The 1,017,678-nt window shown below is 41.3% G+C and overlaps 6 protein-coding genes and 5 long non-coding RNA genes across 83 annotated transcripts; 7 read left to right on the forward strand and 4 right to left on the reverse strand.

Annotated features, from left to right (window-relative positions):
- The first annotated feature begins 667 nt into the window (after positions 1 to 667).
- On the forward strand, positions 668 to 27,423 carry PKM (pyruvate kinase M1/2). Of its 5 annotated transcripts, none has more exons than XM_023641094.2 (12): positions 3,227 to 3,366; positions 8,786 to 8,905; positions 11,118 to 11,299; positions 11,894 to 11,985; positions 16,287 to 16,418; positions 16,899 to 17,085; positions 17,662 to 17,932; positions 19,245 to 19,395; positions 19,659 to 19,811; positions 23,232 to 23,398; positions 25,796 to 25,977; positions 26,693 to 27,423. In XM_023641094.2, exons 1-12 carry the CDS (start codon positions 3,317 to 3,319, stop codon positions 26,797 to 26,799), a joined length of 1,794 nt encoding a protein of 597 aa, XP_023496862.2. In that variant the 5' UTR covers positions 3,227 to 3,316; the 3' UTR covers positions 26,800 to 27,423. The 5 variants fall into 5 exon arrangements, 4 of the variants coding, with proteins under 4 accessions (NP_001153162.1, NP_001137266.1, XP_023496862.2 ...); XR_011439945.1 differs by having other exon boundaries at positions 3,243 to 3,366; positions 23,232 to 23,968; XM_023641126.2 differs by lacking the exon at positions 23,232 to 23,398 and adding an exon at positions 23,802 to 23,968 and having other exon boundaries at positions 3,243 to 3,366.
- Positions 27,424 to 28,545: 1,122 nt separating this feature from the next.
- GRAMD2A (GRAM domain containing 2A) lies at positions 28,546 to 72,192 on the forward strand. Of its 19 annotated transcripts, XM_070234493.1 has the most exons (13): positions 28,552 to 28,658; positions 56,494 to 56,624; positions 56,737 to 56,826; positions 57,656 to 57,713; positions 58,073 to 58,148; positions 58,759 to 58,862; positions 59,483 to 59,581; positions 59,713 to 59,784; positions 60,318 to 60,380; positions 61,378 to 61,522; positions 61,761 to 61,860; positions 62,735 to 62,839; positions 63,103 to 65,361. In XM_070234493.1, exons 3-13 carry the CDS (start codon positions 56,744 to 56,746, stop codon positions 63,104 to 63,106), a joined length of 909 nt encoding a protein of 302 aa, XP_070090594.1. In that variant the 5' UTR covers positions 28,552 to 28,658; positions 56,494 to 56,624; positions 56,737 to 56,743; the 3' UTR covers positions 63,107 to 65,361. The 19 variants fall into 19 exon arrangements, 14 of the variants coding, with proteins under 14 accessions (XP_070090567.1, XP_070090594.1, XP_070090542.1 ...); XM_070234466.1 differs by lacking the exon at positions 56,494 to 56,624 and having other exon boundaries at positions 28,546 to 28,658; positions 56,734 to 56,826; XR_011425646.1 differs by lacking the exon at positions 56,494 to 56,624 and having other exon boundaries at positions 28,556 to 28,658; positions 56,734 to 56,826; positions 61,657 to 61,860.
- LOC138917504 (uncharacterized) lies at positions 41,476 to 44,680 on the reverse strand. Its single transcript, XR_011425681.1, has 3 exons — positions 44,571 to 44,680; positions 41,689 to 41,930; positions 41,476 to 41,600 (listed from the first exon to the last, which is right to left on the reverse strand). It is a non-coding gene; the product is annotated as an uncharacterized lncRNA (long non-coding RNA).
- A 7,098-nt stretch (positions 72,193 to 79,290) lies between the features above and the next one.
- SENP8 (SUMO peptidase family member, NEDD8 specific) lies at positions 79,291 to 101,565 on the reverse strand. 2 transcript variants are annotated; one of them, XM_005602956.4, is made up of 2 exons: positions 101,426 to 101,565; positions 79,291 to 81,041 (listed from the first exon to the last, which is right to left on the reverse strand). In XM_005602956.4, the coding sequence occupies exon 2, from the start codon at positions 81,003 to 81,005 to the stop codon at positions 80,367 to 80,369; it is 639 nt and encodes a 212-aa protein (XP_005603013.1). In that variant the 5' UTR covers positions 81,006 to 81,041; positions 101,426 to 101,565; the 3' UTR covers positions 79,291 to 80,366. The 2 variants fall into 2 exon arrangements, with proteins under 2 accessions (XP_005603013.1, XP_023510228.1); XM_023654460.2 differs by lacking the exon at positions 101,426 to 101,565 and adding an exon at positions 100,054 to 100,189.
- MYO9A (myosin IXA) lies at positions 100,287 to 390,234 on the forward strand. 45 transcript variants are annotated; one of them, XM_070234194.1, is made up of 47 exons: positions 100,319 to 100,815; positions 102,353 to 102,412; positions 114,851 to 115,008; positions 117,580 to 117,879; positions 147,798 to 148,708; positions 170,379 to 170,473; positions 175,080 to 175,142; positions 181,287 to 181,386; positions 183,022 to 183,078; positions 189,714 to 189,811; positions 193,953 to 194,079; positions 200,014 to 200,103; positions 206,661 to 206,777; positions 209,844 to 209,978; positions 219,408 to 219,529; positions 225,408 to 225,549; positions 230,875 to 231,070; positions 242,284 to 242,403; positions 255,169 to 255,244; positions 276,986 to 277,129; positions 278,796 to 278,835; positions 285,194 to 285,316; positions 292,476 to 292,556; positions 294,634 to 294,744; positions 295,603 to 295,725; positions 297,309 to 297,458; positions 298,524 to 298,843; positions 299,451 to 301,055; positions 304,165 to 304,264; positions 304,771 to 304,986; positions 313,518 to 313,630; positions 317,229 to 317,371; positions 319,964 to 320,187; positions 320,635 to 320,751; positions 322,333 to 322,521; positions 323,747 to 323,794; positions 338,055 to 338,166; positions 346,497 to 346,558; positions 354,573 to 354,765; positions 356,304 to 356,432; positions 357,252 to 357,357; positions 358,132 to 358,263; positions 359,004 to 359,127; positions 360,881 to 360,934; positions 382,158 to 382,360; positions 384,708 to 384,850; positions 385,530 to 390,234. In XM_070234194.1, exons 5-47 carry the CDS (start codon positions 147,869 to 147,871, stop codon positions 385,991 to 385,993), a joined length of 7,947 nt encoding a protein of 2,648 aa, XP_070090295.1. In that variant the 5' UTR covers positions 100,319 to 100,815; positions 102,353 to 102,412; positions 114,851 to 115,008; positions 117,580 to 117,879; positions 147,798 to 147,868; the 3' UTR covers positions 385,994 to 390,234. The 45 variants fall into 45 exon arrangements, 43 of the variants coding, with proteins under 43 accessions (XP_070090307.1, XP_070090324.1, XP_070090468.1 ...); XM_070234218.1 differs by having other exon boundaries at positions 304,774 to 304,986; XM_070234206.1 differs by lacking the exon at positions 102,353 to 102,412 and having other exon boundaries at positions 100,287 to 100,815.
- A 2,895-nt stretch (positions 390,235 to 393,129) lies between these two features.
- Positions 393,130 to 400,681, reverse strand: NR2E3 (nuclear receptor subfamily 2 group E member 3). Its single transcript, XM_005603320.3, has 8 exons — positions 400,375 to 400,681; positions 399,683 to 399,809; positions 399,397 to 399,500; positions 399,059 to 399,307; positions 398,744 to 398,919; positions 397,599 to 397,845; positions 397,246 to 397,351; positions 393,130 to 394,559 (listed from the first exon to the last, which is right to left on the reverse strand). Exons 1-8 carry the CDS (start codon positions 400,466 to 400,468, stop codon positions 394,427 to 394,429), a joined length of 1,236 nt encoding a protein of 411 aa, XP_005603377.1. The 5' UTR covers positions 400,469 to 400,681; the 3' UTR covers positions 393,130 to 394,426.
- A 3,927-nt stretch (positions 400,682 to 404,608) lies between these two features.
- On the forward strand, positions 404,609 to 407,134 carry LOC138917505 (uncharacterized). The gene is made up of 2 exons (XR_011425686.1): positions 404,609 to 404,824; positions 405,232 to 407,134. It is a non-coding gene; the product is annotated as an uncharacterized lncRNA (long non-coding RNA).
- An 11,548-nt stretch (positions 407,135 to 418,682) lies between these two features.
- Positions 418,683 to 419,283, forward strand: LOC111775978 (uncharacterized). The gene is made up of 2 exons (XR_002811968.2): positions 418,683 to 418,819; positions 418,980 to 419,283. It is a non-coding gene; the product is annotated as an uncharacterized lncRNA (long non-coding RNA).
- On the reverse strand, positions 419,221 to 970,256 carry THSD4 (thrombospondin type 1 domain containing 4). Of its 5 annotated transcripts, none has more exons than XM_023654473.2 (18): positions 970,118 to 970,256; positions 943,620 to 943,730; positions 931,923 to 931,992; positions 883,252 to 883,616; positions 857,228 to 857,675; positions 845,003 to 845,105; positions 720,716 to 720,852; positions 512,355 to 512,559; positions 459,003 to 459,178; positions 456,588 to 456,684; positions 451,998 to 452,273; positions 445,531 to 445,660; positions 444,655 to 444,859; positions 443,891 to 444,064; positions 436,651 to 436,824; positions 429,502 to 429,681; positions 425,759 to 425,903; positions 422,177 to 425,304 (listed from the first exon to the last, which is right to left on the reverse strand). In XM_023654473.2, the coding sequence occupies exons 2-18, from the start codon at positions 943,649 to 943,651 to the stop codon at positions 425,162 to 425,164; spliced, it is 3,060 nt and encodes a 1,019-aa protein (XP_023510241.1). In that variant the 5' UTR covers positions 943,652 to 943,730; positions 970,118 to 970,256; the 3' UTR covers positions 422,177 to 425,161. The 5 variants fall into 5 exon arrangements, with proteins under 5 accessions (XP_023510266.1, XP_023510241.1, XP_070090658.1 ...); XM_070234557.1 differs by lacking the exon at positions 970,118 to 970,256 and adding an exon at positions 964,177 to 964,244; XM_023654479.2 differs by lacking the exon at positions 970,118 to 970,256 and adding an exon at positions 960,820 to 960,839.
- LOC138917511 (uncharacterized) lies at positions 502,721 to 506,276 on the forward strand. Its single transcript, XR_011425695.1, has 2 exons — positions 502,721 to 503,240; positions 504,214 to 506,276. It is a non-coding gene; the product is annotated as an uncharacterized lncRNA (long non-coding RNA).
- LOC138917507 (uncharacterized) lies at positions 607,957 to 627,670 on the forward strand. Of its 2 annotated transcripts, none has more exons than XR_011425688.1 (3): positions 607,957 to 608,122; positions 610,254 to 610,499; positions 627,286 to 627,670. It is a non-coding gene; the product is annotated as an uncharacterized lncRNA (long non-coding RNA). The 2 variants fall into 2 exon arrangements; XR_011425691.1 differs by lacking the exon at positions 607,957 to 608,122 and adding an exon at positions 609,300 to 609,467.
- Positions 970,257 to 1,017,678: the final 47,422 nt, after the last annotated feature.

The following is a 1,017,678-nucleotide window of genomic DNA, read 5'->3' on the forward strand; positions in this document are numbered from 1 at the left end:
GTCCTTCCTTGTATTAGCCTAAGAACTAAAGGCCTCACGCTCCCGCTCCATTGCACGCTCCGCCCTCCCTACTTCTCCCTACTCCCGCTACCAGTGCCAGGGCCCCTCCGAAGGGGGTCCGGACCTCAAGCCATCCCACGAGTTTCCATCTCTCCCCACCTTTTCATCCCATCCCGGCCTCCCCAACCTCCAGTCCGGCTCAGTCTCCGAGATGTGCCCTGGGGCGGGACCCCGGAGGGGTGGGGAGTCGCAGGGCAGGGCTGGGGGAATGCTGCCCAGGGACCCGTAAGTCTGGGCACCGCCGGGGTAGGCCAGGGCAGCTGGGCGGCCTGGGCCGAGGGTCAAGAAAAGAACCGTCGTCCAACATTCTAAGTTGGCGGCAACAGGTGGGCCCGGGCTCCCCTGGGTCTGGGAGGGAGGTCTCCGGAGCTCCGGGGGCGGGCCCTGCTGCCTCGCCGCTTCCCCATTGGCTCCATTGGATCATCAATGCTGCGATTTTTATGCTGTGTTCTTCCGCCACGGAATGTAGTCCCCCCCAAAAGGGCAACCTGACTGCCCGTTCCGCCTGCGCGCAGTTCCTGCTGAAGGTGACTGCGCCCCGCGAGGACGCAGAGGGGCGGGGCCCGCGAGCCGGGGGCCGGGATTGGGTGGGGGGCGGGGCGGCGGAGGGATTGCGGCGGCTCTGCAGCGGGATAACCTTGAGGCTGAGGCGGCGGCTCTCCGCACTCGAGCGCAGCGCCGCTAGACGTCCGACGTGTTTGCAGGAGCCGCGCAGCCAGAGCCGGACCACGCCGGAGGTGAGCAAGGGAGAGGCTGGGCCCACCGTCCCCGCCGAGGCCCTGTCCACCCGGCTAGTGCGGAATCCCGTCCGCCTGCTCACTCCTCAGGACGCCCATCCCTGGGCGGCGCCGAGTCCTGGGCATCTGGGACCGGGTTGAGGTTGGGAGAGAGGAGAAGGGGTGCCCGCGCCTAGGGCCTGCTACTCCAAGCCCCCAGCTCCCCTTTCTTCCCAGGTCAGATGGGTCGGCCATCCCCTTTCCTCTCCCGATCCGTCCCTCCATTCTGGTCCCACCCTCGCCTCCTTCTCCCTCCCTCATCTGGTTCCATCCTCGTCCTCCTTCCCGTATTTCCTCCTAATGCGATTCCTTCCTCTCTTCCCTCTTTTCCCTCCTCCTTCTGCTCCCATGCTCGTCTCCTCCCCTTACCCCTTAATACTGTTCCATTCGCTCCCTCGTCTTCAGCCTGTCGGTGTCCCCCTCATTCTGATGCTTTCTTTGTAATTTCTTCTTGAAACTCCTTCTCTAGCTCCCCTCACCAGTCCCTCCACGTTCAGGTACCGTCCACTCTTCCCGCGTCCCTGTCCCCTCCTCGTGCTCACCCCTTCCCCCATTCGTGCCTGGGTTCCCCCCTCCCCCTCTCGCTCCATCTGGTCACGTCCGCGCCTCCGCATCCCTCTCCTCTGCTCCCGCGTTCGCGCGGTTCTGGTCACGTCCGCCTGCTCCCCCCGCCCCCTCCTCCTCGTCTCTCATCTCAGTCCAACCCTCGCACTCCGTCACGGCCTCCTAGTCTTTGCTATCCTAGAGTCCCGGGGTCACCACCCGAATTGCAGTGGTCTGCAGACGGGCAGCGCAGGCTCCTGTGCGGCCTGGGTGCTGCTGGAGGGTTACGTAACCCTTGCCCTTCCCCTTCCCCGCTTCAGGGAAGAAAGCGTGGCTGCTCCTGCAGCGCCTTCCGCTTTTGTGCCGCCCCGGATTCGGTGGGGTGGCCGCGGCGCCGCGCTCGTTCCCAGGGGCTCACCGGGGCTCCATCCCGCCCCGGCGGGGATGCACGTAGCAGTCAGCGCCTGGGACCCGCCTCGCCCCACCCAGTCCCACCCCGCCGGACGACTGGCCTAGCGGCCGGTTGCGGGACAAGCTTCACCTCCCGCCCGACAAGCCAGCGCATGTGGCACCGAGCCTCCTTCGGGGCGCTCCCCGGCTCCTCGCCTCTGTTTCACATTGCTTAACAGATGCGCCCCGACTGTAGAACGCGGAGGCCATGGGGCGGGGAGGGAGCGGGTTGTGGGGAGAGAAGAAATATGTCGACGGCTTGGCGCCCCCGCATTCTCATTTACTCAATAAAGATTCTGTGTGTGCGAAGAGCTGTTTGGGGAAGGGGGGTGGAGACCCGGATGACTAGAATGTGACGGAGCTCACAGTCTAAGCAACGGACTCAAAAGTTATTACTGGTAAGTGCTGTGAGGAAGGTACGTGCTTCCTCCCGGGGAACGAGGGCTTGGGGTGAGGGGGACAGGAGGCTGCCACCAGTCTTGAAAGTTATTTAAGAGCCCAGTCGTGGAAAGGCATCCCCTTTGGCATCTTACCTATATTCTTCAAACCCAGCACATTGGTCCTCTCCAGTGCAAGTGAGCCTAATTAAGATCCACGCATTGGCAAGCGGTAAACAGGCTTTCAGAATTAGGTTTGACTCATTAACATGCTGACGCGAGTGATGGAGGGAATTCAGCCTCAGGACCTCAGTTTACCGTGTGTAAACTGGGAGGAACGTTCTCCTCCTGATTGTTGAAAGGATTGGTCACTATACACACCTACATGTATATATGTTAAACGCTCAGTGCAGTGTCTAATCTCTAGTGAGATGTCCAGAAGAAATGCCTCCAAATATATTCTTTTGGCCGCCAAGCACAATTACTTAACCCCTAATTGAGCCTGAGGGCTCATCTTCTACAGGCCATCCCCAAACACATACTTGTAGTTAATCTTTGGGAGTCAGGATCTCTAAATACCAGACATCTCCTGGAGACCAGTCCCTTCAGGGATCTTGGTACAGTGTTTACAAAGTAACTAATACTGTTACTTTGCAACTCTCCACTTGCAACAGGGGCTCTTTGGTCTTCTGAGAATGGGACCTCTAGACAAAGGAAGGCAAGGAGGGGGGTGATTTCAGCCTTTGATGTTTGGCTCTAAGAGTGGAAACAAACTTGCTACCCGAACTCTTCACATTCCATTCCCATCTGTTCAGGTGGGTTTCTAGGATTTTCTCAGCCAGCTGGTAAATGAGGTTAGGATTGGAGGCAGGCACAGTAGCCCCGTGTAGGCTATACTGAGGGTGTGGTCTCTTCCTAGGGTACAGAGGAGGGCCTAGGTCAGGCTCCACCCCCACCCCCACCCTGCAGCATTGTTAGCAAATAATTTGATCTCTGGTTGCCTGAGGATGCTGTTGGGAATACAGTGGGATGTTCTGAGGGGGAAAGGTATGTAAGCTATCACCAGGTGGGTGGGGGTAGGGGAGGAGGCAGGGAAGCTCCGTGGAGAGGATGACTCAACCTTTGAATTTATTGGCTTTTCAGAAAATTCTCTTAGTTGGGTGAGTGGAAACCTGCATTGTGGTCTATGAAGGTTTAAAAAGTCCCCTTTCCCCTTTCAGTGAGTCAGATAATGAAGCATGCAGTTCCCCCAGTTAAAAAATGTGTCAACTAAGTGAAAAACGGTTGATCCAGGTCCCCAGGCTCTCTCTACTGCCCTAGGAGCTGAGGTGCAGCATGGCAGGGCCGCAGGCCAGGGTGAGCCTTCTGCAGTGGTCATGGCAGGCCTGGTGGGATGGGGGCCGTATGTACATGAATAATGATGACTTAAAATAATGTCCTTGAGCTAATTTCTGGGTTACTGGGCTTGAGCCAGACTGTGTGGACATCAGTCTCTTCCTGTCTAGTACAGCTACTCTCATTTTAAGCACTGTGTTAGAAGTAAATAATTTTAGTGTTGAATTTATAGTTCAACAAAGAGGATTATTGGGTCTTTAAGAAATGCACTCATAGTGACTTGGCACATTTGGTAGCTGTGACACTAAACAGAGTTAGCACCCTATGGCAGTTTCTTCTGTGCCTTGAATGTTGTGACATTAATATGAGGGGCACAGGAAAAGGCATTTTATTTCTTCAAGCTATTCATTTCTTAATATTGAGGCAATGGAAGAAATGAGGAAATAACTGAACAGGAAGGTAGAAAAAATGCAACTCTTGCAGTATAAGCTCACACTACATGGGTTTCTATTTATTTTGCTTCAGCTTTTATGAAGGCACCTCAGGGTGTGTTATTTTGGCCAAGAGTTAAGACTGAGATCAAGGTAGGAGGAAATGACTCATTTGACATTCTCTTTATTTCTGAATCCTTCCAAATATCCACAGTCAGATCCCAGTTGACTGGTACACTGCAAGAGAGAGTTGTCCGGGTGAGCAGTTTTCTTCCCACCTTGTTGAGGATCTTATGAAATGAATAAGTGATTTACTTGGTAAAAGGTCTTATAGGACCTTGAGTCATCACTTTAGGGATCATTTCTGGCACAGATAGGAATAGAGCAAAATGAAGACCTTTCTTAATACCATCATACTTTGTCCTGGTATGACTGCTCAGCCCAAGAGGGGAGGTTGGCTGGGCCACCAAGCAGTGCAACCCCACCCCTGCAGTGATCGGTATGTGCCAGTCTGCACGTAGGAGGGAGAGCCAGGCTGCAGTACCTCTGGTGGCCTCTGAGACTTTCCTCACGCACTTATGTCATAGGCAAAGCTCCTGGGCAGCTCTAAGCCTCCCTTTCCTGATGCTAGCTCACTGTTTTGGAAGTCAGGTAGGGGCTGTGTTAGAGGAGATGCCAAGACCAGCTATGATAGGGCACTGAACTTGCTGGTCATAGTATTTTGGAGTATGGACCACCTTAGCTGATGCAGTCAAAAAATTCTCCAAAGGAGCACCATCTGTTTAAACACCTTTTAACCTACAAATAATACTTATTTAACTGTAGACAGCTGGTGTCTCCCCTGTCTCTGGTGATGAGTGCCAAAGAATTAGTCAGCTGAGTCTCTCGTGGTATTTGAGACATAACCATGTACATTTTGGAGGAGTCCTAGGGTTTTGATCTGGTTAAGAGGTAGGGAAGTGGAGACTTTGAAAACAAGGCTATCCTGATATCCCTCTTTTATTACATTACAGAGCAGATTAACAAATGTCACGCATCAGATGGGCAAACATTTTAAAAGTCTGATAGTATCAAGTATTGACAAAGGTGTGGGAAGGCAAGAACTCACATTACTGATTGGTGTAAATGGATATAACCATTTTGGGGAGTATATCAGCAGTATTTAGTAAAATAGAAAATAAACATACCCTGTGACCCAGGAATTCCATTTTTGAATATGCAGAAGCTCACACCTGCACAAGGAGACATGTACAGGGAGGGTTGTTATAGAATTGATTAATAGGGAAAAAATCGGTTTAGTGGAGGGCAGAGGGCCATCCAGCAAGGGAATACATAAATAAGTAGTCTAGTCCTACAGTGGATTAGTATAGGAGTTCACGTGAATTAAGTAGATCCATATACCAACTGGATGGATCTTAAATGTGTTGCGTGAAAAAGCCAGTTGTTCGACGATGTTTGTAGAGTATACTACCTAGGGCATTTTAAAAAAACAATGTCATGAGGTTCCGTATATAGACGCTTAAATAGAAGGATGCAATTCATGATGGTGGGTGGGTATCAAAGTTCATGACAGGGTGTAGAAGGGTTGGAGGGACCTGGGGATGGAGGAAAAATGAACTGTATGAATTGTAATTGTTTAAGTCTAAAGAAAATCTGGCTAAATACTAATGAGCTCTGGGTGGTGGAAATACAGATGTTAATATTTCTTTTCTTTAAGTTCAAAACAAAACAAAATAGAGACAAACCTGTAAAGGTCACTGTAGGAAGACTAGTCCATGCTAATTGGACCTAGTTAGTGTTTCCCTTCCTCTCCGTCCTGCATCATAGCCTTAAATGCTGAGCCAACGCCTCATTTTGCTGAGGCCATAAACCAGGGTCCGAGTCCTTGCTGCTTCCAGAGTATGCATATCACGTCCTGAAGCACTGCCCCATGTTTTTAAGCCTCGTAAGGAGTGACACAGAGGAAGAAAAGGTTCATCCAAACTTCCTCGTTCAGGCTGAAACCAGTTCTCTGCTCTGAGCATCTGTCATCAAACCAGGAAATCCTTGGTATCTGAGGACATGGAGGTTTCTCTGACTTGGGACTCCCTTTTGGGGGTAAACCCAAGTATCAGCTTTTGTGCCCTGTTCCACTCTAGTTTGAAATAGGACCTTAGGCTCCTGCTTATAAAGTAAAGTCACTAGTTCTAGCCCTGAATAAATAGAAGAGCAAGGGAATTTTACCTGAACCTTTAAGTGAGCTCCTTTTGTTTGTGTGGATCAGGATCTACTCCAGACCTTCCTAGGTTCTGTGGCTGTTCCAGCACCCATTTTGGTCTTGTCGCTCTCATAGATGAGGGCCAGTATTGAGAATTATATTTCACTGCTCCATCATGTAGGAAGAGAGCTAGAAAGCAGGCTGGACCGAATGCAGGGTCAGGGTCCAGCGTATTGTGACGCACACTTTCTACTGGATGCTGGAATTCTGAAGATTTGGGGAATTGAAAAGCCTTCATGCTGGCTTAGAGACTTGGAGGTGTGTGTAGCAAATTGATGTCAGAGCGAGGAACACAGTCGTTGGCATCAGAGCAAAATTGGTGCAGAGAGGCCTGGCTGGTTAAAAATAGGCTTATGTAGATGCAGCCTCATAGGCCAGGCTGGTTTACTAGGGCAGAATGATTTGGGCCTTTGTGCAAGATGGAATTGGTGAAGCATGAATCTTTCCCAGCATAACCTGCCAAGAGTATTGGCTCTGAGTGGCATGTTGAGTATTTTTATATATAATTTTCAGCCCCTGGTTCCTGAAAACTGGCAAAGAATTGTGTTTGGCACAAACAAAACTATAGTTTTAGAGAACCAGGAGCTGCTTGAGATGAAAGGAAAGGTGGGAATAGGGTGCCTGGAGCTGAGTGTGGCTGCCTGTTCCAGCCCGTCAGCCTGCACTAGGGCGTCTGATGGTATCTCATTTCTCACAGAGGAGAAATGGCCCTGGGGAAGATCCTACTGCAGGGGCTCAGGCTCCAGAATAAGGCTCCTGTACCTGGGCACTGCGTTTGGCACCGTCAGTGGATCCACCGGGCTTCCACTGCTGGCAGGAGGTTGGCTTTGCATGTCTGCCTCCCGGAGAGGAGGGTGCAGGAGTGAGTCAGACTGGCACGGGTTGGGCCGCATGTCCAGGCAGGCACTGTCCAGGCGGCCAGTGCAAGGGAGGGGAGCTCTTCCCAGAGGCCTGCTCTGAGAAACCGGGGCTGAGGCTGCTCTTCTGGGGCCGGGAGAGGGAGAGTCCAGACAGTGATTAAGTCAGAACTGTAGGTAGGTGGTTGGTGGGATGGGCAGCTTGTGCTCAGAAAAGAGGCAGGAGCGTCCTCTGACCCCAGGGCAGAGCCTGAGGGGAGAGAGACCAGTTGGTGGCCCCCGGATGAGACAGGTCTCTGGTTTGGTGGAGGGCTTTAAGGACATGATGAGATCTTCTTGGACTCTGGGCGGACTTGCTGACAAGCAAACTTTTTGATTGCTGGTGTGTAAATCCACTCAAATGCCAAACAAATTTTCATTTATTTTTGTACTTAATAGCCTGGGTGAGCAAAAGATCAGAGCTTGTAGACTTCAGATTTAATTCAAGATGGTGAAATGGGGTTTGTGTTTGAGCCCAATGTAATTATATCTTCTAATGGCGTCTCCTGATCCCAGAGGCAGCCCTTCTGGACTAGAACATCTTTGTCACAAAGATTTTGCTTTGAAGCTTGAGGGCAGACTAAACAGGGAAGAAAATTTGCTGGATTTGGGCACGTAACTAACAGGTTTTGGGCATAGCATTGTCCTAAGGACTGTGTTAACTTTTTTCTTTTTTTACTTTGAGGTTCTGAATGGATCAAGGTTGACCTTAAGCCAGTGAAACTATCCTGCAATATATTTGTGACCTAGGGCCTGAGATGGCATATTTTGCATCTGCCACATTTAAGCATGTATTCCAGAAGTGCATAGAGCAGCAGTTGACTAATGGAACTGGGAGCTTCACATTTGTTTTAATTCCAACAGTCTTATCAGGGTGCTTGTAAATATATCATTTTTAGAAGAGAGACACTTGTAATTTTTCTTATTATAAAGTATTTCATATCAGTCCATTCATTAATAAAGAGAAGAAAAACTTTTGGGGCCAGCCCCTTGGCCAAGTGGTTAAGTTCATGGGCTCTGCTTCGGCAGCCCAGGGTTTCGCTGGTTCGGATCCTGGTTGCAGACGTGGCACCACTCATCAAGCCACATTGAGGCGGCATCCCACATGCCACAACTAGAAGGACCCACAACTAAAAATACACAACTATGTACGGGGGGCTTTGGGGAGAAAAATAAAATCTTAAAAAAAAATTTTTTTTTTTTAAAGCAGGTAAACACAGTTTAAAAAAAATTTTTGCTGTAATCCTACCACCTGGATGACATGCTGTTAATACTTGGTAGATATCCTTCCAGTCCTTTTATGTATGTCTATTTAGTGTCACTTCCCCCCAAAAAAGGCGAGGGACCAAGTTCTTTTATAGAATAAATAGTGAAATGTTAGTAAATCACAGGTTTAGAGAGACTTGAGAGAGAAGGCAGTCTTTGGGTACAGTGGGAGGGGATAAACCAGTGCAGAGAAGCCAGTAAGAACTCACTTTCACCTGTGAGTTTTCTATTATCAGTTTCTTGGTATTTTCTTGGGAGGCTTCTCTGGGGTTTTTTGGTAACATAGCTGAATCTCTAGGAGCAGTACCACCTGGATTCCTGGTTATTAAAGTAATTTCTCCGTTACCTCAAAGAGCTTTAGTTACACTCAGCTTTTACCTTAATCCTTGTACAGTTCTACAGGGCAAACCTTGCTCAGCTCCGACCGGTCTTTGCAAGTGGGGCCAAGGAGCGACCCTGAGCCAAAAAAAGAGCATAATGTCATCACCGGAAGCCCAAGCCCAGAGAGCACAAGGTATGACCTGATAATCAGTGGCTCCAGCCAGGTCTTTGCAAGGAGACCCTAATGTCTCAGGTCTAGAGAAGAACCGGCTGATGATTTTTAAAAAGAGTGGGGTTAGTTACTCCCACGCCCTTAGTCAGGTCTTTTGTCTATGACACAGTCCTCAGACTGGATGACTCTCTACTTGGAGGCCACAGCAAGGCCCACGTGTTCCAGTTGGCTTGGTGTGCCACTTGCTACCATCTCTTGAGTAATGTTCCCTTAACAGCCAAACTTACCTAAGTCCAACTGGGTGCTCTGAAGCCCTGCCTCCATGATGAGTGTGAGTAAAGGGACCCTGGCTGCCCAGGCCGTCCTGTCAGTAATTCAGAAGTTCCTCAGATTTGGGGAGGTAGGGGGAGCAGAGGTATAACTTTCATTTTGATGAAGAGGCATTAAGATCCACTGAAAGTTCATTGAACAAACACTGGAATACCTCCAGGTAGTGGGTGCTAAGAGATACAAAACTACATAGGTCATGGAGGAGAGGGTTGACATTTTCATTTTGCTATCTGGTATGCATTGGGTAGGGAGTTGGGACATGCACATTGAAAGGAACAGTGCATTTCCCATGTGGAATAGTTAGCTGGTATCTTATTTCCCTTTTTTAAAAAGTTTTAGAGTCTATACTTAAGGACTCATAGCCATCAGTTTTCAATAGCTGACAGAAGCTTTGCTCACAACTGGTCACAGAGCTTCTTGGCCTTTTACCGGAGTTCTTGAAGATTGCAGAGATGGGTAGATGCACGCTCTACTTGAGCCACCCAGAGGGGCCACAGAGTCAAGGATGGAGGAGGAGAAAGAGTAAGGGTTATATGTATGGGGTACCTGGATTTGAAGCCCTGAGATTTAGGAGGAAGTGGGGCAGGGCTAGAGAGGGGCTTGTTCCTGAGGCTGGGCTGAAGCGTCTAGGCTCAAGGGTTTTAGGAGGAGTAGCCTTTGCTATGAGAACTTGAGGAAGGAACTTCCTTGAAGCCTTCTGATGAGGAGTGTCAAGCTTCTGGCTCACATCCTTCACCTGATGGTTTTTCAAACACTGTGTAGAAACTTCTCAAGTCTTTGTCTCTAATCACCTAACTAGCCGGCTGAGTGAGTTTAGTTGTTAGTAATGAAGTTAAGCAAATAAGTCAGTAATGAAGACAAGCAAGGGTCAGGGCAGTTGTCAGGATTGTGACCTGGGCTGGTTAATTACCTGGAACAAATGATCTTTGTTGCTAGAGGTAGTGTACTTGTCAGACTTAGAAAGGGAATCAGGATGGTCCATCAGACAATCCTTTGGGGAAAAGATTTGACGAGCAAGACTTCCTCATGTTGCAAGTGTCCTGTTAATGTAGTTATAAGAATTTTAGAACTAGACCAGTGCGTTTGTGGTTATCCTTGGTTGTATGCACATTGCTTTGCACGTCCTAAAGTCCTCCTGACCAAAAGTAAATGTGGTTTTTAGTTAGACTCCTGGGGTGAAAGATTTTGCATTCAGGGTTCTGGCTGGACTTTGCTTCCTGTCCAGGGACTGGTTTTTATTGCCTGTCAGTGGGCTGGGACCTACTCTTGGGCCTAAAGTAAGTTGAGAAATGAATTTCTGTGGTGTTCTGGGTTAGTGAAAACCTCGGACTTGGGAGCTTGGAGGATTGGAGCTAGGAGCTTGGATGGTGGTTGTCTCTAGAGCCAGGATAAGCACTTTGGGTGTGGGTGGGGATTCTTAAGAAGTGGTGTTCAGTGCCCCAGCCCGTATGAGAGGTTTGTAGCTTTGAGACAACTTTCCATGCAAAGATCTAGATTTTCCAAGGTAAAAAACTTGCATCACTGGAAGATTGGTTACAGCTGCCTTTTGAGGGAACTCCTTCAGTTCATGTAAAATGATGTTATCTATAGGATTAGTGGGAAAGCTGTCAAGGTCGTTATTAGCTCGGTGTGAGGGAGGTCTGCTTACACTGGACACCTGGGAAGTACATGCATTTGGTACAAGGTTTTAACTTGTTCTCTGAGGTCCTTTCCACTTGCTCACAGTCGTGTGAGCCCTTTGCCCGACTTGAGGAGCACCCACATAGCCAGCGCATGGTGGGGCTCCCTGTGGCTTGTGCACAAAGCGTGCTTATTGAGTTAATGTGTAAGGAGGAAACAGCCTCCTGTGCCAAGCGGTGTATTAACCACCCCAGGCTTCTCAGACTGATCACTCTCTCTTCAGTTCCCCTGGACCCAGGACCTCAGAAGCCATGTCGAAGCCTCATAGTGATGCCGGTACTGCCTTCATTCAGACCCAGCAGCTGCATGCCGCCATGGCTGACACATTCCTGGAGCACATGTGCCGCCTGGACATTGATTCTCCACCCATCACGGCCCGGAACACTGGCATCATTTGTACTATCGGTGAGTAGGTGTGCCAGGCCCCCCTCTCCCCCCCTCCCCCAAACAAGGGCTTCACAGTGATCTTTTCTCTCCTGAAAAGACTAAATGTAGCAAACCTGGGTGCTAAGCGAGATGCTACAGATTCTTGTGGGAATTCAAGTCATAGGAAATTGCAATAAAGAATTAGTATGCTTTATGTTTTCTGGTAAAGGCAAAATTTAGAGGATGTCTTCCTTAGCAGATTTTTGTAGAAACATCTGAGAGAGGAAAGAACCTTTTGACATGCTCTGTGCAACCAGGGTTCTGTGTTTGGACATCTGTCTGGGCTTCAGGGAGAGCAAAGAGGGCTGGCCAAGTCTTACCTAGGCTTTCCTAATTAGATGGAAGCCTGTAGAATTTGAAGGAAATAGAAGAAGTGTCCTCCTCAATCAAGAAAGTGGGCTAGCACAATAATAGCCATATATATGCTTTTGAAAGAATTTTGAGCAATTTGGCAGGAAGAATTTAGGGAAAAAAATAAAATATCAAGAGTTCTTTCAACTTAAAGTGTTATTCCTACTTTGAATAATTAACACTTACGGCCTTAAAACTTTTTTTTTTTTTTTTTTTTGCTAGGCCCAGCTTCCCGATCGGTGGAAACATTGAAGGAGATGATTAAGTCTGGAATGAATGTGGCTCGTCTGAACTTCTCTCATGGAACTCACGAGGTGAGCCTCAGCTGGAGAGTTTGGCTACTGGGATGGCTTATAGGAAACGGTGGGAATGCAGTATTCGTGTAGCCACAGTGGACCAGGGAAGAAGGAGTCTGGGGTTTACAGCCAATGGGAAGATTGTTTTCACTGGCCCACCCCTACTCTCCTTTCCCCCTGTCCTGCCATCTCAACTGGCCAAGTCTTCCTAATTCCTAAGCAAAGAAGACCTACTTTATCATTGGCCATGGTTCTCCCACACACCTGTGCTACTGTTGGCCTCACAAAGGAAAGGAAAGTGTGGAAGCATTCTACTCTAATCCGTTAGGTATCCTGGCCATAGGGCTTGACACTCCAGCCCAGGGTTTCTGTAATAGCTCATATTGCAGTGATGAACCAAAAGGTCACCCTGCAGACTGATTCTGGCCTAGTTTAGACCCAAGATAACTAGGCAGGTCCAGGAGAGGGGTTTCCACTCTTGCAAGTTAAGGACTGAGTCTAATGCCTTAACACCATCTGGCATAATATCCCACTTCATGAACTTTGTGTTCCCAGACTATCTCTTCCTAAGGGGTCTGGTCTATTAAAATAAAGTCAGCACACTTCCCCAGGAGGGAGCCTTGTAGGAATGTATTAGTACTGGGGCTGTTTATGAGCTGACTTCACCTGTGGAGAGCCTTACCCAGGGACCAGGTGACAGCTATTGAGAACTGCTACACTCCTACTTCTGTTCCCAAGGTGAGAACAAACTTATTTTGAGGTGTGTGGGGCTCCATGCGGAACAGTGCTTTTCAAAAACCTTCAGGCTCAACCATAGGCCATTCATCCCTACAGGGGTTTCATATTAGCATTGATAGAGGAGTAATGGGTGAGGCAGACTTCCCCAACTCTTGACTTATGTATTTCCTGTTCAGAATAAGGAAAACGCTACCCTGTAAGGTCAAGTAGTTGAGGGGTTGCCCTCTGGCATTTGGAAGTTAGTGTGAAGTTTAGACTAAAAATAAAAGCTCAGGAAGTGCAATCTAAGAGGTGAATTTCTCCTTTCTGGAAACTTGAGACTCTTCATCAGAGGTTCCTTAACCCATGTTCCATAAACAGCCTATGGCCTGGCAGGCAGCAGGCCTCCAAATGTCATGGGGGCCTGACCAAGCTCAGAGGAACTGTGCTCAGCAGGCATCTCTGGCAGATTAAGACACACATCTGTGAGGACATTCTGTAATTTTCCAAAGGGTCCTCAGCAGGAGTCACCAGGGATTACTGCAAGTGTTAGCTTAGCCCAAAGAGAGCTGAAGACCTCAGAGAAGATCGGTTCAGTATTGGTGCCTACTACTAGAGAGTGCCAGGGTCTTCTGTGTGCAGGCAAAGGAGCAGAAATAGATTTTAAGAAATTGACCTTTAACTACGCTTTACCGCTTCTTCCATCCAGTAAAGTAACACCACACAGCCCTGAAATGGCAAGGGGATCTGCTGCACCTGCTGGAGGGGGGCTGGCTCAGGGATTTTTTTTTTTTTTTTTTAACTACAAGAAGCATTTGGAGATTATCTATGCTTTAACTCTTATTCCAAGATTAGAATTGAGATTAAAAAAAACAATTCTCTTTTATGGGTTTCTTTTGAGGCTTTTGACCATGTGAAGTTGTCTTGTCCCTGGGATCGGGGTTTTGGACACTGGTCTGAGATTGTCCTAGTATTATATAATGTACACAGCTTTAGTTTGACTGCGTCTCAGGGCCCTCACTTCATATGCACCTTTGACTAGCAGCTGGGACATGGTTTTTTGATCTTGACAATTCTAAATAATCTTGTAAGCAGAGCGTTGGAATTGTCTTCTCCCTCCCTCTGACAGAGAGACATCCACTGTTTGCATCTGATCTTGCGACAGCTTTGCCACAGTGTCTCCAGTCCCCACTCTTGGCAGTTCACGTAGGCAAGAGGTGTTTTTATTGAATGGGCGGTCACATAATGCCATGTTGGCCAGAAATACTGACTTTTAACCAACCTAAATTTAGAACCTTCCACAAGGACAGCATTGGTTGATAGAATTCTTTACCACCTGGTAACATCCAACAAAACCACAGCTATAGTGAAAGACTTCAGTGCACCTCCCAGAGATATACCAGAAGATGATAATATAGAAGAATTGGATAAAATAATACCTAATAATCTAATTGGCTTATGTATAATATAACATCTCCAAGACCAAAAATGCATGTTTTATTTAAAATGCTCATATAGTTGGCCGCTCAGAAACCCTCAAGTTCCGTAAAGTAGAAATTATATAGACTGCATTCTCTGACCTTTTTTTGTGAAAATTAAGAAGAAAGTCTAACCTAGTAATGAGAAAATTTATAGACTTAAATGCACTTCTCAGGAAGCAGAAGTCTGAAAGTAAATGAAATAAATATTTAACTCAAAACACTAGGGGGAAATACTAAACCTTAAAAGGGTGGAGGAAAGAAATTGATTTAAAAACATAGCATAATGTGGTAGAAAGTAAATTTGACAAATTAAGCCAAGAGCTGGTTCTTTGGGAGTAAAAAAACAACACCACCACAGTAAAACAAACTGGAAGGCCTGGTCAAGAATTAAGGATGCACAAAAAACACTATAAATAGGAAAGGAAATATTTCCTATACATTAGAAGAGAGTTTAAAAGTTATAAAAAGACTTATACCTTCAGCCCTATAAGTTGAGATGAAATTGACTATTTTCCAAGAAGTAGAAAATGTAAATAGGCTATCAGCCTTAAGAAATTGAAAAATGATTGTAAGATCTAGCTCTGCTCAGAATACCAGACCCAAATGATTTTGATGGCTGAATTATGTCTCCCCATCAAGGAATACTTAAATCCTTTGTTATGCTGGTCCAGAGCCTAGAGAAGTATAGAAACCTTCCCAGTATGTTCTTTGAAACCAACATACCCTGATGCTAACATGAGACAAGGATAGTATCCAAACCAGACAGGTTAGTACTAAGTTAGTACACTAGACCAGTGTCACTTAGAAACCATGAATAAAATTTAACAGTCCAGATCCAGGAGTGTATTAAAGGAATTTCATGACCCATGACCAAGTAAATTTTATTCTAGGAACACAAAGTTCACACTGGGATTAAATAGAGTGGTCAGTCTAATAGAAGATGATCATAATAGGTAACATTTATTAAATAATTATGTGCTCATCTGTGTTCTAAGCATTTCATGTATTTTTACTCCTCACATCAAATCTGAGGAAGAGGCATTTGACAATATTCAACACCCATTCCTTCAAATTATTTCTGTATTCAGTACTATTTTTACTGCAAATCAGCAATAGAAAGAAATTCTCATAACTGACGGTAAGGACCTCTACCTCAACGGAACGAGCCAGCGGTCCTCATTGTAGAGTATTCCTAGAATTGGAAGCTGAAGATCTTTAGGTAATGCCATGCTTGGAGATTAACCTCTGATGCTAGCTCCCCACCAGCCTCCTCCTTGCAGGTGCTGTTCTCGTGGACAGTGATAGTTAAAGGACAAGGCCCACAAGTGCTGAATTGGCTGTCCATTATCAGCAAAGTCATACTGGTTACACTGTCTAAGAACTTTAGACATCTTGGCTTTGAGTCAAATGGCAATGGCAAATGGAAAAAGAGAAAGGGATTTAGAGAGACGATTGAAGCCAGGATTTATTGCAAGTGAGAAATAGCAAAGGGCAATTAGTTCAGAGAAAGGCATATTCCCACCTCTCTCTACCCCACTTCCGTGTCTAATCAGACTCTAGAAAGTGATTGGGAAAACCATGTCTGTGTGACCTTAGCAGTGGGTTATTCAACTCGGCCACTTTTAGCTTAAGTTAATAACTTTGAGTTTGAATTGTAGTTGGAAACAATAGAGGAAAAATGCAGAATTACCAAATCTATCAGAAGCTGACACTGATTGCCAGACCAATATTATCCAGACATGAGCCTGGGTGTTCTACTCCAGTTGCCTGCTTTATTTGCTGAGAGTGTTTGATGAATCTTAGGGAAAAGAGAACAGCCGGAGGGACACATGCTTCTTTTATGTTGAGACATGTTTACACCGACACATTTAATGGGTTTTGGTGGCAGTATTATGAAAAGTCTCATAGATTTGCCCTTAGAGTGAGTTAGTGCTGTGGCAGAAGAGGGCGGAAGCTGAGGAGGTTGAAATAAGCTGGTAGAGGGTGCTCAGTGAACAGACGGTGCTGAGACTAGACGGAGGTGGGGGTCTAGAACATCACAGGTCTTTCCTGAGTGATTAGCTTCAGCACTAGATCCTAGCGTGTGGGAGGTTGCTCATCACCTTCCCTCCTTTCCCCTAGTACCATGCAGAGACCATCAAGAACGTGCGCACAGCCACAGAAAGCTTTGCTTCTGACCCCATTCTCTACCGGCCGGTTGCTGTGGCCCTGGACACTAAAGGACCTGAAATTCGAACTGGGCTTATCAAGGGCGTGAGTATCCTGGGGGAGAAGCTAGAGGGAGGGCACAGGAAGCAGGGTGCCGCAGAGACAACCTCAGCAGTCTCTGCCCTTTGAAAGCTGTGTTCCTCAGTGTTTAGGTCTATAAATGAGAGTTTCCTTCCTCTCTGTAAAAACTGTTGATTTGATCTATTTTGCTAAGAACTACTGTCAGAAATAATCTTTGTTTCTCTAAAAACCCACTTCCAGGTCTCTAACTTTGGGGAGCAATTTCTTTATGTCTTTTCTCCTCTCAGTAAGCAGCATAACTAAAACATTGTAGGTTTTTCTTAGGTTATTTCCTTGAAATATACCAAGTTAGATGCTATGATCATTTATTTCCAAAGGAAAAGCTTTAGTGTTACTTCGACCTGAGGTTTGAGCATTGTTCCCTGGAGGGAAGGAGCTTTTCTGTTCTTGCCAGGAGGGCCTGGCCTCTGCATTTCCACTCGCGGCTTTCTCTCTTCACTGTAGAGCGGCACTGCAGAGGTGGAGCTGAAGAAAGGAGCCACTCTGAAGATCACTCTAGATAACGCCTACATGGAAAAGTGTGACGAGAAGGTCCTGTGGCTGGACTACAAGAATATTTGCAAGGTGGTGGATGTGGGCAGCAAGATCTACGTGGATGATGGACTTATTTCTCTGCAGGTGAAGGAGAAAGGTATGTTACAGGAGTCAGGGTCTAGTTGTCTAAAGCTGTCTCCCATCTCTACATTTCTTCAACATAAGGAAGATAGGAAGCATCTTTAGCTGGCAGCAATATTGAGTCTTTATATGCTCAGGAATTCCTTTTATAACTCCTTATTCTTAAAAGCAGACTTCATTCCAGCTTGATTGTGCTCTTGGGGAGCATCTCCACTGCTTTTCGCTTTCTGCTTCCTTCTTCCATCCCTCAGAATGATATGTACAGGCCTCCAGCGTGCATGGGATTGAGAGCTAATATTTAAGTGCCAGGCACTATTCTAAGCATTTTACATGATAATTTGTTTAAACTTTAAAACAACCTGATGAGTACTTATTATCCCTATTTAACAGGTGAGGAAACTGAGGCCCAGAGAAGTTAATTGACTTGCTCAAGGTTACATAGTTAGTGGGATTGTGATTTGAATTTGGGCAGTATGGCTCCAGAGCCCATCATCTGCTACTTCCCTGTTCACTGTGCTGGAGAGAGCCTACTTCCTGTTCAGGGCACATGCCCTCATTGCTCCATCTCTCCTACCTGCTCCATTTCGCACAGGTCCTGACTTCCTAGTGACCGAGGTGGAGAACGGTGGCTCCTTGGGCAGCAAGAAGGGTGTGAACCTCCCTGGGGCTGCTGTGGACCTGCCTGCTGTGTCAGAAAAGGACATCCAGGATCTGAAGTTTGGGGTAGAGCAGGATGTAGATATGGTGTTTGCGTCTTTCATCCGCAAGGCATCTGATGTCCATGCAGTCAGGAAGGTCCTGGGAGATAAAGGAAAGAACATCAAGATAATCAGCAAAATTGAGAATCATGAGGGAGTTCGGAGGTAAGTCCCCTGCCTGTCTCCCACCTCTTTCAGCCCCAACCCATCTCTCTGAAGAGCAAGATGCATCCTATGAATATCTAGTTCCAAACCTGGCTGCCTGCCCTTTAGGATACAGACGCTAGTGTTTATTCCCGACCCACTGAATTATAGTATCTTAAGAAGGGGAGTGGAAGGCATTGGTATTTAAAAATAAACCAAAGATTCCTAGGTGATTGGGATGCCAGCATCTTGACATCGTTCCGTAGGCCCAGGGACCAGATTAGAGAGAACAGGGTCACTGCTCACAGGATCAGGAGCCCTTGTGCTATGTTGCCTGGCATGGGGGAACCACCAAGAGGGAAGACAGCAGGCTTTTAGGAAAGGGCCCCCTCACTTGGGAGCCATGTGGAAGCTCAGGGCCTAGTGTTGAGACTGAAGCTTATGGCCTCTTGGTCTTCACTAAGAAAGCAGCTGGCTTGACGATTGGGCTAGCTTGGGCATGGTATCAGCTTCCCAGAGGAAAGCATGCAGTTCTCCCTAGGTCCAGATTGTCCCAGCTCAGCTTCACCACCTCCCCAGAGCTCACCAGGTAGAGCCAAATGAGTATAGCCAGGTTGATGACATCTGTTCCTCTTTGGCTCCCTACTGGAAACAGAACTCAGTGCTGCCGAAACTCCAGAACTACTCATGTGGTTTAGGTGTGTGCGTGGGGAGGGTGGGAGGAGCAGCACTACTCAGTGTCATAACCTTGCCATCCTTAGCTTCATTTAGATGTCCTTTGTACCAGGCAATTTGGGGTCCTCCCTCTACCATCCTGATAAGCCATGGGTGCTAGCTGACCTAAGCCCCAGGCTAGGCAAAGCCATGTGTCCTCTTGCCTTCAGCAAGTTAGAAGCAACCACCTGAAGGAGCAGCTCTCAAGTGTCCTTGGCTGGAAGAAGCCATGGACCTTCATGTCAGGAGCAATTAGCAGGCCTTGGGTTTTCTTTCTGCCTTGGAAGTGCTGACAGGAGTGGAAATGGTAGACACCTTAAGAGGGGCGTCATACAATATAGATTGAGAGGAAATGAGCCCATGGGAATTTGGGGGGACCTTGCCCTTTCACCCCAATGAAGTATCCATACTGGTGCTGAGAGCCCAGCAAGCAGAACTGTTGTCCCACTTTAGGGGGCTGGTACACCCCACCACCTCCATGTACCCGTGATGACCTCATAGATGGCTGTCCTGGTGCAAGGACAGCTAAGTTAGAGAATCTCAGCAAAACTTCCTTTGCATCACCATACTTGTGGTCCCTGTTCCTTATAAATAGCTCTCTTTCCACTTTCTCTGTCAGGTTTGATGAGATCCTGGAAGCCAGCGATGGGATCATGGTGGCTCGTGGTGATCTAGGCATTGAGATTCCTGCAGAGAAGGTCTTCCTTGCTCAGAAGATGATGATTGGGCGATGCAACCGAGCTGGGAAGCCTGTCATCTGCGCCACACAGGCATGTGCCTCTCCCTGAGTATGTGTGCTTTCATGGGAAACTTTTGTGGGCTAAAAGTTTAGACCACAAACTGGTCTCTTCCTGTGGACTCTGCTCCACGTCATACACACACATACGCACGTACATATATCCCCTTCCCCCACCCCATGCACCCACACAAAGCTATACTCTCTGCACACACACTATCTGGGGAGTCAGCTTGCAGTCCTTCATCTATGAAGATAGCCCAGGCCATGTCTCACTAATGCTCTGTCCCCTCCCAGATGCTGGAGAGCATGATCAAGAAGCCCCGTCCCACCCGGGCCGAGGGCAGTGATGTGGCCAATGCAGTCTTGGACGGAGCCGACTGCATCATGCTGTCTGGAGAGACCGCCAAAGGGGACTACCCTCTGGAGGCTGTTCGCATGCAGCACCTGGTGAGTTCTCAGGGCCTGCGCATCTCCCCGGGCTCAGGCTGGGGCTGGGATGGAGGCACGCTCTGGTACAGAGCAACGCCATTTAGGTTTCTGCACACGCAGTCTCCAAGTGACAACAAGAAGAGTGAGGAGGGGTGTGCTGGGCAAGGGGTGTCTTGTTTTTTCTGTTCTACCTTCCCTGCCCACACCACGTCCCCTGTTTCCTTCTGTTCTGGAGGCGTCCTCCTTCATCACACGATAGCCCTGTTCACTTATAGCTTCAGGGTTGTGAGTCCTTCCCTTGGCTTAAGTACTGGGATACTTGTGTCTCTTCCTCTGGACAGCCCAGAGGACCTGAGTAGCTCTCCCCTATTCTGGAAAAGGTCAAGGGCTCCTGATCCCAGCTGTCCTCTTTGTTTGGCTTTCTGTCTGTTTTGTTTTTTTTTTTAAAGATAGGCACCTGAGCTAACAGCTGTTGCCAATCTTTTTTTTTTTCTCCCCAAATCCCTCCAGTGCAGAGTTCTTTATTTTTTTTAGTTGTGGGTCCTTCTAGTTGTGGCATGTGGGATGCCACCTCAGCATGTCCTGATGAGCAATGCCATGTCCGCACCCAGTATCGGAACCAGTGAAACCCTTGGCCACGGAAGCTGAGCGTGGGAACTTAACCACTCAGCCACAGGACCGGCCCCCGGCTTTCATTTTGATTCCCCACCTGTCCCAAAGACAGGTGCTTCCCCCACAGGGGCCTCTGGGCCTGCGCTGGAGGCTGTTGCCTGCGCTCAGTGGACCATGAGCTGGTCTTGCATGGGGCCTGCAGTGGGACCTGCTTTGCTGAGCTGTTGCACGCTCCCCAGACTAAAAAGTGGGGTGTAAGTGATGGCGACAGGTCCACAAATAGAGATAGGTGGGAAGATGGCTGATCCTGGCTGGCCCTGGAGTGAGAGCATCTGGAGGTGACTTTTCTCTCCTGCAGGGAGCTAGCTTTTCAAGGCTCTTCTGTTCGGCTGTGTCCTACCACCTGGCTGCCTCTCAGGGCTTGAGGCTTGGTCCCTCTGCCCTATCTGCTTCTGTTCTAGAGCTTACTAAAGAGTTAATGGAGGCATCAGTTATGAGGGTTTCTTATCCCTGGGAAAATGAGTGCTGCAGATGAACTTTCCCACAGTCGTCCTGGCTCACTGTTTGTCACGTACAGCTCAGTGAGCTTGCCTCTTGCTCTGAAGTAGTTTTTCTTCAACCTTCCTCTTCCCTTTCCAGCCAACACAGGACCCCCTGTCCTTTGTGTGACGCCCCTGCATTCCACCAAATTTAAAACAACCCCCCAAAAGGGACCTCTGCACTAGGTTTTCTTTCTTTCCTCCTTCCCTTTCTATGTGTCCAATTATTAGACTTAAATGGCTTCCGGAGAAGACGTGTCATTTGTAACTAAACACTTTGTCAGTGGTGAACAGAGACACCTTAACTACCGATGTCTTCCGGGCTGTCCTCAGCATCCTTGGTGGACTACCCCATAAGGAAATGGTAGAGACCGCTCCCTATCCCCAGGATGGCTGAGTACCCTGGCCTGGCTGATAGGCCAGCTTCTCTGCAACGTGATTGCTCTTCGGATGCTCAGGACCTCTGGGCTTGTTCTCATGACTGCCCCAGTGCAGAAAAGTGTCTTTTCTCTCCCAGGAGACAGTGGACCTTGACCCCGCCACTTCTAGAGTGGCGGCTGTTGTTTATGAGTGTCTCCACACATCCCCCCTCTGATTTTCTTAGTTGTGTGGCCTAATGGCTTCAGAGGTGGGATAGTGACCTTGACCTGATTTACTAAACGATAAAACCACGTAGACTTAGGGACTTTATGTATCTTTTGGCAAATCAGTTCAGCTTTCAAGGCCTTATCTGTAAAATGAATTAGATGGGATATGTTTAATTGTAGCCTTAGCATTAACTATTCACTGCTGTTATTAAGTGTCTGGTAAGTCCCTCTGTAGATTGATGTAAGCTTCATAACCTCTGTGAGATAGATGTCACCCCAATTTATAGATGAGGGTTACATGATACTAAAGCCTGAATTTGAACCCAGATCTCCTGACTCCTAAGTCACTGTTCTCTCCTGCAATGTAGTGCTTTGTCTAGCAAGAGATAGGCCCACAGATCCATGTGGAGCCCTCACTGGGGTCAGAGACTGAGAATCAGGCTCTAGGCTCTCAATTCCATGTCCATTTTTCCATACCCTGATCTTTCCTGTGAAGAAACACGTCTTAGAACTGCAAGGCTTGGATTGCATGGTGGTGCTCAGAAGATAAGTTATGGGGTCTGGGCCAGGTGGTGCTGGCCTCTCCTTTCCGCATCCCTAGACCACAACAGCCTCTCCTCTTAACTGCTTTCCCCTGTGTCTAATTGATGCAGTTAATGACCCATGACTAGGGCCAGGCAGTACCAGGTATGGTTCTGTTCCTGTTCATGTCCCCTCTCCTTTGGGCTGCATGCATTCTATTCTTACAGAAAGAAAACCTTTAACCTAGTAAATCCTGCCACACATCTGCTTATTACTGTCAAATTAATGAGATGCTGTTACTTATTCCCTCACCCATCATTCTCTAAGTTGCTGATAATTGCATTATAATCCTTAATAATAATAAGCTTAAATTTTCTTTCTAATTCTTGCTGTTGGTCTGAGTAGTTGGTCTGTAAATAACTCGGTGCCTTTCTTATGACTGTTTTAATCATTAGATTTTAATCAGATGTCTTGTTAAACTTGCCTGCGTGCTTCCACAGGCATCTGTCTCATCACATGGCTGGTCAGTCTACCCCTCATTAGGCTGCCAGTTTCCCACCATCCTGCTTAGAATGCGGTAAAGCCACATGGTTTTGGCTTTGTCTGACCCCAGCTTTCCAGCGCTGCTCCATGCATTTCCGTGGCAGGCCACGGGAAAGGCTCATAGCATCCTCGCTTGAAGCTAAGGCAGCACTCCATGTGTGCATGGAAGCTGGGCAGGGAGGCCTGGGGTAACTAGACAGCCATGTGAGGAGAGAGGGCCTGTTCCTTCCTCTAAGCTGTGTCATGAGGCAGTGTGGCCAAGTCCTGCCAGGGAGTGGCGTGGGCCCAGCCTGGACATGTTTCTGAGTCAGGATACTCGAGCCTGCTGCCATATTGTCTCCCCCCACCTCCACCCCTACGATCCCCCATCAAAAAATCCTTCCAGAATGGAGGATCCAATTTTCCCTCTATTGGAGGGGAAGCAGCAGCATTTGGTGCTGAAAATTCTCCACATGGTCCTAAATAGTTAAGCTTTCATCACCCTGCCTCATTGCATCTGCCTGAAGGACAGATTTAGCCAATTAACCCAAGGTTACCTTCCTCTCTGATTAATTCCACATTCTGTCTTTCCATGTGTTGTCTCTCGTTTTTTTCCCTTCTTTTTCCTTGCCTCCCGTCTCTCCTAAACCTTGCAGATAGCTCGTGAGGCTGAGGCAGCCATGTTCCACCGCAAGCTGTTTGAAGAACTTGTGCGAGCCTCAAGTCACTCCACAGACCTCATGGAAGCCATGGCCATGGGCAGCGTGCAGGCTTCTTATCACTGTTTAGCGGCAGCTTTGATAGTTCTGACGGAGTCTGGCAGGTAGGGCCCTGAGGGCAGGTAACTCTAGGATAACCAGCTTCTTGCTCCAGCTGCTCTAGAAGACAGCCAGGGCCCAGCCCTGCACCTGGGACCTGGACTCAGGGCCTCTTGTCTCATCTGCAGGGAGCCAGCCAGGGAGGTTAAGGCAGGGCAGGACCAAAGGTCCTTCGGCGTGGTAGGCACAGCAGGTGTCACAGGCACTTGGTGAAGGACTGGTTCCTGTGAGTCTTGATCTTACTCAGCTCAGGACCTCCAGTAATTGGTCTCCTCTTGGCCTTTGCATCCGGGGACATGTTCCTCACCAGCTGTCTGTGCGACTCTTCCCTTCCCTCTCCCGTTGTGACACAGCTCTGACAAAGCTCTGTCCCCCTCTCGTCCCTCTGGACGGATGTTGCTCCCCTAGATTGCCCGTGAGGCAGAGGCCGCCATCTACCACTTGCAATTATTTGAGGAGCTCCGCCGCTTGGCGCCCATTACCAGTGACCCTACAGAAGCCGCCGCCGTGGGCGCCGTGGAGGCCTCCTTCAAGTGCTGCAGTGGGGCCATAATCGTCCTCACCAAGTCTGGCAGGTAGGAGGTGGCAGTGGCTCCCTGGGAATGCCCTGCTCAGTAGCACCTTTCCTTGGGGGTCCTGGGAGCAGTGCATTGAACGGCGCTCAGTGGCGCTGAGCCAAGGTAAGACCCCTCTGCCTGCCACCTGGACCCTACAGGGAAGGAGCTCCCCCAAGCCAGGATCCAGGAGTGAGCAGAGCCCCTTCCCTGGGCCTGAAGGACAGGACTCCAGGCAGCTGTCATAAGGCGTGTTGGGCCATTTGGATCCAAAGCAAGTTTATACCCTCATGACAAACTGGAGACTTAACTGTGTAACTACAGATAGACTGACTACAAATGTTTATTTGATATTTAAAAGCAGGTCTTCTAAAAAAGTAAAAGACAACTAGTTTTGCTTATTCCAGTAACTATGGGCTCTTTTAAAAGTTCAGTTTTGAAAATTAGTGCTGTTCGCTGACATGCTGTTTCGTTGATGCACCCGTCCTCTTCTGTCTTTGAGCCCCAATGATGAGTGGGTTCTGGCTCAGGAAAGGTCACCGTGTTGTCTTGCTGACACTCTGGGGTGCCATGCAGCCAAGCTGAGGACTTGGGACCCCTTCCTAGCCTGGGATAGTCTGCATTATCCCCAAGTCTGGGGGTATGCTGCTCATCCCTGCCCACAGGGTGGCTAGGGTTCCTGGCAGAGGAGGGTGGGAGAGGAGCACACGGGCAGCCCTCATGCACTGAGAGCAGCAGGTGTGGCTGCCTGGGGAAGCGGGACACGAGACCTGTGCAGATTCTCAGCAGAAAGGTCAGGATAAACAGCTCCAACGTTAGGATTGACCTTTGTGAGAAGGTCTGGCCTTTGCTTTCTGGCTATTCTTAGCTCCAGTCTTCTGGGATTTCAGTCTCAGCTGGTCCTGATTTCAGCAGTTGCTACTCTCTGAAAGCCTTGTATGGAGGCCAGGCCTTAAGCGGGGCATTCTCTGCTGTGACATGGCTTAAGTTCCCTGACACCTGTTGAGTGTCCTCATGGCTTGCCTTCTGGGCCCAGTTCCTCCTGCAAGCCCCTCCCCAGCTCCTGAGACACATGTGCGACTACAAGTGTAGTGTCAGTGTTCAAAGCAGCACCTGGCATCCGGCCTTCTGGGGCTCCCCAGCCCTCCAGGGGAGCCTTCACAGGCAGAGCCTCCCACACGGACACTCCAGACTCATGCTCTGGCCTCCTGGGTAGCACCCAGATTTCCAAGCCTCACTTAGCTACTCAGGTTTGACTCTAGGGCTCTAGAGCCTAGTTGCTGGGCCTGTTTCCAGGGGCTGGGAGCCATGTGGGGTGGGGAGAGGGCACAAGAGTGAGGAAGGTTTGGATCACAGATTCCCAGGGGGGCTGTGGGGCTCTGCTCCTCTTCTTTACAGATGTCGAAAGTCAGGTGCTATTCACATGCTGCCTGGCTTGTAGCTGTTGCTGACAGCGAGAGGAATGGGTGCTGGTGAGGTTGGACAGGGCTTCCTCCTCATGCCAGAACAGAAAAGTTTAGAGGAGGTGGGAGGGTTCTGCCAACAATGGTCTGTGTGGGGTAAGTGGGTGAGACTGACCATGCTGGGCCGCTATGAGCCTGGGGCCCTGCCTGTGGGGAGGGCTAGAGGACAAATGGATAGCATAGCTGTGAGGAGGAGTTATATGCTGGGACGATAACAGGATTAGGGGCTGCCCCAGCCTTGGGAGCAGATGTGGAAATGGCCAGAGCCTGAGGCTGGCATAGTGAGTTGGATTAGAGTGAGCTGTTACTGAAGGCCCTAAAGGGCTTCTTGGGAGGCTCCTGGGACACTAATGGTCTTTTCTGCCTATTCCCCATCCCATCTCAGGTCTGCTCACCAGGTGGCCAGATACCGCCCCCGGGCCCCCATCATTGCTGTGACCCGGAATCACCAGACAGCTCGCCAGGCCCACCTGTACCGTGGCATCTTCCCTGTGGTGTGTAAGGACCCAGTGCAGGAGGCCTGGGCTGAGGACGTGGACCTCCGGGTGAACTTGGCCATGAATGTTGGTGCGTGGCTGGGGGCAAGGGCTAGAGCCTAGAGGGATGGGAGGGTGCTTGAGCACTGGCCTCTTTGGGACCCTATAGAAAGGGGAACATGCAGACCTTAGAGTGCAAGAGCCCCAGCTGCCCTCACTGGGACTGTTCTCTCTGGATCATCCATCCCCATGCTCTGAAGTCCTGGGCTGAGCCCAGGAGGGAAGAGGAGCCTTGGGGTTGTGGAGTTGAGTAACCTAGTTCCTCTCCTCAGTCATCCAGTCTGGGGCCCAAAACAAAAGATCTTGGATCGTCAGGGCTGTTCTTTCTCTTACATTTGCTCATTACTGAGGATGTTTATAAAATTAGCCGAGAGCTCCTACACTGTGGGGCCGCACACACACAGACTATGTACTCATATGACCTTTGTCCCTGTGTAAGAGCAGGATGTCATGGGATGAGAGCAAGCAGCTAGCTCTGACCTCGGGCAAGGCTCTCCACCATCTAGAGTATAAAATGAATGATGTCCTAAGGTCCCTGCCAACTCTACCATCTGAGTGATAAGGAAATCTCAGGGCCTCTCCACATCCCCTTCGCCTGGGATGTGAGGCTGGCGCCACCTTGTGGTGTAAGGAAGTAATGGTCAGCCAGCCCTGCTTGCAACCTCTGGCTGTGGGGCAGTCTCCCAGGTGCCTACCTGCCTGGCGTGGCTTTTACTCACCACCTCTCTTCTCTTCTCTTCCTCCAGGCAAGGCCCGAGGCTTCTTCAAGAAGGGAGATGTGGTCATTGTACTGACTGGGTGGCGCCCTGGCTCTGGCTTCACCAACACCATGCGTGTAGTGCCTGTGCCATGATGGGCCCCAGAGCCCCTCCTCCAGCCCCTGTCCCATCCCCTTCCCCCAACCCATCCATTAGGCCAGCAATGCTTGTAATGCTCACTTGGGGCTGTAGCGTGGCACTGGTAGGCTGGGACACCAGGGAAGAAGATGAATGCCTCTGTGAAACATGGCTGTTTTTAAGACCCTGCTTGGATAAGGTAGCCTAGAGTTGGGCTGCCCATCCTGTGGCCCACCCAAGCAGGGGATGAAGGAAGTGTGTGGGACTGGAGGCCCCAGAGCTTAACACAGAGGGCGGCAGCTCCTGCTTCTCTTCCTTTGTATACTCTATTCAGTTCCTTCGAAAATGGATACCCAGAGAACTCCCAGCCCGGCCTGGGGTCAGGAGATGGCCAGCAAGAGTAGGGACCGTAGGGCATGGGCACTGGCTCCAGTTTAAGCAGACGGGCCCTGGCCCTTACTTCTCCAACCCCCTCAGCCTCCCCGATTTGCACCTTGTGCACTTGTGTCTCTGCTCCACTCAGCTGTCGCTGCAGATAAACACTCCAGCCTCCATCTTCCATTTTCCCCACTCCTGCAGCCGCCTCCGGGCCTGTTGCTATAGAGCCTACCTGTATGTCAATAAACAACAGCTGAAGCACCTGTTTCCTGTCTTTTCTGATGGGGGTGTGGGTGGTTGAACCCTGCCCTCTGAGTAGGGTGAAAATGGCAAGAGGCTCGTGGCTCCTGGTGGGTACTCTTGTGTTAACAACTCAGGCCACCTGTTCTGTCCTCCAGGGTGCAGAGGTGCTGGGAAAGCAGTAGCTGACGAGCAAGGATAACAGGTTACCCCCTTCAGCACACTGGGGAGGTGTGGTAGCTGTGTCTCTAAAAGCTCCTGCAGCTGGAGTAATTTTAGTGGCTTATTTGGACCAAAGCTAGGAGAGGGCAGTAAACCAGGAGTGAGGTGCTCTTGCCCTGCCCCTCCTCTTAGGTCTTCCTGCAGTAAAGGCCTCTGATGCAGGGAGCTGTAGGATAAGACCGGGTTCTGCTCCCAGTTTCCAAAATAGTTGTGGACCCCTGGTCTCCCTTTGTGCCACTATTGCTTGCCAAGTGCTCTCACCATGATAAAGCAGGGCCAAGGAGGTGGGAGGGTTGGAAATGCAACTGAATCTGGCTTGCACCTTCCCTCCCTCCTGACCACTCCCTAGGACCAATCCCTACCTGGTGGGGATAGGAGGGAAGGGGCCCACAGGTTGGCTGGGGGACCAGGACGGGTCCCATTCTATTCTTATACACACGTCTGATCTCGTCCTCCTGTGCTCCAAGAGTGGAAATCATCCACTCTTGATTCGTGGCTATCTTCAGTACAAAAGCTTTTTGCCTGGGAAGTTCTCAACTCTAGGCCAATTGCACTAAGGCATTCTAGCTCCAGGGCTATCACATTCAAAATCCCCTCTGGTGGCCCCTGCTGGGTCCTCACTTCTCTGGTGTGGAGAGAAGTTGAAACCTAGCCTGGAGCCCAGTGTTGGAAGCGTTGGGAGAAGGGTGGGAATGGTTGCTGCAGAGAGCTACAGACTAAAGGTCTGGAGCGGACCCAAGCCCTCGCTGTGAGGACGGGAGTACGGACCCAGGCCCTGGGCTCTGGGACTTTCCAGCCTAGAGGACGGAGCTGTAGGATCTGCGCGGCGCCTGGGGCTCCATCCGCGTCTGGAGAGGGGGCAGGACGGCCAATGGGCTGGCGCGTCCCGCTCGAGCAGCCAATGGGCGGGCGGAGGTGGGTACTCCTGGGGAGGGCGGGGTCGGGCCGCGCTGGTCCCCGGCGGGCGGTCCCCGGTGCTCGCTGGAGGCGCTGCGATGACCGCTCTGCGCCGGGGCGAGGCCGCCGAAGGGGGCAGGTAAGGGGCGCAGCCCCGGGACCGCAGCGAGGGGAGGCTGCCGGCGGGGCGGGGGGCGGGCGGCCGCGGGGCCCGCGGAGACTCGGCACGTTCTGCCCGCGGGGCAGACACTCCCTGGCGCCGGCATGAGGGCTCCGTGCCAGAGCTGCCGGCCCGGGAACCTCCGGGGTTGCGGGTGTTCGCGCGGGGGCAGAACGCCGGGGCAGTCTGCCCTTCCTGCGGGGGTCTGAAGTTGCGGGATGAGGGACGTCTGGGCGGCGTCAGGGTGGTGGAGGGCATCTTCCTTGGTCCACCGCCACCCGCTTCCGCCAGCATCGCTGCTCATTCATTCATTCCTCAGCCACGTCGACCCCCAGTCCTGACTGCCGCGGCCCAAAGGCTGGAACTGCCCTGCTGGCCCCCGGAGGGAACAGCCTCTCTCCTCTCCTAGCCGGGTGTGCAATTGTAGCGGCCCGCGGCTGCCCGGGAGGCAGGCAGTGTGGGTGGAGGCATCCTGGCACGACTCAGCCGCGCCGGTGCACCAGGCTCAGCCCGGGCGGGCGGGCCGGGGCCGGTCTCTCAGTCTAGAGATCTGATCCAAAGTTGTCCTCCGAGAAAGGAAAGTTCTTGTAGCTGGGGAAAGGGGAAGGAGGCAGGGCAGGCGGTAGTTGGCGTTTCAGGTGACATCAAGAATTGTGGCCTCTGCCCACCTTGAGGTCCTGGGGCCCTAGGAGTGAGATTATTTGGGGAAGATAGAGCCAGTGAATGAAGATATAAATTCCTGCCCTTACCCAGGTCCCAAGCCCCAAATCTGAGCTCTGTAGGACAACCTGGCACCCCTAGACAGCCAGCCCTGGGGCAGGTAGTGTGAATGCGTGAGCCCTGTGCCCACTCCACACAGGTATGTGGAGCTGGCAGAATGCTTAGGGGCTCCCTCTCTCCTGTCGTCAAGAGGCTGGTGAGACTCTACCCAGCTGTCATTTACCCTTGCTTGCCGCACTTCCCCCACTCCCACCCCCACCACTGCGTGATGTTTAGGGGTGCCCATCCTTGAAGGGATTGGGCTCCAAGGGAATGAAAGCGAGTCCCCTGACAATCTAGGATGTCTTTGCCGCATGTACACGTCTAGCTGGCTCTGAAGTCTAGCTCCTTTCAGAGCAAAGATTTATGGGGTTGCAGGGAGAGGCAGCGTAGAGGGTGTCCCTCCCAGTCTGCAGTGAAGGGGGCAGTATGCCCCCTCCACAGTCCTCTGATCACGCTTGCTGGAGTCCAGTCAAGTCCATGCTGGCAGACCCTCTCAGGTTTGAGGTTACAATTTGATGGGGCCGGTTAAGCAGTGAGCAGCTCTGGGGCAAATGGGCAGGTCTAGAGGGCAAAGCTGGCAGGGGTTGCCACCGACCTTCTGGGAGAGTTTCTGCTGGGGCCAAAGTGGAGTTCTCCTTCTTGACTTGCCTTTGGGAGAATTTTCTGAATAGCGTAGAGGGGACAGTCCGGGCCCTATCCATGCTTTGATGTTCCTTGTAGCTTTCAAATGTCTGAGCTTAGGGGAGTCCTCAAAGCCTTAGTGCAGACCAGACGGGTCTGTGTGCCAATTCATCCACCTAGGATGACCCCCTAGGGTTGAAGTCGGCAGTACTCAAGATGAGCTTATACCCCCCAGCTTCCCTGAAGCTCTTGCACATGCCTGCGCGGCTCCGCCCAGTCCTTAACCTCGTTAAGTCTTTGCTTTGGCTCTTGAATGCCACATACCATATTTATCAGACTCTTGTGAAGAGCTTTCCTCTGGGAGTCAGAAGTGAGTTAGCCTCACGCTGTTCCTACTTTGCTGAGGCTTGAGACAAGTCAGGTCCCCTCTCTAGACCTGCTTTGCCATCACAAGGTAAGGAGATTGGATGGTAGGCTCCCTAGAGGCCTCTTCCATGTAGCCTTTCAGTGATTCTGCTAACTAGCCTGTCACCCTCAGTTTCTAAAGGTATTTTATTTCTTTACATAATTTCTTCTTTGCTGTGTCTACCTTTGGAAAGCCGACGAAGTCGAGCACAGTGCAGCATTCCACTTTGGTGTCCAGGGCCTGAGTCTGGGCACCAGAAAATAATTTTGTTTTCTCCCCTCCTGAGAAGAGAAAATAATTGCCCCTAATCCTGCAGCCATCCCTGATGCAAATGTAACTTTGTCATGAAGTCGGCCTTGGCCCTGCCCTGCGATGCTGTTCACCTGGGCTGCAGGGCGTGACCTGTCCTCATGTGTTATCACCGACCTTTGAAGCTTCGATTAATTTCCCAGCTGTTTATTACTGTAGGCGAGGAAGGTGGAGGGGCAGGGCAGAAGCCCCTGGGAATGGAGCTTCCGGTGTGATTAAGAACTGCAACTGCCTCCCCAAGGAGCACCTGTCTGCTACAGCACAGATTCCAGAAGGAGGGCATTGTTCCCAAGAATAAATGCCTGTACAGAGCAAACTGGTTCCTCCCTTCTCCCACCATCAACTACAAATTTTTATTAGTTTAGAAATGCTTGGTCGTGATGTAGGACTGGAATGTTTTAATAACCTGTGGATTCCGAACCAGTCTTTAAGTCCTTGTCCTAAATTAGTGTTTCCTCAGATGATATTTAAAATCCACCAGAAAATCCCATTGTTAATTTTTCAAATGGACATCAGTTGTCTGGCACTATTTTTTTAAAAAATATGAAATAAAAAGCATACAAAGAATTAGTTTAAATCAAACATAAATTGCGGGGCTGGCCCGGTGGTGCATCAGTTAAACGCGTGTGTTCCGCTTTGGCGGCCCAGGGTTCGCCGGTTTGAATCCTGGGTGCGGACATGGCACCACTTGGCAAGCCATGCTGTGGTAGGCGTCCCACATATAAAGCAGAGGAAGATGGGCTCGGATCTTAGCTCAGGGCCAGTCTTCCTCAGCAAAAAGAGGAGGATTGGCAGCAGTTAGCTCAGGGCTAATCTTCCTCAAAAAAAAAAATAAAAAGCCTGCATAGGTTAAAAAAAAAAAACATGAATTGCTTTCCTCCTAATGTGTTGATGTGGCACTTAAATGGTATGTTAAATAATTGTCAAAATTTTACTGGTATTTCACTTCATCAGTGTCCCTTTTTTCTCTGACTTAGGGTCAGAGCAGCAGCTGGGGTGCTATGCCTGAGGAAACAATAGTGACTGGTTAGGAGATTGGTTCTCTCTTTCTCTTTTCTACAGAAAAAGAAATTACATATTTCTTTTTTTTTTTCCTTCTAAAGATTGGCACCTGAGCTAACATCTCTTGCCAATCTTCTTTTCTTTTTTTTTTTTTCTTTCTTCTCCCCAAAGCCTCCAAGTACATAGTTGTATATTCTGGTTGCAGGTCCTTCTGGCTCTGCTATGTGGGATGCCTCAGCATGGCCTGATGAGTGGTGCTAGGTCCGCACCTAGGAGCTGAACCAGTGAAACCCTGGGCCACTGAAGCAGAGTGCGCGAACTTAACCACTCGGCCACGAGGCCAGCCCCTGATGAGGAAACTTTAAATGCTGACTAGCTATCTGATGATTTTAAGGAGTTACTGTTATGTTTGAGGTGTGAAAATGGTATTGTAGTTCTATTTTTTAAAAAACCTTATCTTTTATAGATGCACACTGAAATAGTTGTGGATGAAATAATGTATCTTTGATTTGCTTCAAAACAATCCAGGAGGGGCTAGCCCCGTGGCCAAGTGGTTAAGTTCGTGCAATCCGCTGCAGGCGGTGCAGTGTTTTGTCAGTTCGAATCCTGGGTGCGGACATGGCACTGCTCATCCAACCACGCCGAGGCAGCGTCCCACATGCCACAACTAGAAGGACCCACAACTTGGAATATACAACTATCTACCGGGGGGCTTTGGGGAGAAAAAGGAAAAAAAATAAAAATTAAAAATCTGAAAAAAAAAAAAACCCCAACAATCCAGGAGGAGCTGGCCCGGTGGCACAGCGGTTAAGTTCGCACATTCCAATTCGGCGGCCTGGGGTTCACTGGTTCCGATCCTGGGCTCAGAGATGGCACCACTCATCGGGCCATGCTGAGGCAGCATCGCACATGCCACAGCTGGAAGGACCCACAACTAAAATATACAACTATATACTGGGGGGATTTGGGAGAAAAAAGGAAAAAAATAAAATCTTTAAAATTTCCCCATCATCTCATAAACTTTTTTTTTTTTTTGAGGAAGATTAGCCCTGAGCTAACATCTGCCACCAATCTTCCTCCTTTTGCTGAGGAAGACTGGCCCTGAGCTAACATCCATGCCCATCTTCCTCTACTTTATATGTGGGATGCCTGCCACAGCACAGCCTGCCAAGCGGTGTGTAGGTCTGTACCCGGGATCTGAACTGGCAAACCCCAGGCCACTGAAGAGGAATGTGCGAACTTAACCATTGTGCCACTGGGCTGGCCCCCTCATAAACGTTTTTGTACCTTTTTAAAAAAATTTTAATAAGGATCCCAGTGAGTTTTATACAATTGGTTGACACATGGAATCTATATATCTATACCTCTACAATCTCATGTAATCTATAGTTCCCCTTCCCATTCCCTTTCTTCTTTTTTTCCCTTGCAATTACTTTTTGAAGAAACCGGGTTATTTACACTGTACTATTTCCCAGTTTGTTGATGTTGTTTAAAATGTTCCTCTGGGGGCCAGCTGGTAGCGTACTGGGTAAGTTTGCACGCTCCACTTCGGTGGCGCAGGGTTTGCAGGATCAGATCCCAGGTATGGCCCTACACACCACTCATCAAGCAATGCTGTGGTGGTGTTCCCACATACAAAATAGAGGAAGATTGGCACCGATGTTGGCTCAGGGCCAATCTTCCTCACCCTGCCCCCCCCCCCCCCCCCCCGCCAAAAAAAAATTGTTCCTCTGCCTCCTGTATTTCCTATACGTTGGGAGTTGGATCTAGAGGTTGCTCAGATTCAGGAGATATTGAACACTTGAGGAAGCACGTAAGGTCTGGTTATGTCTCTTTGAGGGATGTTAGCAGCCATTGGTGATTATTTTGTTTAGACCCACTATTTCATTAGGGATTTGAAAATGGTATTACTCTAATTCTATCACTCTTTCATCATTTATTAGCTTGAATCTTTCTATAAAGAGAAATGTCCATTCTTCATCTATTTGGTTACACTGACGTATAGCTAGTCCTAGAAAGGCAGAATAAATGCTTAACTCTTTCCTTTTATTTACAAGTTTTCAAAATAATGAGATGGGTCCTTAGTATCCACCTAAGGTGACCAATGAGTCATTTTTGTATTATTATGATCTCATGGATTTAAACAGATTTGATGTGTTTCAGGCCATTGTAGACATCATGCTTATTGATGCCCAGATTGTCCCATCTTTGTCCTATCTTCAAGTTGGCTCCCGAGTCCTTGTGCCATGACCTCAGTCTTTGATGGCTTCCTTGCTTTCTGGTGTGATTAGATATTTTAGGCTCATTTGTTCATTTCCTGCCCCAAATCTGGAATCAGTCGTTTCTCCAAGGAGCATCAGTTCCTTTCAGTTGGGCATGGCATTTAGAGACAACCATCTAAGCACCAGGGATGCTCATTGCTAGCTGAGTGTTTATTTTTTAAAGTAATCAGTTTTGGAGTTTATATTTTAAACCCATCTTGTTGCTCATCAAATTAAAGTTGTATTTCCTGTCATTTGGGGAGTCATAGGCTACATTAAAAATCTAATAAAAGTGCAGTAGCATTTCTATACACTAACAATGAACTAACAGAAAAAGAACTCAAGAACTCAATCCCATTCACAATCGCAACGAAAAGAATAAAATACCTTGGGATAAACTTAACCAAGGAAGTGAAGGATCTATACAATGAAAACTACAAGACTTTCTTGAAAGAAATTGACAACGACATAAAGAGATGGAAAGACATTCCATGCACATGGATTGGAAGAATAAACATAGTTAAAATGTCCATACTACCTAAAGCAATCTACAGATTCAATGCTATCCCAATCAGAATCCCAAGAACACTCTTCACAGAAATTGAACAAAGAATCCTAAAATTCATAGGGGGCAACAAAAGACCGCGAATTGCTAAAGCAATCCTGAGCAAGAAAAACAAAGCCGGCGGAATCACAATCCCTGATTTCAAAACATACTACAAAGCTACAGTGATCAAAACAGCATGGTACTGGTACAAAAACAGGTCCACAGATCAATGGAACAGAATTGAAAGCCCAGAGATAAAACCACACATCTATGGACAGCTAATCTTCGACAAAGGAGCGGAGGGCCTACAATGGAGAAAAGAAAGTCTCTTCAACAAATGGTGCTGGGAAAACTGGACAGCCACATGCAAAAGATTGAAAATTGACCATTCTTTTTCACCACACACCAAAATAAACTCAAAATGGGTCAAAGACCTAAAGATTAGGCCTGAAACAATAAGTCTTCTGGAAGAGAATATAGGCAGTATACTCTTTGACATCAGTTTCAAAAGAATCTTTTCGGACACTGTAACTCCTCAGTTGAGGGAAACAATAGAAAGAATAAACAAATGGGACTTCATCAGACTAAAGAGCTTCTTTAAGGCAAGGGAAAACAGGATTGAAACAAAAAACAGCTCACTAATTGGGAAAAAATATTTACAAGCCACTTATCCAACAAAGGGTTAATCTCCATAATATACAAAGAACTCACACGGCTTAACAACAAAAATACAAACAACCCAATCAAAATATGGGCAGAGGACATGAACAGACATTTCTCAAAAGAAGATATGAATATGGCCAATAGACACATGAAAAGATGTTCAGCATCGCTAATCATCAGGGAAATGCAAATCAAAACTACACTAAGATATCACCTTACACCCGTTAGATTGGCAAAAACATCCAAAACCAAGAGCGACAAATGTTGGAGAGGTTGTGGAGAAAAAGGAACCCTCATACACTGTTGGTGGGAATGCAGACTGGTACAGCCACTATGGAAAACAGTATGGAGATTTCTCAAAAAGTTAAAAATAGAAATACCCTATGACCCAGCCATCCCATTACTGGGTATCTATCCTAAGAACCTGAAATCAGAAATCCCAAGAGTCCCTTGCACCCCTCTGTTCATCGAAGCATTATTTACAATAGCCAAGACGTGGAACCAACCTACATGCCCAGATACTGATGACTGGATAAAGAAGATGTGGTATATATACACAATGGAATACTATTCAGCCATAAAAAAAGACAAAATTGGCCCATTCGCAGCAACATGGATGGACCTCGAGGGTATTATGTTAAGTGAAATAAGCCAGTCAGAGAAAGACGAACTCTATATGACTCCACTCATAGGTGGAAGTTAACATATTGACAAGGAGAACTGATCGGTTGTTACCAGGGAAAAGGGGGGGTGGGGGGAGGGCATAAAGGGGGAAGTGGTGTACCCACAACATGACTAACAATAATGTACAACTGAAATCTCACAAGGTTGTAATCTATCATAACATTAATAAAAAAAAAAATCTAATAAAAGTGAAATGCTCTCTTTCCAGAAACATGATCCTTTGTTCAGACACAACAATTTGCCTCAAATTCCAAGAGTTCACAGACCCGCCCTGCAACCCTTGCCTGGCCTCCAGAGCTCATTAGACTGTCAACCAGGGTTTGTAATGATGGAGGAAGACCTGAGAGGACTGGAAATAACCAATTGGCCCCATGTAAAAGCAGCGGGTGGGAGAGCTAATGGGTCTTGCAATATCAGACCCAGGAGAAGAGAGAGCAGTAATGCTCACGGCCCAGACTCTGCACTGGTCACACTAACGACGGAGATCTAGCTTTATCAAGGAAGGAACGTAATGACAGTTTCGTTCCTTGGTGAAGGATCACTACATAGGACAAGGTCCATTCAGGTGTGGAAAAAACTCTAATAATCAGGGCTTCAGTGACATATCTGATGGATGATATTCACATGTAGGCACACATTTTGAAATTCTTTGTGCCTAAGTGCAACTCCACTTTTTTTTCACCCACTCAAATAGTTTCCTTACACCAAGTTCTTTGATATGGATAACACTGAATAAGTGTTTTTTTCTTTTAAGTCTTTCTCAGATACGTAGTCACTATCATATAATAGGAAGAGCCTGAGCTTTCACAAAGACCTGGATTCAAATCCTTGCTCCACAAGTTACGCCTGAGTTACTACTAGCTCTGAGGCTCCCTTTCTTCATCTATAAAACAGAGTCACGTCTGACCCACTTCAAAGATCCTCAGGTTGTGAAATGGCCTGGTACAGGAGGTGCTCACCAAAAGTTAGTTTCCCTGCATTGCCTCCAGCTTGGAGAATCTGAGACCATGCCTCTCTGGTGATCCAGCTCCAGCTCTAAGAAAAGCTTGGTCTGTTTTCTTTTCAAGAACCCAACCACTGGGCCACACAGCCGGCCCCCAAAGTTCATTTTTTAAATGTAAACTTTTGGGGCCGGCCCTGTGGCCAAGTGGTTAAGTTCGCGCTCTGCTTCGGTGGCCCAGGGTTTCGTTGGTTCGGATCCTGGGCGTGGACATGGCACCACTCATCAGGCCATGCTGAGGCAGCATCCCACAGGCCACAACTAGAAGGACCTACAACTAGAATATACAACTATGTACTGGTGGCCTTGTGGAGAAAAAGGAAAAATAAAATCTTTAAAAAAATAAAAATAAACTTTTGGGGCCGGCCCGGAGGCGCAGCAGTTAAGTGCGCACATTCTGCTTTGGCAGCTGGGGTTTGCTTGTTTGGATCCCGGGTGCAGACATGGCACCGCTTGGCACGCCATGCTGTGGTAGGCGTCCCACGTATAATGTAGAGGAAGATGGGCATGGATGTTAACTCAGGGCCAGGCTTCCTCAGCAAAAGGAGCAGGATTGGGAGCAGATGTTAGCTCAGGGCTCATCTTCTTCAAAAATAAATAAATAAACTTTTATTTTGAGATAATTGTAGATTCACATGCAATGCAATTATATGAAATAATATAGAGATCTTGTGTGTCTTTCACCCAATTTCTCCCAGTGGTAACATCCTGCATAACAAAAACACAACAGCACAAGCAGAAAATTGACATTGATATAATCCATCGTTATTTAGATTTCACCAGTTTTAAATGCACTCACTTGTGTGTGTGTTTTTAGTTTTGTGTAGTTTTATCATGTGGGGATTTGGCAAAGTTCATTTTTAAAATCAAAGTTTCTTTTTCTGTTGGATTCTGAGGGTTTCCCTGCAAGAAGAATGAGGTTTTAGGATTTTGGAATTTCAGAGGTATCTATTAGTTAACATATTGTGCCCTTGAACAAATTTTTTTCTTGTCGTATCCTTCTCCTTTCTCCTTTTTATTCTTTTCACCTAATGAAAACAGTTAGTTTATTGTGACAATAAAATTTAGGCAAAGTATACAGAAAAGTATAAAGAAGAAAATAAAAAATACCTAAAATCCCAAGTGATGGAGAAAAATGTTGTTAGAATTTTGTTGATCATCCTCCCGACATATATTTTATCATGCATGCTGTTCTATATAATGCTTTTTCCAAGTTGTATAATGCTATCCTTCCATGTTCATAGAGACTTTTTCTTTTTCCCTGAGGAAGATTCTCCCTGAGCCAACATCTGTGCCGATCTTCCTCTGTTTTGTATATGGGTTGCCACCACAGGATGGCTACTGATGAGTGGTGTAAGTTCATGTCCGAGAACTGAACGCAGGTCACCGAAGCAGAATGTACTGAACTTAACCACTAGGCCATGGGCCAGCCCCGATAGAGACTTATTTTTAAGAAATAAGTTTTAATAAATAATTTGATATCATTTTAATAGTTACATAGCCTTCCATTCTATGAATAAACCATAATTTGTTCATGCCCTATTGTTTTTTCTCTTCTAACTACACTTCAGTGAACATTCTTATACATTTAAATTTGTGTCCAATTATTTCCTAAGAATAAACTGTTAGAAGTGGAATTTATGAGTCTGACAATTATCTACACATAAAATGTATATATCTTTTTCACACTGCACTACCACACAGTAGTGTGTGAGACTGGCTGTTCACCATGTTGATCAACAGTAGATACTATTCAACTTTTAAGCCTTTGAAATTTAATAAGAAAAAATATCATTTCTGCCTTTTGTTTTTAAGTATCTTTATTGCTTTTGCTGATTTTAAAAGTATTACATGCCTGTTATGATAAGTTCAAACAAAACACAAATTATAGAGTGAAAATCCTCCCATATTTCTCCCCAAGATACAATCACTATTGTTTGATATATATCCTTAAGTATAGATTTTTTAATTTTAAAAATGGATTATATCTTACTAATCTGTACCTACTTTTCAGTAAACAACACATTTTGGACTTTTCCATTTTAACACTATACTCTGTCCTTTTTTTTTTTTTTTTTGAGGAAGATTAGCCCTGAGCTAACATCTGCCAATCCTCCTCTTTTTGCTGAGGAAGACTGGCCCTGAGCTCACATCCGTGCCCCTCTTCCTCTACTTTATATGTGGGACACCTACCACAGCACGGCTTGCCAAGTGGTGCCATGTCCCCACCTGGGATCCTGGCCAGTGAACCCTGGGCCGCCGAAGCAGAACGTGTGCACTTAACCGCTGCGACCCTGGGCCAGCCCTATACTCCGTTCTTTTAGTTAATTACATAGCAATCTATTGATAAAATACTATTTTGAAAAAAATACTGTTTTCATGTTTCCACTTTCCCCCCATAATTGTTAACCGTATGAATATAAATTTTGCCTATTTGTCCATTTATTTCCTTATACCAAGTTCCGTGAAATGGAGTTGTTAGATCAAAGGATTTGCATTTCTTTTTTTCTTTTTTTTTTTTTTATTGGAAGGTGCTGGAAATGTATATCTTGATTGTAGTGGTCGTTTTGTTTTTGAGGATTGGCCCTGAGCTAACATCTGTTGTCAATCTTCCATTTTTCCTTCTTTTTTTCTCCCCAAAGCCCCAGTATATGTTGTATATCCTAGTTGTAAGTCATTCCAGTTCTTCTATGTGGGATGCTGCACAGCATGGCTTGATGAGTGGTGTGTAGGTCCATGCCCAGGATCCCAACCTGCGAACCCCAGGCTGCCAAAGTGAAGGGTGTGAACTTGACCATTACGCTACTGGGCCAGCCCCTTTACCTTTTTCTTATTGGCTTGGATGAGCTTATTACATGTTAAAAATACCAATCCTTTGTCAGTTTAAATTTTGATGTACAAAGATTTTTAATTTTTATGCAATTAAATCTTTTATGTGTTCTGGGTTTTATATCTTGCTTAGAAGAACCTTTCCTGATAGTTTAATATTCTCCTCTATTTTACTTTAGTTCTTTATTGATTAGAAAATATTCAGATGTTTAGTCTGCCAGGAATTTATTTTTGTGAATGGTGTGAGGTACCCCGTCACCCCAATACCATTTATTGGACAATCCATTCTTCTCTTATTTGAAACTCTTTATTACATACTAAACTCTCAGATGCCCATAGATTATGTTCTGGACTGCCTCTTGTGTTCTATTGATCCATTAATCTTTCCTAAGCCAGTAAAGACCGTGCTATTTTAATTGCTCTTTCTTTGTAGTTCTGACATCTGGTAGGGCAAAGCCCTTGCATTAAATTTGGGATAAATTTGCCTCTTTAAAACTTTGAATCTTCCCATTCAAGAACAGAGTTTGTCTCTCCATTTATTCAAGTTTTCTTTTACGTCATTTTAAAAATGCTTGTAGTTTTCTTCTCCTAGATTTTCTATGTTTTAAAAGTTTATTGTTGGATATCTTATATGTGTTGTTGCCATATGAATGAAATCATTTTCCTGAATATATTTTATAACTTTATTGCAGGCCTACAGGGAAACTATTGACTTTTATGTTGCTCTTCTAACCACTAGACTAATAATTAAGTCCATAAGAGTTCATCGTGTCTATCCCCGTCACAGCTCTGTCTAGTCCAGTGCCCAAATATAAGAATATCTGGGCCACTTTCTTATGGTTTTTCAGTTGATTGTGTGTGTCCCCTAGGTAATCTTCCTATCTTTCAAATAATAATCATCTCTTTTCAATGTATAAACCTTTTATTTCTCTTTCTTGCCTTTGTGCAGTGGCTAGAACCCCTAGAATAATGTTGAATAATAGTGGTGAGAGCCAGCATTCCTAGGGGTTTTCCACCAGTTAGACAATCTGGAGTTCTCCCTGGAGGAGGAGGTCCCAGGCCCCAGCAAGCTCCTTAAGACTAGGTCATTGCTTAGGAATCTGAACCCTTAGCCGAACCACAGCTTGGGGGAGCAGAGTTGGCTGGAGCCTGTGGCAGGGCTCAGAGCCTGACTCTGCTTGGGGAGTCCCACATCCAGGCCAGCTACCGGGTTTGGTGCTGGGCACCAATCCAAGCGGGCTCGTTTGGGGGACGGCTCTCTTTTCAGGGAGGCCGGGATGTGCGGGCGCGGCGTCTCTCCCAACAGCGCTCCCTGTCTGCGCAAGCTTTTGCTCTGACGTCTCAGGACCCACCAGCCCCCACCAAAGGGTGGGCCGGGGCCAGGCAGGCGGGCTCTCTGGCGCCGGGCCGCCGCCTCCGGGAGCTGGCGATGAGTGCCGTGCTGGAATTCTGGGTGTGGCTGGTGACCCCGGGCTTCCCAGCCCTTCCTGGAGGCAGGCGCAGAAAATGGACTTGGGATTTGCGGGCTGCGGCAGACACGCACCAAGGGTAAAGGAGAGGCAGGTGAGGATGGCTGGGCCAGGGTGAGGCTGCGAGCAAGGACAGCACCCCTGCCCCTCCCCGACGGCAAACAGCCTCCTCAGGGCACCAGGAGAGGAATGTACAGTCCCTTCTCCTTCCCATCCTCCGCGGTCTTTCACTGCGAGGGAGGCAGGATCCGAGGTTGGTGTGGCGCTGAGCTGGCCAGTGACCTGGGTTTCCGGCTGTGCTCAACAGCATCCTCGCTTGTGCTCAGAGGCCTGTCCCCACTGTCCATCCCTGGGATGAAGTCTCCAGGCTGGGAGAGAGGTAGGAGAAGGCCGTTAGCACCCGAGTCTGGATTCAGATTCCCACGAGCGCACCAAAGTTGTCGCGGCTAAAGTTACCGATCCTCTCCGTGGTGCTCAAGTCCAGACTGCCTCTCAGTCTTCCTTCCACTCTGCCTCTCAGCAACTTCACTGCTTTCCCATTCCTCCTTTTTGAAAACTCCTTTGGCTTCCACGACAGCCTCTACACCTGGTATTCTCCCTCTTGAGGCACACTCTCTCCTCATCTCCTTGGGGGAACTCCTCTCCTTCCTCCACACAATCTTTTAATGTTGTGGTTCTTCAAGTCCCAGACTTCTTTCCTTCAAGATATAATTCATACACCATAAAGTTCACCCTTTTAAAATGTGCGATTCAGTGGCTTTTAGCGTATTCCCAAAGTTGTGCAACCATAACCCAGAACAGTTTCATCACCCCAAAAAGAAACCTTATCTGCATTAGTCACTTCCCATTTCCCCCTCCTGGCAGCCCCGGCAACTACTAATCTACTTTCTGTCTCTATGAATTTGCCCATTCTGGACATTTCCTCTACATAGAATCATACAATATGTGGTCTTCTGTGACTGGCTTCTTCCACTTAGCGTAATGTTTTTAAGATTCATTCATGTTGTAGTATGTATCAGTACTTCATTCCTTTCTATGGCTGAATTATATTCCACTGTATGGCTATATCCCATTTTGTTTATTCATCAGTTGATGAGTATTTGGGTTGTTTTCACTTTTTGGCTATAATGAATAATGCTGCTATGAGTATTCTTGTACAAGATTTTGTGTGGACATATGTTTTCAGTTCTCTTGGGTATATACCTAGGAGTAGAATTGCTAGATCATATAGTAACTCTATGTTTAACCATTTGAGGAACCACTAAACAGTTTTGCAGAGCAATGGCACCATTTTACATTCCCACCAGCAATGTATGAGGGTTCCAACTTTGCCACATCCTCACCAACACTTGTTATTGATTATAGTCTCCTAGTGGGTGTGAAGTGGTAACTTATTGTGGTTTTGGTTTGCATTTCCCTGATAACTAATGATGTGAGCATCTTTTTATGTACTTATTGGTCATTTGATATCTTTCTTGGAAAAATGTTTATTCAAACATTTGCCTTTTTTTTTTTTTTGGGCTGAAGATTTGCTCTGAACTAACATCTGTTGCCAATCCTCCTCTTTTTGCTGAGGAAGACTGGCCCTGAGCTAACATTTGTGCCCATCTTCCTCTACTTTACATGTCGGACGCCTGCCACAGCATGGCCTGATAAGCAGTGCCAGGTCCACACCCGGGATCCGAACCAGCAAACCCTGGGCTGCTGAAGCAGAGTGCACAAACTTAACCCAATGCCGTCGGCCAGCCCACATTTGCCTTTTTTTAATTGGATTGTTTGTCTTTTTAATGTTTGGTTGTAACAATTTAAAAAAATTTTTTAATTATGGTGGAAAAAACCCACATAAAATTTAACATTTTAATCATTTCCTAGTTAATTTTTACAGTTCAGTAGTGTTGTGTATTCGTATCGTTGTGCAGCCAATCTCCAGAACTTTTTCATCTTGTACAACTGAAACCATGTACCCATTAAATGACTCTCCATTTCCCCCTCCCTCCAGCTCCTGGCAGTCACCACCCTACTTTTGTTTCTTTGACTTTGACTGCTCTAGATGTGTCATATAAGTGGAATCATATAGTATTTGTCTTATTGTGACTGGCTTATTTCACTTAGTATAATATTTTCAAAGTTGTGAGAGTTCTTCATATATTCTGAATACTAGTTCCTTATCAGATATATGATTTGCAAATATTTTCTCCCATTCTGTGGGTTGTCTTTTCACTTTCTTGATGTTATCATTGGCGGCACAAAAGTTTCTAATTTTGATGAAGTTCAATTTATTTTTTTTCTGTTTCTTGTGCTTTTGGTCTCATCTTATGAGACCATTGCCTAATCCAAGGTCACAAAGATATACATCTATGTTTTCTTCTAAGAGTTTTATAGTTTTAGCTCTGACATTTTTTAGTTAATTTTTGTATATGGTGTGAGATAGGGGTCCAAATTAATTCTTATGATGTGGATATCAGCTGTCCCAGCGCCATTTGTTGAAAAAACTATTCTTTCCCCCGTTGAATTGGTCTTGGCACTCTTGTTGATAGCTTCTCTTCTTTACGGACCCATTTTCCCTGGGGGATCTTCCTAGCTCCTCTACCCATTCATGGACCAATAACTCAGAAATTTATCCCTCTTGCCTGGACCTTTCTTCTGAGCTCCTTACTCATATATAGCTTGACAGCTCTACTTAAATGTTGCTCACACATGTTCAAGACTGAATTCATAAATGTTTCCTCCAAATATGCTCTTTTTCTAATACATTTTTCTCTATTTTGCCTCGCAAAACAGCAGTATCTTACTTGCTTAAGCCAGAAATCTGAGTCATATTTGACACTTTCTCCTTTATGCCCCATGTCCAGTTGATCACCAGGTGAGGCTCTCTTTAGAAATATATACCCTAAATCGACCCCTGGCCCTTCATCACCAGTGCCACCAAGTCTGAGATGTCATCTCTCTGTTGGAACACAGTCTTCTAACTGATCTGTCTCCGTGGAAAATGAGGAGATATTTACATATACAAAAGAGGAGAGAGTTGTAGGGCGGACCCCCATGTATACATCACCTGGCTACAATAAGCCTCAACATAAGACTGTCCCTATTTCATCAGGACTCACCCTCTATTCCCCCAGTCCCCCTCCACTGGATTCCTTTGAAGCAAATCTATGTATCAGAGTGATTTCTTTAACACACAAAGTTGATAGTGCATTTCCCTGTTTAAATCCCTTCATTGGCTCCGCATTGCTTTTAAGATAAAGACCAGAAACCCTTACTGGGGTTCACAGGGCCCTCCATGATCTAGCCCTGCCACCCTCTCCAGCCTCATTGCTCACCACTTCACTACTTACCTCTACCATCCAGACATAAAGGCTCTGTTTATGTCCCTCATATACACCACATACTTCTGGCCTCAGAGCCTTTGCACATGATAATCCCTCTACAATGACCCCTCTCTAACTGCCTCCAACTGCCACCCCCCGCCCCCGCCCCGATATGATTAGCATCCATTGGCTATCAGCTCAAATGCTGCTGCTTCTTCAGGGAAGTCTTCCCTGCTCTCCCTGATAGAGGTCCTTCTAGGACGCTGTGCTTTTACTTCATAGCATATATTACACAGTTATAATGATGTGTTAATTTTTATAAATATTTGTTTCATGTCTGCCTCTCCCAACAGGCATTTTGGGGATAGTAGCTTGCCTCATCCCTCTTGGTATACACAGCATTAAATGCAGTGGAGCGAATAACAGGCATTCAGTTGGTGTTTGTAGGAAGGAGGCAGAGAGGCCGGCAGCCCTTTGAGGACTGTGCTCCTGCCAGCCTCTGCTGGGATAGGGTCCCTCTGACCACAGAGGGCCAGTGGCCAACTGCTGTTCACCCAGATCCTGGCTCTGCTTTGTTTTTCCCTCAGACAACATTTGTTTTCCCTCAGGGCTGAGACTGTCTTGCCCCTTTGCAGAGGAGTAGCTGAGGTCCACAAAGAGAGAGTGGCTTCCCGGAAGCCCCTCTGCAGTGAGAGGTACTTCCAGGCCTGCCTTCCTGTCTTCCTGCCCCCATGCCCAGGCTCTTTAAGGACCCTGAGCCCCTGAAACCTGCCTGTGCCCTGAGAAGAGCCTTGTGGGTCCACAAAGCCAGAGTGATTCTGAGGTGGGTGTCGCAGGGTGGCTGGAGTGAAGTGTGTTGGATAGTATCCACAGATGGACAGAGCTGACTTGTCCCAAGTGTAGCCACACCCCCTGGCAGCCTGGAGTGGCGGCGTCTGAGCGGCTGAAGCTGTCTGTGGGCCCTCCCATCAGCAGGCCTGGCAGAGGGTGGCCACCAAGAGCACAGGGGTGCTCTGTTTCTTAATGAATGCAAGTCTGTTTTTAGACCTGAATGACCAGCTTCTTGTCTGGAAACAGCCAGGCCCCAAGTGGCCTGCCAAGAAAAAGTGGTCTATGACCAGGTCCAGGGCTGCCAGCTCAAACAGATGCTGCTACAGCAGTGGGCACTACGGGATGAGGCTAGCATCAGGCAGGCCACTCTGCAGAACCAGCCGCTGCTCTATGGTGTGGTCTGGGCCTCATAGGAAATCCTGGATATGCCCCGGAGCAAAACTTCCCGGTTTCAGCTGTTTGTCCCGTCTGTCTCCCTAGTGACTATTCTCACTCTGCAGACCTTTGAGCTCTGGCCAGGGAGGGGGCAGCAATTGCAGGCCTCAAACTCCTCATGGAGGGAGGAAAAGAGAGGGTGGGATCCTGAGCGTGGCTGGGCCTGAGCTGTGGGAGTACCTCTGTGCCCAAGAGGGGTGGGAGGTAGCCACTGGGTGTGGCCCAGGTGTAAGAGGGCCCTGCTTGCAGCCCTCTCTGGCTGTAGTCCCGGGAAAGATTCAGTCATGCAGGACATGTATGAAGTTTTGTGGGTGCAGTTTGGGGCCCGGTAGAACCGCCATCCCTGCTTCCCTTCGGGAACTACACCTCTAGTCATCCTGCAAAGGACATGATGGGATGTGGGCCCAACTCAGCTCTCAATGGTGCTGGCAGGGGGAGTGAGGCTCAGTGGGCAAGGCTGTGAGGGCCGGCCCCCTCCCCAGGGCTGGGCTGTGACCTCTCAGAGCCTCACAGGTCTTCAGGGCAAGGAGGGGATTTCCCCCATTTCATAGAGGAGCAAACTCAGTGAGAGGTGACTGGGGGCTACTCAGAGGGTCAGGGGGGCCAGAAGCAAACTTGAATGAGTTGCTCCCACTCCAGGTCTTGTGTCTGTGTCCCAAGGCCCCAGTGCTGCTGAGCAACCTACACAGAGGAGCTTTTCAGCTGGGAGCATTTGTTTATTCAATGTATAGTTATTGAGGGGCTGGCCAGTGGTACAGCCGTTAAGCGCGCACATTCTGCTTCGGTGGCCTGGGGTTTGCCAGTTTGGATCCTGGGTGCGGACATGGCATCGCTTGGCAAGCCATGCTGTGGTAGGCGTCTCACATATAAAGCAGAGGAAGATGGGCATGGATATTAGCTCAGGACTAGTCTTCCTTAGCAAAAAGAGGAGGATTGGCAGCAGTTAGCTCAGGGCCAATCTTCCTCAAAAAAAAAAAAAAAAAATATATATATATATATATATATATATATATATAGTTATTGAGCACTTGCTGTATGCTTAAACCTGTTCAAGGCACTGGGGTAAGAGAGGAATAAGTCAGTCTAGTGGGGAGACAGCCACATAAACAGGCAGTGCAGCAACAGAAGATATCTGAGCAGACTGTGCGTGGACACAGGGAGGGAGGGGTCTGCTTACCCTGGAGGCGCAGGTTGGCCAGGCTTCAGGGAGGACAGGGACTGGGGGATGAGAACAAGGGGGGCGCCATCTTGGGCAGGAGCAGGTTAGCTAAGCAATGTCCCGGCAGAGCTGGGACAGGCAGCTCGTTAGCACGCCTCCCCAGTGCAGGAGAGGAGTGAGCCTGAGCATTTGCTCCTTTCCATGCCCATGCGGAGCCGGGCCTTTCTGATGTGCTGAGAGAGCCCAGGCCTGGATGGAAGGTCAGGAAACAGGGAAAACGAGGACTCGGGACTTTTAACGAGGGCTGGTCCAGTCAACCAAGCAGCTAAGTGCTTGGCTGACTAGTTCTGGGCTCCACTGAGCCACCTGGGCAGTGGGGAGTGTCTTGACTGCTGAGAGTGGGAGATGGGGCCAGCCTTGCTCTTGGCCCTCCCTGCTCCCACTGGATGGGAGGACCCAGGGGTTTCTGAGATCCCTGTAGGTGGGAGTTCTTGTTAGCACCAAAGCTCAAAGGGGTCCTTGTTCAGGCCGGATCCAGCCACCCCCAGAGGGCTGGGCCAGCCCACATCTCCTCCTGAGCAACTAGCTCTCCCAGTTTGTTTGGTTCTTTGAGTAGAGGAGATAAAGGCTTGTGGGGTCGGGGTCTGAGCTAGGGAACCCAGAAGTGTCCTTGCATGGTCATCTCAGCCTGAGAGACCTCTCTTTCCCTTCTCCAGTTCTCATCTACTAGGGCCTTTGGAGAGAGCTGGGGCCTGGCCCTGCCACCAGGGAAAGCTACATGAGAGGGCAGAATTCCAGGGCCCTCAAGCCCTCCAGGCAGTGTGCCACAATAGAAAGAGTGCACATTTTCAGCCAGACTGGAGTTTGAATTTGAGCTCCGCTACTTTGCAGTTCAGTGGTCAGGAGCAAGGTGATTTACATCCCTGGGCCTCAGTTTCCTCATCTGTATAATGGGGATGGTGCCATCTCCCTTGCAGAACTTGAGCTGAACTGAGGAAGGATCAGAGGAGATCACGAGCCAGATTTGTTTAACTTCCTCCTCCCCAGGGGCTCCCTCAGCTAATAGGGCTTGACTTGGTTTGAACAAGTCCTCTTCCTTTCCTGGTCCTGAAGGCTCATTGAGGGTATGATATGACCCAGGCTTATGTGTCAGGCAGACCTCCGGATTCCTGGCCCTGCCAATGACTGTGTGGGCAAGTCACTGAACCCAGCTGAGCCTCCCTTCTCCACCCATGAAATGCAAGTAGTGTCACCTGCCCCACACTAATGGCCTAGATGACATCACATGTGTTCCCTGGTTTGCAGTGTTTGGGCAAACCAGGTATGGGTCAGGCTTGGGGTTGGGGCGGGGTGGGGGGACGCAGTTCTTGTCTTGCTGCAGGTGCTGGGGCACTGGGAGCAGAATGGGAAGTTAATGGGCAGCCAAAGGGAGCAAACTCTCTCTGCTGTCCCAGACCAGCTTGACCCATGGCCCCTGCTTCTCTCTGTACCCTGTGCCCTCTGCCTTCGCTCTAGCCCCAGTACCTGGTGCACACACAGATTCTGCTCCAGCATACCTGCAGCTGTGTCCTTCCTGTTCACTGCATTGGGCTGCACACCTCCATGTCTCGTATTTCCTAGTTAGGATTCATTAGAAAGGGAATCTGATGGGCCAGCTCATCTTTTCACTCCGAAGACGCTGCTGGTGGCTCACGGATGGCTTTGCTTGGGTCTGGAGCATACCTGTGGCTCTGTCAGTTGTGGCCAAGATCATTTGGTACAAACTGTGACGTCTTGGGCAGCAGGGCCTCTGGCCCTTCAGATCCCTCTTCATTTCAAAGGTGCCGCAGGTGGTAAAGGGACACTAAGCACATTCCTGGCCCAGGTGTTTTCAGAGCAGCTCCTGGGAAGTAGGGTTTGTGACTATACTGAGCGCCTGCCCCTCCCTGAGTCCTTTTCCAGGGTGGCTGAGTGAGACAGCTGGATTGGAGCCCAGCATGTGACCCCCCCCCCCCCAACTCAAGGAGCCCCACTCCCTTACACTCAGTTTGGAATTCAATCATGAGATTTTTCTCCCCTTTCTAGCCAAGAGAAAGGGCAAAGCAGTTGTCCTAGCTATGGAATATTAGCTTAGAAAATAAAAAGTGAGGTGCAGCTTCTGTGTAAGAAACACTAGAATTATTTTTTGCAAAAGAAGATAACCTTTTATCTTCAAGTTTCAGCATATTGATGATGAGCCTGACTATCCACATTATTCCAGTTTCCCTTTGAGAGAGGTCTTGTCAGTCAGCTTCTGGGCTGTGTGTTGGGACTGTGTTCCCAAGAGAAACTAGGGAGGCTCTTGGGAAGGACATGGTGTGGTTCAGAGCCAGCCTCTGCCACATGGAAAAGCTGGCCTTCTTACTTCCTTGGAACGACCTAGTGAATGTGCTCTGTGTCCCTAACAGATGAAGGAAATCTCTATTAACAATGTGATTCCTCGTCTTGCCAAGGATGTTCCTGGAACTCCACAGGGGCCGGGTGAAGGCACAGGAGGGTCAGGGCCCTAGACTCAGAGCCCAGGAGGGAGGATTGGCCTTGGAGACCAAGAGGTATGCTTCTATCTCTGAGCCACAAAGAGAGGATGGGTGCGGGCAGGGTTCACCCAGTGAATTCTTAATGCTGGCTGTGGGTTTCAAGTCACCTGAGAGCCTTTAAAAGCCTGAAGCTGAATATACGCCTACCTTATGGCCCAACAATTCCAATCCTAAGTGTTTACCCATAGAAATGAATACTTGTGTCCACAAGACAGGCACTGGAATGTTCATAGCAGCACTTTCATAACAAGCAAAAGCTGGAAACTGCCTAGATGCCCATCAATAGTAAAATGAATGAATCAAGTGTATTATGTTCATATAATGGAATTCCAAATACTAGTGAAAATGCACAGTTTACACTACGTGCAACACTGGATGAATCTCACAAATGCATTGCTGAGTAAAACACATAAAAGAGCATGTACGGTGTGATGCCATTCATAGGAAGTCCCCAATGAGGCAACGGCAGTCTGTGCTTTTGGAAATCAGGGTGATGGTTGTCCTTGAGGGTGGGGTGGGAGGGGGCAGTGAGACTGGGACGAGCAGGAGGAGCTTCTGAGGGGTGGTTTCCAGGGATGTTCTGTTTGTGAAATGCATTGAATTATACATTTATTTTACATGCACTTTTCTATGTGTAAATTATACTTCAATAACATTTAAAATATGTAGTTACCCCCAGAGATTCTGATTTAATTGGTCTGAGACGGGACTTGGGCATCATTTGGTTATTTAAAAAGCTCTGCAGGTGTTTCTAATGTGTACCCAGCAGGCTACACATTAGTGTTAACAAGTGGGTCTCTTCTCTGAAGTAAATGGTGAGCTGTGTGCTGAGTGAGAGGTGGGGTGAGGTGAGGCAGGGGGAAGCTGGGGGAATTTGGAGCAGCACCAAGTCCAGGCCGCTGAGCCCCAGTGGCTGATGTTCCTTCCAGGACAGATGTCCATTCAGCTTTGACTCTAGATGGCTACTCCCATGGTTTCTGGGTTTGTACTCTCGGGCCTGGTGCTAAGACACAGCTCACTGTGCTGCGGCCCAGTGTCCTGGCTGACTGTAGGAGAGGGTGGAGCTTCCCTGGTCCTGGCCTTGAAAAGAGCTGGCAGGACCCACAGAATGCTCTAGTATCTCAGATGTCCATGAGGAGTCAACTTGGGAGAGAGTGGGTGCCTCCCTGGGGGAGGAGACATCCATGGGGACCCACCTGTGACCATGAAGGCCCAGTTGGCTCAGGCTGCTAGGCTTGGCCAAGCTTTCTGTTGCATCATCAGCCACGGCACTCCTACTGCCAGAGGCTTGGAGGAGCCCTGGAGGGAGGTTGGCCCTGGGGTTAAGAAGGGTCTGGTGTGGGGAAAGGGGCTGGGTAAGCTGGAGGAGTGTTGCTTGGGCATGTGGCAGCTCAGGGGGAGTGTGGCCGAATGAACACTTCAGTGGAGGCAGGAGGGGCCCAGCCTGTGCTTTCATCCAAATACCCCAACCATCCAGTCTGGGCCACTGTATCCTCTTCTATATGTCTCTCCCTCCCACCTGAGCCACCCCTTTGGTCAGTCAACCACACGAATTGAGTACCTTGTGGTGCTGGGCCAGGGTTGTCTGCCTACCAGCCCCCTTCCAGCTAGGGCTCCTGGAGGGCAGGGCCATCTGTGGATGACTCCCATCAGCTCCTGTTCCCAGGCCCTCCCCTTCCTGCTGGGCATCAGGTGTTCTCTGTGCCCCTTTATTTCCACTGCCTTGCTTCTGTTCTTCCCTCCTCCCTCTGGGAGTGCCATCATCTCTCTCTCTCTGTCTCCCTCACTCATTCATTTAGCAAACACTGGGTGTCTGCTGTATGCTGGGGATACAGAGATGTGTAAGACACGTGCCTGGTGGAGCTCAGAGTCAACTGGGGGAGGCAGATGTGTAAACAGACAGACGTAGTCTTGTGTGGTAAGTGCTGGGGCAGCAGCGTGAAAGAAGGGACAAGGGACCACAGAGGAGGGACTGACCAGCTCTGTAGGGGAGAAACCGGGCAAGGCTTCACAGAGGAAGTGACCTTTGAACTGGAGCTTGAAAGACAACCAGAATTCCCCCTGGTACATAAAGCATGGGAAGGAATTCCAGGTGGAGCAGACATGCAGGGATGAAGGGTGAGGAAGCAGAGGGGTGAGGAAGCAGAGGGGCTCGGCTGAGCAGCATGGGTGAGGCTGGAACAGGAAGCAGGAAGCCCAGCTGAGGATGTCAGAGGGAACTAAAGAAGGAGAGTCAGCAGGAGTGGAGCAGGATCAGATCTGGGCCCCAGATGGCTCTGTTGGTGGTGTGGATGCGGGAGTGGGCCAGGTGTGTAAGGGCAAGGCTGGGGCAGGGTTAGTTAGGCTGTTGGTAGCATGCAGGAAAAAGACAATGGTGGTCTGCGCTGGCACGTGCAGCAGGAATGGAGAAAGTAAACAGTACATTGGTGAGGTTCTCAGGGCCTTGGGGACTGATTGGTTGTGGCGGTGGGGAGTAGCATGAGTCAAGGATTTAGGTAACTGGAGGATGGCGCCTTTCAGGGATGTTGGGTGCCCAGAAGGAAGCAGGTTTGGGCAATGATGCTGAGCTCACTTTGATGGATTCGTCTATGGGGCAAGGACGAGGTGTCAAGGTTAGAGATGTAGATTTGGGAGTGTCTGCCTGTGGGAGTATTTTGAGCCTGGGGGAGGCATCCAGAGCAGAGTGTACGTCAGGTGTCCTGCGGGGCCTAGTCCATGAGGTCTACAGGAGGCAGCTTGACTCTTGCATCTCTGGCTTCCCTGCTTACTGCCTCTTTCTCCCTCTCCTCTCTGCCTCTCCTTTCTTGATGGGCCTGGCTCTTCTCCTGACATCTCCTGGTGCTAGCTGCCTATCCCTGCCCTTTCAGCAGCCCCCCAGGCTGGGCAGGCCCCATACCGGGCTCATAGTGTGATAAGCTGAGTAAGTATTTGTGGAAGGAATGAAGGAATGGCAGGTGGCCTGAGTTCCCTCACCAGCCAGTGAGGCTTGAGGACAGAGCAGGCACCTGCTGTGTCCTCTGGCTAGCCATTCCTGCTTCAGACCAGGCTCAGCAAGGTGAAAGCACCTCATCTGAGTTTTCCAACCTCTACCCCCTTTAATGTCAAAGATACTGGGTGTCCCCTACCCCATCCCTCTCATGACAATAATAATATTTTTTGTGGCTTTTATTGAAAAAAACAGATATTGGGGGGCTGGCCCCATGGCTGAGTGGTTAAGTTGGTGTTGTGTGCTTTGGCGGACCTGGGTTTCACCAGTTCAGATCCTGGGTACAGACCTAGCATGGCTCATCAGGCCATGCTGAGGTGGCATCCCACAAAGCAGAACCAGAAGGACCTACAACTAGAATGTACAACTAGTTACTGGGGGCTGTGGGGAGAAGAAGGAAAAAAAAGATTGGCAACAGATGTTAGCTCAGGTGCCAATCTTTAAAAAGAAAAAAAAGAAAAAGAAAAAATAGATATGGATTTGAGGACCTCTTGATGTTAACTCCACAGTCTGTACGTGGATGTGGGATAGGAATGGACGGGCAGGGTGTGTAGTTCACAACTCACAGAGGAAGAGCAGCTAGCTCGAGGAACTCTATGTGGGAATGGACAGAGGCTGCCAGCAGGGTCGGGGGGCCCAGGCTGAGCCGTCCTGGTTCCCCACTTTCCAGTTCCCTGCTCATGAAGCCTCCTTCCTGGCTCTCTGGATGGGGTCCAGCTGGTCCTCGGGTACCCCTACCACCACCCCGCCTGAGAGGTTCCTTTGGTGAATGCTTGATGACCACTTCACCCTAGACCTTTTTATCTGGCATTGCTCCCATTTCTTTATTTTCACTCATCTAAACAAATGCAAACACTATAGGGGGGGAAGACTAATTATAGCAGAAAGTCTGAATTGAAGATAACTTTGAAAGCAGTGCATTTTGGCCACAGGGAGGGTCTCTGTACCAACAGCATTATCAGGACAGCCAGGAGGGACTGGCTCCAATGGATGGACATGAAAGAATGGCTTATAACCATCCTGTTGATCACAAGTAAAGGGATTGCTTTTAGTTTAAAAATATTTGCAAGTCCTGTGTTCCCAACTGACTCCCGTTTATTGTTTATTGTTTTCTTCACAGATATGCTGTGGGCAGTGGCCACAGCCTTTTGTTATTCTCATGGTCTGTCTCTCCTGCAGCCTCTGTTCTTTATCTCACTTACACTGTCTTCACACAGTCCTTCCTCAGACATGCCGAGTGCCTGCTGCATGATGGCATTGCACCGGGCTCAGGGGGTTCAGGGATGGAGGAGGCAGTCCCTGATGTCCTGGAGCCCCTGGAGATGGACAGTTAGAGCACACCACACAGCGTGACAGTGCCATCAGGGTGCCATGAGTGCCTGCAGCAGGGTCCCCTCAGTAGGCTGGGGGAGGGCCGAGGGAGGGCTCCCCTCCCCGAGAAAGTCACATTTGGACCCAAGGATGAGTTTGGTTTGGAATGCATGCAGAGGCATGATTATGGGAGCCATGCAAGATCAGAGTCCTATGCAGTCAGTAAGGCTCAGCTTCCTTTTCTCCAGGAGCCCTTCTGTGACTCTTTTACTCCATGGGATCTGTGTGTCCTCTGAGCTCCTGCAGCCCTGACAACATGAATCATACTCTCCAGTGCCTGAGTGACAGGCTCCCTGCCTCTGAAACCACAGGACAAGCTCCTTCTCCTTGGGGTCCTGTTTTATTTCTGGTCCTCCAGACCGGAGTGTGTCCCTCAGCGGAGCCCACGCCCTTCTCGTTCCTGGTGGCCCAGTGGGCTCAGGGGCTGCAGGGCTCTGAGGTTTGACTTGGACCTCCTCCACCTTAAGGGCCTCTCTTATCAAAGCACTTACATTAAGTAAGGAGCAGAGAGAAGGAAGATAAAAATAAACACAAGTACAGCAACAATACCAAACAAAACTAAAAGACAAATGACAAACTGGGGAAAATATTTGCAAAAAATGATAAAGCAAGGATTAAATATTCTCAATAAAGAATTTATACAAATCAAGAAGAAAAACATGAGGATCCTTACAGACAATTCACAGATGAAATTCCAATGGTTAATATATATTTGGAAAAAATTGCTCAACCTACCAGTAAGCAGAAATAGAAATGAAACCAATTTATTTTCACCTATCAAATTTTCAAAGGTGAGAAAAAGACAATACCAGTCTAGGGCTTGGATGTAGCGAACGGGCACCCTCATATCATGCTGATGGACGTGTTAACTGGTATAGCATTTGGAAAGCATTCTGGAAGTGAGTCTAAAGAGTCTGAGAAAGGTTCATTCTCAATCCACTGATTTCACTTCTGAGATTCTATCGTGGGAATGGACAGTGACATGGGGAATTTCTCATGAAATCATGTTAAACAACAAAAGTAGGGCGTACAAACTGTGTGATATATAATCCTACTCACATAAAGTATATATTTATGCATAAATATTTTCTTTGGGTGATTTTTGTGGGCTTTTTTCCTTATGGGTGATTTTGATCGTCATATTTTATATGTTTCTCATATTTTCTATAATGAGCACAAAAAAAATGAAGAGGGAATGAAAAAAAAATCTGTGTGAAATGTGAAACAATGGAACCAAATAAACCCAGAAATTAATTTTGGGAGTCAAAGGATCAAATCACTGGCATAACTTGTCACTTTGCAAGATTCAGGAAATATATATTGATGTGTATACCAAAACCCTCCATTAGGTTGAGGGCAGAGGTCCCCAGGCCACGTGACTATAGCTGGGCTGATTTAATGGGTGAGAGTACCTGGCTCTGGGTGACACTGGGTATAGCCTGTCTCTTGGTAGGTCTCAGTTTCCTAATCTGTACAGTGGTACAGTGAGAGGGGGTCAGACTAAACAATTTCTGAGGACCCTGGCAGATCTTGGCTGAGTCAGAAACTCTGTTCTTGAAAAAGAGAACTTCGACTTGCCCCCGTCACACAGCTGAGAGGGACCAAGTGCTGGGATTTGCAGGCTCCTGGTTCCAGCTCCTTATCTGCTGAGAAACCACTGCACAGGACATTGTTACCTATTTGGGACCACTGCACTGCCTTGTCTTGGCTCTGCTCCTTGGCCAACCTCTCATCCTGTCACAGCCGCTGGGCCCACTCACTTGGGGGCTAGTTTGACTGCTCAGGCTTTATTGATTCCTAGTCTGCCTGCCCTGGAGGGACAGGAAATGGGAACCCCATGCTTTGGAGCTGTCTAGTGGAGGCATGAATTCAAGCCCATTTGGGATCCCCACTTGCCCAGGGAGAGGGTGCCTCAGGGCCCTCTCTCTGGGACATTAAAAAAAAAAAAATATATATATATATATATACATTTTTTGTTGTTGTTGAGGAAGATTGACCCTGAGCTAACATCCATTGCCATCTCCCTCTTTCTGTTTGAGGAAGATTGGCCCTGAGCTAACATCTGTGCCAATCTTCCTCTATTTTTTGTACATGAGATGCCACCACAGCATGGCTTGGTGAGTGCTGTATAGGTCCATGCCTGGGATCCAAACCTGCAAACCCTGGACCACCAAAACAGAGTGCATGCACTTAATCACTATGCCATGAGGCCAGCCCTTCTTTGGGACATTTTTGAGATGGTTTGGCTCTCAGGGCCAAGCTGCCCTGACTGTCCAAAGGTGATCGAAGCCACTTCCTGATGTGGAACAGCCCCTCCCCTCCCGGCCCACAATCACCTGTGGGCTGACTGGAGTCCACTCCCACAGCATCAACTGCATCAGCTCTCAGCTTTGATAAGGACTCCTGTGTTCAGTGACCTTTCCCAGAACCTGACAGTTTATGGTAATACTGCCTGGGCACCTCAGAAACTTCTTTTGCTTTCAGCTGTGAGCAAGTCTCAGAGTCCTCCCTCCCATGTACCTTCTCAAGGGTGGGGCTGGAGGCCTAACTCCGCCTGGCCTAACAGCTGCCTGGCGCTGGGGATGAGGTAGATTGATTTTCCTTCCTGCTCAGGTGTAAACTGAGCATCAGGCTTCCAGGAAAGACGGTGTGTAAGACTACTGCCTCCATCAGCTGCCCCAGGACCCCTGCCTGAGCTGCTGCCTCTGGACTGTGACATCTTCAGCCTTACCCTGCATAGCAAGGCCAGTCCTGGGTGGGGGCAGAGGCAGCTGCCCTGGGGCATGGTGGAGATGATAGGGAAAGGTGTCCTCAGGAAACCTCTCTTCCTAATGTGGGCCTGTTTCTCTTTAGCAGCAAACAGATGCATGGAAAGACGGCTTCTCTGAAGAGTCCCGAGTCCTGCACAGAGCAACTAGACAGAGTTCAGGCACCCCTGGACTCCAGGTGAGGCCACCCTCCCAGTCACCTGTACATACAGATTGTAAGTAGGAAGGCCTCAGGAGGTGACCTGTTAGAAAGGGGACCTTGAGGCTGAGCTAGGGTGTTAGGTCTGGCACAGGCTGCCCAGGTCCTCTTCCTCCCACTCCCAGGCCCGTCCCAGCGCACTGGGACCTAGCAGAGTCCAAGCTTCTCGGGTTACCAGCCTCCTCCCTGCCCACCTGTCCTCAGGCCAACCTGGCCGGGGCAAATGTTTGTGTTTCAGCACCACCCCTTCTCCCCCAACCTTGGTAGCATCCATCAGGTCAGGGGAATCTGCCAAGCTCCTCACTGCAGAGCTCGGCAGGGAGGAGGCTGCAAGGAGGGCAGTCCTGCCGGGATCATGGCCCATGACCAGGCCCCGGAGCTGTGAGTCTGACACCTCCATCTCACCCACTCCTCAAACAAGTCCCCATCCCTGTGCTTTCTGCTCATTTATTCTTGGGTCTGTTCTTCTGCTCGTCCCCTGGCCAGAGAAATGGGAGAGTTTTTGACATCCAGGGTGGGTGGCTCCTAAGCATTTTTTGGAGATTGAGGCTCAGGTTGGGCAGCCGCTGATCACACGTGTTCAGGGAGGGCTCTCAGCGACCCCTCCTTGCATCCAGGAATGCCCTTCCCCAGAGTTGAGCTATGTGCTTACTGTGCTTATCACTTTGCTGTGGCCCCTGGAGAAGGGCCCCAGGCTCCAACCTCTGCCCTAAGCTTCTGGCTTGAAGCCAGGGCAGAACTGGCACTGAGGATACATGGGTAGGCCTTGAGGGTTCCTTGTTCCTGGAATGGAATGTCTCCTTTGCAGTCTGCACTGGCCCAAAGGCTCGAAGGGTGAAGAGATAAAGAAGTGCAGCCGAGAAGGGGTAAGTGTGTGGAGGCTGACTTCTCACTGCCCACCAAGGGAGGGGTCCTGGGCTGCCTGAACTCAGTGACTATTGGCTCCTTAGCCAAGGCCTGTCACCAGGAAACCTGAGTGAGTGTCCCCTCCTGGGTGGGAGTGGTGTGTTCCCCTCCAGTCATAGGCTGCCTATCAGGACCCAGCGTCACCAGGAGACAAGGTGTGCTTGGAACTCAGCCCTCCACGCCCATTGACTGCTTACTGGCTGCTTCATGCTAAGTCCCCGGGGGGGGCCTCTGTGGCATTATTTCCTGGTGGCTGGAGCAGAGCCCCTTGGCGGTCTGATCTCCAAGGACTTCTCAGACCCAGCCCATGTGTTTGCAGACATCACTGAGTAAATACAACCAGCAATACCACAAGCTGTTTAAGGACATCCCCTTGGAGGAGGTGGTTCTCAAAGGTGAGCTGTCTCCCTGGTGTGGCTGGACAGGCGCCTCTAGCGCCCGAGGCCCAGTTCCTCTCCTCTGGAACCTCCAAAGCACGGTTTAGATATGGGAACTGGCTGCCCTTTGGATGTGGTTTGTCTTGTTTCTTCAAAAGTATGAGAAGGCTGGGCTGGTTTGGGATATGAAGTTGAATTTGTGAAGGGTCTCTTGACAAAATGTCAGGGCTTCCAAATCTAATTTCTGTTCTGCTCTTATCAGTGACTGTTCTCAGGTCTCTCACTGAGCATGTGGGAGCATTTGCACAATCAAGGCCCTCTCTCAAGGGCAGGGCAGAGCAAGGGGTTCTGCCTAAGGGAGTGAGAATCCAGGCTTAGGTGACCCCTTGGGGCATGGTCGGAGGAAGAGGAAATATTAGCAGTTTGGTAGGGTAGGTGGGGGCAGTCAACATTCTGAGGAAGGGACTCTTGGGATGCTGGGGGAATGAGTTGTTTGGAGCCTGGGATTGGGAAGGGGGATTCTGAGGAAGACCGTCCTTGAGCCTGGACTCGGGATTCCTGAGTGTGAGGACCCTGAGGCTTCCTGCTGACCTTGCTCATGGTGGTCTTCTTTCCTGCGACTTCCTAGTGTGCTCCTGTGCCCTCCAGAGGGACCTCCTTCTCCAGGGCCGGCTCTACATCTCCCCCAACTGGCTCTGCTTCCATGCCAGCCTTTTTGGCAAGGATATCAAGGTAGTAATGAGTGGTAAGGGCTGCCATAGCCCAGTGAAGCCCTAGCCCCCTGCCCTGCAGGCACACCTCAGGTCATGCCTGTCCTTCTGCAAGCTGGTGAAGCCTCTCACTGGTTGGATGAGCAGCTGTGAGGTGTCCCAACTGGTGTCCAGGGGAGTAACCCTCCCCCTTCCAAAACCGGGACCCTAATCTAGACTCTGCTTCTTGCCTGAACAGTTCACAGCCAGATTATCCTGCCTATGGGTGTCTCTGAAATGCCTTCAGAATCAGAGTGGCATGTCATTTAGGGGGGACCATAAGTGTGGCCAGGAGTTACATCAGGGAACTCCTTTACTGGAATATGGGATTCACCAGAGCAACCACCCTTGGCCTCCTGGATAACAGGGTGAGAGCCTGGAGTGGTGTGTGCTGCCAAGGCTGGGGTTGGGTGCTGGGGATAACTGGAAGGGAAGCCTACATAAGAAGGTGGAATGTTCAGATACTCTCCCACATGGGGCCAGGCTTCTCCATGGTGTTCATGCTTGGCTCACTGCCAGCTGTGGCTGGGGCCCTATGCAGGAAGCAAAGGGACCATGTCCTTGGGAGTGAGTCCTGAGAGAAGCATGCCTCTCCCCACTCAGGTGGTCATTCCCGTGGTGTCTGTGCAAATGATCAAAAAACACAAGATGGCACGGCTCCTTCCTAATGGTCTGGCCATCACCACCAACACCAGCCAGAAGGTCAGTGAGTCTCTGGGCCAGCGCTCCCTTGTCAGTCTCCCCATCCCAGTCCCAGAAACCCATAGCCTGACTGTGGCACACTCTCAAGTCGTTATTACCCCACCCTCTTCTGTTTTCTTTCCATGTCCTAGTATGTCTTTGTGTCACTGCTGTCCCGGGACAGTGTATATGACATGCTGAGGAGGGTCTGCAAGCACCTACAGGTATGGAGTTCAGGGGCAGGAGTTGGGCTAGGGAGGCTGCTCAGGCCTGGAGTGGGGTCTTGAGACAAGTCTGTTGGGGGAGGTCGGCCCATCTCCAGCACAGGGAGAGGGGAGTACGGGCTTAGGCTCAGTGGATCAGAGGCAGTCCTTGGACTATGTGTCTACGCTTGTGAGCATGTCTCTTTCAGGCCAGTGGGACCTTGTGTGTCCCCACGTATATGCTCTCACATGTGCTTCCTCAGCATATGGATAGGCAGGAGCACGTGGCTGCTTCCCAATATGCCTACAACTCTCTCCGGCTCCTGGTGAGGAAGGTGGGAGGGGCAGCAGCATTGGGGAGTATATTGCCTTGGATTTGTCCTCTACTCCAGAATTAACTAAGGGGTTCCTTGGAAACTCTGGGAGCTATTCTCCATCTGACCCAAAGTGGCTTAGTTGGAGGCAAAGCTCTCTTGGAGAGTGCTAGCACCTCCCCATGCCTGACCTTAGCTGTTCCAGATAGACAAGTGACCCCTGTTCCCTTTTCTCCTCAGCCTTCCAGCAAGAAGAGTCTGAGTGTAAGAGAATTTCCAGAGGAACCTAAGTGCCAGTCTCTGGTGAGAGCTAAGGCTGAGAGCAAAAGCTGCTTCCCTGAGATCACCAGTGGCTCTGTGGTTTCAGGGCTTCTCAGGCAGGGGCCCACAATGCAGAACTGGGGCCCCAGGTTCAAGAGCCAATGGCCACACTATGCCAGGGGGGCCCTAGCCCGCCACACTCCATACCAAGCAGAGCTACTAGGTCCTGGGCAGATTTGCTGACTCTGAGCAGAACAGATGTCCAGCCCCCAAGAATACTGCCCAGGTTGGATTCCACACCTGTATGGACTCAGAGCAGTGACCATCCTCTTTCCTCTAGCGGAGTCAGGATGCCTTCAAGGGGATAGAGATGTCCTTGGGGAAGAACTCCAAAGGCTATCACTGTGGAACCCAGACAGACTTAGTTTAGATTTGCTGAGGTCCCAGCAGTTTGCTTAGCTGTGGGGGTTCTGGGTAAGCAGAGCTGAGTTTCTAGAGCAGAGATGGGGGGTGGAAATGACCCCAGGGTGCTTGAAGCCTCCTTCAGTAACTATTAAGTGTTTAGCCAAGCATGCAGCATGACGCAGTGGATAGAAGGTGATGTTCCCATTTTTGTTGATGGGCACCCTGAGTACCCCTGCCAAGGTCAGTGATGTGCTTAGCATTAGAGCCCAGATTTGAAGGAGTCATGACTTATCCCACCTAAGATATTTTGTGCTGAGCTTTCTTGGACTCAGTTGATCTGAGCATGTACCTGGGTTGCCTCACGTCTTAGATCCCAAGTGGTTCTACACTAGAAGTCTTCAAAGACATCACATGTTAACTGGCAGAGTATCTGGTCACTGCAAGGGAGCAGATAGGAGAGACGTGTGGATGCTATGGCAATGATTTCCCCTTTCCTGGATACCTGCTTTCATGCCTTGCTGGGTATCCATACTGGTAATATCTGGAAAAGCTTTGATGAACCTAGTGTGGGCCCCTTAGGGCAAGCAAGATCCCAAGGGCCATGGTGAGACAGCTTCTCCTGCCTTCTCTGCAGGAAGTCCTCATCCCCGAGATGAAATGGAGAAAAGTATGCCCTGCATCTGGGTCTCTGTCCCTCCCAGCCAACATCCCTTGTGTCCCTCGGGCATCCATGGACTCCTCGGACAGCTTCTTTCCCTCCAGGAAGCCTCCAGGGTCTGGTGAGTTCAAGGGGCTTGACAACAGCAACTGTGTGCAAAGACTAGGCTTTCCCTCCTCCTACTTTTGCAAACAGAGATCATCACAGCCCGCAGGGCTTCTGAGAGCTGTTTCTTTCTTTCTCCAAACCGATAAGGGCAAGCCAAGCAGCTTCGGAGAATATGGGGAGGTGGGCATGCCCTGTGTTGGACTGGGGTCCTGCCTGCCCCGGGAAGATGCCCAACTGCTCTCCTATTGCAGAGAAGGCTGTCTGTGAGGAGGAGAAGCTGGAGGAAGAGCCCAGGAGTGAAGGGGAACTGAGGCTCTGGGATTACCTGCTCCTCAAGATCATCTTTGTGCTGTAGGTGACTATATTATGGGAGGGGAGCAAACTGATCCGGGTATCTGGGTGTTTGGAGCAGGGGCCTTGGTGTGTGGGGAGGTCACTGTCCAGAGCCAGGGGAAGGTTCTGAGTCAACTGCAAGCTGCTGGCTGGTGTCTGGAGGCCACATGGCAGACCTTCTATAGCAAGACAAAGTATCTCCAGTTTTTATTGTTACAAACCAGCAATTTAGGGTTAAGGCTGTGTGGTGGGGAGGGGCAGGGTATGAAACTGTTGAGAAAAGGAAAAGTTGCACAGGACTGGGGAGAGGGAGGGCTGGCAAAATTGGATAGGGCCATCAGATAGACTAGGGAAGAGCCATGGCCTTACCACTGCTACCCACCATTAGGACAGTTTCTGGAACCCCAGACTTGTCTGTAATTCTGCCTAAGGACCAGTAGGGTAGTGAGCATGGTGGGACGTTTTATGAACAGCCAGTCCCTGGCTTCCCTTCACCTAAGCTCATCACCTTCCTCTGGCTCTGCTGGCTGGGTTTTGACTGTTAACCTCAGCACTTGCTGGAGAAAGGGGCCTACTTAGTGGTTAATCTTAGTGGCCTCCCAGAAGAGGCACAGGACCAAGGTGGCTGGTCAAAGGGAAGGTGGGCTCAGCTGAAGAACCCAGAACTCCTGCTGGGCTTCGAGGACACTTCCATGGGAATGAGTCTCAGGACCTTCATGAGGCCTCTGGGAAGAAAGATGCCCAGGCCTGAATATAGCTGCAGGGCAAAGGATTCTTTAATTCTTCCAACTGCAGGAGTAGCTTAGTCATTACTCCTATTTTTGGTGAGCCTCGAAAAAGGTCCTTTTACTAGAAGAGAGATTCAACCCTTTCTTGCCCCCTCTTTCTCCAGGATCTGCTTCTTGGTCATGTCCTCATCCTATCTGGCATTCCGCATCTCCCGGCTGGAACAGCAGTTATGCTCCCTGAATTGGGATGGCCCAGTCCCTGGGCACAGGTGATCCCCTTTCTCTTCCCTAATGCCTCTGGGATTGAGGGTTAAGGACAAGAGCCAAAACCTACGGCCAGGCTGCTTGTTACTCTGGCTGGACTTGGCCCTGCCCTTAAGCTGGCGTGATGGCCCTGAGCAAGGCTGGGCAGAGTGTGCAGGTTACACAGATCCCACCCTGACTCACTCTTACTGGGGGAGAAAGGCTTCACTGACCTACCTGCCTGCCTTCTACGCCCTGTCTCTGATCTGGGCGTGTCTCCCATGTGCAGGTAACAGCCAGCTGGCCTTTGTTCCGGCTCCTCCAAGAAGAATGCTCTAGGTGCTGAGGTTCTCCCTACGATCCCCTCGGTTTATGCTGCTGCTGTGCTGAGACTGAGTATGAAGGAAAATATTCCAGATCCCTCCTCCTCCCCACAGCTCTTCTCCCTCCTTTAATGAGTGATCTGAAGTACCTGTTTACAAAGCTCCTACAATTTTGGGACTCAGACAAAAAGCCAGATTTTTGGAAACAGCTGAGGAATTCTGTATACTAAGCTTCGGCAACCACTTAAATGAAAAAAAATTGTTTCTTGGAAACAGTTCTGGCACACAGGCAGAGCACGAAGGGCCACCCCAAGAGAGGGCCATGATTTGATACCTGGAATGTGGCTCTCTGTCACATGGCTCACTCCAGTGGTAGGACAGGGGCCAGAACCCATACCACCAGTGTGGACTCTGCTCTCTCCCAACATACTGTGCCCTCAACTTGGGCCCCTGAGAGTCCCTGTTCTGGGGCCCAAAGGCTTCTCTTCAGGGAGCCAGGCCCCTATCAGGCCTGGAGGGACGTAGGGGCAGGCTATGTATAAGGAGAGGAAGGCTTGTGGCCAGGATTCCAGTAAGAATGGAATGTTCATGATCTGTGCTGAGGCTCTGTTCTGGCCCCTCACAAGGAGGCTGGCTGAATCTAGAGGACACTACCCACAGCAGGAGACAGTGGCAGGGGCTGTAAAGGAGAACAGAGGTCCAGCATTCTGTGTCCTCAGCTGCCACTTCCTGGTGAGATAGGTGGATCACTGTGGTCACAGACCTGATACTGGATCTTCTCTTGGTGTGCTCAGACATTTCCAACGTGCCCTAGGCGGGAAGGAGGGGTTGGAAAGGGTGGTGGCTCTGATTTGAGGTCTTGCTCTGTACTCCCTGCCTGACTGCCTGGATTTCAGGCAGGGCCAACTGCAGCCTGTTGGGGAGGCTTGGCTAGGCAGCTGGGCATGATGGTGTTGGGCCACCACGGGGCAGAGCTCACTCATGTCACCTGCAGTCAGTGTGTGGCAGACCACGAACGAGGGTCCTCCACTCCATGGGCTCTGTTCTCTATAAATAAAGTGGAGGTGTCCAAAGCGGGCCTAGTCTAGTGCAGGGACCAGGCCAAGGAGGTCTGTCTGATACCTTTGGGGATGAGAGCGGTAGGGGATGGAAAGAGTGGACATGGTGGTGGCTTTGCCTTAAGAGATCCTTCTCTTAGCCTTCTCTGTCAAGGCCTTCTCTATTCCAAAAAGCGTCTCTGTGCCTTAGAACTCTGGCCTGCTCTCTCTGGGACTCATCTTCTAAGACAGTCCCCTTGGAGGTTCTGGAAGGGCCTTAGTGAGGAGGCCAGATATCAGGGAAAGTCTCTGGTGATGGGGTGGGTGGTGTCAGAAATAGCCACTGTTTTTCCCTCTTCAGACACCTGAGAAGCTAACTGGGGAAACATCCAGGGGAAATGATTGATTGTGGAGTTGCGATTGTCTGTCCTGTTTATGACAAAGCCAAATGAGGATTGGAAGGACTGAGAGTGGGTGATAACTCCCTACGCTCAGACTGGAGGTCTCTTCATCCTGTCCTCATCCCAGATTCTAGGATTAAGCTTAGAGCCTGGCCTTGTGGGTTGCTTGCACCGAATCTGTATGTCTCAGGTGAAACTCGCTGTTCCATTCTCCCTACAGTGCCACACTGGATGAATGCCCCTCCTTTTTTTGGGAACAAGTCCCCTTCATCACTCCTTTCCATAATATTTTCAGGGAAATAATCCTACTTGCCCCAGCGGCTCCCCTCCCTGGTCCTTGCTGAAAGGCAGGGAGAACAGATCCATTCTCTGAGCCTTGCTAGGTTGAGCCAGAGGCCATAAGAGGTGCCAAGTCGTGGGTGGCTGTGCCAAGATGCTGGTGAACCCAGTCTCCAGCCATGCCCGAGACTCAGAAAGGGGAAGAGGAATGCTGTAGGGTATATATGGAGGCCCTCTTAGGGTCCAGGGCTTTGAGTGGTATGAGTGTGCCTGTCCCTCTGGAGGGTCCTCTTTCTGTTTCTCCCTTTTGTCCCCCAGCCTAGTCCTCTGCGGCCAGTGTACCTTCTGTTGTGCTCATTTATAAACTATGTGTATTTATACAGACCTGCTTGCATTGGCTGATGCTCCTTTAATTCCCTCAGAGTCTGGTTCAACTATCCTTGGGTTGTTTCACTATGGCATTGGCCTTTGAAAATATTTTTAAATAAAAAATTTGATTTTTCTAGTGTCCTGTGGTATGGAAAGTTCATTTTTATCTTTTGACCACTCATTAAAGGTACTGTTATGTATTTGGCACCAAGGAGACTGATGGAGCCCAAGTCATTCTCAGAATCCCAAGTACTCTGCAAATCTTCATGAACTTCAGCTGAGCTAACTCATACTTCAGGCATATGGGGAAGGATAAGGATGGCCACAGCAAACCACCACAGTCTTCTGCCTTTGTTGGGCGGACACTGAGAATGCTTTCTCCATTTCTCCTTTTCTCCTGGGCAACTCCAAAGCAACGTCCCTGGTTTAAATAGTACTGTGCTTCTGGTTCAAGAATTAAAGTCTGGAGGTTAGAGCCAGAAAACTCCTGTGTCCTTTTCTATGACACTGAGCTTAGATTAGGGAGGTTAAATTCCAGTTTGGGCAACATCACCTTTCTTTTCCCTAGGATGCCCCCTCTAGTAGTGATTCATTCATTCAGTAAATATTGAGCCCAGACTATGAGCCAGCTACTATGCTGGGCATTGGGGATATAGCAGTGAACATGTCACGCAATATCTCTGCGTCTCCATGGCACTTAAGTTCCATGTAAACATAAGTTCCAAGTAAATATGTAAACAAGGTGATTGCAGATTGCAGTCAAGTTCTATGAAAGAAAGAAAGAAACAGTAATATGAGATAAACAGAGAGATGGCTTTAAATCGGTGGGCCAGAAAGTTTCTCTGAAGTGACATTTAAGCTCGTGCTTAAAGGATGAGGAGCCAGTTTTGGGAGGAGCTGGGAAAAGAGCATTCCTGGAAAGTGGATCAGCAGCTGTAAAGGTAGGAAAGAGGGCCTGTGTCTCTGAGGAACAGAGAGCCGGTCTGCACGACTCTGGATACTAATCAAGTGGGAGAGTGACATGAGAAGAGGCTGGAGAGGTCAACTCAACAACAACAAAACAAACAACCTATTTAAAAATGGGCAGAGGACTTGAATAGACATTTCTCCAAAGAAGATACACAAATGGCCAACAAGTACATGAAAAGATGCTCAACATCCCTAGCCATTAGGGAAATGAAAATCAAAACCACAATCAGATCCCACTTCGTTCCCACTAAGATGGGTACTATCAAAGAAACAGAAAACAACAAGTGTCGATGAGGATGTGGAGAAATTGGAACCCTTATGTATAGTTGATGGGAATGTAAAATGGTGCAGCCACTGTGGAAAACAATAAGGCAATTCTTTAAAAAATTAAAAATAATTACTATATGATCTAGTAATTCGTTTTGGGTAAATACCCAAAAGAACTGAAAGCAGGGTCTCAAAGAGCTACATGTACACCCGTGTTGATAGAAGCATTATTCATAATAGCCAAAAGGTGGAAGCAACCCAAGTGTCTATTGGCAGATGAATGGATAAACAAAATGTGGTATATTCGTACAATGGAATATTACTCAACCTTAAAAAGGAAGAAAATTCTGACACATGCTACAACAGATGAACCTTGAGGACATTATGCTAAGTGAAATAACACAAAAAGACATACTGTAAAATTCCACTTATGAGGTACTTAGGGTAGTCAAATTCATAGAAATAGAAAGTATAACGGTGGTTGCCAGGGGCTGGGGGGAAGGGAAATGAGAGTTACTGTTTGGTGGGTATAGAGTTTCAGGTTTGCAAGATGAAAAGAGTTCTGGAGATGGTGATGACGCTTGTACAACAATATGAACTACATACTATGGAACTATATGCTTAAAAATGATTAAGATGATAAATTTTCTGTGTATTTTACCACAATTAAAAACAAAGAAAGGCTGGAGAAGCAGGTAGAAGGGAGTTTGGATTTTATACAATCCCTGGGTACTGCAGCTCAGATCTGAACGTTTGGAGCTGGTAGGATCAGTGGTTGCTGAAACCAAGTGCTTTCCTTTGCTGGAAGAAATAAACATGGGGATGTAATATGGTCTATAATCTACATATGCTAATATACCACCTTTTCACTATTCCCAAGGACCCGTTCATAGCAGTAGCATCAGAGAGGGTATATAATCTTAGACATATTTATATTTTTAGTGGAAATGAGCTAACTTTATAAGGGAGAAACAACTGCCTTAAATTTGGGGGAATGAAGGGAAATATATATATACAATGCAGGAGCCTCAGTTTTGCAACGTGGGCCTTAGCCAGATGAGAAAGGGTAATGGGAGGGGGAGGAGTTCTAGTGAGAAGGCCATTCAGGAATGAAGGGAGCTCCATGAGAACTGCATCCCGTTGGAGACATCCTGGGAGTAAGGAACTGCCCCGACCCTCACTCCCAGGTGCCCAGCCAGCCACCCAGCCTTGGCCCTCCTACCTGATGGCCATGACATTAGGACCACCCATGGAACTGGGTGAGATCCTAAATCTGAGATGCTCCTCTCCTAGCTGCTGGGCCACAGGATCAGGGCATCCAAGGGCAGAGGAACTTCTCAGAGAAGGCTCTCCTATTTGCCTCAGGCCTGGAACTGAGGCCAGATCTCTAGGCTGGTTATCTCTTTGAGGGGGAAGAGATGCCAACTGGGCCACTAGGTGGCAGCAAAGTCCAGCAGGAACTAGAGCCGAGGAAGTGAGCAACACAATTTATTCTTTCTCAAAGGTCCCCCTGTCCCCTTGCAGGTCAAAAAAGGGCCCAGCCCTCATCCAAGTCCAGTGTACGGCCTATCCAATCACAGAAGGCACTCTCTGGCAGGCTCACATGGCCATTTCTCCTGTCTCCTTTGGTCCTTTCTCTTCTCCCTTTCCCTCTTCTTTCATACCCGGGGGAAAGGTCTGAGCTGATTCTGAAAGGAGAGCATTCCCAAGGGATCTCCAGACCTTCGGAAGGTCAGGCCAGTAGGAAGGCAGAACTGGCAGGTGTGAAGAACAAGTGGGGGGCAGGGAGGAGTCACAGGGGAAGCTCGGCCTCACTTCCAACAAGGGCGCAGAAATCCCAGGCTTTCCCCATGATCTGCCCTCGTCAGTAGCATCTTCTCTTACTCAGGACACAAAATTACAGAAACCTGGCTCCTGCAAAGTGTGATTTCAGGAGGCAACAACACTCTTTCCCCTCCTACCTTCCTCTAAAGTGCAGCAGGTGGATCCTAGAGCAGGGAGGATTAAAATTTAATGGTTATACATGTTTTGGCCACTGAAAGTGAGAGGGAGGGGGGTATTTAAGCCTCTGAAATGCTAATCCAGAGAAACCTGAGTTCATCCATCTGCATGCTTGACCTCCACAGAGCCAAGGAGCACCTGGCGCCCAGCAGGCACTGCTCGCTGGGCTTCCTTCGTGTTGGCAGGGCTCCTTGCCTTTCTGGAATGTGTGTGTTCCTTCTTGTTTGCCACTCAGTGCCTGGCCCAAAGCCAAACCTGAGCTGCTCGGAATACCATGCCCCACTCACTTCTCCTCTCACAGGATCGGAGACAAGGCTCTCTTCCGCCTGAGAAAAGGCCAGGCCCTTGCTGCAGCCTCATCCCATTGGTGCTGACTTCTCTACAGACATCAGACCCTCCAGTGGCTAAGAGCAGAAGCACTTTGGGAGGACGCAGCTAGGACCCCAGCAAAGCAGACTGTGGCATATTGACGTCTTATCCTATTGGCAGCCTTCTAAATTGGGCCAGAGTGGGCAAAGTGTTACTCATAAGCTGTTCATTAACTTGCTAAATGCAGAAAGGGTGGCTTAGGCACCACTTTGGGAAAATGTACACCCACTGCTCCTGGATTCACTGTAGCATGAAGGTGTGTTATCTGGTGTAGGATTTCTGATGGAAGTTTTTTCTCTATTGTTAGTTCCAAATACCAGGCTAGTCTTAATGGTATGCTCTCGCCAGTACATGACTACATTTAAAAGATTTATTAAGCACTTTGTATGGGTTCCTGGATGTACACGTATATAGATACTAGAATACTATAATTTTCTGAGCACTTAGCTGGGTACCAAGCCCCAAACAAGGTGCTTTTTATACTCATTTGACTCTCAATACAACAATACAGTTTTCACACTTTACACTGTGGAAACTGAAACTAATAGGCCAGAAATTCAATACAGACCTCTTCAGGGAGTTTACTGAGGAGACAAAATAGAGGGAATAGCTATATAACTGTCTAGACATGTGAGCCCAGGACAAATACAAAAGGGAGTGCAACAGATGGACTCACTGGCAGAGGGGTGTGCAGCATGTGTGGGCTTCAAAGAATGAGTAAGATTTGGATCAGAGCAAAGATGTGGGGATGATCCTCACAAAATGTGTGTTCGGAGGGTAACATTGGTAAAAGGATAGAAGAAGAGGTGCAGATGAAATCTTGGGAGAAGCAGAATTCCTTCTGAGGAATGGATACATAAGTGGGCAGAATCCTTCAGGATCTCAGTGCCAGGAAAGGAGGGAGACTTGGTATTTCAGGCAATGAGGAGCCACTGGAGCTATCAAAGCTTAGGAGCAATGGATAAATTTAATTGTGTAGGAATATTGGTTTGGCAATGGAGAACAAGGTAGATTAAAAGTCCAGGGGAATAGTCTAGATCATGGTTTCTCAACCTCAGGCACTACTGACATTTTTGGCTGCATAAGTCTTTGTTATGGGGGTTGTCCTGTGTATTGTAGGATGTTTAGCCACATCCTGGGCCTCTGCCCACCTGATGCCAGTAGCACCCCCACCCTTGGTTGTGACAACCAAAAATGTCTCCAGACATTGCCAAATGTCTCCCGGGGGTCAAAACTGCCCCTGATTGAGAATCACTGTTCTAGATGGCAGGAGATTAGGGCTTGGACCTCAGAATATTGGCAGGTACTTTCCTAAGCAACTGCATCAGTCTATCGACTTTTAGAACAGCTGACAAAAAGAAAAATGGTTTCCTTGCCACAGGAAATTCATCATGCCAAGGAGCTTAATGGCCTAGAGAAAAAGGCTTCAGAATTAGATCATTCTGCATATTAGAAATCTCTAGAGGGTACTCCAAAGCTATAGATAATGTGCTCTAGACTCATTAGCAAGAAAGTGGCTGATATCAGGATTTCTCTCTCTCCTCCCCACCCCCACCCAAGTCAATAGTCCCCTTTGAGTAAGGAATGTCCAATTTGTCAGGCAGACAAGGTCCTGATCTGTAATTTTGCTGGGTTTACATGTACCTTTCTAAAATTTTGTTTTTGGCAATTGGTAGAGTGGATGGATAGAGCCTGATCTGCCAATGAAGAGCTATGATTTACCAAGATGTATTTTTGTCTAAAGTGAAGTACAGCCTGCTTGCCAGCTACTTATTTTTGTAAATAGTTTTCTTGGAATACAGCCATGCCCATTTGTTTATGTATGGTCTCTGGCTGCTCTGGAGCTCCAAAGGCAGAGTTGAGTACATAGTTACAACAGTAATCATATGACCTATAAACCTATAATATTTACTATCTGGTCCTTTAAGCAAAAGTTTGCTGGCCCCTGATCTGAAGGAAATGCCTGTGTTGTACAAAATTGTAGACTCGGAAGCTCATTCTCATCCCAGAATGAGATTCTGGAGATGACGGACTTTATTTTTTCATTCAAATAATTATCATTGAGTGCTTACTATGGGCTAAGCACTGTGCTAAGTACTTGGGATATATTAGTGTACAAAGCAGATAAAGATCTTTGCCTTCATGGAGCTTATATATTCTGGCAGGGGGAGGAGGAAGATTAGCAATAAGCAATAAAAATAATAAATTATATATTATGTTAGAAGGTGATAAGTGCTAAGGGAAAAAGAAAAAAATGTAGAGCAACAAAAGAGGGATTAGAAATCCTGACGGGGAATTCCAACTAATAGAGGGTGGTCAGGGAAGGTCTGCTTAAGAAGTTGATATTTACACAGATTTAAAAGAAGTGAGAGAATAAGCTTTGTGGGGCATTCCAGGCAGAGTGAATAACCAAAGCAGAAGGTCTAAGGTGAGAGGGTGCCTGGCTTGTTCAGGAATAGCAAGAATGCAGGTAGAGTTGAAGAGAGAGAACAAGGGGGCTCTGGACCAGGAAACGAAGTCAGAGGTGATGCTGGGGTGGTGCTAGGTTGCGGGGGACCTGGAGATCATATAAGACCACTGTAAAAAATCTGGCTCTTATTCAAAATGAAACGGAAGCAGAGGAGTGAATAATAAGCTTTTGTTTTACACATGTTAAAAGGACCACCCTTGGCCGCTAGGGAGAGAAAGGTGGGAGCAGGGAGATCAGTTAGGAGGCTCTGTGGCGAGCCAGGAGATATGATGGTGGCTCTGACTAGCATGGCCGAAGTAGAGATGGTAAAATGGGCTGATTCTGAATATATTCTGAAAGTAAAAACAGCAGAATTTCCTATCAAATTAGAGATGGAGTAGAACAGAAAAGGAGTCATAAAGGATGATTCCATGTTTTTTGGCTTGAAAGGATGAATAGAATTGCCATCGACTGAGAATGGAGAAAGCTGTGAGTGGTGGAGTTTTTGGAAGGAAGATCAGAAATGTAATATTGGACATAAGTTTGAGATGAGTTTTAGACATCCAAGTGAGTATGTCAAGTGGGCAATAGGCTATTTGGGTCTGGAGTTCAGGAGAGAAGTCTGGGAGATATAAATTCAGGAACTGTCAATATATGGATGGTATTTAAAAGCACGAGACTGGATGAGATCACCAAGGGACTGAGTGTCGACAGCGGAGAGGATGGAGGACTGAGCCCTGTGGCACATGGTCAGTGCCACAGAGATCAGGAAGAAATGGAGGAACCAGCAAAGGAAACCGATGAGTGCCTGATGAGGTAGGAGAAAAACCAGAAGAGTTTGGTGTTCTGGAAGCTAATTACCACATACCAAGGAGGAGACTGAAAAATGCTGCTAATAAATCAAATTTCTCTTACTGTGGCTCAACAAAATTTTTTTCTTGCTTGAATGTAACCCAGAAGTTTCCAACCTGGACAACTCCAAGCAATTTAATGTTTAGGAGTCATTCTTTCAATACAAAAATGGCCTAAGCCCCATTTTCAACCATTGTAGGAAGTCCTGAGACCTCAGTTTGTCCAAGGGTTTCCCAGGTTGCTTCTCTCTCTCCTGGGTCAGACCATGATGCAGCCTGCTTGCCTACTGCTTTTCCTTTGGCTATTGCCCTCTTGCCCATGATGTGCCACTTCTCATCCTTCATTCCTCCAAATGATCCACCACTAAGACGGCTGGTGTATCCAAATTGCACAAAAGGTTTAGAGTTAATGGAAGGCACAAAGAAGAAAACAGCTTCAAATTAAATGCATACATGACTGCTTATAGAAATTTAACAGCCATTCTCTACTCTCTCAGGAAACTTATCATTGCATGTCCTCCAGTAGGCCCCTGCCTCCTGCCATTTTTCTGGTATGCATCCCATCTCAGTTCTTTTCATCAACCTCCCTCCACTTCTTTCTTTCCTAGGCCTCATTCTCTTTTTCTAGGACATTCAGTGAAAATTCAGATTGCTTTCATTTTATTATTTGGAGTAACTGATCTCTCTTTGTATCCTCCGGGCCCACCCAGGCTAAACCCAGGAAGTTGACCTTTCTCAACCAAAAAGGTCCTTCTAGATAGTTACTTCAACAAAACAAGCTCCCTAGCAATAAATTATGCCACACTCCTGAAATCGGAAAGGCTACATTCAGTTTTTGTTTTTAATAGCAATTTTTCCTTTACGGTAAATAAAACAGAAAAAAACACATTACCATTAACAAACAATCAGGAGACAGTATATTATGGTGGTGAAGAGTACAGGTTCTGGAATCAGTATGCCTACATTTAAATCTCAACAATTGGGGCCGGCCAAGTAGCGCAGCGGTTAAGTTCGCACATTCCGCTTCTCTGCGGCCCGGGGTTTGCTGGTTTGGATCCTGGGTGTGGACATGGCACCACTTGGCAAAAGCCATGCTGTGGGAGGCGTCTCACATATAAAGTAGAGGAAGATGGGCATGGATGTTAGCTCAGGGCCAGTCTTCCTCAGCAAAAAGAGGAGGATTGGCAGCAGATGTTAGCTCAGGGCTAATCTTCCTCAAAATAAATAAATAAATAAATAAATAAATAAATAAATAAACCTCATCAATTTACTTCTTAACTTGGGCAACTCTAAGCTTCAGTTTTCTCATCTCTAACAGGGGGACAATAATAGTATCCAATAATAGTATCTACCCTACGGATATATGGTGATTATTAAATGGGAAAATTCACATCAAATCCTTAGAAGTCCCTGGCACATAGAGAGCTCAATAATTGTGAGTTATTATCTATTAAACTTCAAGAAATAAATTTAAACAAGTATAAAACCCAACGTTGGTAGAGCTACATGGAAGTATACATAGGTTTATATTGTACATTTTTAATAGTACTATACCTTGATTCTTTCTTTTGAGAACTCTCTGGCTATCTATACGAAGGGATATAAATTGCTTATATAGTTTGATAACTCAATTCCAGTTTTGTATTCCTCAAGGAGATAACTGGAAATGAAAAAGTTATTTATGAAGAGGGTTTGCAGCACTGCTATTCATAACATTACAACTAACCAAAAAACCTAATCAAGGGGAAATGGTTACGAACATCATGATCTATTAACTTGATGTAACCCCATGTTACCTTTAACCGTAACAAGTGAACAATGATTAAGGAGGGAAATTTGTAAAAAGCAGAATTAAAATAGTGCTTACACATGGATTACAACTATGTGAAATGTGAAAATCTTTAAGAAATCAGCAGATAAGTTGAAGGGATGTCCATGGTTAGAGTTATGTTTAGTGAGTTCCTTATTTTCCATCAGGTTGCTTGAGTTCATCAACCCCGTATCCCATAATAGCTTGCTCTTATGCAAACATGACAAGTTATGCTGATTAACCTGGCATTTTGATTTCTGCTGCAATGCCATGGAAGGATGATGGGCTGTTTTTTGATAAATTGTTTCTATATTTGCATTTATTCATTCAACAAATAACCACCAGCGTCTATGTGCCAGGCACTATTTTAAGCAGCAGGGATTGAATGGTGAGCAAATCAGACATGGTCCCTGGCCTCCTTACAGTTTAGCAGGAAGAGATACACCACCAAAAATTATATGTGATTTGGGCATACTGAAAGCGTTCATGACTCTGGAGAATTTTTAACAGGGAAAGCAAACCAGTCTGGTGCATTAGGGAAGACTTCCTTGAGGAAGATATTACATAGGAGTTTCCCGAATGAAGAGTGTGGGAGTCAGAGGGGGAGAGAAAAGCAAGTGAGAGTGCTTTAAGGGGAGGAAAGAAGGTGTTGTGTTGGAGGAACTAAAAGGTGTGCAGAGTTGGAGTACAGTAAACTGGGCAAGCAAGAGAGGTCTAGCTCGTAAGGAGGTAGGAGAAGCAGGAAGGGGCCAGATTATGCAGAGCTTTATTAAAGATATTAGCAGAATATAAAATGGACTGGGGGGTGGAAAGCATGCGTGAATACTAGCAGACCGCGTTAGAAGCTATTGTGGCAGACCAGATGAGAGACGACGGTTGTTTGGACGAGAGTGGTGGTATTGGCGAAAGAAATAGATGGATTTAAAGGATATTTAAGATGTAGAATCAACATGACTAGATTGAAGTATGTGAAGTGTGTGAGAGAGAAAGTCAAGGATGACTCCTAGGTGTCTAGCTAGAAGTGGGTGGGGAATTTCCAGTGGGACTACTGATAGAGCAGGTGTGATGGGGAAGATGAGATGAGCTTTGGGATTTGTTGGGTTTGAGTTGCTTATGAAATATCCAAGGGAATATGTCTAGTAGGCTGGTAAATGGATATACAGGTAGAAATTTGGAAGAGTTCAGGAGAGAAGTACAGGTCTGAAGTGCTCAAATCTATTGCTGGCCTGGGGAATGGGAAGAGGGAGCCTAGGAAGTGTGTACAGAATGAGGAGAATAGAGCTTTTGGGACAAAACTCTGAGAATCTACAGCAAGTAGAGAAGAAACTGGCAAATAAGAAAGACTGGTCAGAGAAGTATGAGGACAACTAAGTATGGCATCAGTTAAACAAGAGTGGTTTGAAAAGAAGGGTTTAATGTTACTAGGAGGACTAATAAAATAAGAACCATTAGGGGCTGGCCCCGTGGCCGAGTGGTTAAGTTCACGCGTTCTGCTGTAGGCGGCCCAGTGTTTCATCGGTTCGAATCCTGGGCGCGGACATGGCACTGCTCATCAAACCACGCTGAGGCAGCATCCCACATGCCACAACTAGAAGGACCCACAACAAAGAATATACAACTATGTACCACAACTAGAAGGACCCACAACAGAGAATATACAACTATGTACCCAGGAGCTTTGGGGAGAAAAAGGGAAAAAATAAAATCTTTAAAAAAAAAAAAAAGAACCATTAGCGATCTTATTGAGAATTTTTTCTAGAGTGGTGGGAGAAGAATCTAGATTAAAGTAGGTTGAGAAGTGGGAGGGAGGTGAAGAATTGTGACACTTTAGATCTGGCTGGAGGAGGAGGAAAACAAAAGGTCAATATCTAAGAGGGAGATATGAGGTCATGCTTTTATTTTTAAAGATGGGGAGACTTAAGACATCTATACGTCTAAGCGCTGATGGAAAAGAGCCAATAGAGAGAGGATGATGACGACGATGACGATGATGTGTATGTGAAGGAATTGTCTGCATAAGATCCCTGTGCCCAGGTGAAGGGATTAGCTTTAGCCAAGAGGGTCATCGCAATAGAAGTGAGGAATGCTCAAAGATGGGTACAGATACACTTAGGTTTGCAGATTTGGTGTCAGGAAAGTTGAAGCTCATGGTAGTAACTATATTCTCTATGAAGTCAGAGAGTGCGGGAGGAAGTCAGGGCTTTGAGGTTTGAGGAATGAAGACTGAGGTGGCAGCAGTAGAGAGCTGCAGTGTGAGCTGGCTAGGAGGCACAGCCTAGTACAGAAAACCTTGTCTCAGCTTGTGTCATGGGTAAAAGGTTTTCTTCCAAGTACAGGTTGCTGCATTTGGTTACAGGGAGGGAAAAGAGCCAGGAAGTAATTCTTCTCGTCCTTTAACACAAACTGCAGGATCTAAAATTAATTTTTTCCATAGTAATGACCACTCTTCCCTACTACTGACAGTGAAGTTGCCTACCACTTCCTTTGACACTCTGACATGTTTTTCCCTACATAAGAAAACTTAATTTAAATGCATTTTGCACTTGATTTTTCCTTAGTGGAATTTCATTTGCCTCATTTTGGAACTTGGTGACCACTCCTCCCATCTTGTACTGAGTGCTCCATCTTTGCTTAGTTGCATTTACTTGACACAGTTCCTCTAAGCTCTCTCTTGTTTATGAGGCTCCCGAGGCCGCTGCTCTTGTTCTTCTCATCTTTCACATGTACAGAATCTGAAAGGAAATACAACGGAGGGTTTTAAAATGCCTTAGAGCAGTAGATCGATGTCAGGAGCCGATCCAAATATGACCTAATATACAAAACAAAGCCAGTAATTATACAAAGTTTTGCAGTTAATTGAGATAATTTTTCACTATTGGTTTCTGTAATATACCAGCTGAATTTATGAAATTTATAAAGTGAGGCGAGATTACATTTAAAATGTTTAAGCAAGGAGTTTTTGCCACCATTTTCTGAGACAGGGAGAAAGGCATACGCGGAAAGAGTGTAAGAAGAGATGGAGGCCGTGCATTTGAGTCTTGGCCCTGTCTCTTTCAATCATGTGACTGAGCTTCTCTGAGTTTGTCTATCTATAAAATTAGAATAATAATACTGAACAAACATGACAAATGAGACTACATAGTTCTATATAAAATAACTTGTACATTATAGAGTGATACACAGATTAGTTGTTGTCAGGGCCAGCCCGGTGGTGCAGCGGTTAAGTATGCACGTTCCGCTTCTCAGCGGCCTGGGGTTTGCCGGTTTGGATCCCGGGTGCGGACATGGCACCGCTTGGCAAAAGCCATGCTGTGGTAGGCGTCCCACGTATAAAGTAGAGGAAGATGGGCATGGATGTTAGCTCAGGGCCAGTCTTCCTCGGCAAAAAGAGGAGGATTGGCACTAGTTACCTCAGGGCTAAGATTCCTCAAAAAAAAATAATAAATAAAAGATTAGTTGTTGTCATTTACCATCCTTGAATAAGTTTTCTCTTTTGTACATAATAGTACTTATCAGGCCATTTTTTTGCAGCTCTTTAGCTGCAATATAAAACAAAGTTTTCAGACTTGCTGCTAGTCTGAAAATGGAACTGGGTAGTAGGACAGAAGGGGAGTAGGTTTATTTTAGTGTCTATTATATGCTTTACATATGATATTTAACCCCTATAGGACCTGCTTGAACAGACCACTAGCTTCATTCTGCAGATGAGGCTACTTAATCTCACACTTGCCTGAGGCTGTAAGTTTATAACTGACAAGGCTTGGATTCTATTAAAACATCCATGCCCTTTCCCACACCACAGCATGGAAATTTCTGTAAATATTTTCCCCTTTTTTATTTTAAGTGACAGAGGAAAAAACTTTCAATATCAGTAAATAGCCATGTGACTGAGAAATTCTACTTTGCCATTTCAATGGAATACCTATTATTAAAACATATGGTCAGTATGGACATAGTAAAAGTAGTATAGTAAAAATCATAAGGTATATATTAGAAATATAATCCACTTGTGATTTTTTAAATTATTCTGGTCCAATTAGGATTAGTGCTTAGGAATTTCAACAACTATCTAGCCAAAGGGCAGAAATATTTATGATTTGGACAGTATTAAATAGAAAACCCACTGATACTTATTTTTATTTTTGACCACCATCTACAGCTGGGTTTCTAAATTCCACATGAGACACAGGTTAGACAAGTGTCAGTATACTTATGGATCAATACACCAGGATATTCAAAAGCAGGGTAGTTCACTGTAGCAATTGCTTAACTGAATTTTGAATAACCTGCTTTCCTTTTGAATATTTTGAAGCTGAATTTTGCACCCTGGATCCTTTTGACTCTAAGAGACAGGGAACACAATACCAACAAAAGATCTGTCTCCTATTTTGTATCATGTAACATCAATGGATGGTCAAGCCGTGTATAACTATGGGCTGTTATAGTAGCATCTAGTGAAATATTACAAGTAAACTCTTAGATTCTCCTGTCATTTATAATGCTAAAACAAATATCATACTCAAAGTTTCATAGGAGACTAACCTATGGCACAGTTCAATAACAGAATGTATTTGGAAAAGGAGACCTCAGATTTTATCTCTTTTTAAAAGACTTTACTAGTTTAGTTAAAAAAATTATTTCTGGGACAAATCTTAGGGAGTTAGCCAAGACTGCTCTCATACGTATTAACTCTTAAGATGGAGACAATCTGACATGTACACAGACACACTTTGTATTATCAGAAGGACAACTTTTCCAAGAGAGGATATGACTCTTTCAGAGTCTAGACTAGATGCCTAGGTCAACAGTTGTTGAAATAAATATTATTTCTTATCGTTATCTACACTCTTGGCCTCAGCAACCTGTCACTCCCCTTGTTGTCCCTCCCTCCCTATTTCACCTCTATGACTGATTGCCAGGTCCCAATCTTTTTTTTCTGACACCGATTTCCATTAGGTCTCCTCTTTTTATTCAAAACATACTGACTTGAAATGTAAACTTTTTTGTAGCCCTTCTCTTTGACTTTTAGTTTCAACTTCTGTTCACTTGGGCCTGCTACGTAACCTGTACTTATTTACACTTACTGTGTTTCCTCCGTCCCTGACCAAAAGGAACTGAGTTACTGCCTCTGTGGTCACTGAGTGGTGAGGTTATTCTGGGCTATGAATGCTGGGGGCAGGATTAGGCTGGGGAGGTAGTTGAAGTAAGTTTCATGGCTGAAGGTAATCTTTGGTTTTCAAATCTCATAAGCATTGCAATCTAATTCTCATTAGGAATGGAATTAATGTGTGTACCCAACATGTCATCTGATTGTTAATTATTTGAAGCAACTCTGAAAAAAGACATCAATGATTTAGGAGGGTTACATTTTTTTACTCTTGGTTCCACATTTAAAAAGTTACATAGTCTGCATTTTGAATTAAGCAAAAGGGTTGACAAAGGCCACTTTTTCTCATTTATATCTCAAAAACAAACCAACTTTTACCCTGTGAGTTTCAGATAGAATAATCATTCTGAAATCACCATGACATAACTGAAAACAATTCTGCCAGATTAAGGATAGAGAGGAGAGGAAAAACTGACTGTCAGAAAGCAGAAATATTTACCTGAAATAACAGGTAACCTTGGAAAGTTATCAGCCATGAGTTTTAAAACCAGAGAAATTTGGACATAAGGAAGGAGTGTGCCATGGCTAATAGACATGGTGACGGAAAGCTGTTATCAATCCAGAGTAGCAAGTTGACCCCATTCACTGAGCAAACTAAGAGGGCTACAATAGCCATTTATTTTAATGAAATTACTTAAAGTTCCCCCTTACTTAAAGCATTCAAGAATCAGATGGAGGAAGATGGGATAACATCACCTCTATCAAATATTTGCAAAAGTTACGCAGACAGGCAGAAAAGACTTTGCATGGTGAATGGAAGAGAGATCACAGAACTGAGTAAATGATTTTCATAGCATTTAATCTTGAATTAGGTTAGGTCTTGATCTGCTTCTAGCCAGTTGATCTCTTTAAATATGTAGGCTGTGCAATAAGTTTTTGGTTCTTCAATAGTTTTCTTCTTGCATTCCTCTAGATTTCACATATTCTTAATTTATTTTACAGATTACTGCCTTTCCTTGGGAATAAGCCAATATGGATAAGGGATACCAAAAGGGAATTAATAAATCTTAAAATCGCTTGGTCTTAAGGTTTTGGTGCATAACTTCAAGACATTTTCACAGAACATATTGCTCTCAAGCTAGGGTTAAAGTGAAACTTTCATTAGGATAATGCAGAGGATGACATTCTTTCAAGAGAAAGTAAAAATCCTAAGCTTCCCTCTACCAGGCATCTTCCCTCAGGCACTGAGATTGCAGCCATCCAATAAATGGGGATGGGCAGAGAGAGGAGGCTTCAAAAGTCACAAAATACACTTCAACAGCTAATTTTTAGCAAGTCTGGCAATGAGATCTTTCCATTCTCCCCTCTTCTTTGTGATGTACGTAGGAGTGAGCAGCTGTAATAGTGATTCTGGCTGTTGCCTAAAGAAGTTCTGACACAAGGCCTCAGTGTTACAAATCACGTACATCCCACAGTCATAGCTGTTTTGTTGAGCAGGGGCTTTCTCTTCCACAAAGGCCAGTTTGTCTCCTTTTCTGCCTATGAAAGCCTCCAGTTTCTCTGCTACCTGCTTTGCATGGACTGAGTTGCTTCTGCTATGGGAATCATAATGAAAAAAGGTTTTTTTCTCTTGGAGATAAACCAACAAACTCCAATGGCTTCCCCCAGCTGCCTGGTTGGAATTATCATTGATGGCTAAAAATACAACTCTCTTGTGGGGGAGATCCAGGGGTTCAAGGAACATGGCGATCTCTGTTGGGTTGCTAGTGCACTTGATGAACTGGGTGACTTCGGGGCTGATGAAGCAGACGTACTCAGAGCAGTCATGAAACTGACTGTTGGCAAAGTACTCAAAGGCAAACCCAATAATATGGTCATTGAGCCAGCTTGGAGGATCCAATAGTGAGACATCTGATTGCCGCAGTAGACTGTCCATGTAACTCAAGACTACAGGGTCCATCTTGTACTGACCAGGGCTGCTCAGAAATTCCAGAAGCTGAAGGAGAGGCAGAAGACAATATTTACTGTTGAATACAATACTTGGCTGTAAAACAGGGATCATAAATAGTAGCTACTCTTACAAGTTTTTGTGAAGTTAAATACTATTATAAAGAACAACGATGCCTGGCTAAAAGTAAACATTCAAGAAACTCTAGCTTATGTTCTTTATGTTAATAATTCGTTAGAATGAAAACTTTGGAAATTTTCCATGCTAAAACAGTAACCATGGATTTTTAATTTCCTCTTTAAATGCAGAGACTGGTTAAAATTATAACTAATGTTTCACCAAACTATATAGCATTAACCATATATTTGGCTCTTTAATGAATATGCATGATAACAATGGCAAATTTATTATTATTATCATTTCTTTTGCTGAGGAAGATTTTCCCTGAGCTAACATCTGTTGCCAATCTTCCTCTTTTTGCTTGAGGAATATTTACCCTGAGCTAACATCTGTGCTAATGTTCTTCTATTTTGTGTGTGGGTCACCACCACAGCATGGCTGCCGATGAGTGGTGTAGGTCTGTGCCCAGGAACTGAACCTGGGCTGCAGGAAGTGGTGCACACCTAACTTAACCATTAGGCCACAGGGCTGGACCCCAATGGCAAATTATTTTTATATTAAAGATAAATTTTCAAAAAGTCTACAGAAAAATGTTACTAATTACCAAGGGAAATAGTTTCCATTTCAACATTAATTTTCAAGAGATAAGATAAAATATTGCTTCTTCATTCCATAATGGAAAGTGACAGTGATTAGAGCTGTAGTTAAAAGTAACTATAATTTCAAGAACAGAAAATCATGAGAGTAATTCATTCCTGATTCTGCCTAGCTAAGAGCATGAGTGATATAATATGTCTTGCCCATTTCCCATCTTTAACCTCAAGGGGTAAGATAAAGACTTTGTTCATAATGTAAGTTAGAAATTCTTTTGGCATTGAAAGGTAGTGGGCACAGGAATCAAGACCTTGGTCGAGCCCTAGTTCTACCACTGATTTGCTGGTATCACCTTGAGCAAGTCATTTAAATGATCTTGTCCTTGTTTTTGTCATCTGTAAAAAGGGCATATATCTGCTTTACATGTCTAAGAGTATTGTGGAAAAGGTCAAATAAATTTACTCGGAGGTATTAAAAGAGTATAAGCTGTTGTACAAATAATATTTATGTTATTATTGGATGATATTAGTAAGATGATCAGACAATCTAGATAGAGCTCCAAACCAATCAAAGCAAATGAGGTTTGGAAACAAATATCCATTCATATTTTGTCCAAACAAAAGCAGGACTCACTAACAGTAGGAACAAGACAAGTGGTATGATAAGATGAATATGCTCATGATCACCTGAGGGAAGGTGCTAACAAAGACAAAAACTCTGGTAATGGTGGTAAAACAATATTTGAACCTAACAGACTGAGTTCACTGCTATTCACTGATTGGTCAGCATAACACTATTTTTAAAAATCACAAAGCAATCAACTATCACATGCAGACTGAGAGTACAAAGCAAAGCATATTATAAGAAATAACAACACTGGACTAGAATTATGACATCAATTTAATCAATTCTGACCATTACACCAGTTATGTTACCACTTGGTTATGCTACTAAAAACAAACAAACAAACAAAAAGACCCAGCATGGTACAGACAAAAAAACAGACACACAGATCAGTGGAACAGAATCGAGAGCCCAGACATAAACTCACACACCTATGGACAGCTAATTTTCGACAGGGAGCCAAGAACATACAATGGAGAAAGGAAAGTTTCTCCAATGAATGGTGCTGGGAAAACCGGACAGCCACATGCAAAAGAGTCAAAGTAGACCATCATTTTATACCACACAGAAAAATTAACTCAAAATGGATTAAAGACTTGAATGTAAGATCTGAAACCAAGAAACTTCTAGAAGAAAGACAATACGCTTTTTTTTAAATCATCCTTTTTTTTTTTTAAAGTTTTTTTTTTTTCTTTTTCTCCCCAAAGTCCCCTGGTACATAGTTGTGTATTTTTAGATGTGGGTGCTTCTAGTTGGGGCATGTGGGATGCTGCCTCAGCATGGCTTGATGAGCGGTGCCATGTCGGTGCCCAGGATCCGAAATGGCGAAACACTGGGCTGCCAAAGCAGAGCGGGCAAACTTAACCACTCGCCACGGGGCTGGACCCACAACACACTCCTTGATATCAGTCTTTTTTTTTTTTTTCCTTTTTCTCCCCAAAGCCCCCCGGGTACATAGTTGTATATTCTTAGTTGTGGGTCCTTCTAGTTGTGGCACATGGGATGCTGCCTCAGCATGACTTGATGAGCAGAGCCATGTCCGCGCCCAGGATTTAAACCAATGAAACACTGGGCCGCCTGCAGCGGAGTGCGCGAACTTAACCACTCGGCCACGGGGCTGGCCCACTTGATATCAGTCTTAGCAGCAAATTTTCAAGTACGATGTCTGACCAGGCAAGGGAAACAACAGAAAAAATAAACAAATGGGACTACATCAAACTAAACAGGTTTTGCACAGTAAAGGAAACAATCAACACAACAAAAAGACAACCTAACAACTGGGAGAAGATATTTGCAAACCATATAGCTGATAAAGAATTAATATCTAAAAAATATAAATAAAGAACTTGCACAACTCAACAACAAAAAAACTAACAACCCAATTAAAAAATGGCCAAAATATCTGAACAGACATTTCTCCAAAGAAGATATACAGATGGCTAAGAGGCACATGAAAAGATGTTCAACATCACTAATTATTAGGGAAATGCAAATCAAAACTACAATGAGATAGCAACTCATGCCCATCAGTATGGCTATAATTAACAAGACAAGAAATAACAAGTGTTGGCAAGGGGCCGCCCGGTGGCGCAGCAGTTAAGTGTGCATCTTCTGCTTTAGTGGACCAGGGTTCGCTAGTTCGGATCCTGGGTGCGAACATGGCACTGCTTGGCAAGCCATGCTGTGGTAGGCATCCCACATACAAAGTAGAGGAAGATGGGCATGGATGTTAGCTCAGGGCCAGTCTTCCTCAGCAAAAAGAGGATTGGCAGCAGATGTTAGCTCAGGGCTAATCTTTCTCAAAAAAAAAACAAGTGTTGGAGAGGATGTGTAGAAAAAGGAACTCTCATACATTGCTGGTGGGAGTGCAAACTGGTGCAGCCACTATGGAAAACAGTATGGAGATTCCTCAAAAAATTAAGAATAGAACTACTGTATGATCCAGCTATTCCACTGCTGGGTATTTATCCAAAGAATATGAAAACATGAATGCGTAAAGACAGATGCACCTCTATGTTCACTGCAGCATTATTCATAATAGCCAAGACTTCGAAGCAACCTAGCTGCCCATGAAGGGACAAATGGATAAAGAAGATGTGGTATATATACACAATGGAATACTACTCAGCCATAAAAAGGATGAATGCTTGCCATTTATGACAACATGAATAGACCTTAAGGGTATTATGCTAAGTGAAATAAGTCAGAGCAAGAAAGTCAAATACCATATGATCTCACTCATAAGTAGAACAACAACAAACAAAACACACAGAGACAGAGATTGGATTGGTGGTTACCAGAGGGGAAGGAGGGAGGGAGAAAGGTGAAAGGGGTGATTAGGCACGTGTGTGGTGATGGATTGTAATTAGTCTTTGGGTGGTGAACATGATGTAATCTACACAGAAATCAAAATATAATGATGTACACCCGAAATTTATATAATGTTATAAACCAATGTTCCAATAATAAATAAATAAAATTTTGCGGCACAACCATTTTCATGTAATCAAAACCCTGCAAAAACCTATAGAGAAAAATAAATATACCCCTCAAGAAAAAAAGCTAAGTAAATGAGGTAGCTAAGACGCACCAAAGGTGGTTTTATGAGCAGTGTATCATAATACGAACTATTTCAGAAACAACATAAGGCTGTTTGTGAGTGTCTGTCTGTCTATCTATTATCTATCTAAAATAAGATGGCGTGAACTAAGATTTTCTTAAGAAAAAGTAACTTGAGCAGAGATATAAACTGGAGCCAGGAACAAAGTCAACGAGGCATAGAGCACATTTGTTATGGGTGGGCCACAAATTTGGCTCTAAGCTTTTTGGGAGCTAACCAGAGTGCATTAAGTTAAATATTCACAATGTCCATAGGTAAAAACAAAGCATTTGTTCAGGAAAGGTAAAAGCATTCTTTGTATTAAAGTCAGACCATTTTCTCTCAAGAAATTTTCATAGAAGTCATGGTCTATCATAATGAATAATGTCCCACAATATCCTTACAATAGATGAAACAGTTTCAGAGGATTGTTTCTTCTAATGATCCTGATGGCAATTGAGCAAACAGTGATCAAGTAAAAGCAGTTTTGTGGAGACTAGGTGCTCAGCTTGCTGCTGATGTGCCTTGATTTAAGAGTATACGAATATGAAAAGGGAATAACTGTACATGCATCAAGCATGGCTCCCTGAATCTCTCCCCCATGCCTTCAGTGAACACTACGTAGTGGTGAGTGCCAGACTGTACTGCCTGGCAACGACATGGAGACCTGCTCTCTACACTGCCAGCTGAAATCAGACCCACATCTTATCAGCCAACCCAACCAGGGATAGGAGCCTACAAGAAGAAGAATGCCTGAAGAGACAGGCATCTCACCTTGGAGGGAGTGTCCACAGGCAGGGACAAAATTTTCTTCAAAAAGTAGTTTTTGTGTTTTGTCTGTTTGAATTTGAAAATGTCCAACATACAGACAATGGGTAATCAAGGACTTAATTCTATTTCATACAGCATGATTGCCATAGTTTAACCCCGACAATTCTAAAGCAAATGGAATCAAACTAATATTAGCCAAAACACCCTTGGCCAAGAAAAAGAACTCTAAACTTCACATCTGAAGACTTGAATTTTAGACTCAGTTCTGTTACTCATGGCTGTGTGATCATAAATAAATTACTTAATTTTTTTAAGCCTCAGTTTCCTCTTCTGTAAAGTGAGAAGATTAATACACGACCTTTATCATAGGGTGTTTGTCAATATAAAGTGAAGAAACATAGGTAACTAAGATTTTAAAAAACATAACAAAGTGGCATTTCCAGGTATCTATTATGTCATTAGGAAATTTACATCCCAGTAACTGATAACTGTAATGTATTTCATTTAACAAATGTTTATTGAGTGTTTCCTATGTGCTAGGGGCTGGAAAATCAGAATGGGAATGAAATAATCATAGTTCCTACCCTGACTGAGTTTAAGCCTATTATGTTATAATGAATACATAATGAATACATATACCTCTTTTAGTCAAAAAACACCTACTGAGTATCTAATATTAGGTGTTGTGGGAGACACAAAGATGTATAAGGTGGCTTACACTCAATGAGAGAAGAAACCCATGAGGCACAAATAAAACGTATGGAAATTAAGAAGAGGGAATAATCACTTCTGGCTAAGGGGGTGAAAGGGAAGGAGAGCTCAGATCAGGAAGACTTGAAGGAGAAAGTGGCATAAAAGTGGGCTCTTGAAAGGCAGGTGAAGTTGGAAGCAAGGAAAAGGGCATTAAGAAGGAAGAGGGGCAAGGAAAGTACCTTTAAGGGTGTGGTCCAGTCTGGCTGGATTGAAGTGGCAGTAGGAGTGTAGGGAGGGTTAGAGGAAGATTATTAGAAGCTAAGTGGTGTTAGACTGAATTCCAAGTGAAAGAGTTTGGAATTTATATGAGGAAACGAGGAGCCATTAACGGCCATGTCAAGCTTTAGGAAGACTAATGATTCAGCCATAGTATATAGGATTAATTGGTAGGGAGAGAAACTGAGGTGGAGATTAGATTTTATTGAAAATAAAGGTAGGAGGACATGATCTAAAACAGGGAAGATGGTAGTAGGAATGGAGAGGCAAGGAGGAAAAGATAGTGTAGACAGAGAATCAGTAAGTGATCAGAGGAGGTTGGATGAGAAAGGAAAGAATTAAGAAATGGTCTAGGGGCTTTAGCTGGTGTGACCAGGAGGGCGATGATCCCACTATTAAGGGTGTGTGGGGGAAAAGGAGATGAAAGGGACCTCGCAAAAGAACCAAGAGCCATCTAGCACCATCCTGGGATACTTCCTTGCTATCGAGTGAGCCCTGTGCTTGGCATATCTGAGGTACAACGAATATTTGCCAGATGAATGAAACATTTTATAAAGGGAGTTGGAAAATACAGATTAGAGAAATAAGTCTTCTTAGGATTTTTGTATTGTCTGTAACATCCTCATTTGCTTTGGTTTTGTGTTTTTTTTTTTTTAAAGATTTAATTTTTTTCCTTTTTCTCCCTAAAGCCCCCCGGTACATAGTTATATATTCTTTGTTGTGGGTTCTTCTAGTTGTGGCATGTGGGACGCTGCCTCAGCGTGGTTTGACGAGCAGTGCCATGTCCGCGCCCAGGATTCAAACCAATGAAACACCGGGCCGCCTGCAGCAGAGCGCGTGAACTTAACCACTCGGCCACAGAGCCAGCCCCATGGTTTTGTGTTTTGTCTGTTTTCCTCTGTTGATTAGTATTAAATTCCTTCAGAATTAAGACCTATGTACTTGGTTTTGGTGGATGGTAAAAATATTGGGCAGTGAACTGGGAGGCAATGACCTCCTCATGGTTCTATCTGTAAAATCCTACAAATATATTATAGTTCTATGTTTTGGGGCTAGGTGGCTTTGGGTCCAGGCTCTAACTTTGCTACTTGTTATCTACGTGACCCTGAGCAAGTTACTCCTCCTCTTTCCGGGCCTTGTTTTCCTCATCTGTAAAATGAGGTAACAATAAAACCTGCTTCACAGGGTTGTTACACAAATTAAAAACATGAGTGAAAACACTCAGCACATTGTCTGGTATACAGCAGCCTCTCAAAATAGGGTAGTTTCCTTCTCTGTTCCCTATATTTGGGATGGGAACAATGGACCTTAAAGATTTCTTGAAAATAAAACATTTGTCTCTTTATAAAAAGTCACAAAGTCATCAAGGATAGATCTAGCCAGGGCATGACTCTGTGCTTTTGTGCTTTACCTTTGGCAGAAGAAGAGTGAATGCTAATCCCGGAGAAAATTGTTCTCTCAACCCTAGAGTGAGGCAAAGACGTTAACGTGTTGTCAGTATACACAAACCCTGCAATTACAGGGTTTAGTTTATTATATCTTCCAACTTCTGTAGCTAAATGAAGCTAATATTGAACTCACAGTATAGAACACTTCCTAAACAAAGGTTTAATTTTAACAAGAGGAAGAGACTATTTTTTCATATTAGTCTTAAAATCCTTAAAATGCATACTACTTGAATATCTGTTATAAAAAAAAGCAGTAAAAACTAACTTGCGGGAAAATTTACAATCCAAAAGGAGCCATTCTTTACCTGCTGATATAAGTAAGGGAAGAAGCTGCTGGTTCAGTAGAAAAAACACTAGGCTGGGAGTCAGAAGACCTGGGATTCAGTTCAGATCTACAATTAACCAGTTTGACTCTGGAGAAGTCATTAAACCTCTGGGTCTCAGCTTCATATCTATAAACTGAGTTATGGATCAGATAAATAGTGGTTCTGGCCAGGGGTGCACATCAGAATCATCTATAGGGATTTTAAAGAGCATACAGGATTTATCTCTAGGGAATAGGGTCTGGGCACCCGTACTTTTCTTTTGCTTTTGTTTTTTTCCTAGTTTTTTATTATGAACAATTTCAAACACACAAAGGTAGAAGGAAAAGTATACTAAACCACCATTATCCATCATCTGGCTTCAACAATTATCAATATATTGCCAAACTTGTTTTGTTTATACCTCTTTGTTTTTTAATATAATTCATTTGATTTTAAGTTAAAATAATTAAAAAAATTTTTTTATTGTGGTCTAAATAGTTTATAATATTATGAAATTTTAGTTGTACATTAATATTTGTCAGACACCATATAAATGTGGGCACCTGTATTTTTGACATTTGCAAGTGATCCTATGATTTCCAAAAGTCTCCTCTAGCTCTAGGATTCTATAATTCTAAGTCTAAGCTTTCACCTTTGCCAACTTTAAAAACTTGTCATCCTATTTAAAAAATCCTAAAAAAATCCTAGTTTTCTAGTCCCAGCGTCAATAAACTACAGCCCACAGACCAAATTTGGCCCACTGCCTGTTTTTGTAAATAAAGTTTTATTAGAACAAAATCATGCTCATTTGTTTACATATTGCCTATGACTGCTTTTGAGCTATAAGAGCTGAGTAGCCTGCAAAGCCTAAAATATTTACTATTTGGCCTCTTAGAGAAAAACTGCTGATCCCTGTTCTAGACCACAATTATGTAACCTATTGTAAATTTCTAGGTTGAATTAATTTTAAGAGCTTTTAAAGGTCTAATAAAACATTGGGGCTATTTATTAAACTATCTTAAAGGCAGTTTCCAGGTAGATTATTAACCTTTAACTAGAGGTGCTACTGCTGTTTCAATCTGGATTTTTGATGAGGAAATCCCTAAAAATACTAATTACAGTGGATATAAATAAGTATTGTCTACTTTATAGATGCATTAACAAATATTTTATAAGATTAAAAATATACATGAGGATCTTAATGACCAAGCATTTCAAAAGGTATGCAGCAATCCTCATAACTTCTGGGAAAATATGCCTGTGGCTGTTAAATGAAGTAGCGATCCAGATAAGCTTGTTTTACGGTAAAGCCCAAGAGAAAATATACTATCTCAGAATCGTGACCTTTACTCATTTTTCCCCTAATTATTTAGTCAGTGTTCCTTAAAAAAAAAAAAAAGGAACAGCCTTATTTGGTTATGTTTTTAAAAACATTAAAAGTGCAAAGTACACCTGTCCTACTAATTTTAAATGAAGATTATAAATTAGTAGTTTCTAAATGCAGTTCCCCTCCTAACTCCCCTTGGCTTTTGTTTCAAATTGCATCAAACTGCAAATTCTCAGAACTGGTCTGTGCTTCTCTACCTGGATACATGGCTACGGCCAGCAGGTTATCAACAATCAAACACACATCAAAAATCAAACACAGGCTAATCACAGCACATCTTCCTAGAGCTTCAACTTCAGTAGCTTTGGGGGAAAAGAGCTAATCAATTTAATCTTAAAATATTTCAATAAAATATTTCAGTAACTTAAAATATCTTAATTATTAACATAAACATGGACATACCGTATCATAAAATACAAAATCAGCATGGACTTTTAAAATAAGAGATCCCCAGAGAACTTTTGCACCTGTGGCAGGCAATTTTCTCTGCTTCATTCACTCTACTGTGCTGGTTTGGACACTTCGGTGGAACAGTCTAATTACTGTTCATAGTTGATGTGCATGTAACATAAGCCCCTAATTCTTAGGAATCAGATTCCCTAATAATTAACAAAGGTATGAGCACAAGTTATGCTTTAGTAGCTTAAATCTGTATAAGAGCAAGACATTTATTAAAGCAAGTTTATTTATTTGGTTAAAATATATTTACTGGTGTTTTCTGTGTGCCAATTTTGCCTGTAATAATTAGACCAGAAATTGAATCCAGTACTGTATAATGAAACACAGACATCATCCTAGAGTATTCTATTTTCTTCATATCTCACATCCAATCGATAATGTCTTGTTGATTCTCCAGCCAAAATGTTTTGAATCTGTTCAATACTTTCCACCTCCACTACTACCACCTTAGTCAAATCCATCATCATTTCTTACCTTGACCCAGCCTAACTGGTCTCCTGATAGAAGTCATCATTGACCCTTTCAGTAAATTCTCCATATAGCTGTCAGAGTAATTGTTTAAAATTTTAAGTCAGGTCATGTCTGCCCCCTGTCTAAAACCCTCCAGGAACACACTATCATACTTAGAAAGAAATACAAACTCCCTACCCTAGCTTACAAAACCCTGCATGATCACATGGCCCCAGCTACCTCTCCAACCTCATCTCCTATTACTCTCCCCCTTGCCCACTAAGTTCCAGCCACACCAACCTTCTTTCTATTCCTCAGACATGCCATGCTCTTTCCCTCCTGAGGGCTGATGTACTAGCTGTGCCTGGACCTTCTAGTGGTTGGCTCCTTCTGTGGGGCAGATTTCAGTTTAAACACCACTTATTCACAGAGCTCTCCTGTGACCACCCAAAATAAGAGGCCACCAATCACTCTCATCACTCTAATTTCAATTCATTGCATAGCACTGATGGCTATCTGACAGTCTTCCTTTTTTGTTTGTTTGTTTCTTGGTTAATTCCCCCTCGCCCCCACCCAAAAAAACAAGACTGTAAGCTCCATGAGAGTAAGAGAACAAGGGACGTTGTCTGCTTAAACTTGTTTACTTATTATAGCCCCCGGACCTAAAACAGACCTTGTCAGGCAGATACTCAAGAAATAATTGTAGCATAAATGACTGAATAATGTAGTATAGATCCCAACATGATATAAGTTCTGCAGAGAAATGTTTACATTTCCAGAGTCTTATAAGTGTAAGGACTTTATCCCTTCTAGTCTAACTTCCTACTCCATGCAAGAACTCTTCACTTCTGCTCTCAGGGAAAAAGGTGCAGGAGCTTGACTCACAACCTCCTGTGTGGTACGGGAACAGAAATAGATAAATCAATGGAAGAGCACAAAAACAAATGCTTGCATTTTTAGAAATTTTAAATATGATGATGAAAACATTCCAAATTAATGGAAGAAATTATGAATTACTCCATGTTTTCAATGAACACTATGTTCTATAGCAGTGCTGTCCAGTAGGACTTTCTGTGGTGATGGAAATATTTTTTATATGCAATATCCAATACAGTAGCCACTGGCCACATGTGGCTATTGAGCACCTGAAATGTGGCTAACGTGACTGAGGAACTAAATATTTAATTTTAAATAATTTAAACAAATTTAAATAACCACATGTGGGTAGCGGCTACTATTTTGGAAACCACAATTGCAGAGGATTTCATAAGTATTTCTGGAAAGAAAAAATTAAGATTATATGGTTAAATAAGTTAGGCAAATGCTGCACCCTAAAACTCCTGATTGAAGATTCATAATGCCACAAGCACATTAGAGGCTAGAAGTTGTTCCCCAATAAAGAAATTTAACTTTTCTTGGTCTGAATATTTCCCAAGCTCATTTGACCATGAAGCATTTTTTGCTTTGTTTTGTTGGTTTTGTAGAATATCTATTAACTCCTTATTGTCTGTGTAATGACGTTTGGGATATACTCACTGGGTTATTTAACAAATGGCACTGGGACAACTCGTTAATCATTTGATTAAAAAATGAAGTTGGATCCCTACCTCCTACTGTATATCAAATTATATTTTGGATGAAGTAAAATTTAAATGTTAAAAAGTGAAACAAAAATATTAGAAGAAAATAGAGCTTAATACACTTATACGACTGGCCAATAAACACATGAAAAGATACTCAACACCTTACTGGTAATCAAAGAAATGTAAGTTAAAGCAAGATTTCATTTTTCACCTATCAAATTAGCAAACATGGGGAAAACTGATAATAACCAGCATTGCCGAGAGACTATGGAAAAACGGGCATTATCGTTGCTGACAGGAGTGTAAACAAACGCAAGCTTTTTGAAAGGTAATTTGCCATTATATTTTAATTCTTAAGAAATGTCTATTTGTAGCTATTACACTTTCAGAAATTTATTCTAAGGGAAACATTAAGGATGTATGCAAAAATTTAACAAGGATGTTTACTATAGCAATATTTATAACAGAAAAATTGGAAACAATCTGAAAGTTCAAAACAGGACTGGTAAATTTAAATAACAGGGTTTGCATACAATGAAATATTTTTCAGCCATTAAAAAATAAAGTTGTAGGGTCTGGCTCCGTGGCCAAGTGGTTAAGTTCGCGCGCTCCGCTGCAGGCGGCCCAGTGTTTCATTGGTTCGAATCCTGGGCGTGGACATGGCACTGCTCATCAGGCCACGCTGAGGCAGCGTCCCACATGCCACAACTAGAAGGACCCACAATGAAGAATATACAACTATGTACTGGGGGGCTTTGGGGAGAAAAAGGAAAAAAAATAAAATCTTAAAAAAAAAATAAAGTTTTAGATATGACTTTATTGACATAGAAAGATGTTCATGATATGCTATGAAAAGGTTATATAAAAATTTGTAGCAGAAAAACACATAAAAATAATCAAGAATGATAGCCATCAAAAATTTTAATATAGTTTTCTTTAAGAAAAGGATTATTAGTACTTTTTAACTTTTTACCTTCTACTTTTTGATACTGTTTGCTTTATTTTCTTCCCTTTTCTTTTTATAATGAGCACATAACCAGTAAATTTAGCTATTTCCACTCAAGGGAAAAAAAACGATGTACCACTTCCCACTCCTACAATGACCTAAAATATGTCTGTTTCTTCAACTCACTGGTCTCACTTCCGTCCTCTGGAAAAGACAGTGTAGGTCTAATCTCTCTTCTACAAACCTTCAAACACAAAGATTTAAAAATAATCTGATGTTTACTAAAATTAGTTTATGCTCAACTTTTAATGGATGATTCCATTTGCAATTTCACAAAAAGAATCACATCCAAGACCATATGTGCTTTTCATGGCAGCATAAGCAAAAAATTTTCAGGAAGGAAGTTCAAGGCTACGTTTTTTTGTTTCATTTTCCCCTAATTAAACGTTTCCTTTTAATGCTAGCCTAAACCATCCAGAGATTTGTACAAAGTGGCATGTAAAAATTACTATCAAGATTTATATATCCTTCTTGAGGGCAGAGATTAGATTTCACTCATTCCTGTTATCTTCAGTGGTTGACAAACTGGAGAAGTTTTAATAAATGAATGCTTTTCCTGAACAAAATACAGAAGTGAAATATATTTTGAAAAACTCCTAATAACATAAAAGTTATAAACATAGGAAGATTTCTCAATTTTATAAATTTATTTATAAATGTGGATAATATTCCTCTAACATCAATATTTTACAAATAGAAGAATTCAGCTCTCAAAGTAGAAAAACCACTCGGTATGATGATGATGCCTGGTAACTCTAATGCCATAAATTTCATTTGGTCCTGCCTTGGGCCAGAGAGATAAATTAGTTGACCTTTTATGATTCCTTCTAGCACCAAGGTTTTCCATTTACTGCTCTGTTACTAGGCATGGCTGTCAACAGCTAAGGTGTCATTGACAATGAAAAGAATTTTATTCTCAGTCAACCATTTCTATCTCAAGGATTCCATCTATAATTGTATTACAATTATTTTTCCTTATTATAAACTTGGTGTAAACACCAGCCTTTTCTTTTTCTTATTTATTTATTTATTAGGAAGACTGGCCCTGAGCTAACATCTGTTGCCAACCTTCATTTTTTTCTTCTCCCCAAAGCTCTAGTACATACTTGTATATCCTCGTTGTAACTCCTTACAACTAGTTCCTCTATGTGGGATGCTGCCACAGCATGACTTGATGATTGGTGTGTAGGTCCATGCCCAGGATCCGAACCAGCGAACCACCGGCTGCTGAAGTGGAGCACGTGAACTTAACCACTATGCCACCTGGCTGGTCCCAACACCAGCCTTTTCTTAAACTTTGTTTTGCTTAAAATTTTCTGAGAAATGACTTTACACAACTGCAAAATGTAAAACGACTGGGGTTGAAAAGATAGTGTGTGGGGAGGCCATTAGATTTAAGATTTTATTTTTCCGTTTTCTCCCCAAAACCCCCTGGTACATAGTTGTATATATTTTAGTTGTGGGTCCCTCTAGTTGCGGCATGTGGGATGCCGCCTCAGTATGGCCTGATGAGCAGTGCCATGTCCGCGCCCAGGATCCGAAGAGCTGAAACCCTGGGCCGCTGAAGCAGAGCGCGCAAACTTAACCACTTGGCCATGGGGCCAGCCCCCGAGGCCATTAGATTTAATGAGAGGTCTGAGTAAGATAATATTTTATAAAAGGAGTGGACAGACTTTTAGTTTAGTATATAGCTGATATATTTAGCTGATAAACTTTGCTCAAACTAAAGTTATAATATGCTTGATTTCATAAATAATCACTGTGTTCAGCACATAGTAGCTATGTGCAAAGAGAGTGTTTGAAAGAGTATGAAAAAGCCATCATCTTTTAATCTTGTTTGTTCTGTATATTTCAAAGCCTGGTAAGTTATTTTTTTCATAGATAGTTAAGAAGTAAATTGTTATTAGAAACTCAATTAACGGGTTTCAAAAATGTGCTTGGCACATACTAGGGGTTCAATAAATATTCAATGAATGAATGAAATAATGAACTTCTGTCAGTACTACGCTGACAGGAAAACAGAGTCTGATAGGACATAATGATATATAGAATTTTCTGTCTTAGCCATTTGCCTTTAAATGTTAATTAACACAAATACTTGTGGGCTATCTGACCAAGTTTGAATTAGATTACATATTACTAAGTAGGGCTAAACATTACCAGCAACTATTTATTTTAATGTAAAGTGCCAAGTTGCTGCTGTGAGAAAATTAAGAGCCAACAAAGGCCAGAAGTTCCCAAGCTATTGTTTTGAAGGACTTTAATTTGTCACAATGCTCTGAGAGAGTATTTATTCATTCGTTGGCTATCAGGGAAGGCAGGCTTAAGGTTTTTAAACCTGTAATACAGATGCTCAAAAATAATAACTGTAATCAGGACAATTTTTTTCAGTATCAGGATTGATACTGCTTCCATAACACAGGAATATGCGAAGGGACAGCCATTTAATTAGAAGCCTGAGAAAGGAATTTTCAGAGATTTTCTACAAGTAATAAAAGTTTTTTTTTTTTTTTTTTTAAGATTTCATTTTTTCCTTTTTCTCCCCAAAGCCCCCCAGTACATAGTTGTATATTTCTCGTTGTGGGTTCTTCTAGTTGTGGTATGTGGGACGCTGCCTCAGCGTGGTCTGACGAGCAGTGCCATGTCCGCGCCCAGGATTCGAACCAATGAAACACTGGGCCGCCTGCAGCGGAGCGCGCAAACTTAACCACTTGGCCACGGGGCCAGCCCCAAGTAATAAAAGTTTTTAAAAAGCTTCATAAATTTCAAGTATTGTCTCTGCTTTAAGATAGAGCTGTTCCCTCTTCCCTCCAAAAAGGGAACAGATAGATAAATCTCAGACTCTACATAAACTTGATTTTCAGTCTGTATTGAACCTTATCACTACCCAAATGGTCTCCAGTAGTTAGATGGACAAAGTCAATATAGGTAAGTCATGCTGAAGAAGGTAGTCTCTCAGAGAATCTGGTTCAGAAAGTTAAGTAACTTTACATTTACTCATTTTGATTACTAATATTTGGACCATCAAAACAATTTTTTGAACAATATGTTTAGAAAAGCACACAATTTGGAGACTAGCTGGTATTTGGGCAGTAAGTTTTAGATAGTCTGATATGGATCAGTTTCCAAAGAGATGGGCCTTGAAGACTTCCTTTTTGTTTGCTAACGCATTTTATTCATCCAAGAGGTTTAAGGGATTGGCAAAGAGAGAGGAGTTTTGACCTTAAAAAGTTAGAAATGTAGGATTTACAGGTGTAGAAGAAATTTAACCAACGAAGGCCTTAGCAACTTCTGGGAACCTGTCTATGTGGTAAAGCCATTGTTTATCAGAAGTATTAATATTATTATTTATAACACAAAAGAATGGGCTAGCCTCTTGACTATGTAAAATGCTAACTGACCTCCACACTAGTGTGCACATCCTTCTTGAAAGGTATGTAATTTATTCCAATCTATGTTTCTTTAGATTGGTCAGTTACACCGGGGAAATAAAGTATCTTAGCGGATTCTTGAGAGATCACTTTATGATAAAATTTAGTTAAAAAAATTCATTTAATTCTTTATTGGTCTAGTCTCTTTGTTCCTATCCTCTCTTACTACACATTACTGCTAGATTAATTTTTCAAACAGAACTCTAATTGTATTATTCTACTCCAAATATTTTAACATCTCTCCACTGTCTACCAAATTAAGTACAAATTACAGCCTGGCATTCAATGATTTCCACAAAAAATAGCCCCAACCTATCTTTCCCAACTTATTTCCTAGTACTGCTCCTACATACACAGCCACAAGCTCAGTCCTCCTGCAGGCCCAAACTGTTAGGCAACACTGGATTAGTACTGGTTGCTGCCCCCAAGGTATAGGAGGAGCAGAATAAAACAGCCAGTGCCCCAGTCCTACTCCAGCAAAGAGGCTGGGAAGCAAACACTGCTCTAGCAAATGTGATCTGTTATGCTCTTGCTTAAAACCATTACAGTGAGGTTTTTTTGAGGAAGATTAGCCCTGAACTAACTACTGCCAATCCTCCTCTTTTTGCTGAGGAAGACTGGCCCTGAGCCAACATCCATGCCCATCTTCCTCTACTTTATATGTGGGACGCCTGCCACAGCATGGCTTTTGCTAAGTGGTGCCATGTCTGCACCTGGGATCCGAACGGGCGAACCCCAGGCCACTGAGAAGTGGGACGTGCGAACTTAACTGCTGTGCCACTGGGCTGGCCCTACAGTGAGATTTTTATAAATCTAGGATCCATGGGCCAGGATGTGGCCAGAATTTAAGAGTTCCAGGAACTTGGATTGGGAAAAAAATTGCATCTTTATTTTCAATAATCTCTAGCTAAAATTTAGTATTTTCTTCAGTAAGTGTAGGCAATAATCCACAGTAGTATTAGCAGTCCCTATGTCTTTGTCATCAATAGAAAAACGATATTTTCACATCACATTAAAGTAGTTACAAGTATCTCAAAATATAATTTATACTCATTATTTTGAAATTACATAATTAGACCTGCTGCCAGATGTTATTTAATGCATAAAGAAGCACATATATAACTACACCACACACTTGTTTTAGTATTTTTAAAACTTTCAATAAAATTGATTTCACTTATGTTTCTATGTATTTTATTTTATACATTTAAAAACCTCATTCTGAGATAGGGTCCACAGGCCAGGCTGACAGAGATTCATGGTGTAAACAAGTTATTTTATTTTTACCTTTGTTATTTATACCTATTAATTGCTTACAGTATATAATCTAAATGCTTTGGCATGGAATTCAAGACTCCTCATAATTTGTTCACACCCATTTTATCATCTTTATCTCTGCCCCACCTCTATTCTCCATATTAAACTCCAGTCACAGCAGACAACAGTAAGTCTCTTATCTGGAGGCAGATAGACAGGTTTTTGGATTAACCCTAGTTAACAGACAGTAACCATGCAGTGGCTTGGGCTTTGCTTTATAAAGACCTCTGCTTGCCAAGTGAATTCCTCTTTTAAAGGTTTGTTTTCCCTGGGGCCAGCCCGGTGACGCAGCAGTTAAGTTTGCACGCTCCACTTCAGTGGCTGGGGGTTTGCCTGTTGATCTTGGGTCATCTGTTTGGATCTCGGGTTACCGCTTAGCAAGGCGTGGTGTGGCAGGCGTCCCACATATAAAGTAGAGGAAGATGGGCACGGATGTTAGCTCAGAGCCAATCTTCCTCAGCAAAAAAAAAAGAGGAGGATTGGCAGCAGATATTAGCTCAGGGCTAATGTTCCCCCCCCCCAAAAAGTTTGTTTTCCCTAATACTATGAGGCCCTAATAGAGTTGTATCTTAAATATCTTTATATATCATTTCTAATTTAAATGACTAATGAAATAAATAATAGAAGACAGATTCTAAATTGGCAAGGCACTGTGTGTAGTAATTTCTAGGGGAGTGATGTTAGCCTTTGAATCTCATAAATTGGCTTAGCTCTGATTTTTTTGGGGATAGAAATGAGGATGCACTTGAGCTCTAAATTTGGATCCCCAGCTGACAAATCCTGGATGGAAGGGAAAAGGAGAGGAAAGACAGCTGTAACCAAGACAGGCCTGATTAAGACTGAGGGATGGAACGTGCTGAAGGGAAAGGCAGGACTCTTTCTCCCACTTCCCAGAGCAGTTATTCAAAACTTTCATCACCCTGTTCAAGCTTCTCATTCTATCCCCAGCTCTCTCATCAATGACTCCCATCTTAACGTTACAGAGCCCATCAACTTCCTGCCTTTCTCTACTTTTCATCCTTTCTTTTTCTCTAGTTCAGTGGTTCTCAACCCTCAGCATTAGAGCCACCTCAGGAACTTTAAAAAAATATTGATGCCAGAGTTTGTTTAATTGGTCTCGGGTAGAGCAACAGCATTGATTTTTACTTTTTAAAAAAGATTCCCAGATGATTCTAATGTAATGTGCATACAAGGTTGAATTCCTCTAGTGCTCCTGATCCCATAAATCAGCCACCCTCACCCATGAATTGTCCACTTCTCGCTTCCATGGTACACTTTTATGCCTGAGTCTGCCATCTTTAAAGAAAACACTCTTGCGGCCCACATACTCACCCCTCATCGCTCTCAGCCTTTACAGCGATGCTTCTTTAAAGGGTAACCTACACAAGTAAGGTTTCCATCAGCTATATTCTATTCCTCTAACTTTTTACGTTTCCAGCCAATACTGTCAGATGCTTTTGTACCCGTTATTCTTTTTGCTTCTATCTCACCACGTACTTCTTTGACCAGCTACCGTTCATGTCTTTTAACATAGTTAAGAGTGACCCATAGGTCACCTTGGAGGGGGTTTCCTCGTGTCCTTCTACACAATCAGGGGCCCCTCTTCTATGCTCAGAGAGTATCATGTGCTTTTTTTCCTATTATGATTTTACTATACTACCACCGCAGATTCTCTCATTGTCTTCCACAAAACACAGCACTTCAGAAAGCTGAAGACTATTTCATTCGCTTCTGACTTTACGGAGTCTAAAGCACGGAAACGACTCAGAGAAGTCTGAGGAATGAATGGAAAGGACGACTAGAAAAAGGAGGGCGGGGAAATGCGGGGGGAGGGGGCGTGTGCGTGGAAAGGGGCGGGGGCGAAGAGGGGCGGCGCTGAGAACCCTGCGCCAAAATTGGGGATGGGGCACGGATACACTAGGTCTGCGTGCGCAGCAAAGCAGTCTCCGGCTGGGACACACTGACCGACAAACCGAAGTGGGCAGGCGGCTTCTTACCTGCCTCGGGCCTCACCACCCCAACCAGCATTCAGGAACCTCAGTGTTGGCCGGAAAGCGAGACCTACTGTCGCAAACTCAGAGTTTTTCTACCCCAACCTTGCGACACTCCTCTCTCCTAGAGGGAAAATCTAAGCAGCGTTCTGCCGTAAGGTGAGGAAGAAAAGTTTGGGCGGGGCCGCCTGAGGCGGACGCGATGAGGCGTGCCCGCGCAAGCGCAAACTGTACTCGCTGGCGGCGTCACGTGCGGGGGCGGGGCGGGGCTGGGCGGGCCAGCTCCGGCGGGCGGTAGGGGGCGTGGGAGTTAAGTGCGCGCGCGCCTGCTCGCCTGCAGCCGAGGAGTCGCGCGGGGCGGGGTCGCATGCGCGGGGTCGGGGGCGCGCGGGCCGAAGCGGACTAGGGACGCGGCGGCGGTTGGCGTTGGCTTCTGAGAGTCCAACCAGGACCGTGAGAGGCGACGGAGGAGGCACCGCGGCACCGGCAGAGGCGGCGACAGCGGTTGAGGCGGCGGTCCAACGCGTGCTCTCTGGGCGGGGTGCGGCGGGCGATGTGTCTGCCCAGGCCGGGCGGAGTCTCTCTGACAGGGCGGGGGATGCACGGCGGCCGCTCGCCCGGACCCTGAGGCGTCTGGGCCCACCCTCCCGGAACCGTCCGACTCTTGGGGGCCTCCGCCTCTGCTGTCTCCTCCGGTCTGACCCTGGGGCCGAGGCTGAGGCGGCTTCCGCCGAAGAGGAGGGGGCTGCCACCGCGGCGAAGCCCGAGGTAAGACCCGCCCAAGCCGCCCAGCGGCCCTGCCGCCGGCCCGGCCCACGTCTCAGTCTCGCTCTTTGGCTCTGGCGGGGCCACCCCGCCCAGCCCCAACGGAGACGCCCCGCGCGGGTCGGCCCCGGAGCCTCCCAGACACCCGATCGCTGCCCGGGGGCTCCAGGAGACCCCACCCATCGTATCTTCCATTGGCCGGCACCATTCCGGCCCTCCAGCCTCCCCGGCGGTTCTCTCCCGGGCCCCCACCCCGAGCACACCCGGTTAGAGCACCCCTCGGACTCTCTTAGCACTCGTATTTAGTGGAGCCTCCGGGCTCCCTTACATCCTTCTATGAGCTGACCGGATCACAGTTCCCAGTCACGGCCGCCCCCTAACCCACTGCGACCCCCAGCTCCCAGGCCTGTCTGTCGCTGCCCACCCCTCTCCCCAGCGGAACCCCTCTCCCAGCTCGCTCCGCACACAGCCGACGAGCTCTTCCCCGACCCAACTCGGCTTTCAGAGTCTGTGTCGTGATGCTCTAACCTCCCGGTAGATCTGGTGTCAGCCGCTCTAGACGCCAGCAGACCGCGGCCTCTCCCCCACCCCTGCTGTAGCCTCTCCCACAGACCTTCTCTTCTCAGGCAGTCCTTATCTTTCTTTCTTTCAAAGAAAGGTCTTGATCCTTTTTTTGGTTGAAGGGCTTTGCTGTGAAATCCTGAAGGCATGTTTGCTCAGCCTAGTATTCCTCCCAGTGGGGCTTAAGCGGACCAAGTGACACCTATGTTTGCAGGGTTTACTCTGGTGGCTAAAGAGAGGGAGAGGGAGGAGTGTGAAGCCCAGGGCAGGGGATGGGTGCGCTCTTATAAGGTCACGCAGCCAGCTTCTCATCTTGTCTCTTCTGCAGAACGTGTGAGGTAGTCCAGATATGACATTTTAGGGACCTCTATAAGGATTAAATCACATTACACTAATGGATATAACTGTGTCCGTGTAGTATCATTTGCCTCACTTTCTTGTAGATTTTTGCAGATCTTTTGCAGTTTTTGAAGGATACCAGGGGACTTTTTTTTGGTTTGCTGGTTTTGAATTTCCTGGAAAAGTAGGATTTGTAGCTTTACTTAATCCCTGAAAATTTTAATATCAGTTAAACTTAAGTTTTTACTCCCTGGTGCTGCTGTGTTGCTTTTCCAAGGAGCAAGTACGATTATCATGCAGTGTTCACTGACGTTATCAACAGCCTTCCCAGCAGTAGTAAAATATTGAATAAAATGTTGTTTGTTGAAGTTGAACTCCTGAGCTGTCAAGAAGGTAATGTAATGTTACCCCAAATGATCAGTGCATAATTTTAACGTTGGTACAGGGATGAAGTATAGAGAGATTTTTGTAGTCAGTACTTTTAAAATTTTTATTTTGTGTGTGTGGAACTGAGGAGGGAGAAAATCGTAAGGATAGGTAATAACTGAACATAGTATAAAAGTCAAAAGGTTCAAAAGAGTATGCAGTAAAAAATTTCTCTTCCCTCTCTTACCTCCAACCATCCATTTTCCCTCTTTAGAGGCAACCACTGTTTCCATCTTCGTGTGTGACCTTCCTGTGATACTTCTAGTGTATACAGGTCTGTACATTTATATTTTTAAAACACACCACAGACAAATGCTTACATACTGTACACTCTGTATATAGTTTGTTTTTAAAAAATTTCATTTAATAATAGATCCTAGAGGTTATTGAACAATAGTACATATGGAAGTGCCTCATTTACTGGCTGGATAGTATTCCATTTTGGGTCTTGAGGTTATTTTTCAGTCTTTGCTTTTACAAATAGTGCTGCATGCTTTTCTTTTAAATGTATCAGCTGTTAAAATTTCCTGATGATTCTTTTGTGTTGAACCTACAAAAAAGGGTATAACTAAAGTAAATTTCTCTTTGAACCTCTGAGCTTCCGTGGAGTGACTAGTTTTGATGGTGATTATATTTATCAAATAAGTTATTGAAGGATTTGGTGTAGGGGACTGAAATGATCAGATTTGCATTTTTAAAAGGTCACTCTGGCTGCAGTGTGGAGTGTTGTATTGAAGGGTAGACTAATGCTAAAGGCAGGAATATTGGGAGGGTAGTCCAGGCAAATGGTGGCAGTGGGTATGGATTTGAGTATTGGGAATAGATAAGTCTTGGTGATTTCATTCAATTTGGGATTAGGGAGAGGGTTCATAGAGAATAATATCTAGGTTTCTAGCTTCTGCCTTTCACTGAGGTGGTGAGCCATAGGAGGGAGGAGTGGGATTTTTATTTTTTGTCAAGAAAGAGGAATTCAATTTCTGACATTTGGGTGATTATACTTCTGTCCGATGTAGATGGCCAGTAGGCAGCTGGATTTGTGGCTTAAGCTTATTATCAAGTTCTGGGTTGGTAGTAATAGATTCTGGAGCAAAGGGTATAGATGAGAGGAGAACAGATTGTAGGACAGAAACCCAACATTTACAGTATAGGAAGAGTTGAATGTTAAGCTGTAAATTATGTGATTAACTTAAAAAAAATCTTGTTATTATAGTTTAAGCATCAGTAGCGAGGTTCACTGTCTAACATGACTTTTTAACAGTTTTTTCCCTTAGTTAACATTAGTGGTATATAATTCATGAGGGAAATGGAGTAAACTTAGGTTTTTTTTAAAAGAGTAAAGCCTCAGTAAACATTAGTAGTATAAATCACATCTTTCCTAATCATTTGGATTACACTATTGTTGAAGCTTGTTCAATCTTCAGTGTTTGCAGAGAAGTGCAGAGGGTTGACAGTGTGGTTTGCCAAGAATAAGTTTTTTGATTTACCTGATTTTTAATTATGTTAATTTAGTTTAAAATAAATATTAGCTGAAGAATTTTCAGTCATGTTTTAAAACTATGACGTTAATGTATTTCTTCCTAAGTCTGGAGCTACTGTGTAGAGCTTTTGCTGTACTCTAGACCCCTATAAATCACTGCTAATGGACATCTCCACTTGGATTCACGTTTCACAAGCACTTCAAACATGTACAGAATAAAACTATTCTCTACCTCTCTTCCCTCAAAAAAGGTGGGGGAGAGGGAGACAAACTGAAACAAAATTTTTCTTTTGATTTCCTGTCTTGATGAATGGCACTGCTGTCTCCTCATGAAGGCTTCATGGACCTGGGAATCATCTTCCTTTTCACTCTGTACCTTACTACCAAGATCACTAAGTCTACTTATTCTCCCTCATGATATTTCAGATCATTCCTTATTGCTATTTTTATTGTCTCTATTTTAACCCCAAATGTCGTGCTTCTGTAATGCTTTCTAAGTGGTCTTCTAGCCTGCTCTCTTCTGTCTCTTGTTTTGCCATACCCTTCAGTTCATTCTCTGAACTGCCGCCAGAGTAAGTGTTCTAAAATGCTCTTTTAGTTAGCCTCTTTCAGTTGCAAGCAAGAGACTCAAGTTACCTTAGGTAGTGGAGTGCTTATTGAAAGGTAACAGGCACAAGGGAACCCTGAAAAAGTTAAACACCTTGGTCTCAAGAAGAACAGGAGCTTAATAAATAAAACTAGAACTAGAAGTAGGAAAAGACAGATTTCACTCTAGTGCTTTACTGTTAACTTGTTTTAGCTACTCTATTTCTCTGTGGCTTATTTTTTTCTCTCTACTCCAATTTTTCCCCCTCTGTTTCATAGCTTCCATTTATTCCTAATTTCTGTCTCTTTATAACTATTGTGTCACTCCCATGCCAAAATCTTGCCTCCTGGCTGCTATCTTATAAACTTGAGCTCCTGTTGCTAACTTCTTCCTTCTCACTAGGATTTTCTGGATTGAGTTCCTGAGAAGCAATCTCTTTGGCTCAGCTCTTTTTCTCATGGGCTGCTAGCAAGCCTGGGTACTTGGGTCATGTGACCACTCCTGGCCATTTAGTGTTGGCCATGTGTTTATTTGTGCATGTGGGTGTGGGGCAGGATCATAATGTGAAAAGCATGGGCCAGTGTGCAAGCTGGTTTCTCACAAAATGGGCTTGCAGGTATGGCAGGCACCATAAATGACATTTACAGCACAAATTCAAATCTAATCATGATTTTTCCTGTTGAAAGATCTTCAGTGCTTTCTTCTTGCTTTCAGGATAAACTTTAAACTGTAGCATGGAATGTATATGAGATTCTTCATGATCTGACTCTTCTCTAGGCTTTCCTCCTTGCTCTCTTCCATAAATTATTTGATACAGTCTTATTCAAATTAGGCTTCCTTTCAGATAAAGTGCTTTTCCTCTTGTCTTTGCACTCTCTGTTCCCTTTCCAATCTTCCCCTTCCGCCTTGCTTCATTTGGCTGAGTCCTTTCCTTCAGCGCTCAGTTCAGATGTATCTTCAGGAAACTTTCTTTTACATCTTCCAGGATAAGTTAGGTGCAACTCTTATGTGCTCCTGTGGTACATAGTGCTTACTTCTGTCATAGCTCTCTAATGAAATTCCTGATTACTTGTTTATTTTCTTCACTGGGCTTTAACATCTTTGATATCAATGTAATATAGTAAGGCAGGTTTTTAGATTGAGAATTTTTAAAATATAAGCTTTTTATAAATTATAAAGTACACAAAAAAGTACAGAGATCATAAATGTACAGCTCAGTGAATTTTTACCAAGTGACCACACCAGTGTAACCAACATCCACATCAAGATACGGAATATTACTACAACTCCACAAGCTCCCTCATGCCCTCTTCTAGTCACTAATCCAGTTCAGGAGGATTTAATTTTAAATAGGAAAACTCTTTAACATATAGATTTCTCTGCATATTTTGTGTGTGTCTTTAGACGTACAAGAGACATAGGCATTGGAATTTTGAACCTATAGAAAGAAACTGCATAATTTATATTATAGAAATGTAATTTTGGCATCCTTTTATGTCATAGACAAATTCAAGATCATGTAATACTAATATTCTAATATTCAGTTGTGGGATGTTTGTATTTAGGTAGATTTTCTTGTTTATAAGTTTAATATAATTTTAGAGTGGCAGAAAAAGATAAGATAGATCAAAGAATATTTGCTGAAAATAGCCTGTTAGTTTTGAGTGGTGAACATGTTGAGATGGGTATAGTATACATGTACAGCACTTTCCAAATGCTGTTTGGCCTCTGGGTTTTAATGTGAATTATGTTGCTAGCATATTTGGCAGTGGGGTCATCCAGCGGGCAACTGGAGTATAATTTTACATGTACAGAGAGGAAAGTACTAGCTGTCCTGTGTCATAGACAGCTGGCTTGCTAAGAATTGGTTCTTTTTTACAACTAACAATAATTTTAGAGTATACTTTTTCTTTTTTCTCAGTTTTAATCTTTCTTAAACTTTAAGATTATGTAGCTCTTTGAATATGATGATATTCTTTTAAACTTAATTTCCTTAGGTGGACTTTTCTTTGTATAAATATTAAATCCATTAAGGCCAGTTAAGTGGAGAGAATATGGACTTTCAAACCTGGATTTCTAACAGACCTTAATTCAGTTTCCAGCCTCATCACTTATGAGCTCTTATTTATGAGCTAGTTACTTAACATTTCTGAGCTTAAAGATGTTCATCTCTTAAACGGGAATATTTACCTCATAAGGTTATCATTAAACACTTTATGTAAAGCACCAAGCGTATAGTTGATAATCAACAAGTCTTCCTTTTCCCACTTGAGTATATCTGTTTCTTTCTTTCTTTTTTTTTTTTGTGGGGAAAATTGGCCGAGAGCTAACATCTATTGTCAGTCTTCTTTTTTCTTGTTTTTTCTTTTTTTTCCCCTCCCCAAAGCCCCAGTACGTAGATGTATATCCTAGTCGTAAGTCCTTCCTAGTTCTTCTGTGTGGGATGCTGCCACAGCATGGCTTGATGAGCAGTGTTTAGGTCTGTGCTCAGGATCCACATTGGCAAACTCTGGGCCACTGAAGCAGAACACATGAACTTAACCACTTGGCCAAGGGGCTGGCCCCTCTATTTTTTGTTGTGTTTAAATACAAGATAAGAATTTAAAGAATTTCGTTTTGTGGCATTTAGAATAAATGGCTAATAAAAGTTTGTTGGAAATAGAAGTAAATCTTAGGAGGATAGTCGGCTAGCTGTCTTTCAAATGTGATCATATTTTTCAATTCAAAAAATTTCAAAGAAGTGCTTCTCTTGATGTCTTAGTATGTCAGATTAAGGGATGTAAGAATGTGTTTTGATTCAGTGGTAGGTATCATAACAAAATGTTCTGTTTGCCAATGGCAAACATTCCTCAAATCGTTGACAGGTTATAGTACTATTGCTGTTTATAGTGTGTAAGTATTTGTTTGAAATCTGTTTACTTATATTGATCAGATGATAGTGGGCTGAGTAATCTCTTTTTTTATGTAAGGGAGAAGGTTCTTCAGGTGACTGTGTAGATGTGTATTCATAAATGATTTTGAGATCATGTTTTTTCTTTACTTTTCAACTACCTTCTTTTAGTTTTCTTCCTATTTCCCCCCTACTTTTTTATAATAAAAAACTTTGAAAATATTGAAAGCTTGAAAGAATAGAACAAAGAACATTGGTATATCTGCCACCTGGATTCAGAAGTTACCGATATGCCATCCATATTTGCTTTATTGTTCTCTATGTGTATGTGTGTATATACTTTTACTGAACCTTTTGAAAGTTGCGAATATTGACATTTACTTCAAAATATTTTAGCATGTATCTCCTGAGGAAATAGATATGCTCTACGTCACCACAGTGCCATTGCCAACCCCTAAGAAAAATAACAGAAATTTCCTAATAACATTTAATATTCAGTCTATATTTAAATTTTACCAATTGTCCCAGAAAATGATTTTTTCAAATCAGAATTCAATCAAGATTTTTGCATTGCATTTGATTATCTTTTTCGTCTCTTTTCATCTAGAAAGCTTCTTTCCTTCACTCTCCTTTCTTATGGTATTGAAATTTCTTTGACAAGACCAGATCATTATCTTGTAGAATGGCCTGTTTTCTAGAGTTACCTGATTGTTTCTTTGTGCTTTTGTTTAACTTAAATTTCCTCTGTTCCCTGTGTATCCTGTAAACTGTAAGTTCTATTTTAAAGGCTTGATTAGATACATGTTAAAAAGTTTTGGCAAGAATACTTCATAGGTGATGTTGTATTTCATATGCCTACTATGGGAGCTACATAATGTCACTATTAGCGATCTAAGTTTTATGAGATTTAAGGTGGGGTTTGCTATCTCTCTTCATTGTAAGAGTTATTTTTTTCCTCCTATGATCATCAAGTACAATAATCTGTAGGGGTGATACTTTGGTACCATAAAAATATTGCATTCTTCAAAATTCTTTACCTAATAATTTTAGCATCCTTTCTTGAGCCTTAGGCAAATAAGTTATTTAATTGGAGGTTGAAAAATGGTACTTTTGGGGCTGGCCCGTTGGTGTAGTGGTTGTTTGTGCACTCTGCTTTGGCCGCCTGGGGTTTGCAGGTTCAGATCCTGGGTGCAGACCTAGCACTGCTCGTCAAGCCACACTGTGGTGGCATCCCACATAAAATTGAGGAAGATTGGCACAGATGTTAGCTCAGCAAAAGTCTTCCTCAGCAAAAAGATTTTCTAATTCTGTAATTGTTTTACGTGTATTAGCTGTCGTTCTTCAAGCTAGCAAGAGCGTTATGACCTTCATCAACTGGGAGTGAACTACAGTTCCTCCTAAAAGGGCAGAGTAAATACACACTTAATTCTTTCCCCTCTAGTTTTCAGAGTGCGGAGTTGGTCTAATAGTCATCTATGGTGGTGACAAATGAGTTTTTTAATGGTCTCTTGGATTTTTATTTGTTGTATACAATTAGTTACAGACATTTCCTTTTGGATGTTTAAATTGTCTCAAATAAGGACATTGGGAGTTCCTTCAAGTAGACTCCTGAGTTCTTTTTGCATGAACCCATTATTCGTCTTTGAGTGATTCTTTACTTTTGGGTACAAGGTATCTTGGCTGACCAGGGACTTTTCTTGCTTGGGCTGGAATCAGCAATTTCTCCAAGGAGCTCTGTCTCTTTAGAGTGGAGGCTCATATTTATAAACCAATATCTGGATGCTAAGTATGCTTCTTGTTATGGGGCTGTCATTGTTTTTAGGCCTTGTCAGGAGGGAAGAAAAACCAGGAGGTCATATTGATAATTCTAGTTCAAATTTGACATTGTAGGTTTCTTTCTTCATCTGTTTTTAAAAATTACTTTTAATCTCTTTTACATTGAAGATCTTAGTTTTTGTTAATATTGATGTAATTGTTTTTTTTCTAAGTATGCCTAAAGTAGTTTCAAAATAAATAAAACTACTCAGTGAAGTTTAAGATTTCTTTGCATTTCATTTTGTCCTCAGAACGTATCCCATTAAGGGTATACTTATTGTTAGTACTGTATTCAAAAGTCACTTGAAATTACTATTTTCTCAGTGTGATTGCTACTAATTTGATATGTAGTTAGATCCATTTGTTTTTCATTTTAGGGTTTGCTTCCTCTGTTTTTTGATTTAATATTACCCTTGGAGTGTGTAAAACACATAGTTCAAAAGGAGAAACCACATGAAAAGGAATATGTATCTCCATCCCTTCTACTCTGTTTCCTCCTTGCTCCCCTATAGATAACCATTTTTGTAGATTTCTGATCAATCATTACAGTATTTTTTTCTTCTAAAAATAAGATATCTGTGCATGTGTGTATTCTCCCTTCATACATCGAAGGTAAGATACTATATATATTGTTTTGTACCTCTTTTTTTTTCTCACTTAATATATTCTGGAGAGCATCCCATATTGGTATATACAGATCTTTCTCATTCTTTTTTACGGAGGCATAATATTCTGTTGCGTTGATATACCATAATTTTATTAACAAGTCTGGATCTGATGGGTATTTGTGTTTAATCTTTTGAACTATGGATAAGTAATACATATTGAATAAATTATTTAAGAAGTAAAGTTTGTTCCCTAGGTAATTGAGAAGGAGTTGATTTGTTCCACAGAGTCTTATAATCCAAGAGGGCTTTGTTGTTGTGTGTTTTGTTGTTGTTGTTAAGAGAATTTCAAGAAATGTAGATATATTTTGGGACATAGGTACACTTTCTTTCCCCTAGTAGGTGATCGATATGAATGTTAATCTGCTTTAATTGTTTTATGGTACCTGAGTCAGAGGGACAACAGATGATTTACCTGCTTTGTCACCCTATGCTTCTTGGCTCCTTGAAGCTGTGGAATTAAAACCTGATGTCCTGGGTATTTTCATGTAAGGATAACTCAAGTTCTGTGTTTGCTGTTTTTTTCCCACAGTTTCCCCTTTCCTTAACTTTAGCCTTTCTTCTTCCTCTTTTCTGCTTTAAATTTCTCAGATTATAGGATTCCAAGCATTTAATGAACAGCTACTTAACAGTCTAGTAAGGCAGGTAAGATGTGTATTATGAGTTTAAAGATTAAGAGATCAGGGATGCTAAAGGGAGAGGAAAGGGTACCTGTTAGGATACAAGGAATTCAAGCTCTAGGGCTTTTGAAATAGAAATTAGAAGTTAGAGAACCTATCCATTCTGATCTAAATTGTCTTTTAGTGCAGTGATTGAAAGGGATTTGTTTCATTTATTGAACAAAATATTTGAGCATCTACCATGAGTAACTTGTTGTGGTGGGCACTTTACAGGATACAAAAAATTGTATAGTTATAGTAGCTTATTTTTTTTTAATGCACACTAGGTACTGGACTTACATAGGTTGCTTTATTTATTAAATTACCATAGCAAACATATTCCTTTTTATTGATATATACAAGAGAATGATAAAATGTGCAATTTAAAGAAAATTATGAAGTGAATATTTGTGTTTTCATCGCCCAGGTCAACAAATCAGAATTGCCTCCCCCTTACCTCACCCTCCTCTTACCCTTGTCAACATATTCCCCTCTGTGGAGGTTGCTGTTATCCTGACCTTTGTGATAATCATTTTCTTACTTTATAGTTTTAAACACCATGTTGTATATCCTTAAATAATATAGTTTAGTTTTCTTGTATAGTTTAATATTTTAATGTAGTTTAGTTACCTATAATGTAGTTTAGTTTTTGTACATGTGATTATTTTATGTGATTTTAAAAGCTTAGTTCAGCATTTGGGAAATTAATTCCAAGTTGTTATAGTTAGCCATAATTCATTAGATTTTGTTTTGCTAAAGTATTCCATTGTATGATTATACTACAATATATTCTTACTAGTGTTTTTTTTATTGAGTTAATGATAGGTTACAATCTTGTGAAATTTCAGTTGTACATTATGTCTGTCAGTCGTGTTGTAGGTGCACCCCTTCACCCTTTGTGCCCACCCCCCACCCCACCTTTCCCCTGGTAGCCACTAATCTGTTCTCTCTGTCCACATGTTTAAATTCCTCATATGAGTGGAGTCATACAGAGATTGTACTTCTCTATCTGGCTTATTTCACTTAACATAATTCCCTCAAGGTCCATCCACGTTGTTGCAAATGGGATGGTTTTGTTCTTTTTTATGGCTGAGTAGTATTCCATTGTGTATATATACCACATCTTCTTTATCCAGTCATCTGTTGATGGGCACTTAGGTTGCTTTCACGTCTTGGCTATTGTAAATAATGCTGCAGTGAACATAGAGGTGCATGAGACTTTTGGAATTGCTGATTTCAGGTTCTTTGGATAGATACCCAGTAGTGGGATAGCTGGATCGTATGGTATTTCTATTTTTAATTTTTTGAGGAATCTCCATACTGTTTTCCATAGTGACTGCACCAGTTTGCATTCCCACCAGCAGTGTATGAGGGTTCCTTTTTCTCCACAACCTCTCCAACATTTGTTACTATTAGTTTTAGATATTTTTGTCATTCTAATGGGTGGAACGTGATATCTTGGTGTAGTTTTGATTTGCAGTTCCCTGATGCACAGTGATGATGAACATCTTTTCGTGTGCCTATTGGCCATCTGTATATCTTCTTTGGAGGAATGTCTGTTCATTTCTCCTGCCCATTTTTTGATCGGGTTGTTTGATTTTTTGTTGTTGAATTGTGTGAGTTCTTTATATATCATGGTATAATGGTATATATGGTATATTATGGTATATAACCCTTTGTCAGATGTATGACTTGCAATATTTTTTCCCAGTTAGTGGGTTGTTTGTTTGTTTCAATCCTATGTTCCTTTGCCTTGAAGAAGCTCTTTAGTCTGATGAAGTCCCATTTGTTTATTCTTTCTGTTGTTTCCCTTGTCTGAGAAGACGTGATGTCCGAAAAGATCCTTTTAATACTGATGTCAAAGAGTGTACTGCCTACGTTTTCTTCTAGAAGCCTTATGGTTTCAGGTCTCACCTTTAGGTCTTTGATCCATTTTGAGTTTATTTTGGTGAATGGTGAAAAAGAATGATCAATTTTCATTCTTTTACATGTGGCTTTCCAGTTTTCCCAGCACCATTTGTTGAAAAGACTTTCTCTTCTCCATTGTATGCCCTCAGCTCCTTTGTCGAAGGTAAGCTGTCCATAGATGTGTGGTTTTATTTCTGGGTGTTCAATTCTGTTCCATTGATCTGTGCACCTGTTTTTGTACCAGTACCATGCTGTTTTGATTACTGTAGCTTTGTGGTATGTTTTGAAGTCAGGGATTGTGATGCCTCCAGCTGTGTTCTTCTTTCTCAGGATTGCTTCAGCAATTTGGGGTCTTTTGTTGCCCCATATGAATTTTAGGATTCTTTGTTCTATTTCTGTAAAGAATGTCCTTGGGATTCTGATTGGGATGGCGTTGAATCCGTAGAGTGCTTTAGGTAGAATGGACATTTTAACTCTGTTTATTCTTCCAATCCATGTACGTGGAATGTCTTTCCATCTCTTTATGTCGTCATCCATTTCTTTCAGAGAAGCCTTGTAATTTTCGTTGTATAAGTCTTTCACTTCCTTAGTTAAATTCACCCCGAGTTATTTTGTTCCTTTTGTTGCGATTGTGAATGGTGTTGTGTTCTTGAGTTCTTTTCTGTTAGTTCCTTATTAGAGTATAGAAATGCTACTGATTTGTGTAAATTGATTTTATACCCTGCAACTTTGCTGTAGTTGTTGATTACTTCTAAAAATTTTCTTATGGATTCTTTGGGGTTTTCTATATATAAGATCATGTCGTCTGCAAACAGTGAGAGTTTCACTTCTTCACTCACTATTTGGATTCCTTTTATAACTTTTCTTGCCTAATTGCTCTGGCCAAAACCTCCAGTACTATGTTAAATATGAGTGGTGATAGAGGGCATCCTTGTCTCATTCCTGTTTTCAGGGGGATTGCGCTCAGTTTTTGCCCATTGAGTATGATGTTGGCTGTGGGTTTGTCATATATGGCCTTTACTACGTTGAGGTAGTTCCCTTCTATCCCCATTTTGTTCAGAGTTTTTATCATAAATGGCTGTTGGATCTTGTGAAATGCTTTCTCTGCATCTATTGAGATGATCATGTGGTTTTTATTCCTCAGTTTGTTGATGTGGTGTATCATGTTGATTGATTTGCAGATGTTGAACCATCCCTGTGTCCCTGGTATGACTCCCACTTGATCATGATGTGTGGTCCTTTTGATGAATTCCTGAATTTGGGTTGCCAAAATTTTGTTGAGGATTTTTGCATCTATGTTCATCAGCGATATTGGCCTGTGGTTCTCTTTTTTCGTGCTGTCCTTGTCAGGCTTTGGTGTCAGCGTGATGTTGGTCTTGTAGAATATGTTAGGAAGTGTTCCATTCTCCCTAATTTTTTGGAATAGCTTGAAAAGGATAGGTATTAAATCCTCTCTGAAAGTTTGGTAGAACTCCCCAGGAAAGCCATCTGGTCCTGGGGTTTTATTCTTTGGATGCTTTTGATTGCTGTTTCAATCTCTTTCCTTGTGATTGGTCTGTTCAAATTGTCTGCTTCTTCTTGACTAAGCTTTGGGAGATTGTAGGAGTCCAAGAATTTATCCATTTCCTCTAGGTTCTCCATTTTTTTGGCATATAGTTTTTTGTAGTATTCTCTTATAATCCGTTGTATTTCTGCAGAATCTGTTGTTATTTCTCCTCTTTCATTTCTGATTTTGTTTATTTGAAGTTTCTGTCTTTTTTTCTTTGTAAGTCTGGCTAGGACTTTGTCAGTTTTATTTATCTTCTCAAAGAACCAGCCCTTTGTTTCATTGATCCTTTCTACTGCCTTTTTTGTTTCAATGGTATTTATTTCTGCCCTGATTTTTGTTATTTCTCTCCTTCTGCTGGCTTTGGGCTTTGTTTGTTCTTTCTCTAATTCAGTTAGGTGTAGTTTAAGATTGCTTATTTGGGATTTTTCTTGTTTGTTACTATGTGCCTGTATTGTGTTGAATTTTCCTCTTAATACAGCTTTTGCTGTATTTCATATGAGTTGGTATGGCATGTTATCATTTTCATTTGTCTCCGGGTATTTTTTGATTTCTTCTTTAATTTCTTCAGTGATCCATTGCTTATTCAATAGCATATTGTTTAGTCTCCACATCCTTCGCCTTCCTCAGCTTTTTTCTTGTAATTAATTTCTAGCTTTATAGCATTATGATCGGAGAAGATGCTTGTTATTATTTCAATTTTTTAAAAATTTATAGAGGTTTGCCTTGTTTCCCAACATATGGTGTAACCTTGAGAATGTTCCATGCGCGCTTGAGAGGAATGGGTATTCTGCTGTTTTTGGATGGAGTGTTCTATATATATATGTTAAGTCCAACTGTTTTAGCCTTTCATTAAGCTCGACTGTTTCTCTGTTGATTTTCTGTCTGGATGATCTGTCCATTGATGTGAGTGGGGTGTGGAGGTCCCCCACTATTAATTGTGCTATTTTTGAATTTTTATTTTAGGTTTGTTAATAGTTGCTGTATGAACTTTGGTGCTCCTGTGTTGGGTGCATAGATATTTATAAGCGTTATTTCTTCTTGATGAAGTGTCCCTTTGATCATTATATATTGGCCCTCTATGTCTCTCTTTAGCTGCCTTATCTTGAAGTCTGTTTTGTCTGATATAAGTATTGTGACACCTGCTTTCTTTTGTTTGTTATTAGCTTGGAGTATTGTCTTCCACCCCTTCACTCTTAGCCTGTGTTTGTCCTTGGAGCTGAGATGTGTTTCCTGGAGGCAACAAATTGTTGGATCTTCTTCTTTAATCCGTCTCACCACTCTGTGTCAGTTTATTGGAGAGTTCAATCTATTTACATTGAGGGTGAGTATTGATGCATGAGGGCTTAATGCTGTCATTCTGTTGCTCGTTTTCCGGTTTTCCTGTGTTTCCTTTGTTTCTCGTCCTGTGTGTTTTAGCCTACCCATTGACTTCTGCAATTTCTTATGCTTGGTTTCTTAGATTTTTCCTTATTTATGTTTAGTGTCTCTGTTCTGCTTTTTAGTTTAGTGGCTACCCTGAAGTTTGTATTCAGAATCTCGTGTATAACGTAGTCCATTTTCTGGTGGTCTCTTACTTCCTAAGCCTAGACTGTTTCAGTCCCTTTCCTCCTCCTGTACTTAATTATTATTTTCATCTCTTATTTCAACTTGTGAGTTTGTGGTTAGAGTGATAAGATTGTCTTTGCTTTGGTGATTTCCTTCCTTTTATCCTAATGCTGTAGTTGAATATTTGCTATCCTATTCCGATTCTATCTGTCTCCCTACTCTGTGTTTTGTGACCCCTTTCTCCCTTTTTTTCTTTTTTCAGGTATGAGAGCCTTCTTGAGGATTTCTTGTAGTGGATGTCTTGTGACTACAAAATTCCTTAGCTTTTGTTTGTTTGGAAAAGATTTAATTTCTCCCTTATATCTGAAGGATATTTTTGCTGGATGGAGTATTCTTGGCTGAAGATTTTTATCCTTTAAAATTTTGAATATGTCACTCCAATCTCTCCTAGTTTGTAAGGTTTCTGTAGAGAAATCCGCTGAAAGTCTGATAGGGGTTCATTTGTAGGTTATTTTCTTCTGTGTTGCTGCCCTGGGTATTCTTTCTTTGTCATTCATTTTTGCCGTTTTTACTACTGTGTGCCTTGCAGTAGATCTTTGTACATTGACAAATCTAGGACATCTGAAAGCTTCCTCCACACACATTCCTCTGTCAATCCCTAGATTTGGGAAGTTCTCTTCTATTATTTCATTGAGCTCACTTTCTGCTCCGTTTTCGTTTTCCATGCTCTCAGGAATTCCGATTATTCTTAAGTTGCATTTTCTCATTGAGTCAGCTATTTCTTGGAGATTTTCTTCAGTTTTTTTAATTCTTAGTTCTCTTTCTTCCTCTGTCTGGAGCCATTCAGCCTGTCTATCTTCGATTATGCTAATTTGTTCCTCTCTGGTGTCTACACGGGTATTCAGGGAATCTGTATTCTGTTTTATCTGATCCATTGTATTTTTCATCTCTAGTATTTCTGTTTGATTGTTCTTTATGGTTTCAATCTCTTTTGTGAAGTAACTCCAGAAGTCGTTGAGTTGTTTCTCCATATTTCCCTTTACCTCATTGAGTATTTTGATGATAGCTATTTTTGAACTCATCTTCACTTAGTTTACCTATTTCCAAGTCCTCAGGACATACTTCTGCATTTTTACTGTTTTTCTTTTGGACTGGAGCTTTTATAAATTGCTGGATGGTAGAGGAGCGGTTTTTGTGCACGATGGTATTATTCAGTTGCAGTTACAGCCTGTCGCCACTAGATGGGGGTTGAGAGCCGTGCATTCTGAGCCCTTGGCCTTTAGCTGCGATGGCGGCCCGCAGCCGGGTTGGGGGAGAAGGGGCACTTTCTCTTGCATGCTGACCTGGATTCGTGTCAGCTCTCGCTCTCTAGTCTCCTGGGGCCCTGGCTTGCTGGGGTCCCCACATGCCAAAGCTTTCCCCCCTTAGAGGGTTTCCACTGCATGGGCGTAGGAGTCCTGGACCATCCCTGGATGCGTGGCCCCTCCCCTGCTCCTTCCCTCACCCGTGGCAGCAGTCCCAGTCTCTGGGGGAGGGAGTGAAGTTCTCTCCTACCCTGTGCCACCTCCTCCGAGGGCGGCTCCACCCTCTCCCCCTTCCATCGTTTGACTGCTGTGGGTCTCTGACGATTTCTGTTCTTGGGATTTTTTTTTTTGGTTGGAAAGCAGATGCTCTTTTTGGTTCTAATTTGGAGGAGGGAGAGTCCCGGGTGAGCTCATGCCACCATGTTGCTGACGTCACTTCTACAGTCTCTATTCTTTCTAGTTTTGATGGGCATTTGAGTTGATTTCAGTTTCTTGCTGTTATACAGACAATTCGGTGGTGAGTCGTCTTTTACCTGTTTCATGTTTGCAAGTGCACAAATGTTTCTGTAGAATTTCTAAGAATGGAATTGCTAGGTTGTGAGGTATGCACATATGGCAAAGTATTTTTCAAAATTTTTTCAGTTTATGCTTCCACTAACACAATTTGTGAGAATCCCCGTTGCTCTACATTTTCAACACTTGGTATTGTCAGACTTTAATTTTTGCTAATCTGAAGGATGTGATGGTATCTCATGATTTTAGTTTGCATTTCCATGACTACTAATGAACACTTTCCCTAGTGTTTTATGTCTTCTTATGTGAGTTTTCTTCTTATGTGATGTGCCTGTTCCAGTTGTTTGCCCAATTTTTTTCTATTAGATCGTCTGTGCTTTTCTTACTGATTTTTAGAAATTCTGTATGTGTTTTGGTTATTGGTTCTTCAGTTATACCTGTTACAAGTTTCTTCTGTTTTTGGCTTGTTATTTCACTCTCTGTGGTGCCTGTTGATCAACAGAATTGCTCAGTTTTTTTTTTTTTTGCAGTCTTTTTTTTTTTGAGGAAGATTAGCCCTGAGCTAACATCTGCTGAGGAAGACTGGCCCTGAGCTAACATCCGTGCCCATCTTTCTCTACTGTATATGTGGGACGTCTGCCACAGCATGGCGTGCCAAGCAGTGCCATGTCTGCACCCAGGATCCGAACCGGCAAACCCTGGGTTGCTGGAGCAGAACATGTGCACTTAACCGCTGCACCACTGGGCTGGCCCTCTCAGTTTTGATATAGTTGAATTTATCAACTTTGGCTAGTGCTTTTTGAATCCTTTTAAAGAAACTCTTTCCTGAGGTAAGATGTTCTCCTATATTATCTTCTAAGAGTTTTTAAGTTGTAACCTTTCGCAAATTTGGTCTTCACCTTGAGTAGATTTTGTGGATAGTATGAAGTCCAGTTTCATCTACCCTCACCCTAAATGGATACTTGATTGTCCCAGCATCGATTTTGAAAAGTTCATCTTTCCTCCACTGATCTGCAATGCCACATCTGACATATATCAAGTGTCCATTTTTGTGTAGTTCTGTTTCTGGTCTTGTTTTTCTGTTCTACTGATCTATTTGTCTATTTCTATACTAGTGACATACTCTCTTAACTACTTATAACTTTATAAGATTTTTTTTTTTTGGAAGATTAGCCCTGAGCTAACATCTGCCACCAATCCTCCTCTTTTTTCCTGAGGAAGACCGGCCCTGAGCTAACATCTGTGCCCATTTTCCTCTACATTATATGTGGGATGCCTTCCACAGCATGGCCTGACAGGCGGTGCCTAGGTCCGCACCCGGGATCAAAACCAGCAAACCCTGGCCACCGAAGTAGAACATGTGAACCTAACCGCTGCACCACCGGGCCAGCCCCATAACTTTATAAGTTTTGATACCTGGTAAAGCATGTCTTCCCACTTTGCTGTTGGTCTTCTAGAGAGTCTTGGCTGTTTTTGGCCCACTTTCATATATATTTTAAAATCACTGTGTCAAATTCCACACACACAAAAAACCCAACAAATAATCCAACATAAAAACAACATTTGGGGTTTTTATTGAGATTGAATTGACTCTATAGGTTAATTTAGGGCAAACCTACATTTTTCCAATATTGAGTCTTAACAATCTATGAACATGGATATCTGTCTGTTTCTGTAATGATTCATAATAGTCTCATTTTTTTCAGTAGAGGTTTTGTACATTATTTGTTAGATTTATTCCTGAGCGTTTCATATTTTCTGATCCAATTTTAAGTAGTGATATCTTTAAAAGATTATTTTCTAATTGTTTCCTGCTGGTATATAGAAATATAAAACATATCAAATTGTGTCTGTTAAATTATAGAATTAATAAGAGATTATCTGTAGATTCTTCTGGCTTTTCTTTATAGTTTTTTCAAAGACACAACTTCTGGCTTTGTTGTCCCTTTCTATTGTATATTTTCTTTTTATTTCTCATTTCTGTTATTTTCTTTTACTTGTCCTAGGTTTATTTTGCTACTCTTTTTCTGTCTTGTTGAATAGACTGTTTCCTAATTTTTGTTTTTTTCTGTTGTACTTGTTTAGGGTTATAAATTTTCCTGTAAAGTATTGCTTTAGCTGCTTCTCTCAAGTTTTGAAATGTAGTATTTTTGTTATCGTTTAGTTCAAAATATTTTTTATTTACTTGTCACATGGATTATTTAGGACTATATATTTATTCTATTGAGGTCACATTGGTTTATAACATTGTATAAATTTCAAGTGTACAGCATTATATTTATACTTTGATATAGACTGCATTGTGTTCACCACCAAAACAGGACTATATTTTTAAATTTACAGTTAGATATTTCCTAGTATGTTAGTTATCTGTTGTGCCGTAACAAGTTAAGCCCAAAACTTAGTGGCTTATTATTGTTTTTGTTGGTCAGAAATTCAGGAGCGGTTCAGCTTGGCAGTTCTGCCTCAATTGCTTGCCATGTAGATTTTTTGATGGAACTTTTTAATATTGTTGTGGTCTGATTGCTCGAATTTCTGAGGGAGATAGTGCCAGGTAGAAGCCACGTTGTTGTTTCTGACCTAGCCTTGGAAGTCACTCAGCCTCACTTCAATGCGTTCTGTTGGTCCAGACAGATAGAAAGATCCATCCAAGTTCAAGGGGGAAAGAACACAGGGAAAAATGTCAGCGTCACATTGCAAAAGGGTATGTGGGATGGGATATATATTGGTGTGAAAGATACTATTTGTTATTCCTAGTCATCTTTTTGTTACTAATTTCTCTTTGTTTTCAAAGAACACCATGTTACTATTTCAGTGCTTTTCTTTTTCTGGATATCCAACTTACATATATTAGAATTTCTCTCTTTCCTACATGTTTCTTAACCTTGTTTTTTAATTTTTTTTCTTTCACTGTAATTTCTTCCGATATGTCTTTTAGTTCACCAATTTTTCTTCAATTATTCCATTTTATTTTTAATTTCAATTGTTGTGCTTTACAATTTTAAAGTTCTTTTTAGTTCTTTTTCAAATCTTCCAAGTCATTTTTTATGGGTTTTGTCTCCTTCAGATATTTTTCAGGCTTGTTTATTGCTTTTGACATTAGTAAGCAGTTATATTTTGTGTATGATCATGTCCAGTATCTGAAAATTTTTGCAGATCTGTTTCTATCTTTTGTTTACTTACTCTCATTCATGGTGCTTTGTTTCCTTCTTTTTTGGTCTAAATAATGCCTTTTTTTGGGACATTGTTTGTGACATTTGTACATGCATATTCTAGATGTCTATAACCTTGGTTTTTTTTTTTGTATGTCACCCAGGTGATGTGAATTAGGACCACAAATGTGTGTGTGTGTATGTGTATTGTGTGGGTAGGGTAGTGGTAGCTGAGGTGGTGCTGTGTGTCTTGTGGTTAAGGCGAACTGTGGCCTGTGCCACCTATTTTTATAAGGTCGCAAGCTAAGAATGGCTTTTACATTTTTACATGATTGGTAAAAAAGCATAATATTTTGTGACGTGAAAATTATATAAACTCAAATTTCAGTGCCCCTAAAGTTTTATTGGAACAAAGCCATACTCATTTGTTTCTATATTGCCTATGGCTGTTTTCATGCTACAGAGACAGAGCTGAGTGGTTGCAGCAGATACCACATGGCCTCCAAAGCCTAAAGTATTTATATCTGGCCCTTTCCAGAGAAAGTTATAACTTGTCAGCATCTCTTCTTTCCCCTTTTCCTTTACAGCTCAGTGCCAGAGCCAGAGCAACTTTCCTTGCAGTTCTTAGGGGATAGGTTAGCATGGGACAGGTTTACTTTTGTTCATTTTATGAGTTCCAGTCTTGTGGTATAGGGTCTCCTGTCATACTCACTACCCAGAGTGGGCCCTGGGCTTGGCTTCTATCTTTGTGAGACTGTGAAAACCAAAGCTCAAATTGGCTTTGGTCAGGGGCTAACTTGGCTTCAGTACTCTGCCCACCTTTCTTAATTCCTGCCCTTTCTTATGTTTTGGCCTTAGTTCCTTACTGTATTGTCAGCTCTTGGATCCTTTTAAGGATGTATATTTTCTATCTTATTTAGTTAAAAAAATTTCAGTGAGTGTTTTGTTCTAAGTAATTGGCCATATTATTGGAGATTAATATTCTTTTTTTTTGTTGTTAAAAGATTGGCACCCTCACTAACAACTGCTACCAATCTTCCTTTTTTTTCTTTTCTGCTTTTTCTCCCCAAATCTCCCCAATACATAGTTGTATATTTTAGTTGTGGCTCCTTCTAGTTTTGGCATGTTGGATGCCGCCTCAATGTGGCCTGACGAGCGGTGCCATTTCCTCGCCCAGGATCCAAACCAGTGAAACCCTGGGCTGCTGAAGTGGTGTACATGCACTCAACCTCTTGGCCACGGGGCCGGTCCCTGATATTCTTTTTTGAATATGAAGAAGTTAAGGTTTAGAGAGATAGAGTAGCTTGTCCCAAAGTTGTTACTAGTAAGTAGCAGATAAGACTTTGTCTTTAGGAAGCTTATTTATGATGTAGGAATGTGAGCAGTTAGGATTGCACATTCTTTCCCATATTCCCAGTACAATCTTGAGGATTTCTGCTGCCTGGACCATGCAGGAGAAGTGTCTCAGTTACAGAGGACAAGAAAGACATAAAATACTCAAAAGCTATTTTGGCAGGGAAGTATAACAACATATATACATACTTGAGAACAAAAAAATGTTGGAAAAGAAATGGAAAATTTGTTGACTCTGTAAAATACAGTAGAATTTAGTAAATTTGCCGTGGTAACTATATGAATCAAAGATGAAAGTTGGCCTTTTAATTTTGTACCTACTTTGTAGTAATCAGTGTTTTTTATGTACATTATCACATTTAATTTCCTAGCAGCTGTGAGTTAGGTGATGACGGTGATGTCTTTTAACAAGTATCCAAACATTTAGGGAAGATGGTTTATTATTTACCCAGGATTACACACCTAGTAATTCCTAAAAGTAGGATCTGAACCCTTGTGTGACTATAAAGGTCATGTTTTTCCCACAAAATTACATTGCAAACAAAAAATCTCTAAATGCTTAATGGAGATTTTATGAAAATATATGGTTAACATTTCTGTACTTATATGAGAGTCCCTCAGGGTTTCATTTAGAGGTTAGACTTATTTTAGATAATTCAAATCAGTATTGGTTTCTAAGGTCACGTGGATTAGAAGCAGCAATGAAAACAGAGGGACATTTATAGGTCGTCATGCTGACTGCATGAAAAGCTTTTCTGTAAACTAAAAGTAAGCCAATCTGGCGATATTCAGGTTAGGGCCAGTCAACTTTGCACATCTATGTTAGTAGTTTCTGTGAATATCACTGTATCATAAAAATTGACATTTATTACAAGATTCCAATTCTTAAGAAATGAGTAAATTATATTCAATATGCTCTGCTTAAAAGGATATAAATGTAGAAATATATTGTAGGAATAATTTTATCCAGAGTATTTGAAAACAACAACATCTAATGCTTAAAGAGCTGAAATTCTGATTTGTTGAAAGACTTAGATTTCTGGAATGACTTCTCTAAATGTTCAGCATAGCTAAAATTTTACTGATGTGCTGATAAGTAATTTGTGGTTTGTTATCTGATTCTAATTACTATGCAGTAAGATAATGATTAACTTGCACTTTTATTTTGCATAAAACTAGTAACTTCATGAGTACTCAGTCTCCATAAGTTATTTAGCATTATCTCACAGCTTAACAAAATAGAGGTGAGCTTTCTAGAATCCCACTTGAAGCCATTGTCACTATATAGTTTTTGACAGATGGTGAATGATGACCTTTTTAAAAGTACCAAAACCCAAGGAAACACTCAAGATTGAATTTTTCTGTAAGCGATCGGGCACCATTGCTATTGATAAGGTGAAGATCTTGAAGGAATAAAAATGATCCATTTTTCTGTAATGTTTTGACTCTTGAGTCAGTAAGGCAATATTTTGAGTATTTTGAAGTGTTAACTTAGTTGTTCAGTGTAGCATTCAAATGAGAACAAAATTTTAGGCTTAATTCCTGAGTAATTTGGTAAGGAATACTCTGTTCTTTGATCATACTCTGACCTTTGGGAGGCTATTCTTTGCAAATATGTACATTGTTGGTGAGGGAAGGGAGACTGGATGACTGGATAAATGAGCACAGACATAACCAGTGTAAGTAGAAAAATCAACTTTTAGCACATGCTTTGTTGATGTAAAAGCTGGACTCTCTTTAGATAGTATTTGAAGAGCAGTGTTTTTTCATTTTAATAAGCTATACAGAATTAGCATTTGAATTTTCCCAACTCAAGGAAGAGCTCCAACAGTCAGAAAAAAATTGCCTACTGGTGTGAGCAATAAGATAAATAATAGAAACCAGCATATTATTGCTTTGTTCATTGACTAGAAGTGCTCTCATTGTCTCATGTCAACAATGCAAGGCTAAGAGGTATACATGAAGCAGCTGGTAAAGGAGTGAGTGAGGGAGAAAAAGATGTCAGAGTGGGAAGTAGCAAATATGTCTCATTACACTTTTGGTAGTGTGTTGGAGAATAGACCTCTGACAGTGGTAAATAATAAGAGCAGAAATCAGACAGATGGCCTAGCCCTGTGGCCGAGTGGTTAAGTTCATGCACTTTGCTTCAGCAGCCTGCGGTATGCTGGTTCAGATCCTGGGTGCGGACCTGCACACTGCTCATCAAGCCATGCTGTGGTAGCATCCCGCATAGTAGACTTACAACTAGGATATACAACTATGTGTTGGGGCTTTGGGGAGGAAAAAAAGAAATCAGACAGAGATGATCACTGTTGAGGGGATGGAAGAGAAGGGAACTTGAGTGTAATATTTGAAGCTCTGTTGGGAAAAGAAAGCCATACATATATGACAACCAGGCACAAAGAGGATTGTACTTCTTAGGCCATGGTAGAAAACTAGAGTTAGTATCCTATAGAGTTCATTATAATACAGTGCCAAGTTATGATGTATTAATAATTGTGTACCAAAGACTGCTGTATAGTTGTATTAGTTTGCTAGGGCTGCCATAACAAGATGCCACAGACTGAGTGACTTAAACAACAGAAATTTATCTTCTCATAGTTCTGGAAGCTGAAAGTCCAAGATCAAGGTGTTGGCAGCTTTGATTTCTCCTGAGGCCTCTCCTTTGCTTGCAGATGGCCACCTTTTGCTGCATCTTCACATGGCCTTTTCTCTATGCACATCCATCCTTGACAAGTCTTCTTTTTATAAGGATGCTAGTCCTATTGGATTAGGGTCCCAACCTGATGACCTCGTTTAACCAAAATTAGCTCTTTAAAGATCCTGTCTCCAAATACAGTCATATTAGGGGTTAGGGCTTCAACATACGAATTTTGGGGAAACACAATTCAGCCTAGAACAGCAGTAGTGAAAACCCAAACAGCAGAACAGAGGGTAAATTTTGTCTAGAGAAAGGCATAGTGGAAAAGACTGTAAGAAAGAAAAGACAATCATGGGATAGTTTTGATGATCTGGTACATTATTAGTTTAACTATGTCACAATAGCATATCTCAGATCAATTTTTTGCATATTCTGAAATAATGGATGCTGTAGAATGTTGTATTACAATTTTACTAGTGTGATGTTCACCAGAGTGCCATACGCTACACCAGGTTTTTTTTTTTTGATGGGGGGAAGGGCCTAGGAGTCAGCTAAGTTATGAAAGAAGAGGGTACAATGGAAATACCATAATCATTGTAGGGATGGAATTATTGATAAACTAGGAATCAGCAAATAGTACTTGTTCTTGTCTGGTCAATCACAATTGAGTGATTTAAAATTCCTTGTAAGTGTGGAAATATTTACAGATAAAAACCTATATCCAGTGTTAATTTATGCCAAGGCTGTTTATTCTTTTTTTTTTTTTTTGAGGAAGATTAGCCCTGAGCTAACCACTGCCAATCCTCCTCTTTTTGCTGAGGAAGATTGGCCTTGAGCTAACATCCATGCCCATCTTCCTCTATTTTATATGTGGGACGCCTGCCATGGCATGGTTTGATAAATGGTGCATAGGTCCGCACTCGGGATCTGAACAGCAACCCTGGGCTGCCAAAGCGGAAAATGCAAACTTAACTGCTGTGCCACCAGGCTGACCCCTATGCCAAGGCTGTTTATTTTTAAAAGTTTAGAAAACATTTTGAAATTTTTCTTCAAGTTCTGAAGCCTGTTCTTAAAACCTAGAAATAGCCAACTTAAAAAATTAATGTAGATTCTCCTAACAAAGATTAAGACATACAGATCAGGCATACCCAACCCACTCCCATCCTTCCATCCTGTTCCCTTCCCAGTGGTTTTGCCATACTGTTACCTTCCTAGAGCTGCTCTTTTCAGTTTGTTATATATCTTTTCACATAGTTGTCTATGCATTTACTTATATACATATATATGCACTTGTAGAACATACATCATCTTGTTTTAAAAAACATAAATGTATCATTATGACCTTTGTTCTATATCCATTTTTAAATGAAAGATCTAAAGAACCGTTCAGTATTTCATTTTTGAAAATTAAGGTATAATTTACATATAGAAAAATGCCTAAATCTTAGAGTGTACGAGTTGATGATTTTATAAAAATTTGTTAAAAATTTATTTTTGATTAATAGACTTTTTTCTTTTTAAAAAAGCAGTTTTAGGGGCCGGCCTGGTGGTATAGCAGTTAACTTCGCACATTCTGCTTCCGCGGCCTGGGGTTCGCCGGTTCGGATCCCGGGTGTGGACATGGCACCGCTTGGCACGCCGTGCTGTCTTAGGCATCCCACATATAAAGTAAAGGAAGATGGGCACAGATGTTAGTTCACGGCCAGTCTTCCTCAGCAAAAAGAGGAAGATTGGCAGTAGTTAGCTCAGGGCTAATCATCCTCAAAAAAAAAAAAAAGGCAGTTTTAGGTTTACAGAAAAATTAAGCAGAAAGTACGGAGAGTTCCCATATACCTCTTCACCCCATCCCTCCAGTTTCCCGTATTAGTAACATCTTGCATTAGTATGGTCTGTTTGCCATGATTTATGAACCAATACTAATTAAAGTCCATAGTTTACATTGGGGTTCACTCTTTGTGTTGTACATCCTCTGGGTTTTGAAAAATATATAAAGACATGTGTCCACCATTATTGTATCATATCAGATAGTTTCATTGTCCTAAAAATCGCCTGTGCTTCACCTATTCATCCCTCCATCCTTCTTCCCAAACCCTGGCAACCACTGATCTTTTTTACTGTCGTCATATTTTTGCCTTTTTCAGAATGTCGTATAATTGGAATCATATAGTATGAAGCCCTTTCAGATTGGGTTCTTTCACTTAGTCATATACACTTAAGGTTCCTCCCTGTATTTTCATGGCTGGATAGCTCATTTCTCTTTATCATTGACTGTTACATTGTATAGATACCATAGTTTATCCATTCACCTTTTGAAGAACATCTTGGTTGCTTCCAAGTTTGGGCAGTTATGAATAAAGCTGCTGTGAGCATTAGTGTACAGATTTTTGTGTGGACATTAGTTTTCACTTCTTTTGGGTAAACACCAAGGAGTGTGATTGCTGGGTTGTATGTTAAGAGTATGTTTAGTTGGTAAGAAGCTGCAAAACTCTTTTCCGAAGCAGCTGTGCTATTTTGCATTCCTACCAGCAGTAAATGGGAATTCCTCTTGCTTTACATCCTCACCAGCATTTGGCCTTGACGTTGTTTTGGATTTTTGCCATTCTGTTAGGTGTGTAGTACTATCTCATTGTTTTAATTTTAAATTCTCTAATGAGATATGATGTTAATCATCTTTTCATATGCTTCTTTGCCATCTGTATATCTTTGGTGAGAAATCCAGATCTTTTTCCCATTTTAATTAGATTGCTTGTTTTTTTTATTATTAAGTTTTAAGAGTTCTTTGTATGGTTTGAATACCAGTCCTTTATCAGATATTTGTTTTGCAAAGATTTTCTCCCAGTCTGTGGCTTGTCCTTTCATTCTCTTAGTAGTATCTTTTTTGTTTTTTTAAAGATTTTATTTTTCCTTTTTCTCCTAAAGTCCCCCAGTACATAGTTGTGTATTTTTAGTTGTGGGTCCTTCTAGTTGTGGCATGTGGGACACCACCTCGGCATGGCCTGATGAGTGGTGCCATGTCCGCACCCAGGATTCGAACTGGTGAAACCCTGGGCCGCTGCAGCAGAGTGCACGAACCTAACCACTCAGCCACAAGGCCGGCTCTCTTAGTAGTATCTTTTGCAGAGCAGAATTTGATTTTAATAAAGTCTGATTTATCAGTTTTTTCTTTTTATGGCTTTTACTTTTGGTGTTGTATTTAAAAAGTCGTTTCCAGGGGCCAGCCCGCTGACCTCATGGTTAAGTTTGGCATGCTCCACTTTGGAGGCCTGGGTTCGTGGGTTTGGATCCCAGGTCCAGACCTACACACTCATCAGCCATGCTGTGGCAGCAACCCACATATAAAGTAGAGAAAGATTGGCACAGATGTCAGCTCAGGGCTAATCTTCCTCAGCAAAAAAAAAAAAAAAAAAAAAAGGAGTCATTACCAAACCCATGGTTATTTAGATTTTTTCCCCTGTGCTATCTTCTAAGAGTTTTATAGTTTTTGTTTTACATTTAGGTCTGTGATCCATTTTGAGTTAAGTTTTCTGAAAGATGTAAGGTTTATATCTATATAAAATATTTTTTTGTGTGTGTAGACATCCACTTGTTCCAGCATTTGTTGAGAAGATTATCCTTTCTCCATTGAATTGCCTTTGCTCCTTTGTCAACAATCTGTTGACTACATTTGTGTAGGTCTGTTTCTGGGCTCTCTTTTCTGTTCCAGTAATCCGTTTGTTTTTTCCTTTGGCAATATCAACTGTATTGATTACTGTAGCTTAGAAAAGATAAGTCTTGAAGTCTTGTCATTTGCTTCTCCAACCTTGTTTTTCTCCTTCAATATTATCATGGCTATTCTGGGTCTTTTGCCTTCCCATATAAACTTTATAATCAGTATATATTCACAAAATAACTTTCTGGGATTTTGATTGGGGATTGTGTTGAATCTGTAGATCAATTTGGGGAACGTTTGCATCTTAATAGTATCGAGTCTGTGTATTCTTGAGTATGGTATATCTATATATTGAGGTTCTCTTCAGTTTCTTTCAGCAGAGTTTCGTAATTTTCAGGTTAGAAGTCTTTCACATCTTTTTGCTAACTTTATTGTTAAATGTTTTTGATTCTATTATAAATGGTATTGTTTTTTAAATTTCATTTTTCCAATTGTCTTGTTGTTACTTGATTTGTGTATATTGTACTTGTGTTATTTGAACTTGATAAGTTGTTAGTTTTAGTAGTTTGACTATTCCTCTGGATCCTCTGTGTATAAGATTGTGTTCTCTGAGAATAAAGATAGTTTTAATTCTTCTTTGTGCCTTTAGTGCTTCCTGGCACTGGCTGTTATCTCTAATACAGTATTGAATAGAAGTGGTGAGAATCGACATACCCTTCTTGTTCCCAGCATTTTTCTTTCTTTCCTGCAGATCCAGACTTATATTCGAGATTATTCTCTTTCAGTCAGAAGACATTCCTTTAGTATTTCTTGTTTGTCTACTGGTGATGAGTTCTCTCAGCTTTTGTTTGTCTGAAAATATCTTTGTTTTAATCTTTGTATTTAAAGGATATTTTTGCAAGGTTTAGAATTCTAGGTTGTCAGTTTTTTTCTTTCAGCAATTAAAACATACTGTCAATTGTGGTCTAGCTTCTATTTTTGAGAGCAAATCAGCTGTCATTCTTGTTACCCTGAATGTAATCTGTCCTTTTTCTTTGGATACTTTTAAGATTTTCTCTTTATTTTTAATTTTAAACAGTTTTATTAGATGTACCTGGGTGTAATTTTCTGTTTGTTTATTTAGTTTGTTGTGTTTTTTGGGTCTGTGGGTTTATTTTTACATCAATTTTGGAAAAAATTCTGCCGTTTTCTCCTCAAATATTTCTTCTGTACCATTCTCTTTTTCATCTCTTTCTAGACTGTTTGATATTGCCTCAGAGATCTCTGACTGTCTAATCCTAAACCTTTTTGTTTAATTCTTTTTTGTCTATACTTTAGTTTGGGTAATTCTATTGATCTCTTGAACTCAGTGATCTTTTCTGTGTCTTATCTATTGTTAAGCCTATTCAGCATACTTTCTATTTCAGATATTGTATTCCTTTTTTTTTAAGGAAGGTTAGCCCTGAGCTAACATATGCTGCCAATCCTCCTCTTTTTGCTGAGGAAGACTGGCCCTGAGCTAACATCCGTGCCCATCTTTCTCTACTTTTTTATATGTGGGATGCCTGCCACAGCATGGCTTGCCAAGCAGTGCCATGTCCTCACCCGGGATCCGAGCTGGTGAACCCTGGGCTGCCGAAGCGGAACGAGTGAACTTAACCACTGCACCACCGGGCCGGCCCCCAGATATTGTATTTCTTAATTTGAGAATTTCCATTTGGCTCTTTTATAGAGTTCCCATTTCTCTGCCAAAATATATTAAATCCATATTTTTCTCAAACATATCTTTATAACATTTATTTTAAACTCTGCTAATTCCCACATCTGGGTCATGTATGGGTTTTTTTGACTTTTTTCTCTTGCCTGTGCATCACATTTTCGTAATTTTTTGAACATCTTGTAATTTTTATTGTATGTGAATATTATATATAAAAAGAACTGTGAGAATGAAGTTTATAACTTTGCTTTTTCATTTCCATGATATAAACTATAGGGAGAATGATTAATTTTTTATTATTATCACACAGGAATACCTACTCAAATCTAACTTTCCATCAGTTAAATTTTTTTCTGGATTTCAGCTTTTATGAGTAAAAGCCAGGTGATGTGAGGACAAGTTTTTGTTTATGGCTGTCTTCTCACCACAAAGGCAGAGTTGAGTACAGTAGTTGGGAGGAGACCATATGACCTATGAAGTTTGATGTATTTACTGTCTGGCCCTTTACAGGAAAACTTGCACTAGACCTGCGCTAGACCATAATTAAATGCCGGTAAATAATATTGTAAGTTAAATAGCTTTCCCAGGTCACACAGCTACTTTTCTTTTCAGAATTTTGTGTAGAGTCTTTAATTTCAGCAGACTGTGATACCAGATTTACATATTACCTGTCATTGTTGGCATTTCCTGTTGGTTGCTTTCTGTTAGACACCTCAGTTCCATCTGTAAAAGTTGTCCAAACAGAGGAAGATTACTGTATTATCAGTGTTCCTTTTTTTTTTTGCCTCCCTATGGGCTTTTGCTATAAAATCGTTGCCATGATGAACCATTGCTAAACAGCTAATCTGAGCTATAGTTTACGTATTTGTTTGTTTGAAAATGTGGCTCTTCCTGATTTCTTCTTTCAGTTCTTGAGACTGTCATTGATGTTTTAATTTAGATTCCCTTGAGATGTGAAGAGGAGTGATGTGTTGGCTCTATGGAATAAATTTACTAGATCAGGGGGTATACCTAGATCTGAGGATTGTTGCCCAGTGCATTACTTGGTTATGATTTTTTGATGTTCCATGGACCCTGGTAATTGTGGTGGTAATTGGTTGAGATAGGTACACTTAGTGACTTTTCTTAGTTATAGGAGCCACTAAAATGATTTTTAAATAACTAAGGCAAATGTTGCAAGTTGTTGATCTTGGTATAGATCTTATGATCTTTACAGGTAAATACTAATTTAATGGAGGGTCACACTTGAAGAGTAGTTAGCAGTGGCTTAACTTTAGCTTCTGGGAACAGATGATTTACTATATCTCCACAGTGTCTTAATAGAGTAGTAACATTGATTACATAGTGATCTATGTAAAAGTAGATTACTAACCATGAATAATTTATAATAGGAAAGATAAGATGTCTTCTCATAGGTAGGTAGGTAATGGAATATTCAATAATAATAATAATAATAATAATAATAATAATAATGGTGCCTGCCGACACTTATATGCTGTTTACTATGTGCCAGATATTGTTTTAAGTTCTTTTTATATGTTAACTTATCTCTCAGACTAACCCCATTAGGAAATTGAAGTACATGTCCAGACTTAACTAGCTACAACACAAACAGAACACAGAAATGGTCACATTTTATTTCTGTGATTTCAAATAGATAGATCCTTTATCTAATCTTATTTGACTTCATTTGCTGCTTGAAATACTTCTCTTTATGACCCTTCCTTTGCCTGGCGGTTTTCCTCTGCTTAGATGTCTCATCTAGAGCAGGCTGTTTATCCTTTGTTCTTCAGTTTCTTCATTTGAAAATCGTGATAATAGTGCTTACCTCCACAAAGTTGTTCTTAGATTTAATGACTCAAATGAATAGTTTGGCAGATAATAAGTATTCTAAGGGTTAACCATTATTACTATTATTACTATGACTACTGTTACTACTATGTGTTTTTAAGTCATTAGCTGCTCTATTTTTGACTTCCCTTCTTTCTCTGCTGGTCCACTAAACATTGGCAACCACATGGCTTGGTCATAGTTCCTTTTCTCTGTCTACAGTTTCTTTGTATGTGAGTTCATCTAGTCTGATGGCTTAAAATACCATCCATATGATGATTATTACCAGATGTGTATTATCTCTAGCCCTTTCCTCATTTGTTTTCCAGATTTGTATATCCGGTTGCTTGCATAATATTTCTACTTGGATATCCTATAGGTATTTTAGACTTAATGTGGCCAAAGGCATACTAAGCCATATTTGCCCCTCCCTTCCAAACAGCAACAAAAATAACACCAACAAATGAACATAAACAAACTTGTTCTTCCTCCTCTTCCTCATTTTAGTAAATAGAACCACTATTTACCAAGTTCTTTTCAGCCAGATAAACCTAGGTGTTATGTTTCTTTTCACGTCTAATCCATCAGTGAGTCCAGAATACATACCCAATCTGTCTACTTCTTTATGTCTCCACTGTTACTACTCTTTCCAACAGCCATTATCTTTTGCCTGGACTACTACAACAACCTCCTAACTAGTCTCCCTGCTTCTGCTTCTTCCTCCCTCCCTTTTCTAATCTATTCTTTTTTTTTTTTCTTTTTTTTGAGGAAGATTAGCCCTGAGCTAACATATGCTGCCAATCCTCCTCTTTTTGCTGAGGAAGACTGGTCCTAAGTTAACACCCGTGCCCATCCTCCTCTACTTTATATGTGGGACGTCTACCACAGCATGGCTTGCCAAGTGGTGCCATGTCTGCACCTGGGATCCGAACCAGCGAACTCCAGGCCACCGAAGTGGAATGTGCGCACTTAACTGCTGTTCCACTGGGCCGGTCCCTAATCTATTCTATTTCAAGCAATTGGAGTCATCTTTTAAAAACATAAATTATGTCATATCATTCCCCGTATATGAAAAAACAAAACAATACTCAGAGGCTTTCTATTCCATTTAGAGTAAAATCACATACTGCAAGCTACTACACAATCCAACCCCTTCCTACCTCTGACCTCATCTCTCACCGTTTTCCTTTCTGTATACTTTCTTCAGCCACACTAACCTCCTCTCTGTTTCTCAGTCATACCAAGTTTATTTCTGCTTTAGACATTTTGCACTACCTGTTCCTTTGAACCTGGAGTATTTCTTCCATATGTTAGCACAGTTGGTACCTTCGTGTCATATAGGCTTCTCTTCACTTCCCAGAAGCTTCACTGAGTGCTACTGATAACTAAAATAGCATACCTAAGCCCTCTACTATAATGACAGAGAAACTACTGCCCACGGGCCAAATCCGGCAGGTGGCCTATTTTTGTACTGTCTGAGAGCTAAAAATGGTTTTTACATTTTTAAACATTTAAAAGAGTAGAACAAAACACACAAAAAACTCAAATATGTGACGGAGTTTATGTGACCCACAAGTGTAAAATATTAACTGTCTGGCCTTTTACAGAAAAAGAACCCATTGCTATCTAAAATTACTTTGTTCATTTGCTTCCTTAGTATTTTTTTGTTTGTTTGTTTTTGAGGAAGATTAGCCCTGAGCTAACATCTGCTGCCAATCCTCCTATTTTTGCTGAGGAAGACTGGCCCTGAGCTAATATCCGTGCCTATCTTCCTCTATTTTATATGTGGGATGACTACCACAGCATGGCTTGCCAAGTGATGCCATCTCCGCACCTGGGATCTGAACTGGCAAACCCCGGGGCCAACGAATCAGAACGTGTGCACTTAACCCCTGCGCCACTGGGCCGGCCCTGTTTCCCTAGTATTTTTTGAGCTTAGGATGCTTAATTGTTGAAGAGTTTTGAAACGTCAGTTAAGTTGTCTGGACTGAAGGAATTAAGCAACAGTAGTTAATAAAAGAAATATTAGAGTCATTGTTAAAAGGATAGAAAAGCAAGACAGATAAAAAATATAGTAGAGACAAAGACTAAACAGTCTGAGACTGCTCCCAAAGTGGATGCGAAGAGATGATCTGTTAAAAGGGTTTATTGCTCGTGTGACTCTGAAAGCCCCTTAGAATCATTCGTACAGAGGATTCATATTTGAGTTTAAAGTATACCTGTGAAACTATTCAAATCATTAGAAGTATGCACATCTGAAAAACCACTGAGTACCTGAAAGATGTCATATTATGGAAGCATGTGTTCCATAGACAAAGTAGTAGAGTTGAAAGATATTCTTAGGCTAAGTTTCTAAATAAGTGCTGAACTCTTGTTGCAGAAGCTTAAGAATTGGAAAGTGATGCTGAGTCTCTGCATTTTGGTGTCCATTTTATAGTCATTGAGTATATGTATCTTGTCAACAAGATTGCCAAAATATACAGACATTTATGGAGCTCATAAGTGGATCAACCCATAAATAAACTCCCCTAGTCTCTGATTCTTAATGAAAGTCAAAGGAAGGGGTGCTCAAAAGGAAGGATGTCTTAAAAGAAACTGAAGGAATGAAAATTTATGAATACGTGAATTAAGAAAAAGGAGAAGTCTCTCTGTTTTGTTTTGCTTTTGCTCCCTTATTTTCTGGTGAGTATAAGCAATATATGTTTCTAGTGTCTAACACTGTACTCCTCTACTCTCCTATTTCAGCAGCCTGATAAGTAGTTTACCACAAATTATATAATTGCTTATGAAATCCTTTTATATTTTTGATTCTGTTGATAGTGGGGATTGTGAGCTATGACCCTTTATAATAGAGTTTCACATATTTATTCAAAAAAGATTTTTTGAAATAAAAACACTGCCCTCAACAAGCCTATAGATTAGTAGGGGATACCACCAGATATGCACTAAGCAATTAGATATACAATTTTGGAGTTCAGTGGCAAGGCAAGCTCAAACATCACTACTGCAAAGAAGCCTTCCTTAGGACCTCAGTGTGTCTCTTAGTTTCCCCTTATTTACCAGTCTCTATGTTAGAGAAAATGTGATGCTGAGGTGTAGTAGGGTCAGAAGACTTGACTTCTGCGCTCTAAGAGCTTATGATTTCATGGAGGAGATAAGACATGTACCTTATCAACTATAACAGAAGGCAATTTATGAAAGGCAAAGTAACATAGCAGTTAAGAACTGAAATTCTCGGGGGCCGGCTCCGTGGCCAAGTGGTTAAGTTCGCGTGCTCTGCTGCAGTGGCCCAGGGTTGGGATCCTGGGCGCAGACATGGCACTGCTCGTCAGGCCACGTTGAAGTGGCGTTCCACATCCCACAACTAGAAGGACCTGCAACTAAAAATATACAATTATGTACGGGGGGGTATGGGAAGATAAAACAGAAAAGAAAAAAAAGATTGGAAATAGTTGTTAGCTCAGATGCCAATCTTTAAAAAAAAGAAAAAGAACCTAAATTCTAGGGCTAGACCACTGAAGTCCAAATCTTGCCTCTGCCATTCACTGGCCTGTAACCTTGGATAAATGGCAGCCTCCATGTGCTTCAATTTCTTGATCTGTAAAATGGGGATAATAATAGGACACATTTAATTAGTATTGTTATGAAGATTAAATGATTTAAGCATGTAGTAAATGCTATATGAATGTTTCTTACCGTTATTATTAATTATCATCATGTTTCTTATTTGTTCTAAGTGTAGCTTATTGGTTAAGCAACTGGGACCTGGTTTCTAATCCCAGATCGCCCACATACTAGTTATATTATCTTGGGAACATCACATAACCTCTCTGGAATTGGTTTCTTCATCTGTAAATGAGGGTAATAGGACACATTTCTTATTAAGTGAGGTAGTACATAGAAGGCACATAACACAATGTCTAGCTGTATATGTTCAATAAAGAGGAGATTTTTTTTTTAAAGCTGTGAATGAAATAAGGTGTTACAGTATTTCAGAGAAGTAAAGTACTGCTGAGATACAGCTCATTCCTGAGCTCATAGGAGTCACTAAATGCATGTTCACTTAATATGTTTATGTAGAGAATGAGAGCCTAGGGAGGAAAGCTGTTTGAAGAAGTTTTCTTTCCATGAGGACTGTGGAAGGGTGATTTGATAGTCTTGTAGGCAGATATCATTGAACTAGTAAAAGGAAACCTCAGAATAAATAACCTAGAAAAGAAAATCATTTATAATTTTCTTTTCTTTTCCAATTGCAAATAGACTTTTTGTATTTTCTTTAAGAATTCTGAAGAACTGTAGGATTCTTAGTCTGTCAAACTGTGCATTGTATTGTAATTATGAGTATCTATGCATTTTATGTAATTAAACTTGAGGGGGTTGCTACAGAATAGAAAATTTGCCGAGTAAAACTATACAAAATTTCTTTTATAGCCTTAAAAGACTTTTATTAGAATAAGTAAATATTTTGAAGCTCTGCAATTTTATTACCTAAATTGATAAAAGCACAGAAGCTTCATAAGTAGTCCATCCATATTATATTGGTGTATTAGGGAAAAATCTCATTTTACAAACAATGGAAATATATCTTGTAGAGGGAGAGATTTTAAGTTGTTTAAGATTCATGTTTTTGTTACAGTCTGATCTCCACATGGTGTCTTAGTAGAATGGCAAAAGATCGGTTTGTTTTGAAACTGTTAAAATAAGGTCATGTTTTAACTATTTGGACTGGTATTTTAAATTAGATGCTAAGTTTTGTACTTTCCCTGGGATTTAGTGATTATAGTATGGTGTAATTTTGAGACATTCTTAACTTATACGGTAATAGCAATATTAGACTGATAAGCAACATTTATTACATGAATACCATTTTAACTTCAAATAACCAGTCTCATTAGTTAGGCTAAAGTTTTTCCTTCCTTTTTTTATTGAGATATGACATAGAGTAAAGTGCATGAGTCTTCAGGTTCACAGTTTAAAAATTATGTGTATATACCTAGTCATCCACCATCCAGATCAAGATATAGAATGTTTATAAAACTATATAAGGCTTCCTTTTGTGCCCTACCTCCATAACTCCCCCTCCCCTAAAGGTAGCCATGCTTCTGAAGTTTGTAACCATAGATTTATTTTGCCTGTTTGTGAACTTCATATAAATGGGATAATTTAGTATGTATCTTTTTGTATCTGGCTTTTTTCACTTAACTTTATGTCTCTGAGATTCATGTTGTGTGTGTCAGCAATTTGTCCTTTTTTAATATTGGAATAATGGAATATATTGTATTCCGTTTATTTTATTATTGATGGATATTTTGATTGTTTTCATTTTTTGGCTATTATTTTATGAATGAAGCTGCAATGAATGTTCTTGTACATATCTTTTCATGGGCATAAACCATTTTGGTGGAGGTTTGGTAGCATCCCATTGTGATTTTGATTTGCATTTCTCTGATGACTAATGATGTTGTGTTAGTTAACTATTACTGCTTAAGAAACAACCTGATAATGACCAGTGGTGTACAGCGGTAAGTATTTATTTCTCCGTCATGATTTTGTGGGTCAGCTGGGACAGCTCTGCTCTGTGTATCTCATCTTCCTACCGGGACTGGTAGGGCTAGATGAGGCATGTTCTCATGGTGGTGGCACAAGTACAAGAAGGCATAGCTAGCTGGCCAAACATATTTCAAGACCTTGTTTGTGTCATGTCTGCTGACCTCCTATTCTTCAAACTAAGTCATGTGGCTTAGCCCAAATTTAAGGGATGGGGAGATACACTTCTCCAATAGACATGAGGGTAGGTGGTGAATATTTTTGAACAATAATCTAATCTGTCACAGATGTTGAGTTGTTTTTCATGTCTTTATTGGCCATTTGGATATCCTCTTTTCTTAAGAGCCACTCTTCCATATATATTGTGAGATATACTTACTGTATCAGCAGCATTGATTACCTCCTTAGGAAAGGACTTTGAATTACTTGCTCACCTTTAAAGCCAGACATTGTCAAATTATTGTTGAAAATAGCTCTTACAGGAAGTCAAGTAAAGTGGGATATATACTGAAAATAGATGAGAAAGTTAGTGGAAAAAAAGCTATGGAGAAGTTTAATAAAATGACTGTCTTAAGCAATAAAAATGATTGCTAAAATACATGAATTAATGTGTATGTGAATTTGTTTATTCCTTTACCAAGTGTCTTTTTGAGCTGTGGATACCTGTGATGAAAAAGATGAAGTCTTTTATTGTTCAGTGGGCAAGTCAGACAATAAACAAAAAAACAAACAAATACTAATATAATTCCAGGTAGTGTATCAAGTTTCTGATTAAATATAAGTCGAGATAAGGAGAATAGAGTGGGGATAGAGGGTTATTTTAAAGAGGGTAGTAAAGAAGCCTGTTTGAGAAGTTGGCATTTGAGCAGAGACCTCAATGATAAGAAAGAAGGTCCAGGCAGAGGGAGCAGGAAGGAAGTGTAAAGGTCCTGAAGCAGGAATAAGCTTAACACAGAAAAAAGACCAGTGAGGCTCTAGTGGAGTAGAGTGAGGGAAAGATGAAGTTAGGTCACAGTGAGAGGTTTCAATTTTATTTGTTTTGTGGAGAGCCATTGAAAGTTTTGAATAGAAGAGTGGCGTGATCTGATTTACCTTTAAAAAGGATGACTCTGCCTGTTGTTTGTAAAACAGACGGTAGTGGAACAATGATAGAAGCAAGATTTATCATACTCCTTCACTAACTCAGATGATAGAATGACAGTGGGCTTGAACTAAGTGCTAGAGATAGGAATGGTAAAAAAAAATGGTTAGATTCACAATGTATTTTAAAGGCAGACCAATAGTACTTATTGATGGATTGAATATAAGAGAAATCTCCTTACAGGGGAGGGGTTGGAAAACTTTGTGGTAATGCATTAGTCAGGGAAGGCTAACTGCTGTAACTAGACACACCCTGAATATCAGTGGCTCTACACGATAAAAGTTTGTTTCTTATTTATATCACAGTAAAATGTAGGTACATGGGGATGGAGTGTTGGTGGGTGCTCTTCTCTATGTGGTCTTTTGGGACCCAGGGTCCTTCCATCTAGCGGCTCTATATCCCTTTGGATCTTGGAGCTTTTCCCTGGATCCTCTCCATTCTTGCAGCAGACAAGGAAAGGCTCACCCTTTTTTTAGGGGCCCTTATTTGGCTCAGCCTGAAGGAGATGTGTATCATCCTTGCCCACATACCATTGGCTTAGGACGTGGTCAGATGACCACATGTAACTAACTGTAAGAAAGGTTGGGAAATATAGTCTAGTTGTATGCCTGGGAAGAGGAGGCAATGGTTTGAAAAAAGAGTATCTGGGGACTTTGGGGGAAAAAAAATCATTACAAAACACATAGTTTGCAAAGTTTAAAAATACGAATATTTATAAATCTAAGTAAGTTATATATATGTTTATAAATGTGGTTGTACATTAGTATGGTAATAACTATATTGATTTTTAGAACATTTTAATTGTAAGTACCAAAAAATGAAGAAACATGAATATTAGGTCTTGAACACCACTTTCCCAGAGTTATTTTTCTAAAATAAGTTTGAAATAGTAGCTCTCTCCCCATGAAATTTACAGCTGTACACAAATCAGTATTGTTTTCTCGAATGGATCCTGCCTTGACAGTAGAATGTTCTCTTTTTTTTTTTTTGAGGAAGATTAGCCCTGAGCTAACAGCCGCCACCAGTCCTCCTCTTTTTGCTGAGGAAGATTGGCACTGAGCTAACATCTTTGCCCATCTTCCTCTATTTTATATGTGGGATGCCTGGCACCACATGGCTTGATGAGCTGTGCTGGGTCTGTACCTGGGATTCAAACTGGTGACCCTGGGCTGCCACAGCAGTGTGTGCAAACTTAACCGGTATGCCACCAGGCTGGCCCCAGACAGTAGAATGTTCTCTTCTTAATATGTACTGGTGAGGCCTTTGCTTTGAGTTATTTTATTCTTCAGTGAAGCTAGATTTTATTTTTTAGACATGCATTTGCCTGATTCTATTCTTCCACTCCTCTTGTTACTGAATGATAATTAATGATCCTGCTTACTAACATTCATCAGTAGATCCCTATGATAAAGCAAGTATAAAGAGAGAGGATACTTTTTTTTTCTTCTTGGAAAATAACCTTGAGAACTTGATAAAAAAGTAAAAACAACAATCTAGAATCTTTGAAAATTAAATTTTGTTAGCACACAGACACAAAACTGCATTAAAAATCTTTGGTCATTTCTTTTTATCTTTTTAACTGAACTTCCAATTTAAAGGAAACTCTGTATTCCCTGACTGTTTTCTGTCTTTGCCACAGTTTTCCTCTGTAATTAGTCCCTTCTAACTCAGTCCAGTGAATAACATCATAAGCTGGCCTATTCGGAACCACACCCTACTGACCACAGCAACTGTCTCACCACATTGTTTCCCTCTGTTAGCATATACTTTTGAAGTAACTACCTTGGGATAGGGAATAAAAAGTGTTAAATAATTTTCTTCATAAAAGATATAGCAATGTCTGATTGCTATATAAGTGCCAGTAATGTGCTTAATTCTTTATATGTGTAGTTTTATTCTCACAGTCAGTCATTTATCCTCACGTCATCATTGAGTAATCTCCTTTTTCCCTGCTGATTTGAAATGCTATCTTTATCATAAAGTGTTTTCATAGATTTTTTTGCTTTTTAAGCCTTAATTTTCTGATTTGAAAGGTAATTGTTATTCCCCGTCTCAGGAAAGTGCTGTTCAACTCGAATGAGGTAATGCATGTCGAACTTAGTTTTTGATGAAAACTATAAAGGAAAATTTTGAAGATGTCCCCAAAGGCTATTTTTTTGGTACATTTTTAATATATGTGCACCTTTACATACAATTATATATTGTATGTTTTTTTATTTGACATTATATTGTACATTCCTTTCCATATTTGTGCATGGCTGACATTGTAAATATCTTTCACTATCCAAATCTGTTTAATTCTTCAGTTTGGATAGTGAAATTTGGATGTCAGGGGGTACTGCCTTGGAATCTATTTGGTTACCCAAGTTTGGGTAGCAAATAGCATGATAGTGAAGGAACAATCTAAAAGTTTATTCAAATATATCTGGTTCCTAAATTTAGATTGTGAGGTTTTTCGATGTCAGGAATTTGGATAACAAGGGATACCTATATTTTCAAAGGGAATTGCACTGAAATGCTACCTGTTGTAGTGGGCTCTTTTGATTGTAGAGAACAGAAAACCAACTCAGAGTGATGCAGGGAATAAAAGAGGATTGATGGGCACACTTAACAAGGAAGTTCAGTGATTGAGTTTATTTGAAGCACAGCTGGATTCAGTGGCCCAAACAATATTGATAAGGCTTTGCTGTGTGTGTTAGTTCATTTTCTTTTACTGCAGAGAGGCTTATTCTGTGTATTCAGGGAAGATGCCTGCCCATAGCTCTAGGTTTACATTGTTCTAGATTAGCAACCATAGTAGGAAAAAAATGCTTCTTTCCTAATAGTTACAGCAGTGTTCCAGTGTAGAATGTCAGTGAGCAGGGGGAATGCAGTGTAGAATGTACTGTTCCTAGGGGGAATGGAATAAACTGATTGACTGGCCTGGGTCACAGCTAATACCAGCTTCCCCCGTGACTAGGGGATGAGGTCAGTCCATTCAAACTGTGTCAAATCACAGGAGAGGAGAAGTAATTCTTCAAAGGAAAACACAGCACTTTCATCAGAAGAAGGTGTAGATTACCTACCAAAGCAGATATTAGGGCAGACTAAACTGATAGCTGTCCATGTCCCAGTGCTACAGTGTGTCATCTGATACCTCATTTCTTCCATTACCTTTTCTTCAATTGATATACTACAAAATATTTCTTCTTTCAGCACCCAGTTTGGCTTTTACCAGGCATTGACTTACTGTAGGTAAAAGTGGGCTCCTACATCCTGTCTAGTGATGAAGATCAGCTGACATGCACTCTTGTCATGTCTTATGTAAAGCTGTTTCTCAGCCCATCAGCCCATCTTCTTTTTTTTTTTTAATTCTTTCAAAAAAGAGATATAGTGTCTTTTTTTCTTTCTGGGAGAGGTCCCTGTCCACTTTTGACCTACATCTCATTTAGTCTTGTTTACCAAAGAACTTTAGCTCATCACTTAGACCTTTCCTTTTTTACTTCTCTGCTTGCTTCTATTTATAACTGAAAGATGTGCTCCCAAGCCCTCTAGTTAATAAAAATTTCATTCACACTCCTTTTCTTTCTTGCAGATTTGATTAACTGCCTAGTCTGCTTACTTGCCAAACTATCACTTCCTCCTTAACTTCTTATAGTTCTTTCAGATTCCTGCTTTTCAGGGTCACCAGTGGTATCCAGAGACCTTTGTTTCAGGCCTAAACCTACAACTGTAGTATGTAAGAGCTAAAAGGGTCCTAAGAGGTATTTAACCTAACTTTCTTTTTCTATTTTGCTTGATATTATTTTGATTATACCAACTTTATTTTTGTTAGAATTTACATGAGATATCTTCTATTTTTTTACTTTCAGATTTTGTACCCTTATACTGTAGGTATGTGTCTATTGAAGACAGCATGTAGTTGGATTTTAAAAATCTGGTCTGACGATCTTTGTTTTTTAACTGGAGCATTTACACTTAATACAGTTGCTGATTTATTTAGTTTGCTTTCCGTTTGTCCCATCTGTTCTCACCCCCAACCCCATTTCTTGCCTTCTTTTGAATTGACTGTTTTTTATCGTTCCACTTTTTTACTATGCTAGTTGGGAAGGTATATTTTTTTCCTATTTTTTAGTAATTAGCCTAGAATAGAGGTTGACCAACTTTTTCTTTTAAGGGCCACATATGTTTGTGGATCATATGGTTTCTGCCACAGGTGCTCAGTTCTGCCACTGTAGTGCAGAAGCATCCATGGATAATAGATAATGGCATGAATTATAGGTAGAGGACTAGGTAAAATCATTCAGATAAAAAAGCGCTGGGTTGAGACTGGAAACTGGGGGAATATTTTTATTTTTAAGTTGAGGTAGTGGAAAAAGAGCTGTAAGAGTGAATAAAAAAAAAGATCGAGCCTATCAGGAAGATTGTAAGAAAAATAATTCTTTTGTGAGGGCAGTTTCAAGATTGAGAAGATGGCCACCTTAATCAAATGCTGTAGTATGGGATGTTAAGATGAAGATTGAGAGAAGAGGGCTTTGGATTTGGCAACTTTATGCTAACTGGTGACATTTTCCGAGCACATTGGCAGTAGCTCACTATGTGGGACGAGTGGTGAGGGAGTGGAGAGTGGAAATACAGACCACTGATTCCCAAATACTATTCTGTAGACCAGCAACAAGAGAATTGCCTATGTTTCCCAACCTCAGAACCATTATTGGGCCTAGAAATGTATATTTTTAAAAACGTTTTCCAGAAGATTGTGATAAATGCTCATGGCTTGCTGTCAAGATGGATTTGTGAGTGCTATTTTGAGGCAATCCATTTTTTCCAAACATAAAGCAATGATTGATAAAGTAAGGAAAATAGAAAACCAAACTGACATAAATGGGGCTCAAAAAAGATAAACATTTACGTATCTCAGGTAATAGAACACAAAGCAATGAGTGGGGCTATGGCTGCAAACCTGCATGTAAAGCAGCTGAGGTTTTGGCTTCCTTGAGCTAATGAGGAGGTGTCATTGGAATTGGGCTCCTTGTTGGAAACCACGGGTCAGGATAGGTAGTGTTTCCTCTGTTGAAAAACATATTTCTGAGATTAGTTCTAGGGCTGCCATATTGTACATCTTTAGAGATCAGACTGTAGTTAGGCAGTGTGTCTCTTGCAGTAGTGCAGGGCAGAGCCTGCTTGACTGTAAGGAGTAGTTTTGCTGCTGACTGCTGCCGTAGGCCACAGTATATGAAACCTATACCTAAGGATTCAGGAGGACACAAACATGGCTTTACAACTAGGAACCTGCCAGCTCAGAGCATATCTTCACTGTTACTGCATGACAGATCTCCTGATTTGAATGGATCAACTGTAAGAAAAATATTTATAAGATAATTGGGGAAATTGGACACTGACCAGTAATACTAAAAATTCTTAGTTTTTCAAGATGCAATTAATGGTATTGCAATTATTTTACAAAAAAGTAGGAAATAGTAGGTTCTTGATAAATGTATGAAAAACAAAAAAATATCTTCCATCAAAAAGTGCACCTGGGTGCCAGCCCAGTGGCATAGTGGTTAAGTTCATGTTCTCGGCTTCTGCAGCCTGGGGTTTATGAGTTCGGATCCCAGGATTGGACTGACACACTGCTTGTCAAGCCATGCGGTGGTGGCATCTTACATATAAAATAGAGGAAGATTGGCACAGATGTTAGCTCAGGACAGTCTTCCTCAAGCAAAAAGAGGAAGACTGGCAACGGGTGTTAGCTCAGGGCCAATCTTCCTCACCAAAAAAAAAAAAAAGTGCACCTGTAAATGTAAATTCTGAAACAAATTAGGCCATCTAATTCTGAGAAAGATATGAAAGCAATCAGAAGAGCAGTTCACTCTGGATGACATCATAATGTTAGTCTGAAAAATATCAAATTATATATTTAGGATTTTCAAGGAGATAAGTGAAGGAGTAGTATCCCTTAAATTAAAACAATTATGAAATTTAAATCGGTAGAAAAAAGAACTGGTGGATATGAAAATGACAAAACTTAGAAGTGAAAAATAGTGTAATTTAAAAACAACAACAACGTGGAATTCACAAATGGGGAGTCAATAGGATGTCAGATTTTTCCAGTATTAATCTTTCAAATCAATGCAGTGTCTATCAAAATGCCGAAAGGTTTTTTCATGAGAATTGACGTGCTGATCATAAGATTCTCGTAGTAGAGTAAATGGCTAGAGTAACATTAAAGAAACAAATTGAGATTCAAAAATTATAGAGCTATAATAATTAAGACAGGCTCAGGGATAGACAGACAGATTAGTGGAACAGAATACAGAGCCCAGAACAGATTGATATTTATATGGAATTTGCCACATGATGAATATAGCATTATAAATCAGTTGGGAAAGATTAGGTTCTTCATTGTGGTGCTGGTTCAATTACTGATCTGAATTGATGTGAAAATAGTTGAGAGCCATGTCTCACAGCATACATGAAAATAAATTTTATATTTATTAAAAAGATGTAAATGAGAAAAGCAAAACTTAGGCCTTTTAGAAGAAAATGTAGGATAATAACTTTATGTCCTCAAGATAAGGAAGGATTTTTAAAAACTGTACCAGGAGGTAATACTTACAGAGCCATTAGAACCAGATTGCCTACTTCAAATCAAAACTTTCTCACATTCTAGTTATGACTTTGGGCAAGTTACATAATCTTTTTGTGTTTTCTCATTTGTAAAATGAGGAGGAGGATGATAAAAACAGCCTGTAAGAAGGAATTGTGAGGATTAAATTAAATAATCCATGTGAAATGCTTAGAAAAATGACAGTACAAATAAACACACAATAAGAGTTAACTCCACTTGTTGTTAATGTTGTTTATTAAAAAAGAAATAATTTATAACCTTTAAAGGATTGATAAATTTGACTACTAGAAATAAAATCTTCGAAAGCTGACCCCGTGGCTGAGTGGTTAAGTTCGAGTGCTCCACTTCGGCGGCCCAGGGTTTCGCCAGTTCGGATCCTGGGCGTGGACATGGCACCGCTCATCAAGCCATGCTGTGGTGGCATCCCACATGCCACAACTAGAAAGACCCACAACTGAAAATATATAACTGTGTACTGGGGGCACTTTGGGGAGAAAAAAAAATCTAAAAGAAAAAAAAAAAACCCTTAAAAAAAAAAAAGAGAAAAACTTCTCTATAACAAAGGGCAATGTAAACAAAATAGAAAGATAAGCCACTGATTGGTAGGTGATGTTTGTCACACATTCAACTGAAAATTGATGAATATCCAGGATATATGAAAAACTCATTCAAACCAATTAGGAAAAGACAACTCAAAAAGGGAAAATGAATAAGCAACTTAGCCCAAATGGCAAATAAGAGTTGCTTATCCTCACTAGTAATCAGGTAAATGCAAATTAAAGTAATAAGATAGCTTTTTACACTTATAGAGGCAGAAAATCAAGTCTGACAATACTAACTTTTGGTAAGGAGGCAGAGAAATGTGAGCTCTTGTTATACTGACTGAAATAATCAGTTGGTACACCTATTTTGGAGGACATTTTGTTAATGTCTAGTAAATTTTTTTTTTTTTTGCTTTTTCTCCCCAAATCCTCCCAGTACATAGTTGTATATTTTTTAGTTGTGGGTTCTTCTAGTTGTGGCACGTGGGACTGACTCAGTGTGGCCTGACGAGTGGTACCATGCCTGTGCCCAGGATCTGAACCAGTGAAACCCTGGGTCGCTGAATTGGAGTGCGTGAACTTAACTACTTGGCCACAGGGCCAGCTCGGCCCCATCTAGTAAATTTGAAGAGGCTTAAAGCCCAGCAATTCCCCTCCTAGGTGTAAAGCTCAGAGAAATTCTAGCAAAGGCACCTGAAGAGACATGTGTTAGAATTACGGCATTGTTTTAATAGTGTTCTATTGGAAACATTCTAGGTGTTCAGTAGAAGGACAGTAGATTGATAAATTGTGGTATAATCATACAAAGGGATTTAAAAAATAAATCCTGTATTTTTTAGAGCATTTTTAGGTTCACAGCAAAATTGAGTGGAAGGTACAGAGACTTGCCATATACTCCCTGCCGGCCCCCACCACATGCATAGCCACCCCTGTTATCAACATCCCCCACCAGAGTGGTGCATTTGTTACGATTAATGAATCTACATACAATGACATATTATAAGTTAATGAACTTTCCATACATCACCATTTATACATAGAAAAGACAATATTAAGTTAAAGTGAGATGCAGACTATTAAATATAGTATGATACCATTTTTTTTAAAGCTTACAAAACTGAAACTGTACTATATATAGTTTAGGGAGACCCACATATATAATAAAAATATAAAAACATGTATGGGAATAATACCAGCCTCAGGATAGTGATTACCTCTGCAGAGCAATGGAAGAAGCTTTAACTATATCTCTGATATTTTTTATTTGATTTTAAAATGATCTGGGGGAATTATAGCAGTTTTCAAACTTGTTGAATTTGGATGATAGATATATGGCTGCTTTTTATATGTTCTGTAATATTCTCTGTGTTTAAAACGTCATCTAGGAAAAAGATGAAAAACAAAGTTTCTTCATTAGAGGACTTTGACAAATATGTAATAGTATGAGAGAGAAGTAAATGAAGGTATTTTTCTTTTTTTTTTAATAACAGCATCTTTGTATGTTAAAGGATGAAATTAGTAAAAAGGGAAAGATTGCTAACTCATGACGGTGGTTTTTCGATGGGGCAGGTTACTGATGGAGATGATAAGAAATGGGTTTTATTAGCCCTGGAAAGGATGTGGGACATATTTTCTCTCTTGACAGGAATGGAAGAACAGAGATGAGATGAAAATAGGAATACATTTTGAGTTGGAGAAGTCATTTAAAGGAAGTTACTATTTTCTCAGTGAGGTATAAAAGTTGAAATCATTCTTCTAGATGTGTGGTATGTGAGGTTTGAGAAGATTCGAAGAATATGCAGAATACTGTAAGGAATGAAATAAGGTTAGATAAAAAGGTGGGATTGAAGGACAAGGGAAGGTTGAATAAAATTTATAATGGTGCCTAGTTTATGATTTTGTCAGCTTTGTTCAGCAAGCCGGGGGCAGGATCTTTTTGTTGCCTCCCTTACCTCTTCACCTTGGGGAAAGTGGAGAGTGAGAGCCAGAAGTCCTTGAAAATATGTCTGTTCTTTGGCAGGTTTCTCTCATTGTTATCTTAGTTATAACTTCAACTAGTTTAATTTCTGTTTATCTGATCTCATCTTCTTACTGTTTTTAATTTCACAAAATTTTTACTCCATTGGTGGCATTCTTTCTTGATTTTTTTAAGTATGAGAGCTTTTGGGTCCAGGGTGATTAGATTTGTGTGTTTATTCTGTCCATCTTAATCCAGTCTTCACTGAGGCTCTTTAAATATAAAAAAAGAACTTGATTATGATCCCAAGTACTTTTAGAAACATTTGAGATAGTAGGGGGCAAAATAAATTCTTTGTACTCTTTGGATTTTGAATTGTTAATAAAACATTGAAAAAATTTTTTGGTAAGTTGCTATTTTAGAAGGTTTTCAGATCTGCACAATAAAATGTAATGCTACGTGGTCTCAATGAGACTGTTTTCAAGACTGTTCCTATACTGAGAGAAGAGTTAGGATTTTGTGTTCTAAAAGATGTAATCAACATGATTGTTAAGCCTGCCTTTCTTGAGCATCGGAAAGCAATGATTGTCTAATATGACTTCTAAATGTTTCACATCTTTTATATTACAGTTCTTTTGCCACGAAAATGGTTTGCACAGTCTTGAACACGTACTATCCATGCTGATGGGACAGGATCCAATATGAATATAAATGATGGAGGAAGACGACGCTTTGAGGATAATGAACATACATTACGTATATATCCTGGGACAATTTCAGAAGGGACAATCTACTGTCCAATTCCTGCCAGAAAAAACTCCACAGCTGCTGAGGTGATTGAATCTCTCATAAACAGGCTTAATCTTGACAAAACAAAATGTTACGTACTAGCAGAAGTAAAGGAATTTGGTGGAGAAGAATGGATACTCAATCCAACAGACTGTCCAGTTCAGCGAATGATGTTGTGGCCCCGAATGGCTCTGGAAAATCGCCTGAGTGGAGAGGACTACCGCTTTCTTCTGAGAGAAAAAAACCTTGATGGATCAATCCATTATGGTAGTCTTCAGTCATGGCTCCGGGTAACAGAAGAACGTCGCAGGATGATGGAACGGGGTTTTCTTCCACAGCCTCAACAGAAAGACTTTGATGATTTATGTAGTTTACCTGATTTGAATGAGAAAACTCTCTTAGAAAATCTACGAAATCGCTTTAAGCATGAAAAAATTTATACGTATGTTGGCAGTATTCTAATAGTTATTAACCCATTCAAGTTTCTTCCTATTTATAACCCCAAATATGTCAAAATGTATGATAACCACCAACTGGGAAAACTTGAGCCGCACATTTATGCTGTGGCTGATGTAGCTTATCATGCTATGCTTCAGCGCAAAAAGAATCAGTGTATTGTGATTTCTGGAGAGAGTGGTTCCGGGAAGACTCAAAGCACAAACTTTCTTATTCATCACCTTACTGCTCTCAGTCAGAAAGGATTTGCCAGTGGTGTAGAACAGATTATTCTTGGAGCTGGACCAGTACTTGAGGTAAGTGTGTAGAAATAGTTTTCTTACTCTTAAACATATCTTAAAAAATTAAAATTTGGTAGATGTGAGAAAATGAAACTCAACAGAGGTATAGGCATCATTTTTAGTTATCAAGGAAAACCAGAAGATGGGAAAGCAGAAAAGGCAATGTGGAAGATTGAGTGTGACAGTGGCAATATTTTTTTCAAAGGATGTCTTTGGGTCATAGTGATGCAAAAGAAAGATCATTGGAGTCATATGTATACCCTTGTAAAGGGGGATATACCAGGGGCAAGACTCCCAGTAACCGGGTTGTGGAAGTAGGTGGTTGGGGAAAATATTCTTGTCAGTATGTTTCTGTCTTTGCAAACTTAACATTTGTGTCTAGCGTAGAAATTCCAAGGGTTCACTTTTGAAAATGTGTAAAATATGGGAAAAATTTTTAGTTTTGTAATGTTTTAGAAGTAGTACTATCAAGGGTAACAAGGAAAGAGAATGTATTATTTTTGTTTTAGAGCTGAAAGAGAAAGGTAATATTTCTTAGTATTTTGTTTGAGAGATTTTTGTGAGGTATAATTGAGCTATAGTAAATTGCACATATTTAAAGTGTATAATTTGATAAATTTTGACCTTTATAAATACTCATTATAAACCACTACCAAAGTCGAGATACTGAACATATCTTTTATTCCAGAAGTTTCCTCATATCTCTTTGTAATCCCTCTCTCACACGCCTTCCAGCCCACTCATCTACAAGAAACCACTTAAGTGTTTTCTGTCACTATAGATTAGTTTTTTTCCCTACAATTTTGTATAAATGGAATCATATAGTATATACTCTTTTATGTTTGACTTCTCTCACTCAGTATAATTATTTTGAGATTCATCCATGTTGTGTGTGTCAATAATTCATTCCTTTTGCTAAGATAGTATCCATTGTATGGGTATACCACTCTTTGTCCATTCACCTGTTGATGGACATTTGGGTTGTTCCAGTTTGGGGCTGTTACACTTAAAGCTGTATGTAAGTCTTTGTGTAGATGTACACTTTCTTTTTTCTTGGGTAAATACCTAGCAGTGGAATTTTTTCCTAGGTGAAAAGTGTATGTTTAACTTTTTAAGAAACTCCCAAACTTTCCAAAGTGATCGTACATGCCATTTTATATTTCCACCAAGCAGTGTATAACAGTTCCATTTACTCCATATCCTTGCTAACCCTCAGTATAGTCACTCTTTTTAATTTTAGCCTTTCTAATAAGTATATGGTGGTATCTCATTGTGGTTTTAATTCTATAGTGACTAATGACGTGAACACCTTTTCACGTGTTTATTTGTCGTCATTATATCTGCTTTGGCTAAGTGTCTGTCAGAATCTGTTGCTAAACTTGTTACTGGGTTTTCTTATTGTTGCATTTTGAGAGTTCTTTGTGTATGCTGGGTGCAAATCCTTTATCACATACATATTTTGCACACATTTTCTCCCAGATTTAACCCTCTCTTAGTAATACCTTTTGAAGAGCAGAATTAAAAAATTTTCTCGAGATATAATTGATGTATAACATTGTATTAGTTTAAGGCATACAACATAATGGTTTAATATATGTTTATATTGTGAAATGATTACCACAATAAGTTTATTCAACATCCATCACTTGATAGAATTACAAATTTTTTTTCTTGAGATGAGAACTTTTAAGATTTACTGTCTCAGTAACTTTCAAATATATAATACAGTACTTTTTTTTTTTTTAAAGATTGGCACCTGAGCTGACATCTCTTGCCAGTCTTCTTTTTTTCTTCTTCTCCCCAAAGCCCCTAGTACATAGTTGTTTATTCTAGTTGTAGGTCCTTCTGGTTGTGCTATGTGGGATGCCGCCTCAGCATGGCTTACTGGGTGATGCCATGTGTGCACCCAGGATCCAAACTGGCGAAACCCTGGGCCTCCGAAGCAGAGCATGTGAACTTAACCACTTGGCCACGGAGCCGGCCCCCTATAATATAGTACTGTAGTCATCATACTGCACGTTACATCCCCAGAACTTATTTATCTTATTAACTGAAAGTTTATACCTTTTGATCACCTTCACCTGTTCCCCCCTCCTGCAACCACCAATCTTCTCTCTGTTTCTGTGAGTTCAATTTTTTTAGATTCCACATATAAGTGAGATTGTATAGTATTTATCTTTCTCTGTCTGACTTATCTCACTTAGCATAATGCCCTCAAGGTCTATCCATGTTGTCTCAAATGGCAAGATTTCCATCTTTTTTATGACTGAATAATATTCCATTTTAGATACATACCACATCGTTTTCATTTCTTCATCTGTCAACGGACACTTAGGTCTCCATATCTTAGCTATTATGAATAATGCTGCAGTGAACATGGGAGGTGCAGAAATCTCTTTGAGATAGTGATTTCATTTCCTTCAGATAGATATTCAGAGTGGAACTGCTGGATTGTATGATCTGTTTTTTAATTTTTTGAGGAACCTCCATTCTGTTTTTCATAGTGGCTGTGCCGATTTACATTCCCACCAACAGTGCACAAGCGTTCCCTTTTTTTTACATCCTTGCTAACAATTTTTTTTTTTGTCTTTTGGATGAAAGCCATTCTAGCAGGTGCGAGGTTATATCTCACTGTGGTTTTAATTTGCATCTCCCTGATGATTAGTGATGTTGAGTACCTTTCCATGCACCTCTTGGCCATCTGTAGGTCTTTTATGGAAAAATGTCTATTCAGTTCCTCTGCCCATTTTGTAATCAGGTTGTTTGTTTTTTTGCTATTGACTTGTATGAATTCTTTATATATTTTGGATGTTAACCCCTTATGAGTTATATGATTTGTAAATATTTTTTCTCATTTGTTAGGTTGCCTTTTCATTTTATTGATGATTCCTTTGCTGTGCAGAAGCTTTTTAGGTTGATGTAGTGCCACTTGTTTATTTTGCTTTTGTTGCCATTGCTTTTGGTGTCAAATCTGAAAAATCCAAGACTGATATCGTACCCCCTGAGTTTTCTTCTAGGAGTTTTATGGTTTCAGATCTTACATTCAAGACTTTAATCCATTTGAGTTGATTTTTTTTGTGTGTGGTGTAAGATAGAAGTCCAGTTTCCATCTTTTGCCTGTGACTGCCCAGTTTTCCCAGCACCATTTATTGAAAAGACTGTCCTTTCCCCATTGTGTATTCTTGGCTCCTTTGCGTCAAATAATTGACCATATATGCATGGGTTTATTTCTGGGTGCTCCATTTTTTTTCATTGATTATATGTATGTTTTCATGCTAATACCATACTGTTTTGATTACTGTTGATTTTTATTATAGTTTGAAATCAGAAGTGTGATGCCTCCAGCTTTGTTCATCTTTCTCAAGATTGCTTTGGCTATTTGGGGTCTTTTGTGGCTCCATACAAATTTTAGGATTGTTTTTTCTGTTTCTGTGAAAAATGCCATTTTGATAGGAATTGCATTAAATCTGTAGATTCCTTTGGATAGTATGGAGATTTTAACAATATTAATTCTTGCAATCCTTGAGGACAGAATATCTTTCCATATATTTGTCTTGTTCAGTTTCTTTCATTAATGTCTTATAGTTTTCACTGTATATCTTTCATCTTTTACTTCTTGGTGAAATTTCTCCCAGATTTAACCCTCTGTTAAAAGTACCTTTTGAAGGGCAGAATTTAATTTTTTTTTCTTTTTTTGTGAGGAAGATTTTTCTTCTTTTTGCTTGAGGAAGATTGCCGCTAAGCTTTACCAGTCTTTACATCTTTACCAGTCTTTCTCTGTTTTGTATGTGAGATGCCACCACAGCATGGCTTGATGACCGATGTGTATGTCCACGCCTGGGATCTGAACCTGTGAACTTTGGGCCTCTGAAGCCAAGCACATGAACTTAACCACTATGCCACTGGGCCTGCCCCAGAATTTTAAATTTTGATGAAGTTCATTTTAGCCATTTTTTTCTTTTATGAATTGTGCTTTTGGTGTCATATTTAAGAAAATTTGCCTAACCCATCGTTGCAAAGATTTTCTCCTATGTTTTTTTCCATTGCTTTTATTATTTCAGATTTTGCATTTAGGTCTGTGATACATTTTGAGTTCGTTTTTGTATATGGTGGGAGGTATAGATCAAATGTTTACCTATAAATATCCACTTTTTACAGCACCTTTTGTTGAAAGACTGTACTGTCTTCACCTTGTTGCCTTGATGTCTTTGTTAAAAAATCATCAAAAAATTATTTGTCCATATATATGTGGGCTCATTTCTGGATTCTGTCTTCTGTTTAATTGATCTGTTTGTCTGTCTTTATGGCAATGCCACATTATTTTCATTATGTAGCTTTATAATTTTGAAGTTAGGTAGTATTGACCCTCCAGTTTTGTTCTTCTTTTGCAGAGTTGTTTGGGTATTCTAAGTTCTTGGCATCTCCGTATGAATTTTAGAACTAGATTGTCAGTTTTCTTATAAAAGCTTTTTGGGACTTTGATTGGGACAGTGTTGAATCTGTAGTTCAATTTGGGGAGAATTGACGTGGTAACAATATTAAGTCATCTGACCCATAACCAAATTTATTTCTTCATTTATTAAGATCTTTAATTTCTCTCAGCAGTATTTTTTTGTTTTTAATGTACAGATCTTTCACATCTTTGGTAAGATGTATCTCAGTATTTTTTTGATTCCTTTATAAGTGGTGGTTAAAAATTTTCGTTTGTTCCTAGAGTATAAAAACAGTTGATATTGGTATATTGATTTTGTATTTTACAACCTGGCTAGATGCAAATATTAGTTCTGATAGTTTTTTTTGTGGTTTCCATTGGCTTTTCCATATAGGAAATTATGTTTGTGAATAAAAAGACAGTTTTATTTCCTTCTTTCCAATATGGAATTCTTTTTTTCCTTGCAGGTTTCACTGGCTACTCCAGTATAATGTTGAATAGAAGTGGTGAAAGCAACATCCTTGTACTGGGGGAAAGCATTCAGTCTTTAAACATTAAGTGTGATGGTAGCTGTTGGTTTTGCGTAGATACTCTTTATTAGATAGAGGCCATATCCTTTTATTCCTACCTTGTTTAGAGTTTTTGTGAGAAATGGATGTTGGATTTTGTCAGATGCTTTTTCTGTGTCTTTTGAGATGGTCATATGGTTTAAAAAATATAGTTTGTTAATATGGTAAATTATATTGATGGATTTTGGAATGGTAAACCAGCCCAGCATTCCTGGGATGAACACTGCTTGGGTCATGATGTATTATCCTTTAATGTATTGCTGGGTTTGGTTTGCTAAAGTTTTTTTTAGAATTTTTGCATCTGTGGTCATGAGAAATATTGTTTTCTTTAATATCTTTTTTTTGTTGTTGTATCAGGATAATTCTGGCCTCTTGAGAGTGAGTTGGGAAGTCTTCTCTTATATTTTTGGAAGAGTTGTGTAGAACGGGTAGTTTTTTTCTACTATCAATATTAGAATTTATTAATGAAGCAATCTGGGCCTGGTGTTTTCTTTGCAGGAAGATTTTAAACAAAGTTTCAATTTTTAGAGTAGATACAGTTATTCATGTTACCTATTTCTTCTTGAGTAAGTTATGGTACTTTTAGTGTCTTTCTAGGAAGTTGCTTAATCTAAGTTCTAAAATTTATTGGAATAGTGTTTTATTATACAAGCACCAGCTTTTGGTTTCATGGATTTTGTTGTTGTTATTTTGGTCTTTCATATTTCATTAATTTCAGCTTTGATCTTTATTATTTTTTGGCTTATATTACATTTAATTTGTTCTTTTTTTTAATTTTGTTTTAATTTCTTTTTTAAGATTTTTTTTCTCCTAATATTTTTTTTTATTGAGTTATTGATAGGTTACAATCTTGTGAAATTTCAATTGTACATTAATGTTTGTCAGTCATGTTGTAGGTGCACCACTTCACCCTTTGTGCCCACCCCCCACCCCACCTTTCCGCTGGTATCCACTAAACTGTTCTTGGTCCATAGTTTTAAATTCCTCATATGAGTGGAGTCATACACAGATTATCTTTCTCTTGCTGGCTTATTTCACTTAACATAATTCTCTCAAGGTCCATCCATGTTATTGCAAATGGAATGATTTTGTTCTGTTTTGCAGCTGAGTAGTATTCCATTGTATATATGTACCACATCTTCTTTATCCATTCGTCTGTTGATGGGCACTTAGGTTGCTTCCACGTCTTGGCTATTATAAACAGTGCTGCAATAAACATTGGGGTGCACAGGACTTTTGGGATTGCTGACTTCAGGCTCTTTGGATAAATACCCAGTAGTGGGATGGCTGGATCGTATGGTAGTTTTATTTTTAGTTTTTTGAGGAATCTCCATACTGTTTTCCATAGTGGCTGCACCAGTTTGCATTCCCACCAGCAGTGTATGAGGGTTCCTTTTTCTCCACAACCTCTCCAACATTTGTTGCTATTAGTTTTAGATATTTTTGTCATTCTAACGGGTGTAAGGTGATATCTTAGTGTAGTTTTGATTTGCATTTCCCTGATGATCAGCGATGATGAGCATCTTTTCATGTGCCTATTGGCCATCAGTATATCTTCTTTGGAGAAATGTCTGTTCATGTCTCCAGCCCATTTTTTGATTGGGTTGTTTGATGTTTTGTGATTGAGTTCCAAGAGTTCTTTATATATTAAGGATATTAAGCCTTTGTCAGATATATGACTTGCAAATATTTTTTCCCAGGTAGTGGGTTGTTTTTTTGTTTCAATCCTGTTTTCATTTGCCTTGAAAAAACTCTTTAATCTGATGAAGTCCCGTTTGTTTATTCTTTCTATTGTTTCCTTTCTCTGAGAAGGCATGGTGTCCGAAAAGATCCTTTTAATACTGATGTCAAAGAGTGTACTGCCTACGTTTTCTTCCAGAAGCCTTATGGTTTCAGGTCTCACCTTTAGGTCTTTAATCCATTTTGAGTTTATTTTGGTGAATGGTGAAAAAGAATGGTCAATTTTCATTCTTTTACATGTGGCTTTCCAGTTTTCCCAGCACCGTTTGTTGAAAAGACTTTCTTTTCTCCATTGTATGCCCTCAACTCCTTTGTCAAAGATAAGCTGTCCATAGATGTGTGGTTTTATTTCTGGGCTTTCAATTCTGTTCCATTGATCTGTGCACCTGTTTTTGTACCAGTACCATGCTGTTTTGATTACTGTAGCTTTGTAGTATGTTTTGAAGTCAGGGATTGTGATGCCTCCCGTTTTGTTCTTTTTTCTCAGGATTGCTTTAGCAATTCGGGGTCTTTTGTTGCCCCATATGAATTTTAGGATTCTTTGTTCTAATTCTGTAAAGAATGTCATTGGGATTCTGATTGGGATGGCGTTGAATCTGTAGATTGCTTTAGGTAGAATGGACATTTTAACTCTGTTTATTCTTCCAATCCATGTACATGGAATGTCTTTCCATCTCCTTATGTCGTCATCCAATTCTCTCAGAAAGACCTTGTAATTTTCATTATATAGGTCCTTCACTTCCTTGGTTAAATTTACCCCAAGGTATTTTATTCTTTTTGTTGCGATTGTGAATGGTATTGTATTCTTGAGTTCTTTTTCTGTTGGTTCCTTACTGGAGTATAGAAATGCTACTGATTTATGCAAATTGATTTTATACCCTGCAACTTTGCCGTAGTTGTTGATTACTTCTAACAGTTTTCCAATGGATTCTTTGTGGTTTTCTGTATATAAGATCATGTCGTCTGCAAACAGCGAGAGTTTCACTTCTTGCCTCCCTATTTGGATTCCTTTTATTCCTTTTTCTTGCCTGATTGCTCTGGCCAGGACCTCCAGTACTATGTTAAATAAGAGTGGTGATAGAGGGCATCCTTGTCTTGTTCCTGTTTTCAGGGGGATGGGCTTCAGTTTTTGCCCATTGAGTATGATGTTGGCTATGGGTTTGTCGTATATGGCCTTTATTATGTTGAGGTAGTTTCCTTCTATGCCCATTTTGTTCAGAGTTTTTATCATAAATGGCTGTTGGATCTTGTCAAATGCCTTCTCTGAATCTATTGAGATGATCATGTGGTTTTTATTCCTCAGTTTGTTGATGTGGTGTATCACGTTGATTGATTTGCAGATGTTGAACCATCCCTGTGTCCCTGGTACGAATCCCACCTGATCCTGATGTATGATTCTTTTGATGAATTGCTGAATTCTGGTTGCCAAAATTTTGTTTAGAATTTTTGCATCTATGTTCATCAGTGATATTGGCCTGTAGTCCTCTTTTTTCGTGGTGTCCTTGTCAGGTTTTGGTATCAGCGTGATGTTGGCCTCATAGAATGTGTTAGGAAGTGTTCCATCCTCCCTAATTTTTTGGAATAGCTTGAAAAGGATAGGTATTAAATCCTCTCTGAAAGTTGGGTAGAATTCCCCAGGAAAGCCGTCTTGTCCTGGGGTTTTATTCTTTGGGATGTTTTTGATTGCTGTTTCAATCTCTTTCCTTGTGATTGGTCTGTTCAAATTGTCAGCCTCTTTTTGAGTGAGCTTTGGGAGATTGTAGGAGTCCAGGAATTTATCCATTTCCTCTAGGTTATCCATTCTGTTGGCATATAGTTTTTTGTAGTATTCTCTTATAATCTGTTGTATCTGCAGAGTCTGTTGTTATTTCTCCTCGCTCATTTCTGATTTTGTTTATTTAAGCTTTCTCCCTTTTTTTCTTTGTAAGCCTGGCTAGTGGTTTGTCAATTTTATTTATCTTCTCAAAAAACCAGCTCTTTGTCTCATTGATCCCTTCTACTGACTTTTTCGTTTCAATAGTATTTATTTCTGCTCTGATTTTTGTTATTTCTCTCCTTCTGCTGACTTTGGGCTTCATTTGTTCTTTTTTCTCTAGTTCAGTTAGTTGTGCTTTAAAGTTGCTTATTTGGGATTTTTCTTGTTTGTTAAGATGTGCCTGTATTGCGATGAATTTTCCTCTTAATACAGCTTTTGCTGTATCCCATATGAGTTGGTATGGCATGCTATCATTTTCATTTGTTTCCAGGTATTTTTTTATTTCTTCTTTAATTTCTTCAATGATCCATTGCTTGTTCAGTAGTGTGTTGTTTAGTCTCCACATCTTTGTGCCTTTCTCAGCTTTTTTCTTGTAATTAATTTCTAGCCTTATAGCACTATGATCTGAGAAGATGCTTGTTATTATTTCAATTTTTTTAAATTTGTAGAGGCTTGTCTTGTTTCCCAACATATGGTCTATCCTAGAGAATGTTCCATGTGCACTTGAGAAGAATGTGTATTCAGCTCCTTCAGGGTGGAGTGATCTATATATGTCTATTAAGTCCAATTGTTGTAGTTGTTCATTCAGCTCCACTATCTCCTTGTTGATTTTCTGTCTGGATGATCTGTCCATTGATGTGAGTGGGGTGTTGAGGTCCCCTACTATTATTGTGTTGTTTTTAACATCTTCCTTTAGGTCTGTTAATAGTTGCTTTATGAATCTTGGTGCTCCTGTGTTGGGTGCATAGATATTTATAAGCGTTATTTCTTCTTGATGAAGTGTCCCTTTGATCATTATATATTGTCCCTCTGTGTGTCTCTTTACCTGTCTTATTTTGAAATCCACTTGGTCTGATATGAGAATTGCAACACCTGCCTTTTTTTCCTTGCTACTTGCTTGAAGTATTGTCCTCCACCCCTTCACCCTGAGTCTGTGTTTGTCCTTGGGGCTGAGGTGTGTTTCCTGGAGGCAACTAATTGTTGGATCTTGTTCTTTAATCCATTTTGCCACTCTGTCTTTTTATTGGAGAGTTCAATCCGTTCACATTGAGAGTGATTATTGATGCATGTGGACTTAATCCTGTCAATCTGTCACTCATTATCTTGTTTCCTGTGTTTCTTTTCCTGTGTGCTTTAGACTACCCATTTAATAGTGCAATTTCTTATGCTGGGTTTCTTAGATTTTTCCTTATCTATGATTTGTGACTCTGTTCTGTCCTTTATTTTAGTGTCTACCTTGAAGTTTGTATTTAGAATCTCGTGTATAATATAGTCTATTCTCTGGTGGTCTCTTACTTACTCGACCAATACTACTTTAGACCCTTTGCTCTTCCCCTCCTAAATAATTATTTTCATTTTTTATTCCAACTCGTCTTATTAATTTGTAGTTAGAGTGCTAAGATCGTCCTTGTTTTGGTAGTTTCCTTATTTTTACCCTAATGCTATAGTTGAATATTTGCTATCCTGTTCTGTTTCTATCCATCGGTCTCCCTAGTCTGTGGATTGTGTCCCCTTTCTCCCTTTTTTCTTTTTTCAAGTATGAGAGCCTTCTTGAGGATTTCTTGTAATGGAGGGCTTTTAGTTACAAATTCCTTTAACTTTTGTCTGTCTGGAAAAGATTTAATTTCTCCCTCATATCTGAAGGAAATTCTTGCTGGATAGAGTATTCTTGGCTGAAGGTTTTTATCCTTTAAAGCTTTGAATATATCACTCCATTCTCTCCTAGCTTGTAGGGTTTCTGTAGAGAAATCCACTGATAGTCTGATAGGGGCTCCTTTATAGGTTATTCTCTTTTTTTTTCTTACTTCCCTGAGTATTCTTTCCTTATCATTCCTATGTGCCAACTTTACTATTATGTGCCTTGCCGTGGGTCTTTTTACATTGACAAATCTAGGAGATCTAAAACCCTCCTCTACACACATTTCTCCGTTGATCCCTAGATTTGGGAAGTTCTCTTCAATAATTTCGTTAAGCACACTTTCTGCTCCATTTTCCTTTTCCATATTCTTGGGAATTCCTATGATCCTTATGTTCTTACTCCTCATTGAATCCATTATCTTTCGGAGATTTTCCTCATTTTTTTAAATTCTTAGTTCTCTTTCTTCCTCTGTCTGGCGCCATTCAGCCTGTCTGTCCTCGATTATGCTGATTTGCTCCTCTAGGTTGTCTACACGGGCATTCAGGGAATCCGTATTCTGTTTTATCTGGTCCATTGTGTTTTTCATCTCAAGTAATTCTGTTTGATTCTTCTTTATGATTTCAGTCTCTTTTGTGAAGTAACTCCAGAACTCGGCTTGTTTCTCTATCTTTCTCTCTACCTCATTGAGTTTTTTGATTATAGCTGCTCTGAATTCATTATCACTTAGTTTACCTAATTCCAAGTCCTCAGGACTTAATTCTGTGTTTTTATTGTTTTCCTTCTGGTCTGGGGCTTTTATAAATTGCTGGATGGTAGAGGAGCGATTTTTTCTCATGGTGGTAGAATTCAGTTGCAGTTACAGCCTGTCGCCACTAGATGGGGGTCGAGAGCGGCGTGTTAGCTCTCTGCCTTCCGGGCAAGATGGCTGCGCCCACTGGCTTTGTTAGGGGGGAGGGGCTGTTATTCACACGCGCCTGTCTGGGTTCAGATCAGTTCTGTTCTCTGGTCTCCCAAGGCCCTTGATCTATAGGGTCCCCGCGGACAGAAGCTTTCCCCCCGTCAGTGGGTCTCCACTGAATCAGCGGCAGGAGTCCTGGATGATCCCCTGGTCGCGTGACCCCTCACCCGCTCCTTCCTGACCCGCGCTGCAGACATCGCAGACTCTAGGGGAGGGAGTGATGTTCTCTCCTACTGTTCCGGTGCCTCCGAAGGTGTAAGCAAGGTTATGATCTCTGCCTTCTTGGTATTGTAGGTCTCTGACGAGCTGGCATTATGTTTATTCTCTGAAATTCAGTTCTTCCAATCTTTTGTTGTATTTTGGAGGGGAGAGAATCCCGGGTCAGCTCACCCCGCCATTTTGCTCCGCCCACCTCCTTTTTTTTTAAGATTTTATTTTTTCCCCTTTTTCTCCCCAAAGCCCCCAGGTACATAGCATAGTTGTGTATTCTTCGTTGTGGGTCCTTCTAGTTGTGGCATGTGGGACGCTGCCTCAGCGTGGTTTGATGAACAGTGCCATGTCCGCGCCCAGGGTTCGAACCAACGAAACACTGGGCCACCTGCAGTGGAGCGGCGGACTTAACCACTCGGCCACGGGACCAGCCCCAAATTTGTTCTTTTTTAGTTTCTTAGTGTGGTATCTGTGGTCATTGATTTGAGACCTTTCTTCTTTTCTGATAAAGTCATTTAGTGCTATAAATTCTCCCCTAAGTACTGCTTTAGTGACATCTCACAAATTCTGATATGTTGTGTTTTCATTTTCGCCTAGTTCAAAATGTTTGTTGATTTCTCTCTTGATTCATTCTTTGATCTGAATTGAATGGAGTGAATTCATGAATTCTTTGAACATGGGTTCAAAGAAGATTCAAAGAAACTTAGATTTCTGTTATTTAGTTTACAAATATTTAGATCCTATCTGTTATTGATTTGTAATTTAATTATCTTGTGGTTGGATAATATTACATTTGTGACTGGAATCCTTTTGAATATATTGAATATGGTCTTTCCTGGTAAGTATTCTCATATGCACTTAAGAAAATGTGTATTCAGCTCTTATTGGGTGGAATGTTTTATATGCATCAATCTCGTTAATTTGGGTGATAGTGGTGTTGAAGTCCAGTACGTCCTTTACGATTTTCTGTCCACTTATTCTCTCAATTCTTGAGAGAGAGAGAGGTCTTGATAACCTTCAGCTATACTTGTAGATTTGTCCATTACTCCTTTAAGTTCTGTTAGGTTTTGCATCTTGTGTGTGAACTTCTCTTGTTGGTGCATACACATTTATGATTATAGGTGCTTGCTTTTGATTAATTGGCTCTTTTTTCATTATGAAATAGCCCTCTCTTTCTTTCTTTTTTTTTGTCTTTTCCTAACTTTTTTTTTGAATTTTTTATTGAGTTCATAATAGCTTACATCAATGTGAGATTTCAGTTGTACATTATTTCTCGACTTTGACCACATAAATGCTCCCCTTCACCCCCTGTGTTGATCCCCCATCCCCTGGTAACCACTGAACTGTTTTCTTTGTCGCAGTACTTGTTTGTATTCCACATATGAGTTAAAGCATCTGGTGTTTGTCTTTCTCAGACTGGCTTATTTCACTTAGCATAATTCCCTCTAGGTCCTTCCATGTTATTGCAAATGGGGTGAATTTGTCTTTTTTACTGGCTGAGTAGTATTCCATTGTATATATATACCATACCTTCTTTATCCAAACATTGGATTGTGATACCTCCAGCTTTGTTCATTTTTCTCAGGATTGCCATAGCAATTTGGGGTCTTTGATAGCCCTGTATGAATTTTAATATTCTTTGCTCTATTTCTGTGAAGAATGTCATTGGGATTCTGATAGGGATTGCATTGAATCTGTAGATTGCGTTGGGTAGTGTGGACATTTTAGCTATGTTTATTCTTCTGATGCATGAGCAAGGAATCTCTTTATATCTCTTTAAGTCCTTATCAGTTTCTCTCAGTAATGTCTTATAGTTTTCATTGTATAAGTCCTTCACCTCCTTGGTTAAATTTATTCCTTGGTACTTTATTCTTTAAGTCGTGATTGCAAATAGAACCATATTCTTGAGTTCTCTTTCTGTAAGTTCATTATGGGAGTATAGAAAAGCAAGTGATTTTTCTAAGTTGACTGTGTACCCTGCAACTTTACTGTAGCTGTAATTATTTCTATTGCTTTTTCAATGGATTTTTTGGAGTTTTCTATGTGTAAGATCATGTCGTCACCAAACAGCGAAAGTTTCACTTCTTCCCTCCCTATTTGGATTCCTTTTATTCCTTTCTCTTGCCTAATTGCTCTGGCCAAAACCTCCAGTACTGTGTTGAATAAGGGTGGTGATAGGGGGCATCCTTGTCTTGTTCCTATTCTCAGGGGGATGGCACTAAGTGTTTGCCCATTGAGTATGATGTTGGCTGTGGGTTTGTCATATGTGGCCTTTATTATGTTGAGGTAATTTCCTTCTATCCCCATTTTGTTAATAGTTTTTATCATAAATGTCTGTTGGATCTTGTCAGATGCTTTCTCTGCATCTATTGAGATGATCAGGTGGTTTTTATTTCTCAGTTTGTTGATGTGGTGTATCACATTGATTGATTTGCAGATGTTGAACCATCCCTGTGTCCCTGGTATGAATCCCACTTGATCGGGACGTATGATCCTTTTGATGTATTGCTGAATTCGTGGTGCCAAAATTTTGTTGAGATTTTTTGCATCTATGTTCATCAGTGATATTGGCCTGTAGTTCTCCTTTTTTGTGCTGTCCTTGTCGGGTTTTGGTATCAGAGTCATGTTGGCCTTGTAGAATGTGTTAGGAAGCGTTCCATCTTCCCTAATTTTTTGGAATACCTTGAGAAGGATAGGTATTAAGTCCGCTCTGAAAGTTTGGTAGAATTCCCCAGGAAAGCCATCTGGTCCTGGGGTTTTATTCTTTGGGATGCTTTTGATTGCTGTTTCAATCTCTTTGCTTGTCATTGGTCTATTCAGATTGTCTGTTTCTTCTTGACTCAGCTGTGGGAGGTTATAAGAGTCTAAGAATTTATCCATTTCCTCTAGGTTATCCGTTATGTTGGCATATAGTTTTTCTTAGTATTCTCCTACATTCCATTGTATTTTTGTGGAGTCTGTTATTATTTCTGCTCTTTCATTTCTGATTTTATGTGAGCTTTCTCTCTTTTTTTCTTTGTAATCTGGCTATGGATTTGTCGGTTTTATTTATCTTCACAAAGAACCAGCTCTTTGTTTCATTGATCCTTTCTACTGCCTTTTTTGTTTCAATAGCATTTATTTCTGTTCTGATTTTTATTATTTCTCTCCTCCTGTTGACTTTGGGCTTTGTTCTTCTTTTTCCAATTCAGTTAGATGTGATTTGAGATTGCCTATTTGGGATTTTTCTTGTTTCTTAAGGTGAGCCTGTATTGCAATGAATTTCCCTCGTAATATGCCTTTTGCTGCATCCCCTATGAGTTGGTGTGGTATATTATCATTTTCATTTGTCTCCAGATATTGTTTGATTTCTCCTTTAATTCCTTCAGTGATTTATTACTTGTTCAATAGCATGTTGTTTAGTCTCCACATCTTTGTCCTCTTCTCAGCTTTTTTCTTGTAATTAACTTCTAGCTTTATAGCATTATGATCAGAGAAGATGCTTATTATTTCAATTTTTAAAAATTTATAGAGGGTTGCCTTGTTTCCCAACATATGGTCTATCCTTCAGAATGTTCCCTGTGCACTTGAGAAGAATGTGTGTTCTGCAGTGTTTGGAAGGAATGTTCTATATATGTCTGTCAAGTCCAACTGGGTAAGCTTTTCATTTAATTCCACTGTTTCCTTGTCGATTTTCTGTCTGGATAATCTATCCATTGATGTGAGTGGGGTGTGGAGGTCCTCTAGTATTATTGTGTTATTTTTAATATCTTGTTTTAGGTTTGTTAATAGTTGCTTTATGAACTTTGGTGCTCCTGTGTTTGGTGCTCCTGTGTTGGGTGCATAGATATTTATAAGCGTTATTTCTTCCTGATGGAGTGTCCCTTTGATCACTATATATTGTCCCTCTTTGTCTCTCTTTACCTGCCTTATCTTGAAGTCTACTTTGTCAGATATAAGTATTGCGACACCTGCTTTCTTTTGTTTGCCATTAGCTTGGAGTATCGTCTTCCACCCCTTCACTCTGAGCCTCTGTTTGTCATTGGAGCTGAGGTGTCTTTCCTGGAGGCAGTTAATTGTTGGATCTTTTTGTTTAATCCATCTCACCACTCTGTGCCTGTTTATTGGAGAGTTCAGTCTGTTTACATTGAGGGTGATTATTGATGTATGAGGTCTTAATGCTGTCATTATATCACTCATTTTCTGCATTTCCTTTGTTTCTTGCCCTGTGTGTTTTGGTCTACCCATTGAATTATGTAGTTTTTTATGATGTGTTTCTTTGTTTTTTCCTTATTTATTTTTTGTATCTCTGTTCTGCTTTTTTGTTTAGTGGCTACCTTGAAGTTTGTGTTCAGAATCTCGTTTATAAGAGTCTGTTTTCTGTTGGCCTCTTATTTCCATAGTCTAAACCGATTCATAGTCTAAACCGACTATTTGCTATCCTATTCTGGTTCTACTGTCTGTTTCTCTCCCTACTCTGTGTTTTGTGACCCCTTTCTCCCTTTTTTTCTTTTTTCAGGTATGAGGGCCTTCTTGAGGATTTCTTGTAGGGTGTGTCTCGTGGCTATGAGGTCCCTTCGCTTTTGTTTGTATGGGAAAGATTTAATTTCTCCCTCATATTTGAAGGATATTTTTGCTGGATAGAGTATTCTTGGGTGAAGATCCTTGTCTTTTAAAGTTTCGAATATATTGTTTCCTTTTCTCCTAGCTTGTAAGGTTTCTTTGTTTTTTTTTTTTTTTTGAGGAAAATTATCCCTAAGCTAACTTCTGCCAATCGTTCTCTTTTTACTGAGGAAGACTGGCCCTGAGCTTACATCCCTGCCCATCTTCCTCCACTTTATATGTGGGCCACCTACCACACCATGGCGTGCCCAGTGGTGCTATGTCTACACCTGGGATCCGAATTGGCGAACCCTGGGCCACTGAGAAGTGGAACATGCGAACTTAACCGCTGTGCCACCAGGCTGGCCCCTGCTTGTAGGTTTCCTGCAGAGAAATCTGCTGAAAGCCTGATAGGGGTTCCTTTGTAGGTTATTTTCTTCTGCCTTGCTGCCCTCCGTCTTCTTTCTTTGTCATTTCTTTTTGCCAGTTTTACTACTATGTGCCTTGCAGTAGGTCTTTTTCCATTGATAAATCTAGGAGATCTGGGAGCTTCCTCCACACACAGTTCCCTCTCTTTCCCTAGATTTGGGAATTTCTCTGCTGTTATGTCTTTGAGCACACTTTCTTCTCCATTCTCCTTCTCTTCATCTCCTGCAATGCCTATAATTCTTATGTTGCATTTCCTCATTGAGTTGGATATTTCTTGGAGACTTTCTTCATTTCTTTTTAGTCTTAGTTCTGTCTCCTCTGGAGCATTTCAGCATGTCTATCTTCAGTTACGCTGATTCGCTACTCTTTGGTATCCACAGGAGCACTCAGGGAATCCGTATTTTGTTTTATCTCTTCCATCATGTCTTTCATCTCTAGTATTTCTGATTGATTCTTCTTTATAGTTGCAATCTCTTTTGTAAAGTAGCTCCTAAAGTCGTTGAATTTTCTCTATATTCTCTTTTACCTTACTGAGTTTTTTGATGATTGCTATTTTGAATTTATTGTCGTTTAGCTTACATATTTCTGTGTCCTCAGGACTGAGTTCTGGGTGCTTGTCGTTTTCTCTCTGGTTTGGAGATTTGATGTAGTGCCTGATGTTGGAAGGTTGGCTTTTTCTCATTCTGATATTATTCGGTTGCAGTTACAGCCTATGGCCACTTGGTTGGGGTCTAGAGCCTGGTATTCTTAGCCCTTTGCCTACAGCCAAGATGGTGCAGTCAGGTCAGGGGAGGGGCACTTTCTCCTGTGTGCACTCTGGGCCTTTTCATTCAGCTCTCACTATCTGGTCTCCTGGGGTCTTGGCTTGATGATGTCATGCCTCCTGAAAGCTTTTTCTCCCTTCGAGGGCTTCACTGTAGCCTGCAAGGACCCTAGGGAATCCTGGGTGTTCCCACAAATGAGCAACCCCTCCCCCTCTCCTTCCTTCATGGATTCTCCCCTGGCAGTGATTGCAGCCTTTAGGAGAGGGAGTGAAATTGTCTCTTACCCTGTTCCAGCTCCTCTGAGGGGAGGATCTGGCCTCTCCTCACTCCATTGTGTGGCTGCATGTCTCTCTGAGGTTTTTTGTTGTTAGGATATCTTTTGTTGCAGTATGGTTTTTCCCTTTTTGTTGTATGTTGGAGGGGAGAGTATCCCGGGCAAGTTCACTCGGCCATTATACTGATGTCTTTCCCTCCCTCTTTTTCTTGATAATATTCTTTACTCCAAAATCTACATCGTCTGATATTAATGTAGCCACTCTTTCTTGTGTCTAGTATTAGCAAGATATCTTTTTCCATCATTTTACTTTTAGCTTTTTTCTTTATATTTAAAGAAGTACATGTGGACAGTTTCTGGTTGAGTCTTGATTTTTTTATGTAATATCACCATGTTTAACCTTTAATTGGGATGCTTGTACCATTTACATTTCATGAGATTCCTGATATGGCTTAGTATAAGTGTATCTTCTTGTAATATTTCCTATTAATCCCACATGTTCCTTATTTCCTTTATGTTTTTCTGCCTTCTTTTTCTTCCTTTTTTACAATATTTTTTTGAGGTGAAATTCACATAACATAAAAGTAACTTTTTAAAGTTTATAGTTAAGTGGCATTTAGAACATTCACAATGTTATGCAACTACCTCTGTCTACTTTCAAAACATTTTCATGTTTTCATTCCAAAAGACAACCTCATAACCATTTAGCAACCACTTCTCATTCTCCCCTCCCCCTAGCCCCTGGCAACCGCCAATCTGCTTTTTGTATATATGGAATTATGTATTCCATGTATTTCATATAAATGGAATTATACCCTCTGTATTCTTTTGTGTCTGACTTCTTTCACCTAGTTCTTTCAAGGTTCATCCTTTTTGCAGCATGTATCAGTACTCCATACATTTTTATGGGTGAGTCATAGTCCATCGTATAGACATAACACATTTTGTTTATCCATTCGTATGTTGATAGACATTTGTGTTGTTTCTATTTTTTGGCTATATGAATAATGTTATGAGTATTTATATACAAGATTTTCTGAGGACATATGTTTTCACTTCTCTTTGGTGTATACCTAGGAGTTGAGTTGCTGTGTCATATGGTCACTGTGTTTAACTGGTTGAGGAACTGCCAAACTCCTATTATATACATATGTTATGTGTTTGGTGATGTCCTACAGGTCTCTCCAGCTCTGTTCCTTTTTCTTCATTTCTTTTCCTGTTTCTTAGATTGGATCATCTCAATTGATCAATCTTCAAATTTCTGATTTTTCTACTTGCTCATGGCTTCACTTGAGCCCCTGTAAGGAGTTTTCCGTTTTAGTCAATATATTTTTCAACATTGAAATTTTAATAGTTTTTACAATTTCTACCTCTTTACTGATATTCTCCATTGTTAAGGCATCTTTTTTATACTTTCTTTTAATTGTTTGAAAATATTTAAAATAGCTGAGAAAAAGTCTTTGCCTAGTAAGTCCAACATCTGGGCTTCACCAGGGACAATTTTTATTTATTGCTGTTTTTTATTTTCCCATGTCCATCCTTTGTTACTTCTTTGTATGTCTCATAATCTTTTGGTGATACCTCAGCATTTTTATTAATACAGTGTGGCAGTTTTGGAAATGAGATTTTCCCTTCTCCAAGGGTTCGTGGTTGTCATTTTGTCATTGCTGTTTGGTTGTCCCATGACTTCTTAGAAATAATTCTGCAAAGTCTGTTTTTTTTTTGGTGTGTGTGTATGAGACCATCAAATTCTGTACTCAGTTAGCTTAGTGGTCAGATAATGATTGAACAGGTGTTTCTTTAAATATCCCAAAGCAATAAGGCTCCCACTCTTTTCTACAAGGTTCTGTGTGCTTATTGGGATTAACCCTCAGCACTCAAGCATGAAATTGTAAACTTTGCCATACCTTTTACTTCCTGTTCCCTAGAGCCTGAATGTCCACCAGAGGTCTCAGATCTTTGCTGAGCATGTACACATTCCTGGGTTGTCACACTCCTACACATGCACCAAACCTTCTGCATTCCTAAGAACATTTCAGATATTTTCAAAGTCCCTTTAATACATGTCATTCACCAACTTTTCCTTTTAAGTTGCTTGATTACCTTGTTTTTTGTCCCATCCTTGTATTGCCATCTTAGGCAGTTGCCGTGTTTGAACAATTGCCTCTGATTGTTTTAACAAACACTCTTCGGGGACAAGCTGTTTTCAGTGAGTGATCTCCAAGTCAGGTCAACCATTTGAGTGAGGTTTTCCAGGGAATGCCATTTAGGTCAAATTGTGACAGTTATCTGTGGAACAGTGCTTTGGCTGTAACTCGGGTCTAATACTTCCAATGGCTTCTAGTCTACTTTTAAAAAAAAAACTATAATTGTAGGGTTTTGGTTTTCTCTTCATCCTGGAGCTAGGGAGAGGGAGATGGTAATAGGGTAAGTTGAAATGCCACAATGTCTGTTTTTCTTACTGAAATTCAGTATTTTCCTTGATTAAATGTTCCCCTACAAAGGATTATTCCAAGCCTTTGGTTACTTTCCAGAGTTGTCGAAAAGTTGATTTGAGAATTTTTGTTAGTGTTCTTATTTCTTTTATGAAGGGGAGAGGATATTCAGATATCTTTACCATTTTCTCTGACCTCACTCTCAATGATCTCTTCAAGATATTTAAGCAATAAAAAATGTTTTATATATTTACTCACGTGGTTACCATTTTTGCTGTTCTCCATTGCCTACATTGATCCATATTTGAATATATCATTTTACTTCTGTGTGAAGGACTTCCTTTGTGTTTGTTATAATGTGAGTTGGCTTTTGCTGAATATTTTCAGATTCGTATATCTGAAATTGCCCTTTTTTGCCTGCACTTTTTACTAATTTACTTTTTTAGGAGATATTAAAATTAAAAGGAATAATACTAATAAAATTCTATAAATTTTAAAACAGATATTAACTTGTATAGCCAACTATATATAATCTGGATACAGAATTGTTCCTCTACCCCATAAAACCACCTCATGCTATTCCTTATCTTCATACCCTCCGCCCTCCCATACTCTCATAACTCGTGGGAACTACTTGTCTATTCTCCATTGCTGTTATTCTTATTTTCAAAATGTCATATTAATGGAATCATATAATATGTACAGTTTTGAGACTGGCTACTCTCATTTAGCATTATCTCTTGGAGATTAATTCAAGTTGTTGAATATGTCAGTTCAGCTGTGGATTCTTTTCTTTTAAATTTCAATTTTAATCACTTTCATTGAGCTGTAACTTACAATAAAATATAGTAATTTAAAATGTACAGTTTAGTGATTTTTGATAAATGTATACACCTGTGTAATGACCATTATACAATCAAACTATAGAATATTTCCATTATTCATTGTGCCCCTTTGTAGACATTTCTCAACCTCACCCTCATTCCCAGAAAAGTGATATAGTTCCTGTTACTTTTGTTTTGCCTTTTCTAGAATGTTATATTCCAGTATATACTCTTGTGTCTGGATTATTCCACTTGGCATAATGTTTGGTATTCATCAATGTTGATGTCTGTACTAGTAGTTCACTTTTATTGCTGCGTAATATTCCATTGTATGGTGTATACTTTAGGTCACAATTTAGGAAGCTTATATGTTTGTTATTCTTCTAAAATTTGTACTGTAGCTTTGTTTCACGTAAGTGTAATAAAGTCTATGTTATGTAATGAAACTTCATTTCATTTGTACTATTCTAAAATTGTAATTATTTTGATGTAACTATTTTTTCCTAGCTCATTATTTCAGTTTAGCAAGATTTGTATATATGTGTATATATGTATATGAATTATTAAGAAAATTTGCTGGCTCTGGATTGTGAACGTGAAATCTGAATTTTAATAAGCATTAAGTTTTTAAAATTGGTTTATTTTGCTGAATTGAATAGTATAAAATACTACCTACTGGGTTTTATTTCAGTTATTAGTTGCTTTCTTTTACTTTACCTGAACTATAGGTCTGAAGGTATAAGTGAATTGCTTCTCTACTATCTCTTTAGCATTTTTGTCTCCTTCAGCGGACCTAAGGAGGATTTTCCATTTTTTTAAACAAATGAAATTAATGAGAACTGTTTATTTTGACAGGCCTTTGGAAATGCAAAGACAGCTCATAATAACAATTCAAGCCGTTTTGGCAAGTTTATTCAAGTAAATTACCAAGAAACAGGCACTGTACTTGGGTAAGTAGCAGTAATAGGCTTTGGAGCATGGTTATATTTTCACCATTGCATCGTCATGACCATAGATTGTTCATTTACTCTTTCATGAGAATAATGATGTTGGTGTCTTCACTAAATTTTTTCCTTGCATCTTTTTTTCCTTTTGGAAAAGTTTAAACCTGAGAAAAATTCTAAGAATAGTGTAACACCCATACATTCTTAACTTAGATTTATTAATTATTAAGCATTTGCTTTCTCTCTCTATATTATGCAAACATTCATTTTTTTAAATTGTTTTTGAATGTCGGACATAGAACTTGACCCTCTAATTACTGTATTTCGTAAAGCAACCACAATTACATTTTCCTACCTAATACTATTATTATCCTCAAGAAATTTAATTTTGTTACCATATTTCTTATTACACAGTCTATGATCAGAGTCCTCTGGTTGTAACAGCAATATTCTTTATAACTTTTTTTTAAATTAATAGACTTTATTTTTAGAGCAGTTTTAGGTTCGTAGCAAAAATGAGTAGAAAGTGCAGAGAGTTCCCATTTACCTCTTCACCCTATCCTCCAGTTTCTCTTATTAATAGCATCTTGCATTAGTTTGTACCATTTGTGTTGTACATTCTGTGAGCTTTGACAAATATATAAAGACATGTATTCACTATTACAGTATCATACGGAATAGTTTCACTGCCCTAAAAATCCTCTGTGCCCCACTTAGTCATCACTTCCCATCCACTAACCTTTGGCAACCACTGATCATTTTACTGTCTCCATAGTTTTGCCTTTTCTAGAATGTCATATAGTTGGAATCACGTAGTACATAGTCTTAATAGATTGGATTCTTTCCCATAGCGATATGTGTTGAGGATTCCTCCATGTCTTTCCTGTCTTGATTTTATTGGACTAATGTATATATTAATTTAAGTATAACTGACATTTTTGTGCTTTGTAGAAATGTTTTTAACTTTTTTGTATTTCTTGTTGGGTTTATTCCTAAGTATTTTATTTTATTTTAATGTTCTGCTGTTATTATAAGTGTGATTTTTCTTTACACTGTGTCTTCAAATTGTGTATTGTTTGTGTATATATGAAGGGTATTGATTTTTATATTAATTTTATATATTAATTATTTTGTTATCTTTATTAATTTTCCTATTGTTTCTCTTACCTTTTCTAGATGTATCTATTACTGATACTTTTACTTTTTTTCCTGTTATATCTCTGATTATTTTCTATCTTGTCTGGTTTCATACCTCCTATACTGTGATAATAATTGTTTCAGACTATGTGAATGCCTTTACTTTTCTCGACTAAGTAAAATACCGGCTTTAGGACATTTTTTCATGTTAATGAATTAAGCCTCGGTTTTAATTTTCTTTGAGTGTTTTTGTTAGTGATGGGTATTGCATTTTATGAAAGGCTTTTTTGGCATCTAAGGAGATTGGCATGATTTTCATTCTGAGATCTATTCATATCATTATTTTTCTAACACTGAATCATTTTGCATTCCTGGGAAAAGAATTCCATGTGGTCAATACAAAGACACACACACTCCTACATACATACACAGACATATTTATACACAAACATATATAAATTGGCTGCTGTGTTTTTTGCCAGTTTTTATTTATGACTTTTGCGTCCATATTAATAAGTGAGATTGATCTGTATTTTTCTTTTTTATGCTATCTTAATTATGCTTGTCTTATTTTATTTCTGCTGAATTTTAAAATTTTGACCAAAACTGTGTTCTTTCCCCCAAAAGTCAAAAATAAAAACAAGAAGGCTAAATCCTTCTTCAATGGTAAGTTTCATAGCTTCTTTCTTTCCTGGTTAGAGGAATCATCAGTTTCCAAAGGTACAGTTGGAACTTTTACTCATAAAAGTGAGATGCAGTCAAGTTGTCAGGCTGCTCTCTTAGTATTTATGATTTTGCTGCAGGAGAGGTTGATAATGGATAAAATTTTGTATATTGCTTTCTAAGTTACAAATGTCGATATATATATGTTCATTGATTCTTTAGACAATTTCATGAGTTAGGAATGGCAGATGTTTATTTTCCCACTTTATGAATTAAATTTAAGCTCTTATATTTTAAGTGACTACCTAAAAAATTTAAACTTTCCCTTACATCAATGATGAGCAAAAATCTTCATGTTGATTAGTAAGTCAACAAATACATATTGAACATTTTTAACTTTAACATTGAATCAACAAATATATATTGAATATTTATCTTCATTTTATCATTTATTAAGCAAACATTTATGGAGTTCATTTTGAGTACCAGGCCCTGTACTAAATGTTGAGCATATGAAAAGATGTAGATATGTTGTCTCCCATTAAAGTTCTCATAGTCTCTTTGGGAAGATGGATGTTTATATAAGATGATTACAGTAAATGAGATAAGTGCAATGATTGAACTATGTGTCTGAGGGACTTCACAAAAAAGGGTGATTTTTATCTTGGGTGTTGAAAATATGCCAAACAGAAAAAGTGGGAAATCACATTATCGTTTGATGAACTTGCCTTAGCAAGTGAATGGAATCATGGCTATAGCTTGGTATACTTGAGGACGTAAATTCAGTAGCTAAGGATTATGGGCACAGTGGTCAGTTGGTTTCAGATTGTGAATAAAGCTCTTATGATTATAGTTTATCCTCTTGACACTGGGAAGCAGATTTTAAAAGTTTTATTATGAAAAATGGCCAAACATACACAAAAGTAAAGAGAATAGTACGCAAAACTCCCACTCAGATTCAGTGGTTTTCATACTTTGCCATATTTGCTTCATCTAACTCCTTTTTCTTTTTCTATGCTGATGTATTTTAAAAACAAGCCCAGATGGGCATAACATCAGTTCACCGTAACATACACTTTAGTATGGGGATCAAGTGAAAGTAGAGGAACAACATGATTGTGATCTTATTTTATAGGTAGATACTCTTGTAGCAGTGTAACTCATGGATTGAAAGAGAGGGAAGAGAGATGTCCAGAAGTATATTGGTATAGTTCAAAGAGAGAGCCTTTGTAGTTAAAATATACCTGTGTTCAAGAGATGGTTCTGCCGTTTATTAGCTGCATTATGTTAATATCTTTGAGCATCAGTTTCTCCATTTGTAAAATAGAGGCAGTGATATTTGCATGCAGGGTGAGTATAAGAATTTAACACACTAAGTTTTGTTAGTTCGCTTTCTCCCATTTTGGAGAGATAAGATCCTGTTTCAGTAGTTTAGACGAGGTGATAATGGTAATTCAGAAGAAGTGATCAGTTTTAATTATTGGTGATGGTACTGGCTATAGATTTGCACAGAAGGCACATTTGAGCTTCAATTTAATGAATGAATGGAATCTACTGGACAGAGTGGGAATAGACTGGAGAATTAGAAGTGGAAGGAAGAGCATGAACAATACAGTCAGGAGTGAATGGCAAGCTTGAGGGAATAACCTGTATTTGGGAGTGACTGAAATAGAGAGCATACAGTAGGAGGGAACTGAGGGTAATAAAAGCTTGGTCAAATTTTGACCCTAGAGAGATTTGTGCTAAGTAATTTGGATTCAGGAGTCTAGTGCTTTTAATTTTCAGACTGTAGAACCTCTTTTTCCAGTGAGATCTTAACTGATTGCTCCAATTTGGGTAAGACATATTGGAGATTTGAAGGGTTCAGGCTAAATAAAGAGAATAATATATCAGAAATACAAGTAGTGTTTCAGTTCCTCATTACTTTCAAGATAAATTCAATTCTTCCAGCCTATAGTATATTGGTCCTTCTTGATCTAGTCCATTTGCCAATCTCATTCTCTACCCATGTTAACTAATTGTCTTCCCTGAAACTGTCAGTACCCTCTTTCTTTTATGCCTTTAGGTAAAGTCACTTCTCCTTGCCTTCTTGTCAGATTTCAGAGTAATTTACTCAGTCACTCACCAGATATATTTACTGAATATTTACTGTGTGCTTTGTACTGACCCTTTATGAGAATTCTTCCTTACATCCTTTTTCCTTCTTGGATTGACTCTTATGTGTCTCTCTTTGTACATCCGTAATATCCTGGTTGTTGCTCTATAATAAACCTATCAACTCAGTATGATAGGTGCTAGTTTACCGATTTCTCTACTAGTTTGTAAGCCCCTTTAGAACAGGTAGCGTATTACTTATTTACATATTTGAATGGTGCCTATCACAGTGCCCAATTGATAAGTACTTATTGAGTAAATCATTAAATAATAAATTGATTCCAGCATGTGGCAATAGCATGAATATGTAAAGAAAGTACATCTTTGAGCCTTATTTAGTAAGGTCTGGCCAAAGTATAATGTCTGAAAGAATGGGTAGTGGTATATCAGCCTGGAAAGAAAGTAAACTTTATGTCATGGGAGGGTCTTATGTGCCACGTATTGACTTTATTTTGCTTTATTGGAAAAAAAAAGAGACTTATGTTTTGAATTTAACGTGAATAACACTAATGGTGTCCATAACACAGTTTTAATGGTAAATGTACTAAAATGATCTGGATAATAGTATTCTTTATGCTGTTGTGTCTTCTCTGAAAAAATGTTTGTCTAGCTTGTGTTAAGCTTTGTTATTTATATCAACCAATTTGTTTTCTTCTAGTGCCTATGTTGAAAAATATCTACTGGAGAAGTCCAGACTCGTTTATCAAGAGCATAATGAACGGTACATATTTTTATCTATATTATTAGATCAAGTTAACGTTTGTATATGCAGATTGACTTTTAGGATCTTTGTATATTATGACCCTTAATTCAGTTTATACCATACATAGCTTTACATGTAATGCTATTTATATCATGGGGCAGAACACAGCACTTTTTCAGAGGCTGCTAGAAGGAGGTTTTTTAATGAGTATGTAGAATTTTGTTGCCTTTTCCAAATTCTAGGCAAACTATCAGAAAGGAAAACACTGGTATCACAGGTGGTATCTTTTAGCTCTTTGTGAGCGTTTTTGCATTTTTCCATGTTTTAGTGTTCTTTCTCTAATTTGCGAGGTTTTTAATTAAGCTCATTTCATTATAATGTTTGAGGTATATGGGACTTCAGAGATGATATATATATCTTCCTATAGGTGAAGAAACCAAATATCAGAGAGGTAAATGATTGGCTTCATGTTACAGTGAGACAAAATAGTGTTAAGAGTCAGAGTTTGAAGTTAAACAGACCTGTATTCAAATTTTAGATGTGCCTTTGGCATCTCACTTAAACTCTCTGCTTCTTATTTATTCCTTTTTTACAGATGGAAAACTATGTTAGAATTGTTTAAAGGATTAAATGAAATACATTTATAAAATACTCAGTGTGGTCCTTATATATAATAAAAGTTCAATAATTAATAGCTAACATTATCATAATGAATTACCTGCAAGGTTAGGATTAGAACTCAGACTTTTCTATTAATTTTTTTGTGGCTAGCAGAAGAGGAAATCTGACTTAGAGTTGTTTCAAAATGAAGGGAAGACAGTTTCAGGAAGAGAATAGCTCCAAAAAGACTTGCAGAGCTAACAGGTACTGCTATTAGAAAGTTATTAGTAACTTTTTCTAATACATTTTAATGGAGTGGCAGGGATATAAGCTGATTTTCCTTGATGTGAAGAATCAATGGGAGATGAAGATCCAGAGCTTATAAACTGATTCTCTGTTATCTTGTTGGATTTTATTTGCAGATGTATATATAATCCTTATTATATGTTACTGGATTTGGCTTGCTAGTATTTTGTTGAGGACTTTCTGTGTCTCTATTCATAAGGGATATTGCTGTATGGGTTTTTTTCTCTTGATGTTGTTGCCTGGTTTTGGTATCTGGGTAATAGTGGCTCATAGAATGAGATAGGAAGAGTTTGTGAAGGATTGGGTTAGTTATTTAAATGTTTGGTAGAATTCACCAATGAAGCCATCTGGTTCTGGGTTTTTATTTTGGGGAAGCTTTGGTTATTAATTCAAATGCTTTAGTTGTTTTAGATCTCTTTAGATTTTCTATTTCTTCTTTAGTCAGATTTGGTAGTTTTTTTCTTTCTAGGAATTTGTGCATTTCATCTAGATTATCTAATTTGTTGGCCAAAAAAAAAAAAAAAATGTTTATAGTATTCCCTTATAATCTTGTTTATTTCTGTAAGGTTCATAGCAGTGTCCCCCCTTTCATTCCTGAGTTTGAGTCTCCGCCTCTTTCTTAGTTCTTTTGGGCTGCAAAATACCACAAACTGGGTAGCTCATAAAAGCACAAATTTATTTCTCACAGTTCTGGAGGTTGGGAAGTTCAAGATGAAGGCACTTGCAGTATGAGCGGCTATTCTAGTGAGAGCCCTCCTTCTGGTTCATAACCCTTGCCACCTTGATGGGTCCTCACCTGGTGGAAGGGAATAGGGAGCTCTATGTGATCTCTTTTGTAAGAGGACTAATCCCATTCATGAGGGCTCCACCCTCATGACCTAATCACCTCCCAAAGGCCCCACATCCTAATACTGTCACCTTTTGGGGTTAGGAGTTCAACATAGGAATTTGAGGGGTACACATTCAGACCATAGCAATCTCCCCCCTCTTTTTGATCAGTTTAAATAAAGATTTATCAATTTTGTTGATCTTTTCAAAGGAGCGAGTTTTGGTTTCATTGATTTTTCTCTATTCTCTGTTTTATTTCTGCTCTCATGCTTATTACTCCCTTCCTTCTGCACGCTTTGGGTTTAGTTTGCTCTTTTTTCTTCTAATTTTTTAAGGGGGAAGGTTGGGTTATAGATTTGAGATTTTTCTTCATTTAAAATACGGGTTTACAGGTATAAAGACCCACTGAGCACTGCTTCAGCTGTTTCCCATGTTTTGTTATATTGTGTTTTTGTTTTCATGCATCTTAATGTATTTCTAATTTCGTGTGTGATTCTTCTTTGATCTTATTTAGGAGTGTGTTGTTGAATTTTGACGTATTTGTGAAATTTGGAAATTTCTGTTATTAATTTCTAATTTCATTGTAAGGTGGTCAGAAAGTATACTTTGTATAATTTTACTCCCCTTAAATTTATTCATACTTGTTTTATAGTCTAACATTGTCTATCCTGGAGAATATTGCATGTGTGCTTGAGCAAATATGTATCCTGCTGTTCTTGGATGGAGTATTCTATAAATGTCTCTTAGGTCTAGTTGACATTTAGTATTTTTCAAATCCTCTTTTTCTTTGTTGATCTTTTGTCTAGTTGTGGTGTTCATTATTGAAAGTGAGTATTGAAATATTTCCAGTACTGTCTTTGAATTGTTTATTTCTTCCTTTAATTCTTTTAGCTTTTGCTTCATGTATTTTGGGGCTCTGTTTTTAAATGCATTTATGTTTAGAACTGTTATATCTTCTTGATGGATTGGCTCTTTTGTCATTATAAAATGTCCTTTGATTTAATAAGAATTTTTGTCTTAAAATCTGTTTTATCTGATATTAGTGTAGATAGTAAGCTTTCTTTTGGTTGCTGTTTGCATGTTATCTTTTTCCATCCTTTTTCTTTCAACCTGTTTGTGTCTTTGAATCTATAGTGTATCCTTTGTAGACAGCATGTAGTTAGATCATTTTTTCTTTTTAAATCTCTTCTGCCAGTTAACCACCTGTGGACTGGAGAGTTTCGTCCACTTATATTTAATGTAATTATGAAGGAGAATTTTTTAATATTATTTTTATTTGTTTTGTATATGTTTTATGATGTTTTTGTTCCTTTAGTCTCCTATTACTCCCTTATTTTGTATAAATAAATATTTTTTAGTGTACCATTTTAATCCCATTGGTGTTTCTTTTATATATTTCTTGGGTTATTTTCTTAATGGCTGCACTGGTGATTACAGTAAACATCTTAACAATCTGGTTTGGATTAATAAGTTAATTTTAATAGTATACAAATAACTTTGGTCCTATGTATCTCTCTTCATTTGCCCCTCCTTTGTGCTGTTATTGTCATACAGATTACATCTTTATAATAGTTCACCCAACATTACAGATTTATAATTATTGCTTTTTTGCAGGTATCTTTAAAATCTAATAGGAAAAAAAGTGTTACAAACAAAACATAATTTATACTCTTTTTTGTATTTATGTATGTAGTTACCTTTACTAGTGCTGTTTATTTCTTCATGTTTAACTGGATCTTGTTTAGTCTCCTTTTATTTCAGCCAGAAAAGCTCCCTTTAGCATTTCTTGTAGGGCCCCTCTGCTATATATGAAGTCTCTTATTTTTGTTTATCTGGGACTGTCCTAATTTCTCCTTTATTTTTCAAGGATAGTTTTGCTGGATATATAATTCTTAATTGATAATGTTTTTCTCTCAGTACTTTGAATATGTTATCCTTCTGCCATGGTTCCTGATGAGAAATTAGCTGGTTATCTTATATTAGGATCTCTTGATGAAGCATTTCTCTCATGGTGCTTTGAAAATTTTGTCTTTGTCTTTCAACAATTTTCTTTTGTCTAGGTGTGGATCTCTTTGAGTTTCTTTTCCCTGGAGTTTGTTGAGTTTGTTGAATGGGTAAATTGTTTTTCATCAAATTTGGGGAATTTTGGTCATTATTTTTTCAAATATTCTTTCTGCCCCTTTCTTTCCTCTCCTTTTGGGACTCCCATTGTGCATATGTTGGTCTCCCACATTATGCATGTGTTGGTGTCTGCTTAATGGTGTTCCACACATCTCTGAGACTCTGTTCATTTTTCTTCATTCATTTTTCTTTCTGTTCTTCAGACTGTTCTCAAGTGACTTGTCTTCAAGTTTGCTGATTCTTTTTTCTGCCCGCTCAAATCTGTCATTGAGCTCCTCTAGATACTTTGTGTGAGAGTGTGTGTGTGGAAGATTAGCCCTAAGCTAACTGCTGCCAATCCTTCTCTTTTTGCTGAGGAAGACTGGCCCTGAGCTAACAGCCATGCCCATCTTCCTCTACTTTATATGTGGGACACCTACCACAGCACGGTGTGCCAAGTGGTGCCATGTCCACACCCAGGATCTGAACTGGTGAACCCTGGGCCGCTGAAGCAGAACCTGCGCACTTAACTGCTGCGCCACCAGGCTGGCCCCTCCTCTAGATACTTTTTCATTTTAGTTATTATATTTTTCAACTCTAGAATTCCTTTTTGATTTTTTAAATAAGTTCTCTATATTTATCGATAGTCTTTATTTGATATGATAGACGTCATTTCATACTCTCCTTTAGTTCTTTAAACATGATTTCCTTTAGTTCTTTGAATGTATTTAAAACAACTGATTAAAAGTCTTATAAGTCTAATGTTTGGGCTTCTTCAAGAACAGTTAATATTAAAATCTTTAAAAAAAACGTGGGGCCGGCCCTGTGGCTGAGTGTTTAAGTTCACGCAGTCTGCTTTGGTGGCCCAGGGTTTCAACAGTTCAGATCCTGGGCATGGACATGGCACCACTCATCAAGCCATGCTGAGGCAGTGTCCGACATGCCACAATTAGAGGGACTCACAACTAAAAATACACAACTATGTACCAGGGGGCTTTGGGGAGAAAAAGGAAAAATAAAATCTTTAAATCCCCCTCCCCCCCAAAGACAGTTACTATTGATTGTTTTTTCTCTTTTGTATGCGCTATGCTTTCTTTGCATGCCTCTTAATGTTTTTGTTGAAAATTGGCCATTTTAAATAATCATGTGGCAGCTCTGGAAATGAGATTCTCCCACTCTCACGGTTTATGGTGATTGTTTTTGTTCCTGCTGTTTGTGTTAGAACTTTTCTGAGCTACTTTCATGAAGTCTCTTTTTTTGGAGTGTGGCCACTGGAGTATCTGCTTGGTTAGCTTGGTTGTCAGGTAATGATTAAACAGAGATTTCCTTAAATTCTTGATGTGGGGCTCCTTATATGTATTGGGCCATGCCTTAACACTCAGGTAGGTATTTTATAATTGTGACTTAGCCTTTACTTCCTGTTTGTACAGGTTAGCCAGAGGTGAGAGCTTTGTACTTCCTCTGGTCTTTGCTGAATGGACATGCTGCCCTGGACATGCACACAGGCTGATACATGCACATGGCCTTCTAGATTTCCAAGAATGTATTGGAGCTTTTCAACACCTGTGTGGAGATCTCAATTACTAGCTTTTCCCTTTAATTTTTTTGGTTAGTTTATTGTTTGCCCCAACATTTATCCACCACTTCAGGCAGCTGATGTTTTCAGTTGTCCGTAATTGTTTTCTGCATGCCCTGGGGGAAAAGATTTTCACACTGGGCTAACTCTGAGTCAGGTTAAATAAAGACAGTTTTGAATGTGGCTTCTTCCAGGTAACCACCAGACAGTACAAATAATGATATTTCTTAGGAATGATTCTCTGAACAAGCTCTAACTTTGGTCTGCCCTTTTTGGAGGCTACCAGCCTTCTGATGTTCATCATTATAAGCTGTTGGTTTGAAGGCTATCGTGGAGCTGGTGAGCAGGAGGTGGAATAAGGCAAGATAAAAGGCCACAAAGGTTGCCATTTTTACTGAGATTTAGCTATTTTTCTTGTGTAAAGACTCCCTGGATTGCTGTAAGCTTTTGGTTAACTTCCAGAGTTCTGAAAAAGCTGATTCTGACAAATTTGCCAGTTTTCTAATTGGTTTTATGGAGGAGAGAATTTTCGGAGGCCTTAACTTTGCCGCATCGCTGCCTTCATCCCCCTCTTTTGAACTCAGCATCCAAAACTATTTTGAAGGAGTACTTAAATATTGAATTTATCATCTTTGTATTAAAAAACTGAGGCAAGGCTGGAACATTTACTAATTAATGTTTGCTTTTTTTCTTGTTCAATGATAACCATAGATCATGTGCATTATAAAATCGTACTTCTTTATTTCCAACAGGAACTATCATGTATTCTATTACCTCCTGGCAGGAGCAAGTGAAGAAGAGAGATTAGCATTCCATCTTAAACAACCAGAAGAATATCATTATCTCAATCAGGTGAGAGTTCATGAAAAGCATTTTGAAATGTAGGGCATTATTAAATTTTACCTCTTGAGAGAAAGTTTATTGTAGCATTCTTTGTTTTCAAACCTGGTAATGGCTATTAACTAGCATTTTCTTTTCTTTTCTTTTTTTTTAAGATTGGCACCCAAGCTAACATCTGTTGCCAATCTTTTTCTTTCTTTCTTTTTCTACTTCTTCTCCCTAGAGCCCCCAGTTCATGGTTGTATATTCTAGTTGTAGGTCCTTTTGGTTGTTTAGCATTTTCATACATGCAGTCTAAAAATATATGTGATGTAATTGTCAAATTTCAAAATTACTTTTACTCTCATATGTGTTGTAAAAGAGTAGTTATTTGTGTGCCTTTTGCTTTTTGTGAGACACTTTAAGAGAGTAATAAGTTGTTTATACGTACCTCCATGTTAGAAAAATGCTTTTCTCATTCCAAAGTGGTTTACCTTTTGTAGACCACAGCATGTTAAATGTAACTAATGATTAATGTCCTTGCAAGGGATTACTTGAAACCTTATTTGCATGTTTTGAAGTCTAATACATGTACTTCTTTGCATGACATTATGATAAGGACTTAGAGTATGACTATTTTAATATTTTAGTGAGTGATCCCTTTAAACGTTCAATGTGAAATTCATCAAAAGAAATGATTTATTAGAGAATTTGTATCTTTCCTTGAAACTCAAAATTCACTTCCGTAATAATGAGCAATTCTCACTTTTCATTACATTGGTTTCTATAATTTTCTTATTCCTCATATTAACAAAAATTCTAGAATATTAATAGAATTGGTGTGACAGTAGATCACTTAAATAACAGATTGTCTCCCTTTATTTTTTAATCATTTGAGGCAAAATGTAATGTCTGGAAAAAAATTCACGTATGATAATTTGAAAAATCTGTACAAAGCTTTTATAAGCAAATTAGCACATTGATGATGACTCAAAGATTGTAGTCTGTACTTAAGGTTGTGAAAGTAACATCTTAGACCTCTCCCAAGATACACAGCATGCTGTATAAGTGATATTTCTTAATTTTGAAACTACATGTTTATATAAACTAACATAACTCTGTATTAATATATGGAGAACTTCAAAATTATTCAGAACATCATTTTCTGGTATAATTCTGGGTATTTTTACTGTATAGAATGAAGTAGGTTAGAAAAATAGTTGTTATAGTTTCTGAGTTTTTCCCCTTGCATGTTTATTTGCATTATATTTGGTTGATTAAATATTTTCCTTTTTAAAAAGTAGTAACTGCCCATAAATGAGCTGATAGTTGTTAGTATTAGAGAAATCTAGAGTTTATTATTGTTTTCCACATCTTTTTGTAATCAGTGGCCATACCATACATATTCTTGTCATAAGATCATTATTCATAGAATATGGGACCCAGCAGTTAATGTAAATCTCAGAGTCACTGGACAATAGCAGATATGATTGATTATAATGATCTCCCAGAATCTGAATGTTTACGTAATTCTTTCTTGTTTTATGCTGCTATACAAAACAACTTTCTTTGGATAACAGCAATCCTTCCTCAACACTTACATCTAAGAGGTGATTAGAAAAGTGTGATAACCATTACTTCTACCTAACTAATCTGCCTTACTTTCAGATAACAAAGAAACCCCTCAGACAGAGCTGGGATGATTATTGCTATGACTCTGAGCCGGTCAGTACAAGTACCTAACTATTCTGTGTTCCTGTTAAAGGATCCTCACCTTGCTTGTTTGCATCTATCTCATGACTTAGAAAGAAAATCAGCAGAAATACTAATAAAGAATCTAGGAAAGGAGAAATCAATATTTAATTTCTTCAAATTGATTTGTCTGTATGTCTATGGTTTGTTGGTTAAAAAGCAGTCAGTTTACTTTTTTGAATATTTTTTGTTGCTAAATGTTTAGTCTCTGTTCACTACGTACTTTGACAAACAAATTGATTGCATTCCTGATTTTTGAGCATTGATGTGGATCCTTATGAACTGTAGTTTTTTTCTTGACATTTATTTATTTATTTATTTATTTATTTATTTATTTTTAAAGATTTTATTTTTTCCTTTTTCTCCCCAAAGCCCCCCGGTACATAGTTGTATATTCTTCGTTGTGGGTCCTTCTAGTTGTGGCATGTGGGACGCTGCCTCAGCGTGGTCTGATGAGCAGTGCCATGTCCGCGCCCAGGATTCGAACCAACGAAACACTGGGCTGCCTGCAGCGGAGCGCGTGAACTTAACCACTCGGCCACGGGGCCAGCCCCTCTTGACATTTATTTTTTCAGTTAATTTTTAGTAGTTTCATTACCCACATATTATGAATAGTACTATTATTTTAGATTTAGATTTTTTTTTAAGATTTTTTTTTTTTTTAATTTTTCCTTTTTCTCCCCAAAGCCCCCCAGTACATAGTTGTATATTCTTCGTTGTGGGTCCTTCTAGTTGTGGCATGTGGGACACTGCCTCAGCGTGGTCTGATGAGCAGTGCCATGTCTGCGCCCAGAATTCAAACCAACGAAACACTGGGCCGCCTACAGCCGAGCGCGTGAACCTAACCACTCGGCCATGGGGCCAGCCCCTAGTACTATTATTTTAAAAAGTGATATGTATCAATTTAACAATCAATGTAACAGTCTTTTCACAAAATGAATACATGTATATTTTTTCTTTCATTTTTTTTTTTAACAGCAAGAGAGGCTATAGCCTTTATATAATTTTCCACAAATTAAGAATTGAAATTCCTATAAATAAGATTATATGTTTTAAATTGAATGATTTAAGGGCATATATGATGTAGTATAATTTGAGTAGGTAAATTTTGCTTTATTTCTTACATTTTATAAGGACAAATTTGTAATCATAGAAAGAGCACAAAAAATCTTTCACTTCAGTTTGCAATTAGGTCAGATGTAAAAAAAAAAGGCTGAAAACATGCACTTATCTATATCTATTAATTAACTAATGAACTAATTTATTAACTATTCCTCCTGGAAACGTATTGTGTCTTCGTCCTTTCTTTAAATAACCATTACTTTAATTTTTTACTGTATGTGATTACATACTTCATTAATTATAAAACTGGCCTATTTTAAAGTTGAGAAGGATCAGTAATTATGGATATTAATTTCTTCCTTCAGGCAAAGTTTAATTGCATGAACATTTCATAGTAAATCAAGTAATTTGTGGTTTCAGATTTTAGATTTTGGAACATAAATTTTAGACATTTCAATTTATAGATTTTGATAAATATTGGAGAAAAATTTTATACTGTTTTGCCACTTGAGAAGCTTCCATGTTTCACTTCCTATACCAAGTGACCGTGCCTCATTGGGAAGTAGGAAGGAGACAGGGAAACTTGTATGGCAAATATAAGATTTGGTTGCCTGTTTAGAGCTTAACATGAAACTGTGAACTCATCTGCTGTTGTTTAGAGGCAGTCTCTAAATTAATGCTTAAGCATTTGGGCTCTGACTTGAATTCTAGTTCATCCACTTACTAGTTTTGAGAACCTGAGCAGGTCACTTAATTCTTTTGTTTCCATCATCTGTTTAAGGGGACTAATGTCTTTAACTTTTGTGAGTATTAAATTAGACAATGCATATAAACAGCTTGATAGAGTACTTAATACTTAGTAAGTGCACAATAAATGTTCCTACCATTGCTGCTATCATTGAAATCATCATCATTCATCTTTTCCTTTTGGAAGAACTTTGTAGCCATACTCTGCTACTCTCTTAACATTACTTTCATCGCTTTCTTCCCATTTATTGTTTTCAAATCTATTATAGTTTGAACTTTGATTAATTTCTGCTTTTGTCTCAGGAGTTAATTAATGAAACAAGCAGTCACTCTGAAGATCTTCTGGTTTATTCTTTCCTCTTAACTCCTCATGGTAAATTTGGGGGCAAACTAAACTTTATTTCCCTCTGAGTTGTTAGAACTTATGTGACTAGCATTATAGGAAGAGAGGATTGTTAAGGTCTGTTTTGCCGTTTGTGCTGTATTACTTATCGTACATTTTATGTAATTGTGTAAATGATCCCAAGGGGCACTATAGTGAGAAAATTGCATTTAATAAGGGACCTGTTGTTGCCCACTATATGGTGACTTAATACCTTTTAAGGGTTGTTCTGTTAAATAAGATGAAGCAGCTAATGTTGCCTAGGACATAGCAGAGGATTTAGAATTGGTAGATTTTGGTTTGGCCATCCTTGTTATTTAGGCAAGTTATTTAACCTCTGTGTCTATTTTCTTCTCTAGAAATTTACGTATAATTATATATACATACATATAATTATCTTCTTGTGTTTTGGGGATTTAGTGAGATTATATGTGTCAGGTGACTTTCATAGTGTCTGATAAGTCGAAGATGTTTGGTACATACTGATTTCTCTTCTTATATGGTAATAATCTATTCAAATAATTTTACCTTAAAGCTAGTTCTCAATAACTTTTATGTAAAAGGTTAGTCTCACCTAATTTTTTTATTTATCTGAACCAAGGTTTGAATGGTTTAAGGGTCCATCTATCGGGCAGAGATTTAATGAGAATTATTACAATAAGTGATAGTCTCAGAACACTACCATGTCCACTATGCTGCAGAGGGATTAGAACTTATTATCCTGTTGAGACAAAGCTCCCACCCTGGTCATCACTACCTTTAGAGGAACCCAGCCATCTGTAGAGTACCTGGCAACCTGTTTTCCCATGAGGTAGACCTGCTGCAGTGCTTTCAGGGATCCTGATGCAACTTGGGTAGAATCCTCTGAATCTATAATGTTTCTATTCTCCTTATTTTAAGTATTTCTACAGCATAAAGACTCTTACCTCCATTCCCTTGTAGTCTGTTAAGTTCATGGTCATTCTCTCAAATACTGCTTTTGTGGCTTTAGTCCTCATCGTCTGTCAGTCCAATATGAGGTCTCTGCATGCAGCACAACTTACTTTGCATATGTTTTTCCATTTAAAAACCACTTTAACATCCATATTATATTTGATCATTATAAAACCACTGGTTGGAGTTAGTATGATTACCTTTCTCACAAGAAGCAGCAATGACTTAAAATTTAAGTGGCTTCCCCCATTGTGTTGAAGCAAGTTAGTAATGTTACTGGGATTCCAGTGAAGCCTCTGTTCTTTATATTCTTTTCCTTAAATGATCTCTGGCATCTTTACTAACTCTCAAAGTCAATTATTCTTATTTATGTCCTGTACTGTCAACTTGAAGTTATAAAAAAGTATGATTTTTCTAAATACCATTCTAGGAAATATAGACGAAAGAAATGTATAATTTGACTCTACCCTTTACTTTCTCTCCCTCATACCCATGTCAAATGGCTACTACCTGCCAGGCTTATCGTAGGCACTTGTAAATGAGAAAGGGTTCTCATCATTCCACACAAAGGGAAAAAAAGGCTCATAGCATGAAAGAACATTTTGGTGTGTTTGTTGGGAGTGTGCAGTGGCATGTTATCAAGCAAGACTACAGCTAGAGCTGAGTTGGGCAAGAGGAACCAGCTATCTTTTTCCGGTGGAAAGGTTTGTAACAGTTATTGGTTAGTTCCCTGCCTTATTCTTTGAACCTTACCATTTCATTGTTCTCTGAGTGACCTCCAACAGCCAGTATTTGCAGCTTGGTGTCTGAAGACTTTTCTTAGAACTCTGGAAGGCCTTTGTGCTCTAGCATGGCCCCCTGGAAGAGCATAGGAATTAACAACTCCCTCCCCCTATCTGTAGAAATCCTCAGCCAGTGATGGGAGATGACATACAAATGGTCCAGCTTTCTTATCTCTCTGTGTTTTACCCTATTTCCCAGAGATTACTTTGGGATTAAACTCTACTTACCCACTGTGGTAGGTACTTTAATAGTGAACCCTGTTTAGGCTACACTGCTTTCCCTATTTTCTTTTCCCATTCCCTTACTACTTATGCTGAATCCTGGTTTCAAGGTCTACTTCTGTGGGAACCCAAATTAACCCAAATTAAGGTAAGGATATTTCTGGTTTGGTAGATTAACCATCCCTAGCTTTTCTAATATTGTTATCATCAGGGAAACAGTTAAGGTCATCAGTACACGTTTTTGAAAATAAATTATGATTTTGGTGTTTGTTAAGACCACTTTGTATTTCTGAAGAACGTTCGATTGTGGATAACAGCAAATATAAATGTATATTTTAGTGCTTCTTTCAATTTACTTTCTCAGTATTTTATATACGTTGTTTTATTCATTTTGGGGGCAGATAAGAACACTGTCAGTTATGAGATTCATTGCTGTATTATTGAGTGGAAACATAGCTTTTTTCCCCCCTCACTTATTTGTTATAGAAAAATATTAACCAAATCATAGAGTGAATGAGTTGTTTGTGGTTTGTGGGAGAAGAGAATCAAGAGCCTTTTAAAAAGCTTTTCTATAGGGGTTGGCCCGGTGGCACAGCGGTTAAGTTTGCATGTTACGCTTTGGTGGCCTGGGGTTTGCTGTTTCGGATCCTGGGTGTGGGCATGGCACTGCTTGGCAAGCCGTGCTGTGGCAGGCGTCCCACATATAAAGTAGAGGAAGATGGACACGGCTGTTAGCTCAGGGCCAGTCTTCCTCAGCAAAAAGAGGGGGATTGGCAACAGATGTTAGCTCAGGGCTAATCTTCCTCAAAAAAAAACAAAAGCTTTGCTATAGATAAAAGAAAAATGTATTAACTTAAAATTTTTTAGTGAGTAGTAGGACATGGGCATGTCTGTAGAAATATGGTTTAAAATTGCTTAGTCCAAATTTTATAGGCAGAAAATTAAATGAATGGATTTTCAGACAGAACTTTTCTTGAAGTGAATTTGAAATTTTAAACTATGTGTGTGTACCTTTCTATATAGAGAATAAAAATATTTTTAACAGCGTTCTAAAATGTAGTATTTAATTGTAAACTTTATATTTAGATATATTCATTAACTCATTCTTACAGTGCCTGAGGGGGTAGTACATCGTAGATACTCGATAAATACTTTTAAAAAAAATGAATGAGCAGTTTCTTTATTTCTCAAAAAGGAATGTTTCATTTAATTCAGTAAGTTGATGATTGTGTGTTTACGTCAGTAATTATCCACTGTATTCTTGGCTCACTTACTCAGTGCTGGAGATCTGCAGTGAATAAGACAAATAACAGTTCGTGTGTTTACTAAGTACTTGATGCAACATTCCATAGGAAGATAGGCATTAAAAAAGTAAATATGTGTGAGGAGGTTTTTGAAAATGTAAGTGTAAGGGACTGTGAGAACATAGAGTAAAGAGACTTAAGGACTTATTTATTATTTTAAAGATTTAGATTATGTGTACAGATCGTGTTTTTTGGGAACTAAAATGCAAGGGTTACTCTAAAAATGAAATATTTGGGGCTGGCCTGGTGGCGCAGCGGTTAAGTGTGCACGTTCTGCTTCGGCGGCCCGGGGTTCGCCAGTTCAGATTCCAAGTGCAGACATGGCACCACTTGGCAAGCCATGCTGTGGTAGGCGTCCCACATATGAAGTAGAGGAAGATGGGCATGGATGTTAGCTCAGGGCCAGTCTTCCTCAGCAAAAAAGAGGAGAATTGGCAGCAGATGTTAGCTCAGGGCTAATCTTCCTTGAAAAAAAAAAAAAAACCATAATATTTTTTTATGGCTTTATCCACAGCTGTTTTTACTGACTCATGTGATGTCTGTTCTGTGCAGGTTTTTATACTTTCACATATACTTCTTTCTTTTGCAGAATGGTTACCATGTTGTTTATATTATTTCATTAGGAACTATTTATATTACATCTAATATCTATGTACCATAAACATCTCTATATTATACAAATCTAGGCTCCACTTCTCACCTAAATTACTGCCTCTTCTAAAATTTGTTTTTGTGTCCCAGGATCTAGTTCAGTGCCTTGCATGTGGGTAGGCATTCATTAAATATTTGTTGAGTAAATAACATTGGTTTGTGGTATTGAACCCTCTTAAATACTTTGGATCTCCAAAATTCTTCAGAACCACTCAGAATCAAACTTGGTATTAGAAGAGTTTATAAGTATTGCTAGCTCTTTATCTTAAGTTACTGTTGAGATCCTTGCCTTGGTGATTGTGTAAGGGAGAAAAAAGGTAACTTACTGGTATTTTGGTAGGTATGTGTTTAGTTTGCATATCGGTAGTAAGATAAGATGTCTAATGAATTTGATGATGTCTAAATATTCACCAACTGTGATTTTTACACATGGGTGTTCTCATCTAAAATTACTTTATTTCTCTAGTGGCTTATGTTACTTTTCAACGGGTAGTCTTGATTTTTCCCCCCTTTTTTCTTAAACAGGATTGCTTCACAGTGGAAGGGGAAGATTTGAGGCATGACTTTGAACGCTTACAACTGGCTATGGAAATGGTAGGATTTCTTCCCAAGACACGAAGACAGTGAGTTTATTTGTTGTATTCTTATACCCTTAGTGGAGAACAAGTCATGATGTATGTTTCAAAAAAATTCCTCTTCCTCGGTCCTTTTAAACAATTTTCTAACTGATGTTCCTGATCCAGTGCCTCCTCTATCTTAAGCATTGCTCGCAAAATTTATTTTTCTAAAAGAGTTGTTTTGAATTGCTTTTTTTTGGTCATAAATTCTTTGAGAATCTTTTGAAAACTAGAGCTCTTCTTCCTGTAAAATGTACATCCATAAACATTTGCATGTAATTGCAAGCGTTCATTGTACCCCTGAAGCCTATCCAGGGACCTTACTTAAAAACTGTTGCTTTATAACGCTATTTAAAGTGTTATAGGTCTTGTTTTTTTATGTCAGTGATCTCTGATCTTGTTAAGGCATGGATACCTCTCAGTAAAACCTAATTTTCCATGTATTTTCCCTGTAAATTTATGTCTGTACTATCGTATGAAACGTATTTTGTTCATTGTAAATATAAGTAAAAGAGAAATGAGATAAGGATGAAGTATATTATATTTAAAATATATTTAAAATAAAACAAAATATTTAAAATCTTGGCTGTCACCAGAAGAATGTAGTAACATATAACTTTTTTGAGGAGGGAATTAGTGTTGATAAATATTTCAGTTCTGATTATTTTCTCAACTTTTTTTTTTTTTAAAGATTGCCACCTGAGCTAACAACTGTTGCCAATCTTCTTCTTTGTTTTTTCTTTCTGCTTTTTCTTCCCAAATCCCCCCCAGTACCTAGTTGTATTATTTACAGCTAATTTAGTTGTGGGTCCTTCTAGTTGTGGCACATGGGACGCCGCCTCAGTGTGGCCTGATGAGTGGTGCCATGTCCCTGCCCAGGATCCAAACCACTGAAGCCCTGGGCCACTGCAGCGGAGCATGCGAACTTAACCACTCGGCCATGGGGCCGGCCCCTATATTGTCAACTTTTAATCTTGTACCAGGAGTAGGAGAATATTAGTCCTGCCGTTTTCTTGTTTGCTTGTGATTATATCATTGGTATGAATCTTCGATTGGCAGATTCTTTGCCCGGATCTTTTTATTAAAGATAAGTTAAAACCAAATAAGATAATATGTAAGTATGCAAACCAATTTAATTGGTGACAAACTACAATTCACTGGAAGTTACTAAATAAATGAGAGTACCTCTGTCAATTACTCCATGAGGTGTAATACCCACATTCTTCCTTCAGGATATCTCATTTACCTCGTGACACCTGCCTGACTGACATATAGACTGAAGTGCCAGTCTATGTATTAAGTAATAGTGAAACTTCATTTCACTTTTTTTAGGTAACATAAGTTGGAAATACAGTGTTTACTTATCGTGCACCTATCATGTGAAAGAGTCTTATGTGACTATATCTCATGTTGGAAACCACAGGAAACAATATGTTCCTAGTAGCCAGGTCTTCAATTAGACCCTTCTCTATCCCTTAGATATTATCTTCAGATATTCCCTAGCACAGGGTTTGTATTTTAACTAGATGGTGTTATCTAAAACATTATGTTGTATTCTGAACATTCATTATTTTCCCTATTCCATGAAGGAATGATTTTCATCTCCTTTCCACTCATTCAAATAACTTTCAATTTTTGGATAGAGAGCATATCATGTATACTACTGTTCCCCTCTCCTGTGACCACTATTGACTCTGCTAATAAATCACAATGTTATTTTCTACTGCACTTAGATCTAGCCCAGAATCTCTTTTAACACAACCTTGCAGGCAACCTAAAATTTGGCATGTGAATTGAAACCTTTTTGCTTTAGAGTACTGTTCATATCCTACCTTTTTAATGAAATTTTCCTTAACTGTGTTTGTTTCTATTTTCTGTATTTTAAGATATCCTGCCCTATAGTACAGTTATTTATTGTTATTTCCTTATGGAAGATTATAAGCTTTTGAGAACAGAGATTCTTACTCCTATTTATACTATTTATACTTTTTTTATACTATAGTATATTAAATTGTTTATGTGACATTTATTATTCCTGAAGACTTTGCATCACATATTTGTGTGTGAGAAAACAGTGATGTGCTGATTTTTGAACCCCAAATTTTGAAACAATGTAATTTAGAAACCATATAAACTACTACTAAAAGTAGTTTTTAAAAAATGGGCCGTGAGTTTGTGTTTTTATGTCTTTTGTTTTCCATTAGTTTTTTTCTTTTTTCCCTGAGAAAGATTTGCCTTGAGCTAATATCTGTTGCCAGTCTTCCTCTATTTTGTATGTGGATCACCACCACAGTGTGGCTGCAGTGGTGGTAGGTCCTTGCCTGGGAACTGATCCTTGGCTGCTGAAGTGGAGTGTGCCGAACTTAAGCACTAGGCCACCAGAGCTGGCCCCATTCCATTAGAGTTTATAATGTTTATTGATACTGAGTTTACTCTTTGATTTAACCCAGAATACTTTTATGAATTATTCCTTTATAATTTACTTGTATTTTTTTGAGTCATGTTAATGATTCAAACATTTAAAAATTTTAAATTATTTGAAAAACAAGACCTATAAATTAGATACTGTATATCTGAAAGTATATATATTAGCTTCGTAAGTCAATATTTTTTTTTTTAAGATTTTATTTTTTTCCTTTTTATCCCCAAAGCCCCCCAGTACATAGTTGTATATTTTTCATTGTGGCTCCTTCTAGTTGTGGCACGTGGGATGCTGCCTCAACGTGGTTTGATGAGCAGTGTCATGTCCACGCCCAGGATTCGAACCAACAAAACACTGGGCCGCCTGCAGCGGAATGCGCGAACTTAACGACTCCGCCATGGGGCCAGCCCCCTAAGTCAATATTTTTGTTTTATTTAGAATACTTATTAATTTTAGGAAAACACATAGTTAAAATTTCATGAGTAGAACAGATTTATCCTATGGAAGTAACTGGACAAGGCACAAAGATGTGTGTATACGTGGAGTTCCAGGAAGGGCTTTAGATGGAGTGTTCAGTTGTGTTAAAAATACCTCTGAGAGGGGGAAGTGGTGTACCCACAACATGACTAACAAAAATGTACAACTGAAATCTCACAAGCTTGTAATCTATCATAACATTAATAAAAAAAATATATAAATAAAAAAAAAATACCTCTGAGATGTGAGGTAAGTTAAAAACAATATATTTTTCTTAGTTACTTAGAGGTCTTTGGTAACCTCTGTGAGACACTTCAGTGGGTGGTAGATGCCAGAATCTGATAGTAAATAGGGAATAACAAAGTGACGACAGGAGTATAAGTTAACATTTCAATAAGCTTGTTTGTGAAAGGAAGGAGAAGATGTGGATCTAGGACAGATTGTTTAAAATAAGAGAGAAGTAAACGTGAGATTATTTTGATAGAAAGTTCTTATAGGTTCAGGTGAAAGACAGGAAGTAGGTATATTAATGTTCCTGAGTAAACTGGAGTTCCTGGGATGTAGAGCACAAGTGGAGGGATTAGTTTGTGCTTGGAGGAGGGGCACGTGTTCCTCTGAGACAGGAGGGGAGAACAGAAGGGAGGGTCCAGATGTAGATGTTTCACAGTAGAGGCCTAATATTAGATAATATTCCCTAATGGCCTTATACTGTTTTTTAAAAAGCACTTATCAGTATACTAAATATACAATATTTATCGATATTACACCATAATATGATGTAGGAGAACACTTCTTAAATATAACGAGTAATAAAAAAATCACCTAGTCTACTTGATTAAAAAATACAGATTCCAAGGCCTTTCCTTTAAAGATTCTGATTGAGTAGATCTGAAATAGACACTGTAGGGAAAGGGCATTCCAGGCAGGATGAAAAGCATTTAGAAAGGCATGAACTTTTCAAACTACAGCAGATTCAGACGAATAGCAAAAGTCCCCTTCAAACAGCTATGTCTGATACGTGATACAATACTGAAAGTAAAGTTATGTAAAGCACTTTGCACAGTGCCTGACAGAGGAAATGCTCAATAAATTTTAGTTATTATAGTTATTATTCCTGTGTTTCTTCTTTTTCTAAAGATTAAATACTTCATATTTGTACTGATTAATTTGCTTGATTAGAATTTTAGAATGAAATAAGCTTAGAGAATGCACAAAAGCAAGCCATAATTTGTGGTTTTATTTTCGCAGGATTTTCTCTCTTCTCTCAGCAATACTACATTTGGGTAATATCTGTTATAAAAAGAAGACATACCGGGATGACTCCATAGATATCTGTAATCCTGAAATTCTGCCTATTGTCTCAGAATTATTAGAAGTGAGTGATTACATCTAAGTTTTCATTTCAAATACTGCATGACTTCTCAGTTTTTATTTTGTATAACTATTTTGAGAGTGTAGATGGGTTAATGCTTTTTATTAATGGTGTTTCTCCAAAAGATGGGATTTTTTGCTACATAGTGTACCAGAATCTGTAGAAGATTTGGATTTTCTCTCCTGCCTTGCCTTTCCCCAGATATCCATAACCCCTGAATTTGCTGGATAGGGTGAATATTTCATTCTAGATTGTATAATGTTCTAGGCCTTTGCTTGTTTTTCCCCTTCTGTATTTGAGCTATCTTCTCATACTAAGATTTTGTTTAGATTATTTTATTTGAAGATGGGCTATCTGGACGGAGAGAAAGTGTGCTACTTTTTCTTTCTTTGTGGCCAAATCAGAACCAAAGGTCTTCATCTCTCATCATGCTTCTTCCCATATCAAGGTTTTTATTACCTTAATCTTTCTTCCTGGAGTGATGATTTCTCATATTTTCCCCACTAACTTCTTATCTTGCTAGATTCATATTAAAAGAGGTGTTGGTTTTTATAGGCCCTCCCATCTGACAGAGCAAGGAAATATATGTGTGTATACTAAGCTGTGTATATTCACATATCTACAAATATCTTTATGTAACCATCTATATGTATATAAAGATAAACATGAGGCTATAATGATGTTTCTAACTAATCCATTATCACACGTATCATTCTATGCTTTTCCCCTTGCTTATCTGTAAACTACCATTCTAACAATGAGGGACCTGTCTCCCACCATCTACTATTCATTTCCTTAATTATTCAATTCTAGTATTCGTGTTTAGTAGTAGTAGAATTGTTAACCCGTACCCAGGTGGGAAAAGACTTTATCAACTCGAGTACAGTGCTTATGTGCGGTTCCTTTTACCTTTAGTTTTACAGACTCCATTCCTTTACAAATCTAGGTCAGCACCTTTTCCTCCCACCCCCTTCAGTGAGGTTGTTTCATATATTTGTCATACAGTAAGATTCTCTTGTCGTTGTCTGCATTCTTTCCTAGGATCCCCCAGTGTCTTAAATAATTTTCTAAAAATTTGTATACATTGAAGTTCACTCTTTGTGCTGTATGGGTTGTAACAAATGCTAATGTCATATGTCCTCCATTACAGTATCATACAAAATTACACTGCCCTAAAAATCCCCTGTGGTTCACCTATTCAACCCTCTTCTCCAAAACCCCTGATCTTTTTACTAGCTTTGTAGATTTTCCTTTTCCAGAATATAACGTAATTGGAGTCATGCAGTATGTAGCCTTTTCAGACTGACTTGTTTCACTTAGCAGTATGCATTTAAGATTCGTCTGTGTCTTTTCGTGGCTTGGTAGCTCATTGCTCTTTATTACTGGGTAACATTCTGACAACAATATTCCATTGTATTGGTGTACCACAGTTTATCCATTTACCTATTGAAAGACAACTTGGTTCTTTCCAGTATTTTGCAATAATGAATAGGCTGCTTTTTTTCTATTCAAATATTACTCATCTTTCAAATCTTGGTTCATGTGCCACTTCATGGGATTTAACCTTATTAAATGGTCTAAACTGACTCCATCAGCATAGTACATTTGCTTCTATTTAGCGTAATTTAATTTTGGTTTTGTAGCAGAAAGTTAATTGTTTACTAGTTTGTGTCCATTATGAGGTTGCAGTGCTCTTTGAGAGCAAAGGATGCCTCTTCCTTATTTTTCTAACCTTACAGAGTTTGTTATTTTGCACATGCCTGGGTGTTGCTTATTAACTTTAATGGAATGAGTTAGCCTGGCAGAAGGAACAGGAGAAAGGGAGTACCTTGCATTGGAACGATACTCACTCATTGGAAAGAAGTTCTACCAGGAGTGTGGTATTTGAAAATTGTAAATGTTGGAGGTCATGAGGGTCAGAGAACAGATGGTATTTCTGTTAGGCATTTCAGGTGATATCTTAGTCAGACATTGGTATTATGGCAGTACATGGCATTGTGGCTAGTGGTCTTGTAAGTTCAAGCATTCAGCAAGTACTAAAGCTTTTGGTCCTTGTCCAGTATTCCTTCTTTGGTGAGAGACTGCTCAGAGCAAGTCAGGCAATTCAAAGAGAAACTCAGGTAGTGATAAAAAGGGGAAATCCAATTCTGAGAATTGGGCTTACCAGTGTGAAAGTTGGACTAACAGCAAATGTAATTTGATAGAAAATCTCACCTTTGAACCCAAGCTTCTTAAATTCTTTGTTAGGTGTAGTTTGGACAGGTTCTAGGAATGGAGGTTTGGTAATAAGTAGAAAGAAGATGTTTTCAGAGTTGAGGAGCTAGAGATCTGATAGGACCTATCATGGTATTGTGCCTATAGTTAGTTCTTAGAAATTATTTTTAAAAATGATCTCCTCTAATTGCTTAAAATTGATACTAATACTTGCAACCTTAAGGCTTTCGTTGAGATAAAACAAAGATAAGCACAGTAAGTGGCTTAATTAAAATGTAAACTCTTTAGTTAAGATTTAATTTAATGCCCCTCCTTCCGAAGTGATTGAATTCAATGATAAATAGAGACTTAGTTTCTAAGAACAAATGTTTCATAAATAATGGTTCGATTTTTTTCCCATTATTTTTTTGTAGTTACCTCAAGCAATGGTGAATGTTTGGAGTCTTTTGTTTACTAAATTCTATTTGGGATAGATAGTTGTGAAATTATTGAAAGATGGACAAGCTCCAATAGACTAATTTGGGTAATTGTGGAGCATGTTTTTGTTATGAGATATTAGAACCATCACTGTTAACAAAAACTGTTCAGTTTTTAGCAGATTTATGTATCTGAGTATATTTTAACATCTTTTGAAACAATATAAAGGAGGGATTTTTAACATATGTATCAGTTTCTCAATTAGGTGAATATGAGAAACTTTGTAGATTGGATATTGAGCCCATTGCTAATTATTTGTATTAATAAAGTTTATTTTTTAATTTTAAATGTCATATATGTGCAACTAAGAATATTTGGAAAATTATAGAGGTAGCTGATTAAAATATCATAAACTTATTAATATTTTCTTTAGGATGTTTATCAAATATAATAAACAGGACTAGACTATTTTGTATGATTTGTGTGTATGTGTGTGGCTCCGTGTACAATCATTGTCAGGTTTTAGTGCCAACATTAAGCTAATTTCTAAAAATGAGTTGGATAGTTTTTCATCCTTTTAAGTTTTTTCCTACGTTTAAGAGAAGAATCATTAGCAGAGAATAATATGTTCCTTAAAGATTTGAGAGATACCAACTCTGTGACCAACTGTGTTTGATGTCCTTTTGGTTTGTTTTGTGTTAACTAAGTTTTTAAGATTTTCAAATCTTGCTTTAGTTAATTTTGATAATTTGTATTTTTCTAGGAAATCATGTGTTGCTTAAATGTTTAAAATTTATTGTTTTTGTGTTCTTTGTAAAATATTCTGTTAATGTTTAAAACATTTTTCTGTGGTGTTAGCTTTCTGTTTCTGTTTCTTAATTTGTTCTTTTGATTTATGTGAGATTTGTCTTTCATTTCTTATTTTCAAATAATTGGGCTTTAGATTTATCAGTTCTACATCTTACTTGTTATGTATTAATTTCTGTTTTTAACATTTTCTTCATTTTTCTCTGTTAAATTATGAAATGTTTTCAACACACACTGTATATAGAAAACGATATAATAAACACCTGTGTACTCACAACTCCACCCAAGCAATAATACATTGCATATAATTGAATACCGTTATGTACTCTGCCCCCACCAGAAGTGCACACTATTATAAATTTGGTGGTTATCATTCCCATTCTTGTTTTTTATTTTCAGAATAGATAGATATTTCCATACAGAATATTTTGTTTTGTTCTGCATGTTTTCAGACTTATGTAAACATTATACTGTATGGATCATTCTAAAACATGACTTTTTCATTTCATATTATATTTTTGAGATTTTTCAATGCTGATTTATAGTCTAGATTCTTTTTTTTTAGCTGCTGTATATAATTGCATTGTATGAATAAAACATAATCTGTCTTTTTTAGTGGGCATTGAATTGTTTGTAATTTTCCATTTATAGATAGTGCTATGATAGGCATTCTTGTACGTCTCCTTGTTAAAATGTGTGAGAATTATTCTTGGATATAGTCCATGGAGTTGAACTTTTTGGATATGGTATATACACCTATTGAGCTTTACTGATACTGACAAATGATTCTCTGCAGTGATGTATCAATTTATACAAATGTCTGGAAGTGACTTTTGTTCCATGTTCTTGCCAGCTTACATTTGTTTGTTCCTTTAAAAAAATTTCTTGAGTCTGCTGCGTAGACCATTTATTTTTAAGTGTTCACTTTTAATAATAATTGCTTAAATGTAGAAATATATACCTCACAATATGACAGTGTTTTTTTTTTCACATATATTTTCCCTTAGTTTTGTCTTTTTTCTGTAATTAGTATTATTTTGTTTTTGTTCCTCAAAGTATTTTAAATATGTCTGAATGGTTGAGGTTTTATATTGAAACTTTGGCTGTTCACTTTTGGTTTTACTGCGTTTTGTAAAGGTAATATACCTCAAATTATTTCCATTTTTTAGAATTTGAGAATTTAGCAATGGATGCTCGAAAAGAAGGTGTACTTTCTTTATCATGTACTCATATTTCAAAAAATGATCTATCTATCATGAATTGCTAGTGGCAGGGTAATGCCTCACTCTATCATTTTGTAACTCAGTTTCTCCTTGTAATCTAATCTTTTTTGCTTGTTATGTTTTATATCATACTATCTACATAAAATTCTATGGAGGTTCTGTCTTTATTATATATGGATGCTTTTGTAAAATGCTCATGTTTTACTATTTCATGTCCATCAGCATGGCAAAAATCAAAACAAGAATCAAAAGTCTGATAATACTAGGTATAGTCAAGGTTCGAAGAAATAGGAACTCTCACATCTCTCAGTGCTGCTGCTGAGAGAGCAGATTGATGAAAACTGTGTACAGGAGTTTGGCAATATCCTGTAAAGTTGAAAATGTGTACACTACAACCTAGTAATTCCACTTTTAGGTATATACTTTAGGGAAACTCTTGAACTCATATGCAAGAATATTCACTGCAGTTTATTTTCTAATAGTGCAAAATTGTAAACAATGTAGTAATTGCCTACAAGTAGGAAAATGGATTACACACTGGTAATTTATATACTGGGATGCTATATAGACGTTAAAATGAATAAGCTTCATCTAAATTATCAACATAGTTAGATCGCAAAAACATATGAGCAATATGATACCATACAAATAGGAGTTAGATACACTTGACAATATAATATGGTGTTTATGAATACGTCTGATATATATGTGTGTGTGTGTATAAAAATGAACTGAAATGATACCAGTCAAATTCATGATAGTATTTGCCTCTAGAGAGAGTGTGAGAAGAAAGAAAGTATCAATTTTATCATTAGGTTTAACATCTGTAAATAAAAGTAAACATCCGAAACATAAATAAGTACCGATGGTAATGTTCCTGGAATTCAAGAAGTGTGGTCGCTTTTTAGTCCTGTCTCCAGGTTGTGGGATTATGGTTGATTGTCTTAAAATTGTTTTTGTACTGTTCTATATTTTCTATATCCTGTACAATGAAACATATTTCTCTATTATGATAAGAAAGAAAACTTTAATTTAAAAGACCCGTCTGTCTTCTTTACCCTTTGTTTTCTTTTTTGTGAGGGGAAGTGGAGTGATTGGGACACTTAAATTCCGCTTTGGCCAATATTTAAATTGCCCAGTGTATTTCTTTTTTGTTTTTTCTCTATTATATATTTGCTAATCTCATTAAATTTTTTGTCTCTATTTGGCTTTTCAGTAAATAATTCTACCCATTGTCATAAATCTTATATATTGAATTTACTTTTCTGCTGTGTAGGTTAAAGAAGAGATGCTATGTGAAGCATTAGTTACAAGGAAGACTGTGACAGTGGGAGAAAAGCTTATTTTACCATATAAGCTGGCAGAGGTATGAATAGGTTTTCTTTGATATCAAAGTGTGCTGAACTTTTTTAGAAGTTTGGGTTTGTGTTCTTTCTCTTAACAGAAGGAAAATAACGACAAAGAGCGTTGATTGAAGTATTTTCTGTGCCCTTGAAATTTGTGAGCTTCCATCAACTTGGAAACTTAAAGTGGAATGTGATTTTAAGGAATAAACTTACATTTTTTTCCCAAGGATCTTAATCTGTTCATCATTCTTAAGTTTCATATTAATATGAGGTGAATAGATGATAGGTAGAATTATAAATGAGCAGTGTTTGACTCAATTGATTATTCCTTTTTGACAGTTTCTTATCTTCTAGCACATCATACTCTTCTGTTTACTTTTTCAGTGTTGGCCACTGCTTTTCACTTCTTTTTGCCTTTTATTTTCTTCCTGACCTCTAAAAGATGGGGTGCCCTAGGACAGTCTTTGTTTTTTCTTCTCTATATTCTTTGTCCAGATTATCTCACCCAGTCCCATGGCTTTAAATATCATCTGTATAGTGAGCCTTCCAGGTGAGATTTATTGCTATAGTGAACCATTATTGTTATTGTAATCATCATTATTATTATTATACTCAGGTGTATAGGAGTAGGAAAATTATTGAAACACCTACTATTTTATAGTGTAATTTTCTGCAAGTGATGAGAAATCAAACTATGACAGTGTAAAAATAGGACGGGAAAAAAGCTGAAAAATAACCAAAAACAAATAGACAGGAAATTTCCTTTAACAACTAAAAAAAAAAGTTAAAAATAATGGGACAGGAATATGAGATTAGAAGACACAGAGATGGGGAAATAGTGATTGAACTGTAAAGAATGCTTACTAGGCTGACACTGATCAATTTATCCCACTTTTTGAGGTCCCTCCTAACCGTATGTACAAGTCTGCATTTCTTCATTATGTCAGGTATCTTATATTGTATTGTATAGTCTCCAACTTTGAGAGCTCCTTTCTAAACAACAGAAAAAGCCAAACCTTTTAAAGAATCTTGCCCTTCTTTTACATAAAAGTTTAGTACTTTTATATTTTGTTCACAACTTTTTTCATTATAAAATATTTCTTTATTTACATTTTCAAATTCAACTTTTTGTAGCCCCCGCTTTATTTTTGTTTACATTTGTTTGGTATATTTATTTATTTGTTTAGTAAATATTTGAAAACCGTCTTTATGCCCAGAAATGTGCTAGGCATTAGGGGTAAAATGAGGAGTAGTTCTTAAGGATTTTAATATTTATTTGAAGAGCAGTGGAAAGCTTTTCAAATGTTTTTAGTGAAAAAAGTGTGTTTGTTTTTTTTTTTTTTAAAGGAGCACTCTGGCAGCAGTGTGAAGAATCAGTTGGAGAGTTTATTTGTTTTCTATAGCTGTGTAACAAACTTAGTGACTTAATACAACACAGATTTATTATCTGGCAGTTTCCATGGATCATCAATCTGGACACTGGTTAGATAGACCCTCTGCTCAGGGTTTTACCAGGCTGAAGTCAAGATGTCCATCAAAGCTGTGATCTCATCTGAGACTCAACATCCTCTTCCAAGTTCACAGATTATCAATAGGAGTCCGTTGCTTACAGTTTTAGGACTGAGATCCTCAATTTCCCGTTGGCTGTCAGGGGCCATTCTCAGCAGCTAGAGTCTACTTGCCATTTTCTGCCGTATGTTCCTGTCCATACTATGGCAGTTTGCTTCTTCAAGGCCAGCAGGAGAATCTGATGAAAGGATTCAGTCCTTTTTAAGAGCTTTCTCTGATTAAGTCAGCTCTGCCCACAATAATCTCTGACTAAAAAAATTAGCTGATATTGGGCCATAATTATATCTTTAAAGTCCCTTCGCCTTTATCATATAACATTAGATAGTTACAGGAGTGAAATTCATCATATTTACAGTCCTGCCTACACTTAAGGAGAGGGGTTATACAGAACATGTACACCAGGGTTTGGGAACCTTGGGGCCATTATAGGATTTTGTCTAACACTGCAGGCAAGAGTGAATGTGGAAAGATGAGTTTGGGGCCTGTAGTAGTACTCCTGAGGAGAAAGGTGTTTGCTGCTTTGTCCAGAATGATGACATACTGATAGGGAGTAATGGATATATTTAAAAAGAAAGAAATTTAGATGGTAAAATCAACAGGACCTGGCAATGATTTGCTTAATGGGAAACGAGGAGGAAGAAGGAGATACAAGGATGAATCCTAATTTTCTGGCTTACACATCTATAAGAATATTGGTACCATTCAGTGAGATAGGAAACACTAAATGAGATCTTGTTTGGGTGGTGTCTGGTCGCATACCCAGTTGGGCAAGCTGTGCAGGATAGATTGCAGAGAAACCCAAAGAAGAGACCCTGAGATGGCATACAAGACTTAAGGGTTTATTGGGTCTTTCTGGCGGGGAGTGTTCAGTGGTGGCTGGCTGGACGAAGTTGTGCACCCACTCGGGTGTCCAGTGGCAGCCAGCTGGATGGAGTTACCGCTCTCACGAGCAGAGAGAGGGTTGCTTATACAGATGGGAGCAAAAGGCTATGTGCTTGCCAAGAGGAACTGTCCTTGGTACAACTAGTGTTCCCAGGAACAGTAGCTCACGTGGAATGGCTCTGTCTTCCTTCAAGATGTGATGTTCTTTGAATGAGATAAGTTAAGATTGGATTGGCCAGGCCCTGGATCATTACAAATCCCAGCTGGTTGGCATCCTGCCCAGAAGAGGGCCGGAAGGACACATGGTTGTAATATGGCGTGTGGGCTATGGCCCTATACTCTACCCTCCGTGTGTCCGAATGGCCCTTACAATTTTATCATGCCATCTTCTGCAGTTTCCCTTGGGCCAGAGACACACAGGAGCATTGCAACTATGTACCACAACAGCTGTAAAGAGCACAGCTAGAATATACAAGCAATACAAAAAGGCAAGAATGCCGAAGAACTCTTTCTGCCATGGTAACCCCATGGTTGAAGACAGAGAGACAGCTTGCTACATACCCAGCAATTGGAGTGATTTTGTAAGTCAGTAACGGTGTGTGCCCAGTCAGTGAAGAAGTTGGCAGACGTTGTCCTGAGGACAAAAAGTAAGGTGTTTAGAGAGAACTAAAACAGGGAGGTCATGACTGTCCAACAAGACACACACGGTTGTAGAGGTATAGGATAAGGGAGGAACGACACTCTAGAGGGAAAGGATGACACTGCCTTGGGGAATGAATCAGAGGCCCTGGATTAGTAAGTTTGGAGGTTTTCGGTGACCTTCCCACAATAAAGGGTGTTACTGTGATATTCTGTTCTAAGTCTGTCCCCTAGGGGCTAAGAGACCACACCAGTGGGGCTCCATCTGCCAGTCCCAGGGCCAAGTGACCATGTGGGTCCCAGTAGGGAGTACTTTTGGCAGAGGCAAAAGCAAGTTGTTCTGAGTGCTTATCTATGGTTGTAGCTTTTCTGCTTTGTGGGCTGTTGTCTGTAGATGTACTGTTGTATTGGGTCCTTGTGTGAACATCTGATATACACTAGGTCCAGTGTGTCTTTCATGTTCATTTAGTTGATCTATGGCTGTTGTTAGGCGTCTCATCCACTGGGCTAGGGTCCTATCTTCTGACCTTAATTATTTTTTCAGCAAGCCATTCATTTGTTCCACTAGTCTCGCGGCTGTGGGGTTGTATGACAGGTGACAATGCCCATGTATGTCCATTTGGTCAGTCCACATCTGTACCTTGTGGCCGGTAAAATGTGTACCTTGGTTACTGTCGATGTCAATGGGAGTACCGTACACAGTGCAGAGGTGTTCTAGGTCTCTAGGTGGTCTTTTCTGTAGCCTGTTTGCTAGAATATGCCTGCAGCAGTCCTGTATTCGTGTTCACACAGGTAAGGGTATATCGGCAGCCATCAGAAAGGGGCAAGGGCCTGATGTAGTCTACCTGCCAGCGTTGAGTGGGCTGATTGCCTCTGGTGATTTGGCCTGTGTCCTGGGGAGTGGCCCTGGGGTCTCAACAAGGAAGAAGAAGAGCACGCCTGGCAGATCTGTACTATGTCAGCATTGCATAGGGGGAGGCCCCAGGCCTTGGCATTGGCCCATGAGGTCCTTTGTGTCCAGTCTTCTTGTGTAGCCACTCTGCCACTCTTTCGGCTGGCACTTCTTCCAGGAGACAGATCTGAGCTAACTCGTCTGCTTATTGGTTCCCTGGTGGCGTTGTCGCCTGATGTGCAGACACATGGTACACTGTTACCCTCTTTCCATGGACTTGCTTCCTGGGCCTCTCAGTTCTTCTTCCCTGTATTTTTCATGCCCAGGACTCCCTCTAGGCCGTTGGACATTTTTGGGGTGTCCCCATACTCATGCAGTAGGCCCTATCTATCTAGAAGGGCTGTGACTGGCCCCCATATGAGGACACTGACCAACTTGGAATTTCCCCTGAAGATTTCCCCTTCCCATTGCCCCTAGTCTCGGTGCTCATGGGGGTTTCCTCGGTCTCCTGGCTGGTTTACCAATTGTCTAGCCACACGCCCAGTTGGGCAAGCAGTGTGGGATAGGCTGTGGAGAATCGGAAGAAAAGACCTGGAGACAGCATATGAGACATAAGGGTTTATTAAGTATTACTTGTGGAGAGTGTCCAGTGGAGGCCAGCTGGACAGAGTTACCACTACCACGAGTGGAGAGGGTGCTGCTTATATAGACAGGAGAACAAAAGTGCTTGCCAAGAGGGACTGTCCTTGGTGTGACCAGCCATCCCAGAACCGTAGCTCATGCAGAAGGGCTCTGTGTTCCTTCAAGACGTGATGTTCTTTGAGTGAGATAAGTTAAGATTCAGGTTGGCCAGGCCCTGGATTGTTATAAATCCCCGATGGTTGGCATCCTGCCCAGAAGAGGGCCAGAAGGACATGGTTGTAATACGGCATGTACTCTTTAGCCGTACGGGTGGGAAAATATTAATTGATATTTGGGTTTATTGAGATTAAGCCATGATAGGCAGGACTGCATTTCAGAGAAAAGAGGCTGAAAGTCTAATACTGGGAGTAATGGGGTAACTAGGCATTTTATTGGTGTATTTTGGTATATCTGGATTCCATCTGACTATGATATTTTATAAAAATAGTACTTAATATAAACCACAAATATGTAGGTTTTAGTTTTTAATTGAATATGAAGGTCTGCCTTTTAACTAAAAATATACATTATTTATATTTATTGTGATAACTATTATTTTTTTGTATTGTTTTTGTGTCTTATGCTTGTTTATTTAGTTTTAAAATATTTTACTTTTGCTGAATTTGATCTGATTGTCTTCATTCTTTTTTTCCCCCCTTTGGGGAAAAACAGAATGGTTATTCTGTCTATATATTCTACTATTGATATTTTAAAGATAATTTGTTGATAACTTGCTTGAGTATAGAATCCTAGGGCCACATTCCTTTTTCTCTTGGAATTTGTAAACATTTTCCTCTTTTCAAGTTTCTACTGTTGAAGACAGAGAATTTGATACCTGTCTTCTCTTTCCTATGTAGGTAATGGTTTAGGTCATTATTTTGTGGTCTAGAAACTTGAAGCTTACAATTTTTTTTCACTGAAATTAATCATCTGTGTGACAGTTTGTAGTATTATCTTAGTTTTACAAATGTGTACACTGTAACTTAAAAGTTTAAGTAACTTGACCAAGGTCACATAGCTAGAATAAGTAGAGAAACTGGAATTGGAAGATAATCCAACTCTTAATCATTACCTTGTACTTCCTCTAAACTTGTGAGCAGAGATATAAATGTGTGCCTGAATATACAAGCTTCAAAATAGGTCCCTAGACTATAAATTATTAGGATTTGTACTCTTCCAAGTGCTAAGATTCACTTCTCTAAGATATGTGCCCCCTTCTTTGTTTTAGATTGTAGTACTTCCTAATTATTGAACTTACTTTAACTAATAGACTTTACTTTTTAGAACTGTTTCAGATTTACGGAAAAATTGAGCAGACAGTAGTTTTCATAAACTGGGAAAAGCTTAAAGTGAGGGAAAAAGTAAATTACGTTGACTCGATAATGAAGGAATTGTTACTCTGTCTTGGGATGGAGAAATTCTAGAGGTTACTGTGGATGACAAGCTGATGACAACCAGGAATGTAATTGTGGTGGTATTATAATTAACTTTTAAGAGTCTGACTAGAATTCTACAGATAACTGATCCTTTTCGCTCACAGGTTTATTCCTCTGTCTGGAATACTCTTCCTGACTTTAGCTGGCAAGGTTCATTTGTTTGTAAACTTTCTATTTTACCTTCTTTAATGGGTTAAATATATACCCCAATTTTCAGTAAAATTTTTGAATTGTGTGACCTACATTTTGTTTTCCTTATCTTTCATGGCAGTTTTAGCCTAGATTCCCTGAGTTGAACTAAATTAATGAGTATATATAGAAAACTTCGATTACAGGCTATATATATTGAGAGAAAAATTACTTTCTAATTCAGGATAGTAAGATTTCTTTCTTTCATGAGAGCAAAGCACACTTTGTTATAATATCTTAGATTATTGCCAATTTCACTTGTATTCCTAACCCTTTTCTTTCTTTTCAGGCTGTGACAGTGAGGAACTCCATGGCTAAGTCCTTATATAGTGCCTTGTTTGACTGGATAGTTTTTCGGATTAATCATGCACTTTTGAATAGTAAAGATTTGGAGCAAAATATCAAGGTAGACGTACATTAGATTATTATATATTTTTCCTGGAAAACTGTTTTAGTAAAATAGTTAATACATGAAATTTAAAAACACAGAATTATATGGAATAATAAGTGAGAATCTCCTTTTATCTGTATTCCCTACTGTTTCCCTCCTTATTTCTGTTTTCATTACCGTATTCAGGGACACTGTTGTTCCCTGTGTCTTTCCAGACCTTCTTTCTTATCTGCTTACATTCCTGTAGATGTATATGTACAGAGTTGCTTTTAAACATAAAAATAGAATCATGCTATCTATATTGTTTCTAACTTGTGTTATTTTACCTAGTGTGTCTTGAAATATATCTAGACCTCATTATTTTTAATAATTTTCTAATATTGTATAGTATGCATGTGTACTATAAATTCTCCCATTAAAAATATATTAATTTGTCGTATTGTTATATACAATGATGTAACAAATATTCTTTGTGCACATTTCTTTAGGATAAAATCCTCAGAATGTAATTTATGTACATTTATATGTGTCTATATATAATTTATGTACATTTTAAAATTTTGGTAGCTATTGCTAAATTGCTTTTCAAAAAAGACTGCACTTCCACTATTATTGTATGAAAGTACCTATTTCCCTACACCTTTACTCACAGTGGATATTATCTATTTTCATCTGCGAATCTGATAAGGAAGACTATCCCATTTTATTGCCAGTCTTTTCAATGATAGATGAACGTCAAGTATCTTCTCATGTTTTATATCTTTTATTATATTGTTATATATTTTTTCTATTTTTAAGTTGTTCATTTTGTCTTTTTGTTATTTCTTTTTAGGAGTCATTGTGGATATTGCAGAGACTCATAGTTTGATATATATTGCAAATATTTTCTCTTGACTTTTAAGATTTGTTTATGTTGTCTTTTTGAGCTCATATGTTTTAAATTTTTTTGTGCAGTTAATTCTGTCATTCTTTTCCTTTATTGTTCTGGGTTTTATTTATGTTTCTTCCATGGAGAAGCCTCTTCCAGCCCAAGATTATAAAATATTTATTGGCATACTTTTAGAATTTAATTTTTTATGCTCAGGCCTTTTTTTCCAATTGGAATTTATTTTTTAATATGGCAGATTTTAGATATTTAACTTTAATAATTTCAAATCCATTTTTATTTCCCAACAGCTTTTATGGAATAGTCTACCTTTTCAGACTGATTAGGAATGTCATGTTTCTTACTTAATCCTATTGTCTTAAATGTAAAATTGCTTTTACATGAACTTTTCATGCTTTGAGTAAGACCACAGTTAGAAAATTAAGTTTAATTGCAATCTAATTTACCACATTGACTTATTTTTGAAGATAATAATTTTCACCGTTTTTCATAAAGGCTTAGCATTAGTCAACAGAATTAATCAAACAAAATACTCTTAATGGAGACTTTTAAAAATCTCTTAACTATTTATCGCTTATTACATTGATTTGCCCAGTGTCTCTCTTAGCACCAGCAGAGAAAAGTTGTTTTTATTTAACCAAAATTGTCATACAACTGTATTTTAAGAATGAGATGAAGTAGGGGGCCAGCCCGGTGGCGCAGCGGTTAAGTGCGCACGTTCTGCTTCTCAGTGGCCTGAGGTTCGCTGGTTCGGATCCTGGGTGCGGACATGGCACCGCTTGGCACGCCATGCTGTGGTAGGCGTCCCATATATAAAGTAGAGGAAGATGGGCACAGATGTTAGCTCAGGGCCAGGTTTCCTCAGCAAAAAGAGGAGAACTGGCAGTAGTTAGCTCAGGGGTAATCTGCCTCAAAAAAAAGAAAGAAAGAATGAGATGAGGTAGTGACAAGAATGTTGGTTTGGAGGTTTTAGAACTGAATACTCGTCAACCATAGTAAGAAGTTAGAAGATAAATTCTAGAAGTAAAATATCAAGAAATAGAAGAATAAATATTTGTGTGCTATACTATTTCATACCAAATAGCTAAAAGATTTGAGTGTTGTTGACTTTAGGGAGCCGAAACTGAGGATGAAGAAAGGATTGTTTTTTGTTATAATCCTTTTATAACTATTTAATGTGACAAACCTCGAACAATTTTTTTCTTTAAAAAATGTAATCCGTAAATTTTTTTTCTTTTTATTGAGTTCATAGTAGTTTACATTGATGTGAGATTTCAGTTGCACATTATTTCTTGTCTGTCACCATATAAGGGCTCCACTTCACCCCCTATGCCCGCCCCTGACCCCTCTTCCTCTGGTAACCACTGAACTGTTTTCTTTTGAACAATTTCTTTTTCGATAAATTTTTTTTTTTTTTTTTTTTGAAGATTAACCCTGAGCTAACATCTGCTGCCACTCCTCCTCTTTTTGCTTAGGAAGACTGGCCCTGAGCTAACATCCATGCCCATCTTCCTCTACTTTATGTGTGGGATGCCTGCCACAGCATGGCTTGCCATGCGGTGCCATGTCTGCACCCGGGATCCAAACTGGTGAACCCCAGGCTGCTGAAGCGGAACATATGCACTTAACTGCTGCGCCACCGTGCCCGGTCCCTGATAAAATGTTTAACTTCAAAAAACCACATATTCTGATATCTAGTTTCGTTCCTGTCTTGCACAAGGCAGATTAAACATACTTAGCTTAGTTCCTAAAGAAGAATTCTGTTAGGATATAAAAGTTAAAATAGGACAATTATAATGTCCTCTTGGCATAACCAGGCAGAGTTAGGAGTAGCCTAGCTTTACTTAAGTAACCTTTTGACTTCTCCATTCCCTTATCTCTTAGAGTTTAGGGATTTCTGAGACTGAGATAACAGGCCACTAACCTTGCTTTGCACATTTCTGTAGAGTAAGCAGTGGATTACATGTGTTAAAATTTTAGATGTATTTTTACAATTAGGATAAAAAGAAAGATGAAGATAAAGAGAACTGGAATGCTTTTTATTTGTGATGTATTTTGGTTGAACACCGGCCCTCCCAAAAATCTCCTCTGCACTGCTGTAGAACTTTGAGCATTTGTTGCGTATATTGTGGCTATTATTCATGAAATAAATTTGAGCATCTTTTTTTTAAACATAATTCTTTCCTGTTTTACAGACTTTGTCCATTGGTGTTCTTGATATTTTTGGATTTGAAGATTATGAAAATAACAGCTTTGAACAGTTCTGTATTAATTTTGCTAATGAACGTTTACAACACTACTTTAATCAGCATATCTTTAAATTGGAGCAAGTGAGTGCCTAAATGCATGTATGTTTGCCCCCTCCTACCCCTGCAGCCCCACTTCACACACAAGTTTTTGAGTCATAGTCATCATAAGCATTTTAAATCTTGTATTTCAATATGGATATTGTAGTCTTCGTATCAGTGTAAGCAAGTGACAAATCAGAGCGTAGTTGTTGAGCCGTATCATATAGAATTTCCTTTCTTATTTTTTTATTTGCCTTAAGTAGATTTAATAATATGTGTTTGTTTGAGTGGACCTTTGAATGAAAAGATGCATGGATTTGTTTTCAAGTTTCTGTGTTGGTGTTGTTTATTTTTAATTCCTGCGTTGGGCCTGGCCACTGTGTGTAATGCTAAGTATGCTTGTTTGATTGGTTTGGTCTGTTAGTTCCAGGATGGGATAGAGGAGCTTGTTGATAGAATCTTGAAGCAACTCAGAGTATGGATACAAGAAAACAGAACAATGTAGAGAGACCAAAATGGGTAACTAGATATTTCTTGTGAGAAGCTCAAATTGAGTTAGTGTAGAAAGAGTGAGACATCATTTTCCATGAGAATTCTTAGGGTAAATGCAAGGTTAGAGAAGATGTTGGTTCCTTTTCCAAGCCAAGTTGGAAGTCAGTAACGAGTTGAGATTGTAGCTCATAATTTCAGTTTGTATATGAGGACAGAAGCAGCAGCAGAGTTCACATTTGACTCATGGGAATTGATTGAGAAATGAAATGAAGAGAAAAACTACAACAGGTCTAGAACAGAAAGAAAAAAAGGATCTTCCTTATCACTGGGACTTGTTGGCCTCTATCCTAGCTTTAAGCACCTATGTTTTGCTTAAATGGTGGTAGAGACTGATTAACGGTAGCACAGACAGTGTTAGTCCTGGCCGTCTTGATGAATGCTTAAAGTTTTTAAATATATAACCTTTTAGCTAGACTCTCCAAAAGATGTTAAAAGATAGTATGTCTTGTTATAATGTTAGCTAACATTTATGTAGTGCTTGGTATTTATCAGGCAGGTACTGTTTTTATTCTGGCTTTATTACTCAAACCTTAATATTCTGGCTCCATAATTCTTGCTTTTAACCAAAAGCCGAGCTGGAATTGATCTCTTCACTCAGTCCAGTGTTCTTTTAACTAGATCATGCTAAGTTAGTATTTTTTAACTCTTGCAAATGGATATATGTGTTGGAGGAGTGGAGGAAGCATTTTGTTGACTTTGTTCTGTATTCTTTTTTTTTTTTATGCTTTTTTTGGTGAGGAAGATTGGCCCTCAGCTAACATCTGTTGCCAATCTGCCTCTTTTTTTTTTTGCCTCCCCAAAGCCCCAGTACATAGTTGTATATCATAGTTTTAAGTCATTCTAGCTCTTCTGTGTGAGATGCCGCCCACAGCATGGCCTCATGAGTGGTGTGTAGGTCTGTGCCCAGGATCTGAACCAGTGAACCTCAGGCCGTCGAAATGGAGTGTGCAAACTTAGCCACTTGGCCATGGGGCTGGCCCCTGTGATCTGTATTTTACAAAGTAAGGCATCAATTGCTCTGTGGATTGTTAAACAGAAGATTGGTTAAATTGCTTTTGAGGAAGAGAAATGTTCTCTTAATGTGAACTGAGATTGTTCTTACTTTTTCTAGAAGTCTAGATTAGACATGGAGGAGCCACAAGAAATAACTTGCCTAAAAACCATGTATAAAAATAAAACCTTATAGTTCTTGGAAAACATATTCAAAACTAGTAGGGGGTGGGTGATCCTTGCTTATTTGCAACCCTGAGTATCATAATTTTGGGCAATGTGGTGGAATTATGGATCAGAAGACTTAGATTGTAAGCTATATCTTTTCTTTTCTTTCAAGTCTCAGTATTCTTTTCTGTAATTTGTGATGTGATGGGTGTGTTTTTGATGTAATTTATGGAAAGTTTAGAGTTTACGGAAAATTTAGAGACCTTACACCTCTTCACCCATCCCATCTGTTTTTTTCTTCCTTTCTCTCTCTCTCCATGTTTTTCCATCTAAAATGGATTTGCTGGGAATAAAAGATTTTAAGGCAGTTTAAATATTAAGTGTTTTATTTATTTGTCTATCACTGGTACCTAGTGTGAGATGGGTACCCAGTGACTATTGGTTAAATTCAATTGAATAGAAAATCAGTTAAGTAGATAAAAATTTTTTTTAAAAAGACAATAGAAATAAAAAAAGTATCAAAGATACTTTGGGAGGAAACATCTTGAAAATCCCGATTACTCATGTTCACCTCTAACTTTTTTCCAAAAGTAATGCATAGCCATATAGGATGGGAGAGAGATATAATAATTGTGATTCAGGATAAGTACTATAATCAGATATAAGGTAATGTTGTGATATAAAAGAAAAGTTGATAAGAAGTTCCTGAACTTCTGCGAAGATTTCCCACGTGTGATTCTGGAATCTAGTTTTGAAGAGAAGGTGGAGCTTACCAAATTGTCAGTGCAGTAAAGATATTTTAAACAATGGTAACAATATCCTTAAAACTGTAAGGCATGAAACAGCATGGCACTTTTGATGAACTGAAAATAGTTAATATAGCTAAAATACCAGATATAAAGATGGAGACATGAAGGGAGATAAGTTTGATGAAATAGCCTAGGGTCAGATAGTTGTGGGCCTTATTTGTGGTGCAGAGAAGGTTAGAATTTTTCTTTTGGAGAACGAGGAGCTATTTGAAGCATATTTAGCAGAGGGCTTGAATTGGAACTGTGGAGGATGGACTGAAGAGAGGTGAAATGGAGGGAAGGACATGATCTATGAGCCACTTGAAGTAGTGTGGCTGAGTGATTCTGAGTCCTGAATCAATGTCTTAGTAGAGATAAGAGAATAAGAGATAGACTAAAAGAGATTTCTTTGATTTGAATATATATTTTCTATTATTTGTAACACTGCTGTCTTCTAATTTCCTTTACTTGCTCAGAATTATCCTTCAGGTCATTGATTCATCAGTAAATTGAATAACAGTTGTGTGTGAGGCACTGTGCTAGGCTTTGAAGATAGAAAATTTAGAGTGTAAAGATCTTATCGGAGGACTTCATAATCTAGTGATTCTTTCTTTTGTCTATCCCACTTCTGGAGATGTCAGACTGGGAAATTTTTACCAAACTTGCCTTGCAGAACAGTTAAAAAAACTGGACAAAATATATTTGAATGCACTAAAGTACCTTCAAATAAGTGAAGTTTTACAGGGCTTAGAGCTATAAGAAGTTAACCCAGGGAGATGAGCCCAACATTTGGGGACTGCTTTGTTTCTGGAGACATTTCTCTGTTCTGGTAGAGGGCTACTGATTTTGAAAGAGCCAGACTTTGAGAATCTGAGAACTGTAACAGGGTTTTCTCTAGAGTTAAGAATAAGGAGGTGCTCCCTGTTAACTTCCACAGGATTTAGGTAGAGGCCTCTAAAGGTTATATCTTAGGAGTAAAGGTAAAACAGAAATAGATCAGGCATCATAGGGGCTGAAGCCCAGTTTAAAATCATCTCAGTTTCTGATTGGGTTAAAATAGCATAGTATTTGTAGTGTTCTTAGCCACCTGTCAAGAGCAAATTTAATCTCCAGCAGAGGAAGAGATCATCCTAGTGCTGAAATTACCTCTGTAGTTTTTTCAAATAGAAGATCCAGCATTCAAATTTTTAACAGAATTTTTTTTTAAAGACATATAAGAAAGGAAACCAACATGAATGAAAACCAACAGAAAGGAGACAATAGACAGTATCATAGGGGATTCAGATAATGATGTTGTCAGACATGAACTTTAAAGTAACAATGGTTTTAAGAAATTTTTTTGGAAAGTGGTATTTTTATTAAAGAACTACAAACTGTTAAAAAAAAAAAAATCCTGGGGGCCATCCCCATGGCTGAGTGGTTAAGTTTGCGCACTCTGCTTTGGCCACCCAGTGCTTCACCAGTTCAGATCCTGGGTGCGGATGTGGCATGCTCATCAGGCTGTGCTGAGGCGGCGTCCTACATGGCACAACCAGAGGCACTCACAACTAGAATAGACAGCTATGTACTGGGGGGCTTTGGGGAGAAGAAGAAGAAGGAAAAAAAAATCCCAAATTTAGGAAAATCTAGAGCTAAAAAATAGAGTAAAATTAAGAACACAATGATAGTTTTAAATAGTTAGTTAGATAGAGCTTAAGAGAAAATTAGTGACTTGGAAGATAGGCCAGAAGAAAATACCCAGCCTGATGGATAAAGGTAAAAAAGGAGAATAAAGATAGTATAAAAGACATATGGGGGTATGATGAAAAGGTCTAACATATATGTAACAGGAATTCTGTAAAGATGTATATGAGATAAAGAAAGAGAACAAAATAGAAGCCATATTTGAAAAGGTGGTGGTTGAGAACTTCCCAAAACTTAAAACGCAAACCAAAAAAGTCCGACAAGCACACATTTGAGAAGCTCTAAGAATCTAAAGCATGAAGTACAAAGACAACCATATGGTAAACCAAAGCCAAGCAAAAAAAAAATCTGAGAAGCAGCCAGAGTGGGGGTGAAAACAGTACCCTTAAAGAAACAACAATAAGACTAGAAGTCAGTCTTTCGGGGGAAACAGTGGATGTCAGAAGACAGTGGGGTATTTTCCTTAAAACTGAAGTATGTTATTTGGACAGTTTCTAAATTATCCCCATTTTAGCTCAGAGAGTCAGGAATGAATGAAGAGTAATAAACATTGTAAAAAAGTAGGTGAATCTAAATTGAATATTAACTAAATAAGGCAAAGGTAAAATACCTTTTGTTGTTTAATGTTTATGTTAAACTAAAATACATGAGTATGATAGCATTCAAGTCAGGAAGGGAGTACATGGAATTTAAAGTATTCTAAGATCTTTGTATTAAATGCCAAGTGGTAGAAGATTTTTTTCTGATAGATATTGATAAGTTAAGGATGTATATTATGATTTTAGGATAACCACCAAATAGTAAAAGAATATAGAATTGTCAAGTTAATATAGGGAGTAAGTAGAGCAAAAACAACTCTAGTAATCCAAAAGAAAACGAGAAAGGAGAATAAAAGCAATACTAAGAAAGCAGGACAAATAGCAAATGGTAAGATGGTTGATTTAATCCCACAACTATCACTGATTGCGTTAAGTATAAATAGATTAATTGCTCCAGCTAGAAGCCAAAGGTTGTCAGACTGGATATAAGACAAAACTAAATTGCTGCTTATGAGAAAGACACTTTAAACATGAGCATACAGAAAGGTTAAAAGTAAAAGGATGGAAAAAGATTTAGCAAACAACAAAAAAAGAAGTGGTATAGCTGTATTAGTATCATATTTTAAGCACTGCTAGAAATAAAAAGGAATATTTGATAATGCTATAAGAATCAGTTCATCAGGAAGTATATAATTCAGAATTTATAGGTACCTAACATTGCCTCAAGGTATATAAAACACAAGTTAATGACTAAAAAAGAAACATATTTTTGCAATTTTGGTGGAATATTTTAACATACCTTCCTGAATATCTGATAGAATAAGCAGGCAAAAGAATTAGTAAGGATATAGCAGATTTAAAACACCCAGAGGTTGAGGGTGGGTAGGTTGAGGGTGGGTGCTTTTGTGGATACCTAATCCTGCCTGCCCTTCAGGTCAGAATGCCAGTTTCCCTGGGCCTATGGTCTGTATCAAATAAGGACATAGAAGAATTTTAAAGCAAAGACTTACTTGACATATGTAGATAATTGCAAAAACTTTATAAAATTTGTTCATATACTGGACCATAAAACAAGGGTCAACTTTCAAAGGATCAAAATCACACAGATTTTAATACCATAATGAAATTATGCCAGAAACCAAAAGAAAAAAAGATGACTGGAAAATATTTGTATGACTAAAAATTAAGAAATGTACTTCCAAGTACCCTAGAGGTTGAAAAATTAGAAAATGCATTGAACTTAATGAACGTTACATATTAAAACTTGTAGAATGTGTCTAAAGTTGTATTTAGAGGAAGACTTTATAGGTGTTAGAACGTTTTATGGTTGAACAGCAATGATCTAAGTATCCCTTGCAACAAATTGGAAAAAGATCAGCAAACTGAAGTGAAGGAAAGAAGAAAGAAGTAAATAATAAAGATAAAAGAGGAAGTTAAATAAAAGCAAAAACAAATATACCATGGGAGAGGATCAACAAAGTCAAAAGTCATACTTTGAAATGACTAATAACGTTGATAAACCCCTCAAGAAATTCATCTGAGTGAGAGACAGAGACAAAGACAAAGACAAAGACAGAGGGACATAACCAGACTTCCAATGATAAAGAGGACGTCATTGTGGATCCTACACATATTAAAAAGACAATAGGATACACTAAACAACTTTATGTCCATAAGTAGACTTGTCAAATGTTATGGGAAAAAACTTTGCAAAACTGACACAGAAGAAATACAAAATCTGATTCTATAACTATTAAAGAAATTTGATATCTGATTAAAAACCTTTGCATAAAGAACATTGTAAGCCAAGATGGCTCTATTGGTGAATTCTACCAAGATTGAAAGAAGAACTATCAGTTTGACATAAATTCTTATGTGGACTAGAATAAAAGGGGACGATTCTCAATGCTTTTTAGGGGGCCAGGATAACATTGATATCCAGATCTGTCAAGGATATTTTTAGAAGTGGAAATTAATGTCAGTTTCGCTCATAAACATAGATTCAAAACTTCTAAACACTTATATTAGCCAACTAAATCCAGCAAGATACGTAAAAAGATAATATGTGAGAACCAAGTGGAATTTTTTCCCCACTGTGTGTTACATCTAACCAGTAATCAATTTAATTTATCTATTAACAAAACGAAGAAAAAAAACTCATAGTGCTCTCAATAGAAGTATAAAAAGCATTCGACAAAATGACACATCCATTCATGTTAAAAGAAAAAAAAGCGTTGGTAAACTAGGTTTGGAGGGGACTTTCTGATAAAGGGCATTTACAAAAAACCTACAGTTAATGTTATACTTACTGGAAACAGACTGAATGCTTTCCCCCTAAGATTGGAACAAGGCAAGGATGTTTCTTAAGAGTTTTTTAATCATGAACATAGGCACATGAGGGCATCCAAATGGGTAGTAAACATAGGAGAGTTTTCACTTATTAGTCATTAGGGAAATTAAAATTAAAACCGCAGGGAGATACCCCTTGACATTCACCAGAATAACTAAAATGAAAAAGACCGAAAATACAAGTATAAGATACTATGCACAGGCAAGTCCCATACACTGATGGTAGGTGCATAAATTGGTACAGCCACTTTAGAAAGCTGTTTGGCAGTATCTGCTGAGGTTATACATGTGTAGTTTGTAAGCCTGTGTTTTCTCCACATGTGTATAAATACACGCCGGAAGTTTTGTGCAGAAATGTTCATAATGACATTATTTTTAATGGCCAAAAGTTGGGAATAATTGTAATGTCTGTTAATAGTACTATGGCTAAATAAATTGTATATAAATACTCTATAGCGTTGGTTCTCAAAGTGTTATTCTTCCCTTACCGTCCCTTTCTGGTAGCATCAGCATTACGTAGGAACTTGTTAGAAATGTAAATACCGGACCCCACTCTGTACCTACTTATTCAGAACTTCTGGGCATGGGTCCTAGCAGTCTGTGTTTTAACAAGCTCTCTGTAATTCTTTTGTACATTAAAGTTTGAGAACTGATGCCCTTTAGTAGATTTTGGCATGCTTTTTCTGTAAAGGACCAGATAAATAAGTCTTTTGGGTTGTCTAGGCCCTATGGTCTCAGCTTTGCTGTTATATTGAGAAAGCAGCCATAAATAATGCATAAATGAGGTATTCTGGTGTTCTACAACCCGTGTTCTACAGCAGTTAAAATCAATGAACTTTAGATGCATCCTACAAGATGGATGTGTCTCTGAAATATAATGTTGAATAAAAAGAAAAAAAGCCAGATGAAAAGAGTATGTATTGTATGATTCTATTTATATAATATTTATAGACAGGCAAATCTTTTCAGTGGTATTAGAAGTTGAGATAATAAACTTTGGGCAAGAATGTCTGAATTGTCATTGGGAAGAGGGAATGAGGAGAGATTTTGGATTGCTGATAATGTCTACAAACATCCATATGCCTGTACTGTCTAGTACGCTTTTGATCCATGCTACAAGAAAAAAGAAAGAGAAAAATAAATCTTGCCTACTGCCACTTGGGGTGACCTTTACATAGCAATTACTTACTTGTGAAATTGTTAATTAAAAGGAAAGAAATAAGCATTTACCTTTCCCAATTAGAGTAACTATAGTTTATACTAGGGCCCATTTTTCTTTATAGGATAATAATACTACTAAAAAATGATAAATTACAAAATCACGATTTTGCAAAACCACCATTTTGCAGAGAAGTGTGCGAGTGTTATCAGTGAATACTAAAACCATCAGGTGAACAGGATATTTACTTGGTGCCTAAATATCACTGCAGTGTAGAGAATTATCTCTTTTAGATTGTCAGAGGCATCTTTCTGAAAAACAGTTTAAAAGTACAAGCATCACAGGGATGAGTCAAAGAATATTTCCCAGGACAAAGAAAAAGTAAGAAATAATGGGGGCTTCGTAAAGGGTTTTGAGTAGTTACTTAAAGGCCTGAGCTTTGAGTTTTTTAATCTTGGAATTTGAAACCCCCACCTCCACCCCTTTTTGGGAAAATATGCTAAGGGTTTTATTTTGCCAAAATTAAGTATGTATGGATTCCATATGATTTATATCAGTGATTACTGGAGGTGATGGTTTTCCACTTTCCCCAGACATTGTTTCATTAAATTCATTGCTGATGATCTGACAAATAGTCCTTTTTGATGGCTTAGAGTCATGTGGGAGAGATTAGGCTTCTTCATATTATTTATTTTTATTTTTTTTGCTGAGAAAGATTCACCCTGAGTTAGCATCTTTTGCCAATCTTCCTCCTTTTGCTTGAGGAAGATTCACCCTGAGCTAACGTCTGTGCCAATCTTCCTCTACTTTGTGTATGGGTGCTGCCACAGCATGGCTGCTGACAAGTGATGTAGGTCCGTTCCTGGGAACTGAGCCCAGGCTGCTGAAACGGAGCATACCAAACTTAACCACTAAACCATGGGACCAGCCCCTCTTCGTTTTGTATTTTTTCTTAGTGCAGTCATCAGATAGTGTGGCTAAAACAAATCAGCCCTCAATTTTGATCTGAATGGTATCCCAAATAGGATTTGAATAAAAAATTTTGATTGCATGTTAAAGAAGACAGACATATATTCTATCAGGATTTTATACAACAAATTATACATTATTTTATTGTCTGGATTATTGATTGAAAAGAGAAAAGTTAGACTATTCTTTTAAGCCTGGTAAAAGCTTTGTAGCCTTTATCATCATATATCTGTTATTTTCTGCAAGATGAATAAGTTGTTAATTTATTTCCTAGGAGGAATATAGAACTGAAGGTATCAGCTGGCACAATATAGATTATATTGATAATACTTGTTGCATAAATCTTATTAGCAAGAAGCCAACAGGACTGCTCCATCTTTTAGATGAAGAAAGCAAGTGAGTATGATTCTTTTCAATTTTGTTATTGGCCATTTGGGCTTTTCATGTCTTCTGAAGTCCTAAACTTTCTTCTTACCTTATTAAATGAAGAGCCAAAGTTTCCCTTGTTTGCATTTTTTGCATGTGTTTTTGTGTTTCTAGGAAAATTGGGTAGACTTCACTTCTAAACTCATTTTTCCTTAAGTTTTTCCAGATTTCTTCTACAGAGTCACTTTGATGTTAAATTTGTTGCCATTTTGTTGTCGTTAAGTGTTCCTCTCTTCTTGAATTGAGTTTTAGATATGATATCTATTTGCAGTTTTCAAATTTAGCAGAAAAGAATATCATTACAGATTAGTGATGTCTGCCATGTCTGTGCAGGTGATAAGTGGCAATATATGCCAATTGTTTGCCATTTCTTGTCAACACTGTTCAATATATCAAACTTATATATAAGCTTTAGAAATAAAGATTCATATAGCATCCTCCAGAGTGTTCTCAGTGCTCTATAAAGTATTTATAGTTAAATTATCCTAAGAGATGGCAGATCTGGAATTGAAGAAATCAAAGTGATGGAGTATTAGTAGGTTTTCTGTGGCTCTTTAATAAAGTACTTAGAAATTGAATTAGGTCACCTGATTCCCAGCTTAATATTTACTCATTAAACTAGAATATAAAATACTGGGGATTTAATATCATAGGTAGGATGACCATACATCAGGTTTGCATGGGAGAATTTAAAGTTTATGCCTCTTGTCCAGTTTAGTTATCCTGGATTGTATGGTAAGTTATATGTCACATGATTAATATGCTGTAAATACTCATAATTGTTACATAGATATATAATATGGAGGAATGCCAAATATATTAGCAAGGAGACTGCTGACAGTTACATCTACCCACTCTATCACCAGTCTGTATTAATCTAAATGAGTAAAAATGTGGTTAACACAAAAAATATTTTAAGTTTGTGTCCGAAGTTGGGTAGAAGTTTCTTGTATTGCTGTATATGCCCTGAAACATATATATCTCTTATAAAATGATAAGGTTAGTGGTTCTTAACTTTGTGTGCATACCTTAGCTCAGGTGTATTTTATTTCTGGAAAGCTTCAAAGATCTTGATATTTGTTGTTGAGAATGGTTGTGGCTGATAATGAAATGATAAACAGTTCTTTTTTTTGAACTATTTTATGGTAACAAAAGAACAAAAAAGTTTAAGCAATTTGAGAAAAAGGTCATATAGGCAGTAAATGATGGACTAGAGATTCAAACCCTCCAGATATTTCTGACTAATAAACTTGTACTTTGAAGTATTATCCGACATTGCTTCTTCCATAATACTTAGGCTATATAGTCAGAAGTTCAGGATGTATCCCATCTCTATTAAGTACCCTCAGCAAATCTTTTAGTATCCTTGGTCCTCGGTTTTCTTGCTTGCAAAAAGAAAATGATGGTGATAAATGATAGTGCTCTCTGCTGTGTGTCTTAAGGAGGTTGTGAGCAGCAATTGAGATAGTGGATATATAATTAAAACTTTAATAGAGCAAAAGGATCTTGTTTGGCCTGTCATTCTTTAAGCAAAATTTCATTGAGTCTACATCTTATACAGAGACTGTATTTTTCTGGTCAGTTGCTACTTCACATAGATATAAATGTTGCCTTTTTATATCACATTTATATGATAAATATATGAAACGGATAGTATTTGAATGCACATAAATATGCCCATTTATATCACATAGATATAAGTGAAGAGAGTGTCATCTCTTTGTTGTTACCCAGAAGCTTCTGGGGTTAAGCCATGTGGCCAGAAATTACAGGGAGACAGATTTTGGCTCAGTATAAGGAAGAACTTTCTAATCATTAGAGCTGATTACAAGTTGCTTCATAAAGTAATGAAATTTCCCATTATACTAATTATTTTGCATCATCTGTCAGGATATTGTTGTAGGTTGGAGACTGGACTGAATAACCTCTTAATCATCCCTTCAATTATATTTCTATGTTCACTCTTCCATAAAAATTTTTAATAAATCATAATATTATTTTCATCACTTTATGAGTTAGTCCTATTGTTATTACCTCCCCTTGTAAATAGACCACTTTTATCTCTATGCTTTAACATCACAGAAGATGCAAAGGCATGAAATATTTTCCCTCTGCCATGTACCTTTATAAAGAGAAATTGAAAATAAATTAGTCATACTTAGGAAGAGCTATTTTGTGAATCACTTAAACTGAGTATTTTTTTCTCTAAAAAATATTTTGTTCTATAAAGAATATATAATATGAAATATATTCCTAGTGGTGTTCCTACTTCATTCAGTGTGTATATAGTGTATCAGATGGATGGGTTTGAAGTCAGAAGTCTTGTTTAATCTTGTCTCTGCTCTCTACTGGTTGTTTGACCTTGGGCAAGTTACTTAAGCTAGATTCTAAAGGATGCAGTGTGGAATTTAGAAAGGAGAAATAGTGTAAGCAAATTTAGGTATCAATAGGATGTTCATACCTATAGTACTTGAAGTGTAATATGCTGACAGTTCTGGCCGGACCTTGAAGCTTGTTAGAAATGCGTAATCTCAGAATTCCACCCCAAACGTTTGAATCAGAAGCTGTATTTTAACAAACTGAAGTTAAGATCAGGGCATTCATTTAGGACAGCATTTTGTCAGTCTTGCCTGCTCATAAGAATTCCCTGAGGAACTTGTAAATATTACTGACACGTCACTACCCTAGCATCAATTCACTAGAATCACTGGAGGTGGGGTCCAGGCATTGGTATTTTTGAAAGCTCCAGAGGTCCTTCTTATATGCATAGCAACACTAATCTAAGGCTACCCTTGCAGATAGCCTTTGGAGAACACTAGATGAAGAGCTTTGAAATGAGCAATAATGTCTGATTTCCCTCTGCCATGTACCTGTAAAGAGAGGTTGAAAATGTTCTAAAGTCTTGCTTGATAATGTAGTATGTATCTATAAATGTTTCTTGAATGCAGGACATGTGAGCTTTCTTTCCATCTTTCCTTGTTTGGAATAAAAACTGTTCTCACCACTCTGGAAAACAGTATGGAGGTTCCTCAAAAGTTAAGAACAGAACTACCATACGATCCAGCTATTCCACTGCTGGGTATTTATCCAAAGAACATGAAAACACGAATGTGTAGAGATACATGCACCCTATGTTCATTCCAGCATTATTCACGATAGCCGAGACTTGGAAACAACCTAGGTCCCCATCAAGGGACGAATGGGTAAAGAAGATGTGATATATATACCCAGTGGAATGCAACTCAGCCATAAGAAACGTTGAAATCCAGCCATTTATGACAACTTAGATGGACCTTGAGGGTATTATACTAAGTGAAATAAGTCAGAGACAGTCAAGTATCATGTGATCTCACTCACAAGTAGAAGAGAACAACAACAACAAACAAACACATAGAGACAGAGATTGGATTGGTGGTTACCAGAAGAGAATGGGGGAGGGAGGGGGCAAAAGCGGTGACTAGGCACGTGTGTGTGATGATGGACTGTAATTAGTCTTTGAGTGGAGAACATGATGTAATCTGCATAGGAATCGAAATACAATGATGTACACCTGAAATTTATCTAATGCTGTAAACCAGTGTTACCGCAATTTAAAAAAAAATCATAAAAATAAAAAAATAAAACTGTTCTCATGTCTGTCCTTCTTCCTTTGAAAATTTCCTGTCTCCATTTAAAAGTAAGAGAAAAATAAATCACAAATTTTTCAATTACTCTGAGGATTGGAAGGTAAATAAACCCTTATCTAGAGACAATGAGGTGAGCATCCTTCCTGAAGAGAAGCATTCTGCTGTAGAGTAGTGAGGCCTAAGTTTGCAGAGCTTGGGTTGGTCTATGCCTAGGAGCCTGGATTCCATCTCTTTGGGTGATCATAAATTTTCCTGAGTAGAGGAGGCACATGATTAAAGCACTATTGTGAGACAATTTATTTTGATACTTTGGTGACTTGAAACAGGGTTAGATTAGAATCACTGAGGCTGTAGAGGCTGTTGCTGTATTCTCTGTTTGAAATTGTAAGGGTTGTAATCCATTCTAGAATGGCTTTAGAGTTCTGGAATGGAGAGGAGGAGCTAGATGGTAGAGGTGTTTTAAAGAAGGGATAGTATTTGAATGCAAAAATAGGCCTAGGTGACTAGGAAAATGGCAGTTTGGGCAACATAAAAACGTAGATGTCAGTTAGTGTTAGATGTGTTTACTAGAGTTATTTAATTATAGTAGCACTGTGATACTGCCTTATATTCATTTTATGGGTTAGGAAACCAGTTGTTAAAGAAGGTTACCTAGTTTGCCCAAGGTCACAGATAGAACTGGTAATCTGAACTATGACTATCTGACACCAAAGGCTATCCTTCCTGATTCCAATACATACTATGGATTATTTTTGTTGTAATTTTGGAATCCTTTTTACCCCTTAGATCTTGTATTCAGCCTCTTTACAACCTCATGTCACATTATTTCTTAAAATTCCAGCTATTAAATGAAACTATTCTCTGAAAGATGACTTGCTCTCTCCTTTTTCTGTTAGTGATATTTCCTCTATTTGAAACTCCTCCCAACCTTTAATTCTAGCGCATAATTGCCTCCTATATCTTCTGTTAACCTTTTTGTTATTTCCAGCCCCTAGTGATTTTTTTCTCTTCTGTACTTTTATGTGTCTGCATTTGCTGTTATGTAATTATCTCAATAAATATTATTTGATTCTTGGACGTGAAATGCTCATCAGTGAGTACAAACCCGTTGATGTATATTTGAAATAATAATAGATAGAAAAATATATAGGAACTTGTATAGGTAAGAGACTTACTACTTAATTTATATATGAAGTAGTAGGAAAACAAAAAATGACTGGATTTAAAGGAACTGTCCAAATTGAGATATCATTCTCTTTTTGGAAGTTCTTGGCCCTGTTGACCTTAAACAGACAGCTAGTTATTTTTCCAGCAAAAGTGGGTTTATTGGGGATCAGCAGCAAAATGCAATTCAGAGTCTGCAACCATGGCAAACTATGTGAGAGTCCCCCTCAACAAGGAGAGGAGAAACTCTTATATAGGGGAAGAGGAAGTTGAGAGGTCTGTTATAAACAGAGTCCATTGGAGGAATTGAGAGCTCCATGTCTAGTAGCTTTTCATTGGCTGAGTTTGTGAGTCTTTCATGGCCTGAACCTGTTCCTGTTGGACTGTGCAGTCATCGATGTAGAATGTGAGAACTCCCCTTTTTGGCCTCCTGACTCCAGTTTAATGAGGTTTCTGTTTATTAATTTTCACAGCTCCAAAAACATGCGAGTTAGTTTTTATTATTTTACAGGTTTTACGGTAGTACAGCACCATGCAACCTAAGCCGACTGTCTAAAGACCTAAATTAGTTTCTGTTCTACTATTAGCAAAATGTGCATTTAGGCAAATCACAACTTTTGATCCCTCGTCTATAAAATAGGAACACCAATTCTTGTTATACTTGCTTTTAACCTTGTTATGACAGTCAGTTAATATAGGTGAAACTCTTTGTAATTTGCTAAATGTATTAGATGGCAATGTAATTATAATGTTAGTTTTTTTTTTTAAGGTTTTATTTTTTTCCTTTTTCTCCCCAAAGCCACCAGGTACATAGTTGTGTGTTCTTAGTTGTTGGTCCTTCTAGTTGTGGTATGGGACGCCGCCTCAGCATGGCTCGATGAGCGGTGCCATGTCCGCGCCCAGGATTCAAACTGACGAAACCCTGGGCCGCCTGCAGTGGAGCGCACGAACTTAACCACTCAGCCACGGGGCCGGCCCCCCTATAATGTATTTTTTTAAAAAGAGTGTATTAAGTGCTGCATCTTTCTTTACTGTTTTTGTTTTTGTTTTTAATTCAGCTTTCCACAGGCTACAAATCAAACACTGCTAGACAAATTTAAGCATCAACATGAGGAGAACTCTTACATTGAATTTCCAGCTGTGATGGAACCTGCTTTCATCATAAAGCATTATGCCGGGAAAGTAAAATATGGAGTAAAGGTCAGTAAATTTCTCGTTGGCTATGCATACAGGGCAGAGATGTGTTCTTGACTATATCACCATCCCAGTTACAATACCCTCTTTGTAGTTTGTGGAGGCTCTTGATCAGTAACAGTTGGAGACATTTTATAAGGCTATTACTAAAATTCAGGTTCTAACTTGCATTATATTACTGTCTTAGGTGATGTTTCTGTTGCTTTCCTCTTATAGATAAACCTGATGCTAGTCCATTCTAATGGCCTTTTTAGATCTTAAGGAATAAATTGCATCATTATGTCTTAAACTCACTAGTTCATCTAGATAGTTTGTTGAATTTTTCTCTTCTCTACATCCCTGAGACCTGACAGAGGCTTCATGTCTTCATGCACCATTAGGTGTTTGTGAACTCGTACTCCTAAAGAACATATTGAAACCCTTTAACTCCTGTGGAAGGGAATCTTCATAATTTTGTCCATTTCTTGTTTGTAATTCGTGAGCCCATTACCCTTCAACCTTTGATGTTTCAACTTGTCATTTAAGACAATTTCCCAGGCAAGGCAGTGATGATATGGGGAATAGTTGAGCAGTATGTTTTCTCCTGCGCCTTGAGATGAGAGTCAAAATTAAGATCACTTATTCATTTATTACTGATTCATTTATTCAGTAAGTGTTTATTAAACAAAGAGCATGTGTCAGACCCTGTGCTTGGTGTTTGGAATGATCTAGTGATAAAGTAGATAGATGTGTTCCTTGCTCTCCATATACACATATACATGTGCATGTGTGTATAATATAGATAAATGGAACTGTGTGCTATAAATAAATGAGTGGGTTCTATGAGGGAAATTAGCGAAATGTGGGTTTTGATTTTGGAGATCCCTGAACACCTCTCTGAGAAACTTAAATTTTGAGAGATGGCCTGAAATAACATTTACTTGGTGAGGAGTTGAGATGATGAATATTCTGGGCCATGAGATAGGAAAGAATTTAATATGTTAAAATAATTGAGAACAGGTTTGTGTAACTAGATTATAGTGAGCAGGTGGCATGAAATGAATTCAGAGAATGGATAGCAAATTAGTTCTTCAGGGCCTTTAGACCAGGTTAAAGGAGTTTGGGTTTTGTTGAAATTATAACAGGGAGCCATGAAAATATTTTAAGCAGAGGATGTAAAAAATTTGTGTTTTTAAAAGATTTTTTTGATTACTTTGAGGAGAAGGCATAGCAGAGGATGAGTGTGGAAGCCAGGAGATCAATTAGGTAGCTTTTCTTAATAGTTGAGGTGAAACGTTAAAGTAAAGTGAACTACAGGGGTGGCAGTAGAGATGGAGGAGGTCTGAATGATTATGAGATATATTTTGGAGGTATAATCAGTTGACCTTATTGATGGATTCTTAGTAAATAAGTGACTTCTGGCTATAGCTGATGGGTGAATTTGAGGTGCTGTTTCCTGAGATGAAAATGACAGGAAAAAACAGATTTTAGAACAAACATTAAGAATAACAGTGTGTAGAATGGTGGTTACCAGGGGCAAGAAGGTGGCGGAATTGAGGAGATGTTGGGCAAAGGATACAGATTTGCAGTTAGAAGATGTAGTAAGTTCTGAAGATTTAATGCACAGCATTGTGATTATAGTTAACATGATTATAGCATTGTCTTCAAAGTTGTTAAGAGACCAGATCTTAAATATTCTTGTCACAAAAAAGAAATGATAATTATATGACTTGATGGACGTGTTAGCTAGTGTTACAGTGGTAATCATATGCAATATATAAATCTATCAAATCAACATGTTGTATACCTTAAACAATGTTAATATGTCGATTTTATCTCAATTCTAAAAGAAGATTTAAAAAAATAGTTTAAAACAAAAACAAAAAACTTGAGCTCTAAAATCACATAGTGAGATGCATCCAGTACACAAATCTAAAGTATACAGATTTTGTTCATGCCTCTTCCCAGCTCATTCTCCCCAACCCAAAGGTAACCACTATCCTAATCGTCAAAAGTTATATCTACCTACTGACTTCAATTCAATATATATAAACCAAAAAGAGCAAAAGTAGAAATAGAAAAATCTATCCTCATCATTGTAGATTTTAATAATATCTCTCAGTAACTAACAGAATAAGCAGACACAAAATCAATTAAAACAGAAAAATTGAACAGCATTATTAAACAACTGACCCAATTGGCATATCATCAAGATAACTAGATAGTCTTTGAATATTTAGAAATTAAGCAAATTCTTCTATTGTAACCCATGAATCAAAAAAGAAATCACAATTAAAATGATAATATTTTGAATGGAACATTAATGAAAATACAACATATCACAATTTGTAGGGTGCATTTAAACAATGACTTATAACTTTAAATGCATATAATAGAAAGGAAGAATGGTTGAAAAGTAATTATCTAAACTTCCATGTCAAGAAACTAGGAAAAGAACAGCAAATTAAACCCCAGAAAATTAGAAGAAGGAAATAATAAAGAGAAGACAAAAAATGAATGCAATAGAAAGCAAACATATAATAGAGAAATTAACAAAGCCAAAAGTTAGTTCCTTAAAAGGATAACAGAAAATAATATGAGTAAAAGGTAATGGAAAGTAACTAATAATAGGAAAAAAGAGATTCACAAGTTATAAATATCAGAAATGACAAGGGGGGCTTAACTGCATACCCTACAGATATTAAAAGGATGTGAACATACTTTGCTAGTAAATTTGACAACATAAAGTGGAAAATTCCATGAAAAACACACATTACCAAAACTGACACCAGAAGATATATGAAAACCTGAAAATCCTATGTCTGTTAAATAATTTGAATCAATTTTAAAACTTTTCCATAAAGGAAATTCCAGGCCCACGTGGTTTCTCTGGTGAATGCTTCCAAACATTTAAGTAATACTAGTCTTACACATTCTCAAGCAAGTTTGAGATTCTTTTAAGATGTATAAATGGATCTCAGACATAACAAGAAAGATCTAATTTGGGCCTCATCATATAGATAGTGTTTAAAGCCATAATTATGGTTGAGATCACCTGATGTAAGATGATTGAGTGAAAAAAATAAGAGTACACAAGATAAAACCATAAGAATCTCCAGTATGGAACCAGCAGTGGGGATTAAGAAGGGGCAGCACATGAGGTAAGTAGTAAATCACAAAATGTGTTATAGAAATCAGGAGAAAAGAGTTTCAAGAAGAATAATGTGATTTGTTTATGACATGTACTTAAGAAATCTAGAAATGTGAAGACAGAGAGATGAGAGCATTACATTTGAAAAATGAAGGTCTCTGTCAACATTTGACAATCATCATGGAAAAGAATTTTAGAATAGGATGGGATGGTCTTTGGAGTAGGGCAGACCGGTGTTTCATTTCCTGCGTCAGTACTTTGGCAAGCTTCTTTACCTCTCTGTTTACTTATCAGTAAAGTATGATTTATAATTGATTCTACTTTATTTAGAATTGGGTAAATTGTGTATAGTGCTTAACTTAGTGCCTGCCATCTTGTCTGCCCTTGGAAGGTGTTAATTGATGATGATGGTGATGGTGGTGGTGGTGACAACGATTTGGATTTGAAAATTCTTACTCAGTTTTGTTAACTTTTATAATACATACTTTTGCTCAGAGGGTATTTAGGGACAAGCTAAAGACCAAGACTTCTGGCTTGTTTCCCCTTTTTCCCTATTCTCAGGAGAACAATGAAGAATTAGGAAAGGAAAGCCCTAAAGGTAATAGGATGAATCCAAGCTGTCTTCTGGACATGAGGGTAGATAATGTCATACAGTCACACTCCTCATAGAATTCTGAGTTAGAGTTGTTCTATGAAGCTACACCAACATGGAGTGATTTACTCGCCAAGTTTTAATCCTTCCATCTAGGTGTGGTTGTAATGCCTAAACAGTATGTATCAGTCTGGGACCTTCTTCCAGGAGTGTAAAATTCTTGCCCTCTCTTTCTGTGGGGTATTTTAAACCATTTTCTTGTGTTCTATACCTTTCAACTCGCATTGGCAGGTGTTTTTTACTGCCTATTTATAGTCCTTAGGTAATATTATCCAACTTAAAAAATCTGTATGCTGAGACATGCAGATGTATTTTTTGAATTCTCTATAGAACTCTCAACATGTATGTCCATCTGCCTGCTTGATGTCTGTATGCAGACATAGTTTGGTGGTTATGAATGGTTGTGTTTCAATATCTGTTCTTCCACTTACCGTGTGATAGGGGCCAAGATAGTTAACCTCTCTGTGTCTCAGTTTCCTCATCTATAAAATAGGAATAATATCTACATCAAGGAGTTGTTAGGAGGATGAAATGAGCTTAAATGAGACAATATAAAATATAAAATGCTTAAGAGTGCCACACACATATTAACCTCTCAATAAATGTTATTTGCTATTATCATTATCATTATCCTCATCATCTCAAACTTCACTTGGACAAAACTGATCTCTTGATCCTCATTTCCTATCTCCTTCTTTCTTTTCTAGTCTTCTCCACATCAGTATATAGCACCTCCATATACCTAGTTACTCAAACCCAAAATAGAGGCATTAACCTAATTCCCTCATTCTCTCACCATGCCGTAATCCACCAGCAAGTCCTCTGCCCTTACCTCTAAAACATATCCCAAATATGGTAACTATTTTCCCTTTCCGTATTACCACTGACATAGTCCAAGTCACTGTCAGCTCTTATCTGGAATATTGTAATAGCTGATCTCCCTTTCTCCATTCTTTGTAGAATTCTTTCCCTCTGCAGCAACTAGTGGTATTTATAAAACACCAGTTAGCTCATGTCATTACCCTTCTAGTGGTTTTCTTTTACCTTTGAATAAAATCCAAACTCCTAACTCCAGCTTACATAAAGGATAAAAGGATAGCTTATTTATTTGCCTCATCTTCTATTACTCTCACCCTTGCCCAGAATGCTCCAGCCCCTGGTTTTACTGCTTTTCTCCTAACTTGTCCAACTCATTACCACCTATAGTTAGTAGGTGTTCCCTTTTCTTGGAATGCTGTTCCTGGTCTTCTCAAATCTGGCTCGTTTTTGTTATTCACCTCTCTCATCATTTTATGTGATACTGCTTCAGAGAGGCTCTCCTTCAGCAGTGTTTAACTAGCTGCAAGAAAATTGTGGAATATTCGTTCTAATCTAAATGTATTATAGAATTCAGTAGTTTTAGGGTTGGATGGGACTTTATAGAAGATATCTGGTCTGGTTAGCTACCTAGAATAGAAATCACTTGTTGTAGTCCTTAGTCCTTGGTCACTCATTATCTTCTTGGTTTAATCATCTTTTCAACAATAACACTAGTACTTTTTTCATGTAGGATTTCCGGGAAAAAAATACAGATCATATGCGCCCTGACATTGTAGCTCTTCTGAGAAGTAGCAAGAATGCATTTATCTCTGGGATGATTGGAATTGATCCCGTAGCTGTTTTCCGATGGGCAGTTCTCCGAGCTTTTTTCAGAGCCGTGGTTGCTTTCAGGGAAGCTGGGAAAAGACACATTCAGAGAAAAACTGGTAAGCAGTAGATATTAGTATTCTACCATGCTGCTTCTTTTAGTTTTTTACCTGTCTAAGGAGTAGAGACATAATTTTATTCTGTTCTCTTTTCTTACCATACCCTAATATGTTTAAGACCTAATGAGTTCTAGTGAGTTTTATATGATTGAGTTAAGTGGATGTTGGTGTATGTGTGTATATATGTGTTGGTACATTTTTATTAATAAATACTGATAGGAATAATGAGTGTAAAGCACCTGGTATTTAGTAGGCAGTCAGTAAGACATTGATGTGATTTTTAAGCAAAAAGTGAAATTAGAATTATCATTTAATTATATAGAATTTATTATTGATACCTTTCTCTGTTTGCTTCTTATGCCATAGTTTTTTACTACAGATGAAACATAATTTAATGTGGAAGCATAAATCAGGAGACAGAAAAATTAGGATGGAGGTGTAGTATAAGGTAGTGGAGATAACCCACTTCAGTAATCAATCAAGTGTTATCTCTTCTCCTGACTGATTTTGTGACTATTAGCAATTTTTCTTGGAGTGTAAATACTACCTTCAAAATTATAGGGGTAAAATCAGATAATACATGTAAAGTATCTGTTTATGAAGTGTTAATTTATTTTTCCCTCTTACCCTTAACTCAGTTCATTGGATTTCACTTGGAAATTTAGAAATGGATAGAGCAGGTTCCTTTTTCTGTGTGCCTCCTCTTAAATTATAAAATATCCCATTTCACATTCTGTAGGAAAGTATCTTCCTAAGCAGTTGTTACCTACTGAAAACCACACTGTTGCTTGCTGTAACTCTAGCCTTAAATAGACCATTGCTGCCTAGTGAGGATTTTCTAATATATATATAGTCATTTAAAATAAAATTTTCTGCCCAGAGAAGCTTCAGTAGAAGTGAGCTAGGGCACACCTGTGCTTTCAGGACTCCCAGACTTACTTTTATGGCTTTTTGGCATGTGCACTAGCAGTAAAACTCTGAATTCAACTTGTATATATTTCAAATGAATAAGTATATTTGGAAGATTGTATTCCTAAAATTGAGTGGCAAAACTAATTGAACGTAGAAATATTTTTCAGCTTATGATATATGCAAACTGGCCTTTGTAGACAGAATTGTAGTTTTTTGGAAAATAAAAGAAATAGCTTAAACCTGCTTTGCCTTTTACAAAGTTATTTCTCAGAGGCTGTCTTTGCAATAAACATGAGGAAAAGTTTTTCTTTTAAGGTACATTCTTATTTATTACAGTGACCTATAAATTTTGAAAATTAAGTATCCTGCTAAGATTTTTGTATTTACTATTAAATATATTGTTTTCTGTAAAAGTTATTCACATTCTCTGTATGCTCCTTTGGCATGTAAAATATTATTTGTGAAAGTTGGTTGTTTGTATATTATTATCAATTTGGGCAAAGACATTCAATGTTATTGTAATCAGCAAACTGAACCTTTATTTAATCTCTACTTTGATAATTTCTAGATTCTTTTTGTTTTCTAATCTAGCTTTTCTTTCTGGCCAACATAGAGCTTCAATATAATAAACTTTTTGTGAAAACTCTTTTATTCTGGGATATAACGTGCATATAGAAAAGTGTGCAAAACAAAAAGATATAGCTTAGAGAATTATCACAAAATGAGACACCTCTGGAACTACCATCTAGGTTAAGAAATAGAATCTTATCAACACCCTAGAAATTCTCCTTGGACAAACTTTCTAAATTTCACTTTTTATCAAGGAAAATAAAAATCCTATGATTCATTTGCATTTTGAGGCAATGACTGAGCAAATTTCTTCCAGAGAATAATTGTTTGTATTACAGTATATTAGTATCAATGCCAGCATTTAGCCTTTTTGCTTCCTCTACACCACTTACCACCACCTATTTTCTGGTGGGTTTGCGATAAAAGGATAGCATAAAGTTAGAACATTGTAACATTGCAAAATGAAAACTAATGGAATTACTGTGAAAATTGATTTAAGTAGTAGATTCAGAACTTATATTGTGACCATAAATATAAATAATATACAAATATATCCAGGTGAAACAGGAATTGGAGATTATTTAAGCAGAAGCAGAATATATGGAAAGCAGAAGGTAACCAAGTTCAGATATTGAATGAGAATAAGAGGTCAAAGATAATACTTCTAGTGAAAAAAGAAGATGTAGACTGCAGAAGTACAGTATATTTTCACTTCCTTTGAGAGTATCTTTATAAAAAATTTCAGTGGACTCTTAGCTAATGGTCAACAAATATCCTGAGGGTGGACTAAAAAATCCTGGATATTCTCAGGGAATTCTCTGACATTCTTTTGCTTCATCAGGCCAACTGAACACAAATGAGAATATCATTGTAAAATCTACTTTTAACTGTTTAATTTTTTTTGTAGACTTCCAAATGAAGGGACATAATGCCATTTTAAGGCCTTTAAATAAAAATTAATTCAATTTAATTATTCTTTTTAAGAACAAATCTGTTACAGTTGTAGACTCTGTATTATGGTGATCAGGAAACCATAAAATGTTCTTAGTGGAGTCATATAAGTAGGCAGCCTGAGTGAAGCTACATGTTGGCCCTGCTGGGAGGTAGAATGAGAAATGGTAATGATTTGTCTGGTCAGCAGTGAAGTTTTGGAGAACAGAGATTTCAGTGGTATCATCCGCCTTACCTCTGATTTACTCCTCCTGAGTAGGAAAGAGCATGGATTAGAGAGCACAGGGGAGATCATAACTTGACCTTGAATTGTACAGTATGTAGAAGTAAGTGCAGTGATGTTTTGTTTGGTTCTTTTGGAGTTACATGAAAGTATAGCCAAAGAGGAATTTTAATCAGTCTAAAAAGACTAGGCAGAGACAGGGAATTCAGCTGTGGCATTGGAATAAGAAGCAAGAACAAAAGAGTTGAAAGTATCATTCAGTTTCTTCATCTACAGAGAGAGAGACTGAAGCCATTCAAATAGTGTCTGCAAATAGACAGCTTTAATGTCTATTAACTTTAGTTTCTATATAACCTGTTCCCCTTCCTACCCCGCTCAGTGGACTACATGACTAATGTGCTCCCAGTTGTTTCTGCAAGTGGAATAAGGGTTCCAGTGACCATCTCTTTTCAGAAATGGCCAGATACTAAAACTGATTGGATATGACCAAGAGTCTAGGATCTCTATACAGTACTCTGTCCACAGTGCTACTCAATACTTAAGACAATCACTTCTGTATCAGGCACTGTAGTGTGGTGGTTAAGAGTGAGGGTTTTAGATTGAACATCAGCGAAATGTTGGAGTAAGGACCTCTGAAAATTCTTTCTTCTGTAAAAGCAACAAGAACACTTACAAAAAGTGTCAGAATAACTTTGCCAGAACTCAGGAAATTTGTCAAAGTTTTGTAGTAATATGGGAATTGTTTATACAAGAAAAAAAGCTGAATATTAGTAAAGACAGTACGCTTTGTAGTGTTTTAGCTTGCACTATTTGCATCCCTCTCTCTCCAGCTCCATGGTAGCCTGGAAAACCAACATCCTAGGAGCACAATGAAAATCAGCAGTGTGGAAACCACTGGAGGAACTAGAAGGGGGTTGGAGCTCCTTCAAAGCCCCATTCCCAGAGAATTTTCATTATTTAGCCAATTGGGTAGTTCCCTGGAAGGCCCCTTTTATAAGCCTGTCTTTAACCTGATTTGGAGCTTGCCCTGCTTGAATAGCCTTTCCTTAGGGGTGTTGTCAAAAAATAATCAGAAGCAATTGTTGAACATTGCAACTCCCTGATGCAGTAGATACCAGCTGGGCAAAAACTAACCAGAACACTTTAAAGGAAAAGCTTGGGAATGAGGTCTCCATAATGTCTTTGAAAAGTTCCCACATATTCATGGGAATCTAGATAGCCATGCACATGCGTAGGGCTATGTACATGTCCAGGGGCTATATGCTTAATCAGGAAAGACCTGAGAAGATCCTGATCTCTCACCTCTGGATAACCTTCAGGCTCTGTGCTAGCAGGAAGTGAAGGATAAGACAGAATTGTAAACTGCCTAGCTGAGTGTTGGTGTGCCCCAGCAGACATACAGTGACCCTTGACAAAGACTGGGAGATTTATTGGTTTCAGGCATGTAAAGATATCTGCCTCCAGTCATTAGCTGACCGTTAAGCTAACTGAACAGAGATTTCTATGGTCACGTGTGACAAAGAATACAAACTTAATAGGATTAGTTCAGGAAAGTCCTAAACAAATAGCAACAACTCTCAGAAACAGCAACAAGAACAAAATCCTGGGGAGACGGGAGAATCTGATTTCCAGAGTTGCCATGTTATATTATTTAAAATGTCTGATGTTCTACACAAAATTACAAGACATGCAAAGAATATGACCTATACATGGGAAAAAAGAAATCAGTGGAAACTATCCCTCAGGAAAGCCAGACATTGAACTTACTAGACAAAGTCTTTACGCTATTTTAAGTATGTTCTAAGACCTAAAAGCAACCATATCTGAAGAACTAAAGGAAAGTATGAGAACAATGTCTCACCAAATAGAGAATATCAATTTTACATATATATATATATAAACTTTGAAATGGGAAAAATAAGTATAATAATTGAAATGAAAAATTCACTAGAAGAATTCAAAAGCAGATTTGAACAGGCAGAAGCCAGAATCCATGAACTTCAAGACAGATCAGATCAAGAATCCCAACAAACTACAAGGAGGGTGAATTCAAAGAGATCAAAACTTAGATACATCATAATTCAACTGTCCAGAGACAGAGGATATTGAAAGCAGCAAGAGAGAAGTGATTTATCATGTGCACAGTACCCTCAGTAAGATTAACAGTTGACTCATCATCAGAAACCGTTGAGGCTGGAGGGCAGTGGCTTGACATATTCAAAGTGCTGAAAGAAAAGTACTGTCAATTAAGAATTCTATATTCAGCAAAATCCTATCCTTCAAAATGATGGTGAAATGAAGACATTCCTAGATAAACAAATCTTGAGTGACTATTACTAGCAGATCTGCCCCACAAGAAATAACAAAGGAAGTACTTCTGGCCGAAATGCAAGGACACTAGACAACAACTTGAAGCACATGAAATAATAAAGAGCACCACTAAAGGCAACTACAGAGTTAAATATGAGACAGTATATATTGTTTTCTTAATCTTGTAACTTTTTCCGCTCTAATCTGATTCAAAAGACAACTGTACAAAGCCGTAATTATAAATCTGTGTTGATGGACATGTCATTTTAAAGATGTAATTTGTATGACAGTAACAGCATAAAAGAGGAGGAAGGGAATGGAACTATATAGGAGGAAAGTTTCTATATGCTATTTAAATTAAGTTGTTTTTAATCCAGACTAGATTGTTATAAATTAAGTTGCTAATTATAATTCCCTTGGCATTTGTTAAGAAAATAGCTAAAAAGTAATTTAGCAAAAGAAATGAGAAAAATACTAAAATAATATACTGTAAAATATGTTTAATTCAAAAGAGAGTAATAAAATAATAGAGGAACAAAACAATATGTCTAAAGACATATGTGGAAGCTAAACACACTTCTTAATAATCAATAGGTCAAAGAAGAAATCACAAGGGAAATTAGAAAATGATTTGAGATAAATGGAAGAAAATACGTACCAAAATTTATAGGATACCACTAACACAATGCTTAGAGGGAAATTTGTAATTTTAAAACTTTTATTAGAAAAAAAGAAAGATCTCAAATAAATAATCTAATGCTCTACCTTAAGATTCTAGAAAAAATGAGCAAACTAAACCCAAAGCAAGCAGTAGGAAGGACATAATAAAGAGTAGATTTGAAAAAGATAAAATAGAGAATAGAGAACAATAAAGAAAACAAAACCGAAAGTTGGTTCTTTGAAAAGGTAAACAAAGTTGACAAATCTTGAGGTAGACTCACCACAAAGAAGAGAAAGACTTAACTTACTAAATTTTAGAATGAAAGAGGGGTGTTGCTACCAAGTGATGGAAATAAAAGGCGTCACACTATGTACAGTTGTGTAGCAACAAATTATAACCTAGTTGAAATAGGCAAATTCCCAGAAAGATGCAAACAACCAATACTGACTCAAGAAGAAATAGAAAACCTGAATAGGCCTATAACAAGAAAAGAGATTGTATTGGTAACAAAAGAAACTTCCTACAAAGCAAAGCCAGTGAACAGTGAATTCACTGAATGATTTCTATCAAATAATTTAGAAGAATTACCATCAATCCTTTATAAACTCTTCCAAAAATAGAAGATAAGAGAATATTTTAATTCTCATTAAAACCACAAACTAATATCCTTCAACAAAATCCTAGCAAACCGAATCCAGCAATACGTAAAAAGTATTATATACCATCATCTAGTGAAATTTACCTGGGAATGCAAAGTTAGTTTAACTTACAAAAATCAAATCAATGTTGTAGAATGTTAATAGAATAAATGACAAAAATCACATCATTGCCTCAGTAGACACAGAAAAAGCACTTGACAAAAACCAACACCTTTCATGTTTTTCTTCATAAAAACACCGAAGAACTAAGAATAGAAGGGGACTTCCTCAACCTGATAAGGGGATCTATGAAAAACCCAAAGCTTACATCATACTTAATGGTGAATGACTGAATCCTTTTCCCCTAAGATCAGAAACAAGACAAGGATATCTGATTTCACCTCTTTATTCAGCATTGTCTTGGAGGTTCTGATAAGAGCAATTAGGCAAGAAAAAGAAATAAAAGACATCCAAATTGGAGAGGAAGAAACCATTTTGTTTGAAGACGACATATTGTAGATAGAATATCCTAAAGAATCCACAAAAAAAGCTATTAGCACTAATAAATGAGGTCATCAGGGTTGGAGGACACAAGATCAATATGCAAAATCAGTTGTATTTCTATACGCTAACAATGAACAACCTGAAAACAAAATTAAGTTGGTGCTCCAATTACAAGAGTGCCAACAAATACAATACTTACTAATAAATTTAGCAAAAGAATTGTAAGACTTGTTCATTGAAAACTACGAAACGTTGAAAAACCTTAATACCTAAGTAAATGGAAAGATATCCCAAGTTCATGCACTGGAAGGCTTAATATAGTTAAGATGGCAATACTTGATCTACAGATTTAACATAGTCCCTGTCAGAACCTCAGCTACCTTTACGCAGAAATTGACAAGCTAATCCTGAAATTGATATGTAAATAGACCCAGAAATGCAAGAAGAACCAAGTTGGAGGACTCACATTTCCCAATGTGGATTAGGCAATGGATTCTTGGATATGTCACCTAAAGCATAAGCAACTAAAGAAAAAATGGATAAATTAGACTTCATCAAAGTTAAAAACTTTTTTGCCTTAAAGGACACTTAAGAAAGTGAAATGACACCCCACAGAATGATAGATAATATTTCTAAATCATGTATCTGATAAAAAACTGGTATCTAGAATATATACAGAACTCTTACTACTCAATAATAGAAAACTAATAACCCAGTTAAAAAATGAGCAAAGGATCTGAAAAGACATTTCTCCAAAGAAGATATGCAAATAGTCAATAAACACATGAAAAGATGCTCAATATTATTTGTCATCAGGAAAATGCAAATTGAAGCCACAGTGAGATACTACTTCCCGTCTACTAGGATGGCTATAATAAAAAAGACAGGCAATAACAAATGTTGATAAGGATGTGGAGAAATTGGGATCCTCGTGTGCTACCGTTGGAAATGTAAAATGGTACAGCCACTTTGTAAAACAGACTGGTAGTTACAGTTACATTTTACCCAGCAATTTCGCTCTTAGGTAGATACCCAAAATAATTGAAAACAGGTGTTCAAACAAAAACTTGTACGTGATGTTCTTAGCAACATTATTCATAATGACCAAAAGGTCGAAACAACCCAAATGCCCATCAACTGATGAATGGATAAACAAAGTGTGGTAATCCATATACTGGAATGTTATTCTGCCATGTAAAAGAATGAAGTACTAGTACATGCTACAACATGGATGAACCTTGAAAGCATTTTGCTAAAGTGAAGGAAGTCAGACACAAGAGGCTGCATATTGTATGATTCCATTTACATGAAATGTCTAGAATAGGCAAATCTATAGAGACAGAAAGTAGATTAGTGTTTGCTTAGGGCTGGAGTGGGTAGGCTGGGAGATGATGAGGGGAGTAATGGTTAAAGAGTATAGAGTTTTTCTTCAGTATGATGAAGATATTCTAAACTTGATTGTGATGGTTAAACAGCTTTGTGAATTATACTAAAAGCCATTGAATTTTCATTTTAAATAGGTGAATTGTATGCTATATGAATTATATTTCAATGAAGCTATTATACACAAACACAAAGAATGTCCGTAGTGGCTTTATTCATAATAGCCCCCAGTTGGAAACACCCAAATGTCCATCAGTGAAAGAAATGGATAACCAAGTTGTAATACATTCCTATCATGAAACATTATTCGGCAATAAAAGGGAACAAACTACTGATACTCATAGCAAGTGAGTCACAAAGAATATTGAGCAAAAAAGCCAAACATGAAAGAGTACATACTGTATGATTTTATTTTATTTAAGAACAGGTAAAGTAATATACAGTGATAGAAATCATAACTTGATTGCCTCTGGGAGGGGCAAGGATGGTATTCACAGGAAGGAGATAAAATAACTTGCTGATGGAGGTGTTTTATATTTTGATTGAGGATTACATGGATGTAAACATTTAAGCTCATCAAACTGTATACTTGAGATCAGTGGATTTTACTGTGTATGAAATATACCTTTAGAAAACGGCCCTAAGGTTTGGGAGCTGGCATTACAGAAACTTATAGGATCAGAGACATGGCTTCAGGTTTGAATGATACAATGGTGTTGAGATTGAGCTCCTATTGTGTAGTTTAGGAGCTTCAAAGACCTTGAGTTTTTCTGTAACTGAAAAGATAATTGAAAAATTCTGTTTGTTGGCCTTGCCTAGAGAAACAGGAAGAAGCTTAGCAATCTGTTAGGCCTTAGATAAGGTTTTAAAAAAAGTTACCTTTAGAAAAAATCAGTGCCCTGTATCTTCACCATGCATGGATATGGAGTCTGAATTTATGCTGTGTGTTTGGTACATAATCTCAAGATAAGAAATTATCAAAACTAGACCAGGAGAAACTAGCATAAGCGGACATTAAATTAAACCTCTTTTAAGAGTTTCTGAGACTCCTCAGACAATAACCCCAATGAAAAAGTACTTATAAACCATCCTAGGAAACCAGACCCACGTTGACTGGGAGTTGGTACACACAACAAATGAGCAATATCACTTTAAGGTTTGGAAATAGTATTATAGTCTGTAAAATAATGTTTAAAATAGTTGAAGAGTTAAAAGGAGGCATAGAAAGCAGAATGAAAAAACAGAAGTTTGAAAAAGCTAATGTAGCTTTGATGGTGACAAAACAGTCACAGATAGAAAATGCCACAATTTATTAGATAAAATAAAAAATAGATTCCAGTGGCTGTAGTAATGTTGAGTGATTTCTTAAAACTACATAATAATTTAGTATATTTAGTATCTTGAATTTTTATATAAAATAGTTTAATACGATAATCATCTTAAATTATTTCTGACCAGCAGATTATCAAGTTAGCTACTGAAGGGCCTGAAAGTCTGGTGGTAACTTTTTAAAATTACAGTTTGGATTGAGTATGAGTAGAACTCACCAGGTGTTTTTTTATTAAGTGGTCCCCCTCAGCTCATATCCATACCCCCTCAACTAACCAAGTGCATGTTAGTCTGAACCTGAGTATTCTTCCTCCAAGTATCCCATTAAGGGGGAGATTATTGATAATAATGAGAATAAAATATTTTTACCGAGATCTCTTTTGACTTGTCTCTTTGAAACATTGAACGTTTGCAACTGTGGACTCTCCATATTGGATAAATGAGATAATGTTTTATATTAGCTTGCTTTTTAATTATTGGACATGAAAAAAAATTTTCAAATCCATTTTATTAAAAAAATCCTGCTTTTTATATTATTATCTGATGTTATGGTATCATAAGACTCTGTCTTCTTAGCTAAAATGTAATGTTTACTCTCTGGTTATAGAAATCAAGTTTAAGGAATCATAGTTAGATTAAACCATGCTGTACAAACCTCTTTGAATGACTCTGCCTCTGTTTAACTTTTAACATGATTCTGCCTTGAGAATTATTCATAGGTAGTATCTGATTTCTAATTATACAGTAAATATGCACTAATAGAATGTTACTTCATTGTTTGTGTTGCTTAATTTACCTCGATCTATTGTTAAACTATTCACGTTTGTGTTGTAAAGGCAAACGTACGTAAATTTGAACTTAATGTCCTACCTAATTACTGTTCTTAATTGTCCTAGAGATGTTCTCTGGGTAAATGAAACTCAGCTCCCCCCAAAACCTGGAAAACCTGTATTCTCTTTTAAATCCATTTATCGATAATGTTTATGGTACTGAAACTTTCCCCCTCTTTGTTGCTCAAGTGACTCACTATTTCAGTAGCACTAATCTGGGGCTTTGGTCCTTACTTGAACATGCTCTCTTCCCTTTCCTACCAGTAGTTGATTCTGTCTCACTTTTCTAAGAAGTGGTGGTGAGCTACAGATTTTCCAGGTTTATTTTCGGATTTGTAAATACAGAAGCGCTGCTGGGTTTTCCTGCTCTATGGTGCTTTTCTTCTACTCTTTCTACATTGACACACTTGTTGGAATTCTTTCAAGTGTCATTAATGGCAAGATTTATGAAAGAATTGTTTAACTCTTGGTAAATTGTTTTGGGTGTATTTCTCTTTGGGGTTCCATCAGTGTTCCTTGCATTGTTGCCAACTATATGCTAATTATATTTCAGACCTGATAAAAATGAGTCTACTAAAAAAAAAAATGACTAAACCATACAAATTGTTTTTGAAATTTCCCTAGTATTTTAAATTAGAAATTTTTAATATGGTCTCAAGTCACAACTGAGTACTGAAAGGAATACTTTGAATACCTAACAAGGACCTTTATTTTTTCCTAGTATTTTTGGTAATTTCCCTAAATTAATTGGAAAAATCATTCACATTTAATCCCTATTACTTGATACATTTTTATATACTCCTAAGATAGTTGGCAGCATTGTCCTTGATTCTCTCTTGGTTTGGGCTTATATAATGTCTTTTTCTTTTCTCCATTTTTTTGTTTTTCTTTTGCTTCCTAAGGACATGATGATACAACGCCATGTGCAATTTTGAAAAGTATGGATAGTTTTAGCTTTCTCCAACACCCAGTCCACCAGAGGAGCTTAGAGATTCTGCAGAGGTGCAAGGAAGAGAAGTACAGTAAGGCTGCAAATCCTGATAAACTCTGTGTTATCATGTAACCATTTGGAAATGGAAACCAGGAACATTCTACACCAGGGTGGGACATAAATTGCATAGGCAATGTGACCTCCATACTCCTTTGACCAGTCAGTCTTAGGATACTTCTATTGATACTTTAGTTCTTTCTATCAAAAAAATTGATATACCTGTTCTTTTAACTTGGATAACTGTTTGCCTATGATCCTTGAGTTCTTAATCATACTTGGTTACAGACTCTGAATTGGTTTCCATTTTTCTCTTTAAAGTAGCCAAATGTTGGGTAAAAATGAATAAGGATTTTTTTCCTGCTAATTAAAAAAAAAGCTTTATTGAACTCTAATTGAAGTAAAATAAATTGCATGCAAAAGTATACAGTTTGGTAAATTTTGACAGATATGTGCACCTGTGAAATTATCACCACAGTCAAGATAATTAACATATTCAGCACTGCCAAAAGTTTCCTTTGCCCCTAATTCTGACTGATTTTTATGCTTGCTTATGCTTGAATTTCAACATCAGCAGTGCTGCTTTTGTGTATCATTGGTAAATCCAGTTAGTTTGAGTGCAGTCCCATCGCACTTTCCTATGTCTGGTTTCGGGCATAGCCACCATGTTAATGTTTTGGCTTAGGAAAGAATGACAAAATCATAGTGGATGTCCTTGTTTCATTTGTTTTTACAAAATTGGTGTAAAAAGTTGCCCTTGGTCTCCATTTCCCCCTTTCTATTCGTTATATGCTCATTCTGCATGAAAGTGGTTTCTTTTGCCTGTTGTTGGATTACACTTATTTGGCTAATGCTATAGTGAGAATAAAGGGGTCCTTCAAAATACTCAAAACCTAACTCAGCAATTTGCATATAATGGACCTCATTACTTATATGTTCTGTTCTGTTCTGAGCTTTTTACAAGTCACCACAGTTTCACTTTGCTAATTTCACAGTTTTGTGATTGAAATTCTATGAAATTTTAGTATCCCGTTATCAGTGAAAGAAGAATGTAAGCAGAATTCCTAAAAGCAAATGTTGTGGGTTCTTTCTTCAGTTCTTACTTTTGCTGTCTTGGTGTAAAAAAATGTGTAATGCATTTTGAAAAGTATTTTCTCCTTTTAGAAAGAAGAAAGGTAAGTATTTCCTTTAAAAAGACATTCTTAAATGTTACTCTTAATTATTGCTGTTGTTTCTAAAAGATATACAACAAGTCATCATTTCTATTATCCATTTCCTTTTCCAAATCTTTTAATCCATGGGACATTATTTAAAACTGTCTAAATATTTTTTTGGAGCTTGAATTAATTCTTTTTAACTTTTAAATAATCAGCAAGTGGTTTATTTGCTTTGTTGATTTTCATTTTCTTAGTCTGACGACCCCAGGCCTGATTGTATGCCAGCTTAGTATATATATGGGTCTAGAATAGGAAGGCACCAATTTCACCTTAGGCTGCATGAGTAAATTGTGCATTTGTCTGTGTTCACCTATAAATTTATTTCTATATTTGTTGAAGTTGGAGCTTTTCCATTATTAGTTTATTCCATTTTCCATTCTAGTACTACCAATAATTAAAATTTTATATAAAATTATAAATTCAAGTTTGGGAGATTGTTTTTAAAAAGGATCAGGGGACTACCAGCCATGTGAAACCAGAGGACTACCAGATAATGGTGAATTGGTAAGATGAATGAACCCTCCCACAGGTAACAATAAGAAAACCTGGAAAAAATGTAAGAATAACAAACTATTTAAAAGCACTGGAAAAAGACTCAAAATACTAAAAGACCAAAAAGAAGCAGAAACCAGAGGAGACTTTATTCTATTAAGTAAGTGAATTTGTGGGTAAGAATTGTGAATTTGTGACCTTTTGCACAAGGTACTCTCCAACTTCCATAACTCCAGCAACAGAAAATCACGACTATACTGGGTTGAGGTGTCAGAGGACAAAGTTGAGGACTGGCAAAGCGGCTTCAAATTTAGGAGGATAATCCTGGAACTGAAAGAGCTGCCAAAGGGCTAAAACCCAAAGTTAGAGTATGAATTCTGGCAACCATACTTGGCTGACTGCTGTGAGTATGCAGGGAAGACTGTAGGAGCCCTGTCAAAAAAGCAGTGCAAACCAAATAGGAGATAACCTTTGAAAGACACAATTGCAATTGATGAGATTTGCAGGTTTGCTGCTTTTTTGACTGAGGGCTTTTTGTATTTGTGCATAGCTCCTGTGGGAGGGAAAGCCAAATTCTTCCTGCCTTAGTTGGAATCCCATAAGTAGAGGAGAGAGAGAAAAAGGCAGAAAAATACTTGAAGAAACAGTGACTGAAAACTTCTCACGTTTGGTTAAAAAAACTACCTTAGAGATCCAAGAAGATGAGTGACCTCCAAATAGAACAAATACAAAAGAAAACCACAACTAGGCACATTATAGGTTAACTGCTAAATGCTAGAGATAAAGAGAGAATCTTGAAAGCAGCCAGGAGAAAATATGACACATCAAATACAAGGGAATAATGATATGATTAACACCTGACTTCTTATTAAAAGCAATGGAGGGGCCAGCCCCAGGGCTGAGTGGTTAAGTTCATGTGCTTCAGCAGCCCAGGGATTCGCCAGTTCGGATCCTGGGCGTGGACTAGCACCACTCATCAAGCCATCCTGAGGCAGTATTCCACATGCCACAGCTAGAAGGACCCACAACTGAAATACACAACTATGTAGTGAGGGGCTTTGGGGAGAAGAAAGAAAAAAATTTTTAAAAAGCAATGGAGGCTGAAAAATATCCAAAAACATAATTAACCCCACCCCCCCCAAACTCCAAAAACACAAATAATTTCAGGCAGAATTTCTGTATTTGTAGTTTGGGTCCAGGCAAGTTAACTATCTGTTAGAAGAAAAATTGTCAGTCTTCAGAAGAACATAACAGAATTCAGTGTTGCTACAGTGTATTATCTACAATGTCAGTTAGCAAAAGTACCATTCAGAAGTGAAGGGAAATGACACTAGATGGTAACTTGGATGTATGGTAAGAAGGGTCAGATAGTAAATATTTTAGGCTCTGTAGGTCATATGGTCTCTGTTGAAACAACTCAGTTTTGCTCTGAAAGGAGCCATAGATAAACATAAATAAATAAGTATGGCTGTGTTTCAGTAAGACTTTGCTGTGGACACTGATATTTAAATTTCATATAATTTTCACATGTCACAAAAATATTCTTCCATTGAGTTTTTCCTCAACCATTTAAAAATGTAAAAACCATTCTTAGCTCGCAGGCCATGCAAAAATAGGTGGTGGGTTTGATTTGGCCCATGGACTCTAGTTTGCTGATCCATGAATTATTGGAAGGAATAAAGAAACCAGAAATAATAAATATGTTTAAAAATAAATGACTATGTATATTTTTTTCCCTTCTCTTAATCTTTTAACAAGATATATGACTGTTTAAGGTAAAAATTAGAATTGTTTTGGTGGTTTAAAATATGTACACAAATTCTTTGATACTTCTCCCTTCAAAAGGCATGTGCTGTACTTAGTGACTCCCTCTAACAAACGGAATGTGGCACAAGTGACAGGGTATGACCTTCAAGATTAAGACATAAAAGGTATTGTGGCTCTTCCTCCTCCTGTTCATTTCTAGTGATTCTACCTTCTCTCTGCAGTGCCTATTCTCTGAGATTTGGCAGGGAGGAAATTAGAGGAGTGGGGAGAAATTGGGATTCTTGGGAGCATGAGCTGTAGCGTCACTTCCGCAAAGGTCAGGAGCTCTGGAAAGGAGAAGGAATAAGATGGTAGGAGGAAGAGAGAGAGATGGTAGAATAGAATAATCGCACTTCAATTTGAACTTATACTTTTGACCTTCAATCTAGTCTAGGGACAATGGAGATTGTGATGTTTGTGAATAAGATGAAGGATTAGCAATTGTGAGAGAAGAGCTATGGGCTTGATAGGCTTCACTCCTTTCACCTTGCTGACAGTGCCTGCCTTAATGTCCCTAACCTCAGGCATCAGTATGATCACACAAATGATTGAAATTTTAAAATATTGTCTGATCAAAATGAAATTAAAATAGAAATCAGTAACAGAAAGATATCTGAGCAATCCTCAAATATTTGGAAAATAATATACATAAATAACTCAAGTAAAGAAAAATTCAAAATGGCAACTTGAAAGTACTTTGATGTCAATGATAATGGCAAACACAACATATTACAACTTAGTAATGCAACTAAAGAAGTGCTTAGAAAAAATTCATAGCTTTAAATCCTTATGTTAGGGAAAAAAAATAAAAAATCAATGATCTAAGCTTTTGCCTGATGATGCTACAACAAGAAGAGCATATTAGACCCAAAATAAGTAGAAGGAAGTAAATAATAAAGTTAAGAGCTAAAATCAGTGACTAGAAAGCAGACCAACAGTTGAGAAAATCAGTGGAGATCAAAAGCTGATTTTTCAACAAAAGCAATGAAATTGATAAAACTTGAGCCCAGCACTGTCCAATAGAACTTTCTCTGAAGATGGAAATGTTCTCCAAGTATGCTGTTCAAAATTGTAGCCATTAGCCACGTGTGGCTGTTAAGCATGTGAAAGTTTTGAAAAATTTAAAACCCAAAGTTTTAATTAAATTAAATTTGGATAGCCATATATGGCCAGTGGCTTCTGTATTGGACAGTGAAGTTCTAGCCATTCTGATCAAGAAATATGAGAGAAGACACAAATGCTATTATCTGGAATGAAAGAGTGGACACAGTTACATACGGTACAGACATCAAAAGGTTGAAGAGAGATTATGAACATTTATGCCAATACATTTGATAACTTAGATGAAATGGACAAATTCCTTGAATGTCATTAAGTTATCAAAACTGACCCAAGGAAAAATAGAAAATCTAATTATTCCTGTATCTATTAACAATATTGGATTCATAAGTAAAATCTTCCCACACACAAACACAAAAAGGTCCAGGCCCGGATAACTTCAATAGTGAATTTTATTTAAGAAACATTTAAGCAAGGATTAATACTAGTTCTCTTTAACTCTTTCAGAAAAGAAAGGTGCAAGGAACACTATAAAAATCATGTCATTAGGCCAGTAGTATCACTCTAATACCTAAACCAGACAAAACATCACAAGAAAATTACAGACCAACATACCTCACAATGATAGATATAAAAATCCTTGAGAAAATAAGAGCAAACTGAATTCAGCAATATATTAAAGCAATACATGAAGACCAAGTGGAATTTATCCCAGGCATGAAAGGTTGATTTGATAATAGAAAATCAATCAATATAACTCACCATACTAACCATCTAAAAAAGAAAAACCATATTATCGTCTTAGTAGATGGATAAAGAGTTTTTCATAATTCTACACTTACTCCTACTTAAACACTTTTAGTAGCCTAGGAATAGAAGGCAGCTTTCTCAACTCTATAATGAATATGCATGAAAATGCTACAGCAGACTTCATTGTTAGTGGTGAAAGATTGAATACTTCTTCCCTGACATTGAGAATAAGGCAGAGATGTCTGCTTTTGCCATTGAAATTTAACATTGTACAAAAGGTCATAGTGCAATAAGGCAATAAAAAGAAAGAAAAGGTACATAGATACGTGATCATCTATATAGAAAGTGATAAGGAGTTTAAAAAATGCTGTTTGATCTGAAAAATTAATTTAATGATCTCACAGGATACCAGGTAAATATATGAAATTGAACTGTAATATTGTAGCCATGAACACTTGGAAAATGAAACTTATAAATGCCATTTATATATCTGTGGCAACCAGCCTCCTACATATTTCTCGGTCATCCCCGTCTTCTGGTATTCACAATCTTATGTAGTCTTCTCCCACATTTTACCACTGTTGGTCTTTATGACCTATCGGACATGGCAGAAGTGATAGGATGTCATTTCCAAAATTAAGTTATAAAAGTATACAGTTTCCCTCTTAGGTAATTTCTGACTCGCTATCTCTCTTGGCATCACTGTTTCTGGGAGAAGCAAGCTGCCATTTGTGAATAGCCCTAGTCAACAGGCAGTGAGGAACTGAGGCTTGCCGTCAAATACATAAGTGACTTTAGAAGCGGATCCTTCAGTTCGCTTCCAGTTTTGAGGGGACTGCAGCCTCGGCCGACAACTTGAATACAACCTCATGAGAAACCCTGTCAGAACTACCCAGCTAAGCAACTCTTGAAACCTGTTCCTCTAGAAACTGTGTAATATGATCAACTGTTGTTTTAAAGTGCCAGGTTTGGGAATAATTGAATATGCAAGGGATAATACCGTAACATCAAAACATGAAATACTTAGGGATAAACTTAACAAAATATGTGTTAGACCTGTATACAACTGAGAGAAATTGAAAAATGCCTAAATACATGAAGAGAAATATGTTTTTGTATTTCTGAGATGTCAGTTCTTCCCTCAAGTGGATCTATAAATTGAATGCAATCCCAGAAGGTCACAGCAGATTTTTTGGGTGGAATTTCACAAGCTAATAACTAAAATTTATACAGAAGTGTAGAATACCTAGAATGACCAAAACAATTTTGAAAAGGAACAACAAAGCTGGAGAACTTACACTGTTTGATTTCAAGACTAAAATAATCATGACATTAGTCTCTTAGTGTAAGGATCAAGAGATCAGTAGAACCAAATAAAAAATCCAGAGATCTACACATATACTGTCAATTGATTTGCAACAAAGTCACTGAGATAATTTAGTGGGGTAGAGTATAGTCTTTTAAACAATGGCGCTGGAACAACTGGATTATCCATGTTCCAAGAGAACTTTGACCCTATATTATGCATAAAAATTAACTCAGAATGGGTCATACAGCTCTTTGTAAACAGTACAACTATTAAATTTGTAGAAGAAAACCTGAGAGAAAATTTTTGCGATCTTGGGACAGGCAAAGATTTCTTAGATGAGACATAAGAGCATGAACTATAAAAGGAAAAGAATAAAAAATTGGAGTTCACCAAAATTGAAAACTTCTGTTTTTAAAAAGATATTCTTAAGGAAACAAAAAGCATACCGCAGCCTGGGAAACAATATTTGAGATAATTTAGAATACTGATAACTGATAATGGACTTGAGAACAAAATGTTTAAAAAATTCATGCAATAATAGATAAACAGTTGAGTTAAAAATGAACAAAAGATTTGAACATACACTTCAAAAAAGAAGATATATGAATGGTCCATAGCCACATGAAAGATTATCAGCTTCATTAGTCCTTAGGGAAATGCAAATTATAATCACAATGAGGTCTCATTAACACCGTGTATCATGGCTAAAATTTAAGAAGTTGACAATACTAACTGATGATGAGGATGTGGAGCAGCTGAAACACTTAACACTCTATTGGCAATGTAAAATAGTACAATTATTTTGGAAGACAGTTTGTCAGTTTTTTATAAAGGTAAGCATATACTTTCCATATGTTCCATTAATTCTATTCCCAAATATTTACCTGAGAGAAATGAAAGTGTATGTTCACACAAAGACATTTATAGATCAATCTCTAAAATATATATGAAACATTAAAAAATGGTATATGATCACAATTCCTATTTGAAAATGATAAACGGAAACAAACACAAGATATTCTAGTATGTATTTGGTGAAGCCTGCAGGGAAGGCAGAGTGTGTTTCTCTTGAATTGATTGAATATAGATATTTATCAAATTTAGGAAATCAATGAGTAAATAATCATGAAGTATGCGTTACAGACAACAACAATAACAAAAATAGAATCTTTGTCTTTTAAAATAGCATAAGAAACCTTTATCTGTCAAATGAAAGCTGAGGGGAAAAATGAGCTTAAAGAGTGAAATAAATGGAAAGTATAAAATAAGATACAAGAAACAGGTCCTACTGTTTAAAATTAATGAAAATAGATTAACCTCACCAATTAAAATCTCAAAATGAATGTTTCAGAAAGTTTAATTATTAAATGATGGCTACAAGAGTCTTAAAACAGTGAAAATAAAAGGATGGACAAAGATATACCAGGCAAAGATGAACAATAGTGGTAAATAAAACTAGATAGTAATCTCAGCAGATCTGCACCAGTAGAACTTAGAATGAGATTTAGATGAGAAAGACAGAAGCTGAACTCACTAGAAACTTTGAGATCTGATAAGGAAATTGGTAAAAGTATGTGTAAATCTAAATAAGAAATTACTTTATAAAACTTAGTAGTAATGCCTAATTTGCTTGATTAACGAAGAAAACAAGGTGAATATAATTACTAGGTGACATCTGTTATGGGAAGGGGATGATGAGAATCAAAGCATTTGAAGGTTCTTGTACTCTTTAGGAAAAGAAAAAAAATTAACTTAGTTGAGAATTCATGAGTTTGTAAAAAACTGAAAGATAATCAAGGAGGAGAGTATATATAACTTCTAAAACAAAGGAAAGAAGTTGAATATAAAGAAAATATTCAGTAGAAATCTAGATAAAAGCATACCGTAATTAGGGTAGATAGAAAGCATAAAAGAAGGCAGAAAAAATATTGCAGATATATCAGTAATACCATTAAATTAAAATGAACCAAACCAGAAAGTTAAAGAACAGGTTATGCAACCAAGAAAAATAAAATTCATCTGTAAAATGTTTATAAGAGACAAACCTAAAACATATGAACACAAAAAGATTAAAAATAAAATAATGGAATGAAGTTGTGTCAGAAAACTTATTCTTGCTCTCTTGTACATTTTCTCATCTCCTTTAGGCAACTCCTGTTAAGATTTCTGTTACTATAAATTAGTTTTTCTTTTTCTAAAAATTGTACAGAAATGGAATCATACATTATATATTCTTTTGTGTTCTCATTCTGTTATGCAACATAATGGGTATATATATCATCTATGTTGTTCCATATAGCATTAATTTGTAGGCAAGTTGTATTCCACTATACGTATGTGTGTATAACTGTGTATACAACTTTGTGTTTATCATTTGTTTCTTGATGGATATGAGGGTTGTGTACTGTTTTGAGCTATTGTGAGAAACCCTGCTATAAATGTTCAAGTGATTTTGTGTAGTCTATTTTCATTCCTTGGGTAAGACTTGTGAGTGGAGTTTCTGTGTCATAAACTAGGCATATGTTTAACATCATTAGGAACTATCAAACTGGCGTTTAAAGATGTTCCATTTTCTTTTGTCCTCCATTATTTGTGGTGATAAACTCAGGTGTCATCCTTTTGTCATTCTTTCATATCTAATGTACCTTTGCTCCTCTGGCTGCTTTAAGGTTTTCTTTTTATTTTTTGGTTTTCAGCAATTTGACTTTGATGTCCATAGGTGTGATTTTATATTATCCTGTTTGGAATTTGCTGCACCTTTTGGACCTGTGCTTCATTGTTTTTCATCAAATTTAGGAAACTTTTGGCCAATATTTTTTCAAAAATGTACTCTGCTACAATTTCTCTTTTCCTTCTGAGACTTCAATTACATGTTCTTAGAATATTTGATATTGTCTCACAGATTCCTCATACTCTGGTTCCTTTTTATAGCCTCCATTTCTCTCCTGACATTTTCTATCTGTTAACTCAAAAGACCTATCTTCTACTTTAAGTCCTTGAACATTATATTATGATGGCTGTTTTAAATGCCTTTTGTGCTAATTCCAACAGGAGTGTGATGTTGGGATCTGATGCTGTTGGAATGGGATCAGGAAGAAAGGTGCACAGGACTTCATTCTCTAATCTGAGTGATCAGTTGCAAGTGTTCAGTGTATTATTCCTTATGCCTTTTTAATGTTTAAAATATTTAATGATATTAACAAATCATTACACAGAGGGAAATAAGGAAGTCAAATAAAATGCATAAAAGAACCACCCTAAAAGAAACACTCTGTGTCTTTGCAGGGAAGATACTCCAAGAGAGAGAAGAAAATTCCCTCTGAGCACTTTACAGTATAGAAGAATTTAAGAACATGAATCCAATAAATAAATAGCGCGAATTTAAAACTATAAAATATCAGAATGAGGGGGCCAGCCCTGTGCCTGAGTAGTTAAGTTCGTGCACTCTGCTTCAGGGGCCTGGGCTTTTGCTGGTTCGGATCCTGGGCACAGACATGGCACCGCTCATCAGGCCCTGCTGAGGCGGTGCCTCACACAGCACACCAGAAGGACCCACAACTAGAATATACAACTATGTATTGAGGGGTTGGGGAGAAGGAAAAACGAAAAGAAAATTGGCAACAGATGTCAGCTCAGGTGCCAATATTTTAAAAAAATGTATCAGAATGATATTGAAAATAGATATTGAACTACTGAAAACAAGCAGAGGAATAAAGCCAACAGAGGAAACATAGCTGAAAGTTGACTTAATAGTATTGAGGAAAGGTCTGAGATGCAAATATATGGAAGAAAAGAATGGATATGGTGAAAGAAAATGGTAATTTGTCATGGGGTAATTGATGTCTATGACTTAGGAGCTGAATAAGTAAAAAGAAAGTTTTTGTGTGGGTGTAGATATATATCTTTAGTTCTTTAGGGTATAGAATTAGGAGGGGAGTTGCTGGGTCGTATGGTAACTCTGTGTTTAATTTTTTGATCAGCTGCTAGACTGTTTTCCAAAGTGACTATCATTTCACCTTCAGCGCTGTATGAAAAGTTCCAATTTTTCCATGTCCTTGCCAACATTTGTTACCTGTATTTTTGGTGTCAGCCATCCTAGTGTGGTGTGAAGTGGTATCTCGTTGTAATTTTGATTTTCATTTCTCTGATGACTAATGATGTTGAGTATTCTCTCATGTGCTTATTAGCTGTTTGCATATCTTCTTTGCAGAAATACCTGTTCAGATCCTTTTTTTCATTTTTAAATTGGGTGGTCTTTTTATTATTCAGTTGCACGAGGTTTTTTTTTTATATTCTGGATTAAAGTTCCTTATCAGATATTTGATTTGGAAACATTTTCTACCATTCTGTGGGTTGTCTTTTCACTTTCTTCATGCAGTGTTCTTTGAAGCACAAAAGTTTTGTTTTGATGATGTCCAGTTTATCCATTTTTTTCTTTGCTTGTGCTTTTGGTGTCATATCTAAGTAACCATTGCCTAACCCAATGTCAGGAAGATCAATTCCTATGTTTTCTCTTAAGAGTTTTATACTTTTGGCATTTATATTTTGACCTTAGACCCAACCTCATTCTATTGCATGTGGATATCTAGTTTTCCCAGCACCATTTGTTGAAAGATTATTTTCCCATTGAATTGTCTTGGCACCTTTGTCAAAATTCAATTGATCATAAGTGTAAAGGTTTATTTCTGTACTCTCAGTTCCTTTCCATTGATCTATTTGTCTATCTTTATGCTGATACCATACCGTCTCAGTTTACTTTATCTTTGTAGTAAGTTTTGAATTTAGGAAGTGTGAGTCCTCCAACCATGTTTTTCTCTTTCGGCATTGTTTGACTATTCTGGGTTCCCTGCGTTTCCATGTTAATTTTAGGATCGGCTTACTCATTTCTGAAAAAAAAGACAGCTGGAATTTTAATAGAGATTGCATTAGTCTGTAGATCAATTTGGGGAGCATTGCCATCTTAACAATATTAAGTTTTCCAATTCGTGAGCATGGATGGCATTCCATTTATTTAGATTTTCTTCAATTTCTTTTAATGATATTTTGTAGTTTTTAGTTTAGACATTTTATGCTTTTTTGTTCATGTTACTCCTTTATATTATTTTGGTGTTATTATTAATGGAATTGTTTTCTTAATTTCATTTTCTGATTGTTTATTGCTATTGTATAGAAATAAAGTTGATTTTTGGATATTGATCTTATGTTTTTTAATTTTGCTGAACTCATTTATTAGTCTTAATAGCTTTTTGTGAGTTACTTAGGATTTTCTGCATACAAGATGATCTCAAATAGAGATGTTTACTTCTTCCTTTCCAATGTATCTTACCTACATTAAATTTTTTTGTGGGTGTGTATGTTATGAAAATTGATAGCTTTATGCTTATAGAGCTTCAGTGTTCATCATATGATTTGAAGAAAATTATAACTTAAAAAATAGTGGTAATCCAGGGGGCTGGCCTGGTGGCATAGTGATTAAGTTCTCCGTGTTCTACTTTGGCAGCCTGGGGTTTGTGCATTCAGGTCCCAAGTGCAAACCTGCACACCACTCATCAAAGCCATGCTGTGGTGGCATCCCACATACAAAATATAGGAAGATTGGCACAGGTGTTAGCTCAGCGACAGTCTTCCTCAAGTGAAGAGAGGAAGATTGACAAGAGATGTTAGCTCAAGGCCAATCTTCCTCACCACCCCCCCAAAAAAAAATTTGTTAGTCCTTAAGGAAGAAATTTATCGTCTTTGATTCTTAGTGTCTTTATATGTGAGGTTAATTGATCTCTAAAATCTATAGTCCGTGTCAGCAATATATTTATTGTTGAAAAGTTTTATTGTTGATGCCAAAGAATCATTAGGAATTTTTTGAATATTGAAATAAGAAATGAGCTTGTACACTTCTAGACCTTCAGCCCAGTTACCCTTTTATTTTCTGATAATATTTAAATGAGAGGAGAAATAAAAAAATTTATTATTAAATTTCCTAATTGACTTCATTGTTGGTTAAGTCAGATTTGCAAGTAATAGTCCTGAGCCTTGGTTCATGTTATTATTTAGATGTTTCTGACATGTTTAGCAAATACTATCGAAGTACGTTAATTTCATTTGTCCTTAGAAAAATTGTGTTTAGTTTCTTTTAGCATTGATTTGAAAATTTCTGCCTTTCATATGCTAGGTATAACCCGGAAAAATCCCAGAACACCTCTTTCTGATCTCCAGGGCATGAATACTCTAAATGAAAAAAACCAACAGTAAGTATCTTTGGTTTGTTTTCAAGGAATTATAGAAGAAATAACTAGAATTCTTGTTAATAATTTTGTGACTTTAAAAATATGAAGAAAATCATACCTCATTTGGTTTTTAGTTCTTGAAGCTTTTATAAATGGTATAGTAAGTTAATAAGGTTAGAGTTAACAAAACTATTAAGACTAAACTTGCCTCTGGTAGAATAATTGCACAATTAAAAGAAAGTTTCCCCAGAATAATTAAGAATGAGCACATGTGTTTTAATTCCTGAGACCCTTCTACATTTTATGTCTTGTGCAAAATTCAAGATTTTTTTCTGTTTTTTTCCCCATGAAGAAATCTTATTGGTAAGTAATAATTTTGTAGTTTAACTTACATCAAACCATCTAATACCTTTTCTTGATGAGTGTGATAACCAAAGCTTACCTTTAACATTTTCACTGAAGATTTGTTGAGTAAAATTTGAAAGTAAGAAATATAAATAATTTTCTGAGCTTCTAAATAAAGTTTCTTTGTTCTTTATACATAACTGTTTTATAAAGATTGTACTCTATACAAGCAAAACAGGAATGTTTAGTGTCTAGAGTCAGCTATCTGTGTTTAAACATCCTCAAGAGAATTGAGCTTCTTAGTGCTGTACAAATAAAGATGGTCGGTCATTAAAATTAAAGTGTAACTTCATTGAGTAATTTTTCCAGTTTGAGTTACTATGTCTTTCTAATGTATATTGTCATTTCTATGCTCAGTAACTATTTTATAACTCTTTATTGCTTGTTAAAAGAAGTCTTGGTTCATTAGTCTCACATGCAACAACTGTCACAGCCCAAGTATCCAACCTCAATTATATTCATCTTAAATGTCAGCAAATCAAACTGCTTGCTATCTTTATAGAGTATGCATTTTATTTTCTTAACAATGATGCTTGGCTAATGATGAAATTCACCACTGTATTTGCATGTTAAATTTTACCCAACAACAAATTAAATCATTAATCTGGTGACTTGTGTGCCTTCAATTCAGTCTATTGGCAGTATTCTCACCCTGATCATTAGAGATCCCTAACTTAAGGAACCCATTTTCTTGATTTGGATTAAAAAAAGAAACTGTTCTGCCTCATTTCCCAAAACAATTTAATGGTTATAACTCTCCTAATTGCTGGTTTGTATTTCTTTGTACTTTCAATTTTGGATTCCTGAAGTGAGCTGTATGGGCCTCTCGTTTTTATACATCAGTTTGGATGGTCTAATATTTTGATTTAAGATTGATTGGGTTGTTCTGGACTCAAGCTATTAACTGAATTTAGGCACTGATGGAATGATAAACTAATTTTATAAAGGTATTTGTGTAAGCTGATTTATGAGACCCTTCTTTACAGGGAACTTGACTACATCAGCTTGATTCTTTAACTTTGTAAAAAACATGTGGCATTGAAGTAGTATTATCAGGAAAAGGCCATCTAGCAGCTTTAACAAGAGATCCTTCCAGATTGTGTTCGTTGTATTTGTGAATTTATTTTAGAGAAAATTGGTGAGAAGAAGGAGAGGATAGGATAATAGATACTTATAAAATCAGATCAGCTGTGAAATCATTAGTAACTGATTTTATAAGTATCAGTCTTTTGGATCTTTGCTATAGAATTCTCCTGATAAGTAACTCTTAAGTGAAAGGGTGGAATGTCCAATTTGGTGGTGATCTAGGACCAAGAATTGATGTAGTCTATATAAAAACAAGGAAATGCAAATAGTAAAACTGTTTTTAGCCAGTGCAACTATTCCTCAAGTGAGAGATAAAACTTTCATTAAAGTTGAGAGGGCACTTGTTTTTTGGTGAGAGGATATAAACTGGAAACAAATGTCTTTATATCAAAATATGATTTGAGGAAAAATATAGAGCCTATGGTTCACATATCATGAAACCGATGTGGTAAATGCACTATAGAAGCTACTAAACTGACCCTTACTAAGAATAACTAAAAAGACTGTGTTAGTAGCCAAAGATACATTTATTCACAGGTAGAAAAAGCTCTTGTGAGTGAATAGTTGTAGAGCAGAATTTGTGAAGAATAAAATACATGAGACTATATTGGAAAAAAATGCCTTTGGAAATTTGTTGTCTAGGAGGAAACAGGAGTGTACATCATTACAATTTATTGTTGATAAGTAAATTATGAATTTTGTAAATTGTGGAAGTATATGGTAGGTTTTTAATTAAATAGCGTCTGTTGTACTGTCGTGCTAATCCCAGGGCATTAAGGAACAAGAATAAGTCTCATTAAAACTCTTGGGTTATGGCACCATTCTTTAGCACTTTCTACTATATTAATATCTGCATACTTGAGATAGACCTATCCTTGAAGAGTCGAATATGTAGCATGTTGTGGACACTGATTTCTATTCTTAATACAAGTAAAAACTCTCTGTCTACGGCATTGTTTTTGTTTAAATTCAACTTTTCCTCTTGATCTGGGGAAATGACTGCTTACCATCTAAGACATTGTATTATAAAATGCAACAATGAAAACAAAGTAAATACCTTTTTTTTGAGAATAAAAGGTAAAATAATTTATTACTAGGATTGATTTAGAAATGATCATATTTAGCATGATTTATAAAGATGAGTGGATTTCAAGGTTCTCTTGGAACCAATATGACTTGGTGTCACATGAAATAGCTTTGAGTGATTTCTGATTTGTTACAGCTAGGTAAATCTTATGGCATTCCTTCATGTCTTAGTATGTATTTTGTTTACTATATTGTCTAGGAAAAATAGAGACATTAGATATTAATGTAAGTAGGTGTATGTGATTAGCAATTCATATAATACTAGAAAATTGTAGGTATTATGAGATAATACTCATATTTAACTATAAATTTAAAGCATTAAGTATTATATACTCATTTCAACAGTCTCTTCCAAGTTTTTTCACTTTAAAATATAGTACGTCTTTTAGCCTAAATGATATTTTTGTGTTTTTACATAGTTTTGTCAAACTTTTGTTTTAAAAATTAATGGCTTTTTTACTTGGGCATTAATTGCATGTTATGTCTATTCCTGAAGGTCAGATTGTTCTTGAGAGAAAAATAAAAAGATAAATTAAAACAATTACAGCTTATAGTTCTGGCAGATCATTTGTTTATTTAACAAGTGCTTAGTGCATACTTAGCACTAAGTACTTAGGTCATGTGGTAGAAACTGGAGATTCCATACTTTGTAAGATAGTGACAAGTGATATGATTGAAAAAATATAGGACACTATGGAAATATATAGGAGGACTATTTAATTCTAATGTTGATCTATTTTTTTCATTGAGTTCCTAATAGTTTACATCAATGTGAGATTTCAGATGTACATTATTTCTTGACTGTCACCACATAAGTGCTCCCCTTCACCCGCTGTGCCCACCTCCAATCCCCCTTCCCCTGGTAACCACTGAACTGTTTTCTTTCTCTAAGTACTTGTTTATATTCCACATATGAGTGAAATCATCTGGTGTTTTTCTTTCTCAGACTGGCTTATTTCGCCTAGCATAATTCCCTCTAGGTCCTTCCATGTTGTTGCAAATGGGATGAATTGGTTTTTTTTCAGGCTGTGTAGTATTCCATTGAATATGTATATACCACATCTTCTTTATCCAGTCACTGGTTGGTGGACACTTGGGTTGCTTCCATGTCTTGGCTATTGTCAGTAGTGCTGCAATGAACATAGGGGTGCATGTGTTACTTTGGATTGTTGATTTCACATCGTTTGGGTAGATACCCAGTAGTGGGATAGCTGGGTCTTATGGTAGTTCTATTATTAGTTTTTTGAGGAATCTCCATACTGTTTTCCATACTGGTTGCACCAGTTTGCATTCCCACCAGCAGTGTATGAGGGTTCCCTTATCTCCACACCCTCTCCAACATTTGTTATTTTTAGTCTTAGTGATTATAGCTGTTTTAAAAGGCGTAAGGTGTTATCTTAGTGTGGTTTTGATTTGCATTTCCCTGATGATTAGTAATCTTGAACATCTTTGCATGTGTTTATTGGCCATCTATATATCTTTGAAAAAATATCTGTTCATCTCCTCTGCCCACTTTTTGATCGGGTTGTTTGCTTTCTTATTGTTCAGCTGTGTGAGTTCCTTATATGTTATGGAGATTAACCCCTTGTCAGATATATGATTTGCAAATATTTTCTCCCAACTGGAGGGTTGTTTCTTTGTTTTCATCCTAGTTTGTTTCATATTGCAGAAGCTCTTCAGTCTGATGAATTCCCACTTGTTTATTTTTTTCTTTTGTTTCCCTTGTCTGAGAGGACATGGTATTTGAAAAGATCCTATTAAGTTCGATGTCAAAGAGTGTACTACTAATATTATCTTCCAAGAGTTTTATAGTTTCAGGACGAATCTTCAAGTCTTTGATCCATTTTGAGTTTATTTTTGTGTATGGTGTGAGATAGTGGTCTACCTTCATTCTTTTGCATGTGGCTGTCCAATTTTCCCAACACCATTTATTGAAGAGCCTATCATTTCTTCACTGTATGTTCTTGACACCTTTGTTGAAGATTAGCTGTCCGTAGATATGTGGTTTTATTTCTGGGCTTTCAGTTCTGTTCCGTTGATCTGTGTGCCTGTTTTTGTGCTGGTACCATGCCGTTTTCGGACACTATTGCTTTGTAGTACATTTTGTAGTCAGGGATTGTGATACCTCCAGCTTTGTTCTTTTTTCTCAGGATTGCCTTAGCAATTTGGGGTCTTTGATGGCCCCATACGAATTTTAATATTCTGGGCTCTATTTCTGTGAAGAGTGTCATTGGGATTCTGATAGGGATTGCATTGAATCTGTAGATTGCTTTGGGAAGTATGGACATTTTAACTATGTTTATTCTTCTGTTGCATGAGAAAGGAATCTATTTACATCTCTTTAAGTCCTTATCAGTTTCTCTCAGTAATGTCTTATAGTTTTCATTGTATAAGTCCTTCACCTCCTTGGTTAAATTTATTCCTTGGTACTTTATTCTTTAAGTTGTGATTGCAAATATAATCATATTCTTGAGTTCTCTTTCTGTAAGTTCATTATTGGAGTGTAGAAAAGCAAGTGATTTTTCTAAGTTGACTCTGTACCCTGCAACTTTACTGTAGCTGTTAATTATTTCTATTAGTTTTCCAATGGATTTTTTGGGGTTCTCTATGTGTAAGATCATGTCGTCACCAAACAGCGAAAGTTTCACTTCTTCCCTCCCTATTTGGATTCCTTTTATTCCTTTCTCTTGCCTAATTGCTCTGGCCAAAACCTCCAGTACTATGTTGAATAAAAGTGGTGAGAGTGCACATCCTTGTCTTGTTGCTGTTCTCAGGGGAATGGCACTCAGTGTTGTCCATTGAGTATGATGTTGGCTGTGGGTTTGTCATATGTGGCCTTTATTATGTTGAGGTAATTTCCTTCTATCCCCATTTTGTTAATAGTTTTTATCTTAAATGGCTGTTGGATCTTGTCAAATGCTTTCTCTGCATCTATTGAGATGATCAAGTGGTTTTTATTCCTCAGTTTGTTGGTGTGGTGTATCACATTGATTGATTTGCGGATGTTGAACCATCCCTGTGTCCCTGGTATGAATCCCACTTGATCGTGATGTATGATCCTTTTGATGTATTGATGAATTCTGGTTGCCAAAGTTTTGTTGAGAATTTTTGCATCTATGTCCATCAGCGATACTGGCCTGTAGTTCTTTTTTGTGCTCTTTTGGGCTTTGGGATCAGAGTGGTGTTGGCCTCATAGAATGTGTTAGGAAGTGTTCCCATCTTCCCTAATTTTTTGGAATAGCTTGAAGAGGATAGTTATTAAATCCTCTGTGAAAGTTGGGTAGAATTCCCCAGGAAAGCCATCTGATCCTGGGGTTTTATTCTTTGGGGTGCCTTTGATTGCTCTTTCAGTCTCCTTGCTTGTGATTGGTCTATTCAGATTGTCTGTGTCTTCTTGACTCAGCTTTGGGAGGATGTAAGAGTCTAAGAATGTATCCATTTCCTCTAGGTTATCCATTTTGTCGGCATATAGTTTTTTGTAGTATTCTCTTATAACTTGTTGTATTTCTATGGAGTCTGTTGTTATTTCTCCTCTTTCATTTCTGATTTTGTTTATGTGAGCTTTCTCTCTTTTTTTCTTTGTAAGTCTGGCTAGGACTTTGTCAGTTTTATTTATCTTCTCAAAGAACCAGCAGTTTGTTTCATTGATCCTTTCTACTGCCTTTTTTGTTTCAATAGCATTTACTTCTGCTCTGATTTTTATTATTTCTCTCCTTCTGCTGACTTTGGGCTTTGTTTGTTCTTCTTTTTCTAAATCAGTTAGGTGTAGTTTGAGGTTGCTTATTTGGTATTTTTCTTGTTTGTTAAGGTGAGCGTGTATTGCAATGACTTTCCCTTTTAATACAGCTTTTGCTGCATCCCATATGAGGTGGTATGCCATATTATCATTTTCATTTGTCTCCACATATTTTTTGATTTCTCCTTTAATTCCTTCAATGATCCATTGCTTGTTCAATAGCATATTGTTTAGTCTTCACATCTTTGTCCCTTCCTCAGCCTTTTTCTTTTCTCTGTTTTGTTTTTTTCTTTGAGGAAGATTAGCCCTGAGCTAACATCTGCTGCCAATCCTGCTCTTTTTTGCTGAGGATGACTGGCCGTGAGCTAACATCTGTGCCCATCTTCCTCTACTTTATATGTGGGACACCTACCGCAGCATGGGTTGCTGAGGGTGCCATGTCCGCACCTGGGATCCGAACCAGCGAACCCCGGGCTGCCAAAGTGGAACATGCACACTTAACCGCTGCGCCACTGGGTCGGCACATCAGCTTTTTTCTTGAAATTGATTTCTAGCTTTATAGCATTATCATCGGAGAAGATGCTTGTTATTATTTCAGTTTCTTTAAATTTATGGAGGCTTGCCTTGTTTCCCAACATATGGTCTCTCTTTGAGAATGTTCTGTGCACACTTGAGAAGAATGTGTATTCTGCTGTTTTTGGATGGAGTGTTCTATAAATGTATATTAAGTCCAACTGGGTTAGCTTTTTGTTTAATTCCACTGTTTCCTTGTTGATTTTCTGTGTGGATGATCTGTTCAATGATGTGAGTGGGGTGTTGAGATCCCCTACTATTATTGTGTTATTTTTAATATCTTCTTTTACATTTGTTAATAGTTGCGTTATGAACTTTACTCCTCCTGTGTTGGGTACATAGATATTTATAAGCATTATTTCTTCTTGATGGAATGTCCCTTTGATCATTATATACTGCCCCTCTTTGTCTCTCTTTACCTGCCTTATCTTGAATTATACTTTGTCTGATGTAAGTATTGCAACACCTGCTTTCTTTTGTTTGCCATTCGCTTGGAGTATCGTCTTCCACCCCTTCACTCTGAGCCTCTGTTTGTCCCTGGAGCTGAGATGTGTTTCCTGGAGGCAACAAATTGTTGGATCTTCTTCTTTAATCCATCTTGCCACTCTGTGTTTTTTATTGGAGAGTTCGATCCGTTTACATTGAGGGTGATTATTGATGTATGAGGGCTTTATGCTGTCATTATATCACTCATTTTCCAGTTTTCCTGCATTTCCTTTGTTTCTTGTCCTGTGTGTTTTGGTCTACCCATTGAATTATGCAGTTTTTTATGATGTCTTTCTCTGTTTTGTCCTTATTTACTTTTTGTGTCTCTGTTCTGCTTTTAAGTTTAGTGGCTACCCTTAAGTTTGTATTCAGAATCTTGTATATAACATAGTCCAATCTCTGATGGCCTCTTATTCCCTTAGTCTAGACTGATTCAGTCCCGCTCCTCCTACCCTCCAAAGTCAGTGTTCTCATATCTGATTCCAAGTTGTGTTGTGAGTTTGTGGTTAAAGTGACAAGATTGTCTTTGTCTTTTGTGTTTTCCTACCCTTTGACCTAATGCTGTAGTTGAATATTTGCTATCCTATCCTGATTCTGCTATCTATTTGTCTCCTTACTCTGTGTTTTGTGACTCCTTTCTCCCTTTTTTTCTTTTTTCAGGTATGAGGGCCTTCTTGAGACTTTCTTAGGGGGTGGGGTCTCGTGGCTATGAAGTCCCACAGCTTTTGTTTTTCTGGGAAAGATTTCATTTCTCCCTCATATCTGAAGGATATTTTTGCTGGATAGAGTATTCTTGGCTGAAGATTTTTATCTTTTAAAGTTTTGAATATGTCATTCCATTCTCTCCTAGCTTGTAAGGTTTCTGCAGAGAAATCTGCCGAAAGCCTGATAGGGGTGCCTTTGTAGGTTATTTTCTTCTGCCTTGCTGCCCTGAGTCTTCTTTCTTTGTCAGTCCTTTTTGCCAGTTTTACTACTGTATGCCTTGCAGTAGGTCTTTCTACATTGACATATCTAGGAGATCTGGAAGCTTCATCCACACACGTTTCCCTCTCTTTCCCTAGATTTGGGAAGTTCTCTGCTATTATTGCTTTGAACATGCTTTCTGTTCCATTCTCCTTCTCTTCACTTTCTGCAATACCTACAATTCTTATGTTGCATTTCCTCATTGAGATGGATATTTCTCAGAGACTTTCTTCATTTCTTTGTAGTCATAGTTCTGTCTCCTCCTCTGTCTGGAACATTTCAACATGTTTGTCTTTGATTATGCTGATTTGCTCCTCTATGGTGTCCACACGAGCATTCAGGGAATCCATATTTTGTTATAGCTCTTCCATTGTGTCTTTGATCTCTAATATTCTGATTGATTCTTCTTCATAGTTTCAATCTGTTTTGTGAAGTAGCTCCTGAACTCGTTAAATTATTTCCCTTTATTGTCTTTTACTTCATTGAGTTTTTTGATGATAGCTATTTTGAATTCATTGTCGTTTAGTTTACTTATTTCTGTGTCCTCAGGACTGAGTTCTGGGTGCTCGTTGTTTTCTCTCTGGTGTGGAGATTTGATGTAATGCCTGATGTTGGAATGTCTGGTCTTTACCATTCTGATATTATTCGGTTGCAGGTACAGCCTGTCCCCACTGGGTGGGAGTCAAGAGCTGCATATTCTGAGCCCTCTGCTTTCAGCCAAGATGTCGTGGCGCAGGTCAGGGGATGAACGCTTTCTCCTGTATGCAGTCCTGGGTTTCCCGATCAGCTCTCAGTATCTTGCCTCCTGCTGTCTTGGCTTGATGAGGTTCACCTCACGCACAAGCTTTCGCTCCGCTAGAGGGCTCCCTCTAGCTGCAAGGGCCCTAGGGAGTCCTTGGTGATCCCTCAGACGCAGGACCCCTGCCCCACTCCTTCCCTCTTGGAGTCTCCTGCGGCAGCGACCCCAGTCTTTACGGAAGGGAGCGAAGTTCTCTCTTACCTGGTTCCAGCTCGTCCGTGGGCATCTCCAGCCTCTCTGCCCTCTGTCATGTGGCTGCATTCTTTCTGAGTTTTTTGTGCTGTTAGGCTATTTTCTCTTGGAATATGGTTGCTCTTTCCTGTTGTATGTTGGAGGGGAGAGATTCCTGGGTAAGTTCACTCTGCCATGGTGCTCATGTTGATACTAGTTTTAAAGAATTGAATATGGGACCAGATGCATCAGAAAGCTTTTTCATAAAAAGAATCTTTTAAAATGTTACATTCAGGAAAAGTGAGAGTGAGCCTTATGAAGAGGAGAGTGATGTATTCCAGCCAGGGGAGCAACCTGTATGAAAGTTCAGGAGCAAAAAGAGAGAGAGCTCTCGCTAGCGAGCATGGCACAAATAAAGAATTAGAAGAATATGAGTACGAAGAGAGAAGTGATGAGAGTTGACTTTAGGAAGAAAAATCGTCATGAGCTTGTTCCTGTAGTGCCATATTGTTAGCCATATTGGAGAAGTTGCGTTTCATTTTAAGGGTTCTGAGAAGTTATTTAATGCTTTTAAACAGGGGACTGACTGGCATTTCAGAAGAATCTCTCTTGTTGCTTTATGAGCATGATTTGGAGAGGCTCTTGATAGGATATAGGGAGACTAGTAGTTCTGGCAAGAAATGATAGCTTGGAATGGGATGGTACTGATGGTATGCATTGATGTGAACCTATATTAAGAAGGACAACTAAGGGAGAATGTATATGCCTCTCACCTTATTTTTTGAAGATTCAAACTTTATGAGAAATGTATATTGTATCTTCTCTACTTTGTGCGAATAATTTTCATATGTATGCAGTTAAGTCTGTGTCAGTGATCTAATATACAAGAAAGGTGTCCATATAGAGCACAAAACAAAGACATTGTATATGCCATCAATGTGCTAAGCTAAGGGAAACTCCTGGAAACTCTGAAACAGATAACCTATGTGAAGTCGTTTCATTGAAACAACCAACTGGTATAAAGATTTTTAAGTATACACAGAGCTTCTCTGTTCTCCCTAGCACCCCATTGATTGTCCTCTCTTTCTGTGGCACAGCCTATTATTGTTTTCTTTCACTTCCAATCTTCTACTTCACCATCAAGCCTGCCATTCTAATGCTGGGACTCTTCTTGTTAGTTAATGTGTTAAATACCAGTAAAATCTGTTTGTTTTGCATTAGCCCTTTCCATAGCATGTAGGAAGAAGAGCACTGGTTTGTCACCAAAAATTTGTTTTTGGCCCATCTTACCTTCTTGTTCTGTGATTGCAACTCTGGTATACCTTTGTTTCTAACAAAAAAAAGAGAGAGAGGGAGAGAAAGAGATGGAGAGAATCTATATGTCTATATAAAAATTATGGAATATATTGGATGAGGAGAGGGAGTAATTAAGGATGATTTCTAGATTGCTGGCTTAGTACTTGGATAGGGAATATAAGAAGAGCAATTGTATTGAGGGGGGAATGAAAGTTTTGGCTTGGACATGTTACCTTGAGGTTCCTGAGAGGCATTCATTGAGAGAGAATAAATCGTTGGATCCACTGGTACACTCAAGAGATACTAGGACTAGAGATATGTTTTGTAATTAATTGTAGACCTCACGATTTAGTTAGTGACTTCCAAATGTCCTATCTCTAGATTGTTTTTCTTGGGTCAGTTAGATTGTTTCTCTGCCTACAGGTTATAAATCTGGATACTAATGTTCTGGATGTGTTGCTGGGCTTCTTGTGATTCCATATGCATACTTCCATTTAATTCCTCCCATTTTCAGTGTGGTACTTTACTCCTACATTTAGCTTTGTTTAATGTCCCTAACTACTTCTGAGATTCTGTGTTTCCATTTTCTCTATAAAGTAAATTTCCCATCTTCTACAGGTATGAGCAAGGGAATGTTATTTCACGATGTAGGGTAAGGGTCTAGCTCATTTCAAAGAATTCCAACCTATTTTCCTATTTTTGACCTCCTTCAACAGCACCCCTTGCAGAGGTGCCATTTATCTCTAATACCTGAACGTTCCCAGAGTTCTGAATGAGAATCTACATGCATTTTGTTGTTTTAGTCTCTCTGCCACTCCTTACCCCATCTTCTACACACATACACACACACACTCGTATATATATATTCTCAATCACACGTACACATATATACTCTGCTTTTCTATGATTCTCACGTATATGTAAACTTAGATTTTTCAGCTTTTTCTTTACTACTGCATGTCCATCAACTTTTAAACTTTTGCCTCTCCTTGTCCCTTGCATAGTCTTCCTTCCTACTCTTTGTTCTTAGGAATTTATGACCTATTTGTCATCTTAGTGGTTTTTCAACTGGGTGCTGAAATAAGCAATTGAGTTCCATATGCCATAGAGGCTTATTTCCTCTAAGCAGAGGCCTAGTAGTTTATTAAAGAATGTAGCTTATTTAAGAATGTTACCCTAGGGGCCGGCCCAGTGGCTCAGCGGTTAAGTGTGCACGTTCCGCTTCTGCGGCCCGGGATTTGCTGGTTGAGATCCCAGGTGCGGACATGGCATCACTTGGCAAAAGCCATGCTGTGGTAGGCATCCCACATATAAAGTAGAGGAAGATGGGCACAGATGTTAGCGCTGGGCTAGTCTTCCTCAGCAAAAAGAGGTGGATTGGCAGCAGATGTTAGCTCAGGGCTAATCTTCCTCAAAAAAAAAAAAAAAAAAGAATGTTATCCTAGGATGCAGGAGTGGAGCTATGGGAATAAAAATAGGAAGGATGGAGAATCCATACAAGAATTCATTAATGAGTTGGCTACTGGTTGCTCAACCCTGTGGGACCAACTGAGAACCCTAATGAATCATATCTCAGGACCATCTATTTGCCTTGGGGAAGAAAGGAGGAAGGATTTTAAGAGTTATGCATGTGTAAGTGCAGAGCTGAAGCCATCAAACAAGAGGCAAATGTATGGAGTCTGAAACCGTGTGTTGTCAGTAGCGTCTACTTGAAATTAGACAAAATATGTGTGTCTAACTAGTCACAATACTGTTTGCAACAGCAATAGCTAGAATAAGAGATAAGACTGTGAGGATTTGAAATGGTACATAAGTTTTCAATACACATGTTTAATGGAAAGCTCCTATTCAGTCTTTAGATGTTAATGTAGCATTTGATGCAACAGAATATACAAAACACACGTACGTTAGGCAGCACACCAGCAAAATGAACCTACTCAAGTTCAGAACCAGAAGATTATTAATACTACTGCAGCCATCTTTATATTACTTTCTGATCATTCTCCTCCCTTCCTTCCCACAGGTGACTGCTATCTGTAATTTTATGTTTATCATTACTGTGCGCTGAAAAAGAAAGTTATATGATAAAAGTGTATGTTTTCTTAAGCAATAAATTGTTTGGCTTTGCTAGTTTTTGAGTTTTACAGAAATACTAAGATATAGCATAAGGTCTTCTGTGACTTCTTTTCCCCTCAATAATATGCATCTAAGATTCATCCATCTTGTTGCATGTAGTTTGTTCTTTTTAGTTGCTGTATAATATTATATGGTTTTGAGGGGAATGGGGAGTCATCGTTTAATGGGTACAAGGTTTCAGTTTGACTAAAAGTTCTGGAGATGCGTAGTGGTAATGGTTGCACAACAATAAATGTACCTAATGCCACTGAATTGTACTCTTAAAAATAGTTTAAATGATAAGATTTATTATGCTATGTGTATTTTACCACAAAAAAAGAGTATTAAAGAAACTGCATGGTATTGGGAGAATAGGGAGTTATTGTTTATTGGGTACAGAGTCTCAGTTTGGGATGATGAAAAAGTTCTGGAGATAGAAGGTGGTAATGGTTGTACAACAGTGTGAATGTACTCAATGCCACTGAATTGTACATTTAAAATTCTTAAAATAGAGAACAGATTGTGGTTGTCATAGGCAGGGGATCAGGGGTGGGTGAAATGGGTGAAGGTGGTCAAAAGGTACAAACTTCCAATTATAAAATAAATAAGTCCTGGGAATGTAATTTACAGCATGATGACTGTAGTTAATAATACCATATTGTATATTTGAAAGTCGCTAAGAGAGTAGATCTTAAAAGTTCTCATTACAGGAGAAAATACCTGTAACTATGAATGATGGTAGATATTAACTAGACTTATTGTGGTGATCATTTTGCAATATATACAAATAGTGAATCCTTATGTTGTGCACCTGAGACTAATATAATGTTATATGTCAATTGTATGTCAATAAAAAAAGAAAATTATTGAAATGGTAAATTTTGTTATATTTTACCACAATAAAAAATTACATGGTATTAATATACATAATTGATTTGTCCATTCTCCTGTTGGTGGGTATGTGGGTGGTTTTTTCTGTTATGAGTGGTGCTGCTTTAAATATGCTCATACCAGTCTTCTGGTTCACCTATTATTCAGTCTCTGGGATATGTACTTCGTTGTGGAACTGCTAGTTTAGTAGGATATGTGAATCCTAGATTTATAAAATAATCCCAAAATGTTTTCCAAGGTAGTTGTACCAATGTACATTAACAGTGGCAGCTGAAAATTCCTTTTGCTTCACTCTTGCCAGTACAACTTATTCTCAGACTTCTTAACTTGTGACAATCTAATTGTTATAAAATGATATCTTATTGTAATTATAATTTGCATTTCCCTGCTTATTAATTATGTTGAACATATTTTTATATATTTTATGGCCATTCATGTATCTTCTTGAAATGTCAGTTTTTTGTTTGCTCATATTTCTTTTTTTAAAAGTATTCTTTATAAATTTTATGTACTGGTCCCATTTCAATTATATGTTACATATATACTCCCAATTTGTAGCTTATATTTTTATTTTATTTAATGGTGGCTTTTGGTAAACAAAAATTCTTAAATTTAATGTAGTAGTTTTTTCTCTATGATTTGTCCTTTTTCTTCCCCCCAAAGATTGGCACCTGAGCTAACATCTGTTGCCAGTCTTCTCTTTTTCTTCTTCTTCTCCGCAAAGTCCCCCAGTACATAGTTGTATATTTTAGTTGTAGGTCCTTCTAGTTCTGCTATGTGGGATGCCGTCTCAGCATGGCTTGATGAGCAGTGCTAGGTCCGTGCCCAGGATGCAAACCAGCAAAACCCTTGGCCACCAAAGCAGAGTGCACGAGCTTAACCAGTCAGCTGTGGGGCCAGCCCCTGATTTATCCTTTTCATAACTTGAAAAAATTCTTCCCTAGTCACAAGTCATGTATTCAGCCAGATTTTCTTCTAAAATTTTCTATGCCTATCACCAGGTAAACCCCCAGCTCTTTTGACAGTTGTCTGAGTTTTCTCTGATCATATAGAGATACATGTTGAATTAATTTCATCTTCTTGTAGAAATCTCTCCTGGCATTGTTTTGATCTGTACCAACATGGAGGGTTTGTTTTCTAGATCTATCACATAGCTGTCACATTGATATCTTCTTTTACCTTTGTATTGAACCTTCTTTTTGTTATTCTTCTGTTTCGTATCAACTATTTTTTCTACCATTTCTTCCTCTTTTAAGTCTACTTTGAAAACTGTTATGGAACATATTCTGTAGTAGCTGCATGAGAAAGTATGTATAGGGAGAAAATGTTTTGGTTTCGCATAATTAAATATGTGTTTATTCTCTCCTCATGCTTGATTGGTAATTTGGCTGTATATAGAACTCTTGGTTGGAAATAGTTTTTCTTCAGAATTTTGGAGACATTCCTGCTTTGTGTTTAGGTTCCAGTATTGCTGATTTCTGAGCTGATTTCTTGTTTTAAACAGTTTTATTGAGATATAATTTACATACCACAAAATTTCACCCATTTAAAGCATAGAATTCAGTGGAGTTTGGTGTATTTAGGAGTTGGCCAACCATCTCAAAATCTAATCTAGAACATTTTAATCACTCCAGAAAGAAACTTCCTACTCGTTAGTTTCTCTCCATTCCCCATACTGTCACCAACTATAGGTAAATATGAATCCACTTCTTGTCTCTATAGATTTGTCTATTCTGGAAATTTCATATTAATGAAGTCTTAAAATATGTGGCCTCACAAGGCTTCTTTCATTTAATATGATATTTTCAGGGATAATCCATGTTGTAGCCTGTACCAGTCCTTCGTTCCTTTTTATGGCTGAATAACATTCCATTGTATGGATATTTCGTTTGGGTTGTTCTCACTTTGGCTGTTATGAATAATGCTGCTGTGAATATTTGTGTGCAAGTTTTTGCATGGGCATATGCTTTTGATTCTTTTGAGTATATACCCAGGAATGAAATTGCTAGGTCATATGGTAACTATATTTTGTTTAACATTTTTAGAAATTGCCAAACTGTTTTCCAGAGTGGCTGCTACATTTTACATTCCCACCAGTAATGGATAAAGGTTCCATTTTCTCCACATCCTTGCCAATATTTGTTATTGCCTGCCTTTTTTATTTTAGCTGTCTTAGTGAGTGTGAAGTAGTATCTCATTGTGGCTTTAATTGGTATTTCTCTAATGCCTAATGATGCTCAGCATTTTTTCATGTGCTTATTGGCGACTTATGTATCTTCTTACATTATGCAATAAAAAAAGTGTTTTTTGGTATATATTCTTCTTCTCAAGTGTATATCTGTAGTTGTCTTAAACAAAACTGTATTCCTGCAACAATTTTTAAATTTAATAACATATGCGAACATATTTTTATGCCATTAAATATTGTTCTACAATATGATTTTTAATGACCTCATAGGCTTCCATTGGGTGGTTGTAACATAATTTATTTCACCTATTTTCAATTGTTGGTTATTTAGCTTATTTCTAATTTTTTGGTATTGGTGAAAATTTTTATAGCTAAATTTTTGCATGTTTGATTATTTTTGCTCCTGCTTTTCTTACTAAAAAGCTTGACCAGAAGGACAGTACAAAGTTATTACAAAATTTTAAAGATACTGTCCTGGCTATCCAAAAAGTCTCAAGTTTAAATAAAGACCTAATGGGAAAGTAAATATTTTAAGGTTATATCCCATTTTTCAAAAGTAGGAAGTTTCAAAAATAGTACAAAGGAAAAAATAGTTCACTAAATATGATGCTTAGTTCACCAGGTTATAACATGTATCAATAGTTCATTCCTTTTTATTTCTGAGTAATCTTTGCCTATTTTTTTAAATTGGATTGTCTTATTATTATTGAGTTGTAATAGTTGTTTATATATTCTAGATACAGGTCCCTTGTTAGATATGATTTGAAAATATTTTCTCTGTCTGGGAGTTGTCCTTTTGCTTTTTTTCTGGTGTTGTTTGAAGTGCAAAAGTTTTTAATTTTGATGAAATCTGTTTTTTGCTGTACTTTCATTATCATATTTGAGAAATGATTGCCTAAGTCTGTGTCACAAAGGTTTATTCCCTATGTTTTCTTCTAAGTTTTTTATAGTTTTAGCTCTTAAATTTAGATTTATGATCCATTTTGAGTTTATTTTTTTATGTGGTGTACAATAAGGCTCCAACTTCCTTCTTTTACACGTGGATATCCAGTTATCCCAGCACTATTTGTTGAAAATACTGTTCTTTCCCCATTGAATTGTCTTAACAATTTGGTCCAAACTCAATTGACCATAAATGAAAGTGTTTGTTTCTGGATTCTCAGTTCTATTCCACTGACCTATGTGTCTTTCTTTATTGCAGTACCATATTGTCTTGATTACTGTAGCTTTGTAATATGTTTACAAATTGGGAACTGTAATTCCTCCAGGTTTGTTCTTTTTCAACATTGTTTTGGCCATTCTGGGTTCTTTGCATTTCCATATGCATTTTAGGATCAGCTTGACAATTTTGCAAAAAAGGCAGCTGGGGTTTTGATGGGGGTTGTGTTGAATTTATAGATCAGTTTGGGGAGTATTGTCATGAAATATCTTTCCGCTTATTTAGATCTTTAATTTCTTTTAACAATATTTTTTAGTTTTAGTCTACAAGTCTTATCCTTGTTTTGTTCAATTTATTCTTAGGTATATTATTTTTTATGCTGTGGTAAATAATGTTTTGCTTTCATTTTTGAATTGTTCATTGCTGTTGTGTAGAAATATAATTGAATTTTGTAATTTCACTGAACTCATCTGTTAGTTCTAATAGTTTTTTTAGTGGATTCCTTAATTACATGAGATCATGTCTTATGTGAATAAGTGTAATTTTACTTCTTCCTTTCCAATTTGGATGTCTTTTATTTCTTTTTCTTCTTAACTGACCTGGCTAGAAATTTCAGTACAATGTCAAATAGGAATGGCACAAGCTCATGGCCTTGTCTTGGTCCCAATCTTAGAAGGAAATCTTCCAGGTTTTTTTTTTTTATCATTAAGCATAATGTTGGCTGTAGGTTTTTAAATATATGCCCTTGATCTGATTCTTGAGCTTTTGTATGTGACATCTCTTCTCTGTCTCTAAGTCTCAGAATCTTGGAGGATCTATCTAGAAACTCTATTGTTTGGGTATTGAGTCTACTTGATTGATTTACAGTCTTGTGACACATAACAACTTCTCAGTTGACAGTGGACCACATGTACAATGGTAGAGCTGTAAGATTAGTACCATATAGCCTAGGTGTATAGAAAGCTATCCCATCTAGGTTTGTGTAAGTACACTCTATGATGTTCACACAGTGACAAATCACCTAAAGAAGCATTTCTCAGAAAGTATCTCTGTTGTTAAGTGATGCATGACTGTATTTTGTTTATGATTTTCCATCTTGTTTTGTTTTGCTTTATAAGGAATGATCTCTCCCAATTCCTTATCCCTAAATCTCCTGTTACTAGTAAAAGGTCTTGAAGTCATCTTTAATTCCCTCTTTCTCATACATTCCACATCCTATCTGTCAGCAAGTCATATTGACTTACCCTAAAATGATATCCAGAATTTCACCACTTCTCACTACTTCTACGTGAATTGCCCTGGCATGGAAGGCTGGCCCTGAGCTATCATCCATGCCCATCTTCATCTATTTTATATGTGGGACACCTACCACATGGCTTTTGCCAAGTGGTTCCATGTCCGCACCCGGGATCCGAACGGGCGAACCCCAGACCACCCAAGGGGAACGTGCGCACTTAATTGCTGCACCACTGGGCTGACCCCCATGATCTACCATTCTTACTTCCCCTACTTAATCCAGTTCAGCCTTGGTGACTTACTTCATATATCTCAGATTCATTAACAGCATTCCTGCCTCGTGAACTTTGTCTTTGCACTTCTCTCTGCATGGAATGCTCTTCCAGATAACTATTTGATTTGCTTTTTTTATCTTCTTCACATCTCTGTTTAAATGGAATCTTATCAATGAGGCCTCCCCTGACTATCTATTAAAAAGCCTAGCATACTGGCAATTTTTATCCTTCATCCCTGTTTAAAATTTTTCCTTAAGCCCTATTCTCTGAGATGTGATATAGTATTTTCTTTTGTGTTTTATTGTTTGTCTCCTTCCACCTGAATTTAAGCCTCATGAGGGTAGAGATTTTTGTTTGTTTTGTTGATTGGTATATGCCTAGTGCTAGAAAAATAATTGGCACTAGTTGATGCTCAATGAATATTTTTGAATGAGGGAATGGGTATATTCTTCTGCATTTCATTAGTGTTACATTTTTAATTTTCAGGAGCTTTTTGTTACTAATTTTGTTTCCTTGATGTTTATCTTTTATAGCATCTTGTTCTTATTTAATAGATGGAATATTTTCTCTTTTCTCTCTAAATGTATTAATGATAGCTTTTTTTGGTTGTTTTTTCTTCACTTTTTTTAAATTGAGTTCCTAATAGTTTACAACATGTGAAATTTCAGTTGTACATTATTTTTTGTCCTTCACAATGTAAGTGCTCTCCTTCACCTCCTGTGCCCACCCCCAGCCCCCTTCCCCCCTGGTAACCACTGAACCGTTTTCTTTGTCCATGTGTTTGTTTATCTTCCACATATGAGTGAAATCATATGGTATTTGTCTTTCTCTGTCTGCCTTATTTTGCTTAATACCCTCCAGGTCCATCCATGTTGAATGGGATGAGTTTGTCTTTTTTATGGCAGAACAGCATTCCATTGTGTATATATACCACATCTTCTTTATCCAATTAGTGGTCGATGGGCTCTTGGGTTGCTTCCATGTCTTGGCTATTGTGAATAATGCTGCAGTGAACCTAGGGGCGCATGGGTCTCTTTGAATGGCTGATTTCAAGTTCTTTGGATAGATACCCTGTAGTGGGATGGCTGGGTCATACGGTATTTCTGTTTTTAATTTTTTGAGAAATCTCCATACTGCTTTCCATAGTGTCTCCACCAATTTGCATTCCCACTTGCAGTGTGTGAGGGTTCCTTTTTCTCCACAACCTCTCCAACATTTGTTATTTTTTGTCTTGGTCATTATAGCCAGTCTAATGGGTGTAAGGTGATACTTAGTGTAGTTTTTGTGAGCATTTCCCTAATGATCAGTGATGATGAGCATCTTTTCATGGGCCTATTGGCTATCTGTATATCTTCTCTGGAGAAATATCTGTTTGTATCTCCTGCCCATTTTTTGATCGGGTGTTTTGAGATTTTATTGTTCAGTTGTGTGCATTCTTTATATATTATGGAGATTAACCCTTTGTCAGATATGTGATTTGCAAATATTTTTTCCCAGTTGGTAGGTTGTGTTTTTGTTTCAATCCTGTTTTCCCTTGCCTTGTAGAAGCTCTTTAGTCTGATGAAGTCCCATTTTTTAATTCTTTCTATTGTTTCCCTTGTCTGAGAAGACATGGTGTCTGAAAAGATCCTTCTAGGACACTGATGTTAGAGAATGTACTTCCAATATTTACTTCTAGAAGTCTCAGGGTTTCAGGTATTACCTTCAAGTCTTTGATCCATTTTGAGTTTATTTTTGTGAATGGTATAAGAAAACGCACTACTTTCCTTCTTTTACATGTGTCTGTCCAATTTTCCCTGCACCATTTGTTGAAGAGACTTTCCTTTCTCCATTGTATGTTCTCAGCTCCTTTGTTAAAGATTAGCTGTCCATAGATATGTGGTTTTATTTCTGGGCTTTCAATTTTGTTTCATTGATCTATGTGTCTGTTTTTGTACCAGTACCATGCTGTTTTGATTACAATAGCTTTGTAGTGTATTTTGAAGTCAGGGATTGTGATGCCTCCAGCCTTGTCCTTTTTCCTCAGGATTGCTTTAGCAATTCAGGGTCGTTTATTGCCCCATATGAATTTTAGGATTCTTGTTTTATTTCTGTAAAGAATGTCATGGGGTTTGTGATTGGGATTGCATTGAATCTGTAGATTGCTTTAGATAGCATGGACATTTTAACAATGTTTATTCTTCCAATCCATGCGCATGGAATGTCTTTCCATCCTTTATGTTGTCTCAATTTCTTTCAAGAAAGTCTAGTTTTCATTGTATAGGTATTTTACTTTTACTTTTATTCCAAGATAGTTTATTCTTTTTGTTGCAATTGTGAATGGGATTGTGTTCTTGAGTTCTCTTTCTAGCTGCTTCTTACCCCAACATTCAACTAGTAGTGTTCCTGTTTTAACCCTCCTTTCCCACCACTTCCCGAAATACTTGGTACCAGCAACTCTGAAGCCATTTGGGAGTTCTGCAGAGTAAATAGGAATGCTTCTCAACTCTCCCCACATCCGGTTTATTATTTCTTTCTCAGGCTTACTACTGAGAAAGCAATGTGCTTTCTATATTCATCTACTTTCCATATTTCAAAAATGTGTTACTGCTGTCTCTTAGTATTTCCCTTAATTCTTAAGTGTTTATTCTTTCAACAGTTATTTTAGTAGTGTTTTTTGGGTTTCTGGAGGAATCCAAATGTGTTTCCAGTTTGCTGTCTTTACCTAGAAAGCCCCCTAGTCTTTATATTGTAATCACTGGTAATTTTATCTGTTTTGTTCATTCCTGCACCTCCAGTGCCTAGAAGAGTACTCAGCCCATAAAAGGAGCTTTGTAACTTTAGTTGGTATGTGTGTAGTGAGTGAGTATGTAAATAAGACCTCCCAGAGGGAAATTAAACATTTAAGAGAATGGAATGGCCTGTTAGAATTGTAAATGCCTTCACTTGCATTTGGAAGTTCTAAAATCTAACAAAGACAAAAGCCATTACATTATAATACCTTATATTATTTACTGATTGTTAAATGGTTAATAATATGCTTAAAGATACTAGCTGCATGATATCCTCATCTACATTCACATTTGTGTGTGAATATGCCAGAATCCATAGAAATTTTTTGTTCTGAATAAATAAAATGTTAGTCCTAATTGATTGGTGATCTCTCTGATAAAACCATTTTCTGCTGGTTTAGCATTTTTTCTAAATTTCAACTTAAGTTTATAAAGTCTTATTTTACTTATTTAAACATTTTAGAGAGTGTTAATTAGAGGTGTCTCAGTTAACTAAAACAAATTGTACTATATTTAATTTTTACAGTGATACATTTGATTTTTCCTGGAACGGCAGAACTGGGATTCGCCAGAGCAGACTATCAAGTAGCACCTCCTTGCTTGATAAAGATGGGATATTCTCTAATTCAGCTAGCAGCAAACTCTTGGAGAGAGCCCATGGAATTCTCACGTTAGTATTGATTAGTAACTTGGATTGCTTTTCATGACTAGTTTAAAATTTCTGGCTGAAAAAATGAAGAGGGGTGATGGTGAAGCATTATTTTCGTGAGTAGAATTTTGAGTGAAACAAGACTCAAAAGTAGTCATTATTTAGAGCTATGAATTTCATGCATTATAAAGCCAGTGTTTTGTTTGTTTGTTTGTTTTCATTTCACCAAGAGAATAATGGTTGAATGTACTCACTATGTAGATGATTCTTTATTGCTCTTTGACAGACCCTACCTCCAGAGAGAGAAAAAACTTAGCTCTTTTTAGGATTCCTAGTCTTTAACTGCAATTGTTCTTTAATTCTGGTAGTCCTAGCAAATTAGTCAGGGAAATCCCCTCCATAATGTTGGATGGGATCGTATATAGTGATATATAACACTTATCTGAGCCTGGCATTCCTCATTATTTGATCATAGAACTGGTTTGAGGACATGGATATAACCATGCATGGTGGATTAGTAAAAAGTTCTCAGCTACCTATATCAGCATATTTCAGACATTTCCAAAGCATATTTTTTGACTACTAGCTAGAGGTCTGACCAGTAGCTAGAGGTCTGACTGAATTGGATTCCTTAATCCCTGTCTAAGTCATTGCTTAACAGTGTTAAGAGGTTCAATTTATGTAAGTCTTGCTGTACTCCAGAATTGTGAATTAGCCCATTTAATCCTCACAACAACTCTAAGAGGTTAGTGTATTACCATCCTCATTTTACGTTATTACATAATGAAACCAAGGCTTAAAGAAGTTAAAATCAGGGGCCGGCTCCGTGGCCGAGTGGTTAAGTTCGTGCGCTCCACTGTGGCGGCCCAGGGTTTGGATCCTGGGCGCAGACATGGCACTGCTCGTCAGGCCATGTTGAGGCGGCGTCCCACATCCCACAACTAGAAGGACATGCAACTAAGATATACAACTGTGTACGGGGGCGGGTTGGGGAGATAAAAGCAGAAAAAAAAAAAAAAGATTGGCAACAGTTGTTAGCCCAGGTGCCAATCTTAAAAAAAAAAAAAGAAAAAAGTTAAAATCATACCTTAGTAGGTGGTAGAGTTTAGATGCAAGCCCAGGTCTTTCTGACTTCCCAGCCCATGTTCATAAGCATTGGGCTTTATTCTCTTTTTTTCTGTAGCCATAAAACAACCTTCTTGATATAAGTATGATATTGAGTTATGAATAAGAAAAAAAAAGAGCAGAAGAGAATTTTTAATTTCCAAAAGTAGAGGATCATAAGTTTTAGTGAAAAGTACCTTTTAAAAATTTATGAAATAGAGCATCTATTTAAAATCTTAAAATGACAGAAACTGAGTTTCTGTAGGTATAAGAAGGCAGAGCCCTATTAACATCCAAAAGAAAATGCAACTTTAGCTTTGAATGTACAAAATTATGTTACTGATCATCAGGCTTAAATCCGTTTATGCCTAGCTATAGTACAGAGCTGTCGTCTCTTTTCTTGTTCTCTTTTTCCCTTGCTTATTCTTCTTTCCCTAAGGTGCTTGCTTAGTTGAATCAAACAGTGTTTTCATGTGGAGGACCTATATCTTGGAAATGAGTATAGAATCTGTTGTTTCAGTAGAGTCCTTGAAGTCATTCACCTCTACAGTAGTTTTTTCTAATGTTTGATTTGTTTCTATAGGAGAAACAAAAACTTCAAATCCAAACCTGGCCTTCCAAAGGTGAGTGTTATAAAAAAACTTTTTCCATTGGTGTCTTCCTTCATAATTATTTTTTTATTACTCATGCAAACAATCTTTTTGAATTAAAGACAAGAAATACCTTATTTATACCCCAAATAGGGATTAATTGTGTGCATTCAGTTGAATCCATTTCAGAAATAACACTGGATATTATGAAATGGCCAAGCTTAATTATTCTGATAAATATTTATTTGTGATATATTCCATTTTCTAGCATTTGTAAAGCTTCTGAATACGAATGAAATTTTTGTTGAGTAATGGCCTCTTTATGTAGATGTTTTCATTTCTCCTTGAGTCAGGTTAAGATCAAATTCTGAGTTTTACTTGATTGTAAAATAATTTCTGATTAGTGCTAGTTAGCCAGGTTTTTCTGAAAAGGTCCATGGAGGCTTGCAGGTCTCTCATCTCTGTTGTAACTACTTAGCTCTGCTGTTGTAGCACAAATGCAGTTATAGACGATACGTAATTGAGTGATTGTGACTGTATTCCAATAACAGTGAAATTTGAGTTTCATGTAATTTTTCCTGTGCCATTAATTTTTTTTTCTACCGTATAAAATGGTGTAAGAACAGATTTGGCCCACGGGCCGTAATTTGCCTCCTCTGATCTACATTCTTTATGCAGAGATGACATTCCAAAAATATTTATTGCATTTACTAAAGAAAGAAAAATCTTACTGTTTCTTTCTCTTGGACCCTTCCAAAGAAAGAATCCTGTCACTTGTAACTTTGTTGATGAACATAATTCCAAAATTTTAAAGGAGCTGTTTATTCTCATGATTCTCTAGTTCAAGAATAAGGAAATGACTCTGTCTTTATTTTTCTTCTGCTTAAGTCACCTTAGGCTTAATACACTGCTGATGTGGTGTCTGATAATGTAAATATTGTTTTAAACCACAGAGCACAAAGGAAATTAATTTACATGGTTTTCACTTATGTTCTTAGCATGAAAAGATTTTATGTAGAGACAGAGGAAAGGAGGCCAAATTTGTTATCAAACGTCTGTATCTGTTCATTTGTCCTTTTTTTTTTCTTCGTTCTATAGCCATTTAGTATTTTGCATGCTGCTTTTGGGCCTCGCTATTTGCACTGTTCTTTTCACTCTCCTCAAGTGGATAACTTCTTCAACTTCATATGATAGCCAGCGTGAATAGGTTGGATACATCTGAAGTAAATAATTCTATTGAATCATCAATCATAGGAATCCCATGTGTTTTTCTCTTTTTAAATTAAATGTGGCTATTTTTGTGTTTAGTGTGTCTCATAGATTCAAATACATATGTTTAATATTAGAGAGGCAAAATAGCCTATAAGAATATAGACTTTGGAGTCAGACTGATCTCCATTCAAATTCTAGATCCGTTACTTGCTCTGTGGTTTTTAGAGTAAGTTCTCTAACTTGTCTTAACCTGTGTCCCGTCATTTCTAATGCAGGGCATTATACGTTAGGATTAGATACATGCATGCTTAGCAGTCAATAAATAATAAGTATTTTTCTTCATATTTTCTACCAGAACATTTAGAGCTGAATTTGTGGCTTATCTGTACACATACATGTATGTATGATGTGTGGTTTGTTTAGTAACCTCACTCTTCATCGTATTTTTCCTCCTCTTTTTTAAATATGCCTCTCTTTCTAATTATGCTTAATGAATGTCTTGCTTATTTCTTTCAGTCCATTTCAGATCAAGTCAAAACAAGTATATGTTAATAAAAATTAAAATGGGAGACCCTATATCCTCACTGACCGTGGTCATTTGCTGAATATTTCTGTTGCATTGAGTTAGTTTTATATATAATGTGGAAAGAAGAAACAGAAGTGTAGATAACCTGAAATTGTTTTTTTTTCCTTCTTCTTTTGCTCTTTTGTGAAATCTGCACCCTCTTTCTTACCTTGCTATATGAAGCATTATTGCATTCATTGTACAACTTTTATAGCTGCTGGAAATAAGATTTAGTCTTCCCTCTTGTGGGCACTTCTAGTACGTCATTTTATGGATATAGATAAGATAAGATAAGATGCTTTATTTTTATTACAACCCTGAATAAACATAGGCAAATATTTAACAAATATATCCTTCAATAGCTCTTAGCCCTCTGTTAATATAGTTTTGATAGTACTTTCCCTTTTCTCTCTCAGAATTTGTTCCCTCTCATTCCTTGAAATGGTCACTTCTGTTAAATCTACTTTTCTAACATGACCTTTTAATTTCCAGTCTCTTTTACTCATAGTTGCCCTGCTGTACATTTCTACTTTGACACCCTGCTCATCTCTCAGACTTGATGCCCAAAGTGATTTTAGTGTGTTATTCTCCATTTTAGTCACTCAGGCTCAAAACTTGAAGTTAATTTTATCACCCATTTTAGTCCTCTTTAACAACATGAGCAATATTTTCTTTCTTTTTTTGGTGAAGGTAACATTGGTTTATAACATATAAATTTCAGGTGTACACCATTATTTTTTGACTTCTGTATAGACTACCTCATGCTCACCACCAAAAGTCCAGTTGTCATCTGTCACTGTCACGTGTGCCCCTTTACCCCTTTTGCCCTCCTCCAACCCCTGTTCTCCTCTGGTAACCACCAATCTATTCTCTGTATCTATGTATTTGTTTGTTTATCTTCCATGTGTGAGTGAAATCACACAGTATTTGTCTTTCTTCATCTGACTTATTTCACTTAGCATAATACCCTCAAGGTCTATCCATGTTGTCGCAAATGGCAAGATTTCATCTTTTTTTATGGCTGACTAGTATTCCATTGTGTGTGTGTGTGTGTGTGTGTGTGTACGTGTGTACACATACACATCATCTTTACCGTTCTTCTGTCAATGGGCACTTAGTTTGTTTCCAAGTTTTGGCTATTGTGAATAATGCTGCAGTGAACATAAGGGTGTATATATCTTTTTGAATTAGTATTTTGGTGTTTTTTGATTAAATACTCAGAAATGGAATAGCTAGATCATATGGTAGTTCTTTTTTAATTTTTTGAGTAATATCCATACTCCAAATTGGTGGCTACACCAGTTTACATTCCCACCAGCAGTGTACATGGGCTCCCTTTTCACCACATCCTCTCCAACACTTGTTATTTCTTGTCTTTTTAATAATAGCCATTCTGATGGGTGTGAGGCAATGGGTGTGGTTTTGATTTGCATTTCCCTAATAATTAGTGATGTTGAACATCTTTTCACGTGCCTGTTGGCCATCTGTATATTTTCTTTGGAATAACTTCTGTTCAGATCCTTTGCGCATTTTTTAATAGGGTTGTTGTTTTGTTGTTGTTGAGCTGTATGAGTTCTTTATATATTTTGGATATTAATCCCTTATTGGCTATATGATTTGCAAATATCTTCTCCCAATTGGTAGTTTGTCTTTTCGTTTTGAGATGGTTTCCTTTGCTGTATGAGCAATATATTCTTAATTTTTGTGTCTATAGTACCTTGCACAGCAAGTAGTAAATAATTGATTTAAAAAGAATGTACTGATTAATTAAGCTGAATAAACTAAACAGTGAAGATGGAATTAAGAAAGGAATAAAGTAGATAATGAACAGAAGACCTAAGAAGGGAATTAACTCTATATCCCTTTTCTGCTAGATCTCTCACCCACGTTCTAATTTTTGGTTTTTATCACCTTATGCTGAGCTTTTGCAGCCATCACTTAACTGGGTTCATCTCTCTGGGGTCCTTAGCCTCCTGCTCTCCATCTAGTTCTGTTCTGTCTTGTCTCCCTTTTCTCCCTTGCCCTATTTTATCTTCTTCATAAATCTTAAAAACTCTCAAATTATCATTTATTTTTTAATGTCCTTGTAGGCTGTTTCTGTATAGTTGAATGCAGTGTATTCCTAGCATTTAGAACAGAGCCTGATGTGTAGATTTGTTGATTGATTTGATCATGGTAAGTTTTATGGGTAGAAGTCTAGTCCCAGTTGCTGAGGAAACATTGCTCAAAAATCGTTAGTTGATAACCCTTTATGCCTTAATCTAAACTAATGTTTATTTAATTACCTACTCTGTACCAGACACTGTTTTTGGCATTGTGGTTATGGGGATAAACAGTCTAGTCAGAGTCCTTGCTCTCTCACAGTTTATCTTTTAGAGAAATAAAAAAAACAACATACAATTAAGCAAATAAATGAAAGGATAATTTACACCATATTATGTTCAAAGAGGAAAATGAAGTGACATATTCTTGACTTAGAAGTGGGCTACTTTTTGGGTATTTAAGCAAGATCTTTATAACGAAGTTTGTGTGTTAATCAATGCCAAGAAAAATCAAGCGATGTGAAGGTCTGCCTATAGGGTATCCCAAGCAGATGAAAAAATTGGAAAGACACTGAGGTGAGAATGAATGTGAGGTTTTGTTTTTGTTTTTGTTTTTTTACTTTTCAAATTAAATTCCTTCAAAGCGAGGACTTTTTTTTTATAGTTATTTGTTTTACACAGTCCATATGATGTTTTTTCACACAGTGACAAACATTTAGTAATGAATTTTACCATTGGTTTAGATACAGGTTTATAAAATGAAACCATTATTTCCATGGTCTTTTTCTGGAAAGTGTGTTGAATAGGGGGAAAAATCATTTTCATCTTTAGTGCTAGTTTGTTTTTACTTATGGATAAACTATAAAATTCTTCTAATTGAGTCTTCATCAGCGTGTAAAATTATTTTTTCTTAATATACAATGAATCTTCTTGTGAGAATTGAAAAATACTAATAAGAATAAAGCAAAAACCCTCCAAAATTCAACATACACATGACATTTTGAATATAAGTTATTGTTTTATGTGGCTTTTTTTGGTCAGTAGTATTTGCAAATATTTTTCCTTGTTAGTAAATACAGGTTTACAGTATCCTTATGAGCTGTATAGTATTCATTTGTGTGAATGAAGCATACTTTATGAAAAGAATTGCATATTATTGCAAATCTCTGTTCATAATTTTTCACTATGTTTTGAAGTACATTGTTAGAAATAACATTCAGATCTTGTTTGATAATCTCTTTAAATAAATATCTGGAAGTGAAATTGCTTATCAGGAAAGTTATACTGATTTGCATTCCTAAGAACAGTGCATAAAATGCCTATTTCTCCACATCCTCACGAATACTGGGTTTTGTCAGAATTTATTATGTTTGACAATCTGCAGAAAATCTCTTTAAAAGAAAATGTGTATTTCTGTGATTACAAGTGAGATTGATTGTCATTATGTTGTCATTTATACTTTATTTGAGAATTGCATATTCAGGTCTTCTACTCATTTATTATGGTGGGATATATTTTTAAAGGATTTTTACAGTTCTTATATACAGATGATAAGTCTTTGTCATTGTTGGAAATGTTTTTTCTTAGTTGTAATTGTTTAAGCATATATTGTACTTATTGCCACTTGAAAGTTTTTATTTTTTAATGTTTATATTGTCAAAGTTAATATTTTTTAGACTTTTAAAAGCTCCCAATCACTTTACTAATATCCTATTTTGTATTCTTTAGTTGCTTTATGCGTAACTCCTATCTTATTATTAAGGTTAATAATTAGCACATGAGGATGAAGGTTGATAGGGACTATGTTTTCTTTTTTTCTGTGTATATATTCTTGGCATACCTGGTATAACCCTGGGATTTAATTTAATTTATTGTCTCTATGAGTCAGGATTCAGTTGCAGATGACAGTAATCACTGTAGTTATTTTAAGTAGAAAGGGGCTTAATTCAGGGAGATGCTTAGACAATCATTAGAAGCCTTAGAGTTTCAGAGAATTAAAACAAAGAGGAGAACTGACCCCAGTTGTCGTCAGAAAGCTAGGAAATCTGGAAGCTGCCTTTGTAGCTGCTGCTTCCAGTCACACACCACCTGTAGTATAATCCAGGAATCAGGAAGAAGCTGCTACAACTATTGGCTCTAGGGCTAAGGTGTATTTACTAGAGTTGCAGTGACAGTACCAAAGTTCTGCACTCTGCCTCTCAGCACTCACAAAAGTAGTACCTGGACACTGGGACCACAGAAAACGAAAGCACTTTCATGTACATGCTTGCCAGCAGAAACAGAAGCTAGTAGCCAGAGGCTCTGCCTCAGTAATGCCTTCCTGGTTTCACATGTGGCAATTTAATTGATGAACTGCAATCACATCTGGGACCCAAGATGCAAGAGAGTTTGGGAAATATAGTTTTCTTTTTAGCTGGAAAGCTTTTGCAGGAAAGCAGAAGGAGTGCAGAATCTCCCATATCCACCTCAGTCATTATACATAAGAAATAATGAACAGTGGCTTACAATTTTGTTTTTCCTATTCTTAAATTAATTTATGTGAATAATTTGGTATTTTCCCCTTTGTTTTCAGCACTTACTAGAGGTAAATTCTTTAAAACACCTAACAAGACTGACCTTACAGGATCGAATTACCAAGTCTCTTCTTCATTTGCACAAGAAGAAGAAACCTCCCAGCATCAGTGCCCAGTTTCAGGTTATTTCCTATTTTACTTTATAAAAAAAATTTTACTTTTAACAAAAAGGAATATGTTTCTTTCAGATTGGCATTGAAAGGTCACAGTGATCTGCAGGATACCTGAGTGGGACATGACTCCTGTAACTAAAATGCCATGCTATAATGGTCATTTTGGAGAGAAGTACCAAAGATGGAAAAAAGTTAGCTGCCTTTCTTTCTCATCCTTGTATATCTGGATAGTGGATATCCCAAAGAGTGATTCATTATTTTTAATGTGAGGAGAAAGGCAGCAGAAAATTGATATTATAAACAAAATCTGCCTTAAAGCCTACTGCCTGGATATAGTCACTGTTAACATAACGATGTATGTTTTGTTCTCTATATATTTAAACCTCATGCTACTGTCATTAATATTTAAATGGGATTGTAGGATTTTTTTTTGTTTGCTTATTTTAGTTTTGTATATATAGAAATTCAGTTCCTTTTATTGTGACTGGGCGTTTAAGAGTAAGTATGATCATAATAAATTAACCAAATAACTTGAGAATAATTTTTCAAAATACATTTCTAATTACTTCTTCCTGTTCTTCTCAAGTCATCTCTCTCTACTGTTCTATTCATTTGCTAGTTTTTTATGAAAATGAGCTGAAAATCTGATGAGTAACAATGCTTTGCATAATTTTACTCTGCTTCATGCTTAAATCACAGAAGCAAAGTGCATTGTTAACTAAAAATTTCTTTTATCTGCTGGTAGCTGTATTTCTATATGTTATCACTTTTCTTAATCCTCCTTTTTAAGCCAGAATACTTGAATGTAAATTATCTACTAATATGTCACTGTATATGATCTTGTTTGATTTATAAGCACAGTTCTTCAAATTATGGGCTAGAAATGTCATTTTATTTTAGACACTTCTCACCAGATCTAGAGAAAAATTTGAATCTGTGAAGGCCATTTGGTCAAATGCTTTCTTTTAAAATAGAAAGAAAGAAACAGAAAAATCAAGATGAAAAGCCAAATAACTTACTATGTGCTAATAAGGTTAAAGGAAAGACAGTTGAATATAGTGGAAGATCTGCCATGAATTTAAAAAAATCTGTCTTAATTCATAATCCTATGAGTTAATGATATTTGATTATTAAAAAAAGAGAGATGTTTCTTGGCCAAGTGTATCCATACCTTGGTGCTGTCTTCACATTTCCAGAGTCTGGCTTTTTACTTGTAGATTTAGAAATGCAAAAGTGAGTGGGTTATAGGGAAAAAAATCATGCTAAGTGATAAACTATACACTGCTTTGTAAAACAGTATCAAAGTGTATTAATATACAATGAGAAACGGAATTATAAGCAGACTTGTTACAATTGTTAGTTCATTATCACATTTTCCCCTGATTAGCAAATCAACATGGGAAGCCTAATTCTGATCAAAAGGTAACTTCATGAGCTTCATATCTGAAAAGGAAGCATTAATCTCATAATTATGAAGAGTAGAATAAAGCTGTTAAGTGTCCTTTGTTTTGTTACCTTGGATCTTTTACAGGTGCCTGTATACCAAAGTCATTCTTTAATCTGAATAGTACATTATAGCTACTACAATAAAAACTTAGTTATAATTACAGTCCTCTTATGTCCCTTAAAATCCCCTGAAATTTAAGAATTTTGGAGAATTTATTCTCAAGTTGTACTTATGTGTTGTATGTAACTTTTGCAAAAAGGGCCATCTTTAGTGTTTCTAATATGTTAAATATTACAAAAGTAATTGAGTTGTTTTGATTATTTAGAAAATACAGGTGAACAAAAACAAGTGAAAATCATTTGCCATCCAGAGATGATGACCAATGTACCATATTTTCCAAATCCTTTACTAAATATTTATATATATGCATTATCTAATTTTTCATCCAATTCTATGAGATAAATACTGTTATTGTACAGGTGAAGAAATTATAAGTGGTGGAGATGGATGGCACCCAAGTGTCTTTGATTCCATGCCTTTCTTATGAATGAATGTCTATTTTCATGAAAATGAGATCATCGAACTCATGATGGGTTAACTGATACAGGAATTGCCCTTCTGCTCTAAGCAACTAGAAAACTGGACAAAAGATAAGAATCAAATGTTTTTAGATATTAGACAGTAAGCATTGCAGGACTGTGATCCCTGAGACAAGAGAAATAAATGAGGCAAGCCCCAGATTACTGCATAAAGGCAGTTTTCTATGGCTCAGGAAGAGGGGAGCCAAACAAATGCCAGAGATTTTGCTCTAGACTTGCCCTCAGAAAGCTTAAAAGGAAGTCTTAAAAGAATCAAAGTGATCCTACATAACAGCATGCCAGGAAAAATGTCTGTCACTCTTTAAAGCAATGTAACAAAATCCAACAGTGTAAAATCACAATGTCTAGCATCCGATATGAAATGACTAGGCATGCAAAGAGTCAAGGAAAATGAAACTTATAACAAGGGAGAAAAAACAATCATTAGAAACAGACCTAAACGTGACAGAGATGATGGAAATAGTAGATAAGGATCTCAAAATAGCTACTACAGATTGTATAAATATGTCTAAGGATATAACATAAAACATGAATATGATGAGAAAAAATTAGAAGATATGAAAAAGATTCAAATGGAACTTTTAGAGATTAAAAATGTAATATTTGAAAATAAGGTAGATGGGATTAACACCTATTAGTGCAGAAGTAATGAATTTGAAATTATATTTGCTTAAAAATAAAGCCCAGAGGGAAATAACAAAGATGGAGAAAAATGAAAAAAAGCATTAATAACTTGTAGGAAAATATCAGGTGGTTGAATAGAGGTGTAATTGCATCTCAGAAGGAGAGGTAAGAGAGGAGGGTACAGCAAAACATTTGAAGAAATCATGACCAAAATTTTCCCCAATTTTATGAATAATATAAGCCCAAATATCAAAGAATCTCAACAAACCTCAAGCAGAACAAACGGAAACACACCAAGGCATATCACATCAAAGTGCTAAAACCAGTTAAAAAGAGAAAATCTTAAAATACTCCCAGAGAAAAAAGAAGATATTATGTGCAAAGAAATGAAGATAAGAATAACAGTAGGTTTCTCATCAGAAACTATGAAAGCCGGAAGTCAAGAGTAATATCTTCAAAAGACTGAAAGGAAAAAAATTGTTACTCTAGAATTCTATGCACAGTGAATATATTTTGTAAAAATGAAGGTTAAAGGGGCTGGCCCCATGGCGTAGTGATTGAATTCAGTGTGCTACACTTCAGTGGCCCAGGTGTCCAGGTTTGGATCGTGGGCACAGACCTACACCACTCGTCAGCCATGGTGTGGTGGCAACCCACATAAAAATAGGGAAGGATTGGCACAGATGTTAGCTCAGGGCTAATCTTCCTCAAGTGAAAAAAAAAAAGAGAGAGAGAGGAAGATTGGTGACGGATCTTAGCTCAGGGCGAATCTTCCTCAGCCAAAACAAAAAGAAAAAAAATGAAGGTTAAATAGAAGGAAAAACTGAGAGAATTTATTGCCAGCAGTTCGTACAATATCAGAATGTTAAATGTGGGAGAAAAATGATGAGAAAACCACATGGAAATTTAGATCTTTGCAAAATATGAAGAGTGCCAGAATGACAGAATACTTTTTCTCTTCTTTTAATCTTTTAAAAAGACAATTGACTGTAGAAAACAAAAATAATATGAGGTAGAAATAAAACATATGACAAAAGTAGCATAAAAGAAAGGAGGGGCTAACATGTAAGTATACACTATTAATAAAGTTTTTACATTATACAGGAAATGGTGTGACATTATTTGAAGGTAGATTGTGATATGTTAACACTGTGAACCCTAGAGCAATTCCAAAAAAAAAAAGCTCATTATAGGTAATGAGCAAATAGCAGAACTAAAATGGAATCATAAAATATGCTGAATTTAAAAAAGACATGATAAAACAGCATATTAAATAAATAGAAGCAAATAGCAAGATGGTAGACCATATGTATATTTTTCTTGATCATTTCAACTGTTAGGTAAGTTCCCACCCTCACCCTACTCTGGATCATTCTCTTTTGAGATTTTGTCTCCTGCAAGCAAATGTTAGTATGAATCTATCCTTTTGGCCACCAAACTGTCAAATAAAGTACCTAAAGCCTTAAGTTATGGGCAGAATGATGCAACTTGATCATAAGGCAAAACTGCATTGTTTATGCATGGACCCCTATGTGAAAGCCTGGTCACTTCATAGGCACCATGTCTCTGCTCAATTAATTCCTTAAAAGGAGTTTTGTGGCTTTCTCCTAGGGTAATAGGTCATGCACATTCTGTTGCTATTATATCTGCTGAAACCTGCTAATAAAACCACTGCCCCTCTCCTGGCCTGACAAGGCATGCATGCCTAGCTGCTCAGAGACCCATGGATTGCTGGGAAATATATCCGCCACTACATCATTAGTCAACATAGTCCTATACTTAGAGCAGTTTTTCTCTTCCTTGGCCTAAGGGTCTTTTTTTTTTTTTTTGCAAAAATCTGAATAACCTTCTTTCAGTTCTGCCTCTGAAACTAAGGATTAAGTCATTACCCAAACTAAACCAAACTGATTTTTATTCTCTGAACATATATTTATGGATTAAGTTTTCTACAATAGCTATCTATATATTGGTTTTATAATTAGAGGAAAAGATGTCTAAAAAGGATTACTTTTTTCACAGATGGTTTATTTATAGCAGCAGGAAGCAGATAGGTGGTTGCCTGGGGCTGTGGGCAGAAGCAGTTATTGATGACAAATGGGCAGCAGGGAACTCTTTGGAATGATAGAAGATTTCTAGATCTGGATTGTAGTGATGGTTGCACAATTGTATAAATTTACTAAAAATCATCTGTATACTACAATGGTCATGTTTTTATAGTATGTAAATTGTATTTCAGTAAAACTTCTAAAAACAAAAGTCACTATTAACAGAATGAAAAGGCAGCCTACAGGGTATGAGAATATACTTGCAGTACAGCTGAAAAAGACCTTGTATGTGGAATATATGAAGAACCATAAATCAATTTTTAAAAAGACAGACAACCTAATAGAAATGCGCAAAAGTCTTGAATACGCAAAACTGTCTGATATCAAAAGATGTTCTCCAAAAGGCCAATAAGCCTATCAAATACCTGCTCAACATTATTCTTCATTAGGAAAATATAAATTAAAACTGTAAGGCAATAATACTACACACTTGGGGCTGACCCGGTAGCCTAGTGGTTAAGTTTGCATGCTCTGCTTTGGTGGCCTGGGGTTTGCAGGTTTGGATCCCAGGTGTGGACCTAGCACTGCTTGTCAAGCCATGCTGTGGTGGCTTCCCACATAAAATAGCAGAAGATTGGCACAGATGCTAGCTCAGGGCCAATCTTTCTCACCAAGATGATAATAATAATAATAATAATAATAATAACAACGATAATGCACACTTGCCAGCTTGGCTGAAATAAAAGACTGTGTGATATAAAGTGTTGGTCAGGATGTGGAGCAACCAGAACTTTTATACTCTGCTGTTAAAATATAAATTAATGGAGGCATTTTGGAAAACAGTTAAAAGACACGTAGAAGAACATTGATAGCAACTTTATTTGTAATAGCCCAAACTGGAACAACTAAATATCCATCCTAAATGGATAATTTAATTGTGGTATATTTTATAGCACTGAAAATGTACAAAATGCAAGTGTATGCAACAAAATGATACATGGTATGTCTTTCTTGTTATATGAAGTTTAATAGCAGCAAAACTAACTTACTGTCTTAGAAGTCAGGATAATGATTACCCTTGGTTGACGTGTGGAGGTCGGGGCAGGTAGCTTATGTACAGTGACCTTGCTAAATTCAGTGCACCAGGGCACAGAGGGGCTTCTGAAGTTCTGGTAATATTTTCTTTATTGATTTGTGCTCTGGTTATGAGAGTGTGTTCCCTTTGTGAAAATGCATCAAACTAAACTTAGGATTTAAGCATTTTATTATATATATCATACTACAATAACATTTACAAGGAGAAAAGCACCTAAAAATAAAAAATTTGTATGTTGATGCAATATATATGACAACAGTAGCAGGAGTCTATATGGTTGTAAGGCTTCTAAGTTTTACTTTGTTATAAAATATTGACTCTAAGTAGACTGTGACAAGTGGGTTTGTATATTCTAATCCCTAGAACAGCCAGTAAAAAACAGTACAAAGAGTATAGCTGGAAAGCCAATAGATAAATTAAATATAATACTAAAAACCAAAATATGTTTTCTGACCATAATGGGATTAAATCAGAAGTCAATGAAAGATAACCATCCCCAAATATTTGGCAAATAAAAAACAGACATCTAAATAATACATGAGTCAAAGAGGAAGGAAAATTTTGAAAATATTTTAAATGGAATGAAAATGAAATATCAAACTGTGTGCAATACAGCTAAAGCAGTGCTCCAAGATTAATTTATAATGTCAAATGCATTTATTAGAAAAGAAGAAAAATCAATAATCTATGCTTCTACCTTAAGAAACTAGGAAAAGAAAAACATATTAAACCCAAAGCAAGCGGAAGGAATGAAATGATAAAGATAAAAGCAGAAAGCAGTGAATTTGAAAGCAGAAAAATAATACAGAAAAATCAATGTTTAAAATGTTTAAAAACTGGTTCTTTGAAAAGATCAAAAACTTTATAAACCTCTAGCTAGACTAATTAGGAAAAAAGAGATTAAGTACAAACTATCACTATTAGGAAAGAAAGTGGCAACATCACTGCATACTCTACAAACATTAAAATTAAAGCAGGGGAACACCACCTTACTGGATACCCTGCTGGATGATTTTCAGAGTTGCTCTAGGAATGCATGAGTTTGAATAAAATTACTTCATGAAATGTGAAGAAAAGTGAGAAATTTATTCTTGACTTAGATTATTTTGAAATATATCTGCAATATTTACTATTGCCAAGCTATCAGCCTTAAGATTAAATTACCCTCCTTGTCCTTAATTATCCTTAATTTAATCAGTATGGGAATATACACAATTTTCTTTTCAGAAACAAACCTATTTCCATGAATACCATTTGTTTTTTGCATATTTTGCCAACACTCTTGTTTATATTTGTAAATCATTCTTTGTCAGTTTGTAGTGAGAGAAAATGCTAATTATATTGCTTTGTATTGCAGGCCTCATTAAGCAAGCTGATGGAGACACTTGGTCAAGCAGAACCTTATTTTGTAAAATGCATTCGCTCTAATGCTGAAAAGGTAAAATTGTCCTGTAAATAAGAGCTTCTAGCTCAGCTTTCTTCAAACCAAGCCTTAAATTCTTTCTAAAGAGACTAAATGGAGGGGAAAAACTATAATCTTTGTAAGGAAAACAATGTTCTATATTTTTTATGGATATCCTTCTAATTTCTGCACTTACCCGGCTGTAAGATATTTATATGAGCTTGATTTAGCATCTCCTAGAATTTGAGAAATAAATAGCTCTTGAAATTCCATCATAAAAAAGTGTTTTATGCAACTTTTGTTACCCTGAGATTAATCTCTCTTCTTTGGATATAAGCTATCACTCTTAAAGAAGCTGCTTGGCATTTTTCATGTTTAGAGATTCTTGTCTCTGTAAAATAAGGTACTGGGGACATTTTTGATTATTTCCTCTTTTCTATGACAGTTCTCCTAATTAGAGCTTTGCAAAATATATGTAATAAGTGTCAACATTTGTCGTCTTTCTTTATGTTCATCATAGGAAAACATAGTTCCCAGCCAGAACAGCTAAAATGTTATAGGAATTATGCTCAGCTTTTTAAATTCTTTTTTGTTTGTTTTTTGTTTTGTTTTTTGTTTTTGAGGAAGATTAACCCTGAGCTAACTGCTGCCAATCTTCCTTTTTTTGCTGAGGAAGACTGGCCCTGAGCTAACATCCGTGCCCATCTTCCTCTACTTTATATGTGGGACACCTACCACAGCATGGCTTGCCAAGCGGTGCCATGTCTGCACCCGGGATCCGAACTGGTGAACCCAGGGCCACCAAAGCGGAATGTGCGAACTTAACCACTGCGCCACTGGGCCGGCCCCATCAGCTTTTTTAATTCTTAAGAAGCAGTCTCCCACTCTATTTACAAGCTTTGTGACTTTAAATGAGTTACTTAAACCTTTCTGTGACTTATATATTTTCATCTGGGTAAGAATATACTATAATTATAGGACCAACCTCATAGTGTTTTGTGATTTTTTGAGTCAATACCTGTAAAGTACTTAGAATGTTCCTAGCCCGTCCTAAGTGTTTAGTAAATGTTAGCTATTCTTTTATAGTGACAAAAAAAGGAAACCATTCTATTTATAGTTAAGTGGAAGTTTGAGTCTCTATTATTAATTGAGATCTTGCTATGCAAAAAGTTCAATTAACGAAGTATTTCAGGGCACAGAATAATTACAAAATAAATGTTAACTGTTATGATTATTTAACATAAGTTTCCCACTTGACTTTTTTTCCTTGACAGCTGGGATTTTCCATCTCTCTGCAGGAAAATGTTTGTGATTACCGTAGACGGGGAACATTGAAAATAGTATTTAGAGAATAAGGAGAAATATAAGAAGCTCCAAATACATCCTTTTTTGAATGTCTAAAAACATGCCTACTGGGGCTGGCCCTGTGGCCAAGTGATTGGGTTAGCATGTCTGCTTTGGCAGCCCAGGGTTTCACCAGTTCGAATCCTGGGCACAGACCACTCGTCAGGCCATGCTGAGGCGGTGTTCCACATGCCACAACTAGAAGGACCCACAACTAAAATATGCAACTATGTACTGGGGGGATTTGGGGAGAAAAAGCAGAAAAAGAAAAATGCCTACTGAGATACCTAGGAGTGACAGGGTGTCATGACTGGTGATGAGTGAGTGCCTCCCATTAGTATCTTCCCTGTCTATGCCTGTACAATAAGGAGATCAATTCTTAAGGACTAATGGAATTTTTTGTTTTTCAATGTGTCATACTAGTATCATTAACAAAAATACAGACACTCTTGATTATGTTAAGTAGGTTAGTCTTGTTACAGATTTTATAGTGACTAGACAATGTGGCCTCCTTTGAAGGTCCTCTCCCTCTACAACTAGAGAAACCTGGAAGCTTGGTTTCTCTTTTTTCCCTAGAGTCAGGCAGTCAGAACTTTTCTGAAGCTATCAGCTGGGGAGGTAAGATTGTCCCATCACCTCTGCTATATCTTAACCAGACAACCTCTAGTCAATTTCTAGATCTTCAGAAGTTAACCATACTTATAAGACAGACATTAATTTGGAGATCTGTTCTTCTGGGTTAATATTTGTTCCATTTGCCTTGTTTTAGCTGCCGTTAAGGTTCAATGATGCCTTGGTACTTAGACAGCTTCGGTACACTGGGATGCTGGAGACAGTTCGGATTCGCCAGTCAGGATACAGCTGCAAATATTCTTTCCAGGTTATGCTTTTATAGTGATATTTAAATATATATGCACATCAAGTGAATTATTCCTTTGTCTTGCTTTTTGTTAATTTCAGGCTTACTTGTTTATTCCTCTTAATTCTTCCTTTTCATTCCATCATTTGTATGTAGAATTGAAGAGGGAGAGAGAGTACTCAGTTCCATTGAATGGCAACAATCTCAATAAGCTTGCGTTGTAATTGAATCCAACATGTGACTATTCTCATTTGATCTGAATGTTTGCTAATACTAAGTTTACTCATAACATAGCAATTCTTCACACTGATTGCTCCAGTAGTTGAAATAGTTCAATCAGAACTATCTGAAAAGATTCCATTTGCTTTTCTCTGAAGTTTTCTCAGCAGGATTGTCTTTTATAGGAAGCTGCCAGCAAGGCTTACAGCTATTCTTAACAGCTACTGCTGCTATGGGTGTAGAAATTGTATTGAAGCTTTTCAGCAGCTGAGCAAATCTTTGCTGTTACTGGGAGAGAAAGCTTCATTCTCACTTGTACCTTGTAATAGCTGCCACCTTTGCTTATTTTTCTGCTAAAAATTTCAGATGCTTGTTAAATAACTTTTTCTTTGGTCTTTAATACAGCTTTCTCAAAAGAGAGAATTAGTTTCTGCCCTTCTATTCTTCTTCCATTCCCCTTTGATAACAAAATATGTAGAACTGTCCCCCCCCCACATTTTACAAATTAACTTTTTGTGATATTTTAAATTAACAGGCAAATTCTTGGTTTCACCCTGTTTAAAAGAATGAGAAAAGGATCAATAAAAGGACAATTAGTTGAAGATGTTGTTTACATATAATTCTCTTGTGACTTTACAACATTTTCTTTTCATTTTTCAGGATTTTGTGAGCCACTTCCATGTACTTCTTCCCCGAAATATTATTCCGTCCAAATTTAACATTCAGGATTTCTTCAGGAAAATAAATCTTAATCCAGATAATTATCAAGTTGGAAAATCCATGGTAAATATAATATATACTGCTCTTGTCAAAATTGAGTGCATTTTTATAAATAATATTGGCAATCTTTGCCTATGAGAATGTTTTTTTAAAAATATCATAAGGAAATTGATCAGGCCAAGATTTTTACTTAATAATACAGTCAGTATTAATCAAAGAACTTCAGGCCAGTGCTCTGGTTCTGCTTATAATTTTAACTACCTAAAAACCTTCTCTCCCTAGGTATTCTACTGTTCTCTCCAACTCAACTTGCCCAAAGTGACCTTATTCAGATTCCCCTGCTGTCCTTAATTGATCATCTTCATACTGTCTTTCTCTGCCACCTTCCTTCTAGTTTCTTAGGCTAGAAACCGTAATCATATTTGGCTTACCCTTCACTTTCATCCTTTTACAAAGTTCTGTTTCTTCTTTTTCCTTACGAATGATTCTCACATCTTTCCCTGTTTCTCCATTCCTACTGCTTCCATTTTAGTTCTATTCCTTAGCTGTCACTTATATTTTTCTTACAGCAAACAGATCCCTCATCTGATTCCAGTCTATTTGTCGTTCCATTTAACTCCCTCGACCCATAGTATCAAGATCATCATTTTAGTGTACTTCTTTCTTTATATCAGCTTCCTGGGCCTAACCCTAACCCCAGATAACCTTCTCATTAAATTCAAACATCTTTCTCTTTTTCAAGAACCTACATATTGTGACTTCATATTGTTTAATATCTTCTTTATGAGAATTAATTGTTCCATTGTCCCCTATATGTGCCTTTATCATTATTTCCAACTCCTTGTTTTGCTCAGGTGTGGTCCTCTGTCTCATTCCCTTATTAGTTTACTGTTTTCCTCTTCGGGTATTTAATGTCTATCTGCTCTTTTTTTTAAATATTTTTTTATTTTTGACAAAAATGGGAGATGATGGATATGTTAATTAGGTAGATTGTGGTAATCATTTCACAATGTATACATAAATGAAAACGTCACATTGTACATCTTAAATATGTACAATTTTTAATATCTACCTGCTCTTAAAGGTGAAGCACAAATTCTATTTCCAAAGGAACTATGTCTAAGTTATCTTTGTACCCCCTAAATCCCTAAAGATTTATTAATGGAATGAAGGAATAAATAAATAAACTAATTAATAGTTTTGGGCAGCAAGAAGCCTTTGATGCATACTGGCTTTCAAAAAGACTGTTATTGGTTTATTCATGTTATGACCAAACTTCTAAAACTATGGTTCTCAACTTTTCCTGCTTTCCTAGCATCTTGAAAAAGATGATATATTACCAGTAATACGTTGGCTCATGATGGTGGTGAATTTCCTAAGCGAATAATGTATCACAGCCTCTGGCCCTGGGATTTTTGTACTCATGTTCACCTTTCCATTTCCCCTTCTGTATTCTAATGTCTCCTTTCCAATTTGAGAATGACCACTTTGGATAAATTGATAGAAATATTTACAAGTACTACTTTTACACATCTGCCACTGAATTTATTCTTCTCTAAAAAAGCTTACCACAGAAAGGATGATTCATGAAATAAATTTCTAATTTCTTCTTAAGCTGTGTTCCTTTTCTTTCTCCCTTGTGGTAGGTGTTCCTAAAGGAGCAGGAACGACAGCACCTGCAAGATCTGCTTCACCAAGAGGTGCTCCGTAGAATCATAGTGTTACAGCGATGGTTCAGGGCCTTGCTGTGTAGGCAGCGTTTTCTCCATCTGAGACAGGCCTCCATTATTATCCAGGTGGGAAGCAAAGGATTCCTTGCATGAGACTGGCTGGTTTATTTGGCCTTTGTTTTAGTAACTAGAGCTATTTTAAAGAAACGTTTAAAGATTTAAACATTTAAAGAAGAATGTGGGGGCCAGCCTGGTGGCGCAGCGGTTAAGTGCCTATGTTCTGCTTTGGCGGCCCTGGGTTCGCTGGTTTGGATCCTGGGTGCAGACATGGTATGGCGTGGCATGCCATGCTGTGGTAGGCATCCCACATATAAAGTAGAGGAAGATGGGCGTGGATGTTAGCTCAGGACCAGTCTTCCTCAGTGAAAAGAGGAAGATTCGCAGCAGTTAGCTCAGGGCTAATCTTCCTCAAAAAAAAAATAATAATAAAAATAAGAATGTAAACTTTTTCAGAGATAAGAATGTGTCCAACTCATCTTTGAAATGTTCATAGCGCTCAACAGATTATCTGGCATATAATAATAGGCTATTGATAAATATTGATGGAGTTGAATTTAAATTAAATTGAATTTATAGTTATAATGTCTTGTATGATATAATTAAGGACAAAGGAATTATGTGCCTTAATTTTTGTTGACGTAGTTATTTTTATTTAATAGTGTTCTGAGTGATATTTGAGAGTTATACATACATTGTTGTTGTTATGTACTCACCTTGGATGATGTTGTTTTCTATAGGACTTTTTCTCTTTTGTATAAGAAAATCTTTCATATCTTAATCTTTGAGATGTGTGCATATTGACCTTAAACCCATTAATATTGGCAAATTGTAGCATGAGAATATAATGTAATTTGTTAAAATTAATTTGTGGAGCATGAAAGCATCAACAATTCAAAATTATTTTAAGTTCTATAATTAACTTCATCAAGATTATATATTACCTAAAATAGTTGTTTTAGGCAAGCATATCTGGGAAAGAAAACATTTTCTTTTACTTTAATCACCCACAATTTAGCTGTCTAGCTACTTAACCTCTAATTATGACATTAGAAATTTATCCTTGTTTTCTTTTTCTGTGAAAATGTGGTATAAGATATGACAACACTTTCTATTATTTTGTCTTCCCCACAGCGATTCTGGAGAAATTACCTAAATCAGAAGCAAGTCAGAGATGCAGCTGTACAGAAGGATGCTGTAGTTATGGCTAGTGCAGCCACTCTTATCCAAGCTTCCTGGCGTGCTCACTTAGAGAGGCAGCGGTATTTGGAGCTACGGACTGCAGCTGTCATCATCCAGCAGAGATGGAGGGAGCTCTATAGGCGGAGGCACATGGCTGCCATCTGCATACAGGCAAGATGGAAAGGCTACAGGGAAAGTAAGAGGTATCAAGAACAAAGAAACAAAATTATCCTTTTGCAGTCAATATGTAGAGGATTCAGAGCAAGACAAAGGTAATCTTTGTTTCTATAATAATTACCCTCTCTCTTTCCAAGTACTTTGTTTATACCTCTGCTCTAATACTTGCCTAACTTGTATTCGAATTGGTTATGTACAATTTGCATTCTCCACTAGACTGTGATACTCCTAGCAATTTTAACCCACATCGTGTGGTCTATAATAGAAGGTAAATAAGTATTTATTAAATTAAATTGGATTGGAAAACTTGCATGGTCTGTGGTTATAACTGCTAAGAGTTAACTTTTCCCTTTAGGTTGAATCTTTAAAAATTGACAATATTAACTGTTTTTACCTTCAGAAACTTTCATTTCATTTTTAAGGTTTACCTTAAGAGAAGGATATTATTAAAATGAGAGCTTTACTTTTGAGTTAATTTGTGTTTTGACTAGAATGCCCAATTAGGAATAATATACTTAATAAAATATCATCTCACTCATGGAAATAGACCTGTGAAGTGTCTACCTGAGTTACTTTCAGAAATACTTAGGTATGAAAAAAAAATTTTGAGACTTTCCATTTTTTTCTTAAATTCTCTGTAAATGTTTTCTCTCCAGTGGTAACCAAGAGATATCTCTAACCCATTTTTTCTGTTTTATATAGATTTAAAGCTTTAAGAGAACGAAGACTAAAAGAAACAAGACTAGAACTTGGATCATCAAGTATTGAGCCATATGGAGCTCTGGAAATTCAGGGTTCAGACCCTTCAGAATGGGAAGATCGTTCCTTTGACAACAGAGTAAAAGCCATAGAGGAAGGTAAATCTGTGATAGAGAGTAATCGAATTAGCCATGAAAGTTCAATGGACTACTTGAAGGAGTCCCCAAACAAGCGACAGGAGAGAGCCAGAAGCCAAAGTGGTGTGGACTTGCAGGAAGATGTGATTGTAAGAGAGAGACCCAAGTCCTTGGAAGATCTCCACCAGAAAAAAGTAGGTCGAGCTAAAAGAGAAAGTCGGAGAATGAGAGAACTCGAGCAAGCTATATTTAGTTTAGAATTACTGAAAGTACGTTCTCTTGGTGGTATGTCTCCTTCAGAGGAACGAAGATGGTCTACAGAACTGATGCCTGAGGGCTTTCAGTCTCTACAGGGTACACCTGATAGTGGAAGCTCTCAAGGAAGCTTGGAACTTCTGAGCTGTGAAGAAAGCCAAAAGAGCAAACTAGAGCCCATAATTTTAGATGAAGGAGATTTTCAGATTCCATCACCTAAAAGATCTAGCAGTCCAAAATTTGAATCACAAGACAATGCCCTCAGTGCCTCAAGTGAGACTAACTATACGTTGATTCAAAAGGGGGCACCCTCTGACTCAGTGCATTTGAAGAATGGGACAGTCAAGGAAAAACTAGGTTGCGGTTCTGAACCTATTACCTGTAAGCCGCAACTGAGAGACTCCTTTATTTCAAATAGTCTGCCTACATTTTTTTATATTCCCCCACAAGACCCACTGAAAACAATTTCCCAACTAGACACAAGTATCCAGAGAAACAAACTATTGGAAAGTGAAGAAACACTTCCAGCTCTTACTTTGGATATCAGTAGGGAAGCCAGAAAGTACCACTTCTCAGAAGCAAACCAAGTTGTTGCTTATTTGAATACAGATTCTTCTAATACTGTGCTTAAGAAGTTAGAAAAGCTAAACACAGAGAAGGAAGAAAGGCAAAAGCAGTTGCAGCAGCAGAATGAAAAAGAAATGATGGAACAGATTCGCCAGCAAACAGATATTTTAGAGAAGGAGCGTAAAGCCTTCAAGACAATTGAAAAGCCAAGAATTGGAGAGTGTTCTCTGGCACCATCTTTCCATCAATCAAAGCGAAGAATAGAGAGGCCATCCTCTCTCCTCATCCTGAATACCCCAAATAAGGAAGAACCCAGTGTACTAGGGCCTCTATCAGTATCTGTGAAAGATGCAGCTCTTGCCCCAAAAGACAGTCCCTCTGCTCACTTACCCCTGAAGGACCCACATGTCACCCTGTTCTTTGAAAGAAAAGGAGGCCCATGCCAGTCTAGTACTGTCAAGGAGTTATCCAAGACAGACAGAATGTCCACCCAGCAAAATATAGCCTGTAAACTCTCTAATAATCGCATCTCAAAAAGAGAACACCTTAGGCCTACTCAGTATTATAGCCACAAATCTGATGACCCTTCTGGAGATGGAGCTACTAGGGCCATATTCTTCACGCCAAAGGACAATATGAGTATTTCCCTGTAAGTGAAATGTTTATTTATTTTTGTGTATAAATGAGAAACTTTTTGGAGAATTTCATTGAGGTGACTTAATCTGCCTCAACTGTTTGTATGGGTGCTACTCAAATTAGCCATTTTCTCTATGTAAAAAACATTCTCTAATTGTTGACTCCACCAGCCACATGAAATTGGATATAATTATACTCTAGGAATCTGTGACCAATCACAGATAGCAGAGTTTTTGGTTCCTCCCCATTAAGTGAGAAAACATTTGTGCAGGGTGATACAGTCCCTATTAAACATGGTAAGCATTCAGCAAATGCTAGTTGCACAAGAGCTGTTAGGTGTAGCAATCTAAGCTAGTGTCAGGCTTTAAAGTTAATATGCTTTGTCACATCTATTGGCCTATTTATGGTCTTCATTAATAAGTTCTTTATACCTTTTTTGTGGTAAAAAAACACATAACATAAAATTTACCATTTTAACCGTTTTTTAAGTATACAATACAGTAGTTAACTATGTGCACGTTGTTTGCAACAGATCTCTAGAACTTTTTCATCTTGCAAAACAAACTCTATCACTCATTGGACAACAACTCCCCTCTTTCACTTTCCCCAAGTCCCTTGCAACCACCAGTTCTACTTTCTGTTTCTAAGAGTTTGACTCCCTGAGGTGCCTCATATAAGTGGAAATTCTTTATACTTTTAAGTTTTCTTAACTAGTGGTAGCTGTGAGAACAGCATTTTTAAGTGGTACATAAAATCAATTTGATAAAATTTGAGATATTTGTATGAAGTCTTTGTATACAGTGGATTCTTTCAGTTCTTATGGGAAAATATCACGGTTTAAATTAAATGAGGGCTGTACCTTAGGGCTAAAAAAACTAAATTTCGCATTAACTAGAAAAATAACTTTCTTATTATAACCTGAGCTTTTAAATCTTTCATTCTTTAAAATTGCATGCAGATTTTATAGAAACATGGGCAAGAGATCATTGATACTTTATTTTTCTACTAAGGATTTCTGTACAGCATTATGAAACGCAGTTGGACTTAGTGACAATTTGAGGTTCTATTCCTGCCCATTAACTTATAGATTGCCCAAAAGTTCAAAGACTCTATGTAGCATATAAGCCCATCGGAGAGTGTTAAAAACATGTTATTGCGTATCATTCTGATTAAGTTTAGTGATATGAGACATGTATTTGTGTGTGTGTGTGTGTGTGTGTGTGCAGTTATTGGATCCATGAATCTGTTTTGTAGAAGGCTTCCTTGTAGATTTCAAAAACATTAATCATTCTTGTAAATTATTCCTTTTATCATTTTTCTGAGTTAATCTTAAGTCTACTTGATCTAGTTTGCTTTACCTCGTTAAAATCTACTTCCAAACGATTATATATTAGAATGCTTATGTGAAAGCTTAGGTAAAATTCATACTTCAAATCTTCTCTTGTTCTATAAGTAATACTAGAAACCTTAGCATTTTATAGAATCATAAATGTTGGTGTTTCTAAATTATCTAGTCCAGTTGCCACATATAGATGAGGTCAGTGGGGCCCAGAGAGGTGAAATGGCTTGTTCAGGTTCACGTATTTAGAGAAAGAGATGGGACTAGAACTTGCGTTTCATAATTAGGAATCAGCATTCGGTTTCATGATTAAGAAGTAACATTAGATTAATGGATTTTTTTATGCCATAGTGGTTATAAGTACCTAGTGGTATTCATCTGGTTAATGAGGGAGAACAAAAAAGAAATCATGGAGAAATCGAGAAAATGTTGCGAGTTTAAAAGTTAGGATGGTCAAGTCAAAGGTTTTGTTAATTGTTTCTCTCTTTGGAGAACAGATCAAAGACCAGTAGGCTCAACTGTGGCAAGAGAGATTTTAATAGCCAAAAGGGAATCTTTTAAGCCAACTCAGGATTGCTAGGCTTGATCATACACTGGTCAAAAAGGGAGATCTCTGAGAAGCCTTTAGCTAGGAAAGATTGCCATCTATTTAGATTTGTTTAGGGATTATTTCATAGAGCAGAGGATAAGATAACCTCTTATGGCCCCTAGGCCTTCATTTATAAAAATTAAATGAAAGATTTTGAATGGGAGATCAATTAGTCTGCCAATTTATATTACAGGTTAATGTCTACTTTAAACCCAGCACTGTAGTAGAAGGTAAGATGTGATTCTCAATGAGCTTACAGTCCTGCTAAGGAGAGATTAGCAATATGTTGTTGATAAATTTTAAGACTGATAGTGCTGAGTTAATACAGGTAATTGGGCCCAGGAAAGTGCAGATTCTCTTCATATTTTCATGAGGTGCTGGCATCCATTTCTACCAAAATTTAATGATAAAGCAGTCACATCATGTGGTTATTCATGCGAAACTAAATTTTCACAAGCTAACACTATACCATCTGTATGGTTTGGGGCATACTTCTTTTAGCTTGATAACAATTTCTTATCCTGCTATTATTGATTTTATTATGTCCAACTTCAAGTTTTAAAACTAAGACAGTAGATAGAAGCTATAAAGATTTCAGAAAGGAATTTGCTAACCAATAGGAACCGTCTCAGTATAAAACAAAGTATTGAGGTCCTCATCACTTGGTGGCTACTTATCAGGTGTTTTATAATGATTAGAGTAAAAGACCCCTTCTAAGACTGATTCTAAAAATTTGGAGATTTGGTATTTTCCCTTTCTTGTCATCAAATCCATTTCATTTCTTGAGCTAATTCTGCTGATACTATTAAACATGTGTATACTATTAAACATATGCTATAACTATATAATATTAAAAATATTATATAATATTTTAGCTATATAATAGTTTATAACTATTAAATATATGCTGATCCTGTTAAACATATAATCACAGTAGAATATACCGAGTGATTATCAGGGCAGCGCCTCTAGTAATTCAGTCATATATGTAAATTTCTGATAATATTGTTAATTTGGTAAGCAGAAAAAATTTGATGTATTGTTTTGTGAATTGAATAAGATCTGAAAGTATTTATGGGATTTGCTGGAATCTTTGACCTGGTTTTTTACACTATATTTTAAGCTATTCTTTAAGAATGCTGCCATGAGCTGTCTGCTGGGAATTGAAATGTAATCCTATTGTTTTATCATAAGTGTCGACAAGGAAGCCTTAAACAGTGGAAATCCTCAACTCCATAAACAAGATGAACCAGCTTGGAAACCTGTGAAGTTAACTGGGCCGGGCCAAAGAGAGGTAAGTGTTGAATTTTGTTTATCTTCTATGCAAAATGGACGCACGCTATTTTGGAAATTATTATTCTTGTAGGCAGAGCACCTCATCTACCCATTTACTCCCAAGTATTTATAGAGAAAAGAACCATGAGTTAAGTCTGTTATACCTAGAGAGGTCTACTTCAGGCAGGCAATGGTGCTTAAAAAACCCAGATTATATTTATTTTAAAAAAGTTGCTAAGAAGGCAATTTGTGCAAGTGACTTTGGTGACTTATGGCAGTGAAAGATGACTTCCTTGGCTATGGAGAAGAACACTGTAGATTTAGCTTCCATTCTTATCCTTTGTCCAGAGTAATATATTACGGATTGCTTTTGGTTATTCCTGTCACTTTTAGTGGAAGGGGCACCGTGGGGTGGAGGGATGTTTCAAGAAATTCTTGAGCTCTCTGATGTCTTTCATTGGCATCATCTCCAAAAAAAACCAAAACAAAACATTGTTGTGTTATTTGTTTTATCATTTGGTCAAGCAGGTTGCCAGACCGGCCCATAAAAAGAAAGCTCGAATGGCGCGGACGCGCTCCGATTTCTTGACTAGAGGTACTTTTGCCGATGGGGAGGGGGATACAGAGGAAGATGATTACGATGACATTATTGAGCCCCTTCTCTCCCTTGACCAAGCTTCTCACTCTGAGCTAGGGCCTACACCCAGCCTGGGTCAGGCCTCTCACAGTGACTCCGAAATGGTAATTTTACAACAATATAAGAAAAATAGGCAACAAGCAAATCTGATGGGAATAGTTTTTGCTAATCTAAAGCTAACCTTCACAGCTTCTTCCCCATATACTGGTTTATACATGGGAAACCTCAGTGAACACAGCAACTAAAGCTAAACCTTAATTTAATAGGACTCAGATAAAGGGCACTTAGTGTATGTCAAATCATAAATTAGGCAAAATTCAGGTTATTTAACTTATTGCTAATGTAGAAATTTTCTGTTATATCTTAAAAAGTCTCAAACAGGGATCCTCAATTTTTTTTATGTGGGTTATACAGTCTCTGTTGCAGCTCCTTAACTTTGCTCCTGTAAAGTGAAAACAGCCATAGACAGTAAGTAAACATAATGGGCATGGCTGTGTTCCAATAAAGCTATTTACAAAAACAGACAATCGGCTGTATTTGGTCTGCTGGCCATAGTTTGCTGATCCCTCCCTGATCTAGTGAATAGGGTATATTTTAAATAATCCAGTAGCTTTTAACTGAAATGGTATTCTCTTTTCTTTCTTTCTTTCTTTTCCCTTTAAACTGCCTTCCCCTCCCCCATTTTTTAGTAATAGAAAATAATCATGAATTTTTAAACATTTAATGAGCAATGCCAAAAATATCTCTCTGTACCAACGCAGCCAAGTAGAAGGTTATATGTAATGTGAATTTGTTTTAGTCACAAATATGACATTGGAGTCATGTTTGAATAAAGCTGCACTATTTTGACTAAGAATATAATTTTATCATCATATAGCAACCAAAATTAGGTATATATAGTTTGACAAGTATGAATGTGTTTATGGATATAAAGTATTTGATTTTGGAATTCTCCTGGGAAATATATGATGTAAGGACCCTGTATGTCCAATATGTCTAAAAGATTATCACTGATGAAGTGGAATGAATGCATTTTATTTCCTTGCATATCCTTAATTAAGTTGGATCTCTAATATTCTTTAACATCTGTTCATTATGGAAGGAAGATTTTGGGATAGTCTTCTTTTGACTCTAAGTATTTTCTCTTTGAATTGTTTTATTTTTTTGTTAAAGATTGGCACCTGAGCTAACAAATATTGCCAATCGTTTTTTTTTCCCCTGCTTTTCTCTCCCCAAATCCCCCCAGGACACAGTTGTACATTTTAGTTATGGGTCCCTCTAGTTGTGGCATGTGGGACACCACCTCAACATGGCCTAACGAGGAGTGCCATGTCCGCACTCAGAATCCGAACCCGGGGCCACCAAAGCAGAGCACCTGAACTTAACCACTTGGCCTTGGGGCCGGCCCTTGAATTGTTTTAAACTGTTTGATTGTACCACAGACCTAGTTAAAATTAAAATTTCCGCTAATTTCCAGAATACCTTTATTGTCTTTATTTTTTATTGGAGATAGACCCAGTTTTTAAATGATTATATTGATATTCTAAAAAATAAAAAACAAAAACAACAACCAAAACAGAAGCATGTGCATGACCAGTTCTCTAATTAGACAATCGAGTCATTACTCTGAGCCAAACTATAGGATTGTAGAAGTTGGAAATAATCTATATCCATTAATATACATAATTAGAGCCAAAGCCCTCTCTTCAGTGTGGGATAAAATAACTCTATTTTGGAGGTGCCCTATTTTTGAGTTATAAATAGTAAAACATACTGTATCATATGATTAGTAGTTAAATGTGAAATTATGCAATGGAACAAACTAATCTTAATGAAATAGTCTAACTAGGGAGCATACTTAAATTATTCTCTCAAGTGGACATAGATTTTTCGTTTTTGGAAGAACTTAGCATTTGTAATTGCTGTTTTGTTCCTGAGCGTTTCCTTTGTTACAAACCTTAGTCCTTTGGGTGGTAGAATTCTTTCTCACTGAGAACTCTTATTGAGAGGAGCCAGGAAGTTGGGCTTTCTGCTTGGAGGATTCAGCCCCTTTAAGGGTTCTAGCTGGTAGCCTCTGCCTGTGATTCTGTTCACCTGCTTGACGGTCACTGCATGCCAGTAGTTGTAGAGCACCCCTGCACAATGTGTTAGTCTCCTCTACAGCTTTCTCACTGTACTTCTGTTCCAGCACTGCCTATTTTAGGAACAGGTGGTGGTGTTTATTTCTGGTGGACACTTGCATGAAGAAGCTTTGCTTTCTAGAATATGCTGATACGTACTTATTGGGGTTGGGTTGGGAAAGGTGGGAACAGTTTTAAAATGTGTTTCTGTTGTTTATCTTAAAAATATGCCCTGTTCTAATGTTATCTGGTATTGTGAAGATGAAGACTAATTGTTTCTAAGTGGAATCTACTGAATTCTCAAAATCCAGATATCTTCAGGATTTTAATTGGGTTTGATTTTCTGGGCACGTGGATTTTTAAAAACTGGATAGTTGTGGTATTTTCTTCTGGACAAAGTGATCCCATCACTCTGACATTTGCTAAGAAGTGTGTCATTCAATCTTGGAGGAAGCCAGTTGTAAAATAACTGATCTAATAGGATAAGAACAGTTCTAAATGAATTACCTGAAGGGGATTTGATAAGCATTACCTCCTGAGTTGGTGAATTGAGGAGTGGAGGCCAGAGTAGTAGTTTCCCTTTTTATGATGCTGGTGTTTTTTTAACTTCCTACTTTTAACTCTGCCATTTGAATAACTGTTTAATCTCTGTATGCTGCTCTCACTCACTTCTTAGACCCACTATGTTGGCTTTTACCCAAGAATGACGTGTTCTGCTAAGCAGTACTTTAAGGTGACTTTCATATAGTCTTTTAGTCTCTCAATTTCTGCGTAGTAAGTGAGTTACTAAAATCATTTCTATCCCTTATTTGTAGGATTGGTATAGATTATAGTTTTCTCTGTATAGTTTTTTCTACCATTCCTCTGACTCACAGCCATCGTTTCTTTGGGTGTAACTCCCAAATGCTCTCCAGAATTGGTCTTGTCTCTAGTATGATAAAACTAAATTTCTCAATTTCCCCCAAAACTGCTGTTTACTTCTTATATTTCTGTTTGTTCTTCTCTAAGACACTCTCCAATCCTAACTGATGTTGAATTTTCCTTCTCTCCTCTGTCCACTCCACAAAAAACTGCCAGAAAAACCTGTTGATCAAGCAGGGCTAACTTTATTAGCTTATTTTACAGGCGGGAAAAAGCCAACTTGAGGAGGTCTTAGTAATTTCTCAGAAGGGGGAAGTCAGGAGAGGATATTTATAGGATTTTAAGGCCTAGGCTGGTGATTTTGAGGTGGCTCTTGCAAGTTGGGAGACTGATTGATATTGAACAAAGTTTATGATGTAAGAGGTTTGGATTGGTGGCCCCAGAACAGCAACCCTACTGTTGAATACACTTACTATTCATATGTGTATTTTATTTCCCCGAAAAAATCAGGAACAGTTTATAGCATTGTGATTCTCTACTCTTTGAAGATTTGGTAGAATTTCCCTGTGAAACCATCTGGGATTGGTACTTTTTTGTGGCATAATTGCTTGATAAGTTCCTCTTTTTTCCTTCTGAGGAAATTAATCTTTTAAGCTTTCTATCTAATGGGTTCACTTTTGGGTAAATAGTTTTTCTTATGAAATTATCCATTTCATCTAACTTTCAAGACCTCTAGTTGTACAGAGTTCTGGAAAGCAGTCTTATATGATGTTTAGAAGTTATCTGTTTCATTGGTTATTTCCCTTTTATCATCTCTTATTTTATAGATTTGTGCTTTTTCCTTTTTCTTTGTTAGCTAGTCATTTGTCTATTTTGTTACTTTTTTCCAAAATAACAGGATTTTGATTTATTATACCTACTTTTTTTTTTCTATTCTCCACTGATTTCTGCTTTTACCTTTATTATTTATTTCCTTGTGCCTTCTTGTGGTTTACTTTCTTATTTTTCTAGTTTTTGAGTAAGTCATTTATTTAATTTATTTTTATTGATACAGGTTTCTAAGGCAATGGATTTTTCTCTGTTCAGTACTTCAGATGTGTATTTCATTTACTCTAATGTGTAAAGTTTTTATTTTTTAGAAAATATGTAATTTCAGTTTATATTTCTTTTTTACTCTATTTGGGAAAAATTTTTAGTTTTCAGAAAAAGCTTTTTTGTTTTTTAATTTTTATTAATTTCTAGTTTTATTGTATCATGATCAAAGAGTATTTGTAATGTTTCTATTTGATAAAATTTACTCTTGTTTTCTTTCTTACTTAATATGTAATCAGTTTTTGTGAATATACCATGTGCATTTGATAAGAAGGTGTATTCTCTGTTCAGAATGTAAAATTACAATAGATATCCATAATCTCTCCCTTACTGATTATGTTGTTTGTCTTCTGTATCCTTAATTTTTCTTGTACACTTCATCTGTCTTACACAGAAAATGCTGTGTTAGAATCTCCTAGTATTCATTGTGAATTGTGGCTTTTAGTATTAAAGTGTCCTTTGTCACATTCAATGCTTTTTGTTTAAATTCTACTTAAATAATAATATTACAGCCTCTGTTTTCTTATTGTTTCCATTTGTCTAGAATACTTTTGCTCATTTCTTTATTTTTAGCCTTTCTGGATCCTTTTGTTTTAGATGTCTGTTTTCTGTGCAGTGTAGTTGGGTCTTGCTTTGTGAACCAAATGAAAATTTTTTTCCTTAATAGGTGACTTAAATCTATTCATATTTATTGAAATAACTGACAGATTCAGTCTAAGCTCTTTCTTATAATTTTATGTTATTATGTGTTATGTTAAATTTGATGTGTTTACTACATGGTTTTTTTTCCCCCTCTTTTATTTTTTTAAATTTCTTTTGATATGTAGGAAGGGTTTTGTTCTTGTTCTCTTGGTTATTAATTTTTGTATATGATTTTTAAAATGCCTTTAATTCACTTTTTTTTGTTGTTGAGGAAGATTAGCCCTGAGCTAACTGCTGCTAATCCTCCTCTTTTTTGCTGAGGAAGACTGGCCCTGAGCTAACGTCCATGCCCATCTTCCTCTACTTTATATGTGGGACGCCTACCACACAGCATGGCGTGCCAAGCGGTGCCATGTCCGCAGCCAGGATCCGAACTGGTGAACCCCGGGCTGCCGAAGCGGAACATGCACACTTAACCACTGTGCCACTGGGCCGGCCCCATAATTTACTTGTTTTATTTAAGCAGTTATTCTCTAATCATTTTTAAATGAATAATATTGTTTAATTCTCACCTGCTGTGACACAACTATCAATGACTTATTCTAATCTCTATTTTCTTCTCCCTTCTACGCCTGGGTTTTAGACTTTTATTTCTATTTTGGCAGAACATGTAATTTTACATATTATTCTTTACCCTAGTCCCCACCTTTGTTTTTGGCTTAGATCTACTATTAAATATATTAAATGATTGTATCAAGTATTTTGCTGAAGTTTCCCCACTTATCTGTTGGTTGGATGAATCTCTGTCCCTAGTAGATTACTCGTGAAGCATTCATAGATACAGAATTCCCTGAGTTCTGTCTATAGCCTTGGTATATGAAGGGATATCTTGGCTACATATAAAATCCTTATTTCATACTTTCTGTCCCTGAATTTTTTGAAAATGCTATTTTATTGTTATCTTGCTTTATTTGTTATTTTTGGTAAGTCTATTCCCAGTGTAATTCTCTTGCTCTTACAAGTTATTTGATCTTTTTAGTTGGAGGCCTTCAGAATTTTTTCTTTATATTTAAAGTTTAGGATGTGTCTTCAAGTTGATCGTTACAGACTAATTATCCCATATACCTGCAAGGCTCTGTCAGTCTGTAAATGCTGGTCTTGCCTTATTTTTTAAGTTTTCTTGCATTATAGTTTTAAATATTAGTTGTGTTCTATTGTTTTGTTTTTCTTTTTTAGGGTCTCCAACTATAAATATGTTTTTTCTTCATTTCCTGTCTTCCATTTCAATTACCTCCTCTCTTCCATTTCAACCACCTCCTCTCTGGCCCTTTTTACTTATTTCTTTGTATCACTTTATATTCTTTATTGTCTTCCTGCCTTTGTTCAGTCCCCTTTGTAAACTTCCATTTGTACTTTTTCTTCCTTAGGCATCTTGTAAGTTAGTTTTCATTTCCCTATCTTTCCTGAGTTCATTCAACTCTCTGGAATGAACATTTCTTCTTGTGTTTTGTCTTTTTGGTTCATTTCTATTTTTAATTTCTGAATTTCTGATTCAGGATGGTGTTTCATATGTATGAGGATATTTAATTCATTTTTGAGTTACAGTTTTTTGCTTCATGCTTGGTTTTTTTTTTTTTTGGTGAGAGGTGGGGTTAATCAGCTGAGTTGTTTTGGTTCTCATTTTCTTTGTTTTCTTATTGTAACTTCTCTAGATTTTGTATGTTTTAATTTATTCATTTTGTGCGTTTGGGGTAGTGTATAAGATAATAAGTTCAAGTACTTTCTCTTCTGTTAGTGAGCAAAGTATGTTTCTTTTGCAGACAGCCTGTTTTGGGTTGGTTGGTTTGTTTTGTGGTGGTAGAGGCAGCATTGTGTCCTCCATGTTTGCTTCTCTTTTGCCATGCTGGATTCTAAATTTTGTCCTTTTGCTTTTGTTACCCAATTTCTAAAGGACACGCTTTCCTTCCTTTTTACCTTCTTCTTCCTAAGAAGCAAAGTCTTTAAAAACTTGTCACCTTGAATCACATACAATTTAAATCCGTTCCCTTTAGTCAGTTCTCTAATCTACCAGTACTCTATAACATTTGTGTCAGTTTTGAGTCATTATAGATGGATTGTTTTTTCCCTCATTACTGGCCATATATTTGTATTTCTTTGCATGCCTAATTGTTTTGTATTGGATGCCTGACATTGTGAGTTTTGCCTTGTTGGATGCTGATACCTTTGTATTTGATTAATATTCTTGAGATTGTTATATTCCAGAGCTTTCTTCTGGAAGCAATTTGGTCCTTTTAGGTCTTCCTTTTGAGATTTCTTAGACTGAATGCATTGAATACCAGAAATTTGCTAAAAGAATAGATTTCAGGTAGTCTTATCACCAAAAAACAAAAAGAAATGTAGCTATGTGAGGATATGATATGTTAATTAGCTTGACTGCCATAATCATTTTACTCTTTATATGTAAATCAAATCATCATGTTATACACCTTAAATATGTACATTTTTAATAAATAAAGATTTGTTAAGTTCAAGCAGAGCAGTACTTAGTCTAGGGCTCATTATTCTTGACTATTGAGGCAAAATCCTTTGTGTACATTGCCTGGTACCCTGGGAATCATAAGGTTATGTACTCTGACTCATGGGCACAGACACTCATACTGACCTTTTGTGAGTGCTGGGCACTATTATCTTTAATCCTTTCTAGTGGTCCTTTCCCTCATCTTGGGTAGTTGTCTGACACAGAAGTGTTGATTAGTTGTCAGCTAAATACTCAATGGGGCCTCTCTGAAGATCTCTAAAGTTCCTTCTTTATGTATCTCTCCCCTCTCCAGTACTCTGTCTTTTGGTCTCTAGTCACTCTGGTTTCTCTGTACCTTCAGCTTCATGTGTTCAACTCAGAGAATCTGCCGAGGTTCACCTGGATTCCCCTTCTCTGTGTCACAGCCTGGAAACTGTCTCAAGGCACTAAACTGGGGCAGTTGTAGGACTCACTTCATTTGTTTCCCATCTCTCAGGGATAACTATCCATCATCTTCATAGCTGCTGTTTTGTATTATTTTGTCTGGGTGGTTGTTTGGTTTTGGTTTTGGTTTTGGTTCTTTTAGGCAGGACTGTAAAAAAAAGTCCCTGTTACTCCATCCTGGCCAGAAGCAGAAGTCTGTTCTTTAAATTTTGACAACTCAAAATGTTTTCTGTTTCTGTTGATAAGGCCATAGTCAAGCAGACCAAAAGGCTAAAGAGAAGAAATTATAACTATAGAAAAACAAAATATTAGGAAATGAGTTGAATAAGTAGTGAGAAATTCTCTCCTCCAAATGGGATTGTCTTTAAAGGGGCAGATTTTAAACAAATGGAACAAGAATTGACAATTGAAATTCAGGTCCCAGTTTGGTAGCCATGTAAGTTGTTTATAATTTAGACAATTAGTGGTGATAATATCTTTTATTCTTTGGTCCCTTGGTTTTTCTTATCTTCCTGTGTTCTGGCTTCTTTAAATCCTTGACTGGATACAGTAAGACTCTATAATTGAAAGTTAAGCCATAAAAGTAATCATCACCTTTTAGGGACAAATAAAAGGAGGTATGAACGACTATACTTAGCTTTCTAGATTTATCAGATCCTGGATCTTTTGTCTGTTTCTTTAGGTAGTTTTGACTTTTTTCTTACCTTTCTACTTGATATTCTTTGTTAAATTGTCCAAAAACATGATCTGGTAGATCCTATCAAGTCTCTTTACTTTAGGAAATTAATAGAGTTTTTAGTAGGTTCTTTTATTTCAGTGAATCTCTGAATAATGTGAATGTACTTTTGTATATTTTTAATAGGTGTAATTCTCAAATAATCTATAACCTGAGTTTTAATTACAGTGCTATGATGTAGTTACTTGGTTTTAAAGTTGTTCATGTATGTGATTATTACAGACATCACAGCGATTTTCTTCGGTTGATGAAGAAGCAAAGCTTCATAAGACTATGTCTCAAGGAGAGATTACAAAGTTGGCAGTGAGACAGAAGGCTTCAGATTTGGATATAAGGTATAAAATATACACTGAGAGTTAATAAGGGTAATATAATTTTGTTTACTACTAACTGTAGTTAAACACTGAACCTCTTTTTAAAAGCATAATTGATAGAATAGCTAGTTTTGAAATCTGTCTATTTTTCAACAAATATTAAGTACCTACTGTGTGACAGGCACATAATGGTTCAGAGATATAAATATATATAAAGAGCTGTATCTTTCTATATGTTTAGTAGTGTGATTTGGGCAGTCATTAAATCATTATATGACTTGTGATTTTTTTTGTTGTAAAAGAAAAGAGAACAGATGAGATTGAAAATATTTTCCAGTTTTGGACTTGGATTCTGTTCTAAACTAAGTGTTTTACAAATGGAATTGGAAAGGACTTTCAGGAAACAATTCTGTTCTCTTTAGAAGAGTATATGGAATTTTTACTAGTCAAGTAAATATCTTTGTCCCTTATGGTGTTATACAAGGCATTTGGGCCCTCACCGAACACCTGAAGATCACATTGAAATCTATATGGTTCATAACCCTATTAAAGACCACTTTCTCAATGACTGTAGAGGCATCATCCAAAGTAACCCAAATCCAGAGCAGATTATGCTGGAGATCAAATTTTGGGAAACAAGATATAACATAGTTGGAAGAACATACAGCTAGAGATAGCAGATTAAATATGTAAATTTAATTTCCACTCCCTTCACTAAAATTGCTCAAATTACAAAACCTATACAGGACAAACAACAACAAAAAAACAACAGGAGACAATAATAATAAAATTGTGGAATCCAAAAAGTAAGTAGACAAATTTTAAATGTCTTAATAGGCAGGAGAAAGCTGAATTGTAAATCAGCTGGGTAAAGCTAAGAAAGAACATCCAACTGACTGACCTTCCCCAGTGCTAGCAGAAAATAGGAGATTCATTCTCTGGAAAGGATAAAACAGAACGTCTCTGCACTTGAAGGATGTCAGATACAGTTGAGGACTAGGATACATATTTGCCACAGGAGGATTTAATGAATGTTTACATACTGAATGTTAAGATTCCTCAGCTTTTTTCCTCTACTCAACTTCCACATTTCACATGCCCTTTAAGCAGATGGTTCAAAGAGTCTTTGGGGCTTTTGTCCAACCCTCAAGGAAAGAGCTAGAGATATTGGCATCAGGGTCATCCCTAAAAAATGGACCAGCCAGATAACTGTACAAGGAAGACCATGGTTTGGAAGCCCCACCAACACACATTAGAGCTTCCAAATACCTTTCTTTTTAATCCTACTTTTTATCACATTTGAGGAAACATTTTATATGAAAGAAACTAAAAGTAATGGATAAAATACAACTTGGAAGAAATAAACTATGCAGAGGAAAGAAAACTTCAAGACAGTCAAATACACTATCAACAGACTTTTGCATAAATAAATATAACTGCATCTGTGAAACCAAACAGAATGCACGAAAGACAAACATTCATAAAGAGCTTTTGAAAATTAAAAATATGATAGCATAAAAAAACAACCAGGAGAGTTAGAAAGAAACTTGAAGACGTATCTCAGAAAGTTGAAGACAAAGACAAAAAGACAAAGAGATGGAAGAGACAAGAAAAGATAAGAAAATTAGAGGAGCAGTTCAAGAAATCCAGTGACCCGCTATAGGAGCTCTGGAAAGATAGAGAACAAAGTAAATGGAGAGGAGCAAATCATTAATAAAGTAATTCAAGTAAATTTCACAGAACTGAAGGACATGAGTTTCTAGATTGAAAGGGCCCACCGAGTGCCCAACATATGGATGAAAACAGACCCATACCAAAAGACATGTCATTATAACATAATAAAGACAAAAGCAATCTCCATTATGGTAAAAGTAGCTTTTCAAATGATAGTTGTACAGCAAACACTGAGAGAAACTATGCCAGATTGGAGCAGGTTGGAAGGTTCAGGGAGAGATTTCGTCAAGAACATGAAACTGATGGAGTACTACATTTGAACATGTTGAAAGGAAATATATACAAACGAGGAAACACTTGGAGGTGAATTGTATGTAGAAAAGTGAGCAAATGTAAAAACATTTATTAACTCTTGAAAAAAAATGGGTTATGCACATGCCTCAGTTGTGAATATTATTTACATAATAAAAATAATAATTACTAAAAGAAAATACTGTATATTGATCTAACTAAAGTTACTATATGATTCAATTGGGGACACGTCTCTGTTTGTGGACAGTGTAGAACAGGAGTGATAGAACATGCTTAATCATTAACTGTGGTCACAAGTATGATAGCAATATAAGGATGGTGAGTCTTAAAAGAATCATAAATCAATTCAAAAGAGTTGCCTCCAGGGAGCAGAAAAGGAATGAGAATGGCAGAAGGATGCTGTCATTTGTAATCAGGCTTGTAAAACAATTTCTCTTTACACTCTGGATGTGTAAGTTTAATAATAAGCTTTAGGAAAAAAAGGAACAAAGGAAAAAAGAACATGGGCTTCAAAACCAGATAGACCTGACTTTAACTGCTGGTTCCATCAGCCCTCTGAGCCTCAGTTTGCTCATATGTCAAGTAAGGATAATACCTCTTTATCATGGTAGTTGTGAAAATTAGGCATATCAAATGAGGCATAGTGCCTGGCTCCTAGTAGATGCTCAAAAATTTTTTTTGATTGCCTAAGTGAACATACAAAGGAACAAACAAATTAATGTATAAATAAGCCTCCTAGTATGGAGTTAGGATACATGCTATATGGTCAATGAATGTAAGCTGTTGTTAGTATCTCAAGGTATTTCCTTGATCTATGTGACGGGAGAGAGTTTATAAGCACTAAGAATGAGGTGATATACATAGTAAGCGTGATTCTCAACTTTGTCACTCACTGCTTATGTAACCTTGGGAAAGTTACCTAATGTTTATTTAAGCCTCCAGTTTTTCACCTGTAAAATGGTTATAGTAGTTTGAAAGTAAACTTCTCGTTGCAATTAAGTAAGGTAATCCTGTGTAAGCACTTGTGCCCGGAGCAAGATAACGCAACTAAGTGGTGGCTTTTGTTAATGTTGATAACTCGTGAAAATAAAATAGTGACATTAAGACCTTTCTTATACAATGGTAAGTGGAAAGGTTTAAAATTGTATCTGCATCATGATTGCAGTGGTGTAAAAATGGGCATGCTTATATGCATAACGATTGGAAGGAAATTACCAAAAAAAAAGTAAACTAATGTGTTTACAGTAATGGGATATCAGTGATTTCTTTGTAAGTATTTTCTTTGTTAAGTTGTCCATATACTAAATCCAAGCTGGAAGGAGGACAAGAATGAAAAGATATCAGATCAGAAATCAGAAAACCTAAGTTAGAATCCAGTTCCACTGCTTTGTAGCTGTTTTGTGTTAGGGAATTATTTAACGTCTCTGAGTCTTATTAGTTCTATGTTCAAGGTGAGGAAAGTAACCTGCCAGATGTTTAGATGTTAAATTGAAGATTAAATATGGTTAAACTTAAGTGTGAAGTTTAAATGAACTAATACAGATGAAAGATCTTTATATAGCTTAAAGTAATGTACAAATATTGTTACTGGGACATGCTGATTTACATTTTTACCTTTATTTTTTAAAAATAGACCTCAGAGAGCTAAGATGAGATTCTGGGCCAAAGGGAAACAAGGGGAGAAGAAGACTACTAGAGTGAAACCTGCCACCCAGTCGGAGGTTTTGGCACTCTTTGCTGGCTCAGAGATGATTCCAGCTCATCAGTTTCCAGAGGGTAAAAATGGACAGAGGGTGGAGATTGTCTTCGTAATTTCTGTTTACTTTTTCTGAATGTTTACTGTTCCTCTAGTATTCATAATGGTAGTCCTGTTGGCTAGATGTTCTAAGGAGATAAGACCAGGAGTGTTAAATTCTTCCTTAACTAAAAGATAATTATAAAATTACATTGTACCTATAAAAGAAGTTCCAAGGAAATGTGGCACAAAACAGTGAAACAACTTCAAGAATGGTTATGAATCTTCAGTTAGCCTCAGTTTTCTAAAGTGTAAAAATTTAGCCATCACTCATTCACTTAACAAATATGTATTATTAGTAGCAATTAATAAGATAACAGCAGCTAATACTTGGGTGCTTACTACATACAAGGCACTGTACTAAGCGTGTTGTATGTATTAACTCAGTTGATCCTCACAGCAATTTTTTGAGGTTGGTATGGTTATTATTCCCAATTTATAGATGAGAAAACTGAGGCACAGAGAAGTTATTTGCTTCTACATGTATAGTAATTGTCAGAGGTGACATTCAAATCCAGGCAGTCCAGCTCCAGAGTCCACATTATTAAGTACCTGCTATATGTCAATGTCTGGGACTTTATAATGGTAGCTGTTATTTTGACTTTTTGGGCATCAGTCATAACACATATGAAACACGTAACACATATCAGTCAACAGTCTGTTGAGAAAATTGGCCTTTCTAAATGCCAGAATCACTAACTTTCTAAAGATTCCAATAATCCCCGCATTAGAAGATTAGTTCCCAAGCCCTTTGCTAAAGTATGTAAGAGAGTTTTTACTTACTCTGTAATAATGCCAGTCATCTTCACCAGGGACATACATCAAAGGGGAGTATGTGGTAATGAGTGGGTGAAATACTAGTATTGCATAAAACAGAAAGAGGTCCAAGGAAGAAAGTTATTATCTCTTACCAAAAGATAGAACAGACCCAGTTAAAATAAGTAAACAAAACTTCTCATGTCTAAGATAAGATAGAGGGACAAGGAGGAAAGATCATCAAGCTTCATATAGAAATTGAGGAGTCAGAATGGAGGCACCTGTATGTCAGAGATAAAAATGGTAGAGATGTAGTTAGAGCCCTGTTTTTGTGTCTTGTAGCTTTGCTCCTATTAGTTGACAAATTGGTATGGATAAAAACAATAATAAATTAAATGAATACTACAAGTTTAGTTTGGAAAATTTGGAATTTCTTACCGTTACATTACTAAGAGGATCAATTTCTTGTATCTTACCTGGTTTACAGTAATAATTCTAAAATTTTCATTTTCCACTGCTAATTCCCAAGAAGGAAGTGTAAAGCTCTTTAGTTGAAGCATATATTATGACAGACTTCATTGTGTATTTGCTTCATAAGGATACATGTATAAAAATTAAGACTGTAGCTTTTTATTTATCTTTGGGTAGAAATCCATTAACGTAGCCTTTGTTTTTAATGGTGAAATAGGATTATAAACAGTTTCTTACTAACCATTATTTCTTTTAAGAAAGATATTGACTTTGCTAAATGAAATAATTACATACTTATATATCTAGGTTATATAATGGAATTAAAATCAGTTGATACCAATTTGAATTTACTTGTATCTTGTATCTTTATAATTTTTATTCTGGTACCGTTTCTGAGATTGAGTCTGTCTCACCTCCTGGGGTGGCATTTAGCGTGTAGGAGGCTACTTCATGATCGGCATTAGCTTTTAGATGGAGTGAGGATATACCATTGGACAGACGATAAGGTGAATGCATGTGGGGGAAACAAACAGATAAGTGAAACGAGAAGGGGCCAGCATTCTCATCAAGCCCCAGGTAGGGCTTTGGTAAATCCGGTGTAGTGCTGATTGTAATGGGCAATTTAAATCTAATTTCTCTGGTATAAACAATTGCAGAAAAAATTTGCTGTGCTTTCCAATATTGCATACAAAGCTAGTTCATTCCAGGAATTCTTTGAGAAATTCAGACAGTTATTTGGAAGATGTATAAGAAAATCCTGAATACTAAGGATACCCAAGCAGAAGTGAGCCAGTTGAGTTACCTGGCTCCCTAAACAGGTAACCAGATAACCAGATGTTATCTCTGAAGCATTTATGGCTTCAGATCCTAGTCAAGAAATAATAATAATCATCAAACTTCACTGGTTGTTGAACTTGTATATAGCTAGATGTTCTTTCAAACAGATATAATAAAGCTGTGACTGGATTAACAATCAGCACTTAACATGCTAGGGTGATTGTGTACTCTTCTTTCTTTTCTCTGGAACTGAGGTCTTTGGGATCCATGCTTCGGTTCTACAAGACTCTTCCATCTAGATTTTCAGTATCAGACCTCAGCTCCTTGGGAGACACGATAGCATTTCCTGTTGAAAAGTTGTAGTTCTTAAATATATTTTCTGTCCAAATGTGCAATCTGGAGTTACTGCCTAAATGCCTGACCTCAAACATTAGTGTTACTTTGCTTTTCAGATATTGATGTATGTTTCCTTCAGTGACTTTCTAAAGGAACTTAAACTTAAAAAGAAGAATGTGGAGATTTCAATATTTATACTAAATTTTTTTTTGATACTCTATCTTGAATTGTAGAATTAGCTCAGTATCACCCAACTCCTCCTTTGAGTCCAGAATTGCCTGGAAGTTGCCGGAAGGAGTTCAAAGAGAATAAAGAGCCTTCTCCAAAGGCAAAGCGCAAGCGAAGTGTGAAGATCAGCAGCGTGGCTTTGGAGTCTATGCAATGGCAAAATGACTCTGTTCAGATCATAGCAAGTGCCAGTGATTTAAAAAGCATGGATGAGTTTCTTCTGAAAAAGGTACACTTTGCGTGCTGAGTTAGGCCCCTGAGCAGCTTTGACTATGGAATACTGGTATATATCACGATATGTCCCCTGGAGATCAAAGTTTATAATATGCTTCAGTAAGTTAAATGGTCTGTTCTCTACCAGAAAGGTACAAATAATAGGATATGCATTAGTCAGACTGGGTAGACAGGATTTAAGGTTTTGGGCTTTACTGTTAACTTCCATTTTGCTATGATGGTAGCAGAACTATAGAATCTTAGAATGTTAGAAGAGACCTTAGAAATCATCTAGTAGTGATAAAACTTTGGCTATCTAGTTATGCTTTTACCTGGGTCCCATAATAGCAGTGGCTTGCACTTTTAGGACAGTCATTGTTGAAGAAACAATATGTGACCACTGTTACATTCACCTCTTTTTAATTAGTTGATTGTGTACAAAAATTCTTTCTATGGTCCCCAGATGAATGACCTAGATAATGAAGACAGCAAGAAAGACACACTAGTAGATGTTGTGTTTAAAAAAGCCCTAAAAGAATTTCGGCAGAATATCTTCAGCTTTTATTCATCTGCGTTGGCGGTAAGTTGGACTGTGTTAGGAGATATTCAGTAGTTCAACATATGAGAAATTTGGCAATGCCATAGAATATAATACAGAGGCCATGTGCAACTAGAGGTTTTTCTGGTTCCTTGTTTTTGTTTTAGGTAGGGAAAATCGTACTGACTGACCTCAGATTGATAACTTCCTTGAGTTTCCTTGAGTAGTTTTGTTTTCCCTCTCATGGATATATTTGCATCTTCGTAAGATATTGAATTCAAATTACTATGGGTATGATTCTGTTTCACCCAGTGGCTCTCTACTATTTTGACTCCTCATAATCCTTTTAGCTGTAGCTCTAGCTTCTAATTCTCACATGTGTGGAATTAGTATACATGTTTTCCCAGTGGAATTAGAACTGTTTATGTTCACTGATTTCTGTATATCAGTTTATATCACTTTCAGATTTACCTTATACTTTCATATGATATTGATTGTATTTTAGAAAATTTATTTTTGATGCTAAAGTATATAGTAATTAGTGCTTTGATCTATAGAATCTTTATTAGTATCTATGAATGGTCATATTCTATAAAATAATTTGTATTTAATTGGTTTTTCTTTGTTCAATCTATAATCCATTGTGAAAAGAGAAATCAGATGGATTTTCTTGTATATCCTCTATTTTTTCTTTCCCAGTATAAGATTTTTTGCGTTTTAAAAACAGGAACTACATAGTCTGAGAGAACAGGAATTTCAAGACCATAATAAAGTGGTAACCAGGCTATGACAAATGACTAGGTTTGAGGAGGGACAAGGTTGGCCATATTTGTCTAATCCTGCCCAATACTTATGCTCATCTCTTTCTCTACGTCATACTTGGATTTCCTGGCGTAGAGACTCAGGCTTGTTGGATGCTTCAGTACACTTTGAATCACGTAAGAGCCAGCAGTAAGAAACAGAGCTTAATAGTGGTTTTTTAACCCTGCATCAAAAAAGTTCAACTTCTAATTCTGAGAAGGTGAAAGAGATATAAACTCTAAATGTATATAACACTTTTTGGTCACTTAAAGACTTTTTTTTCTCTTATAAAGATTTCAGACCTTATTTGGATAAGTTAAAAGGAATTCCCTGTAGATTTCTTTGCAATTAATTAGGTGTCATTCTGGATCTGTCACTCTTCTTTGGAAAAATAAAATAAAGGTTGCCTAATGTGTCATTAGGCAAGGATTCAAGTATTGACTCTTTCAATTTTAGAGTGGAACTGTCTAAACAAGGTTCATTCCTGGGGAGATAGAGAAGAAGGATGCAAATAATCTTTATAGCTAAACATAGTTAAAAAACCAGACTTATGGGAGAAATTCCCAGGAGTTTCTTAAATTATCACATTGTTTAAACTGTTAAGTATTTTACTACAATTTAGCAGGTTTTATTCTTCAGATGTTCCACAGTAGAGTGGGAATTTACAAGTACCACATGACCTCATGGGCATGTCCATTAGAAAGTATATTAGGATCCTAATCTTTATTCTGAACTACCCAATCTTTTATATTTTGAATCAGTCTTCTATATTTAAAGAATTTCTTCATAAAAACCTTACATTTCTTCTCCTATTCTTACTAGATAGATGATGGGAAAAGCATACGGTATAAAGATCTCTACGCACTATTTGAACAGATTCTGGAAAAGACCATGAGGCTTGAGCAGCGTGATTGGAATGAATCTCCAGTCAGAGTTTGGGTCAACACTTTTAAAGTGTTTTTAGATGAATATATGAATGAATTCAAGACTTTGGATTGTATACCCACAAAGGTAAGTATGATATATTTTGACTTGTAAAAGGATTCAATTATGAATTCTTCTTAAGAATCTGGGACATCTGATATTTGAGAAAGATATTCGAGTAAACATGTCAACTTAGTACTATTTTAGATCCAACAAACTCCATTCTCTAAGTTCATCAGACCATGTTATCTAAACCTTCTGCAATTAATACATTTTTTACAGAGTTAAAATGTTGTGCCCTCAGCTTTGATAGAGGTCAATACATGAATTTCCTTTTGAAAAACAGTGGTTAAAGATGTGATTAATTGTATCATCTAGTGGCCTTTATGTAAGGACCCACAAATTATATTTCTCCTTGAATTAGGTTTTAGGAATATATGTGTTTCTGGAACTCTATATAACAGTAATAATAACCTTTATTCCTTGCGTGCCAGGAATTGTCCTAGGTGTTTGATATTTAATTCTTGCTTCAGCCCTATTATATAACTATTAGTATGAAACCTGTATTACGGAAGAGGTAGCAGGCTTATATAAAGTTGTTAATGGGTTTCCTTTCAGTACCCCAGCTGAAATAATTAGGTATCCAATTATTAGATAGCAGGAATACTATTAATCTTTTCTATTAATTATGTCCCATTTTATTGTCACTTATTCTAGTTTGTGTGTTTAGATTTACATACCATCTTAAATCATTTTTGAAGTAGTCAGAAATAAATAAACCCTTGAAAGTTCTTCTGTTCTAGATTTAAGTTAAACTCTTTGTTAGGCAGAAGAAGATTCTTACCACGTATATACTGCCTTTGTTTATAATTTTAAAAGGTTAGGTTTAGATTATTTTATACCATTGCTATCAGGAAATGTCATATGTAAAAGAGCTTTTCCGTGTCTGAAACGATACCTTTTTATATTTAGCTTTGGGATGGAGAGTTTTCTAGAGCCAAAATATGGAAAATGCAATCTTTAAAATTAATCATCTAATCAATGATTAAAATAGTCATTATGGTATGGCTTCTGGACAGAAGTGAGGCTTAAGAAGACAATAATCTCTAAAGTATCCTTCCATTCTGTTGCTTTTATGAGCACTGTGTTTTACTAAACTTTAAAGTTTTCTCACATTTGCCTTGCTAGCACTGTACATTTCCTCTTGCTGCTTACTCTATTATCTGTTGAGCAAAAATCTCAGCATTTGCCAAGAAGCAAGAAAGTATGGTAGTCTTTATTTCACGATTTCTGTATTTCTCTCTCCCACTAGGTGCCAAAAACAGAAAGAAAGAAAAGAAGGAAAAAAGAAACTGATTTAGTAAGTTACAGTCTGTTTTTTATATTATAAAAAAAAGTGATTTTTAGACAAGCAGTCTGAAGTGTATCATACAGTAGTTCTCTGGATATATTTAGGAATAAGTTTATCCAATGCCTAGGGGGTAATCATTTATGCCTTTACAAGAATTTAGAATGACAAATGTGTCTTCAATTCTGTGACTTGACTTGTTATCAATGGTGGCTTCCTAAAATGGCAGAAAACTGAAAATGTTTATTCATGAAAGTAGAGATATGATCCGTTTTTAGAAGTTGGGGTGGGGAAGGAGCTTTTTAGGAACTTTCCTTCCATTCTAAAGTAAATGAGGACTATTTAGGATTTTACAAACATAAGTACTTCTAATTCAAAAGACATTCCCAAGACATTTGAGCATATTTTACCATTGTTCATGTTCTTGTCTATAGTATTATATATCTCTGTTTCGAACTTTATGATAATCTTTATAATTACAAGGATGAATTAAGCCCTAGAGGAGTTCATAATCTACTAGTGAAGGCAGGCATTTAAAAAATCCTTACTGTCAGGTATGATAAATATTATAGTAGAGATAACACGAAGTGCTGTTGAAATACAGAAAGGGAGAATGAAGGAACGCTTTACAGATGAAAAGATATTTCTGTTAATTCTTGACAAGTGAATAGTAGTTTAGACAGGCAGTATCTAGTGAAGGGAAAAGAGTATATCCAAAGGCACATGAGTGAAAAACCTGGCATGTTGAGCCAGTAGCTTTGATTGGCTCAAGTATTGTATGTTTTTATGGGGGTGGCTAGAAAAGGAGGCAGGAGTCTAGTCAACACTACCTTCAAAACATATCTAATATCTGACCATTTCACACCACCTCTACTGCATTACAACAGTCCAGTACACTATGTGTAGTCTCATAATTGGTCTGCCTTCTTATACCTTTCTCTCCCCTTACAGTTCTCTACATAGTAGCCTACTAACCATTTAAAAACAAAAATCAGCTCATGTCCCCCTCCTCTACTCAGAACTCTCTGGTGATTTCCATTGTTACTCAGAATAAAACCCAGAATTCTTACCATGCCTACAAGACTCGACATGATCTTGATCTTGACTACCTCTCTAAGCTTCATTTCGTACCACTCTCTCTGTTCCCTCTGCTTATCAGCTTCATTTGCTGCCACCACTTCCTCCTCTCTCCCCTTTTCGTTTCCCCTCTTGTCTTCCTCACTTCCCCTGAAAATGTTAAGCTTTAGGGCCTACAGTCCTGGATTCACCCCTTCCAATGACAAATTCTAATTCAAGGGTATTTATTGTCAACCTTGCTAATAAATCAGGATTATAAATCTTCCCCTCTCACTTGGAAACCATATTCTGAAGTCTTTTAGATCATTGCTTGTAGCTTTTCACTGTCTGTGTTAAAAGCATGATCTGAGCCTTTTAACGTGATCTACCTTTTGAAAAGTTCTTCCTTTTCACAGGTACAGAATCCCGAAAGTAGTATATAGCTTGGCTTACTTTTGTTTTCCAAAGGAGAATTGAGAAACCTTAGACAACTTTATCTATGTGTCTCAGTGTCCTCGTGTGTAAAATAGGAATAATGCCACCCACCACTAAGAATTTTTATAAAGAGTAAATGAGATTGTATATGAAGGAAAGGGTAGGGAAGGTGGAGGGCCCGTTATTTACAGGTAGCGTTTAAGTACTTTATACACTTTAAGTCTTACAAGAGTAGTCTTTTTCATGTCTATATGCAAAAGAACCATACCTCAGGATAAAAATGAGCAAAGCAAATAACATTCAAAAAAAGACAATTCATTTATCCAACAACTGGTATATTTCAGGGACTGTGATAAAGTGCAGGTCATAGAAAGAAATGACAAGTGCATAAATAAATGTTTATAATTGTTAGGAGTCAAAAGAAAATGAAACAAATCGTGAATTTCTACTTTGTTCATAAAGGGACAAAGCTCAAAATAAATTAATTACCTAGTTTGGAAGGATATATAAATATGAATTTTTTCAGTATTGCAAATACAAGGGTAATTTGCATAACCTTCTTGGAGAAGATACTCTAACAATGGTGTATTAAAAGGCTTAAAAATATTAAAACAGGAGCCGGCCCCGTGGCCGAGTGGTTAAGTTCATGCTCTCTGCTTTGGTGGCCCAGGGTTTCGCTGGTTCAGATCCTGGGTGCTGACTTGGGACCACTCATCAGGCCATGATGTGGCTTCGTCCCACATACCACAACTAGAAGGACCCACAACTAAAATATACAACTATGTACTAGGGGAGGTTGGGGAGAAAAAGCAGAAAAAAAACACAAAACAATCTATGAGTCCACACTGATATAAACAAGTTCTTTTTAAAGAGTATTTCTTTTTCTAACAGAGAATAAGTCTATATCATTCAAACTTTTTTTTAAATGTGCAGGTACTGAGAAGTCTAACTGCCTTTTTCTTCCTCTAGTGATGCATATTTTTATTAGTTTCTTGTTTATCTTCCCAATGTTTCTTTATCCAGTATAAGAAATACGACAAATGCTTATTTTCTGTGCTTTCTCACACAAAATTTAGCATGTTATATAATAACGCCATAATACTCTTTTGTGCCTTTCTTTTATTGTTGAACAGTGTATTCAGGAGATCCCTCTATAACTCTGGTAGACAAAATCCTAAAGAAGTGCCCCTCCAGGTTCTTGTCCCTTGGTTATTCAGTCAACACTAATCTACGTACTGTTGTAAAGGGACTTTTCAGATGGAATTAAGGTTGCTAATCACCTCACTTTAACATAAGGAGTTTATCCTGGATTATGCAGAGGAGCCCAATATACTCATATAGGCTTTTAAAAGCAGAAGAGGAAGTCAGAAGTCAGAGAGATGTAGTTGAAGAAGATGCACAAGAAATTGGTAGAAGGAGAAAGAGAAATTTGAAGCATGAGAAGGACACAGTTTGTTACTGGCTCTGAAGGTGGAGAAAGGGGGACTGGTAGCCGTGGAATGTGAGTGGCCTTTAGAAACTGAGTACAACCACTAGCCAACAGCCAGATAGGAAACAAGACTTTGGTCCTACAACCGCATGTAACTGAATTCTGCCAATAACCTGAATGAGATTAGAAACAGGTTATTCCCCAAAGGTTCCAGAGAAGCAAATAGCTCTGACAATAACTGCATTTAGCCTTGTGAGACTTGAGTTTGACTTCTGGCCTACACAACTGTGAGGTAATAAACGGGTGTTATTGTAAGCTGCTAAGTTTATGGTAATTTGTTACAGCAGCAATAGAAAACTAATACGATAGATGTGCCTAGAAATCTGTTTTATAGCTGTCTCATATTCCTTGCTGGACCATTGGGTTGTTTCTAGTCTTCTGCTGTTACAAACAATAATGACACAATGAATTACCATGTTTGTGTGCATGTGTGTAAGAGAGTGGGGGGTGGTTATTCCTAGAATTCGAATTACTGGGTCTTAAGTAAAGTGCATTTGTTATTTTGATAAATATTGCCTCATTTCCCTGTAGAGGTAATCACAGTTGTCTTTTGACCTGTCTTTTAATGTTATTTGCTATATAGATTTTTACTTTTATAAAATTAAATTTACCGATCTTTTCTTCCATAACTTCTGAATTTTGAGTAATAGTTAGACTTTCCCTCACCTAAAGGTTATAAAGACATTCTCAACTTTTTTCTTCTAATACTTTAATGGTCACAGTTTTTATGTCTAAATTCTGATCTTTACGGAGTTTATCCTAGTCTATAGTATAAGACAGCAATCTAATTTTACCTCTTAGCAGTCCAACATCATTTATTTAAAAGTCCATCTTTACCCATCTACTTTGAGATGTCACCCTTTTTACATTCTAAATTTCCCTTTATGCTTGGATCTTTTTATCCTGTTCCATTAGTTGATCTTAACCACTTTAATTGTTGAGCTTTTATTATGCATAATAATTGGCAGGGCTAAGTCTTCCTTAATTACTTTTCTTTTTCAGAACTTGTCTGGCTATTCTTACTTATTTTTCCGTATGAACTTTGAGTTCAATTATCTACTTTGAGGGGGAAAAGTCTTATTAGTACTTTTACTTATCAGGTTACCTTATATTTCTAAATTAACAGAGAGAAGTGACGTATTTATGATTTTGAATTTTTTCATCTGTTCAGCAGTATTTTTCTGTCCTTCAAGAGGGTTTTAAAGTTTTTCATATGTAGGTTTTTATTATTTAATGTTGCATATATTACTGGGTATTTTATCTCACAAAGATAATCACTATAGTTAACAGCATGGTGTATTTCCTTCTATACTTTATCTGTACTTATATAAACTCTTTAATTTAGTGATTTTCAAAGTGTAATCTGCAGGGGTTTCTGGGATACTTTCAGGGATTTTGCAAGACCAAAACTATTTTCATAATAACAGTGACATTAGTTTCCTTTTTTACTGAGTTGACACAGAAGCAATCATAGGTAAAACTGCTGACAACTTAGCAGAAAGCAGTTGCTCCAGATGGGAATAGGAAGTATGCAGTAGCTGCATATGATGATTGACTCAAAAAAAATCACTTGTACAATTGAATTGTAAGCTGATCTAGCTGTTTTAAAAGCTGTGACAAAATTCATATAACATAAAATCAACCATTTAAAGTAAACAATTTAGTGGGTTTTAGTATGTTTATTATGTTGGGCAACTATCACCACTATATGATTCCAGAACATTTTCATCACCCCCCAAAAAGAGTCCATCCTCATTAAGGAGTCACTCCCCATTCTCCCGTCCCCCAGCCCTGACAACCACTAATCTACTTTCTGTCTCTATAGGTTTGCCTGTTATGGACACTGATTAAAAAAAAGTCATATGGGGGGGCCGGCCCGGTGGTGCAGTGGTTAAGTTCACGTGTTCTGCTTCAGCGGCCCAGGGTTCACTGGTTCAGATCCTGGATGTGGACCTACGCACCGCTTGGCAAGCCATGCTGTTGCAGGCATCCCACATATAAAGTAGAGGAAGATGGGCGTGGATATTAGCTCAGGACCAGTCTTCCTCAGCAAAAAAGAGGAGGATTGGTGGAAGGTGTTAGCTCAGGGCTAATCTTCCTCAAAAAAAAAAAACTTAAAAAGGAAAAACGTCATATGGGGCCAGCCCTGTGGCTGAGTGATTAACTTTGCATGCTCTGCTTTGGCAGTCCAGGGTTTCACTGCTTTGGATCCTGGGCACAAACCTGGCACCGTTTATCAAGCCATGCTGAGGTGGTGGCCCACATAGCAGAAGCTGAAGGACATACAATTAGAATATACAACTGTGAACTGGGGGGCTTTGGGGAGAAGGAGGAAAAAAAAGATTGGCAACAGATGTTAGCTCAGGTGCCAATCTTTAAAAAAAAAAAAAACAAAAGGCACCCCTTCCACTGCCTGGCCCTCCAGCCCTCTGATCCCCCAGAGCACCATGTGGAGAGAGAAGCAGCATTTGGGAAAGGTGCGCAGGTCTCTGAGATTCCCTAGAGTGCTGAGTGGGGAGAGGGGTGGGGGCTGGGAAAGGTGCACAGGTGTAAGAAGGTACCCCTTTCCCCACCCAGCACTCCAGCCCTGTGATCACCCAGAGCTCCACACAGAGAGAAAAGCAGAGGCTAGGGGAAGCACAAGTGAAAGAAAGCACCCCTCCCCCTGCCTGGCACCCCAGATCGGCTGTCAGTGAGAGCATTGCACACAGAGAAAAGAAGTCAGTGTCTGGAGATGGGGAGCCTCAGCTCATGCTGGGCCCAGAGTACACAGTGCCTGATCTCCACCTAGGGGAGGCAGGTGGAAGCTGCAACCAGATAATAACTATGGCGAGGCAAAAATCCACACCATTAAGCAGTAGGAAAAAGTACTTAAATCTCCAGACCAGAAGGAAAGTGACAAGTACCTGGAAACCAACCCTGAAGACACAGAAATTCATAACCTAAATGACAAAGAATTCAAAATAGCTGTTATAAAAAAACTCAATGAGCTACAAGAAAACACAGAAAGACAAATTAACAAATTCAGGGGCTTCTTCCCAAAAGAGATTGAAACTATAAAGAAGAAACAATCAGAATTGTTGGAGATGGAAAACATAATGGATGAGATTAAGAAAAATCTGGATTCCCTAAACAACAGAGCTGATAATATGAAGGACTGAATTAGCAATTTAGAAGATAGTAATATAGAAATGCTTCAGATGGAGGAAAAGAGAGAACTAAGACTAAAAAGAAATGAAGAAGCTCTCAGAGAAATGTCTGACTCAATTAGGAAATGCGACAAGGATTATAGGTATTCCAGAGGGGAAAGAGAAAGAGAATGGAGCAGAAAGCTTCTGCAAAGGAATAATAGCTGACAACTTCCCAAACCTAGGGAAAGAGCTGGAAATATAAGTGAATGAATCCAGTAGACCTCCTAATTTCATCAATGTAAAAAGACCTATTGCAAGGCATATAGTAGTAAAGCTGGCAAAAGTCAATGACAAAAAATATTAAGGGCAGCAAGACACAAGAAAATAACTTACAAAGGAACCCCTGTCGGGCTTTCAGAGGATTTCTCAGCAGAAACCTTACAGTCTAGGAGAGAGTGGATTGATATATTCAAAATTCTGAAAGACAAAAACTTTCAGCCAAGAATATTCTATCCAGGGAAAATATCCTTCAGATATGACAGAGAAATAAAAGCTTTCCCAGATAAACAAAAGCTAAGGAAGTTCATCACCACAAGAGCCCCCCACTACAAGAAATACTCAAGAAAGCCCTCTTACCTGAAAAAAAAAAAAATAGGAAAAGGGCTACAAAGCCCTGAGTAAGGACATGAATAGGAAGGCAATAACCAGAAAATGGCAGCTCTCTATCAGATCAGGTTAGTCAGCACTCTACTTTAACATTAAGGATAAAGAGAAGGAAAACAACCAAATAAAAGTAATCTCATCATTTTAACCACAAATTCACAGCACAAGATGGAATAAGATATGACATAAATAACTTAGAAGGGGAAGAGGAAAGGGACGGAATTGGCATAGTCTAAGGAAGTAAGAGTCTGTCAGAAAATGGACTATCTCATCTACAAGATTTTTTATACAACTATTGGTAACCACAAAACAAAACTTAGAACAGAGACATATATGATGAACAAGGAGAAAATGAAGAAAACCACCATAGAAATCTACCTAATCAAATTAGTAGTTCAAAAGACATGTTATGAGAAACAAAGGAAACGCAGGAGAACTGGAAAACGAGCAATAAGATGGCGGTATTAGGCCCTCGTATATCAATAATCACTCTAAATGTAAATGGACTGAATTCTTCAATCAAAAGACACACAGTAGCAGAATGGATTAAGGAACAAAACCCAAAAATATGCCTCCTCCAGGAACCACATCTCAGCTCCAAAGACAAACACAGGTTTAGAGTGAAGGGATGAAAGACGATACTCCAAGCTAATGCAAACAAAAGAAAGCAAGTGTTGCCATACTTACATCAGACAAAGTAGACTTCAAGACAAAACAAGTAAAGAGAGACAAAAAGGGGTAGTGTGTAATGATAAAAGGGATGCTCCACCAAGAAGATATAATATTTTAAACATATGCACCCAACACAGGAGCACCAAAGTACATAAAGCAACTATTAGCAAACCTAAAAGGAGATATCAGTGACAACACAATAATAGTAGGGGACCTCAATACCCCACTTACATCAATGGATGGATCATCCAGAAAAAAAGTCGACAAAGAAATAATGGAATTAAATGAAAAACCAGACCAGATGGACTTAATAGATATATACAGAACTCTCCATCCCCAAACAGCAGAATATACATTCTTCTCACGTGCACGTGGAACATTCTCAAGAATAGACCATATATTCGGAAACAGGGCAAACCTCAATAAACTTAAGAAGATTGAAATAACATCTAGTATGTTTTCTGACCATAAATCAATAACAAGAAAAAAGATGGGAAAGGAACAAAAATCTGGAGACTCAACAAGATGTTACTGAACAACCAATGGATCATCGAAGAAATAAAGGGAGAAATAAAAAAAAATCTGGAGACAAATGGGATCGAGAACACACCATACCCCTTCATATGGGATGCAGCAAAAGCAGTCCTATAGAGGGAAATTTATGGCAATACATGCTCACATTAACAAACAAGAAAAAGCTCAAATAAGCAATCTTAAACTACACCTAACAGAATTAGAAAAAGAAGAACAAACAATGTCCAAACTCAGCAGAAGGAGGGAAATAATAAAAATCAGAGCAGAAATAAATGCTATTGAAACAAAAAAGGCAGTAGAAAGGATCAATGAAACAAAGAGCTGGTTCTTTGAGAAGATAAATAAAATTGACAAACCCCTAGCCAGACTTACAAAGAAAAAAAGGGAGAAAGCTCAAATAAACAAAATCAGAAATGAAAGAGGAGAAATAACAACAGACTCCACAGAAATACAACGGATTATAAGAGAATACTACGAAAAACTCTGTGCCAACAAAATGGATAACCTACAGGAAATAGACAAATTCTTGGACTCCTACAGTCTCCCAAAGCTCACTCAAGAAGAAGCAGACAATTTGAACAGACCAATCACAAGGAAAGAGATTGAAACAGCAATCAAAAGCATCCCAAAGAATAAAACCCCAGGATCAGATGGCTTTCCTGGGGAATTCTACCAAACTTTCAGAGAGGATTTAATACCTATCCTTCTCAAGCTATTCCAAAAAATTAGGGAGGATGGAACACTTCCTAACACATTCTACGAGGCCAACGTCACGCTGATACCAACGTCTGACAAGGACAGCACGAGAAAAGAGAACTACAAGCCAATATCGCTGATGAACATAGATGCAAAAATCCTCGACAAAATTTTGGCAACCCAAATTCAGCAATTCCTCAAAAGGATCATACGTCATGATCAAGTGGGATTCATACCAGGGACACAGGGATGGTTCAACATCTGCAAATCAATCAACATGATACACCACATCAACAAACTGAGGAATAAAAACCACATGATCATCTCAATAGATGCAGAGAAAGCATTTCACAAGATCCAACAGTCATTTATGATAAAAACTCTGAACAAAATGGGGATAGAAGGGAACTACCTCAACGTAATAAAGGCCATATATGACAAACCCACAGCCAACATCATACTCAATGGGCAAAAACTGAGCACCATCCCCCTGAAAACAGGAACGAGACAAGGATGCCCTCTATCACCACTCTTATTTAACATAGTACTGGAGGTCCTGGCCAGAGCAATTAGGCAAGAGAAAGGAATAAAAGGAATCCAAATAGGGAGGGAAGAAGTGAAACTCTCGCTGTTTGCAGATGACATGACCTTATATATAGAAAACCCCAAAGAATCCATCGGAAAACTTTTAGAAGTAATCAACAACTACAGCAAAGTTGCAGGGTATAAAATCAATTTGCATAAATCAGTAGTATTTCTATACTCTAATAAAGAACTAACAGAAGAAGTCAAGTACACAATACCATTCACAGTAGCAACAAAAAGAATAAAATACTTTGGGGTGAATTTAACTAAGGAAGTGAAAGACCTATACAATGAAAATTACAAGGCTTTTCTGAAAGAAATAGATGACATAAAGAGATGGAAAGACACCCCATGTACATGGATTGGAGGAATAAACATAGTTAAGGTGTCCATTCTACCTAAAGCAATCTACAGATTTAACACTATCCCAATCAGAATCCGAAGGACATTCTTTACAGAATTAGAACAAAGAATCCTAAAATTCATATAGGGCAAGAAAAGACCCCAAATTGCTAAAGCAATCCTGAGAACAAAGAACAAAACGGGAGGCATCACAATCCCTTACTTCAAAACATACCATAAAGCTACAGTAATCAAAACAGCATGGTACTGGTACAAAAACAGGTGCACAGATCAATGGAACAGAATTGAAAGCCGAGAAATAAAACCACACATCTATGGACAGCTAATCTTGGACAAAGGAACTGAGGGCCTACAATGGAGAAAAGAAAGTGTCTTCAACAAATGGTGCTGGGAAAACTGGAAAGCCACATGGAAAAGAATGAAAATTGACCATTCTTTCTCACCGTTCACCAAAATAAACTCAAAATGGATCAAAGTCCTAAAGGTGAGACCTGAAACCATAAGGCTTCTAGAAGAAAATGTAGGCAGAACACTCTTTGACATCAGTATTAAAAGGATCTTTTTGGACACCATGTCTTCCCAAAGAAGGGAAACAATAGAAAGAATAAACAAATGGGACTTCATCAAGGCAAATGAAAACAGGATTGAAACAAAAAAACACCCCACTACCTGGGACAAAATATTTGCAAGTCATACATCCGGCAAAGGCTTAATATCCATAATGTATAAAGAACTCACACAACTCAACAACAAAAAATCAAACAACCCTATCAAAAAATGGGCAGGAGACATGAACAGACATTTCCCCAAAGAAGATATATGGATGGCCAATAGGTACATGAAAGATGTTCATCATCGCTGATCATCAGGGAAATGCAAATCAAAACTATGCTAAGATATCACCTTACACCCATTACAATGACAAAAATATGTAAAACTAATAGTAACAAACGTTGGAGAGGTTGTGGAGAAAAAGGAACCCTCTCACACTGCTGGTGGGAATGCAAACTGGTGCAGCCACTATGGAAAACAGTATGGAGACTTCTCAAAAAGTTAATAATAGAAAAACTATATGATTCAGCCATCCCATTTCTGGGTATTTATCCAAAGAACTTGAAATCAACAATACAAAGAGGCATTTCCCCCTCTGTTCATTGCAGCATTATTCATAATAACCAAGATGTGGAAGCAATCCAAGTGCCCATCGACCAATGACTGGTTAAAGAAGATCTGATGTATACATATACAGTGGAATACTACTCAGTCATAAAAAAGACAAAATCATCCCATTCGCGACCACATGGATGGACCTTGAAGGTATTACGTTAAGTGAAATAACCCAGACAGAGAAAGACAAAACACCCTATGATTTCACTTATTTGTGGAGCATAAACTTACCGACAAAGAGAGCAATTTAGTGATTACCAAGGGGAACAGGTGTGGGGGTAGGCACAAGGGATGTAGGGTCACATTTGTATGATGTCTGACAAATAATAATGTCATTATTATTATAAACTGAAATTTCACAATGTTACAAACTATAATGACCACAATAAAAAAATAAATTAAAAAAATTTCCTCCTTCCTTTAAAACAAAACAAAAAAATCATACAATATTGGCATTTTGTGTCTGTCTTCTTTTACTTAGTGTAATATTTTCAAGATTCATCCATGTCGTAGCATGTATGGTACTTAATTCCTGTTTATCGCCAAATAGTATTCAATTGTATAGATATACTGCATTTTATTTATCCGTTTATCAGTTTACAGACTTTTGGGTTTTTCTACTTTTTGACTATTATGAGTAATCTATGAACATTTATGTTCAAGGTTTTGTGTAAACGTGTTTCTAGCTAATTTTTTTTTTCTTTTGAGGAAGATGAGCCCTGAGCTAATTGCTGCCAGTCCTCCTCGTGTTGCTGAGGAAGCCTGGCCCTGAGCTAACATCCATGCCCATCTTCCTCCACTTTATATGTGGGACGCCTACCACAGCATGGTGTGCCAAGTGGTGCCATGTCTGCACCCAGTATCTGAACCTGTGAATCCTGGGCCACTGAAGTGCAACATGCGCACTTAACCACTGAGCCACTGGGCCAGCCCCTGCTCATTTTTTCTTTTTTATAGAACATCAATTTTACTTTATTAACAAGCTATACTTATTCAGACTTTGGCAGACATTTTCTGAAAATGAACAAAGTGACCCTGTCACTTCCGGGAAGACGCCTGACAAAGTCTTCCAAGTTATCAGTGGTAAAGTTTGAACTGTCAAGCAAAAATCAAAATTGTGGAAAACTTGTGAGCGTGACAATCCTTCTGTAAAGAGTTTTCTGGGGCCGGCCCAGTGGCGCAACAGTTAAGTTGCCGTCACTCTGCTTTGGCAGCCAGGGGTTTGCTGGTTCAGATCCCAGGCAGACCTACGCACTGCTTATCGAGCCACGCTGTGGCAGGCGTCCCACATATAAAAATAAAGGAAGATGGGCACAGATGTTACCTCAGGGCCAGTCTTCCTCAGCAAAAAAGAGGAGGTTTGGTAGCAGATATTAGCTTAGGGCTAATCTCCCTCAAAAAAAGGAAAAAAGTGAATGAAGAATAAACAAGCTGCTCAAAGTAAAAAAAATTTCTAATAAGATTGGTGGTAATATGAAGGAATGTGACTTTTTGATAGTGTATAATGAAATGTATCAACATTTGGAAGAACTACACAACTCAATGAACCAGTGTTTTCCAAATAACCCATACATAATACAGTAAAATTATGTATAGGTAAAATGTTCTTTTAAAGTTCAGGATAGACCAAAGGGTTTTTTTAAAAACAGCCTTATTAAGGTAAATTTACTTTTCATGTAATTTATCCCTTCTAAGTCTACAATTCAATGAGTTTTAGTAAATTTACACAGTTGTTACCATCACCTCAATCCAGTTTTAGAACATCTACATCACCCCTAATGGATTTTTTGTGCCAGTTTGCAATCATTGCCCTTTATTATCCTCACCCCCAGGCAACTACTAATTTACTTTCTGTTTCTACACTTTTGCATTTTCTGAACATTTTATATAAATGGAATCATACAATGTGTGGTCTTTTGCGTATGGCTTCTTAGCATAATGTTTTTGAGATTCATCCATGTTGTGTATATCAGTAGTTTGGTCTTTTTTGTAGTGCTGAAATACTAGTCCATTATATGGATATACCACATCAGATGATTTATCCTTTTATCATTTGATGAGTATTTGGGTTGTTTCCACTTTTTGGCTGTTATGAATAATGGTACTATGAACATTCGTCTGTAGGTTTTTGTGTAGACATATGTTTTCAGTGTTCTAGGGAATAAACCTAAGAGTGGAATTTCTGGGTCATATGGTAACTCTATCTTTAACATTTCAGAAACTGCCAAACAGTTTTCCAAGTGACTATGCCATTTTACAATCCCACCTGCAGTATCTAAGGATCCCAGTCCCTCCACATCCTCACCATCAGTTGTTATTTTCTTTTTAATTATAGCCATTCTAGTGAGTATGGAGTGATTATCTCATCATGGTTCCAATTTGTGTTTCCCTGATGACTAATGATTTTGAGCTTCTTTTCATGTGCCTGTTGGCCACTTGTACTTCTTTGTTGAACTGTCTATTCAATATTTTGCCTATATTTAAACTGACATCTTCCTGTTAATGAGTTGTAACAGTTATTCATATATTCTAGATTGAAGTCCTTTATGAGATACATGATTTGCAAATATTTTCTTCAAGTCTGTGGCTTAGTTTTTTATTTTTTTAGTGGTACTTTGAAGTAAAAGTTGTAAATTTTAATAAAGCCTAGAACAATGGATTAATGTCACAGAGCATGAAGAGTTCGTTGGTGTGGTTTTAGATTTCAATTAACCTTTAAGTTACCATTGGTAGAGTTTTAATATAGTATCATTATCTGAAAAGACAGTGAAATTATTCTTTCATTTTCCAATTTCGTATCTCTATGAAATTGGATTTTCTTCATCAGTTTCAAACTAAACTGCGTACTGCCAACAGATTGAATGCAGAAGTGGGTATGAGAATCCAGGTGTCTTTTATTAAGCCAGACATCAAAGAGATTTACAAAAATGTAAAACAATACCCCTCTTGTCACTACTTTTTTTATTTTAAAGATATAGTTTTTCATAAAAATATTATGTTAACATGTAATACATTTAAGGTTAATTTTAAGTGAATTGGATAAATACTTAAAACTTTTTTTCAGTTTTAATTTCTAATACAGTAAAAATCGATAGGTATAACTCATGAACAGAAGTTCTTTAAGTTCATCAATAATTTTCAAAAGTGTAAAAGGTTCTTGAGGTTAAAAATAAAAATTTGAGAACTGCTGCTTTTAATTTAACATGCCGATTCAGAGTCATATGAGACGGCTCTTTTATATTTGTACCATTGCTTTCTGATTTTCATATAAGTTGGTCTTCTCTTTCTACTAGATTGTTAGCTTTTTGAAAGCAGAGAGCATATATTTTACTTTTATTTCTTAGAAGATTATCATTCTCCTCCTAGAATAAGTATCCAGTGAAGACTTAATAAGGGATTGAAGGATTTCCTATTGGCTGATCACGTTAGAGCAGCATTACTGTGTTGGCTTTAACATAAATAGCTGTATTTTTTCATTCAGGTGGAAGAGCACAATGGTCACATCTTTAAGGCCACCCAATATAGCATCCCTACATACTGTGAGTACTGTTCTTCTTTGATATGGATAATGGACCGAGCCTCTGTTTGCAAATGTAAGTATGAGACATCTTTGAGGAATTGTTTTTAACCACTTGACATTTCTATTTCCCTGAGTTTTCTTATACATTCTTTAACATAAAGGTGTAATTCACACTCTAATTCTTTAACCTCATCTCTCACTATACTCTCACCTGCTCTCTGTAACCAAACCGTATATTTTGGTGTTCTCTGATCACTGTACTTGCATCTCACTCTATCTGGAATGCTGTTCTCCCAGATGTTAGTATGACTTACAATTTCAGTTAATTTGTGTCTCCACTCAAATGTTACCACTTAGAGTGCTCTTTCCTTACTCTCCTATCTAAAATGGCACCTTGTCCCCCATTCTCTGTCCCCTTACTCAGGTTTAATGGTCCTTATAGCACTTATCACTACCCCAAAATATATTAAGTATTCATTTGTTTTCTTGTTAGTCAGTCTGTCCCACTAGAATGTATGCTCTATAGGGTCAGGAAACTTACCTGTCTCTTTTGTATCACCAGTGCCTGGAACAGTTCTGGCACATTTTAAGTTTTAATAAATATTTGTTGGGTAGGTGGACCTATAGCTGGATGGATGAATTAATGAATGAACTCTTAAATTGTAACCAAAAAGGTACTTTTTTCTGCTGTAATCCTTTCGTCATAATATATAAATCCCAGAATGTGAGTAGAGATTTTTTGTAGGTCAACTGGATTCTGGCTTACAGAAAACCTTTAGCTTCCACTCATGTCATTCCATGTATCTAGTCTGGTCCTTTCAGTAATTCTGTGAGGCTTTGTTTACTAGTGGGCCAGAACTGAATGAATAAAATACTAGGAAGGACTGGGTCCGGTATGACAAGAAGAATGAAAGTCATGTTCGCCATAGTGAAATCACTATCATTGCTGGATATGTTCACTTGTTCAGTGGTTCAACGATGGTTTTCATTTTTTTTTATTACTAGAAGTCTAAAAAATTATAGTGAGAATGAAATAGGAAGTAGTTTGCCATGTACTTGACTGTTTAATGCTAGTCTGATTCCTGTAGATTTGGTGTAATTTTCTCTGGTTTGAAACTGAAAATGTGAAGAATCTGCTTTTTTATAACTTGGGTGGGCTTGGTTTGGTTTTTTAACAAAGTAAATAAATTTCTTTGTGATTATAGCAGTACAATGATTTGGCCTCCCCTCTTTGATCTTGGCTTGAAAACCCCACAGTTTATACTCTAGAGACTCAAGAAGGATGTTCAGGTGTTAATATACAAGAGCCAGAGATGGTGTAGCAAGATGACATAGGCCAAGTGTGTTCTCAGTATCCTCCTCTCAGTGTGCCTCTTCCCACCTACCTGGCTAGCTACCTTGTTAGCTCCTGCTCGAAGAAATTATTTCTGCTCTGAACCTTTTCTTTATCTCATCTTCCCAATCACAACTGATATTCTTAATGTTCTGGTTCCTCAGAGCTGTATTCTGGACCTTCTAAGATAATAAATAAGACCTTTCTTAGCTTTGTTTTTTTTTTTGAGTTCATAATAGTTTACATCAGTGTGAGATTTCAGTTGTACATTATTTCTTGACTGTCACCACATGAGTGCTCCCCTACACCCCCTTAGCCTCCCCCGACTCCCTTTCCCCTGTTAACCACTGAACTGTTTTCTTTCTCCCAGTACTTGTTTATATGCTACATGTGAGTGAAATCATATGGTGTTTGTCTTTCTCACTCTTGCTTATTTTGCATAGCATAATTCCCTCTAGCTCCTTCCATGTTATTGCAAATGGGATGAATTTGTCTTTTTTTCTGAGTAGTATTCCATTGTATATATATACACCACATCTTCTTTATCCAATCATCAGTCGATAGGCACTTGGGTTGCTTCCCTGTCTTGGCTGTTGTGAATAGTGCTGCAGTGAACACAGGGGTGCATATGTTACTTTGGATTGTTGATTTCAAATTGTTTGCATAGATACCCAATAGTGGGATAGCTGGGTCGTATGGTGGTTCTATTATTAGTTTTTTGAGGAATCTTCATACTGTTTTCCATAGTGGTTGCACCAGTTTGCATTCCCACCAGCAATGTGTGAGGGTTCTCTCCTCTCCACACCCACTCCAACATTTGTTATTTTTAATCTTAGTGATTATAGCCATTTTAACAGGTGGAAGGTGTTATCTTAGTGTAGTTTTGATTTGCGTTTCCCTGATGATTAGTGATGTTGAACATCTTTTCATGTGTTTATTGGCCATTTGTATATCTTCTTTGGAAAAATGTCTGTTCATCTCCTCTGCCCACTTTTTGATCGGGTTGTTTGCTTTCTTACTGTTCAGCTGTGTGAGTTCCTTATATATTGTGGAGATTAGCCCCTTGTCAGCTATGTGATTTGCAAATATTTTCTCCCAGTTGGTGGGTTGTCTCTTTGTTTTCATCCTAGTTTGTTTCATGTTGCAGAAGCTCTTCAGTCTGATGAATTCCCACTTGTTTATTTTTTTCTTTCGTTTCCCTTGCCTGAGAGGACATGGTATTTGAAAAGATTCTTTTAAGTTCGATGTCAAAGAGTATACTACCAATATTATCTTCCAGGAGTTTTATGGTTTCAGGACGTATCTTCAAGTCTGATCTATTTTGAGTTTATTTTTGTGTATGGCGTGAGATAGTGGTCTACCTTCATTCTTTTGCATGTGGCTGTCCAATTTTCCCAACACCATTTATTGAAGAGAGTGTGTTCTTGGCACCTTTGTCAAGGATGGGCAGTCAAGGATATGTGGTTTTATTTCTGGGCTTTCAGTTCTGTTCCATTGATCTGTGTGCCTGTTTTTGTACCAGTATCATGATGTTTTGGTCACTGTGGCTTTGTAGAACATTTTGAAGTCAGGAATTGTGATACCTCCAGCTTTGTTCTTTTTTCTCAGGATTGCCTTAGCAATTTGGGGTCTTTGATGGCTCCATATGAATTTTAGTATTCTTGGCTCTATTTCCGTGAAGAATGTCTTTGGGATTCTGATAGAGATTGCATTGAATCTGTAGATTGCTCTGGATAGTATGGACATTTTAACTATGTTTATTCTTCCAATCCATGTGCAAGGAGTCTCTTTTTTTTTTTTTTTTTTTTTGAGGAAAACTAGCCCTGAGCTAACATCTGCCAATCCTCGTCTTTTTGCTGAGGAAGACTGGCCCTGAGCTAACATCCATGCCCATCTTCCTCTATTTTGTATGTGGGATGCCTACCACAGCATGGCTTGCCAAGTGGTGCCGTGTCCGCACCTGGGATACAAACTGGTGAACCCCAGGCCACTGAAGCAGAATGTGTGCACTGTGCCACTGGGCCACCCCCAGGAAGCTCTTTACATGTCTTTAAGTCCTTATCAATTTCTCTCAGTAATGTCTTATAGTTTTCATTGTGTAAGTCCTTCACCTCCTTGGTTAAATTTATTCCTAGGTACTTTATTCTTTCAGTTGCGATTGCAAATGGAATTATATTCTTGAGTTCTCTTTCTGCACGTTCGTTATTGGAGTATAGAAAAGCAAGTGATTTTTCTAAGTTGACTCTGTACCCTGCAACTTTACTGTAGCTGTTAATTATTTCTATTAGTTTTCCAATGGATTTTTTGGGGTTTTCTATGTATAAGATCATGTCGTCACCAAACAACAAAAGTTTCACTTCTTCACTCCCTATTTGGATTCCTTTTATTCCTTTCTCTTGCCTAATTGCTCTGGCCAAAACCTCCAGTACTATGTTGAATGAGAGTGGTGATAGTGCACATCCTTGTCTCATTCCTGTTCTCAGGGGGATGGCACTCAGTGTTTGCCCGTTGATGTTGGCTGTGGGTTTGTCGTATGTGGCCTTTATTATGTTGAGGTAATTTCCTTCTATCCCCATTTTGTTAATAATTTTTATCTTAAATGGCTGTTGGATCTTGTCAAATGCTATCTCTGTATCTATTGAGATGATCATGTGGTTTTTATTCCTCAGTTTGTTGATGTGGTGTATCATGTTGATTGATTTGCGGATGTTGAACCATCCCTGTGTCCCTGGTATGAATCCCACTTGATCGTGATGTATGATCCTTTTGATGTATTGATGAATTCTGGTTGCGAAAATTTTGCATCTGTGTCCATCAGCGATACTGGCCTGTAGTTCTCCTTTTCTGTGCTGTCCTTGTCGGGCTTTGGGATCAGAGTGGTGTTGGCCTCGTAGAATGTGTTAGGAAGTGTTCCCATCTTCCCTAACTTTTTGGGGTAGCTTGAGAGGGATAGAAATTAAATCCTCTCTGAAAGTTTGGTAGAATTCCCCAGGAAAGCCATCTGATCCTGGGGTTTTATTCTCTGGGATGCCTTTGATTGCTGTTTCAATCTCTTTGCTTGTGATTGGTCTATTCGGATTGTCTGTGTCTTCTTGACTCAGCTTTGGGAGGATGTAAGAGTCTAAGAATGTATCCATTTCCTCTAGGTTATCCATTTTGTCGGCATATAGTTTTTTGTAGTATTCTCTTATAACTTGTTGTATTTCTATGGAGTCTGTTGTTATTTCTCCTCTTTCATTTCTGATTTTGTTTATGTGAGCTTTCTCTCTTTTTTCTTTGTAAGTCTGGCTATGGATTTTTCAATTTCACTTATTTTCTCAAAGTACCAGCTCTTTGTTTCATTGATCCTTTCTACTGCCTTTTTTGTTTCAATAGCATTTACTTCTGCTCTGATTTTTATTATTTCTCTCCTTCTGCTGACTTTGGGCTTTGTTTGTTCTTCTTTTTCTAAATCAGTTAGGTGTAGTTTGAGGTTGCTTATTTGGGATTTTTCTTGTTTGTTAAGGTGAGCGTGTGTTGCAATGACTTTCCCTCTTAATACAGCTTTTGCTGCATCCCATATGAGGTGGTATGCCATGTTATCATTTTCATTTGTTTCCACATAGTTTTTGATTTCTCCTTTAATTCCTTCAATGATCCATTGCTTGTTCAATAGCATATTGTTTAGTCTCCACATCTTTGTCCCTTCCTCAGCATTTTTCTTTTCTCTTTTTTTGAGGAAGATTAGCCCTGAGCTAACATCTGCTGCCAATCCTGGTCTTTTTTGCTGAGGAAGACTGGCCGTGAGCTAACATCTGTGCCCATCTTCCTCTACTTTGTATGTGGGACATCTACCACAGCATGGCTTGCTGAGGGTGCCATGTCCACACCTGGGATCCGAACCAGCGAACCCCGGGCCGCCAAAGTGGAACGTGCACACTTAACCACTGCGCCACCGGGTCGGCCCCTCAGCTTTGTTCTTGTAATTGATTTCTAGCTTTATAGCATTATAAGCGGAGAAGAAGCTTGTTATTATTTCAGTTTTTTAAATTTATAGAGGCTTTCCTTGTTTCCCAACATACGGTCTCTCTTTGAGAATGTTCCGTGCGCACTTGAGAAGAATGTGTATTCTTCTGTTTTTGGATGGAGTGTTCTGTATATGTCTATTAAGTCCAACGGGGTTAGCTTTTCATTTAATTTCACTGTTTCCTTGTTGATTTTCTGTCTGGATGATCTGTCCAATGATGTGAGTGGGGTGTTGAGATCCCCTACTATTATTGTGTTATTTTTAATATCTTATTTTAGGTTTGTTAATAGTTGCTTCATGTACTTTGGTGCTCCTGTGTTGGGTGCATAGATATTTATAAGCATTATTTCTTCTTGATGAAATGTCCCTTTGATCATTATATTCTGCCCCTCTTTGTCTCTCTTTACCTGCCTTGTCTTGAAGTCTACTTTGTCTGACATAAGTATTGCAACACCTGCTTTCTTTTGTTTGCCGTTAGCTTGGAGTATTGTCTTCCACCCCTTCACTCTGAGCCTGTGTTTGTCATTGGAGCTGAGGTATGTTTCCTGGAGGCAACAAATTGTTGGATCTTGTTCTTTAATCCATCTTGCCACTCTGTGTTTTTTATTGGAGAGTTCGATCCATTTACATTGAGGGTGATTATTGATGTATGACTGCTTAATGCTGTCATTATATCACTCATTTTCCAGTTTTCCTGCATTTCCTTTGTTTCTTGTCCTGTGTGTTTTGGTCTACCCATTGAATTATGCAGTTTTTTATGATGTGTCTCTTTGTTTTTTCCTTATTTACTTTTTGTGTCTCTGTTCTGCCTTTTAGTTTAGTGGCTACCCTGAAGTTTGTATTCAGAATCTTGTGTATAACATAGTCCATTCTCTGAGGGCCTCTTATTCCCCTGGTCTAGACTGATTCCAGTCCCTCTCATTCTCTCCTCCAGTCATTGTTCTCATATCTGATTCCAAGTTGTGTTGTGAGTTTGTGGTTAAAGTGGCAAGCTTGTCTTTGTCCTTGGTGTTCTCCTACCCTTTGGCCTAATGCTGTAGTTGAATATTTGCTATCATATTCTGATTCTACTATCTATTTGTCTCCTTACTCTGTGTTTTGTGACCCCTTTCTCCCTTTTGTTCTTTTTTCAGGTTTGAGGGCCTTCTTGAGGCTTTCTTAGGCAGGGGGGAGGGTGTCTTGTGTCTACGAAGTCCTTTAGCTTTTGTTTGTCTGGGAAAGATTTAATTTCTCCCTCATATCTGAAGGATATTTTTGCTGAATAGAGTATTCTTGGCTGAAGATTTTTATCTTTTAAAGTTTTGAATATGTCATTCCATTCTCTCCTAGCTTGTAAGGTTTCTGCAGAGAAATCTGCCGAAAGCCTGATAGGGGTGCCTTTGTAGGTTATTTTCTCCTGCCTTGCTGCCCTGAGTCTTCTTTCTTTGTCAGTCTTTTTTGCCAGTTTTGTTACTATGTGCCTTGCAGTACGTCTTTTTACATTGACAAATCTAGGAGATCTGGAAGCTTCCTCCACACACATTTCCCGCTCTTTCCCTAGATTTGGGAAGTTCTCTGCTATTATTGCTTTGAACATGCTTTCTGTTCCATTCTCCTTCTCTTCAATTTCTGTAATACCTATAATTCTTATGTTGCGTTTCCTCATTGAGACGGATATTTCTCACAGACTTTCTTCATTTATTTTTAGTCATAGTTCTGTCTCCTCTGTCTGGAGCATTTCAACATGTCTATCTTTGATTATGCTGATTTGCTCCTCTATGGTGTCGACACGAGCATTCAGGGAATCCGTATTTTGTTTTATCTCTTCCATTGTGTCTTTGATCTCTAATATTCTGATTGATTCTTCTTCATAGTTTCAATCTGTTTTGTGAAGTAGCTCCTGAACTCATTGAATTGTTTCTATATATTCTCTTTTACCTCATTGAGTTTTTTGATACCTGTTTTGAATTCATTGTCATTTAGTTTACTTATTTCTGTGTCCTCGGGACTGAGTTCTGGGTGCTCGTTGTTTTCTCTCTGGTCTGGAGATTTGATGAAGTGCCTGATGTTGGAAGGATGGGTCTTTCCCATTCTGATATTATTCGGTTCCAGTTACAGCCTATCCCCAGTGGATGGGTGTCAAGAGCCACGTATTCTGAGCCCTCTGCCTTCAGCCGAGATGTCGCAGTGCAGGTTGGGGGAGGGGCACTTTCTCTTGCATGCAGTCCAGACTTCCTGATCAGGTCTCGCCCTCTTGTCCATCCTGGGGTCTTGGCTTGATGAGGTCATCCCACGCACAAGCTTTCGCCCCATTAGAGCACTTCCCTCTAGGCTGCAGGGGCCCTAGGGATTCCTGGGTGATCCTGCGGACGTGCAACCCCTGCCCCACTCCTTCCCTCTTGGAGCGTCCCGCGGCAGCAACGACAGTCTTTAGAGGAGGGAGCAAAGCTCTCTCTTACCCTGTTCCAGCTCCTCCGAGGGTATCTCCAGCTTCTCCACTCTCCGTCGTGTGGCTTCTCTGACTCTCTGAGAATTTTTGTGCTGTTAGGGTCTTTTCTGTTGGAATATGCTTGCTCCTTTGTATTGTATGTTGGAGCGGAGAGAGTCCCAGGCAAGTTCACTGCACCATGACGCTGACATCACTCCCTTTCTTAGCTTTTAATGTACTAAAGTTTTTTTTTATTTCAGTAGAAGTCTTTGGCAGTAATGCCTTCCTAACCCATTGGAATGATTCTTAATAGATATTTCTGACATTTTAGAAGATTATGGATCAGATATGTAAGGGGAACATGAGTGCTATATTGTGAATCAAACCACAAAGTTATATAAATATTCTGTTTGGAAGAATAAAAAGCTTTTTCATAGACAGTAGTTAGAAATTTTAAGCATGTTTTTAGCTTCATTTTTCCAAATACAATGGCTTAAAATCCATTTTCATTATAATACCCTACAAACATATGTGTGATGTTATAGCGGTCTTGGACTTAAAGAAAAAATTTGTCCAGAATAAAGTTGTAAAATTGTTAAGTTCTTGTCATGAATTTACAGACTTCTAAAAATGCTGCATTCTTAACCTGTTTTTCAGTATGCAAGTATGCTTGCCATAAGAAGTGCTGTCTGAAAACCACAGCCAAGTGCTCTAAAAAGGTAGGATATTATCACCTATGAGTAATAAATAACAGATCTGTTGGTATTTTGTGCCTCCTTGAAAGAAATCAAGGCCTCTTTAATGATTTCATAGAGCAGTGGTTTTCAAACTTTTTGACCACAAATCACAGTAAGAAATACATTTTATGTCATGATCTAGCATACACATATAGTGAGATGTGTATATATATCTAAAATAATTTTCCTGGAACTATATCACATGGAAGCTACTAAACTGATTTCACAACCGACAATTTACTAAAACACTACTTTTAAGGGTTTCCCACTTTATTAAACACTCATAAGTTTTCCTCGGAATTGTCTTGAAAGTGATAGTTAAAGATTTTAACATGAACAGCAAAATTCCTCAGCATAGTTGATGTTTTTACATATTTATACTTGGATACACGGAGATCTAAAAGATAATGAACAATGTACTATGGTACTTTATGCTTCAAGGAAGCAACCATTTTTGAAACATTTCAGGCTTTTCTTGATGTGTAATCACATTTTCTTACTTATTAATCACATACCGACAATTATAACAGTACTATACAATTCTGAACTGTAATATAAATGTGTGTATGTGTTGTTTATAGCCCACATATAGAATTTGCATCTATTCCTAATTCGTTGACAAATTATGGCAGGAAACAAGGAGAAATTTGATTCAGGGCTTAAAGTACAGTGAAGGTGGGACATGTGCTTCTTGTTAAGATGGAGTAGCTTATGAAAGACTAATACTCATGTTGAGAACAACTGAAGAAAGTCTGTTGCCAAGCATCGAAGAGCTGCCCAGGCAAATTAGACTTTAAAGGTCTAGATCCTAGAGAGAAGAGAATTGCAGAGTGGTAAATCTGTATCTGTGAGATGTTTTTCTTGTACTTGGAATTTGTTAATTTTTATTGTAGGACAGGAAACCAAGAATCTGGGCACAGGGCCACATTTGAGAGTCAGAGGAGTCAGCACAGCTTTTAGGAATCTCATAGGGCTATAGAGACAAAAGTTGGAGTTTGGGATTGCCGGAACTTTAGGGACCATTATCCAGAGATATAGAGAAGTAAGCCTGAAACTCAGAGGTTTTCTTCTAAAGGCATTTTCTGAATTCTTAAGCTGCCTGGGGTAAAAGGCTAAGAATCTACACAGAAAAGCAGATTTCTGCAGTGTCACAGTGCTAAGGAGAGAAAAATTGGAATTGTATGATCCACCTTTGAAGAGAGACCCTGGTCAGTACCATAGACTTTCATTGAGACCTCTGAAGAGCTGTACTCTAGGGGGTGAACCATTGATAGACTGAGCTTTATAAAAACTGCAAACTAGCTTTGAGGCCATTCTTGATTAGATTAAGATGATCTGTTTCTTATTATAGCTACCCACCAGAGAGAATAGGTTCAACTCTCTTTAAAGAGAGAGAATATCATCCAGAGCCTTAACAGTTTGCTTGAATACAATATCAGACATTAAGAAATGAGAGTAAGGGGGCTGGCCTCGTGGTGTAGTGGTTAAGTTCAGACGCTGTGCTTCAGCAGCCCAGGTTTGTAGGTTCGGGTCCCAGGCTTGGACCTACACACCATTCATCAGGCCATGCCATGCCGCTGTCCCACATACAAAAAATAGAGGAAGATTGGCACAGATGTTAGTTCAGGCACAATCTTCCTCACCAAAAAAAAAGAGAAGCAAATGAGACTAAGAAAAGAGACAAATAGAGAATATCAACAGACCCATAGATGACCCAGTTACTGAATTAATCAGATATGTATTTAAAAAATTTTTTAATTCATGTATTCAAACGATAGATTAAAAGGTAGAAAATTTCTTTTCTATCAGAAAACTGAAATACACATAAAAAAAGAGTAGTCAAATGGAAATTCTGAAAATAAAAAGTGCACTGACATTATAAACTCAGAAGAATGATTTAACAGCATATTGGCCACAGGAGAAGAGAAGATTGGTGAATTGAAAGATAGGTCAGTAGAAATACCCAAGCATGGAGAGCAAAAAGAAAGGAGAAATACGTAAATTAACATGAGAGACATATGGGAAGGATGAAAGGTTCTTAAACATGTGAAAGGGGAATCCAGGAAGAAATAAGAGAGAACAAGGAAGAAGCAGCGTTTTAAGAGATAATGGCTAACACATCAAGTCACAGGTTCATTAACTACTTTTAACTTAAAGTGAGATAAATACAGAGAAAACCATCAGAAGCACAGTGCTCCAAATGAAAGAAAAAATTTCTTCAAAGCAGTCAGAGGGAAAAAAAATAAACACTACTAAAGAATCAGTGAAAAGACTGACAACTGACTTCTTAACAGGAATGATAGAAGCCAAAATACAGTGGCTTGGCATATTTTAAGTGTTATAAGAAAATAAAGCTAACCTAGAATTCTGTACCCAGTGACAATAGCCTTCAAAAGTGAAAATGATGTGAAGATGTTTCCAGACAAAGAAGAACTCAGAATTTATCACCAGTAGACCTACATTAAACGAAACACTAAAGGAGGTTCTCCAGGAAGAAGGAAAATGATCTTAGATAGAAACAGATGTGTAGGAAAGAATGAAGAGCAACAGAAAGAGTAAATAATGTGTAAATATAAATGAATATTGACTAAAAACACAATAATAAGGTCTTGTGGGGCTTAAAATATATGGAGAATTAAAATGCATGAGAACAGCAACACAAAAGGTGGTTGGGTAAATGGAGTTAAACTATTATAAGGTCTCTGGGTTATCTGGGAAGTGGTTAAAGTGCTAAAAATATATTAGACTTAAATGTGTTATGGATATTTGTTGTAGTCTTTAAAGTAACCACTAAAAGAACAGCAAATGAATATATGGCTTAAAGGCAAATAAAGATGGAAAAATGGAAAAACAAAAAATACTTGATTAATCTAAAAAAAGACAAGAAATGAGAGAAACAGAAACATAAATCAGGTTAGACCAAGAAAATAATTAGCAGATTGGTGAGTATAAGTCCAAATATATTGGTAATTACATTAAATGTTACTTCCAATTAATATGTTAAAACCAACTGAAAAATCTCAATGATATGCTGTTTACAGGAGACATAATTAAATATAAAGATACAGGAAGGTTGAAAGTGAAAGAGTAGATAGATATAGCATGCAAGAACCAACCAATAGAAAGGTGGTGTAGCTGTACTAATATTCAAGTGTACTTTAGGACAAAAAACAGTACTTTAGATAACGGTGTTTCATAATGATAAAATGGTGAACCCCTCAGGAAGATAGAGAAATTCTAACTTTAGAAGAGTCTAGTATTATAACTTCAGTACGTGGCAGACAGAAATTCAGTTAAGGATACAGTTGGTATGAAAATCAAGATTAAAAAACTTGGCCTAGTTGATATGTATTGAACCCTGCATTGTACAACTGCCTGAATAGAGAGTCATTTCAAGTGCCCATAGAACATTTGACAAAATTGATTGTATGTTGGACCCTAAATCAAGTCCCAATAAATTTTAAAGGATTGAAAATATTGAGATTATATTCTTTGACCAGAATGGAATTAAACTATAAATCAACATAAAGATAACTAGATAGTCCTCAGTTGTTTGGAAGTTAAGCACTATACTTGTAAATTAGAATAAAAATTGAAAAATATTTTGAACTAAATGAAAGTATGACATAGCAAAAGTGTGAGTAATTAGAGGAATATTTATAGCTTTAAATGTATACATTAGAGAGGATAGGAGACAAATAACCCTGGCAAATTAAACCCAAGACAATAGCAGGAAGATAATAAAGAGAAATAAATGAAATCAAAAGCATTTGTACAAGAGATAAAAATCTACAAAGCCAAACTTTAGCTCTTTGAGAAGATTAAAACAATGGATAAACTCTTGGGAAGAATGATCAATAAAAAGAATTTTTAAAAAACAGAAATTGTCATTCTGAGGAACAAAAATGCACATGTCACTGCAGATGTTGCATATATTAAAAGCAAAATAAGAGGCTATTACAGATAGATGGGTACTAATAAACTTGACAATTTAGATATAGGGCAAATTCACACAAAAACGTAACTTAGCTAACATAAGTCAAGAAAAAATAGAAAATCTGAAGAGTCATATCTGTTAAAATAGAATCTGTAATTGAAAATCTTTCCACAAAGAAATCTCCAGGCCCAGATGGTTTTTCCATTGAATACTTCCCAGTATTTAAGGAAGAAACAACACCAGTCTTTTACAAACTCTGCCAGAAAATGGTAAAAGAGTGAATGCTTCATAACTTTTTTCCCCAAATTGGCTTATGAAGATAGTGAAAACTTGAAGTCAAGCATGAAAAAGATAGTACAGGGGCCAGCCCTGTGGCCAAGTGGTTAAGTTCACGGAATGCTCCGCTTTGGTGGTTCAGGGTTTTGCCGGTTTGGATCCTGGGCATGGACATGGCACCACTCGTCAAACCATGCTGAGGCGGCATCCCACATAGCACAACCAGAAGGACATACAAGTAGAATATACCACTATGTACTGGGGGGCTTTGGGGAGAAGAAGGAAAAAAAAAAAGAAAAGAAGATTAGCAACAGATGTTAGCTCAGGTGCCAATCTTAAAAAAAAAAAAGATATTACAGTAAAGGAAAATTGCAGGTCAGTCTATATCATAAGCATTGATGTAAAAATCTTAAAATATTAATATATTAAATTTGTGCTAATGATAAAAAAATGTGAAAAAAATACCTTATGGTAAAGTTGTTTTTTATTCCATGAATGCAAAGTTGGTTTATCATTCAAAAGAATCAGTCGATATAATTCACCACGTTGAACAAATAAAGAAAAAAATGTAATTTCAATAAATCAGGAAAAGTATTAGATAAAATTCAAAACCCATGCATTATTCAAACAAGTAAACAAACAAAAAATAATCGACCACAGAGTGGAAGAAGATATATTTGCAATTCATCTGTCCATCTTGGATCTGCAGTATATCAAAAGCATCTACAAATTAGTAAGAAAGATGGTCAGCTCTATACAAAAATGAGCACATGACTTAAGCAAGCACTTCACAAACTACTCTTGACATTATTTGTCAGTATTTATCCAACCTGAACATAAGCATTTCTCATGACTCAGCAGTACCACTCCAAGTTATATACCCAATAGATCTGCATAGATATTTGTGCCAAGAGACGAATAAAGAACATTGATATCAGCACTATTTGAAATATCCCCCAGCTCGAAGAAACCTAAATGTTCATCAGCGGTAGGATGAATAAATAAATTTTGGTTTATTTGTATAATGGAATACTATATAATAATGAGATTAAACTATTGGTACTCACAAATATAATGTTGAATGAAAGAAGTCATAAGCAAAAGAGGGCATTCTGTATTATTCCATTTAAATAAAGTTCAAAAATAGATGAAACTAACTTATGGTATACATGTTATATGATATTACTAATATAATTTTCAAAAGCAACTAAAACTAATTTATGGTGATAGCTAGCAAGTAAAGATAATTTATAGTGATAGAAGTACTGGTTGGTTGTGAAGGTTGAAACACATAGTGGCTGGGAGGGCTTTGAGGAGAATTTTATACTACTGGTTATATTCTATTTCTTGATTTGGGTCCTGGTAACAAGTGTGCATTTACTTTGTCAAAGTCTGTCAGGCTTAAACGTACGATTTGTGCACTTTTCTGTATGCATGTTATACTTCAATAAAATTTTATTTAAAGTATACAAGGAAGTTAATTTGGAGGAAAAATAACTATAAAAACATTTTTTTACAAGGAAAACTCGAGTTAAATTTTTTTCAGTTGAAAATAGTAAAATTAATTTTTACCTTAATTTCAAGAAATAGACTTTTTTAGCAAGTGTGCTTTAGATTAGTTGGTTTCAAATCAGACTATTTTAAAATTTTTGTTTAATACTCTCAAGTACTTTTTTGCTTTCACAGATCTTAACTATTAACATTTCTAATGCCGTAGGGATAGCCATAACATTTAAATAAACAGATTATATGTGTGCATCTGTGTGTCACAGTAATAGCAAGAAGTTTGGCTAAAGTTTATTTTTGTTTTAATCATTGCAGCAAACATTATTCTATTTCTTTAACAATTTATTGAACATTTGCCATATACCAGATACTATGCTATGTATGTTCATCTGTTAATCTTTACAATAAGCCTCTCAGATAGAAAGGTAATACTCCTGTTGCAAATATAAATATAAAGTAACATAGCTATAACCTAGTTGTAAATATGAAGTAACCTAAATAGCCTAATTCATATAGTGATGATGCAAAATTTTAACTTGCATTCTCTAAATTTTTCAAGATTAATTGTCCTTCCAATTCAGACCTAGAAATACTTTTCAGAGATGTTGCTTTATAATAATTTAAGATAACTTAACATGCTTCAGAGTAGACATGCAGTTAATTCTCTTGAGAATTAAGTGCTGGAATTCAGAGTATATGTAGATGAATGACACATAATATAAAACTTAGGTCTGCTTCTACTTAAAATTCTCTGGTTGCTTCCTTATCTGTCAGGACACGACGCAAATTCTGTAACTTAGTACTCAAAGCCCTTTATAATCTCTCTGTCTACCTTTTCCTCATTTTAGTTCAGCCATATCAGATTACTTTTAGTTTATTTTGCCCAACTTTGTAGTTGTGTGTTTTCTGTGCCTAAAAGGTTCTTTTCTTGCCTTCTTTACTTATGTATTATTTGCTTTTCAGCAGTTAGGTTAAGTATCAAGTCTTCTCAAGGTCATTGGTTGTTACCCAGCCCAATCTATAATATCTAATAAATCTTTACCCATCTCTACACACTACACACTCTATACTACTAATACTAGTAGACTAGTATTAGTCTACTAATACTACTAGACTAATACTACTAGTCTACACACTAATACTACTACTATTACTCTTAGGATAAGGACTATCTCTGATTTGATTTTGTTTCCCTGTTACCTAGCACGTAAATGACAAATGTATTGTTAGACTGGAAAGAGAAATTAGGATCAATTAAAGTAATATCTTCAATATTAGACTCAGGAATGTTTGTACCTTATTTTGGTATATGCTAATTAGCCACTGAAGGTTTTTGAGGATAATAAAGTAGATTATATATACTATATAATATATTAAAAAGGGAGAAAATGGATGTGGGGAAATTCATCAAGAAGCTGCTGGAGTAGTCCAAGTGGTCAGTGACGTAAGTTTGAACTAGGGTGATGGCACTGAGAACAGAAAAGAAAAAACAGTGTACTGATTCAGTGAAAGAACTTGGTACTGATTGGATCCAGGTTGAAGGAGAGAGTAGAGTGTACAGTGATGGGTTAGAGAGGGAGAATGGTGCAAGAGAAGGAAAGGACAAAAAAGATTTACAAAAAAGGTTTTAGTCTCAAGTAATACCTGGCATTTTTCTTTTCTGTGAATTATTTCAAATAATCTTAAGGATAAGCTGTTCTTTTGCAGTCACATACACTATAGTTAGTAAGGTATGATATTAGGTACACTATTGAAGTAAATAAAAAAGAGCTAAAACACTCATCATGGGCCAGTCTGTGTGTCTCTGCCTTTAGCTATGACATCAGTGTTCAGTTAAACTTCTCTAAAGTTTTCATAAACATCGAAGCACTCTTATGCTTCAGAAATTACTGACATCTCTAATTCATATCAAATTAGTAGATTTTTCGAATGCTATCTGGTAAATGTTTAGGATACAAAGTCTATTCCGCTTCTCTCTTGCCCAAATCCCACTTTACGTGAAGGGACGTTTAGCAGGAAAGGAAACAGTAGCCTGTTGCCACTGCCTCCATTCTCCACCCCATAATTTTGGGGGGAGATTCCTACTGGGAGAGGATTGAAACTAACATCTCACTTACTTATACTCTCAGCATTTACTGTAATTCACTTTCCCCTCAATTCTCATAACCGTGTTTATAAAACCTCAGAGAAATAAAAAGTAGTTCCTCTTAAAAAATTGGTTAAACGTGTTTAAAGATGGTTGAATGTATTTGGAACAAAAAATTATCTTCCATTTAGTATGATCCAGAGCTATCATCTCGACAGTTTGGGGTTGAACTGTCTCGTTTGACCAGTGAAGACCGAACTGTTCCTTTAGTGGTGGAAAAGCTCATAAACTACATTGAAATGCATGGACTGTACACAGAAGGTATTTACCGAAAGTCTGGTTCAACTAATAAAATCAAGGAGCTTCGTCAAGGTCTAGATACAGGTGAGATAGTGCCCTCCAAATCAAAACCAAGTACTTTTATTTAAATAGGTCATTTCATGCTCTTAATGTTTTCATCACATGTTGGTCCTTTTCTTGCAGCCAGAAGAATGCAATCAGTTTCTGTGGTGCTTGTTTATCATTTTGTAGCTTTCTAAAGAGTCTTTGTTTTTATGTGGTCAATTCAGCAAACATTTATTGAATGTGTCATTTGTGCAAGACCTTATTGGGTACTTCAGACAGATTTCATTTAATCTTTTTAAGAATCCAGTAAGATCACAGTATCTGAAATTTACAGAGGAGAAAATTTAGGTTCAGGGAAATTAAATAACGAGCAGTTGAGGATGATGCAGGGCACTGTGCTAATGTTTTTATACTAATCTTCGCAACAGTCCTATGAATTAGAGAGTATTACTCCAGTTTACAGATAAAGAAACTGAGGCCTACAGAGGATCTTGCCCAAAGACTCTCCATCAATAAGTGAACAAGCTGGGCTTTAACCCTAGATTTTCTGAATCCATAAACTGAACTATTGCCTATTAGTCTTTGTTATTCTGACTCCAAGTGGTGCTCTTTCCAACACATCTTCTTGCCTTCCTACATTGATGACATAGCTATTTAAACTGGTAATTAGTAGGTTGAACATGTGTTTGTGTAGAGTTCTAGCCTCAGTCCTGGAGTGTACCCAGGGGTTTAACTTTGACTTTGGTTTCATTCTCAACTTCTACTCTTTACCGCTATTGGGAAAGAATAGGTCCTTTTTAATCACACTTAGGTACAAAACTTGTCTCTGTGTTCCTAAGAACCTACCCACATGCTTTTTCTTTGCAGTTTTTTTTTAATGAACAAATTAATGAGAAAAGAATCAGTATGGAAATAATAACAGAAAATGCCTAGTAAAACTCAAGCAGAAGGTTCTGCCCACCAGAGACTCAGTCTACTCCAATTTAAAGGCAAATTGCCAACTTGTCTCTTGTACCTTAGGTCAGCACAAATGAAAAATCATTCATCCTGTGTCCTCCCGATCATCTCATCTGTATAACCTTAGGGAGTTTTTAAATGAAACAGAATAATATGTTTTCTTTACAGTTCCTAAGCTCAATTATTGCTGTCCTTTCATCTCTAACAATGACTTAAAATCAGCCTTACTATTACAAAATGCTCTCTGGATCTTTTTTCCATTTGCCATCCAAAGCATTGCTACTCAAAGTGTGGTTCCCACACTAATCCACAAGATAAGTACAGAAATTGAGAGCAAGCATTTAGAAACATTTATAGCAGTTTAACAGTGCATTGACATGAAAAAACGTGATCTTTTATTTTACACATCTGTCAGTCCACAACAGATTTGGAAAACAAAGAAAAACAGTTCCTTTACCACAGTTAGAAGAACTGCTGCCAAGCATGAAATTAGATTGTAGAAGATCTAAGTTAGTTTAAGAACATGTAGGCTTCTTTTGGTGATGATAGTTTGTAAAGTGAATTATTTGAATCTTTTTTGCATGTTTTGGCCTTGTTGTCTAACTCTTGTCTCTAAATAGATGCTGAGAGCGTAAACCTAGATGACTATAACATACATGTCATTGCAAGTGTATTCAAACAATGGCTTCGGGATTTGCCCAATCCACTCATGACCTTTGAACTCTATGAGGAATTTCTTCGAGCTATGGGTAAGTACAGGCTTCCTGGTTTCAGGGGAGGCCTCACTTAGGAAAGGACTGCCATCTTCATTATAGATTATTTGGCCATCCTCTTGTGATTTAGTCTTTATAGATCCAAAACCAAAAGTAAGCTTCTGACAGTCAACACAAAACTGCCAGTGTATACTCACCTATTCAAATGTTGACTTTCTTTAGAGACTCATTAAAATGTCAGTGTCCTGAAAGATTTGTAAGTCACTTAGTTGCTTCTCACAAAGGGATTAAAAGACTAAGGTTATAAACAAATTAAAAGATGAAGAGATTTGAGGGTTGGCTTATGTTCATTTAAATTGTGAATCTAGGCAAGACCTCTATGTAAAGCTAGCTATTTTATGCCAGGCCTAACAGGTTGTGAATTTAGTTTTTCAGTGCTCCTGATGTGTAAGGTATTGATGAACGCCTCCCTTGAAGTGTTTAGGCCCTGAGGCATGACTCTTCAAATTCCCATAAGACTGATTTATAAAATCTATGGCAATTGATTAATTTTAATGGAGAATCAGTCTGCCACAAAATGCCTGAAAAACTACGACATCTCTTTCCCCTTGCTGTAATCAAGGACTACTGCAATATAGGTTAAAACTCAGGAGACTGTTTAGTGAATATAGAACTCAAGCAAAGGGAGGTTAGTGGTAATGGTGAGTTGCTCTTCTGCCATACAGGTACATCTGCCTCTCCTAAAACTGTAAGACTCTAGAGCCAGTCTCCCCGCTACCTGGTGTCTGTCCAGGAGGAAGATGTAGCATATGAGAGGGGGTATTCAGTCTTATTTGCTGCTCTTACTGTTTTTAGGCCTTCAGGAGAGGAAAGAGACAATCCGTGGTGTATACTCTGTGATTGACCAGCTCTCCCGAACTCATCTCAATACACTGGAACGCCTCATCTTTCATTTAGTCAGGTAACTTCAAGAAGCAAGGGAATGTTTTAAGAGTTTCTCTTGGATTCTTTTAAATAAATGAAGGGCTCCTCCATTTGGAAAACTGACAGATATATTTTTTTCTCTTGTTTATAAAGTCAAGCCTTAAACAGATGGTTACAGTTTCTTGGAGCAGAAAGCCTCAGCTGATTTAGACTACATGGCAGGTGCTTCTCTATTCTATTTGAGCCATGTATCAGCTTCAGCCTCGTGGTGGCACTCTATAGTCTTGCATGTTATCTAACCCCTAAACTAGAAAGGATGTATATCTGTTGACATAACCTAATTCATAGTAAGTGGGTTCAGATGGTGCTCAGGAATGGACTGACCAAAGAGACTTCAGGAATAGTCTCTCTTCACCTGAGTGTAAATATAAGCAGTAGTTGGGAAAGATTCCATCTTTCTTTTTGGATAAATACCTTATATGACCATCTGAAAATGCCTTAAAGTCTCTTCTCCATTCTTCAGATGTGTTCATCTAGTGATGGTGACCTTGGGCAGAGGGTCACAAATTTCCCTTGGTAAGCTATCTGCTGGTCTACATTGCTTCAAGGAAGGACCAGAGTGAAAGTGCATTTTCCAGAGGCAAAAGAACAGCTTTGGGAAAAGTCTACAGTGTTTCCCTTCAACTGATGTGACTCTCCTTCCACTACTATGCAGTTGATGTCATACATCTTTTTTCTCTCATCTTTTCTGCGTACCTCCCTACTATTTTTGCTTTTATTGTGGTTTCACTTGGGTTTTTTTGTACCTTAGGATTGCTCTACAGGAAGATAGTAATCGAATGTCTGCTAATGCTTTAGCCATTGTGTTTGCGCCCTGCATTCTCCGCTGCCCTGACACCATTGACCCGCTACAAAGTGTGCAGGACATCAGTAAGACTACCACGTAAGGCCAGTCACTATCACCTCTGCAAAACCCTGGGGACTTCTGAGTTGCTGTAGTCACTTTATCCAGATATAAAATTTAGTGAATGGTTTCATAAGTTCAGATGTTTTTAAGAAGGCAGCTAGACACCATTGGATTGTCTTATGCTGAAGATGAAAAATTTTTTTAGATTCTGTTCACCTGAGCATCATTTGTTTTGAAGGGTCTTATTTTTTAAATTTGACTTTTCTTTAAGAATGCTTATAGTTTCTAAACACATTTTAAAATTCCATTTTACCAAATTACATACACTTTGTATCGTCCTGTAATCTAGTCTAACTATGGTATTATGGCTCTGAATCCCTTTGGTCTTAATACTTCAATATTCTTGTATTTCACCTTGGCCTTTTTTCATGGGCCTCTGCTTTCCTTCTAGAGTGGTGGTTCTTAACCTTGACTGCAAAAAGAGCTTGGAAAAAAACTAGTGTTTGTGTCCTATCCCCAGAGAGTCTGATTTATTTGGTCTGGGGTATGGCCTGGGCACTGGGACTTATAACCACTTCTCAGATGAATACTAAAGTGCAGCCAATGTTGTAAATCGCCTTTCTAAACCCTATCTCTGAGCTCGTAAAATAAGGGATGTTGATTTTTCTTTTATCCTCCAACCATCTACCACACTTAGCTAAAAAACATTCTGGGGGTACTACACTTTCTTTGATTTACTTCAGCTCCTAAGGGTTTTCTCTTTCCTTCTGTTTCAGCTGTGTGGAGCTAATTGTTGTGGAACAAATGAATAAATATAAGGCTCGTCTCAAAGACATCAGTAGCCTGGAATTTGCTGAGAATAAGGCAAAGACCAGGCTATCACTGATTCGTAGATCAATGGTAAGATGCAAGACATATAATCATAGGGGAAAATGGGAGCCCTCATGGGATTTTAAGTGTGCATTTATGGTGTAGAGAGAAGTTATTCTTTGAATGTTTTTCACATGGAACAAGTGAAAAAAAAATCACCTCATCTCAGAGTACTATGGATGCCTCATGTTTGATCTTTTAGCTGTCTTTAATTATATGTATGGAATATACGCAGTTAAATGTGCAGAATTTTTTAAATCAAGTGTTCAGATTGGGGCCAGCCCCATGGCCGAGTGGTTAAGTTTGTGCGCTCCACTTCGGTGGCCCAGGGTTTCACCGGTTCGGATCCTAGGTACTACATGGCACCGCTCATCAGGCCATGCTGAGGTGGCATCCTACACAGCACAACCAGAGGCGCTCACAACTAGAATATACAACTCTGTACTGGGGGGCTTTGGGGAGAAGAAGAAAAGAAAATGTTTGGATAAAGTGGTGGTGGTTTAATAATCTGCCCTGTTTTCTTTTTCTGTCCTTTCTCTGAAAACTTAACGTGTTCTTACTTTTTTCGCTACTTCCTTCCGCCATCTGTTCCCATGCATAACCATGTCACTTTTGGTCCTGCCAATACTCCTGGGATATAGAGAACTTAATCATTTGCAAGAATGTGATTCATAAGGAAATGGGATTCCATCTATGAGTCTACTATTATCAAATAAAGATTTCTTTCAGTGTTTATTGTTAGGTTTTGAGAAAAGCCTTGCAAAAAATAATTTATCTCCTCCATTTGCCCCCTTTTCTGTTTAATATCTTCCTTTGTAACCAGTGACCTGTAAATAGATAACTGCAGTTCCCACTGCCCAATAATCAAGAGGGTCTGGGTAGCTGGAAAACTGCTACATTAAAGTTTAATTATTGCCCATTTGCTACTCTTACCCTCAATTGTAAAACAAAATTATAGTGATGAACGCCCACTCAGATCCCCAGAAAATCTCAAAAAAGAAGCAAGCTTCCCTGTCATCATGCCCATGCTATTCCAGGGGCCCAGCAATACTTCTTCCGTATCTTCATAGTTTATACTTAGATTATCATTAAAGTAACTGTCTTCCTTCACTGTTTAAACAGCCTGGCACATGCCAAGTGCTCAACAAATGTTTGCTGATTAAGTTAGTGAAGGGTCTTCTCTAAAAACAAATATAAACATAGACTTTTTCCAGGCAGTAAAGATTAAATAAATCTCATCATAGGATACCGTCTAAATCTTTTCCCCAGAAAATGGAAATAGAAACCACATTTAAAAGTGAATCTCGGAGGCCAGCCCCGTAGCCAAGTGGTTAAGTTCGCGCGCTCCGCTTTGGCAGCCCAGAGTTTCACCAGTTCAGATCCTGGGTGCAGATGTGGCACCCTCATCGGGCCATGCTGGGGCTCCATCCCACATGCCACAACTAGAAGGACCCACAACTCAAAATATACAACTATGTACTGGGGGGCTTCAGGGAGATAAAGGAAAAATAAAATCTTTAAACGTGAGTCTCTTTTTGTAGTGTGAATTCTCAGTTCTGAGAGGCCCCAATTTAGCAGTGCCCATCCAGGGAGGAAGGGAAGAGACCTTTTGCTTATATAAAGCTACTTTTCAAAGCAGCTAGACAAGCTGTGCTTTTTTTTGCTGATGCTGCAGAAGGTGGATACATTCAGTCCATTAACAGACTAAACCTTCTCTTTTAATGTGGCAATGACATGTAAATTCTAACCTTCTGCTTTCCTTTTCATGTCCTTCCTAATCCAGAAACCTGTACTAATTGCAGTTAGATTTATGAGCATTACCCGCAATTCAGTCTCGGTATGTATTAATATTGCAATGTGTCACAGCCACTTTTTGTTATTGTCTCTCATCCATCCAGGAGTTGTTCTGCTCTGTCTGTCATCCATGCCTGTCCACGCTTCATGTGCAGCCCCAATTCAGGTTCCGCTTCCTGACTGGCCTTCACTTGCGTTTCTCTTACTCTCTTTTTTTAGAAGCTTTATTTTCCTTCCTTTGTATCATGCAGTTGAATGATGTCCATTTACAATATACTGGTTTTTCCTCTGTCAGATAAGCCTCTTTGTGATTTCTTCTTTGGTTGGATCATTAAAAAGTGAACGTTGAAAGCATTGAGGTATCAAATTAATTTCTGCTCTATGAGCTTTGTTCCCATCAATTTCCTCCACTTTATTACTTAAAATATTTATTTCTGCTTTCAGCATCCTCCATTATTAGTAATGCTTGTTTGTCCATTCATATCTGTGACTTTGATAGTGTCTTCCCAGATGTGAAAGTGTGGCTCTTATCTGCTTAACATTTTTCAGGTAGAGTAGCAAATAGTAGTGAGCAAATTGACAGACTGGTTCTAAACTTAAAATCATAGTATAATAGAACTCATCCCAGGATTTCATTGATTATACAAAAAAGGAATAGAGAGATGGAAAGCTAACGCCAATATATATGGAAACTAATTTCAGAGACTATCCATCTATGTGTAACCAGTTCATTGAGGATGCCAGTTTGTTGGGTTATAAATACAAATCAGTTTTGCTTTTTTATCTGATAACTGCCTCCCAACTCTACCATGTCAAAGTCCCCTTGCCTACTGGCTGTCAACTACCTTAACAGCATCTTGTCACTATGCTGTAATTTTCAAATACTCTAGTCTCATTCCAGTGTTTAAGACTTAGTTCTTTTCACATTATAACTTCAGTCACAGGCTTGAGGCAGTACTCTTGTCGCTTTCTCCCAGGGTAGACTAGACTTTAATCTGAGGCTGAGAACTTTGGGGGTGAGTGAGTAGGTTCTTTTTGTCACACACTTCTGCTCTCCCTCTTTCTTGTGCTTTTTCTTTTTCTGGTGTTGAACCTGGGAGGAGTGATAGGAGTGGCAGAATTCTACATAATATCCCAGTGTTGAGGGCCAGTCCTTTTTCTTGATTGTTCAGTGTTATTATTCAAGCTCATTATCAATAGGCTAAATAAAGATGAGTGGTAGTTCCAGTTTATCCTGCCAACAGTGAGGTCAATCCTATCCCATTTCCAATCCTATCCTAGTTCCATAGGCATTGGCAACCCCTTGCAAGATTTGGTTATATCTTCTGGCCAAACCTGATTGATGGCATTCACACCATGTGACCCTGATATGTATATCTTTTTTTGCCTGAAGACTTTACCCAATCAGATCTACCGCCCATGGCCAATTCTAGGGCCTGCAGGCGCGTTAGGGGAAAAGGTTACATTTTTCATACCTCTTGGGAACCAAGAACTCAAGGTGGCAATAGTCTTAGCCTACTTTTCTACCTGACACTTCCCCACCACACTCTCTCCCCATTTCCCTTTCCCTGTGCATATAATAGAGAGGCAAATCAATAGGCCTTTTGCCTACACAAATAATCAAACAGGGAATGCAGTACCAGTCTGCATTTCTTTTAGATGGCCTCTAACTTTGATTCTTATCCTCTAGATTCAGATGTGACACTACTATTTTCCCCAGTCAGGGAAGGGAATATCCTCTTTTCATAAATTCTACGTTCCCTTCAAAGTCCAGTAGCCCCCTTTTTCTTTTCTGCCTTTTTAGATTTACATTGAAGGAAGGTGTTACAATATTGATGATAAGACTGGTTCAATAAACTGGTGCCTCTTGGTAAGCCCTGAGAGAAGAGGCTGGTACGAAGTTCTGTTGGCTCTTTGAAGCTAAAGGAAGGAGTACTTAATTATTCTCAGCTTTGGGTCTTAGCCACAACTTTGGGACAGGAAGAAAAATCCCACTTAACATCCTCTTGCATATACATTTAGCTGTACACCGAGTCTTAAGAACAAGACTATATCTAGGACCTATTCAGTATTCAGTAAGCATTTATGGAAGTAAATCTAAGAATTGAATCTAGGTAAGATAGCAGTGAGTTTTTAGGATATCCACTACAAATAGACTAATCAAAGTCAATAGTGTTCATGTATTCATAAATGAAAAAATTTCTCTTTCATAATTAAATATAATAGTGACTTTTTTGAAAAGAAGGATTAACTACATTTATGAAAAGTATATTGTACTGTTGCCAATGTGAAAAGTCATTTGAGTTGGATGTTGAAAGATGAGTAGTAATTTAACACATAGGGAGGGGAAAGACAATTCCAGAGGCAAGGAGGCATGAAACAGCAATCCAGGAATAATAGCTGCTTTGAGTAGCTAAAGCTAGGGCAGGCAGTGTGGAAATGGCAGAAGAATTTGGAAAGGTAGATTGGAACCAGATGTGCAAGATTAGGAATTTTGAATTTCCTGCTTTGAAGCATTAGGGAGCTATGGAAAGGTTTTTAAATAGGGGAATGTCACCAACAGTGTCTTTTAGAAGATAACTGGTAGCATTCTGAAGAATGGATTAGAGATGGGTAAGACTGGCAGCCATGTATCAATTAGGAGACTCTTGACTTGTAAATAATCATGTTTGTCATCGCTAAAATAAGTTGAATCCTGGTCATTTTATTTTGAAATGACTTTGAAAATCTCTGTTTCTACTACCATGTGAAAAGTGGTAATTAGATTTAGGGAGCATAATCTTTGACTAGGCTACTTCCAGACTAGGATTTCAGAACATGTTACGCTTACAGTCCATCCAGTTATGCCTTTTCTATAACAAATGGTTTTTGTTATTTATTTATGCTGTAATTCCAAACATAAATAGGGATTTAGCACTAATTAGCTAATATAATATGAAGAATATAATTTGAAATATGTTTTACTAATCTATAAAACCCTCATAAATAATCCTCTTTGAAAGATATTACACACGAAGGTTTCCACAGCCAAACAAAGTTTGGGATATAATGCGTAGCACTTTCAAAACTTTGACCATGGAGTGCTTTTCTTCATAATGTATTAAGTTGAACAGGGTTCTAAGCAAGGCATTTTTAAAACAACATTTTAATTTTTAATACTATTCAAATATCAGTTGCTACTTTATTTACTTAGTTGGAATTTTAAAATTACTCTAAGTCTTTTCATGGTTTTTCTGCTATGCTTATAGGGGTTGGCAGTACTTGGGAATTTTGTATCTTCTAGGCTTATTAAAGAACTTCCTTGCATGTCTCTGTTAGAAATTGGCATACGTGCAATTCTAAATTAATGTGGATAAGTAGATCTGTGGGGTTAAGCTTTGCAATTGACTACACCAAAAGAAGCAAGAAATGCCTCTCCAAAAGTTAAGAATTAATAGTTGGAAAGCCAAGAATCATTTGAAAAGTGACAGCTCTAAAGAGCTCCAAAGGAAAGAGATATTTCAAGTGTGGACTTATCTGACTCTAGCAAAGGGTACTGTCATTTCCTTACCTTTGTGCATGGTATCTAAATCTACTATTCACATTCAGGTGACTTGAGGTAATAAGAATCAGATTCAAAGAATGAAGATTCTCTCAGAATATAGAACCATTCTTACTGTTTCTGGTACTGACTAGCACGTATTTTTGTAGTGTTATCTTTCTTTTAAGATATAATTGACATACAGCATTGTGTTAGTTGTAGACGTACAACATAATGATTTGATACATGCATATATTGCAAAATGGTTACCACAATAAGTTTAGTTAACATCTATCACTACACGTAGTTACAATTTTTTGTGTGTGATGAGAACTCGTAGTGTTATCTTTGATGCCACCACTACCAGAAGACCCCCACACTTTCTATTTCTCCCTACCCCTCTTCCAGAGATCATTATGGGATGCAGGAGGCATTACTTGAAGATCTGCATGCAGGGCCCGTGGTGAGGAGGGTTAGGCACAGGACCTTTTTGGGAGAGTAGACAAAAGGAGAACAGTATTTGTGTTCTTTTTTGTGTATTTGTGAAAGAAGCATCTCTTTCAAAGCCTTGGAATCTTCTTATTCTCTCAGATGGGGACAAACAGGAAGAAAAATTATGTAGGGAATTCTTATAGATAGAATTCCATAGGAGTGTAATAACTACAGTATTATCTGGCAAGAGAACTTGACTCTTTTCAGGAGACCTGAAAAATTAGGTTTGGGGAGTGAAAGGCAGAAGTTAGGAAGTAAGAAAATATAAAGATGACTGTGGTTTGGAGACGATTGGATTATAAGTGAGAGAAGAAAAGGTGAAGAGTTTACAAACGGTAGAGTGATCCAGGCTGTTTGTATGTTTAGAGAATAAAAGGTACAGAATGCTAGAGAGGAATGAATGATGTTGGCTTCCTATGTAATTTTTGCTGCTAGAAGGAGTTTACCTACAGGTGTACCATTTATATTCTAAAAATTGATTGTTAAATAGTCTCAGTTTACTCTTGTATCTCCTTTTTTAAAAAAATTCAGATTTGAAGCTTCATACTAGCCCTTTTTGCATAATGTACTTAATACTTTTTAGAGAAACTTTTCTAATTTCTCACAGAACTTGAAATTGAAAGATAAACTATTATATATTTATTTTCAAATCATTGGAATTATTTCTTTACCTTATATACTGTCTTTTAAAATTAGCCATTTGATAAATCTAAGATCTTTTTCTACATTAAAGACACATTCACATAATTGTTTTATGTTAATTGTGGAAAATTTTGAACAGTAGGGTAAAGTGTAAAAAGCGTGAAGAAAATCATGATTGTCTATTAATATTTTAGAATATTTATAGTTGTCTTGAACTTTTTCCTTACGTGTATTTAATGAAGTTATGACAATACTATAGTATTCATAGTTTTATGTTTCTTTTATTATTTTTGGAAGGTTTTTGTAGAGATAAAATATTAGTTCAATTCAGAATCATAAATTCATTTAATATTTTTAAACTTTTACAATTTTACTAAGTAAAAATGAGACTGCTTTCAATATGTTTCTTTAGAGGTACTTCTCTTTGTAGACTACACCTTAGACACATCTTTTTTTCGTTCCCATTCTCTTCTGCAGATGAGACTTGTCCCCCTAACCCCACTTATTCATTCAGTTTCATTTATTCTCATTTATTTTTTTCAACAAAAATGTAATAGTTCTGCCATGTTTCAAACACCATGCTAGGTGCTGGAGGTATAGAAATGACAAGACCTCTGCCTTGAATAAATTAAGTCTATTAAACAACGATGTAAATAATTGCAGTTCAGTTTACTAAGTCTCATTTTGTCCGTGCAAAAAGCTATAGGAAGATAGAGAGCTGGATGACTAGTACCACCTGAGAAAGTTGAATAAACGTCAGTGGCTAGAATGCAAGATTTCTTGGTAAGAATGAAGGAAGGGAAGAGTGATAAGATATAATGAGTAAGTAAGGTTTTGGGTTCTTAAATTCCAGAATCAGTAGTTTCGATTTGATCCTTTTAGGCCTTCAGAGGCCATCAAAGGTTTTTAAGCCAGGGGATAATATTACCAAATGTTTATTACCAAAGACTTCCAAACCTTCTTAGGGAAAAGCAATAGGTTTACTCAAGTGTATCTTCGACTATTAGGTATACATGGGATAGCCTAAGGTCGTTAGCTGTTTTCATGATCCTACATAACAAAACATGCCAAAACTCATTGACTTAATACAACAAGCATGTATTTATCACTTACACATCTGTGAGGTGGCTGGGTTCAGCTGATTTACGGTAGGCTGCAGGTTGCTCTGTTCGACACATCTCTTATTATTCTTGAACCAGTAAACTATCTGGGATGTGTTTTTCTCGTGACAATGTCTGCATCACATGAATTGGTAAGATCAGCTGTGCATGTTTCTGCTCCCATAATGTCTGCTCCTATCCAGCTGGCCAGAGTAAATCAAGGAGTGGGGAATAGGCTTTACCTACCCTGAGGCTCTGGCAGGGTATAGATGTTTCTATTACAGAAGATTAAAGAATTAGAACCAGTATTTTAGTTTATCGTAGTCTTTGGTATTTCTCACAAGACCAGGAAGATAGCTCAGGAACATGTTTCTTTACAAAGAAAGCAGATTTTTTCCCTCAGACCTCCCCTAAAATAACTTAATCCTTCCTTCATTTGACATGTCTACTCAGCATCTGCTCATGATCCAAAGCTGAGTTTCCTTCTTCATAGAATGTTGGCCTTGTAGATGAAAAGGAGCCTGCCTCAGTTCTGCTTTCTAAAAGGGATAGCTCGTAGCTCTTATAAAAATGCCATTAAGAGATTCAAACTCATTTCTGTTGAAACGGGCTTAGGGAGCTGTGGTATCTGGAGTGAGGGAAGATTTCTCATCTGCTGTGGTCGATATACTTCTGATCTTGATTGCTCAGATAATTTTGAATACTCTTTGGTCCTACAGCCAAAATGAATAATTTTTAGTTTCTTACAGTTTAGTTGCAATATGGAATGTGAAGCCATATCAATTAACATTTCGTATTCTGTGACATTAAAATCTCTTGGTTATTTTGCACTTTGGAAAGATCTTTTACTCGTATAGGGCTTCATAATGTCATAAGTGGGTCATTTGGAAAATATTGGTTCACTGAGTTATGCAGGTATTTTAAATGTTGTTTCAGTATATAATACCAAAAATCACATTCATTAATATCGCCACCAGTCTCTTCAGAAAATCTTTAAGTATTGGGCAGCTGTCAAACTCACCGGGCAGTTCAAGTATTCTAAAATTCTGATATTTGTTTTTAAGCTTGAAGTTTTATCATTGACAACAAATATTGTCATATGTTGCACTTGAAATAGTGGGCTCCCTTCATACATTTTTAAAGAAAATGTCTGCCATTTACCCAAGTATGCTGGCTCACTGCATTGCACAGAAATATTTGGTGAGGATAATTTCTTTTCATGTGCAAGACGTAAATGCACACAAACACTTAACTGGCTGTGTTTAAAGTGCTTACTAATCCTCATTATCTGGTGAACCATAACAACAAGCATTGGGATTTTTGAACGAGCCGGCTTACCTAATTATAACATTATGCAAAACAGTCTCCTAGAAAACCTTCGATATAAGGACCTCTCCTTACCAGGAAAGCAGACTCCTTAGCAAGTGGTCTGATAGTTCAATTCCTTGCTTCCTATTTTTTTGACTTAACAAAAGACACTCAATAGTGATCTCCCATCTTGGCCCAATGTGCTATTTTGGAGTAAAATTTTTTCATTAAGATTCTGAGATCTGTGCTATAGCTAATTATATACAGTCCTATCTAGGTGGTATTCAGTTTCTCCTTCTTATATATTCAATTCATGGAGAAACCCCTGTTACCTATACTTTCCTTGGATCTTCATAAAGTATCATGACTCTCTGGTGATGTCTTTCCTTACTTAGTCATCAGATTTTTTAAGGGTAGTGCAATCCATTCCTTTATCACCACCACAAGTATCTCTCTAACTTCATCTATCTTCAGTTGTTTGGGCTTACTCTGACTCATAGTATTAAGCTTCTTTGTGCCCCGTTGATCATGCCTTGCCATTTCTTCCTGTAACCTTTCTCTGTCATGAGCCTCATAGCATTTTCAAGAGAAATCAAAACTCTCCTCATAAGCCTTATTCATTGTAACACTTTTGGTGTAATTCTACTCATATTGTTATCTCTTTAAGCCTTAGGAGAAAATGGAAGTGTTGGGCCCAACTGAGGATGACCTCAAAGAGGGTATCTTCACTTGGATCTTCCCCATTAAAGCATTTGGTTCCCAATATTTTGTTACAGTAGGGAAGCCTATTACAGACAAGTCTCACAGAATACTAGGGAAGCCCGTTATAGACTGATCTCACAGAATTCTGACCCAAAGCAGATAGTAAAGGATCTCTCTTTCAGAATATCATTCTTAGAAGAAGTAGACATAGAATCATTTATAGCCTTCCTCAGACAAAGGATGGCAAGTCTACATGACTAAATGACTGAATTTGTGGGTATTGGAAAAAATGTTCTAAAAGGAGGGAGGGAGGGATCAGACAGTACTGTGCACTGTGTGGTGAGAGTACTAAGGAAGAAGTACTTAATTCTGCCTGAGAGTACTGGGAAGGGCTGTAGAGGAAGTGACATGTGAGCTAGATCTTAAGGGGTGAGTCAGAACTAACCAGTTGGAGAAAGGCATGTTGATACAAAGAATGTGTATAAGGTTTAATTCTTGAAAAAGCTGTGTAATTAAGAACTGCTAGAAACTTGGATATGTAAGTGTGCAGAAGAGAGGCCTTACAAGTTAAAACCAAAATAGGCTTTGTTTTGAAGCATGCTGAGACATTAGCACTATGGGGCCATGAGGGTGAACCAGGACTTACAAAGTCTCATGGATAATTTAGCACTTAATGTAAGTTTGGTGCTTTATATCTTACTTTTATATTTATGATAGGGAATGGGAGCTAATGTTAGTTATTATTTTTCAGCCATAGTATTAAAATTTCCTCCTACATCTCCTTCAAAGTTCACAGTAAGTGTAGCTAAAGAGCATCCTAAGATTTCAGGGCAATCTGTCTATTGGGGTGGAATGTGAATTTTATTTTTAACCACAGAATGTCTTCATTTTTAGGGAATAATTGATACCAGAAAAAGATTGTTTAAAGTGAATATACTTAAATAACACAATTAATGATTGATCTAATGTGTGTATACATGTAATTCTGTACCCACAAAGAGAAAATGTATACTTTTTTTGGCTGCCCATTGAATATTTTCAAAATTAGGCTGCAACACTTCAGTGACATTGGTGATGTTGTAGTTCTTAATCTGGGCAGTGGCTGTACAGGTGTTTGTTTTATTATTTTTGAAACTGTAATTGTAAGTTTTATATTATCTTTAGTTATAAAATATATCATAATAAAAATTAATTAAATAATAAGAAGTCTGGGGGAAAAATCAAGCCACAAGAAAAACCTCAAAGGCAAAGAAGAAAACTAAACTGAAATCATTGAGTAATTTTAAAATTAGAATAAAAACGCTATATATCTGAGTCTATGGGATGTAAAGCTAAAGCAGTGTTCAGAGAAAATTTTATTGCCTTAAAAACTTAAAAACAAGAAAAATGAAAATAAACATCTAAATCCAGAAGTTAGAAATAGAACAATAAAATAAACTTAAGGAGAGCAGAAGAAAGGTAATAATGAAAGTAAAAGAAGGAAATAAATTAGAAAAAAATGGTGAAACTAATAAATTAAAAATTGATTCTTTGAAAAACAAATCATTAGCTAATCTAATTAAAGTGGAGTAGGTGCAAAGTCACAAATAAGAAATAAGGAAGGAATTATCGTGGATAACAGTGAAAATTAAGAGTCATGTAAAAAACTACTGTTGTGTTAGTTATCTATTGCTGTGTAACAAATTACTCTAAAACTTAATAACTTAAAACAACAATAAACATTTATTATCTCATACATATATTTTTGTGGGTCAGGAATTCAGGAGCAGCTTATCTGGGTGGTTCTGGCAGGGTCTCTCATGAGCTTGTAGTCAAAATGTCAGCCAGGGCTGCAGTTATTTGAAGGCTTGACTGGGGCTATAGGATTTGCTTTCAAGATATCTTATTCAAATTGCTAGCTTATTGGTGCTTACTGTTGGCAGGCCTCAGTTCTTCACCATGTAAACCTCTCCATAGGGCTACTTGAGTGTCCGAGTAACTTTTTCCAGAGCAAATGATCCAAGGGAGAGCTAAGTGGAAGCCCACAATGTCTTTTATACCCTAGCCTCAAAAGTTATACTCTGTCATCTCTACAGTAATCACACAGATCAGCCCTATTCGGTGTGGAAGGGACTCCACAAGGACGTGAATACCAAGAGATTAGAATGATCAGGAGTCATCTTGAAGGATAGCTACTGCATCTTCATTCAACTCTGAAATAAGTCTCAAAATGGAAAGTTTTCTAGGAAAATATACTTTACCAAAACTACCTCTAAAAAAAAGACTATCAACAGACCAATTACCAGAGATAGAGAAAGTTGTCTGAGAGTTTCCTCCTATAAAAACACCAGACATTTACAGTTTCACAGAGGAATTTTACCAACCTTTAAAGACAGTTGCAATACAATTTAAGCTGTTCCAGAGTGGAGAGGGAAAAGGTCTATTTTTTATGAAAAGAGTATAACACTGATACTCACCCCCACAAAAAAGAAAAACTGATAAAAAATGCACACAAAAGTATTAAAGGCAGCAGAGTACAGGATGGCCTCTGGACTAGACTTTTGCGTTCAAATCCAAGCACCCGTTTACTAGCTATTGTGACGTGAGCAAGTCATTTAATCTCCATGTCTCTGTTTTCTCATCTATAAATTGCAGTTAATAGTACCCAACTCACAGGATTATATGAGTTAATATTTCTAAAGCCATAAGAACAGCACTTGATACATTGAGAGAGGGAGATATACACACACACACATACACATATGTCAATAAAACACTTGATATATAAATTCAGAACTGCCTCATCTATGAATATTAATCCAAAAATCCAAAGTTAAAATATTAGCAAGCACAGTTCAGTAGGCCATAAACATAAACCTTGACCAAGTGAGATTTAACCTAGGAATGAAAGCATGATTCCATATTAGAGATCTGTTAAGATAATTCACCATGTTAATTGGTCTTTGGGGGAAAAAATCACATCCTCATTGATATTTAAAAGGCATTTGATATAATTACATAAGTATTATTTTTAAGAATTCTTATTAAAATAGGAATATATCTATAATTCCTTAGCATGATAAAGTATATCTGTCTCAACTCAAAAGCCAGCATCTTGCTAATGGGGAAACATTGGAAGTGTTCTGATTAAAATCATGAAAAGGTAAGGATGTCCTTTATCCCCATTACTATTTGACATTGATCTGGAGGTACTAGCTGATGCAATTAGATAATAAAAAGGAATCAGAGGTATAAAATGGAAAAGAAGAGGTAAAATTATCACTATTTCCATTATGGTTGTATATATGCAAAACTCAAGAAAATCAATTAAACAATTACAGATTATAAAAGAATTCAGTAGGCTGTCTGGGTGTAATTAATAGTTAATAACTTTGATATATATATACAACCAATTGGATGATATAATGGAAGAAAAATGCCCATTTGCATTAGCACACAATGAAAACAGCAACACAAAATACCAAGCAGTAAACTTAAAGAAATGTGGAAGATTTGTACAAAGAAAGCCTTAAAACTCCAAGAATTACAAAAGAAGACTTGAACAAATACATTTGGAAAGGAAGACTAAATTTTATAAAGGTGTAAGTTCTTCCCAAATTCCTCTATTCTTTTATTGTTCTACTGCCAACAGGATGGAGAGAGGATATCTTATTAGACTCAACTAAACTTTCAGGCTTGTAAGACTACCATGGGCTACACTTGGCATCAGAATCACTTAGAAAGATATGGGACAGGAAGCACAACATGCCAGCAAGTAGGATAAGTTCTTACTCTTCTGCCAGACTCCTTGTAGCAGCCCATGCTGCCACATAGCCATCAGGGAGTTAGTTATCTTTAGCCTCCCAAGTCACAGCTCAATTGCAAGGAAAAAGAGATCCACAACCAGTGAGTACAGATCCCTTCTGCCTTAGAAGTTTCATGCCTCCACAGGAGTCAGTATTGTTCATAAAATTCCCCAGACGTAGTTTCTGGGGAGCCTGCAAGGCGTATGTCTAATTGGAACAGACTCCTCCACACTCAGGGAAGTCCAAATATATGGCTTCCTACCAGATATTTATAATTTATCATTCCTTTTTCTCCAGATGCAGTTTTTACCAATCTGGGTAATTTTTGCCAGAGACAATGTTGTCTAGTAACATCATTTATGTGCTACCTTTATCAGGTTTTCAGGGGTCTTGAGCTAGAACATTGGCAAAAGACAAATTCTCATAGACTTGGAATTGGAAAAGAGTTTTGGAAACAGTTTTGTAAGCCTTTACCTAAAAATACAATCTCAATTAAAAAAAGCAAAATAATATTTGGGGGGAGACCTTGATAAGTTGATACTAAAATTAATAAGAAGAAAATAAAGAAGAAGAAAAACTAGGAAAATCCTTAAAAAAAGAAAAAGGCTTATAGAACAAAGTGAGTAGCATTTCAAAGGTATATTATGCAGTAAATGGTGAAGGAAAAACGAATAGCCATGTAGGGAAAAGACAAGAAAAATTAAAATGTTGATCCAATGAATCAAAGGCTGTGAAAAATACAAAATTAAAGTACCCAAGTATGGCTCAGACACTAGCTTTGCAGAGCCGCTCACTGCCCTGCATCCTGTAGGCGCTCCAGCATCCCACCTCTTCACCTTCACACTGCCACAGTGCCCAAGAGGTTCAGTTCAGCTGAGAGGGCAGCTATGGCAGAACCCAAGAAGAAATCAACAAAGCTGTCAGCTAGACCTTTTCCTACAAAAGTTAAAACCAAGCCATAAAAGGTGACAGAAAAGGATAAATCTTTAGGGGGGAAAAAAGCAAGGGAAAGGGAGCAAAAGGAAAACAGACTAAAGTGGCTAACCAAGAAACTAAAAACACTTCAAAAACAGAGAAACGAAAGCTGTGTGATTAAATTAATATCATTTATCAAGTCAGTGGTCCCTGTATTACAATCCTTGAATAATCTAGAAGAACTTTTTTTAGTCACTGTGTTGTAAATGTGACCTTTTTAGAGCTCTAAAAACTTTTTTTCTTTTTCCTCTGTTTTATTTAGATATTAAATTGTGTAAGTTTAAGGTGTACAGTGTGATGATTTGATATATGTATATATCATCAAGTGGTGAAATGATTACCACAAAAAGGTTAGTTAACACATCCGTCACCTCACATAGGTATCTTCTTTTTTTGGTGGTGAGAACATTTAAGATCTACTCTCTTAGCAACTTTCAAGTATACAATACAATATTGTTATCTACTTTTGCATGCTATACATTATATCCCTAGACTTTATTTACCTTATAACTGGAAATTTTTACCGTTTGAACACTATCACCCATTTTCCCCAGCCCCTGGCAACCACCAGTCTACTCTCTGTTTCTATGAGTTCAGTTAAGAACATGTTTTTTAGGAAGAAAGGAATCCTATTTCTTCCCATTTTGAAAGGGTGAAATCAAGTGCTAGTTTATTTTTCTGTACATACTGAAAATTGTTAACTCTCTGTAAGCTTGATAATGTGTTAAATTGCTCCCTGGTCTTGGCTCTGTGTCAGAATGGTGTTTTATCTGTGACGTCTTTAGTAGCAGTAGTCCAGCTTTTCCTAGTAACTTTGTTAATATCCTGTGAGGGATTGGAAATTTGAATATTGTGCGTGATATCAAATCATGGATTAGTAGGATTTTAGACCTAACACTTAAAACACTTGAAGATAATTGCAGTTGATATCCTGATTTTAGGAATAATTTGTCTCTAAAGATTAAGCTGGAAAGTCACTGGAATAACTATTCAGAAAGGATGACAATATGGCTTTACAGGTTTTACAATACTTAAATTAAGAATTGGGTACAAATTGTTCATAAAGTGTGTGATCAATCAAAACCAACAAAATTCCTATTATGATAGAAAAGTATACTGCCATATACTTCTCTTGGAGTAGAGTAGGCTTTTCTATTATATAAAGCCATTAAAAGAAAAGTGGATAGGTTCATCAGCACTGGTATCAAGTATTGCTACATGATAAGAATGACCATAAGCAAGGCAAAACAAAGATGATACACCATAAGAAAATATTTATAACTCTTGTCACAAAGTCTAATTTTCTCTAATTAATAAAAAGAAGCCCCTATAATAAAATAGGAGAAAGACAATAGCATTTTCCCATGCTTCTAAAACTTCTATGTAATCAACTTTAAGAATTTCTTTCTTTGACCTTGTAAGAGAACTCTGGGCTGTAGAGGTTTCAGCTTTTCCTTCATCTTGGTTTGATGCTGTCTTCAAAGAGACAGACCTGTAGAGCTTATTTGATTTTCTTCAGCTATTTTAAGTGATTCTTAGCTAACCCATGATACAGTACTCAGGCAGTTTAGTATGAACGCTAAACAAAGACAACTCTTACTGAATACTACGGAGTCTATACTAGGGATAAGCTCGATTTTTCCAGCTCCCTGAGGCTTTTATATCACATTTTTCTACGTATTTATTTGGCTTCATTGAAATAATCAAAATTAAATGGAATGGGAAGATGTCCTGGAATTTATAGTGTAATTCTCACTGGTCAATATGGACTTTAACACTATGTTGATAGTAACTCCAAACCCTGTTCTCTGCCTCCATTCCACAGCGCCATCTTCTCTGAGTCATCCTTTGTTAAATTTGCTGACTGATCTTCTGTTTTGAGGGCCTTTTTCTTAGAATATTTTTCTTAATATATTTTTTACTTTTTGATCTCAGAACTAAAGGTGAATAGCAATCTTGTAATCCTCCTGATTTTCATACTGTTGCGTGTTTTAGAAAGCACGAGTTTAAAAGAGCCTGAATGCCCTTAGAACTGTCCTCTACTTTCCCCTCACCACCTGGGCTAGATCAGCAGTTTCTATTTCTGAGACAGCATATCTTCCTTCTTTTTTCCCAAGATCAAGTCAGAAATCTGTCAGTTTATTGTCCCATGCTATTCAGAAGATATTAGTCTATTGCATAAATAGCTAACTTTGAAAAGGAGCTCTTAAAATATCTTTTTTATTGTGAAATACAACACATATGGAAGAGCACAGAAACATACATATACATCTTAATGAATTATAAAGTAAACATCCTCATACCACCCTCAGGTCAAGAAAGAGAACATTGCCAACACTCCAGAAACTCTCCTCTTTCTCTTTCCCATCACAATCCTTTCTCTCCCCACAAAGGTAAGCAGTAACCTGAGTTTTATGTTAATCACTTACCCTGTTTTCTTTGTTGTTTTCCCACTAAAGTATGTATCCCTGAGCGCTATAGTTTTGTTTTACCTGTTATTAAACCCTATGTAAATGGAATCATATAACATGTATTATTTTATATCTGACTTATTTCACTCAACCTTATGTAAGACTTACCCATATTGTTGTGTTTAGTTGTAGCTCATTTTTGTTACTGTATTGTATTCCAGTGTATGTGTCTCCCACAGTTTATCCATTCTAGTATTGATGACATTTGGCTTGTGTTTGGAAAACTATGAATAATGCTGCTGTGAACATACTGATACAGTATTTTTGGTGGACACATGCATTTATTTTTATTAGTGGCATATAGGACTAGAATTACTGGGTCACAGCATACATGTATCTTCAACTTTAGTGCATAATGCCAAATTTTTCCACAAAATTGTTGTACTATTCCAGCAGTGAATGAGTTCCCAATTGCTGCACCTCCTCCCCAGCAATTATATTGCCAGACTCCTTAATTTTAGCTGTTCTAATGAGAGTGTCATTGTGGTTTTAATTTATATTTTTGTGCTGTGACAGTAATGTATTTAAGCACCTTTTCATAGTGTCTTGGTCATTTGGATATCCTCTTTTGTGAAGAACGCTTTCAAAGCTCTTGCCCATTTTTCTAATGGAGTTGTCTGTCTTTTTCTGATCTGTAGTATTTCTTTATGAATTCTGGATGCAAGCCGTTTATTGGTTACTTCTGTTGAAAATGTCTTCTTCCACCCCTAAAGCTGTCTTTTGATGAACAGAGGTTCTTAATTTTAATGTAGTCTAATTTATCAGTCTTTTCCTTTAAGCTAGCACTTTTTGGGTCATGTTGAAGAACTTTTTTACCACCTGAGGTTATGAAGATAAGCTTTATTATCTTATAAAAGTTTTATTGTTTTGCCTTTATATTAACCTAGAGACAATTTTTGTATGTGGTATAATGTAGGGAGTGGTTTTTATATTTACACATGGATCATTCAGTTTTCCCAGCACCATTTATTAAAAAGCATCCTTTCCATACTGCCCTGAAGTTCCCCTTTTGTTATAAATCAGGAGTATGCATGGATCTGTTTCTAGGCCCTCTACTTTGACTATCTTTGTACCAACACCACTATTTTAATTACTATAGCTTCCTGAAAATATCTGCTAGAAAAGTCATCCTATCTTCTTCTTCAACCGTATTTTGATTCTTCTTGGCTCTTCACACTGCCGTAGAAATTATAGAATCAGCCTCACAAAAATTCTCTTGTGATTTTTATTGAGACTGCTTTGAATTTATAGATAATGCACTTTAGGGAGAATTGACATTTTTACAATTTTAATTGTTCCCATCTGTAAACATGATATGTATCTCTCTGTTCACTTAGATCATTAATTCCTCTCAAAAGTGTTTTATAAGTTTTGTGTGTAGCGATCTTGCACATCTTTAGTTTAGATTATTACTAGAATTTGAATATTTTTAATACAATTATGAATGTTATTTAAAGATTTTTGTATTCTATTTGTTGCTTGTTAAGTAAAAGTACAGTTGATTTTGGTATTTTTCACCTTATGTCTAGCAACCTTGCTGAACTCACTCTAATAATTTTTCTGTGGATTCTTTTGGATTTCCTACTTCTATAGTCATATTGTTCATGAATAACAATAGTTTAATTTGTTCTTTTATAGTCCTTATGCCTTTTATTTCTTTTTCTTATGTTTAGTGTTGAAAGGAAGGGGGGATAGGGATCATTCTTGGCATGTTCCCAACCTCCAAGGGGAAGCTTTCAACTTTTATCACTAAGTATGATGTTTGTTGTGAAATTTTTGTAGATGCTTTATGAGATTAAGTTTGTTCCCTTCTATTTCTGGTTTTCTAAGAATTGTTATTGTGATTTAATACTGAATTTTATGAAATGCCTTTCCTGCATGTATTGAGGTATTCATGAGACTTTTTAATTTTATTGATATGACATATTACACCAAAGGAATTTAGAAAGTTAAACCATCATTATACTACTGCAATCAATCCAACTTAGTCATGAGGTAATATCCTTCTTATATATTTCGTGATTCAGTTTATAATATATTGTTTAGAATTTTTGTACCTATGTTATGAGTAAAATTGTCCAATAATAGTCCTTTTAATATCCTTGTTATGTTTTGATACCAAGGTTATGCTAGCCTCTGAAAATGAGTTGGGGAATAGGCCTTTTTCAAAATTCTGTGGAAGAATTTGTGTGTTATTTCTTCTGCTTGTTTGCTAATGAAGTCATCTAGGCCTAGGGTTTTCTCTCTCAAAAGGTTTCATTTATAGAGTCAATTTATGAGATTATTCACATTTTTTGTTTCTTCTTTGACACTATTAATTACTTGGATTTTTGTAGAAATTTCTCCACTTTGCATAAAAATTCAGATTTATTGACATAAAGTTGTTCATAGTGGCCTCTTCTCCTTTTCATGTTTATAAGATTTGTGGTGATGTTCTGTTTTTCATTCCTGCCTTTGGTTATTTGTGAATTCTCTTTTTATCTTCATCAATTTGCCAGGGTTTTAAATCTTTTATTAGTCTTTTCAAAGAGCTACATTTTGTCTTTGGTCCTCTTTTTTGTGTGTGTGTGTGAGGGAGAATGGCCCTGAGCTAACATCTGTTGCCACTCTTCCTCTTTATGCTTGAGGAAGACTGTTGCTGAGCTAACATCTGTGCTAATCTTCCTCTATTTTATGTGGGATGCCACCATAGCGTGGCCCAATGAGTGTTGCCAGGTCCCTGCCTGGGATCCGCACCCACAAATGCTGAGCTGCTGAAGTGGAGCGCACGAACCCAACCACTACACCACCAGGCCAGCCTCGGTCCTCTATTTTTAAAGTTTATTTACTCTTGTCTTTATTTCTTTTTCTCTCCTTGGGTTTGTTTTGTTGTTCTTTACCTTCCTGAAATAGTTGAAATAGAGATAACTCTTTAATTTTTAACCTGTTTTTTCCCCTAATATGTACATATAAGGCTATTACTTTAAGGTAGGCAGAGTTAAACTGTATCCCACAGATTTTGATATTGTTGTTTAATTCAAAGTATTTTCTAATTTCTGTTGTGATTTTTCCTTTGCCCATGGGTGTTTTAGAATCTATTTCTTAATTGCTGAATATACAGGGATTTTTAGTTTTCTCTTTGTTATTGCCCTATCAGAAAACTTACTTTAAATTACTTTACCAGTCAGATAAATTATTTCAGCCCTTTAAAATTTATTGTCTTGCTGTATGTGCTTTACAAGAACGAGTGTTCTGTAGTTGTTAAATACTGAAATCTATATATGTCTATTATATCACTTGTTTATTAAGTTCAGTTTGATAGCTTTACTAATTTGTGTGTACACACTTGTTTGCTGATTATAGCTTTGTGTATTTCTTTGAGTATTTCTGTCAATATTTTACTTTAAGTCTTCGGAAGCCATTTCTTAGATACTTACAAATTTGGAAATGTTATATCTTCTTCATAATTTGAGCTTTTATCATTGTCTAATATCTCTGTTTATCAAAGGTCACACTTTTTACCTTAAAGTTTACTTTGTCTAGAATTAATATAGCTATACCAGTTTTCTTTTGGTTAGACATGGTATGTCTTAATCTATTTACATTTAATGTAATCGCTGTGTAGTTCTGTTTTTTTAATTTAAATCTGTTTTATTATGTGCTTTTTATTTTTCCTACCTGAAATATGTTCCTTTTCTTTTGTTTCTTGCCCTTTTTTTTGTTCTTTTTGCCTTTTTCTTTTGACTACTTTTTATTACTCCATTTTTTCTTTTGTTAGTTTACAAGTTTTACACTCTTTTTCTTTTAGTAGTTAACTTACAGATTACAACATAAATCTAAGACCTATCAAACTGTTAATTAGTACTTTTATCTTTTCACCAGATAATGCAAGGATTTTAATATGCTTTAGTTGTTATATGATATAGTTGCTATTGTTGTTGTGTTTTTAACCACCTGTATATTTTCAATCCAACATGTTGTTCTTATGTTTTACGCAGTCAATATTCATTTAGACTTAATCACGTATTTACCATTTTCATTGGCATTCACTTCTTCCTCCCTGACTTTTCTTCTTGGGTCATTTTCTATCTGCCCTTTAGTATTTCTTTAGAGTAGGTCTACTGGTGACAGATTTCTCTGTCTTGGTCTGTCTGAAAATGTGTTTATTTCAACTTCATTCTTGAAGGTAGTTTTTGCTATGTATAGAATTCTAGGTTGGCAGTTACTTTTTCCTTTCATCACTTTGAAAATACCATCTGTTGTTTCCTGCCTTTCATTGTTTCTGTTGAAAAGTAAACTTTGAATCTAGTAGTTGCTTCTTTGTTGCAGGTACATTTTTTTTCTGACTGCTTTTAAGATTTTCTCTTGCCTTTAATTTTTAGCAGTGTGTCTAGGTATGAACTTCTTTTTATTTGTTTTTCTTAGAGGTTGAAGGCTTTCTTTAGTCATTAGGTTAATATCTTTAATTGGTTTTGAAAAATACTCTACCATTATCTCTTCAATATATCTTCTACAGGGTCTCTCTCCTCTCCTGGTATTCTTTTACACATGGTAGATCTTTTTGTTATGTCTTTGTCTTTCACGTTCTTTTCTGAATTTTTTCCAAAAAAGTTTTTATTTTGTTTTGTTTTTTCTTCTTGATTTTTTATATTTTCTTCTGATGTAACTTTGGTCCACTAATTCAACTATGTCTTTCTGTCTCCTTCAGCATGATTAATTTAAGTCTGATAGCCACAATATCTGGAGGCATTGAGGGTTTCTGTTTTCTGTTGTTTTTACTGATTTTCATTTACATTGTTTGGTCTCCTTTTGTGCCTGGTTAGCTTTGATTGTGTGTCATACATAGTATTTGAAAAATTATTTGTAAAAATAATTTGAGGCCTGAGATGATATTACTTTCCTCCAAAGACTGTTTTCATTTTTTTCTGCCAGGTCCTAGGACACTAGCAATCTGGGATTACTTTAATCCACTTTTAGGGATTATAATTTTCTGGGCCATTCAAATGACTTAAAGATAGGCTGCAGTGTCTACAAGGACTATTATAATTTCAGTTTACCGTTATATCTAAGATGCAAACCTTGGGGACCCCAACATCAGGCATGGAGATTTTGCCAGGCAGTAGCCCACACCCTTGTGTGGGTCTGGGCTCCAACTTTTATTCTCTGCCCCAGGGATTGGCAAACTTGTTCTGTAATGGACCAGAGAGTAAATCTTTTAAGCTTTGTGGACCATACAGTCTCTATTGCAACAATTAATGGTGCCATTGTTCTCCAGAAGAGCCATAAACAATGTGTGAATTAATGAGCATGAATGTTATTTCAGTAAAACTTTATTTACAAAATCAGGCACAAAGCCAGATTTGGCTCACTGGCCATAGTTTGCTGGCCCCTGCTATAGTCTGTCAAAAGCTTTGCTCAGACTCTCAGCCACCTCTTCTTAAATTTAGATTAGCCCTAAATGCTAGGCTAGCCTCTCCTTAGTCTACCTTGTTAGCTCTCCAGTGCCTTCAAGAATATGTTGGGTGATTTATGTTTGGTCCAGTTGTTCTCAGCAGGAAGTTTTATCTGAAATCCCTAGTCTGCCATTATCACAAGCTAGAGTCATATATAAGGTAACCAATTTAAAAGCAATGAGATTTTTCTCCCCATCTGATCTCAAGAAAGAAGCTTCTTGAGTTATTCTCAGAGAATCTCTCTCACTAGCACCATGCAGTATATAAATGACATTTTTATTTTTAGTAAAACTGAGTTTCAGGACATGTTTCTATAGTTTTCCTAGAGAGATTGTGCATTCCAAGGTTAAAGTTATAGAGCAGTGTTGTCCATCAGAACTTTCTGCAGTGATGGAAATGTTCTATATCTGTACTGTTCAATATGGTAGCCGCTAACCACCTGTGGTTATTGAGCACCAGAAGTATAGCTAGTGTGAATGCAGAACTAAATTTTTACTTCTGTTTAATTTCAATTAATTTAAATTAAAATAGCCATGTACAGATATTTAGTTTGGCATGGATGCAGCTTTGATTAAAAGAAGAATCTCATCTCAGTACAAAATGTGTTCTTACGCTCCTACCCACCAAAGTATCCATTTTCCAGTGCTCTTACAAGATATACTCAACCTAAATGTGTTTGATGGATGGTATGTCAATAAATATCTTAGGCCTCACAGAATGTTTCCATTTATTCCTACCATTCACCTGTTGTGATGGAAGTACACTTGTTATTCTAAATGGGCCATGTAAAACCAATACAGTCACTCAATTTACTGTCTAATGTGTATTTTTCTTTGCAGGGAAAGGGGCGTCTTCATCGAGGAAACTATCCAAGTCCATCCTCTCCTGTTGTAGTCCGATTGCCCTCCATGTCTGATGTCCCAGAAGAGACCTTGACTAGTGAGGCAGTCTTGGAGACTGACATCACAGAGCAGCAGCAAGCGGCTATGCAGCAGGAAGAGAGAGTACTGACTGAGCAGATTGAGAACCTACAGAAAGAGAAGTGAGTTTCCGGGAAGAAAGGGAGCACTTGGTTATTATCTGCTTTCACTTCCTCCCTTCTAGCCTTTCTTTATTTTTCCTTATTTATTAAATATCTCCTATATGTCAAGCACTATCCGATGATACAGGGGATGTAAAGATGACAGAAGACACATTGCCTATACTCAGGTAACAGTGTGAAAGTTGTCATCTCAGGGAAGGAAGCTCCACGAGCAGGAAGACTTAAAGCTGCTACAGTGACGGTTCTGGGGAGGCTGACTGGGACGGGTGTGTCAGTCTTAGTCAAGATGCCTAACAGCTCAGAGACCAGCCTCAATGAACACATGTGTCTTAAAAATGGGAATAAGCGGGGCTGTCACCATGGTCTAGTGGTTAAGTTTGGCACACTCCCCTTCAGCAGCCTGGGTTCAGTTCCCGGGCACGGACCTACACCACTCGTTGGTGGCTGTGCTGTGGCACCGACCCACATACAAAATAGAGGAAGATTGGCACAGATGTTAGCTCAGGGCAAATTGTCCTCAAGCGAAAAGAGGAAGATTAACAACAGATGTTAGCTCAAGGTGAATCTTCCTCAGCAAAAAAAAAAAAAAAAAAAAAAGGCAGGGGGGTAATAAGGATTCCCAGGCTAAGACAAAGTCCCTTTTAAGAAGAGGCATTATTCAAAACTCCATGAAGGAAAGTTATTGTCTGATGATCAGTATAGCCGTGGGGCCAGCAACTAGATGGTCAGGGTAAGACAACTCTAGAGGATGTTAGGATACTGGGTAGGGAAATTGGTTGCAATTTAGGAGAGAAACAAATAAGCAGCTCTGTGATGTCCACCATCACTGGAGCAGGGGTGGGTTACAACTACATCTTGGGATACTGTGAATATCCCATGGGTTCTCCTTAAAGGTACTTTTTACTAGTTCTAGTTGACAATGATGACTCTTAAATTTTAAGGGGATTTTTGTTCCTGAGTTCCAGGATCCCAGGTCTGAGAGCTTGATGCATGAGGGAATATGAATCTTAAAGTACTTTTTGCCTGTCAGGATTGATTCTAGAACTTAGGCAAGCTAAAAAAGCATCTGGGGCTCAGCTGTGCAAAACATGGTAAGGCAAAAGTGGTGTACATTGACCAGGGCCTAGCTATTTGATATAAGAATGATCTGAAAAGAGGCCCTGACTCAGCTTTGATGAAGATGGTATTGCAGGTATTGAAGGATGAACAAGAATTTGCTAGGAGGGGGAAAGTCTTTCCAAAGAAAGGAAGAAGTATGTGTATAGTCTCAGAGGTGTGAATGCACATGGCTTATGACAATTGTAATTGCAGCAATGAGTTGCTGGTGAGACTATCCTTGAAAAGATTGTCCATGAATCTCAGGCTAAGTATTGGAGGTATTGAAGGATGACTAGTTCAAGTTAGGTAGAGTGGAAGTGAAGCTAAGATGGCTCTGAAAGGGAGGAGACTTGATGAAAAAGGGAGTAAGAATTGGAAGGATAAGGAGGTTGTGGACAGAGTGGAGTTTTGGGTTCACAGCTAGTATATTTTCAGGTGATGACAAACTCTAGGATCTGCCCATTGGAGGAAGTTGCCTGGATAAGGTGGAAGAAAGGTTATTAGAAGTTGCAGACATAAAGGAAGTTTGGTGTTAGGGTACTGACGTCAGATTTTACAAAGATACTGATTTAAATAGATTGGGGTGATGTCCGGCAATAGTGAGAAAGCAAGATTAGGAGCAAGGACCAAAGACTTCAGGGAATGTGGGAGGAGGCATGACTGAGAGGTAGTTGGGTGATTGATAAGAGGAGTAGAGAATACTATCCGTGGAGATGGCATAAGCTTCAAAGGACAGAAAAGATCAAGCAATGTTTTACTTCATCTAGAGGTCTCTCTGTGATCAAGGTAGAATGTATAGTCTGTAGCCAGTTGGTAAAGTTTCATGGAAAATAGTTAAGAGCTGGAGGGAATCTTAGAGATTATCTAGTTTAATCTCTTTGTTTTGTGGCTTAAGAAGCTGAGGTCCAGAGAGAGGAAAGTAATTTCCTGATGCATTATGAATGAGTTTAGAGTTTAGAACCCTGATCTCCTGATTATCAGCCCAGAGTTCATTTTACCAAAAGATCCTACGGCTGCAGCATCTTTACCCACCTCACCCTTAGCCCTGTTGTGGGTCCTAGGCTTTGCTGTCTTTAACCTTCACCATTGCTGTGGCTTACAGGTCCTTATCACCACCCTGGTGAGAAGAGTAAGAAATATGACTGTTTTTGCTTCTTAAATTTCTGACTTTCATGGGAGGTCTGTTTTCTTGTAGTCTTCCTTCCACTTCTTATCAAATGCTAATGGATTTCTTGGTTGTATCTTACAGAGAGGAGCTAACATTTGAAATGCTTGTACTGGAACCACGTGCCTCTGATGATGAAACCCTTGAGTCTGAGGCCTCTATTGGAACTGCCGATAGCTCAGAAAATTTGAATATTGAGTCTGAAGGTGCCATTTCTGAAAAATCAGGTAAATGAAAATGTTTGACCAAAGACTCCAGATTTGTTTTGCAAAAGAGGAATAAGGACTCCCAAGCTAAGACAAAGTCCGTTTCAAGAATGCCTTGACCTTACACGAAAAGGTGACAAAGTCCTAAGGAGTTGAAATATACTGATCTTTGTGAAGGTTCCATATAAATTGTTCATCAGACTAAGCCTTCAATGTAGTGTAGTTTTTTGGTATAATTTAATGTTTTCTCTTATATTTACCACAGAGAAAAAGCGAATAATCACAACACACGTTGTCTTACTGACCTATGGTCCATTTTCTAAGGGTGGGGTAACAGGAGTTGTGCCCTGCTGTGAGATGGGACTGTACCAAAGCGGGGGGTATTTAACTACCTGACATGTCTCAGGGAGACATAGAACTAACTATATATATTGGCAGTTTTTTAAATGATAGTGACAGTTATAGGCCTTTCCGAATGGCGTAGTCAATCTCTAGACTTCCTTGGGCTTGATCCTGAAATAATATATGTAAAAATAGATGATGAACTCTTCTCGAGTCGTGACTGTGCACAAAGGTCAGCCTGGACCCTCCAGGTCTTAGCCCACCCAGTTTCATGTGTGAACAGTGAGACCAATTCTTATATGATGATTTCCTTTAGAGAGAACTGTCATTTACAGCTTTGGTCTCTTTTTTGCATTAGAGAGAAGCTTAGCCCTTAGTTCTCTGAAGGCAGCTGGCAAGTCTGAACCTTCAGGCAAGTTGCGAAAACAGCTAAAAAAGCAGCAGGACTCTTTGGATTCAGTGGACTCTTCAGTCTCTTCTTTATGTTCGTCTAACACTGCATCCTCCCATGGGACCAGAAAACGATTTCAAATTTATTCCAAATCTCCATTCTACCGAGCTGCCTCAGCTGGTGAGGCCCCAGGAATGGAAGGGCTGTTGGGCCAGACCAAATCCCTGGAAGACAGGCCTCAATTCATCAGCAGAGGAACCTTCAACCCTGAAAAGGGCAAACAAAAATTAAAGAATGTGAAAAACTCACCTCAGAAAACCAAAGAGACCTCAGAGGGGACAGTCGTGTCTGGCCACAGGAGAACTGTGGACCCAGACTGCAGTTCCACCCAACAGCTAGCTCTCTTTGGAAATAATGAGTTTATGGTCTGAACTAGCAGGTGTGTGTCCCTGCATGGCTACAGAGTGGTAAACACATCTCGTCTTTGGGGCGTCTTCTCATCACCTCATCGCAGTAGTCCATCCTAATTGTGGTCCTGCCTCTTACCCAAGCATACAACCAAGACCATGTGTGCTGAATTCCTGGGCCTCCTGCAGAAGTGGACAGGCCTCTTTGAAGCCTGCTTGGGATGGCACCAGCTGTGCCTTGGCTGCTGTATTTGACTAGAGATTTCACTAAACAAAGCCACCTAGGACCTGGGGATCTGGGTCAGTTGTGGAGGTCTTTGTAGTCGCCTCTCCTCCATCCTCTTTTCCCTTCTTAGAGGTGGATGTTGAACTAGGGGGGACATTGTGGGCCTGCAGGACCCACTGATTTCTGGCATTTGAAGAAAACATGTAAATCTTTCTTAACCATGAAAGCAAAAGCCTTTGGGTTTATTTGGGGATAGTTAGGAACTGAGGTAGAATATAATTTTTTCCGAGGATTTATAAACAAAAAGCCTAAGCCCTCTATTTTAAGATTTTTGAAAAACACTCCGTATTATATTCTGGGGAAAGTAAAAAAGCAGTTGTTTCCCTTAAGCCATCAGAGCATGTCTCAGACATCTGGTTACTCAATGAAGAAGAGAGTACATATTTTGTTTTTTGATGATGTTTAATGTCATAATAATCAATGCTGGTTTAACTCCTGGTTAGTTCCTGCCAAATATATTGCATAGGCTGAAGTTTCAGTAGCCATTCTCTTCTCTTTTTCCCTGGTCCTAGGACCAGGTTCCTCTAAATTTTTTTAAATGTCCCAGAGACATGGTGATCCCTAAACATGAGGGTTTCATCCTAATCCATCCAGGCCTTTCTCTTGGTATAAATTAAACTGAAGATCACATATGAACCTGTTTATCTGCTGGTGGATTTTCACCATGAACTCAAACAAATAATGTGACCATTTAATCACTTCTCCCAAAACATTCACATACAACATTGCATAAGTGTTACAGAAACCTGCCAAAAAATAAAAAGAGAAAAGTTTTTAGTATGACGCATCTAACTTTTATCTTCTCCTCAGACTATCAGTATTAAATAGATGAAAAAAAAATCGAGGACTACTTGAAGCTATTTTTGTTAATATTCTGGTTCCTGAAGTTTACTGTAAATATTTATGTATAGTAGGCATATTTCTTTTTAACCTTATGCTTCCCTCCTCCCCATGGAATCTTTTCCCACAGATTAGGAGCTATTGGACAGGGTGGGTGAGAGCCACTCATTCCCTGATTTGGAGGAAAAGTCAGACCACCTTTTTCACCACTGGGTGTCTCCATACCCCTGAGTTAGAATAGCATTTTAAGCTTCTTAGCATTTGTGGGATTAGAAACCTGTTTTTGCTATTTATAATATATGGAAAATGAAACATGATACCCTTTATTGAGATAAGTATGTGAAGATGTTTATTTTTAATGTTACTAAATGCATCTTGTCTAACTACCACATGCACTGTTCTAAAAAAGAGCCTTTACCATCTGTAACCTGAATTTTGGTTATTCTTCCTTTTCATACTTATTTGATTTAAAGTTATGGAAATATTAAGACTTTTGTTAAGGCAGAATCTCTCCTGTTACACAACACTGAACCTCATGCCACTGCCTCAGTGGTTATTGTCGAGCCCCAGAGGTCAGACTTGGAACATCATTCTGAGTGGCAGCTAAACGTAGCAGGAGTCTTACCTCTCCCTGGTTTGGGTTCAGAAATGAGTTAGGGAAAGGAATCTTTTTAAATCTCCAGAATGATGATGGTTAGTGAGTAAATGTTAGATTTTATATCCTGCAAACATCTGCCACCTTGTTCATGCTGTGCTCAGGAGTAATAAATGTAAAGCCTTTAAAAATCTGAATTTCAGAGACTCTCCTAGAGGAAAGTCCAGCCGCTCAGCTTGGTTGTGTCAAAGTGGGATTGCTGGTGCTGCAGGGCCCCATGCTAGGCTGCACAGTCTGTTTCAGTATTCTTGGGAGAGTAGTCTTCTGCTAGGCGTTGACTACTACTCTCCACTTGCTCCAGAACATTGGTTAAATACTATACAAAAAAAGAAATTACCCTTGTTGAATAATTTTCTTTGGCTCAGAGGAATGGCGGAGAATACATCTTGACATATGTTCTCTCTTCTAAATCGTTGTTTGCTTTTTTGCAAATTAAGTTTTTGGCAGTCATGTAGGTCACCTTATAGGAAGTAGGTGATGGATGTTAAGAGACTTTAATTTTTCTCAGGGATCTGAAACCTGAATTTGGATAAAATTAAATAAAAAGTATTTGTTTTTCAGTTGCTAGATTTGTGGATTTCTGGTCATTTAACAAGCTGCCAGAATGGAAGGTGGTGGGGAGGAGAGATCCACTCAATTTTAAGAATGGAGAGCAAGTGTGGGACCCTCCCTTTGAAGGAAAGAAAGCTGCTGTTCTCATAGGATAACAGTCATTGTTGGCCTGATAAAGATATGAAGCCATAACTCTTAAAAACTGTCAGAACCAAGTGCTGTATCTCCTTCCACCTGAGCTTAACTGGTCCTCTCTGTGGTTAAAGTTATGTCACCACAAAGTAATGCTGTATTACAATCACTTATGATTAAGATATTTAACCTTAATATGTGTCAAGTTTGTGTTTCTTGTTGCTTCTCCTTTGCTTGTTTTCTTTGATCTCAAATGCCTCCAAGGAAATCCCTGCATGGCAGCGCTGGGACAGCCCCACGTGTGGTGCCTGTACTCCAAAATGCAGAACATTCTGTTCATATCACACATTCCTTGCCCCAAACAAAGCCTGGATTTTCACTTCCCCCCATTAAAGCCAAGGTGTCCCTTATCATGGAAAATTTAATGGAAGCAGAGAAGTGTAATTTTAGGTTCACACTGTATATCACAAAGTGAAACAGACTGCTTTAACAGCATAGGGAGGTGACATGCTTAGTTCATAATGCACTTTGTACTTCCTACCATTTTAATTTTTTTGTCTCTCTCGGCTTCTGAAAACACAAAGGGAGATACAGCCTTCCCTATGAGCCTTGCAAACACAGAGGGGCATGAGATCAGGAGATGGGATCCCAGAGCCCCCACCTTCTCATGCTTTGGAAACCAGCTATAGTTCTTACCCTGCTGGGAGGTTAGTGGAGATTTGTGTGTCCCATCACAATAGGGTTGTTTTCACTGTCAAAGACAGAGTCCCAGAAGCGTGCTGAAAAGGAAGTCCAGCAAGGTTCTGCAGGCCCACTTCAGTAACTGGGGGCCATGGTTTTTTGACTGTAACTAAGGAATGTGTACCTTACAGAGCACTTTGGTGAACTAGAGAGAAGAAAGTATTCTCAGGATGTGTTCAAAGCTAAGTGAGTTTTAATTTTGAAAAGAAACACAGTCCAGACGACCTTTCCTTTTCCTTCTCTCTCTCCTCTTTTTTTTCCTTTGGTGCAGAAGTGGACATGGGGCGTGCATCATTCTGTGTTGACAAATGTGTATGTCTACCCATATTTTTGTGACAACTCCTCAGCACTGTCCCCCAGTACTAGTCTTCCTAGTCTTCCTAGTAAAATTCCTTGGTACTTGTGGGAATCTTCTTTCTATGCCTCTAAAATACTTTTAACCACTTTTCTTTGGAACCACTTCCACATTTGATTTGGTGTTAAAGTGTAACAGCAAGATGATGATTGTGGACATGGATCTATTAGGTCTTGTTGGTCTCTTGGTTTAAATTGTTTTCAAAAAGCCTGCCAAGGGGCCTATCACCTTGCTGTCCATCCATACTTTATACCTATTTATCAGCCCTCTTAGGTCATATAAGAGTTGCACCTTTTGAACCAACTAATTGTATTTACTGGGGGAAAGGTGTGGACTACAGATTAGTATTATATTATTTTAATGGATTTAAAGTAATTTATAAGTATGCCAAGTGTAAATTTTTAAAAGACTATGTATTGTAAAAGGACATATCCTATGAAATATAAATATCATTTTACTGTTTAACAGAATAATTCTATAAGAAGGATGATTTATCTCACCCATAGAACTGATTACATTCCTGATGCAATCAGCAGGCACTTTGTAATTTCCTTTTGGGTCTTTTTTTTGGAGGGGGAGAGCAAAACATCATCTGTATAAAGTGCAGTTTGTATCACTCAAAATATGCACTGTGCAGCTACACAAAAGCAGCTTGATGAACAAATCACTCCATGGCTCATTAAAGAACAAAGCTTCCAGAAGCAGCAATACGTGTGGTTTATTTTCTGACCATTCTGGCTCCCACCCCAACTCGCTCCAACCCAGCCCCAAGGAACAGCAGTGAGTTTTGTTAGTTAAACTGATTTTTTTTTTTTAAGGAAATCACCGAGCTCAAAATTAACAAAGTGCAGAAGTGATAGTTATTGGAACTCAACTCAAGTGAAGGTGAGATTCAAGCTGTTAGTTTTCTGTAAGGGATGCTAACTGCTAGCTGTCAAGGCTTCATTTAATCAGTTTAGAGCTAGGTAGGAAGGGAAGGCAATAAATCTACATTTAGGGTCCTCACCAAAGAGGCCATGAACAAGTGGCAGTGTCTGCTGCTAGAGAGCCAAAGAATTCAAACCTTGATTTTCGTCTTTGTTCTGCCACTATACTGCAGGACTGGGAGTCATTTGTCCTCTTTGGGTGTTAATTTTTCCTATCTGAAATGAATTCTCTTCCCCAGGTTCTTCTCCAGATAACTTATACTAACTCTCAGGTCTCAGTGTAAAAGATAGTTGTACTTGGAAATTTCCTCTTCCTCCTTGAACTGGATTAGATGTCTTATGTTCTCAACAGCTCCCGGTATTTGTGGCATCAAAAAACTGATGTAAGCTTCCCAAGGCAAGAAATGTGCCTATCTTGCTGCCTCTTAGATCTCTAGTACCTAAAACAAGGTGCCCACACTTAGATATTTGATGAGAGGGGTGAATGAGATTGGGGTTCCCAAATGCCAAACCAGGTCTAAGGTGAAATGGAAAAAAATTAATGTAATGAATTTTTCCCTAATGCCAAATTTATTCAATTTTTTAAAATTCTGAGATCATCATTCCCATTTCTTTTTACATTAATTTTATATTTACATTTTTGCATTAAATTCACATTACATAAAAACAATAAAGATAGTGAATTTCTTAAAATTTTAATTGGCAGAAAAAACCACTAGAAATGCCATTTTTAAAACTTGCCCCTGGGATTACTGAATCTACAACAAACCTTTCCAATTATGAAGCCAAGAACAGAAAGGTGTAAGGAGATGCATGTTATAAAGAGACCAGTGCTTTTATATTTTAAAAATTCTTCTTTGTTCTAGAATGGGTAGCAGTACAGGGTCTTAGAGCCAGAGACATAACCATTTTAGTAGATAAGACACATATAATATCTGACTGTTGAATCTTGTAGGCATCTTGGACTCCTAGTCAAGGAGTGTGTCACTTCCTGGTTCTGTGTGGCCATCTATCCATTCATTCAATAAATATTTACTGAGCACCCACAGACACCGTCCTAGGTGCTTGGGGTACATGAGTGAACAGAACAAATCTCCCTGCCCCTGTGGAGCTGGCATTCTAGTGGGGCAACCCAATGATGGCCACCAGCTGGAGACCAGTCATCCACAATATCTGGGGTCCACTATCAGGTTATATTTATTCATTTGAATGGGTGCTTCTTGGCCTCTTTGAGTCTTTTCCTGCCCTTCCTACCTTTAAATACTCCCTTGAGGGTGAAAGAAGATAAGTGTCTCAGGAATCTGAAAACTGCAATTGAGAATGCCCACATAGGCCCACAGCGACTACCTCTGTGCTTCACAACCAAAGACATTTCTGGCATTAAGGGCAAAAAAGAGCTTTCATAATATCCTCTCTCCTAGCAAGGGCCCTACCTGCAATGAAACAGAGCTGTTACCCATCTTAATTTCAGTGGGGCCAATTTACGCAAAGGTTGAATAAATCCTGGGGTCAATGAGAGCTGTATTGTATTAGGAAAATAGAAGCCATTCAGTATATTTCAGGTAAGAAGGACTTAGTATAAGAATTAAGGGCTTAACCGTTGGAAGAACTGGGGAAACAAAGGTCAGAGAAGTTCCCACAGGAGGTCGAGAACGCCAACACAGATCTCAGCCAAAAGTTCCAGAGTTCTCAAGAGCTTGCCTGGAAGCTACTGCAATTCTAAAGAACATCGATGTGAAATCTCCATCTTCCCACTCATCTGGCTGCAACTGCCTACAGAGAATAATGTCTTCTCATTTACCTTCCAAATCTCATGTGAGTGCCTTTCTTCCATTAGCAAACCATAGGGGAAGGGGATCCTGGGAAATGTACTTCCTGGCATCTCTGCAATAAAGACAAGACCTTAGAAGACGAGATGGTATTGATGCAGGGTCGACAGCAGATAATCCAATTTATGTACCTCCTCTAATTCTCCAAGACTTCCTCTGGAGATCCCAAACTGTCTCTTTCCCAATGTAGAATTGCTATGCTCACGCACCCCAGACACCAGACTGTGTGCCTTTGCTGTCTTATGTTCTGTAGGATAAATATGCAGGACCTATCGTTATATTTCAACCATGTTTCTTGCTAAAGTGCTTTTGCTCAGGCTTTCTATATATAGGCCTTTAAACCTTATGGATAAAACTTTTGATAGGGAATTGGATAGTATAATGGACATTGAATGACTCAAATAACTGAGGCAAGCTTTTAAAAGATCAAGAGTCTCAAGTAGTTCCAATGCTTAAATGGGAGGGGCTTAAGCTGGGCAGTATTTGCCATACGCTTTCCTCTCTGGGTACCAGTTTAGCTATTGTCATTTCCAGAGCAGAGTGTCCTGAACCATCCTTCCTCCACCAAGGCAGGATGTCTGTCAGCTAGGAGAATTCATACACAGGCCAAAGAGGAGGGAACGCCTAGGATTTCACAGATTTCTCACATGATCTTTTCTTGCTTGACTTCAAGCATCTCTTCTTTGAAGACAGAAAATGCAACGGTGGGCCGGCCCAGTGGCACAGTGGTTAAGTTCGCACGTTCCACCTCTCAGTGGCCCAGAGTTCGCCGGTTCAAATCCCAGGTGTGGATGTGGCACTGCTTGGCACACCATGCTGTGGTAGGCATCCCACATATAAAGTAGAGGAAGATGGGCACGGATGTCAGCTCAGGGCCAGGCTTCCTCAGCAAAAAAAGAAGAGGACTGGCAGTAGTTAGCTCAGGGCTAACGTTCCTCAAAAAGAAAAAAAATGCAACAGAATTGTTTAGCTGATTCCAGAGGTGGAGGGGGCATGGGGTAGAGGCAGTGCCAGAGTTAAGTAGAGTCGCAACAAGGTTTGAGTCTTAGACAAGCCTCAGTTTTTTCATTTATAAATGGAGATGATTTGTCCCTCCCCCAGAGTTAATCAGGATTAAATAACAATGCGCATTCAGCACTCACTTCACTGCCTGGTATATAAGGTGCCTGATATATGTTAACTTTTTTGATTATTATTATATTCTAGGTCTTCTGGGTCTATCTTTGAAAAGGATGAGATTTCTGAGCTTCATCTTTCCGTAAGGAATTAAGAAGTGATGGAGATTCCCCTTCTCAAAAAGTGCCTGTAACTGCCCTGTGTTGAGTTGGCTGGTGCCCACGTTTGCTTATGGAGGGGTGAGGAAGGATAAGGAAGAGGAAAATTGAGAGAAGCTGTGGGATGGTGGGAGGTCATCTAGAGAGAAGCTGGGTTGTTGAATCCTGTGGGAGAGTTTTCACTGGGCTTGAATTCATTGCACATGAACTCTGACTCAGAGAGAAGCTGGATGGAACGTAAGACCCTGTGTTCATTCCTTTAATGTCCTCAGAGAGAGATCCTTGGCCACATTTGTTTTCCTGTTTGTGTTTTTTCACTTTTTCATTGAAGTCTAACAATACAGTAAAGTGCACAAATCTTAAATACACAGCTCAATTAATTTTTATGAATGTGTAAGTTTATGAAACCACCGTCTAGATCAAAATAAAGAATATTTCTAGCACACCAGAAGGCTCCTTTGGGCCTCTTCCCAATCACCCCACCTCCTACCCCAGAGGTAACTACTATTCCAACTTTGTCTTGCCTGTTCTTGAACTTTGTGTAAGCAGAACTTGTGTCTGGCTTCTTTTATTCAACTTTTATGTCTGTGAAATTTATCCATGTTGTCCCATGTATTAGTAGTTGATTCTTTTTCACTGCTGTTTTCCATTATATGACTACCACAATTAATCCATTCTACTGTCAATGTGCAGTTTGGGGCTATTATGAATAAAGCTGCTATGAATATTCTTATGATATCTTTTGATGTGCATTTCTGCTAGGTACGCATACCTACAAGTGAAATTGCTGGGTCACAGGGCGGGCAAACATTTAGCTTCAGGAGATTGTTTTCCAAAGTGGGTGTACCCATTTTCCTTCCACCTTCATTAGGTTTTGAACATATCACAAAGGAGCTTCTCCATGGGAGTGTTCCCTATGGTCTTGCGGAAAAAGAGGAGTTCAACACGTTCGGAAGTGATAAACCTCAAAGACGAGAGGAGAAGGAGCAATTTCCCAAACCTGAACAGGAGAGAGGACTCCATCAGTTTTATTATCAGCATCGAAGCATGAGCCCTGGGGGCAGTGTCGTCCCAAGAAAGGCAAAGGGGGGAGGATAGGAGAGATGAGAGGTACCCATGGCAAGTAAGGAGGAATTTCGAGGAAAGGCCCCATTCACTACCAGAGTTGCCACCACCCACCCCTGACTCCTTGTCGCCCACTCCAGTTTGTTTAGTTGAGGAGCACAGTGAAACGGGTGAATAAATATTATGCGTAAAGATTATAAAGTGAGAAGTTATATTATATATATGAATATATTATTAATCAATATATGATTATTATGATAGTTATATTATTAATACTATACATATTTGAAAAGGAATACAAATTCCCCTCTGTAAGAAACTTATGATACTACAGTAGCTGTTAGTGAAAATGTTGTGAAGTTGAAGCATAGTTTTTGTGGCTGAGATTATCATCCAGGATAAAAATAAATACAGTTTTAAATAAGAACCATTTGCCAAGGCAGGGGTCCCCACTGCAGAGAAGGTGGGTGGTGAAGGCCCAAGGGAGATAGATGGGGGCATGAGAACTTCCTTGGGTAGGAGACCTGACAGCTGGGGTCAATGCTCAACATCAATGAGGCCACTCCAAAGTGGGGCAGCTTCATGCTCAACTTCCAGCATAGAGGAATATGGGAAGCCTCCCCCACTCCCAACTATCTGCTGAACTCGCTCTGCCAACCCAAGGGCTTGCTTTCTCTTGTGAGCGCCATGTGAGTGGCACTGAGCATCGTACGCCGTCCCCTGTGTCTTCCCCTCTTCTGTTTTTCTGATCTAAGCAATGTCTGGAAGAAGTAACTATACAGTCAAGTAGAGAAATTGTTTGTCAAACCACAGGAATTGATCCACTAGTGAGTCTGAAATTCAATATAGTGGGTCACAACCAGGCTTTTTAAAAAAAACTAAAATAGAATTATCAGAGTAAATTATACAAAGTAAGGGCAAGTATTATTTGGTGGAACTTTGCTTTGGTGACTGTGTGTATTGGGTTATGATGGAAATTGTATTCCTTCTTGGTATTGCAGTTTTTAAAAACTGAAATACGCTGACTTGGAGAACCCCAAATCACTCTCTCAACACTCAGTTCTTCCTGTAGTTGGTATTGAACTGCTATAGAAATCTTAATCAGGATTTTGAAATTTGACACAAAACCAATATGCCCAAACATCCCTGGGAGCTGATCCCAACATAAACTTGGCCTAGGAGGGCTACTGGTGTCTGGTGTCCGTGATGACCATTTTTGGGATGCTGTGTCAAGCCTTAGGAACAGTTGTTCTCCCTAAGCTCATAAGGAGCAGAAATCTTTCTGTGAAACATGGTATATTCCTCCTATACTTTGGCTCTTCTTAAAGGGAAATTACCTCTTCTTATGTTCGTTTCTCAGATGAGAGATGATTCGAGGGTGCCCATGATAGCTTACTTCTCAGAGAGAACTGCTGAGAACCCCAAGAGAATTCAGATGGTATGTTCTAAAATAGCCAATAGATGCCTGGAGGCCAAGTGGCCCAATCTCGCTGAGGGTCCACTGTATCTGCTGGTGCTGGGCCAAGCTGAGCAGTCCCAGAGCACTGGCTCCTCTCCCCAGCCTCCCCCCAGCCACACTGTCCCTGTGGCTACTGTCCCCCAAACCCAGCCTGGGCTGGGCTATTGTCCACACACGGCTTATGCAAGTGCATCCCTGTGAGATGTCCCTCTGCCCCTCCAACAGACCTTGTTATGTTCCCTCAAAACTCTCTCTTCCTCCTGACTTTTCTTTTTATTTCTTCACTATCTCTTCTCCCAAATAGCTCCTTTTCCCTTGTTCCTTACATCCACCCAAGTGCCAAATGTGACCCATTTCAACTTCTGGAGGCTTTTGCATCTCTCCTCTCCTTTCCACTCCCTATAGCCACTCCCAGAGAGCAGAACTCCGTGGTCTCCCCTGGATGACAGGAGTATCTGCTTCCCTCCTGGGTTGTATACTCTGTGCTCACTGCCACGCCAGTCTGCATGAAGTCCAGCTCTATGTACAACACCCACCTGCTCAAAAAGCTGCAGTAGCTCTCCTCTTCCCAGCAAATCAGATATGGCCTTTGGCTGTCATTCAAAGTCCTAAACAGCCTGGTCCCAGAGGCCATTCTGTCTTAATCTCCCACCTTCTCACTGGCAGCAATCAGTTGCACCTTGCAAACCGGGCTCCTATCCTAAGAACACATCCAGATTTGCCTGTCTCTCTCTCTCTCCCCCGCTTTGTAAATGATGACTTCTCTTCTTTTAGAGCCTATCCTTCTTTCCAGGTCCAGCCCTGCCTCCACAAAGTCCCTTGCAGTTCTGCTTTACAGCCCCCACTTTACAGCCCCCAATGGGCCTCTGTCTCCTTCGGATACATGCAACCCTCAATATCTGACTAGGGTGGTTCTCATCTTCTGTGTGGTCACTGTGCCGGGCATCCCTGGAAGGCAACAAGTTTGTCTTACACACATTTTTGTCCCTACTCCTGCAGCCTGGCACTGTGCCTGGCACACAGTAGTTGTTGGCTATATGCCAGTTGAACTGAGTCCCTTGTGTCATGTAATCAGTGCAGTCCTGAGATGGTGTCAGAGAGGTGGGCAGGGGTGTGAAGAGGTGAAGGGATAGATGGGCAGGTAGACATGTGCTCAGGTTACCTCACAGGCTGGCTAGGGTGGTGGGCCTTGCTGTGCTGGCTCAGCATCACTTGGGACTGGTCCTGCAAGGCCTCCACGTGCTCAGGATCCTTCAGGCCCCGTGTTTCTGGAGAAAAGCAGCAGCAATGAGCTCCTCTCCCAGCCTGCCTTGCCCCCTCAGATAGCCAGGGCCCTCAGGAGGGGTGAACCCAGCCCTGTACCTCTCTCCTCCTGCCCCCCAGGGAAGACGACTGCAATCCTCTTGTTCTATATGGGGTGATGGAGGGAAAGTGAGAGGCAGAAGGAAGGCCCTGGAATTCCCATTCTTCATCCCCAGCCACTTTTCTCTAAGGCTTGGGCAAAGACTCAGGTACCTGGTTTGAAGAGGACAAGGGCCTTCATGCAGGCAAACTCTGTGGGGTCCACCGCCAATGCCCGGAACCGTGAGATGGTTTCCTGCAGGATACGAGTCTCTGCACTGGCCAGGGCCAGGCGGCCCTGGGAGCTGCCGGCAGCAGAGGCCTCCGGCGGGGCCAGCAGTGGGCAGCTATCCAGAGGCAGAGACCACTGTATGGCTCCAAGGAGGAAGAGTTCACTCCACGCCTCTTCCAGCAGGATCACCTGTGCCCAGAGAGTGGGTGAGTGTGATGACTGATATACAGTTCCTCTGGCTCAGCCTGGCAACTCTGCCCTCTCCTCGGGTACCCTAAGAAAGGAAGAGCTGGTCCTGGATGCCCAGAACATTCTCCTGACCTCTGCTTGACATCAGCTAGGGACCCAGAGCTCTGGGATTTGGCACCATCTGACCCAGCTGTCTAGGCTTCAAGACACTCTATGGGTTCCACCCAGAGCTGCAACTGGAACATTTAGGAAAGCCTAGAGCCCTGAGAAGTTGGGCAGCCTTGGGGACACTCCCCATGAGCATCCTAAGGTGAGTGTACTCAGCAGACTTGGCCTGACTTCTGAGCTGCTCCATCCAAACCACGGCTTAAGGGCTCAGACCCTCAGCCAGGCTCTTTTCCTGGGTTTATCATGACAGGTCTGCTTGCCCATGAGAAACCCAGAGGGGTGTCCTAGAGGTGAAGAGGTTGGACTGAAACTCAAGCCCTGAAGTCAGAGGCATTTGTGCTCCAAGGGAGCCCAGAGTCATCTGCTCATGCTGTTCAGGGTATGCAGCCACCCTGTCAGGTACAGAGCATCTGTAGGACCAGAAGGTTTGTTTAGAAGGAAAGAAGACCCAGGGAGCCATAGGCACTGACTTCAAATCCGTGGTCCCTGTGTGAACCTGGCTATCATCATTCCCAAGGTGCACACCCCGACCATCATCGCTGCCCAGAGATGTGAGCACCCTCAGTAATCACATCCCTGAGAGATGTACCCCTAACCATCACTGACTCAGAGACATGTGCGTCCCCAACCATCACCATCCCCAAGTGGCATGCACCTCCAATCATCACCTGCACAGGGCTGTATGTGCCCCTAATTCGGCTGACTCACATGGGCCACCTGACAGGTGTACCTGATCCCTGAAGGGCAGGTTGGAGAACACAGGCAGGTTCTTGGCCCACTTGACAGCCATGAAGAGGAGGCGAGCTGACGTCTCATGGATGCTGTCCAGGGCACAGGGGGAGGAAGAGGAGTAGGGGGACGAGGGGAACTCAGGGTCATTGCTGGTGACATCAATATTCTCATCAGCTGTTGGAGAAGAAGGTTGTGACTTCAGTCCCTACTCTGCAGCAGGTGGCAGGGAGTGCCCAGGGACTCAGGTGTGGGGATAAAGGCTGGGAGCTGTGGCCCCACCGTGACCTGGAAACTCAGCCGTCTTCCCACTTACCATCCTCTGGCTCCAGCTTAGCACAGGTTTCAGCTGTTATAAGGCTGGCCATGAAGTGGTGGTGCCCAGGAGGTGTGAGGGCCCCAGGCCCCAGGGCTCTGGCTGCAGAAACAGGCATGGGGCCCCGTGGGCTGGGCCCTGCCGGGGCTGGGGAAGCCACCAGAGGCTCCAGCCGGGGCCCGGTGTCTGACTCCATGCCATCCAGGCGGACCTGGGCCATGCTTCGTGGCTGGCGCTCATTCTGCACAGCTGGGGAGGCAGGAAGGGTAAAGAAACACCACCAGTCATGCAACCCCTTCTCTTCTGTCACCCCTCTCCAAGTTGGCTCCCTGACTCACCGTCCTGGTTCATGCCTGCCTGCAAGCACTTCTTCAGCCGGCAGGCCTGGCACTGGTTCCGGTGGGCCTTGTCCACCGGGCACATCCCTGCCCCCACCTGGCACCTGCAGGAGGAGGGGAGCCCCAGGTGTCAGTGTCCTGCCCAGGCCCTGGATCTGGGGTTTCGGACATGTTTGCCCTTGCTCCTTCTCCCCTGAACAACCTCCATCCCTCCCAGGGACCCGCAGGGGCAGCAGGCTGGGGGACTCTTCCAGTTGGGGGTCTCACCCACCCCCACCTTCCTCACCTGTAGATGAGCCGCCGCCTCACGCTCCTCTTGAAGAAGCCACTGCAGCCATTGCAGGCGTAGATGCCGTAGTGCTTCCCGCTGCTGCTGTCTCCACATACGCGGCATTGCAGGGAGGGGCCCAAGCCTAAGGGGCAGGGGCTGAGTGGAGGCTGGCCGGGCAGGGCCGCGTGCCCCTCCCACCTCCTCAGGGACCCCGTCCACCCCTCATTCCCTTTCCCCTGTCCTCAGGTTCCTGGCCAGCCGCATTTAAACAACCCATGCCTTTCTCATCTGGAAAAGTGTCTCCCTTCTGCATCTCCCAACACCCCACCCAGCTTCTGCCCCCTCGCCTCCCTCTATGGTCAATTTTCAACAAGACTAGACTCTGCTTTCACTTCCCCACCTCTCATTTCCCCCTCTGCAGGTGGCTTCAGGCTCCATCTTCCCACAAAAACATTCTTGGCAACACCACTAGGGACCTCTGCTGCCAAACCCTAAGGGTGCTTCTCTCTTCTTTCCTTCCCCGTCAGCTCAGCTGTCCTGACCCCCATGTTTCTAGGATTCTGGGTTTGCCAGAAGGTTCCCTCACACTTGCCCCCAGCCCTTGGGGCTGGGCCTGAGTTGCTCTGACTTCTTTCATGGTCCCTGCAAACCCCCAGCTCACAGTCTACTCCCCAAGGGCCCAGACCTTATCTCCAGGAAAGCCATACCTGTCGGCTCCTCCCCCACGCCCCATCTGCCTGGAGACTCCTTCCTGGAGGCAGCCACAGCCACTGGCACAGCTGCAGCCATGTTGGAGCTCATCCGTGCTGTTGGCCTAGTGCTGGCCTGTCCCGGGGCAGCCTTCGCCTTCCTGCCTGAGGGAGGCCTCCGGATCACTGAGCCAGGCCCAGCCTCTGCCTCCCTCTCTCTCTGTCTCTCTGTGCCCGTCTCTCTTCTGTCTCCGCTTCTTCCGCTCCCTGGCCCTGGCAGTCTCCCTCTGTCTTTGTCTCTTTCCTCCGTCTTTCCTCTCTGTCCTCCTGCCTCTGGTCCTCTCTGTCAGAACTCAGGGACTGCCCCAACTTCCCCTCACAGCAGCAGCTCTGGCTGGAGGAGATTTCTCCCAGGGCAGCGCTGAATACAGCTTATGATCCTCTTAATCTTTACTGTCTCCACAGGGGATCAACCAGCCACACCTGCAACATTACCAAGGTGCCCCCAGGAGCCGGTCAGTCCTGCTGCCTGCCAACCAGTCTCTGGCTGCTCAGTGAATGTCCCCAGGTCCCTTCTGCCGTGTGGTCTCAAGCTGTTTGCCGCTTAAGGCCAAATCTTGAAGGGAGGTATGGACTCCACTTTCCCCAGGACTTTAATCTTTCCAAGCTCCTAGGCATGCATCTGGGGACAAATGTGTGTGACTGAGGTGTGTGTGCATCTGTGTGTGGCTCTGCGCATGTGGTGCTCACTGAGGGTCCTGGGTAGGTAGGTCCAGCTCTCTGCCCCAGTGGTTCTTGCCCAATGCCTTGATAACGGACTACTTAGGGCCCAGAATTTGAGGGTTCTTGCTCCCTGGAAGGCTCGCAGTTCCCAGATGCCCAGCACAGAGGCAGCTCCCATCACATGTAGGAATGGGTCCAATGCAGGGTCTGAGGCTGGCCTGGAGGTGGTGAGGCCTGGGGCCCAATGTGAAGGGTCTCCTCCAGGCCTGTGAGGTGGCAGAAGAGGAGCTGGCAGGTGTTTTTCACCTACCTGGGGAGCTGGGCCTGTAGGGCGGGAGGGTTTGAGGACACAGCCCTGGAGTCTGGCTATGGGATCTCAGGCAGCCTCCCTCCTTTGCCTGACTTGACCTCACAGTCCTAGGCAGGACGGTCCCTCAGCAGTCCCCAGACTCAGTCTTCCCAGTGATGGTTCTGAAGGGAGGAGGCGGAAGGAAGAGTCTGTGCCTCCTTGGACCAAGACCCCGGCCCCAGAGGGAGGGTGGGGAGAGGCGAGACAGACCCAAGTTCAAACCCTTGCTCCCTCACAGGCCAGCCATGCATCCCTGAGCAAGTGATTTTACCTGTCTGAGCTCAGTTTCTTCGTCTGTAAAAGGGATGACCAAAGTCCCTGTCTTGTAGTGTAGTCAGGAAACTCAGTAAGATGATCACAAAGTCTGTTAGTGACTGGTACTCAGAGCAGAATAAACAATGGGCTGCTAGTCTTATTCCTTCCCAGGGTTACTGAGAAGATCACAGAGCAATCTGCAGTAGCCTCTCCTTTCCCTGCTCCTCTGCCCCCACAACCACTCCCACCCCGGGTGCACGATGAAGCAGAGAGCCCATGTTGGTCTGGAGGGGACCACCCATCCTCAGCAGACCTGGGTTCACCTCTGGAGTGAGCCTGGGGCAGGGCTTTGCTCTACCTTAGAGCCCAAGGGTGAGAGCGGACAGGGTGAAGCTTCTGGGAGGATCGTGGAGTTAAGGGGAGAGAGCCGGTAGGGCAGGGCCCTTATCTAAGCGGGGTTAACCCTCACTGTGACAGAGAAGCACTATTGAGGATTTGGAAAGTCAGCTTGAGGGGCTTTGCAGGCTAATCTGCTTTCTGGGGCCTCAGAAGATCGAGGCCACTGGGCTAAGACCCCTTACCCGACCTCGTCTGCCTCTGTCCTCACCCTCCGGAGAGGCAGCCCCTCAGGACCCTCCACTGCAGGGTCTCCAGCTCCTCCTAACCGTGGAATTTGATTGACTGGTCCCTCCTTCCCAAAGCTCGTCTCTCCCGCTTCTCCTGGAACTGTCTTGACCATCTTCCACCCCTCTCTTAACTTGTCATCCCTCAGGGTGCCCCGGAGGTCACCCCAGCAGACCCTCTCCTTGGACAGTCTTGCACACATTCACAGCTTCGGTGACCACTTCACACCAGGCTCCTGCCTGGGTCTCTGCCCCGAGCTTCCACCCATAGGTCCACCTGGAGTTCTGGTGTAGGGACCAACTCCACACACCCCGAACAACCCATCCCCAACTGGTCTGCACAGGATGGTCACTGAAGCCTAGGACTGAAGGATGGCCTGGAGCACGTGTGTGGGGAGGAAAGTCCCTAAAGCTGAGTTGAGAGCCTCTAATCCTGGAGGCCTGGGCCAAGGAAGAGCAGCTGGCAAAGGAGCTGAGAGGGACAGCTAGGATAGCGCGTGCCACGGGAGGGAGGGAAGGGCGGGATACAAGGAGGGAGGCATCAGCCAGGTCAAGTGTCTTATGAGGTCATTTGTAGCACCAAAAAGAGGAATGAGAAAGCAAACAAGAAGAGTGCTTACACCAATACTTTCAATATCATATCTGCACCTCACACTAACCCAGAGAGGAGCGGTCATTATTAGCCTTAACTCACAGATGAGGAAACTGAGTCTCAGAGAGGTTAAGCAATTTGCTTCAGGCCACAGAGCTACGGCATGGTGGGAGGAGGCTGGAAATGGAGACGGGGGTTTCAAACTTACATTTGATCCCCAAACTCCTGTTTCCCACCGTGGTGTTCTGCAAGAAGACTCGAGCAATCTCCTGGGCTTTAGCAGCAGGAGGCAGCTGGTGCCTTTGGCGAGAGTTGTTCCAAAGGAGAAGGGGAGCCAGCGGCCACGGCTAGGAGGGAGGCACGGGAAGCAGAGCGCTTGGCTGAGAAACGAAGGAGACAGCGCTAAGGGGTTTATAAAAAGGGTAACACTAAGGAAAGATTTTTTTCTTTTTTCTGTCAAGGTAGATACTTAAAGAAAAACACTTAAGAAACTTTCTTTTAAAATGGTAGATACAGAGGAGACAGAGCCAGGGGAGAGGGGGTAAAGTTGGAGGTGGTGTGTAAATTGAATATCTGATACTGAGCAAGCCAGAGGGGGTGGCAGAGCACAAGGAGAGGGACGGATTGGCCTGGAGAGGGGTCACCCTGAGGGAACGAGAGAACCTCGGGCTTAAGGGGCGGGCTCTGGGCAGGGCAATCCTCTTACATCCTGGTTTGATGTCTTCCTGGCTGTGTGAGCTTGGGCAAATTATTCCACCTCTCTGTGTTTCCATTTCATCATCTCTAAAATGGTAGACTAGTGCCCCCTCGGGGGCTGTGGTAGGGTTACAGGAGATGATACTAAAAGGGTTAGTGCAGTCCAAGATGAGAGGAGGAGGTCGGTGGAAGGGGGCCAGGAGTGAGAGGGCAGAGGTTGGGGGTGACTGCCTTGGAGAGGGTAGGGTCTGAAGCAGCCTTTGTGGGGAAGGGACTTCGGGGGGAAGCTCTGAGGTGCACTGAGGTTAAAGACAGTGACTTGACAGGAGGACAGTCTGGGCAGAGAGAGGATTTTCCCTGAAGCCCTTAGCAGGGCTGCGAACCCTGGGCGAAGTAGACACCAGGACTGCTCCCAGCAAGTGCACGGGAAGGACCTCAGAGAAGGAGATGAAGACACCGAGGAAGGAACCCTCAAGGTAAGAGCGAAGCAGGGAAGCGGACAAAGAGGGGACTCATTTGCCCCGGCTGCTTTTTCTCTGCTGTTCTCCATCTGAGCTGCCTGCCGCTCCTGCTCTATCTACCCAATCCTTCCCGTCTTTCCAGGCCTGTTCAAGGCTCACCTCCTCCAGGCTGTCTGCCTTGACTCCTCAGTCTACCTGCTGTCCTTCTAGAGGCACCTCCAGGGCCAGATCTTGTCCTTAATCTTGGACCTCATTCCAGGTCAACTTTCTCTCCTCAGTCAATGGAGGGCTCTGGGGACCAGGTTCAGAGTTTCAGGTCAGCTGGGCGTGTGGGTCACAAGGCACTTAATAGACAGACGTTCATTTTCAACTTGTCCTTATTGCCCTGATAGTCTATGGTGGGTCTGTATTACTTAGGATGGCAAAAAATAAATCCATTGGAATAAAAGACACCAGCAGTGTTTAACCTGCCTGTTCTTACGCTGTTTGTTTTGACTTGGTTATGTCGACTCCTCATATCATTTTGATCCCAGCCAAGCTCCTCTCTTACCAGGGCCCTCGGTTCTTTGGCAGGTCAGGCCCAGCCAGAGCCGTGACTGTGCTGGGGGAAAGGATGACAGCCCAGCAGGGCTGGGGGCAGGGGGTCTCGCCCGATCTGTGACCAGCTGCTGGGGCAGACGCCAAAGGATTACTCAGCCCAAAGCCTTGAATCTGCTGACGAAGCCAGAGGCCACCTTATCACTAATACAATTATTCCCCCAGGGGACAGGTCAGCAACTTCCTTCTGACTCTCTGGAGGTCTGGGGCGGGGTAGAGGGAGCCAGGGGATGGGGTGGGCGGGGATGAGGGTGCATGATAAAGGCTGCAGAACTGACTTCCCTGTGGACCCTAAGACCCTGGCAGGTAAAGCCCGCTGCCCCAGCCTGTCTAGGGCCTGTCATACCCTGTGTCACTAGGTCCCAGGCCTGAGAGATGACCTGGGTTCTCCCATAGGGAGGAGGGAGTGGCTCCTGGGATGACCCAGCTGCCAGTCAGGTTGGCTGGGCTGGATGGCCATGGCTCCCATTCCAGCAGCCACAGGCTTCCAGTTTTGGGCAAGCCTCGTTCACAGCATTTAGTCCCGGGAACATGTCTTCTGGGATTTCTTAAAAATTCTCTCTTTTTCCCCCACCCAAGGGTCTTCACTGTCTCTGAGCAAGCACAGCTAATGGTGAGCATGTGGGCTCTGGAGCTCAGGACCCAACAATTCCACTTCCGGGAAACTATCCCATGGAAAATTTCACGAAGATTTCATAATATGACTGTTCCCTGCAGCAATTTTAGTAAACCACCCATCTGTAGACAACTGGCTAAAAAAAGCATCCACCCCTACAGTGGAACACTATGCAGCTGCTGCAAATGGTGGTGTTCCCGAATTCATTTACATGGAGACGTGCCCACAGTGTTTCAACTTCCAAGCCAGCTACAAACCAGCCCACGCAGTCTGATTTTATGTGTCTCAGGGAAATTTCTCACCAAAGATCATGGGACCCCTTTCTCCTCGGCAGGACCTAAATGAATCAACAGTTTCTTTTTCTAGAGCAGTGAGTGGAAGGTTCAGGGCTCCAAGAGGCTGACAGCAGCAGGAAAGTTTCTCAACAAAGCCTCTTTATATTCTTTTCAAGATAACATTTAGAAGTCATCAGATGTGTTCCCTACACAGTTTTCCCAGCCCTTGACTACTGAAGTCTTTCTCCTAGAACCCTCTAAAGGTCTGAGCAGAACTGCAGAGGCTCCCACCCCCTCCTGGGACGGGCAGACACAAGGCAGTCTGTCCAGGACACATCCAATCTGCTGCTCCCCGTTTGGGGGCCCCTTTCTCCCTGTGTCAAGTCGACTGACAGGGAACCATCCCTGATGTGACTTCTTCTTTGTCCTGGTCCTGAGAGGGGCTTCTCCCCTCTCCAGCAGAGCGCTTCCAAGACACCATGGGCAGGCATTCTCACCACAAACAGAAAATTTTCTGTTTTGTTTGCATGTTTAATAATGAATATGCATCTCAATTATAATCAGGATAAAACAAAGCTCTTTTCATTTTTTAAAAAAGAGAACTGCTAATTTGAAACAAATATTACCAATAATAATACGAAATATTTATGAAGAAGTTGTTAAGTGTTTATGTGGGTGAGAAGGAAAAGCTTCTCCTGCTCAGGTTTCTCCCCCTCGTTACCCACGGGGAGGGCCCGAATCTCCAACAGCTGGTGAGCCCTGAGCCTGGCCAGTCACAACAGTTGCAGCCACAGGGGGGCCCTGCCTCGCTCTGCCAGGTGTAAAGCCTTCAGTGGGGGGCCTGCGGGAGCCCTGGAAGGTGGGGGAGGACCGGCAGTGAGGGCAGGACGGGGTGGGGAGCTATTGGGAAACCAGCACAGAAGTAGAAAAGTTTAACGACAGGACAACCCTACCAGTATATTCTAGCTGCCTGACTCTCCTGTTAATAATATTTATTACCTCTTAGAAATGAAATGACCTAAGGCAGGGTTTTTCAACTTGAGCACTATTGATATTTGGAGCCAGATAATTCTTTGTCATGGGGCTGTCCTGGGCACGTAGGATGTTTAACAGCATCTCTGGCCTCTACCCACTGGACGCCAGTGGCACCTTCCTCTCTCCAACTGTGACAATCAAAAATGTCTCCAGACATTGTCAAATGTTGCCCTGTGGGGCAAAATCGCCCTTGTATGAGAACCGTTGGCCTAAGCCATGTTATTTCCTGCTTCCCTGGGGACAGTTGACCGAGTGTTTTCACAGATGCAGGAAGCACTGTCCAGGACAAATGTCGGTGAGGAGCCCCAGGCCATCAGGCATGTAACATCATCTCCAGTTTCACGTGAATGCAGACTCAGGAACTATCTGGACAGATGCTCGAAGGGTCAACAGAGATTTCTCTGAAGGAGAATTTTACTATTTCATTGTCTTCTTTGTATTTTTCTGTGTTGTTTGAGTGTTTAATAATGAACTTGTATTATAATCAAGAAAAATATGGATTTTTCATATTTTTAAATCAGACTGGCTAATTTGAAATAAATATGACCTATAACAATCCTAGGAAATATTTATTAAGAAATTGTGTGCCAGACACAGGTCCCAGTGTTGCTCTGTGTGAGCTCATTTAACCCTCACAACCACACTATCAGGTAGGCGTGAGAGTTATTAAGCTTTTACAGATAAGACTGACAGGTTTAGCCACTTGCCTGATGTCACACAGGTAGCAGGTGACAGAGGAGGGATTCAAACCCAGGCAGACAAGAAAGTTATGTTAGGAGAATATATCTGCCCAAGGGTGAGGGAGAAAAAAATGGGAATATCATATTAAAAAAACCACCTCCATACATTTAATAAAGAAAATCTCTTGCAGACACATGCTGTCTCCAGGAAGGTTGAAATCAAGGGTAAAGCAGCTAATTCTGGGCCATGCAAAGTCACTTTGAACTGGCTTTTCTGTCCTCAGCTTTTCTACAAAAGGCAGATTCTTACATTCAAACTACATTAAACTTATAGAGAAAAGTGAAAGGGTTACTCTGTAGGAAACTTCTTTGATCGCTTTTAATGGAATGGCTCTGGGGCTGCACCAGATATGAGTGGGAACTACTTGTAGGTGTGCATGTGTGTCCGTGTGAGTGTGTGTGTGTACGTGTGAGTGTGTATGTGCACATGCGTGTGGAGGCATGAGTGTGTGTACGATGAGAATCTGACTGTCCCATGCCACGGGGGTCTAACTGAGATGTGTTGGCTCAAGCCCCCAGCCCTGCCTGTGTCTCTCGCAGTCTATTCTTGCGGTTCCAGACCACGTCATGACAGGCGCATGGACTTAGAGAAGTTGCCCAGATGGAACTGTTTAGATGAGCAGTGTTTAAATGTAATATTTGGCATATTTTCCTTCTTGACTTTTGATATTGAAGTAAATTTTGTTTTCTGACATTCTTTATTAGCTGCATTTATTAATTTGATGAAATCCTAAATTGAGGTAACGAATATCCAGTGCTTCTCCACAGAAATGAAGGATATGTCCTTTAGAATGACATTTTAGAAAACGCATCTGCTCAAAGCAATTTTCCCTAAGACATGATGGTTCTGGGGTGGGGGTGGGGGGTCCTGTGTGGACTGGCCGCACTCCTGCCCCTGCTCCACGCTCTGGCCGCAGACGTCTCGTGGACCCTGAACAAGGCGTGCTCCTTCCCCAAACGCAGCCTTCCAACATGCCGCTCCTGCTCCCTCTTCTCTCCAAAGGGGTTTGGAAGACGCGCTCTTTAATAGAATTTCTTACACGAGCCACACCATGATGTGCCAAGATGTTGTTTTCAGTCACCATGCATTGGAAAGAGTTGAGTGTATTTTCAAAATTGAATAAATTATGGCACATTTCCAAGATGGTTATTTTCCTGTCATTGAAATGGGTTAGATGGAAAAATGTTATGATTAAACAGCAAGGTACAAAATACTATAAATCCTATGACATTTGTATACAAAAACAAAAGTAGTTATGCTAAGTCAGAGGTGTTCTTGCTGATGTTAAATTAAATATATTTAAATTTATCATTATATTTACTATAATACAGTGTTTAATAGAAATTAGTGTTATTATTGTACTGGTCTTTTATGTTATACTGTTTTTTCAGCATAAGGAACAGTTTGTCATTTATTTATTTGGCAGTCTATTTTCAAAGATAACTTCTAACCAAATCTGTAACGTATTATTTTATTCCCAGACACAACCGTAAGGTAAGACTCTAGAATCAGACATTGAAACTTAAAATAACTTTCCTAGAAATCTGAAATTATTTCAAAAATAAAATGTTTAAACACACACAATTAGAATACATTAAAAAATTGTTTTTAATTATGTTTGTTATGACAAAGCTATTGTGGTTATATTTAAATAAACAAGAATCCTATCTGTTAGAGACATATTCTGAAGTAATTTACCAGAGAAGTGATTCAGTGTCTTGGATTTGCTTTTTAAAGGCTACAGAAAAAAAAAAGGAATGAATGGAAGGATGAGGTTTATGAAGCGAGAACAACGGAAGGTGATGGTTGTTGGTATGGGAGACGGGTACATGGCATTTCATTGAACTATTATCTCTAATTTTGTTTATGATTGAAATTTACATAATAAAAAGTTAATTTAAAATATATATACACACACAAGCAGATATCACGAAAAATGAAACCAAAAAGGCAGTTGATGACTCTGGATGCACTCTCTAGTTTGTCTTTTCTTTTTTCGCTTCGCTTCAGTGACTCCCACGCTAAGTGTGTCTTCACCGACCATTTTTCTCCTGCTGTGTAGTTTTTGAGGCGCTGAATGAAGGGGCTGGGTGCCTCAGAGAGGAAGATGCCGGGTTTCGGCATCGGATTGGGTTGGGGTTACACCATCAGCGCCCCCTCCCGGAAGGAGAAAGAGGCCAAGAGCCCGGCTGGAGGCTCCCTGGAGCTTTCTCTCAGAATCAGAGGGCCTGGCCCTGTCGCTCGCCTTCCTGTCCTTCCCTGCTGTTGGCTTGCCCGGAGTCCCTGCGCTCTTCCTCCAGCCAACTCTCTCACACTTCAGGGCCCAGCTAGATAGCTCTCCTCAGATCAGACACTCTATCATTCCTCCCCACATTTCAGTCACAATCAGAAACCATCTTATCTATTTGTTTAGTTCTTATGGCCTGTCTCCTCTGGCTAGAACGTAAGCTTTGTGAGACCAGAAATCTTGTCTATCTTGGTTAAGGGCTTGACACCTGCAAGGAGCCTGACAATTATTTGTTGAATGACTGACCAAGTAAGTAAATGGAAGCTCCCCCTAGTGCCCTGGCAGAGTTAGCTGCTGCTTCCTCCTCGCCTGCCCTCTGCTCTTGCCCCATCTCACTGCATCAGACCGATCTGCTCACACGCCGCAGCGAGGCTGGGGCCTGGCGTGGAGCAGGCCACCCCTCATCCCTGCCGCTGTCACACCCATGGCCCATGTTGTCATAGGAGGTTGAAAACATCTGACTTGCAATTGAAAACAAATCAACTTAGAGATTCTCTGGGGAGAGATGTAGAAATGAAGAGTTGCTGATAATCATGATAGAAAGCGAGTTACATTCTGATAAAGGGATTTGTCTGGTCAGAACAGAAACTGGTCAAATAATAAACTGCCTCAGAATGGAACGGTATTTTCCTAGGGATCTTTCCCAGGTTCCCACAGTGATGTTCCCATGGTGATTTACCAGGGAAGCAGCCCCTGGTACAAGACACGGTTGTTAAGGTGTGCTGGGTGAAGGCACTGGCGAGGGTGGCCCTTCGGTCACTTCAACCGCAACACCTCTGCTTTCGTCACTTTTATAATTGGGAGGATTTTGTTTAGGAAAGATTTCCTCTTCCTAAAAAGTGACAAGAGGGGGGCTGGCCTGGTGGCACAGTGGTTAAGTGCACACGTTCTGCTTCGGCGGCCTGGGGTTCCCCAGTTCGGATCCCGGGTACGGACATGGCAGGGCTTGTCAAGCCATGCTGTGGTAGGCGTCCCACATATAAAGTAGAGGAAGATGGGCATGCATGTTAGCTCAGGGCCAGCCTTCCTCAGCAAAAACAGGAGGATTGACAGCAGATGTTAGCTCAGGGCTCATCTTCCTCAAAAAAAAAAAAAGTGACAAGAGGGTTGCAGGAGCCTCAGATAAGATACTCTACTTAGCTGTGTGACCTTGGACGAGCCTCTTAACCTCTCTGGGCTGTTACAATGATGCAATAGGGGAAGGAATAAACCTTACCTTTATGAAGACAGGGGACGCAATTAGAGGACCCCTCAAGTTGTCTCCCAGCTCTAAGATCTATGATTGTACCAAGAGTCACAGGATTAGAGATAGCTTGATCTACTTGCAATATCCAGAAGGGCCACAAGATGTAGGTGTTACTCCATGAGAAAAGCTCTGCCTACTCCATGGAATGTTTTGCCCCCCAAATTCTAGCCCAAGAAAATTTGGGAATTTGTTCTTAGAAATTGCAGAAAAGAATTTTTAGTAATCACAACCACAGGCAGACTATGTAAACTCTTTTAGTGATGGATCCTGGCATGTTACCCAGTGTTTAATGCACAGCTTTGTTTTTTTAATCAAAGCACCAAAGAGGAGCTTCTGTGATGGAGCAACAAGACCATCGTCTGACACTGAGGCGGCAGCTTCGCCCTGTGAGAACATCTGCTGGGTTTGTTCTGATAACGTTGGTTCACGTGCGTCAGAGCTCCTGACATGTCATCAACATCCAGGAAATAGATGCTGAATTTGTTGAGCTGAATCATTGAACGGCAGGCACCTCAGTGTTAGAATATACGGTGTTCTATAAAGAGGACTTCCTACGTTCCCATAAGAACTGTTGAGATGATTTGTCAAAATGGTTAGAGCTGTCTCCAGTTTTTGGCTAGAATTCAGTTTTTCTGTATTTTAGAGGCGATTGTCTCACAGGCCAGATGAGCAAGGTTCGGGGCACACTGAGCAGGAAGGATATTTACTGAACTGAGACTTGGTCAGGAATCTTTGTCTTGTTAGACTATTGGGAGGAGGAGAAAGTAGGAAGCCACAGGACTGGGTAACCCAGCCTGGCGGGAGAGGACCTGTCTTCCTCGGCAGACGCTGGGAACGGAGGCGGGACCAGGCGGCGGAGGCTGGGTGCTGACTTCTTGCTGCATGAGAGAAGGGAAGCTGGAAGGCTGCTTGGAGGAGCTTGCACAGAAGACAATGACTGAGATCACCTGGCAGGAAGTCTGAGTGAGGATAGAAAGTGGATGCCTGGAGCCTGGGAGCCAGACAACTTTCTGGACACAGAATTGCCTGTTGTTTCCCCCAGAGTGTGGTCAGAATAAATGAACTGAACATTCCGGAATCCATGCCAGACCAACCTGTCAAGACCTGCTCGTGGAGGAGCCCTGGGGAACCTTCCTGAAGAGGCCTGGGCAGGTACAGAGGCTACCGCCTGCCATCCCACGCCCCTGCCGCAGCCAGGGGGCGCCAGCCCCTCCTGAGCGCTGATCAGGGAATCTGCACCAGAAAGGCTTTTCTGAACCATATGATGCTTCCAGCTACTAGTTATCCCAGTGTGGCTCACACTTGAGTAACCTTCAGACAACTTTTAAAGGAAAATAATTGTTTCACTAACCTCCAATGTCGAATTAAATAATTTAATGTTTAATTATAATGTTACAAAAATTAAGCTAATAGGATTATAACTCTTATAAAACTATATAATCAAAATGAAATTGCTAATTAGGTGAAAACACTATTTCAAAACAGAATCAAAAGCAACAGCATTGGTAAGATAGATAACGTTTGCTGAAACTCAGCTGCCACTCACAACATGGATACAGGAACCAACTGCATGGCGCAGAATCTTTTGGGTTTGGCAGATACTGACAAGAAACTTGCCCTCTTGTCTCCCCACACTGCTGCATATCCTGCCCCAAATAGTGAGTCTGTGACATAATTCAGCCTCTGCTTGGCATGAACAGACCTTTTAATGCTAAATTCAACTCCATTCTTCTTGTATGAGCTCATCTCATGACAACTTAAGTAACACTACGTGGTCCCAGTGCTGGAACCAATGGTCATGTTGGGCTACAAGGCAGCCAGCTAGACAATGGAGTATATGTTCATGCCTAATTTTAAAATATTTTTATGAATGTGAAAACACAAAATGAAAAAATTTATTATTGAAAACACTCCTGAAAAACACGTTTTATTAAGTTCTCTCCCCAGGATGAATTCCCAGGCACGGAATTATTCAGTGAAAGGGTATATTCAGCTTTATGGCTCTTGCTACAATGTGCTAAGTGGACTTTCATAAATCAACATTTTCCTGGAAATGGCATTTCTCAGCTTGCCTCCAATGCTAATGGTTTAACCCAGGAAAATAAGTGTTTGGGGCACAGTTAATACAAGTGCACGAATCCACAGCTGTCATGTCCCGCTTCTGGCCTTACTCAAATCCCGTCCCTCCTCTGCCCAAGTTCCTGACTGGCCTCTCCTGTCACTCACAGTGAAACCAGAGTCCTTCCCTGGCTCCCAAGGCGTCTGACCGCACCCCCTGCGCCCCCCGCCGTGTTCTGCAGTTCCTGAACTCTGTGCGTGCTCCAGCTGAGGCCGGGCGCCTACACATTCCTCTGCCTCCCACGCCCTCATCCAGATCTCCACATGGCCAGCTTGTTCTCGCGCCCCCTAACCATCTTATTTAAAACTGCAACTCCTGGCCCATCTCCACCTCTCCCTCCCTACCCATCTTCTCAGCCTTGCTGTCTTCCATGACACATATCACCACCTGACATACCACGCATAAATTACTTGTCTATGTCTTTATTTTCTCTCTCCCTCATTAGATGTAAGCTCTCTGAGGGCAGTCTTATTCCACTTGGTATCCTGCTACAGATTCAGTGCCTAGCAGAGTGTCGGGCTCAGAGTAGGTGCTCAATAAATATTTGTTGAACAAGTGAGTGAATGATTGTCATGACTAGGGACATGTCATAAAGGCAGGTGATATAAAGCAACTCCCAAGGGAGAATGCCTGAATTCTTTGGCAAAAAGAACTCAGAGGTCAGGAGCAGGCTGACAGGTCTACTTATTTCATTTCCCTCAAATCTGGGCGCGCCTATGATTACTCTTGACCAATAGCATGAGGCAGAAGTGATGCCTGGGACTTCTAAGCCAGGGCCTTAAGAGATCTGGCAGCTTTCTCTTCCTTTCTCTTGCATGCTCTTCCTCCTCTGTCTGACATATTTGAGAAGATCAAGCTATAAGGAGAGACCACATGAAGAGGCCGTGAGGGGAGGGCAAGGCCCTGAGACTACGTGGGGGAGAAGCGAGGAATCCGGCCAACAGTGAGAACTAAGGCCCCAGATACAGGGCCCTGAGCAAGCCATTCCAGCCGTCTCAGCTGAGGCATCACCTGGGAGTGAAGAAGCCATCTTGGATGGTCCAGCCTCAGTGGACAACACGTGGAGAAGAAACAAGCTGTCCCCAGTGTGCTATGACTGAATTCCTGACCCGTAGAATCATGAGAAACAATAAAATGGTGGTTGTTTTAAGCCACTAAGTTTTGGGCTAGTTTATTACACAGTAATAGATAAGACAAACTAGGTCATTACCTGAGAGCATGAATCGGGTGTGAGGGGCATGGGTCTGAGCTCAGATGAGCCTCAAGGCAAAGATGAGACTCAAAGTTAGACAGGCAGGACCATCCAGGGCTCAGGAGTGAGGAGCCAAGAATGCTGCTGTCTGGGGGAGAGACTAGAGGCTGACGTTGGTGTCAAGTTCAAGCACATTTGATCCTTTGAGTCCCACTGCTTCTGTCCCCCTCCTACCCTGGCCAGCCTCCAAAGAAGAGTGACTCTGGGCTAAGACGAACAAGTTTTTGGAATCCACCTGTAAAAGCAGGACATAGAAGTAGAGGTGGCTCCTTGAAGCATTTTCTCTGGAGGCAATAGTGTGTGTATGTGTGTGTGTGTGTGTGTGTGTGTGTGTAGATATCATCAAAGAATTTTCCCCCATTGTCCTTGGGCTCTCTATCTAGAGCCAAAGAATCTTTGTGAAGCCACAAACGTAACAACAACAACATCTGCTGTAATGTATAACCCATACTCAAGGAGTAAATTATGCTTTCAGTTTAGTTTTAAAGGGAGTTTTGTGTTGCACGTGGATTTGTGCAACTCTTTTGGAGGGGCAGCGCCATGCAGAGGGACAAGCACAAGCTTTGAAACTACATGGACGCGGGGTCAAGTTCCTCAACCACTTATGACCTGTGTGACCACGAGTAAGTCTCCTAATCTGGCTGAGCCTTGGTTTTCCCAGCTGTAAAATGGAGAGAATGGTCCCCAGCTGTCAAGGTGGTGACGAGCACTGCAGGGCTGTAGACAATGCTGCACAGAGGAGGCACTGCAAGTGTGGGCTCCCTGACTGCCTGGTCAGAAATAACATCCGTCCAGCACCACCATTCCAGCTAGTGGAAAATGGAGAGCCAAATACGATGTCCATTTACTTGCTGTTCATTTCAGAAGCCTGGCTGCATCCACTCTAACTGGTCCCTTTGTGGGTCTCCTTGTCTGCAAATGTTTTAGGTTGCACAGTATTTTGTACAGTCCACAGGACTTATGTATCCTCAATGCCCCCAACAGTGCCTGGCACATAGTGTGTGCTCAATAAATATTTGTTAAATAAAGGGAGCTATGCAGCCTAAGCCGATTTTAAGGAGTAGCTCCCCAACAGGCCACAGATGAGCAGACACTGCAGTGTTTGAACTTCCACTGCTGCCGTCTAGAACTTCGTGCTAAGGGTGCAATGATCAGACTTCACTGGTTATTTCATCCATGTTCTTCCTCTCCTCTGCTCTCAGAACCCCCCACTGCACCCAGCACAGCTGTGTGTCCAGCACCAGATGACGGATCCTGATTGGTCCAAGCTAATTATGACAATTCTGTTTCTGTTTGCCCAGATTCCTCTGCAGCTAGAAATGACCATGCCCTACTGTGGCCAATGAGATCTAAGTGGAAGTCTGCTGGCCAGGAGAGGTGGTTCTAGGAATATGTTTGCCTTCTTGGTAAATGGAGACAAATGCAGTTGCAGCTGTCCTTCCTCCTTCATCCCCTGAAGATGGACATGATAGCTGGAGCAGAAGCAGCTGTCTTGTGACCATGAGGAAGAAGCCAAGAGAACTGCAGAGAAGCTGGCCCTGAAACTGTTGAGTTGCTGAACCAATGCCAGAAACTGCCTTCCTCCAGAATTCTTGTATAACAAGAATAACAAGTCCCTAAGTCAGAGTAGTCAGATTTTCTTTTACACGTGGCCAAATTAATGCCTGAATGATAACACAGATTATCTAGTTAAAAAGTTAAGGGGGCTGACCTGGTGGTGTAGTGGTTACAGTCATGCGCTCCACTTCAGCGGCCTGGGGTTTGCAAGTTCAGATCCTGGGCGTGGACCTAGCACTGTTCATCAAGCCACCGCATCCCACATAAAATAGCAACAGATGTTAGCTCAGGGCCAATCTTCCTCACAGAAAAATAAACTAAAAAGATAAAATTACATGATGTATGACACATGAGTACAAAGATGTAAAAGAGTTTCAGAGTTGGTATGTTTCACTCATCAAAGGGGTAAACTGGTAGATTAAGTCCAAGAATCTAAACTTTACAGAAGACTGTTTCATAGGAATCTCAGGAGTCACTTGCTCAACTTCTCAATAAAAACCAGAAAACCTGCAACTTTCTTAAAGTGCTAAGTGCCTCATTTTCAAAGCACCAGTTCCACCTGGGGGCTCGTTAGACCTGCAGACTCTCAGGCCCCACCAAAGAGCCACCAAATCAGAATCTGACGCTCAACAAGAGCCCAGGTGATCCACAGACACGTTAGTGAGCTGCACCGTTCTCAGCGGTTCTCAGCCCCGGCTAGACTGTCCCGGTAGTACCCAAATACCCACGCCTGGTCTCCACCCCGAGCAACTAAAGACTGGAATGTGTGGGAGTGGGAGTCCCAACGTCACTTAAAAAAAGTTCCAGTTGATTTCATTACACAGTGAGGCTTAATGAAAACCCAGGACAGACCCTACCACTTAGCAGTGTGTCCTTGGCCAAGTTATCTATTCTCTCTGAATCTCGATTTATTTATCCATCAAATGGCCACAAAATGAAGTGCTTGCTACATAGGAGTTGTGAAGATTAAACTAAATCGGGTAAAGGCCCTAGAGGACACCTGGCACATACAGGTGCTCAATAAATTAGGGCTGCCTGGCCGTGATGATGCCAGGGCTCGCCTGGGGCACTGGCTAGCCGTGCAGCCCGCTGTGCTCTCCTCTTGGCAAGGCGCCACATGGGGGGGGGTGGGGGTGGGAGGTGGGGGGGGGGTGGGATGAGCAGTCCAGGTGATTTCTATCATTAGAAAAATTTGAAAAACACCACCAAAAACGTTAGCTCTCTTTCTCCCTGTCCTCTTTTTGTATTTTATTCCACCCTCAACTTTTTATTTTAGAAAATTTCAAACTTCAGAAAAGAATAGTTTGATGAACACCACATACTCTTTACTAATATTCACCAAAGTGTATTTTACCTATTTGCGTGTGTTCTCACTCTCCACCCACTCGCATGCACACGCAGGCTATTATTGACCCGTGATAAAGTAAATTGCAGACATCGCGACCTTCAGCCCTAGACACTGCAGCAGGCACATACTCCTGCTTGAGCATCGTATCCAAGAAGTCTTACCTGGATTCAACTGTGTCATCTTAAATACAGTCCATATTCAAATTTTCCCTCTGCCCACGTTCCTGATCACTCTTTTTTGAGGGTACCCCTGTCTCTTGAATATCTTTTCTCACTGGTAAGCCTCTCTATTATGGGGACATCTTATTTATTTTTTTGGTGAGGAACACTCTCGCTGGGCTGACATCTGTTGCCAATCTTCCTCTTTGTGCTTGCAGAAGATTGTCACTGAGCTGACATCTGTGCCAATCTTCCTTTATTTTGTATGTGGGATGCTGCCACAGTGTGGCTTGATCAGCGGTGTGTAGGTCCACACCTGAGATCAGAACCCGCGAACCCTGGGCAGCCAAAGTGGAGCACGTGAAGTCAGCCACTATGCCACCGGGCTGACCCCAGGGACATCTTATTTTGAACCAAGTCTGACTCCCTGTCCCTTGTCTTTGTTCATCTGCTGGAGGTATCCAGGTTCTTGTTGTCTGTCCCTAACGGTCCTTGAGATGTCTAAAGATGGCTGAAGAGAGTTTCCTCTTCAGATTTCCCACCCCCATCCCAGTCAACATCCTGGCATCATCCTCTGGGCTCTTTCCTGGTGGTCAATCAATTTGTATGACGTGTGATTCCTAGAACTGAAGACCTATGGTTCCAGCTGACCCCTAGAACAGAGCAGGCTTGCCACCTCTAGGTGGCAGTTGTATATCTTCAAATGCAGCCCATGACCATATCAGTCATAACGGCTAAGCAACTCATCCAGTCCTTGTGCAACTGATGTCCATTGACTGGGATTGATGTGGATAAAGGACTGGAACTAACATATGCTGGGACCATCTAACGTGCCAGGCCTGGGGAGATGGAGGTGGGAGAGACAGAGGCCTGCTCAGGGGGATACTGACTGTAGAATCCTAGTGCCACCAAGTGTTAGCTGGAGACTAAACCTCTCTGGGTCTCAATGTCCTAATTTCTGGAAGGGGATAATATTCCACCTTTCTAGGTCTGCTGTGCAGATGTAATAAGACAGTGTGTGTGGAAGCACTCAGCATGGTGTCTGGCATGTAGGAGACTTCTGATCTGGGTCTTGAAGAATGAATGGCATTTTGGGGTAATGAAAATGTTCTGGCAATTGTTGCACAACAGAGTGAATGCACTAAATACCACTGAAGTGGATACTTTAAAGTGGCTAAAATAGTGAATGTTATGTTAAGTGAATCTTACCACAATCAAAAAAAAAAAAAAAAAAAAAAAAAGAGAGAGAGAATAAATGGAGATTTTCCAGGCAGAAAAGGTGGACGAGAGAGCCGGGAAGCACATTTCAGGCATTATAGCAAGTTTCTGAGAGTGACTGCCCGAGCCCCGCAGGACAGAGCTTGTGGGCACTCCAGTGGAGGCTGTCTCTAGTCCAGGGTAACTTTCAATGGGTATTATGACCTAAGTCATATTTCACTTTATTAGGCACCAAGACGACCTGATTTTGTCGAACACTTTGCAAACTCACCACCAAGGTGAAGTCAGCTCGAGGGGAGTCGGAAGAAGTTTTAGGTAAGTTGAGAGATGGAGCCATGTTGAATTGGCACAGCGGGTCCCAACCTTTCCTGCCTCCTGGTGGGGTGGGGTGGGGGTGGGGGGGGGGAGGTTTAAAGAAACACTGTACCAGCGCAATCCCGAGGGCGGTGCACATTCCTGAATCTTCTATCTGAAGCTCCTCAGGTGACTCTCACATACAGCTGATGCTGAGGACCAGCCTAAACCAGCGGGTTGAAGTCCGCCGTGTCCAGGGCACTTCCTGTTCTGAGCGGCCCAGCGCCCCCGAAGCCCAGAGCCCACCCACCAAGCCGACTGCCCCCGGGAGCGCTCCATTCTTCTTGTCAGAGGGGGCTGTCTGAAGCAACATGAGTAGGAACGGAATAAGGCCCGAGAAAGCACAAATGGGTTAACAAAGCTGATCTTTTAACCAGTTTATTGTATTTTTACAGTAATAAAAATAAATTAGTCATACACAAAAATAGTTGTCATTTTGGCTGAAGAGAAAACAGACTGTATTTACTCACATAATTCACCTTCTATCCTCCTTAAACAATAATTTAACACCACAAGGGTGACATGGAGTCGCTGGAGCATCAGAGGGTTCCTTGCTCCGGGCTGTGCAGTTGCCAGGACAACTCAGAGCTCCGCCCCAGCAGTCCCATTGGGGACCCTGGAGGCGTGGGCAGAGCGGGAAACGCCTCCCCTCCCTTCCAGCCCCTCCCCGTCCCTTCCAGCCCCTCCCCACCCTTCCAGCCCCTCCCCGGCCCTGCCGCCGCCCTGCCTCCTCGGCAGCGCTCACCAAGCCGCGCCCTTACTGCTGCTGGGTCTAACCAATGAGGCCGCACACACAGAAGGGACGAGAAAGGCTCTCGTATTTCCTTTGCCAAATGTTCGGGGATGAGGAGAGGGCGGATTATATGAGCAAATATAATATTTAAGATGGAAAGGTGGCAATCCAGACAGACCTGTTTCAGGTACAATGCCAGGGTGAAAAACCCCTGAACGAGTCGAAAAGCAGAGTAATTTATATTCGATTTTAAAACCCAAGGAATTTGACTAATCAGTATACTAAATTCTAAGTATGGACTTAGAATAAGACATCGTGTAGCAACTTTCCAGGTAGCTGGGTTAGTAGGATCAAATGATTTTACACAAATGTGGATCGCATATGTAAATAAATACCTATAAGGTCCCTTTAAAATTAACATATTCTAAATAATAGAACTATTTTGGTGTAGTGACTCATTCTGCCAATAGAGTTCAGAATACACATTTCCTATAGACATCTTGTATTTACAAAGAACAAAATAATAAGTTATAACAAAGTATATCCTTCTGTCAAACTGAGCCTGGGGATCTGGGGATCAAGGCAGGTGGAAGTTAGTTATGTAACAGAATGGCTTTCCTCTCAGTGAGGCAAAGGGCTCAACGTCTGGAAGATGCTGGGAAAGCTGGCTGGAAGCTCCCCCCCTCCAGTGGTCACGTTTCCTCAGCACAATGGAAGTCTCCCACTGTCACACTGAATAGAACCAGGAGCGTGGGATGGTTCAGGGTGGAGACAATAACTTCGCTCCGGCAAAGGTGCAGGAAAGCAAGGCGAGTTGAGAGAGAGAGAGATGCTATTTGGAGGGTCCTAGTCTAGTCAAGGCTCTGCCCTGATCAAGATGTGTGACCCTGGGCAGGGAACTAGCCATCAGGACGTTTGGTTACAGATCTGTGAAGCAGGACCAGACAGGGCAGCTCTGAGCAATCTGCTAGTGGTTCTTTGAGGTGTGAGGCCACATTCAGCTCAGGGGAGGAGGGCCAGACTGGGTTCAAAACGGCAGAGAAATGGGAAATAACTTCTGCTGTGTACTTGCCATTCCAGGCCAGGCGGATCACTTAAAACTGTACTACTGAGAGAGTTACCAAAGCCCAGACTTGGAAAGGATCTTAAAAGCATGTGGCTCCAGTTGGGTGCTGGAATGCACTCTCCAGCATCTCTGACAGATGGCCATTCAGCCTCTGCTGAGACCTCCCAGTGACTGGTCAGTCACCGCTGACCACAGAGCCTTCTGAAGGCTCTTGGTTCTTCTGCAGAGCTATCTCAAGTCTCTTTTTCTCCAAGCTAAATACTCTCATGAAGTCCTTGTCACTGTTTTTAATAGTCTGCACCCCTCATCAGGATTGAGCATGCTCATCTGAATGCTAAACGTTATCAACATTCTTAAAGTTTCCGACAATAGCAAATATAATATGGTATGACTCTCACCAATGTTTTCTCCTTCTGTAGCCTAAATGTCTCATTTTTTCCCCCCTGTGTTTTCTTTGGGTGGTTCCATCCCACTTTCTTGACTCACAGTAAGCTTAGTCAACTGAAACTCTTACATCTTTCCCATCTTGAACTTGTATACTTTTTATTTATTTATTTTTCAATCCAAAGGGAGGACTTCATGTTGTTCCCTGGTGAATTTCTAAGATCCAGGTTTTGTTCTAGTCTCCTAGATCTTTTCGGATCCAGAACCTGTCACTCAAGCCATTAGCTCTCCAAATTCGTGCCATCCACCAATTTTATCAGTAAGGCGTCTAACTTCCCATCGAAGCTGTATTAAAAATGTTTCACATGGCAAAGATCCAATGTTGGCCTCCGCCTGCCAGGCTAATTTGGGCTCCCTCAGGTTTGGTTATTTAGCCTGTTTTAGGAGAAGTCACGTTTCTTTTTACCACTTATATTTATGTGTTCCACATTAGAAAACTGATATTCCAATTCTAAAATGATTCCATTAAAAAAAAACAGGGCGCCACTAGTTTAGAAAGGTACTAGTAACCTCTAGATTTCTCTCTCTGCCACACAACTTGATGAAAATAAATTAAGCTAGTGTCTCTCATTTTTCATCCCTCTGTAAGGCCAATCTTTGTAAAGGAAAAAGAGTGTTGAATGCTCAACACTTTGAAGATAAGTAAATGATGCATACTGAAGGAAATGAAGAAAAAACCAAACTCCAAGAACCCTGGACCGAGAAGTAAGGCAAAGGGACAGATCTGAGCGCTAGCATCACACTGTAGCTCCCCGAGGGCAAGCACAGGCCTTGCTCATCTCGGTTCCAGATTAGCTGGAAGGTAGTGGGCGCTCAACATGCCTTTAATGAACTGAACTGGCTCCCTCTAGTGGCCGGGTTTACAACATTTTTTTTTTTTTTTAGCGTCACCTCTTTTATACTATTCCTTTTCTATGGGGAGAAATGCAAGTCGACGTGAGGATGGGCAGGGCCCACTGCATTAAATGGCCTTCGCCTAGGCTGCAAGGGGGCACAATTTCTTTCTTAAGTAAGTGAAAGTAAAAAAGAAAACTATTTCTGTTTGGAGCTTTGTTGATTTTGTGAGAAAAACATGTAACAGCTTTAATTCATTTAATTTTAAAATTCAGAGCAGAGAATGCGGCAATCTAGTACATAGGGGGAAAAAAGCAGTATGAAAATGTAAATTTCAGTTCTGCATTATGGCCATTTAAGGGAACAGGGAGAGGATGGACAAGGAGATGGCAGATAACGGAGAGGAGAGGCTGAAGCAATGGGGGGCCAAGAAAGGGGGAGGAGGCATGCCCGGAGGGAGAGAGTCATCAGAAGGTCCCACCCAGGAAAGTTATCACTGGAAATACTAAAGGACTGGATCATATGTGTTGTGCTAAGGACAAAGGCATTTAGATATTGATATAAGAAACAAGGATAATTTCCTAGTAAAAATTGGATTTCTAAGACAAATAAGTTGATAAAACCCCTGTTCTAGTAATTTAGAACCTCTTCAGAGATGAGTGAATTCCAAGAATAGCTCAACTATTTGTTGGAAGATAAAAAAGACCCCTAATTAAGGTACTTTTTCCCCCTGAAGACATGAGATTGATCCACTTGCTCCCACCCAGTCCCACAACTACATGACGGCCACTCTCACAGGAGGATCGCTGCCCTTTTGGGTAGCGTGTGGCGGCCACAGGACAATGTTAGATGTCAAGGAGACAAAGCCATCATTGACCTAGCCCAGTTGTGAGAATCCCAAATTAAGGACCTGGGATGTTCACCTCCAGCCATATGGAGAACTCCCTTTTAGGATGGAGAGCTCACTCATGTATGGTGGTCCATGCCTCTCCTGGGCAGCTTCGATGGCTAGAAGCTTTTCCCTTAATTTGAGCTGACATCAGCTTTTCTGCTCTTCCACCCATTGATCTTGCTCTGCCCTTCAGCATGGAAGAAAGCATCTTTTAAGAAATCCTTCCAATGATTGGCTAGCTCAGCAAGATCTGAGAGCAGCCATACAAAGGAAAAACTCCCCTGAGACAGGAAGCAAAAGCAAGTGGTGAGAGGGAGAGAGTGGTCCCTGGGCGGGACACCACACGCTTGGCTTCTCTGGTCTCCTTTTGCTTGGTGGGCATGAGCTCCTGGGCCTCAGCCCAGTGGCTTATTGCACAAGTTCCATAAAATCAGGAGAGATGGGGGTGCTTCAGGGAAGTGATGGCTGGGGCTCTCTAGGAAGAGAAGGACACCCACAGAAAGGCCAGCTAGAGTTTCTGAAAACCCTAGGGTCGTGGGAAGCTGATGGAGTGCATCAGACCAGGCTGGCGTCTGCTTCCAAAAGCCCCAAATGATCATCAGATTAGCAGATTTTCAGGGGAAAGGGCTCACAGCAGAAACTCAAATGCTGAGAATCCAGGCGTGCTTTCAAAGGGAAACAGGCCAGGGAGCATGGTACTAAATAAGATAAATTTTCTACAAGCTTACAATTTGTTTAGCCTGATAGTTTTCTTAATGAGTGAGTGAAAGAATATATCTAAAATACATATATATATATATTTCTTCTTCTTAACTGGTTTTTCAGCTAGTTCACCTTTCCATATGTACTGTACCCGCCTTCCAGCCTGAGGCCTCTCGAACTACAGAGTTAGGGGAAGTGAAGCAGGGAAGACCCTGCCGCTGTGGCCATCACTGGAAGAGTTCACAGCCCCTTCTCCCAGGTTGGCTGTATTAACGTAGATCTTAATGCTGAAGTCTGGAAGGGGAGGATATGGGTTGTGAGTCATGGGAGAAAGGAGGGATGCAAAGTCACAGAGAGAAATCCATAAGTCAATCAAGAAAGAGCAAAGGGAGACTCTTTCTAATGGAAGTGCAGGGTTTGCTGGGATAGCTTGGTTGGGATTCCTGGGTGATGAGTGTGAACAGCCCAGGAGAGACGGCTAAGGAGGGGAGACAGCCTAGGGCAGAGCTGTCGGGAAACCTGGTCGGGGACCTGAAAGGCTCTGTGGCCAACGGGACCCTGATGTGTGATTCCATGGGAGGAACCTATCACTGGGGAACAGAATCAGTGTTTCAGGCAGTCACCTTGTTGCCCTCCAATGGCCTTCTCATCTCATGGGACAATTCCATTCCTGATGGGGTTTAACAAACCTGCAGAGTGCTGTAACCAGGATCCATGACTTCCTGGGGGAAGGCATAAATAGAAACAGACTTCTGAAACAACTGAGCGCAGGGGATGACGTCCTGACCTCTGGTCAGAGGAAAACTCAAAGGCCTGGGTTTCATGTGCTGAACCGGAAACTTCTCAGCCTCTCGGTCTGAAATGAAGCCACATCCCGCAGACCCAAGACTAAGGCCTCGGGGTGAGGGCTTTGTGGTCAGACGCTTGGGGTCGGGACTCAGCTCTGCCACTGAACGGGTGACCGTACCCGGCAGCTCAGTTACCTAAGTTGAGTCTCAGTTTCCTTGTCAGTAAAATGGGGATAATGATTCATTCCCTGCCTCCCATTCTGAGGCGCTGTGAGCCGCTATGAGCTAATATCTGTGAATACACCTGCAGAACAATAAAGCTCTATACTGACAGGAGATATCTGTGTCGTAAGGCAGGAAAACAGCCTAACGTCTTCGAGAATGAAAACAGGCACTGTGGGCTGAGGTAACAGGGAAGTGGGCGTCTCAGCAAGGCTTCTGGGGCTCTGGGGTGGGCACTGCCCCTCCGACTCCCCAAGGGCGCTGATATTGGAAAGGCCGGTAGCACCAGGGACAAGGCAGTGCCCAGTCAGGGCCCGACCGCTGACCTAGAAAGTGCAGGCTGGGAGTCTGGCTGAGAGCCACGCGCACTCCCCACTGCTTGGTTTTCAGGGAGCACAGTTGGCAGATGCCACGTTTCCCAAGGAGGGGATGATCAGTTTATGGCGATGCTCAAAGGACAACGTGGCTTTGCTCCTGGGAACCACGTGTACACCTTACACGGAGGTGATGACTCAGTTGGCTGGCAGCGCATCGGGCCAGGGAGCCCCTGGTGGAGCAGGAGCCAGCCAGTCCCACTGCTCACAGACTCCCTGTCCAGCCCTACTGACGGGGTGTGGGTGTGTTATCTGCTCCCCAGGAAGCCCAGCTGCCTGTTGGCCACGCGAGTGCAGGAGGCGCAGCAGGCCGTCTTGTAGTAGTTGTAGACGCAGAGCCGCGCCTGGACCACCACGTTGCAGTTGTAGTACCTGTCCTTGCAGTTTTCATCTGCAGCAGAAGAGAACAAAAAAGACTCACTGAACACAAGAGGCAGCCTGTACTTACGGAAAGAGAAACGCAGCTTTCAATCCTGGCCTTACTGTTTATCACATGAGAGGTGTGAGCGTGGGCTAAGAGCTTATGTTTTTTCCTTTAAACATAAAGCTGAAATCTCACTACTTCGACCTTAAGGATGACGGAGGCAAATCTCTGCATGCACTTCCATTTTAATCAGTTCACAGTTAAGTTGATCTTTTGGTGAGTGGCTTGGATGGCCATCTGCCACAAACAGCCACCTTAAACTGTGAAACTTATCATACTGAAAGGATTTTGACCCCTTGAACTCCGTGGCTAGGCACAAGGTCACAGAGACACCTAGATGGGCTTGGCATTGTCATACCAGAGAACTTGACGGAGCTGAAGAAAGACGAATCTTTACTCCAAGATAGGAATCCCTACTTACCAACTTCAGGGACACAGTCCTGAGGGTTACAAGATTCTTTCTCTTCTGGTTTCAACTGAGGGTCACAGAGATTACTTAGGGTCATATCATCTGACAGACAGCGCACTTCCCGGACCCGGAAACCGCCCTGGCAGCTCTTGGAGCACTGCATGGGGACAAAGGGAGAAAGGTAGATTCCTTGGCAGCCATCAGCTCAGCACAATGGAGAGGGCAGATACTGGAAAAGGTCTAACATCTCCCAAAGGAGACAGAATATTCACACAAGCTCCCGTGCGCCTCTCCACCGGCTTCACCCTCATCCACTGAGGCCCAGTCACGTCCCAGCCCTACCCCACCCACGTCCCCTCCTCACATTCTTTTGACAAAAATCTGGACATCATATAACTCCCTCCATAATATTTCAGTTTGTAGCTCTAAAAGACAAGGACTCTCAAAAAATTACCACAATCCCATTTTTACATCTAGAATTAACAATAGTTGTTTATTATTTTCAAATATATATATATTCAGTGTTCCTATTTCCATGTCCTGTGAATCTCAAAGATTTTTAATAGTTGTTATTTTTTTTCCTAATCAGAATCCACATCAGGTCTGCACATTGCCATCGGTTGACATGCCTTTTACAACTCTTTAATCCACAGGTTCCCTCCACTGTATTTTTTCCCTTTGCACTTTATTTGTTGGAGAAACCGAGTCCTTTGTCCGGCAGAGTTTTCCATAGCCAGGATTTCGCTGACTGCATCCCCACGGTACAGTTTAACGTGTTCTTCTGTGCTCTGTATTTGCTGTGTATTGGAAGTTGGATCTAGAAGAGGCCTTAACAGGTGCAGCTTTGATCCTTTTCTGTGGTGAGACTACTTCATAGGATGCGTGTGGTTGTCTCTCTTTTGGGGATGTCAGCAGCCATCGATGAGCAATGCCCAGATCCACTAGTTTAATTGGGGTTGGAAATGGTGCTAATATTCTACCACTCCTTCTTTCTCTAGCTGGGAATCTTTTCTAAAGAATCTCTCCTGCTGTCTCTGCCCCCGCCCCACACATTTTGTCTTTGGTTCCCCAGCGGTACAGCTTGTTTAGGAAAAACAGAGTAAATGCTCCATTATTCCCCTTTATTTATCAGTTTTCAGAATAACAGGTTAGTTCCTCTAACAACCTCTAATAGTGATTAGCTTATTATTATAAACTTGTTACAAATGGATGAATTTAAACATATATGATGTGTTTCATTCAATTTATGGTAGTTATTATTTTTCCTGATGCTCATAATGTCCCATCAATGACTAGCGTGAGCCCCTAAAAGTTGGTCCTGGGGTCTCTGGACATGAACTCGGTTGTCTTTGAGAATGTCCTTGCTGCCTGGTTTGAAAAGATAGTCCACCTAATTTATACGTACATGGTCCCAGATCTGGAATCAGCCATCTCTCTAAGAATTCTTGGTTCCTTTTAGTGGACAGTGGTATTTTGAAACCACATTCTGGCTGACAGGCAGGCCCTTTCCTACTGGACTGTCATTGTTTCTTGGCTGTTTCAGTGGATAATACTAGAAAAGAGTTTCTTTTTTTTTAAGATAAATTGATTAATGAGTTCATACTGACATTGCTAATTCGAATTCAGGACAATAGGATTTTCACTTAAACTTCTCCTATCTTTTATCTGTATCTTCTTTCTCCTAAGTTGAGGACCCTATTTCTCAAGGATATGGGGGATAATAGAGTTATACTCTCATATTTTCATATATACTATCATAGTACCATAAAGTATACTACTCATTTACTTTATTGCACATTATATCCCCAATCATCTCAGGATACATCCAACACTATCACTAAAAATGTGACTATTGCAAACAATGTAAACATTTTTCTGCAATTCTTCTTGTCCTTAGGGATGGACAAATTACTACGTTTTAAAACCACGTGCAATAGTGCTGATGCCCCCAGTAGGGTACATATTTAGCTTCATTTGTTTTATTGCATTTTCCATTTTTAGGGATTGCTTTTTAAAAAAATTCAACTTTGTTTTATAATTATATAAAATATTTACTTAATTTCACACTCAAATTTATAAAACAAGGCATGTTCCAACATTGAGCTTCCATCACTGTCTTTGCTATGATAGTAACCATTTATTTCATATTTGTTTCAGTCTATTTATTTCTTTTTAAATTTACAGACAGAAAAATTCACTTTTTGTGGTGAACAGTTCTATGAGTTTTGACAAATTCCTAGAGTCGTTTATTTCTCACTGCAAACAAGACCCAAAAGTTCCATCTCACACAGCAAATCCCCTCGCGTTTCCCTTTGTCGTGAGATTCACCCACCGCATCCTCCGGCAAAATCACTGACCTGTTCTCTGCCCCTACAGTTTTGCCTTTTACAGAATATTATGTAAACAGGATCACATTACATGTAGCTTTTGGGGTCTTTCTTTCACTTAGCAAAGTGCACTGAAGTTCACCCACGTTGTCGGAGGCCCCAGCAGTGCACTCGTTTTTGTTGCTGAGCAGTGTTCCGCGAGTGAACGTCCCATGGTTTGTTTATTCATCCACCTGTTGAGGGACATCTGAGTTGTTTCTGGCCAAGTGTTTTGGAATTTGTCTCTTTGATGTGGCCTGGTGAATTTGGCTCCTTTTAGACTCTCCGAACCGAGTGGCAAAATAAAACAGTGACCTGTTCTAACATTCTCAAGGGTCTTGGCCAACATCAAAATCATTAAATTCCATTTCCCAGAAGTTGACAAAACACTTCTGAAACACAACACCTCCTTTGTCCCCACTTGCCCCTGAGATGCGCTTGACCACACACTCGAACGGCCGTTACCACCGGAGTGGACACACACTGTTTGGAAATAGGACTGTCAGCTTTTATTTGCATATTTCATAAGCAAAATCCCTTTCCTCACCTCTAAGTGATTCTGACAAAGGCTCTGGCTTCTATTCCGGGCTCACCGACAGCCATTGCTTGAAGATCTTCAGTGACACAAAGCAGAATGACTCCCCACCCCCACCCCGCCACGTGTCCAAGCTGTGTTAGAAGGTTCCTGGCAATGATGCTAAGTAAGTTTTATGTTTCATGAAGTTTCTCGAAAATAAACTCTTCTACTTGGAAAAAAAAGAATTTTATCACGATTTCCATTCTTTCCCATTTCCTTCCTTAATAATTTATCTCTGTATTAACTGTCTGTCTCTGTCTCTCTTCATTTACGTACTACTCTCCCTCCTTACAAAAAAGATTTTGCGATGGCTTAAGAGATACTTAAAGGGCTACAAGGTAAAAAAAAAAAAAAGAAAAAGAAAAAAGTGAGGAAATTGGGGTAAAAAGAAGATAAAAGTAGGAAAAAGAAAGAGAAGCCAGGGAACTTTGGCACACAAAATCCACTTTGTAAGGTCTGATAAACTCTCTCTTAGAGATGGGCCACAATTTTGGCTCTGAGTTTCCTAGCAGCCAATTCAAAGAGAAAAACAGGATCAGTCCCATAATCCACAATCCATGTTGTCTGTAGGATTTTAAAAAGTGTACACAACACACACAAATCAAGATCATCCCAGGCTCCAGCTCCCCCACCAAGCAGGCTGAGCCCAGGGGTGCCCCAACAGCAACCGATGAGAGCAGATTGCAGTAGGGAATCTATTCGAGGGCTGAGTCCAGTGCCTGGCATCTAGTAGGTGGTCCAGGCGTATCTACGGGAAGAAAGCAGAAGAATGACGTACTCTTGAAATCTCTATCAAGAGCACCATGACTTACCATGCTCCATTCTGTGTTAAACCATTTGGCCCCACAAGGCTTGAGGTGGCAGGATTGCTGGCTGGGGGGTCTCTCCAGGAAGGAACATTCATAGGGGTCAAGCACTTCAAAAGTATCTGCATTCTTCCTAACACAAATCACCTCCCTCTGTTGGGTCCCGCTCCCACACTCGATGGAACACTAGAGAAAGAAGCAGAGAAGGACGGGTGTCACATGATGGAAAGAGGACGAGAACTACCGTCCACCAAGGGATGTTTATGAATGCTTTCCATCATCAATTCAGTGAGGGAGAGTGCATGGGCACCTGGGAAATGTTTCTGGAGGAGAATTGCATGTGGATTCCAATTTTCCTAACAATTCTGTGTCTAGAATGGAGACTTGGTGTCCTGAGTTACCACAGCTTGAGGATGCTGGTCCCTCCGATCCTGGTCCCTCAGTGCTGAGGGTGAAATGGTTTCCTATAGACTCCCCCATGGGAACACACCAGCTAGTCAGTTTGGTTGATTCTGTCCAGTAGACTCTGACCACTCTCACTGTGAAACTAGGAACTGACAGTCTGGTTTATCTGCTGGTCTCTTAGAGGGTGGATACTGGGAATGAATTAGTCTCCCAGAGTCTGCTCACCTGTGGATGAAGGGCTAGGTTAAGATTCACACAAAGCTGAGAAGACAATCTCAGACTTGGGACAATGTCACCTATGGTCAACCCTCCCCTCCCAAGAGGGTGGCCAGGCGGAAGCCTTTGACTCTGGGGTCCAATCCCCTTGCTACCTAACTTGGTGCTGAAGCTTGCTATAGTTGTGGCCACAAAGAGGCCAGTCAGACTCTTAGACCTGTTGGCGTGTTGTTAGTTTACGGAAATACAATGCATATAACTGCTCATAAATTTCTCTATTTAGTATCTATTCCTTTGTAAAATGGTTTTTGTTCATGTTTGATTTACTCTTAATACTTTTTGGTTACAAATTTTAAAAGCTGTGATCTATATACTTTTAGAGACTTTCAAGAATCTACTGCCTTTATGAAAAGCCTGTAACAACATCTACAGCTGAAACTCTTAATACTAGCCTTGCTTTTGTACGCAGACGCACAGTGAAATAAAAACAAGGGGAAAAAACTCCACACCTCTGCAGAAAAAAAACACAACCCAATCAACAGACTCTGAATTAGTCAAACAAAGCGCAATAAACATCACCATCAGCAATTTCTGTTTTGTGTCTTCTTTTCTGCCATTTCATAGACACAGACATCCAGAAAACTACAGGTCTTCTTAGTTTTCCTATTTTCTTCCATGTTAGTTAGTCAACTTGTCTGTTTGGTGCTGGAGGTTGAGTGCAATCCCAGCATCGCAGGCAGACGGTATTCTATCTCTGTGGTTTGTACGTGCGTGTCATGATCTGTCAGACCTGGGTTTTCCCTGGATGTGATCTTTCTCATCTGTGTAGAACAATGCATGTCGTAACATGTTAGTTCCTTATTGATTGGAGTGTATTCAGTATATTCATGTTTTGTCTTTTTCTTTCAAGGGTTGCAGACAATGAAAGAATCGGAGGCAGGAGAGAAGCAACAGGCTGCCAGGCAAAGGTAGGAGGAGGAGAGCCGGAGGAGTGAGGGTGTGTGTGAAAGGTCCGGGGCGGCAGGAGCAGGACGCTGGGCTGAAGTCAGGAGAGGCGGAAACTAGTCTAGACGTTGTCACGAATTGGTCTTGTGTCTTTGGCCAAGACATTCGCTTCCCCAGGGCTCCATTATCTCACCTGCAAAGAGCGGGGTTTGGAAACCTGACCTGAAAGACCTCTGACTCCTCTGAAGGTCTCTGTCTCTACTGAGTGTTTGGCAGAATAGCAGACTGTAAACCTTGACCAAAACCTGAAGTTATTTTATGCTGTTCGGAAAGTCCTTGAAGACGTTAGGTAGTTAAGGGAGAATGAGCACATATCTCCATGTTCTCTGACCCTAAATGCCCAGAAACAGCAGAATAGTAGTGTGTGGAAACAAGTGAATGGATGTGTGTGCATGAGACAGTATCTGAAAACAGGAAAGGGTACTCATCCTCAGTGGGCCAGAAATCCTGGGGAATCTTTGAGTGGTGAAAGGCAGATGAGAGTAAATTGAAGGAAAAAATCACAGTTCAAAATGCACACAGAGGAGGACTCCAAGCAAGGAGGGAGCAGCTCAAGTGCTTTAGGCGAGAACAGTGCGGACACGAGAATGTGAGGAACAAGAGGGAGGCTTGGATGAGGAAGGGTGATCAGCTAAGACAATGACCAGACGCCTGACTGTGCCAAGGAAGAAGTGAAGGCATTTACCCCTACTGGGAGCGTTCAAGTCCAAGGGCAAGGTGAAGACATTTTCAGATATTCCAGGGGTCAGAAAACTTAGGGCTTATGAGTCTTATTAGAAAGACTTTACTGGGTTATGGTCTCTAACAAAATTAAAAGAACCAGGAAGAAGACACAGGATACAAAAGTAGAAGTTGGCAAAGACATCAGTAAAAGCTATTGTTAATAATGGATATACAGTTTCTTTTTGGAGTGATAAAAATATTCTGGAATTAGATAGTGGTGATGGTTGCACAACTTCATAAATATACTAAAACCACTGAATTGTATACTTTAAAAGGATGCACTTTATGGTATATGAATTATATTTCAATTAAAAAATCTTTGGAGAGGAGGAAGTTATGTTAAAATCTAAATTAGTATTTTCTATAAAATTAATTACCATTAATGTGGAGTTAAATCCAGATGATGTCAACATCTTTTTGGAGGTCTTATAGATTGAGAGAGTGGAGGTAAATAAAAGGGGACTTAAGGCTTCTGTTTTCTTTTAGGAGAGGATGTGGTTATTGATAACTTGACACTGATTGAAACATAAAAGTTTAAAAGTCTGTGTTAGGGGCCGGCCCGGTGGTGCAGTGGTTAAGTTCGCATGTCCTGCTTTGGTGGCCTGGGGTTTGTTGGTTCAGATCCTGGGTACGGACCTACACACTGCTTGGCAAGCCATGCTGTGGCAGGCATCCCACATCTAAAGTAGAGGAAGATGGGCACGGATGTTAGCTCAGGGCCAGTCTTCCTCAGCAAAAAGAGGAGGATTAGTGGAAGATGTTAGCTCAGGGCTAATCTTCCTAAAAAAAAAAAAAAAAAGAAAAAAGAAAAGGAAAAAAAAGTCTGTGCTAAATCTTTTTTCTTCTGTTATCACTAGATGAAAAAAAAAATAACATTTATAACTTCCAAAGTGTAAGAGGGAAAAAACAGAATTAAGGAAACCTGCCCAATAAAACGTGTGGAAAGGAAAGAGGAAAAAAACCCAAGAAAGCACAGCAATAGAAAACTAAACAGAAAACACAAAATAAGACAACAGGGAAAAGTCCAAACATAGAAGTGATTACAATAAATGTAAATGGTTAAAATTTACTCTTAAAAAATAGACACTTGCATATTGAATAAAAATAAAAACAAAAATAGTTCTGCATACCAAAGACACTATTTAAAAATACACATGAAGTTGAGAAATGTATACCAGATGAAAATCAACAATGCAAAATAAGATATAGCAAATATCAGATAAAAATATGATTCATAGAGAAAGGCATAGAAGACAAAAAGTAATATTTACTAGGATAAATGCTTCCACTGAGAAGTGATAGCAATTATGCACGTTTCCACACCTGCAGCTGTACTTTGGTAGCTCACTGATCCAAGACCGCATGAGAATGGAGACGTCTGCTCAGATGTCAATGAGAAGAAATGTGATCCAGACACACAGGCAGATAAGAGGGCTGCTCCTGATGACTACACACTGTGAAAGACCCCTCAAAACTAAGACAATCTAAGGGTGAAGTAAGCCCAGAACTGACAGAGAAGAAAGGAAACAGCTGGGCATGAATAATAGACTTGGCAGCATACCTTATGAATAAGAGCTGGGCTATTTTGCCTCCAGAGTAAAAAAGACTCCCTAAACTGGACAGGTCTTACTCTGTCAGGCTGGCTTTCTCAAGCCTCAACACAGCAACTACTAGCACCTGTGCTTACAACTTTCCGGGAGGGGGGGGTCTCTTTTCTTAAATCCATAAAAGTCCCAGGGAAGGACTCTGTCTGGCTCGGCTTGGGTCACATGTCCATCCTGGACTGATCACTGTGACCAGGCTGGTGGGGTGTTCAAGATGCCGACCCTCATTCAAACCACGTGACAGGAAGGAACATTTATTTTTATATTCTGAAGTCAGTTAATGTTTAAGACTCACCTTTCAGTAAAGAAGAGCTCTATTTTATTTTCTCTAGGGATAATGCCAAATTCCCAGGGCAGGGAGGTGCCAGCAGGCTCCAACATCCTTACAAATTCAGAACCAAAACCTTTGTCCACATTCAATCATGTTCTGACCCTTATAGACAACAGGGCAATACATTCCATGTTTCTTATCTTGGCAGAAATAAATGCTGCTTCACCAGGATTTGCACCACTTTCAGTTCTCTGAGCTTAGGTCTAGAGTTAACAGGAGGCCCACAAACAAAGAAGACCCTGAATCCTGCTCCCCTCTCCCCTTCCAAGATTGCAGGCATGCCAGCTGAATCACACTGCTCATCCTCACTGTGCGTGAAGACCGTTATGATCTGATATTACAATTTCACGTAAGACTCTTCCCATCGCCTCAGTTTCCGTGGATATTTGGTGTAATTGGGGTCCCATATACATCCCGCTTCTGAACTATCTTTGGGGTTTAGATGCTAGGTGTGTTGCTACCAATAATGAGACAGAAACAGCCACCAGAAAAAATAATAAAGACTGGAGGAAAGAGAGCTAATATTTATTAAGCATTTCCCACGTCCCAAGCAATGGGTAACCCCCTTTATATATAGCATTTCATGAACACCCATTACAATTCTAGGAAGTTGGTATTATTATCCTCATATCGGGATATCTGGATGAGGAAACAGGCTCAGAGAGGTTAAACTTACCTGCCCCAAGTCAGAGAACTGAGGAGAGGCAGCGCTGGCATCAGTTATCAAGCATATCTAACTCTGCTGTCCTCTAGGGCAGCACTGGAATACTTGAATTCTCTTTCTTTCTGTTTTCCATATTTTACAGTTCGCATTATAAAAACATTAAAAGAGGGGCTGGCCCAGTGGCATAGTGGTTAAGTTAGTGCGCTCTGCTTTGGTGGCCCAGGGTCCACTGGTTTGGATCCCGGGTGTGGACATGGCACCGCTTGTCAAGCCATGCTGTGGCAGGTGTCCCACATATAAAGTAGAGGAAGATGGGCATGGATGTTAGCTCAGGGCCAGTCTTCCTCAGCAAAAAGAGGAGCATTGGCAGTGGACGTTAGCTCAGGGCCAATGTTCCTCAAAAAAAAAATAAATAAATAAATAAAGGAAACTTGAGAAGAAAACATTTGCCCATATTGTTTATATAAAATGCCATACTTTGAAGTGGTTGAGATAGGCTCCATATATCTTCATATTCTGTTTGTCACTTGCCATTATATCATATGCACTTTCCACATCTTCCTATCATTGTTAGTGTTACATAATATTTTAAAGAGTTACGATATACCATAATATCCCTAACTACCCTGCCGTCATGAACACCTCTGTTGAAAAAGCCTTTTTTCTTCGGTTAATTATTTCCTTAAAATGAATCCCCAGGAATGGGGTGACTGGGTTAAGGCAAATGAACACTTTTATGGTTCTTGACTTTTATTGCCAAATTGCTTTCCAAAGGGGTTGTATCAATTTACAAGGACAAGGCAGTCCATTTTTTCAGGGGCTGTTTTTAAAGCTACTTAAAAGAAATAAAATTCTATATGGAGCCAGAGGCCCTGATAATGTGTAAATCATGACCATCAGCCAAAAAGCCCTTGGAGAGCCAGCCAGCCCCGGGAGCCAAGTGCTCAGTGGCCCAAGAACTCACAATGTTGATGGAAATCTTCGCAGGGCAATGCGAGGGAAGGGTCGTCTCAAGTTTTCTTAGGGGGTTCATGTTCAATTTTGGAACCGTAAATCAACCGATTAACTGAGTTACTTTATTAAAGCATTCGGAATTATCTGTTCTTTACAATGAACAACCTCAACTTTTTCTTTCTGCTTCTATCTTTCTGTCAGCTTTATTTGGGTATAATTGACAAATAAAACTGTAATATATTTAAAGTGTACACATGATGATATACCTTGTGAAAGGGTTCTCACAATCAAGTGAATTAAAAACACACTCATCACCTCACATAGTTACCTTTTGTGTGTGTGAGAACGTAAGTTCTACTCTCTTAGCAAATTTCAACTATACAGCACAGTGTTATCAACTGTGGTTACCATGCTATGCATTAGATCCTCAGACCTTATTCATCCTATAACTGAAACTTGGTACCCTCTTACCAGCCTCTCCTCATTTCCCCCACTCCCTAGCCCCTTGCAATCACCATTCTATTCTCTGTTTCTCTGAGTTCGACATTTTTTTTTAGATTCCACAAATAAGTGATACCATGCAGTATCTGTCTTTCTGTGTCTGGCTTATTTCACCTAGTATAATGCCCTTTAGGTCCATTCACGTTGTCGCAAATGGCAGGATTTCTTTCTTTTTAAAGGCAAATAATATTCCATTGTATGTATATACCACATTTTCTGTATCCATTCATCAATCAACAAACACTTAGATTATTTCAATACCTCGACTGTTGTGAATAGCACTGCCATGAACACGGGAGTACAGACACCTCCTCGAGAGAATGATTTTGTTTCCTTTGGATATGTACCCAGAAGTGGGATTGCTGGATCATATCTATTTCTGCTTCTGACACTCAAATACAGACAAAACTGGCTTTGTTAACATTAATAATAATAATAGCAGCAACAGCTACGATTTATTGCGTGTTTATTGTATGTCAGGCACTGTGCTGACATTACTTTGTTTCTCCTAAAAATAACCTCATCAGCAGCTGTCATTACCAGCCCTTTTCGGACAAGGAAGCCATGCTGGGCCCCCGCTCCCCGGCGCAGGGACACTTGTCTCGCTCACTGAGCATCCTCGAGTGCTTAGAAGAGCATGTCGTAGGTGACTGGCCCAGGCTCCAAGCAGCACAGCGGGATCCAAACCAGGGATACCTGGGACTCCCAGACCCCTCCCCAGGGACGACAGACACTCCAATTCGGCCACTCACCTGACTCCAGCTCCCCGCAAACCACTCCACCTTGCCCGTGCAGGGCCCGTTGTCACACGGGGTGGCCTCCGCTGGCCGGTTGTTCCCACAGCCCTCCAGGGGCAGGCTGCTGACGTGGTTGGTCATGCACACCACCGAGCGTGTCCGCACTCCGACCCCACACTCTGCCGAGCACTGCGAGACAGGAGAGGGCGGTGAGAGGGGAGGCCGCCTGCAGGTCCCGGAGCCACTTTCAGACGACTCAAAGGAGGACCAAACACCTCGTTTCCAACCAACTCTTTCCCTGGAAATTGCTGGCCACCTCTCATGCCAGCCTACACCATGATGAGACAGCGGTACGGCAAACGCCCATGTTAGATTTTCTGGGACAGTCTTCATTCCAAATATCCTGTTCCGCTGCAGCGATTAACACCCTCAGCCGCACCGGGCTCTCTCTGCCAAGTTTTGCTTTCGAAACTATATACAGCAGCAGAAGAACGACAGCATAAAAACTCGGGCACATGTCCACCTGCGATTCCACTTTCTTCCTTTGTATTAGTTATTTGTGTCCTATTATCTTTTCTTTATAGAAGTAGGCTTGTTGTGGCCAGGGACCATGAAATCGTCTTTAATTCCCTCTCAGGGCATCTCACCCATGCGCAAATCCATGAATATCCACTGAATCGGGGAGTGGGCCCTCCCTCACTCATTCCTCTTCTCTGCCAGCACCTTGCCGGCCTGCAAGTGCCCCTTTAGATCATGACCAAAGCCCATTCTGAGGGTTTCTGCAGAGTCTTCTCTTAAAAACAGACCCAATGTTTGGTTTCTACCAACATTTCCATTTTTAAAAATAAACAAAAGCAATATAATTTTAAATAAAATTTGAGAAAAGGAAAAACAATACAACCTGGTTTCCTTATCAAGGTTTCTATTTTCATTTTTGGAACTTGCTGTCTAATCTTGTAAAATCGCAGCCCAGGGTGAGTAATCAAACATTTACACGACCACTGTTAAGGGGGCTGCACTTCCCGGAAAGGAAACTCTCTGGAACACAGAGCTTGAAGGCACCCAGAACATGCTGCTTTGGCATATTGATTATTTTGAGCTAAAGGCAATTGAGAAACAGCAGATGCAGAAAGAGGTCTCTGCCCTCCCCTTCTTGCCTAAAGCAGGGCATCAATTTCCTATGAGAATGGTGCCCTCCCAGTTCCAGGGAGAGAACATTCTCATCATCTGAGATGGGGAATCGATGCCAAGATGATGTCTTCACAAACAAACCTTACTAAAGTAACCCTTATCCTCTGGTAGTTCTCCCATATATCTCTTAGCCATTTTCCCACAATTTACGGCTTCTAGAAGTCCAAACATCTTTCCTTCGTCTATTCACTTCTTCATAATTTATCACCCTTTGTTAAGTGGTATATAAGCCCTCATGTCTAACTGCTTCTTTGGGATTTTCACTTCTTTCCTATGAAGATCCCTGAGCCGTGTAAAAAAACTAACATCAAATAAATTTTGTGTCTTTTTCTCCTGTTCATCTGGCTTTTGTCAGCTTAATTTGCATGCCTCTAGCAAAGAACCTAAGAGGGTATAGGAAAAGTTTTTTTTCCCTTACAGCCTCACAAACACTTTTCATGACTTATCCTTCATCTGCATTGTTATTAGAAATCGGAGACAATGAATCAGTCTCTTAGGTTACAAAAAACCTTTGCTATAGTAATTGGAATACTCCAGGCTAAAGAGTTTTTTGTCTCAGCCATGCATTATTTGGTCTCTTTCCTCACTTTCAAACCGAAGATATTTAAGTTCTCCTAAAGAATGCAAGGTAAATCAAAGCTAAGTTATCTTTGTGTCCCAAACTCTAAGAATATTTCTTTCCAGGTAATTTCCGTTTGACTCACTAGCTTCTGTTTTTCAAACCAAGTAATGTACACGCATCTGGAAGAGTTTCCTCATATCCCCATGTGATTAATTTAAAAGAAGAATGTTAAGGACCAAGCCAAGTGCCCAGTGACAGAACATTATAAGGATGAGCCCTGCAGAGGAATTTCACTTTATTCCACCAACTGCAGGGAAAAGACAACAAATCTAAATTTGAAAGGAGCCACCCACCCAGGCCCTGGCCTGGGAACCCTGTCAGTAGAAATGAGGGGAACGAGGGGGCCCTATGAGGCAGCAGAGAAACTGTCAGAGTAAGGCACCCAAACACACCCATTCGCAGTCCCTGAGGACGTCCTGAAAGAAGGCCCAAATCCGCTCTGACCGTTGGAAAAGGACCTGACTCCTTATTGAACTCGTGGGCTGATAAACAGAAACACATGAAATTCCTCAGCAGCCCTGTGGCAAGGACTGTCTTCTCAGTCCAGCCTCAGTTAAATGCTGAACTTGGCCCAATTGGCCCCTGAGGGACCATAAGGTTCTAACGAGTATTCCTGAACTTCAGTTTTATGCATCACTGTCTACAATTTAGATAACTCAATGTCTTTACTTATTTCTTCTCTTAGCAAACATTCTTAGAAATTAGGTGTTACAAAATTGCAGCTGGTGGACTTTCTGAAAGTTTTTTTTTTTTTTCCCCTGTGGGATTAAAAATTGCACATGTGTTTAAACCTGTCATTGATTTGCAGAACTAAAAAGTAAATGATGCCCACATCTGAGAAGGCCCACCCTCACGTAAAGGAGGCTGCAGGGATGTTTTCAAGTGAGGAATCAGTGAGAACTCTGTGGCCCCAGAGGTTTAAGAGAAGATTCAGACTGAGTTTACAACCTCAATTCATTTGGGTAGAGATTAATTAATTCTAAATCTGGCTACACTCTGGATCCTTGAGTGTTTGTAAACTTTAATCTCATTTTCTTTCGTCTCCCACTTGAGCTCATTAAACAGAGGCTGTGTCTCATTCATGCCTGGCATGTATTAGGCACTCAAGACATGGTGTGTCCCAGTGGCGAAAAATTGCGTAGTTCACAGTAAAGCTTAACAGAGTTGATTTTTTTTTGGTGGGAAAGTTTCGCCCTGAGCTAACATCTGTTGCCAGTCTTCCTCTTTCTCTCTCTTTTTCTTTTTCCTCCCCAAAGCCCCAGTAACATAGTTGTATATTCTAGTTCAAGTCCTTCTATATGAGCCACTGCCACAGCATGGCTACTGACAGATGAGGGGTGTGGTTCCACACCCAGGAACCAAACCAGGGCTGCCAAAGACGAGTGCACTGAACTTTTAACCACTAGGCCATCAAGGTTGGCTCCAGAGCTGATTTTTTACACAAAGCTGCTATTCAAATCTGGAAGACTGCCATCAGCTGGTCATCCCTGGAGGATGTACGTTTCAGAAAGCTAACTGGCGACTCAAAGGCCCACCCCATCGTGCCAACCTTGTCGAGGGCATGGTTCCGAATGTGTTATCCCTTAATGCCCACTCAGCAATGTTACAGATGAGGAGACTGAGTGTCAGAGAGTCAGCAGCTGCTCAAGGTCTAACAAGAAATAAGTCCTTGGGGGCCGGCCCTGTGGCCGGGTGGTTAAGGTTCCACGTGCTCCACTTCAGCAGCCCCAGGTTCATGGGTTTGGATCCCAGGTGCAGACCTACACCATTTGTTAAGCCATGCTGTGGCAGCAACCCACATACAAAATAGAGGAAGACTGGCACAGATGTTGGCTCAGGGCAAATCTTCCTCAGCAAAAAAAAAAAAAAAAAAAAGAAAGAAAAAGAAATAATTCCTTGGGGAAATGATGCCAAAGCCAATGTGCCTTCCTTAAACCCAATAGCACTCCTTCCCACTCAACTACTCTAAAATAAGCATGAACATTCAGGAATAATGGTCTATTCTGAGGGAGATAAAGCAAAATTACTTACATCACAGTACCAAACTTACATGGCTTAAAACATCTTTTCCAAAAAAGAATAAAAAAGTTCTCTAAACAGAAGAATAAAGTGCTCAACTTTTTCTCTGTTTAGAATTTTAAGACAAAGGTTAGAGCCAGCAAGTGCTTATGTTAAAATACAAAGCAAACTTACTCTATAGGGAAATTTATAAGTCTTTATTGGAGGAGAAATAAAGAATAGGGATTGGTTCAATTACAGACGTCATACAACAGCTTGTTCTAATTAGAAATCTTGCTTTAAAGGTTTTTTAATTCCATTAAAATGTTTATAATAAATACATAAGTGAAAAAGCAGGTTACCAAATTATACATATGTTATGATTTATATCCTTAAAATACACGAGTACAAAAAAGCTATGTATGTAAAGTATGTATAAGTAGAAAAAAGCTTGGCAGTTGGCTTAAAAATCTTAAGTTATTGGGGCCCAGCCCCGTGGCCTAGTGGTTAAGTGCACTCCACGTCAGCAGCCTGGGTTTGGTTCCCAGCCACGGGCCTCCACCACTTCTCGGCAGCCGTGCTGTAGCAGTGACCCACGCATAAAATAGAGGAAGATGGGCACAGATGTCAGCTCAGGGCGAATCTTCTTCAACAACAAAAAATTACACAAATAAATAAATAATCTTTTTAAAAACGTTAAGTTATGGGCCAGCCTGGTGGAGTAGTGGTTAAGTTTGCGTGCTCCACTTCGGTGGCCTGGGGTTTGCAGTGGACCTACACACCGCTTATCAAGCTATGCTGTGGCAGGCATCCCACACAGTGGAGGAAGATGGACATGGATGTTAGCTCAGGGCCAATCTTCCTCAGAAAAACAAACAAACGAAAAACCTTAAATTATCTTCTAGTGAAGAGATTATAGGTATGCTTTTCTGATTTTTTCATATTTTTTATAATAGTATATGTTACTTTATGACCAGAAAAATTAACATTATTTTAAAAAGACTCTTTCTAATGTAAAAATGAAAGCCCAGCATCATTCTTTTCATTCATTTGCTTACACGCTATATTCACCAAGTTTACTATGAACACAAATGAGTTCTGGGATGGCTAGAAATCCAGAAACACAAAAGAATTAGTTGAAGGGACAGCGAATTTTTAGCCTGGAGAAGAAGTGGAAGGGGTCCCTAAATATCTGTAGGGCTGTAATGTAAGGAGAGAGCACTCACATTTTCTAGGGGACCCAAGTGGCAGTTAGCAAAAACACTTTGGTTCAATGTAAAAGGAAACCTCTCAACACCATGGGCTGTACAAGAAATAGATGAAACCGCCTCGGCACCAAGTCAGTTTCTGACAGAGGAATCAGACCCGTGTCAGGGACGCTGCAGAGGACTCCTCATACTGGCAGGGAGGCTGGCCAACATGACTTCTGAACTGCCTCCCAGCACTGTTTCCACAATGCCAGGAGCTAATGTGAGAGCTGGGAGCCTTGGAAAGGGGGGGATATGCAAACAACTGGGGTGAGCTCTGCTGCCGTCAGCTCTAGGGGCAGAAGTCTGAGTCAATGGACACCTTTAGATCGGCATCTACTTTCCATCTGTTTCAACCTTCGGCTAGCGCCTTCCTGATGGTGCTAATTTGGTGCCTGTTACAATCATCTCCTTGGGCTGGAGGCACCGTTAGCTGCTCATCCTAAAATTTCAGTGTTCATACTCTAAGGGCTCTCTGTTTGGGGGCTAAGGGGCAGGGGCCGTATGCCATGAGGTGTCGGGAATCCACAAGAAGATAAGTCACTCGATGAGAATCTCCAGGATGATCTCTGAATGTGGAGTGAAGGCTGCGCTGGCAGGTTTGTTCTCCCTTTCTTTCTCAATAACAATCCCCACTGATGTGGATTATGACTGTGATGAGAGGGATGAAGTTAAGGGGCATCTTATGACAGGGAGGGAGTGGAAACCCATGTGAACACTGGTCCACGGTGGGTACTGACCAGTCAGAGTGGATGCTGGCCAATTGGAATCAACCAATGTGGCAGTATGGGCATGAATCTGCTGATGTGTGAAAGTTTATTCCTCTGAGCTTGAGATACAGAACATGAGGCTGTGGGGAGAGGGCTCACGAGCTCAGCAGTGTTTCCTAAGATTCTATGAACTCGGCTGCTCTCCCCAACCTCGGACCAGCGGCCTCAGTGCCACCCGGGACCCCATCAGAAATGTAGAATCTAGTCTATGCAGAAACTGATATATAATACTGTACCCCTGAAATTACACAATGTTATAAACCATTATGACCTCAATAAAATAATTTTTTTTTAAAGATTTAAAAAAAAAAGCAACGTGGACTCTCAGGTTCATCTCACAGTACGGACTCAGATTCTGCGCTCTCACGAGGTTCCCAGCTGATGTGTAGCTCGTTATGGTTGGGAAGCATCATGAGGAATTCTGATAAGGGAAATGGTGCAGACCTGGCCTAACTGAGAGGGAGGCGCTAACCAAGGACAGAGACAGCCACTCATGTCTACGTCCTGGTTAAACTTCCAAGGTCTTCTGGAGAATCCGGAAACCCAGAAACAGTCTGTTTGACGACTAGACCAGCTGCCCTGGGCAGAACCCTGGTCGGCCTCTCCTTCTGCAGCCCATCGGCAGCTTCCGCAGGAAAAGGAAGGCCAGGCTCAGCATCTCCTTCCCCTCTATTCCTTACTCGAAGCTATGCCCTTTAACGTTGATTCCCTAAACTCTTTTTTTTTATTGTGGTAAAATACGTATAACATAAAATCTACCATTTTGATAATTTTCAAGTGTACAACTCAGAGGCATTAAGTCCATCCACATTGTTGTGCAACCATCCCCGCCATCCATCTCCAGAGTCCCACTCTTTTCTTATATAAATCCTATTTTTGTCTGTGATAGATGGACTCAGTCTCTTATTGGTTTCCCTTGTACACAGGTACCTGGTGGGCTGATGATGAACTCTATGCCTTTGAGTTAATCTTTGACACCTGACGCCAGGGACCCCAAGGGAGGCCAGGCTAGTGGGGAGGGGACAGTGTGTGAAATGCTTTGAGTCAGTAAGAAGTAGGGAAGGGGCCTGCCATTTGCTGAGTGCCTACTCTATGCCAGGCACTCACAGAACTTATGAAAGGTGTGATGTAATAATTCACTTGATTTAGCATTTCATTATTTAATATTCATGTGCTAAGGAGAATTAAACTAATTATTTCACACCCACTCCTCAGTCTTGGAGCCCCTCAGTCTTCATATAAGAATAGAAAGCTTATAATAGTTCTCTGGGCCTTTTTCCCAAAGTCAGAAATTACCCTTGGGATTCTTGGTGAGTGGGTCATCTTTGTGTGGTTTGGAGACCTTGTGACGTGCAGCTCCTGCCCATTAGCCCAGCAGGCCTTGGCCCCAGCTCCAGAAAACACACTCTGCCCACCGCCACGCTCACCCTTTCACTCCACTCGGTGAGGAACCAGCTCTTCGCACAGGGTCCCATGTCGCAGTTCTCAATGTCATTCGGCCGGAGCCTCATGTTGCATTCCTCATCGTCAACCACGTCCCCAATGTTGCTCACACACTTCACGTCTCGGGTCCTCTGTCCCACTCCACAAGGCACTGAGCACTAAAACACAGCAAGCTTACGTCAGTGGAACAGGCAGCGTTAGCTCCGGGGGACTCTCCAGTTGTGGTGCCCTCATCCTTGTTACCTGCCACCTGAGCAGAGGACGGTGCTGAGACACCCTGTGTTGCTGGGTCCCCTGCAGTGTGACACTACCTGGGGGGGACCCCATCCCTGAAAACTTCACGACCCTTTTCTCTAAAACCTTCCTAGATGTCTTGCCTGCTTTGTTCCTCTGAGACTCAGTTCTGTCATCTATAAAATGGGAGAGTAAGATTGGAAGGAGTTGGCTCTACCAGCAGTTGCCAACCTTCACACCACTGTGACGCACGGGAGAGATGAGACCCATATGCACACGACTCTGATGGGCTCACTCTTAAAGTCGGCTGCGGATGATACACGGTAGCCTTAACTCTATCCAGCTATCGGTACCTGCTGCGGTTTGCAGAAACAGAAGTTCAGAACCCCACAGGATGGGTTCCCTCCTGGAGAACTCAGGGTCCTTCCAAGTCAGGTTTTGGTGGGGGCAGGTGGGAGGGTGGCGGTGGGTCTTGGAGGGGGAGCCCCAGAGCAGGCTGCCCCACCCTGCGTACCGAGGTCCAGTCCGTCCGGATCTGCCACTCGCTGCAGATCTTGAGCTGGCAGGTGCTGGTGGTCTCGGGCTTCTCCAGGTGCTGGCAGCGGTAGGGCTGCACCGTCAGGCTGCGGTTGGCGTACACCTGGCGGCACAGAACCTGGCGATGCTGCATGCCCAGGCCGCAGGTCTTGCTGCACTCGGACCACTCCCCGATGTCCCAGCTGGCTCAGGAACAAGACGGTGGGAGGGAGAGATCACGTCAGTCAACAGGAAGAGAACACGAGCCCGAGTCGACTTACACAGGACCATCAGAATCCTTCTGGGTGGTCCTCATCCTACAGCACTGCTTAACAGTCTGCCTAGGGGCCTGCTGACTCTGTAAAGGAATGAACTTTGTTCCACATGCTATTTGCAGGCGATTAGGGCCCAGATTCTACAAAATTAGAGAAAACTGAGAAGTTATAAATGATTTTTATCTAATAAAAAAAACAACTCCAAAGGTTAGTTTAATTACCCTGTAGAACATTAACCCACTTTGGAACTAAGAAATCTTATTCTAGCTTTCTCTCTCTGTGCACAGCTCACCTACGACACGGACCACACTGGATTGTAGTTCTATGCTTCCCTCTTTGTTTTACTTGCCAGGCTAAGCCCTAATGGCTCCGGCTCCCTGGGAGCGGGCTGACCTGTGAAAGGCCACGAGCTCCTGTGTTAATCCCGAAAGTCAGGTGCGCTTGCTAAATGGACTGAATTTCATGCATACAGCAAGTCATGTTTCTAAATGAGATGTAGAGAGATTTAAAAATTCGATTATATCTGCTACTAAGGCTCAATGTGCAAACGACTAGAAGCGACCTAATAAGAGGTAACCTCAATAGCGAGGCTGTCTTACAAGGCTGGGCAAGGGAAGATGTTGCAGGGCTCCTCCTCCGGGGTCGGCTTCATGCTGGAGTCACAGTAGCTCTCAGGGACCTCTTCGTGAGTGCTTCTGTGCACACAGCGAAAAATAGGGTACTGCGAGCCTGCAAGGACAAGGAGAACATGAGAAGGACAGTCCCGCACGCTTGACTGCTGGGCTGCGGGGGAGCTGCACAGAGATCCTGATGAAGAGAGGCCATAGAAACAGAACCACTCGCACACACACTCCTTCCTCGATGCATTTACACACAGCTCCCACACAAGGTCTGCCAGGCTCTGCGGGGCGCAAAGAAGCATAGGAACAGCTCCTGCCCTCGAAGAGCTTACAACCTATTTGTGCACACGGTTTCAAAGGCAGATAAAAACAGCTTTCATAACAGTCTAAGATGTCGCCAGGCAGGTGAATGATTATGAAATGAGCACAAATAATAACTTCTTGAAGATATTCTGGAGACATCAAAGAGAAAGGGGTCCTGGAGGGGCCAAGCTGCATCCTAGAGAAAGGGTGGGTTTGCGTAGCTGTGTGCACAGGTCCAGGTCACTGAACTGGAACAAAAGTGCCCAACACATGGCCTGCAAGTGCCAGGTACATGTAAGAGACAGTCAGTTTGAAGCAGAGAAGTAAGAAGACTCAAGAGCGGCTAGAAGAGCAGCTGGCTCCCCTCTCTGTAAATCATCTCATGCATTCCCCTAATAAAGCACCAATCCAATGGTATGCTAGTTATTTGAGTATTTGTCTGCCTCCTATGAGATGGCAAGCTTCTCAGGGACAGGACTAGCTCCTGTTCATCTCTGTAACCCCAGTACAGCAGAGTAGCAGGTGCTCAATAAAAGTTTGTTGAATGAATATTTATCAGAGGTCTGATATTTGTTTTTATTATTTTGCTATAAAAATTATACTAACCGCCTCAGGTTTTTTGTTTGTTTTAAGTCCACAAGCTGCTTTCGTTGGCTTAATAAGGATAAATCTATTTTGGATAAAAAGTCAGAATTTCTAGCTCAAAAGAAAGCTGATTCAATTCTGCCTTTCTCTCTCTGCTACCCCCTGGTGGCAGCACTGAAGTATTACTACCGGCTGTTTACAAAGTGAGAAATGGAACAGGCTGAATTTCAGTTCAACTGTCTGAAGAGTAAGATGTCTTTTCACAAGTAATTCCCTACGCCCACCCCAGCCCCAGTCTGCGGTGAACAATTCCTGCTGGGCAGAACACTGTCATTTATTCTACAGCTCTGTCTTAGCTCTGTTGCCAATTGGCCAGGCATTTAGAGTTTCTGAACTTCCAACTTGCTATAATTTTAATTGTAACTGCAGGGATAAATTTTAATGCAAGCGTCTCAACACTGCATCAGCTATGAAGTGTTTTAGTGCTTCTTGAAGCTGAGCTTGTGTGACCCACTGAGCCCGAGGACGGTTCTTGTAAGGAGCTTGACAGTTTGTAAGACAGTTTTGAATCTGAAACAATCATTTGTTTAAACGACTCTGGCAGTAAAAATTCACAATGTAGCTATAACTTGAGACCATTATTTAAAATAACATTCCAATTAAGCATAATTATTAGCTGAGTAAAAGCAGTACTGACTGTAAAATTAATGGAAGGCAAAAACTTTTGCGAAGTTAAATATTGTCCAGCGACATACCTGCTTCCATTAAGAAGAGATTTTTAATTAAATTCGACAAACATTAAGCACATTGTGCTGAGTTACAAAGATGAATAAGATTCAGTCCATGGCTTGCAGGGTACCCATCTGGGACCCAGCTATTAAAAGTTTAAGTAAAAATCTTATTATTTAGTCTATCCCTTTCCCTTCAGAGCATATGGGTTTCAGTTTTCTGCTTACAAGTTTGTGGATTGGAAAGCAAAAGTAACTACCCCAACCAGCCGGCACTCAAAAGAGGGGGAAATTTAGTATCTTTCGCTAAAAGGATATAGGTTACCATAGGAATGCTCTGTGCCCTGGAAAGATGGGTCCTGCTTGGGGCTGTTTGTACATGGCCACTGCCTGCCGTTCCCCACCCTTACTGCCTTTACACTACACTTGTCCATGGTCCAGCTCCAGTGTTTAGTCAAGGAAATAAATTCAGAAGCAGTCTCTCTTTCTGATGGCGAGAAAACACCAGAGCTATAATTCTTGACTCTAGTGACCACAACTGGTTCTTTCTTTGGGTCATTTTCTTTACTTCTGCTTTTTCTCCCCAAATCCCCCCAGTATATAGTTGTATATTTTAGTTGTGGGTCCTTCTAGTTGTGGCATGTGGGACTCTGCCTCAGTGTGGCCTGACGAGCGGTGCCATGTCCGCGCCCGGGATCCGAACCAGCAAAACCCTGGGCCACCACAGCAGAGCACGCAAACTTAACCACTTGGCCACGGGGCTGGCCCCTTTGGGTCAGTTTTGATTTCTGCAGAAAGGGAGACTGTCACTCAGAATGGCACCTGGCCATCTCTTCATTGTCCAAGCATGCCATTCAATTATTCCTCTAATTGCTAGCAAGCAAGAATGGGGGGTGGAGGAGACGGTGAGCTGAGATGCTGGCTGGGCTTCAGGCAGCAGGAAAAAATCTGGGGTCTGTTTGGTTGGGTTATATGTCTGGTATATTAATCAAAACAGAAATATGTTATACTGGAGGAGGGAACTGTACAGAGGTCAGTGAGGCATTATGGAGAGATGGACAAAATAAGGAGCAAGAAAAATTAGATAACTCTAGTCTTGGAACTATGGGAATCAACCGAGCCAAGCCAAGAGTTTGACCAGACTGACAGAGGTGTTGGCAAGGCCGGGACGGAGTGTGGGCCACTCTCGGATGCTGGCAGCAGGACCCCTCCCCGTGATGATGATAGCATGATGCTAAAAAGCATCTACAAAAACAGAGACGTAGAAATGTGTGGTCTGGTTAGCTCCCCCAGGAAGGACTGGAGGAGAGTTTGGGGGAGGGTTTGTGTGGGGACAACAATGACGTCACAAGGGGAATGGACTTGGGTTGTGCAGAAAAGAGTTAGCACCAGCAGGTGGGAATTTCCTGTCACGGCACACATGTCACTGCTGCTGATGACCGTGAGATGAGCTAAATGTCCTGTGGATCCACATCACCTCCTCTGCCCTGCACGTCGGGGACCAGTGCCAGCTGGGAGCAAATCTTAGAGGGAGCAAACAAGGGGCATCCATGGGCTGCTGCCATTTGTCACACAGAAAAAAGGGGGCTAGGAGTACAAGGGAAGGGAGAGGTAGGGGAGCAATACGTCTCTGATCTTCTTCTATTTCCAAGGCACCTTTCAGTATCTCTTTGGCCTGAGAACCAGCACTGTTTCTCAGGGTCAAAAGAGGATGGACATGTCATCTCGGGCATCTGAGTGGCAGATGCCAAGTGTGTGTACATGGTGTGTATCCACAATGCAATGGAGAAAGGCTATCTTAGAACATTAAACAAAATAATATGGAAATCTAGAGAAAAAGACTCTTCAGTTTTGAATATATCAATCAACATTCTTTATGCCACGATCTAATGAGGATGTAAAAACTACCCTCATACATAATAGCTGATGCGGACCCTATTTGAAATGTGGTGATGATATCCTCACTCACTCAAGAAAACTACTGTGTGCTTGGTATGATGCCAGGCGCACAGGCTGGAAAGTGTACACTCAAGGAGATAGCCAGGCCAAGCAGAGCTGGGACAGAACGGTGTCCCAAATCACCGTGAGGTCCCACAATTACTTATTCCGTGCCTACCTGTGTCTTGCAGAATCAGGAATCAGGAAGGACTTGACAGAGGAGGCAAGATCTTGGAGTGTAAGCAGGAGTTTGCTGGCCAGATACCAGAGAGCAGTAAGGGAGGGAGACTGTTTGCCTCAGGTGGATCCCACAGACTGGAGGGGTGGAGGTGGGAGCAAAATAACTGGACTCTTTGGATGGACGGGTCCCTCCATCATGTCTGGTACAGAGCAGATAGAGACCCACTGAATGACCACCTGGATGAGTAAGTGGCAACCGTCAGGGAACTGAGGACTGTGTGAGCAGCGTGGAGGGTGAGCCGGCAAATGCCACATGCTTTTGTCCTTATCCCATCAAGCTGGTAACAAAATGCCTTACGGTCTCTGGACAGGCTACATTCCACGCTACTGGAAAGGCTGGGCCAGGCTATCTTTAAAGGCATGAAATGGAAGAGAATCTTTCACACAAGGCACCCTTGATGTAAAACCACATGACAACAATTTTTATCCCTTTTATAACTTTACCTTCTTTTTACCTAGTTCTGAGTGTATCTGGTTCCTTTAATGGGCCTCACACGACTCCCTAACTGGGAGAATGTTTCAGTAATAAGACATTCTGATCCTGAGTTCCTCTGTCAATTATGTTTCATACTGTTTACCTCTATGGTATAGATGGACAGAGCCGCACTAAAATGATTTTGGCCTTAACGCATAATTATCTCTAGCTTTCTGCCTTTGTCAAGACATATCCTACAGGCATTCAATTTTCCCTCACAAAGCTTATAAAAGAAGTTGGTCCAGTGACTCTCCAGTGCCCATTCTTTGCACGTGTATTAAGTATAAACACAATAAAATTTGCATAATGACACCTCCACAAATCAGCACCCTGGTCATCAAGTCATTACGGAACTGGCAGAGGTTCCAGGCAGAAAGAGGTTCATCCCCAAGAAGAAACAAAGATCTAAATTCTATTGTCAAATCCACTCAATCAATGCCCTTAGGAAAAGGTAAAAGCTTTCGAGGCAGTTGAGAAAGATTCTTCCATTTGCTAATTATATCAAAGTTTCCAAATGTTGTACACTCAGATGTGTCTCTTGAAAAAAAAAGAAAAAAAAGCCCCAAACCAATAATCTGCGGGTATCACACAGTTTCTCAGCTGCAGAAACTCCTTGGGGATACAGCCTTTCTGTTTCTGTGGCAGCCTCCCCTCAAAGAACAGCTGTTTTAGCTCACAAATAGGACTTTACTACAAACAGGATGCTATTACCATTTATATGAAGCAAATTCTAACTTCACAGTTGGCAGATGTGTCCTTGCGCTGGGGAGCTGTGCCACCTTGAAACAGAGAAGCAGCATCAATTTCTAACCCAGCGCATAATGCTGTCAGATAAGGGGTTTCTAACAGCACATTCCACATCTATCTTAACTTTGGAGTTCTCAAGGAAACAGGACCCTGGGTCCACTTCACAGTTCAGACTGATAGTGATATTGACCCCTCTGCACACAGCCGCACTGTGCTGTGACCCTATCAAAACCTTGTTTTTTAAAAACACCTAACTCCACCCTTCTCCCAAATCCTATGGCTCTATCTTTTCTTTTGTTTGGAGAGACGCCCACACTTCTAGAGTGTGGTCTCCCTTGTTGCTAGGAGTCAGTAAACCTGACTCTGTTGGGCTACAGGTTTGCTCCTGGTGGTCTCAGCTGATGGGGTTAGGATAAAGGGATACATACAGGATTAAGATTTTACTGGGAGAGTAGGAAGGGAGCTGTAGGGTTGGTGAGTGTGAAAGCTGGGCAACTAACACCCCAAGCCCCAAAGCCTGTTTTTTCCTGAGATCCTTAGATTTGAGAAGGAGTTTCAACCGGCATTCGCGTTAAGTGTCCCACAACCTGGACTCGTACGTCAACTTTCAGATCTTGAACCACATGAGCGTGTTCTGTGATTATTAGTGAACATGTTGTGCAGGAAAGGGTTAACTCACCAGGCCTGGGCTGCTCAGTCCCTGCACATTCCAGAGAAAAGCTTGTCTTCCGAACAGGCCCTTCGCCAGGGCTGGAAATAACCTCTGAAACCTTGGGATATTCTGCTGGTGGGAATGTTTTCCTATGTCTTGGGTCACGCTGTGTCAGGTTGACAAGACAGTTTCTGCCAACACTGTGGTTTACGGTCAAGGCCTGTTTTTGTATGCCTGAGTCCTCGGGCCATATGGTTCTAGTTTAACCTCTGGGTGCTAAAGGCTGAGTAGCTAATGTCAGGTGTGTGGGAGCTGCATGCCCACACGATTGAATCCCAGTAAACCCCCTGGACACCAAAGCTCGAGTGAGCTTCTCTGGTTGGCAATACGAGACGTATGTTGTCATACGTCACTGCTGGGAGAATTAAGCGCATCTCTGTATGACTTTCCTGGGAGGGGACACCTGGAAGCTGGCGCCTGGTTTCTTCTGGACTTTGGGCCATGTGCCTTTTCCCCTGCTGATTCTAATCTGTATCTTTTCACTGTAATATTATAACCATGAGATAGCAGCTTTTCTGAATCTTGCAATCCCTTCTTGTGGATCATCAAACCTGATGGTGAGGCCTGAGGTGTTGGGGACCTCTGACCCAGCATCATACTAATGAGTCATCTCATGGTCAGGCTCAAGGTTGGCAGGGTCAGCCGTGTCCCTTAGGCCCACCGCACATTCCTTGCTTGGGGATCTGCAGAGATGCTCATATCCCATACACGAGCTCACCTTTCCCACAGGTCGTCGAGCATTCTGTTGTCCCGAGCTGTTTCCAGTTGTGATCCCGGCTTCGCCGTGGGGGCTGTGGTGCTGGTGGCACCAAATTGTCTGGATGGTGGGAAGAAAATCTGTCTGGATGCCTGACCGGGAAGGGCTGTGCTGCTTCTGAGGTGAATATTTCAGGTGCCGCACCGTGCAGGTCTTCCTTCTCCTCATTCCTCTCTTTCTCTTCTCCCTCCTCCGCGCTCCTTCCTTCTGTGACCAGCTGGCCATTGAAGGGCTCCCCTAGCAGAGGCAAGAGCACACACGCACAGAAGTAAGACCGGACATTGAGTAGCACAGAGGAAATTGCTTCAACACTAGAAATTAGGCAGCATGAGATCATTTCTAATTCATAGCACACATATTTAACATAAGCAGATACTAATTTCCCTAATATTCAAAACATTATTAAAAATGGATAAGAAAAAGATGAACATCCCAGTAGGAAAAGTAGGCAACAGCCAATGGAGAGGAAATTCACATAAAAAGAAATACAGGCAGCCAAAAGTCATTTAAAAACGCTCAACTTCACTCATAATTTAAAAATTACATGTGAAAACAAGAACAACAGTGACAGCTCTATCTACCTAAGAATAAAGATTAGAAACTTTGGAAACCCTTAAATCCCAAACCCCTTGTTGAGGGTGTAGGAAAACACCTCATACACTCTAGGTGAGCCTGCAAATAGACACAAATTTTGGGAGAGCAATTTGGCAATATCTATCCAAATTTTAAATGCACGTGCCTTTTGACCCAGTGATTCACTTTCTAGGATATTCGTTGTATAAATGTTCCCATTCTTTCATATAAAGCTGTATGCACAAGTAGGGTTACTAAAGCATTATTTGAAATAGCAAACAGTAGAATGGACTTAAATGGCCACTAATGGTGCTGGTTAAAATAAATTATGTTACAACCACGAATGAGATACTATGTTATTTTTTAAAAGAATGAAGCAAATACATGTTGTGACATGGAGACAGACTCTGATATGTTGTCTGCTGAAACAACAAAAGCATAGTAGAATCCAGTTTGTGTACACACACACTCACACACAGATGTGGCAGGACACCTTTCGAGAGATTCATTTGTGTTTTGTTCTTTATCTTTGTTCCTCCTCCTCCCCTAGTCCAAGCCGCCAAGCCCTTAGATTTTCTTGCCTGGGGTTTTTGCAGGAGAGAAAGCAAGAGCTGCTGGAAGTCAGCACTCTTCCTTCTCACAGCGGAGGCCTGAGCTTTCAGTGAGGATGACGGTTCCAGAGGCGCCAGCAAGGGGAAGGAGGGAGGAAGATGCAGGCGGGAAAAGTGGAAAGTGCTTTTTGAGAGATGGTTCCAAGGTGGAGAGAGGCAGGAGTCTGAGGTCTTGGGTTTCCGGAGCACCACAGATTCTTAGCAGCGCCAGGCAGGGATCTTTACTCATATCTGGAGTGTATGGGAGGAGCCCCCATATTGACTGAGGTTGAATTTTCTACCACTTTCAAAGAAGTTTCAGGTTGAGGTTAGATTTAAGTTGACTTATGGAAAAGAATGACATGTCATGTTCCTTGTACACTTAGATTGTAGACAAGGATTCAAATTGGTTGTGAGCATCTTTGTAAATGCATAGAAAAGGGCCAGCAGAATGCCACCAAATCGTTAAGAGAGATTCCCTCTGGGAAGAGGTGAAGGGGATGAAGTTGGGGGACACTGCTTTTTTTAAATTGACTTTATTATTTTTCTTAGAGCACTTTTAGGTTCACAGCAAAATTGAGTGGGGAGTATAGAGAGTTCCCACATCTCCCAGCCCCCGCCCCTGCCCCCGCTTCGCCCACTATCAATGTTCCCCACCGAGCGGTGCACTTCTTATAAACGATGAGCCTGCGCTGACACACCCTTATCACCCGGAGTCCATAGTTTACGTTAGGGTTCACTCTTGGTGATGTACGTTCTATCAGTTTTGAAAAATGTATAACCACAAGTGTCTACTGTTATTAAATCACACAGAATGGTCCACTGCCCTGTGCTCTGCCTGTTCATCCCTCCCTCGCTCCCGGCCCCTCACAACCACTGATCTTTTTGTTGTCTCCACAGTTTTGCCTTTTCCAGGATGTAATATGGTTGGAATCCTACAGTATGTAGCCTTGTCAGATGGGCTTCTTTCACCTAGTCATATGCATTTAAGGTTCCTCCATGTCTTTTTGTGGCTTGTTAGCTCATTTCTTTTTGGCACTGAATAACATTCCACTGTCTGGATGCACCCAGTGTATTCATCCATTCACCTACTGAAGGACATCTTGGCTGCTTCCACGTCTTGGCAATTACAGGCAAGTTGCTTTTTACTTTATCTATTTCTATTTTGATTGAAGAATGCTCAGGTATGTATCATTTTAATACACAATAAGGAGGAAAATTCTAGAGTTGCTGTAGAACACAATTAAAATGTAGGGCTTTCTCCACCCTTTCACCAGTGCTTTCCTATTTAGCTGGCTAATTATAATACATCATGGTTTAAAATATTATACGCAAATCAGGCCAACAGTATCAAGACCAGGCATACCAACATAAAGGAGACCGCCCAAGATGTTAGTAGGCAAAAACATTTTTAAATCTTTTGAATACCTTGTATGTATTGGGCACTGTGCTGGATGGACACCTAATTTATTCAATACCCTCCCCTTCCCAAATAAAACAATTGAGTGTAGGTTTTTTTCCTCTCTATTTTGTAGACTGAGAATGTGTTCAGACAAGTTACTGACTTGCCTGAGGATGCACAGCAAGAAAGTGGCAGAGTTGGATTCAAGCTCTGGCCTCTTGACTCTGTTGATATGGAGGATGAAGCCTGGTCCAGAATGCCCTTCCGCACGAACTTTTTACAAGTGATCCCTTCTGGGCCTGCCCCATCCCAGGCAGCCAATCCCAGAACTCCACGCTACCTGTTAGCTGAGACCCACTGGGCTCGTCATCAATCATCATCACTCTGTTTGATTTCAAATAATCTGCCTGGTTGCCCCTATAAATCAGCAACAGACTTCAGTAATCCCAATATTTTGCCATCTGAACTTAGTTTCTAATGTTGTGCATTGCTCTTGGAAATGGCTTAAAAATTCTTTCAGCCTGAGTGTGCTGACTTGGAGTGTGGCCAATACACACATTCCACGTGCTGGGCACACCCCAGGCTGTTGACTCCAGGCAGCCAACTGTCCCCAACCCATGACAATCAGATGACCTGGTTATCCAATCAACAGCCCAGAGAAGGATGGACAGGACTTGCATCTGTCCCCTCACTTCCTGGGACAGGCATTGGACCAAGTAGCCTCCAGGGAGTATAACAAGCACAGGGCCTAGTCACACAGGCTGGCCTGAGGTCACGGTGGGACCCGGGCAAGTAACTTAACCTCTCTAAGCTGCCATTTCCTTACTCTGAAAATGAGGCCAATATGAATACCTCCCTCAGAGCACTGCTGTGAGAATTCCATGAGTAAATTTATGAAAAGGACTCGGCAGTGTCTGGCACAAGCAAGGGCTCAGTGCGTGTGAGCGATTATCATTAATATTTCTGCAGACCTTCCTGATCGAAAGACGGAAAGACAGTCTGCATTTGGGTGGTGGGCTCCATCATCATTTGGTAAAGAAACGTCTGCAGAGCCAGAGTGCCGGGCCACCCCCAGCAGCAGCCGAGCGAGAGCTGCCTGCTCTGGGTACCAGCAGAGCCCACGGCGAAGAGGCAGGTTGTCAGGTGTGACTCTTTTCTTACAGGTCAAAGTAGTGTTAATAGGAGCAAAAGGGGAGCAAGAGAAAAGGCGAGTGGCAGACAGAATAATAGCCCCCTGAAGACGCCTGTGTCCAAACCCCTGGACCCTGCAACGTGTTCCCTTATATGGCAGAAGGGATTTTGCAGTTGTGATTAAGTTAAAGATTTTGAGATGGAGAGACTTTCCTGGATTATCTGGCTGGGCTCAATGTTATATAAGGGTCCTTGTAAGAAAGACGCAGGAGGGTGAGAGTCAGAGAAGATGTGATGACAGAAGAGGGTCAGAGTCAGAGAGAGACTTGCAGGTGTCACTCAGCTTGCTTTGAAGATGGAGGAAGGGGCCATGAACCAGGGCATGCAGGCGGCCTCTTGATGCTCAAAAAGGTCAGAAACAGCTTCTCTCCTAGAGCCTCTAGAGGAGCATGGCCCACCAATGCCTTGATTTTGGCCCAGCAAAACCCATTTTGGACTTCTGACCTCCAGAACTGTAAGACAGTAAATTTGAGTTGTTTTGTGCTACTAAATTTGCAGTAATTTGGTACAGCTGCAATAGGAGACTAATATAAGGCATTTCAAAATGATGAACTAGAAAGAGAGACCCAGGATGTTCACCTCATTTTTGAATCAAGTGAATGAAACACTCTTATCAGTGAAGGTCCAGACAGATGGTGAAGCATCCTCTGGTCTCCAGGCCCACTGACTCTAAAGTATGCGTCCATGGGTTTTCTCTGTGTTGACTGAGAGACAGAGGGGAGATGCACAAGAAGAGGGGAGAGGGGGCTTTAAAAGGAAATGACACGAGTACTTGGCAGCAAAAGAGGATTTTACCTGGTCTCCTGTGAGGTGGCACCTGTGGGCTGATGGCGTTGGTCCCCATGATAACGTACTCGTAGTGGACTCCTGGGTTAGGCTGCTGGTGTATCATCTGACAACACAAAGGTCACGGTCACTGCACTAGCACGCATGCACAGCTCTTTCCTGCTGGCTCTGGTTTCAATGGTATACATGGCACTATCTATAAATGAGTGGGTTTGACTCATGTCCTAATAGTAGTCCCGTGACAGATTAGATGAAAGCTATTTCTAGATGGCTTTTCCTTATTTGCTTTTGAAGAATGAGGAACTTAGCCTTTGAAAGACTCAGCAGACAACTAGTCTGGAAGTCAAGATTTCATATATTCCAAATAGGAAGATAAGAGCAGTGGTACCAGAACCTTTCTGTTGGTTCGCAACCATCCCCTCCCATGGCTTAGATTTTGCTCAGTGCTCTCAAAACGTCCCAGATTCCTGTTTACACTACTGAGAACCCGTCTGAACACTAGGTGGCGAGATAGAGTCATGCAGAACCAGCCCAGGATTCTTTAGGCTCCTCCCACCAGGCTGGCTCAGGGAAGGTGTGCCCTGGCCTGCCCCCTCCCTGACTCCCTGGGTCCCATCCCTCTCATCCATGGAAAGCTCCAGAACGACAAAGAGGTGGGGTGAGGAAAGTCGGTATAAGGGAAGTAAGTCTCCTTGGGTCCTACTCTCTCAGGGACCGATGACAAAAACTGCACAGCACTGTGCAAGCCAGCAAGTGAGCACTGGGACCTGAACACAAAATAAATCAGCCTGGTACAGCGGAGTAAGTCTCTCCCTCTTGGTTCTGGAGCACAAAATCCTTTGTTCCAGGGCTTTCATGGTGGGAAGTGGGGTGGTGGGCTAAATGGAGCAGCAGAATGAGAATCTGCAGTTAAATATGAGCCAGGCAAGGAGACACTGTCACGTTGCATATCTCTGTCTCTACTGCTTTATAAGGGGCTCTCCTGGTGGCTAGCTGTGTAACCTGGAGCAAGTCCCTTCATCTCACAGTTTTTGATTTCTTCATCTGGAGAAGGAGGAGGTTAGAATCACAGCTGATCTCTTAGGTCCTTTGGACTACAAGTGTCTCTGAGTCACTCCTGCACAGGTGGGTCCTGTTTGGTTCATGAGCGCGTCTATTCTTTCCACTGACACCATCATCTCTTACTCCCTCCCTGCTTGGGAAATGGGGCTTCCATTCTATAAATCACCTGATGGAACGCAGACATGAGAACCACTGGGCTCCTTACAGCCAGAACTGTCATGCCCTCAAGGGACGTGGTGGTGTGACCTCAGGGTCCCACTTTCTACCCCAACCCTCTCACTTCTCTTTTCACACAATCTGACAGTCGGTCTGAGGCTGGAAACCCTCTCTCCCTCTTCTGTGCCTCTTCTGCACAAGCATTCTGCCAGTGCAAACCTTGTCCAATTATTTATGAAATTATTGTTGGCCACCACATCCTAGACCACCCACGTGGGCCTTAACAACCTGGGTTTTTACTCCCGATGCCATTTGAAACTTACCCTGAGTCCAGCAACCAACTGGACAGTCTAAAAAAAATATTCAAAATTATAACAAGGCTTGCTTTATAGTTTTTAGTCCACGAGCCACAAGGCCCAAGAGGAATGAACAGTTAATATTTACAATATTTATAAAACTCTAACATAGCAAATATCATGTAGACTAGCGTGGCTTTGGAGATGGTAAGAGAATGTACATCTATGGCTGAGCTCATTCTTTTTATCAATACGTGATTTCGAGCTTTTATTTCTTGTCAACTTTTGTTTCCTGAACTTTTTAAGAAGACTGGATTCTAGTTGTTTCTTTTAAAAATAAGGACCATTTTTAACTCATGGGCAATTTAGTTTCTCGTCAAATAAATCAAAGTTCTGTCTTCTGTGAAGCAGGGAACTTCTAGTAAATCTCTGTATTGGTTCTGTGTCATCTGGAGTACTCTGGAGCTCTAGTTTCTTCATTTGCTTTAATAGAATTTGAAGAGAGCTGGGAACTGCAGTGGTCTTGTCTTGCTTTAGGCAGATGCTTTCTTTTGCCATAAAAAGAAAACATGCCAAATTAGCATTAGGAGGAAAGTGCTTGGAGGAGATCCAGTGCTCATGAAATAAAGGATATGTTTTGCCTCTGATTTGGTTCAACAAGTAAAATTGGTTTTACTGAGTCAATAAACTCTGAGTATAATAAGCATCTGGTAGAGTTTTCTATGAGCCAGGTACATTTGGAGGTGAATGGCAAAGACGAACACCAAGCATTTAAGGGCCCCTCAAAAGGCTCACTCAAATGGTTTTACTGAGGATGGGCAATGATGTGTCGCTTATTTGTTCTAAGTGTGGCCCTTAGAAGCAACAAGATAGAAAATCCAGAGAACAGTCCAGAAACATCCAAACTCACATAGACATCCAAGATCTCATTAGTGGGACCTTCGGCCAAAAAGGACTCTCCAGCAGTGCTCGAGATCTCATTTGGACGCTTGTAGGTGAACATCGTTCCTCCACCCTCATATTTTCCAGGCCGGTCAATTGCCCAGTTCCCGTTGATGATGGAGCGGCCAGAACGACTTCGCAAGGCTGTTGAGAAAAATGAGACAGTGGCTTGGGTAAGCCCTGAGTGTACACAAGAAATGGAACTGCTCCCCCCCCCCCCACCCCAGGTGCAGGCTTATTCATTCATCACATTTCTGGTTAGGATCCACTACGTGCCAGGGACTGGTCTACGCCCTGGGGCAGGACAAGGCATCTAGATCACATCTCTTTGAGCTTAATCACTTCTTCAACCCACTTCAATACCTTTCACCATTTGGGCTTAGTAGAGAAATGAAGGATGGGAGTGGTTAGGAGAGAAGAAAAGTGGAAAACCAGGGAGAAAGGAGAAAGTTGAGGAGGCAGATAAGAGGGAGAGGGAAGGGAAACTGTTGTGTTCCATTATCTAGGTGAGAGCTTGCATACTGGCAGTTCATGAGCTGGTTTTGGCCCACAGATGGGCTTAGTTTGGCCTTTGTAGTATTTTTTTAAAAAAATAATTGAACCTAAATTCAAGAATTGGGAATTTTCACAAAAAAATTTAGAGTTCTATCTTCTCTTGTAAAACAAGAAGACATGTTAACATTGGCTCCATTCCCTCAAGACAGCAATCAGTTGGAGCTGTTGGGGGAATGTCCCTTTTTAGATGCGGCCTGCAAGCCCTGTTTTGCCCTAATCCCCATCACTCCCTATTACCCCCCAACACTGAGGCTAAGTCTTTCTTTATTAGCCATTGATTGATGAATATGGATTATTTAGTTCATTTATGACCATGCTTGCACTGTTATTTTTCTTATGGAATAAATTTTTTCTTACAATTCTTCCTATGTGTATGTCTACTACAAGTGGCAAAGCTAAAGATAGGCCAAGAGCATCACATGATTTTCTCCTACCTGGTCACCTTCATTTATTTATATTACCTTCCTGATTTCTGTGGGCTTTTGAGGCTGTTATGTTAAATACTTCCACATACACTGTCAAAATTAGTCCTCACAACATTGCTAAGCAGATGCCTATTCCCATCTTTCAGAGAGTGGTTTAGGGGCCAGAGGGAGCTTGTTCAAGTTCATGAAGACGGTAAGTGACAGAACTATGATTTGGAGTCCACTCTCAGGAGCGAGGTAAGAAAGGAGGAGGGGCAAGGAGTCAGAGTTAATGAGAGAAGAAAGGACAGCATGTGAGAGATGATTTTCTTCCCTTAGACATGTGGCACTTTGAAACCCACAAGCCAATGGCAGGCTGGGTTTAAAGGAGATCCTGTTGTAAGCGCCATGTGCATAGTGGGCCTGTGATGATCACTGGCTCTTTGTGCTTTCACTTAAGAGAGTTTCTAAATTTAATTTTTTATAATGCATCATGGAAAAATGTATACATAAATAAGAGTAGTGATAACATTATAATAAACCTCTATGTACCCATCACCCAGCTTCAACAATTATCAACTCATGGCTTATCTTGTTTCACTGTGAAAATCCCAGGCCCTATTTAGCTTTACATTTTTCAGGAGATGTCTCTAAAACATAAGGACTTTTTGTTTCTTAAACCCATTTCCAGCATTGTTTCTACAATGGAGTCAGAAGCTGCTCGAAGGGGTAGAAGAGCCTTCAATTTCGAGGCTGGCCTCCCTGCAGACTCTATGCCTGCTTCGCTGGTTGCCATGGCTTCCACAGCTGGGAGACCACAGCTGTGGAAGAGTGACTACACAATTATAAAATCAATTCAAATTATTGAGTGGCAAAGATGGGTCAAGAGTAGAAGAACTGAGAAGAACAGGTTTGGGGCTGTTTTCTATCAAAAACCACACTTCTTGACAGTGGTCCCTACAGTGTCACCATTTCCTCACTTCTCCTTCATGTCTCAGCCATCTCCCATCTGACTCCTGCCCCTATCATTCCATTGAAACAATTCAAATTAATGTCACCAACACCTTCATGGTGCTAAATCCAATGGGCATTTCCCAGGCCTCCTCTTACTAGACGTCTCAGCAGCATTTGGCACTACTGACCACTCCATCTTATTTGAGACATTCCTTCACTGGTTTCTGGGACACCACACTCGGCTTGCTTCCTCCTGTTCTCGGGCTGCTCATCTGTTCTTTCTTTTCTGTCTCATCTTTCTCTATTTGGCCATTCAATATTAGTGTTCCTTAAGGATTAAGAGTAGACCCGCTTTGGGTGCTGTACTCCTTTCATAAGCAATTTGATCTATGACCATGACTTTAACTACTATATTCCAGTGACTTCCAAATTTATGTTTCCATTTCAGACTTTTCCTTTGGTCCCAGACTTTTATATCTAATTGCTTACTTGACAGCTTCACTCAGATATGTTGTCTAAGATTGAACTCATCCTTGACCTCTTCCAGTTTCTAATTTCAGCAAATGGCACCACCATCCATCTAATTAGAAACCTAGGAATCATCCTGGACACCTCCTCCCTTCCTTATCCCCTATATCTAATTTATCATCACATTTTATTTGACTTTCTCCATATTTCTTGAACCTACCTGCTTCTCTTCATGTCCACTGCCTTAATCCAGGGTCAAGCTACCAGCAAATCTCATCTGGATTCACTCAAAAACCCTACTATTGGTCTTCCTCTTTCCCTTTTCAGCCTGAGTTATCTTTTCAGATTTGATCACCAACTAGAGCTCAAAATCCTTCAATGGCTTTCTATGTCTCTAAGAGAAAAAACTCCACATCATTAGTGGGGCCAAGGCCCCAGGTGACATAATTCAGCCTCACCCTAAGTCACTGTCCTTCTCTCTGTGCTCTGTTCCTTGGCCTTCTTTTAGCTCATCTCATACATCGCAGTCCCTCCACCATGCTGTTCCTTTTTCCAGAAATGCTCCCCCAACCCCAAATCCTAATCGTTCTTTAGACAACAGCTCCTCGGGGCGGTCTTCTCCCACCCCCATTCCCGCCTGTCTCTTCCCTCACATGCTCTCAGAGATACAAGAGCCTCTCCTTCAAGGTACTAACTCTGTCTGTACACAGCCCCATTGGGAGCATGATCTGATTGAGGTGTGTCTCCCACTGCACCGGAGGCTCCCAAAGGGCAAAGACACTGGTGTTTCCTCACCCTTATGGCACAGGTGCCCAGCCTAGTGTTCACCACACAGTAGGAACTTAATGTTTGCTGAATGCAGAAATAGGTAGGAGAAATAGGCAAGCAGCTCAAAAGAAAGATAGGCAAAGAATGATAAACAGGCAATTCACAGACAACCAAGTATGAGTATTCTATAAGTCAATGAAAAGATACTCTACCTTACTTAGGATTTAAGAAATGCAAATCAAAACCACCATGGGATGTTCTTGACCCATTAGATTGTCAAACATTTAAAAAAATGTGATAACTGCCAGTATTGACAGATTTGTGAGAAAGCAAGCACCCATAACATTGTTGGTGGGAATGTAAACCAATTAAACCATATTGGAGAGCAATTTTGTTACATTGTTAAAACTTTAAGTGCCCATATACTTGACTCAAGAATTCTACTTTTAGGAAACTACTTGGAGGACATACTTCTCTACATATATAGAAGTGTTTGTAACAAGGACATTCTCTGGAGAACTTTTTTTAAATAGAGAAAAACTAAAAACAAACTAAATGGGGGCCAGCCCCATGAGGGAGTGGTTAAGTGCACGTGCTCAGCTTTGGCGGCCTAGGGTTTTGTTGGTTCAGATCCTGGGTGCTGAGGTGGCGTCGCACATAGCACAACCAGAAGGACTGACAACTAGAATATATAACTATGTACGGGGGGGGGGGGGTGGGGGGGAGGGGGGGCGCTTTGGGAGAAGAAGAAGAAGAAAAAGAAGAAGAAAAAAGGAAGATTGGCAACAGATGTTAGCTCAGGTGCCAATCTTTAAAAAAAAAAAGCAAACCACAACCTAAATGTCCATTAGTAGAGGATTGCTTAAGTGATTTTTCATACTGGATATCCATGCAATGGGGAAACCATGTGGCCTTAAAAACAATGGGATAGGACTGTGTGTGTGGGTATGGGAAGAACTCCATGATACATTTTTAAATGAAACAAAAATGCAGAACAGTAGTGTTTGGTATGATCTCATTTGTGCATACTTTTAAACAAAAGCATATACATAAAACATGTAGGCACGTGCAGAAAACTTTTTAGAGAAAGACAGCCATAAAACTGTTAACATTTGGGGACAAGAACTGGGGGTTTAGGTTGGGATGGGAGATGAGAAGGGAGATATTTATTTCCCATTTTATGTCTTTTTACCATGATTTAAAATTTGTTTTACCATATGCACAAATTACTTTCTTTAAAGTTTTAAAATTTTTAATTACTATAAATGTCATGGTACAAGCAGATATCCCTGAAGGATATATGTATTTTCCCCTTTCTATATCTTCTCCTAAAATCTCATTCAGAGCATCAAGAGCTCAGAATTGAGGTACGTTCTGGCTAAAGTTTTATTGCTCTTAATGGCAATTTTGTAGAAGAGATTATTATCTGGAAACCAAAAAGTCCATAAAAGAGCCCTTTGGAATACTGCATAGCAGAGAGCTGCAGGGGCCTCCCAGGAAATAGAACCTTGGGGCCCTGCCTCTTTTTACCATCCACTGCTGTTACCCACGCACCCCATCTAAAGGTTTGGGTGAATCTTTAACTGGATAATAGCAAAGCATAAAAAGAAGCCATATCAGATCTTTGGCAGACATGGTCCTTACTCCATGTGCCCATGAGTTAGCCTCTGAAACAGCTCTGAAACTAGCCCCCACCTGGCCTTGCATATCAAAAACAGTTGCATCTACAATTTATGTGCCTGTAAGCAATTCCACGGCTATTAATGGTGTCCAGAACTACCCCACAAAAAGGTGCAGGTGACTCATGGCTCTTGCTAGTGGGTGTGTTCACTGAACGTCAAGCTTGGGCAAAGCCTGTTTGCAAGGCAACCTCACTGCTGTGTCAATATGAGGAAATCTCTACTCTCATTTGACATCTGGGTTTTATTCCAGTTTTAGTTGTCAATACTGAACACATGTATTTGGCCTAAACTATCTGCACCAACGATGCCCTTCTCCAAGATTCATATAGGAAATGCTTACCTATCCAAGCCCTGCTTCTCATACACTTTACCCCACAATCTTAATTCCCGTTGTTGACGACCCAACCACTTTGCTCCCACAACCAAATAAAGAAGGCAGCTTCCTTAAAGCAAACAGATTCACTGTCATCTAGATGTCTGTTTCTTCCTTTGGAAAATGAAGGTTAAGTTCCTTCTACTAGCAAAATTCCAAGCTTCTTAATGTTTCCACAGTTCTCAGAAGCTTTCTTGGAAGTGTAGCACACAAACTCCAGGGCAAAGGGGTCAGACATCACTGGCCACCATAACAATGCTAGCTGGAGGCCTGCAGCCCTGCAGCCTATCTGTGAGCTCCCACGGATGCCCACATGTGGGCACAAACAAGTGAGACTCAGAATATGTGAGCTAATCTGCATACCCTGAAACTGGAACACAACTATTCACTTCATACTACCACCTTGGGGGGGCTGTCAGTTGCATGTCTATGCTAGCATTCCTTCCATTATTGATGTAGGCAACAACTCACAAGAGTGTTAGCAGGACAGCGCCTTTGTCGTCGACAGAAATCACATACATACTCATATGACATTACAGATGTCACAGATATTTTGAAATACTCTTTAAAAACTCATCACTATTTTGAAATTACAATGGTTATTAAACCCTCCATGACATCACCTATTTTAGTGTTAAAGAAGCACGTTACTATATTGCCACTTTGTTTTCTAAAAATATTTTGATAATTACATTTCAGTATAATTAGTTTCCTTTGTACTCTTCTGTATATTATTTTATGGATTTAAAAATGATGTTCTGAGAGGGTATCCACAGACGGCCAAAAGAGTCCATGGCACAAAAAGGTGAAGAATCTTGGTCTAACGCTTTATGGTTTTCAAAACACAAAGGAACTCACATAATATAAATACCAATCTTATAAGGCAAGTAGGAGACATATTACCTTTCTTATATAGATGAGGAAATAGGCTGAGAGAGATTAAGGTGCTTGCTCAAGGTCACAGACTATTCAAGTACAGGACTTGAACTTTGATGCTCTGATTCCATATTCTTTCCAGACACCAGCAGTTCTTAAAGTGTGGTCCTTGGACCAGCAGCATCTAAATCTGCTGGAATCTGGCTAGATGTGTAGGTTCAGCTGGCTGAATCAGAAACTCTGGGGTAGGGTCCAGCATTTGGGTTTAACAAGCTCTCCAGGTGGTTGTGGTGCATTTAAAGTTGGAGACCCACTGCAGGACACCTTCCCTCATCTTATTTTTGAGTCCTGATAGAAAGAGAAGCCTTCTCAATCACGGGAGGAACGGTTTCACTTCTCATGTTCTGGCGCTGCCTGGGCAACAGGGCAGACACTGAGAGCAGAGAGGCAAAAGGGCCAGTCTGGGGGTTGTGGCCTTCATTCCGCCCTACTACTGAAGCTCTCATAACACCCTCCTGCCCTGCCTGTGAGCAGTTAGGATTCCCAGAGCCCACTTTCCCATGGATTTCGAGTTATCAGCAATCAGTCCTAGAGGATGCCTATAACTGTGTGTCTTTATACGCAAAGCCTAAGCCATCAAGGGTTTAGACTGAGGCTAACCCCTGTGGGGGGAAGAATCTAATTCAACTCAACAGGAAATTATATCAAGACACCGAGTAAGCCCACACACTGTACCGTTAAATACTAGGATGCCTGGTTTTTCCCATTACTGACACTGGATGTGTCTTACAACAGAAAAGCAGTAGCTGCCAAGCACGTGATTACGTTCTGATGTGCAGTAGTTGTTATTTCCTGAGCACATGTGAAGTTGGCCTGATTAAGTCATTTCAGATGAGTTAATTGCACTGGCAGCCCAATCAGTAGCTGCATTAATTTTCTTTTTCTTTTTTTTAAACTAGGATGTAACGTATATAGTAAAGTATTGAAATCATAAGTTTATAGCTTGATGATTTTATATTTGTATTATACCTGTGTTACTACTACTTGAATAAAGATATAGACCATTCCAGCCCCCCAAAAGGCTCCTTCCTGCCCCCTCAAAGTCATTACCCTTGTCCCCACAAGCCTCAAGGATTACCACTACTGTGCTGTCTAGCACTATAGTTTTGATGCTTCTTAAATTTCATATAAATGGAATAATGCTGTATGTACTCTTTGTGTTGGATATCTTTTACTTAACTTTAGGTCCATAAGATTCATCCACATTGCTGCATTTATCAGTAATTCATTCTTTTTCATAGCAATTTAGTATTACATTATATGAATATACCATGATTTATTTACTTTTTCTTTTATTGATTGACTTTTTTTAAAAAGGTTGGCACCTGAGCTAACATCTGTTGCCAATCTTTTAATTTTTTTTCTTCTCTCTCCTTCCCCCCGAAGCTCCCCAGTACACAGTTGTATATTCTGGTTGTAGATCATTCTAGTTGAGCTTTATGGGACGCCCCCTCAGCGTGGCCTGACGAGCGGTGCTAGGTCTGTGCCCAGGATCCGAACCAGCGAAACCCCGGGCCACTGAAGAGGAGTGCGCGAACTTAACCACTCGGCCACTGGGCCAGCCCCTGATTGACTTTTGAGTTGTTTCCAGTTTGGGGCTCTTATGAGTAAAGCTGCCATATAAACATTCTCGTATGTTTTTGGTGGACGTAAGTCCTCATTTCTGTTGGGGATATACCCACAAGTTGCATTGTGGGGCTACAGGTATATCTATGTTCAGTTGTAGTAGGGGCTGCCAAACATTTTTCCAAAGTGGTTGAACCCTGGAGCTGATGTTGTTGGGAGCCAGGGATCTCACTGTGGAAAAGGAGATATACAAATATGGGATGGGGGAAGGCAAAACAGAACTCTGTGGGATGGACTTGAATTTGAGATAGTGTGAATTCATGATCTTGAAATTATGTATATGGATGTCTCTGTACATGTTTATATGAACATGTATATATGTATATTTATGGGAGTGTGCATATGCTTATGTATGTATACGCATATGTATATATATATGCATATGTTTCCTAGCTCTCTCTGTTAAGACGGCTAAGAAGCAAAAACACCCCCACTACCCATCAGCCTACCTAGCACCTTAGTCTCAAATACCATTTCACATTAAAAGGCACCATTTTCTGGAGAAGTGACTAGTTCCAGGGACAGGCCAGGGTAGGTACAAGATAAGCCTGGAAGCAAGGAAGTGTTCACAAAAACGACGGGGACATGTCACATATGCTTCCTACTCACCCAATCTGGGGCACTTTGAGCATCCAAAGAAGTACAGTAATGAATTATAAATGATTGGAAAAAAGAAAATTCATGAGTTCATACCAATAACAAGTATATAGATAAATACATGGGGGAGAAGGGAGAGTTCTTGCCAATGAGAGATTTCGAGGGCCCACTGATGAATATGGAGGGAGTGCTGGAGGTGAAAATCATTTTGCAATCATCATGGTAAAGACTGGATTGGGCAAGAATCAGCAATCGACACTAAACATTGGGGGAAATTTTGATGTGGGGCAGGATATTCCTTTGGTCTTATTGACTCTTCAGACTACTTATTAGTTGCAAATGAGAAAAAGAAAGAAAATTATCCAGGGAAGAAACTGGGCAACACTTTACCAGGTGATCAAAATTAACATCACCAGTGAGAAAAAGTGGACCTTGTATACCTCCTGATGTGGCGCCTTGAAAAGGACACACCATCACCTACGCAGTCTTCTGGCCAAAAGCACATAATTTCATCAATGAGGAATATTATATTTTTTAAAAAGGGGGGGACTCTATCCGTCAAAAATGTCAATATCATGAGAGACAACTGACAAAACTGGAATATGGACAGTAAATTAAATACTTTTAAGTATTGTATCAATGTAAATGTGTGAGCTTGCTAGCTATAATAAGAGAATATTCCTATTCTTAGGAAATACTCACTGAAACTGAGGGATTTATGGGTGAAGAACTATGATATACATAACTGACCCTCAAATGGTTGAAAGGAAAAAAAATATAGGTGACTCTGGATAAAGAGAATACAGGAGCTCTTGTATTATTTCTATTTCTGCAGCATTTTATGAATTTCAAATTATTTTCAAATAAAAAGCTTTTAAAAACACAAGTTGACTTCTTTTCCCTCAAATCCTCATGCCTGCATCCTACCTCCCCAGAGACCTGGATTTCGGTGGTTGGGGTGCAGCCTGGGCATTGAGTGGTTTCCAAGCTCCCAGGTAAGACGAACGTACAGTAAGGGCTGGACTAGATAACAGAATTTCCAAAGCTGGCAGAAGTTGCTGCCATGGATTCCCGCATCCTCAATCACCTCTCTTGTCGTTCCACATCTGTTTTTCAAGAGCTTCAAGCTTACGTTTAAGAGATAACTGCTGGAAATACATAATTTGACTAAACAACATGTATAATCAAACAAGAAATTCAGACAAAGCCCTAGTAGTCTTTAATATGCTTTGAACTTCTGTTGATATGTCTAAACACGCTAAAGGAAGGCCATGCACACAGACCACACAATACATCTTATCACTGGCATGGTCTATAAAACTGCCAAAGGCCTGAAGAGGTTCAGAATATGAAGAAGGCTTAGAGTCTAACTTTGATGGCGGTAGAAAGAAGTATCATCTGTACATAAATATGTGTATATTATGGCTGGATTCTGTTAAGTTTATTTCTCTATACTCTATTATATATTTATATACCGGCCTCCCTTGCTAGAAGGTGACTGCTTTAATGGCAGATACTGCGGCATACATTTTTGTCTTGCTACTTGGCTCTTGGTTGGCACTTAATAAATGCTTGTTGAATAGAAGTAAATTATGAGCTGTCTTGTTCTGACCTATCTTATTTTAACCTTGGACTTCAGATAAGAGATTTGTGGAGACTCCTTAAAGTCTTGCTGATATCTGGATACTACTGTTTAAGAATTCCAGTCTCAAAAATGTCGTTTGGTCATTCCTCCTGACCAAAATGGTAAACACATGTAGTGATGCATAAAAATTCTTTTCAAAAGAAGTGTAAGCCTTTCTTTTCAGGTAGATCCAGGTCTAGTTTGATAAAGTGTGCAAATTATGGTTTCTCTTGAGCAAATATATGCACATATCACATAGTGATTTTTCAGTTCAGATTTGCTTTAGCATTTTGGGTTTGGATAGAATCAAACCTGTGTGATTTTCTAAAACAGGATGGAACACATTTGGACTGAAAATCAGAGTTTCAGAGAAAGAAGGCTGGCTTTCTCTTTGGCACTCTATAATCACAGGTTGGGAGGGGTTTCAATAAAGGGAAATGCCAAGTCTTTGTTCTCATTTCATTGCTAAATTATAGCTAAGTACGGCTAATTCTCATTCTTTAAAATATTAACATGTGATTTATTTTGACTGCAAATTTCCTTTGAATTGTTACTAACTATAAAGAAAGTTTGTGTGTTTTTAAGTCCCAAATAATGTTGTGTGAAACAGATCCCATCTACGGTTTAAGTAAGAAAGTAAACTGGGCAAAGAAGTATGGGGGCTGCAAGGATAAGACACAGCCCGTCACTTCTGGAGCTCAGACACAAGCTAATAGACGTGAATGGAGAGGCTGGTAAAATTTCCCTGGGAGTGTAGAGGATCTCGGAGAGGAGGTGGCATCTGAGCAGGAATTTGCAGGGTGAGGGGCAGGCAGTTCACTAGGCAGAGGACGAAGTCGGGGGGGGAATGTGAGGGTGAAGGGAAATGGCATTGGGGTCAAGGGCATGGACAAAGGCAGACACAGGAAAGGGTCTGAGCTTTGGAGGGCTGGGAAAATTCTGGTGCGCCAGAAAAGGGGCAGGGGCTGGAGCAGAATGGGGGCTGTGGACTGAGAGCCCCTGGAAATGAGGCTGGAAGGGGAGACGGTGGGCGGACTGTGAAGGCTGGAGTGTGGGCACTGGGGAGACATGAAAGGTTTTTGGTCAGGAGAGTGACAGCTGAGATCTGGGTTTGGAGACAACACTGGCTGCCGAACACGAAGTCCAAGTTCATTCACACCGCAGTTCCTGAGTCCCTGCCGTCCTCCTCCGGCTCACGGGGAACACCCGCTCTGCCATGGCAGCCGTCTTGGGGCCTCCCTCCCCGACCTTACCTAAAGATAAACCCAGCATCTTTCTCACCCTACATGAGCCTGCTTCCTAATCCCTCCTCTTTTATAAAAAAATTATTCTCCCATTACTCAGATTCAAGTTTTGGCAATCATCTTTGGCTCTTTCTATCTTCCTTTCCCCCTAGCCAATCACTCGTCAGGCATATCATCTCCTCCTTTGAACTGCTGCCTAGTTGATCCCCTTTCCTCCTCTGCTCAGTCACCTCTTGCATCGAGATTCTCTTTGCCTCAAACCTGGACCATGGCAGAGGCCTGATCATGGATCTCCCTGGACGCTACCCTACATTGATCTTCCTGAAATACTGCTTTCCTCCTGTCTCTCCTCTGCCTCCAAATTTCCATGCCTAAAATATAAAGCTTACCCTCCTTTGATTCATAGTCAAGGTCTTGTGTGTTTTGACCCTACCTTCTACCACCTCACACAGCCCCCTTGTCTGCATTCAATCAAGTATGGAAAATGTTGGTAATTTGTGTCTCTGCTTTTAAAAAAAAATTCTACTGTGATTTTTCATAGGGCAGGAGCCCTGTCTTACTTAGTACCTGAAAGAAGATGCTCAGTAGATGTTTTCAAATAATGCTAGTGTCCTCTCTCATCCGGGGGGTCCTGTTCAAGGGCTGGTATCTCCTGCTTCTAACCTCTTAACCTTAATCTTAGTGTCCATGCCCTGCTCTTTGAGCCTTATCCACAGCAAAAGCAGTATTTTTTCAGGGCCCACATATAAAGGTAAAAGGCGGTAATATGTTCACAAGAATGCACCCTCCTCCTGGCAGAGACAGGGAAAACTGGAGCTGACAAAAAATAGTATGCCAGAGCTGGGATTAGAACTCAGCGTGCTCTGCCTCCTGGTCCTCGGGGCAGCTCCACCCCAAAAGTTCTCACTAAGGAGCATCTGCGGTGACCTCATGGAGCTGGGTATTAGCACCCTACATTAGTGGACTCCAATGCACGATCAGAACACACCAAAAAAGAACCATCCTGCATATATAGCAAGAGGGGAAACCGCAAGGGGTGCGACCTGCTTGGTCTGAGGGAGGAAGACCATGGTAGTCAGGTGGGATGGTGCTGCTGCCTATGGAGGATGCTAGCCCACTTGCTGGCCTGGCATCACCTCATAAGTAGTCAACTAAGATTTAAAGCACTGGTCATTAGACTGCAAAAAAACCAAAATCAAAACCACACACACACACACACACACACACACACACACTCTACCAAACAAGAAAGTACTCTGTGAAGCTCTCAGAAGAATGTAATGAATACTACTGTGTAATTGCACATGCTTTACATTTGTGTAGCCATGTGGACACTGTACTGGATTGAATAGTGTCTCCCCCAGACTCATGTCCATACAGAACCTGTGAATGTGACCTTATTTAGAAATAGGGTCTTTGTAATAGCAATCAAGTTAAGATGAGATCATACTGGATTAGGGTGGGCTCTAAAGCCGATATGACTGGTGTCCTTAAAAAAGAGGCAATTTGGGGCCGGCCTGGTGGCGCAGTGGTTAAGTGAGCATGTTCCGCTTTGGTGGCCTGGGGTTCACCGGTTTGGATCCCAGGTGTGGACATGGCACCGCTTGGCAGGCCATGCTGGGCAGGTGACCCACATATAAAAAAGTAGAGGAAGATGGGCATGGACGTTAGCTCAGCAAAAAGAGGAGGATTGGCAGATGTTAGCTCAGGCCTAATCTTTCTAAAAAAACCAAAAAACCAGAAAAAACCACATAGGTCCTTTTACTCTCCCCTCTGTATGTTATATTTGCCATATGTATTACATCTATATAAAATGAAATCCTCCCAATGTTACAATTTTTGCTTTCAGTAATCATGTATATTTTATATAACTTAAAAGGATATGACTGGTTTGTTTTAATCTGACAACAATCCTGTGAAACAGGGAGCAGGTGTCATGAACTCCCTTTAAGTCAGGTGACGTGTCTACAGTCACACAGGTGGCCAACAGCAGAACCAGGACCCAACCTATCTTCCTCCCTTCCTATCCCTTTTCCCACTACTAGGCTGCCTTTTGTTCCTCAGATGTAAGTTACGGCATTGGTATGTACAGAAACTGGTGTCTGTGTAGCAAGAAGGTGCCATGAAATCATAAAAAGATATGGGAAACAGGAACACCTGGGCCCAACACCTGCTCTGTACACCGTGGGCCACGAAGGAAGAGCTCGATCCAGGTTGAACACTACCACGGGAATGCAAGGCCTGGGAGCTTCCAGCAAGGAAGGGTTAAGCATCCTTCCCTTTGGAAATACCCCAGTGAGCCAGGGGAGGGGGCTCTTCTGTCTTATGTGTGGCACCAAATAATAAGCATAAATAGACCTGGGTCTAGTTTCTAAGGCACTGGGGCAACCACAGACTGGCCGATGCCGTTCGTGTTCCCAACTAGCAAATAGTTTAGGTCCATGGTCACTTATCTCGGCCTCTTTCGTTTGGGATTTGTACCTCTATTCATCAAAATAACCAAGATTCCAACTACAGATGGTGGAATACAAAATTCATTTCTGTGGAAATCCTATTTTCCTTCCCTTAAGTTGGTGGTTTTTAAAACTGTGTTCCCTGGAGCCCTAGAGATTTTCCTTAAGTTCCCAGATCTCCATGAAGTGTCCTCAGGAGTCGTCATGGAGAAGAGGGTAGAATGCTCCTGGGGAGCGGAGGGAGAACGGGAAACCCATCTCCTTCTTCCTTTGTTTGTTTTGTTTTATTTGAAGAAACAGTTCTCGGAATTATTAAAGAAATGTGAAAACCTCCGTCTCAGAGCTTTGACTCAGCTTCTCAGGATGGGAAGGAACTTGAGGCTTGTCTACTTTAGTCTAACCATCCATGAAGGCTGGGAGTCATCACCACCACGTGACACCCAGCCTGGGGCTGAGCAGCTCCAGCAGCTCACTCCTTCTCTGCTTGGTTCTGACGCTACCAGTCCCTCTGCAGATCGCTGCTTCGCAAACTGGGCTGTCCATTGCAATCACCTGGAGAGTTTTAATTTTATTTATTTTTTGAGGAAGATTAGCCCTGAGCTAACTGCTGCCAATCCTCCTCTTTTTGCTGAGGAAGCCTGGCCCTGAGCTAACATCGTGCCCATCTTCCTCTAATTTATATGTGGGACGCCTGCCACAGCTTGGTGTGCCATAGTGGTGCCATGTCCGAACCTGGGATCCGAACCGGCGAACCCCGGGCCACCGAAGTGGAACGTGCGCACTTAACCGCTGCGCCCCCTGGCCCGCCCTGGAGTTTTTAAAACTACTGATGCCTGGGCCCCGCCCCCAGAGATTCTGATTTAACTGTTTCGGGGTGCAGCCTGGGCAATAGGAGATTTAAAAGCTGCCTAGGTGGTTCTAATTTGCTGCAAAGTTTTGGAAACATTGCCTTAGATGAGCTGAGACCTGTACCTTTGAAATGGCCACCCTCCTCTGAAGTCACATACAGCAAGTCAAACCCCTCTTCCACATAAGAACATTCACAAAATCCAAAGAGAGCTTTCATTTTCCTCCCAGAGTTTTCCCCTTCCAATTAAAATCCTGGCGCTCTCTAGATGTCTCCACCTGCAACATGTTATCTGGGTGGTCTATATTTCTCGTAAAGTGAGGTGCCTTCCCTGGAATGCAGTATCCTAGGATCGATTTGATCATTCGACAGGAGAGTAGAGCTAGGATATCCCTCCTTCTCCACGCTTCACTTTGAATCTTGCAGTTTTCTCGTTTTTTTTTTGAGAAAGACTAGGCCTGAGCTAACATCTGCTGCCAATCCTCCTCTTTTTGCTGAGGAAGACTGGCCCTGAGCTAACATCCGTGCCCATCTTCCTCTACTTTATATGCGGGACACCTGCCACAGCATGTCCGCACCGGGGATCTGAACCAGCGGACCCCAGGCCACCAAGCTGAATGTGCGCACTTAACTTCTGTGCCACCGGCTGGCCCCTGATCTTGCAGATTTCTATGCAGTCCCAGGACAAGGTTGATTTAATGCGGAGCCTTTTCCAAGCAGGTGCTGCTGCTAATTCCTAATTCCTAATTACTGGCTAAGGCCTAATGACACTAGAAAACCAAGTCAGTAGAACCTGTAGACAATTCACTCTCACATCTCTTAACCTTTTATAGTTCGCAAAGTAAATTCACACACCTTATTTCAATTACTCCTCCCCCTCGGCTGTCCTTATTCCAATTCTATTATTCAGGCGAGGAAGCTAGTTTTAAAACAAAGAAGAGCCATGCCTGAAATCATGAGGTTAGTAAGTAGCAGAGCTGGGGGGATAATGCAAGGCTCCCGCTTCCATATTTAGCAATCTTTATGCCAGGCCGCACTACCTCCTCCGTAATTGCACAGCCCACGGTAGGCTCGGGACAGGACCTCATGGAATATAAACCTCTGGTTATTGCTGCTGCTTTACATGGCAGGGTTCCAGGGCCACCCAAGCTCTCTGCACAGTGTGTGTGCAGCACCGTAACCACAGGACAGGGGCTCTGCCACAGTGTTGAGAAAATAAGGCCAGCTTTCAGGCAACGTTACATGCCCTTCACTTAGAATGCTGACGGATTATGTGGTGACTTAAAAACCTCCTTGGAGAAAGGCCACCACGTACATGGCTGAACCAAAAAGAACCAAGTTAGAGAGCGGCAACCCATTTGGCAAAAATTCATAATCCATCCCATGGATCCCTTCCTGCATATAGGTGTGATGCCTTATTCTTTTGGTTTCTGATTTGCCTTTGTCCTAGCACTTAAAAAACGAAATCTCTTCTAGCAACTGATACCTTCACTATATACTCTTTTAGCTTTCGGCTCAGCTTTGACTCTGGACTTCGGTTTTCTGGCTGCAAGTCTGGAATATTCTCAGGACTTCCTCATTTCAAACCCCCACTGCTGACCTATTATGGGTCTTAATTTCACCTGTTTCCCCAACTGGACTAAAGTCAGGGTGCCATGCATTGGCTGGGCAGTGGGCGTGGTCTGTCCCAGGTGCAGGCAGTAAGGAGGTGCACTGTCTGGAGAGGATTTGAAAAGGGTAATAGAACTATCAGATGGAAGGAAACTCAGTTAACTGTTAGAAACAAGATACCCCTAGAAGGCTTCTACGGCAGAATGTGAAAACCAGAGAAAACTGGATTTAAAAAATCTCCAAGAATATACTCTTACACGACACACTGGTTATTCCCAAGCACTGGGAAGTATCATTCTGAAAAAAGAGGGCATGAAATTATTTTTATTTGAAAGGCATTTGTTTGAGAAAACGATGCTTCCTCCAAGCAAAATGTTAACTTGCCTGGTTAGAAGTTAATTACAGTATTTATTGCTTGAAGCTAGACCAGAATTTGGGCTTGAATTCTTACAAGCCTATGATTCAGAAGGGAAATTACCTATTCTACCCGAGGCCAGTGAGCTAAAGGTTGATCTGATAACTGCCTATTTCAAAAGGGCCCAAAAGATATGAAATAAGTCTCTAAGGGGATAAAAAACAAAACTGCGGTTTGAAATCCCGGAACATTATCGTGGAGCTTCAGGAATGTTTGTTACCGAGACTGGAACTAAATGAAGAAATGACTTAAAGGGATAAAATGGTTAGTTGCCTGGATTCTCAAATTAATAATGTCCTTGTTCTTTTGATATCTCCAATATTCACATATTGGTTTAATTAAAATATTTGGATGCTGAAGTCCAGTGCAAGCAGAGAAATCATGCATTTGACATGTGGCTTAGTGGACTTCAGCTTTATCATTCTAATCTGTCTCAAAAGCAAACATTATCCTTGTTGGTCATCTTCCTTCAGCCTTGTCTCCAGGGCTGGGTACCACTGAATGAACTGTTTGGGCATCTGGACATCATGACTATGTTTTCCAGCTGTCCATTCCTTGGTGCCTGTTTGACCTTGAACTTTGGGTTTCTCCCAAGGTTTGAGCCTCAGCCCTTGTTTTCGTCTTCCTGCATGACTGACTTGATCCGAGCAGCTTCAGTGCTCACCCGCTGTATGACTCTCCAGCCTGGCCCTCCCACCTCAGCTCAGAGACTTCAATTCCAACTGTCAACAGGCCGTATCCTCAACCTTAATCCCTCCTGCCTCCTTCAGGATCACCCTCCATCATGTATTCCTTCTCTCCTCCATCTCTTATCTCCCTCTCTCTCTGCCAGTTCCTCTTCATCTTCCAAGAAACATGTTTAAGACTACTCTAGCCTTAAAAAGAAAAGAAAAACCACATCTTGCCTCAGCCCTGGCACCTCTTAATCTCTCTCCTCCTCTTCACTGTCAAACTTCCTAAATAACATTTACTCTGGCTGCCTTGCACCTGCAAAGGTCAGGAGTAATGTTCTAGTTGCCAGATCCAGCTGCCTTTTTTCTCGGGAGTCATGTTTGCAGCACGTTAACCCTTTCTGCTAGGGCCTAGACTGCTCCCTGCCGAATCTCTCCCATCCCTCCCCTGCAGGGTATTGCATCCCCTGACCGGTCTACCTCTGACTGTGCCTCAGGTCCTCCTCTGCCTCCTCCCCTCCAAAGGGAGCTGTTGCTACAGTCTTTGGTCAGCTTCTATTTCCCCTCTATCCCTTGGACACCCCAACTCTCCCCATTGAAGAGCTGACTCCCAGTTTATAGCTTCGGTCCTGATCTCCTTGCTGAACTCCAGCGCCAGGTTTCCCCCGTCCATGCCATAAACGCCTCTGGTTCAACATGTCCCAAGCCAAACAAACCATTTTCTCTCCCAGCCCTGCTTCCCCCTCTTCCTGGCCCAGAAGTCCTCCCAGTCATTGAGCTGGAAACGCCTGTTTTTCCCTGGCTCTTCCTTTACGCCTGGCATCTAACCAATTATGAAATCTTATTTTCCGAGCAAACTGCGATCCTCACTCCACCATATGCAGTCAGAACTTCCGCACCTCCAGGCCCCTGCCCACACTGTGCTCTGCCCGGGAGGCCTGCCCCTGGTGAGGAGGGGCCTGTGTGGAGAGAAGCCGCACTCAGGTAAAGGCTCGGTCTCCAGGCCTTCCCCTTACCAGCCTGGGCCTCAGTTTCCTCACATGCAAAATAAGGGGTTAGAAAGACCATCTCTACCTCTGTGATCCTCTGGACGCGATTCCTCACCATGTCTGCATGTCCACACCTGCTTATCCTTCAAGATTCCTGGTAGTTACTGCCTCCTTCCAAACACTTCTCTGACTCCCTCCCTGCCCCACTCCCACAAGAAGTGGCGTCTCCCCCTCTGGATGCCTGTAACACTTTATATATTTCTTTTGGGAATGTATCACTGATTACTTCTTACCTCCCCCATTAAATGAACTGACCACACACTCTTGGAGAGAAAAGCCTACGTGTAGTTTTTCTTCTTTAAATCCTCCTTGTGTACAGGAGGCAACCATGAAATAGTCATTGAATGAATGAATGCATGCAAAATCTTTTCCCTTGATGAAAAGCCCGCAATAGCTTCTGATTTTCTCTTGGACGCTATCCTGAAATAAGGGCGGGAATGCTTGCCCACCCTGAGAGCTGGAACAGGGAGGGGCCGGCCTGGCAGCTGCTTAGCATGCTAATCTGTACGGAGCTCTAAAACATCTCGAGGACAGCAACATCTCACCAGAAATGTAAAGAGATGAAGGAAATTTTCTTTACCTCAACTCCTGTCAGGGACTACTGCATATGGTAAGAAGACCGCCCTGGATAAGCGGCTTGGGGTTAGAGGAGAGCCCTCTTCCACCACGGGGCAGAGCTTCAGTAACAATCCAGGCCAATCAAATACCTTCCAGGAGAGTGGGTTTGGTTATCTTTGGGGTTTTAATTTTGCTAATTAGGGTATGGACAGTGAGGCCCTGCCACCATTGGTCTCTCTTCTCATGCAGGGCGCAGCCTCTCCTTGAAACGAAGGTTGAAGAGGTATTTGAAGACTCAGTTTGAGGGACACCTGGCTGTTGGCTGGCCCTGCGTGCCCACCCCTCTGGCCCTGCCCCTTCCCAGGAGGACCCTTCACTCCACTCCTGCCAGCTCCATGGCTGCCCTTTAGTGGCTTAGGATTATCTTCACCCCTCAGCTTCTGCTTCTTCCCTTCCAAATTCTACCCACTCTTCAAGGCTTGGCCCACATTCCACCTCCTCCACATCTCTCCTCCCCCTGATCACTCTAGATATCATTGCTTTCTTTCTGTTTTGAAGACCCAAAGTGGACTTCTTATACCTTCCCAGGCCAAGCTCTTTAAATGAGAGTCCATAAAGACGGCATCACTACCCACTTCTCACTCAGAGAGCCCAAGGCTGCCACATTTGTGCAGCTAATAGGGTCTGGGGTCAAAGCCGGGTTTGCGCGCCAGCACTCCTGCTCTTTTCACTGCATCAAGGTGCTCTCTGTCCCATCACTTAAGTCACAGGTAGAGGCCATGTCTAAGTGGCCTTTGGATCTCCAGAGTTGAGTGTCTGGGTCATAGTGGTTGCTGGATAAATGCATAATAACTAAATACTTAGCTTTGAATTATATAATTTAACATAACCTCATGTACTATCTTTATCTTGTCACAGCAATTTTCACTCTAAGAAAATTGAGTGAAAGTGGTTTCCTAGGGTGAAATCACTTTAAGTTATGTTAAAAACTTTGTAAAGTTTTTCATTAAATATTGGCTAAAATTGGCCAAGATCCTTGCCCCTCATGGGAAAGGAGGGCAGACAGCCCTGACAGGAAGAAATGGAGGAGGCTCCTGGGAACTGGAACTTCTCCATCTACTCCCAGGTCGTAGTGGCACCTTTAGACCTGCAGCTGAGCCCCACGCCTGGGCTGACAACCTGCCCCCACTCCAGCCCTGCCCATGGCCGAGGACCCGCTTCCCTTGTGCCATCTGCCTGGACTGCAGGCCCAGATGAGCTGCCTTCTGTGGAAAAACCAGCAACAGGCAAGGGGTGAGGCTGGCTTTAGGCATCTGTCAGAGCGCCGAGCCCCTAGGGCCCTGTCCCTGGTGCTACTTAAGAACTAGGTGACATCCACCCCGTCTCAGCCCCTCACAGGTTCCCCCCTTGTTGACTCAGGTCACTACCCAGGAACGACTGAGTAAAACATTAAGACGCCAATAGACAGGAGAGCGAATGCCATACGCTGATGGAAATATGTTCAATCTCTCTTAAAATTAAAATAAAGCTGTATCATTTTTTCCTTCCAAAAGAATAATTAAATGATAATACACATTCCACGGACTACTTGAGGAGATAATCACATAACAGCAGGGGCCAGAAACCTTTCAAAAGTGGGTGTCAGATTTACTCTTTCTTTCCCTTAAGGAACTCTTTTCGAGCACCTCCTATGTGCCCTGTGCCGGCCGTGCTGGGCACTAAGGACACACAACAGAGACATGGAGTCTGTCTCCTTTGAGGGAAACCGGTTGCTAAAAGGGACAATGATGGGGGAGGGATCTACTTGACACGCAGGTCAGGGAAGAGCTCCCTGAGCAGGTGCCCGAGTGTGGGAAAGGAGCCAGCCTTGTGAAAAGCAGGGAAACACATCCCAGAAAGAGGGAACAGCCTGTGCAAAGGCCCCAAGGTCAGAAGAACTTGGTTTGAAGAAATGACAAAAGGTCCTGCCTGATGACTTTTGCTCTCATGAAGAGAGGTGAGTACAGTTACCCTTCTGGAGGTGGGCAGGCAGGGGGATGGCAACGACATTCTCAAATGGAGGCACAGGGGCAGGTGTTGGCTCACAGAAGAATCAAGAAACTTACGAGGCCGAGACCCAAAATTCAGGTTCTTAAATCTAATACAATTTGTGAATATTCTTTCCCTGGGTCTCTGATTCCTCACACGTAAAATGTTAGGAGTGAACTAAAAGATCTCCAAGGTCCCTTTAAGTGAAAAATTCTCTTAAAAGATTAAATTTAATTAAAATAATGAATCCAAAATGGTGAAATGAATCAATTAAAGAGTTTTACTATGACGACGAGCTCCAGAGAGTCAGTGGCAGCCTTCTCCTGCCTTTTCCCTGGTCCTGTTAGGACACTCCAGTCTGCAGTTACTGTGGGGTGGGGCGGCCCGGGATGAGGCAGCGCCCTCAGTGAAGGATCCTGAACAGCGATCCACTGGGAATGCCTGACCCCGGGAGGAAAGCCACGGAGCGCTTTGCAGACAGTCAGGGTTTTGAAGGCTGTTGGTTCCCAATACCTCAGATGGGGAGGAGGCCTGGCGGGGCGCATCTGGTCTGAAGATGCTTTTCACATTTGATGTATAGACTGGACAGGAGTGTTACCTCTGGCAGTTTTATTTTCCATATGTTTTTCATCAGAACAATTTGAATTTTTTTTAAATCACAGAAGTAATCCTTTAAAAAAAATTAAGTTTCCTAAAAGTAAGAAGTGGAAGTTCTTACTTCTCCTACTTAGCCCCAATCTCACTTCATTCCATGAGGATGACCACGCTTAACAATTTGGTTCATATCCTTCCAGACCCTTTTGTGCCTGGGCAGACACAGACATACATATAATTATATATGATTTCATATGGTTCATTTTTATTTATTCTAATTAACTAAATTAATTAATTTATTTTGTGAGGAAGATTGGCCCTGAGCTGACATCTGTGCCAGTCTTCCTCTATTTTGTATGTGGGACGACTCCACAGCACGGCTTGATGAGCAGTGTGCAGGTCTGTGCTCAGGATCCGAACCTGTAAACCCTGGGCCGCCAAAGTGGAGTGTGCAAACTCAACCACTACGCCACCGGGCCAGCCCTCATATGGTGCATTTTTAATGGGACCCAAAAATGGGACCCTACTATAACTTTTTTTTTAGTCCAGCCTCCCTTCAAGGATCTTCATTTCATGTCATTAAATGGAGAGTGACTCCATTATTTTTAATGGCTGAAGAGTGTTTCATAGGATGGAAATATAACATTTAATCACTTTCCTATCATTGGGCAGTTAGATTGCATTTAATTTTTTTTCAGCTTATAAAACTGGTTGCAATACACTTTCTTGCACGGGTCTTTGTGTTCTTAAAGGAGTATTTTAGTAGGATAAACAGGAGTGGAATTGCTAAGTCAAGGGTTTGCATACTGCGGTATATTATAAACTTAACATGACGAAAGTTGCTAACTCTCTTTGCCTCCTCTCTCACACCATATTTTTACCAACATTCAAAATTTCTACAATCTGCTAGGCGAAAATTGAACCGCAACAGTGTGCATTTTCTTGGTCACTGATAGGGTTAAATATCTTTTCATATATTTTTAGATCACTAGCATCTTCTCCCACTGGGAATTACTTGCTTATATCATTTGCCTGTTTTATCTTTTCTTAGTGAATTGTAGGAGCTTTTTCAAATGTTAAGGATATTAATCATTAGCCCTTTGTTATATGTTCAAAAACATTATCTTTTAGTCTATCACTTGTCTTTAATAGAATCTTTAGACATACAGAAGGCTCTAATTTTTATTAGATCAAATTTGTAAATCTTATTAATGCTTACAGAGGCCAAGAGAGTTTAGAGTCTTGTTAGAAAGTCTCTCACACCAGGTGATTTAAAAATATTTTCCTCAAGTATCTTTATAGGTTTTATTTTCCTATATTTTCTTCTCGTATATTTGTAGTTTTTATATTGTTATGTATTGTGACACAGAAATCTAACCTTATTTTTCCCCATAATGATAACCTATTATGAGAATGCTGATTATTGAATTGTCCAACTTTTCCTCAATTATTTAAAATGAACCTTTTTGCAGCCACTATGGAAAAAAGTATGGAGATTCCTCAGAAAAATACCATATGATCCAGCTATTCCACTGCTGGGTATTCATCCAAAGAATGTGAAAACATGAATGCATCAAAATATGTGCACCCCTATGTTCACTGCAGCATTATTCACAATAGCCAAGACTTGGAAGCAACCTAGGTGCCCATCAAGGGTCGAACGGATAAAGAAGATGTGGTATATTTACACAATGGAATGCTACTTGGCCATAAGAAAGGATGAAATCTTGTAATTTGTGACAATCATGGATGGACCTTGAGGGTATTATGCTAAGCGAAATAAAACCAGAGGGAGAAAGTCAAATACCGTATGATCTCACTCATAAGTAGAAGATAAAAACAACAACAAACAGACACACAGAGACAGAGATTGGATTGGTGGTTACCAGAGGGAAGTGGGGAGGGAGGAGGGCGAAAGGGGTAATTAGGCACATGTGTGTGGCACATGTGTGATGTATGTTGTGTGATGGATGGTAATTAATCTTTGGTGAACATGATGTAATCTACACAGAAACTGAAATATAATGATGTGCACCTGAAATTTATATAATGTTTTAAACCAATGTTACTGCAATAAAAGGAAAAATAAAATAAATAAAATGCACCTTTTATCATATACTACGTTCTTATGTACAGTCTATTTCCAGACTATTTCATTTCATTGTAATCTCTTTGGTATCCCTGTCTGTCCCACACTATTTTAATTGCTGTAGGCTTTAAACTTTTGACATCTGGTAGGACATGTTCTCACTTCATCTTTATTTAAAAACTTGTGATTATTCTTGCACATCTGCTCTTCCAGATGAATTTTAGAAGCAGGTGATTTTCATTAAAATTCTACCGGAATATTGGTGAGTTTTAAAATTGAACTTATGGATTAATTTGGGAGAAATTGATATATCTTTAATACGGAGTTGTCTCAGACATATTTTCTTTCTTTCTTTTTTTTTTTGAGGAAGATTAGTCCTGAGCTAACTGCTGCCAATCCTCCTCTTTTTACTGAGGAAGCCTGGCCCTGAGCTAACATCCGTGCCCATCTTCCTCTACTTTCTATGTGGGACGCCTACCACAGCATGGCGTGCCAAGCGGTGCCATGTCTGCACCCAGGATCCGAACTGGCGAACCCTGGGCTGCCAAAGCGGAACGTGAGCACTTAACTGCTGTGCCACCAGGCTGGCCCCGGTATATATTTTCAACTTTAACTTATGTAACTTTCCTTATATATCCTTCAGTAAAGTTGCATAAGGCTTCAGTTTTCTTCATATGGCTCTTGTGCATTTGTTTCACTTATTCTTAAATATTTTAAATTTTTGTTGCTGTAGTGAAAGGCATCTTCTAAAAATTACATGTTTTATATTGTTACTGCTTACATATAGGAAAGCTAGTGATTTTTGAATATTTATGTTGATCTGGACACTGTAATAAACATATGATTAGATCTAATGAACTTTTCATGAGTTGTCAATAATTTTGTTGGTAAAAAATCATGTTGTTTGTACATAAAGAGAATTTTATCCCTTCTCCCTAATATTTATACCTTGTTTATTTTTCTCATTTCATTGGCTAGAACCTTCACAGTGGTACTCGGTATCTCTATCTTTTCCCTGAAATAGGACTGCTTCTCACATTTCATCATTAAGTATGATGAATGCTATTGAATTCCAGTAGACATTCCTTATCAAATTAAGGAATTTCACTTCTGTTCCTAGCTTATTAAGAGTTTTAATATACGTTGGGTGGCAAATGTTATCAAGCGACTTTTCAGCACTTATTAAGATGATTTTGTTTTCTTTTAATATATTACTGTAGTAACAGATTTCCTAATATTAACCATATTTTTATTCCTGGACTTCTTCGGATTTTTTTCCTCCACAAAGCCTTTCTGATACAATTGACCATGAAACAACAAAGACTGCCATATTAACATGGAAAACTCATTCCATCCAGAACGCATGGAAAGTCTTGATGAAGGCGCCATATGTCAAGCTGTAAGACCTTGGGCGTGGACTCAGTTTAAAGGTAGCTTTAGCAAACCCTGGGCTGTACCTGTCAACTGTAATGTGAAATGTCCAAAACAGAGAAACAAAGGGAACGACAATGTTATTTTTAAGAAGAGAGAGGATAACAGACACTAAAGACTAATAGCATCACTAAAAACAGGAGTAAAATATTTGCAGAAACCTTGCTTTGAAAAATGGAGAAAAATCACAGACCGGAAGACATACATGATAGAGGATATGCACATTCTAAGCTATGAAAAATATCTAAATATCTAGCTTTGTTGTTTGCAAAGGAAACATTTTATAACCCTGGAGTTTAGGTAAAGCCCTATAAGAGACTGCAGTTCCAAATGCCACCTTGTATCCTGTGAGGGTGGCCAGGCTATAATTGTCACCCTACCAGTCACTCTAGTTATTTTGCAAATCTGGCTGGCAAGGGCCCCTTCCTCCCTTATTGCTTCTGGACTTCCTAATTAACTTCACCCAGTGTTTCCAGTCTCATTTCCCATTACTCTTCACAGTCATCCTATGTTCTAGAAGTTCCAGATACTAAACTCCTTAAAATTTCCGGAAAATTCTATACCCATTTTGCACTTTGCTGCTTTTACACAGTTTGTTCTCTTTGCCCTCAAAGGTCTTTCTCCATTCTCACCTCGTGAACTTTATTTATTCTTCACAATCCAGTTCAGTGGCAGCTCCTCTGAAGGCCTGCTAAAATCCCTTTTCTCTCCTCTCCACACCCTCCAGAAAAAGTTTATTTTCTCCCTCCGAGTCTACCTTAGCAGCCGCCTGATTGCATTCCAGAGGGTTGTTTAATTTTCAGTTTCCCCTCTAGACTGAGTTCTCCCAGCGCTGGGAATGATATTTATCTGCACGTCTCTACCACACTATGCATCTGGAAGTGGCAAGCACCAAATGGTTTTCAAAGTGTGTGTCAGAGAACCTTAGGGTCCTGAGGGGTGACTTGAGGGGCTCTGCAGGGTGAGGGAGGGGCTGAGCTGCTGAGGCTGCAGACCCTTGACCTCGTATGCTGTGAAAGAACTGCCTTGCGCCTTGTTCATGTATTGAATTGGGGGTTCCGTGCAAAATTTCATCTATGTAAGTTCCACTGCCATAAAAACAATACAAATGAATATTTCCACCCATAGGCCCTTTCCACACCTATTCTAGAGAAAATACTCACTATCTAGCTTTTTAAAAACTTCACAGAGGAGACCTCACAGCTTGTGCCACAAAATGAATTTATGTTTTGTACCTGGAAAGATATGATGTTTTACAAATATGCAACAATATTTTCCCCCATATACGTAACTCAAATGCAGGTTTTGCAAACACCGTAGTTTGCAAAAGCCCTGATAACCAGTGTTAGCAGGGTGCTCTATCTTCCTTCTCTCATTTTATATGGCGCGTTTTGGACTCTAGGACCTGAATCCTACATCATTCCTATTCTATGGTGTCTGTAATCATCACATTTTCCCCCCTCTCTCCTTTCATCTGGGGCCCAAATGCACACTCTTTCTTTACAGCAGAGCCCCTCGGACGTTTCACACACACCCCCATCGCCCGCCCCAGTCTGTTGGCCCTGGGATCCTCTGGCAGAGGCCTGCTTGGAGGGCAGGAGTGTTTATGTCTATGTGTCTGTGTCCACTCTCCCCACGCAGGTGTTTCCTCTCATTTTCCTGAAATGAACACCCAGTTTGACTAAGGAAGCACATGCCACCCGCACTGGCTGGTTCCCGGCTCTCCGATTTCATGAGCCTCTCACAGATCGTCTTCATTTCACGTCACTGTCCTCCACCCCCCCTTTCTGTCCTACCATCTTGCACTTCTGGGACAGCTCCTCGACCTAACTTTCCCATTTGTTTCTTTCAAAGCTCTCCAGTTAAATATTTCCTCTGCTATTCTCCCTGGCACTTCTGTCCTCACGTGTCCGCTTTCCACACAATAACTTGGACCTGTGTCCTTAGCAGCAACTACCCTGTTTCCCCCTAATCAGCCTGTCACCAAAGGGCACTTGTCCCTTCCTTTCCCTGTTTTTCTCTCCCAGAAACTAAGCATTCCAAAGACCGCCAAGTCTTCACGTCACACAGACCATGATTCTCCCAGCGTCTGTGCTCCAGTCCAGCTGGACTCTTTGTTTATATTTTCGGGCTTAGAGCAGACTTGGTTCTGCTTGGGAGTGGTTTTAGATCAACCCAAGGCCTCCGCCCGCACTAGTTCCTTCCTCTCTCTTCCCCACAGATTCTCCCCTCGTGTCTCTCCTCCCACACTGCAGGGCCCTGGGGTGGGCGTGGGAGGCAGCGTGCGTTTCCATGTGCTGGGAGTCGGTGTTCCTTCTTTGAGCTACAGTTATCTTGACGTGTGGGCATTCTCTGTCCCCAGGTTATGCCGAGGGTGTGGTTTTCATGCAGTTTCATTTTTCCCTTTCTTGACGCTCTAGATTGTTTGTGCAGGAAATATTGGGAGATGGGCACCAGCTGCTGCCATAATCTTTAGGTAACTGGAAGCCCCTGTGTTCTTCTTTTAAATGATAATAGCTACCAGAAAAGAACTTTTGCTTTAGACCAGACACTATACAATAATAGTAAAACTAGCTAATATTTATCAAGGACTTACTATGTGCCAGGCATGTCCTAAATGCTTCCCCTATATTAACCCATTTAATCATCACAGCCACCTTATCAGGTAGGTGCCTCTATTATTCACATTTTACAGAGCAGTTAAGTAACTGGCCCAACATGCACCCGTTATCACATAGGTGCAGACAGTCTCCAGGTAGGCATTATTAGCTCCATCGTATAGAAGAGGAAGCAGAGGCTCAGACAGGTGAAGTAACTTGCCCAAGGTCACAGAGCTACGAAGGCGCAAGGCTTGGATGTGAACTTGGTTCCAAAGCCCTTCTTCTCACTTGTGAAGGAAGAGGAGGGTAGCAGTTCTGCCGGCTCCCGACTGTGTGGTGCTGAAGCTGCTCCTAGACCTGGAGGCTGTGACTTGAGGGCAGAGTGGGAGTCAGACCAGCTTCTCACCTGCCTCTGGTGTGGTTGCCACCACCTCTCCCTTCCCTAGGGGGCTGGGACAGCAAAGCAGAGCCCATCTAGAGTCCTTCTCTCTATGAGATTGCCCCTGCCTTCACGGAGCTATGGGTCTGCCTTCTTTTGGGGCAAGGACATTCCATGTCTAGGCAGACGCCTCTCCTGGAACGGCAAGGGTGGGCAGCAGACACAGGAGTAGGGTTGGAGGGGGTGTCTGAGGGAGAGAAGCTACAGTCTGCCAACCTCTTTACCAAGCTAGATCAGCTACAGAGATGACAACGTATGGACGGCTGTCTCACTCAAGGGACTATACCTGACTCTGATTAAGCCTCTGACTCAGCTGCCAATTGGTAGAAAATACGGAGGACAGAGGAACATATTAAACTTTATTATGACTATGCAATCAGCAAAACGCACCACTATGGGAAACATTACAATCAGTCACCCCGGGTCCTCCCACAGGTAAATCATAAAGAAGAGAAAAGAATAGAAAGGAGAATATGTAGATAAAGAGAGGCTTAAAGGACCTAATTAAAAATGGGCAAGACCAGGGGCTGGCCAGTGGCACAGCAGTTAAGTTCACACGCTCCGAGGCCCGGGGTTCACAGGTTTGGATCCGGGGTGCAGACCTAGCACCGCTCATCTAGCCAAGCTGTGGTGGCATCCCACATAAAACAGAGGAAGATGGGCACAGATGTTAGCTCAGTGGCAATGTTCCTCAGGGAAAAAGAGGAAGACTGGCAACAGATGTTAGCTCAGGGCCAATCTTCCTCACACACACACACACAAAAGGGCAAGCCCAAACTATAAGGTCCAAGGATGCACACTTGAACAATAAAAGTACAGAGAAACGCAAGGAAGTGATTGCCATACAAGTCAGGAGGGGAGGGGAGGGAGTAGAGCTTGGGGCACGTGGAGGAGCTTCTGGCGACTGGCGGAGCTCTCGTTCTTCACCTTACAATAACTCATGAAGACGTACACTTCTGTGGGATCTTGAGGGAGGGGAGCTATGAGGATACTGAATGGGACACGAACTCAAGAGGCACAAAAGGAAAAGTTTAAGTTAAGAGCTGAGGGGGCCTGGGCAGTTCCGTGCACATGCTAGTTGTTTACTGCCCCTGCTCACCTCCCTGCATCTGCTTCACTTACGGGCTCTCCTGGCCGCCAGGTGCACACAGGCCCCAGGTGGATGCTCGGATGTTCTGTGTGGTTTGTTGTGGCCCTGCAGGGTCCTCAGCGCTACTATGATGGGGCTTTGGACTGCTTCCCAGTTCTGCCTCAGGCTTCTCCTGACAAAGCCACGCATAGTTACGGCAGAGCATCCTGGAAACGTAAGTTCTAGCTCTCTGCATTTTTTCTCGGGACACGATAATATGGGCAGCAATCATTAGACTTTTTTTTATTAGGTTTTAATGGCTCTTTTGTTTGGGAGCAGAAGTTTTCACTCAATTAAAAACTGAAATAATATTTGTATTATTTTTTTACAACTGCATGTGAATCTATAATTAATTCAATAAAAACTTCAATTAGACTATACAGAAAAAGGGAAAAATAAGTTGTGAAGAAACTTACTGAAGGAACAAATGGAAGGAAAAGGTATAATTCTTGAAAAGCTTAACCATGTTAAAAGAAAATATGATGACCCCAAATCATGCTTAAAGGATACCGGGCCTTTACTAAAAGTCATCAGAAACAGTGATCTTGGAGGCAACTGATGAAAAGCTGAAACAGATTGAAATCTGTATTGTAGGGTAAAATATATTATAAAGAAAAAAGAACTGAAAGAGGAGAAATCTAAACTTTCAGAACCAGATGAACTGGTTTGACAGTACAGGAAGGATAAAGTCACTAGACCACACGTGAAAATCCATTCAGAGGCTGACGGCTTTTCCAACTAGAGCATGTGATGGTGAGCATTTCCCAGACCATCTTCAACAAAGGGTCGGCCTTCATCTGAAAGGAGACCTTTGCTCTGGCCTCTACTCAGAGTCCCACCTTGATACAGGCTTTCTTCATCCACCTCTGCCTCCAATTCAAGACCTTCTGCTGCCAGTGGGCCCAAGCAGACGGATCATGGAACTCGGACCTCCCCACCCTGCTGCTGGACCAGAAAGCATGTATGGCTCACCCCACACAGGCTTCCTACTGAGGGATTTTTCTGGCTTTCCACACCTTTTGGTAGCATTGAGAAACGTCTGCCTCTAAGGAGTTTTCCTGCCTTTCCTCTTCCGTACACTCCACATCCCCATATCCTGAAACCGGTCATGAGTGAACACCAGCATTGATTCAATCTTCAAACAACCTAGGACTAAACATCCAGAGCCACAGCAAGAAATGTGAGACGTTTTTGTGTCTCTTCAAAAGCAGTTTTGAAGCAACTCTCATTATCGGTTTAGGAAACTGCTCTCTCTTAAGTGTTTATTCTTTGCCCAATTGGAAGTTTTGTGGAATTATAATTCCAGGATAGCGACTTGTAAATAAAGTTTTTATTCAACTACTTAAAAGGCAGTTTTAAATATTATATATCACCCAGGTCAGCATTTCCTAAATTGTCTTCCCTGGGACATGGGCCCCCCAGATACCAGGGTGCAGGATTTCTTTCTGTATTTCTTGCCGGCAACAGAGCCAGCAAAACTTATGTGCAGCCACTGTAGCACCACCTCTCTCCTCCCCACTTTCTTCTGCTGCTTCTCTGAGATACCCTTAGATGCTGGAGCTACATGGGAACTCAGGGGTCTCCTGGGCCAATCCTCCAAGCACAGAGGAGGAGACCAAGGGCTGGCCAGATGGAGACCCTGGCTCTGATAGCCGAGCTGAGTTCACCACAGCTAGCTCCTGACCTCCAGCTCACTGGTGGCTCCCCACATACTGCAGAGCTAAAGCTCAAACCCAGTGAATGAGAAACAAATCTACAGTGGAAGAATATGTGTCCTGCCACAGCGCACAGCTTTTGTCTAGTTAAATTCCCTTGGCATCCAGGAAAGTGGAAAGGAAAAAAAAAACTCCCGCAATGTTTTGAAGGATGGCCTGGGAGCCTAATTCCAGTAAGATGACCTCATAATCTCTGTAATTCTCAAAACCCAAAGCAGCGATTCAATTTAGAATAATGGAAAAATCAAAATTAGACTCAAATGTTCTTTTACATGTGCATATACATCCACGTGTCTTTTATCAGTTTGTGCCTGGATGTCCTGGAACACTCATTTGTATATATTAACGCCCTGGTATTTGGTTACTCTTAAACTGATTATATGAGAAACTGGCCAACTGAGGCTCTGGTCATTTGAATAAAAAACATACCCATGCGATTATTCGTTACTTTTGGTGTACATCCCCGCTGGAATTTTGTTACCCCTTGTGGAGAGGTGAAACGTTCCACCCAACCACACTGCCATTTTTGGTTACTCGAGGCTTTCACCTGGATGGCGGCACCATTGGGAATCTTGATCCTTGTTTAGTTTTGACTTCCCTATGGATGTGCCATGCCAAAGCTTCATGAATTCACTGCCCTTGGGGAAGAGAGTGTCCAGCTGCCCGGAGCCCAGCTGGTGGTCCAACTACCCACAGTGGTGTCGCTAGGCATCCCCAGAGCAAGGCTACATAGTGCTAGACAGGGGAGAGAATGTCAGCCTCCCAGACCCTAGAACAAACGGGAACTCTTCCCAGGGGAGCGGAGGAGAAAAAGGCGCCCCTCCAGTCCGCATTAGTAAAAGAGTTCATGTGCTGAGTGCCCACTAGGGGCCAGGTATTCCGCGAGGATTACCTCACGCAGTTGAATCCTTTCTCGTTTTATAGATGAAGATAAAAGACTTTTGAACAATTAGAGCTGTTCAGGGTTGAAGAGGCTGCCTCATGAGGAAGTCAGCTCTGCGCCTCTGTTTGTGTTCAGGGAAGGAGGGCGCGTGGTCCAAGCAGAGAGCTCCAGACAGGGCTCTAGACTCAGAACCAGACTGGAGGGAAGAAACAGCCGGAGAGCACCTCCATATGCACTTTCTTCTTCGTCCCCATGACCTCAAAGAGGGTGACAGCATTAGCCGCACTCTATGGATGAGGAAGCAGAGGTGAGGCTCAGAGACTTGCCCAGGGAACACGGCTTGTCCAAGGCAGGGCCAGGAGGACAGCCCAGTCTCCTGGAGCTCAGTCGCCCACAACGCTCCAGTTGGAGCGAAGCCTGGATGCTCCTGGCTTTCCTTCCTGGCTCCCTGATTCTGTGATAGCACTGGCAGTGAAGGCGAGAAAACAAAGCCGATTTTGTTTGTGGAGCCAGCTTTATATCACATTATCTCATTTAATCCTCTCAATATTTACATCATCCCCACTTCATAAGTGAGGAGAAGGAGATTCACAGAGTTCAAATAACATGTCCAAGATCACAGAGCTGCCCAGTGGTGGATACATAATTCAAAGACTGACTGAGGCTCCAAATCTGCGCCTCCCTCCACTGCCACTTCATGGATGCTGCTTCTGGAAGCCTCCAGCTCCTGAGCACTCTGACAAATCATGGGTGGTTTCCAGAGCAGGAAGGCCACACTGGCTCTGAAATCCATCCTTGGTCCGACTGTGTACACCCACCTGAAGATACCAAGAGGCTAAAACACTTGTGGGGAGTTAAAAACACTTTGTAGAAATTTCCAGGAGGATTATTATGACTTTTCTGGTCACATTTTAGACGTACTACTTATTGATCAGAATCTCACTGAGGAGGAAGTAAACTGAGGAGCTCGGCAGGTCCTTATGGGCGGAGTTCCAGAGGCAGGACCCCTGGCACCTCCCCAGCACCCGAGGATGGACAAAAGACTCTCACGTGTGTTGCCTCGTGGGCCAGGACGGAGAGGAGGTGGGGGAACGGCCTCGTCCTTAAGAAGAGCCAGATGCACAAGGTTCTGGAACATCTGTCACAACTGGAATGGAGATGTCAAAGTGAATGACCAAAAATAAAGAAAGAAAGAAATAATGGACAGGCGCGATTACTCCAAGATGTTAACGTTTTGCCCTCAAAAGTAGGTTTTTAAAAATTATAGGCAGCTGGGGCTGGCCCTGTGGCCGAGTGGTTAAGTTCGTGCACTCCGCTGCAGGCGGCCCAGTGTTTCGTTGGTTCGAATCCTGGGCGCGGACATGGCACTGCTCATCAAACCACGCTGAGGTGGCATCCCACATGCCACAACTAGAAGGACCCACAACAAAGAACATACAACTATGTAGTGGGGGGCTTTGAGGAGAAGAAGGAAAAAAATAAAATCTTTAAAAAAAAAAATTATAGGCAGCTCATGAAGAGACAAAAAAACCCCTGAAGATATTAAACAGGTGACTGAATAGAAGAGCATTATTCTTTTCAATTATAGAAGTTTTAATTCCCGCCCTCCCCGCCCCCCCCCTCCACCATTATTTCTGCTAATAAGCTTGTCGACTGGGCTGGAACTGATTATGAAAGGCTGGGAACCGATTTCATTACCTGGAATAACATTTTTACACATTAGCATTTTACCTTTCAGTTTTATGGCTCAAAGCAATACGGAGTCTCTTTAAAAGTTAGGACACAATTCGTGGGGCTGGCCCCGTGGCCGAGTGGTTAAGTTCACGCGCTCCGCTGCAGGCGGCCCAGTGTTTCGTTGGTTCGAATCCTGGGCGCGGACATGGCACTGCTCATCAGACCACGCTGAGGCAGCGTCCCACATGCCACAACTAGAAGAACCCACAACGAAGAATATACAACTATGTACTGGGGGGCTTTGGGGAGAAAAAGGAAAAAAATAAAAAAAATCTTTAAAAAAAAAAAAGTTAGGGCACAATTCAGAATATTACCTCAGGATTACTGCATTGAGCATGCAAATACAGTCATCTTGAGGGTGAAGGCCTAGTGATAACTAATTCTACACAAACCCTTAAAGGCGGAAAAAAAGTTCTTTGCAACCTTTGGAATCTATAGGAAAAGTAAGGGAAGAATTCTGGATGGGGCTCAAGCTAGAAGACTGGATTATCCAGGCTTCCACCAGCCAGTCAGTCAAAATCACGTGCTAAGTGCTCTCTTGCATGCAGAGCATCCCTTGGGAACTCTGGAGCATGGTGAAGAAAAGAGACAATATAGATTTGCACTCAAAGAGCTTTTATTATTAAAAGGGAAGATAGGAAAAGTTATTATACAGAATACATACGAACACATGTGAACATAACAAACATTTATAAGAAGCTATAACTGAAGTCATTAACTGCAGCCTAAAACAGACTTGGCTCATAACAGACTCTCGATAAATGTCTGTTGAATGAATGAATAGGGGTCATCTGCATATAGGCACTCAAATATTTTTGACTGATTGATGTTTGATACAGATGAATTTTAGAGATGTTAATTTTTAAGGTTTGTTTGTGAGCTCAGTCTTTTAAGTGGTGGTTCACTTCCCTCTGACAGCCTTCTCCTAAAAATAGAAAGTGCTGTCAGGAGGAAGCAATAATACCCTGGTTATGGCCTCCTGGTCCAAACCTTCATGACCCCATAACTTTCAAAAATTGAAGCATATCAGGGTAATTTTTCATATAAAATAAAATTCTTATTTGAAACAGCAGAACACAACAACATTAAGAAGTGGACTAAATAGTCCAAAAGAACAAGCAACTGAAAAAAAAGGAATACTTGTAAGAAGTGGGTAGCTTAATTTTTATTCCCTAGGGGTTGACAGCCACCATCTGACTTTATATTCAGAGTTGACTATGAAATTTGGCCTGCTGTTTGTGTTGTAAATAACATTTTATTGGAAATCAGTCACTGCTCTCTCGCTGCAACAGCAGAGTTGAGTAGTTGCGGCAGAGACCATATGGTCTCTGGTGCAAAGCCTAAAATATTTACTCTCTGGCCTTTACAGAAAAAGTCTAGTATAGTAATGCTGGAAATCCCTTTACCCTACTGCCACTTTTCCTCCCAGAGATTGAAACAATAGAATTCATCACCACCACCACCACCACCTCCACCAACATCACCACCACCACCTCCACCACCACCAACATCACCACCTCCACCAACACCACCTCCACCACCACCACCACCTCCACCACCACCACCACCATCACCACCACCACCACCAACACCACCACCACCACCTCCACCAACATCACCACCACCACCTCCACCACAACCAACATCACCACCACCACCTCCACCACCACCTCCACCACAAACAACATCACCACCACCACCACCTCCACCACCAACATCACCACCACCACCACCAGCATCACCACCACCACCTTCTACACTAACATCACCACCACCACCACCAACAACAACAACTTCACTTGCCAGCAAGCATGGCTCCAGGGGTTTTTCCTTTCTCTGTCCTTACAACCTGAACTAAAGCATGGTGTTGGTGGGTAAAAGGCCATGTCATCATTCTCTCTACCCTCAATGTGTTCTGGTTTCATGATTTATACAAAACGACAGGGACTGATAAACTCACGAAGGAAGAGTCCTCTGGCGATCTCAAGACAAAGATACTCTTACGTGGAAGGACAGCTGTCACCTTTTTGTTTGGTATAAACCCTACAGCTCTGATTCAATCAGTAGACAAAAGGAGAAAAATTTTCCTACTTTTCTTGTTCACTCCAACTTCTGAAATTGTAAAGATCATATTCTCCAAAGCAAAAAAATCAGAAATCAACAGTACAAATATAATGACCTAAAATATGTAAATATTGACAAATGCCTTAAATAATTTGGGTTAAAGAGTAGATCAAAATTATACATCATGGGTAAAAAGTTTCAGTTTTGGGAGATGAAAAGAGCTCTGGAGATGGATGGTGGCGATGGTTGCACAACAATGTGGACATTCTTAATGCCACTGACCTACAAACTTAAAACGGTTAAAATGGTAAATTTCATGTTATATATATTTTACCACACTTTTCAAAAAAGTTAACATTACAGGAGGCAGGGTGAAGGGTATGTGGGAACTCTCTGTACTATCTTTGGAATTCTTCTATAAAGCTAACGTTATTTAAAAATAAAAAGTTTTTAAAACAATTATCCATTTACTTAGAAGAGTGTTTCTCAAGGCGTGGTTCCTGAGACCTCTTCAGGGGGTCTGTGATATCAAATCTATTTTCATAATAACACTAAGATGTCATTTGCCTTTTTCTCTCTCACTCTCTCATGAATGTTCATTGATATAGTTTTAGATTCCACATTGCAACAAATCATTAAGAAACTACCACTTTTTAAGTTTAGTGTAGCATCAAAGAAAAAGATCCACAATTATCTGAAAAGACTACTAAACCCCTTCTCCATTTCCCAACCTCCTATCTATGTGAAGCCAGATTTTCTTCATGTACTTCAGCTGAAACAACACATCAGCATAGATTGAAAGCAGAAGAGATATGGAATCCAGCTTCTTCTATTAAGCCAGACATCAAAAGATATTTGCAAAATTGTAAAACAATGTCACTCTTCTCAAATTTTTTTTGCTTTGAGAAATAGTTAACTTTTCAAAAAACTGTTATTGTATAATGAGTTTATTATTATTTTAAAATAAATTAACAATTTTCAAATTTCAGTTTAGATTTTGAATACTGTAAATATCAATAAATACAACTCCCATAAACAAAGGTTCTTTGGGGTCTTCAACAACTTTTAAGTATGTAAAGGAGGCCTGAGACCAAAATATTTGATAATCACTGACTGAAAAAATAGCTAAAACGGACACATTAAATTTATGAGATGTGGTCAAAGCCATAAATATTCTTATTTCTTTAAAAATGGAAATCAAGGTGGAAATCTTAAAACAGAACTTTATGAATTCAAAAAGAAAGAAAGCTGAATTAGAAACTGAGAGTTAGTTCTCCAAAAATAATTTTTTTTTCTTTTTCTCATGAGAGAGATTGGCCCTGAGCTAATGTCTGTTGCCAATCTTACTCTTTCTGTTTGATGAAGATTGTCTCTGAGCTAACATCTGTGTGAATCCTCCTCCATTTTTTTTTTTTTTAATGTGGGACGCTGCCACAGCATGGCTTGACAAGTGGTGCTAGGTCTGCACCCAGGATCCAAACCTGTGAACCCCAGGCTGCTGAAGTGGAGCGCTCGAACTTAACCGCTATGCCACCAGGCTGGCTCCCCAAAATAATTTTTTAATAAGCAACTTAATAAAGAAAGAAGCAATAAAGCCCAAATAAACAATATTACAACTAAAAAAAGATAATACGTCAGAGGACATTGAAACGATAAGTGAATTCTATACGTAATTCTATACTACAACGTTTGAAATTCTCCATGAAAAAGATATTAAAAAAATTATCAAGTTGACTTAAGATGAACAAGAAAACATGATAGACTAGTAGCCATATAAGAATTTTTAAAAATTACTAAAAGTAATTTTTTCCAAAAAGATTCTAGGGCCAGATGTTTTTTATTGGTGAGTTTTCATCAAAATCTAAAGGACTAGGTAATGGTATAAAGCTTTCCAGAGCATATAAAAATTGGAAAGCTAACCAAACCTAAGCCTCAGAGAGGCAGCACAGAATGAAAGCAACAGGCCAGTCTCACTGAGAAATATAGATTTTTAAAATCATAAGTAAGGTTCCAGCAAACTGAATCCAGCAGAACACGGAAAGACTCACTGAGCAAGATGAAGCAGGCCGTATTCCAAGAATGCAAGGATGATTTAATATAGGAAATTTTTAGGAAAAAATAATTTAAATAGATGCCAAAATGACATTTAAAACTCATCCTGGTAAAAACATTTAAAAAATTAGAAACAGATTTTCTCAATCCGATAAGTAAGCACATAATCATTCATTAATTTAAAATATTTATTGAGTATACATCTATCTTTCTTGATAGTGAAAATTAGAGATATTCATATTAAAATAAGAGGTAGGTTAAGGATGTCTGCTATCACTTAGCAACAATTGTGTTAGAAATTTCGGTAAACTTTTGGTTGTATATCATGAAAAAGAAATCAGAGGTACAATTACTGGAAAGGAGGAGGCAACATTAGTATTTCTAGATGATATGATTATGACATTGGAAAATCACAAGAATCATCTGAAAATACTCAGAATTAATAAAAGTTCAACAAAGTGTCCAGAAAGTGATAAATGCAAGAATTCTACAACTTTTCCACATACTGATAATAACAGTTTTGAAGATAAAATAGGAACAGATTTCATTCTCCATCCTCCTCCTCATTACCACCATCATCATCCCACAACAGAAGGCAATTAAACACCTAAGACCAATCTTCACAAGAAATGCAGAGAAGCTATATGGAAAATATCAAAATTTTACTGGCAGATATAACCTATTTGAATAGATGGAAATAAATGCTATGTTCTTAGACTGGATGTTTGAACTATTACTATTCCTCCCAAATTGATTAATAGATCTAATACACTCTTGGCTTGATGCAGGTTCCAATTCAAGTGTCACCTCCTCTGAGAGACCTTCTCTGACTACCTAACTCAAATAGCACCCTGCTCCTCCAGCCAGTCACTCCTTTTCCTCTGTCCCTGTTTTATTTTCCTTAGAGCAGTACGACCAACTGCAATTATCCTTTGTTCTTTTGTCTCTGTCTCCCCCACTAGAACGTAAGTGTCATGGAGCAGGCATCTGCCCTTGTTCTCTGTGGTATTTCCAGTGCCTAGAACAGAGCCTGGCACACAGTAAGTGCTCAACAAATGTTTATCGAGTGGATTTAACACAATCACACGAAAACACCAATTGGAGTTTTTTTCCTTTAATGTCACAAAATGGTCCCAGAATTCACTTGGAATACAAACATGCTAGATTATCTAAAATGTTATTAAAAAGAAGTGAAAAAGGGGAGACTTGCCATGCCAAATGTTAAAATACATTTTAAAGCTACAGTAGTCAAAATGTGGTACAGAAATTCTTTGACAGATAAACAAAACAGAACAAATAGCCATGAAACAGACCTAGGATACAGATGAGGACTTAGCCCATTCCAAAAGGTCCAAAGTTAAATAAATGAATTATTAATCAAATTGGGTTGGGAAATTGGCTAAATATTATAGGAAATCTCATTTTATACTATACTCCAGGTTAAGTCTTAAAAATGTTTAGTGTCTTCCCCCTAAACAAAACAGTCAGATACAAAAGAGTATATGCTGTATTATTCCATTTCTATAAGGTTTTTTAAAAACAGGTGAAACTAATGTCTGTTGTTAACAGTCCAGTTCCTCTTGGGGCTGGAGGATCAGAGACAGAGAGAGGGCGTGCAGCAAGGGGCTGCTGGATGCCAATAAAGTTCCATTTCTTGAACTGGGTACTAGTTACGTGCATGTATTCACTTTGTGAAAATTCCACAAATCTGTATAAGTTTGAACTGAGAACTTTTCCTATGTATTTATACTTAAAATTTCAATAGAAAGCTTATTTAACAAATAAATAAGTGCTAGGCCAGCCGATGGCACTGAACAGAAATAAGGCTTTCTGCACTGAAACAGGCATGTCTTTTTCATTTGCTCTTTGAGAAGAGAGGATAAAGATGACGAAAAGTTAAACTGATTTAATTGTCCTCAACTAAGCAGGTCCATAAACACCTTGGGTTGAAACGTCTTGACCCTTTCCAGGAGGGGTCTGTGTCACAGGGGCTCCAAGAGTCCCCATGCTGAACAGTACTGGGGGTCCACGTCCTCCACTCTCTCATGCTTACAGCAGAAATTTCATTGTTCTGTGGGTCTCTGAGATGCAGCTGAACATTTTAAAGATCAACACATTACAGAATACAAAGTCACTATTGTATTAAAAGCAGAATGTCTAAAAGCCCAATCTGCATTCCTTGCCCAGACCTTAAATATGAGCATTGATCGGCTCCTGATTGCAGCTCTGAACATCTCAGAGTAGCATCTCAAGCCAATGAGGTGAATCAGAGGACACTGCCTCGACTGGATAGGATCCAAACAGCTCTTAATTTAGTTCACTGTCCTTTAGAAAAATGCACGTGCTGTCAAACTTTGATTTTACTATTGGCTTGGTATGGTCAGAAAAAAAGTCTTGCTTTTGGAAAGGTTTTTATTGTCCAGACAAAATCTCAAAGAGCAAATACGTAGATCTATAACCATGTAATCCTGGCCTAGTTTATATAATAGTAACAACAATAAAAATAGTAATAATGACATCTCATACTTGTCGAATAAGTATTTTGTGTCAGTCATTGTGCTAAATAAATGCTTGACTGGTAGTCTCCTATTTAATCCTCCCAATGACCCTACAAGATAAGTATTACTGTGAACTCATTTTACAAATGAAGAAAATGATAATGGAAAGGTCAAGTAATCGATGGAAGACCATAGAGCCAGAAAGGTACGTTTCACAACCTGCACAATCTGCTGGTACTGAAATGTCGGAGACTTTGTACTTCAGGTACTTTCGCCAGTGAAACTGGTGACTACTAATTTTTCTTAAAATTCCAAGTTAGTCTTAGACATTCATATTTTTCTAAGTAAAGAAAAGGCTAATCACAACGTGGAATATTTATTTAGAAGAAACATTAAGTTGGTTCATTAGATTCTTTTGCTGAGGAAGATTCGTCCTGAGCTAATTTCTGTTGCCAATCTTCCTCTTTTTTCCCTGAGGAAGATTAGCCTTGAGCTAACATCTGTGCCAATCTTCCTCTATTTTGTATGTGGGATGCCGCCACAGCATGGCTGATGAGTGGTGTAGGTCTGCACCTGGGAACCCAGGCCATCGAAGTGGAGTGCACTGAACTTAACTACTAGGCCATGGGGCTGGCCCCTAGATTCTTTTCCTTTGATGAACAAATTTCTACTATACTAATAAAAATTCGTCTTAAGGGTTAATATTGGTCTTCTTGCAGCAATTCTGGGAATTTATCAGACATATGACTTGTTAGGGATAATCGAAAATAGAGAAATTCAATTTAAATAAAGCATGAATGAAGGATGGGTACAGGATCTCTGCTGCCTGATGAGAACTCGCTGTGAGGACTAGGTCATTGCCATGGTAGAGATCTAGATAACCATTTAGCTTTGGTGTCCCCAGAACTCACCAACAGGGAAGAAAAGACCAGGCTAGGTGTCAAGAGTGCTGCTTTAGAGACAAGAAAAGAAACTTAGTTTCTCCCAAATGCAACTCAGATTTCCGTTTGTATATCATCTCTCTCTTTTTTGAAGTAGATTGATCATGTAAATTCCCAACTCTTGAAATTATTCATCTGTCTCTTCTACTTTCGTTTCCTCCAGATCATCTCAAAATACCAAATACATGTTATGATTCATGATCTAGCAATACTTTGGTGTATTTTTACATAATAAGATGCTTAACGTATGTCATGGATTAAAGACATGTACGTAAACTCTGGTTTTCAGTTAAGGCTCAGTTTATTGTTTGGAATCACTGAGCCCAATGATACACCAACATCTTTGGTATTAGTCCTTTCCTGTCCTCAGACTCTTGGTATAGACCTGACGTTTTGGAAACGGTTGCTCTCCATTCCCTGCCTCTCCTACTACTGTGAAAAAACGCCTTTATAGCAGAGGTATGATCCTGTCACAACCCTCCTCCAGCCCAGCATCTTCAGTGGCTGACCACTGTCCACAGATTAATCCAAAGGATGGAGTTTGGGATGAAAGGTATTCCACAGTCTAGCCTTATCCTAAAGTTGCAGCCTCCAATGTCAAGGCCACCCTCACTTATTTATAAGACACCATGTCCAGTCAAGCTTCACATTTCCTCCTTCTCTGTACCTTAGTTCTTTCCCCTATTTCTTCTCACAAAAGCTTACTCATCTTCTAAAACAGGTGTTGGCAAACTACAGCATGGAAGCCAAATTTGGTGGCTGCCTTTTTGTAAATCAAGCTTTCCTGGGACACAGCCATCACCACTCATTCACATATTGTCTCTGGCTGCTTGCTCACTATGGTGGCAGAGTAGCTGCAACTGAGCCCAAATGGCCTGCAAAGCCTAAAATACTTACTAGACGGCCCTTTCCAAAAAAAGGTTGCTAACCCCTGCTCTAAAAGCCCAGTTTAAATACCACCTCCCCATGTTCCTCCTCAGATTATCCTGCTAAAAATAATTTCTCCATCCTTTACATGACATAGTGCTGGGTCCTTCATCAAAGTCATCAGAGATTCTCAAACAGATTGTAAACACCTTGCGGGCAGGGACCATGTATTGTTCAACTTCATGTCCCTGCAATGCACTGCACACAGTAGGTGCTTATAGATATTCACTGAAATGTTTCATTATTTTGCATGAATATCAAGTCCAATAAAGAGCAATGTTTTATCTAATCAGATTATATAACTACTAGATAAAAGGAGAAATAAATACTGATCAAGGAGACAAATTTTGCCCCCAAAGCATAATAAATAAAGGTGTGACTGTCAGGCCACAAAGGAAGGTGAAGGGGTGGGACTATGGGAAAGCACATTTTCCAGAGAAGGACAGAAATATCAACTTGAACTGAGAGGGAGTGGACCTTCCTCATGCTGACATTTACATGATTTCTAATTCAAAGAATAGAGTCTGGCTTGGGGAAAGGGTAGAGTAGAACTGCCGAAAGTTCTAAGAGCTGTTGACGCTTGGCGGAAAGGGCGGCAGAAGAGCCACTAAAGGCACCCACAATTAGAAGGAGAAAAGAGGCTTATCTTCAAAGCTCACCCCTTCAGGAATTTATTAGCAAGAATTAAAGGTTTAGAAGAAGAGCAGGATCTGACTAGAGTTCTCCTTAACGAGAGAAGGGCAGAGGGTGCTCAATTTCTCCTGTGGGAAGGTGAGACGAGGAGGGGACGATCCTGGAGGCAGACTGCCCATTTCTGAAGCTCTCATCCTTGAGGGAGAAAGTAAGGGAGCTTCCAGAGGAGAGCCAGGACCATGAGGGCGCAAAGGCGGGTGGGCCCCAGGTGGAGGCTAAGAAAGTCTTGAAGTTACTGTTTTTCTCAGCGGTCACTTCTCTTTTGTTAAGTCAATCATATGTACGAACTGTTGTTTAAACCTTAGCTATCTCTTCTGGAGGCTTAACTTGTATTGATTCCCTAATGTGAAAGCTCAGCAATCTAATACACTGCAAAAAGCCAGACTTTGATTCAAAGAGGGAAGGCTTAGAGGCACTTCCAAGCGGGTTAGAAAATGGACAGATTGAGGACAGCATTATCCATGCTGGACTCACAGATAACGGCTTCTAAGTATTACCCTAATCCAGGTAGGAGACCTGGGAGCGATTAGCAGCCCCAGAGAAGATGCTGTCAGGAGGTGCTGCTGCCCAGAGCCGGCTGAGAGAGGCTGTTCTCCCTGAGGGAGAGGGCTGTCAAATCACCTCCATAAAAATCCAAGACCCAGCCGGCTTGGCAGCCGTTTCCTGCATTGGAGGAAAGCGTCTCATCAGGTGTAGAAAAGCAGGTGTGGGAGCTTTGCATACGTCCGAGACAGACGATACAATTAAAAGCAAAACCAAATCACAGCCTAACGATTCCCCACCAAAACTAAAGGCAAATCCAGGTACAAACAGGCAAACGCAGTCTTACATTTCCAGGCAACTAGGTGCTGACTAAAAAGCAGAAAATGTGAAACAACAATGAGCACAAGAGGGTGGGGTGGAGTCGATTTCCCTTTGTTCCAGCGTATCTGAAAGCTTTTCAAGGCCAAACGACTGAAAAAGTGCAAAGAAAGCCCATGTAAACAGACGCAAGAACATCAGAGCTTTCCCAAATCAAAGGGAAGCACGCTGTCAGACACCAGGTGGAAAGTATGTAAGGCAAAATGAAGTCCAGGAGTGCTAAAACAAACAACAGCATCTTTCCAAATCACAGCAAGAAGGCACGTCTCTCTGGCACAGGATCTTTGTTTTGCGAAGATTTGGTTTTGGACAGAAATCATAAAAGCTTGCTGCTGAACAAAACGTGAGAACTGAGTCCAAATAAAAAACCAAACACTCAGTGATCACCTCCTCTCCTGAGCCAGCACTGATGAGGAACATCCAGCCACGAGTCAGGATACCACTCTGCGGCGTTTGTGGTTTGACTGTCTCCTGGGGCTGCCACTACTCGCAGCAGGTAACCGAGGAGGATCTCAAAGGCCATCTCAGCATCCTGTCCGATGCCTGAAAGCAGACCACTGGGTGCCTGTCATATCACCAGCTTAAGCACTCCTTTAAAAACGTGCTTGAAGTGTTGGCAAGGATGTGGAGAAATTGGAACCTTTGTGCACTGCCGGTGGGAATGAAACATGGTGCAGCCACTGTGGAAAACAGGTCGGTGGTTCTTCAAAAATTAACCATGGAATTACCATATGACCCAGCAATTCCACTCCTAGGTATAGACCCAAAAGGATTGAAAGCAGGGACTCAAACAGACATGTGCAGCAGCATTTTTCACGATAGCTAAAAAGGGGAAACAACCCAACTGTCCATCAAGAGATGGGTGGAGAAACAAAATGTGGTATATACATACCAAGGAATAAATTTCTGATACATGCTACAACATGGATGAACCTTGAAAATAGTATGCTAAGTCAAATAATCCAGACACCAAAGGACAAATACTGTATGATTCCACTTGACTGAGGTACCTAGAACAGGGAAATTCATGAGATAGAAAGTAGAACAGAAGTTACCAGGGGTTTGGGATAGAGGGACACGGGGAACTATGGTTTATTAGGAAAAGCTTTTGGGATGATGAAAAAGTTCTGGAAATGGATTGTGGTGACGGATGCACAGCATCATGACTGTACTTAATGCCACTGAATTGTATTCTTAAAAACTGTTACAATAAAAAATTTTACCACAATTTAAGAAAAGAAAAGAAAAAAACAACATGATGTTTTATTACTCCAAAATGTTCTAATCTTTTTAAGAGCCGGATGTTCTTTTAGATGCTAGTTTCAGAACTCTGCTCAGGCAGATGGTGGCTAAGATATAACCATGGCAACCTAGTCTAAGGATTCCCAATGTGAGGGTAGGCCAAATGATTTTAATCAAGTTTGAGGTAATAGTGGGGGTAGGGATGGAACAGTGTGGAGGGGACAGAAAGGCTGCAGGGAATTAGAACATATACTTTTTCTACCGGCGGGGCAGGGGAATGCATAAGTTCTCCCACACCTATCACCACCGCCACACTTTTCTTGCCAATGGCCATGGGCATGCACATAGAATGTCAATCATGAGCAAAGACCGAGCCTGGATCTGAGTCCTAACTGAACCACACACAAATTGTTCTCCTGGGCAGGTCCTTCAACCATGCTGGCCTCAGTGTCCTCAACCACAAACGCAGATGCTGATATTCCCCCGGCCGCCCGCCCACCTGCCCGTGAGCGCTGTGAGTATTACCTGAGGGACGCCCATCCAGGATTCCAACAGTCTATGGGGAACTTATGACTCCACTACCATGAGTGGGGTCTCGTGATCAAGGTGGGCTAAGGGGGTCTGAGCACAGACCCCAAAAATGGGCTGCACAGCACATGCGTAGCCTCAGGAGAGCCAGAACAGATTTCTGTATCCCCGCTACACAGCACAGTTGCTAGCACATGGTGGGCACTTGAGAGAAGGAATGTCTGAGGCTACACTGTTTATCCTCAAGAAGTACACAGCCTAACTGGGGAGAGCACAGACACGTAAACAGATAAATTACAATAAAATACGGTAAGTGCCAAACTGGAGATATGATCAGTCCTATGGGAATTCGAATGAAAAATCGAACTCTCTTTGCTTTTCCTTTTCTGTCTTTTATTTCTATGCCACATATTAACAAAGCAAGCAAGGACTCCAAATACCAGAAAGGCAGGCTATAGGAAGGCATTTTAAGCTGGAACTTCTGTTGCTGGGGCTGCAATTCAGGGGCCCACGGCCAAGAAATTGAATGAAATATTGAAGGTAAACTGAAGGAGGGGCTTGAAGCAGAAACTAAGAATTCAGAGTGAGCTGATAAACGCAAATTTAATGGTAGATAAAAAGTTATTCTAATAGTACCTTAGACACTTATTATTTTTTAGACAGCATTCTGAAGTAAATGACCCATGAACTTTAGCACTAAAAGGGATCTTAGTGATCACATAGGCCAAGGTTTCTCATCTCAGCACTACTGACATTTGCAGCTGGATAAGTCTTTGTCGTGGGGCTGTCCTGTGCATTGTAGGATGGTTAGCAGCATCCCTGGCCTCTATCCATCCCATGTCAGTAGCAACCTCTTCCCCTACCCCAGCTGTAACAATCAAAAATGTCTCCAGATAGTGCTATATGCATGGGTGGGTGGTGGGCAAAATAGCCCCAAATTGAGATCCACTGACATAGAGAAATGGTCTTTTACCTTGAAAAGACATTGGAATCACCTAAGGAGCTTAAATAATCCTGACACCCAAGCTGTGCCCCAGACCAATTAAATTTGCAGGTGAGAGCCAGGCATTGGGCTATTTCAAATATGCCTCAAATATCATGCCTCCTGTGATTCCAGTGAGCAGCCAGAGTGAGAACCACTGACGCAGGGAGATAAGGGAACGGACAGTTTCTGAGTACCTTTAAGATGCTAGGTATTTTACATACATTATCTCATTTAAAGTCAACAGCTCTCTGAAATTACAACTGTTTTCCTATTTTACCTATGACAAAAACAAATCTCAAAAAAGTTAAGGAACTTGTTCAAGAGCATCCAAGCCAGAAATGGTAGCTCTGCAAAGGGCCATTTCAACAGGCAGTACTGGACCATAAATGGAAGACAAGGCCAAGAACTGGAGACTAGATAAGAGCAAGAGCAGAGAAACACCACTCAAGGCCCTGGATGCAGCGGGGTGGAAGGGGTAGTAAATACATGATCATAAATTTATACCCTGAGGAATCCATTTTCTGATTAGAATGAGGTTGACACAGGAGAGATACTGAACACGCATGTCCACTTTTGTTTCTCTTTTGTTCTGCTGGAAATTAATTCCAGGTAGATTAAGTATTTACCTATAAAAATATAACTATAAAAGTAATAGAAGAAAGTATCAGGGAATAATTTTATAATATTGGAGGTGGACAGGTCTTCCTAAGTAAGACAAAACCCACTAGCCATAAAAGAAATGATTGACAGATCTGACTAAATAAAGATTAAAAATTTTCCCCACAGATTAATAGATACCATAAGCAGAGGCGAAACACGAGATAAAGACTTATATACACACCAGCAGAAAATGGTTATAATTCATAATATATATGAGTTCTTAAAATCAGTAAGAAAACTACAAACAATTTAAAAACAGCAAATTCAGAGAAGTACAAATAAAAATGAGTGGACAGGAAAATGCAAATAAGAAAGATATACTAAAAATCAAGTACATTCATAATATTTAGTGTTGATAAGGCTGTAGAGAAAGGATTCTTCCATGCACTTTTTTTTTTTTTTTTAAAGATTTTATCCTTTCCTTTTTCTCCCCAAAGCCCCGCGGTACATAGTTGTGTATTCTCCGTTGTGGGCCCCTCCAGCCGTGCCATGCGGGACGCTGCCCCAGCGTGGTCCGATGAGCAGTGCCATGTCCGCGCCCAGGATTCGAACCAACAAAACACTGGGCCGCCCGCAGCGGAGCGCGCGAACCCAACCACTCGGCCACGGGGCCAGCCCCTCTTCCATGCACTTTTGGTGGGGGATGTAAATTGGTACAACTACTTTGAAGAGGAATTTTGCTTTTATCTTTCAGAATTTTAAATGTTCATTCCATTTGACCTACAAATTCTATTTCTAGGAGTCTATCCTACAGAAATATTTATGTAAGTATGAAAAGATATATGTACTAGGATATTCATGGGAGCATTACTTATTAGAGAAATTTTCTTTAAGTTTTCTTCTCCAAGAATTTGCTCTGTTTCTTCTAGAAACTACTTTGGGTTTTCTTGTTCATGCTATAGGTAAAAAACATCTAGTGATCCTTGGTTGTCCATTCATGTTCTTTTCAGTTATCCATTGATATCTCAGACAAAAGCAATGGGAAGGCTGCCGGAGAACTCTGTAGACGGCAGTGGGGCCCGTTAACAGGCAAGTTCTGGAGGGGGAGAGAATGGGGTACCCGTCGCTAAGCTGCTCCTTCCTCCATTTCCAGATGGCATGCTGAGGTCTTGGACCATCAATCGTCTCACGCAGGCCCTACTTCCCTTCGGCTTTTGGATAAGGCGGTCTATGCCAGCATTCTGAATGTGTGTTCTGAGCGTACCTGCTCAAATACAGGTCTTTTCACTATTCTTCCATTTTTCAGCTCCATTCTTCCCTCCTGCTTTCCATTTTACCTGCTGCCTCCCAGATTCAGAGGCTCCTGGGGCTCTGCATGCAGGCCAGGCCCTCCTCATCAAAGTCCCTTCTGCTACCTAAGCTGTGATTCCCTCTGCTCTATTAGTCAACATTCTTCCATCTGCTTTCAGAACGTTGTTCCAGAAATTTGTTAAAATTATTTAACAGATCCCCACCCCCTCAACTCCTGTTTTCTTAGTGGTTGTAGGCTATATCTTCTCTTATTCTTTTAGTATCTTTTTGATGGAATTTTGTGAGGAAGGGAAGAAAAACTCATGTACTCAGTCTGCCATCTTGAACCAAAAATCTAAAGTATTACTCGCAATATTAGAAAACTAGAGACAATTTAAACACTTCTCAATAGAGAAAAGCTCAAATAGATTATATTACATCATTGCAAGGAATATTCTCCATTCAAAAAAATAATGAATTAGCTTTATATGCACTGATATGAAAAGATATCATAATATAATACTAAAATAAAGAAGCAAATTGCAAAAAGTGTGTATAGTAACATTAATTTTAGAAAACACATATTTATTTGTACTTCCATAAATGACTGGAAGGTGTACACTGAACTGTTAGGAGTGGTCATTCATCTGTCTTTGCTCTTGAAGGCAGTGGATCGGGCAGGGCGTTGGCATGAAGGAATTTCATTTTTTTGTCCTATACTGTCTGTATCGTTCAAAATTTTTATAATGCATATGAACAAATCTTTGGGATTCATTGTTATGCAAACGTCAGACATCATATAATCCGAATACTCCAATCTTTCCCATATAGAAAGCTGCTGAACTAATAAATAAAGGGTTGCAAATTATAGATGATTCATGATACTTGATTTTTAAAATGCTGCCCATTATTATTACTGTTCAAAACGTTTAAGAAAACATGCTTAAAAGTAAAAGTATCGCCAGTTTATTTTTAAAAGAGTACAGATCTTGAAAAACCCCTTCCAAGTCTAAGGCTCTCTGACAGTGCACCACGTTGGCAGGGGGAACGTATCCTGTAGCATCAATTTTTGCTTGGCATGCTTTTACGTCTGATTTCTTAACGGTTACATAATGACATTAGTAAGCTGAGCTGACCGAACTCTGCCAATCTTTGATATTGCGGCTGAAATAATTTTACAACATCTTATTACTAAGGAAGAAGGAAGTAATAAAAAATGTCAATCATTTAAATAAAATTAGATTCAACTTTTTATTTTCAAAGAGCACGGTTCAGAATAACTCACATGCAAAAGGAGAATCCACAGCCTACAACAGATACAGAGGTTCCATAGCCTTTTTCATTAAAATAAAAAAGAGATCTGAGGATCCATCATCCATCAACTAGTTTACATTTTGCAGCATGTGAACAAATTCAAATAAACACCGAAAGGTGGAGCTCAATAATACAGAATTTCATGGTTTCCTGCCTAAAATGAGATGAATAAACATCCCGTCTCCTGAAATCTGCACACCATTAAAGGTCATGGTTTCTGTAGCTTCGCTCAGAGAAACAGTGAGCATCGTGAAGTGCAGGGTTGGCCTGTCCTCCCCAGCTCCACGTGGGCCAGTGCCCCTGTGAGTTATGGCAGGGCCAGGGCCAGACCTCAGGCCATTGGAAACTGAGTCCAGCAGGTCCAGTTCTTGACGGCCAGACCAAATTAAGCCATAAACTCAGGGTCAGGTTGAATGCACTGTCACTCTTTACATATTAGCCAAGGTTTTTGGTATATATGCCTCTTTCTTCTGTGTAGTTCTTGACTTTTTAATTTCAATTTTCACCCCCTAACTCTATAATTGCTCCTTTAGTAAGATACTCCAAATCTTTTTTAGGGCAAGCAAAGTAAAGAATGTCTAGTTTTCAAAGTCAGAAGACCATGCATGGAAAAAAGCTTGGAGACTGAAGCATTACACATACAGCATGATTACTATTATTGCCTAAGTGACTAGCCTAGAGTAAGTTATTTAAATATTGAAGGTTTAAAAAATTTTTTCTTTCTTTTTTTGGTGAGGAAGATTGGCCCTGAGCTAACATCCATTGCTAATCCTCCTCTTTTTGCTTGAGGGAGATTGTTACTGAGCTAACATCTGTGCCAGTCTTCCTCTATTTCATATGTGGGATGCTGCCACAGCATGGCTTGATGAGTGGTATGCAGGTCTGTAGCCAGGATCCAAACCCATGAACCTGCAAACCCCAGGCCGCTGAAGCAGAGCACGCAAACTCAACCACTATGCCACTGGGCCAACCTCTTAAAAAAATCTTTTAAAATGAGATGATTAAACCATCTTCTTCAGCACTAATAACACAAGTCCTTCTGTTTTCACAGAAATCTACTTTCTATCTCCAGAAAGTGTGGACAGGCAGTCATTACAAAATACCAAGTATTTCACAAGGAAAGTTTGATTTGCCTTACAAATAACTAAAGGTAATTCTGGAAAACAATAAGGCAACTGAAAAAAAGTTGTGCATTTTTTAAAAGCAATGATACAGATTTGAACTATTCATTTCTTCGAAATTGCCTATTCTGTAGAAGAAATGTATGCAAACAGCCAAATCAGTTTTGTGCGTCAAGTCAAATTTTTATACAAAATACAGTTCACGTAGCCAGAAATCACAAAGTAAGAAAACTGAAACCTTCATCATTACCTGGAAAATTGTGGAGAAACCCACCACATATCTCTTTGAAAAATGTTTCAATGTTTGAAAATGTGTAATGTAAAAGACAGTCACTGGGTGGTTCAAGAGTGGCTAGATCTGTGCTCTAGTGGCTGATACAGCATCTCAGCAATGCCATGCAATTCAACTTTTAAAATATATAGACTTCACAGAACAGGAGATTTAGCAGGATAAGTGGGATAGGTAAAGAGAATCTGTGATAAGAAAAAGACCATAGCACCCACTGTACACTTTAAAAGAGTGAATTTTATGGTATGTGAATTATATCTCAATAGCAAAAGGAATAAAAAAAGGAAAAAAAGGGCATTCCAGGTGATGCTACCCAAGTGATGCTGAAGTGCTACAGACAGAAGCTCCTGTTCATCACCTCTGGAACCTCCTTTCACTACAGCCTGTTCTTCCGTTTCCATCCTCCCTCCTTTGCCCACGTGGCCTCCTGTAATACTGCCACGGACTCTGGATTTCTCATGTACCCCGCTGGTCGCTGGGCAGAGGAAATTGAACTTGCCTTTCTGAGTCACCCTCCCATTGACTCTGGTTACTTCCCTTCTCTTCTGCCTCCTCTTCATCTTTTTTAGGGGGAGAGGGAATCTGGATTTCAGAAAGCTTTGACAAGTTTTCTGAGACAAAAGAAAAGGAAGAAACATTTGTCAAGAGCTAATAAGTGCCAGCGGCTCTGCTGGGTCCTGAATATCTGTTATCCCATTGAGTCTCACGAAAATACTTGTAAGGCCAGGATTCTTCGCCCATACTCTAGATGAAAACACTGAGTCTCTGAGAGCAGTTTCCGTTCAGACATCCAGACATTCACACAGGATAACATATTTTCTCTCCAGAGGGCACAGCTTAAAAACCACTTACTGAATAGGACGAATTCGAGCCAGGGAAAATTTACTAAAAACAACACAAAGCTCATAAAAAGTGGCATTGTTTGCTGGTGCATTTGGACACAATCAGGCTTCAAATAATCCCCCGAAGAACATGTTCCATTCTAGGAGACAGGATGTTTATGGAGATGGGATCTCCTAATAGTACAAAAGAAAGGAGGAAACACGCAAAGACTATTTTTTGCAAATAAAAATAACACGCAAACCACTCAGTGGTAAACTAGGCTCACTGCCACCATAGTGGCTCCTGGCTTTGCCAGAGCAAATGTAACAGCTTTCCTCTTCAGTTGGATTTGTCTTCAAGTCCCATCTGCCGCCCCTTCCTCCTCTTACCAATAAAACCAAGCGAAGCTAATTTTGGTTGCTTGACTGGGCAGAGAAGGAAGAGCTGCAGAATCTGGAGTTCTTGGGTCCAGAGTTACCTTCTGGGGTGATTCTGATACTCAAAATTTGCAAAGTTAGTCATCTCCCACCTGCTGCAGCCATTGACTGCCGCCTGGCCAATGGCGTACCAGAAGAACTCAGGTTCTAGAACTGCTTGCGGGTGTCATCTCTTGGCAGACTACCATGCTTGGAGACAGACTGCCTGGGTTTGAATCCCAGCTTCACCTTTTCCTGGCTGTGTGGCCTTGGAAAGTTATATAATCTCTCTGTGCCTGTTTCCTTATCTATAAAATGAGGATGGAAAAAGCTCCTATCCCCTAGGACTGTTGAGAGGGTTCAATGATTTAATGCTTGTAAAGCACTAAGAATAGTGCCTGGCACATAGTCTGTTCTATTTAAGTTTCTGTTAAATAAATAATGAAAAAATAAAAATGAATACTGCTGTTCATTAAATGACTTTAAGAAACTGCTTTCCTTATATTATTTTTTTAACTGATTTGTATATGCTTACATGAATTAGAAGTTGGTAAAAATTAATTTGTGACTCGATTTGCTGTGCATAAGATGCAATCAGCCAGAAACTCAGAAGGAAGTATCAACAAAGATCTCTTTTGGTAGGAAAATGGGTTAAAAATGGCCTCTCAACCTTGATGACAGTGCCCAAAGTGACTGCTGAGGGGTTCTGCAGCTGTTCAGAAGATACACTCCTACTATACACACACTGCTGCCCCAGGCGGGTGAAGCAGAAAGAAGTGAAAAATGGCTTTTGCTTTGGACCCCAGGGAGTGAAGGTCCAGACAGGATCATCAACTCCTCCTGGCCACCTCAAACTCCAACAGAACAAAGACTGGCAGATCTCCTCATTTTTCAAAGAGCCTCTCCCATCTCAGAGAAACAATTTAGCCTGTTATCAATTTCATAACCATGTTTCTCTTGGAAGGAACAGAGGCTGGCCTAAATGTGTAGATATTAAACATTTACTTGGAAAAGGGACTTTTTTTACTTTCTCCACCCAAGCCTCTCATTTCAAGGCAGAGGCCAGGTGGTGCCTTGACATTCCCCAGTGGCACCTTCTACGTGTCCAAGGACCTCTGGACCCTGCTGTGTCACGATCCTGGAAGGAATAAATCATCTGATAGCGACAGATGGTTTCCTCTGGAAAAAGCCCAAGCTTACCCAAATAGTTGTTGCTCTTGTACATCTCGGTGATGTTGATTTTTGTGGCTCCTTGGGGAATCTCAACAACTCGATGGTAGCCCAGGCTGGTGAGGGCATGCTTAAACACGCCCGACACAACCTGACAGCCCGTGTTATCGCCTCCGCACACCCCGCATTTGTCCACGACTTTGTCGGAGCCTAGGTAGTCATCGCAGCCAATGCTCTGCAAAGAGGTGGAAAACAAAAGACTCTTGTAGCATGTAACAGAAGCACTGGGGGAAGAAAGGGAGAGGGGAAACTGAAGATCTATTGGTGGGACTCGAACTGACTTTCCTCTTGCCCCCATCCAGCTCCTGCAGATGAACAAGTTCATTCTTCCCTTCATTCAACAGATATTCACGGAACACTTACTTTGGGAAAGGAACTTTTCTTCTAGGTATGTGTGAAATGTACATTCTAGGGGTGGGATGGGGGCCACAGACAGTAAACAAGACAAGTAAACAAAAGAGAGTATGCTTGGTGGTGGTAAATGATCAGGAGAAAAATAATGCAGAGAAAAGGAAAAGGGAGAGTGTGGGGGCCGGAAATGTATTTACACAGGGTGGACAGTGAAGTTGTCCCACAAATCCATCCCTCTGTTGGACTCTGAGAGAGGAGAGGCTGGACCATGCTGGGATTTTTACATAAAGAAGCTCTTGGGGACCACGATAAGTACCACACCTAAAATTGGGGTTTGTCAATCGCAACAAAAAGAATAAAATACCTTGGGATAAATTGAACCAAGGAAGTGAAAGATCTATACAACGAAAACTACAAGACTTCCTTGAAAGAAATCGATGATGACATAAAGAGATGGAAAGACATTCCATGCACATGGACTGGAAGAAAAAACATAGTTAAAATGTCCATACTACCTAAAGCAATCTACAGATTCAACGCTATCCCAATCAGAATCCCAAAGACATTCTTTACAGAAATTGAACAAAGAATCCTAAAATTCATATGGGGCAAGAAAAGACCCCGAATTGCTAAAGCAATCCTGAGAAAGAAGAACAAAGCAGGAGGCATCACAATCCCTGACTTCAAAGCATACTACAAAGCTACAGTAATCAAAACAGCATGGTACTGGTACAAAAACAGGTGCACAGATCAATGGAACAGAATTGAAAGCCCAGAAATAAAACCACACATCTATGGACAGCTAATCTTTGACAAAGGAGCTGAGGGCCTACAATGGAGAAAAGAATGTCTCTTCAACAAATGGTGCTGGGAAAACTGGACAGCCACATGTAAAAGAATGAAAATTAACCATTCTTTTTCACCATTCACAAAAATAAACTCAAAATGGATCAAAGACCTAAAGATTAGGCCTGAAACAATAAGTCTTCTAGAAGAGAATATAGGCAGTACACTCTTTGACATCAGTTTCAAAAGAATCTTTTCGGACACCATAACCCCTCAGATGAGGGAAACAATAGAAAGAATAAACAAATTGGACTTCATCAGACTAACGAGCAAGGGAAAACAGAATTGAAACAAAAAAACATCCCACTAATTGGGAAAAAATATTTACAAGTTATTTATCTGACAAAGGGTTAATCTCCATAATATATAAAGAACTCACACAGCTCAACAACAAAAAATCAAACAACCCGATCAAAAAATGGGCAGGGGACATGAACAGACATTTCTCCAAAGAAGATATACAGATGGCCAACAGAAACATGAAAAGATGCTCATCATCACTAATCATCGGGGAAATGCAAATCAAAACTATTCTAAGATATCACCTTACACCTGTTAGAATGGCAAAAATATCCAAAACAAAAAGTGACAAATGTTGGAGAGGCTGTGGAGAAAAAGGAACCCTCATACACTGTTGGTGGGAATGCAAATTGGTGCAGCCACTATGGAAAACAGGATGGAGATTTCTCAAAAAATTAAAAATAGAAATACCTTATGACCCAGCCTCCCACTACTGGGTATCTATCCTAAGAACCTGAAATCAGCAATTCCAAAAGTCCCATGCACCCCTATGTTCATTGCAGCATTATTCACAATAGCCAAGACATGGAACCAACCTAAGTGCCCAGCAACTGATGATTGGATAAAGAAGATATGGTATATATATACAAGGGAATACTACTCAGCTCTAAAAAAGGACAAAGTCGTCCCATTCACAACAACATGGATGGACCTTGAGGGTATTATGTTGAGTGAAATAAGCCAGACAGAGAAAGACGAACTCTGTATGACTCCACTCATAGGTGGTAGTTAACGTATAGACAAAGAGAACTGATCGGTGGTTACCAGGGGAAAGGGAGGATGGGGGAGGGCACTAAGGGTGAAGCGGTGTACCTACAACATGACTAATAATAACGTACAACTGTAATTTCACAAGGTTGTTAACTATCATAATCTTAATTTAAAAAAATTGGGGTTTGTCCCCAAGACTTCTGTTCTAAATGAGAGACAATGCAAACACTTAGCAAAGTACCCCCGACCCCAAAGGAGTGTCCTCAGTCACAGTTTCTTACGAAATCAAATCAAATTGGTTGAGATCTGGGCCCCCTGGGTCACTGGCTCTGAAGTGCTGACCAGCAGGACTTTTGTTGGCTCCCCCAAAGCCTTTTTCCCAGGGCAGAAGGGTGCAGGGAAGCAAGGGCCCGAAACATCAGCATGCTGGATGATATGCGTCTAACTAACGGGGTGCTCCTTGTACAGGCAGCCTCATCAGTGCTTAAAGGAACTCTGACCCTCCTGCATTTCCTCCCCCAAAGAATCTTCCTATTATTCATTCCAAGATCTTTTTGCTTTATCTTCCTCCTCCCTATTCATGTTTCTCTTGGGGCAATTAAACCTTAAACAGAATGGAATGATCTTTATGGAATCCTTTTCCACTTCTGGAGCTGACTCTATAGGACTCACAATCATGTTTCCTGAGTCTAAAGTTGGAACATGTGGTCTGAGCAAAGAATTCTGTCACATTTCCATGGACAGATGGAAATGAGTGGAGTGTAGTTTGGACAATGAAATATTGGGATGACAGGAGTATTTCCCTGGGTTATAGGGATAGGAAATGGTACTTGAAGTCAGAATGGTATTCTAAAAGTTGAGACACATGTTTGCTGAATCATAGGCTTGTGTTGGTTCTTGAATTCTAAGAGCAATTGTCAGAACACATCTGAGGGGGCAAAGTGGTCAGTAAACCATTCAGAGTCCACTTTTGATTTTGTTCAACAATCCTGGGTCTGTTCATCTGAGTCCTACAGGTCAAATCCTACAGGCAAAGTCAAATCAGAAAGTGTTCATTCTTTCCCCTCCAACTTCACGTTTGATTGACATCTTTCTGCAGGTACCATAAGTCTGCATTATTACTTCCATATTCTTGAGTGCACATTAGTCCATCAATAATAACTGGTCTCTCTTCACAAATAGCTTCTCTGTAAAACATTATTTCTGACAATAAAAGAACATCATCTCAGTATGTTCATCCATATCCAATTAGACTTTCAAAATGCCATGTTTGCTATATTTTTCCCCTCCCTCAAATATTTCTTGCCCTTGCACTATGCACATTTTAGCAGAAAAACAAGGAAAATGTTTTCCATGCATGATTTCCACCCCCCAACCCAACTCCGTCCCCAAACCTGGTTCTCTTTTGCTTTGAGACAAAAAAGTACCAGCACTAAAAGAGATTCTGGAAACTAGATCCCATGTTGCCAAAGTGAGAGTTAATTCTAACTGAATTAAGGACATGCCTATACTTGTCACTGATGGGGAAGATGGACAGAGAAGCTGGTCAGCACTCACTCCCTGCCCTGTCTGGTAATATCTCACCTTCCTCCCTTTCCCCACCTGCTACCCTGGGACTCAATTTGTCCCTGCGTGAGCTCAGTCTCGTGGGGCACTCCAGGTAAAGGGAACAATGTGTACCAAGGCACAGAGGTAGGAAAGAACACTCAGGAAGTAGGAAAGCATGTTCACAGACTGACACGTGGAAGTGTAGGGTTGCTGGGAGGGATGAAATGAGGCTGCAGAATTCAGCTAAATTTGTCAAGAATTTTGTTTACCAGGGTGAAGGATTAGAATTTTATCAGATGGCATCAGCAGCACTAGATGTCTGAAGAAGGGGAGAGCCACGGTCAGACTTGTCTTTCAGATAACTGTGGCTGCAGTGTGGAGAGGGTCCTCGCGTAAGGAGAACAGGCAGTCTAGTCAGTCTCTCTCTTGTAAATGGGGTGTAGGGGATATTTTAGGAATGAATGAGAACCGCTGAAGGTGGGGACAGACATCACATCCATCCTCAGCCCCCAGCCCAGTTACAGTGGGATGATCACAAGGAAATTACACAGCCATGGGTCGTTTCAGACAACCACAGACAGACAAAACACCATTTTATCTGAATCAGACATTATATTAAAATGCTCTGCACAGTTCAATGGCTCCCCCAACCAGACTTCCTGCACAGCACAGCCACTCTGGATGAGTCTAGACATGGAGAAGGAGGGCTGCAGCACTGTTTCCTGGTAGACGTCCACATAGCCTGGACGTTATTTTGGTAAAGGGTGTGGCTGCACAAGTGATGCCAAGAACTAAAAGTGACATCCTGTTTCCTCAGGACCCATCTCTGGACTCTGAGCACCCAGGGTTCACTCCTCAAGAGAGAAGTCAGAACAAGAGGCATGTGAATCTTCCTTGGGGGTGTCAGGCCTTTGTGATGGATTGGTTGGGGGAGGAAAAAGGGAGCTTGAAGCCTTGTCCTCCTCTTCTTCCCCATCCTCCTCAGCATCATCATAGCTAACACTTTTGGAGTCTATACTACATTCCAGGTCCTCTGAACATATATTTCTCTCATTTAATCTTAAAAGCAATCTGTGATATTGCTGAAAACCGTAGGAGACTAAGACTCAGGAGAAAGGTTAGGTAACTGGCCCAAACCATGCTGCTGCTGCTAGTAAGAGATTGAACTGGAATATGAACCCAGGTCCAAAACCAAAGCCCATCTAAGGAAATAAGAGTCCACCAGAAAATGGACTATCTTATCCATGAGATTCTGAACACAAATCTCAGGGTAACCACTAAACAAAAGAGCAGAACAGAGACATAAAAAATAAGTAAGGAAAAAACAAAGAAACACATCATAAAAAACTACATAACTCAGTGGGTAGACCAAAACACACAGGATGAGAAACAAAGGAAATGCAGGAAAACTGGAAAACAAGTGATATAATGACAGCATTAAGCCTTCATACATCAATAATCACCCTCAATGTAAATGGATTGAATTCTCCAACAAAAAGACACAGAGTGGTGAAATGGATTAAAGAACAAGACCCAACAATTTTCTGCCTCCAGGAAACACATCTCAGCTCCAATGACAAACACAGGCTCAGAGTGAAGGAGTGGAAGATGATACTCCAAGCTAATGGCCAACATTAGAAAGCAAGTGTTGTCATACTTATAGTAGACAAAGTAGACTTCAAGATAAGACAGGTAAAGAGAGACAAAGAGGGGCAGTATATAATGATCAAAGGGACACTCCATCAAGAAGAAATAATGCTGATAAATAGCTATGCACCCAACACAAGAGCACCAAGGTTCATAAAGCAACTATTAACAAACATAATAACACAATAATAGTAGGGGGCCTCAACACCCAAATCACATCAATGGATAGCTTATCCAGACAGAAAATCAACAAGGAAACAGTGGAATTAAAGGAAAAGCTAAACCAGTTGGAATTAATAGACATATATAGGACATTCGATCCAAAACCAGCAGAATACACATTCTTCTCAAGTGTGCACAGAACATTCTCAAGGATAGACCATACGTTGGGAAACAAGGCAAGCCTCTATAAATTTAAGAAAATTGAAATAATAACACGCATCTTTTCTGATCATAATGCTATAAACCTAGAAATTAATTACAAGAAAAAAGCTGAGAAAGGGACAAAGATGTGGAGACTAAACAACATGCTATTGAACAAGCAATGGACCATTGAAGAAATTAAAGGAGAAATCAAAAAATATCTAGAGACAAATGAAAATGATAACATACCATACCAACTCATATGGGATGCAGCAAAAGCTGTATTAAGAGGGAAATTCATCACAATACAGGACAGGCACACCTTAACAAACAAGATAAATCCCAAATAAGCAATCTCAAATTACACCTAACTGAATTAGAAAAAGAAGAACAAACAAAGCACAAAGTCAGCAGAAGGAGAGAAATAATAAAAATCAGAGCAGAAAGAAATGCTATTGAAACAAAAAAGGAAGTAGAAAGGATCAATGAAACAAAGAGCTGGTTCTTTGAGAAGGTAAATAAAATTGACAAACCCATAGCCAGACTTACAAGAAAAAAGAGAGAACGCTCACATAAACAAAATCAGAAATGAAAGAGGAGAAATAACAACAGATTCCACAGAAATACAATGGAATATAGGAGAATACTAAGAAAAACTATATGCCAACAAAATGGATGACCTAGAGGAAATGGATAAATCCTTAGACTCTTACAACCTCCCAAAGCTGAGACAAGAAGAAACAGACAATCTGAATAGACCAGTCACAAGCAAAGAGACTGAAACAGCAATCAAAAGTATCCCAAAGAATAAAACCCCAGGACCAAACGGCTTTCCTGTGGAATTTTACCAAACTTTCAGAGAGGATTTAATACCTATCCTTCTCAAGCTATTCCAAAAAATTAGGGAAGATGGAACACTTCCTAACGCATTCTATGAGGCCAACATCACTCTGATACCAAAGCCTGACAAGGACAGCACAAAAAGGGAAAACTACAGTCCAATATCGCTGATGAACATAGATGCGAAAATCTCCACACAATTTTGGCAACCCGAGTTCAGCAATACATCAAAAGGATCATACATCATGATCAAGTGGGATTCATACCAGCGACACAGGGATGGTTCAACATCCATAAATCAATCAACGTGATACACCACATCAACAAACTGAGGAATAAAAACCACATGATCATCTCAATAGATGCAGAGACTGCATTTGACAAGATCCGACAGCCGTTTATGACAAAACGAAAGCCCATGCTTTTAATCATTATGCAAGAATTGCCCCCTAAAGGATCAGAGGTCATGCTGAGGGTTCTAGTTTTGTTGAAGGAGTAGATGGTGGCAGTGACCTGGGCGTAGAGGAACAAGTTCAAGGCGCTGTTACCATACAGTCCTAGTGAGAAGCTGGCCCACAAGTGACCGGCGTTCTCCTCTTCTGATATTATGAAGTATGGACCACATTATTTCTCTCTTCCACATCAGCTTTTTTAACATAATACTTTACATACAGTTAAGTGAATAAATATTTTAGCTCCTCTTCCTATTACATTAATTTCTTATAGCTTTTTATTTTGAAATAGTTTAAGACTCACAATAGTTTAAGAAGTTTAATAGTTAAGACTCATAATAGTTAAGAAATAGTTTAAGAAGTTACAAAAATAGCAGAGTTTCAGTGACCTTCACTGAGCTTGCCCCAATGATAATAACTCACACAAGCACAGAGCAGTGTCAAAAACACATACACCATTGCCATTACACCACCATTAACTCAAGAACAAACCTTATTTGGTTTTGCCATTTCTTACACGCACTTTTTTGGTGTATATGAAGTTTTAGCATATGTATAGATTCATGTACCATGTTACTTTCTTCAAAGCAGCCTGTCTTTTCCTCCAGGACAAGGACATAAAATTGGTAAGTGCAGCTGATGTCATTTAGCAGAAAGAGCAGTTTGGCATGATGGAAAGAGTGGTGGGCTGGGAATCAGGAAGCCTGGCGTGTAGTCCTGGCTCAGTCCTTGACTTGCTGTGTGATGCTGGATGGGTCACTTCTCTCTGGGGTCAGCGCTGAAAACACTTCCCACACCATCCAGATCTTTCAAGGGACAGCACGCAGAAATGAATCTGGCCTGAATTCTGGCTTGTATATCAGGAGGCTGTTCAACTGAAGTCAGCTGATGGGGATGACTTAACATGCTGGCCTATGTCTCCAAATTCTTTTCGAGGGACCACCACAGTGCCATCAGTGGGCACTTAAGGTGGGCACTATGGTCGGCTGGACCTAGGTCTTGTGCTGGCTCTGACACTTAGAAGCACTGTATCTTTGGACATGTTAATTAGCCATTCTGTGCCTCAGTTTCTTTATCTGTGGCTGGGGACGGTACAGCACCCACCTCATAGCACTGTTGGGAGGATAAGATGAGGGAAACATGGAGGTCACTTAGAAGAATGCTGCAAAAGGGTGGCTTCTCAGAAAATATTTTTAAAGTCACTGTCCACTGGTTTCATGTGGAATCTATCCGCTTTGAAGTAAATCACATCCTCATGCAACTGCTCAGACCCACCCCTATTTCTATAACATTTTCTATTACTTCTCAGTCACAGATATTTTTCTTCTTCATTTGGCGATCAGAAAAATCTAAAGAGCTAAGAAATGGCCAAGGTTCACTATAAAGGTAGGCCCCTTCACCTTCACATCTCCAACAGCACCTAGTGAAGCAGACAGACGAACACCCCCCGGCCTACCTTTATCTCATGTTCTTTTCTTTGCTCACCATGAACTGCAGTTCAAAAGAGATATTTCTTCCTGTTACAAAGGCGATTGGACAACTCTCAGATATCCTTAGTATTCTTCCAGTGATTTTTGCATCATATTGTAGGAAAATTTTACACATTGTGAGCCACCACAGGAGAAATTGCTCAAGAATTGCCCCCGATTGTGTGCCAAAATTAACCTAAATGAAGTTTCCTGAAGGAAATGAGCAATTTGGATGACACAGCTGGTGGTGAATTTCACAGAGAGGAAGCCTCTTACGTCACGGCAGGGTAGGCCGGTGCCAGGTGTGTACATAGCAGGGCTTCTGATTCCCTAATGGGAAGCAGATGTTTCTGTGTGGGCTCAGTAAACACACTAGATAGGGTAACCTCAACTGGTGGGCTAGATGACGCCGACAGGTAAAACAACGTGCCTTAATAATCGTGCTGTCACAACGGTGTGGGCGAATGTTATTATTAAAATGATTAGTAGCTAAAACCGATTTACTTATATTTATGGTGAGCTAATTCATGGAAATACATACGGATGCCAAAATTTTTATTCATAACATTCTGTTGAAAGAAATCCGTTGCATATGATGAATATCTCCCTCTTATTACTGTCAGGAATGTAGATCAATACCACCTTCCTGGAAAGTAATTCAGCAATATAGACTGTTTGACACAGGAATTCTTCTTCTAGGAATTTATGCTAAGGAAATTTAAGAAATGAGGCCAACAATTGCTGCACAAAGGAGCTCATCACAATATTATTATTAATAAAAAAAATTGGAAACATCCTAAATGTCCAACACAGGGAAACAGTGAAATGCTATATAGAAGTTCTCTGGGAAATACTGGAATGGATCTTTTTCCAGTTGTTATTCTCATTAAAATCTTCTAGTACGTCTGCCTGCACAATTGACCCTCAATAGAGTTCAGTAGATGTTTCCTACTATGGGTCCATACAGTGTCAGCCAGGGGAGACATGAAGGTAACACAAACATGGTTCTTACTTACGGTCTAAATCAGAGTTCGACAAACTACAGCCTGCAGGCCAAATCTGGCCCACCGCCTGTTTTTGTAAATAAAGGTTTATCGGAACACACCCATCTCCATTTGTTTACCTATTGTTAGGGCTGCTTTTGTGCTACAACAGTAGGGGTGAGTAGTTGGAACAGAGATAGTATGGCCCACAAAGCTTAAAATATTTATGATCTAGCACGTTATAGAAGATGCCAACCCCTGGATTGAAGTGAAAGGCAGCAGACATGACCCCATCATTCACTACAGCAAGTGATGTCGCGAGGGAGATGTGCAGGACCCTGTGCAGCCAACACTGAGGCTTAGGTCGATGCTCCCAAATCGCTCCTGACTGCCCTCATCCTGCGTCACATACACCCGCTTGCTTTGTCTCAATGTGTCTCAACTATAAAATGGAAGGTAAACAGTTATCTTCTACCTCAGCAGTCTTCAATTTTTTTTTAAGCAGAAAAAACAAATTTTTCAAACAAAATCTCATGCACAAATGCAGAAGTCTAACATGTAAAATGAGAAAAGCGAAACTGCTCTGGTTGAAGAGGGGCTGGCAGGGTGTGAAAGCCTAGCATCGCACTTCCAGCCTTCTCTTCTTCCTCATGGCCAGTGTTTCTCGACTGTGGCTCTTAGTGATATTTTGGGCCACACAGTTCTTTGTCATGGGGGCTGTCTTCTACACTGTAGGATGGTTGGCAGCATCCCTTGCTTCTACCCTCTAGATGCCAGTAGCACCCCTCCCCTCAGTATGACAAACAAAAATGTCTCCAGACATTTGCCAAATGTTCCCTGTGGGAAGAAAACCACCAGCAGTTGAGAATCACTGCTTTAGTTTACTCCACAGGTCATGGGACACTTTAGAAACACATGGAAGATCCTTTAGAAAGCTTCGAAACAATGGCAATTCCACAAAAGTGAAAAAGCAGTACTTTGTAGATTTCAAAGGAGCTAACGAGCATAGAACTCTTAATTACCCAGTTTTAAAAAATACTTCCTCACTGCCATCAAACTAACCAGTAAGTAGCCTTCTAGAGCTCTTTAAGCCTGCCTTTTGGCTTAACTTTAGTATGAGCAGGATTATGTACTGGAAAGATCATAGTGCCTGGCACACAGTAGGTGCTTAATAAATGTTTGTTGAACGAAAGAGCACCTGGTTGAGGAATCAAGAGAACAAAGTTATAGGACGAATTTGTTCCTTGAACTGGATCATCTCTAAGACCTTCTGGTGCTAAATTGTTTCTGAAAAAAAGATACAGCCCTGATGTGAAGAATTCTGCCATGTCTAAAGTCCAAGGAATTTGCTTTGTATAGACAAACTTAAATTGGAAACAGGAATCAACGGGAAACACACTGACAGTGTCATTCATTTGAAGAGAAGAAATGGTCCATGGGATAAAAGGTATTTTGGCTTCCTTAATAAGGCAATTGTGAAACAAGCGATCTGGTTTTAATCAAGCTTATGGCTGTTGCTTTTCAGTACCTCATCCTATTTCATTAGAAGATAACACCTTACTAAGTGATTCAACTGGAAGAAAATGTTGGCGCTCCTGTAGGATAAAATTGGGCGAAAATCAACTGCAGCAATGTTTACAAATCTGAAGAAAGGAGCCCTGAGAGGGAAAGAGTTCACATGCTGTAAGAGAACTACCACCCCTCTTCCCACTAGAGTCATCTTTCCCATCTTTCCAGAGTGGTGGCATCCCAAACTCTAAAATTCCCATGCTTCACTTTCATGATCTGGCTCCCAAATGGATTGAAATGGGGGTGGAGGGGCGTGAATGAATTATGACAATGACAGTTGCTCTATTATAAAAGTAAGGTACCCATATTTTTGTATAGAATAGTAGAAACCTCTGGACTTCCACTTTACTTTTAAAATGTAAGGCTATACGGTAAATTCTCTGTTTAAAGAGAACCCTGTTTAAAATATCTGGTCAGATTGTTTCATAACTCTAAGGGCCCCCGGAGGGGCCTGCACCATGTGGGATGGGTCTGTCAGAAGCTGTGGTTTGCGCTGCTGGGGGATCAGCACTAAGAAGTTTCCTGCAAAGAGCAGAGACATGCTGTCCACACTGTATAGGGCAAAATTCTGGAAGCCGGACTATCAGCAAAAACACAATAGGGAGTTGGGTTGATGAACTGTGCTCTAGGACGGAGGCTGCTTGCACCCTGGCCCAATTTACATGGCCTCCTGGGTGCAGACAGCCCAAGTGTACAGGTGTGGGTCCAATGAGAAGGCCCGCAAGGACTGTGGCTGAATCCAGAGATCAGAAGGCAATGAGGGAGACTCATGCTTGAATCCTTATCATTTTCTTGACACACAGCCTATCTCCAAACGTGCCTGTTTGCATTTTTCTCCACAAGATGGCACCTATAAGCCCTTGTAAAACAATACCTAAGCAACCAGTTTAGGGACAAGAAACAGCGGTTAAATATTCAAAGGAATGACAGCTGAGAAACATAAGAAGGGTGGACTCAGCAATTCAGGCTGAATGCACATTTATTGTGCTCTTACGTGCAAGTTTCTGCCATGTTGTTAAGATATGATTTTCATTTCTCAAAATGTTTTTTGTGGAACATTTAAAAACGTGGGTGGAACATTCAGGCCTTTTATTTCCAGAATGTTCAAGAAAATGCTTAAAATTCTGTGTAAATAAGTTAAACTGTGGGGGTTACATGGGCTTTTTAGATGTCACCGGGTGATCTCCAGAGAAGGCAGAGAAGGTGGGTAGGTGGGAGGAGATGAGAGAGAAAAGGCTGGCTAGCAAATCATGGGAGTTTGAGTCCCAAGGCTCCTGAGCTGGGGAACGGCATACCAAAATGTTGTTTTCAGAAGATGCTTGGCAGACACAGGCAGTGGATTAGAGACGGAAGAGCCTGGAGAGTGAGAGGCACAAAGACGACTACATTAAGATGGGCACAGAGAGACGGGGGCCTGGACCAGAGAGATGGAATTAGAATGGACAGCAAGGCAACACCAAGTTGTGCTGAAGGAACAACCAACAGACCGAAGAAGGACGGTCTATCGAAGGTAAAGTAAGGAAGACAGGGAGGTCCATGGCCTGGGAACCCGGAAGAATGGTAGTGTTGTCTGACTCAGGCAGAAGCTTTCCTCGGGGGAAGGCCTTTGATGGAGTCATCTTAGAGTGAGGGTTGAGTGTGGATCTTCATAATCACTAATTCATTCATTGAATTTAGTCATATTAATTCTCTCTCCCTCTTTCACTAGAACTTTCCTCTGGAACCCTAGACATTTTTATTTTAGCCTTTTGGATGTCAAGCCTTCCAAAGCATATTTTTCACTCCTCTGTTTTGGTTTTCTTTTTTTAAATCAAGAATACTAATTTGATTATTATTAATAATCAAGAATCATTATTTGATCCTCTACAGCCCTTTGTTACTCAAAGTGCGATGCATGGCCCAGCAGCACAGGCATCATCTGAGAGCTTGTTAGAAATCTGGGCCCCATCCCAGGCTTAATGAATCAGAATCTGCATTTGAGCAGCATCCTCAGGTGATTCCTGTGCAATCTGGGATTATTTGACTTTTTAGGTCACTTTTTGTTTACTCCACGATCTTTCTACTTTTTCTCTAGTTGCAGTCCAACCCCCAAATGGCAACCAGCTCTCTCATCCAGTCAAAACAAAGACAACACAACACTATCATCCTTTTGGTTACAAAGTGAAATGAAATAATGTCTTTGGAAAGCTTTTCTCTGTGAGATTTTTAAAGGGGACAGGGGTGGAAGTAAGACACATGTTTGCAAACACAGTCTCCTGAGAATCCCAGTACGGAACAGCAGGAAAGGCACTGGGAGCCCCCGCCCCTTGCTTCATGAATGAAGAACCAAGACCTGGCAGGGGAAATGATTTCTCCAAGGAGGCAGAGAGAGGGCTTCCTGCTATAGACTTCTTTTCGTGACACTCCAATGCCCTCCTGCTCCTTTCAAGGCAGCGTTTTACTGTTTCCTCTTCTCAAAGGGTCTATCTTCTTCTTATGTCCCTGTAACCACATGAAAAAGGATTTCTGTACCAGCTGGAATAGCAACTCCCTATAGAGAGCCAACTGTCTTTGTGGAAATACTTGGATAAACTGCTTAGGGTGGGAGGTGGGACCCCGAGGCCTGGGAATCAGCAGAAACCAAGGCAACAAGACATAATGGCTAAACTGAGATATGGCTAAATAGGAGAGGAGTCTGGTTTTGCTTCCAGGGCTGGAAAGAGAAGAAAGAGACAGAGAAGAGATGGAGGGAAGAGCTGGGTGATTGTGGAGAGCCAGTGAAAAGCCCTGAGTGGTTGAGCGGACGGTTAATAACCGACCTGGACTCTGAAGTTCACACGCCAGGGTGTAAACCTCTCTCTGTTCCGGGCCCTCCCAAGTCTTCACTGAAGCTCGACACCTACATTATGCCTATTTTCCTGCCTTTAGAATTCCTGGTCTAGATTCCCCTTTCCATTTCCATAATCTGAAACAAAAATCTCTCTTGTTTGTTCCCACATCTTTAAAAGTTGTTTCTTCTAGTCACATGGATGTTCGCCTAAGAGCATCCCTAACACACTCGACACCTGCAGGTGACATCATTTTTCTAAGCCTTCGTTTCCTTACCTGTAAAACGAGGGCATTAAAGTATAATTCTCAAATCTCTTTTGAGGATTAAATGAGGATGTGCAGATGAAGGTGCCTAGTTCAGAAGTGGCATGGAGTAGGGCATGGAAAAATGTTGGTATGCTTTTCCTTCTCCTTGAGGCCGCATGTGCCTGCCTTCAATGACCTGTCCCTGGGCATGGCCACGGGAATTCTTTTTCTCACACAAGGCACACACATTTCCACGCTAACAGAGGAGGCTGGTCTGTTTGCACTGTCCACTGAAACCGCACTGCTGTTTACACACGATTCTCAAGTGCGGTTTGAAGCCAGAATTGTAACAGGCAAACTGCTGTGATCTATTTGCATTTCAATAACCTTCTGAGGACAACGGTGGTCAAAATTTTCAGATTTTCTTGTAACTTTGTTACCTCTCTCTCTACTTTTTTAAAATGTGTTTTCTTTTGTTAGTCTTTCCTGGTTCATGCTGGAGACCAGCTATGGAAGGCCTCAAAAATTGTAAAGGGGTTATGTTCATTTTAGAAAGAGAGCAAAGAAAGCTTATAGCCTGGACATGTTGGAGCAGAGCCTTAGAGGAATTGTAGGTGGAAAACAGATGCGATCGGGGATTCAGGTAGCAAGCAGGGATTCAGGCAGCAGGAAGCCCCTTGTACACATGTGACAACTATCACAGATAGAGCACTCACCATGTGCTAGGCACCTGACATATGTTAGCCTATTTAATTCTCTTGACTATCCCTATTTTACTGAAGCTCAGAGAAGGTAAGTAATATGTCAAAGGTCACAAAGAGGTTGTGATAGTGGGTTTGAATGAAGGGCCTTCTGGTTCCAAAACCCAGGCTCTTTCTCCTCTGTTAGCTGCATAGTCCCTTAGTCTAACGGAAACCCTTCTTTACTCCTAAGAACAGGGCTGGGTAGATGCCGGACCAAGGGCCACATATACCAAGGGCTAGAATGACCAAGAAATCAAATAAGGATAATTCTCTCTTATTGCTTTTATCTCAGGACTGCTCTCTGGTTTGCCCCAAGCCCTTCCACGTGGGCTCTACTTGCAATTCAAGGCCTCCGCTCCCACGAGGACTAAGTGAATTGTTTCAGCATCTCTGATAGCCCCTCTTTATTCTCTGCTCCCTCAAAGTCCCATGTTATCTCTTTTCCAGCATTCAGTGCTCATTCACCCAGCTGAAGGAACATCTATCACACCATGCTTTCTTTCATAACAAATTCCTAGGTCCAAAATTATTCACTGGAATAGTAACTATTTTCTCATTTGCCTTCTTGGAATGGAAACTGTTGGTTTACCAGGCTGGGAGATATTTATGACTCAAGGAAAAACACCAGGTTCCAATGAGAGACATCATTCCCCAATCCAAGAGCTGGTTCTACAGGGCTAGAATGACCAAGAAATCAAATAAGGATAATTCCTTCTTATTCTCTCTTCTAACCATAGATGCATCCAATATGAATATTTATTTCATTAAGAAATAAAGACATTGTGTTACATGTATGCTCAGAAGGAGAAATTTGGCTGAAATATTTAAACATGAAGGCTCCTTCATGCTTCTTTTGAAGGATGGCTAAGAACAGGGTTATCTGTCAGACTCAATGTGTTCTATAACAATAATTCAGGTGGCAGCCAGATGAATGATTCTCCTGTCTGCAGAGAATTTTCCTTCTCGTGCAACTTTAAGCCGAAAGGTAGGGCAATGGCAGATATGATGCCCACATATGGCTTCAGAGTGACCGCACGAACAACATGCACTTGTGTATATAAATATTTAGGACATGCAAACCAGTTGGATAAACACTGATCCTTCACTTTCTTTGATTGAACCTTGAAATTCTTAATTTTCACCAGTCCCTTCTTTAAACAGATCATATTTATGAGCTTTTAAATCATGCCCCCCAGATGTGTAAGCATAAGAAAGGCTAACGTTGTGGTTTCAGGTAATCTATCCTGCATGTGGCTGTGAAATTTATCTTCCCAAGACAGTGCTGTCATCATGTCATTCCTCTGGCTCAAAAAGCTTCCTGATGTCAGTTGTCGCTTAAACAAGCTGATTATTTCCTCCTAGGTCTTATGCCTATATTCGGGTCCCTGATTCCAGGTGGAAAGGAGTGCCTGGGGCTGCAGCAGCTCAAGAATAAGCTTTATGGGCCAGCCCAGTGCAGTGGTTAAGTTCACATGCTCTACTTCAGCAGCCTAAGGTTTGCAGGTTTGGATCCTGGGTATAGACCTAGCACTGCTCGTCAAGCCATGCTGTGGTGGTATCCCACATAAAATAGAGGAAGATTGGCACACATGTTAGCTCGAGGCCAATCTTCTTCACACACACACAAAACCCCCAAAAGAATAAGCTTTACCCCAGGTGTGGCTAACTGAGTAAAAGTAGGATTTAAAAAAAAATTTTTTATTGAGGTCATATTGGCTTATAATATTGTGTACATTTCAGGTGTACATTATTATATTTCAGTTTCCGTATAGACTGCATCATGTTCACCACCAATAAAAAGCAGGAATTTTGAAAATGACCCAGCATCCTTAAGCTTTGACAGCAAAAATACTTTATTAAAGTGACACTACCTATTAATTAGCAACACTAATTATTAATCATATATTCTAATTTTTTGGGTTGGTTTTGTGATGATAAAGAGAGAGAGTTTGTAAAAAGCATCTGACACATGGAAGGAACTCAATGCCTATTACGTTTTATTTAAAGTCGAGTTAAAGACAACATAGAGGGCAAATTCAAAGAAATACAAACAAATGATACTCATTCCTAGTTTAAACAATAGCTGTCTTGGAATGTTATTTAGTTAGAGAATAGCCTATGTATACTTTAAAGAATGTGGAATGGCAGCAAAGATGGAAGTAAAAAGAAAAGCATTTCTCTAGCAGAGCAAAATAACCCTTAGTTAAAAGAGAGCCCGAGCCAAAGCCAAAAAGAGTCAAAAATTCAATTTTAACAATTAATGGATTCTCTGGGTCCTACAAGAAAGGCATACGCTCATTATTCAGAGTTCTACAGAGATGCTCATGGGCACCAAGAAAAGCAATAGAAAGAAAGGAAACTGGTTTTTGAGAATCTACTAGCATGACAATATTTACTCAAAATCATTTTAACAGAGGAGGAAAGAGGGAGGTTAATTAACTTGTTCAAGGTCATATAGCTAAGCATCAGGATATGAACGCATATCTATTGAGCTCAAAAACTCAGAAGCAGAGTGATAAGGTGGAAGCCAAACAGGTGAGGTTAACATCCTGATCGACACAGGGATTATGGTGGTGAACAGCACATGCCAACGGGTGAAAAGCAGGAGCCACAAGAGCAGGGAGCAGGAACAGCACTGGATGTGGATGACCACAGCAGCCCACAAAGGCAAATGTCCTCCGAGTGCGTACACGCAGCCTCGGGGTGACAGGTGGTAGAGGGAAAGGTGGCTTCTGAGTGCCTGCTCTTCCCTGCTATTTCACGGAAAGGAGTCATCTCAGTATCATCTTGGACTTCCTCTTTATACTCACGGGAAAGCTCCAATTTCCCAGAAACTTTGAGTCCTGTCTTATCTGTTGTCTCCATGTGCTGCCTGAAGCCCTGGTGCTAAAATCTTCTCCCAATCACTTTTTCCTGTTCTAACAAAAGGATTTGATGGAGGTTTTCTCTCCAGTGCAGACCCAAGGGTCTGGGACTTTAAAATCCTTTGGATAGCTTCTGTTTTCTATGAGCTCACTCTGGCTCAGGCCTCCAGAAGATTTTCCTCTGATGAGCAGAAGGGATCCATGAGCCTGGAATTTCCCCAAGACCATCTTTATTTTGGGTTTATTTGATTCATCCTAGCAATCCTGGGGCTCCCCATTTTGAGATCTAAGGTTTTCCTCTTTGAGACTGTATTCTATATATGTCTGAGGGCTGCAAAGAAATCACTGTATCATTTCAATTTGTTCAACTTGTGTTTTAAAATAATGATAGGAAACAGGCTGCTCCCTTTAAGATAAAGAAATTTCCAGAGATCTTGAGCAGAGGAAGGCAACAAACCTATAGCTCAATAGGCACTGCTGTAGAACACTGATTTTGAGTTGTTAATGCCTCCTGTGGGTTCCATGAGTTAACCAAAGCATTACCTGTGAGATGAGGAGTGAACTGGATTGCTAGAGAAAGTTATTGGCAGTGTCTACTTGAACACTGGAAAGTCCCCGCCTCAAATAAGTTTGTAACAGCAACACGGTTGACACACAGCCATTTAGACGTAACTAGCAAAATGATTTAGCTTCTTCTTAGGATGGCTGGAAAACCATGTCATCAGTATAGATGAGGATGTTTGTTTTCTTCTCGGCTGTAGCTCAAAGTCATCAACAAATCAAGCTAGGTGTTTTGATATAAGCTAAAATATCAGGGAACAGAACACAAACAAGGGTGGCAAAGGGCATTGGCCTAGCTGGCTAGGAAAATCAAACTTGGATTTCCTTGTAAATTTGGACCTTACAGTTACCAATGAGCATTAACAAAAATCACTAGCTCTCCTTGATGTGGAAGACCACAGGTCTCTATTTTACACAAATATCACTAAAATGGATAGGAACAAAAATAAAACGGATTTGAGACAAAGGACATCTATCCTTTCCAGAAAACACAACTTTGAAATTTCATTTCATAACAGATTTTTGTAAGATAGAGAAGAACAAAATGGCTCAACCAATAGGATTAGGAGGAGGTTTATCACAGTACAATCAGGCTTATTATCATGTATTCCCACTAAACACAAAATGCAAGAATCACAGAATCTTAGAGTAGAAGAAACCATGGAGGACAACTGGTCTAACCAAGGTCAGAGGATGTTCCCTGCCAAGACCCTGGACAGGTCACTGGGGCGAATTTAACTGATAAAATGTGTCTGCTAGATGAGATAGGTCAGTGGCTTTCAAGATATTCTAAGGTTCTGCTTTAATGTTTTCATAATCTTTAAAACATATTTTTAAAATGTGAAGAACTTGATAGACATCATCTTCAACCACAGTATATGCTTAATTATATAACACACTGCACACCACTCCATTAACTCATTTTTATGCAGCCCCCAGAATAAACTGTTTCCACTTTTATTTAATCAGAGAGACTACCTGTCTGCAATTTGCAATTTCTTGTCTGTCTTAATAAAGAACTCCTCAAGAGTTGTAAGCTGAAACAAAATTGAGAAATAAATGGGATGCTGAGGTATCTTAACCATTTTCCATATTCTCTGTGCTAAATTTACTATTCAACAAAATAGTCACATGTTCCCTAATTACCTTTGTAATAGTTAGATAATGTTTTAATTAAAAATTAATTTATACTAATAAAACACAGGTTTTTAAAAACTTGTTTTATATATCGGGATCACTATACCACTTTCTTTGGAAAAAAGAGCACTTCTGCTAAAATGTAAAGACTATAAGACTAGATGATTTAGCACATGCATAGCACTTTCTTTTTTAAATGGCTTATATAAATTAACTCATTGAATCTTCCCAACACTCCAGGAGGTAGACGATATTATGATTTCCATTTTAGAGATGAAAAAAGTGAGACAGAGGTTGAGAAAATTGTCCAAGATTAGCAAGCTATTGAGCTGGAATGTACCCTGGGCACTCCAGTCCCAGAACCTGGACTGTTAATTTCAACTCTTACCACATCTCCAGATGACCTCACAGGTGCCTGGTAACTCTAACTTTCTAAGGTATTTCCCTTCTTGGCAAGAACCCTGTCTATCTGGTTTTATTTGACCCTCTCCCAGTGTCAGGAAGCTCCCTACCAGCTGAGGAAGTTCATTCATCCCTGAAAGGCTCTGACTTGTAACAAATCTTCCCTTCCAGCCACTGGAAACCTCTCTGTGTACCGTCCACTGCTGCATCATGTTCTGATCTCCGGAGACCTTTGGACACTTGTCTGTGCCACTTCCTTTCTAAGATTTTCCATTTGGTTTGATGTATTTGCCTAAAATAGATCCTTTTCTCAACATTATCCCCTCTTTGTCAGGACTATGGTGTGAGACCCTGGCACAAGTAGAGCCCAAGTTTTCCAGCTCCAAAGCTAAATTATCTGGAATAACTTTACTGTTGTGCAGGTATCACAAATGTATTTTTAGTATTAAAACTTTTCTAGCATCTAGTTTCCCTGAGAAAACAATGGCTTAAAAATACCCCTTTCATGAATCTTCTTTCTATGACAAAGTATTTGCCCTTTTCATTCTTTTATTGAAAAGGTGACATAAGGAATTCTATACTCTTAAAAAGGGTAAAATCACTATTACATAGCAATTATATGGAGTAGTAATTAGAAACCCTGTCTTTGGAATCATCTCTTCTGGGACTGTAATACTGTTAGCCATTCACTGGCTGTGTGACCTTAGGCAAGATGCTTAAGTAGGAAAAATTATAGTAATTTAACCCACAAGGGAAAGCACTTATCACAGTACCTGGAATATAGTAAGCATTCAACAAGGGTTTGAGATTGTTGTTAACAATAGTATAAAGAATTGGAGTGTTTAACAGGAAGAAAAGAAGACAGACATGCTAGATGGCTCCAAATATCATAGGCTTCATCACATGGAGGAAAGATTTCCTATCTGTGGTCCCAAGAGACTGGACTGGGACTAACAGGGGGATGCACAGAAAAACTTATCCCATTTACTGATCCCAAAAGGGAATCTCAGGGAATGCTCACCTCATAAGATTGCTATGAGGATTAAATGTCACAATCTGTGTAAAGGGCTTAACACTCTGCCTGGAACATAGTAGGCACTCAATAAATCTTGGCTATGCTCTACATTAACAGTCAGAGTTGACCAAGGATGGAAGGGTGTAGAAAGAAAGGTTTAAATCATCAGACAAGTTACTCTATTAACGAGGGATTAAACATCTACCATGTACCTAGCACTACCCAGTCCTCTAGAGAAATCAAAAGTGGCTCTCAATGGGTTGCTGTCAAGCTGGGGAGACAATATCCATGAGCAAAATAAACAAGACATCAATTGCATGGAAGGTAGAACAGGATTTGATGAATGAATTGGGCAGCAATGGCTAAGGAGATCACAGATGGCTTCATGGCAGAATCAGGGTTCATAAAAATAAAAGATGGATTTTTTTTACTCTAAATAAAATGAGAAGAAATCAAAGATTGAAAAATCACACAGTTTTGGGAAAGCCTAGAATGTCTAAACAATAGTCAGTACAACTTGGGTCTTTATCTATGTCATGCTGTCCTTCCTGCTCTTGGCTCTGAAGGAGTCACCTGGTTCAGTGGCTTCACCTTACATCATGGAAATCAGCCCAATATGGAAGAATGTGAGACCAGTCCTGGGCAGCCTATGGGGAACTCCTGGCTCTCTTGCCATAAATTACCCACCAGGCTTTGCTATGGTCTTCTCTCTAACTTCACTACACCAGATTAGAAAGTTGCCTTTGTTACTGTTTTTCAAATATGCCCAAAATACTACTATTTGGTGGCTACAAAATGGTACCATTTCTTTCTTGACCTGTCTCTACTGAAAAAAGTCAGTAAATATTCATTGTTAGATGTATTATTCCTCATGAAGCTAAAGTAAATTTTATTTTGAATGGGAAAAAAATTAACCCAAACATATTGTAACGTGTTTCTGGCTTGGTCTTTTTGCTAAATAGGTTACTCATAATTGACCTAGACCATCCTACAAGAATTAGGAGATGAGAATTCCCAGGGGTATATCAGCAGGGGGTCAGGATTACACAAAGTCACAACATAGAGATAATTCTTTGTTGATTAACAATTTAATTTAATAGCAAGCTGTTTAAAATATTTAAATCCTAACATCATCATCAGCCTTGTATTGAAGTTACATCTAAGTCCCTTGAGCAAAGAACACGCAAAATTTAACTCTGCATTCCTTTCAGAACTAGTACACCATTGATAATAATTCTTGAATTAAGTAAAATCTATGGCTATGACTAGGCTTCCATTCTAGTTCACAGAATGTCTCATTAAAGAATGAGGAAATCAGAGCCTAGATCCTTTTGGAGCGGAATTTTGTGGTTTAGTGCATTTTAGTTCTGTAGCGCAAATGTTGAAATCAAAGAGACACTCAGCTTAAGTGAATGTCACTCCTGAATTATATCTGGCTTACGGGAATTCCCTCCCACTGCCCATGCAAGCCACCAGGATTTACTTCAAAAATACAGTTTACAAAGTTGATGAAAGTACTAATCTTTTCTCCACAGGCAAAGGGAATAGTAGGATGAAATTCTCTTCAGCATTATTGATGTTTCTCAGTATCCGGCTCTTCTACTTCTAGGTAAATGGAGGATTAAAACTCCCCAGCCCTCTGAAGTTAGTTGTGGCCGTTGACTAGTTCTGGCCAAGGGGATGCAAGTGGAAGTGGCATGTGTCACTTCTAGATTGAAACATTTAATTCTGGTGCTCAACTCTCCAACTCTTTCTTCCTCTGCCAGAGCGAATCTTGCAGATGTGGGATGAGATGGCAGCTGCCTAAGATGGCAGAGCCTCCACCAACCTTGGTCCCTGAGGGGCTATGATGAGCGAAGACTCTGCTGGCCATTTAAGGACTAGTGTGAAAAAAGAAACCTTTGTTTTAAGCCACTGATACTATGTAATTATTTGTCATGTAAGCATAGCATAACCTATTCTGCTTGATACAGAACTTCTGGCTAAATTCTTAAACCTATAGCCAAAAAATTATGCAGAACTTCATGCTAGGTGATAAAGACCAGATCATGCTAATTTCTAATATCTGATACAGTCAAACTATGTCCTGAATCCTTTCTTTCTAATACCTGAATAACAGTGTACTATTGCATTGATATGTCTTAAATTAAATGAAAAGTACCATGACTATGAGAATAATAAAGTTTTAAATTAAGTAGTTGAAATTGCTTAAAAAGATTTTTCTTTATTCTATAGAAAACACAAAGTGTTAATAGATATAGAATTCTACCTGCCAATTCCATATACGGTTCCCGATATTCATATATAGTTTTAGTCTTCAAGGGTTCAGAATTTACCTCTAACTCAGAGCTTCTTGGCTATGAGATATAGCTTTGAAAACCCCAGGAAAGACCCTGCAGGACATCTATGGGACATTTCATCACAACTTTTATGTTTCACACAAAGCCAGAGTGAAAGAGAGGACCCACAAATATCTAAATGGCCTTCAACCTTCTGAAAACACAACCCGGAGAATCCTGCATTCACTTGTCCAGACTGCATACTATCAGCTCAACATGATAGTACAAAAGAGTAACCATGACCTACAAAAATGTAGACGTTACATGTGGGATCACTGACAATCCCAACTTTCACCACAGCTTCAATTTTGATGCTGCCTCCACTGTTGGCTATTATCCGCTCACTACCAAATATCTTGAACAAGCACCAACTTTCACACAATCGTGTCTCCTTAACTTTCGGCCACTGACTTCTACCCTCACCAGGTTACTGAGATTTTCCCCCGCGAAGATGACAATGATCTCGTCCTTATCCCTCTATCAAATGGAGTCTTCTCAGTTTTCATTCATTCACAAGAGCATTGCTCATGCCTCACCTCTTGAATTACCCTCTGCCCCTGCATTCCATGACAGTGCCCGCCTTGCCCTCCAAGTTCTCCTTCCTTCCTCCCTTCACTTGTCTCCTAACTATGGGCTTCCAAAGGCTCAGTTCATAACTGTACTTTCTCAGTATATACAGCCCGAGATGTTTTCTGAAAGCCAAACTTAAGACTTTGTTAGTAGAAGTTTCAGTTTTCATCTAAAATTTCAAATCCAGGTGTTTTAAAAGTAAATGAAAGGGTAAAGATCTGTAAACAATGGTTAAAGAGTTAATCAGACTTGGAAATAGCAATGCTCATTGACTCCCCCCCACCTCCTCACAGTGGGTGTTCTCCCAAGACAACTGCTCACTCTCAGAGTTTTCTATTTATTCTGTTGCCATCAGTAAATTCATCCAGTTGCCACCTCCTCTCACCCGAACTCCTAATCCAAAAGATCACTCTCTTAAGGAGTCCTTTAGGTGTCTATGTTTTCTTGCCAAAGTCCATGGATTGTATTTTAAAAGCATTTTACTAATTATTGTCTTTCCTCTTCTTTACTCATCCTTCAGGAAATTCAGGAAAGATACTAGGGCAAGAATACCCACGTTTCTCTAACAAATAAAATCTAAATCTAGAAAGCAGTTTTGAGGGAAGAAATGGCTGCTGTTCAGAGCTCTTCTCTTAGGAACCTGCTTACAGGTGAGAAGTTCCTGACTAGAAGGGAGTGCTGGGCCAGCAATCAAGCCTGCCGGGTTCTCACCTCACAGGCCTTCCTCTGGTTCAGTGGTGTCATGGGAGTCTCAGGAGAGGTGGAGCTGGTGATTCCTGGGGGACCAGCCGGGGTCAGCAGAGTAGAAGGCACAGCTGCAGGATTGCTAGGAAGAGCTGAGCAAAGAAAGATTTCTCTGTGCTGGTGCCCATGACAAAAAGCCAGGGAGAGGCTGAGAATGCAGGGACCATGTAGCAGAAGGTGGTGGGAGCTTCAGTTCAGTGACAAGAAAAAGAAATAATTGGAATGAAATGAAGTGAAATGGAGGAGGAGTAGGAACAGATATTTGTTGAATACCTCTGGATTTTGTTTATCATCATTTCGTTTACCCTTTATACTAGCCATGAGGTAGCTATTATTTTTCCCATTTACTTCAGTTGAAGAACTGAGGTTCAGAAAAGTTAAGCAATTTGTTGAAGGTCACATGACAGACCTGGATGAAACCCTGGTCTGTCTCCAAAGCCCACGTGCTTCCACTGTACCAGGCTATCCAAAGGCGAGGGGCAGATAGATCTCACTGGGATCTGAGTTTTGACCCTGCCATTTCCCAGCTGGGTGACCTGGGCAAATTCCTTAGGCTGTGAAGCCACCATTTCCTCATCTATGAAACGGGCGTATAACAGCACCTACCTCACAGGTTTCCAAGAGCCAAATGAGATAATTCATGAAATTGCATACATTTAAAGTACCACATAGTAAGCACCTAATAAACATTAACTGCATTAATATTATGACTGTGATTATTTTCAGTATCATCTCCACCACCACACTCCTGCTCCAAATCACGTGGCTGGGAAAGAATCAGTGTGTTATTTCTTTGATAACTGGCCATCTTTGTATAGTATGTTTTTGATTCTTTATTAACTAAAGCCTTTGGTAACCAGAAAGTCATGAGTTCCAACTAATCCATGATGTGTTTCCTTTAGAGAAAGACAGATAGAAGAGAAAACAGATAACTCAGCCTTCTAGCAGAGTCACAGTTGTAAATTGGTCCACTTTTGCTTTCATAGAAATGGTCTTGCTATCTTCAAGACCATCTTCTCACATGATTACTTTTCCCAGATCGCTTTTCATTTTCCAGGGTGCTTCAAATAAAGCCTGTGTGTGTGTGTGTGTGTGTGCGTGTGTTCCCACCCAATAAATCTTTTGCTTGGCAGAGAGTGTTGATGGATTCTGTGAAAGGGTCTTTGTGCGCCTTTTTGGGTAAGAAGCTTTTTCATTAGAAGCCTGGAAGTCAAGGTAAGTGCCACAGGGACTCGAGGATTTCTTAGCTTTTCTGTGATGTCCAAATTATCTCCTGGAAAAACAAAGTCTTACGTTCTCTGCAGTCAGTTAATAGAAGTGACAGCTCTGAGAGCTTCAAATCTGGCCTTAATTAACGGGCACTGCACAAATGTGACCAAAGCATACTTGCAGAAAAGAGGCTTTAAATAGCATCAAATGTTTGTGAGCATGAGGCCATGCGATGGCAGGAAATATCTGACTGTCTTAATGGGATCAGGCTTTTGTGTGCAAACAATGGCGAGCAAACCACAGCTCAGCTGAGAACCATTAGAATACAGTTTTCATTTGTGGTGCTGCGTAAAGGCTCTTTAATAGCCACTAACCAGAATAGAGAAAAATGAATTTATGGCACGATGCAACTGTAATAAAACTGGATGCCCAAATGAGTGGCCCCCATGCAGAAATTTGTACAGTTCACATGGAGTGGTCTTCCCCTTGAACTTGCTGCCACCCTGGGCACAGAGGAGCATCACCTTCTTCAAGAAACTCTTCCCTTCTCCTCTGAGGACAGTTTTTGTTCTCTCATTTCTGACTGAGCTTTCTTCAACTTGTACTTACCATGCCCTCAATGAGTCAGGCCCCAAGTCACTGTTCTTCTCTGTTCACATTTGCTAGGTCAATGATTCCCTGGGGAGACTCCTTCTCCCAAATCATACAGGAATTTAAGATTGTCATTTGTCCAGCTGGAGACAAAGCACTGGCCGTGTCATTGGGTTGCGGTTGTGCTCACGCTTAACCAAATACTTACACTGAAGACAGCAAAGACCCGAACGTGGGCACAACGTTTGTTCATTTCCAGATACTCATCTAGAAGCTGGTGATGCAGACAGAAGCCTCCGTGTTCTCAAGGAATTTATAAAAACCATCGTCCGCCCCCCTGCAGCAGCTGACCTAGCTGGTATGCCAACACTCTGCTAGTGCTTTACTTACATGATCCTACTTAATCCTCAGAACAACCCAGTGAGGAGGCTACTATTATTCTTTCATTTGACAGATGACAAAACTGAATTTTGAGTGCAAGGGCAATCAGATAACTTTGCCCAAGCTAGGGAGCTGGTGAGCCAGCAGAGGCAGGAGCAGAATCACGCTTATCTGCTGTTAGACCCCATGCCCTTATCCATGATGCACTGCTGACTTTCCTTTCACTTGCCTCCCAGTCTAGTGAGGGGGAAATAGACAAATAAGTTCACAATTATTGATAATTATAATCCGGCTGGAACCCAACTAAGAGGAAGACAGATATTAATAATCTATACCAATACCCAGGTGAGCTGTACGTTCAAGGAACCAAAATTCTTCCCTTCAAAAGAAATATTGGTCTTGATTTCAAGTCACCACATTTCCCCGGTTACTCCTGTTTCACTCTCAGTGGAATCATTCTCACAGGTGGGACTGGTCATGTGTACACTCAATGGATGGGTGTATAACCACAACAAGAATCTGAGAATTGGAAGAGTCCAAATTTTGGGACAGTGCAACAAAATCTTTCTGGAAGCATTTTCCTCTTGGGAGTCAACCAATGCCCAGAGGTTCCAAAGAGTTTAATTTTGAGGCAGTCTGCCTTCTAGGTGCTTTCTTGCTTTATGTCGTCTTTTCTTTCCAATCTATCTTGACCCCCGAAAAAAAGGGCAAGCTGTCAGGTGAGCTGCCAAGCTGGGGAGACCTGTAATGAAATGACTGCCTTAAACAAGGTCTGTCATAGTAATCAGGAGGCTTGTCACAGCAATAGGCTTAGACAAGAGCTGCAAGAACCTAGATTTCAACTTCCCCTCACTCATGAACTAGGCTTTATCATCAGCCTCTGTGTCCTCAGGAGAAAATTTCACATGTAAGCTGTTTGTATAGTCTTCCTATTAATGTAAATAAACATGACTGTACATGAGACACAGAAAAGAAATTAATCAGGACCAGGCAATGTTTCCAAATCACTTACAGCACTTGCTGGGAAAACACAACTTTATAATTAAAACATAACAGGAAAAAAATTTACAACGCTTCAGTCCAAGACATATAAACTGGACAGGGGAGTTCATTCGACCAACACTCAGAGTGACTTGAAAACATAAAGACATTTAAAACATAAGTAAGGGAAGCCAGTCAAGGCTCTCTGCTCATGGGGAGCAAAACGAACAATTCCAACACACTGGGAGACCACAGAGGGGCCAAAGAACTAGGTTCTGGCTGTATGGCTTCTGGATTTCACCCTGTTGGTTGCAAAGAACCCCTGGAAATTTTAAGCAGGTGTCACATGACCCTAGCAACACCTAGAGAGAGGTCAGTTGGGTGGCAGAGCAAGGTAGACTTCTCAGGAAGGGTAACTGGTGGCAGAGAACTAAGGCAATGTCAACAGAGATAGGAAGGAGGGGGCCATATTTTCAAAAGACATTTCCAAGGAATGTGTAACAGGACTTCTGAAACCACTGGATGTTGGGGCCAAAGAAGAAATAATGATAGTAGCTGATATTTAGTGAGCACTGTACTCAATGCTTTTCATGGATTATCTCATTCAATTCTTCTATTAGCTCTACGAAATAGGCATGATTATTATCTCCATTTTACAGATGAGAAAACTCAGGCCCAGGGAGGTCAAGCAGTTTTACTTCTCTAAGATCTCTCAATGAGTAAGACGTGGAGTCAAGAATTGAACACAACTCTAGTGAACTCCAAAGCCCATGCACTTAAACTCTCTGCTGTCGTAGAAATCAGAGTGCAAAGCGACAGGAGGCTTTCTAGCTTAGGATATCAGGTGGGATGATAGCACCCTGAACTGAAACCCAGAAGCCTGACACTAAAGCATCCCACTGGTTTTCTTATCCCTTTCGTATAGACCTGCGTATCACAGATGAAAATGGAGGGACATGATAAGAACCCCAAGCCAACATTGATGAAGCAATTTCCTAATCCTCCGTTAATTGGAACCAAGTGGCCGAGGACTGACTTTTCAGCCTCAGGGCCACTTTCCTTCCTGGCCTGTCTCTCCCTCCTTCCCTCTTCCCTGAGGCCTCAAAGACTCAGCCTATTTTTCCTTTTTAATGTCTCCAAGACATGTTCTACCCGTTTCGGGTCCCTCTTTCCTCACGCCCTGGCTAGGAGGTGTTACCCAGTCTCCCTAGCCTTGCCCAGCCTCCCCAGCACAGGTCTTCTTCACTGAGGAGAGTTCTCCTAACCACTAAGGAAGACAAAAAGAGCAAACCCAGGAACTTAGGATGATTGTTGTCCTTCTTAGTCGTTCCTTTCTGACTTCCTTAAGGAAACTGTGACGCCCCAGCTCCTCTCTTAATCCTTTGATGGAAGTCATGAAATAGTCCCTCTTTTCAAAGTTCTGTCTTTCTCAACCCTGAGTGTATGCTGCAATCACACAGGGGACGTTTTTAAGGCTATTGATGCCTCGGCTTTACCCTTAAGACTCTGACTTATTGGTCTGGCATGGGCCTGTCATTGTAATTTGTTGAACATTTCTCAGTGACTCTACTGTATGCCCAGTACTCTGAGTCCTACGGACCCTTCCTCCTAGAAGGATCCCTTTCCACGTCCATCCAATGCAGTGACTCTCAACAAGAGGTAGGTGGGGTGGGCTTTTGCTCTCCCTAGGGGACATTTGGAAATGTCTAGAGACATTTTTGATTGTACCATTGCGGGAGGTAAGGGGAGTGTGCTACTGACACCTGGTGGGTAGAGGCCAGGGATAGCACTAAACATCCTCCAATGCACAGGACAGCCCCCATGGCCAAAATTATTGGTCTACAATGTGAACAGTGCTATTCTTGAGAAACTCTGTTCTGAAAGAACTGGAGACATACACTAGTACGTTCAAACACCCTTGCACCTCTGAGGGGATCCCTAGGGCCATGAGAGGCCCTATTTGGAAGGCCTCAGTCTTTGTGAAGCTCCTTCCTTCCTGGACAGCCCAACTGTTATTATGGTTCTGGAGATAGTGCAGTGAAGGCCATTTTGCTACATCTTTATGAACTGTGTGGCTGGGAAGGTGGGGAGAAAAGCTGCTCTGTCTTCAGGGGAGGGAAGCGCACGTTGTATTCTACTGCATGGTCATGCTCGGAGCACTCACACCTCTTTAATTACACAAAGAAAGTTCTCAAGGAAAGCATGACAACAAACAACCCTGAAATGGGGGGTAAAATATAAACAAATGTTTTGGCTGATGTACCACACATTTTTTAATCACAAAGTTGTTTTCAGAGTGCACTGAGCCCTGCCTAGAATGGCTCGAATTAAGATCAAAGGCAGTGCCGTGATGAGACAGAGCTGAGCTCTGTGCCAATTTAACATCCCCCTGCCCCTCCCTGGAAAATCCATGTGGTCATCCATTCGCCTAAGAAGTGCTTGTCTGAAGCACCAGTCAAGCAAGCATTGATTAAAGGAGGGTTTGTGCTCATTTGGTTTTTTTTTTTTTGGTCTATTTGTTTTCTTTTTTATTGGAGGAACTTTAGAATGTAGTTAGATAGCAACAAATTTTAAGAAAAGAAAGAAATGATCGAGAACCAGCTTACAAAGACAAGTTTGAAGCTCAGAAAGTGTTTCTACTTTTATTGAGAGATTCCAACTTCAGGCAGAAGGAGAAAAGTTGGCCAAAGGGGATGGAGGCCCCTGTCTGAGCACATAGGGGACATGACCATGCGAACTTGTGGGTGTAAAGGAGCCACCAACGATCCCAGAACCAAGGTGTCACTGGTCACAGAGGGCTGGCTATCCTGGTAACCAGAGAAATCATGCTCCTGCGAGCTGAGGCTGTAATCAACATATCCTGAATGAGGAAAATGTACAGAAAGACTGCTCTAGAAGCTGCGTACGGGATGGATTTTACTGGGGATGGGTACAGGGAGGCTGATGTAACAGTCTAAGTGTGGGATGAGGGGTGGGGTGGGGACTGGATGAGGAAAAGGCAAATCAATGAGAATCACAAAGGCACAACTGGGAGTCCCGAGCATCTTATGTATTATATCCTCTAGATCTGACCTTCTCAAACTGTCCTCACAAACAAATAAGAAATGAAGGTCCAACCAGAGAGTGATAAGAGCTAAGAAGAAACTAAAACACGGACATGTGATGGCGGGTGGTGGGGAGGCTGCTTTAGCTTGGAGAGTTGGGGAGGGTGGTACCCGGGTGTGGCCTGAGAGACAGGAGTCATCCCAGGGGGGACTGTGGAGGGGGCATGGAGGCAGAGGGACAGCTGGGAAAGGCCCTCAGGGTCCCCAGGCTCTCTGTCTTGAAGCAGGACCAACACTGCCAGTTCTTTCAACAGTGCTTAATGTGACACGGTTCAGGTCTCCTCCCCTGTCTGGCCGCTCTCCCTGGATGGGGACCAGTTTGTCACAGTTCCCACTGAGATAGGGCCAGAGATCTGAAGCCAGTCGTCCAGCTGTGGGCTGAGCGGGCAGGGCAAGCTAGTTCAGGACACTTCTATTCATGCAGATGGAGCCTCCGTTAGCTTTCTGGCAGTTCCACTACACTGTTTATTCATACTGAGCCAACCTGGTGACAGATTGGACATAGAAACTGACAGACGGAGAAAAATCAGGGTATTTCAAGGGTTGGGGCCAGGAAAACTCTAAGTTAGACATGTAACCAAACCCCATGCTAACTGTTTTGGTTTAGGCTCACTCTGCTAGATTATAAAGTGCCTTGTTTACCTCAGCATCTCAAGTGCCTAGAACAGTCTCCAGCTCTCTGTGGGCACTCAATAAATATTAGTTGAACGACTAGATGACCAACCCTATTTCTGTCACTGCCAGCACCATTCTTCCCGTTTCCCAGGGAAGCCTGTCTGATGCCTCAGCAGGACAAGCAGCAGTTGTAAGCAAAGGTGGAGGCTTCCTGGTCGAGCATGGACACCAGCGGCCAGCTCCCTCTTTTTCTCCATTTTCTCATCTGGGAAACACAGTCATCAAATTCATCTGTAATCAAACACTCCTGAACAGCTTTATCAAGACTGTCTACACCACAATACTCAAAAGTGTCTCCCATTGACCAGTAGCATCAGCATCACCTGGGGGCTTATTAAATGCAGAACCTCAGGCCCCACCCCAGATTTCCTAAAACAGAATCTGCATTTTAACATATTCCCCAGGAGACTACCCTGTGTGCACCAAAGTGGGAGCAGCCCTGGTCTCTGTCGAAAAGTGCTCAGACTCAGTGCACCTTGGTTCAAATCCTTGTTCCGCTCCTTAGTTGCTGTGCAACCTTGGGCAAATTACTTAATTTTTCTGATCCCTGGTATTTCCATATTTAATATGGGGATAAATAATGCACAGGGTTGTGATGAAGCATTAAGGAGGTTGTAGATATAAAACTATTCAGTGCAGAATGTGGAATATGGAAGGGCCCAGGAAATGTTCGTCTGGTCATTCACACGCGATCCTTTCTAAAACACTGTCTTCCTGAGTGCACAGTCTGCTTGCAACCCTCAGCTGAGTTTCCTTTTCATTGTCAAAATTGAATTTCTGCCTTGATCCAGGAGATGCTCTGCTTGAAACCTCTGCATAAACAAACTCCTCTGGTAGTGGAGGGCTCACAGCTCAACCGGAAACATCTCTCTTTACTCTGAACCTAAATCTGCTTCTTGTGCAACACAGGACATTGAAAACATCTACAACCACCCTCCGTGGGAATTATTTAAATATAAGAAGTCATCCATCATGCCCCTTACTAACATTCCCAGTCCAGCTCCAACAGGCAGTCCTCATATGAGATTTCTGGACGCCTCACACCCCTGGTCAAGCTCCCCCGAAGGCCAGTTATTGGCTCTTTGATATCCACGTGTCCTTCTAAAAGCTAAACCTACTTCTTCTCTAAGGAAAGGTTTACATGTAAGCTCAGACCCAACCAGAGAAGTTGTGGCAATGCTGGCTGGCCCTTTGCTGCCTGGGGCCCAAGTCAGTGATCCAGAAAAGGCCAATGCCAGGCTAAGAACTCTTGGCCCAGTTACAGATGACAATGTCAGGGAGTTCTCATCTTACATAAACCCATATGGGGTGAGCACCTTGACTCTTGAGGCTCCCTTCTTGGGACAAATAGGGCGCACTGATAAGAGGAGGGGCATTTAAGTCCCTTCACACAGACATGCCTTCTGACAGTCCTCTGGCTCAGAGATAGGGTGCCTCTTTGTTCTTGAGTAGCTCTTGAAGCATATTTCTCTTCCCATAACACCCAAATGGACATCTTCCTTTTCTTCCATGAGCACCTAAATAAACGCATGCCAAAACCAACACAAAAGAAACAGAAGACACATATAGACCAATGACCACTAACTAAATTGACGTCGTAACAGAGAATCTCCCTACGCCCCACTCCCTCCCCCAAAGCCCTAGCCTAGATGATTCTATGGGTAAGTTCTACCAAATGTTCAAGGAACAGATAACTCCCACGTTACAAGTTGTTCCTGAGTACAGAAAAACAAGGAAAGCTGCCCATTTCATGGAATGACATTAATATATCCTTGATTCCACAGCTGGCTAAGAACAGTGAAAGAGCAGAAAATCAGCCAACGTCCTCTACTTCAATATGCTACCCTCTTGAATAAAATATTACCTAATGGAATCCAGTAGTGTATTAAAATGGTAATCATTATAATCAAGTGATTTTATCCCAGGTGGTACAAAATCTGATAACTCTACCAATGTAATGATTCCATCATTGGTACTAAAGAATAAAATCATATGGACATCTCAAAAGATGCACTTTAGATAAAGCATTTGTTAAAGACCAATATTTAAGATAAAACATTCCTAGAAAAACTGAGAAATAGAAGGGTGCTTCTTGAACCTGAAATAGTTATCTATCAAAACCTATCCACAGAAAACATCACTATCAAAAGAGAAAATCGAGACTCAGTCCCATTAGGGTCTGGGAGAAGACAAAGATGCCCACAACTACTGCTGCTCTTCAATAAGATACGGAGGCCCTGGCCAGTGCAGAAAGGAAGGAAGAAACACAAGAACTGGAAAAGATGAGACAAGATTGCCATTGTTTGCAGATGATATGTTTATCTACAAAGGAAACTCAAGAAAATTCAAAAACTCTTAGAATTAGTCAGAGAGTGCTATAAAGTTGCAAGATATAAGATATACTATAAGGTCAATTGTACTTCTCTATTACCAACAATAACCAACCAGAAAAAGAATATAAAATAACATAGTCTTCACAATAGCATCAAACACTATGAATTATTTAGGAATTAAGTTCAAAGACACTGTATAAGATCTTTACAGAAAATATATAAAAATCTTCTTAAAGCATATAAAAGAAGATCCAAATAAGTGGAAAGATATGCCACAATTATGGATGGAAAAACCACATTTGACCTACCCATTTCCAATCCTGCAAAGTCCTCTAGACCTCCTCCAGGAAGCCCTCCCTGGCTCTCAGGACAGGGCTCAGGAACCACTGGTCTGTGCTATCCCAGCCCCTGTGCTTCTCTCCTCTCTCCAAACAGCACTCTATTATCTATCAGTCTCCACCCCTCCCTCAGGCTGTGAGCTCCCTGAAGGTGGATGCTGAATCTTCGTGTCTCTGCACTACTAACATTTGCCAAGTGCTTGGAATCTAGGAACTGCTCAATTCAGGCTTACTGAATGAATGAGTAAGAGACACAGACCCCTGCTTGCAAGCTCCCACCTATTTGCCATCCATCTAGATAAGCACCAGCATCATCTTCACTAAAGAGTAACGGATAAGGTGATGAAAGCAAAAAAGGGGAAGTTAAAGAAGATCCCTGAATCTTAGAGCGTTTTCATAATCCTTATGCCTGCTCTCTAGCCCCTAATTCTGTCCTGTGTCCTCTTGCGCCTCTCTTTTATTTGAGTGCAGAGTTTTTCAAACTTCTCTTTACCTTCTTTGTTATCTCTAGACAGTATTCCTGCTTCCTCCAAGAAGATTTCTCTTTCTAAGAGTTAGCCTATCAAAGAGCCCCAACATATCCAACAGGTGATCTCTTCCCAAAGACTTCCACAGAAAAGATTGATTTATCAAAGTTCTCCACTGGCCAACTACAAAGAGGTTCTCAAACTCTGGTGAATCTTAGAGGCTCCTAAAAAAATAAGTATACCTGGGGCTGGCCTGGTGGCACAGTGGTTAGGTTCACGCACTCCACTTCAGCAGCCTGGGGTTCACAGGTTTGGATCCTGGGTGCAGACCTATGTACTACTCATCAAGCCATGCTGTGGTGGCATTCCACATGTAAAATGGAGGAAGATGGGCACAGATGTTAGCTCAGGGCCAATCTTCCTCACCAAAAAAAGAGAGGAAGATTGGCAACAGATGGTGGCTCAGGGCCAAACTTCCTCACCAAAAAATAAAAAATAAAAAAATAAGTATACGGACCAGCCCCGTGGCCGAGTGGTTAAGCTCGCGCTCTCTGCTTCAGCAGCCCAGGGTTTCGCCAGTTCGGATCCTGGCATGGACATGGCACTGCTCATCAAGCCATGCTGAGGCAGCATCCCACATGCCACAACTAGAAGGACCCACAACTAAAAATATGCAACCATGTACTGGGGGGCTTTGAGGAGAAAAAGGAAAAAAAAAAAAAGTATGCCTGGAACCTACTCCAGCCACCAGGAATCAAATTCTTTGGGATGTGAAGTCCAGGTACGCATGTATTCTGTGTGTTTGTGCCTAATATTTGTCAAGATCAGCAGTGGTATAATGGAGTGTTCCCTAGATGGTTCTTCACGACACCATATGAATGGATTCCTGGCCAGTGATGACAATCCATGTCCTTTCTTTAGTCTGAAGGAAGAAATCCAGACTAGACTTCTGCTTGAGCAAAGCATCACAAAAAAAGAGGGCAGGTGTGAAAACAGTATGGGATTTACACATTAACACCAAATGGGTCCAAAACACAGCATTTCAATTAAGCCACACACCAAATGCCTTCCATATTGATTATTTTTATCAAGAACTAAGGTCACCACTCCATGGCAAAGAAATGTACTGACAGATTTATTGGGTGTCTCCTCTCTACCAAAAAAGTACTGTAAAAGGAAAGCATCCCTCCCAAATGTGACATAAGGTGTTTATATATTGAAGAATAGAACATTCAAAAATATAATACGTTCTTATATTTTGTTGCAGTGGATGCTGTGGTGTGTTGTTCAGATTCCCTTCAGGATTGAGGCTGGAGACTCACAGTTGAGTCCCTCCCCAGGACCTGTCATCAGCAGAAGGAAGCTGCTTTGCTCAGAGGTCACCCTCCCTTCCTGGGGGCAGCCAGTATCCACTGACTGCTTGATGGAGCGGTATAAAGGTCAGGGCCCCCTGCCTTTATTGGGCCAACTCTGAAGAATCGTTCCAGCTCCCAAACTCCCTATAAGATTAGCTGAGGTCTCTGTTGCACTGGCCCATTCCTGCATCCCTCACCTCTTATGGACGCTGTTCCCAAGTACTCTTCCCAGTAAATCTTCTGCACACAGATCTCAAAGTCTGTTTCCTGGAGAACCCAACCTATGACATCTATCTGATTCATGTCATAGGACTTGATTGTCTGGTTAGATTTTAAAATCTGGTGATAAAATACTGGGTCTTTACTTTAAGATGCGATAGGACCAAGTACAGTACTAAGCAAAATAAATACTGGCTAGTTCTCATTTCTACCTTTCAAGTATTCCTCATGTTCCTCTTTTTTTCTTTTTTTGAGGAAGATTAGCCCTGAGCTAACTGCTGCCAATCCTCCTCTTTTTGCTGAGGAAGACTGGCCCTGAGCTAACATCCGTGCCCATCGTCCTCTACTTTATATGTTGGATGCCTGCCACAGCATGGCTTGCCAAGTGGTGCCATGTCCACATACAGGATCCGAACCAGTGAACGCCAGGCTGCCAAAGCAGAATGTGCACACTTAACCGCTGTGCCACCAGGCTGGCCCCACCTAATGTTCCTCTTTTTTTATTTTTTTTAATTTTTTTTTTAAAGATTTTTATTTTTTTCCTTTTTCTCCCCAAAGCCCCCCAGTACATAGTTGTATATTCTTCGTTGTGGGTCCTTCTAGTTGTGGCATGTGGGACGCTGCCTCAGCGTGGTTTGATGAGCAGTGCCATGTCCGCGCCCAGGATTCGAACCAACGAAACACTGGGCTGCCTGCAGCAGAGCGCGCAAACTTAACCACTCGGCCACGGGGCCAGCCCCCTAACGTTCCTCTTTTATAGCATGGGCTCCTGTACCAGATGACTTAGGTCGAGATCCTAGCTCTACTAATTACTCAAGGGAAATTATTTGGCTTTTCAAAGTCTCAGTTTCTTCATTTACAAAATGGGATTAATAATAGTATTTATCTCACAAGGTTGTTGTGATGATTAAGTAACGTAATCTATGAAACAAAAACACAACCCACTAATTGGGAAAAAATATTTACAAGTTATATATCCAACAAAGGGTTAATCTCCATTAAAGAACTCACACAGCTCAGCAACAAAAAAATCAAACAACCCGATCAAAAAATGGGCAGGGGACATGAACAGACATTTCTCCAAAGAAGATATACAGATGGCCAATGGACACATGAAAAGATGCTCATCATCACCAATCATCAGGGAAATGCAAATCAAAACTACACTAAGATATCACCTTACACCTGTTAGAATGGCAAAAATAACCAAAACAAAAAGTGACAAATGTTGGAGAGGTTGTGGAGTAAAAGGAACCCTTACACGCTGCCAGTGGGAATGCAAACTGGTGCAGCCACTATGGAAAACAGTATGGAGATTTCTCAAAAAATTAAAAATAGAAATACCATATGACCCAGCCATCCTACTACTGGGTATCTATGCAAAGAACTTGAAATCAGCAATTCCAAAAGTCCCACGCACCCCAGTGTTCATTGCAGCATTATTTACAATAGCCAAGACGTGCCCAGCAACTGATGATTGGATAAAGATGATGTGGTATATAGATACAATGGAATACTACTCAGCCATAAAAAAAGGATAAAATCATCCCATTCACAACAACATGGATGGACCTTGAGGGTATTATGTTAAGTGAAATAGGCCAGATAGAGAAAGATGAAATCTGTATGACTCCACTCATAGGTGGAAGTCAAACATGTAGACAAAGAGAACTGATTGGTGGTTACCAGGCGAAAGTGGGGGGGTGGGGGCACAAAGAGTGAAGGGGTGCACCTACAACATGACTAACAATAATGTACAACTGAAATTTCACAAGGTTGTAAACTATCATAATCTTAATAAAAAGCAAAAAAAAAATATTGCTTTCATGACATCACTCTTCCAATTAAAACACTTCAGGGACTCTCGGTTAGCAAGACCTTCCTAAACTGGCACCTCCGTAGTCATTCAACCATCATTCCAATGGAGAAGACTGTTCTTCACCATCCTTGAACCATTGCTCAGTCTGGATTGCTCTTTATTTTCTTTATCAATCCAAATCCTGCCCAGCTCAAAGTAGACCCCATCAATCAAACTTCCCCTCAATCTAAGTCTATAGCTACTCCTGCCCTGAGCCTCCACTTGCCCTAATATTGTCCCATGTGTCCAATATTGTATAGTCAAAGGCATTCCTAAAGTTCTAGATTTTCCTCAGATTTCATAGTTGGGCCCCAAATCTCCCTTTATAAGCTTATCACCAGGACTTCCTACAAAGGTTGGTATTCTGAGCATCTCCATTGGTCCTTGGGTGCTTTTCACATTATTAAAATTTACAAAAGGATGGTACTAAAAAATAGAGTGGACGTTAAAAAAAAAAGATTTAGAACACGTTAGAAATAAAAGTGAATCCCATCCATAAATAATACACAAGACCAAATGCCGAGCTGTGATGAGGTAATGAGACATATGGAATTTGTCTGAAAGGAGTCAACTGGCTTTCACATTTGGAGGTTTGATGCCTCTGAGTTGTTTTTACTGGTAGAGATTCCATTTCATGAGTAATATTTGGGACATAGTATCAATAGCCCACAGTTCACAAACTCTTTAAAAAGTCTCCCAGCAGAAGAGGTTTAATTAAGCTTGACAGAAACTATCTAGCAGCTTTTATAAGTAATTGCTATTTCCCAAAATAGGACCAACACATAAACTGCATGATTTCAGAAATGATGAATCAATAAAAATGTTTATAGAAACAGCATTTTGATTAATTCCTTCAGACTACATTAGTGGCAAATTCATGGCACATGTGATAAACTGAGATTTCTACTGTCAATTAGGGAAACCCAGAAATCAAACCCAGCCCTCAAATACGGCCCTTTGGATAACTGATCCCAGATTTTGGCATTGGAAATTGCTTTCTAAGCAGCTCCTCCAAAATCAACTGTGCCACACCTCTGGGCCTTATTCCTGGGATAGTCAGGTTCAAAATCACTTCAATTCTCAGCCATGCTAAGAGCCACAGTGAGACTGACTACAGACAAGATGTATTGTGATCATTATAAAGGTTTGATAAATCCAGAAACAAGTCATCCATAAGCAACTAATGGCTTCTTTTTATACATATAAGCTCAACAGAAACAAACAAGTCATTAGCAGCTACAATGAAGTAATACCTCCTCTATTACTAGGGTAATAGCTAACAGGAAAGTTCCATTTATCTAGAGCAAAAACAGTAAATATTTTTTGTCATATGGCACTATGCTCATAGCAAACAACTCTTGAGCTCTACAAGAAAACAAAGGACCTCTTAAGCGATCAAGAAATACGAAATTATTTCCACTCTAGTTTTAATGTCCAAACATATTTATTTGAAAATAAATAATCAATATGTGACAGCTATAGTAACACTCAGCTAATCAGAAAATCAAGAACACAGCAATGGAAATTTAGATGTAATTATTTAATAGGCACAATACTACTATGTCATTCCCATAAACCACCTTTATTTTTTCCAAAATGCTCTATGGTTACTTAATGAACATACAAAATAATTAACCAAATAACTCAAAGTTAGTTAGTCATAGCATCTCAGGGCTGAAAGGGACTTTCAGGAACATCCAAACCAATTTCTCCTCTGGGACAATTGTCTGAGCAGCTCCTGGGTTGTTTTCTATGTTAACAATCTCCGTTGGAGTTACAAGGATTGTACACTCTTGTTTTCAGTCAATATTTTGACAATAATTTTTAACTTTTCCTGTAGAAACTCATGATAAGATAGTGCTTATTATCAGTACTTCTCACACATTTAATTATATATATTTCACAGCACTCCAAATCACTATCAATTATATGTTACATCTTGACTTCCTAGATGTTAAAATGTGAAAAAAATTGCATTTTAGAATTGATAACACATAGTATTTTTAGTGTTTAATCAGACATGCAAAGAACAAGAAATCATGAACATGCAGAATACTGAAGCAGAGGACCCCAGAAATCATCTACTCCAACATCCTACATCCCCATTTTTTTTTTAGGAAGATTAGCCCTGAGCTAACGTCCGATGCCAATCCTCCTCTTTTTGCTGAGGAAGATTGGCCCTGCACTAACATCTGTGCCCATCCTCCTCTATTTTATATGTGGGATGCCTGTCATAGCATGGCTTGATAAGTGGTGTGTAGGTCTGCGTCCAGGATCTGAACCGGCAAACCCTGGGGTCACTGAAGCAGAGCATATAAACTTAACTGCTGTGCCACTGGACCAGCCCCCTGCATGCCTATTTTTAAAGACCAAGAAATTTAGAGGCAAAAAAGTTATTTGCCCCAGATGACACAATAGTGAGCAGCCAACAGGGAGATTGGAAAACAGGTTGAACTCTCCACCAGAAGCTGATCCCACTGATTAATAACCTTTTCAACCCTCACTCAACCTGAGGGCTATCATGTGCCCCCTCCAGTAACATTCGTCACTAGGGCAGTGAGTCCAGACTGGAGGGATGGCATGGGACATGTGTACCTTGAATCTATGCACTCAAAGCTTCACTTATCAAGTCTTGTACAAGCTCATGCACAGAATTTGTAGATCTAATTGTGTTATTTGATACCACAGTTATCACTAAGGTTGCTTCTGCTGAGTTATTTGGCTAGACCAGTGAGCTAATCCTGATGCCCTCCTGATGTGAAATCATCATGCAATAAGATAACCTTCCTGTGGTAAAGGGCAGATGGATGGTTACCATCCGCAGGCAAAACCTTAATATGGCAATTTGACCAAAGCTGGACCAACATTTTTTCTATGTTAATACATTACATGAAAATCATGTATTTACAGATACATGCAGCATTCACATGTCTTTACCTGCATCTTGTGTCAGGGCCAAGGAAGAGGAAACTACAACTAGGCTTTCAAAAATTGACCATATGTCAGGCACTGGATTAAGCATTCTGCATTACTTATCTCATTTAATTCTTAACAATTCCATAAGGTAGGTATTACCAACCTCACGTTTTTGAGGAGAAAACATAAGATCAAAGATGTTAGGTAATTTTTCCAAGGCCTCACAGGTGGTGGCAGAGCTGGAATCTAAAGCCTCCCTTGTCTGATCCCAACACTGGGTTTTTTCCTCGATGTCTCCGTCTCACGACTCGCAAAGGCCCTTGATCAGCATCAATGCAACACGCAGTGCATCATATGTTTGCCTTCAAACTGACTTCTGGGACTGCAAATGAATTTCTAAAGAGCTGTATGTAACTCTAGTCTTACAGGCTAGTCACTCTTAATAGAGAAGATGTTGACTAGATAACTAGTGGAACAGAAGTAATATTAAGTAACTCTTAAATAACCTCAAACCTCGGTTAGGATTTTCAATCAGTTGTTAACTGAATTAGTTGGAAAAATGAACTGTTACTGTCAAACAGATCTCGCTCCATGTGTGGGTATTTATTTCCACTTAAATCAAGTTCTACCTGAAATAGAGAGCAGGCTAGGCCATTCACTTATACGTTCTGTTTGGGTCTATACATTTGAATATAACATACAGAGAGTAAAGGAAACTTGAGCACAAAGTAACAGAATAGATAGAAGCAAAGAAAATTTCAATTTATATTACTGCCAAGTGAGATTAAAAATTTGTGCCAGGCAAGTAGAATGTGACCATGAAGTTAAGTGATTAAAAAATAAGTGTTTATGGAGTCTTACAAGCTTAGGCCGCTGAAAGACAAAAGGATGAATTGGTTTAAATATAACTCTCCTGGTACTTCTGTCCTCTCTGAAGACTGGGACCTCAGCTTGTTTTCCCAGATGCCAACTATCCTGGCTGTTCTAGGTTTGGAGAGAAACCCTCCCGGATGCTTGATAATATGTCCATTCTTTTTGTTTAAATACTGGTTTGAGCTCTATTTTTAATTTGTAAAATATGGAAAGATGCAGAAAAGTATAGAAAAGAACACCCAGGTACTCACTGAATTAAATTTTTGTTAAATTTGCTTTAGATATTTTCTTTTTTAGGGAAACACAACATCATCGATAATGTTGAAGAGCCTTTGGCATCCCTCCTTTCTTCCATCCCTTCCCTAGAGGCAGCCCCAGAAGCTGGGGTGTATCCAGGCTCCTACAGTGTATGTTTTGTATTTTATTTAAAAATCTGCACAATGCTGTCTTTAGGAGCTTGCTTTCTTCACTCTGTGTTGTTCTTGAGATCTATCCATGTGGACACATATGCATTAGTTTAGTCATTTTACCCGTTGTTAAGTGTATGCACCTACCTAATGTTAAGTGTTTAGGGTTGCCCTAAAGTCTATACCTAGAAGTGGAACTGCTTGCTTTGATGGTGTGTGCATTCTCAGTTTTACTAGAAAGTGCCTCTCTCTGTCTTTAAGTTTTGCTTATCACTCCACGCTGTTTCCACATCTAAATAAGGCTGCCTCCAACAGCACTAGGCTAAGAGAGAAGTTTTATGAAAACTTAAGTGGGGTTAAATGAGCATCATAATTTTCTTCAAAAGACCACTTTGGGTACTTCTTGGTTTTAGATCTTTCCATGACTGAATGTGTTTCCAAGCTTTGGGCTAGAACCAGAGATGGAAAATAAGGACCCTTGTTGTTCAGAGGTGTGCCCTGATTGTTTGGGGTCTGTGGACATGGGCTTGTGCCAGCTGGGTAGGAACTGGTAAATGGCTCCTTTGAGGAGAAAGATAAACAGAAATAAAGAAATGCCAGAGCTAACTGGAAAATTGTTTTCATAATTCAATTTTGTTTTACACAACCTTGCTCCCCAAATGTTAGCAATTTAGCTCAAATAGCTGTTAGTGTTATTAAATAGTCACTAAATGTTGCAGAGACAGCTCAGCAAAACTCACGAATGGAGAAACCATTTTATGACCATTGTTTCACCTCTGGGGGTGGCTCGCTGCATTTTGTTCCAGGTCCCTAGGGCCCAGAGGTAATAACATCTGTATTTTTAAGACCAGCTTTGCACCACACCTGCATATCAATTCTCTTTTTCGACTTCTGCCTCTAAACCAAAGCCAAATGTTTGGCTACAGATTTGGTTTGCAGGGTTCAGCTGAGTATTAAATACAGCAGCTCCAAGACTTCACTGGTCCCACAAAAATTTTTTAAGTGATGTTAATTGAGTCCTGGGAAAGTTTAAAAAATTTAAATTCTTAGAGGAAGAGGAGATGAAAGGAAATGAAGGAGAGGAAGAAGAAGAAAGGGACAGACAATGAGAAACTACTGACAAAAATAAAAGTTAGATATAAATGATGGTGGAGAAATTTTAAACTAAAATAATTTAAGAAAAATTATTATAGTCTAATTTCATGTACTTCCATTAATTTATTTCTGGCTTATATCTGATTTTACTTAAAAAGTAGAAGATTGTTATTAAATGTTCTAAAAACAACCGAAGGAGAGGAATTTGAGATAGAGAATTTGAGAAATTCAAGAAAATTTCTTGTTCAAGAAATTTTCAAGGAGTTCAGGTTATCATTATAAACTTCTGCTGACATTTGCCATGCTATCACACAATGTGATGTGAATCTATTCTCTAACTTACAAATTATCTTCTAAAAATTAGAAGTAATTATAGCTTGGCCACTCCCTGGTGACAGGTAGGAAATCAGTTTAAACTAATGGCTACACTCTTTTGAGTCCCTATTACAGATATGAGCTACCGTGAGCAGTTGACCTGGAAAATAATGTGAATAGAGCCTTCAAGGGGCTTTGCCCTAATCTGAAACGTTTTCTTGTAGAGTCAATCGTATTCATGATGAATGAAGTGGGATCATCATGGATTCCTGGAGTTGAGGACCACCCAGTTTGAACCTCTTGCCCCATGCAGGAATCCCATCCACAGCTTCCCTAAGCAGGTCATCCAGCCACTGCTGTGGAATGTTTGCACTGAAGTGAGCTCTTTGCATCCGGAGGCAGCACAATTCTATTTTCTAGGAAATTCCTCCTTATAGTGGATTGAATTCAGGCTCCCTATTGCTTCTACCCATTGGTCCTGGTTCTGCCATTGTGAGTAGGACAGAAGAGATCTACACCTACTTTCCAGAGCTTTGAAGAGGGCATTGTTGCCTCCTCCTACCTACCTCCACCAATTATTCTCCAGGTTAAACCATGCCAGCTCTCTCAATTGTACTCAGTTGATAGGGACCCTAATGACTGGTCCTGGTCACCCTCCCTTGGGTGTGTTCTAGTTTATCAGAGTCCTTCTTAAAATGAGCTGCTCAGACCATAACATAACGTGGTCTGACCAGCAAAACACAAGAGGACTGACTGCCCAGGACCCTATATTTCCATTAATTCGATGTATAATTAGATTCACTTTTAAAATCTTTTCATCGCACCAGTGGTTTTTAATGAGGGTCAGCTCAAATTTCCTGATCATTTCTAGATGAACTGCAGATTTTTCAGACCAGCTATTTAAGTCTGTCCCAGATTTTCTTCTTGGAACTACCATCAAGCTTAGATATTTATAGTTTCCAAATTTTACCCCCTTCATTTGGAAAATATAGACATTTGTCCATCTCTAGTCTTGGCACATTCAATTGGCACATTTGCATTGTGTGTCTATTCTGGGCCAGATGCTGTGTTGGGAGCTGAGAATGGGCAGTGACTAAGACACAGGCTCTGCCCTTGAGGCGCCTCTATACGGTGGGGAGAGTCACAGGAGTGAAGAGAAGGTTATAGCAGCCCAGGAACAAGTTGCTATGGGAACACGCATCCATCCACAGTGAGGGCGCATCTCTCCTTGGAGTTCTGGGGTCAACCTGCACGCAATTAGTATTGGCGGGAAGCCTAAAATCCTAAGTGTCTGGGTGCTCCAGCTCCTCACTTACCCAGGGCTGCAGGTGCCTCTTTACCCTGTCATTTCTACCTTTTCTCACAAAGAGCAATCTCCACTCTGGAAAACACAGAATCCATGTAGGAACAGCCCTTGTTTCTCTTTGATATTTGATCCCATTACTCTTGGGACCCTAAGGAGCAGGCCTGGCTCTTCACTCTGTTCCTACTTGCTCTAAAGGATGATAAAGACCTTGACGAAGAGGAGAAGCAGCTTCCATTTTTTGAATATTCACTGTGTGGAAAGTACATGCTATATATATCTCATATATCCTCCTTTATTCCTTTTTAATCCTCATAGCAATCCAATGAAGATTACATTTTTATTTTTATCTTCATTTACATCTGGGAAAATAGGCTCAGTAACTTGTCCTGTGTCACATTATTAGGAAATGAGGCCACTGGAGCCCAAATGCAGGATTCCTGCACCTCAAATGCACTCAGATGACCACTTTTTCTGATGCCCTGCTTACCTGTAGGCCAACAGGACACCCAAATTATCTAGAAGCTCCTTTCCCAGAGTCCTGATTGATTCCAGGCTTGGCCTTCTTAACCCTGTTTTCCTAAGTTTCACACTGTATGTGTTCATCCTGGGTGCAGGAGTCCCTTCTCCCCATGTGACCAACATTTTGGAAATCCCAGCTCATGAGATATCTGGGAGTAGCCTTATGGGTTTCTTTGGAAGTTTCTCTCCTTTCCCTGGTTCTCATTTTCTTTCAGTGGTGTTCCTCATCATGGTAAAGTGAATTGAGTTTAGGGGTTTCATTTGGTTGTCTTATTTTATTCATTTACTTACCTACCTACCAACATTTTAATTTATTTTTAGTCTTCCATCCCTTGGGAGCCATATTTCTCTTTGGAGTCTCTGGCCAGGAGACCCTGTTTATCTTTTCTGAAAATAGAGATTCCGTGCATCACAGAAATCTCATTTCCATTTTTCCATTTACATTTAAAAGGAAAAAGTGAACAAGCCTGAGGGCAGAAGTGGAGAGCTACAAAACATCGACCAATTGTTTTCATTTGCAAAACCAAATCTGTACACGTTGATTTACATCGAAGGTAGTGTAATCTAAGAACTATTCTAAATGCCAGGCCTTTCTCAAGTCCTATTTTTGAATTTAGGGCAGTGATATGGTAGGGAGAGTTGTATTTTCCTATCCCACTGGTGGGGACACCTCATACACAGGCCTCATCCACTGGTTGTAAAAGCACCCAGCACAGACCCAGTCTGGAGTCAGTCCCCATGAAACGTGAACTTCTAGGGTGGTTCACCTACACTCACGTGGATGCTTCTTCCCCTGCCAGGTCTAGCTCATTGCCTTTCTCCATTTTAAAAGGAGAAGGAAACAGCCCCTGACTTTCCTTGTCTTCAGTTACTGCTCTCTTCAAATATTGCATATTCTTCATCTCCACTCAAAATTTCATCTTTTTTTGGAACCTTCCACAATGACTCTAACCAACACTGACCTCTCCCTCTCTTCCTACACTTGAAGTAAGTCTTCAACTAAGCATTTCTGGATTTAATTAAATATTTTCAGAAACTGTTATTTAAATGTTTCAGATTTATGGCTTTTTTTCCCAGTGAGATTATGCTTTATAAAGTCAGGACCAAATCTTACTCTTCTCTTCTCAAAAATCCAGCACAGAGTCGAGCTGGGCAGTGAGTAGAACCTCTAGCCTAGGCTTACGAAAACATAAACAGACATGACCATTCACCAGAAGACAGCCACTGGAATTGTGGACTCCAATGAATATGCCACAATATTGTGGAATAGAGGACTCCGATGAAACATATACATCTTTCAGATGATAAAAATATACATATTAACAAAGCCAGGAAGCATTTTGAAGTCATGCATGAGGATATTAGAGAGCAAGACAACTTCACAGCATAAAACAAATGGACTAAATAAATTCCATTTATCTGAGCGGGACACAGAAGAAATAAACATCTTTTACAGACCTGCCCTTGTGCTTCCTAATTTACGACAAGGTCACAAATGTCTCAGGAGGTCAGGGAGACAGGGAAGTCAAACACAATCCTGATGTTTTAAGTTCAACTGACTTGGGAAAGTTCTGATTCCATTTACAGAAACAGAAATGTTTGGAGGAGACGACAGGTTCTCTTTGCTTGTTTATTTGTCCCCCACAGCATTCCAAAAGAACAAGAGGTGGGACAACAACCATTTAGGTAGTTGGAGATAAATGAACAGAAACATTCCATGTGGAAGATGGAGACCGGATGGGCTGAGTCCAAGAGTATGTGTGAGAACCAGGCGAATTCAGCATCCCGTAAGTCAGGAGAATAGAATTCTCAAGAAGTCTCTGAGAAAGAGGAAAAAAGCTGTGAAAAAGGCAATCGAATATGGTAATTGGCAGTTACCAGTGTCCTCAGGAGTAATGGTGGCTGAATCCAGACTCAGATGGGTGACAGAATGAAGCAAATGGTGGCAAAGAAGCCCAAGATGTGAGTAGAGTTCTTCCCAAGCACTTTTGAAGAAGTGCTTTATTTGGAGCAGACAGAAATATTTAGCCAAAACAGAGCAGCTGGGTTTTGGAGAAAGACATGACACTTTAGGGAGCAAGTATTTCTGTTCTGCCATTCTGACGTCCAGCCCTCACTACAGAATCTGGATATCTGAAGCTGGCTTCTATGGTTAAAAGTTGCATTAATAAATATTGCCTGTAGTATGGGCAGGACAGGGAAAAGGGTCTATCTATTCAGTGAGGTTATGGTCTGGTCTACATGCAACAAACCCCCTTTCAGAGAATAGATGGCTATCAGTTACTCATACTCGAAGCCCAGATGAGCTACACTTACACCCCACATAAAAGGAGGCAATTTTATGTGCCAGGAATTTGGCCCAAATGTGATACTCCATCCTACCTAATCAGGACTGGTTTACTGGAGTACATTGGTTCTGCATGGATTTAGTGGTTTAGATGGGATATGATCCCATGTGTGGACAGAAGAACATTTTGAAGCATAAGAGTTGGTGTGGACATCAGTTCATGAACAGATTGTAGAGGAAAAAATTGACGTAGGCAGGCCAGTTTTGCTTGGGTGAATGTGTGGAGTTATGAAGAGAGGGTCTAGATAGGAAGGAGAGGTCTAGAGAGAGAGACTACGACTCATTATATATATTTTATATATATGGCTCCAGTTGTATCTTCTGGCTAAAGATTAACTGGCTCAACATTGTCAAAAGTAAGAAAAGACAACTGATAAATCAATAAATCCTACTCCTATTTATGTCATGTTTCTCCAAATCAGCATTTCCTAAAGTTGTTCTGCCTATGTAGGATTTTAAAAGATGTTGAAAATTGAAAAAAACAAACCCCCAAACAATGGCTCCACGGACAAGAAGTTTGGGAAATGCTAAATTATACAATGTCAACGAGGTTTCCTTGGTGCAAGATATCTTAGAGTCTTTACTATGCCAGCGGGCCTTGTGAATCTCCAAGAAGGGCACATAATACACAGCTTTTCTTGAATTTATTCGCATATAAAACTCTTCTTGAGCTGGACTCTCACAGGACTAACGGTCCTGGAATATGCTTTAGGAAAGGCTGCTCTTCACCAGCTCTGCTTATGCAAACACCATGCTGGTGACTATGGTCATTCGTAAATGAAAATTCATTTGCTTTTCTATCAGTCAGGCGAATTTCACAATGCTTTTTTTTTTTTTTTTTAAAGATTGGCACCTGAGCTAACAACTGTTGCCAATCTTTTTTTTTTTTTCCTGCTTTTTCTCCCCAAATCCCCCTAGTTCATAGTTACATGTTTTAGTTGTGGCATGTGGGATGCCGCCTCAGCATGTCCTGACCTGATGAGCAGTGCCATGTCTGTGCCCAGGATCCAAACCAGTGAAACCCCGGGCTGGCGAAACAGAGCGCGGGAACTTAACCACTCGGCCACAGGGCGGGCCCCTTCACAATGCTTTTTAATTAAGGAAGCAGACTCTACAAATGCTTTACCTTGGTTATTCATGTGACCAAGTGACAAAGTCCTTTATTAAACAAACAATACCCTTCAGGATAGAATCACTACCAAAAGCTCAATTTATGAATTTACTAACACCTTCCTACTGATGGCAATAGCATTCCGTCTTCAGGCGCATTTTGCAACAATCAGTAACTTCAGGAAAGCTATGACAATTATCCACCTTGCTCGAAGCTCATTGGAGTACCCTGGATTGGAGCCTTTGAAACATATCAATGCATTGACTCTCTGTTGGGAAATAATTTCACAGCTGAGGCCTCTTTCTGAGTGTTACCCTTTCAATAGTAGAATTAAGAAGGCATAGCAGACGTGAGAGGAAGTTGAATGAACTCTCGTTCCAGTCCCATAGCAATGTGTCAAAAGTTTAAGCAGCTGCATATCCCTCTTTTCTCTGTCAACAGCTGCAGCCATAGACCCCACCCCTTTTCATGGGTGTCAGCCCAGAAAACAGCCATGGAAAAACCCTGCACAGGTTCACACACTAATAATCCAAGCAACCTCATGGAGCCAGGGACACCATTTTGGCTTCCTGCAGCCTGCCCTTTGAATTCCACATCCTCCATCTCCATGCAACCATTTTCTCTATGAAATATCTGTTTTCAGAAATCCTTCAATTCAAGGCGCCATCTTACAAAGCAGTTTGCAGAAGAAGTCTGGCATCAATCTCACTGGGAGGTGATTAGTTGAAACTGTGAGCTCATCCAACCTTAGAAAGCCTCATTACCTCTTTCACAAAAGGCTTTAATCCCTGTTTAGTGATTACACTGACAAAGGCACAAAGATATTGGTCATTGAAGACTCTTTTCCAAAGGTCTCCCAGGCCACTGGCCCCCCCTGACACACAGCTAGTGTTTCCCAAGTCTTTGAGGGTTGTCCATTTCCAGAGAACTGACTAAGAGGGGACGTCTTTGGAATGAGCCAGTACTCTTGGGGTCCCAAATGTCTTGGCTACAAATGGTACACAATATTCACTGACTTAAATGCCTCTAATACAGCAGCAGTTCTTGGCAAAGAATGCTCACTCAACTTCTGCTTAGCTCAAAGCCTTCAAGACCTGACCCCTGCCTAGTTTTCCAACCTTATTTATAGCCATTTTCCATTCCCCGATTTACAAGCTCATCCAGCATCCCCAGGGATCTAGGCTTTCCAGACTATTCCTTGTCCCTTAATCCTATCATGCTATAGGCTCTGCCTTTATTGTCCTCATTGGCCTGGCAAACAAAAATCATCCTTTAAGTTCTAACTGAAATGTCATTTCCTCTGAAGCCTCCCCTGACCTCTCCAGGCAGGGTTAATCCTTCTCTTTCCTCCACACATAACATTAATCGCTCCCTTGTCATTTCATACAATGGTTAGTTGTTATTGATCTCTCTCTCCTGTCTAGACTGTGCTCCTGAGTGTCCCCAGTGCTTAGCACTAAGCAAGTGTCCATAGGGTGTTCACTGAGAAAAGAGGAGAACGGCTGTGTTTGTGCTGTGGATGGGCCCAGGGCTTGCTGAGGGAGTTAGCTTCAGTAGGAAATACTGGAAGTGGGAAGCAGGTAGCAGCAAAAGGGAAAAGGCTGGCTTCGTGTACCACCCTTAATGTAGTTCTCGAAGGAAGATGGCAATACTTTCATTTCCAATGAAAAATCCAGGATCCTCCAAATGCTGGATGCAGAAAACAGGAGATCAGTACAGCAATACTAGGAAACTGAAAGTGTCAGGGATACAGAGGGAAATGTAATCTATTTGCTGGAACTAACCACCGTTGATACTTATCATAGTTACTGATGGCACAGCTGGTAAGGTGGCTTCACTGAGGTTCGGCTCTAGCATATTGGCCGTAAGCCCAAAGCTTTGTCTTTTAAGGTATCTAAGTACACTTTTAAAATCACCAAAGCCTCTGCAAATAGCTATATGCTAAGAGTAGAGGTCAGCACGTTATTCATTCATGTAATCTTCTCCGCACTCCAGCCTCTCTCTTTCCTTCTCTCTCCACACACACACACACACACACACACACACACACACACACACATATAAATGTACACATACATACATACACATGTGGATATATATACACATACATGCCAACTCACTCAGGGGCATCCCTCTAGACTCCCACTCCCATGACATAACTGTCCTGTCCACTCTATGCTCTCTGGTCACCTCGAATTTATATTTGGGGAGTGACTGTCAAAGTATTACTTTCCCTTATGTAAGCACGGAGGTATAAAGACAGGCATTTTACACAACATGGGGAAGGAGAGTCTATTAATGTCTGAGTATATTCCAGTAAATAGGTATATAAATGTATATAAATCACCTGCGTATATTCTTGAGCACAGAGAGTGTTAGTAAATTCCTGGAACCAGAAGTCTCCCACACACATGTGCCTACTAAGTGGAACCCCACCCACATTGTCATCTCCTTCCTGTTGCAGGACAGACTGTTTCTCAAAGGGCAACCCATTTGCTAATTTGAGCCCTGTTTCCACAGGAGTTCTGTTTGAAAAATTACCCTTGCCTTGAGTACGGGCCAGTGCCTTCCTAAGGATCGTCATTCTCTGGACAATGGTGGATCTCTATAGTTCACACAAACTTATGAAATGTATGTTCTCTCTAACTGACAGGAGCAATGAATAAAAAGCCAAGGGCGGAGACGGGAGAGGGCAGAATGTAGAAAGGAGGGGCCTGCAGTGGGGGTGACACATCCAACTGGGCAAAGTGCCACCATGGTTCTCTGCCTCCCTGCAGCTTCTATTTCCTTTGAGATACGTGAGTGGTTGTCAAGATCAATCACTGGTCAATCTGATGCTTTTCTATTTAATTTTCCTATTTAACACCAGTGTGTTCTTCTTTAAGCTAGGGAAGGAATGTGCATGACTCGATGTGCTTTGAAACAGATTATTTAAATCCCTTTGTGAACAGTTTTCACCTCTTTATTGCTGATGACAGTCTAGGATTCAATGCCAGGGATCCTGTCTTTAATTTGGTTTGCTTATTGGGCCCCAAATGTGCCCGAGGGAGTTCATTTTCTCTAAATGCCTGGCATACAGCAAGCACTCAATAAATGGTAGATCTAATTATTTTTCTTACACTCCTCATGTGTGACCAAGTGAGATTATTGGCCCATTTGGGTGTTTCAAGAGAGCAAATAAAATCCATGTGGCTAATCTGGCCACAGCCTGAGTTAAATCCTGAGGTGACCCTGGACCTGGAGGTGCATTTAGACCTTCAGGTCTGGAAAGCTGAAGAGATGTAGGAGGAATCAGAGACATGGCTGAGCTGAGAACAGCCCAGATTTACTCCGAACAAAACGACCCCTTCAATTATTAACTATACAACACTGTTTAGAAATTACTGCAGTGGGTCATATTTGTTAACTAGTTTGTATAAACTGATATATATGTTTCTTATTAACATTAATAATCTACTTTATATTTTCTATTCTTTTCTCCCCCCTGCACATAATCAGTCTTCAGCTCATAAATGCCCTGAAGAATAAGAAGCAGTGTGTCAAGAAAGGGCTCTCTTGCACCAGTTGGTAGTTATCATCACCAATATACAAGCCAGCACTAAGAAGAGCAGGCCAAGAGGACCTTGTACATCACATCACGCTCTGGATTTAAATGCTCCGGTGGGGTCCCTCACCCGCGCAGGGGGAGAGTAATGCAGCTCTTGAATTTCAAACTTGGTGTTGGTTCTGTCTTTGTGCCTGACTAGCGATGTGACTTGGAGCTAGTGAAAGAATCTGTCAGCCTCAGTTTCCTTATCTATAAATTGGAGATAATACTCATTTCATGCGAATATCACAAGGATTAAGTAATATCAATTTTTAAATCACAACATTCACTTTTGGAGAGTGCGTGGTGAAGTGCTGCCAGGTGAAACATAGATTGGACAGATGTTTTTGGAAAGCCATTTGGCAATAGGGATCAGGAGACTTAAAATGCTCTTGTCCTTTGACCCCGTCATTCCACTTATGGGAATTAATCCTAAAGGCATAATCCAAAACAAGGTCAAAGATTTATATACAAGGAGGTTTATCACAGCTTTATTTATATTTACATAAAACTGGAAGCAACCCAAATGTGCAGTGGTAGAGGAATGATTAAATAAATTATTGTACATTCACATGATGGAATATTAGATACTGCTTAAAACAATGTTTATAAAGAATTTTTAATAATGTGGGAAATCCCCTTTAAAATGTTAAGTGATAAAAGAAAGGAAGAGAAATTATATAATACCAGGAAGATGTACATCAAGATGTTAATGATGGAGGATTCTTTTCTTCTTTCTACTTTTTGTGTTTTACAATTTTTCTACAATGAGGACATCTTTTTTTAAATTCAAAGATCACAACTAAACCTAAAAATATAAAAACCTTAACAAAGGGCCAGTTATACTGCAGCCACATAACAGGCATTAGTCCCAGTCTCCTCCCCACTGGCATGCTTTCTAGGCTGCTGACCATCTGGCCCTTATCCACCCTTCTTACCTCACTTCCTGCTGTCCTCTGGATTATAGACACTTCCATACTTCTGAATGCCCTGTACCTCCCAGGACCTTTCATGTTCTGCCACATGCCTCAGTGTTGTCTGTGTTGGAAAATTTTACAGGTCCCTCCTACCTACACCTAGTTAAGCCCTATTCAGTATGACTCTGTCTGCACACCTCCACTGGACTTGGGGTGGGGTAAGGTTTTCCCTCCTCATTCTCTAATTATCACTTTCATGCTTTGTGCTGTGATGACCCCATACTTCTGTTTCAGCAAAGTGACAGTGAGGGGGACTGCATCAAGTGTAGACACTGCACCTTTCTCACCTTTGAATTCTCAGTGCTGGGCTTGATATTTGGTTCTTAGCAGTTAGTCAAATGAGTGCAGGAGTAAGAGACTCTTGTTCCAACACCTTAACTCACTGCAGTTACCTCTCAAGGTCCTTGTCATTTACAAATGCCATCCATCCTTGCCTTTGAGCCTTCTCACAAGCTGGACTATCTGCCTGTGACCTGCCCCATTACCCCTTATTCCCAAGATGGTCAAGCTGCCTTTCTCTACCCTTGGCAAAGGCTTCTAAATCCCACCTCTGCTATGAAACAGGACTTCCTCTGCCCCTTCCCAGGCAGGGACTCCTGGATCCACATTTAGCCATCCTGACTCTCTGGTCTCAGTTTCTAGCCAGTGAAAGACCATCTCCGTTTGTATCTCCTGCAAAGGTCCCAAATTAAACTTACCATGTTGCTCCCAGCTAGCCCCTCTTTTCCTATCAACACATTTCTGCTGGAGCACTGCTGAGCTTTTGGCTCCCTCAAAAACTTCAATAAATTCTTTCTTTTCCCCTAATTCATCCCCTAAAGGTCAAGCTGTCATCCAGCCCTGCCTTTTTTTCCCGTCCAAAACGTTTTCAGATTTCATCTCCCAGTTTTAAGGACAATCACATTACAATTGCCGCTAGAAATATGTTATTTCTGGGAGGTCTTGTTCCTTTGAGCAGTTTATCCTGTCTCCTTGCTGGAGTTCGCAGCTTCCAAATTGCATTCACTTTGCTGTAGGAGCAAGTGACAAGGAATATAAAATGAGTTATCACACCGCCGCAAATGCTCGCATGCCCAAAAGGAGCCAGATGCGAACAACAGAAAATTATATAGCTTCTGTGGTCTCTCTGCCCGGCCACTGTACAAAGTAGGTTAGAAGAAGTCTCTTGGAGAAATTTCCTTTGTCTTTCACTTTCACAAGGACCAAGGAGAGTGTGTGAGAGTGGGAAAAGGAAAAAACAAAATAAAACAAAAGAACTCCACAAAAACAGAGACAGTGTTTTCTCTGGAACTTGCTGCGATCAAGCTTCCGTTACCACTATGCACAGGCATTTCCACTGTCAAGATTATCAGTGACTGCCACGATACTAAGTCCAACGGCTAGTTCTGATCCTCATCTTCCTAGCCCTAACAGGAACATTTGACTCACTCATTACTCCTTCCTCCTTGAAATACTGTCTGTAGTTGGCTTCTAACACTGCACTTTCTCCTAGTTTTAGCCCTGTCTCCTGAGTTGCTGCTTCTCAGCCTTATTTATTGTCTTACCCATTTCACTGACTTCAAACATTGTAGCATCCCAGGGCTCAGTTCTTTGACCATCTTCTTTCCTCTGTTTACACTTGGTAGGCTCATCCAGTTTCTTGGCATTAATTTCCACATTTACATCTCCAGCCTGAAGCTCTCCCTGAACCTCTGACTTCTACACCTGATGGCTCTCCGACATCTCCACTTCACTGTCCAAAAGGCACCACAAACTGCACAATCCAAAAATCTAGTTCCTGATCTTCCCTCCCAAATCTGTTCTTCCCAGAATCTTCCCCATCTCCAGCTATGGGCTACTCCATCCTTCCCATTGTTTAGGCCAAAAACTTTGACGTCACCCTCTACTCACCTTTTCTCCCACATCCCACATCCAGTGTGCCCCTCTCCCTTCAAAACACTTCCAGAATCCAGACATTTCTCTCATCTTCACTGCTGCCCTGTAACCCAAGATAACCTCACCTCTCACTTGGGTTTGTTCAGTAGTTAACTATCTGGGATACTCTCTTACGTTCTGCCCACTTGTCATCTGTTCTTTACATGATGGTCATGTTAGAGCCAGACCTCCAGATGAAACCCTCCAGGGGCCCCCATTGCAATATCTGTAAAGGCCAAAGTCTTTAAATGACCAATACTTAGGGTTACTGTATAGTTTCTCATTCACACCAGGATATTTTTTAGAATCAAGTAATATCAGGACAATAGGTATAAGTTTGGATTGTCCAAGGCAAACAAAATATATATTTATCCTTCCTATAATGGCTTACACGATCTGGTCCCCAGTTAACTTTATGAGGTCATCTCCTTCTCTTCTCTTCCTGATCTTTCTGCTCCAGCCACACTGGTCTCCTTGCTGTTTCTTAAACATGTCAGACACGTACCTTTCTCAGGGCCTTTTGGCCTGCGATAGCCTCTGTCTGCCACCTTCTTCTCCCATTGTTTACATGGCTCCCCCATCGACTCCTTCCTGTCTCTGAACAACTGTCAACTTCCCAGAAAGGTCTTCCTTGACCATTCTACTTAAAACTGAGACCCCAACCCCCATGCATTTCCTATTGACCTTTTTTGCTTTATTTTTCTCCACAGCATTTCTTCTGTCACCATTTCTAACGAATATTTTCACTGGATATAGAATTCTAGGTTGACGGTGTTTTTTCTTCTTTCAGCACTTAAAGACACTATTCTGCTGTCTTGTGGCTTGCATACTACAATTGACATTTTATACACCTTGAAACAGTAAATAATTGACACTAAATAATACATATACATATCCCAGCCTTTGCTTGCCAGAACTTTTCTGGAGCTCCCCTAAGGCTGAATGGGGCATTTGTTGATTTGATGCAGATAACATACCCTTCTTTCACCAGGCACTTGTGGGATGTCTCATCTTGCATCCATGTATTCAGGGCCTTTCTGATTCTTCCTCTTAAACTCCCTATGTCACTCACCTGAGGTCATTTCTTGGATTTAAATACATTTGATCTGAAATCCTCAAATTGCTGAATGGAATGCCATAGTCAATCCAACTACACAGTTTCATGCAGGGCAAATTCACCATTGTGGAAAAAACACAATGAAACTGTGTCACAATAAATGGAATAAAAGATGTCAAAGTAATCTGTAAATTGTAAACTGTTATAAAAAGGTCTTAGATTGCCAGCGTTATTACTCTTTCAGATTTCTCACTGGCACAGCCATCAGACCTGGCTTTCCTAAAGTGGAAGGAAGGAAAAGCCTGCACCTGTCTGGGATGAGGGCTGGGCAGGGAGTTTGCACAACTCTTGACACATCTTCCAGAGTCACTCCCCAAACTCATGAGGTCCCAAACTCATTTCATTATCCTCTCCTCAAACTAGGTCTACTTTCTATTTCATGTCCATCCTTAGCACCTTCAAGTTTCTAGTCTTTCAGGCTATAAAACCTAGAGGTAAAAAGGAGAGAAACTTAGGAGAGTTCTATAACTATTATTCTTCTCTCTCCTTCTGTGGTCAAGGCTATCATTGCTTTTTTCTAAATCTCACCCAGATTCCTTCCTCCTCTCTATTTGCACTAACAAAAACTGGGACTAAACTCTCCTCAACTCACGCTTGGATGGCCACAGCTGGCCTCCCTGACCCACTCCATCTTCACACTAACCCACCCTTTGTACACTCCCAGAGAACCTTCTAACAACAATAACGGCCCTAATGTGCCACTGCCCACTGCACCAAGTTCAAATTCCCCCACCAGCGGGGAAGGCATTTCAAGCCCTTCATAATATGGCCCCCTCCCACAGACTCTACTTGTCACAGCTGACCAGCTGTAGGCACCAAAAATATTCCATCACGAGCTCAGTCAGTACCTGAGCCCTGAGGATAGAGGCAATGTTTGCAAAGCTTCTAGCTCAGAATTTGACATCTAAGAGGACTTTAATAAATCACTAATAGCATGGTAATTATTTCTCTGGCTCCTTCAGATTCCCCAGTAGGAACCTTTAGCTCCAATCAACTCATCTTCTTTATCGTTGTCCTTACCTTGCTCTCCCTGTTCTTACCTCTCAGCTCATTTCTGTCTCCTAAATCTCTGCCTCTCCAAAGCCAACATTTAAGATCCAGCTGAACTCCTACCTCCTACATGTGAAAGCTTCCCCAGTGTAACTTCTGTTTTTCCTATGGTTTTCCTAAGCTACCCTGCGCAGAGAAAAAAGCCCTTTCAGCCTGACTTGAAACATTTCCAATATAATGAGATTCTGGCCATGACTCCACGCTAATCAAACTTGTGTTTACTTTAGATTTTGCTTTGTGACACATACAGGACTGCTCAGACACACAGCCACTTTGACACAAGAAAGAAAAAGAGTGCTACAATATTTTCTGGAGAGATTCCTGATCTTGCAACCAAACCTCCTTTAAGAGACGATATTGAAGCAATAAATAGTGACATTTCAGTAGCCCCGTACATGGCAGCTATATTTTTCCACATTCTTGGGATTCGCAAATTTAGAGCCATCAAAGACTACAGCCCCTTCAGAGTTTATTTGGTTTTGGAAACCTTCGTAATGAGTTTGACATTTTTATTAGGCTCAAAGTCTTTCACCAAAGCCTGGTGCAATTATAGTCATTTATAAAGTAGCCAATATGAAAAGAGGCTTGGCAGGCCCATGACAATGCCTCACACAGTCCGGCCACCTGGGTATGCTCAGCCCGTTTTCCATCCTCTTGTCCTGGAAGCCCCATGGAGGCCAGGGAAGCAATCGCTGGAGCAGGGAAAGAGCAGATAGGCTGTAATTCTCTTTCTAGCTGTGAAACGCTTTCATTCCAGGCTGATTTCACAAATGCCTCAATTTTCCCACTCCCCCAACCCAACCCTTGAGGGAATGAAGGCAAAGAGCCTGCTCTCACACACGGCAGGAATTGTTCAGTGATAGTCTTTAGTACAACAGAACAATGAACAGCTCTCTCTCTGTAGTCAGATGGACCTGGGTTCAAATCTCGCTTTTATCATTTACTCGTTGTGGATTGTTAGCCAAGTTATTTACTCTCTCTAAAACCAAGTTTCCTCATCATTAAGATGGGCATAATAATATATTAAGTGCCTACTGCAGTGTCTAGAATGTAGTAGGTGTTCAATTAATGATGGCCACTGTTACTATTTTAGTTGTCATGATCATCATCATCAGACAACATACTCATGAACCAGTTGTGTAGGTCATTAAAAATGGTTGAGTATGGGCACAAACTTCCAGTTATAAGATAGAAAAGTCCTAGAGATGTTATGTACAGCATGGTGACTATAGTTAACAATACTGTATTGTATATTTCAAAGTTGCTAAGAAAGTAGATCTTAAAAGTTCTCACCACAAAAAAAAAATTCTAACTATGTGAGGTGATGGATGTAAACTAAATTTATTGTGGTCACCATTTTGCAATAAATACATATATCAAAGTCATTATGTTGTACACTATAAAATAATACAGTGTTATATTTCACTTATATCTCAATAAAACTGGAAACAACAAAACAAAACAAAACAGCTGAGCATGATTAATTCAAATGACTCCCAATCATTGTATTGTAGGTACTGTACTAGGTACTACGGGAATTATAAGATGATTAAGAAGACACAGATTCTCCCTTCAAGGATCTTACAGAAAAGTCACTAATCCATGTATTAAACCAAGACAAAGAAGAAAATGATAAGGGTAAACAGAATCCTACGGGAATTCAGAAAGGGAATATGCAGAATAGTGGAAACCAGAGAAGACTTCCTGGAGGAAGTGCTACCCAAGACAACAAAATGATGATAAGATTTGACCATTGGAAGACTAGGAGACAGGCACTCCAGGAAGAAGGTAAGACGCAGAAATCCAGACAGCACTTTCTGTGGGAGTGGCAATCTTGCGCAGAATGTTGTCTAATCCACAGAATTGATTGTAGCTCATTAGTGGTATTTCTCAAGGCCATATTGCTATAAAATCTTAATTGCTGTTTTAGTCTTTTTTAAAAAAAGGCAAAAAAAAAGCTTTTGCTGCTCAAATCAGTCATTTAGAAGGGAAATTAAATACGCTTTCACTAGAATGGGGACATAATGGAAAGATGACACTAACCAAGCCTGGATGTTTCAGAATCTGAGACATGAGAGCTTACAGGAAAACAGAGAGCCAAAGTCCATATCAGTGAGAAGATTTGTGGCTCTGCCGCTGAAAAGGAACTTCTCATACTGGGGCGCATTGTGGGCAAGACATTGGGGCTTTATGCAGCTCCCAGTCTTCAGGCACAAAGCATGCCTCTCCACACAATGCAGGGAGATGACATTTGCCCTTGAATGCACACACATTCCTCCGGGCCGGCAGCCAGCATCCACTCGAGCAGCTGAGTGGCAGAACGTAACAGTTCTTACTTTAAAAAATGCTCCTCATCAAGTTTTACGAAGCAAATGGAGCGGGACCTTACCAGGGGGTGCATACCACCAGACTGATGGAGTGTAATTACCCTGCATTATCATTTGGACAGGGTTCCTGGTTTTAGGTCCCTTCCACCCTTGAGAGTACTCCACAGCATTTTTGTGACCTTACAGGTGACCGAGGTTTGCATGAGTGTGAGCCTCAAATTTAGGAACTAAGAGAAAACATTATGATGTGCATGCAAAGGGCCTGGCATAGCAGGGGCTCAGTCTGTGTCCAATGAGTATGTGACAACGCGAATGAATATACTGACAGAAAGTGGGCTCTGAGTGTGATGTCAGCCCAGAGGACCTGGACCCTCCCCAGAGGAAAAGCATCCATATTTTCCCTTGGATGGAAAAAGCCACAGCAAATCAATCAATCAAGCATTTGTCTTGTACATACTGTATAACCAGCATTGCACCATGCTAGAGTCAGAGGGCTGGATTTAAAGAAAAATAAAACATGGCCCCTGATCTCAAAGATTTACAATTTAGTTTGGGAGAGAAAACTAAGCCACATGAAAGACATGCTTGTACCCAACATCATTTAGGGTTTTACTAAGGTTTTCAAGTGGTCTCAACTGTAAATATTGACTGTTAAGTGCGAGTGGAGTTCAGAGAAAATAAAAAGGTCAGAGCAAGTCTGAGCAGTCGGAAAAGGTGTCAGGAAGGATGTGGAACTTCAGCTGGGTTTCTCCTAACAGAGGTGACACATACTTACATCAATCTTTACAAAATAACTCCTAGGAGAAACAATAACAACTTTGTGTATTAGGTGGTCTTTTTAAGCACTCAGCAATCTTGCGAGATCATTGCCATCTGAGGTTATTTGGTTTGTCAGAGGTGAGAGGGGATTTGAACCCAGGGCTGATCTTGAACCTCACAGAGTGGCAGGAGTGCTGGGGAACTTGCCTAAGCCCTGTTCTCATTCTAGGTATTCTAAAATATGGTTCTTTCAGAAGCATATTCAGAATAATATGGTTTTCCTGCAGAATGTTGTGGCTGGGAGGGGCTGGGAGTGAAAGACAGCATCCAATAGAACGAACCTGTTGGGCAGTGGTCCTAAACAGAGAATTTATGAAGGAGGTTCGTTTTCTTCCTTGAGACCTTAATTACAGATTACTGTTCTTGGCATTAGCCTGAGGCAGCTGCCATCTTGAGGAATATGAGCAACTCGATTAGCAATGACATGGATGAGAAGCCTTTGCGGTGTGTCACGATGCTCCTCAGAGCACATGGTGGGGTTCTTTCAAACACAGACCTGTGACACCTGTTGGTTCCTGCCTCAAAAGACTGTCTTGGCTATTGTTAACACTCCTGTGTCCCTGGCTGTGAGTGGAAGACTCCAGCACAAAGCACAGGGGAGAGGAGGAGGGGGGAGTTCCACATAGCAGGAGGGAAATGGACTCAACAAAATAATGACCCCCCTCCCCACACTTCAGTCAAATCCTGGCCTTTACAATGAATCGCCTAGGGTGTCAATACTTGATACCACGGGTACATCCTGCCTTCCTCTTCTCAATACCCGCCAATGCCTACAGATTGAAGGCCAAACGCTTGGCCTTGGGATGTGTCCTGGCTGACCTCTCGAGCCTCCTGATGTAGCCACACCAGCTAAACTAGCATTTTCCAAAACATTTGAGTTGGATCCCTTCTGCCCTTGGTTCTTGCTCTTGCTCTCCTGGCCTGGAAGGCTCTTCTCATTCATCTACCTGACCATTTCTTACCATTCCTTCAAAGTCTAACCTGAAAATGACTGGCTCTGTAAGCCTTCGCTAACTTGCATGACTCTACCCTCCAATACAGCCCTTGCTACATCTCTCCTTACTCAGCTGAGCCTGTTCCAGTGAGCGCTTCTCTCTCCCCTGAAAGGCCGGGAGCACCTTGAAGGCCTGAATCTTTGTTTATTCATCTGGGCGACCCTGGGGCCCAGCACAGGCTTGGACTCAGAGCAGGCACTCACTAAATGTTTGAAGAAGAATGAAAAGCAATTCAAGGGTGGGGGCCTGAACTCACTCCCTTTCGGGCTGACACAGGCGTGTTCCCTGATGAGATGCACTGCACAGGCCTGGGGGCTCAGAAGCCGGGCTCAGGGTTGGGCGGTGGGATCTGCTTTCCCACGCTAGCAGGCCACAGACAGAAGAGGCTCTTCTCACATGGGGTGTTGAGCTTAAAAACCCATAAGGGTCATCTCATGACTTGGGGGGAAAGTACATGAGAGAAACTAATTCATCTAAGCTTAGTGGTTTGACCAGGGAGCTTCTCAGCTTGCTCTTCCAAGTGAAATATAAAGGTTGTATTCCCTGTAAATACGTTTTTTGGTAAAAAGCTTTTTCTCTAAAAATCTTATGATTCTTATAATGACTTCGGTTATTATGCTCTTTACAGGATGTGTTGTCTATAGAAAGAACTGGCATAAATAATCTGTATTAGGAAATCAGGAAGAGCTACATATATTATAATATACATAACCTATTTAGCAACTCTCTGAAAATTTTCAAAATACATAACAGATGCTAAAGATGCAAACTGTCAGTTTTATCCAGGCTGTTTTTACATAGTCTTGCCTGTTTGAGAAAGGAGCTCCGGGTAGCACCAAAGAAATCCTATGATGGAAAGTATACCCAAGAATTTGAGAAATTTGATGCTATAATTTAGAAATAATCAAAATAGTCTATGTTCCACCCAAAAACAAGATTAAAAGAACAATATTGTTGGAACATTAAGAAAAGAAACAACTTCAAAGCTAAACTTTCAGGCAAAGAATTTGGACTGAAAGAAAAAAGTGAAATCTAGTCAAATATTTTGGTTTAGCAATAGGTCCTCTTTGCCTCACCCAGCCTTGTTCCCTAAAGCTGTGGCTTCACTGTTTCTTGGCTGCTTTCCTTCATTCCTCCCATCCCCCTTCTGGCTGTAGCTCTTAACAGCATTCCAAGCCAGGAGGGCCAGGGGCACCCCAGGGCCCAACAAACCACCGCCATTCTTCCACCTCTCTCTGTTTCTGCGCTCCCCAAACAGGACATGGCTCCCCAGCTAGGAAGCCTGCAGGATTCTAACCCCACCACGCACAACAGGAAACAAGCAGAAAATGGTTCCATCATTAACAGGTTGGTCAAATTGAGTCTGAAGAGCACCGTCCAAGCAAGTATCCATTCAGGCCTCTTCAATACCAGGAGACTTTAGGATTCAGAGCCCCACCAGTGACTCGATCTGGAGCAACTAGATAAAACTAAGCATCTCAGTTTGTTCCCAAGGATCCAGTCTTAGGTTACCACGGACAGTCTGAATGGCAACTCACAGTTTATAAAACACAAAACTCTTAGCAATAAGCTTTCACAGCATCTTCTGGAGGGTGGACACGATACATTTATTGAGTTAGAAAAACAGATGGCTTCTTCTGGAATGTGGTGGGAGATTTTTCCTTTTTTCACAAAAAAGAGCCTTTAGATAACTATTTTGTGTTTGTACTTGGAGAAAAGAGAGAAAGAGAGAAAACCACAATGATGTCATTATTTTGACTATATATCTACCCATAGAGGGGTGGCCCACACTATGTCATTTGTGGAAGGCCACTCTCTCCTCAACCAGTCCGCAAAATAGAAGTTGCCTCATGTTTCACTCATCACTCAGTGACTTCTCCAAAGACATGTTTTTAATAAGGGATGGAATGAATACTCATAAGAAACAAAAACACAAACAAGGAATACCTCAAGGACATTCTGGTTGTGATTTAAAAAACAAAAAAACAAAATAGAACCTCTGCTGGGAAAGAAAAGTAGTGATGAGGTTGAATAGAACTCATGTCCTGACTTGAAGGGATAGGAGATGCTGAAACAGTCCCCCAAAAAAGCTGTGATATCTCTCTCTGAAACCAACATGTGCAGTTATGCAAACACTGACTCAAATACTTCTCTGCCACTTATGCTGACCTTGGGCAAGTTTCTTAGCCTCTTTGGGTCTCAGTGTCCTCATCTGTAGAATGGGTATAACAGCATCCACCATCTTTAAATGGAAGGTATTGAACCAGCAGATCTTGGGGCGACGGGGTGAGGGGATTCTTCAGCTCTAATAATTGAGGGAGAATGCTCTCCATTGCAAGTACATTTGCTCTCAATTATTAACAAGACTCTTTGGAAATACAATAACCAGTATTGTATGCTATCTGCTTCCTTTGGACTTGCATATATACACATGCAATTTTAGGCCCTTTGAACTTCCAACGCTCAAACTACACTGCTTATTAAAACAAATTTTAGGATTCACAGTATCTGACTTCCAGGACTTTCTGCCCATAGAGCCTTTGCAGCAGTATCTACAGAGAAGTACGACCACACAGCTTCCAATCCCAATCTGATTAAACAGAAAAGCCCATACATTCAGTTTAGTAACAGCATCACCTAACTTTCTAAACTCAGCTCAACCCTGTCCTCTATGCTCAGGCAACACCAAAGTTCTCTTGTTCATACCATACCCTCCCACTCAATTCCCACCAGTGGGACTGCCCATGCCCCTACATAGCTGGTAAAGGCTTCCTCCTTCTTCAATGCCCAGCTCAGAAGTCACCTCTTCAGAGAAGGTTTCCCTAATTTCCTCCCTCTCAAGACCTAGTTACTGACTTACCTCTGTTCCCAAGCTCTTTGTGCATCCCTCATGCATAAAACATACTTTGTTTAGTTCTCTCTCTCTCTCTCTCTCTCTCAACTACGAATTCTTCCAGAACAAGACTATATCTTAATTTCCTTTATGCTCCAGCACATCACCCAAGCCTGACACATGGAGGCAGTGGGTTAACGCTTGCTGGATAAATGGAGGCACAAGCACGAGCGACCTGGAGCATCGTCCTCACAGGTCTGTTGCCAATACCAGGGAGGCCGTGGAGATTCCAAGGAGGAGGCCTAAGGTCTCCACCTAAGGCAGTGTGGGGAGCCCCTTTGATTTGGGAAGACTGGATCATCTGGTCACACCTGGGCCAGGTTGGATCCTCTTGGGCCAGGCAGAGACTGGCTCAGAGAGGGGCAGAAATCTCAGATAGAAAGAGATCCATGCAGGCTTGGGAGCATGCTGGAGCAAATGGTACCAGCAATTCAGTGAGTCCTGAGCTGTGGGGCAGAAGGCGCTGAGGGAAGCTCCTGGCAGGAACAGTCAACCCCCACACTGTGTGCACTCTGCACCCCAGGGAGCTCACCACATCACCATCTCATGTTCCTCCTGTTCTTGAGCACTTCCCCTCTTCCTTCTTTCCCACTGGTCCTCTCTCTTGGTGACTTTAAACAGTCACTGATTAGGGTAGTAAGAATTTCCAGCTAAATACAGAGGAGAGAAAGGGAGATGAGACAGTGGGTTGGGGAAAGGGCAGGAGCAGACATGAAGGGCATACCTTCTTACCGGTGCCACACTGTCTCCAGCTACTTAGTACTTTTTAAAAGGCTGCCATGAGGCTTTCTTGTGGACTCTTTTTATCACAATGATGCTAAGGGATGAGGCTGGAAACTGGAAGAACACCTCCGTTCACTTCTTCATTAGATCTAGATTTGATCTGACTCCTTCTTGAGCTTCAGACCTCAATTCTCCCTAGTTGTACACACTTGGAAAAGTTAATCTTTCTGAGAATCCAATTCCCCTGCGCTCAAATGAGGGTGCTCCTACTGACCTCAGAGAACTACAGTTGGAACATGGCAAGAGGGTACACACAACGCCCAGGACAGCTCTTGGTATCTGTGAGTGCTCACCAAGTGTCACTCCCTGTCTCCTCCCTCAGTCAACACTGGAACAGGGACTCTTAACACATCAAAGCTCAATATTCTTCCAAGGCAGGCTGCTCTCAACTTATGGGTAGGCTATGTTCCAAATGTTCATTTGAAAGCTGAACTACAAACACATTTTCCCATGGAATGTATGTTATACGTGGTGATTGGGTTCCCAGACCTGCCCATAAAAGCCAATCCAGCCCACAGTGAATTGTGTCACTGATCTTAAGACCAAAAGCCAATCATCAAGGAGGACATGGTTTCTGTGGGAAAATGTGTTCTGAATTCCAACTTGTGACGCCAGGCAAACGGTTTCTCCTTGCACCTCTACAGAGGGTAACTGCTTAGCTCTTGACCCAGCAGGGGCCTGTGGTTGTGCACATGCTCAGATGGTCCCTATGACAGGGGGGCACTGTGGGACGGCCAGCAGTCTCCTCTCTCTGCTGCTACTTCTTGTAGCTCCTGCCCATCATGCATTTCACTCCTCGATGGAACATGCAAGATCAGAGCATTCACTTCAACAGTCTGCCCAAGAACCTCAAATGGTTTCCTTGCCGCAAGATCCAAATTTTCTTTTCCAGTATTCCAGGCCCTTCAAAATCTACTTCTTTCCTTGGTAACCACATGTTGGCTTATAAATGCATGTTCTTTTCTCTTTCAATTTTATCACTGCATGATACAGAGGAAACACTGTGAGCTATGGAGCAAAATCCTAGTTCAAATCCTGGCAACACCACTTACTAGCCAGTGACCTTGAGCAAACAAGCTAAGGTCTTAGCTCTCATTTCCTTGTCCTTAAATGCTAGATATTAACACTTGCCTTATAGGGTTTTTGGGAAAAGAACATGAGATAATGTTCATAAAAACCTGAAATGAAGCCTTTCACACATTAGATCCACAAACATTTGTTTTTGTCTTTTCTTTCATTATTTATATAGTGAAACCACTTCTGAACAATACCATTCGCATTTACTTGCCTTCTGCTTGTTACACACCCACTTTTTTGTGTGTTAGTTCTTGGTATATGGAAGATGTCTGGGTTTGTTGCATTTTTTTTTTCTTGCTAAGGAAAACATCTGGTCTCATCTAAACATATCTCCCCACACATGGGTTGGTTGCAAACATTCTTGCAGAAGGTTGCACCAGGTCTCATTTTCCCAACAGCTGCCCTCTGACATCCCCTGAAGCTCTGCCAGCAGGAATCTACCAGGTGTTTGCCTTCAAAGTCTCCCTTTCAGTGTCATCTTCACACATGGAACATGCTATATGCCCAACTGGGAAGCCCAGCTGATGACCTGCTCCTGGACCTTGAAGATGGGAGTGAGCCAAGAGGATGGTTACAGCAATGTTCTTGCTTCATGAGAATTGAAGAAGTGCCCACAACCAAAATCTTTTTATCACATGGTCACATGTCTGTCACACACACAAATAAAAAACAGAGATTTAAAGAACGAACTTGGGCTTTGGCCAAAAGTGGGCCCAATATACCAGTCTTGAAAGACTGAAAAAACCACAGGCAGACTGGATTCAATTCCCCACCTCACTACAAACTGCTGTCTTACCTTAGGGAAGTCACTTAATTTCTCTAAACTTCAGCTTTCTGAGGTTTATAATAATAAACAACTGCCTCGCCTATTCGGTGACAATAAAATGAGATGTCTGTAGAAGTATTTCTCTATTTTGGAAAATGCCTCCAAAATACAAGGTGTCATTGTTACTGCTTTCATACACACTATTGTATGAGAGTGGCCTGTTCTTATTGTCACCCTGGTTCAGGTGCACATTGCCTCAAAGTGACACTATTGTAAGTCTCCAAGTCAGTCTCTGCCAAGCACTGGCTCATGAATTATCCTATGATTCTGCTCGAAACAAACGTATGGACTATTTCAAGCCTGTAGGCAAATATAAGGAATGATTTCACAAATACGTGAGTTCCCATCACCCAGATTTAACACAACAGATGCAGGTGACAGTTCTTACTCCTGATCCCATTTTTCTCTCTCCTTCATCAGCCATAACCACTATTCTCAATTTGGTGTTATCATTCTCATGCATGTGTACACTCCTACTAACATTTATAGATCCGTAAATAATTTATCTTTTTGGTTTGTATATTTCAAAGTTTAATGATATACTACCTTTATAATTCAGAAATCATCTTTTTACTTCCATATTTGATTTTTGTTTTTTGTCCATGACGATACACGTGGCTCTAGTTGTGTTTTGTTTTTTTAGTGTTACTCTGTACTTCATTATATGCATAACCCACAACTTACTTATCTATTCTCCTGAGGATGGCCATCAAGGTGATTGATATAATCAATAGGCCAACTATTGGTGATTATGAAGAGCACTGCTAGCAACATTATTGTACTTGTTTCTGTGTACACATGTGCATGAGTTTCTGTGGGCAGTATTTTTCAAACCTTTCTGAGTGCAACCCAGAGTAAGAAATATATTTTATATCACAGTATACTATACAAAACACAAATTACGTACCTGTACACTCACAAAGTGGACCTGTTTCAAGAAATAATACTTATTACCCTTATTGCATCCTCTGTCTTTTAATACATTCCATTTCACTCTACTCTCTATTTGAAACGGTGGTCAAAACCCACTAAGCTGATTTCACGATCCATTAATGAGCCTGGGGTATATACACAAGCGTAGAATTGCTGAGCGGGTAGAAGGCCATGTGAACCTTCAACTCCCACAAAACACTGCTATTTTAAATCACTCTCCAGCTAAAAAAACACCACAGTTCCCTAATGTCTAACACCCCACAGCAAATTCCTGGGTCTCTTTGACAGGTCATTAACCCTTTGATAGGTTTCTCTCCTGCCCCCACAGCACACTTTGCTTGTCCCAGCCTTTGCTCAAGCTGTCCCCCTGCCTGCCTCTTCTTCTTCCCCTCTGCGTACCAGTGCCCATCTCTCCATCAAGTCTTCCAAGCTCCCTCAGCCCACACTGCCCTTGAACCGAAGCTGCATTTCAAACACCACTATGATATTTACCCCTCAGTCTTTAACTGCCTTCTGTGTCTACCTTTGTCTTCCAAATGACAAGATTCTTGAGGGGGCACCTATGCCACAGTGAAAGTTCTGGTCTTAGAGCCAGAGGATTTCATTCTTGAGTCAGAAGTCCCAGCTCCAAGTTGCTGGGTTTGTTAGCTCAGGTTAATCTTTTAACCTCTTTGAGTTCCAGTTTCCTCACATATAAAATGAAAATGTGGTAGAGTTTTTTTTCTTTTTTTTAAGAGGAAATGAGGTCACAGCTGTGGAAGTGCTTTGAAAACTGTAAAGGGGCGGAGAGGGGTTGTGTGCATTTACAGCCTCCACAGGCCTGCACAATAGGTAGGAGGCTTGTTGGTTGTGATAAGCAGCTTCCCTCAGGGGATGCAAACAGCTCCACGAGGGAAATGGAACAGCTTGCTAGGCAGAATTCTAAGATGACCTCTCACCCCCTGGACAATCTCCAGGACCTCAAACGTGATGAAATTTACTCCCACGATTAGGTTATGTTAAATGGCATGGTTGACCTTAAGATAGGGAGATTATCTGCGTGGCCTGACCTAATCCCATGAGCCTTTTAAAAGCAGAGAGCTTTCGCTGCTGGTTACCGATTTGAAGCACAAGAAGGATTTGTCACACTGTTTCTGGCTTGAAGAAGAGGTCATGTGGCAAGGAATGTAGGTGGCCTCCAAGAGCTCAGAGGGCCCCCAGCTGACAGTGAGTAAGGAAACAGGGACCTCAGAAATGAATTCAGCCAACAACTAGGGTGCTTGGAAGATCACCCCAGGCTCCAGATGAGGATGGCAGCCCTGGGGACACCTTGATTTCACCTTGATTTCTGCTCAGCGAGATACCGAGCTGAAAACCCAGCCATGCTGTGCCCAGACTTCTGACCTACAGAAACAGTGACGTAATACACAATATACATGCATTAACATAATACACAGGTATTCTGTGTATATTATAGAAATTCTGAAATAATACATCTGTCTTGTTTTAAGTCACTAAGTTTGTGGTCATTTGTTATAAAGCAATAGAAAATTAATACATATAGAATTGGGTGGGTTTGGTCACTAGCTAGGTTTTCCATTTCTCTATCTATAAAATTGGTTTCTCTTGTTGCTGTAGTTTTACCTTCTAAATCGTGGCAGCTCAGGTACTTTAAAAGCTATGAATGGAAAATAAAAACCAAGGTCAAGGGTAGGGAGAGAGAAAGGAATGAATTTGAGCAGTGTCTGCCGTGTGGAGGCAGTTACTGCAGAGTGGAGTGGAGCTGTCCTTCAAGAGTGTAGCAACGGTCTTTTCTGAGGGAAATTACTTTGTTAAAACAGCAAAACTTTCAAACTGTGTTAAGGCTGAGAAGGTGAATCCAGGTCATTGAATGATTAGTATTTTTCGCACATATGCTTTCCCTCATCTTGTTTACCTGAAGGTATTTCTAATTCCGTTTCTCATCAGAAACTCCATAGACTTGCCATAGGCTGGTCATCATGAGAACAGGCATGGGTCTCTCTTCAGAAGGACCTGCTACCTCCAGGTAATGCTTCCTCAAATGCCAGCTGGCCTCGAGCAAGCTAACGGCAAGTATTGGACATCTATGAAGAACCAGATCTTATGGAGACTACAAAAGAAATAATGTAATAATATTCCCTTACCTAAATGCAGTTTATTCCCAATTTATAAAGCCAAATTATCTTAAACTGAAAAATAATTACCACTATTTTCATAAGAAAAAAGTTAATGCAATCCAAATTCCCAAATTAAATCTGTGTATGCCAAGACAACACCAAATATCACCAAAATGGTCTTAATCACTTTACTAGAAAACATTAGTATCATAATATAACCTAGCCACGTGTTTTTATTATTAGTCTATCAAATAGCTGTTTATCTGTTTTTCTTAGGCTATTACCACCTGTATACTTAAGATTATGCTAAAGAAACAAAAAATATACATGATACTCAAAGTTTAATTCAATCTTTAATTTAAAAAATAGTAAAGTCAAAAGAATCAATGAACATGATACAAATGACACCACAGTCATCAAAGAAGTCGACGTTATAGCGAACATCATCCCTGCTACAACTAGCAAACCGCGAGTCATCTGAAAGGAGCACGCTCAGCCAGACGCTGATGCCAGCTGCACCCCTGCCCAGACGACCACCTGGAGGCCGCACAGCTGCTCACAGGTGCGTCAGTTCAAACCAGTGTTCCTAAATGCCAAGACAGCCCCTCAGATAAGTCAGGGGCAGGAATTGAAAGTGTTGGTAAAGCCAAATGCTTGTAAACCAGAGGCATAATTTCACAGCACTTAACAGTTTCCAAAGCATTTCTCCATCTCGAAAGCTTCTCTACAATACCACATTGATTTCCACCTTCACGAATCTGAACATTGTCATTCACCACCTTCCACAGTCTCCTGTCCTCCTATCTTACAACTGTAAAGTCCCAGAACATTATAGACCTTAGCCACCATGTTCAACCTTCGAGAAGCCAAGGATTGGAGAAGTGAATACTCTGCATTCTGTCCACTTCCTGGCACCTCGTCTAGGAAAGCTTTTCTAATTCCCCCAGAACACAGAAATCAGGGGATTAGTCAATCAACAAGTATTTGCTGAGCATGTCTTATGTCCTGGCACTGATCTAGAAACTAGGAGGGATTTAAGACAACACAGAAAACAAAGTTTCCTCCCACAGTAGGGATTACATTCTAGTCAAGGAAACAAGGCTTAAACATGTGAAATAATTTTGAGTAAGAGAAATATATAATAAAATACCAAAGGGTTTTTGTTAGGACAGTCCTGGAACATATTCTGAATACATTCATAGTTTATATTAATAATCCAGTACTTTCCAGAAGTAGCATTTATTATATAAAAAATCCTATTTATTTTAAAAAGTATTTGTATATCACTCCAACATAAGCTTTGGGAGGCTTATAATAAAAGGCGTTATAAAGTTGGTAAAAATAGAAAGAAACCAGGAAACTAAAAATATATCACTCTTAAGGGTAAACAAAGTTCTTCTAGTTGAGCATAAAATCTAAACTTCAGGCCGTCGGCAGCCAAGGCTAAAAAGGTAACGTGTTATTTTGTTATCTGAGAGGAGAAAAGATAGATCCACAGGCCTTAGAAAGGATCCCGAAACTTCCTTACACGGAACTTTAAGGTCTACTGTACAAGATAAGAGAAAGTGTCCTAATGACAGCTTTAAAATAAAACCAGGGCAGAAGTAGATTTTTAACTGGTTGTTTCCTCTTTTGATCTCTATAAAAGCTAAGAACATAGCAGTGGAGTATAGTTATTGAGGCCCAAGTGTTCTAACTTGCCCAAAGAGTAGATTCAGAATTCCCAGCCAGAGGAGAGGAAAGAGAAGATGCCTTAGACTATTTTCCTAAATTCCACCTTTAAAAAAAAAGTCTGTAATAGGAGCTGACTTATAAATGATAGGAGGTCATATTTTCTGTTAAGGACTTGATACATACAAATGTATCAAGCAGGATTATACTAAATATTTCTGTACTGATTCCTTCTCTTACTCAACCACAGGTTTTCAGAATTTTGGATTTTGTAGGCTAAAATTTCAGTATTCCCAAAAAGAACTTTGAAAGCTCTATGAATTTATTCCTTTTTTATTATCAAGTAAGAATATTTTTAACAAAAAAGAGTATCTACTATCTACTCTTACTATCATTTCATAAAAGAAAAGACATTTTAATATCAAAAAAGAAGAAAGGACATAATCTCAGAGTAAAAGAAAATTTTTAAGAGTGAATATATTTAGCTTCCTGGAAGCCTCCGTCTGATCGTCTTCATTTGCACATTTTGCTCAGGGCCACTGAACACTGCATTTAGGAGGGCTTGGAAACCTCTGACCCAGATTGTAAGCATCTTGCAGGCAGGGGTTAGCTCACAGACTACCATCCCTTTAATCTTTTTCATTCCATTGCCAAATATTTGTATGTCCAATCCTATATAAGAGAGACATATGTATTCTGCCTTGGAGGAGCCATTCATGAACGTCCCACAGTGCGCTACAGTCCATGTAGCTAGAGCCACCTTAGAGATGATAATAAGGGGGTGTTACCTAGTGGTAAGAAGCGGGACTGCAGGCTTTCCAAAGTAAAAATCTTTCTAGAAGATGTAGTTTTCAGGTATGAATTTTGGCTCAATGAAGGACTTTTAATATAACTTATTTTTAAAAAACCCAAACAAATAAATAAAAACACCCTGACCTTCAGTACATTTCTGGGTATATGAAGGTAATCTGCTTCCTCATTCGTCCTTTCTGTCATTTTATTTATCATCTACCATATACAAAGCTTACAACTTATAAAAATATACAATGCAATCAAACAAAATAAGACAAAGTAAGCAGGGAGGAGATCTGTTAAGAGGAACAATAACATGAATCTGAAAGTGAAATCAGTACCAAAATATATGTCACAAGAGCTTCACGTTTGTTAGTGGTGGATCACATATTCTGGTTGATAGCTTCAAGAGAGAAATCCATTAGGTGCATGAGTCACAAATCTGCAAGATTAAAAACCACCCCATCTCTAGAGAAGCCCAGGTGTGCTCAGTGCGAAGATGAGAAGAATCTCTCCCACCACATTCTAACATGAACAAAGAGTCTTCAGCAACAAATGTATGACAACGAGCTGCATAGTCCAATCCCTTGCATATGGGCTGATGCACCACTCAAGCCCCATTAGTGAAGGTAATTCCATAGAGGCCTACAACGCTATGGTTCAGGTATGCAGCTTCTGCCAGTCTGGCTTGGTCTGAAGATATTCTAGGGCCTCTAGACAAACAGATTGACTACATCAGCTTCAGGCAATCACTATGGCTGCCCTTGTTCACGTGTCTCCGTAACCATGCCCACGGCAATGTGACTCTGCAGTTCCTCCCGTGAAGAGATGGAGTCTATTTCCTTAGCCCCTGAAGGTCTTGCATGTTTCTGCTTACAATCTTGGAATTCTAACACTGTCATGTGAAGAAGCCTGGGCTAGCCTGGCAGAGGATGAGAGACGTGTGGACCATTTACCCTTGTCGCTCTGGTTGTTAGCCATGCAACTGCCAGACATGTGTGAGGCTCTCTTAGATCAGCCAGCTCCTGGCCCACAACAGATGCATGAGTGAGCCCAGCCAAAGTCAGCCACGCATGGGCCAGAGCGGCAGAACCACCCCAGCTGACCTGTAGACTCAAGAACAATAATAAATGGCCCTTATTTTAACCCCTTCTTTCCTGCCTTACCTTGCATCAATCATCACGTTCAGGTGATTTTCTCCTTAACAATCTTGTGTCCAGCTGCTCCTCTCCATCTGTTCTGGAGCCCCTCAGTTCATCACCTCTCACCTGGGTACTACAAACTGAGGCTCAGAGGGAGGAAGGAACTGCTCAGGGTCACACAGTAGAAAAGCACGGAGCCAGGGATTCAAACCCTAACATCCTGACACTCCACTTCACAGTCACCACTGCTCACTTAGCTGGTGTAAGGAGATCCAGAAGCCAGTTTTCATACCATGAAGATGTAGGTGAGAGAGCCAGCTTCCCCTTTGATTACACCACTGTGGACGAGTAGCTTAGTGTTTCTAAACCTCATTTCTTTCATCTGCAAAAGCGGATGATAATAATAGCTACCAGAGTGGTTTGCAAGGTTCAAAATGAGGCAGCTCTTTGGAATCCAAGGAACACCATGAATGTTTGCTATTGTGTTGGCACACTGTAGGTGCTCAATAAAGGCTGAATGCATACATGAAAGATTGCATTACTGTCTAAGGCACAGGTTTGAACTAGGAGCTGTGGTTCAGGTCAGACATTACTACAGCAGGGTTGGTCAGCCAGCAAATATTCACTGAGTGTGTACTCTAGGCTGAGGTGCTGGGATAAAGTGGTGCCTCAGAACAGGTCTGTGCTACTTTCTCAAGGACTGAATTCTGATTTCACCTCTTAAGGTAATGCCCACCTGAACAGGAGTTCTCTCCAACCTCTCTAAAATTTCTCTGAGGAGCATTTTGGAAGGATAGAAAGTCGTCCTTCATTCAACAGACGTTTATTAGGCACCTCACTTGTTGCAGGTACTCTAGGAGGTGCTGGGGATATAGCGAGAATCAAAGGTAATCAAGCGACGTGATTGGTATGAAGTTACTAAATGAAGTCACAACTGGTGAGGCTGCAGGAAATCAATCAGAGCTCATATTGACATTTATTATAGCTCGTAATCCTTCAGAAACAGTTGATTCATAACCTACCCTTACAGCAATGTAGAGCATGTGAATGGAGTACATTGTATAAGGGAAATTAGATTATCCTATTCCCTAAAGAGTAATTAATTTATACAGTGGATTTGAGGAAATATTTTTATATTAAAACAGTATGGTGTTTAACTTATTTCACAGGTGGTATTTTGGGGAAAAAGGGACCCATTGAATAGAAACAAACTATGTAATTCACAAAGCAAAGATTAGAGTTTTGAAAGGTCTAGAAACATTCTATTGGCACATTGGTTCCTAAAGTCAAATACCTTTTCAAAAGCTACATTCTGGTTTTTGCTCAGGGCTAAAAAGTAAGGTCTGTTGGGGTCCTTGGCTTTAGAAACAGTGCATCTCATCCAGGTCCCTTCCTAAATGTCTTTCTAATAGGCCTCAGCCCTTCTATTCTTACTGCCAACCAACCTCTGCATTCCCTCCTGGGATCTTGTAACAGCCTCTTTCAGATGTAACAAATACCCAGCACCTAGGGTGTGCCAGGCAGTGGTAACCAAAAGTCATGATTCCTGTGCCCAGGAGGCTAAGAGTCCTCACCACCAACTCTCCCCAGAACCCCCCAAGTCTGTTGTCCCACCTACAGATGCCACAGTGAGTTTCCTTGAAGTGCTTATCTGCTGAGCTCAGGCCTCTATTTGTAAGCCTCAGCAGCTTCACCAAGTCTTTGGGATGAAATTGCCCTCCTTGGTAGGATATCAAAGGTCTCTCAGGATGTGTCCCCTGCAGACCTCTCCAGCTGCAGCCCCTGCCATGCCCTCCCAGGCATTCTAAACTCGGGTCAGAACAAAGCCCTGACACACACCTAACCCTGCCAAGCTCCCTTTCTTGGCATTGTTTGCCTTTCCTAGAATGACCTCTCCCTTCCCCTTCCCAAGCTTCCCTCCTTTCTCCATGTCACTTTGTCCTCCAAGAAGTAGCTCAAGAGCCTGCCTCTCTTTTCTCCCCATCTCCACCCCAAAGTCCACTTTTCAGACTTAGCAAACAATGAAATATCCATAGCTCTAAGATTACACTGAACATGACTTCGTATTAGATGACTCAGCAAGCCCTTTCAGACTCTGCCATGCTACAGGGAGTAGCTCCTGATATGAAGTGTCATATTGGTAAACATGATACACGCCCAGTGCCAGTGCTCCCCACCCCTCTCCCTGGGGCCAAGCCAGTGCCTTTTCTTTTTTTATTCCCAGACTGTGCCCTACGCCAGGCATGAGCTGTACACTCTGTAAGTGGCTACCATGCTATAGCTACCACCTTACAGCAGGGTTTGAAGTAAAATGGGGCAAAGAATCTGCAAGTCCAGCACAAAGGAAATGGTTAAAATAACTCTTTGGCCCTACAACTGAATGTTAGGCAGCTATTAACAATCAAGACTTTGAAGACTATTTAATGACACAGGAAAATTGTTCATTATAGAGTGTAGTGTTTATCCCCCCACTGGAAATTCACATAATTGGCAAAGGGCTGAGGATAAATAATTACGGGCAAACTATTTTTGTAAATCCAAATAGTAACAGCAATAACTTTACTGTGATGGGATTTTATTTTATTATGTTTTTCTAAATTTCTTTCTGCAATTGCTGTTTTCTTCTGTTTCTGTCTCTCTGTCTCTCTCTCAGCAATGAATATAAATTACTTTTATAACAAAAGAGAAACATTTTAGGAGGGAGAGCAGTTTAGGGTTGGCAGAGCCATGAAGCAAAAGGAAAAGGCCAGTCTTCAAAGATGCTGGAAGAAAGAAAATACAATTCACAGAGAAATTGCCAAGGCAGGTCCTAGATGCCAGGTCAGCTAACGAGATAAACTGTTTGTGGCCAACCCCAGAGCTGAATCTCCTGCTGTCATGAAGGAGGACAGATGGCCATACAGAGGTGCTATACCGCATCGCATAAAAGATCAACACGCAGGGAGAAAAGCTTGTCTGTAGGCTAACACCGAGACTTCCTACAGATTCTAACGCAACCTTTACAACCAAATTATAGCGTGGGCTTTGAGTCTCCTTCTGCTACTCTATCTTCTACAGGGCTCAGAGGAGAATCCTGGCCACAATAGGTACTCAAAATGCATTCTAAGGTCTAAATAAAGGCATTTTTAGAAAAGCATATCAGACATCTGGGGATTTGGTGAGGCAAACTTGCCTTAATGCAATGGGAACATGGAAATCACATTTTGAAATATAAGCTCAGGGATCTCTTTTTTCCATTAAATAAGGAATTTCTTGGGATTTGCTAAACATTTGTGTTTTATTCAATACAGAAACTTTTAGGCAAAGGGATGCCAGAAACAAACCTGGAGCCTAAAGCTTAGGAGAGGGTTTATTTATTTGGGCACAGGAAACGAACACACAACATTCTACCCCCTCAGGGAAGCCCTCCACGGAGACAAGGCTAACTTGCATGAATCCAAGACGTGTACAGGGGATCTTTGGGCTCAGAGGAGGCTTAAAAACAAAAGGAAAAAAAACGTGAGTTCTTCACCAGGTCTGGATCCAACTTTAGGCACTTTCCACTTTGAATCTTCCTCGGAAGATCCATGGAAGATGTAGTATCAATCAGTAACAACAAAATACGTCCTGGTGATGCTGTGGGAACACCCTATAGGACACCGTGGGCTCAGCGGGAGTTCTGGCTTCTCTCAGCCTTTCAGATGCAGCCCCCGAGCCCCAGCTCCCAAGCAGGCTGGGACAATGGTGAAGGTTAAATGGTCCTCAGAGGCGCAGCCAAGCCGTACCACAGAGCAACTGCTAATGTGAAAATGACTAGGAACACCCCGGAGTGTAGTCTGGGAAACCGCCTAGAGCCACAGAAACCCAGAGATGAACAGGCTGCTGCAGCTGGAATGAATCTTCCCAGACGAGTCATCAACCTCCTTATTTTCCCGTTGAAGACACTGTGGCTCCAAGAAGAAAAGGGACTTGCCCAACACCACACAGCCAGTGAATGGTGGGCCTAGAAGTAGACACCTCACGAGAACTCGGCTTAAGATCCTAGAGCCAAATATCCATATTTCCATCACCATGGTTTTGCCTCCTGGATCATGAAGTAATGGAAAAAGAATATCTGAAAAACCTGGGTTTATATTCCAGGTCTACCAATTATTAGCTACATGACCTTGCTTTCCTCATGGAAAAATAATATCTCACAGCGTTATTGTAAGTAATTAAGTAAGAACACAAATGGGAAAGCCCTTTGTAAGCCATAAATTCTACTTTTACAAATGTAAGTAGCTGTTCCTGAGGCCCGGTGTTCTTGTGCCATGATGACACTGGTTAGGACAGTGCTTGGCATGTCAGAAGTGCTCAAGTGCTGTTAGCTGGTAGGATTATTAGTCCTCATAAGTAGTGGGCACTGACTTCCTGAGTCAATGAGCTAATAATATCTTTTATCCTCGTTGTATATATTCTCCCAAAATACTTAGCCCAGTGCTCCATGCCAAATGAATTAGCTTTTTTTTTTTTTGACCTGAGTCATGTATTTGATGGCGTTTCCTTCCTTGCTTTGGTTGCTGTGAAGCTCAGAGTAAAATTTCTGACCTCACCTCATAGGACTTAATGGCATGGATTTTAGACCTTGGTCTTATTCCTGTCTTATTTTTCCTCTCCCCAGTTTTCCCTTTGCTCCATTTTCTTCCCTTACTTGCAATCTTGTACATTACACTCACTAAATTTTTTATGGTTGTTTTAGATCCTTTTTAGAATTAAGGAATCATAAATTAATAACTTTTGAGAGATGCTTAGTTAACATTGCTGATTATTGGACAGAAGAAAGAGAAAGAAACAAGAGCGGAGTCTAGCTTTGTTACTTTCCATCCTTCTTTCCTTCCTTCCTTCCTATCTTCCTATCTTCCTCCCTCCCTCGCTCCTTTTAATTGTGACATCTGGCTAACATTTTCCTTGAATCAGGAAACCAAATGGCAAAGAAAGACTTACTGTGGGTCTGCACCCACCTTCATGAATGTCAGAGGGCAGAATCGTCATTTCTTCAGGGCTTCTGATCAGCAAAGAAAACAAACAAAACCTGAGCTTTTGGAGTGGCAGGCCACATTTTACTTTGGATGCTTTTAGCAAAACATCTATTTTTAGAAAACAAGACATTTGAAGGGGATGTTATGATTAAAAAATATTCAGATGAGAGGAAATACTCTTTCATTTTCTCCCCGTTTAAGAGTAATACATGCTTATTAAAGAAAATTTGTCATATACTGTACAGAAAAGCCGTAAAAAATATTCATCAATAAAAATCATGCATAGGAGAAAATATTTTAAGTATCAGCCTAAGAAGAGAGAGAGAGAAGATTCTAGCTATTAAAAGTTTTGGAGGCTGCTTCTGCTAGTGCTTGCTTTCATTTATTTTTCTATTTTCCAGGTTATGAATCCTGACTCAGCAAAACTGCAAATCGTGGGCTCCAATTTGGCCTTCAGGGACCTCTTATCACATCACCCAAGTGATACAGGAATCTCCTGTTTTACAGCATCATGGGGATGATGGACATCCTGCTTCTGTGGCCATTTTGAAGAACACACATTTTCCCTTATTTGCAGTTCTCTGTGACTCACGACAAACTTGCAGCAGGGCAAGAAGTCTGTGGTTTCCCGTGCACTTGTGACTTTCATGTGGAGACCAGGGAGCCCTGATGAAAAGTCTTCTTTAGCTGAAGCTAGAAACCAGTCAACGGCCCGGCAGCTGCTTGTGACTAGTCCCAGGTTTATCTCTTTTAACTGGGTAACCTGATTTTATGTCTATTTGTATCCAGCCTATATCAATACACGGATTCGAGGGGGCTTTAAAGGCATACACAAAGAGGATCAGAATAAATACACAAACAGACATATAAGGAAAATAAATAAAAGAAGGGAAATAAAGGGTTAAGTTTGGTACAAAGATTGCATTCCCTTAAGGTCTTGTCCAAGAGCTAGATGTGGGCTGGAAACTGGTTCTGAGCTTCCAAACTGCCAAGACTGAGAAGCAAGCACGACATAGCACCAAAACCAGCATTTGAAGTCAAACACACACATACACACACTCACACACCAGGTGTTCTAGCTTTCCTGCTTCTGACTGCTGATGGAGCTCTCTCTTGGGGACTATTGCCAAGTCTGTGCAAGCCCTGCTGCATCCTTTTCACACTCAGCTTGCTGATCCGAAGGTAGTTTGCTGGGAACACCTGTGACTCTGCCTGGGTGCTTTGTTCTCATCAGGAACGAGCTGGAAGTGCTGGAGAGGTGATGCTCCTGAAGCAGCCCTCACCCAATGAGGAAAATGAGTTGGTGGGCCAATATGCCAACTTCCTTGCTCCTCTGTTGAATAATTCTGAGTTATGTGCTATACTGATTCCCAGAGGCCCCCGGCAGAATGAAGCCCCAGGTGGCCACAGGTCACTGGCTTGATAACACACCTGTACCACGTGCCTTCCCTCACTGTCTCACTTCTCCTCTCCCTTAGTGGGGTTTCCTGAGACCACTTGCCAAATGAACCACATAAACTCTGGTCCTTGGCTCAGGATCTGTGTCTAGGGGAATCCTATCGAGTCAGGGATGCTGTGGGATCTAGTGAAACGCAGTAAACAAGATGATTGTCATGCACTGCCTCTTATAAGGAGTCAAGGTCAGCTCCTCATGATCAATGCCACAGCCCCCAGCTCTCTGCTCTGGGTGAGGGGTCCACTTGAGAGAACTAACTTTTAGCATTGCTACGTGAAGTTGGGCCAATAACTTTATCTGGCCTACAGATTTCTAATCTCTAACAAGAGAGGGTTGGGCCTTTGGTCCCCTCTGGTTCTAAGATTCCTTGACATAAAATATGCCATACCTACACAAGTTTAAGTTTTTAAGGAGAACAAATATCATGTTGCTCTCTGCTGAATTGTTTTTCAGAGAATCTCAGTCTGTTTTGTACAAGCCTTCAGGCTCAGGAGACAGGGAGGTGCCCCTGGAGGAGAGAGGAGGCAGTGTCTGGAGCAGCTGTCACATCTCTCCATGTCATGACCAATTAAGCAGGAGGAGAATGAGGAGGGAGGGAGCAGGGACGAAGAGGGGGTGCCCAAGAGATAAGAGGACAATTTATAAACCAAGAGAGAAAATGACAGGGCCTTCTAGAGGCATGATGAGTCAACTAAAACCAACAAAATCTGGCTACAGGATAGGGATTATGGGGTAAAATGGTCAACAGATCAGGGTCTATATGACAGAAACTCAGGGTGGGATGGTATCACCCAGAGTGGCTAAGGACCAAAGAGAATCCCAGCCCCAACCTTTAACAAGTTACATTCAGCACGTTACCGATCTGTCTTGCCCAGTTTTCCCATCTAAAAGTGGGATAATAATCCCTATCACAGAGGGCTATGCTGAGGATTAAACGAGACTGTTCAACACCTGAGCACAAAGTAGATGCTCAGTAAATACTGGTGTTGGAATCTCTTGGCTGGTCCTGAATGAGGGAAATGCATGGACAACTCTGACCACAAACTTCTCGACACTCAAAAAGTGGGTATTTTTAGGCATAGCTATTTCAAAATTAGTTTGCATTTTTATTTAATTAAATTCCTGTAAAGGGAAAACACACACAACATTCAAACCATGCACTGTTACAGAATAACAATGCCTGAAGGGTCCTTGAATTCACTATTGAATTTCAGCAAAAAAATTCTAAAACAAAACCACATGAAATGGTTTACCCAGTTCTTTTCTTTAAGTACCAGCTGTGACCTTATCAAGGTATTCCCCTCCCTGGACCTCAGATTTCCCATAACTAAAATCAAGGGGCTCTGGCCAGATGCACTTGACGAGCCCTTTCAGATCTTTGGTCTGTTTCAATTCTAGGACCCCCTGGGAAAGCACAGAACTGAGTCCTTTATGTGGCCATAAAGAGTTGCTTCTGTCTGCCATCGTCACACTTATGCTCTGAGCACCTCAGAAGCCAGCTTAGAGCGTCTAACCCTTAATGACTCTTTTGCTTTTCTTCTCTTGTCAATAAATTACAGGGAGATGTCTTTCCTCTTGACACCATTCCTCTGTAATTTATGTCCTGTGGTCTCAGAGGTTCATTCAGGGCCCAGGAAAATCTGTCTGTTATTCCTTCCTCCAATTCAATGTTTGTTTGTAATTAAACTTACAAGAGAACCCCTGGAGCAGAACCAGAGAAATAAGGTCTCTCCTCTCTCTTCCAACACATCCTCTGAAGCTCAGCTCAAGCTCTGCCACCCTGTGAAACTTCAGCCTGTTAATGTCTCTAACTTCTCTAAGTCATTTCAACTAGTGGGCTCTCTGTACTCTGGGTAATTAGCGCCTTATTATATACTTTGCTAGGTTCCAATTGTCTGCATCATATATTTGAGCAGTGGGTTACACGGGGGTGGGGGTAGACTATATTCCACTGGCATGTATGAGCAGCCTAGTCTAGCATGGGCTCTGGAATCAGACAGAAAGAGATCCGAACCCTGGTTCTTAAGATGGTGTGATCTAGGTCATATAATGTGGGTACATCTGTGATGCATATATAATGGACATCAGTGATTTTTACCTGCCAAGTATCCCTTTTTCTGGAAACACTATCCTGATATCACTCTGTGATCCAGGCAGGCTGAACCTAGTGCTCAATTCCAGGGGTGAGCCAGGGCCCAGGATTTGGGCTGGCCAGTCAGCATATTTATCCCCTTGGCTAGAGTGATTGGTTCAGGGATGAACACATGACCTAGGTCAGCCCAATGAGAATCTGCTGGAATTGCAGCCACGATCCTTTTATTCAAGATTCCAAAATCCAAAGGGCTTAAAAACCTAAGGCTTTGGGTTTTTTTAGGGGGGTGGGTTAAGTTTGGTATTCAAACTCATTTGATAGCAAACCATGACTTAACTGATATGACACTATTAATAATAGTCTTTAATCCCACTTAGTATGAATACTTTAACTTTTTGGTCTGGATATATTTGTCTATTTGACTAGAACCTTGCTGGGGGTGTTATGTAATATACAATACATGTACCATATTACCCTTCTAATATAAAAAAAAAAATTCCAAATCCTGAAACACATCTGGGCCCCAAGGGTTTTGGATAACAGAATGTGAACTTGTACAGACTTCCTGCCTTTGCACACACTGTTCCCTCCGCCCGGAAAATTCAATGCCTCTCCTCCCAGCCTCTTCAACTGACAGACTCCTACTTATTCTCCATGTCCCAACCTAAATGTCCTCTCCTCAGTGAAGCATTATCTGAGTCTCCTCAGCATAGTTAGCCATGTCCACATCTGGGTTCCCACAGCACTCGATCCATACACACCACAGCAGTTTTCACACTGCACTGTGGCCTCTCTGTGCCCATCTGTCCTCCTTAGGGGGCTCCTAAGAGCGGGGACCCATCTTTGTATCTTTAGTTTCTGGTATACTGCCCAACATAAGCATAGTGGCAACAGGGCATCTTACCCCTACAACTTCCCAAAAGGGAAAAGGGGCAGAAACATAGTGAATTGTTGAAAGTACATAAACCCAGTTCTGTAAACTATGAAACAGAAGCATCAGTTCTAATCTATTCTGTGATGCTGCAAAAACCCTATTTTCCATCAATATAGAAACACAAAAAACAAACAAACAAAAACTCAGTCACTGTAGAATTGGACAACTGGCACATCAACCAAGACAACTGATGGAGACGCCCACCCACCATCATTAATAAGCCAGGACTGCCTCAGACATGCAGGTCAAACTGCACCTTTGGGGGCTGGAGCATGGTAAGGTCTCAATACACACCTGCCACGCTGGCTTCAGAGTTTATTTACCAGTCGCATGCATTTATGGGAGACGGGAGCAGTAACTGGGAAGAAGGGAGGCCTGGCTGGATAGCAACCTTTTTTGAGGCTGAACAAAGCCATCTCCACTGGGGTTATTGACAGATATACTATGAAACATGGAAATCAGAGACCATGCAAGTACTTAGAATCAGGTTATTTGAACCTAATAAAAATAGGTAGACTTTTTTTTTTTTTTTTTTAATTTACTGTCTTTCTACTCCAGTGTGCCTTCTTTCTCAGGAGTAAGAGCCAAAATGATTCAGTGTTATTTGGCTTAACCATTATGATGTGTATCCAGCTTTAGGTTTTGGCTTAGAATTCTGTTACTCATCAAAATGCTTCATGATTAGCGGGCCCCCTTCATCTGACAATCCCTTAGTGCTTACTCATAGTTCTTAGATGTTTTCAACGGCATTTGGGATGTCAATTCCCTTTGAATGGGTTTTCCAGAGCATTGAGAAGACAGTTCCAAAGGAGCTGCCTCCAGAGCACTAACTGTGTTTTCACCACCTGAGCCTCACAGGGAAGGTTCCTGAAGTGGTTTTGCTAGTGGGTCCCCCAGCAAGACTCTGCTGCACCTCTCGTCTCTGAAGGGTGTCCTCATCCATCACGACACAGCTTTTCTGCTCCGGTCTGATGTGAAGGCTCAATAAATGTGTGCCGCATGCATGCATCTGGTGTCCAGTGCTAGGCATCATCACAGGACAATGCGGGATGTAGGGATGGTTTCCTAGTCTCAGGGTGCTGATAGGCTCACTGGGAGATCAGATATTCTTGGGGGAAACTACTAAGAGAGCAATAGAGGTCACACCAGATCCAAGGCTTGATGTTATGGTATATGCCAAAGCAGAGGGTGCTCCAAGACCAGTGATGGTGTGCTAGGGTGTCCTGAAAGAGGTGGAACTTAGAACAGCCAGGGAAGGGGGGCTGTGATGATATGGACACAGCACCACATCCAGGCTCTGCTATTCTGCTACACTTCCAGGGGCAAGAAAGCTAGAATGTGAGGTCAGGATCTTTGTCTGCTTGGCTCACTGACATACGTTAATCACTTAGAATAGTGCCTGGTGCACAGCAGAATCTCCATAAATAATGTGCTGATGAATGCAGTGGAGGCCTGGGTTCCATCCTTTGCCCCTATCTCCCTATCACCTTCCAACAGACTCAGATGGATGATGTACAAATCTAATCATCTCTACAGGGTCAGCATTCTTGGAGAACAAACTGTATACAGCTGAGGCCTCTTACAAATAGCTTTGAACTAATTTAATGTATCAGGTTTAACTGTTGCTGCCATAAAGATTTAAAGCCACAACCACTCCCTTTCAAGTTACCCTCAAGCTTTTACTTGCTGAAAGGTCTCAGATGCTACAACTAGACTCATCATGACCATGTTGCTTCTAGACCATTTACCCTCCAGCTCTGGATTGAGCAACTGTGTGGTCTTGGGCAAGCCACACAAGCTCTAAAAGATTTATTTTCCTCCTATGTAAAATTAGTGGGTTGGACTAGATTATCTCTAAGATTCTTTCTCAAATAATGATTCAAAAGACTGGAATTTGGTATTTAACACCACTTTTTGGCTCTAGGGAAGACAGAGCATTTTTTATCTGAGCCCCAGGTCCACCTTTTGCTGAGAAAACCACAGAGACCTCCTAGCCCCCTCCTTCACCAACCGGGAAGGTGTGGCCAACCTATTCTAGACTTAGGAATCCTATTTTTGCACTTTCTCCTTTCTCAATTTCCCATCCTGATCTTTCCATTTTAAAGCATCCTAGATATTTTCTTCTTTCTCTGCCACTCAGAGCCTTTGACTCATAAAATTTAGTTAAAAAATATGGACCCAGGTTTTGGATTCCAGACTGTAAACCTCCCCTCTCTAGGATGTCCCCTCAACTCCATATTCATTCCCTCTCATTTGTCTCACTTTATATTCTGCCTTAATTTGGCAAATATCTCCTTTTAGCTTTACACACTTCCTCTGGCCTAACTGAAGAATCCTTCTCCATTAGACTTGAGAGATCAAATATTTTTATGACAAGGATAGCTGCCATCCATTGAGCATCTGCTGTGCACCAAATACTACGGAAATTACCTCCTTCACCTTCACTAAAACTCTATGATGTTGACGTGATCCTCCCCATTTTAAAGAAGAAAAAAATGATGCACAGGGAACTCACTCAGCCTGTTTGAGCAAGAACGTGCAGGACTGAAGACTGAAGCTTAGGCCTGTGTCTCTCAAAGCCCATGGATCTTCTCCCACTCTACCGAAGACAGTAACACTATTCAGGGATTTGTGATATGCATTTGTAGTTTAAGAGTCATTCCTAGATTCAGAGAATTTTAAAGTTGGAACATATTTAAAAAATCATTAGTGACTTCTAGTAGAACCTAAAAAATAGAAGAACATATCCACACAGAAGAAAGGAATGATATAATTACATGGAAGAATGAATACAAATTATATACATCTATATTTAAAGTAAAAATGTAAAGTATGTCTTTACAAGCTTCCATGGAACATTTACAAAAATTGGTATATTTGGCCACAAAGAAAGCCTCAACCCTTTTCCTACGGCTGAAATTGTATTTTGTACAATATGTCCCCGAGTCTTCTTGCATTCATTATCTCCCAATACGTGTACTTGATGTTCTAGCCAAAAGAAAAAAAAGAATTATTTGCCATTATCTAAATATGCCCTTACCTTTCCCAACTGAATAGCTTTCTTTATTCATGCTGTTCCTGACACTTGGAATGGCTTCTTCTACTATCTGTCTATGGAACTCCTAAGCATCCTTCAATCCTGTCTCAAATGCTATTTTCTCCATATGGCTGTTCCTGATCCTCACGATAGGGTGTGATATGTTTACTAGAGTAATTTAGGTCTTAGCTTTACTAACCTACTTGTTGGTGGCCACCTTTAGAAGACAGATCGGGGAGGGGGTGTCTCACCTCCTTATGAATCCCACAGTACTAAGCACAAACCTTATATACAAAATAGCACTCAATACACAGTTGTTGAATTTAACTGAGACTTGCTTTTCTGACTTGGTGCAGTGAAGGAATATGAAAAAAATAACTGCAGCTAGGCAAATTTCAGTATATTCTAATATAAACCACGTGATCTTTTACATCAATTACTCTTTGTGTTCCTGGGTTGAAATTTTAGCATTCTTTCTGTCAGCTCATATTAGCTTTCTAAGCTAAAGTAAATAATTTATATAATATGCTGAACCAGCAAATAAGTTTTTTAAGTTAAAAAAAATTTTTTTAAGGAGAAATGCTTAATTGAGAATGCATGCCAATAGCACAGTACAAGAAAATAGGAAAGAAAAAATGACACGCACTGTAGCATTAGTTTTGAGACTAAATAAGTATTTCCATTTATAAAATATGTGACTTTCTATTAAGGCATCCAATAGTTTCTTGGTAAGTCATTTTCTCAAAAAGTGGCAAATAAAATTTTGTTTGAGCTTCTCACAATATGCCAACCACAATTAATCACTTTTCTCTAATGTAGCCAAACTTCTTTAGAACATTAACTACACAAAAGGAAAGGAAAGTTAAAGGAAGGTGCTACGGTCATCCTTCGCATTTGTATAGATTTTTATAGCCTGCAAAGCACCTACATTGGCCTTATCTCATTAATGTTCTTTATATGCCTTTGAGATGAATATTATCATCATCCCCATTTTATAGATGAGGAAACAGAGGTCTAGAAAAAATATTTGCCCAATAAACATATATTGAGAGAAAAAGGAAGAGGAAGAAAAGAAGAAAGGATAAAAATGTGTCTTACAAAGGGTCAAGATGGCAGACTGACTAAAGGTATTTGTTTTTCTTTCCTTTCCAAAATTCCATCCAAATGGCAGAAAAGATAAACATGTTGTAGCAACAACTATAAAACAAGAAAGGATACGGTCAGCAGACAAGAATTTTTGAGGGATTTCTGGATATCAGGAAGTTTTTGTTGGCAAGAAACTACAGCAGAAGAAACCACCAAAACAGACTATTGCAGAGATGGAAAAATTCTAAACTCAGAAACCACAGGTACAATGAGCAGAAGGAGCCATGGAGCAAGAATGGTCATCAACATCAAGGATAGGACTGCCTGAAGAACGGCGAGGTGATCTCCCCCACAGGCCAACAGAGCAGCTGGTGGGAGAATCCAACATGTCTCTCTCAAATATTGATGGATGAAGCAGGCAGACACTAGTAAAGATAGAGAAGACTTGAAAAACTCAATCTACAGCCTTGATTTAATAGATAAATAAAAAGTCACTGTACCCAGCTATCAAGAATGAACATTTTTCTCAAGCACACTTGGAATGTTTACAAAGACTGCCCATGTACTAGGCCATAAAGCAAGTTTCAACAAATTTTTTAAAATCAGCCTCACAGATACCACATTCTCTGACTATAATACCGTCAAGTTAGAAATGAACTTGGACCGTATTTTTGAAAATATAATTAAGTAATGCATGGGTCAGAGAACATACGATAATGACAATTTTTAAAACTAGTTAAAACTAAATAATGAAAATAGTATATATTAAAACTTAAGAAACGCAACAAAAGTAGTATTTCAAGACAAAATTACCATCTTTAATGCTTGTATTAGAAAAGATTAAAGGCTGGAAATTAATGAGCTAAACATAATTTTAAGAAGTTAATAGTCTTAAAGAAAAAAATACCAAATGAATAAAACCAAAGAAAGTAGAAGGAAAAAAGAGGAGCAGAACTGAATAGAATAGAAACCAAAGCTCCAATACAGATGATCAATGAAGCCAAAAGTTGATTTTTCATGAAGACTAATAAAACTGACAGACTTCTGATGAGAATGGTCGATAAAATAGAAGTCACAAAGCAACAACGTTAAGAAAGAACAAAGAGCACCTGCAGCATCTCCAGATGTATCTCCAGATGTTGCCCACAATGAAAGGATAATTAGAGGATATACTGAACATATTTATGTTAACAAACTGGAAACCTTAAATGAAATGGACAAATTCCTAGACATATATAACTTTCAAATATTATCCAAGAAGAAATAGGAAGCTTTAATTTTCCTATAGCCATTCAACAAATTAATCAGTGATTTAAAATTTCCTCACAGGGAAAATAAAAACAAAACAAAACACCACACCAGGGCTAGCCCATTTTTTCAGGTGACTTTCTAGGAATAGATTATAATAATTTTACACAAAATTTTAGAAAAAAGGAAATATTTCTGAAATGAATTTATAGCCTTACAACAAAACCAGAAAGGAAAGGTAAAGAAGCAGAGTTTACAGGCCACTCTTGAATATACATTTCTTTTTTTTGAGGAAGATTAGCTCTGAGCTAACATCTGTTGCCAATCCTCCTCTTTTTGCTGAGGAAGACTGGCCGTGAGCTAACATCCATGCCCACCTTCCTCTACTTTTTATATGTGGGACACCTACCACAGCATGGCTTGCCAAGCAGTGCCATGTCTGCACCCAGGATGCAAACTGGTGAACCCCGGGCCGCCAAAGCAGAACATGCAAACTTAACCACTGCAACACTGGGCCGGTCCCTTGAATATAGATTTTTTTTAAAAATCCTCTAAACAAAATAGTGACATGTAGAATTAATTTAATAAAAATTGAAATATATCATAACCAAGTTGAATTTACCCTTGGAATGCAAGGATGGTTTAGCATTATAAAATCTGTGTTGGTAATTTATCATACTGACAGATCAAAGAAGGAAAACCACATGCTCATCTTATAGGCAGAGACAATGCATTAGATAAACTTTAATACTTATTCATGATTAAAAAATAAATCTCTCAGCAGACTATGAATAGAAGAGGTTTTATCAACCTTATAAAGTGTACAATCACACATTTGCAGCAAACTTCATTTTTAATGGCAAAATGTTAGAAGAGTTTCCTTTAAATCATGAATAAAATAATACTGAATCTATTCAATATTTTACTGGAGGTCCTAGCCAGTGCAGTGAGAATAAAAAGAAATAAAAAGTATAAGAATTGGAAAAGGAAGAAAACAAAATGGCCATTATTCACAGATGACATGATTACGTACTTAGAAATCATAAAAGTTCCTACAGACAATGGATTTAAGTTAATAAGAGTTTATCAAGTTGCTTGGATATAAGATCATTTGCATTTTTAAGCGTTAGCAAAAAAATTAATTAAAAAATATAAACATAATTTACAATAATAAAAATATAATGAGGTAGTTAGGAACAAATCTAAAATTAAAGCTTAGCAAGACCTTTATGTAGAAAATTATAAAATGTTATTGAAAAACTTCAAAGAAGATCTAAATAAATGTAAAGCTTATTGTATGTTCATGGGTAGAATGGCATAAAATTGGAATGGTGTTAGTGTTCTCATATTGATCTACAGATGCAATACAATTCTGAAAAAAAACTCCAAAAGGATTTTTCAAGGAAAACCGTGGTGAGTTAACTTCAAATTTCATAAAGAAGAGCAAATGTCTAAGAATAGCTCAGACACTCCTCAAAAATAAGAATAAGGTAGACAGACTTCAGTAAATGGGCCTGCAACAATTGATTAATAATATGGGGAAAAAATGAAATTAGATCCCTTATTCACACTATACAGAAAAATCAATTCCAAGTGTATTAAAGTTGTAAATGTGAAATGCAAAACTTCAGTAATTTTAGAAAAGAATATAAGATAATATCTCTACAGCCTTGAGATCCATAATTTCTTAAAGAAGACATAGGAAGTGTTAACATAAATGAATGAAACTGATAAATTCAAATATACTAAAACTGAGAACTTCTGTTTATCAAAAGACACTGTAAACTTTTAAATACAAGCCACAAACTGGAGAAAAATGTTACATGGGATAACAAGCAAAAGATTCATATTCAAAATATACAAAGAACTCTGAAATCAGTAATGAAAAAGTGAAGAATCAAATTTAAAATCAGGAAATAGACATGAACAGATATTTCACAGAAGAGGAAACATGAATAGCTTGTATACATATAAAAATTATACTGCAGCTACAGTTAGCGATCAGAGAAATGTCAATGAACACACACTAATGACATTTTATACCTAATACGGCAGCAAAAATCAACTGGTCTGATGTTGCCATACATTGACAACCCTTAAATATTGAGAACACTGAAACACTGCTAATGGAAGTGAAAACCGATACAACCACTTTAGAAATCAATTTGACGTTATCTTATAGAGTTAAAACACATACTCTATGACTCAGCAATTCAACTCCCATGTATACACCCTAAAGGAATCCGTGCACATGGATGTGAGGAGATATGTTCCAAAATGTTCACAGCAGCATTGTTTATAATGGGGGAAAAAACCCAAGCCCAAATCCAAAAAGAACCCAAATATTTATCAACAGGAAATAAGACGGTATATTCACATGGAGGATTACTATGGGGCAGGGAAAATGAATGGACTACAACTACACACATTGTCATGTTGAATAAAAAAATCAAGATACCATGTTTATACAACTCAAAACCAAACCATATATTCTTTAGAGATACATACATACGTGACAAAATTATTTTTAAAAAGTAAAGAAATGACAACCAAGATTTAGGATGACGGTGCTCTTTGGGGGAGAGGAGCGAGGAGGACACACCTGGGGAGGAGCAGACAGTATTGGGAATGTTTCATTTTGTTGGTAGGGTGGTGGGTTCACAGTTGTTTGTCTCATTATCCTGCGTCATAACTTGCTCACATATTACATATATTCTCCTGTAAATATTAAAAATGTGCATAAAATGCTACCCTTTGAGAATATATGTAATATGTGAGCAAGTTTAGAATAAAAGAAATAAACATTTAGAAATAAAAGAGAAGGTAGGTAGGAAAGGTACTCAAAGACCACCCCTCCACAAAAGGGCAGGTTTTATGACTGAGTTCAACACACCTTCAAGAAAAGGCGAATTCCTCTGTTGTTTAAACTGTTTCAATGCACACTAAAGATGAGACACTTTTGAACTTTTTTAACGAAACTAGCAAAACCCTAGTCTAGCACAATAAAAGAGAGCCACGAATCAACAGCACTCACTTAAAAAAAAAAGACAAAATTCAAAATATTCACAAATCAAATATAATAGTTTTAATTTAATGAATAAATCATCATGATTAAGATAATTCATTCCAAGAATGCAAAGAGAGGTCAACATGAAGAAACGTACTAATACAATTCACTATATAAGTAGATTAAAGGAAGGTGCCATATCAGCATTTCATGAAGGTAAACAACGTTTGATAAAATTCAATGACTCCTGATAAAAACTTAGAAGGGAAATTGTAACTGGATAAAATTTATCTACCTAAAACATCTGGCAGGCATCACACTTAGTGATGAAATATTAGAAGCTTTCCCATTTAAGTCTGGAAGAAGACAAGAATGTTCACTTTCATTGCTCTCATTTGACATTGCATACCGGAAGTCCAAGAAATTGCAATAAGACAAAAGGTAGAAACAAGAGGCATCAGGTATCAGAAAAGAAGAAACAAAACTGTCATTATTCGTAAGTTGTAGGCATATACACACATACACTCATAGACACACACATATACATATGCGCACACCCTTGTGCTTATAAAAGTGTAGGAATGGTTCTAGAAGGACAGACGGCAAATCATTAACAATGGTTTTTCATCTGGGGAGGGGAGAAGGATTGGGGAGGGAGTGAGGATAAAGAGGAAGCTTTAACTTTTTATTCTTTGCATTTTTTTATTGCTTGAATTTGTTTTTACAACAACAACAGCTTTCATAATTAAAATTAAAAAATTTAAAATGTCAAAAGTCATATGGCTAGAAGCGGAAGATCCAAGGCTCAGACTGGGGTCTTGCTTTATCAAGTTAGTTCCACATAGTTGGTTTTTCATTTTAGACATCAGGAAGTCAAAGAGAGGTGGAGCCACTGAGAACTGTGCGCAAAGAATCAGTCATTAAGGGCATTACATTGATCCTTCGTTTCTATTTGCCACAAATAACACTCCAGGGATTAATAATGATGGCTAGCTTTTTATAAAGGCTGTCACTGCTTACAAAGCAACTCTCCATTCATCATTTAATTTGATTTAATCCTTAGGAAATAATTTCAACAATCTTTGACCAAGAAAACGTCCCACAATGGTAACCTAAATGACATGTCATAAAAAGATAATCTTAAGATTGCACATATGGAATTTCTGGAACTTTCAAAGGCTCTGAGAAAAACTCCAAACCTCAAGAACTAGGTGACTGAGAAAACTTCTCCTGCCACATCCCCTCACAATAAACGCTTCCGTAATCTGAACAAAGCATTGTTTCCAGAATGTATCATGTTCTTTTTTATTTCTGGGGCTCTATAGATGTTTCTTTCCCCTTTGCCTGAAATGTCTTCGCCCTCTTTTTCCATTTAAAATGCCTATCCATCTGTGCAGAAGAGTTAACACAGCACACCTGATTGTTTTCCTTTAAACAGACCTGCTTATGAGGCTGGCCATTGGCTGGTGTCTGGGAACTTGGAGTTTGGCAGGGTTCCCACCATTCCCAGAACTGGCAAGAGTGGCTCACTGTGCCTATACCACAGACAATCTGGTTTATGCTGAACACCTGCTTCCCTTCTGGGAGTCTGAAATGGTGGTACATAGCAGGCAGAGGGTGCCTATGTGACCAGCCCCTAATAAAAACCCTAGGCACCGAGTCTCCAACAAGCTTCTCAGGTTGGCAACATTTTACATGTGTTATCACAACTCATTGCTAGGGGAATTAAGTGCATCCTGTGTGACTCCACTGGGAGAAGAGCCTTGGAATCTTGCACCTGGTTTCCCCAAGCCTTCACCCCAAGCACCTTTTCCTCTGTTGATTTTGCTCTGTAGCCTGTCACTGTAATAAATCCCAGCTGTGAGTGCAACTGTATGTTGAGTTGTTGCGAATCCCTGAACCTGGGGGCTGTCCAGAAGACCCCCAACTCATGACTCTTCAAGTCTCAGTTCAAATGTGACATTGTTTCTAGAGTCTGTCTTCACTTTCTGAAGCAGATTTCACTGTTCTTTTGCTTCTACTCTGGCAATTAAGGAGTTTTTATTGCACAATCATTAACTGCTTGCATTCTGTGCCCCTTTTAAAGTAACAGCTCATCAAAGACTAAGACCTTATCTTTTCAGCTTCCTTTTTCCCCCCCACACAGAAGTGGCACACCTGGTAGCATCTACGATAGTAAATGGAGTAATAGCGAATAAGTGCTGTTTACTATGTGCCTGACACACCAAGATGAGAGCTCTGCACATATTAGCACATTTAATCCTTCCAACCACCCCTTAAATTAGCTACTATTTTTACCCTCATTGAACAAGTGAAAAAGGAGGGGCTTTAAGTAGGTGTTAAATGAATGAATGAGCTACCTAAAGAACATCATTTTAGCCCTTAAGGAACCATTTCACTAAGCAGTTAGGGCTATTAACTCAGGTACACTTCACCTTAGCATGTGCTACCGCTGAGAACACGAGCTATTCTATCAGGTATTTTATTCATTACTAAGTGATTTATGGTTATATCATCTATTTTATTTATTATTATTTTTTACTAGGTAAGGCATGCTTACTGCACACAATTCAAAAGGTACCAAAGGTATATAGTGAAACATAAGTCTCTCACCTCCCCTCCTCCTCCAGCCACTTGATTTTCCTCCCCATTTTTTTGTATATCCTTCCAGAGAGAGGAGGGACAAACACGTTAACGCATTTTACACAAAGGGTAGCATTTTATACACATTGTTCTGCAATTTGCTTTTCTTACCTAACAACATATCCTGGTGGCCACTTCATATCAGTACATACCGAGCTACCTCATTCTTCTTGAACACCTGCAGAGTGTCCCTTATTGAGGGACATGGAGGTTGTTGCAGTGGCCTAATTACGAAAAATGGTTCAGAGAGCGTTTTGCACATTCAGAGTGGACCTATACGATAAAATATTAGAAATGGAAAAGCTGGGACAAAGAGATGTATATTATTTATTAATTTAAAAAATTGAAATATTATTCACAACCATACCATTTGCTCTTTTAAAGCGTACAATTCAGTGGTCTTAGGTATAGTCACAAAATTGTGCAACCACCACCACTATCTAATTCCAAAACATTTTTATCTTCACAAAAGAAACCTCATACCCACTAGCAGCCAAAATATTTATTTTTAATTTTGACAGGTTTTGGCCAATTACTTCATCAAAATTAAAATAAATATCTTTTTGACTCACTTCTAGGAACTTATCCCACCACAATTCATGGAATCATATAGGTTTCTAGTTGCCCCGACCTCTTCCTCCCCACATATAATAGTATGTCATTGGTCTTATCTGAGAAGGTAAGTTCAAGTTCAGGAAAGAAAATGCACATATGCACCCCCACACACCATTCTGTTGCAACCTGCAAAGAAACTGGATCCTGGCACGCTTCCCACACTGACACATGCACCAGAAGTCCAGCCTGACCTACAGTCCTTGACATTCTTTTAGGGCATGCATGCTCTGTGCAAGGGAACACTACTGCTGTCCTAATTCTGACGAGGGCAAAGGCATTCTAGGGACCTCAGTGTTCTTAGCAGAAAATCGAAGACAGAATAGTCTTTCTCTGTGTTTGTTCTCAAATCCATGCACTGACACCATACCAGGTTGTTCTATCCTTGGATGACAGTCACTGGTCACCACTGCCAACAGTACCAGCAACAGGAAGCCAAATAAGGCCTACTTTGAATCACACCCCCTCCTCCCATCACCTGCCAGCCCCTGAAATGGACCCTGTGAGCTGCATGGCTTCCAGCCCCACACTGAGAACACAGCCAGCTAAGCACTGCTAGGTGCTTTCTTCTCCTTTCTTCCTTTCCCTCATGTGTTTTTATGAACATCCAAAGGGAAGATAATTAAAACCTGCAAGAAAACCGGCTGGCAGAGAAAAAGAAAATCTTGGTGACTTGGGGACGACGCCACATGTTTATGGGTGAGTTTTGTAAGTAACATGGCTATAAAAAGAGGCTCTTATAAATAAATGCCACATTCTTCAAAGCTCTATATAAACTACATTCTTTTTAAGGAGGGAGGGGGGAGCTACTCATACTCATGTTCCTTCCCCATCATTTCATTTCCAACAAGGGGAAAGGAATCCTAATTGTACAATTTCCTAGGAGTGCAGTAGTTATGGAGCCAAGGCTTTGCAGCAGCGTGCGCGTGTGTGTGCACACATGCACACACACACAGACACATACACACACGGGCAAGGAAGGAAAACAAGAAAGAAGAGAGGAAAAGGCACAGGAGGATCTTTACTTTGCACAGCAGAGGAGAACAAAGGAACAGAAAAGCAGGCATCTCGCCACCTCTGAGTGGGTCTTCTGGCTATTAAGCACACACCCTTTAACTCAAAAGACAGAAGTCCTGCCTTCCTTTCCGAGTGCTGAGTGCCCTCTGAACAGCACCAAGATTTGGGTGAGCCTGTGTAATCCCCTTTCAGTTTTCATCTGCTTTGCTGATTGTAAAGTGAAACAGAGCCGCTCGCCTCTCTGCGTGTGACACAGGCTTGAGGCACACACATTCCAGAGTGGCCTTCCACAGGAGCCAGCTGTGTGCAGGTAACTGAAGCCTGCCCTTAGCCTTGCTGTTAATAAGAGTAATTGGCACGCCACTGAGGGGCTGCTGGAGCGCTGTGATTTGCTCTGTACGGGGGTCTCCCCAGACCATATGCGCATGCAGCGGTGATAGAAATATTTTCCATATGAGCTCGCCTCTCACATGCTTAAGTGCTCCAGGCTGAGTGAGGCCGGCCCATTTGTCATTTACTCTACACAGTAAAAAATCAACAGGGGAGTTACGAACTTCAACTACAACTAGAGGGCAATGGTCTGCTTTCAGCTTCCAGCATCACTAACCCATTCAGTTCCTCCAGCTCCCATTCAAGACCTTGATCCCTCCACATGCTCAGAAAATATCTGCAGAGCAGAGGACATGGGTAACTAATGGGCTAAAAGCCTAAAACAAATGACCCGTTGCTACACGCCTCTGAGCCACATGTCTGTTTTGCACAGAGTAACAAGCCTGCTGAAACCACGCCTAGCCTTGCAGCCCGGGGTGGGGAGCGCCCAGTCTTCTTAGAAAAGGGAAAGTAATTACATTAGGCTTTCAGAGCCTGCTCCTTCCCGACAACGCCAACAAAAGGCAAAGCTGTGAAGTGGCCCCATGGCCTTTTTAGGAGATAGACTTTTCATTTGGCTTTTCAGAGAGGAAGATGGATTCGGAAAAAGGCTGTCTTTTCACTACTCAGGCATCAGTCTCTGAGACGTTTCATTGGGGTAAGGAGTAAAAGCAGTGGATGAGGTAAATTTGCTGAAGGCTTATTTAAGGTGAGGATGGATATACCTAAGCGCTTCCTTCTCCAGCCCATCTGAGCATCCCTTCCAATCTCTTTGCCTGAATCAAAAACTGGCTCCTAGAGGCATCTATGATGCTCAAAACTGTATCCAGCAAACATAAGAGCTAAACCAATGAGAATAAATCATCCTTGTGGGCCTTAAAGCACGCCTCCTTTCCATGGGAGATCTGGGCACACTCCTAGCCCTGTTATACATCACCATCCCTCTTCAAACCTGTGATACAGAGTTAAGTACAGATTTTTCAAGCACATCAAAGCAAAACAAGGAGACAAATGTGTTGCACAATAGTAAAGAAAAGCAATTCCTCTAGCATGCATATTCTCTCTGCAACACTGGAAAAAAATTCTCAAAAGGTAACAGCCCCTATCGAAATCTGACATGCACATTTTTTTTTTCTGCAATGGCAGAAGGAGAAATGTGCACACTCCAGGCATCTGTCACCAAGGCCATGCCAACTCCCCAGTGTGGCAACTGCACAGCAGCCTCAGAATGAGATTTTAGAAATTACAGGATTCTTCAAGAAGAAAAGAAGTTTTCCTATAAGAAAAGGCAAAGTAAACCTTAAAAAAGCAATATAAAGCATTACTCTTTGCACACCATAAAAACCCATTCCCTGATCCCTCTTGGTAGATAGAAGAGGAAATATAATGCTGACAAAAATACAACTTCTGACAAGATATTTTATTTGGCTTACCTCTCCCCCAGGTCTTGCTAACACTGCTGTTTGAACGTGGAGCAATGTTAATATCAGGTAGCTGACAAACATTATTACCCAAAGTTAGAACTACCCTAGAGGAGAACTCCGTCTGCCAAGTGCTAACAGCTAGCAGATGCACTTGTGTCTCGGGATTCCAGCCCCGGAGTTCTGCTAGGCACCGCGCTGGTTCCCTCTGCTCTCCCTCACTGTACTACCCGGAGCTCCGAGCTCAGCTTCTGCTCTGAAGAAAACTGGTAAGCTGATCTCTTCATGTAATAACTTCTCCCGGCTGGGGGAGGGGACAGGAGCCAGCTGGGAGCTGGGGGGCTGCCTTTAACAGAAAGCAGAAAGGGGAGGGACAGAAATGATCAATGTGGAGTTCTGCATCTGGTCTCATTCATGAAAAGGGCTCCAAGGTAAGCACTCCACATGCAGGGGGACGGCTCCTGCTTCATCAACTGAGGCAGGCGGACGCAGTGAACTGCGGCAGGATGAGCTTCAGGCTGGGAGCTGGAGAGCTGGGGCCTTCCTGGTCCAGGATCTGCTGCTGACAAGCTGTGTGTGCCTGCATAACTCGCCAACCCTCTCTGGGCCTCTGTTGGTTTTCTTACTGGTACAACCAAGGATTGGGTGGATGACCTCTGAGTGCCCTTTTAGTTCTGATTTGATGACTGCAGAAATCTAGGCAGTCAAAGACTACGTCATCAAGGGCAGCCTCGAAGGGGAAAGAAGTCACAAGAGTTCTGTGTGTTTAGGTCCTGATCATATGGACACAAATGGATGGGAACTGGGGAAGCCACTACAACCCCCTCTTGCTGGCTCCCTGGGTCACTGTGCCTAGCCAAGACCTTGAGGAGTTATTACAGACGATGTAAAAATAAATAGTAAACTGGGAACAAGTGAAGCCCAGGTGTCAGATGGCAGTGGCGCGGCACATTGAAAAGCAGGATAGTTTTAAAGAAATATCTCTGGGTAGAATCAGGTTGACCATCAAACGGGGATGGGGGCACAGAGAGCACAGAAGCAGACTGGGCAGCAGGTCTTGCTAATGCCCACAGTCCACTTGAGATATACCCTAAGTGGCCAGCTCTTACTGTGAAATAGTGGGGCTCATGGTTTAAAATGGGTTGAGAACCTACCAAATATTAATTCTGCTTAAAATGGGCACAAAGAACCATTCTGAGGTTTTTGGTGGCCATGCATGATGAGCACATGGTGCAATGGAAACAGCCTGGGGCCCTGGAATGCGGGACACATTGGTTCATACCCCAGTTCACAGACCCTGTGGGTCTGGGAGTGAGTATTTAACCCCACTGAGCCCCAGCTGCCCCATCTGTGAAATGCAGGAAGGCCATCTGATGGTTATGATGATTATCGATGAGGTCACCTAGGCACGAAACTTGGCACAGGTCCTGACACACAGTAAGTGCTAAACACATCGGCTTTCTCTTTGATTTGAAACAAATATCGGCGCTCAGTCCCAGAAAGTAAATTAATAAACACTTGAAAAGCCTCAGGTTGTGGGCATTTTCCTGCATTAACGAGGAAACTTTAAACCAAAGTGCAGTTGCTAGGCATCTTATAATGTTTATTATCACCAGTCACAGAGAATTACTAGTGGGGAGTTTCTTTTGGGGGGTGGATGAAGGGACTTACAATCCCTTTTTCCAGGACTGTAAGAGGCAGAAGGAATGGCGAAGATAATATCTCCAGTTAGAGAAAGGAAAAAGAATTTCTCCTCTTCCCCCTCCCTCTCTTCTTCCTCGTTATTATTATTGTTTGGCTTCGGGTCTATTCTGCTAGGAGAGGGAAGGGGCTCTGTCAGCTACTCAACAACCTCACCAGAAATGCAGGAATTGTCTAAGAAAGCCAAAGTTCTTGAAGGACCAGGGGCTTGTCTAGGGCAGGGTTTGGGGAACTTTCTGTAAAGGGCTGGATAGTAAACATTTTCAGCTTTACAGACCATATGGTTTCTGTGGCGACTACTCAACGCTGCTATTGTAGCACAAAAGCAGCCCTAGATGACACACACACAAAGGGGTGGGGCTGTGTTCCCATAACACTTGATTTACAGACACAGGCAGTGGGCCAGATTTGGCCGTAGTTTGCCACTGCCTGGTCTAGACACTTTCTAATCACTCTTCAGCCCACTGCAATCTGACTTTTGACCTCTCTGCTTCACTACAAGGGCTCTGGAAATGTCACCAATGGCCCCTGTATCATGAAATACAGAGGATAATTTTTCAGGGCCTATCTTATTTGACTTTTCTGCAGCATTATCCATGCCCTCCTTTCTAAAAAATATTGTGGTGAGATATACACAACATAAAATTTACCATTTTAACAATTTTTAAGTGTACAAATCAGAGGCATTAAGTATATTTACAATGTCATGTAACCATCTACCACTATCCTGTTCCAGAACTTTTTCATCATCCCAAATAGAAACTCTGTATTCATTAAATAATAACTCCCCATTCTTCCTGCCCCCAACTCCTGGTAACTTCTATTCAACTTTCTATGAATTTGTCTATTCTAGTTTCCTCATATAAGTGGAATCATACAATATTTGCCCTTTTATACTGGGCTTATGACACTTAGGATAATACTTTCAAGGTTCATACATGTTGTAGCATGTGTCAGAACTTCATTCCTTTTTAAGGCTGAATAATATTCCATTGTGATAATAATGTTCTCATTGTGATAATAACATTCACATTTTGTTTATCCATTCCTTTGTGGATTGACGTCTGGATTGTTTCCACCTTTTGGTTATTGTGAATAATGCTGCTATGAATATGAGTGTATAAAAGGGTCTGTCTGAATCCCTGTCATCAATTCATTTGGGTATACAGTCATGCCCTGCATAACGACATTTCAGTCAACGATGGGCCGCATATATGACAGTGGTCCCATAAGATTAGTACCATAGAGCCTAGGTGTGTAATAGACTGTGCTATCTGAGTTTGTGTAAGTGCACTCTATGTATACTTACACACAACAATGAAATCACCTAACAACACATTTCTCAGAGTGTATCCCTGTCGTTAGGTGACGCTTGACTGTAAACCAAGGAGTGGAATTGCCGGATCATATGATATCCTGTGTTTAACTCTGAGGAACCACCAAATCATTTTCCATAGCGGCAGCACTATGTTTCATTCCCACCAGCAATGCACAAAGGGTCCAATTTCTCCACATCCTTGCCAACACTTTTCTTTTCCACTTTTTTGATAACAGCCATCTTAAGGGGTGTGAAGTGCATATCTGTTTTTAAGAGCCACTCCGTTTCTTAGCTTCCAGAACACTGATCTCTAGTTTTCCTTTGCCTCTAACTAGCCAACATTCTTCGAGCACTAGGAGCCCAGCATTATTCTAAGAATTCTACAGTTAGTGTTTCCTATAATCCTGACAACAGCCTTATTAGATTAAATAACTCGCCCCACATGACACAATGGGTAGGTGGCAAAGCCAGTATTCTGGACCCAGCAGCCTGCCTCAATCACTTAGCTCTTAAAGACTACATTGCACTGTCACCACTTCTCTGGACATGTTCCAGTCTCCCTGCCACCTCTTGGGCCTAGCCCCTAAATGCCCGTGTTCTCAGCCCTCTCTCTGCTCTATCCACTCTCCTTGGTCATCTCATTGTTTCACTGGCCTCAACAACTCTTTACATGCCAATGACTCTCCACAACGGTCAATAGCCAGCTCTTCCTTCTGACCTGGGTGCCCAAACATCTAGTTGCCTAATGGAATACTTGGATCTCTCAAATGTACTCCAAACTCAATAGGTCTAAAACTGAACTAATGTTTCCCTGAAACCTGTTCTTTCTCTTGTTTTCTCCATCTCGGTGCATAACATCAATACCCATCTGATACCCAGAAGCTGAAAACTGGGTGTTATCTTGAGGTCTCTTACTCTCTCATCTCCTTATCCAAAGCATCACCAGGTATGATTGAGTTTCCATCTAGAGATCTCTCCAGTCTGTCCACAGCCTCAGATTCCTGCTGCCCCTACTCCCATCCAGGCCTCCACCACCCCAGGACCTCATAACCACCTCGCTCTAGTCTTTTCCCCTTCCAGTCTTCTTTCCCACCATAATCACTTGGATTCTCCTAAAATGTGCATGTAATCATGTCACTCCCTGATTCTTTTTTAAAAACTCTTTATTTTGAAAGAATTTTTTATTTACAAAACAGTTACAAAGGTAGCACAGAGTGTCACGGTATATCTTTACCCAGCTCCTTTTAATGTTAACATCTTAAATAACTATTGTGCATTTATAAAAACCAGGAGGTTAATATTGGCATAATAATATTAACTAAAACACAGACTTTATTTATATTTCCCCAGTTTATCCCCAAAAGTCTTTTTTCTGTTAGAGGACCCAATCCAGGATACCACATAGCATTTAGTCAACCTATCTCCTTAGTCTCTTCTGGTCTGTGACAGTTTCTCATCCTTTCTTTGCTTTTCATGACCTTGACTCTTTTACCAGTACTGGTCAGGTATTTTGTATAATGTTCCTCAAACTGGGTTTATCTGATGTTTTCTCGTGATTAGACTAGGGTTATAGGTTTTTGGAGAATCCCATAGAGGTAGAGTGCCCTTTTCATTACACTTGTCAGGGGCACCCTATTATCAACATGACATTACTGGTGACGTTAACGTTGATCACTTGGTCAAGGTGGTGTCTGCCAGGTTTATTCCGTGCAAAATTACTATTTTTCCTTTTCCATACCCTTTTCATTGGAAGTGAGTCAGCCAGTCCAGCGGAATTAAGCCCCACTTCCTGCAGGGGAGTTTCAAAGAATATTTGGACATATGTTAAAACAATCACAATAATTAATACATATTTTGGGGAGATACTTTGAGGCTATGCAAATATCCTGTTTCTCAAAGTTTCACCCACTAATTTGAATATTCATCAGTAGATCTTGCCTGCAGCAATTATTACTGTGCTCTAACAGTGATTTTCTGTTTCCCTCATGCCTTCTACATCTATTAATCAGAATTCATTGGTATGGAAGATTTGACCCTCCCACCCATTTATTTATTAATTCAATCACTTATTTATTCTTTGCTGCTGCTTAAAATCTGTTGATGACTCTCCATTAGAGATGAAGTCCAAACTCCTTCATATGACATTTGCAAGGCTGTTTGCAATCTGGTCTCTGTCCTTCCAGCCTCCTTCTCATCTTTTCCATTCACACAAATTCCACTCTCCAGACATCCTGAGCCACAAGAAATCATCCCCAAATGCCAAGTGCCCTTATGGCCCATGCCTTCCTTCACGCTAGCCCCTTTATCTAGAATGTCATTCCCACATCCTCATGGGGTTAGCTCATGTTACTCTTTGACTCTTGGAAAACTCAGCTCAAATTGTTTATAAACACCACATATTGGAAACCACCTAAATGCCCATCAGTAAAGACTAAATGAACACTTTGTGACATCCATAAAAGGTAATACTCTGCAGCAGTAAAATAAATAAAACAAAGAAAAAATTGAGCTTGTTTCCTATGTAATGATATGAAACATCTCCAAGATTTATTAAGCGAAAAAAGTAGGATGCATAATGGTGGTGGTTATTGTCCTGTTATTTGTGCATATGTTCCCAAGACTCTGCACATAGACAGCCTCACTCAGTGTGCACTGAGCAGGGACTGGATGCAAGGGAGGGTCATACAGGAAAGTCTCATCTGCTTATGATGGGAGGAGAGTTCTTCTAATGGTGTATCTTGATACCATGAAGGGGAAAACGAAAAGGAGAAATTCCCAGAAGGTCTATCTCTCAAGGATATGCAAATAATTTCCAACCTAACTTTTGGGTAACCTAGAAAGGGAAAATATACGAGAGTGGGGGAAATTGTGAGTATCAAAAAACAGGGAAAACAAATGTCTGAAGTCTAAACCACATATTTCATGTAAAACATAATCACGCACTTCTGTCTTAATAACAAAGAGTAACTCTCGAAGGCTATTTTATTTCCTGAAAGAATGTCTGTCCCTTTATGAAGGAAGAAGCAAGATGTAGCCTTCTCTACAGAGCTACATACTGTATGGCTAAACTGTTCACACTATGTTTATTGCTTGAAATATGCTTATGATGTGAGGAATAGGTGGGAAAAGTCTCTGTCAAGAACTCGGCTAACAGAAGCAGGTGTTAGTAATTAACTCTCCCTTTGTGTGGACGGAGAAGCTATTAAATAGCCAAGGAAGTGGTAATGAAGAAAGCAAAGGGAAGTTCTTTGCCCTGTTCTCCTTAAACATAAGGAAAATCATGAGAACCTACAGCAAAGGGAGTCATAACAGCTTCACATTTCTCTGGTTTCTGCCCGAAAGGGCTAAAGCCTGGCTGCACAGGCACCTGTAAGCAGCAGGGCAGCCGTGCACTTAGGCTGAGCATCTCGCAGCATCGCTGAAAGGAGGGCTATGTTTCTTGGCTCAGCTTTGAACTAGAGCCAGGAGCAGGGCCAGGGACACCATCAGGGAGATGCTCGCAAAAAGCGCACAGGCAGACTCATCCAAAGGCTGACAGCACGCGGGGGAATTAATTCCGAGAAAGCATCAGGACTGTTCTCAGGTTGACCGTATTCTTTATTTCAAGAATTTACTCTAAGGGGGCTGGCCCCGTGGCCGAGCGGTTAAGTTCGCGCGCTCTGCTGCAGGCAGCCCAGTGTTTCGTTGGTTCGAATCCTGGGCGCGGACATGACTCTGCTCATCAAACCACGCTGAGGCAGCGTCCCACATGCCACAACTAGAAGGACCCACAACAAAGAATATACAACTATGTACTGGGGGGCTTTGGGGAGAAAAAGGAAAAATAAAATCTTTAAAAAAAAAAAAAAAAAAAAGAATTTACTCTAAGGCAGAGGTCTCAAATCGTAGTCCCTGGATCAGCTGCATCAGCATCCTCAGGGAAATTGTTAGAAAGTCAAATATTTGGGCCCCACCCCAGACTTACTGAATCAGAAACTCTAGGGGTGGGGCCAGCTACAGTTTGAGAACCACTGCTCTAAGTAACAGTATTCTGTTTAGTAACCCTTAATTCAAATTGTATAACTTTAAAGTGTCATTTTATAAAAACATATTTTCTTAGAAAATGTGATTGTCAGATAGTAAAACATAGCATAAAGCTATAATTATTAAAACAGTGGCAAATACTACCAGTACAGGAATAGACAAATTATTTACAAAACTAAACATGGAAAAGGATTTAGTGGCAGTCAATGAGTTGCTTCAAATCTGCAAGGAAAGGATAGAAAAATTTTGGGCTTATGGCTAACCATTTGGGAAGTAAATAAAGTTATTCCCCTAATTTATACCATGTACCAAAAATAAATTGCAGGTACATTAAAGATGTTAATGCAAACAAGAGAAGTATGACAGCAGGAAAAGAAAATAGGTCAGTATTGCCATATTCTTGGAGTGGGGAAGGGTTTTTAACATAACTCTAACAAAGGCAGAAATCATAAAAGAAAAGATTTATACATTTATATATATACATTTAAGGTTCTGTAAATCAAAAATACCATAAACAAAATGAAAAGTCAAACGCACAGTAGAAAATGTATTTCACTTGTTTCTTTACTCAAAATGTCAGTATTTAATCATATGCTGGAACCTGGAGATACAGTGATCAGCAAAAGCAGACTCAATTCCTATCTTTATGGAGCTTACTGTCTGGTGCAGGAAGCTAACATTAATGAAACCCAACAAGTAAGTTTAAAATTGCAATGTGGAAAGGGCTGCAAAGGGAAGATATGTGGTGACATAAGAGGCTTGTCCTCATTAGGGAGATTGGCTTGCAGTAGGAGCAATAATGGCTTTCATGAGGACCTGAGAGGAAGCAGGTGTGGACGGATAGAGAGCAAGCAAGTGGGAGCACAGCATCGGATTAGGCTGAAGACAAAGGAACGGTCTATGACAAAGAGTTTTGTCCTTTTCCTAATGAGAATCTATTTTAAGGGCAGAGGCAGCAGTTACATGACTGGATTTGCGTTTTGCAAAGCCACTCTGTTTATGGAGAAAGGATAATTGGAGAGAGGCAACAGTCGAAGCTGGGAGACCAGTTAGAAGATTATGGCTATAGTCCAGATAAAAAAGGATAAGAGCTTAAACCAGGATGGTGGAAAGAAGTGAATAATTTCAAAGATAATTTACAAGATGTATAAGAGAAAAGGGTTTGTGTCCATAATATATTTTTTAAAAAATCCCGCACATCAGATAATGACAATTTTAATAGCAAAAAGCTGAAAGAAATGTCCAACCATACGGGAGTTGCTGAGTACACTATGGTATATCCAAAAAGAGAAACCCTATCCAATCATTTAAAGTGACCCTGTTTATGGGCACATTTTGATGTTATATTGATTTAAGATAAAAGTAAGCCATATAAATGGAAGAAGAGACGTTTCAGCAAATAGTGCTGGGATAACTGGATATCACCCAGAATGAAATTGGACCTCTACCTCACACCACACACATAAATTAACTCAAAATTGATCATAGACTGGCATGCAGAATAATGCCCCCAAAGATGTCCTTGTTTTAATCCTTAGAACCCATCAATATGTTAGTTACACGGCGAAGGGGAATCAAGTTGGCTAATCAGATGACTTTAACATAGGGAGATTATCTTGGAATATCCAAGTGGGCCCAAGGTAATCACAAGGGTCCTTAAATGTGGAAGAGCAAAGCAGAAGAGGAAGTTGGAGTAATTCAATGCAAGAAGAACTCGACCTGCCATTGCCAGCTTTGAAGACGAGAGCCATGAGCCAAGGGATGCAGGCAGCCTCTAGAAGCTGGCAAAGCCAAGAAGATAGGGGTTATTCCCTAGCTCCTCTGCAGGAATGCAGCCTTGCCAACACCTTGACTTTAGCCTGGTGAGATCCATTTCGGACTTCTGACCTCCAGAAATATAAGAAAATCAATTTGTGTTATATTAAACCACAAAGTTTGTGCTAGTCTGTTACAGCAGCCATAGGACACTAATACATAAAACTATAAAACTCCTAGAAGAAAAACTAAGAGTAACATCATGAGGTGATGTTTTCTCAGATGTGACACTGAAAAAACAAGAGACAAAAGAAAAAACTAAATGGGACTGCATCAAAATTAAAGACTTTTGTGCTGCTAATGATACCACCAAGAAAGAGCAAAAACAAGTCACAGAATGGGAGAAAATACCTACAAATAATATGTCTGGTAAGGGGCTTGTATCCAGAATATATTAAAAAATTCTTACAACTTAATAAAAGGACAAATGACCCAAGTGAAAAATAGGCAACAGACCTGAATAGACATTTCTCCAAAAAAGATATACAAATGGCCAATAAGCTCATGAAAAGATGCTCAACATCATTAATCATTAGGGTAATACAAATCAAAACTGCAATGAGAATCTACCTCATATCTACTAGTCAAAAGTACAGGTAATACCAAATACTGGTGAGGATGTGGGGAAATTGGAATGCTCGTATACGACTGGTGGTAACATAAAACGATGCAGCTGCTTTGGAAAACAGCCTGGCAGCTGCACCATAAAGTTCAAGGCAGAACTACCACATGACCCAGCAATTCCAATCCCAGGTATACACCCAGGAAAAACGAAAACATGGCCACACAAAGACGTGTACATGGATGCTCATAGCAACATTATTCATAATAGCCAAGAAGTGGAAACAATTCAAATGTCCATCACCTGATAAATAGATAAATAAAATGTGGTTTATCCATATAACAGAATATTATTTGGCAATAAAGAGAAATGAAGTGCTGATACATGCTACAACATGATGATCCTCAAAAATACACTAAGTAAAAGAAGCTAGTCACAAAAGATCACTTATTAAATGATTCCATTTACATGAATTGTCCAGGATAGGCAAATTTATGGAGACAGAAAGTAGACTGGTAGATTTCTAAGCCTGAGGAATGGCATCCTTAATATAATTCTATTTTCGGTAAACACAAAAGGTGATTACCATATTCTTGTTTATTAAATTTGCTAATTTTTTTTCTACAAGAGCAGCAGAGAAATACAGTAAAAAAAATTATTTTCACTTGGAAAAAATGGTGAATATAACAATAAAAATGGAAAAGACCATGAATAGTCAATTCACAAAAGATATACAATATGAAAATGGAACATGAAAAACAACTTAACATCAGGGTAACCAAAGAATTACAAAACCAAATAACATGTTCATCAATTCACTGGAAAATAATTTTTATGAATGATAAATACCCATTCTCTTGGGGAAGTGGGTAGTGTGATATAGGGCTGGTGAGAATGTAAATCGGAATAAGTGCTTCAAGAGCTGGGCTTCTCGAACTTCAATGTGCACACAGGTCACCTGGTCTCCTCAATGAAGAGCCACCAAAGTTACTTCTTACCCTGGACCCCTCTTTCTCCCTCAATCCCTAACCTTTCTTTACCTTTTACCTCTCTTTCCTCCCTCGCTCCTCCTGGCATGGGAGCTCAGGGGGCAGAAGCGCAGCAATGCTACACTGAGGCAGAGAGTTTTGACTTCTGTTAAGCTCAACTTGCTGGAACTTGCAACAATCTTGGCACTGACTGGAACGGGCCCCCAAGCCGCTGAAACAGCCATTTGGAAGACTGGTAGTCTGCTCTGCTGGGGTGTTCTCCAGCTCACATACAGAGCTCGTTCACTTTTTCATAATTTCTGCCAAGGGTGTTTTATTTTATTTTATTTTTTATTTTTTTTTTTAAAGATTTTATTTTTTCCTTTTTCTCCCCAAAGCCCCCCAGTACATAGTTGTATATTCTTCGTTGTGGGTCCTTCTAGTTGTAGCATGTGGGATGCTGCCTCAGCGTGGTTTGATGAGCAGTGCCATGTCCGTGCCCAGGATTCGAACCAACGAAACACTGGGCCGCCTGCAGCGGAGCGCACAGACTTAACCACTCGGCCACGGGGCCAGCCCCAAGGGTGTTTTATTTTTGTCTCCCCATAAAAAGCATTTGAAGAAGATAACTTGAAGGCTGTAGCTACCAGTAAAAAGTGGCAAGAAGAAGTCAACATAAATTATAAAAGTAGATACTATAACAGCACTGCTGTCTAGCACCAATCAGTGTTGGGTAAGCAGCCAAAGATAGTTTACAAGTCTCTGAGGGTGATGATTCATGTTCATAAGCATAATTCCAAAGCAAAATCCAATGAACCAAATCATTAAGAAAGGGGTCAAGGTTTCAATATTTATTGTGTATAGTATTTAATATTTATTATGCCAGGCGTTGGGCTGGGAGGTAGACATGATCCCCACTTAATCCTCAAATCCTATGGATTAAGCATCCCTCATTTTATGGTTGATAAAACTGAAGGCTGGGAAAGGTCCAATTATTTTCAGTATACTTTGTTTAAGAAACCGTAAAAGTATATAGGCTACTTAGAAAAATTTTAATTATCTAATTTCTCAATTTCTAATAATTTAGAAAAAAACTACTGTATTTCTCCCTTCCCAGCCCAGCACCTGGCATCAGGAGTGTTTAATCCAATCTAAAACAATAAAAGTAGTTAATCACTAACCCTGGCTTTCGGCTGAGCCTATCAGGCAAATCAAATAGCCTTCTTGCTGACAGAGAACCTTGTTCCATATTTCTTACGATCAATATACACACCATATTTTGAGTAGATAGACTATACAGTGAGTTTTAAAGCAACTACGAAATTGATTTTCCCACAGTAACAAAATATAAAATGGTGCTGTCACGTTCAAAAGTATGTCAAGTGCCATCATAATGGGAAAGTTTTTAAAATGCACCTCGTGTTTCATCAAATGTATTAGTTAAGGTAATGCTAGCTGCTGTAACAGAAAAGCCTTGAGGCTTTAATGGCTTAATACAAAGAGAGTTTATTTCTTGTTTGGGTAAAGTCCAGATGGTGGGGCAAGCACTGCTCTGCTCTACACGGCCACTTAGGGACCCAGGCTGTCAGAGGCTCTGCCTGCTTCAACACGTGGTTCCCAGGGTCACTCTGGACATCGACGTCCACTGATAGATGGGGAGGGGAGAAAGTGGAGGATTGTCAGGAATGGTCCACCTTCCACTGGCCACATTCAACTTCAAGAAGGCTGGGTAATACAACCTAGCTCTGGACCCAGGAGAAAAGAGTCACAGGTTTGGCAAATACCAAAACAGTCTGCCATGGTAGTCAAGACCTTCCGTAGGAGAGAGTTCATCGCTATCACCTGTTTTATATAAAAGTGTGATGTATATTTGTACTAAGGTGACCATGAATAGCCCAGACTCCATACTGTCTACGAAGCCTAAACATTTGCTTTATATCCAGATTTGCCCCTGCCTCTGCTTCATCTACATCCAGTCAAGAAATCTGATGAATTCACTAAAGAAGCATGTCTCATCATCCCCATCAGTTGATGCGCAGATGTTTCAGTTTCAAAAACAGAAGCTGCAGCCCAGTGGGGAGTTATTGCTTACATTACGGGGTGCAGAGAGGCAGGGAAATGAACACTTATTGAGTGCCTATTCTATGCTGGTGCTTGATAGATAGGATCTTTTCTGATTTTCATAACCATGGAGGAAGGAATTTTAATTCCATTTTCCAGATATGAAGGCTGAGGCTCACAGAAGTAAACAACTCTGCAAGGTTACAGTTGTAGTAAGAAGCGGACCTGGTCTGAATGTTGTCCAAATCCATGTACTTTCCACCATCCCCCTGCCTCCCACGGAGCCGAGGGCTCTTAGGGCACACTGGCGGGTGCCTGGAATAGGAAGTTCCTGACAACACCCTCCAGGGCAGCTCCTGATGATCTTAAGGGCCCCAAATTTCAGTCAAGGAGCCCTGTCTACCACAAAAACACCCCAACATATGGGCAAGAGCACTCGCCTCTAATCCTTATCACCAACCTTGACAGTGGGAGAGATGGAGGAATGAGGGGGAGTTTCCAGGTTAGCTGCCCTCCATTTTCAACTTTTGTGGTTTCTAGCAATAATCACTTTGGAAGACTGGATATTTGCCTGAGAGCAAGAGACTTTGAAGAACTCTTCAGTCTTACTTAAGGCCATTTTCCCAGGCTTACACCTAGGACATATAAGGTAAAATATTATCATATAAATGGAAACATGGGTTGAAACTTTAGAAATCTGAATAATGTCAATGAAGAAAAGCAGCAAAATTTGAAGAAGATCCAAAATAAGAATCACAAACATGAACTGAGGTGTGTGTGTGTGTCAGAGCCTAAGTGACGTTATCGGGAATAGATCAATGGTTTGTAATAGATCAGTTTTGTGTGTGTGTCTATAACACACTTTCAAATACTTAAATTTTTGGCTGTCCATTTGAAGGGCTTTAATGGTGAACACTGATTATGAAAAAAGAAAGCTTTCGGAGGTTCCAAAAACTTCCCACACTTGTCACATTATTCACTTCTGTTGCCCCCCTTTTGAGAAGAATTCTTTACTGCTCTCACCACATACTTTTTTAAATTCACAAGAAGTGTTTGCATAGTTCAATAAATGGCCATTTTTCATATGTGCTGACTTGAGGTGACGCTGTGCCTCTTATCTCCTGGCACAGAAAACTGTGCCACGTCCCATAACCTGCTTAGTTCCACACACCATCTGATAGACACCATAAGAGAATCTACTCTAAATTGAAGCAAAAATAAACTTTACATCCAGATCAAAATTTGGCAGAATACCCAGGTGCCACTGCTATGCAATAACCCATCACTGGCTCTAGATACTCACGTCACCTAATTGGAAATGTGTCCAATAAAAGTCATGACATTTGCACAAGTGAAGTATTAAGCTCCCTTTCACATATACAGTCCTTCATCCAGCCCATAAACATGCCAAGAGAGGTTCAACATCATGTTTCAAATGCAGCACTGAAAAAATAGTTTCTTTCAGGAAGAAAAAACCAAACCACAACATTAAAAAGGAATCACTAAACTAAACCTAAGAACAGTGCAATAAAACTGCCAAGAACGACCGGCATTTCTGTCTACTCGGTAGACTTCTAAGTAACCGTCTCCCAACAAGAAAGAAGCAACTTGAAAATATTCTGCCTGTGCCAGTGACGTGTGATTTAAGAGAGGAAATACTTAGGGGCTTAAGAGACCTTTGCAGGGAGCCTGGAAGCTGGCTACAAATTTGGAGACATTTGCATTCCCTGGAATCTAGGCTCATTTCTCTCTGGGAACCACCAGGATGTAGAGTCCATAAACTGTGATTTTAGAAGGTCCCTGAAGCGGGTGATGAATCAGAACAAAATGAAACTCAGTGTGAGTAGGGAGCAATTTATCGTGGCTTTGTCCCTAGTATACAGGGGAAAATTCAGACATTTGCAATGAAATAGTGATGGGTCAGTGAAAACATTTTAAAACGTGATAATGTATCCAGGAGCAAAAACGTAGGTGAATAAAAGTGGTTCTCATTTCCTTAGCTCAATCAATTCGGCTGCTATTTCCTGGGCTCTGCAGTGTGCCAGGCGCTAGGAACTTCTGGATGAATGAGACAAAGTTCTGCGCTCCAGAAGCTCAAGTTCTTGAGGGAATCGGGAGTGCACTGAGTCTGTAGCAGAGATGTGAAGGCAGAGCTACAGTCTATCAGATTACCTCACCGGCGCTCACCGGGGACCAGGCTTTTCTACTGCACTTATGGGACCAGCGAGATTTCTCTGCTTCTCAAAAATCCCAACCAATTTTGACTTTTCAACATGATTTAGGATGTAGACTTCTGTGTCTGGGCCCTGGTTTTCTCAGAGTTGGAATGTTGTATCCATGGACTGCGATAACAGTAGTCAGTTATTTCTAACTCAGTGCTTTGGGAAAATATCCCACTAATACATAAAATCTTTGCACGAAGTTCTTTCTGCACTGTAAATCTGTATAACCGACTCTCGACCTCACAGTTTGAATAAACTTATCCCCGGGCACTTTTCAACCACCGTCTCCCCGCATGGCTCTGAGCCCAGGCCTGACCTTGTCCAGTTCTGTATCCTCCACTGCCTTTTGAATATTTCCATTTGCAAGTCTTACCAACATTTGAAACCCAAAACATCTACAATTAAATTTGTAATTTGGTGGTTATGAATGTCAGTTTTAACATTAGACTGCTTGAAGTCAAATTCTGGTCATACCACACACCAGCTATGTGCCTTGGGCAAGTAATTTAATCTCTATGTGCCTCATGTTCCCTATCTATAAAGTTCGACGACTGATGGTCCTTAGGGCTGTCATGAAAATTAAATGAGATATTACGTGTAAAACACTTAACGTGTGGTGCCTGACACACACCAAGAGCTCAGTAAATATTTGCTCTTTTTACTATTCCTTGCAAAATTGATGCCTCTATTTCTGTCAATGGTACTAACCATTCTTGTCTATGTGAGGCAAGGAGTGCTAAAGATTGGAGGGTCCGGGATTACTGAGGTGGGGTAGGGGGTTCAGCTGAGCTCTTGGACACCCCTTTCCATGCCTGGAGATGGAGGGAGTGGGTGGGGAAGGTCTTTGAGGTATAAAGCAAGAAGGACTCACAGCTCATCCCCAGCGTCCTCCTGCGCTCAGCGCAGCCATTGCTAATCATTTACAGCACTCCTCCCGGCATCCTTCCCCAGCAGGAGAGTCGCCATCCAGCAGATCACAGTGAGCACAGTGGTTGAAATTTATGGACCACTCCTCCTCTAAAGCGAAAGCTTCTCCTGTCAAGAAGATACCAGAAAAAGAAGAACCCAAACCATAGGACGGTCCCACGGACTATTAAAGTCAAAGACAGCTGTGCAAGCCTTTGAGTGGCTTCTGCCAACTGCTGGCAGTCCCTGTGTCTATCCTTGTTGCTGGCGGGGGTCTCAGGAAATAAACCCGGCCCTCAACAGACCATCTGACTCAAGTTTTCTTCACTCCATCTTTCTGTCCCTTGTTTGCATTTTCTTTCCTCCCTCATCCCTATCTCAGAGGGCGGGGAGGGCTAGAGCAATGTTTTCCAGGGATTTATGGACCATTTGTCCTTTGAGATAATCCAGGTAAAACAGGTCCACGGTCAAATAGGTTTGGGAAAGGCTGTCTCCCACAAACCCCCCTTTCGGGCCACAATATACACAAGCACGCTAAAGGCTTAGAGAAGTGCTGCTGAAGAGAAGCCTGTTCAATCCTGTTTCATCCAGTGTGTCCCAGATGTGTGGGCCTATTGAAGCGTTTCCCTCACACATCACCTACTGGCATTCCAAGATCCATTGTCCCACGGCACACATTTTTGGGAAACATGCTTTAGTGACAAATTACACATTTCTTTTTCTTTTATTCACCACACACATATTGATCGAGTCCTGGCAAATTCTTTCATCAAATGTCTGCTTATTCCACTTCCTCTCCTTTATTCCCATGGCCTCCACCCTGATCCAGGTCCTCATTTCCTCAGTTCTGGACCCAGAGCACCCAGTGAGCCCAGTGTCTTCACCCAACCCTTGCCATCCTACTCCCCCGTCAAACTGTCTTCCAGATACATCAATGTCACTGTAATGGGTTGAATGGTGGTCCCCCAAAAGGTATGCCCATGTCCCAATCCCCAGAACCTGTGTATGTGACTGCCGGGGTTCAGGAAACATTAGCCCATAATATGGCACCTTGGCATATTAAATATTTTAAGCTAAAGAAATTTGAGAAATGATAGGTGCAGGAAGGACTCTCTGATCTTCCCCTGAAGCAGCTCATAAGACCCTCATGTGAGAGGTGCCCTCCCCGTACCCGGAGGGAGGAGCACCTCTACCTCCAAGACGGAGGGACGCTGAGAGAAATCTGAAGGAACAAGCCTTGCTAAATTTCCTCCCGTTTACTACTCTCAGCTCGTACCCCTTTTTGTCATATCACATTTTTCCACAACTCTCCACTCTTCATGGAATCTGGTATTAGATTCTGGATTAGGAATCTGGTAAAGATACTTAGGTTTAACTGTTTCTTTGGGTCTTCATTTCCTTAAGGGCTTTGGTGTCATGTAAAACTTATATTAAATAAATTTTTATGCTTTTCTCTTATTAATCTGTCTTTTGCTATAGGGTCCGCAGCTGAGAACTTAGAAGAGTAGAAGGAAAAGATGTTTTTCCTCCCTTACATGACTTTATTTGGAAAAAATGTCTTTGCAGATGTAATTAAGGATCTCAAGATGAGATCCTTTTGGATTATCTGGATGAGGTCTAAATACAATGACAAATGTCCTAATCAGAGACACAGAGAGGAGAGGAGAAGGGCATGTGAAGATGGAGGCAGAGATTGGAGGGACCCAGCCCAGCCCATGCACCACCTGGATCCACCAAAAACTGGAAGAAGAGAGGATTAATTCTCCCCTAGAGCCTTTAGGGGGGTACAGCCCTGCCGACACCTTGATTTTGGATGTCTGGTCTCCAGAACTGTCGGAGAATAAATTTCTGTTGTTTAAGCCAAGTTTGTGGTACTTTGTTACGGCAGTCATAGGAAATGAATACAGTCATCATGCCATCTTTTTACTCATTTCCAGAAATGAAGCAACATGAACTAATGCTGATTTACCCCAAAGTGTTGATTCCTCTGTTCCCATCACATACTAGGTAACAAAGTATGACCATCATTGTGGTGGTACACCCATGTGTGATGTTACAGTGCAAGGGAGCCTTCTAGAAGCCTTCTAGAGGCTTCTGGAAGCCTCGTTAAGTTGCTGGCTCTGAACTCTCCAACTTTGGAACTTAGTAGATCTTTCTTTTCACCTCTCAGATTTACTGCCACAATGCCTGCTCCCTCACTAAATAGCATTCGAAGATAGATGCCCACAAACTCTGCCAATGAAACCTTTTGGTTCCACTTAGAGACACAGAGGTGTTAAATCATATATACCAGGAGGCACACAGAAAGTAAATGAAAATTCTGGGTCTGCTTGTTGTCTTTGCTTGTATTTCTCTTCCCCAGATTCAGTCATTCAGTCCCACCCAATGTTTATTGAGCACAAACTAAGTGACAACTATATCCAGAACTGGTTACATTTAAGCATGAAATTATGACTATACTGCTTTCAATCAATGAGTGATATTTTCTTCTTTCCCAAACACTCAGCCTGAAACTACAGGTTCCTTTTATTGCCATATGCCCTGGACTTCCCTCATCCCCACTCCTAACCCCACACCCTCAAAGAGAACTGACTTTTATGGGTGGCCTTTGCATGCCTTAGACTGGGGAGGCAGCCCAGAGGACAGTTCTGAGTTTGCTTCTACTAAGGCTTTACAGTATAACATATTGGCTAATCTAAAGAAATATTGACTGTCAATAATATGTAATAATGAATACATAGTAATACTAATAAATTTGGGGAGGTTTAAAGACATAAACAAAATGTACATCTAATACATAGGATTTTATTTCAGATGGAAAAAAGTGCACTGTGGTAGGAATTTGAGGTCCAAGGCCTGGCTCTGCCATGTTTCAGCTGGGTGGTCTCTCTGGGTTCCATCACTCCCTCTTAAGAAGTAGGTAGGCCTCAATGATCTGCAGAGCCCAAGTCCATGTCAGTTGTAGGTGAGCATCATCATAACAGTGTGCCATGACGAGGATCTGAAAGTTATGTGAATGTGGTCAAGACTTTAGGCCCTTAACTCCCAAGGAATGTGTTACACAAAGAGACACAGACTAGCTCATCATGCAGGTAGTTATATCTGTTCTCTACCAGCTTTTGTAATCATTCCTTCAAACAATGATCCCTTAAGAACAAGGATCTCATCTTATTCATTTTGATGTTTGGAGCCTGGAACCCAGTAGGCATTTAATACACTTTTGTACAACAAATGGACAGATGTCTATTATTTATGACATTTTTCTCCAAGGAGCTCAGAAGGACATTTAGTGACAGCAAACTCTGATCCACCAGGTGAATCAAAAGAAAACGAACAGATTTATAGGTTAATGAATTCTTTTAGAATACAAATGAAGGACTGAGAGCAACCTAAGAGACTGTCTCCTTACTCACGGCCTTTTGGCAAAGAAATTCATGGCCCTTCCACAGCAGTTCAGTTGTCCTGGACATCTAGATATTTTCAAGTTGGAGAAACACAGACACACAATTAAAAAGTGACTTTGCCAAGATCACAGAGCCCAAGAAAACTGAGATCAGATTATCCACCCACGTTTTTGGATAGGAATAGATGAACGTCAAAGAAAATACATTTTTTAAAAATAATGAAATGGATTTAATTAAATATGACGCCTAAAGAATCTTATTTCATTTATTTAAACACTTTCTTTTAAAAATACCCTGCATATTTGTTTTCTTTTAAAATCATGGAAAACTAAAATATCTTAGCACAAATTCCATAATCCTCCCACTTTTCTTGTTTGGGGGGAGAGTGGGGAAGCAGACAGCTTTTTAGGTGTTTATTAAATAGAATTAAAAGGGAAATTAAAACTAAATTAAAATAATTAAAGTGTTATTTGAGTAGTATCACTTTAGACTTAGGAGTAGAAGATAAGTAAGTAAAGCAATCATTCCTCTCTCTGTTCACATCAATTTCCTCCTTCCCACCCGTGTGTCCCCCAAGTGCACATCATCTTCAGGTTGCTCCCTGATCCTCATAGTTGGTCCACCAACATTTCAACATCAGTGTGGCCATGGAAAACCTTGGCTCATTACTCCCAAGATCTCTCTTCCAACTGTGTGCTGCCACATTCACTCATTCTTTTTGCGTTTACAAAGACTTGTTGGGAAGCACTCTCCCCGACCCAGCATACGTACATTTCTCACTTGTAGCTGAGTGATCAAGGACGGACCTCTAGTACCAGATTGTTAGGGTTCAAATCTCAGGTCCACCACTCACTATAACTTTGGGAAAGTTATGTAACCTGTCTAGAGCTCAGGTAGACCATCAGAAAACAGGGAGTGAGAAGAGCAGCTACATCATAAGATTGTGTTTACTGAAGGATTAGTATATGTCAAGTGCTCATCATAGAACCTGAAACGTAGTAAATGCTTAATTAATCACAGTAAGTGATTATGAAAGTCACAGTAAAAACATTCCAGAAATGTGAATATGAGCATTCTCCCCACCCAAGAGCAGTGAGATAAAAGAGGTCAAGACACTGTCTTGTTTAGATGAAACTGCTCTTCCCCCACAAACTGCCTAAGAAAGCAATCTCGAGGAGGAGGCCTGGCTCACCCTGCGCTTCTACCCCACCCACGGGGAGCTGCAGGAAAGGGCAGTCGCTCAGGGGTTCCAGGCTTCCAGTTTGCAGTAAACCTTCTCGTGTCACTTAGGGTGAACGGCATCAGGGAACAAACTTGTTTCCCTTCATCACTCCCTCCCAGATCACCTTTGTCACGCGGGTCTCATCTCCAGACCAGTCTACCCCTCTCTGAGTGTGGCCACTCTCCAACCCTCTCTGACAATCCCCAAACCTTGCCAGTCTGCCTTCCTAAATTAGGAATCTGTCATCCCAGCCATATCACTTAGTAGCTGTAAGTTTCTTAACTCTTCTGTGTCTCAGTTTCCTGTGTAAAATGGTGCTAATCATAACATCTACAGTTTAGGATTATGGAGAGCACTAAAGAAGTTATTCCAAGAAAGCACATTTTAAGTGCTTTCCTAGACATACTACATGCTCAGTAAAACTGGCTGTTATTACAATCATTTGCCACCACAGCCACTGAAGCAGACTCCCTTGAGCTTCATCTTCTTTTCTGGATGTTCCCTTCCCTCCAGCCCACTAATTGGACCTGCTGGTCCCTGGGGCTCCCTCCTCATATCCCAGGGCCTGGATGGAGGTGGAGTAAATGCTCCCTCACTCCCATCCTCACTATCCTCCTTCTTCTAAAACCTCCAGCTCCTCTGAAGTTCATGTTCTTCTAACCATTTCTCCCACTTCCCGTCTTGCTCCTGTATCTGCCATTCCCCCCTACAAAAACCAGAGTGATCTTTAAAAAATTTAATTCAAACCATATGCCTCTTCTGCTCAGAACCCTTCTGTGGCATCCTATTCTTCTTGGAACAAAATCCAAACCCTATCTACAAGTCTGACCTTATACCACTCACTCCCACTGACTACATAGCACAACTGGCCTTCTTGCTGTTTTGAAACACATGGCACTCACTCTCACCCTAGGGTCTTCGTACTTGCTGTTTCTGCTGCCCTCAACACCTACATTCTGGATCCTTCATATCATTCAGGTCTGAGTTCAAAAGTCATCCTCTCAGAAAATCTTCCGAGAGCTCCCAACATAAGCCACCCCCCATTCACTATCACTTTACGCCATTTCTTGTTCTTATGGCATTACCAACATCTGCAATCATCTAGATTTTTTTTTAAACTTACTCTTTTTCTCTTTCCTCTCTAGGATACAAGATCCATAAGATCAGGGATCTCTCCTTTATTGTTCATTGTAGAACCCCCTGAGCCTAGAATAGTGTCTGGCCCACAGTAACCATCAATAAACATTTGATGAAAAAACAAACACTAAAACTACAGGGTCCAAAGACCACAGAGCTCTGGCATTGGACAGACCTGGGTTTGAATCTGAGCTCTGCTATTTATTGGCTGAGTGACCTTTGACAAGTTATTTATCTCTCTCAGACTCAAATTCCTCAAACTAAAATACAGGGGGGAGGGAACGTGCACACCACCAGGGTTGTGATGAGGATTAATGAGACTGTGTCTAGAGCACCTGACACATTGCTGGGCAAATTCCAAGCATTCAACAAATAGTTGTTATAGTTATTATTATCCAGAGGACAATACAGACCTTAAACTTTAGAAAGATTAAGGTTAGTTAAAACTTGAATCTGTTTCTCTTTTTCAGAGAGTGGAGCAGTATAGAACCTAGCCAGAAGGATGTTTCTATCACTCCCACCCAGATGAAGGATCCCAAAGTATCATAACTTCTTGTATAAATTAGCAAGAGGAACTGAATTTTCCCTAGCCTAATTGAATGCATTTAGAATGGGGAAAAGAAAGAGAACACATTCCCCTGCAAAGAATAAGAGAAACTTTCAATTTCATTCTCCTAAGGAAGGGTCTATTTTGTGCAAACAATGCACATATGTACCCCCCTGCATCTTGTGCTTCTGAGAGCTCTCGAATCCAACATCTCCTTTACTTTCCTGTCTGGGGTCCCTAGATAATTAAAATAAGGAGAGAGAGGTCTGGTCTGTTCTACTCCTTGGCATTCACGGCCACAGACAAAGCATATATATATGTCTATGCGGCACTTCCCTCCCTCTGGGGATCCTCCAAAATCTTTCCAAGCTCTAGCAGGGTCATTTTTTTATTTTAAAAGAAGTTGCATCAAGCCATCTAGGCAATTCCTTGTTTTTAGCTTGCTCAATAAAGGTGACCAGTGCCACAGAGGCAGTGTGGGCCCCTCTTTCGCGCGGCTGATGAGAAGCATAATCAAAAATTCTCTTGTTCTTTTAAAGGTAGCTTTGGACAAGGAGTAGGGTAAAGCAAGTGGTTAGGTGTGGATACATCGATGAGGATAAGGCAGGGGTTTGAGTGGGAAACAGTTCAGTTTTAGGCATGCTGACCTTGAGATGCCAGTGGGACTTTCAAGTTGCGATGGCCAGTGGGCAGGTGACCACATCTCTAAGTAATTCTGCTAGGAGGTATCGCTTATTCGTGTTATAACCGAGAATGTCCTTTGGCCTGAAATTATTATAGTTGAAGAATAATTTACAAAATGAAACCCAAATATACTTGGATTTTGGATTAGGGAGATTTCTGGTTGGGAAGGTAAAAGGAACATAGGGAGAAAGGGAGAGAAAGGACTAAGGGCAAGAATGAAAGTGAGGCTAGGACACAGAGGTGGAACAAAAGGAAGAAGGAGCAGGAAAGCAGAAAACACACAGATGCGCACATGGAAAGGAGACAGACTGGGAGAGAGGGGACGGGAGGATGGGGGTGGTCGGGATGAGGGGACCGGCAGGGCCACAGGAGAGAGAGAGCCGGTCTAGAGCATATCGAAGGGAATCTGTTACTCAAGTTCAAATGCTTCGACTTGCCTTGCTGCCTGCCTACTTGGATAATGGTCATTGGAATAAACTATTATCTGACATTTTTGCTAGCACTTCCTAAATTAATCACCAGTCATAGTTCTTTTGGTGATCTTGCCATATATTAGTGTAGCTTGAGCCAATGAAAGCAGTCAACATGCCCTGGGCAACCCTTAGACAGAGCTGTCCAGTACATCTTTCTGTGATGACAGGTTGCTCTCTATCTGCACTGTCCAACATGGTAGCCTCTAGCCACAGTGGCTATTGAGCTTTATAAATGTGGCTAATGCAACCAAGGAACTGAATGTTAGATTTTATTTAGTTTTAATTAATTTCTCAGAGTATAGTATGTATATCAAAGGGGATAAAAAAGCAACATATATGACATAGTATACAAATGAACATTTAAAAAATTGAATAGCTATTATATTATTTTAAGGTATATGGGAAAACTATAACTAGTACCTCAAACCTATGATTTCACAGATATTGCATTTCTTAGAATAATAAAAAATGAAATAGTGCATTTATTTGAAGACAAATATTAAATAAATAACGGTACAGGTGGAACATGGAATAACTTGTCAAGGCTAAATGACTACACGACTAAAGTCTGGAAAATACTAGACTAGACTGTTTTCCAAGAGCACTATACTGAAGATTGGGAAATGACTTTAATTGGTTACTGTGGACTCACAGAGTAAGAAAGAAGAGTTGTTTTTTCAACTGTTGTCAAAGAAGAGTGAGATAGAAGAGGAAAGACGTGTAAGACTGAAAAAATCTGCCAAGAAAGCAGAGATTTAGGGGAATTCAAGCCAAGCTCTGCGGTTGTTGTAGATGCGATTGGGCCAATCACCCATGTTCCAACTCCTGCATCTGCTTGCGGGGTGAACTGGGGCAAAACAGTGATGATGATATCCTAGAGATATCACATGGAGAAAATGAGGTAGGTCAACGTAGGCTGCTAACTGTAGAGAACCAGATGCAAATGGGGTTCAGTTTTAGTCCCTCCCCACTTTCCTTAGCTTCAGCTCCTTTTCCAGGATACCACCTGGACCCCATTTCCGTGGATCGCAGATACTTTATTAAAAGATATTAACCAATTTCTATGTTTTTGGCTATCCCATTTCCTGTGGTATGTTCACCAGAGTGTTTCCACTTGGTCCAAAATCCCTTCGGAGGCCCAGGATAAGTGGTCTATTATAAAAATGAGGTCTCTGACTATAGGTCTAATTTGGGTTATGAATATAGGGTGTGTGTCATCTTGCAAGGAGAGCAACAACCAGGTCATTGCATTTGCTGATCCTCTGAAAAAGCTGCCAGGATTTTGCCAGAGTGTGCCCTGAAAAATAGCCAAGGCACAAATTAACACCCACTTTCCGGCAACGAGAACAATTTCTGAAAAAGCCACTTCCGCAAAACCCGAGGCAACCTGGAATAATCCGAGAGCCAAGACACAATTTATTACCTCACAAAGAACACAGAATTCTGATCCAGCAGCAAACTAGCTGCTGGGTTTTTTCCTTTCCCACACAAGCTGCATTTCAAAGGCCTGACACTCTCAATTTACAAGCCCAGCCTTTGAGAGGAATGCTTTAAATAGCCAAAGATTTATAGAATGTCATAACTGAAGATGATGTAGAGACTGGGTCCTCCTCAATCCCTCATCAGAGATGAGGCCCAAGCTGGGTAAGCACGTAACTTGCCCAGGATCACACACAGTGACAGACGATGATACAGCTAACCCTGAAACCAAAGTATTTGGACCCCAGGATCATTTCTCTTTCTAGCTTCCCCAATTTTTCTACTCAGTTCAAACATCAATCATGTTCTCAGATTAACATTTTAAAAGAAACATTTTTCATTTCCAACTAGCAGAATCCAAAAGGGGATTCAGGCATTGCTTGGGAGATGGAGCTAGAGAACATCAAAGGTGAGTTTCTAACCCTGGCAGACTGTTTCCATGAAAAGAGGAGGCACCTCGCATAGGGACAATCATAGTCTAGGCCTTAGGGTGACACAGGATAGCACATTCATTCACTGCTGGTGAGAATGTAAACTGGTACAACCATTCTGAAAAGAAAAAAATGACAATATGAATTAAAGATAGCCAAACCACAATTTTGACCCAGAATTTCCACTTCTAGGAACTTTCTTTGAGGAAATAACTAAAAAAGTGAGCAAATATGCATGTACAAGATGTTCTTTTGCAGGAGGGTAGTAGGTGGTAGCAAAAAATTGGAAACAACTTAAATATGTAACAGTAAGGTTTGGTGAAACAAATTTGGATACATCCGCCCTTGGGACATTATGTACCCAATAGTAAGGATATCTGTTTATATCCTCTAACACAGAGCAATGTTCATATGTTCATGGTATGTTGTTTAAAATGCATGTTATAAAACAACACATATAGTATGATACCATTTTGGTTAAAATAAAGTTTTTTCATTTATTAGCAAACAAAAATATCTGAGATCATTGGATAATAGGACCTAGGAAGTTATAAATTTTTCTTTTTTTTTGTTTGTCTTATTTTTTTGCAATGGAAATGTATTAATTCGTAAAGCATTTTTGAAAGGTCTTAAGAATGAAACAAGTTTATCATTTACTACCCAAGGTGGATAACCAACAAAAGAATAACCTTGATATGATTTCTACTGGCAGGTTCCATGAGTCAGATGGCGATGCTTATCTCTGCTCCAGCATCTGTCAAGCCTTCCTAATTACTCCTGCAGGTGGCCAGATGGAATTGGCTCTTTCCATTACAGGCGCCATTACGAGCCTCATGCCCAGAGCAGAAATGTGACCTCGGTGACTTATGCCCTTTCCTCCCCCCGGTATAAGGGAAGATCCCCTGCTGCTGTGCCCAACTCTTCCTCACCTTCCTTCTACGCTGGGACAGTCCAATGTAGCCAAAGGGGCCCTAGCTCTATCAGCTGGCCTGAGTTCAAGTATCGGTTCTACCACTGATTTCCTGTTCAACTTTAAGCAAGTATCTTCACTTCTCTGAACCTGAGTTTCTTCTTTTGTAAAGGTGTGATTTACACATAACCAAATGCACCACCCTTAAGTCTACAGTTAATTGAGTTTTGACAAACATTTATAAATATTACAGATATTTACACTCATGTATCCACCACCTTACTCAAAATATAGAACATTTCCATTACCACAGAAAGTTCTCTTTTCGAGTCAGTTCCTCTAAACTGAAGCTTAGCTCCATCTGTTCTAGAACTACATATAAATGGAATCCTGCAGATGAATTCCTTTGTGTCTGGCTTCTTTTGATCAACGTTGCTTTTGAGATTCATCCATGTTTTTGCAAGTATCAGTACTTTGTTCCTTTTGGATGCTGACTATATCCATTGTATGAATATATCCCAGTTTGTTTATCTATTCACCCATTGATGGATGTTTGGATTGTTTCCAGTTTGGGGCTATTATGAATAGAGCTGCTATTAATATTCTTGTTCAAGTCCTGTGTGTATGTGTACGTGCATGTACATATATTTTGATTTCTCTTTAATAAATACCTAGGAATAGAATTGCTGGATCAATTCTCCAAAGTGGTTGTGACATTTTATATGCTCACCAGCAATGTCTGAAGGTTCCAGTCTCTCATCCTCACCAACACTTGGCATTGCCGATAGTGAAAATACAGTGAAGCTGTATTTGTGGTACTGAAGTGGAGGTTTTAACTTGCATGTTCTTGATGACTAATGATGTTGAGCATCTTCACATGATTATTGACCATTCATATATTTTCTTTTGCTAAGTGTCAATTTAACCCTTTTGACATTTTACTAGGTCGTTAGTCTTATTATTATTAAGATTATGAGTTCTTAATATATTCTGGATACAAGTCCACGGTCACATAAAATGGTTTTAAAGATACTTTCTACCTACCTCAAACGTTCAAGGTAAGGAACAAATTAGACAATGCTGTGACAGTCTATAAACTTTAAGGATGGCCTTTCTTAATAGAAATCACAATTCCGCTACTTGTAAGGAAGAGTAAAACCAGGCTACAGAGATGTCAGGAAGCTCTTAGCTTTGTCTACCACCTTGGAAAGCCTCTGGCAGTGCTGGAGGGATATAGGGTCTACCACCTGAGTCTCTTGATTCTGTGTCTTTCCCAACACTGCTTCCCCTTCAGCTCATGTCATGATTATCATTCCCTCATCTTTGCTTAGATTTTAGATCAATTTCTTTGCTCTAATCTCTAATTGCTTTCCTTCTTTCTTAAATACTGGGTTTTGAGCTTCCTGCAAGCAAGATTTTGTTTTTATTTTTCTATATGACTTGTTGATTATCCTCAATTCTACTCATGGTCTTGCTTTTACCCCAAGGGCCAAAAGGTGCTTGTACTCTGGCCTGTCTATGTGGCTTCATGCCCGTGGTTCTATCCCAAGGATAGGCCACTCTTTATTCCCTGCATCTCTGGGCTTTTCCATGATCTACTAGACTTGGTTCCTCATTCTATCCCCTACAAATAGTATTGCCAGTATGCTCTGTGGGGTAGGAGGTGGATTCTGTTTCCCACGACAAAATACAGTCATGCGTCGCATAACAAGATTTTGGTCAACGACGGGCCACATATACGACACTGGTCCCATAAGATTAGTACCATATAGCCTAGGTGTGTAGTAAGTAATACCATCTAGGTTTGTGTAAGTACACTCTATAATGTTTGCACAATGACAAAATAGCCTAATCACGCATTTCTCAGAATGTATCCCAGTCGGTAAGTGATGCATGGCTGTAATAGCATTGGCTTTAGCATTGAAGGTTTTTAACAACTGATTTCTTATCATTTCTCTATCTAGTTTTTGTCATTTTTAAAATAAGTTTCCCAATAGGAAAATATATTTATATTTTCCCTATTAAATTAAAAGATCAATAAAAAATGATAAGCAACGATTATAAGAGTTGACAATTCATTGTTCTTTCAATGACAAGTTACTCCTAACTGGAAGAAAAAATCCAGGCTCATGTGATTTTTTAACTCCTCTATGTGTTCATTTATTCATACATTCAGCATTTATTGATCACTGGCTAGATGTGAGCTACTGTGCTTGAAGCTGAAAATATAAACAAGACTCAGGCACAAAATCTTACCCTGAGATATTCACTGAGTGGTGAGGAAAGCCAAGAGGAAAGGACCTTCCGTCTGCAAGATGGGAAGTGTCATAATGCAAGCACAAGGTGCTACAGGAGTTCAGGGGAGAAGTGAAATATTTATTCCTGGGGGTCATCAGGATTGACAGTGATGGTGCTATTTCACAGGAAAGGTAGTATTTGAGCAGTACATTAAAGCCTAAGTAGAAATATGACAGAAAGACAGGAAATAGTACTAGCATAAACAACTTTCTCCAAACCTCCCAAGATGCTAAAAACAAATCAGTTATAGAAATTACACCTAGCTAAACAGAATATTTGAAAAAGAGAGAGAGAGAAAGGGCAAGGAATAAAGAAATGAAGTAATGGCTATTTAACAATAAAAAAAGAAATTATACTTGGGTACGTCATGCTGGGGTGGCGTATCTCCCACAGCAGTACTATTTGATGTGAGTGCACGGAAAGAGACTAAGTAAGCAAGCAATAGATGTGCTCAGTCATAGAGTGCCCTGGACTGCTGCTTCTCAACACTGGCCATTTGACTGTCTGACTAGTATCTACCTCACCTCTGTGAAAAGAAAGACCAGGTCCATTTTGCTCACTGTTCTCTACCCAGAGCTGTGCCCGGCACATTGATGCACTCAAAATTTATTAAAGAAATGGATGTATGAAACCCTGGACGTGAGGCCACCGAGGGTGGCGCAGCTCCTGCAGACAAATCCCTCACCCGGCATGTCCTGGCCTTCTGCACCTGGACTTCTATCTTTCCACATTCATCCTGTGTTAGTATTTTGATTCTTGCTCTGCATCACTTAAACCACTATAATTTGAAGGTGATCTTAAAATATTTTGTGCCTATTTGAGAAATGACTTTTGGGGACATTCTTTTGTAATAGGAAATTTTAAAAGCCATTCTCCTAGGGCTGGCTCGAACCACTTTCACTTACAGAGACTGTTTTTAGGGGACGAAGCCCTGCCTAGGAATCTGACGTAGAAAAAGTATAAATGTATCCAACAACTAACTAGGCACAGATAGGTAAACATTATCACCCCTGGTTTCAGTTTGTAACTGTGCCACAGAAGTAACTTTTGTTATTTCTGAAGAAATCCCTAAAATGGAACTTGCTCTTTTATTGTAAAATTGCATTCCCAGGGCGAATCTACCTATGGAATTGGCCAGCACAGAATGTACATGGACAGGGGGCAAAGAGCAGTCATCCATCAGGAAGCACCAACCAAAGTCCCAATAAGATACCACCTCACACCTGCTGGTAACAATAAACAAAACAGATAATAACAAGTGTTGACAAGGTTGTGGAGAAATTGGAACCCTCACACATTGCTGATAGAAATGTTAAATGGTGCAGCTGCTTTGGAAAATAGTCTGGCAGTTCCACGAAAGGTTAAACATAGAGTCATTATATGACCCAGCAATTCCACTCCCAGATACATATCTAAGAGAAGTGAAAACATACATTCGCACAAAAACTTACACATGTATATTCATAGTAGCATTATTCATAACAGCCAAAAAGTGAAAACAACCTAATGACCATCAGCTGGTGCATGGATAAACAAATTGGCACATCTATACGATGAAATATTATTCAGCAATAAAAAAGAATAAAGTACTGACACGTACCACAGTAGGGATGAACCTTGAAAACATTATGCTGAGTAAAAGAAGCCAGTCACAAAAGACCGCATATTGTATAATTCCATTTGCATGAAATGTCCAGAGTAGGCAAAACTATAGACATGGAAAATAGATACGTGGTTGCCAGGGATTGGGGGTGAGAGTTCGGGGAGAAATGGAGTGTGACTGGTAATGGTTACAGGCTTTCTATTTGGGGTAATGAAAATGTTATAAAATCAATAGCGGCAGTGGTTGCACAACCTTGTGAATACAGCACAAACTACTGAATTACACACCTTCAATATATGAAGTGTATGGTCTGTGAATTATATCTCAATAAAGTTGTTACAAAAAAACCGAGTAGGCAAGGTGAAATACAGAAGAGAAGCAGGGACAAAGTGGTGGAAGCCACTAGCTACATGTGGCTATTTAAATTTAAATGATTAAAAATGCAATAAAATTGAAAACTCAGTTCCTTGGTTGCAGAGCCACATTTCAAGCGCTCAGTAGCCACACGTGGTTTGTGGTACCCACACAGTGCAGATATAGAACATTTCCATCATCTCAGAACATTCTAATCACACAGCACTGCTCGAGATGGCTTATGTGGCTAGTGGGGGCTTAACGATTTCCCACCAATCCTTTCTGCTCTTTTTAAAGGCTACAGTTAAAGAACTCTTTCAAGTATTGTTGCAGGTAAGAATCTGTGTTCAGACCAAAGAAGCAGGTCCCTGTATGGAACAGGGCCACAGCAAGGCCTATTCCCTTATGGGTGTGTCACTCAACACATATGCAGTTGCTCTGTCCTGCTGGGACACTGGATGCTTTTTATTTCTTTAAAAAAAAAAAAAAGCCAAAAACGAAGAAAGAAGGAAAAGAATTTCGGTATTGCTTTTATAATACTGGTGAAATAATAAACAATTGTTTAATGTTCTGAGCTGCAAGATTAAGCCCCTAGAGGAATAGGAGGGAAGATAAATCAATATTTACCAGTAGTCCTTATCCTACATTAAATATTAGCTTAAACTTAAAAACCCATGGTTTTCGTTGCTGCCTCTCCTTAAGCCCACATTTCACTAGTCTCTTGCTCTTGAAGAGAAAACAATCATTTCAGAAGCAGTGGGAAATATCTGAATCATGTCCATTATATATGTTTTACTGTCGTCTTTAATAGTTACTGTAAACATAGGGGTCGCAGGTAAACATCACCAGACCGAAATGGTTCAACCTTTGTAACAGCAACACATAAATGTCAGTGGGAGTCAAGCAGTATTACTAATAAACCCATAGGGTGAGCAAAATGAAGAGTAATTTGCTAGGATTTTTGACAAAACTTGTCTCATGTTTCACAGATCTGCATTAACCCTCAAAGCTAGAGACGTTGGCAGTCGCTGCTCGTCCTTGCAGACATAACCGGGACCTCCACGCCGGAGAAGGAACGCACCGCGCGTACAACCGCCATTTGCTCAGCTTGCGCAGCCACGCCCTTGGTTTCTTAGCTGCTGCGAAAACAGCGAAACGCAGTTTCTGGAGAAGCCAGAAGAAACCCTCAGGAGGGACCGTGCAGCCAAAAAACAGGTCATTATATAACATTGGTTAGAGGGTCCAAACAGCAGATTTCCAGTTGCATATTAAAATGTTCATGGGTTTTGCCCTCCCTGGGGTCTCCAATAAAGATCCTTTATAAATACTAACTGAATAAAATTCCCCACACCGTCTCCATGGGGGATATATATTAAATACCAAGCTTTTCTTATCAATGCTAAGGCTAAGCTCTGAGGGTGAAATAATTTGCCTTAAATCACAGCCTGCCAGGAGGAGTCCAGGTGTGCTGGCATCTGAACCTGCTTTGTAAAACCTCATTATAATTGTATAGAATATGACAAGAAATACGATCATTATACAGAGAATTTTGGAAGTTAAGCGGTTATTTAATCAAAGTCATTTAAATGATTTATGGTTGGAAGGATCAAAGAATTAATGTTACAAAATTAAGCAAAAGGCAAAATGAAAGCAATGGGAGGGGGGACAGTTTGGTTTTCCCACGTTTTAACTCTTGTGAAAACGAACCCAACAAATACTCAAATATTGGCAATGAAATTAAATCGTTTTCTTTTTCCTGGGAGGAAGGAAAAATGGCAATAAAATTTGTGTCATTCAACACCTGGAGAAGACCTGGGCCTTCAAAAAAGTCTCCTAATCCTCCCACCTTTATTCCCAACTTAAGCTAAGAAAGGGAGAGAATTTATTCCTCCTCCTTCGGCCATTTAAGCCAAAAGCTGAAAGAGGCTGGGGTTTCCAACTCCTGCCTTGGCCCAATACCAAATGCCCGTGACAATGCCCATTCAGACCAACCTGGTCGCCAGTTCCATAAACAGCCCACAACCAGCACAACTCTTTCCCCTTCCTCCTTGTTTCCCCTGCTTCTCATAATTTAGCACCTTATCCATTTGATTGGCTCCACTGGAAACAGAAGCCATGTTTTATTTCTCCTTCTTCCCACTCCCACTCCTCTCCATGCTCCTCACAACAAAACATGATTCAGTCACACCACCAAACACAATCACAATCATCCTTCAGGATCAGAGCCTGGTATGTGGGAAAAATCAATGTTTGTTCAGTTTAAATAAAAATGTCTACTTCTTTGATGGCCACCTGAGGTAAATGATGAGAACTCTATTCATCCATTCACAATGCAAAAGACTCTGCTTGCTGTCTCTATGCAAGGATTATCCCCAGGCTACACGTGAGTCGAGGTCCACAGGGAGACCATGGGCCAAAATAGAAAATGAGTCTGGGCTGCAAAGAAACCTGGTTCCTCTTTACATCACTTGCATGTCTTCTCTTAATCCAGGTAGGACTACCCACATCTTCCCACTGCTTGCTCCCATGCTGTACTCAGGTTTCTACCCAAATATCATCTCCGTTCAAAGGCCTCCCTTGACCACATAATCTAGAACAGCACCATCACTATCATCTCTCTAGCCTCTTGCTGCTATTTAACTTTTCTTCAGCGTGGTTATCATCACTCACATTCTGTATTTGTGTATCTATTTAATATCTGTCTCCCCACTAGGATATAAGCTCCATGAGGGCAGGAACTTCTGTCTTGTTTACTGCCGTATCCACAGTGCACTGAAGGAATAAATGAATGGATGAACGAGCAACTGTCATTCACTCAGAAAGCATTTACCAAGCACCTAATCCGAATCTCTACCAATTACTGAGTGCTTACTAGATACAGACACTGTGCCAAAAGCACTTTTAGTAAGCTCACTGGGTGTTCTGTCAGCACAACGATTTTCTGTCAATGGGCAATATTGTGTCTTTAATCAATAAAAAGTCTCTTGCAGCAAACCCTAATGTAAACTATGGACTTTGGGTGATAATGATGTGTCATTGTAGGTTCATCAGTTGTAATAAATGTACTACTTTGGTGGGGGATGTTGATAATGGAGGAGGGCATGAATGTGTGGGGGCAGTAGGACATGAGAAACCTCCATACCTTCCTTTCAATGTCTCCGTAAACCTAAATCTGCTTTAAAAAAAAATTGTCTTAAAAAAAGTCTCTTGTCCCACTATGGCAGTGACACAGGTCCCTAGGGGCATTCACTATCTTCTCTTCACTCCAGTATGAAAAGCTTATAACGTCTGTCAGTATGGGTATTAGAATGACTCCTACTGTGTTCATTTCATTTTTAAGAATGTCCCTAATATTTATTCACTGGAGGCTGCTGGAGAAAAAAACCCTTTTTAAAGCCAATAAGACACCACAACAACCAGATTTAAATGCTTTCATTTAATCTAAATAAATCAGTGGTGTAGCTTGGAGAATGAATCTTCCAGATAAGTAACAGATGGTAAGTTCTTCCGGGGAAAGTAGCTTCAGACTTCACACCTAACTAGGATCAACAACTTTTCTTAATGAAGAATCCATTTGAAGTTCTCAATTAATTTCACATCAAGTGGCTTCTACTGACTAGAGGATATGGTGTGGTGTCTGATAAGGTGAAAGCAGCCAATAAAATACATGGGGTTTGGAGTCCAACAGATGTAGGTTTGATTTCTAGCTCTGCCGCTAATCAGCTGTGTAAAGTTAAGCAAGATCTTTTACTTCTTGGAGTTTAAATGTCCTTGCTGCTCAACTGTCATTGTTTAATGTGTAATAACTGTTTGGTTTGAGGATTGATTTTACCCCACTTACAAGCTAATGAGTTAATTTATTGCTGGCAGAAGATATAAGACCCTTGGGTCAGAGACAAAAGACTATTACAGCACAGCAAGCAGCATGTACATTAGCATTTGCATCAGTTACCCTTGTCCCCAAGTCCACAAGGGCAAAGCAGATAGATGTTGCACATGCAGTAGGTTTCCACTGCAGCTGAGTAACACTGAACTTGGGGAATGCACTGCTTTTAGAGCAAGCAATAAGCAAGCCTGCTCTTCATTCTAGAGGTAGATCTTACCTCATTTCTCAGGGTTGCTTGCTGAAAACATAACCCTGAAGAATGGCTCAGGTAAAAAGAAGTTATGGCTTCATATCTTTGGCATACTCAGTAAGACACATAAGAGCATGAGAGACTCATAGAGGATTATCTCCCAATAATAACATGATTGAATTATGCCCCACAGTACCAGTAACATGGTACCCAAAGATGCTACCTGTTTCTCGCCAATCTTTCTCTTAGAAAGGCATCCTCGGGGCCGGCCCCATAGCCAAGTAATTAAGTTCATGTGCTCTGCTTCGGCGGCTCAGGGTTCAGATCCTGGGCTCAGACCTAGCACCGTTCATCAAGCCATGCTTCAGCAGCATCCCACATAGCAGAACTAGAAAGAACTACAAGTAAAATATACAACTACGTACTGGGGTCTTTGGGGAGAAGAAGAAAAGAAAAAAAGATTGGCAACAGATGTTAGCTCAGAGCTGATCTACAAAAAAATAAAAAGAAAGGCATCCTCTTTTAAAAAAATCTATCCTTTTATTTGTATCATCACTCAAAGAATTCTAAAATGTTTGAGCTGGAAGGCATTTTGGAAAAAAAATGGTTGTAAAATTTTAAGAAGTTATTACAAATTACACAGAATATTTTTAATGAATGGAGAAGTGCTTCATATAATGTTAGGAGAAAAAGTAGGATCCAAACTGTATTCATAATATCTAAAAGTACTTTATATATGCATGATATTTTTATGTGTTTTACAAATTCTACAATGAAAACGTGCTACATCATGTCTCTACTTAGAAAAACAACTCAAGGTTCTAGTTCAGCCTCTTCACTTCACAGATGAGGAACTGAGAAGCAGACAGGTCAAACGACTTCCCCCAGATCCCCAGTAGGTCCTTTGCAGAGCTGGTACTGGAATGCATGCTCTCTGATTTCCAGTGCTGTGTCTGATGCCTTTTCTTCTAGGGATTTGCAAGGGGCAGCAGGGCAAGACCAGGTATGGAGGGTCTGGCCAAGGTAACTATGACCCTTCGAACTAGGGAGAAGCAGTTCTTTGTATGTTGAATGACTGCTGTAAGCTGGACTCAAGTTCACCCGCCCATTACCACAGGGGGCATGAGGGAGAACATGGATTCTCTTGGGCCTGAGCTTCTTAAGGTAAGCCACTCATTGTTAATAGTTGGCAGCCAACTGAGATGTGGCTTAACCTAGGGCAAAACAAAGCCCTGAGTCTAGAGTAGGCAGCACTGAGGTTGGGCTCTGGTACAAACTCCTAAAGGGTTGGCTTCAGCCTGAGCTATCTGAATTACTTGTCTAGACAGTTCCCACTTCACTGGATAATTAAGTGGTGCTCCCGCTCCCTAAGCAATGTTCACGACTCGTCTAACATGTCTTTCCCAGTCACGCACTTCTCTCTTCCTCCCCTGCTATTATTTTCAAATGACATTACTACACCATTGTACTTTTTATTTTATTTTTTGGTAGCAATGACTTCGCTATTCCTTATTTCAGGAGAAGAGCCCAACACAAGTTATTAGGAGATCTAATTGGAGTATTGGTCAATTAGTTCAGTTGAGTTAGAGTGGGCCCCTTGGAGTGTCATGGGGTTTATCTCTAAAAGTCTAGCAGTATAATTCTGGTCTTGCTTCCAAGGGGAGTGCATTTGGGGAGGGCATCTGGCTTTCTGACACCTGTTACAGACAACTCGAGTTACTGAGCCAACACTGAGGCCAGGCTTTTCTCCAGGCACGAGAGAGAGGGAAAGAAAAGGTTTGGTCTTTGCCTTCATGTAATTTGGGGTCTAGAGGGAGGCAGACAAAGTTTGCAGTGACAATACATTGAGGTAACTGCTAGAAACTGCATGACTCCTCCCCTCTTCTCCTTAGCTCCCACCTTTCAAACTTTGGGGCAATGGAGGGAGCAGTGTCCGCAACTAAGAACATATCAGAGGGAGGAGATCTGAAAGTGGTTGAAAGGAAAACGCATAGCTGAGTACAGGTATTTCAATATGGACTCTGGAAAAACCTGTGTTCTGTAAAACAGTGCCCTAAAATTAGTATAGTTTATGGGAAAAGTAAAGGCCAACCACTTAAAACCTATGGCACTTTGTAACTAGACATCATCAAAAACAAGAATTTGTTCCTGGGATATAACTTAAGACGCCAAGCAGGAAGCTTAAAGTTCTGGAGTCTGCCTCAGGGGTATTAAAAATGTACAAAGACAAAAGAGTGGCAGTGCTGGCTTGCAGGTGCTGAGGCAAGGTGACGAAGCAGAGCTCTGTGCCCCAGGACAGCCATCAAAGGGCACAGGAGGAAGCACAACTAGCCGCAGTCCCGGAGCGCCGTCTGGCAGGAGGCATGCTTCTCCGGAAGGAGCCCTAGACATGCACTCCTTCTGAATGTGCTTAAAGTAGATCTGTAAAGGCTCCTGCCTATGCAGCACCCCACTGAAGGTTTTCTTTTCTTTCCTCTCTTTGTCCTGTTGAAGTTCGGTAGCATCTTTGGGTACCATGTTATAGATTCTATAATTCTCTTCCCATTATTCCACCTCCCCTGCCTTGGAAAAATCACAGATGAATCCACTTAACGTCCGTGGTATATTGACATCATTCCTTCTTTTGTCAGTCATTTCTGAACTAACCAATGACACAAGAACATGAGTTGTAACAGAACAGAGTTTACCCCACAGGACAGATGAGCCTCGTGCACAAACCCCATGAAACAGGCAGAAAGCTGCAGCCATGTCAGAGGTCTCAGGCCAGTTCAGGCCAGGGAAGACAGCCTGCTCTTCAGGCAACCATAAGTGATAGAAATGAAGAAACTAAAAAATAATGGGGCTTGTGGGATATAGTAGAATCTTTGTTTCTTATATGCAACTTGAAGGTTTAATGTATTACATAGTTTTGTGTGGATTACAAGGATTTTCATAACCTTGTGTTGACATTCTTGTATGGGATGGAATGCCCACTGTGTGGCCCTTGTGCTGGATGGGACCAAAGGTTGGACAAGGCAGGCCCTCACAAACAACCTGGGCTTGGCTGACATGGGAGTTACAAAGTAGAACCAACCTATGGAGACAAATTTACTGTCTCTACTATCTTCATCCTCTTACAAGCACACTGAGAAATGAGACTGAAGGAATCAATACACTCACGACTTAGCCTGTGCAGGGGATGGGGAGGTGCTGAAACAGGTCACTCACCCTGATGGGTAATGGGTTTTCCTAAATGACATGGAGCATGGCCTGGGCTACAGAAGGAAAAAGCAAAAACCAAAATCCTGCCTGCAAAAGAGATTCCACTCCCAAGATCTAAACCAGCAAATACACAGAGGGGAGGTAAGGAATAAAGTGGCCATGTACTAACTAGGCCATCAAGTCCTTATGGGCAGGGTCCACCTCCTGACACAGCATCTGAACAGAAAAGATGCACAATACATTCTTTTGAGTGAAAGAAAACATTCAATATGACATTGTGGGCATGAGTCACATTTGGAAAACATGTTCATACATTTTTTTTCTCAAAAATAAACAAAAGTCATTTTTGTTTAGAAAAATTTTTTTAGGAGGATTTCAAATTCCTTTCTTGTTTGCCTCTCAAAACAAAATGATTCCGTTTATACAAAAAACCCAACAGGCCCCAATTCGAGCCTTCTGGACAGTCTTCCTCAGATCTCTTCATCAAGCCTAAGCTGATAGCTAGTAATCACTTAGGGGCTGCCAAAAGCTTCTTGCACTTTCTAAATTGTAGTACCTTCCTTTTGAAAGATCAGATAACTGTGTTGTTTGGCTTTTCATTAGAATTTGCCTTACCTATTTGAAACATATTTTTCCATCTATGTTTCTGTTCCTATACAAATTCAAACCACTTAAATTTCCTTTACTTTTGCAAAATTTAGTTTTAAAGTTGGAAACATTTGATTTTTTAACTTTTGCTTTTGACCACCACTTTTCCATTTTTGCATTTGCTATTTTAATCACAAATTTTGCCCCTGTTTGATTTGGCTGTCTACTTTTGGCTGCCATTTTTCTCTCATCTTGTTCTTTCTCTGTATCTAATTTTGCATTTCAGTGCTTTAGTTTCCTTCCCCAAGCCCTGAGGATGTCTTTGCATGTCTCTTTCACTCACTCTCTTTGACAGTGTTTCAACAGCTACTCAAGAAACCTCTGTAAATGGAGAGATTGTTGCTACTAAAGCAAAAGAGAATAAGAGTGGGGATGAGGTCTCAGTCAAGATAGGAAGGAACAGGATTCTGAGGACCTTTGAGAGGAGCCTCTGTACCACTTCCTGTGAGCCTGGAAGGATGGGAGGTTGGCCATAAGGATGGGAACATGCTGGGTAAAGGCAAGAAATGTTCAAAAAATTAATCAAGGTTAACATCCTCAGTGATGTCATGTGCCCCTGATGTGACGTGATGAGGGGGCCCTTCATCTTTGTGGTAGTCTTCCCCAAAACCCATAATCCCACTCTAACCATGAGAAAACCTCAAACAAACCCATTTTGAGGGACATTCTACAAAATACCTGACCATACTCCGTAAAACTGTCGAGGGCATGAAAAACAAAAGACTGAGAAACTGTCACAGATCAGAGGAGGCTAATGAGAAGTGAAGCCCTAATGTGATGTGATGTGCCCTCATGTGAGGGGTCCTGGATTGGATCCTGGAGCAGAAAAAGGACAGGAACGGAAAGCCTGTTGATCTGAATGGTCTAGGGTTTAGTTAATAGTGATGTGCCAATGTTGGCTTCTTAGTTTTGACAAATGGACCTTGGTAAGGGAAGATGTCCACATTAGGCAAAACTGAAACTGGCCACGCAGTACACAGGAACTCCCTGTCCTATCTTTGCATTTTTTTCTGTAAATCTAAAATTATTCCAAAATAAAAACTTTAAAAAAAATTAGGGGCTGGCCTGGTGGCACAGTGGTTAAATTTGTGTGCTCCGCTTTGGCAGCCCTGGGGTTCACGGGTTCAGATCCTGGGTGTGGGCCTACAAACTGCTTCTCAAGCCATGCTGTGGTGGCATCCTACATACAAAATAGAGGAAGATTGGCATGGATGTTAGCTCAGGGAGACTGGCAACAGATGTTAACTCAGGGCCAATCTTCCTCACCTAAAATAAAAAAAAAAACACAAATCCAAATAAGTTATTCTCAAACTCTTTGTACTTGTTGCTTTAACCACGGGGTCTATTTTTTCTTTTCTTTTCTCCACCTCCTCTAATTATCTGTATACTTTCTGAGATGAATGTGTTGACTTTAGTTTTTATACTTTTAAAATTGTTTTTTCTGAAGTCGCCTGACTTAATTAAGAAGTCCTTGGGGCTGGCTCCATGGCGTAGTGGTTAGTGGTTAGTGGTAGTGGTAGTGGTTTGGTGGCCTGGGTTCGTGGGTGTGGATCCTGGGCATGGATCTACACCACTCATCAGCCATCCTATGGCAGCAACCCACATACAAAGTGGAGGCAGACTGGCACAGATGTTAGCTCAGGGCTAATCTTCCTCAGCAAAAAGGAAAAAAAAAAGAAGTCCTTTAATCTTTCATCAATTCTTTTCCATAAATCAACAGCAGTGGCCATCCTTACCTTTAACTGTCTCAGCTTCCATAACCCTACATGCATACATTCATTCATTCCCTCGAGCATTCATTCAACACGCATATATTGAGAAGTCTATAATAGGCTGGGCCCTGGCTATCCCTCAAGATACTCTGGTGACTTAAACTCCCAGCCCTCAAGTCATCAAGATAAAGAAAAGTAAAAAATTCTCCATGACTTGATCATCATAAAATAAGGGCATGGCCCAGGGGCCTTGCTGAATCTGAAAGATATAATTTGCTCTGCTAGTCACAAAGCCTTCATGTTTCACTTCGTTTTCCACCATTCTTTTCCACCTCTCCCTTCCCTCCCCATGCCAAGAGCCTGCAATATGCCCCCAAAACCATAATTTACTGAGTAACTGGGTTCCAAATGCTGTCTGCATGATGAGTGCCAGTATGAACTGGTTCTTCATGGTCACTTGAGTTAGGAAATTACAGCACAAACAAAAGTTCCATTTTCCTGTTTTGTGTATGATTTTCCTCTCTTGAAAAAGATGGGAGGGTTGGCTTTAGAAGTAGATTCAGTGCTCTTTTTTTTGCTTTACTGTGCTGACTATCCCTCAAAACTCTCAATTCAGGGCCCAAAATCAAATAAATTAGGCCATGACCCTGGAGGGTGACATTCCAGGGGAGGGGAGTCAGGGGTCAGTAGAGAGGTCCCTCTTTTGCTGAAGATGCCCCAGAGTCAGGGAGCCACAGTAGCTCCCCGAGTGTGTGGGTCCCAGCCAGGCTGATGGAGCTCTGCTGTTCGAGGTCCTCCCGGAATGATGGGAGGTTTGCTTTGTTGTTTTCACTTATGGACCAAACAAACTCCTCATGGGTGGGCTTGGAATCCTACAGCAGAACAGCTCTGTAGAAAGGCCAGGTCATGAAGCCTTAGCCAAGGGGTTCTGGGGATGGTCGGGAAGAGTGGTGTGCGCTGAAGTCAGGGTGAAAATGCTCCCTGGGGAATAAGACCTTCACGCCCTTGCCTGGGCCTATAGAGTCTTGATCTGGCTCCTGCCTACCCCTCAGATCTTATCTGCAACCACTCTCCTGGCATCTGTCATGCCTCAGCAACACTAGTCTTTTTTCTAATCCTCACACATGCTGGCGTCTTTCCTGCTGCCTTTGTACGTGATGTTCCCATTGGCTGGAAGATCTTCTTAACAGATCTTCACAAGGTTTCACATTAAACCTCACCTCAAATGTCTCCTCCTTGGAGAGAAGGCTTCTCTCCCACCAGTCAAAACTGCCCCCCAGTCACTATCACATGAACCTATTTCCGTGGTTCCCAAACTGTCTTGGTTTATGGCACTCTTAATGTGCCAGTAATTTTTTCATGGCACACCTAGACCAAAAGAAATACCTATAGTTTCATTTATTAAGTAGCTAGTTCCAAACAACTTAACACTGCAGTTTTCCCAGACTCTGACAGATGCTGTGTTTCTCTAAAATAGGTGAAATTCCTGTGGTGCCCTGTGAGTTTACCACCGCACCCCAAAGTGCCTAGGCACACAGTTTGGGAACCATGGCCCTATTTTATGTGCTTCATGGCATTTTTCTCTATCTGAACAACCATTTAATCTGCTTACTGGCTTTTTATCTGGTTTTCCTTACTAAGAGGTAAGCTAGGGGGTGAGCAAGAGCGGGTGTCTTGCCTGTCCTGTCCACCTACATATCCATAAAAACCAGGCACAGAGCAGACACTTGATAAATAGCTTGAATGACTATGAAACAGAATGGGAGCTCACGGAAGGCCTCCCAGTGGAGAGAACACTTGACTTGAGCTTGAATGAGGACTGAGAGGAAGCCAGGTGAGAGGTGGGTATGCGGCATTCTAGATGGGGAGAGCAGGATATAGAGACCACGTAAGCCTGGAGCATCTTGGGGCCTTGCAGAGACTGGAGTGATGGCTGCATGGCCCTTGGGGGAGTGGTGGGAGTCAGATCATAAAATTCCTTGTGGGCAGACTTTCGGAATCTGCATGTGATCCTGGAAGATTTGGGAAGCCACTGAAGGGTATCGTGCAGGGGAATGACATGATGTAAGGATGTTCTAAGAAGATCTCTTTGGCAGGGATGGGGATGGTGGACTGGAGCAGGCAAGAGATGAGGAAACCAGTCAGGAGGCCACTAGGGCAATTCCAGAGCGAAGAGAAGCAGCACTCACCTGTGTAGGGCATGGGACTAGAAAGGAGAGAGTGGGGAAGGAGGCCTTAAGACAGCAGAGCCCACACGGCTTGGTCACGGGATGAATCTCCTGGATGAATTCATAGGATGTAACGTTAGGTCCAGGCAGGGGTTCCTGACTTGTGTATCAGGGGGACAGTTGTACCATTCACTCAGGGAACTCCACAGGAGGAGCAGATTTAGGAGATGAGGCAGTCACGTGTGGGCTGAGTTTCAGATGCCCATCGGACATGCAGGTAAAGCTCACCTGTGGACCAGTGGGTGTATGGATTTCATGCACGGGAGAGAGGTCTGGGATCAGCATTCCTAAAAGGCCATGAGACCTGGATTGGCTCTGCGGATTCCTCTTTTCTCCCTGGGGGCAGGCAGCATGATGGTTGTAGAGGTTGGGTCCTGGAGCTGGAATCTTGAACTGTGTGCTTGAGAGAGCCAGGCAGAGAATAAGTCAGGTAGGGGTGGACCCCTCTTGCCTGCATGAGCTCAGGGCTCCATACTCTACCAACTTTCAGACCCACTTGCCTGGTCTCTGCAGGATCACCCTGAGGGCCGAGATGGGAGTCTCACATAAAAGGTTACTGTGGTACAACTTGTGGGCTGCCTGTAAGAAGTCAAACTTGGAGTAGAACTAAGTGGGCATAATCCTGAAATGCAGAAATGTAAATGGAAAAACCAGGAATTATAGAGGAACTTAAGTAGCGGCAAAGAAAGAAGAAGAGGCACAGGAATGCTCATTCATTTCCTTTGTGGCAAGAGCCACTCCTTAAGTGGAGTGGGCTTGGCTGTAACTACAAGTTACCTGAAATCACCTGTCCAGAGTGGGAAATGATGTCACATGACTCCTGTAAATGCTGATCACAGGCGGAAGCATCAGAACTTTCTTCAATCATTCTCTTAGTGTCACAACTCTAAGACAATTTCTCTCCAAAGAAATGGTTTCATATGAAAAGAGAGGAGCCGGGCCCTCCACAAACCTGGCATGCTCACACCGACGCCCTAACAGCAGAGCCCACTGGAAAACTCGTACTTGGCTTTGTCTTCTTTTGCTCGATTTTCGGTAACACTAGTAAAGCACCTCTCTCGGAAGGCTCTCCCTCAGCACATTGGGTTTAGTTCACATCTCCTATAGCATTTGGTACCCTGTGCTGTTCTGAACTATAAATACATTCACTTGACTTATACTCTATCAGTTCACTTATATATATATGCCATATATATAAATACTATATTTATACTATACATATCTATACTATCTATATCTATATATTATATACCATATAAGTTCAACTGTATGTAAGATCTCTTGACTGCAAATTCCCTGCGTAAGATGGCAGCCTCTGATGTGGCACCTGGCACCCACGAGGACTAACGTAACAGCATGTGCAATGTCAGTAGTAAGGATTCCAATATTTAGCCATTTGTCAGAAAGACCTCACTTATAAAATGATTTGTTTTCTCTCTTTAACTCTCATTTAAAACATTTTCTACCCTTTTCCTATCAATGAACAAGAGCCTAAAATTATCTTCTGTAGAACATCTTGCCTCTCTTCAGTATATAATAGATTATGATCTGATCCATTATATTTCAAGTCCACTTGTTTCAACTCCTCTTACATTTTACTTTCCAATGCTTTAATCATATTTGTCCTCTCTACCCTCCTTTCAAAGTTCCTTCATTTCTCTAACTTGTGAAGCATAAAACTTGATACATTATTATTGTACACAGTTAATTTCAAGTGGAAAGATTCTGAATAGATTTTATAAATGTTCAAACATCCTTTGTACTTGCTTTTGGATAAGACATTGTGTTCCTGTTCATCTGTGATCCATGATGACCTCAAATTGTTTTCTACCACAGAAATTCACAAAGAAGCACAGGCCATTATTTTCATTCATTTCTCCACCCTAATTTTGATGAACTTTCATACTCTTAGTTAATTTCAATACCATGTAGAAGGTGTTGAGAAGTATTTTTAAATGCTTTCTGGACTGACCCTACATTATATACAAGCATCTCTAAGCATCTACAACACCTAAACACACACACTTGCTCTGATCATGTACCATTCCTTTCAGTAACTACATCAACTCTAAAGATCATTCTATTTATCCCTGTACAATGGGGCTCTAATTAAGGTCCAGTTCCCACCAATGTTCTGGAATTTTATGAAAATATTTCTCTATGAGATCAGTATCGTGGATTAGTTATACTTTATTCCTAAAATCAATCAATGTCAAAAGCCCTCATTCTCAGTTTCATATTTAAAAATGTTCCACATTCCTAGGCAGATCTTAAACACAGTTAAATAGATGTGTTCTCTGCATGATTTGTTCCCTCCTTGGTGGCAGAAATTATGTAACACGTACTAAATACAGGAGGCAGAGATGAGAGAGGGAAGCCAGAAAGATGACTCAATGATACCAAAACAAAAATGGTCCTGGAGGCTCACAAGGGTGTCAGAATGGAAAGATTTATTTCATCTTTGAATTCAAATCTGCCTTCAACTGTTTGTTATTCAGAAGAGGCTCACAAGATTTAGGGAATTAAGTCAGAGGACACTGGATCGTTGCATCAACTCAGCCACGAAATATCCTTGCCATGTTGAAGTACCCTCTCTAAAGGATGGCTAATAATGACCTTGGGGTTACCTCACCCTGGTATGAAGGCAGTCAACAACTCACATTGTCAGAACTGGGAAAACACCAGGATGGAGAAGAGAGAAGAGGAGAGGGGAGGAAAAGAGAGGAGAGAAGATGAGAGGAGAGACTGAGACTGAGAATAAATAGGACCCGGCTTGGAAGTCAGACAACTCCACTTTGGGCACACCCATACTCTGCCATGCACTAGCTGCATGACCTTTAATAACTGAAGCTATTAAATGTGAGTCTCAAATTCTTTCTCTGCAAAATAAGGAAACCAACACTTACCTCATAAGTATGTACTGAGAATAATCATATTTAGAAAGTGTATGATACACTGAAAGTGCCAAATATGTGTTAATTGCTTTCTTTCTCTCTCCCTGCCTCTTCCAAAAGAAAAAAAACTCCCACAGCTTTGGTGATTTTTTTCATACCCTCTCATCATCAAGAACAATATTATTATATATAAAGAATTGTGCTAAGCACCTCAAACATAAACCTGGTTCTCAATTGCTTAGAAGATAAATGTATGGAAAATATAGTACATGGTATCCTATGTGACAACATGTGCTTTGAAAACTCAGTGTTGGAGAGACATCGCTCCATGGGTAGTCAGAGCAAAAGGAAAGAGGCTTCCTCCTGGGGCTTGAGGGAAGGATTGAACTTAGTAAACAGACATAGGAGGGCTCTCTCAGCAGAGAGGACGGTGCGAGGCAAAACGAACGGTAGAGGCACAGCAACTCTGGGCACCAGGAGTTGAACTCATTAAACCAGAGTGAAGAGTTTGTGTTTGGAAATAATGGGAGATGAGGTGGGGAAGGGCGGACCCGTTTGATCAATGCCAAGCTACAGCACTTCACCTGTCATCAATTCAATGCTAATGAATGTTCTTGAGCGTGGTGATTAGATGACCAAGGTCATGCTGTAAGATTAACCTGGCTGCTGTGTACAGGATCAATGAAAAGGGAGGAACCACAGGCAGAGGGAGTACTAATGGCTACTGCAATGTCCCTACTGCAAAGTACAGTGATGAAACCTGGACTCGGGATGGTCATGGCAGTGGGAGGAAGGAATGATTCCAGAGAGAGCCCAAGCAAGAGGAGCATTAGGAGAGGCAGCCGTGGGACTGAAACAAAAAAAAAAAGCAAGAAACAATAAAATACTGATCCCCAAATACTATCAGTAAGATATTATCAACATATAGGCACAACTGGGGTGAAAAAATTTAAAATATTCTAAAATACATTTAAGGTACTTGTACACAGCAGGAAGGTTTTGTGGGTCTCAACTTGCAATGGGCTCTAAAATACTGGCATTTTAATTAGGTGAGAAATAATCAGCTTTCTCAAGAAGAATGAGTTGTCCCCCTCTTAAAGCATGATAAATTACAATACTGTATGGATTATTCCCATGGATTCTTTCTGATTAGACAGTGTTACAAAACTTAATATTGTTTTGAGTAATGTAATGTAATCCAACAGCAGGGTTTCTATTTGTTGAAAATTACTTAATCATTAAATTCAAGTGAGTATTAGATTTCTATCACTAGTCCATGTTGGCTTCATGCCATCCCCAGTTAGGACAAGCGCCCAAATCATTGTAAGAATCCACTACACCCCACCCTTCCCTTGTAAAGAATCGAGTTTCCTTTAAATATCATTTTAACTCAAACAAGTTTAATCCCTCTCTTTGGAAAGTCCTTTGGCGTGACCAGATAGTCTACCTGCCAAGTACACCGAGTTGATGATCCTGAAGCAATATTCTACTTTTCAGGACATCGAAACCACTTGTTTTAGACAGTGGCATTAAAAACCCATTATGCCTATTCAACAAACAAGAAATCTTCACAGCCCCATGGTTATATTCAAAGACTGCCAATCATATGTTGATAAACAGAAAACAACTGCAACAGACACAGAGGCCTAAGGACATTGTAACTGAGTGAGGCTTGCTTGGCAAGCAATGCTTTTCCCCAGGGAATTTCAGTCTTAAGAGATTAAACTTTCTCTCTGTAGACAGGACTCCTTGAACAAGAAAGCAATGTAGTATGCACCATAAAAAGAATTTATTTAAATATGTTTTTATATATTATTTGTATGAACATATATATTATTTCATGCACATACATGCCTTCTTACATGAACAGAGCATTTTGAAAAACATTCAAATTTGTATAATTGCATTCTTACTGCAGAAAGATGTAATTTCAGGTGCAACAAATTCAGAACCTCTAAAACATTCTTCTTTTTGCAAAATACTCTTTGGGGGTTAGGGTGCAATGGCGGTCCTGGCATTCTCATTTCTTGGATGGAAAAGTCGGAAGTACGCCGAGTCTTTATATATTTCCTTCTCTCTTGTTTGGTAATTAATTCATCACCCTGCTCAGGGCACAAGGCTTCCAGCAAATGTTCCTGAAATGGTTCCTCTTATTTTTAGCTGCTGCCACCCCAAGTGGGAAGGGGTGGGGGCTGTGCCACAGTCTTTTCCTTTCTCTAATATTTCCTGTGGCAGAGACTCTGAGTCACTTACTTATACTCATTCTCTCTCATTTTTCCGTAGGACAGAACCTAGTTTTAGTCCATCCATCAGTGTGCCTAACTAAATGACTATAGCTTCTCCCCTTTCTGGTTGCTCTTGTCCAATGAGATGCCAGTGGAAGCTGCAGAGTGAGTTTCTGGGAAAGCTTCTTAAGAGGGGAACAAGCAGCAGTATACTTTTCGCCTTTCTCCCCTTCCTTCATCCTGCTGCCTGGAACGTGTTTCTGTTGACGGGAGCTCCAGGAGCCACCCTGGACCCTGAGGCAACCTGGACGAAAGCTACACGCTGAGGGCGATAGAACAAAAAGACAGAGGAACTTAGGATCCTCACTGCCTTCGGAACTGGAAGAAAAAGAAAACCACTTTTGGGACTAACCTACAGTTATTTTGAGTCTTCTGTGTGTGCAGCTGATTCTAATCCTAATTAATACTTCATCCCAACAGCTTTCTCTTGCACACTGTCAATTTTTAATATGAAAAACTTATTTTTTTTATTCCATAAGGTAACATAAGGAGGCAAAAGCTACAGTTCAGGTAAGTCACAGACAGGTAACTTCCCTCCATCACCTCAGTTCAGCTAAACCAAGGAACAGCTCAGATTCACGCAGGACAGGTGATATTCCAAACTGATCTGTAACTAAAGACACCAAAGGATGGTCTTTAGTTATAATCCATCACCCTCCAAGGGAAAAGCTTCTGCTCTAAGTTGGGCCAGCACCCGAGCTGGTGGCTCACTGTGTAGGGAAGAGCTGAGTGTGAATCCCAGTTGCCTCTCTTGAGTACAAAAGGAGGCGGCTCTGTCCTTTGTACTTCCACAGCCCCTAGTGACTCCACCACGGGCTTAAACAAGATGCATGTTCTTTTCCTGAAGGAAGGCCTCCTGAAAAAAAACTAAAAACAAGGTGGACAGGGCGCGGAGATCTTGTCAAGATGGCGGTGTGAGCGGACGTTGAACTCACCTCCTCCCACAAACGCAACCAAATTACAACAATATTTGGAAAAGTTATCCTGGATTGAAAACTGAAAACTGGATAAAAAGAACCCCCACAACAAGGGACAGTCCTGACGAAGGCAGAAGAGGCAGAAATTCCTTCTAGAGAGGAAGAAAGCCATGTTTGGGAGCAGCGGAGCTTCTCAGCTGGCCAGGCGGGAGCCACCCTAAGGTGGTACGCAGCCCTCCCTGGAGGAGTGAGGTCCAGAGCAGGGGTGATACTGCTATAAGCATCCTTCAGACTCAGCTACATGCCAACAAATTGGACAATCTAGCAGAAATGGATAAATTCTTAGAAACATACAACCTTCCAAAACTGGACCAAGAAGAAGCAGAAAATTTGAATAGACCGATCCCAGTAAGGAGATTGAAACAGCAATCAAAAATCTCCCAAAAAATAAAAGTCCAGGACCAGATGGCTTCCCTGGTGAATTCTACCAAACATTCAAAGAAGACTTAACACCTATTCTCCTCAAACTCTTCCAAAAGTTGAAGAGGAGGGGAGGCTTCCTAACTCATTCTACGAAGGCAACATTATCCTGATACCGAAACCAGACAAGGACAACACAAAAAAAGAAAATTACAGGCCAATATCACTGATGAACATCAAGACAAAAATACTCAACAAAATACTAGCAAATCGAATACAACAATACATTAAAAAGATTATACATCATGATCAAGTGTGTTTCATTCCAGGGATGCAGGGATGGCTCAACATCTGCAAATCTATCAACGTGATACACCACATTAAGAAAATGAAGAATAAAAATCACATGATTATCTCAATAGATGCAGAGAAAGCATTTGACAAGATACAGCATCCATTTATGATAAAAACTCTAAATAAAATGGGTATAGAAGGAAAATACCTCAACATAACACAGGCCATATATGACAAACCCACAGCAAATATCATTCTCAATGGAGAAAAACTGAAAGCTATCCCTCTAAGAACAGGAACCACACAAAGATGCTCACTGGCACCACTCTTGTTTAATATAGTATTGGAAGTCCTAGCCAGAGCAATCAGGCAAGAAAAAGAAATAAAAGTGATCCATATTGGAAAAGAAGAAGTGAAACTGTCACTCTTTGCAGATGACATGATTTTATATCTAGAAAACCCTAAAGATTCCACTAAAAAACTTTTAGAAACAATAAAGGAATATAGTCAAGTCGCGAGATACAAAATCAACATACAAAAACCGGTTGTGTTTCTATATACTAACAATGAAGTAGCAGAAAGAGAAATTAACAATATAATCCCACTTACAACTGCAACAAAAAGAATAAAATACCTAGGAATACACTTAACCAAAGAGGTGAAAGATCTGTACACTGAAAACTATAAAACATTGTTGAAAGAAATTGAAGAAGACACAAAGAAATGGAAAGATATTTCGTGCTCTTGGATTGGAAGAATTAACATTGTTAAAATGTCCATACTTCCTAAAGCAATCTATAGATTCAATGCAATCCCTATCAAAGTTCCAACAACATTTTTCACAGAAATAGAACAAAGAATCCTAAAATTTATATAGAACAACAAAAGACCCCGAATAGCCAAAGGATTCCTGAGAAAAAAGAACAAAGCTGGAGGTATCACACTCCCTGATTTCAAATTATACTACAAAGCCATAGTAACCAAAACAGCATGGTACTGGCACAAAACAAGACACACAGATCAATGGAACAGAATTCAGAGCTCAGAAGTAAACGCACACGTTTATGGACAGCTAATTTTCGACAAGGGAGCCAAGAGTATACAATGGAGAAACGAGAGTCTCTTCAATAAATGGTGTTGGGAAAACTGGACAGCCACATGCAAAAGAATGAAAGTAGACCATTCCCTTACACTATGCACAAAAATCAACTCAAAATGGATTAAAGACTTGAATCTAAGACCAGAAACCATGAAATTTCTAGAAGAAAACATAGGCAGTATGCTCTTTGACATTGGTCTGAGCAGCATATTTTCAAGTCCCATATCTGACCGGGCAAGGGAAACAAAAGAAAAAATGAACAAATGGGACTACATCAAACTAAAAAGCTTCTGCACAGCAAAGGAAACCACCAACAAAACGAAAAGACAACCTAACAATTGGGAGAAGATATTTGCAAACCATATATCAGACAAGGGGTTAATAGCCAAAGTATACAAAGAACTACTACTGCTCAACAACAAAAAAACCAACAATCCAATTAGAAAATGGGCAAAAGATCTGAACAGAGATTTCTCCGAAGAAGATATACAGATGGCCAACAGGCATATGAAAAGATGCTCAACATCATTAGCTATCAGGGAAACGCAAATCAAAACTACAATGAGGTATCACCTCACTCCGGTCAGAATGGCTATAATTAACAAGACAGGAAACGACAAATGTTGGAGAGGATGTGGAGAGAAGGGAACCCTTGTTCACCGCTGGTGGGAGTGCAAACTGGTGCAACCACTATGGAAAGCCGTATGGAGTATCCTCAGAAAATTAAGGATAGATCTACCATATGACCCAGCTATCCCACTGCTGGGTATTTATCCAAAGGACTTGAAAACACAAAGGCATAAAGATACTTGCACCCCTATGTTCACTGCAGCATTATTCACAATAGCCAAGACCCAGAAGCAACTTAGGTGCCCATCAAGGGACGAATGGATAAAGAAGATGTGGTATTTATACACGATGGACTACTACTCAGCCATAAGAAATGATGAAATCCGGCCATTTGTGACAACATGGATGGACCTTGAGGGTATTATGCTGAGTGAAATCAGTCAGAGGGAGAAAGTCAAATACCATATGATCTCACTCATAAGTAGAAGATAGAAACAACAACAAACAAACACATAGCAATGGAGATTGGATTGGTGGTTACCACAGGGGAAGGGGGCAGGAAGGAGGGCAAAAGGGGTGAGTAAGCTCACATGTGAGGGGATGGACTGTAATTAGTTTTGGGTGGTGAACATGATGTAATCTTCACAGAATTCAAAATATATTATGATGTACATCCAAAAATAAACAACAACAAAAACAAGATGGACAGGGCGCTAGGGTGTCCCTGGGGGCAGTGAGATGTGTTTGTGAAATATAGCTTTAGACTTTCTCCTCTACAGCCCACACTCGAGGTTTCTAAACACAAATCCTTTCCTATTACAACAGAAATGGTATTGACCCACATTTTAGTCCTTCACAATTTCTGCAGTCTGCAGTTTTCCTGACACCACAGCTCGGGCACATCCTGCTTGATTTGAAGGGTATCAGATCCCCTGGGCAAAGAAAAAATTGTTTGTTTTCTTCTATATCATATTCTAACTAACAGAGAAACTCTACTTTTTGCTATTTTAGTTTAGTTTAGAGTATTACTTTGGGGGGACTGGATATTGGTGATCATCAGCTAATCACAATAAAAGGTTCAAAGCCCATTCCTCCATTGGGACAGACACCTGCTCCGGGAGGAGCCGGCTGGGGGGCATCTTCCTCTCTGGATCTCTGCATTTGGGGTAGGGCTGGATCCGCTCCAAGCTGTAGGAGGGGGCTGCCCCATTTTAGCATTCTCAAAAATCACCCAGCAATTCAAGTTTACAGTGAGTAAAGCAAAGCTGGGCTGCTATTGGCAGTCGTCAACTTGAACTGTTAGCAGTTTCTACCTTTCGAGGAAACTGTAACTTAAGTCACTCGCACCATTTCTTCTCCCTGCTTTCTGCAAAGCAATAAATTGTCCCCATTTCCCCGGCTTCCCTCCTCTCACGCGTCAAGGGCCTTAGCCAGGTCAGCTGTATCAATACTCTGGAAGGTGCGTGGACCATTACGCGGGGATTCAGTGGAGGTCTTTCTACCAGCACTTCATCAGAGCCCATAAATTGCTTCCTAGGCCCCGTAAGAGAAACATATGCCAAAAATATGTCAATTTACAAAATGTTTTCATATCTTTAGGGTATTTTACTTCTCCTGCTTCTTGTGACATAAATAGCTCATAACCCTGACCCTAGGATTTTTTAATAACCAGCTGTGAAATTTCACTAGCACTGGCGTAAAATCAAGAACCGAAAATAATTCATCCCAGTGTATGGGGGCTTCTGTCTTCCTCTGATGGGGCTTTGATTTGGTAATCGTTTATAAAGCCACTCTTCTTCCTGAACTGAAACAGAACTTAAAAGAAAAATGTTGAATTTGCTAATGGGCAAGGATCCAGACAGTATTTCTTTTGGGGTCCATGGTGCAGTGGGGGCAGGGGAGGGCGTCAGAATATGGAATAGTAAAGAGAAAACTTTGTAGAATACATACTTAGGTTGTTTGAAAGCATTTTAAAATATTTAATTAAAAATGGGCGTCCTGGGGCCGGCCTGGTGGCGCAGCAGTTAAGTGCGTATGTTCCACTTCAGCAGCCCAGGGTTTCCCAGTTTGGATCCCAGGTGCCACACGGCACTGGTTCCCAAGCCATGCTGTGGTAGGCGTCCCACATATAAAGTAGAGGGAGATGGGCACGGATGTTAGCTCAGGACCAGTCTTCCTCAGCAAAAAGAGGAGAATTGGCAGCAGTTAGCTCAGGGTTAATTTTCCTCCAAAAACAATGGATGTCCTAATGGATCGGAGAGCTGCTGGGGCTTTCTGCTGGCCTTTGGAATGAGACTCTGGGCTGACCATGACTTGGGACCTCTGATGCGTTTAGGGTACAAGCTTTCCCAGCTTGGAAGGTGGGGTGACAAAGGAAAAGATAGAGATAGAGATGAACCCAGGCCTTTTTTAAATATTGGTGTTCATCTATTTTATTGTAATTTAAAAAAATAATACTCTCCTCCCAACTAGCTCAGTTTACAAATAAAAACAGTACATACAAATTGAAAAGTAGGCTTTCCTAAATTTTTTCATTTACAAGGTCCAGCTGTAATTTTTTTAATAGCTTTTTTCCCCACTATTGTTGCTTTCTAGGTCTTCTATGTTTTCCTTTTTTTTTTTTAAAGATTGGCACCTGAGCTAACATCTGTTGCCAATCTTCTTTTTCTTCTTCTTCTTCTTCCCAAAGCCCCCCAGTACATAGTTGTATATTCTAGTTGTGAGTGCCTCTGGTTGTGCTATGTGGGACGCCACCTCGGCATGGCCTGAAGAGTGGTGCCATGTCTGGCCTAGGATCCGAACTGGCGAAACCCTGGGCCACTGAAGCAGAGTGCTTGAACTTAACCACTTGGCTATGTGGCCACTCCCCCCCTACTTTTTTTGTTTTTGTTTTTGGTGAGGAAGACTGTCCGTGAGCTAACATCCATTGCCAATCTTCCTCTTTTTGCTTGAAGAAGATTGTCCCTGAGCTAACATCTGCACCAATCTTTCTCTACTTTGTATGTAGGATGCTGCCACAGCATGGCTTGATGAGTGGTGCTAGGTCCAGGCTGGCATCTGAACCTACAAACCCTGTGAACCCAACCATGACACCCCCCAACCCACTCCCACCACCGGGCTGGCCCCCAGATGTAATTTTAAAAGACTCCCTGTGTTGGTATGCATAATTTCCTCAAAAAATTGACCCTCACAGTCTTCAATCAAATTAAAGTTGGCTTACCTCTGGGTGTTCAATCACTCAGAGGCCACCTGAAAACAATGCTGTGAACTATGAAGGTCTAGGCCAAGGCTGCTAGGTATAGCCCTGCCCTTGCCAGCACTCACAACCAGAGCCTGATGCTGTTAACACAACACCGGACCAAGGCCACACAGGGCTGAGTTCACATCCAGTGCAACCTCTGATGAGCTGTGCTGTGCTCTTGGGCAACGTAACCCCTCTGAGCCTGTTTCCCCAGCTACAATGATGGCAAGAGCTCTTCCTTCACAAGGCAGCTACAGCTGATTCAACATACTGCGTGTAAAACACCTTGCAGAGTGGACGGTACATAGTGTGAGCTCAATAAATATTCGCCCTCTGGATGAAAGAAGATGTCCTTACAACAAAGAGAGTTCATGCCAGCAAGTTCAGGGCAATCCAATTGGGTTCTATGTTCACGGTGAAGTATATGGAGTTCTTGTAGTAAAAATAAAGCCCAGGTTCATATACTAATGTTGATGCAACTATCTAGATGACTCAGATAAACAAACACATGGAGAAGAAGAACAGATCAGTGGTTACCAGAGGAGAAGGAAGTGGGGGAGTGCGGAAGGGGTAAAGGGGCACACATGTATGGTGACAGATACAAACTAGACTATTGGTGGTGAACAGGATGCAGTCTATACAGAAACTGAAATATAATAATGTACACCTAAAATGTACACAATGTTATAAGCCAATATGACCTCAATAGACAAACGAACAAAAACCTGCTGTCACCTCACTACCACAGAGCACATGGCGTACAACGAGGGGCAGGCTGTTTAGTGCTCCTACTTCTATGCCAATCTACTCAGGTCTTCCCAACCAATTTTACTCTGGGTAATCCAAGCAGGATTGTTTATTTTAGGACATGAAGTACAACCATACAGTTCAGAAATATCTTCTTGCTGCCTCTTCCCAGCTAAGACACCCACCTGAATTCACAAAATCTTATTTGGAAAGTTTGATGGCTGGTGTGGTTTTTCGAGGGGCTACTTTATGCATTATAGCAATTAACCCTTTTTCAACAGCTCATTACATGGTTTCTAAAAAAACACGCAAAAAACATTTCATGGAGGGCAAAGGGTTTAAACAGGCATGCTTCAGGAATAATGCTTGCCACACACAAATTGAGTCCTGCTACCAGGTTCAATGCGTATGGAATTGATTTAGGGGCTTAGTTAGGAACGATGGGGAGCTTTTCCGCTTTGAAGAAGACCCTGGGTTAGCTCTGGGCCTGGAAAAAGAAAGGAAAGAGGGGTTTGCTTCCTAAACTGCTATGTTTCTTTTCTGGAAATTTTCTTTCTCTCACACTCAGGGAGGTGAAGCTAGGTCCGTAGCTTTCCCACACAAATATGCTTCCCTTCACAGCGAAATTTAAGATGGTAAGAACTGCCATCCTACCTGAGACTAGTGATGCTGAGAGCACACGGTTTTGAGAAAAAGCAAAGCTGTCAACATCCAAAGTGTCAAGTGTACAGCATTTATAACATTTAAATACATCTCACAGATGACAAAGAAAAGACAAATACTCCAACAGGAAAACGTGCAAAGGACACAGACAGGCAATTCAAAAATGAAATGGAAGTGACAATTGTGAAGAAACGTTCCACTTCACTAGTAATCAAAAGTAGGCAAATAAAAATAAGATACCTTCCTTCAACTTACAAAATTAGTAAAGGTTAAAATATACGATTATGCCCAGTGTTGTCAAGGGTGTGGGAAAAGGGCAAACTTTCATAGGCTAGTCATGGAACAGTGAATCAGCCTTTCTGGTAGACAATTTGGCAAGTGCTGTAAAGATCTTCATATCTCTTTGACTAAAATAGCTCCTTTTCTAGGGGTTTATGTTGGGAAAATAAACATAGATTTATACAAAAATGAACATGGAAAGATGTTCACTGTAGTATGACAAGGTTGGAAACTGTTTCTATAAAGGGTCAGATACTATAAATATATTACGGGCTTGGCAAGCCAATCTGTCTCTGTTGCAACTGTTCAACTCTACCATTGCCGGGAGAAACCAGCCATAGACAATACATAATAAAACAGGCATGGCTGTGTTCCAGTAAAACTATATTTACAAAAACAGGTAGCTACAGGCTGAATTTGGCCTTCGGACTGTAGTTTGCCAACATGTATAGTACAATTTAGAATTAAAAAAAGAAAAATAGAATCACCTGATGTCCAACAGTATGGAAATGGTAAACTAATTTATTTTATGCAACCATTACAACTTTTTTCTCTTTTAGTGATTTGGGAAAATGCTTATGTGAAAAAAAAAATCAGGATACAAAACTGTAGGTTTAGAGTGATCCTAATTTTTTAAAGGAAGAATATGTAAGCATGGAAAAAGGATTAGAAAGAAATACACAAAGATTTTAACAGTGAAGGTGGTTTGAACTTTCTTTTTTTATACTTCTCAGGATCTGAATTTTCTATAATGTCTATGTGTTTTATGTTTAAAATATAAAAAAATGTTTTAAATGATAGAACTGGACTTCTGGTGTGAACATAGTTGCATAAGTCAGCATTCTCCCCCTCCTGCTTGTGGAAATAATCCAAGGATGAGAATAGAAGGAAAAAACTTACCATCTTCCATTTCTGGCAAAACCTCTCGGAGGCAAACATCACATTTTTGTAAGGGGTACAAAAAGCAAACAAATTTTCTCTGGAGCCACAGAGGAGGAAGTGGAGAGAAGAGGAGGAGGGAGGGTCTAGAGACAGCAGATTTCAGAGCCCCCAAATAATATACTGTTGGAGGGTGAAGGGCACTCCTGAGGGACTAACACAGATCCAGTGTCTGCAGGAGAGGGTTCAGAGACGGGGGCGAGCGGGGCAGCAGCCAGGAGTAAGTCCAGCGCTGTAGGCCTGAAGTTTATACAGTTTGGGGCTCCTTTTTAAAGATAAATAATATATTTTAAATACAAAATTAGGTACAAATCTATTTATTTAGAATGAGCAAAGAAAGGGTAATAAACGTAAATTTTTTTAAGCTGCTAAATTCAACACACACAACCAAGATCCAGAAAAATAATATGTTTCTAATAACTAACTGTAACTATCTGCTTGACCCATCTCTATAATACCCTTCCTCTATAACACCCCATCTTGAAATACTTCTTTCCCTGTATTCTTTAGCCACCTAGTCTTTGATCACTTCTTCATAGGACAGTAATTTTTAATATGCAAGAACTCTGGGAATATTGTTCCCATGAGCTTTCTGAGAAAATTTCTAGGAGATGAACACAGCCAACTAAAAGATGCCTAGGGAAACCACGTCAAAAGGACTGGTGGACGCTCTACATACATTTAACCATAAATCTAAAACTACAACAAATTTGAGTATTTTAAGTTAAAAAAGGGAAAATAAACTGAAGAGAAGCAGAAGAACGAAATAACAAAAATAATAATAGGTATGAGTGAGTTAGAAAATAGAAAATAGTAGAATACATAGAAGTAAAAGCTTTTTTGGAGAAAAGAGTTTATCTGCTAGCTAACTTAGGAAAAGGGAGGAAACAGCAAATACACAAAGTAAGAAATGTTATAAGAAAATACCTACAAAATCTAAGCAAACTAAAAGAATTTACTAAAAGATTACTTTGCTAAATTCAAAACAAATACATTTGAAAACCTAAAGGAATGGACAATTTTAGAAGAAAATCTAATTTACCTAATCTGACTCCAGAAAAAGAGAAAATCTAAACAGACCACTTTCCATGGGGGGAAAAATGAGGGAAGTTGACAAGGAGCCTCATCTCCTAAAAAGTATGAGATCCAGCTGGTTTCATATAGAATTTCCACATTTCAAAAAACAGCAAGTCCCAATGTAATTTAAACTATTCTAGAACATAGAAATAGAATGAAAACTTACAGATTTTCTGATGTATGCAACAACAAAGTCCAACAAATATTTCAAAACTTAAGTCACAGACCATCTCTTATGAATACTGTGCAAACATCCTAAGTAAACTATTAACGAACTGTTGAGAGCTTAGCTAAACAACTCCATGGTATCGTCATCTTGGCATCCATTTGTTTGGCAAAGTGGCCTGCAGGGATTTTAAACTGATACTAGCCCCTTCATGCAAGCATGTGCCCAAGAGAGCAGCCTCAGAGTCACATGCAAATATAAGTTCCTGATATGACTTCCCCAACAGCCCTTGTGATCAACAGTCTCTCCTGCCTCCCAGCACCTGAATGCCTTATGCGCCCCTTAGATAAGACCCCTGTGGGGCTTACCAAAACCCCACTCTTTTGGTTTGAATTGACCAGTCAGGCCCTAGCCTAGGAACCCCAAAGCACTCCACCCATAACTCTAAAGAAAGCATGCACCCCTAGTCCTGCCTCTCACTGTTTGCACTGTGCCTTGACCTCCTGTATGGCCCCTTAAGGTGGCTATGTACTTCCTCCAGAACCTGTGAGTAATAAACTTCTCTATTTTAATTTCTCTTGCAGTCTGTTGTTGAACTGTGGCTCACCATCCAGCATGCTGTGCTCCACTTAACCAATGTTAATTTAATGAAGTCATAAGACAAACAGAATCCAGGACATTAAAAGAACAATAAATCCTAATCAGGTAGAGTTTATGCCAAGAATAGAGACACATTAATATAATTCATCATATTAATCAGTTTAAGAAGAAAAATAATTCAGTATCTATTCTTGATGAAAACATTCAGTGATATAAGAATGCTCCCTTAACACAACAATAAATCTAACCCTGTCCAACAGCTCGCATCGTGCTGAAGAGAGAAACACAAGCAGCATCTTCAGCAAAGTCAGGAACAAGATAAAGATACAGAGATTCAACTCTTATTTAACTTTGTACTAGAAGTAGTAGCCTATATAATTAGACAAGAAAAAGAAAGTAGGGCTAAAAATATTGATTAGGGGGAAGTAAAATTTATCATTACCCAAAGATGATACGGTTATACACCTTGAACATTCAAACAGAAAAATAATTAAAACTACTGAATAAAACACTGAATAAAAACTACTGAAATAATAAAAGAATTTAGGAAGATAAAGTAGAAAAATATACAGAATTCAATTAGTTTCATATTTACAAACAATAACCAGATTGCAGATACAATGGAAGAAAAGAACCATTTACAAAAGCAATAAAAAAGATAGAATACATAGAAATCAACTTAAGAAATGTGAAAGTCACTTACAAAAATCTCTAAAATATTTCTGAAGATCCCAAAACAACACCTGAACAAATGGAAAGTGATACCATGTTCTTGGACTGTATACATTTAACATGACCTTAATATAAGTATCAACAGTTTTCCCCCCTTGGAACTAGACAAACATCTACATGCAAGGTTCTGTGCTGGGTTTCAGGAGGACTGCAAACATAAGTCAAACAAAAATTGTTCTATAGACCATGTTGCTTGGGACATCATATTTTGGTTGACAATATCTTGCAATTACAACTATCAAAATACTAAATTAAAAAAAAATCTATGTATACTGAAACTCAGAAAAAGCAATTGGATTCAGCAACAAAGAGGTTACTGCTGACCTTGAAGAAAGCAGTTTCCATAGAGTAGCGGGGCTGGAAACTAGGCTGCAGCTCTTAGCAAAAGCCCTTCATTTCAGTGCAAAAGGAAAGCAACAGAACTTCTCACCTGATTACAGGGAGCTGAAGTTGTGCAAAAAGCTCATCTTCCTGCTCTAAACACATAGATACATTGGATAAAATACATATAACACACACAAAAATCCCACATAGGCAAATTCAGACTAAGAAAAAGAAATCCCAAGGCATCACAAATAAGGAGGAAATCCAAAGCCAGAATGCTGTGCTGGCATAAAGCTGAAGGTCTTACAGTGGCACCAGACCCTAACAAACCCTGCAAGGATGAGATTTGAAAGCAATTTTAACACAGTCCACGCTTGAGACTATAGCCAACACCTTCTCCAGCTGAAAAGGGAGCTGGACCTGATGGGTTTTCTCAGCATAAACTTGGAAGCTTTATGAACTGGTGGGGAGCTACTCAATTTGTGGTGTCTTAAAAAACAGAGAAGTGAACATAAAACATGATCAAACCTTAGAGAAATCTGCAGAAGCCCAAAAAGGCAAATTCATAATCTTCCCGTAGGTACTCCTCTTGAACCCAGGGCAGGTGGGTCTCTCCAGGAAAGGACTCTTGCTGAATCATCTCACATGAAAATTACAAAGCATGCGAGAAATACCCCACCATGAGCCAGCATCAGCACTCACGACAAAGGAATTCACACCCAGGAACTGCAGATAACAGGCCAATCTGAAAGAGACTTTAAAAACTATTTCTAAAATGTTTGTAGAGATAGAGGAAAGAGAGGGAAAAAAATAAAAACAAAAACCAGAAAAGAAACTGGCATCAGGGAGGTAGACAACTGGTTCCAATGAAAGTTTTAGTAAGATGTGAGCGATGCCTACATGCCATAAGCCAAAATGGAGAAATGATAATAAGTGGGAGAATGAACACTTATTAAGAGCTAATTATGTACCAGGCATATCCTAAAATGTAACTTTCTCATATAATTCCCATAACTACTACCCTGTGGGGTAAAATCATTATTCCCATGTTTTAACTGGGCCTCAGAGGGTGTAACTTTCCCAAACTCACACAGCTGGAACTGGCACTGGAACCCCAAATGAATAAAGAGGGAGACACTATAGCTGCTAAAAAGAAAAAAGAGTAAAATTGAGGGCTTAACATTGCCAAGGAGGCAGGAGAGAACTAAAGTTTGATTGTAAGGGAAGATGGATCCCACTTTCATCTGATGTTGACAAAGAGAAATACTTTGAGTTGGAGAGGAGGGTGTGTCAGGGTGCTGAAGACCAAAAATCATGCAGTGAAACTACTAACGTCCCCAAACTGGCATCACCTCTTACGCAATTATTTTAGCAGGAGAGGAAAAAATGATCTGACTTCAATTTGTTCAGCATTTATTTTCTAAAAAAAGGATATTTGCCACAAGTAATTACTGTGAAAGGGGAGCTATTCTTGGTTAGAAAAGTTTTTAATCATGAAGTGGTATTTGACCATGTAATTATTTCCACAGGCTGAAAAACGAACTTCTCACTGAACTGTAGTAGTAACTGAGTTCAACCACAGAGAAAACGGTATGCGCTGCTGACACCCATGGTCACTAATTTTATAGGAATAACGCTAAAATATATATTCATGAAGATTTGCCATTCTATGAGAGGCATTATAAAATAAGGCAGGAAACAGTTTTATGCTTGGTTTTGTTCTTAAGAGCAGGGTGACCTTGGACAAGGTTTCTGGGCTGTGGTCTCCCCTTCTGAGGAAGGCAGGAGAAGGAGTCTAGGATCTCCAAGCACTTCTGATGCCAAATTCCACTTTACTCAGGACTCCTTCTGCCCAGCAAGGATGGTAACATCAAATGCTCTGGAGACAATGGTGAGCTCAGTTTTCCCTTAATGATTTCAAAACATTTTAAAGATGAATTTGCAATAAGTTCCTCTTCCACCACTGAACCACAGTAATTTTGAGCCAAAAATAATCAATGATGGTGAACTGTAACTCTACCCAGGGAGGAAAATGAATCACAGAAAGATTCCTTAGAGGGTTTCTAGTTCAACCTTCTCAGCTTAGGCATAAGGATCTGAGGTCCAGAGATGGAGAATAAGATGGCCACTAAGGGCAGACCTTGGCCTAGAACTTGCATCTTCCGGTTCCTCATCTAGGCCTCCATACTATGCTAATGAGAATCAGGGCAGCTGAATCATGGCAGAAATATACACACAGACATTGAGCCAATGAGGCCTAGAAAAAGCCATTAACATTAATGAGAATAGCAGGAGTGGCAGTGGTGGTTATCAAACCCCCTTCCTCAGGCCTGCCCTCTTTCTTCCAAATCTGGAAACATTAGCTTCAAGAGGAGCTGAGGAAAACAGAGTGGAGAAATGGCATATTGAAGACACAGACAGGTTTAAACGTTTGATGAGTCACCCAGCTAGTCAGCAAAAGTCAGGGGAGCAGAGGACTCTGGCCAGAGGTCTGTTTCTGTGAAGATGGGAAAACTTCAGTGAATTCAACCGGAATGCATATCTTCTCAGTCAAGACTAAACCCACTGTCAGGAACCCATGACCTCTTTGAAACCAGAATGCTCCTAAATGTCTCGGACTCCAGGTCTTACTCCACCACAAGCTCTCCTTCAATCATGAATCACTTCCTGTCTCCAAGCCTCAGTTTCCTCACCTGCAAACTGGGGCTAATAAACTCACAGCTCTCCCAACCTCAGAGTTGAGAAGAGGGTTACATAAGATCAAAGTTGTGCTGAAATGATGACGAGGAGAAGGAGGAGGAAGAGGACGATTTGATGTTGATGATATTACCTCTGACTCCTGACTGGAGTTGAGGCTAAGGGCTCTGCCTTCAGATAAGGTGGATCTGGTTTAAAAGCCAGTCTCTGCAATCTTGGGCAAAACACAAAATCTTTCTGAGCTTTGGTTTCCTCAAATTTAAATTTAGAATTATAACAGTACCTATCTCATTGGAAAAACAATTTAGGAAGAGACCCACAGCCAGTTTTCACTTCTGAGGTTACTCGTGGGAACAATAGCATGTGGGCCTTTCTGAAAGCTAATCTGGAAAAGTAGAACCATTCTCCATGGATGTACTTCACAATTAAAAACTACGCCAGTGCAGTCAGCAAAATCACTGGACGGTATTTCCCTGGTGGTCAGAGCATTAGGAATTTTGTAGGAAAATACTCCAAAAGCTTCCTTTTGGGAATATAGTCTTGCCTCTATCTCGGTTTCAAATCTTGAGAAAGCCCAGGTTCAGAGAAAAGCTGTTTGATGGGCCCAATGTGAAACAGACACTATGCTAACACATATTTGAAAGGCCTGTTATTGTTTACAACATACTTTCTCATTTGTTTCTCACAACCCCATGAGGCAGGCAGGGTGGATGCTGTCTCCACTCCCCAGAAGAAGAAATCGAGGCTGTGAAAGTTCAAGTTCAAGTTCCTTTCCTAAGTAAATTGCCAACAAATTGCCAAGCAATTCTCATGACACAGCACTGCTTCTCACTCCACTTGCCCAAGTTTAAGAACATTAACTCTCGCCTAAATAAAATGTCCAATCAAAAGCCAAATATGCCTCAATATTAGTTATTAACAATATTTTATCCATTATGATACCAATATATCAAATAAAATACAAACTATACATTTACATATATTCAAACATATGTAAAGTTTGGGGGACGTTTATGGAGAAGGTACTCAAAAAGCATTGAGGTATTTGACACCGTGGAACCAGTCTGAGGGACCCCAAACTGCAGTCAGCTAAACTTGACCTGTAGATCTCCCCACTTCGGGTCCCTCTGTATCCCTGGATGGTGCTTTTATAGTTCTTCAATATTGTGTATTCTTTGCTGTGAAAGACATTTTTTTTTTTTTTTGGCAATCTAACATTTATTTTTAATTCTCTTCTTCTTTTGCTGTCTTCATCAAAAATACTCACTTTCCTAGTCTCCCTCACAGCTAGGGATGAGCATGCCAACAGTTCTGGCCAATGAGATATGAATTGAGCTCGGTTGTTGAGAGTGCAGGTGACAGTTATGGGAAAGTTTTGCTTTCCTATTAAAAGTTATAGTACTGCACTTCCCATCCTTCTTTCTGCCTTGAATTCAGATGTGATGGTTGGAGCTGTAGCAGCCATTTAGTGACGATGGAAGAAAGGCCAAGGGAATCAGTAGAGATGATACTGTTGTTAAACTACTGGACCAATTGTGATTATTATCCAGACTTTTTATTATGAGAGGAAAAGAAATCCCTCTTGGTTTAAACCTAAGTTGGTCACCATCGCTTGAAGCCGAACAATTACTAAATGATATGGCTGTCATCTTCGGCCCTTTTGTGATCAGAGTATGGTCAGAAGGAGCAAGAATCATTTTTTTACTCCATGTTCATGTTGGACTTTGGGAAGGGCACTCATGCTTCTGGGTTGGTTTTCTGGTGTTAAAAGCTAAAAGGATGAGCTTTCAAGGAAAATTTTGTCATTATTTGGAGCTTTATTTTTTTCTCTCTCAATCAAACCCAAGTTTTGTTGTTGTCATTGTTTTGTTTTTTGGGTTAGTGAATATCCTCCTTTTTCCTCTCCCCAAAACGATCTCACAAACATCAGTAAAAACTCATTCCTGGACAATTGTTTTATTTCAAACCAAGTCTAACAAGGGCAATCTGGCCACATGTATAAAAATCTAAACTTACATGCCCTTTGACCTTTGATAAAATTTCACTTCTATGAATTTATCCTAAAAAAAAACAATCAAGTGTACAAACTGTATGCATAGGAGTGTTTGCAATGCTTAAAATAATGAAGAATGGAGACAATCAATCAGTGTTCATGGCAATGCTTAAAATAATGAAGAATGGAGACAATCTGTGGTAGATTAGGTTTATATTTGGAAATATTTACTCTTCATTATGTCCCTCCCCGTGGACCCGGGGTACTTCCTGCCCCCTGACTTCAGGCTGGGCCGTGTGACTTACTTTGATCAATGAAATATGCTGAACAAGACGCAGTCCAAGGTTTGCAAAGCATTTGTGCAGTTGTGCTTGCACTCTCACACCTCTGTCAGCACCATGGGAAGAACACACAACACTGGGTGGCATCAGTATGAGAAGATTCCAGGAGGGGATGAGAGACTCATGGAGCAGAGCCTCCCCTCCACCCCATTCTGTATCAGTGCCACCCCAGTTATTCTGCAAACTCATGAGCAAGAAATAAGTGCTAATTTCTGTATGGCACTGAGATTTTGTGGTTTTGTTATGCATAATTATTATGATCATAGTTGACTGACACACAACCTAAATGTCAAAAATAGGGAATTCAATAAATTGTGATACATATAATGGAGTATTAAACAGTCATTATTATTAGTGATAGTGATCTATGTACACATTGACATCGAAAATATCTAAAATATATTAAGAAAAAATAAGTTATAAACAGGTACGCAGAGTATGAATCCTTTCTGACATAAAAGTATATACACATATCTGTGCTTACATGTACAGGAAAGAGCCTAGAAAGAAATATACCAAATGTTAGTAGTTTCTCTCTGAGTGGTAAAAATATAAATATTTTCACTTTCTTCTTTATGAACATCTGTATTTGTATTAAAAATAAGCTTATAGCAATTTTAAGTCAGAATGGAAACATAAAGTTATTTCAATTAGAAAAACAATTGAAACTTGTATATAATTCTGGCTATAATTTTCCAGGTATCATTGGCCTTCAATAAGAAAAAAATTTATTTCCTTCTCCTAAAGAGTTAAAGGTATGTTTTTTAAAAATCTGGCAACTAAAGGCTGAAGTATGCTTCAAAAATTAAACCCAATTCCCATCATAGTACCAAAAACAGCCAAGTCTGTTTGTTCCCCAAATTTGTCTGTTCCTTACAACAACTAATGAAAAGTCTTTGTTTCAGACTTTGAGTAGCATATCTGTGAATTAGGCCTCATACCGTTTCCCAAAGGTAAAGTTAACCTTCTCTCCCACCTCCAACTCCTGATGACTTGTCCTTGATCTATCCATAAAATTCCAAATCCAGAAGCAATGATTAAGAAAGTGCAGACTCTAATAAAATTAATTTCATAAGTGTCAGGGAAAGAGAAAGCTTACCCAATTAAAAGGACTAAGCTTCAGAAACAGAAGCTGGGAACATAATAAGTAACTTGAACAAATGGAAACAGAGAATAGTATTTAAGTCTACCGGGAATTTGTATGAAATAGTCCATCTAATACCTCACTCAGGTACAGGGAAGCCATTGAAAACATGTGATCAAAAAAAAAGAAAATCTGCCAGTGATCAGCGAGCATTTACAGATCCCAGACATGGCTTGGAAAAAGGGCTGTGCCTAATTTTCCCACAGGTGTTTCTGTTCCCCTTCACTGCCACTGCACTCTTGGGGGCCCACTGCTCTCTGGTGTTAAGGATGATAGTTGTTTCAGTTACAAGACATGAAGCAGACCTGTGCTTTCAGGAAATATTAAAGACCTGTTTGCTTGCAGAAAAATGACAGAAACTTTCATCTCTGTTAACCAGCAAATAGTCCCTTTCTGTAATGGCCCATCACGGAAGCACAGGCAGGAACAGGTTCTCAGACCACTTTGCCACGCTGCCCAGTGTCTGGAAGAGGCCCATATAGTTCATGTTCCTTGTGAGCACTCATTTGGTTGCCAGGGACCTTTCATTATCAGAAAATGGTTCTCAATATTTTCTGGTACATGGTATATAATTACAGCGAGTGTGTGCATCTTAAGCCACATAAAAGTGACTTGATTTTTGGCTGCTACCTACAACTGAAATTCTCTCCAGTTGAAATTCAAGACCTAAATCTCTCTTCACAATGCTGCATTCTTTTATAACATGTTAGCAAAAGTGCTGTTACTTTGATTGTGTTACTATTTAATACATCCTTTGGGTAGAACACACCAAATCATCCTCTACTGAAAGCTGCATCTTTCTCCTTAATAAACTTATCTCTACAGATGCTGCATGTGTGTGTTCATTTATAAAAATATGAGAACGGAGGGTCTAGCTCTTTACATTTTATGTCCCATCTTGAAGGAGGTTTAAATAAATACATGTAATAATACAAGATAATGTAAATTAAAATAAGGAGATAAGGACACAACAAAGCCAGATGTGGAGTGAGCATACAACATATACTGTTGCACCTTCTCAGGTACTTGCTACAGGTAGGTTCTGAGCTTTCTGCCACGAGTGGTAATGAGACAGGATTCATGGAACCAGAGTAGGCTGCTTGTCCAGAACAAAGACAGTTAATTCTACTCAGCTAGACCTGAGGGATATTTCTCCCTTGGGTTCTCATTAAGAGGCTGCTGTGGAATGTAATGAGCAACATCTTCAAGGAAAACACTGCACAGAGACAACCAGCAGTTTCACAGGGCTGTTTCTTACAAGAGCCCTCAAAGCAGGCTGACAGCGTAAGCTCCCCTTCCTTGGGGACCAGAACAATCTAATCTGGGCACACAGTTCTGCTGCATCACACCTGATCCAGAGACAGATCTGGGAGCCAGCAGAAAGACTGTTTGTAATCATTTTTTAAGCCGCAGAACCCTGTCTTCAAATGAAGACCTACTTGGGAGTGGGAAACACAGAAAGAAAAGCAGGTTTGGTGTGGCAGATCATGAGAGCAGTTTTAAGGATGCTGATCGCAGGGCTCTGGAGGGATGTTCACCTGGTTGGGAGGGAGATCTGGACTGGTGATGAAGAGTGGAGAATTGCCAGCATGATTCTGGCACAGAGGTTGAAATAATGAGAGAAGAGCTGACCCAGCTAAGATGGTGTAAACAGAAGGGGCTGAGAACCCACAGATCAGACAGGTCGCCAAGAAGAAAAGGAAGCAACAGCTTTTGTTTCTTTTTCCATAACATGCAGCGTGAGGCTCCCAATGTTGCCTCTGTATCTTTAATCCCACTCCTGTAACTTTCAAATATCTCTTGCTATACGCCTGTCCTTTCACCCTCCGAGCACAAGAGCCGCCTTCAGTGTGGGGAAAATGATTTCGAGACCTGGGGCCTGCCAGGCAGCACAGCCACTTCCTCCACTCCTGGACTCCTCTGGGCAACTTCTAAATGCTGTTTTCCACACATATGCTCACAGCTTTACTAGCCGTCTGCTCATGTTCTTATCCAATTCCACATTAAACAGAAGAATGAGGCAATGTTAGATAGGAGCCAGTCATGTCAAGCCTTGGGCAACTGACTCTGGCTGGCTCCATGCAGGTCTGAAGCCTCTTCTCAACGTCTTGACATCATGGCTCTGGTTTTTGAAATGTTCTTTTGTAAACCAGGATCTGTGTTGCAAACGATTTGCATGTTTACCTTGGTGAACAGCGCTATTTTAGGGGCCAGTCTGCATATATATATATCCCAATGGGCTATGGGCAATATGTGCAGACAAGAGTGGGCTTGGCCAAGTTCCCTAGAGACTGAGTATAGCTGTTGTGGGGGGGGGGAGTGAGGAGCTCTACCCATGACTCCAATGGGAGGATGCCCCTGGGAGCCCAGCTCTTAGCCATTTCTTTATGCTCACCCTCTAACCTCTTGCTACTCAGGAACAGCACAGACCAGTATCACCTGGGAGCTTGTTAAAAGGCTAACTCTCAGGCCCCGCTCCAGACCTTCCAGATCAGAATCTGCATTTTAACAAGAGCCCCAGGTGATCTGTGTGCACACTAGTCAGAGAAGCATGACCCTAACGCACTCCACTGTCTGGTTTATCCACAGTCATTGGAGAGGTAGCACAATGTGAAATAACTAGAGACCGGTTTAGAATATAGTAAACTGGGACAATGGTTTTGGGGAACAATTTGACAATATCTATCGAAACTTAAAATGCACATTCCCTTTAACCCAGAAACGCTACTTCAAGGAATTTATTCTACTTATAAACTCATACATATGTGCAAAGATCTATAAACAAAGATCGCAACTGTGTGGAATAGCAAACCTAAATGAGCATCAACAGAGCATCAGGCAGGGGCCCAAGAGGAAACAGATGGCACATTCAGATTAAGACATGAGAGAGGGTCTAATAAAGGGATGATTAGCAAAGCTGTGGGTAAGGCAAAGAGGAAAGCTTAGCGCACTGGTTCTCAAACCCAAGTGTGCATCAGAATCACCTGGAAGGCTTCTTAAAACACAGAATGCTGGACCCCATCCCCAGAATGTCTGAATCAGTAGGTCTGGGATGGGCCTGAGAATCTGCATTGCTAAGTTCCCAGGTGATGCTGATTTTGCTGGCCCAGTAACCACACTTTGAGAATCACTTGCATAGTGAAGTAACCTAGGACCAGTAAGAGTAAAGGAGAATGTCCCCAGTGGGACAAGGGGAGGGAGAGATTGCTGGAACCTGGAAGGAGATGGTCATGTAGAGAAGCCTAGATGACCCTGTCAGGAGCACAGCAAGGGAATAAATGCCCCAATCTCACTCTCCTCCCTCCTTCCTGTCTCACGTTGGGCTTCCCACTGGCTGGGCCCAATGGGAAACTAAGAGGACAGGGGGCCTGATGATGCAATCCATATAGAGCCTCCTGAAGGCAGAGAGCAGATGGAAAGGGTGGCCAAGGGTCTGCAGGGGCAAGAGGAAAATATCTGGTGCAACAGCAGACTGGTTGCATGAACCCTGTGGAACTCTGCAGTCATGAGCAAGAATAAAGCAGCAAATGCGGAACAATGTGTACTGTGACGCTGCCATTGTGTTCAAATAATGCAGAATATCCCTGTGAGGGCACAAGAGGCTACGAACAGCGGGTGCCTCTGCCTCTGGGCACTGGAATTCCATAGGTGGGCAAAGCCTGACCATGGAGGAGGTCAGGGGGGCCAGCATGCAGGCCTGATCAGAGGACCACATGGGGAGGAGCAGTCAGCATCGAGAGACTGCACAGCAAGGTCCAGCACGAGTGGGACCCACGAGAGGACCCCAGGCCACCAATGAACCCCCTCATGTGAACGGCACTGAGGGGCCTCACTGGGGTGGGGCTCAGCCTACATGCACCTTCAAACCACCTGGGAGGCTCCGAAAACTACCACTGAGGCCAGGCCCTGGACCTAGAAGCTCTGATTGAGTTGGCCTGGGATAGGGCCCAGGCTGGTAAGGAAGAACGTCCCAGGTGATTCCCCGCTGTGCACTTTCTGATGAGAGCCTTCCCCTGGTGGCGGCCTGGATGTCTGAGCATCGTGCGGCATCTACAGGGACTTTACTGGCCCCATTCAAACTACTCCAGGATTCAATATCTCTCACTTTCAAAGACCCCCCAGACAGAGGGCAGGGTCCTTGACATCCCCTCCCCTGCTCCCCGGGAGTAGTGGCTATGGGAAAGGAATGCTCCCTGCCTCTCTTCTCTGTATAGGACTGGGGACACAGTGGTGAAACCACCTCGTTACAATGGTACGAGCATGTCAGGCATTAGTGCTGAGGCTGTTACTATTATTAGAGAGAACAATGATTTACCAACTGGTGCCTTGTGGATGTGAAGACTCAGAAATGATAACAACTGTGAGTAATCTAGTCTGCAGAGCCCCAGCTGGGGCATGGCCTGAGGAAAAGCTTGTGGCTCTTAAAATAATATTGAATGAAGCAAAAACACGTTAAAATTCACAAAGCTGAATACAGTCAACAAAAACTAGGAAAAGTTTGGGTAATATTAGGAAACAAAAAACTTCCTAAAAATGCACTGTTTAAAATGGACCTCCTGAGTAACAGCATCCGCAACCAGTCAGCCTGTACAACCCAGGTATTCTCCCCACCAGAGCTGCACAAAACAGCTCACGCTGCCCCTCCACGGCTTCCAGGGTTACATTTCCTCCCAATGCCGGTTCTCTAAATTTAGAATGCAAAGTTTACCACTCACACAGTTTCAATTAAGATGACACGCGCCTTATGAGAATAACATACAGTCAACCTCCTAAAAAATCAACCTTTCTTAAAATCAGGATTCCTGTTTCCAAGCAGGTCAGCAAGGAGGATTTCCAAAGATGCATTGAGAGGGGGTTTTTTCTGGAACATTCATCTTGGAAGAAGGAAATTTCCTTAGGGAGACACGGTTTGTCTGCTATGGAACTCTGCCAGTTAGGGTAGCCAAGCCTCTGGCCACTAAGCAAAGCAAAGAAGCGGAAGTGCAAGGGGGGCACTCTGGGCCCCACTGGAAAGGGTCTCCACCTGGAAGAGCCTTCTCAGATACTCAGGATAATTAGTCCAGAACAGGTTAACTCCAGCTGGTGCTGATGGTGATAAGCAGTGACAAACAACAGTAGTTATTCTTTATTGAACACCTACTGCATGCCTGATAGCATGCTGAGTGCATTACTGTGTCAAGTTTATATGCGTGGGATCTTTACAACAATCCTATAGTGCGGAGACTCCTATTATCTCCATGTTACACAGGAGGAGAAGTCACATGGTCACTGGGTACATGGTCAGACAATGGCCAAGCTGGGGTTTAACCCCAGAGTGTGACTCTGGAGCCCAGGTCCTGAACCACTGCACAGATAGCCCCTCGGAGCCAGCATCATTGAGCTCTATGGATAATCTCACTGGAATCACCATGACAACAGGGCAAGGAAGGTTTTATCACTCCCATTTACAGATAAGGAAAATGAGGAATCAACAGTTTGGGGGACTTGCCTAAGGTGACATGCCTAGCATTTCGTTGAGCCAGGATTTGAACCCAGGCCTGTCTGAGCAGAGCAGTCCTTGCTCCTGACCGATAGACTATACTTCTCCCCTCACGTCACAAAAGGCAGATATCTGATTGAGGTCAGACAAGGGAGGAACGGCAAGGCCAAAGTGGGGAAGGGGGAGCGGGGGCTCAGAGGCCTCAGAGGAGCACACTGTCTACTTGAGACCCAGTACGCCACCTTAGGGCTGGCCTGGGTGAGCAAGAGGGGCCCCTAAAGAGGTGAGAGTGGTAAACCATGCTCTCAAGGGATGAAACAGAAAGGCAAACACACTTACCATCTCAGAGGGAGGCAGGGCCTCCTGTAAGAACATTCTGGAAACTGTGTCACCTGCCCCTTCATCCATGGATCTGATTTTTGGCTACCTCCACTTGCTGGCCCAAGTGATTAGTTCTGAACTTTACCGTGCAGAGGGCCAGTGTGTTTGTGCTCAGGGCCAGTGCGTGGTGGTGGTGGGGGGGTGGGGGGCACAGAGGCAGCAGTCAGAGAAGGAAGCAGTGCCAGAGAGGGAAGGAGGGCAACCAAGTCTGGGGGCCACAGCACAGGAAGGCGAGGGAGCGCTCCGAAGAGGTCAAGGCCCAAGGGGTGATCCAAAAACCAGCAAGTTCTTTCTGGTTTTGTCTCATAAATATTTTCTTTGCTTACCTAAAAAGCTCAAAAATGAAATCATAAAATAAACAGCCTGAAAACTTTAAATACAGTGTCAAACTTTTGAACTGTATAAAAGTTTTAAGTCCTGACCCAGCCACTTACTAGCCTGGTGACGCTGAGCAAGTCACTAAATCTCTGTGACTTGGCTTCCTCACCTATGAAACAGGGATAACACTAGTACCTACTAGTTATTAGGAACACTAAATGAGTCAATGCATGCAAAATGCTAAGAACAGCACCTGGCACTCTGCCACGCAAATATTAGCAATTGTTCTTATCTTCTAGTTGTGGTTATTGACTGCGTTTTAAAAGACCTTTATATTGAGGTTACTGAAGGGCAGCACTGACACGGCTCTAAGAGTCAACCTCTAGGGAAGAAATCAAAATTTTCACTTTTACTGGTGCCCCCGGGTGAGGAGTGGATAGAACTCAAACATTACCAGATTCTGTCCCGTAACCTCTGGGTGCAAATCATCACTGTAAATCAAAGTTCTGACTTCTGATAAATTAGTAGTAATTAGGAATCACTTTTGGAAAAAAATGAAAAGCTTAGTTTTATTAAAAAAACTACTTTAAGAACTACAAGGTCTTCAAGATAGGGGACGTCTTCTACCTATCGCCTGAACACGTGAGGTCGTTTCATGCTTTTAGACTGTTGCATAAATTGGTTTCTCTGCCTGTAAGGCCTCCATCTCTATCTCATAGGGCTAGTGAACTCTTATTCGTACATTGAAATCCAGCTCAGTCATCGCCTCTGTGCTACCTGGACATTGTGCATATAATTATACTGGATACTTTCCTCTATATTATAATTGTTTATGTTTAGTTCCCCTCCCCCCAGTAGATTCTGAGCTCTGTGAGGACAAAGACCATGTTTCAACTATGTTTGTATCTTCGTCACCTACCACACGGCATTCAATCACCTATTCATTTACAAATATTTCTAGGAAGCCTACTCTATGGCAGGCCCACGTGAAGCACTGAGGAAGGATAAAACAGTGAGCAAGACCAGTGTAGTGAAGATTATGGGGAGGGAGATAACCGGATTATGAATTTCCTGGCTTCTTCCCCAAAAAGGGCAGTCTTCCAAAGATCTATTTGATGCAGATGTGTTGAGCATAAGTTGAATACCTATCCAGCTAAATGTGTTCATTTGGGTGCTGTTTAGTAGATAAATATCACCTGTGCCTCGCTTCACCGGAAGGTGGCTATCAAAAGTTAGTGGGTAGTTGGGGCTGGCCCCGTGGCCGAGTGGTTGGGTTCGCGCGTTCCGCTGCAGGCGGCCCAGTGTTTCGTTAGTTCGAATCCTGGGCGCGGACATGGCACTGCTCGTCGGACCACGCTGAGGCAGTGTCCCACATGCCACAACTAGAAGAACCCACAACGAAGAATACACAACTATGTACCGGGGGGCTTTGGGGAGAAAAAAGGAAAAAATAAAATCTTTAAAAAAAAAAAAAAAAGTTAGTGGGTAGCTTCTCAGCTTTGAAACCAGCCACAGTGTGTGTCTGTGGACCTGCAGGTATGGAGGAGCCACACCAAGGACATCCTTGCTTTGTTCTTTCACTGGTCACCACGGCTGTTGACCCGTGAACCTACTGTGGCATCCTGAGAACTGCATACAACTGAAACTGTAACCTAAGTCAACCGCAACTATGATGCACATGTGCAGACCAGGCCTGTGTGTGATCCAGGGGACCCCACTGGGACAGAGTCACGACAACCTTATGGGGCCTGGGCAATGCAGCACACGGAGAACTGTGCATGTTTATAAGGTGGAGAAAGTTTTTTCAGCAGAATCTTCTTTGGAAGTGAGCCGTAGGTGTTTTGGGAAAATACCCAAACAAGTTCCTAGGTCAAATGAGAAGCTTAGAGGGGGCTGATCATATGTCAAACTAGGCAGGGCAAAAAAAGGGGATGGATGTTTATTGTCATAGGTGCAACAGAGTCTGCAGGATGTCCTCCAATATTTATTCTCCCTTTCTTCTAGAGTAATAGAATCCCCTGGTTTTAGCTGGGCACATGCCTGTCCAAAATAAAAATGACATTTCCCAGCCTACCTTGTAACTATGTGTGGCCACATGACTAAGTTCTGGCCAATAGGATGGAGACAGAACTAGTATGTGCGACTTCTGAGAAATATTCTTTTTTTTTTGCTGAGGAAGATTTGCCCTAAGCTAACATCTGCTGCCAATCTTCCTCTTTTTGTATGTGAGCCACCACTACAGCACGGCACCTAACAGACAAGTGGTGTAGGTCTGCACCCGGGAACGGAACTGGGGCTGCTGAAGCAGAGAGCGCCGAATTTAACCACTAGGCCACTGGGGCTGGCCCTGAGAAATATTCTTAAAGAGGGAGTGCCCTTCTTGCTGGCTGGAATGTATGTGTAAAGGCTGGAGTTGCAGCAGTCATTTTGGATAGTAAGTTGACCTTGGGAATAGAAGCCACACAGGAAGGAAAAAGATGAAAGCAGGTCCCATACTGAGGACAACAAAACCGCTCTGCCACTCTCAGAGTCTTTAATGCGAGACAGAAACAGATGCTTTTAGAGTGCTGCTCTTACTGTTGGTTTTTCTACTCGAGTTGAACTTAATGTAACGGGGAATAGGAAAAAGGGAGTGGAATGAGGGTTGAGCCAGTGAAGAGACCTATGGCCAATCGCTTGTTAAAATCACTTCTCATGATCATCCTAACGTTCAGTAAAGTTAGTCACTTCATAAAAAGTCAGCTCACGCCATGTGGATTTTTGAGGAAAGTCAATTTTGGGGCTTGACCAACAAGGACAGAAACCAAGGAAGCACATGAGGATGTAGAAGTGAAGAGGCAGAGAGAGGCATTAAAGCAAGCCCCAGAAGTCTCTGGAAATCACGGGAAATGCTTTGGAGCTTCTAGGCCTTTCAATTTGCATTTAATAAGATTTCTTGGAGGGGAAATTTGGGGCTCTGGATTATAAACATGACGGCAGTACCTCAGAAGGAAGACCTGATTAAGGGTCCAGGTAAGGAAGGCTCTCTTAGTTGAGACCAAAGGACCTTGAGGCATTAGGCCCAGAGGCAAGAGAGCTCCTGTCCGGTGCAGTGCAGCTGGAACAGAGCTGGACAGGGCAGGAGGAGAGGACCGGGAGACAAGCAGAGGCCAGATCACCAGAGGCCTCGGAGACTTGCTGAGGGGTGGAGATTTCATCTTAAGGACAATGAGGATGGAGTCCCTCCAGGTTTAATCAGAGGAGCCAGAGGTCGGTGTTGCCTTCTGGAAAGATTGCCCTGGCTGCCGCACAGAAAGTGGATGAGAAACAAGCCAGCATGAAGCAAGGAGGTCAGTTTCCAAGCCATTGCACCAATCTAAGTAAGAGGCAATGAGGCCTCTACCAAGGGGTGGGAAAGAATGCAGCATTTGAGAGAGATCCAGAGAATAGAACAAACATTTGTCAGATGAGCACAAATGAAACTCAAGAAGAGTCCACCTAGAGGTTTCTGCCTCAGAGCCAGAGAAAGGAGGTCTGACAGTTAAAGGACATGACCTTTTTGACTTTTGAGGGCCTCGAGATGGAGGGCTTGGGGGGGCGGGCGCAGTGAGGGTCTACGGCATATCCAGGTCTGACCCTGCTGCCCTGGCCCAGCTTCTCCTCCTCAGGCCGCTAGTCCTCATGTCTAAGTAGAAGAGGGCAAGAAAATGAAGAAGAGGAAGAAGAAACATCCTTCAGAATTCCCAAGGAAGGGTAAGTCAGACCCTCTTCCTGCATCTACTTTATCCTAGGCCCTACTTTCTGGACGTTTCCCTCTGTTGTCATAGGAAACTTTAGCACCTATCCACCATGGAATTACCATGGAATTGTGAATAGGCATTCTCTTATTTGCCACTATTTTAAAATTCATGTAAAGTGACCAAAGCATTCTTTCTGGCTCCCGCCTCACTCCAGCTGATACCATATGCTTTACAAATAAGAAAGCAACAAAGCAAGTTTGGGGAAAAAACCCATTAGATAAAGCTTTTCCCAACAGGGGAGATGAATACCGACAATGTAACTGATGAAGTTGGATATATACGTGGGTAACTTGTGTTGCAGGGATAAAAAGTCTAAGCAAATACAAATCTAAAATTTAAATGCATGTCACCCAGATTTTAAATAATGAGTCCCCTTTCCTTTGGGCTCATTAAATCTGAAGCCAAGGAGGGAGACCAGGGAGAAAGCAAAGCATAAATCTACCATTTAGCTTTATAATGTAGAAAGGACTTGAAACTCCCCAAAAGGTGGCAGGAACAGCTTTTAAATCCTGCCTTTTCTCTGCCCCTGTCTACCTCTCACAACCACCCTAATTAACTGCAGCACAAGTGTCAAACTGCGGAACCACAGCCAAGATGCAGTAGGAGCCTGAACTGCGGAGTTCAAAGAGGACTCATTTGTTTATTACTATTATGTAATGATGGAGGCAGTCACATTGAACATCCTGTGGGAGATCCTGCTTCAATTAATAAAAATCTTGTTTTCTTCAAAGTGAAATGAAAGAGATTCATACGCTTGAAAATGAGTATAAATAGGCTCATTTAGTAAAGCATTTCAGTGGCCGAAAGCTCAGATTTCCTAGTGTTTAGGAGGAGAGCTGTGGCTGTGAGTCACTCAGCCACCAGGAAAAAAATAACTCAGGTAAAGGCCACACACAAAGACAAATTCTAATTAATTTGGAAAGTTTTAAACGTTCATTTTTACTTACCATTTAGGGGACATTAAAAAAGCGTATATTCACTTTCCTAAGGAGAGAATTAAAGATTTAAAGGAAGAGAAGATGTTTTCATCTCATACTCCAATTTAAGGTCAGAGCTTTGGAAGACCACAGAAAAAAAGGGAAATTGGTAGCTGACTACCTAAGTGGAGCTTATGATTAAGGATTCTATGAATTCTGGGGCAGAAACTGTACATCTCACTCCTAGAGGAAAACATAGGGGTAAGCTCCTTGACACTGGTCTTGGCAATGATTTTTTGGATTTGACACCAAAAGCAAAGGCAACAAAAGCAAAAATAAACAAGTGGGACTACACCAAACTAAAAAGCTTCGGCAAAGCAAAGGAAACCATCAACAAAATGAAAAGGTAACCTTGGAATGAGAGAAAATATTTGCAAATCATGTATCTGATAAGAGTTAATAGAAAAAATATATAAAGAACTCATACAACTCAATAGAAAAAAAGTCCAATTAAAAATTGGACAGAGGAGGGGCTGGCCCCGTGGCCGAGTGGTTAAGTTCGCACGTTCCGCTGCAGGCGGCCCAGTGTTTCGTTGGTTCGAATCCTGGACGCGGACATGGCACTGCTCATCAGACCACGCTGAGGCAGCGTCCCACATGCCACAACTAGAAGGACCCACAACGAAGAATATACAACTATGTACCGGGGGGCTTTGGGGAGAAAAAGGAAAAAAAAATAAAATCTTTAAAAAAAAAAAAAAAAATTGGACAGAGGAAATAAACAGACATTTTTCCAAAGAAAAGATACAAATGGTCACAGGCAAATGAAAAGATGTTCAACATCACTCACCACCAGGGAAATGCACATCAAAACCTCAATGAGATATCACCTCACACCTGTTAGAAAGGCTATCATCAAAAAGACAAGAGATAAAAAGTGTTGGTGAGGATGTGGAGAAAAGGGAACCCTTGTGCACTGTTGGTGGGAATGTAATTGGTACAGCCACTATGGAAAACAGTATGGAGGTTCCTTAAAAAATTAAAAATTGAGGGGCCAGCCCAGCAGCATAGCAGATGGGTTCACACACTCCACTTCGGCGTCCTGGGGTTCCCTGGTTCAGATCCCATGCAGGGACCTACACACTGCTCATCAAGCCATGCTGTGGCAGGTGTCCCACATATAAAATGGAGGAAGATGGGCACAGATGTTAGCTCAGGGCCAATCTTCCTCAGCAAAAAGAGGAGGACTGGCGGCAGATGTTAGCTCAGGGCTAATCTTCCACAAACAAATAATAAATAAATAAATAAATAAAAATTGAGCTACTATATGATTCAGCAATTCCACTTCTGAGTATATATCCAAAAGAAACAAAATCACTTTTCTTAAAGAGGTATCTGCACTCTCATGTTCACTGCATTATTCATAATAGCCAAGACATGCAAAAAGCCTAAGGATCCATCAACGGAAAAATGGCTAAAGAAAATGTGATATATATATATATATATATATATATATATATATATATATATATACACACACACACACAACGGAATACTATTCAGCCATAAAAAGAAGGAAATCCTGCCATTTGCAACGACATGGATGGCCTTTGAGGGCATTATGCTGAGTGAAATAAGTCAGAGAAAGACAAACACTATATGTTCTCATTTATATATAGAATCTTAAAAAGCTGAACTCATAGAAACAGAGAACAGACTGGTGGTTGACAGAGGCAGGGGTGGGGGGCTGGGGAAAAATGGGTAAATGTGGTCAAAAACACAAACTTCCAGTTATAAGATTAATAAGTCCTGGGGACGTAATGCATAGCTTGGTGACTATAGTTAACAATACTGTATTGTATATTTGAAAGTTGCTAAAAGAATAGATCTTAAAAGTTCTCATCAAAAGAAAAGAAAATTTGTAACTACATGAGGTGATGGATGTTAACTAAATTTATTGTGGTAATTATTTCACAGTGTATACATATACCAAATCATTATGTTGTACACCTTAAACTAATACAATATTTTATGTCAATTATATCTCAATAAAACTGGGAAAAACACCAAACTCTAAAAAAAACCAAAACACTGTACATCTTCCTAGACTGGGAAAAATACAGCAGAGGACTTTCTGATCTAGATGGTTTTAAGCTTAACCTTTCGAGAGGAAAATGTCCAGATGAGACTATGAGACTATGAGACTATACCAGAAGATAATGAGTATGTCCTGGGAAAACGACCAAGGCTCTATACTTTCCGTAAAAAAAATTAGGGCAAGCTGATTGAGTATGCTGCTCACAACTTGAAAGGCCTGCAAACCAGGAGACTGACTGTGGGTAACAGAGTTACCTTGAACTGTGAACCCTGATAGTAAGTACCTTCATCTGTATCACCAAGAATAATGGTTGGGACTCATTCCTACAAGTCAGCAAAGAAAAAAAAATAGAGATATACCTTCTCTAAATTAACAGGCAATAAACAGTACTAGATTGTTAGTACTGGTGTGGGAAGTGGAACCCAGTCTTTCATCTATTCCTTTCCGATCTTTCTGACAGGTAAAGGGTATGCTCTGTGATGAAGGTTCCAGGGTGGAGACAAGGCAACGTGCATCCTACCCGTAGTTATTGATCCAAAGGAAGTCATATCCTGATGGGAAAAAAGGTCTGAGTCAGAGTGGACTGTCGAAACGTAATAAGCAAATCTAAGACCCAAAGAGAATGTGCAAATTAGGGCATGAAGCCAAAAAGAATGGAGAAATCAGAGGTCCTAACACTTCGCCTGGACAACTAGGATTGTGGAGATAGGCATGAGTTTGAAGGAATTCCTAAGGTGTAGCAGAGCTGACCAGGATGGCTTGTTATGGAATCATGTTTGGGTAGTCTGGGCAGTTGTGCAGAGTGCATTAAAAAGTACTGACATAGAATGGACATATCTTACACAGAAACTTACACTAGGTTCTCAAATATTTTGATATGAATTATGAAAATCCATGAACCTGAGGATCGAAGCATGGTCGAGAGCAGACAAATGAAGTTAAATGGGGAGAGTGAGATGAACCCCGGATAGTAAATGGATAGAAAGAGCAGTCAATCAGAAGTTAAGAGACTTGGATTCGAATCAAGGTTATGATATTTATAAGCAGCAAGGTACCTCCTGGTCCGAAAGGGTCAGGGCAAGAGGTCAGTCAATAGATATATCTTCATGAACCTGGCAGTCCCCTGGACTGACCCAGGAGTTGGGTGGTTAGGGAGCCCAAGCAGAGGAGAGAATAGTTCCCAGCCTGCCCCATTCCCTCTTTTCCTCTGGAGCAAGAGGCAGGTCATTACAACTGACAACTGTGAATGTCAGAGACCCAGAATGTATTGATTAATCAAGGCATTTGGCAAAGTTTCTCAGGAAATTCTTGTGGACAAGATGGAGAAATGCAGACCAGATGACAGGATAATTTGGGCGACTCATAGTTGGCTGAAAACCTGTTCTCAAAGAGTGCTGATGGAAGCGGGGAGGGAGGTGTCTAGTGACCTGCCAAATGGCTCTGTCACTGGTCTTATTCTACTCCTCATTACTGTAAGTGATTTCAATACAAAGATGGAAGAAACGCTGATTAAAACTGCAGATGACACAAAGCTGCAAAAAATAACTAATACAGCGAAAACAAGATTTAAGAGTTAGCAAATATCAAAATGACTTCAGTGGACTGGAACGATGAGCTGGACCAATGAGATGGAATTGGATAGAGACAAATGTGAAGTCTTTCATTTAGGTTCAAAAAATCAGTTACATGAATACAGGGTTGGGAAGACCTGACCTGAGACTAGTTCCCGTCACCAAAACTGATAATTTTAGTTGATCACAGCCAAGAATAATCCAATGGTTTGACATGGTTGCAAAAAAAGCTAAGTAACCTTTGGTTACATTCATAGAAAGATTAACATCCAAATTAATTGGAAGAAATGGTCCCACTCGACTCTGTCCTGTTCAGACATCTGGACTGGCACAGTGCCTTGCCAATAGACAGCATTCAACAAATACTTGCCACACAAATGAACAGATACCACATTTTCAGATGGACCTTGAAACTAAGATGGTAAGGGTTCTCAGAAGAGAAGGCTGAACAAACATGGAATGTTTAACCTGGAAAAGACTAAGGAGACCCACATGAGAGTGGTTTTCACGTATCTGAAGGAATTTCACATTTGGTTTTGTTCCAAAGGGGAAAAAAATTAAGGGCCAATGGTCAGAAGATACACAGAGATAAAACTTGGCTCAGGTATAAAATGAGAACTGTTCAATAATCAAAGGTAGTGGTAGTATGATTTTTTTCATTGAAGATATTAAAACAGCAGTGGGCTGATCACCTATCACACCTTTAGTATTTCAGAATATATACCTGCATACCTTGGAAGTTAGGCCTGGAGGGTCTCTCAGATTCCTTCCAACTATAAGGCTCTAAGAGATATGATTCTACAATACTTCTACTCTTGTTCCTTCAGCTACGAATGAGCTTCCAACTCACTGGAGTTGACTTGCCAACACATGAAGCTTTGTGCCAGGCAATCTTGGCTATGGATTTCAAAGGAGCAGCTAACAAAGGAACCTGGCTTGCACTCCAGGATGGCAATCCATGAACTGGTAACTTTGTGAAAGGAGGTTCAGTTTTGATTTGTTTATTTAACTTTCCTCAATGCAAACACTAGGAAAGAAAAGAAAACTGACAGTGCCCATATGGCTCCATCATGGTGGAAGAAAATTCTGCTTGGAAATTGTGATCAAAAGTAGACTCTAACCTTGACTTTTCTGGACTACATTTCTGTTTCTTAACAAACATCAAATAAAATGTTTGAAAAAAACATCGAAAAGGAATACCTCTTTTAGCAGGACTACATATAACATTGACACTATTTGGTAGCCATATTTATTACTGATGGAACCAACAGATCCCAATAGCACGTTTGGTTCTTTATTTGAAATAACACTATGTGAATTTTCTACTAAAGGGAATTGAAAGTTCCAAAGGGCCACAGAAAGTATGGTAGCCCACCTCTAAGATGGCCTCCAATAACCCCTGACTACTGGTATTCATCCCTTTCTATGGTTCCCTCACACACTGAATAAGGCTAATTTGTGTAACCAATAAGATATTGTGGAAATGATGAGGTGTAACTCCTGAGACTAGCTCATAAAATACATTGTGGCTTGTGCTTTCCTGGATCATATGGGGAAGCCAGCTGCCATAGCGTAAAGCATTCAAGCAGCTCTATAGATGTGCACATGGTGAGCAGCTGAGGCCTCCTACCAGAGCCGGGACCAGCTCACTAGTCACGCGAGTGAGCCGTCTTGGAAGCACATCTTCTAGGCCCAGTCAAGCCTTCAGACGACAGTAGACTCAGCTAACCTCTTGTCTGCCACCTCATAAAAAGAGTTCCTTAGTCAGAACCACTCAATTAATCTGCTCCTGAATTCCTAACCCACAGACACTCTGTGGGAGAAAGAATGTCTATTATTGTTTTTAGGCCACTAAGTTTTGGAGTAATTTGTTACACAGCAAGAGACAACTAATACAAGGGAGTTAATACAAGGCTACAATTAGTAAAACTCCATTTTTCTTGGTAGTGCTTAAACAGGAGGGGCCTCACTAAGGGGGCCAACATGGATAAAATGAGGACATAGGAAGCCATACAGAAGACACAGATTTTATTTGGTCTTTTCAGAACTGACTGCCCTGTGCAATGAACGATTACATAAGCATCTCCAGCAAACTGTTCTCTGGTAACTTCCAGTCCCATCTAACTGGGTGGCAATGACCAGACACCAGCGAGGAAAAGCAACCTTGGCCTGAACCACTAAAGGTGGCTGAACTGTGCTCAAATTGGGAACACTCATCGGTGTCACAGGCAGCCCTTTTCTGTTTTCACTAAAGAGACAGCCACAAGCCCAGTGAGAGAAAGGCCAGAACTCAGACACTGAAAAGTATCTGTTGACTTTAAATGGCCCGGGATAAATCATCTCCCATGGAGTCATGGGCATCACTGTCTGCTTGTGATGGCAGCTCAGGACTTGACGTATCATAAAGCAAGCTACTGTTTCCACACTGCACAAACCGTCCACATGCCATCCAGCCCTGCTGGCAGGCGTCATAAATTCAATGTGCAATATACTTCGAGCCATTAATTTTGGGAGAACAGGCAAGATACTTAAGTGCCTTTTAATATACCATTTAATCTACTCCTGGGGTTATCTGGGGCCAACGGCATGTTTTAAAAAAAAACAGGCAACTTGTATTTCTTCTCCTCCTTGCTTATCTACCTATATATTTCTTAACGCTGGTAGGTGATTTATTTCTTCTATTAGCACAAGTCGGCTCAGAACAATTGGCCTAGCGTTTCAATCTCTTAGCCATTCCTTAGGGAATCCCTTGGAAATGTGCTTGAGAAAGTCACCATCACCATTGTGGGCCACAGAGATCAAGGGGTAGGGAGGGGACAGCTTCAGAGAAACATGAAAAAGAGGCCATGGCACTTCTCATAGGAGAGACACCAGTGTGGCCTGAGGTAGAAACTTGGAGTCAAGTCCAGAGGGAGAGAGTGCTGGTCACTCCAGGGCCACAGAAGCTATGGCTGATTATGGCAGAGGATAAGGTGTAGATCTGGGCATGTGAGACTCACTATACAGCCTTTAAGAGGGAACATAATTCAAAAATAAAAACGTGTAAAGCATACTGGCCTAATAACACCTCCCTAGAATTTATCAACCCACCTGCCACTCTCTAGTTCAGAGTTACACACAATGGGCTAATCTTTCACAAAACTTAAATGTTATTCTGATACGTCATTAGTTGTTTTACAACTCCTTAGTTTATATATATTCACTTCTTATATATTTATATTTCACTGCAGTTCAAAGACTATGGGCGATTTTTACTTTTAGGGTATAAATGTGCCTTTCTGAATTTTTCTAATTAAAAAGGAATCTAAATAAATAACTCACTTAAAATATTCTATTTCACGCAAGAGATACAACTTTTTGAAGACAACTTGTGGGAGAAATATTTTAGTCCACTTGGAACTAAGCAAGGTGAGCAGACCAAAGCTCACGGCTGCCTCAGCCTGGAGTGCTTGGCTGACCAACTAGCTCAGGAGCATGTTGATTAGACAGAAAACAAGAAAAAATGAGAAGGCTGACTACTATTCTGACTCAACAGAACTGACAAAGGCAAAGTTGGGAATTCACGAGAAAGCTGTCTTAAGTATACCTTTCAGTTCCCTCAAATAGAATTTTCAAATGAAACATAGAACGTTAATGGCAGTATAGTTAAGGATTCAAGCAGAGAAAGTCCCATCTGAGCATCCAGCAAATCATAGAACCTGTGACTGGGCTATCTACACTTTATACCATTGTAAATGAATAACAGAGTCAAGTTTTTTGAAGTTTCTTTAGAAAATTCTGTGTGTAAGAGTAAAACCTAAGGTTGGAGAAACCTCACAGGGTAAGAATAACTCTCTCAGTAACATAAACGTCTTCAACAGTTTTTTCCAGTAATGTCTAAAGATGAATAGAATGTTTTTATCAACATTATTTCTCTTTTAGAAAGTTCTAGGATGTCCAGTGCTTTGGAACATAACAATTACATGATCGGTTAACATCTGCATTATGCTTCATAGTTCAGGAAGTGCTTTCGGCACCTCACTTTATGTGAGCCTAACAACAATCCCAAAGGTAGACGTAGTATTTTACAGGTGAGCAAATAGGTGTGTATAAGTCAACCAATAGTTACAGAGTGCCTAACAGGTACGTTAGACTCTATTAAATACTAAATACCAAATATGTTATCACAGGCAGTCCTAATGAAGTCCTATTTTTTAAGTTTATTATCCTCATTTTACAGATAAGTTTATTATCCTCATTTTACAGATAAGCACACTAAAACTTAGAAAGGGAAGTCTGTTGACTCTGATAAACATGCTAAAATACAAACTAAGACAAAATATAAAATATAAACCTTTTGAATCCAAATCCTGGGCTCTTCCCGCTATATAACAATAGATATACAAATCAAATTTCCATGGGTATTTATATCATAAAATTCTTATTCAAAGCTTATATGGCTTTTGGCCAGTCAAAGAATTTCTCTGAGTTTTATTATCTGTGAAAGAGAAATATTGCTAAAAGTTATAATGATTTACCCATGGTCATTAAAGAATTAAACTAATGCATACATAAAAGAGACTTGTTATATCAGGATTACATTTTCACAGGATGTGTAACTTTCAATAATTTATCCCAGAACTGGAAAAGCCCAGAAATCTTCTGGTAAAGGATTTTGGTAATTGCTGATGTCACAGACTCCCCGAACTCATCTGTTCATTCAACACATATGTGCCAGGCACTGTAATGGTGCAGGGAATCCAATGGTGACCAAGATGGACAAAGATCCTGTATTCACGGGGCTCACATTCTGGGAGGAAGACAAGACACAAACATATAGCCAAATATATATTGTAGTCTCAGGTAACAGCAAGTGCAGTGGAGAAAATAAGGTAGTGTGAGGGGGTAGAGTGTGGCAGTGGCGGTGGGGTGGAGCTAGGCTGGTTACAAGAGGATCCTTTGAATAGAAACGTGAAAGAGGCGAAGGAGGAAGGACTGAAAAGACCCCAGGGTCAAGTGCTCCAGGCAGATGTCACAGTAAGTGCCAAGCCCCTGAAGTGGGCAGAGCTTAGCAAGACCTAAGAACAAGAAGGCCAACGTGGCTGATGCTGAGTGAGAAGTAGAGAGGAGGATGGAGAAATAGGAAGAAGCTAGATTCTAGAGACCCCTGTAGCCCACAGCAAAGAGTCTGGATTTTATTTCAGGTCAGGAATCTCCACTTCCTAACTTTAGGCTGAACACACAGGTTGGAAACACCCACATCACCACCACTCAGAGGCCAGTTCCTTTATAGGCCGGGATGGAACTCTACACCCCATGGGGCCTTCATCCCTATCTAAAGGATGTCCATGACTCTACACCTCACCTTTCAATGAGACAAGGTTCACAAGTCAGCCTGGAAACCACAGCTTCTGGAGGGAAGGCCATCAATGGCACTAGGGTTTTTTCTTTAAGAGGCTGTTGGAATTCCCCAGAATCTTCATTGTATCATTTTGAGTTAGAATGACAATGGTTTGTTAAAGAATGGGAGTGCCCCAAGATGGCATTTTGAAGCACAAATTACTCGGTTGCTGCTATGGGAAGAGGTGAACACTGAGGAATCGACATTCCAGAACCTAAAGCAGAAGGCAGACGCTCTCCTCATCTACTTCTGTTTCGCCTCCCCATTCCACCCCAGCTCTCCTCCAATTTCTGATAAGGGCTTGTTGAGAAGGAAGCAAATATTGGGAAGCTTTGCTGCCTCTGGATGAGGCTCTGGGACTCAGAAGGCCCTCAGATGAGGTCCAATTCCTGACGCAGCCACCAGCCAGGTACAAGACCTTGGGCAAACTGCTGTGGCCCTCAGCTTTCCCGTGTGTACACGACTCTCCCTAACGAGATTGTTTGGGGATTGGCTAAGATGGCCAGGTGACGTGCTCAGCAGGGCACCTCATTCCTTCCCACTCTGCAACCCCAGTGCTATTCCTTTTTATTTCAGCATTTTCGCTATTTACTGATAGTTTAAGGCAGCTCCTATTTGCCACTGGTAAAAATTCCCTCCAGAAACGGAAGAAATTCCATTGGAAAAAGAAATGCAAAAAATTTCCTTAAAATCTGAAGTAAAGGGGAATAGAAAGGGTGGAAAATATGCGAATAAACATGGTGTGCTGCCTTGGCACTCTTTGGATGCTTAACTGGGGACATTTTCATCTATTTATTTAAGTAATCCAAAAGTAAACCACAGGAGGAAAAAAGAGAAGAAGAGAAAAGTTCTTTCCTCGCATCCAAACCAAACACTGAAAAATAACACTGCCATTCATACTAGGGGATTCTAATTAAGGGAGTAAAAGGCAGACCTTGTTTACAAAAGGCGGCCCAGTCTAAAAGGTCAGTGGGTCAAACTGGGCTGAGCTTGACCCTTGACTCTCTGGCAGGCTCAGAAAGAGAGGAAACTGACCTCAGTGAAACAGGACAGGCATCAAGAGCCTCTGCTGCTCAAGAGAAACAACAGGACCTCCGAGAACTGTGGGGAGAAGCACAAAGACTTCGGCTCCTTCTTGCTTCAATGCAGGGCCACCCTGAGGTGAAGAGGGCAATTTTGTTACTGACACCTCCACCTCCCTTTCAGCATCTACTGTGTCAAATCTCTTCCCTTTCCTCAGTGCTCCTAATTCCTCCCCCATGGCTCTCAATCAAATTGGAGTTCATCTGGAACAGATTACATCCACAAATTCACTTTCACACTAGGCCTGGTGTCATGCCGCCGGGGAGCAGAGCAGCATTTTATTACAGGCCAATTCCTTAGGTCAAAGGAATGAACCCCTAACACTGGGCATGGGGCTGATGGCATACAGACCCGTGTGGAAAGACAAGCTGTTCTGGAGGACTGAATGATGGCTGCTTATTAAGAGGCGGGTCTCCCCAATCCACGAAGTAGCAGGGCCAACGGGGTATCTGGTGGGGATGAAGGATGTTTCCTTCGCCATGCTCTCCTTCGAACCTCACCCACCCACCAAACCTCCAACTCAGCAGACAGACTAAGCAAACACCACAGGCTTCTCAGTACGCACAGCTGTAAGATGAGCCCCGTAACACTGCCTTCCAGCCAGTCCGCCACCCTGAGGTCTTCTGATTTAGTCGTTGTGGTGCCGCTGCTGCAGCAAATATGAAAACCCTCCAGACCGGGGAGGCTAGAGGCTTCAGTGTAGGGCAGAGCGGGGAAGCAAAGCTCTGCTTTTTTCTGGCCCTCATCACTCCCATTTTGCAGATCTCCAGCCAGCACAGAGTCACCAAAGATGCCATGGCCCAGAGAAGCCAGTTAGGAACTTACTAACGGCAGAAAATCAAGCCCCAAATCATCAGCAGGTGGGGCAGTTAATTTTGGTTGGCAAAGGTGAGTGTACGAAGGGAGAGGGAGCCTCTGTGACCCTTAAATCAGGCCAGAGAAGATTCTGGCTTTGGGAGGAGAATATACTTATTTCTCCCGACTTGATCCCTTCCACTGAGCCCTGGAGTTTTTATTTATTCAGTCAACTTAGCATGTCTTAGTGACCTGTTCTCGTTAGTTTTGTTCCTCTTTGCAATGACCTTCATGTCAGAAACTGATGACGGGAGGGAGAGGCGCAGAGGGAGGGACCAAGCTACCAACATCACACTGAGAAAGCCTTCTTTTCAATTACCTTCCTGACCACTTAGAATGAATTTTAACAGCCTGTGCTTTTCCTGGGACATTTTTTCTTTGAACTCTCAGACTTCCCTTCATTGCAAGTTGCCATAATATGAACCAGATTTTTTTTCTGCCTCTTGTTTGCTTAAAAGGCGTTAACTATAAATTAGAGTATCTTAAGAGCGAGGTGTCACATGCGGGGCCTCGGGCTCCTCGGACCTGGAGCCCCACAGCTGGGAGAGGGGCCAGGCCACCTCTTGCTTCGGCAGCCAGGCTTCAAGAGGCAGGCTCAAGACCCAGGCCAGGGATGATCCCACCCTCCTTTTCAAAGCTATCCAGTTACATCAGTGTACAGAAACGGCCTTGTTTAACTTAAACATTAAGTTTTATTCTTTTTTTTTTTAATTTCCCTCCTAGAGGAGTAACAGACAGAAGAGTGATTTTAAATGTATCTTTCTTCTGAGTTATTTTCTTTCATTCTAAAGAGCGTTTACCCACTGTGGGCACCAAGGTTCGTTTGCAACAAATATCCCACACCCTCATGCCTGGAGTTCCTCATCTCTGGGGGCAGCCAATTGATGGCTGTGATGGTCCCTACGCAAGTAGGCAATGACCACCACAGTGAATTTTTTTAATGTACCTCCGTTAGATTCCCATCAGAGAATCTGCACAACTGCACACACCCACAGCCCTCCATGTCTGAATATCATGCCTCTAGGGGACAAAACCAACAGCAAGCAGACGACTGTTGTTTCGGTGTAGCTCAGCTTTCTTAGAACACCCGAGTTCATAGCTGCCACTCACTGTCAAAATTTAGGAAACATTCACTGAGTACCAATTGTTTACCAGGCATAGTCCTAAGCAATTTCACATCTGCTCATGTCACCAAATACGATTTACAATTATTATCCAATATATTGCTCACTTGTGATAGGTAACACCATGTTGCTCGACGGCCCTCCATCCATGGAGGCACTGAAGGACAAAGGAGACAACAGGTCAGTTTCTGAAGCCCATCTCAGAGGGAGGAGCCTGACAGCAAAACACTCTGACCTGCTAGAACTTGGTGCTTCAGAGTGAAGGAGTTTAGTTTTGAAGTCTGAAAGGGCTTGGCCTACAAGATCCCCCTGAGCACAGGGTGTCCCTGGAAGTAACAGAGAAGAGACAAGCTCTCACACGCACATGCAGCACTGTTTTGCCACAAGGGGGTAGGGTTGTCTTAGTCAGCTCAGGCTGTCATAACAAAATGCCACAGACTGGGTGGCTTAAACAATACACATTTATCTTCTCACAGTTCTGGAGGGTAGAAATCCCAGATCAAGGTCCTGCAGAGTCGGTTTCTAGTGAGGACTCTCTTCCTGGTTTGCAGATGCCATCTTCTTGCTGTGTCCTCACACAGCCTTTCCTCATTGCGTGTGTGTACATGTGGAGTGAGAGAGAAGGAGAGAGAGACAGAGCTCTCTGGTGTCTCTTCCTATAAGGGTACTAATCCCATCATGAGCTCCCAACCTTCATGACTCATCTAATCACCTCCCAGCTCCCCATCTCCGAATCCCATCGCAATACCAGAACCATCATACTAGGGTGAGGGCTTCAACATATGAATTTCAGGGAAGAGGGGCAAAATTCAATCTAGAGCAAAAGTAAATGCCTTTGAGAGCTGGGAGAGGAGTGGAGACTGGAAGAAGAGCTGAAGTTTCAAGTATGGGAACTTTTCCTTCACCACAGGCAGCCCCCTGACCCACTTCAGGGTAGAAACACCTGAGGTGGGTTTAGAAACTTCCAGAGAGAGTTGGAAAGCCAAGTTGTGTCTTCCTTCCCACATGGGAAGGTGGGAGCAGGGAGACTCCCTCACAGAGTGTCTCCAGCAACACAGGTTAGCTGCAGGAGAGAAGAAATAGGGGTGTCCTGAGTCTAGGCAGAGAAAGGAGCTGAGACAGTGGCCCCAAGGCCAGCACACAGCTGCATGAGGTGTCGAGGCACAGAGTGGACAGCCCAGAGCTGGGAGCCTAATGGGCATGCAGGGGGCCTGGGAGCATCAGTGCCACACAGCATGCGGGTCAAAATGCCACTAAGATAGTGAGGAGGGGCGTGAGGGAAGACTGGAGTCCACCAGCCCTGAACTGTGCTGCAAAACAGCCTGAGAGTTATGTCTGCTGCCCTTGGAGCAGATGCAGCGAGGACAGAGGGGACGCCCAAAGACCAGGCAAAATGAACTACAGAAAAACCGGTCAGCAGGAGCTGGTAGGGAAGGACAACATGGGCCAAACCCTCTGCCCCAGCACCATGGTGCTATGTCCACTTCCGTCTTCACCTTGACTCTCCCCAAGAGAACAGATGGAGAAACGGGAGGAGAAGGAGCTTTGAGAAGGAGGGAGGAACTCTGAGAGATCGAGGATTTGCCCAAAGAGACTGAGTTAGTCCAGAAGAGACTTCTAAACCAGAAATGACTAGCTTTAACCAGCAAGATTAAATACTACCCCTCCCCTGGCCCCAGCACCTCTGTCTACGAAGTGCCAAAGGGGCCTTGTGAACAATCTGAGCTCAATTATGAACAAAGGCACATCCCCACAGACTCCCAGTGGTGGCTGTGTAATTTATACTTGTTACACTATGTTGGTGCTATAAGATTTACTATTTCCATCCTGCAGATGAGAGAATGGAAGCTCAGAGAGTGGAAGCAACTTGTCTGTGGGCGCACAACTTGTAAGAGATGGAAGCTGACTGTGAACAGGGATCTCCCGAGCCTAAGTTCAACGTGCTTTCTGTCTGTCCCCTGTCCTACCCTCCTCCAACCCTCTCTGAGCAGGCACAGCTCTCCTGGGTGAACAGAGGGCAAGAAAAGGGGTCTGGCTGCCTACATTACTTTCACCCTGGTCCACAATCACACCAACAGGGTGAGTCTAAACTTTTTTTCCAAGCCCACATTTCCTTCAGGCAGCGATGTCAACCAGTTAGCGGAACATATGAGGCCACATGGAAACACACCCAAGTCATTAACTACAATGACGTGACCTGACCTGGTTTAGAGACAGAAGCGACATGTCTGCCATCCCCCTTGTTTTCAAGTGCACACCGTAGGACTGAGATGTTTGTCCAACACCAAAGCTCTCCTTCCTTTGTTCCTTCTTTGGATTCCAGATTTGTACCTCAAACTACCCTTAGGCCCATCCATGTCCACCCTGGACAGTCACTCTACATCAGAGCCTTGATCCACCTCTTTAAATTGTCATGTTGCTTTAATCTGGGGAGTAGTTTCTTAACCTACTTTTAAAACTAAGTGGTTTTTTCCCAAGTGTCTACAAATCCTATTACGCATCTGTGGTGAAAGCTACCCAAAGAACTAGGCATTGACTTAGGCCAGCAAATCTTACAGATGCCAGTTGGTGTTAAAATGACCTATGTTTCATTTTCCAGTAGTTTGGGGTCTGATTTTTTGGTGCAAATCAATTTCCTCCTAATGAAGTCTACTTATTTCTAAATGCTGTTTCAACTTGAACCTGGAAATGTGTTTTACTGTAAAATTCTATGGCTTTTGCTCCCAACACTTTTTACTATTCAAGTTAAGCTGATTATGAAATGTCTGCGTAGAATGGGAACAACTGACAAACCTCACTGTCCTTGGTGACTTGAATGCATTTGGAGTAATGACAACAATAATAGCTCATTTTTTTGAGCACTTACAGCGTAGCAGGCAGTGTGCTAGGTGTTTTACATAGAATTTTCTCACTCAATCCTCACCATGACTCTGGGAAGTAGGTTTTATTATTACTTCCATTACTTGGAGGCAGACAGAGGCTAATTAACCTGCCCGCAGCCACACAGTAGTAGGTGATAGAACACAGACTAGAACGCATTCTCTCAAACTCCAAAGCCCATGTGTTCTTCACCACTCTACTGCACTGCCACAGAGAAATGGTGTCCAAGATACCCCCAAATAATTTGGTCAGTCAGTAGAACAAGAGTTTAACACTAGTGGTGTTGAATAATACTATAATGTGTTTATGTCTACAAGAATAAATTAAAAACCACTCACCCAGTTACTAATTCAATCCAACACATAAGCCTTCTCCATCTGACTAGCAAAGTCATGGCTTAGCGACTGAGTCTCCTTGTGATGACCATCTCAGACTATGTGACCAATGTGAATAGGCTCCCCTGGGTCCTCTGGGCAGTGCAGAGGCTGCCCACTGGTAAGGCAGGCATACCCCGGTAAGACCGACCAGTCCATTTCTGGGTTTGCCTGTAGTGGCTGGCCCAGCAAGGACCTGAGATTTGAAGAATGAACAGAAGGCAAGGGGATTTCTGTGTAATCATCAGACGTGTTTACAACCAGTCCCCGGTTTTCACCACCTCTCCTTTAACCAATCCATCTACCAGCCATGCCTGAAAGCCACCCAGATTTAACTTTTCACCACCTTGATTCAAGAATTTGTCAGTTTCTACCAGGCGGTTAATAGTACCAGTCAACCATTTCCTGACTGATGCATGAGTGCCATCTAGGCGTGAGTGGAGGTAACTGCAGGCCGCAGCGGGCAAACGTGTCACCATGAGGTCTTGTCTACATCTTTCTAGAGTTCATGCAGAGAAACCAGGAGGGACTACGTTAGAATCTTCATTACAAGACTCTATACCAGGCATTATATCTAGCAAATCAGGCAAATATGGGTTCTGCTTTTGAAGACTTGGTTACACAATACTGGAAAAAGAAGTTAACAAGTCTAATTTCCATCACCTCAAGATCATATGCACTGCAATCACTAAATGCCCCAGAATGTTAAGGGAGTGAGAATCGAGATGAAGACAGGTTGTTTCCCAAACAGTCTCTGCCACTGAGTTTCTGGTTAAAGCCGAGCAAACGACGTCAGTCTGGTCCTCAGTCCTCTTGACACCGTCTTCTCAATATCCTCAACGAGGATGCCGGGAGTGTGACATAAGCCATTCTTACAGGCCCGGTTCTAGAATATAACACCGCACTTCCACCTGACAGCTTTGAATAGCTGCTATTTCCTTTCAACCTGGCAGATGGAACAGCATATAAAGAATAAATTATCTTCAGACCCTTTGGAGGTAACGAAGGGAGGTGATAAGTGCATGCTCATTGCCCCCATCTCCCTTTTTTCTTAACAGAACCCTGACAATGTTTGTGTTGGCAATGTCCATGTCATGTCTGGCTAATGGTATGTAACTAGAAGTCAACTTAGTGGAGCTGCTGGGAAAGCTGTTGTTGGAGGAAAAGACATAGACTCAGTTGACAAGTACCCTCAGCCCTTCTTCCTGCCTGGGACATGGACTCAGTGGAAGAGAGAGCCAAACTGTACTCATGAGAATATGCAGTCACATGCTAAAGAGAGTAGAACAAGATACTAGAAGGAACCTGGGTCCTTGACAAATTGCAAGAGCATCTTCCTTAGCCCAGGGCCTCTTCCTCTGGAGTTGCTGTTCCACGGGAAAAACAAACCTTCATTTGGCTAAGCCACTATTGTTGAGTTTTTGTTACAAGCAGAAAATCATGACTAACTGACACAACAACTCAGATTTTGTCATCCATTTTCTCATTCAATGATTACTAGAGTATATGCCTGTAACTATGTGTCAGTAACCGTGCCAGATACTAAAAGGGTCCAACCTTGGGGCATTCATAATCTAGCAAGATGAGTTCTATGGCAGTATAACTCATCAGAAGGCACCAGAGGGAAGGGAGGTGGTCACAGAAGTCTCCCCATGGTGACTCCTTAGTTGTGTATTCAAGAATTAGCTTGGGAAATTACTAGGAATTAACCTGGTAAAGAAGGGGAAAGAGGGCTATAGCACACGCTATAGTTTGCCAACCCAGTGGGCATCTTCCCTTCCTCTGTGCTGACAGTGCCTTGGTTTTCATTGCAGTGTCCTCCCTTCCCTCCTTCCCTCTCCCTCACAACTTCCTTAAATCCCTTCGCCAGTGACTGGTTTAGGAATGGGCATGAGACTCAGTTCTCACTAATGAGACAATAGGCAAATTCTGCTATGAAGGTGTCTAGAAAAGCTTCCTTCAGTCTTAAAAAAAGGACACACAAGGAAGAACGGGCTCTTCTTTCTTCTGCTGGACTTCACGTCTGCCTGAGATGCTTAGACTTATGGAAGATATCCTGAAAATGAGGGAAGTGAGCCTGAGGAGACCAAGCAGAGTTTAGCAAAGTGGAAGGATGAAGGGAACCTTGTCCTCAATGGCACCACTGAATTGCTGCATTAATCAACCCAAGAACCAGTAGGCGCCCAGGGTTGTTATACGAGTTAATAAATCCTCTTAGTGTGTAAGTCTTTTGGATTGGATTTTCTGTTACCTCCAGCCACAACTATCCAGTTACAAAGGCATTCTAGGCAGAAGCAGCAGCATATACTAAAGTGAGAGATCTGACAGAAGATGACCTGTTTTAAGAGCTAGAGGTATTAAAGACTAGCATCTATGGTGAAAGAGTCATTTGGTGAAATGATACTGCAAAATTAAGCAGAGATCTAAAGACCATGGATGAACTATTGGAAATTTTTTAGCAGGGGAGTGATACATTTAGATTCATACTTTAGAAGATGACACTGGCCATTCTGTATAAGGAGGCGCAACACTAGAGACAGGAAGACCATTAAAACGGCTGCTTTACTTATCTACACCAGCTATGACAAGGGCTTGACGAAAGGAAGTGATAATGAGAAGGAAGATGAAAACTAAAATATAGAAACCTACTAAGGAGGTAGTTTCCTTGGGACCTTATCACCACTAGATGTGGTGGGCGAAAGAAAGCGGAAGTGAGGATGACATTCACATTTCTGGCCTAGGTAAGTAGTTGGGGGTTGTTCATAGAGATACAAGAGAAAGCATCTATGATAGTAAGGTTATCTTCTTTGGAGGGAGTTGGAGGGAATGATAAGAACATATTTCAACTGTCTTGAGCTTTGGGGTCCCTGTTGGACATCTAGGTAGGCCTATCCAGCATGCAGTTGCTAAAGGGAGTAAAGTATAGACTGGTCTCCATGATCAAGCTCAGCAAAATTTCCCCACACTTCACATTTTGATGCACAAGGGAAACACAATATCACAAGGAGCCCATGCACTGTCGTGGGTAATATTTGACATTTGAATCCTACAACCTTGAAAAGAACTTTCTGAGGCTTTAACCATGAAGCTAAATCATCACTTCCTCCCAGTCAGCCAAAACAATGATCCCGACCAATCTTTTGAAGTTTAGACTTGGATATCGGGCTGCCTACTTGCTATCACCAGTGGAAATGATTGGGAGGATCATCTGAGAAAGTAGAGAACCTCCTGCTGATCAATCTGATGGGGATCAGAAGATGAACTCTGGGGGCGCTGTTGTAAATGTGACACACCTGCACTATGTGGTTGTGAGGTCAGGGTATATCCTGGTGAAGAATGAACAGATCATATGATGCCAGTAGCTCCAGATGAACAGTGTGGCTTTCTATAGTTGGCTGAATAACAGACTGATTGGTTCATTCAAATATCTTTTGAGTAAGCACTATGTGCTGACTCGCTGTGCCAGTCAGAGGATCAAAGATGAGTAAGACAAGCTTGGTCACCAGCTCAAGATGTTTCTGGGCATCCATGGGGAGGCAGACATGTATATCAAAAGGAGCAATAAAGAATTACAGGGGTCTTGATTGAAGTCTATTTGGGGCACAACAGGGGGAGGCATCCACCCTCTCCTGGGACCAAGAGTAATAGTGTTTCAGAGGAAATGACATCTAAGCTGAGTCTTGATATTTGCCATTTGTATAGAAAAGAAGAAACACTCCAGGCAGAAGAAAGAGGGACAAAGCCCAGAGCCATAAAACAGACGCATGGCCTATTCAGAGAGCTGTACCTGGCTTGGTGTGGTTGGAGTGTATGCTTTCAGAGTGGAGAGGTAGGCAGGGTCAGATCAAGGCGCATACTGAATGCCATGCGAGGGAGTTTGCACTTTATCTGTGAACGATGGGGATAGGCATAGTGGGCACAGAAGCAAGGAGGAATTCACTTTGATTTATATTTGTAAGTCTCTCTGGTAGCAAAGTATAAGCGTAAGTGAAAGACAATAAAAAAAAAAGAGGCAGGAAGACCAGTTATGAGACCCATGCATGCGATAGTCCACAGAACAAATGACTTAAGACCTGAAATGAAGCTATGGCGTCAAGAGGGCAAGGGAGGGGGAGACACAGGAGAATTCGAGGATGCAGAACGGACAGAACTTGGTCACCACTAAATTGGGGAGGCAAGAATGAGGAAGGCATCCAGCTGGTCTGGCTGATCCGACTCGGGAGACAAGTAGAATGGAGATGCCCCTTGCCAAAATCAAAAACATGAGAGGATGAGCAATGTGGGAGGGAAAAATAGAGTTCAGATTTGATCATCTTGAGCATTTCCAAGTGGAAATGCATAGTAGTGAACAGGTGTGAGTGTGGAGCTCAGGAGGGAGGCCTGGCTACAGAGGACACATTGATTCTCCTGGTAAATTTCTGTCTTCTGACCAAGAAGTAATTCAACAAATGACTAGATAAGCTAAGAATGTCACTTGTGGCCACAGAAGAGATGGTATCAGTCTAGGACACTTCAGACTAATTTAGTGCTTTAAACTCTCTGTTGAATTCTTTAGAAAGACTGATTCCCAGTATCTCAGACGGAAAGGGAGCCAGAGGTGATCCTGTCCAAATCTGCACTCAATTTCACACCCCTTCCCTAGCACCAGTTCATCAGTTTGTCCACAGGCTGCCAGTACATCTCTCCTTCCACTGCTCATCACATGTTTACTAGGCATTCACACCATTTTTAACAGGATAGGTATCACCACATGAAATGGGCCATTCTATTGTTGGAAAGTTCTATTTCTTAGGAACTTTTAAAAATGTTGACAAAAGGTCCATTATCTCAGCAAGTACCGCCCCAGCCTTGGATAATCATAGGAGACAGAATTCCAATTGAGAAAAAGCGTCTGATCTTTGAGCAATCCACACAACAAAAGGGATGTGCGGCAGTCTTTACTTCTAGGATTTGCCTCAGGCTCCTTCTGCTAAAAAATAAAATAAAATAGAAGCATTTGAAGAGTATTTGCTATGCAGCTTTCATTCTGAAATTACATTTGTCCATTGTGTTTTAATTCAATACAGAGCTTAACAGTTTAAGCAACGCTCGCTGCACACGGGGATGGGATAGGATAGAGCGTTGAACTTGGCACCTTTTACGCTTTTCCAAAGCAGAGGAGAGAAGTGTTCACAAGTGATCTGGGATGCTGCAGTTCTGCAAATGCCCAGCAGGGGGACCTGGCAGTGTCAAAGTACAATTTCTGGGGTTGGGGATTTTTTTGCCTCTGAACCGAACATGTACTTTCAAAGGACTGTTTCAATGTTTCCTCTTTGCAAAATTTAATGTTCTCCCTCCTCACCCTGAATTCCAAGATACACTGTATCCAAGCAATATAAGAGAAGTGTTCACATATAGAAGGAAGAGATCTGTTTTTCTCCTAACGACAGGTTGAAGCCCCGTCAAGCAGAGCAAGTCAAGTAAAGAGACAGGCAGGCAGAGAGGACAGCTTCGTCCTTTGGACACCAACAGTATTTATGAGCAGCGAGAGCAGCCCAGGGAGGCCAGGCAAGGAAGGGGGAAAGACACAACAGGCGGCAGAGCCCATTCCAGTCTCCCCGAAAAGAAGTGCTTTCAGTACAGAAAGGAAAACAGCAACTCTTTCACTCTTTCCCCTCCAATTTTGTATTTTGAAGGATTACAAACCTAAAGAAAAAATTGCAAGAATAGTTCAATAAACATCCTAGATTCAACGAACAGTCTTCGCAGTTGGACTTTCTCTCTCTGCTCCTCTCTCCTTCTCCTCTGAATTCACCAATTCTATCAACATTTCTCAAGCACCTAAGCTGGTCAGTCTGTCCTCAGGGCTCATTGTTTATCAGAGAGGTCAGATGTGTAAACAAATAACGACACAGACAATCTAATGAGAACAAAAAGGGTGTCAAGACAAGGTACACAGCACAAGAGCAATGATGCGCCCTCCCCACCCCCGAGTCAGGGAATGCTTTCCAGAGGCGACCTATGAGGCGGGAGAGGAAGAAAAGGACGTCAGGCAAAGGGAACAGGGTAGAAGGGCAAGGAAGAATCAAGAGGCTTGTGTCCAGGGTCTGAATAAAGTTTTGTTTGTCCTGTTTCTAATCTTCTGCTTCCATCTCCTCCTTTTAGACAGCAACAAGAGTTAACTGCTATGGCGTGCTTACTAAGCAGCGCCAGGCATTGTGCTGACAGTCTTACACGCATCTTCTCATTTAATCGTCACATCGTTGCCAGGTCAGTAACCATTATCATCACCACTTTACAGAAGTGGGAAATGAGGCTCAGAAAAGTCAAGAAATTTAACAAAGGAGACCCAGCTCATAAATGGTAGAATAAATAATCACTTCTGCACTTTGTTCTATCTTCTTTTTTTAAAAAAAATAGCTTATATTTCTTTACTTTTTTCTTTTCTTGAGGAAGATTGGTCCTGAGCTAACATCTGTTGCCAATCTTCCTCTTTTTATTTTTCTCCCCAAAGCCCCAGTACATAGTTGTATATCCTAGTTGCAAGTCATTCCAGTTCCTCTGTGTGGGGTGCTGCCTCAGCATGGCTTGATGAACAGTGTGTAGGTCTGTGCCCAGGTCCGAACAGGTGACTCCTGGACCACCGAAGTAGAGTGCATGAACTTCACCACTCAGCCACGGGACTGACTCCTGTTTTATTTTCTTTAACCCCTACAGGCAAAAACACTCTCCCCAAAGACACGTGGCACTTCCATCCCTTTCTTGCCAAGGGAGCCACGCAGTAGCTTTCTCAATCCCAGTGCCTTTTCAGGCACCATGGATCCCTGCATCTGAGTCTCACACAATCCACATTTTCTGTTCCTCTCAGGACATGGCTCCTGTTGCTCACTGTTCCCTGAATCCAGTTACAATCTCCTGGACAACTTCTGCATCTGGTCCCCATCTGTCTTTACTATCCCTGCAAAAGAGCCCCCGACACATCACCACACCACCACCACCACTACCACCTCCAGCACCGCCATTTATTGTTCATAATGTACCCCACACTGAACTCAGATCTTTATACACAAAGTGATGTCTCATTTTTAATTCTCCCAAAACTGTATGACATGGTCTCACTGTCTGTAATTTACATTTAAGAGGATTGAGTCTCAGATAAATTATATGACTTGCTCAAGGTAATGTGGTTAATGAATTCACACCCATGCCTGTTTGGGAAAGAACCACAGAGGGCTGAACTGGACAAAAGACAGGGATTTGGAGCTAAGTCTGAAGGTACTTTGTGCGTCCACATACAGTTGCCTCCAAGTATTATTTACAGTTCTTGGTGTTGTCATCATGGAGAGATCACCCTTCTAATTCAAGTTTTCCCCAGTTATTTCCCCCATTACTCCACTTCCATTTATTTTAATTTTGGCCTATTTAGTCTATCACCAACCCTGAATTAAACAATAATTTCCGATTTCTTTAGGACATGTAATTTCAATACTGAACACTAGATGTCACTATTAACCAGTTCTACAAAACCACCTTTCGTAAGCAATAGGAAAAAGTCATTGCCAAGAAGTATTAAAGTCACATTTACTCGATATTGTGCTACATAATCTATACAGGCTGGAATATAGCAATAAGATAGAGCCCTCCATTTACAAAATATTGCATGTTCTCTAGCCTCACTCAGAGTGTCGCGGACTAATTGCCCAGAGGAACTCAAGGGAGGTTTCGGAAGCACTTAACTGTTTCTCCAAATTGTTTTTTCTTTTTCTGTTAAGAAACGCAATCACCAACCACCCTGAGCCAGCCAGAGCCCCACCGCAAGAGCAGAACCTGCGCCATGAGCTGAGAGATGACCTAAAGTCGCCCTTTGTTTCATTTTAATACTACAATCTCTGCCCCAGGAGGAGCCTAAAGCCTTATTATTATAACATGCAATGTACGTCTGGAAGCATATTTTCCAACTGAGCCTGTGCAAGTGAATACCCACCTCTCCCTTTTGAATATTCATTCCCCATCTAAAGTAAAATGCCTCTGCTTTCTCCTGCTCGGGGAGCCACAGCTCTGGGAAATAATTTCCCGTGGGCTCCCTATTTGTGTGACAACTACTTCTGGTGAAGGCTCTGATTTCAACTCACTGAGAAGCAGACCCTCTTTGGCTAGGTAACAAGAAGAGCTCAAATCTATCCCCCCCCCACCACCACCACCACCAAAAAAGGATATTTTTCCCAAAGTGAGAAAATAATAGCAAAAACATACCCAAATGATACAAAGATCTTTCACCCAGAAGAAACCCATTACAGCTCCCACAAGGGAGACAAACACTCTAAGGTTTTTTTCAAGTACAGTTTTAAGAAAACAAGACTAGTATTCAGAAACCTAATGTTTGAATCCAAGATCTTCTTACACATATGATTATATTCAGTCCCTTTAAATGACAATCATGCCATTACTTATCTTCCTTCTTTAGCCCTTTTGGGTGAGTCTGGAGGAAGGGTAAAGAAGAATCTTTTCTCCCAGCACCGTCTCAAGATTTGGTTAGGAGACCAGGTCTGTAATATCCTTAAATGCAACAATGAATAGCATTTTGCTGAGAATTGTGAAAATAAAACACAAGAAAAATAAGTAGGAAAAAGAGTAAATTTCAAACCATCAGGAGATGAGTTGATAAACTTTAAGAAATTGACAGGATTCGTATAAAATAAAACTTGTGGAGGGCTGGCCTGGTGGTGTAGTGGTTAAGTTCACATGCTCTGCTTCGGTGGCCCAGGGTTTGCCGGTTCAGATCCTGGGCACGGACCTAAGCATCAAGCCATGCCGTGGCAGACGTCTCACATATAAAGTGGAGGAAGATGGGCATGGACGTCAGCTCAGGGCCAATCTTCCTCAGCAAAAAGAGGGGGATTGGTGGCGGATGTTAGCTCAGGGTTAATCTTCCTCAAAAAAATAAAAAGGAAGAAAATAAATAAATAAATAAAACTTGTGGAAGACATTACCTAGTTACTGAATGACAGAACAAGGCATCTCAAGAGCTGGGCTGCTCATAGGAGTCAGGATTTTTTTTTCCCTGTCAAATCTGGTTGTTCTAAAAGCAAATAGTTGCTAGAACTTTTATTCTGTATTTTTCGATAAATCTTCTAATTCTTTGGGTTTGGGTTTTTGTTTTTTTTTTTTTTAACGTTTCCCCTAACCGTCCATGCATGAGATTTTGATCTGGCCTCCCAAGGTTTTGTCATCTAGAGTACTTTTCTTGATTGCAACTTCTGCTATTCCAGTGCTAAAAGTCGTGGAATATTCATTTTTCAACCAAGTAAAAATGTATAGTAAACATGAAGTCTTGCTAAGGCCCCTAAACACAGATGGATTTTCCAAATGATAAACAAAAAAACGTTTCCATTTGAAGTCTGTGAGTGCATTAGCTCCACGCAAAGAGCAAGCTTACCTTTCTTAACTTTACACCAAGGTGTTTTATTTCTCTTTCAAAATGTATGTTCCGATATTCATGTATGAATAGATATACAGACTAATGGAATAGAATAGAAAGCTCAAAACACACACATATGTACAGTAATAAAGAGGGAGCCCCAAAATAGTGAGGGAAAGATTTATTCAATTATGGTAAAGACATAACTGGAAAAAAAGTAAAATTGAATCCATACCTCACATATACACTCATGAGGTATAATTCCAAATGGATTAATATAAAATGTAAAAATGTAGAGTCATAAATTACTGTAAGAAGACATAGGAGAACCTTTTTTAACTTCAAAGTGTAGAAGGTCTTTCTATGGCACAAAAACTGGAATCGTGAAAGAGAAAATTGCTAAATTCACCATTTAAAAAATTTAAAACTTCTTCATGGCAAAAAATAAACAAAACCCCATGAGCAAAGGCATAAGTCAAAAGGCTACCTGAAAAAAAAAAAACCCTGCAATTTATATCATAAAAAATCTCTTTCATGTATGAAAAACTCCTACATATTAAGAAAAAAGATCAACAACCCAATAGAAAAACAGATCACAGAAAAGGAATGTAAATGGCTCCCAGGTCAGGAGGCCACTGTGGGGGCTAGGACAACAGTAGGCAGGTGAGGTGCCAAAGGCACAAAATTTAAGGACACCCTGAGCATTTAATTTAATGAAGTGCCTCCTTAAATTCTGCATCCAAGGCACCTCACTCACCCTACTCCAAGCCCTGAACGGTTCTTAAACACGTGAAAAGATGCTCAATCTCACTCAAGTGCAAATGAAAACTACTCAAGATACCATTTCTCACTTATCAGCTTGGCAAAAAGCCAAATGTTGGACGACTCACCACCCTCAGACATTGCTGGTGGGAGTGTTAGTTGTCTCAACCACTCTGGAGAGTAATTTGCCACCCATTAGGCATGAAAATCACAAAGACATATGGACTCTTGACTGCTTCTAAGACTTCATCCTACAGATACCTGCAAACATGTAAAATGACCTAGGCACAAGCGTATTTATAGCAGCATTGCTGGTAATGATAAAAGACTGGATACAAAGTAAATGTACATCACAGTTAAATAAGTTATGGCTAATTCATACAGCACAGTACTACACAACTGTGAAATGAAGGAGGATGTTCTTTAGATATTGAAATGGAAAGTTCCAATGTATGTTAAGTGAAAAAAGCAAAGTCCAGAGCCATGTGTGTAATATGCTACCATATGTGTAAAAACAAGGGAAAAATAACATAATATGAATGGGCGTATAGGTGCATAAAAATATCTGCCATAAAAAAGAAACTATCAGGGGTCGGCCCCGTGGCAGAGTGGTTAAGTTCACGCACTCTGCTTCAGCGGCCAAGGGTTTCACCGGTTTGGAGCTTGAGTGCGCAGACATGGCACCACTCATCAGGCCATGTTGAGGCAGGGTCCCACATGCCACAACTAGAAGGACCCACAACTAAAATATACAACTATGTAGTGGGGGACTTGGGGAGAAAAAGCAGAAAAAAAAAGAAGATTGGCAACAGTTGTTAGCTCAGGTGCCAATCTTTAAAAAAAAAAAGAAAAGAAACTATCAAAGAGTGGTTATTTCCTACTGGGGAATGGGAAACTGCGTGGATTGGGGACAGGGGATCATGCTTTTTGATGTTTGAATGACATAAATATATTAGCTAGGGGCCAGCCCAGTGGCACAGCGGTTAAGTGCGCATGTTCCGCTTCAGCAACCCGGGGTTCGCCGGTTCGGTTCCCGGGTGCGGACATGGCACTGCTTGTCAAGCCATGCTGTGGCAAGTGTCCCACATATAAAGTAGAGGAAGATGGGCATGGATGTGAGCTCAGGGCCAGTCTTCCTCAGCAAAGAGAGAAGGATTGGCAGCAGATGTTTGCTCAGGGCTAATCTTCCTCAAAAAAATAAAAAATAAATAAAAAAGAAAATTAAAAAGTATATACATTGGAGCCGGTCCATGGCCAAGTGATTAAGTTCGCACGCTCTGCTTCAGCTGCCCAGGGTTTCGCTGGTTTGGATTCTGGGTGCAGACATGGCACGTCCCGTCAGGCCATGTTGAGGCAGCGTCCCACATGCCACAACTAGGAGGACCCACAACTAAAACTATACAACTATGTACCGGGAGGCTTTGGGGAAAAAGTAAAAAAAAAAAAGAAAAAAGACACTGCTTTAAAATATATATATATACACACATATCATCTATTAAAAATATGAAACAAAAAATTTAAATGTTCTCATCCGGCACTTTTGTCCTCAAGTACCTAGTTCTACCCAAATGCACAACACCTCGGGATATTTTTCTAAGACTTCTCCTATCACACCAGCTGCATTACCCACTACTCGGTTTGACCCGACCTTCGGCAGGAATTTAAACAAGACGCCCAGACGTGGTGTAAGGATGATGGGCTTTTCCCTCATCTTCACTCGGACTTTCAGCCTCTCCTGGAGTCATCATCAGGCTAAGCAGCCCACATTTTTTCTCTTTTCAAAGTCTGATCCTATGTCAATATCACAAGCTAAGAACACGAGCTGACTCAGCAAGAATGTGCACAGGGATCAAAGGCAAAGGGGCGACTGCTCCCCTTGGCTGGGTTAGTCTGAAGAGAGGCTGCCTGGGGTTTCCATAAGCAGCACAGTTTTCTGCATCCCTGAAATTTTATTACATGCCTTGCGGAACAGGATCTGTAGAGTTGAGCTTGCATACAGTGAAAGTTGCATAACTCCGCAGCGTCTGTACCAGAACAGATCACACTCAGACGGTGCTTCTAGCCGGTGCTTGGTTTAGGGGCAGGGACGAGGGTGGATGGGACAGAGGTGGACTATTTGTCTGGCCCAGGGAGCTCCACTGAAGCTCCCTCTCATTTCTCGGTTACAAATGCCAGTCACCATCCCTGATAATTTAGATACAGCACTTCTTTTAAGTTCCCTTTGGGGCAATGCTCCCATTACTTCCAAAAGCTAGAGAGAAAGGACCCTAAGTTTCTCTCTCTTCTGGCACTCTGGGATAGGAGGGGCCACGGTGGGGGGGAGGGCAGGTGGGAAGCTCTGGACATCGTGCCCCAATCTTACCGAGCAGATCCTCTGTTATCTGTTTTAGTATTAGAGACACTGGCTGACCCCAAAACCTGTTCTCCACCCATTATACCATCCAATTTCCAGGGCAGTCTTTCCGGGCCTAGAGAATGACTTAATGGGGGGCTTCTGTTGCTAAAGCCAGGATGAGTTCAGGAAGATGTGTGGGCACACGGGTGGACTAAGAATGGCACCATCAGGAGGAGGCCAGATTAACCCAAGGGCAGAGGGCAGGAAGAAGGCACAAAATGATCATCTCCATATCTACCAGTTCCTGAGCATGGCATGTGTACTGGGTCCTGGGCAGGAGACTTGGTATATGCCTTCTGCAACCCCCGGGACCTGCATGGTTAGTAAGTAGTGTCACCTCCACTTGTTATCTTGACCCTGCCCTCCTTGGAGGCCTTCTGCTGACACTCCATCTAATAGATGCTTCTCCACCACTGTTCCCTATTTCAATTCCCTATTAACTTCAAAGCGCTCATCAAAATTTGTTATTATTTTGCTTGTTAACTGACTTTCACCTTAGTACTTTCTCCTTTAGATTTTAAGCTCAATGTGGGTATGAACCACATTCATCTTTTCCATTGTTTTATCTCTAATGCCTAGTCCACTGTATTGCAGTGAGCAGTTAAGATTATTGGTTGAATTAATTGATAACTATGTGTATTGCTTGGGCCGTTAATTAATGATTAATTAATAAATCATTAATTAGTATGTATTAATTAAGGAACCTAAGCAGAGTCTTTATTTTAGGTAGTGGTGCCAATGTTTGAGAACAAGAAAAAATCATAGGTAATGGAAAAGAAGTGCCTTTAATCAGGTAAATTTCATCAAGTTTACTTTAGGTTTCAGTTTAAGATTTCAAGAGTTTCTATCTTGTTCTTTTGTTCATTCACTTACACATTTATTGAATAATCTTAATATATTAAGCACTGAGGATACAAGTATGTGTAACACTCATTCCCTCTCCTTTAGGAGCTCAGACACATGTCAAAATAACCGTAACATAATATTAGCATTTTAATAGTCACAGCAGCAAGTACTTTTAGAACACAGTTTGCTTGGGGTGGGAATACGAGAGAGAGTCTAGAAAGCATCATAAAAGCTCAGAATTCAAGCAAAGTAAGAGCTCTCCACCCTCCGTCAAGGCTAAAGCACGCACAGGTCTGGCACAGGGGGAATACTTTACCCAATGCGCTTACTCTCTTGCTTTCACTCAAGTCACAACAGAACTCAAAGTGGAGTCCACAAAATAAAGGCGCTAACCAAAAAGAAAAAAAATGCAACTTAGGGCAAATGGGTAGAGAAACGAGCAGTCTACTTGTTTGGCTCCAGAAAGTACAATAGCAGTTTACAACGGAGGAGAAGGGAAATTTGGCGCCTGAACACACACGAGCGCACAAACAGATGCACACACCCATTATGTCATCCTTCTCAGGCAGAGCAACACACCGGTCCAGGGCTTATCTCTGACCGTTTGGAAACAGTTACCTTGCTGTCATTTATTGAATAATATGAAACTGCTGTCTGCCGATGTGGCCCGATGGAAGCTGAGCGTGTGCCAGCTAGGGGAGGAGGTGTGAGACCCTGCTGCGTGCCGGTGGATGGTGGGCCGTTGGACACGCCTGCACGGCAGGCGATGCCTGGCTAGGGACGAGAGGTGAAGTTTGGTGGGCAGAAGGGGGTCCTTTCCCCTCAACAGAAGGCAGCATGGGAGCGTGCACCCGCACCTTTGCTTAGGTTCTTCCATCATATGCTCTGAAGGGACTCAAGAAATTCAGAGTGAGAAAAATTAAAAACAAGATGAGGGAGACAGGAGCTTGGGGGAGGGCCAAGCACTCTCCCAGATCTTCAAGGCCTTGGGTTCCGGGGACCCTGCCAAGGGGGCTTCACGTCCTTCTTTTATCTGCACTCAACTGCCCATCCCAGCCAAAAATGAGAAAACTCTGTGCTGGATTCAAGACTAATTTCATTTGCTGAAATCCAACATATTGAGTCACTAAGTACCTCGATTCATTTACACATTTATTTTAAGCACCTATTCAAATGGCAGGCATTTTGTTACAGCAAAGTGCCTGGAATGGCTCCCAGTGTGGCTGGGGGGCGGGCAGGGGCGATGGGAGCAAACAGGTACAAGAAGTGGGAACAGAAGAATAGAACAGTCCTCAAGGGGGTCAGCCAGTGGCTTTTGAGCAGAGTCCACTGGTTGGACCAAGAGTGGACACAGAACAGCACTCCAGGCTGACGGGACAGTGTGTACATTCTCATGGAGGGACAACCCTGCAGGCCTGCCAGGTCTGGGAGTAACACGTCCCAGCCTGGCCAGCAGTGGGGGCCCAGGGAGGCCTGGCAGGAGACAAACGATGAAGGGCCTGGACTTAATTCCATAGGCAAAGTGGAGCCACAGATGGAATTTTAGCTAAAGAGAGGTGTGTCCTGATGTGTGTTTTGAAAAGAGACTCTGTTTTGGAAAGAATCAGTGAGGAAAATAAACTCAGAACAGAGGAGAGACCGAAAGCACATGGGTTTCTTCCCAACACATATAAACTACTCTTTCTGTTCTTATTAACAGTATGTCTTAAAAAGCCAATTTTAATAGTTAACCCCCATTGGCACTTAGTTTGTCCACCCCATTTCATCTTCACAAAGGTCCTCTGTAAGGCAGACAAATTAATGAAATAATTTGGTGTGTAGAGTACATAGCACAGTGTCTGGGCCAAGACAGATTCTTAGAAATGGTTCCTTCCTAGCTTGCATCGGCTCCAACACCTTACTCCCTTGCTTTGCGTCAGCCTATTTATTGCAAGGTCCTTCCTCAAGGACTGCTCCTTTACCACCAAAGACTTTTTTTAAGGGGCAGAGCATGGGTCTTGGGGTGATTCTGACTCTTTCAGGATCATTCATGTCTGGAAGCCTGAGGTTTCTGAAAGGCTGGTCTCCAGGGCACGAAGGTTGTTTTTTTCATAGTCTTTACTCCAGTGACCCTGTTCTTTTCAAATGCCTACTATACCTTTGAAGACAAAGTTTCACCTATTTTTATTAAGTTGTGAGCAAATGTAATATATATTCATCAAACTTTGAAAATTCAGAATTTTTTAGTTCAAGTTTAAAGCTGAGATCAAGTGAAAAAAAATCACAGCATAGTTAATATGATGCTTAATGATAGAAATTATTACTGTGCTCTCTGTTAATTAGACACGAGTGCTATTTCATTCCCATAAATGATAATAACGACTGGACAGGGCTGGAAGTGTCTCAGAGACTTCTCTGAAGACTGGCCAGACGTTCCTGTTTGATGTCTAGAGGGAAGGGGTCAGGATGAGGAAGGTGGAATCTCTGGGAGCTTCAGCTACATTCTCTTGCTTTAGGAAAAGACAGGCCCTGAGCTCTTTCCCTTCAAAGTCTATCTACAAGCAGTCCTTAGCCTGAAGTCACACTGAGACCCTCTGGTCCCTGTCAAGAAAGGAACTGAGCAGCACTGAGGGACTGGAGAAGGACCCTCATTTTCTCCAGCCCCCAGCCCAAGGCCGTCTGCATTCCTCCTGCCCTTCTTCCAACTCTTGGATCTAAAACACAGAGGAGCTCCAGCAACAGGGTAAACACAGGCTGGCCGGGGGTGCTCTGCTAGGTGCTGGAACAGTCTTCCAGCGCGCGCTGGGAGGGCCTGGGGCCTTTCTTTGGTTTGGTGTGGGGAGGACGCCCCCTCCATTAGCTACCCTTTTGTGGGTTCAGCTTGCATACTTATTTAATGCTTGTCCCTTTTCATTAATTTTTGTTGCAGGCCTGGGTTTGCTTTCAACATTACGTGGCCAGCAGAGGCTTCCTGGCACTATTTCAGACACAGACACACATCTTAGCAGGAACTGTCCACAAGTCACAGTGCTCTCAGCTGCAAGTCAGCGAGGCAGAGATAGCAATTTGAATTCTGGGCCTCTGACCAAATATTCAGAAAAGGACACTTTCCCCTTTGGAAGTCACAGGGTAAACAGAATGTCAGCCTGGGAAGCAAATGCACTTCTGATTATTTAAACCGAAGTTCGAAAGAGGACGAGGACAGTCAGCGGGTCCAACAACTTCAGTGAGCGAATTTCAGGCAAGGGCACAGAGAGCAAACACGAAGTAACACCAAAGTCGTTCTTGTAACACCAAATTCCTATTAATCTGCTCACGTCCTGGAGAACGCCTGCCTCAGTCTTTTAGCAATTAAGACTGGGTTGCCCTACAGTCTGAATGGTTTTCATCAATTAGTAAGAATCCATACCCACGTCCTCATTAGTGTTTGTTTTTCCTTCCTATCATCAGTTCAGAGACACTTAACGCAGCCCTAAGAAAACATGCTCCCCCAGTGGACAGAGACCACATTTCACCTTCCTTCCAAGTCACTGCACCACTCCATATTTACGTTTCTGATTCTCTGTTAACTAGATTTTAATCAAAGTATCCTTTAAAACTTTGCTGCTCCGAGTATGATCCATGGACCAGCATATCTGTGTCACACAGGAGCTTGTCAGAAAAGCAGATGCTCGGGCCCTTCCCCGGATCTACCAAGTTGGACTCTGCAGTTCTCTGCTGGTTCACACTACAGTGTGAGAATTTGCCTCAAAAGATGAGAATCGCATAAATTTATAATCTACCAAAAAAAAAAGAGAAAATACTTTTGCATAGAAAATTCAAATACGACAGGCCCTAGGTGGGCACAAACAATCACAATGCTAATAAAGGCCAGCATGCTTACTAAGTGCCAGACCTGTTACAAGAGCTTTACGTGGGTTAGTTCGTGGTTCCTCCCTACGACACGAGGTAGGCATCATCCTCCTCATGTTGCAGATTAGGGACAGAGTTACAGAAAGTTTACGTAACTTGTGCAAGATCATGCAGTAAATCAGTGGAAGAGGCAGGATTTGAACCCAAGTAGTTTGGCTTCAGAGGGCATGTTTTTAACCACCACACCACCTCCTGGGAGTATGCACCTATATTCAGGAAATAAAACAGTTGAGTCAGGACCTGAAAGAAAAGGCTAAGCTGCCATAAGGTCCATCACTTCAGGCTTAGCAACATTTAGAAGCAGAGCCATTTGAGCTGGACACCACAAAACTCTAACAGAACTCCTTTGGGTATTAACTGAGGATGGCGAGGCTCAGAGAGGATGAGTGAAACCCAGTGGTTTCTCCAAAGGACTGGAAAATTGGAGGCCAGATAGGTGTCAGCCTCCCGCGTGCTTCCCATCATGCTCTCTCTGTCTTCCATACCATGTCCTAATTCTTTGAGGTTTTGCTTTTCCAAAGACACCTCACACGCATCACATATCAAATGACGGCTGATTTCATTCGAAATCTGAGAATAGCCCTGCTGCTTTGATAAGCTATTTTGTATTCTATTTGAAACCTCCTCATTAAAACAAGGCCAGAGGAGGAAGGTTTTGCTTATAAATCACACTTGATTAGCTCTAACACTACACATTGTGGCGATTTACATTCGAAGTATAACAGGAACTTTCAGATGTGATAGCCAAGACCTCTTCCTTGGATGAAACTCAGTCCTGCCAGCTGTTCAGTGTTAATTAAGACAGAATCTTAGTCTGGGCTCCAAAGAGTCATTTACCTGCTAGAGTCTCAGCTCCACTGTTACATTCACAGATGAAAGGAGGGTGGTGGCCCAGGCCCAAATTAATGTGGTAATGGAATCCGTGCCATCTCATCGAAGATGACTATTTTCAACTAAATGCCTCTTTCTGTCAAAGGTTAGCATCCCACAAGGATTCTCTTAAGCCCAGAATGTTTGCGAATGCAGGGCGGGGTGTTCCTGGAACAGACTTCAGAAGTCCAAGGAGGCTGCAAGCTCTTCCTGTTTAAAGAACAACTTCTGCTATAAAAGGCACCAGACAACTTTCATTTGGAAGCCTGCCCCATCTGGTGGGAGGCACGATAAAATACGCCATGCTCTTAAAATGCCACCCTCACGACGCCAACCGTTTCTTGCCTGATCCGGCAGTGCCCTTTGCATAACCTCCACTTCAGAGGTAAGGAAGGAGCTCCAGACCCAAGGAGGAAAGATCGCTGTGTCCCTTCTGAAGCACGTGATGTAAACATAAACCACTTGACTGACGTGCCAGAGGGAGGCATGGAGACTTCCCAAGATCAAAAGCACAGAGTGGACAAAGCTGCCCTGTCTTCGCCCACTTCTCCCAGAGCTCACGGTTCAAGGGGGACCACGGACTGGGGGTAGCAGGTCACAGCCCGGCAAGCAATAGATTCACAGTCACAGATCGAACACCCAAGAATCCACTCCAGATAGCCAAGCCCAGGGGTACTTACCTTGCACTGCCCAGACACGCAGATGGCCGTGCCGTTCTGGTCGCAGGGGGTACCATCAATGACCTTCTCAGCTTGCCGTACGTAGAAGCGGTAGCCCATTGCCTGGCAGTTCAATTCACACTTCCGATTGCCCTTTACTAGCCACAAAAAAAAGTCAATCAGCATCTTTTTCTTCTTGTACTTTTTATTGAAATAAAGTTCACATAACATAAAATTAACCATTTTAAGCAAAGAGTACGATTCAGTGGTTTTTAGTACATTCACAATGTTGTACAACCATTACCACTAACTAATTCCAGAATGTTTCCATCACCCGAATAAGAAACCCTGGGCCTGTTAGCTGTCACTTCCAATTCCTTCCTCCCTCCAGACCTTAGCAGCCACCAATCCATTTTCTGTCTCTATAGATTTGCCTAGATGTTTCATAATCACACACTTTTTAAAACTGCATGAAAGTTATTCGATCTCTCCAGATCTGACGGTAGAAGGAGGAAGCTGTATCCTCATCTGCTGGCACAGAGGAGAGATTTGATGCTGAGTGACTATTACAAAGGAACTCTTAAAGAATCTCACAATGCAAATAATAGAGTCTACCCTTAGACATCCTCCTATGCTTTGCCAGAGTCAAAATTATATTTTATATATCAGCAATCACAGTGAGTACACAACTTTTATGTTCTGCTTTTTTTTTTTTTTTTTACTTAAAATCTACACAGTTACATCATCTTTATGCCCTTTTCAATGGCTGCCGTTTCCTGTAATAATTCCTGCATCATGAGATATTTAAGTGATTTCCCCATCACCTCAGGTTGAAGTCCAAAGTCCTATGCAAGGGATCAAACATCTTTCAAGAGATGAACTTCACCTACTTTTATAGTCTCATTTCCTATTGTTCGTCCTTACATCCACATTCTATACCCAATTAAGCACTTCCTCTGTTCAGCCATTGCTCAGGTGGTCCTTCCGTCTTTCCTTCACTTGGCTAGCACCCATTTGTACTTCTGTTTTAGTTCCCAGGTCACCTCCTCTGGGAAGCCCTCCAGGATCTTGATGTCACCTATATATCCACCCATCACAGGGCAATCTGGCCTCTTCCACTACAGGATTCATCAAGCTTCATGGAAGCATGGTCTTGAAGGACCACAGGGTATGACTGTCTGATTCACTTTTGGATCCCCAGCACCTAGTACAGAGCTGTGCACACAGCAAATGGTTAACAAATCCCTGAAGAATAAAAGGAGGGAGGGATAAATGAATATTAGCCCTTTTCTTTTTTTTTTTGCCTTTCTCTCCCCTCTCCACGTGAGATGTATTCCCCTACCTCAGAGTCTTTCTCTATATTTCTATCACTTCACACAGAGCCTGGCATACAGTTGGTGCTCAATAAATGCTAAATTAATTATTGCTACAACTAATATCTTCAGAGCAATTTAGTTGCCTCCAAAATATGAATGAGAAAAATTTTCAGGCAAGATATATTTCCATACCCAAAAGAGAGAGACAAGCCAAGTACACGTTTTTTTTTTTTAACTGCTTTTGGAGACAAGACTAATGCTATGCTCAGCCATGGACAATGTGTTCCAGGGTCATGCCTTTGTCTGAAAATCTGATTACTGGATTGGATAATACTGACTTTTTCCTACACAACACAATCTATCATATTTTCCCTAGTGCGGCTGCCTGACTGTCATAGCCATGAACTTCCTTCCACTCCAAGGCCATTGAAAACCGCTAACAGGAAACAATGTGTGGCCTCTGGGACCACACAGTTTACAGAAGATTGAATCTTCTATGTCCTCTGAGCTCTATCTTAAAGTCAAGAGACTTGGTTTCCTACCTTGGCTTCCCAAAAGATCTAAGAGGTGAGCTTGGAAAAATCCCAGAAGACCAAAGATGGAAGAACCTTTGGGAATCATCTAAAACCAAACCATTGTTTTATAGATTAAAGACAACACCACAACCACAACAGGCCTAAGAAAGGAAGCAACAAGTTAGAGGTTAACTTAGCCTCCTACAACTTGCTTTCCCATGTCATCTATCCAGAATCTGTTTCCTCTCTTCCCAGCTCCCCACTTTCTGAAGTGTGAGCAGGAACTCTCCAGGTGCACTGCATTTTCAGTAATAAAGTGTCTCCAAGGCAGCTGCACCTGGGGCCAGGGCTTTGAGCTCTCACTTCTCTTGGCTTCCCCCCGACTCCTTCTCTCCTTTGGGATACTATCTTTGGCAGCCACAATTTTATTTCTCTTGCAACCACACGATAGAAGAACATCCTGAGAACCAAAAACATGGCTAAATGAGGTAATTATGGCAGAATCTCCAAATGGCTGCATGAAAATAGCCCAGAGGAATGGCCGAAGTCTGGGCTCCTCCTTCCTGTGGCCCAAACCAGCCACTAGGTCTGACTCTCTGCCTGTGTGGCTCAGAAAGCGTCCCTGCCTTTTCACACTTGCAACAAAGAACAAGGGAGATCCTTGGAGGTATCTGAAACCTGCAGACAAGTGACCACCTAACAAAATTGCCTAGAATCCTGCTGCCTTAGCAAGACTCAACCTAGTGCTCCTCATAAAATTACATGAGGACTGGGCTGGCTCTGTGGCCGAGTGGTTAAGTTCGCGCGCTCTGCTGCAGGCGGCCCAGTGTTTCGCTGGTTCCAATCCTGGGCGCAGGCGGCCCAGTGTTTCGCTGGTTCCAATCCTGGGCGCGGACATGGCACTGCTCATCAAGCCACACTGAGGCAGCGTCCCACATGCCACAACTAGAAGGACCCACAACGAAGAATATACAACTATGTACCGGGGGGCTTTGGGGAGAAAAAGGAAAAAATTTTTAAAATCTAAAAAAAAAAAAAAATTACATGAGGACTGATTTCTCTAGGCCCTGCATATACTCCTGAAGCATTTTAAAAGTCTATATAAAAATACATTTGCAGGGCTTCAGTTTAAGGTTTTTCCATGCATAGTGACTTCATCCTCCCCCCTTTTTTTTCTTTAAATAGAATTACAATTCTGATGCCAAGAGTTCCTTCCCTAAGCAAATTTTGTCACGGTTTTATCAATGCAGGGAGAGAGGGAAAACAGAAGAGTGGCCATGAGCTGGGAGCGATGGGACAAGAGCAAAGGGCTACATCCTTCTCCTCCCTGCTTATCTCCCTCTTATCTCTCTCTCTCTCTCTTTGTTCTCATTTGCCTCCTGCATGTCCGCCCCACCTCCAAAGGGAACACCTTTACGTTCCACACAGGAGGTAGTGATTCTCAGAGTGGTCCTGGGACCAGAAGCATCAGCATCACCTGGCAACTTGTTGAAAATGCAAATTCTTGGGCCTCACCTCTGGGTCCTAAACCAGAAACTCAAATACATGTTAAATATTTGTATCATTCATTGAACTCTGGATCCTTGGAAAACCCGTTGATGCAGGAGTTAAGACATTTTTAAGAGATAAGGGACAAAGAAGATAGAAAAGGAGTTAACAGTGAAACAATTTTGGAAGGTGGGATGCAGAAGGACCCATGGAAATGACTTAGCAGACCCAAGAAAACTGATCCTAAGCAGGAATTGAAGCAACCAAGCTACCTAGTATTGTAGTGCCTCCAAAAGGTAACTTTGGAAACAGGGGAGAAAGCAGGCCTAAAAACAGAAAAATTATCTGTAAGGGTGTTTAAGAAGTAGTTAGAAGTTCCACTTTCCAGAATGGTTAGCTAAAACTCTTTGAAAATTGACTCCTTCATAAAAGCAATGAGAATACTGGCAAAAGACAGTTGGATTGGCTATACTAGTAACAGAAAAAATAGACTTTAAGACAAAAATTGTTACTAGAGACAAATAAGAGCATTTTATAATGATAAAAGGGTCAATCCATCAGGAAGACAACATGAAGCCCCAAAATACATGAAGTTAAAATCTGACAGAATTGAAAGGAGAAATAGACAACTCAACAATAATAGTTTGAAACGTTGATACCCACTTTCAATAATGGATAGAACTAGACAAAAGATCGACAAGGAAATGGAAGACTTGAACAATACTATAAGCCAAGTAGACCTAACAGATACCTATAGAACGTTCCACCTAACAACAGCAGAATACACATTCTTGCCAAGTGCACATGAAACATTCTCCAGGAGGGAACAAATGTTAGGTCATAAAACAGCCTTAAAAAATTGTAAAGGATTGAAATCATACAAAGTATGATTTATGGTCAATTGATTTTTGACAAGAGTGCCAAGACAACACAACAGAGAAAGAATAGTCTTTGTGTAACAAATGTTCTTGGGACAACTTTGCATATCTACATGCAAAAGAATGAAGCTGGACCCCTACCTGACACAATATATAAAACTTAACTCAAAATGCATCAAGCTCAATATAAGAGCTAAAACTATAAAATTCTTAGAAGAAAACAGGCATAAATCTTAATGATCTTGGATTCATCAATGGTTTCTTAGATAACATGATATCAAAAGCACAGGTGACAAAAGAAAATATAGATAAATTGGACTTCATCACAGAACTCCATTGAGAAAATGAAATGACAACCCATGGAAAGTGACAAAAGTTTTGCAAATCACATATCACATAAGGGATTTGTATACAGAACCTATAAAGAACTTTTATAACTCAATAATAAGAAGATAATCCAATTAAAAACTGGACAAAGTATTTGATTAGACATTTCTCCAAAGAAGATATACAAATGGCTATTAAGCACATGAAAAGATGCTCAATATCATTAGTCATCAGGGAAATACAAATCAAAACCACAATGAGATACAATACACACACTAGGATGGCTAAAATAAAAAGACAATAAGAAGTGTTGGCAAGGATGTAGAGAAATCATAACCCTCGCACAATGCTGAGAGGATTGTAAAATGGAACAACTTCCTTGGAATACATTTGGCAGCTCCTCAGAATGCTAAACATAGAGTTATCATATGACTCAGCAATTCCACTTCTAGGTATACACCTATGAGAAATGAAAACATATGTCTTCACAAAAACTTGTTCATGAATATTCATAGCAGCATTATTCATAATAGCTAAAAAGTGGAAACAATCGAAATGTCCCTCAACTGATGAGTGGATAAACAAAATGTGGTCTATCCACACAGGGAGTATTATTTGACAACAGAAAGGAATGAAGTACTAATATATGCTACAACGGATGAACCTTGAAAACATTATGCCACGTGAAAAACGCCAGTCACAAAAGGTCACACACTGTATAATTACATTTATATGAAATGTCCAGAATAGGCAAATCTATAGAGGAAGAAAGTAGATTAGTGGTAGCTAGGGGCTAGAGGGAGAAAAGAATGTGGAGCGACTGTTATGGGTATGGACTTTCTTCTTGGGAAGACGACAATGTTCTGAAATTACACAGTGATGATGGTTGCACAACTCTCTAAATGCACTAAATTGTACTATTTAAAGTAGTGGCTTTGGGGCTGGCCCGGTGGCACAGCGGTTAAGTGCACACATTCCGCTTTGGTGGCCCGGGGTTCACCAGTTTGGATCCCGGTTGCAGACATAGCACCGCTTGGCTGCCATGCTGTGGTAGGTGTCCCACATATAAAGTAGAGGAAGATGGGCATGGATGTGAGCTCAGGGCCAGTCTTCCTCAGCAAAAAGAGGAGGATTGGCAGCAGTTACTCAGGGTTAATCTTCAAAATAAATAAATAAATTAGTGGCTTTTATGATATGTGAATTTTATCTCAGTAAAGCTGGGGTTTTTTTTTGAGGAAGATTAACCCTGAGCTAACTGCTGCCAATCCTCCTCTTTTTCCTGAGGAAGACTGGCCCTGAGCTAATATCTGTGCCCATCTTCCTCTACTTTATATGTGGGACACCTACCACAGCATGGTTTGCCAAGCAGTGCCATGTCTGCAACTGGGATCCAAACCGACGAACCCTGGGCCGCCAAAGTAGAACATGTGCACTTAACCGCTGTGCCACCAGGCCAGCCCCCAAAGCTGTTATTTTTTAAAAAGAAGCAGCAGGAACCACCCCAGTGGCACAGTGGTTAAATTCGCGCACTCCACTTCGGTGGCTTGGGGTTTGCGGGTTCAGATCCTGGTAACGGACCTGCACACCACTCATCAAGCCATGCTGTGGGGGTGTCCCACATACAAAACAGAGGAATATTGTCATGATGTTACCTCAGTGACAATCTTCCTCAGGCAATAAGAAGAAGATTGGCAACAGATGTTAGCTCAGGGCCAATCTTCCTCACCAAAAAAAAAAAAGGAGCAGCAGCAATTAGCTTCCTAAATCCCCAGGAAATTATCAAAGAAATAACTCAAAAAAATAAATTTCTGTTTCCAGATTCAAGGAGACTACCAAGTGCCCAGGACAATGGTGTTAGGGTGGGATTTGATTTTACCCTACTTATAATTAATGTTAGCCTGTTACTGTTTCATGGATACAGACAGAAGATACAAGACTCTGAGTCAGACAAAGGACTTTTTACTCATGGAAGAGCAAGGAGCACAAGCATCAGCATGTTTGCCAGTTCCCCTTGGCCCCAAGTCCCAGAGGGGCAATGTGTAGGAGCCCAGATGGATCCTGCACATGCAGCTGAGGAACACTGAGCTGGAGGAACCCACTGCTTTTATGGGAAGCAATCAGGAGCCCTTTCTTCGTCTTGGATGGAGATGTAGCTCACCCTCCAAGGTTGCTCACTATAAACACAACCTTGAGAAATGACCTGGTTTTAGGGGGCAGGGCCTTGCATACTTGGCATACTTCACAGAGACCTGTAGGAGCATAAGAGACTCATGGAGAAGTGTCTCCCAGAGCATGGATAATAATGAACCACACCAAGGCTGTGAAATTTCAAGACACTTGGGACAAAGAAAAGAGAACACAGCCTACCAGAGAGGAAACAAACAAATAAATAAAATGGTATTGAATTTCTCAACAACAACTTTGAAAGCTAGAAGGTAAGTGAGCAATGCCTCATAATTTTTGAGGGAAAGTAATTTCTAGAATTCCATATCTAGTCAAGTTATCAATTCTTAAGAAAAAATAAAGGCATTTTCAGAAATTCAATTCTCGCACAATTTACTCTCACGTACCCTATTAGAGGACATATGCTACCACATGAAGGAATAAACCAAGAAAACAGAAGGTGTGGGACCCAGGAAATAGAAGATCTAACCCAGCAAGGAGAATGCCTAGGACTAGAGTGAAGAGCTATCCTGATAAGACAGATGTGCAATAGGGAGAGACTACGGCAGGTCAGAAGGTTCCAGGAGAGATTTCTTCAAGAAAATGAAAAAGATAAGATACCAAGTAAATGTTAAGATATTGAGATATCAAATTATCCAAAGATTTGCTCAGTTTAGAAGAGCTTGGGGTTGCATTAGTCTGAAGAACATAAAAAAATAGACAAACTAAAAACAAAAAAATATTCATTAGCAGCATAGAAAAAAATATTTCAGGAAAAGCAAAGTAATCATAGTATATGGACTGGAAACTACAGTGTGATACCCAGATTATCTACCATGACCCCCTCAATCCAAATCAGAATTCCCCAGGCAGCTGGGAGTGTTGCTTGCTGGGAGCTCACAGATATGTCTTTCTGGAACTCGCCCTCAGCCTAAGGGAACCACCTCACCTAAGATTAAACCTCCTCCCCAGGAAAGCCCCCGTCCAATGACTGGTCCATGTGATTGTACAAAGGCCCACCCCGTCTCAATTTTGGGTAACTCTGCAGGGCTATCCCAGCTCAGAGCATAGCAATCCTGCCTCTCACACGCCGCACAGGTGTTGTTCCAGGGTCTCTCCCCAGTAAATACTAGGCACAAATTTCTGCCTCAGCATCAGCATCCTGGAGATCTGACCTAAGCTAGTGCTCTATATGGCTCAACTGTGAAGAGCAGGCACATGGTCATACTGTAAGCAATGGTTATTAATCTAACCAAAATTACAACATAATTATATTGGGAGGCTGTGGAATGGGAAGTGTGCATATGCACGTGTGGAGAGGTGGAGGGAAAGGATGATGAAAGATGGAGACATCCTCATCTTCAACAGAAAATATCTGAAACTGAAAAATCTAGAAGTAACAATGTAGCATTATTTAAGGATAAGATGGTAATATCGAAAGAACAGCTAAAATAGTTGGGGAGGAAGAAATATTGGAGAAGGAGTAAAGTTTGTAGAGCTTGTTGAGTGTAAGATATATACATGCATAACTCAGAATAATAAAAAACTGTTTTTAAAAAGAATGCAAAAAATAACCTCAACAACTCAGGTTCTGAAAAATGGAATCCTTCTGCACAGCCTCTATCAATGGTGGGTCCCTCCCATCTGTTCAAAATTAACGCAAAACTGTAAAATTCCTTGCCATCTTTTTAGGGACTCTACACAAGTGGAAGAACAAAATGTTGCTTTCTAGGAAAGCAAAATGTTGCTGAAGTATCGCGGCTCTAGATTTTAGGTAGCTCTGCTATCACTTAGGTTTGCATTAGCTCTGAGTAAGCAAGGGAGGCTCCCCAAAGTGGCAGGAAACGAGGTTCAAGCTTTTCCCACAATGGCACATTCTCTCGCCCTCATTTAAATAGGGAGAAAATTTCAGGTAAGAAAAGAGGGGAGATTCTGTGAATAAATATGTGAGGCTATTCCTGGAGAATGGATAACATCTGTGCCGAGTTTTGGATCCATTCAAACTTCACAAGTTCACTCCAAGTTTAGCACCCAAGCCCTCATTTCCCAGGCTCAAATTCCATTTTTTTGGTAGAATATATGATATCCCTGTTCAAGAAAAGCAGCCTCGTAAACGCAGCTCATAAAACTCGGCCGTGGCGGGGTGCTCACCCAACACATGCTGATGAGTGAAGTGTAAACGAATTAGAAACATGTGGATGCAATGTCTTAAGCGTGTATGCAGTGTTTAAACAAAATAAAAAGGGGTTTGCTCCGAGCCCCAGCAGTGGGCACGGAGGCTGCAGCATTCAGTTGGGGTGAATAACCCAGAGGCAGCCGGAGCCAGAGCTGTGCCAGACTTGACCTCCACCGACTGCATTATCTGTGTGGCCTTCCTCCTGTTTATGACAAAGGATCTGCCTGCCCTTGGACTCCAAATTCTGCCCTAGACGCGGATGATTACTATTTAAACTGCTTTCCCCCAGACTGCATTTTCCAGCACAAAGTTATGGAAAATAAGATGAGGAGAATGCTTCTGAGAGCCCAGACTCTTCCCTGGAATTAAAAAACTGTTCTGAAAAAGTCAGAAGAGAAGATGGGCGAGACTGTATATTCTTAGCTTTTCCTGTTCTGAAAAGGAAATTGTTTGGGGCACATTCCACTATTAAAACTTAAATGCACAAGCATACAGCTTATCAATTGTGTAATATCCCTAACCTTCTATCCCACATTTCTGACTACGTGCTTTAAAAGTCCACATGCAATGCCCTACTAAATCTTATTTAACTGACAGTCTTAACAGGGTTGGAGATCTGCATTAGAAACAGTGAACAAAAATGTCTTTTTTAAATTCCGAAAAGACATCGGTTCAGTGTTCCACAGATGTTAAATTCCTTTTAGCCTCACTCTCACTGAAACAGAGTTCTAGCTGGTAACACTAATGCAGTGGTTCTCAAACTTTAGTGTACTCAGAATCCCCTGGAAACCTTGTTAGAATGCAGATTGATGGACTCCACCCTTACAGTTTCTGATTCATTAGGTCTGGGGTGGAGTCCCAGAATCTGCATTTCTAACAAGTTCCCCAGCAATGCTAATGCTGCTAGTCCAGGAACTGCTTTGAGAACCACTGCTCTAATTGGTGCTGTTGAACGAGAATGGAGAAAGGAGACCTACCTAGCAACCAAACCACTACTGGGAATACACTGCCAAAGCTGACATACGGAATAATGTTTGGCTAACTAAATAAAAGGTTACAGTTTTATACACGCAAGGCAGACACTCAAGACTGCAATCATCAAGAAAATTTGCAAGGAGGAAGTTCCTTTCTGAGTTGTCAGTCATGGTCCACAATGTGCAGAAAAGAAAACAGAGAAGGAAAAGGAACTTCTCTTTCCTTAGCATCTGCATTTGGATTTTGCTGCCTAAGCTACTCCCACCTTTGACAATTTTTACTATGTCTATTGTTTATTGAGCACTTACTATATAGCAGACTATCAGCTAATCCTCACCTATAAAGGATGAGGACGCTGAGGCTCAGGCAATTGCAGTGCCTTGCTCATGACTGCCTGGTTGGTAAGTGGTAGAGCTCAGCTTGGAGCCCAGCTCTGTGGGACTCCACTGCCCTTGCACTGTCACTACACCACCACCCTCCTGTCCTGTGCTGGAACCCAAACCTACTCCAGACAGAGCTTCCCATGGCTGTGCTGCCACAAGGATATACCTGTACACCACCTACCCCGAAGCCACCTACTCGAGGCCAGGGTATCTACCCAGCCCCATCGTGCTTGGATCTCTTGGGTACCTGGGGACTTTGTGTCTCCCCCAGGGCAGCCAGCTAAAGGAAGCCCATTTCCTGCCTCTCTGCAATGGTCCCAGAGAATGGCCTCAGTTTCTGTTCTGGATTCCTAAGGCTGAGCCCCTATCACCTACCCAATTCGCTGAGCTACTCCCATCAGTTTCATGACACCTGTGCAGAGCTGGTGCTGGACAAGAGAGCTGGCTGGCAACCTCTCCCTCTACTCCCACTGTGATATTGTGATATAATGAGAAATATATTTGTTTTCTGTCCACAGTTCCTGGTACAGAGCTTCTAATAAACTTGTAATTTCCTGAGTGATAGGGATGAGAGGAGCATCTTTTGTTATTCATAACAAGCCCCTTCCAAACAAACCTGAGTTTATGCTAATGAGTTGACTCTTGGTGGGCCCCTATGTAGGTTCAGGATGGGGCCTGGTCACCAGAAAAACCAAGCATGATTAGAAAATTGGAACTTTCAGCGCTATCCCCTTACCTCTGGGGAAGGGGGCTGGGGAGGGTAGAGGGCCTGGAGATCAGGTTAATCACCAATAGCCAATGATTTAATCAATCATGCATATATCATGGAACCACCATGAAAACTCTAAACAATGGGGTTCAGAAAGCTTTAGAGTTGGTGAACATATGCACGTGCTGGGAGGCTGGCATGCCCAGAGAAGGCAGAGAAGCTCTGCACCATTCCCCCATACCTTGCCCTATGTATCTCTTCCATCTGGATGTTCCTGAGTTGTACCTTTTATAATAAAGTGGTAATATTAAGTAAACTGTTTTCCTAAGTTCTATGAGGCATTCTAGCAAATTATCGACCCTGAAGAGGAGGTCATGGGAATCTCCTATTTGCAGCACGTTGGACAGAAGTGTGGTAACTTGGGGACCCACTACTTGCAATTGGTGTCCGAAGCAGGGGGCAGTCTTGCAGGACTGAGCCCTTAACCTGTGGGGTCTGCACTAACTCCAGGTGGTTAGCGTCAAAATTAAACTGTAGGACACCCAGGTGGTGTTTGCAGAGAACTAGAGAATTGCTGGGTGTAGAAAACTTATATGTTTGGTGTCAGAGTGTTGTGAGCAGAAACAGAACTTAGTACTCGCCTTCTCCCCATGGCTGTCAACGTCCAATGAGCAGGGTCTAACCCTCCGCTGGTGGATGCCGGGTCCTCTGCTGGGTTGCCAACCACTGATGCAACTTTCTAGAGCACAATCCAATATTCTCAAGGACAGGACACATTTCTGTCTGTGGCAGCAAGCATTGAAGAAACCTCTTTCGCTCTCTATATCTGCTCTGCCACCAGGCTGAGTCATTCATTCATTCTGGATTCTCCCCTCCCCATTCCTCCGGCCAAACCCCAGCCCAGGCCATCAGCCTGTGCCAGAAGGTCTACACAATCTCCTAGCTGGTCTCCATGACTCAGGCTCCCTGCCTTCTCCCCATTCATCCAGCTCAACCTATACTATCCCCAAACCTACCTTCTTCAGGTCACTCCCCTCTCGTAGCTCTATACTCCTCTCCCACCACTCCTAAACAACAACTTTCCCCACTCCACTCCCTCCCCAGATGCCCCTTGCCCCTTCCCACATCACGGCTTTGCACAAGCTGTCCCCCCTGGCTGGGATATCTCACATTCTCTTCTTTGCCTGAGCTTCCAGCTGAGGCTCAGCCCACCAGCTCCTGGAAGCTTCCCCTGATCAGACTCAGCCACACTGATCTTGCTATGTCTACCTGATATAGAATGTCACACCTGGAAGGAATCTATCACCTAATTCTCTCATTTTACATGGTAGAAAACTGAAGCTTAGAAAAGTGAAAAGATTTGCCTAGAGTCACGCTGACTGTCAATGACCCCACTACAGTTAAAAGGCATAGAGATTCTCTAGATTAAGAATAATAATACCTAACATGGCTAGTTAGATAGTACTTGCAGTGTACCAAGTACCGTATGAGACACTGCATAGGTATTATTCCATATTATCCTTACAACTCATTGAAATAGATATTATTATTATCCCATGTTATACATGGGAACCCAAGACTCAGAGAGGTTAACTAACTTGCTAAAACCCACACCACCAGAAAGTGGTGGAGCCAGCAGGATTCAAAAATCCAGGTTTGACTCAGAAGCAGAATTCTTATTCTCAGTGCCCCTCTGAACTCTTAATTCTTTCATATGAGCACAGATTATCTCTCTAAGCAGAAACTCGCCTCCTTGAGTTCAAGGACAGTACTTGACATGATGCCACATATGGAGCAATGCTCGTTCGTTCACCCAACAAACATTTATTAGGCACCTATTGTGTGCCAGGATCTAGGTTTAAGCAGATCCTATTAATAAGACAGAGTCTCTGCCTTCAATGGGCAATCAGCATTCATTCACTTTATGAATCCCTTCACTCAGCAAGTATTTATTAAGAGTCTACCTCATTCCAGGTGTTACAATGTGTTGAGGAAATGATAAGAAAAAGAGACCAAGTCCTCAACCTCATGCAACTACAGTCTCATAGGGAAGACAGGTATTCATTAATATTCATACAAATAGATGGGAAATTATAACTGTGAAGGATAGTTTACTGTGTGAAGGGGAGGGGAGGAGAGGGGAGAAGATCATTCATGGTAGAGGTATACCAAGGGCTACACCCAAAGGCCAGGAATACGCCCATTCAACAAGTGAGAGAGGGGGCTGGCCCAGCGGCCCAGTAGTGGTTAAGTTCACATGCTCTACTTCGGCAGCCCCAAGTTCACAGGTTCAGATCCCAGACGTGGACCTACACACCACTCATCAAGCCATCCTGTGGTGGTGTCCCACATAGAAGAACTGGAAGGACTTACAACTAAGATAGACTACTATCTACTGGGGCTTTGGGGAGGAAAAAAAAGAGGAAGATGTTAGCTCAGGGCCAAGCTTCCTTACCAAAAAAAGCATACCTTTAAAAAAAGGGGGTGAGAGACATTCTCCACGGCTGAAGTAGAGAGCGAGGGGAGATGACAGGAGATGAGGTTGCAGAGGTAGACCAGCAGCCCAGGCCAAGCAAGACCATCGTTTTTGTAGAAAGAATGAACATTCTTGTCAAGAGTTCTACTAAGTACCATGGTTTATATTCTTCGTAATTTTCCAGAGAGAAGAACATGGAACAGTAGCTTCCCATTTGGAGGAAGTTCCTAGACACGTAGTTTCATGGGAATTGGCTAAGCCAACTTGTCCAAGCTACCCAACCTTTTTCAAAATGTTTTCTTTTTCTCTCATGTCATAGTAAATCTAAAGTTGGAAAAAGTGACTGAAAACAATACCATTATGGAAAAAACACCACGCTGTTCAAGCTGTGTGACATGTAGTGTTACATCTTAAAATGTTACATTTAATAAAAAGTAAAAGTTTGAAGGGCCTTCTGTCAGTTTGGCTAGCTGTCAGCAAAGCCGCTTGACAGTTTCAATAGAAGTGAGACAGTTTCAATAGAAGCGAGAGGTCATAACCAGTTTCTTATGGCTTTGGAAAATGTATATCTATCTAAGCAGATATGGACATATTAACATATGGAATATACACATATCCTCCAGAAAAACAATGTGGGCTTTTCCTGTCAAGAACTGAGGATTTGAGAACTCTCCGAAGGAAATCAGGAAAGGGAACTCTGGTATAAACACCATGTGAAGTAAGTCTCAGAAGCCAGAGAAACTCAGAGGCAGAGGAAATGGTACCCCTTCTGCAGGCAATGCCCAGAGGGGGGCAGCCTGACTTCCCATCTCCTGCTATTATCATCTTAGGTAAAAAATATATGTATATATGTATGTGTATATATGCGTGCACATGTGTATGGCAAGGCGTGTACACATGTATCTTCCAGTCTGTTGGCATCAGGCCAAAGCAATCAACAGTGATAGGAACACAACATAGGCTGGTCCATAAGGTGGAAAACTTATTGTATGAACGTGTGGGTGGATACAATAAATCCACATGCTGAAAACCAAGCAATGGTTCTAACAAAGGCTCTCTCTCTCTTCTAAACATTTATAAGCGGACGTGGTAAGACAACGGAAAAAGAAAGTTTCAGCAGGAAGAAAGTTTTGATGTCTTCAGGAAAAGAATTTTTTAGCATAATAAATTCTCAGAATTCAAGAGAAGACTTCAAGGAATCCCAGCTACCTCGTCTCAACTTCTGACTACAGGAACCAATGAGTTAGGCACCACCTGGCTTTCATTCGAGTCTTTGTGAACTGTCCACGCCTAGCACACACTTTGTGCCTGCGAGGCAGCAGGGCTTAGCAGGTATTTCTTGACTTGATGCTCTCTGCCACCCTCACAGCCTGTTCCTTTAGCAGCCCCATGGAAGGCTCTCCGACTCAGCTCTCCCTTTGGGGGCTTCATAAAGCCCGCTGCATAATGACTTTCATCATGTTACCACTCTTCTCACAGCCATCCTGAGTTCTTCGCTGTCCTCAGAACAGCTACATCCAACCATTAAGATGGGTTTCAAGGACACTGTTCTCTACAAGTGGGTCTCAACTGCTCTCTTCACTCTTATGGAAACACAGCATGGGGCTTCTCTCCTCTGGGGCTCTTTTTCTCTGGTTCACCTATCTAGAATGTCCTTGATGTTCTAATCTACCTACACAAACCCCACCTTCAGCATCTGTTTGTGAAATACACAAACATACAAATTGTGACAGGTGCTGAGAAGGCACAGTCTCCCAGGGAACATGGACCGGAGAAACTGACTTTGTCTAGGGTATCATACAGGAAAGGCTTTCCCGAGGTAGTGACTTTTGAACTGAAATCTGAAAGATGAGTCAGTTCTATGATGGAGAGGATGGGGAGGAATCCATCCCAAGCAGGAGTACCAGGCTGTACAAAGGGCCTGTGACAGGAGAAGGAGTAGGAAGAGGTCAGCGTGGCTGGTGAGCAGAGAGTAAGACAGCCTGAAGAGGAGTGAGCCTGGAGAGGTGCCCCTTCCTTAAGTTCTCAGTTCTCATGATCTCTCTGGATTAGGTTTGCCATGTAAAAGGCAGGATGCCCAGTTAAATTTTTCAGATGCACAACATATATTGCATGGGACATGCTTATACTAAAAATTGTTTTTCTGAAACTCAAATTTAACTGGGCATTCTTTATTTTTATTTGCTAGCAAGCTTACTCTGGATACAACGAAAAGATATATTTTTCTACATAATTCATTCGTATTCTTAATCACAATGGGTCTTATTTTTTAGCTGGCTTGATGTTTTCCCATCTCTGATGACCTTAATCAGAGAACCTTAGAGCAGGAAGAGTCCTTCTAGAAATCAGCTTGTCTACCCTTCTTAGTTCACAGACGAGAACAGGAGGCTTAGAAAGACACCTCGAGCTGCTCAAGATTACAGATAGAGACCCCCCGCCCCCACCCTGGGCCTTGTTTCATACCTCCCTCTAGTGCTTAGGACAGTGCCAAGCACATTAAAAAACAGCTTAATCAATTGCTCAGTTGAATTAACAAGCTCATTTACATGCCTCTGTACAGAGGCGCATGAATAGATACAATCCCAGACAGCCAGGAGCTTTCCAAACAAAATACACAGTAAGCCAGACAGAGAAGGGGCCATTTGCACATGCACAAACACAGGGACAGACACAAAGGACCCCAGCAAGTGGCTGCTTCAACCAGCTAGACTCCAGCCTTTTCCTGGAGCTTCTACAAGAGCCTGGAAGCAAGGCTCTCCTCCTTGGTGGCTTGGTGAATTTACTCCTGCAAGGTGGCCCATTGGATTTACATGGCAAGTGTGGAAAGTGATCATTTTTACCTTAAGATAGAAACTGTGACCCTGAAGGGATTCACCAGCCAGCCTCGTTTGTCCCTTTCAGGCCCCAGTTATTTGACTTTTTTTGAGGTCCTCTCTGCAGGCAGAACACGTTCCATCCAAATATGCACAACCACCAGGAGAAAAAGGCAGGGGCGGGTCCCTCCACACTATTTACCAAACGAAGGCAGCCCTCCACATTCAACCAGACTGAATGCAGGGGGATAATCCCCCTGAGTAAGCTTGGCTTTCATTCCTCCACAGGACTTTAAAAGACGTCAATCCATCCCAACCACAATCAAATGCAAGCATTTCACTTCCCGAAGACAAACAACGATTTGGACAAATGAGAAACGGAGGTTCCCTTGTGGCAGCATGAAAAGGGAATTCAGCAGCCGCGGCTCCCTCTCAAAGGAAGCACCGGGAAGGATGTTCTCGCCGTGGCCACACAAAGCGTGGCATGAGCTCATCATGCCAGAACCTAATTGAAACCTCAGGCTGAAACAGTGTTTTGTGATATTTGGGAGAAAGGATGGGCAAAGACAAAAAGGAAACACAAAGGATGTGTACAGAAGCAGCATGAAAAGCAGCCCACTTCTTGACTGTGGGACAATTTGGAAGGTGGCCATTGAGTTAAATGAGGTGTAGCCTTCCTCTCAGCCTCACTGAGACCCAAAGCTGTTTTGCAGAACCTGCTGCTGCTAGCATTATGGCTCCATATGCAAGGCCTTTGGGGTCTATTAGGACCTTCAAGATGCAGCGGATTCAAAGAAATGCAGCAGAAAAGATGCTGGTTAGACCTTTAGACAAAGTCCCTAACATTCGGGACTCTACTGAAAGGCACAAAGGTAAAAGAGAAAGAGGATGTTTTTGCATGTCCTTACCTGAGTTTGAATTTGAGTCCTGACACTTCCTAAGCTGCGTCACTGGACAAATTATGTCTGTGAAGCTTGCTTTTCTTATCTGTTAAAATGGGTATTTCAATGCTTATCTCACAGACTTGTCTGAGAATCAAATAAGAGGAGGCTTGTAAAAGCACAGGCACTCAATAAACATTCGCTTCCTTTCTTTCCCCTGACACTAGATGTCCAGGGAAGGGGTGGAATGTCTGCATTGGGAAGCTTTATAAGAATTGCAGACATGGAAATATCTACCTCTGTCAAAATGTGGCAACCCTTGGCAGTAACAAAATAGGCTAGGTGGTAGTCCCCAGTAGTCTCAAGGCTCTATTAGACGTCTTCCCTTGCCCCTAGGTAGTTAGTTGATGTTAGGCTGTCTCCAAAGCCCTTCTGAGCTGCCTGTTCTTTTAATCCTCTTTGATAATTGTCACAGCAGCATGGCCAAGTTAAAATATGCCTGGAAGAAGAGCAGGGAGCACAGTTTCATGGCTTTTTGGCTCCCCTTCAGGACTCCAGCTGCTCAGTAGCCAAGCCTTGGGAACGCTGTTCAGGATCTCAATATTCTATTTTCTTTCTCTTTATGGTTCTTGCAAATAGCCACCTGCAAGTTTCATTTCGTTATTAGATCTGCATAGAGAAGAGGCTTTAATATTTCTTCTTCTGGGAGTCTCTTGTGTTCTGAAGGGCCATAGTCTCCAGCAGTTCAACCATCATCCCCTGATAAACACAGGTCTTAGAGAGAAACTCACTATTCTTTTCCTTCAGCAAAAGTTCCCATCAATAAGCATACAGCCTCAGTGAAAAACACGTGACGACAGACCAGGACACCTGGAAAGAATGCGCACCTACCCACACTCCCAACAGCACAAGCCATAGTCAGTAAACCTTTGTGATGTTGGTTCTTTTCCTAGACTCTGTCCCCTACTTCACATTGACTATGCAGCTATAGCCTGATGCTCTGGTTTCCTTTGGATAGATTTAGCCAGGCATAATTACCTAAAAAATTGGGGAAGGGGGGCAGAAAAAAAGAGAATTCTCTTTAAATGCCTAATATATTTGAGATGAAAGGATGTGACCTTTCTGACTGAGTAACCCAGATTATTATCTACTTCTCTTCCCACTGTCCTATGTAGATCAGGCTCCAGGAAAAATTCCTGGATAATTCAATATAGTAAACTCCACTTCAGGGTAAAGCTCTGACAAATGGGCAAGCTCAAGTTTAGACCAAGGGCATTCAAGGTCTTTTCTGTGGGTTCAGAGTGCTGGAGGTCAGGGGAAGGTTATACGATAGAGCAGACATAGGGAAATACAGGATGCAATATTGGATTTAACCTTGTAGACCTATGTAAAGAAAACTCAAACTTTCCATAGCTTGTTTATGCAATCCAGAAATCTTCCAACAGTTCTAGCCATATTTCTAAGTCTTCCTCTCTAATCTCCCTCTGCTTTCCTTGTCCAGTTAAAACCATACAAAGAGTTCAGCAAAAATAGATAGTTCCATGAAAATCAAACTGGATAACATAAACAGAGAGAAAATGTAATATAAGCTCTCTTAAACCTTTGACCTAGATTCCATGGGGCCCAACCTGTTTGGTTTTTGATACTGTTTGGTTTTGATACTAGGTGTGTATAGTGGCAAATGTTAGCATTTCCTGATTTGTATCCTTTTATTTGAAAATGCAGGGATTTCTTAGGATACGTTGTTCATCTGTTTTATTATTTTGCCCTTAAAAATGGAACCAACATCTTACACCCATTAGGATGGCTACTATCAAAAAAATAGAAAATAATAAGTGTTGACGAGGATTGAAGAAATTGGAACTCTTGTGCTCTGTTGGTGGGAATGTGAAATAGTTTCAGTCACTAAGGAAAACAGTATGGCAGTTTTTCAAAAATTTAAGAATAAAATTACCTTATGATCTAGCAATTCCACTTCTGAGCATATATCCAAAAGAAGTAAGAGTCTTGAAGAGATAGTTGTACCCCCATGTTCATAGCAGCATTATTCACAAGAGCCAAAAAGTGGAAGAAACTCAAGTGTCCATCAACAGATGACTGGACAAACCAAATCTAGTGTATACATACAACAGCATATATTCAGCCTTAGAAAGGAAGTAAATTCTGACATATGCTACAACATGGAAGAACCTTGCGGACATGATGCTCTATGAAATAAGCCAGTTACAAAAAGAAACTGTATGATTTCACTTATTTGAGGTACTTAGAGTAGTCAAATTCACAGAGACAGAAAACAGAATAATATTGCCAGGGGTTGGGGAGTGGGGAAATGGGGAGCTATTGTTTAATGCATAAAGAGTTTCAGTTTCGTAAGATGAAAACAATTCTGGAGATTGGCTGCCCAACAATGCAAATGTACTTGACACTACTGACATGCACACTTAAAAATAGTTAAGACGGCAAATTTTACGTTATGTGTATTTTAGCACAAGTAAAAAAATGCAGCCAATACGCCAAAAGCCGTATAAACTTCCAAAAATCTGTCCCCCCTACATAATATTCCAAAGAATCAAATCAACACCCTAAGGAAAGAGTAACTAAAATTGGTGGCCAGATTCCAGCAGCTGGGGTCATCTAGCAGACCACTCTGCCCTACAGAGCTCTGTTTTCTGGTTTCTGTTCTTCCCCCTGCATGTGAAGCTGGGCATACAGGAAGAGCTGAGCAACACAAAACCTTTAGGAAGCGAACACATTCTAGCAGCTGGAAAAGTCAGCCATCCCATGCAAAACAAAGATGACATTACTGACCCCAAACCAATAAAGCATGCGTGAAGGTTGCTGCATTCCCCATTACTGGTGATACATTTCCATTGCTTCACTGGCATTCTCTACTATAAAGTGCCTGGCCCACAGCGGGGACTCCGTATGAGTTTGGTGAGCAAATGAAAGAATAATGGAAAGGCCAGGGGAGTGAACTGAGCAGCTATATGGCAGAAATGTAAGAGGCCCTCAAGAGTGTTAAAATGGCAAAATGATCGTCTCTTTCTGGACAAATTCAAGGGATGATTTATGTGAAACAAGGTGGAGTAAATTCTTGTTAAAGACTCAGGTTTTACTGAGAATTTGCGATATCCTGAGCGCAATTTGGATTTTTGTTCTGTGTATGTGTGTAAACCGCAAAAGCAGTTAACTGTTGATGGCCAAATAACAAATGCCCCTGCCTCTCCCAGGAGAGATTAAATAGCTCTGGGTCAAGAAAAAAAAGAGAAGATCAAAAGAAGATCCAGACATCATGGGCTGGCAGGAGGCAAGAGGTCCCTGGGCCGAGGGAGGGTAACCTCTGCTTGAACTTAGAGGAATGTGGAAAAGGGGTTCTGAGCTGAGAAGGAAATCTCCAAGATGCTTCTCTTAAGCTATGCTGAGCAGGATTCTGAGCTACATGCCTGAAATTCCCTGACCAGACTGTAATATTTACATCTAAGCCTTTGCTGTATATACTTATAATTGACAAAGAAGATTCCTTTTTTTCCTTTTTTTAAAAAAGTGATTGCACATAAAGCAAGTTTCGGGTGAAAGCGGTATCTTTGTACAGCTGGTCCTTTTGGAAAAATAAGGCAGATATTGAGTGACATAATTCATACCCACTGACCTATTAATCTCCATCCTGGAATTTATTCTGAGACTAAAATCTAAAAGAAGAGTAGAACATATTATGGTTTTCCTGAAAATGTACTGAATGACTTTTGAGTTCTTTTGTTTAAACTCATTAGGAAAAAGACTTTAGGGAAGGAAAACAAGTTATAAAACATTATCCCCTTTACACCTAAGGCCATTCTGTCTATCTCCTGCTAACCTCTCTATCAGCCCTGATTCATGAGTACCACTTACTTGGTTTGGAGACAATCACCAACCCAGCATCCTGAGATCTGAAAATGTTTATCCAACACCTGAGATCACCCAGACAACACTGTCGGTCAAAAAGATCCCTTTCTATTAGCCACTCAAACAGGTTTTTTAAATGTTAATGAGTTATGCCTAGCAGCTAGCTTCGGGTGCACAGCTATTCAATTCTTCAAACACATGATAAAAGCATTCTGCCCAAGTCCTCAGAAGCCTAAAACAAAACGCAAGCAAGCTGTGAAAACAACTTGACCCCGATGCCCATGGCCCCAAGGGAATCTCTAGGGACCAGGAAAAAAAGAAAAGACAACAAAAACAAAAAAACCCCTGAAACCTTGACTCCGAAAGTATCAAATACTGTAATGCAAATACATGTTGATTCGAAGGCAAACAGAACCCTTTTCTGCCCACGGTTTCCAAACACAAAGCTCAGAAGACAAATGATTTTTGTCAAATTCTCCCAGAGCCAGATGGAAACAACTGGCTAAGGCTTTCGTCATTTAAAAAGCTTACCCTCTGAATTAGGAACATAGGTAGTGCCTAATTTTTTTAAAAAGTGTTATTTACTTAAAGATTGGGAGTCTACATAGTTTAGGAGTCCCCTCTGTGCCTCATTCCTAAGAAACAACCAGCCTGTTCTACAAAGTAGGGAGTCTGGGGCTGGGCCCACCTGTCAAACTTCTCTTTCACGTGGTAACATCTCCATCTGCTGGAAAGTTAGATGTCTGCATTAAAGGCAGATAATGTTAGTCAAATTCATATTTCCATGTTCCCCTTATATGCAATGCCACTTTATGTCAAACATCTGCCTTTTTTCCTTTTTCTGAAGCCCCCAATGGTCTTCATCCCTCTGGCATTTGCAGTGCCTCCCATACCCTCTCATCCCCTCCCCAAGGTTTGGGCAGATCCTCATCAGTTTTTCTTTACATCTGTTGTTGCAAATAATCCATAACGAATCTATAAATCAAAATTAGGGTGAGTTTACTATGAGCCAACCTTGAGGACCATATAGCCCGGGAGAGTCCTTTCACAAAGGAACGGAGCACTCCAAAGAAGTGGGGGTGTACAGAGTCAAAGAGCATGCATCACATATGATTGGAACGTCCCTTTTAGGATAGTCATGAGATTGCTTTGCTGGCATAGCAATTTGGTGAACACAGCAGGTCAGTGGTCACAAGGTGAGCACAGCAGGTCAGCAATCAATCCTTAATTTAGGGAGAGACGCTCATCCTTAAGGAAGTGCTGATGTGGGGGAAGTTACATCCTTATCTTTAAGGGCATTGTTCTTGCCTTTGGGGCTCCAGATCAGAGATAACAGGTGCAAGGGACATGAGTACCCCCTTACTCCTATACCCATGCAGACATCACTAATCAGTCATGGTACTTTTTCATCCTGGGCACAGTCATGGCCTCAGAATCTTTCACACAGAGCTTCAAACAGCCACTGCCAATCAACTGAAAGTAGCGCATGAGGTAAATTCTATTTGTCCAAAAGTCACAGGTAAAGCCAAATCTCTATGTGAGAGTTCACTGCATCATAATCACCGGGAGGGCTTATTAAAACCAGGATTGCCAGGTTCTCTGCCTCCAGAGTCTCTGAGCTAGGAGGTGTGGCATGAGGTCCGAATTTGCATGTCCAACAAGTTCTCAGGTAACGACACTGCCAGTCCACGGACCACACTTTGAGAGCTACCGCACTAGGTAAAACCATATCATCTCTCCTCTGTTCTCAACTTATCTCACAGGGGCAGCTGGAGTCCCTTCTCCTCAGCTTAAAATGACCTGTTCCATCTCTATACTCAGAGAACATCATCAATACTGTTTATACAATGTGACAACAAACATGTATTATGCTGGAAGTGACACAGACAAGCAAAGTCCCTGCTCCCACGAAAGTCACAGAATAGGGAAGGTGCAGACACAAACAATTTAACAGGCAATTACAATTCAGAGTGAGAAGTGCAATGATGGGGGAAGTATAGGCAGCTGTGGGTACATACAGCCAGAAAACCTCAGCCAGTCTTGGAAGGTCAGAGAAGGCTGCTCAGAGGAAGGCACAGCTGTGCCGGGACCTTGAAGGGTGAGGAGAAGGTAGTCAGGAAGGAGGAGGGGAAACTTACTCACTGCCTTGAGTTGCTTGCCTTTTGCACGCACGCATGCGCGTGCACACACACACACACACACACACACACACACACACTCTGCCTTATCTCCACATCTAGACAGTAACCTACCTGGACGAGGAGCTCACTAATCTACACAGGCATTCCTCAGGGTGCTTGGCCTCTAGCAGACATGGATGTTTTTATTCATTGATTGAATGCACACAGTTGCAACAGTCTGGAAGTGTTCTGTATTTAGGAAGGAGCAGGAAAGTATGAGAGGGGAAAGTGTGGACATGTGGGTTTGGCTGAAATCCCCTCTGTGGGTTTTTGGTGATTTCTGTGGCTGTGAGGGTTTCTCTAATTACCTGCAGGACTGGGATTCAACATGAAGCCCCTACAATAAACTACCTCGGCTCAGTATGCTCGCTTACACCCGGCAGTGGATCTGTGGATGGTGATTAATGGCCCACAGTCCTAGCCCTTGCATCCACTCCAGCCCAAGCCGCCATCTGTGCACAGTCCCTTGCTTGAGTAATAGCTGTGTCTAGCAAATTGTTTTGCACGTTTATAAACAGAGATGGGGCGTTTTCCTCTGCTGCCTTAATTTCAAGTGATTAGGCTGAGTTCATTCTTGCAAGAAACCTCTTTCCTAGAATTCAGAGTTTGAGGCTCAGGGCCCTCACTCCCCCTCTAGAGTCATTCCCCAGTGCAGCCTCCAAGGAAGCTGGAGGGAGGCCCACTGCTCTGGTGAGGTCAAGGCAGGCTTTTCTGACCACTGAACTGGTAGAACATGACTCCTTCCCCTGAGATGCACCACTTTCTGATCTGGAAATTTAGATGGACATTTTCTTACCACATCCCCTTTCTTACTGCACCCATTTATTCATATTTAGAACGTGGTTAGCTCATGTCTCACTTTAGGTGGGATAAGAAATGACAAATATCCACTAGCCCTTTTTGTCTCTTACCCATCTTTGTCTTCACAGAAGATAGCACAGCTTGATATGTATTGAATGCTCAATAGAGGGAAAATGAATGAAATAATTAAGATATCGATTCAACGGTACATTTGAAATGATGAAAATGAACCAAGTTTTGCATAGAAGGTTACACATCCCTCTGCTTTCCCCATTTGAGAGCTTCAACCACCCCACAGTCAAGAGCATCAGGGGACAAAGAGTACAACATTGAACGCTAGAAATGTGTTTGCATCACCTTCAGGGAGTACACACATCACCCAGCCCATGTGCAGCTGTTCTAGACAAAGAAGACACAGCCAGCATTGCGTGTATCATTCCAGGTCTACCCTCTGACCTAGTTTGTAATTTAATTTGGTCCAGCATTCACATAACATCCCGAGGAAAGGGTTACCCCAGCGATTTTACAACTGATTGCAAACCAGCAGTTCCAGCAATTTTTAAATAATGATTTTGTAATTCCCAGGGACCAGCGTGCAGCATTTGCATGTGTGTAATGCTTTCTCCAAAAAAACACTCACTCTCATTGGGAACACCCTCTTCTGTGAACTGCCTGTGACCCTCAGGATGGACAGCCAGAGGCCAGCAGTGCAGAGTTTTAGGCTTTGAGAAGCAGAATGGACCATGAGAACCTCTGCCTTGACCTCTATATTTCAGGGGGAGGCAACTTGCCCAGGTTGCAAGTTAGTGGCAGAGCTGGGCTAAGAACTCACATGTCCTGCCTCACTGTCCAAAGTTGTTCTAGAAGTGAAAGAAAACCTCACCACCAGATCTTATGGGTCTAGAAGGGACTTCCTGCTTGACTTGGAATGAAATAACAAACTGTAGCTGAGTTTCAGGCATGCTAATGTTTTTAAGGATAATTTGCTATTTTGGTTATAAGCACGTCCAAAATGTGTTTGTTTCAGCCATTGAGATCTTCAGTGTGTAAGATCCTGAACTAGGAGCCATGAAAGTTCAAGTTAAGAGAAAACCACAGAACTCTGTACCCAACAACAAAAAAGCAAGTACATAGACTTCACATACCCATAGAACAGTTACTAAAATTGCCCACGTTATTAGGTCATTACACAAACCTCACTACATTCTAAAACTCAGAACTCATTCAGGGCTATATTTCTGACCAAGAAAACCCCACAAAACCCACAAACAATAATACTAGAAATTAATACTAAAAGAATAATTTTTAATCTATCCACTTGCAAGTTACAGACATTCCTTTAACTCTTTAATTAAAAAGGCAATCAAAACTGAAATTATGAACTATTTAGAAAAACTGCGTCCAATCCCAGCCCCAACACTATCTGAACACTCTCGGACAAGGCCTATAATCTCTGAATTTCCTTCTCTCTGAAAGGAGGTAGTTGCAAGGATCAGAAGAGATAAGAAAAAAGACATAGCATAGAGTGACTGTTCAACAACTGTGATGTAACACGAAGGCTAAGCTGGTGTAACTGGGTGTTCAAACGGGGCCGTTCCTGCCTCATTTTCAGCTAAGATATCAAAACAGTGGATGCTACATTTTAAAGAGACTACCATACAAAAATTTCAAACTGGATGGGCAAAAACTCATTACACGACTCTTGAATCCCTTACTCACAGTGAGGATAGAATAGTTTTGAGAAAATGGAGCTTGAAAGAGGATTTCTTTGGAGAGAGCTGTGCTAGCAGGCCCCTCCTGAGCAGAAGGGGTGAGGTTCTTCTCCTTCGAGTTAAGAGAAAGAAGGTTCGGTAAGATCATCGGAGGCTTTGATTTGGTCTCCTTACCATTGTTGGGATGCAGAGCACTGGGTCCAAATCCTGTCTGGAAAACCTAAAAGATTAGATGCTCTCATGGTACAAGCAAAGGAGGGGTGTCTGTTGGGCACTATTCTCCTGAAGGCTGTCAGGGCAGACGATACGTGAGTGCTTCCTGTGGACTAGACAGAAGGTATATTGGGAAGAGACTCAGTCTAGATCTGTTTCAAATCCCACCTAAGAGAATTTCATGGGAAGGTGACAGAATCCCAGCTGAAAAGGTCTGCGTAGAGTGCACCATTGGAAAAAACAGAGCTGAGGAAAGAGTGGCCAGCTAGAGGAAAATGCAATATATGCCTCTGGAGAAATATAGTTCAATGTTCCCTGTAAGGGTCTCAGAACCCACAAAAGAATCCATGAGAGAAGGAGTCAGCTCTAAAGAGCTTTCAAACCCACCCAGTGAAGATGTCTTACAAAAGGACTAGTCAAGTAAGAGATTTCCTGCCTTTCCCTCTTCCTTCTCTGAATACCCAGCAGAGTCAGCAACCTGGGTCACCAACATGAGGGAGGATGTGTGAAAGGAGAGCAAAAAGGAAGCTCGGCCTCCTCTCACCTGCAGCAGCTTCTCGTCTGGAGAGGGGAGCAGGTTTAACTTTAAAGCAAGTCGCACGGTTTGATTATTACATAGACTGGACACTTAATAACTGAATTGAGACCGTGCAGTCAACTTCCTACGATTTTTTATTACTTGAGAGTGATCAGAAAGGTCATGGGACTACCTGAGTTTTCAACCAAGAGCAGTGAAAAAACTTCTACTGAATTACTTTTAAAAGGAGAGTGAAAGAAAAAAAAGTTGCCTGTAACAACATCCCATGAGCTTCCTGTTCAGTTTACTTGTTTTGCTTACAAGCTATATCTCCATTCCAACCAGAACTCACTTTAGGATGCTGTGATACCAAGGACGCCAAAGGAAGCCAAAAAACAAAAGAGACCTCCTCTCAGTTTAAAAATCTCTTCCCTGTTCTCCTCCCTCCCCCATATTTCTATAAAGTCTCAGTGGATTATGCTGTTGAAGGCTATCCCTGGGAGAGAAGGAAATACACAGCAGAAGAGGGATTCTGGGAAACATTAAAAGGATGGAAGGTGGCTTTTTACTAGAAGGGAAGAGTTAGGGCAACCACGGCTAAAGGAAGATAGGGTAGGAATCCCAGGCAGGGAGAAAGAGCTGATGGAGTGGAGAGGGTGCCCTGGGGTTAAGGCTCCTACTGGGGTGTCTTGCCTGGACCACCCTTTTGGTGGGCTTGTTACTGTTACATCAGCAAGAGTGACATGAAGTAGAGAAGACGACAACTAGAAGGCAAGCTAAGAAAGTCAGGAGCTGGAGTTCCCTCTGTTTCACCTGGGAATCCTCAGGCAAATTCCTTAAATTGCTACACACCCAATTAAGTGGGTCATGGCTGGCGGGCCACACACAGAAAGAGAGAGAGGGAGAGAAGCATACACTTCCATGAACTGTAAGTAAAATGAGCATCATTTCCAATGGTCTGATAAATAACTTTTGTATTGTTTCTATGAGAAAGAGAAAATCTGGGAGATGTAATTTAGGTGCCAAAATAACAGAATTCCTAAGATATTTTATTATTTAGGTAGAAGCAATAGGTCAAAATATTTGATTAGGGCTGTCCTCCCAAACTGCAGTTTCTAAAAGAGCTTTAAATAACCGTTAATTCACGTGTACAATTTATGTTCCATTTATAATCCATCCCCAAATAAGCTCTACACAATTTTATACTGTTTCCCACTTACTGTGACCACAACACATGCCCCTTACCATGACAAGCTTTAAAACTCAGTGTCATACAATGACTAAAAAGAAAACACAATGGTCCAAAATTATGTGACGAACATAAATAAAATAAAACTGAATTATAGGCATACTAATTATTGTGCTGGGAAATCTTATGAAATCTGGAAATGCTGATGTACAAAACATCTACTCATCCATCAAGACTTGACTTATTGGTCATCTCCTCTGTGAGGCCATCCTGAACCCCCAAAGGGAAACTATTATTTCCTGGAAGCATTACCTGCCAATTCTTTTAGCAAGTCTGTGAGGTGGATATCATTTTCTGCACTTGAACTGATAAACCAAAGCTCAGATTGCTGAAGTAATTGCCTAAGGGCACATACTTGTGTCTAGCAAGCACCCCAGATGGAAGGTGGGAAACTAACATTTATTACAAACTGCTATGGCCAGGCAAAGCGCTCAGTATTAAGATATGTGCTTCCTCACTTAATACAATGGCCTCTGAGGCAATGAATATTATCCTCAGACACAGCTAAGCAAACTGGTTCAACGTTGCAGGGGTAGTAAGTAGCAGTGGTGGGACTCAAATGCAGGTTTTCTAACTTCAATCTTGTGTGATTCCATGTCATCATGCTGCCTCTCTGGAAATGGTCCCTGGAATTGTCCACTCCACCCCACTTCCCCTGGTCAAACCACAGTCCTCACTTAGAGTAATGCTGGTAAACTTACCTCCCTCCTGAACTTCCACCTTGCTATTCCACAGGCTCAAGTATCTGTCATAGCTGCCTATCACTATCAAACTGAGTGTGAAAACCTCAGGCCTAGATTTCGAGATCTTCTATAATCTAGAGTAACATGAGCTTACTGAATATTATTTCTATCACACAAAATTGTGAAAAACTTTGAAAAGACCAAAAAAAGATCTGAGTATCTTTCCCAGGGAATAATTAGGCATCATTTAATAACCTTTTCTGGATCATCTAATTTTATAGGTGTGCACCTTTTGCCTGTCACTGTCCTTACCTGAGCTCTTTTACGACTCTATAAATTGTAGAAAACTGAGAGTAATGCAAATGAATTTTGTCGATGGAAATGCAAATAATAAACCCTCCTTCTTCCCCAAGAGGCCAGTTTTTCATCTACAGCAAATTCCTTTCATCAATCCTGAAGGTCTTTATATGTCCTTGGTCTCTCCTTTGAACCAGTGGTAACATCATACTGGTTCCCTCATTGATTAACGAGCTAAGTAAAATTTCTGACATGTTCCTTTTAAATTTGAGAGTCATGATTTTACCTTTTCTTAAAAAACTATTCCTTCACATTTTCCACTGCTGCCTGAGAGACCAGATAGTTGGCCTGGATTTCTCCCTAATCTAGAAACAGACTATGTTTACTTCTCCTTCCTGTTTCAGTTCCTCCCGTCCCAGGGACCACAAATACACACATATATGTACACAAACACACACACACACACACACCCACAAAGCATCAGCCTTTTTCAAGGGGGAGACAGGCAAAGGGGAGAGAGCGAAAGGGTATATAACAATGAATTCAATGATAGAAAACTATGAATTAGGTGATATCAAACTATGGCCCTTGGGCCAAATCTGGCTTATCACTTGCTTTTGTAAATAAAGTTTTATTGGCACACAGCCACGTCCACTCGTTTATGAGTTATCTAAGGCTGCTTTTGTGATACAATGGTAGAGTTGAGTAATCACGACAAAGACTGGCCCGTGAGGCCTAATATATTTACTATCTGGCCCTTTACAGAAAAAGTTTGCTGACTTCTGAATTAGAGACAATCTTTACCCTTTACAGAGTTTATAATCACGTGAAAGTTAGTAATGAGTCACACATAGATGAGAATGCAAAAACGACAATAAATAACGTGGGTCTCCATGTACAGGGGCAGTTAGGGGGGTGATGAAACTTAGCATGAGAGTGCTGAACATGGAGGAAAATGGAACTACAACAATCCCAGAGTAGAACACCAAAGCCATGCCAGGCAAATTATCCATTTGTTTATTTATTTACTTATACAATTTTTCTTTTTTATTACAAAATAACTCAATCATACCGAAAGATAGTATGAAATACTTATGTGCTCAACTCAACTCACTTTAATGTTTTGTCATATTTGCTTCAGATTTTATTTTCACAGTCTTTAATTTGTGAAAATTATGCCAGGTTTCCTCTCTCATTAACTGACTGTACAATGAAGGGGATCCATGGAATATTTATTTTGTCCCAGATCTGAAGAAGTTCCCAGCGGCAATGGTTTATTTGTCTGAATGTCTTGATTTTGTTTTGTTTCCTTTTCATTTTTTTAAAACTAAGATTCATATGGTTCAAAATTCAAAAGGTATAAAAGAGTAAACAATGAAATATTATCCTCCTACTTCTGTACCCTAGCTACTCCTTATTAGGAACAATATTATTTCTTAAGTTTCCTTCCAGAGATATTTTAGGTATATTTGAGCAAATAATATGCATTTTTCCACTTTCTTTTAGTAATTTTTTTTCTGTTCACCTACTACTTTATTTTGGTAATCCATCCAGATGAGGACATACAGAAATTCTCATCCTCTTTTTTCAAGATTTCATAGCATTGCTTTGTATGGATGAAATATAATGTATTTCAGCAGTTTCCCTTTCTTGACTTTTAGATTGTTTCCAATCCTTTGCAATTACAAACAAGGCTACAATAAATAATTAAGTACATTTGTTGCTTCCTCTAAATCTAAGAATAGCTGTAGGCTGAGAAATAGAATTGCAAGGTCAAAAGAACATGTGCATTTATAATTTTGCTAGCTATTGCCACATTGTTTTCCATGGAGAAGTTACCAAAATTACACTTCCACCAGCAATGCAAGAGGAAACCCAATACCCTCATTATCTCAGGTGAAATCTGCTTTTGGATCTTTGTTACTACACAGTAACAAACGGTATCTCGGTGTAGTTTAAAACTGCATTGTCCTTATTATGAACAAAGCTAAGCATCTTTACCTATAGTTAAGTCATTTGCATTTGCATCTCTAAGAGCTCCATGTTCAAGTATTTTTGGTCCATTTCCTTTCAGGCTATTGGTCTTTCATATGGAGAGGGAAGTGGCCCTTTAAAATCCATCCAGGGGGCTTGCCTTTACTGAATGAAGGGTATTATAATGATAGAGGGAGAATCAAAGATAACTCAAGATTAATGGGGGAATGGTGATGTGAACAATGCAATGGAGGTTAGGAAAGAGTTTTGGGCATGTTGAGTCTGACATTCAAAGAGAAAGTCTTAAGCTTGAGCTCTGGGCTTCCTAGTACATCCTGGACAAGTACAAGGCCCTCAAGACTAATTGCCTGACTGATTCACAGCAGAAGAGAAGATGCAAAGGGAAGAACTGGAAGGTGAGAAAAGGAATTGACCATTTAGACTGAAGATTATGTTAACTCATGTCAAATTACAATAAGTAACAAGGACTATACTTGCCATCACACAGCCAGCCAAACTATACAGTCATGCATCGCTTAACGACGGGGATACTGTCTGAGAAATGTGTCGTTAGACACTTCCGTCATTGTGCGAACATCACACAGTGTCCTTACACAAACCCAAATGGCATAGCCTACTAGACACCTAGGCTATATGGTACTAATCTTATGGGACCACTGTTGTATATCCGGTTCACTGTTGACAGAAATGTCCTTATGTGGCGCATGACTGTAGGAAAACGGATCCTTCCATCCAAACAGCTGACAGGCTATACAGAGGCAGGCTGTGTTGGAGAGGGACAAGGGAATTCATTTTTGCCAAGTTTCCACTGGGTGTCAAGCCCTGGGCTAAGTGTCTTCACATATATTCTCTCTTCATCTTCCTGACAATCTTATTAGTATTACACCCATTTTACACATAAGGAAACTAAGGCTCAGAGAATCAAAGCTAACTTGCACACAAGGCCACCAGATAGTAATTAAAGATGATGATGACAATGGCAATGATGCTAAGTAATATGAGTTGAGCCATAGCAGGCACTGTTCTAAGTACATTTTGTTCATTAATTCATTTAATCCTCACAGCAACCAGAGGTAAACACTATTTTTGCAGGCATTTCACAGATGGAGAAACTGAGGCACACTGAAGTTACGTCTTTATCCAAGGCCATGCCATTGATAAGTGGCTAAGCCAGGATATGAATTTTCTGAAATCTGGCCCAGACCTGAAGCTGTTGAAAGCCTCATGCTTGCTCTGTCCGTCCACAGGAAGGCTGCTTCTAAAGGGACACCCATCTGACGGGATTTCTGTTGGACAGCTGCCCGAAGGCCCATCTTATCACACTCCACAGTTAAAGCACAGTTACTAAATATTCCCTGGACTGATAATAAAGAGGTCTCACTGTAAAGGCCACCCTGACCGGGAACTCCCCCTTAAGCCCCCATAAAGAGAAGCCAGGAGCAGAATTTAAGGAACAGCTGAGAAGGAGGGGAGGGAAACTCTGACACATCATGAGGTGACCCAGACACCTTTGAGGACCTCCAGCCAAACATGACTAAGCCCTTCAAAGCCCAGAGAAGGGGAAGGCTGGGACGGCCATGCAGTGGGCACTTGTCTGGAAGGGTGGGAGGAGCCAGCCAGGACCTGACAAAGGGGGTCCGGTGCCCCTTCCCTGGGAGGCCAGACCTCCTCCAGTTCTCATTTCCACACTCTTAACAGACGGCAGAGCCACCTCTTAGAACCTGGCCCAAGTTTGGGAGGAATCACAGCACTGGGCCAAAATGAGTGCTTTTTTTCCCCCTCTTCAAATCAGTAAGGCAATTGGTAGTATGAGGGGGAACAGGAAAAACCTCAAAACAGATTATTTTACAAAATAACATAACTCAATTATTTTCAGACGGCAGAAAGGGAAAATCCATTTCTCGCCACATTTAATTTTCTCACTCTCTTTCCTTTATCCTTCCCAAATCTGCGTCCCTGCATCTGGAATGTGATCCTGATGTGCACTCCCCGTCCTCTGCCAGAAAGGACTCCAGTTGCTGGATTCCGCCAAGACACTTAATCCAGCTCCCGCCCATATTAAAACTGCAAGCGGGAGAGCCAGGAGGGGAGAGGGAGCAAGGGCGTGGGGCCCTGCACAGCCTCGATGCCTCAAATACTTTCTCAAAACCTGGCAGCCGCCCCCACTGCTCTTGGCTGCACAGCCCACACCCTCTCGGAGAAGCCGGCCTGCCGGGTGTCCCACTGGGTCGACTTGCTGAAATACACACTGAAGAGTGTCAGCTCCCACTCAGGCCAGGAGCAGTAGCCAAGGAAACAACCCCCCCCCACACCCCAACAGAGCCATCTTGGTGATGCAACACCAGAGTGGGGATGGCAACACCATTGTCACTGCAGCACCCTTGTCACAGCAACACAGATGTCTCACATGCAGCAGACACCAAATCAAAGGACAGCAAGCAGTGAGCCAGGTAGCATGGGAGGTAGGAAGGCAGGAAGAGAGGCCATTCTTTTGCTTTCTCTCCACCTGCTGGGTAACAACGAACAGGAGCATGCCAGAAATAAGGATCCTTAGCCCAGATGCCACAAGACACAAACGGAGGAGCTACCTTATCCTGTCCACCTACTAAGCGCTGGGAGCACTGACATGGATTTGCATTCCTTGCCCCAAACCCACAAGGAAAATGTCATCTTTCACAATGGTGAGGTGGAGAAGCAGAGGCTGAGCTGGGTGGCCACAGTCCCTCTCTGGGTCCCCTGGACCACACCCGACTGCCTCCTTGCACACTGTCCCTTGGTATCTTTGGGTGTATGGTGCTGCTAATGTCCTGGGAGCAAAACTCCCCTTAGAGAAGGAGCTGTGAGGGCAGTTCCAGGCCTGTCAGTGCTGGAATAGTTAAGGCCTAAGAGAGAGCTGTGGGCTCCAGCAGGTAGATGAACCACACTAAGGGAACAGGGCACCCCTCACGAGTGTTGAGAACCATGGTCACTTCAGTCCCAGCTTCCTTATCCAAGAAGAGTTAGTATCCCTGCTAAAATCTCCCTTCCTCCCTATGTTCTTCCCTTCCCTCCACCCTCCCTCCCTCTCTCTCACATTCCATCTTTCCCTTTCTTTCCTTTCCTCCACTTTCTGTTCATTCATTCAACACATTTTCATTAAGCGCCAACGATGCACCAAGTATTTTTTCTAGGTTCTGGGGACACAGCAAGGAATGAGGCCAATAGGTCTCCACTCTCACCAAGTTATATCTATTGAGGGGAGGGGGGCGACAGTCAATAACAATGCCCCATACCCCTGCTGACTGTAATAAGTGATGGACAGAACAGGAACAGGGGGACCAGATGGGGAGTGACTGCGTGGTCACTTCGGTCTGGGTGCTCACAGAAGGTCTTTGGGCCCCAGAAGTAACTATCTGAGGAGAGTAGTCATCAGCCTCATTGGAAGAAGAAACTAATTAGAAAGTTCCAGAGAAGAAACTAATTAGAACTAACTGGAAGAATCTGAATTAGAACACTCGGGAAAGAGTTACTCTAAGACTCGTTTTTGCTGAGGAAGATTCGCCCTGAGCTCACATCCGTGGCAATCTTCCTCTATTTTTTAGTATGTGGGCCACCAGCACAGCATGGCCACTAACAGAGCAGTGTAGGTCCACGCCTGGGAACTGAACCTGGGTTGCCAAAGTGGAGCATGCTGAACTTAACCACTAGGCCACCAGGGCTGGCCCTCTAAGACCCTTTTTTGACATGTGAAGAAAATACTACTTCCTGCCTTGACCCAGGGTCCTGCTGATGGGAACTCAGTCAAGCAACAGCATCCTCTTTGGGCCCTGCCATGAACTCAGCTCCCTGAAGCACAGGGCTGGCTGCCCAAGAGCATGGTCCCAGCTGAGCAAGGGCTGGGTCAGCAGCCCAGGGCAGTCCTCTTCGCCGTGTGATCCGTCCTCTTCTCCTAGGGTACCACCGAACAATATATAATCTAGGAATACTTGGGCTATTGGCCCATACTTGCCACAAAAACAAGAAACAAATCTGTTGGCAGATAGGGCAAGAAACTGAGAGACATTCACTTAGAGCCTCTTTTTTTGAGTGTACACACAGACACACACGCGAGAAAGACGCAAACTTCAAAGTAGCTAGAGGAAAGCATGTCTTGCTCAGAAAGTCATCAGATTTGGAAGCCAATTTCAAATAAAGAAGAGCTCCTTGGTGAGCTGGGTGTAAGGCGGCCAGGATTAACTCACCTTATGCATTAAGCTCGTTGTATCAGTCTTTTATTGCTTGTGGTTTTGCTCCAGGAAAACCTTTATTTGAAACATTACTTGATCTACAGCACAGTGAAAGCTCCATAAAAAGGACTCCCACCCCAAACAAGGTTATGTACATGAAATAATCTAGCACAGGGCCTAGCTCATGGTTGTGCATTCAGCAAATGTTATTTTTGTTTTACAGAACATTTGTAATGCTTCCATGCTAAAACAACAGGATTCCCTGGGAGGAAAAAATCCTCAGATGAAACACATTTATCCATCCACCAAACATGGGTATAGGCACCATGCAGGTTCAGGAATCGCAGGGAAGGACAAGAGGACTGTGAAGTTTACGAGGGAACGTCCTGTAAGATGAAGAGCTCTAAAGCGCAACTAGAGTTTTGTAAGCGAGAGGCATTTATTGACTGCCACTCCCACCCCCATCTCGACTGGACAGTGATGTAGGATTCATTTTAGACTGGGGAAACTTTACAGATAATCTAGTCTCTATCCCTTAGGCCTGGAGAGATTGCACGGCCTGCTCAAGGCCACACAGTGGACCCACATGTTCTCTGGTGGGCTTATCCAATGCCTGTTAGCAAATGCAGCAGTAGAAATTATGTTATTGCCTAAAGTTTCTAAAGGTGAGATCTCATGAACCAAGTTCCATGGCACCAACAGCTTTGCCTGTTACACAATAGGCATTCAGAAGATTTATGTTGAATTAATAAAGGAGGAGTCTTTAACTAGTTCATCAAATGCTTCCTGAGCACACTCTGGAAAAGTTACAATAAAAATCCAAAGGTACCTTCCTGTCCTCATCTAAGTGGATTAGTCTGATGGCTCCCTGCTTGACATCATCCCCTCCCTCGGCTTCCGGACAGTCTTCCCTTCTGGTTTCTCTCCTGGCTCCTTGGCCTTTCCTTCTCAGTCTCCTTCATTGGCCCCCTTTTCTCAACAACCCCTTGGATTCTGATGCTCCCCAGCGTTCCTGTCTCAGCTCGTTCCCTTCTCAATCACCTGGCAATTCATCTGCTTTCTTTATTACACGTGTATGAATCTCATTCTCTGTTCCCATATTACTTTCCACGTTCACAAGGGAGGGAACTAAAGCTGAAGTCACACAAACAGCAAATGGCAGAGGCAGGATTTGAATCCAGGTCTGTCTGATTCTCAAGTCCATGCCTCCAGTGCAAGGAAGCTGGGATTTTATCATCCAGGCCCTGAAGAAGTAGTGGGGACAGTACATTCCATAGATAACCTATAAATTAGTGGCTCCTATTATTGTGGGGACCAACAGATCCTTTTTAGAATTATATAAAAGAACAGACTTTCTCTGTAGAAGCCCACATGCAAATGTATTAGCAGAGAAAATGTTTTTATACAATTTAAAGGGTTTCCTGGATCCCCTTGAAGCTCATCCATTACTTCGTCTGTCAGGGACCTCAAATTGAAGAATTTATCCTGTAAAGACACAGAGAACATCTTTGAAGTCCTTAAATCAAACCACAGTTGATGTGTTCTTTCTCATCTGCTCTGACTTGCCTCTAGTAAGCACACTGAAAACTGCAGCACACATGGATGGTCTTGCGATCATATTAAATGCTTCCTAATAAAAAACTGGACACTTGATTTTTATTAACAAGGCTTATTCATTAGAAAAAATTGCACTAGGCCCAAAACAGTCAAAGATGTTGTGTCACACGAAGATTTTATTTTCTTCATCCTTCACTGCTCCTCTAGATACAACATTCCTGGATGAAAATAGAGAAACAGTGCTTCTGTTTCATGTATCATGTGTCTATGGATATCAGAAGGGTCTGATGGAGATGCTGTGATCACTAAATGAGGGACCAAGTAGAGAGTGCTTAGCAAAGTGTCTGGTGCATGAGATGGTGTTGAACGAATATGAGTCGTTGCCTGCAAGGTCCTTGGAAGCTGGTTCCAGTGTGCCTTCATAGCCTCATGTCCTGACACTCCTACCTATTCATCCTCTAGATAAGCCACACAAAGCAGCACTTCCCAGAGCTTTCAGGCTTCTGGGCCTTCACTCATGCTGTTTCCTCCTCCTTGAATGCCCTTCCACAATGTGTCCTTATGGAAAATTCCATCAAGATCCAGCTTAAATTTAAGCTTTGCATTACCCGTCCCTGAACCAAACTCTGGTTGGAATTCATTTTCCTTTCGTTGGAGTTCATAAAGCAGTGTGGATAAACCTCTGTCATAGCACGTATGATATTGCGTTACAGTTATTCACTTCCTTCCCCTGGTATTTCGGAGCCCCTGAGGACAGGACCCACGTCTTTAACATTTGTATCCTTAGCAGACCACAGAGGATCTCAATAAATATTCTTTGAAAGAACTCAACTACACTAGCAAATTCTCTCAAATTCTAAGTCCTAGGATGTCTAGAAGCTTTAGTAAAGTTCAAGTATGTTCCAATTTACCTGGTTTTTAAAGACCCATACCTTTCAACCCCATTCATAACCGACCCAGCAGACGCGGTAATGCCTGCCATTTGGTTATGGGGCCATGACTGTGTGAAACATTCTGTAATTTATCTCCATACAAAGTTGTTGCCAAGGGAATGAAACCTGTCTGCTTCTCAGAAAGAATGGCTGGCAACTATCAGGGTTTTGGATAAACTCAGGCCACGTGTCTTCAGCCAGAAGTTTACCTTGCGGACCGATCATCAAACTTTAACCTGGCTGAGGACTGTGTGTAATAGGAACAGCAACACCAGAGGTGACGATCCTGGAAGCTTCTGTCTTCCCAAATAAACATTCAACATGTTCCTGGTTGGGAAAGGATGCTAAAAAAAATGGACAAGAAAGTACCAACCCTGTTCGAATCACAAACCTGCCAAAAATAAACAGACATTGTAATCTTTTCTTTTGTTTAATTAATGGGCCCACTTTGGAAGCCAAAGAGGAGAGATGTGAGAAGTACAGGGTTGTCATGATTCTTCCAAAGGAGCTCTTATCGGCTAGCTGCACAAATGTATTAAGAAGTTTTAAAAAGAACCAGGGCTGGCAAACTGTGGGTGGAAAAGCCTAGTGAGAGAAAGTAGTAGGTTTCCTAAATGCAGACCAGAGTTGGCAAGTTAGCATTATTTGGTAATTGACTTCTGAACCAATACGGCCCCTGGAAGGGAGTAGGGAGACAGAAGCAGAAGCAGGGATCAAGCTGAGAGACACACTGCAGAAAGGAAACTGGTTTCCACGTCGTTTCCAGTCCAAACTGGCCACAGAGAAAACCATCACCAGCCCAGGAGAGGGACCAGGCGAATGCCATCTCCACCCTCTGGTAAGAGTCTAGATTAAAACACTGGAAATAGCTGTGGCCAAGAGCTTGTAGCCTCGGCACAGGTAATGAGAGCAAGAGCACATGTAAGAAGCATTGAGATATTATTCTGAGGTTATATAAAGGTTTCGTTTTTGTGCAGGGAGGAATTTAAGAGCAGACGGCTGGGAGAAGCAAGATTGGAAGTCTCAGGATACCCATAAGCAGGGAGAAAACACGATATTTAGAGGGTAAAAGCAATCAACAAAAGCCATATAGTTTAAGGGCCTACTGTACACGGCTGTTTTACTTACCTATACTTTTCCTGAAGAAGGGACTTTATTTTCATAATAATGACATATATATAGGGTGTTACAGTGGGAAACACAGAAAGCTCAGCTCTGCACCAGGTAGAGACGGGCCCCACCCCTCACTAGCTGAGTCTGGGCCTCACTCTCCAGAAGACATGCTTGGCCAGAGGAGCTCTCAAAGCCTCTTGCAGTGCTCATGTTCCGTGATGGATTTACCACGCAACATTTCATTGTGATGCACGGCCGTTCTCCTACACAGTACACATGGACCTCTAGTACTCCCTGGTGCTTCCCAACCACTCACCTGATACCCCAAAACCACAGCTGGCCTTGGAAAGCATTTCTCAAACAGAGGTAATTGGTACCCCAGCGGTGCTCAAAGCAAAGCTGTTCCAACTGCAGCTGTTGACAGACTTGTCTGATTATGCTCCTTGAAGACAGGGACCCAAGTGGCCTCACATACCAGATCAGCTTAAAGGTAATAAAACCACCAGTCCTCCCAGAGGTGTTTCTTGGAAGAATTAACAACAGGCCTACTGCAATGAAAAGGGCAGACGTGAAGTCACATGCTCTGTACAACTATGCACTTACAAGGAGGGGATTCCCCAAATCTGGGAGTGGCACACCCTTGTCACCAACTCTGTTCTGTTTTCCATTTGCCCCTCCCCCAAGGCCTCAGCTTACCTCCTCTGCTCTCCTCCCTGCCTTCCTCCTAGTCTTCCAGGGACATTTCAAGGTTGGTGGCCATTCTTTCTAGTTGAATGTTTTTGGAACTAAAGAAATTCAGCTTCAGAGATGTGTAAAGGGCTATGCTGGGAGATTTTTATTTTAAGAGATGAAGAGGAAAAATAAAAATTCAAGTCACAAAATGCTCACTTTAGAAGTAACAGCACCTTGGCTCCTTATATGACACAGACCCAGAGGGCAGGTCAATTAACCAGACAGTGGCATCCCCAGGGCCCAGGGGACTCAGGGCTCCTGATTCCCAGGAAGGGGCTCGTTTCTGTTCCATACTCTGCTGGGCAGGGAAGGACTGTCTGAATCCTAGGGCATGCTTGGCTCCCACCAAGAACGCACGCCTCAAAGTGAAGGTGCCAAAAAGAAACATTAAACAGACACCGATATCCCCTCATGTTGTATACGGGAAAGCATAACTTCGGGATATTTTTAGTGAGTCAATGCAGTCAAACTCAGGGACAAAAACAGAGTTCAGCTCAAAATAATGAAGCTCATGTGAATGTACCCCATCTTGTTTTTGGCATCACAATTCACTTTTTTTTCTTTTTTGGTACTTTGCAGTTTGTATCATTATAAGACTGGAAATTTATCACACCACCTGGGCAAGGATACACTATAAATGTGCTAGAATAAAATATAGACAGAGATTTAATTATCATGCTACTCATGCTTTTTAAATAACATGTGTCAGCACTTCCACAAACCGATTTGCATTACGTTAAAATTAATGGACTGTAAACCTTGGCTCCTGGTGAAACGGACCATACCCTTTCTTTCCCTCCTGCTCTAACCTCCTTCCTGAGACCAGCTGTGTATCAGCTCCCACTGGCTGGGCCCACATTGAACTCCCCCTCAGTTACAAAGCTCCTGTAGCCTCTAAGAATAAGGATCCCTATCCTACTTCAAATACAAATATATGCACACACAGTCTCACCCCATTTGTCCAAAACATGTGAAAGCAAAACGAAACAAAAATCTGACCCTGTGGTTCATCTCTCAGCAATCTTTCTCTTTCCATGGTAGTCCTTGACCAATGCTGGGTCCTTGACCTTGACTTTTACCTGGGAGAGTGCCACTGAGTGAAGAAAAGATGGGGATGCTCCCTCCCAGAGGTGAGTGGGTCAGAGAAAATACAGGATTGTCAAGGCTGAGATCATGTGCTCTGGAGTTAGGGGTCACTGACAGGTGCTAGGAGGACACGGAAGTGATGAGAGCAGCTAGCAGCCACATCCTCAAGAAGTTTGTCAATGGAGGGAAGTGGGGAGATGGAAAAGTATCTGGGGAAGTGAGCAAGTTCATGTCACTGCTGTTTTCTAGTAGTGGAAACATGCATGTTTGAATGAAGAAGAAAAGAACTGAGCGAAAGAGGGGTCAATACTAAAGAGAGAAACAACTAAGAAAGGGAAGCATTTTGGGGTGCTTTTCTGGGCTGGGCATTTCTATATCCAATTTATCCCTTGTACACACGATATCTAATTTAATCCCCATACATCAGAGTAGTCTCATTCTAAACTAAAACACCAAAGTTCAGAGAAGTTAAACAATTTGTCTGTGATCTTACTGCTAAGAAGAACTGACAGGGGATTTGAACCCAGGTTAGTCTGCCTCCTATGTCCCGGTGTCCCCACCACTCCATGCTGCAAAGCCCTGGGGGATGAGATGGATTTAAGGACGTAGGGAGGAAGGATGACTCAGAAAAAGAGAATGCATGTGTGAAACCCAGAAGGGATAGCTATAGAGATTGCAATACAAGATGTGACTGTAAAGGAAAGTGACCTTCATAACAAAACGGTGCGAACCTGCCTATCCAGCTAAGAGCACTGCTGCCTTATAGAGGGGCTCATCCTGGAGACTTGGTGCTTATTTCAAAGATGCTACTTTCACTCAAAATGTCAATATGACTCCTCGTTCAAACAGTTACAGAACACGTGGCACATTCCTTTAAATAGCTTGGTGGTTAACAGGTATTCATTCTTTGGAACCAAATCTGGAGTAAAAGTTATATTGGGAAGTGTAAATTTTAATAAAAGGTTAAAATAGCCATTACAATTAGATGAGACTATGTCTTCTATGGCTCTCCCTGGCTCTGAACCAAGCAAGAGCTATCCTCAGAGCTGTTTTCTTGGGTAGTGGTATCAGCAGAGTAGAGACTCTCAAAGCATCTCTTCGAGTCCTTTATCACTTCGTGTGTTGAACAACACTCATCTGGATTTCTAGTTTTGGTGAGCAGGTGTTCTAAATGAAGACAAAAGAAAAACAGAGGGGAGTGTTGACATTTCTGAGATTCAGCATCTCAGATATCCAGGACCTGCTGGTGTGGTCCTCAGACCGGCAACATCAGCACCCATTGGGGCTCATTAAAATGCAGAATCTCATGCCTATTCCAGACCTACTGAATCAGAATGTCTGTGTTTTCACAACATTCCCATGTGGTTCTGCTGCATATAAAAGTTTGAGAAGCACTGGTCTGGAGGAGCAGGCCCTGTGCCAAGGGTTGGGTGCTGAGGAACTGACAAGACAACCTGGAATCGAGGTTCCCAGGAACGACCTACATAAGCAAGCTTTTCAAAACCTCAGACAAGCAGAAGTAAGCTTACTCTCATTTTATAACTATTGCAACTAGTATAAGTCCAAGAGTTTCCAAGACAGTCTCAGTTTCAAATATTTGGATCCATTTGCGGACCACATATCCTGGTTGGTCTGGTGCAATGGGAATGGACTGAGGTGTGTTGTGAATAAGTACTCAGGGGTGAGATTAGTGAAGCTGTTACCATGAGGGTATGGAGACAGGCTAGCTAGCATGAAAGACTGCCAAGTATTTGAATGGCCCACTAATCATCTGACAATGAAAAATTAAGGTGAAGTCAGGATGAAGGGCAGTCAGGGAAAGATCAATGTCAAAATAGAAGGAAAAAAGGGTGTTTATGCAGAATATACCAGAGCTGTGCAACAGAACTTTCTGCAATAATGGAAATGTTCTATATCTACACTGTCTAATTTGGTAGTCACCAGCCACATGTGGCTATTGAGCACTTAAAATATAGCTAGTCCAACTGAGAAGCTGAATTTTAAATTTCATTTAGTTTCAATTAATTTAAAGTTAAAGAGCTACATGTGACTACTGGTTACTGTATTGGTCAGCACAGGTACATACAAACACCAGCAGGATCCCCATCAAGGGAAGGGTCATTGATAGGACACTAAAGGTACCAGTCAAGTAAGGCAGGAACGTTTGAAAGAGTAGATTTAGACATATAGAAAATGGAGGTCCTGATAAAGTCAAACACTTTGCCTTTAAAAGTGTGTATTCAGGGCATCAAGCAAGGGAGATGTCCATTTGATGGTGGCCCGGAGCAAGATGCCACCCCAGTGAGAGGGTGATCTGGCACTGAGCAGACATCTACATTGGGCAGGGGTAATGGTGGCAACACGGACTGATTACATGCAGGGTGACTGAGCAAATATATAAAGAATTATGGAAGTCGGATTTTTCGCCATCAGGGAAGAGAGCTATAAATATGGAAAGAGAGAAAACAAGAATGAACTTTATGATGTTGGGTTGGAACTTGAGATATAAGTGTGAACTCACAATTTTCAATATATATAGATGAATACAGAAATTAATATAGATGTACATATGTGTGTATATTGCCTAGTTCTGTCCACTGTGAGGGCCTAGGAGCAGCAACATCCCAATAGCAATAGGCATATCTACCTTTCAGATCTTGGCTTCTAAATACCATTCTCCACTAAAATGAACCAGGTCACCTTAGAAAAATGGCTGATTCCAGGACTGGGACTGGAAAAGTACAATACAAGCTTGGAACATTTTGCTGTGCCAGAAAGTGAGGAGTGCTCAAAGAATGATGGAGGCATGTCAAAAAAGATACAGGAGCCAGGTTGAAAGGGCTCCCACTGGCCAAACTGGGACAATTTGAGCCTCAAAATAAGGAGTGATAGTAACAGATCATAAGCCACTGAGTAAAAGAGAAATCCATGTGTCCAGGCTGCTCAGGTATCTTTGGTACCAATGCAGGAATGGCCCCTTTATTTCAGCTTCCCTTCCATCATCTCCTCTGGCCCAAGACTGGATTTGCTGACGCTTGAAATGCCCTTCATATTGGCAGGCTGCTAAGGCACACGCCTCCTTACTCAAAGTCAGTCCCTCCCTTCATCACACATATACAGACACACAGACAGATGCACACACAGAAAACTGCATACTGAAACAGAATAGAAGACTACCTTACAGAAACAAGAAATCACATACATAATTATAGCCAATGTCACAGACTCTGGCTAGACTAAGAAAAGATCAAGGATAAAGACAAGGAAACCCGAAAGTAGTTTTCTTTTCGACTTGAAGTCTCATGATCTCCCGCTGGAATATTTCGCCAGTGTAACTTGCACCCTTCTTTCTACACTTCTCCCTCACGACCATGTACATGCTCAGAATTCTTGGCTTACTTTCCTGCCATCACACCTCAAGGGCATCTTCCACCTCAGCAGCTCTCAAAGGTTGGACCTGAGAAAGACTTAGATGTTAATACACCATTTTCAAATCCTTCCCATAGCCCTGAAGATTCCGGTAAGCAAAGGCCACATTTGTCGAGTGGATCTCATACATATGAACAGAGAACACACACAGGCAAGCACAAGAGATCTTTTTGACTGCTCGTGACACCACCTGGTATTTCCATGGCTTTTTCTGAGTATGAAAATAATACCCCTACCCTAAGCCCAGAAGAACTTTTACACAACTTACTATTTTTCCTAAATTATCATGTCTGGCAAGAAACAACTAAAGATGAGCTTACAGCACAGTCCTAGGTGTCAAGGAGGACACAAAGGATAAAGGATGTGAGGTTTTTCTTGAGCAGAATTCAGCTAGCACCCTGCCTGTGTGCCTGGTAAGGTAGCTCACACGTTTTTGGAGAGGCTGCCAATGTTGCTCCATAAGCTAGGAGTAGAGGGTTGAATGGTGCCCTTTACCTCAAAATATGTCCAAGTCAGGGCCGGCCCCATGGTGCAGTGGTTAAGTTCACATGTTCCGCTTCGGTGGCCTGGGGTTTGCAGGTTTGGATCCCGGGTGCAGACCTACGCACTGCTTGTCAAGCCATGCTGTGGCAGGTGTCCCACATAAAATAGAGGAAGATGGGCACAGAAGTTAGCTCAGGGCCAGTCTTCCTCAGCAAAAAGAGGAGGATCGGCAGCAGACATTAGCTCAGGGCTAATCTTCCTCAAAAAAAAAATTTTAAAGATTAAAAAAAATATGTCCAAGTCATAACCCTGGAACTTGTGAATGTGACCTTATTTGGAAAAAGGGTCATTGCAGATGAAATTAAGTTAAGGATCCCAAGATGATATCATCTTGGATATAGGGTGACCCTAAATCCAAGGACAAGGGTCCTTATAAGAGAAAGGCAGAGGGAGATTAGAGTGACAGAGACACACAGAGAAGAAGGCCACGTGAAGACAGAGGCAGACATCGGAATGATGTGTCTACAAGTCAAGGAAAGCCAAGGATTATCGGCAGCTGCCAGAAGCTAGGAGAGAGGCACGGAATGATTCTCCTTCAGAGGCTCCAGAAGGAACCAACCCTGCCGACATCTTGATTTCAGATTTCTGCCCTCTGAAATGGTGGAAGAATAAATTTCTATTGTTTTCAGCCACCAGCTTTGTGGTCATTTGTTATAACGACACTAGGAAACTAACACAGTGGGCAAGGCAGGTCATTTAAAGGTAGGCTTTGTTTATGCAGAGAAGAAACAATTTTCTCTCCTAGTTATGATAACACAAGACCAGGTGGCACAAAGAGTGAAATGAAACCTTTAGGGTATGGCAAAAGCTACTTCTCTGAAGATCGTTTTGTATGCAGAACTAGACAGTGAGAGGAAGGGAGTAGAGAGCCTCAAACACCTTCGGAGACTCAACATCTGCCTCTCTCTGATGGTCTGGGTGGGCCTCACATCAAGGGCCCCAGAGGGGAATTCACCATGAGGAAAGGCGCATCTGGTTGGTGTCCTGGGCCCCCCACCCAGTGACGTTGGGTGGGAAGGGCTGCTCCAGGCACTGCTTATGGCTGAGGATGGGTTCCCTTCCAACACAGCCACCTGGCACACTGCTCATGTTTCCAGAAAAAGGGGCAAGGATGTGAGAATCAGACAAAGAGGCTACAACCGTAGAGCATACTCAGCGGCCACTCTGCAGCCCTGCAGGGTCTGTCCCTGCCACAGTATCCTAGGCCAGGGGCAGAAGGAAACACAGGCAGGCAGGTAAGGGAATCTAGAGAGCGGAAGATATTGAACTGCGTGGAGATCCGTAAAACAGGAGGTCAGAGAAGGGAGACACGTGTGCTGAGATTGCACCTCCTTGTCCCAGTCCGTCCTCTCACTCAGTGTTCTCCAGAGTGTCTGCAGGGAGAGGGCCAGAGGCCCAAGCCCAGGACAATGCCCCCACTTCTTTACTCGATTCATCACGTACACCATGAACATTTTACACTTCCCATAACAGTCTGCATAACACAAACAGCCTCTCCATTCCAACTTCCCAAAGTATACTTTAAAACCTCAACAGTTATGTTATTTTTAAACTCCAGAAAGAAAATGGAATTTAGTAGCTGTTATTAAATAACATCTACTGTCCCACTTTTATAAAAAAGCACTTCAGACAGACAGGCAATTGACATATCGGTTTTTCCATCAGGATGTCCATCAATCAACCCACTCATCCATCTTTCTCTGTGTGTGTGTGTGTGTGTGTGTGTGTGAGATACATATATATATATATATATATATCAGAAATGTCTGGCATTATGTTTACCTACTATTATCAAGAATTAATTCTCAGTGGTAAGATTTGGAGTAATTTTCTACTTTCATCTTGGTTCTCATCTGGATTGCTTGAATTCTTTACCCTGGGCACATGCTACTATTAGGAAAAACATTAAGGCATTAAGGTCATTATTCCAAAAGGAACATAAAAGTCTCTAAGTGGAAATAGAAAGAAAGAAAGAAGGAAAGGAAAAAGGCGAGAGGCTAGAAAAGGGAAGAGAAGAAAGCAACGAAACAGGAGAGAGAGGGGATGACACATACTGGGAGGCAACAGTGAGGTGGTTATCTGCACACCCACCTCAGGAACCTGGGGCCCGGTGTAGGTGTAGGCACTCCATCCCATTTCACAAGTGAACTCCCAGGAAACCTTATGGAGGCTCATTAAGGCCCAAATACCAGCCACTTGTCTTACAAAAGAAAGCCTGGGAAGTGGGAGGCCACCACGGCCAAGGCCACCCACAGGATGGGCAGTGAGCTTCCAGTGTGGCATGGAATGGGCCACATGTCATGGTTCCTCTAGCTCATCTCCTTGAGGATTTGGTTTGAGAGGCCAGGACCTTTCAACTACGGAGTGGGTGACATTTTAGACTCTCTGGTTCAAGCACCCACTCAGAGTTCCAGGACTTCTACCACATCTTGGACTTTAAAGTGACTTTCAACAAGTCACTTAACCTCTCTGAGGCTCAGGTTCCTTATCTGTGAAATGGGGATATGAGGCCATCCTAGCTAGGTGCTCAACCCAATGTGTACAGCAACAGGCAGGTCCCGCTGCCCTTCCTCGGCGAGCACAGAGCCCTGCCACAGACTCACAAGACAAAGCAAATCGGAACACACCTACTGACTATGTGCTCAACTCCAAAGCTGTAATGGAGCCTGGGAATTCAGAGCAACATCACCATAATTAAGACTCACTGAGCAATTATGTGCTTTGCACATGTTTCCCACTTAACCTTCCTAACACCCCTAGGAGGCGGATTCTTTAATCATTCTCATTTCATCAGTTAGGAAATTGAGGCACAGGGAAGTTAAGAACTTGCCTCAAGTTAGGAAGCTTGCAAATGGTAGTGCTGGGATTTTAATTTAGGCAACTCATCTCTTAAACACTATACCCTATGCCTACTCTCTAATAAATAATATATGGCTCTCATGTTTAATGAGGTTATATTTTTAGATAGGGACAAGGCACATAAACAAATATAAAATAATGCCCTGTGATCAGTTTAACAGGACACATGTGCAAAGGACAGAAGTGACCCAGGGGGGAAATAATCAAATATCTGAGAAGGTCAGGGAAGATGTTCTAAGAGCAATTAAACTCGATCTGTGTTTTGAAGGATGAATGGGAGTTTTTCTGGGTGAAAAAATAAAGAAATCAGAGGGAGGCCCAGGCAGAAGCAGTAGTTTGGATAGGCAGAGGGAAATAAAGGGCCAGAAACAGAAAGAACACTGAAAAAGTTTAATGGAGACAAAACACAGTAAGAATGCTACACGCTACGAAGAGAAAGCCACCATGCACAGAAGGAGTGATACTTTGAGGGCTGAAAACAAGGCTGACAAAACGATGTGGGATAAGGTCAGTTCAAGATGGCCTGGGAAGAGCCAAGCCTGCAGAGACGGCCTGAGGCAGCAGCAACACATAGCGTGACCACCCTGAAAGAGCTTAGGTCTCATCCTATAAACACCAGCCAGCAGGTTCCTATAGTTCCATTCACATAGGAACAGAGGTGACCCCTAGGATAGACAGCCTTTTACTGGTAGCCCTGGAACCCTGACCCTGGTTTCCGGACAACGGCCAGACTCTGGCCTCATTTCTGGCCACATCAAACTGGAGACTTCAGTCTTTGCCAGGCCCACTGCTGGTTTGAGTTGGAGGGTCTTTTCTATTTTGTTCTATTTCCCCCTTCTCTTACCTCCCACCAAATATCTCTTACTGTAAGAGGCTGGTTATGGGTGCCTTTTCCTTCTAATAATCCCAGTTTTTGGTCACAGATTGATCAAACCCAAACAACAGAACTTGCTCAAAAACAAAAAGCTAAACTCCAGCCCTACTGTGCCGAATGAGCGTGTGTTTGTAACACCTCAGTCAATGGCCTCCTAACTTCCCTGCCTTTCTCTAAAGACACCATAAAAGGAGAAATCAGAGCCGAAAGAACCTCACTGTGGAGCAGACCAGCATCTTAATTTATAGCAGTCCACATACTCTTGGCGTTACCTCACAGCCTGATTCTAGGTTCCTCACGTGAGTATAAACTGGGACAACATGAAACGCCCTGATAAGTACGGCTGGTTTAGACACAGGTCCAAAGAAAATTGATCATGCGACTGTAAGCACATTCTTTGCTTTTGGATTCTCCTGTGCGACTGCAGAGAGCTCGGAAAGGTCAAGCAGGAAGGGAGGGAGCCATCATCACCTAGGGAATCCTGACATTTCAAGGATGCCAAGATTGCGGGATTGGCTCCAAGTCGCTCAGCTGAAGAGGGAAACTAAGGATTCAAAGCTCGAACTTCTGATTCTTCAATGTTAAAAACCATACTCTGAGCCTAGTTCTTAGGGAAATAAAGTGATAGCATTTGGGAGGGAGGTGCAGTTTAACAACAGCATAGGGAAGGGACTGTGGACCCTGGACAGTAGCCTTTGTGTGGCCCTGCTGGGTGTTTTACACACATAGTTCTGGTAATCCTCATAATCCTTCAGAGAGGTCATCAGCATCACCAACTTATTTCTACTTTGTATATACTTGGTATATAGATATACATACATACACCAATATACTTTATAATTATATACTCCAATGTATTTATATGATAGGGAAGGACCTGAAGTTGAGAAGAGGCTCAGAAACTTGACCACAGTCAATTAGTGAATGAGAGTCCAGCTTAGAACTCAGTTTGACCTTCAAATGGGCCATTCTGCCTACATCACACTGCATTCAGGAGTCACTTTACTAACCCGCAACCCTTCCAGAAATGTCTCCGAGGTGTCCCAGCTCCTCTGCCAGGCCCATTCTGGGCACCCAAAGGCCTCCTCGTGTGTGCACACAGAGCCTTATCTTCCAGCCCGGCTGGGGCCTGTCTTGCCCAGGACCCTTCTGAGGACCTCCATGGCTGAACAGACTTGCTGAGTGGATGGCCTGCCCCGGCAGAGTGTCCGAGGGCTCTCTTGCCCCATCCCTGGCTGGGAAACCCTTTAGCTATTCATCAGGCCAGACCAGTTTATCCAGTTCCAATTTAGGACAATGTTTTACATGTTAACTAGTTGATTCTTGTAGGGTTTGGCTCACAAGGCAAGTATTTGTGGTTTTTCTCCTGGGGTGACAGTCACTGAATAAACAGGGCCAAGCCCTCCAGGGCCAGGTTTCCTCCCAGTGACCTTGGGCTCAGTGGCTCCTTGCTCCTAGCTCCACCAAGGCCCATGGGGCCTGGCTCTACTCAGGTCTATCTGGATCCTCTGGCAGCCAGCAGTTCTCTGGGCCTCCATGCTGGGTCCACAGTCCATCCTACCTCTGGCCTGGCTACTGTAGTCACTATCACCTCTCACTGTCCTCTCTCAGGTTGGGAAATGGCTGCTTAGCTTTTTTAGCAGTTCTTAGGGGTGAAACTAGAGAGGCAATTTAGTGCTGCACCCAGTCGAGCCACATCCATATCCACAAACATCCTCTGCCTAGCTCAGAACCAGGGTGGTCATCATAACGCTTCTCCTTCCTCCCCTCTTCTCCCTCCCCCCAAAAACAGAAACATGTGTGCACACACACTGAATTGTCCTAAGGTCTAGAAGGGACCCTCAGCAAGTGGTGCCCATGCAAATAATGCCCTTTGCTTCCCTAAGGCATATACTCAAATGTGACCAAAGTCACCTCCAACTGACCTTAACAAATAGCGTTTTCCCATGATGAAAGTGTGAAAGTCTTGCTCATTTAGACAGGTTTGTGTGCCATTTTTAGAATTTTGCCTGCTTCCTACAGAAAAATTAGATTGGGGTCAAATCTTTCTGTTGCTTCAGAAACTGTATCTGAATTATCCAAAAGAGAAAATGAGTTATGAATTTAAAAAAATATTTTGAGGAACAGAAATGATGAAATGTTAAAGTAGGGTTTTGAAAGCATGTGTTACAGAAACTTCATATTTTATGCCTTTTAAAAAAAGTCTAATTCCATGAGAGCTATTGTTTCTCTGCACATCTGGTTCTTCAAAACAGACTGAGACATGGTTGAATGTGGAATACAATTAATGTCCGATGGTCACACCAAATGTTCCAAATACTGATCTTCAACTTTAAGAAAAACAATCATACCCAAACGACCAATTTATTTTTTTCCTTAAATGTTAAAAGGACAAAAAATAAAATTCCTTGCTTTTGGGGCCAGCCTGGGGGTATAGGGGCTGGGTTTGCGTGCTCTGCTTTGGTGGCCTGGGGTTGGTGGGTTCGGATCCTGGGCATGGACCTATGCACCACTCCTCAAGCCATGCTGTGGCAGCATCCCATGTACAAAATAGAGGAAGACTGGCATAGATCTTAGCTCAGCAACAGTCTTCCTCAAGCAAAAAGAGGAAGATTGGCAACAGATGTTAGCTCAGGGCCAATCCTCAAGAAAAAAATTCCTTGCTTTAAAGATTGCTAATTAGAAATTTCAACTTTTCAGTAACTTGAATCTGAATTTCTTTTATGGCTAAATGGAAACTGAATTGCAGATTTAACAAAATATTACATGCTTGTAATAAGGGGTATTAATACATTTAATAGATACCACTTATTTCTATGCTTCATTAGACCCTCACCACTCAGACCAAGGCTGTAAACTTATTGTTACACTAAAAGTTGAAAAACAACTGCCCTAAATCACTTAACTGACTAAATAGATTCTAGAAGCTTGAGCACGTGGGAGAGAGAGACGATGTGTATGCATGTCTCACACATATTGGAGGTATAGCAGCCATCACTTTATTTTCCCTCCCTAATGGATTACAATTGAAAGGCCATCCACTGAGGTGATTTCTCCCCAATCGGAGAATTTTTTTTTATTGATTGTGCTTTGTTGTGGTCTAGCCCCTCAAGTTTGGCCTTCCACATCATTGCTCTATAACCCACCCCACACCCTTCTAGAAGAAGAATGATCTCAAGTGGGAAACAATCTTCAGCATCTGTTGGGAGTTTGAGTTCGTGGGTTTATTTTACATATCCTAATTCTGCAGGAAACTCCCTACAGATGTGGAGGAGCCCTCAATCACTGACCTCTTGTTAAAAGACAAACAGCCAGAAACCAGAAACAGGACCGGGAAGATAAGTAGGTCTTCAGGTCTCAGATGCTTGCCAGAATGGCAACATCTTCAGAAACGAGCCTCACGCTCATCTTCACTGAGAAGGTCGGACCTTGAAGTTCCTTTGTTTAATTACAGATGGTAAAAGCATGGCACACATGCCCTCCCACCCCTCTCCTACACCCATGACAGACATCACTAATCAATCACTATATCCTCGTCCTCTGAGCCTGAAATAAGTCCCAGAATTCTTCTCAAAAAGGAGTCCAGCCAGACTCCATAGCACCAGATTAAATCTATTTGCCATCCTGGGAGTCCAGGTTCTAAGGTACGTGTATTATACAAAAGTCCTCATGGGATGGGGGGAGGGAGGGTACTTCATTCAAGTCTAAACAGAATAGGAAGTTCTGTTTCATTGAAGTACAATCTCCGAACCCAACAACACTGATTTAAGCAAAGAGCCATCAATTAAAAGAAGATGCTGGTGCTGATGAATGTCCATATTTATTGAATGCGAGCTGTGTGCCAAGCACTGCTCTAAGTACCTCATATGCATTGTTTCATTTAATTAATAAAAGATGACTCTGACACTAACATGACCCAGGATCCAAGATTCATTTCTCAGATCCAATATGTTTCTCAGATGAGTGTAGCAAAAGTCACATAGGACAGCTGCATGCCAAGAGTGCTCTCACCCTCCCAGGACCTGAGCTCCATTAATTCTGCTCAAGAAGGAGGGCCTTTCTAAAATGCAGGGCAGCCCTGACCCATCTGTTGCAGTCTGTCACTTAGCCACATTCTACTTCTGAATGTGCAGCTTCAAAAAGAAGCAGACTTTGTAACATATTCCGCCTTTGCCCCAGATGGACAGCTCAGCTTCCATGAAGATATGTTTCCCTTCCTCCATCTACCATTATCTGCCGACATTTCTGAGAGCTGTGAGGGCTACAAATCTACCCAGCAACAAATCCAGATGATGCCAAGGGCTTAATTTCAGAGAACTGGAGACAGGGAAGCTGTCGTGTTTCTTCTCCCAGGCTAGGGTCAGACCCTGACCTGCCGAGTCATTTGCCCTGAGGGGCCAGCATTTGGTCATAGACTTGGCCAATGCCAATCCCAGTGCTATTAGGCTCTCAGGAATTCTCCATGGATCGTGGGTGACAGCCTTGTACCAGCTGCCCCCACAGCTAGATTGTGAGAAAGTAACAAGAATGATGAAGAAAATAATAACAAAAATGAAAGCTACCAATTCTACTGCTTGTTTAGTAAGCACCCAGGAAAGGTGCCAAATGCTTCACATAGACTGTCAGGCTTAATGCCCAAACTCTTCTGTGACCAGCTAATTTAGAAAGGCTGCTCATGTTTATCTGTTGGAGAAAGGGTTCTAGAGAAATCATGTGTTGGTTTCAAAGCTAAGATTTTGAAGAAGTCCTTTAGCTCTGTTTCCCCCTTTGCAAAAAGGAGCGCATTCTCCTTGTTTTTCACATGTCATGAAGAAAAATGAACCACGTGAACATGCCTTGGATGATTTTGTGGAAAAGAGCTAACTAAGTTCACAGTTTATGACTGTTCTGGTGGTTGATATACTGCTCCAGCTTCCTGTTTGCTGGGATGTATCTTATCATACTGTCCTCCATAATGTGAATTCTAAATCTTAAAAACGGTCTTTCTTTAAACACTTTCATCAACTAAACTCTCAAATAAAATAGCAGGCTGGGAGGTTGTGAGTTTCTTAAGGGCAGAGGTTGCGTCTTACTCGTTGCTGAGTTCCACATATTTGGCATAAAAGCAACAGGCGAGAAATGTTAGTTGAGGATAACGGATCAGACAGTGGGACAGGGAAGGAAGGAAGAAGCCACAACCTTGTGTAGCAGTATCACGTCAACTGAAGTCCACACGTTTGCAACAAGCATCTGCTAAACCCTGCAGGAGAGAGAGGTCTGTTTCTGCTTGGTACCACCTTATAAATCGGGTGTTGGATACAAATGTTACCTCTACTGAGAGGGAAATAGCATCAAGTAAAGTGTAAACCAAAGACTTACTATGTGTCTTCAGTCATAGCCACAACCCCTAGCACCCTTGGTCTGGCTGATTCTTGAGAAAATAAAAATGCCCACACTGATGCCATGGGAATGTCCTCTAATATCACTGCCCTTTTGCATTGTACCAGTTGCCAGCCACTCAAATCCACATTTTTCCTGTCCAAAACTGTAGATGCCAGAATGACAAGGCTCCTGGCCAAAAAAAAAAAAACCAAGGCTCAGCCTAATTAGAGCATGTTGAGGGTGAGAAAGCTCAAGTCTAAGAGGCCCACACATCAGAAACGGGAAACTAAAACGGGCAGCTGTTTCTTGCCATCTTGATGGGCAATTCACCACTTCCACAACACATTCATGGTTGCAAGCACAGTAACAAGGGGCTTTAGGTTGGCTGGGACCCACACCTGATCTGAAAGCTGAGCCTTGGTATGCTCCTCCCGACACCCACTCAGCCTGGAGATTCCAGAGGAAGGAAGCTCACGCTCTTGGGCTCTTGGGTTGAGGTGCTAATGCTTGCATTACACCCTGCCTCTTCAAGTAGAAAGCATGACGCACAGTGGCTCTCTCCACCATGACCTTGCAGCCAGCAAAGAGGGAAGATGTCCTTCTCACCGAAGTACCCCGTCCCCCCATAGGAGCACCACTGTTAGGGAGGCCTAATCGGGAGGAGTACTCAAATGGAGCCTGGGTGAGCTAGACTGGACACCAAGCTAACAGTTTACAGTCAGTGGATTCATCACTCGAATATTTACAGAGACTTCTGTGTACCAGGCACAATTCTACATGTTGATTACACAGAACGGACAAAACAGACAGACACGGCTGCCCCTGGGGATAATGATGCTTACCTTAACCTACGACAGCCATTGGGTCATAAAATGTTAACATCACAAGACTTGAACTAGGGTTCAAATCCAAGCATGCTGAGTTCTAACTTTGCAACCTCAGGCACCCAACTTCCCAGGGTTTGTGGCAAGGATTAAACTAAGGCAGTAATTTGAATGACCCTGAGCAGGGTCCTTTCCTCCCCACAGGCCTCCTGATGCCAAGCCTGGTGTTCTTCCCTCTATATTCTACAGTCAAGAATTTCCATACATGTATGTACCCATGTACACATACACATCATCCTTAAAAGAGGACATACTGTTCTGTACATCTCTGCTCTCTTATCCTTACAGCCAGCCACCCTACAGTGTAGGTATCTGTGTTGCCCATGAAAATGAAGGTCCTCTGCAAACCTCCAACTACAAGGAGCATAACTAACCAAGGGCCCTAGTTGCCAGGCTCTGAAATTCATCATTGCAGCAGCATTGGCACTGAGCTGAGCTCCCCGGGGCAGTGGCTGCTCCAGAAGTGGTACTGAGGCAAGTCTGTTCCTAGGAGACATGGACTCCTCTGATAGCTGACTCTGACTCCAGGGCTCCCTGATATGGCCTTGCTGAACCCTCTTTGGAAATCTAGGACCCTTCCCCGCAACCTTCCCTCCCTCTCTCCTTCAGTTGAGAACAGACCTGCACTGCTGTCTAACCGTTCTCCCAGCCTACTCATTTCCCCTAATAAACTCTTGAACATTTAATCCTGTCTTGGTGCCTGCTTCTTGCAAGACCCTGACAAACAGAATCTTATTATCTTTGTATTTCAGATGGCAAGGCTGAAGTTCAAGGGACAAGTAACTAGCCCAGTGTCACACAGGGCATGAGAAAAGAGCTGGGATTAGATATCAGCTATTTGTGAATCCAAATGCCACAGATGCCATCCACCCCTCCACAAAGAGCCCCAGAGATGGGCCCTGTGGGGTTTTCTGTGCAGCTGTACACCTTTCCCCAGGTCCCACAACTGATTAGCAGCAGGCCAAGACCAAAGCCTAGGTTTTCAGCACGTAAATCTGGGATTCCTCCTCTCGCCCCGCCATGCTCCAGAGCCAGACTGCGTCAGAGCCATCCCAGCTCCAGGGAGCCTCTGCGGCTCACCCCGCCCCATGGTGCCTGTGGAGCCACAGCAGGTTTTTGCATTTAGTAAGTGTGTTTGGAGACAATCATTTCATAAAAGTTAATCCACTCTGAGATGGAGCCAGCTGAGACTGATAACTCCAAGTCTCCCCAAATGCAGAGTTCAGATGCAAAGCCACATTTCTTCCCAGTGATCTAGCCGCCTGAGACCCGACTGTCTTCAGATGAAACCAAGTGTTCATGTGTCCACATCCAAATTTTCTTGGCCTGTCCCACTCCGAGATTTCAGAGCTGCTTCCCCAATGCCAGGAGGAGCCTGAGGAAGGACAGCCACCCCTCCGTCACCGTCACAGGCCAAACACCTAGGTGGCTGGGGTAGACGCCCAAACACCACCTCAGGAAAACTAATCAACACTGTCTAAATGACTGTAGCAGAAAACTGGAAGGGGAGACAAACAGCTTGCCGGCCAAAGGCCACTGAGAGAAGTGCAAGAGAAACGAGCTCAATTCTCTGTCTACGCCCCAGGAAAAACACAGGTGCAAGAGCAAATGAGCACGGCCTTCCTCCCCAGTCTCCAAGGGCAGGTCACAGTGACGCCCGGTCAACAGGCTAGTTGGTGTCTCTGCCATTCAAACCTCGGATATGTCATCTGATGTCTGTTTTATTTTAAGTTACCCACCGAACTAGTCTCTCTCTTACTTTTGGCAGCCAACAGAGCAGTGGACCAGTGACAGCCGCAGCAGAGACAGAGAGAGAAAGTGAGAAAAAACGAGTGGGTATATAAAACAGTATTTTAGGTCAGAAGGAACACACGGCAGGACCGCTCTCTTCAACTGGACCCCGGAAGAACTGAGTGGGCAGGAAAGAAAGGGCTAACACTTATTGAGGGCTTTACTGTGTGCCAGGCACTGTGCTAACTGATTTACATGCCTTCTGTCATCTGATCCTCACAGTAACTCTAGAAAGCTGATACTGTTATTATTTCCATTTTACAGAAGAAGAAACTGAAATTCAGAGTGGTGAAGCAACTTTCCCAAGACCTCCCAAGTAATAATCCAGTCAAGTCTGGATTTTAACAAGTCGGTCTAACTTTAGAGCTCCCTCTATCGACAACAATGCATGATTTTCTGTGTTTACTGAATACCTACTATGCACCGGGTGTTTTCATTACATGACCTCATGCAATTCTTACAATAACCTTACAAATTATGTGTCATACCTATTTCTGAGAAGTGAGAACTAAGGCTCAGAAAGATGAATTTAGTAAAGGTCATATAGCTAGTATGTGGGGGCTGGGAGGGGCACAGGTTGAAACTGAGTCTGAGTGACTCCATATACCATGAGTCCTTCTCATGGGTGCACCCAGGGGCAGCTGCAGCCACTCCTCATGCAGCCCAGGAGGGCATAATAATACCAGCCATGACAGCGAATACTGACTGGACATGTACAACGTGCTCAGCACCAAACCAAGCACTTTGCGCATGTCATCTCACATCATCACTACCACCGCCTGGTTAGGCAAGTGGCATTACCTCAATTTCACAATCCACAAGCTTCAGAAAGGCAGGCGGGAGTTCTAACTCAGGGCCACCATATTGCCTGCCAACATGGTATCTCACAGGAGAGGACACCAACTCAATCTTCACCTTTTCAACTCAATTAAAATATGCCTTTTGGCTGAAGAATCCCTTTAAGGTATGTTGTTAAGGAGGCAGCAAAGGAAGTTTCCAGGATTCAATTCTGAACAGGATTCCCTAAAAGAACCTTCTAGAAGTTATGGGCAGTGTGGGTCACCCAGAGGCCCAGCCACTTTCCTCTCCAACTTGAACTTTCCTCAGGCTGAAGCCTCCCACAGTCTGCTTCAGACTTCCCGGGACACGGCTCTGGCTTTTCAAGTCAGTGGGACTCCAGCTCACACTTGGCCCTGCCCACTCCCTGTTGCCAGGCAGCCAGTTCCTTGTTTTCCCTCCCATGATGATGGATACAACCTGTCAGGAAAGCTGGGAATATTTTTAGCTCCTAATTGATTTTTATCTAAATTTAACTTTGGGCCACAGCACCAGCAGAATTATGTCCCGAGGGCAGCCAACGTTTTCATGGTGACACATCATAGTGGAGGCTTGGTATTTCTCAGATGCTCTGGCTGTGCCTTAAGCTAAAAAAACACCAACATCTCTTCGAGAAAAGGATCTTGATCTTGTAGGACAACAGTCAGTGGACTGCACAGCTGGAGGGAACCGTAGATATTATCCAACCTCTTCATTTTACAGATGAGGAAACTGAGGCCCAGCAACTGGATCCACAAAGCTTAGTCTCACTTTTTTCCCCCGATACTACAGGGCCTCGAGGGAACATGGTGAACAAATCAGATGTGACATCTGCAGAGGGCCTTAAGTTTTATTTTATAAATCATCAAATCAAATGCTCTGCATCATAGAGCTCAAGTGTGTTGAACTTTGATCTCCAGAAAGCAGCAGCAACTGAGCAACTGTCTAGTTCAGCAGCACTAGCGATCCCATGGAAAGTGGACTTTTTCCAAGGTTCAAAGTTCTAAAAAAGTTCCAAGTGAAAAACGCCAGTGCGGTACATCATTCTCTTGCCCCTGCCAGAATTGTTGGCTCCTGCAGACTAGAACATTATCAGTTTTATCCACTGTTCTATCTCCAGAGCCCGGAATAGCACCTGGCACACAGTGGACAAATGATAAATATTTATCAAATGGCAGACTGACTGACTAAATGAACAAATGAGTAAAGACGAGGAGGAGAATCATTAGGTCCAAACTGACTGTTGGTGGGAAGGGGAGAGCAAAGTCACGAGCAAAATAAAGCGAGATTACCGTTTTCTCTCCTTGCCCACCAAGGTATGCAGAAACGGATATCTTTTGGGAGAAACAGATGAAAAGTTTTAGTATGGTCTTAAATAAAAGGCAGACTGAAACACCCAAAGGGCCGCTATCATTCACACAGAGGGCTAGATTGTGTGATTGAAGATTGAATTAAAAAGAAACAGCAAGAAGAGAAATAAAGACAAGAAAAGCATAAAAATACAGTGACACAGCCTACTAATAACAGGGGCGTCACAAGGGAGCCCACAGCAGAATGCGACACTGGGCTACAGGCCTCTCCACCGAGCCAGGATTTTTCAGATTTTTAGAGTCAGATCACCTTATGGTTTGGGAAAGGATGACACATGCCCAGTCAGTGAGGCAGTTAAGACAGTGGCTTTACTTTGGTCCCATTCCTCACTTTAGTAACTTTGTGGGGAAAGACACCAGCTGCAGTCACTACAGGGCGTTTATTTGAGTTGAGAAATCACCATTCTCTCGTAGACACAACTGAATTAATTAACATATTCTGAGGCTCAAATGGTATCTGGTGTCCCAGGCCCCACACTGTAACACATTTATTTTCACAAGTGGGTCACTAAATATATAAACATAAAAGGTTGTATTCGTGTATATTCGAAGGCACATGATATGGGGAGTGAGTTGAAGAAAAAGGAGCAAGAGAAAAAGCAGGATTTATAAAAAAGAAATCCAAATACAACTTTATTTATTGAATACCCATTATATGTTCAGCACCGTGCTATAAAGAATTTATTTTTGTGTGGGGGTGGGTGGGGTGAGGGGTGAGTCAGGGTAAAAGAAAGCAGATGAGATTCAAAATATAAATATAACAGAGTTCCTGACTTCATAGAGCTTTAATTTGCAGAGGGGACAAACACAAACATTGATATATAAAATAAATATACCTATTTAGCATAGTAAAGCATTAGCGAATTGTTTTATAAATTGTGTGATTCAGAAAGTCCCAAGAAAGGAAGCTCTAGGTGGGCCAGGTCAGCCATGGAGGGCTTCCTGAGGGAGGTACCCAGAACCTAGTAGAAGGAGGCTAGGGTTTACACTGGAAGAAGCTATTTGAAGCAATGGTGATTGGCAAGAGAGTGTGAGCCCCTTCACAAGCATTTGACAGGGGGCAAAAAAGGCCACCATAAACAATTAAAAGAAGAAAACGGAAAAAAGAGAGTGGTCTAACGGACTGTTGAAATTGTTAATTAAATATTCCTTTCATAAACACAACTAACATTTACTGGGCCTACCCACCACCAGCTGCTTTCGCCTAAATTATCTCCTGTGATCATTACTACAACCTGACGTCCTATTCTCCTTTCACAGGTGGATAATCGAGAATCATCAAGACTCAACATCACAGAGCCAATACGGTTTAGAGGCCAAACGCTGCTATAAGTCTCTTGGCCTACACACCTCTGTTCTTCCCACAGCTGAATGAGTTTCATCCTGTCCCAAAAGAAATTACTATTTGTTCTCTTTCCTTGCCACTCAATCTCAGAGACAGTGGCAATAAAACCAGAAAATCACTCCTGATTCATATTAGCAATATTTCTTTTACTTTCCCATCATCATCACCATCATCACCACCACAGCTACCATCACCATCATTGCCATTGCCATCATCATATCACCACCACCACCACCATCATCATCACCACCATTTCCAGAGTGTTCACTCTGGACCAGGCATTGACATTAAGCCCTTGACACACATGCACTCACTAAATCCTCATGACAACCCTGTATGGCATTTGTCATTATTTTATCCACTTTGTGGATGAGGAAACCAAGAGTTGGAGAAGTTAAATCACTTGCCCCAGGTCACATTAGTGGCTAAATGGGTTCAAACTGTGTCTTTCCTCCTCCAGCGCCATCTGCTTCATGCTATACCCAACTGACTAAATTCTACCCCTGGCAGCTTTGCAGAGCAGTTACGTGAAATTATTAAGCAGATGTTCTTGCTCTACTAGAATGCAACATTTATTACTGAGGCGGAAATTGTTAGAGGATTTGCCATAATGTATTTTACATGCGTGTCATTAGAATTACTCAAGAGTAAGAGGGCAGAAAGTTCCTAGTAAAAATCCTTCTTTCTCTCTGGCTTTGATGTCATCATAAACTCACAGTGCCTCCCTGGACAAACCATCCAGAGTCCCTGAGGGGTTTTCTGTTTAATTAATCTCATACTCAGAAGTGTTTTTTTGTTTAATTACCATCATACTCAGAAGTCAAATGGGCTCTAATTTAGCAATTCCTCTGATCTGGGCTTGGCATTTCAGCAGCTGATGCCCAACTGCAGAAGGTTTGAAAAAAAAAATCCCTGTGCAGTCAGTATCGCTAGCCCACTGTACAGATGTGGAAATCGAGGTTTGCAGCAATCACAAATCACATGGTCTTGTGCCCTGACTTGAATTCCAAGGAGGACAGGGGCTGTGACATACCTCACCTTTGAAACCCCTTAGACTAACATTCTGAGGACCTCTCTGGGTACCCAAGTCCCCTGCCTTCTTTTCATCTTCGCATTTGCCTCCTTCCTTCCACTGGGCATGAGCTCTGCACAGATAAAATTGGTTTCTCAGTCATCTCTCCATTGCCAGTGCCAGACTCAGGACTTGCTGGCACCTGGCAGGTACGCAGGGACTCGAGAACTGAGGAATGAAGAGAAAATCCATGGTGCTGAACTGATCAAAGGGAAAGGAGGAGATCCTACTGGAGGTTATGGATAAGAGTCTGACTCCTACGGATGAGAGAAACGATGTCTGTACACGTGTGAGGAGCTTGTTGCAACATTGGGAATAACAAGTAAAACCTGGAAATAATTCACATTTTCAGTAATGGGAGATGGTTATACAAATTACTAGACACTCATATAATGAAATACCATAAAGCTATAGAAAATATTGTTGTACTGCATGCAGTGTCAAAGGGGGCAAACATTTGTTCTCGGGAGGTGAAAAAAATTTTAGATATTACAATTAATTGCAACCCTCCAAAGGACCACAATATATAAACAGGTATAGATTATGTTTGTGGTATTAAAATTTCATGGTGGTATTAAAAGGGCTCCTTGGGGAAGCAATAATGAAAAGGTTGAGAAACACTCCTACAGTAGAATCATTCACTACAGGGATCCAGGTCAAAGATGAGTGCCACAGGAGAAAGCCGGTTATAGTGGCAGGACGCCACTTTGGTAAAATACATACACACAAACCCAACATATACATGTATAGAGAGAGTGATAGATTTACTATTACCGGAAAAAATAGAACCATAATTTTCAGCAGTGTTCTTTGAGTAGTGGGGTTACAGGTTATGTTTCCCTTCTTGTTTATCTGCATTTTCTAAAGTTCCTATCATAAATATATTCCTTACGAGAAAAAGGGCTCTGTGTGCTTTCTAAGAAGCAGATTATTGTTAATCTTGCACTAAACCAAAGGGAACAGCAGAGCCATATAGGCCTTTGATTTCTGCTGCTTCGTTCATGCTTTATCTTTCTCCCTGTCAACCAGCTTTTCTTTCTCCACCTCAGGACACTCTGTCAACTTAACTGCAAGGATCTGCTATGGCACCCAAAGCTTTCAGCTCATGATGACCTTTCTGGAACCCAAACCAGCCAGAACCTGTGCAGCCAGTTTTCAGGGAATCTGAGAGAACTGAAGGGGCTTTTGTAACTGGCCCACTTCCCACCCTTCTTCTCCTGCTACACTTCTCTTCAATTCCTCACTGGGTGTTGGAACAATCCCATCTTCTTTCCAACGGACCTCACTGGGATTTCGATGATTTCTTCTCTTTTCTAAGCTGCCATTATTTCTGTATCTCTTAGACGTCCTCCTCCTTCTGCAATGCTGGCCACAGGCAAACATGGGCTTTCTCTGCTGTCTTCATGATCTTTAATTCTTTGTTGTGGTAGTCAGCCTTCAAAATGGCCCCCAATGATCAGCACCTTCTAGTATTCACACCTCTGTGTCCTCTCTACACACAGTGAATCAGGACTAGTCTGTGTAACCAATCAAGGATGACAAAGGTAACAGTTTATGACTTCTGAGACTAGGTCATTAAGGATGTTGCATTTTCCACCTTGCCTCTTTGCCTGCTTCGAGGAAAGCCAGCCACCATGTTGGGAGGACACTCAGCAGGCCTGTGGAGAGGCCCATGTGGAGAGGACCTGAGGCCTCCTGCCAACAGCCAGCACCAAACTGCTATCCCTGTGAGTGAGCTACTTAGGACATTCATTTATCCTCCAGCCCTACTCAAGCCTTCAGATTACCACAGCCCCAGCCAACATGTGACTGCCACTTCGTGAGGGCCACCAACCAGAACCACCCAGCCAAACTACTTCCAAATTCCTGACCACAGAAATTCTGTAAAATAATAAAGATTTATTGTTCTTTTTAAACTGCTAAGTTTTTGAATAATTTTTTACACAGCAATAGACAACTAATACATTGGTGTTTTTAGAATTCTACTACTCAATACGATGTGAAAAAGAGAGGGTTGCAAATTTTAAAATAGGAGGAAACTACAATGATTCTACAAACCTAATAAGTTATTGTGGTCTACTCCTTGGACTAAATTGCCTCACTTTTTTCTGATCCCTTTTTCTGGATGGTTCTGATAATCAAATATGCTCCAGCAAGGGCTGAGTTTGTCTAGTCAGCCTACCTACAATCTCAGCCTTCCAGGCTTTTTACCTCTCGGAAACCCTCTTTTCCAGGAAAGTGAGTCAGTATGTACAAATCAGGCAGACTAGGGGGAAGTTTCCTCGAAGTTCCTAAAAAGTCACTGACTCCTTTGTCAGGCAGAATTCAACAACACTGCTTGACCTACAATGGATTTTTAAAAACCATTAGTAGGTGCATTTTAATATACTCCAAGCTTGATTTCAACTTAGTTTGACCCATTTTAAACCCAAAGAAGAAATCTATGTTATTAGTTTGCTCAGTTCTAAATTTGCCCTTTAGTTCTAATGGACATCGATTGTTACTAACATTTTCAATTATTGACTCTGGCTTTCATAGATTTTAGCTGCTTTTTAGGGTTTTGAGAAAGTAATCTTTTTTCCCCATGTTAAACTGAATCTAATATTTTAAGATTCTTTTCAACTTTGCTCACATTAGCCCATTTGTTGTTTTAACAGGTCTTAAGTTGTTTCAGCTGTTTCTTGGTTAAATATTTTAACTTAAAAAATTATCATCTGACGTTATAGCATTTTAAGAATGTAATTACATTTATTTCAGTGCTTTTACATTCGTAACTGCTTTTAATACCTTACTTAGTTCTAATCTATTCTTGGAACATGATTTCAAAATGTTGTGAGGAGAGGAAAAATTATTTTAGTTGACTATTTTATCCTTATGTTTTAATACAAGGGGCTGATACAAAAGATTTAATGAGGAGAGTACATGAAGATTTAGAAGCTCTTCGTCCCAGCTCTGGCTATCTCAGTCAAATGACTGCGTCAAAGTCACTTCACCTCTCTAAGTCTCAGTTTACTCATCTGTAAAATGAGTTGTTATATATTTGGAGTCAACTTTGAAAAGTGACATGGCAACTGTTAGGACAGCAGCTCCAGTTTTCACAGTTTTTGCCATCACGTGGACTTCTGTACGTTTAAATTTTTTAAAATATGTTTTCAAAAGAAATTTTATCCTATCATGGTAAATGGAAACTCTACATCACTTTCCATCAATGAAAGGTCAAAGTAAAATAAATACAAAAAAAACCAACGTTACTAAATTCTAGCTAGATACTATTGAAGGCTAGCTCAGTTTGAGAATTGTTAAAGATAACTAGCACCCAACTGAGACATTTTTCATGATGTTAAAAAAAAAAAAAAAGATTTAGCCTGGAAGTGAAGGAGAACTGAACAAGGATGACTTTCTCGTTCCACGATTCAGTGTTATATAGTAAGGTTTCTTGGTTCCACCTAAAGTGAAGGGACAAGCTACCAACACCAGTGTTGAGTACCACACTTTCTGAAAAGCTGACATAAGGTAAGGTCTGTGGTGGAGCAATACATTCAATAATATTCCAGGAGAAGGTTTCTTTGACTATTCAGATCTTCTGTTTTATGTGTTGTCTGTCTCTTTACCAATCCAAAGTGGATTGCATTGTACTAAAAGCCTAGAAATGTGAGCTGACCTATTTTAAATCTTAGTTATAACAGGGATCTTCAGGGGAGGGAATAATTTGTGGTAAAAATGAGAGTCCCCTTTGCTGGAAGGCGGCATCCCCACGGAAAGTGGAAAGGCAAGAGCTTGAGAGAAGGGGAGTTGCTCCAACACAGAGATGCTCAGCAAACAATGTTGAGGTTGTTTCAGTCTGAGTTAACTGGTGGTCTTTAGTACACTCCAAATACACAAAAGTGTTTGATGAACTCAAATCTTATACCTGTAAGGCATTATGGAATCATCCCATCAGACTGTGATGTGGTTATTATGAGTGACAGCGAATGCCCCTCACACAGTTCACCCTGTATGGGAACGCACGCTCAAAGGCCAACTTGGGGGAACTGGGAGTTCATCTAGGGGTGACTCAGCAAACTCGGAGCTCAAGAAACACGGTCTCTGAGTCAGCATTTCCCAAAGCACTTTCCCAAGAATGTTCGTGTCAAGAGATCTCTGCAAAAAAAACCAAAAACGAAACCCAAAATTTCAAAAAATTTCTGTGACCCTTTTGGTAAAGTCTGGTTACTATACCTTCCTCTTGGAAATCTATAATTCATATTAGTAGTGTAAAAGCTCTGAAAAGTCATGTAATAAAGAATTTGCTAGGGAAGGTGAAAGGGGTAAAAGGGCACATATGTATGGTGACGGACAAAAACTAGATGATTGGTGGTGAACACAAGGCATCTATACAGAAACTGAAATATAATAACGTACACCTGAATTTTATGCAATGTTATAAGCCAATATGACCTCAATAAAATAATTTAAAAAAAAGAATTTGCTTATCTTTGTTTAATCACATGCTTGTAATTTGTTGGCAAAACAAGCTTTCAGTAATAGCCCAGCAAAACTCACATTCAGGGCCACCCTAACAGATTTCTAACAGGGCACCACCACCCACAAGGCACTCTGGAACCAGGACAAAGAAAAACATTGAGTAAGAAACAATGTTCTATTTTCTTAAACGCTTTAAGGAAGAGTGGTTTTACTCTGGAATTAATGTAAAAGAGTATTTCTGAAAATTTCAAGAGGGACTGTGGGACATTGAGAGATTTTGGAATTCTTGTTTCATGTTGTTATTTTAGTGTTCCTCATTTCCTTGATCAGACATGACAGGAGTGCCCTAAAGTGACCAGTTATGACCAGGACGTACTGAAAACAAACCTGGAAGAAATATCATCAAATGTGAGCACTTAAGAGAAAGTATTTTGCAGGCACCAATGTCAGGCAGAAGTGCTAACTGTTATCCTCAGAAGGTCTGGTTCTCATTCAGGTTCTGCCACTAACCAACATTATGACCCAGGGCATGGTCCTCCCCACTGCAGATGAGGAAACTGAGACTCTGAGAAACAAAGCAGCTTGTCCAAGGCCAGACACCAAGCGAGGATAATCCCACTGGCATGTCGGACTCCAGCTCCCACCTCAGTGCTCTCTCTGCTTGCTGCCCTCTGGCTCCTCTGCCCTCTTGCTTCTCAGGTTCACACTTGACGTCATCTGACCTTTTTCCAGTTTACATGGGTGTCTGTTTTCCCTTTGTCCTAAGTCTTAGATTCACTGCCCCTACTTACCCTGGGATCTTCACCCTAGTGACTTCCACCTCAGAATGAAATGATCCAGTGTGGTTCTGTCCTGTCTGGGGCCTTCTGACTGCTGACAAGTGGAGCCCCAGCCTCAGCTACAGGTCCTTGGCCCTGTGTCTCTGTTGGTCTAAATGACCTTAACTACTCTTAACCATTAATGATTCAGTGGCCAAACCCTGAGTGCCTCTCAGGAGCTTAGGCCTTTCCCATCAGGATACTTACTCCAGGAGCCTTCATCTTGGTCTAGGAACCTTGTGACTAAAGGACAGGTAGTGGCTCATTCCCATTAGGATTCCATCTCTCAGTGTGGCCGAAGAACTAAAGATCCAGGTAGAGAGGCTACTGAACTAGCTCTGCTCCAAACTAGACCCCGCCCCATCCCCACTGACACCCCTGACTCCCCATTTGTCTCCCACCACTGACCTCCTCAGCCTTCATTCTGGTGGCCATCCATGGTGATTCTGTCCCACTCTCTGTCAACCAGGAGGCTTGCTTGTCTTGAGTCCTTGTCTTCCCCAATTCATTGCCTTAACTCTGACTCATGGCATGCGTCCTAGGAAGGACTTAGAACCTTTTCCTCAGGAACTTCTCCCATGGGTGGCATAGGCAGCTTAGGGACATATAATTCCACGCTCCCTGAATCCTTCCTCCTTCCACATAAACCTAAAAGCCACTGGCAGGTGGGTGTTGGACAAGAAGTACCCTACCCCTGGGTATATGTGTTCTAAGCTTCACCGCTTCCTCTCTTCATAATAATAGTGAGAATCATAAGAGCCACTAACACCCTACTGAGCGCTGACTAAATCCCAGGCATTATGCTAATCAAGCAGTTTAGGTGGCTTACCTCATTTAAACCAGAAGAACCCTATGAAGGTAGGTACTATGATCTCCCCTATGTTTACAGATGAGGAAAATAAAGCTTGAAGAGGTTGAGACGCTTGTCAAATGTCAATACTAAGTGGTGGATCCAGGATTTGAAACAAGACCATCCCCGATCCTCAATATTTGGCTGCCCCCCTGCACGGGCAACCTCTCCCTTGGACTTGGACTCCAGTCCAAGGAGTCCGAGTCTAAGGAAAAACAAATTTCCCAATGGGCACATTTCAGCATCTTTCCATCCTATGTAGACAGAAATGGGTTCACAGGAGACAAACACTCTTTTTCCTTTTGTGGCTACTCCTCACTTCTAATTCTCTCAGTCACAAATCTGTTTCAGAGGTAAAGGGACTAGAGAGTTAGTCACTTTCATTACCAACTATTTTAGACACCAATATCCAACTCTGAAAACTATCCCTTGGCAGTTTATTCAGACTATTCTTATACAAAGCAAACACTTAGGCAATCTAATCTGTCTAAACATTTACATCCCACCCAATCTTTTTAAAACTTTGGGTTCTGCCAACACTTTCTGAGGGACCGTGGAAGGCAGTTCCCATGGTTTATTTTGTGTTGCATGAAAATATAAATGTCAGGATTGGCAATGGTTTATTAGGTCCCACTGATAACTATAAAGTACAATACTTTAGGTTTTCCCAACATGGGATCTCCCAAAACAGGCAGGAAAAAAGGTCTTATCTGACAGTCCCAGATTTTGGCCCCACCATTCATTATACTGTCTTCTTAAAACACCACTGGGATGCTTGGAATGTAAACTTTCCAGCCAGTTCCTGCTGCTCACTGGGGGCCCAGCATGCCCCAGGCCCAGGGAGCCCCACTCTGCTTAGTGGCTGGAACTGAAGGACTTTGTCTCCAGGCTCAGTTCTGTTCAGTCCTCCAGCCACTAGGCACCAAGTCTAGAAGCATGATGGGTCCCCACCCCTACCAGCAATGGCCTTAGACTGGGGTATACTACATTTTAAAGGGCCAAATGACATCCAAGCCCCTGCAGAGTCATGGTTCTGTGTCACTCACCTTCATAAAGGTAGACCTGTGTTTGACCTACAGATTCCACAAAAGTCTGGGACAATCCCCTCAATAATGCCTTGGGCTTCCCCACTGATTCATTCACTCTCATGTCAATCCACTTTCCTGCACTCCCTCCCTTTCTTCCTCCCTCCTTCTCTTCCTTTCTTCCTCCTTCTTTTAGTCTCCTTTGTTTCTTTCTTTCTAATTTTTATTGAACCCTTACCACAAGCCAGGTGTTAGGGAGACAGTGGTAGTTGCAATAAACATGGTCTTGCTCTCACGATGAAGATTTCTGGATCTGAACGGAGAGACCTCTATATTTACCTGTTCACCTCATCTATTCTTCTTCCTGAATACATAGCTAGACTACATTTCCCAAGATCTCTTGTAATCAGAAGCATCCGTGTGACTTGACTGAGTTCCGGGCAATGAATGAAATGTGCGTAGAAGTGATGTATGCCATCTCCAGACCTGGCAGATGAAGCCTCCCACAAAACTCCATATGCTGTCTCTCTTCCCATCATACACGGCCCTATGGCAGAGGACCCAGTGGAGGTCCCAAGGCCCTAAGGGATAGAAGATCCATAAGCTGGAAGGAACTAAAGTCCCTGAATGACTCTGTGGAATGGAGCTCTCCTACATACCCACCTACTAAGACCCATCTATGATGTGAGTAAGAAACACATCCTGATGTGTTTAGCCACCGAAATTTGGGGGTTGTATGTTACAGCAGTGAGTCTACCCTGACCAATACTCAGTCACTAATTATATAAGTGACTAATTATATCCTGTTTCTCAAGCAAGGATGCCAAAGAGATGTTTCTCCTAGGAATATTTAAATTTTTGCCCAACTGGAAGGTTCTAATCTTGGCTTAATTCTTCAAGTAGATAGCAACCAATAGACAGCAGCTTAGTCTTGTTTTTGCAAAACTTAAAGGGTTATTTTTAAATGAACTGGTATATGATAGAGGCAGTTTGACAAATTGGTAGATAAAAGATGGACTATCCAATAAATGGCTAGGACCACCAAGCCATAAGAGGAAAACTGAAGTTAGATTCATAGTTCACACCACACGAAAATAAACTCCAGGTGGACTGAAAACTTAAATGTAAAAAGCAAAATTTTAAAGCTTTTAGAGGTATAAATAAAAGAAAGTATTTAATAGAAACAGCAGGGAAGAATATCTTGAAAAGGACACAAAAGCACAAACAAAAAGGAAAAGATTGGCAAAAACTGATTATACTCAAATAAAAATTTAGTATAACAAAAAGCTTCATAAACAAAAAGATAAGCAATAATCTAGAACAGGGGTCAGCAAACTGGCCCACCAGCTATAATCTGGCCCTCTGCCTGTTTTTTGTGAATAAAGTTTTATTGGAATACAGCCACACTCACTTGTTTACATATCGTCTATGGCTGCTTTTATGCTATAATGACAGAGTTGAATAGATACAACAGAGACTCTATGGGCCACAATGCCCAAAGTATTTATTATCTGATCCCTGGTTTAGAAGAAGGCATTGCAACACATGTAATTGACAAAAGATTGTGTGCTCATTTCACTCACATGTATAAGGAGGCATTGTCTGTGAGGGCTAAAAAATGAAAATAGCCTAAATGTTCATCAATGTGGGAACAGATAAATAAATCATGGAGTGCTTACACTGAAATATACAGCAGGAGTGAATGAGATTTGCATGTATTGACAAAGATAAATTTCAACTGAAAGTTGCAAAAGGTGACATGCAACATGATACTTTTTTAAAAATACATTGAACAAATACTATGTATTTTGTTTAGGTATGTAAATAAGTCATAAGCCAGAAAAACAGGCGGGGAAGAACATTCACTGCCTTTGGTAGAAGAGTTTCTGCTGAGGAGATTAAGGAAGGAGAAGAAATGATGAGGCGGGTTTTAGTTATTTCCGTATCTTTAAAAATTTGTATCAAATATGGCAAAATGGTAGTATGCACTAAATACTAGTAGTAAGTTCACTGTATTTTATTATTTTCTATACTTTCTCTACATTTGGAATTTTATAATTTAAATAATAATATAAAAGAGAAAAGCATAAAAAGGTCCAGATCACTACTACTGATAAGCCTTTCTAATACAGCTGTGAAATTATAAGGCAAAGACAAGTGTGTCTCAAAAACTTGGGGGGCAGCAGTGTAGCTTTAGAATAACACCAACTCTGCCACTTACTAGATGTCATTTCAACTCTCTAAGCCTCCTTTCCCTCACTCTGAGAATAAAGATAATATTTACATCATAGGTTTGTTATGAGAATTAAATAAGATAATCTGTGTAAAGCACTTTGCACAATGCAGACATACAATAATTACTCAATATATGGTAGATATTATAATTACTATTTTTATTATTATAACTAAAGTCCTCTCTGAGTATTAATTGGCATGATCAATATAAAAAATGAGTAAGATCAGCATTAATTAGAAGTTTCCCTACAAGGCAAAAAGTTTGTCAAAACAAGTAAGAAAGACTTGGCTAGGTTTACTTTTTAAGGTCATCTATGAAATGACAGTTGGCCCCCCTAGGCTCCCTCTGCTCTGTGCAAATGATCAAGCTACTTTTTAATAAAAATATTGTAATATCAATAACTACCATGGGACTTGGCACTTATACATTATGTCATGTGATCCTCATTACAATTCTACAAATTCAGCAGAATGAATGATTACTACCCTATTTTATAAATGAGAAAACTGAGGTTCCGCGAAGCTAGTAAGATTACACAAAGTCGCCTACTGTAAGTGGAAGGGCTGAGTTATCTATCAACCTATGTTTAAGTCAACCTCTGTCCCACTGAACAGCTCACGTTCATTATATCATCCTATGCTAACTGCTCTTCAATCAGAATAATAGCTGGTCTCCCCTATACATATTCCTCTAGGGAGAAGAATGTGGGGACCAGCTGACACGAGTCTGTACCTCACCTGGTAGCTACGCCTAGTACTCTTAATAATTTAGAGTTCATGAGATTCAAGTCACTAACGTCTAATGTCTGATTCTGCAGGGGAGGATCAGACCCCGCAATGCTGGGTTCAGACAAGCATCCTCTCTTTGGGGGTACTGCTGGAGTGACTCCCCAGTCTCCCTCTCTCCTATTCTGACATTGTTAATTTTTCTCTGTTCAATTTCAACATACATACTGCAAAATTAAGACAACTAGAGAAAAAGAACATGGTCCACACAGAAGAAGCTGGTCTCAGAAGGGACTGTGACTGACCATTGTACCACACCATTACTTAGCCCAGCAAGCACAGGAGATTCCGCCTAAACGCTTCTAGGTTACACTTGCAAACCTGGCAGAAGCCTGACTCAGCAAACCAAAGAGGAGCTGGTACAAACTATTTGGCTCAAGTATTAATAGGCACCTCTCACTTCTCCATCAACAACTTCATATGATCACTGTTGCTAGAGCAAAAGCAGAAAGATCCAGTTCTGACACAGGCAACTTCTGTTAGCCAAGTTGTTACACAAAGGCTTTTTCATGGTCTCATTCCTATTTACTCTTTATCCTGATACTATGAAATAAATATAATTCAACACAGAATTTTCAGCAGGCTCTCAAAATATCTGTCCTTCCTATGCATCTGATCCTTTACTCTTAAAAATCTTTTAAAAAGCTATAATACAAACTCCAGGGCTATGACAAAAGAAAGAGTCTTTAAAGAGGAACTGTTCAGAAAAGAAAGTGAAGACGTGTTGCAAGATGCCCAGTAAGCTTTGATGTAAATAAATATCAGCCAATCAATCAGATGAATTATATAAATATTTAATCATTTATTTCAATAAAATCCTGTCTCGGGGGCCTGCCCGGTGGTGCAGCGGTTAAGTGTGCACGTTCCACTTCAGCGGCCCGGGGTTCGCCAGTTCGGATCCCAGGTGCGGACATGGCACCGCTTGTCAAGCCATGCTGTGGCAGGCATCCCACATATAAAGTAGAGGAAGATAGGCATGGACGTTAGCTCAGGGCCACTGTTTCTCAGCAAAAAGAGGAGGATTGGTGGCAGATGTTAGCTCAGGGCTAATCTTCCTCAAAAAAAAAAAATCCTGTCTTGGAAAACTTTCTGGGAGATGACAAGAGCTCCAATATGATCACCCAAAATATGGTGCCATCTTGAAAGCCTACAAGATAATGGATGGGTATCATATGATCCCTGCTGTAAATATTTTTCATAAGGATGCAGTGGCCTAAACTTCCCATGGAACAGAAATGTGGTGCTGGGAAAGCACACAGATACCCAACTTAGAAATGAAATTTAGAACGGAAATTTCAAAATGAAAGTCATTTTGAACATATCCTACAATGTTTCAGCATCTCTCACTTGTGCAGAGGCTGGATTTCTTTACCTACAGCCATGTTTATAAGTGTTATCAAATATTTTTTTTAAATGAAGGACTCTTCCAAGACCTCATGATAAAAGCAGTGTTAGAAGTATAACGATGAAAATATAACTTTTGTGTTGATTTCACGTTACTCTCTTTCTGTAGACTCTTGCGTCATTTTCAAGCAGGGACTGGTCTGGAAGTGGGGATAAAACTGGGACAAACCAACAGTTTTCCATATCAGACAGAAACCATCCTTGCTGGTACAGAACAAAAATAACAAACGTAGGTTTCATTGGTAAATCTTACCAGTACATTTCTAAAATTCTCAGGTCTAAAATTCAGCCTGTATGGGAATCTGCTTCCAGGACAGGCTCTTGGCTATGACTGAGGTCACATGCTACTAAAGTAGAAATTTATCTGGATTGCCATTCCTCGCCTCCGTCTTGCTCTCCATTCTCACATCTCCAGCTTCTGCTAAATAGCTCTTCCTTAATATCCTAACTTTGCCTCCAATTAAGTATATCTGAAACTAAACCCACCTTTTCAAAACAAATAAACAGACTTACAAACAATAAACAAGTCCTCTCTGCTCTCAACCCAAAGAGATATTCAATCTCTTTCTCAATAAAGTGTGACTATTATCAAACCTTCAAAAAGAGCTATGATCACATGACTAAAATGATCTTTTCTAACTCACCCAGAAACATTCTTAGGGTCAATGTTCTCTAAAGACTAGGAAAAGCTATAGGACTTTGAGCAAGTTTGTATTCAAAGCCCCTCCAGACAGAAGAATCCCCCAGTAAAAGCTTCCATATGCCTAGTCGTCGGTATTAGGGCACTGGAGCTAAATTAAATGATAGCTTCCATTTGCTTTTGTTAGTAGAAGCCTGTGCTATGTTTTTTCTAACTACCCAAGTCCTCATTTTAATAGAGAAAAATTCGTCTAGAGATGGTCATGTAGAAAAATGATACTGGTAAGGGCCTGAAAGCCACAGAGAGTCAGTATCAGCACTAATCTGCTGAGATGGAGGGAGACCGTGTAGATGAGAGCCAAGGGGTTAGCTGCTTGGGGGAAAGGGTACACAGAATAAATTGAAAAGTTAAAAACGACATGATTCTCCCAAAAAACTTTTCTCCAAAAGGTGGATTCTCTGCTCCCCTCAAAGTAGTACTTTTTAAATTTCAAAATTACCCATGTATAAAACTAATTGTATCATACATCGACTCATTCATTCCAATGACTATTTATTGAACCCACTATGTGTCAGGCATTGTTCTAGCAAGTAGAGATATGGCAGTGAATAAGGGAGAGGAAGTCACTGCTCTCATGAAGCTTTCATTCTAGGAAATAAGTAAACTCCATAAATTTCAGATAGTTCTAAGTGCTATGAAGAAAATAAACAGGGTAACATGATGGAAAGTGGTAGGGTATCAGAGTGAAGGCCTCTCAGAGGAGGTGACATTTGAAATGAGATGTGAATGACCAGGAGGGAACCACAGGATGATCTGGGGGTCAGACCATTCCAAGAAATATGAACAGGAAGTGCAAAGGCCCCGCCAGGAGAATGTATAGAGAAAGCCAGCGTGGCTGGAGTGGAGTGGGAAAGAGAGAGGGTGGTATGAGGCCAGAGGTAACTGATCATGTGTGGAACAGGAGGTTGGATTAGTTTACTTGGGCTGACATAACAAAATACTGAAGACTTAGACAACAGAAATTTATTTTCTCACAGTTCTAGAGGCTGGAAGTCCAAGACCAGGGTGCTGGCAGGGTTGGTTTCCTCTGAGGCCCCCTCCTTGGCTTGTAGATGGCCATCTTCTTGCTGCCTCTGCATGTGGTCGTCTCTCTGTGCATATTCATTCCTGGTATCACTCTCTGTGTGTCCTAACCTCCTCCTTTTCTTATGAGGACACCAGTCAGATTTGATTAGGGCCACCTTAACGGCCTCATTTAAACTTAATTGCCTCTTTGAAGGCCTTATCTCCAAATACAGTCACATTCTGAGGTACTGAGGATTAGGGCTTCAATATACAAATCTGAGGTGACACAATTCAGCACATAATAGAAGTCACAGAAACAAAGAGAATCCTGGATTTCCTCCTAAACACAACAGGAAGGCAATGGAAGGTTTGAAGCAGGGTAATGTCACAGATGATGACTGCCTGCTGTGCTGTGTGCAGAATGGACTGTGGGGAGACGTGGGAGGAAGTGAAAGGAAGAAGGCCACCTGGGAGGGTATTTGTAGCAGCCCAGGCAAGAGATAATCGGGGCACGCACTAGGGTGGTAGCATAGAGAAAAGGCCAGATATGGGATATATGTGGAAGGTAGACAAGACAGGTCTTTCTAACGGACTGAGCAGGAGCAATAAGAAAAGACTGGCCTTAAGGATGACTCCTAAGTGTTTGGCTTGAGCAACTGGGTGGACAGTGGTGCCATTTACTGAGATGGAAATAGATTTTACTATTTTACACATACATACAAAAGAGAAACACGACATCAACATATAATGCTAGATTCATCATGTTTAAGTCTAGAAAAAGGAAGTGTGGAGGCAGAAAGTAAGGCAGAGTAGCCAGTTAGAAACCAAATCAGAAAGTCCCTGGATCAGACCAAGAAGGGTAAGGAGCACAGCATTTTTCTAATTAGTTCAAACAATTTCTTGGAAGAGGTTGGATTCTAGGAGCTATTCAAATGATGGGTGTGCCAGAGAATGTCTGATGTCTTCAAAAACACATGATTTTCCACAATAATAGAAGTTTAGCGGAGCTTATGGCTGGCCTCTCCAAAGACTACATTTTCAGGCCTTCCTTGCAGCTAAGTGTGGCCACAAGATGCATTTCTGGCCAATGGAATGTAAGCAGAAGTGTCACATGACAACTTCCTGACAGCTACATTTAAAGAAGCAGGTCTGTGCCCTTTGTTCATCACTCTCCCTCTTCTCTTCAATATACTGTCACCTGGAATTGAAATATGATGGCTGGAATTCTGACTGCCTCTTGGAATCTAAAAATAGGACATAGGAAATAATAAGAAATATGCATATTGGTCTCTGACCCTGGTTCCTGAAACAGGGCTCCTAAAACCCTTGGAATTTCCTGGGTGACAGGAGTGTCTTTTCTTTGAGGGAGGTGACTCTGGGTGGGCTCCTGGGTGGCTCCTGATGGTGGCTGGTCACTAGCAAGACCAAGCCAAGAATTTTCAGCCCCATCCCACTTAGTGATCAATCATGCTTACATGATGAAGTCACCATAAAAATCCCAATAGTACGGGATTTGGGGAGCTTTCAGGTCAGTGAATACATCCACCTATTGGGAGGGTGACACACCCCAACTCCATGAAAAGAAGCTCCTGCACTTGGGACCCTCCCAGGCCTCACCCGATATACCTCTTCATCTGGCTGTTCATTTGTATCCTTTATTGTATCCCTTAATGAACTGGTAAATGTAAGTAAAGTGTTTTCCTGAGTTCCGTAAGCTGCTCTAGCAAATTAATCGAACCAAAGGAAAGGATCACAGAAACCTCTGATTTATAGCCAATAGGTCAGAAGCACAGGGAACCTGGACTTGCACTTGGCATCTGAAGTGGGTAGTCTTGTGGGACTGAGCCCTTAACCTGTGGGATCCTATACTGTCTCTAGATAAAGGTGATGCTATCTCCAATTGAGTTCAGTTGTAAGATACCCAGCTGGTGTTGCAGAGAGTTGCTCAGTGGGGGAAAACCCTCAAACATCTGGTGTCAAAAGTGTAGTGAGTATGGTAGTAGGCTGAGAGCAAAGGAGATACAGAGAGGAAGATTAAGTTTTTCCTACACAGGACCAAACCCTAGAAATGAAAGAGTTATGAGTTGGAAAGTTCTGGGTTCTGAGGATTTGTGGAGCAGAGCCATCATTACAGCATTGGATTATCTTCCTGTGAACTTTTAAAGCAAGGAAGAAACCAACTTCTGTCTTGCTTAAACCACTTTATTTTGCGTCTCTGCTACTGAATACTGGCCTAAATCTAGGCTGATAGACTCAGCAAGATATAGTTGGTACACTGTGGTGGAAAGAATTACCCAATGTCCTAGACATCCTTTTAACTTAGTGATAACTGGTTTCTAAAGAATGTCTCCCAATCCCATGGTAAGAGCGAGTCATAAAGTCTATGCTGGGTTCCTAAAATGAAATCATGCTAGATAGATGATAGATAGATAGATAGATAGATAGATAGATAGATAGATAAAACTATAAGAGCAGAACTATTTGGATTAAAGGAACAGGGCTCCAAGGACCACTGTTTGAACACTATTGCCCTAAAATAGTGTTATCCAACTGATATCTTTCTATGGTCTACCAGCTAAGTTTTCCCCCAAAGGTGATAATGATAGTATTTTAGGAGTTGTATGAATAGTAAATATTTTCAAGGTGAAGACAAGCTGCACAGGTGGGGAGCTATCAATGGCTGAGTGTCCATTTGAGCATACATGTGGTGGAACAGAGAGCAAGGCAGTAGAGATCAGCACTGGGGCTGTTCTGGGTAACCTGTATTGTTAGTCTAGCAGGGCCTGCATGCCACCATTATTCTGTCAGATCTTATCTTTTTGTTAAGAGAGAAATAAGAAATAAACCCATACATCTATGGTCAACTGATTTTCAACAAAGGTGCCAAGATCATTCAATGGGGGAAAAACAGTCTCTTCAACAAATGGTGCTGGGACAACTGGATATCCACATGCAAAAGAATGAAATTTGAGCCCTTCCTCCCACCATTTACAAATATTAACTCAAAATGGACCACAGACCTAAATGTAAAAACTAAAACAATAAAAATTTTAGAAGGAAACATAGGGGTAAATCTTCATGACCTTAGATTAGGCAATGGTTTCTTAAATATGACATGAAATGCACATGCAGCAGAAGAAAATATAGATAAATTGGCCTTTATCAAAATTAAAAATTTCTGTGCTTCAACAGACACTATAAAGAAAGTGAAAAGACAACCACAAAATGGGAGAAAATACTTGCAAAGCATATAACATAAGCATCTAGATTATATAAAAAATTCTTAGAATTTAACAATAAAAAGATAAACAACACAATTTTAAAATGGGCAAATAATTTGAATGGACATTTTTCCAAAGATGACTTACAAATGCTCAGTAAGCACACGAAAAGATGCTCAACATCATTAGTTATTAAGGAAAAGCAAAAGAAAATCAATGAATACCACCTCATCCCCCACTAGGATGGCTGAAATGAAAAAGATGGGTAATAACAAATGTTAGCAAGGATGTGGAGAAATCAGAACCCTCATACATTGCTGGTAGGAATGTAAAATTGTGCAGCTGCCGTGGAAAACAGTTAAGAAGCTCCTCAAGGGGCTGGCCCCGTGGCCGAGTGGTTAAGTTCACGCGCTCTGCTGCAGGCAGCCCAGTGTTTCGTTAGTTCGAATCCTGGGCGCGGACATGGCACTGCTCATCAGACCACGCTGAGGCATCGTCCCACATGTCACAACTAGAAGAACCCACAACGAAGAATACACAACTATGTACCGGGGGGCTTTGGGGAGAAAAAGGAAAAAATAAAATCTTTAAAAAAAAAAAAAAAAAAGAAGCTCCTCAAAAAGGTAATCATAGAGTTACCACATGACCAGACAATTCTACTTCTAGGTATATACTCAAGAGAAGTGAAACATATGTTCACATAAAAACTTGCACATGAATGTTCACAGCAGTATTATTCATGATATCTAAAAAGTGGAATCAATCCAAATGTCCATCAACAGATGAATGGATAAACAAAATGTGGTATATCCTATCCACACAATGGAATATTATTCAGCAAAAAAAAGAAATGAAGAACTGATCCATGCTACAACATGGATGAACCTTGAAAATATTATGCTAAGTGAAAGACGCCAGTCACAAAAGGCCACATATTATAGGATTCCAATTATATGAAATGTCCGGAAGAGGTAAATCCACAGAGAAAGAAGCTAGATTAGTGCTTACAAGGGAGAGAAGGAGGGGGTAAATGGGAGATAAGAGGTTTCTTTTGGGATGATGGAAAGATTCTGGAATTGTAGCAGGTAGTACTAATTGGCCTGGACACCAAGGCCAATAAGAATCCTAGATACCAAATTATCTAAATTTATTATGAAATACTAAAACCTACTTAATTGTACACTATAAACTGGTTAAAATGGTGAATTTTATTTCAGTAAAAAGTAAACAAAATAAAAAGGAAATAGACAGGGCTATCCTGATGTTTCAAACCAAGGCCAAAAACTATCTCTGAAATATTTCAACAAGCACTCAGGCAGTAAATTAAAAAATTAATCTGAAGTACCTGTCATTTGACTTGAATTCAGTCTTTCTGAGAAAATAGCAACTTGTAAGAGCAATTTAAACTTTAGTAGACAGGAAAGGGTTAAAAAAAGGGCTAACTCAGCAGGTCTGTGATGCCCAAACCCTGAACATTACAAAGAAAGGGCTATTTTAAGGACTGGCCCTTGGCCACGCTATGGGAGGTAAGCTCTGAGCCCCTGGAATATTGTCCTGATAAGAGCAGTTCTGTACACCTGAGGCCTTGGACATGCTATACCAGTGTGACCACATAAGTTTATCCTAGCCGCATAACTTACAGTGAATACCTGTTTTTGCTCAGGAGTCGGGGCGTGGGGATGTGCTGGAGGCTGAGTAGCTGAGGTCAGTCATGCACGTGCTATGTGCCTTACAGGACAGACCCCCAAAAAACTCCTGGATGCCAAGCTTCAGGTGTGTTCCCCTGGTTGGCAACACTTCACGAGTTATCAGATTACTGCTGGAATAATTAAGTAAATTCCTGCACAACTCTGCTTGGAAGAGATACCTGGAATCTTGTGCCTGGTTCTTCCTGGACTTCACCCCTTGCAGCTTTTCCCTTTGCTAATTTTAATCTGTATCTTTTCACTGTAATAAACCATAACTGGGAGTAAACAGCTTTCCTGAGTCCTGTGATCCCATCTAGCAAATCACTAAGCCTGAGGGTGGTCTTGAGGACCCCTGACACACTGAGTCTTAAAGGTTCAGTATGCTGGCATATCCAGTGTACTTAACATACAAGTAAATCACATAGATGTAGAAACTGAGAATAAGCTAAGTCATACGTGGGAAAGATGGAACCTGACATGGAGGCCTCATGACCGGCCACAGCTGTAACTAGTGTAGGATGGCAACCTAAGGTACTGAATGGAAGACCTGAGCACATTTACTCAGTCAGTCTTAACAAGTGGCTAGTGAGAAAGGGGTCTCAGTCAAGAAGAGCAACTCTCACAGACCAGAACCCCAGAGAATCCCCAAGAAACAAAGAAAGCAAGTTGTCCCAAGGTCTAGAAGGAAAACGGTTTCCTCAAGGGGAGGACCTGAGGAATGGCTGCAGAGTAGGGTCTTGAAAGAGCATAAGGGAAAAAATTCTGGGATGGTGCCTGAATATCCTAGATTTGAAAATAATGCCAACCTAGAAATTTATATTTGTACTCTAGACTGATATTTCCAAAGAACTATCTGTGAAGAAAAGTGCAACAGAATGTTCATATCTGTTTCACACACCATACAGAAATCCAGCATATGTTTGCAAGACACTGCATTAACCAATTTTAAACAGCTTTTTGTTTTTAACTGCAGGGCTTTCTCAGAGCCTTTAACAGGCTAATCTGCCCTATGAATTGTCAAGAGAGGAATATAACATGAGCACTCCCAACTTTATTTGACCACAGAATTCTCTTTCACGCAAGATTCCAGAGATCTACTATTCTGTCAGACACCAGCTTGAGAAATATTGTTCATCTGGTGAAACAGAAACCCATGCTCAGCAAAATACAAGCATGTTTGTTCCAAAACTCTTTCTCCTGTGAACCTTTTTTGTATATATGCTGCCTTGTTTACCTTGATTTCTTAGAAAAGATACATGAGAAGCAGGAAGTTCCTACTAGAATGAGTGCGGGCTTTTAAGAAAGACAGACTTGAGTGTGACCTCGGTTTCCCTGGATGATCACACTTCTTAGGGTTGTTATGAAGATAAAAATGAGATAGAATCTTTGAATTACCTAGCAAGGGGCTGGGCATAAGAGAAGGCAACAATAAATACATAATTCTCTCTCTCTTCCTTCTTATCTCTAGGCCTTCAAGCTCTCATACATCTGTTTGAGGGGCAAAGTAGGTATTTCATACTTCCTCCAGTGTTAATAGGAAGGCATGCACTCCTGCTGGCCACACACAGTGGTGGTGGTTGTGGTGACTTGGCCAACTCTAGGACCCAGAGAACTTGGGACACTGGGGATGACAATGAGTGGGAACTCAAGAAGGGTAGATTTGGAAGTGGCTGTGAGGAGATGCCTTTCCCAGCAGGACAGGGCTCCTGGCTAGTGGCATGTGTAAGCCATCATTCTGCTAGAAGAGTAAACAGCTTTTCCTTCACTCATATACTTCTAGACAACCTCATTCTCCGTCTGCAGTAATTCTGTTAATAATGGCAACAATAGCTACCGCATCTTAGGTGCATTGGAGGTACTAGGCAATTTATAATAACAACCTCATTAATCCTCCCAGCAACTCCGAGTTAATAAGAAAAGAAAATGAACTCAGAGCGGTAGAGCACCTTTGAGGCTTACAAGATTGGAATCTATATGTGTCTGGCTCCAAACCCAGGTTAACCGCTGACCTCAGCTCACTATGAGCTCCATCCTCTCTCACAGTGGGCCTCCTCTGCTTTCCAGCCCTGCAGCCAACTCCTGGGGGTGGTCTTGGGAAGACAGCTCACCCACATCAAGAACCTGATGTTTGATGGTAACTGAATACGTCTCCATCTTTCTATCATTCTGTCCTTCCATGGCAGATTGCAGTGGGTCCTCTAAGGCTCAAGTATGTCCTCTGGGGATGGGTAATTCATACTTTGACGTATTGGGCAAGAAGATTAATAGAGAAAAATGTTTTGTCCCAGGTTGGTAGATGATTGGCCATGTGATTTTCATTTCCCTATCATCCATCAGCTCTGGGTCATGGGGAAAAGTCTCCTACCTACTTAGGGTTTTCCCCAGAATCCTTATCAGAAAACACTTACCCACCTTTCACCAGCAACAGAGCAGTTGGGGAAAGAGGTGAAAATATGTGTAGGATCACTGGCGAGTGATGGAAGAGAGGCGTTACAAACAAGCCCAGTGTGTTTATTGCCTCGGCCAAAAAGAGAAATAGTCTTTATTGGACACATGTATTTGCTAGCATCTGGATCCATTTAGTAAGCATATTTATTTCATAACAACATGAGATCATGATGCCAGGATGATTAATGATCTTTTATAGTCTACCATTTTTTTTTGCATAAATCCACAAGTCTATTAGAGAGATTAATTATCTAAGACAGGGTAAATATGCATTTTGGTTACTTCTTTTTAGCAAGGATCTCTTTATATGGAAAACTTTTTACCATAGACAAGGTTGAAGAACACTGGAAACCCCTTTAAGCATCTTCCATTAGCAGCGCCTGAGTTCAAGGTTCTTCAGTAACGCTCTTGCATTTTCCCAAAGGGAAATACTAATATAATCCTCAAATTGGGTGAGAAACAGAAAGGAGGAAAGAGAATGCAGGTGGAATTTTAGTGATAAAACTGAAAAATTTACTGCTAAATATGTTTTTAAATATGCAGGATAATTCTGATATTATAACTACACTGAAATAGAAACACTATTCTCTATATGGCAAACTTCAGAATAAGTGACCTCTCCCTTGAACTCCATCCAGGAGGGCTTAGGGTCTGAAGTAAGAATGCCAAGGCACCATCCAACCTCTGAAAGGAGCACAAGTCTCCCTCGTTCCCCTTTACGGTTTGCCTGGTGAAGGGCGGCACAGACGGTCCTGACCAAAGGCCCAGAGGTCACAGCCCAATGGAGCAGGCTTTCATCACCTTTCACAAGGAATAAGAGGTCCCAGCCTTCACATGATACAGTCCTTTTGGTTTGTCTCCCAGAGGAGGTTGGTTGGTTTCTGGGATGAGCTGCCAACTTAGGAGGCATCCTACCCACAGATGGAATAAAGGGAACGGGCAGCTTGGGCCAGCTCTATTCTTCAGCCCCTGGCACTCTTCCCTGGGGACATGTCCTTCTCGATTTTTGCCATCTGATCCTGCTTCAAAGGCACCTCCCAAAGGGGCCTGCTCTGGGGCCCTTGTGAATCAAAGTAGAGCAGCACGAGGTTTCTAGAATGAGAAGCAACTCAGAGGGGTCTGGAGGCCTAACACCCAGAGAGTGTTAAAGGACCTACATTGCCTGGTGGTGTTCTTTAGGTAAACTAGGTAGTGTTCCTTGTAGTAACAACAGGTCAGAGTCACAACGTCAGGCAAGGACTAACCTAGACTACAATTAAAATACCCTCCCTGAGGACCCCTGGCACCAGAACAGCATCCAGTTATAAGGAAGTGTCACCCAGACGAATGGCAGTAGATGCAAGACCCCAGGGAAGGAGCATCAATAGTAACATGGAAAAACCTGAAAGGGAAGATTCTGGAAGAGGTAACACATTCAAGACCCATTACCAATTTCTATTAGGCCCACAGCCCTTGTTCCTCCTACAAAAACAGAAATAAACAAGTAGATGCCTCATCTTAAATGCACTGCTTTATCCACAGAATTGGCTTGTATGAGTTCCGCATTAACAAGCTAGCACATATCATTATTTACAACTTTAGAGGCCATTTGCCTCCTGATTCCCTCTTCAGCCAAAGCAGACAACAGTGTCTGCCGGAGATTTATAAAAACTTAGCCCATGCTGACTGCCTGCTTCCTGCCCTACAGCTCCCTAATCTGTGCCTACTTGGGCCTTGCCTGGAGGTTTAGCCACTGTCCTGGCTGACATGGGAAGCCAGGGTACCCAGAGCTAGTGATACCCAGATGTGCTGACCGCCAGAATCACTGGGGAGCTTTCACAAACACAGATTCCAGTGCTTCCCCAGAACTGGCAGATCAGAGTTCCACCCTGGGTGAGAGAGTTTAGGAATCAGAATGGCAAAGAATTGCGAAAGGACATAAGTCACAAGTGCAGACCTTACGGCAGGATTCATGGAGTGTTCTCCAAATTCGGGCTGTCATTTCTAGGGAGCAAACCAAGGCCTTACATGCAAGGGTGGCTTGGGGCCCATGGTGTTGGAAGAAGGAGAAAATGGGTACAGTCTCACTCAGATGAGGGAAAGTGACTAACAGATCATTTCGTGACACTTTCGAGCAGCCAAACAGACTTCCTGCTGGCCCAAAGAGGGGATGTGCTCCCTGCGCTAAGCATCAGTAGGAGTATGTTTAGAGACAGCAGCCCCAAATCGTCTTTACCTGTGGCCTTAGCTCACTCCCCCATACATTTGGATCTTGGATGTGAACAGGCCCTTCTGCAGGTGGTGTGCACCGAGCCAGCGATGGGGCGTGTTCTGAGCAGCCGCCCATAGCCTCTGTGTTGGATGGCATCTGCTGGTTCTGCTCTTCTCATCTCACAACTATGGCCTTTCCAGCTGCATGTTCTGGCTTCAGTGCCCATTTCTGACCCCTTTTGTTCTGGTGACCCACTGGCCTTCCTTCTGAGGGTCATCAGAGTTTGGCTTCTCTATTTGGGTCTCAGCTCTGCTCTGCCTACCCCCACCCTCTGCCACTTCTGGTATTCTCTCCAACCTGGGGTAGAAAAATCTCTGTGTAGACCCAGGCCCAGAGAATCCCACCAAACAAGGATTGAAAACCCTGCCAGGGAAAGAAGACTCAGACAACGACACGTGGTAGTTTACTTCTTACATGAAGAAGGATTTTCTGGGTTTGAACGAACCTCTTTAAACCTCAGTCTTCAGAAATATGTCCCAAAATAAACCAATCCTAACCTTGTTCCCATAGACACACTCTCCAGTTTTTGTCTGACCATAAAATCAGAACATCTTGGAGTTGCTGTGACAGACCTGTGGGGCATGAGGCAGCAGAGGTCAGACCCCAACAAGCCCCCCAGCAAGAGGGATCAAAGGCATTGCATCTTCCTAATGTCATGAGCTGCAAAGGCTGAGTGCTGTTTCCTCCCCTTCCGACAAGGTCCCCTGGCTGGAGGACAGGCTAGTTACCTTGCAGGGATGCAGGCAGAATACGAGTTCAACCACGCTGAAGCACACATCAGATTGGAAACTCTGAGTTGAAACTTGAACCTCAAATTATTGGAGGAGACATCGAGGTAGCCCAGAGAAAATCATTATAGAAGAGAGATTAAATTACTTTTCAAAAGAAAGCACAAGAATCACTCTAATGTTCATCTGGAAAAAGGACAGCTCAGAATAGCAAGGAGACTCTTGGAAAAGGCAGAGTGATAAAGGGGAATCAGGCCTTCCAGATATTAACACAGACATCGTGTGTCACTTCATCATGGGGATAAGTTCTGAGAAATCAGTCATCAGGCGATTTTGTCATTGTGTGAACATCATAGAGTGACTTACACAAACCTAAATGGTAGAGCCTACTACATATCTAGGCTATGTGGTACACAATCTTATGGGACTACTGCCTGTATGTGGTCCATTGTTGACCAAAACATCATTATGCAGCACATGACTGCATTACAAAGGAGTAATAACAGAATCCAATTAGTAGGATGCAATAGACAGTTTAAAAATACATCTTATAAAATAGGAATATAAAAAATTTAAAATATATATATATCTTATCTTATAGGGTGCTGTAAGAGCTGTTCTCAGAGATGTCTTATGGCACTTATTGATTACTTACAAACATTGTCTAAATGATTTACATATATTCACTCATTTAATCATCACAGCAACCCTGTGAAGTAGTTTATCATCCCCATTTACAGATGGGGAAACTGAGGGCAAGAGAAGTTAAGCAACTTGTTCAAGGTCATAGAGTTAGTAAGACAAAGTCAGACTATCTAAAACCAGAGTCAATGTTTGCATCTATTGTATTCAGCTGCTTCTCTAGCAAATCAACTGAAATGTTCATTGTAGGATAAATTTTAAATAAGTTATTGTCAATAAACTCAGAATGGTATTGTGCAGGCCTAAAATGGTGGTTACAAACAAAGAAGCATTTTGTAAAACTGCTTATGATATAATGCGAAATTTTTAAAAAGGCAGCATAAAAGATGTACAGACACTCAATAAAATCAAGAAAAAAGCATAAATGGGACAAATTGGAAGGAAATATATATCTACAGAAGCATGCATGATGATTGATCAAGGCTAGAGCAGTGGTCACATCCCATACCAACTAAATCAATGTCAGGGATTGGGAGCCAGGCTCCAGTCACTTTTTAAAGATCCCCAGGAAATCGATTCCAATGTTCTATCACATTTAGGGACCTCTAGTCTAGAGTTCAGAGCCAGGTACAGGAGTTCAAAGAGAACCAGGCTTTTTTCCCCCCAATAAATGAAGGTAAATAAAAGTTTTATAGAAATCTAAAGACAAGTTTTAATTAGCAAAAAATATTAAAATACGATTCATAAAAGTAGAAATATAAATGGTCAGAAGACTTGGAAAGGTGCTGAAAAAGAAATAAAGAGATACTGTTCATCAGGACAGCAAAGATGGAAACGAATGATTATCCCCAATACACAAAGGTACATGTTCAAAGATGTTTACTGAAGCAACGTTTTAAGTAGCAATATTCTACGAACAACCTAGATAGCCATTAGTAGGTGATTCATAAAATATATTATGATCCACCCATTAAATGGAATACTTGGAGCCACTAAAATTCATGATCTGAGGTTCTCTTTGTTGGCCTCAAAGGCTGTTTACAATATATTTTTTAAGTGCAGAAAGATAGACTAAGCAACATTATATATAGTATGATCTCAGTTTTGTTAAAAAATTAAATAACATAATAATAATGGCAAATAATAATGGCAGTTACTTCCGAGTGATGGAATCAGAGCTGATATTTTTCTCTTTGCTTTCTTCAGTCCTTATTTCCATTTAAAAACTTATAAACAACAACAATGAAAACCCTCAACCTTTGACAAAAGAAAAGCTTATTATTGAGGGAAAATGACCTTAGGGCAGAGAAGTTTCCCTGGTCTTGCAGCAAAGGCACAGATTCTTTTAAATTAAACAAGCTCTGCCCAGATCTTACCTTCTCCTTTAGCAAATTCTTCTGTCCTCAGACGTATTTATCCAATTAACAAGATACTATTTTGGACAATGGTAAAATCTCAGAGCAAAGACTTTCCCCTGGCTGTGATTTCAGAAGCTGGGACTGGGTTCACTGGGGAGAAGTTTATCAAGGCACTTTGATGCTCTCTTAGAACTTGCCAGCACAATCCATTCATTTTACTATCTGGCTCGCAATTTCTTAATTCGGAACTTAATCAAGTTCTCACACACTGTTCTACTGCCAGACATTACACAAAGAGTTTAAAGCAGAAAAAGCAACCAGAAAGAACATATTAGACTCTCTAGATGTTTACCGGTGCTTCTCACTCTTACACTAGTATCTTCCTGTATAATTTTTGAGTATTGATAAGTGTGAGGGCTTTAAAAAGCCGAACCCTGCCTAGAACAGGCAATGAGTGATTTAGTGGGAAAGGTGATGAGAACTTCCAGGAATAGAGCATCTGGTCCAAAAATAACAGCTAAGCCAATCTCTGATAATCAGCATTAATGAACCATCCCAAGGCCCTATAGGCCCTGTGCAGCTCTGAAAGCCTCTTCTAGACAGAAGGTCCACGTCTTAGAGAGGTACTCCTCTGACTCCCAATACAGGTACTGTTTATGTTCTTCTGTCACCTTGGGTAGTTTTTGAAAAAAAAAAAAAAATTACAAAGCATATAGGAGTGGTATGTCCTCGAGGACAGAGTAGATAAAAATATTATTTTAAAAAAGCTCATTTTGCTAGGTATTTGGAGGGAACACATCTATGGATAGAAAACTTTCCTTTATGTGAAAGCTTGGCCTTTATTATACAATAGGGATGATGATTTACCAGTATGTTCCAGACTGATCCAATGGAAGAATATACTCTAAACAGATTTTTTTTAACTATCAAAAGGCACACATATGAAAATTCCATTCCTCATCCCCTGGGGGTTTGAGAGTTAACGTTCATTAGTTTAGGGCTTTCTGGGTCTAGAGAGCATGTACTCTCAGCAAGTTTTTCTACCGGAATCCCCCACCCTCACCTGGGGCCCTCCATTATAATGCTCTTCAGAACTTGCTTTCTGAGACGTCAGGGTCTCTTCCAGTGCCAGATTAAGGGGCAGGCCAGCCAGGAAGCTGTCAAGATGCCAAAACATAAAGAAAACTTAACTAGAGAAGGAAAATGGTATTTGCCAGAACTCCTTTCAAAGAGAGCTCTGTAAATGGTTGAGAGTTCTATGATGAGGGCGCCTGTGGTGGTCATGACAACTGTAAGAAGCATGCTTGAGTAATAGCAGCTGGTCATCAAAATGCTGTCTCAGGTGGGTGGTTCCTGTTAAGTGCATCATTTTTATTTTGCTCCGTGTGGCATGCAAATTTGGGGCCAGAGATGAAATGCCCAAAACAACAAAGGACCTCCTGCCCCCAGTGGTCTTTTCTCCTCTGTCATCTGGAACAGCTTCTCCTCTACATAGTGTGGAACCAATATTTGAAGAATATCAAAGCGTCCACAATCCTTAGCTTGCCCCTATCTAGAAACCAAATTTTTGCAAATAAAAGCAACAAGATGACCTAAGTACTAAAAACCTCAAAATATGGTAAAACATTTAAAACAGTTCCATAAAAGTGACCCAACTCCATCCCTCCTCTTTTAATTATTGTTCTGCTCTGTGTTTCTCATCCCCACTGTCCAGCTTGGCAGGATGAAGCACAGCTCAGACCAGAGATTCACAAAAGCCCAGGGCAGAAGCTGAGAACACCAGGCTGGTGCAGAGGGAAGGGACGATGGAGACGTCTTGCACCAAACTGGGTGATCCCCATGTTGAAGGTCATCTAAGAAGGAATGCAATAATCCATTGGAACTGGAAATTGCACACAACGGGAGGCATCATTGTAAAGGAGACTGGAGGCTTTTTTTTGTTTTTTAAAGATTTTATTTTTTTACTTTTTCTCCCCAAAGCCCCCTGGTACATAGTTGTATATTCTTCGTTGTGGGTCCTTCTAGTTGTGGCATGTGGGACGCCGCCTCAGCGTGGTTTAATGAGCAGTGCCATGTCTGCACCCAGGATTCAAACCAACGAAACACTGGGGCGCCTGCAGCGGAGCGCATGAACTTCACCACTCGGCCACGGGGCCAGCCCCGAGACTGGAGGCTTTTAAAGATATCAGCACCTGTATCAGGATCTGTGCTAGGTATTTTTCATTCCTCATTTCATTTGATCTGAGTATTAATCCTGCAAAGCCAGCACAGCTATTTCCATTTCATAGATGAAGAATCTGAGGCTCACAGGGTTTAAGAAATGTGCCCAGTGTCACACAGTTAGCAAGCAAGGGCCTGAGCTAGAATCACACCTACATTTGTCTGAGTTCAATGTCCATGCTCTTCTTGAGAGACAGAAAACACAGCCATCTGGGAAAAGGCGGCATCACTGGGCTAGACATCAGGAGACAAGTGTTCTATCCCAGGTTTCAACTCCTACTAACTGGAGCAAGTCACCTAATTTCTCTGGGGGAGATGATATGCATGTTGATGAAATGGGAGGGTACAAGAGGAACAATAGTAAAAATAACACTCCTGATTATCATAAACCCCAAGATGCTCATTAAGATCTGATGCAGAGGTACCCAGTCTGTGGGAAGAGCACCGGGCAATATCAGGGCAGGGGAAGAAGGTAGAAGCTGCTGAGCTGGATCTCAGATACTCTGAGAGGGCTTCTGAGCTGAGGGTCCCTAAACAGGCTGGATGGTCACAAGGAGAGCTGAGGCCTGAAGCCAAGGGCATCATGGGGGCCCAACAACAAAGATTCTGCTTCTCTAACCATGGAGGAGATTAAAATACAAGGCCAGCATTGGACCATGGGCTTAAAAAGAAACTAGCCATAAAATTCCAGATTAAGGAGAGAGGTGGAGTCAGTCATGTTGAAGGATGGAATATCTAGGGGATCCTAGAAGAGAAGAAATGAAGCCTCATCAGGTGAAAAGAAATAGTGAGATCAGACATGTGTAGCTGATTTTACAGTACACATAACTGATACCCTGGCCCAGAAGCAAAATAGTGGATGTGTTTTGTGTGTTTGTTTGTTTTGTGAGGAAGATTGGCCCTGAGTTAACATCTATCACCAATCTCCCTCTTTTTGCTTGAGGAGGATTGTCCCTGAGCTAACATCTGTGCCAGTCTTCCTCTATCTTATGTGGGATGCCACCACAGTGAGGCTTGACAAGCAGTGCTAGGTCTGCACCTGGTATCCAAACTTGTGAACCCTGGGTCGCCAAAGCAGAGTGTGCAAACTTAACCACTATGCCACTGGGCCAGCCCCTGGATGTGTTCTTAAATGGTTACTGCAGAACAGTGGGATGGCCAGTTAATAATGGAAGGGGGTCTTAAAAAAGAACAAAATTGGAGGACTCAAACTTCTCAATTTGAAAACTTGCTACCAAGTTACAGTTATGACAACAATGTGGTATAAGGCTAGACATGCAGCTCAATGGAACAGAACTGAGACTCCAGAAATAAACCCTTATATATCTAAGGCAATTGATTTTGGACAAGGTTACCAAGACCACTCAAAGAGAAAAAAAAATAATATCAACAAATGGTGCTGGGACAACTGAATAGCCACATGCAAAAGAATGAAGCTGGACCCCTACCTCACACCATATACAAAAATCGAAGGATTTAGGGGCTGGCCCTGTGGCACAGTTGTTAAGTTCACACGCTCCGCTTTGGCAGCCTGGGGTTCACCGCTTCAGATCCCAGGTATGGACCTACGTACCACTTATCAAGCCATGCTGTGGCAGGCATCCCACATACAAAATCCACATATAAAATAGAGGAAGATAGGTACAGATGTTAGCTCAGGGTGAATCTTCCTCAGCAAACAGGGGAGGATGGGCAGCAGATGTCAGCTCAGGGCTAATCTTCCTCAAAAAAAAAAAAAAAAAAACAAAGGATTTAGGATCAAAGACCTAAAATTTAAGAGCAAAACTATAAAACTCTTAAAAGAAAACATAGGGGTAAATCTTTATGTCCTTCGATTTGGCAATGGATTCTTAAATATGAGGCCAAAAATCATGAGCAATAAAAGAAAAAAATAGATAAACTAGACTTCATCAAAACTAAAAATTTCCCTGCATCAAAGGACACTATCAAGACAGTGAAAAGATAACCTACAGAACGGGAAGATAAAATATTTGCACATCATATTTATGATAAGGGTCTAGTATCCGGATGAGTCAGTGTTGCTTCACCACAGGCATACGTTCTGAGAAATGCATCATTAGGCAATTTTGTCTTGTGTGAACATCACAGAGTGTACTTACACAAACGTAGATGGTATAGGCTACTTCACGCCTAGGCTCTATGGTACTAATCTTACGGGACCACCGTTGTAGATGTGGTCTGTCATTGACCGAGACGTCATTATGCAACACATGACTGTATACAAAGAACTCTTACAACTCAATAACAAAAAGAAAAAAGACCAATTAAAAATGGGCAAAGGACTTGAGTAAACATTTCTGAAAATAAGATATACAAATGGTCAACAAGCACATGAAAAGAAGCTCAATCTCATTAGTCATTCAGGAAATGCAAATCAAAACCACAATCAGATATTGCTTCACACCCACTAAGATGGCTACAATCTTTTTTAAAAGGTAAAGAATAACAAGCGTGATGTGGATTCGGAGAAAATTTGTTAATTTTATGCTATGTAAATTTCACCTCAAAAAAAAAGGGAGAAAAAAAAGACAAAATCAGAAATGAAAGAGAGGAAACATTAAAAGTGATACCACATAAATAAAAACAATCATAAAAGACTACGATGAACAATTATTTGCCAACAAACTGGATAACCTAGAAGAAATGGATAAATTCCTAGAAACACATAAATCAAGACTGAATCACGAAGAAACAGAAAGTCTCAACAAATCTGCAACTAGTAAGGCGATCGAATCAGAATCAAAATCTCCCAACAAAGAAAAGCCGGGACCAGATGGCTTCACTGGTGAATTCTGCCAAACATTCAAAGAAGAATTAATGTCAACTCTTCTCAACGTCTTCCAAAAAACTGAAGAGGAGAAAACACTTCCAAACTCATTTTATGAGGCCAGCATTGCCCTGATACCAAAGCTGACAAAGATACCAGAAGAATAGAAAATTACAGGCCAATATCTCTAATGAAAATAGATGCAAAAATCTTCAACAAACTACTAGCATAATAAAAGGCTCATTCACCACGACCAAGTAGGATTTATCCTTGGGCTAAATACAAAAATCAATTAATGTGATACAACACATTAACAGAATGAACGGGGGCCAGCCCAGTGGCGTAGCGGTTAAGTACGCACTTTCCGCTTTGGTGGCTCAGGGTTCACTGGTTCGGATCCCAGGTTCGGACATGGCACCACTTGGCATGCCATGCTGTGGTAGGTGTCCCACATATAAAGTAGAGGGAGATGGGCACGGATATTAGCTCAGGGCCAGTCTTCCTCAGCAAAAAGAGGATTGGTGACAGATGTTAGCTCAGGGCTAATCTTCCTCAAAGAAAAAAAAAGAATAACAGAATGAATGATAAAAATCACATCATCATCTCAACAGATGCAGGAAAAGCATTTGCCAAAATTCAACCCCCGTTTTATGATAAAAACTCTTAACAAACTAGGAATAGAAGGAAATTCCTTCAACATAATAAAGACCATATATGAACAACCCATAGCTAATATCATACTCAATGGTGAAAAACTGAAAGCTTTTTCTCTAAGATCAGGAACAAGGTAAAGATACTCACTCTTGCCAATTCTATTCAACATAGTACTAGAAGTCCTAGCCAGAGCAACGGAAATAAAAGGCATCTTAATTGGAAAGGAAGGAGTAAAACTGTCCCTGTTTGCAAATAACATGATCTTATATAGAGAAAACCTACAAGACTCCACAAAATACTATTAGAAGTAATAAACAAGTTTAGGAAAGTTGCAGGATACAAAATCATTATCATATCATTATTACACAAAATTAGTTACATTTCCACACACTAACAATGAACTATCTGAAAAAGAAATTGGAAAACAATCCCATTTACAAGAGTGTAAAAATAAAATACTTAGGAATAAACTTAAGCAAGGAGGTGAAACACTTGTACAGCGAAAACTGCAAAACATTGATGAAAGAAATTAAAGAAGATACAATCAAATGGAGAATCATTCTGTATTTATGAGGTGGAAAACTTAATATTGTTATAACGTCCATACTACCCTAAGAAATCCACAGATTCAATGCATTCACTGCCAAAATCCCAATGATATTTTTTAGAGGAAAAAAACGGTACTAAAATTCATATGGAACCACAAAAGATCCCAAACAGCCAAACAATTTTGAGAAAGAACAAGGCTGGACATATTACACTTCCTGATTTCAAAATATATTACAAAGCTACTGTGATTCAAATAGTAGAGTACTGGCATAAAGACAGACAAATAGACCAATGGAACAAAATAGAGAGCCCAGAAATCAAATTACACATACACAGTCAACTGATGTTTGACAAGGGTGCCAAGAATATACAATGGGGAAAAAGAAAGTCTCTTCGATGAATAGTGTCAGGAAAACTGGATATCCACATGCAAAAGACTGAAATTGGACCTTTATCTTATAACATACACAAAAATCAACTCAAAATGAATTAAAAATGTAAACGTAAGACCTGAAACTCTAAAACTCCTAAAGAAAACAGAGGAAAAACTTTGTGACATTGGTCTTGGCAATGATTTCATGGCTATAACACCAAAAGCACAGGCAACCAAAGCAAAAATAGAAAGTGGGACTACATCGAACTAAAAAGCTTCTGTACAGCAAAGAAAACAATCATCAGAGTAAAAATGCAACCTACAGATTGGGAAAAAATATTTGTGAATCATATATCAGATAAGGGGTTAATTTCTAAAATATAAAAATAACTCTTACAACTCAACAGCAAAAAAACTAATAATCCAATTAAAAAATAGGCTAAAATGAGCTGGCTCAGTAGCATAGTTGTTAAGTTCAGAGGCCTGGGGTTCACAGGTTCGGATCCCAGGCACAGACCTAGCACTACTCATCAGGCCACACTATAGTACCATCCCACATAAAATAGAGGAAGATTGGCACAGATGTCAGCTCAGTGACAATCTTCCTCAAGCAAAAAGAGGGAGATTAGCAACAGATTTAGCTCAGGGCCAATCTTCCTCACACACATAAAAAAGGGCTAAAGACATGAATAGAAAATTCTCCAAAGAAGACATACAAATGGCCAACAGGTACATGAAAAGATGTTCAACATTACTCATCATCAAGGAAATGCAAATCAAAACCAAAATGACATATCATCTCATACCTGTTAGGATAGCTAGTTTCAAAAAACAAACGACAAGTGTTGGCAAGAATGTAGAGAAATTGCAACACTTGCACACTGTGGTAGAAATGCAAAATGGTGCAGCCACTATGGAAAACAGTATGGCGACTCCTCAAAAAGTTAAAACTAGAACTACCGTATGATCCAGCAATCCTATTTCTGGGTATGTATCCACAAAAATTAAAATCAGGATCCCAAAGAGATATTAGCACTCTCATGTTCTTGCACACTATTCACAATACCCAAAATGTAGAAACAACCTAAATGTCCATTGATGGATGAATGGATTAAAAAATGTGGTATAAATACAATGGAATATTACCCAGTCTTAAAAAAAAAAAAAAGAAGGAAATGCTGCAATACACAGTAACATGGGTGAAATAAGGCAGTCACAGAAGGACAAAAACTGCATGTTTGTGCTTATATGCGGTGTCTAAAGTAGCCAAACTCGTAGAATCAGAGAGTAAAATGGTGGTTTCCAGGGGCTAGGGAGAGGAATAAATGAGGAGCTACTAATCGATGGGCATAAAGTCTCAATTATGCAAGATAACTTTTAGAGACCTGCTATACAACGTTGTCTCTGTAATTAACAATACTATTTTATACTCAAAAATTTTAGAGGGTAGATCTCATGTTAAGTGTTTTTACCACAATAAAATAAAAATAAAAAATAAATGGAAGATATATAAATGGCCAACAAGCACATGAAAATATGTATAATAATGCAAGAGGGCACAGGGGAAGAAAGAGGGAGAAAAGAGCACTAAAACTCATTCTAGTTACATTTCATGTTATCTCATTTAATCCTCACAAGAGACTCCACGATGTCAATATTTTTAATTCCATTGTGCAGATACAGAAATAGAGGCTCAGAGCCATCAAGAAACTAGTCACAGCTAATAAGTAGCAAGGTTGGGATGCGGCTTCTCAATAAGTTACCAAAATGACAGCAACCAAAATTATGACATGAAGGAATAGGATGCTTTCAGATGCACTGAAAACTGGACCCTTGATTTTATGGCACTTTTACAGCGTGATAACACATAAAAACCTGTGATAAAATTTTATGTCTATGAAGCCAAGGACACAAAGCCTTGGCCTGTGTGGAGGATAATGCAGGACAGGTGCTGCACAGATTTACGCACGCTACTTGGCCAACTCTTTCCGCTCTGCTCTGCATAACTGCTTTTCTGATCCAAAGACAAACACCAAGAAAGACTTGGCAGGAACTGCATCTTGCCCTAGAGGCACAAACTAACAGACAACTGGCTTCAGGGAGACTTCCGAGGTCACCTGGTCTTAGTGGGTCCAAACACACATCCACCGACCAGATGTATCTGAATCACCTAGGAAGCTCGTTAAAGGCAAATTCCTGGGCCCCACTCCAGACCTCTAGGGAGCAAGGCCCAGAAATGAGAACTTGTACAAAGCTCCCCAGGAGAACCCCTATAAATTGTGGGTGAGAATGTAAAATGGAACAATCGCTTTGGAAACAGTTTGGCAGTTTCCTAAAAAGTTAAACACAGAATTACCATGTGACCTGGCAATTCCACTTCTAGTATATACCTAAGAAAAATGAAAACATACACCCCCACAAAAACTTGTACATGAATGTTCTTAGCATCATTATTTATTGACCGCTAAGTCTATCAACTGGACCAAATGTCCATGAACTGATGAAATGGATAGACTAAATATCTTCACAATGGAATACTACTGAGCAATAAAAAGGAACACACTACTGATACACACTACAACATTAATGATTCTCAAAGACATTACATTAAGTAAAAGAAGCCAGATGCAAGAAACCACATATTGTATGATTCTATTTATAGGAAATGTCCAGAAAAGGTAAAACTACAGAGACCGAAAGTACATAGATTATTGGTTGCCTGGGGCAGGGGGTGAGAATGGGGATTCATGTGGGCAGGAGGGATATTACTGAAGTGATGAAAATGTTCTAAAACTGATTTATGGTGATGGTTGCACAACTTGGTAAATTTACTAAAAATCACTGAATTGAACACTTGAAATTGGTAAATTTTATAACATAAAATGAACTTCAATAGAGTTGTTTCTTTTTAAAAAGCTCCCTGGGTGATTTTGACGCACAAGCAGATTGAGAACCACTGAATTCCAATATACTTATCTTACAATGAGGAAACTGAAACCCAGAGAGGGAAATGATTCACCCAGGGTCACAAAGTGAGTTTGTACAGAGCCAGAACGCCTCTGATGTGGGTCTCTGCAAAAGGAAATGGAGGGCTGGGGGATGACCTGGTGAAATTAACCAAAGGGAACAGCCAACATCAATGAGTCAGTCCCCACTAAACCCTTTTTTCCCTCAAATAGCAGGAAGCTTGCTTGTTTTGCTTGAACGATCTAGGAAAGGGGCTCAGGAAACAGCTGGAGGAGAGTGGAAGGACCACGAACTTGGAGTCAGGAGGCCTGAATTCAAATCCTGGCCCTGAGAGTTCATGGTGACCCTGGGCAGGTCATTCCACCTCCCCGAGTCTCATCTCCTTCAGAGATGATATCGCACTCCAGGATCACCGTGACACCAGTAAGGAGGACACTGAGTATCCAGGCAAGAGATGATTCCAGATGATTTCTTTCCTGCCTAACTGAAACCACAGATGTCTAGCCCAATCTGCTTATCTAGACGCCACAACTAGAGCATCCCTTCCAGCCTTTTGGGCACTCACAGACCCTTTCAAGCTTCCCCGACACAGGCACCACTAATCCACCCCCTCTTGGTCCCAGTCCCAGCTTGATGTAAGTTCACAGGTGTCATAACAGAGGGGAGACAGAATTGTACATCTTTATAGACAGGAGAGTGCAAGACTAAGAGCAACGTGTATTTAAAAAAATAACAACCTTCTGAGTGGCCACCGACACATCAAATACTGGATTGGGCGTGGTGTTATTACAAGACCAAGAGAATGTAAAACATCCTGTAATATATCTCAGTAGAAAATCTTTGCCAAGGGAAAGAAATCTGTCTTCTATCTAAGAGGAATGTTTGGTAATTGTTTGGGCCTTGGATAAACTCAGGCCATACGTTCGGGGCCAGGCATTTACATTATGCACTAATCAGAGCCCTGATGTGAATTCAGACATTGTCGACCGAGAACAGCAAGTTACCGAGATGGCCACGGCAGCTTCCACACTTAGAGAGAGACGTGCAGCCTGTGTCAGGACAGGGGAACACTGCTTTCTCAGAAGGAAAAATGTAAATACCGCTGTCTCCTGAACTGAACCTAAGTGATCCTGAGCTCTCGGCCTGTGCGAGTGGACAAGAATGGCCATGTGGCAGAAGGCAGGAGAGAGAAGCACCCCGTCCAACTCCACTGGCTTAGCCCATGTTTTGTTTGCTTTCTTAGTTCCAAGAGAAAGTTGACTTCTTGAAGGAACTTGTTTGAGTCACTGACTAGTTAGCCCCTGGTAACTGAACTAGACAGTGACTAACAGGCATTCTTTGGAAAAGGTCACCTGGGACTGCCACTCATGACAGCAGAGCAGCTGAGGCTGGGGGAAAGCAAGCTGAACTGGAGAGCACCCAGCGCACAGAGGTGTTAAAGACTGCTGAAAACCTAATTTCAATCAGCAGAGCATAAATGAGAACAGAAGACGGAAAGGACTAAGGTAGGAAAAACATGAAGAAAAGCAAAGACAGGAGGACAAATACCTAAAATGGGAATGGCAAATACCTAGTACATGTGCTGTGAATGCCCCCCGCCCCAGGATTCATGATGGACCCAGTGGACCCCAAATGGCCTCCAGGCAGCCCCTAGGAGGAAGTGTGTTCCCCGTGACCTCTCTGGTCTAGAAGCCTAGATTTTCACTCCCCGTTAAACATGGAGGACTGACTGTCTGCTTTGACCTCCTCTCCCTCCCACACCCTACTAAAAGGTCGGGAAAGCAATTTAAAAATGTTTTAACCCACAAGAACAAAGGCAAAAGCAAGGAGATATCAGCAAATAAAAGGTATAAAAGGTTTCCGCAAACTTGGAGAAAAGTGGATAAAAGGGTTGTGATAGAGAACAAGTTGCAAACTCAGTATCCGCCATAAAGGATTCTGCTGAGACCAACACTAACTGGCCTGACAACCCCAGTGGCTCAGCCTTAGAGGCACAAGTTCCATGAAAGACGGGGATTGGGTACATGACAGAGAACAGAGTTAGTGAGCCTACTTTATGTGGCCAGACCACTTTGCATCCCCTACCCCCCTCTCCAAGAAGGCAAGAGGTTTATTCTCTGGAGAAATTGAGGAAGAGCTGCAGACTAAGGAAGGAGACATGGTGGAGAACCGAGGTGAGGGGCGAGCTGCTTCCAGAACACCAGCCACACGTCCACCCCTCCAGGCAGGAGATTAAAGGATTCTTCTCTGGAGAAAATGAACAGCTCAGAGGAAAGACATGCATATACTGACATTTGTGTGTGAGCTTCCAACAAACAGGCCAGCTCAAAATCTGTTCTCCCCAAGGAAAGCTCATCAGCCAGCTACCCACCCATGCATGTAGAACTTTCAATCTGGCTTTAGTGCTTTATTGTCAAATGTGAATACTCGCTAAAGATCAACAAATATTCAGGGAAAGACTCTGACATGAAAGGCAGAGTCAAAACAAACAGAAAAATAACTTGGAGGTAGGGGGAGATGCAGGGAAAATAAAAAGAACTTTAAAAATCCTATTATATTCTTAGAGAGTGAATACATTAAGATATTGCATTCATGAAACAAGAACAGGATCTATGCTAAAGAAATAATCAGAAAATAAGCAAGAGCTCTTGGAAATTACTTGACCACAAAAATTAAAAAGTTCAACAGAGAATCTAGAAGATAGCCAACCAAACTCCCCAGAAAGTAGAACCAAAAATCAAAACAAAGGAAAATAGGAGAGGAAAGATAAGAAAATTTGAGATTCTATCCAAAAAGGAGTTCCAGAAATAAAGAACAGTGAAAATACAAAGAAGAAACTATCAAATAAATATTAAAAGGAACTACCCAGGCATGAGTTTCTAGCTTGAAAGGGTCTATCTTAAGGTAAGCACAGGATACCAAGGCTTTCCCCAACGCATCTCACTGCAAAGTATGGAAACCCCGGAGGTTGAGAGAACACCCTGAAAGCTTCAGGACACAAAACTGACACCACACACAAAGCAAGGAGAATCAGAGTGGCACCAGTCTCCTCTCAAAGCTGGAAAGACAACAGTGACATACTTTCATAATTCTCACATACAAATGTTTCCAACACTGATTTCTAAAACTGGTTTAATTATAAGCCAGTGTAGGGTAGAATAAACACATATTTTGGATATGCAGAAACTAAAAACAAAACATTTCCCTTGCACCCCTCCTTAGGCAGCTGCTGGAGGGTGTGCTTGAGCCAAGCAAGAGAATAAACCAAGAGAGTAGAAGATATGGGATGTGGTAACAGACAATGTTAGCTATGCCTCCAGCCGAGAATTCAACCAGTCCAGACTGGAGCAAGTAGGTGGAAGAATAAAGCAGCAGGTCTCCAAGAGGAAGCAAAATGTAAATGATAGGTTATTTTACATATCTGAGCACTTAGAAAAAATGACAGACGTCAGAAAAATACTGTGATGGTTAATTTTATGTGTCAGCTTGACTGGGTCATGGGGTACCCAGATATTTGGTGAAACACTATTCTCAGTGTGTCTGTGACGGTGTTTTGGATAAGATTAACATTTGAATCAGTAGACTGAGTAAAGCAGATTGTCCTCCCTAAGGTGGGTGGGCCTTATCCAATCAGTTGAAGGCCTGAATAGAACAAAAGGGCTGATCTTCTCCTGGTAAGAAGGAACTCCTCCTGTCTGACTGCCTTGAGCTGGGATATCAGTTTTTTCCTGCCTTTGGACTCAAAAGGAAACATCAGCTCTTCATGGAGATACATATATATCTCTTTTGGTTCTGTTTCTCTAAAGAATCCTGGCTAACACAAATATACTGATTTAGAAAGAGATGTGGTAATATAAGACAGAACTGTAGTAAACAGCATTCCCACAGTCATAATAATGTAAACAATGACTATTTAAAAATTCTATTATAACTTACATGAGGAAGGTTAGGGAGGGGAAGTGAGGCTGGGGGTGATTGGTATAAGATGCTAAATCTAGTTATCTTACAAGAAGACAACAAGGCATATCCAAAACGGATAATTCACACTGTCTAGAAACATGGAGGTAAATGCCAAATGAAACAGCTCAAGAATTTGAAGATGGTTACCTCTGGGGAGTGGCTAGGATTTGGGGGAAATACTGTTATTCATTTTAAGTCTTTTAGGACTATTCAATTTTAAATTATATGCATGTGTTCATAAATACACCTTAATTTAACAAAGAAAAACAAAGGTAACAAGATTTTCAAAACAGACCAATTAGAGTATGATTATACATGTTAAAAATAACCTGATTGGAGTGGCAGCAGAGACAAACCTTGCTGCCACCTATAACACACGAGGACTAGGTTACTTATTCGTAACCAACAGTTTTTTATGCAGTTAAGTGTTTTATGGGTTTTAAACTAAATACAAAGATAACTAATTTATTTAATCTAAATATTTTTTATATTAAGCACTAGTGAGTGATACATCTCTGCTCTTCTCAGTAATCAAACTCTGAAATAAATTTAACTAACATGCATTTAGCTTCCTGAAATTCAGTTCCTGGAAGCAAAGAACTTTTGCAAGTGTTGGACGTCACTGTAAGCAAGATCATTTTTAAAAGCAACATAGTAAGTTGATAGTTGTGGAGATCCCAAAGAGATACTAACAGGACAAAAGGGGAAAAATCTAAATGACACACAAATGAAAGCCTGAGACATAGAATAAAATTCCTAATGGCAGCGTCATTCACTGATTTTAAAAGTACTCTGTTGCACTATTGCAAACAGAGAACCCACCATAGCTGGTTTAAGTGGAAAATATATTTAACGGACATTAGGCAGCTCACAGAATCTCCAGGAGAGCCAGCTGGGAAGCTACTCAGCCAGGAACAGATGATGCGCTGTACCAGCACCTGCCCCTGGGAAGCCCTAAGGCTACAGACCCTGGCACCATCACCCACAGCTCGCACCACCAGTACCCCCAACAGGGGATGGCACAGGGACTGAGGCAGTTTGATCCAGAGGAGAACTTCCAATGCCCTTCTCCCTATTCCATCTATCACTGGAAAGAAAGAACTGCTCAACATTCTTTGGGGTCTGATGTATACCTGCTCTGGGGAAAGGTGAGTGAGGAGGCATTCGGCACGAGTGGGTGATCCCCCAGTGCTCTGGCACCATCGCCTCATTCTGGATTATTCATCAGGGAGGGATCATCCAGCTAGAAAAATAGGAAAATGAATCTCAGTCATTCCTCTTCTGTCAGGAGGAAGCTAGAGACACATCCTGTGGTAAAGGATGAGCCCCAAACAAGGGCTGAGAAGGTGTCAGGCTAAGGCGACACCAGGCAGTTTAGAACTCTATGCTCTATGATTTTTGTTCTGAAAACAGATCATCGTTTATCTGTTTTCTGAGTCAAACAGGGATCCAGTTACTTACAATAATTAGATTACTGATTGGTCCACTTAATGTTCTCCATACTCATTTAACAGCTGCCTAACTAGTGCCTTCGAGAACTGGACCTCATAAGGGAGCCCACAAAAGCACGGCCTTTGGAACTATCTTAGCCTGGGTTCCCGGAAGCAGAGCTACTGCTTGATTCAGGAAGGAGGGTGTGGGGAGAGAGGCAGGGAAGGAGAGAGAAAATGGGACAGGGTGTGTTCCCAAGCTTGACCTCTGCGTGGTGTCCAGTGCAACTAACCCTGGGATCATGCAGGACCATATCCTAGAGGCAGCATTAACTGCTGTGTCTCAGGATAGTCCACCCAGCAGGGGGAAGGGGAAAGAATTTAACTCTCATCTCCCATTTAATTCCCATCTCCCACCAATGAGAGGTTCGCCCCAGGTATGCTACCTCCCCACATTCCCTGGGGGTGCATGCGTGAGTGCTGGGGCTTCTGGGAGTCTTGCCCCTGAGAGCTAACAGGAAAGCCCCAGGGCGGCAGATGAGAGGCTAGCAGCTGATGGGTTGTGTCCACAGGAGGACAAGTGTAGGGAGGACTGAGCCAAGACCCTCAAGTTAGGTGCAGCCAAGAGGATCTGAGGTGACATATACAAGACATCTCATACGGTGTCTAGTTCATCTCTAAAATTCTAATTCAAACTTCTGGTAATATTTAGTTATTTTCCTAAAAGAGAGTTGATTTTATTTTCAAAAAGCAACACTAATAAATAGAGATGTCTGCCAGTTGGGGATTTGCCCACTGAAAGTGTTTTCTTTGTTTCTTTATGCAGAAATCCCCCATGCGGAAGACCGCAGATCCCTGGAAGGTCCTGGTATTACTGTAAGGGGAGCCTGAATACATAAACTGCACGAAGTGTTGTCAGCAGACCATGTAAATGGGAAGTATCACACATGGGAACAGGCGCTATTTCAAATGTATGCTGATGCTATTGTGATTAAGATACTGAAATTTACTGAATGCGAGAATCACTGCATTCGTAAGGGCTCCTTTCATCATGGATGTCATCACTGTGCTGGGTCATTCTTTGTCCGCCTTCCCAGACCCATTCCCTGCCTTTCTTTGCCCTGATTTGTGTCTCAAGAGGGAGCCCGTGCCCTCTGGCTTCTTGCTGTACTTGGCCAGCAGGAGACAGGATGGTGAGAGAAGTCAGGGCATTTAATTTGACTCTCCACCCCGCCCTTGACTGGCCCTTTGACCCTAATAGGTCATTAGATATCTCCAGACCTCAGTTTCTCCATCTGTGCAATGGGGAAGTTAATTAGATCCTCTCTGAGGTGGTTTTCAGTTGCTGTCCCATGTTTTTACTTCTTGGATCCTCAGAAAGAACAATTATTCACATCTGCCAAATCAAATAGGTAAGAATTCCAAGCTGATGTTTCCTCATTGCGGTCAGGATGCTTTCTTTCACAAAGAGATCAAAACAAGAGGATAAGAAAGTTTCCAATTTGTCTTCCTCCCTTTTCACATTGTTTACTGTGGACTGATTCCTTTTTATCCTCTTAATGGATAACTGAATTTAGCAAATACCAAGCAAACAATTATGCGTGACTATAAAACTCATTTTTTTCTAAACATTTTATATGCCTCATCAGGCATAAACTAAGGCATGTGCAGCGGGAAGTGTCACCTAGCACTCTCTGTAGGTGGCCTCCCTATTTACAGGGCACGCTGCACACCCCAATGTGAAATAGAGTCAATTTCTTTCTCCCAAGTCGATTCTAGAGAGTGTATTAGCCCTCAGCCACAGAAGTCCTTCATTTTGAAACAGAGAAAGGTTAAAAATCCCTTCTTGAACTCAATGTATCCTGACACAGTTTATCAATCCAGGAAGAACTGCACCCAACGCCAGCGGCTCAGAACATCAGAAGCAAAACACGAAGCATCTGAAACACGCAAGTTCATCCTCTTGGCATCTGACCCCATAGTGGTCCTTGACTCCTGTGTGGCAGGAGGCTTGTCCTAGTTTCAAAAACGTGCAAGATGGTTTTCCAGAAGTTCTGTTTGTCTCATTCAAAGCTGTTTTTAAAGTCTCTATCTGTTTCCCAGGAACATATTCCTATTTCTCTTCATTACGTGAAGTTTGATTGTTTTTTCGGGTAGTATCTGGAACTTCTTTGGATATAAAACATCTAAATTTAAAAATATCCTCATGCATATCAAAGAAGAATGTAAGGACATTAATATTATTCCATAATGTTTATTACAGATAAAGCAATGGGTAAAAATCTAGATCACAGGTTTATATAAAAACACTAAAGGGATAATAAGCATATTATTTTTGGTTTTTCTTGGATGCTCTTACAATTTTCTGAATATTAAATATTAACATGGTATTCTGTAAGATGATGAACTTTCTTCCATTTCCTTCTGTAAATACAAGCATCTGACACTGCTGAATTCAACCACCCAAAGGCTACTCCTGTAGCCTTTCCTTTGCTTCCTAAATATTTCATTTCCTCTGGTATATTTTCCAGGCAGTCACAATTTTTAGTATTAATTTATTTGTGACTATGACTTTAACTCAAGTGTTATGCTTCTCAAATGGCAGTCTGCATACTCCTAGGAATGGTGATCATTTGTTAAAAACTAGAAGTTTGAAGCATAAACTTGAAACAATAAAAAATGTGGAAGACAGGCAAAACGCAAAATAATCTGAAATCAGCACAAGTTTTGAAATTTCCTCACTATAAAATTGACGACAAATAATAATAACAAGAGCAAAACAAGAAGAAGAAGAAGAAGATGACCCCAAACCCAACTTATAGCAAACTGGCCACAGTCAATCTAAAACACAGAGCACACATTTACACACATACGTTAAATTGAAAAAATACCTTCTCTGTGTATGTCCAACAAAGAGTTTACCATCGTAGAGACACAAATGGTTATAAATCTGATTTGTTTTTATTATGATGGGAAAAAAATCTGAGTATTAGCTGCAAGAAAAAAATTTCTTGCAATGATATTTATTAAGAAACTGTAAATTTTTGAAAAAAAAATCACCAGGGTTTTTTCAATTTAAGACAAAAGTTGGGATTTGAGCAATCGATTAGGAAACACAATTAATAAAGCACTAAGTTGCCTGAAGCTTTCTTCAGGATCAGTTTCAGAAACTGAAACCCAGAAGGTAAAGCTCAGTCAAGAGAACATGTGGTGAAGTCCTCATACGTATGCATAGATTTTTCTGGTTTGGGTCAAAAAGAGATAGCCAAACTAAAAATCAATAATACTACCAAACAATACATTTTAAACTATTCAACAGACACAAGTGAAGGAGCAGCTAAGGAATTTTCTAGGCAGTTGAGAGGTTGGTATTGATTCGTCCATTTCATGGTCTTTCCTTGTTCTGTTTATAATATTGTTGTAAAGGCTTGTTAATGTGCAAAATGCTTAGCTGTAAAATATCTGATGAAGTGATTTTTAATAAGGTACGATTATTCCATTCCATTTCATTCAGAGTAAGAATAGTGCTCCATTTCTGAAAATATAGAGACAACAGCTAAAACTGAGAATGGCAGTTTGGATGGAGGCTGGTAAGCACACCCAAAACTGCAACAGCTTCAACAGAGAACAACACACTCTTAAGGAAAAGAAGGAAATGTAGTGGCTGACTGCCGACTTTTCAGACACTTTGTAATAAAAAGTGCATCCAAAAGCTTGCTCTGTTACCTAGTTGAATGCTGGCTATCAGGGGAGGGGAGGATAGACCATGGCTAGTGTTCTTAAACTTACTATTGAATTGTTGTTTTTCTTAATGGAGGAAAAAGTGTTCTTCAAAATAAAGGGTAAAGACTTGGATGCACTGAATTATTTTGCTATTCACAAATTCACTTATTTAGGAAACATTTTTTTCACGGCTGAAACCTCTCAACTCACCACAAGGCAGAGCTGACTGTTGCAATAAAAAAGCTTGAATTATATGAAGAGCACACAGCCTGGGGACGATATGTGTCTTTGAGACAGTTTATTTACATTAACGGTCAAAACAAAGAACGCCAGTTTTTTTCGTTACTGAAATCAGAAACGCTTTGGGTCTACCATGTTATAGAAGTAACTTGGTCCCTCAGCAAGAAGAAATACTTACTAAAATTTCTATCACAAGGAGTCTGAAAATGTAGCATGCAACCACTTCTTTGGCAACATTCTGGGCATCTCCCCACATACAATACCCCAACATTTATTTATATGAGTTTATGTTCTCAAAACATTATAACACCAAGAAAGAAGGAGAAGCTGTCTAGACCCAGAACCTACTATTATGCGGTATTAGCACTCTTTTATCAACCCAACTTTTAAAACATCCAAACAATAGTATCTCACTTTTCCCCTTAATGTAAGTAATACAAAAGTATTTTTCTATTAAGATAAACATGTATATTATTGTGTACAATGAAAAACCCATATGCATTTATAAGAATGTATAGACATATCTGGCCTTCCTTCATGTTACTTGGGGCCACATACCCAGGGTTCTCATTCATTGGCTCTGGGATTAAGTACACTTGAGAGAAAAGGCATCAGAAGTACTATATCTCTAGTTTAAGTAGAATACTATGGTATTGACATAATTCAATCCAACTAAAATGTGAAATTCTGGTAAGCAATCAATGGGACTGTTCTTTTCTAAAATAAAGGTTCCAAACAGGTCATGAACCAAGGTCTTTTTCACTCAAATTCTCCATTTACCATTCCTGGGTACTGTCAATACCCTGGGTACCGTCAATAGAGCAGATCCCCACCCCTCTAATGTAGCAATTTAGCCCCTATCAATGCTGCCTCCAAATATTAAGTTATGCAGAAGTCTGAATTTAAAAAATAAAACATAATAAACCTCCCATGGTAATAGCAATCTTTGTGATGAGTTAAAGTTATTTACTAGCTATTTGATCTCTGATCTTAGCAAGCTGCTAAACCTCTCTGAACCTAAATTGAACCTAAACCTAATAATGACACCTATATTATAGTGGCATTCTGAGGATTAAGTCAGATACTTCCCGTAAAGAAGCTGAGCACAATGCCTGCCATACAGTAAGCATTCGCTAAACATTACTATTATTAGTCAACAAGTCTTTAGCGAACTGGATACAAGGCCAAATGCTATTGAGAGGTCCAGGAGTAAAAGAGATCCTCCCCACCCCCGACCCCCACCCCCAGCAAGAATTTTACAGACTAGTTAAGGAGAAGATATTACCAAAGAAGAAACAACAAGCCGTGTAAAACCCTATTTGGGAAGTAAGGCTGGTAGACTTGGTGAGTTCAAGTTCTTGGTCTCACTGGCTGTATGAACTTGACCAAGTAACCATGCACAGCAGGGTTAAAAATATCTAACCTGCCTACCTCAGAGGGTTGTTAGGAAGGTCAGAGAAATAATGCAAATGAGAATACTCTGGGGGCTAGAGAATTTTATGTGAGTATTTGTAATTATTACTGTGATTCCCATTAATTCTAGTAGGGTGCTCTGTTCTGGGGCCCAGGATGAAAAGGATACATAAGTTGAAACACAAAGAAATCAGGGAGGAGGCAGGCAGTCAGGGAAGGCGTCATGGATCTGGTAAGTTTTAGGTGGGTCCTGAAGACTAGACAGGATTTGGATAAATCAAAGAGAACTAGAGGAAATCCTAGACAGAGTCAACACGTGAGCAAGTTTGTCGTGATGCGCCTGGTGAGAGTGGAAAGTGTCTAAAGTGGAATGCTGGGAGAGCAAGTGTGGGTAAGTTATGGGTGTTAGACCATGTGGACCTTCAAAGTCAAGGAGCAGAGCTTAGAGTTGTGTCGGAACCAACGCACCACTGCACCGGCAAGAGGCTATTGCTAGAAATAGGACTGTGACAAGAACCAGGATCAACCTAATATTTACATAAAGGTAACACAGCTCCCTCTCTTCCTCTCTTTTTCCTCTTTTACTTCCTTCTTAGGCTATGGTGCAATGGATAGGGATCTCATAAATCAGGGAACCTTTAAAACACTTTAATCTAAGCACCAGATAAGGCGGGGTCTCCCAGACAGCAGTAGTTTAAGTTAGATGCCAAAAATTTCCTTATTTTGGGAAATGTACAACAGTTTAGCTATCGAACAAAAGTTGAATAAAAAAACCCTCATTTGGAAATAAAATACTGCTCAGCTTGAGTTAACTGAACTCGTCTTTGGGACTGGAAAAATAATAATAGTAATAATGTAATAGCTAACCTTTATTGAGCACCTACTAGGTACAAGGCACATTAATTATTGCATTTCATCTTTTCCAAAGACCTCAGAGGGGGATACTACTATTTTCCCCATTTCATTGATGGAGAATCTGAGGCCTATGATCCCAAAGCAACTAAGTATCAGAGTCAGGGTTTTAAAAGCTATTCTATGTGGGCCTAAGCCAAAGGGCAAAGAATATGGTGACCACTGCGTATAACAAATAAGAACCTTTGTTAACAAACAGCTTTGAAAATTAAACTCCTTATAATGCAAACTTCCTTCTCACTAATAACTAAAATCTATAATTACTGAACAAGTACCTTTCATAAATGCAAATTTATTTTTCAAATGGAGAAACGGTTATCTTGAAATTTCCTAATGCTATGAAAAGGGGATTCCACTTATCATAATACGTGTATCCAGAAGGAACTGTAGACACTGAATTTCTGTAAACCAAATACCAACTATATTTACTAAAGGACTTCTCTAGGGTAAACATGCAGTAAATATTTAATCAAATGAAAAATTGTTTTACAATTTGAATAGTGATTCAATAATTTATCTGTTTTGTGAATTTGGATTTACAGCAGACTCTTGACATTCCTGAGGCCTATATCCGGAACCTTCTTGAATTCCCAGATTCACAAATACAAAAATGTTTACAGAGGCTCCCAGCTTTCTCTCGAATCACATTTCCATGGAGAGTTGGGTGAGTTTCCTGTTCACAGCCTTACGTTACAGACTACAAGTTAATGATACTTTCAAACTTCACTACAGGTTTCTCTCTCGCTTGACAGCCATTTTTCAAAGGAACAAAATTTCTAATTATTTAATGAGCCATGTTGCAAATGCACAAATAAGTAGAGAACAATAAAGCTAAATGACCCTTTTCCATACACATATCTTGCAAAGCAGACTTTTCAGATTCATATCGCAGTCAAACTTTGTGCCTCGGACCCTCAAGGGAACTCCCTCACAGAGAGTGAAAAACTTGTAAGTTAAATCCATGAACATCTAGGATCTAAATACATTTATTAAGTTTGCTTGAGCAGGGACATGGGCTGTAACTATAGAATCCATAGAAATTCCATTGTTTTTGCTAACCCAAGAGTTACACTAGTTAATTAAGACTTCTGGTGACGTCTCTAGAAAATTTGATTATAGAAACATTGGCCACACGAATTACAGGAATTTGCCTATTCATTCAAAATCCCTATATTTTGTATGGTTGGGGTTGGTAAAAATCAAAGTTGGACGATTTCACTGCCTTCGGTAATGGAACCCAGGCACAGCTGGCACCACGGGCACAGAGCCCCAGCAGCTGGACCTTCCTGAAGCACTGTGCTGGACCTCTCAACCCCGGGCTGGGTTTGGATCCCTCAAAACACCGCTAACCATGACAGGCAGGAGAGAGGGAAAGAGCGAGTGAAGGAGTAAGTGAGAGAAAAAAACAAAGAAAGAGAGGGAGGGAGGGAGCGCTGAAAAGAGAGAACAAAAAAGGAATTTGGCTGCTATTAGGAAAAAAAAGGAACAAGAAAGACATTATCATTTCAAAATATATAGCTTATACATTTCAGAACATATTTGAAAGCACTACTGCCAGATTTTCAAATTATTTATTTATTTATACCCCTTCTTGTTCCAAAGAGGTTTTGAAGCATTTTGCTGCCAGATTAATATTCCTGAAGCTCAGCTCTGATCATGTTACTCCCCTGCTTAAACCCCCAATAGCTCCTCACTGCCTAGAAAATGAAGTCCAATTTCCTTAGCCTCCTATTTGAGGCCCTCCACAATCTGGCCCTAAACTCCAAGCCCAATCTTATCCTGCACATCTTCCCTTTATAGACTCTTTGTTCCAGGCAAAGGACACGCCCTGATGTTTCCTTAGTACATCCTGGGTTTTCCACCCTTGCACCTTTGCTTGTGCTGTTCCCTCTGCCTGGAATGCCTTTCCCAATATCTGCAAATGCCCCATCCTACTCACACCTCCAGGCTCTGCCTGGAGGATGCCATGCATGTAGCAGGCACTCAGTCATAATAGCGGAACTTACAACCTTTATACACGTGCTTTATATACTTCATCTCACTGGACCCTCACGATAGGAAGAAGTAATTTCTTACTGAGGTCCAAGGAGCTGGAGTTGGTACCCCTGGGGTTGTGTCCTCTGTTCATTGTCCTTTCTGCCACCCCAAGGCTATCTCTCACACAGAACAAAAGGTGGATACATGAATCAATGCCAACATGTTGTAGCAATCTTTTTTTACGGGGAAAAAGTGTGCCTTTCCATTCTGTGTGAACTCGAATTCACTTGTCTAGTCCAGAGGCCCAGTTTCATTTGGCAGCCCCTGCGCAGCCCTCGCCAGGCTCCATGAGGCAGGACACCACACGAGCTGATTCTGAAAAGCAGAGGCTCCGGAGGTCCAGGGATCCAGGGTGGGAGTAGATACCCCAGAGGCCTCTCCAGGGTCCCCACCTGGAGATGCCATGAGATGATAACAGAAGGAGACTGATACCCATCATAAATGTCAGTGGATCAAGCTCTACTCCTTCACATTCTAAGAACATGCCAAGGGATTTTTTGAAGGTGCCATTTATCACCATGGGTGGGAGAGCAGGTTACTAAAGCTATTTATACACCTTCCAAAGCTCGCTTAAACAAACGTGGCAACTGGGTGTAGGACAAGGCATCGTGACTGATCGATGGGGCTTTATTAAGCACGCAAAGCTGCCAATATCTACATGCTCACTGGATAAGGGCCAAAGGTATTACGAGATGAGCAGTTACATAACCTTAAGTACAAATGGAATTTGGGCTGTATGCATCTGATACGCTTCTCCTTTCTAACTTTTGGCATCAAGAGGTTACACGAACTGACTGGAATGTAAGAACCCCCCCTCCATTTTCTCCCTTTCCCAATGGCAGGCCTAACGATCACAGCAGAGACACTGCTTACTAGTCACTGCAAGTTTTCCCCAAACCAAAGCTCCACTGTCCTGTTTAAATCTGACCTATTTTTAATGGGCTGCTCAATTTAAAATCAACATCATTCGCTGGAGGATGCCTTTAGATGAAAGCTGTTTCCAGGGATTAATGCAAACTTCAAATCACTCCCCTGGACAAAACTCAACTCAGCTCCCTCGATCAAATTGTGAAGCAAAAATTCATTCAGTAACTATGTGAAATCTATGGTTGCCCTGCCAGTCTCCTCCCCTACTCTGCTGTTGACTTCTGGCCTCACTAAATGCATGACAAGGCTTGTCTGCATGGCATCTCTGACCCTGTAATACCTCGCTCTGTCCACCCCTGTAACCTATCGTACTTCAGTCTCTCCCAATAGCAGTCCCTCCCCAGTCAGTGACTGCTCACTGTTCTCCTCCTTGCCTCCATACGAAATACCATCTGCAGCAAGGTTGAAAAGAAAAAGATTAACTGAATACAATGGAGAACTGATTTACTAAACTTTTCTTGTTATTAATTACTAAGTAGCAATCTTGAGTTGTAAATTCTGTCGACCAGTTCCAAAGCACTAATTAACTTACATTTACAAAACCTCTGTCTGCTTAGAAAGTCCTTAGTTCAAAACTAAAATTCATATAAGTCCTTTCCCTGTTTTCATTCTGAACCATTTAAACATATCCAGACAGATGTTTGTCAACAAAGTTATACGGTGGATTCGTCATAGGAGATATTAGTGGGTGTTGGTGGTGGTGGTGGTAGTAGTCAGCATGTGTATGTATCTAGCTAGCAACTCAAAAAGAGAAGAAAAAAATCCAGATAAAAAGCTAAGCACTACCCACGGAAGGATGAGCTGAACCGGATACAATGAGGCAGTGATGACCGCTTCTGCTTTGCCCCAGGGGGCTACAGAATCTGTGCTGTTTTAGTCCCAGCACAGAAAGGGTCAGAAAGGTGTGTCTTCCTTAGTGGACTGTCCAAAGATCACTGGACACCATCAGGGGGTGAGAAGTGAGCAGTGACAGCCACAGAACAGAAAAGACAGGGAAAAGCAAAAATCCAGAAATTTCTCCCATGCAAACAGAAACGGTTGAATGAACAAAAGGCTTATATTTCAGGGTAATATATATCACAATTAGGAATCTAAAAAATATATCCCAATATATACTCAGTTGCTAAGGATTCGGGTTCAAAGGAGTCGGTTCAAATAACTAGCTGTTAGTGCAGCCTAGGTTTGCAGCAAAGAGGCATGAAAATGACAAATGCGAACTCAGGATCTGACGACAAGTGGTCTCCATGGTTCAGGCTGAAGATAGCGGGGTTTGGAATCAGGATAATTCAGATACAAGTAAATTGCCACCACTTTAATTTTGTTTTGCTGCAGTAGATACAGCCCCAGAGGCAGATGGGAAATACAATTCCAAAGGCAGAATGAAACCTATTTACTACATAGATATCAGACGAACCAGTTTTTAGAAATTATCCTTGGTTTAGTTCCTCCCCCTCCAGATATACTGTGGCCCTGAAAGAATCCTGAATTGAAAGGGTCACTGTGGGAAATCAGGCCTGCCTCCAACCATTTCAGCCATCCTAAAGTCTTCTTTCTGAAAATTACAATCAGTTACATATCGTTTGGTTTTATTTACATTTTAAATGTGAATGCATTTTAGCTTTAATGTACAATGATCTGTGTTCATCATATTTATTTGCATCATTTCCATGATTACTGTATTTTAAAATCAGAAACTTTATACAGGCATTTGTAGTGAGACCTACACAATGCTTGGCAAACTCTGTCAATCATTTAAGTCTCATCTCTGTTCAAAAAAGAATAGGGACTCACCCCAAATTTTCAAGCAACCAACAGGGTTAATGGGCACCCATGTAACTACAATTTGAAAGACTGAAAAACTGTAAAGCCAGCGAAGAGGCAGCGTCTGTGCTGCCATTTCCCTCCCCACACCTATGCAGACATCACTCATCAACCCCAATGACACTCCTTGTTCCTGAGCCCAGCACATCAGAAGGATGCTCAGCCAGAGCTGGCACAGGCTAGGAGACCTGTTTGTTATGACTCACGTACTCAGTACTCAGTTATGCGTCACATAACGATGGGGTTAGGTTCTGAGAAATATGTTGTTAGGCGATTTTGTTGTGTGAACATCACAGAGTGTACACAAACCTAGAGGGAATAGGTTGCTACACACCTAGACTATATGGTGCTAAGCTCATGGGACCTCTGTTGCATATGCAGTCCGTCGTTGACCAAAATGTCGTTATGCAGCACATGACTGGATTCTAAAAACAGCCAGGATGATAAACAAGGAGCATGCTCCAATATACAGGGAATCAACTGAAGGAAACAGAAATATTCAGCAGGCTAGTAAGACAAGATTCCAGGTGACACCATGGCTGCTTTCAAATATCTGAAGGAGGACCCTGGACATATCCTTCAATGTGGTTCCAAAAGGTAGCTAGGCAATAAATAATCATTCCAGGGTGAACTACAGTGGCATTATAAGAATGGGTTGAGGCAGAGTTCAGACAGTATGAGGAGGTAGGTAAAGCAGGCCACCAGGGGAAAGACGGAGTGCTGATGCACGCTCTCTCCCCTCCTCCCACCCCGACCACAGATGTTCAACGGAGCTTTCTTCTAACCCTTTGTAAAAGAGTCCCACTGATCTACAAATGTTCTCACTGAAATTTCTAGGAAATGGAGACTGACAGGTATGGTTGCTGTTTAATGGCTTGGGGGAGGGATTATGCAGATGAGGGAGAATTTCTCTGATAAATATGCAAAGGATAGACTGAATTTACAATTTAAATATAAATTGCATAATCATTGAATACTTTCTAGCTCTAAACCCTCTAACTCTAAACACCTCTCGGTACTGGCCCACTAGTAAATTCTCAAAGTCCAGGCAAGGTGCAGCAAAATGTCCTGACCACTCCCTCGGGACACACCCCTACCAATTTACAATAAGAGACCTTTGCTCAGAGAGTGAGAGAACTGTGCTACAAGGGATTAAGACAGAGTCGCAGGATTTCCTGGAAAAGTCTTAGTAGTCTTGATGTAAAAACACACATTTGTTTGTTTTTAAAGGAAATGAATTGGTCATGGCTTGGTTACATGGAGGGAGAAATTCTTTCGTAACCCCTGCGGCAAACGACGGCGCTCAGCTCAGCAGGCGGTTGTTACGTAACTACTCCTTTCATTTGACTCTTCTATTTTATTCTATGACCTGGGGCAGACCATCCAACCCTTCATCTCTGTTCCTGCATCTGTAACAGGAACACGCAGTGACATCTGACGTTGCCTATCCCGGCCAGCCATGCTAGGTACAAGGACTGAGGCAAACTTTGCAGAAAGCTGAACTTCTCGGAAGAGAGAAACTATCAGCACCACTGAGCTAACTGATACAGGCACAGTCAAAAGTTAGCGTAAGGGAAGCCATCTTATAGAGGAAAGCCATGTTGGAACCATGAATAACTCTGACTCACCAGCCCCTTTGAATCTCTGCTTTAGTTTGCCTAGATAAGTAAGGGTCTGTCTTGGAGGATTTGCAGGGTCTGCAGATTTTCTGGCCCCTCCCAGCTGCAATAAGATGGTAACTTTGTTCTTTTGAATTTTCCAGGAAGGTGATGGCCTCTAGACAGAGATTCTATGCTGATATCCATGACAACGGAAAGATCTGATATGACAACTCCCAGTCTGCAACACCAGGAAGTTCAACATTTCCTAACCTCCTCCCCTATAATCCACTGGCCTATATAACTGCTTCAAGATTCTGTGCCCCCTTAAGATGGTTCTTTTGGACATTAGTCGGCCATCTTCCTCCTTGCTAGCAAGCTGTAATAAAAATCCCTTTCTCTCCTACCTCCTCGCCTCTTGACTATTGGCTTGTCTTGGAGCGGGCTGATGACTCCCACCTTGGGAGGTAATAAAACGACAGGATTGGGTCTCATTATTTAATATTTTGCAATGAGTTTAAGCTCTACGCTTGGTTTCAAATCCTTAAAATTACTCATATTTAGACTAATCTGCTTATTAGATGTTGAAATATATCCTGAGGCTTTTCTTTACTAATTACCCAGAATGACACTGATTCAAGTGCCAGGAAAGAAGCTGCTTTTACACGAATCATTTACACCTTCCAGAATACCCTAGAGCAGGGGAAATTTTCTCCCTCAAACAATATTTCCTTTTCCAAATCCTCCATTTCCCAGCAAAAAGACTTACAGAGATGTATGATAACCATTTGTTCCATCCTACATTCTCCTTACTCTTCAGATATAGAGAGAAACACAGTGTGGATACAAAAACTAGACATGTTCTAGAAGCATTTCACATATATAATCCCACTGGGGAGCAAGAGAGCTAAACTAATGACAGTGATTATGGAAACCAGGGGGAGGGAACAGAATCAGTACTAACCCCCTTCACTTCTCCCTGAGGTCACTCCCTGACACAGGATGCAATGGGGTAAAGCACACCAGAAGCCCAGCCTCTCCCATGCCCCATGTAAATGTAACTTGGTCAACCTTAATTATGCCAGAATAACGTCTGGGAACAAAGGGGACCCACACAGTCACATGTCAGACATACATAAGGAGGTCTATCTATAGAAATCCTCAGAAATGTAAACACAATGAGAGGAAGGAAAGAGTGACAATCGTGTTATATTCCAGTTCCAGTAATCCCTCAAAGGTGTTAAAAGCCCTGTAAACTTATTGATGAAATGAGAGCTGACAAGCCAGGTGGGCACCCTGACTTGCCATAAGTTTCTGTCATGGACATTGGTTGTTTTGGGCCATCCAGGATCCACTCTCCCCTCTTGTGGTTCAACATCTAGATTTCCTTTTTGGGAATCAGTTCTCCTCCTCTGTGTGAGTCTCAGCGAGACTGTCAATCAGGACCCCTTCACTTTCCTTCCTCCCGCCCCCACTTCCCCAGCCGAGGGGTGGGCAACGTGGCCTACACCAAGCCAATCAGGCTCTTACTTCCAGAGCTTTGAACCTTGGATGGAGAAACCTGTTATAATTTATCTATTGGAGCAGCAGCACGCAAGTAAGACCGTCAGCTCTGTCCACCTAGACCCCCAGAGCTTCCTCAGTTTCTGTCTTTCACCGAGCCTGGTTCTGCACACTTTCTGTTGATTCTCTAAGCTCCTGGATATCCTTCCAGTAAAATCCTTTTGTGTTTGACTCATCCTAAACTAGCGTCTGTTGCTTGCAAAAAAAAAAAAATTAAAAAAAGCAATGCTAATACAGATGTCCACCTTGCTTCCTGAGACTCTGGACCCATCTAAAGATTTCTAGGCCCAACAAAGCCCTTTGATCCTAAATGATTCTCAAAATGATACTTTGTGTATGAGTCCATTCTCCCTAAAATTCTCTTCCTCCTCCATGGTCAGTAAGACAGAGTATTTAAAATAAAATAGACGGAGAGAGAGAGAAAGAAAGAAACCAGCAAGCCTTAGAATAGTTCTACAATGGTGAAATTTATACTGGCTTCAAATGTCACTTTCAGGAATTAGAGAGACAGAGACAGAGAAGGGGAAAGAGAATAACGGGCTTTTTAAAGTATAATTTATATAAAATAAAACACACAGATCACAAGTGTACAGTTCGATAGGTTGTGACAACTGTATACACCTGTCTAACACCATGCCAATCATGATATAGAACATTAATATCACTCCAGAGAGCTCCATCATACCCCTTGCCAGATAATCCTTCTCTACTCCATAGGCAAACACTGTTCTGATTTCCATCACCACAGCCTAATTTGTCCTGTTCTCGAATATCATGTGAATGGAATCAGACAGTATGTACTCTTTATCTGCCTTACTGTGCTCAACAGAACATTTCTGAAATTCACTCAGGTTGTTGTATGTATTAGTAGACTACTCTTTTTTTTATTGCTGAGTAATACTCCTTTGTATAAATGTACCAGAGTTTGTTTATTCAGTCCCTTGTTCATGGATATTTGGGTTGTTTCCAGTTTGGGGCTATTACGAAAAAAGCCGCTGTGAACATTCTTAAACAAATCTTTTTTAGGAATATATGATTGCTTTTATTTCTCTTGAGTAAATGAAATTTTATTAAATGGTGAAGAAGCTTTCTATAATAGCTTGTGGAGAAGTAATAACACACTTTCCCAGGAGGGAAAAAAATACCTACTTTCCATCTATTCTTCTGGGATAGCGTAGGTTCACAGATACCATTCTATTAACCCCTTACTCTCTCTACAAGCTTCATTCTGTCAATCTACACACATCCTCATTTCTCTACTACTCTAGACAAACCTCTCTCTCTCCCCTCAAACTGGCAAACACTCTCAATATGCCTTCTTCACAAAAATTTGACTCTTCTATTTTATTTCTTTAAAAAAAGAGCTAGCTACACTTACTGGATACCATCCCTAATTTCTTTCCCATAGCTCTCGACAGCCCATTCTAGTCTCATTTCCTCGGGTCTCAATCTCTCCTTGACCCCTTGCAGTGTTCAGCTGTGTTGATCGCCTCTCTCTTTCTTTGTTTTTTTTTTTCAGAAGAGCTAAACTTTAATGACTCAGATAGTTTTTACAATGAAAACAGGTACCTGAAGACTGGTCTTGAATACTCACAACTGTACAAATCCTTCTCCTGGCTTCCACACACATTGAGAGTACAGATTCTATAGCCAGACTCTAAGGTTTGAACCCAGCTCCATCACTTACTAGCTGGGTGAGCTTGGGCAACTTATTTAATTATTCTATACCTCTGCTTCTTCTGTAAAATGAGGCTGATAATACTACCCACCTCACAGGGTTGCTGTGAGGATTAAATGAGTTAGCATTTATAACTGTGCCTGGCATGTAGTAAGTGCTCAGTAAACACAAGCAATTTCTATTGTCTCTTTTGTTCCTCATTGTGGTATATGTCATAAGAGAACTTTATAAGCCACAATAGACTTTATTAATGTAAGAGATGATACAAGGCATTACAATGCCTGGGTGCCATGTCTTCTCAGGCTCCTCCACCGGTTGAGCCTCGTTCCCTGCTTCTTTAAGGTGGACATCCCCCAGAGCTCCCCCCTTGGTTCTCTGGCCTCACCATTCTACACTTTCCTGAACATCTTACCCATCGTGGTGGCTTTAATTATCACACCAAGGCCAACGACTTCAAATACAGGTCTTCAACCCTAAGATATCTCCCTTAAACTTCAGAGTTTACCAGCAATGCTGCGATTCATTCAAACTCAACTTGTACAAAACTGAAATGACTGTTCTGTTTTCACAAAGAGGTTGCCCTCAGGATCTTGCTTTGTTCTCAGTGCTATGCTCATACCTTAAACAAACACGGCCTAGTCTTGTCAGCTATTCCTAGACGTGTATAAGAGAGTTCAAGAACCGGTCTGGTGGGGGGGGGGTATTACTGGACTACTCCTCTCGTTTCCCTCAGGCCTGCCCTGTCTACTCTGAAAGGTTCCTAATGGCTATGGACTGTCTGTGCAGGAGGGGTGGGCCGGGGGAGTGAGAATGCCAGGCCCCTAGGAATGAAGCTGCTTCATTAAAACGTGAACTTCCTAACCCCAGGTCCACCAGTGCTTGGTCCTAAGCCTTCCTCCCTCCTGCCTCACAGTTTCGATATCACTGTCCATGTTTTTATCTGACAGCCCTTGCCCCACGCTCCAGCGTGGTGTCCGTGCCAGGGCAGGCTGCGGGACTGGTGAAGCAATCAGCAGCACCCTTGGTCACCTGGGCACCAACATTCCATCTCTGCCCCTCAGAGCTTTCATCAGGCGGAAGAACTTGATCTAAGAGGCTCCAGGCCCGGTGGCTGTTAGAGACGGCATGGCATCTTTAATATTCCCTAGAGCAAAATCTACTATTCTTGCAAACACTCTAGTAAAAGTCACCTGGACTCACAAGGAAAGCCTGCAGGGAATTTTGTCAGAGCTTCTTGCCTGTGCTGGTCATGGCTGGTGACAGACATTTCATTTCTCCTCCTCTGAGCACACAATGGGATGGTACCTCCCTGCTGCCTCTGAAGATGCGTGTGACATGTGACTTGCTTTGGCCAATGAGATGTGAGCAGAAGTAACAGGTATCATTTCTGGCAGAAGCTTCAAGAACCTGTGCATGATTCACTTGTTCCTCTTCCCTGAGTCAGCAGAAGCCTAAGCTGAGATGCAGCTTCTATCAGCCTGGGCCCCTGACTGGGCAGAACATATACTAGATTATACATGTAGCATGGGCAAGAGACAAACTTTTGTTCTGTTAATTCTTTAGGTTTGGGGTTCTTTTTTACTGCTGCGTAAGCTAGTCACTCCTGACAGATACAATGGCCCTATTCACGTGACCAGTTGGCAACCTCGAATTTCTGACTCAGCCTTACCTCTGACTTTTAGATTTCCACTCAGTTTAGTTCAGCTCTCAGGGCCACACAGTGCACTCAATTATGCAAGCACAAAGCTGTCCCCTGGACTGACTGAGACTGATACCTGCGGCTGCACAGCCCACAGTGAGCCAGCAAAACTGTAGACTCTACTGCTGCCCGGTCCAATACTGGAGGCATAAAAACAGGTACAATTTTCTCCAATGTCAACATCTAACCAAGAGTCTTCCTATTAAAGTGTCCCATTCTAGCTAGGTTGACCATATAATTTATTGTCCAAAGTGGTTCTGAGTGAAATGGGACTAGGGTGACAGGCATAAACCATCACTGTCCTCAGTAAACAGGAACACATGGGCACCAGAATTCCACTTCCATCATCTTTACAATATTAGGTCCAAGGCTATGAGAAAAATTCCTAGAGGCATTATCTAAGGATAGATCAACATATCCAGGAAATGCGATTAAAGGCCTAGGAAGAAGCATGTGGTGAAATTAATGTGTTTATCAGAGAATGTCCTCCACTTTTACTATTCTATGCGGCACTGGACTGAATGAGTCCAGCTGTTTCCCTAAGCAGGCACATGCGGATAGCAGCAGACATCCAAACCAAACCAAGAGCCCAATGCAAAATCCAGCCGTAAAGCATGAACATCCTGTAGAAACATTAACAGCATCTTCCTCCCACTGGTCAGCCTGGGACTCATTTAAGAGGAAGAAGAGCAAAATCAAGAAAACGATCTTAGCAACAAAAAGAATTCTTTAAACAAAGCCAAAGTAAATGCAGCTTCAGTGACCATAGGCTCCTCCTCTCCTAGGCATGTGAGACAAATTAACGTCAGTAAATACTTTAAAAGAATGCTGAATTTTCTAGGTAAAGTAACACATTGTAGAAGACAGCTAATTTCTCTAATCTGCTGCTATTTTGCATTTTTCTTTACTTTGTAAAACACCAGGATTCTACTTGGCTCACTGAAAATTTCAGTGGCTTATGGTTAAGGAGTATAGAATGATTTTTGTAGAAGATGCTATTTTTCTGTCTGTCCCGATTCCCACTTGCCCACCTCCGCTTCATGTGACATGGGTCCCCGGCCAGAGGGTTGGTCACATGACCTGAGCTAGCCTGAGTACCCCCATGCCCGGAACTCAGGTCCAGGGATGGGAATATGATCCACGCAAGACCAAAGTTTGGTTTTTCTGAGATTGAAACTGTCACTGGTTTCCTAGGCTGCCATAACACATTACCATAAACTGCATGGTTTAAAACGACAGGAATTTATTCTCTCACAGTTCTGGAGGTCAGAAATTCAAAATCAAGGTGTTGACGGGGCCGTGCTCCCTCTGAAGTCTCTGGGGAAGAATCTTTCCATGCCTCTTCCTGGTTTCTGGTGGTTACCCGCAACCCTTGGTAAACCTTGACTCACAGGTACATCTCTTTAATGTCTGCATTGGTCATCACATGGCCACCTTCCCTGTGTCTCTGGGCCTGTGTCGTCACCTGGGGTTCTCTCCGTCAGTCTCTGTGTCTCTTCTCTTTTTTAAGGACACCAGTCATATTGAATTAAGGGCCCACCCTACTCCAGTATGACCTCTTCTTAACTTGCATCTTAATTACACCTGAAAAGACACTATTTCCAAATAAGGCCACAATCATAGGTACCAGAGATAGGACTTCAACACATCTTTTTGGAGGACACAGTTCAATCCACAACACTAGGTGAGAGAGAGTCTCTCCCACTATGACTGCAAGCTCAAAGCCATGTAAGCCTGCCCACACACCTGAGAAGTAAGTAAACAGAACCAAGAGATGGAGAAATACAGAGAAAGGTAGGGTCCTAATGTTAATGAATCCCTATGCAGCTATATCTGAAGCCCAGTCCACCTCTTGGACTTCCTAGTAACATGACCCAAAATATTATTCTTGGGGCTGGCCTGGTGGCATAGTGGTTGGGCTCACGTGCTTCACTTTGGTATCCTGGGGTTTGCGGGTTCAGATCCTGGGAGCAGACCTACAAACCACTCATCAAGCCATGCTGTGGTGGCATTCCACATACAAAAAATAGAGGAAGATTGGCACACATGTTAGCTCAGGGCCAATCTTCCTCACCAAAAAAAAAAGCATTGTTCTTGTTTTAATGTATGTAGGTTGGGTTTCTGTCACTTACAACCAAGAGTTCTAATTAATATGTCTATCAGTGAATAATGCCATATAATGTGAATTCAAATAGTTCCCCATAATCTGGGTGGGAAAGAGCAAGTGAGATATATATGAAAAAGACTGGCCATGAGTTAATAACCACTGAAATTAAGTGATGAGAATACAGGAGCTTATTATTATACAATTATACTATTCTCTCTACTTTTACATATGTTAGAAATTTTCCAAAATAAAAAGTTAAACCAATTGTTATCAAAAAAAAAAAAAATTCATGCAGTATTCACACTTAAAGTCCAGCACAAATCACGGCAAACAAAAGAAGATAAAGCGCAGAATCATACATAAACCCAACAATAGCGGGCATCCACAGGGCATATTTGTAATACATGAAAATATCAGCACGAGTGTTCTTTGTGGCACTCATAGGGCTTTTGATACCAGATCTGAGTCTACTAGGGCTTGACAGGATCAGGTCTGGGATAACAGTGGCTGGCAAATGACCACCCCAAGCTATGCAGAGAAGGTCTGGCAACAGGCTTCTGCTCAAGGGGAAGCAATGGCGTGCACAGTGTACTACTGGAGGATTTCACCTTTCCTCCAGTTAATCACAATAAAGCTATTATCCATGGCTAGCAATAAAGCAGGGTGTGGCTGAGACAAAAGACAGGGTTACTTCTCTAAATGTGTACTGACAAGACCGTGGTCCTGACACAAAAATATATTTTACAGTTTATGAAACACCCGTGATTCTGTACTTTAATTTAGGCTAGAGTTGTCACCTCTTCTGGATCCTGCCTTCCTCTTGGATTAGAGGTTCTCAACCCCAGCTGCCCATCAGAATCACTTGGGATCTTAAAAGAATCTTGTTGCACAGGCTGCACTCCAGACCAATTAAATCACAGTCCCTAGGGGTGGGGCCCAGGTATCAGCGTTTCTAGAAGGCTTCTCAGTGATTCTAATGAGCAGCTAAGCCTGAGAAGCACTGCCTACATAGACCTAGATCCCTCAGGTGGTCACTCACTTTGCACATGTGCCTCACTTCTCTGGGCATCTCCTGCTGTTGGTCAGAGCAACCCCACTTGGTGACCTCCTCATGTGGGTAGATCGCAATCAAATCAGTACCTAGTTTCTTCCTCGTTGGAGTCTCTTCCTAGGGCTGCCATGACAAAATACCACAAACTGGGTGGCTTAAAACGACAGAAATTTATTCTCACAGTTCTGGAGGCTGGAAGTCCAAAAGTAAAGCACCGGCAGGCCACGCTCTCTCTGAAGGCTCTAGGCAAGGGTCTTTTCTTGCCTCTTCCAACCTCTGGTGGTTGCTGGCAATCCTCGGTGATCCTCGGTGTTACTTGGCTTGTGGACACATTACTCCAGTCTCTGTGACTGTATAGTCACTTGGCGTTCTCCCTGTATGTCTGTGTGTTTTCTCCTCTTCTTATAAGACCACCATTCCTACCGGATTAAGAGCCTACCCTACTCTAGCAGGATCTCAACTGTTTACATTTGCAATGATTCTATTTCCAAATAAGCTCACATTCTGAGGTTCCAAGAAGGATGCTATTCAACCCAGTGTACTCTTCCTCACCCACATGAAGCAAGTCTTAGACATTGTCTTCATCAGAATGCATGTAAGACCTTGCTAACTGGGAACACAATGCCGCTTTTAAAAGTTTTCATTTTGAAATCATTTTAGAGTTATAGAACAGCTGCAAAGATAGTACAGAGGGTTCTTGTATGCTCTTCACCCAGCCTCCTCTAATGTTAACATCTTATAAAACCACGGCACATTTATGAAAACTAAGAAATTGGGGCTGGCCCCATGGCCTAGCGGTTAAGTTTGGCATGCTCCGCTTTGGTGGCCCAAGTTCAGTTTCTGGGCATGGACCTACACCATGTGTTGGCAGCCATGTTGTGGTGGTGAGCCACATACAAAATAGAGCAACACTGGCAACAGATGTTAGCTCAAGGCCAATCTTCCTCAACAACAAAAAACTAAGAAATTAACACCAGTACAATACTTCTAACTAAACTCTACACTTTATGCATATTTCAGCAGGTATTCCACCAATAGCCTTTTTCTGTTCCAGGATCACATCAGGACACCACCTGGCATTTAACATCATGCTTTGAAGAATGAAAAGTGTTTGGACCAAGCTGTGATCTACAACATCAAAAATTCACTTCAGGCTTCCTTCCCTAGTTCACCCTCCAGTTTCTTAGCCACCTTCATTTTTGCATCCAACTGGCTCTATGTTTCATCTACTCATCTTTCTTGTTTGGATCTGATAGCCCAAATTTTTCAGTCAAGTTAGTTCTTAACAATTTTGAGGTCATAGGACCACTCTGAGAATCCACTAGAAGCTACAGACTCTCCTCTGAGAAAAATGCACAGACAAAAACAATTTTGCATCCAATTTCAGAGCAGACATCAATCCTCCCTTCTCCTCCCCGAGGGCTTCCACCTAGACAGGACCTTCCATAGTCTGGCTTCCCCAAGCATTGATTCTGTAATGAAATCAGCACAACTCACTATCAAGCTCTCTCCCAAGACAATTTCTCTAGATCCTGGACATAGCAGCAGTGTTCTGCACTCTGGGTTTTGACCAACACCAGCTGCCCCAGCCACTGCCTTGGGCTGAGGCTGGGCAGAGCTCTCCAGCTGGACACTGAGGACAGCTGGACTCTTTCTGGCCAACTTGGCTGTCAGTATTGAACCCTACAAGTTTTGCTTGATCCATCACCACTTTGGAGCCCACTTTCTCTGTGATGGGAAGAAATATTTCAGAACTTAACATTTCTAAGTCCAGAAGCCATGTTATCATCTAGGTTTCAACAAAGAAAGGTGACTCCAGGATCCAGAGCAGTACTGACAACTCCTACCAAAACTGGATCTTCTGCCATTTTGAAATGGCAGGAACCTTGGTCCCAGGGACAATGTCTGCCTACCACACTTCATCTTTGGAAATGGCGTGCAAGGTCCTCCACAGCGAAAGCCAAACAATTGTCAACCCTAAAACCCTACATGTTCTCTTAAGCCACCACACCAGCCCCTGTAGCAGGAACCAAGGAAAAGGGAACCTCCATGCCCACTCACTCCTGACAACCTTAATTTGAGCCTCTTGCTCCAACCTGTTCATTGAATGCTGTTCTGTCCCACTCGGTCTGCCATCCTCGGAGGCTGCTTGTTTCTATCAACACCTCATCCATCTGATTGATGGTCCAGGTGTCACCTGAGCTACCTACCTTTAGTAAAGACCCCTGCAGGCTCCCCTGTGCCCTGGGGTCACACTTTCGCCCGTATTGTCACTCTAGCCAGGATCAAGTCAATTCCTCCAAAATCAACCACAAGGCAACAGAGTTGGAGAAAAGACAAAAATTATTCCTATGGGCAGGGCTGGGTCTATTCTTACCTTCTGCAAATGGTTCCCATTCATAAAACCGGCCCATGAACGGCTTGTTGTTGTAGGATGCACACTGTACCTCCCGGATACTTCTACTGCTTTCTGGGCACACCTAATAAAGCAGACAGCAAAGAGCCAGTTAGTGTCCATTTCTTCTCGCAGCCACAGTCAAGGCCGAGGAGACCTCTCCAAGTTTATGTGCTAGCCCTCCTCTACCAAAAACAAGGTTTCTGAAAATTTGCTGATTGCCTACAACAAAAATTCAAAATGCAGATCCCAAGGCTTCATAGCACACGTTCTAAGTCAGAATCTTTGGAAAGACACTAAAATTTTAACAAGTCCCCCAGGTTGTTTTTGTACACCAAAATTTGAAAACCACTAACCTAAACCTTCTGCTCCTGACAAATAGGTCTGCTCCCCTCCCTCAAAGAGGTCATCCACTTCCATCTGTTTGACTTTGTTTGTGCCATTCCCACATGGGATAATATTCACAGCAAACCTGTACAGAGCCCTTAGCATGTGCAGGCACTGCTGTAAACATAGGATACATATTAACTCATTTAATCCTCACAACAAACAATGAGGTAAACATGCTAGTTTTGCAGGTTTTTCACAGACGAACAAACTGGGGTATGGAGGAGCCACACAGCCTGGGAGGGCAGAGGCTGGATTTAACTCCAAGAAGTCTGGTGCCCACCAGGCTGCATCTCAGCATCCTCCCTATCTTGTCTAAATTCTCTCCGCCATCTAACGCAGAAGCTCCCAGCCTTTGCATGCAAAAGAATCACTCAGAGATCTCATGGGAAATGCAAACGCCTGGATCCCTCCTCCAAGGATTATTATTCAGAAAATCTGGGATGAGGTCCAGGAATCTGTATTTTATCAAATTATCCAGGTGATTCTGATACACTAGACTACTCAAAGAAAATATCCAGCTCCCTCTGGCTTATTTCTTTCTTATTTATAAATGGTAAATATGAGCAAAGTGTGACATAAAAAAAATAAATGTGAAATAAAATAAGATTAGAATCTCTCATTCAAATCGTGGATAAAGTATGGCCTAGCTTTTTTAAAGCTAGCTACACTCAGTTTAAGTGTGGGCTGTGTGTGCATGAATGTGTGTTTTAATAATCAGAAGGGAAAGGAATCTGGCCCCTTAAATATTAAAAGCCTTGTGTATAAGAAGTCTCTGGAACGAATGGCTAAGGAGATAGCTCAAAGTCTGAAGGATTTACAAAGAAATCTACTGTATGTATCAGAAACACCAGGTCTTCTGGAAGATGAGGGAACAGAGGGAGGAATAGAGCGAGATGGAAGAAAAAATGTCTCCTCTTGATAAAGGACAGTCTGGGGAGGCTGCTGGTACAAACACCAGGGTGGTCATAACCTTGCTGCAGCCTGAGCCAAACCATATGGAGCAGGAAGCCATATGAAATAGAATGTGATGGAAACTGGTGGGGATAAAAGGGCCAGGTGGACGGGCAGGGTGGGCTGAACTCTGACAACCAGTGAGAAGCTGACAAGCCAGGGAAGGCTGTCTCCAAGGGCGGTGGAAGCCAAGCTGCTAGCGTCCCTAAAGCCAGAACCAGGTAGGCTTCCAGCAATACCAGCTGTCTCCATGAAGGATTTGGGGTTAAGCTGCTTTTTACAACCCTTTGGCCAGAACCAGAGTTAGACTAGGATGTGATCAGTTGGGTGACTTGGGAGAAGGCACCAACCTTGCAATGAGAAAGACTTGCTAAGGAGCTTATTAAAAATACAGATTCTTTGGCCTCACCCCAGTGCGAGGGTGGGGAAACAGGCCCAGGAAGACATGGTTGAATTGCTCCCTCAGGTATTCTGGTGCCGCCAGCCAGGCACCAGACTGTGCAGCAGCAATGAAGAGCCACACCCAAGCCTCAATCTCACTCCAAATTCCTTAACACATAGCGTTCGAGCAGAAGAGAACCAAATCCAACCCCTTCAATTTATAGATGAGGAAACCGAGGACCGGAGAAGTGGCATCCCAAGGTCCCAAAGTGAGATAGGAAGAGAGCCCAGAGCACTGACCGCCCACCCGGCTATCATCAGAAACCAGAGATGAGCTGCTGGGTTGTAGGTTTTCATATGGAAACAGACCAGAACAAGCGGGCTAAATGTCCTGTTCCTCAATTAACCACACCTATGCAAAGCCAAGCTACAACGAGGCTTCAGCCAGAAGCCATGCTAATTAACCTGGTGGCAGTTACCAGAATTGGAAGCTGCAGACCACAAAAACTTGGCCAGTCTGCTTAATCTCTTTCTCTCCATCAGCAAAGTATTGCCTATTGGCCAGACCATGAACCAAAGCACCTTCAGAATCATTTTGAATTGCTCAATATTTGATGACATAAATGTATATTTCATGACATGGAAAGCAGTCCACAATCCATTAAGTGAAAAAAGTGTTAAAATCATTATCGGGGGGTGGTGTGGAGAGAGAGTTAAAAGTCTTATCTCTGGAAGGTGGGTTATAGATGTTTCTTTCCTCTTCATGATTAACTTTTGGTTTATTTGTATTGTCTAATTTTTCTGCAATAAATATGTAATATTTATATAATAGAAATTTATCAGTATTGAGCCCTTCCAAACCCATTTGGCCCTCAGCCAGCCTTGCATGTGCCTGTAGTTTATAAATCTACAGGGTGTTTTAATACCCCACTAACACCTGGCAGTCTTATTCCATCCATATGCATCTGCCAAGACAACCAGTCACCTGTGATGGGTCATTCAGGATACCCCATCCCGTCAACAAGTTCTTTTTTTTTTTAAGTCCAAATTATTTTGGAATCATTTTTCTTTTAAAGATTTAATTTTTTTCCTTTTTCTCCCCAAAGCCCCCCGTACATAGTTGTATATTCTTAGTTGTGGGTGCTTCCAGTTGTGGCATGTGGCATGCCGCCTCAGCTTGGTTTGATGAGCAGTGCCATGTCTGCGCTCAGGATTCAAACTGACGAAACACTGGGCCGCCTGCAGCAGAGCACGTGAACTTAACCACTCGGCCACGGGGCCAGCCCCAACAAGTTCTTTATATCTGAGCATGGCCCAGTTACCTCCTAAGGCACGAGGGCTTAATGTGGCATCAGACTCAGTGGGGAGTCAGGTGCTGAGGCAGCAAATCCATCTACAGTTGCCAGGAAGCAGCCCAGCCCGAGGCTGACTACGGTATCCAGCAAGGGAAGGTGCAGCAGAAGGTAACAAGGTGCCCTAGCAGATGGGCATGGCCCTGTGCATGACCCCGAGCAGGGACTCACATGAACCAGGCAAGCTGCCAGTTAGAGGTAGGGCACTACTTCCTGGGGAGGAGAGGGACCTGGCCAGAGAAGGGCAAAGCTCACAGGGCCCAGACATGGACGTGGGTTATTGAGGCAGAATTATGGTACAGGAGAGGAAGGCAGAAGCCTGGAGTGATGACGATGATGTTAAGAATAGCTAACTTTTATTGACACTTACTAAATGCCAGATACTCTACCACATGATTTATGTATGTTAGCTCATTTAATCTGCACAACTAATATACTCCTTTGTCACATGAAGAAGCCAAGGCAATGAAAAGTTAACTGAGCTGCCCAAGGTCACAGAGGGAGTGGCAAGCAGGATTTGAACCCAGACACTCTGGGTAGAACCTATGCCAGTAACTAGCATGCCATGAACCCCTTAAGATTGCGTGACAGCAAAGTCAATTTGCAATGGGTCCTCAGACAAGGAGGCCTTAACTCCTTCTTGCTTCCTGTCAGGAGAGGTCCTCAAGGCCAAGGTCAGACTTAGCGTCTGACGCCTGGTGAAGCAGCCCCAGCTGTAAGGAGCAGGGAACTGTGGACTGAGGATGAAAACCAAGCAGGGCTGGGGAAATTCTGTTTCATGTCTCTTTTGGAGATTACATCTGTTTGTGCTTGTCATACTATTATCAGTAGATGATCTCTCATTGTAACAGACTCTCTGAAGTGAAAACTTCCAGGTTTCAGATCATTTTACATTTGTTATATTTTAAGTGGGTTGTTTCCTGATGCCATAGACTGAGTCACCCTCACCTTATCAGTAATTGTCTCTATATTACACTGTGAATTGGCTTTGGGCAGATTTCCTGCAGACAGCTAATCCTTTCCGTGGGCACAGATTCTTGTAATTTTCAGGCCAGGAAACTGAGACAGGGAAAAAGCCATGTAGATAGAGATCAGGCTCACTCAGGATGGGGCCAGCAAAGACCGGAGCTTTATAGCCAAGAAATGCCCCTGGGAGATAATCTCCATCAAATGCTTCCCTTCCACCCCAAAGAGGGAGGGATGTTTCCACTGGTCTCTTATGGGAAGAGGAATAAAAATGTACTTTAATAGAATGAGCTGAGTCCTTATAATGCACTTCAGGCTCTATCCAAAGTTCCATCGAGACAATTGCCTGGGGTTGCTATGAGTCACAAAGAGTATTATGGAAACTCAGGCTGTTTCTAGTGACCCTGGTTAGTCTGAGATGACAAGTGCCAGTGCCTAACTTCACTGCTCAAGAGGCCACTGTTGGTGATCACACATTTACCTTTTGGCAATTAATTGCTTTCAATTCCCCAGGAGACTGAAGAGCATCATCCCCAATGAAGGAGGCAACAAGGAACATGACCCTGAAACCTGCCTGGGTCAGATACGCATTTTTTTTATCCTTTACATTACTTTGGCATCAATCAAAAGACCAGCTACCATAGCAACATATGATGTATTTAACATCACCACAGCGAAGAAATCTAAAAAAAGAAACCTAGAAAATGTCCCTGCACTGCCATGAGAAAGTGGCTATGTGACCTTGGGCAAAGCACTTTGCTTCTCTAAACCTAAGCGACTGCATTTCAGTAACAAACCCAGCACCACGTGCACTCCCCAAGGATTCTTGTGAGGATTAAATTAGTAAGACATTAAGGTTTCTAGCATGTAGTAATGTTTAATAAATGTCTCTGGATTCGTTTTCATTTAGCTGAATTGGAATCTAAATGAAAATGAATCCAGCAGACATCAAAACGAATCCAGCAGTTCCATAAGCTGTAAGTGCCCGAAAGGCAGGTGTTCTGAGCAAACATTCCCCTCGTTTCTCTTCTGCAGCTGGAAACAGGCTTTGTGTTCTAGCTGTAGAATAATATAACCATGGACCAAAATTTCTTACAGGTTATCCAGCACATTTTTCAAATATATTTAATATCTGATTTCTTGAGCCACTTGGAACAAACTCAGCCTCACAAAAACTCTTCTGTGCCCTCTTACCACTTTCAGCGCTCCTCCAGACAGTTAGCCAACTGGTCCATCCAAAGAGCTGGGCCAAGGCTTGGGATTTAAAATAAGAAAGGAAAAAAACCTGAGGGTTTCTTAGTTCTCATTTTTTTCCCTCCATCCAAGTTCATAATATTCTTCTAGAGAAAAGTATTTCCCTCTCATTCAATACATACATCAATACACTCAATACATTCAATACAATACATACAGTAACATCAAGACTCAAAGGACGTTAATATGACTAAGCCCATCCATTCACCCAGGAGTACCCTACACATTTAAGTACTCTGAGCACACATCCGTACACATCCAGGCCTATCCTAGGAGTGCTTATTTATTCCTCCCTCCTTAGATTATTTACATATCTCTATATCTCTAAGAAGGTCTAAAAGGGAGCATCTTTTTTCTAACTAATCAGGAAGTATACAGCAAAATGTAAATTTTTTAAAACATTCAAAACTCCCACTCCCCTACAAAGTACAAAATTTCCTAGTTGCTACCTTAGGGTTCACATGAATATGACTGGCTTCCTTCCCCGGTGCTATCTGCCAGGGCAGAATGGAAATTCCTTCAAAGCAAATATTCCTTGTGTCTCTCCCATGTGGTAGGTGTTGTGACTATTGAGGATACAGAGAAGAATCCCTCATAATAGTCTCTCGTAGGGATTTCACAGGCCAAGGTGAGACAAATCCGTAAACAAAACATGTAATCCAATGAGAAGAATTTAGTGAACTGTTGGGCACTAAATTTCTAATCTTACAATGCAAGAAGCTGACTGATCCTTCCCAATATTGATAAACAAAGAAAACAAAAATTGTTAATATACTATATATAGTCAAAAATATAATTAAAAATAAAAACGTGGCTAGCAGAGATCAGCAGAGTGGGAGGAAAGGAGGTCATTTCTAGATCTTTCAAAGCGAGGAGTCGACGAAAAAATATGAAGTTGATACATCAAGAAGCAGAGGTATTAGTATGCTATTTAGAGTTAAGGAGAGAATGACCATAAGAACTAAAAATTAAAAATGACTGACTGTGATTACATCTTGGGAGAGAAACTAGTATATGCCTCTCTCTACCACTGTGATATTTCTTACAATCTGTACTACGTTTTATAATCATGAAAAGCGACATTTGTGAACAATTCATATATATGTGTGTGTGTGTGATTCATACATATCTGTTTCATACATATTAAATATATTTATATACAATACATGTGAATATTTATATTTATATATTTAACATTTAATATTCATATATTCACAGATGTATTTCATATATAAATGAAAGGCCATTGATAGAATATGAAAAAGTCAACAAGAGAATTTTCCATGGAAAATTCCCAGTGGTCTGAGAGGATGGAAAACAGAATGATGCAAAAAGCACTGACCCCAGCATGTATTTCCCAGATAAGGAGATTGATGATAAGCTCTGATTAGAGAAACTTACGTTACGCCCCTCAGTTAGAAGGCCTATCCATCCACTAACTGGCCCCACAGTTCCTGGCATGTTTTACATCTCACAGAAATAGACTGAATTCTTACCTGGCCCACCTGCTAAGTTTCTCCTTAAAACTACAGGAAGTTGTTTGTCAGTTCCTTTCTCATTCAGTGTGAGACTAGAAATGGGGTAGAATTGGAACTGCCTAAAGAGAGCTTAGCTACATGGGAGATTTGTCCAACATCTTCCCTTCATTTTCACTTACTCCAAGACAGAAACAACTCCAGGGGGACAAACCCATTGTCAGAAGCCAGTCTCACCCCAGGGAAATTTACTGGAGAGTCATTGATACCAGAAATCGTCGTATCCACGTTTGCTAAAAGCTGCTTTTAGCCCCAGGAGTTTTTCCCCTCATAACATTAAGTGCACTCTGTCTAAACTCAGGATCACGTCTCCTTTGGCAGCAAAGCCCTTTAAAGACTCATAACCTTGTCCCCGCCTTGCACCAGCTGACCCACTGCAGCCTCCCTTCTCCAGGAGGAGCCGAGTGTCAGTCTCCTCTCCAGGGAGAAAGCATTGAGTTCAGAGTGCCTAAAGAGAGGAAGGTGGCGAGAGAGACACTTAGGCCTCCAGGACAAAGGGCATAAAGTGTCATGGTGGTTAACATAGTTAGCAAATAATAATACAAAACCCCAGAAACAGCTAGTAGAAAAGACTTTTATTTTAACTACCTCCCTCAGGCACCTGAGGGATTGCTGTATGTTCTTCTTCCTGTTTCACCCCTATAAAGACTAGCTCTTTTGCTCCCAAATCTTGGCCTTCAATGAGCTTCCATAAAGAAGAAACTTAACTATTTGCTTGATTCCTTGAGTACTTGTTATTTTTAGCCACAGCTGAGCAAGTGCAGGGCTGTGGATAAACTATGGATACCTCCCTGTGTTGCCCCTTCACTGCTGAGGACATACTTGCAGGGAAGACACCGCTCATTGGAAAAACATCTGATTCCACCGAGAGGTTCCCCAAGAACCCCCATCTTGCTCCTCAGTCCTTATGGGAGCACAAAGGGCCTCTAGGATCACTGTCACCCCCTTTTCCTAGAAAAATCCTCCCCTCACCTGGGTAGCCTGCAGTTCTCCAGGAGGCCTCCACTGACTCCACCCCTGCCAGGTTAATTTCACTGTCCAGCGATCTCAAAGCCCCTACACTGCACATGCAGTGATGCCTACACCATGCACTTGTTATTACCTATTTATGAGGCTCTCTCTCCCACTGGACTCTGAGCTGCTTAGAGCCGGGGCTTGTTCTAACCTCAGTGTCCTTGACCCACAGCCTAACACCTGACCCACTCAGTCAATGTCAATGCTGTGTTTATGGACTCCAAGCAAGAACCTGCAGTGGTGACTGACTTGGAGCATTGCACTAGTAGATGTCTAAGACTGATGCCTGCTCTAAAAGACCACAGATTCTCTATCCATCCTGGGCTTTGCCACCTTAACGTACCCATACATATTGTAAGCAAGAAAAAAACCCTTCTTTATCTTTAAAAACTACTTTCAGAGATCATTAGTGCTGTATTTATTATCAATTTTGCAGTATTTCATAGTGGACATCTTACATGAATCAAATAATCCTAAAGACACACTAGAATGCTTAAAATTCCCAGATGACATAAGATAGGGTTTCACATTAAACATGCACATTTGAGGGTGTAAAGAATTCATCGGCATGAAGTTATGTATAGTTTCACTTTCATCACTTTTAATATGACCCAAAGGTGATTACAGTGAAACTACATCACAACTAAAATGTTGGGTCTCTCAACAATCTTGTTTTATTGTTGGGCAAAGGGAAAGGCCTCTGGACCAAAGCTAACCAGAGGACAAAGGGAACTCTGAACAAGGCTGACCATCACATCCACAATGTCATGACTTAGTTCCTCAAAATTGGAAGCTGTTCAGATATGCGGAGACCTTACTCCATTCCTATCTACAGAGAGGCACGTAAGCCACGTTCACTTATCCAGGTCAAAAGAGTTTATTAACAATGTGTCAGCACCATACCCAGCTCCTTATATACATGATCTTCTCTGAACCTCACATCAACCCTATGGAGAGTGGGTACTATTATTATCTCCGCTTGGCAGATGGTCCTCAGAGAGTTAAATAACTTGCCCAGGGAAACTGGGGTTCACATCCAGTTCAGCTTTGCTCCCAAGCCCACTATCCCACACTGCCTTGCAGGCCTAACATCCAATTAAGCCAGTGGATAGAACTGCTTTTTGACTTTGCACTATGTTTTAAGAAGTTTCTCACCCATCTATCTCATGTATGAAAGCCAAACAAGGCCCATGAGATACCTCTGTTTTGAGATGTTAAAGAATAAATTCCCCAATAAGGCTGTAATTATTTAAAGTGGGTAGGAGGAGGTGGGGGGGAAAGGAAGGAGGGTCTCTACCACCTGGCAGTCATCACAGCACCTGAGATGCTAACACAATCCTGCCCTCCTGTCTTCAACTAAGCTGCTTCTTTGCCCCCAGTGCTCTTTTCTCTTTTTCTGGCCATCCTTGAAAGCCCATCTCAACTGTACACTCCTCAGTGGAGTTTTTCCCAACCCTATGGCTTCCTGCTCTGTCCCCTACAGGTCTTTCCCCTCGCTAAAATGCTCCAGCACCAAGCACAATGACTAACTAGCGGCTGCATTTGGCACCTTCTCTACCATTGGACCATAAGAGTGCTAAGGGAGGGACCATGACCAATGATCAGACTGTTCCGAGAAATGGAAGGCTGCAAAAACATATCCCCTAACTCAGACTACCTGCATATGCATTACCATGCATCTCAAGACAGCATTCTACTGTGGGGGTGGGATTAGAAAAGGGATATTCCACCCAAAACTTGGGTGAGATATACTGGGCACTTAGTTTAAGGGATGGAGTTCTGAAGTCAATGGCTATTTCCAACTTGCCCTGGCCTACTTTCCATTCTTTTTCTTCTCCCAGGTAATAACTGGGAGAGATCTCTAAATGCATGCATTATTTTCTAATCTTTGGAGAGGACATAAGTGATAACCTGTATTCTCTGTTAGATTAGTAAAATTTTTTACAATATTGTCCTTCACCTTTTTCCTCTTTGAGTGGGAAAATTTACATAATTTGGGGGTTCATGTTATCTCTTCAGGTTGGACATTGGGGAAGATATGTAAATGTCTACATAAGGTCATTGATGCTGAGATGCTGGAGCACACGGGTTCACGTAGGGAGTGCGCAAATAAGACACAGGACTAAGACTGTTCTCCTCAGAAAGGCCTGCTTGCAAAGTTGGTCTTTGGCTGGCATCTGGGAACTGGCATTTCAGAAGAGTTTCCATCACTCTCCAAGTGATAAGAGTGACTCACTATGCCCAAACTATTTGTACAAGCGAGATAATGTATGCTGAACTCGTGCTTTCCTCCTGGGAGTCTGGAATTTGGGTATGTGGCAGGCAGAGGGTGCCTATGTGATCAGACCCCAATAAAAACTTTGGGCATGGAGTCTCTAATGAGCCTCTCTGGTAGACAACACTTCACACACATTGTCACAGCATTGCTGGGGGAATTAAGTGTGTCCTGCACAACTCCACAGGGAGAGGACTCTCCAAAGCTTGTGCCTGCTGTCCTCTGGACTTTGCCCCACGTGCCTTTCTCTTTGCTGATTCTGCTCTGTATCCTTTCATTGTAATCAATCAGAGCTGTGAGTATGACTATGTGCTGAGTCCCGTGAGTCCTCCCAGCAAAGCATCAAACCTAGGAGAGCTCTTAGGGGCCCCTAACATGGGAGTTTTAAAGTGTTCATGGCTTACACCTCAAGTCACAAGAAGCCATAGGCTTATAAAAAGAAGATATGTAGTAATGGGACCTCTAAGGAATGACATCTCTGAATAAAGTAAGTAGGACGTGATTTGGGATGATAGGGTGCACTGGGAAGGACACTATGTAAAATGTTACAACCAAGAGAAGGGAATAAAACCTGCACAATCCTTTGTCAACAGTTACTTCTTTGTCCTGGGGTGAGATGTTATTTTGCCGACTTCCAAAATGATGGCAGACATCATGAATTCACAAGAATTTTCTAAGATTCCTTGCAATTCAATCTCCTCAGTTTGGAGTTACCCCAGCACCCAGAGCAGCCACAACTTCTACATGGGGAGAAACAGCCCTGCTGTTGGCAGCATAGGTCTAGCAAAAAATGCATACTTACAAAATGTAGATTAAATGAAAGAAATGCTAAGCAGACATCAGGTCCACATACATACCAAACACCCTCTGTCTCTTTTCCCTTATCTTTATAGTTTACTTGGTCTTAAAATAAAGAAACATACTATTCAATGGGAAAATATGTTCTACATTAGAAGTGAATTCATTTCACTTTAAAAGGATAGCAATGGATATTCAAGAACAGGGACCATGTCTGATCACGGACACAAGTATTTCTTTTCAATTTATAAAGCACTTTCCTAACATCACCTCATTTGATCCTCATAACAACTCTATGAGGTAGATAATATGACTTTTCTTTTATCCTTCATGGTATCTGGTCTGTTACAAGACAAGCAATGATGCTCAACTGAGACTTACTGGTTAACTGATTAGTAATGGCCTTAGAAAAATTACTGCTTTACAAAAATTAAGAATTCTTGAAGTCTGTCAGTGGAAGAACAAGCTAAAAAGCAATCCAGGCATTCAGAGGAATTATTAAAATCACAAATTAAGTCATTTCTATGAACTCTATAGCAGGAAATATATTTTTAATGAGGAAATTGAAGCTAATATATAACAGCTGTCCTGTTACCTGGTAACGGAGTATTAAGGCAGATTAAATTATTAATGAAAAATATAGCAAGTTGGAAATTTAACCTTTAAACATTCTCTTATTCCTTTCTCTTTTATATACACAGTATTTATACTGATATTTTTTTAAAAAACACATTTGGTCATCTTATGTAGTTTCCATTTATAATTTGCTTTGCTCCTCATTAGCTATGGAATCTCAGCAAGTTATTCACTAGCAGATTTTTTCACGATATGGTATCTAACATGTTCATGCCTGGAATAGCAGGCAACCTCCAGGAAACTTACTGGGTGATACCTATGCTAGTCAAACTCCCAAAACTCCCCCTTCTTTGGCTCCACCACTGGTGGCCCTAAACAGCCAACTGCACTTGACCCACAGACCCATGAGCAAAGAATAAATACTGTTGTCATAAGGTCACTAAGCATTTGGGGGTTGTTTGATATGCAGCAATAGTGATTGTCAGTAAGCGACTCAAGAAGTTACTCATCAGTTACTAAAGTCACAACCTTATAAGAAAGAAAAGTACATGAGGAGGCTACATGAAGAGAAAAGAGAAGGAGGAAATATAAACAGGTACATTAACATGGCCTAAAAAACCACGCCTTCACTGTCTTCCACATGTTCACTGCCAATCGACACAAAGATAAGCATAGCAGCTGATTCCAGGCCCAGTAAGAGGCGGTGAGGACTCACGTTGGTGTTGCACAGCTTGTACTGCCGATAGGCCCCGATGCAGGAGATTGCCGTAGACCGGGCAGGCTGGGAGAAGCTCTGAGCTGCCCTGTGGGCCCCAGTGCCATGGCTGCTGCCTGTTTCTGGGCTATGGAAGAGACTTGAAGCTGCAGGGAAGCCTTGATCATGGGTCAAAGGCAGCTGGTAGATGGAGGCCTCTGAGGCCTGCAGTCCAGAACGAGGGCCACTGTCACTCTGGTACAGAGGCCCATGCTGGGGGGCCCGGTAGGCTGGCGGGCTGTAGCCAGGGCTAGAACCAGATGCTCCCTGGGACCTCGAATGCCGAGATGAGGGCCTCTGCCTCCGAAGCCTCTGCGGTGAGTGGGCAGAGTCCGTCTGCAGTGGTAAGATGTACGGTGCCTTACCATAGCCATACTTGCCAGGGCCGATGGGACCTCGGGTCCTGCTCCTAAAGAGAGACACACAAGAGAGGGGATGAACAGAGTCATAGGAATTTTCATGTTCACCCAGAAGCTCTGGCCCATGGTAGAGGGGACTGGGTAGGAATGAACGCTCGGGAGAGAGCCTGTGGTGGAACAGGGAGGTAGAGAGGGGCCTTCCAGGAGCAGGGAACATCGTGGAGGCTAGAACAGAGGCTAGAAAGTAGAATGAGGGTGGGAGTCAACAGTGGGTGATGAGAGTGGTTGAAAATGAGGTTAGAATGGTAAGCCGTGGTCAGTACGTGACTTATGTCAGCGAGTTGGGGCAATTTTGTAGGTTACAGGGAACCACTGAAGGTTTTCTGAGAAGGATAAAGATATAAATGTAATTTCAGCCATAGTAACTTCCTGTTCACTTTTTTCCTAATAATAATTTGTGGATTTTTTCTCACTCAACTGTGCCTGACATTTCAGACCGTTTCCATTACCACTCATGCCCAAATAGCTTTTCCAGGGAAGTGGAACTTAGCTAAACAACCACACTCTAACTGTCCTGAGGCCTGACTTTCCCTGGTTAAACTTAATCCCTGAAGAAATTAGAGGACAGTGAGCAATTGGCTACTCCAGCACTCTTGAGGCAACCCATGCTGAGCAACGGGTGAATGGTCACCTCCACAGTGGTAAGGCTCTTTATATTTTGTCAAGACGTTTTGCCTGGTAAGACCTTAGGAAAATCATGTAAACAGTGGTGTGCTGGTAAACGTTTAATAACTGGCTTCCAAGGGGGAAAAAAAGCCCTGATTTATAGAATTTGCCCATGGTATAAATACTCCCACCATGGCCAGTGTCAAGCTACCAATGTGAAGACACAATCAGCTCCATAGAGCAGGGAAAAACAGCTCCAGGACACCACTGCATGTAAATTTATTACACAACTACTGTTTGCAAAATACAAAGCTAGGCATGGTGAGGAAATATAAAAGTGAACTGCATAGGGGTCCCAAGCCCCCAGGCTTACAACTGAAAGCAGCTAGAACTAATGCCATGTGGAGAAAGGGCCTTGGAAGCAATACGACAAATGGTGATTTGGGTTTTCTGAGGCAGGAGGAAGCACTTCTGTCTGGAGGGACCCGAGAAGGCTTCGCCATCATTAGTCTGAGAGTTGAGACACAAGGTTTCAATACTCTGTGGAAGGATTTAAGTAAGTCATCTAACTCTTACTTTTTTGTAAAATTACCAAACTGGATTAAATGACTGCAAAATAGTTCCAACTCTAAAATTATGCTTCCATAATAATTAATTCTACGTTTATGTAAAACTGGAAATGTGCCCAACCGTTTCTACAGGATGGCCCCATTAAAATAAGCACGTTAAAACAACAATCAAGGTGAAACATTAATTTCTGCCTTCATGAGGAAATTCTCTCTTCACTCTACATAACCACTGAATATAAAATTTAACAGACCACGACTAATTATTAACACCTTTATCACTAATTGCACCTTCATTCTTAGCTGATATGGTTTTGAATTAAACTGTGCTACAGTGTTTATTTTGCCTTCAGCCACTTCTCAATTAATCTTGGCAACACTTGGGACTCTGTTAATGATGGGGGATCTAGCATGCTGCTTTAAGAGATGCAATTAAGAACTTAGTCTTAAAAATATATATAACTTGGATGTAATTTGCCTTTTTCTTTCTTGTGGTAGGCCAGGTAAAATGAATGACATCATGCAGAGATAAAGGAAAGAATTTCTGTGTGTGTGTGTGTCATTTTTTCTTTAAGATCTGAAAGTCTACCAAGAATTCTAGCCTCAAAATACTGGGTGGAGACCCCACCTGAAGGTAAGAGAGAAATGAAGACATGTGTAGCAGTGGATCACCTAGGGATCTTGTTAAGAGGCAGATCTGATTCAAGAGGTCCAGGGTGGGGCCTGAGATTCTGCATTTCCAACAAGCTCCCAGGCGATGCTGGTGTTGCTGGTCCACAGACCTATGGCTTTGGAACGAAGTCACAGAACAGAATTGAAATTCCAAGCGAAAGGATGAGAATTCAATAACAAAATTTATCACTGTTAATGGAGACAGATAGCTATAAAAATTTTTTTAAAACCTCTGAGTTTGTGACATATACAAAAATCTGCTGGCCTGAGCCAGGCTGCACTGCTGCAGTGCATCCAGTGGGAGCTGCTGAACCAAGACTGACTAGCTCTTTACTCCTGGGGAGCCGAGGGAGAACCATCATTGGCTGATGACTTGTGTAAGCATCTTTCAAGGGCTGCCCATCACCCCTGAGGGGGATAACATACACATGTGCAAATGTATATTTTTGTATTCACATTGCCTTATGGGAGGCTCTAAACTGGAGAACCATTCAATCCACACAAACAGCAACACCATTGGAAAGATAATGATTTGAATAAAAACGACTAGCTAATTCTGATAAATAGACTAAAAGGAATGAGAGGCCAATTAGGGTGTGATTATGAGAGACGATTTCTGAATGCTTGACTCAGAACACTTGGACAAGCAAAAGATTCATCCTCACTTGGCCAAGAGAATGTGTGTTTTCCTTACGGCAGTCAGAGCTAATCATTCTGACGGTTCAGAATGGCCTCTTCCCCACCAGGACACGCTCCATCTGGCCACTTGCAGGGGGCCTCCAGGAACTGGGCAGATTTATGCAGAGTTGAGATAATAAGCACAGATGTGGCCGAGGGAACCCATGTGGCCAGTTAACCCTTCCAGGGAAGCATGTGGTAGGTGCCTGGGGGGCTGTGAGGTCAATTAGTTCTGCTTGGTCTCCCCATAATCTACCTCTGGGATTTTACTCAGGATTCAGCACTTGTCAGAGCTCTGGCTAATTTTGGAAAGTTGGGCCTTGCGAAAAATGAAAAAAGCCCGGTTTGAGATCAAGAACATGGGTGTTAGCATATCAATGGTGGTTAATGACTTGGACTCTGAAGCCAGGTTTCCTGGGTTTGAATCCCAACTCCATCACTTACTAATCATGAAACGTTGGGTAAGTTACCCAGTCTTTTGATGCCTCAGTTTCTTTAAACAGGGCCAGGACTGGGATGAGGCCAGTGAAGCACACAGGGAGCAACATTTAAGGAGACACTCTCAGGGTCGTGCAAGTGCTGGTCGACCCTGAGAGTGATGTCTCCTTAAATGCTCCACCCTAGGCCCAGTCCCGGCCCTGTATGCATTTATAGTAAAGATGATCCTTCCTTATAGGTTGTTGTAAAGAGTAAATGACTTAATAAGAGCAAAGGACTTAACAAGGCCTAGCATAGAGCGTGCATCAAACAAGTATTTGCTTTGGGGAAAAAAAGGTCTAGCTTGGCCATTTACTAGCTCTACAAATAACGGCAAATAACGCACCCTCAATTTTCTTACCTACAAAATGAGAGTACACCCACTAGGATGGCTATAATAAAAAGAACTGATACTAACAAGTGTTGGAGAGGATGTAGAGAAACTGAAACCCTCATACATTCCTGGTAGAAATGCAAAATGGTGCAATCACTTTGGATAACTATCTGGAAGTCCCTCAAAAAGTTAAATGTGGCGTTACCATATGACCCAGCAATTCCAATCTTAGGTACATACCCAAGAGAAATGAAAACATATATCTACACAAAAACTTGTACAGGAATGTTCATAATAGCTCTATTCATAATAGCTACAACCCACATGCCTATCAACTGATGAATGGATAAACAAAATATATTATATCCAAATAATGGATTATTACTCAGCCATAAAATGGATAAAGTACTGATACATACTACAACATTTATGAACCTCAAAAATATTTCAAGTGAAAGAGGGCAGACATTTCAAACAAAAGGCCACATATTGTATGATTCCATTGTTATGAAATGTCCAGAACAGGTAAATTCATAGAGACAAAAACATGACTAGCGGTTAACAAGGGCTTGGGCGTGGAGTCGGGGAGTGGAATAGAGAGTGACTGCTAAAGGGTAGAGGGTTTCTTTTTGGGGTGATGGCAATATTCTGAAATTAGTAGTGATGATTGTACAACCTTCTGAATATACTAAAAACCACTGAATTATACACTTTAAATGGTGAATATTTTGGTACGTTAATTATATCTCAAGAAAGCTGTTATTTTTTAAAATAAGAGCATAAATAATTCCCATCTTATCTACTTACAATGATGTTGTAATGATCAAAATGAGGTTACTGATAGACACGCATTTTTTAATCTGAAAGTAGTCTTTATCTTTTGTTTCCCATCATTTGTTTCAACAACCTTTATTGAGCAACTTCTTTGAACATCTATTGAGCATCATGTATAATGTTTCTCTGCTTGTACACATTTCCAGCCCTGACAACAACGTAAGTAAATGCACAGCCTCCCTCCCCCACGGTATGGCTCAATGACAAGAACTGGACCGTAAGGGTTCTGACACCAGGGCCCAGTCCCAGTTCTTCCAGTTCCGGATGTCTGAGGAAATTGCTGTTTCTTGAGATACTGGCTGCAAATAGCATTTTGGAAAGGGTAAGAAGCACATAAAATATTTTCCTTACGACAGGCTGGCTGTCATCCAGGGGCTCATTATGTGTGACGTTGTACAGCTTTGTAATGTTAATCATGACCAGCCAGTGTGATGATTCAAGCAAAGACACCACATCCAGTCTCCCTCTTCCCAACTCATGCACATACCCTAGAAATGTGTCATCTATAACCATCATCTGTAACTGACAACACCCACATTTCTATTGCCTGCCCAGACCCCTCTCCTGGGCGTCAACCACATATACCCAACTGACCTCTAGACTGGAGTCTGCTTCTCACCTGTGATATGCACCCAGATCACCTGGGGACCTCGTCAAAAAACAGCTTCTGATTCAGGAGGTCTCGGCGGGCCTCTGATTCCTCATTCGTAGTAAGCTCCCAGGTGATGCCGATGCTTGGGTCCTGGGACCACACTTTGATAGCTCCACCTACACATTCCCACAGACATCCCTAACTGAACACATTCAAGCCCAATTTCATCATCCCTCCCCCTGCAAAACTGTCCTCCTAGTTCTTCCTCTAGTCGCCACCACAAGAGTTCTCAAACTTGAGCAAGCATCAGAATCACCCGGAAGTCTCGTTAAAACAGACTATTGAACCCCACCTGCAGAGTCTGATTCAGGAGATCTGGGGTGGGATCTGAGAATCTACATTTCTAACAAGTTCCCAGGCCATGCTGATGCTGAAGCTGGTGATCTGCGGACCACATTGTGAAAACCACTGCTCTGTTTCACTCCCAAGCACCACACCACCCCCTGACTCTGCAGTCAGTGAAGTCAGTGACTCTTCAGAGCCAGTGGCTCTTCCACTCTCCCCACTTCTCTGTATTAAGTCCAAACTCCTTGGCTTTGTCACCCAGCCTGCACAACATGGCTCCTGTCGCATCTCTTGTCACAGCCCTGGTGTTGCGTGGACCACCCACATTACACTCCTTGGAGTTTCCCAACAGAACAACCCAGTTTATTTCTCCACGCTCAGCGCATGCTGTTTCCTCCTCTGCGCTGGCTTCCCCGCCATGTCCTGGAACAACTACCTATTCACCTTTCAGGACTTGGCTGAAGCATTACTTCCTCAATGAAACTTTTCTTGGTCCGAATCCCAACCCAACTCTCCACTCCGTTGAATTGATGTGCTTCTCCTTTTGTCCTTCCACTGGACCCCATGTAACTGTCACAACACAATAATCTTTTATAATATTTATTTGTTTAGTCTGCCTTAGTTTATCAGACCGTAGGCTCCTTCTGGGCATACATTTTATTTGTATTATATCCCTCAAACTAAGTACAATGACCGCCACATAGTAAGTGTTCAATAATTAATTGACTGCTGAGGGCCAGCCCCAGTGGCCTAGTAGTTAAGTTCAGTGTGCTCAGCTTCAGTGGCCAGGGTTCAGTTCCCCGGCATGGACCTACACCGCTCTGTTAGTGGCTATGCTTGTGCCAATGGCCCACATACTAAAAAATAGAGGAAGACTGGCACAGATGTCAGCTCACGGTGAATCTTCCTCAGCAAAAATAATAATAACAATAATAATTGACGGTTGAAAAACTGAAAAAACAAATGAATGAATGGCTCAAACAACTATTGCCAAAGGGAGGAAAATCTCCCCTTCCCATTATTGCATTTCTGTTATATGACATATTTTATTAAAAGACTATTAAACTATTGTGGCACTGAGGACAAGGCCACCTCGCTCTACACAGGAACAAAAGTCTCATCTATTGGGTGAGATGGTTCCCAGTATCAAACACCCAGAGAAGAAACAGGTCCTTGGAATGGAAAGGAGGACCCAGAATGGGCTGAGACTCAGTTTTATTCTCAGACGGAGGAAAGAATTAAGAGGTCAAGGGCACTCCATGCGTGCCTGTCAGAGCAGGAGAGCCACGCAGGCAAGGCTGTCTGTCAGCTGCTTGCAGCTAGAGGATGGCTTCCCACCTCCTTTCTTAGTTTCTAGTACAGGGTAGAATGGGCACACTAAGAACCCTGCCCTCCAGAAGCCAGGCTGTTTGTATTTCTTATATTCTCCATGTTTATTTCCCTTTTGTTTTCTCTTCAAGCTTAGTCAAGTCTCTGTGAGAGGTCCAGCCTCTCTCAGCTGTGCTAACATGAACCACACATGGGCCACAGCATCCAACAGAGCAGCAGCCCCTGGGACCAGCCTGCAAGCAACCCCAGGAGTCTGAGTGTGACAGCCCAGGGGCTGGGCAATGAGGCCAGTTGCCCCCGTTCAAGTGGAGGGTCTCCTGGTACTGCTTCATCTGGGACCTTCTGGGTTTTACAGCATTTGGAGAGGTGGCATTCCTTGCAGCAAGGTACCTGAGTTGAGTTGCTGGGCAAACAGAAATCAATTCTCCCACAGGGAAAAATGAGAAGGAGGTTTGTGAGATAGAAGATTATTTATTACTGGAGACAGCTCACAGAATCAGGGGTGGATAGAAGTCCCTGTACTAGATGTTGAGGAAATCGAAGATCCTATTGAATCTTGCTATACAGTGAATAATCTCCTCATGATTTAAAGGGATCCTTTCTGCCACATTTGTACTTGGCGCTGTCATTATATATCAAAACTAAACTCTTACCAAGACAACGTTTTGGGGCAATTTACCTGGCCAGTCTTAGCATCAAAGATAGGCCTAAGCAAGTACGGAGCTAAACCTCACAGACTCCTAGTTACAAAGGTGGAGGTGCTGCATCTGAGAGCGGCCTCTACACCAGCCTGCACCACGCGCACACCCCTCCTTCCTTTCTCCTCTCACTGAGGAAGCAAAGCATTTCCACTTGGCACTGTGAGCTCCCAGGGAGGGGAGGGAGATGTGATTTGTAATTACTATCAAGTGAAACGCTTTTTCCAAAATCCATTAGTATGACTAAATGCATTTTTTAAAGAGGTTTTTATAGACATTTTAAAAGATCCTAGGCGGCAGGAATCATAACTGGGAATTATCTTCCCAAGTGCTTATAGAGGCACACAGCAATGTGGGCTCAAGGGTCCTCAGTGTGCCTGCTGCGCTGGCCAGACATCTGAAACAACCCTAGTAGGACAACATTTTGAGAAACTAGCCAGCACATTTCTCCCTCTCAGTAATCCCTCCCCCCCCACCCCCGCCCCGCAAGCTTCTAGAATGACCTTGATAATTTCAGTGCCACAGAAGAGAAGACCCAAACCTCACACAAGGAGAGAAAAAGTTTCTTTAGAATTTGAAAAACCGAGCTTTGTCTGTCAAGAGCCAAAGTCTGCGGCATGGAAAGCAGAGGTATAGTTTACACTCTAGAGTATGAAGAAAGCGCTAAGACCTTGGAATGATTTCCTCAAACCAAAGGAAATTAAGCATTTGCCTAGCAGGCAGATGAGAGAAGTACTGAGAGGCAGTAACCGGAGATTAGGCCGGTATGCTCTGGCCTGGGCTGGGGTGCAATGGAAACTCCGGATTCGTTTAGGAGCCTGAAAACAGAAGGGACCTGCAAGCTTGTGGGGAACCCGGGTCCAACATGGCACCCAACCAGGACACAGGAGGGAGAGGCCCACCTGCGTGCTGGCGGGTCATCCCGAAGGGGTCTTTGTGGTTCCAGCAAGAACAAGGAATACACGGCCCTCGGCGACTGGAGGCCAGGAGAGTACATGTGCAGATTTCAGCCGCAGTTACTGCAGAGGGTGGGAGGCAGCCAGTGAGGCAGAGTGGACACCTCGCTTCCTTCACCAAAACTGCACAGAAGCCCCTCATCTGGGCAGCCAGGTCACCCCCAGGGAGAAGGGTAGAATGAGATGAAGAGGGAGAACCCTGACTGACCTGAGCATAAACCCTGAAGTGATAACACTTACCATCAAGTGTCTGAGCATCTGAGTTTCCTAGAATTGGCAATTTTCCTGCAGCAGCAGAAATAGAGGCTCATGAACCAAGTCCAGTTATAGAAAAACAAATTGCATTTTGCATATCTGAGTTGTGATTATAAATTATAAATCTGAGACATACCCTATGCATCCTTAAGTAGGAGAATAAGGAGCTAGTTAAATTATGGTACACTTAGATATTGGAGTACTATGAAGCTGTTTAAATGAATGAGGCAGATGTGAATATATGGACACAGAATGGTCTCCAAAATACACTTAAGAACAAGACACTAAAGACGGTAAACTGAGAATATCCGTGCTCCTGTTAGTGTTAAAAAAGAAAAGAGAAAATATGTCTACAGTATATGAAAATGCCCATATATGCAGGATACAGATGAAACTTTGGGCACTGGATTCCTTTGGGAAGCAGACACAACAGGGTGGAGTGGAGGCAGACTCATTTGTCATTTCTTATCATTTTGTACGACCATAAAATTTTTTTTTTGCCTTCTGCCCAGGTTTTCAATATATGAAAGTAATAGAAAAAAGAAAAACACTAAACTGTTTTCAACTGAATTGTTAAAAATATAACCATGGATGTGGAGAGGATCATAAGAAGCAAATGCAGAACCCTCCTGTCAGAACCCCCGCTAGGCTGTGCCTGTGGAATAAGCAACATCACAAAGAGAAACCAGGTCAGTAACCCTAACATTAAATGTGTAGACATCTCGCCTGGACATAATGTACCACTTATAAATAGGCGGTAGGCCCCAAAGACTGAGGGGACAGAAATAGTTAGGGGACAAAATATTCTTCAGAAATATCACTGTCAATAACTGAAAAGTCATTATATCAACAAAGGCCATCACCAGCCTCACACCCAGATGGAAGCTTTTTAGGGTCTGAATATGCCTGGGCAACACACCTAAGAAGGAATAGCTATGACTCTGACACCCAATCCAGCGTTGTTAGTGATGACAAACACCCCAGTGCATATTCCCAGGTTGTCTAACAGCATCCTCACCATCAGGTACCCAAGTCAGGGTCAGGGACCTCATGTACATTTGACTTCTCTCTCCACGGGACTTGTCTTTCTGAACACAGCCCAAGTCATTATCCTCTATTTCAAAAAACCCTCGTGGCTCATCTCTGCCCAGAAGATAGCTTAAATCTAGAAGTTTTTAAGGCACAGTCTGACGCCATGTTACATCCTTCCTCGTCTGGTCTCAGTCTATCTTCCCAGATTCAACTCCAGTCTTCATCTCCCTCCACCTGTCTTCTGCCCCGAACCCTAAATTTTCCAGACATAATGGATCACTCACCATTTCCCAAACACACTGAGCTCTTGTGCCTCCCAGGCTCTGCCTGGAATTCTGCCCTACTTATTTCCAAACTGGTGCAGCCTTCCAGGCCTAAAGTAAACACCAGCCCCCCTACCCCCACACTTCCGTACGCTTCCCCCAAACAGCGCTCTCAGAGGGTAGTCTGCACACCTCTCTGCCACAGCATTAACACCGTATCTTGGTAACATTGTTAAGTAAAAGGCCTGGCTCCCTCACTAGTCTTCTAGTTCTTCAGGACAAGGCTTGTCAGTTTCTTGCCCCTGTGCCCATAATCCCTGAGACGAGCAGTGGGTCTGACCCAGAGGCACTCTGTGCATGGCTGCAGAAATAACACATGTGAGAGACCACAGCTTAATTGCTCAGCATTTTTAACCAGTGGCTGAATAAAGGTTGCCTCTTAGACCAATTAGTAGAGACGAAAAGGCTCTGAGTTCCAATAAGCAAGAAGTCAAGCCAGCCCCACACATGTGAGTGGGAAGCAAAGGGAGTTGGTGAAATTAAAAGTCGGTAGCCACTGACCACCTAGAGAGACCTAAGGGTCCAAACTTTAAGGGAGCAAGAATGGGAACAAGCAGCAGCTGAAGACCGGAAACATGCATTTGCCAAGGAGCCACATGATCCAAGGAAAGCTGGACAGAAAGGAGTCTGCAGCCTACAACTGGAAAGAGAGCCCAGTGTTCCTAAAACTCGCCCTGTTCCATTAGGATCACTTGCCAAAGGGAGAAGGGCTAGCATGTGCTAAGTTCAAAGCGGCTCTGAGTAAACGGTTTAGGTTGAGTGCATATGTCTTCTTAGAAGTTCAGAAGACTGAAACTCCTGCCAGCACTGTTCCAGGCAACAAATTATCTCATGTCTACAGAAGATAAGAGGCAAAACTCGGACCACTTAGGGAAATAAAAATTAAGATGATGAAAACAAAGCTTTCCTGGTTGCCTACTGTGTGGCACACACCATCACAACCATTAGCTGGTTTGACCAGATCTGCTGCTGTGCCCCAGAAAGTATGTAAGGTCTGCATCTAAAGCCCAGCATGAGAATCAGCTGACAGGTTTGCTCTGAGCCTGGAATAAGGCTTATAAGAGGGAGAGAGGTGTGAGGGGGAAGGGGATGGGGGAGGGACACAGGGAGAAGTGTTGAATTTATTCTAATAAAGAGAAAGGAAAGAGGTCTTTTCACAAATGGATTCAGGAGCACTGCCAGGAGTCAAGAAGCAAGCAACCTAGCAAAGGAAGCAGAAAAGTGGTTTTGGAGCAACTCTGAGCTTACAAGGCCCGCTTTGCACCAGGAAGCCAAGTTTCAAGAAGACCCTATCCTCAGTGACCCACCCACTGGCCTCCCAGGAGATGAGATCCATAGGGCTGTCCCGTTAACACCTCCCAAAATAAAACCGAGTAGTAGCCTTCAGAACAGAACCAGTCCTTCTGGGGCAATGATCGTAGGAGATGACTTAGACTCTGATTCCAGATATTGCCATCACTGCTTCCCCTTGTCTAAAGGATGGTGCTTGAAAATCAGCCAGGATCCCTCAGAAGAGGTCATGTCAGTACTCACTGGTGCTGCTATGCGTTTGAGTGACCCTGGGGTTCCAAGACCAATCTTCAGGTGCCTTATTCAGTGTGGGCCCAGAGGGATGGAATAAGGACAAGCGAGCAGGTGTTCAAGGAAACCAATTTCAGACCAAAAGAAAGCAATGGTGTCCAGTGGCTGCAGGGATGCCACTTACAGTTGAGCAGGTTATTCACTGAACAAGGACACCCGGGTGTTGAAATTCAGTGTGATGAATCTGGCCAGAGGAAGAGGCATCTTTTTTGGATTCACATAAAGGTGAAAAAATGAGCTGGTAGAGGTCCAATAGAGAGGCATTTCCAGTGAGATTACTCAGAGCAAAGATGATGGCTCCACCCTGTTGAGTGCTGGGCAGGGCATCCCTGAAGATGAGGAGGGTAAGAGAGGAATTGGGACAAAGGTGGTAACATGAGACGGCAGAAAGAGCCCAAGTATTCCATCAAACAGGCCAGATCAGCCACCTATTACCTGTGTAATCACAGGTAAGTCATTCCACATCTTTTACCGCCAGCCGTAAAATGGGGATAACAATGCCCACCTCAACTGGCTGTGGAGCGGATTAAATGAAATAACAGAGGTGAAGTGCCTAGCACAGAGCTTGGCCCTCAGCGGACGCTCATGAATGGTGATTACCACAACAGCTGCACTGTCCTGAAGGTGAGAGACACACAGCCTCCAACCTTGACACGCGTGGGTCACTGCAGAGGGAGACAGCCAAACTCGGGCTGAGCAGCATGGAGAAGGCTTTGCATGAGAGAACAGTAAATGCATTCATTTCTCCAGTGTAATTGAGAGGAGGCCTCTTGGGAGTCAGACCTGTTGCTGGTGTGGGTTGTAATCTGAACCTGAGCGGCCCTCCAGGACTACAGGGTTTAGGGGAGAACAGATGAGATTACCTGGGGGCACAGTGCCTGGCCAGGGCAGGTGCTAAGCAAGTGTGAGCTCCTAACCCCTCTCCCCTGGGGACTCTCCAACAGTGCCCCCTGCCCCAGAGGCTGACCCCCAGCAGGCTGAAGCAAGCTGAAGAACTCTTTTCTGTAAGTTCTGCTGAGTTCATTAATACAACAGCAATAAGGATTATAATGCAATTTACATGTCTTCATCATCTTTTATGTGAAAGGCCCATGGAGGAAGCAATGCTATTTCTCTCATATTCTGGATGTTTTCCCAAGCTGAATTTTTATACTACCTTCTATGTGTCTACTTGCCATACATCACTTCCTTTTTTCTTCATTATAATTATAAAATATTTCAAATACAATAATCATGTGTGAGAAATGATGCATAACTTTCTTTCTTGCCTTAGAGGAAGTTATTTAGGTGCAAGTCTGTCAACCTCAGTTCATTGAAGGAAAGAGGGATTTGTCCGAGAGTTTTACTTCATCCCCCAAAATATCTAGCATCGTGTATTTAAATTAGTAAATTCAGGATTCAGATAGCAACAATTTATTGAACACCTGCCAAAAGTTTTAGGCATGTTATCCCATTTAACCATCAGTGCAGACACCTATTTGATATGTAAGGAAACTAAGTCTAAAAGATGTTAAACATTATGTCCAATCTGTAAATCTGTGTGAACAGATATTATTGTAATATTAACAAACGTTACTGAATGAATGAACGGTAAGCCTTAAGGAGCTTAAACAGCTGCAATACAGTACAACTGATGAATACAAATGCCATTCACCAAGGATTAGAGCGATGGACTGTTTGGAATAAGAATTTACTGGAAAATAGGGGGAAAAATTACTGTTTCCCTCCAAATCCAGAAAGAAAACATTTTCAGTGCTAGCCCACAATGAACTACGTTCCAATCACTGAGGAAAAGAGAAGTCTTAGCTAAATGCTGGATCCACACAGCCCACAGAGGACAAATGTTTCTGTGTGAAAAAGACTCATAAGGGAATAAAGAAAATATTGTGTGCCTGGAAGTCAAACCATAGGGAGGAAAAGGAAGGCTCTCGGAGCTGGGCCTGATCTTGACCTGGGCCTGACCTAGCAGCCATTAGGGTAAAAAAGGCATCAAGGGGCAGGAAGAGAGAGTAACACAGCAGTTAAGAGCAGGGTTTGGAGCCAGACTCTGGGCCAATCCCTATTCTGCAACCTACCAGCTCTGGGACCCCAGGCTTGTCACTTTGTCTCTCTAAGTGCAGAGTTCTTCTCATCTAAAAAGGAATAATACAGATACTTTATGCAGAAGAGTCCTCTGAGGTTTACCTCAGAGTCTGACACCCAGGGTGTTAGATTCCTAGGGTGGCTGTAACAAATTACCACAAACTTGGTGGCTTGAAACAACAGAAATTTGTTCTCTCACATTTCTGGAGGCCAGAAGTTTGAAATCAGTATCAATGGGCTGAAATCAAGTTGTTGGCAGGACTGTGCTCCCTCAGGAGCGTCTAAGGGAGAATCTATCTCCCTGCCTCTTCCAGCTCCTGGTGGCTGCCGGCATTCCTTAGCTTGTGGCCCCATCACTCCAATCTTCAAGAACAGCATCTTCAAACCTCTCTCTATTCTGCCTTCACATCACCTTCTCCTCTGTGTGCCTGGGTATCAAATCTCCCTCTGCCTATCTCTTATAAGGATGCTCATGGTTGCACTTAGGGCCCATCTGTATAATCTCAGAGGATCTCCCCATCTCAAGACCCTTAATCACATCTGCAGAGCCCCCTTTTCCAAATAAGTTAGCATTTACAGGTCCCTGGGATTAGCACCTGATATCTTTGGGGGGGCCAATACTATTTGGGGGTCCATTACTATATGGGGGGCCACTACTCAGGCTCCCACACACAGGAAACTCTCAATAAACATTAGCTGTGACTGATCCTGTTACTGTTAATAGAGACGAGCCAAAAGAACTATACATCCAAGAAAGGGCCTATGGATGGGTGAGAAGGTAAGGACTCAAGAGGCCCAGAGGGGCCGTTAGCACTCTACCACGAGAACAAACAAGGAGGCCCTAGCTGTTGCCCACCAAACCCTCTCACGTGCAGGCAAATTACTTAGATCCACAGTACAGGCTCAGAGTGGCAGTGGGAAGAGTGCGGATGTTGGGGTCAGGCAACCCTGCATTCAGATCCCACTCTGCCCCTTGCAGGAGCAGGATGCTGGGGATTTCTCTACCCTCAGCTCAGTGTCCTCAACTATAAAATGTGGCTACTTGAGGCTCAGATAACACATGTAAATTATGTGAGACATGTAGGTGTTGTAAAAATGGTTGTCATTACTACAACTGAATCAGCAATGTGTGCAGAAAGGATGAGTAAAGGAAAGGACAGTAGCCTACACATACAGGAAATGTCCCTGCTCCCATCCTTGCAAAGGCATCTCAGGATGCTGCCAGACGTGCATCCAAGGAGAAGCCCTAAGGGTCCCAGAAGCAAAGTTGAGATTCCCCCTCTGGGACACACACATTGCAGTCAGGCTTTTTCCATAGCCCACCATATCTTTCTTCTGGAACCCGGAGTTATGAATGACTTGGAGGGGGTTCAACAGCAGCATTCTTATGGCAAATGTGATCTTTGTTCTGATAACTAATGAAATACTTCTGACACTTAATGAAATGCCACAAGAAATGAACAAGGGCTCTTTGGAGCCTTGTCTGAGATCAGAGTAACTCAAGCTTAAAATCTGGGTCCAATCTTTCCTAACTTACAGGCAGAAACGTACATACCAGTGGGCCCAGCTCCACTACACACGCTCTCTCACTGAAAAAGGCTAGGGTTTCCAACTTAGAAACCAAAGCATATTAAAACACCGTTTATCTGGTTAGCATCAACAGGTAAGTTCTTGCCAAACAATTCAGGAACTAAGTGGAAATCCTGCTTCAGAAGGTAAAGAAAACTTGCCTTGCAGGAGGAAAACAAAAAACACCAAAAATGTGAAGTGCGCATTTCAAACAGATGTACCTGCTTTCTCTGTGAACTGCCCAGGATCGCCAGGGAGATTTTCCAAGGAGAAACACAGACAAGGCCAAAGATTTCCCTTCTCCTTGCCATGTGGTTTCTGCCCCTCTGTATGAAACAAGACTCCCTAGGTATTGACTGAGGGTCAGGAAAATGGCATGTGGCTTTGTGAAGTTTAATTAACAGCAATTTCCTACCCAGCATCACGAAGAGGCCCACTCAGCTCCACGGGCCCTCAGCACAGAAATAACGTATTGCTCCTGAGTAATTAATGATGAAATGCAAATAGCCTCCAAAGAGTGCGCAGGAAGGGAGGAGCTGAAAAAACAAATGATTCCTACCCACAGCCAGGGACAGTTCCCCAGGGAGGCAGGAATAGGGGGGTGGGGTAAAGCCTGTGATCTAGGCCTGATCTTGACCGTCCTGCTTCATAACAAATGAACATTTCAAGCAAAAACACACAAACACACATATGCACACACATACAAGAAATTACAGAAAGAGACACAGGTTCTAAAACACAAAGACTATCTAGTCAAGGATAATAAAAGAATCAAGCCATCTTGTTTGTGAACAATGTCTTCTGTTTTTTGGGTTTTTTTTTTTTTTTTTGGTGACGAAGACTGACCTCGAGCTAACATCTGTGCCAATCCTCTATTTTATGTGGGATGCCGCCACAGCATGGCTTGACAAGTCGTGCTAAGTCCCTGTCTAGGATCCAAACCTGTGAACCCCGGGCGGCTGAAGCAGAGTGTATGAACTTAACAACTATGCCACCAGGCAGGCCCCAATGTCTTCTGGTTTTTGAAGTCCACATTTTATAGTTTAGATTAAATGATTCCCAAAGGTCACCCAGTAAGCAAATGAGGCAGCTGAGGCAAGAAGTGGGGTCTAATGACTGTAGCCCGGGACCTTCTCCAAGGTAAGAAATGAGAATGTTTCCAATGAAAAAGGGCCAAGGCCCAGAGGGAGATGACAAGAGAAGGTCAGACACATTGACGGCACTTGTAAGAAAAACTCACGTCATGAGACAGAAGTCTGAACAGGGCGATTTGAAGGGTTGCGATGTCAATACATCTTGAGAGAAGAAAACCATCATATTCCAGAGCGGGTCTGAGAAGATGTCTGAGGGCTGTGTCTCCAGCCACCTTCCTCTCTTTCCATGGCTTTGGATGGCAGAATGGTGGTGGGACGTTTAGAACAGCAAGTTGGGCCTCAATAACTCATCAGTATCTAGCAAGCGACCTTAAGGAATGGAATAGGACCCCTTTATTTTACAAAGCCTGTAAACTAAAAGCCAGAGAAATGAGGTGACTTGCCCAAGATTAAAGCATCTGTGAGAGTTGGGACCTGGACCCTGGACCCTGGACTAGGAATACAGAGCTCCTTATTATACGCCAGTTGCCTCGGGCATCTATTATCCTTAACTCCATTACCATCACTGTCCCTGATTAATACCACACATCCAAAGAAGATCACTGAAGGGTAGGGTGGGGATTGCGTGGCTTTTCTCTTCTTTTTTCTGGTAAACAGTACTGCTGAATTTCCCACTGACAATAACCAGATGTGACATGGAGAAGTGGCCGGCAGTCTTACTAGCACAGAAATTGTCCTGTTACTTGGATATTTTCAAGACTCCTGAAATGCAAGTACTCCTATGATAGGCTGGATAATGTTCCCCCTACCCCAAGATGTCCACATCCTAATTCCTAGAACCTATGAATCTTACCTTTGTGGCAAAGGAACTTTGCAGGTGTGATGAAGTTAAGGATCTTGAGATGGGAGATTACTTTAGATTATCTGACAGGTCTTCATAAGAAGGAGGTAGGCAGATGAGAGTCAATGAAGGAGATGAGATGACAGAAACAAGAGTTTGGAGTGATGGGAGGGAAGGCCTCCCTGCCAAGGAATGCAGACAGCATCTAGAAGCCAGAAAAGGGAAAGAAACAAATTTTCCCCTGAAGCCCCCAGGCGGAACGCAGCCCTGCTGACACCTTGATTTTAGACTTCTGACTCCCAGACTGTAGGAACAAATCTGCACTGTTCTACGCCACTAAGTTTGTGGCAAGTGTACAGAACCAATGGGAAACCAACACACCTATTACAGCACTAGAGGAGCAAGTCTTAGCTCCCTGGCCAGTCCACCCTGTCTTCTGAGATTTACAGAGATGGGGCAGCATAGCCAAACACCTTGAGAATCACAAGGGACCTAAGGAGCGATTTAGACCAACTACACACTGGAGACACTGTTTTGCTTTAAAACAGAAAAGAGTTGGTCATCGTGTTTATGGGGGTTGTTTTTCTCAAAGAATTTCTAGCTCAGTCCCCTCGAGACTGCTTGATAGGCCCTCCCAGGAAAGGAGCCTGTGGGCTTCCCCGTCTCGCCTGGACGCTCCCTCAGATACAGACAGTGCTCCAGCCCCAGCAGCCCATTCGACTTCCAGATCCAGATCCGGACATGCTCACCAAGCCTCCAGGCTCAGCCCTGCAGTCTGCTTCCTAGGGAATGCCCTCCACACTCCCTCACTCTGCTAAAATCCTTCTTCCTCAAAGCTCAGCTCTCTCGTCATTGCCTCTGTGAAGCCTTCCCTGGCTCTGCAGTCCTCTCTCATCCCTCTTGTCCCTCCCTGCACCCTGAGCATCCCCTTCAGAGATTCCTGGGCACTTGGTCTTGTGAATGTCTGTTTGCTTGTCTACCTCCCCTACCCCACCAGCACGAGCCCCTTGAGGACAAGGAAATTTTCTTGTTCCTCTTGCGTCACCAAACCACTGCCATCTCCCATCCATACCAAGTACTTCCCAGCTCTTTGCCACTGAGAAGGGCAAACTCATCCTTCAAGGAAGTGCCCTTCACCACGAAGTTACCTTGACTCCCCAAGAATTAGATCCACCTCTGGCTCCCACAGCCCTCTGCTCATCCCACAGGTAACATACTCATCACACGCCAGTATGGTGGGTATCCGTGGGCTGCTCCCTCATTCTACGTGGAGTCCTTGAAAACACACCTCCTTTACCTGTCTACCCTTCTGTGTCTAGCACAGTGCCTCGCTCACAGCAAATACTCAAGGAATGTTGAGTGAACTAAAATGAAAGCAGAGGGCCAGCCCCATGGCCAAGTGGTTAAGTTTGCACCCTCTGCTTCGGGAGCCCAGGGTTTCGCCGGTTCTGATCCTGGGGATGGACCTGCCACCGCTCATCAGGCCACAGTGAGGCAGCATTCCACATAGCACAACAAGAAGGACCTACAACTAGAATATACAACTACGTACTTGGGGGCTTTGGGGAGAAGAAGAAGAAAAAATAAAACAGCAAGAAAAAGAAAATAAAAGTTCTCATCACAAGAAAAAAAATTTTTAATGAAAACAAAACACAAGAAGGTAACGCCCAGGTCATCTCTATCAATTAAGCCCTGCGATCTCACCCTCAAAAGCAAATCCCTTTATGTGAAGGATTTGCAGGGTCGGCTTCTGACTATAGCGAGTTGGTATTTCCTCTCAGCTTCCCACATAGACTTCGGAGTTCATGCTGGAGACGGTGTCAATGTTACCATGTAAGACTAAAAACTTGGGGGGTAGATATTGAAGAAAGATCTCACTTTTTTATATCAGAGAGAAAAGTATTAGTTTATCAAACTTTGTACTTTGAAAAAGGCTTTCCAGAAGTAGTAGGCTAAGAGGAGCATGATGTAGCACAGACAGGTTTCTTTTCCTATTTTTTTTTCATTTATTTGTTTATTTTCAGATGTGCATCATAATATATTTCAAGTTCTGTGAAGATTGCATCATGTTCACCACCCGAAAACTTTAGTCCATCCCCTCACACGTGAGCTTAATCACCCCTTTTCCCCTCCTCCTCCCCCGTTTCCCTATGGTAACCACCAATCCAATCTCCAATGCTATGTGGTTTTTTTTTTGTCGTTTTTATCTTCTACTTATGATTGAGATCATACAGTATTTGACTTTCTCCGTCTCACTTATTTCACTCAGCATAATACCCTCAAGTTCCATCCATATTGTCACAAATGGCTGGATTTCATAATTTCTTATGGCTGAGTAGTAGTCCATCGTGTATAAATACCACATCTTCTTTATCCATTCGTCCCTTGATGGGCACCTAGGGTGCTTCCAAGTCTTGGCTATTGTGAATAATGCTGCAATGAACATAGGGGTGCAAGTATCTTTATGCCTTTGTGTTTTCAAGTTCTTTGGATAAATACCCAGCAGTGGGATAGCTAGCACAGACAGGTTTAACCCCTGACTCTCTTGCCTTCCTTCTGTATGACCTTGAACTAGACATTTTCTCTCTGACCCGTGAGTTTATCATCCATGAATGGAACAGTACTGGTCTACCACACCAGCGGTCAAGACAATGACATGAAATGCTGCGTGTAAAACGCCAGCCAATGTGCTCAGCATGTGGGAGGCATCCTGCCACCTTCACTGAGTACCTATGGGTGGCCCCACACTGTGCTAAGCACTTTGTACGAGTTATCCAATTCAAAGCAACCCAATGAAGCAGGTGTATTATTATCCTCATTAGGAAAAACTTAAGCAATGTCAGCAGGACACACAGCTAATAAGTGGCAGAGCTGGGCAGAGAAGCCAGACCTATCCATTCCAGAGCTGAATTCTTCTCTATCATGCATTCTGCAGCCTCTCAGGATGTGTTAGCTCCTGCTCCCCCATCATCTGAAGGTCTGGTTAAGAGACTGAAAACAAATAAAGACCAATATTTTGTTTTAAATCCAATAATTGAGAACAGACCACAAACTGCTCCTGAGATGCGGGTCTGCACAGCTTGGGCCAGAGCACCCCTGACCCAGCGAGACTACCTCCCAACAGGAGAGTAGCCAGACTCCTCTGGGATGTTCTCGGAAGCCCACCCTCCGCAGCCTCTTTCTGACACCTGAGGGATATGACACACTCCACCCAAGGGAAACAGCATCAGAGATTTTCACAGTTGTGACTTTCACGTCCTGGGCTCCTACAAGAGTCTCCAGTGGATGACAGTTTTCAACTTGCAACGCCCACTGGGGAATGGGAGGAGTGCTCCCTATCTTGAAAACCTTTGAATCAAAGCCATCAAGCATCCCATTGCCCAGATGCCAGATGGTTCACATGTGTAATGATGAGGAAAACTGGCCTATGTTGGTGAGTATAAGGAAGCCCAGTGGGAGGGAATAGCTATCTGTTAGTAGACTCTTTGGCAACCAGGGCAGCGAAAACGTTACCTAAAGTCGTCCTCAAATAGGAATGGGTGCTGCTCTCATCTCCTGCCTTTGTGGAAGCAGAATTAAACTGGCCAACAGACATTACAACAGGTTTCTGTAAGGTTCTGTACCTAGACTCTGGACAGCAGGCACTCTCTCTGGATGCTGTTGTCGCTAGACATTGTGGGAATGGAAAGAAATTTGTCTGGTTTCCGTGTTACAAAGGGGAAGGTCCTACAGGAACAGGGGCTCCTTACAGCTTCCTCCTGTCTGCAGGGACCCATTTCCAGAAACTGAGAGGAAGGCTCTCCTACTAAGCGGTGTCTTTAATTTCACAGGTGTGAGTTGCTGCACCGCTGCATGCGCAGCCTGACTCCCCTTCTCCCCCACCTGCCCCTCCTCCTTCAGCCATCACAAGGACACAACCTTGGGCACGGAGAGGGAGGACTTGGTTGAGTGCATCATGGAAGCTGCTGGCCCAGACCCGCAGGCTGACTCCTCTGCAAGTCGAGAGCCTCCCCAGGCTGCCACCGCTCTGACTAAATCCCAGGGGAAGGCCACACTTTATGGAGGGCCTTTCCAAGCAGGCCACACAGAGAAAGGGCAGAGGGCAGGGTGCCGAGGCCCTGGGAATCCCTGCTGCACACAGGCTGTGCTGCCCAGAGTCGTTCCCTCCTGGATTAGACCTCAGTTCCTGGCTCCCTGTCTTCCTATGCGGTCCCAGTTCTCTACCTGATCCTTCCTGCAGAACCACAGTCCTAACTGGAACTCTCTAACACACTAATACCCAGCCTTTAAACCCATAATGGGAGGCAGAACTACAATTTATTGGGCAGTTACTATAGGCCACGAAGTATGAATATATTATCTCATTTAATCACTCAACAATCCCATGTGACAGGTATTATTACGACTCTCATTTGAAAGATGAAGCCCCTGAGGCTGAGGGAAGTTCTGTAACTTTCCTAAGCTCGGGATCCTTGGGAGAGCTCCAGTACTGACACGCTTTCTAAGGCTTTTAGAGTACAATTTGTAGTGTGTGTGTGTGTGTGTGTGTGTGTGTGTGTTTTAATGAGACAAAGTTCTGATATGGAAGCAAGTGGACTCAAGAAGTTTTCAGATATATTCCAGCTAAGTCAATTCTATTTATTCATCAAGGTTGGGTTCAAATCCTACTGTTCTGTGCAGTCTTCCATGACTGCTCCATCCCACAAGAATTTCCCATCTTCCTGAACTCTAGTCACATTTTTACTGTTTTCTGGCAAGTGCAGTTTTTCTTGTGTTTGTCACTGGCCCATCACCACTGAGTCACACCCCCAAGGAGAGGGACTGTAGCTTCCAATGTTTTTGAGGCCTCTTGGTGCCTACGACTAGATGCAAAGATTTCCCTCGGTAAGAGAGCTGAACATGGCAAGGAAGAAATGCAGTTCATGTTAAGCCTTGACTACCAAATCCCGCCCACTCTCAAGACCTCACTAAACTGTCCACCCTCCAAGCAGCCTTTCTGACCACACCTGCCCAAAGCAAGCAGGGTCACTTTCAAAAACACCCATTTCGGCAAAAAGAACTTTAGTGCTGAACTCCAACAGACCTACTTAGAATTCTGGCTCTGTTACTTCTGAAGTGGTGATCTTAAGCAGTCGCTTCATTCCTCTGAGCCTCAGTTTCCTTGTCTGTAAAATGTGAATAAATGTACCTGCCTCCCAGGGTTGTGTGAGCTGTAAATGTGCTGGTGCATTTGCTATGGCGGCTGCACCTATAAGACATGCTCCAAAATGGCGGCCACAGTCATTGCCATTACTATGTCATCATACTGCCTGTGTGGAAGGCATTCACATACATGTCTTTCCTAACGTTCTAGAGCAGTGGTTCTCAAACTCTGGAATACATCAGAATCATTTAAAATGAAGCTACCTAGGTCACACCACAGACTACACAACAGAATCCCCATTAGGCAGGGGGGACAGTGGGGACCAGGTAGCTCTACTTTTAACAAGCCTCCCCATCCCACTGCAAGTGATTCTGATGTGTGCTCACCAAACTTGGAAAGTTCTGTGAGACAATATTCGATTCCCAATTTCTTTTCCAGGGAACCTTGAGGCTCCAAAGAGGTACCTCCAGACTCATGGTTCCCAACTTTGGGCGCAATCCCCAGAGATTCGGATGTTGGTTTCGGATGTGACCAGAGTGTCATGATTTCTAAAAAAATGAGCAGAGGATTCCAATGGGCAGCCAAGGTTGAAAACCACTGCTCCATTTGATCTAGACCCTGGGGTTCTATAATGATGCCTCTGAGGATGGAAGCAGAGCAGCTCAGCTTTTGTCCGTGTGACAAACTGAGCCTCTAAGTAAGACCGATTTCACAGAAAGGATTCTCATGCTTAAAAAATAGTAAGTTTGCAACCAGCTGCTCTAGTCTGTCAGTAAGAGCGTTGAGGCCCCACAACTTGTTTTTTATTCCCCTTTCTGTTGGTCACAGGGCCTTACAACGTAGTAGATGCTTAATAAATATTTGTTGGAAGGTTGAATAGTTTTGTTTTTTTGTTATCTGGCTCCAATTAAGTTTTCAGTTGCCTAGCATAACAATCTAACAGTTTCTTAAACACCTAAGCCCGAAGAGCCTTCGCCTCAAACCTGAAACAGAGAGTGCGGCAGCCAGCCATCTGCAGAACATGCTGACATTTCTTCTGGGGTCACATATACTATGCAAGTTCCTAATGACTGATAAATATAAGCAAACGTGATTTTCGTCAGCTGGGAAGAGCGTGACATTTGTCAGCAGTGCGGGCCTCCCAGACTAATATTTGGATTGTTTCATCTGAAACTGTCAAATTACAAGAGCATGATAAAAATTTGCAGGAACTTTATAGTAAACAGTAACTGGCCCCTTGTCAATAAGTTAGAAGAAAAAAATTTCCTGCTGCCAAAACGCGTGGGGCGGAATGCCTGCAGCCCAGGCCGGCAGCCAACACGAGCCTGTTCCCTGGGCAGCTCTCCTAGGTTCTAACCACAGAGGCTGTAAGAGAAATCCCCGAGTACTCCAGCGATCTGGGAGTCAGCGGCATCTTCGAATCGCAGCTTTTCCAAGGCTCGAGGACTCCAGGTAGTAGTTTAACCTCTCAGGGCCTCAGATTGCTCGTGTGTAACATTTCCTTCATCAGATCCTTAGAGCCATGACTGTCTAGGTTCAAATTCCAACTCTTCACGTACCAGCTGTGTGGCCTTAGGCAAGTTACTCCACTTCTGTGGGCTTCAGTTTCCTCATTCCTAAAATGAGGATAATATTAACATCCATCTCATGTCAATGTAAAGAGACAGGAACAGTGCCTGGTATAGAATAGGCATTCAATAAGCCTTAGCTACTATAAATCTGCAATTCTGCAACCAACAGTTTGGAAAACCAAGTTTTTGTCTCTCTCTCTTTTTTTTTTAAATGTTTTTGTCAGTTTGGTGTCAAAACTTATTGGGCAGCAAACCTGACCTTAATGGACATTAAGGTCCATTAAGTTCTATTTATGGTCTTTTTTTATCCTACCTGATGTAAACATTCATGTTGCATTGCAAAAATAATAATGTGTTTGATAATGGGATGCTGGCCCACACCACAGAAGGAATGCCATTAATATGTGCACTATGCCCTGAATTACCTTTCTAAAATCTCAACAGTTCTGAATGGTGAAACACACTGGCCATAAGCATTTCAGATAAGAGACTAGGGAGCTATGTTATTACGGTTGGGGTTGGGATGAAAGGAGAGAACATACATCAAGCCCTCGGCACTAGGACTGGTAGCAGACCCTAGTCCCAGAGTGATGTTGGAGGATGCTTAGCTTTTACACAAGATGAGAGAAAGAAAGAAGCATACTCTCCCAGCTGATCTTTCTCTTTTACTCTCCCATTGACAGGACATGCCAGGCCTCGAAACTCACAATTCTTCACTTCTCTCTTCTATCTACCCAAGTTTGGTTTATTTTTCACAATTCGTCTAAAACACCTTCTCTGTGAAATGGTCCTCTCTCTCCAAACTCCTACTGATCAGGTCAAGAGCATGCAGCTGGGGAGGGTAGAGGGGTTCCATCTCCTACCCACCTCCAGGTGTCTGGCAGTGACAGCCCACAGCAGATGGCTGAGAAGGACTCTCATGGTAGCATCTAACCACAGTGGGAGAGGGTGGCCATCGCTGTTGATGTCTGAACTGCAAGTGACAAGAGGGGCAAGGCAGCCCACCTGACACGCATGTGCCCTGCCTGGGATGGGCATTAACTTGGCTTGACGACTAAATTATACATTTCTTTAGCACAGAGAGCATATCGTACACTTTTTGCTCTTCCTGTAAATGTTTGTTTGTTGTTGTTATTGCTTTTGTATTATTAATACAAAATATATTAACATTCTCTCAGACTCCTTCATGGACCTAGGGTACCCAACAAATATTGTTGAATGCTGAGGAATCTGTAAATATCAGCTAATTCACTGACAAGCTCTCCTCAGACCCTATATACCTGCCTTTCCCATGGGCACTGCCTAGTTTGGCATATTTATGCCGGCCTAGCCAGGGCAGGCTCTTTAGAGCTATACAACTATTTTGACACCACTGTGCCATCTCTGGAGTTTATATTTTATAAGACTCTAAAAAATGTCTAGGTCCTTAATTAGATCCTCAAAGCAGTGTGCTCACTCAAAATTCTTTGGAGAAACTTTCTAGCAAAGTTCATAGAATCCTGAAACCCACAGCCAGGGAGCATCTAAAGCTCCAGACATCTAACCTGTCCAGTGATTAGAAACTTCTATCCGCTCTTGGATTAGAAGCCTCCTTGTCTTGTGTCCTCAGCTCAGATCCACACAGCCTGTGGCCAGATCTCTCTCTTTCTCCCTGCACCAGGGGAGCACTGGAGCCGAGGTCTCCCGGCTCCAGGTCCCCTTCTACTTTCACTTCGCTGCAGGGCCTCCCTAAGGTTGATGTCTAAGGGCATTCCTAGAATTAGCTTCACTTTAAAGACTATTCAGAACCTCAGAGTGAGGTGGGAGTGGCCTCAACGCTTTACAAGGCTGCAAAATAAATCAAAAGATGAAAGGAGATATGTGGAGCCAAGAATTCCTCCCCACCCGGCAGAGCAACGCTTCAGCCCCGCAATCTAGTGCAGCGCGCGCCGCACATCCAGGCAGGATCAGGGACAGTGGTGGGAGGGCGGGGTGCGGAGGGCGTGTACCTTCTCTCCGCCGCGGGCTCGCGGCCGCGTGGCTGCGGGTGCCGGCTGCCCCGCAGCACTGGGCCCTGGCGGCTGGCGTTGAGGCCGGCCGGCGCGCGCGGCTCCTCGCGGCTCCGGTGCAGCGGCACCGACGTGCGCACGGCCGACACCACGTGGCCCGCGAAGGCGCGCGCGGGGACTCCGGGCCGCGGGCCAGTGCGCGCGCGGTATGAGCCGGGCAGGCAGGGCCGCGTCTGCTCCATCACGCCGCCGCTGCAGCTGCGCGAGCAGGCGGACCAGGGCCCCCAGGCGCCCCAGACGCCCGGGGCGCCTCCGCCGCCGTCCTCCTGCGCGCCTTCGGCCGCCGCCACCATCCGCTGCGGGACCTGCGGAGACAGAGACTGGTTAGGGGACCAGAACACCCGCTCCTGCTTCACCCTCCAAAGCTTTGGATAGCCTGAAAGGCTTCTTCATTAGGCACAAGTCGGCATAGGGCCTGTTTTAAAATCTGAAGAACGAAATGAACATAATACGGCCTAGGTTATATTTGTCTTTATACCAACACTCATGAAGTATAATTTTATTTATTTTTCAATGGAGGAAGGGACACAAAAGCAAAAGACCCTAGGGCCCACAAAAGTCCTAATTCGGTCCTTGCTTTGGGTACCATGGCCTTGGAGAGTTCAACATGGTGCCCTCACCTCTTACTGAGGCTTACCCCCCAGGAGTCCCCCTTAACCTCCAGCTTAGGTCCTTGGGCTTCAGGCCTCAGGGACTTCCCTTAAGCTGCTGGGAAGGCCGGAAGCCCCGTGTCTCCAAACAATAAAGGCAATGGGACACCACAGTTTAGAGGCCCGGCTGCAGAGCCAGGTGCCTAGTGTCACATCCCTGTCACCACTTCTGGCAGTGTGACGGGGAAGTTTCTGAACCTCTCAGAGCCTCACTGTTCTCAGAAAGATGGGACTTCATAAGGATGTAAAGAGATTTGAGCCAGGTCATCCTTGTGCCTAGCAGGGAGCTTGGCACTGAATACATACTTGTTAGTAACCATGATGATAATTTTTCCTGCTTCCATGGTGAATCAGAAGTGAAAAGTGTCAGAAAGTTTTACGGTTCTATCCAGAGGGTGATTCTACATTCCCATTCGTTTAATTGGTCATTTCACTGACACCTACTATGCCAGACACGTGCTAAGCGTGGGTACACAGCGTTCCTTCACTCTGCAGACATGCTCTGAGCACCAGCTGTATGCCAGCACTGAGCTAGGCCTGAGGGCAAGGAGCAAAGCATCCCAGGTCCACAGAGACAGCCTGGACCCCGCAGCAGAAGAGCTGTGTGCAGCTAGTACACGACTGGGGGAGGCTCCTGGGGAACTGGCTGCCCTGACTGAGCGGGGTGAGGAGGGGGTGGGGTGAGGGTTTAAGAAGGCCACAGAGGAGGATCACATAATAGCTGTAATTACTCAGGCGCCCACTCGGTGCCAGGTGCCAGATAACTAGGGTAATCTCTAGTCCTCACGGCAGCCCTGGTTACTGCCATTCTCACCTTTCAGAGGTAAGGTTTCACAACTGAGGTTCAGAGACTGTGACCCGCCCCACTCATGGTGCTGCAGCCGGGTTTGGACTCAGCTCCCAGTACCTGCAGCTCCAGCACTCCCTGCTCTCTCCCAGCAGACAACTACTCTTGCACTTCTGGATCCTTCTCCTGGAATGTCCTTCCTACCCGTCAGACACTGAGCGACACTATGACTTTCCATAGAATGTGGGTTTTCACTGAACCTCGGGCTTTCATCTGAAGTGCAAAAATGCCTCCAGACTACCTTGACTTTTGTTTGTTTTAGATCTTGGGTTTTGGCAGCATTATTCAGCCCAAGAACTCTAAGACCTTTTACAGTTGCCCTTCTCCTCTGTCCCCACAGTACCCCTGAGCAGTGAGAAGCTCCAGGGATTGTGTTCCCCTTTGTATGAACAAACCTGAGAAGCCTGAACTCCTTCGTAACCACAGGGAAATGAGAGATGGAGCTAAGATTACCTCAGAGGGTGGCTGTGAGGACTTGACAAGGAACCCCCCCACGCCCCGCCATGAAGTGCCTGAGGTAAGTGCTCACTAAGTGTTGGCCGTTGCTGTAGTTGGCAGTGTAGTCACTAAAAGCGAGGGCTCAGCTCTTAGATAGAGTCTTTGCTTCCAGTAATCAGTCCCCCTGAAGCCACGGGGCTTGTTTCATTGAGGCCACTTTCCTTGTACAGAGTGGTCTCTGGGTGACCTTTATAGCTTAAGGTGGGTTCCTGAAGGTTCAGGGAGTAACTGAGGCAGGATGAGTGACAGAGCTGAGGGAACCGAGGGAGCAAGCAAGTATCTAACCAGACGGTTGGGCTCAGAGCTGGATGTCAGACCACCAGGCTACAGGAGCCATGGTCAAAGAGCTAGGGCGAGAGGTCAGTGGCAATGTGGGGTGGAGCCAGCAGGAGATGGGGTCAGAGTAAGGGCAAGACAGAAGGTTCTCTGACAGCAGGGCTGCAGTTCCTTACAGCCACTGTGTGGGCAGCAGGAGGAGGGGGAATGAGAGCACGAAGCAAGTGCATTCAACTCAACACTACTAAATTGGGGACCCAGGAGCTATTTGCCTGCTTATAAATATAAAACAAAACAAACAAACTAACCGGCTTTTGTTCTTTCTTTTCCTTCCTCACATGTCCTGATTTATTAATATCAAACTGATGGCGGATTCACTGAGGTGGCTGGAAAAAAAAGTGCCAGATCAGACTACAGTCTTGACATATAAAGTAATGCCTGAAGTGTGTGTAGTGGGTTGAATGGTGGCCCTCTTCAAAAAATATGTCCGTGCCCTAACCCCCAGAACTTGTGAATATGACCTTACTTGGAAAAAGGGTGATTGCAGATGTAATTAAGTTAAGGATCTTAAGATGAGATCCTCCTGGATTTTCCGGGTGGGCCCTAAATCCAATGGCAAGTGTCCTCATAAGACACAGAAGAGAAGACACAGACACAGAGGAGAAGCCATGCGACCACTGAGGCAGAGGCTGGAGTGACGCAGCCACAAGCAGGAATGCCGGGAGCCACCACAAGCTGAAAGAAGCAAGGAAGGATTTTCCTCTGTGACTGGAAGGAGGGTGGCCCTAGAAACACCTTGATTTTGAGCTTCAGGCCTCCAGAACTCTGAGGGAGTAAATTTCTGTTGTTTCAAGCCACCAAGTTTGTGGTAATTTGTTACAGCCACCCTAGGGATCTAACACCCTGGGTGTCAGACTCTGAGGTAAACCTCAGAGGACTCTTCTGCATAAAGTATCTGTATTATTCCTTTTTAGATGAGAAGAACTCTGCACTTAGAGAGACAAAGTGACAAGCCTGGGGTCCCAGAGCTGGTAGGTTGCAGAATAGGGATTGGCCCAGAGTCTGGCTCCAAACCCTGCTCTTATCCGCTGTGTTACTCTCTCTTCCTGCCCCTTGATGCCTTTCTTACCCTAATGGCTGCTAGGTCGGGCCCAGGTCAAGACCAGGCCCAGCTCCGAGAGCCTTCCTTTTCCTCCCTATGGTTTGAATTCCAGGCACGCAATATTTCAATATTTTCTTTATTCTCTCATGAATCTTTTTGTACAGAAACATTTGGTCCCTGTGGGACTAACACAGTGTTGGTACTTCCAGGACAAGGAAGAAAAGTGGACATGTATTTGCCAAGCACCCTCTCTGGGTCCAGCACGGGGCAGACAGCTCACGTGCACAGGGACGGGCTCTATGGCATGGGCACCACTAGCTTCAGGTTACACCTTTCAGGACCCCTCAGGCCACTGTGGGAGGCCAGTGTTAATTTGACCCTTTTACAAGGCAGAAACCGAGGCCCCAAAAGGCTGTATGACTTGCCCAGAGTCGCAGGCTCGTGAGGGGTACAGACAGGACTAAAACTGAGGAATCCTGGCTCCTACTCTAGTGTCCTTTTTTTTTGCCTGCAGTATGTTGCCTTCCTGGCTGTGTTGTTGGTGAAAAACAGAAGAGTGAAATGAGTAGAAATAAATCCATTTTGATAGTTCTAGTAGAAGGATAATCAGGATAAACCAGCAAAGGCAGAAGTCTGTTTCTGGCACAGTTAGGGATTTCAGTGATCCACCCCCTCCTGATTTCTCATTAACACAGATAACTTAGGCACTGTCTCTAATATTTGGATTAGACATGCCGCTATCCTAAAAATCCACTTCCTAGAACTAATCCCACCCTTAATTTCCTATTGCCAAATTTGGCAGGGTCCCTGGAGAAAGAAAACATGAAACCACATTCCATCCTATTCTATTCATAAGAATTCTCTATTATAGTTGAATTATGGCGAGTGACTTGAAATTCCATCTCAGTCCCCATGGTGAGAATCTGAGGACATGCTCCAGAATTGTGTTTTCATAGTACACAGCCAGAAACAAACAAACGAAAAAACAGAAGAACAGAGAGGAAGGAAGGAAGGAAATACAGAGAAAGAGAAAGGAAGGAAGGAAAATCAAAGGAAAAATAAAGGGAGGAGGGCTTCGGATGTCAGCCTCCTTATGCATCAGCCTCCCATCCTCCCTCCACAGCTTCCCAACCCTCCGAATGACCCTGCTCCCTCCTCCTTTCCTGATTGGCGGCAAGATGGGAAAACTTCCAAGTGTTCTGAGACATAATATTCCTAACATTAGGACTAGCTAAGAGGACCTCTGTTAGTCAGTGACAAACAGCAAAATCAAAGAATAAATCACAGTAAGAGACAAAAACAAATAGTGGAAACTCAAAGCCTTGTAAGCTGCCAGAACATTGCCGCTTCCTCAATACACAGAGGACATATAAAGACTGAAGCAGAAAACCTGAGGTGCTTCTCAAGTGCACCCTGAACTGCTAATTTTCCTCATTTATAAAGAGGTCTAATAAATCCGTAAGAAAAAGCCAAAAAACCCAATGGAAATAGGGACAAAGGGCATGAACGGGTAGTTTGCAGTTGTTATGAACTGAATGTTTCTGTCCCCCTTAAAATCCATATGCTGAGGCCCTAACGCCCACTGTGCTGGTACCTGGAGTCAGGGCCTTTGGAGGTTAATTAGATTTAGACGATGTTATGTGGTTGGAACCCCCATGATGGTATTAGAGTCCTTATTAGAAGAGGAAGAAGGACCAGAGCTCTCTCATGTGAGGACATAGCAAGAAGCCAGCCATCTACAAACCAGGAGGAGAGCCCTCACTGGGGAACCCAAGCTGACAGCATCTTGATCTTGGATTTCCCAAACTCCAGAACTGTGAGAAATAAATTCACCCAGTCTATGGTATTTTGTTATGGCAGCCTGATCTGCCTAATATAACAGGAAAATAAACACAATATATGAAAACTGTTTAACATCACATATAATCAAACAAATGTAAAATAAAACAACAGAATTCCATTTTATACCCATTAGATTGGTAAAGATTATAAAGTTTGACAATACTGCTTTGGCAAGAATGTTCAGCGCTAATGGGAGTCTAAATTGAGGCAACTTCTTTGGAGGGAACTTTGCAATACCTATCAAAATTTTAAATGCACATATCCTTTAGCCTGGGAGCTTTACTTTTAGTAGTTGACCCTATAGATACACTCAAAACTAGTGCGTAAAGTTGTGTATATAAAAACTTTCACTGCATCATTTTTTGTAAGAACAAAACCAAAAAAAATTGGAAACAACCTAAATGTCCCTGAATAGGAGCTTGGTTAAACAAAATCTAGTCTGTCCAAACAATGCAATGCAATTTACCTGGTAGAGTAAGGTAGACTTATGTCTGTTAAAGTGGATAGCTCTCCATAATATATTAATTGGTGAAGAAAAAAAAAACAACCTAGAGGTAGAAGAGTATACAGAGAATAACTATTTGTAGATATCTCTCTTTAAGCATTAGGTTGAAGCATAAATAATTACTGATATGTTACCATTTTTGATCTACGAAAATGCAACTTCATGATTCATAGTTTCAAATGACTCACATGATTCAACCTAATATGAGTAGTTCCCTGACCCTGGCAATGGAAATAGCCCAGTTAAAAAATCTTTCCCCACCAAACTGGGCAGCATGAATGAAAAAGCAGAACACAGTGTGGCCTCCTCATCCACCTACCACCTCCGTCATACAACTAGCTGGTTGCCCCAGGGGCTCACCTAACAGCTTGGAGCAGCTGGCAGGCCACAGCTATCAGCAGATGTTTAACAAATGACACCAACACCAACCACCATTTATTTAGTAGAGAATATTAGCAAAGGGCTAAGTGCTTTATATGTATTATCTAACTTAATCCTCAAAAGAGCTACATGAAGAGAAAGAAGAGCTGTTTAAGACTAACAAAAGCATCCCTTATATGCCTGAACTACTTTAACACAAGCCCTACATCTGATACTCACAGGATTTCATCCTGATTTCAACGATTTTTACTTTCACTTTGCAGATGTGGTCACTGAGGTACAGAGTGTTCCGGTGGATGAAGCATGGACTTTGAAAATACATATAAGAGACAAAATAATGCAAATCTGACTGTTGTTAGGTAGATGAAATGAAATAACAAAGTAAAGCATCAAACGCACTGCCAGTCACCCAGCAGGAACATAAGAGACCTGCATTTCATCCCTTCCCTGGGAAACATGTCACCAATCAAAATTAGAATGTGTAAGAAGCAGATCCACCCCTCGAACCAAACCGGTGCTCTCTCCATTCCACTGGAGGTTTTAAAGAATAGGGCCAGGGTGGGTGTAGGCGTAAGATAACAGAACTAAAAGAGAAGCTTTTTCAAAGTACAAATACCCTGTTATGCCCCTTCTTCCAGAGATTATGATATGTCCAGCCTGGGGTGAGGCTAGGGTCAAGGGAGATGAGTGTATTTTGGATGAAGCGCTCCAAATCTTCTAACATCCCCTTCGTCATATAAAAACGACTGCTAGATATTATGGTGCCTCTCTAAACAGGCACTGTGGGGCATGAGTCAGGGAGCAGAAAAAAGGGAAGGCACTCAGAGATGTCAGAGAATCAGGGTAGTCACATCCCTGTTTCACTCAACTTGGGTCGTGTAAAAGAAGAGACTGGCAGAGCTAGAGGGGAAACTGAAATCCCCCAAAGATTTTGGGTTTGGAGCTAGATGCTGTTACTACTGACACTTTGGGGTTGGTTGTATGGAAATTAAAATTAGGCAGGGAAATTCATGTAAACGTATATTAATGGGAAGATGTGTGTGTAGGGCAGCCTGGCAATCATTTTTCTTTCTCTGGGTCCTTTAGGAAATCATTCTTCCACACTGGATAAAGTGTGGTGAGAATGTATTCAGGGGCCCTGCCTGCTGAAGCCAAGGTAGGCAATGTGGGCCAGTTGGACACTCCCTCCCTGCAATGTGAATCTCTAGTAGAGTGACCAAGAGACTAGAAATGGCTTTGGGTCCTTTGTTCCAGTAGCAGCTCCCCTGACCCCACTGTTTATGCTCTAAGAACATTCCTGTTGCTCTCTGGCCTGCTTCAATGCCCACCTGCTTCCTAGGTTGGTTTGACTAAAGTCCCTACTACTCATGTTAATTTCTGTTGCTTGCAGTAAAGAACCCTAAATGATATCTAAATGATTGCAAATATTACAATATACACATAAAGTATGGTGACCAAGATAATGTGAAATAAGCCAAGCCAGGTCTGCCTTTGGCACAGGACTTGAGGGGAGAGAAAGCAGTGACTGGGATGATCAAAGGTGGTCTGGACTTGGCAGAAGCCTCGGATTGAGGGAGTCCAGGGCTGGAGAATTCATATAGAGACAGTAGCTGGCCACAGTCAGCATAACTAGAGAAGCAAGGTCTCCATGAAACAGGATGGGCTGAGTGAATGAGAGGTTCAAGGGTCAGACAGCAAGTGAGTTTAGAGAAGAGTAGGAGAAGCAACAATCAGAGCGATTGTGTCTGTTTTATTTCATCATAATCCTTTTAAGGGGGATGAACATATAAGACCAAAATAGAAGGACGGTCAAGCAAATTAGAGCTTAATTACTCAATGAAATATCACAATCGTGAACAATACAGAGCAATATGGAAATAATTTTGTAACATAATATTAAGTGAAAAATGCCAAATACAATCTTGTAACTATACCATGATCATAATAATGTAAAGATTCTGTTGGCATATGAACAAAGCCTAGAAGGGGACATGGAAAAATGAAAACATAAGATCTGTTACTGAAGGTAGACCCAGGACAGTTTTCTTGTAATTTAAAAAAGTTCGGTCATGGTTACAATATTCTTGCTAGATAAATAAAAATAAATACATTAAATGGAGCAAGATGCAGAACAGATTGTGGGAGGTGGGAGGCACCAAGTAAACCAAGAGTTGGTGGCAGTCCTTGTCACAGAAAACCCTGGGAATTTCTCTTGCCACCAGTAAATCTGTAACTAGGAACAGCTCTAAATGTTTTCAATGTATTTGGTTTTGGTACTAATGTGAAATCATGTAAGATTTCACTGGTTTCTAATTTTCTTTCTACAAAATTAAACCCACCATCTGTTCTTCATAGAAAATGAGTCACATGCAAAGCCTGAAATTCTAAAGTCTCATTCTAGGAAAGACTGGAAAAAGTAGGTTTGGTTTTAGCCACATAACCAAGTCAACACCCTAAAGCAAACATTACAAAAATACACCTTGGAGTTTGAGCCTAGAGAGCAAAGTTTTGGAAAGCTGAGAGCAAAGGAGAGCAGGAACTTAGAGCTGGCAGCTCAGCTAGGACATTTGTTACCTGGGACCCTGTGCAGGGGCCCGGGGAGGTCATATATCTTGATAAAGAGGCTCCAAACTCAAACCAGATCTAAACCACCATGATGGTTTCTCCGAAAGACGAATTCAACCTTATATCTTAATCACTTATCTTGACTCTGATACAACACACTCCAAAGGCCCAAAATCTTACCTCTTAGCATTAATGTCAAAGCCAGCAGCTGTAAAATGAATGCATTTCAGGAACAGTTAAAAGGACGCATTTGCACAAAACTGTTAACAAAGGAGGAGGAATGAGTGGAGGCCAAGGGAGAGAGAGAGAAATGTGGAAAAGGACCAAGCCTTTGCTAAAGCATGAGCCATATAAAGAAAAAAAACCACTGACATGCAGCCATGTGAAAGCTAAGCAGGTGGGAATTTGGTTGCCCTGCAAATTCCAGCTCTGTCTGCTGGGCCCCTAGGTTCTCTCTCAATACCTGTGTCCTCCCAGTTGGTGAATTCTTGTGGTAATAAATGATCTCAGATACATCAAACTCTACCATATTCATCCACATATATGGTATTGAGTATATACTCTGACACAAACACTGGAGAACAACACAGACATACCCTTGTCCTCCTATTCCTAGTCCTGTGTTGTTTCTCCACGTGTGACCCACAGGGTACCTGCCACACAATCAACCTCACATCTACTTGAGACATGTAGATTCCTGGCTCCTACATCAAACCTAGAGAATAAGAACCTCTGGGGTGGAGCCCAGCAATATGCATTTTCAATAAGCTTCCTCAGTGATTTGAATGCATCCTCTGGTTGAAGAAATCACTGGCCGCTGGAGAGCTCTAGGTGAGATTCGAAGAGGAAAGCACTCAACTGAACTTACCTTTCAGGCTTTGGACCTTGACCATATGCTGCTACTTCCTTAACCTCAAAATGCTCTAGCCACATTATTTTATTACCCTCAACTTCCCTGCATTTTTGACCTACCCCTTCTACTTCTGCCATTCAAGTTGAGGCCAAATCGGAGTTTATCATGTGAGACAGGAAAACATTCATGTTACATGGGATCCAGGCTAAGCAGACTCCATTTGAAATATACTTTTAACAAAAGAGGTCTAGCAGCAACAGGAACTGATGAAAGATGAAAGAAGAGGGAAGACTCGTGAGAAACCCTTGACTGGCCCCTGTGTTCCAGTCCCAAGTCTGCTGTTACTCCCTTCCTGCTTTGCGGCAGGTCAGTCTATGGCTCTGGACCTCAGTTTCCATGACAGGAAAGTGAGCTGGCTGGAACTGATTAGGGCCGTGGTCCCTTCCCGTGCTAATAGGCTCTCATTTTTCCTGGAAGAGCACTGACATTCCTTGCCACATATTGATTTGCTTTGAGTCCCACAAGAGAGACAGGCAATCCCACAGGTTGTGCCCAGGCTTCCCCACTGCCAGCAAAGAGCAGGCTTTAAGCATAGAAGATCCTCCCTAAACACAGTGCAAAGTAGGCCCGGATGCATTTCCATGATATTCAAATACAGGACCCAGCCAAAATGATGGAATGAGGTAAATATTTGGATGTGATCTGCATAATCGGAAACACTCCCCCTTCTGAAATTGACCTGACTCTTTCATCATCAGCCACATGGAAATCATCCTCAGTTATAACTAAAAAATAACACAGAGCATGTGTCTGGGTACTGAGTCCGCCCTGTGTGGCTGCACAGCTACTCGGGAAACAGAAGCAGATGTCTCTGTGTGCAATGCCTGGGTGTGTTCTTGTGTTCGGTGGCTAGTCCATTTGGCCTTGTGCTCTCAACAGCAATTGCCTATCTGCAACCCAAGCCAACCAGGACAGTCAAAATAATGAGTAATTCACACAATAAACAGTGCCAGCTGATGGACCCAGAGGTTGACTGGGGAAACAGTCACCTTCTAGCAGAGAATTCTGTCTGGTGATTTGGCCATCTACCTCTGGATCAATATCCAGCACTCTTCAGGAAGCAGCTGGAACCAGCAGGCTCCTGAAAGACAGTCAATTCAAAAGCATTGCCATGGAACATGTAAGCATCCAGTGCCAAGCGCATCATAGGTGTTCTATACTTTGCTGAACGAAGGAGGCTACAAATGAATTGAGATGGGATGCTATCCAGATTCCCTGCCTCAGTCCTTCCTTTGCCCACTCAGGCCGCCTCTTGTCACCAAAGCTATGTTCTAGAAATCCAGTCCTACTGTGTTACTCTCTTGCTTACCAATGTCTCTTGAGTTCCCACTCTCCAAAACATGAGCTCCAAACTCATTCTCTGCCATGGCCTTTAATAATCTGGCCCCACCTTTCCTTTCCAGCTTCAACTCTACCTCTGCTCTCCCTCACCCCCAATGCTCACACTGTGCATGAAGCAGGACGTGCCCTTTCTCCCCTCCTGCCTTCACCCTGCTATTCTCTCAGCTCAAATGCTCTCCCCCTTCTCTCCTTCTCCTGTGCCTCTGAACTCCTACTCAGCTCCAAAGACCTTTCCCATCTAGGTCAAATGCTCTTTCTCCGATGCACCAGGGCCATTAACCATATCCCTCTCCATAGCACTTACCACCTGGCACTATAATTATCTGTGTACACAACGGTCTCCCAACAACACTGTGAGCTCCCCAAGGCAGGGATTTTGTCTTATTTATCTTTGCGTTCCATATACTCTAACAGTACCTCATACATAGTCTGTCATCTGGCAGGCCCTCAGGAAATATTTGATGGATGGATGAATGAGCATATGGATGAATGAAGGACAAATGTACCAACTTCTTGGTTTCTTGCCCATTTGCTTTGTTAAATGTGAAACACCTACTCTCTCTGTAGCAGCACATGTCATGGCTGTTCAGCTACTTGGCTAGTGATCTCTGATGCCTCTACTGTTTTCCTTGCTCCGTGTGCCTAAATGAAAAGAGGCTGACAATCCAAAAGACAGTTCTCCTGTCCTTTTAAAGTAATGCACTCAGTATTTGATCCCCTGATTACCTCCTGTTTGTTGACACTTTCTCTCTCCTTGACTCCAGGACACCATCCTGTCCTGGTTTTCTTCCTAAACTTCTAGCTGTCTTCTCTTCTATCTGTCTAGTTCTTCAGTATGCTTGCTTCTCCTCTTCTATCTGCTCTTCAGATGTTAGGGTTCCATTCTTGGCCTTCCAATCTTATCCAAACCTTCTCACAGGGAAATACTATAGCATCAGCAATGATCTTCAGGTTGATGTCTCCCTTATTAATGGGCAGCCCCAAACTCTCTCCCAAGCACCAGATTTATATCCCTAATAACCAACTAGACATTTCCAACAGAATGACACATGGGCTTTTCATATTCAACATGTCGCCTAACCAGGACTTGAACACCTCATCCTCTGAACGCTAATCTTCTGGTTCATCCAGAAGTGATCCCATCCCCTACTCCCCTCCTCCAACTGGACACAAAATTCTGCCACTTTTACCTCAGAAATATCTGTGGACTTTCCCTTTTTCTCCATTCTCATGGTCCATGGTTGGGTCAAGGCCTCACTCCCATTTGTCCTTATCTGGTCTCTATCCATCCAACCCTCACATTCCCCACCTCCAGAATTACATTCTTAAAAATCACATAATCCAAGTCCCATGTTTATTGACATCCCTGGGCTCCCCTCTGCCTCTAAGACTAAATCCAGTCCCCTAGCCTGACTCACAAGGCCCTTCACTCTTTGGCCTCTACCTAGCCCTGCGGCCTCCCCTTCTAGCACTTCCCTATTCTTAACTTCTCACATGACCACACCAAGCTTTTACGCCACTCTGTGCCTCATACAACCCATGTGACTGGCTCAAAAGCTCTCCCTCGTCCCCAGCCTTATTTCACCTGATAAATTTCTGCTCACCCTTCAAGACCTACTGAATGTTATGTGCCCTCTTTGCCAACTACCCTGACTCCCCAGGCAAGGACAGTTGCTCTGTCCCTTAGCCATCCACAGCATTTTGAACACACTTCACTATATTCTACTATAATTTCTGTTTTCATGTGTCTTACACCCCAAGGTGTGAGACAAAACCAGGTATAAATTTTTTATGCTTATCAACAAATGCAGTAAGTACAAAACTGAAAACCAAAAAAGATTCAAATTAACAATATTAATTTCACGTGATGGATGGCTAATGACTAAATAGACATTGTTGGGTGCAATTGTAGAATAGTCTTTAAAGTTTCACCTTTTGATGAGATTCTCTTGAACTTGAGCACAACAGATCGTCATTTGAGTTATTTTTTCCTTCTGAAAAATGAACTTGTTTTAAACCACCAATCCATTATTTTGAAGAGCCAATCTATAACACTAAAATAATTTTAAATGCCACTTGATGAAAAAAAATTCACCTCTATTTACCACCATACTTACTGCCAATGTGCTAGTGTGAGCTGGGTCACAAAAGACAGAACCTGTACAACACAGCTGAAGGTGGACATGGTTGTGACCTCTGCAGGACAGGCAGGGTCTTTGGAGGTTGGTACCCTATGAGGTATCTCAAAATTGCCACCTTTTATGGATTAAAAATTTAAAAATCTTTTTTTCACTAAAATGGAGGTATTCAGTTAATAAACTGTCATTCAGATTATCCAGAACAGACTTATATTAATATTTTTAGGTTATCATCAAATTGAAAATTCTAAACTAAAACAAGAAATCTAATTTAAGTTGCTAACCATCAAGAATATACTCAAGACACCAAGGGGCTATGGGTCCTCTGCTTATAAAACACTGTTTTAACTTTTAAAGAAAAATTACAGACGAGGCTCAGAGCCAGAATTGGACCTCAGGTTGGGCTGATTCCAAAACTCAGACTCTTCTCTCTGCCTCATGGTGTTTAATTCTCCAGAATGCTGTGAAGCCCAAATACTGGGTACTAAAGGGCTTCATAGGCCATAATGTCCTGTACAATCACTAGTTTAAGGCTTGGTTACTATTATTTATATATGTAAAAGAAAAATACTTTAGAAAAAGAGCTGGCATATTTTAGGAAATGCACATCTTGCACAATACAATGTTTCTTTAAGGAAATAATAATTATATCAGTTCTTCCCATATATTTATCAGGTTACAACTCAAGCCTGATATTATTTGGTTAAGGAGGTGAAGATATTATTTACATGCTCCATGGGAGCAGGTCACAGCAGTAGGTGAGTAGAAAGCTAGGCCTCTCCAACAAAGGAAAAGACACTGATTATCAGGGCCCAGGTGCAAATACAATTAGAAAAACTCTGTTTACTCAGGAGTACCCTTGAGCAGCCATCCTTGGAAGAGGTGCAACAATTTGGGATGCAAACAAATTATCCCACTGTATCATTTCCAAAGTCCGAATTCCCTGGTTGTGCTTTTGAGATCCTTCCAATCACATCTAACAACGTATAAAATCTATCTCCCCATGTTTAAACAGTATTTCTTTGATTCTTGAAGAAAGAGAGCCAATTAACGTCAACTAAGCTCCTACCACATGCCAGGCACTTTACTAACCTCCTTCATTTAATTCTCAAAGCTGGCTCCTCCTTCCCAATCAGACCTTAATTCAAATGTCGCCTCCTCACAGATGTTAGCTCAGGGACACTCTTCCTCAAGCAAAAAGAGGAAGATTCGCAACAGATGTTAGCTCAGGGCCAGTCTTCCTCACACACACACACACACACACACACACACAAAAGTGTAAAAAAAAATGTCGCCTCCTCAAAGAGGCTTCCCTGGCCACACCATCTAAAGCAGTGAGTGCACATGAGTGCACACGTACACACATATACACACACACTGTCACCATCACATTGCCCTGTTTCATTTTCCTCATAGCAGTTCTGACAGCCTGAAATGCTCTTATTTGCTTATTTATATATTGTCTGTTCCTCCCATCTGGAATAGAAACACCTCATTATATGTGAGGATCTTTTTCTCTTATTCACCTCTATTCTCAGCCCCTATAACAGAGCCTGGCACATAGCAGACTCTCAATGGTTGTTGAATGAATACACCCTATCAAGTAGGAAATATTATCCCACTGTTATAACTGAGAAGCTGATGTAATGTGCCTAAGGTTAGGCTGCTAACAAGTGATACAGTCAGAATTCAAAGTCAGATCTATTTGTACTAGGAGCCAGGAGACGCACTACCCAACCTTCTCTAACTCCGGTTGTTAGCAGTGCAGCGAGGGGCACCAGACATCCCAGAAAAAAAGATGTGGCATCTTCCCAAACTACCCATGTCCTCAGGGGTTAAAAAAAAAAAAGGAGGGTGTATATGTACATTTTTTCCTGATGCTAAGTAAGTTAAAGCATTCTTTCAAAATTAAAACAATCAGTTATATTTGGAGACAGAATGTCACAATTCCTTGAATGTTTAAAGAAAACAGTAGACTTCAAGGAAATTTTGAGCCCTCAGTTGGCCACTTTGGGGCTTCCTTAAAGGCGATATGTGTGCCTGGGTGTGTATGTGTGTGTGCGCACATATGTGCACATGTTCACACACTTCTGCTGGTGGGAGATTTTGGGGGAGACATTTGAGAAACCCAGAACTGTACTGGCCACCACCCAAACGTGCTGGGGTTGAAATGATTCCACAAAGAAGAAAGTAGTGAGGGATGACCACCCTGAACAATGACCTTCAAGGCCACGAAGGGTGGTTTCACAGAGACAAAGGCCAACGGGCCTCAGCCACAGGGCTTGGAGTGAGAAGGCAAAAGTGCAGAGATCATTAAAAATAGACTGTTTCCAAGCATGGTTGCAAAATCTCCTTCCCAGAGAAGTTCAAAATAGAACAGATTTGTCTTTCTGAGATGGCAGAGGTGTGGTCTTGCCTGAGAGAAAAAATCCCTGGAAGTTATTTCCATCTTGAGAACTCTATGGTCTAGACCACCAGGGGCGGCCAAATTGGAAGCTTCCCCAATTGTTTCTGGAATGATAAAAAAGGACCCCTCTTAACAATCTCTGGCTTCATCTAAAACTTCTACTCCAGATATTCGTAGAAAAGTTTGCCTGGCCCAGAGGCCTCGCCTAAGCAAGGAACAGAGCCCTAGCAGTGCCTGTCCATGGAGCTGGGCTCCTCCTGTCTGTCAGGGGGACAGGAACATCTACCTGCCTGTGGTGACCTGCGTCATGCATATGGCAGCGGAGGGGCCCCCTCGGCAGCACTCCCAGGCTTCCCCAAACATTTAAAGTCTCCCTGGCTCTGAACCAAGAATCTCTCTCAGAGCCAACAGCTTACAGCCCATTAAAAACCCTGTGCAAATGCACACACTCTCTCCATTAGACAAGGAAGAAACAAGAACCACATTTGGGACAGAGCTAGCAGTCGCTGAAATGAGACCAGGGGCCAGAGTCCCCGAAGAGGAAATATCACTGTATTAAAAACCACAACTATTTCCAATGCTCACAGTCAATTATATGGGAGACCAAAGGTGCTGTTGGAAGTGCTGCGAGGGCAAGCAGATTCTGGCACGTTCGGGGCAGTACCAGTTTGGAGAAACTAGAGGTGCCTTTCAATTTTCAAGCTGCTTGAGGCTTGAGACTTGGTGTGTTTAACGGTAAGAGTACTACATTAGTACATGCATAAAGCCATTTAATCCACACCCCCAAGCCTCTGAGATCAACATCATCCTCTCTTTACCCATAGGAGAGTCATTAATCTAATAGGTTAGAACCCCAGATGCTGACTTGACCACATTTATTGGCCAGCAGAGGTACCACATTGAAAGCCTCTATCCTCTGGCCCTTTTTTCCACTCCATGGGATCCTCCACCTCTTTCTTTACAACCACTTGAGAGTGTTGGACACTGCTTTGGGCTTAAAGAAGATAGACGGTTCCATGCAGGCCTCAAGTCCAAGCTGTATAATACACTTGAGCTTCTTCAGAACTCTGCCTTGGGAGTCATTAGGCACTGACCCAGATAAAGTGTTTTTTGGCAATTTACTCACAACATAAGTCTTTATACTGTGAACTGGATGTAACGGGAATGATTAAAAATGAGCACAACCACCATCACACAGATGTTGGCCATATGAGATTCCTGTGGGAAGCTAGCCTGGAGCACAGGAGAAGCCGCCGCTCCCGCAACATGGCACAGCTCTGCTTGGGGGCTTCCCCCAACATGGCGTCTCGTTCTCCTGTTGGTGGTGGTTGTGAACAGAGCTGTGGTGTGTTCTGATATTGTGCTTCCTACTCCCAACAACTTATTTCAATTTTGTACTTTATTGATTATAAGAATGGATTATGATGACAATAGCCCATAAATTTCACCAAAATTTAATTTGTGGCCATTAAAAACACTTTATTGATTAAATTCTTACAGAAAAAAATTGTTTTGTTATTGCAAGTGTAAAACCCTTGAACACTTAACCCTTTTCTTCCTTCAGAATAATGGCTTTGATCACTTGATGTTTAGCACAAGGCCTCTCAGGGACATAGCTAATGCATTATTACAAGACTCATCATATTTTGTTTCCCATCTGCTACTGTTCTTGGGGTCTCTTTCCTCTAGGAATCCCACTGGGAGGATTCAGGCATTTCAGGGTCTCTGGCCATAATACCATTGGATGACATGACAAGTTCACCAGGACTCAGTGCTGACATTATACACAGGTGCTCTAAGTTGCACAGCCAGTGAGAAGTGGAGTCAGGAAGCCAGCCCAGGATTTCTCATGCTTTACCCACCACCCCTTCCCCCAATCACCCTGACGTGCAAGGTCAGAGAAGCTACAGACCAGCCTATCTGGGACAACAGGGACTCAGCAAGCAAAAGACTGATGTGAGAAGTGATGGGATTTCTGGCTGAAAAAGCAGCCACAGAAATGAAAGAGAAGCATGCTGGGTCCAGGAATGTGGAGGGAGCTCTGGGAAATGCCCTCCATCACCCCCAGTAGGAGTTGCCTCTGAAATTCCTGGCTGAAGGAGAAACCTGGGGAAGGTTCCAGAGGCCTCTGAAATACCTACTGCTGCTGCTTCTAGAACAATGGTTGTCAAATGGGGGCGATTTTGCCCACGTGGGACATTAGACAATGCCTGGAAACATTTTCGGTTGTCACAACTGAGGGGGTGGGGGATGCTACTGGTATCCTGTGAGTAGAGGCCAGGGATACTGCTAACATGCTACAGTGCACAAGAAAGCTGTCCCCAGCCCCACACGCACACATAGTTAGCTGGCCCAAAATGTCAACTGTGCTGAGGATGCAACACCTTGCTCTAGAGTAAGCTGGGGATATCCTTGACACCTCTCAGCATTTTTCTCTGCAGCCCCATTTCTGGCATATGCAGACCAAAGAAATCCAGTCCCTAGAACATCAGCATTGTGAATGAGAGGAGGAGATGGGTGGGGCACAAAGTGGGAAGGAGCAAAGGTCAAAAAAGGAAAGGTCTAAAGAGAATGGGAATGTGGGAATGCATGTATGGGGATCCCGAGTCGTACCCTGGACGCTGCCTCTGATGTGTCCTGGCACCTCTGCAAAGAGCCTGGGTAGGCCAGTTTGGGTCTTGGTGCATGGCTGGGGGATGTTGATATGGGCTATTTTTAAACAAGGTCAGGAATAAAATAACACATCAGGGGATTTCCAGAGAATCTATTAATAGGGAACTTTTTATGCCAGTTGATTAAACTTGATACTGCTGACATTAAATTGGGAAGATACACAGACTGGAATTGGTCAATTGGGATGAAAAGGAATGCCGCTCTGATTCATTAAATGGTTGTGGCAGGGCTCTTACAATGACTGGGCTATATGTGAAGTTTTATTCAAAGGAACTTGGGTCATCCGTATCAGTGAATGGTGGTGGGCTCCCACACGCATGGCCGAAAGAATTTACTCTACCTAGAGCCCACACATCTCACCTGGCCTTCTTGGGTGCCAGGGATACCTGGCCAGGTAGAAGAAGTAGACCATGCAAGGTTAACAAGTTCCTAATCGTGGATGCAAGCATCCTTCTGACCCATGCTGCCCTCCAGGCCCTACACTTGTGACACTGAGACACCTGTGACTTACATTCCTCCAACCATCTTGGCAAACTGAGGCAAGTGCCCAGCTCAGGGGAGGAGAGAGAGAGAGGAAGGATGGGTCACCCCTGAAGGCCCTCCCAGCCTGACATGCAAGAATCTGAGTGTCCTGGATATAGGCCCAGGGTGGACTGATCTCAAACAAATGGGGCAGAGCTGCCTACTAGGAATAGCCAGGTGAATGAGGAAGGTTGGGTGGCCCAGCCTTCCTGTGCCAGCGTCATGGGCCACCACCTTGATGGCCTTTCCTGTCCCTGCTTGCATCTCTTTTCCCCACCAAATCCTCCAGCTTCTAAGTCACACATGTATTCCTAAGGAGGCCCTTATCTTTGTGGCATCAACCCCCCTGTCTCCATACCCCAGTCTCTCAAGAGTGCCAAACACACATAAGGCCATATCCCCAACCACCTCCCCACTTCCTAGTCCCCAGTGAGGCTGTGCAGGGGACAGACAGGTGGCAGGTATGCAGCAAGTCCCTCAGGCAGATAAACACAGACCCCTGCAGCCCTTGGGCCCCCAGAGGATAAGAGGCCAGTCCACACAACCCGCAGCGCATCCAGCTCATCTGTGTTGTATTAACCTTCAGAGCCATCTGGGGACCCTCTCATCTGCCATGAAGCACACGGTATGCTTTCCTGTGGTGTGGCAAGTGACAACATCACCAACAAACGGAAGGGGGCTCTGGTCAATGTCTGAACTTGGGGAAGAAAAGTAAAAGGGAGCTCTGTCAGAACATCTGGGCCAAAAAACACATTAAAGGACAGGAAGTTCTAGAAATAGGAGATTCTTTTTCGTACTGAAAAGCCACATGAGACAGCAGAAATCAGGCGTGATAGACCGAACAGCCCAAACCACTGAAGAAAGGATGCACTCCCAAGGAAGGCAGGCTTCCCTGAGTCTGGCAGGAAGACCCCCCTGTCCCCCCCCGAAAACTACCCTTCATTCTCTTATTTGTCATTATGAGTTCTAGGCATAATCAAGCCAGTATCATTAGGCTCCAGGACTGTGTGAGTGTTGTACATGCATCAGAACTGATTCCCAGAACAATTCCCAGCAACAATACCATCCCTGGGGGCAGGTATTAGTCTGCCCATTCTACCGATGAGGAAATAGAAGCTCATAGAATAACAATCTTAGGCTAAGTGGAAGAGCCACATTTCAACTCACGTCTGTTTCAAGGTTTCCGGAGCAGAGGCTCATCTTTCTCTCTCTCCTACACAAAATACAAGGCTAGTGAATGTATGGTGAGTTGAACCTGAGCCTTCCCGAGTTCATGTAGGAGCACTAATCTTGACTTCTCTGACACGTAGGGCAGTCTTGACAATTCACTTGGCAGCAACTCCTCCACTGGTTTCTGCCATGCATACCATGATGCCATTCTTATTCCTCTTCCTTCTTCTCTGACAGCTACTTCTGCCACCATCCCTCATTCTACTTCCTCTAGGATCTCTCCCCTAACACAAGATGCTTTCACTTTTCCATGTTCCTACTCGTCCATACTCACAGCTTGTCTAGAATGTGAGTCAGAAAAGATGACTGACAATGGATACCTGGCATTTCTGCCACTATCTTGATTGCCACATTTCTGAAACTCATCTCAATACCTTCTCGCCCCACCTCCTCAAGATCGTCTCCTCCTCATGATGCTTGGTGTCTCGTGCTGTATACCTCTCTCCCAATATCCAAGGACACAAAATGGAGTCAATTTTTCCCTCTCAGTCTCCTTTGCCCTTCAAACCTGATCAGTTATCAAGTCTTCTTGATTCTTTCAATTATCTCTGCCATCTGACCCTTCTTTTCAATTTGACTATAATTCCCCTATCTTGAATCCCAAATTTCTAATAAAAACCTCCACTTATTTCAGCCTGAGCTTTGAAAGAAGGTGGTTCTGAGTTCAAATGCTGGTTTGGGCATTTACAAGCTCTGGGACTCTGGGTGGGCTATTCAACATGAACAAGCCTTAGTTTCCTCTTTGGTTAAGTGCACTTTGTAGGGTTGTTGAGGAAGATACAAATCATATGTGTACAGTATCCAGCACCTAGGAGATGCTCAATAATTGGTAACTATCATTATCATTATTATTGTTACCAGCTAGTTTCCCCACTACCAGTCTCTCCCCATCCCTATCCACCCTACACATACTCCAGTTTACAAGACAAATGTCCTCCCTACCTGCCTCCATCTATTGGAGCCTTCCCAATTCTGCCTTCCCAAACCACTTTGGATCCCAGCAGAGATGTTGCCCTTTGCTGAACTCAATAATGCTCAGTTGTCTTTTTATCTGTTGGAATAGAAAATTATATCTGCATATACATACCTAAAAATTTTGACATTTCTTAGCATCTCCCGTGGACTGAGTACTGTTAGGTACATTCACAAACATTATTGCTTTTCCACCTTCTACAGTGGATTAACACAAAGCCTTGCTCATAAAATTAGTCGATAAACATTTACTGATGGAAGAAAGTTCCCACTGACAGCGTGGAGGTCACATCTCACATTTTGGAGTACACAGACACGGTCCCAGCACCATCCTTGGCTCCTGTGTGCCAAGCCATGTTTCATTCCTGTTTCTGATCCTCTGGCAGCCTCTAGCTCTCCCCAGAGCAGCTTCTCCAATTGAGATTCCAGGTGTAACAGCCCATAAGGTGATAACCATCTGCGGTTTTCATCCTTCTACAGTGAAGCCACTGCACTGGGTCTTATGATGCAAGAGCACAAGTGTGAGCCCCCTGAGATGGATGTCACAGAAGACCAGGAACTGCTAGTGCCCAGAAGGCAGAGGTATGCACATTTTTTGAGGCACTTAAAGCATACCGCAAAGCAGCTGCAGCGTTGGACTGGTAGGATCTAAATGAGTTAGCGGGGGCCTCTCCAGACAGTGCCTACATTCAGGGTCAAGCCTTGGTTTCAGTGAGAAATGAGTGACAAACAGGAACCAGGCCCAGCAGGGCAACAGGCTACCAAGATGGGGTCATAAGGAAACTATACACTTACACTCCCACAGGTTCCCCGAGGGGCTAAATTCGGCCCCCCTGCCCAGAGTGTGGAAGCAGCAGACCATTTCCAGACCCTTCCACACTGCTCTCAGTGCCAAGGACGTGGGCGGGCTGTGCTCCTCAGTGGCAGGTTGCTGCTACTGCTGGTAGCTAGCTGGCTGGGGTTAAGCCAGGGGAGGCAACTTCTACTAAGTGGCGAGAAAAGCCACCCAGCTTGTGGGGAAGGGATGTGGGTACCCCTTTTTGTCATCTACTACAGGGATGAAACAAACAAGACAGACTGTGCTTCAGCATTCTTACCAACGCAGCAGTTCTTTCTTTAGGCAACCGTGACTCTGTGACACTGGCCTAGAACCAGAGTACAGGCAGCAGAAGGATCTAGAAATCCTAGCAGTTGTGGATCATTAGAATTGTACCAATTGTACTTAGATGTTTATTTCACTATGTCATATCCTGTGTTATGTGTGTTAATACGGTAATCTCATTCTATTTAAGTGCTTGTTACTATTACTCGCACAGTTCTGAATGAGTCACGTCACGAGCTGCCCACTCAATCACTGTGCCAGTCAGCGAGAGGCAGGTTTGAAGCAGAGGTGGCCCTTTCTGACTGTGGAGGCGCAGTCCACTCCGGAAGATACACAGCAGGGAGCCCAGCTGAGGGCTGCACTATACCTGATTTCCCAACACTGGCCCAGCTCCTGATCAAAGCAGGAATGGCGGTGTGTCCCCCAGGAGTCCCGCCCATTCTGCTAGAAGTCATTTGTATTCCTGCGCACTCAGCATTTGCAGCCAGGTTTGGCTGGGGAGGTCCCACTGCACATTTCTCTCCTAAACCTCCCTGGTGTACAGCCAAGTCTCCATTTTATTCAAACTTTAAAAACAGAAACGTATGAAGAAAAATGATTCCCATGAAGGATGGAAAACTAATCTAACAAGCGATTATGGCTGTGCAGAGCACTAGTGGAGGATCCGGGCACCTTGGCAGAACAGCTCCCAGAGGGCGGGCCTTGTATCATGGCCTTATTTACATCGCCCAGCACAGGGACAGCTGTAACGGACAAGACTATGAAGTCAAAATAATCAACACAAATTTGAGGGGCCACTGCATACAAGGAAGCATGCTTGGAACTGTAGGAGACTGAACTAAGTCCATGACACCACGTCAGGAACTATCCTACCCTCAAGGATTTCTAGCCCATCCAGGAAAATAACTCTGAGATACCTGAAAAAGGGGACCACAACGGGTTCACATTAAAATGAACGAAAGGAATTTAAAACACAAGACAGTGCACTAAAAAAGACCTTTGGAATTCAGGTTTGCAGAGGTCAAGAAGACTAAGCTGAAGGAGTGGCATTGCCCCTGGGTACTGGATGTCGCCAAGGATTTGGGTAAAAATGTAGAGGAGGGAAAGAATGACATGATCTGGGAACCCAGGAGTAAACCGGGTCATGTGGAGGTACACTCTTCTTGGAAGGATCAAAGAAGGTAAGACTGCAAAGGTGGACTGGGGCAGATCTAGAAAACCCTCGTGTGCCAATCCAAGGGCTTGGTCTTGATTCTGTGTGTGCTGGGCAGTCACTGAGGGCTGGGTGAAAGGCGGTGGGCATCGAGTATAGTGGCTGAGAGTGAGGGCTCAGAGGCCCCGAGTGAGCTTGAATTTCTGTTCCATCTCTGTCAGTCACCAAGTCTGTCTCCTCATGGGATAATAATAGTGTCTACTGATTCATAAGATTGCTGTCAGGTTTAAATGGGAAAATAGATGTACATGCTTAGCACTGTGCCTGGCACACAGTAAGCACTCCACAGATGTTTGCAGCCAGGGAGAGGAGAACGAGCATATCAGAAGTAGGGCCCTGAGGGTGATGTGTAGATGGGAGGAGAGTGAGACTGGAAAGTGGGTGGCTCACTAGAAGCTTATCACAGTAACCCAGCAACAAGGTAGCAGAGGCAAAGGCAAGACGGCTATCGAGAGAGGTACCAGGGAGGAAAAGAGCACCAGACGAAGTTATTGACGGGATTACGGGGCTTAATGCTGCTGAGATCCCACACCTGGGAAACCAGAAGAGCTAGGGAGCCTGGAATAAAAACAGGGCAGTCTGGAGACAGGGCCAATTTGGTGGACACAAGAGGAAGTTCTGTTGACAGATGCTGTTGGGAGACCTGGACTCAGAGCATATGTCAGCCCAGTGCCATGGATCTAGGGAAGGAATCCCAAGGGTGTGCAGAGAAGTGCTAAGGGGCAAAGATGGTGGCACTGGGGAAATGCTCCCATTTACGGGTAAAAGGAAACAAAGAAGTTTAGTAAAAAACACACAGAGCAGGAAAAGAGAGGAGGCAGAAAAGTTAGGATGCCAGGAAAGGAGAGAGTGGCCAACAGAATCAGATGACTCAGGGAGAACAAAGAAATGAGAAGTGCCACTTAGAAGGGTGCTGGTGACTTCATAAAAGGGCAATTTTAGTGAAGCATGAGGGGGCAGCTGGGAAGGAGAGAGTGAGTCCTGGCAAAGGTGGAAACAGGAGACTTGGATTTGGGGATCCCATGGTGCTAAGAGTTGGGGAGTCTCTACATGGAAATCTTTCTTCTCTATGGAACCCTATGCATCCCAAAATTCACAGAAGATAAAGTGAGCGAGGAGAAATGACACCTTCTGCAGCTAGAGCTCAGTTCCTTTGGCACCACTCCAGAAACACAGCTTCCTTCCGACTATTCTGGGACAGTGGCTGTCACCCATTTCAGCTACTTGTCAGGGAGCCTCCAAGCAATGATGGTGTCAGAGGGCTTTTGGCTGCTTTCCCTTCTATTTTGTTTGGCAGAAAATAAAGCATTGCATGCGAAGGGGTGTGGGGAGAGAAGGGGTGCTCTGCAAGAAGAATCTGCAGGCAGACATCAGGAATTGGCATGGCATCTGGTTAATTAGACACCTGCTCAGCGCTGACGCCTGCGGCCAATGGCTGCCGTCCCCAACTGCACATGAGAATCACCTGTGATGCTCACAAAGCTACCAACACCAGGACCCACCTCCAGACACACTGATCCAACTGGCCTCAGAGGGGGTGGAGCATCAATAGTTTTTTTTTTAACTTCCTAGGTGATTCTAATGTGCAGCCAAGGTCAAGACCACTCCTCAAGGGGTTTCCTTTAATGAATACATAGGGTGCAAGTTCCACAAACAGACTTTTTTTTATTATTGAGGTCATATTGGCTTGTATCATTGTGTAAATTTCAGTCTGTAAAAACTGTATCATGTTCACCTTCAATGCTCTAGTTTTTATCCATCACCATAAATATGTGCCACTTTACCCCTTTCGCCCCCCCTTCCCCTCTCGTAACCACTAATCTATTCTCCTTATCTATGTGTTGATCTTCCACATATAAGTGAAATCATACGGTGTTTGTCTTTCTCTGTATGACTTATTTCGCTTAGCATAATGCCCTCAGGGTCCATCCCTGTTGTTGCAAATAGCATGATTTTGTCTTTTCTTATGGCTGAGTAGTATTCCATTGTATAACTATACCACATCTTCTTTATCCCTTCATCCATTGATGGGCACTTAGGTTGTTTCCACGTCTTCACTATTGTGAATAATGCTGAAGTGAACATAGCGTGCATAAATCTCTTTGAATTATTGATTTCAAGTTTTCTGGATAAATACCCAGTAATGGGATAGCTGGATCATATGGTATTTCTATTTTTAATTTTTTGAGGAATCCCATACTGTTTCCTATAGTGGCTGCACCAGTTTGCATTCCCACTAGGAGTGTATGAGGGTTCCCTTTTCTCCACATCCTCTCCAACACTTGTTATTTCTTGTATTGTTAATTATGGCCATTCTGACGGGTGTGAGGTGATATCTCATTGTAGTTTTGATTTGCATTTCCCTAATAATGAGTGATGTTGAATATCTTTTCATGTGCCTGTTGGCCATCTGTATATGTTCCTTGGAAAAATGTCTGTTTATATCCTCCGATTTTCTGATCAGCTTCTTCAATTTTTGTTGTCGAGTTGCATGAGTTTTTTATATATTTTGGAAATTAACCCCTTGTCGGATATATGATTTGCTAATATTTTCTCCCAGTTGGTGGATTGTCTGTTTGTTTTGTTTCTGATTTCCTTTGCTGTGCAGAAGCTCTTTGGTCTGATGTAGTCTCATTTGTTTATTTTTTCTTTTGTTTCCCTTGCCTGAGTAGACATGGTACTTGAAAAGGTACTGCTAAGACTGATGTCAAAGAGGATACTGCCCATATTTTCTTCTACAAGTTTTATGGTTTCAGATCTCAGATTCGAGTCTTTAATCCACTTTAAGTTGATTTTTGTGTAGTGTAAGATAATGGTCTACTTTCATTCTTTTGCATGTGGCTGTCAAGTTTTCCCAGCACCATTTATTAAAGAGACTTTCCTTTCTCCATTGTATGTTCTGGCCTGTTTAGACTTTTAAAATTATTGATTTGGGAAGTGCCAGTTAAGACTGTCCAGCTTAACAAAAATAGGGTTAGCTTGTGAGCCAAGCCCATTTGATTGGGATTGGTGGACTGCAAAGAGACAAGAGAGATACTGAGCCCATGTCCAGACTCAGTTGATAGGAGGACAGTGATTCTCCTGGGTTTGGAGGAAGGGGAATGGCTGGTTATGTAGGCATCCTGGGCCTAGCTTCTCTCATCCTATCACAACCTCCTGAAATAGACTCAACCGCTGGATCAGCATCCACAACCGCTAGGCAGCAGTTCTCTGGGTATGCTCCCCAGACAACAGCGTCAGCACCACCTGAAATGCAAATTCTCAGGCCCCACTGAAGATCTCGTGAATGAGAAACTCTGGCATGGGGCCCAGCATCTGTGTTTTAACACGCCTCCAGGAGATGCTGATGCACCTAGAGTAGGAGAATCACTACTCTAGGGAAGTTTAAAACAACATACCCACAGATTCCTAAGCCCACTGGGACCCACTAAAATAGAATCTCTGGAGGCTGAGCTGAGGAACCAGTATTTTTTAAACTCCTCAAAGGGCGCTTATGCACATTTGGGCTTGGGTACCACTAACAGAGTACCGTTTTTTTGCGTGATGTTAATTTCCTCAATAGCATCCCTGAAAATCAAACTATTCTTGGAGACCTGCTTGATCTCCCGGGAACACGTTCAGCAGCACACACAGCTGGTCACCTTGAGCAGCTCTCTTAAGCTCCTGGAAGCTTATTTTCTTCATCTGTAAAATGGGCATCCTCTGATTTCATAGGATTGGATTGTTGTGACAATGAAATGAGGGAATGTAGCTTAAGGTTTGGCCATGTTTTGGGCACTCAACAAGTGGTTTTAGTTGAAAGAAAGAAAAAAGGAATGAAGAGAAGAGAAAGCAGACGTTAAGCCAAAATGAATAGCTTCGCAGCTCATGCGGAGCCTTAACTGTGACCACAGTTCAAGCAACATTACTAAGCAGATGATTACCCACATGGAAGACAGATCAACACCCTGTGGCGAGTCGTCCTCTGACGGCCCCCTAAAGGATCGTACCTGTCCTAACTGCATGGCCCGCTCCTATAAATGTATGCCTCTGCTTTTCTCCTGTCAAAAATCATGCTACAATAATTATTTTAACTGATGTTAAAACAGCAAGCTCGTGTCAACTCTTGGCTGGAGACTTCTGCTTAGAGGAAACCAAAGACACGAGAACATCCATTTTCCTCACTCTGTCATGTGTGGAAAATCTTAATTTACCTAGTTAATCGTGCGGGACATGGGAGACAGGCAGGCAGAATGGCATGATGGTAGAGAGCACAGTCAAGGGGCACCCTGACTGTATCTGCAACCTGACTGTATCCTGTATCTGCAACTTATCGTTGGGTGACCTGTCCTAGACGATGACCAGTGTAATCTTCCTATTTAGTACCTTCCTCCAGTCTCCAGGGTAAAGGTCAAGTTCCCCACCTGCCCTTCAAGCCCTCCAGATCTGTCCCTCCCACCTCTCCAGGCCCCTGTCTCCTCTCCTGAGAAGAAACCTCCTTCTGTGTGGCCACTTGAGAACCCTGAACACACAGCTTTCCTCACACTGCTCCCCCACTGTCACCAGGTCTCCTTCACCCTTTGTTTGAGCAGCTCTCATCTTTTGAAGCCTAGGCCTGCAGAGGCTTCCCTGTCAATGTCAGCCCTGGGGTGGCTCCCGTCCCCCTCCAAACCTCTATACTCCTCTGCCTCCAGTCTCGACCTCATTCTGAGATTATTTCCGTTCATTCTTTCTGCCCCTTGTAGCTTATGAGCACTTGACAGGCATGAGCAGGGAGACCCGTAATTCATTGTTAAAACTAGATTACTTTTTAGAGTGAAAGGGAGTACTAGTAATAATTATATCAGGATAACAGACATAAACAAGGATTGTCCCAGACAAAGCAGGATGTCTGGTTACCTTATAATTAGTCCCATCTTATGTATCTTTATATCCTTCTCAGCACCTGGGCCTTATAAACATGAGTTGATAAAGTGAAATGCTGGGAACTAAACTGGCTCTTGATGGACATTTCAGAAGATTAATCTGGCCGTGCTGTGTAGGGTAGACAAGAACTAGAATAATAACAGCTCAAAGTTATGAATAGAAATGAGTAACTGACATGCTGCTTTTATTTCGTTCTCTATAGAAATGCAAATGCAGCCCAAGGGCTGATGTAAGGTTGAAACAAGCCTTGCATGAGAAATGTGGTTTGCATAGTTTAATACAATTTAATATCTACTCATGGCCAGCTAAGCATCTGTCTCTAATTCCACAGCCATGGTCCTTTCAAAGTCACTGCCTTTGGATGTAAGTTTCTCAGAAAGAATGAGCCTGTGTCCAATGCCTGGAAAGCAACAGCATTTGGTCACCAAGTTCCCCTCTTTCCCCACCAAGCAGCCTTTCCTGTTTTGTTTTGAGCTCCAGGGGAAGGACAATGGACAAGTCAATCAGTGCAGATTACCCTGCACATGGAGGAGAGACACCTGACAGCCATATCCTTCACGGAGTTGACAGGGACAAAGGCGCTGGGTAATCGGGGCTGCATGGAGAATGTAATTCTCATCAACCCTTGGGGTTACCTCATTGTTTTTGCTCTGTTTTCTAGAAAGTCTTTAGAGGAGGAGAGAGGGTGTGGAGGAAGGCAGGGCCTTGCCTATTAGCAGATATTTCAATGTCATCAACACCCTCCCCCCACTCAATGTCAGGGATCAACCCTTGCAAAGGAGAAGCCATCAGACAAGGCACAGTTGGGCGCTCCAGGCTCTTCTGTTCTGCTGCACACTCGACCTGCCTTCCCCTGCTGAAAAGGCTGCTTTTCCCCTCAGCATGCCCCATGTATGGAAAAAAATTCCACCTCTGGTTTGTACTCATTTGTACCCACCCGCCGCGAACTAAAATTGCATGGAGCAGAGGCCAAGATAGTTTTCCCAGCACAACTAACATCTGCCAACTCTACATATAAGGGCTTAGATCAGTGATGACTAGTTAATTAAGGAATCTTGAGAAGTTGGATTATTTATTTATTCCTTACATTTCACCAAGTAGTTTAAAGGCTTTCATTTGAACTCTAATTAATCACCTGAAATGCCTTGCAATAACTGGTATCCCCATTTTACAGGTTATCACATACTGGGCTCTGTGGTAGGTTCAGGGAATACAAACTTGAGCATTCAAGGGGCAAAGCAAAAGTCACAGAGGTTAAAGGAGTTGCCCAAGGCCACTTGAAATTCAGCTTGGAAGACTGAGAACCTACACCTCTGGGGATCCTGCCAGCCCTGTGACTTTCCCAGAGAGGCTATGATGTTGTTTCCCCCACGATTAAGCTCAGAGTCTCTTGAACAACCACTTCAAGGTTGAAGAGTTCACCCCAATCACATGGGTGCCTTACATAACCAAGTGGCCCATCGCTTGAGGGTGGAAGAGAGCCGGAGCGCGGTGTCGGAAGCAGAGGCTGCTCTTCGATGAAAATGGGTCACAAGGTTGAAATCCCTTAACCATGGGCAGAACCGGATGGTGTAACCCCAGCTCCCAAAGCCTCCTTGCTACACAGAGATCATCTCTTCCATTTGCTTCTGTGTCTTTGTACTTGCTCTTCCCCCATTCCAGAATCTCCACTTTCTCCTTCTTCCCCCTGGATAATTCTTTACTTGGCTTTTAAGGCTCAGCTTGGGGAATTTCTCTTTGAGCCTCAATTTCCTCATCTGTAAAATGGGGATAATAGTAGCTTCTACCTCCCACAGTTGTGAGGATTAAAAAATAGACAATGTGAGGGGCTGGCATGGTGGCCCAGCAGTTAAGTTCACACGCTCCACTTCGGTGGCCCAGGGTTCACAGGTTCAGATCCTGGGTGTGGACCTATACACCTCTTGTCAAGCCATGCTGTGGCAGGCGTCTCACATAAAATAGAGGAAGACAGGTACGAATGTTGGCTCAGGGCCAGTCTTCCTCAGCAAAAAGAGGAGGATTGGCAGTGGATGTTAGCTCAGGGCTAATCTTCCTCAAAAAAAAAAAAAAATAGACAATGCGTAGAAAGTACAGTGCCAAACATGTAGAAAGTGCTCCATAAGTGTTAGTTGTCACCATCAGCATTGTCATTCTCCTCTGTGATCCCAAACTCAGTATCCAGATTTGATCATGGTATCTACCTGACTGCACTGCCATCATTTATTTTTGTCACCCCCATTAAGCTGAGCTCCTCCAGGGAGGGGCCAATACATCATCGTCACATCCCCCAGTGCCTCGTGTATTCCCTGGCACACAGCAAGTGCTCAGCAAACCTCCCACACTTTTGAATTGATGATTAACTCCAGTCTGAACCATAAGCCCTCCTGTGGGTCTGTGCGTCGACATGGAGTGTCTTCCCTGTGAAAGGCGCAGGAAGAGAATAAAGGAAGAGAACAGGATGTTCTCGATGCTATTCAGGAATACTCCCCAGCAGATTTTACATAATTCATTTGTACTTGGACACTTTACGATCTTCATTTTCTCTGAGTGCTTTCTACAGATGCTGATGTTTTCACTAAAACTGTAAGGACGATGATCCAAGGGTTTTAATACAAAGTGGAAAATTAAAGCAAATCCATGTGACCTCAGCAAAAAGAAACCAAGGTGGGCCAAAGAGAAATCAGGTAATATATAGATTTATGCTCCAAATCATAACCTGTTAGCATAAACTATCGATGTAACAGGGGAAAAAAGACTCCATACCTTGCAATGGCCAACATATTTTGAACAATATTCAATACAATAAAATTCTAGTAAAGATTTTAAATTAGGTATAAGTCTTTTTCCACACTAAGTTCTTTATTTTTGGCTTATATGGAGTCCTGTGTCTGGGACGGAACTGAAGTTAAATGTAATCACTTTTTGCATATAGAATGAAGAGTTTTAAAGAGGTTAGTCCTAGGGAAATATAGATGTTAGGACACCTGGCGCCAGCAAGGTAAATTCTGTGGCCTAAGGGCTTAGCACAAAAGTTTTAATCCAATTTACAAGGTTGGTTTACACTTTTACCTTTCACTGAGCCTTGTCAGTTAGCAGAAGCTCACAGTCAGCCTAAACACAGGGAAGAAAAGAGTAGGGTTTTCAGCATAGGGAGAGCCAAGAAATAGGGGTGGGGGACAGGGTGAGTCTCAGCTGTGACATTATCATGAAAACAAAATAAAACAAAATCACTCCCATCACATCAAGTCAGCAGGAGGCTACTGATGGACAGTTGTATAGGACCAGGACGGGATCTAAGAGCCTAAATCTAATTAGAGCACAGACACGGGACATTCCCAGGAGACACTTGCTGCTTTCCTGAGGCCAGAAGGAGATGGTGCTGCCTGAGCTGATATGGAGACAGACATGGCTGGGTTAAGAACTTTGGGATCAGACGCCCAGGTGTGAATCTATGCTTCTGCCACTTCGTAGCTGTGGTCATCATGTCTCTAATCTGAGGTTTCCTCATCTACAAAACAGAAATAAAATATCTGCCTTCCAGGGTGAATGTGAACAATTACAGGCCAATCTCCATCGAGTACTTAGCACAGAGCCCAGCGCTCGGTAGGCCTTCTCTCAGTGTTAGCCATCAGTGCTCACTCAGCAGGGAAGTGGGAAAAACGTGGGCCAAGGACCACGGCCACACGATCTCCCATAGTAAGATTCCCACGTGTGATCCTGCAACCCATGCTCGCTCTCCAGAGTGATAAGTAACACACGTCTTAAGTTGGGGCGAGGTGTTTGTCTTCAAGACCAGCCCTGAACATTAGTGCTAGGAAGACTAGGTCCCTCCTTCCTTTTTCTAGAGAAGCCCAAGAGATTGAAAAGGAGGAGGAGACTTTAAAGAGGAGCCCCTCCTACTAAGGAGGCCTCAGTAGGAACAGGGGAAATGAACCCGTGGTTCCAAATACGTGGTTAAGAGGCACATGTAACACGTAACACGGATCTTCAAAAACAAGCTCAGGGAGAAGACGACAACATGGAACGAGGGGCCTCCCCAGAACGCGGGGAAGCCACAGTTCTGCCTCTGCAGGAGGACCTACCAGTCTAAATAAGCAGTTCTCAACCGAGGGCAATTTTGTCCCCCAGGGGACATGTGGCAATGTCTGGAGACACTTTTGCTTGTCACAAGTGGAGGAGCATCTTACTGGCATCTAGTGAGTAGAGATCAGGGATGCTGCTAAACTTCCAACAGTGCACGGGACAGTCCCACAACAAAGAATTATCTTGCCCAGAATACCAACAGTGCCAAGACAGAGAAACTCCAGTCTAGATAAATCAGGCTTGGGTAGAGATCATGCCCACGACATTAGAAGGGAAGCACCTTGAGAAGAAGCCTGTTTGGGTACCCAGCATGTAGCACAGGGCTGGACTTTGTCATAATAACAACAGCAAACAATGACAAGAACACTTAACATAGTATTCGCTATGGGTCAGGCCACCTCCTAAACTCTATATATAACTCATGTAATCCTCAAAACAACTTTTGCAATAGGTACTATTATTATTCCCATTTTATAGATGACAAAACCGCCCAAGGTCCAGAACTAGTAAGCAGCAGAACCGGGATATCAACTAGGCAGTCCGGCTTCAGAGTTCAAGTTCATACAGTAGTCACTTGATAAGTGTCTGATGAGTTAATGGGAAAAAAATGAACTTGGCCATGAATAACAATATGCAGCAACTGTATAAAAAGCAATACAAAGAAAGTAAAATTAGGAACAAAAGGTCATTGACTTCTCTGTTTCTCCGAACTAACCAAGGAGTGGTGGGGAAGGAAGCTGGCTGCCAGGCGAAGACTCACACGCCAGATTCCTCCATCATTAAGAATCAGTTAACATCATCATTCAGAGAAGGTGGACCGCTAGCATATACCCAAGGACAGTGGCCTAAAGCCTGTACTATGATTCATTTTCTTTTCCAAAGACCAAGGTTTGTGGCCTAAGTGATCAGTTATTCTGTCTGTCAAAACTTTGTTTTAACTGTAATCTGGCCTGGAAACATAACATAGTGGGGGAATTTAGAAGTTATTTAAAAAACTCCTTTTTATGGTTTGGATTTTTTGTGTATAAGTGTGAAAGGGAATGGAAATTTCAAGAAAAAATTAAAGTACATAAAATACTCATTTTTTTTTAGAACCATTTATAGTCCCAAAGTCACGTTGTTAGGGTCAAAACACACACAAAAAATCTATTGTGTATAACTTGGCTTATTTGTAGAAGATGACATTTGAGATATGGGTATTAGAGTTTGTTCAGACAATAATAATAAATTTATAATGTATTTATTTTTAAATACTGTTACAAATGAAACTACGAACTTCCAAAGGAAGGAATTTATAAACTTGAGTTGTAAGTGTGTCTGTGAAGCAGGAAAAACACTTAGAACAAAAGAAACACAATATAGAAAAACAAAAGTTTTTTGCCCTTGAACTTAGTAGCATTTTTTAAATAAAAAAATAAGTCTTTAAAGAAATCAGGGCAGAGGCTGTCATGGGGAAGGAACACTCAAAACTCAATGGATATCATTTTCGTCATAAAAAATGTGGGGTTGTCGCCTCAGTTTCCCTGGCTTATATTATCCCTAGTGCCTCCTTCCTCTGATGAGCCCTCTTTACAAACTTCTACAAATAGAATACGTGGCCCAAGTTTTTCTCCGTCTTCCATAGTTCATCTCTTGATTTGGAGCTTTCCCACAAGATAACAAGTCCTTTCACAATCTAGAGATGCAGGGCTCTGAAGCAGGGAAGGGTTAACAAGAAGAGATGAGGGCAGAGCCGCCATGATGGGGAGGAAAACGGCTATGACTTCTTTCCGGTCTTCCTGGCTCCAGGTATGGGCAATTGACATTAGGATGGCTGAGACCAAGACTCCTCCATAGAAGAGACCTGGTATCTCCCTAGGAGACACCACAAGGCTGGTTAAGTCAGTCAAGGCTGGAGAAGGCAAAGAGGTTCCCCAGCGGCTGGGTAGGCAGACCCTGTCCACGGTCGAGGAAGTCAGTAAGCATTGGCCAACAAGAAAACCCGGTTCCAAGGCAGATGGTTTATTCTACGTTCCACTTTGTGCCACTCACCCACAGGTAATAAACATACTCAGAAAAAAAATCAGAGATCTGAAGGGGAATCCTGGCCAGAAACCAGGAAGAGGCTAAGAGGCCAGGACCGCCCCATTATCCCCAAACTAAAATCTGAAGATGCTCTCTTCCTGCTACATTGTATTCCAAACACAAAGTCCTAAGTTTGCGACTCTATTTGTAAAAGAAGCAAATTTGACTTTTCTGCTGTTGGATTTGAATCCAAGAGATTTGGCACAGCATGAATTAGTGAGCATTGACATTCTTCCAGTCCTTAATAAGGTCTTTTTACTTTAATTTCTTCATTTCTCATAAGTAGAAATACGCTTAATTTTTCAGAAGCAGTCAGTTATATTTATGCCATTAGAAACAGAAGGCCTGACAAATACCAGCTGGAAAAGACACAGTGTCTGCTTGAGAGTCAGCTTCCAATTCTGCAAGGGTTCTGTAGCTGGACACTCGCTAATGAGAGTGTGCCTTATGCTGTCCTTTGAAGAGCATCTTTGTTTCCCGGTAATTCTCAAAGGACAATCCCACACTGCTCCAAGGACTTTCATGACCATTTCAGTACTGGCATTTTATGCACTTCTTCCTCCTTTTCCTCCCCTCCTTTCTTTCATTGAGGTATAATATACAGGGAGTGCATAAAGTATGCTCGTTGTAAATGTATGATATTTTACACTCTTAAGACCTATAATAACCACCACCTTGGCCAAGATTTGGAATATTTCCAACATCCCTGAAACTTTCCTCATGCTCTCTTGCTAGTCAGTACTCATGCCCACATAGGTACCCATTATTGTGATTTTATTTTTACCACAGATGAGCTTTGCCTGTTCTTGAACTAAATATAAATGGAATCATACTGGAGGTACTTTTGTCTCTGGCTTCTTATGATCAATAGGAAAAATTTATTCAGTGAATTCACTGAATGAATTCACGTGAAATTCATTCAGTTGTTGCTTATCTCAGTAGTTTATTTTTAACAGCTTTCCTGAATTATAACTGACACACAATCAATTATAATATTTGAAGTGTACAATTTGATAAGATTGCTCATATGTATTCACCCATGAAACCATCACCATCATCAAGATAACGCTCATATCCATCACCCAAAAAGTTTCTTTGCACGCCTTGGTCATCCTCCCTTCCTCTCATCCCCTACAAACACTGATATGCTTTCTGTCACTATAGATTATTTTACATTTCCTAGAAGTTTACTGAAATGGAGTAATACAGTATGTACATTTTTTGTGTAGGTTCTTTCATTCAGCATAATTATTTTGAGATTCATCCATGTTGTAGCATATATCAATAGTTCCCCTTTTTTCATTGCAGAGTAGTATTTCTTTGTATGGATAAACCAAGCTTTGTTCATCCATTCACCTGTTGACGGACATTTGGGTTGTTTCCAGTTTATGGCAAATAAAGCTTCTATGAACATTTATGTACAAGCCTATGTATGGATATATATTTCCTTTTCTCTTAGATAAATACTACATCACATGACAGGCAGGTGTGTAACTTTTTAAGAAACTACCAAACTGTTTTCAAAGTAATCTATCATTTGTATATTCCCACTGGCAGTGCATGAGGGAACCAGTTCCTCCATATCCCCATCAGGACTTGGTATGATGAGTCTTTTTCATTTCAGCTACTCTAATAGGTATGTAGTTATAACTCATTGTGGTTTTAATTTCTATTTCCCTAAATAACTAATGATGTTGAGCATCATTCTTGAGCTTACTTGTCAGTTTGCTAACATGTATCTTCTTTGGTGAAGTATCATTTCAAATCTTTTGCTTACTTTTGTATCTCTTTGTTTTTTCCTTATGATTGAGTTTTCAGAGTTCCTTATATATTCTGAATACAAGTCCTTTATCAAATATATGCTTTGTAAATATTTTCTCTCAGCCTCTGGCTTGCCTTTTCATTCTCTTAAGAGTGTCGCAGAACAGTAGAAGTTAGTAGTTTTGATAAAGTTCAATTGGTCAACTTTCTCTTTTATGAACTATGAGTCTAGTGTTGTATCTAAAAAATCTGGCTAGTCCAAAGTCACAAACATTTTCTCCTTTGTTTTCTTCTAGAAGGCTTATAGATTTAGGTTTTATACTTAGATCTATGATCAATTTTGAGTTAATTTTTGTATATTGTGAAAGGTATTGATTGAAGTTCACTCTTCTGCAAGTGGATATCCAATTGTTCCAGCATTATTTGTTTAAAAGACTACCCTTTCTCCACTCAATTATCTTTGCACCTTTGTCAAAAATCAGTTTTCCTTATATTTGTGGGTCTATTTCTGTTCTCTAACAGAACCCACTCTCTATTTATCTACCTTTACACCAATAACATGCTATCTTGATTACTGTAGCTTTATAATAATATAAATATCAGGTAGTGTAACTCTTGCAATTTTGTACTTCTTTTTGAAACTTGTTTTGGCTATTGTAGGTCCTCTGCATTTTCATAAGTATTTTTGAAATTTTTGCAAAAAGTCTGCTGGAAATTTTATTGGAATTGTGTTAAATCTATAGATTAATTTGGAGAGAATGGATACCTTAACAGTATTGAGTTTCTTGATTCACAAACATTGTATATTTCTCCACTTATTTAAGTGTCCTTTAATTTCTCTCAACAATGGTTTGCAGTTATAAGTGTAGAGGTCTTTCACATCTTTTGTCAGATTTATCTTTATTTCATATTTTTCATGCTATTGTAAACGATATTCTTTTTTAATTTTTCTGTTGTTCATTGGCAGTTGATGGAAATACAGTTGACTCTTTGCATATTGATCTTATATAAAATAATTCAGCTAAACTCACTTATTTCTAGAAGCCTTTTTTAGATTTCATCAGATTTTCTGCAGATAATTTTTCTGTCTACAAATAAAGACAATTTTACTTCTTCTTTTCCAATCTGGATGCATTTTCTTTCTTTTCATTGCCTTACTGCACTGGTTAAAACTTCCAGTACAATGTAGAATAGAAGTGGTGAGACAAGACATCCTTGTCTTTCCTGGTCTTAGAAGCAAAATATTCAGTCTTTCACCATTAAGCATAATTAGCTATAATTTTTAGTAGATGTCCTTTATCAGGTTAAAGCCAAGTTTCTTTTTATTCCTACATTGCTGAGATTTTTATCAGGAATGGATGTCAGATTTTGTCAAAATTTTTCTGCATTTAATGAGATAATCATATGGTTTTTCTTTTTTGTTTGTTAATATGATGAAATACATTGATTCATTTTTAAACGCTAAACCAACCTTGTATTCCTGGAATAAAGCCTTTTTCTTCACGATGTATTATCATTTCCTATAAGTTGGATTTAATTTGGTAAAATTTAAGAACTTTTGTATCTATGTTCATAAGGGATAATCACCCATAGTTTTCTTACCTTGTAATATCTTTATTTGGCTTTGGTATGAAGTGCTGGTTTCACAGAATAAGTTGGGAAGTTTTTTCCTCTTCAATTTTCTGGAAGAGTTTCTGTAAAATTAGTTTTGGTTTTTTTTTTTTTTTTTTTTGGAAGATTAGCCCTGAGCTAACATCTGCTTACAATCCTCCTCTTTTTGCTGAGAAAGGCTGGCCCTGAGCTAACATCCATGCCCATCTTCCTCTACTTTATATGTGGGACGCCTACCACAGCATGGCTTGACAAGCGGTGCCATGTCCGCACTCGGGATCCAAAGTGGCGAACCCCGGGCCACCAAAGCGGAACAAGCGAACTTAACCACTGTGCCACCAGGTTGGCCCAAAATTACTATTATTTATTCCTTAAATGGTTGTAAGAATTCACCAGTAAAACCATCAGGAACCAGAGCTCTCTTTGCAGGAAGGCTTTTAACTACAAATTCCATTTCTTTAATAAATATAGAACTACTCTATAGGTTATCTAGAAGAAATAGCTTATCTACTTCTTCTTCAGGGAGCTTTGGTAGTTTACATGCTTCAAATAGTTTGTCTTTTTCATCTAAATTGTTGAATTTACAGGAATAAAAGTATTCATAATCTTTCCTTATTATCTTGTTAATATCTACAGAATGTGTAGTGATTTCACTACTCTGTGTTGTGATAATGGTAATTTGTGTCTTCACTGTTTTCTCTCCCTGATCACTCTAGCCCAAGATTATCCATTTTATTGATTTTCTCAAAGAACCAGCTTTTGGTTTACATGGTTTTCTCTGTAGTTTTTCTGTTTCTATTTTATAGATTTCTGCTTTGATCTGTATTATTTCCTTTCTTCTTACTTTAATTACTTTTCTTTTACTAGTTGCTTATGGCGGAGTCTGAGGTCATTGATTTGAGACCTTTTTGTCTTTATAGGTATTTAGTTATATATATTTTCCCCTAAGTGCTGTTTTAGCAGCATTCCACAATTTCTGATATTTTGTGTTTTCAATTTCACTCAGGTCAAAGTACTTTCTAATTTCCCTTTCATTTCTTCTTTGACTCATGGATTGTTTAGAAGTGTGTTACTTCATTTCCAAACATTTGGGAATTTTCCAGATATCTTCCTGTTGCTGAGCTCCAACTTAATCCCATTGTGATCAGAGAACAAACTGTCTGTGACTTGAATCCTGTTGTACTGAGACTAAGTTTTATGGCCCAAAATATGATCTATCTTGATAAGTGTTCTTCATGTACCTGAAAAGAATGCATATCTAATTTTGTTTGAGGAAATGCTCTACAAATGTCCACTAGGTCCAGCTGGTTGATAGTCAGACAAGTGTTCTACATTCTTACTGACTTTTCTGTCTGTGTGCACTATCAGTATCAGAAAGGGATACTGAAATCTCTGACTATAATTGTGGATTTGTCTGTTTCTTTATGCAGTTATATCAGATTTTGCTTCAATAATTTGAAGGTTTATTATTAGGTACATAAATGTTTAGGATTGTTAAGTCCTCTTGACGAACTGACTCCTTTGCCATTATGAAATGACCCTCTTTATCCTTGGTAATATTCTTTGCTCTAAAATCTACTTTATCTGATAGTAATAGAGTCCCTCCAGCTTTCTTGCGACTACTGTTAATATGGTATCTTTTTCCATCCTTTTACTTTTGACCTATGTGTGTCTTTAAGGGTGTTTCTTATAGATAGCATACAGGTGTGTGTCTTGTTTTTTATCCAATCTGTCAATCTCTGTCTTTCAGGTAAGGTGTTTTTGTGATTACTAATATAATTATATCTAAGTCTACCACCTTGCTACTTGTTTTCTAGTTATCCCGTCTGTTGTTTGATCTCTTTTCCTCTATTTCTGTCTTCTTTTGAATTATTTTTATGATTCCATTTTTTCCCTTTTTTGGCTTGTGAGCTAAAATCCTTTGTTTTGTTACTTAATGGTTGTTTTAAGGTTTAGAGTATACATCTTTAACTTATCAAAGTCTACCTTTAAGTAATATGATACCATTTTACATATATTATAAGAGCTTACAATACTCTGCTTCCATTTATCCTCTTCTGGCATTTATACTATTGTCATACATTTTACTTATACATATATCAGAAACCCCAAACACATTATTATTTTTATTTTAAAAGTCAATATTTAAAAGTGATTTAAATAATTTTTTAAAAACCTTCTATATTTACTCACGTAGTTATCATTTCTGGTGCATTTTATTCCTTTGTATAGATCCATATTTCCATCTGATCTCATTTTCCTTCTGCCTAAAGAATTTCCTTTGACAATTCTTGTGGTGCAGGTATAGTACAGCATTTTTATGTCTGTAAATGTCTTTATTTTACTTTCATTTTTGAAAGATTTTTTTTCCAGGTATTGAATTCTAGGTTGAGAGTTTTATTCTTTCAGTACTTTAAAGATGTTGCTTCACTTGCATGAGTGACAGGAGACAAGGAATCTGATGTCTTATCTTTGTTTCTGTGTATGTAATGTGTTTTTTTCCTAGAGGCTTTTAAAGTTTTTTCCTTTATCACTAGTTTTGAGCAATTTGATTATGGTTTGACTTGATGCCATTTTCTTCATGTTTCTTGGAGTTCGTTGATATTCTTGGGTTCACAGTTTTGACCAAATTTGGAACATTTACAAATATTATTTTTTTAATATTTTTCCTGTCAGTCCCTCCATCTCTTCTCCTTTTGATACTCTAATGGCACATGTATCAGCCCACCTGAAGTTGTTCCAGAGCTCCCTGATTCTCTATTCATCTTTTTAAATTCTTTTTTTCATTTTGTATTTCACTTTGGAGAGTTTCTACTGTTACATCTTCAAGTTCACTTATCTTTTCTTCTGTACTCTCTAATTTGCCATTAATCCCATCCAGTGTATTTTTCATCTCAGATCTTGTCATTTTGATCTCAAGAAGTTTGATGAGAGTGTTTTTTGTATCTTCCATGCCTCTACTTAACTTTTGGAATATACAGAATACAGTTTTGTTTTGTTTTGTTTTGTTTAAGTAAGATGGGCACCTAAGCTAACATCTGTTGCCAATCTCTTTCCTCTTCCCCTTCTCCTTCTCCTCCCTAAATCCCCCCAGTACATAGTTGCATACTTTTACTTGTGGGTCCTTCTAGTTGTGGCATGTGGGATGCCGCCTAAGCATGGCCTGATGAGCGGTGCCATGTCCGCACTCAGGATCAGAAGCAGCAAAACCCTGGGCCACTGAAACACAACACTCAAACTTAACCACTTGGCCACAGAGCTGGCCCCCCGGAATTCAGTTTTAATATCTTTTAATATCCTTGTCTTCAAATTCTAAAATCTGTGTCAATTCTGAGTTGGTTTCAATTGACTGATTATTCTCCTCATTATGAAGAACAATGCTAATGTTTTTCTGCTTCTGTGCATGTCTGGTAATCTTTCACTAAATGCCAGACATCTTGAATTTTACCTTTTTGGGTGCTGAATATTTTTATATTCCTATATTTGTGAGCTTTGTGCTGGGATAGTTAAGTTATTTAGCAACAGTTTGATCCTTTCCAGTAGTACTTTTATGATTTGTTAGGTCTAGACGGATGCACAGTCTAGGGTCAATTATTCCCCCAGTACCAAGGCAAGAGATTCCTGAGTATTCTTTCCAATATCCCTGAATTATGAGTTTTTGAAGTCTGGCTGCTGAAAAGAGTCACTGTTTCTGGTCCTGTGTGAGTACCAGGTGCTGTTCCCTTTAATCTTTTTGAAAGGTTCATTTTCGGCCTCAGGTTGTGAACTCACATGCACGTGCTGATCAGTACCGTGCTGCATCCTTGAGGAAGACCCCTGCAGATCTCTGTAGTCCCCTCTCTGTGTGGTTCTCTCCTCTCTGGTACTCTGTCCTGCAGACCTCACCACCGTGGTCTTGCTGGACTCCCAAATCCATCTCCTTAACTCAAGGAGTCCAACAGGTTCTGCCTGGATTCCCATTTCCTCCTCCCGTCCAAGGATGGGAAACTCTCTCAAGGCAATTAGCTGGGAAAAGTTTAGGGTTCAGCTCTCTCTCTCTGAGGGATTGCTGTCTTTTGCTGATTGATATCCAGGGTTTTGAAAACCACTGTTTCACATATGTTGTCTGTTTTGGTTTAGCTTTGGTTGTTTCCTGTGACAGGGTAAGAAAAAATCCGGTCCCTGTCGTTCTATCTTGGCCATATTGCTTTTGTTCTAGAAGGAAAGGTCAACCCAATCCCTGTTGTTCCATCTTGTGCCTGGAAACACAAGTCTAGTTTTTAATTGTTGTTTCATGTTATCTTGTATGGATGTACTATAATTTATTTATCCATTCTCCTGTTGATAGACTTTTGGATTATTCCTAATTTTGAGTTATTGTAAATAAAACTACTATGAACATTCTTATGCATATGTTTTGGTGGATACATGCACTCATTTCTCTTGGGAAATACCTACAAGTAGAATAGCCAGGTCATTGAACAGGCATGTGTTTAGCTTAAAGATATGCTGCCAAACAGTTTTCCAAAGGGTTCACTATTGTAAACTCCCACCAGCAAGGTATGAAAGTCCTAGTTGCTCCGCATCCTCATCAGCACTTGGTACTGTCTGTGTTTTTCATTTTAAGCCATTCTGCTGGTGTCTCATTTTAATTTGTATTTCCCTAAGGACCAATGATTTTGATTGAGCACCTCTTCATACTGGCCACGAGAATATCCTTTTACATGAAGTGTCTGTTCAAGTCTTTTGCCCACTTTAAAACTGGATTGCTTAACTCTTAATTTCTTAAGTGGGTCTTTTTTAAATACTTCTGAACATGAATCTTTTGTCAAATATATTATTGTGAATATATTCCCCCTGTTTATAGCTTATCTTTTCACTCTTTTTATGGTGTATGTTGATAAACAAAAGTCCTCAATTTTAGCAGAGTCCAGTTCTTTCACAGTTAGTTCTTTTGGTGTCTTGTTTAAGAAATCCTTGCCTGCCCTAAATATTGCAGATATTTTCATGTTTTCTCCTAAAAGCATTACTGTTTTATCCTTTCTTCTTCTTGACTATAGCAGCAGTAATATGAGAAATTTTATATAGTCTACAAGTTCTTTTTGCCCTTCCATAGGCTTTCTGTTCATATCCAACTGTGTGACATTGTCAAGAGGCAATCTGAAGTCACTGGCTGCACCTCGTGTGCAATAATAGTAGGCTCTAGACCCACTACAAGGTCCCTGCTGTTCACACTGAGGCTTGCTAATCAGTCAGCAAGACAAATATTTCACTCCACCCTTACTTCATTCTGTAGTGTCTCTGTTCTTTTTGTTTGCAAGTTTCTATAAATAACATGTTGAAGAGCACTTCTCTTTGGCCGGTGGCCCCAGGAGTAAGTCCCTTTTTCCTTCTTTTAATTTTTCATTGTTTTCTAAATTCTCTTTAACAAACATGCATACTTTAAATAAAAAAAGTAAACTTAAAAAGAACACATTGAGCAGTTATGATGAAAGTATACATGTGATTTTCCATTTGTAGAAATAAAGTACAATGTATCATGATTCTTTCCTGTAGAGATTATGTTGACCACACACATTACGACTTGTAAAGCAGCTTGCTCAGTGAATGTCTGTTGGGCAGACAGTAGAACAGTTTCATTAACCTAAAAGCTTTTTACAATCAACATATTTTCCCTTGCTAATAATGAGTGGTTTTTATTAAAGTCTCGGTCAAGTTTTTTCCTGCTCTTAGTCTTCGTTCTTAGTCTTACGTTATTTGCAAATGAAGTCAAAGAGAGTTTTAAAAATATAATCATTTGCCATATGTCATTAAACAACCACCAAGAACAGAGGTTGGGCCATCCTTTGTGATACTGCCCATGTTGCAGGAGCAAGAGGAAGACTTCTGGACAGAAATATCTGGAGAGAGCTATTCACACTGCACCAGAGTCCTCTTTTCTTGCACTATTACAGGACGGTTTTTACAGAGACGTATCCAATCACCCGAGCAGCATTTAGAAATGCATAGTTTACTTGACAGCATTTACAAATTATGTCTTTTCCTCAGAATAACTTAGACTGTAGAAATGCTTCCATATGCTAAAGTTGGACATGCTGTTGTAACGAGAAAGAAAAAGAGATGTCTTTTAGTGGGTAGTTTTCATAGACATGCTAAACTACGATATGCACAAATTAGTAATGCTGTCCCTTAAGCATTTACCACAAATGGTTTTCTAATTCTTTCTGCTGCTCTCTGTTAGAGAGTGGGAGCGGATTTTACCACAAAACAATGGGTCAGCAGGAATTCAATTATGATTTATCTAAGTAATGAAAACAATTGATAGCAATCATAATTCTTATGTTTTAATGAAATAATATACTTTTTTTTCCTCAAATCCTCTGTGTTCCTTAAAGTCCCAGGAGGAGACAATTTTCAACTTCAAATTCCAAAACACGTCTACTTGCATTTAACTCCTCCCTATCCTGACTTAGAGCAGTGGTCAGCAAACTGGCCCAAGAGACAAATCCAGCCACTACTTATTTTTGTAAATAAAGTTTTAGTGGAACACAGCCATGCCCATTCATTTAAGCATTGCCTATGGCTGCCTTTGTGCTACAAAAGCAGAGCTGAGTAGTTGTGACAGAGACTTTGTAGCCCAGAAAGCCTAAAACATTCAAAACTGGCCCTTTATAGAAAAAGATTTTCAACTCCTTTATTTTGTTGTTGTTGTGAGGAAGATTAACCCTGAGCTAACATCTGTGCCAGTCTTCCGCCACTTTGTACACGGGATGCCTCCACAGCATGGTTGACAAGTGGAGTAGGTCCGCACCTGGGACCGAACCCAGAAACCAGGCCGCCAAAGTGGAGCGTGCCGAACTTTAACCACTCAGCCAGGGGGCGGCCCCTCGGCTTCTTTTTAATAAGTATCTCCTTACTTCTTATGTGGCAGAAATAAATGGATGATGCTCCTGCCAGTATTGCTTCTGCCGCCAGGATTTTGAGGATATAACCAGGCAGGATGACAACCATGGCTCCACAAACTCCAATGAAACATCAAGAAGAAATCCACCCGCCAAGAAAGCACTGAATCCTTTCTTCTCCGGGGCGAGTGACAATGACCCTGGCAGCTGAAATCCACAGAATTATATTTCAGGATAGTCCTAAAATTACATTCTCCAAGTAAAAGAATCCACAAATGATTCCAAAAAAACTTTTTTTAATCTTTCTACTGCAGAGTTCTTAAAAATATTTTGACGAGAAGGTACAGTATACCAAGGTGTGATATATTTTGCTTAATTTTTAAATTTAATATCCTAAAGAAACTCATAACCCTTTTTTCTTTTGATTTCTCAGAACAAACACTTTCAGAAACATGAGGGCAATATTTACTTGTGAACCTTTTGCTCAGGCTATATTTATATTGTCCAGGGTAACTTGAAAAATTAACAGATAGCAAAGTAAATTGATCATTTATAAAATATTTTCAGCTATGATGGTCTATTTGAATAACAACAACAAAAAAGAACACTGGTAGATTGATTCAACTATTAGGATTAACAACCCTGGCAATTCCAAACAATAATGAATAATATAACTTAATAATGAAAATAGACAGTCGTCTTAGTCCATTCTGGCTGCTGTAACAACAATATCAGACTAGGCAGCTTATGAAGAACATAAATTTATTTTTCACAGTTCTGGAGGCTGGGATGTCCGAGATTAAGGAGCCAGAGGATTTGGTGTCTGGGGAGAGCCCATTTCCTGGTTCATAGACAATAGCCTTCTTGCTCTGTCTTCAAATAGCAGAGGGGCAAGAGATCTCTCTGGGATCTCTTTTATAAGGGCACCAATCCCCTCATGACCTAACACCTCCCAAAAGCCCCACCTCCAAATACCACCACACTGGGGATTATGTTCCAATATATGAATTTCAGGGGATACATTCAGTCTATAGCTTTCCACCCCTGACCCCCCAAAATTCATGTCCTTCTTGCATGCAAAATACATTCATTCCACCCCAATAGCCCCAAAAGTCTTAACCGGCTCCAGCATCAACTTTAAAGTCTAGGTCCAAAGTCTCATCTAAATCTCATCTACATCAGATATGGTGAGACTGATTCATACTGAGGCAAACTGCTCTCCCGCTGTGAACCCATGGAATCAAACACGTTATGCGCTTCCAAGATACAATGGGGAGACAGGCACAGGACAGATATTCCCATTCCAAATGCGACAAAGAGGAAAGAAGAAAAGAGTGAAAGGTCCCAAGGAAGTCCAAACCCCAATGGGGCAAATTTCCCTAGACGTTACAGCTCAAGAATAATCTTCCTTGACTGAGTGTTCCGCCCCCCTGCCCACAGCTTTGCTGGGCAAGGGGTGGGGCCCCAAGGCTCCAGGCTGCCCTGCCCCCAGAGCTTTAGACAGCCCTGTCCCCACTGCAGCTCTCTGGGTTGGGGGTTCCAGGACCACAACCCTGCTGGGAGGTCATGTCCTTTGCAATCTAGGTGGAGGCAGCCATGCCCCCACAGCTCTGCTGGGCACAGCCCGTGCCTCCCTGGGCCAAATGCAGCAGCAACTGGACAGCCAAGGAGCTCAGTACCAGAGTGCAGAGAGTGGAGACCACCAAGTGAGGTGACACCAGAGGTGAGCCAAGGTCAGAAGGCCCAGCAGCCCCTCCTCTGCATCCTTCCATTGTCTTGGACAATAGCTCCCAGCTTCTGTCAAGATGGCTGACTAATCTCCTTATCAAATGGTCTCTCAGCCACACCCTTAATGTTCTTCCCAGAACAAGATTTCTCTATCTTTTCAACGTGGATACACTGAGAATTTTCCAAACCTTTAAGTCATTTCTCTCTTCCCACATTTTACTACAAGCATCAAGAGAAACAAGGCCACTCCTTCAACACTTTGGTTAGAAATTGCTTCAGCTAAATACCTAATTTCATTGGTTGCAAGTTCTACCTTCCAGAAAACACTAGAACACGAACACAATTCAGCCAAGTTCTTTGGCACTTTACAACAGGCACGGCCATTCCTCCAGTTTCCAGTAACATATTCCTCATTTCCATCTGAGACCACCTCAGAATGGCATTTAACATCCATATTTCTACCAACTTTCTGTTCTCTAAGTACACAGGCTCTCTCTACAGCTTCTCCTCTTTTCTTTCTGAGCCCTCACCAGAATTGCCTTTAAAGTCCATTCACGGCAATGTATGCTTTTTCAAGCATGCATCTAAAAACTCTTCCAGCCTCTACCCTTTACCCAGTTCTGAAGCCACTTCTACATTTGTTCCAGCAGCAATCCCACTTCTCAGTGCCAATTTTTGTCTTAGTAAGTTTGGGCTGCTAAAACAAAGTACCACAGACTGAGTGGCTTGTAAACAACAGAAATTTATTTCTCACAGTTCTGGACGCTGGAAGTCCGAGACCAGGATGCCAGTATAGTGCCGTCTTCTGGGTTGCAGACTTCTGGTAAGCTCACATGGCAGAGCAGCAAGCTCTCTCACGACTCTGTTGAGAGCACTAATCCCATTCATGAGGGCTCCACTCCCACGACCTAATCACCCCCCAAAGATCCCACCTCCAAAAACCATCACATGGGGGATTAGGTTTCAACCTATGAATTTGGGGGGACACAGACACTCAATCTACAGTAGTTGTCCTCTGATTCTCAAAATTATGAATAGGGATGATGCAGTGGAGTGAAGGGGTGTACATTTCCAAGTGACTCCAACAAAATGATGCTTAGACCTCCCAGGTTTTCCATTCATTCAGTTAGTCATTCAACAAGTAGTTTATTGAGCACCTACAACATGCAGGCTGTATTCCAGGAGCTGGGAACATGGCAGTGAACAAGACAGGTAAGATTCTACTTTCATGGAGCTGACGTCAGAGTAGGGAATACAATACAATATAGGTTTATATCTGATCCAGAAAAACAAAGCCAGAACATAATCCACAGACCTAAAAGAAATTAGACTAATCAGACAAGATCATCAAGAGCTGCTCCCAAGAAGGTCTTATCTAGCCAAAACTGTGTACATACTCTCTTTTCTCTGCTTCTTTCTCTCCTGGACATCCCCTATAAAAACCTTCTCTCAGCAAAGGTTCCAACCAACTCAGTCACACTCAGACACAAACAGCTGACCTAGTATTCCACTCAGAAGTGTGTGCATTTCATTACAAGTAGACGTGAGGAGCTCCCAGAGGGCAGAAAGGGATTTCAGGGACCTTCTCAGAGTCACATTATGCATCTGTTCCTAAGGAAACATTTATCACACACCTGCTCTGTGGCAGGACAGTAGCTGGCTTCTTTAGGCAACAGCAGATAGTTCATCTACTATGAAACACACAAAGCCTGAAGGGAAGCATGCTTGATACAGTCCATTTGTCCCTCCAGATGCTCTGACCACCCTTTTCCACCCAGCCCTGTTGCCCAGGAGGCGGGCCTTTGAGGACTGCATCAAGGGCTTTTCATTTTCCGTCTTGGGTTGGCTTCAGCTAAAGGAGTCAGCAGCAGGAGATGGCGGGGAGGAGCAAAGACAGGGCCAGGTCCTTATTTCCCTGCTCCCTCCCTGCCTGGGTGCTGGTCGGCAGTGGCTGTGTCCTTCTAACAAAGATCCTGGCTCCCTATAAGGGCATCCTCTTGTGTAGCTACAGCCACAGCTTTAGCTATCGCTCTCTCTGACATCTGTACCTGTTTCCCCTGAAGGTGCCCCTAGAGGGGCTAAAAGCTCCATGCTGGCGCTCCCCCATTCCAAGGTGGGTAGAGTCTTCTCACTGACCTTTCCATAACCGCCCCTTTCTAACGGACACCAGTTGCAAAGCCAGCACTGCTCTCAGGTCAGAAACTGACTCTGGGTACCAGCTTCATTTTTAAGCTCCAAGGACTTAGGAGGGATAGAAGGACTAAAGAACATTCTATAAATGATGTTTCCTCTCAGAATAAGCAGTGACTCACCTCCAAATAGAACAAAACTCAGGGCTGTGACTGGAGTGACCTCAGCCCCTTGTTCAGAGAAGGAAAGCCTCTGAACGGCCATGGCTTACCTTTCTGTGTTCAGTGGAGGGCTGTGGGCAGACGAGCTGGAATCCAAGCAGCAGGAGGGAACCCAGGACACTGAGAAGGAAACATAGCAACAGGCAGGCTGTGAGTTTGTTCCAGGCAGCAGCATCCAGCGGAAGGCAGCATCTCCGTCTCATCATTGGAAGGGCGAGAACAGTCCAACCCTGGCCCTGGGATGTGACCCAGTGAAGATGCAAAGTGCTGGCCCCCGGGAGGGGAGGCAGCCCAGGGCTGTGGGCTGGCCACGGCATGGGGCAGATCTGGGATCAAACCCAGCTTTACTGCTTGCCAGCAGGGTTTCTAGATCAGAACATTCAACCTCTGTGAGCCTCAGTCTCCTGCCTTGTAAGATGGGGATCACAGAAGCTGGCTCAGAGGTTTGGCGAGGACTGAATTAGATAAGACACCGTGCCTGTCCCAAAGTAAGTGCCAGTGCATGCGTGCTTCTTGGGGAGCTGGTAAGTCAGGCTAAAAGTGGGGCTTCTGAGCCTGGCCAGGGAAGGCCCTCTCCTACACCCCAGGCTTTCCTCAGAACCTTTCCTCTGCCTGTCCGTGGCCCTTCAGTGTCACATATGTTCTCCATGGGCGGGATTAGCTGTGTTAAGCCCCACTGTCACCAGCCCTGATTAGGGCTTGTCATCAAATAAAAGGAAGGTGTGGAAATAGGAGCCAGCTGGCCCCGAGACAGCAGGGTGTGCTGGGAGAGTGTGAAGTTTTGGATTCAAACACATCTAGGCTAGAATCCCAACTCCCCCATTCCCATCTGGGTGATCCTGGGTAAGCCAAGGTCTCTGAGTCTCAGTGTTCTCATCTGTAAGGATCATGGATGATGACAGAGGGGAAAACCCCCAGCAGGTTAGTCAGTCAGAGGAGAGGCAAGTATTGTCAATTAATCAAAATGCCTAAAGTCCCTTGATTTCAAATCATCAACAGCGTTGTCTTAAGCATCCCTGCAAAAGGGCCACTGCTTCTGCTTACTTATCTTTTGAATCCTTTTGGGGGTCTAACCCTGAGGGCAGTTTAACTCAGTGATTCTCAACCTTTTTGAAGCCTCCAAAATAATTGCGAGATATGAAACACGGCCCCTGTCCAAGAAAAACTCATCATGTGGAGCTGGAGATGAGGAAAACCTGTCTGAATCTGGCATTAGGGCTTGTGGAGTTAGAAAAGGCTCTCGCCGTCTCTGAGTGTCCCAAATTCCACCCTAACCCTCATTTTGTATGAAAATGAGCCCAGCCCTAGCAGACTGCACAGAATGGATGTGGACAGACTGGTGGAGACTGTGTGATGGGACAAGAAGCAGGACAAAAGGACATGGAAGGAGGTGTTAAATACATCCTTTTTGTTGTCTTAGAGTTGCAGCTGAGGCCCCAAAGCTGAGGACCAAGGGTATTACATATGCACACATTCCAAAGAGAAGGGCTGCACTGTCTATTTAGGACCTGAAAAGGAGGTGTCCCCGACTGCCCTCACCTGCGTCCTGAGCCGTAGGCCTTCACCCGCCTCCAGCCTGTACAAGCAGTGGGGAGTGGGTTGGAGAATGGGAGAAGTTTGCTAGGTGTGGATTTCTTTCAAGAGGGATGCAGGAGTGCTGAGCACAGTGCCTCCAGTCCCCTATGGGGAGGAAAATCAGAGCTCCCTCCCCGACCAAGCAAGGAGAGCAACCATTCAGAGAGCTTGATCTGGAGGCCCAGTGTTTGGGGTGTAAGGACTGGTGCCTGATTCTCCCCTGAAAAGTATCTAAAAGCCAAAACTTGGCTGGAGGGTCTGGGAGGGCAGAGTGGAGACAGCAGGCTGGAGTGGGAGTAGCCTGTGTTTCTAGGGCTTGCAGGGGCAGGAGGTGCTGGGTTTTTCCCATGAGCTACGTGGGTACCATGGAAAGCTGGACTTAGGTTGTCTAGCAAGGACCTCATCAAAGAAGATTGCTCACCAGGGTTAGGTGACCCCAAAAGACAGGTGATGTGTGGTGTGTACCTGTGGAGTACAGGAGGTGGGGGGAGGGTCATAAGGTGATGTGCAGAGGAGACCCCCAGTGAGGCAGAGGTTCTCCAAAGGACCAACCAAAGTGCCCTGAGAGAGGAGAATCCAGAACTCAGACATCTGCCAACAAGGACAGCACCACCAGATTACAAAGAGCACCAATCCTATCGAGATCCTCTTTGCCCAGTGACCTCTCCTCTGCTCCATCCTGGAGGAATTAACAAGGCAGGGTGGGCAGGGAGGGGAACTAAGAGTGTGAAGGAGCCAGCCAAGCCCTCTCGTCCCCACTACAGGCCCAGCCCAGGGGAGGAAAGAAGCTTTAAGTTGGATGAGAGACTGAAATTTTTATATCTGACTAGACTTTCTTTTAATGTACCATATCTATACACAAAATCCTTTCAAGGAAAATAGATAATATGAAATTAGTGGTGAAAAGAATCAAAGAATTGGTTTATAACTTGAAGAGGATCTAGGCCAGTGCTGTCCAATAGAAGTTTCTCTGATGATGAAAATGTTCTATTTCCATACCGTTCAATGCAGAGACACAGATCTGTGCTAAGCACACAAGGCGCTAAGGGTGCAGGTCTAGATGGTGACGTTACTGATGTCTGAGGTTAATACTAAAAGGACAGGCATTCAATCAACAAAGCTATCCCCTCCCATGGACACCTTTTTTGGACTTTTTGATACTTGAAAACAAGACTGCTCATTAAACTTACAATAGACCAGAAAACTGCCCAAGAGTCTTGCAGGGATGGGGCAGGGCATCCAAAGAAGTGGGTTGAACACAGTGGTGGGAAAAGAATAGTTATTTTCTAGTTATATCCTTACTGAATCCAATTTGTCCTCTAAACCAAGTAACATGCGCATCACAACCTAGGAGTCTACGCTCCTTGGTTACATGACCTTTGGCAAATCACCTTGTGCCTCAGTTTCCTCATCTGTAAAATGAGAATAATATAACCTGGCCTGTCTACCTCAAATGAGTTAATGTGCAAGAAAGCACATTATGAACCTGTGCCTGAAAACCTGGATCATTTGTAACACATTCTGGCACTGTTTACTCATTTAAAAAGAACACCAGGTTGGTATGGTTTTGTTAAGAAAACAAACAGCAGCTCCATAATTGTGTTACACCTCAGCTCCTCAAAGTTGCTGGCACACGCCTCAGCCACATACTTGTAATGCAATCAGGAACAGTTTTGCAGAACCACTCATCCCAGGTTGTGCTTCCATAACACGCAGGGGAACTTGGGGAGGGAGGGGGAGCGGAAGATCGGAGGAGGGAAGATTCTGGGTTTTCCTCTGAGAGGAACCGCATTCCAGGATGCCTGGTCAACTCTACTCCCAGGAATGTCTACGCCTCCTTCCCTCTCTCCTTCAGGTGTCTGCCCAAAGCTGTCTCTTCACCTAAGGCTTCCCTGACGCTATATAAACCAGGCTCCCTCTCCCAGCCCAGCCTATTTCTTTTTCTCCACAGCATCACCATCACACATACCGCGTCCTTATTCATTTAAATTTCTCCCTCTGTCCACTAGGATACGAGCTCCATGAGATCATGTTTTGTCACTACTTTATCCCCAAGCCCTAGCAGAGTATCTGCTTTATAGTCCGAACCTAATTCACTGAATTAATGAATGATGCTTCATCATCTTATGACCCATGTAATTTCAAGATAAGTGGAAATATTGTGAATTAACACATTAAAAAATGGCCAAAGTCACTTTAGGAGTGATTTATGAGTGATTTATAAAAATGAGTTATGCTTTTATGAGTGATTTATAAAAATCAGTTGTGCTTTTGAGTTTCTATGTGATTCCCCCAAAATTTGTTTTCACAGGATTTATACAAGGTCTGGCAGCAAAATGTTTGTTGGTGCCTCTTGTTGCAAAAATGCAACACAAGTTATATTTACATGTTCAAAAGATTCTTTTCTTCACTGAGTTGGGCCCTAGCGAAGTTAAAATGCATAGGGGTACCCAATAAAATTCATTGTGGAATAAAATCTTAGTTATTAAATGGGCTCTGCTCTGAACGGAATAGAATAAATTCCCCCAGAGGGGAAATCATTCTTTGGGCTGCAATAACAGCAGCCAGAGCAATATATAACCCCAGGGGCCAGATGAAACTCTGCCAAGGGCTGAAAGTTTGCCACCCCTGCTCAGTAGACTCTGTTTTAGGATACCCCACCCTGCTCACACATACCTATCTGATTGGTAGTCTGTAGCCGTGCCCACACCTCTTCAAAACACTGACAATCTAGCCCAAATCCTTGTTCCTCCTGACCCAATTCAAAATTAATGTTTGGGGAATAGGAGAGCATATGTGTGTCTGTGTGTGTGCGACTCGTGTGTTATTTCACTTTGATAGTTTGCTTTGGCAAACTGCTCTCAGCTTGCAACGTTTTGACAGATTGAAGGCTACCAGGGCTTTTGGCAAACAAATCATACACTCCCCTCCAGGCAGTGGGGAAGCCACATTCCTACCAAGACTTTCCGAATCACCTTGCAGTAGAAACAACCCAACATCTCACACCAGTCAGGAAAAAAAAAAGTTATGCCATTTACCAAGCACTGTTCTAGATTTTAAACACTCCATCATTTCATTTCCTCATGTAGAAAACAATGCTCGTTGAAATTCAGTACAAGATTTACATCATGGAACTGGGCTCTGGGTTTGCCTTAGCCAAGCCCTCCCCACCCCCACCTCCACCCTTCCTCAACTGCAGTGAGGGTGGATCGTGTCACAGCCGCTGTGTACCTTGGATCAGCTCAGCAAACTCAACAACACTGGAGCATATCAAGTAACAAAACAAGGAAAACAGCAAAAAAAAAAAACTTTACTACTTTTCTTCTTCAGTTAATACAATCCAAGAGATATTTTGGGAGCAGCCTGATCACTAGTAAAATTATACCAACCTTAGCAAAAGAGAGGCAAAATCTTAGCATTGAAGCGAAATCTCAACCTACAGCGCTCTGGAGATCAAAAATTTTTGCTAAGCATGCATTTTACCCTGTTCAGCTCAACCCTCTGCCTTCCTCTGACAGCAGCTAAGAGAAAAGGCAGCAAGAGAGGGAGATGGGTTACAAATGACATTAGCCAATGAAGACTTGATGGTTACCACTGATCTCAACGCTTACAAGTACTAATTCATTTAATCTCCACAACCATCCTATCAGATACTTTTATTATACCCATTTTGCAGGTGAGGACATTGAGGCACAGAGAGGCTTTTATGGAAGGGCACGCATACCTACTAAGTGGCAAAGCCTGATTTCAATGCCAGCAGTCAGACTCGGCCTGGACCCTTGACCACTGTGCTCCAGGGCCTCATTAGGACACAACACACCTTTAAACCAAGCATTTGCCATTTCATCACATGAGTTTTCTTCCCTAGTCTGTATGAGGCTGTGGCTTCACACATCCATTTTACTTTCTGTCATTGCTTGCAAAAATAATCAGAAAATAAGTGGGATACTTCATTTATCCAGCCTCACTCTAAAAACATTCTAAATTTTAAAATAATTGAAGCTAACCATTTAAATCCCAAACTTTAAAAAAATGCATTCTATTTATTTCCCCTGCTTTCTTATGCAGAGTATGCTGAGCTTAAGTAACCTTTGTTAGATGGCTCAGAGTCACCAGTGTGAATGGCAATCAATTTGTGCAGCCCTAGAGCAGAGCAGGTGGAGAGCCCAGAAGCTTGCGGCTTTCTGAATCCACCTGGCCTTTTGCTGTCTCTTCCCTGCTGTCAGGCATCACTGACTATACTACGGATGAGCCTGCATCCTCTTAACTCAGCTCCCTTCAGATCAGCCTTGCCCTCGTAAACCTTTAGACCACCAAGCTGCAGCCAAACCAAGACCAAAGAGGCTCTGGGAAAAGAAGTGCCTGGCTTTCGTGGAGTAAATGTTTCCTTTTTATTGCATGGACTTAAGGATACCTAGTCTCATTGCACACAGGTTTTTATTGCTTATTTCCAGGTTCTTGACTCTTGCAGCCATTTGTATTTTCTGGACCAGGACTTCTGGAAAAGTGAGGTGTGCTGTCATGGCACAGCTTTTTAAAACACAAAACCCTTTGCTAAATTCCCCTACTGAATGGTAGTTCCTGGAGAAAAGGGTTTCTGATACATGTTTGCAGCTAGTAGAACAATCATCACAGTCTTGGTCCAAACTCAGGGCTGATAAACAGCAAATGAGTATAAGAATGGAAGGAAAGAAGGAAGTGTGGGGAGAAAGAAGATTGAGAAGGAAGGAGGAAATATCAGTCACTAAAGAAATGCAAAATGCTGCTGTGACCAACACTGTTCATTAATAAAGTGTTTTCTAAATACATCCCAGAATTCTCTGCTGGAAAAATAGAAGAACTGGAAAACGGAAGATAATCCTAAAAGGTGGATTTCTATAAGTTGGAGTTATTGGTCTGATCCCTGGGGGGTCAATGTTAACCTGAGGCATATAAATCCACTGGGGTACATAAGCAATGGGTAGTTGGCAGCCCAATGATCACACCTTGACTCTATTGTACCCTTTTTGGTACAGAATGTTCTAGCAAATCCCACAGTCAAGTACTGAGTGATGAGGACATGGTCCAGATGTAGGACTGTGCCAGGCATTAAGAAAAATCAATGCTGTCTGAATGCCTGCCATCATTTTATAGGTAGGGGTTTGCCAGGGCAGTCCTCCAAAAAACTATTTTATTTCCTCCTAGCCTCCTGCCTACCATTCAGAGGGTCCTACTGGGCTTCCCAGAAAAGACTCCAGCAGGTTCTTCCCTGGCACACTTGTATTCTTCTGCTCCCACCAGATGAGCCGTGTTCACATAGACTCAACCATGTTCCCAAACCTGTTTATATCAATTGCTTTGTAATCACATAAAATATTCAAATAGTACACAAACCCATGAAATAGAGCACAAAAAGAGTTGTTAGCTGATTTTACAAAAATGAAGCTGAATGCTTTGGAAAGACTCAATAAAGGCAAGTAGCCAAGAAAAAAACTTCTGGCAAATTAGGTGTGGATGAGACAACTGTAAATGATTAAGGACAAAAATAACAAAAATCTAGAATCATTCTGCACTCGGATTGCTTTGCAAATGTCTTTAAATTCTCACTCCACTTTAAAGAAACCCAGATGGAAATCTCAGATAATGCTTATAGGTGTGCTCTTCACAAGGAAGACAATCAGGGGTTCATGCTCAAAGAAAAGTCGTTGGCCCCACGTCGAAAAATTGGTGAGTGAATGTACATGTGTTTTAAGTTAAAAATAAACTGTTAAAGGTGTGTGTGTATTATTTCTGCTTTAACCTACTTTTGTAATTAATGATCCTGATCAATTTTCTACTTTATTTCTTTTAACAAAAGATAATTATTAATTTATTCATTCAATATTCAACAAATATTCATTCAGCATCAGCTGGGTAGTGATTTAGATGTGGGCTACACAAACTCTGTCCTGTCTTATCAACACCATGAAGTTTAATACTTATGATCCAAGCCTGGCCTCTTCTCCTCTTCCTTCTCCTCCTGTCCCTCTGCCCTCCTCCCCCTGTTTCTTATCTTCTTCTTCCTTCCCCTCTTTCTCCTCCTCCTCCACCCCATTTCTTGGTCACGGACATAGGGACACAGATTGACCCCATGACCCTTCCCAATTAACACATATTTCCCTACCCCTGAGGGAAGTCTCAGTTTTCACTGATCAATCATCACTCAAATATTACTATTTGGGACATTCTCTTTCTCACACTTACAAACATACTTTCTCAACCCATTTCTTTCTTTCTTTCTATATTCAGGATCTTTTTCAGTTGCCCCAAAACAGCCACCTTTCTCTTTCTTATTTCCTCAATCCCTTCTGGTTGTATTTCTAAGCAAACTAGCTGACAGGCATTACAGCAATACACTTTTACTGAAGCGTATATCGAGGAAAAGAAAAGCCTTACGTTTCCGAAGACTAAAACCAAACACTTGACCTAGGGGCATCAACCTGTAACACCCTGAAAATGATCAAGAACTGTCCTTCATCAGATCTATAAAAATCACCATCTAACTCTGTAATCTTTCTAATTACATCTGCATGTCTTCAAAAACTATTCAAAATAAGAATCACTAAATCAATTTTATTTCCTGCCAATTCAACCACTTATTTGGCTTTTTTCAATAGTTTTGTTTTCATCTATGTTTTCATTTCAAACACAAAATATGTCAACAATACTAAAACACTCCTCGAGGTCAAGGAAGAGCCCTGACCAAGCCAACTGGCTCTAGAGACTTCGCTGGCTGGCCATGGTAGGTAGCTATCATCACCTGTTTATATGACTTCTAGGGAGAAAATTGTGTCTCCTTCCCTAATGTGAACACACACATAAAGATGTAACTGTGCATACAACAAGAGGTGCGCAATTTGGAGCAAGATTTTAAGAAATATAAACACTTCTATATCATTTAGTGCTGTTTCCTCTCTAATTTGTAACAGGTGACAAACATTCCTTACTCTAGACTTGACTCATACTTGGGTCCAAAAGGATTTTACTTGCCCTGCATTTTGCATGGCATCCAGAGCTTGCCCAAGGTTCAATGACAGCTCGCTAACCAACTCCATTAAGTATACAAATCTTATGTCTCTTCTGCTGGCTTAACTGTGATTCTCTTTATTACTACAGACTCTGAGCAGGGCCGAGACACTCTTGCTACGTTAACAATCAGGGCTTCTCCATCTCTTTAATAAGGAGAAAGCTGGCCTTCTGTTTCTCTGTGGGGATTTTTAAACTAAATCTCTCCATATCAGAATTGTGAATCCCCTTAAAAGTTTTTTCCTCTCAGGGATTATCTTAGCAGCTAACTTCTAATCTTGCCCTGTTTTCTGTACAGGTAGAGAAATCCTCCAACTTTTCCAACTGATCTTTATGCATTTGGTTGCCTTGATAAATATTAAAAAGCCCTTAATTTGTGTGTGTGTGTGTGTGTATGTGTTTCTCATCTACCAATTTTACCAAAGACCTCTCACTCATAAGGTAACCATAGCCCTTTCCCCAGAACATTTTGAAAAGCATTCAAACAAAAGACACTCTAGTCTTGGGGGTTTTTTCAGGTTAAAATATATGTGCATGGCCCTAGAAGCAGAATGTAGAATGGTTTATGAGTGCCTGGCTTATGAAGAAGGAGACTTGATGGAAATCTCCCGCTGAGCGCTCCCAAAGAATCACCTCTACTCAGAACTCATATTTTCCTTCCCAGTCCTTACAGCAGGACTCAGAGAAATGTCCTGCTGAGCAGCCCTGTTCAAACAACCCCTTCAGCAGGACGCTGATCCTGCAGGCCTGTCACGATTTCCTGAGTTCCGCCCAGAGGGCAGCAAGACCACATCTAGCTTTCCACTACTCCCGTCCTGCTAATTTCTAATCTGTAGGCAATTTCTCCAAAATAATGCACAGCGTGGAGGTAAGCCCACCAGGCCTTCCTTGAAAGGAGATGGCCTCCATACCACAGATCATTACCGGAGGTTAACTGTCTGCAGGAGCATCAATTAAAATTCCAAGACATCAAAAAAAAAACTTCGCAAAAGGGACTTCTCCAAATGAACGCCCTTCCCGTGCAGTCTGGGTGCACACATTTTTGAGGGTCTTCAGTACTTGTAGGAGCCTTTCTGATAGCAGCCACACTTATACTTGCTTACCACATGGTGAACCCACGTTTGGTCATCCACTGCTCTTTTCAATCAAGTTCAATATCTGACTGGAGCCGCCACTTCTCTGTGCCGCATTGGGTCCTAGTGTTCAAATAACCTGTGGTCCTGAAGTGACCCAGTGGTACAGCTGCATTTCTCACTCCCCTGCGGTTTTACAGCAGTATGTTAGAGCTCCCACACATAGGATGCATATTTCATGTCTTGAACTATCTTTCAAATTATTTTCTAAACTATGGTTAAAAAAATGCACACACGCTACTTTAGATTAGATACCACATATCAGCCCTAAAGAGTCTTGGGCTGCCTTGTTAACAGCTGGATTTTGCAGAGGCCTCAGAATGGAGCTTTTCCTGCCTTCTCTGATGCTTGTGAATGCCATCGATGAAGAAGGTTGAAGCTCTGCGTGGGTGTTTGGACTTCAGGTCTGCACATGTCCATTCAAGTAAAATTATACAAGCAACCACAGACTAAAGCTCACACACTCTCGATTAAATGCCAGGCATAGGCCCAAGAGCATCTGCCTGGCAAATGCTCTAGCCTTGATCAGGCAATCACATGTGGCACCATCCTAATAACACATTATATAGACCATTTTACTATTTATTGTAAGTCCTGGGCATTTGGGGCTGGTTGTATAGCTATGAAAAAAAAAAAAAAAACTACAAGATATCCTTAGTGATCCAAGTTTGAAACAAAAAGTTCTTCCTTTCCCTCTTTTTCAATTCTGAATCAACTTATTTAAAGAGGATCCTGAGATTGCAAGATGAGCTCCACCAAAGAACTGTTACCAACTGAATTACTTACCTGTGTGGATCAAGATTTTCTTAACACTGTGCAGCTAAAACAGGTCACAGAATAAACGAGATGCTGAGGCCAATGTATAAGCTCTCATCCATAAATCCTGATTTCCAATGTTGGAGTTTAACAGAACAGACTCATTTATCTCATAAGGTTTAAATATTACAAATTTGAACTTATAAAATAAATTTATCTTAATAGAATACTGCCATTGGCTATTTTATATAATGAGATTTTACATAGGATTTTGATTAAAGAATTTTTAAAAGGGTCTATTAGTTTAAAGAAAAGTTGGAAAACAGCCTCAGCCACGTGGACTACGGTTCCCGAGAACAGAGCCCCTCTCCTGACTCTGCCCTAGAGGAAAGTGGCCCCCAGGAGTTACGCTCTCTGAGCAACAGTTTTCTTTGTGTGCGTGTGTGAGGAAGACTGGTGCTGAGCTAACATCCGTTGCCAATCTTCCTCTTTTTGCTCGAGGAAGATTGTCGCTGAGCTAATATCTGTGCCAATCTTTCTCTATTTTTTTGTATGTGAGACGCTGCCCCAGCACAGCTTGATGAGCAGTGTGTAGGTCCATGCCAGGGATCTGAACCCGCAAACCCCTGGCTGCCAAAGCCGACAGTGCAAACTTAATGACTTGGCCACAGGGCCAGCCCCTGAGCAATGATTTTCTGATCTACAAAACAGAGGTAATACTATTTCTTCTATGGACTGCCCATGGTTGATATTAGGATCAAATGAAATATGCAGATGAAAGACATAGATGTTTTCAGCAGAAGGGAGCACAGAGGTCACCTTTTAAGTATAGCAGATCAATTAAGTCAAAATCTGTGGGGATGCAGCCAGAGAACAATATTTTTTCAAGTTCTTCAGATAATTCCATTGTGCAACTAGGATAAATATCCACTGATCCAGTAACACCTTTATTAAAAAAAAAAAAAATCTGAGGCCTAGAGGACTCCTAGCAAATAGCAGGGCACAGCCTAGAAACCAAGCCACTTGGATCTCAGTCAAAGCACCTCCTTGCACAGGACACAGATCCCTAGGCCTCGGTGGCCTTTGTGAATAGCAAACTTATTCACATATGTGCATAGTCTATCAAAAATGTCAGTGAGAGGCAGACCCTCAAGGCTGGTTACTAAAAGAAACTATATAGTAAAACAAATATCAAATTTCTTATTCTCCTATTTTCTTTTTAAAAGGTTTTCTACTGACCTGAAAGACTCCATGAAACGGGGAACAACCATGATGCTGGGGGTCCCAGGTAAAGCAAGGGCTCCTCGGAGATGTTGCCAATTTTCTGCAGATGAGAGTGGTGTTCAAATCCTACAGAAGGAAAAACAATGCTATTTTTAGCATCATTTTCTTAGAAAGATTCTAGAGCTTAAGTCAGCCAATGAAACCAGAAGTGAGCAAATGGAAGACACTGAAACAAAAATGCCACTACCCATTTATGGTAACCAGATTTTCAAACTGAAATCTGATTATGTATGAGTATGAGGTAGCAAATTTACTGGACACTCAGTACAGTGACTGTTCCACAGAAGATGTTCAATAAATTACTATTAGTATAATGACCTCTGACTCCAAGCTAATAGCAGAATTGGCATTAGGCAAACCCGCACTGGAAATCTAGCTCCATCTGTTAAAGGCTACTAGACCACAGGAAACTCATTTCACCCTTGTGTGTCTCGGTTTCCCCAGCTGTACAGTAGAGGTAAAAATACTGCTTAACAATAAAAATAGATGGCATACTGATATACGCTACAACATGGATGAGCTCTGAAAACATCATCCTACATAAAAGAAGCCAGACACAAAAGGCCACATATATTGTATGATCCCATTCATAGGAAATGTCCAGAAAAAGCAAATCTATAGAGACAGAAAGTATATTAGTGGTTGCCAGGGTCGGGGGGTGGAGAGGGGTCATGGGGAGGGTAAAATGTTTCCTCCTGGGGTGACAAAAATGTTCTAAAGTTAGATTGTGGTGATGGTTGCACAACCCTGTGAGTATCCTAAAAGCCATTGACTTGTACGCTCTAAATTGGTGAAGTGAATGGTACATGAATTACATCTCAACTGTTTAAAAATTGTTTAAACTGTTTAAAAAATACTGCCTACAGGGGCTGGCCTGGTGGCACAGCAGTTAAGTTTGTGCGTTCTGCTTCAGCGGCCCAGGGCTTGCCGGTTCGGATCCCGGGTGCGGACATGGCACCACGTGGCAAGCCATGCTGTGGTAGGCGTCCCACATATAAAGTAGAGGAAGATGGGCATGGATGTTAGCTCAGGGCCAGTCTTCCTCAGCAAAAAGAGGAGGATTGGAAGCAGATGTTAGCTCAGGGCTAATCTTCCTCAAAAAAAAAAAATAATAATACTGCCTACAGAACTGCTGCAGGTCATGAAGATTAAATGAATGGACACATGTATATGCTTAGTCCAGCACTAGAGTAGAGTGACCCGCAATAACAAGTAGCTCTGATGATACTGATGAAAGAAGAGGTGAAGCAACACTTAAAATGTGTTATCATAGTAAAAACAGGAAGGTAAAACCCCTTGCCAACAAATCCTGCCTTATTCAGAGGCCCTCACTAAACAGAATTTCTAAACATTGTCAAGCGAGGCAGCAGTTTCAAAAGTCAATTATAAATAGCATCAAAAATCGGGGGATGGGAGAGTTGGTTGGAACATAATGTAACTTGAGAAGAAAAACCATGGGCCAGCCTCCTCTCCTCCCGCACCGCCTTTCAGGGAAAGACAAACAAACGAAGCAAGTTTTCAAGGTGTGCCCAGGGGTCCTCTCTAATAAAGCCAGAGTTTTCCACAAGCATTGATTTCCGAAGTCTTCCCAGGACTTCAGATTTCCTCTCCCTAGAAATGGGGGATGGAGAGACAAATTGTAACCATTTAAGAAAAGACAATCATGAGAATCAGAAAATTCCATTTGCAGGGGAGAATAATCAAGATTTCAAAAGTTACCACAAGTCCTTGCTAGGGGTTATTAAGAAAGTAAAGCCTCTTAATTGTAATCACCCCTAATTAGCCATCAGCAACTCATGAAACTACTCATGGTATTGAAGACCCTTAGAGTCTTGGGTCTCAGCCAGAAGTTACACTGAGATACACCAGGAAGAAAGCCAACAAGTGCAAATTGGAATAGTCAATACTCCTCTGAATCCGAGGTGCGGGCTTCCTGCTCTTGGCTGGGGAGCAGGTATGCACAAAGACGGGATTTAAGTCGGGAGTCACGGGAAATCTCTGCCAAGCTCCTGATAACGATCAACTAATCAGTAACTATTTGTTCAATACATGGTGCTATGCGATTCAAGAGAAGGATGAGTCCAGACAGGGTCTCACTTTACGATCTAGCTTCGGTGGATAAAGATGTAGGGACATGTTGTTGTCTGGTGAAAAGGATGGTGTTATCCGGAACAACACAGGGTAGATGGTGTTTCATAGAGACCCTAAGTACAAATCGAGCTAGTTCAAGAGAAGGAGAATCCTTCTGGGCGGGCATCAGCAAGGAAGATGGGACTTAAAACCAGCCCTTAGCCTACACAGGCTACAGATGAACAAGCAAGAGGAGTTGGTAAGAGTACACACTGTAATCCAAAAGACCTGGGTCTGAGACCAACATCCCCATTTATTAACCAGATGACCCTTGGCAATTAACCCTTTTATCTTTCAATTTCCTCACCTGTAAAGTGAGGATGATGTTTGGGGCCAGCCTGGTGGGGTAATGGTTAAGTTCTCACACTCTGCTTCAGCGGCCCAGGGTTCACAGGCCCAGATCCTGGGTGTGGACCCAGCACCATTAGTCAAACTATGCTGTGGCGGCATCCCACATAAAACAGAGGAAGATTGGCCCAGATGTTAGCTCAGGGCCAATCTTCCGCCCCTCCAAAAAAAACCCACACACACACAAATGGGGACACTGTTTGTAACCACCTCATAGGGTTGTTGGGACTATTAAATATTTATTGAGATTGCATGACCTGGGTGCTAGACACACACCACAGCAGGCCTCTGCTGTGTGGTCCCTGCCCTCAAGGAAATTACAGCCTAGATGCTAGAGGGCTATACACTTTAAACAAACTGAAACACATACAGGTATAAAAATAAAACTGTGATAAAAGTCATTAAAGAAAGTCCAAGGTGCCTCAAAAAGCATCCTAGGCAGGGGCCAGCCCAGTGGCATAGCGGTTTAGTTCACAGCTCCACTTCGGCAGCCCGGGGTTCACCGGTTTGCATCCCAAGTCCGGACCTATGCACCACTTGTCAAGTCATGCTGTGGCAGGCATCCCAGATATAATGTAGAGGAAGATGGGCACAGATGTTAGCTCAGGGCCAGTCTTCCTCAGCAAAAAGAGGAGGATTGGTGGCGGATGTTAGCTCAGAGCTAATCTTCCTGAAAAAAAAATAAATATCCTAGGCAGTGGTCAGAGAAGGTCCCTCTGAGAAGTGACTTTCATTCTGGGGCTTGACAGGGGAGCTGGAGTCAGCCAGCGGAGGAGGGCAGGGGGCATCCCAGGGAAGGGGAATCACAGGTGTAAAGGTGTGCGAGGAGCTGGGAGGAAGGAGGAGGCAGTGTGGTGGGAAGACAGCAAAGGAAGGAGGACATGGGGAGAGGTTACCCTCCACTGAGAGGTAAAACTCCCAGAGTATGGTAAAGGAATGGCTGAGGAGGACAAGGGAAAGCGAGGTGCCAAAGACGCCTCCCTACAGATTTCCAGCGGATGGAGGTGGCAAAGGAGGGGCTAGCGGAGCTTTTCTGGTTTTGCCAGAAAGGAAGGGCAATGTTGAGGGAGGTATTTGTGACGGAAAGCAGCGGTCTCCAAATCTGACAAGAAGTCACCCAGAAAAGCATCTTAAATTATCAAAACATTTTGAAAATAGATTTACAGCTGCTGCAGATAACCATGAACCTCGTCCTCTGTGAGTATTTTGCCTTCGGATATTTGCTGATAATAAAATGAAGCCATCATGATTAGTACGTCATTTTAAAATATGGCTTCTTTCATCTTTATCTCATCCTTTTAAATTTATATTTCAAATATATGTTTTATGTGGTCACATCATAAACTGATAGGTTAAAAAAATAACCAAACATAGATTGGAGTAATACGCTCAAACATTTTTTACTGATGGGGTGTGCAATCCAAAAAAAAAATTTTGGAGGCCACTAATCTAGAATGTTTTTTGACCAACTTCTTGTCAGCTTCAATGAGTCACTCTTTTCTCAGGATGTGGGTGACGAGCCTGTCCCAGCTCTGCCATTTCCTCAGTGCTCGCTTGTGCTTCCATGATCAGGACTGTGGTAAATCGGCTCTGCTTTTCAAACTGTGGGTCATGACCCATGAGTCTGTCATCAAATCAATTTCACGGGTCATGACCTACACTTTTTTTAATGAAATAGAAAAGAATGAGAGAAGAGAAAATTCTAGTGTTACTATGCACAGTAAGGCTAAGTACTTCTTACTGTGGCTCAGTCAGAAAGTTTAAAATCGGGAAGACCAGATTCTAACTGTGATGGGAGGAATACCACCGTGAAGACGACGCAAGGCCATGTTATCCAAGCCCTTGAAAAACGGCGCCAGGAGGATTTTGAGGAGATGGGCAAGAAAGAGCCATTTAGGTTCTGGAGTAGGGAGGGGCCTAATGAAAGTGAGGTTTCCGGAAAATGCGTTTGGCAACAGAGCACCAGGCAAGCTGGCTGAGTAAACAGGCTATCTGTGGAGCCGTGTCCGCCTTTTGAGGTTTGCTGCTGTTGATTTATAACCTTTCTTGACAGTGAACAAAAAAATCGAACAATCTAGTTTCTGTTAGAACATACACTCCCTGGGGGATGGAGGCCCCACCTCTCCTTTCCACAAAGATCCTACAGGAAGGCTGATTCGGTTCAGGCCAAAGTCACAGTCCCCACATACCAGGAGGAAGTGGCAGGGGGCTCCAAGGCTCAGGACAGCGGGGACACAAAGAAGGACTGGGATGAATCTAACCCAGGCCAGAAGATGGCTCCCCTCACCCCAGAAGATGCCACTGTGCGCTGGACAACCACGCTATTCTGCTACCCCTTACCCATAGGCCCACCTCTGAGTATCTTTCCCGCCCCTTCTCCTCACGGCCTGACAGAGCTTCTGGAAGACCCTGCCTGATTTCAGCCTACATCCTAGACGAGAAGGATCTGCTCAGCCTCTCATGTCTGGGTTCAGGAATGGCCCACTTCGAGGCCACATCCCAACTACAGGCGCCGGTTCCACCTCCCTCTCTCCCACACACAGGCTTCTCCCTCTGGAACTCCCACAATGTACAGTAACCACCCAGACAAACAAAAGCCCAAGTCCCTGACGGAGAGGAAGTGACTCACCAGCACAAGAATGAGGACCAGGGATTTCAGAGGGAGGCAGTTCCAGACCCCAAATCAGGCCCAGTAACACATGGTGAGGGCGAGTCTCAGAACCTGCCCACTCCTCTAAGAAAGCCGCTCTCTGAGGGCCCTGACAGAATAGAAGCCTCTGCACTGGGCCTACAGCCTGCCCAATCCTGTCTTCATCAGCATCACCAACACGTTCTCCTGCCCTGCCACCATTTATGCAAACTTCTGGCAGAACCCTGGCCCGCTGTTCGCACTGCCCCCTTCCTGACATTCCAGTTGTCTGAGGACAAAAGTACCAGGATGTGGGCTCTCCGTATCAGTGTGTCCAGCCCTCCTCTGTCTTCCATTATCAAGAAAGTGGAAGAGGAGTCAGAAATCAACTTTTACTACGCACCTGATAGGGAACATGAGTCATGTTATTTAATCCTCACAGCAAAACTGAGGCCACATAGAGGGTCGAGGGTAGGGCTGGGACTTGAATACTGACCACTGACAGCTGAGTTGCTCCTCTTTTCGCTCTATTAGACTCACTGTCTCCCACCTAGGAAAGAATCACGCATAGCCAGACACTCAACAAATGAATGAATGGATAAATGAATCAGTGAATGGATGCCATCCCAAGGGACTCTGTGTACCTCACAGATTTGCTGGGGGATAAAACATTTCAGGGCATAACGGTTTATTGTGCCATGATCATCACCTAGAGCAAAGTGAGCCACGATGAACAACTTAATAATCTATTATGTCAGATAACAATAATAATGTGGCTGAGGATCAAACAGTTACCATGAGTGGTTACCATGGGTTAGCTGGTATTCTAAGCACCTCACATGTATTAACTCATTTTATCCTCACAAGAACCCTTTGAAGAAGGTACCACTGGGGAATGGAGGTACAGAGAAGTTTAGTAACTTTTCCAAAGTCACCCAGCTAGTTGGTGGGAGAGTCAGGATTCAAACTCAGGCAGCCAGAGCCCAAAGTTTATGTACTTATCCATCATTCAACACTGCCTTCTACCTGCATACAGAAAGGATTGGCTTAAATCATCAAAACAGAGGCTGACTATGTCTGTTGCTGGTTCAGATCTTTTCCCAGGTGTCATCTCGAGTAAGAGTTTGGAGATAAAGGAACATTCTAGGCCTCAGTGGATAAGCTGCATAGACTCCTCAAATCACAACATAGCAGACTGGCCCCATGTCTCCTGCAGGGCTGGCAGCAGTCACCCTGAGGTCCTGGAGTATTCATATGTGGGGCAATCTAGTCACCAACTAAGGAGCATTCAGTGCCTATTGGGTTAGGCTTCATGCAAGATACTAACTATGACAGGGAGGGACCCCTATCCTTAAGGAGTTTACACTCTTACTGAGGCAAATCAATAAATAAGTAAGTACATAAATGAATATTTCCTTAACAACGATAAATTACATGAGAATGAGTACTCCATGGCTGGCACAGGCAAAAAGGAACCCCAGAATTCCAAGGAAGTAAATAGCACAGTAGACTTCTATGGTTAGCACTTACATTATTCTTGTTATATATGGTCACGCACCCCATAACAACGTTTTGGTCAATGACAGATCGCACGTACAATGGTGGTCCCATAAGATTATACCATATAGCCTAGGTGTGTAGTAGGCTACAGCATCTTGGTTTGTATAAGTACACTCTATGATGTTTGCACAACGACAGAATCACATTTCTCAGAAGGTATCCCCGTCATTAAACGATGCATGACTGTACTAGGCACTGCACTAAGAACTTCATGTAATGGCTCATTTAATCTCCTAACAACTCTGTGAAGTAGTTACTCGTACTGCCCCCAGGTTACAGAGGAGAAAACTGAGGCACAGAAAGGTTAGTGGATTTTCCTAAGACCCACAGCTACTAAGTGGCAGTACATGTTTGAAACCCAGGCAGTCTGGCTCCAGAGTGCTCTGAACTCTACCTTGACTGCCTCCTGGGTGTTTGGGGATGCCTCCATGGACCAGGTGGGCTTTAAGGAATCAGAAGAACTAGAGCCAGCATCTCAAGCACAAGGAACTAATAGCTGGATGAGGGACGAGGTCTGGGGAAATATGAAAGCTTCTGGCGCCTTCAAAAAAAAAAAAACAAGGGACTCGTGTGTTTTGGGAATGAACAAACTCGCTACTGGAGAGAGAGCATAGTGTGAATGAATGACACAGGGTAGAGGACCAAGGATCCAACCGGTGCCCAGCAGACCAAAAGAGGAGGCAAAGAAGGAGCCAGCACAGGAGTGGAAATCAAGGAGGAGGCTGTCCTACACTGTCCCAAGGTGGTGGTCAGGCCAAATAAGGATGTGCAGGGTGTCCCCCACACCCTTTACCTGAGAAGACACAATGGATTTTGGAGAAAGAGCTTTGGCTGGAGAAGCAAGAAGCTGCCAAGAAGAGCAGCCAGAAAACAAGAGGCAGATAAAGGGGAGTTCTTATTTCTTCAAGATATGTCCCACTTAATATGAAAAGATTATTCAGAGCAAGCGAGAAGAATAAAGGGAGGGATATCCTTTGAATAGACATCATTAACAACATGGTGGGCAAATCAGCCAGCCAACAGTGAGAGGTACAGGACAGGGTCTAGAAGCTTAAAAGAGAAGGGGTTCTCTCCTCTTCTAACAAACACCAGACACGCTCTGTTTCTGCTTGGCCCTTATGGATGGGGAGCTCCTGAAGGCAAGGGATATGTTTTACTCATCTTTACATCTTTACTCATCTTTGCCTGGTACAGGTAGCCATGCAACAAGAGTTTGATGAATTAACAGATGAACGAACGAATGGATGAATGAATGAAGGATGAACAGCATGTGTCTCTAACAGACTTTCACTGCTTTGAAAGCAGGGACCATGTCTGATTTCTCTCTGTCTGCTATTGCTGATGCTCAGCAAACATCTACAGACTGCCCTAGGAACAGAATGGAGGCGCTAACCCACCATGGATGTGTGCTGCCTCCACGGAGAGTGCAACCCTCCCAAGCCCTCTGGTGGCCGTCATCACTCGCCACAGCCCTTTCAGGAAATCCTGCCCCAGGCAGCAGGGGATTCAGGGAAGCTGACCTCGGAGCCCCCGCCCAGTCACATTTCCAGCCTCTTCCTACTGGGCTGAGCCCAGCCAGAGGAATGCTCCCCTAAACCCCCTCTGCTCTCGGTCTTTGTTCCTACCCCCTTGCAGAGGCTATCCTTTTTTCTCTGTCATTTTCAAACTCAGCCACAGAACTCATTTCTTCCCATCAAACCTCCATACTGCAAACTGGCTGGCTGGCCCACAGCAATGTGAAAACCCATAGAATTTGAATTAAGAAAAAATGTTGAGAAGCTCTATTAAAACTCCCTGGATACTTTCAAGCTAACACATTACAGTGGGTTTTGTTATTCATTAAAGAAAACACCTTACTTCTCCTTTCTTACCTGGAGGAATTAGGTAGTCAGCACAGATTAGTTAAGGATTTCAACACAAACTGCATCATTTTCATGGTCATTAACACTGATGTGGTTTATATTTGTTTCCAGTCCTAAAAAGTGTTTCCCAGGTAACTAAGGAAAACATTCAAGGGCAGAAATATCAGGCAGGCAAGATATTTAAAATTAGTGAGCCATTTGTTCCTGCTTCTGCACAAAGTTGCTTTTTCAATTTCCGATGACACGATACTGCAGATCTAAGGGGAGACATGCATTTGGAGTAAAAGCACTTTCTCTTCCCCAAATATTACACAGTCATTTGATTTACAGCACTTGATAAACCTGGTTAAATTTCTTTACTGCTGTATAAATCCCATATGCAGAACTCCAAGCTAGCAGCCGTCACAGTGTGTCCCTACGCTTCGTGCTTGTCTTTCCTCTCCATAACACGGGACTAGGGAAGAGTAAAGATTTTTCCCAAGACTTATTTTTTATATTCCCGGTGCCTAGAACAGGGCCTTGGGCACAGCAGGTGTTCTGTTGATGACAGAAAGAATTTACATTCAGTCTCACTGGGACGGCCTTCACTTCAAGCATGAGCACGCTGCGTTTCCAAGACACTTGCTCAGCCCAGGATCTGAATAGACACTTCACTCTTCTGTAGTAACTGCTAATCGTTTGTGAAATTAACACCATCAATGACATTCTCTGCCCTACTCCTGGAGCCTCGGACACACAAATAAACAGCTGTAATGGGATGCAGGCCACCCTACCTAGGACTCAAAGACACCTAGAGACAGGCTCTAGCCTTCCTCCCCACTCAGACTCAACCTTTCTCCAGCATCCTCTGCCAAGAGCAGTCTGTAATCCCTGGGTTGTAGTTATCAAAGGAAACAAGATCAGACTACCACAAGCTGAGCTCTGCATGGGAGCCGAAGATTTTCAAATGAACTACCCAGGCCTTCTCCAAGATGATGATCCATCTCATCCCCCAAACCAATATATTCTCCAGTTGCCCTGGTCAAAGGCAGGTGGCCATGGGACTAACGGCAGCTTTGGCTCAGGCTGAGCCACCCTCCTAGTCCACCTTCCCTTCCTTCTCTTCCTTCTGATACAAGGCTCAGGTCCTGACATCTACAAATGGCCTCTTGCCACTCTGGCAAGCACCTGTGTACATCTGCATGTGTCTATGCACACATGCACACACACATGTCAGAGAAGGAGGGTGTGCCAAGTGCACTAACACTAAAGTAACAAGCTCATAGAGAGCAGTATCACATTCATTCACAAAATAGGTCTAGGTGAGACTTCAGGGCTGGGTAGAACATAGCAAATGGGATATTCTTTTGGAAAAAAAAATCTGTCTATAAAATTATACCTGTTTATTGAGGAAAAACTGAAAACTACAGAAAAACATAAAGAGGAAAGTTATAATTACTCATAATCCAGGTTAACCACATGAAACTCTTTGGCGTTCTTCCTTCTGGTCTTTTTTTCTATGCTTAATGCTTATACATATTATCTTCATATTTTACATATGCAAAATCACACATACAGCTTTACATTCTACATTTCACTTTAAATCATAAGCATCTCATTAGTAATATGCAGAAACATTTCTAAGCATTGTATAATAGTTCACCCTATGGAAGCCAGATAATATATCTAATAAGTTCCTTATTATTGGAATCTGTGATGAACATCTTTGTATAAAATTCTTTATCTGCTTCTCTGCTTAGTTCCTAAAAACAGAATCACTAAGCCAAAAGGTATGACTATTTAAGGTCCTTCATAGCTGTGGGTTATTTTCAAAAACAGTGTATCCACCTGAAATCCCACACGCAGTGGATGACACATTTGCTAATAATGTTAGCATTATAATCTTGCCTAATTTGATACATAATCAGTTACAGTAGGTTAACTGCAGCAACAAATCATCTCAGAATTTCAACGGCTTAGCACTACAAAAACTTTTTGGCTCAGTTCACTGTCTAATGTGGGTTGGCAGGGGCATTCTTCTCCACATAGGCACGCAGCATCCAGGGACCAAGTCTCTTTCCATCTAGTGGCTCCACCATTGTCTAGGGCCTCAGAATCCTCAGCTGGTTTTTTCCATCCAGTGAACAAACAAGGGAAAAGAGAAAGCATGGAGGACGGAACTAGTGGCTTCACAAAGGTAGCTTAAATCACGGCCACTCACAACCCATTACCCAGCTTAGTCAGATAGCCACACCTAACTGCAAGAAAGTGTGGAAAACGTGGTCTGCTTATATTCCCAGGAGGAAACCTTTTGGTGAACAACTTTGCCTGGATAAAGTGGGCATTCAGTGTGTGTGTGACAATCGGCAAAAATCCCCAAGTAAATCACTTTAATATGTATTCCTCACATTACTAGTAAAGTTGAAACAGATTTTTTTAATTAAGATTATGATAGTTAACAACCTTGTGAAATTACAGTTGTACATTATTGTTAGTCATGTTGTAGGTCCACCACTTCACCCCTTGTGCCCTCTCCCCACCCCCCCAGATTTCTTTTTTTATTAGCCATGTGTACTATCTTGTCTGTGAAGTTTTTACCTCTTTTTCCAGTTTTTTTGTAGAGCTCACAGTGTTTTGAATTGATCTTTAAGAAGCTCTTTCTATATTAAGGATGTTAACTCTTTTTGTCAAGTTTTTTCAGTTTGATTTTTTTCTTTTAACTTTCTTGATAATTTTTACGTAAATAAGTTTTTATTTTATGTCTTTAAATCTATCAATTATTTCCTTTGTGATTTTTCAGGTTGACATCACAAAATCACAAAGCACAAAAAAACTAGGAGATTCTAACCCAACTCCCCAATTTCAGTATTTTGTAATCATGATTCACAGACAAATAAACTGATACTCAATGAAATAAGACGACTGATAGAAGGCATTGCAGCTAATTAGAGGCAAATCCAGGACTAGGGGTTTGAAATTTTTTTAAGTGTATAATACAGGACAGGCTGTGCTAAACACTTTACAAACATTATTTTATTTTATTTTATTATTATTTTTTAAATTAAATTTTTTAAATTTACTTTTAATTGGAGTAACATTGGATTATAACATTATATAGCTTTCAGATGTACATCGTAATATATTTCAAATTCTGTGTAGATTACACCATGTTCACCACCCAAACACTAATTATAGCTCATCCCCTCACATGTGAGCCTAATCACCCCTTTTGCCCTCCCCACCCTTCCCCTGTGGTAACCACCAATCCAATCTCCATTGCTATGTGTCAAAAGTTATTTTAATTGATTTTCAAGACAACCCTATGATATCCCCATTTTACAGAAAAGGAAACTGAGGTTTCAAGCAGTGAAGCAATATGCTGGAGGTCACAGAGCTAGTAAGTAGCAGAAAGATGATCTGACCCCAAGCCCAACTGATTGCTGGAGACATGGCTTGTCTTAGCACTACATTAAACTGCCTCTCAGGTCCCCTGAAACACTACATCAAATAGACATTTCCAGGAGAGCTGCTTGTGTTCACATTTCCCTGGTGCACAACTCGCAGCCTGCAGCCTGCAGCCTGGGCTTCAGCCAAGGGAGATGCTGTGCATGAGGTTGTGCCCTGCCTGTTCACTCCAAGACGGCTTTGGCCTTGAGTCCAGGATATTTTCTCAGTGCCCCCACACATTTGCCCATCCAGAACGCAATCCGGCTCTCTGTGCCTCAGCCACCATAAATCAGCCAGCCACACGCTTTGCCCTTGGTGCTTCTGAACATCAAGGGAAAGGATTTGCCTTTTCCTACTTGGCTCGTGGGGCTTCTGCATTGACATGTGAGTTATGTCACTATTTTTTTAAGCGATAGAAATCTAGTCAATGATTTGTAGCAATCACTGCTGTGCAATGTATGCTGAAAGGCTCCATACAGCCTTACAGAAGGAAGCAGAAACCCAGCAAATTAGTCTTACTTCCTTGACATGATTCTGTGATGGGCTGGTATTAGGTAAAGCTGAAATCAGGTGCCGTCATTAAAAGATTATGATAATGTGAAACAGACACTCACCCCGAGAATTAGGAAATATTTTCCAGGAAACCAAGAAAGGCAAGTCACTGGAGTCAAAGGTCACCCAGAGATCAAGGGGGGGCAATAAAAGGCAATTGGGTTTAGCAAGAATAAAACTGTTACCATAGCCTTTTTGTTGAACTCCATCATCCGTGGCCACACAAATCTGTTCTCTTCCTCTCTTTTCTGCCTTGTTGGCTCTCCCTGTGACCCAAACCAGGACTAGAAAAATATCAACAATAACCCAGCCCCTACTAATGAGCTGTGTACGCAGGTTAAGGACTCTTACACTCTGACTTCTTTGATTATTATCTCATGCTGTGGTCTCAAAAATCCAACATCTCAAGACCTACCCTCTCCTTCAGACCGCTTTCCTGTATGACTAGTTTCCTCCTGCTGAAGGCCACCCAAGATGAATAAAAAAAGGACCCAGACACCATTTCTACAGCATGCCCTCCTGCCAAGCTTTCCTATTTCAGCGGTGGCAACACCATCCTTTCAGAGAATAAAGCTCAAAGCTTACCTGGGCTTCTGTGATTCTCCCTCCTGTGTGCCCTGGGCCCAGTCTCAAGCCAACTCTCAATTCTTCATTTGTATTCTCTGTCAGATTAACTCACTCCTCTTCACTCCCTCTTCCACCAGCCTTTTCCAAATCATCATTCAGGTGATTACAGTTAGTGTTTCTCTGATTTCCCCGTGCACCTTTGTCAAAAATCAGATGGGCATACTTCCGGGTTCTCTATTCTGTTCCACTGATCTGTGTGCCTCTCCCTCTGCCAAAACCATACTGTCTTGATTACTGTAGCTATCTAACTCTTGAAACCTGGTAGACTGATTCCTCCTTCTTTATTCTTCTTTTTCAAAATTATTTTCAGAAGTTTGACTATGACATATCTTGGTACGGATTTCATTGGGTTTATCCTAGGAATTCACTAAACTTCTTGAATCTGTAGATTTATGTCTTATCCTAACTTTAGGAAGTTTTCAGCGATTAGTTCATCAAGCACTTTTTAAGCCCCACCCTCTTTCTTCTCTCGTAGGATTTCAAAAACACAAATGGTAGTTTTTGTTATAGTCCTGCAGGTCCCTGAGGATCTGTCCTTTTTTTCTTTCCCCAGTCTATTTTCTCTCTCTTATTCAGACTGGGGAATTTTTATGGTTATATCTTCAAATTCACTGATTCTTTCCTTTGTCATTTCCATTCTGCTGTTTGTCTCGCCCAGTGAGACTTTATTTCAGTTATATTTTTCAGTTCTAAAGTTTTCATTCAGTTCTTCTTTATGTGTTCTATTTCTTTGCTGAGACTAAATTTTTTTCTCATTTGTTTTAAGCATGTTCATAATTGCTCACTGAAGCATTTTTATGATGGCTGCTTTAAAATCTGTCAGATAATTCTCACATCTCTGTCATCTCAGTGTTGGCATCTATTGATTGTCTTTTTTCATTCAGTTTGAGATATTCCTGGTTCTTGGTATGACAAATGATTGTCACTTGAAACCTGGACATTTTAGGTATTATCTTATGAGACTCCAGATCTTATTTAAACTTTTCATTTTAGCTGGCTTCCTCAAACACTGCTCCAGCAGAGAAAGGGGGACCCAACCTCATTATAGTTAAGTGGGGACAGAAATCTAGGTTCCCCACTCTGCCTCCGCTGACACCCGAGGGGGAAGGGGGTCTCATCATTACTACTGAGCAGTGGTGGGAGCTTCAGTTCCCCAACAGCCCTCCACTGAAACTTCCCTGGATGAGAGGGGGCAGGAGTACCTCATTACTGTCCCTAATGTGGCCTCCACCGGCACCACTGGTGTCAGGGGTGGGGGACAGGGAGATAGGAGGGGATGCATGGCCTCATTACTGCTGGGTGATGGTAAGAAACCTGACTCTCCACCAGGCCTCCTCTGACCACCCCAGGTGGCTGCTCAGTGGGAGCGGAAGTCCAGCCTTCTCACATGTCTCAACGGAGAGAAATAGGCCCTCAGAAATGGTCTAGGCTATCACCATTCATTTAGAAATAAAGAATTAGTGACCCCAGAGATGGAGAATGGATTGCTGGAGGTCAAATGGAATGTCAGTGGCAAAGTCAAGCCTCAATGCCTATGCCCTTGGCTTCAAGATCACTTGTCTATAAACCAAAGGGCCTCTAAAGCACAGGAAGAATGCCAGCCCCCCACACGACATAATAATGAAAAATCTCACCCACCAAAGGATAGTGGCTGCCTCCCTTCACATCCTGCCAGACCCCAGCCAGAAAGCACACGTGGTTAAGCACCATCGTTCCCTAAACAACACAAACACACGTCTACTCAAGACAGGCCTTCCATCCAACATACACAGCCAAAGCACACTCGGAAGCCAAGAACTACAGCATCACAGTCACCTTCGGGGCTGGTGGTCTTCCATCTGGAGAGGATCCTGGCTTTCCTACCGTTGGAATCCCTGATACCAAGATACACTCAGGAGCTGCAGAACTCAGAGCAGCCAGCAGGCCAGGCGCCCTCCTCCTGGCAGAAGAGCAGGGTCGACACCCAGCTGGAGGCGCCTTCCTTGGACCTGAGGCCTCTTGTCTGGCCCCCGCCTGTGGTCTCAGCACAACACTGCTTATTCTCCAGCAAGGGAAAGCTGGTGACCCGGGAGGGAAACTGCTTTCTAACAGCCTTTGTTTTTGTTTCCATTTTAAAAGGTTAGTGACTTTACTGCATGTGGAAAGAACCAAAGTAACAATTTCAAAGAGGCTCAGCATGTTTTGGAGCTGATCAAATATACAGAACTTTTGGGTGGGGAGGAAAAGAAAGGGAAGAGAGGGAACAAAGTTGATCCCACATTCACCATGTGCCAGACATACACCGTGGTGCCCCTTCCATGCCTTCCCCTGGCTTCTGCAAGAAATATTCCAGCCAGAATCACGTTCCAAAGCCCTTACCATAGGCCATCAGGCTGCTGAGAGTCAGGCCGAGCTGCTAGGCTCCAGGATGGTATGCAATAATGAACAATTTTATGGTATACAATTTGAATCATGAAATGGAATGATATAACAATATTAATAAAGTCATATGATGTCTAAATTTTGAAATAATATGATTTAAATTTTTAAATTCATTAAAATAACTACTTAAAGTATTACAAATTTTGCTGAATTAACTGCCTTCGTTAGTATCATACAGGCTGATAAATACCCACAATCTTTTGATAGAACTTGTGAATTAAGCTACACCCTTATGAGCACTGGAACTTACATGAGTGATTTAGTCGACTATCAGAATATTTTAACATTCACTCTTTTTACAATTTAAAACAATTTTCAAATATTGTAGTCATCTAGACCACGGGCAGCAAACTGGCCAGTGGCTCAAACCTGGTCCACGACCTGTTTTTGTCACATTTTCAAGTGGTTGAACAAATATCAAAAGAATACTATTTTATGACATGAAAATTATATGAAATTCAAACTGCAGGGTCCATAACGTTTCCCTGGAACACAGCCCTGCCCATTCATTTACGTATTGTCTATGGCTGCTTTCGTGCTCAAAAGGCAGAGTTGATTAGTTGCAACAAAGACCATACAGCCTGTAAAACCGAAATATTAACTCTCTGGCCCTTTACAAAAAAATTGTCTGCTGACCCCTGATCTAGACAGTCTGTCAAATGGTGGTGCCAGATTAAAAACACACGGAGATGACGATGATCATTACTACCACCACCAGCTTGGCTATTGAGGAAGCCAAATAACCGTCATGAGATACTAAATGGGCAATTTACCAGCAAGCCCACTGTGCAATGTTAGAGATAACACTGACAATATGAAAAGCAACGTTAAAGCAAAACCATGCATTCTGAGAATGGATCAAGCACACACACATGCTCTTTACATTTATTCTGTCAGAAAAGAGTGGTCTGAATTACAAGAGACCTGAACTCTGTGAGGTCTTCAAGAATACAGCTCTCCATTAAACACACCAGGCTTCCACTTCCTTTCTCCCTCCCCCTACAGTGTTTCCCCTTCGAGGGTTCAGCCCTTCTCAAGTCTCCCTGGATTCCCAGCAATCTTCTGGGCCCCCATTCTTCCTACTACGTAAGGTTTATCACTCTGATCATCCCCTCCGCCCGCCCCCTCCAAGGCTGTAAGTGCCCCCCAAGGCAGGAAGGCCATCTTCTTTAAGATGGACAGATGTTCCAGTGCGCAGTGAGGCACATAGTAGAGCCTTCATTCCATAGTAGGAATGAACAAACACTGTTCATTCAAATGCTGTCTCCTCTCGCTCCTGTGGCCTGTACAGTGATTGTTAGTCCATTTGACAAACGAGGAAACTGAAGCTCAAAGTGACTAAGCTGTTCAAAGTCGCCCAGGCAATAAGTAGCGAAGTCAGGCCTGGAATTCACACCACGTACGAGGCAGGGTGCTGCTACCTGCTGCACAGCAGGGGCTCAGGGAGCACTGGATGCGGAGTGAATGAATGCAGAGCGATGCCCACGCGGGACCACTAAAGCATGTCAGCACAATCTCAGAAGTTGCCAAGACCTTCCGTTTCACCATGCTCAGTGAAAGACGCCAGTCACAACAGACCATACTGTATGATTCCACTTACACGTGAACGTTGTATGAACACTGACATAATTTCCCTGCGTGGACCTCGGAGAGTCCCCACCTCACAGCACCTCTTCCATCCCTCACTAGGAGCGAGGTGTTGAGTTCCTCCCAGGTGGGCCTGAGGAAAGAACTACCTAATGAGGAAAAGACAGGGGAGGCAGAAAACAAGCACCCTCTCTGTTCTGGGGCGCTCACCTGGGCCTCCCAGGTGCTTTCTCTCTGGAGAGCCCCGAGTAGCATTAACCCTGTTAGACCAGCTCCTGCTTCCGACCTCGCAATTACATGGCCCGGAACTGAAATTCCAAAACGGAACATGAGATTGGAAAAAAAATAACAGCAAATTGAACCTTCATGTTAGCAGTCCTAACTTTCTGATTAGAGAAAAACTAGAAACAACCTAGATCCCTAACAGAGGGTGGGGAATGGCTAAGGAAACCACCATGGAGCAAAATGATGGGAATTGTCATTACGCTTAAAAATAAGAACGCGGGTTAGGTCAAGAGAAATGTTTACACAAAATCATTCTATGTGAAAAGACAAATGTGCACATGCTTAAATTAAAATATAGGCAAATATCAAGGGGAAAACAGAACAATATGAGCAGTTAGTGTACTATGCAGATATGTGGTGAGGAGGAGCAGGAGGGAGGAAGAGTGAAGGAGGGAGGAGGAGAGAGGAGGGGGGAGGGGAGGAGGGGGGAGGAGGGAAGGAGGGAGGAGGGGAGAGGAGGGGGGAGGAGGGAAAGAGGGAGGAGGGGGAAGGAGGGAGGAGGAGGGAAGGAGGGAGGAGGAGGGAAGCAGGGAGGAGGGGGGAAGGAGGGAGGAGGGGGGAGGAGGGGGGAGGAGGGAAAGAGGGAGGAGGGGGAAGGAGGGAGGGGGAGGGAAGGAGGGAGGAGAGAAGGAGGGAGGAGGAGGGGAGAGGAGGGAGGAGGAGGGGGGAGGAGGGAAAGAGGGAGGAGGGGGAAGGAGGGAGGAGGAGGGGGAGGAGGGAGGAGGGGGAAGGAGGGAGGAGGAGGGGAGGAGGGAGGAGGGGAGGAGGGAGAGAGGGAGGAGGGGGAAGGAGGGAGGAGGGGGAGGATGGAGAGGGTTAGAGGGATGTTCTGGTAAAGTTACGCATATAGCAAAACTCAAGTTAAAAAATACCACTTGTGGAATTATAAAGTATACAGTCTTTCTGGAAGGCCAATTTGACTAGATGTATCAAATACCTTAAGAGTATTTGTCTTTTGTCCCAGAAACAGCACTATGCATTAATATAAGTAGAAAAAATGCACAAAAGAAGCAGTTTTATTTATAAATAACATTAAAAAACTGAAAACAACCAACATGTCCAAAAATAGGAGACTGTTTAAGCAAACATTAATATTTTTAAAAATACTCTGCAGTCATTTTAAAAATCATGTTTTGGAAGAATACCGAATGTTTAATACATAGGGAAAATGTTTATGATGCATTGTTAAGTGAAAAAAGTAGTGGACAAAACAATATGTTCAGCATGATACCAATGTTAAAAAGCTCTGTGTGTGTGTGTGTGTGTGTACAGACAGAGAGAGAGAGAGACTAGAAAGATGCACATTAAAAATAATGGCCATTACTGGTTGGGGAATTATGGATGATTTTTATTTTTCTTCTTTGAGTTTTTCTATATTTCCTAAGTTTTCAACAATAAATATACCTTACCTTTGTAATCAGAAAAAAATAAAGTATTACATCTAGAAACTTACAAAGCAAATCAGCAATGTTGTTATGAGCAAGCAGCAGTTGACACCAGGGTCCACCTGGAGTTCAAAGCAATGCAGCAGACTGCACAGGGGCTAAGACGTCTACACAGCACCCAAACGAGGCAGACTGTGGCAAAGATGGCTCCAAGCCCTCTAGCCCACTTCTCCGGGGCAGGGGGCCACTGCACCCACACGGCCTCTCCAGGACACATCCCAACAGGCTTTGCCAATGGCACGAACCAAGGGCAGTGCAACATGGCGTCTGGAGGACAGAGGCTGCGCATCCCTCGCACTCCCAGACACAGGAACCCAGCCAGCCCCCACCTGCCTCACGGAGCCCACACGAGGCAGGCGTGCTCACCCCACCGGCCCCTACATTTCACAGCTCTTTCACATCTGCCCACAGTAGAAAATGAGCACCCTTTGTGTTGCATATGTTTTAGACGGTAACTCCACTCCTTCTCTAAGCAAACAATCAGCCTTTTTATTTATTTATTTATTTATTTTTGAGGAAGATTAGCCCTGAGCTAACTGCTGCCAGTCCTCCTCTTTTTTGCTGAGGAAGACTGGCCCTGAGCTAACATCCATGACCATCTTCCCCTACTTTATATGTGGGACGCCTACCACAGCATGGCGTGCCAAGCAGCGCCATGTCCACACCCGGGATCCAGACCGGTGAACCCCGGGCCACCCAAGCGGAACGTGCGCACTTAACTGCTGCGACACCGGGCTGGCCCCCGGCCTTTTAATTTTATGAGTGGGTTACACAGAGATAAAAATGAATGAAGTACTGATGCGTGCTTCGACATGGATGAACCTTGAAAACATTATTCTTAGTGAAAGAAGCCAGTCACAAAAGACCACAAATTGTATGATTCCATCTATACGAAGTGTCCAGAGTCCATAGAGACAGAAAGCAGATTAGTGACTTCCAGGGGCTGGGGGGAGGCAGGAGTGGAGAGTGACTATTAACCAGTATGGAGTTTCTTTTTGAGGTGATGAAAATATTCTGGAATGAGATAAAGGTAATGGTTGCACAACTTTGTGAATAAATTAAGAATACTGAATTGTACCCTTTAAAATGGTGAGTTTTATGGTATGTGAATTATATCTCAATTTTTAAAAAATTTTAGGTGGGTTACAATTAGACTTTTCAGTGGGTTACAATTAGATTGAGGCACTAACTGACCCATTGGTTCCCCCAGAGCACATGTTTAGAAGTTAGATGACGTGCAACTCAAACAGGACTCTGACATCTGCCTGCTGTAAGAGCCCACGCAAGTTCCTTAACTTGCCTCTCTGAGCCTCAGTTTTCTAGGCTGTAGAATAGGAAGAATAATGTCTAGCTCACATGGATTATTGAGAGAATTAAATAAGTGAATGCAGGTGAATTCCAGTACCAGACACACAACTCCGTTAATAGCAGGTCCTTCTCCATTAGCTGGCCAGAAGGTCCTTTGAACTTTAAGCAAAATGAAACCCTGGGCCTTGACTAAAATATCAAAAGTCAAGCAGAGCCTGGGTACCTGTCTGTTCCGGAAAAGACTCTAAATGGATCTAGAGGCTAGAATGTCAGCGCACACCCTGTAATAAGACTTCAAAACATGAAGACACAGCTCCACCCCCACGGCTCACCTTATAACCAGCAATAAACTGCCCCGCACAGTCTCAAGGGCCTCATGTCCACGGTCAGTCTGACTCGCCTCCCAACCATTAGATAAATGTTACTATTATTAGCTTCAACCAAGGTTCAGGCAATGGGAGCTCAGAGAAACCAGAAAAGGGACAGAGCTGTGATTTGCAACCAGGTCAGCCTGTCTCCATGGCTCCTAATTTAGCTCTCAAGGCAGCTGCCCTCTCCATCCTCGGCCACTGTGCTTGGGCCTGTCAGGTCACAGCGAGCCTGGCAATGGGCAGAGCTGGTGCAGAAGTTGCTGTGACACAAGAGGACCAGGCAGGCGTCGCTGCCCAGTCCCCCAGGTCTGGCCACCAAGCATGGAGGCAGGGGACAAGGGGAAAGGCAGTGTAATCTAAAGGGCAGCCAGAGGCCAGGGAGCCAGCAGCAAGGGAGGGGCCAGGGGACCAGAATTCAAGTCATATGAGGTTCAGTGGTCAAACAAGCGAGATCAAAGAGTAGGTCGTCAGGTCACCCAAAGCAAGTCAGAGAGCTGGAAGAGAAGTGCGACATCCTTCCCTGGGAAGACCTGGTCTCTGGATTAACTAGAGAGGTGAGAAAAAAATGACGGCTGCCATCCATGTGGCATGTCCACATGCCTGAAACTGCCTTAAGCACCTCACATTCTCAGGAACCTCACCCATGGTATGAATCATTATTACCCCCATTTTACAGACGGCAGAACTACAAACAAGATGCTAAGGAAACTGTCAGGGACTACGGCTGAGTGGAGCCAAGGTCCACCTCAGGGAGCGGGCTCTCAGGCTCTCACCCCCTGTGTCACGCTGCTGCTGTCTGACCTGGGGCAGGGGTGGACCCCACTGCTGGAGATGCTGTCCACCCAGTGCCAGACTCCCTCCTCTATCTCCCTTGATATGACAAGTGGTCAGAAGCACAGCATTTTAGGAGGAAAAGTCTGTTGGGCAACTACAAATTTGTAACTTGCTGATATGATTGGAAGGTTTCCAAGAAGGAAGCAGGGAGAGCAGCTCCCAGCAGTCCGTGTGTCCATTTTCATAAGAAATTCCTCTTCTCTCTCTTGACTGAGCCTCCAGGAAAAACGGTTAAGTCAAAGATGTGGCTTGTCATCCCACCCCCTGGTCTTCATGTGGCTGCATCCCCACCATAAATCAAAGGCCATGTTCCCCTTTCATCAGATGCCTTAGGTAATTCCCTTGCGATTTCCCTGCTGGGGCTCAGAGGGCCACAGCCTAAAGGGTTAACATCTCATTTCCTCTCGTCTTTCAAGCCTTAAGCCCCATCCTGAGCTGGGTACATTCCAAGCCCACCTGGAGCAGGTCATGACGAGCCCCAGCCCACGGCTGGCCCTTCATTTCCCCTGGCAGGAGATTAGATGGGGCGCCCATTAATCACTCATTACTTCTGTCCTCGCTGCTGGCCAGCCCTCGGGCAGCCAGCCAGCTGCCTGGGAGGGTGGGGCAGGCCCGCCTGCTGCCCAGCCCAGGTTGTGGGCTGCCCAGTGCCACCCTTCTGGGGCAAGACACCACGCAGCGTAAGCCTGACTCTCTGTCCTCTGAACCACACCCAAGAGGAGAGGAGCAAAGAGAGGATACTGCCAGAGAGAAAACCATGTGAGTGATCAGCTCAGGCAAGGCCCATCGGAGAAGACAACGCGCACAGTACCTTGCATTGAAAGATCAGGTAAAAAGAAAAAGAGACCATTCTCCCAGGACAACAAACCATCCATAAAGAAAACCACTGCCTACGTGTTTCTTAGTTTCTTCTTTAGGAATCTAAAAGGAAACTGGAGGAGGAGAGTAGAGAGGGGAGAGGATGTTGAACGGATAACTCATTATCATTATTACTGATTAATGATTATTAGTTCATTTGCTGGGTTTGAATATACGGCTGCAATATTCAGCCCATTTCTTACCCCAGGCAACTTGGGGCTCCCAAGCCAACCCAGCCTTATCCTTCTCCCTCAGCACTTGCTCAGGCCCAGAAATAAATTCACAGTGAGCCTGACCAGGGCTAGGCTTACACGCCTTTGTAGGGAGCAGGTGAGGAGCATGCTCCCAGGACTGAACTGAAGACCCCTTTGACCAAAAGAGTGCTCTCCCCTTGGCCTGGGCCACAGTGCTCCAATGCTCACTCCTTGGAATCAAGGTCAAGGCCTCTGTTGACAAGGACATGCTACCTGGGATAAAGTGGCTTATTAACTCACCAGCTGTGACTAGAACCTCACTGTAAAGGCAGCCTAGGGCTGTGGTCCTCAAACCCAAACATGCAGCAGAATCACCAGGGAATCTTACAAATGCCAGTTCCCAGGCCCTGACTCCACCATGGAATCTGGTATTTTCCCCACCAGATCCTCGCTCTGATTCAGATGTTCCGAAGACAACACTTTCAGGAAATATTGACACAGTGGAAAGAGCACCAGACTTAGAGAGCCAGGTTCTAAGCTTAAGTTCAAAACCCGAGTTGACCTCAGGCAAGGAAGCCGGAGTTTTCTTCCTTGTAAGATGCAGATGATAATGTCTGGTCACAGGTTGCTGGGCGGATTAAAGCACCAAGTACAGCACATACCAGTGCTCCATGAACGTGACCTGAATGAGTTCCTCGGGCCAGCAGGGCTCTAGAAACCAGAGAAGTCAGTTTTGATAGGTTGGGGAAAGAAAAGAGGGTAAGCCAGGCCCAGAAGATGAGGGGGGCCCAGCCTCGTGCACAGGTCCCACAGAGGAGGAGTGAAGAGCGGGCATCCTGAAAGGGGTCAAGAGTCAGCGACGCAGCCTCCAGCCAGAGCCTCCCACTGAAGCCCCCCTTTCCAGTGTCAGCCTGTGTCAGGCATTAGCTCCCATTTCTAATTCATTATTTTCACAGAGAAGACAATCAATAAACACACACGAAACCTTTATATCCACACATATGTAAACAGATATCACAATTCTACACACACAAAAAAGGAAAGATAAAAATGGGGAAAATGAGAGAAGAGGAGAAAGAAGGGAAAAGCGAGATGGCAGGTCAAACCCGGTTGCATTTTCAAGTTTGCTGGATCTGGTAAGGAGCTCACACTGGGCTACACAGCCTGGGACAGGCCCCAGGAGGAGAGGCGAAGGGGCTGCCCTGGAGACACTTCAGGTTGGCTGGGGAGATGAGGCTCACCCATTAGGACATGTCGAGGCTGAAGAGACTACAGGGGAACACATAAGATGGGTTCGGGGAAGGGAGAGACGGGTGAGCACAAGAAGGGCTGAGACACACTTCTGCCAAAATTTAGATTAGTAGAGGGGAGATGTGAATTTCTGAGCTGAGGGTAGGGCCCAGATAAAGACAAGACCCAGATAAAGAGACTTGGTGTGTGCAGTGAAGGGTTTCAAGGAGAAAAGAGTTGGGCTGCTCTTGGAACATAAAGTAGACTCAAATTAAGACAAGTTTCAAATGCCCAGATGAAGAATGACCTTGATTCAACCACATCCATACCAGGACTTTCATATCTCCAGGTCTTTGCTCAAGTACTTCGCTCTGCCTGGCATGCCCTCCCTTGTTCTAGCCTTTCCCACCTCTTGAACTCCTCTTCATGCTTCAAAGCCCCACTGTAACTTTCCTAGCTCCTCCCATGCAGAAAAAATTACTCCCTCATCTGTGTCTCCTTGATGTTTTCCACATCCCCAATGTTTTTCATTGTTTTGTGGTTATTTCTTTACATCTGTTTCTCTCCCAGGTGTCTATTTATCATCTCTAGCCTGACAACAAATGGGGGGCAGAGATATTGTCTTGTTCTTAGTGTAAGCCCCAGCACATAGTAACAGTCCCTGGCACAAAGCAGATGCCCAAAAACATGGGTTGGAGAAGAATTAAATAGAAGTGAAGACTGGGGAGCCACTGTGATTTCTTGAGAGGAATGATGTGGTGAAATCAGAATTTCAGGAATATTAATCTGTCAGCATGAAAGAAGATGGATTAAAATGAAGAAAGCGACTCATGTCCGGGAGTCAAGAGGGGAGATTATTACTGTAATGTGGACATGGTTTAAAGAGCAGGCACAGGGAATGGAGACAGGAAAATAATTCCCTGCGATATCACAGAAGAATGTGGAAGGGACTTGGGAATGAATGAGCCATCAATGTGGGGGGTGGGATGGGTGAGCCGGGGGCACTCAAACATGGAGACTCCCAGCCAAATGGGAGAAAGGTGATGCCATGGAGAGAAACATGGGGGACCGAGAAGAACAGGGGCAACAGCCAGCCTCTCTTTAGGATAACTGATAGCAATCACAATAAGCATTTCTAGGGGAAAGCAAAAACAAAAACAAACCTCCAAGTCAAAATATAAACCCCTGATGTTACTCTCAAACTCTGGGCTGTATTTTATTTCATTTATTTTTTCCTAACAGCCAGCTAGAAATATTTCTTCACGGCAGGGGAGATGGAAATGAAGATAAGATCCACCTGGTGCCCTGCTCCATGCTGGGCATGGAGGAGACAACACAAGCTCAAAGGACCAGCCCTCCCTACAAGCGGCCAGCCAGCTGGGTGCTTATTCAGTAGCGTCTCCCTTATCCTCATCACCTGAACTCATTTCCCAGGCCAGGCCCTCCGGGAAACCCCTGCTCCAGCCCTGCAGAGGTTTATAGGAAAGTCCCAGGGTTCCCATGTGCTTCCTTGCATTAATTCCAGGGCTAGGATTTTGTTTTCTAAAGGAATTCAACTATGGTGCCAACAAAAATCTATAGGAATTAAGCAATACTATATTTAAATCAATTTTTTTAAATGTTTGCTTCCTTGTATATTGAAACCAGGTAAGATCCTCTTAAACTCAACCACTTCTTCACCTTTATCAAAAACATGCAGGTTATGCAGGTTTTAAGGGCTGTGTGATCTCTGAAAACTCTTTCAACTATTCTGTGCCCGGGTGCCTTCAGCTGTGAAACGACAGGTGGACAAGACGACTCCATAGACCTCTCTTGGGTCTCTATTTCTCTTATTCCAAATTCCAATATGATGACTTCAGGTACCCAGGTACAAGGCTTCAGGTGCACTCACTGCCTGCAAAGGGGCGAAGGGGTGCGCGGTGGGGGTCACAAAGGAGACGGAAGAGCCTCAAGCGGGCACATTTAATAGGCAGTAGTGGAGGCTGGGGGGCGCGGGGCCGGGTGTAGACTGCTTAGGAAACACCAGCCCTACAAATTCCAGATGCTAAGTCGGCCCGAGAACGCCCTGAATGCCCTTCCCAAGTTAGGGCTGATGTTACTTCAAAGAAACAAATGGTAACTTCCGTATCTCTAAAGCTCCAAGGTGAGCTAGTTCTGTAAAAGCTAATTCTTTCAGCGCGCCAAGAGACTGCAGGTACTGGGACTGCACTTGAGGAAGTGTCCAGAGTTGGCGGAAACAGCCCATCCACTCCCTCTCCCAGAGGCGCGGGGTTGCAGCGGCTTAGCTGAGACACACACAGATTGGAGGCTTTCTAGAAAACGGCGTGGCCAGGCCCCGGGCTGGGGCTCCTTCGCACCGACTGAGGCTGGACCAGCGCTCTAGCCCCAAGCAGGACGTAGGCGAGGCTGGGATGGGGGCGCACAGGCTGGGTGTGCACTCTCCGGTCCCCTTGGTCTCGACCCAGCGGGCGCGGGCCCCGACTCGGGGACGGCCCAGGTGGACTGTCCCTAGACTTTCCGAGTTGGCGGGGTGAGCACTGGCGCCGGGACAGAGCAAATCCCCCAGGAAGGGAAGAGGAGGAGAGAAGAAGGCGCACCGTCGGCACAGACCAGGCGCGCGCGGGCTCCCGGAGCCCGGTGCGGGCACAGCCCCCGGCGCCCCGGACACACCCACCGCGCCCCGCCGCCCGCGCCAGCCCGCCCTGCGGTCCAGAGAGCCCCGAAGGCGGGCAGCGGCCAGGCCGGGTCGCGGGTGGCGCGCAGAGGTCGCGGGCGGCTCTGCTCACCTGGCGGTCCGCGTCCCGGAGCGGCCGGTGGCCGCCTCGCCTCGCCCCCGCGTGGTTCCCGGCGCCGGGCAGCCCCGAGCCCGCCGCATGGACGGCCGCCGCCGCCGCCCCGCGCCCGCCCTGAACGGGCTCCCGCTGCGCCCCGGTTCCGCGTCGGGCTGCGCGGGCGGCCAGCGGCTCGGGCGCGCGCGGAGAACGCTGGCTCGGAGTTTGCGATCCGAGCGCCGGGATCCGCGCTCCCTCGGTCCCTCCTCCCTCCCCCACTCGCGGCCTCCTGCTGTCATCTGGAGCCGCTCCTGCCGCCCCCTGGCGGCCGCCTCGGGAAGGACCGGCCCCCCCGACCCACCCCCGCGACCCCAGAGGGGCCCCTTAGAACCATAAACGAGACTGATCCTTGGGTACCGAGATAACAGACATCATCCCGTAGAGGGGAAGACAGTCTAGACCAAGGCAACGAGGGCAGGAGGGTGGTGAGAGTGAAAGGAAGAGTGGTCCAGGCTGGCCGGGCCCGGCCGAGGGGAGAAGGGGTGAGACCAGGAGGTAAGCTAGGGTCAGCTGGTGGAAGGATTGAATTCCGCGTTAATCTGATCCTGAGGTTTGTGGGAGCCATGGGAGGATCGAAGCGCAGGAGAGACGTGGGCATCCTTGCGTTTTGGAACAGCCATTCTGGCTGCATCGGGAATGGGCTGAGGCTGAAACAAGGAGCAAGCAAGGAAACTTTTGCTGTAAACCAGAGCAGAGAAGGCGGTGACTGTAAGGACAGGGGAGGAGCCCTCGTCTAGGGGGCACACACAGTCACCCTCACTTGCGTACTCACACACAAGATAGACTCACTGGGCTCCTTCTGAAGGCGGGGAAAAGGCCAAGAGGCCCCTGAATTCTAACTTGGGTTAGCATGGGGGCGAGAGAAAACACACTCCCTGACAGCCAGAGCCGTCCAGCCTTGCTTCTTGTCTTACTCAGGGTAACACTGTGTGCGAACAAAAAAAGCCTGCTGCCAATAATAATAATAAGCATAATTAATAATAAAGACCACACTTTGATCTGTATATCCAAGGCCTTCTTTTCACTAATTGGGAAATACTGTCCCAAGAAGGGCATGACCCAAGTTACACAGCTAATTAATGGCAGGAGAAGTAGGAGAGGCCAGTTTCTTGACTCCTAATGCGGTGCCACATTCTTTAAATTCAAGAGAGGTGGGAAATAGAGCGACTGTGAGAAAATATCCCTCCTCCCCTGGGAGGGGTGCTGGGGGGTGACCAACATTGGAAGAAGCTGTCCAGACCCAGGTATTCTCGTACCTGTGAGTCAGCCTGTTTGTTTATAACTACCTCTGAAGCCGGCCTGCGGGAGCTGTTTTGAAAGTGCAGGTGCCCGCGTAGGACAAGAAGGCAATGGTGGAATACGAGCTCCCTGCCCCAGAGCCAGGCCCCACCACGCCTGGGCGTGGCGTGTGGGGGCAGAAAGGAGAGCAGCCCGGCAGATGGCTCCAGGAAAAAAATTAACGAAAGAGAAAGTGGCAACCCAAAAGGTTAGGCCAAGGAAAGAGAACCCGCTCTGGGGGCTGACTACTGGCTCCGGCCTGCTCAGAGCCAGCTCTGACTGACTCAGGCCGCTGCAAATGGGATGAAATAACTCTACGCTTGATCAAACAGATTTTGATTGGAGGTACCTGGTATGATTGGGATTAAATTAATTCTGAGTGTCACAAGTCCCTTGGGTCCAGATCAAGTGGATCTAATAGCCCCAATAAATTCTGATCAGTTTAAATCATTTAAAATGAGAAAAATTAGACAACATTGGACTGTACTTAATGCCACTGAAATGTACACCTAAAAATAGTTAAAATGGTAAATTTTATGTAATCCATATTTTACCACAATTATAAAAATGAAAGCAAAACTAATAAAACTTGTTCAAATTGGATTGATTTATGAGTTCATTGAAGAGGCCTGCACTGAGTGTGGAGTAGGGCCTTGGTGCTAGAAGGTAAAGATGGAATGAAAATGTTCCAGTCCACAAGAAGCTCAGAATAAGGTGAGAAGGGTGTGATCTAGTCAGAAAATCATACTAGTAGGTGGTAGGTATAATTGGGGGATACGCAGGAATATCTGAGGACACTTGGGAGGAGAGCGGAAATCTGGGATATTGTGCCTGAGCTGAGTCTTAAAGGAGAAGGAGAGGTCATGAGGCGGGTATGGTATGAACAGGCCTTAGGAGCAAAGGATACGGGGTTTTTTAAAACTAATTTTAGACTTACAGATCAGTTGCGAAAGTAGTACAAAGAATTCCCTTGTATCTCCCACCCTTCTTGCCTTAATTATTATTGACCAAACTTGATCCAACTGACCTAGGCTGGCTCTTCAGAACTGACTCTGATCCACTGCCAACTTGATCAAATTATTGTGACTATATTTTGTTTACATGTCACAAAATATTTTCTTTATTTAGAGTCAAGACTATATTTTGAAATCTAGTCTCATTTTAATCAAAGAGATACTTACATTATGTGTGGGCACCAATGAATATTAATTATCCAAAAACAGCGAGTTTGTAACCTTTCACTTGTGTTGTGTTTCTCCTTCTCTCCAAGTGTGTGTGTGCACATGAGTCAGATGGGCAGGATTTGGTCCTCATGTAGGAGATAAGCTACTAACCTGCACCAACAGAAGGGCGAAGGAGTAGGTGCCTCAGATCACAGAGGCCACCCCACAGCCATCTAGCCTAGGCGTCTCCCTAGCACATCAGTGTCTTCTATACACAATACCTTGGTGGGGGGAACAGGGTGGGGGGGATGTTAGTCACCCTCTTATCTATCTGCAGTGACAAGGCGCTCACTACCTCACAAAATAGCCCATACTGTTATTGGAGGCTCTCTGTTAGAAAGCCCCTTTGAATTGTGGGCTGAAACCTTTTTCCCCATGACTACTACCCATGGGCCCTAGAGGTGGCTCCTAAAATGACAGACAGAAAACATAACTCCTCAGGGGCCGGCCCAGTGGCGCAGCAGTTAAGTTCGCAGGTTCCGTTTCGGTGGCCCGGGGTTCGCCGGTTCGGATCCCAGGTGCGGACATGGCACCACTTGTCAAGCCGTGCTGTGGCAGGCGTCCCACATATAAAGTAAGGAAGATGGGCACAGATGTGAGCTCAGGGCCAGTCTTCCTCAGCAAAAAGAGGAGGATTGGCAGCAGATGTTAGCTCAGGGCTAATTTTACACACACTCACACAAACATAACTCCTCTATCCTGTGTCAGCTCTGTATATGTAGGACAGTCTTAGTTTACATCTGTTGTCCCAGTGTAATTATTAAGAGCTCCCCTTTGCTCCGTTGTGCCAGATAGGATGACATCTGATGATCTGGTCATCCTACAGAAGACTGCCAGCACCCCCCTCGCTAAGTCCGCCCTCTGCCTAAAGCCACATCCTCAGCCTTCAGCCATTTTCCTGGGGTCCCCAGCCTGGAGCACGGTGTTGGCACATGGTGAGTGCTGCTAGATGTTTGAGGACGAATGGCATACGGCTGAGAGCAACGTCCTGGGATTTCAGAGCATGTGGAGCTGGAGTAAGAGCACAGTGTGAACAGACCACAGTGAGGCAACTCAGGACAACCGAACCTTTCCGGGGAAAACGCACGAGTAACTCAGCTTCTTCCCTTCACTAGTCAGCACGACCGTGCATCCTTTCACCAGCAGAGCATTTCTCGAGGCCAGAGTTCCAAACATTACACTGATAAACACTGCTCTGAGCTCTGGACAAATGCTAGTGTTTTCACCTAATGGCATGTCAGGGGGGCTGTGTCCCAGTGGGGAAGGAAACCCCCATATTATCTCTACTTTGTTAGCATTTGGAGGGGAAGGGAAATAGACATTTATTCAAACCCCTAATTTCAGGCTCCAGCGAGATACCAGGGTCCATCACGATGCTTGCGAAATTGTTCCTTTCATTTTCTTGGTTGTAAACTTCTGTAGACTGTAAAGTTGAAGCAAGCTTGTTCTCAGCAAATAATAAGGAAATAAGGAAGCGTGGTAAACAACACAAAACACAACCTTTGGGAGCTGACACACTTGTTGTTGTTTTAAGCAGTTTCTAAGTACCTCCGGTGAACGCTAGGAAGCCTTCTCTCCTCTGCTTGCCTCCTTAACTCAGTTCTTTCTCTTCCTCCTCCAGGGGACCTGGCATGGTGACCTCACCACCAAGTTCCCATGTCCCCGCCTGGGCTGGCCCCCTACTTGACCTGTAATCCACGACTACGCAAGAGAGTATTCCAGCCACAGCTCTGAGGACAGAAGCAAAATGGCTTCTAGATGGAGTGTCAGGTTTCCCGTGGAGTGTCAGAGACTTCCAGCTATGAGGAGGAGGTTATCTCCTCCTCGTTCCCTCTCTGGCTTCACTCTCAGTCTCTTCCTTGCCCGAAGTGCAGTCAGAGGAGATAGGAAACTTTATGTTACCTGGTACAAGACAACTTTCGGAATCTCAAATATTCAGATTATTTCCCTTTTCCTGCTATGCAGATGATAATACTCACAGCTAAGAGTCTTCACCCTGATTGAAGCCACTTCTCTCCAGCAGTAGCAACGCTGAGTGAGAAAGAGAGTGGAAATCACAGCCTCCAGATTCACAGGCGCCCTTTCTCCTGGTGCTAACTCACTAGGTGAAGGCAATGATACATATGAAATAACGCCATTTGCAAGTGCCTGCTCCTGTCAAATATGATTGATCATTCTTTCATTCATCCATCCAACTATGAATGATTGAAGAGAGGATGAGAAAGTTAACCAAAGTAAAAAGGGGATAGGGTGGAGAGACCATTCTAGATGGTAGGAAGCACACTTTCAGAGGCCCTGAGGGAGGCATGACACACTGAAGGAGCAGAAAAACGGGCTGTGTGGGCACGGCTTGAATCCAAGAGAGCAGAAGGAGGGAAGTGGGGCAGGGGCGTGGTCTGGTTTATTGTCCTTTGACAACCACAAAGACACAGGCGTGTCCCACCAGAACAGGTACAAGCCACAGGCTGGAACAGGGTCTTGGAGCCCACTGCTCTACTAGAAGCTAGATTTGGGGGAGGTCCGGGGATCCCAGAGTGGAAGAAGTTGGGTGGTAGGGGGAGCTTGGGGTAGTGGCTATTAATCTATCAATACAGAAATGTATCATTTTGTAAACAGTTGGGAAAGCTGTCCTGAGCAAATCTGTTAAAGGTCAGTGACGCTTATGGCCATATTTGTGAGTTGGGTTATTTTCAAATGAGCAAGAGGAAGCCTCTGAGGGGCTTTAAGCAGGGGCTGAGTTGATCAGATCTGTGTTTATCCACAGGGAGAGAAAAAAAAATCCTGTTATTTAAAAAACAAGGTAATTCAAAAACATCATTCCACAATTCTTTTGTAATGAAAAAAACAAATACAAAATAAAACAAATCCATCATTGTAAAGGAATGCCCTGTGTTTGCCTTCCCTGCTCCCTGGAAGACACTCCTAATAAGGTCTTGTCCTTCAGCCATAGCCCACGCCGCTCTCGTGACCAGCACCGCAAGTCTCCAAGCCGGCGGCGGGGTTAGAGGTCTCAGCTCAGGAAACAGCGTCTCTGCTTGAGGCTAATCAGCTTACATCGTGCCTGAAATTACTGTCACCTTGGCCTCATTGGCAATTTTCCCACTTTAGCAAACTGGCTTTCTTGTTGAATGAATTCTTTTTTATAAAGTCTCAGCGATACGGCATATCCAATGAACACTGGCCAGATATGGTGTGTATATAAACCCAGGGCACTACAGGCCACGAAGCCCAACAGTCTCCAAGTTCATTGCTTCACCTTGCCTTCTTACCTTTGTCTTGCCTCTACTTTCAATACATAAAGGACCTACTGTGTGCCAATTGTGACATCATCTTGCAGACTTTGCTGCCAAGATTTCAAGGGTATTACATTCTGTTTTTTTCTTTAATGTTTCCCGTTTCACTGCTCTCTGGGTGATGGTGGAGTCTTCCACTTGTGAGAAGCAGCATAGTGTAGTAAAAGCAAGCAGGCAGTCCCCCAGCCTCTATAACAGCCTCACCCGCTGGCCGTGCCATAGTAGGAATCACCAACCTTGGAACCACAGTCACCTCGTCTATCAAATGGGAAGAACGTATTTATACCTGCTGAAGGGAAGGGGACTGGCTCACAGTGAGTCTTGCAGCTCCTTCCAGCTCTCAGATCTATGATTCGCTCAGAAACTCTGCAACAGGGAAATTATGTGGCTCACTTTGGATCCATTTGGGAAAAGATGACATACACAGAGAAGTATGTGACTTCTTTTTTAAAAATTTCAAGCTGCATTTGAAATGGCTTCTTTCATTCCCTGCGATGTGGAGAATTACCACACAACTACAGCGCCACATCATGGCTTCCAGAAAAAACTGCCCCGGCCCATGTCTTGAGTCATTAAGACTCATTGACATAGCTGCTGCGTTCACGTGTTTGTTAGGACTAGAGGCCTACCTGTGTGGGTAAGTCCTGGAATGGCTCCTGTACTCCCCTTGAATTAGATGTCCATCCAAAAGCTACAGGATCAATGTCCATGGCCCACTATTTCTTAAGTTCATCTTTCCCTATTTCAAATCATGGAATCCTAGAAGTAGAAGAGGGCATTTCCTCTTACACAGATAAGGGAATGGAAGTGAGAGAATGGCATCCATTCAGACTATGAGTGTGTGTGTGGTTGATGGGGAACAAGAGCCCACCGAGTAAGTGCCCTTTCCACTACCCCACGGGGGCCAGGCCTTGGGCTATTTCAGTGAGCCCCCTCCCCATTGTCCTGCCCTTCATAAGTTCATGGATGGAGAAAACTGGGGATCTCATGAAAACTAGGGGTCTCTTGCTGTCAGAAACACTCATCAAAATCACTAAAAACATCGTGAGTTTCAAATCTCATACACATTGAAGCTGAGGATTTTAGGTCCCACTCAAAGCATATTTAATCTAATCAAGTGATGTTTTTTCCTTCTTTGGGATTAAAATAAAAACACTGCTGAGTCTCCCTCCTGGGCTTGTTCAGAGGCTCGGCCAGCAGTTGGGAAACAAGTTTCTACTACTACCCACGCCTCTTTCCAGAACTCTTCCATACATCTCACTTTTGTTCAGGACCAGTTCTGAGGCCTGAGAAGTGCCTCCTCTAAAGCTCTGGGAGGACTGTCGCCTCCAAGGCCCGGCAGCCTGGGCCTCAGGGTTACTGCCTCACCTCTTAGGTCTCCATAGTAAAGAGCCACACCCGCTCTTATACTCACCCAGGAGCAAGCCGTGGGAAGGCTGAAGTCTTTAGACAAGGCAGAGCCAGCCCTGCCTCAGCTGGTGTATGTCAGGGCAGGTTTCCCAGGAGTAGGAGGGTAAAAGGAAGAGCGGAGTGGACAGGAAACCAAGCTATGATTCAGAAAAAATAATAACAGCTGGTTTTAATCTGGTGCTAGACATCTGACCTTGAGCCATCACTTAACCTCCCTGAGCCTCATTTTCCTCATCTGCAGAGTGGGACTAAGACTGCTGGCTTCTCTCAGATAGGATAATGGGGAGGAGTGCTCCCATGCCCTCCACTTTCCCTCTTAGACTTCTCAGTCTGAGAGAAGCTGGGCTGTGTACCTGGTCCTTCCCTCTTGTCTGGCTAGAAGTGTGTCATTCTTCCACTGTCACAGGAACATTGCAAAGGATGAATGAGGGGTACAGGATCAAGCAGAGAACAAACATAAGCAAGAGCAAGCATGTCGATTAAGATACAAACTTCTCCTGACCCAGTCCTATGAGCGGAAAATACCACACACTGGGAAGGAAACCACAGCTCCCCACGCGATTAGCTGTTTGGTGCACGTCAGGGCGGGCCCGAGGGCCTGGTTTGTTTTGTATTTTTTCTTTTCTTTTTCCTTTCTTTTATTCTTCTTTAAAAAACAGATGGATTGTTGCAAGAAGAGAGAGAAAAGAGACACATTTTCACAAGATTAATTGGGGGTCAAACTTTTTACTTGTCAGCATATGAAGCTCCCTTGAAGACAGTAAGAACCATCTTCTATATAATGTTTCATGAAGAAGAGATATCTGAGTTATAGAAGGTGCGTAGGTTTTGTAGTTAAACAAGTGTGCACCTGGATCCTTGCTCTGCTAACTTGTTCACTAGGCGACTTTGGAAAAGTGACTTAGCAGAGTCTGAATTCTTCAGCTCTAAAGTGGAGATAATTCTTGAGCGCAAGGTTTGGGTAGTCATTACTGAGGTTCACCATTTCCCTCTCAGGGGCAAGAGAGGATTAACTTTCCTGTCCCTTTGAAGTGAAATGTGGCCATGTGACTTGCTTTCTCCAATAGAATGTGACTTCTCTTTTTGAAAATTAAAAAAAGAAAAGCTGGCAGATGTTTTAAGGCTCAGCGTACAAATCATGTTCCCTTCCCACTGGTGCTGTGACTGTGGAAGCTACTGTTAAGATGTTGTCTTGGTTAGCCTGGGTCTCTCATGAGCAAAGCATCCACCACCCCTTGTTGGACGTGTGGCATCTTTTGTTGCATTAAGCCACTGAGAGCTGGGTTTGTTTATTACTGCAGCAAAACCTGGCATACCGTATCTGCTACAGTGGTTGTTACAATAAAATGTGATGGTGTTTGTAAATACAACTTGGCAATGGTAAAGTGCTTGAAAAGCCTTGTTATTTCACTATGCAATTACTGTATTTAATTATACAGTAATCATGCTGGTTAAGGGGCCCAAATCAAGGGGTGAATTCTTGCACAAGCTGGGCAGGCACAGAAGTCTGCAACTTCACCCCAGACTATTTGTCTCCACCAGGGGCCAGAATCAGGGAAATCCTGAAAAATCTCCCCCAATAGATCTGCCATGTGACAAAAATACCACATCTGCCTTTGACCAAGCTCCAGATAAAGGGCTAATCCATGTCCCAAAGGGGACTGCTTAGCGGGAATTCACCAAGCTCTGGGGAGTGGAGCGATGCTCAGGAACAGTGGGAGGGCCTAGGAGTGGGAGGGGTCTTGAAGAGCACCGATACAGAACTGAGGTCTGCATTGTGGTGGAAGTTCTTGGCAGTGGGAAGTTTAAGCACACCTCTCGATGTGGTCACTGTCTTTCCTCCTTTGCCATACTGCATACTCTACCCTCCCATAATAATCTTCTTCCTCACATCTTCCACAATAGCTTCTTTGGGAGTCATTCTTTATGCCACCCAAATCTGACCTCCGACCCTCAACTCCAGGCTCCCATTTCCTGGATATTTTTGTAGGCTCTTCAAGTCAATGTGTTATGGAAAGAACATATCACCTCCCATCCCACTGCCAAAATCTCTGTTTCCTATTCTATACTCCATATCTGCATGAAGGGCAATTGTCCTCCCAATCCCTCAGGCTCCAAATCTCGGAGTTCTTCTGGCCTCACTGGAACAGTCTTTTTTCCCATTAATGTGAAGGGGGAGGATGCCAACAAGAAAAACAACTGAAAGAATTGTGCAGAGCAAATGAGGTTGTGATTCAATCTTAGTGTGAATTTGTTCCTTTGAGAATTTACCTTTGAGGGGAATGCCTCTACTTGTAGATTCACAAAATAGGATGTGGACTGCCAAATTCTTTCAGGCCATAAGAAAGAGCTATTGCTGGTTAATGAAATTAAAAAATGGAACTTTTTTTTGCAATAAATGCCATATATATAAAGTAAGATACAATTGTCCATATAGTGAACCATCAATGATTTAAAAAGCAAAAGGAGATGCTGATTCTAAGAAAAGATGGAATAAGGAAGGACACACTAAATACAATTACAAATCCTGGGCAGAATGGATAGAACAGCTATCTGAGGCTCTGAAACAGAAATTGTAGCAGGCAGATCAGGGAAGGAGACCAGAATGCAAAGTTCCACTAAACCAGCCATGAATTTGCCTTTTTTTTTTTTTCCTCCATTGTTGCCCAGTCTGGACTCGAAGGCAGCCAGAAACTCAGAAGTGTGAACCAGGGTCAGACAGAAAGAGCTCCAAGAGAAGTCCTCTCTTTCTGGCCCAAGAAACAAGAATGGGGGCTACTACAAGTCAGAGAGAGAGGGAGAAATCCTCTGGGTTTTGTTACTTTTTCCCTTCTTTCCAGCCTCTCCCACAAGCAGTACTGTGGCAGCACTGGGGCGGTGGGGAGTGGGGTAAGTAGGGATGGTGGCAATGGTGACGGGCTCTGAGGGAGGAGAACCATTTTGTTTGATCAGAGGAAGAGTGATCACAAGAATGTGTGCAAGTCTCTATTCTTTTTTTTCCATTCTCTATCCTCCTGCCGCTTGACTCCAGACACAGAAATAGTCACAAGAAGTGTGTGGCAAAGCAAGGAAACTATAGCCCAAGTTTTCTGTCTGGGGAGGACCAGGAAGGGAGGCTCTGAGGAGCCAGAGGGTGTTGGGGAGAGCATGGAGAGTAGGGAGATTCATAAAGAAATGCCTCAAATCTATGTATGCACTCCTGGGCTCACCTCCAAGCTGCCCATGTGTCGATCTGATCCTAAACAGCATACCACAGGTTTTGAGAACTCAACTGCAGGATAGACCATGATCTAGGCCCAAGACTGGTCACTGGGTAGCACACACACAGGATTGATCTGAATAGCACTGCACTTTGAAAACAGAACCGATTCTGGAACCACAGCCCACAGGGGCATGTCAGAACTGGCAGCCAGAATATAACCTGGTTGATTGCCTGCTTCAAAAAAAATCAATGTTTCTTTTAGGATGTAAACCAGACTCAGAATCTCGTAACATAATATTCAGAATGTCCAGGATATAATACAAAATTACTTAGCATATGAAGAACCACTCAAGTCTCAACTGACAAGGAAAGAGACAGTCAACAGATGTCAGCCCAAAGAAGATACAGATGTTAGAATGATCAAACAAAGATTTTTAAATCAGTGATTATAAGCATGCTCCAAGAAGTAAGGGCAAGCAATCTTGAAACAAATGGAAAATTTTTTTAGCCATTCTACTCATCCCTGCCTTTTGGCTATAGAGTTTAACCCATTTCCAGCAAAGCAATGACTGATAAGAAAGGACTGACTTCTGCCATTTTGCTAGTTGTTTTCTCTATGTCTTATAGTGTTTTTCTGTCCCTAATTTCCTCTATTAGTGCCTTCTTTTGTGTTTAGTTGATTTTTTTAGTGAACTCTTTTGATTCCCTTCTCATTTCCTTTAAAATTTTTTATCTGTGATTTCCATGGGGGTTATATTTAATACCCTAAATTTTAACAGGCCAATTCATATAGATACTGATTTAATTTGAATAGCTTACAAAATCCATGCACCTGTACAGCTCTATATTCCTGCCCTCCTTTATGTTGTTGTCGTTACAAAGTGTATCTTTATATATGACAAATAACATAGATTTATAATTATCTTATGAATTTATCTTTTAAATCCTGTAGAACACTTAAGATAAGATCTACCCTCTGGAGAAATGTTTAAGTACACAATACGCTATTGCTAACTATAGGCACCATGTCATACAGCCAATCTCGAAAACTCATTTGTCTTGTATAACTGAAACTACATACATGTTGAACAGCAACTCTCATTCCCCCAGCCATCTCTCCAGCTCCTGACAACCACCAATCGCATTTATACATATATTACATTTTCTTAATTTATTCACCAGTTGAAGAACACTTAGGCTGTGAAGTTAAGTACGTATATTGTAATTCCTAGAGAACTACTAAAAAACTCTTTTTCAAAGAGATATAGTAAAAACCTCAATAGAAAATTAGAACAGAATACAAAAAGTATTCGAGTAATAAAAAAAGGTAGGAAAGGGAAAATGAAAACCAGAAGGAACAAACAGAAAATAAACAATAAAATGGTGATCTAAGTACAAACATTTCAATTCTTATATTTAAATGGTATAAATGCATATACTAGTTATCTGTTGCTGTAAAACAAATTGCCATAAACTTGGCTTAAAACAACATGTGTTTATTATCTCACAATTTCTGTGGGTCAGGAATCCAGGCATGGCTTAGTGTGTCCTCTGCCTCAGGGTTTCTCATGAAGCTTCAACCAGGATGTTGGCCAGGGCTGGGGTCTCATTTGAAGGCTTGACTGGGGAAGAATCCACTTCCAAGCTCGTTTACATGGTTGTTGGGATGATTCCGTTTCTTTTGGGCTGTTTGGACTGAGGGCCTCAGTTCTTAGCTGGATGTTGACTGGCAGCTGTCCTCAGTTCCTTGCTGTGTGAGCCTCCCCAACATGGCAATTTGCTTTATCAAAGGCAGCAAGGGAGTGACTCTATCAAGAGAGTCTATCAAGCTCCCAATGTAGAAGTTACAATCTTAGGTAACACAGTCAAAGAAGTGACATCCCATTATCTTTGCCATATTCTATTGGTTAGGAGCAACTCACAGAACCTGTCCACACTTAAGCAGAAGGGAGTAAGCAAAAAAATACATTCAAGAGACAGGGGTCCCTAGGGACCGTTTTAGAATATGTTCATCAGACCTATCAGTTAAAAGACAGAGATTGAAAGAATGAATTAAAAGTCTTTACTGCCTAAAAGAAATCCACTTTAAATACGGTCATGCGTCACTTAATGACGGGGTACGTTATGAGAAATGCATGGTTAGGCAATTTTGTTGCACAAACATCATAGAGTGCACTTAGACAAACCTAAATGGTATAGCCTACTACACACCTAGGCTATATGGTACTAGTCTTGTGGGACCACTGCCGTATATGTGGTCTGTTATTGACTGAAATGTCATTATGTGGTGTGTGACTGTATGATGATATAGGTATGTTCAAAATAAGAATATGGAAAAAAGATAAACCATGCAAACACTAATAAAAAGAAACTTGGATCGGCTATTTTAATATTAAAGTAGACCTCAGAACAAGGAGAATTACCAGGGATAAAGAAAGAGTCAGTTCACAAAGAAGACATAACAATCCTAAATGCACATGTACCCAACAACAGAATTTCAGAATACAAATAAACAAAAACTGATGGAAATGAATGGAAAAATGATGAATCCACAATTAGAGTGAAGACTTCAAAACTCTTTTCTCAGTAACTAATAGTATAAGTAAACAGAAAATCAGCAAACACTTAGAAGTGAATTACACATCAATCCACTGAATCTAGTTGATATTTATAGACCACTCCACCCAACAGCAGAATACACATTCCTTTCAAGTACACATGGAACATTTTGGGGGTCCTGATGCACAAAGCAACTCTTTCCAAAGGGAGCTAGAGAAATAGAGGAGTGGTGGGTAGTGGGTGTGCAAAGGGAGAGGCATTTTCTTATTCACAATCTAGCCTCCAAGAGGACATTAGGGGACCATAGTCAGTGCAAACTTTGATGTCAAAAGGCAATTTTCAGTTTAATCCAATTGCAAGCAGCTTAAACAATTAAAACAAATTTCATTTGCATAGAATTGTTTAAACAAGTTTGATCTGATCAGACCTGTGTTGCAGGCTTGTAGGTGTCTGGTTTTGAAACACGAAATCCAATATTTTGTTCTGTCTGGGAGATATATTCTCTCTAATGTGGTTCATGTAAATTACCTTTCCACGTCAGTGTTACTATTAATTGCCTGATAACTTGTATTCTCATCCATTCTCTACGTCTTTGCTTTCTGCTTCTGTAGTGGTTTGCCATTTAGATAAACAAGTAGGATTACGTATTAATTCAGGTGGTTCCAAGGCAGTCAACATAGTTCTAAATTCATTCATTTTTGCACTGTCCATCAGTTAGGAAGTCTGCAACTAAATAAAATTGCTGAATGTCCCCATATCAAATTATGATTTAATTCAGAAATTCTCCGGAGGAAAAAAATATGAAAGGGTTTTTATTGGAAAGTTATATTTAGATTATGGACGGATGGTTGAGCAGTTTGTGTAGTCAACATATTTTTCAAGAAGCAGCACTGCCTTGGGAAAGAGTCCTCACAGATCTGGAGAAATCTTTTCCCTTTGAAAATGTGTCTTATTGTGAGTCTGGCTCCTCATTAATTGCTTTTGATGAAGTAATTGAAGTCTGAGTGTTGTTCCCATGAAAAAAAGAGGTTCCCCCAAAATATCACTGTGAGAAAGTCAGTCCCCGGTCACGCAGTTCATTTCCACTGACAGACTCAGCTCTAGATAATCGGAACATTTTTTTTGTTTTTCCAAATAACCTGCCCCAATTTGATTAAAACCTGGGACACTCAACAATGTAAGAAATTGTTTTAATGCTCAAAGTAATCTATTGACTAATGTATATTACGATTGTGTGCTGAATCAGTAAAGAGCTTGCTTTGGGTTTTTTTTTTAAAAATATGCCTTTCAATGCTCTATGTAAGCAAAATGTAAATTATAAAATATAATGTATAATGATATCTATAACCTATCCATCTCTTTTTTCCTCAATAAATAGTTAATAATATGCTTTTAAAGCCATCTGGCAATGCTGCCAAGTTTATCTGGGTTAAACTGGTCAAAGCTGGTTTTAACCAGCAAGGGAAAAACTATGGAAATCAGAACTGATTTGATCCAGTTTGAACGAGGTTACTTTGACAAATGAGCCTTTAAACCGGTTTAATTTAGTTAGAATCTGTTTTCCCTGCTAAGAATCACTCTACACTGTTTTCCCCTAATACGAAGCAGTATCCCCGGCTGCATCCCATTTCCTCCTTCTGCACCGTTCTGATTCCGTCCTGTTGGTCTGATCCAGTGAGGACAAGTTAGAACCGGGCTTATCTGGCCTCAGTCAGCATGAATTGCTCTGAATCTGATTTGTCCCAAGCTGGAATGTTTTATCCTGCTTGAGCTGGCTTTATCCAACTTGATTCAGGAAAGTTGGATTTGACCTGGTTAGAATCAGTTAAAAACTGTTTTTTAACCAACTTGGAGTTAGTTTGAGAACCAGTTGGTTTCCGTTAGAAACCTGACATTCCGAAATGACTGAGCTAGTCTGAGCCTACTGTGAACCACGCTGACCCAGATGAAGTCAGTTAGAACTCTTCAGTCTGTCTGAAACACTCAAAAAAGTCGAGGGGGGGGGGGGGGGGGGGGGTGGCGGGAGTGGTACAAGCCCAGGTTGCACAGGGATGAGGGAGAAAAGGGAAGGTATTGCATCTAAACTCTTCTAGATATAGGTCAAAATGGAGACTCAGGGTCAAGAGATGATTTCTTTTTTTTAAATATGGATCAGGGTCCCAGAAGAGGTAGGAGGGCATGGTCCCCATACAGGGACTGGGTGGGAAACAAAGTAGGGACAAAGGCATATTGTAATTAAGTTGGGAGGGGGAACTATATGTATGTGGTAGGGGTGAGTTTTAATATCATATGAAAAAACTTTTCATTTTTATCATAGGATTATGACTTCTTAAACAATTTATGTAGGTGATTACACTCTTTTGATGATTCTATGAATTTTCCACTAGTTCCAGTTTTTCTCCCTGAGACGTTGGGAGAGCACATGCACATCTGTGTCCTATCCTCATCATACCTCCCTTGTCCCCTAGGAAGGATGTGATGACAAGAGAAGGGCTGGAGGCCTTTCCCAGCCAAGAGAGGACAAGCTGTAGAAATTCATGACAGCCCCAGGAGGCCTACCAAAGGTCTCCTGTTCTGGGCTACAGCGAGAGATCACCTCGTCGCCACTTCCTGTGTCATGTAACAAGTGTCAGGGCTGTGGTAAAGGCAGTCATCACCAGTCCCTTCAGTAGAGGGGACCCCAGTGTTAGGGTGACCATATGTCCTTGTGTGCCCAAGACAGACCAGGTTTACATCTGAGGTTCCAATGTCATTATTAATCGTGGCCTGTTTCTCTCTCAAAGTTGTTCCAGTTTGGGCAACAAATTATATGGTCAACCTACCTAAGACCCTATCTCCTCCCATCTCTTCCTCTCTCTTTTCTCTTCCACAGAGATTGTATCCATCCTCATAGCTTAAGATTCCTTCTTTTTGAAGATAACTCCAGAATTTTCATCTCTGTCTTTTTTTCCCGAGTTCCAGTCCCTAGTTTCCATTGGATATTAAAATAATAACCTCGCAGTGCTGGTGGAAATGACACAGACTGACAAGTATTGTTTTGGCCTCATTCCCATCATCCACACCTGCCATTCAGAAATATGTCACCTGAGCATTTATTGAGCTTAGCCCTAAAGAAAGATAGGAAATATTTGTCCCCAGGTTGGAAAATAAAAGAGTATTTGCACATGTTGCCAGAGTTCCTCTGGGAAGCATCCAGGACTCGTTCCAGAAATTCCATTTTCAGGTGTGTGTTTCTTTAAGGAAACATTGTGCAGCTGAGAAGGAACACCCTGTACGGTGCCACTGGCTGTAGGCGTTGCTATGGCAGATGGGCCTTATTGTGGAAGAGCAAAGGAAGGAGTCATGGGGGAAACACATGAACAGGCAGAGCACACACTCCACCCCTGAGAAAGCCATAATCAGGTAGCTGACACATTTCCAGAGAGAGCTCATTAAATAGACTAACTTCCCCGGCTGGCTGGAGACCCACAGCAAGGACGGGCTGGAAGGGGAGACACGCTCTACTCTGGGATCAGGGAGCCAGCCTATATTTCTGCTTGATCCCAGGAGCTCCTACTCCAGTCTGTTTGTGCTCCACCCTTGGGCCCTGAGAGAACTGGAGTGCCTGCTTTCCTTTGGAGCCTGAGAGGAAGCTTGGAGTCAGGTCAGAAGCGGTGGTCAACAGAGGCTGACACCCAGCCCCAGAGACGGGAGCCTTGTCCAGAGTCAAGGCTTCGGTGATTCCTGACCCGCGCCTGTGAAGAGAAGGAGATTAAGTCTGGTGGGGAATTTCTGAACCACAAGCACATATTCACTTAGGAGAAGAAACTGCTCAATGAGCATCTGTTTTTTTGATTATGAAATATGCGCCAAATTCCATTGACAAAATGATTTCAAGATCATTTATTGGAATAAATAAAGTCAGAAGAAAACAGAGCACTTACTTGGGTTGAACACCCACTAAGTGCTAGGCTCTCTTCTGGGTGCGTTATAGAGAGGACTTTATTTGATCCTTACACCCATCTCCAACGGGGTGGCAGCCAACCTGGAGTTTTTGAGTCTTTGAGTCTCTGAGCCTCAGTTTTCACACGTGTAAAAAGGGCTGACTCTACCCAACCAGTGTCTATTGCAGAGTGATTGAGAGCATTAACTGAAATCACAGCAGAAGCCATGGAATGTACAACACATTGAAATGTAATTTAACCCAAGTTTGAAGGGAAGTGGGCTGGTTCTTCTGATGACTCCTGGATATGGTTCTATTCAGAAGGCAGTGCAGTTTTAGGAGAGGGCGTCTGTCTTGAGTCGAGTTTCCCCAAAGGCAGACCTGAGATGAAGATTCCAGCACATGTAACTTACTTGGGAGGTGCTCTCAGGGAACATGTGAGGGAGTAAGGAGGTGAGGCAGGGAAGAAAGGAAAGCTGATGAAGGGTGTGTTAATGAGTGGATCACTCATTCCCACTGGGGACCTCGGGAAAACTGTGGAACACACCTCAGAGTTGTCCCCCTGAAAGGGGTGGAGGAGGGGTTTTCATCCACCAAGTCCTGTCCTTCACTGGAGGAGGGTCACTCTTATAACATTAACTTACTGGCACTTCTGGCGTGTCCCCCACCGGGAGAAAGTACACTCCTGGGCTGGAAATTGCCCTTAAGTGAAGAGATCCAGAAAGACATTCCTTGCTGAGGAACTGTCTGCAGACAACCTCTAGGGCAGACCCTGGGGATATGGTTGGGGACCAAGAGTGTCTCCTAGAGAGAGTCCTATCTAGAAAAAGAGGAAGTGAGGGCAGCAAGAGAAGCATGAAGCTGGAGAACGAAGACAGCAGGAGAATCGTGGAGTTTGCCCTACATCAAAGCCTTGAAAGATTAGAAATTTGGGCTCCCAGAAGTAGAACGCTTCTTTCCCATTCCACGTGTGCTCCTGCCCTTCCTCACCCCCCATGTTTGAACTATGAATCCATTTCTGGGGCTGGGCAGGAGAATTGAAGGCTGAGAGTGTCCTCACAACTCTTTCCTAGGGAGTGATGGCTCTTTTCAGCCCCATCAGACAACAAAAGGAGCATTTATGGTAGCTATGGGCAGAATTCATAAGTAGGGGATCTTAAAATGATTCCATTGGGACTCTAACTGGTAGGGGAGCTACTTTCGTGGGGGGCAGTATAATCTCTCAGAGTGAGACCAAGCTGGGTTCAAGGTTCAGTTCCACCGATCATTAGTTGTGTAACCTTAGGCACACTTCATCTTTTTGTGCTGAAGTTTTCCTCATCTGTAAAACTGGAGTAAAATAACAGGAAACTTCTCATAGGATTGCTGTGAGAGTTAGATGAGACAATGCATGTAAAAGCTTTATCCAATATCTGGCACATAGTAAGTACTCAATAAATTCTAGCTATTACTATTTCTCACTCATTCAACAAATACTTATTGAGTCTCTTCCATGGGCCAGGCCCTATTTCAGGCACCCATGATACATCAGTGAACAAGACAGACTCACTTCTTGCCATGAAATTTAGATTCCATTGCGTTATAGACAATAAACAAATAGGCAAATTAACAACCATTATAATTTCAGGTAATGAGTGCTTGAGATGTAAATAATGTGAAGAAGTAAGAATGTGAAGATCTTGGACAGAGGGTATAGGAAATATGAAAGCCAGGAGGTAAGAATAAAGTTGGCGGGTTGAGAAAAAGTCAGAAGATTGGTGTAGTGAGAATAGGAGCACAAGAAAGAGAAGGTAAGAGTGAGAGTCAGCCATGGTAAGGAATTTGGATTTCATTCTATGTTTTGACCAGGGGTTGACATGATTTGATTTGTGTTTTAAAACTGTCCACTTGGGTGGCCATGGAGAAAAAAGAGTGAGGGAGGGATGGCAAGAGAGGAAGCAGAGAGACGAGTTATGAAGCTACTAGAGTAGGTCCAGAGAGAAATGGAGGTGGCTCAGATGGGTGACATCAGTAAAGATGTTAAGAAGTGCATGAACCTGGACTATACTTTGCAGATGGAACCAACCAGACTTACTGATGGTTTAGATGTGGAGTGTGGGGTAAAGAGAAAACTCAGTTACAACTCATGGGCTTGGGGCCTGAGTATCTGGGTAAAGTGTGGTGCCCTTGACCAAGAGACAGGAGGACTGAAGAAGACACAGGTATGAGGAGGGGATCTGGCAGGAAATTGAGAGGTCTATTGTGGACGTGCAATCTTTGAACTGTCCAGCAGGCATCCAACTGGGCATGGTAAAAAGGCAGCTGGCTTAGAGGAGAGGTCTAGGCTGGAGATATGTTTGGGGGTCATTAGAGTAGACACAGTATTTAAAATCATGAGACCGGGTAATATCATCTAAGGAGCGAGGGTAAATAGAGAACAAGTCTGTTGACTGACCTCTAGAACATCCTGACATTTAGGGGAAAGGAAGAAGAGAAGAAGCAGGCAAAGAGCGTGAAGGGGTGGCCAATGAGTGGGAGGAAAGCCAGGAGAATGGGTTACCCCAAAATTCCAGCAAAGAAAGGGTTTCCAGAAGAAGGAAATGACCTGCTGTGTTAAATGCTAATGCAAGGTCAACTGGGCTGAAGATAAGAACTGATCAGTGCATTTATCAAGATGGGAGTTGCTGGTGACTTTAAGAATTCTCGTTTCACAGACATTTTTCCAAAGAAATATACAGATGGCCAACAGGCGCATGAAAAGATGTTCAACATCACTAATTATTAGGGATGCAAATCAAAACTACAATGAGATATCGCCTCACTCCTGTCAGAAAGGCTATAATTAATAAGAAAAGAAATAAGTGTTGGAGAGAATGTGGCAAAAAGAGAACACTCATACACTGCTGACAGGAATGCAAACTGCTGCAGCCACTATGGAAAATAGTGTGGAGATTTCTCGAAAAATTAAGAATAGAACTACCATATGATCCAGCTTCCACTACTGGGTATTTATCCAAAGGACACGAAAACATAAATGTGTAAAGATATTTGCACCCTTATATTCACTGCAGCATTATTCACAATAGCCAAGAACTGGAAACAACCTAAATGCCCATTGATGGATGAGTGGATAAAGAAGATGTGCTATATATACTCAATGGTATACTACGCAGCCATAAAAACTATGAAATCTTGCCATTTGTGATAACATGGATGGACCTTGAGGGTAGTATACTAAGCTAGTAAAATAAGTCAGATAGGGAAAGTCAAATACAATATGATTTCACTCATAACTAGAAGATAAAAGCAACAATAACAACAACCAAACACATAGATGCAAAGACTAGATTGGTGGTTACCAGAGGGCAGCGGGGAAGGAAAAGGGAGAAAAGGGTAATAGGGCACATACATATGGTGATGGATGGTAATTCGTGTTTGGGTGGTGAACATGATGTATTCTACACAGATATTGAAATATAATGATGTACACCTGAAATTTATAATGTTGTAAACCAGTGTTACCTCAAAAATTAAAAAAAAACCTTTTGATTATGTTTTGGAAAAAAAATGAAAAGAATTCTGGTTTCAGTATTACTGTGGAGACTAAGGCCTGACAGATAGGGGTCAAAGAAAGAATAGGAGGAAGGAAAGCAGAGATGTAGCAACAGCTGTTTTGAGGAGTTTTGCTATAAAGAAAGCAAAATAAAGTAATAGATGAAGGAGGAATTGGAGGTCGAGGAGAGATTTATTATTTTTTTTATTAATGTTATGATGGATTACAACCTTGTGAGATTACAGTTGCACATTTTTGTTAGTCATGTTGTGGGTACACCACTTCCCCCTCTGTGCCCTCCCCCCACCCCCCCTTTTCCCTGGTAACCACTGATCAGATCTCCTTATCAATATACTAATTTCCACCTATGAGTGGAGTCATATAGAGTTCGTCTTTCTCTGACTGGCTTATTTCGCTTAACATAATACCCTCGAGGTCCATCCACGTTGTTGTGAATGGGCCGATTTTGTCTTTTTTTATGGCTGAGTAGTATTCCATTGTGTATATATACCACATCTTCTTTATCCAATCATCAGTTTCTGGGCATGTAGGCTGGTTCCACGTCTTGGCTATTGTAAATAATGCTGCGATGAACATAGGGGTGCAACGGACTCTTGAGATTTCTGATATCAGGTTCTTAGGATAGATACCCAGTAATGGGATGGCTGGGTCATAGGGTATTTCTATTTTTAACTTTTTGAGAAATCTCCATACTATTTTCCATAGTGGCTGTACCAGTTTGCATTCCCACCAACAGTGTATGAGGGTTCCTTTTTCTCCACAACCTCTCCAACATTTGTCACTCTTGGTTTTGGATGTTTTTGCCAATCTAACGGGTGTAAGGTGATATCTTAGTGTAGTTTTGATTTGCATTTCCCTGATGATTAGCGATGATGAACATCTTTTCATGTGTCTATTGGCCATATTCATATCTTCTTTTGAGAAATGTCTGTTCATGTCCTCTGCCCATTTTTTGATCGGGTTGTTTGGTTTTTTGTTGTTAAGCAGTGTGAGTTCTTTGTATATTATGGAGATTAACCCTTTGTAGGATAAGTGGCTTGTAAATATTTTTTCCCAATTAGTGAGCTGTTTTTTTGTTTCAATCCTGTTTTCCCTTGCCTTGAAGAAGCTCTTTAGTCTGATGAAGTCCCATTTGTTTATTCTTTCTATTGTTTCCCTCAACTGAGGAGTTACAGTGTCCGAAAAGATTCTTTTGAAACTGATGTCAAAGAGTGTACTGCCTATATTCTCTTCCAAAAGACTTATTGTCTCAGGCCTAATCTTTAGGTCTTTGATCCATTTTGAGTTTATTTTGGTGTGTGGTGAAAAAGACTGGTCAATTTTCAATCTTTTGCATGTGGCTGTCCAGTTTTCCCAGCACCATTTGTTGAAGAGACTTTCTTTTCTCCATTGTAGGCCCTCTGCTCCTTTGTCGAAGATTAGCTGTCCATAGATGTGTGGTTTTATCTCTGGGCTTTCAATTCTGTTCCATTGATCTGTGGACCTGTTTTTGTACCAGTACCATGCTGTTTTGATCACTGTAGCTTTGTAGTATGTTTTGAAATCGGGGATTGTGATTCCGCCGGCTTTGTTTTTCTTGCTCAGGATTGCTTTAGCAATTCGCGGTCTTTTGTTGCCCCATATGAATTTTAGGATTGTTTGTTCAATTTCTGTGAAGAATGTTCTTGGGATTCTGATTGGGATAGCATTGAATCTGTATATTGCTTTAGGTAGTATGGACATTTTAACTATGTTTATTCTTCCAATCCATGTGCAAGGAATGTCTTTCCAAGAGAGATTTATTTTTTGACTAATTTTTTAATATAATAAGGGATGTTACAACATATTGGTATGTCAGTGGGATGAATCACTAGAAATGGGAAAATTAATGATCTAAGAGAAAGATGCAAAGTCCCTGAGTGGGAAGAGGGGATGGGACCCTGTGCACAGGTGGTGGGGTGCCCTGGACAGAGGCAGCGGCAGGTCATCCTTTGCAACAGGAAGAAATGCAGAGGCTAGAAGTACAGCTGTGTGAATTATTCCTGAATGCTGAGGAAAACTGCTTCTTTTCTCTAGAAAATTCCCCCAAATTCAACTTAAGCACCAGTTAAATGGCTCAGCTGGGCCTGAAGGTTTTGTGCTGCCTGCCAAGCAATGATTTGGGGATCACAGCCAGTCCTAAGAGAGTAAAAGCAGGACACATGAGGTCAGAGACCACATTCTTTTCCATCCTTGTCAACCTTCAGTAAATGTTGGGTTGACTTGAATTGTGAGAAACTAAAATTCATTTGTTGAAGACCTCCTTCAAAGATACTTACAGACGGTGCAGAAAGCCATTATTCTGGGGAATGAATACAGCCTCCTGAGCAAATGTGTCTGCAGATGGGATACATGTAAGGATGGAACACTCCACCACTGAGAGCTAGGATTGGTCCGTTGACTTGGCCTCTCTTCAAAAATTTGTCATCCGCTTGGTCCCACTTACCGACCTTACTGTATTAAATTGTAGGCTCCCTGAAGGATGAGGTCGTCTCTTAGTCAATACTCTGTGGCTTCCCCCAACCACTGCAGGTGCCCAGCCAGTGTGTGTCAGTGCAAATACGGGCCTCTGCTCCCGGTCGTTAGAGATCCCCTAGATAGGAAAGGAGCCCCTGTTCACATCATGTTCTGTTAAAGACTTTTCACTGAAATCCAGAGTCTGGACCCCAAATACCTCTGATATAGAGACTTTTGAGGTTAACAGTGAGGAAGAGCTTCCATACAGGAAAGTATATTGCCGTGGTCATCTAACACTTCCTGCAGTGGTAATTATGAGATTTTCCTATTTTCCTACTAAGCTTGTAATGTCGGAAGGACAGGGAGTACTTTATCCAAAAGTCTTACACTGAGCCTGTCCATCACGCAAAGGCAGAACATGTTGAATGGTTTCTCACTTTGGATCTGAAGCCACTTGTATAGCCACCTATAACAACCCGTGAAGGTTCATACTGGGTCAATAATCATGAATGGCAGCTTAATCCTATTCATTGTTTAGTGGGATGATAAGACTTTACTTTGAAAAAAAGTCTTTGGGGATTCCTGGTCCCTCAGGAACTGCCTTATCCATATCTCTCTTTCCTTCTCCCACCACTCCCTTTGGTCCTGTGGCCATGTAGATACTTCCGCTCCTTCATTCCCCTCACCTCCACATCCAGGAGTCCCACTTCTCTTTGGCTTTCTATGATGGCTGCCAGACCCATGGACTATTTTATTCCAAGAATGAGCTAATGAGGACTAGGACATTTAGAAAACCAGCCCTCAGAATCAAAGGTCTATAAGGTAGCAAATCTTCCAGACTTCCAAGAATGGCCTCCCCTTAGCATGACTCCTGTGTACTTCCAAAGCCCCCTTTTCATATCCCCATGAATGTATGCTGTGTCTGCAGAAGGGGCTGAGGCTAGAGAAATACACCCATCTTGCCAGGAAAGCCCCCACCTCTGAGTGGCTGTCTGGGAACCCAGAATTGGGTACATGGCAAGTTGATTTTTAAGACCTTGAACAGCACATATGAGCTTAAAACTTGCTTTTCTTTATAGGATCGTCCAGAAAAGACACAAGGCTCCAAAGCAATTCTGTATACAAGGCGGTAATTGCAGCTAGGAGAAGGGACTATGAGTGAGGAATGCCCCAAAACTTGGATCAAGTTGCTCTTTGAGAGCCAAATCAACACATCAGGTTATGGAAAGACAGAGCCCACAGGCCCCAGCTGCGTTAATTGCCTTCATTAGCATATCTAAAGGAAGGATGTGTGGAAACCAAGTGGAGGTAGGTCAGCTTGGAATCTAGGAACACCTCTCTCAGAAAGGCACACTTGGGAAGAGCCCCTCGACGCCCTGCTGCAGGAGTCTGTCCTGAACTGTACCTGTAGGCCGGCCAGCTCATCACAGTCACCCTCCTGCTGGCTTGAGAGGTGAACTGCAAACACCTATGGAGTTCCAGCCTCAACCACATATAGATCCAGATACTGCTTCCTTGTCTCTCCTCTGCCTCTGCTCCATGATAGTAAGTCATGGCGTGTGCACAGGAGGGAATGTCCTGATCCAGGAAAGCTATTACTCTGGGGTCACCAAGAACAAGGTCAATAGAACTATCCAGACTGGAACCAATATCTTCCTTTAACCTCACCTGGCTAAAGAATTTTTCAAATTCTTTAGTGCAGAGGAAGCTGGTCATTAATTTTAGAATCTACCCTTAGCATGTACAGTTTAGTGTTGTGTTGGGGTCCCCAAGGCTACCTCCAGATTCAGTGATTTGCTAAGAGGACTCACAGGACTCAGCGTATGGTAGCACACGTGGATACGATTTATTACAGCAAAAGGATACAGAGCAACATCAACAAAGGGAAAAGGCATACAGGGAGAAGTCTGGAGGAAGCCAGGCGCAAGCTTCTAAGAGTCCTCTCCCAGGGGAGACACACAGGACAAACTGAATTCTTCCAGCAACAAGTTGCAACAACACATATTAAGTGCTGTGTATCAGGGAAGTTAATTAGAAACGGCAGGTCTAAGGTTTTTACTGGGGACTGGTCATATAGGCATCCTATTGTACCAAAATTCCGGACTCCCAGAAGAAAACTGGGTGTTCAGCATAAACCACACTGTACACATAGGATGGGAACAATGAGCTAACCTTATCATTTAGGGAAAGTTTTATATCAGTGCAGGGAACTGTTTACTGGCCGAGTTCCCACAGACCAGCCAAAAGCCAACCTTGCAAGCTGGCCTTTCTAAGGACAGCATTCTCAGGCCTGTCAGGGCAGCTCTTCTGCACAGGTGTATCTAATTAAACTTACGTTATCCATATAGTCACAATATGAAGTTCTCATTTAAAAGTATAGGTTCAAATATTATCAATAAATCCTTTGCTATCTTCTTGGAGTCCTAAGATAAAGCTCTCGTCCAGATACTGATGTGGATGCACTTTTCTACAAGGAGGACACCATATGCTGCTGCCATCAAGATTCTAGGTTCCGGGTTGGCAAAATAGAACATAGTCCATTCCCCACCATCCCCATCCCTGCCTTCTACCACCACTGTGCACCGTGACCCCTTATGAATTGGCCTTTAAACAGCCCACTCAACTTGGAGGGCTATATATTGTTCACAAACTGTCCCTTTCTTACACTTCCCCAAACCAAAAGTGACCAGCGTGGCAGTCCCAAGTCCTAGTTCCCAGACCTGAAGGGGTCACACTCCTCACCCCAGGGGACTCTTTCAGGAGACTCTTCTGGGGGCAGCAGCACAGGGGAGCTCAGAGAGAAGCCCTTCCTCCCCAGCCATATAACGGCACCTTCACATGGCTTCTCCTTTCTCCGTGCTCCAGTCTCTACCCTCACCCCCCTCTGTAGTTGGGATGTTATTTCCTTATTTTTGCCTTTCTGAAGCAAGCTGTTACCCTGGCTCAGGCTGGGTCACAGTGAGTTTTTCTTCAGACAGTTTCTCAAATATCCTGTGGTATATGAACTCAACCACCCTGAAACCAACCTTGAATCTATGCAACGGTAATGACTCAATTGCTCTTAGACCCATGTAGTGGAAGTCCTAATCACCAGCCCCATTTCACACAGTAATGCCTTTCCCCAGTTTATTTTTCTTTTCTTTTTTCAAAGGACAGAGTTTAGGAAAACAGTCAGGGGAGATTAACCCTCTTTAGTCTACCTAGCTCAATCAGTCCATTCATGAAAGCCAGATTTGGGTGCCCCTCCACATCCAGAACATTACTCCAGTAGGAATTCCCCTTCTGATTTTTTTTTCCTCTCCAAATTTAGAATCTGTGCTGTCTGTGTGTGGGGCTGGGGTGTTTCTGGACAAATGACATCATGTAGACCCATAGAAACAGATGTTCGGACTTTCTGTGCTCCATGAACTCATTTTTGTGCCGTCTACTGGAATGGAAACTCACCAGACCATCCGGAGAGAGTTTCTAAGATGAGTGGGTGGGGCTGCACTACTTTCCTTTCGCTAAAACAGGAAAGGCCTGGGCTGGAATATGTTAGTGAGGACATCCAGAAATGGGCATGGAAAGCCAGTGCTCAAACCCACAGTAGGTAAGGACTCTAGTCCACTGAGCAGATTCGTAAGCAAGATGCTGAAATAATTTTTCCACTCCACTTCCCCCCTCCCATACCTCCATAAAGGCACAGGATATTTTTAGCAGAAAAAATAAGCGCTCCATAAAAATGAACATAAAAATACCGTACAGGGAACAGGGCACCCTTCCACCAGTTTCCAAGAGATCCCTGGAGTGACCATTGAATTAAACAGGCTTCAAAGCCAGTATTGGAGAAGTGGATAGTCATAGGCCAGCTGGGAAGGAGAAGAGCTTGGAAAGAGAACAGAAAAAAGAAACTGGGCCAAAGAACCCCAACGTAATGGAGGGGAGCGTGAGACTGGGTGAATCCACACAGCACACTGTGTGCCTCTTCTGGGATCTCAGGACAATTTTATTTGCCAAAGCCAATGACCTTCTCTCCATGCTCATCTTCCCTGACTGTTCTGTGGCATTTGACACATTCTTCCTGCCCTTGGCCTCTGTGGAGCCGTCCTATCTGCATGTTCCTCCACATCTCTGCCTCAAGCTTAACAGGTCAGAGAAATGAGGAGCTGATTTTCCTCCCCAAACCTGCTCAACTCCTCGTTCTTTGCTTCTGTTAAAGGCACTTCCAGTTCCTCAGGCCAAAACCTTGGGGTCATCCTTGACTTCTCCCTCTCCCACTCCACATTCAATCTGTCAGCAAATCCTGTGGGCTCAGCTTTCCAAATATACTAGGATCTGACGGCTTTTCACCCCAAGCACTGCTCCGCCTGGTCTAAGCCATCATCAGCTCTCACCTGGATCACCACGCTGGCTTCCTGATGCATCTCCCTGCTTTGCCTTTGTCGCCTTCAGGCCACGGACTCTCCACAGAGAAATGAGACGAATATGTCACTTTCTACTCAAAGACTTCCAATCCTACATTGAGGGGAAAGGGAAGTCCTTACCACGTCCTTCAAGGCCCCGTGTGGTCTAGCTCCTCCTAAACTCTCTCATCTTTTCCTAGTTAGCCCCTTAGCCACATGGGCTGGTGCTGGTTCTCAGACTCACCGGGCACGCTCTCATCTCGGGCCCTTGCCCTTGCCATTGCCTCTGCCAGAAACGCCTTTCCCCTAGACGTCCTCACAGTTCACTCCTTCAGTTTCTTCAGGTCTTTACTGAAATGCCACTTCCTTGGTCACTCCATCTAAAACTGCAACCACCCTGACATTTTTGTATTCCTTTCCTTCCTTTCTCTCTTTAGTGCTTATTATCATCTACTCTACTATAGAGCAAATTCATTTATCTTGTTTGTTATCTGCCTCCCTGCCGGTATGTAAGTGCCACGAGGGCACAGATCTTTGCCTCTTGTTTGTTTGCTTTTCCTGCTGCATCTCTAGCTGAATCTTTAATTGAATAAACAGAATGAAAGAATGAGTGAAGCTATGTGCTGAGATCCATGCTCCTTCTGAAGACGGACATTTCATTGAATTCAGCCACACAGAGTTAAATACAATCAAACCAAATGAAATCATTTCATGTGGTCAGCCCAGCAAGCTGATTTCTTCATGGGGGCTGTTCGGTAAACACCTGAGTAAATACGAGGGCTCCCGCTCACCCGAAAGTGTGTGGTCAGTTCATCAGCTGAGTGCTCTGAACCACTTATAGACCTGCAACCCTACAGGCTCTTCTTTATCCCTGAGTCATTGCAAAAGCTGCCTCATTTGCCTAGAATGCCTTTGTCCTCTTTCCTCTCCCTCTCCTCACTCTCGCCCATCCACACTCTTCAGGACCCTTAAGGCAAGCCCTCCTTTGAAAAGCCCACTGTGCCCCCTCCCCAAGGTGGCTTAGCTCCCCCTCTGCGATGCTCCCACCACATCCCCTGCTCACCCCCCATGGCATGGACCCTGCTAAGCGGCATCTGCCTGTTTAGTTGTACGCCTCCCCAAACTAGGTTGTGAGCTCTGGTGGGCAGGGACCAGGTCCTGTTCATTTGTGTGAACTCAGTAGCTAAGACAATATTTGGCACATGGTAGGTGCTGAATAAATGCTTTTTGAATGAATGGGCAAGTGAGTAAGTGAAAGAATGGATGACTCATAACTGAATGAAGAAATGCAACACCCTACCAACCCAAGTTGAGGTGTGTGAGGGCATGAAGAGACTGGAAAAACACACTTCTTAGGAACAAAACCAAGATAGCATTCAACCCACCAGCCTGTCCCAAAGCGTCTCCTCTTCTCCCTGTACACACTTGTTCTCCTTGAGCCACCTCACCCTGGAGGCTTCCATCCCCGTCTGAGTGTCCTTAACTCCCAAAGCAATGATCCCGAACTCTGTCCCAAGCTAAGATAAGCTTTTCTTGCCTATGTCTCTTCCAAGTGAATTTTTACAGCCACCACTTCCTCCATGAGAGATCTCTGAAATCTCTAGATTTGGGGAGTGTTTGCATTCCAGGAATAAGCAGCTCTCATACAGGCTGCATTCTGAACCTCCCCCAAGTGAAAGGCAATTCCTGCTACAATGTGTTCTAGAAGGATCTTAGCAGATTTGATGAAGGTAAATGCATTCCCCATTCCCATGGAGATGTGGTATTTCACAGTGACGGAGGACAGAGGAAACTAAAGTTACTTGCTTTGAAATATAGTAGAAAATGTAAAAACCTGGAGCCTGCCCTATGTGTAAGGCAGGAGTGAGGAACTTCTGGCCTCCAGCTCTTGGCTTAGTTTCCTTCCAACCTTTGGCAGGCACAACAGACCATCGTTACATTAACTAAGAAAGATACTTATCAGTCAGATACCACGTCTGGAACTTATCCAGAGCCAACTGGAAGGCACATGGGTGGTGATGCATTTAACAAGCACGTTCTCATTGTCCTCCTCCAATTCAGAATTCATTTTGGCTTCTCCCCTTTCAAATCAACTCTCTTCTTCTCCAGAACCTATGCTAAGTTTTAGAGGATGTCTTTTGCTTTCTACTCTTCTTTATGTTGTTGATGAAACCATAAAGTCACTGGATGTGAGAGCTGGAAAGACTCTTGCAGATGATCTGGTCTATCTCCCTCATTTTATGGGTGAGGAAACTGTCAGAGGGGACTCTAACTTCAAATTTTATGAGGTCTATTTGTGTTGACCACATGATTGATTGCTCTGCTTCCGAGACTGAAGATTTGCAAGGGGGAAAAAAAACAGGCAGTGCTCTTCATGACGGGAGGGAGTGTAGGGTGACACTGCTGTAACTTTTCCCGTGCCACACCCTCCACCGGGTGTAATGCAAGATCTCTCTACCTGGTATAAGCCAATCACAGTTGAAATGGCTGTAGGAAGTTGCTGCTCCTCTTAGAGGGGAAAGTATTAAAAGGTCAGAGGTCACTACCCACCCACTGGACACCCAGTGACTCAGACTGACAGAAAGGACTGAGGACCTTTGAAGCTATAAGGTGTCCAGTCAGCGGCACCTGCTGTTCCCAAAGAGGGGTTCTCTCAGGGATTCTGGCTGTTGGGACCTCTTTGAATGGATCTACTCCTACACATTATAGCTGTCCACCCTGCTCCCCACTGAGCAGGGACTGAAGGTGGCCACAGAAGGTTCCCTGGCAGTGAGGCGTGACTTGGTTTAGGAGCAGTGTACACCTTGGGCTGTGGTGTATGATGCCAGAGGGCTGAAGCTTGTAATCATTCTGGAAAAGGCACAAAGTTCCAAGCTAGACAAGCAAAGTCAAAACCTGTTTTCACAGCCAGTGGAGAAGATCAAGAACGTAAAACTGGTTTCATGTCATTCTAATTGATTGGTAGTGTCTGCCTGGAGTCCTGTATTGAGAAGGGTTTGGAGGATGTGGGTCAGTGGAAAAGAGTTGCGTTATGGATTAGTGTTGCCTGCACTAGGCTCAGGATGGGGAGAAGCAGCAAGCATACTATGTCTTTTCTTCTTCTTTTTAGATTTAATTTTATTTTATCCAAGAATTACATGTATACAGTCTTAAAAGTTGAACAGTGCTTCCCAGGTTTATAATGTAAAACAGCAGTCCTCATCCCACAGTCTTGCCAGAGGCTCCCTCTCCTCATTGAAGAAACTATGTTAACAATAAACTTGGGTTAGAGAGTGCTACGGAAATATTAAAGTCTGGGGATTATTATGTGAAAAATTATGGGTGATTTGAGAGTAAAAGTAAGAAGCTATTGGCCCTACAATGGCCACTTAACCATCATTAAGGGAATGGGCTGGGGGCAGTGCTTCAGTGATGGTGGAACGGGGCTGTCAGTCCCAGTGCCTGGGGGAGAGGGAGTTGGCTGAAGCACCTGGCTTCAGAAACCCTAAAATCCTATTGTCCCAGGTCAGGTGATGAAACCAATGGCCTAAAATGGGGGCTACCCTCTGATGGACCAGGTGGTAGGTGGGCCCATCACACAGAGCAGGTCTGGGAAGCGCTGATCACGAGGCAAAGAGAAGCCCTCTCCATCCTCTCCCTGGAGCCAGTGCAGAGGTAGAGACGGGAGCAATCTGGATTTGTGTGTGGAGGGAGGACTCTCCTTGTCTCTCGAAAGGCTGTCATAGATTCTTTCCCCTGATGTTCCCCTGCCCCTGTGTGTGGGTCACAGGGGAGGCTGTGAATGGTGGCACAAAGTGCTTTTTCTGCATCTACTCAGATAATCAGCTGATTTTCACTTTCTAGTCCTTAATATCGTGAATTATATCGATCAATTTTTCAAATGTTAGACCAATCTTAGATTCCTGAGATGAAATCCTCTTGGTCATGATATATTACCTGTTTACATATTGTTGGATTTGATTTCCTAAAATATTGTGAAGTTTGTATCTATGTTCATGAAGGATTTTGGTCTGTAATCTTCTTTCTTATAATATCTTTGTCTAGTTGGGTATCAGAGTAATGTTAACCTAAAGAATGAATTGGGCAGTGTTTTGTCCTCTTCAATTATCTGGAAGAGTTTATTTAGAATTTGTTTTATTTGTTTCTTAAATATTTGATGGAATTCACCAGTGATGCCATCTGAGCCTCAAGTTTTCTTTAATTTAAAAATTCAGTTTTAATGGGTATAGGGCTATCTGGTTATTTATTTCTTCTTGAATGAGCTCTGGTAGTTCATGTCTTTCAAGGAATTGGTCCATTTCATTTAAGTTGCCAAATTTCTGTGTGTAGAGTTGTTCGTGGTATTCCCTTGTTATCCCTGCAATGTCTATTGAAACTGTAGTTGCATTGCTTCCTAGTTCTTGCTATTGGTAAACTGTGTCTTCATCAATCTGACTAGAGATTCATCAATTTTATTGATTTTTTAAAAAACAAATGTTTGGTTTCATTGGTTTTCTCTTTGATTTTATTTTTTACTCTTCTTTTTTAAGGTGGAAACTCAGGTCATTAATCTGAGAACTTTCTAACAAATTCCCTCTAAGCACTACTTTGCCAGCATCCTACAATATTTGATATGTTGTGTTTTCATCTTCATTTAGTTCAAAATACTTTCTAATTTCACTTTTGATTTCTTCTTTGATCTGTGGGTTATTAGAAGTATGTTAATTTCCAAGTATTTGGAGGGTTTCCAGGTATTTTTCTCTTATTGTTTTCTAACTTAATTCTTTTGTAGTCAGAGAGCATACTTTGAATAAGTTGAATTGTTTTCAATTTATTGAGGTCTGCGTTACCTCCCAGTATGTTGTCTTAGTAAGTATTCCCTGTACACTTGATAAAAACGTGTATTATGTTGTTGTTGAGTGGAGTGTTCTATAAATATATATAAATGGTTTGGTTTATAGTGTTTATTATGTTTTTTCAAGGCTTCTATGTCCTTCCAGATTTTCTACTTGTTCTATTAATTATTAAGAGAGGATGTTGAAATCTCTAATTCTAATTGTAGATTTGCCAATTTCTCCTTTCAGGTCTATCAGTTTTTTTACTTGATATATTTTGATCCTCTGTTACTTGGTGCAAAAACATTGAGAACTGCTATGTCCTTTGGTGCAATGACACTTTTATCTTTATGAAATGACCCTCTTTATCCCTGCTAAGGTTATTTGTTTTGAAATCTACTTTGTCTGATATTAGTATAGCCACTTCAGCTTCATTTTGATGTGGGTTATCTTGGTGTATCTTTTCTATTCTTTTATTTTTAATCAATTATGTCTTCATATTTAAAGTGGGTTGCTTGTCGGCAGCATACAGTTAGGTGTTGTTTTAGGATCCAATCTGACAATCTCTGCCTTTTAATTTGGTGTTTACACCACTCATACCTTATGTGATTTGTTATGCGGTTCCACCTCACTTTTCAATTCCTAGTTGTTCCATCTGTTATTTGTGAACTTTTTCCATCATACTGACTTCGTTTGGATTGAATATTTTTATGAATCCATTTTTTTTCTCCTTTGGGGACTTATTAATTATAATTCTTTGTTTCGTACTTTGTAGTTGTTTTACAGTTTGTAGTAAGCAAGTTTAATTATCACAGTCTGCCTTCAAATAATATTACAATTATATATATGTATATAAAAGACTCTACATCTGCACATCTTAGTATTAACCAAACACTTAGCTCTTCTCCTGTGTAGTTGTCTCCTCTCTGGAACCCTGCCCCGACAACTTCCAGGTGCTGCAGGCTCCTAGAACTCCAATCTCTGCTCCTCAGCTCAGATAGACCACCATGTTCTGCTAGGGAACACCCTTCTGGCTCTGCTCCAGAATTACCTCTAGGTAGGAAGCTTCGGTGGCTGTAGGACTCATGCCACTTTTTTCCCTTTTCTCTGGAATCACAGTCCTGATCTTCCTGTTATCCAATATCTTACAACAGTCGCTCCACATATTCTGTCCAGTTTTTCTCGGTGCTTGAGGCGGGAGGGTCAGTCTGGTTCTCTGGTATATTTTTAGTACTCTGTTGGATTCACTTAACTAATATTTGTGGAGGATTTTTGCACTCATTTTCCTAACTGAATGGGACTTTATATATATAAAGAGGTACATTTCACTTATGAATATAAATACATACATACATGCATATACATATATACATACACGTGTGTGTTCTTCTCATCCAGTTTTGGATTCAAAGTTATACCAGACTCTTAAAATGTTAAAATGACCTAGGAAGTTTTTGTTCTTTTTCTATTTTCTTGAATAAAATTAGTGTTTCTCAACCTTCTTTTTTTCATTATAGTCTTCCCCTTACCCTGGAGCCTTTTTAGATATATATTTTTTTCTAATTCCCCACCAGGAAATTTTGATACCACAGAGGCACTGTGCATCCATTTATGTACAATGACCCTTCAGAGGGCCACAAACGGTGACCCTTTGGAGGACCACAAACTGTTTTAATATCTAGGTTTTTCCCCCTCCCCAAAAACTGATTGATTTTGATCCCATTGAGAATACATGAGACATGTTCCTTAGAAGTTTACAAAGCTTCTACCTAAAAAATTTTCACCTGAAAAACTTTCTGGCTGCAACATTTTTGAAAAGGAAAGCTTTGATTACCGTTTCACTTCTTTAATGCTTACTGGTCTGTTTGATATTTACATTTCTCCTCCGGCCAATTTGGCACTGAATTTTTCTCTCAGAAATAAAGAGCTGTTTTCCAGGAGGACACAGCAGTGCGGCACCCTGGCGGCACCCTTTCTGGTTGGCAGTGTCCACCTTGGCTGGGCAGCACCCAAGCTCTACTCGTGTTGCCTAATTTAAATACTACCTTGTAGAACAAAATCAATTTCATCAGTTTCCATATATCAGACAATCATTGTTCACAATATTCTTGTATTATTTTAAATTTTCTTATGCATCTGCAGTTATTTCCTTTTTATTATTCTGCATTTTGTTTCTTTACATCATTTCTCTGTTGTCTTGACCAGTCTTTCTGGAAGACTATCTTGTTTATCTTTTCAAAGAACCAGCTTATAATTTTGCTTATCTTCATTATTTTTTGTTGCTACTGCTATTATATATCGTATTATTGTCTTTCTTATTCTTGACTTTGATTTCTGCCCTTAGTATTTCCTTCCTTCTAATTTCCTTAGTTTGCTCTAACTTTCTTACTTCTTCTTGAGTTAAACGCTTAGCTCATTAGTTTTCAATCTTTCTTGATTCTTGATAAATTTATTTAAATTTATACATTTCCCTCCAAATACTGCTTTAGCTACACCTATAAATTTTGTCTTAAAATATTTTCAGTTTATCTAATTTTCTATAATATCTTCATGAGTTCTTTTTTAATCTAAAGATTGTTTAGTTGTATGCTATTTCATATCCAGACATGGGGTTTTAAAAGTTATTATCAAGGACTGTGAGGAATCTTGGATTTTACTCTACTTGTAAGCTAATGACGTAGCCAGCCACAGTTTCAAAAATGCTGGCAGAAGACAAGGGATTCCTGGATCAGAGACAAAGGACTTAATTACTTCATTTTCTCATTGGTTCCCCTTGCCTCCCAAGTCCCCTGAGAGGGATGTATTTGTGAATCCAGGAGGATGCTGTACCTGTTGTGGGTTTGGGTCACAGTTAAAGGACCCTGAGATTAGGAAATTCCAATATTTTATAAGGGGGCTGTCAGCAAACCCACCCAATCTTTGCCCCAGAAGGAGATATTATCTTCATTTTACTGGACAGCAAACAAACCTACCCCCTGCCACAGAGGGAGATACTATCTTTATTTTCCAAGGCTGTTTGCTATATAAACATCCTTGAAAAGATAGTCCAGAACAAAAAGGGACCATATCTCTCCTCGGAAGACGTAGAGAAATACAAGAGACCCGTGGAGAATTGTCTCCCAACAATTATTCTTTTGTAATTTATTTCTAACATAATTGCATTGTGGTCAGAGAACATAGTCTGTGTGACATTGATCTTTAGGACTATTTATGTAGAAGGCTGGGGAAGGTCTCTAGGAATGAACACCACACATCACAGAACGTGACCAACTCCATTCCTAGTTCCTTTATCAGGCATTGCCTCCATTCAGAGAATCTTCCTTAAATTCTTGGAAAGAAGCAGGTCATCTCCAGGATAGGAAATAACCTTCTTAGGTTGCAATCCACTGTCGCTGAGGGTAGGGAGAGAAAGGGAATGAGGAAGCAATCGCCTTAGGGCAGCTGGTCATCATACACGTGTTCTCACCAGGTTCTCAGCCTGAGGGGTCTTGAGCTGTCCTGAAGTTCTCCCATCTTCCCAATCCTTCCATTTCCCCCACATGCACACCTGGCATCTGGGCTGCTCTTGCTAATTTCCTACAGAAGTGATAGGGCCAGAAAAGATCTTGCCAAGGCAACATGCGGGACAGGTAAGAGCAAAATTTACCCTCCATAGCTGCACCTACTGCCCAACTATGTTCCCGTCCCAGACTGCCACAAGCTCCTACGCCAGCTCACGACTGTCTTTGGTCTCCTCATGGCCTTCTCAAAGTTTTTATGTTAGTTCCACAGACTCTGCCTTCTCTCCGCCTCTATTAATCTCTCAACCCTGGCTGGATGTTAGTTGGACCTGAGGAATATTTTAAAATACTAATGCCCAGATTCTGCTTCTAGAAATTCTGATACAATTGGTCCAAGGAGGACTGCTGATTATCAATAGTTTTTAAAGCTCCCTGGGTGACTCTAACACACCACAAAGATTTTCAATCACTGTCTGTAATTTCCTCTGGGCTGATTTTGCAGAGGGTACTTCATAGCCCAGGTTTCTTAATTTTCCTGTCAGGAACTGGAAACTTGTATTTTGTTTAATGCTCAAATTATTGAACTCATATACCTAATAAATAGTTTAAAAACAAAATTATTTCAAAAATTTTAGCTCACTCTAATTTGATTAAATTCTCCTAAATCATTTAAAATGCAATTATAATTGTCCTATGGCTGATTTTTTTGTACACTTCAAATATAGAACTTTCACACACACAGTGACTACAAAGCTTATTATTATACTTCCACTTGAATGTTTTCTAAAGCCTCCGAACAATGGACTTATTCATTTCTTTGATAATTTATGTGCTTGTTTTATACCTTCCTAGGGGATATTAGTATACTTATTTTAATATCTTCCTAAGGTTTCAGTAATATATTTTTATTTCTTCCCAGGGGTAGAGTAATATTACTAGACCCAAAAGAAAAAGTGTACGTGCTCAGCTCGGCCAAGGCTGCAGGATCTGGATTACTGGCTGATCCATTTTTGGTCTGGGCGCAGAAATCATCAGGCTGCATTAACTTCCGGTGTTACTGCAACATGATTTTTAAGGTCACACCTTCACTTGGGTTTTATTTTTTTACAACCTGGTGTCTTTCAGGAAATTATGTACTTTTAAAGTCTCACTTTACCAGAGTTACAAAACCCAGTGTCCTATCAGCATGATATATTGACTTGGTCTGTTACCTTTTTAAAGAATTATGTATTCCTTATTGGTGTTTTATTAAAATGAGCAGGGCCATCTAGTGGTTTCATTTCCTGCGAGATGAGGCATTGGGTCTAGGTAGTATATTCTTCCTCTTTGGGACATTTGATTAAATCCTCTTTTGGGAAGACCCGGTTGAACCTTTCTTCTACTGGGTAATTTTGTGTGATCACTGTTCTTCATTAAGTTTTGGATCTTCTTTCCATCTAAATTATTGTATGTCAATCCCAGTGCCAATCAAACCAGTCCTCCCTTTTCTTGCTGGAGTCATGTGTTTTCCTACATTATTGGTTAACTCAGTTCCATAATTTTATTTTTTCCTCAGAAACAAACGTGTATATACATTTATGTATTTTTATAAAAAACAGTAATTTAGGGGCCTGCCCAGTGGTGTAGTGGTTAAGTTCACATGCTCTGCTTCCATGGCCTGGGGTTCACCAGTAGGGATCCCGGGCACAGACCTACACACCACTTATCAAGCCATGCTGTTGCAGGTGTCCCATGTATAAATTAGAGGAAGATGGGCACGGATGTTAGCTCAGGGCTAGCCTTCCTCAGCAAAAAAGGGGAAGATTGGTGGCGGATGTTAGCTCAGGGCTAATCTTCCTCGAAAACAAACCAACCAACAAACAAACCAGTAACTTACTGGGAGAAACAAAATATCCACATGTAAACCAGAGTCACTTGTTAAAATCCATTAACAAGAAACAAATCTATAACTGGTTATCCATTTTTTGTATTACAGCTATATTTTTGTGCTTACTATGTTAATGTAGTTCTTCTGAGATAATTATGAATTTGTGGTCTTTCATAGACTCAACTTGCTCCAAGAAATCATAACAACAATAATATTTTGTGCCCAAATTATCACAACTTGGCCAATGGAAACCCTTAAATTGAGTCCTTTGGCCTTTTGATATTGCCCCTTACTTTTTTTAAATAGAAGATTCTTGCCTTCCAGTGACAGTAGGATATTCCAGGCTCCTTCTGATCTTTTTCCCCCCTTTCCCAACATAAGGAGCCATCTATCCTTCAGGCAGTCTTGGTTTCTTTTACTTGACAATAGTATTAGAACAGTGTGCATGGGAGGATGCATACGAAAAATGGGCAAAATTTCTACCACTGTTGTTGAACCATTTGCACTTGCAAAATTGTGACTTTAAAAAGTAAACCATATTTCCAATGATTTTTCAAATTAAAAGATGTTATATTGCTGTACCCTATTTTTGTTATAGTAAATGGTATCATCCACTACTAAGACTTTCTCCCCAGTAACAACAGCCAGTTCAATAAACATATGTATTCTTAATACAGTCCAAGAACTGTCTCTGCTTTGAGGAATTCACAGTCTAGTAGGAGATAAGCTGGATGTAACACGTGTCTCTATGCTCCTTGCCACATGGCCTTAGGCGTTGCTTGTCAGAATATCTCACTTCCCTTGGCACATAACTCTCCTGAGAATAACTTCATAGAGATTGAGATCAACACAGAGACTTCAAAAAATAATCACGGAGGTCTCGGAAGACTGAGATACAAAGACAGCGGCTGGAGACACTCAGAAACAAAGACACCAAGAGATCAGTAGAATGAGAGGCAGGGAGATGTTTTTTGTGATGGGAAGGGTGAGAGAGACAGCACTGAGGGGGAGAGCAGGAAAGATAGGAAGAGGATTACAGAAATATATGGGCCAAAAAAAAAAAAAAAAAGGACAAAAAATAGAGGGAGAGAAGACAGCTATGGAGAAAGTGATGTTGAGAGAGGATTTACAGCAAGATATAAGCAGTAGGGAGAGATGGGGAGACGGTAAAGGGAAGAAAAATGGACAGGAGGCGAGAGAAAAGCAGAGAGAGAAGCTTGCTCATACAGTTTCTTCCCTAGACCATAAACACAAGCCATAGATTCACTGACTGAAGAAAGCATCAGGATTTGAATGGTGTTAGCCGAACTCAAACTAAGAACTGAGCTCTATGGGGTTAAGGACACATTTCCTTTCTCAGTTTTGCTTAATTCTATTGAGCACAAGTCACCATGCTCCTCATGGTTGACTACAGCATCTTCATATCCATCTTGTTGACCATCTTAGAGTAATAGGCTTTGTAAGTTCAGCTACTAGATTTAACTTCCCATAATTTATGGTGTCGAAGGTCTCTGCATTCTTACGTTCAGCGCTGGGACTAGCTGAAAGTCAAAGGTCTTACTCGCCCCACACATGGTTGATCAGTCCTGTCCTGTCACCTTCTCCATCACTGTCAGCAGTCTAGTCCACAGGGTGGAAGCCAGAAGCGTTATTATTCTTACAAATACTCAAAGCCTTCAGTCTCTCCATCTCAATCTTACAAAATGCTCTGCTGCTGGCCACCTGTCTCTTCCCATAGTTAGTTTTCTGTTCAGCTGGACCACATGCCCAGTGCCTCACAGAAACTTGTTGGAAGCATGGCTACCCAGGTCTGCTACTCCAATGTCAGCTTGGGGAGAAAGGCAAAGGCATTGGACATTTGAAAATCTGTGAGTTTAGTGTTTTCAAAGCTGATTGCAAAAACTTTCTCCAGATTCTTCTTCTTGTTCTCTTGTTGCAAAACCATTTCTTCTTTTTAACATGGGCTTATATTACCTGGGGTCTGATCAGGTTGACCTTCTCATGGTGGCGAGGCTAAGGCAGACTCCTTTCCAGACTGCAGGAGTAGGTCAAGGGGCGCATGGCTCCAATGTCAGCATCTACCAAAGCACTGGCCCCCAAACTTGGTATGAAGAAGAGTCATCTGGGAGCCTGCTAAAAATTTTGGGATGATCTCGCAGGGATTTGGTCCAAGGAAAGAGGATGAGGACAGGTATCTGAATTGTAAGACTCCCACATGTGATTCTGCTGTGGGCCTCCCCATGCCATTCTTTGAGAAATATTTCCCAGAGTAATGACAGTAGGTCTTTGTGTATATTTTAGGAGGTGTCTTGCCAATCTTGAACCCTGGAGATGCTGTTAAAGTTGGCCTGCAGAGGTGATAAAACTAATTATGAGCTTCACATCTTATTTAGGATAGGTGGCCCACTCTTTTAGTGCGTAATATGTCTCTGTAAATCTGCTGGAAAATCAAAAGTTCAACAGCAGAATTTATATATTATAAGGGACTTTCATTCCCAGATAGCTAAAAAAATGATAAAATACCTATTAATGCCCTGCCTTTTAGATTCCATCTTTGATGATATATTTCCAACATTTTGTACATGTTCTTTACATTTTGTTCTTGTTATTTATGGTACTTCCATCATGTTTAATGATTTCCATCTTTGACTCTATTGTAGTACTTGTGAAGTTTCACTTTTTATCACTAGTATCAGAATTATATATTTTTCCTTTCCCACTCACTCTGCCGTGCACACATGGTGATGTTTATAAGACTGAGCGGTTGGCTGCTGGGCATGGCCACAACAAGGTAGCTCCGAGTGTTCCTTGCTGCCTGGCTTATGAAAGTCTGAACTTTGCATCTAGAAGGTGCACAGAGGTGTCAGTGCAAAGTGCTCAAAAATGCACGATGTAACGATATTAAAAGTTGGAAGTTGAGGGCTATCTCTATGAGGATCCAATTTAAATGAAACTGATTTACTACACAAAGCCCAAGATAAAGCTTTATTGCTCATCCAGATATTTTGCTAAATATGCTGGAGTACGCAATGAAGACATGAATTCAGATATGGTTAGGGAACTTACAGACTAGTGGAGAAGATAGACAGGTAAATTACAAGTGAATTCTCTAAATGAAATACAGGGTGCTATGTACACATTGATAGGGGCATCTCATCCAGAGGGGGCTGAGTATGGTTCAGCCAGGTGAAAAGATAGAGAGAAATGTTGCAAAATGTCCAAGGCCTTAAGGACAAGAAACAGCATGGTGTTTGTGGCAAATGGTAGTTTTTTAAATGGCTGCACATTACTTCCTAGTCCACAAACTCTTCTGACACTATGACTTTGATACTTTACCTGTTGAGAGCTGGATCTATGTGACCTCAGACCTGAAAGTGATGCTATGTGACTTCTGAGGCTAGGTCAAGAAAGATGACAGAGCTTGGGATGCTTGCTCCCGGAATCCAGATGCCATGCTATGAAGAAGGCCAATCAGCTACTTTAAGAGGCCAAGCGTAGGTGCTCTGGGTAAAGACTCAGCTGAGGTCCCACTCAGTAGCCAGCATCATCCACCAGACGTGAGTAAGTAAACCTTCAGAGTATTCCAGACCCCAGCCTTTGCATCTTCCTTGCTAAGGCCCCAGAGATCATTCAGCAGAGAATAAGTTCAGCAGTAGAGAGGGCTTCAAGTGAGGTTCAGTCAGAGCTCCTTCTCCATTTCTTGTTAATTTCTCAGTAATCCCCTTCTGGGTGTGGCTGCTTTCTTTCACGGTATTAAAGTAGCTGCAGGAGCTCCAGCCTTCAAATTTGTACATCTGGGATTCAGAGCAAGAGAGAGAGAGTTCTCTTATTCTCAACCATTCAAAACAAAAAACTGCACTCCTCTCTGATTGGCCCTACCTGAGCCGATTACTGATGCTAGATAAATTCCATATGTAGATTGGCTTAGGTCTGATTCACTGCACAATGATTGTACAAAAGGCATGAGACTATGTTAACCAGCTTATACCAATCAAGAGGCATCCCTGGTGCTAGGAAGTGAAGGCAATCTCACCCATCAAATTTCTGCTACACTGCTGGAGGGGGATATTTAAAAAAATACACCTGTAAGTATGTCTCTCAAACCATTTTCTCTAAATCACTGGTGGACCCCAGCAGTCTAAACGACTGGGCTACAGATAGTTTGGTGGTTTCAGAGAGGTCAAAAATACTTTTAAAATGGTTTTTATATAAATTCCACAAATTTGGAACATAAAATTAATTATTTTGACAGAAGTATCAACACGTTCTTATTTTTATGCTCAAAAATTATCCATGTTCCAAAGTACCTCAACATAATAGAGGCCATATATGACAAACCCACAGCCAACATCACACTGAATGGGGAAAAACTGAAAGTCATTCGTCTGAGAACAGGAACAAGACAAGGATGCTCACTCTCACCGCTCTTTTTCAACATACTACTGAGGTTTTGGCCAGAGCAATTAGGCAAGAAAAAGAAATAAAAGGAATCCAAATAGGGAGCCAAGAAGTGAAACTCTTGCTATTTGTAGATGACATGATCTTATATATAGAAACATCCAAAAAATCCATCGGAAAGCTACTAGAAGTAATCAACAATTACAGCAAAACTACAGGGTACAAAATCAACTTACATAAATCAGTTTCATTTCTATTCTCTAACAACGAACTAACAGAAAGAGAACTCAAGAACACAATTCCATTCACAATCGCAACAAAAAGAATAAAATATCTTGGAATAAATTTAACCAAGGAAGTGAAAGACCTATACAATGAAAACTACAAGACTTTCCTGAAATTGATGATGACATAAAGAGATGGAAAGACATTCCATGTACATGGATTAGAAGAATAAACATAGTTAAAATGTCCATACTACCTAAAGCAATCTGCAGATTCAATGCAATCCCAATCAGAATCCCAATGACATTCTTCACAGAAATAGAACAAAGAATCCTAAAATTCATATGGGGCAACCAAAGACCCCGAATTGCTAAAGTAATCCTGAGAAAAAAGAACAAAGCTGGAGGCATTACAATCCCTGACTTAAAAATATACTACAAAGCTATAGTTATCAAAAGAGCATGATACTGGTACAAAAACAGACACACAGATAAACGGAACAGAATTGAAAGCCCAGAAATAAAATCACACATCTATGGACAGCTAATCTTCAACAAAGGAGCTGATAACATATAATGGAGAAAGGAAGTCTTTTCAACAAATGGTGTTGGGAAAACTAGACAGCCATATATAAAAGAATGAAAATAGACCATTTGTTTACGCCATTTGCAAAAATAAATTCAAAATGGATCAAAGACTTAAAGGTAAGACCTGAAACCATAAGACTTCTCGAAGAAAATATAGGCAGTACGCTCTTTGACATCAGTCTTAAAAGGATCTTTTCGGACACCATGTCTTCTCAGACAAGGGAAATAGAAAGAATAAACAAATGGGACTTCATCAGACTAAAGAGCTGAAAAACAGGATTGAAATAAAAACATAACCCACCAACTGGTAAAAAATATTTTCAAATCATATATCCAACAAAGGGTTAACCTCTATAATATATAAAGAACTCACACAACTCAACAACAAAAAATCAAATAGCCTGATCAAAAAGTGGGCAGGGGATTTGAACAGACATTTCTCCAAAGAAGATATAAGGATGGCCATTAGGCACATGAAAAGATGTCATCATCACTGATCATCAGGGAAATGTGAATCAAAACTACATAAGGATTTCACCTTATATCTGTTAGAATTGCTGAAATAACCAAGACAAGAAAATAACAGATGTTGGAGAGGTGGTGGAGCAAAAGGAACCCTCACACACTGCTGGTGGGAATGCAAGCTGGTGTAGCCACTATGGAAAACAGTAGGGATATTTCTCAAAAAATTAAAAATAGAAATACCACATAACCCAGACATCCCACTAGTGGGTATCTATCTAAAGAACTTGAAATCAGCAATTCAAAGGGACTCATGTATCCCTGTGTTCATTGCAGCATAATTCACAATAGCCAAGACATGGAAGCAACCTAAGTGCCCACTGACTGATGACTGGATAAAGAAGAAATGGTATATATATGCATGGAATACTACTCAGCCATAAAAAAGGATAAAATTGTCCCATTCACAACAGCATGGATGGACCTTGAGGGTATTATGTTAAGTGAAATATGCCAGATAGTGAAAGACAAACTCTACATGATTCCACTCATATGTGCAAGATAAACAAACACATGGACAAAGAGAACACATTAGTGGTTACCAGAGGAAAAGGGGGTGGGGAGTGGGCACAAAAGGTGAAGTGGTGCACCTATAACATGACTGACAAATAATAAGGTACAGCTGAAATTTCACAAGATTGTAAACAATCATAACCTCAATTAAAAGAAATTCCAAAAAAATTATCCATGTTTCGATCAGTTATTTTCTGCTGAGATCAGTTGGTATAGTTCCTCTGAGCTAATGCAGCTTCTCACCATTCAGATTCTATTGCCCAATTGACTAGTTACAGTATACAAGGTCAATATAAAAGATTCTTGTTATCCACTGGAGTTATTCTGTGAACACTGAGTTAGTGAATGCTGAACGTTTGCTTCTAGACAAAATACAGGATTAGGTTGCTGTGAGCCTCTGGGCACAACATTTTTGTCAGTCAATATGTAACCTGTTTTATGTGTGTTTTTGTTTAAAGACATCTCTTTAAATACATATTATTGATTCATTAACATTGAACTCATGGCCAACAGCACTGTAACTCATGCCTGAACAAAGCTTACCTGGCACGTCACGACCTTCTTGTGCGTAGGAAACCTAGGGATCACTGCGGCACTATCCTTGGGGGCATTCTAAACAGCAAAGACACCAACAAAAAACACAAAATGCAACGAACATGCCACTAAATATACCAAATACTATGAAAGGGACATTTGTTTACATTACGAGAACTGAGAAAAGAAGGCAGAATGTTGCCTTCCTTGACTTCAGCTGAGAACGTGTGCGTTGAGTGGCTCAAACTTTTCATCTCTCTGCTCATGTCTGTGAATGAACATGAAAGTGCTGTGAGTATTGATTTTCGGGTTACAAATAAACTTTAGGAAGTAGGTGAATTTGCAAATACAGAATCTCTGAATAATGAGGAGCAATTGTATGTAAAAATAAATTGCATTACTATACATTAGCAAAGAAACAATTGGAAATTAAATTCTAAAGTACCTTTAAAAATACCGTTAATTTATTTTAAAAAAGATGAAATGCTTAGGAATAAATTTATTTCAGAATACAATTTAAACTGAAACCTATAAAATTTTGCTGAAAAATGATCTAAATAAATGAAGAGATATCTCATATTCATGGACTGGAAGATTCGATGTAATTAAGATGTCCATCTTCCCCATTTCATCTGTAGATTCAATATAACTTTTCTTTATAGAAACTGGCAGGTTGATTCTAAAATTTATATGGAAATGCAAAGACCTAGACTAGCTAAAACAATTTTGTAGAAGAAGGACAATGTTGAAGGAGTTATGTTACCTGATTTCAAGACTTACTATAGAGCTATGGTAATCACGACAGTGTGGTATTCAAGTAAAAATAGAAAAATGGAACAGAATAGTAAGTCTAGAAAAAGACCCACACCATGGTTAACCGATTTTTCAAAAAGTTGCAAAAATTAATTCAAGAAGGATCGTAGTCCTGAATGTAATTGCTAAAACTATAAAGCTTCTAGAAGAAAACAGAAGAGAATATCTTTGCAAACGTGGGGCAGGCAAACTATTTCAGAGAGAACACTAAGAAGCACTCGCCATAAAAGAAAAATTGATGAATTGAACTTTATCATACTTCAAAACAAAAGTATTGTATCTAGAACATGTAAGAACTCATATAAATCAATAATAAAAAGACAAACAATTCAAATTTTAAAAAAGAGGCATAGACCTAAACATTTACTTCCTAAAAGAAGACACAAAAATGACCAAAAAGCACATAGCAATGTGATCAACATCATTAGACATCAGGGAAAATAGGATTAAAGCAACAATGAGATGGCTGAAAAAGCCACACTAGAATAAGCTAGGAATAAAAAAGGCTCATAGCAACAATTGTTGGCAATCCGTGGAGCAGTTGGAACTCTCTATACATTGCTGGAGGGAGTGTAAAATTATATAACTATTTCGAAAAAACGTATGGCAGTTCCTTATATAAACTTAAAACTGTTCCATGACCCAGAAGTTCCACTGCACAAAAACACTTATATAAAAATGTCTTTATTCACAATAGCCTTAAGTTAGAAACAACCCAGAGGAATGGATAAACAAATTGTGGTATCTTCATACTGCGCAATAAGATATAATTAATTACTGATACATGAAACAATATGGTGAGTCTCAGAAACAATATGTTGGGTGAAAGAGGCCCAACACAAGAATACATGCCATACAGTTCCGTTTGTAGGAAGTTCCAGAACGGACAAAATTAATCAATGGTGAAAGAAACTAGAAAAATAGCTGCTCATAGGGGAGGGGCAAGGATTGACTAGAAGAATTTTTCTGAGGTGATTAAAATGTTTTATATCTTAACTGGATGTTGATTATATTTTTAAAATTAATCAAATTATACACTTCAGTGCATTTCACTGTATATAAATTTCATCTTTTAAAAAAGCCCTTGAACAAGCTCTTCACTGCATAAAGGCCACCCTCAAGAACACACACACTTCACATTAACACATGAGATTGCAAAACTGAAAATCTAATTGTCAGCGAGTATGTGGAACAACTGGACTTGTATTCTCTGCTTGTGGGAGTGTAAACTGATACAAATCACTTTGAAAAGCAATTTGATGATATTTAATACAGCTAAATGTGTGCACATGACCCAGCAATCCCACTGCTAATTGTGTACCTTCCAAAAATCACACGTGAACAAGTATGTTCAAAGCAGTATTGTCTGTAATAGCTATAAAGTAGAAATCACTCAATGCTCCCCAACAGGAAAATGGATATATACACTGTGCATCACCCATAAAACCGAATATTAAAGAGCAGTAAAAACAAAAGAAGCAGAGTTACTTCCATCAATTATGTTTCTGAATAGAGCGACACAGAAACAGAGTATTAAGTGAAAAACAAAAGATGCAGAAAAGAACATATTGCATGATACCATATATATAATACTTGACAAGATAAAAACTCAGTTCAATAAACTCCCTATGCATGTATGCATAAGTAGGAATGGGATGAAAACGTGAACGAATAATAAGCATCAAATTCAGGACAGTGCTTACCTCTAGGGAGAGAAAGAGGTACACGGGCTTCATCTCTATTTGCAATGTTTTATTTTTAAAATCTGAAGCAAATGTGGAAAAATATTAATATCTGTTATGCTTGGTGGTGGACACAGCGTATTTATTTGAGATAGTATTCCACATGCATTTCTGCATGTTGAAATATTTCTAGACAAATAAAGAGAAGTCAACTGTCCGACCGCTCAAGCTTAGAGAGACCGGTGTAAGGAATTAATAGTTTCGTTGTCTCCTGAAGAAAAACTGCAAACTATCCGACTGCCCAAGAATTATAGGAGTCATTTATTCTTTGGAGCATTGGGTATACTTTAGCTCATTTATTTATCCTTATCCTCTTTCCACAAAGGATTTAAGGTAGCTTGCAACAAAAGACACATATAATAAGCCAGGAAAACATAAACATAAGTGGAAAGTCAGGATCAAAGATAACAAATATCCTATCAGTACCGGTTAGCCACAGTTGCGGTGATTAAAGCAAGTTTCAAACTTGGCTCTGAACTTCTTGGCAACACGAACCATTCCATCTCCAGCTGACCCATGAAAGCAGGTTATGAAAACTAACCTTTGTTCTTCAAGGTTTAAACTTAATATTTTCCTGAACAGTCTCTTTATATTCTATTTTTCATTTTGCCTTGCTAACTAGCCAGATTCTTCTTTCTTTTGTCCTCCTCTCCTCTCTTCTCCCCTTCTCTCCCTTTCCTTTCCCTTTCCCTTTCTTCTCTCTT

Source organism: Equus caballus, chromosome 1 (assembly GCF_041296265.1).
Source record: "Equus caballus isolate H_3958 breed thoroughbred chromosome 1, TB-T2T, whole genome shotgun sequence".
NCBI lineage: Eukaryota > Metazoa > Chordata > Mammalia > Perissodactyla > Equidae > Equus > Equus caballus.

Excerpts from the sequence above, each read along its gene's own strand:
- PKM (XM_023641094.2), top strand. The coding sequence starts at position 3,317 with ATGACTCAACCTTTGAATTTATTGGCTTTTCAGAAAATTCTCTTAGTT. Across the intron at positions 11,986-16,286 it reads TCTCTCATGGAACTCACGAG|TACCATGCAGAGACCATCAA; the intron begins GTGAGCCTCAGC and ends CCTTTCCCCTAG. Across the intron at positions 17,086-17,661 it reads TCTGCAGGTGAAGGAGAAAG|GTCCTGACTTCCTAGTGACC; the intron begins GTATGTTACAGG and ends CATTTCGCACAG.
- GRAMD2A (XM_023654289.2), top strand. The coding sequence starts at position 57,071 with ATGTTTGTGTTTCAGCACCACCCCTTCTCCCCCAACCTTGGTAGCATC. Across the intron at positions 57,229-57,655 it reads CATGACCAGGCCCCGGAGCT|TCTGCACTGGCCCAAAGGCT; the intron begins GTGAGTCTGACA and ends TCTCCTTTGCAG. Across the intron at positions 61,861-62,734 it reads CTCAAGATCATCTTTGTGCT|GATCTGCTTCTTGGTCATGT; the intron begins GTAGGTGACTAT and ends CTCTTTCTCCAG.
- SENP8 (XM_005602956.4), bottom strand. The coding sequence starts at position 81,005 with ATGGACCCTGTAGTCTTGAGTTACATGGACAGTCTACTGCGGCAATCA.
- MYO9A (XM_070234206.1), top strand. The coding sequence starts at position 147,869 with ATGAATATAAATGATGGAGGAAGACGACGCTTTGAGGATAATGAACAT. Across the intron at positions 292,557-294,633 it reads TTCGCTCTAATGCTGAAAAG|CTGCCGTTAAGGTTCAATGA; the intron begins GTAAAATTGTCC and ends GCCTTGTTTTAG. Across the intron at positions 320,752-322,332 it reads TTTATTCATCTGCGTTGGCG|ATAGATGATGGGAAAAGCAT; the intron begins GTAAGTTGGACT and ends TATTCTTACTAG.
- NR2E3 (XM_005603320.3), bottom strand. The coding sequence starts at position 400,468 with ATGAGCTCCAACATGGCTGCAGCTGTGCCAGTGGCTGTGGCTGCCTCC. Across the intron at positions 399,308-399,396 it reads GGCAGGCATGAACCAGGACG|CTGTGCAGAATGAGCGCCAG; the intron begins GTGAGTCAGGGA and ends CTGCCTCCCCAG. Across the intron at positions 394,560-397,245 it reads CACCCTAGCCAGCCTGTGAG|GTTTGGGAAATTGCTCCTTC; the intron begins GTAACCTGAGCA and ends TCTCCTGTTCAG.
- THSD4 (XM_023654473.2), bottom strand. The coding sequence starts at position 943,651 with ATGGTTGTTCCCCGTTTCATGGAGTCTTTCAG. Across the intron at positions 931,993-943,619 it reads CGTTTCATGGAGTCTTTCAG|TGTCCTGGGTTCCCTCCTGC; the intron begins GTCAGTAGAAAA and ends TTTCCTTCTCAG. Across the intron at positions 512,560-720,715 it reads GCGTGTCTGGGCAGTGCAAG|AGCATTGGCTGCGATGACTA; the intron begins GTAAGTACCCCT and ends ACCTCTTTGCAG.